This window comes from Stegostoma tigrinum, chromosome 7 (assembly GCF_030684315.1).
Source record: "Stegostoma tigrinum isolate sSteTig4 chromosome 7, sSteTig4.hap1, whole genome shotgun sequence".
In the NCBI taxonomy this organism is placed as follows: Eukaryota; Metazoa; Chordata; class Chondrichthyes; order Orectolobiformes; family Stegostomatidae; genus Stegostoma; species Stegostoma tigrinum.
This window is the reverse complement of record NC_081360.1, coordinates 23,528,694-24,682,126: the sequence shown is the minus strand read 5'-3', so window position 1 is coordinate 24,682,126 and position 1,153,433 is coordinate 23,528,694. Positions and strand designations below refer to the sequence as shown.

The window sequence follows — 1,153,433 nt, the reverse complement described above, 5'->3', positions numbered from 1 at the left end:
CCGTCTATTCCTGTTTCTCATTCAAATTTTCCCATGACACCGGTTTTCACTTCCTGAGATGTGCTCATGAGATTCTCAGAGAATTTAAACATAACTTGACAGATCAAAATGCAGCATGAACTTCAACTTAATGTGTTGGTCACATTATTCCAGGAAATTCTGAGCGAATTCATTCAGGAAGCATACCTTAAGGAAATTATACGTGGAGCTATCTAAGTCCTTCTCGCCTCTGATGAGTAAGATTGAGCCATGCCTTGGGTGATTGGCCATAGAACAAGGTCTGGAAAAAGGGATTTGTTCCTTTGCAGTCTGCAGGAGTCTTCCCAGAATCTTGAATTTTGAAAGATAGCCACAAATGTGTCCATTATTTTTCTGACTATTGTTGTCCGGGATGCTAACCAATCAAGTTGTCATCTTTCAATCCAATCAACATTTCAAGTAATACGTCTTTAATAATACTATTTTTATTTTCATTCTTCAGTTTCACAAGTCCTTTGATTGCATAATATTTTCTGTTTTCTTCTATGAAAACAGACAAAAATAATTATTTATTTAAAAACTTAGAAACAGGAGTTGGCCACTCACCTTGTTCAGCCTGCCCTGCCATTTAACAATCATGGCTGATCAAAATCTGACTTTTACTCATGACGTCCCCTTTACACCTTTGGAATTTAGAAATCTATCAGACTCTATCTTCAACAGTCTCAAAGAATAAGCATCCATAGCCCTTTGTGGTAGAGAATTGCAAAGGTCATTTGCTTCTGACTGAAGTAATTTCTCCTCTTCCCAGGACTACATAACATTCCTGTGATTTTTAATTTGCTTTTAATTGGTTTTAGACTCCCCAACCAGAGGAAACATCTTGCCTACTTCTATTCTTTTCAGTATTTTATACGTTTCAATGAGACCACTTCTCATTCTTCAAAACTCAAGAAAATACAGGGCTACTTCCCCAATCTCTCCTTGTAAGACAGTTCCACCATCTCAGGAACAATTCCAGTCAATTGTTCTTGCACTCCCACTACGGCACCGATAGACTTTCTGAGATAGTGAGAAAAAAAAGCACGCACAGTACTTCAGGTGTGGTCTGAAGCAAGCCTTCACTCCTCCTGCACTTATGTCTTCTTGCAATAAATTCCATTAGCCCTACAATAGCTTGCTGTACCAGCATATCAGCCTTCAAAACTTATCAACAAGGTCCTATTGACCACATACACAGTCTAACCTCTCACCACTTAAGAATTATTCTGCATATGTCTTCTCCCACTACAGTAGATAACCTCACATTTTTCCACATTATATTCCTTCTGCCGTGGTCATGCCTAATCACTTAGCCTGTCCAAAAACTTCTGAAGCACTTTACATTAACCTCGCAACACACATTCCCATTCAGCTTTGTATCTTCTGCAAATGTAGAAATATTACATTTTGTCCCCACCTCCAAATGTTCGTTATATATAGTGAGTGGTTGAGGCCGAGTACTGATCCTTATGGTACTCCACTAGTTATTGCTTGCCAGCACAAGAATGGTCCAATTATTCCGACATTATTTTCTGTCTGTTCGTCGATCATTAATCCTTAGCCATGAATTTTCTCATCCCATGTGCTTTCAAGCCAGACTTCTATGGACGAATTCATCAAAAATCTTCCAATAATCAACATTTACTACATCTATTGACTCTCCTTTACCAGTCTTGTTAATAATGTCTGCAGAAAATTCAAGTGCAACAAATATAATATCTTATCACAAATCCTTGATGACTATGCCCAATCAGATCATTAACACCCAGGTGTCTATTTATCATATCTTTTATAACAATGTCTTGCATTTTCCCTACTACCGATGCAAAGCAAATAGTTCTATAGTTCATTTACTCTCTCGTTTTTTTCCTAAATCGTGGGGGGACACTTGCTACCTTCCAATCTATAGGAAACATTCTAGAATCTCTTAGCATTTTGGAAGATAATCACCAAAGGATCGACAGTCTCAATAGCTATCTTCTTCTATATTCTTGGGTGAAGATCATCGGGTCCTGGGGGTTTATCAGCTTTCAACCCCTTTAATTTCTCCAGTACAATATTCTTACCAATGCAAGTTCCCTTCAACTCCTCATTCTTTCTAGCCACTTGGATCGCTATTTCTGTGAGATTCCTTGCATCTTTCTCAGTGGAAACAGACACAAGGTGATAATTTAGATTCTCTGCCATTTCCCTATTCCCCATCATAAACTCTCCTGACTCTGTCTTTACTGGACCCACGTGTGTTTAGCCAAATATGTACTTCTTATGTACCGATTGAAGCTTTTACAACCTGTTTTCATTTTTTGTTTACGAGATTGCATTCATATTCTATCCTCCCTTTATTTATCAGTTTCTAGATTCTCCTCTATAAATTTCTATCAATCTCCTAATCCTCAGAAATGCTGCCATTTGTTGTAACTTTAGAAGTCTTTAAAGAAAATTGCAATCCTGAACTTCCTTTGTTACCTATGGTTGACTGACCTGCTTGAGATTTTGTACCTTGACGGAATATATCATTGCTGTAAATCATTTAATATTCCTTGTGCAATCATGCCTTTTAATGCATTTTCGCAATCCAAGTCAATCAATTTCTGCCTCATGCCTTCAAAATTTCTCAATCAAATTTGACACCCTCGTTTCAGTATGAAATACTTCACTTTCAAAGGTAATGCAATATTATATTATATTGCAGTCTTTCAATCCTAGATGCTATTATGCAAGGGGAGGCAATGGCCTAGTGATATTATCACTGTGCTGGTCATCCAGAGGCCCAAGGGACTTGGGTTTGAATCCCACCACAGCAGATGGTGAAATTTGAATTCAATAAATACCTGGAATTAAAAGTTTAATGATAACTGTGAATCCATTTTCAACTATTGGAAAAACTAATCTGGCACACTTTATGGAAGGAAACTGTCATCCTTACCTGGTTTGGCCTACATGTGACTCCACAACCACCCCCATGTGATTAACTCTTAATTGCCCTATGCCAGTGACACCCTCGTCATGTGAATGAATAAAAAATATTTGCCCCTTTCATTTACACAATACAGGGGAATATTACAAAATTCACGGCTAAGGATTAATGATTGGCGTTTCATACTGAAACGAGGGTGTCAAATCTGATTGAGAAATTTTGAAGGCATGAGGCAGAAATTGATTGACTTGGATTGCGAAAATGGCTCCTCAACATAGCTCTTTAGAAGACCTTCACGAAGATAGCCCAGAACCTCTGCTTCCACAGCTTTCGTCCTCACTTGGTTTACTCAGTGTATATGCAGATTGAAATGACCCATGAAAAAACTGTGTTGCCTTTGCTACCAGCATTTCACATGCCCTATTAGAGGGAAGAGTATGACCTTGTGGTATTATCATTGGACTGTTACTATAAAGACCCATTTAACATTCTGGGGATGCAAGTTTAAGTCCCAACATGACAGGTGTGGAATTTGAATTCAATATAGATTCAGAATTAAGAGCCTAATGATGACCATAATCCATTGCCAATGGTCAGAAAAGCACATCTGGTTCACAAATTTCCTTTCAGGAAAGAAACTGCCATCCTGACCTGGTTTGGCCAACAAGTGACTCCAGACCCTCAGCAACATGGTTGACTCTTAGCTTCCCTCTGTGGCAATTAGTGACAGGTAATAAATGTTGCTTAGCCTGTGACACTCTCATCCCGAGAATGAATAAAGACAAAACAAAAAAAAAAGTCTCCTGATTAACATCATGTCCCACGCTGCAATTTGGTGGCTTGTAAATAACTCTAATCAATGTTTCCTTTCCCTTGCTGTTTGTTAACTCTACCCAAACAAATTCCATACATTGCTCTTCAGAACCAAGATCCTCCCTTACTAATCTACTATCCCCATCTGTTACTATCAGTGCACATTCCCAATGTTGCTGTCTGTCCTTCCTAAATATTGAATATCCAGTTCCCGCTCCGGGCCACAATGCAGCTCTGTTTCTATTAGGTGTTTCGACCATATTTTTCTGAATCTATTTCTGCCTCTTGAGCATCTACATTCTTGCAGATGCTGCATGCGTTCAGGTAGAGTGCTCTTTACTTTTTCTTTTTGACATTCACACTTGATGTTAAGCTTTTGTCTTCCATTCTCCTGAGCATCTTTTTGATTTCCAACTTAACTCCTTCCAATTTAGGTTACCTTTCAGGTTCTTGCCTTCCTGAAACATTAGTTTAAACCCACTCCAACAGCATGAGCCAATCTCTGTACAAAAACATCAATCACAGTCCCATTAATGTGTAACTTGTCCAACTTGTATAGACCCCATCAGCTGCAGAAGCGGTCCCAATTCCTCAGAAATCTGATGCTATTCCACCTATACCAGTTCTTCAGCCACCTATTTAACAATCGGCCCTCTTTTTTCTCAAGCTCACTAGTGTGTATCTTTGAGAATAATCCTGATGTCATTACTTTTGAGGTCCTGCTTTTTAGTTTTCTTCTTAACCCCTTTAATTAGGCTTTTAGGACCGCATCTCTGTTCCTGTCTATGTCGTTGGTACTAATGTGGACCAACAGTACTGGCTGATCTCCCTTCACCAGGTATATTTTCTGCAACTGCTCCATGACGTGGTTGACCCTGGAACCTGTGAAACAGCACATCATCCTGGATTCACATTCATTGTCTGTCCAGAAACGCCTGTCCGGTCCCCTGGCTGTGGAATCTCCTATAACTAGTGCTCCTCTATTCTTCTTCCTCCTCCCCAGCTGACTCACCCATGATGCCATGGGTTTGGCCTTAATTAGACTCTACTGAGAAACCATCGCTGTCACCAGTTTCCAAAAAGGAGCATTGATCTTCAACCACAACAGGCTCAGGGGAAACCTGGACTCGCTCCCTGGTTTTCTCAAATTGCCCGGTAGTTATCCTTTCCTTCTCCATCACTTCCCAGTTGCTGTTGGAAGTTCTGTTATTTCCACTTGTAATTGGCCATGTTTCTCCTAGTTAGTCCTTTTCTCATCATTTACCTAAATAAGATGTTACAGTTCACATTTATGCTTCTTACTAGATTGTATTCTTCTTTACTTTCCTTTCTCAGTTTCCTTGTCAGCCTTTACAGGGTTCTAAAGTGCACTATCATAGTGAGTCATTTCCTTTGATGTTTGCAATCTGTAAATTCTTTTGTTAGCTATAATTAGCTCACATTCTCATGTTATTGTTTATGCCTTAAAGGGGCGTTTATGTGTGGTAGACCATGTGGTATTTGTTTAAATGCTATCCTTTGCCTGTCAGTCACGAAATCTTATTATGTATTTTTCCCAATCGTCTGTAACAAACTTGCCTCCTCATACATTCCTCATACTTTCCCTTGTTTGGATTTCGAATCAGAGTTGTAGAGATGTACAGCATGGAAACAGTCCCTTTGGTCCACCTTGTTCATGCTGACCAGATATACTAAATTAACCTAATCTGACTTGCCAGTATTTCAGCCATATCCCTCTAAACACTGACAATGGGAACTGCAGATGCTGGAGAATCCAAGATAATGAAATGTGAGGCTGGATGAACACAGCAGGCCAAGCAGCATCTCAGGAGCACAAATACATGAAGGGTCTAGGCCCGAAGCATCAGCTTTGTGCTCCTGAGATGCTGCTGGGCCTGATGTGTTCATCCAGCCTCACATTTTGTTATCTCTCTAAACACTAACTATTTGTATACCCAACCAGATGCCTTTTAAATGTTGTAACTGTACCAGCCCTCTATCACTTCCTCTGGCAGCTCATTCCATACACACACCACTCTCTCTGTGAGAAGTTTTCCCCTTTGGTGCCTTTGAAATGATTCCTCTCTTACCTTAAAGCATGTCTTCTAGTTTTGTACTCCCCTACACTGGAAAAAATACTTTGGCTGTTCATTCTACTCATGGATGTCATGAATTTATAGACCGATAAAAGGTCATTCCTCAGCCTGGAAGGCACCAGGGTAAATAACTTTTCAGCATCTCCCTCTAGCTCAAACCCGCCAACCCAGCAACGCCCTTATAAATGTTTTCTGCATGCTTTCAAGTTTGACAACATGCTTTCTACAGCATGGAGACCAGAATTGCACGAAGTATTCAAAAGTGACCTAAGCAATGCCCTGTACAGATGCAACATGACCTCCCAACTCCTATATTAAACACACTGACCAATAAAGGCAAGCATACCAAATGCCTTCTTCTCTGTTCTGTCTACCTGTGACTCTACTTCCAGGGAACTATCAATCTGCATCCCTGGCCTCAATTTGTTTGGCAACTTGCCCAAGGGCCCTATCATTAAGCGTATAAGTCCTGCCCTGATTTACCTTACGAAAATACAACACCTCACACCTCTCCAAATAAAACTCCATCTGGTACTCATCAACCCATTGGTCCATCTGATTAATGTGCTGTTGTACTCAGATAACCTTCTTCACTGTCCACTATCCACCAATTTTGTGTCATCTGCCAATTTACTAACCATTCCTCCGATATTCACGAACAACCCTGTTTTAGAATACACAACATCACATTAAAATTCAACGTGAATTTCTTTCATGTAAGGCCTCAGACAATGAAAATATTTCTTAATTCCACTCTTGAAAGACTCGGCTCTGGTATTTAAATCATGCCCTTGATCCGAGCCAGTGGAAATGTTGAGTAGATTAGGAGTTGAGTAGATTAGGATTATTTTCATTAGAAAGATGGAGATTGAGGGGGGACCTGATTGAGGTCTACAAAATCATGAGGGCTATAGACAGGGTGGATAGCAAGAAACTTTTTCCCAGAGTGGGGGACTCAATTACTCTGGGTCATGAGCTCAAAGTGAGAGGAGGAAAGTTTAAGGGAGATATGCGTAGAAAGCTCTTTACGCAGAGGGTGGTGGGTGCCTGGAAAGCGTTGCCAGCGGAGGTGGTAGACGCAGACATGTTAGCGTCTTTTAAGATATATCTGGAAAGGTACATGGATGGGCGGGGAGCAAATGGATACAGACCCTTAGAAAATAGATGACAGGTTAGACAGAGGATCTCAATCAGCGCAGGCTTGGAAGGCCAAAGGGCCTGTTCCTGTGCTCTAATTTTCTTTGTTCTTTGAAATCTTTTGTCTCTATCTGTCCCCCTTTCATATCTTGGAATTCTCAATCGTATCGCACCGTACCGTTTGAAACTCTAGGAAACCCCAGTTTACATCATCTCTCCTTGTAATTTTTCCAGTGGAGTTCAGATGTCATTCTGATAAAACCCACACAGCTCACCCTCAGAAACCAACATATCCTTCCCAAGGTGTTGTGCCCAGAATTGAACACAAGACAGGAGGCATGGGCTAATCAGGCCTTTTTATAGTTTAACTCTGATTTCCACATACTTGTCTTTAATCCTCATGATATAAAGGCCAGAATTCCACTTACCTTTATTTGATTACTTTCTGCGCCTGTTCATGACATTTTAGTGATCTGTGTTGTCGGACCAAATGTTTCTTCGGCCCTCACTGTTTTCAGTTTTCCACCATTTAGGAAGTACCCTGTTCTATACTTTTTAGTCCTAAAATGGATGCCAGCGTTAAAATCTGTTTGTTACAGTTGACACATAACTTAACGCATAAACAGACATGAGTCTCAGACGTAATTTGAAATGTGAGGTTAAATAATATGTTCAGCTCTTCATGTGGGGTTTGGACCCACAATTCTACAGCTCAACAAAAGGGAGCTATATGACTGAACTAAGTTGGCGCACTGCTATCCAGGAAAGACTTAATCCTATCCATGGAGGACAGGAGGCAGAAGTCTAAAACTGAACGACTCATATATTTCATCCTAAGTAAGGCCTGACTTGGGGGGAATAAGAAATGCATATATCAAAACAATTATGCTTTCCTTGGCCTAAAATGTGATGCATTTTTATTTAGGGAAAATACAGATATAGCCAGAAGAACTATGGATCAAGAGGCAAAAAAAGTAGCTGGGCTAGAGGAAAGCATCATTCAAAATGGGGGAAACACAAATCAAGAGGAAGAAAGTCCAACTGGAGAAGAGGAAGGAACAATTCCCAGAGGGGAATAAATGGCTCTCATTCTCTAAGAATATACAACAACAACTCAAAAGGCTGAAGGCATGATAAAACACAGCCAGAGTAAGTGTTACCACAAATTATTTGTGACTTTTTTGACAAATAATTTGTCCATTCTTCTCATTTTTTGTGTCACAGAATGACATAAAATCACAACAGGCAAATGGACTTACTCATGCTTATTGTCTCGATAAGAACATTAGAACTAGGAGCAGGAGTACGCCAACTGGCCCCTCGAGCCAGCCCTGCCATTTAATAAGATCATGGCTGATCTTTGAGACTCAGCTCCACTTACCCGCCCACTCACCATAATCCTGAATTCCTTCACTGTTCAAAAATTTATCCAGCCTTGCCTCAAAATCATTCAGTGAGGTAGCTTCAACCACTTCACGGGGCAGGGAATTCCACAGATTCACAACCCTTTGGGTGAAGAAGTTCTTCCTGACCTTAGTCCTACATCTGCTTCCCTTTATTTTGAGGCTATGCCCTCTCGTCCTAGTTTCACCTGCTCGCGGAAACAATATCCCTGCCTCCACTTTATCTATTCCCTTCATAATCTTATATGTTTCTATAAGATCTCCCCTTATTCTTCTGAGCTCTAATGAGTATAATTCCAGCCTACTCAGCCTCACCTCATAATCCAACCATCTCAACTCTGGAATCAACTGAGTGAATCTCCTCTGCACCCCTCCAGTGCTAGTATATCTCTTCTCAAGTAAGGAGACCAAAACTGCACACAGTACTCCAGACGTGGCCTCACCAGGATCCTATACAGCTGCAGCAGAGCCTCCCTGTTTTTAAACTCCATCCCTCTCGCAGTGGCAGACAAAATTCCATTTGCCTTTTTAATTACCTGCTGCACCTGGAATCCGACGTTTCACAATTCATGCACAAGGACACCCAAGTCCCTCTGCACAGCAGCGTGCTGCAATTTTTTACCATTTAAAACATAGCCCATTTTTCTGTTATTCCTACTGAAATGGATGACCTCACACTTATTAACATTGCACTCCATCTGCCAGACCTTTGCCACTTACTTCGACTATCTATATCCCTCTGCAGACTTTCAGTGTCTTCTGCACACTTTGCTCTACCACTCACCTTAGTGTCATCTGCAAATTTTGACACACCACACTTAATCTCCAAATTCAAATCATCTATGTAAATTGTAAACAATTGAGGTTCCAATGCTGATCCCTGAGGTATACCAGTAGCCACTGACCGCCAACCAGAAAAAGACCCATTTATTCCTGCTCTTTGTTTTCTACTATTCAACCAATCCAGTATCCATGCCAATACATTACCTGTAATACCGAGCAACTTTGTCTTATGTAGCGGCCTTAGGTGTGGCACCTTGTCAAATGCCTTCTGGAAATCCAGATACACCACATCCACAGGTTCCCCACTGTCCACCTTGCAAGTAATGTCCTCAAAGAATTCCACCAAATTAGTTAAACATGGCCTACCCTTCATGAACCCATGCTGGGTGTTCCCAATGGGACAATTTATATCCAGATGTCTTGCTATTTCTTCCTTAATGATAGGTTCAAGCATTTTTCCTACTACTGAAGTTAAGCTAACTGGCCTATAGTCAGAGATAATGGCCTATAGTCACCTGCTTTTTGTCTACTGCCTTTTTTAAACAGTGGCACCACTTTGGCTGTTTTCCAATTGTGGGAACCACCCCAGAGTCTGGTATATTTTGTTAAATAATTACTGGTGCATTTGCTATTTCCCCCATCACCTCTTCTAGTACCCTGGGATGCATTTCATCAGGGCCAGGAGACTTGTCTACCGTTAGCCCCATTAGCTTGCCCAGCACTGCCTCCTTAGTGATAATGATTGTTTCTAGTCCTCACCTGCTATAATCTTCTTGCCATTAGTTTTCGGCATGTTATTTGTGTCTTCCACTGTGAAGACTGACACAAAATAACTGTTTAATGCCTCAGATATTTCCTCATTCCCAGTTATTGAATTGGCCTTCTCCTCCTCTAAAGGACCAATGTTTACCTTCGCCACTCTTTTGCGATTTACATATTTACAGAAACTTTTGCTGCCTGTTTTTATATCTTGAGCTAGTTTACTCTCATAATCTGTCTCACTTCTTTTTATATCTTTTTTTGTGGCTTTCTGTTGGCCTTAAAAGATTTCGCAGTCCACTAGTATTTTTTTAATCTGATACTTTCTTTTATTTCCTTGGACATCATGGCTGGCTATCTCTTTTCCTACAGTTCTTCCTTATCACTAGAATATACTTCTGCTGAGCACTGTGAAAAACTGTTTTGAAAGTCCTTCACTGTTCCTCAATTGATCCACCATAAAGGTTTTGCTCCCATTCTACCTTAGCTAACTCGTCCCTCATTGCTTCATCGTCTCCTATGTTTAAGCACAGGACATAGGTACTGGGTTTAACCTTCTCACGCTCTATCTGTATTTTAAATTCAACCATATTGTGATCGCTCCTTCTGAGAGGATCCCTAACTGTAAGATCAGTAATTATTCCTGTCTCAATGACACAGGACTAGATCTAGGATAGCTTGCTCCCTTGTAAGTTCCATTACGTGAGCAATATCATAATTCATATTCCCACTCAGCACCCCTAACTTTTTATTGAGTGTTATCATTTGGTTTATTCACTCGTGATGTTGCCGTCACTGCCTGGCCCTAGTTGCCCTTGAGAAGTTGTTGGTGAGCTGCCTTCTTGAACCGTTGCAGTCCATGTGCTATAGATAGACCCACAATGCCATTAAGGAGGGAATTCAAGGATTTTGATCCAGCGACAACGAAAACATGGTGATATATTTCCAAGTCAGGATGGAGAGTCGCTCAGGGAGGAACTTGCAGCTGGTGGTGTTTGCATGATCCTGCTGACGTTGTCTTCCTGGAGCGGTATTAGTCATAGGTTTGGAAGGCATAGTCAACTTGATTCAGAATGCAAAATAGTAGTAGGGGAGTTAGTTCTAATATTCTGACCAATATTTATTTGTCAATCAAGATATTAGAAAAATCATAGGGAATTTGGGCATTGTTACATTATTGTCAGTTTGAGCTTGCTATGCCCTGATTGGTTGCTGCATTTCTTATGTTGCACAGTTCAAAGCACTGTCACGTATTTTGTAACGTCCCAAGATGCAGTGGATGCCCGAAATTCTTTTCATATGTCCTCAGTCAGTCTGTTATTGAAATTATTCCTCGATGTTGGCCTGATCAAACATGGTAGATTTATGTTTAGTAAAAATGTGCACTTGTCTCTAACCTGTCATTGAAGTGCAATTCTCTGCCACAGGATATAGGCTATAACAATCTGTCATCTGATCCTCATACAGATCCAAACCCCGAATCTGATGGCTGTTTCCATTTTAAATGGCAGGAGGTTAGTGCCTCTGAAGAGCAGATATGTCACTGGAACATTTCAGTGAGATTCCATATCCAAGAATTAGGAGTCCTTCAAGCTCCTCAGGGTTTTTGACACGATTGGACCCAGCAGCTAATAGTACTGGTACTGTGGAGCAGGGGAGCAGGAGCGCTCCACTCAGTGGATCAATCATCATTCCACTATCATACAACACCCACACCTCCCCTCCACCGCTAATAATGCCCAAACCCGTGGATCCCTCTCGGTCACCCTTTTCTCCCTGGATATCAGTCCCTCTCGCCTTCTAACTCTTGACTGTTGGGATGTTTCCCTACTCCCATGGTCAACTGGTCAAACCTGGAGCCTGATTGGATGCCTCGCAGGGCACTGAATTTTTATAAAGATGGTAATGAGTTCCCGCCATTTAATTTGGCAGGATCTCTGCTCCCGTAACGTTCCCAGGTTTTATGTAATCACAGATGTTGACAACACAGGAGACCATTCAGCCCACCACGTCCAAACCAATTTTAACTCTGCAAGTACTCTCCTCCCATCCCTGAAAATATTGGGTTTGCCAAGTGTTTTGAAGTGTCACCAAGTAATATTGGAGAATTTAAGAAATCCTTAAAACTTAAATAATCTCTTTTTAATTTCTTTCCTCACTCAGTTGTGTTGGAACAAAATTAAGGTGTTCCATGTTTTTACTGCAGAAAGAGTAAATGTTGCTTCTAGAATTAAACAACTAACTCCATATGTGATCATAACTACCCTATGTGAAACACAGATGCCTTCCATTGTCAGTTCCAAATGTATCCAAGACAGTCACTTTTCCTTGATTGAGAAGAGATTTTTCAGCTCATACACTGACTGAAAATGTTTCACCAAAAGTCTTTTCGACAACTGGGAGCGTAATATCCACATGAAGCTTTTGAAAACTTGTTACTCAATTAACTTTGCTTCCTAAATTTCAGACCTATTAAGAAGAATGGACAGTGACATAAAGGCAAAGGAAACTGACAAACAGGAAGAAAATTCCATTCAGCTTTTACTGGTTAATTCTAAATCATTTACTGAGAAGTAGCTTGCTACTTAATTATTAGCATTTCAAAATATAGCTTATTACATTGCTGCTCAAGATATTGTCACTGCTCAACAATGTCTGGTATGTAAACTAAATGTAGCAAACTGATTCATACAACAAGTCAATGTAAATACAAAGAATAAATGAACATTGTTGTCTAACTTTGTGTCACAGAAGCTCTTTCAGTTCAGTAAAACAAAAAGAGAATCTCGATTTTCTGGTCTGTTAGTTATCTGTGAGATTTCTCATGAATGCGGGAGCTATCACAATGCGCAAGTCAATAAAATTGAGTGGAATGACTTCCTTCATGCATTATCATCAAAACCTGCACTGAGTTGCCACAATTTCCAGCTCTAGATCAGTTTCCTGTTCATTAGGATGTCATGAGACCACTGATGGTCATAAAGTGGGTGGCACGGTGGTTCAGTGGTTAGCACTGCAGCCTCACAACGCCAGGGACCAGGGGTCAATTCCACTCTCGGGCAACTGTCTGTGTGGAGTTTGCACATTCTCCCCGTGTCTGCGTGGGTTTCCTCCGGGTGCTCCGGTTTCCTCCCACAGTCCAAAGATGTGAATGCTAGGTGGATTGGTCATGCTAAATTGCCCGTAGTGTTCAGGGGTGTGTGGGTTATAGGGGGATGGGTCTGGGTGGGATGCATCAAGGGGCAGTGTGGACTTGTTGGGCCGAAGGGCCTGTTTCCACACTGTAGGGAAGCTAATCTAATCTAATCAAACTTTGGATGAGCTCACTGAAATTGTACGCTGCACTGACACTGAGGCGCATGCAGCACAATTCTCTGCCTGTGTCTTCCTCTTCTCTCTGTCTCAGTCTGAAGTGTAATAGAGGAAAGAGATGGGTCTGGAGGGTGGGTGAGGAATTTTCATAAACATCTTGTGATAGCTGCAGTCCCTGAATTAGAAGTTTTGTGCGTGCATTAAGAAAGGTAGAGCTGGGTCCCCAGTGGATAAATAGGCAGTGTGAGACTCACTTGTTTATTTATTTAGGTAGTCTAAGGTCATAAATATGCTTCATATTAATGTGCACATGCCTTCTGGTATTAATTTTGTTCAGGTTTAAAGAACCCATGAGGCACATTCTGTCTCACAGTACAAGGTGTCAATAAAGAAGTGTGATAGTAGAAAAGGAATTAAAGAGACTTAGTTATAATGAGAAGGCAGCTACAGGGACAGAGTATATGTGAAAAACCCATAACCAGAGATATTACAGACTGTACAGAGATAGTAGAACTGCAGATGCTGGAAAATCTGAGATAACAAGGTGTAAAGCTGGATGAACACAGCAGGTCAAGCAACATCAGAGGAGCAGGACGGCTGACGCTTCGGGCCATGACCCTTCTTCAGAAAGATCCTTTTTCTGAAGAAGGATATAGGCCCGAAATGTCTGCTTTCCTACTCTTCTGATGCTGTTTGGCCTGCTGTGTTCATCCAGCTCTACACCTTCTTATCTCATATTACAGACTGATTTCTTTATCCACAAGCAGCAAAAGATAAAGCAATGTTTTTCATTTTTGTCACAACAACGTAGGCTAAATGGCTTGTTACTGCTCTATGTTCCTGTTCTAATGGAGTAGGCCTAGTCTAGTACATCATGTATACTTTAGCACAAGCAATACATTCATTTCCAAGTATTACTGCCTTTTCCTTTTGTGTTATAGGGGGAAATGTAAGGCAGGGAGTCATTCACAGATATCCTGGGGACATTGAGCAAGAGGAGTGAGTTCTCCCTGAGTCTTCTGCCACTGAGGAATGTGGAGAGCTTGGCATGAACAAACAGATGTACGTGAAATAAGGGCCCACCTCCTTTTTAGAGGCTGATTCTGGAACTTGTCTTCATATGATTTCTCCCCAGAAATTTCCTGGACTGGAGGCTTCTCTTCCAAAACAGTGCAGCTGAATCGAGGAGCCTGTGCACACAGGAGTGGAGAGGATTGGCAAGCCATACTGCTTCCCTCAGCAGTGGGTGATAATGGTTTAAGAGTGCTATAGCCACTTCGAATGCTATTGAGAGAAGGACAATGTGGTTGGCTGTGGGGTGGGACGAAGGAGGATAGAGAGGATGTTGGATCCTAGGTAGATGAGGGAGATCGGTGCCAGATGGGTGCAGGGGACAGGGGTGTACTATACCAGGAATGTACTATGTAGATGAGGGGAAGGGTGTCAGGATAGTGGACGAGTTCTCAGGGTAGAGCTGGGAGTTCGGGGGACTGTGGGGTCTTGCAGAGTCTAGTCAGATGGGGGATTTTGGATTGGAGAGGGTTCTGTAGCATCTGAGAGGGTCAGGGATGGGGTGTTGAGTTGGGATATGTCTGGGCAAAGGGGTTGTAACACATCTAATGGATTGGGTTTGAGTCCAGGTGTGAAGTCATTGCGTGTGAGTTACTTTTGGGAGAACGGGCTATCAGATTAGGAGTGGGAATGGTCAGTGTTAATGCCATGATTCGGCTTAATAGGTACAGAGGATAGGGTGAGGGATTTAGCCTTCTAATATTTCCTGGGTAAATCTTAAGCTTGAGTGAGTTGGAAGAATCTCAAATCTCTACTCGAATTTAGATTTGGTGACCTTTCATCAACTTTGTAGGAATTTCCACATGGTCTTAATATGGTTCTCTGACCACTTCCTTGTTGATATTTCTGACCAATAACATTTTGTTAGTCACATTGAAAACACAGACACTCATGTTAAATCACAACACAGATGCTGATCGACAATAAATGAAGTTTTAAGCTGGGGATTTCCTAATCTGCCCTTTGACTGTGTTTTTGTTGGCATATGGGTTCAGATTAATTTTCAACTGTTAACATGAGTCACGTAAGTATAGCATGGGAAGAAGTGAACTAAGTTTCTCTCACAGAGACTTGACAGGCGGTATGATGTTTTCTTTCCTTTGTTGGAACTATATGATTCTCTAAGGGCTGTACTCTTTTACAGAAGACCCAGCAGAGATGGTGGCACAGTGGTATACACTTGGGAGGGGGTTGCCCTAAGAGTCACTAACGTTGACTCTGATGTCATGAGAATCATTGGGTTCAGATCAACTTTGAGGAAGGAAATCTGCTGATTGCCACATACTGACCTGCCTTTCTCTGCTGGTGAATCCGCCATCCTCCCTTTTGAATACCACTTGTAGGAAGCATTAAGGTTGGGAAAGATACAGAACATACACTGAGTGAGAGACTACATCATCCAACACCAGGAGTGGTTTGGCAGCACTGCTATAGGCCGAGCTGGTTGAGACCAAAAGGACGTTGCTGCTAGAATGGGTTGGCAGCAGGTGGCAAAGAGCCCAACCAGAAGGAATGTGCTTGGCTTGATCCTTTCCAATCTGCCTGCCATTGATACATCTGCCCATGAACAGTATCAGTAAGTTAGTCTTTGTGGATAGAAAGTCCCATCTTCACATTTAGAATACCCACCCTCTTTTTGTGAGGCACAATCACTGTGCTAAATGGGATAGAATTTGAACAGGCCTAGCAACTCAAGGCCTGGCATCCATGAGATATTGTGGACCATCAACAAATATAGAATTGTACTCCAACACTATCTGCAACCTCATGGCTTGGCCAGTCCCCACTCTACCACAACCATCACACCAGCGAAATGAGTCTGGTTCAATGAAGATTGCAGGAGGCAAAGCCAGGAGGAGCACCAGGAGCATCTAAAAACGATGTGTCAACCTGGTGGAGTTACAACACAGGTCTACATATGTGCCAAGCAGCAAAGCAGCAAGTGAAAGACAAAGCAAAGGAATTCCACAATCAATGGATCTGAGCTTTGAGTTCTACAGTCCTGCCGCATCCAGATGTGAGTTGTTGTGGATGACAAAACACTCACTGGAGGAGTAGGCTCCGTAACTATCACCGTCTTAAATATGCGGGAGCCCAGCACATCAGTGCAAAAGATAAGGCTGAAGCAGTTGCAAAATTTTTTGATCAAAAGTGTCAGGTGGATGTTTCATTTCAGTCTCTTCCAGAACTTCTCAGCATCACAGGTACCAAACTTCAGCCAATTCTGTGCACTCCACATGATATCTAGATAGAGTTGAAGACACTGGATACTTCAAAGGTAATGAGCCCTGACAACATTCCAGCAATGATACTGATGACATGTGATTTAGAATTTGCTGCAGCCCTAGCCAAGCTGTTTCAGTAAGTTGCAACACTGGCATCAACCGGACAATGTGGAAACTTGTTCATGCATGTCGTTGCACACAAGTAGCAGGGCAAACCTAACCCCATCTGTCCACCTTTGTCCTTGACTAAAGTGTTGGAATATATCATCAACATCGCATTCGAGCAGCTCCTGCTTAGCAATAACATAATCATTGATACACAGTCTGGGTTCCAGCACGGCTACCCAGCTCCTGACCTCATTACAGCATTATTTTAAACATTGACAAAACAGCTGAATTTCATGGTCAGCAATGGGACGTTTGCTTATTGTTCAGCACCATTCACTTGTGTTCAGATATTGAAACTTTCCATGTCCAAATACAGCAAAACCTGGAAAATATCCAGGATTCGGCTGACAAGTGACTAGTAACATTCAAACTGCACAAGTACCAGGAAATGACCATCTCCAAAAAGAGAGAATCTAACCATCACCTCTTTGATATGCGAAGATATCAGTTTAACCTAATCCCCTACTATCAATATTCTGGGGCTTTTCGTTGATCTGAAAATGAACTGGACCAGCTATACAAATACAGTGGCCATAGGAACAGGGCACTTGCTTGGAATCCTGCATCAATAACTCACCTCCGGCTCCAAATAAACTGTCCATCGTTTACAAGACATAAGCTGGGAGTGTGACAAAATGGTCTTTACTTCCTTGGAGGAGTGCAGCTCAAACAAAACCCAACAAGATGGCACCATTCAAGACAAAGCCATCTGCTTGATTTGCACCACATCCACAACATTCACGCTCTGCACCACCAATCCTCAGTAGCAATGGTGTGTACGATCGACATTAGATACTACAGAAATTCACCAGTGTTACTTAGATAACACCTTCAAAGGCCCATATGGATAAGGGCAGCAGATACACGGGAACAGCAGCCCTTATAAGTTTTCCTCCAAGCCACTGACCATCCAACTGTGGAAATATATCACTGTTCCTTCAGTGTGACTCGGTTAAAATTCTGGAGCGCCCTTTCAAGTGGCATTATAGGTTTGCCTGCACCAATGAACTGCAGCAGTTCACCCAAGCAACTAACCACTACCTTCTCAAGGGCACCTTGAGCTGGGCAATAAATGCAGCCTCCCCTGTCCACCTTCCCCAGACAGTAATGTCCAAATCTTATGCATGATTAAAACTAAATATATCACTGACACACTTGACATCACATTGGTAAATACATAAGATATTCAATGAGCTACTAGGCTTATTACAGTTGAATTATCCAGGGATTTGCTTTGAGGTGAAAATGCAATTGGAATAACATGGAGGAGAATTCTACTCCCACTTTCAAGGTATTTTTGTTTCATTGTTACTTCAATAATTTTACGATGGTATTTCTCTCGTGTTTCACTTGTTGATTCAAGAAATCTCCTCTGTTACTTACAAACACAGGTCACAAGCATGGCTCTCTGAACCATGTGACTTAGTTTGGGTCCAAGGTGCTTCCTCGAAAACAGCTACTGTGTTGGGCTGAGTTGTGGCTTTCCATTGATTGAGAGGTTTGAGACAGCATGGAAATTTGCTTGTTTTCACCCTTAAAAAACAAAGGTGATTATTGCTCATAACTTATCGAGGTACTTGCATGAGTTTTAGGACTTGTCGGGAAGTGATATTGCTAGTCACATGATTTGTTGCCTGCTGTCTTAAACTGTTTCTCCCTTTTAAAAAGACAGCTTTAAAATTTGTGTTGCCTTCATGCCTGTGCTGGGTGTGACTCTGGATCACTTGTTCATCTTAAATCTGCATTGATGTAGCTGCAACATATACACTTCCTGCAGTCCCTATATTAATGATATTGTGCACATACATGAATATACTATACACATAATACTTAATGATGGTCTTTCCCCTTCGCCACTATACAGAGACTTCAGGTATTGGAAGTCCATGGTCAGGTTGAAGACTAATTCAAGAATTAGGATTGTGTGAGAATAAATTTGGCCAGCTCAGGAGGATCATTGCAGGGCTTGAGGCATAAGAATGGTTTCAGATACTTGGCCATCAGGACCAAATATGGGGCATGAGACACCAAAACAAAAAAGATGTCTTGCAACTCAAGACAATGTTAGCACATCCTTGCTGGGAGTTTCACTGGTGAGGTAATAGACGGATTAAATAAAATTGGCATGAGCTGGCACTAACATAAAGAAGTAAAAAAGAGAAATACAGTGAATAGTGAGTGTTGGACAATGCGAGAGAAGGTACAAGTCCCATAGAATATAACAGCAGACTAAGAACAACTATTGAGAATGTAATGATATTATTATAATGCATGTATGTAAATGCAGAGTGTGGTGAACAAAATCTTGGTGAACTACAAGCATAATATCATGTGGAAATATGATACAGTGAGACATGGATGAAAAATAGTTCAGAATTTGATGTTAATGCTTACAGGAAGCTCAGGGGAAAAAGAGAAGGAATAAAGGGGAGTGGGGTTATACAGTTGGAAAGGGGGCTAGCTTTGACAAAGCAAGAGCAAAATCCATACAATTAAAGGTGTGAAGCAAGAAATATATGTTCAGGTTACAGGAGCATGAGACAGATAAAGGACCAAATCTACAGGGAGATTAAAGAGACAGAGCTACAGAGTGGTGCTGTTGAGGACTACCCAACCGTTGATTGGCAGTCTGTCAGATTAAAGGGGATGAAGAGGAAGGATTTTCCAAAATGTAGTTATGAAATCCACCTTGATTAGCACTGATCCAACTAGAAAAAACGTTTCTTGATAGACAATGCAATCAAACATTATCAATGCTTGATTAAAATGCAGAAATGAAAACACAAACATATTAGACATGGTCATGAATGGGTTAATAGCTGAGCAGGTCTGAGGGGGCAAATGACATACATTATCTCTGATACTATTTTAACCTCACTGCGAAGCCTCTTCCAGGGATGCCTAACCTGAAGAAGTTACCCTCCTCCCTCCGGACCAACCTCAGGGAATCTCTCTCCCATTGCAACTCTCTTGTAATCTCTTCGGCCTTGAAACTGCTCGACCATGTCCTGAAGCAAACCAGGTACCACAGCCACATCACCTTTCTCAGCACCTGCCTACGGAACCAGATCATCCCCAAGGGACTACAGTCCACATTTCAGCCTTCCCAATTTGGCCCCAACCGTGACCACCTCTACACTCAGAATATTCAGACCCTTCAGAAGCGGTTCTCCCTGCGAGTCCTGAAACAGACACTCGCAGCCATGCGCCGGCACCTCCAGGCACTGCAATCCAGCCTGCCCCAGCTCAGAGCCTCCCTCTCCCAGACCTGCAAAGGACCCCTGCTGTTTTTTATCCTCCGCAGGATCCACAGACTGAACACCCAGTTCCACTCAGCTTTACTGGACACCAAAAATCGTAAGTCCCCCACCCACTGCATCCCAAAACCAGTCCAACCTGTCTCTGCCTCCCTAACCGGTTCTTCCTCTCACCCATCCCTTCCTCCCACCCCAAGCCGCACCCCCAGCTACCTACTAACCTCATCCCACCTCCTTGACCTGTCCGTCTTCCCTGGACTGACCTATCCCCTCCCTACCTCCCCACCTACACCCTCTCCACCTATCTTCTTTACTCTCCATCTTCGGTCCGCCTCCCCCTCTCTCCCTATTTATTCCAGTTCCCTCCCCCCATCCCCCTCTCTGATGAAGGGTCTAGGCCCGAAACGTCAGCTTTTGTGTTCCTGAGATGCTGCTTGGCCTGCTGTGTTCATCCAGCCTCACATTTTATTATCTTGACATACCTGTGCTCTGTGTTCTGAGGAAGGGTCATTGAACCTGAAACACTTGTCTGATTTCTCTTCACAGATGCTTCCAGATCAGCTGAGCTTTCCCAGCAATTCCTGTTTTGTTAATTCTGCCCTTTTCTTAATATTCATATGATCATAAGGCTCTGCAGAATGTGTTGATTAGGAATGAGGTGGGCTAAGCTGAACAAGTGTTTGTGGAAGAACACGTGGATAAGAGTGACCATTGCGTCATAAGTCTGGACAAACAATAAGTAATAGCAAAGAGCAACGTAAAATTGAATTTCTATATTTGTAAATGGCCAAGGTTAATGGGATAAGAGAGGATCTATACAGTGTCAAACAGTAAAAACAGTTACAGAACAATAGGTGAGATAAGGAGGGGATGTGTAAGTATAGGCTGGGTATAAAATAAGAAGGGGAACAGGTAGGGGAGCTAAAAGCAAGTTGTTTTGGATGACAAACAAGCTGGAGAATATGACGAGACAAAACTAAAGGGTATATGATTGTATATTCGATGAATTCTTAAAGCAAGAACCAGGCAAAATCAATAAGTTGAGACAGGAAATGAGGAGGAAAATAAGACCAGCAAACAGAGGATAGGAAAACAGAATTACAGTTAGTAGAAGGGAACATAAACTTCTCCTCAAGAGTATATAATAACTCGGTATTTAGAGGAGAGGTGAGGCCTGTAGAGACAATTAAATGATACACGCTTGGACAGCGGGGCAAGTCCAGAATATTTACTCGGCATTTTGTGGTGGTGCTAAATAAGGAAAAGAATGCTGCCCAAGTGTGAGTCATAGTGGAAATGATTAAGGTAATAGAAAGGATGCTAATTGAGAGGTAAAATGTGATGGAAAGGCTGCCTACAAAGGCTGGCTCCAGAAACCCAAAACTGATCATTAAACATCAAGTTTGTGAGATACTTATTTAATTTGATAATATACCACATCCAAGGTGTGCAGGCTCGGTGGATTGGCCATGTTAAATTTCCCAAAGTGTTCAGGGATGTGTAGGACGATGGGTCTGGTTGGGTTGGTGTGGACTTGTTGGGCCGAAGGTCCTGTTTCAGCACTGTAGTGATTCTTAAAAAAACCCACTTGTATATCCCATGGAAGTTCATCATAATTAATTTCTAAAATTACCAAGTTGTGTAGAGCCTGGACTGTTTTGATTATGAAACTGGATATTGACACACATCACTGCTTACGAAAAATTGCAAAACCCAGTGATACTTTTGAACTGGTAGTTAACAAGTGGTAAGAATTTGAAGGAAATGAAAGGAGTGAAGTAGGGCATTGCTTGTGGTCAGATTACATCACTGATGCAGAATGTGAGCTGTTTTGCCTGATGTATATAAATGTTGAATAGAAACAGACAGCAGGCAGAGAGAAGAACAGAATTGAAGTGTCTACTAACCTATCTAAACAGTCAAAATGAAAATAATTTTCTTCATATTTGCAGTAGGCCAGATCCTCTACTATTCTGGCAAGTATTGAAATATTTTAAGGAATTATTTTGCTGTGTAAATTGTTGTTGTGAGCATTGGATATAAACCCAAATGACTATCAGTCAAAAATATATTCATTTTTAAATCCCTTTGCTTTTAGATTCTGAGACTCCATGTGATCAGTCTGATAACTCACAAACACCTGAGGCAGTAAATGCTGCAATTACAGAAGTGAATCAAATGTTTGCAATGAATAACCTCCTTCGTATTGTGAGCTGCCAAGTAATAAATGTAAGTGCCACCAAATTCAATTGATTTCTTTTTGCATTTTCTTCATAATGAACATTAGTTTTATACATTTTATAGAATATGCTACAATTTTGCGGTGAGAAATCATGACACAGTCAAGAGATAGACAATTAATTGTAGCATTTCTGATTGGAATTGTTTGGCTTAAATTGCCATCTTATTTAAAGCAAATATATGATTGTGTTTTTTGTCCAACTATATCGTTTTCCCTTGTCACCACCTTATTACTTATTGAGTAAAGGATTTGAAACGTCATGTTGAGGGTGTACAGGATGCTGGTGAGACCACAACTGGATCACTGTGTACAGTTCTGGTCACGCTGCTGTCGGAAGAATATTATTAAGTTGGGGAGGTTTCAGAAAAGATTTGCCCAGATGTAATCAGGGCTGGAGGGTTTGAGTTATAAGGAGATAATGGATAAGCTGGGACTTCTATCACTGGAGGGGTGATACTATAGAGGTTTATAAAATCATGACGGGCATAGATAAAGTGAAAGTCAAAGGTCTTACCTCAGGCAGGGGAGCTCAAACTATTCTTAAAATGAAAGGAGAAAGTTTTAAAAGGAACCTGATGGGTAACCTTTTCACACAGAGGTTAGTTCATATGGAAAATGGGAAGTGGTAGATGCTGGTTTAGTTACAACATTTAAAAGACATTTGGACAAGTGCATGAATAGGAAAGGTTCAGAGGGATATGGGTCAAACGCAGGCAAGTGGGACTGGTTTAGTTTGGGAAGCTTGGTTACCATAGACGAGTTTGATCAAAGGGTCTGTTTTCATGTGAAGTGAGTCTATGTTTCTAACTTCAACCAGGTCTTTGAGAAATTGGAAAAAAAATCCCCAACTTTGGGTATTTACCTCACCAAATGAACAAAAAATAACCACTGATCCTTCTAATTGAAAGCAAACTAATGCCCGTCAGTGTTTACTCTGTCCACTTGCAAAACTCTCCCAATGCAAACAATATCCCATTACCACTCCAGGAGGTCTCTGTCTCTCATACTCGTTTAAGAACAACATTCTTCCAAAATACTGACAGTTAAACATTAAATTATTTCATATACAATGATCAAAAGCCACATGCCATTGGTTCAAAACCCAAACTCTTAAATACGTTATATTAAAATATCATACATATATCACATATCTTGCATCACACCTTTTGGCCTCCAAGAATCACAACCACGCTCCTTTGCGCTAAATTGTGTCAATTAATTTTCTTATATTGGTCTAAATGAGGTTCTTTTATACCTTTCCCATGTTATGAATAACTCACATTGAAATAACATCTTTAATGTAGAAAAATAACTGAAGAAGCTTCACAGATGCATGATGAAAATGCACTAATGAACTGAAAAGGATTAATTGGAAGTGGCCAACAAAACTCAACTAAAGGTGGAATTTATAAGAATTAATGGAAGTGGGCCAGTACATTTCATGCATCTCAATATGTTTATTTAATTTGATAATTCACCACTACTTTATTCCGTTGACGTTATAATAAATAGTTGGCAGAGTTACTAAAAATATTTAGAGTTTGGACTGTATTAATTGTGAAACTGGAAATTGACGCACATCATTCCTTACAAGCGAGGAGATTGCAACATTAATGTGATATGTTCGGACACATAGTTAATAAGTGGTAAGAATATGAATGAAGCTAAATGAGTGGAATGCAGTGATTGTGGTCAGATTACATCATTGTTCTCTGTTGTGTTCTATTGTTTTGCATGGCCTGATTATATAAACCTTGAAAAGAAACAAAAAACAGGCTGAGAGGAAATATGAGTATACAAAAAGGAGCATGAGAAGGATATTTGGGATCGCATTATTTGTGGCTAATTTGATTATGGCCTCAACTCTATATTTCTGTCACAAACTTTCACCTTTGATTCCTGTCTCAAACAAGACTGTATTTAATTTAGGCTTTAAAATATTCAATGATCCTGTTTTCACTGCTCATTGGGAAAGAGACGACAACCCTCTGACAAAAATGAATAATTTCCTCATCCTTCTTCTTCATCGGCAATCCTGTATTTAAAAATTGAGCCATTAAGTTCTGGTATCTCCCAAAAGGAGAAACAGCTTCCACACTATTGAACACCCTCAGTATCTTTTCTGTTCAATAAGACTGCCTTTTGAAGAATGGATTAGAAGTGTCCATGACACGAGGAAAGCAAATAAAATGGACCAGATCTTCTACTGTTCTGGAAAATATTGAGGTGATCTCTGGAATGGTTAGGGTGTGATTTGTTATTCTGAACATTGGGTGTTAACTTGAAATTCTCATGAGTCAGATTCAGGCAATCCATGTGTAAGTTCTTCTATCCCACAATTTAAGAGAACGGTAAGTGCCTTGCATCAAAGCTGAATTAAGATTTTGCAATTCATAACTTTTTGCTGTGAGATAATAGCTGTAAGTGCTTCTAAATTCCATGGATTTATTGTATTTATTGACTTGCATTTAAAAGAAAGAAATTATTTTGTAGAGTGTGCAAAGGCTAGCGTTCAAGTGATGTACGAAATCTTATTACACTTCAGGTCGTTGTCATGTGTGATGAACGATGAGCTGTTTATATCATATTAAGAACTAATGTATGACTGCATCACTTGTCCAAATTCTTGTTATCATCATTTCTTTCTCATGCTTTAACAAATACTATTAGGTTTGAAATTAATTTTGTAAATATTATAATGGAATTTCCCTTTGCAAACAACCACTGATTTGCTGTGAGCCTAGAATTTGATTTTAGAAGACGATAGCCACAGGCTCTGGTCACTAGATGCTGCTCATGTCCAACTCTATTCACCATTGCAATTAAAGTAAAATCCAGCAGATGTTGGAAATCTGAAATAAAACCAAAAAAATGCCAGAAATACTCAAAGTCTATAGGGAGAGAACAACAAAATTCATATTTCAAGTTGAAGCCAGTTCTCTTCACTTTCTTGATCTTCTGCCCTGGTAATTTTTCAAATCTTTTGACTTTTTGTTCATATTTTTAAATGTATGTTTTCAATTGGCCAATTATCCTGTCTTTAAGTTTAACTCCTATCTTAGACTATCTTTTTAATATACACGCAAAGTCTACTTAATTCATATAGTAACTGCTGCATATTTTATTTCATTCACACATTGTGGAGAAACTTTTTTTATTTCATGAATTCACTTTAATGAATTCATCTTCGATATATATCTGAGCATCTGGTTTAATTTGTACATTTTAGCAGATGCATATTTTATTTCTTTATGCTATTTAATAACTGAAACAGAATTAATCTTGAATGGATTGAGGATTCCTTTTCACGCAGAGGATGGTTGAGTATGGAACAAGCTGCCAAAGGAGGCTGGTACAATTATAACATTTAAAAGGCTTCTGGATAAGTATATGAATAGGAAGCGTTTAGAGGGATATGGGCCAAATGCTGGCAAATGGCACTAAAGTTATAGAGAGTATCTGGTCGGCATGGATGAGTTGGCCTCAAAGGTCTGTTTCCATTCTATACATCTCTATGGCTCTATGACTGTTGCAGTTAATCGTTGTCAGAGACGATGAACCCCATCTTCCAAACTTTTACATTACTAGACCAGGAACATAACCATTACAGTTCTGCAACTCTGTAAAATTCAGTGCCAGGAAAATCATACTCATGAAATTGGTTGTATTAATGTGTTAGTAATTCATCTATGAATCAATCTGCTCAATTTAGGATTCATACAAGTCATTTCAAATTCTCTGCAGTTTTTTTTTAAAGAACGATCACGATGCAATAATTTTAATTTGAATAGCTCCTTTAACATAGGGAAATGTCCCAAGGCATTTCCTAAAAGCACCATAAGGTACAGGAAACTGCAAATGCTGTTTGCCATCATACCATTATTTACAAGTGTTAGCTGAAACACACTCCATTTGGTGTGACTCCATTCTTTTGCTTGGGTAACATTTACAGACGAAAATATAACCTCGATCATAGTAGTTATTGACATCCAACTTAATTGTCACAGTAGGAATACAATTGTCACTGTATTCTGAGTTTGCCACACTCTCATCCTGTCCTGCCACCTATGCACATATGTATTCAGATCCCTCTGTTCCTTCACCCTTTTAGAGATATATCCTTCACCTTTTAAGGCCTCAGGTTTTTTTTTCAATTGTTCTCATAATTGGTGCAGGTAGGCCCAAAGACATTTGCTGTCTTTTTCCACAAGGAAATTGGGAAAAGGCAGAATTGTAAGAGGTGATGTTTCCGGCTATTCAATGTCTTGTCACAATCATTTCCTTTTAACCGGCATACTTTCTCTTAGAACCAGTTGAGCTGGGAAAACTAAGACCTGTATCAGTGTTTATAAGTGTTACCCATAAGATACTTGGTGAGGCGTAACTCTGTTTCTTTGCTTAGATCACTGATAAAGGAGAAGGCAGAGTGGATTTCAATATAGTCATTAATGTCCAGGAAACTGAGTGTGCGGTAGATTCTGGATTGGATCCAGCAAATTGCACATTGCTACCTACCCCAAATGCTGTGAGTATTACAATACTAGCCATTTATCACTATGTTCTAATTAAACCTTAAAATGGCCTATCATGGGCCATTTGAAATTTAGTCCTCCATTGGTTGATACTTCGCGTTGATGCCCCAACCAACTTGTGAGCTAGCATTACAGAGATACCTTTGGAAGGTTCTGCTATGAACATGGAACAAAGTTGGGTCAGTGATAGGACAGCAGAATAATAAACTACAGCATTAATTTTGTTGCAATATGAACCTCTCCCATTATCCAGCAGAATGGGAATACCTTCAATCAAAACTTTCTTGCCTACCCTTTAGTAGCTGTGCCAATGACAGTAATGGCTTCACTTCCCACTTCTAAATAGCTACCATTAGAACACATCCTCTGTTCACACCTCTTCCTCATTTACATTGCACTTTAAGAGTTACGTTGCAAGAAACAGACTTGAACAAAGGGACATTATCTTATACAGTATGCAAAGAGGGATTTTTTTGGGCCATCACTGGCACGGAGATACAGAAATAACAGTTACCTGTCAATCTTAATTCTCAGGCAAGGCAGCTGGATTCTAATTGCATTACCATGGGAATGCAGCAGACATTAGCTGTCTCCATGATCAATGTTTTGAAGAAAGTGCAATATAAACACAAATTCATTTAGCCTTCATAAAATAGAGTCCTGTGCATTAATATATGTCGTGTTTAGCCAATATGAATGCATCACTCTGCACACCAAGCTGATAATCTTAAATTAGTTTCCAGTGTACCTCCGACCATGCCTGGATTGTTTCATAAATGATTTCCAATGGCAGAATCACATCGAATGATAGATAAACGTTTCTATGACTTGCAAAAGTGGACTGCTTGAGGGCAAGCAGCCTATTGTCTACTGCAAATGGTCATCAAGGCATGTTGTTTGACTTGGAACAAAATAGTGCAGAGAAGTGATATCGTCTTGACCGTATGAGAAGAATCTGGATCTATATTAAAAGTGCAAAGGAGAAGTGGAAAAGGAAATACAAGAGGCAAAGGGACAATGCAAGATGGTCTACGCAAAGGGAACTCAAAGATCTTCTATAGGGAAATAGATCATGAAAGGATTGAGTGGGGACCAAAATGATGTTGTTTTGAAGGAGACAGAAATCCAATATTTGATGAATACTTTGCACTAGTATTTACCAAGAAGGAAACTCGTTAAAGTTACATCAAACAAGGAGGTCTCATTATGCCAGTGACATTGATGAAGGGGAAATACGAGAAAGGATGGCAGTAATTAATGTCGAATAACTATCTCCTCATCAGTAGTCATTGAAAGAAGGGGAAATTGTTCCCTGACCACAGTAATAGTGTCTGAACGGCTGGAGCATTCCAAGTGGTACAGCCTTTGTCAAGATCAGAGAGAAAGATAAACCTGGTAATGACAACTTAGATATGTGACCATCACAATGGGCTCCACTTTGGGGTTAATGAACGCCTCATGACTGTCTGGCTCACCCTAACCCAGAAACAGTGCACCACCATCATCGTTATTCATGCTCCATCTCTGGACTGAGACCAAAGAGGTATCCTACCTCAGCCTTCATCAGTCATTGTGCTGTATCCAAGAGGCAGACAAGCTCATACTCTACCGAAATTTCAATATCTGCTTTAGGAGTGACACAAACCTCTGGAAATGTGTGATTGGTAAGGAAGGCATGGGGAAGGTGAATGCTAATGGATCCCTCCTCCTCCTCTTGACAAAATCCTGTGTGTATGGCCTGGTCAAAATGAGCCCCTGTCTCATCAAAGGGAGTACAAGAACTATGAGATCTCATCACAGCAGCCTCACCCACAACAATTCCAAAATCAGTGTCCTCCACTGGGCCAATATCTTCGGTATCAAGGTCCTGATTGTTATCATCATGGTAATCACTTAGATACATTTCACAGCATGCAGGACTTGAGTTGGCCATTTCTGCCATGATTGTGTTATGAGAATGGAATCTTCAAGCTAAATCCTGTGGACTGAATCTTTTTTGGTCCAACCTCCCACCCTGTTCACCCAAACCCAAATTGTCAGCACTTCCGAACAAAACATTTCCAAAATAAGCCCTATACCCGAAATGCCATCAATGCAATTAGTTACTAGGAGGGCAGAGAATATGCTTCAAAGACGTCTTCTCAATCTCCTTGTGAAGATCCTCACTGACCCATGGGAAACACTTGCCCCGGACTCTACAAACTGAAGAAGAAATACCCACGAATGTGCTAATCATCCAAGATATCCAGGTAGATCCAAGCACCTACAGCAAATAGGGTATGCAAAACCCTCAAGCACCCCACCAACCTCTTCAAGCATTAAGTACTGTTTATTACTCACACCCAATTGCATAAGTGTAGTTAAGGGTCAATAACATTGCTGTGATTCGGGAGTCATACGTAGGCTACATTTCTTTCTCTAATGATTACAAGTGAACAAGTTGTGTTTTTCCATCACCCGTCAATAGTTCCAAGGTCATCATTAGACAATTCTTTATTCCAGATTTTTATTGGATTCAAGCGCAATTCACCTCCCACGGCAGGATTCAAGCTGATCACTCTGGATTAATAGTCGAGTGATAATGCCACTAAGCCTTCACCTGCCCCACCTGTGGCATGGTTTGTAGATCCAGTGTTGCAACGTTTAGATGACTCAGGACCCATCGCTCTGGAGTGGTAAAAGCAAACAATTATCAGACCAGAGGGACTGCCCATGAAGTAGACCAGTGCAATTGTTTTAGAGGATGTTTGGATGTAAATACAACTGAACTGTGCACGGATTGGAGACCACGAGACTTGGGAGGAGCAGATCAATGATACTTCTGAATACAGTAATTTTAAGTAAATGTAGAGTCACACTCCAGGAGGGGATTGGAAAGAGGTGAGAGAGTTGGTGTTTAGCCTCAATAGGCCAAGTTTTGTGCACCAAATATTATAGAACATAGAACATAGAACATAGAACAGTACAGCACAGAACAGGCCCTTCAGCCCACAATGTTGTGCCGACCATTGATCCTCATGTATGCACCCTCAAATTTCTGTGACCATATACATGTCCAGCAGTCTCTTAAATGACCCCAATGACCTTGCTTCCACAACTGCTGCTGGCAACGCATTCCATGCTCTCACAACTCTCTGCGTAAAGAACCTGCCTCTGACATCCCCTCTATTCTTTCCACCACCCAGCTTAAAACTATGACCCCTCGTGCTAGCCATTTCTGCCCTGGGAAATAGTCTCTGGCTATCAACTCTATCTATGCCTCTCATTATCTTGTATACCTCAATTAGGTCCCCTCTCCTCCTCCTTTTCTCCAATGAAAAGAGACCGAGCTCAGTCAACCTCTCTTCATAAGATAAGCCCTCCAGTCCAGGCAGCATCCTGGTAAACCTCCTCTGAACCCTCTCCAAAGCATCCACATCTTTCCTATAATAGGGCGCCCAGAACTGGACGCAGTATTCCAAGTGCGGTCTAACCAAAGTTTTATAGAGCTGCAACAAGATCTCACGACTCTTCAACTCAATGCCCCTGTTAATGAAAGCCAAAACACCATATGCTTTCTTAACAACCCTGTCCACTTGGGTGGCCATTTTAAGGGATCTATGTATCTGCACACCAAGATCCCTCTGTTCCTCCACGCTGCCAAGAATCCTATCCTTAATCCTGTACTCAGCTTTCAAATTCGACCTTCCAAAATGCATCACCTCGCATTTATCCAGGTTGAACTCCATCTGCCACCTCTCAGCCCATCTCTGCATCCTGTCAATGTCCTGCTGCAGCCTACAACAGCCCTCTATACTGTCAATGACCCATCCTTCAATCCCCTCATCCAAGTCATTAATAAAAATTACAAACAGTAGAGGCCCAAGGACAGAGCCCTGTGGAACCCCACTCACCACTGACTTCCAGGCAGAATATTTTCCTTCTACTACCACTCGCTGTCTTCTGTTGGCCAGCCAATTCTGTATCCAAGCAGCTAAGTTCCCCTGTATCCCATTCCTCCTGACCTTCTGAATGAGCCTACCATGGGGAACCTTATCAAATGCCTTACTGAAGTCCATATACACGACATCCACAGCTCGACCCTCATCAACTTTTCTAGTCACATCCTCAAAAAACTCGATAAGGTTTGTAAGGCATGACCTACCCCTCACAAAGCCGTGTTGACTGTATTTGATCAAGCCATGCTCTTCCAGATGGTCATAAATCTTATCACTCAGAATCCTTTCTAACACCTTGCAGACTACAGACGTGAGGCTTACTGGTCTATAATTGCCGGGGATTTCCCTATTTCCTTTCTTGAAGAGAGGAATTACATTAGCCTCTCTCCAGTCCTCAGGTACGACTCCAGTGGAGAGCGAGGATGCAAAGATCTTCGCAAGTGGCGAAGCAATTGCATTTCTCGCTTCCCAAAGCAGCCGAGGACAAATCTGGTCCGGGCCTGGCGACTTGTCAATCTTAATGTTTGACAAAATTTTCAGCACATCAGCTTCCTCTATCTCTATCCATTCCAGCATGCACACCTGCTCTTCAAAGGTTTCATTCACTACAAAGTTCGTTTCTTTCGTAAAGACAGAAGCAAAAAACTCATTTAGGGCTTCCCCTACCTCCTCAGGCTCCACACACAAGTTCCCTATGCTATCCCTGATCGGCCCTACTCTTTCTTTGATCATTCTCTTATTCCTCACGTAAGTGTAAAATGCCTTTGTGTTTTCCCGGATTCCTTCTGCCAAGCCGTTCTCGTGCCCCCTCCTGGCTCTCCTCAGCCCATTTTTGAGCTCCTTCCTTGCCTGCATGTAATCCTCTCTAGCTGAATTTGACCCTAGCTTCCTCCACCTTATGTAAGCTACCTTCTTCCTTTTCACAAGAAGCTCCACTGCTCTCGTCATCCAAGGTTCCTTTATCTTACCCCTTCTTGCCTGTCTCAGAGGGACATATTTACTCATCACTCGCAACAACTGTTCCTTAAACAGTCTCCACATGTCTAGAGTTCCCTTACCATGGAACAACTGCTCCCAGTCCATGCTTCCTAACTCATGCCTAATCGCATCATAGCTTCCTCTTCCCCAATTAAATATCCTCCCATTTTGCCTAATCCTCTCCTTCTCCATAGCTATGTAGAATGTGAGGCAGTTATGGTCACTATCACCAAAATGCTCTCCCACCACAAGATCTGATACCTGCCCCGGCTCGTTTCCGAGCACCAAGTCTAGAATGGCCTCTCCCCTCGTCGGCCTGTCAACGTACTGCGTTAGGAAACCCTCCTGAACACACCTTACAAAAATGACTGATTGTGACTGATTGTTCCCATTATTAATGGCTTTTAAGCAGAATGGGTGCTGTTCCACAGACTCAAACATTAAAGCATTCCCTGACAATGGTTCAAAAAGTAAGAGACATTTTCAAGAAAGGATTCAAACACTGTGGTACAGCAGAAGAGAGATACACAGACGAGAGTGTGATAGTCAGGTTAGCGTTACAATGTAGCAAAGGAATCTTTACATAAATATTAAAAAAACTTTCCTGAAGACTTTCAGGATTTGCCTCCAGCCCTGTTATCTCAGTAGCCTCACTGTTCTGATCCAATCAGATTGATTCTGCGATTAGCTGCGTTAAGCAAGGCAGCTGTTCCATTTTTTGCGCAGCCCTTTGCTCTGCTCTGGCAATGCTGGAGATATAAATGCTGGGTATCAGTGTTGTTAATGTGTCAACAAGAGAAAAATGACAGGCAATAGAATTCCACCTCTAACCAAGTTTTCTCTGTGCAATCCTGAACCTGTCATGATATATACTCCTCAATATGGCAGTGAATGCAGGTAGCTGAAAAGTAACAGCACAGATTTAGTGCCTACGCTGAACAATGTCCCAATACCATATTAATGTGCAGCGCAGTGTTCAACCTGACAGTAAAACATTGGGCCAGATTTTCTGCTGGCCAGGTAGACACTATGCCAGCGTAGATAGGTGATATGCATGTAGGCCCTGTGGAATCCTGACTGTAGCACACTCTGGAGGAATTACCTTGGGAAAGTGAATTTTCCACTTGGTAATTCCTGTTTGCTTGGAACCCTCCAAATATCTCCATTAGAGCTGGAGACTTACTCATACTGACTCTATATGTCCCTTACATCCCCCTAACTATACCCACAGACAACTTACACCACCCAGGACCTGACCTGACAGTCCTGGGGACCCAATGCCCTGTCATGTGGAACTGACCGCATACTTCTGCAGGTGCTACTGGACCTGATCATTCAACACAACATCTAAACACCAAACACCATCCTATTGGCAAACTGAATTTCTCCAGCTCACCCTGACCACTTACCTGCCCTGCTTGCCATCTCACACCCTTGCACCATACCCGCATGGCACTTTACTCCCCACTCATGCTATCCTACACACATTGGGCACCATCCAGCTGTCACTCCACTCCAACCTGGCACCCTACATATCTGGTGCTATGCTCCCTCACCATCTTACATCGTATTCAGCCAGTACCCTAACATCATACTTACCTGATGTACTTACTGTTTGTCAGCAACTGTTAAGTATTTACCTGGGCTCCTGAAATTTCCAAATGCAGCAGCTGACTGCTGAGAAATGGGGATGAATTTTGTCTTTCTCTAACAGTTCTACACTATAAAAGAAATGCCTGAATGGAAGAATGGCTCCACATATCTGAGGGAGACCTGAGCAGATCACTTTGAAGAAATCCGTTCTTTCATTAAGAAAACATGACAGTGTGGCAATCTGCATAGGACTGTCACTCCGCAGGAAGTCTGGCCCCATATTCAGTGTGTTAATAAAACACCTTGATATTCACGGTAACTTTCACATGGGTGTGTGACCCATAATTCAATATTCCACTCATTATTACTGTCACTGAATTACAACCTCAACTTTTATATTTGTAGAAAACCGCTATTTGCACCAGCCAAGTGCAAGTATTTCGTGATGACAATCCAATTGCTATGGTACAATGTATGAACACGAGCATGACAACCACAAACCCTACATCATCAGCATCAACCCCAACCCCACCCCCAACACCAACATCATCAACATCAACTCCAACACCAACATCCACACCAACATCCACACCAACACCAACCCCAACACCAACACCAACATCAACACCAACATCAACATCAACATCAACACCAACATCAACATCAACATCAACATCAACACCAACACCAACATCAACACCAACCCCAACACCAACACCAACATCAACATCAACACCAACTCCAACATCCACACCAACACCAACACCAACATCAACACCAACTCCAACACCAACATCAACACCAACTCCAACACCAACATCAACACCAACACCAACACCAACATCAACACCAACACCAACACCAACATCAACACCAACTCCAACACCAACATCAACACCAACTCCAACACCAACACCAACATCAACACCAACATCAGCAACACCAACACCAACATCAACACCAACACCAACTCCAACATCAACATCCACACCAACATCAACGCCAACACCAACACAAACATCAACATCAACATCCACACCAACATCAACGCCAACACCAACACAAACATCATCAACACCAACACCAACTCCAACACAAACATCAACATCAACACCAACATTAACATCAACAGCAACTCCAACACCAACATCAACATCAACATCAACATTGACGCCAACACCAACCCCAACATCGACCACAGCAACAACAAAAACAACAACAAAATCACCACCACCATCATCATCAGAAAGCAATGAATCATCATCAGAAAGCAGTGATTCATCAGTGGAATGCATTACGAAGGTAAATTGCAAAACTCACTTCGCTAAATAACGGTGATCAGAGATAATGGGAACTGCAGATGCTGGAGAATCTGAGATAACAAAGTGTGGAGCTGGATGAACACACCAGGACAAGCAGCATCTTAGGAGTACAAAAGCTGATGTTTCGGGCCTAGGCCCTTCACCAGAGAGGCTATGTTGAAGGGTCTAGGCGTGAAACATCAGCTTTTGTGCTCCTAAGATGCTGCTTGGCCTGGTGTGTTCATCCAGCTTCACACTTTGTTATCACTAAATAATGGCTTTGTTTGAAAGAGTGATGTCTTGTTTTGTTTTCAACCTAAATTGTCATAATAAAACCTCTCCAGTAACCATCTCGCATATGTACTGAAGAAATTGGAGTGAAGTGGGCCATTTCACTTCTTATTCATACTCCGCCATTTAACAAGATCATGGTGATGATCTACTCAACCACTTTACTGCCCTCTCTTCGAACATTCATTTGTGGGACGTGGACATTGCCTGCTGACCAGCACTTATTACCCATTCCCAGTTGCCCTTGAGAAGATGGTGGTGAGCTGCACTTTGAATTGCTGCAGTCCACAATGCCATGAGGAAGGGAATTCCAGGATATTGACCCAGCAACAGTGAAGGAATGGCGATATTTTTCCAAGTTAGGATGGTGTGAGTCTTAGAAGGGAACCTGGTGTTCCCATGTCTTTGTTGGTTTTTTTCCTTCTAGAAGGAAGAGGCTGTGGGTTTAGAAGTTCTAGAGTTCTGAGGGAGGCGGCTGAGGAAATAGCGGAGACTTTGGTCGTGATCTTTCAAAAGTCACTGGAGTCAGGGAAAGTCCCAAATGATTGGAAAATTGCTGTTGTTACACCCCTGTTTAAGAAAGGATCAAGGCAAAAGATGGAAAATTATAGGCCGATTAGCCTAACCTCGGTAGTCGGTAAAATTCTAGAATCCATTGTCAAGGATGAGATTTCTAAATTCCTGGAAGTACAGGGTCACATTAGAACAAGTCAGCATGGATTTAGTAAGAGGAGGTCGTGCCTGACAAACCTGTTAGAATTCTTTGAAGAGGTAACAAGTATGTTAGACCAGGGAAACCCAGTAGATGTTATATATCTAGACTTCCAAAAGGCATTTGATATGGTGCCGCACGGGAGGTTGCTGAGCAAGGTGAGGGCCCATGGTGTTCGAGGTAAGCTACTGGCTTGGATTGAGGATTGGCTGTCTGACAGAAGGCAGAGAGTTGGGATAAAAGGCTCTTTTTCGGAATGGCAACCGGTGACAAGTGGTGTCCCGCAGGGTTCAGTGTTGGGACCGCAGCTGTTCACCTTAATATATTACTGATTTGGATGAAAGGACTGGGGGCATTCTGGCGAAGTTTGCCGATGGTACAAAGATAGGTGGACAGGCAGGTAGTACTGAAGAGGTGGGGAAGCTGCAGAAAGATTTAGACAGTTTAGGAGAGTGGTCCAGGAAATGGCTGATAAAATTCGATATGAGTAAATGTGAGGTTTTGCACTTTGGAAAAAAGAATACAGGCATGGACTATTTTCTAAATGGTGAGAAAATTCACAAAGCAGAAGCACAAAGGGATCTGGGAGTGTTCGCCCAGGATTCTCTAAAGGTTAACTTGCAGGTAGAGTCCGTAATTAATAAAGCGAATGTAATGTTGTCGTTTATCTCAAGAGAGTTGGAATATAAAAGCAGCGATGTGCTTCTGAGGCTTTATAAAGCTCTAGTTAGGCCCAAATTAGAATACTGTGTCCAATTTTGGGCCCCACACCTCAGGAAGGACACACTAGCCCTGGAGCGTGTTCAGCAGAGATTCACACGGATGACCCCTGGAATGGTAGGTTTAACGTATGATGAATGGTTACGGATCCTGGGATTGTACTCATTAGAGTTTAGAAGGTTGAGGGGAGATCTAATAGAAACTTACAAGATAATGTATGGTTTAGAAGGGGTGGATGCTAGGAAGTTGTTTCTGTTAGGCGAGGAGACTAGGACCTGTGGGCACAGCCTTAAAATTAGAGGGGGTAAACTTAAAACTGAAATAAGACGACATTTCTTCAGCCAGAGTGTGGTGGGCTTGTGGAATTCATTGCCACAGAGTGCAGTGGAGGCCGGGACGTTGGATGCCTTCAAGGCAGAGATCGACAAATTCTTGATCTCAGAAGGAATCAAGGGCTACGGAGAGAGTGCAGGGAAGTGGAGTTGAAATGCCCATCAGCCATAATTTAAATGGCGGAGTGGACTTGATGGGCCGAATGGCCTTACTTCCACTTCTATGTCTTATGGTCTTAAGATGCTATCTCAGAATCTTTGGTGAATTTCTGCACTGTATCTTGTAGATGCTACATCTGAGTGTCAGTGTCGGTGTTGGAGGGAATGGATGCTAGTGAATGTAGGGCCAATCAATCATGCCCCTTGACCTCCTTAATCATCAAAAATAGCTCATAGCTTTCAATATGTAATCAAATGAACATCCAGGTTTCTGTGAGAAAGATTTTCAGATTCACCACACTCTGAGTGAAAAAAATTCTCCTTATCATTGTCTTAAATGGACAACCTATTGTTGTAGATTTTGACCTACATTTCTTGATTGTCCAACAAAGGGAAGCTAATCTTTGAACCGGGAAAGGAATTTTATATCACTCAGTGACATCACCTCACACTCTTCTAAAATTCAGACAGTATGAGCCCATTCAACTCAACTTCCTTTGCTAAATAGCACACCCCTTCCAGGAATCAATCTGGTGAACATTTGTTGCACTCCCACAGGCATTCCAATATAACATTTCTTTCAGTAAGGAGATTAAAACTAGATGCAATTCTCCAGATGTTTTCTCACCAAAGCCCTTAATAAGTGCAAAGGACTCTGTGCTTTTATTCTTCAACCTTCTCATATTAGAGGCAACATATTATTTGCCTTCTTAATTGCTAGCTTTCTGTGATTCACCCTCTGAATCGCAACACTAATTCATCTCCTCCATGAAAGAAAACTGCTTTTCATTCTTCTAACCAATGTACATAATTTTGTGCTTCTCCATGATATAGATCTGTTCCCATGTTAAAGTGAATCTTATGTACATTTCCTCAACTTACATCCATTCTGATGGGTCTACAATTGACTGCAGACTCCATAAGGTTTCATTGCATCTGGTCCAACATGAGTAAGGATGTTTCATATACCGATGTCAGTGTTTTGAATTAGACAATGAAACAGACTCAGAGATTTACCAGAGTTTTATTCCAAATCTATATTTTATCAATTTCTACTTTTCCACTTCTAGATCCTTTTCCTTTACAGGATCCAAAGCCCCTTTTGAGGAACTTAGCTCTTTTTTTTGATTGTTACAACACAAGAACACCCAACTAAAGAATTTAGATTCCTTTAGCTATTTTGAAAAACCCATTACTGAAGCACACAGCTAACTAGTTAATAGAAAATAACAAACATTGCCAAGCAGGGGCAGTGTCAAAATAACAGAACACTCACAAAAGTGTGTGGGAAACAAGGGAAGGTACTACGTCAAAATGGAGTTGGCAGAGGAGCTAGTGCACACATCTCTAAGAGCCTTGAGGACGAGATTGCATTGCATACACCTTTCCAAGAACATCTGAGCATCTACAAAGCTGCAGAAGACAGATGAGAAGTAACAACTTGTTTCTTGAATGAAAGTAAAAACTAAGGCCTTTCTCTTTATAAACCTACAACCAAATCAATTTTTAAATGCACTCACTGGCAGGGCCAGCATTTATTGCCCCTGCTTAGTTGCTCTTGTGAAGGTGATGGGGAGCTGTCTTCTTAAACTGCTGCAGTGCCTGTGCTGTAGGTTGACCCAAAATGCCTTTGGGAGGGAGCTCCATGAACACAGCAGGCCAAGCAGCATCTTAGGAGCACAAAAGCTGACCTAATGACACTGGAGGAAGAGCGATATATTTTCAAGTCACAATGGCGAGTGGCTTGGAGGGGAACTTGCAGGTCAAAATCCTGGTATTCATTCCCAACAACATTGTGGCTCTACATATTGTACATGCAAAACAACAGTTCAAAAAATTTGCTCACCACCATCTTCTCAAAGGCAGCTGGTGACAGGCAATAAATACTGGCCCAGCCAGCAACACCTCTGTCCCACAAGTGAATACATTTTGAAAATTAGATGTTCACTGTATATGAGAAATACAGGCAACGTCGAGAGGTGTTTTACAGCCAACTCAGAACATATTGTAATATGACAGTGATTGATAGCACAATGATCAGATCGCTGATGACTTCACTTCATATCTTCCCAAACCCAATGATAGTGATTGGTTAAACCCACAATAGACTCTCTTCGTTTTAGCAAATACAGCAAGCAGGTTGTGAGGCCCAGCAAATAACAAATGAGAGAGATGAGCAATTAATCTGATTTTCGGGGGTGCTAGTTGATCAGCCATTGATTATGATAGCTTCATAGTCTTTGATTAACAACATGGGATCATCTTTCTTGACCTCATGGACAAACTCTCATTTCAAGCTTTGCTCCTGTGCCCATGAAGCAGTCCCTCACCATTAAGCTGAAACTATATTATGTCCTCTGTTCCTGGCAGTGAAGACTATTCCTTTGATCAATTAGCTTTGAGGCAAGGAGCAGTATTACAAATCTAAATTAACGCATTGCTCTCTGAGGGAGTTTTACACTTGTCTATGCGGGAATTGGTCACTGATGCCAAAATCAAATACGTTTGACCATAAATAAAAACTGACTGATTAATTAAGACCAACTTTTAGATTTTCTGTTCTAGAAATATCTACACAAAGACTACTATTTTTTCCGAATTGGAGAAATAACTGATACTTTTTATGTCAGAGGTATGGCAGACATCGAAGATACAGATATTGCAGGAGGAGACATTGTTCAAGTTGGTGGAATTGGTGGAGGCGTCGCTGGGGCAGAAGACGTTCCAGATGGAATCGCCGCAGGTACCTCAGAGGAAGATATTCACATGGCTGAAAGAACTGGAGAGAGTAAAGTAACAGCAGAAATCACCTTTCGTTTTTATTTCATCCTTGTGATTCCTATATTGTGTAAAATTACAACTCATTTGTGTTGGTATATGTCCCAATATGAGCAATAAAAATCAATATATCTAGTGCCCAAATCAGTCATCCTCTCCTTCATTCAGCTTCCCACTTAGTCTAGGAAGCCAGTAAAACACAGGAGCACAAATAAACCCATTGAGCCCTGTCAGTCTGCTTTGCCATTTTTGACCTTGGTTGAGCATTTAACTGAATGTGATATTCCTGTGTCATCTCCACATTTCTTGTTCTCATTAATGACTGGAAATCTAACGATCTCTGTCTTGAACTCACCTAATGACTAAACTTTCATCACATTCTAGGGTAGAGGACTTCACAGATTCACCATCGTCAAAGCAAGGACATTCCTCCTCATTTCAGTCTAAATTACCTTGCCTTTCAATCTGAAACTATGTTCCCTCGTTCTAGACCCTACAACAATGTGAAACACTCTTTCTGCATCTGTCCTTTCATAATTCTCTGGGTCTTAAGCGCCTCTCCTTCATTTAAACCCCAGAGAAGGCAGGCACAATCACTTCAATCGGTCGTAAAAATACCATCACACCAGCCCAGGAATCAGTTTAGTTAAACCCCTCCACATTCTCTTTGTGGTAAGTATATCCTTCCTTAGACAATGGGACCAGAGATGTTCACATATTCCAGGTACAGATTCATCACTGCTCTGTACAATTGAAGCAGGTTTACTTTGCTCCTCTGCAAAGTAATGCTGCAACTGCAGCTGTTTCATGCTGCAACTGTACAAAGTGCTAGTGTGGCCTCACTTTGAATATTGCGTGCAGTCCTGGTCGTCTCATTACAGGAAGGATGTGGGAGCATTGGAAAAGGTGCAGAGGAGATTTACCAGGATGTTGTCTGGTCTGGAGCGCAGGCCCTATGAAGAAAGGCTGAGTGACTTGGGTCTGTTCTCATTGGAGAGAAGAAGGCTAAGAGGGGATGTAATAGTGACGTATAAGATGATCAGAGGATTAGATAGGGTGGACGGTGAGAGTCTTTTTCCAAGGATGATTACTTCAGCTTGTTCAAGGGGGCATAGCTACAAATTGAGGGGTGATAGATTTAAGACAGATATCAGAGGCAGGTTCTTGACTCAGAGAGTGGTAAGGACGTGGAACACCCTGCCTGCCAATGTAGTGAAGTCAGCCACATTAGGGGCATTTAAACAGTCCTTGGATAAGCATATGGATGATGACGGGATAGTGTAGGGGAAGGGGCTTAGATTAGTTCACAGGTCAGCGCAACATCGAGGGCCGAAGGGCCTGTTCTGCGCCGTATTGTTCTATGTTCTATGTTCTGCTCAAATCCACATTCAATAAAAACTAACACAGTGTTGACCTTCCAAATTACTTCCTGCATCTGCATGCTAGCTTTCAGTGATTTATGAACAAGGACACCTAGGTCCCATTGTCTATCAATGTGTCACTGTTTAAGAAATGTCTTGGACCCTAGTTCCGCCTAGAATGTGGATAACCTCACACTTATCCACGTTATAATTGATCTGACATTTGTTGCCCATTCACTCAGCCTACTTAAATCTCTTTACATCCTCCTCACTACTCATATTCCCACAAATATTTGTATCATCTGAAATATTACAGTCAGTTCCCACATCCAAATCATTGATATAGATCGTGAACTTTGGGTGTTAAGCACTGACCTTTACAGGATCCCACTGGTTATACCCTGCCAACATATGCATGACTCATTTATTCCTACTCTCAGCTTTCTGCTTGTTCCTTATTGTCCCCAAGCACATGTAGTTCATTTTTATCTGTAAATGTTTACAGTGTCCATGGTAGTGGTTTTGTTTGCAGTGATATTACGGGATTGATTTTTCAGCAATATTTTGATCTATTTGTTATATATATGTTGATATATTTGTTCATTGTGACCTTCCAGAAGCTCTGTTTCGACAATGAAAATCCCAAAGTTTTTCTTTATAACTTAGTTCTCCAATACAAGATACCAGATTCTCATTCTGAACTGCCTGCAGGATTTCAGCTTATTTCCCCTGTCTCACGGGGACTAGAACTGAACACAGTAATTCTAGGGCAGTCTTTCCGAAGCACAATTTGATTTAATCATCTCTTAGGTTGATTGGCACCCTGTGGCTTTCTTCACTGATTCATGAGATGTGAGCACTGCTGGAAAACAAAGACCATTGACATCCAACAACCACAACCATCTTCCTTTGTGCTGTGATGACTCTAGCCAATGGAGAGTCTATAACCTGATTCCTATTGACTTTCCATATCAAGCAGAGGTTCACCTGCACATCTGCCAATGTGATATACTGCATCCGCTGTACCGGTGTGGCTTCCTCTGCATTGGGGAAACCAAGCGGAGGCTTGGGGACCGCTTTGCAGAACGCCTCTGCTCGGTTCGCAACAAACAACTGCACCTCCCAATCGCAAACCATTTCAACTCCCCCTCCCATTCCTCAGACGACATGTCCATCTTGGGCCTCCTGTAGTGCCACAATGATGCCACCCAAAGGCTGCAGGAACAGCAACTCATATTCTGCTTGGGGACCCTGCAGCCCAATGGTATCAATGTGGATTTCACCAGCTTCAAAATCTCCCCTTCCCCCACTGCATCCCAAAACCAGCCCAGCTCATCACCCCCCCCCCATTGCATTTGAAAACCAGCCCAGCTTGCCCCGCCTCCCTAACCTGTTCTTCCTCTCACCTATCCCCTCCTCCCACCTCAAGCCACACCTCCATTTCCTACCGACTAACCTCATCCTGCCTCCTTGACCTGTCCGTCCACCCCAGACTGACCTACCCCTCCCTACCTCCCTACCTATACTCTCCTCTCCACCTATCTTCTCCTCTACCCATCTTCGGTCCGCCTCCCCCTCTCTCCCTATTTATTCCAGAACCCTCTCCCCATCCCCCTCTCTGATTGAAGCGTCTAGGCCCGGAGCATCAGTTTTTGTGCTCCTGAGATGCTGCTTGGCCTGCTGTATTCATCCAGCTCCACACTTTGCTATCTTGGATTCTCCAGCATCTGCAGTTCCCTTTATCGCTGACTCCTATTGACCCCGGTTTTGTTGGTGCTCGTGAAGCCACTCTTGGTCAAACCGGGCCTTGCTGTCAAGGGCAGTCACTTTCCCCTCACGTCTTGAGTTTACCTCTTTTGTTCCTGTTTTACTAAGGCTGTAACAATGTCAACAGCTGAGTGGCCCTGGTCGAACCCAAACTGAGTGCCAGTCAGCTGTTTACTGCTGAGCAGCTGCCACTTAATAATACCGTGGAATAGCCCTTGCGTCACTCTGCAGATAACTGAAAGTAGACTGATGGGATAGAAATCTCCTAAATTGGATTTGTCCTGTTTTTTATGAACAGGACATATCTGGGGAATATTCCACATTTCCAGGGAATTGCCAGTGCTGTAGTTGTACACGAACAGCTTGGCCAAGAGCATAGTTAGTTTTGGAGCACGTCTTCAGTTTTATTGTTGCCTAGCTCCCCTACCATTGAAGCTAGGAATATGTTTGGAATCTCCTTGTCCTGCCTATCATCATTCACAACTGACAGCACTGCAGCGAATAAGGTCTAATTTAGTGTTTAATTGATCACTTTGCACTGTCAACATCATGCAGCTTCCACTGTTTGGCATCCAAGTAGCCCTGGGTTGTAGTTTCATTAGGTTGACACCTCATTTTCACATGTAGCCCGCACTGTTCCCGGCGTGCCCTCCCTTACTCCTCATTGAACTAGCGTTTCTCGTCCAGCTTGCTGGTAGTGATAGATTCGAGGATATGTAAGCATGTGAGATTTCAGATTTTTGTTGATTACACTTCTGCTGCATGATGGCCAATAGCACGTCACAAATGTCCAGTTTTGAGTTGCTATTTTACTTCAAGATCTATCCCACTTAGCACAGTGATAGTGCAATACAACAACACAGCTGATATTCTCAGTATGAAAATAGATTTCAAATCCACGTGATTTATGAGGTGGTTACGATTGTGCAAGTACATTCCCTTGAAGGGCTCCATGTGCAGAGTGTATACAATGTTGCAACTCTGTCTGATTGTTATTCTGCTATGTGCTTACAAGCTGCACGCTGAAGTATCAGTTTGTTGCTGTAATGTCATAAGTTATAATGTGTTCTCCTGTTTTAAATAAAATAACCCATGAAGTTAATCAATCCTAGCTACTGATTATGACAATTTTTGTTAACATGGTATGGAAAACAAGGTGGAAAGCATTGTGCTGATGAGACATACTGCAATTGATCATTGAGCAAGACAATTATTTTATAGGTGGAACACACGATTGAATGTCCTAAATTGTGTTAAAGTGCATGGAATAAACTTTTGATGTCTGTGTTGGTTAAACCAGAATGAAAACATTGCTTGTTGGTAAGTGGACAAAATTCCTACCAGGAGACCAGTTAAACTCATTTGATCAGGGTATGAGTGGAATCAATAGAAAATATTGGAAGGTTGCAGGTAGATGGTAAAAATAGCCACAATATTCCCTAGTTTAAAATAATTCAAAACATTTAAACACCATTCAGAGCAATGTTTTCTTGATTTTAGGTCTCTTACAGAAAAGACTTATCAGAAATCCAAAAGATATAAAGTACATTAAAACATCGATTCAGAGTCAGATTAAATCTGTGTCTTCATCAACAAGAATTCATATCATTTACACAGACGCCTCCATAATTCATGGACTCCTTTATGAGTAGATGTAGAGAATATGGTTCACAGTGTTGAATTGGTGATTGCATCCATCCCCTTGGAAGCTTTCCAGAAAGGTTTGCTGGACAAATCAATATATTAGATTGTCAAAAAGTATCTGAGGGTGAGTATAAATGCAAAACAAACCTCACAGGTCTGTGAAGTGTGAAGGTCCAAAGTATAAACTTGATGGTTGACACCATCACTGCAACAACCAAACATAGCAATGTTAGTGGAAGCTCCGGGCTTCTGCATGCACTGAGAAAAAAATCTAGGTTTCAATAACTTTTGCAAGGAATGTGGCTGAAGCAATGTACTAAAGAAGAAGACCACTGCTACTACAAAGCGTTCTATTCTAATCCAAACAGATGGATACAGAAGGAGTATCTTCAAGCTATAATTAAAATTAGCTGGAATTCTGTCAGAGGTAGAGGTATAAAGTGATTGACAAACCAAAATCTGATACCAACATGAGACAGCAAGTAGTGAGTGCATGTTTTATGTAAGTCTCTTGGAAGACACCAAAGTCATCCCACCTGTGCACAGACCATGTATATGCACCAAGGAAATGCACAGCTTTCAATCAATGTTGCAAAGCATGTGGCAGATGGGGCCATTGGCAGAGGCAGTTCGCCAGGTCAAAAGCTGACACAAGTAGCCAGTGACAGGCCAGCATTTGCAGATACACCAGCACGCTGTGACCTTTCACTGGTCACAATCTATGGAATTAGTCAAACATCAGAAGCACAACAGTAACCGCCAACAGGCTACTTAATAAGCACTTGCAGAACTGCACATGAAAGCAGAACAGAAGACTCTACTTCTGAAGTGGAACTGAAATCTCTGCTCTCTGCTGGGTAGAAAGGAAAATATTCCAAGCAGAAAAAGACTGAATCATTAGTTCAGGATAAATACAAACTTGAGAATGCCATCTCGGAGGCGCTGAAGTGTTTAAGTGATAGTTCCGTTAAGCTTGCGAAGGTGAAAGAAGAATTATATAAAAAAGAAAGAATTACGATAACCGACAAGTTCTTCATCATCAATCCAATGAAAGTTTGTAAGCTTACAGAGATTGCTGGAGCAACTTACATGTAAAACAAATCGTACTCAGCAACAGCAACTACAGAAACATCAGCTTGTACTCCAAGCGATATTGTGGGAAAATGTTAGACCTGGAAAAACAGGTGGAGATGCACAATGCACAAACAAAGAGCTGAAAAGCACTCATGAGACAGTCTTTTCAAAAACAAACGCCAGTAAAGAAATGACTTAAACAGACAATAAGAAAACCAAACAACCACGAAAGCAGCAAATGGAAAAGAAATTGAGAAGGGAAAAAATATGTTGGAGAGGCTGGTCATTATTACAGCAGGGTTGAAAAGATATACTGGACCAACTGATGCCTAAAAGTTTGATAGAATTAGAAGAATTCACGGTGCAAAAACAGTAACTTCAAAATGGAAAATCTTAAGGAGCAAAACAGTAAATGCAAAGAAGATCCGAAACACTCAAAACAGCCTGAGCAACAAGATCAGTCGGTTGCTAACTTCAAATGAAACCTTGTTCTGGTGTAGAGACAGATAATGGGAACTGTAGATGCTGGAGAATCCAAGATAACAAAGTGTGGAGCTGGATGAACACAGCAGGCCAAGCAGCATCTCAGGAGCACAAACGCTTGTGGAGCTGGATGAACACAGCAGGCCAAGCAGCATCTCAGGAGCACAAACGCTCCTGGGATGCTGCTTGGCCTGCTGTGTTCATCCAGCTCCACACTTTGTTATCTTGTTCTGGTGTGTCAGGTTGAGCAAGTTCTGTGGCAACAGCTGCAGCCCCATCAAAGAATGACTTGACAACACAAATAAGTTGCCTGCTCCTTGGCTTGGTGAAAGTAATCTTCAATAAATCCTGGCAGCAGGATGTGAAGGGGGTAATAGTTCCCAGCCACCTGCCTCTCCTTTGTGGTTATGTATGCAAGTGGGTGTAATTAGAAAGGGAACACATGATGTCCACCAATATCCTCAACATCTTTAGAAAAAGAGATTGATCCTGCAGGGGCGAGGGTGCATAAATTCCCCTTTGAATTCCAATTTGAATTAGCCACTCTTCCTTTCTAATTCTTCCTTTTTGGTATTGATGCATTGCTTCAGTGCACTGCTGGGGCACTGATATCATTAACATCAACAATGGGAGTCAATAGCATCTCCAATTAAATGTCATCATCACACCTTCTGGGCATAACAGCAACTTACTTACCTGTTATAGGGACTGATAAATTGACTTGTCATTACAAATAGTTCACCTTTCCTTTGGAAAGAAAGGATACGTATACCTTGCTCTGAAGAGAAGGCTCTGAGGAAAGATCACCGGACCCGATATGTTAACTCTGTTTTCTCCTTCACAGATGCTGCCAGACTGGCTGAGCTTTTCCAGCAACTTTGTTTTTGCTCTGAAGCAAGTTCACTTTTAAGGAATCCATGTTCTGTGCACATACATTGTTGTGACTCTGCCTGGTAGTTACACTGCTGTGGATCTGCAAATTGCAAACACATAAATCAGCTTGTTAATGTCATGTCTGATTCATAATTTGCAACTGATTTTGTTATAAATAAACTAATCCAAAAAGTTAATCAATTCCTAATAAAGGATTGAATTTGGGACCATTATCACTGACATGACAGTTATTCTTTCAAATCCTGTCATGCACAGAAACATATGTAACAGATAGATTAGTGGCAATTAAGTCAAGTAATTTTACCCCTCTTGATGGTTCCCTCATCACCAGCTGCAGATCCAGGCTAGTAGCTACATCCTAGTAGCTACATCCAATTACTAGCAATTAACTAGTTTAGCCAATAGTGGTGCTACCAAGCCACCAAGCCATTGAAGTCCCCGATCAGTGTACATTCAGAGATCTTGCTACTCTTAGTGTTATAGACGATTGGTATTCAACATCAACTGAGTGGAAGTGTCATCAGTAGTAATCAATAGGACATTTCCTTGAATATTTGACCTGAGGACATGAGATTTCATGGGTCCAATGGCAATGTTGAAGATTCCAATGGTAGTCCCCTCCTGACTGTATATGACTGTGCTGCCACCACTCATGGGTCTCTCCTGCCACTGGGACAGCCCATACTCAGGGATGGTGATGATGGTATCTGGGACCTTGTATGATGTGATTGTGTCAGTATGACTATATTAATCTGTTGCCTGACTTGTTTGTAGCACAGCTCTCCTAACTTTGGTACAAGCACCCAGGTGTTATTAAACAGTGTCAACAAGGGTGAATTCACTGTTTCCTGTGCCATTGTTGATATTGAGTGGTCTGACTTCCTTTTAGACTTTATTCTGCTGTGATATTGCTGTCGGTCTTGGCATGCCAGGGAAGGCAAGGATGCTATAAAATATTTAAGCCAATGGTTTCACGATCACCAGTAGGCTAGCTTTTATTTCCAAATTTGATTGGACTTTAATTCTACCAATTGCTGTGATGGGATTTGAACATAGACAATGAGACTTTGGAATGCAGGGTCCAGTAACCTTGTCACCATAGCACCCCTTCCCCTATATAAGCTGTCAAAATGGTCAAGCATGATGGAGTGTCACCAATGTTTGGTCATATTGGAGGATTTGATAAATATTTGTGTCTGAAGATGAAAATGGTCCTCTCAATTTCTTTTAGCTCCCTTTCATACATGCGGCTTTCTGTGAACAGATTAAAATATTTCACACATCTGTGTTTGGTCACTGTAGAAAGGACTAATGATACTTCCAGAGGTAAACTGTTGACTCAATTCTAGCACCATCTCCATCCAGAAGGAAATAATCATCCTTTCCAGCATTAGCCCCTTTCTATAGAGGTACCCATAAGGAAATCAAAGTTCCCTTTCACTGGAGAGATTTCATGAGCTGAAATTATTCTCCAAAAACACCTTCTAAGAATGATTAACTCATATTCAGCTGAAATAATTGGGAATGTTCACTAAATTAATTTCCCTGATTGATTTGCAGATTTTGGAAGAAAACTGAAAAATGAAAAGAGATGTCGGAGTGAAGGAAGGTGATCTGCAGGAAGAAAATTTTATCTGACTGAAACTTTAATACGTTGTGGATATTTCATTATCAGTAGTATGCTGTTTAGTTGCTTTTGCTGTATTTGTTTAATATAGTTTAATATATTCTTGTTCATCATCACTGCTCAGCAAAGACCCAACGAATTAAGTATGAGATACTCCATAGTAGATTTTGATGTCAAATATTGAATTTTTGTGTCATTGAGGCTCTTCCAATTTTAGAACCCAATATGAGAAACATTTCACACATATTCGGCTGAGTACTTGCCTTTTGGTATGATAAAATAATCTATAACGCAAGATCTGAGTTGGTAGCTTCCTTACAATAAACTGAGGTTGAATCGTAATCGCATGATATATTGCATCATTTCACCCACATAAAGGTGAACCAGAACATTCATGCTTTTCAAATAAATTCCTATTTTTACTACATGCAAATACCTATTTACCCATTGCAATTTTATTAATCCCCAAAGTATGTATGATCTATTTATATGAACAGATTCAGTGACTGTAATACCCTCCAACCTGTACTGTGGCATCACCACTAACTTAAGTACGGTAAGCAACTTTAAGCAATCTAGAAACATAAGCCTGACATTCATGTGGTGCTGTGGAACATCAGCAGCAGCAGAATTGTACTTCAACCCTAATCTGTAACTGCCTGGCTTGGCAGAACCACCCTCCATCTATCATTATGATCAAATTGAGGGATCAACCTTGGTGCATGTGACAGATGGAGCAAAGCAATCCCATAACCAATGGATCAGAAGTCATTCTCGCTAGTACTGCCACTGTAACTGTGTATGGTTCAGAGAGGATTTACCAGGATATTGCAGGGCACAGAAAGTTTTGAGTTATAAAGAAAGGCTGGACATGCTGGGACTTTTTTCACTGGAGCATAGCATGTTGAGACGCAACCTGATAGACATTTATTTGTGGTATAGATAGGATACCTTAGAATGAGGGATTTCAAGACTAGCAGGCCCATATTTAAGGTGAGAGGGAGGAGATCTAAAAAAGTTGTGAGGCACAATTTTTTTACTCAGAGGGTGGCTCGTGTGTGGAATGAACTTCCAGATGAAGTGGTAAATGTGGGTACAATTACAACATTTAAAAGACTTTTGGAAGGCAATAAGCCAGGGGCAGGCAGATGGGACTAGGTTAGTTTGGGATTATGTTTGGCATAGCCTGGTTGGACTGAAGGGTTTTGTTTGACTCTATGACTCTATATCTAATAGGAAAGGAAGACTTCAAAAAATCTCCATCCTCAGTAAGAGGATAGCCAGCACATCAAAAGACAAAGTTGAAGCATTTGCAACTATCTTCGCCTGAAATGCTGAGTGGATGATCCATCTCAATCTCCTGAGGATCAGCAGCAACAGAAAGATATTTCAACCCTAATCTGTAACCAACTGGCTTAGCATAACCCTCCTTCTTCAATCATTATGATTACATTCAGGATCAACCATCACAGATGCCAGTTTTCAGACAATTAGATATATTCCATGCAATATCAAGAAATGACTAAAGACACAAGATATTCCAAAGGCTAGGATCCAGGCAAATGCACTGAAACCTTTTACTGCTTGATTCACTGCGCCACCAGCCAAGCTGGTACAGTCAAGCTACCACAATGGCATCTGCCTGGAAATATGTAAATTTGTCCAGGTATGCCCATCAAAATTTGCAGGACACATTTAACATGGCCAACCATTGCCCCATCATCTACTCCTATTTCAGCTTCAGCAAAAAGCTGAGAAAGTGTTTTCAACAGTCCTACTAAGTAGCACTTTCTCAGTCAAAACCTGCTCACTGCTAGTGAGATAACAAGGTGTAGAGCTGGATGAACACAGCAGGCCAAGCAGCATCATAGGAGCAGGAAGGCTGATGTTTTGGGCTGAGACCCTTCATCAGAAATGAGGGTGGGGCAGGGCATTCTGAAATAAATAGGGAGAGAGGAGGAGGCGGTTAGAAGATGAATAAAGGAGGAAATAGGTGGAAAGGAGACTGACAAGTCAGAGAGGTGGGGATGGATCCAGTAAAGGTGAGTGTAGGTGGGGAAGTTGGGAGGAGATAGGTCAGTCCAGGGAGGACAGACAGGTTAAGGGAGCGGGATGAGGTTAGGAGGGAAGGAAATGGGGGTGCGACTTGAGATGGGAGGAGGGGATACGTGAGAGGAAGAACAGGTTAAGGAGGTGGGGACAAGCTGGGCTGGTTTTGGGATGCAGTAGGCGGAGGGGAGATTTTCAAGGTTGTGAAATCCACATTGATACCATTGGGCTGCAGGGTTCCCAAGCGGAATATGAGTTGCTGTTCCTGCAATCTGTGGGTGACATCATTGTGGCACTGCAGGAGGCCCAGGATGGGCATGTCATCTGAGGAATGGGAGGGGGGAGTTAAAATGGTTCGCGACTGGGAGGTGAAGTTGTTTATTGCAAACCAAGCATAGATGTTCTGCAAAGTGATCCCCAAGCCTCTGCTGGGTAGAGGAGGCCACACCGTGTACAGCGGATGCCGTATACCACGTTAGCAGATGTGCAGGTGAACATCTGCTTGATGTGAAAAGTCTTCTTGGGGCCTGGGATGGGGTGAGGGAGGAGGCATGTGGGGCAGGTGTACCACTTCCTGCGGTTGCAGGGAAAAGTGCCGGGTGTGGTGGGTTTGAAATGGAGTGTGGAGCAGACAAGAGAGTCACAGAGAGAGTTGTCCCTCCAGAAAGCAGATAAGGGTGGGGGGAGAGAAATGTCTTTGGTGGTGGGGTCGGATTGCAGATGGTGGAAGTGTCGGAGGATGATGCGTTGGATCCAGAGGTTGGTGGGGTGGTACTGAGGACAAGGGGGATTCTCTTTTGGTGGTTATTGCGGGGATGGGGTGTGAGGGATGAGTTGCAGGAAATATGGCAGACAGGGTCGAGAGTGTTCTCGACCACTGCAGGGGAGAAGTTGCGGTCCTTGAAAAACGAGGATATCTGAGAGGTATGGGAGTGGAATGCTTCATCCTGGGAGCAGATGCAATGGAGGCGAAGGAATTGGGAATAGGCGATAGCATTTTTTCAGGGTCCCCGCAATAACAACCAAAAAAGAATCCCCCTTGACCTCACGTACCACCCCACCAACCTCCTGATCCAACACATCATCCTCTGACACTTCCGCCATCTGCAATACGACACCACCACCACCATCTTTAGACCTGATTTAATTTGACTGACAGAAGACTTTTGATGAGGTCCCATATAAGAGTTGAGCATGTGATATTAAACTGCATGGTATTGATGGCAGTGTTCTGACATGGATAGAGAACTGGTTGGATAAACTCAGAGTAGGAATAAACGGACATTTTATGGGTGGCAGGCAGTGACTAGTGGGATATCGCAGGGATGAGTGCTTGTGCTTCAGCTATCTAATTGGGATAAATGTCCCACACGTACTGTTCCCTGAGCTAAAGGTCCCATCTCCACTGATTGTAATTGGAGTAAATGTTCCATGATTGCTGATTCAAACTGGGGAAAAGGTCTCACATGCACTGACTCCAACTGAAGTAAAGGATTCCCTCCATGCACCAAGTATCACTGAGGTGTTTTCATTAGTAAGAAACTACAGATGCCATACAAAATAAAGGATACAATTCCTACGGAGTGCACCAGGGCAGAGGGTGCATAAACCCAGCAGTTAGACTGTGGCAGTGAATACAAACACAGGGAACAAAAACAGAAGTTGCTGGAAAAGCTTGGCAGATCTGGCAGCATCTGTGCAGAAAAAAAATCAGCATTAATGTTTCAGGTCCGATGACCCTTCCTCAGAGCTGATGGTACCTGGGAAAATGTAGGTTTATCTGCAGAAAATAGGCAAGGGGATGGGGTAGGGAATAAATGGTAGGATAGAGCCCAAAGACAAAGAAGAGCAGTTGCACAGAACGTAAGAACTAGGAGCAGGAGTAGGCCATCTGGCCTCTCGAGCCAGACCCACCATTCAATAAGATCATGGCTGATCTTATTGAGACTCAGCTCCACTTACCCGCCCACTCACCATAATCCTTAATTCCTTTACCGTTCAAAGATTTACCTAGCCTTGCCTTAAAAACATTCAGTGAGGTAGCTTCAACCGCTTCACTGGACAGGGAATTCCACAGATTCACAACCCTTTAGGTGAAGAAGTTCCTCCTGACCTCAGTCCTACATCTCCTTCCCTTTATTTTGAGGTGATGCCCTCTAGTCCTAGTTTCAACTGCTAGCGGAAACAACATACCCGCCTCCACCTTATCTATTCCCTTCATAATCTGAAATGTTTCTATAAGGTCTCCCCTTATTCTTCTGAACTCCAATGAGTGTAATCCCAGCCTACTCAGTCTCTCCTCATAATCCAACCCTCTCAACTCTGGAATCAACGGACTGAATCTCCTCTGCACCCCTCCAATGCTAGTATATCTCTTCTCAAGTAAGGAGACCAAAACTGCACACAGTACCCCAAGTGTGGCCTACACCAGCTGCAGCTGTACAGCCTCCTTGTTTTTAAACTCCACCCCCTAGCAATAGCAGACAAAATTCCATTTGCCTTTTTAATTAGTTACTGTACCTGCAATCCTACTTATAGCGATTCATGCACAAGGACACCCAAGTCCCTCTGCACAGCAGCATGCTGCAATTTTTTTACCATTTAAAACATAGTCCATTTTCCTGTTATTCCTACCAAAATGGATGACCTCACACTTATCAACATTGTACTCCATCTGCCACACCTTTACCTACTCACTTAGACTATCTGTATCCCTCTGCAGACTTTCAGTGTCTTCTGCACACTTTGCTCTACCACTCGTCTTAGTGTCATCTGAAAATTTTGATACACCACACTTAGTCCCCAACTCCAAATTATCTATGTAAATTGTAAACAATAGAGGTCCCAACACTGATCCCCGAGGCACACTACTAGCCACTGATCACCAACCATAAAAACACCCACTTACCCCTACTCTTTGCTTTCTACTGGTTAACCAATCCTCTATCCATGCCAATACATTACCTGTAATACTGTGCAACTTTATCTTATGCAGCAACCTTTGGTGTGGCATGTTGTCAAATGCCTTCTGGAAATCCAGATAAACTACATCCACAGGTTCCCCAATGTCACCATGCAAGTAATGTCCTCAAAGAATTCCACCAAATTAGTTAAACATGACTTACCCTTCATGAACCCATGCTGGGTGTTCTCAATGGGACAATTTATATTCAGATGTCTTGCTATTTCTTCCTTAATGATAGATTCAAGAATTTTCATGACTACCGAAGTTAAGCTAATTGGCTTATAGTTATCCGTTTTTTATCTACTTTCTTTTTTAAACAGTGGCATCCATTGGCTGTTTTCCAATCTGCAGGAACCACCAGTAAATTTTGGTAAATAATTACTAGTGCATTTGCGATTTTCCCCATCTCCTCTTTTATTACCCTGGGATGCATTTCATCAGGGCCAGGAGACTTGTCTACCTTTAGTCCCATTAGCTTACCCAGCACTGCTTCCTTAGTGATAATGATAGTTTCCAGATCCTCAACTGCTGAAACCTTCTTGTCATTCATTTTCGGCATGTTATTTGTGTCTTCCACTGTGAAGACCGACACAAAATAACTGTTTAATGTCTCGGATATTTCCTCATTCCCAGTTATTGAATTAGCCTTCTCATCCTCTAAACAACCAATGTTTACCTTTGCCACTCTTTTACGATTTACATACTTATAGAAACTTTTGCTGCCTGTTTTTATATTCTGAGCTAGTTTACTGTCATAATCTGTCTTACTTTTCTTTATAACTTTTTTGTGGCTTTCAGCTGGTTTTTAAAGATTTCCCAGTCCACTGGTTTCCAATACTCACTGGAATATACTTCTGCTGATCACTGTGAAAAATCATTTTGAAAGTCCTCCACTGTTCTTCAGTTGACCCACCATAAAGTTTTTGCTCCCATTCTACCTTAGCTACCTCCTCCCTCATTCCTTCATAGTCTCCTTTGTTTAAGCATAGGACATAGGTACTGGATTTAACCTTCTCACGCTCCATCTGTATTTTAAATTCGACCATACTGTGATCACTCCTTCTGAGAGGATCCCTAACTGTGAGATCATTAATTATTCCTGTCTCATTACACAGGACTAGACTTAGGATAGCTTGCTCCCTTGTAGGTTCCATTACATATTGTTCAAGGAAATTATCGCGGATGCCTTCTATAAACCCCGTCCTCAAAGCTGCCAAGACCGACCTGGTTTATCCAATCGATATGTAGATAAAAATCCTCCATGATAATTGCTGTACCACTTTTACATGCATTAGCTATTTCTATGTTTATTGCCTGCCCCACCACAATGTCATTATTTGGTGGCCGAAAGACCACACCTATTCGTAACTTCTTCCCCCTGCTATTCCTAATTTCCAGCCAAATGGATTCAGTGTTTTGCTCAGTAGAACCTGTATCATCTCTCACTGCCGCCCTGAAATCATTCTTAAAATTCAGAGCGACACCACCTCCCTTACCTTCCTGTCTGTCCTTCCAAACAGTTTGATACCCCTGGATATTTAACTTCCAGTCATGGCCATCCTGTAACTATGTCTCTGTAATGCCCACTAAATCATACCCATTTGCCATGATTTGCGCCAACTCATCCACCTTGTTTCGAATGTTCCAAGCATTCAGATAAAGTGCCCTTATGCCAGTTTTTGCACCTTCTTTTTGGGTCCTATTACCTCCATTACTAACAGCTCTTGAGTTCTCCTTCCCTTTAACCTTTTCCTAATTTTCAGTGGAGTTGAAGCTTCCTCATCACCTGCGAACCTGCTGCTTTGCCTTACATTAATTGTTATTCTCCCCCTACGCTCACTTCTCCCTTCCCCCCTACTTATTAGTATAAAGTCCTGTTAACCACCCTATTTACCCTTTTCGCCAGAACCCTGGACCTGGCCCTGTTCAGGTGGAGTCCATCCCAGTGATATAGATCCCTCCTGTCCCAGAACTGATGCCAGTGCCCCATGAAAAGGAAACCCTCTTTCCCACACTACTCTTTTAGCCACGTGTTTACTTCCCTGATCCTCGACTCCCTATGCCATTATGCGCATGGCTCGGGCAGCAATCCAGAGATTATGACTCTTGAAGACCCGTTTTATTAATTTTGTTCCAAGCTTTTCATAATCCTGAAACAGGTCTTTTTTCCAAGTGTTGCCTATGTTGTTGGTATCTACATTGATCATAACAACTGGATCCTCCCCCTCCCTCAACCAGTATGCTCTCAAGCTGGTCAGAGATGTTTAGCAATCTGGCACCAGGCAGGCAACACACCCTGTGGGATTCTCATACCTGCTCGCAAAGGATATTGTCTGTTCCCCTGATGATGGAACCCCCTACAAATACAATCTGTCTTTTTGCTCCTCCCTCTTGAATAGCCTCCTGGGACATGGTGCCATGGTCAGTTGACTCATCCTTCCTACAGCCCTGTTCCTCATCCACGCTGGGAGCAAGTGCCTCATACCTGTGGGACAATGTCAAGGGCTGTGGCTCCTGTGTTCTTGTCTGCAGGCTCCCACTACCTGCCTCACTCACAGTCACACACTGCTGTCCCTGCCTGCCAATTGAATTAACATTAGTTGATCTACCAGGTGTGACTGCCTCCTAGAACACAGCATCCAGGTATTTCTCCCCTTCCTGGATGTGCTGCAGTGTTTGGAGCTCAGATTCCAGCTCACCAATTTTGAGCCAGATCTCCTCGAGCGGCAAACACTTACTCTAGATGTGGTGACTGCCATTCTTAATGGGATCAGCTAGCTCCCACATCATACAGCTACAACACATCACCTGGCCTGCCATCTCTACTTAGTTAATTGTTTAAAATTAATTAGTTTGTATTAGTTTGGCAATGTTTTCTGACAAAGGAGTCGATAACGATCTGGTTCAGAGGGCGAATAGTTGTTAATGGGGACTGTTAGAGACTAACAATACATAGTATGTGATTACAGGCTATGTGGTAACAAAACCTGGTGCATGGGGTAGGGGGTGAGGACATGGAGAGTTTAGGCACTCAAATTCTTGAACTTGATATTGAGTTCGGAGTGCTGCAGGTTCCCCAAGTGGAAAATGAGGTATTGTTCTTCCAGCTTGCACTGAGCTTCATTGGAACACTGCAGCAAGCCAGAGATGGAGATGTTGGCCAGGGAACAGGGTGGTGTGTTAAAGTGGCAGGCAACTGGTAGCTCAGGGATTTTATTTTGTGACCAGAATGAAGATGTTCCACAAAGCGGTCACCCAGTCTACGCAGAAGAGTCTAGAAACTGAGGGGGACAATGATGGCCCTGTATAATTATCATGGGTTTGGCCTCAATTAGGTATTTTGTTCAATTCTGGGGACCACATGTTAGGAAAAATATGAAAGCATTCGAAAGACTGCAGCAAAAATTCACAAGAGTGATCCTGAGAGGGGCGAGGAATTTCAGTCATTGGGGAACATTGGAGAAGGTGAGATTGCTCTCCTCAGAAAGGAAAAGGCTGAGGGGACATTGTTCCAGACATAAGCACAGTCCTGAAGGGGCAGTGGAGATGGGGAAAACTGCTTTGCATGGATGGAGGAGGGTTAAGACCCAGAGGGCACTTTTTTAAGGTGATCAGCAAATGATGCAATACCAACATGAAGTAAAACTTTTCGCTGTGACTCATTATAATCTGTAATAAACTGCCTGAGAGTGTGGAGGAGGCAGATTCAATTATGGCTTTCAAAAGAAAATTAGATAACTTTCCAGAAACAAAAACATTTTGGAGCTATAGTAAAAGGGCAGGGGAGCAGAACTAGAAGAATTGCTCTAACAGGGAGTTTGCACAATATGACAAAATGTAAGCATAAATTCAATGACCTGAGGAGGTGAGATCAAATCCCATTACAACATCGGGATGAGTTTAAGACTCAGTGAATGAAATAAATCTGGAAGGTTAAACCTAGGAACAGTCAAAGTCAATTACCCAGGTTATTGCAAAACACATCTAAACGACTAATGTGATTTAGGAAGGTAATTCACCAAACGTGCCCAATCTAACACACTCACCAGAGCAGATCCTCAAAAATGTGATTGACTGTTTAATTTGGGATACCTAGCTAGTTTTAAATCCTCAAATTCCTTCTGACAGCACTGTGGGAGTACACTGGGCACACAGGCTCCACCAGTAAAGAAAGTGACTCACAATAGTTACTAAGAGTGAACAATGAATGCTGGGTTTCCTCTGATGACAACACCACAGGAATGTAATTAAAAAAACGCAAGGATTTAAGGCATAAATAGTATTGCAATCTTTACCTGGTTCTTCCCAAGACTAAAATGAAAATGTGCTATAAATTAATAGATGTCAGAAGATGTGATCACAAAAACAGACAAAAAAAACCACAATAAACTTGAAACCTTCAGTCTTGCACCTTGTTTTCCAAACCATAATATTGCATTGTGTGAATAGAACCCAGAGAAACCAGCATGAACCACAGGAATTAGAGAATGGTCATCAACATTGTAGCATTTGAAGGCAACATCAAGTGAACGAACATTGACAGAACATGAGAATTACTGATTGCTGTTGTATCTGTCAAAATTCTACATCATCACACTTAAGGGGTGTTGATGAGATTAACATTCTAAATAGAAATCTTAATTTTTCTGAGCAGAACTTTATATCATCGGCAACCTTCCATTTTAAGGACCTTGCTCAGGCATGGCAATATATGCTGCATTGGCTGCAGAGGAAGACAGTGTGCTGGAAAAGTGCATGTCACTTGGCACAGCTTTCTCCTGCTGCTTCATTCATGACATTCCCTCTATCATGAGTAAAGAAACAGGGGTGTTTAATGATGACTGCAAAACATCCCGCACCATTCTGTCTCCTCAGATACTGCAGCTGTCCATGCGCAAACCCAGGTATACTTGGGCTACACCATCTCCAGCAAGAAAGAATCTAACCATTGTATCAGAGGTAATGGGAACTGCAGATGCTGGAGAATCCGAGATAATAAAGTGTGAAGCTGGATGAACACAGCAGGCCAAGCAGCATCTTAGGAGCACAAAAGCTGACGTTTCGGGCCTAGACCCTTCATCAGATGATGAAGCTCTGATGAAGGGTCTTGGCCCGAAACGTCAGCTTTTGTGCTCCTGAGATGCTGCTTGGCCTGCTATGTTAATCCAGCTTCACACTTTATTATCTAAGAATCTAACCATCACCCCTTGATGCTCAATGGCATTAAATTACTCAATCCCACAGTATCAACATCCTGGACGTTACCATTGACCAGAAACTAAAGTGGGCTCATTGTTAAAGTTCTGTGGCTAAAGGAGCAGGCCAAACGTTAGGAATCATGCAGCTAATAATTCAAATCCCAACTCCCCAAAATCTACCAACCATCTATAAGATACAATTCAGGAGGGTGTTGGAATATTCCCCACTTCCCTGATCGAATACAGGTCCAAAAACACTTAAGAAGCCTGGCACAGTCTGGGACAATGCAGCCCACTTGAGAGGCACAACATTTCTGAGCATTTAGTCCTTCCACAACAAAAGCCCAGAAACAGCTGTGTATACCACCGACAAGATGCACTGCTGAATGCTCCTTAGGCTGCACTTCCCAAATCCACAACTACTACCGCTGGAAATCAAGGGCAGCAGATACATGGGAATATCACCACCTGAGAGTTCCCTCCAAGTCACACACCATTCTGACTTGGAACTATATCACTTTTTGTTCAGTGTCACTGCATCAAAGTCCTAGAATTCATTCCTTATTGGTATTATGGGTATAGCTACATCAAACGGACTGAAGTGGTTCAGGAAACCAGCTCACCACCATTGTCTTAAGTGCAACAAAGGATCGGCAATAAATGTTTGCCCTGCCTGCCACACTCAAATCAATGAATAATAAAGAAACAAATCACTGCCCTCCATTTTCTGTGGCTCCCCTTCTCAGCCAACTGAGCTTTCTATTTCTACTCACCTCGTCCAGTGCCTTTCCAAACAATCAACCTCTATATATAGCTGTCAGTGATTACATTCCAGTTGTATAACTTGCTTGCAGATGACCTTGTAGCGGAGGTATGGATGCCCAGGAAGTTGCAATCGTGTGGCCAGTTCACTTTGCAGAATGTCTTTGTGTATATGTTCTTTATCGCTATGTTGTATACAATTGAGCCAGCCATGGCACCACTGGCTCAACACTGAGCAGAAGCTAATGGAGTTGATACCTTTTGTGAACTTTCAGCCAGTGACCTGGACCTGCCAAGAGATGGAAACTGTTCAACCTTTCCTCGTGCTTAACCTACGTTGTTTAGAAGAGTGCATTGAGGATGCAAGCATGGTAATCATGCAGTTTGGTGTTCTGAGGTCACTGTTTTCTACATTCTCCTATCCAGCTTGGACATAGCATCCACAGCTTTTGCAATCAGTGCTTTGATTTCGGAATCAAGTGGCAGATTGCTGGTAATTGTGGGAGTCTAGATGCGTAAAGTTATTGAAAATCTCCAGCATCACATTGATAATGCAGATAGAAGCTGGTGTGGTAACATCCTGAACAATGCCAATTGTCTCCCTGATGTTGATAATCAAACAAAATTTTTTACAGCTGTGAGGATATCATTGAGGACATCAAAAAGTGGGTCTGCTACCAGAGTAAGTGTGCCTCCTTGTGGCAGATATACTTGCTGTAGAGCTGCTGTAAGTAGGTCAACATGAAACTTTCCCAACGGTAATTGCTCTTTAAGATTTCGTAAGGCTTTTGGAAACTGATAAGCAATCAGAATATACATCCACAGAGTACAAGTATTGTCTTTAGCCTGTTCTCTTAAAGGGGAAAGCAAAGAGACAAACAATGGAGACAAGACCAGAAACATCCATAGTCTGCCTTAATCATAATAGACAGCTCCAGATCAGACAGAAACGATTACAGATTGATCTCCTTTCTAAATGTTTCCTGGGAGTTTCATTGTTTAATCTCAATATAAAAAAAACAAGTTTTAAACAGAATGGCACATGAAGACATAAGGTTTCTGAACAAAGGGTGTTTGGCTCACACAAGAATTGTGATGACATATTTGTGGCTATCCTATTGAGTCACCACCAGGAAACATGGAAGAATCTGAATCCAATAAAAGCAATGTTAATTTACTTATGATGTTGTTCTGCATCAGTGTATCAATTTATTGATAGACTAAATAACCCTTTGTTTGAATCAAACAGGAATTCAATTAAAATTAAGAGCCAAAATATGATTCCCTAATGTAGATTAATCAAGTAACAAGCTCAGATGTTTATTGAATAGGATTTCAATGAAGTATGTTAATAGGATAAAAGGAATGAAAACATGCTTTTCCTCAACACGGAAAGTAAACGAAAGTTACAGCTGTTAACACAACGAATTGCACAGGCTCCGAGTGGAGGAAGTACGGACTCCAAAAGATAACTGTCTCTCTAGACACAATTACTTTTAAAAATAATTTTTAAAATAAGTAAGTTTAAACTTAAGCAGATGATAAGATGAAGACAATGAATAGAACAGTCACTAAACTGAAAGATTAATTTTGTTTTTCTCTGTCACCAAATGCTACCTGATCTGTTTAGCTTCTCCAGCACTCTTGCTCTTTTTGCCAGATTTTTAACATCTGCAGTATTTTATCTTTGCTATGATGGCAGATAGAATTCGATGTGAACAAATTGGGATTTGCTCTTCAATGGCATCTTATGACCAGGGTCTGTTATTACTGTCTTCTGGAGTCAAATGGCAGGTTCACACCTAATTAGCAGGAGCTTGCATAGGAATACCTTATTATACTGTTAACAAAACATATTTAAGGCTAATAGATCATTACATTAAAACCATTAGATGGAGGAACAGAATTAGGGCAATCAGTTCATTGATACTGCTCAGCCATTTGATCATTGCAATTAAAGGAATCTGTGAAATATGAAGACAACAGCAAGTAACTTAGTTGCACAGAAAACACAATTGGATTTAAGTTTTCAATAAAATTTAAGAGAATCTTCCATCATAAACAACAACAAAACAACATGTTATAAGGTTGACAGTAAAATACCGGCACTATCAGCAGAAGGAATTCACATTTAGAAAGGAGATCAATCTGTAATCACTGCAGCATAATCTGCAATAACAAAATGTGGAGCTGGATGAACTCAGAAGGTCAAGCAGCATTTTGGGAGCACAAAAGCTGACGTTTTGGGCCCTCTCTGATGAAGGATCTTAGCCCAAAACGTCAGCTTTTGTGCTCCTAAGATGCTGCTCGGACTGCTGTGTTCATCCAGCTCCACACTTTGTTATCTCGGATTCTCCAGCATCTGCAGTTCCCATTATCTCTGATGTGTAATCTGGAGCTGTCTATCATGATTTAGGCAGACAATGGATGTTCCTGGTGTTGTTTCAATTGTTTATGCCTTTGCTTTCTTCTTTAAGAGAAGAAGCTAAAGACAAAATTTGTACTCTGTGGATGTACTCTGATTGGTTATCATTTTCCTAAAGGCTAATGAAATCTTAAAGAGCAATTACCATTGAGAAATGACGTGGTAAAAGACAAAAAAAGTCAGTTTTGTTTGGTGTCACTTACATTTGTTACTGCACAACTCACAACAGCAAAGAGGTTATTCATCGCAAACTCTTCATTCCATTCCTTAATTGTAACATTTTTGATTATCTCAATGGCAGCAAATGTAGTATTCCCACAAATTTCCTCTGAATCAAAAAGCACAGGATTTTAAGGATGAAAATATTTCGAATAATTCGTCCATCTAATGATTTCAACAAACAGAAAAACAAACAACAAACAACAACAAACAATGAGTTTTTCTGAAAAAGGGTCCCGACCTGAAACGTCAAGCTTTCCTGCTCCTCTGATGCTGCCTGGCCTGTTGTGTTCATCCAGCTTCACACCGTGTTATCTCAGATTCTCCAGCTTCTGCAGTTCCTACTATCTCTGTGACAATGAAGAAAGCTATTCCTTACCGAATTACAAAACTTGCCAGAACAGTTGAGGATCAGGATTGCTGCAAACAGGAAGAGAATGATTTTCATTCTGTCTGTGTAGATAAGTTGGAACACTCTTCAAATCCACTTTTCTCTCTGCCTGTTAATTGCTTTGATTCAATGCATATATCTACATATCAGATTATACAAAGCAATCGTACACATTATTGAACAAAGATTCAATTAGACCCCGACCATGACAAAAATATTGATCCTTCCATTTTCTTCAGACTCTTATCACTTGTGAATTATGCATCCAGAGTACCACACAATGTGTTGCAATTTGTTTTGCTCAGTGATTTGTCAATTTCCAGTTTCATTAAATAAACCAGCCTCTAACATTGATAACTTTGCCAACTATTTATGGTGAACTTCAACATATAAAGAGGTGGTGAATTGTCAAATTAAATAAATGGATTCAGAGGCATGATATTTCCTAGTCACTGTGACTTGATTATTCAATATGTAACAATAGCATTATTCTAGCTCTGTTTCCCATCCTGGAATCAAGCTCAGCAACAGTCCAAATGGAAGCTGTTTGCCCATTCTAAACCAGAACTATATTGCATCTTTATCCAGTCATTGCCAGCAGTAATGTCAGCTACCCATTCCTATCCTCTGGAATTCCCATCCTGAATTGTTCTGTCTGTTCATTTCCCTCTACTTTATCAAACCCTTATAATTAAAAACTTTTCACTTACCACATCCACTTTCATCTCCACATTCATTCTTGCCAAGCATTTGTGAAGCTCATTTAGTCACTTTTGTTTATATTGAAGGTGTCATAGCAACGTGAATTATTGATATCTTCACAGAAACTTAGTTTAGGCCAATATAGGAAAGATCCAGAAAGAAAAGATATATTGGCATGAATATGGCATTTTGATGTTTGGTGTAAGTGGGGACTGAAAGCTTTATTCAGGCAAATAGGAAGATAGTTTCAACATCGTGATAAGTAAAGTAAACATTCTTCAATCCATTCCTCAATATTAGTGCCTATGTGTTGTCCACAGAGTCATTACACACAGAGGAGACCATGCTGCCTCTCTTTAGAGCAAACAATGCTGTCCCATTCTCACACACTACAGTGAACTTACAAGCTTATTATCCTTGTGGACAGTGAGTCCTGGGCCACTAACATCCTCTGTGTGGATAAGTTCTTCCTCACATCCACACCCTCAAATGTATCTCTAGCCCCAAGCTTTAAATCTATCACAGTATGATCAACCTTTCTTTGGCTATTTTAAATTAAAAAGGTCCTTGCCCTCCTTCTTGTATAAGAATGGCATGATTGCGACTTTTCAATCCTCTGACATCTCTCTTGACAGTTGAAACTTGCTGTTTCAAGGCTGGGTAAATATGTTAAACAAGGTTACAGTGGTGATGAGGAGACTGTGATCTCTGTTATCACTGCATTGAACGCAGAATCTGATGTTGCTACCAACGACATGAGCAAGTTACTGCAAATTGGATACAGCTTCTGTTCATAGGAAATATCAACTTTGAGCTGAAGGGTGCTTTGAGATGGAGACACTTTGGGGTAAATATGCTATTTCTAAATTGCGAGTTATGCAGACATTTTAGGAGCATTGTTCACCCCACAATATTACTCACTATATCGTATAAAACTCACCTTATTACCTATCTACTCCTTTGGCATCCTTCACATCCAATTTCATCCGCAACATATCAGACACCATTCCCAGAACAACTCACTGCTTAGCAAATATTCACCAAATGACCAGATTCCTTGAGCCTGTGTCACCTTTGAAAGGCTACTATGCACCTGGACAAGTGCTAGCAATCTGCTTGTGTCCCTTGCCAGCAACTCAATGCCACAAAGGCATGCAACTCAAGGCAGTAAGCCCAGCTGACAATCCTTATACATACAACCCCAATCTCTCACCCTTAACACCGTTTAACCACCAGACCATGCAGTTTACCTGTCTTTAGCTACAATCTATCTCAACACCCTATATGTCATTGCTATTCTGTTCAAATGCCCACAGCTTGTGTTTTGTCCAGTAGGCAAACGTCACTTCTTGGCAACCATTTGGACAATTCCTAACTTGAACTTTTATTGACAGTCAGCAAAGGTGAACACATTGGAAACAGAGGCTGCAAATTGTGTCAACAATGCAAACCAGATGCTGGCAGGATGATGATTCTATTGTCCATAATGGTCCGCTGCTCCCAGTTCTTATCAACGGGAACAAAGTGTTATTCAGCTCCGGTCTGCCTTGTGGCACCTTTCACAGCAGAACTCTGTCACAGACAAGGAGAGCTTCCTACCCGCAATGTCCTCACCCTCCTCAGGAGAAGACTGTTACCAGTCCCTAGTTTCTCAGCATTTTCATTGCCTGTTCCAATTTGTACAGTACAGCATGCCAGTGTAATGCAGCTCACTCCTTACAGGCTATACTGGGTGGCTATCCCAGACTGCCCTGTACAGTGGGACTACATCTACTGCAGTCATATCATCTCCTCCACCAAAGACATGGATATCATTGTATCTGCACTGTACATCAATCAGGAGTTTGCATAATTGTGTTATCAGCCATGGCTACACTTGATAGCTCTTGTCGCCCAACTGGCCTACTTTGTAAGTCACTTAGATGCTCAGATGCACCCTACGAGTGAGGAGATGATCCTACGAGTGTTCCAAGATGTAAGGAGTCATGGAAACTGCCAGGGCAGTGGACACACACCAGAGAGCTAGTCAACTGGATACGAGGTTGGCGTGATGGTAGGAGACAGAGGGTGGGGGTAGTCGAGGGCTGTTGCGGGACCGGAGGCCTGTGACCCAGTGATATGCCGCAAGGATCGGTTCTGTGTCCACTGTTGTTTGTCATTTATATAAACAATTTGTATTAGAATATAGGAGAGGTATGGTTAGTAAGTTTGCAGATGACACCAAAGTTGGCAATATAATGTTTAAAATAGTAATAATAGATAAAGAAGGTAATCTAAGATTACAACGAGATCTTGATCTGTGGGGCCAATGGGCCAAGGAATGGCTGATCAAGCTAAATTTAGATAAATGTGATGTGTTTCATTTTGGTAAGATAAACCAGGGCAGGACTTACACTAGGCAAGTAGAGCACTCGGGAGTGTTATAGAACAGAGACACATAGGAGTGAGTGTACATGGCTCCTCAAATGTGGCATCACAGGTAGCCGGAGTGGTGAAGAAGGCATTTGGCACACGGCACACTTGCCTTCATCAGTTAGAGCTTTGAGTATCGTAGTTGGAACATCAGGTTACCATTCTACAAGACATTGGTAAGGCCACTTTTGGAATAATGCATACAATTCTGGCCGGTCTGCGATAGGAAGGATATTGTTAAACTGGAGAGGGTGCAGAAAAGATTAACAAGGATCTTGCCGAGACTGGCTGGGAAGAGGCTGGATGGGACGGATTTTTTTTTTCACAGGAGCGTAGGAGGCTGAGGAGAAACCTTATAGAGTTTTAGAAAATCATGAGAGGCATAGATAAGATGAATAGCTAAGGGCTTTTCCTTTGTGTAGGGGAGTCCAAAGTCAGAGGGCATATGAAAAAGTTGAGGGTGAAAGATTTGCAAGGGACCTGAGGGACAACCTTTTCAAACAGAGAGTGGTGCCTATGTGGAACAAGTTGTCAGACATAGTGGTAGAGTTGAATACAATTATAACATTTAAAAGACATTTGGACAGGTACATGGATAGGAAAAGTTCAGATGGATATGGGGCAAATGAGGACAAATGAGACTAGTTCAATTTTGGAAATCTGGTCAACATGGATGAGTTGGACCAAAGTCTCTGTTTCCATGCTGTATCATGCTTTGATTTAATGACTGTATAACCTCTAGGAGCAGGTAGTATTGCAGAACAGAGAGACCTAACGGTTCCAGTGCATAATTCTTTGAAATTTTTGTCTCAGGTAGTCAGAGTGGTTAAGAAGGCGTGTAGCACTCTTGTCTTCATCGCTCATACCTTTGAGTAGAGGATGGGTTTATCATGTTGAGGTTGGACAGGCCTCATTTGGAGTGCTATGTGCAGTTCTGGTCACTCTGTTGTAGGAAGGATATTACTAAACTGGAGAAGGTTCAGAAAAGATTTACCAGGATGTTACTGGGAATCAAGGGTTTGAGATACAAAAATAGATTAGATAGGCTGGGACTTTTTCCACGAGAGCATATGAGATTGAGGGGTGACCTTATTGAGATTCATAAAATCATGAGTGGTGTGGAGAGGGTGAATGACAAGGAACTTTCCCCTAGGGTAGGGAGTTCAGAACTAGGGGGCATGTTTTCAAGCTGAGATGAGAAAGTTTTGAAAAGGACATGAGAGAGTGGTTCATGTATGTAATGAACCAGAGGAAGTGGTAGATGCAGGTACAGTTAGAACATTTAAAAAAGATTTGGTTGAAAAGGAAAGGTTTAGGGGGATACAGGCCAAGTGCAGGCAGGTGGGACTAGTTTAGTTTGGGAAAATGGTTGGCATGCACTATTTGGACTGAAGGGTCTTTTTCAGATTTGCACGACTCTATAACTCTATGTGGTAATGACGATTACTGATCACGTGGACATGTATCAAATGGAACCCTGTCCTACTGATGAATTCAGCAACACTGTGATACAGCTCTCTCCGTGCTATCTGTGTGTAGTCAATGGCTGCACCTGGCTGTGCCTGCTATGTTCCCGAATCCCAATACGGCACTGACACGCTCATTGGGGAACAAAACAAACTGCTGTCATCTTGCATAGAGGCCATCAGTCACCTTCCCGATGCATTGTGGGGGCAGGGCTGAGGGATGCAAACAGCTCTCCCATCACTCTCTGGAAGGAGAGCGTGAGGTTCTGGGCAGTAGTCACCTAACAGGAGAGGATGCCTTCCCACTCCCGCAGCCTTCAGGTCCTGGCCCGATATCCAGTGCAGTTGTGTCACAGTGTCCCAGGACATATGGACCCTGCATTGGCACTGCGCCTAGCTCATCCCCAGGAAAAGGCAACAGGGCCAAAGTACTCCTTCTACAGAATCCATACATTCTGAGGGAATCTGCGGCCGTGATCTCCGTGTGAAATGGGTGATCTTTGGCCTCCACAGTGTCCACTGCTGCTCCTGGGCCTGTTGTTAGCCCCAATACTGCAGCATCTGCATCTACTTTCAAGGAAGACAGCCACTGAGACCAAGATCCCACCACGCTGACATGACTCCTTAATGATGGCCATCCTATTCCTCCATGCTCCCAGCCTTGAGGCCATAGTTGTGGTCACTGTCAGTAACAAAGCTCCGATAGCCCTATTATACCCTCTGATGCTGTTCTCCCTAATCCTCATACACTGTGAGATTCCCCCCTGTCATTGTCCTCTTCCTCATCTTCCTGCTTGTCACTCTTCCCTCCAACTCTCCCTCCCCAAACTTGGTCACCCCCAATGCAGGGCCTATATATCCTGGCAGTGAATGCCTGGCTGCACCTACAAGCCCTATGTTGCATCCTTCCGAACAATCAATGGATGGACCAAAGGACTAATTTCACCTCCAGACCTTTGATCGGTGAACTGCCCTTGGACATACCTGACCTCTGACTCCGAGTTAATACGAACTGCTGATGCTGGAGAATCTGAGACAACACGGTGCAGAGCTGGATGAATACAGCAGGCCAAGCAGCATCAGAGAAGCAGGAAAGTTGACATTTCGAGTCTGGACCCTTCTTCAGAAATGGGGGAGGGGAAGGGGATTCTGATGAAGGGTCTAGGCCTGAAACATCAGCCTTCCTGTTCCTCTGATGCTGCTTGGCCTGCTGTGTTCATCCTGCTCTACACCTAGTTATCCCTAACCTCTGACTGCTGCATTTGCAGCTCCCTGACTGAAGATACGAGATTCCCCTGACAGCCACTGCTGGTCTAATAGGACTAACCATCTCCCACACCCTGTTGTGCCCAGCTTGAGTAAGTGCCTGACTGTGGTCAAGTCCCTGCACTGTTTCTGTGACACTCTACCCCTGAGCAGCCAGGCCCACTTGAATGGACTGAGAACCAGACCTCACCCAGTTCCTGACATGGCCATTTGGTTGAATGATGGTGCAGTGTGTTTGCAGCAGAAGCAGCTGGTACGTGTTGTAGGTGATAGGTTGATGCCTCAATGTGCTGTATAGCACATGGACAGATGGACAAATCCCAAATAACAAGCAGCCTGTCTGTGTCTGTACGTGAAACAGCATGCCAATATGGCAGCACGGATAACTTTTGGCACTGGTTGAAGCACCAACATGCCAACTGGCAGGAAATGGCATGGTATGGATACTATGAGCATGCAGGTAAGTGCCAGGTGACCATTGCTATGAGAGCAAGCCAGCAGACCTGCAAAGCATTCTGGTACAGTCTGTGAGCAGGGTGCCTGTTCCTGTACACAAAGTGTCCTCTTAGCAGCCTCTGAATGCTGCACGCCCCGCAAAGTAGGTCAGTGCTTCCTTAGTGGTCTGCAAGTGGATGGGGGAGGTGCCATAATGGGCGTGAGGGCATGTTGAGTGTCGATACCAATATCGGGTGGATGAGGGGCGCATGTGCCTGGGGACGATAGGCTGTGCCCTGATGTTTGGTGCTGAGCAAAATGGAGGCTCCTTGCCATCAACAGAGAGCCGGGTATCTGCCGTGACTCCCCACACCAAGAAATTTCAACATCTGGCGTGTTTGGTGCATTTGGTAAGGTAGCAAGCTGAATATTCATGAGGCAAGTTGTGGTGTTAACTGTGTAGTATAACATCCCTTAATGAGCTACTCCTCTGCCAATCAAAAAACCTGCCACCTCTTGTCAAATGCATCAAAGATGTAATGGGTGGCTCCCAACATCAAGATAGGTTTCAGCAGACTTCTCACTCAAGTTTGCCACATATCTCACTCATGCCCAAGTCACTCAGGGCAACTGAGTGAGCCTGCCTTTTGTATTTAAATAGAAAATGACTGAGGATAATTCAACCAAAAACCAACAAAAAAAGACACAAAGATGTTGGAAAGATTTTGGCACTTCCTTTTGCTACTTATATCCAACTTCCTTTAGCGAGCCTTTTCAGTACATCCTGCCATTTCATCTTAATTATTGACTGCTAACCTTCCTACTACTACCGATACTTTGTCAGCATTGACTTTCATTAACACACTTACAAAGTATTCAAGTATTCACCCTTTGCCCTGTACCTCTAGGTACATAGAATATGTAATCCTCTTGCCCCTACACTTGCTTCAAAACTCACTCTTTACTCATTGCTTTGCTGGATAAAAGCTAAGTCCAATTTTGCTATTGACTGGGATACATCATCAGCCATGCCTACTGACATTGTGCACACTGGGAATTAGACTGAGGAGGAGAGATTCAAGAAATGCTTTTTCCTAGCTAGTTTGTAAGGAATTAATTAATGAAACTTTCCTGTTCGCTTGTGTGGAGTTCAACACACCTCTTTCAGTTTCAACCGCAACATTACCTTACAACATGGTAACAACAATAAAGAAAAACTTTTGCCAGAGTAACAGGAGCAGTGCTCACCTCTTGCAATAAAGTTTTAAAGAATGATGACCAGCAGCATTTAGCTTCCCACAAAGATGATGGGCTTGGTGTCGTGGTGTAATGATTCCAATCTCTCCCTCAAAGTCTGCAAAACAAAAGAACTGATCATTGACTCAGAAACAAAGGAGAAGAACACGCCCCCATCTACATCAACAGAGCTGAGGTTGACAGGTTTGATAGCATCAAGGTCCTCGGAGTGCCGATAATGGACAACCTATTCTGGACTTGCCATGCAGATGTGATGGTCAAGAAGGCACAACAACACCTCTTTTTCCTCAGGTGGCTCAGGAAATTTGGCATATCCATAAGGACCCTCGCCAACTTCTACAGATGCACCATAGAGAGCATATGATCCGGAAGCTTGGTACGGCAACTGCTCTGTCTAGGGCTGTAAGAAACTACAGAAGGTTATGTGCACAGCCCAGACCATCATGGAAGCCATCCTGCCATGGACTCCATTTACAGCTTTTGCTGCCACGGAAAGGCTGCCAATAACATCAAAGAGCCCTCCCACGTCAGTAATGCTCTCCTACAATCTCTTCCGTCGGGCTGAAGGTCAAGTAAACACACCAACAGGTTCAAGAACAGCATCTTACTTGCTGTTATTAGACTGATGAATGAACCCCCTAACTTCAAATAATGTTGATGTTGTTAATGTTAATCCGGCTTCGTGCACCTCCTGTCTAAGCACCCTATGATCTTTACGTCCTTGCTTACTATGATCTGCCTGTACTGCTCGCAAGCCACGCTTTTCATGGTACTGAGGTAAAGTTTTAGTACTTTGTCCATTGATTGCTTTGGCATTGCAGGTTTTTTCCTGTTGCCTGTGTTGGCTGTCTCTTTTAACGTGCCAGATCTTTGTGTTGTTGGATCTAGAACCGTGTCTTCTTTTGCCCCCTGCTGGTGGTGCATTTTGTTGTTCGGATCTCTGATGGGCAATCCGGATACACAAACACCAGCTAGCCACCAAGAGACACAACAAATTCTCACTTGTCTCACTACACATGGGCAACAAGGGACACGAATTTGACTGGGACAACACATCCATAATCGCACAAGCCAGACAGAGACACACCAGGGAATTCCTGGAGGCCTGGCCTTCTAACTGGAACTCCATTAACAAACACATTGAATTCAACCCTGTGGACAAACCACTGAGAAACAGAACCGAAGTAATGTCAACCACCCCAGCAAACTGAGGCATATAAATAACAAGCGGAACAGATGCTTCACTGGAGGCACACTGATGATGTTACCAAGCAGGGTGACGAACCACTTACACCCAAACCCACCATCTCGGCGAGCATCTCGAAACCTTATTATAATTGTACCCACCTCCAATACTTCCTGTGACAGCTCGTTCCATACACTCACCGCCTTCTGTGTGAGAAAGATGCCCCTTAGGTTCTTTTTAAACCTTTCTCCTCTAACCTTAAATCTATGCCCTCTAGTTTTGGACACCTCCACCCTAGGAAAAAGTACATTGACTGTTCATCCTATCCATGCCTGTCATGGTTTTATAAACCTCTATAAGATTACCCCTGAGCCTCCAATGCTCTAGTGGAAAAAACCTCAGCCCATTCAGCCTCTCTCTATAACTCAAGCCGTCATGCTCCATCCTGACAACTTCCTTGTAAATCTGTTCTGCATCCTGTCAAGTTTAACAGTATCCTTTCTGTAGCAAGGTGACCAGAATTGTATGCAGTATGCTAAAAGTGGCCTCACCAATGTCTTGTACAATCGCAACATGATGTCCCAACCCCTGCACTCAAATGTTCTGTCCAGTGAAGGAAAAAGTGCCAAGCACCTTCTTCACTACCCTGTCTACCTGCGGCTCCACTTTCAAGGAACTATGCCCCTGCACCTCTAGGTCTCTTTGTTTGCAACACTGCCCAGGGCCCTACCATTAACTACATAACTACTATCCTGGTTTGCCTTACCAAAATGCAACACCTTATATTTATCTAAATTAAACTCCATGAGCCACTTCTCAGCCCGTTGGCCCATCTGATCAAGGTCGCGTTGTACTCTGAGAGAAACTTCTTCACTATCTGCTACACCACCTGTTTTGGTGTCACATGCAAACTTACGAAGCAGGCCTCTTATATTCACATACAAATCATTTATGTAAAATACAAAAACCAGTGGACCCCACACTCATCCCTGCCGAATACCGCTGGCCACAGGCCTTCAGTTTAAAAAATAACCCTCGTTCAAAAAATAACCCTCCACCACGACCACCTGTCTCCTACCTTCAAACTAATCTTGTTTCCAAATGGCCAGCTCTCCCTAGATACCATGTGATCTAACCTTGCTAACCTGTCCACCATGTGGAATCTTTTTGAATGTTTTGTTGAAATGCACATAGACAACATCTACTGTCGTGCCTTCATCAGTCTTATTCATCACCTCTTCAAAACACACAATCAAGTTAGAGAGACATGATTTCCCACTCGTAAAACAATGTTGACTATCCCTAATCAGTCACTTACTTTCCAAATGCAAGTGAATCATGCAGAATTCCCTCCAACTTACCCACCACTGACATTAGGCTCACTGGTCTATAGTTTCCTGGTTTTTCCTTCCAGCCTTTCTTAAATATTGGCACAACATTAGCCAAACTCCAATCTTCCCACACCTCACCCATGGCTGTCAATGATACAGATACCTCAGCAAATGGCCGAGTAGTCTGCTCCCGAGCTTCCCATAAAGTTCTGGGAAATACCTGACTTGGGGTGAAGGTTAGGTGGATTGGCCATTTCCCCAAAGCGTCCAGGGACGTGCAGATTAGAAAATTTAGCTATTGTAAGTGCTGGGTTCCTGGAAAAGCGTCTGGGTGGGATGGTCTTCAGAGGGGTAATGGGAACTGCAGATGCTGGAGAATCCAAGACAACAAAGTGTGGAGCTGGATGAACATAACAGGTCAAGCAGCATCGTAGGAGCACAAAAGCTGACATTTCGGGCCTAGACCCTTCGAGGGTCGCTTCGGACCCGATGGGCTGAATGGCTTCTTTCCAAGCATTACGATTCTAAGATTCTACTTATTTCCCACCCCTAGTTGCCTAGAGAACAGCAAAGTGTCAACCAAGTAAATTTATGCTATGAATATTATTGAATTAACTGTCAGACCTTTGTTCTATAAATGTCTAACATATTGAAAGTAACGGAAGATATAGCATGCTACATGGACAACATTCTCATTGACTGATCGACTAAAGCTCAATAACAGAATGCAACACAGAGATTCTTGCATTAGCTACTGGATGCTGGCTTAATATGCAATGTGAAGCGTAGGTTTTTCAAGTGCATTATCAAATTCTTGGGACATGTTGCATAAGGAACAGGAATAATGGCAGATCCACAAAAATAGAAACCATCCGGACCTTTCCACCAGCTAAGAATAGAACACAATTCTAATGGTTATTGGCAATGGTAATCCCTGTGGGGAAATTCTGACCTCACTTAATTCAGGTCAATGAACCTCTGACATGACATCTAAAGTTGCTCATTTCATCTGAGGTGCTCAGATACTATGACCCAGAAACCCCATGTATAACAGTGGCAGATGCCTCATCCATAGGTTTGGGAACAGTCTTACTTCAGATATATTGTGATGGGGTCAGATAGCTGGTCTACTATGTCTCACTGTTTCCCTTTGATCCCAGTGTCACTAAGAATTATTCATGCCATATTTGGTCAAATGCAGCTTTGATATCAGGCAGTCACTTTTATCTCAGCTCTGGAGTTCAGTTCTTTTAGCCATGTTCAACAAAGTTTGTAAAGACGTCAGGGGCTGAGTGACCTTAGTATAACCCAAACTGACCATCTGTAAGCAGATTATGTAAGGGACATATGGAGTCAGTATGAGTAAGTCTCCAGCTCTAATGGAGATATTCGGAGGGGTCTAACCATAAAGGAATTGCTGAGCGGAAAAGTGAATTTCCCAAGCAATTGCTTCGTGCTATGTTACAATCAGGATTCCACAGGGTCTATGAGCACACATCCTATTTATAGTGGAATGACTATCTGACCAGCGGAAAGTCTGGTCCATTGTTTTACTATTAGGTTAAATGCTGCACTGCACACTAATGCACTGTAGAGACATTGTTCCATGTAGAAGACTGAATCAGTGATATTCCTTTTCAGCAGGGTTTGCCCGAGGAATATTAGGATAGAGATGCGACTCCATTGCCTGCCATTTTCCTCTCATTTACACATTAACAACATTGATACCCAACATTTATATCTCCAGCATTGTCAGAGCAGAGCAAAGGGCCGTGCAAAAGATGGAACAGCTGCCTTGCTTAACGCAGCTAATCGCAGAATCAAAATGTGAGGCTGGATGAACACAGCAGGCCAAGCAGCATCTCAAGAGCACAACAGCTCACGTTTCGGGCCTAAACCCTTCATCAGAGAGGGGGATGGGGTGAGGGTTCTGGAATAAATAGGGAGAGAGGGGGAGGCGGACCGAAGATGGAGAGAAAAGAAGATAGGTGGAGAGGAGAGTATAGGTGGGGAGGTAGGGAGGGGATAGGTCAGTCCAGGGAAGATGGACAGGTCAAGGAGGTGGGATGAGGTTAGTAGGTAGATGGGGGAGCCCAGCTCTTCCCCTCCACCCACTGCATCCCAAAACCAGTAGCCCAGCTCTTCCCCTCCACCCACTGCATCCCAAAACCAGTCCTACCTGTCTCTGCCTCCCTAACCTGTTCTTCCTCTCACCCATCCCTTCCTCCCACCCCAAGCCGCACCCCCATCTACCCACTAACTTCATCCCATCTCCTTGACCTGTCCGTCTTCCCTGGACTGACCTATCCCCTCCCTACCTCCCCACCTATACTCTCTCCACCTATCTTCTTTTCTCTCCATCTTCGGTCCGCCTCCCCCTCTCTCCCTATTTATTCCAGAACCCTCACCCCATCCCCCTCTCTAATGAAGGGTCTAGGCCCGAAACGTCAGCTTTTGTGCTCCTGAGATGCTGCTTGGCCTGCTGTGTTCATCCAGCCTCACATTTTGTTGTCTTGGATTCTCCAGCATCTGCAGTTCCCATGATCTCTAATGGCAGAATCAATCTGATTGGATCAGAACAGTGAGGCTACTGAGACAAGAAGGCTGGAGGCAAATCCTGAAACTCTTTCGAAAAATTTTAATATTTAACTCTTTAAATATTTATGTAAAGATTCATTTGCTACATTGTAACGCTAACCTGACTATCACGCTCTTGTCTGTGTATCTCTCTTCTGCTGTACCACAGTGTTTGAATCCTTTCTTGAAAATGTCTCTTACTTTTTGAACCAATTGTCAGGGAATGCTTTAATGTTTGAGTCTGTGGAACAGCACCCTTTCTGCTTAAAAGCCATTAATAATGGTAACAATCAGTCATAATATTTGGTGTATAACCTTGACCTATTGAGGCTAAACACCAACTCTCTCTCACCTCTTTCCAATCCCCTCCTGGAGTGTGACTCTACATTTACTTAAAATTACTGTATTCAGAAGTATCATTGATCTGCTCCTTCCAAATCTCGTGGTCTCCAATCCATGCACAGTTCAGTTGTATTTATATCCAAACATCCTCTAAAACAATTGCACTGGTCTACTTCATGGGCTGTCCCTCTGGTCTGATAATTGTTTGTTTTTACCACTCCAGAGCGATGGGTCCTGAGTTATCTAAACGTTGCAACACTGGATCTACAAACCATGCCACAGGTGGGGCAGGTGAAGGCTTAGTGGCATTACCACTCAACTATTAATCCAGAGTGATCAGCTTGAATCCTGCCGTGGCAGTTGAACTGAGCTTGAATCCAATAAAAACCTCGAATAAAGAGTCATCTAATGGTGACCACGAAGCCATTGCCAACTGTTGGAAGAACACATCTGGTTCACTAATGTCCTTTAGAAAAGGAAACATGGTCCACATGTGACTCCAGACCTTCAGCAATGTGATTGACTCTTAACTACTCTTGTGTAATTAGGTATGGGCATTCAATGCTGGCCTAGCCAGTGTTGTCCGCACTTAAACAAAATCATCTTATGCTTGAAGAGGTGGGTGTGACATTTGAGGGTTTTTCCATGCCCTATTTGCTGTCGGTGCTTGGCTCTACCTGGATATCTTGGAGATGTTTGAGATGACTAGCACATTTGTGAGTGTTTCTTCTCCAGTTTGTACAGTCTGGGGCAAGTGAGGATATTCCATCTTCCCAGGGACATTGAGGGATATCCTATTCAGCTGGATTATGTAGGAGGTTCACCCTGCATCAAAATTAACACTGTAGCTTATTCTGCTATTGCCCTAACACTGACCCAACTTTGTTCCATGTTGACAACAGGGCGTTCCAAAGCTATCTCTGTAGTGCTAACTCACAAGTGGGTGCTTTATTGCTTACTGCTGTGTGGGGGTCAATGCGAAGTATCAATCAATCGAGGGCTAAATTTCAAATGTTGTATGACAGGTTATCATGCAATTTTAAGGTTTAATTAGAACACAGCAGAAAATGGCTCATATTGTAATACTCACAGCATCTGAGGTAAGCAGCAGTGAAGAATTTGCTGGATCCAATCCAGAATCCACGGCACATACGGTTTCCTGGACATTAATGACTATATTGAAATCCACACTACCTTGTCCTCTACTCGTGACCTAAGTAAAGGAACAGAGTTACACTTATTCAAGTATATTTCAGATAGAACACTTATAAACAATTATACAGGGCTTAATTTTCCTGGCTCAACTGGTTCCAAAAGAAAGTGTGCCAGTTGAAAAAAAAGAAATGACTGCAATGTGACATCGAATAGCCAGAAATATTGCCTCCTCCAATTCTGCCCTTTCCCAATTTTCCTTGTGGCAAAATACAGCAAATGTCCTGGAGCCAACACACACCAATTATGAGGCTAGTTGAAAAAAAACTTTTGGCCTTAAAAAGTAAAGGGTCTAACTCTAAAAGTGTGAAGGAACAGAAGGACCTGGATACTAATGTGCATAGGTGGCAGGGCAGAAAAGAGTGTGACAGAATACAGTAAATCCTAATGTGACATTCAAATTGGATGCCAATAACTAATCTGGGCTATGCTTTCTTCTACAACAATTACCCAAACAAAAGAATCTCTTTACCCCTAATGAAGGGCATTTCAGCTAACATTTAGAAATAATGAATTTATGACAAACAGTGTATGGAGTTTTTTGTATCTTATTGTGCTCTTAGAACTGACTTGGGGCATTTTACTCTGTTGTAGGAACTATTCATATTCAAATTCAAATTATTGATCAGTTTTTTAGAAGCTTTTAAAAAATTGATGCAGAGAAGGTGATATGAGTTGTATGAGTCCTAAACTGAGCAGATTAATTCATGGTGAATTGCTAACATATGCATATGATCAATTCCATGAGTAATTTTTCTGGTGCTGAACTTTGCATTTGCAGAAACATCATGGATTAGTAATCCTTGAGCTTGGTATGACAGGTCGGCACAACATTGAGGGCCGAAGGGCCTGTACTGTGCTGTAATGTTCTATGTTCTATGTTCTATGTTAATCATATATCCATCCTGATGTCTTTGTAATATTATAATTAACCTGTCAGCTGTAAACCAGAATCTCCTCCCATTTTTACTCAGTTAATAACAGCATAACTTCAGCCACCCAGTTCTAAAATTCTATTCCAATTGATCCTTTTCAGTTCATTTGTGCATTTTCATTATACCACTGTGAAGCTTCCTTAGATATTTTTCCACATTAAAGATGTTATTTTAATGTAAGTTATTCATAACATGAAAAGGTATAAAATAACTTAGTTGAGACTAATATAGGAAAAGTCATTGACACAATTTAGCTCAGAAGAACATGGTTGTGATTCTTGGAGGCCAAGAGATGTGATTCAAGGTGTGGAATTTATAAATGATATTTTAATATAACTTATTTTAGAGTTTGGGTTTTGAATCAATGGCATGTGGCTTTTGGTCGATGTTTATCAAAGGATTTAATGATCAACTGTCAGTATTTTGGAAACATGTTGTTTTTAAAGGAGTATGAGAGACAGAGACTTCCTGCAGTGGTAATAGGAAATTGTTTGCATTGGGAAAGCGTTGCAAGAGGACAGAGTAAACATTGAAAGGCATTAGTTTGCTTTCAACTGAAAGGATCAGGGTTTTTGTGGGTTTTTTTGAGAAAAACCCAAAGTCTGAAATTTTTTTTCAAGATGGAGAAGACTTGGTTGAAGTTAGGTTAGAACTGTTCAGGGTCCCTGAACCCGAAATGTTAACTCTGATTTTTTCTTCACAGATGTTGCCAGACCTGCTGAGTTTTTCTGGAAACTTCTGTTTTTATTCATGATTTACAGTATCCTCATTTCTTTTGGTTCCTATACTCAATAGTCTGAGCAAATGTATTCTTCAGCACCCTGACTACCCAAAATACAACTTTCAAAGAATTATGTACCTGCACACCTCGGTCTCTATGTTCTACAACACTATTCAGGGCTCTACCATTTATTGTGTAAGTCCTACCTTTGTTTGTTTTACCAAAATGCAATACCTCACATTTATCCAAATTAAACTCCATCTGCCACTTCTCAGCCCTTTGACTTAATTGATCGCGATCTGTTTCTCATCACAGGCAATATTCTTCACTGTTGATTATCCCACCATTTTTGGTGTCATCCACAAACTAACTAGCCATGCCTTCTAAACTCTCATTCAAATCATTTATATGAATGACGAACAACTGGTGACGTAGCACTGATCCAAATGAAACACCTCCAGCCCTAAAATCAACCCTCCACCACCACCCCTTCTCTCCTACTATCAAACCAATTTTGTATCCACACCATGTGATCTAACTTTATTCATAAGTCTACCATGTGAAACCTTGTCAAAGGCTTTACTAAAGTAGACAACATCTACTGCTGTAGCCTTATTAATCGTGCAGGAAATAATTTCTTCTAGATAAAAGTTAGAAAATAGGTTAGCTCGGTGGAAAGGCTTTAGTTTCAAAGTCTACACCAGAAGCTTTTGGTTAGCAAGTTGAAGGAGTTATTCACAACACTGAAAAAATATAATTTCATTTGTGAGAATACTCAAGAAAGAGGTTTTCAAACTTGATCAGGAATTGATACAAGTCGGTCAAACAATAGATGTGATAGAAAAGGGGATTCTCTCTGGTGATTGAATACTGCAAGAGGATGCTGTCGGATTACTGGGATTTTACTTTTACTTGAGTTTTGAAGCCTTTGAATTGTGGTCCATAGAAATATTTGGTTTATTGTAGCTTAACTTCTCTTTTTGTACAATAAACTTCCGTTTTACTGTTAAAAACATTGTGTCCACGTGTGTCATGAAAAAGACCATTTAAAAGAAAGCAAAATGTTTATCAAGCCGGATTTTAGTCTGTGATATCACTTACGCAGCGATATCATCAGTTTGGCTTATAACACAAAACATTGCTGCAGAAATTCCTCTGGGTAGTGTCCTAGACAGAAATATCTTCAACTGCTTTATCAGCAGTTCTTCCAGCACAAGGAGAGAAGTGGGGATGATTTCAGTGTTCAATACTTTAAGGTTTTCAGGAATAAATAGTTTAAGTGAGGATAATTAGGATGAGATGACATAAATTCAAAGAGCACGAATACAGACCCTTTGGTCCAACCAGTCGTTGCCAAAGATAATCCCAAACTAAGCTAGTCCCACCTGCCTGCTCCTGGCCCACAGCCCTGCAAAACCTTGCCCATTCATAGACTTACCTAAATGTCTTTCAAATGGTATAATTGGAGTCATATCCACCACTTCCTCTGGTATGTGCTGTACATCAACGTGACTTCCCAACTCCTATACACAAAGGACTGAGCAATGAAGGTAAGTGTGCCAAACATATTTTTAACCACCTTGTCTATATGTGATGCAAACTTCAAAGAATTATGTTCCTGAACTCCTAGGTCCCTCGTTTCTACAACACTACCCAAGGCCCTATCAATAGTTGGATAAGCCCTATCCTTGTTTGTTGTACCAAAATGCAATACCTCCCTTTTAGCCAGATTGAACCCCATTTGCCATTTTCCAGTCTGTTGACCCATTTGATTAGGATCCCTTTGTATTCTTAGAAAATATTCTCTACATTAGGGAGGAAGAAAGCCGGAAGGGAGCAAAATTTTTGAAAAGGTGCCCAATCACCCAGTGATTTCTGAGTTACACCAGATCCCCCTTTCAAGAGGGAAAGCTCAGCACAGGACTCAACAGAGTAAATACAGGAAGGAAGCATGTTCACAATGATTGGAGACCAGAACCAGAGGTCGCAATCTAAAAGGACAGGGTGGACCTTTGGGACCAGGGCTGAGGAGAACTATCTTCACCCAGGGAGTGCATGAACCTGTCTGCCACAGAAAGTGGGTGAGGCTAAAACGGTGAATCGCTTCAAAAAGGAGTTAGATATAGGTCTCAAGGCTTGATGGATCAATGGGTACGAACTGGGTCCTGCGTTGGGCGGCCAGCCCATAATCACACAAAGGCATACAATGCTATTGGTCAAGTGCCAGAAAACAAGATTAAAATAATTAGATGCTTGTTTTTGACTGGCGCAGACTCGAAGGGCCTTTTCTGTAGTGCTGTTAGACCTCTACTGAATGAAAGAGTAGACTGGGAAAGCCAAATGCCCGACTCCTGACCCTACTTTCCACATTTCTAGATTTTTGATGAGAATCATGTCAGACTCGCGGGGAAATCTATGACAGAAACAAAGGCCCACTGCTCCAACTCGATCTGCATATATGCTGTAGGATACCATGTGATGCTCTTTTAATATGAATTATTTTGTCTCCTTCTAGACTCCCTATGCTGGTTCTCTGACTCATTTTTCAGCGCAATGCCATGATTAATCAGTGTCAATCTATCTGGTTTAAATTTAATCAAACTTGACAGTTAATTGCCACTTATCACTGAACTGATGCAATCTCCACGATACCATCTCTCCCAATCTAAGTCTACTCACCAACCAATTAACAGTCTCCTCTCATACAGTATAAAATAGTTGTTGTCCTTAACATTGTTATTTCTTGTGAATTGTCCCAAAGAGTTTAATATAAAAAGCTTTGACAAGACGTGTGTTACTGTCTGAAATATTCAAGTTTAGTACTAAAAAAAAGGTTGTGAAGATTTTTCCCTTGAACATTCACACAACTGATATCTCGGACTTCTTCAGAACTTTAACAATCTGCACAGTACCAAGTGAACATTTCTGGTCTGGAAAATTTCCACAAAATAAAACACCTACATCAAGATAACTTATTCCCTTAACTGCTCTCAACAAACTTCTTTTCTTGACTGAAGCTATTCTAACATCTGACTTTAGTCAGGTCTCCTTCAAACTCTGTCCTGAATTTAGAAGCTTTTAACTATTTTCTTCTGTTTTAAAGAAAAATTTGGTCATCCTAGTTTCTGATAAGCTAAGGGCTCAACGTTTTATTTCTTTTCCAGTCATAAAACCTCACAATATCAAAATACAAAAAACTCATTAACTCTCCAGGAAGCCACCAGGCATCAGCTTTCCAAAACATACTGGATTAAAATCATGGTTCCAGAAGACTGACTTGGTTCATGGTTAAACCTCGTTATAAAGGAAATTAGAACCTATATGTCACTTATTTGAAATCCAAACTCGAAAGAAAAGATATTAAAATCTACAAATGACACACATTTCTTTGTATTTACATCAGCGTTCTGATCAGTTTATCAACACAATGTCTATTTGTCTTATATTTAATAATTTAAGTTCCAACCAACTAAAACTAAATACTTGTAACACAATTTTCAATGTACTACATTCTCTATACATAGTAAATAAAAGTCATAGCTTGTTTCAACAGCAAGTTTTCAGAGTGTACAGTTAGATTAAACATAATATGAACATTCAACTTCACCAGTAACGCTACTACATATCCTATCTTTTGTCTGAGCAAAACACTCAGTTATATACAATGAAGTAAAAGATGAGTTCACTGTCTGAAGATAGCTCATTTCACAACATAATCACTCAAATCATTTTCCTTCATGAGGAGGATACCATCCAACATCAGATACAATCCCTCTTAGATCCCATTCTACAACTGAGATGTTAAAAATGGAAATAGAGTCAATTTTTACAAACAGTGTTTCCGAAGAGCTTTGAAGAAGGGCAGGCTTCATGTGATGATGTGCAAATTGTGCTGACCAGTGATCATGATTCTTTTGGCTATGTCAAATGATGGACCAGACTGAACAAACCAAACGGTCTAATTGCACCTATACCTTATGGTCCAATGCTCTTATGATCTAACAATACTATTCTTAAAGCTAGCACAACTGAAAAGTTTCAAGCTGTGGAACTCATAAGAATTTTTCATATTTTAGAAATCAGTGAAATAGTTTCATGGCATAAGCATTTTTCATCAGTCAACTTCTATCGATTTATCAGTGCTTTTTGGAAATTGATATGCTATCAGTTGTAGATTATTTTGCTCTGGGATGGATGTGCTCCTTTTGAATCCATGATAATCCTATTTATATAGTGATTCACTACCCCCCACCCCCACACCTGTCTTTATGTACATCTTTCTAAACCTGTGTTGTGTTCTTTAAGGGCAGCCACTAAGCTGGAATGAGAGTGATGCAGAGGTAGATGTTGCAGCTAGGGATACTGCATGATCAAGGAGTTTCCAAGGTTTTAAGGTTGTAAAATGTACAAGCAGAAGTAGGCCATTCAGCCCATCAAGTCTGCTCCACCATTCAATTAGATTATGGTTAATCTGATGATTCTCAACTCCAGCACTAATCCTTGAGGCACACCATCAGTTACAGATTGCCATCTTGAAAATGCCCTGCTTATCCCAACACTATGTCTTCTATTAGTTAGTCAATCCTTTTTCCATGTTAACATACAACCTCCAACAATACAGGCTCTTCTCTTATTAAGTAGTGTTATGTGTGGTACTTCATCAAATGCATTCTGAAAATCCAACTATTTAACAATCACTGCTTCCCATTTATCGATCCTGCTTGTTACATCCTCAATGAATTCTTGTAAATTTGTCAGACATGATTTCCCCTTAATGAAACCATGCTGACCCTGCTTGAAAATATTATGTTTTTCTCAACATTCTGCTATTACATCCTTGAAAATAGATTCACATTTTCCCAATAACAGATGTTAAACCATTTGATCTCCCGTTACCGGCTTTTCATTTCCTTCCCTTTTTTAAATAAATGCATTACCTTGGAAATTTTCTAATTCTCTGGGATGCTTCAATAATCTAAGGAGTCTTGGAAGTTTACCACCAGTGCATTGAGTATCTCTGTAGCTGCTTCCTTGAACATGCAAGGATGCAATCCCATTGGACTCAGGAGACTTATCGGTCTTTAACCTCATTAGTTTCCCTGGCACTTTTTCTCTTGTGATAGCTTTCGTATTTATTTCCTCTTTTCTTTTTGTCCTTTGAATTTTGGAACACTACTAGTCTCTGAAGACTGAGGCAAAGTATTTGCTCAACTCTTCTACCATACTGTGGTTCCCCCATTATTAATTCACAGCCTCGTCGAAGGGACTTGTGCTCATTTTGGCTTCTCTCCTTTTTATTTATTTAAAGATGCTGCTGATGTCAGTTTTTGTATTATTTGCAAGTTTTCACTTACGTTTAAATTTTCTCTCTTGATAATTTTTCAGTCATCTTTTGACAGATTTTAAAACTTTCCCAATCATTTGGCTTCCCACTAATCTTTGCTACATTGTATGTTTTCACTTTTGATTTGATGCTCCCTGGTTAATTTTTGGTTTATTACCTCCTTCCTCACGAGCTGAAATAGACTTTTGTTGCCAGTGATGAATTACTTTCTTAAATGTTAGCCATTGTTCCTCAACTATCTTTGCTACTGAACTCCTTTCCTAATCCACTCCAGGGAGCTATGGCCTCATTGTTTTGTAATTATCTTTGCTAAAACCAAGCACAGTTGACTCCAAACGAAGTTCCTCCCTCTCAAACTGAATGTTAAATTCTATCATGGCATGGCCACTATTTCTGAGGGTATCTTTGACTTTATCATCATTTATTAAACCTGCCTCATTACATATAAACAGATCCAAAATAGCCAATCCCTGGTTGAATCTAGAAGGTAATATTCTAGGAAACCATCCCAAGTACAATCCAAGGATTCATCCTCAAGGCTATCTGAGTCAGTCAGATTTCATGAAGGTTAAAGTCACCCATGATTACTGTATTACCTTTGTTGAATATTTAGTCCGCAGCTTCTCTGTAATCATGTCTCTGTAATGTCTATAAGATCATACCAATTAACCTATATTTGTGTCATTAATTCATTTCTTTTGTTTTGAATACCAAATGCATTCAAGCAAAGAACCATTAATTTTGTCGTTTTACCATTCTTTCTTCATTTGACCCTATACTCTGCTGTTTTTCTATTTTTGTATCCTCTTTCTCTTCCCATCCACTTCGTTATCATTACCCAAATAGCTGTCCTATTATGCTGTCATATCCTCTTGCTCCATATGCTTAAGTTTCGCCTCTCCAAAACACTTCCCCCCTTAATGATTTAAAACCCTCTTTATAGTACAAATTATTTGATTTTCCAGGATACAGATCTCAGTATGGTTCTGATTCCTGACTACTCACAGTACTAAGGGCTACCCTTCTTTTGCAATATTTTATTCAGATTTCAAGCATACGTGGTATTTTGCGTTTGCAATGATGGCAGCGAGAAATGAACTTGAACAAATTGAAAATTGCTTTACTAATGGCTAGAACCTTCTACTGTCACCACTGGAATCAAACAACAACCTCAATGCAAGACAGAAATCTTCACATAGGGAGGTCTCATTATGATGTTCACCAAGAAATTTCAAGAGTAATAGTTCACATTGAAGCAATTAATGAAGAACTGGTGACAAGGGAAAACAATAGTTTGGACAAAAATACAATTATACTTTTGCTTTCAATAGCATATAGATCTAATCCAACTCATTCTGACATAAAATGCTACAATTTATGATCTAACTCTTAACTGTAACATGATTTCTCACAGTAATATTGTAGAATATTCTATAAAATGTAAAAAGCTAATGTGTATCAGAAGGAAAAAGCAAAAATACATCAATTGAATTTGGTGACACTTACATTTAGTACTTGACAGCTCACAATACAAAGGAGCTTATTCATTGCAAACAGTCGATTCACTTCTGCAATTGTAGCATTTACGGCCTCAGATGTTTGCGCATTATCTGACTGATCACATGGAGTCTCAGTGTCTGAAAGCAAAGGGATTTAAAGATGAATACATTTTTGACTGATGGTCATTTGGGTTAACATCCAATGCTCACAACAATTACACAACAAAATCATTCCTTAATATACTTCAATACTTGCCGGCATAGAAGAGAATTTGAACAACTGTAAATATGAAGAAAATGTTCTTCATTTTGTCTGTTTAGAAAGGTTGGTGGACACTTCAATTCTGTTCTTCTCTCTGCCTGTTGTCTGTTTCTATTGAACATCTATATACATCAGGCAAAACAGCTCACATTCTGCATCAGTGATGTAATCTGACCACAAGCAATGCACTACTTCATTCCTTTCATTTCCATCAAATTCTTACCACTTGTTAACTACCTGTTCAAAAGTATCACTGGGTGTTGCAAGTTTTCGTAAGCAGTGATGAGTGTCAATATCCAGGTTCATAATCAAAACAATCCAGGTTTTACAGAATCTGGTAATTTTAGAAATTATTTATGATGAACTTTCATGGAATAAACAAGTGGTATATTATCAAATTAAATAAGTAACTCATAAACATGCAACTTACTGGTCACTGTTAGGTAACTCGATGTCTTGATATGTTGCCAACCTTTACAACATATTCTACCACTCAATTAGTATCCCTTCTGTTATCCTAATCATTTCCACTATGGCTCACACTTTGGCAGCATTCTCTTCCTTACTTAGTGCCAGAACAAAATACCCAGTAAGTATTCTGGACTTGCCCCGCTATCTACGCATGTACCATTTCATTATCTCTAACAGGCCTCACCTCTCCTCGGAATACTGGGTTATTATGTACTTTTGAGGAGAAGATGTTTATGCTCCCTTTCACTAACTGCAATTCTGTTTTCCTATTCTCTGTTTGCTGGTCTTATTTTCCTCCTCATTTCCTGTCTCAACTTATTGATTTTGCCTGGTTCTTGCTTTAAGAATTCATCGAATATACAATCATATACCCTTTATTTTTGTCTCGTCGTATTCTCCAGCTTGTTTGTCATCCAAAACAACTTGCTTTTAGCTCCCCTACCTGTTCCTCTTCTTATTTTATACCCAGCCTATACTTACACATCTCCTCCTTATCTCACCCATTGTTCTGTAACTGTTTTTACTGTTTGACACTGTACAGATCCTCTCTTATTCCATTAACCTTGGCCATTTACAAATATACAAATTCGATTTTACATCGCTCTTTGCTATTCCTTATTGCTTGTCCAGACTTATGATGCAATGGTCACTCTTATCTGAGTGTTCTTCCGCAAACACTTGTTCAACTTAGCCTACCTCATTCCTCATCAACACATTCTGCAAAGCCTTATGATCATATGAATGTTAAAAAAAAGGCAGAATTAACAAAACAGGAATTGCCGGAAAAACTCAGCTGATCTGGAAGCATCTGTGAAGTGAAATCAAAGACAACGTTTCAGGTAAAATGACCCTTCCTTGGAACGCAAGATATAGGTATGTCATTTGCCCCCTCAAATCTGCTCAGCCATTCAATAATATCATATCTAATCTGTTTGTGTTTTAATTTCCACATTTTAATCAACCCCTGATAATCATTGATTGCATTACCTACAGAGAACTTTTTTTTACAGTTAGATATGAACATACTGATCAAGGTGATTTTCATAACTACATTTTGGACACTCCTTGCTCTTCATACCCTTTAATCTGACATAATGCCAATCTATGGTTGGGCCATTAATCCTCAATAGCGTCATTCTAAAGCTCTGTCTCTTTAATCTCCCTGTAGATTTGATCCTTTATCTGTCTCATGCTCCTGTAGCCTGAACATATATTTCTTGTTTCTCACCGCTAATTGTATGGATTTTGCTCTTGCTCTGTCAAAGCTAGCCCCCTTTCCAACACTACAACCCTACTCCCCTTTATTCCTTCTCTGTTTGCCCTGAGCTTTCTGGAAGTATTAACATCAAATTCTGAACTATTTTTAATCCATGTCTCACTATATTGTATTACCATATGACTACTATGCTTGTAGTTCACTCACATTGTTCACTACACTCTGCGTTTACATACATGCATTGTAATAATATGATTACATTGTCAATAGTTGTTCTTAGTCTGCTATTATATTCTATGAGATTTGGACCTTCTCCCACAATGAGAAACACTGTATTTCTCTTTCTCACTTCTGCATAATAGTGCCAGCACATGCCAAATTTATTTAAACCCTCTATAACCACACCAGTGAAACTCCCAGCAAGGATGTGTTACCATCATACTCAGCTGCAATCCATCCTGTAGTCTCGGCATCTCATGTCCCACAATTGGTCCCAATGATCATTTTTCTGAAACCTTTCTTATACCTCAAGCCCTGCATCGATCCTCCTAAGTGTCCCGATCAATTCTATTCTCACTCAATCTTAATTCTTGAATTAGTCCTAAACGGGACCATGGACTTCCAATACCTGATGTCTTTGTATAGTGGTGAAGGGAAAAGACCATCATTAAGTATTATATGTACAGTATATTCATGTATGTGCACCAAATCATTAATATAGGGACTGCAGGAAGTGTATATGTTGCAGTTACATCAATGCAGATTTAAGATGAACAAGTGATCCAGAGCCACACTCAGCACAGGTCTGAAGGCAACACAAATTTTAAAGCTGTGTTTTTAAAAGGGAGAAACAGTTTAAGACAGCAGGCAACAAATCATGTGACTAGCAATATCACTTCCCGACAAGTCCTAAAACTCATGCAAGTACCTCAATAAGTTATGAGCAATAATCACCTTCGTTTTTTAAGGGCAAAAACAAGCAAATGTCCGTGCTGTCTCAAACCTCTCAATCAATGGAAAGCCACAACTCAGCCCAACACAGTAGCTGTTTTCGAGGAAGCACCTTGGACCCAAACTAAGTCACATGGTTCAGAGAGCCATGCTTGTGACCTGTGTTTGTAAGTAACAGAGGAGATTTCTTGAATCAACAAGTGAAACACGAGAGAAATACCATCGTAAAATTATTGAAGTAACAATGAAACAAAAATACCTTGAAAGTGGGAGTAGAACTCCCTTACATGTTATTCCAACTGCATATTCACCTCAAAGCAAATCGCTGGATAATTCAACTGCACTAAGCCTTGTAGCTCATTGAATATCTTCTGCATTTACCAAGGTCATGTCAAGTGTGTCAGTGATATATTTATTTTTAATCATTCATAAGATTTGGACATTACTGGCTGGGGAAGGTGGGCAGGGGAGGCTGCATTTATTGCCCAGCTCAAGGTGCCCTTGAGAAGATGGTGGGTTAGTTGCTTGGTTGAACTGCTGCAGTCTATTGATGCAGTCAAACCTTTAATGCCACTTGAAAGAGCACTTCAGAATTTTAACGTGCTGAAGGAACAGTGATATATTTCCACGATTGGATGGTCAGTGGCTTGGAGGAAAACTTACAAGGACAGCTGCTCCCAGGTATCTGCTGCTTTTATCCTTATGGGCTGTAGTGGTCATGGCCTTTGAAGGTGCTATCTAAGTAACACTGGTGAATTTCTGTAGTATCTAATGTCGATCGTACACACCATTGCTACTGAGGATTGGTGGTGCAGAGTGTGAATGTTGTGGATGTGGTGCAAATCAAGCAGATGGCTTTGTCTTGAATAGTGGCATCTTGTTGGGTGTTGTTCGAGCTGCACTCCTCCAAGGAAGTAAGGACCAATTTGTCACACTCCCAGCTTATGTCTTGTAAACGATGGACAGTTTATTTGGAGCCGAAGGTGAGTTACTGCTGCAGGATTCCGAGCATGTGCCCTGTTCCTATGGCCATTCTATTGGTATAGCTGGTCCAGTTTATTTTCAGATCAACGAAAAGCCCCGGAATATTGATAGGAGAGGATTCAGTTAAATTAATATCTTCGAATATCAAGGGGGTGATGGTTAGATTCTCTCTTTTTGGAGATGGTCATTTCCTGGTACTTGTGGGGTTTGAATGTTACTAATCACTTGTCAGCCGAATCCTGGATATTTTTCAGGTTTTGCTGTATTTGGAAATGGAATGTTTCAATATCTGAACAAAAGTGAATGGTGCTGAATCATGAGCAATCATCAGCAAACATCCCATTGCTGACCTTATCATGATGGAAGGTCATCGATGAAGCAGCTGAAAATGGTTGGGCTGAGGACACTACCCTGAGGAACTAAAACGAACGACCAATAACCACAGTGCTGAGTATGATGCCAAACAGGGGACAGTTTTTGCCCTAATTCCGAATAATTCTCATTTTGCTCCGGTGCTTTATAACCATACTCAGTCACCTGTGGCCTTGATGTTAAGGTCAGTCACTCTCACCTCACCGTGAAATTCAGCTGTTTTCTCAATGTTTAAAATAATGCTGTAGTGAGGTCAGGAGCTGGGTAGCCGTGCTGGAACCCAAACTGTGTATCAATGATTATGTTATTGCTAAGCAGGAGCTGCTCAAATGCAATGTTGATGATATATTCCAACACTTTAGTCAAGGACAAAGGTGAACAGATGGAGTTAGATTTGCCCTGCTTCTTGTGTGCAACGACATGCATGAACAAGTTTCCACATTGTCCGGTTGATGCCAGTGTTGCAACTTACTGAAACAGCTTGGCTAGGGCTGCAGCAAATTCTAAATCACATGTCATCAGTATCATTGCTGGAATGTTGTCAGGGCTCATTACCTTCAAAGTATCCAGTGTCTTCAATTCTATCTAGATATCTTGTGGAGTGCACAGAATTGGCTCAAGTTTGGTACCTGTGATGCTGGGAAGTTCTGGAAGAGACTGAAATGAAACATCCACCTGGCACTTTTGATCAAAAAATTTTGCAACTGCTTCAGCCTTATCTTTTGCACTGATGTGCTGGGCTCCCACATATTTAAGACGGTGATAGTTACGGAGCCTACTCCTCCAGTGAGTGTTTTGTCATCCATGACAACTCACATCTGGATGCGGCAGGACTGTAGAACTCAAAGCTCAGATCCATTGATTGTGGAATTCCTTTGCTTTGTCTATCACTTGCTGCTTTGCTGCTTGGCACATATGTAGACCTGTGTTGTAACTCCACCAGGTTGACACATCATTTTTAGATGCTCCTGGTGCTCCTCCTGGCTTTGCCTCCTGCAATCTTCATCGAACCAGGCTCATTTCGCTGGTGTGATGGTTACGGGAGAGTGGGGACTGGCCAAGCCATGAGGTTGCAGATAGTGTTGGAGTACAATTCTACAGCTGTTGATGGTCCACGATATCTCACGGATGCCAGGCCTTGAGTTGCTAGGCCTGTTCAAATTCTATCCCATTTAGCACAGTGATTGTGCCTCACAAAAAGAGGGTGGGTATTCTCAATGTGAAGATGGGACTTTCTATCCACAAAGACTAACTTACAGATACTGTTCATGGGCAGATGTATCAATGGCAGACCAATTGGAAAGGATCAAGTCAGGCATATTCCTTCTGGTTCGGTCCTTCGCCACCTGCTGCCAACCCATTCTAGCAGCAACGTCGTTTAGGACTCAACCAGCTCGGCCTATAGCAGTGCTGCCAAACCACTCCTGGTGTTGGATGATGTAGTCTCTCACTCAGTGTATGTTCTGTATCTTTCCCAACCTTAATGCTTCCTGCAAGTGGTATTCAAAACGGAGGATGGCGGATTCACCAGCAGAGAAAGGCAGGTCAGTCTGTGGCAATCAGCAGAAGATTTTCTTCCTCAAAGTTGATCTAATGCCATGAAAATCCTTGGGTTCAGAGTCAACGTTAGTGACTCTTAGGGCAACCCCCTCCCAAGTGTATACCACTGTGCCACCATCTCTGCTGGGTCTTCTGTAAAAGAATACAGCCCTTAGAGAATCATATAGTTCCAACAAAGGAAAGAAAACATCATACAGCCAGTCAAGTCTCTGCGAGAGAAATTTAGTTCACTTCTTCCCATACTATACTTATGTGACTCATGTTAACAGTTGAAAATTAATCTGAACCCATATGCCAACAAAAACACAGTCAAAGGGCAGATTAGGAAATCCCCAGCTTAAAACTTCATTTATTGCAGATCAACCTATAATTTGTTATTTAACATGAAAACCTGTGTTTTCAATGTAATTTGTAACATGTTATTGGTCAGAAATATCATCCATGGAAGTGGTCAGACAGCTGCATTAGGACCCACAAAGTAGAAATTCCCACAAAATTGATGAAAAGTTGCCAAATCAAAGTTAGAGTCAGTGATTTCAAAAGGTTCCAACTCACTCAAGCTTGAGATTTACCCAGGAAATATTACAGGGCTAAAGCCTGCCCCCCCTCCTCTGTAACTATTAAGCTGAATCATGGCGTCAACATCCCACTCCTAATCTGATAGGCCGTTCTCCGAAAGCTAACTCCCACTCACTGACTTGACACCTGCACTCAAACCCAATCTGTCAGATCTGCCACAACCCCTTTGCCCAGACATACCCCGAATCAACATCCCATCCCTGACCCTCTCAGACACAACAGCACCCTCTCCAACCCAAAATCCCCATCTGACGGGACTCCGCAAGTCTCCACAGTCACCAGAACTCCCAACTCTAACCCGAGAACTCATTCACTTTCCTGACACCCTAACCCTCACCTACATGGTATCCCTCATTCCCTGGTACGCTATACCCCTGTCCTCTGCATCCATCTGGCACCCAGCTCCCTCATCCACCTAGGATCCAACATCCTTTCCACCTTCCTTCGCCCCACCCCACAGCCAACCACACTTTCCTTCTCTCAATGGCATTCAAAGTGGCTACAGCACTCTTAAACCACAGTCACCCACTGCTGAGAAAAGCAGTATGGCTTCCATGCCAATCCTCTTCACTCCTGTGTGCACAGGCTCCTTGATTCAGCTGCACTGTTTTGGAAGAGAAGCCTCCAGTCCAGGAAATTCCTGGGGAGAACTCATAGAATCATAGAACCCCGACAGTGTGGAAACAGGTGATTCGGCCCGACGGGTTCTCATCGACCAAGCCTCTGATGAACATTCCACCCTGACCATCCCCCTACCCTGTCCCTATCCATATTTGAATATTATGGGTAATTTAGCATGGCCAATCCACCTAGCCCGCACATCTTTGGACTGTGGCAGGAAACCAGAGCTCCTGGAGGAAACCCGTGCAGACATGGGGAGAACGTGCAAACTCCACAGACAGTCACCTGAGGGTGGAATCGAACTTGGTCCCTGGCACTCTGAGGCAGTGGTACTAACTGCTGAGCCACATGCTGCCGGTAAATTAGACTCTCAATTTCAGATTTTTAATTCAAGACAGGATTTGAACCCAGCTCCCCAGAACATTACTCACATCTCTGAAGTAATAGCCTAAGCGATAATACCACCAGGCTATCACCTCCCCTAATCTGAAGGCAAGTATCAGGATCAGGACCCGAAAAGGGGTTGGGCCCTTATTTCACGTACATCTGTTTGTTCACGCCAAGCTCTCCACATTCCTCAGTGACAGAAGACTCAGGGAGAACCCTCTCCTCTTGCTCATTGTCCCCAGGATAGCTGTGAGTGACTCCCTGCCTTACATTTCGATCTGTAACACAGCAGGGAAAAGCAGTAATACTTGGAAATGAATGTATCTGTCAATCTAAAGAACACAAGATGGGCCAGACTAGTGCTACGCCACTGCTTTATCTTTTGCTGTTTGCACATTGAAAAATCAGTCTGAAGTATCAGGTTTTGGGTTTTTTGCTCGAATCTGTCTCTGTAGCTGGCTTTTCCTTATAATTAATTCAGACTCTTCATTCATTATGTACTGTTACCTTCTTTATTGACCCGTTGTACTGCTGGGTTGGAAGTACCAAACAGATTCTTTGAGACCTGAGCAAAATTAGTTCAAGAAGACACGTGCACTTTAATATGAATCACGTTTATAAGCATTGTCTAGTTTAAACGTTTACAGACAAGTGAACCTCACACTGCCTCTCTGTCCATCAGGGACTTTGGCCACTGTGGCATTCAGATCTCTAACTCACATTCCTTGGCACCAATCTTGCAAACCCCAGCCTGCTGGTACAACATCACAGTCTGGGAGGCAAATCTCTGACATCAACAGTATGCTGGTCACGTGCCATATCACCACTTCATTGTACTTTTAGTACTTTTCCAGCCATTCTACTGTGCAGAAAACATCTCTGTGTCAACTTCACAAGAACATACTTCCTTCAGACAATCAATGTTGTGCAGTGTTGTTGCTTTGGAAGTACCTAACGGGTTCTTTAAGACCTGAGCAAAATTAGTACAAGACGACATACACTTTAATATGATGCATGTTTATGAGCCCAGTCAAAACAGGCTGTTTTTGCATCTGGCCTGATTTTCATGTACTTTTCCACTTTACTTCAATTGTTCATTGCCATGTCCAATTAGCCTTTGAACATAAATTGTTAACAATCTGGTATGGAGATATCATTTTTGAGCCTAACACTATACATCTGTACAGTGTAGGTCATCAAATACAGCTTTCCAGAGCTCTCCAAGACCCCTCGCTGTACATCTTCATTCTCGATTGGTCTCAACTCCCTTACTGTTATGAAAATCACGTAATCCATTGGCTCTTCACGATTTACACATCCCTCATCATATCCTTCACATTGTCCCCATAGCCATTAATCTGGATCCTTTCCTGGGATAAAGTTCCATCTGCTACCTTTTTTAGTGCAAACACAAGACTTCTAATTCAGGGACTGCAACTACCACAAGATACTTATGAACTTTCCTCTCCCACCCGTCAGACCCATCTCTTTCCTCTATTACACATCAGACTGAGACAGAGAGAAGAGGAAGACACAGGCAGAGACTTGTGCTGCCTGGGCATTAGTGCCAGTGCAGCGTACAATTTCAGCGAGCTTATGAGCTCATCCGCTGTTGTTGTGACCTTCAATGGCCTCATGACCTCCTAATGAACAGGGAACAGATCAGGAGCTGGATATTATGGCAACTCAGGACAGTTTATGATGATAATGCATGAAGGAAGATATTCCACTCAATTTTATTGACTTGCTGCGCATTGTGACAGCTCCAGGATTGTTGTGCAATTTCACTGTTAGTTAACAGACTAGAAAATCTAGTTTCTCTTTTTCACTAAACTGAAAGATCTTTTGTGACAAAAAATTAGACAACAATGTTCTGATTACTGAGATATACAAGGTGTACAGCTGGATGAACACAGCAGGCCAAGCAGCATCTTAGGAGCAGGAAAGCTGATGTTTCGGGCCTAGAACCTGATGAAGGGTCTAGGCCCGAAATGTCAGATTTCCTTCTCCTAAGATGTTGCTTGGCCTGCTGTGTTCATCCAGCTCCACACCTTGTTTTCTCGGATTCTCCAGCATCTGCAGTTCCCATTATCTCTGATACAATGTTCTGTTTACTCTTTGTGTTCACATTGATGTGTCACATGATTCAGTTTGCTACATTTAGTTCACATACCAGGTATCATTGAGCAGTGACAACATCTTGAGCAGCAATGTAATAAGCTATATTTTGAAATACTAATAATTAAGTAGCAAGCTACTTCTCATTAAATTTTTTAAAATGAAACAGTTAAAGCCAAATGGAATTTTCTTCGCGGTTATCAGTTTCCTTTGCCTTTAGTCTCCACCCATAAAAGGTCTGAAATTCAATAAGCAATGTTAAGTGAATCTCATTTTCCAATAGCTTCACCTGAATAGTAAACTCAAAAAAACTTTTAGTGAAACATTTTCAATCATTGTCTGAGCTGAAAAATCTCTTCTCAATGAAGGAAAAGTGTCTGTCTTAGATACATGAGGAACTGACAAAGAAAAGGATCTTTGTTTCCCTTGAGACAGTTACAGTCATGCTACGGAGTTAGTTGTTTCGTTCCAGAATAATAGTTTTCTCGTTTGGCGTTATGGAACACTAATTTTGTTCCCACACAATTGAGTAAGGCAAAGAAGTTAAAAAAAAATTTCATTCTGAAGGATTTCTTAAGTTCTTCATTATGAGATGGTGATACTTCATCACACTCAGTCACCCCAATATTTTCAGGGATGAGGGGAGCATGCTTGCGGACTTAAAACTGGTATCCTGTGTTGTCAATGTCTGTGAGTGTATAAAACCTGGGAAAGTTACGGGAGCAGAGATCCTGCCAAATTAAATGGGGGAACTCATTACCATTTTTTAAAATCAATGCCTGTGTGTCAGCTCCAAGTTTGACCAGTTTTGTCCATTGAAGTCGGGAAACATCCCAACAGTTAAGAGTTAGAAAGAGAGGGAGGACAAATTTCTTGGGGGGAAAGGGTGATCAAGAGGGATCCACAGGTTTGGGCGTTCATGGGAGAGAAGGAAAGTGTGGGTGTTGTCTGATCGTGGGATGATGATTGATCCATTGAGTGAAGCTCTCCTGCAGCACACTACCGGTACTGTTAGCTGCTGGGTCCAACCGTGTCAAAAGCCCCGAGGACTGATTGGCTGGCGCTACATTTAAAGGGCTACCTAACTCTCAGATATGGAATCTCATTGAAATGTTCCAGTGACATATCTGGTCTTCAAAGGCACAAACCTGCTACCATTTAAAATGGAAACAGCAATCAGATTTGGGGTTTAGATCTGTACGAGGATCTGCCAGATTGTCACAGCCTATATTCTGTGGCAGAGAATTGCATTTTAATGATAGACTAGAGAATGTTGGACTTTCCAGTGAGAAGTGACCATACAGAAATATAGAAGATGATCAACCGTCCAGAAAATAACAATTGCATGATGTTACTTAACATAAATGCACCATGTTTAACCGTTCCAACATTTCAGAATAGTTTCAATAACAGACTAACTGGGGACAGATGAAAAGAGTTTTGGATATCCATTGCTCCTTGGGAAGTTACAAAATGCCTTACAGTGCTTTGAACTGTGCAACAATTGAAATGCAAATGCAAACGTGCACACAGCAAGCTCATACTGACAATAATGTAACAATGCCTAAATTCCCTATGATTTTTCTAATATGTTGATTGCCAAATAAATATTGGTCAGAAGATTGGAATTCACTCCCTTAATACTCTCCGAGCCACTCTCCCTCCTGACCTGGAAATATAGCACCACGCTTTCAGCGTCACTGGGTCAAAATCCTTGAATTGTCTCTCTAATGGCATTGTGAGTCAATCTGTAGCACATGGACTGCAACGGTTCAAGAAGGCAGCTCACCAACATCTTCTCAAGGGCAACTCGGGCCAGGCAGTGACAGCAACATCACGAGTGAATAAACCAAATGATAACACTCAATAAAAAGTTCGGGGTGCTGAGTGGGAATATGAATTATGATATTGCTCATGTCGACAATAAACATGAACAAGTCCATTTCAATGTTGTAATTTTACATAATTCTGTGACACAAAAATTAAGCTGAAGATAGGACAATTTATTTGTCAAAAATGTGACAAATAATCTTTGGCAACACTTACTACGTTTGCGTTTTATCGTGCCTTCAGCCTTTTAAGTAGTTGTTGTAGATTATTTGAGAGTGAGAACCATTATTCCCCTCCGGGAATTGTCCCTTCCTCTTCTCCAGTTGGACTTTCTTCCTTCTGATTTGGGTTTCCCCCATTTCAAGTCATGCTTTCCTCTAGCCCAGCTACTTTTTTTGCCTCTTGATCCATAGTTCTTCCGGCTATGCCTGTGTTTTCCTGAAATAAAAATGCATCGCCTTTTAGGCCTAAGAAAGGATCATTGTTTTAATATATGTATTTCTTATTCCCCCCAGTCATGTCTTACTTAGGATGAAATACATGAGTCGTTCAGTTTTAGACTTCTGCCTCCTGTCCTCCATGGATAGGTTTAAGTTTTTATTGGATAGCAGTGCACCAACTTAGTTCAGTCATATAGCTCCTTTCTGTTGAGTTGTAGAATTGTGGGTCTAAACCTCACTTGAAAGGCTGAACATATCATTTAACCTAATGTTTCAAATTACATCTGAGATTCATGTCTGTTTACGCATTAAGTTTGAAGTAAACTGTAGCAAACAGATTTCAATGTTGGCACCCAGTTTAGCACGAAAAAGGACAGAACAGGGTACTTCCCAAATGGTGGAAAACTGAAAACAGTGAGGGCCAAAGGAACATTTGGCCTGACAACATAGATCACTAAAATGTCATGAACAGGCACAGAAAGTAATCAAAATAAAAATTAAATGGAATTCTGGCCTTTATTTCTGAAGGACTAAAATACAAGAATGTGGAAATCATATATAAGCTATAAAGAGGCCTGATTAGCCCGGGCCATTAGCAAATTCAATTCTGGGCACAATACCTTAGGAAGGATATATTGATTTTGCAGGAAGAGTTGTGTGGTTTATACCAGGATGATATCTGAACACCAAGAGGAAAATTACAAGGAGAGATTATGTAAACTCAGGTAGTGTTTCCTAGAGATTCAGAGTGAGGGTTCATTTGATCAAAAATTCCAAATATGAAAGGGGGCGCAAATAGAGACAAAATATTTCCATTGGCTCGGATCAAGGGCATAGTTTAAAAATTGGAGCCAGATGTTACAACAGTGGAATTAAGAAATACTTCTATAGTATGAGGCCACATATGATGGAAATTCACATTTGATTTCAACGTGATACTATGCATTCTAAAATAGGATTGTTAGTGAACATGGAGAAATGCTTAATAAACTTGCAGTTGACATTAAAATTGGAGGTGTAGTGGACAGTGAAGATGGTTACCTCAGAGTACAACAGGATCTTCATCAGATGGGCCAATGGACCCTGGATGGCAGATGGAGTTTAAATTAGATAAATGCAAGGTGTAGCATTTTGGAAAGGAAAATCAGAGCAGGACTTAAGCACTTTAGTCTAAGGTCCTGGGAAATATTGCCGAGCAACGAGACCTTGGGATGCAGGTTCATAGTTTCTTGAAGGTAGAGAGGGTAGTGAAGGTGGTGTTTGGAAGGCTAGCCTTTAATGCATTGAGTACAGGAGTTGGGATGTCATGTTGCAGCTGTACAGGACAATGGTGAGGGTACTTTTGGAATTCTGTGTTCAGTTCTGGTTTCCATGCTGAAGGAAAGATGTTGTTAAACTTATAAGCACGCAGAAAAGATTCAGAAGGATGTTGCTGGAATTGAAGCTTTTGAGCTCTCGGGAGAGGCTGAATATGCAGGGGCTATCTTTCTTGAAGCGTCGGAGGCGGGGGAGTGGCCTTATAGAGATTTATAAAATCATGAGGGGCATAGAGAGGGTGAATAGTTAAGGACTCTTTCTGAGGGTAGGGGATGCTAAAACTAGAAGACATGGGTTTAAGGTAAGAGAGGAAATATTTAAAAGGCACCAAAGGGGAAAACTTTTCACACAGGGTGTGCTGCATATATGGAAGTGGTGGAAGCTGGTACAATTACAACATTTAAAAGGCATCTCGACGGGTCCACGAATAGGAAGGGTTTAACGAGATGTGGACCAAATGCTGGCAAACGGGACGAGAATAATTGAGGATATCTGGTCGGCATGGACGAGTTGGGCCGAAGGCTCTGTTTCTGCGCTGTACAAATCTATGACTCTGACTCTTAAACCAAACAGGGGAAAATTTGAATGCACGAGGAGCCAAGCTTGTTGTGGATTGGGAAAAATACATAATAAGATTTTGTGGCTATCAGGCGAAAGATAGCATTTGAAGAAATACCACATGTTTGACAACATGTTGTTTGCTTGTTCGATAAACATTCCTTTAAAACAAAGACAATAACGTGAGAAGTTGAGCTAATTACAGCGAACAAAACAATTTACAGACTGCATATATCATAGGAAGTGACTCACTAGGATAGGAGAACAAAATGTGAAGCATGAAGATTGAGAGCTCTTTAGTACCCTGTGAAGGCTGACAAGGAAACAGAGAAGGGAAAGTAAAGAAGAATACAATCTAGTAAGAAGCATAAATGTGAACTGTAAAATCTTATTTCGGTAAATGATGAGAAAAGGATTAACTAGGAGAAACGTGGCCAATTACAAGTGGAGACAGCAGAAATTATAACAGCGACTGGGAAGTGACGGAGAGGGAAGGGATAACTACCAGACAGTTTGAGAAAACCAGGCAGCGAGTCCAGGTTTCCCCTGAGCCTGTTGTGGTTGAAAATCAATGGTCCTTTTTGGAAACTGGTGACAGCGATGGTTTCTCAGGAGAGTCTAACGAAGGCTAAACCTATGGTGTCATGAGTGAGTCAGCTGGGGAGGAGGAAGAAGAATAGAGGAGCACTAGTTATAGGGGATTCCACAGCCAGGGGATCGGACAGGCGTTTCTGGACAGACAATGAATGTGAATCCAGGATGATGTGCTGTTTCACAGGTTCCAGGGTCAACCACGTCATGGAGCAGTTGCAGGAAATGTACCTGGGGAAGGGAGATCAGCCAGTACTGTTGGTCCACATGAGTACCAACGACATAGACAGGAATAAAGATGAGGTCCTAAATGCCTTTTTAAGGGGGTTAAGAAGAAAATTAAAAAGCAGGACCTCAAAAGCAATGCTATCAGGATTATTCTCAAAGACACACACTAGTGAGCATGAGAAAAAAAGAGGGTCGATAGTTAAATAGGTGGCTGAAGAACTGGTATAGGTGGAATAGCATCAGATTTCTGAGGAATTGGGACCAGTTCTGCGGCAGATGGGGTCTATACAAGTTGGACAAGTTACACATTTATGGGACTGTGACTGATGTTTTTGTGCAGAGATTGGCTCGTGCTGTTGGAGTGGGTTTAAACTAGCTTTTCAGGGGGATGGGAACCTGAAAGATAACCGAAATTGGAAGGATCTAAGTTGACAACAGGGAATTAAAAAGATGCTCAGGAGAATGGAAGGTAAAAGCTGAACATCTAGTATGCTTTGAAAGCAGAATAACGTCAAGAAGAAAAAAGAAACTGCACTCTATGTGAATGCATGCAGCATCTGCTAAAATGTAGATGCTCAAGATACATGTGATGTAATCATCATTACAGAGCTCACAGTGACCAGGACTGGGAACTGGATATTCAATATTTAGGAAGGACAGACAGGGACGAAGAGGAGGTGAATTGGTAGTAAGGGATGGGGACAGTATATTTGCAAGGAAGGATCTTGGATCTAAAGAACAAATGTGGAATTTGCTTGGGTGGATTAACAAACAGCAAGGGACAGCAAAGATTGATTAGAGTTTGTAAGAACTGCTGATGCTGGAGTCAGGGACAACACAGTGTGGAGGTGGAGGAACAACAGCAGGCGAGGCAGCATCGGAGGAGCAAGGAAAGTTGACTTTTTGCATTGAGACCCTTCTTCAAAAGTGGGGAGCATGAAGGGAACTGGGAAACAAATAGAGAGAGGATGGGTGGGGCTGGGGAAGGTAGGTGGAATCTAATAGGAGAGTACAGGTAGGTACTGGTGGGGATTAGCCAATGCGATGAGTCTGTTGAGACATTACTAACAGAATTGGTAAAGGAGAGTCAATAGATGTCATAAAGTTTAATTCTTAGAAGGTTTTTGATAAAGTCACCCACTGAAGGCTGGCTTGAAAGTTTAAAGCACACTGTCTAAAGGGTAATTCATCGATACAGATTAATGATTGGACAAAAAACAATGTAGGAATAAATGTGCCATTCTTGCGCTGGCAGGCAGTGACTGGTGGTATATACATAGATACATATATTTGTAAAACATTTGAAAGTGGAGACCAAATGCAATATTTCCACATTTGCAGATGATACAAAGCTGAGTGGAAATCTGTGTTGTGATGTTGATATGAAGTGACTTCAGAAATCTTTTGGACAGGCTTAGTGAATGGACAAGATCATGGCAGAAGGAATATCATATGGAAAAATGTGAGGTTATCTACATTGGTCAGTGAAAAGATGTGCCGAGTATTTTTTTTAAGTGGTGAGAGATTAGAATGTGTTTATGATTAAAGGGAACTTATTGATAAGTTTCTACAGGTTAATGTGCAAGTACAGCCAGCTATCAGGAAGGCTAATGGAATTTATTGCAAAAGATTTAAGTACAGGAGTAGTGAAGTCTTGCTTCAAGCCACACCAGAAGTACTACATGCAGTTTTGCTTTTATTATTTTAGAGGGAGTGCAAGGATCATTGACCAGAACCTGGGATGGCAGAACTGTCATACGAAGAGATATTGGGGAACGAGGCCACTATTCTCTAGAGTTTTGAAGAATGAGTAGTGGCCTCAATGAAATGTGCAAGTTACTTAAAAGAATAGATGTTTGTTCAAGTTGGGGAGTCTAAAACCAATTAAAAACAAATTAAAAATATTGGGAATGTTACTTAGGTCCAGGAAGAGGATAAATTACTTTACTCACTACGGTGTGACCTTGGGATTCTTCACAACAACGGGCTGTGGAGGCAAATTCTCTGCCTCTGTTTAAGATAGGGTTTGATAGGCTTCTATTTTCTACTGGTGTAAAGGGGATGTAGTGACTAAAAGTCGGATTTTGATCAGCCATGATTGTTAAATGGCAGGGCAGGCTGACCAAGCTGAGTGAGTAGCCGACTCCTGTTTCTATGTTCTTAAATAAATAATTACTTTTTGTCATCATGAAGAAGACGTAGAAAATATTATGCAATCAAAGGACTTGTGAAACTGAGGAATGAAAACAAAAATAGCATTATTAAAGAGGTGCTACTTGAAATGCTGGCCAGATTGAAATATAATAAATTCTTTGGACGAGATGAACTACACCGCCTTCCCAGACAAACATAGCATTAAAAATAATGGACACAGTAGTAGTTACATTTCAAAATTCAAAAATCTGTGAAGGCTCTACAGACTAAAAAGAAGCAAATCCTGTCTTCTAGGCCTTCTTCTGTAGGCAATCATCGAAGCATGGCTCAGCATTACCCACTAGAGACCAGGGACTTAAATAACTCCACTTATTATTTCCTTAAGGTACGCTTCCTGAAAACATTTTCTCAGAAATTCCTGAAACAATGTGACCATCAAGTTAAGTTGAAATTCATTCTACATTCCCAACTGTCAAGTCATGTTTGGATTCTCTGGGAATTTCATGGGCACGTCTCAGAAAGTGAAAACCAGTGTCATAGGAACATATGGAAGAAGAACAGGAATAGACAGCATAGTCCTTTCAGCCCACTGTCCCATTGTGGACTCCCTGGTCACCAAAACCATGGTTGATCTTCTGCCTCAACTTCACTTTCCCACTCATTCCAAAATCGCCAAAAGGTTTTTGCCTCAGTCTTAAATAATATTCAATGATGAGGGATTCACAATCTTGTGAAGTAGAGAATTCCAAAAATTTGCAACCTTTTCAGTGATGGAATTTCTCTCAAGTCCTAAATGGTTGGCACTTCATTCTATAACTGCATTCCCATGTTTCCGAATTCCCAATCAGAAGAATCAGTTTAGAGAGAAAGCAAGAAGACAGGACAGAGTTGGAAGATCAGCCATGGTCACACTGATAGTGGTGCAGGCTCACAGGGCCAAATGGCTTATTTCTGTTCCTACTTTCTACATTGCTTTGCTTCCACATTAATTCCATGAAGGTGGGTAGCAGTCAAGTGTAGTTTTCCTCAGTGATCTCAGTGAAGGACACCACACAAGCTATACAGATATCGCATGGGATGCGGCCTGCTCCCAAGCAAGTAACATAAGTATGAGTGACATTGAATGAATAAATTTCTCCCACAAAACATTTTTTTCCATTTTTAATACATATATTTCTGCAGCCATGAAGAAAAGAGAGAAGGTACTACAACTCTCAATACAAAGACATTGACAACTTTTGTCGATCAGTATCTTGTATTGAGCATTTACAATGAACCATTCTCACTGCATTGGGTTTCAGGCCATTTCAGACACGAGTATGAAAATCAAAAACACAGAGTTATTACGCTCCAGGTTTCCTCCGATGAGTGACTGCTCTTCAACAATGATATTGTTGATGTTGGTGTTGAAGTTGGAGTTTTTGATGATGTTGCAATTAACAATGATGTTGGAGTTGAAGTTGTCGATGGTGTTGGCATGGAACGCATTGTTGTTGGTTCACTGCACTCTACTGTAACACTCCGGAACTCGCCAGCTTCAAACATGACTTGCCTGGTGCAAGTAGCAGTTTTCTATAGATATAGAGAGGGGGAATTGAATTCAGTCAAAGTGCTCCAAAACAGAACAGGTCTCATCATAACACCAATTCCAAACTAACTGGCTTTTCCCTTAGAATTGTCATTGTCAACAAATTAAACATGTGTGCAGCTAGTCTTCTGGTGGAAAGTTGTCAATCCCACCATCATTACCCCATGCCTAACACCGTCGTTAATTATTCATTCACAGAAGGAGGGTGTCACTTGCTAGGCCAGCATTTATTGCCCATCCCTAACTGCATAGAGGGCAGCTAAGAGTTAACCACATTCCGGTGGGTCTGGAGTCAAATGTAGGTCAGACCAGGTAAAGACGGCAATTTCCTTCCCTAAAGGTCAATTGCAAATCAGATGGAATTTTCCGACAGTGGATTTATGGTCATCATCAGACTTTCAATTCCAGATATTTTCTGCATTGAATTCAAATTCTATCATCTGCCATGGTAGGATCCAAACCCAGGTCCCCAGATCATTATCTGAATCTTTGAATTAGCAGTGCAGCATCAATAACACTAGACCAACACCTCGCCTTATGGGCACCCAGACAGGCATTTTTCTGACTGCAAGCCAAAAGCAGCCTTTGTGTTTGTTTTCCCCATCCTCCATTCCACCACATCTCACCACCAACCCCCAAACCCAAACGCCAACAACCACGTCCCTCTCTCAAGGAGATGTCTCAGCCCGGACTGAGTGGCTCTGCCATGGTTCAGTGACACCTCACTGCAGGTTGTTGTCCAGACTGTCTCAGAAAGGCAGGAACTCCCGATTCCCAGAGGCAATTAGGGATGTCCTCCAGTGTGGCTGTGGTGGTCTGGCCAGAAGCAGCATCGTGGGTCAGCTGTTGTGTGGTCCATGCCTGCTCTAGCTGCTAGAGGATGAGGGGGAGGACTCCTGTACTCCACATGGGTAAACAGGACTGGCTGGTCACAATCAAGTAACACTTGTAAAGGTATTAGGTGAATGCAGGGGGATGTCAGGTAGAAGGATTGCATGCATCAACATCAGATAGGCAATGGGAGTTGAGAAAACTGAGAGGCAACTGACTGATGTAGGTAAAGTCCTGAATGGTCTTGACAAGGCGGACATGGAAAGGATGTTTCTTTGGAGCTGATTGAGCTGAGAGTGAGGCGGCACTGTTTAACAATTGGGGAGCACCCTTTGAGGGCAGAAATTAAGAATTTTTTTGTTTCTCTTGGAGAGCTGCGCAAGTTTGGAATTCTCTGCCTCAGAAGGAGTGGAGGCAGTATCATTGGGTACTCTAAGGCGGAGACAGATAGATTCTTGTTTGGCAACAGAATCAAAAGTTATCAGTGGTATGGGGGTGAAGAATTCAAAACACAGGCATCTTATTGAATGGTGGAACAGGCTTGAGGGCCGACTCCAGCTCCTAACTCGTGTTTGTAAGTAACAGAACGCATATGAGCCACCTCATGTGGTGGATGCTGTACCAATGGCATGGCAGAGTATTCGGTAATCACTTACTGGGGAGGTCTCAGGATCCGCAACAGGCATGTGTTCCCATAAACTGCTCACGTACCTACTGACAGGTCACTCAATCAATATGACTGCAAGAGAAACATGCCAACAACATAAGGGAATGCACATTCCCAAACCTATTGCTGTTTAAGCACCAGGCTACACTGTTTAAATTTCTTCAGCCGTATACCATCTAACATCCCACTCTAAGTAACTAAGATTCTTTGCCAACGCCCACTGCAGACCAGCATCTTAGTTCAGTGTGCAGAAACAAACTGATAAATGTGTCGAAGAGTTACTTTTCTTCAGCAACAGAAACTAGCAGAAAACGAACCTCTCGGAATAGAAACAGCCTGCTTGCCTTTCGAGCCACAACAATTCTGCAGTCAATGAATGTTCACTGAACCCAACTCTCACCTACCAGGACCGGATGTCAATCAAGTCCTAGCTGGTTTGCAGCACCCAATGTTGCTGTAATCTATCGTGCTGAAGGGTGATGTCTCTCCTGCTCAATGTCCTCATTCTCCTCTTCAGGACACTGTTCAAGCTCTCCCAGCCTCCATCTTGTCCTCTCATTGCCTGCTCCAGTTGTCCAGAGCAGAGCAGGCAAGGAATATCAGAGAATCAGAGAATCCCTGCAGTGTGGAAGGGGCCTTTGCAGCCAATTGAGCCCACAACAGTTTTCCGAATAACATTCCACCCACACGCATTCCCTACCCTACCCCTGTGCCCCTGCATTCCCATGGTTTAACCATCTAAACTGCACATCCATGGGCATTATTGGCAATTTGGCATTGGCAACCCACCTAACCGGTACATCATTGGACTGTGGGAGGAAACTAGAGCATCTTGAGGAAACCCATGCAGATATGAGAGGAATGCCCAAGCTCCCCACAGACAGTTGCCCAAGGCTGGGATCAAAACTGGGTCCCTGGTATGGTGAGGCAGCTGTGCCAAATTCTGAACGCACCATGCCTCCTTTCCACTCCCAATATGTGGTATATTGGGTGGGGTGTGGACACGGGAGCTGTAGGAGGAATCACTGGCACTCGCATCCTTACCACCTGAAGACCACCTCTACAATTTAATCCTGGACACCACTGTCAGGCCTACTTCTACCATCAAGGACACGGTCATGGTGATCACCCTTCCTCAGCATCTCATGTCTTCCCATGCTGTCTTGTCTGTCACCCCCACCCCTTTTCAGTGAGATTCTTCCCCTTTGCCAACTTCAACTCTCTACAATTCCAGGTTGCTGTCTTCAAACCCCGACGTGGAGCTTCCCCATTTCTCCAGCATAGCAGTATCTCCTGGTAACACCCCATCCCCTTGACTTTCATCCCACTGTCACCTAGGATTGACAAGGGCCCACTTCCTCACCAACCTGGATGGCAGGAAACAGGGGAACTGTATATTAATGAAACAAGGTTTGAAGGTAAAAATGGTGAGAACGGATGATGATCCAGTAGAAAGAATCCCATCTCGCCGATATACACTTGGTTGGAAAATGGGACTTTTTGGTCTTGGCATCAAGAAGGACCCCAATGGACATCTCACCTGAATTTCCTGATGATTCTGGTCCCTTCATTCAGAGGCTGGGAGGATTTTACTTCCTTGTCTACTAATGCAGATAGGTGCTTGTGATATGCACATTGACCTTATCACGTGAAAGGTAACTGCATTTGCAAAAGTTAATATAGTTGCCTTAATGATGTAGTCATAGACAAATCTGTGGCTAGTCAATGATTTTTTATCAGAAACTCTTGTACTAAAAGCGCCTGTCCACTGTTTTATGACAGCAATGAAGGAAGTGAGGAATTTTATTACTTACAATGTCTGGGGGACTTTCCAGCTGACATCCCACTGAGTCACTTCTGGCATTTTCATGGCACACAGCTTTCTGGACATCAAATGTTAATTTTACCTGGAGCAGGAGTTCTCCAGTAGGGACAATCTAACAAAGAAAGTGTTAGATCTGTGTCATCCACAGACGACATACCAATGAGAATTTCACAAGCATTGCATTTAGGAAAAGGAAGAATTATTGCAGCAATCAATACCCTGCATGCTGCTCTGGAAAGATCTGAGAGTCTAGCCCTTGTTTTATCTGTCTTTGTGTTGCTGTCTCTCTCTGCCTCTGCTCTTTAAGCCCATGACTCTAATTTTTGCTTCTCCTTCTGTTCTCTATTTTCTCGAAATAACTAATTTTACCATGCGATTATGGCCCACAGTAAAATTCTCGCAAATTAAACAAACAAATAAAATTCAGACCCTCAACAGTCATTTCTAAATCAGAGATGAATCAGAGAAACTGGCATTGTGATACTCACAGAATCAACTGAAATCTTGGTTACATTAAGGAGGGCGTTACTTGTAAAATCTCCACTCCATTTTTTAAACTGAGGCATGCAATGCCTCGGAAACTACAGGAATGTCACGGTTGTCACACATTTGTTCCAAATCTAACGGCAAAACAGTTTGTGATCAATGCGTTTGAAATCCACGTTAACATGAATCAACATTAGCTGGTCAACTTGAGAAAAAAAATCAGATTATTGTTAGCTCAGACGACACCTCAATGCTTACAAAAACAGTGGAGAATCTGGACTGTGGCAAGGATGATGGGAAAAGCCTTTATGCTATCTGTTCTGGCTGAATGCTTCTCATTCTCTTTGTTTTTGTGGTGTACTCAATTTTATATACTTACGATCATGGAAGTAATAAGTAAATAAATTATTGAATAGTGATGTGACCTAACTACAGAACTATACCAGCTTGTCTTTCTTTGTTTCTGCCAAGGAATGTCGTAGATCGTACAATCAAATGTTGTTAATATGCATAATTAACTGCTCTTTATCATTTTTGGAAATGCTTTAACAAAATATCATATTTCACAATCACTTTCCATGTTGATTTATGTTGTGATTTCACTTTCTGTAGTGAAACACTGTTAATCTTTGTTTGGCATTGCAAGATACAATTCAGAGAATAAACTGTTGCACAAAATGTCACAATTAAATGAGGAGGAGTAATTAAGTAGAGGACCCCGAGAAAGTCACTCAATATTGCCCGGACAAGGGGGTGAGGAGAGGAACCCATGGCAAGCAAGGTGAAAGTAGGCAATCAGAGACTGCTCCAAATTCATTGGAGCTAATTGGAATTGGTTCTTGCTCTATAACAAAGAAAGGAGACACTAGTTTGGTGAGCTTAAGGTCCGGAGTCTCTTTGCTACATAACATCTAAATATTGCTAAAAACAGATCAGAATTTGAGCTTTCCATCCTGGGGTTTTCTCAGCCACCATCAGTTCTGAAGAAGGGTCACTGGGCCTGAAATGCTAACCCAGATTTCTCGCCACAGATGCTACCAGACCTGCTGAGATTTTCCAGCAACTTCTGTTTTGGTTTCAGATTTTACCACAGCTGGCAATTGCATGTACTGAAAAGCTCACAGGCGACAATAGTTATAATCTGGGTCCACAGCAGATGAACATTGAGGGCTGCTAAACCAGGTTTGATGAAACTTTATACATTATGGTCTTCTCCCACCGGTATTGTCAGAATAATTTAATTAATTAATATGGATCAAATATGCAACTTCATCCAGGATGTGGTATAAAGTCTGATACTTTGTGGTCACTTACATATGAAACAAAGCATCAATATGATTCGGTACAAAACTTGTGTTTATCATGGAAGTCAACAAATTTTGTCAGGCTGAATAACATAGACAGGGTTATACAGGGTTACCGCTACATTGAGCCATAGCACCTTTAGAAACTGCTCGTTTTGCTTCTACAATTATGCCTTGAAGTAATGTATTTCACCATTTAATAGAAACCGCCCAACTTGAAGCATCTCCCTTGGACTATTTTCAATCATAGAGGAGATTCGTGGGAGTGGTTTTCAAAGCTGTCATGAGGCTTGATTTGTTATGACACACCTTGTATTTTCAAAGTCGGCTGTAATCAACAGAATGAGGAATTTGCATTGATTTATAAATTATGTTGCTATTTACGGTGTTTTCCTCAGGACAGGTACATGCACAATGAACAACAACAGAACTTCTAAACAACTGCAGCTTCTTGTGCATTTTGTGAAGGATGTTAGCTTTTGGGGATGGAATACTAAATTATCGTAGATCCTTGGGCTGAGATTTTTCAAACAGCAAAATGTTAATTCTGTTATCACCCTGTTCATTTTGCATCGGTTTATATCAGCACTAAATATGATTACTTTAAAATATTTTTGTCGTAAAATTATTCCCAGCCCAAATATGTGCAAGTAAACCTTTACCTGTTCTGCCATACATAAGTTTTCAAGGGCCAAAGTGTATCAATGTGGCATCTTCCACAGCAAGCGTTTTATGTTTTCTTTAAATGAATGGTGTCAAATACTACAGATCTGATACAGTTCAAATCTATTTCAGGAGACCCTACAACAATAGATATGAGAGAATTTCATCCCCTGGCCTGGGCTGTATTTCAATTCAAACTTCAGAAAATTGATTTGTAGTGCATAACCCAGTTTCTCTTTTTGCAACATCAATTTAAAAAGAAAATCCTCAAATACCTGTTATCTACTTCAAATATCACAAAGGTAATATTTTCTTTAGGTTTGAGACTTGTTTCTTGAAATTGGGAACTTTAAACTTGCATGAGTGTGTTTCTGTTACAAAACTTTAACAGCTGGGAAGTGCAATGGTGTACTCTGATAGCTTGAATATTTGATATTCTGTAACATCTATATCAGCAATACAGTGTTAACAATACAGACTTGCTCATTTACAGCAGAGCGGCTACTATTGCTTAGAATCTGCTTTGCTATTTTATCTTACTTTAAAATCACTTGCATTTTTCTTTCATTTGCACCTATGCTGCATTTTACATGGAGTTATAGCAGCTGATTTGAAAAATAATTTGTCCATCATGCTCATGTCACCACTCCCACTTTCTATCTCTGCAGCCCTGCAGCTTTATTTCATTTAAGTGCTCTTGCAATTTCCTATTGAAACTATTTGTCTGTCCCATTTCTAACACACCTCAGGACATGGAATTCTGGATCATTACCATTCACTGTGTGAAAATATTTTTTCTCACAAGGCCCCTGCATCTCTTGCTCAAAACCTTAAACATATATCTTCTAGTCATTAAGCATCAACCAATTTCCACAATCTTATCTTATCCACCTTATCCAGAGAATCATAATCATGTGGTGACAAATCTCAAACCTCCCTTCAAGCTCTTTTGCTCCATGGAGAACAAACACAGCTTCTTCAACCTATCCTTGAAAGTAAAATCTCTTATCTCCAGAACCATTCTGGTAAATCTCCCCTCCATCTCTCCAGGACACTCACATCCTTCCTGAACTGTGGTGACCAGAAATGGAACCAATTCTCTTCACATTTCTTTATTCAATTCTGTTTGTCACTGAGCTTTTCATTCTGGTAACCCATCCATCATTCCCCAAAATTTTCCACTATCTGCAAATATTGAATTTTTTCCTTGTATTCCAAATGCCAGTTCAGTGTTTTATCGCGAAAAATCATTGGGCCTCGTGGCAATTGCAAGGGAACACCAGGATCATAAAAAAAACACTTTCACACATTTGTTTTTTGGAGGATACGGTGCCCATCTAAGCTGCCATTTTTCCTTTATATAACAGAGACAAAAGTACTTATTTGCTTAAAGCATCTGCAATATCCATCTGCAATATATGATATGCTATTCAAGTCCAAATGTTTCTTTTTTTGTTTATTTCAATGTGATATTCTTCGTTTCTTTAAAAAATCTTGAAAGAGCTATTGTTCTTCCTTTCTCATTCAAAAGTCACATTCAACTTTCTTTACAGTTATGCTAAGATTTGTGCTTTGATCCAAAGTCATACACTTCAAATACTTTTCTATTGTCTGGCCTCAGCCTGTATTCTAGTATCAAATGTGAAGAGGCAATAATAACTAAGGTATTGATGTGTGTCCATTTATAAGTTACAATAGAACCCAGAACATAGAAAAATACAGTGCAGAACAGGCCCTTCGGCCCTCAATGTTGCGCTGAAATGTGAACTAATCTAAGCTCCTCCCCCTACACTATCCCATCATTATCCATATGCTTATCCAAGAACTGTTTAAATGCCCCTAATGTGTCTGAGTTAACTGCATTGGCAGGCAGGGCAATATGGGAACATAAAAATAACTTCAAACCTGCTGAGCTTTTCACTCAGATTATGACTGCAATAATTTAACTTAATCTACCTTCCTTTCTTTGCAACACTTAAGGCTTTTGCGTATCAAAAATCTACCAATTTCAGTTTTGAGCGTTGACTTAATAACATTTCAGGAAACAGTTTCAACTTGTTGCTACCCAAGGTATGAAAGTTTGCTTTCTTCAATTGCCCCTCACTGGAGACTAATGACCATTATGACTGATCACAGGGTATATCACAAGTATATTCAGTGCAACAGAAAACATGGAATTAGTTTAGTTATAACAATATAAAATGGATCAGTCATATTCCAAGTATGGTTCATGGTTCATGCTTCATATTCTCAGAATAGTTTCAGAACTCAACAAGTTTTCCAAGCCCCGAGCCTTCAGCTTTCCATTCATCTCTCATTAGCAATGCGACTGTTTAAATTAAGTCACTTGCAACTGTAGTAAATTGCTTATCTCATTCATAATCATGTGGGAGTTTATTCCTTTGAATGGCCTGTGTGTGTTTGCTTACTACCAGCTTTTCTAGTCATGTAGAGAACTATTTTCTGGATACACGTTGTTAATGAAATCCAGCAACTGAATGATTTTTATTATGTCTGAAAATAACCAATGCTGGAGATCACAGTTGGTTCGACAGCATCCATGGAGAGAGAGCAAGCTAATGTTTCAGAATTAGACCAACCATGATTTCCAGTATTGGTTGTTTTCTGTACACATTCCAGCATCTGCAGTAATTTGTGTAATGTCCCTTTCCTTCTTTTCTTCCTGACCAGAATAGACTTAGAATTCTCTATTTTCGATGTTCAGAGCTGAAAGAGCTGGAACATGTGTTTACACCTGAATTGAATCTCAGGACTTCTCAAATTATTTGATTTGATTTATTGTCATGTGCACCTAAATAGAGTGAAAAGCTTTATTTACGAGCAGTACAGGCGATCAGAGTAAGCAAGGACATGCGGATCATAGGGTGAAAATAAACTTAGAGGCACACAGATTATGTTGCACATGGTGTGCACTAGGCAAGAACAACATTAACAAGATCAGCATTATTTGAAGGTGGAAAGTCCATTCATCGTCCTGTAGTGGTCGGGAAGAAGCTGTTCCTGAACCTGCTAGTGCGTGTATTCAAGCTTCTGAATCTTCTGCCTGACAGAGAGGAGTGCATTACCGGGGTACAAGGGAGTTGATGGATGGAAGGTTCGTTTCCATGATAGCCTGGGCTGTGGACAAAACCTTCTGTAGTTTCTTGCATTCCAGGGCAGAGCAGTTGCAGTACCAGGCTGTTATGCACCTGGACAGTATGCTTTCAATTGTGCATCTGTAAAGGTTGGTGAGGGTGTTTATGGACATGCCAAATTTCCTGAGCTGCCTGAAGAAGAAGAGGCGTTGTTGCACCTACTTGGCCATTACATCTCTGTGGGAAGCGCAAGACAAATTGTTGGTTACCTGCACCCCTATTAGCTTGACACTCTTAACCCTCTTGATCCTAGCTCTGTTGAGGTAGATGGCGGCATGTTCTCCTCCTTTCTTTCTGAAGCCAATGAGCCGTTCTGTTGTTTTACTGACGTTTAGATTAAGGTTGCTCTCAATGCACCATGTCACAAAGCCCTCTATCTCCCTTCTGTATTCTGACTCATCATTGTTAGATATCGATCCTACCGAGGTGGTGTTGTCAGCAAACTTGTATATGGGCGTTTGTTCGGAATTTGGCAACACAGTCGTGGGTGTACAGGGAGTACAGTAGGGGGCTGAGGACACATCCTGGGGGGCTGGGGAGGCTCTCCAGTACTGAGTGTTATTATGGAGGAGGTACAGTTACCTATCCTCACTGATCACTGTATGTGGGTCAGAAAGCTGAGGATCCAATTACAGAGGGTGGAGCCGAGACCAAAGTTTCAGAGTTTTGCGATCAGTCTGTCGCAGGTGATGGAGGTAAAGTTGGAGCTGTAGTCGAAGAGCAGGAGACTGATGTAAGTGTCCTTGTTGTCCAGATGTTCACAAGATGAGTGCAGGCCTAGGGATGCGGCACCCTCTGTGAAGCTGTTATGCCGTGGTGAAAGTGTAGAGGATTGAGGTGGGCTGGAAGACTGGAGTTGATGTGGGCCTGACCAGCCTCTCGAAGCACTGCATGATTAGTGAGGTCAGAGCCACTGGATGGTAGTCATTGTGTGTGCTTTCTGAGGTACTGGGATGATGGTTGTCTTCTTGAAGCAGGTGGGGACTTTGGCTGGTAGGAGTGAGAGATTGGAGATGTCAGTGAATACCTCCGCCAGCTGGTCCACACAGGATCTAAGTGGTCATCTGGGGATTCCATCTGGGACCTTCACTTTCCTTGGGTTGACCCACAGAAACACCGATCTGACATCTGCAGTGGGTGACGGAGGGAACAGGAGTATCTGGGACTGTCAGGGAAGGTGACACCGCGCCACTAGCACTCTGCTTGAACCAAGCATAGAAAGCATTTAACGCATCAGGGATGGATGTGTCTTTGTCCACTAGCTTGCTCTGCTTCGTTATGTATCCCACAGTGTTGTTTAGGCCTTGCCACAGGCGGTGGGTGTCCAAATGGCTCATTTGGGCCTCTAACTTGGTCTGGTACCGCTTCATGGCATCCCTGATGGCCTTGTGGAGAACATATTTGAATTTCCTGTCTAGGCCTGGGACATCCGACTTGAATGCTGCACATCTGGTCTTCAGTAGGCAGTAGATTTCCTGGTTCTTCTGAGGTTTCCAGTTGAGGAACACCTGGATTGACTTCTTTGGTACACAGTCCTCCATGCATTTGCTAATGACATCTGTGATGGTGGTGGCGTGCACGTCTACATTTCCCACTGACCACTTGAACACAGTGCAAGCCACTGATTCCAAGCAGTCCCAGGTATGCTCTTCTGCTGCCTTGGATCAGCATTGTAATTCCTTTTGTGAAGGGTCTTCCCAGTTTAGCTTCTGCTTGCAAGTTGGGACGAGGAACATAGCGCTGACATCTGATTTTTTGAAGCATCGGTGGGGGATGGAGGGGTAGGCATCTTTGATGGTTTTGTCACCCTGGTCCATGAAGTTCGGTCTCTGGTGGGTCAGGAGATGCCACCGGCACATTGGCAGTAGGTTAACCTCCTCCAGGTTAACTGGGTTGAAGTCACAGGCCACGATGAACAGGACCTCAGGGATTTTCATCTCTGGAGTGTTTGTGGCGGCATAAATTTCATCTAAGCCATTCTTTACATCTGCGTGGGGTGGTACGTAGACTGCTGTCAGGGTGGACTCTCACGGCAGGTGCTAGGGATTGCATTTTACTGTAAGGTATTCTAGGTCCAGGGAGCAGTAGTTTGCCAGGGTCACTACATCTGAGCATCAGGAGGTGTTCATGAAGAAACATCGCCCTCCACCCTTCACCTTGCCCAAGGACACCATGCAGTCCATGCAGCGTATAGAGAATGCGTCACTTGTATGGCACAAACAGGAATGGCAGGGGTAAGACAAGCCTCAGTGAACCAAGTCTCTCAGTTCCCTCTGGAAGGTAAGTCCAGATCTGAGTTCTTCCATTTTATTTCAATAGCCTGGGCATCTGCTTGGAAAATGCTGTGGAGGGGCATCTTGAACCCAAGTTGTTTCAATTTCACCTTCAGGCCAATTCAGAAGTGGGCAATAACATTGCTGAACAAGTTGATTAAAAGTATATCTTTTAAAAAAATTATAATCCAGTGTCGTATTAATGGAATGCTTCATTGTCAGAAATGCTGGGCTATTTTTGCCGAGATGGGAAGGAAACATGTATAATAGGCCAGGTGCCCATCTCATCAATGCTCTCCCCAACCCCCACCATTTCCCAGGCTCATTCTCATTATGGCCTGACTCGCATTGAAACTGATTGCTCACCAACCATGTCTAAATAAGTAATTGAAGGTCAACTGAGTTTGTCGAAACTTCATTGGGCTCCAATACTATGCTGCCCATACCAAATTAAAACTAGTATGGGCAGTCGCATGTCAGGGAGCAGGCTTTTTTTAAAAGGCCTCCATGAACAATGGCAAGAAGGAACGGAGGGCATCCCATTGGCTGGAACCTATGAAATAACGCCACAGAGGCCGGTATGCCATCACCAAGTCACCCTTTATTTTCACGCGCACAGTAGCACAACACTGGTCCGGCTCCCTCAGAGCTAGCTCTTGGAGTGAACAGAATGTCTGACATGTTTTTTGTCTTTATTCATTCGCAGGATGACAGCATCGCTGGCGAGGCAGCATTTATTGCCCATGCCTAATTGCCCAGAGGGCTGTTAAAAGTCAACTACATTGCTGTGGGTGTGAAGTCAATTGTAGGCCAGACCAGGTAAAGATGGCAGTCCCTTCCCTAAGGGACATTAGTGAAGCAAGTGAGTTTTCCTAGATAATTGGCAATGATTTTGTGGTCACATAGCCGGTCTCTGTGGCGCAATAGGTTCGCACGTTTGGCAGTTAACTGGAAGATTGCTGGTTCGAAATACTCAGAGGCAAAGGGCTCTTTCACTTTTTCACATGGTAGTGTGGTTGAGCAGTCCAAATTGCTGGGTTTACGTTCCAGTCTATGAGGAAGCATTAGTTTGAATCCCATTGCTGCAGCTTGTTATAAGGTAGTATAGTGGCTCAGTGGTTAACACTGCTGCCTCACAGCGCCAGGGACCCAGGTTTGATTCCACCCTTGGGTGACTGTCTGTGTGGAGTTTGCACGTTCTCCCTCTGACTGTGTGGGTTTTGTTCCCACAGATCAAAAATGTGCAGGTTGGTGAATTGGCCATGTTAAATTGTCCCATAGTATTCAGGGATGTGTAGGTTAGGTGGGTTTTAGGGGGATGGGTCTGGGTGGGATGCGCTGAGGGTCAATGTGGGCTTGTTGGGCTCAAGGGCCTGTTCCCAGGCTGTACGGATTCTATGATCATTAAACTCTTAATTCCAGAATTTTTTTAAGTTCAAATTCTACCATCTATCAAGGCGGGATTCAAACTCAGGTCTGAGAGCATGACCTAGGTTTCTGAATTGAAAGCCTAGTAATAAGACCAAAACCCTCTGCGTCCCCCAGGTCTCAAAGTTGCTGAATCATTCAAACTATGTATGTTGACCAACAATCGTGTTTGACATGACTGTGGCTTGAAATTTATTCTTTCCTTTTAATGAGTGTGCATCATTTCACCACAACTAGAATGGAAGCCTTTGGCTCAGTGACATAATACAGGAGATGCAGGGTGTGAATTGAACATTCATTGTGTTTAATTGTACACATATTAAGGCACTAACAGACCCTAGATTTAACACGACCCACTGTGTCCCCCTAATGATGATTATATTGAAACAATGCTTGTGGAACGTAACACAGAGTTTGAGCCGGTATCCTGATATCTACTTCAACCCCATTTCCACACCCAACATCACCATCCCTGGCTGCTTCCTCCCCATCCCCTGCCTTCAATACTTAGTCTCATGGGGATATCTAGATCTTTTTGGCAGCTTTTGAAATAAAGGGATTCTCCGATTCAAAACAGAGATGAGAAGGAATTTCTTCTCCCACCGGGTGGCTTGGCTTTGGTTTCTCTTCTGCAGTGGGCAGCAGAAGTTGGGACATTAAATGTATTTAGTGCAGAATTGCACAGATTTTTGACCAACAAAGGAGTCAGAGATAGTGGGAGACGGGTAGGAAAATTAAGTTAAAGCCACAACCAGATGAGCCGTGATCTTATCAAATGGTAGAGTAGGATGGAGGTGTGAAATGGCGTACTTCTATTACTGTTGCTTAGATCACCTGAGGTGTGCTGGAGAAACAGGGCATAAATGACATGCTGAAAGCACACTGGGAATGACAAGAAGGTATTGTTTATCTTTGTCATAGTTCCACAGGATGTCATACGTAACTTGGTGGATTGGAAACCTGATGGGGTGCATACGCAGCATGAGAGAAAGGAGAAGTACCTAGAACTCATTGAGATAACAAGGTGTAGAGAAGGATGAACACAGCAGGCCAAGCAGCATCAGAGGAGCAGGAAGGCTGATGTTTCAGGCCTAGGCCCTTAAGGGTCAGCCTTCCTGCTCCTCTGATGCTGCTTGCCCTACCGTGCTCATCCTTCTCTACACCTTGTTATCTCAGACTCTCCAGCATCTGCAGTTCCTACTATCTCTAGAACTCATTGATCCTGGTTTAGATAAAATGATGCTGGCAGAGTATCAAAAGCGAGTACACTAACTGGCGATGGTGTCTGAGATTGTATGGTAAATGGCGGACCAAATCATCAAAATGTTCATTTTTGAGTGGCATATCTGCTGCTGGGTGGAAGTACATTTGTAAGACTGAGTGCTTCACTGGAAAGAAAATGGGCTGGTTAAGCTGGGAGCGGGTTCCCAGGTGTGCAGTAACATTGCCAGATGTTATTGTACTACATTATTGCGACAAATAGCATCCTTGTCTCTGCTGTGGTTTTTATATGGGGTGCCTGAGAGTTTTGGGAACAGAACAGTATCCTGGTACCTTTTTCTTTGGTCCTTTCTTTCAGAACATCTTTCACTGTGGCTTTACTGCGCATTTTTCACAGAAAGAAAAGCAAACTAGATCAGAAGGACATTGCCACAAAGTTGTACTTTGTGAAAGTGGGATAGTTCAGACAGGAGATGAGAAAACTTTAGAGCTCAAATCACTTGGATCGGTTCCCCAATTACCACCATGGCAAACGAGAAAAATCACAGCAAAACAAAAATATTTCTTCCAGGAGTCAACCTTTCTTTGACCCAGACTTTCTCAAGCTATGAAGCAAAGCCATTCACTCGGTCATGAGTAACCTTTTCACCTGCATTCATCTTTTTGCTTCTCTAATGGCTCTACATCTTACAACATCTGACACCCTGGCATTTCTCACAGCTCTTATTTACTGAAAAAGTAACGCCAGGTTTACACTGAAGGGCAAAGGGTTCTACTCGCTACTGAATTTTGTCTGGTGAGAAAAAAAAATTCCACATCAATCATTGAGTAACCCTTGCCATAATGGCCAGGCTGAATTTTTCAAATATGTTCATGGTAAAGGAATCATAAACAACTACATCCACATCCATTTAGTAAGAGGGGTAAACACATGGGAATTAACCAGCCCCTGGTGACCTATATAGCAACATCTGTTTTACATTAAACATTTTTATATTACAACTTTGGAATTGGTAACTTGGTACTATGTATTTGACAAACTGATAGGACTAAAGGCAGACAAGTCACCAGAATGTGCTAGAAAGCATCCAAGTATTTTAAAGGAAGTGGCTGCAGAGATAGTGGATGCATTGATCATAGGTCACACATTCAAAGGATTCCAGGAGTGTTTCAGCAGATTACAATTACCCCTGATAATGTCTAAATGGCAGTCTACTTCAATCCCTGAAATTACTCAGCAGAAGATTATTAATGGGGCAGTTATGCTTAATGTGGCTAGATATGTTGAGGAAGGTGATGCTATTGCTAATTGCTCATTCCATGAACTTGGCCGAGGGAACTGTGAGGAGAGAATGGAGCACTGATTGTGATACAGGCCCACAGGACTCCAGGCCGGTTTGTGCTGTCTTTATTAAAGGGGGTGTAAGACGGTTGACTGCTGTAAGTTTACATTTTTGCACAGCTCACAAAGCTATATGCAAACCAGGAAGGACATGTGTACATGTTTGCACTTGAATGTCTTTATTCATCTTTATTCGTGCACGGGGTGAGGGCAATGCTAGCCAGGCAGCATTTATTGCCCATCCCGAATTACCAAGAGGGCTGTAAGATTCAACCACATTGCTGTGAGTCTGGAGTCACATGCGGTCCAGACCAGGTAAGGATGGCAGTTTCCTTCCCTGAAGGGGGATAATGAGCCAGATGGGTTTTTTCCGACTTACAGTCATCATTAGTTCTTAATTCCAGATATTTATTGATACAAGTTCTACCGTCTGCCATGGCAGGATGCAAACTCGGGTCCCAGGAACATTATCTGAGTCTCTGGATTAATAGTGATAATACCACTAGGCGATCGCCTCCCCATAACCAAACATCCCTCTTTTAATAGCATTTTTAAAAAAACAGATTTGCAAGCACTATGGGATAACAAGGTGTAGAGCTAGATGAACGCAGCAGGAAGGAGGAGCAGGAAGGCTGATGTTTCGGGCCTAGACCCTTCTTCAGAAAATAATTTTCTGAAGAAGGGTCTAGGCCCAAAACATTCATTTTCTGATGCTGCTTGACCTGCTGTGTTCATCCAGCTCTACACCTTGTTATCTCTTTGCAAGCATTACCATTTGTCATTGAGAATTACCCAAGTAATGCACCATGCAATCAATCATTCTCATTAATTAACACCTTGAAATCCTCAACTGTCCCAATTTTGTCAACTTACTTACATATATGGTGCATATAATCTTGAGCTTGCTTAGATCTTGAGATGGCTGTTCACTTTTCCTCCAATATGTGCTGATTAGAATGATGTACTCTCTGTTTCAGTTTCAAAATTTTCACAACTAACTCTGCTAATTTACACTGTTGCCTCAGATATACATTATCTTCAACCAAAGGCTATTAGACCTGTTGTACTGACGCACTCTTTTGCGCAGCGACACACAGAGAGACAGGCTGCCTGACATGTCTATCAGTAGAGATCTGTTTGGCTGACATCTTGCAGTTGAGGTTCCCTGGCATGTGAAGGGGGTGTCAGATCACAGGACGCACTCTCTTTTGGATGTAATGCATTGGTCATTTGGCTGGTGCAGAAGTTTGACCAAGTTGGTGCCAACATTCAAGGGTACTCTTGCACAGGCTGTTGTGCCTCTGCAGACTGGTCCATGGCCAGTGTTGGGCTGTACCTCTGCTGTTGCTGCTGCTTCAGTTGGAATTTGGCATTGCAACCGGCAATATCTGCTGTTTGAGAAGCAAGATGACCAGAAAAACGGCCAGGCTGATTTATGCCACCCTGATGTCACTTTCAGAAGATCTCTGGAAACAGCAATATTATGCAGATGGTTTTCCATTAGGCTTTTGCATTGCCAGTCTACATCATCATACCCCAGAAGAGTTCTTCTCATTGTGATATATCCTGCCGAGTCTCCTCCCTAACCATCATATGTTCAATGAGAAGCTGCATCCTGCATCTACGTCAAAGGACAGCTCCTCATGCTGTTTTGATGTCTGCTGATGCTATGACTGGGCAGACCAGATCCCAGGCTTAAATATGGCTTGGTAGATCATTTTTAAATTGGTTATTGCAAGGTGGTATCTCACTCAAACATAAGCATGCAATGCTGCAGGTTTCAAATAACCACCATTGTATCTTTCACTTCCTGAAAATGTTCAAAGCCATTTTGAAAGTCAATGCAATAAACTTCATGACAATACAGCTTATTTCTAGGCAGCACCTCCAAGTACCCATTTCTTTAAAGAAGACACGAACCTCCCTTAAATTCAAAGACTCTGATCCTAGCAAGAAGCGCCAAATGCTTTGATTCCAGCTGATGTTACTACTAGTCAAGTAAGATCACAGAATGCAATCTGGCTTGATAGATTTGTTTTTAACATGGTGATTTTTCTCTGAAAAATAAGCATGCAATGTTGCAGATTTGGTTCTGACAATAAAATAGAAGACAATATTGATCCAGGACCTATCATTCTGAACTAGTACAGCTGAAACACTGGCATCTACCAATAATGTGGGAAATTGCCCAGATATGTCCTGTCTACAAAAAAAAGGACAAATGCAACCCGGCCAATTGCTATCCATCAGTGTATACATCATCATCAGGAATATGATGGATGGGGTCATTGACGGTGCAATCAAGCAGCACACTTAATTCACAATAAACTGCTCATTGACGTTCAGTTTGGGTTCTGCCAGGGCCACTCAGCTCCTGACCTCATTACAGCCTTGGTTCAAAAATAGACAAAAGAACTGAATTCCAGAGGTGAGGTGAGTGACATCAAGGCCACATTTCACTGAGTATGCCATCGAGGAGCCCGAGCAGAAATGGAGTCAATGGAAATCATGGGCAAACACTCCACTGGTTGGAGTCATACTACACAGGAAGGTGGTCATGATTGCTGAAGGTCAGTCATGTCAGCTCTAGGACATCTCTGCAAGAATTCCTCAGGGCAGTGTCTTAGGCCCTATTATCTTCAGCTACGTCATCAATGATCTTCCCTCCATCATAATGTCAGAAGTGGGGATGTTCGCCAATGATTGCACAATGTTCAGTACCATTCACAATGCCTCAGATAGTGAAGCAGTCAAGTGAAACAAGATTTGGGAAATATTCAGGCTTGGACTGACAAGTGGTCAATAAGATTCACACCACACAAATGCCAGGTAATGAACACCTAGAATAAGAAACAATCTAACCATGGTCTTTTGATATTCAATGGTGTTACCATCAGAAAAACCCCCACTTCAACATCCCAGGGGTTACCATTGACCAGAAACTCAACTGGACTTACCCAATAAACACAAGTCAGAGGCTAGGAATACTGTGGAGAGTAACGCACCTCCCGACCCCCCAAAGCCTGTCCACCACCTACAAGGGTGTGATGGAATACTTCCCACTTGCCTGGATGTGTGCAGCCCCAACAACACTCAAGGAGTTTGGCACCATCCAGGGCAAAGCAACCTGCTTGATTGGCACTACATCCACAAACATCCCCTCCCTCCATCACCAATTTTCTGGTTGCAGCAGCAGCGCGAGCGGGAGCTTGGAGCAGGAGCCTGTCGGGAAGCCGGTGAGTCACGGTTTTTGAATCTTTAAAAAGCTTACCTCGTGAATAGGTGGAGGTACGCTGAGCAGGAGCCGACACGGGACTGGTGAGTGAGTGAGGTAATATATTTGTGTGGTAGCATTACCCGAAACACTACCCGGGTAGTGTCTCCAACACATCCTCCTCCTCTAACCAAAACAAAAGGTTCTGTGTGCCTGATTGGTAAGGTAACAAGTTTATTTTTCATTCTTTATTTTTTAAGTCTTGGGAATTTAGAATAATGGGAACGGAGGTCAGGGCAGTTGAATGTTCCTCCTGCAGAATGTGGGAGGTAAGGGTCACCACTAGTGTCCCTGCTGACTACATCTGCGGGAAGTGCACCCAACTCCAGCTCCTTGAAAACCGCGTTAGGGAACTGGAGCTGGAGCTGGATGAACTTCAGATCATTCGGGAGGCCGAGGGGGTTATTGAGAGGAGTTACAGGGAGGTAGTCACTCCTCAAGTACAGGAAAAAGGCAGATGGGTTACGGTCAGGGAACGGAAAGGGAACCGGCAGGCAGTGCAGGGATCCCCTGTGGCCATTCCCCTCAACAATAAGTATACCGTTTTGGATACTGTTGGGGGATGGACTTACCAGGGGAAAGCAGTGGGGCACAGGTCTCTGGCACAGAGTCTGTCCCTGCTGCTCAGAAGGGAAAGGGGAAGAGGAGCAGAGCATTAGTCATTGGGGACTCCACAGTTAGGGGGACAGATAGGAGGTTCTGTGGGGGCGAGAGAGACTCACTGTTAGTGTGTTGCCTCCCAGGTGCCAGGGTGCGTGATGTCTCTGATCGTGTTTTTGGGATCCTTAAGGTGGAGGGGGAGCAGCCCAAGTCGTGGTCCACATTGGCACCAATGACAGAGGTAGGAAGAGAGATGGGGATTTAAGGCAGAAATTCAGGGAACTGGGATGGAAGCTGAGAGTTAGGATGAACAGAGTTGTTGTCTCTAGTTTGTTGCCCGTGCCACGTGCTAATGAGGCGAGGAATAGGGAGAGAGAGGAGTTGAACACGTGGCTACAGGGATGGTGCCGGAGGGAGGGTTTTGGATTCTTGGATAATTGGGGCTCTTTCTGGGGTAGGTGGGACCTGAACAAGCAAGGTGGTCTTCACCTGAAGCAGAGGGGTACCGATATCCTGGGGGGGAAATTTGCTAAGGCTTTTCGAGTGGGTTTAAACTAATTCAGCAGGGGGATGGGCACCAAAATTGTAGTTTGACTATAGAAAAGGTTGAGAGTAGGGTGGTCCAAAATAAAGTTTCAGGGAAGCAAGATGGCACCGGCAAGCAAGAAGTTGGTTTGAAGTGTGTCTACTTCAATGCCAGGAGCATCCGGAATAAGGTGGGCGAACTTGCAGCATGGGTTAGTACCTGGGACTTCGATGTTGTGGCCATTTTGGAGACATGGATAGAGCAGGGACAGGAATGGTTGTTGCAGGTTCCGGGATTTAGATGTTTCAGTAAGAACAGAGAAGTTGGTAAAAGGGGCGGAGGTGTGGCATTGTTGGTCAAGGACAGTATTACACAGTTGCAGAAAGGATTTTTGGGGACTCGTCAACTGAGGTAGTATGGGCTGAGGTTAGAAACAGGAAAGGAGAGGTCACCCTGCTGGGAGTTTTCTATAGGCCTCCGAATAGTTCCAGAGATGTAGAGGAAACAATAGCAAAGATGATTCTCGATAGGAGTGAGAGAGACAGGGTAGTTGTCATGGGGGACTTCAACTTTCCAAATATTGACTGGGAACACTATAGTTCGAGTACTATGATAATAAAATGTGAGGCTGGATGAACACAGCAGGCCCAGCAGCATCTCAGGAGCACAAAAGCTGACGTTTCGGGCCTAGACCCTTCATCAGAGAGGGGGATGGGGTGAGGGTTCTGGAATAAATAGGGAGAGAGGGGGAGGCAGACCGAAGATGGAGAGAAAAGAAGATAGGTGGAGAGGAGAGTATAGGTGGAGAGGTAGGGAGGGGATATGTCAGTCCAGGGAAGACGGACAGGTCAAGGAGGTGGGATGAGGTTAGTAGGTAGGAGATGGAGGTGCGGCTTGGGGTGGGAGGAAGGGATGGGTGAGAGGAAGAACAGGTTAGGGAGGCAGAGACAGGTAGGACTGGTTTTGGGATGCAGTGGGTGGAGGGGAAGAGCTGGGCTGGTTGTGTGGTGCAGTGGGGGAGGGGACGAACTGGGCTGGTTTTGGGATGCGGTGGGGGAAGGGGAGATTTTGAAGCCGGTGAAGTCCACATTGATACCTTTGGGCTGCAGGGTTCCCAAGCGGAATATGAGTTGCTGTTCCTGCAACCTTCGGGTGGCATCATTGTGACACTGCAGGAGGCCCATGATGGACATGTCATCTAAAGAATGGGAGGGGGAGTGGAAATGGTTTGCGACTGGGAGGTGCCGTTGTTTATTGCGAACCGAGCGGAGGTGTTCTGCAAAGCGGTCCCCAAGCCTCCACTTGGTTTCCCCAATGTAGTGGAAGCCACACCGGGTACAATGGATGCAGTATACCACATTGGCAGATGTGCAGGTGAACCTCTGCTTAATATGGAAAGTCATCTTGGGGCCTGGGATAGGGGTGAGGGAGGAGGTGTGGGGGCAAGTTTAGCATTTCCTGCGGTTGCAGGGGAAGGTGCTGGGTGTGGTGGGGTTGGAGGGCAGTGTGGAGCGAAGAAGGAGTCACGGAGAGGCCACTCTCTCCGTGACTCCCTTGTTCACTCCACACTGCCCTCCAACCCCACCACACCCGGCACCTTCCCCTGCAACCGCAGGAAATGCTACACTTGCCCCCACACCTCCTCCCTCACCCCTATCCCAGGCCCCAAGATGACTTTCCATATTAAGCAGACGTTCACCTGCACATCTGCCAATGTGGTATACTGCATCCATTGTACTCGGTGTGGCATCCTCTACATTGGGGAAACCAAGCGGAGGCTTGGGGACCGCTTTGCAGAACATCTCCGCTCGGTTCGCAATAAACAACGGCACCTCCCAGTCGCAAACCAATTCCACTCCCCCTCCCATTCTTTAGATGACAATGTCCATCATGGGCCTCCTGCAGTGCCACAATGATGCCACCCGAAGGTTGCAGGAACAGCAACTCATATTCCGCTTGGGAACCCTGCAGCCCAATGGTATCAATGTGGACTTCACCGGCTTCAAAATCTCCCCTTCCCCCACCGCATCCCAAAACCAGCCCAGTTCGTCCCCTCCCCCACTGCACCACACAGCCAGCCCAGCTCTTCCCCTCCATCCACTGCATCCCAAAACCAGTCCAACCTGTCTTTGCCTCCCTAGTCTGTACTTCCTCGCACCCATCCCTTCCTCCCACCCCAAGCCGCACCTCCGTCTTCCACCTACTAACCTCATCCCACCTCCTTGACCTGTCCGTCTTCCCTGGACTGACCTATCCCCTCCCTACCTCCCCACCTATACTCACCTCTCCACCTATCTTCTTTTCTCTCCATCTTCGGTCCGTCTCCCCCTCTCTCCCTATTTATTCCAGAACCCTCACCCCATCCCGCTCTCTGATGAAGGGTCCAGGCCCGAAACGTCAGCTTTTGTGCTCCTGAGTTGCTGCTGGGCCTGCTGTGTTCATCCAGCCTCACATTTTATTATCTTGGATTCTCCAGCACCTGCAGTTCCCATTATCACTGATACAGTTCGAGTACTATAGATGGGTCAGTTTTTGTCCAGTGTGCGCCGGAGGGCTTCATGACACAGTATGTAGATGGGCCAACAAGGGGCGAAGCCACATTAGATTTGGTGCTGGGTAAAGAGCCTGGCCAGGTGTTGGATTTGGAAGTAGGTGGGCACTTTGGTGATAGCTTCATAATTCTGTTATGTCTACTTTAGTGATGGAAAGGGATAGGTGTATACCACTGGGCAAGAGTTCTAGCTGGGGGAAAGGCAAATACGATGAGATTAGGCAAGATTTAGGGAGCATAGGATGGGGAAGGAAAATGCAGGGGATGGGCACAGTAGAAATGTGGAGCTTATTCAAGGAAAAGCTCCTGTGTGTCCTAGATAAGTATGTACCTGTCAGGCAGGGAGGAAGCTGTAGAGTGCGGGAGCCGTGGTTTACGAAGGAGGTGGAATCTCTGGTCAAGAGGTAGAAGGCGGCTTATGTCAGGATGAGAAGTGAAGGCTCAGTTAGGGCACTTGAGGACTATGAGGTAACCAGGAAAGACCTAAAGAGAGAGCTCAGAACAGCCAGGAGGAGACATGAGAAGTTGTTGGCGGATAGGATCAGGGTAAACCCTAAGGCTTTCTATCGGTATTTAAGGAATAAAAGAATGCCAAAAGTAAGATTAGGCCCAATCAAGGATAGTAGTGGTAAGTTGTGTGTGGAGTCAGATGAGATAGGGGTAGCGCTAAATGTATATTTTTCAACAGTATTCACTCTAGAAAGTGACAATGTTGTCGAGGAGAACACTGACATACAGGCTACTAGACTAGGTGGGATTGAGGTTCACAAGGAAGAGGTATTAGAAATCCTTCAGAAGGTGAACATAGATAAGTCCCCTGGGCCGGATGGGATTTATCCTCAGATCCTCTGGGAAGCCAGGGAGGAGATTGCCGAGCCTTTGGCATTGATCTTTAACTCGTCATGGTCTACACGAATAGTGCCAAATGACTGGAGGATAGCAAATGTGGTTCCACTGTTCAAGAAGGGGAGTAGAGTCAACCCTGGTAATTATAGACTAGTGAGCCTTACCTCAGTTGTTGGTAAAGTGTTGGAAAATGTTATGAGGGATAGGATTTATAATCATCTAGAAAAGAATAAGTTGATTAGGGATAGTCAGCACGGTTTTGTGAAGGGAAGGTTGTGCCTCACAAACCTTATTGAGTTCTTTGAGAAGGTGGCCAAACAGGTCGATGAGAGTAAACCGGTTGATGTGGTGTATATGGATTTCAGCAAGGCGTTCGATAAGGTTCCCCACAATCGGCTATTGTACAAAATGCGGAGGAATGGAATTGTGGGAGATATAGCAGTTTGGAGCGGAAATTGGCTTGCTGAAAGAAGACAGAGGGTGGTAGTTGATGGGAAATGTTCATCCTGGAGACCAGTTACTAGTGGTGTACCGCAAGGGTCGGTGTTGGGTCCACTGCTGTTTGTCATTTTTATAAATGACCTGGATGAGGGCGTAGAAGGATGGGTTAGTAAATTTGCAGACGACACTAAGGTCGGTAGAGTTGTGGATAGTGACGAAGGATGCTGTAGGTTGCAGAGAGACATAGATAAGCTGCAGAGCTGGGCTGAGAGGTGGCAAATGGAGTTTAATGCAGACAAGTATGACGTGATGCACTTTGGTAGGAGTAACCAGAAGGTAAAGTACAGGGCTAATGGTAAGATTCTTAGCAGTGTAGATGAGCAGAGAGATCTCAGTGTCCATGTAAACAGATCATTGAAAGTTGCCACCCAGGTTGACAGGGCTGTTAAGAAGGCATACAGTGTTTTAGCTTTTATTAATAGAGGGATCGAGTTCCGGAACCAAGAGGTTTTGGTGAAGCTGTACAAAACTCTGGGGCGTCCGCACTTGGAGTATTGTGTACAGTTCTGGTCACCGCATTATAAGAAGGATGTGGAAGCTTTGGAAAGGGTGCAGAGGAGATTTACTAGGATGTTGCCTGGTACGGAGGGAAGGTCTTACGAGGAAAGGCTGAGGGACTTGAGGCTGTTTTCATTAGAGAGAAGAAGGTTGAGAGGTGACTTAATTGAAACATATAAAATAATCAGAGGGTTAGATAGGGTGGATAGGGAGAGCCTTTTTCCTAGGCTGGTGACGGCGAGCGCGAGGGGGCATAGCTTTAAATTGAGGGGTGAAAGATATCGGACAGATGTCAGAGGTAGTTTCTTTACTCAGAGAGTAGTAAGGGAATGGAATGCTTTGCCTGCAATGGTAGTAGATTCGCCAACTTTAGGTACATTTAAGTCGTCATTGGATAAGCATATGGACGTACATGGAATAGTGTAGGTTAGATGGGCTTGAGATCGGTATGACAGGTCGACACAACATCGAGGGCCGAAGGGCCTGTACTGTGCTGTAACATTCTATGTTCTATGTTCAATGCTCAGTGACAACAGTGTGTACTAGCAAAAAGATGCACTGCAGAAATTCACCAAAGATCCTCAGACATCACATTCCAAAAACTTCGATCACTTTCATCTTGAAGGACAAAGGCAACAGATACACGGGTTCCCCTCCAAGCCACTTGCCATCCTGATTTGGAAATATATCATCGTTCCCTCAATGTTATTGTGTCGATATCCTGGAATTCCCCTCCCTGAGCGCATTGTGCATCAACCTACAGCAGGTGGACTGCAGCAGTTCAAGAAGGCCATCACTTCTCAATGATAACTAGGGACAGGCAATAAGTACTGGCCCAGCCACTGATGCCCATGTCCCATGTGAGACTATGAAAAGAAAATAGAATAAACCAAGCTATTTATATAATACACAAGTTTAACCATTTCAAAATAGACAGTAACATACAATCACATTAATCCCAACAGCATTCCTTTCCAGTACATACACTGGAGAGAAAACTCTTCTGTCCCACATCTATAGGATTTAATTTAAATGTAACTTCAATTCCTATTGTGAAAAATCATTCGTTGAATTTTCACACACTGAGTGCAGGCATTTTCAGCTCATTGCAGAGCCCACCATTATCATAACGGAGTTCCCAGTCTGCTCCCAGATTCCTTTACAGTCAAGGACCCTCTGCCCCACTGAACCTGATGAAGATGACCAGAACCTTGACACACATTTGCTCTCCCAAACTGTATGTTCCCCAACCCTCCACTTCTAAATTCTTCCCTACCACATCCAACCGCCCCATAACTTGTGATCATTCTGTCTGTGTTCCCTCAGGACTGATGCCGACACAGCATGGCCTCAGCATGGATGACACCCTGGACAATGCCTTCCCTATCCCCAAACTAACTGTTGACCGAGCCACCTCAGACCACTGCAGGTAAAAGCCTATTAGGTCTACCCATGATTGTGCAGCGCAAAATGGCCGATGGCTGCCCATGGCATGAGCAGCAGAACATGGCTGACAGTAGTTGGACAGCTTGGGAAAATATTAGAATAATGTAATCTTCATAAGAACTATAGTAGCTCTGTACTCCCAAGGTTATCAGAAGTGAGATAGAATATGCAGCTGCAGTTGTTTATGCATAAGATACTTCACATTACATTTAAATAGCGAATCTGTCTACAACACTAATGGTAGGTTTTACTAAGATCCTTTGAATAATCATAGATATAGATTCTGAAGAAGTTGTGGATTCATCTCGAGACAAAAAAAATCACTAAAAGCATTAGAGGAAAAGATTCAAATAAAGTTATGAGAGTAAACCAGTCGCTGACTATAAAAGCAGCCCACATATCATTACATGGAGAAATGAATCATAGATACAGAAAATAGCAGACGTTGGAAAGTGGGTTGAATGAACACACTATAAGACAGCCAAGGATAAAATTAGGGTATCTAGTAAATACGGTAAGAAAGAAACTGCTCCCAGCTTGTTAGCTAGAGAAGTCTAACATTAGGTGTAACCATATAATTTTGTTGGAACTGATATTATAACAATTATTAAAAATCAATATTCTTTTGCATGTCCTGAGATGAGGTTAATGAGGAATTTGAGAGGTCTCTAAGTGATAGGCAAGTGTCTAATAAATTAGCAGTTAACACAGTACGATTGGCAAATGTCTCGGCAGGGATGTACTTGAATACATCATCCATTGTGAAATGCCCCAAGAGAGATAAGAGATAACAAAATGTGGGGCTGGATGAGCACAGCAGGCCAAGCAGCAGCTCAGGAACACAAAAGTTGATGTTTTTGGCCTAGTCCCTTCTTCAGAAAAAGGGGATGGGGAGAGGGTTCTGAAACAAATAGGGAGAGAGGGGGAAGCGGACCGAAGATGGATAGAGGAGAAGATAGGTAGAGAGGAGAGTATAGGTGGGGAGGGGATAGGTCAGTCCGGGGAGGACGGACAGGTCAAGGGGGTGGGATGAGGAGAGAGTCTGGGAAATATCATGAGACCATGGAGGAGTGGGGGTTAACCAAAAGCTCATTCATCTCTAACCATTCAGTGATATAATTAGCTGAACTGGAAATTAATTTAATTAACTAATAAAATGATAACTAATAAAATCTAAAAGATGAGATGAAACAAACGTATAAAAATATATGTTTTCATTTGTTTGGTGATGATCTGTCTGGATTTTCAGAGGTTTTGTTTCCATCGTTGTAATTTCAATAAACCCTTTGACGCTGGAAGTGAATTCCTGGGTGTCGAGTGAATAGTTCAGTCATTCCACTCCAACAAAGCCCCTGAACTGATTGCAGGCTGGGTGAGCGCCCTTCAACATATGCATTAAAGCCAACCTTTCAATCAGAAGCTCCCCTGTCTGCTGTGCGCTCACTATTCTTTGAGAAGAACACCAGTGTCCTTGACCCAGCATCGAGGCACTGATTGCCCTTGGTCAGGTACAATGGGCTGTGCATGTCATCTACATGACCGACACAAGACTTCCCAAGAACGGGCTCTACTCCCAGCTTTGAAACATTGAACACTGGGAAACCGAAACATTTTTGCAGGGGAAAATAGTCAGATCCCAAGATTTTCCAAAATGCCAACAGTTGGCAGCTGAAAACACAAAGCGACATGTGAGTTATTACCAGAGAAACGTTATTCGAAGTGGATTGAAACATGCACATAAAAAACTGGATCAGTTTCACAACTGATTTTAACAGACCTAGAGACAAATTTGGTGCAGAATAAATTACTTGTGAATTCATTATTTGACGTGGTGAAAATGATGATTGTCAGTTCTGGGCAAGATATGCCAAGACCCCTGACTGGGGTACACGTACATCTCGCCGACTGTATTAGTCTGATACCCCAGCAGTGCTGTTACAGAGCCAACAGACTGACTGCAGCCCACTTCCTGCACTGCAAACTCATGGGCCCCTTCACTCAAACCTCTAGATGCCTGACTGATGCCCTTGAATGTAATGAGATGCTGCTCTTGACTTCCTGTGTTGAGACTCCCTGACTGAGAGTTTCCGATAGAGATCTTTGAGGATTACCTTTATTAAAGTTGGACAAATGGCTGCCTGCTTGCGACACATGAGATGGGTTTGCTGCATAAGCTGATGACATACGGTGCAGATGTGGGATTAAGGCACACTGCCTTTTAGCAAGGTGTCTGCCCCCTGGACTGAGGACTGCTGACCAACAAGGTAAGTAAGTGGCTTTGTTGAGCGACTCCATCAATGCTATGAGTGACCTGGTTGGCATCAGTTGGCAAGCACGAGGCAAGCAAACAAACAGCCCTGAAACTTATCCGCGTGCAGTCTGCGAGCTCAGTGCTTTTTCACTCTGTACCCGCTGCAGCCTTTCAATGCCAGTTGCTAGGTATGTCCTGCAATGCACACCTCTGTGCTTCCAGAGCACACTGCAAGTGTGCAGTACAAGTGCCAGAGCAGGCGTGCCAACTTGGCAGGTGGCAATTGGAGAAGGTGTGTGTTCGGCCACTGCCCTGGGAGGCCAGTGGTCATTCAGTGCAAACAGAGGGCTGAATCTGCCAGGTACCTGCCATGGTTTCCTTGCCAAGTTTTCCCAACATTTACCTTGTTTGCTGAGTTTGCCAAGATGGGAGGCTGAATATTAATACAGAATGTTGCGGCATTAACAAGGTTTTTAACAATCACTAATAAGCATCAATTGATATCTTCCCACTGTCCAATGAGAATTTCACCATGCCACGAGTGAAAAGCACAAAAGATTGAGTGAGATCATCACTATGTCAAGGTTGGCATCATTACACTTGCCCTGCCACACATCTTGCCATAGCTCACATCATTCATGAGATATTGAGCTAAGATTAGCATATCTTCACGAGTTAAACACTCATACTCCTTTAAAAACCGAAAGAGTTCTGAGGTCTGAGGAAGGGTCACCAGGCCCGAAATGATAGCTCTGATTTTTTCCTTCAGATGTTGCCAGATGTGCTGAGCTTTCCCAGCAACTTCTGTTTTTGTTACTCACACCCTTTTGTCAGGAACCAGACGGTGCTGAGACTCCTCCAGCAATCACTGTCAACGTTGACATGTGAACTTTGATTTACCAAGGAGGACCACAGTAACCACAAAGCTCGGAATTAAAAGACACACTGTAGCTGCGCTAAACACATTTGTTCCTTGATAACACGTTGAGTCTGTGAGCGTAAACTGAATTCAAACACTTCTGAAAGCACTTTTGCTTTAAGTACCAATGTGCTTGTGTCTTTTGGTAGCAATTTTTGTTGGTTTATAAATACAACCTTGCATATTTTAGCATTACCAACTTTAGCAAAAGGATAAAATTAACTCTAGGACATATTCCCTTTGATGTGGGTTTAGCAACAACTGGCATTTGTGTCAAGACTTTCAAAACACTTTTTTTTATTCAAATTGCATTCATAGCACTGAAGCTTACAAGTATTTCAGGGCCAACTTTGCAACTATTACTGCGCATTCCTTCCACCTGATTTATAATCTGCTCTACTATTCATTATCACAGATGTACAGATTTCATAAAAATTAAACAGAAATATAAATTACATCGCGGTAGTTTGTCCCACTACGTGTGCTAAATAGCCATTGAAATTCCTTTTCAAATGGTCACTCATATTATTCATTAATCTTTCAGAGATGAATGATTATGGTTGTGTGAATAGATTAGAGATGTTTAAAATAATAAATGGGTTAAAAGGAGTAAATGTTAAGAAACTATTTCAAATAGTTGATGAGTCAAGAGTACAGATTTGAGGTGGTTGGCAAATGAACCAGGAATGGCTTGAGGAAAAATGTTTGGCACACAATGAGTAACAGAAGTTACTGGAACAGTCCCTCTTCCGCACCTACACAGGCCCCAAACCCCATCTCTTCCTTCATTACATTGATGACTGTATCGGCGCTGCCTCTTGCTCCCCAGAGGAGCTCGAACAGTTCATCCACTTCACCAACACCTTCCACCCCAACCTTCAGTTCACCTGGGCCATCTCCAGCATATCCCTCACCTTCCTGAATCTCTCAGTCTCCATCTCAGGCAACCAGCTTGTAACTGACGTCCATTTCAAGCCCACCGACTCCCACAGCTACCTAGAATACACCTCCTCCCACCCACCCTCCTGCAAAAATTCCATCCCCTATTCCCAATTCCTCCGCCTCCGCCGCATCTGCTCCCACGATGAGGCATTCCACTCCCACACATCCCAGATGACCAAGTTCTTCAAGGACCGCAACTTTCCCCCCACAGTGGTCGAGAACGCCCATGACCACATCTCCCGCAACACATCCCTCACACCCCGCCCCCGCCACAACCGCCCAAAGAGAATCCCCCTCGTTCTCACATACAACCCAATAACTTCCGGATACAACGCATCATCCTGCGACACTTCTGCCATCTACAATCCGACCCCACCACCCAAGACATTTTTCCATCCCCATCCTTGTCTGCTTTCCGGAGAGACCACTCTCTACGTGACTCCCTTGTTTGCTCCACACTGCCCTCCAACCCCACCACACCCGGCACCTTCCCCTGCAACCGCAGGAAGTGCTACACTTGCCCCCACACCTCCTCTCTCACCCCTATCCCAGGCCCCAAGATGACTTTCCATATTAAGCAGAGGTTCACCTGCACATCTGCCAATGTGGTATGCTGAATCCATTGTACCCGGTGTGGCTTCCACTACATTGGGGAAACCAAGCGGAGGCTTGGGGACCGCTTTGCATAGCACCTCTGCTCGGTTCGCAATAAACAATTGCACATCCCAGTCGCGAACCATTTCCACTCCCCCTCCCATTCTTTAGATGACATGTCCATCATCGGCCTCCTGCAGTGCCACAATGATGCCACCCGAAGGTTGCAGGAACAGCAACTCATATTCCGCTTGGGAACCCTGCAGCCCAATGGTATCAATGTGGACTTCACCAGCTTCAAAATCTCCCCTTCCCCCACCGCATCCCAAAACCAGCCCAGTTCGTCCACTCCACCCACTACACCACACAACCAGCCCAGCTCTTCCCCTCCACCCACTGCATCCCAAAACCAGTCCAGCCTGTCTCTGCCTCCCTAACCTGTTCTTCCTCTCACCCATCCCTTCCTCCCACCTCAAGCTGCACCTCCATTTCCTACCTACTAACCTCATCCCACCTCCTTGACCTGTCCATCTTCCCTGGACTGACCTATCCTCTACCTCCCCCACCTATACTCTACTCTCCACCCATCTTCTTTTCTCTCCATCTTTGGTCCGCCTTCCCCTCTCTCCCTATTTATTCCAGAACCCTCACCCCATCCCCCTCTCTGATGAAGTGTCTAGGCCCAAAACGTCAGCTTTTGTGCTCCTGAGATGCTGCTGGGCCTGCTGTGTTCATCCAGCTTCACACTTTGTTATCTAAGACTTGAGGGATACTTTTTTGCCCCCACACAGAGTGGTTCATGTGAGGAACTTCCAGAGAGAGTTATGGTTGCGGTTACAGTCACCATGTTTAAAAGACATTTGGATAAATACATGAATAAGGAATGATTGGAGAGATATGGTCAAGCACAGGCAGGGGAGAACTAGTTTAGTTTGGGAGTTATGGTTGGTGTGGACTGGTTAGACTGAAAGGTTTACTTTCCTACTGTTTGACTCTATGACTCTATAAAATGATTGTCTGACTTTGGAATCAAGCAAAGCACAATGAAACTAAAAAGAAAAGTTGACTAATTTCCATAGTGCTCAAGCTCTCTATGCTAGATAAAGTTATGATTACATAATCTACCATTTAATGTCACTGGCGTAATTTTCTGAATTTCTGCTGTTACTGTGAGCACACATCGAATATTTAACATCAGACATATATCCAACATTTGCCAGGAAATGTCTGTTTTCCAAAGATTTTCTGAATATTCATGGTTGCAAAATCCCATTGCAAGCCTGAAAATTCCTCACCTTGGTGTTTTTTCTAATAATCTGGCTAAAGCCAAAAGCATTTCACCTCTTATCAGTACTGCAGATAGCATCCTGGGTTGAAGAGCTTTCGTACACCCCATTCACAAAAAGGACTATTAGCTCATTCAAGAATCCTGCAGTTTCTTGTATGTGTCTCACATTTCTGTCTATTCTGTCTCAGCCCTGCATGATTTTGAGCATCTCAGTTAAATTTCTCTTAACCTTCTGAACTCTCAGAACAACGCGACCAACTTCATCAACTGTTTTTTGGAAGTGGTGTGATTATTCAAGTACAGGTCAATGCACCCTACATTAGTTAGCCTCCATAAAAGTCACCAAGATAAATGGCCATTGAATCACTTTGTATATTGGTGGCCTTTCTGGAGGATTGAATGGGCTGGGGGTGGGGCAGGGGGGAAACACAGTAGCTCAGTGGTTGACACTGCTGTTTCAAGGCAATAGGGACCTGGGTGTGATTCCACCCTCAGGTGACTGTCTGTGTGGAGTTTGCATATTCTCTCTGTGTCTGTGCGGGTTTCCTCAGTGTTCCAGTTTCATCTCAAAGTTCAAAGATGATTAGGTTAGGTGGATTGGCTATGCTCAGTTGCCCACAGTATCCAGGGATGTGCAGTCTGGGTGGAACAGCTGTGGGAAATGTTGGGTTGTAGGGATAGGGAGGTGAAATATCTGCACAGAGACCAGTATCCTGCCAGCCTCTTCCAGGGATGCCTAACCTGAAGAAGTTATCCTCCTCCCTCCAGACCAACCTCAGGGAATCTGTCTCTCCCACTGCAACTCTCTTGTAATATCTTCCTCTCCACCTATCTTCTTTTCTCTTCATCTTTAGTCCACCTCCCCATTTATTCCAGAACCCTCTTCCCATCCCCCTCTCTGATAAAGGGTCTAGGCTCAAAACATCAGCTTTTGTGCTCCCGAGATGCTGCTTGGCCTGCTGTGTTCATCCAGCTTCACACTTTGTTACCTTGGATTCTCCAGCATCTGCAGTTTCCATTATCCACTAAGTCACCCTTTCTGTACTTCTGCACAGTACACTTATTTGAAAAAAATATACTTTATTTGTAAGATGTACAAAAAATAAAACATTTACACACCTACCCAGTCATGCAAGCCACTCCTGGTTACCCAGGGGGTACATACACCAGCTAAAGAAAAGACAAAGAAGAAAAAAAAACAAAGCAAACACCCCGGCAGTCGTCACCCCGCACAGTCCCAGTTGGCCCCCTGACCAGTTGGGGAAGGCGCCAGCTGGGCCCAGTTACCAGATAGGGCTCTTTTTCCTATTCTGGACAAGGGGGTTCATACAGTGGTCTTTCCCCACCGCGCCTTGGTGGCAGCTGCTCCAAGCTTTAGCGCATCCCTCAGCATGTAGTCCTGGACCTTGGAGTGCACCAGTCTGCAACACTCAGTCGGGGACAGTTCTTTCAGCTGGCAGACCAAAGAGCGTCTTTCACCACATTGATGGTCCTCCAGGCGCAGTTGATGTTGGTCTCGGTGTGCGTCCCTGGAAACGGCCTGTAGAGCATGGAGTCCCACGTCACGGAGCTGCTTGGGACAAACCTCGACAAATACCACTGCATCCCCCTCCAGACCTCCTGCGCATAGGCACACTCCAGAAGGAGGTGATCGACAGTCTCATCCCCCCCGCAGCCATCTCGAGGGCAGCATGCGGTGGCACAGAGATTCCGGGCATGCATAAAAGATCTCACTGGCAGAGCCCCTCTCACCACCAGCCAAGCAATGTGTACTTATGCACAGTACACTGGCTATGACTAGCCAGCTCAGAGTCAGTCCCCAGAACTGAGGATATGCTAATCTCCTGCTTATATTAGTTTTCCAGAGCTTTCCTGATTGGCCCAGATTAACAACACCAATCACTGACCTTGTAGTAAAATAGATCCACCTGGTTCCAATCACTACAGGTAAGTCGGGTGGTGAGTCTGGCTGGGATACTCTTCAGAGGGGTCAGTTTGGGCTCAATAGTTGAAATGGCCCGCTTCCACCCTCTGGGAATTCCATAACTGTTGGCCATGAGACTTCTTTATGTTCAGATCACTTTACACACTCTTTAACATCCAGACCAACATGAAGCCATATCTTGTTGTATGAAAACAATAAAACGTAGGTCTCCAAGGTTTTGGAGTAGATCTGTAGCTCGGGTTGTGGGTGTTGAGATTGGTTGGCTCGCCGAGCTGGTTTGTTGTTCCACAGACATTTCGTTACCGTGCTTGGTAATATCCTCAATGCTGCACTGAGGTTGTACCAAGCACAGTAACAGAACGTCTGCAGAACAACAAACCAGCTCGGCGAGCCAACCAATCTCAATAAAATGTAGGGCTAAATCTTGTGATGTTTTGACTAAGTGCCATTGCAAGCCAGTTTCACGGAGGGCTTCCCTCCATGGGTCCTCATGCTATCATCCTAAACCCACCTTATTGTCTTCCTAACCAACCCCTCTCTTGTCCGATGCTAACGTAAGTCTTCCACTTACCGTAGCCAGACGTACGTGCCACTGTGGGATATGTCAGAATGGACTACCATCCTTGGTGCTGGTGCCAACATTGAAAGGCCATTGCCCACTCAAACATGCACTGGCAGTCTGGAGCTGCCTTGTGTAATTCTGTGACATTATCCCTGGTCATTGCAATAATGGGGGAAATTAGCACCCCTGTTTTGGTAACATGAACCTGAGTGCCCTGTTGGGCAGGGTGGTGCAGACGAGAGGTGCCCTTTCTCCACAGAAACCGCGAACCACTGGAGGCTACCCTGGGTTTGCTGTGCCCAGAGTCCCCAGTGGGGGAGGGAGAGAGGGGGCTTCACCCTTGATTTGGATGTTTTTACTCCCTGTAGATGTTGAGACATGGCCATTTGCTTGAAGCTTGTATAGTATCTCTGCTGCATGCGATTTGGTGCAGGAGTGAGATTGAGGTAGTACACTAGAGGTCTGCCCGTCCTCCTTGACTGACAACCTAGACAAGCTGCCCAGCTCTGTGTCTGTTCCAACAGGCGTGTCCAGACAGAGGTGTTGGTAGCTCTGCCTGAGGAGGGAAAGCATTAAAAGACAAGGCAGGAGGGGCAGGTGGGCGCAAAACGACTGAAGGCTGAGACAGCAAACAGGAATTCCTGAGATGCAGTCCATTCCAGTCTGTGAGCTGGGCACCAGTCCAGTTGCAAAGTGCCCTTCCAGCAGCATTCCAATGATAGGTGCGGATGTGGCCCACAGTGTAGTACATATGACATAAGAACATAAGAACTAGGAGCAGGAGTAGGCCGTTTGGCGCTTCGAGCCTTCCACCATTCAATAAGATCATGGCTGATCTTTTTGTGGACTCAGATCCACTTACCCGCGTTCTCACCATATCCCTTAATTCCTTTACTGTTCAAAAAAAAATCTACTTTAGCTTTAAAAACATTTACTGAAGTAGCGTCAACTGGGCAAGGAATTCCATAGATTAACAACCCTCTGGGTGAAGAAGTTCTTTCTCACTTCAGTCCACAATCTGCTCCCTCTAATCTTGAGGCTATGCCCTCTTGTCCTAGCTTCACCTGCCAGTGGAAACATCCTCTCTACTTCTACCTTATCTATTCCCTTTATAATTTTATATGCTTCTATAAGATTCCCCCTCAATCTTCTGAATTCCAATGAATATAATCCCAATCTACTCAATGTCTTCTCATAAACCAAATCCCTCAACTCTGGAATCAACTTAGTGAACCTCCTCTGCATACCCTCCAGTGTCAGTGTACCCTTTCTCAAGTTAGGAGGCCAAAACTGCACACAGTACTCCAGGTGTGGCCTCACCAGCACCTTGTACAGCTACAATAAAACCTCTCTGCTATTAAACTCAATCCCTTTAGCAATGAAGGACAAAATTTTATTTGCCTTCCCAATTACTTGTTGTACCCGCAGACCAACCTTCTGTGATTCATGCACAAGGACATCTGGGTCCCTCTGCATAGCAGCATTCTGGAACTTTTTACCATTCAGGTAATAATCCTTTTTATTGTTACTCCTACCCAAATGTATGACTTTACATTTATTTACATTGTATACCATCTGCCAGACCTTTGCCCACTCACTCAATGTATCTATGTTCCTCTGCAAAGTTTCACAGTCCTCTGCATATTTTGCTCTGCCTCTCATCTTAGTGTCATCTGCAAACTTTGACACGCTACACATGGTCCCCAACTCCAAATCATCTATATAAATTGTAAATAATTACAGTCCCAACACCGATCCCCGAGGCACACCACTAGTCACTGATTGCCAGCCAGATTAGCACTCATTTATCCCCACTCTTTGCTCCCTGTTTGTCAACCAATCCTCTTTCCATGCTAATACTTCACCCCTAATGCCATATATCCTTATCTTATGCAGCAGCCTCTTGTGCGGCACCTTGTCGAAGGCCTTTTGGAAATCTAGGTACACCACATCCACAGGGTTCCCATTGTCCACCTTCCTCGTAATGTCTTCATACAATTCCAAAAGATTTGTCAAGCATGACCTGCCCCTCATGAACCCATGCTGCATCTGCCCAATGGGACAATTTCTATCGAGATGCCTTGCTATTTCTTCCTTGATAACGGACTCAAGCATCTTCCCCTCTCCAGAGGTTAAGCCAACCAGTCTATAATTCCCATCTTTTGTCTACCTCCCTTTTTAAACAGTGGCGTCATGTGCTGTTTTCCAATCTGCTGGGACTGCCCCAGAGTCCAGCGAATTTTGGAAAATTACCGCCAGTGCACCTGCTATTTCTCCCACCATCTCTTCTGGTACACTGGGATGCATTCCATCAAGCCCAGGATACTTATCAATCCTTAGCTCCATTAGCTTGCCCAACTCTATCTCTTCCGTAATAATGATTATTTCCAGGTCCTCACCTACCTTCGTCTCTTTGTCAATTACTGGCATGTTATCGGTGTCCTCCGCTGTGAAAACCAATACAAAATACCTGTTCAATGCTTCGGCCATTTCATCATGTCCTCTAATTAAATTCCCTTTCTCAACCTGTAGAGGGCCAACGTTTACCTTAGCCGCTCCTTTTCGTTTTCTATATTTAGTATGATGCTGCAGTACCAGAAATTGATCAGAAATGCGCCATGACTGTGCAGAGAGAGGCTGGCATGCATCAGGCACCAGCACCCGAGGACATGAAGTGTGTGCGCCGCTGCCCTGGATAGTTCAATGGAATGGTGATGGATATCCAAAACAGAGGTCAACAGAAGCAAGCAGCAACATGGAGCCAGCAAATACCTGCTCTGGCTTTCACGCTGAGAATTCCTCGTATCTCAGTTTTAATCCAGCATGTGGTAAAATAGCAAGCAGCTCGAAGAGAGAACATCAAATGAATCCTAACGAATGGTAATCACCATTGAGAGGAGGCATCTAGCCACTCCCTGTTGAGAATCTTGACTTCCATGTTTGGAATTCTGGTGGAAAATGTGACTTGTTGCTGAGAAAGGCCTCACTCAAATTCTCACACCATTCTCCCAGATTTCTCTCCTGGCCCCATGTCCTGAAGGGCCTGGAAAAATTTCACCCTTAGTATAAAGTATTCAAACAACATATTTTAAAATATTTAGCCAGAAGTCAAAATCTGACATTTTTTTCCCACAACTTGTTTTTTTCACCTACTGGCATACAGCAGTCTTATTTATTGGCCCAAGCACCTATACATGTGTATGTGCAGGTCTCATGACCATTATGTCACATTTCGAGAATATTGAAATTAACACATTTAAATAAACATCAATTTAAAAAGAACAAAGAACAAAGAAAATTACAGCACAGGAACAGGCCCTTCAGCCCTCCAAGCCTGCGACGATCTAGATTCTCTATCTGTCGTCTATTTTCCAAGGATCTGTATCCCTCTGTTCCATGCCCATTCATGTATCTGTCTAGATACATCTTAAATGACACTATCCTGCCCGCCTCTACCACCTCTGCTGGCAATGTGTTCCAGGCACCCACCACCCTCTAAGTCAAGAACTTTCCACGCATATGCCCCTTAAACTTTGTAAATAACTTTATTTATAGTCCGCTATCAGGAAAAACACCCACGTGATCAGAGAACCCAGTAGCAAGCCGATCCCCCAGGGGAAATGCCTATGTGAATGAAAAAAATGAAGGGGAGGGTAGGGAGCAAATTAAAATAGAATTGGAGGGGGAAATAAAACACTCCACACTCCGCGGTCCCCACCTCTCCTGAGACATCAAGAGTATTGGCGGGCACCTCATGGTCCTTCTCCAGGGAGACCCGAGCACAAACATAAGAGGACTGGGAGCTGAAAATGTTTTATGTCCTTCTACAAGTGATTTTAATTAATCAAAAGTGTTAACTACCATATTACAAAAACTAACTCAATGTTCACATTGCTTTTACATTTACTTTTACATTTACAGTACATCTTGTAGTCTACAAATATAGACTTAGTTGAGATTTTCAGCTGTCATGCCTCAGCCAATCTCAACTGCCCCTATTTCCATATCTCAAACACAAGTTCTCTATACTTCCAATTTTAATCTATTGTGCCCCTCTTGTCACAAGCTTTCATACGTCATCCTACTCCACGACAGCAGCAAAAAGATTCAACAATCAAAGCTCTACATTTCAAAATACTCCCCTCAAATGCTTTTATCACAGGATTTCTCCTGAACTTCCAAAAACTCTTTAAAATCCATCTCTTCAATCATGCCTTTAAGTTCTCCTTTTGGTATTTATTTCCTCTTCCCTTTGTGAATTGCCTTTAGGATGCTTCACAACCTTAGAACACAAATGTTGGTGCAAGTTGCTGCAATTTATGAGTCAAATTATGCTTCAGTTCAGTTTTGTGATCAAGCCACAATCAGACTGGCCCTGAGCAGAAGATACAACAACTGTGACAAAAGGGCAGAACACGCACAGTGAAAGGAATAATTATCCTCAATAATAAATATAATAACGAGCAACATCTTGTAGGTTATAGCTGTTCAAGCGTTGCTTTTCTCTCCGTTCCTCCAATCTGTGAAGCTCCCTTTCCTTAACTTGAAAGACAAGAAATTAGTACATGGGGAACAGCCACAATTCATAGGGTAGCACTGGGGATAGGACAAAAAATATCTCAGCTTTTCTATCAGTTCATAGGGTGTCAGAAATAGATGCAACTTTGTCCATTCTAAAATAAACCACTAAAAATTGCAATGCTAGTCAAATAGTACCTCAGAACTGTTGATTACATTTTATCATTTTAGATTTGTCTTCAGTTGATAGTTGCCGACGGTACATCACATGGTACTAAATATAATGTAACAAAGATGCTCAGTACTGTGTTATCTGTCGGAAAAGCTCACTGAGTTCCATGTAGCAGATTTCAATAATATATTTGGCAGCATGGTGGCTCATTGGTTAGCACTGCTGCCTCACAATGCCAGGAAGCTGGGCTCAATTCCAGCCTTGGGTGATTATCTGTACAAAGTCTAGTGATTGCAAGGAGGTCAGCCAGGTGGACATCATATAACATAAGATGACCATTAGAGGCATGTGACTTTGGCGAAACCCTTATAGAAATGTTGAGAGACTGTTTGGTATGTGGAATTAATGATGCAAAATCCCCCCATTAGTTGAAGTCCAACTGGGCTTCAAACAGACGTTACCACTGGCTTTATCATTGGAAAATGCAGCAAGGGAATTGCAGGATATTCTGATGGAAGTGGACACCCTCGCCAGTCCAACTGAGCATGGGCAACACCATGAGAGTGAAGGTAATGGCACAGCCTCGCTCAGGACATACCCTGAACAGAGCGACATTGTAGTTGCTGCCGGTATGCAGGCTCAAGGCAACAAAAGAGCTCTGCTAGACCTAAGCTGAGTGAGGTAACTCACAAGCTGGTATCCAGGACAGTGCACGCTCTGAAAAGTCGGCCTACATCTGGTTTGGAACAGTTATATTCCTTAGCAACATCCAAGACAGAGCCAAACAAAATAAACATCTGGTTAAAAGATCACCTGGTGCTAATGGAGGATGATACTGGCACAGCTGTTTCCCTGAATGCAGAACCAGTCTTTAACAAAATTCGCACTGGACTCCAGACCTTAATTTTGTGCAAGACCTTGGCTAGACTGAGAACCTATACCGGGGAACCTTGACACACAGAGGGTACAAATTTGGTTCCGGCCTCTCATGAGGAGCAGCTGGTTCGGTTACCACTGATTATAGTAAAAGGCTCAGGCCCGAGCATGATGGGGTGAAATCGGGTGAGAAAGTTTCAGCTAGATTGACTCAACATTTTTTGATCAGAGCGAATTCTTGATTAAACACCTGAATTTTTTTCTGAAAGGAATAGGGTCTATCAAAGGAGCCAAGGCCACCTTACATGTTGATCAGGAAGCAATTCCAAGGTTCTGCAAGGCCTGCCTATAGTGATTCTAATGAGCCAAGTGGCCCTCATAGATTATTAGTTCTCTGATTGAGGCTGTTAGCCTGGTCCAATCAAGGATCCCTGGCTGACAGATTTAAACAGGACTGTCAGAGGCTCTGCTCACTCTGAGAGCTGGATCACAGCAAGGACTGTCCATGTATAAATAGGGGGTGACTTGGTGAGGCAATGAGGAAAAAAAAGCATGCTAATATACAAATTGACTAAAAAAAGTTGTCTTTGATTTGGGGTAAGCATTTCTGGCATCATGTTGCTATTCAGGAAGCTTAACCCGTTTGATTCTGCTGTCAAAAACTGGTCCCAGTATATGGAAAGAATGTGTTGTTTTATTTCTGAGTGAATAACATTGGGACATATGAAAAGCAATGAAAAATTCTCCTGGCAGCTTGTTGACCCATAGCTTTTTTGGTTATTAGGAGCCTAACTTTCCTTGAGACACCAAATATTAAAACTTTTCAACAGTTGATGGATTTAGTTAAGGAATATTACAACCCCAAGCTACCTCTAATTTTGAGATGCTATGGGTTTTACTCAGCAATTTGAGAACCAAGGGAATCTGTATTGTGACTGGGTTAAGATGACTGGCAGAGGCTTTGATTTCACCCTTAATGAGATGCTGAGAAACCATTTGGTATATGAGATTAATGATGTAACCATGCAAAAGCACCTAACTAGCTGAAGCCCAACTGGACTTCAAACAGGCACCAAAACTGGCTTTGTCATTGGAAAGTGTGGCCAATGGAGTGTGTGAGTTACAATGTATTCTGGTGAAGTTGGATGACCCTGACTAAGCTTGGGGAGTAATACTTGTGTGAAGTCAATTGCATAGCCTTACTCTGGACACGTCCTGAACAGATGGACACTAGGTCAGCCCATAGCAAAACTTCAAAATGAAGCCAGGTCTTGGCCAAATGATCAACATTTTCTTCAGGATCTGGGACAGCGAGCCATTGTAGTTACTGCTGGTATGCAGACTCGAGACAGCAAAACAGTTCCACTAGACCTAAAGTCTCTGAGGGAACTCATAGGAGAGTGTACACCCTGGAAAGTCCAGCTACATCTGGTTTGGAAAAGCTAAATTGCTTAGCAACAGCCAAATCAGAAACAATCAAAATAAATGGCTGGTTGAATGATCACGTGGCATTAACGGAGGTCAATACCATTGTGGCCAATTCAGTGATCATAGAACCAGTTTCTAACAAAATTTGCGCTGAGATCCAACCCTTAAGTTTGTGCAAGACCTCGTCTAGACTGAGAAACTATACCAGGGAACCTTTATACATTAAGAATACAACTTTGATTCCGGTCTTTTACAAGAAGCAGCTGGTTCAGTCACCACTGTTTGTAGTAAAATGCTCGTGCCTAAGCTTGATGGGGTGGAATTTGTTGAGAAAGATTCCCCTAGATTGACTCAACATTTTTTTGATTAGCAAATGACTGCCTGAGTGAGGTCCTCATTAGATACCCAGAAGATTTTCAGGAAGAAATAGGGACTATCATAGGAGCCAAGGCCACCTTACATGTTGACCAGGAAATACTTCCACAGTTCCACAAGGCCTGCCCAGTGCCTTTTGCCTTACCAGCAAAAGTAGAGGCAGAAATCAGGACGCTGGAAAGTGAAACAATCACGATACCAGTCCAGTTTGCAGAATGAGCAGTTGGACCGAATGTGAAACTTGATGGATCAGTTCGCTTTCGCGGGGATTTTAAACAAACAATAAACTGTATTTCACAGCTAGACGAACACCTGTCCCCTCACATGGAGGATTTATATGCAAAGCTGGCAGGTGCGCTGTCCTTCAGGAAGCTGGACATGGACCATGTGTACTTGTAGTTGCATTAGATGAGGATAACCAAGAATGTCACAATTAATACCATAAGGGTTTGCACCAATATATGAGTCTGCCTGAGGCACTATCAGTCCATGCGATTTCTCAGCGGATGATGGAGAACATTTTACAAGGACTACCCCAGATTGCCATTTATCTTTATGATGTGCTAATAACAGGCAAGACCAATAAGGAGCACTTAGAGAATTTGGACATGGTCCTTAGTGTTTCTCCTAGGCGGGCATATGCCTTTGAAAGGAAAAATGTGTTTTACAGGCAACCTGATGACCTACTTGGGCTGCAGAGTTGACAAGACCGGGTTACATCAGTTGGAAGATAAAGTGAGGATTATCAAAGGTACGCCAGCTCCCACATCTATACTAGAGCTGAGGTCTTCCATTGGGATTGTGAATTATTGTAGAAAGTCCATACATAACCTGGCCTCCATGTTGATACCTTTGCATGAATACTTCAAAAACAGACAACCTTAGAAAGTCATGTAACCAAACCATAGATTTCAAGGAAGTGAAGAAACAGCTGTAACCCCCAAAGGTGTTGGCACTCTATGATCCCAAGCGAGATCCGATATTGACATGTGATGCCTCCCTGCTTGGCATCACGATATTATTAGCTCATTGGTGGCACAATGGAGAGGAACACCCAATAGTGTATGCATCCAGGACTCACCAGCATAAATTTGTAATAATAATGGACTACAAATCCTGGCTAGGTCTACTTAAAGAGGACAAAGCAGTGCTGACCAGAGCTTTAGGCTGGATTCAGCAGTGCACTCCATTACGAAAAGTGTCTATAATTACAAGTTGGAACACTGTCTGGGGGGCCAAGTAGCAAATGGGAATGTGATAGTACAGCCACTGGAAGAGTCCACAATGGTTTTAAATTTTCTGGATACACTTCCAGTTACAGCTGACAATGTCAGTCTATGGACACTAGAAGATCCAGTCCTGGCAAAACTGAAACAGCTGCTGGTGATGGGGGAAACCAAAGGGCCATCACAACCAGAATCGAAATCTTTTTGGAACCGGACAGACCAGATCACAGTAGAGTGCAGCGTATTATTATGAGGAGGGAGAGTGATCATACTGAGCAAAGGTCACCAGGTACTGGTTGGACTCCACCAGTCATCCAGGGTTTTTAAGTTATTGGTAAGCAGTCATATCTAGTGACTGGGAATGGGTGCTGGCATAGCTGCGTTGGAGGAGGCGTGCCCAGAATGCCAACTAGGACAGAAGTTACTGCCAGTAGCTCCACCTCATTTGTAGGAATGGCTGGGTAAACGCTGGATTCAGTTACACATCAACTACCCAGATCCCTTCATGGGCTCAATGTTCTTAGTCATTGTGGGCTCAAACTCAAAGTGGCTGGATGTGCATAGAGTTCATTCGTCAAACATGTGGACGATGATAGAAAAACTGAGCATCTTTTGCAATACATGACCTCCTGGAAGTATTATTCACAGATAACAGGCCAGCGTTTACCAGCAGAGAATTTGAGTATTTCCTGACGTCAAGTGGTACTTGTCAGATAAGGACAGCTCCGTACAATGTATCATCCAATGGTCTGACAGAAAGCACAGTCCAAACTTTAAAGAAATAGCCTTTGGCTTCACCAGATACCAAGCTGTTTTGGTTCCTACTTTATAGTGGATCACCCCTCAAGCAGCTGCAGGGATAACTCCAGCAGAGTTGCTAATAGAGAGAAGACTCCATACCAGGCTAAATCCCATCTTCCCGGACCTGGGAGGGGAGGGTGAAAAGGCATCAGGAGTACCAATGCCAGACACAAGATTGCTCTGAGCAAGAGAGAGAGACCGTTTACTTCAGGGGACATGACGTTTGGTGTAGGAATTATGGGAATGAGCCTGCATGGGTAAGAGGCATGGTCAACACGAGGTCAGGCCCAGTGATGTATAAAGTATGCGTAGGTGTGACGATCTTGAACAAGAACATGACAGCGGCAAATTCACAAATGGTGCAGAAGCAAGACGTGCCCAGCTCCTCAACAGCCTTCCTGGCTGTTCCAGGGCCGTGGTTTCTCCCTGTCTATCAAGCACTGAAGACACCTTGGAATCTGAGATGGACATGGCGAATATTGTAGCCTAGACACCTTTGCGACTGAAGAAGAGAATGAACCTCTCCCACGATGCTCTGGGCGCAAGAGGTTAGCTACTGTGCATTACATGCTACCTGTATCAGAAGCAGAGTTGAACGAGGCTGATCCTATGCTAAAATGCTCCAAGACGAGCTGCAAAGAAAAGAACCAAACTATGTCCTCAGAGTCAGGGGTGTGGGGGTAGCGATGTAGTGATTGTAAACAAGGTTAGCCAGGTGGACCTCATAGGATATGAGTTCTCCAACTGAGGCTGTTAATCTGGTCCAATCAGGGAGCCCCAGCTGACAGATAAGAACAGGAGTGTCAGACATCCTGTTTACCCTGAGAGCTGGCTCTGATGGAACTGGATCAGTGTCAGGGACTTTCCATCTGTTAATGAAAGGGGACTTGGTAACAGGATACAAGCCTCTGCGGAGCTATTTCATGGAGTGTGCATGTTCTCCCTGTGTTGGTGTGGATTTATGCCAGGTGCTCTGGTTCCCTTTCACAGTCCAAATATGTGAAAGTTAGGTGGGTTGGCCATGTGAAATTGCCCATATAGTCCAAGGATGTGATGGCTAGGTGGGTTAGCCACGATAAATGAGGGGTTATGGGAACAGGGTGTGGGGGTCCAAATCTGGGTGGGATCCCCTTTGGATGGACAGTGCAGATTTGATGGGCCAAATGGCTTCTTTCATACTGTAGAGATTCTATGATCCAAATGATCACAACAATTTATGTGACAAGAAAAAGGGTGCTGAATGGTTAATAAGTCAATTCCTGAGTGGCCAAGGCATACTCTTGGAGAAAGCTATTTGTTTGCAGAGACCAGGTCATTTCTAGCAAGTGAAAAGTTGCCATTTTACAAACTCAGAGATAATGGGAACTGCAGATGCTGGAGAATTCCAAGATAATAAAATGTGAGGCTGGATGAACACAGCAGGCCAAGCAGCATCTCAGGAGCACAAAAGCTGACGCTTCGGGCCTAGACCCTCTCTGATGAAGGGTCTAGGCCCGAAACGTCAGCTTTTGTGCTCCTGAGATGCTGCTTGGCCTGCTGTGTTCATCCAGCCTCACATTTTATTATATTACAAACTCAATTGAGTACCTTTAAATTGGTTGTAAAAATAGAAAGTGATGGAAAAGTATGCAAGATCTCACAAAACTGAACATCAGCTGTGTTTCTCTGTACAAATCCTGCCAAGCCTGTTGGAGTTTATTTTCCAACAATTCCTGTTATAATATTAAGTTTCCAACCTCTGTAGCATTTTGCTTTTATCTTAAATTGGTAGTCTCTGCAGCTATTAGCACACGCCACATTGTTTAGTAGTGTACTCCAAATGTGAAATCACATCTAATAGTAGATCCTTAGTAAAAACAAAAAGAACTGTAAATGCTGCAAATTAAAAACAAAAAAAAGAAGTTGCTGGAGATGTTCAGCAGGTCTGGCAGCATCTGTGGACTGAAATCAGAGTTAATGCTTTGGGGCAAATGACCCTTCCTCAGTTTTGGGTTTTGTGAATTTGGGCTGGCTGAGTACAGTCAAAATTCTACCTAATATGAACAGCCAAAGGAGCTTTTTTATTTGATTTGATCAGCCAATCATGGAATTTATAGCTGAAAGGATCTGACTTCACACTGACAATGCTCTATATCACATTGTTCAATTTACTTGATAGGCAGAATGTTGTTTTGCATTGAAGATAGTATTCAATTGGTGGAAGATACTAATCACGCCACCATTGCATTTACTTTGCATCAAAATGAGCCAACCCTCCAACAAAGACATTGTGTGGGCTTCCTTCCCCATATGGTATTGGTATCTTGGACTAATACTAGCAATAAGATTGGTAGCAATGAATCTACCCAAAGTTTCTCTGTTCCCACTATTGTAATGTACTGGCAGCACTAAACATCGCTATCTCAAGAAATACAAATAGCAGGAGTGAGCACAGGCTGAAGAAATTTTCAGTTCTCCAATGACCATCTGAGGAGAAGAGAAAACAAAGACCATGCGTAAAAGTCAAAGAAGAAACTACTGTTAAACAACAGAACTGATAGTGCTTATATGTACAAACAGGTTAACACATTACAACAATTATCATTGGAAGAAAATGCAGTAAAACACGACACACCTTGATTACAGCATATCATTATACAACGATATGCAACTGTTAGGAGATGTGAGTCAACCTTTTCTAAAGCTAACAGGTGAGTTGCCTGAACTGGTAATGCTGCAGGTCATTGAGGTTAATGGTCATGTAATGAATTTCAAAAGCAAGCTTTGCTCTTAAACTTCTACAATGTGTTAAAGAACTCTGCCCAGTTCAGAAGCCAAATACCAGTGATCAATGTACCTCTACTCAACAAGAAGACAACCTCAGGGGTCACAGGAGAGGGCTCACTGAACCTAAGAGAAAATATATATTGCTTGAGATTAATTATTTTGGTGTCTGGCAATGCCACACAACTGAGAAATTAGAAAATACTACTGATTCCATAGGTTTGGAGGAATTATTCAATTGTTTTCCCACTATGTACAAATGTTCAAAATCTGTTTATCTAATAGCCTTGACACTAAAACAGCGAAGAGTTAGAAGTTTCTTGTTGCAGGAAACGCAACTGTTTAAAAGAAGCTGTAGCAAGATAGCACAGTCAATTTTACTGAGTATTATTGAACCTGATAAAAAATGATAACGTAGTCCAAAGGAATGTGTGCAAAGTTGAAATATGCCAAGTGATTTTCCTCATGACAATATAAAGGAGAATGATGACTTCCTTCAGAATCACAACTATCTTCTCTGGCACAATCAGAGGAAACTAAACATCCTCCAAGAGAAAGAAACATTCAACAGTGACTTCGATGCCAGAGTACATTCTTCGCAGGTGCCATTCAAAAATTAAAAGTTTCAATAAGATTCTACCATAACAGTGAACTGTACTTGAATACTTTATCCTCAAGTAGTAAGGCAAATGAAATCTACTGCTAAACCTACCCTGCTTATTCAAAAACACTATATAATGAATTTTCAATAAAAGGGTTAAACCTAAGTTTAATCTGAAAGGGTTAAATTACATAACTAAATTAAATTCAGCCCATCTGGATATCAAGGGACAACCTCTGCTCAGTTCGCAACAAACAACTGCACCTCCCAGTCGCGAACCATTTCAACTCCCCCTCCCATTCCTCAGACGACATGTCCATCATGGGCCTCCTGCAGTGCCATAATGATGCTACCCGTAGGTTGCAGGAACAGCAACTCATATTCCGCTTGGGAACCCTGCAGCCCAATGGTATCAATGTGGACTTCACAAGCTTCAAAATCTCCCCTTCCCCTACTGCATCACAAAACCAGCCCAGCTCGTCCCCTCCCCCCACTGCATCCCAAAACCAGTCCAGCCTGTCTCTGCCTCCCTAACCTGTTCTTCCTCTCACACATCCCTTCCTCCCACCTCGAGCCGCACTTCCATTTCCTACCTACCACCTCATCCCGCCTCCTTGACCTGTCCATCTTCCCTGGACTGACCTATCCCCTCCCTACCTCCCCATCTATACTCTCCTCTCTACCTATCTTGTTTTCTCTCCATCTTCGGTCTGCCTCTCCCTATTTATTCCAGTTCCCTCTCCCCATTCCCCTCTCTGATGAAGGGTCTAGGCCCGAAACATCAGCTTTTGTGCTCCTGAGATGCTGCTTGGCCTGCTGTGTTCATCCAGCTCCACACTTTGTTATCTTGGATTCTCCAGCATCTGCAGTTCCCATTATCACTCACACAACAAGGTGTAGAGTTGGTTGAACACAGCAAGCCATGCAGCATCCGAGGAGTAGGAAAGCTGATGTTTTGGGTCTGGACCCTTCCTCAGAGGACTGCTCCTAACAATTTATCAGGAGGTGTAACATCTTGTTGTTCGACATTGCAGTTAGAGTTGCTGAAGTTCAGTTGTCTTTATGTTGTTAGCTCAATGTTTTGGTCATGTGTGCTTATGCTGAGCTGAAGTCCCACAAGAGACCATCTTGTGTCTTAGAAGCAAAGTAATTAGCTGTTAAGCCATATGCAACAAACCTATTTAATGTTTATCAACCTTGAGCCTAGTTCCGCTGAAAAGTCTCTCAGCTTGTATCCTTAGACTAATTCCAGCAAAAAGGATTGGTGGCAGTAAAACTACCCAAAGCTTCTCAGTCCCAGCACTATAACAAAACTCAGTCTGTTCATCCTTCTGCACTGCTTCCCCTCCTGCCCCTACCCACATCATTTTGCCCACTCTGCCACCTCATTCTCCAACAGTAAGCCACTGCTGGTGTTGGTGTTGACACTGATAATATTCATTCCAGTCTGAGTTTCAGTCTAACATGTTTATCTATCCTGACATGACACAAAAGCTTTGAATCCACGGAAAGTAACTTCTTGGCAAATGGTTTGTAAATAATCTTTCCCCACTACCAGATGAGAAAGCAACTATATAATTCCATAAATTTGATTCGGTTCCTTCGACGACTTTGCTTTTCACTGGCAAGTGTCAGGAAACTTGGGTGCAGCATTGATTTGACTTATTATTATCATATGCACCAAGATACAGTGAAAAGTATTGTATCACGTGCTAACCAGATGAATCATACCTTACATAAGTATGTCAGAGTATTAGAACAGAAAGTAGAATATAATGTTACAGCTATAGAGAAGGTGCAGAGGAGGATCAAATCTAATGTATGCGAGGTCCATTCATAAGTCTGATAATAGTGGGAGTTTCACAAGATGCTTGCCGAAACTCACGTCAGCAACCATGTTTCCTTTCTCAGTAACTGCCAAAGACTCAGACTTATCCCACACGGATTTCAAATAAAGTTTCGTTCTTTGCGTTTAGAATCCACCCAGGATTACAAGTATCTCCAGGACATACAACATTCTTCAGACTGTTGCTCCCGCTGCATCGTGCTATCCACGATTAACACCATGCACCGTCATATGCCCATACTTGATTCCACTCTGCAGCAATATTGACTCACCTTCTCTCAAAGCTGTGCTGTTCCTCAGTTTCGCTTCATCCTTTGCCTCATCAAAAGACTTTTGCCCCCACCTTAATGAATTTTGAGCTCGCCACGACATTGAACTATTTTTTTTATCACCACTTCCATCTCTGTGCTCCTTTCTTCGGGCAGGAATTCTTCCCCCTCCCCATTCCACTGATCCCTTCACCTGCCTCCAGTATTCACCCATCACTTTGACCACTTCCTCTGGCCTCTTATCTGCCCTTGATCTCTTCATTGAAAACTGCTGTCGTGAGATAAGCGAGCTCAACTTCTCTGCTCCTCTCACCCACTCTAGCCTGACCCCTTCTGAAATTGTTGCACTTTGTTCTGAGTTCCAACCCTACGTTTGTTATCAAATCTGCCCACAAGGTGGTGCTGTTGTAGTCTGGTGCACTGATCTTCACCTTGCAGAGGCTCAACGCAAACTCTCGGACATTTCTTCCTACTGCCCCTGAACATGACCCCACATCCAAACATCAAGCCATTGTTTTTCTGAAGAACGATCTAGGCCCAAAACGTCAGCCTTCCTGATCCTCTGATGCTGCTTGCCCTGCTGTGTTCATTCAGCTCTACACCTTGTTATCAAGCCATTGTTGCCAGGATTGTCACCGACCTCATTACCTCCAGAGATTTTCCTCTCACTGCCTCAAACACTGTAATGTCCCAACCCTGGACAGCCCGCTTCCACCTTCTCCCTAAAATCCACAAACCAGACTGCCCCATTAGGCCCATCGCTTCAGCCCATTCATGTCCCACCGAACACATGTCTTCCTACCTTGACTCCATCCTCTCTCTATTTGTCCAGATCCTGCCCACCTATATCTGCAATTCCTCTGATGCCCTCCACCATACTGACAACTTCCAGATCCCTGGCCCTAACTTCCACCTGTTGACCATGGATATTTAATCCCTCTATACATCCATTCCCCACCAGGACAGTCTGTGGGCTTTCGGCTTTTCCTGGTCCAGAGGCCTGAACACTCCCTCTCCACCACCACTCTCCTCCACCTGGTTACACTTGCTGTCTCACTTAACGATTTTTCCTGTAATAGAAAAACAGAAGCTGCTGAAAGAGCTCAGCAGGTCTGGCAGCATCTGTGAAAAGAAATCTGCTTTATAGCATCTCTCTTCTGCCAAGACAAAGGAGTGGCTGTGGGCACCCATATGGGTCCCAGTTATGCATGAGTCTTTCTGGGGTATGTGGAACAATCCTTATTCCAGTCCTACACTGTCGCCCTCCCATAACTCTTTTTCTCGGTACATTGATGACTGCTTCGGGGCACCTTCATGCTCCCACCAGGACCTTGAAAAATTTGTTCACTTTTGCCTCCAATTTGCACTCCTGTATAACTTACTCATCATCTATTTCTGACACTTCCTTTCCTTGACCTCTCCATCTCCATATCATGGAATAAGCTGCCCACTGCAAGCCACTACAAAGCCACTGACACCCATAGCTACCTTCACTGCAGCGTATTGCACCCCATGTCCTGTAACGACTCCCTCCCATTTTCCCAGTTCCTTCACCCACACTGCATCTGTTTAGACGATGCCAACTTCCAAAACAGCACTGCTGATACAGCTTGATTCTTCCTTAACCATCTTTTCCCACACACTGTAGTTGACAGGGCCCTCAACCGCATCTGACCTATCACCCGTGCTTCCACCCTTGTCCCTTTCCATCGCTCACAACAGCATGATGGTGTTCCCTTTGTCTTCACTTTTCACCTCACCAGCCTCCACATTCAACGCCAGCAGAACTCCATCACCAAATACACCGTCCCCTCACTCTCCCAACTGCATTTTGCAGGGATCATTCCCTTTGGGACATGTCAGTCCATTCCACAATCACCAACACTTCCCCTATTCCCAAGGGACCTTCTCATGTAATCACAGAAGGTGCAACATCTGTCCCTTCAGCTCCTCCCTGCTCACCATCCCAGGGCTGAAAACGTCTTTCCAGGTGAAGCAGCAATTCACTTGTACCTCCTCCAATCTTGTGTATTGTATTCACTACACCCAATGTGGCCTATTCTACCTGGAGAAACCAAATGCAGACTGGGTGACCGCTTTGCAGAATACCTCCACTCTGTGCGCAAGCATGACCCCAAACTTCCTATAGTCTGTCATTCTAACACAATATCCTCCTAGTGAGCTCACTTGTCTGTCCTGGGAGTGCTGCAGTGCTCCGGTGAATCACAGCGCAAAGTGGAGGAACAGCATCTTATCTTCAAACTATACACTTTGCAGCCTTCTGGACTTAATATTTAGTTCAACACCTTCAAATTGTGAGCCTACACCCATTTCTTCCCTTTTTTAGCTTTCCTTGTTACATTCTCCCATTTCTTCCTCTTCTTTTTGCTTTACCTCTTACCTTCTCCATCACCATGCCCTCTCTCCCACACCCCGGTCTTTCCAGCCTGACAGTTAGACACACCATTATTCTGCCATTCTCACACTCTGATCACTTAATCTGAATTATCAACACCTTTTCTCTCCCAGCACTGTACACCCCTCCATCCCACAACCAACTATTGCATAAATGCTGCTCCCCATGCGCTTCACTTCAGCTCTGATGCAGTCATCTGGACTCGAAACGTTAGTGTGCTCTCTCTCCATGGATGTCTCTGACCTGCTGTGGTCTCCAGTACCTTTTGTTTTCAGTACAGTGAGGAAGAAGCTGTTCTTCAATCTGTTGGTGTGTGTTTTAAATTTTTTGTATCTTCTGCCCAATGGGAGAGGGTGGAACAGAGTATGACAGGGGTACAAAGGGTTTTTGAATATGTTGGCTAGTTTCCTGAGGCAGAGGCTCTAGGCTGAGTCAATGGGAGAAAGGCTGGTTTTCGTGATAGAATGGGCTGCAGTAACAATTGTCATTCCTTGTGGTCTTGAGCAAAACAATTGCAATACCGAGCAGTGATGCACCCTGGTAGATTGCTTTTCACAGTACATCTATAAAACTTGGTAAGAGTCATTGCAGACATTCCAAAAATCCTTCACCTTCTGAGGAAGTTGTGCTGTTGGTGTGCTTTCTTGACTGTAGTGTCAACGTGGATGGAGCAAGATAGATCATTGGTGACTTTTTTACTCCTCAGAACTTGAAGCTTTCTGTCACTTCCACCTAAACACCACTGGTACAGACAGGAGCGTGTCCCCCCACTCTGCTTCTTGAAGTCGTTGACCAGCTTTTTCTTGTTGCTGGCACTGAGGGACAGATTATTGTCTTTACATCATGCCACTAAGCTGTCTATCTCCTCCCTATACTCGGTTTCATCCTTATTTGAGATCCGACACACTACGATGGTGTCATCAGCAAAACTGTAAATGGACTTAGAGCTGAATTTGGCCACATAGTCTTGAGTATATAAGGAGTAGAGTCAGGGGGCCTGAGTACACAGCCATGTGGGATATTGGTGTTGAAGATTATGTGGAAGAGGTATTGTTGTCCTTCCTTACTGATTGCGGTCTGTGGATCAGGAAGTCAAAGATACGGTTGCAGAGGAGGGGGCAGATTCCTAGGTCTTGGAGTCTGGAGTTGAGTTTGGTTGGAATTATGGCATTGAAGCTAAAGCTAGTCAATATGAGTCTGGCAAAGTCACCCTTCTGGATGTGAGTTTGCTCGCTGAGCTGGAAGGTTAGTTTTCAGACATTTTGTCACCATTCTAGGTAACATCATCAGTGAGCCTCTGACGAAGCCTCGCCGGAAGCTCACTGATGATGTTACCTAGAATGGTGACAAAACGTCTGAAAACTAACCTTCCAGCTCAGCGAGCAAACTTACATCCAGAACCTCAAGCTGAGCTACAAATCTTCTCAAAACTCGCAAGGCACCCTTGTTATCCAGATGTTATTTGAAAATGAGCGATTAACATCTGTTTATAAAAGCAATCTGTTTATTTCTGAGGAGAATCCACATAAATCTATCAATCTCAGGTTAAAAACAGAAGTGGAAGAGTTGCAATTAGTTTCCACATATGTTACTTTCCTGTCAGTTTTAACCACCCTCCAGCTTCCACATGCTTTGCCAAATTAAAATTCCTCCACCTCTGTTCAAAGCTCCCTACAAATATAAATCAAGAGTTGAAATGATAAGGTGATCTAATTCTATAAGGAGACAGAATATCCACAGCAAAGTAAGCCAAATTGGTGAGGAGCCAATCCTTCCTAGTATCTTATTCAGGGTAAATTAAGTTGATGAGAAGGTTGGAAATGGTAGGTTAACGTCTACGCTGTCATCAATGGCAAACTGTAACTGCCTGGAGTCTGACACAGGTTGGGAGAAACTGGAAATGTGATCAGTTCAAACAGAAAATATGACATAGTTTCTACATTCTGTCAATCAGTTCAAGGCAGCATCAGCCAAACATGATTGAACTTTGTTAAGTATTGCGTAGTTGTTTAGATGCCTGGAGGAGAAATCCAATTTACAGCTAATGACCATCCTATTGCATACTATTAATAGAACAGGCTTGGATAACAATATAAAAAGTGCATACACATTTTTTTTCTCTTTTACTTAGTTTTTACGTTACTTACTTACTGTGAAGAGTTCAGGAGGCGTTGGCAGTGAGTTATCCTGGTGTGGACTAGCGGTGGAGGAGACAACATGCCAGGTGTGGTGGAGAGGGACCCCAGCGCAGGAGAGAGCATGCTCAGTGCGACAGAGTGAGCCCAGCACAGAAGACACCATACCCAGCGTGACAGAGAGGGAGCCCAGTGAGACAAAGGGGGAGCCCAGCACAGGAGAGAGCTTGCCCAGTGTGACAGCAAGGGAGCTCAGCACAGGAGAGAGCTTGCCCAGTGTGGTGGAGAGTGAACTCAGTGAGGGAGACAATCAACCGTGAGGCGACATCGGTGAGGTAGGCCCAGCAGTGAAAGATGCTGCATGAGGATCGAAAACTTCATCATTGGTTGGGTCTGGCGCTGACGGTGGAGAAACGATGGTGGTTCTAGGCTAGTACAGAACTGGAACATAGATGGGCTTCTCTTTAAGCTACATCTTTTCATTCTCCTCTTATTCTTAAACTATCAAAATGGTGCCGTATTGTGGCGCTGAATTAAATCTTTTCACTGTACTTTATTGTACTTCTCACTGTAAAATACACATGAAAATAAAGAAAAAACTCATTCATGCATTCACTCATTCATTCATTCAGTCAGTTATGTTAGTAACTGTATCCAATGAATCATTGATTTCAATAGATAGATCTTACAAGATTTGGCAAGTGCTGTCACCAGTTCTGGTCAATATTGATCATTTTATAACATCATTGACAGAAAGGTCAAGTTTAAATTTTTTACCTCATCATAAAATCTAATGAGGTATGTTGTGTTGTGCCAATATTGTGCCCTTTAGGGGAAAGGTGAATATAAGAAAATAACTTAAATTCATGCAGCACCTGTAACAATGTAGGAATCAGACAGGATTATACATGTGTTCCAAGCATTTCCTCTTCATGGCTAATCAATATTCCGATACACCCTGACTTGATTCTGTATTCCTTAATACGCTTGGCTAACAAAACCACTAACGTTATTGTTGGAATTCCAAGTTTACCTAACTTTTTAAAAAATGAACATTTCACATTTCTTTAGCTTTTTGTGCAAACAACATTTTCAAGCAGAGGGTGGTGCATTTACTGATTGAGTTTCCAAAGGGAGTGGAGTAGGCTGGTACAATTATAACATTTAAATGGCATCTGGATGGGTGTACGAATAGGAAGGGTTTAGACGGATATGGACTAAATGTAGGCAAATGGGACTAGGTCAGATTGGGATGTCTGGTCGGCACAGTCAAGTTGGACTGAAGGGTCTGTTTCCAACCTGCATGACTCTATGACTCTAATTGCTTTCTCCCATCAAGGACATGAATGTCTGAGCTCTAACTTAAGGGCATCGTCCTTTCATTCTAGCTTCTAAAATCAGAGGAAGTTTTTTTTGTCAAGAAGAACAAATAACTGGATGCAGGAAATCTGAAACAAAAACTGAAATTGCTGGAAAAACTGAGCAGATCCGACACTATCTGTGGAGGGAAAGCAAAGGCTGTGATCCTTCTTCAGAACAGTTCTGAAGAACCATATCAAATCATCCTAGGCTTGCAAAACATGCAATGCTGCGATAATATTGAGTATGCAAAGAATTGCATTGGTGACCAATTTAGGGTTGTCAGTCAAGCATACTTGCATTTACTGGAAGCTATGTTTAATAAGACAGAGGGCACAGATCTTTGCAAACAAAAAATACATGTGCACACATTGCATCTATCTGAACTCAACAAAATGGACAACAGCTATTAACTGATGCATTTTTCCACAACAATGCTCTGTCCAATCAGAGACAACCTGCTTTTTTGAAAAAAAATCTAAACAGTCTGGTATTTAACTGTCAATCATCATCAACTGTCATGTTCTCCATGCCAATGCCTCTGGCAATCTGAGGCCACTTGCCAACCAATTAATACCCTATTCTTACATTTTAGAAATAAATTTTCCCCCTTGTTTGTTACAATTTATCCTGATGAGTGAATAACAAAATTAATTGACAAAATGTGTTTTCTTCACGTATTCAAGCTCTGTACTCCAAAAATACATTAAAATATTAACCCAGTGTATTCAATTAGTGATTGCAGCATAATCCTTAGTATTGTTCCAGTGAATTTGTAAAGGTCACAGGGAAAGATATGCTTCCTGAGGTTAGGTATACATAACAACACAGTTACTCCAGCTATTGTTTAACCAGAATTCTGTGCAGATGGGACATGCCACTGTATTCCAGCCTCCGAAGATTACATCCTTTCCTCTTCAAACATTTTCATGCATGTCCATTTAACTTCATTGATTTCTGTACTTGAGGCCCCTTTATTCTTCTTTTTTCTTAATTTAGAAATTGCTCTGATTAAACTTTTTTCAGTCCAAGGTAGGTCTCATCCTGCATTATGCCATAATTTTGCCCTCTCACTTTATCTATCAATGCCTCTTTGTAATTTTTCCTTCCATCCACACATTATTTATCCTGTAACCTTGTTTTTCAACAGATGAAGTCTGCCTGAAAGCAAAACTGACCTATTGAATCCGTACAAAATGAAAGCAGACCATTCAGTCAACACTGACCCTCCAAAGAGCATCCTAGCCTGACCTGCTCTATCCCTGTAACCCTGCATTTCCCATGACTAATTCACCTAACCTACACATCTTTGCATTGTGGCAGGGAACCAAGCACCTGAAAGAAACCTGCACAGACACAGGGAGAACACGCAACGACCACACTCAGTTGCCCAAGGCTGGAATCAAACCTGGATCCCCGGTGCTATGAGGCAACGGTGCTATGAGGCAGCTGTGCTAACCACTGAACCAGGATGCCATTTGATTGCCAGCTACCAAATGGGGGCCAAAGTATTTTACTGGGTAGAGAAAGTGCAAGGCATTTTTGTTTAATTGGAGACAATGACAGCAGTTGATAGGCTCTAAAATAGACTCCAGTAGACAAAAGAAAAGAGACTGCCAAGTTGTAAACAAGTGAGATTTGATCTGTTCAGTTACCTGTAAAACAAATAGAAGTCAGATATCAAGGGTAATTAATCAGTGTCACTGCCTGGATAGAGAGTCCATGTGATTCATGTTGCCATGGAAATAGATTTTGAGTGGAGGGAAAGTTTCTACGACATCCCAGAAAACTCAAAAAAACAGTTAATCTGCTGGGATCTGGAAAAGAGAGGGCAATGACAGGCCAAAAGTCTCTGTGGTACACCATGCAGGAATATAGGTGGAAGCTTGCACTTGGGTTAAAAAAAACAATATTCATGAGAAGCGAAGATGAGGGAGAAATATTCACTTGGCTTGTTCCACAGGATGACTCTCTGGGGAGAAAAGAAACCTCACTGTGAAAGATACATCTGATATTAAAAGTTCCTGGACTGAGAATGTAAGAGAACAGAAGCAAACCCTTGGGAAGTAACAATCGTTTCGCGCTGGTGCTGGGCAAATTAAACATCTACTTAAACTACAATGTAGAAGCAGAAAGTTGGGATAAATTGGCAGATTGTGACAAGTGGATTGCTGCAAGTATCTAAGGGCTAGGTCTTCAGCTTTTGCAATTTATACTGATGATTAGAATAAATAACCAAGTTTATTGATGATACAAAGCTCAAAAGGAATGTAGACCATGCCGAGGACACAAAAAGGCTCCAAAGAGATGTAGGTAACGCAGTGTGGAGCTAGAGGAACACAGCAAGCCAGGCAACATCAGAGGAGCAGGAAAGCTGACATTTTAGGTTGGGACCCTCCAGCTCTACACTGTACTATCTCTGACTACAGTGTCTGCAGTTCTTGCTATCTCTGCTTAGAGATATAAACAGCTTAGCGAGTTGGCATCAAGGTATTAGATGGAGTAGTAAGAAATAAGGCCATTAGACATAGGAGCAGAAATTCGGCCATTCGGCCCATCAAGTCTGCTCAGCCATTCAATCATGGCTGATAAAATTCCTCAACCCCCTTCTCCTGCTTTCTCCCTGTAAGCCTTGATCCCCTTGACAATCAAGAACCCATCTATTTCAGTCTTAAATGCACTCATTGACCTCACCTCCACAGCCTTTTGTAGCAGTGAATTCCATAGATTCACTACTCTATGGCTGAAGAAGTTTCTCCTTATCTCCATACTAATAGGTCTTCCCTTTATTCTAATGCTGAGCCCTTGGGTCCTAGTGTCTCCTACCAATGAAAACATCTTCTCAACATTCACTCTGTCCAGGCCATTCAGTATTCTGTAAGTCTCAATTAGAGCCGCCTTCCTCCTTCTAAACTCCAATGAGTATAGTCCCAGAGTCCTCAAACTTTCCTCATACGTTAACCTTTTCATCCCTGGGACCATTCTCATGATTGTCCTCTGAACCTGCTCTGGGGCCCACTCGTTCCTGAGATATGGGGCCCAAAACTGCACACTCTAAATGTGGCCTGACCAGAGCCTTATAAATCCTCAACAGTACATCCCTGCTTTTATATTCAAGTCCTCTCAAAATTAATGCCAGCATTGCATTTGCCTTCCTGACTACTAACTCAACCTGCAAGTTTACCTTGAGAGAATCCTGGACTAGAACTCCCAAGTCTTTTTGCACTTCAAACTTCTGAATTTTCTCCCCATTTAGAAAATGGCCCATGCTTTTATTTTTCTTACCAAAGTGCATGACCTCACACTTTCCCATGTTGCACTCCATTTGCCACTTCTTCTCCTAACCTGTCCAAGTCCTTCTGCAGCCTCACCACCTCCTCAATACTACCTATCCCTCTGCCTAACTTTGTATCTTCTGCAAACTTAGCCAGAATGCCCACGGTTCCTTCATCGAGATCATTAATATATAAAGTGAAAAGTTGTGGTCTAAAAATAACCCTTGTGGAACATCACTTGTCATCAGCTGCCATCCTGAGAAATACCCTTTTATCCCCACTCTCTGCTTTCTGCCAGACAGCCAATCTTCTATCCATGCTAGCACCTTGCCTCGAACACCATGGACCCTTATCTTACACAGCAGCCTCCTGTGTGGCACCTTGTCAAAGGCCTTCTGGAAGTCCATGTAGGGAACATCCTTGATTCTCCTTGGTCTAACCTGCTCATTAGTTCCTCAAAGAATTCTAGCAGAGCTGTCAGGCATGGCCTCCCCTAGATGAAACCATGCTAACTCTGCCCTATTTTATCATGCACTTCCAAATATTCAGAAATCTCATCCTTCACAATAGATTCCAAAATCTTACCCACGACTGAGGTTAGGCCAATCAGCCTGTCATTTTCTGTCTTTTGTCTTACTCCCTTTTGAAACAGAAGTGTCACATTACCGATTTTCCAGTCCTCCGGGACCCTCCCTGACTCTAGTGATTCCTGAAAAATCACCACTAACACTTCCACTATCTCTTCAGCTATCTCCATTAGAATTCTGGGGCGTAGCCTATCTGGTCCAAGTGGTTTATCCACCTTCAGACCAATCAGTTTTACTGGCACCTTTTCCTTAGCAATGGCCAACATACTCAGCTCGGCACCCTGACTCTCTTGAATTTTTGGGAGATTACTAGTGTTTTCCACTGCGCAGAGTGACACAAAGTTCCTCAGTTCCTCACCCATTTCCTTGTTCCCCACTACTATCTCTCCACCATCATTTTCCAGTGTCCAATGTCTACTTTTGCCTCTCCTTCGCCTTTTATATACTGAAAGAAACTCTTACAGTCTTCATTTATGTTACTGACTAGCTTACCCTCATATTTAATCTTTTTCCTCCTTTTTTTGTTGCCCTCTGTTGGTCTTTAGTAAGCTTCCCAATCATCTGATTTCCCGCTGCCCTTCGCCACATTATGTGCTTTCTCTTTTCTTTTTATGGTATCCCTGCTTCCTTAGTCAGCTATGCTTGCATCATCCTCCTTGTCCCATGCTTCATTTTCCTAGGATTTTTTGCTGTCTCTCCTAAATTACTCCTAGAAACTCCTGACATTGTTATTCCACTGTCTTTCCTGCTAGGGTCCTCTTCCAGTCAATTCTACCCAGTTCCTCCCTCATACCTCTGTCATTACCTTCATTCAGCTGTCATATCGTTACCTCTAATTCTATCTTCTCCCTCTCAAATTGCAGAGTAAATTCTACATTCCTATGATCACTGCCTCCTAAGGGTTCCTTCAACTTAAGCTCCCTTACCAAATCAGGCTCATTGCACAACATTAACTCCAGTATTACCTGTTCCCTTGTGGGCTCCACCACAAGCTGCTCCAAAAAGCTATCTCGTAGACATTCCAGGAACTCCCTTTCTTGCAATCCACTACCAACATGATTCTCCTAGTCCACCTGCATATTGAAATCCCCATGGACCCTGTAACTTTGCCTTTCTTACTCAACTTTTCTGTTTCCTGGTGTAATTTGCACCCCAACTCCTGACTACTGTTTGGAGGCCTGTGCACAACTCCACCTATGGTTTATTTACCTTTGTCGTTCCTCAATTCTACCCACACAGATTCTACACTGTCTGACCCGAATTCATTTCTTCCTGTTGATTTAATTTCATTTCTTACTAATAAGGCAACACCACCCCCTCAGCCCACCTGCCTATCTTTTTGATAGGATGTATTTCCTCGGATATTCACGTCCCAATCTTGATCCCCTTGCAGCCACGTCTCCATGATGCCTATCACATCATATCTGCCAATTTCAATCTGCATCACACCTTAATCCTTATACTGCCAGCATTCAGATATAACACTTTCAGCCCTGCATTACTCACCCCTCTTCTCATTGTCATTTGTTTTTCCAGTGTTTGACAGCTAGCCCTTACCAAGCACTCTGTCCTATTGGTCTCTGTGCTGGAGACTTTAATAACCTCCCCTGAGTTCTCCTTCCCTGTCATTTCTTCCATATTTTTCCACATAGTTGAATTCACCACCACAGATGTTAACTTGCTGCTTTGTTTCCCATTGGGGCAAGTTCCACCATTCCCTTACCCACCACTTTCTAGTCTAAAGTCCTGTTGACCCTTTTTACGAGAACATTGGTCCCAGCTCCATTCAGGTAGAGACCGTCCAATGGTATAGATCGCTCCTGTTGCAATACTGATGCCAGTGCCCCATGAAAGGGAACCCCTCTTTCCCACACCGCTCTTTTAGCCAAGTGTTTACTTCCCTTATTCTTGTGTCCCTGTGCCAATTAGCACATGGCTCTGGTAGTAATCTGGAGATTATAATCCTCGAGGCCCTGTTCTTAAATTTCACTCCTGGCTCCTGATAATCCCTGAAAAGATCCTCTTTCCTAGTCCTGCCTATATTTATTCTGACATGGACCACAACAACTGGACTGTCCCCCTCCCGCTTTCAAGCCGGTCAGGGATATCCCTAACCCTGGCACTGGGGAGGCAACACACCATGTGGGGCTCTCGAACCTGCTTACAAAGGATACTATCTATCCCCCTGATTATAGAATCCCCTACAAATACTTGTGTTTTTGCTCTCCTGTCTTGAATGGCCTCCTGTACCATGGTGCAGCGGTCAATAAACAATAGACAATACATGCAGGAGTGATGGACACTGTAGTAATATTTCCCACTGAGTACTGCAGAGACAGCAGATGCTTTCAGAGCTCAAGTCAACCAAACATGGGAACAATGCAGCGTGGAGCTGGAGGAGCGCAGCAGGCCAGGCAGCATCTGTAACATCCCCTCCAGCATCTGCAGTCCTTGCTGTCTCGGAGTGATTTATAACATGGGAAGTTAGCTGCAACTTTAAAATTGGCTTTATGGGCAGGACCTGCTTTAAATTGTCAGGACTTTCTTCTGAATTAAAAACAAAAGGTCTGCTTTATTCCAGATAAATTGGTAACAATGTTCTTGAGGAATTTGTATTTTTTTTAATATTAGAAAGAAATGCCCACTGGGCACTCTTCCCAGTTACACAAACCTTTAATGAGAAAAATTCATTGTAGGCTGTATTAATTGCAAGTCTACTCAACCTCAGTACAGGCCCAACAAATCCCAGCCTCAGGAAGCATTCAGCATTGCTTTCAAATTCACACATGGCTACTTCAAAATTATTCTTTTATCTGCCAAAAGATTCACCAACTTCTGACCCGTTTGACAAACACCACAATCCACTGACTGTTTTCACTGTTGTTTGGATGTGAGTAAATTGCTTGATTCCAAGGTTGGATTACATCAATTTGTGTTGACGGCACTGGGTTCTTCCTGCATCGAGCCCGGAATATTCGCTGTCTTCAAGTAGGTGGCACTTTGCAATCGGATTCTGATTTGCCAGTACTATCAATATCTGAAGGGTAACAGCTTCATAGTCAGATGGCATCCTTCTTGCCCCGCTCTCCAACCGCACCACCCCCCCCCCCCAAACTACCCATAAAGCCCAACTACCAGCTAACTGCAAATCTCATGATGTCCTACCAATAGACATGACAACACAAAACCTAGGATGGCATTTCAGTGCAGGCCACACTGTCACTGGTGCTGCCTTTCAACTGAGAAATCCAACTGAGGCCCTGTCTACCAACTCAGGGAGATACAAAATAGTGCATTCCACTCTCAGAGGAGTCAAAAACTTACCCCAAAAACAAAAACAAATCAGCTTGGGGGGTTGCACTTATACATCTGAGTCAGGAGGGAATAGCACGTTCAAGCTTTTTGCCAAAGATTTGACAGCCTAATCCAAGTTGGCACTCCACTACAGCACTGAGAGAATACTGCTTTGTCACATGCACCATCTTTCAGATGATGTTAACTCAAAGGGCCATTTGTTGTGTCGGTGGATATGAATGATCCCAGAGAGAACAGGGGAATTCCTCTTGCTGCACTAGTCAACATTCATTGAACATCACTCAAACAAATGATCTGGCCATTATCACATTGTTTTTGGTTTATTTTCAAAACTTTATTCGTGGGGTATAGGCATCGCTGGCTGGGCCGACCTTTATCACTCATTTCCAGATGACCTTAAGAAACTGTGTCCTCTGGTTCTGGACTCACCCATCAGTGGAAACATGCTTCCTGCCTCCACAGTGTCCAATCCCTTAATAATCTTATACATCTCAATCAGATTCCCTCTCATCCTTCTAAACTCAAGAGTTACAAGCCCAGTCGCTCCAATCTTTCAACATATGATAGTCCCGCCATTCCAGGAATTGACCTCGTGAACCTACGCTGCACTCCCTCAATAGCAAGAATGCCCTTCCTCAAATTTGGAGACCAAAACTGCACACAATACTCCAGGTGCGGTCTCACCAGGGCCCTGTACAGCTGCAGACGGACCTCTTTGCTCCTATACTCAGTTCCTCTTGTTATGAAGGCCAGCATACCATTAGCTTTCTTCACTGCCTGCTGTACCTGCATGCTTGCTTTCATTGACTGTTGTACAAGAACACCTAGATCTCGTTGTACTTCCCCTTTACCTAACTTGACTCCATTTAGATAGTAATCTGCCTTCCTGTTCTTGCCACCAAAGTGGATAACCACACATTTATCCACATTAAACTGCATCTGCCATGCATCTGGTCAATTGGCTCATCCTCCCTGCAGCCGTCTTCCTCATCCACACGGGGTGCAAGTTCCATGTACCTGTTGGACAAGGTCAAGAGATGAGAGTCCTCTGTTCCTGACTGCAGGATCCGTCTGCCTGACTCGCGTACAGTCACACCCTGCTGTCGTTGGCTACTGATCAAACTTGAAGTACTTAATCTACCAGATGTGACTGCCTCCTGAAAAACACAGGTACAGGTACTTCTCCCCTTCCCGGATGTGCTGCAGTGTTTGAAGCTCAGATTCCAGCTCATCAACTCGGAGGCGAAGCTCCTCGAACAACCAACACTTGCTGCAGATGTGATCACCGCAGTTTGTAATGGGGTCAGCCAGCTCCCACATCATACAGCTACAACTCATCAACTGTCCAGCCGTTTCTACTTAGTTAATTACTTTAGTAATTTATGTAATGTATTATGATGAATTAATTAAATTTGTTGATACTTTTTTCTTGGGAGAAGTAGGAGTGGAAGTAGGTCACCTGGCTCCTCGAGCCTGCTCCACCATTCAGTAAGTTTATGGCTATTCTCTCATGGTCTCAGCTCCATTTCCCCGCCCGCTCACCATAGCCCTTAACTCCCTGTTTGTTCAAAATGCTATCAATCTCTGCCTTAAAAACATTCAATGAGGTAGCCTCAACTGCTTCACTGGATAGGGAGTTCCACAGTTTCACAACAATTTGGCTGAAGACGTTCTTCCTTAACTCAGTCCGAAGTCTGTTCCCCCTCATTTTGAGGCTATGCCCCCTGGTTGTAGTTTCATCTGCCAGTGGAAACAACCTCCCTGTTTCTATCTTTGCTATTCCCTTCATAATTTTAGATGTTTTTATCAGACTCCACCCCTCATTCTTCTAAATTCTAATGAGTATAGACCCCATCTACTCTATCTGTTTTCATAGATCAACCGTTTCAACTCCGGAATCAACCTAGTGGACCTCCTCTGCACCCCATCCTGTGCCAGCCCCAGCACATCCTTTCTCAAGGAGACCAAAACTGTACACAGTACTCCACGTGTGGCCTCACCAACACCCTATGCAGCTGCAGCGTAACTTCCCTATTTTTAAACTCCATCTCTCTAGCAATGAAGGACAATATTCCATTTGCCTTCTTAATTACCCGCTGCAACTGCAAGCCAATTTTTTTTAAGATTCATGCACTAGGATATCCAGGTCCCTCTGGACAGAGTATAATGTGGAGAAATGCAACATTCACTTTAGTTGATGGAATAGAAAAGACAGAATATTTTATTTTTCGAAAGCATGGAATCGCTATACATTAAAGCACAGAGTAACAGGTAGGGAAAGCGATTAAACAGAGGCATACTAATCATGAGCATCCAATTATACCTTTAGTTTATTGAGCAAGTTAGCCTTCATTCAGACTTATTTATTACCTATCCTAATGTTCTGTTGCAGAAATGATATCCATATTTATGACTAAGTTTACATTATGATATTCCACACTATATTAAGAGAAATTTCATTAATCCTAACAGAATGATGTTGCACCTGGTAAACTGATCTCACAATGAAAACATCAAGTGAGTTCAAGGGAATTGCTAACAAAAACAAAGTTGCTGGAAAAGCTCAGCAGGTCTGGCAGCATCTATGAAGAAAAAAAGAGTTAACGTTTCGGGTCTGGCGACCCTTCCTCAGAACTGGCTCTGAAGAAGACTCCCGGACCCGAAACGTTAACTCTGTTTTTTCATCATAGATGCTGCCAGACCTGCTGAGCTTTTCCAGCAACTTTGTTTTTGTTCCTGATTTACAGCATCTGCAGTCCTTCTGGTTTTTATTAGAGAAAATGCTGTCAGTTTCAAAAGAAAGAACTTTAAATATGTTTTGTCAGGTTGCAGGTCATACCAACTGTTTTATTGAAAAGTTAAAATAAGAAGGCCACTGATACAATGAGTCAGGTTGTTATGAGCTGTGCTTAGAAGAATCTTACCCATCGAAGAAATTTAATTTTAATAGCTTTATAGTCAAGAATGCCTTCCATTGGTTGATAGAGATTTGATGGAGTTTCTATCAGGATAGAAGAATGAAGTGAGGATGGATGACAATTTAAACACTTGTCGTATGAGTCAGTCGTTGTTGTAAGGATTCTTGACTTTTCGAAAATGGGCAGCTGGTAATTGAGTTAGGGTTAAAGACAGCCACACTGATTCACCCAACAACGAATCAATAATAATAAGATCCAAAAGACTTCACAGTTCTGATCTTAGGAAAGACAATTGATACAATAAAAATAATTCCCAACCTCTACCCCTCACTTGCTTTCAAAGCCGTGGATAGAGTGCCTGAACTCCTAGAGTGCCTATTTTTAACAGACGAAATCTCAATGAACCATACTTACTGCAATGAAGGACAAGGTAGAACTTTATGATGTGGAAGCTCGCAAAATTATTGTCAGTTCATGACCTCTTTTGATGACTCATAGCCACTTGAAGTTTGATTTAAATAATAAGAGGTGGGGATAAGCTCAGAATTATTCTTCAATTTGTTTGCTACTTCATATAGCATCGCCAACATAGAAAAAGACAGGAAACCTCACATTATATCTAGGACGACTCACTAAATATTTCACAAAAATGTGTTAACTATTAAAAACATTTGCAATTTCCCACTGCCATATCTAATGAATATTTAAACAGAAACCTGCTACTACCGGTAGGAAGGATTTATGATTCATTCTATGTCACTCAATTGTTGTATTATTATTGAGAAACTTCTCTGAATTTTTAAATGCCATAATTGAAATTTCAATATGTAGAATTGTAACAAATGGCTGTGACTTCTGGCATGGAGGATAGTGGTCTTAAAGTATCAGCCATCTTTATCATTGTATAAGTTAATGGTGTGGGCTTATGGCACAGAGATAGTGTCCCCATGTCTGAGCCAGGAGGCCTGCTCCAGGGGTATGTAACAACATCTCTGAGTTTAAAAAAAAGGTTCTCAAAGGGTTATGTTTGAGGTTGTATTAAGCTTCACTCAGTCTGGTGAAGGTATACAGCATTTGGTTAGGGGAAAAGGTATTTAGCTCAATATTTGATGAGATAGATGTGTCATCAATGTCTCCTAAAGTCTCAGTTATAGTGTCAAAACAGCCACTATAACTTGCACGTACAGAGCACAGAATATAAAATAGTACAGCACAGGAACATGCCCTTTGGCCCACCACATCTGTGCCAACCATGATGTCATTCCATCTGCCTGCACATGATCTGTATCCCTCCATTCCCTGACTGTCCACATGTTTGTCTAAATACATCTTGAACATTGCTATCATATCTGCTTCTATTACCTCCCGTGGCAGCGCATTCCAGCACCTGCTGCCCTTTGTACAAAAATCTTGCCTCACCCGTGATCTTTAAATTTTCCCCCTCTCACCTTAAACCTATGCCCCATAGTATTTAACATTTCCACACTAGGAAACAGAGTCCAACTATCCACCCTATCCATGCCCCTCATCATTTTTATATTTCTATCAGATTGCCGCTCAGCCTCAGACCCTCTAGCGAAAACTGTTCAAGTTTAGACGTCATATTCTCTAATCCAGCCAACAAACTGGTAAACCTCTTTCGCGCCCTCTGCAAAGCCCCCAAACCCTTTGTATATGGTGGTGACCAGAACTGCACAGTATCCTCCAAATCTAGCCTGACTAAAATTTTAGAGAACTGTTATACTCGATGCCCCAACTGATGGAGGCAAGCATGCTGTATGCCTTCTTTACCAGTTTATTCACTTGTGTTCCCAGTTTCAGGGAGCTATGGACTTGCAACCCAAGATCCTGCTGTCTATCAATGCTCCTAAGATTCTTGCCACATACTGTATACTCTCCTCTGTGCATCACCTCACAATACTCCGGGTTAAACTCCATCTGCCATTTTTCCGCCCAACTTTTCAAGTGATCTACATCTTGCTGTATCCTTTGACAATCATCCACACCATCCACAACTGCTGCCAATTTTCATGTCGTCTGCAAACTTTACAAATCAGACAACACATTTCCATCTGAATCATTTATATATATTACAAACAACAGAGGTCCCAGCACTGATTCTTGCAGAACACCACTGGTCAGAAAACTCCAGTCAGAAAAACACCCCTCCACGACTATCCTATGTCTTCTGTGACCAAGCCAATGTTGTATAGCTACAAGTTGTTCAGATATGTTTCTTCTCGTCGAGACTAACTTAACAGTGGTTCATCCTGTACCACTGTTAAGCAAACAGACCCAGTGCAGAAAGAAATAGTCTCAGGGATCACGAATCTCTACAGAGGCTAGCGCGCATCATCAAATCCAGACATATTGTTTTAATTTAGTTTTGACTGTTTGACTTTTGCTTTTGTTACAGGGGTGGTCACTGAACTTGTTCAAGGATTGTTTGAAAGAGTAGAAAGGAAGAGTTGTGGCAACCCTCCATGCCAAACATTAGCTGGTGGCAATTTTTTCCACAGCGAGAAAACATATGTCTGTTATTGATTTGAACAAATAAACTGCTATCAGGTCGTCAACAGGACCGACTCATAGAAAAAGATATATTACAATAGGTAGGCCTCAATCATGAAAGAAAGTTCAACCGATTAAGAATCACCTTATATTTTGAAATCCTGCTCTAGAACTTTTTTATTTAAAAAACAAAACTGGAAAAAGATAACTTAGAAATAATAATGGAAATTGTATTAAACTTTAAACCAGAACTTGCATGATTGGATACTGAGCTCAGGTGACCCATGACCTTCAGGATTGTTACAGAAATATTGCCATTTTCTTTCAAGAGTGTGGATGAGAACTCAAAATGTAGGAGCCAAGTTTAAAAACCTAGCTCGACTCTGCAATTTTCAAATCACAGAGTTGGAGCAGATAGTGTTCACACAGCCAGGCCTTGAACAATCAGTTTCCCATCAAAACCAGGCAGGCCTGGAACAAAAAAAGAAGTTGCTGGAAAAGCTCAGCAAGTCTGGCAGCATCTGTGAAGAAAAAAATCAGAGTTAACATTTTGGGACCCATCTTCAGAACTGCCTGGCCAGGTACTAACATTGTTTCTGAGTGAACCATTGTTAACACCTCCAGTGAACTGGCTTTGTTTGAAGAAATCTTTAGATTTAGGTTTAGATTTATTGTCACGTGCATATTAAACTATAGTGTACAGTGTTTTCCCATCTGCAAGGTGTCACTACACTCTGCTGCCATCTTGAAACACTGAATATACTGTAAGACTTTACTGCTGTAGAGTTCATCTTCCTCTTTTCTTCATGTTCCTCCTCTGTTGCTCCTCCAGTCACTGCTTGACATCAACCAGAGTCTCTGAAATGAGCTCCTGGCTCTCTATAACAGGCTCTGGACTCTGGGTTAAGGGCTTCAGCTGGCACCAGTCCCAAGGCCACCGTGTTCAAGCTGGAGCCATGGGCCTGGTGACATGTGGGTTCTGTGCCTTCTGCTCTCTGTCCAACGGTCCTCCGGATGCTGCCACTGGTTCATCGACCATCCTTTTCGCTGACGCTTCCGCTCCTTCATTTGCCGGGGCCTAAACACAGACCTGGAGCCTTGGCACTGTTTGTAAGTCCAGGCTAGGGGTGCCAGCCTGGGACTTGCTTCTCACTTGCTGGGCAGGATCCATTTCCAGGCAGGATCCCACACTACTCAGACTTGGTGGCACCCAGCACAGTAAGAGGGCAGACGTATAGCATGACAAGGTCAACACTTGACTGTTGAAGGTTCTGTACCAGATGGTGACTTGCCATAAAAAGGCTCTTTAAAGGTCTGTCATCAAGTGCAAGTGAAATTCATGGTTGATCCATGCTTTTTTGATTAACAGCAATGTCCCCTCTTACACCCAGAATCAACCTAGTTAACCTCCCTTGGATTGCCTCCATTGCCGGTATAACTTACTTAGATAAGAGCCCAAACTACTGGTCGCAGTATTCCAGATGTAGTCTGACTAGTACTTTGTACAGTCTGAGCAAGGCTTTCCCATTTTTATACCCTATTCACTTCGAAACAAAGGCCAGTGTGCTACTTGCCTTCCATATTCCCTGCTGAACATGTATTTCATGGAGGCAGCCAAATGTATTCATCCAGAGACATGTTGTTAGAGGGAACTTGCCCACATATTTTTCGGTCTTCAATCCAGATTGCACATGGCCCTCCACAAGGCATTCCCTCATTCCTCTGTGCAGCTCTGTCACCTCATTAATGGCCCAACCCAGAGGTTTGTCATCAGGACTGAAGCTATTTCCCAGCAGCCCTCCATAGACTTCAGCCACTTTCTCCTCCTCTAGGGTTGCTGCTGTGCTCATTACCTTACATACATTACCCACCAAAGTGAATGCCTCTATGCTGGTAGAAGCTGAGGAGGAGCACCTTTGTGTTCCTGAGCTCTGAGCATTCCAAATCTTCCACTGCAGAGACCGCGCTGGTAGAGATGCGTCTGGGGGATGAGGAGCGCCTTCTTTTTGCTCTTGGAGCAGGAGTAGGATCCAAAGGCTGCAGAGAAAAACATAAAGATTTGTTATCATTGTGAGCCATCACACCGACCCAATTTTTTTTACGAGGTGGTTCTGCTTCATGTGCAGATGGTAGCAGTTGTGTGGAGATTTGTTCATTAATTAGGGGTGCACATTGATTCTCCTCTTCAGCACAAGCATATTTCCCCATGATCTTCTGCCAGCTCTAAAACCTGGCACTCCAAGGTGTTGAGGAGGCCTATGTTTGACATTCCCCCTTCATCTGGGTACGTCCACATTGTTTTAGCCTGAAGACACAGAGAAGCGTTAAAAAGAATGAGTGTATTTACTTAGATAATAAAATGTGAGGCTGGATGAACACAGCAGGCCAAGCAGCATCTCAGGAGCACAAAAGCTGACGTTTCGGGCCTAGACCCTCTCTGATGAAGGGTCTAGGCCCGAAACGTCAGCTTTTGTGCTCCTGAGATGCTGCTTGGCCTGCTGTGTTCATCCAGCCTCACATTTTATTATCTTGGAATCTCCAGCATCTGCAGTTCCCATTATCTCTGAGTGTATTTACTTATCCTGCATTCACTGACACAGATTGAGATGCAATTTGAAGAGCTGTGAATACAAGCATGTGTGTTTGTACATGGCTCCTGAGGAGTTAAGGGTTCTGAATGAATGGTGCTTCTGTTTCGTCAAAGATTTAGGGTCGGTGAAAAACAATAAAGCATCAAGTGACAAGTGTGAATAAGATGTTTCTGAGGTTTTCAGACTGAAGTCACCTTTAGTGGTTTTTGCGTTGTCTAATGCAATGTACGTTCTCCTAGGTGAAATGAAAGGTCAGTGAGCTGATGGATCCCAAGCTGCTGAGTTTTGTAGATCCTTTGACATTTTCACTTTGAACCCTTGCAGATTTGAGAGAGCTACTACATTGTTGAACAAATGATGCAACATTGGTAGCTCTAGTTATTTGAGAAATAATCAATGCATATGAGGCCAAATGAGGAGATGCCTGGCACCCACTTTTGATAGTCCTCTGTAAAGGTAAACTCACAATGCTTCATATTCTGAACTACGAGTTAACATTGAATAAATTATGGCAGTTGCCCTGTTGGGGTGCAACACATCATTCAAACCTTTGCAGCACGAAACCAGGTTCTCTTGACTGGCCCATTGACACTGACATTTGTAGCAACTTTAGTCCTAGCTGATCAAAGGGAAATGTGCTGATCCACCTTTATGCTTTTTAGGATGTCCTGCATCTCCTCCTCGACAATATGGAGACTTTTCAAGACACCACTGTTTATTTCTCCATGTCCTCTAGCTTCCATCTCCTTCTCTACAGTAAATACTGACGCAAAATACTTGTTCAGTAACTCACACATTTCCTTCAGTCCCACACAAGGGGTCCTATTCTCTCCTGAGTTACTCTTTTGCCCTTAATGTATTTGTAGTATCTGTTTGGATTCTCCATAACTCTATCTTGTGTCCTCTTTTTGTTCTCCTGATTTCCCTCTGAAGTACATACCTACTGCCTTTATACTTCTTGAGACAGTCACTCAATCCTAGCTGTCCATATCGGCCATATGCCTCAAATTTTCTAGTCATCCAGCATTCCTACTTCTACCAGCCTAGCCCTTCACCCTGCCAGGAACGTACTGTCTCAGGAATCTCGTTATCTCATTTCGAAGGCCTCCCACTTTCCAGCCATCCCTTCATCATCAAATAGCCTCTCCCAATCAGCTTTTGAAAGTTTTTGCCTAATACCATCAAAATTAGCCTTACTCCAACTTTGAACTGTAACGTTTAGATCAGCTCTATCCTTCTCTATCACTATTTTAAAACTAATAGAATTATGGTCACTGGCCCGAAAGTGTTCCCCCACTGACACCTCAGTCAATTGCTGAGCCTTATTTCCCATTGTGAGAGGCTATTTGACAATAAAGGGATGGCGGGAAAGTGGGAGGCCTTCAAAATGAGATAACGAGACTTCTCAGACAGTATGTTCCTGGCAGGGTGAAGGGCTAGGCTGGTGGAAGTAGGAATGCTGGATGACTAGAAAATTTGAGGCATATGGCCGATATGGACAGCTAGGATTGAGTCAATGTCTCAAGAAGTATAAAGGCAGTAGGTATGTACTTCAGAGGGAAATCAGGAGAGCAAAAAGTGGACACAAGATAGGGTTATGGAGAATCCAAACAGATACTACAAATACATTAAGGGCAAAAGAGTAACTCGGGAGAGAATAGGGCCCCTTGTGTGGGATTGAAGGAAATGGGTGAGTTACTAAACAATTTTTTTGCGTCAGTATTTACTGTAGAGAAGGAGATGGGAGGTAGAGGACATGGAGAAATAAATAGTGGTGTCTTGAAAAGTCTCTATATTGTAGAGGAAGAGATGCAGGACATCCTAAAGAGCATAAAGGTGGATCAGCACATTTCCCTTCCCAAGGGAAGGTCAAGTTTTCCTCCTTCCCTGCTAGGTACATCCACATTTTGAATAAGAAAATTTTCTTGTACATACTTTTATACAGACTTGACAAATTCCTCTCCATCCAAGCTCTTAATACTATGGCAGTTCTGCTCAATGTTTGGAAAGTTAAAATCCCTCACTATTACAACCCTATCATTCTTACAGATATCTGAAATCTTTTTACAAATTTGCTTCTCAATTTCCCACTGATTATTGAGGAGCTATAGCACAATCCCAACAAGTTGATCATCCCTTCTTATTTCTTAATTCATTCAAATAACTTCACTGGACCATCTCCCAGGAATATCCTCCCTAAATACAGCTGTAAGGTTATCCTTAGGATAATCAAAAAATACCACTCCCTATCCTCTCTTGCCCACCACCCCCCCCTTTCTATCCTTCCTATCGCATCCATATCCTGCAACATTAAGCTACCTGCCTTACCCTACCTGGAGCCACGTTTCTGTAATAGCTATGATATCCCAGTCTCATGTTCCTAACCATGCCCTGGGTCCATCTGCTTTACCTGCCAAGCCTCTTGCATTGAAATAATACAGATAAATGCAATTTAATCAAGCAGTCATATCTCATTCTCTGCCTTGCTCTTGCCTGCTCTTGCCTACCTTGCTCCTCATCTCAACTGTACCAGCTTCAGAACTATCTGTTTTCTCACTACCTCTTTGAATCCTATCCCCTCACTAGTTTGAAGCCTCCCAAATAGCACTGGCAAATCGCCCCACCAGTACATTAGACACCTTCCAATTCAGACGTAACCCGCCCTCCTTATACAGGTCACTGCTACCCCAGGAGCGATTCCAATAATCCAAAAATACAAATCCCTGCCCGATGCACCAGATCCCCAGTCACGCGTTCATCTGCTCTATTCTCCCATTCCTATCTCACTAACTCATGGCACCAGGAGTAATCCAGATATTATTACCCTCGAGAACCTACTTTGTAATCTCCTGGCTAGTTTCCTACATTCTCTCTGGAGAACCTCCTCACTTTCTCTTTCTATGTCATCAGTTCCAACATGTACACCGACTTCCTGCTGGTCACACTCCCCTTTGAGAATATTCTGCACCCTCTTCGAGACATCCTCGACCCTGGCACAGGGAGGCAATACAACAATGTCTCCTTGTTGGACACAGAAATGTCTGTCTGTGCCTCTGACAAGACAATCCCCTATCACAACTGATCGCATTGAATCTGACATAGTCCTCATAGACTCAGTCATGGTGCCATCAACCTGGCTGTCAGTGCTACATTCCCATGACAGTCTACCACCCCTTACATTTTCCAAAACAGCATACTAGTTTGAGATGGGGATAGCCACAAGAGACTACTGCACAACCTGTCTACCTCTCCTACCTTTCCCAGAGGCAAACCACCTGCTGGTCTGTATCCAACTTCCTGAAACTGCCATCCATCACACACCCTGGTATGTGTAAATTCCTCATTGTCTCTAACTGCCACTCTAACAGATCCAGCAATCCGATAGGATTCACAACCAAACACACTGCCTACAGAACAATCATCAGGAACATTGAAATTCTCCCTAATTCCCATATCTGACAGGAAGAGCACATCATTGTATAAAAGGCCATCTCTGCAACTTAATCTGCAGACCCAGAAAATATCACAGTGTTACTGCTCTAAAAACTCTGCTCTCGAATAACTTAATACCTATGTTGTATACTAAAGAAAACCGAGAAGATCTCAGTAGAAAATAAAACCCCATCCTACTCACTAGTATAGATTTACAAATAAAATAACAGATTACGACCTATAAATCTTATAAGAGTTAAAAACAAACATTTCATTGCTTCAGGCTCTGAAATCCTGACCATCCCAACTCCGAATATTTCCAATAATGAGGTATGCTGGGAAATTTCACTGTTTTTTTTCTCTTGGGCAGAGTTCCAACTTCCAGAGATACTTGTACTTTCACAGTCACACCGCTATGAAATTTCTGAGACCAGACAGAAAGTAGCTCTATGTTCCAGTAATACCTCATCTGAGGTTTACCTGCAGGCCATCCAGGAGAGAAAGGATGTAATGACTCAGAGAAGTGGCAACAGAGGCTATCCCATGCCATTGTGGCAAACTAGGGAAGTGATTACTGGACCGCTTTCCTCTATATTGGTGTTATCATTAGCCACGGGTGAGGTGTCGGAAGACTGAAGGGTGGTTCATGTGTTGCCATTGTATGAGCAAGGTAGTAAAGATAAGCCAGGGAAACATAGGCCAAAGAGCTTGACATCTATGGTGGGTAAGTTGTTGGAGAGGGTTCTGAGGGATAGCATTTACATGTATTTGGAAAGACAAGGAATGATTAGGGATAGTCAACATGGCTTTGTGCATAGGAAATCATGTCTTGCTAAATTGTTTGAATTTTTTGAAGAAGTAGCAAACAGCATTGATGAGGGCAGAGCGGTGGACGTGGTCGATATGGACTTCAGCAAGGTGTTTGACAAGGTTCCTTATGGTAGACTGGTTAGTAAGGTTAGATAACATGGAATACAGGGAGAACTAATGGTTTGGACACAGAACTGAGTCAAAGATAGAAGTCAGAGGGTGGTGGTGGAGGGTTGTTTTTCAGACTGGAGGCCTATGACCAGTGGTGTGCCACAAGGATCAGTGCTTGTTGCACTGCTTTTTGTCATTTATGTAGATGATTTGAACTTGAATATAGGAAGAATGGTTAGTAAGTTTGCAGATGACACCAAAATTGGTGGTGTAATGGACAGCGAAGGTTATTTCAGAGTACAACAAGGATGCACTGATGAGCTAAGAAGTGGCAGATGGAGTTTAATTTAGATAAATGTGAGGTGTTGCATTTTGGTAAGGCTAATCAGGGTGGAGCTTACACACTTAATGGTAAGGTTCTGGGGAGTGTTGATGAAAGAACAGAACTTAGAGTGCTGCTTCATAGTTCCTTGAAGGTGGGGTCGCAGATAGAGAGGATAGTGAAGAAGGCATTTATTGGTCAGTTTGTTGAGTATAGGAGTTGGGAGGTCATGTTTCAGCTGTACAGGACATTGCTTAGGTCACATGTGGAATGCAAAGTTCAGTTCTGATCTCCCTGCTATATAGAAAAGGAGTTGTTAAACTTGAAAGGTTTACAAGTTTGTACTGGGTTTGGAGGCTTTGAACTATATGGAGAGTGTGAATAGGTTGCAGCTGTCTTCCCTGGAGCTTCGGAGGTTGAGGGGTGACCTTATAAAGATTTATAAAATCATGAGGCGCATGGGTAGGGTGGATAGTCAAGGTCTTTTCCCCGGGTGAGGGAGTCCAAAACTAAAAGACATAGATTTAAGTTGAGAGGGGGAAAATTTAAAAGGGACCTAAGAGGCAACTTTTTCACGCAGAGGTTGGTGTGTGTACGGAATGAGCTGCCAGAGGAAGTGGTGGAGGCTGGTACAATTACAACATTTAAAAGGCATTTGGATGGAGACATGAATAGGAAGAGTTTTGAGGGATATGGGCCAAATGCCGGCAAATGGGATTAGATTAATTTAGGATATCCGGTTGGCGTCGACGAGTTGGATCAACGGTAATAGGGATTACAGGAACTGCAGATGCTGGAGAATCCGAGATAACAAGGTGTGGAGCTGGATGAACACAGCAGCCAAGCAGCATCTTAGGAGTCTGTTTAAATGCTGTGCAGCTCTATGACTCCATGAGTGCATGGGAACCACAAACAAGGGTTCAGCCATGCCCTTGGCTTGCAGAGAATGAACTACTGTCTGCATGTCTCTTAAATATTGCACCTGGAATTTGAAGCCTGGGGATCCCCAGAACCTTACCATTAAATGTGTAAGCTCCACCCTGATTAGCCTTACCAAAATGCAACACCTCACATTTATCTAAATTAAACTCCATCTGCCACTTCTTAGCTCATCCTTTCTGCCTGCCCCATAAGATTTTGTTTGCAATTCGCGCATACACTTGCACTAATTTGAGACAAATGTAATCGTGATGTAGACAGCGTGCCCCGCCTCCAAACAGTGGCAGCTACTATTTTTAGGCCTGATACCACATTTAATCTGCAAAACACATAATCCTACCCCTTGTTTCTGCTAATTAACTAATTGCAAAACGGTTTTCTCCAATGGCATGATGCAGAAATCATAAAAATATTGTATTAATCATTAACTGAATGTTAAATAAAAGTGAAAATGGTCACTTGAAACATTAATTAAGAAAGTACTCATTCAACACTGTCTGAAAAATGAAAAATTGCTTTCGATGTTGTTCAGCTTTTATTTTAAACTTGTGATTTTAGCACTACTTTACAATAGACAGAAGGACAAATGATTTTGATTCACATCCTCTACCATCCACAACCACCCTTCATCCTAAATAAACCTGCATGTTACCTTCATTACAAGCTGAGTGTATAAATAATTCCAAAATCATTCAAAGTAGTAAAAATAAGCAGAATGGATGTCAAACCCAGTCGAAATATAACTGCAAAGCAGATGAGACAAGAGCCATCAGGGAGTGACATGCAACTATTTTTAGCACCCTTTTCAGCTGAATTTTGCCAGCAGTAATGATACTGCCAGCAGAAAGATCCAACCTAATGATGCAAACTATTAGTAATGATGAATTTGAACTCCGATGTTGTCTCAGTTCCGCAGACACTCTAATGCTTTGCAGAGTTTAATTAGCACCTAGCACTGGGCTTCTGCAGAATGGTAAATTTCCAATGCAATCTTTGATTTTCATATTATATTTTTGTACATGGCAAGATAATTCCATTTTAACTTTTGTTATGTCAGAACTGTAGAGAAGAATACACAGTGGAGAAATTTGCTGAGTTCCATTTTCAGGCTCAAAATGGTCCACTCTTCCATAGTGAATTCCAGAGGCAGGATGGCCATAATTGGATGCCTGGCCTCTCCTGTGTACTTCTGGTGAATGCATCAGCCTCAAGCAATCTGCTACTTTCCAATGGACTCATTTGCAATAGAGACGGCAACTCACTGTTGTGTTGTGAACCAAGCAGAGAGATTTTTATCCATTCTGGCTCCAATGTAGAGCAGCACAAAAAGGCAAAAGGTGCACGTTTATGTCAGCAGCATCCAGCGATGTCTTTCAAGATCCCTTCCTCACTTGTGTCTCAGTCAGTTCCTTTCACAATTTTTGGAGGTAAGCTTAAATTAAGCTGGCAGATAAAATGGGCTTAATGCTTGTTTAAGATGACTGCCAGGCACACTCAAATATATTGAGCTAACATGCATCACATGTTGCATTGCAAGACCATGCTTCTTCCAGTGGCTCCCAGCATCACAGCTGCCAGCCTTTGGCCAGATCAATTCACCTCACATGATACCAAGAAATGACTGGAGGTACCTGATACTGCAAAGACAACATCCTGGCAATTGTACTGAAAACTTGTGCTCCAGAATTTGCCATGCCCCGATCCAACATGTTCCAGTACAGTTACAACATTGACACCAACCCGGCAATGTGAATACATGCCAAGGTATGTCCTGTACTCAACATGTAGGACAAATCCAACCTGGTCAATTAATGCACCAGAAGCCTGCTCTTGATCATCAGTGAAATGATGGAAGATGTCATCAGCAGTATGATCAAGCATCCCTTGTTGAGCTATAACGTAATGGCATTGTAAGTCAATCCACAGTAGGTAGACTGCAATAGATCAAGAAGGCACTTCTTGAAGGGTACCACTTTCTCAAGGGTAACTAGGGATAGGCAATAAATGCTGGCCAGCCAGTGTTGCTCACATCCCACAGATGAATAAATTTAAAAAAAACACCTGATCACTGATGCTCAGTTTGGGCTCTGCCAAGCCCACTCAACTCACAATCTCATGTTATTCTTAGTTCTAAAATGGGCAATAAAGATAAATTCAGCTTCTAATGTTTCAACTGGTTGCAAGGAAGGCATGGAGAACCATGATTCATTGTCTGAGTGAATCATTGTCCTCACTCTCGTGTTGAGTTTAAAGTTGTTGTTATGTCTGTTGACATATAGATATCTGTGTTCCAGAATGCACATTTAGAGTCAGTGATCTCACCAAGGAAACAATTTTGACCCTCTTCTGGTGAAAATTTCTCAACTTCATTAGTCTTTCATCGTTTTCATTGAAACCTTCGGAGGTGAAGATTTCATCTTGGGCACATCTCTTGACATGGTTAATTTTTCTGCAGAGGAAGAATTCAGCAATGTTGCTATTCGTACTTCTGGGTCCTTTTGGGCCAACACTATGACAGCATTTAATGGTGTATTGTATCTTTCCTCCCAACTGTATCTTCTTTGGTGCTGCTTCTTTTACAGACCAGTGCTTAAGGAATCATACAGCCACCAAATGACCCACGATCCAATATATACCATTGCATTATTCTGTTTTCAGATGTCTGTTTGTCTCATCAGCTGTATTGATTTTCCAATGGGGAGACCTTCCTTACATTCTCAAAGGTATGCATCTGACAGGAATTCATTGGCTGCACTAACTACAATTGGTGTCATATTAATTTTTCTTTTAGGTCTCCATACTTGCTTCCTTCAGCTAGCCTATTGACCAAACAAAATACACAATTATGATACCAAGAAGTTCAGTTATGTGAGGAGACTAAAAAAGCTGGAATTATTCTTAGAGTGGAACGGTTAAGGGAATATTTAACGGTGATATTCCAAATCATGAAGGAGTTTGACAGTATTGACTAGAGGTAGACTGCTTCTGATTAGAGAAACCAAAGGATGTAAGTTTAAGATAAATGGCAACAGTAAAACCAAAGGGGGAATGAAGTCAACATCTGCTATGATCAGAGGAGGTGTTGAAAGTAGTATCTGAGTAAACTTTTTAATAGGAATGATATATTTTTGTATTTATAAAGGAAAAATATGTAGGAAAAGAGGAGGAGAGTGAAACTGGATAGATTTTTTGAAGAGTGATAATGGGAACTGCAGATGCTGGAGAATCCAAGATAATAAAACGTGAGGCTGGATGAACACAGCAGGCCCAGCAGCATCTCAGGAGCACTTTTGAAGAGCCAAGGATAGACAAATATTGATAGTAAACAAAAACCGAAAGAACTGTGGATGCTGTATATCAGGAACAAAAACAGAGATTGCGGGAAAAGTTCAGCAGGTCCTGCAGCACCTGTGAAGGAGAAAACAGAGTTAACATTTTGGGTCCGGTGACCCTTCCTCAGAACTGATGGTGGTTGGGAAAATGTCAGCTGATATACAAAAAATAGGGAGGTAGGTGGGGAAGGGAGTGAACAATAGGTTAGAGCCCAGAGAGAGAGAAAGATAGTTGGACAGACAAGAGTTGCTAATGATCAGGCTGGGAGGGTGAATCGTTGTTAATGGGGACTGTTAGTGACTAACAACACAGTGTGTGTAATGGCAGGCTATGTGGTAACTGTGGTGTTCTAGAGCCTGAGTCAAAAAGTTTAGTATACAATGCATAATTATAAAGGCTTATGTGATGCTATCCTTTATTATGAGAGGAATTGAACATCAAAATAAGGATGTTATGCTTCAGTTGCACAGGGCATTGGTGAGATTATATCTCGAATACAGTGTGTAGTTTTGTTCTGAGAAAACAAGGCGTAGAGCTGGATGAACACGGCAAGCCAAGCAGCATCAATCAGAGGACTGATCTCATTACTTAAGAAATAATGTAAATGTGTTGTTGGTGGTGGTTTAAAGGTGGTTTACTAAATTGATACCTGGTTGTCAAATGAGAATAGTTTGGATAGTCTGGGCATGTTATCGCCAGAGCTTAGAAGAATGAGAGGTGATTTAATTGAAGTGTTTTTGATCCTGAATGGTCTTGACAAGGTAAACATGGAACGGGCGTTTCTTTTTTTGGGTGAGTACAGAAATACTGGGAATTGTGTTAAAATAGGAGTCACCCCTTTAGGACAAAGATGAGGAGACCTTTTTTTTCACAAAGGGACATGTGACTTTGGAACTTTCTGCTCAAATGTTGATATAAGTATGGTTCTTGAATATTCTTAAGGCAGAGGTAAGTAGATTCTTGTTAGACAAAAGAATCAAAAGTTATCGGGGGAAGAGGGTAGGAGATGGAGATATGGAATTTATATTTCCACCAGATCAGCCTTGATCTTATTGAATGGCTGAGCAAGCTTGAGGCACCAAATGACCTACACCCACTCCTATTTTGTATGATCATATGCAGGTATCAATTCACTTGCAAGAGGAGATCTCCCATCAGTTTTACGTAACCTTAGAGCCTTAAGTTTTGATAAGACAGTAAAAGTACGGAAAATAATTAATAATTTTATATCTGACAGCAAGAGATTTTTGTAAGTGAAGGCCACCAAGGGATATACGCTAAGGCAGTTGATTGGAATTCAAGTACTGCAAAGTCGCAAGATGGACAAATATTTTCCATTTGTAAGGAGAATGTGACGATATTTTATTTCAAAGCATGTCTGGAGTTGACTATGAATGGAAGATAGAGGGCACTTTTGACTCACTTATTGAATTGCTAGCAAATCTAAAGTCTTCTCTATATAATTTCTCATGAGTGTGATATAATTTGAACAAGAATCACTATGCCAAGTAAACTATCACTTGAAAGTTGTGTTTATCTGCTAAGTCTCATTACTGGCGCTCAGCACAGACAGCTGAAATCACACATCTCACTGCAGAGGAGGCCGTCAACCCCTGAATATTAATTCAGTAGTGAATATAACAAGTATTAAATCAGCCATTTAGCCCTTTAAGCATGTTCTACCCTTCAATTAGATCTTGGCTAATCTTCAATCTCAACACCATTTCCCTGAATTATCCCCATATTTCTTGATATTGCTGATATGTCGAACACTATCGATCATTCAGAGACAGTAAGAACTGCCAATGCTGGAGTCAGAGATAACAATGTGTGGAGTTGGAAGAGCACAGTGGGCAGCATCAGAGGAGCAGGAGGGTCTAGGCCCAAAACATCAGCCTTCCTGCTCCTCTGATGCTGCTCGGCCTGCTGTGTTCATCCAGCTCTACACCGTGTTATCTCAGATTCTCCAGCATCTGCAGTTCCTACTATCTCAGGAAAGTTGATGTTTCGGGTCGGGCGGGACCCTTCTTCAGAAATCGATCACTGCCTTGAATGTACTGAATTCCAAAGATTTACCTAATCTCTGAGTGAAGAAATTCCTCCTCGCTTCAGACTTAAATGGCCTATCATTTATTCTGAGACTGTCTCACTTGCTTCTAGGCTGATCACCTCTCCACCTCCACCAGGGTAAACATCTTTCCTTTCTCTAACTTGTCAAGCACTGTAAGAATTCTGTGTGTTTCATTAGATCACCTCTTGTTTTTCCAAACTTTACAGAATAAGTCCAGTTTCCTTGAATCCTCCTGGAAGATAGCAGCAGATTCAATACTAACTGTCAACAGTGAATTTGATAGGTATTGGAAAGGAAAAGCTTGCAGTTCCTTCGGGGATAATTGGTTGGGATGGGGCAATGGGACTGATTGGATAACTCTTCCAAAGAGCTAGAGTAGGCATATAAAACTGCATTGCCTCTTTCTTACTGATATGCATGGGGATTTGTGATTTGAAAACCTCTACTGATCATTCCATTAATAACAATTCCATTTTGCACAGCACATTTCTCAAACCACTCATAGGAAGTTGACACATTGAGCAGGAGGTAAGGAGTGAATGGAGAGGCAATGCAAAGCATGGTTAATGAAGCCAGTTTTAAGGAAACTTTTAAAGATTTGGAAAGCAGTCATATCTGGAAGACTTTAGGACCAGAATTGAAAAGTGAAAAGATATGGTGAACATTGAGATCCTCAACTGATAGGCAGAATGATACTTGACGGACATTAAAGAGATTGTGCATCCAGTTTCTACTTTTATTTAAAGTCTAGTGTATTGAGGATATACATAGTGATATATTTATTATGTATTTCTTATCCATTACACTTTGTCTTCAGAGCAGAAAATAGCAAAGCCAGAATACTTGCAGACTTTAATTGCCCCTGGTAATCATACTTCAAAAAAAATCAAAAAGTAAGCCACATTTATTGCCTGCAACCTTAGCAAGGAACAGGTAGCAAAGTCTCAGGGTAAGGAGCAGACATTTCAGACAGAGATGAGAAGAGTTTTATTTACTTGAATGTTTTGTATCTTTGGAATTCTCAAACCTTAGAAACTGTGGATGGTCTTTTGTTGAGCACATACAAAGCTGAGATGGATTAATTTTTGAAATCTAAGAAAATCAAGGGATTTGAAATTCTGGTGTGACATTCAGAATTAGGATCAGTCATGGCCTTATTAAATGGCAGAGCAGGCTTAAAGGATTATGGTCTACACCTGCCCTTAATTGATATGTTCTTACATTCGAGAATCTGCACATGGGGCATAATTGGTTTTGTGTGATCTGGTGACAGAATTACTTGGGTATGTCCAAGTTGTGGGTGACTTTCCCAGCTTCAATGCATCTTTCATAACTGAAGAATCCCACGCGAGATCAGCAATAGACACCCTCATAGTTGGCAGCACACATTGTTCATCAATCCTTGGAACAACATATGTAGCCATGCTTCCTCCGGTCTTCTTCTGAGTATGCTAAATGTGGCGAGTTTAGATGGGTTCTCACAGCATCCTGTGCTTGCCTTCATGTAGCCTCGTTGGCTGCAGTGTTTTCCCAAGAGAAATGGCCCCAAACAGAGCTTGAAGGGTTTCTTTTAAGAGTGTTGGTATGTTGTTTGTACTGGTCACCTTAATGACATTAGCACTGAGACAGTCCCCTGCCAAAGATATTAAAATGTGAGGCTGGATGAACACAGCAGGCTCAGCAGCATCTCAGGAGCACAAAAGCTGATGTTTCGGGCCTAGACCCTTCATCAGAGAGGGGCATGGGGTGAGGGTTCTGGAATAAATAGGGAGAGAGGGGGAGGTGGACCAAAGATGGAGAGAAAAGAAGATAGGTGGAGAGGAGAGTAGAGGTGGGGAGTTAGGGAGGGGATAGGTCAGTCCAGGGAAGACGGACAGGTCAAGGAAGTGGGATGAGGTTAGTAGGTAGGAGATGGAGGTGCGGCTTGGGGTGGGAGGAAGGGATGGGTGAGAGGAAGAACAGGTTAGGGAGGCAGAGACAGGTTGGACTGGTTTTGGGATGCAGTGAGTGGAGGGGAAGAGCTGGGCTGGTTGTGTGGTGCAGTGGGGGGAGGGAACGAACTGGGCTGGTTTTGGGATGCGGTGGGGGAAGGGGAGATTTTGAAGCTGGTGAAGTCCACACTGATACAATTGGGCTGCAGGGTTCCCAAGCGGAATATGAGTTGCTGTTCCTGCAACCTTCGGGTGGCATCATTGTGGCACTGCAGGAGGCCCAGGATAGACGTCATCTAAAGAATGGGAGGGGGAGTGGAAATGGTTCGCGACTGGGAGGTGCAGTTGTTTATTGCGAACCGAGCGGAGGTGTTCTGCAAAGCGGTCCCCAAGTCTCCGCTTGGTTTCCCCAATGTAGAGGCAGCCACACCGGGTACAATGGATACAGTATACCACATTGGCAGATGTGCAGGTGAACGTCTGCTTAATATGGAAAGTTATCTTGGGGCCTGGGATAGGGGTGAGGGAGGAGGTGTGGGGGCAAGTATAGCATTTCCTGCGGTTGCAGGGGAAGGTGCCGGGTGTGGTGGGGTTGGAGGGCAGTGTGGAGCGAACAAGGGAGTCACGGAGAGAGTGGTCTCTCCGGAAAGCAGACAGGGGTGGGGATGGAAAAATGTCTTGGGTGGTGGGGTCGGATTGTAGATGGCGGAAATGTCAGAGGATGATGCGTTGTATCCGGAGGTTGGTGGGGTGGTGTGTGAGAACGAGGGGGATCCTCTTTGGGCGGTTGTGGCGGGGGCGGGGTGTTAGGGGTGTGTTGCGGGAAATGCGGGAGATGTGGTCAAGGGCGTTCTCGACCACTGTAGGGGGAAAGTTGCGGTCCTTGAAGGACTTGGACATCTGGGATGTGTGGGAGTGGAATGCCTCATCGTGGGAGCAGATGCGGCGGAGGCGGAAGAATTGGGGATAGGGGATGGAATTTTCGCAGGAGGGTGGGTGGGAGGAGGTGTATTCTAGGTAGCTGTGGGAGTTGGTGGGCTTGAAGTGGACATCAGTTACAAGCTGGTTGCCTGAGATGGAGACTGAAAGGTCCAGGAAGGTGAGAAATGTGCTGGAGATGGCCCAGGTGAACTGAAGGTTGGGGTGGAAGGTGTTGGTGAAGTGGATGAACTGTTCGAGCTCCTCTGGGGAGCAAGAGGCGGCGCCGATACAGTCATCAATGTAATGGAGGAAGAGGTGGGGTTTGGGGCCTGTGTAGGTGTGGAAGAGGGACTGTTCCACGTAACCTACAAAGAGGCAGGCATAGCCGGACACGGCCGGAGACCCCACCGATGACGTCACATCTGGTTCCACCGGGCACACCACTTCCGGGACCACTGCTGCAGTCACCGCCTCCACTTCCAGTTACAACACCTCACGCACCACCCTCACCACAGCTGCTGCCGCCCACCCCGCTCTTCCAACCGCTGACGGAACCCTGCCCATGGCCAACGCCGACAGAATCCCGCCCGTGGCCGACGCCAACGGAACCCCACCCACGTCCGACGCCGACAGAACTTCGCCCACAGCCGACGCTGACGGAACCCCGCGCACGGCCGACAAACTCATCACTCCGCCCACAACCTCCACAGCCAGCAACCCCAGAGAAGACAGCCACACAGCCCTGCCGCATCTTCACCATCCCCCCAGACCTCTCACTGACTGAGGACAAATGGTCAGTCCTAAGCAAGGGGCTCACCTTTGTACCCCTACAACCACACATCAATGAATACCAGTCACGGTTGGACATAGAACAGTTTTTCCGCCGCCTTCGCCTACACGCCTACTTCTTCAACTGGGAACCTAACCCTCCCTCCACTGACCCCTTCACCCGCCTCCAACACAAGTCCTCCTCCTGGACACCACCCCCACGCCTCCTACCTTCCCTCGACCTCTTCATCTCCAACTGCCGAGACATTAACCGCCTCAACATCTCCACCCCTCTCACCCACTCCAACCTCTCCCCCGCAGAACGGGCAGCCCTCCGCTCCAACCCAACCTCACCATCAAACCCGCAGACAAGGGTGGCACAGTGGTAGTATGGCGCACTGACCTCTACATCGCCGAGGCCAAACACCAAATCTCCGACACCACTTCCTACCGCCCCCAGAATCATGACCCCACACCCGAGCACCAAACCATCCTCTCCAACACCATTCATGACCTCATCACCTCAGGGGACCTCCCAACCACAGCCTCCAACCTCATTGTTCCCCAACCCCGCACGGCCTGTTTCTATCACCTTCCCAAAATCCACAAACCTGCCTGCCCTGGTCGACCCATTGTCTCAGCCTGTTCCTGCCCCACCGAACTCATCTCCACCTATCTGGACTCCATTTTCTCCCCTTTGATCCAGGAACTCCCCACCTACATCTGTGACACCACCCACGCCCTCCACCTCCTCCAGGACTTCCAATTCCCTGGTCCCTAACACCTCATTTTCACCATGGACGTCCAGTCCCTACAGGCCTGTATTCCGCACGCAGATGGCCTCAAGGCCCTCCGCTTCTTCCTGTCCCGCAGGCCCGACCAGTCCCCCTCCACCGACACCCTCATCTGCCTAGCTGAACTCGTCCTCACCCTCAACAACTTCTCTTTTGATTCCTCCCACTTCCTACAGGCAAAGGGGGTGGCCATGGGCACCCGCATGGGACCCAGCTATGCCTGCCTCTTTGTAGGTTACGTGGAACAGTCCCTCTTCCACACCAACACAGGCCCCAAACCCCACCTCTTCCTCTGTGACATTGATGACTGTATCGGCGCCACCTCTTGCTCCCCAGAGGAGCTCGAACAGTTCATCCACTTCACCAACACCTTCCACCCCAACCTTCAGTTCACCTGGGCCATCTCCAGCACATCCCTCACCTTCCTGGACCTTTCAGTCTCCATCTCAGGAAACCAGCTTGTAACTGATGTCCACTTCCAGCCCACCGACTCCCACAGCTACCTAGAATACACCTCCTCCCACCCACCCTCCTGCAAAAATTCCATCCCCTATTCCCAATTCTTCCACCTCCACCGCATCTGCTCCCACGATGAGGCATTCCATCCCGCACATCTCAGATGTCCAAGTTCTTCAAGGACCGCAACTTTCCCCCTACAGTGGTTGAGAACGCCCTTGACCGCGCCTCCCGCATTTCCCGCAACACATCCCTCACAACCCGCCCCCGCCACAACCGCCCTAAGAGGATCCCCCTCGTTCTCACACACCACCCCACCAACCTCCGGATACAACGCATCATCCTCTGACATTTCCGCCATCTACAATCCGACCCCACCATCCAAGACATTTTTCCATCCCCACCCCTGTCTGCTTTCCAGAGAGACCACTCTCTCCATGACTCCTTTGTTCGCTCCACACTACCCTCCAACCCCACCACACCCAGCACCTTCCCCTGCAACCGCAGGAAATGCTACACTTGCCCCCACACCTCCTCCCTCACCCCTATCCCAGGCCCCAAGATGACTTTCCATATTAAGCAGAGGTTCACCTGCACATCTGCCAATGTGGTATACTGCATCCACTGTACCCGGTGTGGCTTCCTCTACATTGGGGAAACCAAGCGGAGACTTGGGGACCGCTTTGCAGAACACCTCTGCTCGGTTCGCAATAAACAACTGCACCTCCCAGTCGCAAACCATTTCCACTCCCCCTCCCATTCTTTAGATGACATGTCCATCATGGGCCTCCTGCAGTGCCACAATGATGCCACCCGAAGGTTGCAGGAACAGCAACTCATATTCTGCTTGGGAACCCTGCAGCCATATGGTATCAATGTGGACTTCACCAGCTTCAAAATCTCCCCTTCCCCCACCGCATCCCAAAACCAGCCCAGTTCGTCACCTCCCCCCACTGCACCACACAACCAGCCCAGCTCTTCCCCTCCACCCACTGCATCCCAAATCCAGTCCAGCCTGTCTCTGCCTCCCTAACCTGTTCTTCCTCTCACCCATCCCTTCCTCCCACCCCAAGCCGCACCTCCATCTCCTACCTACTAACCTCATCCCACCTCCTTGACCTGTCCGTCTTCCCTGGACTAACCTATCCCCTCCCTACCTCCCCACCTACACTCTCCTCTCCACCTATCTTCTTTTCTCTCCATCTTTGGTCCGCCACCCCCCCCCCTCCCTGTTTATTCCAGAACCCTCACCCCATCCCCCTCTCTGATGAAGGGTCTAGGCCGGAAACTTCAGCTTTTGTGCTCCTGAGATTCTGCTGGGCCTGCTGTGTTCATCCAGCCTCACATTTTATTATCTTGGATTCTCCAGCATCTGCAGCTCCCATTATCCCTGCCAAAGATATGTTTGGCGATTCTGTAATCATCCATATAGAAGACTTGACCTGTCTTTCTAAGTTGAATTTTCTGAGGAGTGACGAAGGGCTTCATTGTTCTGGATTTTGTCCTACCATTGATTTTTCATAATGGAACTTAAGTATCTTTGTTGGAAGTGTTTCAGAGCTTTAATGTGGTGCCTCTAAAAGACCCAGACTTCTCTGCCATGCAGCAGGATGGTAAGGACAATGGCCTGGTAAATTTTGATTCTCATCCTCAACTTAATGCAATGCTGTATCAGGAGATAATCATGGAGCCTAAGGCAGAATTTGCTTTCTGAATGCATGCAGTGATTTCTTTCATCAATGGAGATATTCTTAGACAGCGAACAACCAAACAATGGGAATTTTTCTACAACGTTGAGACTTGTGTTATCAGTTTGATTTTGTCTGGGACTTTTTATAGATTGTGCCAGATGCTGTCTGACCATAATTTTGTTCTTGAAGGTACCGATTTGGAGATCAATGTCTTAAACAGCATTTGAGAATTTCTTTGCCGTAGTCTGGATTTCGTCCTTGCTGAAGGCAATCAATCACATAGAGAAGCTATTTGATTATTCTGCACAGTTTGGAGAGATTAATCAGTCGAACAGCTTCCATGAACAGAACTTAATGTTGATGCCTGCAGACATATATCTGGTAGCTTCCTTCAGCATTGCAACAAAGAGATGAAAGGGTCAGGTGGTTATGACACATCCTTGTTTTATGCTGTTTACAGCTCCACAGGCACAAACTAGTCTAATTAAGTCATTATGAAGCCAGCATAAGATTTTGACAAGCTTGACTCTATGTCTAAGGTATAAACCAAGTGCCACAGACCATAGTTTAGGAAGGTCTATGAGCAGCATATCTACATTTTGATATTGCTCTTTGTGTTTTTCATACAGTTGTCCATTTCCAAACGTGATATTAGCTGTTCCAAGGTGAGGCCAAACACTGATTCCAGAGGAACATAACCTAATAGACAACTTCAGAGGACTCCTGAAGAACCACTCATTTGACTGTGAAAATTTGTTCCTCAATTGATGCCATGCATATTTTTGGATTCTTCCTGTTTCCAAATGTTGATTATGTTTCCAATCTTGTGGTTCTATAGAACATTTTCCTGATTCTAAATACTCTTGAAGGCAGCAGCAAATTTGGTAACAAATTCTGTATTATTACAGATCACGGCTGAACAGTCATCAGGGCCTAAGGGCTTTGCACTGTCTGTTTGATCCGATTACCTTTATTACCTCCCTTTCTCAGGAAACAACTCGAGTAGATCCAAAGAATTTGCTGAGATGTGGGAATCTCAGTTGAGGAGTTTGTCAAAATATTTATGCTCATCTTTCCATTATCAGTGATTTGTTCTTTCCACCAGCTGTTAGGATAGCAGCAAAGGTTGTGGTCAGCGAGCTATTATCAGTCTTCAGCGCAGTGTAAAATATGGATATGTCTCTCTGCTAGATGTTGCTGCTTTTGTGCTCTACCAGTGCATTTATATTATTCTGAAGGTTGCATCTAGCAAAGGTGTTTATTAATTCTGTAAAATCTGTGTAGAACAGATGATTCTGAAATAGTAGTCTATGGGCTTCAATGGAAAGAACCTTTCAAGGATGTTAGAAACATGGGCTGTTAGCAATTTGTGGTGGAAATTAATCGTTGTTATGCAAAATGGTAACAAAAACTATCAATTTTGCCTGTTACCCCAAAAGGGTCTGAAAATGTACAATTCCAATTCAGCAGCAACCTGAAATAGGGAATAGAGCCGATGGACATGCGAATGAGGCATCTAGTTCAACTAAGCCATTCCTTCCTGTATATTTTGGATCTTGATATGGTTATCACTGCATATAAAAAGTGCATTGGCAGGAGCATGATCTTCTTGCTGTGAAAGGTGCATGTTACACTACACACCACTCCGCAGTGTTAAAACCTGTTTGTTTCATTTCCATACTGAGTGGCTTTATCAAAGCAATGGCTCACAGTGAGTGGCCTGTGCAATTCACATTGCAATTTCCATTTCTTAATGTAGATCAGCCTCCTTCCTGCATGACATTGTTATTCTAACAGACCGAACCAAGATAATATATACCCCGCAGCAACATTAGAATCTCTTTGTAAAGCTGAAATCAAACAAGATTCAACTATGTAAGATAAAACAACAACCTGTATGTAAACTGCCCGTTTTAATTGTGAAGTTTTTGCTCCCTTTATTACTTTGCTTTGATGTCTTTGATGAAAGTGAACCCATACGCAACTCATTCCTTTATGTTGCAAATAGATTTCAGCTGATAAGGGCCTAATTTATCAAATATGTGTGTTAAAAAGTTACGAATTCCAGTAGAAGTACATTTCCTATGACATCACTGGCCTTGTAAAAAGTGAACAGAATCTTTCTTTCTGACTATACCTACGGATTGCTAAAATATTGAGTTGAACGTTCCTCATCCCCTGTACAGAGGCTTGGCTACAAGGGATGGGAAAGGATTGGGAAAACGGGAGAAGCATTTCTCAGCAAATTCTCTGCATCAACTTGAGCAGCTTCCTGAAAAAGGACATAAGGATATGCTTTATTGTCACATCTGTATCACATCTATCTCTTTCTCCTTCGACTGAAGAGACAATAAAGATAATCAAATTGAACAGACAATGCAAAGCATTGGGATGGCTTCCTGGTGCATTCCTGGCTTTTCCTAAGGCAGGCTGGGACCAGGAAAACAGGCTTACTCCTCAGGCAGCCAATTAGGGCAATGAAGTACCTACTTGGGAGCCATATGAAGCCAGCATGGCCTCCTGCTAAATGTAGAGGTCCCAGCTCATGAAGGCTGCCTTGTCGGGTTCCTATCAGAGCCAGAGACCCCCTGCCACAATGATCAACAGGATTAGTGACAGCCGCAAATACTCCTGCCAAGGGAATTCCCCTCTTTCTCAATGGCTCTGCCAGCGTTGGGCCCCTTTGTTTGATGACTCCACAACAGACATACGAGAGCATTCCCACGCCGGGGCGCCCTTGTACTCAACTGCCTGCAGTGTCACCTCTCCAGGTCAGGCTGCTCACTGTTCTGTCACAGCCCTCTGATGCGGCTTTGGGGACTTGCTGCCCATCCTTAGTTGGGAGACGTGACCAGCCCAGCAGCAATCTCCTAAATGGTTGTGCCAGTGGGTGAGCTGAAGGCCTGGGCAGATGCAGTTCCATCATTTGGCCTTGCCATACAGATCCTGGCATCTATCAGAAAAATTCAGTCCAACGTGTTTAGGTCCAGGTTTAAGTTCCTTCTACAACTCTACTAAACATTCAGCAAGGAATGCACCAACAGCCCTGCAATTTCAGTTGTCTTTGCAGCACACAACATATATACATTGTATTTAATTAGCACAGGAAGAGAGATAAATAAAAATACTGCAGATACTGGAAATCTGAAATAAACACAGAAAATGCTGGGAAAACTCAGCAGATTTGTCGGTATATGTGAAGGCAGAAAAACCTGATCTGCCTCTTCTTCGAAACAAAGAAAACCTTGCTGCGAGTGTATGTACACGTCACTTCAAATGTCACTTTGTTACAGGCTTACAACACACTTAAAAACATTCATTACTAGTTCTGACCTGGGAACCTGAAGCTTACAAACCCCTGCAGTAACTCCGAACTCAGTGGTTCATAAATTGCTCATTTAGTGGAATTTAGTGGAATAAAATCATTGGTCTTGAGGTTAAGTACAGAACTAAAGCTAAATAATAAAAGTCGTCATAGTCCTACCAGGCCACAGTCTTGCTCTACTATTAGAGAGAGACGACTGGTCGTGGTTTAACCTGAGGGTCACCATGCCTCAGGCAAGGAGAGAGGTTGAGAAGGAGAGCCCTTCATGGTAACCTTAGCTGTTGCAGGAATTGGACCGAGGTCTTTTTGGCTGCATTTTGCATCACAAGCCGGTTACAATCAAGGTTTGGTGTAACGTTTGCAATTATTAAATGTATTCCTGAGATTACAGTTTTATTTTAAAGTCCAGGTGTTTTCAGTGTTTTATCGCTCAATGTGCATGTACTATTTAACGAAACATAGGATTCCAAAACGGAGTCGGTGTGCACAAACGTGACGGAAGGTAAAGTAGAACTGCTGTCTTGCTGCGCCTGTCCCCTCCAATCAGACTGCCACTGAGCACCATAACCCCGGGGGATGTCCGTTCAGTTACATAATCTACAGGCAATCAGAAACGTTAAGAAACCCAGGTCAACCCAGGGATATAAAGAATTCTGTGAAAGTCCGTCGTCGACCTGAAGCCAGTCCGTAAGGAATTTCTGGGAATTGGAGGTACATCCTCCCGATCAAGTCCCTCCAGGAACTCGGCTTATTCCCGATTGAAAATCGAAGGTGAATCTGTCCTCACTGCATGAATTTGCAACTTGCAGACGACCATGAGAAACGAAAATCTTCCCGAAGATTAAAGGACCAAAGTACAAACCTGATTTCGTCGATCTGTGCTCAATCCATGATGGAAGAAACAAATGTTCTGTTTCTTTTTTATTAAATTATGAGCAGCTAAGGACTTGAACGGGGGACTAATTTCAACCCTCTGCTCTATTTGCCTGCACTGTAAAAGCTGAACTTTCTTAATAAAAAAAATACAAATCTTCAGGAAACAGCTTATCGCAGGGGTACACATTGGCAGGAAATCAAACACAATCAAACTCCGTTCCAAGGGAGAGTCGCTCTGCCAGACTCCCTTCCCCTGCACAAAATGATTCCTCAAATCAGCCACACCGGTGACCGTCCGCTGACACTGTCAGCAGAAGTTTAACACTGGTTCTGAAGTTCGGAGGGGTTTGGGAGACGGGTCAGGCGATATTTAGACGCTGCTGCATGCGAGGCGATGCAAGGAAAGTGGGCATGCTGCCAGGACTGTGAAGCGAATTCGGCTACGCCAGATGTTGTCAGGATCTAGCAACTGGAATCTTTCACAGTCATTTAACATGAAGCCAACCCCCTGCCCCACGCCCGTCTCTTCTTTCACTTCGTTTTTTTTAAGTGACTGCCTTTCCACAGCTTGCTGCTGCTTCGTGCCACTTACATCATAGCGAGACCGACAAGGACGCTTAGAACAAGTGACTTCAAATATCTAAAAGAGAAACTGCAGCAGAAGAGTGCGGGATCCGGGGCAGGAATTCTCCAGCGGAGCAGAAAGCTTAATGCAAATTCCACCCCGGTTTGGTGCAGGTCCGCAGCACTGCAAGAAAGGGATATCGTGCTTTTTTAAAAAAAAACATATATGTATCGGTAAAGAACGGGTTCATAATTTAAGTTTGCAGTCTGCTTGGCGTTCAGCAAGAAGAAAGCTGTCTCTTTTTTAAAAAAAGAATGCTGCAATAAATTATGGTGATGCGGTGAAAGTCTTTGCAGTTCAGTTGCTGGGGTCGTGAGGATCGAACCGGAACGTGGACACTGCGCTTGACACCGCGCTGGCTCGGGACTTTGCTCGGGGACTGCGCTTGGAAAAATAAAGAGGGATTAGAGGCGACCTCAGCGCCATTCATCTGAGAGAGAGAGAGAGAGAGGAGGGTTCTCAACTCTGTTCTGACGTGGCATTTTTCCTTTACATTTCCTTCTCTTCTCCAATCTGTCATCCTTAAGACCACCACCACCCCCTCCGAACCAACCTCCCACTTGTCGAGAGATTTCATCCTGAGCTCGACAACTGGAGTAACACCTGGAAATCCTTTCCATCCTCCCCCACCCCACCACCCCTCTCCTGAACGCACGATGGGGCGCTTCCCTCATGGTTACTTTTTGTGGGAGCTGCAGGTACGGAAAGCCCCAGGAGGACCCGCTTCCAGTTAAATCCCGGGTCGCTACCCCGGGGCCTTCACCTCTTTCCCCGAATCTCCACCAAAAACTGTGAACTGCCGTAGTCCCTCCCCAACCCCAGCCCAGCCTCCCACTACCAATCCCGGGCCAATCCCCCTCCCCAAACTCTCCAAAAGTAGGTTGAAATATATCCAACTTTCCAGCCTGATTGAAGTGAATCGGCCGGAATTGGGTTTCGCCTCGCCCACCTCCCTACCACGTCCACCCCCACCCAATGCTCTCAGACAGGACGATGGCCTCTGATGTGAAGAAGGTCGTGAAGAGCGAGAAAGTGGACGAGGCTCAGGCGATGGCTCGGAACTGCGCGGGAAGGCCGGACTTCCAGCCCTGTGACAGCCTCTCGATCTGTGCCACCCACAGCCATGGCAAATGCTTCAGACGGCACTGGTGCTGTCATTTGGGATGGTGTCACTGTAAGCAACATTTGTCATTGATCATTTGTGTGTGTGTGTGTGCGCGCGCGTTTTGGTAAGATGTCAGTGAAAATTATGCTGAGCTCCATTTTGATGCCTCGATTGGCCAATTCGGATGTGCAGTCCAACAAATATTTGTGGGCAGTCTCAAATTACCATCACTCCGGTGTCCCTCCCTTGCTCGTCAGACCATGTTGAGTGGAGCTTGTTGTAGGGACTCAGTGGGAGTCGAATTTAAAGTCTGGCCATGCATCTGCATCCTGAGTTAGTGTTCACAGCTTGTGACAGGACACGTCTTGCGGTGGTGTTGGTTCCTGTAGTTTTCTTGTTACAGGTTTGAGGCCTTTGAGGATGCGTGCTGTTTCCATGTCAAATGGCCTGTTAGCGGGTTCCCTAAAGGGGCTGTACCTCCTCACTTAGACGTGCCATCTTCCACTTAAAACTCTTGCCGGTGTCCAAGGAGGCCCCTGGATGCTGTGTCCCCTTTGCAAAATTCCGACGGCTGAGCACCGTATTTAGCTAATTAAAAATAATGATATGGGTGAGTTTTTAACAATTGTAGACTCAACAGCACCAGAGGAGCTAAGATTTATTTTATAGTAAGAGCCTGTACTGCGCTGTAATGTTGTATGTTCTGTAATTCGAATGGATCCTTGGATAAATGCATCACATCACCTGGCAAAGCAGTGAATAGACTAGAGGTAATGGGAACTGCAGATGCTGGAGAATTCCAGGATAATAAAATGTGAGGCTGCTGTGTTCATCCAGCCTCACATTTTATTAATAGACTAGAGGATCTGCAGTTTCCTTCTGGTCATTGTAGAGTCAGCTATGTGATTTTCCTGGTGACACATTTCTTCACTGGTAACCCCACGACATTTCACTTGGGTGGACTTAGGACAGGAGTAGAATTAGGCCATGAATGTTGAAAATGGGATTCACCACCACCACACACCGCCTCCCTCCCACCCCCACCACTTTTATCTTTGGTCAAAATGCCTCTTGACACACTTTATTCAACCTGGCACAGGAGAAAGACCATTGGGATAGTCCATTAGAGGATTATTTTCTGGATGCCAATGAATCCTTCAGGAGAGGGAGGTCCCAATCAGAGGAATGAATTTGAAGAGAAGACAATCTAAAAACTACTAAGAGAAGATGGGATTTTAATCTTTCTTTGGAAGTTAGTTTGGACTGCCATATGAGGACAAAGATATGACAATCGCTCAAAGCCAGCTCCTATATTTTATATCAAAATCAATCTTTTTGAAGTCGCAGATGAAAGTCTGTCAGCACTTGAGAGATAAAAGGCAAGTGACTGCATTAAAAAGACCATCTTGTATCGAGCTAGAGCTACTGTGCACTTCCAGTATTTTCAGTTTTATTTCAGAATTTTTTATGTCTCGTGGTTTCTCTATACATCTTTGCATTTTCGGTTGATGTCATAGGGATTGTGGAAATTCACACGGGGTTTCCAGAGCATCATTAAGCCAATGAGTGTATAAGTGACCTCATGGAACACATAATGTGAGAAAGCCGAAACTATGAGCATCAGTCTCTCCCCAGCCCTGCTCGATGTCGGGCCTAATATAGACTGGACAGAAGGAAAAGAAAGAGGAACTGAATTTACAGTCTTACAACTGAATCATGTAAACACTTCCGTAATCTGGGACTTTTGGCTATTGTATCTGGCAAGTCATTGGTTCCTGTTAAATCCTGAGACCAAAACACCTTTCAGAACCAAACATTGAAAGAATGATTATAGCTCAGAAGGAGAGCATTCAGCCTGTTATGTTTGTGCTGTTCTTCTGAAGGACCAGTTAATCCAGTGCTACACCTCACTTTTCTTCCCATAGCCCTCATTTTCTGAAAACAATCCAGTTCCCTTCTGAATGCTTTGCTTGATCCTACTTCTACCACTCTGTCAGACACACACTCTATTTCAGATCCTCACCTCTGATTTAAAGAAAAAATATTTCCTCATCTCGTCATTACTTCTTTTTCCAACTATTCTTACATCTGAATCCTTAAGTTCCCAATCCTTCCATGTGCAAAATTCTCTCTATCTATTATATTCAAGCCCTTCATGATTTTGAAACCTCAGTACTCCAGTTGAGGCCGAACCAGTGTTTTATGCAAGTTTTTAACATAATTCCTTACTTTTGTACTTGATGCCCTTGATAATAAAGACACTAAACTGATTTCTCAACCTGTCTTGCTATCTTTCACAATGCATGCACCCATTCACTCTTGTGTTTCTATCCTTCCACCACCCTTAGTTTTTTACCTTTGTTCTGTCTCTGATGTTCCTTCTACCAAAACAAGAGACAAAACAAAGGAATTAGGAGCCAATTAGTGCTTTGAGTCTGCGTCGCCATTCAAGAAGATTCAAGTGGTAGCTGATCTTACCACTTTGCACTTCTCTGTATTGAATTTCATCTGCTACTTGTCCATCCAATCTACCAAACTGTTTTTTTGAAGTTCAGCTCAACATTACGGTTCACAATACCTTCAAATTTTACATTGTTTGACGAGGTATAGGTCATTAATATCTGTCAGGTAGAACAGGGTTCCTAAAATCGATCTCAAAAGAACTGCAGTATTAATATTCTTCCGGTCAAAGAATATTTGTTTACTCTGACTCCCACTTTCCTGTCATTTGGCCAAATTTGTATCCATGTTGTTACTATCCCCTATAGTCCATGAGCTGTAACTTCACTCAGAGCCCTGTTGCATGGCAGTCTTGTTGAATGCCTCTCAGAAGTCCATGTACACCAACTTGACAACTTCATCCTCATCAACCGTCTCTCTCACCTCATCAAAAATCTGTTATTCATAATTTACTTGTTGCTATTCCGTGCTGGTTTTCCTTAACTAACCCATTTTTGTTCAAGTGACAATGAAGTTTGCCCTAGTTTATCATTAGTAAGAGGATCTCCACCATCAAGTTTAAACTGTCAACTGTTGTTGCAGGGCTTACAATCAAGTTCTTTTTTTAAAATCATTTTTAACATTTACAATTCTCCAGGCTTCTGGAACTACATTTTATTCAAAGGAAACCTTGAAAATTATTATCCCACTAGTTGGTGACCCAAAGACTACCCCAAAAAATGTAATTATAACGTTTTTCATCCTTAGTTCTGGCCAAATAAATTCTGTCCTTGGCCCTCCTGGTACATCCTTTCTCTCCAGAAGCATAGTATTCTCCATAATCAAGACTGCTGCCCTTCAACCTTTCTTTCCTATCTTGTCGGTTCACCCTATATCTGGGAATAATTAATATTGAATCCCACTGTTAGTGGAGCTAAATGCCTGTTATGGACACAATATCATAATTCCATCTGTTTGCATACACCTGCAACTCAGGAGTCTTATTAATTATGCTGTATGCATTAATTTGCATGTACAGTAAGTTTGACACAAAAACCGGTCGTATAGTGGACAGTGAAGAAGATTAAGATTACAAAGAGATCTTGATCAATATGGTCAATGTGCTGAGGAGTATCGGATGGAGTTTAATTTGGATAAATGCAAGGTGTTGCAAAATCAGAACTTACACAATTAATGGTAGTGTTATAGAACAGAGAGAGACTTCAGGGATCAGGTACATAATTCTTTGAAATTTGCATCAGAAGTAGACGGGGTGGTTAAGAAAGCACTTAACACGCTTATCTTCATTGCTCAGACTTTTGTAATTTCCAGCATTTTTTGTTTTCAGCTTTGAGTATAAGAGTTGAGATGTCGTGCTGAGGTTGTACAGGACATTGGTGAGGCTTCTTCTGGAATACTGTGTGCAGTTCTGGTCACCCTGCTGGAGGAAGAATATTATTAAATTGAAGCGGGTTCAGAAAAGATTTACTGGAATGGTTGCCTGGAATCAAGGGTTTGAGTTATAAAAATAGACTGGATAGCTGGGACTTTTTTTCGCTGGAGTGCAGGAATGTGAGTGGTACCCTTATAGAGATTAATCAAATCATGAGGAGCACAGATGAGCTGAATAGCAAGGGCTTTTTTCCAAGGGCTGGGGAGTTCAAAACTAGGGGGCATATTTGCAAGGTGAGAGGAGCAAGCTTTAAAAAGGACACGAGGGGCAATCTTTTTAAACAGTGAGTGGTTCATATGTGGGATGAACCGCCAGAGGAAGTGGTGGGTGTAGGTATAATTAAAACATTTAATAGACATTTGGATAAGTACATGAATAGGAAATGTTGGAGGGATATGGATCAAAAGCAGGTAAGTGACACTAGTTTAGTTTGGGAACGTAGTCGGCGTGGACTAGTTGGACCGAAAGGTTTGTTTCCATGCTGCATGCCTCTAAGAAATTCGTCAAAGTTGTATGTACAGCTGTTCCCTTCTCCTAACCCAGAGATTACTTCCTCTGAGGTACTACCTAGATTCCTGACTGATAATTGCAGGACCACTGCCTCTTTACGCCTATGTCATCAGCACTAAAATGAACCACAACCGCTAGCAGTTCACCTTCTCCTTTCAGGGTTGTCTTCAGCCTTTTGATGACATCCTTGATCCTGGCACCAGGGAAGCACTACTTTACCCTGGATTCAAGCCACAGAAATGCCTGTCTGTTCCTGTAGCCATTAAATCTCCAATCAATATTACTGTTCCAGTCTTCCTTGTACCCCTTCCCTTCACAAAAAACCTAGAAAAACTGAACCAGCCTTGGTGCCATAAACTTGTCTCTACCACAGTCTCCAGTTGAACCATCACTTTAAGCCATGTTCAGAACCAAAATACTGGTTGGAAATTGGGATGTACTCAGGATTCTCCTGTGCAACACAACTGTTTCTTCTTGACTGCCTGATAGTCAGCCATTCATTCTGTCCCTACACCCTGTCAGGCTTAGTGATAGCTCAGTCACAGGCAGAAAATCTATTAATAGTTGAATGGTAATATGAATCAAGTTACAAAAACTTCATTGGAGTTCGTTAAAAATTAGGTACAAAATCACTTTTATGATTTCAATATAACAGATATGACACACAAAAATCTTATCATAAAACAAGAAAATGTAAGCTTTTTCAGTTATTTATTAGCTGAATTGTCTGAACACTTATTACTTGATTGAGCAAAATGTCACTTCTTCACACTCATCCGATTCACAATCCCAAACCCAAAAGGTAAAAAAGGGTATATGAAGATGTTGTACTGGAAATAATTAAGTATAAGGTTCCCATTTTTCAGTTCAGGTTACTCAATAACTTTAGCTCTTGGTATATGCAACTTCTCCCCCTTTTAAATGCAGTTGCTCAGTTTCAAGGATGCCCCCAATCCAGCCATATTTGGAAAATAGGAAAATATTACATTCAAAAGGAGAGATAAGGAATGCCTTCACCTTTACTGACCAAGCCAGAAGCCCCAGCTGGATGTTAATCAGTTTTTGACTGAACGTGAGCTTCTGAACTCCAGTCCTAAATGTTTCTTCCATCAGAGATAATGGGAACTGCAGACGCTGGAGAATCTGAGATAACAAAGTGTGGAGCTGGATGAACACAGCAGGCCAAGTGGTACATGTCAGTCAAAGCTTTTGACACCAAACCTCCCTAGTTCTTGAGTGAAGACTCCTATTGGACTTGATACATTAATTCTGTTTCCCTCTCCACATGCTACCTGACCCACTAAGATTTTCCAGCACTGTAAGACCATAAGAAATAGGGACTCGAATAGATAGTTCAAACCCTTAAGGTTGCTTTGCCACTTGTCATTTTATTTCAGATCTCAAGCACTTGCAGTAGTTTGCTTTTAATACCTAGTTTTTCCTTGCAAGTCAGTTCCCCTGATGTTAGCGGCCACAACTCTTCATTTTGTCATGTTTGAATGTCCAATTCAAATCACCATATCCAGAACTAAACTTAAGGTAGAATGGCTTGAAATTTAATCTCCTGGCTGTGAATTGTTAGCCAGGAGTGGATGAGTAAAATGGTGCATTATGGCAGTGATGTCTGTCCACAAGCATTTTTCCTGCAGGGGAGATGGGCAGAGTAGGAGATGTTGTTGAGTAACCTGACTACCTATGGGCCAATTGATAGCCACTTAAGGGCTATTCTCAGCCCTGCTAGGTTTTTACCTGTGGTGGCAGGTTCTAAGGCCAGATGTACCCTGTGGTGTTGTGGCAAGCCAGAAGAAGAGATTCCTGCTTTGTTGGGCAACCTGAATCTCCTGATCTCCAACTTGGGGGGAGGTGATGTTCTAATGGTATTATTGCTAGAATGTTAATTCAGAGACCCATGCAATATTCCATGGCGGATGGTGGAATTTGAATTCAGTCGAAAAAAGAAGCTGGAATTGAATGTCAGATTATGACCATGAATCCACTGCTGATTGTTGGAAAAAACCCATCTGGTTCATAAATGTCCTTTAGGGAAGGAGATTGCTGTCTTATATGTGACTCAGACTCACAGCAATGCGGGTTGATTCTTAGCTGCCCTCGGGCAATCAGGGATGGGCAATAAATGTTGGCTCAGCCAGTGATGCGCACATCCAATGAACTAAATAAAAACTACCATCGCACAACCCACTGCCCTGTGCAATATGACCTGCCACCATTTTCGGGGAATGACACTTGCACTAACCCTTCCTAAAATTTCCTCAAATATTAATGGTGCGGTCAAACCAGAGTCCCCCAGCTTCTGCACTTTAAAACTGTTCATATAACTGCAGCATTTATTTTAAGTATGCAAATATTCATGAGCAGTTTCCATTTAGAAATTCCTAGGGTAGACAAATTACTTTCGGGCATAGTTGTTAGTCCGGACAAAAACTGAGCTGATTGTGAAGAGGTATTTCTTTTCAGGTCTCTGCTCAAACTCATTTGTGTAACACCGGATGTAAAATCTAGCATGAACTTGTATTTTAGAACAACTTTTTAAACTTATTGCTTGAAATATTTTCTACATACATTTAAGAGGGTTAATAGAACATAGAACAGTACAGCACAGAACAGGCCCTTCAGCCCACAATGTTGTGCCGACCATTGATCCTCATGTATGCACCCTCAAATTTCTGTGACCATATACATGTCCAGCAGTCTCTTAAATGACCCCAATGACCTTGCTTCCACAACTGCTGCTGGCAACGCATTCCATGCTCTCACAACTCTCTGCGTAAAGAACCTGCCTCTGACATCCCCTCGATACTTTCCACCAACCAGCTTAAAACTATGACCCCTCGTGCTAGCCATTTCTGCCCTGGGAAATAGTCTCTGGCTATCAACTCTATCTATGCCTCTCATTATCTTGTATACCTCAATTAGGTCCCCTCTCCTCCTCCTTTTCTCCAATGAAAAGAGACCGAGCTCAGTCAACCTCTCTTCATAAGATAAGCCCTCCAGTCCAGGCAGCATCCTGGTAAACCTCCTCTGAACCCTCTCCAAAGCATCCACATCTTTCTTATAATAGGGCGCCCAGAACTGGACGCAGTATTCCAAGTGCGGTCTAACCAAAGTTTTATAGAGCTGCAACAAGATCTCACGACTCTTAAACTCAATCCCCCTGTTAATGAAAGCCAAAACACCATATGCTTTCTTAACAACCCTGTCCACTTGGGTGGCCATTTTAAGGGATCTATGTATCTGCACACCAAGATCCCTCTGTTCCTCCACGCTGCCAAGAATCCTATCCTTAATCCTGTACTCAGCTTTCAAATTCGACCTTCCAAAATGCATCACCTCGCATTTATCCAGGTTGAACTCCATCTGCCACCTCTCAGCCCATCTCTGCATCCTGTCAATGTCCCGCTGCAGCCTACAACAGCCCTCTACACTGTCAACGACACCTCCGACCTTTGTGTCGTCTGCAAACTTGCTGACCCATCCTTCAAATTTTGTGTAGTTTTAGGCTAGCTTTATTGTATAAAACATATTGAAAAACACAATGCAGAACCATTTGCTGGTTAAATCAATGCACACTGGGCAGATTCTTATTGGATTTTTTAAAAATTCAAAATCATAGAAACAGTGCTTATTAATGTTCTGTGTTCTGTGTTCTAAAGAACCAATTTTATTTCAAAAATCTCTGACAAAGGCTGTAAAGGCAAAATTAGTAACCAGTGTTAATAGCTTATTTGATCCAGGATCATGTCTGATTTGTGAAGTGTTATCAGATTTAAGAGCAATGTTGTTTAAACTAGCACAGAACATTGTTGCAACTTGATTTGCACTGGATATGATCTCTGCTCAAAATTCCTTCATCTTTGCAATGGTTTGGCTATTTGGGGCAAATTACACTGAAACAATGATGCAACACAGTGGAACATCTGTTTGCCAGTGACAGAATCATGTGTTCACAGAGATAGTAAGAACTGCAGATACTGGAAAATCTGAGATAACACCGTGTAGAGCTGGAGGAACACAGCGGGCCAAGCAGCATCATAGGAGTAGGAAAGCTGATGTTTCGGGCCTAGACCCTTCTTCAGAAATTTCTGAGGAAGGGTCTAGGCCTGAAACGTCAGCTTTCTTGCTCCTATGATGTTACTTGACCTGCTGTGTTCATCCAGCTCTACACAGTGTTATCTCATGTATTCAGAGATCTGTTCATGTGTAGTGATATTTCAACAAAAGCTCCCTTAACTCTAAAATTCCTCCTCATTTCTGCAGCAGCAAGCTCTGGCAAGCACTTCTCTGTCCACCTTTCAGGAGGAGAGAAGGATGTAATGGGAATGTCGCTGGATTAGTAATCCAGAGACCTAGACTAATGTTCTTCCCATACAGGTTCAAATTCTACCATGGCCATTGCAAGAATTTAGATTCAAGTAACAAACCTGTTCACGAATCTCAGTAATGGTGTCCATTAAACTGTCAGTTGTCATTTAAAAAAAACCCTTCTGATTCTGTCATGTGTTTTACAAAAGGAAATCAGCACATCTTACCTGGTCTATGACTTCAGACCCATAGCAGTGTGGCTGACTGTTAACTAAGAGTAGCACGGTGGCTCAGTGGTTAACACTGCTGCCTCACAGCACCAGGGACCTGGGTTCAATTCCACCCTCAGCTGACTGTCTGTGTGGAGTTTGCATGCTCTGCATGTGTTTCCTCTGGACATTTAGATTTCCACCCCAGTCCACAGATGTGCAGGTTGGGTGGATTGGCTATGCTGAATTACCCCATAATGTTGAGGGATGTGCAGGCTAGGTAGATTAGCATGGGAAATGTAAGGTTACAGGGATAGGGTGGGTCTGGATGGGATGCTCTTCAGAGGGTTGGTATGATTCAATGGGCTGAGTGCCTGCTTCCACACTGTAGTGATTCTATTCTAAATGCTGTTGTAAGGCAATTGGGGAAAAGGAACAAATGCTGGACTTGTCAATGACTCTAAAATCCCATGGAAGAGTTTTTTTTTTAAATGACATTTCTTTGCAGTTTTCACCCCAAACATTCTGGAAAGTGATATAGTCATTAAATATCCAAATAGTTGCAGTACAATGGTGCAAACTTTGCTTGTGAGAGGCAGGTTTAGACTGCCTGAAGCCATTTAAACCAAATCTAGCTTGCAACAGTGCCACCCGTGTCTGCGAATTCAGAGCTCACCCTGTTTTTACACACCCCCTAAAATTCCACACTTTATTTAAATTGCTGTCATAGTTTTTATCACAATGTGCATTATTTCATATTGCTGTACATTAAACTTCACATGCCACATGTCTGGTCATTTCACCAATCTGTCAATATTCTCTTGAAATCTGCAGATATTGTTTTCACTGACAACCACATTTTCAAGTTTGTGATCTGAGAATTTGGTAATTGTGCTCATAACTCAAACCTGGTCAGCTGGTCATTAATTTATAACAAAAAGAGCAATGGTACCAATACTGATCCTGGAAGACACTTCCTTCCAGTTTGATAAAGAAGCATTCACCATACTCCCTTGCTATCTCTCTCAGTCACTCTCTCATCCAAGCTGCATTGTTCATTTAGTATGGCCACAGAATTGTCACAATCCAGAAGGAGGCTATTTTTCACATCATGTCTATACTGCTTCTCTGAAGGAGCAATTCACTTTTGTCAATATCCCACCTTCTTACTGTGACCCCGCAAATTGTTTTATTTTTCAAAGGAATGTAATTCCCTTTTGAATACTGTGATCAAGTATGCTACCACCACACTCATAGATTGTGCATTCCAGATCTCAATAATTCACAAAGTGAAAAACAGTTTTTGTTGTATCGCTGTTGTATCATTTGCCAATTACTTTAAAATCTATTCCCTCTCATTCTCAATTCTTTCACGAGTGAGAACCAGCACAAAAATGTTTTTTTTTCTTTCAAGTCTTCTGTTTAGATGTCCTCTAGGGAAGTAAACTGCCATCCTTACCTGGTCTAGCCTCCATGTGACTCCACAATGTGGGTGACTCATAACTGACCTATGAGCAATTAGGGATGGCCATCAGCACCAGCAACATCCACAACTTGTGAATGAACAACTAAAAAAAATTTTTGAGGGCTACTTTTTGATTTCTGGGGACTGTGTTTAGATTTACGGGGGGAGGGGGTTCCTTTTTTATTTGTACAGAGTCTTTCAGTATGGGATTCAGTCACATGCTAACATTACAAGCAGTCTGTTGAAGAATGGAGTATTGGGACTGAGTCAGAAGAGGAATTGAAGGAAAGCTTGAATTTCCTAGACATCACAAACTGACATAAGATAACAGACACAAGTTTTCAACATAACTAATAAAGACTCGAAATACAATGAGCCGCCATATTAAACTCTCCTTCCACCTTCTTGTGGTCACAGCTGACGTGAGTTCACCACATATTAACAAAATTGGAATATTTTAAATATGCGCTTACTACCCTTTTTATGACATCTCAGCTCTCAATCTAAGATTTAAATTTAACAATCGACACAACATTCACTACAATACCACCCATCGCACTCTCTCTCATACGGTAACGCCTACTCATATGCAGCTTTAGGCTAAAGATTCCACATTCATTTGCAAGAATATGAGTACCTCATGATTTCAATTATTCCTGGCTCCAGTTAGCTGAGTGGTTTAAAATGGTCTCTTTTCTTTTCAGCCATCCTGTCTTCCCGCTCCTTGTAGCCTCCCTATCTGCCTACACTCCTGTAGCTTCCCTGCCTTTTCCCTCCCCTTACAGATGTCACTTCTGGTACCCACCGTCTCCCCCAGTTCCTTCACAGCCTCGGCATAATCCTCATACCACTCCTGCATCATCCGCCTGAAATTTCCTACAAGCCCTTCGCGGTCTCCCTACCTCTTTCAGCCCCCTCATAGTTTCACCTCCAACCCTTTGTAGCCACCATGTCTATCTTCTGCCCAACTGTGACTTCCCATCTCCTCTAGCACCCTCGCAGTTCTTCAACTTTGCCACATCCTTACAACTTCCTCACCTGCCCTCATCTCTTGCAACATACGTGTCTGCCCCCAGCTCCCTCACAGCCTCTTTTTCCTCCCCAACCACCCTTCCCTCCTCGCCCCATCCCACAGCCATAGATGACCTCCTTGGCAAAAAAGAGTGTGGCTCCAAGCACAAGCTCCTATCTCAATCTTGGTTCTGCTTGCCCTCACCACCAGGGGACACTTTCCCAGTAACACACTCACTGCCAACCCTTGCATTTTGAACTGCTTAGTGTACCTCCTGTGACAGGTTGTTTCTGTCCCAACATTGTTGCTGATAGTTCACGAAGTGAGCCTGTCAGCAAAGGAAAGAACCAGCTTGAGCTGGAGGAGCAACTCCTCACTACTTCCTTCCATTCAAGTTGCAGGGTGGCCTTTCACCAATTAATTCATGAATGAATTTTCGAGCGGGCTTTGGGGATTTATGGAGTAGATTTTCCTGTCTCCTCTGTGTGTTCTGAACTCTGATGGAAACAGTTTTTCCACCTTTACTCCATCTAGACACCCCAGGCACCTCCTTTTAACTTTCTCTTCTCCATGAGCATCAGCCATGACCTCTCTAATTTACCTACATAACTGCAGCTTCTCATCCTTGGAAACATTCTCTTGAAACTTCTCCACACTTTCCCCAATGTTTTACATCGTTCCTAAAGTATAGTGCCCAGAGCTGGATGCAGTACTCCAACTGCAGTTGAATTAGTGTCTTATGTAAGCTAAAACACAAAATAACATTCTGAAAGAGTCATATCGAACTTGCAAAATCAAGTCGGTTTCTCTCTGCACAGATGCTGTCAGACTTGCTATATTTGTCCGGGAATTTCTGTTTTTATTTCATATTCCAGTAAATGCAAAAATTTTGCTTTTATGCCATATCACCACCTGGCTCTTGACCTGCATTCTCCTGTTAATGAAGCCCAAATCATTGTATGCTTTATTAAGTGATCTCTCAATCTGTCCTACGATCTAAGATGATTCATGCAAATATATTACCTAGGTTCTGGATATGTACTGGATTTATATTGTAATAATTATTTCATATTGTCTCACCATATTCCTCCTACCAAAATGAATCACTTCACCCTGCTCCTCATTGAACTTCATCTGGCACTTGTCTACCCATTTCACCAACATCACTTTGTCCATTTAAAGTTCTACACTACCTCCCTCAAAGTTTACAATGCTTCAATATTTCACAGATCTATAAATTTTAATTAATTTTAGTTAATGGCCTCTAGACCATGGTCTAACTTATTAATATACAACAGGAAATGCAAGACTCCCAATAACTATCCTTGAGACCACCACAAACTTTTCATATTTTTGAATGAATCAATAATTGAAACTTTGTCAGTTTTGGTAATGATCACAAAGGAACCATGTGTACCTGTATATGTCATGCTATTCAGGACCTGTACAGATATTCATAACAGTCCCCATCTCAGCTTCTGACTCAGCCAGTGTCCTACTGAAATCCTTGTAGATATATGTCACATCCAAACTTGACAATGCCAATATTCCTTTGATTGCTGTCCAAGCCCCCATAAAATTAAACTAATCCTACATTCTGCTGGATATATTCCAAATTGCAACCAGTTCTCATCACCCATCAGCCATGTGACCGCTGACATACATTAGCTCATGGCTTGATGCCTTTGAGTTAAATTTCTCATCTCTGTTTAAATGCCTTGGAAATCCTGCACCTCTCCATCTCTTCTGCCCTTGAAGAATTCTACATCTGTGTATCTCTTCTTTGCATTCCCTCAATTGCTTTACCTCTCAACTGCCTTCAGCATTGAATTCCTAAGTTCTAGTTTTGTCTCCCTAAACCTTTCCAACATGCTGTATTAGCAACCAGAAATAGGCAGCACGAGCTCATTGTGCTACACGCCTTGTGTACTGTTCAAAAGAATACTGCTACCTGATTTGGACAGAGAGCAGCTATACAAAAACACTTAGACACTAGTCTCGACACATCAATGCAGAAAGTCAGAAGTACATGGAAATCAACAACTGTACATAGTCACTGCTCTGTCTAATATGACTTCTGATGCATGCTGGAAGGCAAGAACGATGAAAAAGAAAGTACACATCAATAGGCATGCCACTCAAGAATAAATTTTGGAAGAGGGTAGAAATGACCAACAATTTTTTCTTCTTGTATGATCATTCTGTGCTCTGCATTGAATTCCTTTCAGATTTTTTTCACACTGATGCCACCCAATATAATTTAAACATCTTGTGTACCAGAGAGGTATCTGAAAGGTTTGTGCAGAGTACAGAGCCAAGCAGTTCCTGCCCTTCAGTGTTCAAAACATAAAGGTCAATCTTAACTTCCAGTGGGAGCTGTGCAGATGAAACTAACCTTCTAGTTATCAACATTTCAAGAGGCTTGAACTCCCAAATCTCCTGCCTTGCTTGATGGTCCCCTAGGCTGGGCACACAACCTGTAAAGCTGCTAATAGAAGCAATCTTTTGTAATTGAGGTTTGTGCACATATAGTATCTTGTATATCATGTGTTGCATTACGACAGAAAAATGAGTAAAAATCACACACAATCTGCAAAAAGCATGACCTGAGCAATTATTTCATTTTTGGAATGTTTTAGTTTTATTTGAAGTTCAAACCAATGAGGCAGGAAAAATGTCCATGATGTTTTACTAAGTAGCTACAGTCTTATGTTCAGTTAAAATAATTAGATCATTCTGTTTTCCTCAGCTTTACAATGTTATGACTGATTCCAAAAGATTTCAGATATTGGACAGAAATGTATTGGGCCACTGGGGATTTTGCCTCCTTGATGGAGACTTGGTGAGAGCCTGTCTCAAGGTTCATGGAATCAAATGCTAATCAGGCAAAACCACCAGTGAGGTTTCCCCAGGAATCAAGGCAGAGGTCCCACTCCGTGAGAGACTCTGTCACCTCTTGCACTCAGCAGTGCCATACAGAAGGCTGCAGCTACTACCCCAGATCCCAAGGATTGCAGTGTGACCCAGGGTAAATGTTAAGTGTTGCGGGGGTGTGGGGTGAGGGATCTCTCATGTTAGGAGGGGGTGTTCACTGTGATAGGGAGCAGGGAGATCGACCAACCCCCTCTGCCTGAAGCCCTGTCCTTTGATCAGGCCCCAATTGTTTTTGATTGAGGGAACCCTTATCATTGCTACTCAGGTGATCAACTACACATGGGGCAGCAGCTGTGGTGAGCTGGGTTAACTATAGCATCTGGGACTGAAGACTTTAGGCATTCCCTTCTGCCTGCACATGGATCTGAATTGGTGGCAAGCTTGTATTTATTTGCAGCATGTTTAGCTCTGCCCTAAGAACGCAGTTACCAGAGAGAGCACTCACCCTGGCATAGCACCAAAGGCTGAATGTCTGTTCTGTAATTTCTATCAATCCTTGCATGAGTTTGACTCCAGGTGCAGGGTAGTGCAGAATTCTGACTGGAAATCCTGGCAAGCCAGCAAGTGACAGCAAGATTTTGGACAGCAGGAGACCAGCAACGGTCTCCAAGAATGAGCCTGGTGGTAAAGAGGAGGATCTGGAAAGTATTATGCAGGATAGAGAGATGAGGCAAAGACATTTCCTGATTCTGCCTGTCCAAAGGTAAACAAAAGGAGAACTAAAAAAGCCCCATTTTTCTTCTTTGTACCTTTTATCTGTTAGATCTCTTCCTACTAGTTCAGGCCTGTAGGCAAAGCATAACAGAATTTCACGATAAGCCTTTTAATTAAAATTGTTATTGGGTGCCACCTGCCATTTGAAATCAGTCTATGTGTTTAGAGAAAGATCCTGCTGACTTCTTGAGTGTGGCCCTTTCTCTTGCTTGAAGGAACACATTAAAATTGCAAGCCTCGAAGAAAGCAATAGAACTAGGATAAGTAAATCTGCAGCCACTTTAACTGCAACAAAGCAGGGATAAAATTGGCCTTATGTTTATTCCTTCATTGTCTTCTGTTTTCTATCGTGTTGTTTTAAAGATAGTGGAATCAAGGGTTATGGGGATAAGGCAGGAACAGGATACTGATTGTGGATGATCAGCCATGATCATAATGAATGGTGGTGCTGGCTCGAAGGGCCGAATGGCCTACTCCAGCACCTATTGTCTATTGTCTATTAATTACTCTCGCCATTATCTTTGATTTGCTTGTTTTTCCTCAATATGGTTTTATATCAATTTTGACCCAGTATTTTAACTAAAGTGAATAACTTGTGAAATCATTTAGAAGTATTTCCACTGAGTGAATCCTGAATGACTTCAGTTCTTTGTTCTGAAACCTTAAAGTATCCTTCAAAACAACAGTGTAAAAGCCAGCGTGAGTGTAATGTTAAACATGTGACAAATTATGGAATGAATTCAGGAACAACCATGCTTGGAGTATAACAATAATCTCAGTAAAAAGTGAGCAGCATGCAGTGTTTGTGTTTGTTAAATTTTGAGATTTTGTTAAAAGAGAATGCTCTATTGAGTTAAAGCCGATTGTCATGCTATGTGTGGGGATTTAAGTACAATGGTTCTGCATGATTTCAAATGCTGCATGCAACACAGGAAGCCATGGCTTTTGTAGTAGTCTGAATTGACTTAGATGGAATAAACTTTGATTTTTTTTGTTTAAATTCAGAATTAGGGTTAGGTTTTATTGTCACGCCTGCTCAAGTACAGGGGTACAGGAGTACAGTGAAAAGTGTACAATCTCACCATTCTCGGCACCATCTCAGGTACAAAGATACCTAGGTACAAAAGTAAAACAATAAAGGAATAAGTTAAAAAGATTATCACTACAGTTCTTTTCAGTATAAAATAGAAAAGTAACGTTAGAAGTTAAAATATGACAGTCAGTCCTTAAGCAGTGGGCCTGCAGTTGCTCTGTGTTGGGCTTTCCCCATGAGGCCTTGCACTGCCCTGTGTTGGGCACAATTTCACCTGCTCTGGGCGAAGTTCCACCTGGGCCCACAGGCACTAGGCTGTCGACTGCCATCTGGGCTCACACTGGGCCGCAGCCATTATCAACGCTTCATCACGTCTGTCGTTGCCTCCATGACCGAGGTGTCCGAGCTCCCCTATCTCCAGCAAATGGCAAAGCTGCAGTAGTCAGAAGGTTGGTAGATACCATTTTATCCTCTACAGTTATTTCTAATCAACTTGTTCAGACATGGTATGATACAGTTTCAGATTAAGTGGGACACAAATCCAGTCCTCTGGCCTAGAGGTAGGAACACAACTGCCGTGCTGCAAGACCTTCCCCAGTTTTTATCCTGTGTGTGCTCACATGGAATGTCTGATCGGTGACGTGCAACGTTGGGCAGTGTTTTTTATCTGACACCTGACACAAGCACATTCTCCTCAGTTGAGACCGTGCAACATTTGGTGTCAATGGAAGCAACTGGCTTGAGTATGTATGACACAAGGTGAAGGGAAGGGTGGATAGTGACCTTGTGTTCAGTGAGGAAAAGGAATGGGAAACATCACGCTAGATTTCATGAGAACCCAGGAACCTTCCAACCCTACCGCAGGTTAACATGGTCCAAACAGCAATATTTCGTAAGAGGTTATCAATTAATTGCCTGGACACTATCTGTCCAATTATAAATGAAAGTATGAACAGGAGATGGGATATTGAAATGCGAGGTCCCAACTAAAGGGAACCCACCTGGATTCAAAGTGCAAGATGCCATTGCAATGCGGTAATCTGTCATAGAGTAAATGTTTAATATTCAGATAAGTAACTAGTAATGTACATTATTACAGATTTAAGAGATCACACTGTGAAAACACACTAAAGAGAGATGCTGCTGTGTAGACCTCTTGCTAAAGCAAGAAATTCGGATAAAAGGTCATCTTAAAAAGACTTTAGATTGCAGCACCTTCATCAACATCTCTGTGAAGGGCTTGAGAGAGGCACTCTTTATTGAAAGGAATATTTGTTCCTGGAGAACAGCAGGACAAGGCCTGCCAGACAAACAGAAGAGACATGGCTGGATGTTGTAACAGGGCTCAGCGCAGCATCATGTTTGATAGGACTTTGTTTTTTAATAATTTATTCTTCCATGGAAAGTGGGTGACAATGGCTTGTCCAGCATTTATCGTTCATTCCCAATTGCCTTAAATCATAAACATCCTGAGGAGATGGCAGTGAACTGCCATCCTGATCCATTGTAAAGCAAAACACGAATTGGATCTTCACGATACCATTGTTGATTTTTTTTTTATTTTTTACAACGGATAACCATGGAATCATGTAAACTAAGTGCACCAATAAATAGGATTTGCTAGCCCCCACTGTTCAGAACAGATTGAGGTAGACATCGCCTCTTCTAGTACTTTACGTGATTTATCTAGAATGTTCATACAATGCAAGGACTGTCACTGTCCAGGAGATAATGAGTCCTGATCATTGTCCTGAAAATTGCCAGAAGCAGTTAGCTTGCTGTTTGTCTCTTCACGGGCAGCCATTTTAAAATCCAGCCAGAGTTAATTTTATAAAGTAAAAATTAAAGAATGTAACATAGTTACAAAAATATACTATTTAGGATCTCTCTCCAGTTGCCTCTGAGCATTATAGTAATAGATTCCAGCAATTCCCTGGTGGTAGACATTAGGCTTACTGGCCTCTTTCTCCATTCTTCCCTGAAAATCTGAGGTGACCATTCTTGAATCTAAGGCTATCATTCTTTGATCCATGTGCTCTGCTCACCTGCATCTTCCTTTGCCCTCATGGGGCCACTGCTTTTCTGATTGTCGCCGCCCAGCTTCGTGTGGCTGAATCTATTTCTAACTCCCACTCGCTTCCACAGTAGAGCGGTCTGAACACACACCAGCTTTTCCATGCACTGTTGCTACCTGCGCAATGTGAAGTGGACTTGGAACAGACTCTAACCATGAATGTATGGCTCCTCAACTGAGCAATCCCACCAATTTATCACCTCCTTGCTCTGAGTGAAGCACAGCCTGCCTCCAACACCATTCATCAGCTGTTGATCTCTCACCTCCTTGGTTAGTCACTGATACACTGTGGAATATCTGCATCCCAGTGTAAATATGAAAGGCACCTTAAAAATCTCTGGCAGTTGGCTACGTAACAGCCTCAACTGTCTGCTCACCCACTGAATGAGTGATCTTCGGACATTTGCCCAGTTATGGGAACACATTGAGGTTCCTCCTGTAGTTTACCAACCTTAATTCCATGCCACCAACCCCATGCCTTCCACCGCTACCCCAAACCCACCCATCATTCCAGCACCTCCAAACGTATTACCATGTGGCTGGTAAAATTCCACCCTTTCTACCTGCAGAGTTTGAACATGGAGGGGAGCAACTGGATTCAAGCATTTTTAAGTTTGCGGTGCCCTATTATTTAAGATTTGCATGTACTGTGAGTTATAATAAGTTTACATGATAGTTGACGCACCCCCATGACCTCTTATTTTACAGTTAATTACATCCTTGAATGAAGCCAAAAATCACTGCCTGAAAAAGAAAATGATGCAATTTCCCATAGCCTGTGTAAAATCTGACCCTGCTAGCTCTACATACTACACAATAACGCAGCTGTCAAAATCCAAACAATGTGTAACGGGATATGCTTAACCCTTGAAACTCTGATGTCTGTGAATGATTTAAGAAGAATGCAATATTTTGTATTAGACTCGAAAGAACAAAACATGTCAGGGAGACTTTTCTTTTGTGTCTTCTCCTTGCTGAGAAACAGAATGTTGGCTGCACATTTTCTTGTGTTTAAAAAAGTGATTCCAGTCATTGGCTACCTTTGGTTCTCACAACCCACCCTTACCCAAGAATATCATGATTGTTCGTTATGTTGGAAGAAATATCAGAGAACCTTGAACAGTACAGCACAGTACAGGCCCTTCGCCGACGATGTTGTGCCAACCTATTACCTTACTCCAAGATCAAACTACCCTGCATACCCCACAATTTACTATCATCCATGTGCCTAATCCAAGAGTCGCTTAAATGTCCCTAATGTAAGCTACTCCGCTACCACAGCCAGCAGCACATTCTACGTGGCCACCACTCTCTCTGTGAAGAACCTACCTCTGACATCTCCCCATACTGTCCTCTAATCAACTTAAAATTTTGGAAAGGCAAATCAGGGCAGGACTTATCCACTTAACAGTAGGGTCCTGGGCAGTGTTGCTGAAGAGAGACCTTGGGGTGCAGGTTCATAGTTCCTTGAAAGTGAAGTCACAAGTAGACAAGGTAATGAAGAAGGCATGCACCCACCACTCTCAGTCTAAAAAATGTGGAGGACATTATCCTGCATAAGGTTGGAACAAGAGGATGGAGAGATGGGCCTAGATGATTCTAAGATGTTTAGAGAGATGCTTATCCACCCGAACCTCAGCAAAGCGTGAGGTTCCTAAGCTTCCATAAGGAGGCTCTCAGTTAAATGTGTTGCCTGCTGCAGCCATATCTCAGAGCAGATTAAGTATAGGTTTGGCCTCAGCTGTGAAGGTGACTGGGAACTTTAATGTGCCTGGAGATACTTTCAACTGCTTTGCATCTACATTTCCAGTTTTCGCTGAGAAGCATCATGTAGGCTCTCCCTTCCTTGAGAACCAAATGCATTTCATTCCCCCATTAGCGCATTATTTTGGCTGAGGTTTCAGTCTTCCTCTATTAACAGTGCTCTGTGGGTGCCACATGTTTATTCAGGCTCAACACCAGAAGTGACTTTCCACTCCCTCAACATCCAGCTAACACATAACCAAAGGCAGAATATCAAGCAAGTCATTGGCCAGTGCCCGGGTCCTGGCTGGATCGGTCCACCGTGGTGAAACAAGAAGGCGACAGGACATACGCTGACAACATCGCCGGTGACTCCAGCATGCAGAATCATATTGCCACCCATGCTCCAGAAAGTACTTGGGAGAACGGGTCTCCAGATTCAACACAGTTTGCTGGATGCTGTACAAACTCCACCGGAGACAGCTCTGCAACCAAGAGCTGAGGAGCCTGAAGGAGATGGCAGGCGGACAGCCCCACTTTAGCTCACAAACACAACACCAGTGCAGCTCTTCCCATTCACCAGACAATCTGCCCCTTCCCAGCCCTCTGTCACTGACCGCCAGTGAGCCTGCTCGGTCACGACGTCAAAATAAAACCTACCGCAAAATAAAGATTCTAAACCAAGTGTTATAAATTAAATGATACTGCGCTGTGATCCCACCAACTGCACCACTCGCCTCACACCGGCTGAATTTACCACCAGTACCATCCCCATCTGTCACATGAATGACTACTCTCAGTCAGGACTCCATTTCCCTTAGCACTTGTCTGGCTGGTGTCCCCCAGCCTGATGTGGTGGTCCTATGCACTACAGCTCCTGACTTTCAGTGGAGGTGACTGCAGACGGCCTTGGAGGTGGGGCCGTGGACTGTCCCCTTATGGCCTGGGCAGAAGCAGCCTGGGTCTGGCCGGCTGACAGGCCACAGATAGGGTCATCTCGCAAGCAGTGAGAGACAGGAGCTGTGTGGCAGCAAGTGCGAGCCCCATGAAACCACTGTCACTTACCCAGAGCGGCAACTCAGCAATCTTATTGATCTGTTGGAGGTCAGACTGTGGTGATTCCCTACAAACCTATATGTGCACCATAAACCACAGGCATGATGCCAGCATTAATTACAGCAATCAAAGCACCCATGTAGAACTTAGACATTCACATCATTCCTGGTCGTGCTGCATTGGAAGTTGACTCATCATCCATCAGATGTTATATCATGGGTTCACGAGTGTGTCATGGAGTTGCCGCCTCATTCCACATTGTAACAGAAGGGCACCAAGCTCGGCGCCAGTGCCCCTGGTGCTAAACTCATCCATGTTTCTTGAATGACTATAGGATTTCTGCAGACTCCGCAGTGCACAAGCATTTGATTGTATACATCCATCATCTTCCATTGCAGGTAGCCCCAACAAAGTACTCAGCTTCTGCAATAGGACTCATGTGCAAACTTGCATCAAACCAGCTACATCAGTACTGTTCTTGACCCCAGTCCTGGCTGTAGGCCAGCAGTTGCCAGTATTTCCTCACCTGTAGAGTGCACCTTTCTGCAGTTTCCAACCATTTGTGCAGTGACTTTATTTGAACTCGTGACTGCGATTGTGAAATTGAGTGCAGGTGCATCTTCGTCACCACTGTCTGTCCTCATTGCATTTCTTGGGTATCCGAAAGAAAGAAGCTGCAAGCTGAAGGTTAGCCTGTGAGGATGGACCACAAATAAAAAGTGCATGCTGCGATCATCGGCAGCTTTGCAAATCAGAGCAGTGAGTGAGACAAAGAAGGAGACTTGAGAAAGGAATTAGATTTAAACAAAAACAGAAATTGCTGGAAAAGCTCAGCAGGCCTGGTAGCATCTGTGGAGAGAAGTGAGAGTTAACGTTTTGGGTACACTGACCCTTCTTCAGAACTGATGGTAGCTTGGAAAAATCCCAGCCACAGCAAACTACAGCTGGGTCTGCACAGGCCTTGAACCAGAAGCTTCCTTCATACTCCAGAAGGGATAGAATCACTGAGGTCAGTCAGGGAAGACCTAGCAAGGAGATGAGTTGATTAATGTGAAGGATAAGAAAGGTACTTTAGGCAGAGGTGGACCTTTCTGGTGGCTGGGAATTCCCAAATTACTGGTACCTTTAATTGGCCACTTACAGGCCTCAATTGGCTTAGAGGATGGGAACACTATTTTTGACCTTCCATACCTGTTGACTTATCAGGAGGAGGACTGGCTGTCACCTTACATCTTCCCACTCGCTCATCCACCCCTTCAATCTCCTAGGGCATCTCATAGGAGCATCAAATTCATCACGCAATATCGGAAACCCACATTTACATTTTGCTTCACAGTATTAGGGTCATTTTACTTAGGTCTGCAGTTTAGCTGTCTTGTAAGAATTTTTCTTAACTTGAGCACCTTCATTCGTTGTCTTCGAAATACCACCCAAGAGGAAATGATCTACTTCCATTTTGCTAATATCATTGCAAAGATGACCAGTAGGTGGCCAGTAGAGTCCCTCCCCATTTCACTCCTTGCTCCTTTACTATGAGGTTGTTCTGCATTGTACTATTCAGATTAGAGAAGCACCAGTTAGTACCAACACACATTCAGCCTTTGTACCACGAACTGCTTTCTTGTAAGTAATGTTCCACGCAAAGACTGACCTGATCAATTCACTACGTCCATACTGACCTTTCCAACTGTTTGTGGCAATCTGTATTTGACCTAAACTTTCCTCACTCTGTCAATTTATTAGTGTAAATGCTGAATGGCTTTAGTCGCCATGCTTTACTAATACTGATGTAATAATTTTTAAAATAATCTATGATTTAAAACTTTTGGATTTAGACATCAAATGTGGGGATCAGTCACATAGAGAAACATTATTAAATCTGTGGCACAAGAAGCAAAACTCCACCTACTTGATGATATTTACATGTGATGGACAGGAAAGGGCAGCCCCAAGTGATATGGGGGAGGAATATCCAGTTTTGAACAGAGTGACAAACATTAATGCCAAGTCTTATTGCATTTCTACTACTATCCCATTTGAGATTAGGCAGGATCAGGGAGAATATTCCTCTTTCTGAGTTCTTACTGTGTAAATACAGAAAGGTATATTCCTTTCTTTGTTAGGTTGATGTTAAAGTAAATACCAGCATAAAAGGGAAGTTTGGGCCCAAAGAAATTCTGAACAGGCTGCAGTTTTAGATTGTGCAGAACAAATTATCTGGATCAATGGCCTGTTTTAGAATACTTTCATATGTCCCTTGTGTCTGAGTGGCCTGAAATTCAGCACAAAGTTAACATGAGTGATGGGTCAACCTGCTCCATTGTAAACACATTAGTTTTCTTTACAAAACATGGAATAACTATACATTGTGCCAATGCATACATGGGGAAGCAAGATAAGCATATGAATGAGTCAAAAAATGTGAAGCTGGAAAAGCACAGCAGGTCATATAGCATCTGAGGAACAGGAAAGTCAACCTTTTGGGTCAGAACCTTCTTCAGGAGTTTCAGATGTGTCGCTGACTCTGGATTTCCCTTTGCCTTTAATAATTTTACACTTTGGTTGTGCCAAGTGTAATGATCCCTGGACAGTCTTCACAGGACTCAAAGTCAATATCCTCTGACTGCTTTGACTGCTATGAAAGCAGACTTCAGATTCAAGCTGTCTGTTGAACGTTTGCTTTGGCTAGTCAGCATCAGACAGTCTGACCACATCAGCTAAGTTGTGACCCTCTTTGTATGGTGTGAACATTTAAGATGCCTGCCCAGAAGAATGGCTCAGTGTCAGATGTTTTGTCCTGTCATCTGGTCTTCAGAATCTGCCAAAGGTAGCTTAAGTGAAAGTGGTTCACCTTCCTGGTGTGATGTTAGTATGCAGCCCAAGTCTAACGTATGGAGTAAAGTGGGCTAGAATATTGCAGTATAGAGGTTCAGTTTGATGGACAGACTTGCTTATCTTCAAATCCATACTGACGACTGAAATCTCCTGAAGATGACACTTGCTTTGGGAATACTTGCTTGTGTTTTGTCATTGACATAGCTGGAGAGAGAAAGCATGCTGTCGAAATAAGTGAACTTAACCGTTGCTGACAGATTTTAATCATGGACTGAAATCATGGGGTCAGACTAGAACTGTCCTGGCATAGGCTCATACATCACCTCAGTTTTCTTCAGGCTGATTGTAAGGCTGAGGTTGTTGTATGTGTTCAAAAACAATCTCATGCTACATTGCATATCCAGCACAGTCATCAGCAAGCCGAAAATCTCAAACTATTGAACCCTTGGTTTTTCCTGGAATTACCTCAGTTTGAACAGCTTTCTGCCAGCTTGCTTTCTGTGTGATAGCTGACATGGATAACTGGGATCACCATCATAGAAAGCATCAGATACCATGTTGGAGAAGCGTGCTAAAGGGATTGGTGCCAGTGTACAGCCCTATTAACTGCCACTGCTGACTGGGAATGGATTAGAAAACTCGCCATCATCCAAGACACACGTGAGCTTACGTTATTGACACCGTGAGACCACTGCGATAAATTTCTCGTGGTATTCTACTTTATCCATTACCTTCCAAATATCTTTGACTAACTGTGTTGAAGAAAATTAGTCAAATATTGTAGAGGATCCATGTTTTGTCCATGGCATTTCTGTGGCACTAGCTAACCCTAAACACCATGGGTAGCACAGTAGCTCAGTGGGTAACACTGCTGCCTGACAACGTCAGGGACCTGGGTTCAATTCCATCCTTGGGAACTGTCTTTGTGGAGTTTGCACATTCTCCCTGTGACTGCGTGGGTTTCCTTAGGGTGCTCTGGTTTCCTCCCACAGTCCAAAGATGTGCAGGTTAGGTGGACTGGCTGTGCAAAATTGCCTGTAGTCTCCAGGGATTTGCTGACGAGGTGGACTAGCCATGGGAAATGCAGGGTTACAGGGATAGGATAGGGGGAAGAGTCTGGGTGGGATGTTCTTTGGAGGGTTAGTGTCGTCTTGATGGGCCGAATGACCTGTTCCATGTTGTAGGGATTCTATGATTCAGTGATTTCAGAGGTTCCTTTTCTGAATCAACGCTCAAGTCTCTGATCCTAGTCAAAATTTTGCACTAAGTAGTCCAAAAGGATTCTTAGAATCAGAGAATCCCTACTGTGTGGAAGCAGGTTATTTGGCCCATTGAGTCCACACCGACCTACTGAGAAACATTCCACCCAGGCACAAACCCCCTACCCTATCCTTACAACCCTACATTTCCCATCACTCATCCACCTAGCCCACATATCCCCAGACACTATAGGCAATTTATCATGGCCAATCCACCCGATTTGTTTTAAACAAAGATTTTGCCATCAATGCACAGAAATTAGATTTTTCCCCAATTGTTGCAAGATTGGTGATTTGCTTCCACCTTGTAAAAATTGAGAATGAAAGCATCCCTAGATCATGCAGGATGGTTCCTTGCTTCTCCCTAGACTAAAAGAATTCAATGAGTTTCTGGGTCAGGTGGAAAAGTATCCGTTCCTGGAACTTTGCCAATAGGCAGGAATCGGATTGTGTTTCTCATTCCTAACAGCATGGAAGGAAGATCAGCCTGTGGCAGTCTACTGATCTCTACTTCATCAATAAACAAAGGCCCCTTGAGAATGTGGTTTAATTTCTTCCTTGAATTTGGGCTTTTTTTTTTCCTCCTCCTGAGCAGTCTTAAGTAGTCAGTACTGATGACCTGCAATCAATTAGTAAACTGAGGTTGCAGACAGATTTCGGGGCATCATGGGATCTCTTCCAATCTTTGATCTGTATATGACCAGAGGTCATCTGCTTTTTGACTCAGTCAAGTGCTTTTATCTCCATGCTGTGGTAGGCATTGTGCTTGGACAATGATGACTTGTCATTCACTTAAATTCTGTGGAGCTGATGTTTCTCCTCCAGTAGTTTTTGGATTACCATTGTTTGCATCAGACCAAAATCTGATGCTGACAGGCAGTGGATCAAGGGCCTCTAGAGCAGTCACATCCGTTTCATTCTACCACAGAATGAAATTGAATTAAAATACTTTGGAAAGCAGCTTTCCCAAGGTGAGTCCAGGAACAGAATACACCAGAGCTCTAAAATGAAAACATAAAATGATAAAAAAAAAACACTCAGCAGGTCTGGCAGTATCCATGAAAAGGAAGAAACTGAGTTAATGCTCTTATCATGGATATGAAGCACTACTTCTGTTTCTCTCTGTCTCTCTTCCATTGGTGCCCCCAGAGCTACTGAGTGTTCATAACACTTTCTGCTTTTGTTTTAGTAGAACATTCCTGTGAGTGTTACTTTTATCAGTTGCAAGTTACAGTGGTTCATAAGATGCAGATTTTGCTTGCTTGAACTCAAAAACTACACCATAAATCTAGGGTTATAGTACAGAATTTAAACATTACTTCAAGGAAACTAAATGTTGAAGCTTTTCATCTTGCACTCACCAGAACTAGGAGTCATGAAAGAGATTTGAAGGAAGAGGCACTGCTTTATAAATGATGAGAAAAGGATACTGATTGGTTGGGCCATAACTGACTTGGAGATGCAGTAAGAATGGTTAACTATCAATCCTAGTTCTCAGATTGGGTAAAGAGATTCTGATTGGCCAGAGTGTTGTCATGGGGCTATAATTGTATTGGGCTACCTCTGTGTTAGTGTTGAATTGGCAACATTGACCAGTCCTTCATCAAAGTTGATGCTCTGTTTTTAAGAGATGAGCAAGATCTTTAGCAGCAATATTGATGGAAGATATCTGACTTGCTTGCTACATTTCCTTTTCTTCCCCCCATGTCTCATGGGTATAGACTGCAGTTGGCAAGACAATGGACACATAGAGTTGCAGCTTAATTTCTAATTCATTCATAGGAAGTGGGTGTCACTGGCTGAACCACTATCTGTTGCCCAGCCCTGGTTGCCTGGGAGACAGAAGAATGTAGTGAAGAAAGATTTATGCACAAAACAAATCTTCTGCTCACATAAAATCGCCAGATGACTGCTTCGGTAATTACATGGATTGCATGGGGACCATTTGCATCATTCCTCTGAACCTGAAGTTATTGAGAGGCCTTCATCTCATCTGTCTATCTCTTGCAGCTGAATCACTTGAAGCTCCTGCTCTTTCGAGAAATTGAGGACCACAAGTGCTTTCTCCCCAATTTCCTGGCATATCCTTTGCATCTCAGTGATGGTCATCTCCCAATTTGCCTTCAAGTTCAAGAATGGTCCTTCCTGAACTCCTCTCATTATAATCTCAGTCATTCATAACATACATTACAGACTGTAACCCAGGCTGCTGAGCAGAAGAACTGGAGTTTTGATCTTTGTCAATGAGTCTATGAGGAATCCCAGAGTACACCATTCTCATTAGCCCATAATGTACCCTTGCCTCTGACACTTTGGTAATTGTTGACACAGTAGCATATCACTGGTGTTTCTCTGCTCACTTATTCTGCCAGACTTAATTACAAAAATAATGAACAGGAATAGACCATTCAGCCCTCCGAGCCCACTCCACAATTCATTGCGATCATCACTGATCTTCTCCTCAACACCATTTCAGTGCCCTGTCCCAATATCTGTTAATGTTCATATTGCATAGAAATCAGTTAATCTCTACTTGAACACAGCCAGGAAGTGGGCCTCGACAGCCCTCTGGGATAGAAACACAAAAGAATTAACACAGTTTGAATCAAGAGAGTCACAACTAGTCTGCCCCTTGTTCTGACACCTTGTTGAAGGGTTTTCAATGCGCGTCATGTCCTCCACACCACTCCTCTGCTATTCATTGTCAGACTCCAGCCATGCCCTGCTGTGTCACACAGAATGGAAACAGACCCTTTGGTCCAACCAGTCCATGTCGAACATAATCCAAATTAAACAAGTTTCACCTTCCTGCTTCTGGCCCTTCTCCGTCCAAACCTTTCCTATTCATGTACTTATCCAAATGTATTTTAAATGTTGTAATTGCGCCCACGTCCACCACTTCCTCGGGAAGTTCATTTCATGCACGAACCACCCTCTGTGTAAAAAAATTGCTGCTTTTTTAAAAAATCTCTCTGCTTGACTCGGGTGCCTTTCCTTCCATCCACTACTCCTGAGCGTTGTGACCGATTCTAGCTCGACCTGAACTGGGTAGGAGCTGCCCTAGCACAACCTCCATGGCATGGATGAGTGATAGCTTTAGCAATTGCTGCCCTGGTGGTTCGTGCATGAAATGAACTTCCCGAGGAAGTGGTGTGACACAGCAGGGCATGGCTGGAGTTTGACAATAAATCGGGCCCACTCCCAACTCCATCTTGCCTCTCTCCTGTATCCGCTCAATCGAGGATTATATCTGACCGAAGGTCAATTGACGAGCAGGTTTGCATCCAAAAAAATTGCGTTAGATTGATGTTCTCCCATCAGGGAGAAAGGATTAGGCCATTGTAACAACAAGGTCTCAAAATCTGGGAAGCAAAATCCCACCCTTCACAAGCAGTGCATTTGGGTCTTGTTTTGCTAAAGTGCAAATTTGTTTCAGAGCAGGTTACATTTTTGTGAAGTTTGGTTTTAATTGTTCCCAAGTGTAGGATCACTGACTGAGGACTGTGCCAAGTCAGACCGGAGATACAGGAACAGACATCAACCAGATTATTTCCTGTGGCTCACTGAGATTAAATTACAGAGTTCCTCCACCGCAAAGGAAATGAAACCAAGTCACAAAAATGGCATGTACTTTTGTATGACAGAAATAGGCCAAGACCAATTCAAAAAAGACTTTCATTTCAGACTTCAGTTTGGCTTATCTCTCTTCTCCCATTCTCCATCCCTGACATATAGACCTGCATAGGAATATATGAATGGATGTTGTTGTAATACTCCTCACCAACTCGAGCAGATGTCTGGAGTTCAGATTGCTCAAGATTGATTTCAGGCTGAAAAGGACTCTGGCTCCTACATTGTTTACGTCTCAATTGCAAATTCAACGTTTTGAGTTGGAACTTTAAACATGTGGCAAAAAAAACGCCCACCAACCCTATGACAGATTGCAGTGTGTACCAGCTTCAGTTAGTCTGCTGAACCACAAACATAGAGAGCTGTTCTCCTCTGAGCTTCAGCAAATAATTTTATGTAACCCATGTCGAATATTTGGTCCACAAGTGTTGGGCTGAAAGCCTAAAATTTCCCAAATGGTAGCACTCTTAACTTTATTTCAGCAGCCCCGCTGTGGAGAAAAGCATTCGGATTTTGATAGATGATAAGGCTAAGGGTAAACAGGGCAGTTGGTAGAGGAGTAGATCATGTCTGCACATCTCTCGAGAATATATTTTGGAGTGGCAGTGCAGTTGACCACTGCACGAGCTACATGTAGTGAATGGCCTTGTACGGAAATTCATAGAAAGCAGACAGACCAGCAGTGGGAATGTGCAGAAAACTAACATAACTCTCACTCATTATACCCATTTATTTTGCTCCACTCAATAAATATTACCTCCTCATGGGAGCTGGCCTCCTCAGTATTGGCTGGAACAGCAATATAGCATTTAACGTATCAAAGATAATGGGAACTGCAGATGCTGGAGAATCCAAGATAACAAAGTGTGGGTCTGGATGAACACAGCAGGCCAAGCAGCATCTTAGGAGCACAAAAGCTGACGTTTTGGGAAGGGTCTAGGCCCAAAAGTGCTCCTCAGATGCTGCTTGGCCTGCTGTGTTCATCCGGCTCCACACTTATCTAGCATTTAACGTATGGACTGTTTCGTAAGAGAGTTGTCTAGTCTTTGCCAGCGTGGAAAAATCACACATTATCCAGAAAAGAGTTAGAGTATTGGTCAGAGGAATATTGCTGATCCATGGAGGTCTAGTGGAGAGAAAAGGAGTGTTGGTAGGTGATCGTATCTCTCACCCATAATTTGTTGGAGTGTGTCACTGATGAGGTCAACATTTATTGCCCATCTTTAGTTGCATTTGAGTGGCGGTGAAGGATCTATTTTGATTAGTTTCAGTTAATGGAGTGAAGGTGCTCCCACAATGCTATTTGGTAGGCAACTCCAGGATTTTGACACAGTAGTTAAAAATACTTACACATTAGGTGTTATGTGTAATTTGAAGAGTAACTGAGGAGGTGATGTTCCCATTGCATTCGCTGTTCATGTTCTTCTAGGTATGAAGTTCCCTTATAATCAGGTCATTGTCCTTTAGCAAGTGCCATGCCAATACCTAAGGACTTCAACTTTTAATAACTCTGGATGTCACCAAACATCTCAACAGTTGAAGAAACAGTCCATTGAAATTATTCAGCAACTAACATGAAATTTATTGGTAATCTTTTAAATAGTGCTGCTGGGTAGAATGTTATGAGCTGCTTCATGTTACTTGCATTGAAACATTACATTTAGCTTTTACAATATCATGATCACTATTGAATAAATATTCACAAACCATTATCTCATTCACAAAATCTAGTGCATTACTCGGTAGTAAATCGAGTATGACCTGAGTCCTTTGTTGCAGAAAACTGTATTCACTCAAGATATTCGCTAACTTTCTGACAATGCCAGCCAACTTATCTCAATCGATTTGAAGGTTAAACTGTCTCATTAAAATCATTTAACATTGCCGGATGCTTGTATAATCATTGCATTTGTACAAGATACGACTTCAATACTACGACAAGGGGGCCTATACACTTATTAATGTCAAAATCCTTTTCCATGACTTAACTCTATCCATAAATTTTTAACTGCCTGATTATCCCTTGTCATATCGTGTCTTACTACTTCCTTCATTTTCCGACAAGTCTTATAAACTGTTACTGTATATTTATTTCCTAATTCTAGTTATGCCGATGTAATACTGCTATGTTGTATTCTCCAATTTGAATATGTGCATTCAGTTCATTCATTTTTATCTCTAAACTGTGCAGTTTTAGATGAAATGCTTATTTGAGTGACACACTCTAACCTGTTCTCCATTATCAAATGCTTTATCCAGAATGGTATGCGAATTTTAGTAACTGGATAAATTAAGTACAACACTGAATTAAATAAGCATAATAATTAACGATGCACTGTGCTGTCGAAATAGCTTATACCAGTAAAACTGAGATTTATGGTCTTGCTATATAATGATTTGTTACAATAGTTTACCTTATGTGGCAGAAAAAGAGTAAAATTGGTAATAATCAACGGAATTGAATATCACTGTTTGCTATGTTGCTTTCTTGCATTACCATTGTCATTTGTTTGACTATTTTCAGGTAGATATATTTACCAGCCCATGACTCATGTAGAACTCCTACCAAGCACTTCAATCCCAGTCAGCTCGAACGGCCATGCAGACACAGTCCAGTTGTCCATATCCCTGGTGGAACGTTTCCTAAAGACTGCTTCTTTCCTCAGGCCTCCGTTTGCACCAGATACACCGAGGTACTGCACTATTTCCAAACTGTTTGTTGACAGCTATCGGGTCAAAAGGATCAATGGCAAGATGTGTTATGTCCAGTGCCAGCCTCATCCAGGTCCTACTCTGCCTGATCCGAAGGTTGGAGATAACTTTAACCAGGATACTTCAGTCAGTCCAAAGGATCCAACCCTGGCAGACAAGGTACCAGCACCACAAATGAATCACTGTTCTTCACCATCTGCCTCGGAGGATTCTGGCATAAATGCATTAGGATTGCACTGCCCAGAATCAGGTGATGAAGACACAGAGGAAGATGAGGATGAAGATGAGTTGAGTACAGATGATGACTCTAGTCCAGAGAGCCAATGGGATCAGGATGATTGCAGTTTACTTTCTCCTTCACGATCCACTGTGGAAATTATTGAGAAAATTGAAACAACTGTCTGAGCATAAGCAGTGAGAAAGGATTTCAATCGCTTCTTCAACAATGCCTGGTGAAACAAGCTCAAATAGAACTTGCAGATTCCAATATAAATTAATCCTCACTATTTCATGTGTTGAAATAGCCAGAAGTATAGGAACTGTTCAAGCTTTTGTTTTCAGTTATGAGATGGACAATTAAAACGTAGCACATGCAGACTGTACAACAACAACTACGGTGCCTACCCCAATGAAGTTTTAGGCCATCGTCCAAAATAACCAGAACCTTTCAAGTTACCAAGCACAATAGCCAAGCTCACAATCTTTTAGCCAATGCTTTGGCAATTGGGTCGTCATTTGAAACCATCAGATGGGAGTACTTTTGACCGCAAAGGAGCTCTTCCACAAGACCAAGCTATCATCCTTTTTTGTCATGAGGGGGGTTGGTGAGATTTAGAAGGGGAGCTGGGTTGTGTTATGTGAGGTAAGAGAATAGCAAATAGCAAATAGGTAATGTATAGATTGTCAGAATCCTTGCTAATTACCAGAATCATTACACAACAAAGCACATTAAAGAATTCAGCACTTTTTTCTTGAGTCAAAGATCCAGGAAGAGGTTTGAGGCCTGGGGCCTAGAGGTTTTGTTGTGTATCAAGTAAGGTGACATGTTCGCCTCAATAATCTGTAGGTATTTTGCGAAATGAATTACATTAACCCTTGCATGGAAGTGTGCTTTCAATTCTGAGTTGCCATGTGAAATCTGTAATCTGATTATCTCAATGATAAAATAATCATTTTTACAGAGGGTTACATGTTACTAGAATAGATATTTCCATGTGACATTATTTGACTTGTTCTTTGCTGTTTTACATTTAAAAAGAACATTAATTAAGTTAGTGGGGCAGAATTTTCTCAATCATACTGAGTCCTCCTAAACGAGAAGCATCAAAGTGTTTGATCTATAATTTCTGATAGAGATAGTGTACAATAACGGACAATTATATGGGGAATGTAAGGTTAACATTGCTCCATTAGTTCCTTTATTTGAATGTACATTAAATTATAGACAAATGGAATCTATGACGAATTAAATGTACTAAGAATGTTTAAAAGATTGTGGCACATCCTTCTGTTTCTGTCTCAAGCGTGTTCAAAATAGTTGATTAATCACTGACTTTTTCTATTTTCCCCATCCATTTGAAATCAATGGCCAAATCTGACTAAAGCCACCAGGTAGAAAAATCATAGTGCCTAACAGTTCCACTAGGATGTTAAAAAGATAATTGAGTGAAATGTTGCCAACGTGCCAAAAGAGGATGTTCTGTAGACCCTCTCCTCCTTATGTAAATTTCAGTGGATTGCCTGACACGACACAAAGGGTGCAAGAGAAAAAGTAATTCACTTGGTGTGTTAGAACTATGAGCTTTACTGTTAACATTTGGGTTCTCCATACTGCAGTAGACTTTAAGGTTAGATGCATAGCTTCTGATTAAATTCCGCAAATTTTCTGATCCCTACTACAGTCCTTGATCACAGCATATTAGTGACATAGCTAAGCATTATTCAACAATATGTATGAACATTTACTTCATCAAGGCGAGAAAAGTAAATTCTGGTTTGAATGCTCACAATAAGTGTTCACATATGTTAGCACATGAGACAATGTACGATTTTAATGTATACATGACTATCTGGCTTTGTCCAATGTTGTCAGAAGCAGAGATATTCCTGCTTTAATGTTGTCTCAACATGACATGAAAGAAGCACTTTTAACAACGTATTTATTCAAACATAGCCTAGAATTCTAATGTTAGCACTAATAGATAAAGCCATAAAAAGAACAACAGCATCTTAGTTTTACTAAATGGGCTATAAAACAGTAAAAAGTTATCAATAATGGTTATAGAAGGTGATGGCTCAGATATTTAAATGGAGAATAAAGAAAAATGTTTTAAAAACAACAGCCTAATTAGTGGAACATCCGAGCTGTGCAACATTAAAAATTGGCAGTAACTATGAAAATCTAGTACAATTTCAAAAGTATAAATGAATGATGAGCATGCATTACCAATTTATACAGATCCAAGCTCAGTGATTTTGCAGTAAATAACTCTTTTATTTAGTTTTCAAGCTTAACTTCTCTTATCAGCGATACTTGGTCTCCCACAGAATAGTTAGTGCAGCAAGAGTCCATTTGGCCCATCGTGTCTGCACCAGCTCTGAGATATTTGGTTTAATGCATCAATTTCCCAATAACCAGCACATTGCTTCTATTTGTTACTACCTTCTAACAGTCAGGAACACAGTAGGCAGGATCTTAAACATCCCGTGATCCTTTGATTATGGTGGGTGCATTTTAGCATTTAAAGTTGCATTTAACTATAAATGACAAAAATGTTGAATTTACCTGGGTGTCATCATTAGGTCTTTCAGAAAATTCTGGAAGCAAACTAAAAGTCATTTTTAAAATAAATATAAATGTAATTAAAATGTAAAAGGAGTATTACAGATACAGTGTTATAAATAGGATTCAGTGTAAGGAGAAAACAATCGCAGCATCAGAAGAATGGTAAAAATGAATGTATCTTTACAACATAGTAGGTTTGTGTTACCCATATAGATCTCAATCACTGATTCTGGGCTTATTATTCTTTTATAGAAGATTATAAAGTAGCATGTTAAATGGTGGGCTTCAACGAGCCCATGTCTGAATGAATTCATAAAGACAAGAAAATGTGAATATTTGAATATTCTGTTCATTGCCCCTTCTAGCCATTTTTTTTGAGATAATGCTTCATTTGTGGACAGTCTCTGGCAAGTTAAAACATTACCACAGCAATCATGTGAAAGCTATTTTGAAAAGATCTTCAACAAGTCACATTGATCCATCTTTTTCAAGCCTGGTACAAATGTTCCAAATCTGAAGAAAAATCTTCTGAGTCCTCTCTCTCAGTTGGCATGAAATTTCATATCAATGTAATTTTTCAGAAGGAAGAGCCCATTGAGTATTCTCAGAAAAGATTGTGAAAACAGCCACCATTTTGTGATAATGCCGAAAGTGATGAACCTTCAAAAAAGCCAATAATTTCATTGAATTGGGATTCGCAAAGGAACGTTTAAGACCAGGTTATGAAAATGATTTCCAAGTATCTTTTCATTAATTCTGTCCTTTCAATGCTTTTACTGTAGCCCGGAATTGAATTCTTATTCCCTAAAATTGCAATAGAATAGTTTTCATATGATCTTCAAAATTAATAATTTCCCTTGTTGCATTTGTCACAGATAACAAATAGCAGCACGATTATCATATTATTTATAAATCCTCTAGTGGTAATTTAATTTTCACTTGTAGGTTGGACCCAATTCTCCCTCCTTTTTCCTTTTCACCCTATGCATACATTCAGTTGTCTTATGCTTTCTGGCTCAGAGGGATGGTCACTGACCAATTCCTGGTTTCAATTACAGTATTGGCTCCCTGCCTATAATTGGTTTCCAAGAGTTATTTTAAGTTTTTCAAAGCAATATGCTCATGCATCTCCAAGAAGAAATGCCTGGTTCTTTTCTCCAACAATCCAACATCATCTAAGGATGTATGGAAATAAATCCTCCTCAATTCCTATTCTCAATACTGAGTATTTATGTACCAACTGTGAAGGTACTGAGTTCTCCCGCTATCTGATCTATAACAAGAGCCACTTTTTGCCACTATCTGTTGCCACTGAGCTTTTTACAGATCAAATAAATTTGAACTAAGTATGAGTATCCTGTTCATTTCTCTCACGTTCTGTGCATTGCAATATGGAAACCAACCTGCAGAGTGTTGGTCTAGATCATTTTCAAAAAGGAAGATGCCAGGAAGACTTAGTTTATATCCAGTGATCGGAAGATTAAAAAAGGGCAACAATGAGCCATTCCAAAATTGCAAACGTTTTGGTGCTGGACAAATTTTGATGCCGATTTTTAAGAAGTTGTTCCATATTTCACAACTGCTAGTGAAGAGTGTATTATTTAATGGATAGGCCTGCAACTGGAGATAGTTTATCCAGAGGTCTATACAATCTTCACTGCAGAAAGAAGATTTTGGTTATGATTTAATGTGGTTTGCTCTGTATGTCATTAACCTATGTACCCTGTTTGATTCCAATAAAAAAATCTTTTATCGCCTTCATTTGTGAAAGAATTCTTTCAATCATTGTTTGAAGTGCCAGGAGTGAATGTAATTATAAAATAAAAAAATGCAGATGATGAAAACCTGAAACAAAAAGAGAAATAGCTAGAGAAACTCAGCAGGTGTAGCAGCACCTGTCAAGAGAAAGCAGACAATGTTTTGAGTCTAGTGACCCTTCTTCATCACTCAAGTCGAACCATCAACTTTGGTTTTTCTCCACAAATGCCGCCAGATCTGCTGAGTTTCTCTGACAGTTTGAGTTTTTGTTTGTGAATGTAACTATGTTTAGCGGAAATTTGATTGATTATTGTAAACCTAATGTTTGGAAAATGTTCCATATAGCAAGTGAATAAAATTCAATTTGTCTAGAAAAATGGCACCATCATTTGAGCCTTTGAATCACTACTGAAACCTAAAACTTTTATTTTGAGACTAATTGCTTCCCACCTACCTCCCAATTTACTGTTGAACCAAAAGGCCAATGCCTGAGATTAATAATTTGAATTTGGAGATGCTTAGACTGTTCAGCACCGCATTTATGAGCTGACTTCATAGAAACATCAAATAGTAAATAATATGAAAGATAGTACTCTGGAAAGTTCTGTTAAATTAATTTTGAAGAGTTAGGTATGAGACCACAAATTTGAACCAGTGAAAGATAAACTGAGGATTAAAACGAAACAATGCTTCATGCAATCACTAAACTACAGATGGAGTGAACTTCTGGACAGTATACTATGGGCAAATACATGAATCAATCTAAGACCCAAAATAGGAGGGCACGGCCTGAGCTGTCTTAAGTCCAACTCACGTCAGCTTAAGGCACAATCCCCCACCAAACTGACATATGCACCCTCTTCCATCCTAAAATTCTTTCTTCCCCTTACTAACAATTCTCACCTGCATATATCCCATCACCATCCAATGAAGTTCACCATTGCCTTCACTGTCCTACCCAACAATCCTCAGTCTGCCATGCATGCCCAACAAAGCCCCCATCAGCTTGCACCCTGATGACGCCCATTGAGCGGGAGAGATGTTAGGAGACAATCACCAACCCTTTCAACAGAACGCATTAGGGATTTTAAAGCAACTCTTGGATAGGTACATGGATGATAGTAAAATGTAGGGTATACAGGGTAGTTTGATCTTACAGTAGGATAATAGGTCGGCACAACATTGTGGGCCGAAGGGCCTGTACTGTGTTGTACTGTTCTGTGTTCTATAACTCACCCATCTCTTAATACCTCAACAATTTGCATTCTGACCCTATCACCCTCCCCTCCAGAACTCACACAATACTCACTTACCCTATGCTTCAGGGATCTGCAAATATACCAACCTGTACATGCCTGGAAATAACTTTTGATGAGTAAAATTACATTGCCCAGGTCACTCCTGCAAATCTTCTTCAACCTTTGTTTTGGAGGTTTGGCCCAGATATACAATATAATAGTATAAAAATTTGGCCTATCCATCCCATGTTATTAATCAGTGACTAACAATGGAGTCATACCTGGCATGTAGGAAGATGGCTCTGGTTATTGGAGGTCATCTCAGCTCCAGGCCACCTCTACAGGAATATGTCCTAGACCTAAACATTTTCAGCTGCTTCATCCATGATAATCATAAGGTCAGAAGTGGGGATATTTGCCAATGATTGTAGAATGTCAGCACAATTCATGACTCCTCAGATACTGAAGCAGTCTATTTTCAAATGCAACAAGGTCTGGACAATGCCCAGGCTTGGGCTGGCAAATGGTAAATTACATTTACGCCACACAAATGTATGCAATGTATCCCAATAAGAGACAACCTAACCACCATCCCTGGACATTCAATGGCACGACCACCACTGAATCCCTCATTATCCACATCTCGGGGTTTCCATTGACCAAAATCTAAGTGAATCACCACATAAATATAGTGGCTAGGATTAATGCATCTCCTGACTCCACAAAGCCTGTGCATCATCTACAAGGCAGAGTCAGGAGTGTGATGGAATACTCCCCAGTTGCATCAACACTCAAGAGGCATGACACCATCCAGGACAAAGCAGCCTGCTTGATTGTCACCACATCCACGAGCAACCATTCCCTCCACCACCAATGCTCAGGAGCGGCCGTAGTTGCTATGTAAAAGATGCAGTGCAGAAATTCACCAAAGCTCCTTAGGCAGCACTTTCCAAACCCACGACCACTTCCACCTAGAAGGAAGAGGGCTGAATGGCATCCTTGTTCCTATGTTCCTGATAGAGCCTTGTGACTAATGGGAGAAGGTAAGCAGCAAAGGCAGCCGATCGGATTGTTTCAATCGTAGAGACAAACAAGCTCCATTGTTATTGTTTAAGGTGAGGTTGGAAGAGACAAAGGAGAGGGGGAGACTTCCATAAGGAAATGACTAGTGGTACAAGTACTAAAAAGAGACAAATAAACACTGATTTATTTGATTTTTATCAGGGATGTTAACATCCAAAACTAGAGGACATAGGTATAAGATGAGAAGAGAAATATTTAAAAGGGACCTGAGGAGTAACTTTTTCACACAGAGGGTGGTGTGTGTATGGAATGAGCTGCCAGAGGAAGTGGTGGAGGTTGGGACAATTACAACATTTAACGGGCATCTGGATGGGTGTATGAATAGGAAGGAATATGGGCCAAATGCTGGCAAATAGGACTGGTTCAATTTAGGATGTCTGATCGGTGCAGATGAGTTAAACCAAAGGTCTGATTCCATGCTGTATAATGCTGTGACCCAATGACTGTCTGACAAAGGCAGCAGATACATGGGAACACCACCACTTTCAAGCTCCCCTCCAAGACACTCACCATCCTGACTTGGCAATATACCATCATTCCTTCACTGTTGCTGGGTCAAGATCTTGGAATTCCCTCCCTAATAGTATTGCGGGTCAACCGACAGCATGTGGACTGTAGTGATTCAAGAAGGCAGCTCACCTCCACCTTAGCAAAGGTAACTGAGGACAGGGAATAAATGCTAGCTAGCCAGTGGCACCCACATCCCACAAGTGATTTTTTTTTTCCAAAACCCACATTTGGAAGGCATAAAAACATGTCGCCTGCACTCTGAAACCGTTCACCCACATCACATTCTGGATAATGGTCAGCCTGCCTTCAGGCCCCCTTATGACATTGCACACCTCCCCAGTTACCTACCCCTCACCAATAATGTTCACTGCTTTGGCCTGACATCCCTTACCAATTCGTAGCCTGAGGGCCTGTCACTGCTCAGGCCAATGCCAAGCCTCTTGTCAAGTGGCCACCTTCACACAAATATAATTAAAATGCATAACCTTCAGAGATATAGTTTTGTAAAAAAAAACTGCGTAAGAAGATTTTAAAAAAAGGAAACTCGGACTTTCTCACAATGCTAGTGCTGCAGTTAGTTACTTGAGGTGGTAACTTGAGAAGGCACAGCGACCAGTTCTTCACCTCATGTGTCCTCCACCCGAGAAGTTTGAGACAATGCCTCACTTCTTGCTGCGGAACAGAAAGACCTGGCTGGAAGGACAAAAGTAGGTAAGGCATACTTTTATTTGCAGTCAACAGTGGCTTTTGGAATACCTCTACCTAGAAGATCTGGGACAAAGCAACTCAAAAATGCTGTTCACCACATCTCAAAGGCAATTAGGAACTGTGATGAATCCTATGGTTGCTCTTTTTTTTAATGAAGAAATAATAATAATAAAACTTTCTTGATTCCAGCTTGCTAAATTCTAATTTAAACGTTGAACCAGTTGTCGGGTTTAGATTAGCTAAGAGGCAATGCTTTAGCCACATAGTTAGGAATAACGAAGGTGAAACTAACAGATGAGGCATGCAGAATGCTGAGGCTCATAGCAATCAAAGGACTTGGGTGCGGAACGGACAATGCCTAATGTCTGTGGAAAACAGAGATAATATAGGACTTACGGATATTTAAATGCAGGAATTATGATTGTGATATCCATACTGTGATATGCATAAACCTTGAAGGTGCCCTGTGATTCAACTGAGTGAGGTCAGACCCCTCTTTTAATGCTTCTCTCCATGTCTGCATGAGATAAATAATCATTACTTGTTCTCCTGGAGTTCTCTCTCAACTTATCAAGTACCCCCACAACAGTTTGGTATAGCCAGTGGGATGTCATGTCACGTTACTGTCACCAGCACTGTATTTTGGTGAGTATATTTTAATTTACCACCTATAGTTAGAGCAAAGAACTACTAAGTTATTAATGATGGGAGCTAGATCTCACAACCGTGATTGTGATTCTGTGTTCAAGACGTACGTAGATTAGTCTATTTACATATCCTAAAATATCTCTATTTTTTAAAAAATTATAAACCTCAATTGTTTTCACAACGACAAAATCAAATCCAGCATTCTAAGTTTTGCCTTTTAAGTGCGTTATTCCAGGTTTATCATAGCCGCTCACTAATACTACAATAACTATTCAATATCTCAACATTTAATATTATCAGGAGGTTGTTGACTGTGAACTTTGTGCAATAAAATTGGACCCAAAATTCCAAATAAAATTGTTCATAATTTTGCTTTATGCAGTGCCCAGAGGAACCTTTGATATTTGACTTTTCTAGTGACCTATGCAATCTTTGAATGATTTGTTTGATGCAAATATTCAAATATCCTGAAGATACATTTGGCAGAATTTTCATTCCCTGTCCTGAATCGCACCATATCGATGAATTGCAGATCAGGATTCTAGAAAAACCAGGAACAGGAATCTGAGAGAAATTATGAAGAGGTTGCCCAACTAAGTGGCTGACATCAGGAGCCTCATCCAATCAAGCTAACTGGATGCGCAGTGAGTCTGGCGGGCTAACTGGAGACCCAAAGATTGAGCATAAAGATCCGCAGTCGCGCCGTCAGAACTGGGCAATGATGCAGTATGCAGCAAGGAATGAGAGTGCCTACAGGCCTGGCGTTACTGGCTACAACTGGGAAACAAGTAGACCAAAGGGATAAGACCCTCAAACAGAAGACCCCAACAGTAATGGGAACTGCTGTGTTGGTAGCCATTTATTAGTTCAGTACGTTTTGCATTGAATGGAGTCTCCAGTTCTGATGGCTACCTGACTGCTGCTGTTTTATGAGCTAGTTCCTACCCAAGTGGTAGTTATAAACACTCAAGGAGCTGAAATGGCTGTCAAACACAAACAACAGGTAGACAGGCTAACTGGCATCCCAAATCCTGTAGAAATCCAAGGAGGAAAGAATTAATCACAGAGTCAGTCTGACTGAGGACAAGATCATCTACGCTTACTGGTGGTGGGAAGGGTATTTAATTTGGGTTGGTGGCAAGCCTGAACCACACGGCCTTCTGCCAGACTTAAATTCTCAACAGGTCAGTGGTCAACCTTTTCACACCAGCACAAACTGAGGCCCTTCAGTGGTTAATTAATGACCACTTAAGGGCCTTGCCCTGCTACTGTTGCTGGGTTTGTACCAAGGGCTTGGACAGGGATACTGAGGGCCATCCAGAAAACATCTGAATAGGTGCCAAATCTAAGCTTACCAAGAGCTCATAGTGTAGGAGGTAAAAATTGGTCAGCTCCCAGGTAACAGGGAGTGAGCATTAATGGGTGACTTTGGGTTGAGCAGAGTGCCACAAGGATCACTACTAGGACTTCAACTACTTACAATCCAGCTCAACTACTTGAATGAAAGTACCATAGATATGGTTGTTAAATTTACTAATGACACAGAGATAGGTAGGAAGATAATTTGCAAGCAAGACATATGCAGACTGGAAAATGGTTAGAGTTTAATTGAATGGACAAGAAATTGATGGATAGAATGTAATGTGGAAAAATGTAAACTTGTTCATTCTGGCAGCAAGAATAGATAAGCAGCATATTGCTTAAACAGAGTGAAATCAGACATTCTGAGGTAAAGAGGGCTCTTGGTATCCTGGTATATGAATCAGAGAATAATAGTGTATAGTACAGCAAGTGAATAGGAAGGTATATACACACACACAAACAGATAAATCAGGAGTAGAAGAGGCCATTCAGCCACTAGAACCCACACTGTCAATCAATAATGTCATGGCTGATCTGATTGGAATCTCAAATCCACATTACTGCCTACCCAATAACATTTCACACCCCTAATTAGAATCTATTTTTGCCTTCAAAATGTTCAACACTGCTTTCGCCAGCTTTTCAGAAAGAGAATTTTGAAGACTCACAACCCTCTGAAAGAAAAAGAAATCACCTCATTTCTTATTTAGGTGAACGATCCTCGATTGTTAAATAGTGACCCAAGTGCCCAAAGGTATAAAACAAAGTTGCTGGAAAAGCTCAGCAGGTCTGGCTGCATCTGTGAAGAAAAAAATCGGGGTTGACATTATGGGTCCAGTGACCCCTCCTCAGAACATTGTTAGATTTGTCCCAAGGCAAGCAAGATGTTATTGTACACTGCAAAGGGAATACAATATACAAGTAGGAATGTTTTGCCACAGTTGTGTGTGGGCATTGGTAAGTCCATATTTGTAGCACTGCATACAGTTTTGGTCACATTATTTAAGAAAAGGACATATTTGCATTAGAATCAATGCAGAGAAAGATTTTCAACTGATTCCTGGAATAAGGAATTATTTTATCAGGAAATTTCAACATGTTAGGTTTGTGTCCAATTAAGTTTGGGAGAATGAGAGGTGATCCACTGAAACCAATAATTTCTGAGGGGATTTCACAATATAGTTGCTGACTGGATATTCCTCTTTGTAGAAGGCAATTTGAAAATTAGGAGTTTCCCATTTAAGATGGAAATGAGGAGCAGGTATTTTCTTTTAAGAGTGTTGCAAATTGCTGAATTCTCTGGCCCAAAGAGTGGGAGCAAAATAGTTAGATTCTTGACACTCAGGGGAGTCTAAGGGTATCAGGGCTGGACAGGAAAGTGGAGTTCAAGCCACAATCAAATCAACCATGATCTTCATAGAAAAAGCATAGAATCCCTACTGAGCAGAGAGATGCCATTTGGCTTATTCAGTGCAATATGATCCTCCAAAGAGCAACCATCCAGACCCAGTCCCCCCATCCATCCTTGTTAAAAATACATACAATTAGCCTATTTACATACACCTATTACCCTGTAGATCCACCTAGCCGAGAGCCCCTGGATGTTGTAATTTCCTACAGCCAATCCACCTAACTTAGGGTTCTTCAGACTGTGGGATAAAGCCAGAGTACCTGGTAGAGTCCCACACAGATACAGAGAAAACATGTAAACTCTACAGAGACATTTCCCCAAGGCAGGAATTGAACCTGGGTCCCCAGCACTATGAGGCAGCTGTGCTGACCACTTTGCCACAATGCCACTCAATTGAGTGGTACAGTAGGTTCAAGGGACTGAATAACCCACCCCTGCTCCAAGTTTGTATGTTTAAATTCTCCAGTTCTTTCTTCCCCGTGACTCCGCAAACTCCCCTGAACCCCACACCACATTATTTACCTGTGGCCTGGATTGCTCTGTAGTCTCAAGTTATCCTCCTGCTTTCGCCATGCCCTCTTCTTCAGAACTGCTAGCCTCTGATGGGATGGCAGCCCCCTGTAGGCATGTCTTTTTGCTCAATTCCAAGGGAAGGCATGCCTATGGCATCACCACTGCCTGGTTTATTTAGTGGCTAGGCGGGGCTACCCTATAAAAGGGCAACACAGATTTCTTGCTGGCTTTCCCCATGGCTTGCAAAAAGCTCAATGTCACAACAAGATTCTGAATTTCATTTCCCTCCCACTCTCTCCCCAAGACCAGCAAAACAAAATGCATGCACATGCACAAGTATAACCAAGCGTTGTAAATCTATGGGTTAAAACTGTCTTGCAAATGTTTTTGATTTGTCAAACTACGATTCCTTTGGATTTCCTCCTCTCCCTACATTATCATGACATAATACTTCCTTTTCCAATTCTCCAAAGCTCATGGGAACAAAATCAAGATGTTGATCATTTTATTGCATAGTTCATTCCAGGAGAACCAAATAATTGGTGCGTTTTTTCAGTCAGTCCTTGCAAAATTGTACAGTGGATGCGCTGATCCTTCCCTTATCTATGGCTGTCAAGCTCTCTGCTCCTTTTATTAATTAGTTCTTTCCACTTTTATGTATTTGTCTGTTCAGAAAAGATTTAAATTTTGCTCATTTATTTACATTATTTTAATTCATGGCTTGATTTTAAGTAAATATTTATCCACATTACAAGCCACCTTTTTTTTTTGCCTATCTGCTTAACTTGTCCAATCTCTGTGAATGTAATTTATCTCTATTATGTTGGTCACCTTGTCATACAGCATGGCATCATTAATTTTCTTCATATTTTACAAGTAGTTTTCTCTCCAAAAAGATATAAATAGTGTAAAGAGCTTGGGGGCACAGCACAAACTGTTTAAACTCCTGTCACTAATGCTTCCTAGAAAGAGTTCTTTCTGTTTAGCACAATATATTTAGGCTTTTTGTTGCCAAGCAGGTTTTCAATCCATGTAGTTTTCATTAATTCTTCAAAATTAACTTACTGCAATAGGTGTCAAATATTGAACAAAACATATTCTGTTTAATGGGTGGATAGCCTTAATTTAAATTCAGAGTCTTCTGTAGGGATCCAGTAGATTAGTGAGACAGGATTGATTGATTCCCATGCTATGTTGACCCCTGCCAAGGGAACGCATGCTGCTTTAATGAGGTATCACTTTGGGCTTCCTGTGATGCTCCTCAAGATTTCAGGTGTAGATTTATGGACATCAGCAATGTTCCAGCAATGTCCCAAAAATCTTCCCTAAATTTGTACTCGTTTTACCTTTAAAGCAATCTAAAGAGAGCCTTATGTTTTGGGCGTATGAGCTCTTCGTTCTACACAATCTTGGCACAAAGTATAACCTATTCTGGCTTCGGAATGATTGAGGCTATTACTGGATTTTGCACCGCAGGGTGTAATCAGCACTTGAATTCTCATCATCGTGGTTGTTGCCATTATTCTGGAATTCTGTCTTTCACATTTTTCCTACGTTTTATTTTCAATGATAAAAATCTTCAAATAAAACACTTTTAAGAGCAAATTGTACTCAGTATGCGGCACCACTTTCCAGACAAGAAGAGAAGAAAACAAAATAAAAGTCGCTTCAAAATCTAGTGAAAAAAGAAATCAGCCAATAAATGTGAGTCTTTGACAGAAGATGCTAAATAACTGTTGGTTGTCTGACTTCAATTTGTGAGTGTTACCACCATTTTGCAGCGATATTTTAGTATTAAATTAATTCAAGATTGTTCAAGTTATACTCTAACTTGTTCGGCAATTGTCTGAAATTATTCACCATGACTCATCATGTATCCATGATGTGAACACTCTTTTTCTATTCTTTTAGTGTACAGAAATCTTCCTGCAAAATCTCAGGGTAACTACAATCACAGAAGTAATGAATGTATTTTTTGTTTGCTGCATTTGACTTCTTTGATTATTCAGTGAATTTAATCAATATCTGGTTATCTCATTGAGGAGGTTTTCAGTTTGAATTTCAATCCGTTTGACATTAGTTGATCTCCATGAAGGTGATGGGAAAGCTGTTGTAATTGATATCAGCTTCTTTAGGTTAGAGAGGAGATATTTAGCGAGATTAAATTCTGATAGCTATCCAATGATACTTACAATATGATTGACAACACTGTCTGAAATATTTCTTTGGCTCTGAGACAACCATCTGAAAAGGCATCTTTTGTTAAATTATTCATATGAAAAAGTCAGAATGGTCCCAAAGTGCAGACATTCTTTCAACAGTTAACAAAGTAGTTACCCTGCATATATGAGCATAGACATGAAGAGGATAATTTTAATACATGATCAGTGGGAAACTGGGGAGATTCAGACTAGCCACCTGTTTAATACCACAACCAGAGCTAAAAAAAAAACCAGTGATATCAAGAACTGTGGAAGCTGAAGTAAAAGATAACGCTGTTCTTCAGAAATGAGGATAAGGGTCCTGACACAAAATGTCAAATTTCCTGCTTCTCTGATGCTGCCTGGCCTGCTGTGTTCCTCCAGCTCAACACTGTGCTATCTCTAAAGCAAAACCTAGATGCAATTCAAAATGGACTGGAGCTACAGTAGTTCATAGCTCTCACAAATCAAAGCTGTAACCTGGAATGGATGAGGAGGGTTATTAAGTAATCCAGATTACTAGACACTATTTTATTACCTTGAAAGCCAGATGGAATTAAAGTCTTTTGCCTCAGTAAAAGGTCTACTTGAAACAAATTCATTTCGTAGCCCAGTTGGCTGGTGACATGAAAAGAAAGCACAAAACTAGGTTTGCTACACTATTGAATTGGAACTCCAACTCACAAATACCACCCAAAAGAGTGGTGGGCAGTGGAATTCTGTGCCACAGAAAGCAGTGGAGACCAAAACATTGCATGTTTTTAAGAAGGAGTTCGATGTAGTTTGTGGAGCTAATAGAATCACTTGGTATTGGGAGAAATTGGTAACAAGGTACTGAGGTGGATGATTAGCCATTATCATGTTGAATGGCAGAGCAGGCTCAAAGGACAAAATGGCCTAACACTGCTCCAATTATGTGTTTTTATGGATCGCTGCATGTTAATTAAAAAAAAATGACAACAGGGTTCGTGAAGTTGGGGCTGGATATATTATAACGGTATCAAGTTCAAAGGACTTCACTCTGTTTCTGATCACATTATGCTTGACCTTAGCTCTGATTCCTGGTGCAAAACACTGGAAGTGTTTTATTTCCCGACAATGAGTATAGAGTGTCCCTCAATTAAAAAGAACTGCATCATAGGTACAAGAAAATGCATGAAGAAAACTGATGACTCAATCTGAAATGAGTCCAAACCCTACACTGATATGAATAGAGTATTTGTTGCCAAAAAATTGATGTTGTGCTCTTTCAACAGGTCCTTTGATTTTAATTAGTTAATATACAGCACATCTGATGCATCATGCAGCAGTCCGTTTGGATGGAAGTAATCTGATTTTATTAATGACAATCATTGTTTCCTACATTTATGGTCAAATAATAGAAAAGAATACAGAGCTTGAAATATAATGTACTGATTTAGCAATCTGGCCACAGAGCCAGGTCGAAAGGCAATTTATAAATTGAAAAAATAAACTCTCAGAAGTACAGTTCAGTTTCACTGCTTAAAATGTAAACGTGGTAATTGCTGAGCAAATACCTGGACTCTAGCCAATTCTCTGAGTGCCAATGACCTGAGACCTTTCTTCTATGGCCAGCTGAGAGACAATGGCAGTATTGCACTCACCAGAATGTAGACAATGTATCGGAGAAAGGTGCTCCTGACTGAAGGACCGTGGAGAAGGCAGAAAACGTTCCAGAAGATGCATCCTGGCTGTAATTTAGAGAGTCTAAGTTTTAAATTTCCTCGTTTGCTGCTATCCTCCAGCTTCCAATCATGGCTAAGTGAGACAAGGCACCCTCTTCATTAGAGTTTTAAAAGACCATTGATTGTTTAGGAAGCCAAAAGGGACTTGACAAGGATGGAAATTCCAGCCAAACCACTGACGTTGAACCTTTTGTTTTTGTATGGGATGCAGGCATTACTGGCATTTGTTGTCCTTCCTTAGTTCTGCTTAAATTGTTGGGCTATTTTGCAGAGCAGCTAAGAGCCAACCACATTGCTGTGGGTGTGAAATCATATCTAGTCCAGTCCAGGTAAGGATAGCAGACTTCAACCTTTCAAGGACATTGCTGAACTATATGGGTTTTTTCAAAAGTAAGTACATTTTCAGTTGCAATTTGCACTTATAACAGTTAGACCAGTTTTGGATATTTTAAATTAAATTCAACTTTGCCATCTGCCATTGATTCAAATCCGTGTCCCCAAAATATTAATCTAGGGCTCCAGATTATTAACCCATTGACGTTACTGTAGTGCTACTGTCTTTCCAGCTTTTCAGCCTTCTTTTGTGTGGAAGATGCGCTCCATTAATGGACGGAAAATCATAACTTTCTACAAAAGTAAGGGCTAAAGAGGTGATTGCAACATCTAGAGGAGCATCTCAGTCCCTTATGTCACAGTGAAGGTCCTCACTGGGATCCAGCTTAAAGGAAGCCATCTACTGGCAGATCAATTATATCCAGTGGCCCAGTGAAGTTTCTGTGGTGGCAGATCTACAATAAATATGATCTTCTCTATAAGCTGGCCACAAAACAAGCAGAAAGAATGTGATGTGAGTCCTTACCTTACTTCCATAGATCTTACACTGTCAGCAAGGTGGAACTCTATTTAACCTGGGAGATAGTTGGTTGTCCACCACAGCTCCTTCCCTCATCTGCCCCTGCCATAATATCATGCAGTGTATGGCTGTTCGACAACACGACTTCCTGACAATTTAACGATGATGGATGCAATGATAAAAGGACCGTTTTGAGCCCCCCATAGTGTTTTGCATCTTGTTTTGCCTTCTCTGCAGATATATCTGCTAGGACAAGAAGACGACACATTTTTGTCAGAGGACTCCTTAATGTTGATCAGAGATAGAAGGAACTGCCGATGCTGGAGTCTGAGCTAACAACGTGTGGAGCTGGAGGAGCATAGCAGGCCAGGCAGCATCAGAAGAGCAGGAAAGCTAACATTTCAGGTCTCAGCTTTTCTGTTTTTCTGATACTGCCTGGCTTGCTGTGTTCCTCCAGCTCCTTAATGTTGATGATGCCACAGTAAATAGTAACTTGTTCTCCTTACTATTGACATTGAGAAAACTACAGGTGTTGGGATGGGGTGGGGAATGTTGAATCTACCCATATTTTGGGTAAATGTTATTTTCAGCAAGTGGAGTATTTCTCTCCTGGAAGTCTAGAGTGGTTTATTACCTACTTACCCTGCCGCTAAAATGTATTTTTTGTCCAATGCTAGCATGATTCTCCCACTCAACATAGACAAAAGTATTCACTACTGACAGGAAATCCCAGATTTTTTGGTGCCAGCACAATCTTAAAAAGGCTTTTGCGCACCAAACGGGAACACCACAACCTCCAAGTTCCTCTCCAAGTCGCTCATCATCCTGACTCGGAAATATATCACTATTCTTTCACTGTTGCTCAGTCAAAATCCTGGAATTTCCTCCTTCATAGCGTTGTGGGTAAACCCACAGCAGGAGGACTGCAGCGGTTCAAGAAGGCAGCTCACCACCTCCTTCTCAAGGGCACCCCAGGATGGGCAAGAAATGCTGGCCAACCAGTGATGCCCACATCCCACAGATGAATTAAAAAAAAATCAAGTGCTGGTAGTCCGGAACTGTGATGCAGAGTTCATTACATTTGGTATGCAGGGGGCAATTTCAAAGCTTGCAGATAATATCAAACTTGAAAGAATTTTAAACTGTAAGGAGGACAGTTTGGAACTCCGAGACAGCATTGACAAGTTTGTGGAATGGGCAGATAAAAGGCAGAGGAGGTTCAAGAATGAAAATGTGAGGCGATGCAAATTGGTAGGAAGAACATTATCCAAACTATAGGGTATAATTCGAAAGATGCACAAGGGCAGAAGGGCAAGGCTTTATGTAGAAGCACGGAAAACAGGGGCAGCAGTAGGCCATTTGGCCCTTCAGCCTGCTCCACACTCAATATGATCATGGTTGATCATCGAAATCAATACCCTGTTCTTGCTTTCTCCCCACACCCTTTGATCCCTTTAGCCCTAAGAGCTATATCTAACTCTTTCTTGAAAAAATTCTATGATCTGTCCTTCACTGTTTTCTATGGCAGATAATTCCACAAGCTCAGCACTGTCCTCATCTGAATCCTAAATGGCCACTCCCAAACCCCGAGACTGTGACTCCCCAATCATTAGGGCCATCCTTCTTGCATGTACACTAACTGGTCCTGTTAGAATTTTGTAAGTTTCTATAAGCTGTCCCCTCATTCTTCTGAATCCTAATATGAATAATCCAAACCGCTCTTTCAGGATATGTGCACTATCATTGAAAGCGACAGGTCAGGTCAATAGAGCAGTAAGTAAAGCACACACCGTCCTTGGCTTTATTAATAGGGACATGGAGTACAAGAGCAAGGACGTGATGTTGAATTTGTAAAAAACACTTATTAGACTTCAGTTGGAATATTGTAAACAGCTCCTGGTACCAAATTACAGGAGTGATGTGAACCCACTGGACGGGGTGGTATACAAGAATGATTTCAGGAGTGCGGAACTACAGTTATAAGGGTAGATTGAAGACATTGGGGCTGCTCTGCTTGGATAAAAGAGATCTGATAGAGGCTTTCAAACGCATAAGCGGTCTGTATAGTGCAGAAAAGGAGAAACTGTTTCTAAAACAACTAAAAGGAACAGGAACAAGAGGGCGTAAACTTAACATTATCTGCAAAAGAAGCCATGACGAAGTGAACAAAACTGTTTTCACTCAGTGGGTAGTTAGTTATGGAATGCGCTGCCCAGAAGTATAGTGGAGGCAGATTCAACTGAAGCACTAATGAGCACATTGGATGGTTATTGGATGGATAAGAATAATGTGCAAAATATGGGGAGAAAGCAGGAGATGGGCCCAAAGTAATAACATGAATTGAGCAAGCTGATGCAGGCACAATATACTGAACGGCCTCCTTTTATGCTGTAATACTTGTGTGATTCTGCAATTAGTCAATAATGCTATCAAGCAGCACACACTTAGCAATAATCTGCTAATTAATGCCTTATCCCTTTCACCTCTAAGGATGTTAGTTTGAAAGATTCCTTGTGGAAAACTCTCTGAAGCCAAATAAAGAAAAGCAAAATAAGTAACTGGCACAGTGGTAGCATCCCTACTGCTGGGTCAGAAGAGCCAGGTGCTGATCTCACATGTCCCAGAGGTGTGTCATAACTTGCCTGAAGTTATCAATTAAAAATATTTAATTAAATGCATCCACCACTAAGAATTAAGAAAAGCTAACTCCCAACTGGAAGTAATATAAAATGACGAGAATAGAATTTAACATGCCTAATGCACACAAATAAAGTGATGCAGACCCAACTATAGGTCAACTCATGGCTTTCCTCCTGCCATTTTTACTGATCTGTTGGAGACTTGGCATCCAGCACATCCTGAAGAGAATCATGTACATTCTCCTGCAAAATAAAACCTCATTATGTCGTGACCTCACAGCGTCTTATTAACAGATAAATACAACTGTGCTCATCATTTAAAATCATCTGAGGCATAGGTCGTACAGCTATTGTACTTGGTTCAGTGAATTTCTCTGCAAATGTTTTCCTTACATGAATGGACTGTAATTCTTCCAATCAGTTGCTGAACTACAATCTATCCAGCATGAGTGGAGGAGGAAGTCGGTGTGATCGCACATCAAATTTCCTCAGAAAAATGCACATGCAGTTTCGTTGGCAGGTCTCATCTTAAAAATGCAGTTCAGCTCTGAATGCTGAGCTATTTCAATCCACTAATAACTATCCATTTGCTTTGGTCACACACACTTAAAATCATTACAACATTTCCAAACCGAGCAAGACCTTGACAGTGCATCTCGGAAGAAATCAGTGTTGAGATCTTCGTTTATTTTTATTTATGTAAAGCTTGTGAACCTGGAAGTGGATACCAGTTGTAACCTTTAATGCAAAACCTGTTGAAAGGTGATGACACCACTTTTCAATGAAGCCTCCTCATGCGACTGCATCTTCCAATGCCTGCCCTGTTATGACGAGAAAAGTGGAGCTTATTACAAGATCGCACTTTGGCCTGATCCCATTCTCATCTAACACCTTGTCTTCCTTTGAGCATCTCACCTTGTTCCACACCTCTCACCTTGTTCCAGACCTCTCAGCTCTTTTCAAAACCATTATTCTCTCCTGCCCTTCAAAGTATGAAAAAAATTATCACCGCTTTCATTGCTGTCCTTCCTCACTTCCTGAACCAAATGGCTTCTCATCCTTGGTATTTTGACTTCTATCATAGCTCATTACATTTCCTCTCCTTTGAGTCCCCTGACCTCTTATCCTCCCTCAATCTGTCCAACAATGTAAATTCCCTGACCAATAGCTACCTCCTTGACCCTGCCATCACACATTGTCCAGCTACTGTCCCTAAAGTATCAATTACAGTTAAGGCTATCTCAATTTGATTTGATTTATTATTGTCACAGATATAGTGAAAAGTTTTGATTTGCATGGCAGATCATAGTATACAAAGTGTAATAGAACAGACCAAGGAATACAATATTGTGGCCGCAGAGCAGGTGCACAAAGAGTGAGGTCAACGTTAAATTTGAAATTTGGGAGGACCAGATCTCAGATTGCTTCCTTGAACCACTCATCACCCCCTCCACACTGCAACACTATTTCCTCTGCACCCATCCCTGGGAGAAAATAAATTATTCCCACCAATTCAGTTAGAATTCCACTTACAAATTCCAAACTAACTAGCCTTTGGATCTTCATTTGGCAAAACAGCTCTGCAGCAATCAATTTTCACAATAGTGTCCTCACTTCCAGCTTTATTATCCTACTCCCCAATAAAAATATTACTCTCTCTTACCCCGAATGCTGTATCTCAGATGGCTCTCGTATGCACTCCTTCACATCCTTGGGATGCAGACTTGCAGGGGTATGTTAGACACATGGTTAAGCCATCCACTGTCAGATCTGGCCTGTTCAATTAAAACACAATTGGGTCCTGTTCTCATCTGTTAAAATTTTCACTATTGCAGCATCATCTGAAAATGTAAAGATAATCTTTTTCTCTACTGTAAACCTGCTTTAAAAATTCCTCTCCCTGCCTCCTCCACCGTCACCACTGATTTTAAATTAAACAATATCTTTGTTACTTAGAAAGATGCTGAGCAATCAGACGCCTCTGTCATGTTTCTCAATTTCACAGGTCTCCCAGGTCAAATTCCATAAATTCTCCACTCAACATTCCTGCCTTTATTCCCTTTCCTCATAAACATCACTTCCCCATGAACCCACCAACTGATGAAAAGCCAAAAGCTGATTAGAAATATGGAAAACAGGAGCGGGAATAGGTCATTCAGCTTTTTGAGCCTCCTCCACCATTCAATATGATCGTGACTGATCATCCATCTCAGTACCCTGTTCCTGCTTGCTCCCCATATCCTATGGTCCCTTTAGCTCTAAGAACATAATTGAACATCTCTTTGAAAAGATTCAATGTATTGGCGTCAACTACTTTCTAGGGTAGAGAATTTCACACAATCACCACTGTCTGTGTGAAGAAATTTCACCTCATCTCAGTCCGACTTGGCTTACCACGTCTCCCTTAGACTGTGACTCCTAGTTCTGGGCTCACCAGTTATTGGGAACATCCTTTGCAAATTCACACTGTGTAATCCTCTTAGAATTTTATAGGTTTCTATGAAGTGCCCCCTCATTCTTCTAAACTCCAGTAAATACAGTCCTAATTGATCCACTCTCTCTCCATATGTTACTTATGCCAACCTAGGAATTGATCCAGGAAATCTTCATTGCACTCCCTCCATAGCCAGAACATCCTTTCTCAGGTAAGCAAAACTGCACACAATATTTCGGGTGTGGTTGCATTAAGGCTCTGCACAAACCTGGCTCTTGTACATGAACTCCCTCTCTCTACGAAGCCAACCATGTACTTTGCCTTCTTCACCACTGGTTGCTGCTGAATTCTTACTCTCAGCGACTGGTGTACAAGGACACCAAAATTTCAATGCGCCTCCCTCTTCCCAATATATCACCATTTAGATAATAAACTGCCTTCCTTTTTTTTCTACCAAAGTAGATAACCTTACATTTATCCACATTATACCACATCTGTCATACATTTGCCAGTTCATTTAACTTGTCCAAATCAGACTGAAGCATCTCTGCATGCTCCCCACTGTTCACCCTCCCGCCCAGCTTTGTGTATGTGTCTGTGCTAGTTGGAGTTATCCATGTTGCATCCCATTTACTCACACATTGATGACCTGTTCAATTCACTTCCTGTCTATCTTCCATCTCTGCATCACATAAGAATCAACCTTCTTGAACAACATTTCGAAGCACATACCCTTTGAATCAAGGAATGGAAAGCACCAGAGGTAACAAATAATTTCTTTCTAACAAAGTCCGTCGGTATAATAGCAGGTTTTGAACTTCCTCAGAGAGAGTAATTCTTGCTAAATAAGTTTAGGACAATCCAGGGCCCCAGCACAGCCAACCTCTACGGCTGTAGCTCCAATATCAACCCTTTGTTCATTTATACAAATAGACAATGCGGCACATTACTGAGGAATGGCCTTTCTACAGAATAAGTGGTGGACAAATCGTTTAAATTCACCAAATCAGAAAATGATCACTTGGCTCTGGGGATTTATGTTCACTAAATAATTAATGGGTGCAAAGGATCCAATGGAGCTTTTCAACAATGAGCTAGAAAACCCTTGTAATTTTTGATTCGACATTGATCTCTCAACCAAAATCAATACAGATTGCTAAGTCGCTAATTTCAATAATTGTATGAATTTGCTTTGTACAAGAGGGAGACTATCTTTGTCTACATGTGCTACAAAAATAATTACATCTCTCTTAAATGCTGGAGGTATGCAAGTGTTTTATGTGAAGACAGTTCACTCCTTTTAAAAGTTTAACTTGTTCCCATAGACATAGGGCTTGAAATTTATAGATTGAAAATCCAGTCTGTATAAGAGACACAATGGGGGTAAAGTTCAATCAGTGATTGATCAGCTTCCTGCGGAATGTTGTCGAACAAAGAGATCTAGGGGTGCACGTACATAGTTCCTTGAAAGTGGAGTCAGAGGTAGACAGGGTGGTGAAGAAGGCATTTGGCAAGCCTTCTTTGGTCAGTGCATTGGGTTTAGGAATTGGGTACGACATTTGTGGCTGTACAGGACACTGGTGGGGCTATGTTTAGAATACTGTGTTGAATTCTGGTCTCCCTGCTATAGGAACAATGTTGTTAAACTTGAAAAGGTGCAGAGAAGATTTCCAAAGATGGGGATGGTTGCTGGGGATGGACAGCTTGAGCTATAGGGAGAGGTTGAATAGACTAGGGCACTTTTTCTCTCAAACATTGGAGGCTGAGGGGTGGCTTTATGGAGGTTCATAGAATCTTGAGGGGCATGGATGCAGTGAATAGCCATGGCCTGTTTCCCACAATACGGGACTCAAAAACTAAAAGGCATAGATTTAAGGTGAGAGGGGAAAGATTTAAAAGAGACCTGAGGGCACCATTTTTGTACATGTGTGGAACAAGCTGCCAGAGGAAGGGTGGGAGCAGGTACAATTACAACATTTAAAAGGCTTCTGGATGGTACATGAATAGGAAGGGTTTAGAGGGATATGGGTTATGTGCTGACAAATGAGATTAGATCACCTTAAGATTTCTGGTCAACATGGATGAGTTTGACGAAAGAGTCTGTTTCCGTGCTATACATCTCCATGACTCAGTAATGGCTCCGAATGCACTCTGCCTGATTTTTCTGTTCATTAAACTCACAGAGAAACTACTTTTTACTCTGACAAATTCCAACTCCAATATTCCTGATCAACCCAAAAAAGGAAAGAAGAGACAGAAAATATAGCACTTGTGATAAAAGTCAACATTGAGTTTGGGAAGGCAGAGTCTTGTTTCACTGAATAAAGGCAACAGATTTGAAAAATGTAAAGAGGTACCGAATACCATTGGATATAATGCTATATTTCTGCTTCTAAAAGAAAAACAAAGTTCTTTTTCGTCCTCTGTACACTTTGTAAACATAGAAGAACAAAATTAACAATAATTTGTGCTAGCGTATTATATTGAAAATGGAAGAAATTTGACAGATCAAAACCTGTTGTGATATCAGTGAATCTACTTTTAAAGTTTTTGCATACCCTTGGTTACAATCTGCCAAGTATCTTTGATTACAGGAATATTATTAAGGAATTGGAGGGTGAATGTAAATTTCAGAATACACTTAGTTTCAAGGGAGCTGCATTTGATTACTTTACATTGTTAGTAACTTTTTGATTCTGTCCAGTAACAGGGGAGGGATGTATTGTGAGTTTTTCAGTAGGTCATGCAGGAGAGTTTTGGGGTCACTGAAGTGGCGTTCAAGCGTTACAGATAACTGAAGAAAGATACAGAAACAGAAAGAATGTAGACTCCATGGAGTACTGCTGGGAAGACAGCTGAACTACATTGATTCTGTGTAGGGGGTTCGAGAGGAATGAAGAGCAGCTGCATGGCTCTGGTAGTTATTCTAGGAATGAGTAAGCAGTTAAGTCATAAATTCAAAGAGTTATATAGCATAGAAGAGGCCCTTTGGCTCATTGAGTCTGCATCGACCTATCGACACTAATCCCACTTTCTGGAAAATGAATGCCATGACATTTCAAGTGTTCAACCACCTATTTTTGAAAAGGTTGTGAGTTTTTCCACCTCTACTGCCCCTCCAGGCAGTGCATTCCAGACACCCACCATCTTCCATGTGAAAAAAAAACCTCAAATCCCCGCTACACCTCCTGAACCTCGCCTTAAAATTATGTCCCCTTGTTATTGACCTTTAAACTAAGGGGAACAGATGCTTCCTTCCCACCTTTTTCATGTTCCTCAGAACCTTATACGCCTTAATCAGGTCCCCCCTCAGTCATTTCTGCTCAAGAGGAGACGACACAAGTTTATTCACCGTCTCTTCGTAACCGAAATGCTCCAACTCAGGCAACATCCTGGTATATCTCCCTTCAGTGCAGTCACAACCTTCCTCTAGTGTGGTGACTAGAACTGCACACAGTATTTCAGCTGCAGCCTAACCAAAGTTTTGAACAGTTCCAACGTAACCTGCAAGCTCTTACAATCTGTGTCATGACTGGTGAAGGCAAAGTGGAGTCAGGAAAGTCCTGGGGAGCAGAGAAAGTGAGAAGGTCACTCTTTTTTAGTTAGGGTAGGGTATGAGGGTTCTGGAAGTAGCCTGTGAATGTTAATACTTCAGTACATTGAGAAGATGAGGGTTGAAAAGTTCACAATCAATACTGGCTCGATGTAACCAAGCAAGATTGAAGCTGGGGGGAAATCCCAGGGCATGACTTATCTCAGTAGGGCTAACTATTGGTGAAGTGTACTTGGGATTGAACTCTCAAGTGCAGCTTTCAGAGCCCAGCGGAGCATAGACCCAGAAAATGAACGTCATCTATCAGAGCAGGTCATTAAGGCAGTCTGTGGCTCTTCAGAAATCTCAAGGCCAGATTGGAATAAATTAAGAGTTGCATTCTTTTGTGAAATTTAATGCAATTTAATAACCCATGTGTCATTAATATTTGGAAGGAATTGCTGAGAAATCCGTGGGATCGGTCTAATTCCAAGGCCTTAGCTGGGTGATATTGGGTATTCAATCACAGACTATTGCCTTTGTTTACTGGGAGTTAGAAATAAGGTGTACACGTATTTAGATGACTTTACTGCTCTAATTTGTAGAGTAAAGTTTATTGTTGTTTGGTCAAAATCATGGAATCTTGTGGCTTTATTCTCTCAGTAAGTACACTGGATCTAAAAATTCATCCACTTTAAAAATATAAGTTACTTGTTCTTAGCCACATCGTAACATAAATTTGGTGATAATAAAATGTGAGGCTGGATGAACACAGCAGGCCAAGCAGCATCTCAGGAGCACAAAAGCTGACGTTTCGGGCCTAGACCCTTCATCAGAGAGGGGGATGGGGGGAGGGAACTGGAATAAATAGGGAGAGAGGGGGAGGCGGACCGAAGATGGAGAGTAAAGAAGATAGGTGGAGAGGGTGTAGGTGGGGAGGTAGGGAGGGGATAGGTCAGTCCAGGGAAGACGGACAGGTCAAGGAGGTGGGATGAGGTTAGTAGGTAGCTGGGGGTGCGGCTTGGGGTGGGAGGAAGGGATGGGTGAGAGGAAGAACCGGTTCGGGAGGCAGAGACAGGTTGGACTGGTTTTGGGATGCAGTGGGTGGGGGGGAAGAGCTGGGCTGGTTGTGTGGTGCAGTGGGGGGAGGGGATGAACTGGGCTGGTTGAGGGATGCAGTGGGGGAAGGGGAGATTTTGAAACTGGTGAAGTCCACATTGATACCATATGGCTGCAGGGTTCCCAGGCGGAATATGAGTTGCTGTTCCTGCAACCTTCGGGTGGCATCATTGTGGCAGTGCAGGAGGCCCATGATGGACATGTCATCAAGAGAATGGGAGGGGGAGTGGAAATGGTTTGCGACTGGGAGGTGCAGTTGTTTGTTGCGAACTGAGCGGAGGTGTTCTGCAAAGCGGTCCCCAAGCCTCCGCTTGGTTTGTGACCTTGTCTGGGATCATAATGGAAGACATTAAGGGAAATAAGCATGGATTTGTTGAAGTTGAACTTTTCTGACTAGTTTGATTATATTTTTTAATGAGGGACCTGAGAAGATGCATCAAGGTGTTGTAGATATTGGAGACCTGTACACAGACTTTTAGAAGACTTTAAATAGTGCACCATGCTGGAAACTTGTGAAGATGTTGGAAGTTGATTCAATTAAGGGGAAAGCTGCAACTTGAACACAAAATTGGTTCAATGACAGGAAGCAAAAAAGTGTTTTGCAGACTGGAATGTGAATTGGAGTTGTTCTTTCCAAGGGTCATTTTTGGGTGCATACTGAATTCCACTGTTTATAAATGGTATAGATGCAGACATTAAAAAGTAGCAACAAAATATTCACTTGTTGCTAACTTGCTGGAAACCACAACCACTAAAAATGTTAAATGTACATAAAGTTGTAATGTAGCGAGCTTGACGAATGACACAAGATGGAAAGCTGTAACGCATGGATCACTGTGAATCTCAGCTGGTAGTTCCAACAATAAAGTCACTGTTTTACTTTAAAAGGCCCAGAGTATTACTTTGGCTTATACCAACAATACAATGTACAGTGGGTGGAGAAGGTTCTTTATTCACTTTTTTTTCAGTGCACTCAACAGAATTCATTCAGCTTTTTTCAGCTCTCTTTTCATGCTCAAGGCAGTAAAATGTTAAACAAATTCATCCAGTAAATGAAGCTGTTTACTAATGCAGCTATTTCTCTAAACCTCTAATCAAGACTGATAGGTTCTTATTCAAGCTGCTTCCCCGAGCAAATTATAAAAAGACAAATGTATTTGTTTACATATTATTGGATTTGACTTCCGTGCTTAATTAGAATGTGATAACCATTCATGGTAAAAAAAATGAACAAAAGATTTAACAAATCAGTACTGATGGTTCTTTTTGCAGGTTTTGAGGGAATGCTGTATGGGAAACTGTTTCCCTACACCTCGCGCACAATAAGTTTGCCCGGGTGGTGAATAGCTGCCTGGTATTTAAACGATAAAGTACTGCTTAATTCCAACAAATGGCTGCTGAGATAAAGGGAACCCATACTCTCCAAGGATCAGAGAAGTGTCTTTACATGGAGGGTTTTTGCAACAGGGAGGGCTGACAGCAGGAATTAGTTTTAAAAACAGATGATTGCATTTTTAAAGGCAAAACCAGATCAGTAGAAAAGCAGAAAAAGGTGCAGGTTTGGAGGAGGCAGTGGACAATGGAATTGGTTTTGGAATGTTTTAGCAAAATACTACCGCAAACATTATGGGCCATGTGTCATCTTCATCAGCGGTATGGCTCCACAGCGGCATCACTATTTGTTGAAGTTTTTTTGATTGAAAGTCTTCAATCTTTCACTGCCTGTTGGTAAACTAACACAGTTATAGTCTAACTAGACCATTGGCCCGGTCTCTCAATAGAAAGAGAGAAAACTATCAACAATTTAACTTGAAGGTGAGTGCACCTCGGATGAGGCAAGTGGCTGAGAAAGAGAGTCTTTCTTGGAAAGTTCAGCTGATGTGGGAATTGAACCCATGCTGTCAGCATCACTCACACATTACAAATCAGCCACCCCCCAGTCAATGGAGCTAATCAACAGCCACTCAGTGAAGGTGTTGATAACACAAAACGGAGCTGGAAAAATGCAGCAGGCCAGGCAGCACCAGAGGTGGAAAGCTGATGTTTCGGATTGTAACACTTGTTCGTGAGAAGTGAACCGTCTTGAAACATCAACTTTCCTGCTCCTCTGATGCTACCTGGCCTGCTGTATTCCTCCAGCTCCACACTGTGTTACCTCTGACTCCAGTATGGGCAGTTCTTACCCTCACTCAGTAAAATTATTACTCTCTCTCACATGAGCTGTTTCTGCTCACACAGCTCTGATTACTGATCCCTTAAATCTAAGGGACAGACTTGAATGGATTTGGCAGGCAGCATGTTTAACCATGTGCCTTCAAACCTAAGTGGCCACATAAAGTATTATCAGACCTTGCTGCCATCTATCAAAACTGCTAACAGTTCCACAACCATTCTGGTCCAACCCCACCACCAAGACATTATTCCATCCCCACCCTTGTCTGCCTTCGGAGAGACCACTCTCTCTGTGACTCCCTTGTCCGCTCCACACTCCCCTCCAACCTCACCACACTTGGCACCTTCCCCTGCAACCACAGGAAGTGCTACACTTGCCCCCACAACTCCTTCCTCACCCCTATCCCAGGCCCCAAGAAGACTTTTCACATCAAGCGGATGTTCACCTGCACATCTGCCAATGTGGTATACTGCAGCCACTGTACCCTTTGTGGCTTCCTGTACACTGGGGAAACCAATCAGAGGCTTCGGGACCACTTTGCAGAACACCTCCGCTCGGTTCGCAATAAACAACTGCACCTCCCAGTCGTGAACCATTTTAACTCCCCCTCCCATTCCTTAGATGACATGTCCATCCTGGGCCTCCTGCAGTGCCACAATGATGCCACCCGTAGGTTGTAGGAACAGCAACTCATATTCTGCTTGGGAACCCTGCAGCCCAATGGTATCAATGTGGACTTCACAAGCTTCAAAATCTCCCCTCCCCCCACTGCATCCCAAAACCAGCCCAGCTCGTCCCCACCTCCCTAACCTGTTCTTCCTCTCACCGATCCCCTCCTCCCATCTCAAGCTGCACCTCCATTTCCTACCTAGTAACCTCATCCCACCTCCTTAACCTGTCCGTCCTCCCCGGACTGACCTGTCCCCTCCCTACCTCCCCACCTATACTCTCCTCTCCGCCTATCTTCTCCTCTATCCGTCTTCGGTCTGCCTCCCCCTCTCTCCCTATTTATTCCAGAACCCTCTCCCCATCCCCCTCTCTGATGAAGGGTCTAGGCCTGAAACATCAGCTTTTCTGCTCCTAAGATGCTGCTTGGCCTGTTGTGTTCATCCAGCTCCACACTTTGTTATCTTGGATTCTCCAGCATCTGCAGTTCCCATCATCATTCTGAAATGTAACACCTTTTTAAAATCTCCTCCAATTTCCTGTGCATACAGGTCCAGTTTATTTCTTTCATTTGTGGGATGTGCATGTCACTAGCTGTGCCACTGTTATTGTCCATTTCTGAATGCTGTTGAGAAGGTGGAGGTGAGTTGTCTTTTGAGCTACTGCAGTCCATTTGCTTTAGGTCTGCCCATAATGCTGTTAAGGAGGGAGCTCCAGAATGCTGGCGCAGCGACAATTAAAGAACAGCGATACATTTCTAAGTCAAGAGTGATGAGTAAGAAATAAAGAAGCTCATAAATTTATTTAGCACCGGAATTGAGATCAATTGCCAATCAGCTACTTCCCTCCCTCTCTCTAGTCCACTGCCTGTAAGGGCCCACCGCTGACCTCGTGAGAAATCACATCATTGTCTTTTCTCCTTTGACTTCCTCATGTCCACTCTAAGTTCAACTCAACCATAATACCCACCCCTTGCTCCCTCACCCCTTTTCCCACTGTATGGCTTACTGCTTAACACCCTGCCCTGGTCCTCATGTTAGCTGTTATTGTTACTGGTTCTCACTTTGGTATTGTCGGCCTCTCCTTCAAAACCAGCAAAAAGCTTTAAGTCAGAGACGAAGAAGTTCAGGGCTATGACAGCTAATGGCATTGCATGTCCAACCTTGTCCTCTTGAAAGGAGCTGATATCCCAAGGGGCTATAAATATCAGCAAAGATCTGCCGTGAGAGCCGGAAACTCTTGAGGCGCTGTCACAGTGCCATGTCAAATAAAACTCATCCTCTGCCAATAGACCATGTGCCAGGCTGTCACCACCTTCTAGCGGGAGCTCTATGTCGGTTCCCTCTGTAGTGTGCAGTGAGAAGTGGCAGAGGAGTTGACAACTGCTGTTTTTATTCTATTTTATTTTATGCTGGGTTGTTGGTAGTGCTGGAGCTGCTGTCCCCTGTGTTGTGGCTGCTGTTTTTCTAACAACAAACAAGATAAGATCTCAAGTAGGTAAAACATCTCTTCAAAAGTCAAAAACTCTACCTGTGAAACAGCAACATCATGTCCTCAGAACACGCACAGCTTCTTGTTCAAGGCTTTCAGGCCTGTCAGTTTCACTGATCAATGGCTCTCTGCTGTACTCTTGCCTCATTGACCATGATGAGTTCCAGACACCTTGGAAAATACAGATGTTAACTGTCAAAACCAGAATACTAAATTAATAGAGTCAGATGCACTATTGAGAGCATTCAGTCCAGGCCATAACAGCCTGGTATGACAACTGCTCTGCCCAGGACCGTACGAAACTACAGAAGGTGGTGTACACAGTGCAGACCATCACGGAAGCCAACCTCCCATCCATGGACTCCATTTACATGGCCCATGGCTTCAGAAAGGTTGCCAACATCGTCAAAGACCCATTGCACTCCTACAACCTCCTCCGTCAGGCAGAAAATGCAGAACCTTGAACACATACACCGGCAGGTTCAAGAACAGTTTCTTCCCTGCCATTATTGGACTGATGAATGGACTCTTTAACTTCTAATAATGCTGATCTTGCTAATGTTGATTTTGCCTTGCACACGTCCTGTGCGATGTAACCTGTAGGTCGCTGTCTGAGATTTATTCACCCTACGATCATGTTTGTCCTTGCTTACGATGATCTGCCGATACCGCACATAAACATAGCTTTTGACAGTACCTAGGTACATGTGACAATGAATCAAATCAATCAAATCATACAGCATGGAAACAGAGCCTTTGTCCAACTCATCCATATCGACCACACATTCCAAACTGGCCTAGTCCCATTTGCCAGCATTTGGCCCCTATGTCTCAAAACCCTTCCTATTCATGTACCCATTCAGATGCCTTTTTGATGTTTTATTTTTTCCAGCTTCCACCACCTCCTCTGCAGCTTGTTCCATAAATGCACCACCCTATGCATTAAAAAGATAGACCTCAGGTCCTTTGAAAATCTTATCAGAGATAATGGGAACTGCAGATGCTGGAGAATCCGAGATAACAAGTTGTGGAGCTGGATGAACACAGCAGGCCAAGCAGCATCAGAGGAGCAGGAAAGCTGACGTTTCAGGCCGAGACCCTTCTTGAGAAATGGAGGAGGGGAAGGGGATTCTGAAATAAATAGGGAGGGGGGGAAGGCGGACAGAAGATGGATAAAGGAGAAGATAGGTGGACAGGATATAGACAGGTCAAAAAGGTGGGGGTGGAGCCAGTAAGGATGAGTGTAGGTCGGGAGTTAGGGTAGTGATAGGTCAGTCCAAAGGAAAGGCAAAAGAATTGGGAATAGCAGATGGCATTTTTTCAGGAAGGCAGTGGGAGGAGATGTATTCTAGGTAGCTGTGGGAGTTGGTAGGCTTGAAATGGACATCGGTTTCCAGGTGGTTGGCAGAGATGGAAACAGAGAGGTCCAGGAAGGAGACAGAGGTATCAGAGATGGTCCAGGTGAACTTGAGGTTGGGGTGGAAGGTGTTGGTGAAGTGGATGAACTGTTTGAGCTCCTCGTGGGAGCACGAGGCGGCGCCAATACTGTCATCAATGTAGCAGAGATAGAGGTGAGGAATAAGGCCAGTGTAGATACGGAAAAGGGATTGTTCCACATCACCTACAAAGAAGCAGGCATAGCTTGGGCCCATGTGGATACTCATGCCCATCCCCTATGACTGTAGGAAGTGGGAGGAATTGAAAGAGAAGTTGTTAAGGACGAGTTCTGCTAAGTGGATGAGGGTGTCAGTGGAGGAGGACTGGTTGGGCTTGCGGGACAGGAAGAAGCAGAGGACCTTTAGGCCATCTGCACGGTGAATGCAGGTGTGTAGGGACTGGACATCCATGGTAAAGATGAGGTGTTAGGAACTAGAGAATTGGGAGTTTTGGAGGAGGTAGCAGGTGTCGGTGGTGCCATGGACGTAGGTGGGGAGTTGCTGGACCAAGGGGGAGAAAATGGAGTCGAGATAAGTTGAGATAAGTTTCATGGGGCAAGAGCAGGTGGAGACAATGGGTTGACCAGGGCAGGCAGGTTTGTGGATTTTGGGATGGAGATAGGAGTAGGTGGTGCGCGGTTGGGGAACAATGAGGTTGGAGGCTGTGGGTGGGAGGTCACCTGCAGTGATGATGTTGTAGATGGTTTGGAAGATGATGGTTTGGTGGTCAGGGGTGGGTCAGGATCAAGGGAGCAGTAGGAGGAGGTGTTGCAGAGTTGGCGCCTGGCCTCGGCGATGTAAAGGTCAGTGCGCCATTCTACAACTGTGCCTCCCATGTCCGCAGGTTTTTGGGTGAGATTGGGATTGGAGCGCAGGGAGTGGAGGGCTGCATGTTCTGTGGGGAAGAAGTTGGAGTGGGTGAGAAGGGTGGAGAGGTTGAGGCATTTGATGTCTCGACAACAGTTGGAAATGAAGAGGTCGAGGGAGGGTAGGAGGCCCTGGGGTGGTGTCCAGGAGGATAGGGTGTGTTGGAGATGGGAGAAGGGGTCAGTAGAGGAAGGGTTGGACTCATGATTAAAGAAGGAAGCACAAATGCACTGACTTCAGGTTGAGAGAGACAAGGTGAGGGAGTTTTTTTGTTATCAGTTCATATTTCTTTCTCTTCCACCTTTGCTGTTCAAAGTTCCTCTTGATGTAGGTCTATTTGTACATTCTTGAGTGTACTCCATTGTCCTGCCAAACTGAATGCTCTACAGGTAACCTTCCACGTCCAAATATGTGAATTTATAATGCAAATGTGCATGAGAAAAAGGAGACATCTTTTTTGTTGGTGCTGATTTAGTTGCTTAGTTTCAGTCTTCAGATAATAAAACTGTTTCACTAGAACCAGTTTGGTTTATTGATGAGTGTTCCCTGGGCTTGCCTCGATCCATGGTCAGCATAGCTTTTTTAGTTCAGTATTTGATCTTTTTTGCAAACCATTTTTTAGACCATGAAGGGCTTCTGGTGTAGGAAATGGATGATGGAAGTTAAGCATTGATAGTTATTTTTCACTCCAGTCATAACAGTTTGCATTAGTTTGGATTACAGTCCTCATCTGTGAAAAACATCCAGAAATTCAGTTATGATACTTAGGCACTGAGAGGTCCATGGAGGCCCCCTTTTTTCAAGGAATATATGCTGGCAAAACCTGTATATGGGCAGGATCTTCGCAGGTTTTTGACCTGCTAGCTTCTTTGGCTACAAACATCTTCGCAGTTGAGATTCTATCCAATGTTTCAAGCCAGCAGCAGGACTTACAGAAGGTTATTGGTCTGAAATATTGGGCAAATATTAAACTGCGAGCTGGGGCATACACCTATCAGGAACCTGGCATGAACTTGCAATAAACCCCAGTATTATTTTGCAGGTACATGAGAAGCTCCCATGGGAAGGTTGGACAGTGACTTGAATATGTAATTAACTTTGACTGTCGACTCACAAGTTTACTGGTGCCAGTAAGGCAAGAATACAGCCGGGATAGACAGCACAGAGAAACTGATCAGCTGAAAAGATCATACTCCTTTTCCATACACTCACAATGTGTTTTTAATGCTTTAGAGCTGATTTCCAATATTGTTAACATTGCAACCTTGGAACTTCTGGACTTTGAGCCACGGTCCACAGCTGTCAGCCTTCAGTGTAGAGGGGCAGATTTTGACATCAGTCACTAATATCTATTGCCTCTGAGAGTGAAACTTTTGTGCTGGTGGAACAGGTGGATATACATTGCTAGTTGTCATCGAGTCCACCACAGTCCTGAAATTCTTCACTTGATCCTCCTTTCAGGGAGCTGATGGTGGCATCTGGAGGATTTCACATGTGACTGATGCCAGGGACATTCTTTATGTCTATTTCATCATGAATGAGGCCAATCAGAAAGAGAGGATGCTCCGGTTTGTTACCGTGGCTGGATTCTGACAAATTCAGACTCTGAGACAATCAAGGTGCCCTCAGATAAACTAACCTGATTCATCAAAAGTAGAACCACTCAGTTAATGTCCAGGATATGGACAGGTTAAGGGAAGAGGCAAAAACTTGAGCTGTGAGCTTATGTATTTTAGCAGGATGAACAGAGGTGGTAAATATTATTTAAATGGAGAAAGATTACAAAAAGTTGAAGATCAGTGGGATCCGGGGGTCCTTGTGCATAAGTCATAGTGCCATAGAGTCACAGAGCTGTGCAGCATGGAAACAGACTCTTCAGCCCAACTCGTCCATGCTGACCAGATATCTCAAATAAGTCTCGTCCCTTTTGCCAGCATTTGGCCCATTTCCCTCTAAACCCTTCCTATTCATATATCCATCCTGATGCCTTTTAAATATTGTAATCACGCCAGCCTCCAACAATTCCTCTGGCAGCTCATTCCATACATGCAAAACCCTCTGCCTGAAGAAGTTGCCCCTTAGGTCCCTTTAAATCAAATTAGTGAGACATGATTTCCCACACACAAAGCCATGTTGACTTTCCTTAATCAGTTTTTCCCTTTCCAAATACATGCAAATCCTATCCCTCAGGATTCCTTCCAACAATTTGCCCACCACCCATGTCAGGCTCATTGGTCTATAGTGTTTTTAGATTAGATTAGACTAGATTCGATTACCTACAGTGTGGAAACAGGCCCTTCAGCCCAACAAGTCCACACCGCCTGTTGAAACATCCCACCCAGACACATCCCCCTATAACCCACACAGGCCTGAATACTACGGGCGATGTAGCATGGCCGATCCACCTAACCAGCACATCTTTGGACTGTGGGAGGAAACTGGAGCACCCGGAGGAAACCCACGCAGACACAGGGAGAATGTGCAAACTCCACACAGGCAGTCACCTGAGGCTGGAATCGAACCCGGGTCCCTGGTACTGTGAGGCTGCAGTGCTAACCACTGAGCCACCGTGCCGCCCCTTGCTGGCTGTTCCCTGGCTTTTCCTAACCACCTTTCCTAAATAGTGACACAACATTAGCCAACCTCCAGTCTTCCGGCATCTCACTTGTGGCTATCGATGATACAAATATCTCACCAAGGGGTCCAGCAATCATTTCTCTAGCTTCCGATAGAGTTATAGGGTACATCTGATTAGGTCCATAAGTCACAAAAAGATGTCTTACAAACACAAAAACAAAGATTTTCAAATGAGGAAATGTTGAGTCAGGTGGGGCTGGACTCACTGGAGTTTAGACAAATGAGAGGTCACCTTTTGTTGTGTGGCTATGCTCTAAGGAAGTTTGAGAGCATAGATGTTGAGAAGTTGTTTCTCCTCGTGGGAAAATCTAGAAACAGTCGGGATAATCTCAGCATAAGGGGTTGTCCATTTAAGATAGAGATGAGGAGCAATTTCTTCTCTGAGAGGGTAGCAGATGTGTGGAAATCATTATTTTTGTTGAGGATGGATAATTATGTAGATTCCAGGCTGAGACAGGCAGGTTTTTAATCAGCGAAGGCATCAACGGTTATGAGGAAAACGCAGGAAAGTGGAGTGTTTGATCAGCCCCATGAGTGAAGCAGACTCAACAGTCTACTTATGCTTCTATGTCTTCTGGTCTGATGGTATGTATCCAACAAAAGCTGTTTAAGCACAACTGATATCAGGGAGGTGCCATGATTCTTTTATTCGGTTCCAGTCAATGGTCCCACAGCCCTTTCAAGCTTTAAGCAGACTTAACAAATGTCTCTGGAGACGTAAAGATGTAGGACTTAGTAACAGGAGTAACCCATTTGATCCTTGCAGCCTGGGCTACCGTTTGATAAGACCACTGCTGATCTGATTGTCTTCTGAATTCCAGCTTCCTGTTATCCCCATAATCCTTGATTTGCTCATTGATCAAAAATCTACCTTAGTCAGCCTGGAATAGATTCAATAACTCAGCTTTCACTGCTTTTTTTGGGGGAGGAGAATTCCTAACTCTGAGAACAGTCTGAGAGAAAGAAAAATGTCTTCACCTCCATCTTCAAAGAGAGACTTCTTAAACTGAGTCCACTCATTCTCAGCTACCTAAAAGAGGGAACATCCTCTCCAGTCACCATTCTCTCAAATCCCATTGGGGCTCTACAGGTTTCAACCACATCTGCAGTGGCTATGTGACATAAATCCCTATGCTCCAGCAGAGGAATCAAGTGGTTTGCTCCCATGGTCCAAATACCCAGATATCCTTGGCAGATGTCCTATAGGCACTGCAACCTGTGGAAACCTGCCAAGCTGCCTACTGCTCACTGGGACAGGAATCAGCATGTTGGGTTAGGAGTCGAGTGGGGAGAGTGGTGAAGTGGAGAGAAGTTGACAGAATCTCCACGACTCCCCCTTTAATATTGTTCAGTGCCTCTGGAAATGCTGACAGAAATTACACTCTTCCGCCAATGTTGCAAGATAGCTCTTTGGACCCACAATCTGTGCCTAGCTGAGCAGTAGTTGGAAAGCCTTACACCCTCAGCCAGGGACTCTCCACGGCTGTCCTTATTGTTTTCTTCCAATGTTTAAGTTACACTTGACAGCCAACTCCGAGGACCCGCCAGAGTTTATTTAAGGTGATATGCACAAGGCAAGTGATAGTCCACAAGAAAGCATTTCCACAGAGAGTGCACAACTTCCTCTAAGTTCTCCTTAGCTTTCTTCTGCATCAGCTCCTGGGACACACCTGAAGGAACTGTGTAGAAAGTGAAAAACACAAATCAGAACTGACAAGGAGAAAGAGCTCAAAGTCATCATTGTACAGATGACCATTCAGTTACAGGTGGGAACATATCAAAATGAGTAATTCTTACGTGGCATGTAGCAGTCTGTTACCTATTTCAGTCACTAAGTATCTATGTGTCGTGCCAGCTTTCTATCACCATCAAACAAGTACTTCACAACTCAGATGAGCTCCTACATGTCTCCTTGTCAGTGGTCAGAGTGGCTATGTAAAGGATTGCCATTATTGTGCCCTATCCTCTGCCGCTTCCTAGTGATCAGTGCTGTCTCTTTGTGGAACAAGAGTGAGTTATGGATATGGGAAATAGAATGTGTTGGGAGAATAGAAGGACAATATTTTTGAGACGGGGTGTTACCTCAAGAAAGAGGAAGGGGGTGAAGGTATAAACTATCTCAGGCTGTGGAAGACAAGGCTGGGGGCATCTGCAATTGAAGGTGTCGTTATACTTGCTTTTCCTGCCCTGGCTATCATTAAACTTCTTGCAACATCATATCTGGCATACTGGGACTAAATCCCCGCTGCTCACTTCCTCTGTGACTTCTTGGCCTGCCTCAACATTCAAGGTTAGTGTTGGAAAGTGGGACCAGATTTGATTTAATGTCGTTTTGGATGGATGGATTTGAGGTGTCAAAAGACCTGTTCTGTACTATGCAATTCTATGATTCCTGTCATGCTCCTGTGCTAGCAGACACTGCCCACTTTCTCCCATTCACCATGGGTAAAGCAATCTAGCAGGCCCCTATTCCCAACAGTATTACATCCAGGGATGGATTCAAGAATTCAGTGGAGACTGGGGGAGGTGTTGCCCTTCTCATATCAGCACAAAGGTATCTCCCTAAGTGCGAACGTTTAGAGAATAGATAAATTCTGTCAAGGCCCCTTTTACTAAAAATCCTTGACTGATAAGCATCTACTGATGCTCTGATTATTTCTGAAATCCCATAAGGGCCTGCTAATGCTCTAGCTGAGTTAAAGAGCCATGGCAAATACCGCTCCTAGATCGTTAAGGTTCCCAAATCCTGTTTTGATTCTCAGCGTTAAATTCCAAATTTTAACACTATTACTCTTCCCTTAGACGTATGGTTTTGATTTCTATGCCTATATATTCTGTGTCTCTCTGTGCTTCTCTTCACTTCACCTGACAAAGGAGCAACGTTCTGAAGTCTTGTGATTTCAAACAAACCTGTTGGATTAGCATCTGGTGTCATGTGACTCCAGACTTTGTCCACCCCAGTCCAACACCGGCACCTCCAACACACTTAAATGTGGCCAGGCCCATCGAGCAATTCTAGCATTCGTTTTCTTTCTCTTAGACACTGAGTTTGGATACAAGACCTGGAAGCATTTTTATTTCCTTGAGCTAACATTATACACTTAGCAAAAGGATACATTGAGATTTTGAATCCTCTTTTTTTTCACCTTTAAAAACCTTGCAGGATACAAAGGGCAGAGAAATTTACTGCTATCCAGATGGTCGATGCTGCAAGTTGCTAGGCTAGCTGTTCACTTTGCACTGAAAGCCAATTTATTCAGTACTCGGTTGGTTTGTTGGATGACTGCCTTGCTGTGCTAGATCCTTTCTTTTCTCTCTCTCTCTCACTCTCTGTCTCTCAAGATGGAAGCAGGAACAGTATACATTATTTAGCTTATTTGTTGCACACGCAAGCACCCCATACAGCGACTGATCTCTCATTGCATTAAATGCAATTTCTCTGATAAAGAAGTGCATTTCATTTCTGTACTTTTAATTGCTGCGACTATTAGATTTTTCAAAATATTGCAGATGCTGGGAGTCTGAAATAAGGACTGACAATGTCAGAAATACTTAAGTGTGGTGGCATCCGTGTAGGGTGAAACAGAATAGACATTTTAAGTCAATGACTTATGGTTAGAAATGAAATAGGCTTTTAAACAAATACAGACACAGAAAGCAGGATGAGGAAAGGACTTAAAAACATAAGAACTAGGAGCAGGAGTAGACCATCCGGCCCTTCGAGCCTGCTCCTCGATCATGGCTGATCTTTTCGTGGTCTCAGATCCACTTACTCGCGCTCTCACAGTATCCCTTAATTCCTTTATTGTTCAAAAAAACATCTACCTTTATAAACGTTTACTGAAGTAGCGTCAACTACTTCACTGGGCAAGGAATTCCATAGATTAACAACCCTCTGGGTGAAGAAGTTCCTTCTCAATTCAGTCCTAAATCTGCTCCCTTTAATCTTGAGGCTCTGCCCTCTTGTCCTAGCTTCACTTGTCAGTGGAAACTTCCTCTCTACTTCTATCTTATCTATTTCCTTTATATAAAAAAAGGGTCCGAAGTAGGGCCCCGACCCAAAACGTCAAGCTTTCCTGCTCCTCTAACGCTGCTTGGCTTGCTGTGGTCATCCAGATTCACACTGTGTTATCCCACCTATTTTGTTGAGTTTGAACAGATATAATGCATGGGCAAAGCAAGGGCCCTGTGTATGTTTAACTTCCAGTATAAGGAAGTGTACTGCACGACAAGCCCAATTTACAATCCTGAATTGGTTGACACTGTAATCCTTTGCACACTTGGGAATATCCAGCAAATGTCCAATTGCAGAGTCACATCTATTGTTGGACATTAAGTTAGCAATGGAAACAATATACTGACCTGAAAATGTATGCATGTATGGTTGTTTTATCTGCGAAGTGAAAATGGAGAAGATAAAGGCAGGAGTTACATTTCTTGCACTTGTACATGAAGGTGCTATGGGAGGGGAAACAGATGTTGGTATGACACAAGAGTAAACAGGGGTGTTGCAAATGGAATAGTTACTTTGGAATGATCATACAGGAGGCAAAGGGAAGATGTTTTTGGTCATGTATTTGCACTCAAGGTGGTAAAATTTTAAGGGTTTATTTAGGACTTGACGGGGTGAGTAAGGACAGGGGGAGCACAATCCTGGTTCTGGGAGGAAGTGAAAGTAGAGAAAAGAGAACAGTAGAAAATGGTATCGGGCTCTGTTACCCACAGTGTAGGAAAAGAAAAGCATAGCTAAAGCTTTATTACAGAACCTAGTTCATCAGAACAATATAGAGCAATCTCAAAAGTTGCAGGATTCAGTGAGCCTATAGTGGACATTCATTGCGAGCCTATATTCAAGTTGGACATGGCCCATTCATAAGTAAGGAGAAATGGAGCAATATTAGAAATTAGAACAAAATTAGCAAGGCTTTTCAGTTTTTGGAGTAAGAGAAGGAAATGGCTCCATTACAATCACCAATATTGTAATTATGATGGTGGGGGATCCGAACAGGACTGGAACATAGAATGTCCAACAAAACACAAAATATTCCACAAAACAGTAGGTGTAGCTAGGACCCATACCAGTTCCCATAGTAATACCCTTCATTTGAAGGAAGTGAAAAGAAAAAGGGTTTATTTAAGGGCAGGTTTAGTCAAAAATAAGGAGGTTCGAAGTGGATGGAAACGAGTGGGGTCCCAAGCAGAGAAACTTAGCATCCATGATGAAAAGGCAACACTATTAAGTTGGTAGAGGGCATTGGACGAGCACCCCATAGAAATCCAAACAGACTAGACAACAGGAGGCAAAACAGGTTTTCAAAAATTAACTTATGGTCAGGTACAGGCTGAATTGATGGGTCTATCAGACCAGTCATGTTTGGGAAGATTCAAAAATCCCCAAATGCAATTATCCATTGTTTGCTGCCCATGATCCAGCCACTGCTGCTTAAGAAACCTAAATAGAGAGTGAACAATCACTCGGTGAACACTTTTGTTCAGGCCACAAGCTTGACTCTGAATGTTTATTTGCTTGACGATTTTATGTTCCATCCCACTCTCACTTTTCTGTTTTGGCCTCCGATACTGTGCCACAGAAACTCAATGGGAGCTCAACTACCTCAGCTTTTCACACAGCACTTTAGAGCCTTCCAGGCTCGACACTGATTTCCATAAGTTTTGGGCCATAACCACTGATCACAGGAATTGCTTGTTTTCTGCTCTCGCCTTTTCAAACTCCTTTTGACAAATCTTCTGTTTCTTTAATTATACAATCATGATCACATTTTGTCTTGTACCATTATTCCTCATATACTTCAACCAAAGCTATTTCCACATATCGCAGATCACCTCCTGTGTTCCATCCTCTTCTGCTTACCCCTCCCTTTTCTACTTGCTTGTCAAATACTTCACTGTCCAGTTCTGAAGAAAGCTCATTGACCTGAAAAATTGAAAAGGATTTTCCTGTAACCTTTGGATCCCTGATGTTAGAGTGTAATTGGGGTCCAAAGTTCACATATTACAGAAGCGGGACCTGCTTAGATCACCTCCAGTATGGATGCTAAGAGGCCACCACTGGCTTTGCTGTCCAACTGAGGATGGTAGACAGGATGCAGATGCTGGCAGTCCAGTTACAGCATCAGCAGCCCCACTGGGAAAAGGAGACACTGCAGGCAGGCTCGAGATGATGAGGTTAGAGAGATAGGTTTTAAATTACAAACCTGCAGAGTCAAGAAGGCAGGCCCCTGAACACTGCCTTCCTTGCATCCAACATCATTGGGTCGTGGAGTCTCCAAGATGACTGCCTCTGTGAAGTTGGCAGCCACCCCTCACGATGAGGACACATTCTGCCACCGGAGGACACAAGGAATCACCCCTAATTGGTTTATTAAACATTTTAATTAGTCTGTCCACTACTATTTTCCCTCCTTACAGTGTGAAACATTCCCTTCCATTTGGCAGGACTGTGTCTGGAATATTGTGTCAAATTTTAGCCTCCATACTTGAGGAAGGATGTGGTGGTGTCACTGGAGGCAGTTTGGAGGGGGTACACGAGATTGATTCCAGGGATGAAAAGGCTTTTGCATGTGGAGCAGCTGAACAGCTTGGGCTTATATACGCTGGATTTGAGAAGAATGAGGGGCTGTCTGATACTAAAAATACTAAAGGGGATTGATAAGTTGGACATTGAACAGATGTGGGACAGTCTCAAATAAGAGGTCATAGATATAGAATGAGAAGAGGCAGGTTCAAAACTGAGATGAGGAGAAACTACATCTGAGAGAGGGTTTGTGAATCTGTGAAACTCACTGTGCAATGGAGACAGAATCCAAACCAACAGATACAAGAAAGAAATAGATACATTTCTGATGAAAAGTGCAATAAAGGGCTATGGGGAGAAGGCAGGAAAGTGGCATTGAGATTCAGGATAAGATCAGCACGATCATGTTAAATGCCAATGTGGGCTCAAAGGGCTGAATTACCTACTCCCCATCCTAATACCTATGTTCCTATGGGAAGCCATCTCAATGCGGTTCCCTGATATTTTTCTGTACCTCCGCAAGTCATAGCTTGATGCCAGCAGGCCAACTTCCACCCCTGGAAGGGAAAATTCTGCCTGTTTGCTCCAATTGTTTCACCGTTGGTGATGCCTGATCTGCTGGGTCTTTCCAGAATTTTCTGTTTCATTTCATTTCTCATGACACATTTGCCTCATCTCCTGTAAAGTGTAGGCTTGCGGATGTTTGGTGGGAAGTTTGTACCAGCAGGGAAGATACTGAAGGAGAAATTATAGGCAAGTAAAGTGATGTTTTTTGAAATTTAGACTGAGCATTCCAGAAGGGGCTGTTTGTAAAAACATCTTAGAACAATCCAGTTCAAACATACAACACTCACAAGAAATTAAGAGTAACAGTTTCTGTGGTGAAACTTGTGCATTGAAATGACTATGATGTGGAGGTGCCAGTGTTGGACAGCAGTGCATACCTGAAAAACACGCCAGGAAGCAGTGAAACTCCGAAAGCTTGAGTTTCCAAATGAACTTGTTGGACTATAGCCTGGTGTTATGATTTTTGATCTTGAATTGACTAGTTATAAGGATGAGCATTATAATCCAGAGAATTAGAGATTTATGTTGCAATCTGGACTTGAATCAATATGATGCTGGGATTTAGACGATGAGAGTGAACAGGATCTAGTCTGCTACATTAATGTTTTATGCTTGAATCAATTGTGTGTTTATCAGGAATTAACTCCTCATTCTCCACTTGTTTTGTTGGTATGCCCAATAAGGTGCAAATCCAATTACTGTATAGGTAATTAGCAACTCTTGTGATTTTTGAATCTGCCCTAAGCCATTGTAAATAACAAGATTTCACTCTAGTTCATGGACTTAATTCCAAGCCAAATTACTTTACTTTATTCAAATTTGTGGAAATTAAAAGAGGAGAACTGTCAACGTGGAGAAGTTAAAAGTATTTTCATATTGCAGCAGTTCATATGGCTGAGAGTCACCTCTCTCCAGCAGCTACATTGCACAATATAAATTATCTCATAATGCTACAAAATTTGACCATTGTATCCCAAAAAATGTATCCACAATGCATGAGAAGAGAGTGCCAATATCACATTACTCAATGGTATGAGCTGGATCCCTGTTTAAATTTCAATGGCTTTAGGCACCATAGTAGGAGCAAATAACCGCAGATGCTCAATCTGTACTGAAAACAAAAATGCTGGAAATTGCAGGAGGCCGGGCAGTATCCATGGAGAGATAGCAAGCTAATGTTACAAGTCTAGGTGACGCTTGGCATCAGAGATCTGATAAAGTTGAGACTTTAGCTTGTCCCCATTCCATGGACACCACCTGACCCATTGTGATTCCCAGCATTTTTTTTGTTTTCATTGGAATCATAATGTGTCATTATCATAGAATCCCTACAGTGTGGAAACAGGCCATTCAGCCCAACAAGTCCACACCACCCATCTGAAGAGCATCCCACCCAGACTCATTTCCCTAACCCTGCCTTTCCCCATGCCTAACCCAAACATCCCTGGACACTACAGGCAATTTAGTGTGGCCAATCCATCTAGCCTGCACATCTTTGGACTGTGGACAAACCCACACAGACATGGGGAGAATGAGCAAATTCCACACAGACAGTCACCGTATAGTGGAATTGAACCCAGGTCCCTGACACTGTGAAGCAGCAGTGCTAACCACTGAGCCACCATGCCACCCATTCAAGTCCATTTGATCAAAGCAAGAATGGAGAAAAATTTGTGAATGTTGTCCTCCATACACAGGAAAATTGCAGCTTTATATGCATCCCTTTATCTTGAAATAAGAATACAAAATGTTGAGACACAGGTTAAGGGTGGATGCGATTACTCTTCTTCATTCTTTGACTGATCTAGTGTGTTACACCTTTCTAATTTTTTGTTATTGTTTCACATTTTAAGCGCTTTGCCTTTTGTTTTGTTTTCTCTCCATACTTTTAATATTGAAGAATCAGTTCTGATCATCTTCATCCAGTCGATTAATTTGCATGAGCTTGGATCATATTGGGATGAATCATACAGTTTTCTGGTTTAGGGCAAGTCATATCAAATTTGGTAGCGTGATTCTTACCATGAAACTGAATAAGTTCTCTTGTCATATCTTATCAAACCCAGCGTATTAATTGGCATTTCAGCCCTGACGGCAAATATCACATTCAATTTCTGTCCCATCCTAATAGTTGCTGGAAAAGAAGTCTTTACTCACCAGAATTGATCTGCATTCCTGGCACTGATGTTATGTTTAAGCCACAGTACATGAACTGCTGAGGTTCAAGAAGGTAGCACCCCACCACATTCTCAAGGGCAACGTGGGATGAACAATAAATGTCATGACTGGACTGAAAAAACAGAGATATCACAGTCAGTGTGGAGCTCTCTGCATCTTTGTCTAACTTGTTCACTACCTCCTCATAGAATTCTTCCTTTCACAGAGTCATACCGACTCAGTGCTACTTTACCATGCATTTCCAAATAGTCTGTGATCTCACCTGTAATAGCAGGCTCTAAAATCTTACAATGACTGAGTTCAGGCTAACCAGCCTATCATTTCTAGCCTTCTAGCCCCCTCCTTTCTTAATCAGGAGTGTTTAGTTAATGTGGTATACTGCATCCACTGTTCCTGTTGTGACCTCCTCTATATCAGGGAAACCAAGTGTACGCTTGGGGACCGCTTTGCAGAACACCTATGCTCGGTTTGCAATAAACAACTGCACCTCCCAGTCGCGAACCACTTCAATTCTACCTCCCATTCCACATACGACATGTCCATCTTGGCCTCCTGCAGTGCCACAATGATGCTACCGGAAGGTTGCAGGAACAGCAACTCATATGAGACAATAGACAATAGGTGCTGGAGTAGGCCATTCGGCCCTTTGAGCCAGCACCACCATTCATTATGATCATGGCTGATCATCCACAATCAGTATCCTGTTCCGCTTGGGAACCCTGCAGCCCAATGGTATCAATGTGGACTTCACGAGCTTCAAAATCTCCCCTCCCACTGCCGCATCCCAAATCCAGCCCAGCTCGTCCTCAGCTCCCTAACCTGTCCTTCCTCCCACCTATCCCCTCCTCCCACCTCAAGCCCCACTCCCATCTCCTACCTACTAACCATATCTCGCCCCCTTGACCTGGCCATCCTCACTGGGTTGACCTATCTTCTCCCTACCTCCCCACCTGCACTCACCTTTACTGGCTCCATCGCCACTTCTTTGACCAGTCTATCACCTCTCCACCTTTCTTCTCCTCTATCCATCTTCTATCCGCCTCCCCCTCTCTCCCTATTTATTTCAGAAACCCCTTTCCCTCTCCCATTTCTGAAGAAGGGTCTAGGCCTGATACATCAGCTTTCCTGCTCCTATGGTGCTGCTTGACCTGCTGTGTTCATCCAGCTCTGTACCTTGTTATTTTGGTTACATTAGCCATTTTCCCGTTCTCTGAGAGTCTCCCTGACTGCACTGATTCCTGAAAGAAGCATCACCAGTGCCTCCACAATCTGCTGAGCTGCTTCCTTCAGAACATTCTGTTTTGTAATCCGTCCAGTCTGGGTGATTTATTCACCTTCAGACCTTTCAGATTCCCCAGCTTCTCCTTACTGATGTTGGCCATACCCTCCTCTACTACTGACTCTTCTGAAGCTCTGGTATGCAACTGACGTCTTCCGCTGTAAAAACTATTCAATTTCTCTGTCATTTCTTTGTCCCCCAATACTATTTCTCCAGTCTCATTTTTCAGTGGCCCATTATCCACTATGGGCTCTCTCTTACCTTTTAGATATCTAAAACAAAACTTTGCAAATTCTTTTACATTAAAAGTGAGCTTACTCTCATATTTCACCTTTCCCTCCCTTATTGGTTTTTTTCAGTTGCCCTTTGCTGGCTTTTAAATGCTTCCCAGTCTTCCGGCTTCCCACGAATCTTCACCATATTGAAAACCTTTTCTTTTAAGTTTATGCTGTCCCCGAATTCCCTTGTCAGCCCAGTTTCCCCCATCCTCCTGAACCTTATAAATATTCTGCTCATTAAGTTTCAGATCAAGAATTGGCCGAACAAGCAAAACACATTCACAGGACGTGGTTCTATGATCCTTCTCGACATAAATGCTTAAAGGGCTTTGATTTTCCAAGAAATGACAAGCTTCTTTGTTTCAAGGCAGGGAGTCTTTTTGATCATTCTTGTAATGTGATTTGACAAACGTTTTCCACTGAATCACAAAATAATGGAATCAGAACCAAATAAGCGAGAAGGAAGTATTCGATCCATTGAGTCAATGCCTAACTTCTCATGGGCAATCCAGCCAGTCCTGTTCCAGAGTTTTATTACCTTATCCATGCAAATGCTCAAACACTCACCAATTAAATTTAAGATCACCAACTGTCTCTTCTTCCGGCACACTTGTTGCTAGTGAGTTGCAGGTCACTACCTCTGCCCTGTAAACAGATTCTTTCTCACTTCTTGCTTGCTGAAAACATTAAATCTGTGTCTTCTGGAATGGCCCCTTCAGACAATGCGGTCTATCACGTCTAAACTTGACAACAGCCTTGTACATTTCTATCAAATCCCCTCTCAATCCCCTTTGCTTCGTGGAGAACGAGCCAAGCTTCACCAATTTCTTGTGGCTAAAATCACTCACCCATTTAAGCATTCTGATGAATGCTCACCGCACTCTCTCAAGCACCCTCATGTAGTGGCCAGAGCTGAGGCCTAACCACAACTTTAATAAGCAGTATTGAGCTGCTTTTGTGCTTTATGTCTCTATTTATGAATTACAAGACCCCATAGGCTTTGCTAACAATGCTTTCAAATGTCAGACTTTCACTGGTTGGGCTGGCGCCCAATATCTCAGAAGGAAATGCTTGTTGTTAGTGGCATTGCCTCTGTGTTGCCACACAAATTGATTGGCACGTTAACACGAGCTTTCGACCAGGAAGCCGCTACCACACACAGACCTCTTATTAGAGGACTGATCAACTAATGTAAAACAGGAGTTCGTATAAATAGACAATTTTCAAGATGACAAACCCCGACAAGTACAGCACTGCTGGGATCAGTGCTGGGGCCCCAACTACACAGAATCTGCATTGATAACTTGATTAAGGGACCAACTGGCCTTCAGTCAAATGTTGCATGACAGTATGAAAATAGGTGAGAAAGCAAGCTGTGAGGATGATGCTGAGAAACTGCAAGACATTAGATTAAATGAATGGGTAGATATTCAGCTGTTGGAGCACAATGTGGGAAATGTGAGGTTTTCCTATGTCAGGAAGAATAGAAAATCAAAATATTATTTAAATATAGAAAGATGACAGAATGTTATGAAATATCTGGGTGTACTTGTACATAGGAACAAAGGAACAGGAGTTGGCCATTCAACCCCTCAAGACTATTCCAGTAAGGTCATGGTTGATCTGTGGTCTAACTCCAAATAACTAGCTTTGACACTAATCCTTTGATACTTTTGCGTAGCAGACCTATCACAGACTTAAAATCAACAACTGATCCAGCATCCAATGCCATTTGTCAAAAAGAATTCTAAACATCTACAGCCCTTTGTGTGGAGAAGTGCTTCCTAACATCTCTCCTGAATGGTCTGGGCCTAATTCACAAACTATGCCCCACAGTTCTAGAAACCCCACTCAGTGGAAATAGTTTTAGCTTTATATCCTGTCTTATCCTGTTAATGCCTTGATATGTGAGCAGATCACCCCTGAACCTCCTAAAGTAAAGAGAAAACAAGTTTAATTTGTATAATCACTCCTCATAACTTAACCCCTAAAATCCAGATATCATTCTTGGAAACCTACCTTGTACTCCTGCAAAGGCCAATGTATCCCTCCGAAGGTGTTGTGCCCAGATCTGCTGTCAGCACTCCTGCTGGAGTATAACAGCAGCATAACTTCTGCAACCTTATACTTAATTAGCTTTCTTGATTATTTTCTGTATCCGAGCATGGAATTTTAAAGGTCTATGCATTTAAACCCTCAACTTTCTCTGGACATTCACTGTACTTAACTTTATACTATCTCAAAAGTATCCTGATCTATCCTTTCTCAGTCTAAAAGGTACCCTCGCAACTTGCCTATATTAAATTCCATCTGTCACAGTTCTGCCCATTCACTGAATCTATCAGTATCCCTTTGTAATTTTAGGCTATCATCTACACTGTCTATGATGTTGCCTAATACATGAATCACTAAAAAAAATCAGCAAGTTGATATACCAAAAAATTAGGAAAGCAAATGGAATGTAATTGTTTATTGCAAGAGTGCTAGAGCTGAATAGGGCCCTGGTGAGACTGTACCTGGAATATTGTGAGATAGCATCGTGTACAGCTGGATGAACACAGCAGGCCAAGCAGCATCAAAGGAGCAGGAAAGCTGACGTTTCGGGCCTAGACCCTTCTTCAGAAATGGACTGATGTTTCAGGCCGAGGCCCTTCTTCAGAAATAGCTGATGTTTTGGGCCTAGGCCCTCCTTCAGAAATGGGCTATATCTGGAATATTGTGTACAGTTTCAGTTTCCTAACCTAAGAAGGGGCATACTTGAATTGGAAACAAACCAGAGAAAATTCACTTCGCTCATGTCTGGAATGAGGAATTGGTTTTATGAGGGAAGTTTGAACTGGTTGGGCCTGCATGTTTTGGGATTTAGATGAATGAGAGCTGATCTAATTGAAGCATTCATTTTTCTGAGGGGGCTTGACAGGGTGGATCTGACAGGAATTTTCCTCATATCAGAGAAGGTAAATCTAAGGACTGCAGCTTAAAAATAAGGGATCTCCCCGTTCAGATGGGAAAGGGGAGAAATTGTTTGTCTGAGGGTTGTAGTATCTGGATTTGTAGCATTGGAGGCTGGCTCATCGGATATATTCAAGGTTAGGTTGAACAGATTGTTGGTCGATAGGGAGACCAATATTCCTGGAGACAGGGCCCAAGGCTTAGATCAGCTATGCTGAGAATTGGAGCAGATTTCAGTGACCGAATAAGCCTGCTCATGCTCTTATGCAATATGTCCTCATGACTATTAACAGGGAAGTGGTCAATGTGACAAAACTAGCTCCAGTGAAGGCTATTACAAGTAATGGATGAAGATATAATTGTGGAATTAGATTGTGACACCTGGGATCTGGTGAGAAGCTATTGCTTTTGTGGACAGGCTACCTGGTACCTTGTATCAAAAGGCCAAAGTTTTGGATATTGTTTTCTGTCAAAGATGTGGAGCTGTGAAACGAGGGTAAAAGTTTGGCTGAAAAGAGGGTGCCTGTGTAAAATATCATGGTACCTGTTTCAATGTTGGAGGGTTTATATCGATGTTATGATGGGCCAGGAGAAAATTCCTACCACTGATACAGAGTAGACACTGTTGTACCCTCCCACATCTTTCCTGCACCTTTGGGACTGAAGAAGTAACCTCATGATAGGTGGCAATGCCAGTAACAAGACCATCGTGTGGAAACGGCGAATCATACAGTACATATAGGCTTGTTGCTGCAAAGTTGTTATTTTTTTTCGGGGTCATGAGAGGTCACCTACTTCATGTCTTGGTGGTTCTTGATGCAAATGAACCAGTCTTGCCACAAGACAGCTACAAAATGTGAAGTAAGCAGCCAGATTTAGAGACTTCCTCCCATTGACATTGTAAATTAAATTGCTTGAACACCCCAGTCTTTTTCCTAAGGGGGAACAAAATTCTATTAATAAAATTGCACTTGTCACATCTGAAGGCTTCACACTGCAATGCAGGCCTGGACCCACACACCTCAGCTCTGTTTCTGTCAGGGAGGTAGCTGCTATAGCTATTTTGCCAAGTATACTCTCATTAAAGTCTGTCCCTGTCTTTTAGCAACTTGCAGGACTCTGACAATATGCCCATCTTTGATTCATCCAAGTCTCAGCCTGATTTATAACCCTTCCAGCCAGAACAAATGAGTATTTATGATGCAAATGTTTATAGATCTGCTGATGTTACATCTGTCACTGTCCAAAATGTAGATAGCACAAAACAATTGCAGATTCGAAAAAAAAATACAATTTCTGCAGTAAATAATGCTCCTGACAGAGAGTGACCTTTCTCAATGATATAAAAATGTCACATTTTGGCAAGCAGACAATACACACTGGAAAAGGTTATCCAGTCATCAAGAGTTGTAGAAGGTAACTGGCACTGAAAGCATAATCAAATGCCACTTCACAGATACAGCAAATAGGAAGAATAAAATATTTCAATTTATTTCTTTTGTGATTTGGATCGGTACAGTGCAGTCTTCCTTAGGACGATAGATGATGAGATCTTTTTTCCTCTCTGAGGATTATCAGTCTGTGGAATTCTCTTCCTCAGAGAACAGTGGAGCTCATTAGATTTATTTTAGATGAAGCTAAATAGATTTTTGACACACAATGTTTGTGGGGGTGTATAGCAAAGTGAAGTTAAAGCCATATTGAGAGTAACAGTAGTCTTATCAAATAATGCAATAGGTTTGAAAAACCAGGATGCCCACTACTGTTCTTAATTTCTAAGCTCATGAATAGGAAGCACCATCAGATGGTGCATGGCACTGGCATGTTTCTACGGAGCATTTCTCAGTATCCTTGCCACTCTTCTGGAGACAGCTTATTTGTTCCTAATAATTATCAAATTTTGAACAACTCCTAAGTTGTGAACAAGTGCCCATCAGAACTGAGAATGCGCCTCACATGTTGCCAAACCAATTAGTTTTGCCAGATATGAGCCCAGGTTCCAGAGCAGGACTGGCCAGGATTTGGTTTTTAACACAGACACCGTTACATCTGGCAGCTTGGTCAATGCAGGATTTTATAGGCTTCTTGAGGTGTTTGAATTAGAGGGAAAAAAGAAACAACAAATCCTTGGGGAAAGACTAAAGCAATCAGGTGAATGAAAAATAAAGAAACAAATGGAATGAAAACACATTATTTTGATACAGTAACTATTCCAGAAATGATGAAAATTGAAAAATACAATTACTTTTATTTCTGAGGTGGTGAGGTTCTTAACCAACTTGTTGGCAGGTACTAGATCAAAGCTGTTCTTGTTTGTCAGAATATGTTTTTCTAATGCATTTAGAGTGAAGTGTGCAACACCGCAATTGTCTAATTTTTAACTTTTCATGCTTGTTGATCATGTTAGATTAGGGCTTCCAATCTTGTTGGTCAGACTGTCTCAGTGACTACAGAACCAAATAGGAAGCAGGATGGGGTCTAAATGGAAAAAAGTGAGATGGTTTATACTTTGAGAGATAGTAGGAACTGCCGATGCTGGATTACAATGAATAGAGCTGGGTGAACAGAACAGGCCAGGCAGCATCAGAGAAGCAGGAACGCTGATGTTTTGGGTGTGCACCCTTCTTCAGAAATGGTAAGTACAAAACCTCATCAATGGCTATCAAGTTGTTAAATGCCATTGGAAAAACAAAGAGTTCATCTTTCCAAACCTAAAAGTAAACTGCATTCTAACCTAAGATAACAAAGTGTGGAGCTGGATGAACACAGCAGGCCAAGCAGCATCTCAGGAGCACAAAAGCTGACGTTTCAGGCCTAGACCCTTCATCAGAGAGGCCGAAACGTCAGCTTTTGTGCTCCTGAGATGTTGCTTGGCCTGCTGTGTTCATCCAGCTCCATACTTTGTTATCTTGGATTCTCCAGCATCTGCAGTTCCCATTATCACTGATGCATTCTAACCTATTCACCTATCCAGTTAACTTAGGCGATTCAAATTAAAACGGTGTTTCTCATCCTTAGAAAAATAATTTCAGTAAATAACTTGGTTGAGGAATGTCTAAGTAAGTTGATCGTGTTCCCTTCAATCTTTGGGCCAAAATAGGTTTGTGTGGAAACTAAGATTATCAGCAAAATTTCTTTAATGATTTCCAGCGAGGAAGTCATACACTAAAAAGATAGCTTTTGAACAAAAGCAAAAAGCCCAAAACAAAACATGAAGCTCTTGCCCATTTATCTCACAGATCATCCCTCCTGCCATGCAAATATGTTCAACAATTATAGTTCGGTGGATGAAATTGATTACAACTAACCGTTATCATTGACTTCTGGAATCCATGGCATCTGTTCTCAGTAAAGGAACATTTTGATGCCCAATGCATCCATCAGAGAGATTGATGATGATTTAGTTTGAGGTTGTGGACTTCACTATTGAGAAGGATATTGGAGTTTTTCTTAGATTAGTAGACCATGATTGGATGATGGAGGGTACTTCTGCTCAAGAGGTAGAGAGATTGATTACATGTTGCAGTGAAATGCAAAGCCTGGTCGGAAACGGTATGAGGATAAGATTGTTCTCTAATGCATTGGCTGGCCACATTTTGAACAATGTAAGAGATTTTCCAATTAAGATACCTTGAGGAGGTTAGTTGAACATTACACAATGATTAGAAGATGAAGGTAATATGTATCTTTGCTATGTTGGTATCATTTGGAGAGTAGATCTGGAGTAGATCAATAAATGGAGAGCCTCAATTGCATTCTATCTTGTTGCGCAAGCAATTTTTGACATGTTGAAATATAGAGCTCACGTGCCATCAAAATGTGTGCAAAGTTTAAAGTGGAGATTTAGATGTGCCAGACCACAGATTGAGAATAATTAGAGAAATTAAGTCCTGTTCATGGTGGAAAGAATGGTTAGCCATGCTGATGCAGCTATCACAATATCACGGGCCAGGTGATCTTTTCCTATCCAGTTATTTGATTGTCAATGAGCATATAAACATTATTATTAAAATAAATAAGCTCCGAGACATTTCTTCAGTAATTGAGATGAATGGGAGCCTGTGATCCTTGTGACTGTGAAATTAAAATCATCGATTTGTAAAGATATGATTAAACAAAGGAGATGCTTTTTGGCACCAAGGAGCATCCACAATAGCAGTGATATCTGTCATAAACACAGTAACAAATAGTTACAAATACCAATCAATGGCTCCATTTTAATGAAACAGTATATCAGGCCACAGAAGTAAAGGTTTAAACAAAGTAGAACTTTACTTTTAATTTTGAGAACTCGACTCAATATCGTATGCATGTGCAGTCAGTAATAATCGGTGGTGCGTTGGGGGTCAGCAAACAGATCTTAAAACAAAATCAAGACCAAACAAATACTTTATAGTTCGACAGGGAGACACTGAATAGGCTGGGGCTATTTTCTTTGGTGCATTGCAGGCTAAGGGGGATCTTATGGAGATTTATGAAATCCTGAGGGGCATGACAGGGTGAATAGCCCAGGTCTTTTTCCTAGAATGGGGAGACCAAACTTAGAAGACATGGGTTTCAGGTGAAAGGAGAAGATTTAAAAAAGACCTGAGGGGTAACTTTTTCATGTAAAAGTTGGTGTGTGTATTGAATGAGCTGTCAAGGGAAGTAGTGGAGGTGGATACAGTTACAACTTTTAAGAGGCATCTGGATGGGTATATGAATAGAAAGGGTTTAGAGGAATTTGGCCAAATGCTGGCATGTAGGACTAGATCAAATTGGAATGTTGGTTGGCATAGAAAGTTGGACCGAGGGGTCTTTTTTCGTGCTGCAAAACTCTGGGACTCAATGAACCTGGAACCGATATTTTACACGGTGTTATCAAACATATTTGTATTTTGGAAGCAAGATGATTCACATATTTAAAACCCTACAAAATCATGAAAAATCGAGTCAACAATTCAACCAACTGCTAATTGGGCTCAGGCCAGCAACAGCCAATTAAAATACTTAACCAAATATATCTGCAAGATGACCTGTGCATATGAGCAAAATACTAATATTTAAAATTCAAAAAGTACAAAAGAAATTATCGTGTTTGGAAAGTGGTTAGGCCATTTCTGTCTTGTCAGGGAGGTTATCATTTGCTGTTTGTGAATGGAAGCAGTTTAGAGAATGTTTACTGGACAGAGTGACACGGCATTGTGGGTTCCCATAGTGGCTAATGTTTCCGTGAGGATCCTGCGTTCTCAATCTTCGCCCTCAGCTGAGGTACGGTAACTCTCATGCTAGACTCAGCACAAGTTTTCTCTCTCTAATGAGAGAGCAGCCCTATGGTCCTCTGGGGCAATGGTGACTTGACCTCTACCTCGCATGGGTTGACTAATGAGGAAATGTTGGAGAGGGTGGATTTGTATCTGCGAGAGGTTAGATGAGTAAAAAACAACTTGATTGAAGCATATCCGATCCTGAAGGGGCTTGACATGGTAACTGCGGTTATGATGCTTCCTCTTGTGGGAGAATCTCGAATGAGAAATAACCATTTAAAAATAAAGGCTCGCTTATTTTAATACAGAGATGAGAATTGCTTTCGCTCGAGGAGTCATGCATCTTTGGAGCTCTCTTCCTCAAAATCTGCTGGGAGATGGGCTTTTGAATATTTTTAAAGCAGGGGATCTTTTCTTGGTCAGCAAGGGAGAGAAAAGCAAGAGTACAAAGGAATGTGGAATTAAGATTAATATTAGATCAGCCTTGTAATCTCAATAGATGGGTGACCAAGCTTGACCAGGACACAGAGGCAATGCCAAGATGTTCTCAAAAGAATTTTCATCATTATATCTCTAGCTCATAGCTCAATTAAAATGTCCTCATGTCAGCACCACCTGAACCCTGTTATCTATAAAACCCCTCTTCATTCTCTTCACTGCAACAACTCTCAAACTGCACAGCTCCTAAAATCAGAAATTTTAAAAACCACACTTCCCCTTGCATGTAACAATACACACTAATCAAGTCTGATGGGCACATTTTCAAGAGCACTCATAGGATTAGCCCTTCTTTCCACCAGGAATAGATGGCACATTTTCAGAGATAGAAGGCAAAGATCAGCAACAAAGAGACAGATCCTAGAATGAAGATGCAACCACAGATCAGACCTGCTGTCCAGAATGCCACCGGGCCAAAAGATCATAAGACATAAGACCAGAGGTGGGCCATTTGGCCTATCGAGTTTGCCCTGCCATTCAATGAGATCATACCTGGGTTTATAATATCCACTTTCTTGCTTTTGCCTCATAACTGTTTATTCCCTTATTGATTAAATATTTGTCTATCTCAGCCTTGGATATACTTAACAATCCAGCCTCTATACCTCTCGAAGGTGAAGAATTCCACAGACTCACTAACCTCTGAGCGAGGAAATCCTTCTTCATCTGTCTTAAATGGGTGAACCTTTATTCTGAGATTATGCCCCCGGTCGTGGAATATTCCACAAGAAGAAACAGCCTTTCTGCACCTACCTTTCAAGTCCCTTAAAGAGCCTTATATGATTCACTAAGATTGCCTCTTATTTTTCTCAACTCCAATGAGTAGAAACTAAATCCGCTCAATCTCTGGGTCCTGGATGTGATGGGAAGACAGAAAAATATTGTTGTGGTGCATGTCAATATTGGAGGAGGTGTGCTAAATGTTCTATTTACATTTCTATTTCCTTCTCACATGTATTTCACTGTACATGCTTGCATGATAAATTGCAGTTCCTTTCAGCAGCCAACTATCTGCTTATTCGTTATAGAAAAAAGTTAACTTTTGTTCCTCAGTACCAGTTCAGGTGCAGGAAATATTAAGGATGCTGTAACGTTTGATCAAGGAAGCATGCAGCCAACCTAAAGATACATATTCATTCTTCTGGCCCTAGCAAGCAATAACTTGGAGATGTGTGGAGAAGGCTATAATTGGGATCTTTATACAGCGAATCAAGAGATAGAACTTCACAGCAGCTAGGAAACAGTGCTAGTACGCTGGAAGGAAAATATCTCTCAGAGGATTCAGATGGTGAATTCCATTCCTCCGACTACCGTCGGTGAGTAGCAGCAGCGTGTCCTATCTACAAGATGTGCAGCAGAAATTTACCTAAGATCCTCAGACAGCACCTTCCAAAACCACAACCACTTCCAGCAAGATGGACAAAGGCAGCAGATACATGGGAATGCCACCACCTTCAAGTTCCCCTCCAAGACACTCACAAGCCTGACTTGGAAATATATTGTCGTTCCTTGACTGTTGCTGGGTCAAAATCCTGGAATTCCCTCCCTAATAGCATTGTGGGTCACCCCACAGCAGGTGGACTGCAGAGGTTCAAGAGGCAGATCATCACTGGCTTCTTAAGGCCAAATAGGGATGGGCAAAAAAATGCTGGCCAGCCAGCGATGCTGACATCCCACAAAATGAACAACAAAAGAAAATTAACAGCCCAGACCATTGATAAAGGACAATGGGCATACAAGGAAAAATAATAAATGCTTTTGCCTGTCTGCCAATACACTTGCACACTTTGACTAAAACAAATGGAAGAGTCCAGTTAATACAGAACTCTCAGGCATGTTGTCAACTATAAACCGAATGGCAAGCCCCTTAAAGAAGGAGCTGATGCCGAATGTGGTGGTGTTTGATAGCTTCTGTGGCAGTTAATATAGCTGCTATTGATCGTATTGGCCTTGCGAAAGCCAACTGAATTTCTGGAGTCACGATAATAGTACAAACATCAATAGTCAACTTGGACAAGTCTTAGACTCAGCATGGAGAGGAGGATTGCTGGCAGCGTATAAATCCGATCAAAAGCCACCAATGGTTGGTGCTACAACACATGACATTGTTCCTACATAGTCTGGTCTACATCTGAGCCCAGTCCCAGACTGACATGACTGGCTCTTATTGCTATTTTAAAAGAGAATGATCAGTAACAGTGGACTTTGTCAACAACACTGAAATTTTTGAATGATTGCTTGAAACAATGTGGGACTCTTGTTATTTGTAAGCTTTTGAATACTTTCAACAGCCTAAGTGCTTAAGGGGACTTGACCTGAAATGACAAATGAGACGATTGGTACAGGATGGTATAGCCACACTGCCTATAATGTTAGACCTTGTTTCACACAGGAAAGACATGTACACTGCAGTACAGTGCAATTTCTAAGTCCATGACTCATCCATTAGCTGTAATCACTTTGAAATTAGCAGGGACTGAAAGAAACCATTACAGATTAATTACATTAAGAATAAGCAATGGCGTTTGTATCTAAATTCTTTATTCAGAAACTTTGTACTTGAGTGCAATACCCAGCCCTAACCAAAATACACACTATTTTCATTATGGAAATGATATTTTCTCAAGCTGCTATCCAAGACTGAACTGTATTCATCCTGCGCTCTGATGAAGGGTCTAGGCCCGAAATGTCAGCTTTTGTGCTCCTGAGATGCTGCTTGGCCTGCTGTGTTCATCCAGCCTCACATTTTATTATCTTGGAATTCTCCAGCATCTGCAGTTCCCATTATCTCTGTATTCATCCTTGTTTTTCTACGCTTAATCTTTTGTTCGGGACTGTTATTGAAGGACTTATCCATTGTACAACAGTCACTGACCTTGGAGCTTCATTTTTACGATTCCGCATGTTCTTCATTTCCATTTGAAAGCAGAATTTTTCATTAGGTATAATGTATAATATATAAACACAAATGGCCGAATCGAACCCAAAATTGATTTTATCTGTTTTGTCAAGGCTATCTCTCCATGAGACATAAGTCTTCTCCCACATTTCTCCCAAATTCACTTCACTGACCGTCTCGCTATTATGGGAGCCTGATTTTTAAAATATTTATTCATTGAATGGCTAGGCCAGCATTTATTGCCTGTCCCTAATGGCTCAGAGAGCAGTTAAGAGTCTACCACACTGTGTTTGGTCTGGTGTCACATGTAGGCCACACCAGGTAAGGATGGCAGTTTCTTTCCCTAAAGGGTATTAGTGAACCAGATGGTGTTTTCCCAATAATTGACAATGGGTTCATGGCTGTCATTAGATTTTTAATTCCTTATTGCATTCAAATTCCACCATCTGCCATGGTGGGATTTGAACACCAGTCCCCAGAACATTACCTGAGTTTAAGAGATAACAGAGTGGGGAGCTGGATGAACACAACAGGCCAAGCAGCATCTTTGTGTTCCTAAGATGCTGCTTGGCCTGCTGTGTTCATCCAGCTCCACACTCTTGTTATTTCGAATTCTCCAGCATCTGCGGTTCCCATTATCTCTGATCACAACATTACCTGAGTTTCTCTGGATTAAGACTCCAAAGGTAATGGCATGAAGTCCTGATTGTCCAATGCTCATCAGGTTCTTTCACTTGCCCCAGATGGGAGTACTCACTATTGTTGGGATATCCCCAGATTGCTGGCATATTAAAAAGGCCACTGTGCTGGTCAAGCGCTGTTTGCCTCGAGCTGGCCTGCATGGCGCAATTGCCCTGAACACGGCAGAAAGGGGGATATAAGTGTTGTATTTGTAGACAGGGACCTTGAGGTATGGGTTGACAGAGTGGAACAAAAGAGGAATGCCCACTTTTCTCAGGGCTGGCAGAGGAGGTTACAACACCTGGAACCTGCCAACCTGGTCAGAGACTGCCAACCTGAGTCAGTGCAATCTCAATCATCTGCAGGATCTCCCAGCAGCGCAGGAAGAAGGTCAACAACCTTTGGTAATCCCAGCTGCACCAGCTCAAACAGCCGTGCCACCCATTGTCATCTCATTCAATCCTTCACATTCATTCCAGTAGGAAACTGCCCATAGCCGGGCCATAAAAGCTGGGATGCCTGCCCATCATTTAGCTCCTATAAGGCCATGATTAAAGGACAAGGACCAGTCTACTGGAAATGTGAAAGCCATCCTTGTTTCAGCACCTGAATAAGAAGCATTTTTTTATTTTTATGTTACTCTCCCACTACCTCCACTCTAAATGTGTCCCCAACTTGCCGCCATCATGACAAGTTGCTTGACTTTGTGTCTTCACCAAAAGGCAAAGCAAAACAGAGGTATTTTGAGCCTTTAAGCTGTAGCTGAGGGCCTGAAATGTAAAATGACAAGGCATGGCAAGGCAAGACAGGCACGCTGCGATCACCATGGAGGTACAAAGTGGATAAGCTCTAAGAGAGCAAGGGAATAGCTCTGAGATGTAGCCTGGTCCAATCCATGAGCTGGGTATCCGATGCATGCAGTCCTGGCAGTGAGAATTCCAATGTAAAATGCAGCAGAAGTGTACCGTAAGTGGTTTGGAGATGTGTCATGATGATAGGTTGAGGTTAGTTTGTGTCAGATGCCAAGATCTGTGAATGACGGGGCGAAGGTGGACATTGTGGTCTCAGTCTATGGAACAAGCCCTGTGATGTTAGTGCTGAGTGGCCTGTGATGCCCAAGGTGGAGGTCTGAAGGATCAAGTAATGGGTGGAAATCACCAGGTAGCCCCTCTGACTTACATGGTGGGAATTCTCAGCATATAGCTCCCGTTTGACTGGTGGGAAAAGGGAGAAACTACACGCTAATGAAGTGAGAGTAAGAATGGATGAGGCTGTTAGTGAGTGACAACCTTTGTTTTTAGAGATCTAATGGCTTCTAGCCAATTCACACCTACAAGCTGTTCAGCTTCCTGTAAGCCGTTCACAGTTGCTGGCAATCAGAAGGCTTTTGTCATCGATCACTCGTCATCATTCCCCAGATCAATCAGCTATTTGTTGCCAGCTGAACCTCCATTTGTACATATCTCTTGGTTCCAGCTCACCTGTAACTAGAAATCAATCAGCAGCTCCTGGCCTCACCAGGCTCTGATCCGCAAGAAGCAAGAAAAGGCCCTCATCGCCTATTTTGACTGACATGGCATGGTGGTTCTGATTGGTTCCTCACGGCTGTGTCAGCAATGTGGCAGCTTCTGGTTGCATCTGGCTTGGCAATGATTTGAGCGATGGCTTCAGTGTCGATGATTTGGTGGGTCCCTCTGTCCCTCCTTGCAATGGTGGCAATGCAATGGGTTTGGTGTCAGCTTTGGCAATGGCAGCTTGGTGAGTTTGGTACAGACGTCCGAGCTTTGGAGGCCTCAGGCGCAGTTTGAGCAGTGCAACTCCATAAACCCAGATTGCTGCGGAGGAGACAAAAGAGGAACTTTGTCCTAGATGTGTTTCAATTATTTCTTTTTTATGATTTCTGCAATTAAAATGTCATGGAATTATGGTGACCGTATTTTCATAAATACAAATGACAATAAATTGCTATTCTATGCTATCATTGTGAGAATCTCCACATGTTGGTCAAGGAACTCCATCTGTGATCAACAAATGTGAAAATATAACTTCTCCAGGAACAGAATATACAACCAACTTGTAGTTTCAAGAGCAAAAGAAGAAGCAGAAATTGCTGCAGCAACTCAGCAGATCTGGTAGCGTCTGCAGATAGAAAGCTGAGTTAACAATTCAAGTGCAGTGACCTGTCTACAGAGCTGATGGTAGCTAAGAAAAGGTGGTATAAATGCTGAAGATGGGGTTGGGCTAGGTGGGGAGAAAAACGCAGTACGTGGAGATGGAGCCCCGAAGGGAAGCAAGACAGTTGGGTTGACAAAGGAGAGGAGTGCAGATAAATCTGGTCAACCTGGTTTACTGTCTTCACTGATCACAACGTAGTCTCCCCAACTTTGGGAAGACAAAACTCAGACTGCACGAGTGCTTTGCAGAACAGCTACATTCAGTCCGTACAAATGTCCCTGATAATCAAGTTGCATGTCGCTACATCACATATCATGTTCCCTGGTCAACATTTCTGTCTCGAGTTTGCTGCAGCACTCCACTGTGCAAGCTGAAACAATAGTATTTCGTTTTCCACTAAGGATCCTACAGCTTTCAGCGCTCAATGAAATTTTAGGGCCTGAGCACCTTCGTCCTTACCCCACTGCCCATATTCCATATCAGCAGCTTCAGCACAGCCAATCCATTTTCAGCTACTTATGCTGCTCATTATCAAGCTTTCTTTCTCCTTGGCTTACTATTATCCATCACTTTGTCATTATCCTCTTCCTCTAGGATCTGTTTCCATCGGTCGCTTACTCCTTCCCTTGCCCCTTTTATGTAACCTTTCGTACAACCTTTTCCTTGCTACCATCAGCTCTGAAGAAAGGTGACTGGACCCGAAACATTGACTCTACATTCTCTGTGCAGGTGCTGCCAGACCTGCTGAGTTTCAGATTTCCAGCATCTGCAGTTTTTTGTTTTATGTTAGCGCATTTTAAGTAACTATTCATGTGGAGCACAGTAAATGGGTTTTAGGCTGCAGAACTGAACACCACCTGAAGAAGGGACTCTGTCTCTCAAAAAGAAAAATATTCAGTTATAGCACTGACTGTTAGGGGACATCAGGAAACTGAGAGCTAGAAAGATGATTCATTATTGCTGATAATCCAAGCAATCAACTAATTAGTCAAAAGCCTCAGATTAAAACGCTAAAACTCAAGGGCAGACAACGGAAATCAAATTGTATTTTTTTTCACCTTCCTTTCAACTTTTTACCTGCGTTTAAGTGTTTGTGTGTGTGTGAGAGAACCAATTTGCTCTTTTTTAGCAACAGCAAAGCTTGCGATTGACACCTTATAACGACAGAAAAGATTAGTTAAGTACAATAATAACTTTATTTAGAGTCAGTATATCCTCATGCTAAAAAGAACATGTTCCAACTGGCCAAAAGGTTGGAGAATGGTCATTTAGACAAGTGTGGACAAGGAGAGGTAGCAAAAGATATCCTTGGCTATATAATGACAGAGAATTCATAAGCCAGAGGTTACAAGATCATAAGAATGTAACATTTAGGAGGGGGAAGCCCCTCGACATGTCCCAACATTCACAAACATCATGGATGATCTGCCCCAGATCTCAACTTCATTTTCACACCAGCTTCTCGTGGTCCCCATCTCTCTGATATGTCAAACATCTGTCTACACAGTCATTAAATGCCTTCTGTGATCCAGCCTCCAAAGCCCTCTGGGATAAAGAATTCCAGACATTCACTACCCTCTGGGAGATGAAATTCCTCTGCACCTCAGTTTTAAATATGAGTTTCCCCTTATTCTGTAACTATGCCCAAGTCAGAGATTGCACCACTCTCTTCAATATCTGTCCTGAAATGCTCCCTCTGAATCTTTTATGTTTCAATAAGATTTCCCTTCATTCATTGAAACTCTTAATGAATAAAGGTCTAACTTATTTGACTGTTCTTGATAAGTCAACTCTTCCACACCAGAAATTAGCTCAGTGAATCTCTTTGAATTGCCTTCAACCCTTTCTTAGCTATTGTGACCAAAAGCATTCATAGTACTCCAGGCACAGCCTCGTCAACACCTAGCATGGTTGTAGCAAGACTTCTCTACATTTAAACACCAACCCTGAACGAAAAAGGACAAAACTCCATTTGCCTTCTTCATTATTCGCTGCACCTGTGTCCTTTTTGTCTTTTGTGCACTAGAACACATAGACCCCTATGTGCTTCACTCATTTGGAGTCTCTCTCCATTTAAATAATAGACTGCCTTTTGATTCTTCCATTAAATGTGCTTGACATCACACTTTCCCATATTAACTTCTACCTGCAAATTTAATGCCCACTCAACCCATCTTTCTCCTCTTGCAGATACCTTTCTGTCCTTATTACAACATGCCTTCTCATCTCTTTTTGTATCATTAGAAAATTTAGATGGACTGCATGCTGCTCTGTCTTCCAGGTCATTAAAATAGATTGTGAATAATTGACACTCTAGGACAGATCCTTGTGGCACTTTAACAGCTGTGTCTTTCCAATGTGATTGAAAGACTTATTAATCCTGACTGTCTTCTGCGTGTTAACAATCTTTAATTTATGCTCCCAATTATTCCCAGTACTGTGAGCTCCTATATTGTGCAGGAACTTTTTGCGTGGCATCCTCCTGTGATCTTTGATCTCTATTCTGTATTTGACCCACCAAAGAAATAGGCACAACGTATGCAATCTTCTTTCATCATCTTAAGCTTCTAAATTGGATCACTCATTTAGCTTTTATACTCAGAAATATAAGCCAAGCATATGCCATCCGTCCTCATAATGTAATCCTTTTAGCCCAGGTGGTCATTCAGATGAATTTTCTGTGCAACTCTTCTAAAGGCAATCTATAGCTTTGAGATGCAGAGCTCAAACATTCATGCAGTATTTAAACTGGTGTATAACCTAAACTACACTGTGGTATAGTATCCACCATTTTATTGGCTAACCCCAAAATCAAAGCAAAGATGCCATTAGCCTTGTAAATAATTTGTTGTTCCTGTTCATTATTGTTTAATGATTTCCTGTTATTTGACCCTTAAACCTTTTGATCCTCCATTATCGCTACCTTCTCACCATTTAGAAAATACTCTGATCGTTCTCGGACCCAAAGTGGATGACTTCACACTTTCCCACATTGAAATCCATCTGCCAATCCTAATGTATGCTGAGAATAATGATGCCCCTTTGCACCTTCCAGCTCGCATCTAAACTATTTGCTGAGCTACGTATCATGGTGCTACAAGCAAACTTGGAACCAGGCCATCTGATTCATCATCTAAGACAAGCCATGCATAAGTATTGTGGAAAAGTTGAGGCTCCAGTACGGAACGCTAGTGGACCACCACTAATGCTATCCTACCAATTTGAATACCTACCTAATATTTCTCCTGTTACTTCCCTGTCAATCAATTCCTTACCCATGATAATCATTTGCCTTGAAATCTATGCTCCTCATTTTTACTCAATTATGGCTCATATAGAACCCTTATTGTAGACCTTCTGAATGCCCACATAAATAAAAAAAATTCCAAATCAACAATGGTGGTTAAATCTTCAAAGGGTCCAACTAAGCCAATTAGATTTACTTAACCATTATAAATTAAAATAAAACAAAGTTCTTGGCTCATTACCTATTTCACAATACCGTTCATTTTTGCAGTAAAAGTTAGTGACATACCCAATGCTGGAGTAAAACATTGATCTTCGGGTCACCTGTCTCCAGTCACACTTTTTGCTCTGCTGCCAAATCGGATTGTATTTGAACTATCGCTGAATTTGCCCAGTTGCCTTTCCCCAATGAGGAACACTTGATGGGAGAACATGGAAAATTTAATTGCAAATAAGAGGCCTCCATACTTGTTTGCCCACTCTCTGGTTTTCTGATTCATCAAACTTGCTCGTATTAGGAGCATGAGGGAAAGTAATATAAAAGAACAGACTGCAGACGCTGGAAATCTGAATCAAGAACAGAAAACACCGGAGAAACTCAGCAAGTCTGGCAGCAACTGTAAAGAGAAAAACAGAGTTAAGGTTCAGGTCCAGTGACTCTCCTTGTATGAGGGGAAGTAAGAGAGATGGCATTTGTCGGAGATATTTTCTAATCACCCGGATCAGGGATGTTATGACACACCTCTGGAAAGGTGGGACTCTTACCTGGGTCTTCTGACTCAGGGGTAGGGACACTGCAATTGCACACCACAAGGGCTCTTCAAAGGGGACATTTGTATGAATACATTCTTAAACATCTCTAGAGAGGAGCTGCCTTGTCAACTTATTGTTTGGAAACTCGAACTTAGGTCGGTCACCAATGGTTTTACTGGGGTGTTGTTGTGCTTTCCAATCATTCCCCAAAGCCTTCTTCAATTCAAGGTTAGTAGTCAATCTGCAGAGTACATTATCAGTGTGTTGAGTGCCCTTTATTTGAAGCTAACTTGAAATGTTTATGGCTATCTTCCAAGTAGCAATGAACCTTAGAATCCTTTTCTTAGCCAGCACTGTTTCTTGAATTAACAACAGGGGATTTAAGAGGCCTTACTCAGCAGATTGGTAGTTTTATGACTATATGATATTTTATGGAATTTGTTTTATTGTCAAGGTAGTGCTTTTCATCAGTGAAGGAAAAAATTAGGAGTACTCATTCAGGACAAACACGTGTTACATCAGGGATGTATAGGAAACATTAGGCCCCTTGTTTACTTCTGCAAATGGCCAAATGCCCAATCAGGGCATGGGTTAAGGACTTATCCCTAGCCAATCTGACAATAGACAATAGACAATAGGTGCTGGAGTAGGCCATTCGGCCCTTCAGACCAGCACCACCATTCATTATGACCATGGCTGATCATCCACAATCAGTATCCTGTTCCTGCCTTATCCAGCATAACCCTTGATTCCAAATAGACAGTGATGGACAGTGCACTGGTGTGGTGTAGGTATGTGCTTCCTACTTGTAATTGGTGAGTCGATGGAGACTATGTGGCACCTGCAAAATGAATGCCATGCTTATAAATTTAACTAAGTAGCTGCTTTGCTGTAGCTTGCTGGTTATGAGTGGGCAGGAGATTGACTTGTTTCTGTACTGAGACGATAAGTATTGACGGAGAAAATAGAAAACTGATCAGGACTTAATTATTTTAATTCAACCTGTTCAGCAACGTTATTATATGCCTCGAGAACATGTGGGACTTAAATCCAGGCCTTCTGGCCCACAGGCAGGGACACTGCAACTGCACAACAAGGGCCGTCATGTTGGGATTTGTTAGAACGTCTAGAATAGGAAGGAGAATCAGATGTGTGAAAATTGTATTCAGATGGCCTTGCTGTTAATAGAGCAACTGCGAAACTCATATTCAAATTCCAACTTCGATCTGCAGGTCAGAAGTTAAAAAACAGTTTGTCAGGAATTCTAAATTGTTCCCTTTTTAATTAACTTAGTTGAGTGACCCTGTTATGCTCCAATTAGTTAAAAATTCACTTCTGGATCTGACCTAAGATTGAACTACGGAATGAATGGTATTTGGATGAATTCTTAAGGAGCAGTTTGAGAGTCCCAGAGTTATACAGTAAGGAAACAGGCCCTCCAGTCCAACTTGTCCATTCTGACCAGATCTCCAAAACTGATCTAGTCCCATTTGCCAGCATTTGGCCAATGCAACTCTAAATCCTGCATATTCATGCAGCCATCTTATCTCTGAGCCAATTTTGAATCCAATTGGCTGGCTGTCCCTGGATTCCATGTGATCTAACCTTGCTAACCAGCCTACTGTACGGAACCTTTCTGAAGTCTACACAGACAGCATTTACTGCTCTGCCATCATCAATCTTCTTTGTCACTTTTTCAAAAAACTCAATCAAGTTAGTGAGACATGATTTCCCATGTACAAAGCCATGTTAACTCTCCCTAATCAGTCCTTGCCTTTCCAAATGCATGTAAAACCTGTCCCTCAGAATCCATCCAACAGCTTAACTACCGCTGATGTCAGGCCCGCCATTCTATAGGTCCCTGGCATTTCCTTACCACTTTCTTAAACGATGGCACCACATTAGGCAACCTCCAGTCTTCCAACACCTCACCTGTGGCAATCGATGATACAAATATCTCAGGAAGGAGCCTGGCACTCTCTTCCCTAGCTTTCCACAAAGTTCTGGGATACACCTGATCAGGCCTCAGAAATTTATCCACCTTTATGCATTTTATGATATCAAGCACCTCCTCTTCTGTATTCTGTACAATTTTCAAGATAACACTGTTTATTTCTCCAATTTCTCCAGCTTCCTTATCCTTCTCCACAGTAAATACTGACGTGAAATATTCATTTAGTATCTCACCCATCTCCTGTGATTCCACACACATTCTTGTTCATCTTTAAGGGGCCCTTTTCATTCTCAAGTAATCTTTTTTCCCTTAATGCATTTGTAGAATCTCTTTGGATTCTCCTTAACCCTATTTGCCAAAGGTATCGCATGTCCCCTTTCTGCCCTCCTAATTTCCCTGTTAAGTATACTCCTATTGCCCTTACACTCCAATAGGAATTTACTCGATTTGTGCTATCTATACCTGACATATGCTTCCTTCTAGTCTTGAACTAGATTGATACTCTGCATTGCCCTACACAGTGTGATGACACCACAGGATGCCTCTTCTGAGAATGTGCTGTAATCTGTCATATAAAACAACAGGTGCTGGGAAAGGGAGGGCATGTGATTGATTTTTTTTTAAGTCCCTGCAGTGAATTGTCTGTATGTTCATTGTTGTGCTTCCAGCCGTTAGCTGAAAATATAAATAGCATGTTTCTGCTGATGGATGTATTGGAGACAGCAGGAAAATTAAGTTGGGCTGCATGCTCGAGGATGGAGCTGCAGAGTGGGCTGAGAGAATAGCACTCTCCACTGTAACGTTATAATGTTACAGGCAAAAACAAATGGTTTATTCACAGGATGTGTGTGCTTTTGTCATTTGCCACTCCAATTGCTTTTCAGAAGATGGTGCTGGGCTGCCTTCTTGAACTCCTTCGGCCCATGTAGTTCAAGGATGCCCACAGTGCAGAAAGAAAGGGAGTTCCAGGATTTTGACTCAACGACGCAGGAGGAACAGTCATAGACTCATTGAGTTATACAGTACAGAAACAGACCCTTTGCTCCAACCAGTCCATGCCGACCATAATCTCAAACTAAACTAGTCCCATCTGTCTGTGCTTGGCACATATCCCCCCAAACATTTTGTCTTCATGTGCTTATCCAATTGGGGCGGCACGGTGGCTCAGTGGTTAGCACTGCAGCCTCACAGCGCCGGGGACCCGGGTTCGATTCCAGCCTCAGGCGACTGCCTGTGTGGAGTTTGCACATTCGCCCCGTGTCTGCGTGGGTTTCCTCCGGGTGCACCGGTTTCCTCCCACAGTCCAAAGATGTGCAGGCTAGGTGGATTGGCCGTGCTAAATTGCCCGTAGTGTTCAGGGGTGTGTGGGTTATAGGGGGATGGGTCTGGGTGGGATGCTCCAAGGGGCGGTGTGGACTTGTTGGGCCGAAGGGCCTGTTTCCACACTGTAGGGAATCTAATCTAATCCTCTAAACATCGTAACTGTACCTGCACTGACCACTTCCTCTGGAATTTCATTCCACTCACAAACCACTCTCTGTGTAAAAAAAAAATGCCCCTCATGTCTTCTTCAAGTCATTCGCCTCTCACCTTAAAAATATGTTCTCCAGTCTTCAAATCCCCCGCCATTGGGAAAAGACACCTGTCAGCCACCTTATACCCCTCATTATTTAATAAACCTCTACAAGCTCACCTCTCAACCTCCTATGCTTCAGTGAAAAAGTTCCAGCCTATCTCGCCTCTGCTTAGAGCGCAAATCCTCCATTTCTGGCAACATCCTCATAAATATCTTCTGAATCCTCTCCAGCTTAGTGATATCCTTACCATAACAGGGAGGCCAGAAATGGATCCAATACATCAGAAGAGGCCTCACCAATGTACAACCTCAACATAATGTCCCAACTCCCATGGTCAAAGATCTGAACAATGAAGGCAAGAATGCTGAATGCCTTCTTAACTACCCTATCTATGTGTAATGCAAACTTCAAAGAATTATGTACCCAAAGCCCTAGGTCTCTGTTTTACAGCACTACCCAAGGTGCTACTTTTAATTGTATAAGTTTTGCTTTTGTTTTATCAAAATGCAATACCTTGTACTTACCCAAACTCCATTCAACAGTGATATATTTCTAAGTCAGGATGCTGTGTGTCTTAGTGGGGGAGCTTGCACAGGTAGTTGTGTTCACAAAAATCTGCTGCCCTCATCCTTCTGGGTGGTAGCGGCCTGAGCTAAGAAGGTGTGAAAGGTGTGAGTACATTCTGCCTTCTGGTTGTATACTACAGCACATGGAGCATGCAAATAATGTAATTTAGTCCAGAGCTTCTCCACTCCAAGATCTGTGGACAAGTCGTCTGTTACTCAAAGAATGGGATATCTAGATTGACTAGTAATAGCAGCTTTATTAGTAATTGTCGGGCTGAATATTGACAGCAATCGACAAAAAAACCTCATTTTTGAAAAAAATTCATTTTTTTGCAACACCAAAGCCTCACCCCAATTAGTACCTTTGGCAGATTGTCACTGTTGGAAAGAATTAGTCATCTTCAATTTTTTTTTGTCCAAGCTTTATAATAAGAATGTATCACTCTAGGCCGATTAAAAACACGATCTGTGCATATTTTCAATGAATACCTGGAACTTGACTAGTTACATGCCCCAGTTTTGAAACACTCAGCTACTAGGCAACTGTAGACATATTAGTAATGACCACGTCTCACTGACATTCTGCCATTTCAAGTTCCATCCTTCACCTATCAGTTAAAGCTTTTCTAACACTTTCTCCTCTTTCACACTAAGCAAGGGCCTGTACTAAATTGAACAAAAGCAGCACATTCTTCCCCACCCAAACCCCCCAACGTCCCAACCCCAGTCCCCAGGCAGAAGGGAATGAAAAGTACTGACAGCGGAGAACAGCCACAATCCAAATAAAGAGGAGGGGAGACTCAGTAACTGTCAGAATAGAGCAAGGGGCAGAGCGAGCTGGGGAATCAAAGCTGGTGGTGTCACATATCTAAGCCGTGTAGGTACTAAGAGCATCGGGCTGACTCTCACCAGACAATGTCATTTTGACAAATGACTCAAAACCGGGTGGAAAGGTGTGCTATGGATATGCAGCAGAAATGTTGCACTGTGACTTGGGCAGGCTGATTAAGTGGGTAAATGCAGAATAATGTAAAAAAAGTGTGAGGTTATCCACTTTGGTAGCTAAAATAGAAGGCAGATTAATAGTTGAATGGCTACAATTTGAGAGAGGGCTATGCTCAACGAGACCTGGGGTGTCATTGTGCTCCAGCCATGCAGGTGCAGTGGGCAGTAAAGAAGTAAACTATATATTGGCATTCATGGTCAAAGGCTTCAAATACAGGAACAAGCATGTTTTAGTGCAATTATACATGACATTGGAGAGGCCACACCTCGAATACAGTGAGCAGCTTTGGCCTCCTTATCCCAGGAATGATGTTCTTGCTACAGAAGAGTGCGGTGAAGGATCACCAAATTAATTCCTGGAATGGCAGGACTGACATATTTAGATAGATAGATTCCCCACAGTGTGGAAACAGGCCCTTCGGCCCAACAAGTGCACACCGCCCCTTGAAGAATCCCACCCAGACCCATCCCCCCCTAACCCACTCACTCCTAAACACTACGGGCAATTTATCATGGCCGATCCACCTAGCCTGCACATCTTTGGACTGTGGGAGGAAACCGGAGCATCCGGAGGAAACCCACGCAGACATGGGGAGAATGTGTAAACTCCATGCAGACAGTCGCCCGAGGCTTGAATTGAACCCGGGTCCCTGGCGCTGTGAGGCTGCAGTGCTAACCACTGAGCCACCGTGCCGCCCCCAAGGAGGAGAGGTTGAGTCTGTTGTGATTGCATTCACTGAATTTTGGAAGAATAGGGGTTGGAGGGGATTGCATAGAAACCTGTAAAATTCTAACAGCTCTAGACAGGTTAGACACAGGAATGATAGTCCTGATGGTGAGGGAGTCCAGAACCAGGGCTCATAGTATAAAGGGAAGGGATAAACCTTTTAAGGCTGAGATGGGGAGAAATTTCTTCAGTCAGAATGGTTGATCTGTGGAATTTACTTACCACAGAAAGTGATTGAAACTAAAACATTGTGTTTTGTCAAAAAGAAGGTAAAAAGAATCAAGCGCTGGGGAGTGAGGGCGGGCTGAGGGTATTGACGTTGATGATCAGCTTTGATCATACTGAGCGGCGGGGTAGGCTCACGGGTTGGAATAGCCTACTGCTCCTAGCTCCATGCTTCATGTTCCTACATATTGGGCAACTTTCAAGGCCAATTTCTCTGTGAGAGGCCACACAGTCTTCTCCACTGTCATCCCAAATTCGCATCATTAAACACAAGCCATACCCCTGATGCTTCACTTGCTACAGGTGGACAGGAAATCCCGGGATATCACTGGTCCTGTTAGAATCTTAGGACCCCAGCCACTTGCCTGATCAAGCATTGGCGATCTAGAGCTGCCTTTCGTTGTGCCCGTACCAGGAGAGCAACCATAAACCAACATTTCTCAGGGAACGTGTGTGACACTTCCTTGCACATGGACATGCACATTCGTACATCTGTTGCCGTTCAAGTGCCAGGCCACTCAACATCTTATCAATTTTGAAAGTGGGACCATCGTATATTGGAAATCCTTCAAATAATCCAAAGCAGTTCCTTCCCTTCACCAATTCCTGGCTGCTCTAAGCAGATAGAGTTTGTGGAGGGAAAAAGGAAACTGCCTTTGTCAGTTCTGATGCAAGATCATTGACTTGAATATTAACTGCGTCTCTCTCTCTTTCCAAGGTTGCTGCCTGACCTGTTTAACATTTCAGTTCATACTTCAGATTCCCAACATCTGTAGTGTTTTGCTTTTGTATTACTGCCTTGTGGTACAATGTTGAAGGAGGCCAGGCAGGTGGGTTGTAGTGTGGAGACTGAAAAAGAATGCAGCAGAGGACAGCATAAATAATCAAATAGATATTGTTCTTTTCAGCTGTAACCTGAAGATGTGAAGATTGTATTATCTGCCTGGTGCTATAGTACACAATACTTTCCCGAGACTGGAGTTTCATTTAATGATCCAACCCGTGATAAAAATGTAACTGCAGACGTTTACAGCACACAGGGAGGCCATTCAACACATTGTCGCTGTGTTAATTAACTTTATACCTCTTTCATCGCTCCCCCCCCCAACTTGTCCTTTGCTCAAACATCCGTCGACTTAATGTTACTTATGGAATTGGCTTCATCACAGTATCAAGTAACATTCCATGTCCCAACAGCACTGAAAAAGATTATCTTCCCACTTGAGCTTTTACTAATGATTTTGAATCAATGATTTTTGATTACTGACTCACTCACCAGAGGAAATATTTGCTGCCTATTTGCTCTATAAAAGGATTTCATTTTGAAAAGCTCTATTAAGCTGTCTGTTAGCCTGTTCTGTTCCAAGGAGAACCAATGTACTTTGTCAAACTTCTGCATGTAACTGGATCCCTCATCTCCGGCAACATCTTGATCCACCTCCTTGGTTCTCTTCCTGAAGTGTTTGGCTCAAAATTATCCACAATGCTCCAGCTGAAACTTAAGTAGTGACCTTATAAAGTTACAGCATTATCACTTTGCTTTACTATTCCTCTCGTTATGAATGCAAGTTATTAAGTTTGCATGGGTTTCAGCCGGGTGCTCGTGTTTTCTCCCAGGGTGTGCTGGCTATGTGGATTGGCTAGACTAAGTTACCCATAGTGTCCAGGGTTGTGCAGGCCAGGGTGAGTTAGACATGGGAAATGCAGGTCTATGAGGACAGATGGCGTGGCGCTGGGTGGTATGCTGTTTGGGGCGTCAGAGCAGACTCAATGGGCTGAATGGCCTCTTTCCACACATTAGAGATCCTATGATTCGAACTCACATACCTTTGACTTTCATTACCTCGAAGTACATCACATCCCACTTCTTCACTATCTCCTATTACCTTTTCCCCATTTTCTATCATCGTGAAGTTTATGATTTACCTTGTCAAATTTCATTACCATCTTCAAACGTTTGGATAGAGCAATAGACAGGAGGCAAAGAGTAGGAATAAACAGGTAAATTTCCTAGTGGCAGCCAGTCACTAACGGAGTACCGCAGGGATCAGTGCTTGGACCCCAGCTATTCACAAATTAAATCAAAGATCCACATAATGGAACTAAATGTAATATCTCCAAGTTTGCAGATGACACAAAGCTGAGTGGAAGGGTGAACAATGTGGAGGATATGGAGATGCGTCAGCGTGACTTGCGCAATTTGAGTGAGTGGGCAAACACAAGGCAGACGAAGTATAATTTGGATAAATGTGTGGTTGATCCACTTTGGTAGGAAAATCAGGAAGGCAGATTATTATATGAAGAGCAATAGCTTGGGAAAGAGAGAGGCGCAACAGCCCTGGGAGTCCTCATACACCAGTCAGTGAAAGTAGGTGTGCACATGCAGCAGACAGTATAGAAGATAAAAAGGTAAAGATGGCTTTCATCGTGAGAGGATTTGAGTACAAGGGCAAGGATGTCTTGCTGAGATTGTACAGGACCTTAATGAGAGCACATCTGGTGTATTGTGTGCAGTTTTGGTTTCCTTATCTGAATAAGGATGTTCTTTCTATACAGGGAATGCAGCAAAGGTTTACCACGCTGATTCCTGGGATGGCAGGACTACCATATTAATAGAGACGGAATCAATTCGGACTATATTCACTGGAGTTTTGAAGAATGGGATCTAATAGAAATAAAATTCTAGCAGGACTAGACATGGTAAATGCAGAACGGAGTTCCTGATGACTGGGGAGTCATAGTCTAAGGATACGGGTAAACCACGTAATAATGAGATGAAGAGAAATTTCTTCACCCAGAGAGTGGTAAGCCTATGAAAATCTCTGTCCCAGAAAGCAGTGGAGGCTATAACATTGAATGTTTTTGCAATTGAGTTAGATATAGATATCGGCTAAAGGGATCAAAGGATATGGGAAGAAAGCGGGAAGCTGGGTACCGGATGACTGGTCATGATTATATCAAATGATGGAACAGGCTTGAAGGTCGAATGGCATACCCCCATTCCTATTTTCTATATTTTGACTTGCTAAGTAATGCTGTTCCTGATACACAAGCTTATGTCATACGTAAAATTTGAGAAAGGAGTAATGGACTCAACTGTGGAAACTGCTGTAAACCACCTCCCGGATTGAAAATCCGCCATCCACCAACACTCCCTGTACCTACGATAATAAAATGTGAGGCTGGATGAACACAGCAGGCCAAGCAGCATCTCAGGAGCACAAAAGCTGACGTTTCGGGCCTAGACCCTTCATCAGAGAGGGGGATGGGGGGAGGGAACTGGAATAAATAGGGAGAGAGGGGGAGGCGGACCGAAGATGGAGAGTAAAGAAGATAGGTGGAGAGAGTGTAGGTGGGGAGGTAGGGAGGGGATAGGTCAGTCCAGGGAAGACGGACAGGTCAAGGAGGTGGGATGAGGTTAGTAGGTAGCGGGGGGTGCGGCTTGGGGTGGGAGGAAGGGATGGGTGAGAGGAAGAACCGGTTAGGGAGGCAGAGACAGGTTGGACTGGTTTTGGGATGCAGTGGGTGGGGGGGAAGAGCTGGGCTGGTTGTGTGGTGCAGTGGGGGGAGGGGATGAACTGGGCTGGTTTAGGGATAATCTCCAGCATCTGCAGTTCCCATTATCTCTGATACTATTTTAACCTCACTGCGAAGCCTCTTCCAGGGATGCCTAACCTGAAGAAGTTACCCTCCTCCCTCCGGACCAACCTCAGGGAATCTCTCTCCCATTGCAACTCTCTTGTAATCTCTTCGGCCTTGAAACTGCTCGACCATGTCCTGAAGCAAACCAGGTACCACAGCCACATCACCTTCCTCAGCACCTGCCTACGGAACCAGATCATCCCCAAGGGACTACAGTCCACATTTCAGCCTTCCCAATTTGGCCCCAACCGTGACCACCTCTACACCCAGAACATTCAGACCCTTCAGAAGCGGTTCTCCCTGCGAGTCCTGAAACAGACACTCGCAGCCATGCGCCGGCACCTCCAGGCACTGCAATCCAGCCTGCCCCAGCTCAGAGCCTCCCTCTCCCAGACCTGCAAAGGACCTCTGCTGTTTTTTATCCTCCGCAGGATCCACAGACTGAACACCCAGTTCCACTCAGCTTTCCTGGACACCAAAAATCGTAAGTACAACAAACTCACTGGCCCCTGCCACCCACAAGAGGATTCCTGTGCCTCCCAAATCCCGACTCTGTCCCTGCCCCTCCCCCACCATGCACCCGCCGCCATTGACCATGAGGACACGGCCGGAGACCCCACCGATGACGTCACATCCGCCTCCGCCGGCCACAGAACTTCCGGAACCGCTGCTGCAGTCACCACCTCCACGTCCAGGTACTACAGCCCACACACCACCCTCACCTCAGCTGCTGCCGCCCACCCCGATCCTCCCACCGCCGACGGAACCCCGCCCACGGTCGACGCCGACGGAACCCCGCCCACGGCCGACGCCGACGGAACCCCGCCCACGGCCGACGGAACCCTGCCCACGGCCGACGGAACCCCGCCCACGGCTGACGACCTCATCGCTCCGCCCACAACCTCCACAGCCAGCAACCCCAGAGAAGACAGCCACACTGAGCCCTGCCGCATCTTCACCATCCCCCCAGACCTCCCACTGACTGAGGACGAACGGTCAGTCCTTAGTAAGGGGCTCACCTTTGTCCCCCTACAACCACACATCAACGAATACCAGTCACGGTCGGACATAGAGCAGTTTTTCCGCCGTCTTCGCCTCCATGCCTACTTCTTCAACCGGGAACCCAACCCTCCTTCCACTGACCCCTTCACCCGCTTCCACCACAAGTCCTCCTCCTGGACACCACCCCCAGGCCTCCTACCCTCCCTCGACCTCTTCATCTCCAACTGCCGTCGAGACATTAACCGCCTCAACCTCTCCACCCCTCTCACCCACTCCAACCTCTCCCCCGCAGAACGGGCAGCCCTCCGCTCCCTCCACTCCAACCCCAACCTCACCATCAAACCCGCAGACAAGGGTGGCGCAGTGGTAGTATGGCGCACTGACCTCTACATCGCCGAGGCCAGACGCCAACTCTCCGACACCACCTCCTACCGCCTCCTCGATCATGACCCCACACCCGAGCACCAAACCATCATCTCCAACACCATTCACGACCTCATCACCTCAGGGGACCTCCCACCCACAGCCTCCAACCTCATTGTTCCCCAACCCCGCACGGCCCGTTTCTATCTCCTTCCCAAAATCCACAAACCTGCCTGCCCTGGTCGACCCATCGTCTCAGCCTGCTCCTGCCCCACCGAACTCATCTCCACCTATCTGGACTCCATTTTCTCCCCTTTGGTCCAGGAACTCCCCACCTATGTCCGTGACACCACCCACGCCCTCCACCTCCTCCAGGACTTCCAATTCCCTGGCCCCCAACACCTCATATTCACCATGGACGTCCAGTCCCTGTACACCTGCATTCCGCATGGAGATGGCCTCAAGGCCCTCCGCTTCTTCCTGTCCCGCAGGCCCGACCAGTCCCCCTCCACCGACACTCTCATCCGCCTAGCTGAACTCGTCCTCACACTCAACAACTTCTCTTTTGACTCCTCCCACTTCCTACAGACTAAGGGGGTGGCCATGGGCACCCGCATGGGCCCCAGCTATGCCTGCCTCTTTGTAGGTTACGTGGAACAGTCCCTCTTCCGCACCTACACAGGCCCCAAACCCCACCTCTTCCTCCAGTACATTGATGACTGTATCGGCGCCGCCTCTTGCTCCCCAGAGGAGCTCGAACAGTTCATCCACTTCACCAACATCTTCCACCCCAACCTTCAGTTCACCTGGGCCATCTCCAGCACATCCCTCACCTTCCTGGGCCTCTCAGTCTCCATCTCAGGCAACCAGCTTGTAAGTGATGTCCATTTCAAGCCCACCGACTCCCACAGTTACCTAGAATACACCTCCTCCCACCCACCCTCCTGCAAAAATTCCATCCCCTATTCCCAATTCCTCCGCCTCCGCCGCATCTGCTCCCACGATAAGACATTCCACTCCCGCACATCCCAGATGTCCAAGTTCTTTAAGGACCGCAACTTTCCCCCCACGGTGATCGAGAACGCCCTTGACCGCGTCTCCCGCATTTCCCGCGACACATCCCTCACACCCCGCCCCCGCCACAACCGCCCCAAGAGGATCCCCCTCGTTCTCACACACCACCCTACCAACCTCCGGATACAACGCATTATCCTCCGACACTTCCGCCATTTACAATCCGACCCCACCACCCAAGACATTTTTCCATCCCCTCCCCTGTCTGCTTTCCGGAGAGACCACTCTCTCCGTGACTCCCTTGTTCGCTCCACACTGCCCTCCAACCCCACCACACCCGGCACCTTCCCCTGCAACCGCAGGAAATGCTACACTTGTCCCCACACCTCCTCCCTCACCCCCATCCCAGGCCCCAAGATGACATTCCACATTAAGCAGAGGTTCACCTGCACATCTGCCAATGTGGTATACTGCATCCACTGTACCCGGTGCGGCTTCCTCTACATTGGGGAAACCAAGCGGAGGCTTGGGGACCGCTTTGCAGAACACCTCCGCTCAGTTCGCAACAAACAACTGCACCTCCCAGTCGCAAACCATTTCCACTCCCCCTCCCATTCTCTTGATGACATGTCCATCATGGGCCTCCTGCACTGCCACAATGATGCCATCCGAAGGTTGCAGGAACAGCAACTCATATTCCGCCTGGGAACCCTGCAGCCATATGGTATCAATGTGGACTTCACCAGTTTCAAAATCTCCCCTTCCCCTATTGCATCCCTAAACCAGCCCAGTTCATCCCCTCCCCCCACTGCACCACACAACCAGCCCAGCTCTTCCCCCCCACCCACTGCATCCCAAAACCAGTCCAACCTGTCTCTGCCTCCCTAACCGGTTCTTCCTCTCACCCATCCCTTCCTCCCACCCCAAGCCGCACCCCCCGCTACCTACTAACCTCATCCCACCTCCTTGACCTGTCCGTCTTCCCTGGACTGACCTATCCCCTCCCTACCTCCCCACCTACACTCTCTCCACCTATCTTCTTTACTCTCCATCTTCGGTCCGCCTCCCCCTCTCTCCCTATTTATTCCAGTTCCCTCCCCCCATCCCCCTCTCTGATGAAGGGTCTAGGCCCGAAACGTCAGCTTTTGTGCTCCTGAGATGCTGCTTGGCCTGCTGTGTTCATCCAGCCTCACATTTTATTATCTTGGAATCTCCAGCATCTGCAGTTCCCATTATCTCTGATACTATTATCACTCCCTGTACCTACCGCTGAGCCAACTTAAAAGGTGCACTGCCACAACACCTTTGAATATTAACTGTAAGCAACGAGGTTCAAAAGATTGTGGTCAACATTATTGATATTTCCACCTTTGCTTCTGTCGGCAATCTAGCATGCATTCTGTCTGGGTCAGGTGATGTCTTAACTCCCAGTAATCTTTTTAGTATGTCTTCCTCTATGTATAATGCTGTCAATATCTTCTCTCTAATTTAATATAACCATCATATCATCTGGTTTCTTTGTGAAAAGAAATTCAAAGCACTTATGACTTACAGTTTTGTTATTGTCTGCCTCTACATGAAGATTTCCCTTTGGCCCTTAATAGGCCCAACTTTATCCCCAACTGACAGCCTACACTTTATAAAATATTCTTGAAGTCAGCGTAATGTTGCCTATTAATCTTTTTTCCAAGGTTTCAGCTTCGTTATTGAAGCAGACCTGGCTGTTTGTTTGTTTCTTCTATCAGTGCACAAGATACAACAGGATCTCAAGGGAACATAGTCCTTACAGAAGCACACCTCAAAAACAATAATGCACAACATCTGCCTTCGTTATTAATGGTAAATTGCAAAACTAGTTTTATATGGACAGAATGTCAAGTGCCCCTGCTATTCTTGTGGGGAAAGCCATTGCTCAGTGTGAGTCAAAGGACCATGAGATATTGTGTACAATCACAAACCGTAAAATTATACACGTAGAAGGAGAGATTTTCTTCTTAAAATGACTTGAGATTTTTTTGTTAAATCAAGGAGAAAAGTGCTTTTTTCAAATGGTGCAGTGTTTACAGAAGCTTTTGGAAAGGCCTATGTGTGAATAGCCGTGGAATGAGATTTTTAATTAGAAAATTGAAAGCTGTCAGCTGGGCCACTTGAAGAATCACTTTTTAAGTTGATTGTTCAGCTGAGTGGTTAATTTTATTTAAGATTTATATCTTAGACACTTTTAATTCTTATTTTTTACACGCTTAATATTAATTCTTTGTGTAAGGAAAGGTAGTTTATCTTATATGTAAGATTCTACTGTAAGCTGCTTCTTTGGCTTGATGTAATTGAGGGCATACAACAGACAAAGAGTGAGATAGCTAGTAGATTGAGAGAAGAGGTTATACAGCAGGATCAGTCAGATGGTTGGGTGACTGTCAGGAAAGGTAAGAAAGTATTTCATAAGTCTCCTGAGGCTATTCCTCTCTCAAACAGATACTCAGTTTTGGGTATTGGTGGAAAAGGATAGTCTCTCAGAGACTCTCTTGGGCACTAAAAATGAATCTTATGTTAGGCAGGGTTCGACAAAATTTAAAAGAATAATTGTTATCGGCGACTCTTCCGTAAAGGGGCAGACAGGAGATTCTGTAGCAGTGAGCTTAAATCTACGTTGGTGTGTTGCTTTCCTGGTACCGGGATTAAGGACGTCTCAAAATGTTTGAAGCATATTGTTAAAGGGGAGGGTGAGTAACCAGAAGTTATTGTACACATTGGTAGGAATGATACAGTCCAGGAAAAAAATTAAGGCTTCACAGAGTGAATAGCAGAGCTTAGGTAAAAAAATCTCAAAAGCAGTTATCTCTGGTTTACTTCTGGTACCAAGCTCGAAAGAGAGAATCAATAGAAGGATAAAGGAGGTAAATCCATGACTGAAGAAGTGGCGTCATGTTCAGGGCTTCAGGTTCTTGGATCATTGGGGATCTTTTCTGGGGTAGAAAATATACGTTCAAAAAGGACAGGTTTCACCTGAACTGGAAAGGAACCAAAATCATAGCAGGAAAATTTGCTAATTCTATTAAAGCAGACTGCAAACTATTCGAGGTGAGGCGTAGAGTAGCACAGTAAATATAAAGATAAATGAAGGTGATTTTGAATCTGAAAAGAACAATTAGAAGAGACAGACAAGAGCAAGTCAGAGAACAAAGTACCTCTGAAGAATTAAATTGCGTTTATTTCAATGCACAGGGTCTCACAGGTAAGGCTGATAAACTCAGGGCATGTTTGGGATCATGGGATTAAGATGTCCATACCTCTCATGAAAACTTGCCTGAGGGATGGACAAGACTAACAGCACAATGTTCCAAGTTTCAGATACAATCACAAGGACAGCAAAAGAGGCAAAACTGGAGGGGGAGTGGCGTCTGATGAAGGGAAGTATTACTGCTGTAGCTAGAGAAGATAGTTTTGAAAAATTGTCCAGTGAAAATATACGGGCTGAAATTAGAAAAAAAAATGGAATGATCACCCTGATGGGATTGTACTACAGGCCTTCCAATAGTCAGAGGGAAATTGAGGAATGAGTATGCAGAGATATGTGCAAGAATAATAAGGTTGTAATAGGAGGTGATTTCATTTTTTCCAAACATTGACTGGGGCGACTATACCGTTGAGGGTTTGGATGGTGAAGAATTTGTTAAATATGTTCATGAATATTTACTTTATCAATATATCAATGTTGCCACTATAGATGGAGCAAAACTTGACCCTTTCTTTGGTAATAAGACAGGGCAAGTAACTGAAGGGACAGCAGTGCAATACTTTGGGCCTAGTGATCATAATTCAACTTATATTAAAATAGTTTTTAAAAGGTAATCCTTCCATTAAAAAATAAAGTTTTTAACTGGAGTAAGGCATATTTTAATGGCATGAGACAAGAACTTTCAAAAGTTGATTGGAGTAGACTATTTGCAGGTAATGGGAAGTCTTACAAGTGGGAAGCTTTCAAAAGTGTGACAAAGAAAGTTCAGAGTCATTATGTTTCTGTTAGAGTGAAAGGTAAGGCTGGTAGGATTAGAGGTTCTTGTCAAGAATAAAAATGAACTACACATTAGATATAGACAACTGGATTCAGATGAATGACTTGAACAGTATAAAGAGTGCAGGAACATTCATCAGAGAGAGATCAGGAAGGCAAAGAGAGGATATGAGATAGCCTTGGCAAATAAGGTAAAGGATAATCCAAAGAGATTCCACAAGTACATTAACAGCAAGAGAGCAACGAAAGAGTAGCACTTCTTAAAGTTCAAAAAGTCATCATTGTGTTGAATCTCAGGAGATGGGAGAGATATTAAATGAATATTTTGCATCAGTTTTTACTGTGGAGAAAGAATTGGAGGCTAGAGAACTCAAGGAAATAAATATTGACGCTTTGAAGACAGTTCATAATGCAGAAGAGGGAGTGCTGGACATCTTAGAAAATATAAATGTGAATAAATATCGAGTGTATCCCAGGACATTAGGAAGTTAGGGAGGAAATTATGGGACACCTTCCAGAAATATTTGTATCATCTAAAACTATGGGTGAGGTGCCAGATGACTGCAGAGGGGCTAACATTGTGCCTTTACTTCAAAAAGGATGTAAGGAGAATCCTGGGAACTATAGACCTGTCTGACTTGGGCGGAAGATAAGTTGTTAGAGGTGATTCTGAAAGATAGGATTTCTGTGCACTTGGAGAGGCAAGAATGATGAAGAATAGTCAGCATAGTTTTGGGAGAGGGAAATCGTGTCTTACAAAACTAATCCAGTTTTTTGAGGAAGTAACCAAGAAAATTGATGAAGGCGGAGCAGTAAACATTATTTACCTGGACTTTAGGAAAGACTTTGACATGGTAGGCTAATTAGTAAAGATAGAGCACGTGGGAATTCAGGGTAATCTTGCCATTTGGATACAAAACTGGCTTGATGGTTGGAGGCAAAGACTGGTGGTGAAGAGTTTTTTTTGGACTGGAGACCTGTGACCAGCGGTGCAGTACAGGGTTCAACACTGGGGTCCACTTTGTCATTTATATAAATGATTTAGATGAGAATATAGAAGATATGGTTTGTATGTTTGCAGATAGCACCAAAACTCGTGGTTTGGTGGACAATGAAGAAGGTTATCTAAGATTACAAAGAGATCTTGACTAATTGGGTCAATGGGCTGAAGAGTGGCAGATGGAGTTTAATTTATATAAATGTGAGGTTTTTGCATTTTGGTAAACTCAGGACATATACAATTAAATTTGGACCCTGGATAGTGTTGTAAAACAAACAGACCTAGGGGTTCAGGTACATAATTCTTTAAGTTCACATCGTAGGTAGAATAGTTAAGGCGGCATTTAGTACATTTGCCTTCCTTGCTCAGAACTTTATGTGTAAGAGTTGGGATGTTATGTTGAAGTTGTACAGGATGTTGGTGAGGCCTCTTCTGGAGTACTGCGCCCACTTCTGATCACCCTGTTAGAGGAGGGATATTATTAAGCTGGAGAGGGTTCAGAAGAGAATTACCAGGATGTTGCTGGAAATGGGTAGTTTGAGTTATAAGGAGAGGCAACATAGGCTGGGGCATTTCACATTGAACCGTAGGAGATTGAGGCATGACCTTACAAAGGCATATCAAATAAACCACAATAGACTGGGACCAACTCCTTGCAGGTCAATCCACAGTGGAGCAATGGGGGCTGGGGGGGCATTAAAAAAAGCAGCATGGGGAGAGTACAGGTCCAACACACACTCTTTAGAGGGAAGTATAGAAGCAATAATTTCAGAGAACTCTGGATGACTCGGACAATTCAGGGCTGGATAAGGAAGAAGAGTAGGTCTTTGAGCAAGTCTAAAGGAAGCAATTCAGCTGTGGCCCTGGAGAATATAGGAAGTGCAGGAGGGAAGTAAGAAAGAAATTAGAAGAGCAAAAAGGGGTATGAAAAAGAGCTTGCAAACGGGATTAGAGAGAATTCTATGATATTTTATAAATGTATTGAAGGGAAGAGGTTAAAAAAGAGCAGAGCCCATTAGGGACCAAGAGGGAAAGTGTGTTTGAAGCTGTAGGATGAAGGGTCTAGGCCCGAAACGTCAGCTTTTGTGCTCCTGAGATGCTGCTTGGCCTGCTGTGTTCATCCAGCCTCACATTTTATTATCTTGAAGCTGTAGGACATTGGAGGGGTGTTGAATGAATCCTTCTTTTTGGCCTTCACTCTGGAAAAGTAGAATTTCGGTACAGATTTCAGGAAAAGGGACTGTGAGGGCCTTGCACAGTTTGGTGGAGGAAATGGTGAGGTATTGAAGGTTTTGTCGGACTTAAAAACAGACAAATTCACTGGCCTGAATGAATTGTGTCCCAGGCTGCTGTGGGAGGCATGGCAGGAAATTGCAGGGGCTCTGACACAAATTTTTAATTCCTCGCTGGCTACGAGGGAAGTGCCAGAGGACTGGAGGACAGCAAATGTGGGTCATTTTTTTAAGATGGGCAGTAGAGATGAACCAGGAAATTATAGACCAGTGAGCCTCATGTCAGTGGTAGGGAAACTATTAGAGAAAATTCTGAAGGAGCGATTTAATACGCACTTGGAAAAGCATAGGTTAATTAGGGATTGTAAACATGGCCTTTTAAGAGGGAGGCCATGCCTAAGAAGTCTGCTAGAATTTTTTGAAAATGTGATCAAACGTGTGGATGAGGAATGTTCTATTGTTGTAGTTTATATGGGCTTTAGCAAGGTGCCGCATAGGAGATTGACTGACAAGGTTAAAGAACATGGAATGGTGGGAAACTTGGTGAGATGGATCAGAAACTGGCTTAGTAGTAGGATAAAAAGGGTAGTGATAAAAGGTTATCTGAGTGACTGGAGGCTGGTGTCCAGCAGTGAGTCAGAAGGACAGTATTGGGATCCTTATTATTTGTTATATGCATAAATAATATAGATTAAAATGTGGGTGGGGGGGAATATTAAGCAAATTTGCAGATGATGTCAAGGTTGTTAAGAGTGGTCAATGGTGAAGAAGATGGTTGTAGGTTACAGGAAGATATACTTGGATTGGTCAGATCGTTTTTAACCCTGATAAGTTTCAGTTTATGCACTTTGGAAGCAGAAACAAGATGAGATACTACTTAATAAATGGCAGGACCCCGGGTGGCTTAGCGGAAGTGAGGGATGTTGGGGTAATTATTCACAGAACGCAGAAGTTGGCAGAGCATGTGAACAGAATAGAAGGCATATAGGATACTCGCTTTATCAGTTGTGGCATGGAGTATAAGAGCAAGGAAGTAATGTTGGAGTTGTGCACAGCATTGGTCAGACCACAACTGGAGTACTGTGTGCAGTTCCGGTCACCTCACGACAGGAAGGATGTGATAGCACGAGAGAGGGTACAGAGGATGTTCGCCAGGATGTTGCCTGGAATGGAGAAATTGAGCTATAGGGACAGACTAGATAATTTCTGGGTTGTTTTCTTTAGAGCAGTGGAGACCAAGGAGGGGCATGTTTGATGTGTATAAGATTATGAGGTGTACAGACAGGGTGAATACAGAGCAGCTGTTACCTTGTTTGAGGGGCCAATCATGAGAGGGCATAGTTTTACGATGAGGGGCAAGGGATTCAGGGGGAATTTGGGAAAAAAAGACTTTTTAACTCAGTAGGTGGTGGGAATCTGGAATGCACTACCTGGGAAGGTAGTGGAGATTGGAAATCTTACAACGTTTTAAAAATATTTGGATGAGCATCTCAAATATCAAAACATACAAGGATGTGGGACAAGTGCAGGAAATTGGGATTAGCGCACTTTTGGTGGTAGTAATGTTGGTGCAGACACAAAGGGCTGAAGGGCCTTTTCTTCGCTGTATGAATCTATGAATTTATAAAATCACAAGGGATATAGATAAGGTGAATTTTAGGTGTCTTTTCCCAATGGGGGATTTCAAGTCTTGGGGAACATATTCTAAAGTTTCTAATTCTTTTACTCATTCACAAGATGAGGGCATCACTGACCAGGCGGCATTAACTGCCCATCCCTAATTGACCAGAGGGCAGTCAAGAGACAACCACATTGCTGTGGGTCTGGAGTCACACGTGGGCCAGATCAGTTAAGGATAGCAGCTTCCTTCCCTAAAGGACCTTAGTGAACCAAATGGGTTTTTCCAACAATTGACAATAGTCATCATTGGATTCCTAATTCCAAATATTTATTGAACTCAAATTCCACCATCTGCTGTGGTGGGATTCGAATCTAGGTCCCCAGGACAATACCTGGGTCTCTGGATTCACAGTCCAGCGATAATGCCACACGGCCATCGTCTCCCCAATTGGGAGGACAAAGATTTAAGGAAGACATGAGGGGCAATTTTTTTACACAGAGAGTGGGCCACATGTGGAACGAACTTGCAGAAGTAGTGGTTGATGCTGGTACAGTTACAACATTAAAAAAACAATTGGGTAAGTAAATGAATAATATGTATTTGGAAGGATATGGGCCAAGTGCAGTGAGGTGGGAATAGTTTAGTTTGCGATAATGTTCAGCGTGGACTAGTTGGGCCAAAGGGTCTGTTTCCGTGCTGTATGACTCTATGACTAGCTTGTCTGAATTAGTTGGCTGTGGCAGCAGCAGTCACCATAATGGAATTAAAGGAATACCATCTCATTAGAGACAGAGGGATGGTTGGTGTTGAATTCAGCCTGAGGGTCACCACACCACAGACAGGGGGCAAGTTCGAAAACACGGGAACTTCCTGGTCCCCTGCACTGTTGGTGCCACTGGGCATCACCAACCATCCAACTGAGCTAACCAATTCTCATCAGTTGATACCAGCCAGAATAACAGTGAATACAATAAACAGCCTCAGCAAGAAGGAACAAAATCCAGGGCTACCTTTTCTGTTCACACTTGTGTGTCAAGGGTGGACTGAGATTGCGATGTTCCCATGGGATAGAATTTCTAACAGCTATTTAGGTACAGTGGGGGAGGTAAAAAAAAGGATAAACAGTTGTACAGTTCACAATCAAGATACAGACCAAAGAACAGACAGTTGTACATGAATCTCAGGAAAGTAGTGATTGAGGAACTGTACCCTAACAAGATTTCTACTTTTCAAGAGCGTGTGAGAAAGACTGTTGAAAGGACAAGCATCTTTTTATGCAATAATATCCAAAATACCTTTAAAATATCCAAATCTTCCCCAATCTCGAGAATATGCTTCTTAACTAGAAATCAAGGCAAATCTGGTTAAGAAGGCTGTGAATTTGCTTATTAAAGTTTCTGCAGAAAGTGGAAACATGCATTGCACTTACCTATTGACAAATACTGAAACAGTTAGGTAACTTAGGACATATCTTTATTAGATTTAAGTATAAGAATTAACTGTCATACAAGGGTAACCGATAATGTCAGCATTTGCACTGAATCATAAAGTAAAATGTCAGGGATGTGTTAAGAATGCTCAGTCCAACTTGATTGCACAAACATCATTTGCAGCACTAGTCCTCGATGACTGGAGGTGGTGACAAACGCAGCTGGAAGTTTTCATTTTGGAAAACGCTGTTTGCCATTGAACCAGGATGGAATAGGCCATGCTTGTCACTGTTTCGATTGCGAGAAAGTTCTGTGAGAATTGCAAGCTGCAAGAAACAGAGTAAAGACCAAACATTTGAATGATGCTGTTAGCTCATCAACCAGTAAAGCTGCAATCTGCAGGGGCTAATAAATAGTTCATGCACAAACAGCTAGTAGGGGTACATCTGTTCAGCTCTCAGAACATTAAGACTCAATACTATCCAAATGCTCTTATTTTTTTTTCCCGCAGGATGAGGGCATTGTTACAGATAACATGAAGTGTGAATGTTAAATCTCAGATCAGTAGGCCTTTGTAATCATTAGGCACCATGGAATATCAAGGACAGAAACCTAGAATGAGATCTACCCCAGAAGAACAGGCTTCAGGGACGAAATGGTCAACTCCTACACAAATTGTATCAAAGAGCCAAGTGGTGATTCAAGTTGTTACATCACCACATCTAACATCAATGGCAATTAGGGATAAGACACAAATGCTGGCTTTGTCATATCCCATGTAAATAAATTAACAGATGATTTGGTCTCTTCCTCTATACTATTCAAACGGACCATAATCAATCAAAATATTCTATTTGCATTGATTCTTGGCCTTCTCTGCTCTGACAAAAGCAGTTTCCTTATCTTATACTTTTCCTCATTAGTTTCCTATCTCTGGCATCATCTGATGAATATATCATATGTTTTTAAGGTCTTTGTTGTTGCTTCTGGAATGGATCAGAAAAGGGACCTGGTGCACGGACCCAGTGCTGAAATTTGTGGCCTATATCATGAGTGGGTGCAAAGTACCGAGCTGAGAACATCAGTCCTACCTAAGATTTTCAACCAAACTGCATTTCCTGGCATTCTGTAGAAGGAGGCAATATCTGGTGAATGATCATGTTTTAAATAAAGGTAGGTAAAGTCAACGTAGTCACGCCTATGTCTATCATGAAGTATATCTATAATCATAGGGCTGCTCTCAATACAAAGAGAGGGGAGGGTGGCAGGGGTAGCAATTTAACCTGACAGTCAACACACCTCAGGTGAGGGGAGAGATTGAGAAGGAGAGTCCTTAAATACCCTTTCATATATAAACTTCTGATCGTGAGTTGCTGCCACAATGTGCCTAACATTGCTTAAATCTGACCAAGTTGGTAACATATGGGAAACTTTACCCTCATAGATATTTTCTAATCAACCTGTTCAGATATGTTATTACACTTCCCTGGAGCAGGCCGGAACTTGAATGTAGACCTCCTGACTCAGAGGTACCACAACACGACAAGAGGAGGGCGGAACTGGCTCAAAGAACTAAATGGCCCGCTCGGTCTCCTAAGCTTTATGTTCCGACATATACTGTAGCAACTCATCAATACTATCGGAATAGCATTTTCCAAAATCATGGCCTCTACCATCTGGAAGGACAAGCAGACATATGGGAACACCACCACCTGAAAGTTCCCTTTCATTCCATTGTTATGATTCCAGCAGATGTTACTCTTGGACGAGCCAGATCCCAGATTCAAATCCAGCACGATAAACCATTAAAAAAAAATTACCAAGGTGGTTTTTCACTGAAATATAAGCAATGCCGCAGATTTGGCTTCAACATAAAACAGAAGATTATCACTGAGAGAAAAATAAAATCAAGATTTCTCATTTTTCAAAGGATTCTTCAATTGGCCATGCTAAATTGCTCATAGTGTCCAGGGATGGTTGGGATGCTCTTTGAGGGCATGTTTCTACACTGCAGAGATTCTAAATTCAAGATAAAAATAGAACAAACCAAGCTGTTCACATAAAGCTAAACTTGAAAGATTTTGAAACATATGCAAAATAAATCCCATCTAACAAACATTAGCTTTTTACAGAAGTCAGAAAACAGAGGGAGTTTCCCTCCTTTATTCAGGTTTGACTTAAATGTTTCATTCAATTCCCAGTCAGGAGAGCTTGATAGCCTCTTCCTTGATTATTCACATAACTGAGCTTAAGATTTCATAGCTTTAAATCACCTTTTCAGGTTCTAACCAATTGTTTCTGGAATTTTCAAACTGAAACCCTTGCAGTATGGTAACCTATTTCTTAAGTGTTCTGAATGAACTTCTTTCTGCAGGAAAAAAAATGCTCTTACACAGTAAGAGGTCTCCCTGCTATAGGAAAGGTGTTGTGAAACTAGAAAGGGTTCAGAAAAGAATTACGAGGATGTTGTCAGGGTTGTAGGGTTTGAGCTGCAGAGAGAGGCTGAATAGCTGAAGCTCTTTTCATTGGTTCATCAGAGGCTGCAGGGTGACCTGCTGGAAGTTTAAAAAATCATGAGGGGCATGGATAGGGTAAATAGTTAAGGACTTTTCCCAAAGGTAAGGGAGTCCAAAACTAGAGGGCATAGGTTTTAGATGAGAGGGGCAAGATTTAAAATGGACATAAGGGGCAGCTTTTTCACGCAGAAGGTGGTGTATGTATGGAATGAGCTGTCAGAGGAAGTGCTGGAGGCTGGTACAATTACAACATTTAAAAGGCATCTGGATGGGTACATGAATAGGAGGAATTTGGAGGGATATGGGTCGAAAGCTGGCAAACGCAATTAGATTAATTTGGGATATCTGATCAGTATGGATGAGTTGAACTGAAGGATTGTTTCTGTGCTGTACAACTCTTCTAACCCAGCCGGGTCTTCCACAAAATGAAACAAATACTTTACAAACTACGGGCCTTTCCTAAATACCAATCAATTCTTGATTCTTCTCAATCAAAAGGAAGATAATGCCTTTCAATGTTTGCTCTCTCTGATCATAAAACTCTCACAATACAAGTACATTTGTATTTGGAATAATTTTAGAAGAATGAAAGATGACTTCACTGAAACATCCAAAATTCTGAGAGGATTTGACAGGGTCGAGGTGGAAAGGTCTTTCCCTTGTGGGTGAGTCTAAAACAAGCAGGTGTAATCTCAGAATAAGGAGTCATATGTTTAAAACAGATGAGGAGGAATTTCTTCTGTCAGAGGGTAGTGAATCTGTGAAATTCTTTACTGCAGAGGACTGCTGAGGCTGCGTTGTTAAGTATGTTCAAGGCTCAGAGAGATTTTTAATCTGGAGTGGAATAAACAGTCATGGGGAAAAGGCAGGTAAATTGAATTGATGGTTAATCAGATCAGCCATTTTGTCATTTAATGACAGTGCAGACTCAATGGGCTGAATGGCCGACTTCTGCTCCTATGTTTTATTGTTTTAAATTGATATTATCATTCCAGGAGAAGCCTAATCATCTAATCTGTGACACATACTGCTTTTATTTTAAAGACATGCCTCCCGAAAGACTCAAGTTAATTATGAAACCTCCGCAGGCATGCCGGTAGTTTAAAATGCAGTCTCTGAAATAAGTGATATTATTCAATACAAATCACACACCGTGCATTGCACCCATGTCATTCTGACTTGGTACTATATCACTGTTCCTTTACAGCTGCTGGGTGAAAATTTTGGATATCTCTAACATTACTACAGTTGCACATCTGTACCACAGGAGTCAAGATGACATCTCAACACTTTTTCAAGGCAATTAAGGATGAAGAATATTTGCTGTCCTTGCCAGTGATACTCATTTCATAAGAATGAACAACAAAAAAATCGTGTTTATTTCCAACGTGCAGTCAGAGACCGACCAAAAGAATACAAATTTTGAAGCTATGGAGATTAATTTATCGTCTCTGGTTAGGTTACTCAAAAGTGGATAATCAATATTTTGAGCTGTAAACTGAACAAAAAGAGCAAAAAGGACGAAAAGGACGAATCACAAAATTATTGTGGTGAATGAGGAAGTTGTGCCCTTTCTGTCTGCACTGGCTCTCTTAATGAGCATTATGATCTTTTGCCCTTTCTCCACAATGCTGAATACTATTTCTATATGAATAATCTCGAATGGCTCAATGAATCTGCTTCCACTATACTTCCAGACAATGTGTTCCAGTCCATAAGTGCTTGCTCCGTGAAAATGTTTTTACTCAAATCGCATGTGCTTCTTTGAAAATTACCGTATACCAGTGCACTATCATTCTTCATCCATTTGTAAGAGGACTTTGAAAACTATCAGTTCTCTTTGCCTAGAGATAGTAAGAACTGCAGATGCTGGAGTCAGAGATAACACAGTGTGGAGCTGGAGGAACGCAGCAGGACAGGCAGCATCAGAGGAGCAGGAAAATTGGCGTTTCGGGTTGGGACCTTTCATCAGAAATGGGGGAGGGGGAAGGAGCTCTGAAATAAAGAGAGAGGAGGTATTGGGCTGGGGAAAGTAGGTGGGATGGTGAAATGTGAGTGCAGGTATGGAGTGCTGTGGATTGGTCAGTGTGGTGAGAAGAGTGGATAGGTGGGAAAGAAGATGGACAGGTTGTGTCAGGTCAACCGAGGCGGGATGAGAGAGAGGAGATAGTAGGGCCTTCGCAGGGTTGGTCATGGGATGAGACAGGGAATGGGAAGATTTTCAAACTGGTAAAGTCTACATTGAGACCATTGGGTGGTACTGCATTACCCAGGAAGTCGTACACCTGCCCCTACAGTTCCACTTTCACCTCCATCCAAGGAACCAAACAAACCTTCCACATCAGACAGAGGTTCACCTGTACGTCCGTCAAAGTGGTCTACTGCATCCACTACATCGGTGAGACCAAGCGGAGACTCAGAGACCAGTTTGTAGAGCACCTGCGCTCTGTTCACGTTAAATGACAAAACACCATCCAGTCGCGAATCATTTCAATTCCCCCTCCCCCTCCCTGGGTGACATGTCCGTCCTGGGCCTCTGCCAGTATCACAATGACGCCACCCAGAAACCCTCCCTGTCATTCCTGCCTCCTTGACCTGTCCATCTTCTCTCCTACGTATCTGCTCCTACCATCTCACTGACCAATCCCCACCACTACCTACCTGCACTCACCTATCACCATCTCACCTGCCTTCCCCAGCTCCCATTTCTGAAGAAGGGTCCTGACCTGAAACATCAATTTTCCTACGCCTGCTGCGTTCCTCCAGCTCCACGCTGTGTTATCTCTAGTTCTCTTTACCTTTTTCCCTGAAAGGAAAACAGTCCAAGCTTCCCCAATTTATCTTCATAATTGAAGTTCCTTATCGCTAGAACCATTCTTGTAAATCTTTTCTGCACTTTCTTCAAAACATAAACATACTTCATAAAGTGTGATGCCTAGAACTATACATAATATTATTAGCTGAGTCCAATTAACTTGTCACACAAGGTCAGCATAATTTGCTTGCTCCTGTACTCTATGTCGCTGTTAATAAAGCCTATGCCTATGGTTTGGTAACTATTCACTTTACCTGTCTTGCTGCCTTTAATGGATTATACACATACACACCAAATCTTGCTAATCCTGCATATGCGATAGGTATTTTTAATTATACCAAAATGTTTCACCTCACACTTCTCGAAACTGAATATCACTAATTTGCCCACTGCACCAACTTATCAATGGCCTTTGATGTTCTGCTGTGTCCTCCTTACAGCTTACAATGTTTCCAAGTTTTGCCTCATCTGCAAGCTTGGAAGTTGTCTCCTGCACACCAAGAAGCAGATCATTAATAGGCATCAGGGAAAGCAAGGGTATCAAAACCAACCTATGGGGAACTCACTACAAACCTTCCTCAAGTCTAAAAAATACCCATTGATCATTACTCTCTAATTCCTATCACTCAGCCAATTTTGTATTCATATTGCCACTTTTATACCATGACTTAGAACTTTCCTCAAGCCTGTTGTGAGGTACTGTATCAAATGTCTGATGGAAATTCATGTCAATAAGCATTTCAACAGGTATAATTCTAAAGGGGTTGCAGGAACAGAAGGATCTGGGTGTGTCTGTGCACAGATCAGTGAAGATGGAAGGTCAAGAGTACAGAGTAGTCGACAAAGCAGATGGCGTTCTTGGCTTTATTAACAGGGGTAACAGGACGTGAAGTTGAATTCGTACCAGATACAGCTGGAGTATTGTGTGCAGTTGCGGGTACCACTTTAGAGGAAAGACGTGAATGCATTTGAGTGTGTGCCCATGCGATTTACTAGAATGGGTTTCGGATTGAGAAACTTCAGCTATGAGAACAGATTGAAGAAGTTGATATTGTTTTCCCTGGAGACAAGGTAACTGAGAGGAGACTTGAATGAAATTTTCCAAATCATCATTGGGTTAGACAGACCAGATATGGAGAAGAGATAATAGCTCCTTTCTCCCTCTCCCATTTCTGAAGAAGGCTCCTGACCTGAAATGTCAGCTTTCCTGCTCCTCTGATGTTGCCTTGCCTGTTGTGTTCCTCCAGCTCGCTGTGTTATCTCTGACTCCAACATCAGCAGTTCCTACTATCTCTAGATATGGAGAAGCTGTTTGGCTTGCAAAAGAAACAAGAATGAGAGGGCATGGATTTAAAGTGATGTGCAAACAAAGTACGACCCAGAAATGTGGTGGAGGCAGGTTCAATTGAGGTACTGTACAGCGCAGTAGATGGTTATTTGGATACAGGGATACAGAAAAGACATTGAATTCTGAAGCTGGTGCAGGGTCAAATGCACCTTCTGTTCCGTAATAAATCAGTGATTATTATGCTTGCTTCACAAGGCCAACCTCATTTTCAACAAATAATTTGAGTAGTTTCCTTTCTTTGAAGCAAATTTGTGTGAAGTCTGATGAAGGGTCTAGGCCCGAAATGTCAGCTTTTGTGCTCCTGAGATGCTGCTTGGCCTGCTGTCTTCATCCAGCTCTACACTTATCAATGATGGGCAATCTCCTTAAATCTGTTTAGAATAAATTCTGAATGCTATGAACCCTTACGCACAGCTTTAGATATCACTGTTAAGAATACTGCCTTGGTGTAACCAGGGTTATTCACTTTGAGCACATGGGATGATTAGGCAGCTTTCAATGAACGCAAAATATGATGCACTGGCTTCTAATCTGCACTGTTAGGACTGTATTAGAGGGAATATTACTCAAGACCTAAACTATGTTGTAGTTAAAAGCCAAAACCAAGACTAAAATTCAGATAGAATATCTTAAATTCAGTCTTGAATAGCCTGCAAATATTAATTGCTAATGGTTTCATATGATTAGTAGCAATTGGAGATGAAATACCAGATCACATAGGATGCTATTAAACAGTGCTGCAAACTGTCAAGGAGAAGATTGGATCTCACATCCAAAAGTACATTGTCACGTTTTACGTTTGCAAACTTATTTATTTGCGTTTTTCTGATTACTATTGTGATTTCTAATTATTTTTAGTTGGAATTATACTAGGAGCCTGCCAGCAAAATATGAAATACTGTGTTTGTGGTTCTGTTACATAGAAGAACCACAGAGACGTAGAAGAACCATAGATTCATAGAATCCCTACAGTGCAGAAACAGGCCATTCGGACAATCAAGTCTGCAATGATCCTCCAAATAGCATCCCACCCAGACCCAGACCCTCACCCTGTTCCTGTAACATGCCATTCATCCTGGCTAATCCACCTAACCTGCACATCTTTGGAATGTGAGAGAAAACCAAAGCACTCGGAGGAAACCCACGCAGATAGAGGGAGAATGCATAAACTCCGCACAGTGACCCAAGGCTGGAATTGAACCCAGGTGGGAAGCTGCGCTAACCACTGAGCCACTGTGACATCCCTACTTACCAAGTTATTCTGAGGTGAATACCAGCAGAGTGACACATATGAAAATGACTACTGTAGGTGGAGCTGAGGTGTTTCCACAATGAACACACTGCTTAAATCTGTAGACTGACTTCACCAGATTTGCCTTTTAACAGATGCCTAGTACAGAGATAAAATGGGTTATCAATCTTTAGAAACTGCTGAAGGGGTATATGAAAGATGCAGAAGGATAATTAATAAGTGTCATTTGGTGAAAACTGTTGACAAAAATACAAAGATAGAATAACTGCCATCAGGAATCCCAGGAGAACTCACACAAAGCTGGAAATCAGAAAGTGTCATTTGCAGCGAGTTAATCATCAACAGAGGAAAGTACAGTGACAAAAGGTCAATAGATTGGACAAAGAAGAGCAAGATAACCCGGGAGAAAGAAAGATGCAGGAAGATTCAATAATTTGCAGACAAACATTGTTGTTGGCTTGATTAAAGGATGGCGTCTGCTAAGGATCTTGAGTTGCTGTCTTGGGTCTTCATGTGACAGAACAAGCTGATTCTTAACCAGCAGATCTTTGGACTTGCAGACAGATACCAGTTCTTCCTCAAATGCTCATATTAAAACAAAATTCTAATGAAAGATCAATGACCTGGAACATGAATTCTGCTTCTCACTTCTACCAAAGCTGTCTGACCTGAGTCCTTCCAGCTTTATCTGTTTTAATTTTATCAAACACTGCTCCAGAATGACCTCAGAGTCTTTTGGTTACCAATGGTACTGAATGTGCTTAGGTAATAGAAATAGCCAGGTACAGGAAATATTGAGTGACTCTCCAAGTCTAACAAGGGTAGAAAAAAAATCTTTGTTTTATCATGCTATCCATGGGTGCCTGTAAGGAAGATTCCACCATAATAAATTGAGGACTAGAACAATCTGAATATTTAAACTCGCTACATAGTCAACTGGGCAGAATTGCTTATCTCTTTAGCACATATCCAGCCATTTGCTTAATACATAGGAATAAAAACAGATCAGACCATAAAACAGAAACTATTTAACATATTCATGAATTAGACTGCCCTTTAAGAGTCAGAACTAAGGGACCATGACTCTATTGTTAGCTCAGTACCATTGTTTTACCTTTGATTTTCAGAGGGTAATAGTCTAATGTTTTAATTTAATAACTAATTAAAATTATAAACTCATGAATTAATGTAGATTCTTTCATTAACATATGAATGAACAAAGCTACCCCTTTCCCCAAGGGGACATGGCATCTGTTTTTTATATGGTTGGGTTGAAACAAGTGGAATATTAGGAATTATTATAAAATCTTAACATTAGCGGCTTACACTAATCTGGTCAGTTGGAGACTCTAATTTGCTCTTTATTTCACAGCTTTAAAAATATCATCAGATTATGCCTTATGATTCTGTAGGGACCAGCTGCCTTTATATGCTTCAACTAACAATTCTCCACAGGCTAATATTGACAAAGCTGCTGAATTGTGGAGAGAATGCACCTAAGCCTCACCCTCTTGTTGTCCAAAACCTGAACGTGTTCATTTCTTTCAGCAAAGGTCAATTATGAACATTAGCAGAAATCTATAGGAAAGAGAGCTGGGTGAGAGAAGCAAAGGGGAATTAGAAACTAGAATATTGCACATTTCACACAAAAAACACAGTTAAAACCTATGTGGGTTCTCATAGCAACATTTTGTATGTGAGGAAATTGACTTGATTTAAAAGAGAAGTTGTTCACTGTGAGAACATGTCTTAGTTGAGCGAGACAGAAGAAGAGTGAGGGTGGATGGTGCTGTGTGAATCTCTATTCAAGACAGAAGTGGAAACTTTTCAGGCCATCCTGGTGGAGGATGGGGTTGTGGAAGGAATGGGCTTACATGGTAAAGAGGAGTTGGTCAGGGTCATGAAAGTGCAAATGTTAAAACGGTGACAATATTGGAAGAATTAGGATGTATGTGAGAAAAAGTACTATTGCTGTCATTGTTATCACATGAAGGTTGCAATGGTGGAACAAAGATACCATTCTGATTGCTATCCCCTTAACAAGTTAATATAAATTCTCCCCAAAAAGCAGTAACCATTGCCCCAAAACAGAGAACATTACAGCACAGTACAGGTCCTTCGGCCCTCGATGTTGTGCCGACCTGTTATACCGATCTGAAGCCCATCTAACCTACACTATTCCATGTATGTCCATATGCTTATCCAATGATGACTTAAATGTACCTAAAGTTGCCGAATCTACTACCGTTGCAGGCAAAGCGTTCCATTCCCTTACTACTCTCTGAGTGAAGAAACTACCTCTGACACTGTCCTATATCTTTCACCCCTTAATTTAAAGCTATGCTCCCTCGTGCTCGCCGTCACCATCCTAGGAAAAAGGCTCTCCCTATCCATCCTATCTAACCCTCTAATTATGTTATATGTTTCAATTAAGTCACCTCTCAACCTTCTTCTCTCTAATGAAAACAGCCTCAAGTCCCTCAGCCTTTCCTCGTAAGACCCTCCCTCCGTACCAGGCAACATCCTAGTAAATCTCCTCTGCACCCTTTCCAAAGCTTCCACATCCTTCGCACAATGCGGTGACCAGAACTGTACGCAATACTCCAAGTGTGGCCGCACCAGAGTTTTGCATAGCTTCACCATAACCTCTTGGTTCCGGAACTCGATCCCTCTATTAATAAAAGCTAAAACACTGTATGCCTTCTTAACAGCCCTGTCAACCTGGGTGGCAACTTTCAATGATCTGTGTACATGGACATTGAGATCTCTCTGCTCATCTACACTGCTAAGAATCTTACCATTAGCCCTGTACTTTGCCTTCCGGTTACTCCTACCAAAGTGCATCACCTCATACTTGTCTGCATTAAACTCCATTTGTCACCTCTCAGACCAGCTCTGCAGCCTATCTATGTCTCTCTGCAACCTACAGCATCCTTCGTCACTATCCACAACTCCACCGACCTTAGTGTCGTCTGCAAATTTACTAACCCATCCTTCTACACCCTCATCCAGGTCATTTATAAAAATAACAAACAGCAGTGGACCCAACACCGACCCTTGCGGTACACCACTAGTAACTGGTCTCCAGGATGAACATTTCCCATCAACTACCACCCTCTGTCTTCTTTCAGCAAGCCAATTTCCGATCCAAACTGCTATATCTCCCTCAAGTCCATTCCCCCGCATTTTGTACAATAGCCTACTGTGGGGAACCTTACCGAACGCCTTGCTGAAATCCATATACACCACATCAACCGGTTTACTCTCATCTACCTGTTTGGTCACCTTCTCAAAGAACTCAATAAGGTTTGTGAGGCACAACATTCCCTTCACAAAACCGTGCTGACTATCCCTAATCAATTTATTCTTTTCTAGATGATTATAAATCCTATCCCTTGTAACCTTTTCCAACACTTTACCAACAACTGAGGTAAGGCTCACTGGTCTATAATTACCAGGGTTGTCTCTACTCCCCTTCTTGAACAGGGGAACCACATTTGCTATCCTCCAGTCGTCTGGCACTTTTCCTGTAGACAATGACGAGTTAAGGATCAATGCCAAAGGCTCGGCAATTTCCTCCCTGGCTTCCCAGAGGATCCGAGGATAAATCCCATCCGGTCCAGGGGACTTATCTATCTTCACACTCTGTAGGGTTTCTAATACCTCTTCCTTGTGAATCTCAATCCCACATAGTTTAGTAGCCTGTATCTCAGTATTCTCCTTGACAACATTGTCGTTTTCTAGATTGAATACTGTTGAAAAATATTCATTTAGTGCTTCCCCTATCTCTGACTCCACACACAACTTACCACGACTATCCTTGATTGGCCCTAATCTTACTTTCATCATTCTTTTATTCTTAAATACCTACAGAAAGCCTTAGGGTTTACCCTGGTCCTATCCGCCAACAACTTCTCATGTCTTCTCATGTCTCCTCCTGGCTCTTCTGAGATCCCTCTTTAGGTCTTTCCTAGCTAGCTCGTAACCCTCAAGCGTCCTAACTGAGCCTTCACATCTCATCCTAACATGAGCCTTCTTCTTCCTCTTGACCAGAGATTCCACCTCCTTCGTAAACCACGGCTCCCGCACTCTACAGCTTCCTCCCTGCCTGACAGGTACATACTTATCTAGGACACACAGGAGCTTTTCCTTGAATAAGCTCCACATTTCTAATGTGCCCATCCCCTGCAGTTTCCTTCCCCATCCTATGCTCCCTAAATCTTGCCTAATCTCATCATAATTGCCTTTCCCCCAGCTATAACTCTTGCCCAGTGGTATACACCTATCCCTTTCCATCACTAAAGTAAACATAACAGAATTGTGATCGCTATCGCCAAAGTGCTCACCTACTTCCAAATCTAACACCTGGCCGGGCTCATTACCCAGTACCAAATCTAATGTGGCTTCACCCCTTGTTGGCCTATCTACATACTGTGTCAGGAAGCCCTCCTGCACACGCTGGACAAAAACTGACCCATCTATAGTACTCGAACTATAGTGTTCCCAGTCAATATTTGGAAAGTTGAAGTCTCCCATGACAACTACCCTGTCTCTCTCACTCCTATTGAGAATCATCTTTGCTATCCTTTCCTCTACATCTCTGGAACTTTTCGGAGGCCTACAGAAAACTCCCAACAGGGTGACCTCTCCTTTCCTGTTTCTAACCTCAGCCCATACTACCTCAGTTGACGAGTCCCCAAACATCCTTTCTGCAACTGTAATACTGTCCTTGACCAACAATGCCACACCTCCCCCCCTTTTACCATCTTCTCTGTTCTTACTGAAACATCTGAATTCCGGAACCTGCAACAACCATTCCTGTCCCTGCTCAATCCATGTCTCCAAAATGGCTACAACATCAAAAAGGAGACTAGTCCCAACTCTTGTGAGGTTCAAATGTAAATTTTTACAACATCATGCCACCAGAAACACAGCCAACATTGAATAGTTTTTTGAAGTTTGCTAAATTGCTGGTTGAGAGCATTAAGTATACCACATCGATTGGTGCTGAGTCCATTGCTTTTTGTCATTTATATAAATGATTTAGATGTGAACATAGGAGGGATGGTTAGTAAGTTTGTAGATGAAACCAAAATTGATGGTGTAGTGGACAGCCAAGAGGTTACCTCAAAGTACAATGGGACCTTGATCAGATGGGCTCGTGGGCCCAGGAGTAGCAGATGGAGTTTAATTTAGATAAATATGAGGAGTTGAATTTTGGAAAGGCAAATCAGGGCAGTTTATACAGTTAATGTTAAGGGCCCAGGGAGTGTCGCCGAACAAAGAGGCCTTGGAGTGCAGATTCATAGTTTCTTGAAAGTAGGGTCACAGGTAGACAGAACAGTAAAGAAGGCGTTTGGTATACTTGCCTTTATTGGTCCGTGCATTGAGTATAGGAGTTGGGAAGTCATGTTGAGGCCATACAGGACACTGGTTAGCCCATTTTTGGAATGCTGCATCCAATTCTGGTCTCCCTGCTATAGGAAGGATGTTGTGAAATTTATCAGAGTTCAGAAAAGATTTACAAGGATGTTGCCAAGATTGAAATGTTTGAGCTTTAGAGAGAGGCTGAATAGGCTGGGACTAATTTCCTTGATGCATCAAAGGCTGAGGGGTGACTGTATAGAGGTTTATAAAATCATGAGGGGGATTGATAGTGTAAACAGCCAAGGTCTTTTCCCCAGGGTAGGGGAATCCAAAACTAGAGGGCATATGTTTAAGGTGAGAGGGAAACATTTAAAAGGGACGTTCGGGCCAACATTTCCACACAGAGGATGGTGCATGCATGGAATGAGCTGACAGAGGAAGTGGTGGTGACTGGTACAATTACAACATTTAAAAGACAACTGGATGGGTGTATGAATAGGAAGGGTGTAGAAAGATTTGGTCCAAATGCTGGCAAATGGGACTAGATTAATTTAGGATATCTGGTCGGCATGGATGAGTTGGACGGAAGGATCTGTTTCCATGCGATACAACTCTATGACTAAAACTACGCCAATTCATGAAATTGCTCTTGCTCCGAAAGTGAATAAAAACAGTACTGACTGCAACACATGATGAACAGGCTTTCTTCGTAATTCATGTGACTCAATGTGTGATTCTCAGCTCTGCTTAACAATCAAACTTACATTTAATCGCATTGCAAGGCAGACTTTACAGCACCATAATTGTCATAACGTACTCATAAAATATTCCTTCACAGCTCAAAGCCACAGATGGTGAGCGCAGAGAGAACAATACAATGATTAAACTGAGATCCTATTGTACATTTGAAGTAGCAAATTACAACCTGTAACTTCTTTACTTGTCAGAGCTACAGGCTTTCTGTCTTGGTCAGAAAAAGGAGAATTGCAGAAAGTTACCCTCAGTAAAAGTCTCAAATATTAATGGGTCAGAATACATGAAATATTCTATCCATCGCACAGACAAGAAATTAAAGCTAAACATAGATGAAAATTTAGTGATTCTCTTGCTGCTGCCACAGAGCTTAATGGGACAACAGCGGCTGCTGAATCGAAAGAGGAATAGAAAAGTTCTGCAACGTCAGAGCTTAAGGTCATAAGAAATAGGAACGGAAGCATGTTATTTGGCCTACTAAGCCTGTGCCACCGTTCAATAGGATCATGAGAGATTTTACTGTCAGACTGAAACACAGCACATAAGGTGACCATTCGTCCTAGTGAATCTTGGTCAGCTCTTTATTAAGTCCACTTCGCTCTCTGCTCTCACATAACTCTGAACACTATTAGTGATCAAAAATCTTCCAAACTCAAACTCATCCTTGTATATATAATCCAGCTTCCACCGCTCAGTGGAAGAAGAATTCAAAGGCTAACAACCCTCTGAAAGAAGAAATATTTCATGGCTGTCTTATAATGGAGACCCTTTATTGTTAAACTGTGCTCCCCAGTTCAAGGATTGGGATATACAGGCAGTCAGCAGAAAGAGACAAAAAGGTGTGGAGCTGGATGAACACAGCTGGTCAGGCAGCATCAGAGGAGCAGGAAAGCTGACATTTCAGGTCTGGACCCTTCTTCAGAAATGGGGGAGGGGAAGAGGGCTCTGAAATAAATAGAGAGGGGGAGGTGACGATGGAAGGTGGATAGATGAGTAGGTAAGTGGAGAGAAGATGGACAGGTCAAGGAGACAGGGATGGAGCCAGTAAAGGTGAGTGTAGGTAGGAAGTTGGGATGGGAGTTAGTCAGTTGGGAGGGAGGGGTGGGTAGGTGGGAGGGAAGCCAGACAGGTCAAGGAGGCAGGATTAGGCTAGTAGGTAGGAAGTGCAGGTGGGGGTTGGTCAGTAAGATTGGAGGACCAGATAGATGGCAGAAAAGATGGGCAGGTCAAGGAGGAGGGGACAAGCTGGGCTGGTCTTGGGATGAGGTCGGTCGTGGGGAGATTTTGAACTTTGTGAATTCCACATTGAGACCACTGGGCTGCACGGTTCCCAAGCGGAATATGAGATGCTGCTCCTCCAGCCTTCCGGTGGCATTGTTGGAGCACTGGAGGAGGTCTAGGATGGACATGTCATCCAAGGAGTGGGAGAGGGAGTTGAAGTGGTTCTTCACTGGGTGGTATAGTGGTTTATCATGAACTGAGCATTGGTGTTCCACAAAGCCGTCTCCAAGCCTCTGCTTGGCTTCCCCGATGTAAAGGAGGCTACAACGGGAACAGCGGATACAATATACCACATTAGTAGATGTGCAGGTGGACATCTGTCTAATGTGGAAGGTTTTCTTGGGGCCTGGGATGGGGGTGAGGGGGGAGGTGTAGGGGCAGGTGTAGCACTTCCCGCGGTTGCAGGGAAAAGTGCTGGGGGTGGTGGGGCTAGTGGGGAGTGTGGAGCGGACAAGGGAGTCATGGGCAGCGCGGTTCCTCCTAGCCTCATCCCCGCCTCCTTGGCCTGTCCAGCTTCCCTCTTACCCAGCCACCCCTCCCTCCCAACTGACCAAACCTCATCCCAACTTCCGACCTACAGTCACCTTTACTGGCTCCATCCCTGCCTCCTTGATCTGTCAGTCTTCTCTCCACCTATCTTCTCCTCCATCCACCTTCCATCATCGCCCCCCCCCCATTTATTTCAGAGTCCCCTTCCCCTCCTCCATTTCTGAAGAAAGGTCCAGACGTGAAATGTCAGCTTTCCTGCTCCTCTGATGCTGCTTGGCCTGCTGTGTTCATCCAGCTCCACACCTTGTTATCTCAGATTCTCCAACATCAGCAGTTCCTACTATCTTTCAGTCAGCAGAAGGTTTGTTGTGGAAAAGCCTATCTGTCAAATTGCAAGCTTTGAACAATCAGAGCAAGAATGCTCCTTACTAAAGAGGTCCAGGCCAAGCCAGGGCCTATGCACAGACGACTTTCATTACTGTAGCTTCAGTACTAGCCTCTTACGTGCTTGTGGAGAGAGACAAACAATGCTGTACATTATTTACGAGTGTCTCATCAATAAACTAAGTGGTGGACTAATCATGTTAATCTCGGCAAATGAGAAGAATCACTTGGCTCCAGGGATTTGTACTTGCTAAATAAATAAAATTGAAATAATGTTGTTTTTTTCTAAACAAATTGTCAAAATTGACAAGCTCACAATTTCCCACATTTTACATCATCTGCCTTTTTTTTGCCAACTCATGTACCCTATTAATATCTTCTTTCAGGCTCTATCAGCCTCACAAATTGCTTTCCCATCTATCTCTGAATCAAAATAGATTCTTCTCAGCCAGCCAGTCAACTGGCCTCCGTGTTGAGGCTCCCCATGACTCTGACTTGCCGTTGAAGTAGCCACCTCTCTCAGTGCAGTTGCCAATGCTCCAGAGCTGTCTGTGCTTGGGTCCGCATTAGCGTGAGCCACAAGCTCAGTGGTGGATCATTTGGGAGGTTACTCCTGCAAGATCACGCCACTTTCTCATTTCCAGCAAATGGGATCTTCATTCGGTCCCATCATTGTCACTCGGAAGCTCATGAGAAAATCCAGCCACACGTCTTTAGATGCAGCAACTTAAAAAGAAACTTATTCATATTTTCTACTTAGTGTACATGTGCCTTGATTAATAAGAAATGCACAGCACATTCCAGATAAGTCCTTGTTTGACAATTTAGCCAAGTAACAATGTCAACCTGTTAGAATAGAAAAGATCTGGAAACAGCGTCAGATTCTGTTTCTGGAGTATTCAGTGTGATCTGTCCATGACATATACATAATACTTAGAATTTAGGAAGTGCTGTCTGAAAGGGTGGTAAAGACATTTTCAATCCCGGCTTTCAAAAGGGTTAATCATTTAAAGAAAAGAAAATCCAGGGCTATAAGTAAAGGTAAGGGGGTTGAGATTAGCAAAATTGCTTTTGCAGGCAGTTAACACGGATATGATAAACTAGAATTCTTACTTCTATCTTACAACAATTTTGTTCTAACATTAAAAATTTCTGTGAATTATTTAAATGGAGGTATGTTTTTTTTATAGCTCTTATTTTCAATTTATGCGTGAAACCTTTAAAGAGCAGGAAAAAATATGATCAAGGGAAAAAAGGCCACTCAGCCTGGCAAGCCTACTCTGCCGTTTAATAAGATCATGATTGATCTTATTTCAATTGCCACGCTACATTTCTGCAGATCATTGATAACCTTTCACCCCCTTACTAATCAAGCATCTATCTGCCTCTGTCCTATAAATATTTAAAGAGTCTGCATCCACTACCTTTTGAAGGAAGGAATCCCAAATACTCTCAATTGTCAGAGAGAGGAAAAAAAAATCCTCGTCCAGTCTTAAAAATAAAAGTAAAGTTGGCTCGATCAATTCTCATAAAGCATAGATTTTCATATCGGAAAAAAACAAAAACGTAGCATTTTTGTTGCATCTTTAACAAGATGTGGATATCCCAAAGTTCTACAGAGCCAATTGAATAATCTTGAGGTGCAGTCATTGTTGTTTTGGAGGAATGTGGATCATGATTACACAACAGCAATGATGACAAGATAATCTACATTAAATTTAGTTTTGTTTAAGGGAAAAATATTGGTCAGAACACTAGGGAGAACTCAACTGCCTTTCTTCAGATTATGCTGCAGAATCTGTTATAGTCACTCAGGGACCTCGGTTTAAAGGACACCTCGAAGACATCATCTCTACCAGAGCAGCAACTCCTCCCTCTGGTTATTGGGCTAAAGTGTCAACCTTGATTAAACGGCCAAGATGCTGGAGTGCAACTTGAGCCCACGATCTTCTGACTCATGATGATGACAGTCATAGATGAGGGGGTGACACTGGGGGAGGTGGGGGTGGATTTGTCTTATCCTCTAAGCATATGAATTGATACATTGGACTCAGCTTGAAAATTTACATAACAGGCTTTTAAGTGCACAGCTTTATCATAACTATCTTCACTTTTTAAGGTATATAGTATATCTATCATAAGAGTTACAACAGCACAATTTTAACTCAGTATATTTCGGCCCAATGGCTTTGAGAGCTATCTGCATGATTGAACAGGACAAGACTTCATGCGAAAGCAAATGCTGAAACTGGATGGTCTAGGTTGTAATAGATGCCAGTGGGAACAGACAGTTACACAGACTAAGCACCAATTCATTAACTTTATGTAGCTAGGGGAAGGCAGGCAGTGAGACACTGCAAAAGGAAATTGCTTCAATGCCCTCGCGTGCAATACCATTTTACTTCTAGCAATATAAGTGGGAAAGAAAGAACAATATCATTTTAGGATATCATAAACAATGCATACTTTTCCGTATCACACGAAATTATTCATATCTGTCCAGCCAAACATTAAGAAGCCACTGTAAAACGTCAGTGAGCTTTTGAAAAACACTGGCAGGACCAGGAGCCCTAAATGGAACATCTGGGAGATGGAGTAAGTGAATGCTTTCATCCCAACACAAAACTTTTCTAAACACTGCAACCCTGAAATGTCAGAGTCTCCAGTGGGATATTAGAGTCAATCGTATAAATGGCCATTTTTAGCTATTCACATGATTTCCTGAAAAACTTAATATCTTTCCTGCTGGAGTCACAATGAACAATCCAGATACTTAGCGAGGAACTTCTAGACCTGTTGGTGTTTGTAGCTTTATTTAAATCTCCCTGATGCAAAGCCACAGGATACAGCCATATCTTTTATTATTAAGACTCTTAATAGGTCTGCATCCTCCTGCTGAGGGTAGTAGACGTTCCGCTGAACTCAAGAGAAAACGGTTACTCCTGGAGGGAGGTTTACAGTATTTCAGTTGCTAATATTAAGGTTTATATTAAGCTGTCAAGAGTTGAATGATAAAGCAAGTTCTTCACATTCCAGTTAATTTTCACAGGTCCATTTGATAGTTTGTGCCACAATAAAATATGAAATGAGAAAGTATTATGTCATATGTCAGGTCAAGTCCTTCTTACTAACAACAAGCCATCACAGCCTCCAGTAATCTAATGTAATCGGTAAATAAAAACCAAAAGAACTGCGGATGCTGTAAATTAGGAACAAAAACAAAGTTGCTGGAAAAGCCCAGCAGGTCTGGCAGCATCTGTGGAGGAGAAAACAGAGTTAATGTTTCGGGTCCGGTGACCCTTCCTCAGAACCCGGACCCAAAACGTTAACTCTGTTTTCTCCTCCACAGATGCTGTCAGACCTGCTGAGCTTTTTCAGCAACTTTGTTTTTGTTCCTAATTTAATCGCTAACCATATTCCCAAACTGTTCATATCACAGAATCCCTACGTGTGGAGTCAGGCCATTCAACACATCAAGTCCACGCTGACCCTCTGAAGAGCATACCACCAGACCCACACTGCACACCACACCCCCACCCCCGTCATAGCCTTATTCCCTGTAATCCTGCATTTCCATGATTAATCCACCTAATTTACACATCCCTGGGCACTAAGGACAAATGGAGGTTTACCCTGAGGAGCTCTCGTAGATATGTCCTACGGCTGAAACAAATGATCTTAAACAACCATAACCATGTCCCTTCATGCTAGTCATGTCTTGGATTAGTGGTGCATTAACCACTTTCCATTGAATCAGTTCTGCCTGGGTTTCTCGTTGTCATAATCCGTCAAATGCTACCTTGTTGCCAAGAGTAGTCACTCCCACTGTCCTCTGAAGTTCAGCTCATTTGTCCATGCTTGCACGAAGGCTATAATGAGGTCAGAATCTGAATGACCATCGTATAACCAAAATGAAGAATTACTCCCTCCAGGAGTAACCGTTTTCTCTTGAGTTCAGCAGAACGTCTACTACCCTCAGCAGGAGGATGCAGACCTATTAAGTTTATTGCTGAGGAGGTGTTACTTGAAGGCACTGTTGACAATCCCTTCCAATATGCTGATAATTGAAAGCACATTAATGAGCTAGCAATTGTCTGGGTTGGATTTGTTCTGTTTTTTGTGGCCATGATTTACATGTGAAATGTTCAACACTGGTGGGTACATGCCAACAGCAGCTGTACTGCAACAACTTGGCTATGGGTGTAGCTAATTCTGGATCATAAGTCTTCAGTTCAATTACCATAATGCTGTCAAGGTGGGTAGCCTGGCTATCTCGTGGCTTCAGACTTTAATTTATATAATGTGAAGTGATATGAGTTGCCAAAGATGGCATCTGTAATGCTAGAAACCACAGGAAGAGGTTGATATTTAGCACTTCTGAAGACTGTTGAAAATGCTTCTGTGTTGTCTTTTGCATTGTTGTTCTGGACTCCCCCATATTGAGGATGTGGATATTTGTGGATAGTCCTCCTTCAGAAATTCTCGGTGTTTATTCATTGTGGAAAGCTTGGAAAACTTGGATCTGATTGGTTTGTTGTAGAATCACTTAGCTTTGTCTATCACTTGCCACTTTCACTTTGTATAGTAATCCTGTCTTGTAGCTTTACTAGGCTGACACTTAATTTCTAGGAATGCCTGGTGCCACTACTGCCACTGCGTTTTGCTCCATGCCGTGAACAAGGATTGATCCTCCAGCTTAATGGTAATTTGGGAAATACAATTATGGTTGAATATAATTCTGCTGCAGATGGCTCATAACGCCACATGGGTGGCCAATTTTAGTTGCCAGATCTGTTTGAAATCTCTTCCATTTACCACTGTGGTAGTGTCACACAACATGCTCGAGGGTATCCTCAATGTGATTTTGTCTCTACAAAGACTAAGAAATGACCACTGCTACCAACACTGCCATGTATAAATGTATCTACTGCCCTCACCAACTGCTGCAGTACCAGACAAGTTTCTATTTTAGAGTCCTAGCCTTAAATATCCTATTTTACTACTCGATCAACCTGTTCAGTCATGGTGATGAACAAGGAGGACCCCACCCAGAGTGTACTCTATGCCTTTACCATCCTCAATGCTCCATTCAGATACACTGATTACTACTTCTTAAATTGGGGATGGTGGGTGATAATAAACAGCAGGTTCCCTTATTATATTTTACCTGATGCCATGACACTTCATTGTTGAAGGCTCCCAAGGTAATCTCCTTCTGCTTACACCACTTCTGGTGGGTCAGTTCTGCCAATGGATCAGAAAGACCCAGAGATGGTGATGGCGGTCTCTGAAACATTGCTTGTAAGGTATGGTTCTTGCTTAGCCATTTTGGAACAGGACACTCAAGGCTGAACCACATTCCTGTGGATCTGGAGCTACATTTAGATCAGAACAGATAAGGACTGCAGATTTTATTCCATGAAGGGAATTAGCGAACTAAATGATAATGGTTACTACCACTGAACCTATTAATTTCAGGTTTATGAATTGAATGGTGGTATTTGAATCCATGTCCCCTGAGCATTGGAATGGGCATCATCCATTGGCATTATACTGCCTCCTATTTGGTCAGTTAAAACTCCAGAACATTCACCTCTCCTCAGTATGCTACCCTGCCTCCATATCACATTCTTCCTCGAAACCTAAATCATCATCACTTTGCCACCACCGACCTCATAGTCAATCAAGACAACGTTGTATGCAGGTTGCTGAGTTAACTTGGCTTACTTGACCCCATTTCCACATTTACCAAATGTAAACATTTTAGATATTTATCAGACAGAGTCAATGTATTATTACAGGATTACTAGAACTGCCAGGAAACTGATCAGCTCTGTTAATAAGGGAGACTTACTTTCTGAAGTTGTTGAGGGTGGGAGGAAAGAAAACACCAATATAGTGCTACATTTCTTCCCACCACCAACTCTGACAGTTGTTCAAGACTTGCTCATACCCTTTTGAGGCACACTCAAAGACAAATGAACACTCCCTGGATATGTCACTGATCTGAAGTGGTGGTTCACCCACACATAAGGCAGAGGATGGGACTCAAATATCATTGCACCTACTTTCTCAGAAAGAAAAACAATTTGGCAGCATTTTATCAAGAAAACAAATTTAATTTCAGATACATTAAATTGAGAATTGAGAATATACTTCCAATCTTATTAGCATTACTCATTAGAACAACAGCTGGGACCACTCAGACAGAGAAAATAGGTCTTCTGGTGGGAGTATCAAAATAAGCAACATCTGCATACCCTTCACAAGAAGGGCCTTTTCAGCTTTTACCAACATGAATAAACTAAAAACGGCGACACACAGTTCCTAATAATTGGCAGAGCACATTTGTTGGTTCTATCTAAAGCATGAATCTGAATAGATTGAACATTGAATGATTCACTGTCACTGTAGTAAGCACAAAACTGAGGAACTCACAAAATAAATTTATTTAATAAAGCTTACATATCTACAAAGGTGGAATGAGGCCAATGCTAATGTTTTAGCTCTCCTTGCATGTAATCCAGCAGAGATCACTCAGTTGCAATTGGCAACAGAGACCCTGGAAATGTTTCTTCTTTCTTAATTATCGAACCAAAGGTGCTTGCAGCACAAAAAGGAGATCATTTGACTTCCTGGACTAGAAATTGGATCATACAGCCCCAGTGTCTAGGTGTTCCAGGGAGCACAAAACACTCCTCCAATTGGAGTTATCTGGCAAGTTGGATATGGACAGACAAGAGGCATCCTTTACACATAACTGAAACTGATATTGGGCACTCTGCACATAGAAACATGGGGCATGATGCCTGTTTCAGGTCCCCAGCACAACACGAGCTTGCCCTGAAACCACAAGTAACACTGGATCTGCAAACAGTGAAACCAGTCCCATATTAACTGCTAAAAAATGGTCAAGGAACTTTAAACCACCTCGTTAACTGGTACTGGTACACAAACCATTGATGCTTAGAACACAGGTCTTCACTCAGACTCTCACAGGACCTAGCCCCATAGAACTCACAATCTGTCACTCTCTCCTGAGGCACTAGACACTTACTGATAGCATGACCCGGAGCCTAAAATTCAACCGCTGACTCGAGCGACGTGTGTGTGTACAGCTGATGAAAGAACAAGAACTAAGATCCAGCTCTAGAATTCTACCATTCAGAATCCTCTGTGGGAGCAGAAATGTGCATTCCCAAATTTTGAGGTCATTAGGTCTGCAACTGACTTTTTGCCAGAACAACCGACAAGCAACACCACCGTCTCCCGACATCCAGCCCCGCACTGCTTCAAATATTTATTCAATATTCCCATGAAAGAGGGAGCGATTTCTGTTTCAACCACATTGCATTCAGTTGGCATCAACACAATGGGATAAAATTTTAAAAGCTACTTATAAATATTTAAAAAGTCCAAAAATAGAGTGCAGCAAGAGAGCTCAAGGCCGGCAGAAACTAGGAAATAAAACTGTCAAAAGCAGGGCACAGTGCTCTGAAAATCCCCCAAATGATGATTCGGACTTATTCTAAATTAACACACAGAAGGACAAAAAGTATCCTGCCAACCTCCCAAACTTTTTCCCACAGACCATATGCAATTATTAAACGCCCGTTATTTACTTATCCTCAGGGCAATTTCTGACTGACATGCTGTCCTTCCAGCATTTTCACTTCATGTTTTAGATTTTCAGAATTTTTTTCACCAGATGTTGGAATCGTCTTTTGTCCATCCCGAATTGTCCTTGTGAAGGTAGCGACAAGCCGTCTTCTCGAACTATCGCAGTCCATCTGACTTAGCTGCACCCACAGCACTGTTTTGAAAATAACTCCAGGATTTTGGTCCATTAGCAGTAAAGGAACATTTATACCATTTCAATTTAGATGGTACTTGACTTGTGGGAGAATTTGCAGGAGTGATGGCGGTTTTCCCATGCATCTGCAGCCTGTGTCCTTTGGGTTGGCAGGGATCATATGTTTGAAAGGTGATGTTAAAAGAGCTTTGGTGATTACCTACAGTGCATCTTGTAGATAGTATACACTGCCTCCACTGTGCATTGGTAGTGGAGGTGCAGGGAGTGGATGGGGTGCCAAAAAAGCAGGCTGTTTTGCCCTGGATTACGTTAAGCTTCTTAAGTGTTGCTGGCGAAACACTCAGCCAAACAAGTGGACAACACTCTATCACCTTGCTGCCTTAAGCCTTACAGACAGCAGACAGGCTTTGGGGAACCAGGAGGAGCGTTATTCATTGCAGAATTTCTCAGTTTCTGAATGGTAACCTTCAGGCCGTTGATAGTGGGATATTGAGCAATTGTAAGGCCATTGAATGTCAAATTCAGTAATGGTAATGTCATTGAATGTCAAAGTATGCAGCAGCAATTTTTGTGTTTTCTTCAAGACACAGCTATCTGACCTTATAAGCTATGTTATATAATGCAGCCCAGTTGCGTTGTACGCATGACATTTTCATGGCTTTAGTGCCAAATCCATGAACTATCTGAACACATCTTCTTATTACTTATACAGATTACCTTTAATCCTGGTTCTAACAGGCTCTTTGCACTCTCCTTACTTTATCAAGAGGACACTGACAGGATCAGCAAATCTTTTAAGATTAAAGCAGCAGTTTTGCAGCAGCATTATTATGAAAAGAAATGTCACTTGTTTAGAAACCCTTGGCGTGAATAAATGCAAAACTCCATACATTTTTATTTTATTAATACTATGCATTAAAATTGATGGAGAACCATTGTGGATGCACTCTGTCAAGAATAATTGCTCCTCAGGGTTGTGTTACAAGGCAGTATCTAATCAAATGGAGGGCGAGGTCATAATCTGTCAAAGTAATGTTCAAATGATTTATGAAAATATCATCTGACTCCCAGTCATAGTGTTGCAAATTGCTTCTAGTAAGCTGTTGGATTTGATAACATGCAATGGTTTGCTTGAATTATGGAAAGGAAATTAAACACACTGTCTTAGAGTACACAAAGCTGCCTTTGGCCTTTGTTATCCAGGAATATGTGCTGATCATCAACACATGTCAACAAAGATTTTGAGCTTCTTTGTGCTGATAAAAGTGAGTGGAGCAATTTATTGTGTCAACTAATCAGAATCAGCCGAACTTTCTGAGTTGTTTCTAAAGAAATTCATGACATGCAAGTATTGCTAACATTTGTTACTCATCTCCAATTACTTCAGTTAGTGGTGGTCTTGAGCTGCCCTCTTGAACCACTGTAATCCACGTAGGGTAATTATACTGACAGCGCTGTGAAGAAGGAAGCTTCCAAGATTTTAACTCTATAACGTGATATAGCTCAAAGGCAGGATGGTGTATGAGTTGGAGGGGAATTTGCAAAGTCATGTTGCTCCCTGGCTTTTGTCTTTGTGCTAGAGGTTCTGGCTTTGGAAGTTATTGTCAAAGGAGTCTTCGGTTGGTCTGAATTTGTTGCAGTCCATCCAGCAGATGGAACACACTGCTGATGCCTTGCATCAGCGATGGGAGGCCTGAGGTGGAGGTGAAGCAACATTTCTTCTAAGCTGTTTGGTCACTGAGAAGATCCACAGACATCAGTCTACAGGTTGTTTCCACTTCTGGAAGCCGCTGCTGAGTTTGGACTTCGGAGGTCTGCACAGCAAGTAGAAAAATTAGAGGGAACACTGAGGTGGAAGCTCAGGTGGGGAGTTCATTGATGAAGCAGATGAAGATAGTTGGGCACCAAATAACTCCTGCAGCACTGTTCTAGGGCTGAAATGATTAGTCTCCAACTCCTTTTTGTGTTAGGTGTGGCTCTAACCAGTACAACATACAATATATAGTGAAGGTTTTAAACTGGTTATAGGAATAGAAGAACATGGCTGTATTTGTGCATAAGTCATGAAAGTGTCAGGGCGATAAAAGTGAAAGAGCAATTTATAATGCACATAACATCCAATGATTTATTCATAGGAGAATGATGTACAAGAGCAATACAACATAATAAACTCATATAGAAGACTTGCTCAGTCTCAGCTGCATAGGGCATCCTGCTTTGGGCGCCGCACTTTAGGAAACACGCGATGGCATTTTAATAAGTACAGAAAACAAGGATCATAAACTTCAGATACATGCATAGATTGAAGAAATTGGACTGTTTACTTTGGAGCAAATTTGATCAAGGAATGAAATCTCAAAGAAACAGACAAGTGTGGAATAAGCCAATGTGAAAACAGTTGAGGGAGAGAAGTTTTATTCTCTGAGAGCAGTGATGGGTAACGCTGCAAGGTCTGTGCTATTTTTGGAATTATAAATCTGTAATGTGAACATTAAATTTAAACTAAAGTGCATATCGCAACCTGAATTTGCTAATGTTACCGAACAGGCTATTCCTACTAAACTAAAACAAAAAAAAACTGCAACTGGGGAGATCTGAAACACACAAAAAAAATTCAAATTGCCAGAGAAACTAAACAGGTCTAACAGCTATTGTGGAGAGAAAATAGAGTTAGCGTTTTGTGTCCAGCAACACTTCTTTAGACTATTCTCACAGTCGCCTGTTCTATTCAAATCATTGCTTCAGGAAATCATGATACAGTTATTTGTGTGCTTTTGTCCTTACTTCCAAAGTTGTTACTTTTCACTGTTTACACACAGAATTCCTTGTTTATTTCTTGTTAAAATCTTAGGAATCTGAGTTTCCAGATGTATTGCACTGGCAGAAGTGTAGTGAGGGGAAATCCATCCAATAGCCAAGGATATTGGCACATTTTAGAGACTGTCATCAACTGCCTGTGTCAATGTTGGATAGGGAAAAAATAAGTGAGAATGAGTGCATCTGAAGAGCTGCAGGTAGAAGAGAAAACAGCAACTTGTATATGTATACAGCTCCTTAAAAGAAACGAAAATACTCCCTAGAACAGCACAGCTATAAAACAATATTTGATACTGAGCGAAATCAGAAGGTATTAGGTCAAAATGACCAAAGTTTTGGTCAAGAGGGAATCTTAAAGAAGAATAGCGAAGCAGAGCAGTCAAGGGAGATAAGGAAGGCATTCCAGAGCTCAGGCCCAAGTACCTTAAGGCACAGACATCTATTGAAGAGCAATTAAATTCAGGGATACTTAAGAGGCAATAATTGGAGGAGCACAGGTATCTCAGAGGATTGCAGGGTTGAAGAAGATCAGAGAGATAGGGATGGGCAAGACTACATAGGGAAATGAAAATTAATGTAAGAATTTTATCGTTGAGGTGTTGCTTAATTTGGTGGTAATGGTGGTCAATGAGGGAAGAGATGTCAGTCGAATGGGAATTTGTGTGGGAAAGGTCGTGGGAGATTTTGGATCTCCTTAAGTTTAGAATGTTGGAGACCAGCCAGCAGTGAAGTGGAACAGTCAAGTCTAGAGGCAACAATGGAGTTAATGAGAGTACCAGTAGCAGATGAGCTGCAACTGTGGTGGAATTGGGCAATGGAGTGGAAGAAGGTGATCTTATTGACAAGATCTAGGTCTTATTGCAGTGGGAATCATTGAGAGGTCATTGGTGGAGTTGTTGACAATCTGCAAACCCAAGTGAGGGACAGAATTATTTAAAAGATTTAATTCATTTAAAGTCTTAATGATGCTCTGATGCACTGTCAGCTAGAATAGAAGGAAAATGCTTTGACACTGGTGCTTTTCATTGATGGATTCTTGAATTTTAATTTTGGGTTGTCTCATTGATGTCTCCTTCCTATTCAACATTTACAAATAAAGTATGTCTATCGCAATCTTTGCTTTCCTATGTAATCCTATTTTTTGTTTCAATTCATGCACATTTTGTCTGTCACTCTGGATCCTGATATCTCTTTCCCATCTCTTTGTCCCCCTGCTGCTAAATTTTGGCTAAGCCCACATCATCTATCTGAGCCATTCTCAGTGTACTTTCTGAGGGGCTAACTGATGCAAGTATCACTGCCTTCTCATAAGCAGAAACCTCTAAATGCTGACATAAACCTATCCTCCACTAATCACAGCAAAAAAAGCAATGTCAAACAATCTATGCAATAATATCAGTCCGTGAATTCACTGCCTCCTTGAAAACAAAACCACAGGAACATTCACGGCATGATCATATTAAAAATATCCATGTAGGGGCTGCCCTTTCCCAGCTGTAACAGGAGGAAATGCTCTAATTGGTTTCCGTCACTGATCTGACTACTAATTTGGAATATTTCCTTCAGCACATAAATTTTAATGCTTTGAAATATTAGCACACTATCCCAAGCCTCCCATGCAAGTTCATCTGTCATTTTAAAAAGAAAAATCATTCATGGGATATGGGAAATGCTGGCGAAGAGAGCAGTTAAGAGTTAACCACGTTACTGTTGTTCTGGAAAAACATGCAGACCAGACCAGGTACTGATGGCAGATTTCCTTCCCTAAAGGGCATTAGGGAACAGGGTAAAGCGCTATTAGTCAAAAAGCAAGTAACTTTTCTTTCTCTTTTAATCCATTTCTATTGATTTCAATTTGTTCCAGTGCTTTGTCAGCTCTCCAAGGGATGAGAGAGATAATTGGAGACTCTGCACTTTAGACTGATCTGTGCACACGGCTAGAGATCATGGATCATGTCTTTTGTTTAGGGTGAAATGTGTGATCCAGGAAGATTAATTCACTCCCTTCCATTTATACACTCAGCAGCTGCTTTAAAAATGATTCACAGATAAATATGATGCAAAATAATTTGGCCATGCAGCTGAAAAAGTGAAATGCATAAAAATGTCAGAAACTCTTAACACTGGCAGGGTAAAGTTGTTCTTAGCTTTATTTCTAGCTTGGAAGAGTGATGTGAAGTATCATGGCATTGGCTGCATCAGTTGTAACAAGCCAACATTTGAAAATGTCACGTTTTTAAAAATCAGATTAATCTGGTTGAATGCCCTAGCTGCAATGTGATTCCTGTTGTGTTGGAAGTGTTGTGCAGCACTGTTTGATAATCAGTAAACTGATGGTATCCTATTGGTACAATGGTGTGTATTGCATACACAGGAGTGAAGTTAATAACCTGAATCACCAATACAGGCTAAACAAACTGATGACAGAACCGGTACAGCGACAGTAGGAACTGCCGATGCTGGAGAATCCGAGATAACAGGGTGTGAAGCTGGATGAACACAGCAGGCCAAGCAGCGTCAGAGGATCAAGAAAGTTTGTATCAGAGATAATGGGAACTGCAGATGTTGGAGAATCCAAGATAATAAAGTGTGAAGCTGGATGAACACAGCAGGCCAAGCAGCATCTCAGGAGCACAAAAGCTGACGTTTCGTACAGCTCTCAGCTCTCCCAGAAATGTAAACTTAACTGAGAAATGACCATAATTCCTGGTGTTACTCAAGATAGTAATGTTTATAGAATCATGGAAAAGTATGACAGACGCGGAGACCATTCCACCCAATATGTTTCTGCTGGCCCTACGGAAGAGTGGTTGTCCTTCGTCTCACATCTCTGCATCTCATCTGCAAGCCTCTTCAGTCGCCTTTCCAACTCTTCGTTGTCTAAGTATTGCTGGAAGCAGCTTCTACTACCTTTCTCAGAGAAAATTCTCAATCCTGACAATCCTCAGTGAAAGCATTTCTCATGTCCCCTCTGAAATTTTACCTGAAGATTTAAAACCTATGACATCTTGTTATTGATCCACTCATCAGAGGGGAATACTTTTCACTCTATTTTAACAAAGCATCTCAGCTTCTTGAAAGTCTCTATGAGATTGACTTGTAACTTTCACTGTTACAAGATCGTTCTTAACTCAGGAACGCAGTTGAGCCCCTCATCAAGGTGGCGTCATCTGGACAGATGTCCTGCAGGCGGAGATGTCCCAGATGCAAACAGTTATGTGTTCACTTAATCCCACAATATTACTGCCAACTATCACTGTCTATCCATGGGCAATAGGTACCTGCTTCAAATCTGCAAGTGCTGGCACTTCAGTGCAATAACAAAAACCTAAAGTCTGCTTAATCGCCTGTAGTTTTCTGCTATCTGCTTAATGAAGTGTAATTCAGGAGGAAGTAGCAGCATTAGAAAAGGGACATCTGAAATCATATTTATAACCATGGAGGGGCCATGGTCCAAAGCTTCTGCATGGTTAGCGAAAGCTTGAGCTCAACTTGTGAATGAGCTGCATTTAAAAGGGAACCTTCTGATAAATTTGGAGACATTGTACTGGCCACAGCTAAACTAATGAACAAAAGTAAATTTGAGCTATTTCATCTACCTGTGTCTGTTTGGTACTAAATGCAACTCTGTGTGACTGTGAATTGAAGATGAACATTGCAATTAAGATGATGCAAGCAAATTTGAACACCGTTTTTGCTAAGTTCCTCAGCCTGCTGTTATATGTTGTTGGTCGCTCTATCAAAAGCATCAACCCTTCATCATTTTCAGCTTAAAGCTCCTTCATTTTTATGTCAGATTGAAGGTTTACTTAATCTCTACTTTTTAATATCTTGATACTTCTACAACAGTCTCTCTCAGTTACTTCTTTTCAAGGTAGAAGAGACCCAGCACTTCCCTCAGAATTCAATTCTTTCACAATAGAGATATGCATTCTAAAAAACTCTTCTGATCTAAAAGTTTCCCTTAAGCCTACTAAACCTATTTACAGTATATTTTGTTTGACCTAGCAATGAAATCTATTTGTAGGTGGTCCAGACTGATTCAACGTACTATGTTCCAAACCTGCTGTCACTGTGCATTCCTTTCTAAATAGCCTGGAAAATGCTTATGATATTCATTACCATTTGGTTAGTTATTGCTATCATTTAGACACTGCAGAACCATTTGGCCCTGTGATGATATGCAACATGTGATAGCTATCACATTCAAATTCCCGGTACTCCGTAAAACAAAATTGCCCCAGTTTAGCTGTGGAACACACAGCGTTAACAAGTATTTTAAGTGAAACCAAACAGAATGCAATAATCACTCCTTTAGATTTGGCAAGCGATTACAATAGCTTTTTTTGAGGAACAGTGATCACTATTTGGATTGAATGGAAAATCTTGGAAATCATAGCAGCACATGCTGAGATCACTCCCCCTCAGCTATTGCCACAAGAAACAATTATTCCTCAATACCATGAACTTTACAGAACAGTAGGAAAAAAAAGAGGCTGTGACATTTCAATTTACACATTTTCTTGATCAATTTTGTAGAAGTTTGTCATGCTGCTGCTCGTAGCCATGATCATCTGTCCTGTGTCATCTTTACACATCCACTGTGATGCCCATCATCAAAATATATCTAGGTCAACCCCTCTTTTCTGCTGCTGTTCACTTTGCTCTCTAGAAGACATCACTGAACTTGACAGCTCTAATCAAATGCTGAAATACTGATATTTTCTACGCAGGATGCCATTTTTTTTAAAAAAAGTTTCTTTTGCTCTTGCAATTTCCAGGACTTTTCATTTATCTTAAGTCCTGAGTATGCTTTTTTTAAATATTCACATTTCAAAGACTTCTATTTCCTTTCAAAGGCCTTCCAAGTTTCTTAGGGATACAGAAAATTGGATAAAATATAGCATCTTACGAGCTTTATCTTTGTTACAAAAAACATCATTCAGCTTCATGAAATTACAGGTCAACTCCCTCCTTTTAACTTCTGGGTCCACTTCAATCTTCAATCTAATTTAATATATTTCTTCTAGCATTGTTTTCATCTTTTGTTGCTTATATTCAAAGCTGTTTTCTAAACTTTTACATTGATCTGCAATATTTTGTGTCTGCAAGTAGCATGGCTTTGTTGGGACCTTGTCTCCAACTTTTACTCATGGAAGCATATCTCTGAATTCTCTGAAGAGTTTAGGGTGAATAAACACCAGTGAAAGAAGCCGCTGCAAACTCCCTGATTCATTTCTATTGTTTTAAAACAGTGCCCCTGCCACCAACGTACTTGAATAGGAATTGATGCCATCAACATCATTGTTCTGTGTCCATATCACATTGGGACCAGAACAAGAAATCTTACCCCACACTGGAACTGGAAGCTGTGAACCTGTTGATAATGGCTACTAGTTACACCCCCTCCCTGCTACAGTTTGCTTCCAGCTCCACACACACCACCCTCCCCAATCACCATTCAACCACGCTCATCACAATGATCACAGACCATGTGACACTGGAGTAGAAGTAAGCCATTCAGCCCATCGAGTCCACTCTGTCATTCAACGAGATCATGGCTAATCTGATAAACCCTCAACTCCATCATTTTGCCTTTTCCCCATATTCTTTGATTCCCTTGCTGTTCAAATATCAGTCTATCTTAGCTTTGATGGGGTAGACACTGTGTAGTATGAGATTAAATTGCAAGTCTGCACTTTGTAATGTGAGATTAGGTTCAACAATCCAAACAGCAGGAGTCTCCAAGATCTACAGTCAGACAATGAGTAAATTTACTCACCGGCAGTGAGATCTTAGGCATTGCCACTGCATGGGGACAGCAAGAACTGCAGATTCTGGAGTCAAATACAACACAGTATGGACCTGAAGGAACACAGCAGGCCAAGCAGCATAAGAGGAACAATATGCTGTCTATACCCCCCACAGTACAGGTGGCAGTAAATATTATATATACTCATCCATTTAGCACTGTTCTGATAGACAGGATCACCATTCATTTTTAAAGGAGGGTCAACCCAAGTTATGATCTCACTCCAAGCCCAAGAGGTGCAGAACATGCTGGAAGAATGCAGCATGTCTGGCCGGAGGCATGGAGAAAAAGAGTTAACCTTTCAGATCAATGAACCCCTTCATCAAAACTTAGATTTTGTTAAAATCTCTGTTTCACCGTTCACAGATTCTGTCAGACCTGCAGAGAATTTTCAGCATTTTCAGTTATTATTTCAGATTTCTATCACCTGCCTTGATCACTTTAACTCTGTCCTGCCATTTGTTGGTCATCGATAATCCCTAAAGTTGGCAGTCCTGTGCTTGGTTTGAAAATATCTTGTACATCTACAATTCTAGGGATTGGACTCTGAGCAACGATTAGCAGATTAAAACTCTGATACAAAATCAGTGGGTATGACAAATAACGTTGATGTAATTCACCAGAAACTAATACCACATTGGTTCCTTTCATAAAATAGATTAACTGAATAATTACACAGATTGTATCAAATCCTCTTGGTGTTATTGTCTTTTCTGACTGTCACTGACAAACATTTCCAGATACACAAGATATTAAAGAAGAAAAACAATTTTTCAATGTTTAAAACACTGATTTCTATTTGTGATTGTTGCTATCGATACTGAGTTATTGCTCTAAGGAGTAAATAGTAATTTCATTGCCCAGTGATTGATCATCACAATGAATAAAATGTTAATGTTTGTAAGTGTTTGAAAAAGAATTGCTTTCAGTTTCCAGTAAGTGGGGCTCACAAGCACAAAGCTGCTATAATTCAACACAACTTCCAATATCTCTCAGACAAGCCTAAGGGTGCGTTTGTGAGAAATGACAAAAACACGGTGCGCTGCTTTGATGGGACATTCGCTTCTGAGATTGAGACTGGAGCATGCTATTGTAAGCAGGCCATTTTTTTGCATCTTGTACTTCATTGTAACTAACCTTGGGTATTACATGCTAACACTGAGTGCACACAAATGGTAAGCAGTTTATTCCTAAGTACACACATCCCACATCTTCAAAAATACACAATGTACTTCAAAGTAATGAAAATCTCCTTACTGAAAATGCTTTTGAAAGTCAGACATATAAGTGACAATCACAGTCTCAACTGTGGGAATGTACAAAGCAAGCAATAGATGGATATTATGTGATTCTACTGCCTCTTGAAATGCAAGCGTTCAGCACAGACTCAGCCCTATTATGTTGCAGCGATGTCTCTGATTGCTCATGGCTGTATTTCCAGGACACTTTCTGTTTTGGGAAGTGTTTTGCTTTAAGAAAGTGAGCTTAGCAACATACCCTAGATGGTCCTCTGTAGAGGCGCCTGAGCTGGTCGAAAGCTTGGATCTGCTGTGGTTCCAGTGCTGCCTCTGTTGGCTGTTCCAAAGGAAAAAGGAAACAATAAGTAAGAAACGTAAGATATTATTTTGAAAGGTGGCAGCAAATGATAATATTCAATACTGTTCACTGGTGGCACTAACTTTCCTGTAAAATACACTATTATGGGATAGCTAGATTATAAATACCAACAGAAAGTATCCCTTGTGCATTGCTGAACAAGTTATTGAAGCTTTTCAGCTTGCACTCATCAGGATGGACATAGAATGCCAAATTTCAACAGCTAGCATTAAATTACTATTCTGCTCAAACAAGTCGCTTCAGATATGTACATAAATCTAACCAATCTTGCTATCATCCACTGGCATGCCCAATTCCCCTTTCTAACTCTACGCATCATATTATAAGACTTGCAAGAGGCTACAGAAATGCTGAAGGACTTCGAGGGGTCTAAGAAGTCACATTTCATAGGATTCTGAAAAGTACACCTTGAGTTTGTGGATCACTTGGCATAATTCTATTCATTTTTACCTGAGACCTACAGAAACAACTCAGTGGCAAAGAGATGAAGCTGGTCATAAAAATTTAGTAAGTAAAGTCTGCTGCTCATGAAGCAGTGCCCACAACTCATTAGCTGCACTTGACAGATATCTTTAGGATAATATTTACAAAAAAAATTCACATGAATCTTTTCAGTAAATAGATTGCTGGTTTCTTTTCATGGTCAGAAATAACCTCGCTATTCTGGTCATAGCTAGAAATTTGTCAAAATGGTTCAACTGAGTTACAGCAGAATAAAGAACATGTGCGAATTATTTCAAAACAGACAAACATATATAATGAATATTAACATTAATATCAACTTGAGCACAACCGTGTTCAATTGAAATGTACACATTGGTTCCAATCTGGGTACACACTGTTCAAAGTTAGGGAGGTAAATACTGTAACTCGGATTCAAAAGCAAAGCATAGCAGGTTCAAATTTGCAGACAATACAAAGTCGCAGGAGCAGCTCATTCTGAGGAGAGAGTCAGAGTTCAGATTATGATTTGAACTTACTATGTAGCCAAGCAGCCCACTGATGGATGACACTTAGTTCAGAGATATAAGGTAAATAGCCATAAAACAGACTTGATGAATTGTTCTGACACAGAGGAAACTCAGAGATTTTAGATATTTATAGGGACTTATTTTTCAAGTCAGTGTGTGGCAATGAGCAAAGCAAACATAATTGTAAGATAAAACCAAAGTCTTGAGTTAGAAGGCAACGAGGTGGTAGATAGTAGACAAAGAAAAGCTGTTCCCATTAGCTGATGTGAGGATTGGGGGCATAGATTTAAGATTTAAGGTTTGGGAAGAGACATACAAGGGGCTGAGAGGAAAGATTTTTGGACATGTCAAATGGTGGACTATCTGTAACTCACTACCCACAAATAGTTGGAAGTGGAGTCAATCAATTATTTCAAAAGGAAATTGAACGGATGCTGGGGAAAAATAGACTTGCAGGGGTATGGGAATAGAAAGGGAAAATGGAATTGACCAGATTGCTCTGGAGACTCGGCAGAGGCTCGATAGGTAGAGCGGCCTCCTGTGTTGTAATGACTTGATGAAGAAGTAACTAGCAATGAATGTAAAAGTTGGGTTTGGTAGTCAAGACAAAAAGTCTAGAATCAAATTAAGAGAAAATTTTAAATAAAAAGATTAAATGTTGTAAATAATCAGCAAATCTGGCAGCATCTTTGGAGAATGCTGATGTCAGGACTTTGACTAGAAGTATAAACTCTCTTTCTCTATCTACAGATCTGGCCTGACTTACTGAGAAGTTCTAGCACTCAGTTTTAATTTCAGATTTTCAGTATCCACAGTATTTTACCTTCATATGAGACAGACTGCAGCTGCAATTGCAGCTGAGACTGGGCTGGGGCAAGACTGCACATCTTCCCTTCCTGGATGACTTGTGTCTGGCTGAATTGGTTCTCTTGTTCCGTTTCTGTCTCGTAAAAATTCAAATCATCCTCACCCATTTCCTTTTCAAATTCCTAATCATTGAAAACTGCAGCTGATAAAGGGCTACTTTCATTGAAACGCAGTGCTTTAAGCTTTGTACTATCACTTCAAACTTAAACAGCAAATTATTCAGTTCAGTTCTCACACAATTTTCAGCTTTCAGCTGTCATACATCTGACCTTAGGTTGCAAGTTTAAATTCTGTCTAGAATTATTCTTTTATTTTTCAGAGGATGTCAGGACACTGGCTGACTATTAATAATGTTTAACAGATTTGAATAAAAACAAGCATTCCTTGACTCACGTCAAGGATACAGAGTTTAAACAATCTTGAGTGTAAATTGGGTAAAAAATGAAATGGGAGTGAAATCAGTATTGGATGCGAATGCTGAATGGGTGATAACAAATTGGTAATTAGCTGCACCCACAATGAAAAACAGAAGGTGGATGAACTGTAAATATAACTACTTCTCCATACATTTTCACCCATGCACATGCATGACTTTTTGCTTGGTTTATTCATTTGTGGGGTGGAGGCATCACTGGCTGGGCCAGCATTTATTGTCTATCCCTAGTTACCCTGAGGTGGTGCTGAGCTGCCCTCTCGAATCATTGCAGTCCAACGACTGTGGGTTGACCAACAATGCTCTGAGGGACGGCATTTCAGGATTTTGACTCAGCGACAGTAAAGGAATGGCGATATATTTCCAAATCAATGAGGACAGTGTTAAGAAACCTTCTAATAACTCCATATGCAAATCACAGCTTTTGTGGTCTTTCATCCATCCTCATTATGACATTCAAATTCACTGACGTAAGAAGGTAAGAACACAAGAAATAGGAACAAGAGAAGTATATTCATACCTTCAGGTCTCCCACGCCATTCTATAAGATCATGGCTGCTCTGTCCCAGATCTCAATTCCTCTTTGTTGTCAGCTCCTCAAAGACCTCAACTCCCTGAAATTTCAAAACTCTATCTATCTCCTCTTGAAATCCTGACAGTGACCTATATTTCACAACTTACAAGGGTACAGGATTCCAGACATTCACTTCCCCTTGAGGGAAAAAAAAATCTGCTGTATCTCAGTTTTAAACAAATGTCCACTTGTTCTGTTACTACGCCCACTAGTTAAAATTTTCAAGATTCCCTATCTAGTGGAAACATGTCAATAGTTATCATGTCAAGACCCTTCAAATCTTGCATGTTTCTTTGAGATCACCCCTCATTCTTCCAAATCCTTAGAATAAAATCTGAATCTGTTTAGCTCTTCTTGATAAGTCAACACCTTCATTCCAGGAACCAACCTTGTGAATCTCTTTAAATAGCCTCCAGTACCAGTATATCCTTTCTTAAATAGAGGGAGCAAGTGCATACACAGCATTCTAAGTGTGGCCTCACTAACAACCTATACAGTTGGAAGAAGACTCCCTTGTTTTTAAACTCAAACCCTCTAGCAATCACGGCCAATATTTAATTTGCCTTCTTAATTACTTGCTGCTTCTGTGTGCTAAATTTTTGTATTTCATGCATAAGAACATTCAGATTGCAGGGTGCTCACCTTTTTTGAATCTCTCAACATTTAAATGCCACTCTGTCTTTTGATTCTTCGAACCAATGTGTATGACTACACATTTTCCTACGTTAAACTCCATCTGCAAGTTTCTGCCCACTCACTCAACCTATTCACACTCTCCTCTCCACCTATCTTCTTTTCTCTCCATCTTCAGTCCGCCTCCCCCTCTCTCCCTATTTATTCCAGAACCCTCACCCCATCCCCCTCTCTGATGAAGGGTCTAGGCCTGAAACGTCAGCTTTTGTGCTCCTGAGATGCTGCTTGGCCTGCTGTGTTCATCCAGCTTCACACTTTATTATCTTGGATTCTCCAGCATCTGCAGTTCCCATTATCACTATTCACATTCCCTTTCAGATTACTTATGTCTCCCTAACAAATTATTTTTGCATTTTCAATACTCAAGAATGCTTCGAACTGTCACAATGAATGAGTAGCCACAGTGACTGCTTCAGCTTGTTGATGGTGAAAGCAAACCAGATAACAAGTTGTGGAGCTGGATGAACACAGCAAGCCAAGCAGCATCAGAGGAACAGGAAGGCATAGCTGTTTATTTTTAAAGGTTTTTCAACACAGGAAAGGTAGTTCATTTGCCACAGCAGTATTTTACTGGTAGCTACCTTTAGAATTGTGATTTGAAAACAGATAGCTGTGTGAAACCAGCACACCCACTATAGTACATACACCACAAGGACTGCAGATTTTTACCACTGACATCTCAGCCAACTTGGCATGGTCATTCTGGATGGTACCTACAGCCCAAGAATAAATGATAAAAATAGATATCCAGTTGGGGTTGAAGTAATGGGCAGCAAGTGAGGCCAGTACAAATGTTTTATGGAACAAGATTTAGCAAGAGGCAAACAGAAAAAAAACAGTCAATATGGTTTCTATTGCTGGCATCACTGTCTAATGAATAATCCTAACCGACTGTGACAGCAACTGAGAAATAAGCCATCACATTCACTCAATTTCATGTTACAAAACTTTGGTTCAAATGTCATATCTAATATCCATCCCCCACACATTTCCCCATCATTGTATGTAAATTAAAAGGTTTGGTGTCCAAAAGTTTTACGGTGTGAAAAGAAAGTTTCGATATTTAATGGTACCTGCACATGTCAACATACACAAAATTCCTGCAGATCCAAATAAAAAAATCCTTGTCTCCTACGCTCCTCATTATCCATTGATGCTTTTCACTTACTTGAAATGTTTATCCTTTTGCAAAAATTATTCATCTGATCGACAATACTGTCAAGCAATGATCCCTCTAAACTTTATTTCTGTGCACACATTGTTTGCTTAAATGCATGGTCATGTACACAATTCGTCAACAGCCTGAACAAGATCTTCATGACTGCGGAGGGAACGCTGATCTAAACAGAACAACTGGCTCCCGGTGCAAAACACTCAATTCCACTATTGCACTATCCAATTTATTGTAGCTACCTTCAAGGGAAAAAGAAAATACCAGCAAGAGAATCTCTATATACTTCAGCTTCAGAGTCAACAGTGTACAACAATATTAAGCAGGGAATTCAGAAAGCTTTGAGGACAGCAGCAGATGTGCACTTCGCACCAAATCACACCATGTATCTGCAAGGAAAGTAGCTGCAAAAGATTTTTGTTAAATGATTACTTGCAATCCGGCAGCCAATATTAAGTCAGTACACTGAAAAGCAGCTTCATGTACTGCAGTGGAGAAACAGCCCTGAAGCATGAGTATATTAATATACAGCATAGTAGAGTACTTCATTAAAATAATCAGTAGAACTGAGTTGACCAAATCTCTATCAGAACCTGCAGCATCTACCAATTGGGTCACTGGCTGTCACTGTGCAATACACAGGTTAGCACAGGTCTGTTCTGAAACATGACAATCACCTTGTGAATCATTCCTTGTTCCTCTGGTGTTATTTTTTTGCAGGGTCAAACAAATGTGCAAGTTAAATAGAAGTACAGCTCACATTTATAGAAGTAATATTGCCTAAAAAAAGTATGTTTTGTGTAAAGCACATATGTTTAACCTCTTTCAACGATGCATACTGAAGCAGAAGAGGGAGAAGAAAAATGGGATTAGGTTTGAATTGTTTTAACAAACAGCCAGGACTAATGTGAGTCATATTTCTGCTTCATATTCTGTGAACTTCCTAACATTCTACTTTTGAACAAACACTTGTTTACAAAACCTATTTAATAAGTTACTGCATCGTCCATCTATCAGATATTTATCTTTCACCTCCTGCAGCCTGGTCATTGAGACACCATTTAACCTTTCTCCTTAAATGTATCCTGGAAATTTAGCCACATTTCAGCCCGATTCTTGGTACTGACTCTACAGAACTCAGAGTTGAAAAGTGCTGTTCTTGCAAGATTTAACCTTGCCAAATGCAAATGAGCCAAGCCAGTATATCTCCAATAACTTTTCTGTCAGTTAGACTGAGCATGTCATAACTGCAGAATACTATCCCAGCAAATGTTCATGAATTCTAAGCTACACATGGATTCCTGCTGTTGCTACAAATCAGTTTCCAGCACGCCAAAGGTTAATAAAATCAGCCATGTCTTCATTGCTACTTTGCCCTCCAATATGAATCAATTTTGTTGTTCGAGAAGGTTAAACTTTTTGTGAACTGTCTGTCAACATCAATGAAACTGACAGATCACAGGAGAACGTAAGATGAGGACTGATTAAGATGCCATTTAGTACCCATTTTGATTAGCATTAATATTAATAATTCTATTGAAACTCGGAGAAGTATCATTGAAGGGCATCATGGAGGACAGAAACCTCCCATGGAGCAGAAGAGCAAAAGTTCACTTCACCTTGATTTTCAGCTCCTCAAGCTCATACATTTGCTAAAAGAAATGCCACAAAGTGAGAACCATCTTTGGAAGAAGAGTGGAAAATGTCAATAATCACGTTTGGGTGATTTTTGTTTTAGCATTTTAAATGAAAAATATGCTGGTATCTGAAAGGTAAAAAATGCAGAGTCCAATTTCTTCCCTCAAGTCTGATTGAACATTTCAGTAGTATGCGGCGAGTGGCTGACTGGCTCTGAAGTACATTCTTGTTGATGCAAAAGACTGCATTGAAAAAAAGCTGCTTCCAGAAATGGATGGCATTTCTTTTGGAGTTGAACATGATTGGGAGAATGAAGAGAGGCCATACAAATTGGAACGAACTGTAAGAAGATGAAGTGGGGTGAGGAAGAACTGGAGAATAACTGCCAACACAAGGCAATACCAACTAATGGTCTTAAGGGAGCATTTCTCTAACCTAAACTCAGCAAGAATCGACATCTGAAGTTTTTTCACCTCACTAAAGGTCATGACTGAAATCTGTAAACTGCTTCAGTGACAACTGCAATCTTAAAGCAGGACAAGAACAGCCATGGCTTATGCTTTGGTTGACGGATGTATCCAGTGGTGTGCTAAAGTCATAATTGCGGAGATCTCAACTTCTTACAATTCATAAAGATGTTCTAGATGAAGGAACTAGAGGTATGGTTGCTTAATTTGCTACTAACACAATAGGCAGGAAAGTTCTGAAGACAGCACAAGGACACTATAGGTTAAGTGAAGGATCAAAGAGCCGATAAATGGGCTAAAATGTGAGACAATATCAAACTGTTAATTTTGGCAGTAAGACAAAAAGAGCAGCCTATTATCTAAATGGTGAGAGGTTGCAGAGCTCTGCAGTGCAGAAGGATCTGACTGACCTAAGTGGATGAATCACAGGTTAGTATGCAGGCTTAGAAAATAACTAAGCAAGCTAATAGAATTATATTGTTAATTGCAAGGAGAACTGGACACAAAGGTTATACTTCAGTTGTACAGGGCATTGATGAGACCACAGCTGAAGTGCAGTATATAGTACTTTTGTCTCATACTTTAAGCAGAGATACAAATATGTTGGAAGACATTTAGAGAAGGTTTACTAAATTCAATAAGTTCAAGAAGACAGCTTCCAATCACCTTCTCAAGGGTAGCTAGATATGGTGAATAAATTATGGTCGAGACAGCAACACTAGCATAGCATGAATGAGTTAAAAAGAAACCTGGAATGGCTGGCTTTTATAATGAGGAAAGTTTGAACAGGCTAGAACTGTATTCACTACAGATTAGAAGAGTAGGTGACTGATTGAAATGTATAAAGGTCCTGACAGCATGGATGTGGAAACAGCGTTTCATCTTGTGGGAGAATTCAGTGCTGGGGCTGTTTGAAAATAAGTGATCACTTAACCAAGGCAGATGAGGAATAAGGAAGACAGCAGGTTGTTTGTCTTTGGAACTATCTTCCTCAAAAGGAGGTGGAAGCAGAGTCTTTGAATATTTTAAGGTCATGATAATTCTTGACAAGAATTCCTGATAAGCAAGAGAATGAAAGGTTATTGGGGGTAGGTGGAAATTTGGAATAACTAGATAGACCAAGACCATATCGAATAGGGAACTGGCTTGGTGGTCGTGTTTAGGATAGTCCGGGGTAGGGGGTTTGGGCAGTGATATGTCCCTGCTCTGAATTGCATGTATGCATGATTGTTGGTAGGTGGATGATGGGGGCTACAGTGGACTGTATAATAGATCAGGCAAGTTGGTGTTGGATATACCAGTTGAAGATGAACCTCTTCAAATTGACAAGTCATGTGAGATCATTAAAGTTCTTGTTCTTGCAGCTACATTCCGGGTTTTAACCCTGTTGCCAAATCTTCCCAGCGCTTTTTGGATGGCCTTCTGGTCTGTGGGTAAAGGACATCTCATTTCCCTGCTACTCACTCTGTCTTCTCCATAACCAGCACTGAAATTCCAAAACAAAACTGGAAATTTCAGGCCCGATATCTTTGATCCTTTTGATGCCGTATATGAGAAAAAGTCAAAGTGCATTGTCTTTAATGAGTGTTAAGTGTGACCAAATCAACAAAATTAACACTGGACTTGGTGAACTTTCATTGAATTATATTTTTCTATCTCTTAATTAACTAATACATTTAGCAAAAGTTCCTCATTGAGTTAGAGAGATGCACAGCATGGAAATAGACCCTTCGGTCCAACTTGTCCATGCCGACCAGATATCCTAAATAAATCTCGTCCCATTTGCCAGCATTTGGCCTGTACCCCTCTAAATTCTTCTTACTCATGTACCCATCAGGATGCCTTTTAAATGTTGTAATTGTATCAGCCTCCACCACCTCCTCTGGCAGCTCATTGCATACAGGCACCACCCTCTGCGTGAAAACACCACCCCATATGTCCCTTTTAAATCTTTCCCCTCTCATCTTAAGCTTATGACCTCAAGTTTTGGATTCCCTTACCTTTGGGGAAAAGATCTTGACTATTCACCCTTTGCATGCCCCTCATGAATTTTATACATTTCTATAAAGTTCCTCAACATCTGATGCTCCAGGGAAAATAGCCCCAGTCTATACACTTCTCCATAATCTGAAAGCACTGCGGATGCTGTAAATCAGGATTAAAAATAGAAGTTACTGAAAAAGCTCAGTAGGTAGGGCAGCATCTGTGAAGAAAAGATCAGAGTTAACCAGTTCAGAGGAAAGGCCACTGGACTTGAAACGTTAACTCTGATCTTTTCTTCACAGCTGCTGCCTGACCTGCTGAGCTTTACCAGCAACTTCTGTTTTGTTCTGATACAACTTCTCCCTACAGCTCAAACCCTCCAACCCTGGCAACATCCTTGTAAATCTTTTTTGAACCCTTTCAAGTTTCACAACATCTTTCCTATAGCAGGGAGACCAGAACTGAATGCAATACTCCAAAAGTGGCCGAATGAATGTCCTATATAGGTGCAACATGACATCCCAACTTCTATACTCAATGCACTGCTCGATGAAATATTTGATAGTCTTCAAGTGGTTAAAGACACCAAAACTAAGTTGCTTGGAGCAGAAAGATCGACATTGTTAAGTTTGGTGTCTGGACACAAAAGCTTTTCCACCAGGAAGCCCTAATTGCAAGTCTGTGAGACAATGCCAGTATTTTCAGTTACGTATAAGTTGTTGCTACTGTTTATTTTACCATTGATCAATTTTAATTGAGAGAACATTGGCAGCAGGGTCTCTTCGAAATTCTGGTAGATGCTGAGATCTGGCTCACAGACAGTGATCACAAAGAAAAAGGGCCCCGAATCTCTTGTTAAAGACCTGATTATGTAGACTACATCTGCCCGCATTTATTCTCTGTAAAGTCAAATCTGAACCTGGGGAATATCCTGCTATTTATCTTCTGAAGTTTATATTAAACATTGCTTCAGAATTCATTTCTTCCAGACTCACTGATAGATATAAACAGTTTGAATAAAAGTCAATGTGTTAAGCCAACTACTTTTCCAGAGAGGATTGGTACAGCAATAGATAATTCCTGAAACACCTGGAGTCTGTGGATGACAGGTTGTTTCCACTGTGCAAATGGAAGAAAACATTGATCAGTTTCCAACAGAATTAGACACATAACCAAGACCAGTTTGAATCTTCCTTTAGATTAGATTAGATTCCCTACAGTGTGGAAACAGGCCCTTCAGCCCAACAAGTCCACACCACCCCTTGAAGCATCCCACCCAGACTCATCCCCCTATAACCCACACACCCCTGAACGCTACGGGCAATTTAGCATGGCCGATCCACCTAGCCTGCACATCCTTGGACCGTGGGAGGAAACCGGAGCACCCGGAGGAAACCCATGCAGACACAGGGAGAATGTGCAAACTCCACACAGACAGTTGCCCGAGGCTGGAATCGAACCCGGCTTCCTGGCGCTGTGAGGCTGCAGTGCTAACCACTGAGCCACCGTGCCGCCCCTTTAGGTCAATCTGAATTAGAAAATGGACAATGATGGCATGAGAAGGGAGCAGGTAAAGTGGAGAGGAAGGAACACAGGACGAGAAGGAAACAGGGACTGACAGCTGGGGAGGGGAGGGCTAGTAGGGGAAGAGGAAAGAGATGAGATTGAAGTGAAATAGGAGCTCAGTTCACCGAGGAGGAGGTAAACAAAATCTACACGTACTGAGGGTGTAAACAAGTAAATTACAAAAATTGGTATTTCCAGCAGAAAGAATTCTAGTCAGTGAGGTGGGGCAAGTGAGCAGAAGTCAGAGTGAAGAACCAAGGGCCAGAACATTTGCTCTATTGATTTCAATAACTGCAGAAGAAAGATGCTTTTGTAAATTTTTGCTGTAAATTATTGATACAACACAGAGAAACCCATGTGCAATATCCATCTGTGGTCTAAAGGGCTTTTTATTCAGATTACCTTTAACTCTGAGCAGAATGTATCTATAACTATTTACAAACTCCACAAGAGAGAAAAAACTTCAGTGATACTTGGTATTGGAAAAATGCAAAGCTGCATGGAAGGGAGTGGGTGGGATTTTCCCTTCCCTAGAGGTGGTGATGCACATGGCAGGCGAGGCAAATAAACGAACGGCACTCCGGACAAAAGTAGGTCATGTAGTTAATCTGAAAGGCTTCGAAAGTAGTTCTTCAGAGAATTACTGCAGAAAGGGAAAGAGGCTAATTGAGGAAGCAGGATTTAAGATGGTGTTCAAACAGACGAGAAACAAAAAGAGATGTTAAACTGGGGGTCAGCTTCTATGTGCTTGCTGTCCCTGACGGTAAGGAGATCAAAAGGAGATCAAATATTAAATTATCTTTGTGTTTTCCAACTAATTCAATGCGAGTTCCAGTGTAGTAGCTCTATTTTTATGGCACCCTGTAACTCTGCTGCCTGATTATTACTCCTTTTCTGACCACGCAGCAATGAAGTTATGTGTGACTTTCCTGACTCAATTAATGGCCATATAAGGGCCTCAACCTACTATTGACCTGATCATCTGCCATACTAGCAAGTGAGAAGTGTGGATGCCTTTGAAACAGAGAAGCCACGGAAGGCTGCTTACCAGGTTAGAGGTGGAGGTCTCCATTTGCCTCTATGTGGGGGCACGGAGACAGGATGGGGACGGACACTGAAGCTACCACCCCGTCCAGGCCTCCAATGACCTCCCTCCTTGAGCGTCACTCAACAACCTCCCAAAGGGAGTGTTACCAGTGCACAGCTTGGGCCTTCAAGAATGCTCCTGGACTCCCAGATAACTCTTTTAAGTGTCTGACTGAAGTTTGATAAGGTTAACATTCTCGCTGGGGGCGTGGATAGAGATGTGTCAAACGTAAAGATGCCAGGCCTCAAGCTTAGCGCAGAGGATTCTAAATCCAGCCCCATGTGTATCAAACAGAAATGCAGCAAAAGATGTCTCTGGTTTCCTTTTTTACAGCTCATTTGCTTCAGCCAGGTTTGTTCACAGATCCACAAGGGTTGGTGCAAGTGCTACCTTATTAGTGCTGAACTACTTTAAAATCTAAATAAAAGATGCTCAGCTCTCAGCCGGTGACTGTCTCATTAGGATCTGTAACTTTTATATACCAGGTGAGTAACATCTAACAGAAACTTGGCACAGACCATCTCTATTCACAATAGGATTTTCCAAGTGAAAATCTTCCATAGTATATTTTGTGACATGGTCACCAACTTTGGCAGTAATAGTAGTGCACAATAACCTCTGAGGAGATTTCCAATTACAATTAATGATTATACACTGATTGACCAGAATGTCTCACCATTAAATGTGGAATAGGCCATCAACACTGAAGTCCTCAGAATTCACAAAATGTTTGATCTTATTGTATGGTTTCCACTGAGCTTTCTCCTTAGTCTAGGGTATAAACCTTTGATGAAAAATGCTCACAATGGAGTAAATAAGCAGAACATAATTCAAATAGGAAGATACATACATTGTGGGAATGGGATTCAATCGTATTATGTATATTGTTTAAACATTTTTTTGATCAATGTTGCCTTTTTCATGCTTCAGATGTGTGAAAGACAATAAAAGGAATATGTATAGTCTTTATATACATTGTTCAAATATGACATAAAATAGGTCATGTAGTTTAATTGAAAGGCTTTGAAAGTATTTCTCTAGAGAAATACTGCAGATAAAGGAAGAGGCTAGTTGAGGAAGCAGGACATAGGATGGTGGTCAGTACATCTAACCTACAAAGGAGAAACAGAAAGATAAGTTAAACTGGTGGTCAGCTACTCCATGCTTCCTGTCTCTGTTGTGAGGAGATCAAAGATAAAATGATCGTTGCATTTTTTAACTAACTCAAAGTAAGATACAGTGTCTCTTGCCTGATCATTGCTCTCAGTAATTTTAGAGACTTAAGATCTACTCTACTCCTAGCATTATGGTTTTAATTTGAATATCAGGGTAGCATTTAGGAGACTTCACCCATCTCCAGTTTCCTTTCCTGTTGTACTGCTAATTCTTTCATCTTTTTCCAAAAAATTCTTCGTAGGTGTTTGCATGATTATTGTTGTCTTAATGCTCCTCTTTTGCATATCTGAATTGAGATTTTCCAGCAGTCTTTTGATTTGAAAGCATGCCAGAGACTGTGATCTTTGTGATCAGAGATAATGGGAACTGCAGATGCTGGAGAATCCAAGATAATCAAGTGTGGAGCTGGATGAACACAGCAGGCCAAGCAGCATCTTAGGAGCACAAAAGCTGACGTTTCAGGCTAGACCCTTCATCAGAGAGGGGGATGGGGAGAGGGTTCTGGAATAAATAGGGAGAGAGGGGGAGGCAGACCGAAGATGGAGAGAAGAGAAGAGGAGAGTATAGGTGGGGAGGTAGGGAGGGGATAGGTCAGTCCAGGGAAGATGGACAGGTCAAGGAGGCAGGATGAGGTTAGTAGGTAGCAAATGGAGGTGCACCTTGAGGTGGGATGAAGGGATAGGTGAAAGGAAGAACAGGTTAGGGAGGTGGGGACAGGCTGGGCTGGTTTTGGGATGCAGTGGGGAAGGGGAGATTTTGAAGCTTGTGAAGTCCACATTGATACCATTAGGCTGCAGGGTTCCCAAGCAGAACATGAGTTGCTGTTCCTGAAACCTTCGGGTGGCATCATTGTGGCACTGCAGGAGGCCCATGATGGACATGTCATCTAAAGAATGGGAGGGGGAGTTAAAGTGGTTCGCAACTGGGAGGTGTAGTTGTTTATTGCGAACCGAGCGGAGGTGTTCTGCAAAGCCGTCCCCAAGCCTCAGCTTGGTTTCCCCAATGTAGAGGAAGCCACACTGGGTACAGTGGATACAGTATACCACATTGGCAGGTAAACATCTGCTTAATATGGAACGTCATCTTGGGGCCTGGGAAAGGGGTGAGGGAGGAGGTGTGGGGACAAGTGTAGCACTTCCTGCGGTTGCAGGGGAAGGTGCCGGGTGTGGTGGGGTTGGAGGGCAGTGTGGAGCAGAAAAGGGAGTCACGGAGAGAGTGGTCTCTCCGGAAGGCAGGCGAGGGTGGGGATGGAAAAATGTCTTGGGTGGTGGGGTCGGATTGTAGATGGCGGAAGTGTCGGAGGATGATGCATTGTATCCGGAGGTTGGTGCGGTGGTATGTGAGAACGAGGGGGATCCTCTGGGGGCGGTTGTGGCAGGGGCGGGGTGTGAGGGGTGTGTTGCAGGAAATGCGGGAGACGCGGTCAAGGGCGTTCTTGACTACTGTGGGGGGAAAGTTGCGGTCCTTGAAGAACGTGGACATCTGGGATGTGCGGGAGTGGAATGCCTCATCCTGGGAGCAGATGCGGCAGAAGCAGAGGAATTGGGAATAGGGGATGGAACTTTTGCAGGAGGGTGGGTGGGAGGAGTTATATTCTTGGTAGCTGTGGGAGTCAGTGGGCTTGAAATGGACATCAGTTTCTAGCTGGTTACCTGAGATGGAGACTGAGAGATCCAGGAAGGTGACTGATGTGTTGGAGATGGCCCAGGTGAACTTGAGATTGGGGTGGAAGGTGTTGGCGAAGTGGATGAACTGTTCGAGCTTCTCGGGGAGCAAGAGGCGGCGCTGATACAGTCATCAATGTAACAGAGGAAGAGGTGGGGTTTGGGGCCTGTGTAGGTACGGAAGAGGGACTAAGTTCTAGGCCCGAAACGTCAGCTTTTGTGCTCCTGAGATGCTGCTTGGCCTGCTGTGTTCATCCAGCTCCACACTTTGTTAACTGTGATGTTTGTTAATGGCTTGAGCTTGTTTCTGACTCTATTCAAATGTGTAGACATCTTACAGTTTTTGGATAGAAAGTTTCCAAAGAATATCTATACCGCTGTTGGATGAAACTTGATGTGATTAAAATAAACTCACACTGATGAAGGGTCTAGGCGCGAAACGTCAGCTTTTGTGCTCCTGAGATGCTGCTGGGCCTGCTGTGTTCATCCAGCCTCACGTTTCATTATCTTGGATTCTCCAGCATCTGCAGTTCCCATTATCACTGATTTAACAATTGAGTCTCTGATTTACACTTACTGTTAATTACTACAGTGAATACTGAACATACATTTTTTTGAATGTAACATGAATTCAATTGCTTGAAGCTGTCGAGGGCTGCATGAATCTATGCAAATTGTGGTCCAATTATGTCAATAGGACCCTTTTTAATGAAGCTTTGGGAAATTGCTGCAGTTTTTGTGCAGGTGAACCTAGGTCAGAAACTGTTGGAAAGGACGGAGGGAAATAGAAAACATTTCCTCGTGGAGCCAGGAAGACCATGAGTTTTCCGACTCAACCTGAACAAACTGCTGCCCACCTAAGTCCCCCATTCCACACAACCTCTAAAGTTCCACTAGGAGACCTTCTCAACATCTTCTCCCTGTCAATTAGCACCAAGATGAGCCAGGTTTGGGATTATATTGGGTATATTAGTCTAAGCAGCAGATAATGTGGGGAAGGATGCTCACATGATGTCTTTGGCAGAAGTTAGGCTTTTTCTCAACAAAGGGAACAGGTTTATTATGTAGTATTTAATAGTTAGCTACATTACAGTCCAGTGACACAAAAGCCCTTTCTAAGACCTCAGACTAGACTGAAGAGCAAGTGCACATTACTTTTCGTCAGATCCGAATGGATAGAGATTATATTATGATGTCAGGTAACTAAATATTAACTGCCTTATACAAAAATTCCAACTAATGGCTCCTATTCATGATTGACAAGGGGACGTCGTGGTTCAAAAATCACTGAAGGCTTCCTTGTTCCTGTTGGTGGGCAATTCACTCATCTGAATATTTTCCGACTTGTCGCTGTCAATGTCCCAATATACATTAAATGTACAGTCCAGAACCATCCAGCCGAGCCATTCTATTCCAGAGTTTATGCTCCACTCAAGCCTCCTTTTATCTTCCCTCTTCTCAGTGTAACAGCACAAACCCCAATTCCCTTCTGACATGCAGGATTCTCTAGCTTCTTCCTAAATGCTGTATAATATTATCTTTAAACACTGCCTGTGTTCCATACGTTCTCCACTCTCCAGGCAAAATTATTTTTTTCTCAATTTCTTGGTGCTTTGATAGCCCCTAATTCTAATTTTGTCCATAATCAAAAACATTCTCTCTGTGTCTGTTCCACTAAAATCTTTCCGAATGTTGAAGGCCCTGCTGAGTCATGCCAGAGTCTTCTCTGTTATAGAGAACAGAAGCCTACCTTGTGTACTTTGCGGATAGGTACATCCGAACATTTCTGAATTCACCCTGGTTAATCTCTGCGCAGCCTCTCCAGTGCTCCTGCATCTTTTAAATTGTATGGAGAACAGAACGGCATGAAGCGCTTATACTGGGTGGGACACTTCCCTCTTTATAGATGGTACGGAATTTTTGGGGTGGGCCAATAATCAGGCAGGTTGGCACTGCCGAGATATACCCCCTTCCTGCTACCACGGCCATCAAGTCCCAGGTGGGAATGTGGTATATGCTTTGGCAATGCTAAGGCATCCCTGACCCATCAATTAAGGTCTTGGGGTGATCAACTGAAGGCCAAGTGAGGGATTGAAGCTGCCACTGGCCTGACTTAGCTAAGACAAAAGTGGGAGGGGAAGCCAGGACAGTGGTCCTGCCAGGCTGGGTGGGAGGAGATCCCTCATTTGCCTAATCTAACAGGGTCTTGCAGGGAAGCCACTGAAAGCCACCATCCACCTGCCTTTGCCACCAACCCCCACCGACACATCTCTCCCCATGACATTGACATGAGATCCCCTTAAAAGAAAGTATTCACATTTCTTGCCACGGCTGCGCCTCATGGATGCACTGCATGGGCCTCCAGCTACACGGACATGACTGGCAATCCCTAACAGGGTAGGGTGTGACTTAGCTGTTGAGGCTTGTGATATGCTGAACGGCTTGCAATTCTGCCGTTACGTGACTAATTGAAACTTAATCCAGTGGAATTTCCAGTTTGTAGGAGGCTGGTTTAGTAAGCCAAGTACACTTGCCATCATACTTAGTGAAGACAGCGCTCAATATCAGCTGTCCCTCGACCAAGGTTCAATATAGTTTCAGCGTGGCTTCTTCGTTGTTGAATCCTTCCAGAATAAACTCAAGTGCTTGGTTCTTTTTTAGTAGTCTAACTGATATCATTTCACTGATTTGTGTTTGTATTCCCAGATCGCTTTGTTCAATAATCACATGTTCATTCTTATTTTATTAAGCAATATGCATCATCCTTAGTTTTCTTACTAAAATGTAACATCTCACATTGAAATGTATTCACCAATACAGTAAATTATATTAAGCTTGGCAAGAACAGATGAACTCATTACAACACATATTTTAAAAAAACACCCTGGGTCTTCCAATAAGCCAAATATGATTTAAGCAGTCAGTATGTCATTCTTTCTTTCTTCATCTTACTTCGAGAAAGCAGATCACAGGCAAACATTTGAGGAATGAACGTGTAAAAGTTCTTTCAGTTTCATGAAAATATCAGAGTAGAAACTCCAGAATATCAATCTATCGCAGCAACCTACAATATTCAACACTGCCTAGTTGGAATCCAGAAGTGACATTTCTATTATCTTAGCAACCAAGGAACTCTAATGTTCCATAATGTATCTGATTATCTCTGTCGATCCTTGTCTCCCTAACCTTCAATCCTATGCAAATCCGGACTTCCTCTGACTCTTTCTCAAAAAGAGAAAAATCAACATTGTTTACGTGACTTCTCAGGCGGTTTAGATATTCTGTAGGGAAATGAGTGCTTTCATTTTGTGCTGATTTAGTGCAACTCTGTGATCGCAAATTGATGGATTCACTTTAGGTCACTTAGCAATGCCTGTGTGAAAAAGAATGGAATAACAATAATTCAAAGATAGTCAACAATTCAGGCTGAATGACAACAAAACGTTATTTGTATTAATGTTGCCTTTTCTTGGAAGTAACTCACTAGCACACAGAGATCTGCGACCATCAAGTAACCGACTAATGAACATTACAGATCATTGGGAAAATTTAATATAAGTAAAAGAAAGTGTTTTGCTGTTACTAAGAATAATGCACAAGGAAGTTGTCTTTATGTTCCTAATTAAAATGCTGTCTTCCTTCAGCCTCGAGGATTTCTAGAATAAGATAGTAAATTTAATGCTGGTCATTATCAGAGTTTATTCTGTGCCTTCTGCTTTGATTAATTTAATTATGCAGTACTTCACTTTGAAGACAAACAAGGGCAGTCCTTTTTAAGGTATGAAATCCTTTAGAGTTTTCCTCTTCCTTCCAATGTACCAGGATTGCATATTTTTGCTGCAACTGTAGTTCCATGGTTCTCCTGATATCAATTAAGTTAAACTTCATTCTCAAGTTGTTTAAACTGGAGTTCGAATATAGGTCCAAAATTCTGAGAGAAACACTCTACCAACAAGAGTCCAGTGAAGCTGAGATAACATGGTGTGTCGCTGGATGGTCACAGCAGGCCAAGCAGCATCAGAGGAGCAGGAAAATTTGACATTTCGCATTGAGGCCCTTCTTCAGAAAATGAAGCTGACACAGTTTGCCTTAGCTGTGTGCCAATGAAACTGGACAGCATCTTGGTGGAAGCAGGAATGAGTCCAAGTTCTGAAGCCTCCACTGGGTTTCCAATCAAGACTTCTGGCCACTATTGTTTAGTACTCTCAAGCTAAAATGGAGAAGGAGCTATGATCTGACAATGGGGAAATGGGCAAGTAAAATACCATGGACACCAGAAATCTGCAATAAAGAAAATGCTGGAAATTCTCAGCAAGACAGACAGTGATTGTGAAGAGAGAAATGTAGTTCGGGTTTCAAGTCTGCAACTTTTCTTTAGAAGCTCATTTTTAATTCAAAGCATCATTCAAATTTGGAGTGGCAGAAATCACCATGATAGAGCGATCACATAGCAAGAGCTACCCATTCTTGTTCCTTAGTGATGATTTAAATACTTTGCTGCTAAATCCAAATCTGCCCTCATCCCTGAAAGTAATATAAGCCACAGTAAATATATCAGGAACAAAATGCCTCATAAGTCTTTAAATAAAAACCAAAAGAACTGCAGATGCTGGAAATCAGAAACAAAAAGAAATTGCTGGAAAAGCTCAGCAGATCTGGCAACATCTGTGGAGAGAAACCAGAGTTAACGTTTCAGGTCCAGTGACCCTTCCTCAGAGCTTCATAAATCTTACCTTCCTCATCACAAGGGTACTGTGACCAACTATTGAAATCCCATTAGCACTTCGCTGAGATTAATCAATGAGGGACTAACCTAAGGGTAATTAGCACAGCACCAACTAAGATTAACCTAGAGGCCTTGTTGACATATAGATCCTTGATGAGCAGGAAATGTCAATTTAGCTCTGTTGATGACAAGGTCATAATTGAAGGATACAGTTGTGGCTTTAGAAATGAAGAAGAAAGTAGAAGTTACTTCAATGCAATACTGGGAATGCGCTGAAGCCAAAATGATTCTCTTTGGAAGGCTCAGTGAAGCAATTTCCCTTGTACCTTCAAGCATCTCAGGTACTTCTAAAAAAATCTATAGCATCAACTGAAGGAAAACAGGCATATCTTTGGTTCAAAGGCCACCATTCTCTCCTCAAACAACAAATAGGAAATACATTATTTACATTTTGCTATCTCTGGAGTCTTGTTAGGTGTAAATTAGCAGAGGTCTTCTCCCACATAATAACAGTTACTTTACTTCAAGGTAACTCATTATTTATGAGGTGATCACAATGTGAGAACAAACACTAAAAAATGCAAAGTTTTTTTCCATTGTAACTCATAAATTGGTCAACATTGACGACTTCATAAATGGGTGACATGACAACTATTGAAAATCAGATGTATCCATTAAGTAACACAATTACTGAGTGTCAATAACCGTACTGTGTGTACAAAATTCTGCCCAACAGCTGCAATACAATCTAACAATTATTTGGTGCTATCTCTATTTTTCACAGGCTTACTGTTAATGCCAGAGAGCAACAATGACTTGTTTACAACAACCTTCTGATCAGACCCACTTTCCCTAACACTGGCCTTGGTGCCAAAATCTTTCGTTGTTTCAGAAGAAATAATAAATAGTTGTTTGCAAGGACTGAGACACTTTGGTACAGAAAATGTTTCTCCGAACAATCACACTCTGTGAACAGCTCAAGCTCATTTATCTTTCCTTTGACCCAGTTTGTGGAATCTGGCCACAGCAAAGTCGAAGAGGTTTTGGATTTACAACCTGTCACTGGGCATTGAGATCATAACTCACTTAACTGGTACTTTTCAAATGGCAACCATTTTTCTCCCTTCTGGCCTTCAGAAAATCATGTACTTCAGTACTGGAGCAAGCTATTCAATCTTTCACTCGTGCTAGAATAGGCTTCTACTGCAGTTATCTACACCAACATCACATTCTTCAGAGTTAATAATCTTTTTGATAGTTTCCTTTAATTGTCTTTTAAATATCAGACTGACATATTCTCTGGGTCTCAAAAGTTGTCAAAGAGCTTGTGTCATTGCTCTGAGATTTTCACTATTTCAACACGCTATTGCGCCTCAGATGAGGATGATCAGTTGTACAGTTGGTACTTGGCCAGCCCACCTTTGGTTGACCTTATACATTAAAGCATCTTGTTTTATCTTGAGTTAAGTATCTTAATGCTATTCATAATGACAGAATCTTTTCTATTGAACAGATTTTAAGATGTCGTGCAAAACTATTTATATAAAGACTGTAGTTTGGAGAAAGTAGGGCTTGGGAAAAAAAATGTGAAAAAATTCCAAGCTTGCTCATTATAATAATTTCACTGGATGGGACAAAGACCAAGCAATGAAAGCAGCTTTTCTCTAATTATAGTCCAACATTGGAAAATTAGCGGTGTCAGCAATCGGTTGTGTTAAAGCCGAGGAGGCTTCACCTGACAAAATTTTTTAAATTAAGACACACAGGCCAAGAACAGGTTTTTCATCAAAAGGTGACGTCGAGACCACTTTATATTGAAACAGCACATATTTATGTAAAGGCAATGTGCCATGTTGCAGATATCCTCTTACATGCGTGCCTATTTTTTCCCTGAACTGTATCAAGAAAGGATCTCAGGAGTAAGATGCAACACTGTGTTAATGTCTGTCAATAACATTGTTCAGTTTGATTCATGCTTTGTTCAGTTTCAGAGAAACATGTGGTGGAAAGCTGAGCACAGGTAGGGAACAGCTGTGATAGTAGGCGTTGGGCAACAGGTGTAAGAGCTAAGCGAGTCAGTAAACTCTCCACAAAGGAAGAGTCTTGATTGCTAACTTCAAACCATCTTCGCATCTTGTTATTGTGGAAGCAGAGAACAGTTGCCTGTGGCAGGTGATAACGGGACCAACACGATGGAAAAACATACCTAATCTCATTTATGCTAAACTGCTTACCAAAGATGCAGCCAACCATGATGGTACAGACAGGAGTGACCACCACACAGTGCTTATGGAGGTGAAGTTCTGTCTTCACACTGAAGATAGCCTCCACTGTGTTGTGCGGCATTATCATTCTGCTAAATGGAATAGATCTTAAACTGACCTACCAACTCAAAATTGGGCATCCATGAGCTGTTGCAGGTCTTCAGCATCAGTTGAATTGTACACCAACACAATCTGAACCTTGTGGCCTGGAACATTCCCCACTCAACCATTCATATCAAAATAGGTGAGCAACCATGGTTCAATGAAAAGTTCAGAAGTGCAGGCCAGGAGCAGCACAAGGCATACCTAAAAATGAGGCGTCAAACTAGTGATGGCACAACACAAGATTACTTAGATGCCAAACAGCGTGAGCAGTAAGTGCTAAGAGAGGGTTAAGAAATTTCGCAACTAACATATCCAATCTAAGCCCTACAGTTCTGTCATCGGAATAAAACAAAGAACTGCAGATTTTGGAGATTTGAAACAAACAAACAGAAATTGCTGGAAAAAGTCAGCAGCTTTGGCAGCATTCATGAAGTGAATTTAACCTTTTGAATCCAGTGACTCTTCTTCGTGCTGATGACAGGGGTGGTGTAAGGATTGGGTGGGTAGGTGGAAATATAGCACAGAGAGACAGCAAGTGAGAAAGAGAGAGAGCGAGAGAGAGAGAGAGAAGCAGAGGGAAATAAGGATTGACTTTTGGCTTCTACATTGTCAAACACTAGAAGTGAAACATATCTCTTCCAGTACCTCCTCCCTGAAGAGGTCCATCTCCTCTGTCCGACAGGATTTTTGTTATAACTTTCTTTGTGTTTACCATTGCTACTTTCATTTTCATTCCTTACGTTTGATAAGGTATTTGCCAAAACTCAACCCTTATTTCTCTCTCTCTGTGTCTCTGGTCTCCCTCACCACCTAAACACTCAGTCCCTCCCACACCAGCAATCCACATCATCAGCTTTTAATATCTGCTGTCAGTTCTGAACAAGGGCCACTGGACACGAAACACAAACTGTGCTTTGTCTTCACAGATGCTTTCAGATTCATTTTTGTTTGTTAAAGTTCTGCCTTATCCAGGCATCCATAGTGGTGGACAGTTAAACAACTCATTAGAGGCGGAAGCTCCAGAAATATTCTTGCCCACAATATGGGGAAAGCCCAAACACCAGTGCAAAAGACAAAGCTGAAATATTTGCATCAATCTTTAACCAGAGGTGTAGGATCTATCTCAGCCTCCTGCTGAGGACCTGAACATCACAGTTGCTAGTCTTCAGCAAATTGAATTCACTCCATGTGATAGCAAGAAACTGCTGACAGTGATGGATACTGGAAAAGCTTTGGGTCCTGAAAACATCAGATGACTAGCACTGATAGCCCCTAGGCAAGCTGTTCCAGGGCAGGAAAAACATTGGAATCTGCTCGACAGTGTGTGAAACTGCCCTGTACTCAAAAAACAGGACAAACCAAATCCAGCCAATTATTACCCCATTAGTCCATACTCAACTATCAGTAATGTAATGTAAGGGGTCAACCAATAGTGATATCAAGCAGCACATCCTACCTCTGAGCTTAGCTTATAATTTTTTCTTTAATTAATGTATGCAGTTCTTTCAGCTCATGTCCATATACTAGCTTAAAAAGTCCAAATCCTGTGGACTCCTTATTTGCAAGCGGGAAACATGGAATTCCTTTGTCCCAACCAGTTGGGCATTTCTGATAATAAGCTCTAATCACAGCCTTTATAGTATAATGCTATCTTTCTAATGCTTAAGGCTGTGGACGATAAGCTGATGTTGTCAATAGCTTTGTTCCCAAACTACCATTACATCACTGAATATCTTTGACATAAAGTTTGAATCTTCATATGACTGTTATTTCTCTGGTTTAAAAAAAAGAGCTAATTTCTCCACAACCACTTTTGACATTATTTTCCATAAAGGCACTGCTTGAATACATCCTGTGGGAACGTCTGTGATCAGTGAAACATTGATTCCTACTGCTGGTTTTAGGTAGAGGTTCTGTACAATCTATTAAGACCTTGCTTAATGATTCTTCAAAAGTTGGTATCAGAATTAAAGTCATTGTTGTCTTTAATTGTTAAATGTTGCCTGGGTTCTCCATATTACATGACATGTCTGGCAAATTTTAAGTGCATTTTTATGTAACCTTGGTCAACAAAGATACTTTGGTGCTTAATTCTGTGTTTTTGTAAAATCTAAGTGGCCTACTATAGGAATTTTGTGAGCCACTTGTAAAATTTTGTGATGTTACTCAGATGGAATTATTGTCTGATGGACCACCATCCATTTCCTCATTTCCAGATACCCTATATTCATACTCAAAATTCCAAATCAAAACTAAGTACGTCACTTCTTAACCCACATAACATAAAAATGCAAGTCAAACTTAAAGCTAACATCGTTCCGTCTTGTTCAGAATCCAATTTTCTAAATAATTATATACCACAAACCTTCATTACGCAAATTAATTATGTCTCCACATACCAGTGACTGCCTTAAAACAAGCAATTGATTTACTGTTAAGTCCAGAGAGACACAATTAGCAGATAAAACAAATGCAAGCTCTCACACAATGTAGTACAACAAGCAATAGTTGACACCGTACATTTGCTCCAAAAATGTACATGAATACTATTCTAATATTCAGACAAGCTTTATCTAAGCAAAGCAATACACGGAGAAGTTGTTTCAACTGTGTAGTTCATCTCATGAAGATTTTCATTACACTTAAGCTATCTAAATTGCTTTACATCTGTGTGAAAATAAGTTCAAGCATCCATCGATTTCATTTCAATTGGAATCTAATACATCAAGGTGTGTTCTTGCTTTCCATAGACACAACGCTTCTACTACTTAAAGAGTATAATGTATTATCTGGAAGCAGTATGAATCCAAGCTGAGCATTTCAACTCTGTAATAATCACCTAACGATGCATGACAACATGACAATCCTTATCATCTAGTCAAGGAGCAAAAACTGGGTTTTTAGAATTCACTTCTTCAATTAGGTGTTTCATTAGTTGCAACCTAATAACTAGTTATTACTTGCTGTGATTTGGCAACTGTTATAAAAACATAGATCTCAAAGTAGCATATTAATCCTTTGGAACATGTAAGAGAAATATTTTACAGTAAGTACAAACAGTGCAATTCTCCTGCTTCCAGAGATCAAAATTTCATGAAGTTGGCTCTACATTTTTATTCCCATATATCTTTAATGACTAAAAGCATTGGATACAAATTGAACAAAACAAAGAATACAAGCAAAATATAGACACACAAATAGAGGGTAGGAAGAACAAAAACAGAAATTGCGGGAAAAGCTCAGCGGGTCTGGCAGCAACTGTGAAGGAGAAAACAGAGTTATCGTTTCGGGTCCAGTGACTCTTCCTCAGAACGCTGTTCTGAGGAAGGGTCACTAGGCCCAAAACAATAACTCTGTTTTCTCCTTCACAGTTGCTGCCAGACTTGCTGAGCTTTTCCAGCAACTTCTGTTTTTGTTCTTGATTTACAGCATCTGCAGTTCTTTTGCTTTTCTGTACAATATAGGAAGAGTTGTTAGACCACAGTCCAACTGAGAATTGATCATGCCCTGGGACCCAGTAAGCTAAACAACAGTTTCCTAATATTCCAGCATGTTGAATTAACAGTCTTGCCTAAGTTACAATGAACAGGAATTGTTTTATTCCTGTGGGGGTGTTAGTCAAAGCTAAATTCCCCACTCTTCTCCAATGAATGAATTAATAAAGGCTCAAAAATGCATTCAATTTTCCCTCCATGTAATGTACAATTCCACTTACATGGACCCACTGCTCTGCCTTGGAACTACTTGAGTCCTGACTCAGTATTTACAGAGACTTCAGAACCACTAGAAACCAAAATTATGTTTCTGTTGATTTTAAACCAGCAGTGTAAATCTAGAATAAAAGTGTACCTTTTAAAAACATTGGCTGTCTCCCTGGTAGCTTCTTAAAATATGGCACCTATACAAGAGGCTTATGCTTTGAATAGCGACTAACATTAATTTTAACAACACAACAGCAGTAAAGATTTCCAGAGGGACACAGATGGGGGAGGATGATGATGCTAATGTGAGTGATGCTCTTAACTGCACGCCATCCCTGCAATTTCCCTCCCTGATGGATATATTCTAATGAATGTGAACAAAACTGTTTGGGATTTGGCCAAAGCTAATTATTTTTAAAATATTAGCAATACTCTGAAGGTCTCGTGGCATCTGTGGAAGGAGAAGCAGGTGCTACACGACCTGCTGAGTATTTTCACCGTTTTGTTTTAGACTTGCAGCACCTGCAATATTTGTTTTCAATCTTAAAAAAAAGGTCCATTTAAATAAAAATAAATTCCTTCTTACTGTACATCATTGAAAGGTCTGTACAATTCAGTCTATAATATCAAAAGGAAGATGCTGTGAATAAGAATGCAAGAGCAGACTTGTCTCTGAGTGGCATCACTGGTGCCAAATTTAACTTCATTGTTGTTTCTGGAAAATAGGCCATAAGTCAGCCAACTTCTGCATTTCTGGGCTACTGACTATGAGAAAAGGTCATACAACATAGAAACAGGCCTTTCAGTCCACTTTGTCTACGTGACCAACAAACACCAAACTACACTAATCCCATTACCTACACTTGGTCCACAGCCTAATGTCTTGCAGGTATCTTCAACAGGTCCCCATAGAACATAGAACATAGAAAAGTACAGCACAGTACAGGCCTTCGGCCCATGATGTTGTGCCGTGGAATAATCCTTATCCAAAAACAACCTAACCTACATTCCCCTTAATTCACTGCTGTCCATGTGCATGTCCAGCAGTCGCTTAAATGGCACTAATGATTCCGCTTCCACGACTACCACTGGCAAACTATTCCATGCGCTCACAACTCTCTGGGTGAAGAACCTCCCTCTGACGTCTCCTCTATACCTTCCTCTTAACAACTTAAAACTATGACCCCTCGTGGCAGTCAATCCTGCCCTGGGGAAAAGTCTCTAGCTATTGACTCTATCCATGCCTCTCATTACCTTGTACACCTCGATCAGGTCACCTCTCTTCCTCCTTCTCTCCAGAGAGAAAAGTCCGAGCTCAGTCAACCTCTCCTCGTAAGACAAGCCCTCCAGGCCAGGCAGCATCCTGGTAAACCTCCTTTAAACTCGATCCCACTGTTAATGAAAGCCAAAACACCACTTGCTTTCTTAACAACCTTATCCACCTGGGTGGCAACTTTGAGGGAGCTATGCACTTGAACACCAAGATCCCGCTGTTCCTTCACACTGCCGAGAATCCTGCCTTTAATCCTATATTCAGCATTTAAGTTCGACCTTCCAAAACGCATCACTTCGCATTTATCCAGGTTGAACTCTATCTGCCATTTCTCAGCCCAGCTCTGCATTCTGTCAATGTCTCGCTGAAGCCTGCAATAGCCCTCGATACTATCAACGGCACCTCCAACCTTTGAGTCATCAGCAAAACATACTAACCCACCCCTCAATACCTCATCCAAGGTCCCCAGAAGAACCATAGACAAAGAGAGTTGAGGGCTGTGGTGATGCCTTCGACCATCAGGGCCACTTGGCAGCTTGCCTTCTTCCAGCAGGTTGCAAAATGTCTGCTGCCACCAAATACACCAGTTCGAACCCTGTGACACTTTTCCAATATGGGGAAGAAACATATCCATCACCTACACATCCTGACTTACGAGTATGGCCTCCTGTGAGCTACATTTCTCTGCTCACACAACAAACTGTAGCCCTGCACCTTTCCTACAGAGACGCATGTCCATGAGATACAATCTGTAGCTGTTTGGATTTAATGCTTTTCCTTCCGGTGCTTTTCAGGCTACTGATCATCTTGGGTCTAATCCAAGGCACAAAGCAAAATAGCAGAATCATGATATTTGCTGATGTGAACAGGTCAAAGCCTCAAAGCAAAGATCCCACACGTCTAAAACAAAACCTCTCAGCACAAGTGCCATTAACAGCATCTTTCTGTTTTAGTGCTGTGTGACATATTTCCCTGTTCTGTCTCGAGTGCCGTTATTGTTGCCGCGTTCTTGTCTGGGTTTTAGCTGTGAGTTCCAAGAGGCCTGCGAAACCCACACAACCCTTCAATTTTCAAAAGCCATGTTTAATGTCATTGCAGCGGAGTGACTATCATGCAGGAGCTGCCTGCAAACAGCCTAGTGCTGCAGTTAAATTTAGACATCACAGGTTCGAACTGGCTTCTCAATGCCATGTCAAGTATATAATTTATCCCACCAACTCTCTCTGCCATCTCCCCAATAATCTACTCCTGCAGGTTAAAACTCAGCTCAAGGGTTAAATAATGATATTAAAAATGGCAGACAATGCACAACATTAGATGTAAAATCCATTCACATAAGCTTTCTGAAATAAAAACTGCTAAACTCCTACCATTGTCACACAGTAAGATATCTTTTCCCATCTGTTTAATCCAGGTGATCACATCATCGGCAGTACTTTTGCCTCCAGTGACAGGAAGCTTTTCTTCCTTCAACTTATTCCTCCTCCTCCTCCTCACAGCCTGCTCTTAAGTCTCTCATATGGGTTGGAAGATGTATTTTATGAGATGCTTGGTAAGTGTGATCAGAACTAATTCAACACTTGCTCAGTCTCCTTTGGGTCTTTTTGTCATTCAAGACAAAGAACAAACTAAAACTAAAGTGGCCTTCACATCCTGAATTATTGTGTACAGGTTGAAGTTGGATCCCAATGCACTCCAACATCACAGAGCTGTCACAGAGCTGAAGGAAGTCATTTCACCCAGTAAGTCTGTAAGACTCTCTGAATAAGCAATTTACCTCATTCCATTCCCTGGCTTTTCCTATAACATTACACATCGTTTTTTTTCCAATCTGATTCCTTTTTGAGTGCACTGAGCTTGTCTCCATCAAGTGCACTTCAGGCCTTAGTAATGTGTTACGTGAGCAAGTTAATAGCGAGTTACGTTTGCTTCTTTTACCAATTACTTCGCATCTATGCCCTCTCATTCTTGATCCCTTCTTGGCAGGAACAGTTTCACCCTACCTACTGTGCCTTGACCACTCATCATTTTGAATTGCTCTTTCATGGAGAATGTCTTATCAGCTGAGGTGGAGCTTAGAAGAATGAGAGGCGACCTCATTGAAATATACCACAGACAGGCTGTTTCCCCTCGTGAGGGAATCTTGAAGCTGAGTGCAAAACCCGAGAATAAGGGGTTGTTCAATTAGGACAGAAATTAGGAGTAATTTCATCTCTCTTAGGTAGTGAATTTGTGAAGCTCTTTAGCGCAGAAGGCGAGATGTTAGGTTGTTAAACAGAGACAGATTTTTGAAAAGGTAAAGAATCAAGGGTTGCGGGGTAAAGGCAAGAAAATGAAGTCAAGGATTATCAATTCAGCCGTGATTTCATTGAATGGTGGAGCAGAATTGGGTGGATTGGACGGCCTCCCTCTACTCCCTTGTCTTACGGTTTCTTCTCAGCCTTAATTTTTTTCAATCTACTTTCATTACTGAAGTTCCTTATTCCTGGAATGATTCTCATGAATCTTCTGCAATACTCATCATAATCCTCCCCGACGTGGAGCATGAAGAACTGGATGCAATACTCCATATGATGTCAAATTTGTGAGGCATGACAGGGAAGGAGAGGAGAGATAGTTAGGGAGCAGATGAGAGTCAGGGAGGAAGACAGGAGGAGAAGTAGAAGTGAAGATGTGGGTGGTAAAAGGAGAGGAAATGTGAGGAAAGGCTACTAAATGTGGCACTGGCCAGTGACCAGTGGACTGGGACTGCTGAGTTTGGGCTAGGCCAGTGCTCAGAGCTCACCTGTGGCCTGGATCCTGTGTCTGACTGTGGTGTCCAGGTGGAGCCTGTGGGAATGGTGTTCTGTGCAGCCTTTTTAGGGGATGTGAGGTTGAGTTGGAGCAAATAGAGAGGTTTATAGCAACCAGTGGCTCCCAGTGAAGACTTCAGATGGCAGTACATCACGGGAAGACACCGCAAGTCAGAAGGTTTGAAAGATCAAGTTTGAGTGTGGAAAGGTCATTCCAAAATGCCATATGCGTGGTCGGGAGTACATGGATAGGAATCTTATGATGCTTATCAAGATTTCTGATCCTAATAACGTAGCAAACTTAGATTGAAACAACAATGAAATTGGTGACTTCACATGCAGACTCATTGTACAGCATGTTTTAGTAACTGCAGTCTCAACCTGTCCTGCTAGCTTCAATGAGAATGTACACATTCGTCAGGTTCCTCTGTTCCTGTTCCCTTTTGTAACTACGCCGTTTTTTAAATATAATTTCTCTGTGTTCTGCCTACCAAAATGAATCATTTCACATTTCTCTTGTATGCAACTTCATTGGCCACATCTCTGCCCACTTGACAAACAAGCAGCACACAATAACAATTCGGGCAGATGTTTCTTATATACACAGATCAATTCCTTCACAGTCCCCTTTTGGGCAGCTCAAAGCCATAATACCCCACTTATTGCAGCATCTATCAAAATATTCCATTGTCCATTTATGATTCTAGACAATAATCATGTTTACTGTGAATCCATAGGTTAATCTGTCAAAAATGTCTTGAGTTGCAAAGAACACAAGGTGGTGTGGGCTCTCTTCAGAATAGCGAAGTTTACAAGAGGATTTGGTAAAATTGTTTAAGATTACGAACCGCTTGACAGTTTTTCCTCAACTATTTTGTTTCAAATGGCTAAAGGTAAAATCAGAAGCACTGCAAATAGGAACAATATTCAGCCATTAAGCCTCTCCTGTCAGTTCAGACATTCAACCAGCTCGTGGCTGATGTTCCACCTTGACATAATTTTCCTCAACTATCCCCATACTTGTTGACGGCTTTAATATCCAGAAATCTAGACCAGTCACAGATTTAAGGTGATGGGCAGAAGAACATGAGGCAGCATGAGTAGAAACAAAAACTGTGCATTCAATAAATGACTATGGTGGTGAATAAAGATTCAACAGACATCTCAGAACAAACTGCAATATATGGGGGAAGATTGAGGGGAATGGGACTAAACTGACTACTCTTCATAAGAGGGGTTTCAGATTTGGTGGGTCAAAGGGGCTCTTTCTGTGCTGTGCTATTTTATGCTTGTACAACAAGTAGAGAAATGTCAAAAACATTGACAACATTACCTCAACTACCTTTCAAGAGATAAAAGTTCTCTTGAAAAACAGGAGTGTGCTTTCCTTTTCCTTTCACTGGGCCTAAAACCAAACTGGTTTTCTCTGGACAAAACTCCTATACGTAGGCCAGAGAGGGAAGAAAAGGTCACCGGACACCAAGAATTTAAATTTCCTAAAAGACACAGCATCCCATGGTTGATGCCATTTTTCTTTTGTAAGTGGAAGGCATATTTGTTTAGAAACCAGAACATAAAGAATTGGAGCTGGAGTAGGAGTGGACCTATTCAGTTGAATCATTGCTGATTTATTTTACTTCAATTCCATCTTTTCTGCACTGTCGGAATACGGGCGTACAAGCACAGAGGCTTGTCCTGCTTGTGTATTCTGCAGTTAACGTAGCTGGTTAAGCCCAGTTGTTAAGCAAGGCAGTGGAACAGGAAATAATGACAATGCATTCAAGTTTATTTCATCAGATTATTAGCCCGGTGATCACTACAGAATTGCAGTACCAGACAGTACAAGGACTGGGTAATTCATAAGTCTGAGTATACTTAATCAATAGTGTTTAAGTCTGAGTGTTTATATTGATTTGACTCCCGACTGTTGTTAATTGTTTATAAGTAAATTGTAAGTGACATTGTCACCTCTTGTTCCCTCTCATTTTTGAACTCTGCTTCTTATTCTATGTTGTCCCAGGAGGGGACGTATCTCATCATCGACCCTGCCAAACCACATCAGAATGTTACACGTTGTATGCAATCAAACCTCATTCTGCTTATATTCTGTGAACAGCTTCCAATGTAAATATAACACTCCCAAAAGTTAAAAAGACTAAGACTGTAGTACCCCAGTTGTTGGTATTTCTCCTGAATTTTCAGGACCATGATGGATCTGTATAACGTAGATAGGGAGAAGTTGTTTCTGCTCACAAAAGGCTTGAGAACCTGAAGCAACATTTTTAAAGTGTTTTGCGAAATAAACCAATGCAAGACGAGTTGAGCATTTTCACACAGCGAGGAGTCCAGTTTTGTGATGCACTGCCTGGAAGTGTGGTGATGGCAGGTTCAGTTGAAGTGTTCAAAATAGCACTGGATGGTTAAATAGAAACAGTTGGCAGGGAGAAATCGGAGTTTGACCCCAAACCAAAATGCTTAGAGAGCTATTGCAAACAGAATAGGCTGTACAGTGTCCCGCTGCACATTAACAGATTTGTGGCTTTTTTTTTGCACATGTACATAGAATTTATTGTCATGTGTACTTTTGTAAGAGAAACACAATGAAAAATGTTATAAGTCGCCTGACCATGGTGCGTTTATTAATGACAGAAGTCATAAGTAAACTCATAAGTAACAATAAAGAAGCAAATTTAAAGACAAAACTTCAACTTTTCAGCCAGAATGAGACCATGAATCCATGACAAGAACACCAGGTTGGGATGAAAGTCACTATGCCAGGCCGTTGGGAGTTCCAGGCCGGAAGTAGCTGCTGAAGAAAACGCTGCCCTGGAAAAAACCGCCAACCTGAGTGAAGATGCCACGCCAGGTGGTCGGAACACTGGGCTCGGAACACTGGGCTGGAAGCATTCACCAGAGATTAAGCTGGATCCGCCAACGAGGCCTCAACACCGGAAACAGAACTGCCACGCCAGGAGAACGCTCCGCAGGGCCGAGACCGCCACGCCGGGAATAGACTGCCACTCTGGGCCACCAGGAGCCATTAGCGTCGCTGGATAAGCCGTTAAATCAAAGAGTGCTGCATTTTAATGTTTTAATATTAACTATACTAATTGGCAACACTTAAAAGAGAGAAAGAAAAGGAAAAAACTTGTAAAAGCGAAGGAAGTGGATGCGTTACGAGCACCTAGCCTGAGGAGCCCGCGCACTGCGCTGCTTCTCCGTCACCTCCACCTTGTGCTCAATTTCTAGGCTGGGGTTACTAGAAGACAGCATTGTGTTGATTCAATTCCAAACTATATGTTTCAATTAGATCATCTCATCTCTCATTCTTCTAAACTCCAGTGAGTACAGATCCATCCTCTACTCAACTCTTTCATTGAAGGCAACTCCTTTTTCCCACAAATCAGTCTACAGTGAGCATTCTCTGAACTCTTTGCAATGGAAGTATCTTGAGTTGGACTTGCATGATCTTTATCAAAAACTCAGATAACAGAAGCAGTATTTGTTCATTTGTACCACTTTTTCCAGACTTAAAGTATGTGAAAAGATGACAACTCTCTACCTTGTGGACAGCGGCCTGTTGGTCTTGCGGGATAGGGTAAAAGAGCAGAGGGCAGGCTTTTTTTCCAGCTGACATGCCCTCAGACTCAGGCAGAAATGAACCCAAATTGCAGTCCAGGTCAGTGCTGTGTCTCAGATGAAGCAGGATGCTCAGCAGTGAAGGATAAAGAAATCTGTGATCTTCTCTCTGCTATTTCACACTCACAGGGCCACTGTTCGCTCTGAATCTGACATGGCAAATGTTTCTCACCAAGGCTAGAACCTTCATTATTGTGTGCGTCATTCCACTCAACAGCTCTCGCCCATGTTAACCTCCAAACTGTTCTCTGCTTTCTACTCACATAATGAGGACAACTCACCACGTCTCCTGCTCGTGTATCATCATGAACTGTTCTGCATCCACCTTCAACATATTCAATCGTTCCATTTAGTCAACCGCAGGAAACACTGACCCACCGGCCAGACTGATACCTCCACTGAACCTTGACTGGCTGACCTGCAATCCCAGGATAGATACACACTAGATTCACTTTAAATGCAGGACTGAGCACAGCCTAATCCTTGGACTGCAAGGATATAGTTCCCTGAACTCTGGCAGGACCAACCGTTTGGCTAACTGTGGCCAACCCACCGGAACTAGAATCAGACCAGTCCCCTCACTGGCTGTGGTGGTACCCTCTGGCAACATGTAGTATCCCTTCATCCGACGAAGTACTGCTCCTCTTTGATGTTCACACATGGCCATTTTCTCAGAGCACATGCAGTGTGTTTGCTGAGTAAACTGCTCGCATTTGATGTAGCATGGTGTCATACAGCGACATGTCCACACAGTGCTCCTTACTGTGACAAGCTGCCTATTTTTAACTCTACACTTAAAAAATAGCTGCGCAGACGTTGTGGCTGGCAGTCAGTAAGTCGGTGCTGAAGTCAGTGAGTGTGTACTGAGAAAACAATATGAAGTAGACAGACACTGGTGGCCTCCCAGTAAGTGCAAAGTGAATGAGTACTGAGAAACTAAGTTGAGACCTATAAGGTACAGTCTACACGAAGAATAAGGTGTGTGTGTCCCTGGGCAGAAAGCAACCTGACAGAAGCATGTGAATTGAAGCATACATGTTGTAAGTGTCCTGACACTCTACAGTAGTTCTATAGGACCAAAAATGCGTGAATTGGTCTAAGAGCAGGAGTGACATTGTGGTGAGAAGATGTGGTTTACCAGCAACAATATATGTGGGGTTGGATTAAGGAGGATGGTGACCATGGAAGAGACAGGGACATTGTTCCGAAGAAGCATTTGTATGATGACTAGGACAAGCACTGTATGATCTGCAGCAGGCAGGTATCCATTCAGATTTAACGCCAACTGAACTTCTCTGAATTGTTTCTAATGCATTTATATCCTTTCTTAAGCAAAGAGACCAAACTAGTTCACAGTACTCCAGAGGCGTCCTCGCCAAAGCTCAATTCAACTGTGGCAAACCACCTTTATATTTCAACTCAACTTGCCTTGCTAAAAAGAACAACATTCCATTCATCTTCCTAATTTCTTGCACACTGTTTCATGTAACAGCTTGCTTAGATCCCTCTGCACCTTCTGCAAACACTCTCCATTTAAATAACTGGCTGCTTTTTACTCTTTCTGCTAAACAGGACAACAGGAGTTAAGAGGATCTACAGTTGAAAAAGAAGAAAAAGCTGGGGCTTGTCTTGCATTTCAGGATGATTCTGGAATAGTGAACAGTCCTAGCAGACAAAGACTGAGGCATGGCAGTGTTTTAAGTGGTGCAGGTTCTGCTCATTTTCATTTGGCAGAGAAAAGGAATTATAACAAATAAGTGGGGCGGCATGGTGGCTCAGTGGTTAGCACTGCTGCCTCACAGTGCCAGGGGCCCCGGGTCAATTCCACTCTCGGGTGACTGCCTGTGTGGAGTCTGCACATTCTCCCTGTGTCTGCGTGGATTTCCGCTGGTGCTCCGGTCTCCTTCCACAGTCCAAAGGTGCTAATTAGGTGGATTAGCAGTGTTGCAGGGATAGGGTGGGGGATAGGTCTAGTGGGATACCCTTCACGGGGTTAGTGCGGACTCAATGGGACAACTGGCCTGCTTCCACACTGTAAGAGTTCTATGAATGACAAAGGAGTGATTGGATTGCAGGCCATCATCCTGATGCAGAGTGTCGCTGATTGCATGCATGCAGTCTTGTGATACACTTTAACATCTTACATGGTCTCAAAAATAATTTAAAGCCAATTAAGTACTTTTGAAATGTAGTCACTGTTGTAATGGATAATAGAATGTGAGGCTGGATGAACACAGCAGGCCAAGCAGCATCTCAGGAGCACAAAAGCTGACGTTTCGGGCCTAGACCCTTCATCAGAGAGGGGGATGGGGAGAGGGAACTGGAATAAATAGGGACAGAGGGGGAGGCAAACCGAAGATGGAGAGTAAAGAAGATAGGTGGAGAGAGTATAGGTGGGGAGGTAGGTAGGGGATAGGTCAGTCCAGGGAAGACGGACAGGTCAAGGAGGTGGGATGAGGTTAGTAGGTAGATGGGGGTGCGGCTTCGGGTGGGAGGAAGGGATGGGTGAGAGGAAGAACAGGTTAGGGAGGCAGAGACAGGTTGGACTGGTTTTGGGATGCAGTGGGTGGGGGGGAAGAGCTGGGCTGGTTGTGTGGTGCAGTGGGGGGAGGGGACAAACTGGACTGGTTTAGGGATGCAGTAGGGGAAGGGGAGATTTTGAAACTGGTGAAGTCCACATTGATACCATATGGCTGCAGGGTTCCCAGGCGGAATATGAGTTGCTGTTCCTGCAACCTTCGGGTGGCATCATTGTGGCAGTGCAGGAAGCCCATGATGGACATGTCATCTAGAGAATGGGAGGGGGAGTGGAAATGGTTTGCGACTGGGAGGTGCAGTTGTTTGTTGCGAACTGAGCGGAGGTGTTCTGCAAAGCGGTCCCCAAACCTCCGCTTGGTTTCCCCAATGTAGAGGAAGCCGCACCGGGTACAGTGGATGCAGTATACCACATTGGCAGATGTGCAGGTGAACCTCTGCTTAATGTGGAATGTCATCTTGGGGCCTGGGATAGGGGTGAGGGAGGAGGTGTGGGGGCAAGTGTAGCATTTCCTGCGGTTGCAGGGGAAGGTGCCGGGTGTGGTAGGGTTGGAGGGCAGTGTGGAGCGAACAAGGGAGTCACGGAGAGAGTGGTCTCTCCGGAAAGCAGACAGGGGTGGGGATGGAAAAATGTCTTGGGTGGTGGGGTCAGATTGTAAATGGCGGAAGTGTCGGAGGATGATGCGACTGCAGTTCCCATTATCACTGTTGTAATGGAATTGTGTTTGAATGTACCTATAGCAAACTCCCACAAACACAATGTGATAACAATCAGATTACCTCTGGTGAAGATATAAGTAATGTCCGACACACCAAGAGGAACTCCCTTATTCTCCCTGAAATAATGCCATGGATTGCTTACATTCAACTGAGGGGCCAGATGGGGACTCAGTTTAACATATCATCCAAGAGATGACACATTTGGCAGTGCAGCTCTGTCTTGGCACAGGATGGAAATGAATAAACTTGAAAGTAAATTGAGGAATAGATCTTATTTCTGCAATAACATTAGGAATGTATAACAGGCTCCCAGGCAACAGAGATTGCACTCAACACTGCAATATATACCAGGCTGAAAATCAATAGCAGCCAGTTTCTTTTAAAGTAAGTAATTTTATGAATGTGAGGTTACAGTTCACAAATTTATCATTTTGGATGAGGATTTACACTTCAAAGTGTGTCCTTCCAGCCAGCTCATTTGCATTCCCAGGCATTTTCAGGTTTATTTGGTGATATTAATATCCTTACTCCTTAAAGAACTTCAATATTTACATAGAAATGTATAAATTGTTGATGAATGAGAGAAGAAATGACCACAACACTGCTCTTCGAAGGACATGACTCCAGATTGGGAACATTAGTCAGACTCTCCTCTCTGCCCTTGCAATCATACAAATCTCATTCTGAGTGCAGTTATCAATGACTGATGCAGACTGTGTTTGTGACTTATACATGTTAATTTTTGAGAACAGTTTTGGCCTTAGAAGAGTGACATTTGGCTGTTGGCCTATTTTCAAAAAGGAGTCGTAAAACTGACTAGGTTTGCATATTCTCAGTCTTCTTGGAACCATGATTTTAAATCATGATGTGTCTCCTGGAAAACTAATGCAAATTTGTTTACGCTGTGGAGATTTAAGATTGAAAGAAAGAAAACACTAAGCCATCAGCTTAGCAGAGTCTAGGATGAGCAAGGTTATTTCAGGAGAAGTTCAAAAGCTTTTGAGGTTCATTTCGAAGGAGACCTGACAGGTGTCAGAAACAAGCACAGCCTCTCTGAGGGATAAACAAGAATGCTGAGGAATATCTTACCTCAGTGAAAGATTGCAGCTCGTAAAGCATTTAGTCCGGGAGTGTTGGTTAGAAATCTGCAGAGCATTAGAAGACATAGAAAGTCTAAGGTCTCAGTTGCATGAGTGGTCAAGACAAAAGGCCCCATAGCGCAAGGACCGAAACGGAGAAGATGCAGTTCGGTCAGTAGTAGAGATTTGACAGGGGAGAAACATTTCTCTGGTTTTGTAGTAACTGTATAAGACAGTGCTGGGGATTAGGTAAAATTTTGGTTTACCATATGTTTTGAAATCTTTCAAACAGGGCTGTATGTGGAAAGCATGTTTTTTTTTCTATTTTAGGTTTATTTATTTTGTGTGAACAATTTTGCAGCCTTCTGTACTTATACTTGAGTCAAAGACTGCCATGTTAAATTAAGAAACAAAAGTTATGATCTAGGAGGATACATTTCATAAACAGTGAAGTTCTTGCTGGGTAATAAAATGTGAGGCTGGATGAACACAGCAGGCCAAGCAGCATCTCAGGAGCACAAAAGCTGACGTTTCGGGCCTAGACCCTTCACCATCTCTCTGAAGAAGGGTCTAGGCCCGAAACGTCAGCTTTTGTGCTCCTGAGATGCTGCTTGGCCTGCTGTGTTCATCCAGCCTCACATTTTATTATCTTGGAATTCTCCAGCATCTGCAGTTCCCATTATCACAAGTTCTTGCTGGGATCAGCATTCACTGAATTTAAGAGAGATCTGTGCCTCATTTAAAGAATGCAAATGGGGAACGGTTGCTGTTTTGAAGCTTATTGCATGGATTTTCAAAATTACTAAATGCTGTTGGGAGTTTTCTGGAAGTGGAAGATATAACTATTATTTGAAACATTTAATTTACCATTTAACCTTTAGTTTAAAGAGAATTAGAAAGATAAACTGGAGTAAAAGCAAGATCTTATAAGTTGAAGATTCTCAATTCTGAAATTAAGACGTCACAGTTAGAATTAGCTAAGATAGCTAGAAATGAAAAAAGAGCTTGACTTAGAATGAGAAAAAAAGAAATAAAAACACCCGAGTTACAAGAAAAAGAGGGAGAAAGAGGGAAATAATGAAAAATCTTCAGTGGGAAAAAAGAGATTAGGAAAGTGTAGTGGAAAGAAACATGGGCTCAACGCATGGCATGCTTGCCTTTAATGGCAAAGACATCAAGTTCAAGAGTCAGGATATCATGCTGCAGCCTTGTAAGACTTTGGTTAGACTGCATTTGGAGTACTGTATTCAATTCTGGTCACCATATTGCAGGAAGGATGTGGATGCTTTGGAGAGGGTGCAAAAGAGGTTTACCAGGATGCTGCCTGGATTAGAGGGTCTGAACTATAAGAAGAGGCTAGAAAAACTTGGCTTGTTTTCTCTAGAGTAGCAGAGGCTGAGGGGAGACTTGATAAACTTCTGTAAAATTACGAGATCCACAGCTTGCATTGACAGTCAGAATCTTTATCCCCTGGAGTTGGAATGTCTAATTCTTGGGGCATGCATTTTAGATGAGCGGGGGAAAAGGAGACATGAGGGGCAAGTTTTTTTACACAGGAAATGGTAGGAGTCTGGAATGTGCTGCTAGGATTTGTGGTGGAGGCAGATAAGATAGGGGCGTTTAAGGGGCTTTTAGGTAAGCACATAAATATGCAAGGAATGCAGGGATATGGAACAAGGGCAGGCAGAAGGGATTTAGTCTGTTTTGGCACCATGTTTCATACATCGTAGACCGAATGGGCCCATTCCTGTGCTGTACAGTTCTATGTTCTAAAACATGAATTGGGAAAAGGATAAAGTAAAACAGAGACAAATAGAAAAGGAAATTCAACTCAAAAAGTTTGAGCTCCAAAGAGGCAAAGTAATGAGAAATGATTTGGCGAAAGGATAGCTTAGAGTAGAGGAGGAAAGAAAGGGTAACAGCTCAGAAAATGATTCTGATTCCAATGAGAGATTTAACTAAGAATCTATGCTTAGTGCCTAAGTTAATTGAGGTTGGAGTCAAAAATACTTCACCTCATTTGAGAAGGCAAATGAATAGATGAGGTGGTCAAAAGATGCTTGGGTTTTAATGTCACAAAGTATTTTGATGGAAACAGCCATGACTGCGTATGCCAGCCCCGTTAGAAGAATAGTCTGTAGATTAAAAAACTGCTAAAAAGGCAATACGTGGTGCTTATAAGCTTGTGCCTGAATTATCCATTAAAATTTAGGACCATAAGAAAGAAATCTAATCAACTACTTATTGAATTTCAAGGGAAAAAAAGAAATGCAGACCCTAAAGCTTTGGAACAGAGGGAGAATTATGAATGTGGAAGAATTGAGAAATAGCATTCTTAATAAAAACCGTAAACTTAATTTGAAAAACATGAAGTATCAAAGATCAGAGGTCACACAGATTCTTCTGCTAACTTGCACAGCCAATAACAGTCGGTGAAATGGTCACACAAGGATCCACTAGGAAAATGATGAAATTGACAATCTATCAATGGATGAGGTTCTCTAATTTTAGGGAACAAACAGAGGGATGCCAAAGTAATGAAGGTGAATAGTTAGAAACAAGAAGTGATAGAAAAAAAAATTATTACCTAAGTAAAAAGATTGGACATACCAAAGCAAATTGCAGTAAGTTAAACATGGAACTTAAACTGCAATAGTACAAATGTCTGAAGAATTTTATGAAAAAAAGGGCATCGAGAAGGGACTTGAATATTAAAACTATACAGGCAGCACAGACAGAACACATTTCTTTAAAATATGCTAAGAAAGGAAAGATGACACGGGACATTCAATTCTTCTTCAAATATTTATTACAAAAAAACACTAGTGTTACAGTTACTTTATCTCAGACATAGAACTGTTTCCTTATGCCAAACCAAGAAGGTAAATAAATAAAGATATTGAAAGACATTGGAGCAAGTCAGTCTGATTCTAGCTGATGATATTATTTGTCCTACAGAGGGATTAATGAAGGAGAAACTATTCATTGGAGGTATACGTGGAAATTAAAAATGAGTACTACTATACACAGTTGTATTAAAGAGTGAGTGAGTAAATGGAGAAGTTGCAGTTAGAGTCATGAAACAAAGTCTGATAGGTGAAATTTATTTTACCTTGGGAAAGGACCTGGCTGATTAAAAAAAACGGCCTCACAGACCATTGTAGAACAACTAATGGAGGTAAATGAAACTGAGATATTACACGGAAAAATCCTGGATGGTTTCCTGTCCGTTTTGTGACTAGGCCCGAAGTTCATAGAATTAGACAGGAAGAGCAGTTGTTAATGAAATGGAAAAATGACATGGGAATTCAGTTATTGGCTATAATTCTCAAAAATTTAAATAAATACGATGAAATTAAAGGGACTGATACTGACAAGTTCAGCCTGGCTTCTTTAATAGGAATGCAACAAATGGATTCTTAATTGAAAGAGTTATACCTCTACAACCTACTTAGCCTACTCAGAAATTGAGACAGAAACAATACTTGCGTGTTAATACTTGAAAGGCAAAGTTATTGTGAGCAAATAGAGATGACCACAATGACCAACCAATGAGGAATGGGCATGGTCCACGACCTAATTTTCCCATCTAAGTGTTATGATGAAATTTTACAAGGGATTCCCAAAATTCCAATAGCAGGCCGCTTAGATATTAGGAAAGCACAGGGGAAAGTATTAAATCATTTTTATTGGCCAGGATTACACAGAGATGTAGACAAGATTTTCCAAACTTGCCACACATTTCGGGTACTGGGGAAAATCCTAACCATCAATTAAACCTGTGTTTTAATTCCAAAACAACAAAATGTGAGGCTGGATGAACACAGCAGGCCAAGCAGCATCTCAGGAGCACAAAGGCTGACGTTTCGGGCCTAGGCCCTTCATCAGAGAGGGGGATGGGGTGAGGGTTCTGGAATAAATAGGGAGAGAAGGGGAGGCGGACCGAAGATGGAGAGTAAAGAAGATAGGTGGAGAGAGTATAGGTGGGGAGGTAGGGAGGGGATAGGTCAGTCCAGGGAACGGCGGACAGGTCAAGGAGGTGGGATGAGGTTAGTAGGTAGATGGGGGTGTGGCTTGGGGTGGGAGGAAGGGATGGGTGAGAGGAAGAACAGGTTAGGGAGGCAGAGACAGGTTGAACTGGTTTTGGGATGCAGTGGGTGGAGGGGAAGAGCTGGGCTGGTTGTGTGGTGCAGTGGGGGGAGGGGACGAACTGGGCTGGTTCAGGGATGCAGTTGGGGAAGGGGAGATTTTGAAACTGGTGAAGTCCACATTGATACCATTAGGCTGCAGGGTTCCCAGGCGGAATATGAGTTGCTGTTCCTGCAACCTTCGGGTGGCATCATTGTGGCACTGCAGGAGGCCCATGATGGATATGTCATCTAAAGAATGGGAAGGGGAGTGGAAATGGTTTGCGACTGGGAGGTGCAGTAGTTTGTTGCGAACTGAGCGGAGGTGTTCTGCAAAGCGGTCTCCAAGCCTCCGCTTGGTTTCCCCAATGTAGAGAGAGCCACACCGGGTACAGTGGATGCAGTATACCACATTGGCAGATGTGCAGGTGAACCTCTGCTTAATGTGGAATGTCATCTTGGGGCCTGGGATGGGGGTGAGGGGCGAGGTGTGGGGGCAAGTGTAGCATTTCCTGTGGTTGCAGGGGAAGGTGCCGGGTGTGGTGGGGTTGGAGGGCAGTGTGGAGCGAACAAGGGAGTCACGGAGAGAGTGGTCTCTCTGGAAAGCAGACAGGGGTGGGGATGGAAAAATGTCTTGGGTGGTGGGGTCGGATTGTAGATGGCAGAAGTGTCGGAGGATGTTGCATTGTATCCGGAGGTTGGCGGGGTGGTGTGTGAGAACGAGGGGGATCCTCTTTGGGCGGTTGTGGCGGGGGCGGGGTGTGAGGGACATGTTGCGGGAAATATGGGAGACGCGGTCGAGGGCGTTCTCGATCACTGTGGGGGGAAAGTTGCGGTCCTGGAAGAACTTGGACATCTGGGATGTGCGGGAGTGGAATGTCTTATCGTGGGAGCAGATGCGGCGGAGGCGGAGGAATTGGGAATAGGGGATGGAATTTTTGCAGGAGGGTGGGTGGGAGGAGGTGTACTCTAGGTAGCTGTGGGAGTCGGTGGGCTTGAAATGGACATCAGTTACAAGCTGGTTGCCTGAGATGGAGACTGAGAGGTCCAGGAAGGTGAGGGATGTGCTGGACTTGGCCCAGGTGAACTGAAGGTTGGGGTGGAAGGTGTTGGTGAAGTGGATGAACTGTTCGAGATCCTCTGGGGAGCAAGAGGCGGCGCCGATACAGTAATCAATGTACCAGAGGAAGAGGTGGGGTTTGAGGCCTGTGTAGGTGCGGAAGAGGGATTCCAAAACCAACTTTCAAAGAATGCTTAGTAGGGTCTTAATAAGACTGGACAGGATATGCACTTAAAATTAGGAATGGAAATCAGTATCTTTAATGATTCTGCCATTGAAATCTTCAAAGAGATTTTCTGAACCATGGCCTTTAGTAAAAAACACTGCAAAAAAATTACATGAGAAAGTTAGTTCATTTCCTTTTAAACAAGATGTGGATTACTCTAAGAAATGCCATCAGACATATTAGATGTTGCAAATAAATGAAGGCTAATTTGGGAAGAAAACAATTTAAATCATCTATTTATAATCTAAAATCGCAAGTTGCACTGCAAAGGTTCCATCAACTTTGAAGACCATGATTATATCTTAGTGGCAGCAGTGGCCAAATAATTGGAATGAAGAAATTCCCTTGTTACTGTTTGCCATTAGGGTGTGATATTTATAAGCCCTCAGGATTCAGTTTTTTTAATGATGAGAGATATGAGGGGAGGGAATTAGCTAGATTGATTAAGGAAAACTTGCTAAACTGAAGTTCAGACATTATATTTGCAGTCTATATTTCATTTTTCAGATGGAATTTAACCAAAGTCCATGAGTAGACCAACAAATGTTTGAAGAGTGCTTCATAAGCAATGAAATCAAGAACAGATAAAAAGGCGAAATGTTGATATATTGATGCTGGAGGCTAGATGTTAATGCTTTTTCTGTTTCTGAGGAATGGTCAAAAACAAATTATGTTGGGCTTTATGAAATCAAAAAGAAACTCAAGGATGGAAATTATAGGGTAAGTGGTCCAGACTGGAGGAAGGGGCAATGACAGTGTCATGCTAATATGTTAAGGAAATATGGCAACAGGGACAGTTGTCAGGAAAAATGTGCATGTATACCCATGAAAGAAATAGGGAGTGAAATAAAAATATCAGAATAATTGGAGAATGAATCAGATTTTGAAAGTACAAAAGTTCATCCTTCAGTAATCTGACTGGATAAAACAGAGGCACTTAAAAGGTTAGAGAGCATAATATTTTATCGTTCAAAACTTACTGTCAGAAAAGTGATCTACAGTGGCTACTACAGAACCATAAATCAATCTGTCAACAGGCGAAGAAAAACATACGTGGTTATTTATCATGTTAATATGGGTGACATGTTATGCAACACCATTATTGACTCAATCCAGAGAAATGATCTCAAGTGAGGCAAGAGATTAAATTCATGATGGACAATGACATTATTGAACCAAGCCATAGTAGCTGGAGCTCACCTATTATGAATGTGCCAAAACCAGGTGATTTTTGCCAAGGCAACGCAGCAACAAAAGTAGACTGCATCGTATCCTAGATTGGAGAACTGCACTGAACAAATTGGACACCCACAATTTGTCTCCAAGATCAACATGCTGGCAAGTGCCATTGACTGATACAACCAAAGAAATACCAGTTCCAAATGTGTAGCCTTCTATGCTTATGTTTCAGTGAAACCATTAAATTAAAAAAAAAACTATCAGCCCAGATTTCATGCTGGGATCCGATTTGTCCAGTAATAGCATCAGCTGGGATCATAACAATATAAATAACTGCACAAATTTAAGCAGTGACAAGTATATACAAAACATATCATATCACATGTCTTGCTTGCTCTGCCATTCAATAGAAATGTAACTGATTTTAGCTTTCCACTTCAATTGCTCACCCATGTTATATATCCCCCAAGTTCCTGAAAGGCCAAAACTATGTCTATCCCAATCTTAAATATGGTCAGAAATCATACGGAAACCAGGTTATAGTCCACAGTGGGTCTAGGCCCGAAAGGTCAGCTTTTGTGCTCCTGAGATGCTGCTTGGCCAGCTGTGTTCATCCAGCTTCACACTTCATTATCTTGGATTCTCCAGCATCTGCAGTTCCCATTATCTCTGATCTATAGTCCAACAGGTTTATTTGAAATCACAAGCTTTCTGAGCGCTGCTGTTTCGTCAGGTGAAGTGATCACTTCATCTGACAAAGTACCAGTGATCTGAAAGTTTGTGATTTCAAACGGACTGGTTGGATTATAACCTGGTGTTGTACGACTTCTGACCTTGGCCACCTCAGTCCAACACCAGCACCTCCACATCATGGTAACCTTAAATATATTCAATGATGGAGCATTCACTGGGGAAGAGAATACCTAAGATTCTGAAGATTTTCAGTGATGTAATTTCTTCTTGTCCAAGTTTAAATGATGGGCCCCTTACCTTGAGACATGGCACTGACCGGCATGAACAATCTCGCAGCTTCTAACCTGTCAGACCACTTTAGAGCCTTGTATCTTTCAATGGGATCACCTCCCATTATTCTAAACTCTAGACAATATACACCCAAGTTATTCAGCCTGCCATAAAAGGACAACATCTAATCTCAAGTTAGGAAACCATTGCTGCATCACATCCAATTCAAGTAAATCTTTCCTTAAGTATGGAGACTAAAATTGTACATAATCATGACGTGCTCACTTCAAAGCCACACAAAGTTATGGCAAGAATTCTTCAATTCTATACTTCATTTCCCATGCACTAAAGGCCATCATTTTCCTTTCTAGTTGCTAATGCTGCCTACACAATAATTTTCTTTGTTCTTTGTGCAAATATATATAAGTCTCATTGAGCATCACAGGGCCAAGATTAGGTCATTTGTCTATTTAGTCTGCCCTACCGTTCAATGTGATTGTGGCTAAACAAATACAACACCTTTTACCCACTCAATTCCCATTGACCTTTGCACCATTGATTACCAGAAATCCATCAATTTCAACCTCAAACATATTCAAAGGTTAAATTTCTACAGTCTTTGTGGTAGAGAATTTCTAAGGGTGCCAACACTGGTAAATTCTCCTCGTCACGGGTCAAACTGGCATCCCCTCATATTTTCAAATTATGTATCCTGGTTCTAGACGGGAGAAACATCTTACTCACATTTATCCTGTCTATCCCTTTACATATTTTTGTAAGTTTCAATGATATCATGTCTCATTCTTCAAAACTCTAGAGAATACAGCCCAGTTTGCCCAATCTCTCTTCATAGGACAGTCCTATGTTCCAGACATGAGCATGGTGTACATTTGTTGGTCTTGGCACTATGGTTCCTGAGATAAGGCAGGCAAAACTGCACACGGTATTTCAGCTGCTGTGTAACCAAACTCCTACAAATTGAATTAAGAGTTCATTATCCTGCTTACAAGTCATCATGCAATATACATTAACATTCCATTAGCTCTCCAAATAGCTTGCTGTTAACCTTCATTAACCTATCAAAAGGGATACCTCGGTCCATATGTACATCTTATACTTTCCAATCTCTTATTACTTAAGAAATTCTCTGCAAATCTGTTTCTCCTACCAAAATGATCAGTTCATATTTTTCCACATTATATACAGTCTGCCATTATATTGCCCACTCACTGTACAGTGTCTTATCTCTTTACACCCTCCCTGTGTCTCCCTATGGCTTAGCTTTCCAGCTACATTTCGATTATCACCAAACGTAGATACATCTTCTCTGTTTCCTCTTCTATGTCATTAATATAGATTGTAAATAGCTGACTCTTCCTCATCACAGTTCACTGGTATGAAAATACTCTCTTTATATCACTGTCTGGTTCCTGCCATTAATCAATCCTCTATCTACGATAACAGACAACAACCATCTCAATGAATCCTTACTCTGCTTATTAAGGATTCATTATTAACCTTACTAGATGCCTTTTGAGAGCTCAAAACTGGAAGGCAAGGATTCAAAGTGAACAAACTGGAAATTAGAAAATAGATAATCAGTTTTCTTTTACAATATACTAGTGTCCAACAGCTTCCAAGGGATCACCCATTGTGATATTTAATTTCTTTGAAAAGTTACTGAATAATAGCTATCCGGAAGGAGGTCAGAGAGCTGAATTTAGACTTTGACGACAAGAGAAAAGGCATAGGACAAATCTTGACTCCTGGAGTATAAGACAAGGGCAGCGTCAAACTACTTTTCATTGCTAGATATGCAGTTGAATAAATATTTCACATTAAATATCTGCATCTCCCTCCATTCTTCCATCCCTTAAGATATTACTTAAATCCTAGCCTTTTCTCCAAGCTTTTGGCCATCAGTTCTATATTTTCTGATATGGCTTGTGTCAAATTTATTTTATGTCATACAGAAATATTGGACTCAGTAGTCTTTTCTGATCTAATGCTTCTTTATGTTCATGAATTTACAAAGAGTGGGAACTAAACACATCAAAAATACAAAATTTTGTCAGAGATACCTGGCTTCACAAGACTGTCAGGGTTCTATGGTATAATAAAGCCATTTCTTTTAAAAGTCTTCACAGAAATATACATTTGGCTGAGTGTGACTTCAGAATTGCAGGGACAGTGTTTCCAAGCCACTCATCATGGTGTGCTGTCCCTCTTGAGTGGGATTTCATCATGATTTTCCAACTCAATCTATTCCATCAAGATGAGTCTTTGGAATCGAACCATCAACTCTGTTTTTCCCTCCACAGATACTGCCATATCTGCTGAGTTTGTCCAGAATTTTCTGTTTTTATGATAATCTATTCCATCCTCCAGTTTTTGGCCCATTCCTGACCCAAACTGCTACCCAATCCAAACTGCTTTAACTTTTGGAGATCTCTTGTACATCTCCTGTAATAGCATCTTCCCTGTTACCAGACTTAGCATACTAAGTATGACCTAAGATGCTGTGCTTTCTCCCTCCTGTAGTTTGGTTATTATAACCCCTCAGTAACATTATTTATAGACTCACAACTCAACCATTATTAACACTTGCCTGCCAGTAGATAAAGTCCTGGATGAACAAGAATTTCTTTCAATTCAGCTTCCGCAAAACTGGGCCATCATGTTTGGCTCACTTTCCATGCCAGCTACCACAGTGTACTATTGTCTCTTTCCAAAGTGGCTAACTCAGCTGAACCCAGCAGTGTGAGACATTGACATCTTGTTTACTCAGGTGATCTTGAAGCCACATGATCCAGACTGCATATTTTCATTTCCTCAACTTCTGTCTCTACTCCCCTCCTACTGTCATTGAAATACATTTCAATGAGTTTGCCACAAAAGTCGCATTGATGGTTTCTTGAGGCAAGCGCCTCACTAATTTCAAACTGTTCAAAATTCCATCACCAAGCATTTGTCTGATATTACTTCTCACGTCCCTATCACCTTATATCTGCCAAACGTGAGTGACTTCCTACTTAAACATATCAATATCACATTTTTGAATGATTGTGTCTCTTCTCCCCTTAGCCTCAGCATATATGAAGCACTTGCACCATAATGTAAATTAAATCTGTTGACAACTGGGGTTGGTATTGATTGAGGTTAATTTCAAGTCATGATGGAGATCTGTTGGGTTTAGAGAGAAAAGGTTGCATGGGCACCAGTGTTGGTTGTTGCCTGTGCAGTTATGATATAATCCTTGACTGAAATTAGACGGTGTCCCTGCTTGGGTAGATTGCATCAATTGTGATCTCCAAGTGACAACTGCATTATTTTCTGAAGAAGGGTCTCGGCCCGAAACGTCAGCCTTCCTGCTCCTCTCATGCTCCTTGGCCTGCTGTGTTCATCCAGCTCTACACCTTGCTATCTCAGATTCTCCAGCATCTGCAATTCCTACTATCTCTAAACTGCATTATGTTTATGGACACTGATGTGACAACACAGCCCAGATGTTAAGTGACAATATGGTTTAATTTATAAGTGAGCACAAGAATGGCAGACAGCTCTAGCCCTCTCTCTAAGCCTTTCTTGATGCTTTGACAAACCCCATCCAGTAACTCAAACAAGGCAATAATTTTAGCAAGTTCAAGTCTCCACCTACCTTCATCTCTTCGATCCGCCTCCCCCTCTCTCCTTATTAATTTCAGAACCCTCTCCCCCTCCCCCTTTTCTGAAGAAGGGTCTAGGCACGAAATGTTAGCTTTTGTGCTCCTAAGATGCTGCTTGGCCTGCTGTGTTCATCCAGCTTCACACTTTGTTATCTCGGATTCTCCTGCATCTGCAGTTCCCCTAATCTCTGATGCAATAAGCCTTGAGCAATGTTTTGTTGAGGAGCGAGAATTGAAGGTCATGTTATGAGCAGGGAGGAAAGCCACGATGATGTGAAAGAACTTGCAGAATGAATTTGATGTTCAGGACAGGCCCTAATGCTGATCTTGGCAGATTTTACACCATTCTCCCAGCCCTTGACCGGGGTAGAAACATATAATACCTTGTGAATGTCAGTCATTTGAAAAAAATCCATGACTAGATATGCATACTTTTGAGTTGATACATCATTAACCAAAGTCAGGATGAGCCAAGTGTGGCAAGATAACAGACATTGACTGATAAACTTAAAATCTCAAATTAAGCAATTCTGGATGAATTACAATTAGAAAAGCTCAATCAAAAATTAAAAATAAAATCGTGAGCAGAAACTTTCAGAAAATTGAGAAAGACTGTTAATAACTAGAAATATGTTGATTATGTACTGACAGGCAGAGATGGCCTGACAAATTACCGATTACATTTAATGCAGAAAACGACAATATTGAGAGTTTGGGGATTAAAATCTACCAGCCTCAACTGATAATAAAGTTCCATATAACACTGTACAGAATGGGATTTTGAAGCTGTAATTCAAAGAGAAGGCAAAGTAGAAACAGACAGTAAATGTGGCCTTGCCAACAATGACAGGTAGCCCAGAAACAATTTGGGTTATTTGTGGATTGATTATTAAAAGCATCAACTCAAGGTGGAGAAGTGACAATTGTGTTTTAGGTTAAATAGTCAGACGAACAGGGACAGATTACCAAATTGCATTTGGCTAGTCCTTTCTGGAGCTCTGTGTACAGTTCTGGTCAAAGTGTTATGAGAAATGCCATTTGTGGTTTGGTGAATAACCACTGATGGGCAACTAAATTGATAACTAGCAGTAGGCACTGTGGTTGTGATGAGATGCTGCAGAAGCTGGGTATGTTTTTACCGTAGGAGGTGGATCAGGAGGAATGGTACTGTATTAAAAATGCGTGAAGCAGATAAATGTCAATACACTTAGCACAGCTACAGATTCTGGTATGAAAAGTCTCCCTTTCTGCAACATTACCCTTTCTAGGTTAAACTGCGGAAAAGAAAAATAAACATTGCCCGATATCTGAACACGCAATGTCAAAGGGTTAAGTCATCCAGAAAGGATGAGATTGAAAAAATTCAAATCTGCTTGGATCTTGGATGCCGTGTATAAAAATATAAGGTCAATTTTCTGCTTCTGATTGGGGGCACAGATTGTGAAATTGCTAAACTTCATTAAAAGTAATGGATTGAGAATCATGAACTGATTGTAATATTATGACATATACTCTTGGCATGAATTCTGTGATATGTGAAGTGTCTTTGAATTAAGACCATAGATGAAGACTTTAAACTCGTAAGTAGGGGGGAAGGGAGGAATGAGCGTACAGCGAGTATAACAATTAATGTAAGGCAAAGCAGCTGGTTAGCAGGTGACGAGGAAGCTTCAACTCCACTGAAAATTAGGAAAAAAGTTAAAGGGAAGGAGAACTCAAGAGCTAATAGTAATGGAGGTGATAGGACTCAAAAAGAAGGTGCAAAAACTGGCTTAAGGGCACTTTATCTGAATGCTTGGAGCATTCGAAAGAAGGTGGATGAGTTGACGGCGCAAATCGTGGCAAATGGGTATGATTTAGTGGGCATGACAGAGACATGGTTACAGGATGGGCATGACTGGGACTTCAATATCCAGGGATATCAAACTGTTTGGAAGGACAGACGGGAAGGGAGGTGGTGTCGCTCTGATTTTTAAGGATGACATCAGGGCGGTAGTGAGAGATGATATAGGTTCTCGTGAACAAAAGGGTGAATCCATCTGGATGGAAATTAGGAATAGCAGGGGGAAGAAGTCACTGAAAGGTGTGGTCTATAGGCCACCAAATAATGATATCGTGGTGGGGCAGGCAACAAACATAGAAATAGTTAATGCATGTAAAAATGGTACAGCAATTATCATGGGGGATTTTTATCTACATATTGATTGGTCAAACCAGGCCGGTCATGGCAGCTTTGAGGACAGGTTCAGAGAATGCATTCGCAATCATTTTCCTTGAACAATATGTATGGAACCTACAAGGGAGTAAGCTATCCTAGATCTAGTCCTGTGCAATGAGACAGGAATAATTAATGATCTCACAGTTAGGGATTCTCTCCGAAGGAGTGACCACAGTATGGTCGAATTTAAAATACAGATGGAGCGGGAGAAGGTTAAATCCAGTACCTATGTCCTGTGTTTAAACAAACGAGACTATGAAGGAATGAGCGAGGAGTTAGCTAAGGTAGAATGGGAGCAAAAACTTTATGGTGGGTCAACTGAGGAACAGTGGAAGGCTTTCAAAATGATTTTTCACCGCCCTCAGCAGAAGTATATTCCAGTGATAAAGAAGAACTGTACGAAAAGAGATAGTCAGCCATGGATGTCGAAGGAAATAAAGGAAAAGTATCAGATTGAAAAAAACATACAAAAAAGCAAAGAGTAGTGGGAAACTAGTGGACTGGGAAATCTTTCAAGGCCAACAGAAAGCCACAAAAGAAGCTATAAAGAAAAGTAAGATAGAGTATGAGTGTAAACTAGCTCAGAATATAAAAACCGGCAGCAAAAGTTTCTGTAAGTATGTAAATCGTAAAAGAGTGGCGAAGGTAAACATTGGTAGTTTTGCGGATGAGAAGTCCAATTTATTAACTGGGAATGAGGAAATAGCCGAGGCATTAAACAGTTATTTCGTGTCGGTCTTCACAGTGGAAGACACAAATAACATGCCGAAAACTGATGGCCAGAAGGTTATAGCAGGTGAGGACCTAGAAACTATCATTGTCACTAAGGAGGCAGTCCTGGGTAAGCTAATGGCCTTGATGAGATGCACCCCAGGATACTAAAAGAGGTGATGGGGTAATCGCAAATGCACTAGTAATTATTTACCAAAATTTGCTGGACTCTGGGGTGGTTCCTGCAGGTTGGAAAACAGTCAATGTGACACCACTATTTAAAAAAGTAGTCAAAAAGCAGGTAACTATGGGCCAGTTAGCTTAACTTTGGCAGTAGGAAAAATGCTTGAATCTATCATTAAGGAAGAAATAGCAAGACATCTGGGTATAAATTGTCCCATTGGGAATACCAAGCATGGGTTGATGAAGAGTAGGTCATGTTTAACTAATTTGGTGGAATTCTTTGAGGACATTGCTTGTATGGTGGACAATGGGGAACCTGTGGATGTGATGTATCTGGATTTCCAGAAGGCATTTTACAAGGTGCCACACCAAAGTCTGCTACTTAAGATAAAGTTGCACAGTATTACAGGAAATGTATTGGCATAGATACTGGATTGGTTGAATAGTAGAAAACAAAGAGCAGGGGTAAATGGGTGCTTTTCTGGTTGACGGACAGTGGCTAGTGGTGTGCCTCGGGGATCAGTGTTGGGACCTCTATTGTTTACAATTTACATAGATGATTTGGAGTTGGGGACTAAGTGTGGTGTATCAAAATTTTCAGACGACACTAAGGTGAGTGGTAGAGCAAAGTGTGCAGAAGACACTGAAAGTTTACAGAGGCATATGGATAGTCTAAGTGAGTGGGCAAAGGTCTGGCAGATGGAGTACAATGTTGATAAGTGTGAGGTCATCCATTTCAGTAGGAATAACAGGAAAATGGACTATGTTTTAAATGGTAAAAAATTATAGCACACCGTGTGCAGAGGGACTTGGGTGTCCTTGTGCAAGAATTGTGAAAACTAGGATTGCAGGTGCAGCAGGTGATTAAAAAGGCAAGTGAAATTTTGTCTGCTATTTCTAGAGGGATGGAGTTTAAAAACAGGGAGGCTATGCTGCAGCTGTATAGAGTGCTGGTGAGGCCACACCTGGAGTACTGTGTGCAGTTTTGGTCTCCTTACTTGAGAAGAGATATACTAGCACTGGAGGGGATGCAGAGGAGATTCAGTCCGTTGATTCCAGAGTTGAGAGGGTTGGATTATGAGGAGACACTGAGTAGGCTGGGATTACACTCATTGGAATTCAGCAGAATGAGGGGAGATCTTATAGAAACATTATACGATTATGAAGGGAATAGATAAGGTGGAGGCAGGGAGGTTGTTTCCACTAGCAGGTGAAACTAGGTCTAGAGGGCATCGCCTCAAAATAAAGGGAAGCAGATGTAGGACTGAGGTCAGGGGGAACTTCTTCACCTAAAGAGTTATGAATCTGTGGAATTCCCTGTCCAGTGAAGCGGTTGAAGCTACCTCACTGAATGTTTTTAAGGCAAGGCCAGATAAATTTTTGAACAGAAAAGGAATTAAGGATTATGGTGAGTGGGCGGGTAAGTGGGGCTGAGTCTCAAAAAGATCAGCCATGATCTTATTAAATGGCGGGGCAAGCTCGAGGGGCTGGATGGCCTTCTCCTGTTCCTAACTCTTATGTTCTTATGCATGAGCAGAACTAGGCCACTCGGCCCATCAAGTCAATTCCATCATTCAACGAGATTGTGGTTGATCTGATAACCGTCAACTCTACCTTCCTGCCATATCGCTGTAATTCTTGAATTTCATACTGATTAAAAACCTGTCTGGAACAGCCCTGAACATACTTAACCAGTCTCGGTGGCCTTTTACACAATAAAGAATTCCATAGATTCACTACACTCAAATCGGAAATTCTTCCTCATTGCTGTCTTAAATGGGCACCATCTTGCTCTGAGATTATGCCACTTGGCTCTAGACACTCCCAAAAAGGGAAACATCTTCATATCTGTCCTGTCAAGACCCCTAAGAATCTTAGCTGTTTCAATGTAGCTTGCCTTCATTCTTTTCTAAACTCCAAGGAATACAGGTCCGACCTCTCAAACTCTCCTCATCAGAAATTCGGACCACCCTGCAATCAACCTCATGAAATTTCTCTGGACAGCCCTAATGTAGGCATATTTTTCCTTGGATAAGGGCACCAAACTTTTCAGTGCCTTGTTGAGTTTTTAGCAAGAGCGCCCTATATTAATATTTCATTCCTTTGAAGTCAAGGCCAACATTCCATTTGCCTTCCCTAATTCTCACTGAACTTCGATGCCACTTTGTCTAATTCATGTATGTCTCCAAATCTCTCTTTATTGCAGCAGTTTTCAGTCTTTCCCACTTTATAAAATCAGTTCTTTCATCCTTCCTGAAAAATGCATAACTTTACATCATCTCATATAACATTCTATCCACCAAGTTTTTGTCCAATCACACAATCTAGGAATATTTGTGTCATTAACACGAATTGGTTTTCTACAAACTTATGTGTCATCCATAAAAATGGCGAAAGCACACTCACTTCTGTCATTCAGGATCAATAAATACATTGTAAATAACTATAGCTTAGCACTGATCCCTGTGGTACTCCAGTTACAAGTTGCATCCTGAAAGTGTCCCCTTTACCTCAGTTCTCTGTCTTCTGTTCATTACCAAAACCTTTATACATGCTAATACATTTCGTTAAAACTGTGAGCTCTTATCTAATGAAGTTGCCTGAGAGCAGTACCTTATTGATTAGCCTCGGGAAATCCAAATATGTTGCATCAACTGGTTCTCCATTATTTATCCTGCCTGTTACTTCCTTGAAGAGTTCTAATAAACCTGTCAAACATGATTTTCCTTTCATAAGGCATGCTGACTCCTCTCAATCAAGTGATGCATTTCTAAATGCTCTATTTATTATATCTTTCAAATGTTTTCTCTTTGACAGATGTTAAGATTTCTGCTAACCGTCGCACTTAAATCATGTAAACTACTGTACTTTTCCTGGCCAACTTATTTTACTAGCTTTCAGAGGGAGCAAATGTGGGTTTCCAGCTCTTTGAGGTCAGTGTAACACTGCCTGCTGTCATGCACTGAACCTTCTTGTTAGACAAGAACATTGTATCTTCTGTAGATACTCGACAGTGGTAAGTCCTATAGTTTAAGAAAATAACACCCTAAGAAATAGACACAGGTGTAGGCCATTTGATCCCTAGAGCTTGCTCCACCATTCAATAGGCTGATCCAACATTCCCCATACCCACTTTCCTGAATTGTCACCATAACTGTTGATTCCTCGACTGATCAAGAAATTATTTATCTTAGTCTTAAATTAACACAAAGACTCTGGTCCAGCAGTTCTCTGTGGAAAAGAGTTCCAAAAACTCACAACCCTCTGAGAGAAGGAATTCTTCCTCATCCCAGTCTTAAACTGGCACTCCTTTATTCTGAGGTGACGCCCTCTGATATTGGATACCCCATAAGGGAAAACAATCTCTCGCCATTTACCCTGTCAGCCTTTTAAGAATCCTACGTGTTTCAATCAGATCACCTCTCGTTCTTCTAAACTGCCTTAACTAGAGTCCCAATGTGTTTGGGCTTTGCTCACATGACAATCCCTGCATACCAGAGATCATCCTAGTGAACTTACCCTGAACTACTAGTTAGATGTAAGACAGAACAAAGACAAAGAGAATAAGGGGCGGTGAACTCTGTCAAAGAAATTTTATGAAGATACTTTTTTTGTGAAGATTCATGTGCAAAGGTTTATGGGCAGTGGTTAATTTAGAACGAGAAGAAGCACTGGGTTTTTTTTTAATGGAAGAGTTACAAAAAGGACATGGAGGCTCTTTAAAAGGCACATTGTGGGATTGACATGGCACAAGCTAATTGTTTGGAGTAGTTTACTGGAAATCACGCGCCTGGGTTTATGGCTTTGTTTTGGATATTTGTTTACATTTCAGTTGGGATACAACCTGTTAGGAGAGAAAAACTACTGACCTCATCCTTTCTCTTTGAGAGAACCATTTTGGAGATTTTAGGGTGAGACTTAAAACAAAATTGATGCACCTGTTCTACCTAAAAGCTATGAATTCCTTACATCGCCTGAACAAACTTCATTTAAAATGTTCCTTTGGAAAATGCCTTGTATTGTGGAACTGATCGACATCTACCAAAAGTGAAAGCCACCTTGACCCTCAGATATTCAAACAGTCTATCTCCAAATGCAGCAACACTTGGATATTATCCAGACTTAGGCTAGCACGTATCATTCATTCCACACAGGTGTCGGACAACAAAGATATTCAACAAGAGTGAATCATTATGCAATCCCCGCTGCGTGGAAACAGGCCATTTGGCCAAACTCCACACTTACTCACCAAACAGCATCCTGCCAAGACTCATCCCCCTACCTTATTCCTGTAATCCTGCTTTGTCCATTGGTAGCGAATTTAACCTACACATCCTTGAACACCATGGGCAATCCACCTGGCTTGCACATCTTTGGACTGTAGGAGGAAACTGGAGCAGCTGGAGGAAACACACACAGACACAGGGAGAATATGCAAACTCCACACAGTCACCTGAGCCAGGAATCGAACCTGGGTTCCTGGCACTGTGAAGCAGCAGTGCTAACCACTGAGCCACTGTGCCACTCCAATCTTACCATATTTCATATTCAATGGCATCACCATTACCAAATCCCCGATGATCAACATCCTGACAGGGTTATCGTTGACCAGAAACTGAACTAGACTGGCCTTATAAATAATGTGAGAGGTCTCGTGACGTACTGGAGTGTCCCAATCTCTGGGCTAGAGAGGTCCAGATTTAAGTACCCCCATGCCCCAAGTGTGTGGTATAACTCACCTGAACAAGTTTATTAAAGGCAATTATAAATACTATGGCTACAAGAGCAAGTCAAAGGGTAATTTTCCTGCAGATAGTAACTCATCTCCTAACTCTCCAATGCCTACCCACCATCCTACTGTGGGGCGGCATGATGGCTTGGTGGTTAGCACTGCAGCCTCACAGCACCAGGGACCCAGGTTCGATTCTAGCCTCGGGTGACTGTTTGTGTGGAGTTTGCACATTCTCCCCGTGTCTGCGTGGGTTTCCTCCGGGTGCTTCGGTTTCCTCCCACAGTCCAAAGATGTGCAGGCTAGGTGGATTGGCCATTCTAAATTGCCTGTAGTGTTCAGGGGTGTATGGGTTATAGGGGGATGGGTCTGGGTGGGATGCTGCAAGGGGCAGTGTGGACTTGTTGGGCCGAAGGGCCTGTTTCCACACTGTAAGAAATCTAAGCTAACCTACAAGGCACAAGTCAGAAGTGTGATGGGACACTCCCCAGTTGCCTGGATGAGTGCAGCTCCAAAAACATTTGAGAGGTTTGACATCATCCCGAACAAGGCACCAGATCCACAAACATACACCCTCTTCACCGTCAACGTACAGTTGCAGCAGCTTGTATCATCTACAAAATATACAGCAAAAAAATTCACCAAGAATTAGAAAGCACCTCCCAAATCCATTAGTCCCTGCAACCTAAAAGGGCAAGGCCTGCAAGTATATGAGAACAGCAGCATTTTAAATGGCCTGTTGATTTATTTTGACTGTTTGTTATTAGTTAAACTAGAAGCTTAAAATCTTGAAGAATCTGGTTGGCAAGCATCAGTAAGGAAGAGAATGTCAAATCTATGGAACAAACACACACTCAACTGAAATGCCAAGCCCGCAGGAACATCTTCGATTAATGGCTGTGTCTCTAGTGATGATAGTTTAGCTCCCAAACACTGTCAGCTTCAGAACTGCCTTCGAACTAATTCTTCAGAAGTTGCTCGCAGGATTCACCATTTTAAATACACTTCTTTAATAAGGAAGTACTGGAGAAGCCCCATAAAATAAATGAAAACAGGATACACTAACAGAAAAGCTAGGATTAAAGGATTCTGCATACTGTTCGTTGCACGAGTGCAGCCTGATTGAATGTACGTTACAAACAGTTTTTGCTTTCATTTCATTTTCCAGCATTTGCTGCATCTTTGCTTTTTTTTAAACCAAAGAAAACCCCTTGATCCAAGACGTAGCCTTGTAGAATGCCATAAAAGGCAACAGGCAGCATACTGGCAGATCGAGAGATAACAAGCTGTAGAGCTGGATGAGCACAGCAGGCCAAGCAGCATCAGAGGAGCAGGAAATCTGATGTTTCGGGCCTAGACCCTGGCAGACCTATTTAGCTTGATTGTTATTAGATTTGTATTAAAGCTAATTGTATGGTTTTCTTACTGAAGCATCAAGGTCACAGTCCAGAAATGGAAGAAACTCTTGAAACCTAAAATGAATTGAGAATGGATAATCTCAACTTTATCCAAATCATTGAAGTTATTATGACATTTTGACTTCACAATGAAACTAGTCTCTTATGTTGTATGCTGAAAGAGCGAATACATGATGTGCCGAGAGAACATGAACAATGGGTCGAGTCAAACGATTTGGATAGACATCGCACATTGGTAACAAAAACAAAGTTTCTGGAAAAGCTCAGCAGGTCTGGCAGCATCTGTGAAGGGAAAAAACAGAGTTAACGTTTCAGGTCTAGTAACCCTTCCTCAGAACTGTTCTGAGGAAGGGTCACTGGACCCGAAACATTAACTCTGTTTTTACTTTCACAGATGCTGCCAGATGCACTGAGCTTCTTCAGCAACTTTGTTTTCATTCCTGATTTACAGCATCCGCAGTTCTTTCGGTTTTTAAACACACTGGTAAACTTTGTTAAGAACAACAGGGGTGAAGTTGAAACATGAGAGGGAGCGTACAAGTCTCCAAATAATGCATCTGCCTGGCCTTTTAAATACTACCTAACTTGTACATGGCAGCCTACAGTTTGTGTGTTGGACTGATCAGCCAACTCAGAATAGAAGCGGGAGCAAGTAATCCTTGATCCAAAGGGTCTGCCAAAAAAAGGGTGGTAACAATAACGGGAAGTTGACCAAGTGGTAATATCGCTGAGATGTTAATACAGAGACCAAGTAATGTTCTGGGGATCCAGTTTCAAATCCTGCCACGGCAGATGGCAGAAACTGAATCTAGTAAAAGTCTGGAATTAACAGTCTTTTGATGGTCATGAACTGATTGTTGGAAAAACCCATCTAGCTCACTTTTGTCCTTCCTTTACTTAAGGAAACAGCTATCCTTCCCTCGTCTGGCTGACATGACTCCACACCCACAGTAAGGTCAGTGACTCTTAACTGCCCTCTGGACAATTAGGGATGGGCAATAAATTCTGACCTAGCCCGCAACACCCACATCAAAAAAAACTTCTGCTGTTGCCTCAATTTCGAGTTTTGTCTTGCTTTGTATTTCCAATGAGAAGTCTTTGTTTCCTGACTGAATCCTTTCCAATAACTTGAAGTGCAGTGGGCTAGGTCGGTGTGTACTGTTTGAGCCTTTACGTTAGAGGATTATTCCTGGCCAATCATCACAGGAGTGGCTAACTTTCAGGGTTATCCAAGTACAGAGAAAGCTCTCAGTTGTCCCATAACAGCCTGGACCTATCAAATCAGGCCATCCCTTGGCAGTAAACTGTGAACATCAAGATAACTGTGGAATATGAGCTTTGATTAAAAGCAGAATTTTCCATTTTGGAATTCAAGTTTGACAACAGATGTGGAGATAACCGCCATTATCTTCAGGGTTGGGTCAACTTTTCTTGTGCGATTATATATTTGTAAGTTCATTGTTTTTGCATGAATAAGGAGAAAAAAGTGAATCTTCTGGTGGAGGCAAGCAGAAAGTTGTCACCACGGCTGTGGCCTTACAGGGATGGAGATTTTGGTGCCATATTTAAAAGACACCCAGATATTCACTGCAAGTCCACAGTTTAGCACTTCTAGTCCTTTCACTTGTCACCTTTCTTTCCTTGTCATCTCCTTTCCTTGGTCAGCCTATCTCTGTCAGCCAGACAAACTTACAATTTTAGCCCAGCCACCTAAGTCAGTGCCCATTACACACAAACGTCCCTCCTTTGGCCATGCTCTGTGCCTACTGGAAGGTAGACCCAGTAGCAAACATCGCCTGGCACTGATGATTGTTCCCCAAGTAGGACAAAGCAGAAGCTACTCACTTCAAAGATCAGCAGGTGCAGAACCTCACCTCTTACATGCAGTCAGGAATGGGAATGCATGCAGGCTCGTTTGCAGAGAATTTAACCAAAGTGAACTTAACTGTGGCAAGATGGCCTTTTAATGAACATACATGAAAATACAAATGCAGCACTATACCCGACACTTACCACCAGGAAGGTTGACTTGCCTTTAAAGTTTTAAGAACTGCACAGCAAATGTTCATCCCATCTAGTGGGAGCTTCATTTTTGACCTCTCATGCCATCTTGCTTCCTGCTTTCAGGAGTGGCACAATATTCCTCCTTGTTGGCCTGCACTTTGTATGTAAAAGTTCAAGTGCAGAGTTAACTGTTACTTGCTGAACTGGTCTTGATAGAGTATAGTTTAAACTTTGAAAATGTCTCTGATGCTTGTTGCTCTCATGTATATATCCAGTCCATATTCTACTCGCCCTTGTATTTCTGGAATCTAAGCAACCACTAAATCCAAGTTCATGAGATGTGGGGGCCACGGGCATTATCTGACTGCATACTATCTTGACACCATTGAATGCATAAAAGTAAATAACTTTCAAAAGTTACCAGCCTTTACAGGTGAAATTGACAGTAAGAACCATTGTCGATCATTTTGAAATGCGGAGATTATTTGCTGAACACTTCCTGGAACTGCTTGTTTTTGTTATCCAGAACATCAACAGATTGTAATTGAGGTAAATGAGCAATCACTAATAAAAAGAGCCAGAATCATACATAGGACTCGACAGGTCGAATGCCCTCCTTCTGTCCTGTAATCATTTTTGATTCCACAATTCTATCAATTATAGGAAATATTGCAATGGTTCTTTCTTTCCTTCATCTGGTGAGCGTTATTTTGATTCTTTATTCAATTCATAGCACTTCCTTTTCTGAAACGTGAACTGTTTAACATATTGAGAGAAGTTTCTTACCTTCTTGCTGTCAGAGTTCCTGCTATTTGTATAGTAAGCAGACGTTACTTTAATCTAGATGGAAAGAAAGAGAATGGAATATCCAAGTTACAATAACAGACGCTTTAAGAGAATCCTAATGGGAGTACTATTATTTCACTCATTCTACTGAAAAATCGAAACAAAGCAGTACTGTGTAGTGTGCCCAATGCAACTTCGTGAAACACATTTTCAAACCAAGAAATGAACACAGAATTGATCAGAATCCCTACAGTGTGGAAACGGGCCATTCGGCCCAACAAGTCCACACTGATTCTCCGAAGAGCATCCCACCCAGACCCATTCCGCTACCCTGAATTTCCTATGGTCAATCCACTTAACCTGCACATCTTTGGGCTCTGAGAAGAAATCAGAGCACCCAGAGGAAACCCACGTAAACTGGCAGGGGAGGGGTGGGGGATGTGCAAACTTCACACAGACAATCACCCAAGGCTGGAATCGAACCCGGTTCCCTTGTGCTGTGAGGCAGCAGTGCTAATGTGACCCAGCTAATCAAAAGGAAAATGAAGCTGCAGTTTCTTGTTCCATACATGCTTCCAGAACTGCAGTGTCCTTTTGTTCATAATTCTTAAACCAAGTAATAGCACTCCATTTGAAGTTTTCGACCTATGCATGGGATATTTTCTTATATTGTGTTGTTATTGTGCCAAATATTCTTTCAGGATCAGTATCATCATATTGCTTAATTAGTAGACTCCAAGGTTCTTCTACAGTCTGGAGTTCAACTGACTGTTTAAAATTTGGTCATACACTTTTATGGCCCAGGCACTACAACTATAAAACCCATGGATGTATGAACCAGATATGGTTAATATAACCTAAAAGATTTACAACAAAGAAGAAGAGCACTCAGCTTATAGTAAAAGCAAAATCATGCGCATGCTGGAAATCTAAAATAAAACAAACAAAAAGTGCTGGAGAAACTCAGCAAGCCTGGCAGAATCTGTGGAGTGAGAAACAGAATTAATGTTTTGAGTACAAAACGACTCTTCTGAAGAGTTCTGAAGAAGTCGTTAACTGAAACTTTGAAATGTTACTGTGTGTGTCTCTCCATAGATACTGCCAGATCTGCTGGGTTGCCCCAGCATTTTTGGTTTTTACTGATTTGCATTCAGCCCATCATATTCATGCTGGCTTCTGCAAGAGCAACTCAGCTAGTCCCAGCCTGTCCTGCTGATACCGGCACCTCTCTAATTAAGTTCCTTTTTTTTCCTGAATATCTCTTTGTTCTTTTCCCAAACTGATCTAAAACTTGCGATATTATGATCACTTTCTCCTAAATGTTTCCTTGATGACATCTAATCCCATAACTGCTGCGGCAGCGAAATTTGTTCGAAACAAAAGCCTACTGCTGAAGTGATCCCGCATGTGTGAAATAAATGGAGCTTCAAAAGGTCTAAAAGCCTATTGACTGAACTTGGCTACGTTTGGACATATTGTAGAAGGCCACAAAGCAGAAAAGAGATCACCATAGCAACGGGAACCTGCTCAGGCACATTTACATTGTGTAAACTGAAAGAAAACAAATAATAGAACAATGCAGTGGGATATATTTTTAGGAGGCTTTAGCTGTCAAGTCACCAGACCAAACAAGTGGTTCAATATTAAAAGCACTTTTAAAAGATAGCTGAATTTAAAGTTTGAAGACACAGTTCCACTATGACTGCTCCAACATAGCCTTCTGCATCTGCTGGCAGATCCTTACCAGATATCTTCCTGAATGTTCACAGACTTAGCAGGTATTTTACTAACTGCTCACTGCCTTATCAAATACCTTCTAGACAAATCACTACCCCACTGGGGAGATGTTGGCACAGAGGTAATGTGACTGAGCTAGTAATCCAGAGGCCGAGTTTAATGGTCTGGGGTCATGGGTTCAGCTCCGACCACAGAGTCACACATGTGTTATGATGCAGAAGGAGGCCATTTGGCCCATCATGCCTGCACTATAATTTCAACCCTCACTTACTTTGAAATCCTTGGATGCAACCCATACAGTCCCAGTGCTATGTCAGCATTAAGAATCAGTTCAACCAAGACTTTGTCTTATTAATTTTGAACTATTCGATTCAAACTGTTTCCTTCTTTGTCACTACGGCTTAGGCAGCATTCTCCTCTTCTCTAAAAGTAGATGCAAAGTAGTTATTTGACACATCAGTCATGCCTTTAACTCCATGTAAAAATATCCTTTTTGGTCTCTAATCAGCCCTACTGCTCCTTCAATCACTCTTTTGCTACTTATATAGGTAGAGAAGACTTTGGGATTCCCTTTTATCTTAGCCGCTCGTTTCTCAAAATGCTTCTTTGCTTCTGTTATTTCCTTTTAAACCTCCGTTCGAAACGTTCAATCTTCCTCATTGTTCCAAAATGTATTTTCAGCCCTATCTGTGTCACTGGCAAACATTTATTTTTCAAAGGTTAATTTCTGACACCTTTGTCACCCAAGGAACTCTGGATTTATTTGTCCAAATAAAGTTGCCCAAATATATCTCCCATTTGGGACAATGTACCTCAACTGTACCTAAACCATCTTCTCTTTCTTCAGAGATAATAAAATGTGAGGCTGGATGAACACAGCAGGCCAAGCAGCATCTCAGGAGCACAAAAGCTGACGTTTCGGGCCTAGACCCTTCATCAGAGAGGGGGATGGGGGGAGGGAACTGGAATAAATAGGGAGAGAGGGGGAGGCGGACCGAAGATGGAGAGTAAAGAAGATAGGTGGAGAAGGTGTGGGTGGGGAGGTAGGGAGGGGATAGGTCAGTCCAGGGAAGACGGACAGGTCAAGGAGGTGGGATGAGGTTAGTAGGTAGCTGGGGGTGCGGCTTGGGGTGGGAGGAAGGGATGGGTGAGAGGAAGAACCGGTTAGGGAGGCAGAGACAGGTTGGACTGGTTTTGGGATGCAGTGGGTGGGGGGGAAGAGCTGGGCTGGTTGTGTGGTGCAGTGGGGGGAGGGGATGAACTGGGCTGGTTTAGGGATGCAGTGGGGGAGCCCACCGACTCCCACAGCTACCTAGAATACACCTCCTCCCACCCACCCTCCTGCAAAAATTCCATCCCCTATTCCCAATTCCTCCGCCTCCGCCGCATCTGCTCCCACGATAAGACATTCCACTCCCGCACATCCCAGATGTCCAAGTTCTTTAAGGACCGCAACTTCCCCCCCACGGTGATTGAGAACGCCCTTGACCGCGTCTCCCGCATTTCCCGCGACACATCCCTCACACCCCGCCCCCGCCACAACCGCCCCAAGAGGATCCCCCTCGTTCTCACACACCACCCTACCAACCTCCGGATACAACGCATTATCCTCCGACACTTCCGCCATTTACAATCCGACCCCACCACCCAAGACATTTTTCCATCCCCACCCCTGTCTGCTTTCCGGAGAGACCACTCTCTCCGTGACTCCCTTGTTCGCTCCACACTGCCCTCCAACCCCACCACACCCGGCACCTTCCCCTGCAACCGCAGGAAATGCTACACTTGTCCCCACACCTCCTCCCTCACCCCCATCCCAGGCCCCAAGATGACATTCCACATTAAGCAGAGGTTCACCTGCACATCTGCCAATGTGGTATACTGCATCCACTGTACCCGGTGCGGCTTTCTCTACATTGGGGAAACCAAGCGGAGGCTTGGGGACCGCTTTGCAGAACACCTCCGCTCAGTTCGCAACAAACAACTGCACCTCCCAGTCGCAAACCATTTCCACTCCCCCTCCCATTCTCTTGATGACATGTCCATCATGGGCCTCCTGCACTGCCACAATGATGCCACCCGAAGGTTGCAGGAACAGCAACTCATATTCCGCCTGGGAACCCTGCAGCCATATGGTATCAATGTGGACTTCACCAGTTTCAAAATCTCCCCCTCCCCCACTGCATCCCTAAACCAGCCCAGTTCATCCCCTCCCCCCACTGCACCACACAACCAGCCCAGCTCTTCCCCCCCACCCACTGCATCCCAAAACCAGTCCAACCTGTCTCTGCCTCCCTAACCGGTTCTTCCTCTCACCCATCCCTTCCTCCCACCCCAAGCCGCACCCCCAGCTACCTACTAACCTCATCCCACCTCCTTGACCTGTCCGTCTTCCCTGGACTGACCTATCCCCTCCCTACCTCCCCACCCACACCTTCTCCACCTATCTTCTTTACTCTCCATCTTCGGTCCGCCTCCCCCTCTCTCCCTATTTATTCCAGTTCCCTCCCCCCATCCCCCTCTCTGATGAAGGGTCTAGGCCCGAAACGTCAGCTTTTGTGCTCCTGAGATGCTGCTTGGCCTGCTGTGTTCATCCAGCCTCACATTTTATTATCTTGGAATCTCCAGCATCTGCAGTTCCCATTATCTCTTCTCTTTCTTCAGTTACTGTTTTCCCTGCCAACCTCTTGTTCCAGTCACTCCTACCCAGCAGTATTGTTGCTCCACTGAAGTCAACACTCCGCCAACTGATATTTCTTATTCCGGATTGCTGTATTTTGTTCTCCACCACCCATCCTGAGCCTCATGGTGTAACGATCATAGCAGTTAAAGTCAATTAATGAAACTGGACTATAAAACTGGTCTTGGTAGCAGTGACATTGTAACTAAAAAAAAAATGAATCTGGTTCACAAATGCCCTTTAAGAAAGGAAATCTGCCATCCTTACCTGGTCTGGTCTATCTGAGACTCTAGGACAGGTAGCTGACTTTCTAAAATGGCCCAGGAAACCACAAAGGGCAATTAGGGATGGGCAAGAAGCACTGGTCTTGCTAGTATTATCCACATACCATAAAAGAAATAGGAAAAAAAATGCCTAAACCTATCAGAGATTTACTGCGAAACAGATTTATGTGTGGGATTTTCTGAGGGAGACATCTGATATCCACATGGTAATGCAGTTTGGGAAATTCAGAACGAGTTGCTGTACTATTGTTAAGAGAATTCTAATTCATGCATAAACTGAAGCTATTATTAAATTTCTAATGAAAATTTTCAAGAATATTATTAAGAAACGAACATTTACTTTATAACATCATGGCTTTAGGGGAAAGAAACCTTTAAATTTAAACTAAGATTAAATCATGGGGAGATAAAGAAATTAATACACCAGATTAATGAGCTGAATCACACCTCCTTGCTCTGGCATCAGTACTTTTGTACTGTGGCTGCTCTGCTATGTTCTGAGAGCTGGGCTGGTCATCACTTGGAATGGAGTCAAGTACAAATCATTGAGCTGCTTTAATTTACAACAATAATAAATAAAATAAAGAATTAACACTTAATAAATAACCTTATTTCAACAAAATGCTACATGTTTTCCCAGCGAATACAGAGAATGTGAACCTTTATATAACAATACATAATAAATCTAATACGGCAGTTGCACTTAAGAGCCAAAGAATCATATAGCACAGGAACAGACCTTTTGGTTCAATCAGGCCATGCTGACCATAATCCCAAACTAAACTAGTCCCACCTGCCTGCACTTGACCCTTATCTCTCCAAACATTTCTTTGGTCATGTACTTACCTAAATGTCTTTTAAACGTTGTAACTGTATTGGCATCCACTGCTTCCTCTGGAGGTTCATTCCACTCACGACCCACTCTTTGTGTAAAAAAGTTGCCCAAACATGCCTTTTTAAAATCTTCTCCTCTACCCTTAGAATTATGACCCTGAGTCTTGTAATCCACCACCCTCAGAAAAAGACACTTGCCTTGCACCTTGTCCATACTCCTCATGGTTTTCTAAATGTTGATCAGGTCACTCCTCAACCTCCAATGTCCAGTCAAAAACATCACAAACTATCTAATCACTCCTTACAACTCAAAGCCTCCATTTCTGGCAATATTCTGGAAAATCTTTTCCAAGCCCTCTCTGGATAACAATATCATTTCTATAACAGGGCATTCCTATAATAGAACTCCAGAAGAGGCTTCACCAACGTCAAGTACGACCTCAACATGACATCCCAATTCCCATATTCAATGAAGGCAAGTGTGCTAAACACCGGCTTAACCACCCTGTCTACATGCCTCACAAACTTTAAAGAATTATGTACCTGAACCCCTAGAATTCTCTGTTCTAGAACACTACCTACTTTCAATTGTGTAAGTCCTGCCCTTGTTTATTTTACTAGGAAAATAAATATGGGAGAAAGGAACAGAAGGACATACATTAAGGATAGATGAAATAGAGTGGGAGAAGATTTAGGAGGAGGTTAAGTACCACCTACTGGGACAAATAGCCTGTTTATGCTGCTCGGCCTTTGATTCCTTCACTCAACGACAACCCTCTCCCTCGGGAACTGGTTTCATGCCAGATATTGTGTCCTGCCATCCCCAGCGCTGGCTGACCCTGACCCACATCCCCTCCCTCCTCTGCTAGCCAGGCTTAACCTTCCCACCAGTTTTGGTGAGAGTCTTGTTTGTTCAATTAAAGCAAGGCCATTTCGAAAATGTAGGCCATACCTCGCTTCTGCTTCAGGATCCCCTTTCATCTTGAGTCTGGCCCGAGTTAACATCAAGCCCACGGCGGGCTATGGTTTTGTAAGAACTGCTAGACCAGTGCTATTTTAAACAAAAAGCTATTTCAATTGTTTAGCCTCACAGCGAGGATCTGCATACTAATTTAACCACGGTAATTCTCACTGTCATTTCTGGCATACTGATACGCATGTTCCCAGTAAGGGGAAAACACAGTATACCAACATAGCACCTCAAACTGAACCATCTGGACTGCATAAATCAAAAGAACAATAACTAAAACTGATCCCTCATGGTATGATGATCACCATACGTCAATTCAGACACTAATTGATTGAGCCAAAGTGGTGGGAGAATGTGAGAGCTTTCCAGGTTATAGTTTAAGAATACAGATTTTATTTAAACTAGATTAATTGATTTTGGCAATGGAACGGACTGAAACTATAACTAATATGTAAAGTCTTCGCTTGATGTGTTTTATGATCTCCAACTTTACATCCATTAATTTTTTTTATGTCACCAACATGACTCACTTCAATCAGCCAGCTGCTTGATAAAAATACACAAAACAATAACTGCACAGGAACAAATTAAAATACTCAATTTTAAGGACATTTCATGTGACCAGGCACCACTGTATGGTGGGATACCAGACACAACTGCTCACATGACAACACAGCACAGATTTAGAAAAGATTAGAATGGTATCCTGGTCAGTCCAGGCATGGTGGGCTGAAGGACCTGTTCCTCTGCTGTAATGTCTATGTTCTACATTCAATGGCATGTGAGAAACACAACTGATCCACTGTGGTTCAAAACTTGCCAGCAACCAATTTTTAAGTCTCAATTTTTATTTTAAGGAAGGATGTTTGAGAAAGTTGGGGGCAATTTTGTGCAGGTAGTGAATTGGCTGCTCTTGATATTAGTCACCCCATCATGTCTTCCCCGATTTCAGTAGAACTGGAAATCAGATGGGTGATTTAACTGTGTGGACCTGTTTGCATCACTTGCTGCCCAGTTTTGCAAGCTATACCAAACCCCAGAAAGTCTGTTTCGAAACTCCCTGGAACAAAATAAAAGCAAGTGGCCTGTTTCAGTAGTCACTTGAGGTTAGTCCCTGAAAATTAACTCTGACCTACTGACAGGTGCTGCCCGATGTGTTAAGGATCCCAGCACATTCTGCTTTCACATAATAATTTCTTCCACTTTAAAGACTCTAAGGTAATAAAAAAAGGAGAGTGAGGAATGTAATGAGTCACCACAAATCCAGGTAAGGAAAAGAAACAGCATCATTATTTCACATTAATAAATCTGTTTTTAGATGACAAGAAGATATAAAGTACTGTTTAATTCATTGTGATTCAATTTCTAGCTGAAGGAGCTAAATAAAATAGAATAGTCATAACTTCATGCTTGTCTTTATTAAGCAAGCAATAAAATACATTTCTGTTTGATGAGTACTTTTAATCCTTGACCTTTAAATGTAATGAAATTGTCGCTGTCATGCCAACCTAGACGTTAAACATCTTTGCCAGAAGATAATTATGCTTGACTTGGCTTCTTCTCCTGATGCACACAGGTGCCCTGGGACACAATGCAAAGAAAAAAAAACAGACCTGGAATATTGAATTATGCTGAATTTTCAGGGTGTTGTTCAGTTTAGCTGCCGGAATGGGGAAGTGAACTAACTCTTGTTCACTATGGACGGTGGCTAAATTCGGAATTCAATGTGTGGGCAATATGCAACATCAATCCAAAGCATGGGTATTAATATTCTACAAGGGCCACAGCAGGAATATCTTAAAGGAGGAAGCAGAAAACTGAAATGTGGACAAGCAAAATTAGAACTTAGTCCATCTGATTACAGATGAAAATATGATCAAATTATGCCAAAAAAGTTATTTATATTTTCTCACAATGTCACTTTTAAAACCAGGATTTACCTTGTTGCTATATACAAATTGATTTTTAATCTACTCTTTCCTTCATAGAACCAAGACTGAATTCTTCACAAAATAAACTAACCAGCAAATTTACCAGCTGTCTATGCCAGCTGCAAATACATGTCACTGTGCAAACAAAAAATTTCTATTAATAGTTCAATTAGTCTTACATTGGTTGCTCATTAATTTCTATGCAGGAGTACATGGGAAGAAGGTGGTGCAGTGGTGATGTCACTGGATTAGCATTCCAAGGTGCAGACTAATGGTCTGGGGAATGGCAGATGATGAGATTTTAATTCAGCTCATAAATCTGGAATTAAAAGCTAGTTTAAAGGTGACCATTAAATGGTTCTTGGTTGTTGGGACAGCTCATGTGAGTCATCAATGCGGAAGGAAATTTGGCCTACACCATGACTCCAGACCCATAGAAATATAGTTGACTGTAAAATGGCTGAGCGAGCCACTTAATTCTACAAGATCATACTGAGGCCTGAAAAACTTAACAAAGCCAGAGGCACTCAGGAAGAACAGCAAATGGGAAAAGACATCGGCTCTGAAAAGTCCTCCTGAAATACATCTGGATACTTGGATCACAATTGGGAGAGCGGTCACGCAGACAAGAAAAGAAACATCATACGGTATCATACACATAGAACTATGCCTGACAGACAATGTTCCAGACATCAATATCACCACTGCTGGGTACGTTTTCTCTCACCATCAAGATAAACCCACCAGCAAGGTCAGCACTGTAGTTTACAGTCAGGACGGTGCTGTCTGGGTGTTTTCTGGGTGTGCCTCCAAAGCATATCACCAAGAATGGCTTGACAGCACTCCTTATGATTTAGCTGGCCAAGCCTTTAATGACAGAGGTAACGTACTGAATAGCAGATGGTGAGGAAGGAAAGAAAAGGACAGAAGGAAAAACCTACTTGACCTCATCCTCAATCGAAATTGGGTACCCATGAGGCATGGTCGGAAGTCTGCATCAGCATCATTGCACTTAGCCTCTAACCTCAATGCTCTGAATATTTTCCACTTTAACATTACCATCAAGACAGGAAACCAGCCCTGGTTTATTGAGGACAGGAGGAGGGCATGCCATGAGCAGGACAAGACAAACCTGAGGTGTTAATTTGGTGAAGTACAAGACAGGATTACTTTAACCTAGCAAGCAATTTACAAGGCTAAGTGATCCCACCAACAACAGATCAAATCTAAGCATTAAAGTCTTTTCACATCCAGTTGCCAATTTTCATTTAATTCATTCATGGTGTGTGATCATTGTTGGACAGGCCAACATTTGTTGTCCAGGGACAATGAAGGAGTGGCAAAACAGTTAAAAGAGGATAGTATGTAGCTTGGAGGAGTACTCGAAGATGGTGGTGTTTCCATTCGTCTGCTGCCTTTGCCCTTCTAGGTGGCAGAGGTTGTGATTTTGAAAGGGGCTCTTGGAGCCTTGGCAAGTTACACTACCTGAATATGCAGAATCACAAATGCTGTCTTCAGCCAACTGAAATTCGCTGTACATGATATCAAGAAATTACTGAGGGCGCTGAACACTTTAAGGGCTGTGGGCCCTGATGGTGTTTCAGAAGCTGGACTTTACATCAAACTAGACACGCTCTGAGACCAGATCTAACACCGACAACCCTACCAGTCTATTATCAATCATCGTTGAAGTGATGGAAGGTGTCATCAACAGTGTTATCAAATAGTACCTGCTTATTGATGCCCAGTTTGGGTTCAGTCAGAGCCACTGAGCTCTAGCTATCATTACAGACATGGACAAAAGTGCTGAATTCCGGAGGTGAGGACAGAGTGATTACCATTAATATCAAGGCAGCATTTGAACGGGAATGGCATCAAGGAACTCTCTACTGGTTGTAATCATATCTGGCACATAGCAGGATGGTTTTCATTGTTGGAGGTCAGTCATTTCAGCTGCTTCATCATGACATTCCTTCCATAATAAGGCCAGATGTGGGGATGTTTGCTAATGACTGCACAAATGTCAGTACCATGTGTGCCTCCTCAGATACTGATGCAGTGCATGTTAAAATGCAACAAAATCTGGACAATATCCAGGCTTGGGTTGACAGGTGGTAAATAACATTCATACAAACAAATGCCAGGTAATGACTGTCGCCAATAACAGATAATCTAACCACTGCCATTTGACATTCAATGACATGACTATCACTGAAACCCCACTAACAACATTCTTGGGGTTATTATTGATCAAAAACTTACTCAACTCACCACAGAGTTCTGAGGGACGTAGCTGAGGAAATAGCAGAGGCTTTGGTTGTGACCTTTCAAAAGTCACTGGAGTCAGGGAAAGGCCCAGATGATTGGAAAATTGCTGTTGTAACCCTCTTGTTTAAGAAAGGATCAAGGCAAAAGATGGAAAATTATAGGCCGATTATCCTAACCTCGGTTGTTGGTAAAATTCTAGAATCCATTGTTAAGGATGAAATTTCTAAATTCCTGGAAGTGCAGGGTCAGATTAAAACAAGTCAGCATGGATTTAGTAAGGGGAGGTCGTGCCTGACAAATCTGTTAGAATTCTTTGAAGAGGTAACAAGTATGTTGGACTTGGGAAACCCAGTAGATGTTATCTATCTAGACTTCCAAAAGGCCTTTGATACAGTGCCTCAGGGGAGGCTGCTGAGCAAAGTAAGGGCCTATGTGTTCGAGGCGAGCTACTGGTTTGGATTGATGATTGGCTGTCTGACAGAAGGCAGAGAGTTGGGATAAAAGGCTCTTTTTCGGAGTGGCAACTGGTGACGAGTGGTGTCCCGCAGGGTTCAGTGTTGGGGCCACAGCTGTTCACCTTATATATTAATGATCTGGATGAAGAGACTGGGGGCATTCTGGCGAAGTTTGCCGATGATACGAAGATAGGTGGACAGGCAGGTAGTACTGAGGAGGTGGGGAAGCTGCAGAAAGATTTAGACAGTTTAGGAGAGTGGCCCAGGAAATGGCTGATGAAATTCAATGTGAGCAAATGTGAGGTTTTGCACTTTGGAAAACAGAATACAGGCATGGACTATTTTCTAAATGGTGAGAAAATTCGCAAAGCAGAAGTACAGAGGGATCTGGGAGTGTTGGTCTAGGATTCCCTAAAAGTTAACTTGCAGGCAGAGTCCGTGATTAAGAAAGCGAATGTAATGTTGTCGTTTATCTCAAGAGGGTTGGAATATAAAAGCAGCGATGTGGTTCTGAGACTTTATAAAGCTCTAGTTAGGCCCCATTTAGAATACTGTGTTCAATTTTGGGCCCCTGGAACGTGTCCAGCGGAGATTCACACGGATGATCCCTGGAATGGTAGGTTTAGTGTATGATGAACGGCTAAGGATCCTGGGATTGCACTCATTAGAGTTTAGAGAGTTGAGGGGAGATCTAATAGAAACTTACAAGATAATGTATGGCTTAGAAGAGGTGGACGCTGTGAAGTTGTTTCTGTTAGGCGGGAGACTAGGACCCGTGGGCACAGCCTTAAAATTAGAGGGGGTAAATTTAAAACTGAAATGAGACGACATTTCTTCAACCAGAGAGTGGTGGGCTTGTGGAAGTCATTGCCATGGAGTGCAGTGGAGGCCGGGACGTTAAATGCCTTCAAGGCAGAGATCGACAAATTCTTGATCTCACAAGGAATCAAGGTCTACGGGGAGAGTGCAGGGAAGTGGAGTTGAAATGCCCATCAGCCATGATTTAAACGGCGGAGTGGACTCGATGGGCCGAATGGCCTTACTTCCACTCCTATGTCTTATGGTCTTATAAACACATTAGCTACAAGGAATATTGTGGCAAGTAACTCACCTCCTGACTCCCCAAAGCCTGTCCATCATAAACAAGGCATAAGTCTGAGGTGTGATGGAGTGCTTCCTGCTTGCCTGGATGAGTGCAGCATGAACAAATTCAAGAAGCTTGACACCATCTGGGATAAAGCTGCTTGCTTGAATGGCATGGCATCCATAAGTACCCCCTCCCTCCATCACCAACGCTTAGTAGCTGCAGTGTGTATGATCTACAAAATGCACTGCAGAAATTCACCAAAGATCCTCAAAGGGCACCTTCCAAACCCATGACGACTTCCATCTGGAAGGACAGGGCAGCAGATACATGGGAATACCACTATCTGCAAATTCCCCTCCAAGTCATTCGCCATCCTGAATTGATAACATATTGCAGCATCAAAATCCTGGAATTCCCTTCCTAACAGGCGTTGTGGGTCAACCCACAGCATGTGGACTGCAGCGATTCAAGAAGGCAGCTCACCACCACCTTCTCAAGGGCAACTAGGGATGGACAAGAAATACTGGCCAACTAGTGACAAACTATTTGGTCCTATGAATGAATATTAAAAAAACAAGTCTCCCTCCAAGCCACATACCACCTATATGCCTGACTTGGAACTATATCATCATTCTCTCACTAGTTATGGTCAAAATCCTAGAACTTCACTTGTTAACAGCACTATGGCTGACCCTACACCCTAAGCACTGCAATGGTTCATACAAGCAGCTCACCATCACCTACACAACGGCATTTAAAAACGGTACTCAACAGTGGACCAGCCTCTGATGTTCACACCTCATGAATGAATATAACAAAAAAGTTGGATGACATGACTTAGAAGCAGCAAAATGGCAGTTACAATTCAGCGTACAGAAATGTGAAGCTCTACATTGAGGAAAGAATGGAAGCCAACAAACAAAAGAGATAAAACTTAGAACAGAAAAGTCTAGAGGTATAAACAAACTTGCTCTTAATCATGGGGGTCCAGGTAGAAAAGAGATGTGGGACAGAATAGAAAAGCTGAAAGGTGAATTTACATCAAAAATTTGTTGTACAACTATTCAGGGTATTGCACACAACTTTTCACAACACCAAAGACATTAAATCAATGGAACACACAACGCAAACATTCTACAAAATGACAGCAAAGTGAACAGGTTACAATTATGGAAAAAAATCAGCTTTTTCACTGGGAGAGGGTAAGGGAAGGTCTAATTTTCAAAATAATGGATGTGAGAAAATAAACAGTGAGCATAAATGTGCTCACCATAAACAATGATAGAGTTGATTTATTTCCAACTGAATAGTTGTTAGAAAATGGAATATTTTATCTGATTTAGAAATTTTGAGAAAGATCCAAACATTTGAAAATGGAAATAACAATGTATTGGAATGGAAAAAATATAACAGTATGCGTGAAACTGCAGGCAGAAGATGGTAGCTCCAGATGATGCTCTTCCCCATCACTAAAAAGATCAGTAATTATTTCTTTATTAAAATCGGTTTAACCTATTACATCAACTGCTTGAGCTTAGCTTCTCCATCACAGACCCTGGATAGTAATTCTATTACTTAGTTAATTCTACTGCAGTGTGTTATCAGTGAATTCCAATCATCCTGTAATAAATCTGTCTTTCACAATTTGGGCTAATGTTTTGCTGGCAGACTTATTTTCAGATGAGACATTTAAGTTCTCAGACTGATCAAAAAATAATCCCAAGGCATGATTTTGAAGGGGTTGGGGTTGAGGGGTGGTCAGAGGTGGGCGGGGGGGGGGTGAAGTGGGCATGGGGAGTTCTCCCTGGCGTCTAGAGGTAAAAAATATTTATCCCTCGATAATCACAATATTGGATTAGTTGGTCATTTATTCGTTGCTATTAATGGGATCTTGCTGCATGCAAATAGGCTGCTGTGCTTCCTACATTACAACTGTGACCCTTTAAAGTTCGTAGAGCTGCCCAAACCATCGTGTTTCTCACGGCGTTGGCTGGAGAAATCAGAAGTGAATGCGTTGGCACATCAAATGGCATAAGTGGGCCTTCACAAGAAGTGGCAGCACAACCACGCAGCTCAGAGGAAACATTGGCTATTTGTCTTTTTTTTGAATTTCAGGTAGCAACTAATTTAAATTAAGTATCCGACACTAACACAGGTGCAATTGAGATGGCCTGTGTAACCAGGAAGGATAAATCACATAGTATTATGAATTAATACTTCACCTATATAGTACTGTAAAGATGCTACTGAATTAAAAACACCTTCCAAACACCTGGCTGAAATACACTCGAAGACAGGTCGATCAATCAAACAAAATTACTCTCTTCTGTGTCTTCAGAATTTTACAGCTTCTGCATTTCAAATCTATTTCTCTGCTGCTCCTCATCACAGAGCAGGAAGGTTATTTAAAGGGTCAGTTACAAAATCTAAGAGTCAGCAAATAGGAGAACAAAGGTGCCATCAGAGCCTTCAAGAAGTTTTCAAACCCTTCCATACTCTAGCAGGTTTTACTGATTAATTTAATATGTAAGATTTTGATCAATTTAAGTACTTCTAGGCTTTCCTGGTAGACTAACCTTTGGAAGTTACCGTGTTTATTATCCATACTATATTGCCATACAATTTTCCTACTCATGATACGACGTGCCCGTTTCTTGATGTCCCCAGTTTCACAGAAGCCAGTTTACAGCTGATTGTTCGCTTCACATGATATCAGATATGACTGTGCTAGATTGGCAAAGGTTATGAGCTCAGCAACTGCAGCATTAAAACTTGTGTTCTAGAACTAGTCATATCCCAACTGAGCTGTATAAGTACAGCTAGAACACTGGAATCTACCCAACAAAGTGGACTGATGCCCAAGTACATCTATCGTCATGTTCACCAATTCACAGCAGAAGTACTGGGTGGAATCTTCCAGGCCCTGCCTGGCACTGTTAGAAGCATAGGCATGGAAAGTTATTTTGCAAGGAAGCAAAAATTTAGTTTTACAATGGTGGGTTAGAGTTTTGCTAACAAAGTACTCAGAGCTTTTAAGTGGGTCAGCTTTTATGGGATCCAATTTTACAGTCATGAGCATGCCCTGAATAGCCATGAGCACCTCAGCCTACTTGGATGACATTCAAGGGCACCATCTCACTTGCCAAACTTTGAAAATACGCATGTTCTCAAACCTGATTGTATGTACATGAAGTGAGTGCCTGGCCACAGAGACTATTTTTCTCTGAGCTCTGGTCAGAACTAACTTCTTCTGTTACTTAATGTAGGAGCAAATTACTGCAGGTTCTGGAATCTGTACTGAAAACAAAAAATGCTGGAGGTCACAGCAGCTCAGGCAGCAACCAGGGTCAGAAAGCAAGGTAACGTTTCAAATCTAGATGACTCTTCATCAGAGCTTTTCTCTTTCACTGTGCACACCTTTGTTGTTTTCCATTTCACAACTGGTGTTCGACAAGATGTTTGGTACATTTTCAGTCAGCACGTCCTCTCTCCCATGCCCCCACTCCAGTGGGCACTTAATTTGAACTATCAATATCCTTTATCTCTGGTACTCCACCTTCCTCAGCCCCACCCAACTGAAGCATAAGTGCTGCCCCCTGCACACTTCACATCAGCTCTGATAAAGAGGAATCCAGACTCAAAATGTTAGCTTGTTTTCTATCCATGGATGCTGTCTGGCCTGCTGTGATTTCCAGCATTTTTTGCTTTCAGTTCTTCTGTTACTTGGCTCCTTCACAGCCAAGCTGTTCCTTCATGTGAATTGTCTAAGAGGCAAAGTCTGACCAAGTCAAGCAGCTCAGGAGAATTCTATTCTCTGTTATCCTGCTTGGTATAGTTAAATGCTCACAGTATGAGGTATGACGGCTGACCAAGGCCGCTAGCCTGTTTAGGTAAGGCAACAAAACTAGTTGATGTCTGCAAACCTGACTGGGGAAAGCAAGTGAAACGAAACTGAAAAGGGCTCTAAAATGTAACAGCAGCAGAAGCTCATGGAAATGTGAGTTAGGTGAAAAGGAACAGTAGGGAATAGAACACAAAGAATATCGTTGCAAGGGTACTGTAAGGATCCTGGGAAATTGAAGAAGTAACGTGGGTGGTTGAGGGGAAAGTCACAGCAACAGGGGCAATGCGGACAAGGAAGGGAGTGAGCTGCGCATTACCGGTGGGGAGCGCAACTGGTTAATTAGGTGAACAGAATGTGGGGCAGCGTGAGTAAGGATGGGGTGTTGGATACAGGTGGTATTTACAGCAGACCAGGAATGACAAAGGAGATAACAAAAAGATCAACAGTCAACAGGAGAGACTGAAGAACTGACGGGATGCCAGAGGAAGGGAGAAGGCCATTTCTGCTTGTGCTTGGAGGGGTGGGGGGGGGGGGGGGGGAAGAGAAGTGTATTCTAGAGGGGAAAAGAGAGGCTTGATGGCTTGAAGGAAGACTGTACCTTTATTATCCTCCTAGCAATCAGTTTTGAAAATAAGACTTCTCAGAGAACACACGGGACAAATGGAAAGGGCCGGAGATTATTTGCAGGTATTTCTGCACATTACACAGACACCCAAGGGAATCAAAACAGAAACTGAAAAATACTCTTGTGCAAGCACTCAGTTAAGGGCTTGGCACTTAAGGGCAACACTGGTTGCAGAATAAAAGTGAATAAGTTGTTACAACTTCAAACATCAACATCCCAAACATGCCCCGTAATTCATTAATCTTTGACCAGAAGGGCAGCTAAGAGTTACCAGCAGGGGTGGTGATGGTGGCCCTGGGGGCTTTATTCCCCATTCTCCCGGGCAGAATCATTCACAATTCACAATCTGTGTGAGCTATCCGGATGAAACCATCCTGCAGGCTGTAGATTTCAAAGTTGCAGAGCTGATTCACAGGGGATCCTGAAGGTCGACAGAGTCAGATTGTGCTCACTTCCACATAGACAGAAAGCAATGCACAAATCAAAGCTACAAAACATTGCTCATAACAGCATCAGGAAAGGAAAAACCAGTCATGTCAGATACACTTCACCATGCAGGTGTGGATGTACGGCAGGCTTTCAGCTGAGACATCATCAGTCTTAAAAGGGCCCAAAGGGGAGGTGGATTATGTGAAGGTCACAAATGGAAAACATAAACTCTCACTCCTGACATTTCTACAAAGGTTAGTACTTTAATGCCAGATGGTTGGCCAATTTAACCCAGCAACTGCATGAGCTTCACTAGGTTAAGAAGGAGAAGGATGAGACATAAGGGTGACTATGCCAATGGATCCAGACCCAAGGCCCAAAGGGCTGCAATTGTACAAGTGCAAATAACATATGAAGAAGGGAACCAGGGTCTTCAGAACAGTTGAGCAGTCTACAGAGAGAAGGTGCACAAAGTGATGCAGCTTACCTGTCTTTGCATGACTAGAGAAACTGTGACCTACATCTGCAACAGCACAGCTGGCGAGAAAGCACTCTGCCTGTGGTGCTGAAGATCACAGCAACATTTACATTCTTAGCTATCTCTCAAACATCAACTGGAATATGAGTCACATCTCTCAACTGGCAGCCCTCCAGTGTATTTGAGTCCATTGATAGCCACTACAGGAAATACAGATTGTTCAGTTCATCATGATCACTGAGAGATAAGGTGCATAAACCGTTGGAATGGAGCCACTGCTGGTTTTCCTCAGGTCTAAGGGGCTATCAACTGCTCTCATTTTGTGCTCAGAGCTCTCTGGCATTCTCCTGCCAGATTGCTGAAGAGGAAGGGATTTCACTCCCTCAATGTCCAGCTCATTTGTGACCACAGGCAAGGATTCCTACAGCTTGCTCCCACTATCCCGAGGGCTGTCATGATGCACAACTCCCAGGATCCTTAAATTTTTGGCTCTTCACATCATGTCCAGGGCTGGCTTGTCGGTTACAAGGGGTATCCCAGAAAACATGGCCCGAGTGCGAAACCCAGTCAGACTGCTGCTGATTAGTGCTACAATTTGGCACATGCATCCGTCAGGGCCATAACTGAAAAGACAACTTGTCTTCTGAAGGTGCGCTTTTGTTGGCTGGACTGCACAAGTGGATTACTCCAGTATTTTTCAACAGGTTCTCCCAATCTTATGTGTAACAGTCCTGTGCATTGACAAGTTTATAAATGCTAACAAACACTCACAAAATAGACAATGACATCTATCTAGGTGGAGTGGGGCCCATCACCCACCTCTTGTGGTTCTCTTGAGCTACCCTTAACACTGACCTCTATGCTGTCTACTCCCAATACTGTGCAGGCCGCCTGCCTTAGCTGGGACGGTCTCTTGCTGCCACCCCTAGGGAAAACCAATTCCTTTCTCTCTGGGCAGTTTTCAAAAAGAATCTCTACTGAATATTTTCGATGTAGGTTTGGCTGATGAATGCAGGTTGACTAATGCTTCTGGGTTGCAGGAAGTGAAGTAGTGTCCAAATGCCTTTGAAATGTGGAGCCTAGGAGGTCCCAACAAGAGACAGAACTTCCCACCCGAATGCCCATACAATTCGGCATTATACCCCGAGATGAACATGTAATGAGTGAAGAACATAATCACGTGAGAAAAAAAACCTAATCCATCCCTGAGAAGTATTGCTTGCTGTAAGACCCACCATTGTGCTTGTTCAAAAAGAATCCCAAGATGTTGCCCATTGCAAGATCAGAGTTGCGATGGCCTCAACTGCATATTAGTCACAAGGATTTTGGCTTCTGCTGTAATGTTTGCATCAGTATTTTAGGTTTCATAGTAAATTAATAAATCTGAGAAATTTTTAACAAGAAATCATCTACAGACTCATTAAAATTAGCCACTGGTCATTTACAGAAAACGTTGTGCTTCCTCACATCTGGGTCCTCAATCCCATCATAAAGCAGACCTAAAATCTGAATAGAATCAAATAAAAATTCAAGGTTACAAACAATCAGTGCAATTTTTAGGAATGCATCTTGAATGGAACAAAATTCAAATTAGAGAACTGTTCATAATTTTGTTTTGAATTTGGAAGTAATTTACACGAATGCTGCTTTTCTCTAATGTCCTTTAGGGAAGGAATCTGCTATCCTTACCTGGTCTGACCGACATGTGACTCCAGACCCACAGCAATGTGGTTGATTCCTAACTGCCTGTGGGCTATTAGGGATGGGCAATAAATGCTGGCCTAGTCAGCAACGCCCTCATCCCATAAATTAATTTTCAAAAATTGGTAACTGCTCTTTACGAAGTGCTAGGGAATGATTTAATCTATGTGAAATGCAGTTTGGCCGTCCCATCAGACACGTGGCGCCTCCAACAATGCAGCATTCTCCTAGTGCTGCCTGAGGTATCAGCTGAGGTTTAGTCCTGAAATTTTCTGCAGTTAGTTTTGAATTTATACCCTTCTGACTCAGAGACAAATACCATACCGAGGCAAGAGAAAAAAGAGCCAGAAACGACCAAAGTTTTTTTAAAATCATACACCAATGCCTTTCAATGAAATTACACCACCAGGTTTCATGCTTGAAATGCAAACAGTTAAGTAAAGATAGCATTTCCCATCAGGTAGTACTACAATTGTTCAGATGGTGTGTGCTGCCCCTTATCTTTCCATGTCCCTGTGATACTTGCGACTTTTCTCATTCATAGATCACAGTGGCCAGACAAATCCTGCAGCAGGAATTAAATTGAGAATCTGTCCCACCAATTTTATTGTTTTTATGTTGTAAGGAAAAATCAAGTGAATTATACAGGGCAATAATATAAAGCAAAAAGTTCTGACAAGGATGTATATCAGAAGATTTGGATGACTCATAGTTTATAATTATTATCTGGTTAAAGTTATTAGTTACTGCAGTGGTGGCTCCGCTGAGTAGACAAAATCTTTAAATAACATGCATTGTAGAACTTAAATGCCCTGTTTGTTAAGTTGTTAATTCACTTGCATGCCAGCAGAAGCAGCCAGCTATTATTGTGTGATAATGTGATGTAGAAACCAACGAATCAATGAGTGCTGCCTTTCTTAGCAAGACATGATTTGTAGTTAATCATTAGAAGTTCCCATTAAGCGTATGGAATTGGATCATTTAATAATCTAAATATCGGCTATTAAAAATAGTCATGCTGGAAGTTTTATATTTGCTATATTTAATAGTTAAGTTGAGCTGCAATGAAGCATCTAATTTTCAGGATGAGGAAACCAGCATTAGATGAATCCTGAGCTGGCAGTGATAAATAGGAGGTGAGAAACAGGAATACAACTGCTATTGTGTTTACCAATCCCTTGGCTTTCAGTGGTATCTTATAGACATTTTGTAGGTGTTTTGTCTGAATGCTTATGGAGCTGGTGTTGAGCAGGATACAAGTGTTTATTCAATTTTCCACTCCCTGAATATGAAAGTTGTAGCTAAAGCATTACTGATATAATTCTTTTTACTGCCCTCTTATGGGGTTGATACTAAGTCTAGGTTTTACAGTCATACAGGAAGGCAGTGACAATAATTGTTCTGTGCACTAACAGTCTTGCTGATTTGCAGAATACTTATACTCAATGTTGTAGTTTGTGTAGGCACAACTGGTACAGTTGATGTGATGTTGGATTGTCTCATCAGTGGTAGCTTTTTCAGAAGGATGACTTCCCAGTGTGGAAGTGATCCAACATATAGAGCGAACGCATTTTTACCTACTCATTGTCCCCATTATCAGTTTTTCTCCTTCCCTGGCTTACTATCAACCTTCCCCTTGTGGGTCTAACATCCTTTGTCTCTCCCTAGGATCCATTCCATCTTTCCACTCATTCCTACTCTCCCAACTTCCCCAACCAACCTCTGTCATCGGCATAAACACCACCACTTCCTAGCTACAAGCAATTCTGCATTAGGGTCACTGTGTTGAAACATTTGTTTAATTTTCCAGACATTTTTTTCTCACCACACCCATTACATCTTTTCAGTTTGTCTTTGGGTGTCAGCCTTAAACTGATGGAATGTTGCATTCCCGAGCTGCCATCTTGGACTCTACTCACACTTAATGGGGGCAAAATTACTTTTGACTCATTTTCAGGCCTGAATTGCCCACAGAACCATTGGCTAGTTTGTTAGTATTTGGATGAGCTCTCATATCTCCGGCTGCTGCCACTTATTTGAACATTTCTGGAGGACATGGTTGAGTGTGAAATTAAGACAGTTGGCAGGTTTTGAGTGCAAGGACAACTTATATTTCTTTCAAAAGAAACTTAACCTTTAGTGGGAGCTGCTACTTAGTTGTAATATTTCCTGATTTTCTTATTTATATCAATCTCAATACTTTTGAGTCAGACCACCTACAGTTAACCAGTTAGGTTAATTATAGAGGAAACCTTCACATCTTGTACAACAACTCCATTGTAACCAAAGTATAATCTGGGCACGAAAGCAGCAAATTCTGTAATGTCACTATTGGTCGAGAAATCTCAAGCTGGGTCATTGCTTTTAACTGGTATCACAAGAGTGGCTGAATAGGGGGAATAATTCAAGTCAATGCTCGCTTGATCTTTTAAAACAAAAGCATCAATTTTATTGCAATGAATATTTACTAAGGGTGACAATTTTCTTGCACAAGATGAGGCAATATTTAAAAATCACCCCTTTAACCTATCTTTCATCTTTAATTTTGCCTTTTTAAGCATAATCAGTTTACATTTTAACTATGAGTACTGATGAGCCAATAAGTCATCAACAGACTTTTCCTGCATTGTAATGAAGACATGTTCAAAGCTGTCATCTGTTTCAGGATTTTACTAAACAACTAGCTTTGCATCTCTGCTGAGAATTCACAAGTGGCATAGTGGATAGAAATCTGGCTTTCGTTTCTTTATTCTTTATTCTTTTCACTTAAGTACAAACCTTTGAAGTTCAAAAAATCTTATTAATTCCTGGTCTCTCTTAGTTCAGTCTGTCAACAACAACATTATAGAATTCAAAAGTTCCTTTAATTGTGATTTAGGGCATTTTGACGCCAAAGACAGACTCAAAATATGATTGAATCCTATGGCATTGTTTGGCCATATGATGCTGAATATTAATTTTGTGCCATTGCAGTGCTCAAGGAGAAATACTTGTGGCTGCTTCAAAATTAAAACATTGATCTGGATTCCTGTTCCAATTCATATTCATTCAATGGTATACCCAGTACAACCCGCAATAGCTTCTCTTCCTACTTCTGCACTGCTACTCCTGAAATTATTCTTTCCCTATCTCTCTCGCTCTCTCTCCTTCCCATTTTTCATTTGTATCACTTAAAAGTGCAACACTGGTTTCCACATGAAGGATGCTGACACACATATCGGGCTCACCGTCACTTCTCTCAATCACTCTGCTGTTTCAATTTGTCACCCTCATTATCTGACATCTCACTCCCTCAACCCTGTGTGAAGTTGAACCAGACATTGCAACCTTGGTGTTCAAACTGACTTAGAAGCGCTTCCAAACTGTATTTTCACCTTTACTATGTCTATACCTTTGGCCCTGTTTCCTCCATCTGAAACAAGCCCAAACAGTACATTAACTTCAAATTTTAAAAAAAACGAAATCACTATCTCTGTGACCTACAAAAGTTTACTTAACAAGGGTATTACAAACAGCTGGTCATGGAGAAATCTCAAACTGGAATGACTATCCCTTCTGGTTGAACAGAAGAATGCTCATGACAAGGAGTGGAGATGCTGAATTAAGGAACAGTTCGAAGGGTTAGAAAACTAGCTACTCCTAAATGTCAGGCATTTTACCATGGCCACTTTGGAACCTAATTACCCCTCTAAGGCTTTCAACGGTGTTACAAATTTTGCATTCCTTACCATTGACTATAAGTTAAACTGGGCCAGCGTACAAATGCTGTGGCTGCAACTGCAGGCTAAAGGCTAGAAATTTTGCAGTAACTCATGTCCTGACTCTCCAAAGTCTGTGCATCATCTATAAGACACAAGTCTGGAGTATGACGGAATACTGTCCACTTCCTAGGCGGCATGTTGGCTCAGTGGTTAGCACTGCAGCCTCACAGCGCCAGGGACCCGGCTTTGATTCCCGCCTGGGGTGACAGTCTGTGTGGAGTTTGCACATTCTCCCCATGTCTGCGTGGGTTTCCTCCGGGTGCTCCGGTTTCCTCCCACAGTCCAAAGATGTGCAGGTTAGGTGGATTGGACATGCTAAAATTGCCTGTAGTGTTCAGGGGTGTGTGGGCTATAGGGGGATGGGTCTGGGTGGGATACTTCAAGGGGCAGTGTGGACTTGTTGGGCCGAAGGGCCTGTTTCCACACTGTAGAGAATCTAATCTAATCTAAAAAGCACTCAAGAATCTCAAACCAATCCAAGAGAGGCAGATAAGTAACAAACAGGTTGTAACAGGAGGGGGGGGGGGGAATTGATTGACAGCGAAATGGATTATCAAATTTTCTTTTAATTGTGGGGAGAAATGTGTTAGTTGGCAACTAACATGCTAGCGTCATTGTTGAGGTAACATCCTCCACCCCTTCCCACAATCAATCAGCCCATTAAAGAGCCGACAAGGAAACCAGGATGAGTATCTTGTCCTATCACAGACCTCAACACTGGCAATCGTGGTTGCCATACGTTTCCAGTGAGAGGTCAACAGCTTCTGGGTCCTAAAATCTGCTGGTCAAGTCTATTCCTTGAGGGATTCAATGGCCAGAAGGTAAGATTTTTTTCCCCTTCTTCTTACCAGGTTGAGTGTCGGCAGGAGAAATGTCAAAAGATCACGGGCAAGGGAATGGGGCGGAGGGGTTGGTTGGCTTACAAAGACTACCCCAACACCTGCTATCCACGCTTCCCAGACCCCCAGATTAGGCCCCATCCCACCCTCCCAACTAAGCAGGCAGGCCATCACGTCTGCTCAGTCAGGAAATTAGCCAATTTCCTTGTCCACTGGGGAAGCAAATGACTGGGGAGGTGGCAATTGGGCTTAACTCCTGCCTGCTCTTTAAGGAACAGGGGGAACCAGTTGTTTAAAAGCTCAAACAGGGAATATATGGTGTTTCCTGTTTTATAAGGTACTGGGCTCTGAAAGCATTGATGTTGAAGGATGCATTAAGGACTGTCCAATATCCACTTTATATTGGTGTAGATGCAGGAACAGTTCTGGATTTTGAAGGAGGTTGATCTGTTAACTAGGTTTTCCTCATAGTCGTTGTAACATGTCCATCATGCCAATTTAAAGGTGTACTTAATTGCTAACATGCAATAAGACACATCTCATTTGAGACAACAGCTTCTTCTTGTTAAATTACCAAGTGATATTCCTCTACAACACTAGGCTAAATGACCCTCGTAGACCCCAATAAAAAAGGATGGTGGCTGTAAATTTACTTTGTCTTGACCTGACAGTGGTTCTGCAGCCTATACAATGAGAAAAGCAGTGGTCAGGATTCATCATACAACATTTCCCATGGGTCAGTGCCAGGACTATTGCTTTACTTGATATATAATAATGACTTGGAATTCTGTGCACGGGGAATAATTTTAAATGTGCAGACGATACACAACTTGGAAGTGTTGTGAACCAAATCGCAAAATTCAAGAGGACATGTACAGCCCTGGAGGACAGGCAGTATATGACAGATGAATTTTAATTCAGAGCAGAGTGAAGAGATGCTCTTTTCTAGGCAGAACAAGGAAAAAAATGATAAATTAGCATGTACTGAATTGCCTTTTATTGGTAAGGTTGTAAGGTGCAAAGGATTAACATGGTATTGTCTAACAGATGAGACTGGATGCAAAATAAACTGTGTACCAATCTGCATTGGCAGATTTGTTTGGTCTTTCAGGGAATCAATTGACATGGGGAGAAAGAGGGAAGGTGGAGTTGAAGTCAAAGATTAGTCATAACCATACTGAATGGTGGAGCAGGGTCAGTAGTCGTATGGTCTATTCTTAATTCTCCTTACGTCCTTAATTCTCCAGAGACTGATGATGCTATGGATAGCAAGTAGGGCAAAATGTTCAAGGGATTGATTTTTACATTCCTTGATTAGCACAAAATTCACCCCAAAAAAACCCAGAACAATTTAGCAATGGTAGAGAACATTCTTAACTCAACACATTTTAATAAAAACAATTTCACGTTCTGTTGGAAGATTAGTTACAACCATAGACATCTAGAGAACTCTTTAACTGAAAATGTGTGATTAAAAAGCTAGCTGTTAACTTGGATGCATAGTGCAACACATTAATGATTCATCGGCCGAGTAGGATAGATGATGTTATAAATGTTTCACTTTTGGCTTTTAGACTGAATTTGTGCTTTATCCTTGCTGTGTACGTCTCCTGAAAAATTAATTGAGCTGCTGTTCAACTTCTATTTAGCCTCCTGCAGAGATATTTCCATCCGTTCCTGTGGTTCCTATTTGCTGTGTCTCTACCAAAGCAGATGTAGTTTGCCAGTGGTTATCTATCAGCCAATAAAGTCAGTAACATTTCATCAAAAAAACACAAAAAACCATTAAATAATAAAAAAAATCATTTCGCCTAGTTAAGTGACTGGGCAAGAAGGTGGCTGATGAAGTATAATGCTGCATATTGCGAGGTTTTTCGCTGTGACAAGGAAGGAATAACAAAACCATTTTTAAATGGTAGGAAGTGAATCAGCATTGGTTTTCATTATCCCTGTGCACATATTACAGAATTTAGCATGTAAGTGTGGCAAGCATTTAGAAAGGCAAATGGTACATTAGCTTTTATTATAATGGCACTGGAGTACCATAGTAAAGAAGTTTTGCTGCAATTCCATAATGTTTTGGTGAGATTACACGAGGTACTGGGTGAAGGGCTGGTTTCCTTGCCTAAACATATATAGTCACTGGACTGTTTTATGAATGAGCTATCCTCATAAGAGATATTGAGTGGAATGAGCCGCTATTCTCTGGAGTTTTGAAAAACGCACTGTGACATTATTGAAAAATATAAATTTCTTAAGAGCCTTGACAGGGCAGATGCTGAGAGGCTGCTTTCGCCATCTAGAGAATTCAGAAAACAGTGAACAGAAAAGGAGTCAGATAGTTATGTGATGTGGGGAAATTTCTTCACTCAAAGGGTTGTTAACTTTTGGAATTCTCCAACCTAGAGCACTGTTATTTGGTATTCAGGAGTAGGATTGCTCGATATTTTCAATGCTAATGGAATTTAGGAACATGAGGGTAGTGAAAAAAGGTGAGGTTCATGAAGGAGAACAACTCATCTTATTTAACAGCATAGCAGGTCTTATTACCTACTCTTGCTCCTATTTCTTATGTTTACTGCTTGCAGAGTATTAGCTAATGACCCTTAGTGTGGCTCAGAGCTACTCAAGCCAAGAATGCTTCATGCTTAATCATCTTCTATGTTGAGAGAGCTGATCACAGAGGATGATAGCACCCATTGTAAGTAGTGAATCGGGAAGGTGATATATTTCCTGCTCTTGGTCATGGGCATAAAGTTTGTGCAGGGCTGTGCATATACTGGAATATGTTTAAGCTTCCATGTAATGGCCCCATGGTAGAACAACAGCTATCATTTAGTACCACAATTAAATTTTAAAAAGGGAGACTTCAGCATGGCTCTGAAAGATGGCCGATTCTACTAGATCAAATATCAGCTGAGCTTGGTGGCATAGTTCACTTTGGAATTGATGACAAGGTGGAAGTTTGACTGTCTGTTCAGTGTCCCCATCTCAATAATGGCACTGTCACAGATGTTGAATGGGAACCACACATTTTCTCAGAGAAAGAGGAAACTATTCAAGGGGCACGTTGGGCTACATATTCACGTAGTGAGTCACAGTGCATGGCTACTTGCTTCGCACCTGCTTAAACTCAATGTAATTGCGCAGACTGCAGGATGGACTGTGGACTCCAGACTGATCACAATGAATTTCTACTGCTTCATGATGCCCATAAGCAAATTTTAAGCTTCCACTAGATGTACACACTGAGTGCAGCTTGTTCACAGCATGGACAGAACCAAGGTAGAATTCAGGTTTGACTTGGAAGCATAAATGCATTTAGATACATTTAGAAGAAAAGAATGAAATGACTACAATATTAAGACTCGGAAGCCAAAGGGCTAAACCACTGAAAACAGAGCAAAAGGATAACACATGAAATTTTAAAAAAACATAATTAATTACACAATGCGCGAAAAAGGAAACAGTAATGTCTGCATAGACAGGTTTTTTTTTAAAAGACACTTTAATTTTGAAACATGCGCATGTTTTGAGCTTGAACAAACTGTGAATTGCTAATGTTCCCACGTGGTGTAGCATTAAGCTATACTCGCCCTAGGGTTCCAGCTTCGATTTCTGGTCTACCCTGTGCTGAGCCAAAAGACTGGGTGCTTTAATTGATTTCACTGCTCTTGCACGAAAGGATTGAAACATCAAGAGTCCCCTGCTGGGAAGTGCACATATGGCCATCCAAAAACAAACTAAACTTCATTTTTCAAGACAAGTAGAGCAAAAATAAAGCACGCTCTGAAAACAAGATTTTGCTAATGGGTGATTAATTTCAGGCATTCCACTGCCTGCATTAAAGTCAAGTAATTTCACCACTAATGAGGAGAGAAGCACAGCCCATCATTGAAGGTGCTTGTGTAAGTTGCACTGTTTCTCCTTGCAAAACCTTTCCTTTCTAAGTGCTGGACCACTCATCTTTCGAATAACTGAATCTGTTTCCACCCCTTTTTTCCCTCATTGCAGCTGTACAGTGTTTGCAATTTTCTTTCTACCTTAAGCTTTTCTTTGCTCAGTAAGGTCACAATTATAGCGCACCAACTACAATGTGCCCATAGCTGCCATTAATCATCATGAATTAGAAATCTGTGTTTTTTGAATTAAATAGAGTGCATGTTCTTGGATGAACAGAAATGAACACAAGTGAATTCTCTAAGTGAAACTGACAGCAGTTCTTTTCAAAATCTTCGAAAGCTTTGAGACCAAGGGAATGAGATTCTTTTAATCGTTTTAAGAGGGAGGACATAATTTCATTATTCCTCGAAACTGTGTGTGTCAAAGCTGTCCATTTTTGCAATATTGTTAACACTGAGCAACCTACAAAGGAAACAGGAATTCAGAAGTTGTTGCTTTTATTTTTGATGTGTTACCAGCAAATGCAAAGCTCGATATACATTGATGTGAGGATTCTCAGTCTATGAAATAAATTGCTTACTGCATTACTGCAATGTAGCTGAATTGTCTCAAGTTTTCAATCATGGGTGGCACAGTGGCTCAGTGGTTAGCACTGCTGCCTCACAGCGCCAGGAAGCCGGGTTCGATTCCAGCCTCAGGTGACTGTCTATGTGGAGTTTGCACATTCTCCCCGTGTCCGCGTGGGTTTCCTCCGGGTGCTCCGGTTTCCTCCCACGGTCCAAAGATGTGCAGGCTAGGTGGATTGGCCATGCTAAATTGCCCACAGTGTTCATGGGTGTGTGGGGTTTAGAGAGCTGAGATTCTTCAAGGAACGGTGTGAACTTGTTGGGCCGAAGGGCCTGTTTCCACACTATAGATAATCTAAACTAATCTAATCTAATCTAGTCTGGTCACAGAGACCCCTGCAAATAAAGCCTAAAACACAGCCCACCACTCTTAATGCTGCAAGAAATAAAAAAAAGTTTTGTTTCACCAAAATCACGCTTTTTTTTTTACAAAGAACAAACCTGCAAAGAAATTATCAGACTTCGGTACTCAGCTTTAGGAGGGAAGTCAGGATGACAGAACCAGTGCAAAAGAGATTTACTGAGATTAGAGTTTTTAGCAAACTAAGAAGACACTACGTAAAATGGGACACTATCATCAGTGTCCATGAAGGTTAGCAGGAGTACAGATAGAGACATTCCAAATGTTTCAATGCTACAAATGATTCACTCTTGTTGGAAGACATACTTTTAAGATCATCAAAAGAAGGGAGGTAGAGAGTTGGTTGTAAAAGGAATATCCCAGCAGAAATATTAAAAATCTTGAATTATTTCAAAAGAGAGTACGGAAAATATTAGAAAAGATATACTTTTAAAAAAACGCATATGGGGAAAGATTGACAAGTGAAAACAGGTCTAAAAGGCTAAATATGTTATCTTTATAAAAAGGTTAACCCTTACTGCACATATGCTAAGTCTTTCAAGATTAGATAGCAATATGCCCCAATTTCCCATTTTTTGAAACTTCGAAATCTATATGGCTGCTCAGTTTTTTGTCATAAGAATCATCAACAAACTTTGAAAATGGGGACTTGCAGGCTATCCTTGATGAGGTACAGTAGAGGTAAGGTTAGTTTCTGTGTTGAAGAGTGAGGGCTATCTACAAGTCAATTCAATGGTGTGGAAAAAGTTGTCAAAGCCCAGCTGTTGATGATTCCTCATTCAAAGGACCAATGCCAGAGGATAAAAAGTATAAAAGATCTGACCAAGGCAAGTGAAGCAAATAACAAGTCTCCTTTCTACGACTGAGATGAGGAGAATTTTGTTTTTATCACGGACAGATGTCAGTATGTGAATTTTAGGGGTTAGAGAAGAAACAGCTGAAGATGGTCGAGGCTTGGACACTATCCTAATGAACTCCTGTAGTGATGAATGATTTTCAACACAACTACCTTCCATAGTGCCAGCTATGGCTCAAACCAAAGGTAGGTTTTCCCAAAACCTATTTTAATTTGCTCTTTTGAGATTATTTTATGCTTATTCTTCCAATTCTATTTCCTCTGAACTATGAGAAATGGTGTACATACATAAAATATCAGCTGAACAGAGTCAAATGATGCTTCTGAGATAACGCATTATGGCAGTAGTTCTCCGAGGCAGAAGGTTGACTGGTCATTCCATGGAGAATTATATCAGCATGCCCAGAATGAAGGCATTCAGCTGTGACTGCCACCATCATGAACACTTCACATTGTGACATAATGACTGCAATGTCAATGGAGTCTGCGAATACAGCCTCATTAAAGCACCAGTGTCATAAACTTTATGGGCTTGAAATAACAAAACCTGGTAAGCTACTTGATACAATAATACTTTTGTTCACCTAAAACATCTTAGTCCCTTACTTTACTTTTTCAAAGGTTTCGGTAAAGCAACTGTGCGCTAATGCCATGGTTACCTTTACTTGCTGAGGCAGATTGTCAAATACAAATAAATTAAGTATTACCCAAGAATCTATGAAAAGACAGTTTTTGAATAAACTGTTTCTACCCCAGTGAGTCGTGATTCAAATTAGTTAAAGCAGAAAGGCAGTAAACTTCAATTTTTAAGCCATGTTCTTACCTGCGAGTCATGCCCTCAAAATATAGATAATGGAGCTGGCCTACTCAATTAAAGAGCAGTGGGTGGCATATTTATTAACTTCATGACTTAAGAACTGGAAACTGCAATTCACTGAGCAGTCCATAATCTTCTTGTCAAATTTTCATTTCAAGAGTACTTTGTTTTGCCAAATCATGTTCAATTTATTCATCAAAGCTACATTTTAATTTCAGAAATAGCTTAATATTTTAACATTAATACTTTATATGAATCACTGTCACCACTGCAAACAAAGTCAAATTGGTGAAAGTAAAATTACAAGCACATCTTATTAAAAAAATGCAAAACATTAAGCATTCCAGATAATAAACAAACACAGAGCTGGTGAAATAGGAGACAAGGAGACAAGAAGAGAAGAAGAATCAACAGCTCCTGGCTGGTTCTAACCTAAAAAGCAAGGAGTATGGTAATGGAGAACAACATTTTGGGATCAGTAAATAGAAGTGGAATTGGGACACAGGGTCCAGATAAGCAGAGAAAAGCCAAACAAAACAATGGGGAAGGGAGTGGTGGGTTCACTCTAACAAAAATAGATCACTAATTTATAGTTCAAAGTACAGTTTAAACTATTCTGAAAAGACAATTCAATCAGAGATGCCTTCAGATGGTTTTGAAGGTCTCCATGTGGTCTTTCTGAGGCATTAATATAGTTGTTTTTGGTAAAACTGAATTCAGAAACAACAGTTATAGCATCATAAAATAATATGGTATGAAAATAGACTCTTTGCTCTAATATGTCTGCACAGAACAGATATCCTGATCTGTCAGAGTCTCATACGCCAGCATTTGGCCCATATGTCTCTCAACCTTAGTATACATTTACCCATCCAAATACCTTTTACATGTTGTAAATCTACCTGCCTCCGCCACTTCCTCTGGCAAACTTGTTCCATACACGCACCATCCTCTACGAGAAAAAAAATCAGCCCTCAGGTCACTCTCACTTTAAACCTATGCCCTCTAAGTTTGAATTTCCTGAATCTAGTAAAAAGACCTTTGCCACTCACTCTATCCGTGCCCCTCATTGTTTTATAAACCTCTATGAGGTCACCCCTCAGTCTCCGATGCATATCCTTATGTCAAAGGAGGTTGGAGTGAAACAGGTTCATATGTTTGCAAGGGGTTGTAATAATTGATAACAATGAAATTATCCTACAATCACCAAGAAGCTCAACAAGCACATTATCTGTCTTTGTGAATAAGAAAAATATTTTTTTCAACTCATTTGTGCAATATGGGTGTCACTGGCTGGCCAGCCTTTCTTGCCCATCCCTAGTTGCCCTTGAGAAGTAGTGGTGAGCTGCCTTCTTGAACCACTGCAGTCCTCAAGCTGTGGTTTGACCCACAATGCCATTAGGGAAGGAATTCCAGGATTTTGACCAAGTGACAGTGAAGGAATGGTGATATATTTCCAAGTCAGGATGGTGAGTGGCTTGGAGGGGAACTTGGAGGTGGTGGTGCTCCCATGTGTCTGCTGCCCTTGTCGTTCTAGATGGAAGTGGTCGTGGGTTTGGAAGGTGCTGTCTGAGGACCTTTGGTGAATTTCTGCAGTGCATCTTATAATTGGTACAGACTTCTGTACCTGAATGTCGGTAGTGGAGGGAGTGAATGCTTGTAGATGTTGTGCCAATTAGGAAAGGCTGCTTTGTCCTGGATGGTGTCAAGCATCTTGAGTATTGTTGGGGCTACACTCATCCAGGCAAGTGGGGAGTATTCTATCACGCTCCTGACTTGTGCCTTATAAATGGTGGACAGGTTTTGATGAGTCAGGAAGTAAGTTACTCGCTGCAGTATTCCCTGCTTCTGGCCTGCTCTAGTACCACTGTGTTTATGTGGTGAGTCCAGTTGAGTTTCTGGTCAATGATAACCCTGAGGATGTCAATAGTATGGGATTCAGTGATGGTGGCACCATTGAATGTCAAGGGTGGTGGGTAGATTGTCTCTTATTGGTGATGGTTATAACCTGGCATTTGTGTGGCGTGAATGTCACTTGCCACTTGTCAGCCCAAGCCTGGATATTGTCCAGATCTTGTTGCATGTGAACAGGAGTCACAAATGGTGCTGAACATTGTGCAATCTTCGACGAACATCCCCACTTCTGACATTATGAGGGAGGGAAGGTCATTGATGAAGCAGCTGAAGATGGTTGGCCCGAGGACACCATCTTGAGGAATTCCTGCAGAGATGTCCTGGAGCTGAGATGATTGACTTCCAACAATCACAACCATCTTCCTGTGACTCCAACCACTGAAGAGTTTTGCCCCGATACCCATTGATTCCAGTTTTGATAGGGCTCCGTGATGTCACACTCAGTCAAATGCAGCCTTGATGTCAAGGGCTGTCACTCTCACCTCACCTCTGGAATTCAGGTCTGTGTTCATGTTTGAACCAAGGCTGTAATGATGTCAGGAGCTGAGCGGCCCTGGCAGAACCCAAACTGGGCGGTACTAAGAAGGTGTGATGATCGAGAGTAAACTGATGGGGCTGTAATTGGCCGGATGGGATTTGTCCTACTTTGTGTGTTCAGGACATATTTGGGCAATTTTCCACATTGCCAGGTCGATGCCAGAGTTGTCACTGTACTGAAACAGCTTGGCTACCGGAGTGGCAAGTTCTGGAGCCCAAGTCTTCAGTACTATTGCCGGAATGTTATCAGGGCCTGTAGACTTTGCAGGATCCAGTGTCTCCAACCGTTTCTTGAAATCATGTGAATTGAATCGAATTGGCTAAAGGCTGGTATCTGTAATGATGGGGACCACTGGAGGAGGCCGAGATGGATCATCCATTTGGCACTTTTAGCTGAAGATTGCTGTGACTGCTTCAACCTTATCTTTTACACTGATGCGCTGGGCTCTTCCATAATTGAGGATGGGAATATTTGTGCAGCCTCCTCCTCCAGTGAGTTATTTAATTGTCCACCACCCCAATCATGGCTGGATGTAGCAGAACTGCAGAGTTTAGATCTGATCTGTTGGTTGTGGGATCACTTAGCTCTGTCTATCAGTTGATGCTTTCGCTGTTTGGCGTGCAAGTAGTCCTGTTTGGTGGCTTCATCATGTTGATACATCATCTTCAGGTTTGCCTGGTGCTACACCTGGCATGCCCCCCTGCACTCTCCATTTAACCAGGGTTGATCCCCTGGCTTGAAGGTAATGGTTGAGTGGGGGATATGCTGGGCCATGAGGTTACAGATCGTGCTGGAGTACAATCCTGCAACTGCTGATGGCCCGCAGCACCTCATGGATGCCCAGTCTTGAGTTGCGAGACCTGTGTGAAGTCTGTCCCATTTAGCACAGTGATAGCGCCACACAACACGATGGAAGTTACTCTCAATGTGAAGGTGGGACTTCGTCTCCACAAGGACTGTGCAATCATCCCCCTTACTGATATTGTAATGGACAGATGCAACTGCAGCTGGAAGATTGGTAAGGATGAGGTCAAGAATGCTTTTCCCTCTTGTTGGTTCCCTCAACACCTACTGCAGGCTGAGTCGAGCAGCTACGTCCTTTCGCAGCCAACCAGCCCGATCTGTCGTACTGCTGCCGAGCCACTCTTCGTAAAGGACATTGAAATCCCCTACCCAGAGTACATTTTGTGCCCTTGCCATCCTCAGTGCTTCCTCCATGTGTTGTTCAACATGAAGGAGTACTGATTCATCAGCTGAGGGAGGATGGTATGTGGTAATCAGCAGGAGGTTTCCTTGCCCATGTTTAACCTGAAGCCATGAGATTTCATGTGGCCCAGAGACAATGTTGATGACTCTCAGAGCAACACCCTCCCAACTGTATACCACAGAGCTGCCACCTCTGCTGGAATTTTCCTGCTAATGGGACAGGACACATCCATGGACGGTGATGGTGGTGTTTGCGAAATAGTCATGCTCACAGAACCATACCTTACAGACAATGTCAGGCTGTTGCTTAACTAGTCTGCGAGACAGCTCTCCCAATTTTAGCACTAGCCTAAAGAAGTTACTGAGGAGGACCTTGCAGGGTTAACAGGGCTGCTTCTGCCGTTGCCCTTTCCGGTGCCTACCTCGATGCCAGATGATCGGTCCAGTTTCATTTCTTCGAGACTTTGTAAGCAATCGGTACAACTGAGTGGCTTGCTAGGCCACTTCGGAGGGCAAATGAGAGTCGACCACATTGCTGTGGGGCTGGAGTCACATGTCGACCAGACCAGGTGAGGGTGGCTGATTTCCTTCCTTGAAGGACATTAGTGAACCAGATAGGTTTTTCTGACAATCGGCAATAATTTCATGGTCATCAGCAGTTTCTTAATTCCTGTCATTTTCTTTTAAATTATTGAACTCAAATTCTACCATCTGCTGTGTTGGGATTTGAACTCGGATCCCCAGAACATTCGCTGGATTTGTGGGTTAATAGTCTAGCAATAACACCACTAGGCCCAGGTAATTGTAAAATTAAGATAAAACAAGGGCCATATCAACTCCCTTTGGTTATCAAGTTCAAAAAAAGCTCTTTGTGCAGTGAGCAGATGGTGAGAAGGAAAACAGGCTCTGGTTCAAAACTGAACAAGGCTGTCTCACAGGATTAAAAGGTGGGGGATTAAGGCCAGCAATGTAAATTCCTGAGCAACTCATGAGAGGGTGAAAGAAGGCATACAATAAAGTGATATGCCAGAAATGAATCAAGGTGTATTATCACAAATGGATTTTGAGAGGAATTTAAACCTACACTGATACTCAATCAGATACCTCAATCCAGTGAAAAGCAGGGAAATGAATCAACAATCATGGGAATCATGACTGTTTCTACATTTGGGGAAAGAGTTAATAAAGAATGAGTAAATCATTCTTGCTCCTATCATGCTCCTGCACATTGATGCATAAAACCATGTCAGCATCGTTAACCTTTAATGGTTTTATTGACTTTTTGCCTTTTATATTCTTTACTTTCTAGATTGCCATCACTCTGTTCTGTAATTCTCATTCACTTTTACTATATCAGATTGTTCAGTTTAAATGCTAATCTACATGTAAATCCAAGTCTAAATTGCCATGTCGAAATCCTGGCATTACCTTCCTAACAGCATTGCGGGCGTACCTACAACAAATGCACTCCAATTACTTAAGGGGACAGCTCACCACCACCCTCAAGGGGAATGAGAGATGGGCAATAAATGTTGGCTCAGTCATCCACATTCCTTGAGTGAACTAAAAGAAAAACACAACTCCATTAACATTTCTTCTAATGTGTTTACATTTTACCCCACACACGATTTCTGCCCTCAGAATTTATTAATTCGTGAATACCCAAGTATGAAATAAATCATTTCTGACTGAATAAACCAAGTATTCATAACCACATTAAAAGGTGGAACATTCTGGTAACAACTTTCTTTTGACTGGATGAATGAATGAATGATGCATTTGGAGAATAAATGCAGCAAGGTGTGTTACGATGTGGAATGTGCTCCTTGAAAGGATGGTTAGAGCATGTTCACTTGTGATTTTAAAAAGGAAATTGAAAAATGTTAATTTTTGACCTATTTATTCAAAGTTCTGAGATAAAGGTTGATAGAGTTGTGGACTGTGTGGAGGGCTGCAACAGGACACTGACAGGATGCCGAGCAGGGCAAAGAAGTGGCACATGGAATTCAACGCGGAAAAGTGTGAAGTGACTCATTTTGGAAGGTCGAATTTGAATGTAGAATACAGGGTTAATGGCATGATTCTCGGCAGTGTGGAGGACCAGAGGGGTTGTGGGCTCCACATCCATAGATCCCTCAAAATTGCTACCCAAGTTGATAGGGTTGTAAAGAAGGCGTATGGCGTGTTGGCTTTCATTGAGAGGGGAATTCATTTTAACAGCTGTGAGTGGTGCTGGACCTCTATAAAACCCTGGTTAGACCACACTTGGAATATTGTGTTCAGTTCTGGTTGCCTCATTATAGGAAGGATGTGGAAGCTTTCAGGGGGGTGCCCGGATGCTGCCTGGACTGGAGGGCAGGGCTTATGAGGAAAGGTTGAGGGAGCCAGGGCTTTTTTCACTGGAGCGAAGAAGGATGAGAGGTGATTTGATAGAGGTGTATAAGATGATGACAGGCATAGATAGAGTGGAGAGTCAGAGACGTTTTCCCAGGGTGGAAATCATTATTGCGAAGGGAAATAATTTTAAGGTGATTGGATGGAGGCACAGGGTAGATGTCAGAGGTAGGTTCTTTATACAGAGAGTGATGGACTTGTGGAATGCACTGCTGGCAGTGCTAGTGGAATCAGATACTTTAGAGACTTTAAAGTGAGTCTTGGATAGGCACATGGAAGCTAGTATAATGTAGGGTATCCAAGGTAGTTTTGTCTTAGTAGGGTAATAGGTCAGCACAACATCATGGGCTGAAGGGCCGATACTGTTCTATGTTCTGTGTTCTAAGAGTTCGGGGGTAAACTAACGGGATATCTCTTTCAAACAGATGACAGCGGTAACCTGTATTTATATAGAGCCTTGAACGCAAAGGAACATTCCAACACACTTCATAGCCTCATTATAAAACAATATATGGCATTGAGTTAAATAAGATGACTTTAGGTCAAATTACCAAAATCTTGAAAGCTCGGGGCAATTTTTGCAGACAAAATCTAGGTGTTCCACAAAGCAGTCACTGAGTCTACATTTCAACTCCTCAATGCAGTAGGCACAGCAATAATCCCTCGCTACAGGACAACTGATACGTTCAGGATTACTTCGAGATAGGTGAAGCAACAAAAAGTTGACAACTATAATACTCAGCGTAGTCTACAGGCCATCACAAATCGAAAGAATATGGGATAAACAAATTTGCAAGGCAATGGCAGAAATGTAAAAATTCTAAAGTCACTAAAATGGAGGTCTTTAATTATCCACATATAGATTGGGATAATTGTAATGTAAAGGGTAGAGAAGGGCAAGAGCTCTCGAGATAAAGAGAACTGCAGATGCTGGAGAATCCGAGATAACAAAGTGTGAAGCTGGATGAACACAGCAGGCCAAGCAGCATCTCAGGAGCACAAAAGCTGATGTTTTGGGCCTAGACCCTTCATCAGGAATGGGGGAGGGGGACAAGGTTCTGAAATAAACAGGGAGGGGGGGAGGCGGATCGATGATGGATAGGGGAGAAGATAGGTGAAGAGGAGAGAGACAAGTTAAAGAGGCGGGGATGGAGCCTATAGAGGTGAGTGCAGGTGGGGAGGTAGAGAGGGGATAGGTCAGTCCGGGGAGGACAGACAGGTCAAGGGGGTGAGATGAGGTTAGTAGGTAGGAAATGGGGGTACGGCTTGAGGTGGGAGGAGGGGATAGGTGAGAGGAAGAACAGGTTAGGGAGGTGGGGACGAGCTGGGCTGGTTTTGGGATGCAGTAGGGGGAGGGGAAATTTTGAAGCATGTGAAATCTACATTGATACCATCGGGCTGCAGGGTTCCCAAGCGGAATATGAGTTGCTGTTCCTGCAACCTTTTGGTGGCAGCACTGTGGCACTGCAGGGGGCCCATGATGGACCTGTCATCTAAGGAAGGCAAGGGGGAGTTGAAATGGTTCACGACTGGGAGGTGCAGTTGTTTATTGTGAACCGAGCGGAGGTGTTCTGCAAAGCGGTCCCCAAGCCTCCGCTTCGTTTCCCCAATGTAGAGGATGCCACACCGTGTACAGTGGATGCAGTATACCACATTGGCAGATGTGCAGGTGAACATCTGCTTGATGTGGAAAGTCTTCTTGGGGCCTGGGATGGGAGTGAGGGAGGAGGTGTGGGGGCAAGTGTAGCACTTCCTGCAGTTGCAGGGGAAAGTGCCGGGTGTGGCTGGATTGGTGGGGAGTGTGGAGCGGACAAGGGAGTCACGGAGAGAGTGGTCTCTCCAGAAAGCAGACAAGGGTGGGGATGGAAAAGTGTCTTTGGTGGTGGGGTCGGATTACAAATGGCAGAAGTATTGGAGGATGATGCATTGGATCTGGAGTTGGTGGGTTGGTATGTGAGAACGAGGGGGATTCTCTTTTGGCGGTTATTGTGGGGACGGGGCGTGAGGGATGAGTTGCAGGAAATGCATGAGACACAGTCGAAGGCGTTCCCGACCACTGCGAGGGGGAAGGTGCAGTCCTCGAAAAACGAGGACATCCGAGATGTACGGGAATGGAATGCCTCATCCTGGGAGCAGATGTGACCGAGAATTTTCTACAGCATCATATTTCCAGGTCAATGAGAAAGTAAGTACTGGTTGTTTGGAATGATATAAGTAGTAGATCAGTTCAGTAGCAGAACATTACGGGGATAGTGATCAACATATTATAAGTTTCAAAGTGATAATGGAGAGAGAACAAGCCAGCGTAAGAATACCTAATTCAGGGAAAGCCAACTTCAATGGGTTAAGAATGGATCTGGGTCAAATAAATTGGATTCGTAGGTTTGTAGGAGAAATGGTAGCTTGACCATGCGCTGCCTTCAAAGAAGTGGTCAGGACACTGTCAAGGTTTATTCTTTTGAAAGGGAAAGGTAGTGCAAACAAATCCAGAGCTTTTTGAAAGACAAAGGGCTTTAAAAGGGCAGAAGAAATTATGACAAAGAAGAAAACAAATGTCAGAAACAAATACTATTGCAAACCAGGCTGAATGTAGAGGGCTCAGAGGGGTGATGAAAAAGCAAGTAGGTGACACAAACAGGGAGTATGAGTAGAGGCTGACTGCCAATATGAAAGGAAACTCAAAAGTCTTCTACGCATTTAAATAAACAGAAGTTGTAAAAGGAGAAGTGGAGATGATTAGGGATGAGAATGGAGGTTTACATTTGGAGGGCAAGGGCATTGCTGAAGTGTTAAACAAGCGCTTTGATTTTGACTTTACAAATGAGGAAGATGCTGTCTCATCCACAGTGAAAAAGAAGAAATCCAGTCACTACAGGGTTTAAAATTGACACTATGGAGGTATTGGACCAGTGGTCTATACTCAAAGCTGACAAGGCACAGGTATTGGATGGATTCTGCGGAAACTATACAGACACTGGCAATATTTTTCAGACTACTTTCGACTCAGCAGTGATCCAGTGACAGGAGAATTGCAAGCGTTACATGTTAAAAAAAAACAAAAACAAACCGAGCAATTATAGTCTAGATAATCTAACCACAGTAGTTGGGAAACATATTAAGAGTATATTTTGGGACACAAATAAAAATCACGCAAACAAATGCGAGTTAATTACTGGGAGCCAACGTGAATTTATTAAGGGGAAAACCATGTTTCACTAACTTGCTAAAGTTTTCTGAGGGGTGATAGAGAGGATTGAGTGCAGAAATGCTACTGATGTGGTGTACATGGGTTTCCTGAAGCAGTCTGGCACAGTGCAACACAAGAAATCTTTTGGCAAATTTAGAGTTCATGGAATAAAGCAACAGTAGCATCACAATTTCAAAAATTGGCTGAGTGTAATAAACAGCATGTAATGGTTAATGGGCTTTTTTGGACTGGGTTAAGGTTTGTAATGGCGCTCCTCAGGGGTTGGTGTTGGAACCTTTAATTTTCCTTATAGATTAATCACTTAGACCTTGGTGTATTGAGAACAACTAGAAATTTGCGAATAATCCAAAACTCGGAAGCATGTAATTTGTGAGGAGGATAATGCCGAACTTCAGAAGGACATAGACAGGGTTGCGAAGTAGACACATAGGTAGCAGATGAAGTTCGATATTGAGAAGAGTAAAATGAAACATTTTGGTCAGAATAATGTTGAGATGCTGTGTAAAATAAAGGATACAATTCAAAAGGGCATACAGCAGAGAACTGTGATCATAGGTATGCAAGTCATTAATGGTGGCAGAACAGATTGTGTGAGCAGTTAATAAAAAGTACAGTTTTCTGTGGCTTTCAATAGGGCATTAGAGTATCGGACCATGGAAATTATGATAAACTTATGCGAGTACCTTTCCATCCTCAGCTAGAGTCTGGTGTCTAGTTTGGGTGTTGCACTTTAACAATGATGTGAAATGTTGCAGAAAGTGCAGAAAAGATTTGAAAATGGGTTCCAGGATGAAAGATGTAGTTACAAAGATAAATTGGAGAAGCTAGTACTGTCCCCCTTGGAGAAGAGAAGACTGAGGCAAGATCTGAATGGTCTGTCATGAGCTGAGTTGTGAAGATATTGTGAATGAGATAGGACAAATTTAAAGTTATTAGCCAACTTGAGATGAGGACAACAGAAGTCATGAGAGTAGATGGGGTCTGAATTACGTCGCCTCAGTGGGTGTTGACATTCAAAAGAGAATAGTTACTTGAAAAGGAAGAATGTGCAGGATTACGAGGTTAGGTCAAAACAGCACTGGGTGAAATGCTGACTTGCAGAGTAGGCTGAATGGGATGAATAGCCTCATTTTGTGCTGCAACGATTCTACGAATCAATTCCCATTGAAGAGATAAATTCATGCTACCTGGATCGTTTATTGATTACTAGTATAAAGGTAAAGTCACCAAAGCCTCAGAAAACCACAGGGCTAAAGACAGACAACCACTTTAACCTGAGAGTCACCACATGAAGCTGAGAAGACGGACTTCCATGGTAAATTCAGCCAGTGTGGGAACTGAACCTGAATTGTTGGCATCACTCTGCCTGCAGAAACCTGCCGTCCTGCAAACTGAGATCAAAAGTTTGTATGGCAGTGAAATTAAACATGTGATTCTTTTAATCTAGATTGCTTTCCCACAGTGATCCAAAGTTGCAAAGTGAGATTAGGGTCAGCATATTGACAGCAGTTTGAGGTTCAAGTATCTGAGTATTAATGGCACTGTGAGGGTTGAGTGTTGGTGTACTGATGAGGTTTAAGTATCTGTGCACTGCCTACAGTGAAATTTCAAGTACTTGTATGCATGGCAGTGTGATGTTTAAGCATCTGCATTTAGAAGACAGAGCAAGACCTTTTTCTACTTTTTAAATACTATTTGTTCCTGTGATGTTGTTGGCTGGGGCTGGCATTCATTGCCTATCTCTAATTGCCCCCAAGAAGGTGATATGTCCCATGTGATTGCTGAAGTGACGTGGTAATCTGGGGAGAAGGTCTTTTGTGATTTACCACTTCAATTTTGGGCTTTCAAATTTGAGAAAGTTGCTTCTTAAAAATACTTTCCAATTTTACATTTATGACTTGCATTTTATTCATGTGCCAAGCTCCAGCAGTAACTTTTAAAATGAAATATGTCTTATTTCAAATGTGAAGTGTTGACAGTTGATATTTACTCTAATAAAGTAGGCAGGCAGTAATAGCTTAATAGAATGCATCTTGTTTATGATTCCTGGAATAATGAAAGATAACACTCATGATTTTCACACCATTCCCAAAGGAAACATCATCTAGAGAAATGACTATATTAGCACTTAACAGAGAGATTCCCAGCCAGGTTGTTTATAAAATGTAGTGTTTGCCATTACTTGACTAAGGTCAACATAAGCATTAATACCAGTTGTCCAGTGCAGTTTCCATGTGCAGCTTAAAATCTTCAACGGACACTGAAACATCAATCAATGCTGGACAATATAGTATTTCATATATTACATTCATGAGAGTTACAACAAAAATAGTGTGATTCTGCCAAACTTTTATTTCTGGCAGTAAACAAGCACTCAACCTAAACAATTCAGAATCTTAAAAATACAGGCAATGATGTTACACATTACGAATGAATACAATCCTGAAGCTGATGGCTCGGTGAGCCTCATGTATGTTCAGTTTTGAGTTGCTAGATATGATCAAAGTCTGCCCCATTTAGCTCCATAGTATGCCACATAGCATGATGGAAGGTATAATCAACGAAGGAACTTAAGACTTAAGAACAGGGGTTGGCCACCTGAACTTTGAGCCTGTTTCATCATTCAATAAGGTGATGGCAGACCTGGTTGTGGGCTCCACTCCGTTTTCCTCTCCCAGTCCTGTAACCCTCGACTTCGTTGTCAATCAATAATCTCATGCAGAATTAATTTACAGACCCTGCCACCATTATTCTCTGTGGGTTAGAATTCCACATACTAATGACCCTCAGAACAAAATTCTCCTCGCCGCTAACAAATTCCGGATATTCACTCTATCAACTCCCTTCAATAAGATCACCTCTCATTCTTCCAAACTCCAAAAGATACAGGACAAACCTGTTTAGCCCTTCTTCATAAACCGACCTTTCATCCCAGGAATGAGTTGAACGAACCTTCCCTTTAAAGCAACTTATGCCTTTTTTCCAAATAAGGAGACCAGAACTATGTACAGTGCTTCAAATGGAGAGCCCTGTACAGCTGCACTAAAACATCCCTACTTAAATATTCCATTCGACTTGCAATAAACCACAACATGCTATTTGCCCTCCTAATCACTTCTGTATCTACGTACTAAGCTTATGTGATTGATATGGAAGGGCACCCACATCTCTCTGTGCTACTGAGCTCTGCAATCTCTCTCCATTTAAACAGTGCGCTGCTTCTCTATTGTTTCTACCAAAGTGGCTAAATTCACATTCATCCACATTATACTCCATCTGCCATTTTTTTTGTTCATTCAGTTCACCTATTTCCCTTTGCAGACTTCTACTGCCCCTTGACAACTTACTCTCTTGCCTAGCTTGGGAGGACAAGCCTCTGTCCTCATTAGGACAATGCTGTAGTCACTTCCTCAAATGTCTTTATGGCAAAACTGTACCTCTATATTGTGTCAGTGACACGTTGACAGAATGAAGTAGATTTCCCTCATATTGGGCTAAGTCTGAGTTGTTGGCAGTCGCTATTCCAGTCATCGACCATGAACACCACCCCACTTCCCATGTAACCATAGAAGGTGCAACACTGCCCCTTCAGCTCCTCCTGCGCACCATCCAAGGGCCGAAACAGTCTTTCCAGGTGAAGCAGCATTTCACTTGTACCTCTCCAATCTCGTGTGTTCTATTTGCTGCACCCAATGTGGCCTACTCTACATTAGAGAAACCAAATGCAGACTGGGTGACCACTTTGTAGAATATCTCCACTTTATGCACGAACATGGCCCCGAACTTCCCACAACCAGTTTTTTTTTTAACATTGTGTCCTGCTCGCATGCTCACTTGTCTGTCCTTGACATGCTGCAGCTCTCCAGTGAATCACAGCACAAACTGGAGGATCAGCATCTCGTCATCGAACTACGCGCTTTACAACTTGGTGGACTTAATACGGAGTTCAATACCTTCAAATTGTGAACCAACTTCCATTCCTTCCCTTTCTTTGAGCTTTACCTGTTACATTCCGTGTCACCATTCCTCTCTCCCCTCCCTCTACTCTAGTGGAACTGTGTGTTAGTGACTGGGGTTATTTTAGGCTCAAATTTACTCCCTTGTGCTCCTGAAATCTTCCTGCTTCTGTTTTCACTTCAGAGGACACAAAATACATTCCAGTAATAGCTGTAAATCAGGAGAAAGGAAGGGAGGGAGGAACTTAGTGACATTACAATCACAAGGGAAGTGGTTCTCAGCAAAGTGCAGCACGGTGGCTCAGTGGTTAGCATGGCTGCCTCACAGCACCAGGAACCTGGGTTAGATCCCACCCTCTGGCAACTGTCTACATGGAGTTTGCACATTCTCCCTGTGTCTGTGTGGGTTTCTTCTGCGTGCTCCGGTTTCCTCCCACAGTCCAAAGATGTGCAGGCTGGGTGGATTGGCCATGCTAAATTGCCTGTAGTGTTCAGGGGTGGGTAGATTAGGGGGGTGGGTCTGGGTGGGCTGCTGTGAGCGTCGGTGTGGACTTGTGGAGATGAAGGGCCTGGTTCCATACTGCAGGGAATCTTTGATCTTTGATCTATGATCATGAAAGTGATGGAGCTTCAGGGCTAAGTATTTGGCAGATGGAATACAATGTTGGAAAATATGAAGTTGTTTGCTTTTGCAGGAAGAACGAGCAAATTATTACTGAAGTGGAGAACAGCTGCAGGAGTTTGAAGTTTAGATGTTTTTAGGTGTTCAAATGCACAAGTCACAATGTTAGTATGAAAGTAATCAAGATGGCTAATGTGATGCTATCCTTTCTTATTATTATTCTTTCAAAACATAAAAGTAAGGAGGTTATGCTTCAGTGATTGAGCACTGGTGTGGCCATATGTTGAATACTGTGTGCAGTTCTGGTCTCATTATGTATGAAAGAATGCAAATATATTGGAGGCAGTCTAGAAGAGATTTACTAAATTGATACCTGAAATGAGTGGGCTGTATGATGAGGACAGGCTGAGCTTATTTCAGTTTAAAACAGTGAACGGTGAGTTGATAGAAGTATAAGATCCTGAATGTCATGACAGGGTGGGAAGAATGTTTGTTCATGCAGATCAATCCAGAACTTACAGTTAGGGGCTAGCCTTTCAGGACAGAAAAAGGGAGTCTTTTTCCCCTCTCACTGGGTTGTGCAATTTTGAAACTCTCCACTACAGAAAGCAGTGGAAGTGCATGATTAATTTTTTTTAAGGCAAAAGTTGATAGATTATTGCATGGCAAGGGAGTCAAACATGATCAAGGCTAGATACAAATGTTGAATTCAAAGCAAACAGAACAAGCATGAACTTATTAAGTAGTGGAGCAAGCTTCTCCTGATTTACAGCAATTACAGGAATGTATTTTCTATTCTCTGGTCGTCTTCATATATTTGTATGATGAAACAATTTTCAAAAAGAGTAATTTTACTGAGAATCTCCATGTAAATTTTAGCAACGATACTTCCTCTATCGATAAGTTGCAAAGTTTACATATTTTTGCTGGTTATTTTGAGTTCGGGGATGTCCAGATGGTGTAATCACTTGGAATTGTAGTGTTTCAAGTACTACATGCACAATTGTGTACTCCAAATCCAACAGTGTCTTGAATGCAGTCGTTTTCTTTGCATTTCCAGTAAAATCAGATCAAAGCTCAAAATTTATTGTGTTTGATGCTTCCTGTCACTTCCATGGCTCCTAAAATAACATCCCAAGGGGTTTCTGTTCTCAGGAGTTTTGCAACATGCAGTATTGACAAGGCAGTGGGCTCATAAACAACTGCTGATTCTCACATCAGCAAGGATGGGAGATGGAAAAGTTGCAAAATTTAAATGCAGACATGGTGCAGAGGGGAGTGGGGACAAGAAAAAATAGTGATGACGATCAGTAGCTCAGTGGTTAGCGCTGCTGCCTCACAGTGGACCTGGGTTCAATTCCCACCTCAGATGACTGTCAGTGTGGAGTTTGCCCATTCTCTCTGTGTCTGCGTGGGTTTCCGCTGGGTGTTCTGGTCCTCCCACAGTCCAGAGATGTGTGGGTCAGGTGGATTAGCCATGTTAAATTGGCCATAGTGCTCAGGGATGTGTAGGTTAGCTGGGTTACAGGGAAAAGGGATGGGTTTGGGTGGGATGCTCTTCAAAGGATCAGTATGGACTTGCTGGGCTGAAGGGCCTGTTTCCACATGCTAGGGATTCTTTGATCTATGTGTTGAAATTCAGGTAGCTTGCATTTTATCATTGAAAGGTATCTAGGAAGGTAGAAACGTGGCAGTCCTATCTAATTGCAACCACTGAATATAAGACTTGGGCTGCAATGTGAGTCAAGAATCGGAACGCATTTGGTCCAGTTGTTTTATATCGACATTGTGCAATTAATGAGTCATTTCTATAAGTGATCCAAACCAACAGAATCCATGACAACAGCATCTTTAATAAAGGATGTTTCAACATCACTTACGTTGTTATTAGCAACACGAGAATTTGACAGACAAAGGGTCAGACGTCACATGACACCAGGCTATAGTCCAATAGGTTTATTTGCAATCACAAGCTTTCGGACGACTGCTCCTTTGTCATTTCACCTGATGAAGGAACAGCACTCTCAAAGCTTGTGATTGCGAATAAACCCACCGGACTAAAACCTGGTGTCATGTGACTTCTGACCTTGTCCATCCAAGTCCAACACCAGCACCTGCACATTATTACAGCGATAGGACGTTGGAAGAGAAGCAGATCATTCATTTCCTCAAGCATCTACTGCCATTCAACCAAATCATGGCTGTTCCTCAATCTCAATGCTACTTTCCATGCACTATTGCCACATTCCTACATCATCATTATATAGTGTATTATTAAAATAAACAGATGGAAGAAGGAAACAATTCCAATTTAATTGGAAATCAGAAAATATTCAAACTTCACTCTTTTAGGCAATGATGCTACTTCAAACTCTCATTCAAATTAGTTCCTTTCATTAATTATTCAAAACTAAGCACAACAGCAAAAACTGTACAAAAATATGTGTAGTGTGGTCGACCCAATTCTAGACATTGTATTCTCCCTAACCATCGGGAAACAATCTCCTCTGAGCACTTGGAAAAGATAAATATGGTTTAAAAGAGAGACATTTAGGTTTTCTCTGCATCAAATGCACAAAAGGACACAGATACTCCACTCTCAGCACGCACGCAAGAACAGGAAGATTAGCCTTTGGCAATGTTAGCAGCTGGCTTCAGTTACTCAAGGCTGGCAATAAATATGTTTGATATCCAGAAGGCAGAAGTACCATTGCTGGCGCTCCCTTTTTGCTACTTTCACCACAGCTGGTTTCGTGTGAAGTACTGATCTCCAGATATTGCTTAAATATTAACAGGTGCTGAGCTGGGGTCAAGAGTTGCTGAACAAGAGGTGCTTCTTCAATCCCTGAACTTATTTTATGATATCCATTCCCACAGTTTGAGAAGGCTTCCTTTCCATAGAGTACAAAAGCGGGAAGCCTGAAATGAGGCAGTAATGTCGCTGGTCTCGTCATTCAGAACCTCATGCTGATGTTCAAAAGCCATGGGCTCCATTCCTATCCTGGCTTCGGGTGAAATTTGAAATCAGCAAAAATCTGGAATAAAACAGTCCAAAGATGTGCAGGCTAAATTGCCCGTAGTGTTCAGGGGTGTGTGGGTTATAGGGAATGGGTCTGAGTGGGATGCTTCAAGGGGAGGTGTGGACTTGTAGGGCCGAAGGGTCTGTTTCCAAACTGTGGGGAATCTAATCTAAAAAAGTGAGCCTGAAGGTGACCATGTAACCACTGTTAATTGTCAAAGCTGCCACTGCTATGTGGTCTGGCTCACAATGTGGATGACTCTCAAATGTCATCTAGGAAATTACGAATGAACAATACTCTCATCAATTAGAAAAATGTACAAAACATTTCCAAATATTCAAAGCAGCTTGTTTTCTCATTTCTAGCTCATTTGGTGGAATGTGATTTTTATTTTTAAAAAAATTGCATCTGCTTAATATTTCAGTAAACATAGAGTGAGCCCGAAGCAATTTTGTGGAACAGTGCTATATACTCAAGTTGTGCGTACATATCTGAGGAGTTTTGCTGCAGGTTTTCAATATTCAGTCAGCAAAATGATGCAATAATGTTTTACAAATTCAAGCAATTTGGGTGAGTGCAGGGAGCTCAGGATCCAGCAGGATAAATTCCCTGCTCCCCTAAAACATTCCGTCAACTGCAACTTTTTCCTCTCCACCACTCTCCTTCCATCTTTTCCCACCTTCTTTCCCCATCCTCACTCCCCACCACTTCTTCTATGACTCCTGCTCACCGGCTTCCTTCTGCTTTCCAGCACATCCTCCTCCATCTGTTTCTTCCTCCTTAATCAAACTCTGATTGGCCAGAATATTTAAATTCACTTTCCTTCTACACCCACTTGACTTCCATCTCAAAATTCAAGTTCGATCTTTGACAAAGTCTAGAAGATTAACCACAGCGTTGTAGGTGTTCCCACACCAATTGGACTGTGGTGGTTGAAGAGGTCACCTAACTCCTCCTTTTCCAGGGCAGTGATCACCGAGCCGGCAAAGCCCATATCCTTTGTGGTCTGAGTACTGCTTTGAAGGTTGAAATAAGGACTGAAGTGCCTTGGGTCACAGTCAGACCTCTCCTGATTCTATTATTCCGTTACTCTCAGGCTTTGCATCTAAAACACTCCCTCAGCTTGGCCCTCCTCGTTGTTAGGAGCTCCTTAGTTTTGCTCTTCACTAAAACAAGAATTTTAAAATCTTTCAACCAACAAACTTTCGACTGAACCTTGCTTGATGAGAGGTAGTTTCTCTTCTGCAGCCATTCTGGTCCAAATTTAACTGCTGGAATACATAATTATCCCCATAATTAAACGGATTAATCAGGTAAACTGGTCACATGATCCTTCACTGGAAGCCAGGTATATTACCACAAATCTCCTTTTAAAGAAACTCAGTTCTAAAAGTGATCATTATTCAAATACGAAATATTTTTGTCCCTCTAAAAGCAAATGGACCTTTATATTGGCAGCAGTTTAAGTTGGGTTCCTATGTGAACATTAATGGAGTCACCATATGATACTAAGTGAAAGTGGCTACAGTCTTCTAAATATTGAGTATTGAGGGTGTATAGGAACTAATAGAGGCAGGCATAATACTACAATACAAAGAAGGTAGGATAGCATTGCTGGCTAAAAAGGATAGTAACACAATAGTGAGGAGGGATATTAGCTCCAATGAAGTGAAATATGGATAGCGGAAGAAAACAATAGTCGGGGGTTGTATGCAGACCCTCAAACAGTAGTGGTAATGTGGGTAAGATATTAAAGGGAAATGAGAAATGCAAGCAATAAAGATATAGATTTAATTATGGGTGATTTTAGCATATAGATTGGGTAAATCATATCAATAATAATACCACAGAGCAATGTGCACAAGTTGATCTTCTGGATCAATACTTTGAGGAATCAATTAGAGTACAGGTCATCCTGGATTTGGCAATGTGTAATGAGAAAGGAATAACTGGCAATCTAGCTGTGTGAGGCTTCTTGGGGAAGCGTGTTCACAATATGTCAAAATTCTTCATTAAGGCAGAGAGTGCCATAGTTGATTCTGATCCTAAAGTCCTCAATCTAAATAGAGAAAACTACAACAGTATGGGATGGACATGGCTATGATAAATTGGGGAGCATTACTTAAAGGATGACAATAGATAGGCAATGGTATGGAGGATCAACAACAATTGTTCAGTGCTGTCTGATACAAAAACAAATGGGAAATGTCATGGGCAACAAAGAAAAATAGGAATAAAGAACAAAGAGGTGGCAGGTCAATTAAACACATACTTTGGTCCTTCCATCACAAAGGAGGACGCAAATAACATCCCAAAAATGGTAGAGAATACATAGTCTAGCATGAGAGAGGAACTGAAAGGAAAGTAAGGAAGAGGATCTGGGGAAATTGATGGGATTGAAGGCCAATAAATCCATAGGGCCTGATAATCTACAGAGTATTTGAGGAAGTGGTCCTAGTAATAGTAGATGCATTGGTATTCATCCCTTAAGATCCTATGGACTCTGGAACAGTTCCTATAGATTGAAGGGTAACTAATGTAACCCCACCATTTTTTTAAAGAAAGGTAGAAGAGAAAATTATAGACTGCTTAGTTGGTAGTGCAGAAAACGTTGGAGTCCATCACAAAATATTTAATGGCAAAGCGCTTAGAAAACAGTGACAAAATTAGACAGAGTTAGCATGGAATTACTAAAGGAAAGGGAAGTGCTTAACAATTCTATTGGATTTGCTGAGGCGAATAAGTAGTAAAGCTGATAAGGGGGAAATCAGTGGATGTGGTTTATTTAGACTTTCAGAAGATCCCAAATTAGAGTTTAATACATAAAATTTATCATGTGTTTGTGGCTATTGTGTTGACAGAGATAGAGAACTGGCGAGAAACAAATTGTAGGAATAAAGGCGTCACCTCCTGAGTGGCAGCCAGTAGCCAGTGGGATACCACTGGGATCAGCGCTTGGACCCCAGCCGTTGACAATATATATTCATGATCCAGATGAGGGAGCTAAATGTAATATTGCTAAGTTTGTAGATGACACAAAGCCGGGTTGGAGGGTGAACTGCGTGGCAGACGCAGAGATGCTTCAGAGTGATTTGGACAAGTTGAGAGAATGAGCATATACATGGCAGATGTAACATAATGTGGATAAATGTGAGATTATTTTCTTTCATATCAATGTCAGGAATATTATTGTTTGACATGTAACTGAATAGGAAAGGGGGAGATGCAATGAAACCTGAGTGGTATTGTACACGCATGAAAGTAAGCATTCGTGTGAAGTAGGTGATGGAAAAGACAAATGGTATGTTGGCCTTCATCGCAGCTAGATTTGAGTAGAGGAGAAGGGACGTCTTGTTGCAACTATACAGTTGGTGAGATCACACCTAGAGTATTGTGTCTGAGAGTACTTTGGTCTCCGTATCTAGAAGCGGCAATGACATATGGGCATTATTGCTACACTACTGATCAGGACACCCAGGCAATGTTCTGGAGATGTGAGTTTGAATTCCGCCATGAATTTTGATTCAATAAGTATCTGGAATTGAGTGTTTAATGGTGACTATGAAAACCATCGTCAATTGTCAGAAAAAGCCCATCTGGTCAACTAATGTCTTTAGGGAGGGGAGCTGCCATCCTTACCTGGTCTGGCCTTCATGTGATTCCAGACCAGCAGCAATGTGATTAATTCTTCACTGCCCCCTGGGTAATTAGTGACAGACTATCAATGTTGGCCTAGCCAGTGACACACATCCTGCGAATGAACAGTAAAAGAAAGGATGTTCTGACAATGAAGGGAAAACAACAAAGGTTTACCAGAAATAATAGGAACAGCAGATGCTGGAGAATCTGATATAACAAAACGTAGAGCTGGATGAACACAGCAGATCAAGCTGCATCTTAGGAGCACAAAAGCTGACATTTCGGACCAGAAGGGTCTAGGCCTGAAACGTTGGCTTTTGTGTTCCCAAGATGCTGCTTGGCCTGCTGTGTTCATCCAGCTCCACAATTTATTATCAAAGGTTTACCAGACTAGTTTTTGGAATGGCAAGATTGATGCATGAAGATTGATTAGATTGCTTAGGGCTATATTCACTGGCGTTTAAAAGAGTGAGGACAGGATCTCATAAAAACCCATAAAATTCTAACAGGACTAGACAGGGTAAATGCAGGACTTTACCAGTGACTAGGTCACAGTTGAAGGATATAGGTTAGGCCACTTAGGATTAAGAAGAGGAAAAATCTCTTCACCCAGAGAGTGGTGAGTCTACAGAATTCTCTGCCATGGTAAATAGGTGATAAGAAGGAGATTTCAAGAAAGAGTCAGCAATATTTCTTCAGGCTAAAGGGAGTCAAACGATATGGGATAAAAGTGGGAAGAGGGGACTCAGTTGGATGAACAGCCATCAATATGCTGAATGGTGGAGCAAGCTTGAAAAGCTAAATGGCTGATTCCTGTTCCTATTTTCTATGTTTGTATGCTACTGAAGGAACTCCCATTTTATGATCCCATTTAAGACAGAGTACTGGACAAGCTGGATCTCTGTTCTGATCTGGCTTGATAGATCATAATCTTTTAAGGAATATTATGCATAGAAGGAGCAAGACAAGAAAAGAGCAGCAGGATTCTAGGATTTAATTGAAGTGCCAAGATTGAAAACTTTAATACATTAACTTGAACGAAACTCATATGAGCAATTTTCAATTAATAGGAATGGTAATTTATTCTAAACCAGATATAATATATATACACAACTTAGACTTTAGTGTTTACTTATATTGTGCTTCACCAAATCTCACTAAAACCGTGACTCCTTTGCAAGGCTTTCAATTCTTCCATTTTGAAGATCTAACCATAGAAATATCCTCAAACCTCAGAGTCAGACTGCTTCAATGATGTTTTTGTAGTTCATTTTTTTCTTCCAAGGCTGGTGATCTCAGGGCTGGTAAGAGTTCCTCCAGGCACATAAATAACAGCATATTTTCAACGTCTTTCAAACAACTATCTCTACCGAGCTGCCACAATTTCCTCAAACCTTTAATTGTTCTCAGCTGCATCCAGCAAATAATATGCCTGTTTTCCTTCACTTCACTTTTAGTTGCCTGGAACTGTCAATGGCTTTCTCCTGCCCTAAATGCCCACAGTCTTTTGACAGAAGCACATATGCTGCCTGAAGTCACTTCTTTGTTTCAGCATTCTCCCAGCTACTACAGTGCTAATTTCTATTAAAAATAAACACCAAGATAAATTGAAATCATTGAACCTTCTTAAGATCCACTCATTTCCAAGACAACATAGCCAGGTCCATCTTTAATCTGGCTGTTTGGTTTACTCATGTCTTTAAGCTAACTTTGCTCTGATATCCTCCTGACTGCCATTACAGTGAGTTTTGTCTCCAGCTATATAAACGACCTGCTGTTTTTATAGCTTCAGCTCTTCTATACTGATTCCATTAAACCAATCCAGATAACCTTTTAAACTGCCATTTGTTTTAATCATTAATGTTCAACATTTTAATTACTTTACTTTCCAAGCTCTTAAAATATCTTAACCCATTCTTTTAAGTGCATTACACTTCAATGACTTCACCTGCCTGTTCTGGTGGGGACAAAAACAAGTTGTGGCACTATTTTGAAGACTAGGCATCCTGTTAAGTATTTATTTCTCAACTAACATATTTTTTAAAAGTTAGAATATACAGTCATTGTCATATTGCTGTTTGCGAGTTGGCTACGTGCAATTGGCTCGGCTTTCTGACATTACAAACATGGCCACAACTTCAAAAAATACTTCATTGGTTTGAAGATGCTTTGAGATGTCCAGTGAGTGGGAAAGGTGTTATATAAAATATCAGTCCTGCTTTGTTTTTCCTCTGAGGTAATTTATAAGGTCATATGAATTTTAATGTATAAATGAACAGAGGATGATCTCAAATGAAATGGTACAGCGTGATGTCTGGTCCTTAACAGGACAGCTCAAAGTCAGTGTGTTAAGGTTTCTGGCTCAATCTGGTTTTAGTATATTCTTGCATCCTCTGAAGCATTCACCTCTTTCCAACGTATCTGTTGTCTACCTTTATAGAGAATCTGCTTGACCACCTACTGTATGAAAGTAGCAAGGCCCATTTTGGTGCCTGTAGCTTACTGGTAAAATGCAAACAAGGCCCGAGGTTGAAAACCTCAAATTCATGATTTTGGATAGAAACTGTGGGCATATGTCCACCTCACCTTCACACTGGGCTCAACTTGGAAATCCCCACAGAGATAATGATTTCCCTAGTCTACTCCTAATTATCTATGCATAGAATAATCACTTTATATGAATAACAATACTATCTAATCAACATTGTGCAATGGTTATGATCTGGTCCAGTAGGAAATTCTAATGGAATTGCACACCAACATCGAAGGGCTGGATTTTGTGGTCAACAGTGAACAAATAGCATCTGCTGATCATTGCCCTTCCATCTCTCCAGGATTTGTCATGGTTTTTACTTTGCAATTTTCAACAGCCAATCAGTGAAAACAGTATGCCATGCTCTACAGTGGAGCTGTAAGATGTGTAAGCAGGAGATGCTGTACAACCAAAAGGAGGCTATCTCGCCTCTATCGTGTCTGGGTTTGCCATCTTTGACACCAACAACTCCCTTTTCCTCAGTCCTGTAATTCCTTTCCCACGAATGTAAACAAATCTTTCTGCGCCACACAGACTCTAAAGCAGGAAGTGTCATTTACAGCATTTAATAAATTGTAAAATCATATACAGCAAGTAAAATTGAAAATGAAAGATTGTTTTTTATTTATCCGTCTCTATACAAAGAAAAAGTAAAAAAAAAGTTTTAAAAATTAAAAAGAAACTCCACTGAAGTGATTGTAATGAGGTCTTCCCTCACAGATGAGTTTCTGATTGGGGCTAGTAATCTGGTTCAATCAAGGAGCCCTGGCTGACAGATAAAAAGAGGAGTGTCAGATGACTCTGATGAGGCTGCGCCAGAGTCAAGGAATTTCCAGATATAAATAAAGGGTGATTTGATGACAGATATTGGCCTCTGTGGCGTTATTTAACCAGATCTGTAAATTTCAATTTTCAGGGCAAAATAAATTGTTGGACAGTAATTAGAATTTATTATAGCTAAAAATTCACTTCCCTTCAATAGGCCAGTAGAAAAGTACTACAGATGCCAGAAATCAGAACTAAGAACAAAAGAAGCTAGAACAACTCAGTGGGCCAGGTAGCATCAGTGGAGACAAAGAGGTAACATTTCAGCTCAATGACATTCATTAAAACTGACAGAAACAGACATATAAAGTGAGTTAAGCCAGTAGAAAGGAAAAAGATGTAGGAAGAACTAGATCACCAATTTATTATCCTGCACTTACTGCCCACAGTATGGTCTTGTCTACAATAGGGAGACAAAACATGGAGATGGTAATTAGAACAACTTTATTTAGTTTGAAAACATGACCCTGAGCTTCTGGTTGCTTCTCGTATTAACGTTCTGTCTGGCCCCATGCTGACCTTTCTATCCATATCTTGGTAGAGTGTTACAACGAAGCTCAAGACAATCCCAAAGAACAACACCTTACGTTTCGGCGTGGCATAATGCAACGTTCTGTACTCAACATTATATTCGAAAACATGAGATCGTAACCCCTGTCTTCATCTTAATAAGTGTTTTTTTTTCCCTTTGTTTTTCAGGGTTGGTCTTCATTTTGTTTCTTTATTTAATGTCACATTAAGATGGTTTTTAAGTAGCATTTCATGTCTGACTGGGACATAATCTTTGAATCTTTACTATATCTATTACCACTATTTTCAGCTGTTGCATCATGATTTTTCTTTTGCTCGTGAACCTCCTCTGGCTTTGATCTAATTACAGACGTATCCGTTGTTTGTCTCACTCCCTACCCTCTTCTGCCAGCTTAAGAATTGTTACATTTTTATTTCTTTCCTGCTCTGACGAGAGGGCATTGACCTGAGATGTTAACTCTGTCACTCTACACAGATGCTGACTGATCTGCTGAGTCATTCCAGTTACTTTTGTACTGATTTTTTCAGGTACGTTCAGTGCAGAAATACTTCATCTTTAGTCTGTGTACTGAATGCCCAATTTGCTTTCCAAATACTGTCAGAGTGAGGCTCGCTGAAGATCAAGACAAAATGCACAGGAATTTCCAAACTTCTCCGAGTTTTGGACATATAAAGGCAGGATGTTGCTGTTCAATTCACCCCTCAATAACTCTGAGCCTCAGGGTTAGTTCTTACTGCAAAAATATGGATCAGTAATTTGGTAAGCAATTATTTTTCACTTGCTCAGAGCCAAATTTAGGCCCAGTTGTAATAAAGATTAGCTATTAAATAACATTTAAGAAAGCCTCCAATTTAGTTCTCAATAATGGAACCAGCAGCAGCTCAAGACATAATCATATAATATGGAAGAGAAACACTAACTTGTTTTGTACGGACTCAGCACGAATGATAGGGCATGGCAAGGTGACAGACCTTTGCTAATGTTTCAGCTACTAAATTTCAACAGTAAATATTCTTAGTGGCCATCACTTGGAAAATATCAGCATCTTCTTTCTGACTAACATTCTGGTTAAGGCTAAAGAAAAACCTGTGCAAACAATCCCTTCATAAGTCTGTACCGAAGAGTAAAGATGCAACTATGAAGTCAAAGCATCACTGCATTATACACGTGGTTTATTTTGAAATTTAGCTTGAGTTCAAAACTATAATATAATAACATCACATAAAACATTGATAAGACAAAATTCAATTTGGCTGATGGGAGATTGTTCCATATTGCAGCATGGGAAGATGGGAGCAGGAGCAGACTACTTGATCTTTAAAGATTGTTCTGCCATTTATTAAGAATGTGACATAGCTTTTGTCCCTCTTCCCCATTATCCTTAGCTCCCTATAGAACAAATATTCATTTAAAATCAGCTGTGCAATAGTCATTAATGCAGTTGCTGCTGGATTTTCTTCCTCCGTGAGCTATGATTTACGATTGCCCGAGGGAAGACATTTTTTCCCATCTTCATTTGAAATAGGAGACATCTTATACTCAAACTACATCCCTTTGTTCTAGTTTTCCCACAAGACAGGACATATTCTCTCAACACTTATCACATGAGTTGGAGGGGTACTGAGAGATATAGGCCAATTGTTGGCAAATGGTACGAGATTAACATAGGTCCAACTCCAACCAGATATCCTAAGGATCTGTTTTTGTGCTCTAACTTGTCAAGCTCTCACAGAATCTTGCACGTTTCATTCTTCTAAGCTTCAGTGAGGATAGGCCCAACCTGTCAACCTTTCTTTAGAAAATGAACAATCTATTCAATCTAATAAAGAACAGAACTCATTATTAAACAGATAGTGCAATGGCTGGCCTCCTAAATGACGATCCATTTGTAAAGTTTTTTTTCTTTATCCTTTCATGGGATATGAGCACCTGACGCAAGGCCAACTTTTGTTGCTCTGTATCTAATTACATTGGAACAGAACAGTTCAGAACACAGTTATAGTCAAATATAGGGGAGGCAATGGCCTTGTGGTATTATCATAGGATTGTTAATCCAGAGACCCGGATAACATTCCAGGGACCTGGGTTCGAATCCTGCCACGGCAGATGGTGGAATTTGAATTCAATAAATATCTGGAATTAAAAATCTCATGATGACTGTGCATCCATTGTTGATCATCAGGAAAAACCCATCTGGTTCACTCATGCCCTTGAGGGCAGGAAACCACCATCCTACTGGTCTGGCCTACATATGAGTCCAGAACCACTGAAATGTGGTTGACTCTTAAGCGCCTGGCCAGTGATGTTCTTGTCCTGTGAATGAGTAAAGAAAAAAAAACATGTGGCAGCAGGTGGAGTCACATATAAGCGAGACCGAGTCAGGACAGCAGACTTCCCTCCTTAAATGACATCAGTGGGTGAATCAGATGGGTTTTTGTGACAATCAACAATAATTTTACTGCATCATATACTCCAACTAGCTTTCAATTCCAGAGTTATATTAATTGCATTTATATCCCACCCAGCTGCCATGGGGGTTTGTGAATCTATGCCCCTACAGCATTCGACTGGATCTTGGAATTATTATTATTCCAATAAATATAACACTATTCCACTGGGACACTTACATTTGAACCGGATGACCGTGTCTGTCAACAGCCACTCAAATGCCATTTCTGCCCAATCCTCTTCATTTAGTTTAAGCTTAACTTAATCCCCTTAATCAGTAAACAGCAGAGCCTTGTTCTGGGTTATATAACTCAACATACTCTTTTATAACACAAACCAAGAATGACAGTGAGTTATACTCATGGACACACTTTACAACTTCTTTTTCAGGAATTGTATTTTGAATGATATATACAAATTAATTAACGTGAAAATGTAATGAGAAAGAATGTTTTTTCTTGAAATAGGAATTTACCAAGATGGCCACATTATTTCTTGGCAAGGACTTTGATACTCATTGTGGTCATGCTTTTGTGGCTAGATACCTTTTGCAAACTTTGTTTTTGTGGCTACAGGCTCCTGCAATTTGCAGATGATCAGGAACTGAAGTTTACAACAAACTGAGCAGGTTGGAGCTGGAATCAAATCATAGGGACAAAGGAACAAAGAAACAGAAAAGGCACACAAGTAGGTGCTTCAGTGGAAGTTGCCTGTTGTCTGCAGTTAAAAACTTAGTTACCACTCTGGACTTCTTACAAACGTGTGGATACTTCCAGAGAACGACATTCGAACACAAGGGGTCTGGCCAATTGAAGGAGGGCATATCAAAATTAGAACTGGGAGAAAAGATAACTGAACTGACTTTCCAATTTTTAATACCTCTGTCAATCATCTATTTTCCCTATTTATTTGTCTGTGTGTGTGTGTGTGTGTGTGTGTGTGTGTGTGTGTGTGTGTGTGTGTGTGTGTGTGTGTCTAAGTGTACATGTATAAGAGAGCATTTATGAGTGGATTAAGGTTTTAGTAAATAATGTTTCATGCCAATGGTTTATATCATACCAGGAGGTATGGGATACAGGTGATTTGGCTGTCTGGATTCAGAATTGGTTGGCTGACAGGAGGCAGAGAGTGGTTGTAGATGGTAAGTATTCTGCCTGGAGGTCAGTGCTGAGTGGTGTCCCGCAGGGCTCTGTTCTTGGGCCTCTGCTCTTTGTAGTTTTTATAAATGAATTGGATGAGGAGGTTGAAGGGTGGGTTAGTATGTTTGCTGATGACACAAAGGTTGGAGGTGCCGTTGATAGATTCGAGGGCTATTGCAGGCTTCAGCGAGACATTGACAGAATGCAGAGCTGGGCTGAGAAATGGTAGATGGAGTTCAACCTGTATAAATGCAAAGTGATGCATTTTGGAAGGTCGAACTTAAATGCTGAATATAGGATTAAAGGCAGGATTCTCAGCAGTGTGGAGGAACAGCGGGATCTTGGTGTTCAAGTGCATAGCTCCCTCAAAGTTGCCACCCAGGTGGATAAGGTTGTTAAGAAAGCAAGTGGTGTTTTGGCTTTCATTAACGGGGGATCGAGTTTAAGAGCCGCGAAGTTACGCTGCAGCTCTACAAAACCCTGGTGAGACCACACTTGGAATATTGTGTCCAGTTCTGGTCGCCCTATTGTAGGAAAGATGTGGAGGCTTTGGAGAGGGTGCAACGGAAGTTTACAAGGATGCTGCCTGGCCTGGAGGGCTTGTCTTACGAGGAGAGGTTGACTGAGCTTGGACTTTTCTCTCTGGAGAGAAGGAGGAAGGGAGGTGACCTGATCGACGTGTACAAGGTAATGAGAGGCAGGGGTAGAGTCGATGGCCAGAGACGTTTCCCCAGGGCAGGATTGACTGCCACGAGGGATCATAGTTTTAAGGTGTTAGGAGGAAGGTATAGAGGAGACGTCAGAGGGAGGTTCTTCACCCAGAGAGTTGTGAGCGCATGGAATAGTTTGCCAGTGGTAGTCGTGGAAGCGGAATCATTAGTGCCATTTAAGCGACTGCTGGACATGCACATGGACAGCAGTGAATTGAGGGGAACGTAGGTTAGGTTATTTTTGGATAAGGATTATTCCACAGCACAACATCGTGGGCCGAAGGGCCTGTACTGTGCTGTACTTTTCTATGTTCTATCTGTTCATCTGTAACTATAGTCTAATGAATTGCAATAAATAGTAGCTCTTGTTGAGTACAGAAGTTTCATCCCGCATCTCACTTTCCTGAAATCTAAGGAAAAACATTGTTTAAAAAAAATGCATCTTCAATATAGACTGAGTAGCAGGGCTTCAGCTAATGATACAGGACCTAGTAAAATAATTTCAAGGAACAGATTTCATTCAGTGATGCTATAACCAACAGTATATCACTGGGAGTACAGTTCTTAGAAGCATTAGGAAGGAACATTCTCTAGTAAATCACCTGTGCCAGAGAAGTACTTCGGTTCTTGTTTAGCTCTGATCCGAAATCTCTGTGTCTGGCCCCTTTGTTACTAGAGTTGCACTTGTAACAGGTCCACCTTGTCTGTCCTTCAGTTCGAATGCCACAGTCCTTACTCTGGAGACACTGAGAATGGTAGATATGGCCACAGCTGGAAATGAAAAGAAACACGGGTCAACAAAACTCCTCATTGTTGGCTGATGGCCAGCTCAGAGGGAACTATTTACAGAATGCAAAAACTTACATTTTAAAACTTCATATCTAAAACACTGGAATGTGCACAGGTTAAGTGGTTGATAGTGAGATATTCATAAGATCTATACTGTTCCCGCACCCCAGGTATTATGCATTGTTTGATGTCAATGCAAGCCTTGAATTTGAAATTCAAAATTCATCAAATTCCAATGCTTTTTTTTAAAAAAGCTATTTATGATAGATTTTATACTTGTCTTCATCAAACAAAAGCAGCAAGTCTTTTTAAAATTTTAGAAGTGTCTTTGTGAGCTGAGGAATAGCTAGGCTATTTTATTATTCATTCCTGTTTGTTCAATCACTGAGTCCACCACAAAATGCATGATTAAAGTGACACATGGGCCACATAGGCTGGAGGTGGCACCTTTTTTGGACTTGTCAGGCAATAATGAAGCTACTCAGTTTTACAGAACAACCTGGCAGCTTCTCATAGATTCAGAGTCATTTAGCATAGAAACAGGATCTTCAGTCCATCATGTCGAGGCCAACCAACAAAGGAAATCATACGCATCTCATTTTGGATGTGAGTTTGCTCGCTGAGCTGGAAGGTTAGTTTTCAGACGTTTCGTCACCATTCTAGGTAACATCATCAGTGAGCCTCCGACGAAGCGCTGGGGTTATGTCCTGTTTTCTATTCATCCGGTTAGGTTTCCTTGGGTTGGTGATGTCATTTCCTGCGTTGGTGATGTCATTCCTGTTCTTTTTCTCAGAGGATGGTAGGTGGGCTCCAAATCAATGTGTTTGTTGATGGAGTTCCGGTTGGAATGCCATGATTCTAGGAATTCTCGTGTGTGTCTCTGTTTGGCTTGTCCTAGGATGGATGTGTTGTCCCAATCAAAGTGGTGTCCTTCCTCATCTGTATGTAAGGATACGAGTGATAGTGGGTCATGTCGTTTTGTGGCTGGTTGATGTTCATGTATCCTGGTGGCTAGCTTTCTGCCAGTTTGTCCAATGTAGTGTTTGTCACAGTTCTTGCAAGGTATTTTGTAGATGACGTTTGTTTTATTTGTTGTCTGTATAGGGTCTTTTAAGTTCATTAGCTGCTGTATTAATAAAGGAAATCATATCAGATCATATCAATCATATCAATCCAACAAAGGAAATCATACTCAACTCATTTACCCACATTTGGATCACAACCTGCTACGCCCTGATTTTTTAATTGGTTGTCTCCATTATCAGGGTTAAATTCCATCTGCTATTCCTCTGCCCAATTTACCAGCTGATCAAAATCAGACTCTAGCCTGTCACCAACCTCCTCACTATCAAGAATGCAATTTTTGCATCATTTGCAAAATTACGAATTTTACCTTCTATATTCACATCCAAGTTGTTAATGTACATACCAAAAAGCATGGGTGCCAGCACTGATTCACGCAGTACACCATTAGAAGCGATTCTTATTACAGAAACAGTCCCCCTCCGTCATCTTTTGCATCCAGTTTCCATACTTGCCTTGTATTCCATGGGCTTTAAACTTTTTTGGGAAGCCTCCCTTGAAGTTTTACTGAAGTCCATATCAGCTGCACTGCCCTCATCGATAGATTTAGTCACCTTTTCAAAACGTGCAATTCAATTAATCAGACAAAATCTCCGTCCAACAAATCCATGCTGCCTGCCTTTTCAAATATTGATTAATCTTGTGCCTGGGAATACTTTTTTCTAATAATTTTCCGAAGTCAAACTACCTGATCTGTAATTACCTGGCTTATCCTTGCTGCCCTTCTTGAACAAAGGAGCCACAACAGAATTCTCTTAAGGTTAACATGCAGGTCCAGTTGGGATTTAGGAAGGCAAATACAATGTTAGTATTCATTTCAAGAGGGCTAGAAAACAAAAGCAGAAATACACTGCCAAGGTTGTTTAAGGCTCTGGTCAGTCTGCATTTGGAATATTGTGAGCAATTTTGGGCGCTGTATCTAAAGACGGATGTGCAGTCATTGTAGGGGATCCAGAGGAGGTTTACAAGAATGATCTGAGGGATGCAAGGCTTGTCATTTGAGGAAAGGGTGAGGGCTCTGGGTCTGTACTTGATGGAATTTATAAGGATGAGGAGAGATCTGATTGAGCCTTCCAGAATACTTACAGGCTTGAATAGAGTGGACATGGAAAAGATGTTTCCACTGGCAGGAGAATCTAGGACGAGAGGGAACAGCATCATCGAGAAGGGACAAGCCTTTAGAACTGAGGTGGGGGGCGATTTCTTCAGTCAGAGAGTGGTGAATCTGTGGAACGCATTACAGCAGAGGGCTCTGGAGGCTGAGCCAATGAGTGCATTTAAGACAAAAAAAATAGGTTCTTGGTTGGTAAGGGGATCAAGGGTTATGGGGGGATGGAAGGAGAAAGGGGTTGAATCAAATGGCGGATGGGCCAAATGGTCTGATTTTGCTCTTAAAGGTTATAGTCCTACAGTCTTAATAGTTTTCTTCCCGTCATCTGGCACGTCACCTATGGTCAGCAAATTATTAAGTGTCTGCACAATGGCCCTATTAATTTTCTCCCTTAGCTCTTGTAGCTGCCTGGGATTCACCTCATTGGTCCCTGGAGATTTATACAACTTTATGCCTGCTAAAACGGCTAATATTTCCACCTTATTAATCTTAACATGCTCACCCACTGACAGTTCAACCACCTGACCACACTCATTTCCTAGGATTAGGTTGTTCACACATTAACACAGCCTGGTGAACAAATTGCTGTGGTAGATTTGAATTTGATGTCAGATGATAAGACAATGCACACATTGAAGGTGAACATTTCGATTCTTTATTTTCCAGGGAAGCATTCTCAGTACTGGTGACAGAGATCATGCCCTGGAAGCTGCAATCCTCAAGTAGCAAGACTGAAGAAGAGAAACTGTTAGGTTCAGCAGCAAAACAACCAGTATCCTTTCTATTCATCAAAGTGAAGTACAGAGTCTACATACTTTGTCACAGGTTTGCTGGCAGGATGGAAAACAAAGACTTTGATTGAAGATGATCTGCACAAGAGTCCATAGAAGACACCACTGAACTGGAACGATTAAGGTTCAAACATTCAGGACAAGGCTAAGAAGAGACTATGTAACACTGAGGTTGAGATTACTGTCAATAAGAAATTACCTGGCTCAGAAATCCAATATGCTACAAACAAGAAAATACCTGTTTCATCAGCGTGAGCTGTCTTCCATGAAAGAAGTTTGTGAACTCAAAAGATTCCTGCATATCCTTTTGGGACAATTACACGTGCCAATGTCTGAGAATTGCAGGGGCTTGAGAAGTAAATTCAGGAGATTAAAAGTTCCTTCAGATGTGGTATGGAGGAAATGCGTCTTTCAACAGGAAGTATAAGTTTTCCACGAAGGATATCGGAGAAATAAAAACGTACTCCAATGAACAGAGACTTTACAGATCATACAAAGATTAGACGGGATCAAGATCAAGAGTCTTTAAGCTTAAAAAAAAATCAATTTTTCAAGTCTGAATGCATTCTGGAAGAATTGGGCAATCTCCAGGATGCCTGGATTTGTGAAGAGACTTGGCGGAGATAAGGCTGTGGGAACTATAACTATATTTTCACATGAACATATTATAGGAAAAAAGGCTTCGTGGAGAGATTGCACAAGGTAATAGTTCGGAAAAGGTTAATGCTGAAGACGGTATTAAACTCTACTCAATCTGATGATGTCATAAAGATTTGGAATGGCAGAATATCTTGGAACCTCGAAGAGGGAGAGCTATTCTCTAAGTCTCTTCATAGTCTTTGTATGTGTCTATCTTAATAAAAGTAACTCGTATCTGATCGCTATCAACACCTGTTTGAGAAAGGAACCTCTTCATATGAGAAGTGGCTTTCTCATACCTCTTTATCTCAATTGTACCCTGAATACGCAGTCGAAAAAAAGAGGAAGATGGCACCAAACTACGTGATCATGTGTTGGCAGTCATTGGCTCGCACGCTCAAAGACTTGGTGCTAGCAGTAGTTATCTCAAGATTTGATCTAGTAGTACCATTGTGACATACACCATTTTGTTTTAAATGGCACTGACCCTTTCATCTTAAATTTAATTTACAACAAATTTAAATCTACAACAGACTTCTTACATATCCAACTCTGAATAGCTGCTTCTGATCTGTAATATGACCATGACCGTTCAACATAATGTCATAATGCAATCAGTGGTTCTTAATGCAAAGTTTCCACGTTATGGGAAAGATAATTCATTGCTGCAGCCCAGTGTGCCTTCTCAGTTCCTGGGCAGCAAAAACAAGGCTGTTTCAAAGGATCTTTAAATTAGTGGGGTAACACAGAAAGGAGCTGAAGTACTCATGGCACACTTCATCAGTAAGTCTCAGGGAGACTTGAGGAGAGTCATACAGCACATTAACAGATGCTTCAGTCCAACTAGTCTGTACGACAAAGTTTCCTGAAATAAACTAATTCCACTCGCCCTGCATTTGGCCCGCATTCCTCTAAACATTTCCTACTCATGCACCTATCCAAATGTCTTTTAAATGTTGTAACTGTACCTGCTTCTACCATTTTCTGGCAGTTCATTTCACATGCAAACCACTCTGTGTGAGAAAATTGCCTGTCAGCACCATTTTAAACTTTGTTCTTTCACCTTAAAGATGTGCCCCCATAGTTTTGAATTCCCCTACTCTAGGGAAAATCCCTTTTCTATTCACCTAATCTGTGCCCCTCAAGTTTTTATAAACCTTGATAAGGTCATCCCTCAGCCTCCTACACTCCAGTGAAAGTTGCGGCCTGCCCAGACTACCCTTGTAACTCAAACCTTCCAGTCCTGGCAACATCCTGGAAAATCTTTACTGAACCTGCTCCAATTTAATAATATCCTTCCTTTAACAGAGTGACCAGAACTGCATTGTTACTCCAGAAGAGACCTCACCAACATCCTGTACAATCTCAGCATGATGTCCCAACTCCAATACTTAATGCATTGGGCCATCAGCAAAGATGGAGATAATTTTGTTGCACAACTCATGCTCAGACCGAGATATCATACCTCTGAGTTGATTTCACATTACTGGCCTGTCCATCTCATATTTGAGCATAGAAACTGTGCATTATGACCATCATAAACAAAGTTATGACAATGAGTAATTTCAGTCAAAACCTGGTAATAAAGATTGTCATTTCATTCAAAGAAGGTACTGCTCGATGTGTCAGAAGGTAAACATTAAAACTTACTGCTTTCGAAAAATAAAATCACACAACTGAGATAGAAAGAAAGGGAGTTGAGAATATGGGCAGTAGAATCAAGAAAATTTCATAAGCAAGGCTGTGTAAGTAATTTTGAGTGACAATTCTGAGCATCTCTTTGCTGACTGCATTCACATCACAGATTTAAAGCTGTTCTTGGATGATTTTATAAGTCATCTGGCCCTGTTGAAATACCTGGTCCACTCCGATTGTAAGTCAGAAAAATTGTAGGCAAAGGCATTGAACCTCCATTGCTTTTATCTACCTTTTGACATTTATACAACTTCTGTTTCAGACGTAAGCAGATGAATGCCAATCATACCATTTCTTTATTATTGCTTGAGCGGAGGAATTAACCAGTTCATAGACTCTACAAAAGTGGCAGAGAGAGGAATGTAATTCTACACACAAAGCAATCATCTGTTTCTGTCATGACCATCAGGTGATAGGATCTTATGTTTCTGTGCTCATTACCCTAGAACAAGATTAGAGCGATAGAATCCGCATGCGTACCTTTAACATGGTGTGACGCACAAATAATTTCCTTTTCTGCTCTGTGGGAACACTCTTACATTAGTCTGACTGACATCAGACGGGTTCTTTACAATCAGTAAGAATGATCAAGCCAGTTTCTCATCCTTCATGCTGTCCCACGTCATGTTACAATGGACCTGAGCTCAAATTCTCTAAGTTATTTGGATTTTTAAAAAAATTGTTACTGGTATGATAGGAGAAGCCAAACCACAGGATCTGAATAGATTAATAATGAAAATGGCACAACAATGTTTGAATGAAACTTTGAAGCAGGGAGATGATATCTGTACATTAGAGATTTTGTAAGGCATATCTAAAATCAATCTTTACATTTTTGGAACAAAATTGAATATGTGATTTTAAATGAGTTGCTTGTAAATGCTCATTGTTGCTATAATTTGATATTTTAGTCTGCAAGGCAAAACCAGTTTCAGCAGGTTGAATGTAAAAGCATAGAACAATAGAAAGATGACAAGTCCCTTTGCAAACAGGCAACACACAATTTATAATTCACAAGCTAGATGTCAGACACAATCCATCATAATGACAGTTCAGAACACATCTGAAGATTATTGGCAAACCATTCATATGAAAAATCTAAATTAAAAAAAACTTAAACTTTGATTGTAGTGCTTCTTAAAATTTGACCTATTATCTAATTGCATTGAAAATCTCAGGGGCTACTGCAAATTCCAAATAAGAGAAAGCAATTATATACCTTGAGAGCCCAGTATTCTATTTAACCATATATAGGTTTGAGAGTGAACCTGCTCGACTCGGTTTGGTCTGCCCTTTCTTCATAGTAATCGTGTCTATTCTACTTTGGTAATTTGATATTTTACAACAAAAATAGGTACTCCTGCCCACACATAATGTTCTTCATTATTATTTATCATGTGTAATTACTATGCTCACACAAGGCAGCATGTCTTCACTTTTGCAAAACACTACTAACTAATAAGTTGTGATATTGGCTGTGTTTTTTTAAGGTTCATGCAGAAGTTTTTGGAAATATTAAATCACCTAGTTCAAATTCTAGAAAAAATTGATAGGCTAAGAGGGGTCAACAGATTATAGTCAAACATTTTACAGATTTTTAAAAAAAACGTTTGTCTGGATATTACATAGAAATAAGATGAGAATGTCTTCAGCCACTCAATCCTTTGGCAGCAATTCTGCATTGGTTTCTAACAGGTGCACTTTAAGTATCCTTCAAACATTTTTAAGAAACAAAAACGATGCTGCTCAGAATGAAAATCATCTACACAAAGCTTTAGTACAGCAATTAACTTTGTTGTAGAATTAGGAATTAAAATTGCACATTTTTTATATCATTCCCCCAAAGTTGCACAATGCTAATTATGCAGGTGCCAACTGATTTAGGGTGCACAACACTCATCTACATGTTTGGTCCTCAAATGTAGACAGACTTGAGGCCAGAGACAAATCAGGAATTTATAGAATAGAATCCCTTCTGAATGGAAGCAGGCCATTTGGCCCACCAAGTCCACAGTGACGCTCCAAACAGCATCCTAACCAGAACCACCCCATCCCCGTAACCTAGCATTTCCCACGCCTAATCCAATCAGCCTATACATTCCTGGACACAACGGGCAATCCACCTAGCCTTCACATCTTTGGACAATGGGAGGAAAACAGAGCACCCGGAGGAAATCCACACAGGCACAAGGAGAATGTGCAAACTCCACACAGACATTCGCCTGAGGGTGGAATCGAACCTGGTCCCTGACGCTGTGAGGCAGCAGTGCTAACCACTGAGCCACCGTGCCGCCGACATTTAGTGCACAAATTGAGTGAAGTTCCTTCAAAAGCTGCAGGGAATGAAACCACTTTTGACATAGCATTTTATTCTTTTTTGGAGCAATGTTTTATTTAGTCGAGGTGCTGTAATTATTCTGTGATTTCAGATAATGTCTAATCAATTTGTTCAAAAATTTAGTTTTGGTCAGAGACGTTATGACACACTTCTGAAGCAGGTGGGACTTGAACCTGGACATCTTGGCTCAGAGGTAGGGATACTAGCACTGCACTGCACCAGCTGCTGTTTTGCAATTTTAAAGAAAATTATGGCAAGAAGTCTGATTTGGAGAGTTAACAGTGGGAGTACAACGTTACAGCACAGCTTGCCAACACATAGTGTACATATAATCCTGTCAGAATTTTTGGGTTTAGATTTATTAAATATTCATGTTGTACTCAAGCTCTCATAGGTGGCTATGTGCAGGAGCTCACATCCATTGAGTAAAAGCTTTTTCAAACACTGCTGCAGGGGCTAAAAAGGGCTGTAGTAATGTAGCAAGCATTCTTTCCTTACTGCTGGCAGACTGTGCTCAAGGTGTACGTATTTAATTTTTGAAGAAAGACATTGATTAGAATTTGAAAGCAATAACTACTTTTATCTTAAATTTCCATTTAATATAAACTGTACGAAATTAAGGGAAGGTAATTAATTCTTTTTCCCATTTTCTCAACAAGCTCCTAAGGTGCTGAAGTATGCAGTCACTCAAAGGAGAGTTGCTCTAATTGGCACTCAAGGACAAAATCCCTGAGGAAAATTGGTTGAACCACCTCAGTAAGCAATAGCCAAGATATAATTACTTTCTTCTACACGCTGAGCAGCAAATTTGAAAGATGATGGTCACCTAATCAAATGGTGTCAAAATAATGCTAACCACCATTTTTTTTTACAGCAAATATATGTCTGAACTTCATTTGCCCTTCAAAATATCACCCCTGCAATTTTGGAGACAAAATAAAACTTACATTTAAACAACACCTTTCACAACTTCAGGGTGCCCTAAAAACACTTTACAGCTAATGAAGTACTATTCGAACTGCAGTTGTTGCTCAATGCAGGAACTACAGCATTGAATTTGCACACCAAGCTTCTACTAGCAAGGATGTGATAATGACCAGATATTTTGTCTGCTGAGGAATAGATAGAAAATTATCAGGCCAATTTCAGAATTAATCATGGTCCTTAAAAGTGACTAAGCTTATCACTGACAGATCACAGTGACAGCGTGACACAAACCACAGAGTGTGACTTAACTAACGCAAGTTAGCCATGCTGAAGCACATCTCAAAATCCCAATTGCATCTTGCAACCTCTGTAGGTGCTAACAAATACAAACAGACAAAAATGGTGAATAAGTTAAAAAAAATGCAGGTTCACTGCTTCAAATGATTATACTTAGGAAATCAGGATGCTTTCCATGTGCCCAGAGGCCTGGAATCATCCAGCAAAAGAAAAAAAATAAAGATTACAAACCAAGGACAATTACGAAAACATCTGCAAAATTCTTGCCCGATGTGTTTAGATGATGAAACTAGTCCAGAAAATTGCACAAACCCTAATTTATACTGTGGGGAAAAATAAGACTGCATATAGAATATTAACTGAAGGTTAACCAAAGACTTGTTTCCTAGCGAAACATGTTTGTTTAGCCTTTGCAGAAGTGGTGAATGCAATGATATACTCAAGATCTCACCATTTCTCTTCGAAGACGAATTCTGTTCCATGAACAGTGCAAATGCATTCAGTATTTAAATACATCTGTGAGTTAACATTTGTAAAAGACATTCCATTCTTCCAGGACAAAAATATCCTATTTGCAAATTAATCATCCATCAACTTGACCTCATCCACAGCCCAGCTGTGTGCACCCTGCCTGGCAACAAGCTCAGTTCACCCATTAATACGTGCACCTGCTAACATATACTGGCTCCTGGTTAATCAACGTCTCAGTTCTAAAATTCATATCCTTGTTTCCAATTTGGCCCATGTCCTTACCTCTTCCCATTTCTCCGCCAGCACCCTGTACTTTCCAAGATATTTGTGCTCTTCCGGACCCCAAATCTTACTTTCACCATCAATGGCCATTTTTCCTTCAGCTGCTTCGGTTCTAAGCTCTGCAATTCCCTTCCTACACACCCTTCTCTCTCCTCTCAGGCACTCTGTAAAATCCAGTTCTTTTGACTTAATTTTTGTCATCTGACCTAAAATCACCATTGATATTCCTCCTATATTTGCCTTAAGTCTATTTTGTAGGCACAATATAATGAGAAATTGTGTTTGAGCATGCTGTACAGTCATCACATGCTCGCATAATTTTGGAATCATCTAAATAATTAGTGAAAATAGTAAACAGCAATGATCCTTAGTGTGTGGGAAACCAAGTAACCAATTTCCTCTAGATTCAAAATCATTAACTCTAATATTCTACTGTTGTGGACGTGCAGAGGTTGTCAGGAGTGATGGGATGTGAATGAGAGCCATTCAATGGATGAGATAGATCTTCAAAGAATTACCAGGCAATCCATGAACAAAGTTACCTTGCCCCCCTCCAATTGTGATGCAGATCCTCCCATATCCTGATCACAATCAAGGTGTTTTCTGTGCTAAATTTTCACTGAGAGTTCTGATGAAGGGTCACTGGATTTGAAACATTAACTCTGGTTTGTCTCCACAATGCTGCCAGGCCTGCTGAGTTTCTCCAGCTATTTTGGTTTTTGTTCCCGGTTTCTAATATTTGCAGTTATTTTTCTTTGCTGACAGTTGTTTCCTCTTAAAACAGAGATGGCAATCTCATTCTGTTTACATATCATATTTGCAACTTCAAACTGAAAAAGGGGAGAAATGAATTTCCAAATTAACCTGATATTATTTCAATTTTGATTGAATTGAAGTTATAGTGACAGATGAATTCACCTGTATGTGTATGTGTAATGGTGCAGGATTCAACTTTAGGATCAATCAGACATCAAAGTGCAGAATCAGTTTACATTACTGAAGCAAAACAATGTAAAATGCTGTATACTTCTGACTACGCTTTAACCTACAGTCTAACACTGGCACAGTCAAACAGCAAAAATCCCATACCTAATCTTCAAATTTATTGAGCTGAAATTTTACATTTTTGATGTGCAATATCTCACTCAAACTATGAAACTCTGAATGAGATTCTCTTTCTCTAAACTTTACGATTCATCGTACTAAAGATTCACTTTACTTTGTAGACTGTTGAATATTATGCAGAGTAAAATTTCTGTACTGTGCTTATCGAATAGTATTTCATATACATTTTCAATCTATCCCATAGCACAAGGATTCTGTTTTCAATATTAATAGACTTGAATGTAATAATGAAATCTTGACATGTTGACACTATTATTATGGAATGGAAAGCTAGCTCTTGAGGTGGATTATTATTCAGCTGGAAGTCTCCATCATCTGGTCTTCCTTAGACTCGATACATGTTTCAGAAGCTTGGAGAGTTGTAAATGTTACATCATTGTGCAAAAAAGTGTGCAAGGATGAGTGAAGCATTTATACATCAGTCAGGTTAACCATGGTGCAAAACCTCTAGGCATTTGAGTTACTAAGGAAAGCCAGGATGAACTTGCTAGGGTTGAATCATGTTCAACTAACTCAAAGTTCTCTGAAGAGACAAAAGAGGGGTTTGATGAGGGCAATTGAATCAATATGGCATACAAAAAGCTCCAAATGCAATTTCATAAATTACTGCACAACAAACTCGCGCACAAAATTAGGGCTCATGTTATAAAGGGCACAATAACATTGCTGATACAAATTTGGCTGAAGGACAGGAAACAAGAAGTGGTGGTTAATGTTTATTTTCGGGGCTGGAGGAAGATTTGTAATGGAGCTCACAATAAGTCGGTTCACAATAAAAGGATTCCTGCTCTTTTTGATAGAAATATAAATAATCTAGATCTTGGTATAAAAAGGCATAATCACAAATTTTGTTTGCAAGACATACAGTGTAGGGAATCGTGAAAAGAAGAGTTGAGGGCTTCCAAAGGCCAAAGATAAGTTGATAGAATAAATGGATAAGTTAGAGATGGAATTTAATGCAGCAAGAAGTGGGAAGAATGTGGACAACATAAAGGATAAAATTCTAAAAAGGGCGCAGGAGCATGGAGATTCCAATGTAGGTGTGTCAGGGTACATTAAGGGAGTGATTAATGAAGCGTATGACATCTTAAGATTTATTAATATGAGCATTAAATAAAAATTACATGTGATTATTTTAAACTTGAATAAAACACAGATTTGACCTCAACTGGGGTACAGTATCTAGTACTGGGTAATCTCACATTGGGAATGAAGCGATGGCATGACAAATGGTGCAGGGAAAAAAATACAGGAATGATTCCAGGCTTGAAGTTATGTAGAAGAATTGGAAAAGCTGAGATTGTCGCCCTTAGAGGAGAAGGTTAAGAGGAGATTTGATGGAGAAATTTTAAATTATAGGAAGTCGGGATAGTGTGATTAAGGGAAAAAGTGCCCCCTTTGTGAAAAGATGGAGAAAATGAAGGCACAAACTTAAGTTAACTGGCAAAAGAAGAAATGGCAATAAGAGGTAAATCTTTTATCATGCGGAAAGTGATTAACATCTAGAATGCACTGCATGTGACAACGTGGCAGAGGCAGGTTCAATCTAAGCTTTCAAGAGAAAATAAGATCATTATTTGAAAGGAAAGATCGGACAGGGCTGTGGGCAGATAAGGGAATGGCACATGGTAAACTGTTCCTTCAAAGAGCTAACAAAGGCAAGTCGGGGAAAATAGCCTCATTTTGTGCGGCAAACATTCTATGATTCTGCTTATAATTCAGCAATTTGAGATTAGGTCAGAAAAGATGAAAGTGGTCATTATGAAGCCTGAAATATGACCAAGCCAGGTGCAGAAGTCCTTTGTTCCTGGATTCTTTTATTCTTATTAAACAGCAGGGCCACACTCTTTCAGTGCAGACTAGGCTTGAACATTACTTCTGAATCACAGCCTCAATAAAAATGTTCCCTGGTCTCTAAGTTGCCAGGCAACAGTAAGTGATACTGCAGAGATGTTTGACGAGTAAACATATAGGATGTGAAAACACAAAATGTTGGAAATACTCTGCAGGTCAGCCAGCACCCGTAGAGATAGAAGCAAAGCTGATGATATACCGGTCGAATGACCTTTCATCAGACCCATAAGATGTTAGAGAAGTGCAAATTTTAAGGATAGAGACAGGGAAAGTTGGGAGTGGATGACAAGAAAAAAAGACACAGTCTGAATAAGTTAGGATCTGGAAGAGATAAAATGACACAAGTGATGATGGTAACAAAGTGTGGAGCTGGATGAACACAGCAGGCCAAGCAGCATCTTAGGAGAACAAAAGCTGATGTTTCAGGCCTAGACCCTTAATTAGAAGAGGGGAATGGAGAGAGGGTTCTGAAATAAATAGGGAGAGAGGGGGGAAGCGGACTGAAGATGGATAGAGGAGAAGGTAGGTGGAGAGGATAGTATAGGTGGGGAGGTAGGGAGGGGATAGGTCTGTCCAGGGAGGACGGACAGGTCAAGAGGGTGGGATGAGGTTACTAGGTAGGAAATGGAAGTGCGGCTTGAGGTGGGAGGAGGGGATAGGTGAGAGGAAGAACAGGTTAGGGAGGCGGGGACGAGCTGGGCTGGTTTTGGGATGTTGGTGGGGTGATATGTGAGGACTAGGATGATTATCTTTGGGCGGTTATTGCGGGGGTGGGGTGTGAGGGAAATGTGAGAGACACAGTCGAGGGCCTTCTCGTCCACTGCGGGGGGAAAGTTGCGGTCCTTGAAGAAGGCGGACATCTGGGATGTGCGGGAGTGGAATGCCTCATGCTGGGAGCAGATATGGCGGAGGCGAAGGAATTGGGAATAGGGGATGGAGTTTTTGCAGGAGGGTGGGTGGGAGGAGGTGTCACACGCTTCAAAATCTCCCCTTCTCCCACTGCATCCCAAAACCAGCCCAGCTCGTCCCCTCTCCCCACTGCATCCCAAAACCAGCCCAGCTACCTACTAACCTCATCCCACCCACTTGACCTGTCCATCCTCCCTGGACTGACCTATCCCCTCCCTACCTCCCCACCTATACTCTCCTCTCCACCCATCTTCTCCTCTATCCATCTTCGTTCTGCCTCCCCCTCTCTCCCTATTTATTTCAGAACCCTCTCCCCATCCCCCTTTTCTGATGAAGGGTCTAGGCCTGAAACGTCAGTTTTTGTGCTCCTAAGATGCTGCTTGGCCTGCTGTGTTCATCCAGCTTCACATTTTATTATCTTGGATTCTCCAGCATCTGCAGTTCCCATCATCTCTGATCAAGTGATGATGGTGCAAGGTTTCTTTTTTAATTCATTCAAGTTAAAATGAGGTACACAGAGATGGGTGGAGGGACAATGGTGTTGACCATAGAGGTGAATGCAGAAGCAGGGGTGCAGAAGACTTCCAATAACACTGGGATTGTACTGCACTTTTGAACAGTACATACTATAGTGGGTACAGCAAAAGTACATTATAATCCAGTTTGATCTCTCTCTGCACCTTCTCGGCAGCTGTGACCTCCACTCTGTTCTGTTACCCTGATGCACTTGTACAGAATGATCTGCCTGTAAAGCACATAAGGCAGCATTTTTCACTGTACCTTGCTACATATGATAATAATAAATCAAATTGAACTACAAATTTGTTCATAATGCAGGGGTTTCATGGCTCCCAAAAGAGTTAATTCCTTCTTTTGCTCAGTTTTGTAAATCAGAATTAAAAGAAAACAGAGGTTTTCTTGGCAGTCCAGCAATAACTTGGTTTCACATTTTGCATCCCAATATCCACATTATAACAACTTTAATTTTTAGATAGAACTAAGGAACCTTTATCAGATGATATGTGTGCTTTATCACTGAAAAATATAGGGAGTAGAATTCTTGCAATCTTTGATATCTGAACTGATGTTGTACATTCAGTACAAGCTTCTCACAATGTTGACTCATGAAGATTCAAAAAAAATCCAAAAATCAGGTTAGACATTATGCATTTGGAGCACATCAGCATTGCTACGGAAGCTCAACATTCCTCTAAGGAGACAGAAATCATAGAAACATAGAAGCTAGGAGCAAGAGTAGATTATTTAGTCCTTTGTGCCTGCTCTGCTTCATAAGTGATCCTCTAACTCAACACCACACTCCCAATTTTTCTCCATAACCTTTGATGCCTTTAATTTCTAAAAAATTATCAATCCTTCTCTCGAATATAATCAGCAACCTGGCCTCTGCAACCTTTGATGGCAGTAAATTCCACAGGCTGACCATTCTTTGAGTGAAAAAATGTTTCTTACTACAGTCCGAAATGGCCTACCTCACACCCTGAGGCGATTGCCCAGGGTCCTGGGAAAAACGATGGACTATGGTATTATCACTGGTCTAGAGACCAAGGTAATCTCTCCGAGGACCTGAGTTCAAATCCCATCATCTGGCAGATGGTGGAATGTGAATTCAATTAAAAAAAAACAGAATTAAGAGTCTCATGATGACTGTGAATCCATTATTGATGGTTGGAAAAACATATCTGGTTTGTTAATGTCCTTTAGGGAAGGAAATTGCTCTCCTTACCTGGTCTGGGCTACATGTGACTCTAGACTCACAGCAATGTGGTTGACTCTTAACTGCCCTCTGGGCAATTAGGGATGGACAATAAATATTGGCCTGGCCAGTGATACCAACATCCAATGAATGAATTTAAAAGATTTCCCTCCCTGGAGAAATCTCCCTGCATCTAGGTTGTCTAGCTCTTATATGTTTCAATCATGTCCTTCTCATTCTTGTAAACTCTAGCAAAAAGAGACCCAGTTGAAACAATTTCTTCTCATGCCATCCCTGGTATTAACAGAGGGAATATTTGTGGTACTCCGTCAGTGAAAAGTATATTCTTTCTTAGGTTTGGAGACCAAAACTGCACACAACACATCAGATGCTGTCTCGCCAAGGCCCTGCAAAACTGCAGTAAGACATCCCTACTTCTGAACTCAAATCTGTTTGCCACCAAGGCTAACATACATTATAGATAATAAAATGTGAGGCTGGATGAACACAGCAGGCCCAGCAACATCTCAGGAGCACAAAAGCTGACGTTTTGGGCCTAGACCCTTCATCAGAGAGGGGTATGGGGTGAGGGTTCTGGAATAAATAGGGAGACAGGGGGAGGCGGACCGAAGATGGAGGAAAGAAGATAGGTGGAGAGGAGAGTATAGGTGGGGAGGTAGGGAGGGGATAGGTCAGTTCAGGGAAGACGGACAGGTCAAGGAGGTGGGATGAGGTTAGTAGGTAGGAGATGGAGGTGCGGCTTGGGGTGGGAGGAAGGGATGGGTGAGAGGAAGAACGGGTTAGGGAGGCAGAGACAGGCTGGACTGGTTTTGGGATGCAGTGGGTGGAGGGGAAGAGCTGGGCTGGTTGTGTGGTGCAGTGGGGGGAGGGGACAAACTGGGCTAGTTTTGGGATGCGGTGGGGGAAGGGGAGATTTTCAAGCTGGTGAAGTCCACATTGATACCATTGGGCTGCAGCCAACTCATATTCCGCTTGGGAACCCTGCAGCCTAATGGTATCAATGTGGACTTCACCAGCTTCAAAATCTCCCCTTCCCCCACCGCATCCCAAAACCAGCCCAGTTCGTCCCCTCCCCCCACTGCACCACACAACCAGCCCAGCTCTTCCCCTCTACTCACTGCATCCCAAAACCAGTCCAGCCTGTCTCTGCCTCCCTAACCCGTTCTTCCTCTCACCCATCCCTTCCTCCCACCCCAAGCCGCACCTCCATCTCCTACCTACTAACCTCATCCCACCTCCTTGACCTGTCCGTCTTCCCTGGACTGACCTATCCCCTCCCTACCTCCCCACCTACACTCTCCTCTCCACCTATCTTCTTTTCTCTCCATCTTCGGTCCGCCTCCCCCTCTCTCCCTATTTATTCCAGAACCCTCACCCCATCCCCCTCTCTGATGAAGGGTCTAGGCCCGAAACGTCAGCTTTTGTGCTCCTGAGATGCAGCTGGGCCTGCTGTGTTCATCCAGCCTCACATTTCATTATCTTGGATTCTCCAGCATCTGCAGTTCCCATTATCACTAACATACATTAGTTGGGCAGAATACTTTGCACCTCAGTTCAAGAACAATCAGTCTTACTCAGATCACCAGATGTGTTTCCAGACCCATGTCATTAAACCTTGGCAAAGCACAAGTGGGAATAAAAAAGAAGGTATGGGCTTGCAACTCATGTTTTGATTAAATCTGAATAAGTAAACAAATGTATGAATCTTACCCACAATGAATGAGTGGGTTGGTTTGCATGACAGATTAAAGCAATTTAGCCCAACAAAAACCACCCACTTCTGATTTTAATTGAGGCTGGGACAAGGAGCAGGAAGCTCTCAGGTAACATTCTGGCCCTTTATGTGTTTTGATGAGTTTGGTAGCCTTTGTTTAGATTATTTTAGAGGTATAACACTGGGTGAATCTCATAGTTACACCAGATGAGTCTCATAGTTACTCTAAGCAACTGACAGGAAAAGGTTAATAAGGGTAACAGTTCAAGCCTTCAATTGACTTTGGGGGTTTTAAAATTTTAGCAATGGCTCACTAATTGGAATACCTTAAAATAGTTGCAGATACTCAGAAATTTGAAGACAATGAACAATTTACTTTGGAACTAAGACAGACTCCTACAGCACCAACAATTCGGAAAAAAGTCTGCATTTGTGTTTGGACATAAAAGGGTTTAAGCTAATTTGCAGGCAAGATAAGCCTCAGAACAAATAATTTACTCCTTAAAAAAACAGTTAACTGTGAACAAGGAAAACTATGCATGTGGAGAACACTGCAGACTTAAACCAAGATGTTTGAGAATTAACAAAAAATGATCTGAGTCTTCACTGAACGCGCACAAACAGCTTGGCTATGTAAAGGGTTCAAATTTGGACTGCCTATTTTGCTAACCCTCAGGTAAGTCTGGCAGTGGTGGCGAAGGGGGGGGCGGGTGAGGAACTTAAAGGGGGCACCAAGGAGATGATTTCTAATCCTGTGGAGCTGCAGGACGGATGATGAGGTGGTGATTCCTTGAGGGTTTGTGGGAGGAGAAGAGAAAAAGGCATCCTCTGGCTCTGCAGGTAGGTTATTTTTAAATATCAAACAAGGTTAAACAGGTACAACACGTGTCAGTTTCAACCCAGTTTTCTAATAAGAGTTTATGCTCAGGGTCAAAAGCAGGCTCACAATTAATATTAACAAGTAGTGCACAAGAAATTTTGCGATAACAAACTAGGGAGTTATACTGATCTGGCTAGCTTTTGAAAAAAAAACTTGCTTGCAAAGAAATTGTCCTATTGACTGAGTTATTGGTAAGAATTAGGTTATTATTCATTTTCTTTTGCATGGAGTTTCTAACTTTTGCCAACAATCATCTGACAAAAGCATGAAAAAGACGTTCAAGTGGTGAATTACAATGAGAATTTGGATTCAAAACGTTCAATCGATTCTTTGAACACTGCTAACAGTTGCTAATTGACATCATCCTGTGTTATTTTGAATGCATGCTTACAAGTTGACTCTTGATATATTCTTAATATATACTCTTAATATATTTAAATAGTCAATGTTGAGAATTGTATTGACTCTGAGAAATAGAACTTCTAATCAAAAATAAGTGCATCCTCTATCACGACAGGAAGATATATCGCCTAACCTGCGGTTCATTACCATGGTAATGATATCTGTTTGTGGTAAAAGATAAATCAACCTGAAATGTTAACTCTGTTTCTCACTCCACAGCTGCTTTTCAAGTGTTTCCAGAAATTCCGCTTTCTTACTTCACAGGTAAGTCATGTCTTGCTTGTCACTGCCTCCCAGTTTATGGAAATCAGACAGGAATACAAAAGAGTCTTGAAATTTTACGATTTGACATAATTCCCCAAAATGTCGAGCATTATGAGACTAAGCACGTGACCATACTGTCCATTACGCCTAGTGCCAACCTCTGCAACAAAAGGTGCTTTCACACCATCTCTATGAGGCTGATCTTCATGCATATCGATGTCTGTTACTGGGACAGTTGCCGTTTAATTTGTGGAAATCTATTATTATTTAAGGAAGTCACATTGACTGGATTCAGTAGAAGAGGGAGGGCTTTTCCACCATAGCCATTCCTCTTTAATTCAAATAGAGAATTAGGACAACAATGCTGAAGAACAGCCTGACACTGAAGCAACCGCCACTACCACTATCTTAAACACACAGAAGACAGAGTCGGGATTAATGGTTCATTTCATTCATTGCATTCCATTCTGCAAGGATCAGTCCTAGGGCCTCAATTACTTAAGATCTAAGTTAATGACTTGAAGGTGGAGCAGAATGTATCCAGATCTGCTGACAATCCAAAGATAAGTGGGAGGAGATGTTGTGTTGAGGACATAAGGAATCTGTAAGGAGTTATAGATAGGTTCAGTGAGCAGGCAGAACTTGGCAGATGGAGTTTAATGTAGGAAAGCAAAAAGTCAAGCACTTTGGTCAGAAGAATCAAAAGGCAGACTATTGTTGGAATGGAGAGACACTCCAAGGAAATGCTGAAGAATCTGATTGTTCTTGCACACAAAATAGTAAAAAGTGATTTGCAGGTGTAGCAAGTAATTTGGAAGCCAAATAAAATTTTGGCCTTTACTGCGAGAGGGTTGGAGTTTAAAGTCTTGTTGCAACTCCGCAGGGTGTTGGTGAGGCCAGATCTAATGTATTATGTATGGTTTTGGTCTGTGTATTTACAAAAGAATATAGTGGCATTTGAGGTGGTTTGAATAACATTCAGTATGATGATTCCTGGGATGAGGAGCTGACTTGTCAAGAATGGCTTAACAGGTTAGAGCTTTATTCATCACAGCTTAGAAGAATGAAGGGTGACCAAATTGAAACATACAAAATTCTGAAGGGGTTTAATGGAGAAGATGTTGAGAAGATGTTGTCACTAGTGGGGGCATCTCAGATGGGAACACAGCTATAGAGAAAGAGGACACTCATTTAAAACTAAGGTACAAAAGAATTTCATGTCTCAAAGGGTAATGAATGCCTGGAATTCTCTAACTTAGAGTTAAGGAGGCTAGATCACTGAAAGCATCTGAGAGGGGTAAGGCAGATTTTTGAAATATTGGGTTGTTGTAGGCTATTTGCAGCTGGCATGAAAGAGGAATTGAGGCCCTGCAGATCAGTCATGATTTTACTGAATGGTGTAGCAGGCTTGAGGGACTGAATGGCCTGTTTCTGCAACTTTTATGATACTCTTACAATAAAAAAAACAAGGTCAGACTTAAGGATTGGTCAGGCGGTACTGCAGTAAGATCTGGCAAAATATTTAAAATACTGTTTTTTTTAAAATTCAATTTAGACTGAAGTAGATCCTTAGCATGGAGCAGAGTGCTAAAGGTGTGCAGTACCAACCAACCAGAGAAGATGCAAAAAGGGCCATAAGGGATGTGTGCCCATTGTGCTGACTATGTAGCCAGAACAACAGATGTTTAAAGAATGCTTTGAATTTGGTATTTGTCAAGATTAAAGAATAGCTGTCACATCCATACATGCCTAATTCCCTAGCACTGCAACAACTATCAGACATGGAACAGTAACAGAAATCTTACATTGTTATCAAATAGAGCACCTGATTTTGGAAGATTATCTTATGGCTTTTGCTTTTTGTTGCTGCAAAGGTGTCATGCCTGCTATGATGGTAATTTTGGACAATTAGCCCCGGTTAAAACCTGGCTTGACAGATCACATGTTTAATTTTTGCAGGTAATTTTGATTAACATGGGTGGTTAGTCACTGAAAGATATTTACATGGAACTGTAGATGTTGTTTAGCAACAGAATATAGGATTATTACACTGATGCAATAAACAAACAAACCTATATACAGAAGACAAATATAAAAACCATTTTACGATTGCTTTCTGATTCTCCTGGCAAGGCCCCTCAACTTTTTCGATGGCCCAAAACTTTCTAAATTCTAACAACTTGACGCTTTCTATCCAAACTCTCCTGGCTTGGAAGCTTCACAGAGTAGAAATGTGCTGATATGGCTAGTTCTCATGAGTAGGCTTGATTCTCCTGCTTCAGAGACAGTAGGAAGTGCAGATGCTAGAGAATCTGAGTTAACAAGGTGTAGAGCTGAATGAACACAGCAGGCCAAGCAGCATCAGAGGAGCAGGAAGGCTGGCCAAACAGCATCAAAGGGGCGCCTTCCGAAATCTTTACGCTGAAGATAAAACAAAGCTAATTGCCTGGATGTGTTTACCCTGTCAGTCATAAACCCAACAGTATAATTATTTTATCCACTGACACTATAGGTGTTCTCTTGCAGTAGCATGCTCTTTTTTGGAACTGGTATATTTAGGTGACTGTTCGAAATGGACTTGACCTTTTTTATAACAGAAAAAAAGCCTTTATGGAATTGGCCTTCAACCATGTGCCTCCATTTTGAAACCAACATCCAAAACTATAATTTAACACACACCTTACATCGCATTCCTCCTCCTCCTCTTCAATTGCAGATCACCTTTAATAAGAGAAATGGCGGCATTTGAAGAACTGTTGCTCTTGAAATACTGCCCTGTCGTCTCCTCACTACGACCAGAGTGTCGTATCCTGGGAGAATCCTGCTAACTTTTAAGAAATTACACAGAGTTCAGTTCAAATTCACATCAACTCTGCAGCAACGGGGTTCCATTGCAAAGGAAACCGTGCAAATCTGGACTTTTAAAAGATTTCTGAAGAACATTCAATCAAAGAAGGCAAAAGGGGAAATGTCACCACTCATCACCAACTGCAAAAAAAAAGCTTTTCAAAGGTGTTTCTCCACAGCAGGCGAGATGTTTCTGTGTCACTTGTGATATTTCTGATAGCACCAGGCTTTTCTGCAGCCAGCATGATGAATATTGAAGGAGAATTTTCACAGATGGCCACAGCAAGAACTGAGCATGTGAAAAATGGAAATTTCACCACTGGAAGATGGCACTGTCAAAACAGTTGACAAGCTGCAATTATTTTCAGTGTTAATCAAAATCAATGTGTTTCAAAGTCAAGATGTGTCTTTGATCTGATTTTCATGACAATTTCCTTTTCCAATATTAAGCTGAAGGTTTAAAGATCAAAGTATGTTGTGCTGAACAAAGTTTAAAGAACAGCACCTTTCAGGCCACCAGAGAAGATGTCACAGTGAAGTAATAATCACATTAGTTACAATACAAAAAGATTTTTTGAAGCTTGTATCAAGGGGAGGTAATATGGCATAACAAAGCAGATAAAGGTCGACAGTTTCTAGTGGTGGAGAACATTACAGGGGAACAGGCAAAATTAAATGTAAGTCTTTCTTTTAGAAATACAAATAAAGGGCTACTGACCTCTGGAATGCACTCTCATATTTACTGAGGGAAACTGAGATCACAGGGATAATTTTAATTTAAGCTGCATGTCAGAAACCAATGAAACCACATATTGGTCAGTTTTACACACTACCTGATCTGATGTGTCACTTCTTATTGAGTGAGCTAGGTTAAACTGATGCTACTAATATTAACATTTCAGAACAGGTAGGTAACTAAGGAGAAGGAAATCAATATTAAATCAAAATGGCACATGAAATTAGAACTACAGTTTGTTTGGAAGATAACCATCACTGTTGCAAAGGATGCTGAACTTCAAAAGACAATTATTTTTTACATGAATGCAAAGTGAAATGAATAGGTCTGGAAAGGGGTGGTAAACTGATGAATATTTCTATTCAGAGAAGTGTCTGGATGCACCTAGGTTGGTATGGGAGAATGAGTTATGAAGAGAGAACTTCACATAGAAACTCATTGAGTTGTCATGGCCCCTCTCTCAAAATAGAGGTAACAAAATTGATGTGGAGAGAAAACAGAAAATTATAGATTGGTTAGTATTCTCCCTAGTGCTGTCAGGCTAGAAACTATTAGAAAAGATTTAATAGCAGAGCATTAGATTAACAGTGACAGGACTAAATGGAGTCTACATGGATTTATGAAAGGGAATCACACTTGACAAATCTACTGCATTTTGCGAGGACGTAACTAGTAGAATTGATAAGTGTGAGGCGATGGACCTTGTTTATTTGGTCTTTCAGAAGGTTTTTAATGGGGTCCCACATAAGAGGTTAGCATGTAAAATTAAAGCACGTGGGAAAGAGAACAGTGTACTGACATGGACAGAGAACTGGTTGGCAGACAGGAAACTAAAACTGGGAATAAATGATAACAAAATGTGGAGCTGGATGAACACAGCAGGGCAAGCAGCATCTCAGGAGCACAAAAGCTGACATTTCGGGCCAGACCCTTCATCAGAGAGGGGGATGTGGAGAGGGAACTGGGATAAATAGGGAGAGAGGGGGAGGCGGACCGAAGATGGAGAGAAAACAAGGTAGGTGGAGAGTATAGGTGAGGAGGTAGGGAGGGGATAGGTCAGTCCAGGGGAGATGGACAGGTCAAGGAGGCAGGATGAGGGGGTAGGTAGGAAATGGAGGTGCGGCTTGAGATGGGAGGAAGGGATGGGTGAGAGGAAGAACAGGTTAGGTTGGCGGAGACAGGCTGGGCTGGTTTTGGGATGCAGTGCCTGTCTCTGCTTCCGTAACCTGTTCTTCCTCGCACTCATCCCTTCCTCCCACCTCAAGCCGCACCTCCATTTCCTACCTACCACCTCATCCCGCCTCCTTGACCTGTCCGTCTTCCCTGGACTGACCTATCCCCTCCCTACATCCTCACCTATACTCTCCTCTCCACCTATCTTGTTTTCTCTCCATCTTCAGTCCGCCTCCCCCTCTCTCCCTAATTATTCCAGTTCCCTCTCCCCATCCCCCTCTCTGATGAAGGGTCTAGGCCCGAAACGTCAGCTTTTGTGCTCCTGAGATGCTGCTTGCCCTGTTGTGTTCATCCAGCTCCACACTTTGTTATCTTGGATTCTCCAGCATCTGCAGTTCCCATTATCACTGGGAATAAATGAGTCTTTTTCCGAGCATCAGGAAGTGACTACAGGAGTACTGCAGGGATCAGTGCTTGGGCGTCTGCTATTCCTGATATATACTGATGATTTAAATGAGGAAACTAAGTGTAATATATCCAAGTTTTACAGATTACACAAGGGTGGGTGGGAGGTTGAACTGTGAGGATGATGCAGAGCTGCTTCAGTGTGACTTGGATAAGTTAGGTGGATGGACAAATGCAGATGTAAGTGAATGTGAGGTTATCTACTTTGACAGTAAAAACAAGAAGGCAAATTATTATGTGAATGGTCACAGATTGGGTTAGGCGAGATGCACTGAATGTACGAAAGCAAGTGCAGCAGGTTGTAAAGGAGGGAACATGAAACGTTGGCCTTCATCGTGAGAGGATTGGAGTACAGGAGCAGGGATATCTTAATGCAATTGTACAGGGCCTTTATGAGATCATTTCTGGAATGCTGCAGGCGATTTGGTCCCCTGATCTGACAAAGGATGTTCTAGCAATAGAGGGAGTGCAACAAAGGCTTACAAAGATTGACCCGTGGAATGGAAGGTCTGACATAGAGATTGGATCAGTTAGGGCAATATTTGCTTAAGTTTCTAAGCATGTGAGGGCAACTGTTTGAATGGACATGCCATCAATCATCCAAGGGATGGGACGGCCGGCTCAGTTAAGTCCTGAAGATAGGCGGCTAAAGTAGGAAGCCTCTGGTGGCAGTGGCAGCAATGTCATGATGAGCCAGACCTGAGACTCCAACCTCAGCACAGTGTCTCCTGGCGAGTGAGGAACAGGTCCCTGGCTGACTCCCCTGGCCCAGACTTGCAGGCTGGTTTGAGGCTCCAGCTCCTCAGCTAGGCCCAGGTGTCTGAGAAAGAAGAAAGGCAGTTTCAGCACAGTGTGGCTGTCTTCCAGTATGGTAGACTCCCAAAGTGGTGGTCTTGTCCTTGTATGGAGGTTTTGGCCACGTGTGGTGGTCTTCTCATCTTCGACGTCAAAGTTATTCCAGCAGTCTGGCAGGCAGTCTCAGCCTTGGTGCATCTTCAAGGTATTCCACCATCCCAATCGGCTTTTCCTGAGCCTGAAGCCATTATCTGAATTGTGATGAGGTATATGACTTCTGTCATTGATATAGGCTCTGTGCTGGGGTGACTTATAGAACTTTTCACTGTGTTTTTCATGTATAAGTGCACGTGACAATAAATTTCTATCTATCTCATCAAAACCTATACATGCATAACAAGACTAGATGTGGTAAACACAGGAAGGACATTCCCAAAGGCATGGGAGTCTAGAACCAAGGGTCATAGTCTAAGCGTACGGCGTATGACATTTAGGGTGAAATGAGGAGAAATGTCTTCACCCAGTGAGTGGTGAACCCGAGGAATTCACTGCAACAGAAAGAGTTTGAGGCCAAAACATTGAACGTTTGCATGAAGGAATTAGATATAGTTCAAGGAATCAAAGGATATAGGACAAAAGTGAGAACAGGGTACTGAACAGGATGATCACCCACAATCATACTGAATGGCTTACTCCTGCTTTTATTTTCGATATAAAAGCTCCTCCTGAAAACTAGGGAAGGGGAGAAATGGAACTTTCCCAGGAACTGTTCTTCACTGTCTTGTAGAAGATTGAGAATTGAAGTAAAATTCTCTGCGAGGGAAAAATGGTTTTACCAGAGGTGACTGAACAATTTAAAGGAGTCAAACAGCCTTTTTTTGGATTTCTGGATCATTAGAACTATTATGACCGGAGACGGATTTATTGAGATTGCCTTATTGGTGATGATTAGATCTGGAAAATTCAGGCAGAGTCAATAATTGTTGAAGAACATTCTGAGTTTTTACCTGGAATGGTGGGGAGTAGTGAGTCTGTCTTGGAGAACATGGAATGATCTTGGTAATGGCCCTTTAAGGCTACATATTTATCAGTCACATGACATAAAATATAAGTTTTGTCAGGCATATTCTGGTGGCTTTGATTAACATGAAACATACCTCTTTGATGTACTCAGTACCTGTTAATTAATACCTGACTTATTCTGATTTTCCTTTGTTAAAGTAGAATTATTAAGAATCTTGTCCTTTGATTATTTTCACTGCTGCCATGATTCCCTTCCTTTAAAAAGTCATTGCCCTCCTCAGAACATACTGTACAGTTATTACTGCTACTCCAACGCATCAATAATTGGTGTGAACAGAAATATCTCACAAAATAAAACTTGAAATCCAACATGTTAATTTCAGTGAGGGAATATCGCAATTGGGGCAGAATAAGTGTGCACAGTTAACGTGATTAATGAAGTAAATTAAGTGAGTTAAAAAAATGCTGTTCAAGAACCTAATTGGAAATATTTTTACCACAAATGACCGGTGATGTAACTTATAGCCAATATATTACGGATGAACCATGTTGACTAAGAAATAATGTAATTTCAGGCAACAGAAATTAAAATAGACTTCCCATCCATCAGCAATAATGAGCGTGCAGAGAAACTTCGAAGTATTTATTGTCTGAAAAATATAAAATCCCGTTTATTACTTTGATGCTGTTTATTTAATGTTGCAAAAGTGGCAATTCAAATTATGAGGTCAATAATGATGTTTCTGAATGTACAGTTCAATGTACTCCTAAACTTTGTGAAACTAAAATTAAGGATTTAACACGTGGCGGGACCCACTGGACAGGATAGTGATCTTCATGAGCTTTTTTGGTATTTTTGATTTTGATTGTGGAGTTAAAGATCAGAGCAGGTGGCCTGTGCAAGTGTGTTTGCACCTTTGACGTTCAATTAGGAGCTACACTTGCGCCATTACCTAAGTGTGGGGGAATAGAAAATCCTCCCAAGACATCTCAGAAGATACCTGGATGCAGAGATGATCATTCTTCCCTAAAGTCTGCCAGAGTTGTTCACGTTTCTGGCCATACCCCAAAAACAGCAGTCCGGATATGCCTTGGATATCAGGGATAGCACAGCAGTGCAGTCCCAACAAAACCTTCACACTTGGAATCTATAAGCCTAACAAACCCCTGAAGGCAATCTAATTTATTATGTGACATACAAAAAAACACTTGTAAGGCTGCTTTGAAATATCAAAGATTTAAATACTGCATCATTATAGACTGGCGCTGTTGCTCAGCTTGTTTTGTCTCAGGGTTTACCATAGGGAAAGGGCACGCTGGATGCTTCTTTACTTGACTAAGTCCTTCATCTCATTGCCCCTCCGGGGGAAAAAAAAAGAGTTGAGTTGATGAATGTGACGACATTGATCTGAAAGTAGTACAGTGAGAACTTTTATAATTTATTTAAATTCCACAGGGCTTGAAGAAGGCCACTAAGAGTTAAAAACAATTGTAAAGGAATTAATGTTTCTTAATAAGAAACACTGGTCCTGTGACCTGTCAGCAGGACTAACAGGAAGGACATTAAGATACAAAACGCTGCGTTGTTAGGTATGTAGAAGTGAGATAAAGAAGCCAGGAGCTCTTGGATGTATTGAGTGCACTTGCTAAAAATAAATCTGAAACTTGGAAACTTGTGTAAATAGTTCAGAAAAGTTAAAGAGTTAGGTGCGTTTCGAGAAGTGGTTAAGCTGTGATCTAGAATGTCAATTCAAAAGGAACTCTGGAAAGCTTTGTCATCAGAACTGAGTGACCAGAGAAATAAAGGGTTTGTAGAAGCATGGCTTACTGATGAAAATCATACGCATGAAATGGAGAGATCATCAGGTACAGCTCTTGAGAAAAGCATTCTCGAACTGTGTATTGAAGAAATATTGTACATGCTGAAGGGGAATGCTTGTGTTTTTAAGAGATGTATCTGTTTTGTATTATTTATTTGAAGTGAAAGCCAGCTTTTCGTTTGAAGTATCATTTGCCTGCGAATTCAAGTTTATGTTGCATTAGTTCAGATGTATTGGAAGTTGCAAAAAGTGAAACTGTGTTGATAATTTCTTCATTGGCCTATTTAGTACATTTATAACTTGGGTTTACAGTACTCTCATGACAATCACAACTGTAACAGTTGCTAAGGGAAGAAGAGGACCAATACTTCTTTTGCTGATTATATGGATGGATCCATAGTTTCAGATGTCATGGTTACTGGTGTGTGGAGATTCAAAAATATGTCATCATAGAATTTGGTTGTGAAGGATGTGGCGTTATCTTGAGGGGAAGGTTGCCAAGTCTGATTCTGGCAAATTTGATCTTGTGACATTCAACAGACAGCAAGTAAAAGTAGCAAGGCTCAAGCCAAACTTAATTTATTTCACTGATTCCCGCTCTATCATCACCAGGCGTGCAACTTAAGGAAGAGAGGCTCAGTACCCAGAGAGAAGCAAACTCCTGAGCAAACCAGCAGTTGCTGAAGCAACAAATAAGCTGATTGCAACTTCATAAATTGCTTTTATAATGAATGTGTAAAAAGTCACACAGAATGTCTTTCCACAAGCACTGCATGGTTCTAAAATTCATTTTAATTAACAATTACAGTAATTCCAGGCTGAACAATGGCCTGGAGCTTAGGGGTACAGGCAAATCTAAATTGCACGACTGTATTTTCAGAAGGTCTGTAACCTGGTGCAGCCACAACAGCAACCTCAGGGTAGTGCAGGAACTACACTGAGACTGTGAACTTGTTTGTGCCTAGCTCCTTCCAGGTTGTAGCTGGAGATACTAGCAACATCTCACAGCTGGTCTTCTACTGCTGCATGAGGAAATCATTCTCACTCTCTGTTGCTTCAGACCTAACTGTGTTTATTATATTGTCTCTTTCCAAAGAGTTACAAGTGAAGCCCCAGTAAACATACAGCATTTTCAGGGATTTCAGAATTCTTTATGCCGCACCGGCTGCAAGTAACCTCACCTTACAACTCGGTAAGTTTGTAGGATCACACGAAATATGAGCAAGAGTAGGTCATTCACCCCTTAAGCCTGTGACACTATTCAATAAAATCATGACTGATAGAAATATGGTCTCAATTCCGTTTCCCTGTCCATCCCCTCTCAGCCTTAATTCACTTGGAGATCAAAACTCTGTCTAAATTGAAATGCTGAATATATTCATTATTAATGATCTAGTTTCCATTTTTTGCCATTCTGACCCTTTGAAAGAAGGAATACCTCATGTTTTAAATGCAAGACCAATCATTATAAAATTGTGCACTGTAGTTCTAGATCTCCCCAGTACAGGAAACACCTTCTTAGCACTATCAAGTCCTCTCAGGATCTTGTATGCTTCAATAAGACCATCTTTTATTTTTATTAAGTCCAATCATTACAGATCCAAATTGTTCAACCTTTCCTCAAAAGATGACCCTTCATCCCCAGAATTATTTAAGAATCTTTTCTGAACTGCCTCCAATGCAAATATTTCCAACCAAAGTAAAGAGATGCAGTGTGCAGTTAGAAGAAGATTTACCCATTTTAAAATCCCTCCTGTAAAGGCCAATATTCCAGTTGTCTTCCAAATGACAGCTTTTGTCCCTTGAACGAAGCTTGGAGAAAAGTTTAACTCAGGCTAGAAAGCTAGTCTATGATGTACAGTGATGCCAATCTTCTGCGTTCAATCACTGCCAACGGTAGTTCAGAGGTTTGACTTTATGCCTTGCCACACACTTGCAGAGTGGTGCCCCTCAAGTTAAACTGTCTCTTTCTAATGGGAATTCAAGTCTATGATCATGAGTGATGAAATAATGAAGTCAGTGATTGAAACATTTGCAAGTCATTGTGCAATTTTAAAGCTGACATTTTTGATGTGCTTCAGGTTAAATCTGACCTCAATCAGAGACAATTTTCTGAGGGATCAAAGAAATAAGAGACACCACTGAAATATTGCATTATTTCAACAATTTATCATAAAGCCATAATTCTCAGTTCCAAGGAAATGTAGGATGAATTGACATAAAGATTTCCTTTTGGAATGTCTTTAAGAAGAACGAGGATAATTATATATTGTAAGCAATCACCAAGTTCATTATTTAGCTCCAGATAAAATTGAGAGTACACCCCAGCAATGATGGATAGAGCAACATCAAAGCAGCTTTCTATTTAAACTGTAAAAATTAAGACAACTCCAAACTTCTAAATTTAGTGAGTACAGACAGCCTTGAAGGAAACCTTTGCAGGTGATCCAAGAAGTAATTACTATGAGAAGAGATCAACTCAGATCTTCTGTTGCTGATTTCTGCCTTTGCCAGGAAGTAAAACAAAGAGACAAACCTTTTCACCCAATTTGTTTGTTTTGTAATGGCCTTTCTTAACGCTTATTTTTGAAAAGAAATTAACTGTCAAAATTGATTAAATATAAAATGTTGATGTGCACAGGACACTGGCAAAAAGATATTTCTCAATATGCAATGGCAGCCCAACTTCAGCATCAACTTGAGAAAGTGGCAAAAATCACAAAATCAATGAAATCCAAAAGCCAAAAGGGTCAGCATTAACTCTTTGTACTTTAATTAAAGCAATTAATAGTATAAAAGAGTATAGAAAGAGAAACAAGTGATAAGATTAAGTCAATATATTGAAACGAATCTACCTCATCGTAGAAACTTCGTGTGGGAGGAAGCCATTTGGCCCATTGTGTTTGTACCTGACTGAAAGAACGACTCAGCCTGTCACACATTCCAACTTTTTGAAGCTTCCAATATCACAATTAGCATTCCTGTCTCTACCATCTTTCCAAATAGCAACGCCAAAGCTCCCACCACCCAGAGGGTTAATATAAATTCCGAACTCACCTGAACGCTACACCTTCCAGTTATTATTCTTTCTGCTCAAGGCATTTGTCTTACCTACTCTATCTAGCATAATACATCAATGAGATGACACTTCAGCTTCCAATGTTCCAAAGAAAACAATCATAACTCATCCAAACTTGCCTCATATAAAATTCTTGATTCTAGGCAGCATTCTCATGAATTCTCTCTTATACCCTCTCCAGTACGATCACATCATTCAGGAATGAAGTCACAGAACTGTATGTAATAGTCTACCTGTGGTCTAACTAGTGCTTATGCTGCTCTAGTATGATCTTTCTGCTTTTATTTCCTATGTCTCAACTAATAAAACAAATTATGACTTCTTAAACACCTTATCTCTCTGTCCTGCTAACTTCAGGGAACTGTGACTATGCATTGTGAGATTGTCTTGTTCCAAAATGTTTAGATATTGCACCAGTTCATGTGGCTTTTCCTTCATTAGGTGACATGTGTGTCTTACAAAATGATTACCTAGGAATGAACAGCGGCACATTTCAGGCATCCTTTCCTAACTACTGCATATTCTGATTTTGACACAAGGTTAGTTAAAGAAGAATTAACAGAGTTTGCTAGAAGCCCCCACTGACAGATATTAAGTACTTTACCGGCACAGAGTTTTTATTGTAATTGGTTCATTTGAAGCTCAGTTTCAGAACCTGGAGATTTATGGCATCTTCAGGTTCATCATCAGATTTCTGTTGCCGTGAAATGAAAAGGAAGAGTTGAATTTAGCATGTGTCACTTCAGTGCTTTAGAAGTGTAACAATCAATATAATACAGAAAAATGTGGTGGTCAATTTACACACAAGATCTCACTGCCGTCTGTGAGATCACAATCACATACACTGCTCTTTGGGATAGTGATTGAGGAATAAATATTGTCTGGGAAACCAGGGAGAACTCTCTCTATCCCCCATGTTTAAATTATTGGCATGGGTCTTTTGTGTACCCACAAGCACTTTGGACAGTTTAGGATTCCAATGGTTCTCAATGGCGTATACATTCAGGTTTCTGATCGCGTGCGCGCGCACTCACACGCGCTTGCATGACTCATGCGAGTGCGCAGGGTGAGTGTGTGCATGTCTACACAAACTCCCTAAAGGTGGTGTCCCTCCTTGCTGCCTGCCAACAGCCCAAGCAGCAAAGGCTGCAGGACTTCTCAACATTGCCCTGTCTTCCCTCTAAATGGATGGAAAGTTGCGATTGAGGCACAGTGAGGCAGCAATGTGGGCACAGCTCCTGTTTCATTTAATATCACCATCTAACTTCAGATACATCTATGGGACAGGAGAAGCGCAAAAACTTCACCCTACATGTTTTCAGTGTTTGTTTAAACAAAGTTCGATATGTTTCCTGTGGGATAAGCTCAGCAGTCTTGCCAGATGAACATATCGAGAGATCCCGCATCCAAACCACTCTATTGAAAGGAGTTACAAACTTGACTGTAATGGGGTAAGGGTTCTGTGGAATAAGGGAACTGGACTATGAGAGGAAAATTCACTGTGTTGTGTCCTCTCTTCTGATGAGTGTCCAGTCATTCCTGCTTCAAACAGACTTATCTAGTTTGGCAGATGACGAAGTATTTGAATCATCTCATGACCCATTAGCCAATAACAGAAGTGAATAACAGTTTTTGGTTTAGATACTGAATAAGAGCTAGTTTTGTCACAATGATCAATATTGTGGCAAGGGGAGAAAAGAATACATAGACACAATTCAATTTATTGTTAAATTATTCCAAAATCAGAATGACAGCGTTACAGCTACATTGAGGTCAGGAAAATGATTTGAAGTACAGCAGTGTGGTAGACTGTAAAGACATGTCTCCCTCCAATGGCTTTATCTCACTAACTAAAAGAGAGCACTGAGTGTGCAAATAACATTGTAACAGTACTTGCAGCAGAAATAGAAAAATCCAAAATTTCTTCTTCTCTTCGACACTGACTCTGATCCTAATTCAGGTAGATTTTTGAGTGCTGGGGTGGGGAAGGCCAGGTTTCACTGCCGTCTGTGACAGTCAAGGTGAGGAACTGCGCCTACAGCTTGCATCAGTTTCTTGCAGGTGGTTTCCGGCCTGCAAGTTAGCCTGACTAATAAACTCACGCTCACTGTCAAGTGAGATAAATGTGGTGGAGGTAACAAGCCATGACTGAAGTGAGAAGACTGCAACTGGGCTAGTGGAATAGATTTACTAAACCCAGATTTAGAAAGGGATGGAGATCAGGAGTCCAATGCTGGAGCAATGGGTTGATATGGTCTCATCATGAGGAGGGATGAGGTGGTGAAGTTGATATTGGTGATGCTTGTGGTTGAAATGTCTTTTGTGCGTTTAGGGTGAGGTTTAGAGAGAGCCTGTTAATGGAGATCATATGCTTGGGGAGCCAGGCGGAAGCAGTGCAGTACTATAATGACAGTTAGCTTGTCCACAAAACAAGCCCTCCTCCACATAGCTCCTGGGTTAAATTAAGCATGACACATGGGGATGATTGGCAATCCGACTCGTGGGGACAAAGTGACATTCTTCCACCATCCCACTTCCACTAAAACTAGATGTCAATATCTTGGCGTTAGCTTGGGATTGTTTTGAAGATTTAACATATTTTGACATCCCATCCACCACGATTCACAAATTTAATTGTGTTTAAAACTAGCCCCCAAGGTTTCGTAAGAAACAAATTTTTTGTATCATAAGAAACACAATCTCTCTCCATTCGCTGGCTGCATAATCAAAAACTTATTAAATGCAAGACCCCTCCAGCAATACCATAGCAGGAGCTCAGTTCAGGTAACATGAAAGTATCATCGCCATGATTGATTCGACTGTTTGATGTCTTTATCTCAGTTTTGCAGCAGGGAGCAATTTGCACAGGTGTGACCTATATATGCATGTGCTAATGAAATTGTGGAGCAGCAAAGAAAAGTGATGAATATGGAGTGTGCAGTGGGATGATTATTAACTTTCAATCTGAAAATGAAAGGGCCAGAATACAGTGATGAATGGAAGAGATGGCTGCAAATTCTGCAAAATAAAATTAATACTGTCGAGCAAAGTCAGCTTTTCCTCCTTCATTGCATGCGTATGCGGCTTTCAAAATGAAACATATTAAATGGTTCGATGCTATTATCCGTACCATTCGGAAACAGCCTTGTTCAGATGTTTACAGCAATGTGACTAATTTATTCTATCAAGTCAGCACCAGTTAAATAATTTACAGACAATGCAGACTTGAATGTTCAAACAACTCAGTCAGTGAAACAGAATCAATAACGCTGATTTCCTCAAAGTAGTTTTGGGGAAAACTCCTACCTGCTAACCTCATCCCACCCCCTTGACCTGTCCGTCCTCCCTGGTACTGACCTATCTCCTCCCTACCTCCCCACCTGCACTCACCTTTACTGGCTCCATCCCTGCCTCTTTGACCAGTCTGTCTCCTCTCCACCTACTCTCTCCTCTAACCATCTTCTATCCGCCTCCCCCCCTCACGATTTTTTTCAGAACCCCCTTCCCTTCCCCCATTTCTGAAGAAGGGCCTAGGCCCAAAACGTCAGCCTTCCTGCTCCTCTGATGCTGCTTGGCCTGCTGTGTTCATCCAGCTCTCCACCTTGTTATCTCAGGTTCTCCAGCATCTGCAGTTCCTACTATCACTGAGTACTTGGTGCTGTGTTTAAGTACAGTTGCATTAATAGGAGTTCTTATTATTTTCTCTGGTATTCCAAGGCATTCACAATGGATTATGTTTGAAGTGCAACTTTAGAAGTTAATCAATAAAATTCCAAATACCAAAAACAAATAAATGACCAAATAATCAGTTATTAATATGGTGTTCAAGGAAGCAGAATTGATTGGACTTCATTTGTCTTTAAACCAAGAGATTGGATTTTCATTTCTCATCTACCCACAAAGGCAAGTGGGACTCTATTTTAATATCACCTCCATTGGCTTACTATCTCACCAAAAAGACAGCACCTCCAACAATGCATCAATGTCTCATTGATACACAGAGGTGTTTGTTTACATTACTTGCTTGAATACATGCAACATCAATTCGTTCTTTTTCAATTCATAGATTACAGTATTTATGACTGAGCCAAAATTCATTTCACTGGGGCATTGGTCACTATTTGATAGCTTGGACTTTTCATCTGCAAATAATAACGATGCTGAACTCAAGTTTCACTGAAAATCATTGGCTGGAAGTCAGGAGGGCCAAGTAGATTGATTTTGCCCATTCTTCACTGGAATTATACTGATTAAGTGTTTAATGAACCTATTTCCCATCTCAGACCTCAAAGCTTCACTCTGAAGTAACTGCTCTAGTGGGTACGAAAAATGTGACATCTTGGCTACTGATAGCACACAAAGGGTGAAATGCGAAAATAGGAATATGAGGTAGCATCCCCATCATTTTTTTGCATTCTACTGAATGGCAGCTTGTGCATACTTTTCATTCCTCTCTAGTCAATGTTCAAGGTCAAAATCAACCACTGTTACAATTTAAAACTATGTTTACATTTTTCAAAACAAAAATTGGATGATGCCCATTTTTTCCATAATGAATCACTTGTTAATGATCTTGCGTTCAATAATCACAAATCCACACGAGAGAGCTTTGCAATTTTATTAATGTATTGCTAATTAAGCATAAAAACACATTTCCATGCAAGAATTTCAATCAATCTCCCTTCAAGGCTACAGGGAAACAACATGACCTCATCAATATGTGAACAGAGTTCTGTTGTGCAATTTCTGTATTGTGCACACTGACTGGCAGCTTGGCTCAATGGTAGTACTGTCACTTTCATGTTAGAAAATCAAGTTTTTCAAGTACAACTCTGGTTTTGGAGCAAGGTCAAGTCTTTCATTGGCACTGAATAAGTATTGCATTTTTGAAGGTGTGAAAGAAACTTTAAGCCAGAGTCTTAATGGATCCCATTAAACTCGTCACAAATGTGCAGTAGGGAATATTGCCCATTACTTCTGACAAGAAATCCAAGGAGTGCAAAGATGTTTAGAGGACAAATCCCCCCAACAGTATAAAGGAGTTAACCCTGAGAAACCTGTTGAATCAAATCAGTGAAAATGCTATAAAGTGATCTTCATTCAATGATTGCTGTTTGGAATACTAGACATCCTGGAGCTACTGGGTCTCATGCACTTCTAGTCCAAAGCAATGTGGTTGACTCTTAATTGTCTTCCTAAATAGCCGACCTAGCAAGCCACACAGTTGTAACAAACACTAGAAAGTCTCAAAAAAGAATGATACCAGGCAGACAACCTGGCATTGACTTAGGCACTGGAAATGACAATGGCAAACACAACCCTGTTGACTCTGCATAGTTCTCCTTACTAGTGGAAGCGAGGGGAAAAATTGGGGCAGCCGTCTCTCAGACTAGACAAGCTAAAGCCCGACATTGTGTCTATGATATGTTACACTCATGGAATCAATGTCCCAGCCACCACCATGGCTAATCCTGGATATGTCCAGTCCCACTGGCAAGTCAGACCCAACAGAAGAGGCGGAAAAATAGTATCCAGTTAGAAGGAAGCTGCCTTCGGAATAATCAGCATTGACTCTGGGCACTACGAAGTGTCATGGTATCAGGTCAAACATGGGTAAGGAAACCATGTACTACCCACCTTTGCCTGATGATTCAGTGCTCCTCCATGTTGAGCAACACTTGGAGGCGGCACTGAGGGTGGAAAGGGTCCAGAATGTAGTCTGGGCGAGGGATTTCAACGTCCACGATCAGAAGTGGCTCACCAGCAACATTACTGATTGAGCTGGTCAAGTTCTGAGGGACACTGCTACAAGAATAGATCTGCAGCAGATGGTGAGGGAACCAATGACACAGAGACATATATCTCATATCATCCTCACCAAGCTGCCTGCGGAGGTGCATTAAGGTGGCATTTTGCCCAGCGTGGAATCAAGGAAGACCAGCAACGCTGAGGTCAATAGGATTTCAGGGATTGAAGTCATACCTGATAAAAAGATCGTGGTTGTTGGTGGTCATTCATCTCCGCTCCAGCTCATTTCTGCAGGAATTACTCTTGGTAGATATTTTCTAGAGCAGGTAGAACTTGAATATGGGTCTCTTGACTCAGGGGTAAGTACACTGCCACTGCACCACATGACTCTTAACTTGTCTCCTAGTTTGATAGCACAGACAGAGGGTGGACACACTGCAGATTCAGACTCCATAGGCAGGTAGGGTATGGGTGACCATCACGTAGAGCAGGAGCGTTAAGCAGACAGTGCACCAAATCTCCTGTGGTTATTCCCCTGCAAAACAGGTATACCTGTTTTGGATACCGTCGAGAGTAATGGCCCCTCAGGGGATAACAGCAGCAGCTATGTTCATGGCACCATGATTGGCTCTGCTAATAGAGGGAGGGAGAGATAGGCACAGAAAGGCTATAGTTATAGGGGATTCGATTGTCAGGGGGATACAAAGGTGTTTCTGTGGCCACAAATGCAAGTCTGCTAAGGTCCTGGATGCTTCAGAGCTGCTCCAGGGCATTCTGGGAGGGGAGGGCAAACAACCAGCGGTCCTGGGTACGCATTGGTTAAAAAAAAGGATCAGGTCCTAAAAGCAGAAAACAGAATTAGGAAGAAAGTTGAAATGTAGGACTTCAAAGGTAGTTATCTCAGGATTACTGCTAGTGCCACAAGCTAGTCAGAATAGACACAGCAGGATATATAGAATGAACCCACGGCTGAAAGGATGGTGTGAGGGGGAGGGTTTCAGATTCATGGGGCATTGGGACTGGTTCTGGGGGTGGTGCGACCTGTACGAACTGGATGGGTTACACCTGGGCAGGAGTGGGACTGATGTGCTTGGGGGGAGACTTGATAGAGTGGGCAGGAAGGGTTTAAGGTAATGTGGCAGGGGAATGGGAGCCAGAGGAGTAGGGTACTGGATACAGAAATTGAGGGAGAGGTAGAAACCAGAGCAAACATTACCAAGAACAAGAACAGGCAAGAAAATGCTGCTGAAGAGAGTCAGGGATGGTGCCGGGTGGGGGAAGGTGGTTAGGGTTTCCTGCCACTTTAACACACCACTCTGTTCCCTGGCCAACATCGGTGGCTCAGTGGTTGGCACTTCTGCCTCACAGCACCAAGGACCCAGGTTCGATTCCACCCTCGGGCATCTGTCTGTGTGGAGTTTGCACATTCTCCCTGTGTGGGTTTTCTCCCCCAGTCCAAAGATGTGCAGGCTAGGTGGATTGGCTGTGCTAAATTGTCCATAGTGTATAGGGATGTGTAGACTAGGTGGGTTATTGGGGGATGGGATGCTTTCAGGATTGGTGTGGACTTGTTGGGCCAAAGGGCATGTTTCCACACTGTAGGGGGTCTATGATCTCGGTCTCTGACTTGCTGCAGTGTTCCAGCAAAGCGCTCTGCAAGCTGGAGGAACAATATCTCATTTTCTGCTTGGGGACCCTGCAGCCCTCCAGGCTCAATATCCAGTTCAATAATTTTAAGGACTAAACTCACCCATGTCCCAGAACCCACCCCACACACCAGGCCTTGTTATCACATAGCCTGCCATTACACACTACCTGTTGTTAGTCATTAATAGTCCCTATTAACAACTATTCACCCTCCAAGCCTGATTGTTGTCAACTCATTTGTCTGTCTAACTGTCTTTCTCTCTCTTAAGGCTCTATCCTATTGTTTACTCTCTACTCCACCCACCTCCCTATTTTCTGCATATAAACTGACGTTTTTCCAGCCAACATCAGTTCTGAAGAAGGGTCTCCAGACCCAAAATGTTAACTCTGTTTTCACCTTCATAGATGCTGCCAGACCTGCTGAGCTTTTCCAGCAACTCTGCTTTTGTTCTTGATTTGCCAATTATACTTCACACATTGTTGTAATGTCGATGAACTCAGAGCATTAGTTAGTACTTGGAACTATGATTTGTTTGAAAGATAGACAGGACTAGCAGCTGAATGCCCCAGGTTTTAGGTGTTTCAGGTATGATATAAAGGGAGGTGAAAGGGGTAGGGTAAGTTGCATTAGTGGTAAAAGAGTATCTCGCAGCTGTACTAAGGGAGGATACAACATAGGACTCGTGCAGTGAAGCAATATCAGTAGAACTCAGGAACGGGAAAGGTGAAATCACAACGCTGGGGATTTACTACAGGCCTCCCAATAGCTAGCGGGAGATGGAGAAGAAAATACATAGGCCGTTTTTGGAAAGATGTAAAAACGGCAGGGTTGTTATCGACTGGGGCTCACTTCGTGATAGCAGCTTCGACAGGGTAGAATTTGTAAGGACCATTCAGGAGAGTTTCTTGACATGATATACAAACAAACCAACCAGGAAAGGCATTATACTGAACCTGATTTTGGGAACTGAGCCCAGCCAGGTGAGTGAAGTTTCAGTGTGGGAGTGTTTTAGGAACAGTGGCCATAATACCATGAGTTTTAAGTTACTCATGGACAGGGATAACAGCAGCTCTCAGATATCGGTATTAAACTGGGGTAAGGTGAACTACAACAATATTAGGCAGAAACTGCAGAATTTTGATTGGAGCTGGCTGTTTTGAGGGGAAAACTACATTAGACATGTGGAAGTATTCAAAATGACAGCAGATTAGAGTTCAGCAATGGCATGTTCCTGCAAGAATGAAGGATAAGTAAGGCAAGTTACGTGAACCTTGGATGACCAGGGATGTTATGAGGTTGGTCAGAAAGTAAAAGGAAGCAAACGTAAGGTCTAGGAAGATGGGAACTGATGAAGCCCTTGATGTATCTAAGGAAAGTAGAAAAAAGCTTGAACAAGGAATTAGAAAGGCTAAAAAGGGGTCATGAAAAGTCCTTAGCAAAGAGGATTAAGGAGAATCCCAAGGATTTCTATCCATTTGTAAAAAGCAAGAGGGGTAGCAAGGGAAAGGATTGGCCCACTTAAGGATAAAGGAGGGAATCTAGGTGTGGAGCCAGAAGAGGGAGGCGAGGTCCTGAACAAATACTTTGTGTTAGAATTCACCAAAGAGAAAGAATTAGTGGAGGATGATCTCAGAGAATGGAGTGTTGAGTTTTTAAGCCAAGTTGCTATTAAAAAGGAAGAGGTGTTGTCTGTCTTAAAAAGTATTAAGGCAGATAAGTCCTGGGTTCTGATGGGATCTGTCCCAGAATGTAACAGAACAAATTGCTGAAGTATTGAAGGCATCTTTGTATCCTCTTTGGTCACAGGTGAGGTCCTACAGGACTGGAGAATCATCAATGTCGTCCCATTATTTAAGAAGGGTAGCAAGGATAATCCTGGAAACTATTGACCTGTGAGTCTCACGTCAATGGTAGGGAAATTATTGGAGAAGATTCTCAAGGATAAGGCCTATACACATTTAGAAGCAAACTGACTTATTAGCGATAGACAGTACGGCTTTTTGCAGGGGAGATCATGCTTCACTAACTTGATTGAGTTTTTTGAGGTGGTGACCAAGATGATTGATGAGGGTAAAGTGGTTGATATTGTCAACATGGACTTCAGTAAAGCCTTTAACAAGGTCCCTCTTGGCTGACTGGTACAAAAAATGAGGTTACATGGTATCAGGGTGAGCAATCAAGATGGATATAGAACTGGCTTAGTCATAGCAGACAGAGGGTAGTGGTTGAAGGATGCTTTTTGGAATGGAAGGTTATGACTAGTGGTGTTCCACAGGGATCAGTGCTGGGACCGCTGCTGTTTATTATCTATACAAATGATTTGATGGAAAAAGTAGCTGGTCTAATTAGTAAGTTTGTGGATGATACAAAAATTGGTGGAGTCATTGACAGTGAGGAGGATTGTCAGCAGGATGTGGATCAGTTGGAGGCATGGGCAGAAAAATAACAGATGGAGTTTAATGTGGACAAATGTGAGGGCATGCATTTCGGAAGGTCAAGTGCAAGTGGAAATTATATAGTGAGTGGCAGAACCCTTAGGAGTATTGATAAGCAGATGGATCTGGGTGTGCAGGTCCACAGATCACTGAAGCTGGCAGCATAGGTAGGCAACATGCTAAAAAAGCCTTATGGCAGCTTTCCTTCATGGAAAGGGGCATTGAGTAGAAGGATAGACAAGTTATTCTGCAGCTTTATAGAACTTTAATGAGGCCACATGTGCAATAATGTGTACATTTCTGGTCACCGTACTATCAGAAGGATATGGATGCTTTGGAGGGGGTACGGAAAAGATTTACCAGGATGTTGCCTGATCTGGGGGATTTTAGTTCTGAAGAAAGGTTTGATAGACTGGGTTTGTTTTCACTGAAACACAGGAGGTTGTGGGGCAACCTAATAGAAGTTTATAAGATTATGTATGCATGGATAGAGTGGAAAGTATGAGGCTTTTACCCAGGGTGGAGGGATCAATTACTTGGGGACACAGGGGCAAGATGTGGGAGAGCTGGGGGAATGTTTAAAAGAGATGTGCAAGGCAAGTTTTTTCACACAAAAGGTGGTAAGTTTCTGGAACATACTACCAGAGGAGGTGGTGGAAGCAGACACACAGCAGCATTCAAGAAGCACCTGGACTAATACATGAATAGGAAGGGAATAGAGGGATAAGGATCCTGTAAGTGAGGGCAGTTTTAGTATGGGAGGACAAAATGTGGTAGCACAGATTCGGAGGGCCAAAGGACCTGTTCTTGTGCTGTATTGTTCTTGTTCTTCTTTGTTCAATCTGTCCAAGTGTGTTATGACTCAGAGGGAGGACTCAGATCTCGACCTATCACAGGACCACAAGACCCTTAACCTTTCTCTTAAAGGTATTTTGAATCAACCTATTTGCAAATGTTATGAAACGCCTCTCGAGCAGATAAATCCTGAAACCAGGGTTCCTGGCCCAGAGTTACGGACACTACAACTGCACTACATGAAGCCTTGCTGCAGTAAATAACTATTCTTCTTTTTATATCCAGAAGTGCTCTTACTTTATCAATTGAAACAACTACTTTCAGCTGACTTATAGATCATTGCCACTATCAGATAACCCCTTGTCTAACAACGCTATTTACCCCATTCAAATGTTATTAACTCCATGTCAGAGTCTCATTTTTAATTCCAATGGTTCTGAATATGCCAAAGGAAAGACAATCAGGTTTGTCACATGCAATCTTAAATCTTTCAAGAGAGATACCCAAACAAAAAGTAATTAGATTCACTCAATCACCGTACTTGTTCTCTTGATTTAAGGTTGATGACTGCTTGACAGAAGTAGTGTTTGTGTGGAAATCTCTTCTTACTTAATACCACAACACTTCTAAAAGTTGCTCATTGCAAAATTGATAATTTTGGAAAATGTTGCAATGGTTTGTTCAAGTCATTTTACATTTACTTTAGCAAAGATTTACAACTCATCCATCAAGCTCCACTTTTGCATTCTAACATCATCATTCCAATGCATAGGGCTAAATTTCCCAGCTCTTTCCACTATGGGTTTCCTACTTCACTGAAGGTGGGCACTTCTTCACACATTCAGTGATATGTTATTCAAGTAACTGTAGGAGTTCTCCTCATGTCATGGGCAACATTCTGCTTCATTAGTAGTAAATAAAATTGAAACCAAGCAACTCATTTTCATGCAATTTTGGGAACTGGCTATGTAAAAATTAGCTTTGCATATTTAATTGCACATTGAAAATTTCATTGCCACACACTTGTCAATACGGGAGAAAGGTTCTTCAGCTACAATACCTTGTTCTTACCAGCAGTTAAATTTCTACCTTTATCTATCACTAACTTGTCTGCAGCTAAAATGAAGACTATTGACCCAGATTTGACTATGACTAAGAGCAAAACTCATTGGCTTACGCAGGTAATTAGGGGGAGGGCAAATGGCTGGCGCATTGAGTCAAATAGGAAGATGTTAAATGTAATTTTTAATAATAAAAAGCACACAAAGGCTTTATAAAGTTAAATATATAGATAACTTTCATAATTTCATGTCCAACACAACATTGCTGTAATCTAAGATAACAAAGTGTGGAGCTGGATGAACACAGCAGGCCGAGCAGCATCTTAGGACCACAAAAGCTCCTAAAATGCTGCTCGGCCTGCTGTGTTCATCCAGCTCCACACTTTGTTATCTTAGATTACAGCAATGTTGTGTTGGACATGAAGTTAACAAAGTGTGGAGCTGGCTGAACACAGCAGGCCAAGCAGCATTTTAGGAGCTTTTGTGCTCCTAAGGTGCTGCTTGGCCTGCTGTGTTCATCCAGCTCCACACTTTGTTATCTTGGATTCTCCAGCATCTGCAGTTCCCATTATTGGTGTAATCTATGTTTGTTGCATTTGTTTCAAACTTCTGTAGTAATAGTTTGATATGGTGTAATGAATTACTTTTTGCCAAAATAGCAAAATCCTCTGCCTTCGAGGCAGGGGTATGAAGAAGTTACCTTAAAATTACTTTCTCCCCCCCATTTATCAAACTTAAAATGCAATTAGGCTAAGTGCATTAAAATGCATTATAAAACTAGAATGTTTACTTGTATTTGATGTTGTTGCAATGTGAACAACATGGCTTCCTACTTCATAAAGAAAGGTAATATGACTTTTGAAAAAAATGACACAGCATCTCAAAAATGTTGTCAGTAGTCACATGGCTGATTCTTGTTGATTCATTTCAGCCAGAGAAGATAGGCAGTGAAGATAGTCAAATCAACCTGTTCAGAGATGTTATGACACACCTTTAGTGCAGGTGGGACTTGAACCCAGACTTCCTGGTTCAGAGGGAAGGACACACACTGTATCAAGAGCCCATATCTCAACAGTAACCATTACAATCATAGACTATAGAATCATTGAATCTCTACAATGCAAAAAGTGGCCATTTCACCCAATGAGTCCCGAACGGACTCTCTGAAGAGCATCTAACTCAGACCCAGCCCACCATCCTACCCCCAAAACCTTGCATTTACCATGGCTGATGCACCTAGCCTGCATATTCTTGAATGTTATGGATAATTCAGTGTGGCCAATCCACCTGACCTGCACATATCTGAATCATGAGAGAACCATTCAGAATTAGTTATGTCTTGAAACATGTGTCCTTAAAGGCAAGAGAATTCAAAAACTTGTGAGAGAGACGAGGAACTGGAAGAATTCTCCACGAGTAATTCAGGCATAAGTGACTTGGCTGAGCTGAGCAATGATTCATCAGAATTGAACATAGCAGTCTGTTAAGTTACACTGTGTAGAAAACTGAGAGACATCACTTTAAGACAGAACTGTAATGAAGATCTTAAACACAACATTGGGGAAAAGTTTCTCTGCTCAAAGAAAAGGCTTTAAGAAATCAAGCATACCTCTGTCAAAAAGAGGCCAGGTTGTAACCACTTGCAGAATATTGAGCTCAACTGTATAAGCAAACTTGAACTCATCAACTACAGCAGCATGTTTTCACCTTCAAAGGAAGGAAAAAAACACAGAAATACGAGCCACGAGTAGGCCATCTGGCTCGTCAAGACTGTTCCGTCATTTAGTAAGATCATGGCCATCTTTTTGTGGTCTCAGCTTCACTTACCCACCCGTTCACCATAGCCCTTAATTCGTTTGCTGTTCAAAAACCTATTGTTGCCTTAAAAACATTCAACCATTCAGCAAGAGAATCTACAAGCAAGTAACTAATATGCAATTATAAGCAACTGAGTTTATTTTTGTAACAAGACCATAGGATACAGGCCCATCAAATCTGTTCTACCATTCATGCCTGACCTGATAAACTTCAACTCCAATCGCCTGCCTTTTCCCATACTTCTCAAAATTATTCTATCCAAATCTATGTTTAATCTTTGTATTTTAAACTGCATATTTTTTACTGAGTAACTTTCAGCGATAAATATGTAATAAACTAATCTTTGATCTTGTTTTCAAGCTGAAGTTTTGCTGCTCAGTCCTTTTAAAATTGAAACGTAGACATATAAAAGGAAACTAAATGGGGTCTATAAATTATATTTTACTGACGATGCTGCAGATAGGCCTCGTGGTTATGATAATGGCCGTTTAAGACTTTCTTCCAAACAATAAATAAAGATATAAATGGAAAATCATCTAAGTAAAAACAAGAGCCAATCTCGCACCCTTAATCTTTACAGAATGAAAGCTGCTCTGAGAAAAATTGGGATGTTGTACTGTACATGTGTTTTGATTTATGTATTTTTCTTACGATAATTAAGCCATGTTTTCTGTATGAAATGCAATGGCTCTGGCTAACAAAAGTTAGCAGTGAAAGTGAGCACACTGCTTTTGCATTTATTTCTATCTCAACGAAGCCATTCAGTCAAGCATTGCTTCATATGTATGAAATAGTTCAGAGATAAGAGCTTTTCGTCGCACAGTATTATAAGCTACACATGTGGATTATGTAAATGGAACTATAACTCCATGATCTTGGGAGGACATGACCTGAACCTTCCGCTTCAATTGATTTGAGGAAGTCTTTCAACCTCTTTAAATTACCAGACTGGTAAGTCAGTAGCAACCTGTCATGTAACTCCTATTGAAAATTAAGCCAAATATTCATCTGGCATTTGAAGACAAATTTCTCATCCAATCTCTCCAAGTACAAAATTAAAGGTAAGGCATGTCTGTGTTAACACAATTAAGCTTACACAATTAGAGTCCAGCATATTGTTCTCCTCTAGTTGGACTGTCATTGAAAGTATATATTTTTTTAAATATTCATTCAGGGGGTGTGTGCATTGCTGACTAGGCCAATGTTCAGTGCCCCATCCCCAGTTGCCCTTGAGAAGGTGGTGGTGAGCTGTTTTCTTGAACGATTACAGTCCACAGAGTGTAGAAATACTCTCAGTAATGCTGACCCAGTGACAGTGATGGTGCCCATCATTACACAGTGCGGCTTGGGGAGGAATTTGCAGGTTGTGGTTTTCCCATCCATCTCCTGCCTTTGACTTCTTAGGTGGAGCCACGGTGAGTCACTGAGGTGTATTATGGCCATGTCAGTGGTGAAGGGTGTGAACACAAAAGCAAAAGAACAAAAGAGAGGTACAGCACAAGAACAGGCCCTCCAAGCCTGTGCCGATTATCATACCCTAACTAATCTAAAAAAGCCTTCTGCCCTTATTCAGTCCACTTCCCTCTATTCACTGCGTATTCATGTAACCATCCAGATGCCTCTTAAATGTAGCCGTCATGCCTGCTTCCAGCACCTCTTCTGGCAATGCGTCTGGGCTCCTATCACTTGAAGGTGAATGAATGGAGAACCAATCAAGTGGGCTGCTTGTCTTGAATGATGTCTGGCTTCTCAAATGTTGCCTGAGCTGTGCTCATCCAGGCAAGTTCAGAGTATTTGTACTGGGTGAATTACACACCAATGAATTCCTAGCCTCTGACCTGCTCTAGTAGTTATAGTGTTTAACATGACTGTGCCAGTTCAGTTTCTTGTCACAAGCAACCCCAATATATATTCATTGTGGGCGATTCAGTGAAAGTTATGCCTTTGAATGTCAAGAGGCAATGGTTAGATTATCTCCATTTGGAGCTGGCCATTGACAGATGCTTTGGTGAGGTGTGAATGTTACCTGCCATTACCATGCAGACCTGGATGCTGTCTAAGTCTCGCTGCATATAGACATGACTGCTTCAGCAATTGAAATGTTATGAAGAGCGCCGAAAATTGATGATTTATGAGGAAGTCTTTCAAAATTAACAACAGTGCTTTTAAACTTATATAAATTAGATTAATTGGGCCAGGATCCGACAGCAGTAATTTACTCTGGCTAAGATGACTGACGTGCCAAAACCACAACCATCTTCCTTTGTGTTAGGTTTGACACCAAACAGCTGATCCTATTTATGCTACACTATTGTTACTTCCACAAGCTTTAACATTAAATCAAGCTGTTCAGGCATGTCCTGACAAAATGGGACATGTGAGACTTGAGCCTTTTGGCTCAGAGATAGGGTTGGTACCAATATCTGCTTAGTGTTATTTCCATGATGATAGGTCAATTAATTCCACAGCCGGATTATCCCATGGTTGTATCCTCCAGTCAGCTTAACTCTTATGAATATGAATATGAATATCAATGTTCTATATTGTCATTTGTATTCCAGTACAGGAGTACAGTGAAAGGTTTTTACAATGGCTGCCTTCTAAAAATGCCATCTTAGATACAAGTACTTACGGTTCCTGTTTCTTCTGCTATTTATGCCAAACCTACCTGGAATTAGTGATAATGGGAACTGCAGATGCTGGAGAATCCAAAATAACAAAGTGTGGAGCTGGATGAACACAGCAGGCCAAGCAACATCTCAGGAGCACAAAAGCTGACGTTTCGGGCCTAGACCCTTCATCTACCTGGAATTAGCGCCGGGGCCGCTAATTATACTGGTTTCTGTTAAAATTATTGTTGCTGTACATTCAGTACAATATCATGGATTGTTTCAAATGACATGGTAAAATCATCACTGTGATGTTAATACAATAGGAAATATTTGCTGAGCATTAGCTTAGGGTTCTGGATCATGAGTCCAGTAACATTACCATTATGCCACTACCTTTCCTGAATTTCTGTTTCTACTACCATAACTGCAGGTTCTCCTCCAGTGCATAAAAGAAACAGCTTTATAAGTATTAAACCAGCTGCCACATGAAAAAGAAAACTTACAGAATCGGATCCTTCAAATAATCAGAAAATAATTAACTCAAATTTTAGGAGGGGAGTCAAATATGTTTTCTCTAAAGCTAACCACAAGAATCCTCTAAACAAGCTATTGCACTTCAAACTTTTATAATTGTAATTAATTTTGTGCAATTTTACAATATCACAATGAACCTTTCCTGTGTATAAATGTGAACATAATGCTTTTCGGCATTTCCCAGCTATTTTCTTTCTAATTGTTACTATAAAATTAATTGTCGTTGAAAGAGAAACATGAAATGCAAAGTGTTATGATCTCTGAAGAGACTGATAACTCTTAGAGAGGTTTGAATTTCCAGGGGACCGACTGAGATGATCATAAAATGCTAAGCTTCATATTTTTAAGCTTGTATTGCAAAAGAAAAACTAAAAGCAACATTGACTAAATAAAGTTTTGCAGGCAATTTATACCCTAAAAGACAGAAAGCAAACTCATTTAACTTTTGGCATGATTGAAGGACATGTGATCCAGTTATATTTACACTGTCCCTGAAGTTGACACCTCATTCTCTCAAAATCAGTCAAAATATCCTCCATTCTCTATGTCCTTTACAGAAGGGCAGCTGCCATTCCTAACTGATCTAGCCTACATGTGACTCCAGATCCACAACAATGTGATTGATTCTTAAATTACCCTCCAAGTCACGCAGTTGTAAACAACTGTTACAAGGTCTAAGAGAAGGCGGAGACACTGGACAGGCCCGCCTGACATTGATCTAGGCACATGCAATGACGATGGCAAACACAGCCTTGCCAAACATGCAAGGTCCTCCTCGCTAGCATCTGGCGGATAGTGCCAAAACCAGGAGAGTTATCTCATAACTGGTCAAGTAGAAGCCTGATACAGTCATCCTCACACAATGATACCTTAGATAAAATGACTCAGACACTACCATCACCACCCCTTATCATGGACAGATTCATCAGAAATGTAGGGATGGTGATATATAAGTGGTAGGGAGTTGCCCTGGGATTCGTCAACAATGGTTCCAGACGCCATGAACTCTCATTGCACCATGTCAAATGCGGGCAAGGAAACCTCCTGCTGATGACAACCTAGTGCTGCCCCTCAAACAACCTCTGTTGAATCAGTGCTCCTCCACACGGAAGTAGAGGTAGCACCAAGGATGACAAGTGCAATAGTGAGCTTAATGCAGAAAATTAAGAAGGGAAACAGTTTCTGCCCATGTTTCACCCAGTGGAACACCTCGACTAACTGCAGTGAGTATATGGGGATGGGGGCAGGGATTGGATGGTTACAGGCTGGCTTGGAGAGAGATGAATTACAGTCAGATCACCATCTGAGCTGGCGATGGAGGGCGGTGAATGAGTCAGGCTGTTCCCACCGCTGGGGTAGGGGGACAAAAAGGAGGTCATGAGGAGCAGTGATTATTGTAACAGCACAGATGGGAATGGTTGAAATATTAAATCAGGTGGGAGGTAACTTGTGTGGTGTCTTTATTGCTGACCTATACTCTGTGTGCGTGTGCGTGCGAGAGAGAGAGTGTGTGTGTGAGAGAGAGTATGATTGGATGTCAGCAAATGGATATGCTGCTGAATGGCTGGTGTGGACGAATGAATGGTGAGATAGAGCCAAACACACACAATCTCACCCACCTTTTCATCCATTCGTCCACACCAGCCATTCAGTGGCATATCCATTTGCTGACATCCAATCATCCATTCTCTCTCTCTCTATCTCTCTCTCTCTGCATCTGTCTCTGTCTCTCTCTGTCTCTCACACACACACAGACACACACCCGCCTCTCCTCCTCCTCCTCTTTTAGGCTGCTCATCCCCAAACAAAGACAGAAAGGGCACAAACATATTTTTAGTCATTACTCATTCACATTATTCATTTAATGCTGGGGTTGTTTTCCTCTGAAATTCATGTTTGAGGCAAACCTCATCTTTCTGAAATTTACTCACCGTCCTCAAGTAAGAGGACATTTGTAATAAGCCCTCCTAACACCAGGCAAATAAATTGCCCATAGTGCCCAGGGGTCTTTAGGTTAGGCGTGTTAGACATTGGGAAATCAGGGAAGTGGGTCTGAGTGGGATCCTCTTCAGAGGGGTGGTGTAGACTTGTTGATCCGAATGGCCTTTTTTCACACTGTAGGGACCATGATTTAGCCCAAAACAGGTGAATCTTCCAGCCTCCTGTAAGTCCTTACAAACTTGGTCTCTTCAATCTGAGTCCAAGAACCCACCAGCATTCTGCATCGTGAACAACAGAGATAATGTTTTTGCTGCTTTGTGCAGAAATATCTAACCCTGTCTCAATTCTGTGCCTCTCAGATGGCTGTATACCCACTTCTGCCTGTGAGGTTTTGAGATGTAGACTCAGAGTCATACAGCATGGAAGTGGATCTTTCTGTCCAACCAGTTCACGCTGACCACGTTCACAGACTAAATTAGTCCCACTTGCTTCTGTTTGGTCCACATTCCTCCAAACCTTCTTATGTGTTTACTTATCCACATGTCTTTTAAATATTGTAACCATACCGGCATCTTCCATTTCCTTCCTGACAGTTCATTCCAAACACGAACCACTTTCCGTGTAAAAAGGTTGCCCCTCATGTTCTTTTTAAAATTTACTAACCCCACGTTAAAAATGTGCCCCCTATTTTTGAACTCCTCCACCCTAAGATAAAGACCCTTGCTGTTCATCTTATCGATGCCCCTCATGATTTTATAAACCTCAGTAAGGTCACCCCTCAGCTGCCTATACTCCAGTGAAAAAAGTCCTACATTATCCAGCCTAGTTTTAAAACTTAAACCATCCATTCTTGGCAACATCCTGGAAATCTTTTCTGAACCCTCACCAATTTAATAATATCCTTCTCATAGTGGGTTTTTTTTAAGCTAGAGAGTGGTGGGCCTGTGGAATTCATTGCCACGGAGCGCTGTGGAGGCCGGGATGTTAAATGTCTTCAAGGCAGTGATTAATAAATTCTCGATCTCACAAGGAATTAAGGGCTACGGGGAGTGTGTGGGTAAGTGGAGTTGAAATGCCCATCGGCCATGATTAAATGGCAGAGTATACTTGATGGGCCAAATGGCCTTACTTCCACTCCTATGTCTTATGGTCTTATGGGTGACCAGGGCAGTACACACTACTCCAGAAGAGGCCTGACCAATGACTTGTACAACGTCAATATGATGTCTCAATTCCTATCTTCAAAAGGTCTGAGCATTGAAAGCAAGTGTGCTAAGTGCCCTCTTAACCATCCTGTCTACGTGTGATGCAAGTTTCACAGAATTACACATCTGAATCCCTCGGTCTCACTCTGTTCTATAACTTCTACCCACGGCCCTACCATAAGTTCTGCCTTTGTTTGTTTTACCAAAATGCAATACCTCACATTTGTCCAAATTAATCTCCACCTGCCACTCTTCATCCTTTTGACCCAATTAATCAAGATCTCTTTGTAATCTTAGATAGCCTTCATCTCTGTCCACAATACCACCAATTTTGGTGTCACCTGCAAACTTACTAACCATGCCTTTGAATATTCTTATTCAAATCCTTTATAGAAATAACAAACAAAAGTGGATCCCATTTCAGTCCTTGTCTGTTTCAGTCTGAAAGCCAACTCTTCACTGCCAACCTCTGTTTCCTACTGTCAAGCCAATTTTGTATCCAATTGGCAAGCTCACCCTGAATCCCATGTGATCTAACTTTACTAATTAGTCTACCAAGTGGAATCTTGTCAAAGGCTTTATTAAAGTCCATGTAAACAATATCTACTGTTTTGCCCTCATAAATACTTTGGGAACTTCCTCAAAAAACTCCATCAAGTTTGCGAGGCACGATTTCCCACACGCAAAACCATGCTGACTATCCCTAATCAGTTCTTGCCTCTCCAAATGCATGTACATTCTATCTTTCAGGATCATCTCCAACAACTTACCCACCACCAATGTCAGGCAGTTCCCAGGTTTTTCCTTTCAGCATTTCTTAAGTAAAGGCACAACGTTAGCCACCCTCTAGTCCTCTGGCACATCACGCATGCTTATAGATAATGCAAATACTTCTGCTACGAGCCCCACAATTTCTTCCCTAACTTCCCACAACATCCTGGAATACACTTGATCAGGTCCCAGAGATTGATTCCACCTGTATGTTTTCTATGACCTCTATCACTTCTTTTTTTCTGTAAAGTGAACTGTTTTCAAAATATCAACATTTATTTTCCTGAGTTCTCTGGCCTCCATTTCTTTCTCCACAGTAAAAACTGGGACGAAAATCGTTCATTTAGTATCGCTCCCATTACCCGAGGTTCAACTCATGGATGACCTCAATGATCTTTAAAAGGCCCTATTCTCTCTCAAGTTGCTCTTTTGCTCTTAAGGTAATTGCAGAATCTCATTACCCTCATTGCATTATCCTGAGCCATATCTGCCATCTCACATCCCCTCTTTGCTCTCCTGATTTCTCTCTTAAGAATACTCCTACACTCTTGATACTCTTCAAGAAATTCTGTGATTTCTGATGTCTACCTGTGATTTTCTTATTCTTGACTAGAACCTCAACATCTTTATGCATCCATTGTTCCTACTCTTACCCGCTTTACCCTTTGTTCCCTACTCTTAACAGCTTTACCCTTCACTCTAACAGGAACATAATGCCTTCGAACTCTCATTACCACACTTTTGAAAGCTTCCTACTTAATGCTTGTCCTTTTACCTGCAAACAATCTACTCTAATCAACTTTTGAAAGTTCTTGTCTCATACATTACCTGTTAAGAGCCTTAAATTTTATGGGCAGTTTATCCTTTCTCGTAACTATTAAAAAACTAACAGAATTATGATCACCAAAACCAAAATGTTCCCCCATTAACAATTCAGTCACTCGCCCTATCTAATTTCCCAACAGAAGGTCAAGTTTTGTTCCTTCTCTACATTTACATATTAATGAAGAAAATTTTCTTGAATACACTAAACAAATGCTTCTCCATCCAAGTCTTTAACACTATGGCAATCCCAGTCAATGTTTGGAAAATTAAAACCTGAAGTAGTACAACCCTATTATTCTTACATATATCTGAGATCTCTCTACATATTTGTTCATCAATTTCCCTCTGACAACTGGGTGGCCTACTGTACAATCCCATCAAGGCAATCAGCCCTTTCTTATATCACTGGAAATATCTTCTCTAATTACTGTAGTAACGGTTTCCTTAATCAAAAACTCTCCTCTCTTGCCTCCTTTTCTATCCTTTCTATAGCGTCTAAAACCCAGAACATTGACCTGGCAGTGTTGTCCTTCCCTCAGCCAAGCTTTTGTAATAGCTATGACATCAGAGTTCCATGTTCCCATACATGCCCTGAGTTCCTCAGTCTTACCTGTAGGGCCCATTGCATTGAAATATGTAGTTTAATTCCTCAGAGTTGCCTCAATCTCTGGCATGTTCTTGTCTGCCTTTACCAATTGACTTGCTCTTTACTGATTCAGAATGATTCTCAACTGCCTTTCTGTTTTGACAGCTACTTAGGAACACTCCACCCCACCCCGTCCTAGTTTCAAGGCTCCCAAAATAGAACTAGCAAATCTCCTCACCAGAGCATTGGTCCCTTTCCAGTTCAGGTGAAACTCGGCTCTTTTGAATAGGTCTTTTCTGCCCCAAAAGATATCCAATTATCTAAAAATCTGAATTCTGGCACATTGCACCATTTCTTCAGCCACTGGTTTATCTGCCCTATCTTTTCATTCCTACTCTCTGAGAATGTGACACTGGGTGTAAACTGGAGGTTACTATTTTTGTGGTTCTGCTTTTTAATCTTCTACCTAGCCTCTTATATACACTCTGCCAAGTCTTAACCCTTTCCCTAACTATGTCATTCTTACCAACATGCACAACAACTTCCAGCTTCTTGCTCTCCCCTTTAACAATATGCTTTAACTGTTCTGACCAGTAATCCACTGTTACAATGGCTGTCATTGGACCAATCTACTCTCAAGGTGCACCTGTATGCCAACATGATTCAGATAGGCCATGTGCTTGTGTAGAAATACTAAATAGCTCATCTCCAGATCCCCAAATCTGAGTTAAGCAGACGGATTGAAGTCCAACTGTTTACAAAACCAATGGGATTTCTAAATTTGCTTCCCTCTAAGAGTCTGATATTGATGATCTACAAACAAGAAGTCATCAGATTTGCTCTTGGCTACAAATGTAAACCTCTAGCATCACTTCTGTGATTCTTTTGACTTGTCTCCTTCTTGTCCTCATGGCAACTGGGCCATCCAGGCCAGTGGTTGGGCAGATTTCAGAAGAGGTCATGTGACCACCTTTGCTGTTCCATTTTACCTTACATTAAATCAGTCCAAACCATTATAATCTTATAAGCTTTATATTTGAATAAAAGGCAATTATCTTAACAGCAAGTGCGTGCCTTTGAAATGAAGCAAGAATTAATAAAAGGTGAAATTGGCAGGGACTAATAAGGATAAAAGTGGTTATTAGAAAAATACCAACAGGCAGTTGCACTTACCTAAAAATGATGACTTCTTCTGTGCCTTCTTGTTTCCTCTTATACTGCTGCAGGCAGACACTGCAATGCTCCTGTTTGGGATTCAAACCCCTGCTAACAGCTCCACGCAGGTTGCAGAGTGACCAATGGAGGTCATGGTTCAGCAGTTTGGTTGTGGTTTCCAGCAACGTCTGTAAAAACAACGATTTGGACACATTTTAAAACAAATAAAAATCTATTTTTGCAAAATCCTATCCATGCCACTCAATGAATCTCTATCATTGTGTCGTCTTCCTTCAATTATGGATTTGGGGATGACTTCGATTCTGATTATTGATAAGGTGCTATTTGGAAGGTGAAGGATTTATTGTACAGTGAATGTGCTACTTAGTTTAATTTGATCAATAATATCTCTAGAAGGTTTTTGTAATCAGGGGATCACTACAGTTGCCTATTGCCTAAGTTAGAAGCTCACCTGTTTCAACTGACTCAGAGGCAGAGGGAAGCTGTGGAAGGCTGCTTTCTGGAATGAAAGGATGGGACGGGGTGGTATTCCACAGGGGTTGGCGCTGAGACCTCTGCTAGCGGTCCGTGCTCTATATAAATGACTTAGAAGAAATCATGGCTGGTCTAATGAATAAGTTTGCAGACGATACAAAGTTTGGCGGAGTAGCAGATAGTGAGGAAGAGTGTCAGACGATACAGCAAGATTTAGATCAGGTGGAGACATGGGCAAAAAAAAGGCAGATGAATTTTAATGCAGACAATTGTGAGGTGATGCATTTTGGAAGGTCAAGTACAGGTGAAAATTGTACAATGAATGGCAGAACCTTTAGCAGTACTGATATGCAGAGGGATTTGGGTGTGTAGGTCCACAGATCACTGAAGACGGCAGCGCACGTAGATAAGATTAGATTAGATTCCTACAGTGTGCAAACAGGCCCTTTGTCCCAACAAGTCCACACCGTCCATTGAAGCATCCTACCTAGACCCATCCCCCTATAACCCACACACCCCTGAACACTACGGGCAATTTAACATGGCCGATCCACCTAGCCTGCACATCTTTGGACTGTGGGAGGAAAGCGGAGCACCTGGAGGAAACCCACGCAGACACGGGGAGAATGCGCAAACTCCACACAGACAGTTACCCGAGGCTGGAATCAAACCCGGGTCCCTGGTGCTGTGAGGCTGCAGTGCTCACCAGTGAGCCACCAGGGATCAGACTTAAATGTTATCCAAAGATAAATGTTAAAAAAAAGCTTATGGTATGGTTGCTTTCTTTGGAAGGGGCACTGAGCATAAAGATAGGCAAGCTATGCAGTAGCTTTATAGAACTTTAAGTAGGCTACACTTAGACTATTGCATACAGTTCTGGTCATCATACTACCAGAAGGATATGGATGCTTTGGAGATGCTACAGAAAATATTTACCAGGATGTTGCCTGGAATGGGGGAATTTTAGCTATGAAGAAAGGTTCAATAGATTGGGTTTGTTTTCACTGGAATGCAGGAGGTTGAGGGGTGGCCTGATAGAAGTTTTGAGATTGTGAATGGCATGGATAGAGTGGAGAGTATGAGGTTTTATCGCGGGGTGGAGGGGTCAATTATTCAGGGACACGGGTTCAAGGTGTGGAGAATGAAGTTTAAAAGAGCTGTGTGAGGCAAACGTATCACACAAAGAGTAGTGAGTGCCTGGAACACGCTGCCAGACGGGGTGGTGGAAGCAGGCGCAATAGCAGTATTCAAGAAGCACCTGGGTGGATCCATAAGTAGGAAGGGAACAGAGGCACACAGACCCTGGAAGTGAAGACAGTTTTAGTGTGGAAAGGCAAATATGTTGGCACAGGCTTGGAGGTCCAAATGATCTTGTGCCATATTATTGTCTGTTCACATGGTGACTGAAGCAAATTTTTTTCTCGAACTGAAAACCACACAAGTGTAAATTCTGTCAAGGGCATTTTGCAATTTGTCTCACATAGCTTTCAATATCAAGTTAAATTTTTTTAACAATTTTGTCATACCATGGATTACAAAGGCTTATCACTCTTGTTTGGGTGGCAGAACTGAATATGTCGAACAGCATAGGTACCATTTAGCCATTGACTAACACTACTGCCAAATGGCTTTGTAATCCATGGCATGAGAACTTTTTCCTTTGACAAAATGGTCACATTATCTCATCTACTATCCATCATTATTCCGGCCATCTACAAGCAAGATATTAATGCATTGGCTCAGAGAAAAAAGTGACAGCTAAGCCCACCCAAAAGTAGTCACACCATTCTAGTGAGGATTAAACTCAGAAATTCCTGCCCATTAGGAAAAAAAATCCAGGGCATTTTCGCAGTTCAATCGAAGTTTGTCTCGGTGATCACATTGGCACTGACTTAGTTCTTATACAAGGTGGTCCCTGCCTGACACAGACCTAGCACTGGCCTGTAGGAACACAGTAAATAGAATAAAACTGTGTAACAGTTCCACTGTTTCCTGGAGAAAGAATAAGCACCCAACATTTAACTTTGGATCACATTTAAGTCTGATCCCTGGTCACTCTTAACCTAAAACGATGAATCCTTTCGCTGGATCTATAAGATTCAGCTTATCATCAAATTATCTATTTAGCTGTTGCTGGAGTAGTTAATGCATTTTTGGGAGCAAGTCAGGCCAAAACTTGATATGAGTTGCAAATATGTTTAGGGAAGGTGCTGTGGGAAATCAAAGTATACAACACGGCATGTCTGAAACACTCTTTTGTACATTAGTTTAAGGTCAATTGCAAGTGAACAAGAGATTCACTACTTTTTTTATTCATTCACGGGATGAGGGCATCACTGGCTAGGCAGCATTTATTACCTATCCCTAATTGCTCGGATGGCAGTTAAGAGTCAACCACATCGCTGTGGATCTGGAGTCCAGACCAGGTAAGGATGGCAGTTTCCTTCCCTAAAGGACACTAGTGAACCAGATGGGTTTTTTTCCCTGACAATCAACAATGGTTTCATGGCTAGCATTAGATTCTTATTTCCAGATATTTATTGAATTCAAATTTCACCATCTGCCATGGCGGGATTCAAACCCGGGTTCCCAGAATGTTGTCTGGGTCTCTGGATTAACAGTCCGGTGATAATACCATTAGGCCATTGCCTCCCCAATCTGAGTAGCTGACACAAGAACAGATGGAACTTGTTCACTGCCTAGCCATGCCATCTCTGACCTTGCCAATTCTTATGTTAGAATATCATTTTATTAAAAGAAAAGGAATTGAATAAATATCTGGATGAGCAATTACAGTTCATTGTTCAATGGTGATGCAACAAGGAAATTCTTATTTTCACGAAAAGTACACTAACACAGATGGATAACCACAAGCAAGTAAATAAACTGTAAAAGGGAACAAAGATATTTTCATACATGTGGCATACTAGACAGGAATATAAACAAAAGCAACCTGATCAATTCAAAGTATGATGTAACAATTGAAAACAGCAAATTGCTTTAAAAGTGCGATGTTTGTTTCTGTAATTCCTTCCTCTCATGTTTTAATGCAAATTCCTTTGAGGTCCCTTTTCCAATTGACGTGAGCTATAAAGGAAAATCTCTCGCATACAGAATAGGCCAAGTAAATTAGCTTAGTCAACATTGATTACTATTTCCTAAATAGCATTACAGACAAACAATAGTAATCTGGAAGAATCCCTTTCTCCAAAGATGGTACAGTTTATTATAGCAGCAATTCCAATCAAGCATCAAACTATTTTATTTATTGATTGAAGGAGGCAGCGGATTTTGCATTGGAGGTACACAGTACAGAGGGTTAAGGAAGAAATTCAAAACAGCTTAACACACTGCTTATCATGATATGAGCTGAGCGACTGTTCCAAATTGATATCACACAACAATCAATTAAGATTAACAGTAATACCGATTGATGAAATTAAAATTGCAATATGACGGATCCCTTTTTATAACAGCAAACTGAATTTCAATATCTTGTAACATGGAAAACATGTGGTACAGAAAGCAGAACACAAAAGGCTTATTGATATAGAAATGTTAGGGTGTGCCCTTCATTCATAGTACTAGAATTGACAGACTCATTAAATGTGAATAAATAATCAAAGAAACAAAGGGATTGATTTTTCTGGTTCTGAATCTCTCCCTAATCTTGAGATAATAAGATTAAAAGAAAGGTGAGGCTTGGACAGTTCCAACAGAATCATAAATTGAAGTGATCAGACCTCACTAAAACGGAGGGCAAAATTAAACTGCATTGATCTTGTCATTCCTGCAGGGGAACTGTTCATGTACTTAAACTGTCTCCCTATATATGCTGTACATTTCCTGGAAGCAAGTGATATTGTTGAAAAAATGATAGCAGCTTTTGAAGATGCAGACAAGAATCAAAATCTTTCTAAAAAGGTATGCCAGTGAATGCTGTGGTAAGGAAACACATTCGTTTTGGAAGTAAAGGATAATTTCAGGAAAAATCTTTGGTTTGTATATTCGTAACATTTACATGCTTGCATCTCGTCAAACGCAGTGTCAGCAGCAATCATCTGCAGCACCAGCACTGCAGTCATGCATTATCAAAAACAGATGGCCGCTGTTTTAAAACCAAATTTGTCTAGGAGGAACTTTTTGTTGGAAAATCAATTCTGATGCACCTGCAAAACACAGAGATTTGAACTTCCCTCAATGAGACAGACCAAATTAACACATAAATCATTAAAGTATTTCAATTCCCTGTTTCAGCCGAGGCCTGGAGCTGTAGTTTTGGATGCTTGTTTTTATGATGCTGCACCAGATACAATGGTGCATATTTCATTATTTTTACCATTTCTTTCATTTGTTTTTTCAATTATGGAATCACAGAAATTTGCAATGATGCAGGCTATTCAGTACCAAAAAGTCCAGACTGGCTCTTTGTAATTGCAGTTGTGCTTTGTCCCACAATTAACCGTCAAATTATCTTCAAATTATTTATTGATTGTCTACAATCGCTTTTCAGGTTAGTATGCTTTGGGTCCCAACAACTTGAGTGACAAAAATTCTGATTCCTCAAGACTTTTTGTCAATTTTTTTTTGTGGCCTCTGTGTTTGAGGATATATCTTTTCTCTTTCAACTTCATAAAAGCCTCTCATCATCTAGAAAACCTCTAGTAGATTGCCTCTTAACTTTCTCTATTCCAAGTTAAACAGTCCTGACTTCTTCAATTTTTCCTCAAAGAAATCCCTCATCCCTGCTAACATTCTGGTATATCTCCTTGTTCCATTTCTAAAACTCTTAAGACTTTCCAAAAATGAACTGCCTTTAAAACAGCCATAAAATTCCAACGGAGACTGAACTTTTGATTTTATAACATTCTCCTTGCTTTTTTATTTTATTCCAACATTTTAAAACACATCTAGGCCACATGTATATTTTAAACACCATAAACTGCTTTGTGACTCTTTGTTGGCTAAATGTGAGTTGCATCATGTTTCTGGAGGGTTTCTCACCACAAAACCTGAAGATTTCTCATCACATTTTACAAAGCTCACCTCAAAAACTACCTATTTAACCACAAATGCTTCTCTCACATCCAATTCTTGTCCCCAGTCTTACAATACACTAATTCTGGAACAACTCAACACTCATGACTGACTAGTATTCTGAAGGTGCTTTGAACAGGTTGGAGATGGCACCTTGATTCTCTGCCAGGGATCTGATGGATAGGCTGGTGAAAAGGAGTGGCAAAGGAGACCACACCACGAAACATGCGTGTGCTAAAGTGTTGGTGCTGAATGAGGTGTTCAGACATGCCTGGGGCAGGGAGGTGAGCAGCATACTGGGAATCAATGCATTAGGATGGCCCGGGATTAGGAACCCCTCAGGTCAGCGTACTGTACAGTGAATGGGTTTACAAGTAGCATGGTTTCCCTTTAAAAGTTAACATATTGAGAGGTCCTGCAGTCCCCTCCCTCTCGGCTCCAGGCACTTAAGCTGTCCACTCCAGATTTGGTCATAGCCATTTTCCTTCCAACTGTGCGCTTTTCAAATTCCAGCATGATAGAATTCAGCCTTTGATTGTGTGTGTCAGTGTGGACCCAAACCTCCAGATCCCCTAGCACTTTTTCTGATGAGGGGTCAGCTTTTGTGCTCCTAAGATGCTGCTTGGCCTGCTGTGTTCATCCAGCTCCACGCTTTGTTGTCTCGGATTCTCTAGCACCTGCAGTTCCCATTATCTCCAGATCCCCTTCCTGCTAGCCCTTCCCATAAGCCCTGTAGGCTTCACACTCTCCAGGTCTTACCCAACCCCAACTAAACTTGCACCTGATCATCTTTCTCCTCTGCCCCTGGCACATGAGAGGACCATGTCAAGTGCAGTCATTCACTGTCTTGAAGTCAAAGTGCTTCTGATGGTGGATAAACCCCGCTGCATTACACCCTTCCCAGCTATGCTTTACCACGCCCGCCCACCACAAAAACAGTAACCCCCAATTGATACGTGTCAGTCCAATCCTTCTCACCACATCCTGCAGCACCCAATCCTGAAGAATAGGCTCCCTAGTCTCCATCTCGTGGCACCTCCCTTGTCCATCAAATCCCTTTCTCCCTATTTCTGTGGATGGGACCAATAGGCCACATCCTTGAGAGACCTAGCCAGACAGGCCCAGATGTGAAGGGCCAGACCCCTGGCTGAAGTCCATACAGTTGCCTGGCTGTGTTAGATCAACACGCTGAATGGCTTTTATGATGGAGTGACAAGACTGACTATGGCCACTGCCCGGATTGCAGTGGCATGGATCCACAACCAAGACCATCATGACCAGACACCCGACCATGACAAATCTCCTAGACTGGTATCAGAGGCTGCCCTTGATTACTGCACTGGTGGCCAATGACTGATAGCCCTCAAATGGGTTTGATGAGGACCACTTCACCCAAGACTTTGATACATGGCTAACTGCTTGCTGCATGTACATGCTGCTGGCACATGTGATATTGCTATAGCACTGTGCCATAAAGCGAGATTCCTGAGACCCCTCCTGTTTGACTGAGGACTGCTGACCAACTAGGCAAGCTGCCTCATTTTGTGACTGCACTCATTGCCATAGCACAGCAAGGCAAGGCAGGGGTGTCGTGAGCACCTAAGGTCAGTGAATGTGAAGAAAGTTGGCCAGCAGCCCTGAGATATTGCCTAATACAACTGTGGTGTGCATACTTATCCCTGCGTGCAAGGAGTTCTTACAGGAAAATTTAATGCTGGTGGCTGGTGCTCATGCGATGCAGGTCTGCTTTTCCTAAATGGCCTGAGAGTTGATCAGTTAGGTATTGTGATGGTAGTGAGGAACTGACAAACATTGGATGGTAAAGTCCATGACTGAGCGGTGCATGAAGCTGATGGCCATGGATTGTGCCCTAAGATTTGGTGTCGACCAACATGGACGCTAGACACAGCCAGTGATGAACTGAAGTTATTAGATATCCCCTCTAACTTCCATCTCGAGAATTCTCCATGTCGTGTGGCACATTTTGTAAGATAGGAAGCTGAATATTAAAGAGGCAGTTTGTGGCATTCTTAAGGTATTTAACAATTTTTTCAAATTGATAACTTGTCAATGCCGAGTGAGAAACCTGCTTCTTTGCACAGCAAAAGTATAGAAGGTGCAAACAAGATGCTCCTGATGCTGAGATGGGCCTCGCACGACTTTCCATTCAATTATGCCACAAATCTTACCATAATATTCGTCATTCAGACTCGTATAAGATTCCACCCACTCAACTTTTTCTGCACCTTTAAGAATTTTCCTGTTGACACCAAGTTTGCTCTGTTTTTCTACACCTTTCAAAAGACACTCCATTTCCGTAAGACCATAAGACATAGGAGCAGAAATTAGGCCATTCAGCCCATCAAATCTGATCTGACATTTGATGTGGCTGATAAGTTCCTTCACCCCATTCTCTCGCTTTCTCCCCGTAACGCTTGATCCCCTTGATAATCAAGAACCTATCTATCTCAGTTTTAAATGAACTCAATGACCTGGCCTCCACAGCCTTCTGTGGCAGTGAATTCCCACAGGTTCACCACTCTCTCGCTGAAGAAGTTTCTCCTTATCTCCATTCTGAAAGGTCTTCCTCTTTTCTCTAAGGCTGTGCCCTCGGGTCCGAGTCTCTCCTATCAATGAAAACATCTTCCCAACATCCACTCTGTCCAGGCCATTCAGTATTCTGTAAGTCTCAATTAGATCCCCCGTCATCCTTCTAAACTCCAATAAGGTTAGCCCCAGAGTCCTCAAATGTTCCTCATATGTTAAGCTTCTCATTCCTGGGACCATTCTTGAGAAACCTCCTCTGAACCCTCTCCAGGGCCGTACAGCTTTCCTCAGGTACAGAGCCCACAACTGCACACAATACTCCAAATGTGGCCTGACCAGGGCCTTGTAAAACCTCTGTAGTACATCCCTGCTTTTACATTCAAGTCCTCTCAAAATAAATGTCAACATTGCATTTGCCTTCCTGACTACTGACTTAACCTGCAAGTTTACCTTGAGACAATCCTGGACTATAACTCCCAAGTCTCTTTGCACTTCTAACTTCTAAATTTTCCATTATTGTCTTTTCAAACTAGTCCTCCATCTTGAATTCTATCTGCCATGCTTCTGTCCATTGTCCTTCCTGAGTCTTATAATTAATCTTGCAAATATCTACTATTTTGCAAAGTTTCACATGACCTGCAAAGTGTATATATACCCAAGCTAAGACCATCTGATACAAATCAAAATAATTGGTCTTTGTGGAAAACCACTGCAAACAACCTACCAGTCTAAAAAAATCCATTTCTGCTTCTTGTCACTTTGTCAATTCTGCGGCCATACTTCCATCGTTTGGCTTAATTCCATGGCCTTCAGTCTTCTCAGTGAAATTTTTTTATGCTGCTTTATTAACTGCCTTCCAAAAGTACTTTTTAAAATTCTTACATGGCATATTGGACTCACTGGCAAGGCTTGCATTTATTGCCAATCCATATTTGTCCTTGTTTGAATTGAAATAGCCTAGAGAGGTACAGCATAGCTAAGAATCATTTCTGTAGGTTTAGAGTTATTTGTAGGCCAGATCTGGTAAGGATGGCAGATGTCTTTCCTCAAGGACCTCGAGGAACAAGACGGATTTTAAGATAATTGACAAGCTCTTTGTAAAAAAATACAAAATCTAAAATGCCATCCAGCATAGTGGTATTCAAAGCAAGAACCTGAAAGCATCAATCTGGGCCTCTAGATGACCAGTTCAGTGATGTTACCACTACTGCTTATGTATAGATTATCTCCTACATCTGTTGATCAACATGCTATTGTCTCAAAGAATTCAATCAAGTCAGCTTTTAATAATTCTGTGTAAATGTTCCTGGGTAACTCATGCCTTACCAAACAAAAACTTATTTTGTCCTTGATAGAAGTGATGTTAGGCTGACTGGCCTGAATCACCTGGTTTAGCCATCAATCGTTACAGTAATACAAATGCAAGTTAGAAACTCTTTAGTTCTCTGGCAATACTCTTGAATACAATGCTGAGCTAAAGACTGTGAATAATGCCTTTGCTATTTCCATCTTTGTTTCTTTCTTTGAGCAATTGTTTTGATTCGTAAAAACCAAAAGAATTGTGGATGCTGTAAATCAGGAACAAAAACAGAAAATGCTAGAAAAGCTCAGCTGGTCTGCCAGCATTGGTGGAGAGAAATTCAAGTTAACATTTCAGATCCAGAGACCCAACCTCAGAACTGTTTTGGTTCATCTCCTCTATCTATTACTGCTCTACACATAAATACCTGCATTTCTTTCAGTGTAGTCTTTACAACATCTGCTCCCCTTGTAACACCTGATCAAAAGTATTAATTCAATACTTTGGCCATATCTACGACTGCACATGGAGACTTATCTTTGGACCCTTATAGAACTGACTTTTCTTACCTTAAACTCTTAAAAGGCATAGGTTTGTAAATTATTTTTGGGTTCAATTAAATGTTGTTTGTTGCTCTTTTAACTGTAGTCTTCCTTTGCCTCTCGTATCAATTTTTTTTCATATCCCTCCTGCACTGTTCATAATCATCCTGGGAGCTAATTGCATTTCGCTCCTGACATTTACACCAAAACCTCATATTTTGGTCTTTTACCTTTTATCGCCATCATCCAGGATTCCATAGCCTTGGATAGGCTATCTACATTCTTCAATAGAATATGTCTAGATTTTGCTTAGTCTGTCACTGAATGTCGTCTGTTATTGCTTTATCAGCTTTTCCAATTTACTGAACGCCTTTACTGAAGCTGCAGCCCTTCTTAAATTACTGAACTTAGCTCTTCCCCAGATGACCATTTTTGTCTTTAATATTTGCTGGTGATAATTAATCTAAACCAAATTGTGAGATATTTGCTGTTAGCTGCCATCTTGCATTCAATTCAGTTTCATTTCATCGAAGTCTTTTAAGGTGTTTGTTTCCCTCTGAAGTGAAATTATTGTTCTATTACCATTTCAGTTAATTCTAGAAGCAGAACAAAATGGAGTTCTGGTGATTAGAATTACAGAGTAATATCACAGCCATCAATCTTTGGAATTATATGAATTTAAGAAAAAGAAAACCTTTCCTACCAAGTTACCTTTAGTGAACAACATAACATAGTAAATTTCCTCTTCAATTGGCTCTTAATGATCAAATTACCAATTTGGCTGTCAGCATTATCATGACAAAGAAAACAACAGACTGAAATTCATAATGCCTCAATGCAGTTTGAATTAATTTCACGTAACATGTTGCTGCTGGCTGTCTGGTAAGCTGAATGTTCAATGTTTACCATTCAATGAATCACATTCACAAAGCAAGGATACCATAGTCTCAAAGGACCATGAGGCTAACCAGTGGTTTAACCTCAGGGTCACCAAGCCTCAGGCATGGGAGAGGTTGAGAAGGATAGTCCTACATGGAACTGAACCCATGGTAACAAAGTGTGGAGCTGGATGAACACAGTAGGCCAAGCAGCATCTGTGCTCCTGAGATGCTGCTTGGCCTGCTGTGTTCATCCAGCTCCACACTTCGTTATCTTGGATTCTCCAGCATCTGCAGTTCCCATTATCTCTGGAATTGAACCCATGTTGTTGTCATCACTCTGCATTGCAAACCCGCTATGCAGCCAACTGCGTTAACTGGCCCCAATTACATTACCAGTGCATATCATATTAAATCCTCAAGTTAGTTCAATTAGTAATTTTGATTATTAGGTTCAGTCTAAATGATAAAAAAATCACCACCCAGACTTACCATTTTGTGAATGCCCTGTGTGCCACAATATTATGGATGAAAAGAGTGTCGATGTACAATATCTGAGTGGGACAAGAAGTAGCTTGTGGCTGACATGATGCAATTAAAGACTCAATTGTCTAATCAATCAACAGTGATATGGACACAGAATTAATCCAGCAACAGGAAGCAGGATGGACTGGATGGGAAGTATCAGATGAGAAGCTAAATTGATTCTGTCAGTTTGTACAAATAAGGTAGGAGTATAGAACGAAAAATAAAACAACTGTTTATTTTCCAAATACTGACCACACACAAATTGAGCACTGAAGCACAAATATAATTGTCCTGAATCACCATCATTCATCAATTTACAGTAGATTGTACACTATACAGGATAAGAACCTACTATAACTTTCAAATTTTCCATTGGTAATCTGTCATTCAACAGTGCTGTTCACCCTGTATTTGGTCTCAGTATCTTATAATTCAGAAGCATTCTCAGATTGCTAAATGTTTAATTGTGCAATTGGATAACCTGTAGTGACAGTGGGAACACAGTGGAAATGGTGTTGGCAACAACAGAAAGCCCTTGTGATCGAAACTGAATACTCTGATTGAGCTTTAATTTAGAGCATAGATCAGGAGGCTGTAATGATCTTTCATGATCCAGCCTTACTATATTCAACAGATCAGGTATCAGTCATCACCACAGTACAGGTAGCTCATTGACTTGTAAGATGTTAGAGAGTCATAGAGCTGTACAGCAGGGAAACAGATCCTTTGAGCAAACTCATTCATGCAGACCAGATATCCTAAATTAATCTGGTCCCATTTGCCAGCATTTGGCCGATATCCCTCTAAACCCTTCCTATTCATATACCCATCTAGATGCTTTTTAAATTTTGTAATTGTACCAGCCTCCACCCCTTCCTTTGGCTGTTCATTCCATACACGCACCACCTCTGCGTGAAAAAGTTGCCCCTTAGGTGTCTTTTAAATCCTTCCATTCTCAACTTAAACCTATGCCGTCTAGTTTTACACTCCCCTAACCTGGAGAAAAGGCCATTCAGCCTGCCCGTGCCCTTTAAATTTGGGCGTGCAGATAAACTTGAATGATCATCCACTTCTTCCTCTCATCATCTATTTCAACGTTCCCTTCCTCATCCCATAGAGCCACCGTGTTTTGTCCCTGTTGGAGAGTGAAGTTATGTTGTGAACAGTAAACCACTGGCACATAGGGACTCTCACTAAGCTGTGCTGCAAGAAGCCAACGAACTTCTCCTGGCAATGGAACCGTTGCTTGAGAATTTCAATGGTTTGCATGACAAAGAATCTAGTCGAACCACAGCTTTGATCACAATACAGTTCTCTCTGTTTTCTTTAAGGCCAAGAATGAGGGTAGAAAAGCAACAATGTCTTCCAGTTGCATGCGGGAGGAGATTTATCTAACATCAATATGTTTTTCCTAGTTCATTAAATACTCACAAGTGGGTAAAACGCCATATTTTACAGGCAAGTGGGAGGAAAATTCTGTCCTGCCTCAGGGCCTTCTAGGCTCCAAATTTCAGGCACCATGTTTTTAAGGCAGCCCTTCAATCACTGCAATCTAGGCATATCACTCAACTCCTGCGCATCACCCACCCCCAGCCATCCCTAAAGCTGTCAGAGATCAGGCAAATAGTAGTACCACATGTTATTGATGCCTCACTACAGGTTTTCCGAAAGACTGTCCAGGGGACACGGTAAGTTATTTTCCTTTCTGATAGTAATGAGAGGCCATTCTGACTGATCAAGCCAATGTAGATAGCAGTGGCTGTGGATGGCTCAAAAGACCCAGGCTCAAGTTGCAAAAGGACGAATCATTTGCTGCATTCTGTCAGAGCATGTGCTATGGTATACTTAATGCTTCACACCACTGCAGAATGAAAGTTAGCATTATAATGTCATGCTGCAGAGAACTGCAGCACACAAGAATGGGTAACAGGCATCTCCACCTGATCCCTGATAATAAAGTGTGGAGCTGGATGAACACAGCAGGCCAAGCAGCATCTCAGGAGCACAAAAGCTGACGTTTCGGGCCTAGACCCTTCATCAGAGAGGGGAATGGGGAGAGGGAACTGGAATAAATAGGGAGAGAGGGGGAGGCAGACCGAAGATGGAGAGGAAAGAAGATAGGTGGAGAGAGTGTAGGTGGGGAGGTAGGGAGGGGATAGGTCAGTCCAGGGAAGACGGACAGGTCAAGGAGGTGGGATGAGGTTAGTGGGTAGATGGGGGTGCGGCTTGGGGTGGGAGGAAGGGATGGGTGAGAGGAAGAACAGGTTAGGGAGGCAGAGACAGGTTGGACTGGTTTTGGGATGCAGTGGGTGGGGGGGAAGAGCTGGGCTGGTTGTGTGGTGCAGTGGGGGGAGGGGATGAACTGGGCTGGTTGTGTGGTTGTGCAGCCCAGTTCATCCCCTCCCCCCACTGCACCACACAACCAGCCCAGCTCTTCCCCCCCACCCACTGCATCCCAAAACCAGTCCAACCTGTCTCTGCCTCCCTAACCTGTTCTTCCTCTCACCCATCCCTTCCTCCCACCCCAAGCCGCACCCCCATCTCCTACCTACTAACCTCATCCCACCTCCTTGACCTGTCCGTCTTCCCTGGACTGACCTATCCCCTCCCTACCTCCCCACCTATACTCTCCTCTCCACCTATCTTCTTTTCTCTCCATCTTCGGTCCGCCTCCCCCTCTCTCCCTATTTATTCCAGAACCCTTACCCCATCCCCCTCTCTGATGAAGGGTCTAGGCCCGAAACGTCAGCTTTTGTGCTCCTGAGATGCTGCTTGGCCTGCTGTGTTCGTCCAGCTCCACACTTTATTATCTTGGATTCTCCAGCATCTGCAGTTCCCATTTCCACCTGATCCCTCATGCATTTTCAATGTCTCTCACTTCATACTACTGCCATCATAACAGTACTGCCTCTCATACATCTATCTGGGTTTACAATGAAACATCAAAGGAGCTGTAACAGTCGGCAACTCTCACACTATCAGGACACTGGCCTTTCATTACAAGTAGGAGAATGTAGACATCTGATAGCTTCTCCCGTGACAAGGATACAACCGAAAAAGGCCATTGGATTGGATTCCTTATGTGAACAGCCATCCGTGCCTTCCCCATACAGTTGTGCTAGCATCACCCAGAATGATTGCCTCATTTGAGCAGGCTTGTTGGCCTGGTTAGGCTTCGTTCCTAATAATAAGAGTTTAACAAGCCAGACTGCATTAATTTTACTTGGTACCCAATGGCTGGATTCCTCAGAGCATTCATAAGCCAAGCGTGTTTGAAATCGTTTATGATGGAAGGGTTAGCCAGCCAGGAGGTCAGAACAGTGGCTGTTATTTGGTGACTGGATGGGTGCAATACTTGCGAATTAGATTGATACTTGTTCATTGCAGTGAAACTGCTGAATTGAATAGTACCTTTCGAACATTTGTTAATTATGACAAATAGCTGAAGTCAGAAGAGGCTGACGGAACCAGAACGCAACCGCAGTGGGACAGGAATATGCCCTAGATTTAACTTACTTCTTTACTTTTCAATGTTTTGTACCTAGGTACCTTGTATCTAAGATGGTGCCATTGTAAACTTTTCACCAGACTCAATTCCCTGTACTTGAGTATATGTCACAATAAAACTTAATTCTAAACTCGAGATGACCAATCAAATGGAAACATTTTGGAATGTGCTAAATAATCAAAAGCTGATCAGTCCAGACAAATCGAGCTGAAGATCTCAGTCAAATATTTTTTTAAAATTCTTTAATGAATGTGGGCGCCACTGGCTGGGTCAGCATTTATAGCCCATCTCTAAATGCCAAGAGGCAGTTAAGAGTCACCCACATCTAAATGGGTCTGGCCAGGTAAGGACAACAGTTTCCTTCCCTAAAATTAACTCGTGAACTACATGACTCTTTCTGGAAATCTTGAAAATTGAAAAAAATTGAAAACAGTGCTTTCAATGATCATCATTACTGTCTTAGTTCCAGGTTTTTATTGAATTATTTGCCATAGCAGGGCTTGAACCCAGGACATTACCTGGGGGTGACTGGATTAATAGCTGAGCAATAATACTATGAGGTCATTGGCTCCCCTAAGGGAGGACTACTCCAAAGGATTCACATGCCTCTCAAACTGACCACTTCAGGGCAACTACATGATTGAATTGAAACTATTTTGTTTAAATTCTCAATAAAATTGTTAGATTTAGAGTGGGATCCTGTTAATTATAATTCTTGGTTTCTGAATGTTTAAAAAATAATGTAAAATCTCCTACAAGTCCCTGATCCTTTCCTCTTTTTCCAGAGTAAATACAAACAGCAAGGTGAATGGATGTTCATTACAAAATAAAAAAAACAGGAAATCAGACGCAGAAGTGCACAAGACATTACCAGGAACTGTACATCAGTCTTATGTCAATGCAGTGGCGCCCTTGAGATTCATAATGGCAGTGTGTTTTTGAAGATAACTATGGATGTAAATAAAACAAAACCCTACTTGTTGTTTCTGGAAGCATGGGCAAACAAGGGAAGTAATCTCCTGCAAAACATGTCATTGTCACATGCTTGACATTACCAATTTCCCTGTGGCAGCCTAGGAACTGAAGTCAATAAAGTTACAGTGACCTTGACAGGAATAGACAATGATGTGTTAACTCTAACAGGTGACTCAAAGTGGCACAAGTCTCCACCCAGAACTGGAGCCTCCTTAACAACTGCTCTTCCAAACAAAGCAGGGCTATATTATCCTGGGCTTGAAACATGCTGTTAGGAGGAAGAAATATCAACGAGTGTGTCTCCTTCTATTTGGTTTTCTGATGTCACATTGCTGTTTCCTCACTCCTCTTTTTACAGAAGGAAACAACTGAAGAAATAGCAGTCTCCTAAAGTTCTGTACTAGTTCAGAACATTGTACTAACGCTATGAGAAATTTAACATACTCCAAGTGTATTGGGCCAAATGGTTAAACAACAAAGAAACTTTCAAAAAATATCCAGAACAAATGAATATCACTCCAGAATCACTGAAAATATCTGCAAACTATTTACTATCCCACCTCAGGTTGTTTAATGAGTCTCATCAGTGAAGATTTGTGATTTAATCAAAGGAAAACTCTCAAGTATATTGGCACTCATCACGCACAAGCAGCTTTTTGGCTTAGGGACACTGATGTGACAGAAGACCTTGGCCTAGCTATGGACTTTCGATATTGTTAGGTAGCCAGAAGTTCTTCAGGAAGCCCAAAGCTCCACTTTAAGGAGACCTGTAAGTGTGACATGAACACCTGTGAGACATTAGTTGACAACAGAGAAAACTGATAACATCACGTGTGGGTTGGTTATATCACCATGATGATTCATCAGCACATCCATTTAGCAACAGGTGCCAATACAGAAGACAACTCACGGAGATACCTGATAACTGATTCATTGTGTCACTTGTGGCAGAACCTGATTCTTATGGATTGGTCTCATCAGCCGTCAGTAAAAATACACACTATGAAATTTCCCCAACCCCACTCCATTTGATACACTGCTTGTCTATTATTTTACTTAGATGTAAGGATGATGATCATCTGATCACCGCAAAAACCTCTTCAATCTCTGGTTTACTAACACCTCACATTCTCCTGTAGCAGAGATTACAAACTGTGGCTCTTTAAACTTATAAAAATTCACCTGATTTAAAGCACAATACCTAAGTATAGCTTGTTCCAAAATCATCTTTGAGGAAAAGCAAAATGAAAAATCTTGAAAAATTACTGAAACTAATGTAAAAAAAATTCTAATTAAATGTTTACTTTCATTTAGTCACCTGGGGTGTTGAAAGTATGGAATCATGATCCAAGTATAGTTATGAAGAACTTTAATCTCTGTTTTAAACAAATTCTATTCTTATTTGTGTTCCTTAATAAAGTTATATATTCAAATTTATAATAAAAATCATTTATGTAAACTTGACACACTGTAACTACATTCACCTGCTACAGCACCTCCATTGCATTTCTGTTTAATTGCTGTGTGACAGGTTTACATAAAGTGGCAATTCTAAAATTGAGCATAGTGCTTTCCTCAAGAACATGTTGATAGAAAGTATACATAGATTTAAGATGCATACAGATATAATATTTTATAGTAACTAACATAAGAGATCCATTAATAATTAAACAATTCAGAATAAAATGGTTACACCACATCCTTGCCTAAGCTGCTCTTCTTTTTGTTTTAACGTGATTTTATTTTTAAGGTCCATTTTCTTGAATAACTTTGACATTATCTGGTTATCATCATTCCCCTCGATTCCAGGCTTAGGGAATTAACCTCCCCTCCTCATGGTTTTGCTTGCCTCTGACATTATCTCTCTGCACCCAGGACCTGACCTTACCTCCCAGCTTACGCCCCAGACTTAGCTTCTCTTTCCACACTGAAATAACTCCCCAGAGGCTGGTATCATGTCACCAAGTCATCGTTTATTTACGCATGAAAAGTCCTAGCCACTGGTCCAGCTCCCTCAGAACCACTTCCAGAGCGTCAGAATGTTGAACACTCCTTTTTATCTGTCAGCCAGGGCTCCCTGATTGGACAGACTAACAGTCCCAATCAGAGGACTCATATTCTATGAGGTCCACCTGGCTGACCTCATAACAATCACAACACCCACGCCAGCCATGTCTCCCTCTGCCCTTATCCAAGATTGTTTCCTTCATCGTTGAAGCCGATCCCTTCTCCTGTGGCACCAAACTCACGCTAAGGGATTTGTCTAGTATCAGAAGTTGATCAATACAACAACACTGCAGCTTCCTGAACTGACTAACTTCCACCACTGGGTACAGCCTGGCTTCTCAAATACAACAGGTGAGTATTATTTTTTAAAATACCATAATATACACTGGGTGTACTGCATTTAATTTATTTTATAGCTAGTGATATATTTTAGTTTGGGACTTATTTCAGTCAGGAATGCACGGCGCTGCGTAGTCTTTCAACTTGCATAATGTTTTTCTTCCCAGGACAAGAAATGTCCAAAGGAGCTAAAGGATTTGAACATAGGTTTGTTTCGGAATGAATGACACATTTAAGTTAAGATTTTCAGGAACACAGCAGTGTTAGAAATTGCTGGAAAATATCCTAAAAGTTTCCTCCTCTATTGAGAGGAAAGAGTTCAAGTGTTAACACCTGGTTAAGCTCTCCTAATCATTTTCGTCGCAATTGCTTCAGTTCTTCTGGATTTTCAGAAACAGACCCTCTTCCCAATTAATTGTGCCGCAGTGGCTTCAAACTGTTCCCGACTTGCATCCTGAATGCCTCTGTACTCATTGGCCCATACCAACTGCTTCTTACTATACCTACAATTGAATTCTTTGAGCTTACTGTCACACACTTTGTCTACACGTCAGGAAGTGACACGCAGCACAGTGGCTCGGTCATTAGCACTGTTGCCTCACAGTGCCAGGGATCGGGGTTCAATACCACTCTCGGGCGATTGTCTGTGTGGAGTTTGCACATTCTCCTTTTGTCTGTGTGGGTTTCCTCCGACAGTCCAAAGATGTGCAGGTTAGGTGGATTGGTCATGTTAAATTGCCCGCAGTGTTCAGGGATGTACAGACTTGGTAGATTAGCCACAGGATATGCAGGGTTACAGGGATATGGTAGGTGGGGTTGGGTCAGGGTGGGTAGGTCTTTGGAGGGTCAGTGTGACTTGATGGGCCAAATGGCTTGGTTCCACACCGTAGGGAGTCTATGAAGTCTCCCGACATAACAGTCACTTGATCTTATATGCACTGTAGCCCTTCCAAGTGTTGAAGTTGCCATAATTAAGGTCGATCTGATCCTACTTTATGTGTTAAAACTACACAATCCAGTTACACATGCCCTCTTTCGCAAACCTGGAACATATTCTTTGCTAGCTATAAAAGCATGTAAGCTTTTACGGGACATTTGAGCTTTCAATTCTTTCTTCTAATTCAAGGTAAAATGATGCATGTGACCTTCAACTAATTTTGCCTGTCAATAAGCCAATGTGACCTGTTTGCCACTGGAATTAAGTTAAGACCTACTAAAATCCAATTTCCACCTTTTACAGCTGAACAACAACAGCCAAAGCTGTTTGTTTCTCTCTTGCTGACTCAGAGACCCTGGACAGAGGGTGCATAAGTCCCAGAGTGAGACAGAGATAGGGAACTGAGACAGAAGGAAAAATAAGTTCTGTTTCGCCACCAGGAAGAATGCAGATGGGGATACATTTTTATCTTAAGAGACACAGCCCATGAAAATGTAAGGATACTGAAGGATTCATCCCAGGTTAACTGGTAAGTGTTGTAATATCATGGACTCGTTTTGGAAGTCAGTTTGGGGGTTTTCAGAAAGTGAGAGAAATAACTTTTGCCAGGCATTGTGATTCATGGAAATGGGAAGTAGGAGTTTCTTAGAAACTGGGAGTAACTTTGGACTGAGTCCTGGGAAATATACAATACTTTGTAGAGTTTGGTGTATTGACATATAGAACATAGAACAATACAGCGCAGAACAGGCCCTTCGGCCCTCGATGTTGCACCGACCTGTGAACTAATCCAAGCCCATTCCCCCTACACTATCCCATCATCATCCATATGCTTATACAAGGACTGTTTAAATGCCCCTAATGTGGCTGAGTTAACTACATTGGCAGGCAGGGCATTCCACGCACTTACCACTCTGAGTAAAGAACCTGTCTCTGACATCTGTCTTCAATCTATCACGCCTCAATTTTCCCCCTCGTGCAAGCCAACGTCATCATCCTCGGAAAAAGACTCTCACTGTCCACCCTATCTAATCCTCTGATCATCTTGTATATCTCTATTAAATCCCCTCTTAGCCTCCTTCTCTCCAATGAGAACGGACCCAAGTCCCTCAGCCTTTCCTCATAAGAATTTCACTCCAGACCAGGAAACATCCTGTAAATCTCCTCTACACCTTTTCCAATGCTTCCACATCCTTCCTGTAATGGGGCAACCAGAACTGTACGCAATATTCCAAGTGAGGCCGTACTAGCGTTTTGTACAGTGTTCTGTTTTGTATAGTATTCTGTTTTTTGGTTGTGCTAAGTTCAATAAGTTAGTGGGTTAGTTAACCACTAAAATAACATTTGTTCAATGCTAATTTTGCTTGTGAGGTACAGTGAAAGTATGAAAGGCTGCCATGTACTCCTTTGAGGCTATCAGTGGGAATTCAAATCTCCATTTTTAAAGTTATTGCTCTCTGTAGGGAATGTGACATATGAGAATATGATTATGTGATTGCTATATAATGTTCACTTTCAAAGATTTTTTTGTTTTTAAGTATGTGGTGCTCACAATCTACATATGCCAGAGGTTGGCTCTGACAAACCTGTTCAGTTTGCGTAATCACCACTGTCAGTTTATTGCTGTCGCTGCTCAAGAAATATTGACTAAAATGTAATGAGAATTTATCGTTCCAGTTGCATCAATTGTACTCAACATTTTAATGTCTTTCATTGGGGGGACACTGAGATGCCCAAGACAATAACTATTGTGAATTAAACATTGCTTTAGCTTTCAATAACAGTTGAAAGATACAAATCTTTCTTCATAAGGGATTTCTGTTGCTGTCATTACATTAAATAGTCAGTTGCCTAGCTCAATGAATATAATATACAATTTACATGTTTTTAAATGTAAGGCCATGGAACTATTCTTATTAAACATGCATACAATAAGATTTGATCTGTGGTGAAAAATGAGATGCTAGGACTTTACTGAAGACATAAACCTTACGTGACATACTTCCTGATTATAGGTGATTTCATGATGATACACAGGGTTCCATTGAGAGTTTATCACATTGTTCAAAATAGTTGAGATGTTTTCGAACAAGTAAAAAAGAAAAAAATTGCATTTTTATGGCTCTTTTCATGAGCACAGCTTACCCCAAGGCACTTTACAGCCACCAAAGTAATTTTGAAGTGGTATCAGTGCTGTAAAATGGGAAATTCAGCAGCCAATATGCGCACACTCAGCTCCCATAAAGAGAAATAGGACAACGACCAAATAAACTGGCTCAGTGGTACCATTTGAAGAAGCAAACATTGGTCAGGACACCAGGGAATTTTTTTTTAAAAGCAAAGTGTCTTGGGGATTTTGTGTCCACTCGCCAATGCAGATAGGGCCTCGGGTTTTACATCTCACCTCAAATTTTGGATCAGAGTGCCATTTTGTTTTTATGTTCAAGTGATTATGTGGAACTCGCACTCACAACCCTCTGACTCAAGCTGAGCATGCTACCCACTGAGCCATGAAGGGCAGATTTCCTCAACTATTTCCTGTGGTTAGTAAAATTTATATTCAGTAGACAGTGCTGAATCCGGAATCAGAGTTGTCTGAATGACAGAAAATGCTGCATGATACAAATGCTCATTTAGCGAAGGAAGCTATTTTTCCTTGACAAGGAGTTTATACCATACCAATCTTATTGTCGTGAATCAAAATAATCTGTTTAAAACTTGTAAAAACACCTGTTCCTATTATAGTTATCACGTTACCTGCACATCAATAAAACTCATTCCATTGAACACATACCGATTCTTCGCAAATAAAATAACTAGCCTCTGCTACGATGGCTCAACGGCTGCAAGTCAGTACTCATTATATTCGACATATATGTAAAGAATGGCCAATGGGAACAGAGGAACCACCTGCTACTGGATTGCACTCAAACATCTATTAACTCAAAGGGAAAAACAGACCAAAAAACAACAAAATTCAAAAATGGTTTTTTTGTAGCTACTGCGATAGACACAATTCTGTGTGCTTTCAGAGTCACCTTGCTGTTTTCAAATTAACGATTTTATGCCTCCCCGAAGCAGTTCTGAACTAACAACAGGTAACTCGGATTAAAATGCTAAAGCTGTAGACTATTATTAATTGGCTTTATAAGGATTGGCAACGGAACATCAAGCTACAAATCTCTTTCTTTGGTGAGGAAAAAGCTTTGCTCAAACACTGCTGCCTGTCCTGTGCCCATTTTATGACCATATTGTCACTGGCCTTGTATTTCTCATATAATATATCAGAATATCAACAGTTGATTCGACTCATAGTGCTGTCTCCTCTGATAAGCCACTTTGAATTGGTAATGTGAAGTTGGAATTGTGATTTGAAAAGCCCTTATTTTCTAAAAATCAGCAATCTGAAACATACCATTCAAAATGATACCCCACAAAAAGCACGACTGAAACAAATTATAACCCTAATTGAAAGTCGGATGCCACATAAAAGGTGATGATGACAAGGTGTACAAAGGAAAACTCAATAAGGCATCCAGTCCAGAATTTTATACGAACTGCTACTAATGGTCCAAGAAAATAAATCAAGGAATAGGAACATTTTATTAAGGATTTCGGAGCTGCGATATAGATGTCCAAAGCGTAATCATACAATTTCTCGAATAGCAGTCAACATGTTGGTCAATTTAAATTATTCTTTGTACTTTAGTATTCATGCATTTTGGAATTTAACACACTTTGACACTAAATTACCACCAGTATCACTTTCAAGTTCTACCAAGGCACTTTCAGTGAACTGATATCTTTATTGATGAAGCTCAACAGATAGATTTTACATGACACATAATTAGATGCAAATAATCAGGTAATTAGATGCAAATAATCCAGTAATTAGATGCAAATAATCCATTAAAAAACAACGGGTTCAATCTTTTAAAGTGCTAGTAAACACAAAAGGATTGTTATCTGAAGAGCCCGTAAAATATTGCAAGATAGAAAATCTTAATATTCTCTTCACTCCAGATGAATCTAAGCCAATAAGCAGGGTACTCCTTCCAAATAAAAGGTTCAGCCTGTCAAATTATGTGCCTGCCAAGTTAGAAATGACAGAATCATGAATTATCCCGCCAAGTTTGGACTGGTGTTCTCAAATTCAGCCCAAGATATTCCTGTAAACTCGCTGCAATAACATCATCACGCAGCTTTCTACCTTGAAAAACCAAACTACCTACTACAACAACGTTTGTTTGTAAGCGGCAGAGTCTGGCCTCAGCATCAAGTGCAACCGAAATAATTTCCTAGAATTATGTGCTGACCCAGCTATATTAGTACAGCACCCTAAAGACTCTTTGACATCCCTCAGTAAGAAATTAGAATTCCTATTTCTATTTAAAGGATGATGTATTAAAAAAGATGGAAGGGCAAACTCTTGTGCCTGTGAAATCAGAAAATCCTGATGTTTGGCTATTAGGGGAGTGGAAAAAATTGGTTCATTTCTCTATCAGGTAGGAGAATTTCAGTGCCACATAATTTCTGGAAGGAAGTAAAACTGATTTGGGATTATCAAATATCAAGGTGCAGTATGTCATCAACGTAGATTTAGTTTCTGCTTCTTTTTCCCCAAAATTCACTGAAGTTAGGGAATAAAAGTGATGCATGTACAAGCTCATACATTTAAGAGAGCACTATCTCACTAAGCATCCAATCTGGCCTGTAGCCGGAACAGAAATGTGGAAATGATTATACATAAAAGACAGCTTTAACTCCAAAAGAAGTTGCATTATTTAAATGTCACATTAATATACAAGTAGCTTAGGTATATTTGTCTCTTTCAAACCTACACCAGCCACAGTTTGGGAAATTAGGCTGAGTTTCTGCCCTTGGCACCAATGGCATGTCAAGTTAAAGGAAATAAATGACACTTTTTGCTTTACATCATAGCTGAGTATCATTGTGATACCTGCCTTAGCAGCATTGAGATTGATCGTTGATCAGCACTAACTTGATTATAAAATGCAACCGGTTAACATCAAATTTGTTTTATCAGGATTATATTATTTGAATTGCAAGTTTGTGTTTATTTGATATACATTCCTTCTGTGCCTATCAATAACACTGATGTCCAGTCAACTAAATGAATTAAAAGTGAGTGGTAAATATTTCATAGAAAAGTCTATTTAGTCAACACAAAAAGGCAAACAACATGCTACGATGGAACTATGATGTTGCGGCCATTACAGAAACTTGGGTAACATAGGGAGAGGAGTGGTTGTTGGAAGTTTCAGGATTTAGATGCTTTAAAAGAAACAGAAGAGTGGAAAAAGAGGCGGGGGAGTGGCATTGCTAGTCAGGGCTAGTACAGCAGCTACTGAAAGGCAGTTCGAGAATGATATGTCGAAAGAGTCCATTGGGATGAGGTCCAGAACAAGAAAGGAGCAGTCACTTTGTTGGGTGTTTTTTTTAGACTCCCTAATAGTTGCAGAAAGGTACAGGAGTGGATTGAGATGCAGATGGAAAGATGCAGAAGGCACAGGGTTGTGGTCACGGGTGACGTCAACTTTCCCAATATTGACTGGAAACATTTTAGGTGTAACAGTTTAGATGGAACGGATTTTGTCCAATGCATTCAGGAATCCTTCTGTGTACAAAGGCCACCATGAGGAGAGGCCACTTTGGATTTGGTGCTTGGCAATGAACTGGGCCAAGTGTTAGACCTATTGTGAGAGCATGTTGGCGGTAGCCATCATAACTTTGTTACTTTTACAATAATCATGGAAAGGGATATATTTGGGGGAAGGGCAATTATAATTCTGTTAGGCAAGAACTGGGTAACAAATTGGGAACAAATGCTGTCAGGGAAGAGCAGTATTAAAATGTGGATATTGTTTAAGGAATGCATACTGTGTGTGCTCGATATGTTAGTCCCTAGCAGCAAGGAAGATGCGGATGAGTCAGGGAGCTTTGGTTCTCGAGAGAAGTCGAGCAACTGGTTAAGAGGAAGAAGGATGCTTATATAAGGTTTAGGAAACAAGGATTGGAAAAGGCTCTAGGCGGATACAAGTAATACAGGAAAGAGCTGAAGAAAGGGCTTAAGAGAGCTACAAGGGGGCATGACAAAACTTTGGCAACAGGAACAAGGAAAACTCCAAGGCTTTTTACACGTACGTGAGGAATAAGAGAATGACCAGAAAAAGGGTAGGGCTGATCAAGGGTTATAAAGGGAATTTGTGCACGGAGCCGAAAGAGATAGGAGAGGTCCTAAATGAATACTTTTCTTCAGTATTTACAACTGAGAGGGACCGAGTTGTAGAGGAGGACAGTGTGAAACAGGTTGGTCGGCTAGAGGAGGTAGATGTTAGTAAGGAAGATGTGCTAGGAATTTTGAAGATGTTGATGACAGATAAGTCCCCCGGGCCTGATGGGAAGTGAGGGAAGAGATCGCATGACCTCTGGCGATGATCTTTTCGTCTGCACTGTCCATGGGTATAGTGCCGGATGACTGAAGAGAGGCAAACATCATTCCCTTGTTCAAAAATGGGAATAGTGATAACCCCGGGAATTACAGGTCAGTTAGTCTTACATCAGTGGTGGGCAAATTATTGGAAAGGGCTCTGACAGATAGGATTTATGGTCACTTGGAAAGGCACAGTTTGATTCGTGATAGTCAGCATGGAATTGTGAGGGGTAGATCATGCCTCACAAACCTTAATGAATGCTTTAGAGAGGCGACCATACACGTGGATGAAGGTACAGCAGTGGATGTGGTATACCTGGATTTAAGTAAGGCATTTGATAAGGTTCCCTATGGTAGGCTCATGCAGAAGGTAAGGAGGAATGGGATAGGGGGAAATGTGACAGATCGGATTCAGGACTGGCTGACCCTTAGAAGAAAAAGGGTAGTAGTGAATGGAAAATATTCAACATGGTGCTCAGTTATGAGTGGTGTACCACAAGGATCTGTCCTGGGTCCTCTTTTTTTGTGATTTTTGTAAATGATTTGGATGAAGGCGTGGAAGGGTGGATTAGTAAGTTCACGTACGATACGAAGGTGGGTCACATTGTGGACGGTGTGGACGGCTGTTCTATGTTACAAAGGGACATTGAAAGGATGCAGAGCTGGGCTGAGAAGTGGCAGATGGCGTTTAACCCTGAAAAGTGTGAGGTGATTCATTTTGGAAGTACAAACTTGAAAGCAGAATACAGGGTTAACGGAAAGATTCTTGGCAGTGTGGAGGAGCAGAGGGATCTTGGGGTTCATGTTCACAGTTCCCTGAAAGCTGCCACCCAGGTGGATAGAGTTGTTAAGAAGGCGTATGGTGTGTTAGCTTTAATTAATAGAGGGATCGAGTTCCAGAGCCATGAAGTTATGCTCCAGCTATACAAAAGCCTGGTTCGGCCACATCTGGAGAATTGTGTCCAATTCTCATTGCCTCATTACAGGAAAGATGTGGAGGTGTTGGAAAAGGTGCAGAGGAGATTTACCAGGATGTTGCCTGGAACGGAGAGAAGGTCTTACGAGGAAAGGTTGAGAGAGTTAGGGCTTTTCTCCTTAGAATGACGAAGGATGAGAGGTGACTTGATAGAGGTGTACAAAATGATCAAAGGTATAGATCGAATAGACAGCCTAGTTTCCTAGGGTGGAGGTAGCTATTATGAGGGGGCATAGTTTTAAAGTGAAAGGAGGTAGATATAGGGGAGATGTCAGAGGTAGGTTCTTTACTCAGAGAGTGGTCCAGGCATGGAATGCATTGCCAGAGAGGATAGTGGAGTCGGCCTCATTAGGGTCATTTAAGCGGCTATTAGATAGGCATATGGATGATAGTATAAGGTAGGGGTGGGGGTTAGATAGACCTTAGGATTAGGGTAAAAGTTTGGCACAACGTCATGCGCCGAAAGGCCTGTACTGTACTGTACTGTTCTACGTTCTAACAGTCTATAGCGTGCCATGATCCACGTCGAGATTGCTAACTTTTTAAACACAGGAATCCCCACATTGTTAAGGGAAATAACTGAAGGACCATATTTCACTTTTAAGACACTTACTGTGACAACTGAATCAATGTTTGATAAATGAATAGTTTTAGTTAACAGGCAACTAATATGTAATACAATAAAGGTAAATTTGGCATTAGCTAATTAATAGTCACAATATACCTTACAAAACTCATACTCCACATTACACTGACAGATACAGGGAATTAAAAAGGGCAGTCTCAAAGGCTCTTCTGGCTCTACATCAGAGGTCCACCACTCACTACCATCCCAAGTCAAAGCTTCCGTTGTCACTTAGCAATCGTTCCATTTCACATGAATTTTCCAGATCACGAGCAATAAATCCTAATCCACAGGTCACAATTGTCTTGATGATCCAAAATTCTAAAGACGCCCGTAGTCAACTCCTTTCAACCATTTAGCCAGCTCTTGCAAAACTATTCCTCCCATAGAGTGTTTCACTCCTGCTTCCCATCTTTTCCAGAATGGAAAAGACCTGTTCCAAGGAGAATCCCAATTCTTCTCCTGCCTGCATCTCAGTAAGAGTTGTTGCCTGTTTTGTGAGATACTGACAAAGGTCTTAAAACTGTCACTTGATATCTTGATGGGTTTTAACTTGAGTTTCTCTCCCTCTGGCAACCAGTGATCGTGTGGACATTCGCCGAATGATAGTGTTCACCAGGAATTCACCATCCTTTCCTTTCATAACTACAATGACAAGTTAAAGAAGAATGATTCGGTTCCCCACTACATCAACATTTCCCGGTTGGTCACAAATATTTTTATTTTGTTTTGGCATTCTGCTCTCACATTTCAACTGACACATAGTATGTATCGCCAAAATTGAAAAGACAGCTACAAGGCTTTCATGAGTTAACAAAGTAGAAGGAGAATTTTGTTATGCACCAACCTCAAGCAAAATAATAAAATGCAACATCAAACACGCAAATACAAGTGAACAGTTTTAAAAGTGGCACATGTCAAATTCAGACAGGTAGCTTAAAGGCTACACAGCTTAGAGGTCCTTGGAATCTTTAACATGTGAGAATTTTATTGTGAGACCACAACTGTTTAATTATTGACTTGCATTCTCAGCGGCGGTCGAGTTTATAAGTTATCTTCGAGTTCTCGGTGAATGATTGTTTCTCCAATTTGTTTTTTCACCTGGTATTATCTTTTCAGAAGCTGACAGAAACAAGAAGAAAGAGAGACTTCCAGCCATTGTTTTTATACTTTCATCTTTTTTTGTTTAATTGCTCTGCTGCTGAAAATCTAGTTTCCTTGTATATTCACAAGTTTGGCTTCATTGTATGAATTAAACAGGATATGTGAATTTATCGATACTGACTCAGTTGTCTGATTTCAATGCCCTCAGATAAAATGGCTATTTCATTGCAGGTAATTTGGATTATTCTACACAGGTTCCTGCCTTGTCTCATTCTGCAGTCAGATGACTATGGCAGCCACTTTGGGTTAGTATTTATTCTTTTGTTGAAAAAAATGTTGACGATGAAAGCTCTCAGGTATAACAATCAGATCATGGAAGTTAAAATTTGATTGTCGATTTCTACCACTATCATAACAGAATTGTCTGTTTTACTTTAAGTAATTATCCTGGAAAATTCATAATAAAAGTATACTTAAAAACATAATCTCTATAAACTAGAGGAAATAGCTCATGGCCAAAAGTACAGCAATCTCTTTTGATAAAAGCAGACTGCTTTTATCAGCAAAATGCAGTGACTTAAGGATGGTTATATATAACTTGTGTGCTTACTATCAATTTAAATCACTTACGACAATATAATCTTCAGATATGATTGTTGGGGTAATTATCTAATCATCACCTTCTGGCAGGGAATCATGGGTGCTCTGAAACATAACGGTAAGCTAGCAAGTGACACAAAAGAAGGTTGCAAGAGTTTTTTTTAAGGTATCTAAAAAGGTAAGAGAGAGGCAAGAGTAGACACTGGACTGCCAGAAAATCAGGCTGGAAAAGTAGTAATGCGGAATAAAGAAATGGCATAAGAACTGAATAGGTACTTTATATCAGTTTTCACAGTGGAAGACACCAGCAGCATGTCAGAATTTTAAAAGAGTCGGGGGCAGAGTTGAGTGTCGTGGCCATCACTAAGGAATAGGTGCTGGTAAAGTTGAAAGGTCTGCAAGTGAATAAATCTCCCAGACTAGATTGACTATACCGCAGAGTTCTGAAGGAGATAGCTGACTAGACTGTGAAGGCATTAATGGCAAACTTTCAGGAATCATTGGAGTCAGGGTGGGCCCCAGAGGACTGAAAAGTGGCTAATTTACTCACCCCACCCCCACCGTTTGCGAAGGGAGGGAGGTGGAAGATGGGAAAGTATAGGGTGGTTCACCTGAACTAGATCGTTGGTAAGATTTTAGAGATTATTAAAGACGAGATCGCAGAGTTCTTGGAAGCGTGAAGTAAGTTAGGGGTGAGGCAGCATGCCTTCCTTAATGGGACGACATGCCTGAGAAATCTGTTCGAATTCTTTGGGGAAGTAACAAGCACATTAGACAAAGGAAAGCCTGTGGAGGGGATCTATTTGGATTTCCAGAAAGCCTTTGATAAGTTGCTGAGCAGGAGGCAGTCATACAAGATCTGAGCCCCTTGAGATAAGGGCTAGATGGTGGCACGGATAGAGGACTGACTGACTGGCAAAAGGCAGAGAATCAGGGTAAATGGGTCTTTTTCAAGATGACAGTTGATGACCAGTGGAGTTCTGCATGCAACAGTGTTGTTACTGTAATAATTAATGTTATATATTGATGATCTGGAACCGAGGGCATTGTTGCCAGGTTTGCAAATGACACAAAGACAAGTGGAGGGATAGGGAGTGGTGAGGAAGCAAAGAGGCTGCAGAGCTCATTGGATAGGCAAGGAGAGTGGGCAAAGAAAGGGCAGATGGAATATAATGCAGCAAAGTGTGAGGCAATACATTTTGGTAGGAAGAATACAGGCATGAACGATCTTCAAAATGGGAAAAAGGCTTCAGAAATCTAAAGCGCAAAGGGACTCGCATTCCCAATTCAGGATTCTCTTCAGGTTAGCATGCAGGCTGAGGTGGCATTGAGGAAGGCAAATGCAATGTTGGCATTCATTTCAAGATGGATAGAATACCAGAGCAGAAATTTACTGCTGAGGCTGTAAAAGGCTCTGGTCAGACAGCATTTAGAATAGAATGAGTAGTTTTCGGCCTTTATCTAAGGATAGACGGACTGGCATCGGAAGGAGTCCATAGGAGGTTCACAAGAATGATCCTGGGGATGACGAGCTTGTCATGTGAGGAGCGCTTAAGGACTGTGAATCTGTATCCAATGGATTTTAGAAGGATTAGGGGTGATTTGATTGTTACATACAGAATACTGAGGGGCCTGGATGGAGTGAATGTGGAGAAGAGGTTTCCTTTGGTAGGAGAGACTAGGACCTGAGGCCACAGACTCAGAGTGAAAGTATGACCCTTTAGAACTGAGATGAGGAGGAACTTCTTCAGCCAGAGTATAGTTAATATGTGGAACTCACTGTTGCACAAGAATGTCAAGGTTATGTCATTCAGTGTTTTTAAGAAAGAGACAGGTTCTTGATCGCTAAGGGGTTCAAGGGTTATGGGGAGAAGGTAGGAGAATGGGACTGAGAAACATATCAACCATGATTGAATGGCAGAGCAGGCTCAATAGGCCAAATACCCTAATTTGGCTCCTATGTCCAATAGCATTGTATGCTGTCATATTTTTGATATCCCCTTCTCTATTTCATAAGTTAAGTTGGAATGGTAAGTACATAATAAGCAAGTTTTATTTTAGGCCAAGGCAAGCTCTTTTGAATACATTAATCTCCTCAAATATTCACAGCTCAACAACTGAATGCCAGACTTAAAAATTCTCATTAATAATGAAATACAAAATCTGCATTTTCAAACAGATACTCAGGACCAAGTGGGACAAGAGAAAACAAACAGACCCATCCACAACCTAAAGTATGCAAACAACTGCAGATTGAGAAATTAAATTAACTTTTGCGAAGTTGCAGATATCAGGAAACATTTCACTCTAATACATCCAAGGTTTAATTAAAGCTTCAGAAAAAGGTCTATTTTTCTTTGAAACATTTCTGAGTCTTTCATTTCAATCTAATATTAATACAAGTCAACTGTAGGTTATACTCGTCTATGTTCCAATCAGACTCGGGGACCATCCCCACAACTCTTTCTCTGGTACACTGATGACATCATCAGTGCTGCTTTCTTCTTTTGTACTGAACTGGAAAAATTTATCAATCTTGCTTCCAATTTTCACTTGGCTCTCAAATTCACCTCATCCATCTCCAACTTCTCCCTTCCCTTCCTCAACATCTTCTTCTATGTCTGCGGGTAGGCTGCCGCTGTAAACCCACCAACTCCCACACTTACCTTGACTACACATTCTCATACCCTGCTTCCTGTAAGGACTCCACCCTATTCTCCCAGTTTCTTCATTTCCGTCATGTCTGATGATGCCACCTTCTGCAAGGGGCCTCAGAAATGTCCATCCTTTTCCTCAAGCAATGATTCCAGGCCACCATGGCTGATGGGACCCTTAGCTGTGTCTGGCCTATCTCCCACACTTTTAGTTTCACCCGCTCTCTTCTCTCCCAGAACAATGTACAGACCTCTGTCCTTACTTCCCACCCTACCAGCCTCGGCATCCAAAAGATTATAAGCTGCCATTTCTGTCACTTCCAACAGGATGCCCCAACTGGACACATAATCCTCTTACCCTCCCTTGTCAGTATTCCAAAGCTGCAATACCTGCCCGGTTACCTCCTCCCTCCTCATTGGACAAAGTGCTAGACACATCTTCCAGATGAAGCAGAAATTTACCTGCACTTCATTCAATCACAGTGCAGTCTCCTCCACATTGAGGAGACAGAACGCAGACTAGTTGACTGTTTTACAGAAAACACCTATGTTCCGTATGTAAACATGACCCAGAGCTTCCAGTCATCTGTCCCATTCAACACAAAACCATATTTCCCCGTCAATATTTCTTTCGCAGAACTGCTGCAGTGTTGCAGCAAGCCTCAGTGCAAGCTCAAAGAACAACATCTCATTTTTCGCTTGGGGACTCTGCAGCCTCTAGGACTCAACATCAAGTTTACTAACTTTAGAACCTAATTCCATCCTTCCAAGTCTTTTACCCACCCCACAGCCAGTCTGTTGTGACATGGGTTGCTATCAGCACACACATAGTGGTGGGTCAGTCAAGTGATCCGGGTTCAATTCCGCACTTGGGTGACTGTCTGTGTGGAGTTTGCACATTCTCCCCGTGTCTGTGTGGATTTCCTCTGCGGGCTCCAGTCTCCTCCCATAGTCCAAAGATGTACAGATTACGTGGAATGATCCCTTTTCTGCATCTACACTGGCCCCAAACACCGACCTCTTCCTCTGTTACACTGATGACTGTGTTGGCGCCGCCTCATGCTCCCACGAACAGTTTATCCACTTCATCAACATCTTCGACCCCAACCTCAAGTTCACCTGGACTATCTCTAACACATCCCTCACCTTCCTGGACCTCTCTGTCTCCATCTCAGGCAACCACCTGGAAACCGATATCCATCTCAAGCTCACCGACACCCACAGCAACCTAGAATACACCACCTCCCACCCACCCTCCTGCAAACATTCCATCCTCTATTCCCATTTCCTTCACCTCTGCCGCATCTGCTCCCAGAATGAGGCATCTCAGATGTGCTCCTTTTTCAAGGGCCGCAACTTCCCCCTGGCAGTGGTCAAGAATACCCTCGACCATGTCTCCCGCATTTCCTGCAACTCGTCCCTCACACCTCGTCCCCGCAATAACCACCAAAAGAGAATCCCCCTCATCCTCACGTACTACCCCACCAATCTCCGGATCCAATCCATCATCCTCCGACACTTCCTCCATCTGCAATCTGATCCCACCACCTCCCCATTTTCCCCTCCCCATCTTGTCTGCTTTCTGAAGGGACCACTCTCTCCATGACTCCCTTGTCCGCTCCACACTCGGCTCTAACCCCACCACTTTCCCCTGCAACCACAGTAAGTGCTACACCTGCCCCCACACCTCCTCCCTCACCCCCAACCCAAGCCCCAAGAAGACTTTCCACATCAAGCAGATGTTCAACTGCACATCTGCTAATGTGGTATACTGCATCCACTGTTCCCGTTGTGGCCTCCTCTATATTGGGGAAACCGAGCGGAGGCTTGGGGACCGCTTTGCAGAACACCTATGCTCGGTTCGTAATAAACAATCGCACCTCCCAGTCGCAAACCATTTCAACTCGCCCTCCCATTCCTCAGACGGCATGTCCATCATGGGCCTCCTGCAGTGCCACAATGATGCCACCCAAAGGTTGCAGGAACAGCAACTGATATTCTGCTTGGGAATCCTGCAGCCCAATGGTATCAATGTAGATGCCACAAGCTTCAAAATCTCCCCTCCCGCTACTGCAACCCAAAATCAGCCAAGCTCGATCCTGCCTCCCTAACCCATTCTTCCTCTGACCTATCCCATCCTGCCACCTCAAGCCGCACCCCCATTCCCGACCTACTAATCTCATCCGACCCCCTCGACCTGTCCGTCCTCCGCAGGCTGACCTATCCCCTCCCTACCTCCCCACCTACACTCATCTACTGGCTCCATCCCCGCCTCTTTAGCCTGTCTGTCTCCTCTCTACCTATCTTCTCCTCTGTCCATCTTCTATCTGCCTCCCCCACTCTCCCTATTTATTTAGAACCTTCTCCCCCTCCCCCATTTCTGATGAAGGGTCTAGGCCCAAAACATCAGCTTTTCTGCTCCTAAGATGCTGCTTGGCCTGCTGTGTTCATCCAGCTCTACACTTAGTTATACAGGCTATGTGGATTGGCCATTCTAAATTGTTCATAGTATCCAGGGATGTGCAAGCTGTTTAGGTTAGTCATGGGAAATGGGGGATTATGGGGATAGGGTGGGGGCTGGTTTTGGGTGGGATGCCCTTTGGAGGGACAGTGCAGATTCGATATGCTGATTTCACCCCCTCAGAGGCCTTTTATCACATTACGTGGTTTGCTTTCAGCGCAGCTACCCATTCTTTGCTCCTCTCAGTTCTTATTATCACTTATTCATCCTCTCTTCTGTCCTGCCCTGGCCTTCTAATCCATAATCCCTTTGTATACCCACCCTTTTCAAATCTCTTTCTGATCTCCATCTCCCCCTACCCTTTAGGCCCCCACCCAACCACCAGCTGATATCGGTTTGAAGAGTCACCAGAAGCAAAATGTTAACTCTGCTTTCTTCCACAGATGCTGCCAGACCTTCAAGTTTCACCCACAAATTTCCATTTTTGTTTGTCAAAATTAGATTTCCTTTATCAAAATCAGGTGAGTTGTATCTTTGATAAAGAGATAACAAAGTGTAGAGCTGGATGAACATAGCAGGCCAAACAGCAACAGAGGAGCAGGAAAGCTGACATTTCGGGTCTCGACCCATCTTCGAGAATGTTATCTCAGATTCACCAGTATCTGCAGTTCCCACTATCTCCGAGTTGCATCTTTGTTTCCTTTGTATCTTTTCTCCAACATCCACTCTGATTGTCTCCTACAGTCTATCTGCTCCTGAAGATGATGGCACGAGCTAGTTGAGTTTTGATGACTCAACTAAACAGCATAAGTGAGTGAATGAGCTTAGCCTGTAAATATTAGGATCCCACTCACTGTAATAACAATGCAGCTGAATTATCCACAGACCCAATTCTAACATATCGGCAGAAAAGATGGTCAAATGAGGTTAAAATCCCAACAATCCAAGTACCAACTCCAAGCAGGTTTTCAATGCGTTGTTACTAAAAGTGTTTGTCTTCATATCATTTATGAATAATGTAAACATGACAGAACTCCAAGCAGATGCCTGTGGAGTTTCTGCTAATAGTCAAAATAATCATTTTATCATCAATATTATCCGTTTGATTTGACAGTAATTTTGAATCTAATTAATTCCATCAATCTTAATCATTCTGAATATGACCTTGAAACCCAACTAGGTTTTTCTTCTCTCCAGTGGATTGCTTTAACAGCATTGTTCCCCAAGGAACTTTTACACAATTGTGGATATAACAGCCAAGCATCTCTCTCTTCTTTGGGAAGCAATGTATGAAATTCGATAAAACGGCCTCAAATACTTTGTCACTAAAAAGCTTGGCTAAATTTTCCTACCATTTCAAGCTCACATCTTTTCTGCGATTCGTCATGGTACATACAGCTTGCTCTTCTATACCTAACCCAAATCAATAGATGAACTGAGTCTATCAATGAAGGAACTGGCAATTATATATTGCCTTTCATGACTTCAGAATACCTCAAATGGCTTCAGAACCAACAGATAAGCACCTTTAAATGCTTTTGAATTGAAGTCACCATTATAATGTTAGGATACTGACAACAAAAGTCAAATTAAATCTACCACATTGTGAGAAAAATATTTCTACAATCTTTACTCCTTTCAAAAAGCAAACAGACCATGCCACATGACTGACATTGTTCACCTGGGGGAATGGGGTTCATGTTGATGAGAACAGTCTCCCTGATTACTCACTTGCTCGTAATTGAAGGTGTCTAACATTCCAAGTATGAGTGTTTGAATCTCTCCCAGTTTCCCCTTTGCATACATTGGATCCTGTAAATAAACAAGACATGAGTCAACTGTTAATGTACACAGCTTATGAACTGCAGAAGAATCCTAATTTTAGACAAATTTTCATGTCTGTAAAGATATAACAGCTCAAACATGCCATGGAAATATTTCTCCTGCATTTTATTTTTTGAGCCAACTAATTTGTACAATCATTTGTATTTATACATAGAGCCTTTAACTTACTAACTACTGCAAGGGCTTGAACCGAGTTGGAAATGAACTGGGAAATGCAACTGAAGCGAGATTTTAAAGAAACACGAGGGGTTTTAATGAGCGAGTTCTGAGTACAACACCAAGATCGCTGAACTTCATTGTTGAAGACGGTTGGTTAGCTCAGTTGGCTGGACAGTTCGTTTGCGACGCAGAATGACTCCAAAAACATGTGTTCAATTCCCACATTTGCTGAAGTTACCATAAAGGTCACACATTCTAAAAATCTCCTCTTGCCTGAGGCATGGCGACTGTCAGATTAAACCACCACCAGTCGTGTGTCTCTCCCTCTCCAATGAGAGAGCAGTCCTCTGGGACTATGGTGACTTTACCTTTACCTATTACAGAAGGTAGGGAATGTGCCGTCAGGAAAATGAAGTACTGGGACATAAAGTAGGAGGTGGCTGTGACAATCAGATAGAGCAAATCTGCGACAGTATTTATAAACTTGGCAAGGACTGTGAATTTAAGATGATTAAGGCCATAAAGCCATTAGAAATGGTGGAGGATAGTCATGGTAACAGATCTAATGTAGTGAGAAATCATATCTGTGCAGCAGCTTTGTGGCTGAACTATCGTTACAGAAATTGCCAAGGAAAACAATGTAACAATTGAGTTGCAAACCAACAAAGCATGGTTGAAGTGCTCACTAGTAGTGAGACTGAAGGACATTACTGGAGAAGTAGAAACACATAATATATGACGATGAATAAGACGCTGGGTTTGAAACTGAGCTGGACTCCAAACCTGCCCACAATAAAGTGCACTTAAAGTGAGCAGGAAAGGGGCAGAGACTTTGCTGGGAGTCTTCTCTCTGCCAATGTTAAGTTGGAAAATAGTCCAACTCAACCAGGACTTGATGTCACACAGTCTACAACTGACCTGTTCAGAGGACTGTGTAAATGACTGATAACCCAGCTGCAAGGGAAGTATAAGGTCACTTACTATGAAACTTTCCAAATTTCCTAAATATGGCTCAGAAACTCAGTTCATTAGAGGATCAAACTAAAGCTTGACTGCTGTATGAGACCAAGGCAATAGACAGTGACCAAAGACCTTCAATTGTTTAAATCTTCTGCTGGAATCAGGATTTCAATTGCTAACGAAACAGAAATAAGAAGAAAGATGACCTATTGCTTCAGCTTGACAACTATCAGTTTTGATCAGTTTCTGAACATATTAGAGTGCCCGTCTTAACATAAATACAACTGTAATTAAAAACTTGAATGCGTACAATGCCTTTGACATTGGAAGATGCTTCACAGAAGAATTACCAGACAAAACATGTGACACACTTTAAGGGGAATTTAGAAAGGGTAATCAAAAGGTTGGTCATGGAGATAGATTTTGGGAAGATTTTAAACCGTGGTGAAATAAAATCAGCTTTTGAAAATCAAAGTCGCATTTGAATATCCAACAGCCACATTTGAATATCTTTGTACCTGTTTTTCAAAAAGTGAAGATTTTCCAAACCCAATAATCATCTTAAGAGATACACGAAGGCCACAGTAAAGTAAGTTTCTGTTATGTGACTTAGGTCATAGAGTCATACAGCACACAAACAGAGACTTTGGTCCAACCAGTCTGTGCTCAACGTAATCCTAAACTAAACCAGTCCCACCTGCTGCTGGCCCATATCCCTCTAAACTTCTCTTATTCATGTACTTGTCCAAATGTCTTTGAAATGTTGTAATTGTACCCAATCTACTATTACTTCAGGAAATGTAAAAAAAACATGCCCCTCGTGTTTTTAAATCTCTCTCTTCTCACCTCAAAGATGCACCCCATAGTCTTGAAATCCCCCATCCTAAGGAAAAGACAACCACCATTAACTCTATCTATACCCCTTATTATTTTGTAAACTTCTGTAAGGCCTGGGGAGTGTTGCAGAACAGAGACCTGAGTGTGCAGGTTCACAGTTCCTTGAAAGTGGAATCTCAGGTAGATGGGATAGTGAAGGAGGTGTTTAGTTTCTCTGCCTTTATTGGTCACTGCACTGAGTCAGGAGTTGGGAAGTCATGTTGTGGCTGTACATGGCATTGGTTAGGCTACTACTGAATATTGTGTGCAATTCTTGTCTCCCTACAAAACAAAGGATGTTGTGAAAGTAGAAAGGTTTCAGAAAAGATTTACAAGCACATTGCATGGTTGGACAGTTTGAGCTAAAGAAAGAAGCTGAATAAACCGGGGGTATTTTCCCTGGGGCATCAGAGGCTGAGGGGGTGACCTTATAGATGGTCATAAAATCATGAGGGGTATGGATAGGGTAAATAGACAATGCCTTTTCCCAGGGGTGGGGGGTGTCCAAAACTAGACGGTGTAGGTTTAAGGTAAGGGGGTAAAGATTTAAAAGGGATTTAAGGGGCAACTTTTTCTCACAGAGGGTGATGCGTATATGGAATGGGCTGCCAGAGGAAGTGGTGGAGGCTGGTACAATTACAACATTTAAAAGGCATCTGTGTGGGTAAATGAATAGGGAGGGTTTAGAGGAACGTGGACCAAATGCTAGCAGATAAGACTAGATTAATTTAGGATATCTGGTTGGCATGAACAAGTTGGGTTGAAGGGTTTGTCTCCATGCTGTATATCTCTATGGCTTTACAATTCTATGACCCTCAACCTCTTATGCTCCAGTGAAAAAAAAGGTCCTAGCTGATTGCAAAGGCAAAGGGATGGAGGAATAGATTCCATTTTCCAGAAGGTGGCAATGGGGAATCTGAGAGAAAGTCAATGCATGATGCGGTGGATCTTACTTGGAATGGTTGTAATTCAATATTTAGATTTACCAGAATGACCCCTGAACTCCAAGGGTTAAATTATGATGAATGATTACAAAACTAAGCTTGTGTTCAGAGATAATGGGAACTGCAGATGCTGGAGAATCCAAGATAACAAAGTGTGAAGCTGGATGAACACAGCAGGCCAAGCAGCATCTCAGGAGCACAAAAGCTGACGTTTCGGGCCTAGACCCTTGGCCTGCTGTGTTCATCCAGCTTCACACTTTGTTATCTAAGCTTGTGTTCCCTGGAATTGATGAGATTAAAAGGTGATATGATCAAAGTTTTAAAGATATTATGAGAATCTAATAGGACAAATTGGGAGAAACTACTCATTGGGAAGTCTCGGTCTGGGGTCATTGTTTAAAAAGCAGAGCCAGGCCTTTCAGAAGTGGAATTAGGAAATAATTACTGACACAAAACGTAGAAGTTTTGACTTCTCTTCGCTAAATATCAATTGACGATGGACCAATACTGCAGTAAACTTTAAGTCTAAGATATACAGATTTATGTTTAACGTTATTAAAAAGACATGAAATAAAAGAATGTATAATGAGCTACTCTGCAGATCAGCCATGATTGGCATATTTAGCATTGAATTATGGGAATAAAGTAAGCACCTAAATGGCTTCCTCCTGTCGTAAACCGAAAACAAAATAATTTGTGGAGATCTGAAACAAGAGTAACAAGTGTTAGATAAACTCAGCAGGTCTGGTAGCAATCTGTGGAGTGAGAAACAGAGTTAACATTCTGAGCCACTATGACTCTTCTTTGGAACAAATTACTTCCTCCTGTCCTGGTGTTTTATGTACTTTCTATGTAACAGGAGGACCCAAAGAAAAGTTGTAATAGCTTACGTAATATTTCTGTTATCCCTATCACTCAGTCACCAAAATTACAGCAGCAGATAGTAAGGAACCTTGAGACTTTCAAGGGCTTGTTTGTGCTTATTTTATCCTTTCCATCACAGAAAACTGGACGCAAGATAATAGTATTATGTTGAGAATTTTTGACATACAGGCTTACAGAAGATTACCCTCAAAACAATTTGGTATCTGGCCAGCTACAATAAAAAAAGGTAGTTTAAATTAGAGAAGACACAGCTGCCATTCAGATACTTTCATAGCAAATCAGCAGTATTGAAAGGTTAGTGCTCAAACAATAATCAAACAATAACTGGTGGTGTCACAATTCTGGGTTTTATTCAGGAAAATACCACTAATGCTGAAAGAGACTGCAAGAGGGCTGAAAATCAGGATCCTGTATTTCACATTACCTCTCCAGGCAACAAACATCTGCTTGTAAGACATATTTTATGCAAACATATCATTAAACAAAAATGTAGAATAACACATTAATTTATGCCAACACTTTGAAAAAACAAAATGCTGGATGGTAGATTATTTACTATTGGCTGGAGCCATTTATTATTTTCTTTAAGAATGTTAACCAGCAATGACAGTTTAACTGGTTGTTATCCAATAGAGGAAATTTTCCATGAAAAATGGGTACTTTGGTACTGAAGTGATTTTTTCTAAGATTGTATTACTCCTTGATGTTAGCCTGGTTTTATTCAACAGTATTACCGGGGAGATATAAAGAACACGAGCAACTATTACTAGAAATAATGACATGGAAATCCATCATTTTAATAGGGACTGATATAGATTATTCAACAAGTGCTTTTGAAGCAATGTTGCTGATGTTTGTAGGGTCTGAACGAAAGTGAACATGTCTCTCAGCCTCATACTGTGGCCTGCTGCTGGTTCCACTCTTCTCGATATTTACCTCTTCTCACGATTCCCTCCCTCCCCCACCACCTTGTGGCTTGGTTTTGCAGGAGAGCCTCCAGATTTCCTGTGCTCTTCTCGATCAGTCAGTTGGAAACTTACTAATCACATTAAGGTATTGACAACATGCCCTAGCAAGCTAAAATCTCTCAGCAATACTTCAGAACAGTATCTTAACAATTCCAGCATCCACGATTTAGCTTAAGAGCAGCAAATCATAAAAGCAAAAGAAAGAACTGAAGAAACAGTGTGTCTTGAAATTTAATACATTGTAAAAATTGAACAAGAGCTTAGTGGGTTAGCAACATTACACAGTTGATATTTTTAGAAACTGTAACAAAAGCCTCAAAATTCTGTGGCAGCCATTAGAGCCATTCTCGTCAAAATAGAATCCATCTGCAACTATTCTGATATATCGCTCCCATACCTTATTCACACTGACCTTTTACACTATCAACTTCCTTTGCAGCAGGTTTACTTCACCATTACTCTTCCTTCCAATCGGTTATACATCTGACTCAGATAAATTAGTGTTGTCAGAAGACTAAAATGACAAAAGGAAACCTGTCCCATGACAATCACATTTCTGTCATATTTCTGCCACAAGCATGTGAAATGTTTTGTTCTCAAATTGGCCATTTCAAATGTTCCAGACAACACGAGCTTAAAAAGACCTTTCTCCACTCATTCTTTGAGCCACAGTCCCAGTTCAGTTAATTATTTTTGACAGCATATTCTCAAGAGGGCAGGCTTTAATAAGTGAGAGAAATACAGAGGCACTCAGCCAAAACAAGTTGAGAACATTAGTGTTGCTTATTGTACACAGTAGCAAGGGAGACTGTAGATTGTGGCAGTAAATTCATGCAAGAAAGAATATTTGATGAGAAACAAACAAAAAATCTCAATGATTGGATGTTCAAGTGTCTCACAAATTACCAGCAGTTTGAATGAATTGTTTTAAAAGATCCCTCTGTTTTTCTGATTGCTTTGTATCTCTTTTCATAGTCATACAGCATGGAAACCGACCCTTCGGTCCAACTAGTCCATGCTGACCCTGTTCTCAATCTTAACTAGTCCCACCTGCCTGCAGTTGGTTCATATGCCTCCAAATCCTTCCTATTCATGAACTTATCCAAATGTCTTTTAAACTCTGTAACCGTACCTGCAACTACCACTTTCTCAGGCAATTCATTCCACACAAGAATCACTCTCTGAGTAAAAACATTGCCCTTTCTTTAACACTCTCCTCCTTCTAAAACCCATTTTTATCGAGGATATTGATCACCTCTCCTAATCACTCCTCCTTTGTGTCAAAATCCAATTTCAAATGTGTGAAGTGCTTTGTGGTATTATAGTTGCAATATAAATATTATTATGAAGAGATATGATCCAAATGCTAATTTGAGAGGATTATGTGAATCAATACATACGTCTCAAACTTTTAAATAAAGGGTATAAACAGCAAAAATGTTACAGCTGCAAGGAGCAGGGAGTTCAGATGGCGTCAACGAGCTGGATTTTCTGAGGAGCATTAATCTGAAAAGAAGTGAGCTGCACAAACAGGATATCCAGTAAGGGCTCCCCCAGAAATACCGAGCAGTACTTCCATCATGACGGTTATTTTGCAATGCAGAATTTTTAATCAGAGGAAGAAATTCAATGCCTCTTTTTCACTGCAGTCAACTGCTGTATTCCGACATTGAAAGGTGCTGAAAGCGACTTTGACAGCTGCTACTGGGTTGTAAACACGCAAGGCAAGTGTGATGTTAGGGTGCTGGGAGGATATGGTGCCGGATGGGGGGCAGGGTATGATGCCAGATGTGGAGGGGTAAGTTGTCGGCATAGGATTCCAGGCAAGCGTGAAGGTTTCAGGGATAAAGTTCCAGGTAAGGAGAGTGTCATCTGGGTAGAGGGTAGGGTGAAAAATACAGAGGGTGGAACGTGGCAACAGAAGTATAATGTAGTGCCAAGGGTAGCTCAGGGCAGGTGCAGGAATTAGGTATAGTTGACGGCGAGCAATGTTGGGTGGGTAAGTGGACTGAGGGAGGTGCAGTTGTGGCCGTGTGAGGTAAATGTGAAAATATTACTCAGGAGTTAGAATATGTACCTAGTAATCTAACTTTGCCCAAGTGCTCCCTCCACCTTGCTCTGCAATTCCTTTCAGCCAACTAACAGCTGAAACCTCCCACCCCCACCAGAAATCACCTTTATCACTCATGGACAATTCTGCACAGGTTTCATCAGAAACTATCCTATCATCTCAAACAAGGGAATTCAGCCAGTACAACTTTTGTTAAAAGAGAGCCCATTTCTTCAGTGAAGTGTGGTGCTGCCTTGTCATGTTGATCTTCCTCTTCAACCGGTTTTGGCATTGCCTCTACGCCTACATGCCATTTTTCAAGTCCTGATCCTTAAGCCCATAAGCAGGCTGCTGCCAAACACCAACTAAGCCGTAACACCACATGGCCCAGTTGGGAAATCCAGACGTCAGATGCAATTGCAGTGGCTTGGGTAAAAATGCAATCATAAACACACCGCTGAAACACCTGGCTACTCAAATGGACTGCTATTTGTTCACGTAGCAAGTTGGTTTGCTGGTTTAAATTCAAGCCCTTAGCTCATATACAACATAAAAACAGAAGTTGCTGCAAAAACTCAGCAGGTCTGGCAGCATTTGTGAAGAAAAAAACAGAGTTAACATTTCAGGTCCAGTGGCTGAGGAAGGGTCGCTGGACCTAAAACGTTAACTCTGAGTTTTTCCAGCAACTTCTGCTTTTCTTCCTGACTGACAGCATATGCAGTTTTTCTTTTTCGATTTTTATTCCCTTAGCTCATTTATTTCACATGGATGTTGACTTCCATTAATAATAATTGTCAAAGGAGCTGCACTTGAACCTATCAATCATATAGGCACTGATGTTCAGACTGTGTCATTTCATGGCTCTGGTTTCTAATTTTCTTTAGCCCCCACTGTGATCAAAGCTGCACATTTCATACCTAAAATGTTTCACAATTCTTCTAAGCAAAAAGCCTAATTAAGCTCACCTCACTTAGTTCTAAAGTGTCTGCTTATCAGAGTCCATGTGCAGGGTCAGCTCCACTGATCTACTTGATAGAATGGTTGGCTAAGGCACAGTTATCAAATGATTTTTGATGTGATCTGATATGACATGTTAGCCCACGGTTTTAGATTGCTCGGGTATTGGGACTGGTTCTGGGGGAGGTGGGATTATTACAAACTAGACAGGTTACTGCTGGGCAGGACTTGGGCTGATGCTTGAGGGAGAATGTTTGCTAGGGTAGTTGAAAAGGCATTAAATTAAAACATCAGTGTGGATGTGAACCTATGCATCGAGTCAGAGGAAGGGGAATCAAGAAAAGGAGCAGAAGTCAGAAAGGTATAAAAGAAATGTGATAGGCAGAGGAATCAAGTGGATCATACTGACACACCATGAAAATTAGTGGGAATGGAACAAGTAATGTTTAAAACAAAACAAGCTTTTAGGCTTTGTGCCTTAATGCATAGAACATTTGAAATAAAATGGATGAATTAATTATGTAAATAAGTGAATACAGGTATAATATAGTTGAGATTATGGAGACATAGTTGCAGGGTGACCAGGGATGGGAACAGATGGTACAGGGATATTGTTTTTTTAGGAAGGACAAACGGAATAGATAAGATAGAGGAGTTGCATTTCCATTAAAGAGGATATTCACGTGACAGTGAGAGAGAACATTAGCCCTGAAGACTGGAATCCTTTCTGGGATGAAACACCAAGGTGTAAAAACAAACATTAGTGGCATTTGTATAAACCCAAACTGAAACAGCAGTAAACGGGAAACTAGAGACACATGCCATAAAGGAACATACAGGTGACTTTAATCTACTAATAGACTGAGCAAATATAATTCAAAACAATAACATGCTGTGCAGTGTAGAGGGATGGTCTTCTGGACCCCAAGAAACCAACTAGAAAATAGGCCATCCTAGACCTTCCTTCGCCTCCACTGCCTCTGCTCCCAGGATGAGGTATTCTACTCCCGGATATCTCAGATGTCCTCGTTTTTCAAGGACCACAACATCCCCCCTCAGTGGTCGAAAACACCCTTGATCATGTCTCCTGCTTTTCCGGCAACTCATCCCTCACACGCACCACGCACCACCCACCCCCCCCCACCCCCCCCCACGCCCGCTACAATAACAACCAAAACAGAATCCCCCTCATCCTCACGTACCACCCCACTAACCACCGGATCCAACCCATCATCCTGCGACACTTCCACCATCTGCAATCCGACCCCATCATCAAAGACATTTTTCCTTCCCCAACCTTATCTGCCTTCTGGAGGGACCACTCTCTCCATGACTCCCTTATCTGCTCCACACTCCCCTCCAGCCCCACCACACCCGGCACTTTTCCCTGCAACCTCAGGAAGTGCTATACCTGCCCCTACACAACCCCCCTACCCCCAACCCAGGCCCCAAGCAGACCTTCCACATAAAGCAGATGTTCACCTGCACATCTGCCAATGTGGTATACTGTATCCGCTGTTCCAGATATGGCCTTCTCTACATCAGGGAAACCAAGGCTCACCAAACAACTGCACCTCCCAGTTGCGAACCATTTCAACTCCCCCTCCCGTTCCTTAGATGACATGTCCATCCTGGGCCTCCTGCAGTGCCATAATGATGCCACCTGAAGGATGCAGGAACAGCATCTGATATTTCGTTTGGGGACTCCGCAGCCCAATGACATCAATGTGGACTCCACAAGCTTCAAAATCTCCCCTCCCCCAACCACATCCCAAAACCAGCCCAGCTTGTCGCTGCCTCCCTAACCTGTCCTTCCTCCCACCTATCCCCTCTTTCCGCCTCAAGCCCCATCCCCATCTCCTACCTACTACCTTCATCCCACCCTCTTGACCAATCCATCCTCCCTGGATTGACCTATCCCCTCCCTAACTCCCCACCTACACTCATCTTTACTGGCTCCACCCCCACCTCTTTGACCTGTCTGTCTCCTCTATCCACCTCCTATCCGTCTCCCCCTCTCTCTCCCTATTTATTTCAGAATCCCCTTCCCCTCCCCCATTTCTGAAGAAATGTCAGCTTTCCTGCTCCTCTGATGCTGCTTGGCCTGCTGTGTTCATCCAGCTCCACACCTTGTTATCGCTCATCCTAGACTGGGTATTGTGCAAATGAGAAAAGAATAGTTGGCAATCGAGTTGTGGGAGGCCCCTTGGAGATGACCATTAAATGATCAAATTGCTCATTAAAATATAATACTGGGGCCATGAATCTAAATAGATTAAACTATGCTGATACGAGGCATGACTTGGCTGTGATGGATTGGGGAACATTTGTTAAAAGCGATGATGGTGGAAAGGCAACGGCAAATATTCAAAGAGCGCATGGGTGAGCTGCAACAATGATTCATTCTAGCCTGGTGCAAAAGTAAAATGTGAAAGTTGGCTGAAACATACTTTACAAAGAAAGTTAGAGACAGCATTAGATCCAAGGAAGAGGCAAACAAACTATCTAGCAAGTAAACAAGGCCTGAGGAGTGGCAACAGTTCAGAATGCAGCAAAGGATGACAAAGGGATTGATTAAGTAAGGGAAAATGGAATACAAGAGAAAGCTTAAGGAGAACACAAAAACTTACTGTAATAAGTTTCTGCAAGGATCAGAAGAGAGAAAGATCGGTGAAGACAAATGTAGGTCTCTTACTGTCAGAAATGGGGAATTTATAACAGGTAACAAAAAAATAGCCTATCAACTGAATATATACTTTGGTTCTGTGTTCACGAAAGTGGACACAAATGACATACCAGAAATGTTTTGGTACACAGGGTTTAGTGAGAGGATGGAAATGAAAGAAGTCAGTACTAGTACGGAAATGATGCTGGAGAAATTGATGGGATTGGAGGCCGATAAATCACCCAGGCTCTCATAACCTACATCCCAGAGTATTTAATGAAGGGGCCTTCGAAAGACTGGATGCATTGGTAGTCATTTTCCATTTAAATATCGACTCTGGAACAGTTCCCACAGATTGGAGGGCACTTAACATGATTTAAGAGGGAGACGGAGGGAAAATGAAGCATTATAACCTGCTAGCCTGATGTCAAAGTGTTGTTCAGATGAATAGGGAGATCACATACAAACCCATAAAATTCTAACAGAATACAGCAGTGCAGATGCAGGATGGATGCACCTGATGGCAGAGAGCCCAGAAGTAGGATTCACAGTCAAAGGCTACAGGGTAAACCACTTATGACTGAGACAAGGAGAAATAATCTTCACCCAGAGAGTGGTGAGCCTGTGGAATTTGCTACCACAGAACGCGGTCAAGACTAAATCATTGCATGATTTTTAAGAAGGAGCTGTATATAGCATGTGAAGCAAAATGAATCTAAGGAAATGGGGCAACATCAGGAAGAGACTATGGAGTTGGATTGATCAGTCATGATCATAATGAATGATGAAGCATGCAAAGGGCTGAATGGCTGATTTCAGATCCTATATTCTATGTTTCTATGAACACACAATGAAACTGTATCTTGGCTGCTGCAGTCCCAATCCAGGCAGCGGGCTAGAAATGAGAAAGCAAGGCCTTTGTATTTTAATGATCGGTTGGACATATATTCAGTACCAGGCTGAGGAAAGCTGTGCTGTCAGAGACAGTTCAAAGAAACATTAAACCTCTTAAGTGGATGTGAACGATCCTATACTGCCATTCAAGGATGAGTAGGACAGTTCCCTCGGACAAAAATTATTTTTCAGCTGACATTTGTAAAACATTTCTCTTTATTTATCTCATTCCTGTCCTAGACATACCACTGTGTACAAATTAGCTTCAGCAGCTTCCTAATTCTTACAATGAAGGAATCAAAAATATTTCAGTATCTAAGAAATGTTGTGGGAGATCCTGAAGTTGTGAAAGGCTTTATTTTAATGCAAATTCTTGGTTTATATTATCTGCAGCTAACATTCAAATAATGTAGATAAAACAAATCAGCATATGCATTGCTGTCATACATTATGCATAATAGGTTAGATGTTTTCCTGTAATGGGCATATTCTTGAAAAACTTAATAAAAGTAAATGTTCTATCAGGATTTACTACCACACTATTTCACACAATGCCTAACATCCAACTGTAAATATATCCTCCAAAATCAGGCTCCCAGATGCATTTGAATCCATAAAACTAATCCACAGATTCCAGGTATCACAGAATTTCTCTGGCCATGACGCACTGTCACAGATACCATGCATCCTATTTCTAACAGTTTCAACAACAAGGATCACTCATACAAAATTTAACGATGAAAAGGTGCACAATATGTTATCATTATTTAGCATTTGGATTTTACAATAGAGGCAGATGGGTCTCATTCAGTTCTGTGAAGGTAACTGTTTGAGAAGTCAGAAGGTTGAAAATTGAACTGAAAATAAATAGGGCCTGATCTTAGTTTATCAACATTTTATTTTAGAAACATACAGTAAGAGAACTATGGCCTCCCATTGTGTTGCATGTCATTTTTTTTATTCTTCAGACAGTCAAACCTGTTGCCTGTTAAATCCTAGTAGCTGGAGACAGACGTCAAGAAAGGATATGTCTATCCCTAGGGTCTGCGTTCCACTACCAAGACTGGTGTGACTGCGTGGCAGAGGCTTAGTATTTCACCTTCTGCAATTAAGTATAGCAAGGCTATGATCAGACTGGGCAGCTCCACATTCTGTAGAAAATCTTGTTTGAGCTGAGAAGTGGCCCACTTTGAACAATAAGCAAGGAAGTGGAGAAAGTAATTTAATAGTCTTAAGTGAAGGCACATTGCTGTGAATGTAACAGTTACTTCCTGCAACACAAAAGACAACTGCAATAAATCAGAAATGGACAGAGGTAACAGAGATAGATAGAGCTCTTAAAGATTGTGGAATCAAGGGTTATGGGGATAAGGCAGGAACAGGATACTGATTGTGGATGATCAGCCATGATCATAATGAATGGTGGTGCTGGCTTGAAGGGCTGAATGGCCTACTCCAGCCCCTATTGTCTATTTTCTATTGTATTTCAAAGGTAAAATATTTAGCAAACTGTCAATGGTAAATTACTCAGAGTTTCTGAAAACAATCTATCCTGACAGACCAGTGACAAACACCACAAATACAACATCAAATGATCAGTCCCAAAATATGTCAACTCCCTGAACTTCACTCTCACAATAATTGGCATTTCTAATGTTCTTTAGTTCAATGCTTCATTTTAGATATCATTAAGTTACATAATTCACAGTACTATTATTGAATTACAAATTCATCACTCAGCTTATAACAGTCCTCAAGCCAGGAGATAATTTTACATAAAGAAAATCATCACAATATCTACAGAGTAGGGTGCACCCTCACTTTTCTACCTCAGCTTTGACATATCCAAAATTGAAATTATAAAGTGACTAGGTTAAGGCATGCAGCTCAGTTAAAACTTCATTTGCATTATTGTGACGAACTGACAGAATTTAACCTGCTTACAGCAAGCATGATATTGAAGTATTACCCATCACCAACTAAAGTGACACAATTCAAAAATTCACTTTGGAAAGTAACTTGTATTTTCCAGAAAATGTGATATTTTAGATGACACATAGATTTGATATTAACCTATGAACTCAAGAGACTGATTGATGAAGTAATTCATCTTAAACATAGAAACAATCAAACATAATCCTTTGCCATTCTCCTGTCACTCGTTTAATAAGGTTACGCGGTGCATTACTGTTGTTACATTCAGCACGACAACATACCTGTGGTTTCTGACCTCCTCTGACCCCTGGGTCAGCACTGAGTAAATGACAGGGTTAATAATTCTGCACAATGCTCAGTGCTTAAATATACTGTATTATATTGTACAAACCTAACAGACCAGAGAATTCCAGCTCTTATGTTGTGACCACAGGTAGGACAGCAGCACTGTGCTCAAAAATAACCTCAGCAAATGAAGATAAACAGATGGAAAAAAATATTGCCATGGCCTTACTATTTCAGGGCCACTAAGTCAAATGGAACACAAAACAAAATTTGCTGAAATGAGTGAATTTACTAGGGGAGACCAAGAACAACATTAGGTTAACTGTTCAAAATCAGGCTCATGTGCAGGCTCACAGATGATGAAAGCCCACATTTTTAGCATCTAATTAAGTCAACTGTAGCAGAAAATGCATAGATAGTAAAGTAGAAGGGAAGAAAGAAGGTAGTTGATAAGAAGGCATGCAAACCAGAAACGATGGCAACTGCCTACGGACAATGTTTTTTAGACATAAATCCATTTACACTTTAAGGAAAGTCCTCAAATGGAATGCCCAGATATCCCTTCCCTGAATAACACTAAGCTCAAACTGGGCAAAAGTGGAAGTAATTTCTAGTCAAACTGGAAATGCAGAAAAGATATTTTGATGTAAAAAAAATACTTCACAAGCGAAATCCCAAAACAACATCATGGCACTTCCATAAATAAAATACTATTTGGTCCCCTTTTGGCAATGGTCGCATAATCCCACCATATTTCACTGCACGAGAAGTAAATGAAATGAAATCAGTTTCTGAAATTTTGTTAACATCATTATTATTCTTGTTACTCGTATTGTTCCAGTGTGACTTATCAGCGTTTGATTAATATTTCTGGACGACACACTCTGTAATAAATCACGAAGGTCAACTTATTCTTTATCTCCTGTTTTGAATTAATTCTGTTCTTTCACCTAGATCTAATTTCCCTCTTCTTATTATTTAAAGATTCATGATAAAGACCAATGTGATATCAGTAATACCTTTTATTTGATCTGGTCCAGATATATGACATGGATTCACCATAAGCAGAAAATGTTATTTTAATAACTTGAGGCTTGCACAAAACAAGAATATTTTCAAAGAAAGAGGGATTTATGTAGAAAAACAATGCAAAATTGAGCCGTGATTTCATTCTGTAATGAGATGTAACATTTTAAGAATGTGCATCCTTCCTGCGCCATGGGGCCCAAAACTGCTATCAATATTCTAAATGTGGTCTGACCCGAACCTTATCAAGCCTCAGAAGTACATCCCTGTTTTTATATTCCAGTCATCTCAAAATAAATGCCAATATTGCAGCTGTCTTCCTAACTACTGACTCAACCTGCAAGTTAGCCTTAAGGGAATCGTGGATGAGAACTCCCAATTCCCTTTGCATTTCAGATTTCTGAATTTTCTCCCCATTTAGAAAATAGTCTATGCCTCTATTTTTCTTACCAAAATGCATGATCTTACACTTCCCCATGTTGCACTCCATTTGTCACTTCTCTGCCCACTCTCCTACCCTGTCTAAATCCTTCTGCAGCCTCCCCACCTCCTCAATACTACCTGTCCCTCCACCTTTCTTTGTGTCATCTGCAAACTTAGCTAGAATGCCTTCAGTTCCTTCATCGCGATCATTGATGTTCAAAGTGAAAAGTGGTGGTCTCAACACTGACCCTTGTGGAACACCAATAGTCACCAGCTCCATCCTGAGAAGGACACCATTATCCCCACTCTCTGCTTTCTGACAGACAGCCAATCTTCTATCCATGCTAGCACCTTGCCTCTAACACCATGGGCCCTTATCTTACTCAGCAGCCTCCCGTGTGGCATCTTATCAAGTCCAAATAGGTAACATCCATTGGCTCTCTCTTGTCTAACCTGCTTGTTACGTCCTCAGAGAATTCTAACAGATTTGTCAGGTATGACCGCCTCTTGACGAAACCATGCTGACTTTGCCTTATTTTACCATGAATTTTCAAGTATTCAGAAATCTCATCTTTCACAACGGACTCCAAAAATGTACCAACAACCGAGGTCAGGATAATCGTCCTGTAATTTACCAACTTTTGCCTCACTCCCTTCTTAAATGGGTGGGGGGTGGGGGAGTATAACAGCGATTATCCAGTCTCTGGGACCCTCCCTGACTCCTGATCCTGACCACCTCTAGTGCCTCCATTATCTCTTCAGTTATCTCCCTCTGGGGTACAGTCCATTTGCTCCAGGTGATTTATCCACCTTCAGACCTTTCAGTTTTTCTTGCACCTTCTCCTTGACAATGGCCACCACACTCACCTCTGACTCCTGACTCTCTCGAATTTTTGGGATGTTACTCATGTCTTCCACCATGAAAGCTGACACAAAGTACATGTTCGGTTCCTCTGCCATTTCTTTGTTCCCCATTACTACTTCTCCAGTGTCATTTTCCAGTTGCCCAATGTCCACTTTTGCCTCTCTCTTACCTACTGTTTACATATCTAAAGAAACTCTTGTGATCCTCTTTTATATTACTGGCTAGCTTACCCTCATATTTAATTTTCTTCCTCCTTATTTCTTTTTTAGTTTTCCTCTGTTGGTCTTTGTAGGCTTCCCAATCCCCTGGCTTCCCTTTGCAGCATCGTATGCTTTCTCTTTCGCTATTGTGCTGTCCGAACTTCCCTTCTTCCCCTGCCAGCCATTGTTGCCTTATCCTCCTTTTAGTATGCTTCTTTTCCCTAGGGATGAATCTTTGCTGTGTTTTTTTAATTACTCCCATAAACTCCTGCCATTGTTGTTCCACTATCTTTCCTGCTAGGCTTGTCAGCTCCTTCCTCATGCCTCTGTGGTAACCTTTATTCAACTGTAATACCATTAGGACTGACTTCAGCCTCTCCCTTTCAAATTGCACAGTAGATTCTATCATTATTATGGTCACTGCCTTTTAAGGGTTCCTTCACCTTAAGCTCCCTTGTCAAGTCTGCCTCACTACTCATCACTAAATCTAGTATTGCCTGGTCCCTAGTGGGCTCCACAACAAGCTGCTCTAAAAAGTCATCTCATAGACATTCCACAAAGTTCTTTTCTTGGGATCCACTACCAACCTGATTCTCCCAGTCCACTTGCATATTGAAATCTCCCATGGTCACTGTAACATTGCCTTTCTTTGATGCCTTGTCTATCTCTTGGTATATCTTCTGTCCAACATCCTGACTACTGTTTGGAGGCCTGTACGTAACTCACATTATGTTTTTTTTACCTTTGCGGTTCCAAGGGTCTAGGCCCGAAACGTCAGCTTTTGTGCTCCTGAGATGCTGCTTGGCCTGCTGTGTTCATCCAGCCTCACATTTTATTATCTTGGAATTCTCCAGCATCTGCAGTTCCCATTAGCTCGTTTACCTTATTTTGTATACTGTGTGCATTCAGATCCAACACTTCAGTCCTGCATTTATCATCCCTTGTGCTTGTAGTTAGATTCCTAAACCTTTCCAAACACTCTTATTGTGTGCTCTGGAAACTTTAATAACCTCTTCTGAGCTCTGCTTTCTTTTCATTCTTTTCTATGCTGTTGAATCCACTGCCACATGCTAACCTGCTGCTTTGTTTCCCATTAGCGATTATACTTCTTGAGACATTTACCTTCCTACCACCCCCATTTTCTAGCTGAATGTCCTGTTGACCTCCCGATTAATCCTTTTTGATGAAACGCTGATCCCAGCTCAGTTCTGGTGAAGACCATTCCAACAGTACAGATCCCTCTTCAATCAAATCTGTGCTGGGAAAAGAAAACAACAATCCAAACTGAGCAATTAACAAGGTGACAAATCGTCATCACACAGACTGAGTAGATTCTGATTCACCAATGTTTGATGTCTTGCCAACATGGTGTTAAAATCAGCAACATAAGCTATTTACAGCTTCAGGTGGAAGGGCCTCATTGCGAATGACTGAACATCTGAAATGTTCTTCATCCATGGCTGGTCAAGCTGAGGACATTGCTTAATTTGGACAAAAAGAACAGTCAGGCTGCTAAAACTGTAAACTGAAACAGATTATGAAGGCTGTCAGAGCAAGTGAATGACTAGTTTAACTGACAAGCAGTCTGGATCTTGTCATAAGTGCAGCTTGAGACAGTGAGCACCTGCTGTCCGTTTGTGACTTGCACAAAGCAATTAGCTGAAGATTATTAAAGTTGTATCTGTATTTCCCTTAACAAGTACTTTTTACACCGACTATATTCTTAGGTCTCTAACAGAGCAAGAAAATAAGAACACAAGAAACTGCAGGAGTAGACCATTCTAATCTGCGAGCTTGCTTCTCTATTCAATATGGATAGGACTTATTAGATTATTGCCTCAATTCTTTTTTTCTAACTATCTCCCCCATAACCCCGACTCCTCTGTGAATCAAAATTCTGAATACATTCAAGGGCAAGTCAAGACAATGAGGCTCAACTGCTCTCCAGAGTACAGTATTCAAAAAGACCAATGGCCCTCAGGGAAAACATCTTTTCTCAACTATTTATTAAATGGGAAACCCCTTACTTATAAACTGTGTTCCCTAATTCTAGATTTCTTCACAAGGGGAATCATCATCTTAGCAGCTACCCCATCAAACTCCCTCAGAATTTCATTTCTTTCAATACAATCACCACTCATACTCTTAAATTCCAATGAGTATGGACTCAACCTGCTCTAACCCTTCAACCCATAAATCAGGCAACTGAACGCACTGTGAATTGCTTCCAAATGCAAGTATATGCCTCCTTAAATAAAATGTCCAGTACTGTACACAAGGCCCATAAGATGGTCTCATCAATGCCTATGGTTTTTTGCAAGATTTCCCTATTTTTACACTCCATCCTCACTGTAATAAAGGCCAAGAAAGAATTAATTAGGCACCAAAGCAAAGCTCTTACACCTGGAAAACTTTCAATCCTGGTTGATTTAACTGACAGTACTATTTCAAACCCTGATAGTTATGGGGAACGAGTGTGATCTGCAGGAACTGAGGAACCCAAAAATGCAAAGGTCCTACTTTATTTAACACAATGGTAGAAAGGCATTTATCCACTTGATTCTACCTTTCTTGCCTCACTTTGGTTTTCCATGACCCAGGGAAACATAGTCCACAGCATTTAAATCAAAAAGTCCATAAAATATTGAGGCCTGTCACTCTCTGGTAAAAATAAATGAAGAACAACTTCCCAGAGCAGGTTAGTTGCTCGACTCCACAACTGACCCCCATTAAGACTAAGATAATAAAATGTGAGGCTGGATGAACACAGCAGGCCAAGCAGCATCTCAGGAGCACAAAAGCTGACGTTTCAGGCCTAGACCCTTCATCAGAGAGGATTAAGACTAAGACTAAGACTAAGACCCATTAAGACTAAACTTGTTGGGCATATTCATGGCTGATTAAGGTTGGATTCCAGGTTTTGATCAAAGACTACTTTATTTTTGGTCTACATTTGGCTGCTTGGCAGAAAATCCAGTCCTGACCCCGTAGTGCTTTTAATATTCAGAGATCTGCTGGAGCCTACGTCCCCAAATCACAATAATATAGCACTCATTTTCATGTACATAGCTGAACTCAAATGGAGTCATCTTTTGCCGAATAAGCAGAAGTGGAGAATGCAAGTCGTCCTGTGCTTAGCAATTATCAAAGTTAATCTATAATAAAAATGCTTCAGTTATGTTCAAATGACACTCTTTTGATTACTTTCAAAATGATCCATACACTTTTTCTCAAACATTTCCTGTTTTCATATTTACTTCTTGTTAATGACTTTAAGTATATTTGCTTCTGTTTTTCTTGAACCTTGAGTTGATATCTGAGGATACCTAGGATTAGGTCACTATCCCGTGGGGCTGTTGTGGATCCAAATGTAGAGTCATAGAGTCATACAGCACAGAAACAGACCCTTTGGTCCAACCAGTCCATGCTGAACATAATCCCAAATTAAACTAGTCCCACCTGCCTGCTCCTGGCACATATCCCTCCAAATACTTCTTATTCACATACTTATCTGAGTGTATTTATTCATTGTAACTGAGCCAGATCCACCACTTCCTGAGGATATTCATTCCACACGTGAAATACCCTCTGTGTGAAAAAATTCGCCCGTCCTGTTTTTTTATACCTCTCTCCTTTCCCCTTGTAAATAAAACCCTCTAATCTTGAAATCTCCCATCTTAGAAAAAGATTCCTACCGTTAACTGTGTCTACATCCTCATGACTTTATAAAGTTTTGTAAGGGCACCTCTCTTGACCTCCTACGATCCAGTCAACATAGTCCTAGCCTATCCAGCCTTTCTTTATAGTTCAAACTTTCCATACCCGATCACATCCTCATAACCAGAGCTGGACACAGTGGTTCAGAAGAGGTCTCACCAATGTCCTGTACAACTTCAACATGACTTCCCAACTCCTGTACTCAAAGGACTGAGCAATGAACACAAGCACACTAATTGCCTTCTTACCTTGAATTTGCTTTCCATTCAGGTTTGCTCTGATGTAGTTTTTTTTCATTCATCAAGTCCCAAGACAGTGATGGAACTTATTAACTCACAAATTGTTCAACAGCTGCAGTATTATTCAATTTACAACCAAGTGTTTTTAAAAATCAGTCCAACTTATTGAATTCTGACCCAATCAATTTCCATATTATTTACTTAATTAACTAAATTTATTATTAGGAGCACAGTCTGCCTGCTGGATTTTTTCCACCAAATTTTGACATTAAGAAACTAACTGAAACAGCTTATTTTTGAACTTTCAATCAGTCCATTACAACCGAAGTTCTGCAAAATAATCTTCAAGTTGCTGGTGAAAGCATATGATTTCACTGTAAGCGGACAGCACAACTCTTCAGCTGGTTACGTACCAGTAATTAAGTAGAAACAATCAGGGCACTATCAGGGCACCAATGAGCTACATCCTAGAGTTCTGAGGGAGGTGGCTGAGGAAGTAGCAGAGGCTTTGGTTGTGATCTTTCAAAAGTCCCAGATGATTGGAAAATTGCTGTTGTAACCCCCTTGTTTAAGAAAGGATCAAGGCAAAAGATGGAAAATTATAGGCCGATTAGCCTAACCTCGGTTGTTGGTAAAATTCTAGAATCCATTGTCAAGGATGAGATTTCTAAATTCCTGGTAGTGCAGAGTCAGATTAGAGCAAATCAGCATGGATTTAGTTAGGGGAGGTCATGCCTGACAAACCTGTTAGAATTCTTTGAAGAGGTAACAAATATGTTAGACCAGGGAAACCCAGGAGATGTTATCTATCTAGACTTCCAAAAGGCCTCTGATAAGGCACCTCATGGGAGGTTGCTGAGCAAGGTGAGGGCCCATGGTGTTCGACGTGAGCTACTGGCTTGGATTGAGAATTGGCTGTCTGACAGAAGGCAGAGAGTTGGGATAAAAGGCTCTTTATCAGAATGGCAATCGGTGACGAATGGTGTCCCGCAGGGTTCAGTATTGGGGCCACAGCTGTTCACCTTATATATTAATGATCTGGATGAAGGGACTGGGGGCATTCTGGCGAAGTTTGCCGATGATATGAAGATAGGTGGACAGGCAGGTAGTACTGAGGAGGTGGGGAAGCTGCAGAAAGATTTAGACAGTTTAGGAGAATGAACCAGGAAATGGCTGATGAAATTCAATGCGAGCAAATGTGAGGTTTTGCACTTTCGAAAAAGAATACAGGTATGGACTATTTTCTAAACGGTGAGAAAATTCGTAAAGCAGAAGCACAAAGGGATCTGGGAGTACTGGTCCAGGATTCTCTAAAAGTTAACTTGCAGGTAGAGTCCGTGATTAAGAAAGTGAATGTAATGTTGTCGTTTATCTCAACAGGGTTGGAATATAAAAGCAGTGATGTGCTTCTGAGACTTTGTAAAGCTCTAGTTAGGCCCCATTTAGAATACGGTGTCCAATTTTGGGCCCACACCTCAGGAAGGACATACTGGCACTGGAGCGTGTCCAGCAGAGATTCACACGGATGATCCCTGGAATGGTAGGTTTAACGTATGATGAATGGCTTAGGATCCTGGGATTGTACTCATTAGAGTTAGAAGGTTGAGGGGAGATCTAATAGAAACTTACAAGATTACGTATGGCTTAGAAGGGCTGGACGCTAGGAAGTTGTTTCCGTTAGGCGGGGAGACTAGGACCCATGGGCACAGCCTTAGAATTAGAGGGGGTAATTTAAAACGGAAATGAGGAGACATTTCTTCAGCTAGAGAGTGGTGGGCTTGTGGAATTCACTGCCACGGAGCGCAGTGGAGGACAGGACGTTAGATGCCTTCAAGGCAGAGATCAACAAACTGATCTCACAAGGAATCAAGAGCTATGGGGAGAGTGCAGAGAAGTGGAGTTGAAATGCCCATCAGCCATGATTTAAATGGCAGAGTGGACCCAATGGGCCGAATGGCCTTACTTCCACTCCTATGTCTTACGGTCTTATGGTCTTCTGGCACAATAGGTATTGTGGAAATTAAATACTAATTTAAACCCAGACTTGGGCATTTTCAGTCAGGGAACAAAGAGGGTATTTTGGCAAGGTGAGTAAATACAAAATGATAAATCTCTCCAATGTCAAAAAAGCCCTGTGGGCCAAGCGGATTCAGTTGACTGTATTTTTATACAGTTAATCTATTTCCTTTTTTCTATACACTCAGCATGTTTATTAGAGTGAATACTGCATCAGTAACATTCCATACTGGATAGAATAACTGAGCTTCCAATTGACACTGACTGCATTTCTGCCTAACTTCATTCAAATTCAATCAATGTGTTTATTATCAGTTCACTGCCTGGTGAAAACAGATTTTCCCTCAGCACAGTAATAGCTCAAAGCTCTGCATCCACCTAATGAACTAATAGCGGAATATTCAAGAACTCTTTTTTTTAAATAAATAGTTGCTGTTTCAGTAGTCTGCAGAGCAGCATTCTTGCTAATTTACGTATTAGAATTAGAATCCCTACAGTGGGGAAACAGGACCTTTGGCCCAAAAACTCCACACTGAACCTCGGAGCATCCCACCCAGACCCAACCCCCTATTACTACACCTTCCTGAACACTATGGGCAATTTAGCACGGCCGATCCACCTAACCTGCACACCTTTGGACCGAGGGAGAAAAATGGAGCACCCAGAGGAAACCCACACAGACACAGCGAGAATGTGCAAACTCCACACAGACAGTCGCCCGAGGCTGGAATTGGACCCGGGTCCCTGCTGCTGTGAGGCTGCAGCGCTAACCACTATGCCACCGTGTCACCCCACATCAGACCACATCAGATCCCACTTCCTTGTTTGGCTGAGCTACAGAGTAGAAATGAAAATTGAGACTTTCTTGTCTCCTTTCTCTTGAATGTTATTGAAGTGTTTTGCATATTATCTAAGAACGGACAAAGCTCTTCCAAATTTTCTAACAGGCAGAAAATGGCACAACATCATCACATTGCTACATGCATGGAAACTGGCCCCAATAACAAGTCTGATTTTGGACTTGGCATAAAATTACACCACGGAACATGCAATCAGTTCATTGCACAGCTTACTTCACAAATAATATTCTTTAGTATCTTTCAGAGCAGTTTTGTTGGGGGGAGGGGATCATAAATAATCCACTCTCACTGTAACAGATATTCATTGATCGTTTATTTGAAAGAAGGACTTTGTTGCTTAAACCCACATTCAGCAATAAGTTATCAAACAATTAATAGCTGCAAAGGTTCTTGCAAAGCAGTGAGATTTATTGTGCTCGATAAATGGTGCATTTTGAAGCTACAATTGTAATTTAATAGTTTTTGCTTCAATGACTTTTTTGTGAATCATCACCATTATTTGGAAATTGACAAAGCCTTCACTGCTTGCAGTAAAGAACATGGATATTGCAGTGATGAGGGTGCATCATTAAATGCACTTAAACATTTCCCCAGATTTCAAAATCGATAGTCATTCCTCACACAGCTACGAAAAAAGATTGGTCAAATATGGTGGGCTTGCGTTGTAGCATCTAGAAACAATTCTTGATCAACTCCCGAGGGTACTGCAGTATTAGAATCCTAATTAATATTAGGAGCAAAACAAATTGTATTCGTCGTGTCTGCACCACTACCCTGCTGGCAGGTGTCGAGATTGGCAAACTCCACACAGACAGTCGCCCGAGGCTGGAATTGGACCCGGGTCCCTGGTGCTGTGAGGCTGCAGTGCTAACCACTGAGCCACCGTGTCACCCCACATCAGATCCCACTTCCTTGTTTGACTGAGCTACAGAGTAGAAATGAAAATTGAGACTTTCTTGTCTCACCACTACTCTGCTGGCAGGTGTCAAAATTGGCAAATCCATACAAAATGAAAATAAAATTCAGCTTATCGTATGGAGGTAGTGAAGTGATGTGCTATTTATTTAGAGACTTTCTAATTTTAGAGCTGGTGCTGCAATTCAGCCCACCATGTCTATGCTGATCAATGAAAACCAAATTACACTAATCCCATTTACAAGCTCTTAGTCCATAGCCTAAAATACCCTGACATTTTAAGTACGTATCCAGATTCTTCCACCACCCTCTGGGTGAAAAATGTTTCCTCAGATCCCCTTCAAAACACTTACACCTCACCTTAAACTTATGTTCTCTGGTCTCAGACACATGTGCCAGGGGGAAAAGATTCTCATCATCTACCCTATCTATGCCTCTCATAATTTTGTATATCTCAGTTAGATCATCTTGTCAACTTCTTCTGCTCCAGGGAAAACAAACACAGTCTATCCAGTCTTCCCTCATAACTGAAACTTTCCATCCCAGATAACATCTTGGTAAATCTCCCCTGCATGCTCTCCAGCGCAATCATGTCCTTCCGATAGCGTGGTGACCAATTTACCAGCTGACAGACTGTAGGCCGAGACCATCCGCCTATCAATAACACCCCCAATCTTTATGTCATCTGCAATTTGCTAAATTATACCTTCTACACTGACATCCAAGTCATTAACATATGTACAAACAGCAAGGTTCCAGCATCAATTCCTGTAGTACACCACTGATCACAGGTTTCCTATCACAAAACAACCCTTCACCATGACACTTTGTCTCTTAATCGCAAGCCAGTTTTGAAGCCAGTTTGCCAACTTGCCTTGGATCTGATCTTTTGAACCAGCCTTTCATGTGGGACTTTGTTTAAAGCCTTACTGAAATCCACATCAACCACATGAACTGCAATATCCACATCAATATATTTAGTCACCTTTTAAAAAAAAAGGTCAATTAAATTAGTCAGACAGGACCTCCCTCCAACAGATCCTGATCAATCACTACCTTTCAAAGTGCCAATTAGTCCTGTCCCTCAGACGCTTTTCCAATAATTTCGTCACTGCTAACCTCAGATTGACTGGTCTGTAATTACTTGGCCTATCCCTGCTACCCTCCTTTAACAAAAGAACAACACTAGTTAGTCTCCAGTCATCTGGCACCACCTGTGGCCAGCGAGGTATTAAATATCTCTGCCTGGGCCACAGCAAAATCCTCCCTTGCCCTCCACAGAAGCCTGGAATACAATTCATCAGACCATGGGGACTTATGCAACTTTACGCTTGATGAAACATTTAATATCTCCTTTTTAATAATCTTACCATGCTCTAGAACCTCACCTTCACCTACAATATCTTTCTCCTTTGGGCATCTGTGAAACAGCTGATTAAGACCTCACCAACATCACCCCTTTGGTCTCTAATATGCCCCACTGTTTCCCTGGTAATCCTCTTGCTCTTAAAATATGATAAAATGCTTTGAGGTTTGCCTTAATCCTTTCTGCCAAAGATATTTCAATGCCTCTCTTTGCTCTCCTAACAGTCTATACTTCTGATGGGTCTCCCCTGTTTTTTTAAGGCTCTATACCGAACATAAGCTTCCTTACTTTTCTTTGTCAAATTTTCAATAGCCCTTGAATTCCCTGGAATTGCTCCCCTTCCCTCTCATTCTGGCCCTGAACTCTTAGTACATCACTTTTAAAAGACTCCTACATTCCAAATTCAGACCGATCTGCAACTAGCCCCTCCCAGTCAATGTTTGTCAGATTCTGTCTTTAAGATACTGAAATTGACATTACCCCAATTGAGACCCTTAACTTTCGCACAATAACAAGACCATACTAAATTGCAGCAAAATTACGCAATTGGTCCATCGAGTCTGCTCTGCCATTCAATCATGGCTGATACGTTTCTCAACTTCATTCTCTTTTCTTCTCCCTACAACCTTTGATTCCCTTCCCTTACTGATCAGGAATGTACCTGTCTTAAATGAAATCAATGAACTGGCCTCTACAGCCTTCTGCGGCAAGAAATGCACCATCTTCTCAGTGGAGAAATTCCTCCTCACCTCAGTACTAAAGCATTGCCCTTTTACTCTGAGGCTGTGCCTCAGGTCTTATTCTCTCCTACTACCGGAAACATCCTCCCAACATCCACACCAAACAAAAATCAAAGAACTATAAATGCTAGAGATCAAAAACAAAAACAGAAATTGCTGGGAAAACATTTCTGAAGGGTCACTGAACCCAAAACATTAGCTCTGCTTTCTCTCCACAGATGCTGCCAGACCCGAATTATCCCAGCAGTTTCTTTTTTTTTGTTTCACCATGTCCAATTTATCCAGGCCTCTCAGGGGTCCTTTCCACAATGACTCTGAAACTTAGAATTATGGTCACTGTCTCCAAGATGTTTGCCCACTGACAATGCAACCACTTGACTCACTTAATTGCCTAGGATTAAGTCTGGACTTGCCCCATCTCTAGTAGGATTATTTCTGTACTGGCACTAAAAGCTCTCCTGGATACACTTTAAAAATTCCACCCTGTCTTACACTTTGACACAATGGCCATTCCAGTTACTGTTAGCAAAGTTGAAATACCCTAAAACTATAAGGCTATTCTTCTGATATGTCACTGCAATTCGCCTACATACCTGCTCCACTATCTCCCTCTGATGTTTGGGAGGCTGGTAGCATAATCCAGGCAAATTGATTACCCCATTTTTATATTGAAAGGTCTATCCAGGTGGGCTTGTTTGAAAAGCACTATAACACATTCTGTCTCATTACGATAGTGATTGTTTATTTATCAAAAAATGCAATTCCCATCTCCGCACCCCCCTCACCCCCACCTTTACATCCTCATATTATGCATGAAACTTCTACAGTCTGGAATGCTGAACTGCTGGTTCTGCCCTTTTCTCAACCACGTTTTAGTGACTGCAACAATGTCATATTCTAACATGCTGATCAACGCTAAAGTTATAATTAGATATAATTTAGCTTTCTGGTCCACTCACTTGACTAATCATGGCCATGTCTTCTCTGCCTGCTGAAGCATCTGGTATTCATTCTATATTTGATTCAACCTTGCTCCCAACTTTATATCTAGTCTCTGCCCAATGCCCTTAGTTTAGTTTAAAATTAGTTTATGGCGAAATTAGTTTAAAACTTCCCAACAGCATGAGTAAAGCTCCCAGTTGATTTGTGGTTTTCTCAGAATCCTTCTATTCAAACTTTCTGATGAGACAATGCACCATTCATTTAGCAATTAGATGAAGCTTGCCACTACCAGCAGTGTTCTCATTAGATATATAAATTGTATTTGTGTTCATATGCTGGAAAAGAAATTGTCTGTCAATAACTTCTACTCCCCATGATTTGTCAACACAAATAGCTCCTACTACCAATTAATGAACAATGCTACAACATGTTCCTCAACAAATGTTGTGCATTAATAATACTACTTCTACTAACAATGATAGTCATCAAGTTCAACTCAAGTTCAAGTTAACAGGTAAAAATAATCATTCTTTCTGGCGACCTTCCATCTACACAAGATGATGAAAATACAACGAACAATCCATTTCAGATGGGGTGGCTTCACACTGCAGACCATTGCTGATGGCTGAAAAAGCCACGTACCTTCTGCCACAAGTGTGAAACATGAAACTGCCAACTTTCAATGCGGGCTGTTGTTTGAAGCATTTGGGTCTGTTGCCAAGTTCCTGAAGCTTCTGATTGTTGTGGTGGTGTGTGCCTGCCACTAGCCAATGACCACATTCCCCTCTGTTGTCAGTCAATGAAGCCTAGGTCACACACGCTAGCATCCTTGAAGTGGCGTTTGTGTACCTAATGATAACCTGGCTCTTGTCACCTCAGCATACCAAAGAAATCCTTGAATATACAATCATCTTCTCCCCTGCAGATGGGCCTTAGCCAACACAGCCATCTACAATTGATGAGTGCAATAAACTTGGGAGTTGTGTGTTTGGGAGGACTGCCATATTTGGAGTTGGTCCTGCCAGGGCTTATCCTTAATGAACTGCAGATAGCAAAGATGAAAAGTGTTGAGCATCTTTTCCTGATAGCTGTAAGATATCTATGTTCCATAGCCATATGGTAAGGTGCTGTGTGAAGACAGATCTTACAAACTATGAGCATGGTCCTGAAGGTCACCTTAATATTATTCCATATGGAATGACCCCTTACACCATGGCCACTGCACTGATAGAATGACTCAGCACTGGGGACAGCAGCAACTGTGACTCATTGCTGTTGCGTTTGGAACAAGCAGCATACAGATGCAGTGCGCTGGATCCAGATGTGTTTCTTTTTAAAAAGCATAACATTGCACAGATATTACATGAAATAAGATCAGATAGCTCTGCCCCAGTTCAGAGCACATTGCATAATAATGTCCAAAATACAACAAACGTTCACCTTACATTACAGTTTTGCCATAACCGTGTGAATGTGCAATATTGGAAATGTGAAATAAAAACAAAGTGCTGGAGAAAGTGAGCATCTGGCACATTAGTGGAGACAGAAAGAGAGTTAACATTTCAAGTGCAATATGATGCTTCTTTGAAAACCTGTTTTTGTTTTACTACAACTGTTCCGCAGGTACATGATTGCATGGATTACACCATCTCCCAAAAGATTGTCTATAACCTGAGATTTGGACATATTATTTGCCTGGTGGGTGGAAATTCTACCATGTATCTGATGCGAACAGTAAATGCAACACAGGGAGAAGAATTCTGCAAGATGTATTTGGATCCCAGATAAAAGGACATCTGCTTCTATTTAATCACCATCTAATATAAAGCCAATTGGAGTCTCTTCTGCTGCGGTGGTAGTGTTTTTACACTGAACCTGGCACTGCTTCAAGTCCAAGCTGCTCCAGAAGTGTGCAATAATACCTCTAATCAGATTGTTGATATTTGCTAATCAAACACAATTTTATTTTTAAAGGGAAAAAAAAACAGAAGAACCTTGGATGCTCTAAATCAGAAACAAGGACTGAAATTGCTGGAAAGCTCAGCAGGTCTGGCAGCATCTGTTGAGAGAAATCAAAGTTAACATTTCGTGTCAACTGACCCTTCCTCAGAACCCAGAAACACGGACTGAGAGCAATTTGAGAACTCACTTCTGACTATTTCAAGAACATTGCTCATATTTTGGATCCAGTCAAAGACATTCTTGAAGGTGTAACATTGTACATTGAGGAGTGACGGAAAAAATAATACTTTATAAACTTAGAATTGTATTGCTCAAAGGTAGTAGAACCGATAGCTGTGTTTCCTTCTAACTATTCTGCGAACAGCAGCACATATCATTGCAGCACAGCACCGACTGCATCATTTAAAGCAGTTATCAGGCTGTGTGCGATAAGCTATTATTCATTCTGAACTGGGTCAGAGCTATAATGCATGTTCCATGCTGTGCACAAAATATTGCTTTAGTTTTGTATAAGCAACATCATTAAAAATAAGATAAACACTGATATATTTTTAAAAAATGAACATGAGAGTCTATCATAACTGACAAAATCTAAGTGTTCAGAAATGCTTCAGTAGCTTAAATAAGAAAATACACAACATTCCTGTGCAAAATTAAACCACAGTAGAGGCTATTGCAAAATATCAAATTTTATATGCGCATAGCATAGCTTCCTTATGCTTACATTTCATCTTCTGTTTCAGCATATTAGAGGTATTACTGCACACTTCTGGAGCAGCTTGGACTTGAAGCAGTGCCAGGATCAGTTTTAAGACACTACCACCACAGCAGAAGAGACTCCATATTATGTTTCAGTAATATACAGATACTTATTAAAGCTAGTTCAGACTCAGAATCATTCTAATCACTCAATTGGACCATTTTACAATGCAAAAGTTTTCAATCAATCTGCATGCTCTTTAGACTTCTGTTCCAGCTCTTTTCTCAACAGAGCTCAGTGTTTCCCACCTTTCTAGCTTTTTTGTTATTAAAGGTTCTCTTGTGTACCATTTTTCAGGACCAATCGATGTCCCAAGTTGTTTATACCCAATGAAAGAACTTTATAGTAGCTCATAACTGTTTTGATATTTGAACAAGCTTGAAAATAAAATTCACCTTCTAAAGTATTCAAATCCCTGTGGCCAATTAACTACTGTAAGAAGAGTTCAACATCTTTTATCTGCAGAAATAAATGTCAGTTACTTAAACTGCTATCTTAGCAAGTAGGTCAGCTCAAGTAGCTCATCATCTGGACGACAAGTTGTGATGGGACCATCTGAAGGTTCTCAATCATGAGCTCACATAAAACATAGTTGACATGTAAAGTATACAGAATTACTGAATGATCCAGGATGGTCCAGCATTGCAGGATAGTTAGCCCATTGTGCCTTTGTTGCTCGTTCTTTTATAAGATTCATTCTATTAATCCCATTTAGCTCATAGTGCTGTATGGATAGGAGCTGAAACAATGCAATTGGTGCTGGTGCATGATTGGTAATTTAAACTTCTGTACACAATCTATCACCTGATAAAGTTGCATTTGTTAAGGCCTACAGTATCCCCTCTGACATGTAAGGCAAGGCAACCTCAAGAAATATTTATATTTTCACACAAATTCAATTGGTTTTCAGAAGATCAAGAAGACTTTGAATGGAAGAGTTACACTACTTTTCGTTCAGACACTGCCCCCATACAAATGTAACCTGAAAGACTGAATCACATCCATCCTAGGACAAGCCAAACAGAGACACGCACGAGAATTCCTAGAAGCATGGCGTTCCAACCGGAACTCCATCAACAAACACATTGATTTGGAGCCAATCTACCATCCCCTGAGAAAAAGAACAGGAAATGACATCACCATCGCAGGAAATGACATCGCCAACCCAAGGAAACCTAAACAGATAAATAGAAAGTGGGACATAACACCAGCGCTTTGTTGGAGGCTCACTGTTGATGTTACCTAGAATGGTGATGAAATGTCTGAAAACTAACCTACCAGCTTACATCTGGAACAAAATAAAGACCCACTCTCTTGTGGACCGAGAGGAGGAGAGCGCTGTGTTGGAGGTGAAAGGAGGACGTCGGGTTGGCTGTGCACCCTTGCAACCGGTGGATCTTAATGCTGGCTTTGGCCTAACGCTGGTTCAGAGGAGCAGCCAACCTGCAACGATGGCTGCGGCAAGTGCTCGTGCCCCAGGTCAGGGGGTCTGGAACACCACCTGTGTTTCCGTGAAGAAGGTGGATGAAGGTGCACCTGTGGACCGCACCTTCTTCGTCAAGAGGGTCCTGTTGGACTGTTGTGGGTTCGCTGCTGCGGACATTTACTGCCTGCAGGATTTTCCCGGAGGAGGTTTTTACAATGTGACCTTCAGGAGTGCCAAGCTTTGCGAGCGCTTCCTGGAGGTTTTCAAGGAGAAAGGAGGTGAGGGCCCCTCTCTGTATTGACCGCTGTCCCGCTGTTTGTGATGCCAGCGCAGAGGAGCCGTATGGTGACTGTACACATGTACAACCCGCATGTGCCAGCAGTTGATGTCCTGACCTTCCTTGGAAAGTACGTGAAGGTGGAAAGGGGACCTAAGTGACATCATGGACTCCTTTGGCATCTGGACTAGTAAGAGGCAGGTCAAAGTGACGCTGAGGATGGGCGAGGACAGGAACATCGTACACCCACCGTCCAGCTTCGCGATCGGCGGGAGCAAGGGCTACCTGACCTACGCAGGGCAACCTAAAGTCTGCCATGCCTGTGGTAGGTCAGGTCACGTGGCGGCCGACTGCAAAGCCACCATCTGCAGGGAGGAGGGACACCTTGCAAAGGATTGCCCACAAGAGAAAAGCTGCAACCTTTGCGGGGAAGCGGGCCACCTCTATAGGGCATGCCCACAACGGGGGAACCACCTACGCCCAGGTCACCGGCAGGGGCAATGCAGGGCCAGCCCCCCCGGAGAAGAGGAAGGCACTAGGGCCCTGCAAGGACCCCACTAACGTGCAGGAGGGCCCAGCCCCGCAGGATGGGCCCGAGGACGGCAAAGCGCTCCTGCAGGCTCTGCTCCCAGCCGACAACCTGGAGTCGATGGAGGCGGCGACAGGCAACCCAGGGGAGCGGACGACGGTCCGGAAAGCGAGGAGGACGGTGCGTCGGTGGGCCCAGGAACCGCAACCTTCAGGCGGGAAGAGGCAGCTACAGGGGGGCTATAAGAGCTCCTCTGACGAGGGGGATTCGGAGATGGCCCGCCCGAAGCAGAGGTTAAAGATCTCAAGGGGGAAGGAAAGCAGCACCATGCTTCCAGGTGACAGGAGGCACCCTGAGGTTCCCTCCGACACCCAGCCACGTGCCGCTGGGGCACTGGAGGGGGCCCCCCGGAACTTCCAGGCGGGAAGGAAGAAACAGCGCGTCCCCAGCCTGACCCAGAGCCGGACTCTCCTGCCTCCGTACCCCCGACAGGGGGATGCCACCCGGAAGGCAGCACTGAAGGTTTCCTGAGCCCGGAGAGCGTCCAGCAGTTAGCCCGAGCAATGGGCATGAAGTGACAGATAGAGGGGCTGGACCTTGGACTTGGGGAGGGTACAGCAGTCACTGCCCACAATGGGGGTAGGAGTTGTGAGCATTAATGTGCGCAGCGTCAAGTCAACCGCAAGATGTGTGTCCACGTTGGCCTACCTGACCACCGTCAGGGTGGACCTCCTGTTTCCGCAGGAGTGCGGGATACCGCACCTCGGCAGGAACAGGAAATGGTCCGGCGCCTGGACCTGTGGGCCTTCGATCTGGTCGGGGGGTAACGACTGTCGGTCCTCGGGCCTGGCTATTCTGCCGCGGGGGCGCGACTTCACCATCTCTCAAGTTCAGGTGGTGGTGGGGGGAGGCGCCTCCTAGTGGCTGACGTCACCTACAGGAACGCTCCCCTGAGGCTGATCAACGTGTACGCCCCAGTGGTACGGAGCAAGCGGTTGGCCGTCCTGCAGCGGCTTCCACCCCTGCTGGCTACATCCAGGCCGGTCATCCTAGGCGGAGACTTCAACTGCATCATTGATGCAGACGGAAGATCCGGCGTGGGGACAGCGGGTGGGGGGAGTCAACTGGACGTCACGTCCAGATTCCTGATGGGCACAGTGAAGGACGCCAAGCTGCTCGATGTCTTCAGCGCCCCTGCAGACGAAGTGCAGCGGAGGTACACCTGGTCGCGGCCAGACGGGCCTTTTCGCTCAAGGATAGACTTCCTGTTTGTGTCACGGGCGTTCTCGGTCAGGTCCACCGGCGTCAAGCCGGTGTTCTTCTCTGACCACTGCCTCCTGCTGGCCGACTGTCACTTACAGGACGACCAGCCGGCCGGCAAGGGGACGTCGAAGCTCAACACGACTCTGTTGACCCCAGAGAACGTTGAGGAGCTTAAGAGGGAGTATGCCGGTTGGAGAACCGTGAAACCCCTCTTTGAGTCTCCGGGCGACTGGTGGGAGACTGTGAAGGAGAACATCAAGAGGGGTTCTTTGTCCTCAAGGGTATTCAGAAGGCGAGAGAGAGGCGGGGAAAGCTGTCGCGGCTCCAGAAAAGGGTGCAGAACCTGCTCCTTCTGCAGTTGATGGGGGTCGATGTCACGGAGGACCTCCGCAAGGTGAGGGGCCAGCAAGCCTCGTTCTTCGCCGCGGAGGCCTCCAGGATAATCTTCCGGTCCAGGGTCCGCTCCGTGAAGCAGGACAAGACGTGCTCGCGTTTCTTCTTTCAGAAGGCGCACAAAGAGAGCTCCGTGCTTAGCCAGCTGAAGGAGGATGACGGCTCGGTGACGTCGTCTCGGCCCGACTTTTTGAGCATCAGCAGATCCTTCTATGCCGGACTGTACAACACGAAGCCCATGGACAGCATGGCCTCCGAGTCGTTCCTGTCGTCTATCACGGAGGTCTTAGACGACGGCACGAGGGAGTGGCTGGACCGACCGATATCCCTGGACGAGCTGACCAGAGCCCTCAAGTCCTTGGAGAGGAATAGGACTCCCGGGAGCGACGGCTTACCGATCGAGCTGTATTCCGCTCTGCGGGACCTGGTCGGTCAGGACCTGCTGGAGGTGTACCATAGTGCGCTTCGCCAGGGGAAATGTGCAAGTCCATGAGGAAGGGCATCATCACCCTCATTTACAAGAGGAAGGGGGAGAGGGAAGAAATTAAGAATTGGCGTCCCATTTCACTATTGAACGTGGACTACAAAATCCTGGCCAAGGTCATAGCCAACCGGGTCAGGTCTGTCCTGGAGTCGGTGATTCACCCTGACCAAACCTGTGCTGTGCCGGGCAGGAAGATCGCTGAGAGCCTCGCGCTCATCAGGGGTACGATCGCCTACGTGCAGGACAGGCGGGTGGACACCTGCCTCATCAGCCTGGACCAGGAGAAGGCCTTCGATAGGGTCTCTCATGCTTACATGAGGGACGTCCTCTCCAAATTGGGGTTCGGGGAGGGCATCCGCAATTGGATCCGGCTGCTCTATACCAACATCGTTAGTGCAGTCTCGATCAACGGGTGGGAATCGGACAGTTTTCCCGTCAGATCTGGAGTCAGGCAGGGCTGCCCGCTCTCTCCTGCCTTGTTTGTGTGCTGCATGGAGCCCTTCGCCACATCCATCAGGAAGGACGTGAGCCTGAAGGGCGTGATTATCCCCGGCAGCAGAGGCCTTCAGGTCAAGACCTCCCTGTACACGGACGATGTCGCCGTCTTCTGCACCGATCGTCGGTCGGTGAGTAGACTATTGGACATCTGCGGCCAGTTTGAACTGGCCTCGGGTGCCAAAGTCAATAGGGGTAAGAGCGAGGTCATGTTCTTTGGGAACTGGGACGACTGCTCCTTCGTCCCCTTCACTGTCAGGACAGACTACCTGAAGGTGCTGGGTGTTTGGTTCGGTGGAGCTGGGGCGTGCACTAAGACTTGGGAGGAGCGTATCACCAAATTGAAGCAGAAGCTGGGCAGGTGGACACTCCGGTCCCTCTCCATCGCGGGTAAGAACCTGGTTGTCAGGTGCGAGGGGCTTTCAGTACTGTTGTATGTGGCGCAGGCCTGGCCTATTCCCTGGACCTGTGCCACTGCGGTCACCCAGGCCATCTTCCACTTCATTTGGAGGTCGAGGATGGACCGGGTCCGCAGGGACACCATGTACAAAGACCTGGAAAATGGGGGAAAGGGCGTACCGAACGCCACCCTCGCCCTGACAGCTACCTTTGTGTGCGGCTGCATCAAGCTGTGTGCAGATCCTCAGTACGCAAACACCAAGTGTCACTACTTACTGAGGTTCTACCTGTCCCCGGTGTTGCGAAGGATGAGCCTGGCCTCGTTGCCGCGGAACGCTCCGAGTAGTTGGACCGTTCCATACCACCTGTCCTTCGTGGAGAAATTTTTGAAAGGAAACACCTTTGGCCACAAGGCCGTCAGGCAGTGGTCAGCACGTAGTATCCTCGAGACCCTTCGGGAAAAGGAGAGGGTGGATCCCGTCGTGTGGTTCCCCATGCAGACTGCCAAAGTCGTTCGGCAGAATGCCTCATCGCCAGAACTTTCAAACAAGCACAAGGACATTGCTTGGCTGACGGTGAGAGGGGTTCTGCCAGCGAGATCCTTTATGTGTGCTCGGAATCTCTGCGCCACCGCACACTGCCCTCGAGGTGGCTGCGGAGGGGACGAGACTGTTGATCACCTCCTTCTGGAGTGTGCCTATGCGCAGGATGTCTGGAGGGGGATGCAGTGGTATTTGTCGAGGTTTGTCCCGAGCAGCTCTGTGACACGGTACTCCGTGCTCTACAGGCCGTTTCCCGGGATGCACACCGAGACCAACATCAACTGCGCCTGGAGGACCATCAATGCGGGGAAAGACGCTCTTTGGTCTGCCAGTTGAAAGAACTGAAGCCGACCGAATGTTGCAGACTGGTGCACTCCAAGGTCCAGGACTACGTGCTGAGGGACGCGTTAAAGCTTGGGGCAGCCGCCGCCAAGGCGCGGTGGGAAAAGACCATGGTATGAAACCCCTCGTCCAGAATAGAAACAAGGGCCCTATTTGGTAACTGGGCCCAGCTGGCGCCTTCCCCAACTGGTCTGGGGGCCAACGGGGACTGTGCAGGGGGACGACTGCCGGGGTATTTTCTTTGCTTTGTTTTTTTCCTTCTTTGTTTTGTTTTTTTCCTTTAGTTGGTGTACGTACCCCCTGGGTAACCCGGAGCGGCTTGCATGACTGGGTAGTTGTATAAATGTTTTATTTTTTGTATATCTTATGAATAAAGTATATTTTTTTCAAATAAAAAAAAGTGACAATGTCTGAAAACTAAGCTTCCAGCTCAGCGAGCAAACTCACATCCAGACTGAATCACATTTGCCCCAAAACAATTCAGCAATCAGAGGCCCGTGTTTCATGTCAAGATTTAAAAATGGTAAGGCAGGACCTGATTCCAGGATTTCTGCCTACATTCTTGTCCTGTGGGATTCTTATAGTGACTTGGAGACACTAAGGACTGCAATGTTGGAAGCTAGAGGCAGTGCACGTGGAGCTGGAAAAGCACAACTGGTCAGACAGCATCCAAGGTGCGGGAAAGTCAATGTATCAGGCTGAAACCCTTCATCAGGACTGATGAAGGGTTCTGGCTCAAAACACTGACTTTTTTGCTCCTCAGATGCTATCTGACTTTTTTTTATAGCTCTGAGATAAGGATGCATTTAGTGACACTGCATGCTGGAACATTGCACTTGTCCAAACTGTTTTTAAACAGCTCCCTCTATTTCTACAAATTGGAACCTCGGAGCACTCATCAACCTTCAAGGAAATTTGCTTGGGGTAGAGAATGGTTTAACTGGCAAGTTTAAAAAGGTCTTTGCAACTTCAACTGTCATAAATAAATACTGCATAAGTTAAAACTGTTTGTAGTGCAATGAGTGACCAAAGAACCCTGACCTTAATAGGCAAGTATTATTAAGATAACAAGGTGTGGAGCTGGAAAAGAAATTTTCTGATGAAGGGTCCAGATCTGAAACATAAGCTTTCCCACTCCTCTGGTTATGCCTGGCCTGCTGGGCTCATCCAGCTCCACACCTCGTTACCTCAGGCTCCAGCATCAGCAGTTCCTGCTATCTCTGAGTAAGTATTATTAAATTGTCCAGTATTTTATAAATGTTCAAATGCATGAGACACCGAAAAAGAACTCAAGTCCTATTTAAATGTGCCTTGTGGACACTATGCTTCCATCTTTCATAGAGTGAAAGTTCAGCAATCTGTTGTACCACTGAAGTACTCAGTGTCCAAAACTACTGAATTCATGAAACCTGCAATTACTCTGGGAAGTCTTTCAAATGCTCATGAAACTGTTGAAGCAAAAAGAAAATCCATTTTAAAAAAAAGAAATCCTGCACAGAAGCATGACTTTCACACTAGGTCATAAAAGTATCTCACAGAACTCACATTCTCCTGAGAAACTACACAAACAATGCCTGAAGTTCATCCATAAGTGGGATTTGGAGCTCAACCAAGCAGTTGAATGGCATTTCATCTTAAGGTTAAATAAACAAAAGGTGCCAGAGAGGAATACATTGGAATCTGTGCACTCATTAATAATTCCAAATAATTTGTTGCATTTCACTCAAAAGCAAACTGGGGATCTGCTCAACTGTATATTTGATGCCTTATGTGCACTAAATTTTCAGCTAGGTGTTTCCTACGAAATTCAGGCTGTTCACAATTGGTAGCTGTTGGAGCTACTTCATGCCCACTAACTGGAAGAGGCTGGATATACTTGGATTAGTGACTTAGAGCTCAGGCTGCACATCTTTACTGGGGATTGGCAGGTCCTCAAGATGAAGTGTTGAATTGTTGGAATGTTTTCTTAAGTTGTTTTACAAATCAGAGGGTTTGTCCGGTCGATCTTTAGACATCTGTGCTAATCAAGCTCATTTATTTGATTGACAGGTGAGTTATCCATTTAGCCTCTGAAGCAGGTCAACAAATGGCAAACTATTCAGGAGTAAAGGTACCTCAAAATCATTAACAGAATTAGCCTAACAAACCAGTCAGCAAAAGTGGGCCATTGAACCTACTGGCCATGGTACTTATCTGGCTCCATTCCCAACATGTGCTTGCTTCCAGTGATGGTGACACTAGTGCCAGCTCATCCCCACATCTCAATGATATTAACACAGTTTAGACAAGGGATATTTTCAGGAGCTTGTCCAGCTCACAAATTTCACCTCAAGGATGAAATGCCACGTCATAGTGTAATCTACAGCCGACGAGAGAACACTCAACTCACTGACTCCATGCCAGCACATTACGGAGCAATTCAGCCATTTTGCTCCCCTTTCTACTGGTGTTGCCATGAAAGTTTACTTCCATCATGTGTTCATCAATGTACTTTTGAAATCACTGACTGCGTTTGCTTCCAACACACTGGTGGCCAGCGAGCTCCAAGTCATTTTATAAATAAGCCCTTCACAGAACACAGAAACTAGAACAGTACAGCACAGTACAGGCTCCTCGGCCCATAATGTTGTGACGACCTATTATCTTAAGATCAATTTACCCTGCATACCCTACATTTTACTATTCTCCATGTGCCTATCCAAGAGTCACTTAAAAGTCTCTAAAGTATCTGATTCCACTATCACTGCTGGTAGCGCATTCCACATTCCTACCACTCTCTGTGTAAAGAACCTACCTCTGACATCTCCCCCGTACCTTCCTCCAATCACCTTAAAATTATGCCTCCTCGTAATAATTACTTGCGCCCTGGAAAAACGTCTCTGACTGTCCACTATATCTATGCCTCTCATCATATTGTACACCTCTATCAGGTCACCATTCATCCCCCTTCGCTCCAATGAAAACACCCCTGGCTCCCTCAACCTGAAACATTTTTTACTTAAAATTAATATTCTTTCGTGGGATGTCGATGTCACCAACAAGGCCAGTATTTGATGCGCTTCCCTTCCCTAATTACACCGTGAACTGAGTAATTGCTGGGCCATATCAAGAGTCAGCCACAGGGCAGTGGATCTAGAATCTGGGCAGATAAAGTCAAAATATGTCCTTATCTGAAGGCATTTGTGAACCACTTGGGTTTCGACAATAGTTTCATGGTCACCGTGACTGAGACTGTCTTCCAATTAAATTTTATCAATTGAATTTTAATTCTAAATCTCCAGACTATTAGCCTGAGTCTCTGGATTACTAACATAAAAACAGAAGACGCAAGAGAAATTCAGCAGTTTTGGCAGCACTGCTGGAGTCATAAAGAGTAAATGTTTCATCTCACATCCACTTGTGTATCTCTCACCCAAAACTGCAGATCAGTGTCCTCTAGTCCTTGTGCCATGAGCTAATAGGAACAAATCTTCCTTGTCCACCTCAACTAAAGATATCATAATCTTCTTCTCTAGAATGCTTTTCTTCAGAGCAACAAGATTTTAGGACAACTGCACTTCTCAAGGCTGACCATAACTAAATCCCCCCCCAAGTCATGGAACCATTCAGTAAACAATTGCATAATTTTTCTGAGGCCCTAGTCAATGAAGTCAGTCATTTTCTGATAAACTCGATAAATCATAAAATTCAGCACAATCACAGAATCCCTACAGTGTGGAAACAGGCCTTTTGGCCCAGCAAGTCCTCTCTGACCCTCCAAAGAACATCCTACCCAGACTCAACTCCTACCCTATCCTATCCTTGTAACGCTGCATTTCCTGTGGCTAATCCACCTAGCCTATACATCCCTGGACACTATGGCAATTCATTATGGCCACTCCACCAAACCTGCACATCTTTGGACAGTGGGAGGAAACCAGAGCACGCGAGGGAACCCACGCAGAAACAAGGAGAATGTGCAGACAAAGACAGTCGCCTCAGGGAGGAATCAAACCTGGGTCCCTGGCACTGTGAGGCAGCAATGCTACCCACTGAGCTAGCAGATTTAGGTTTGATGATTTGAAAAATTCATCCATTCTATTTCAATAATCACACTTAATTTGTTGCATTTCACTCAAAAGTAAACTGGGGATCTGCTTTAACTCTACACTTGACTCCTTATATGGGGACTTAATTTTCAGTTAAGAGTTTTAGTGTAAAATTCAAGCTCTTCACAATTGGTAGCATTTTCAAAGATATAGTAAGAACTGCCGATGCTGAAGTCTGAGATAACACAGTGTGGAGCTGGAGTAACACAGGCCAGGCAGCATCAGAGGTGTAAGAAAGCTAACATTTCGGGTTGGGACTCTTTTTCACAAATGGGGGGAGGGGGAGGGGAGCTCAGAAATAAAGAGAGTGGAGGAGTGGGGCTGGGGAAGATAGGTGGGATGGTGATAGGTGAGTCAGGTAGGAAGTGGTGGGATTGGTCAGTGGGATGGGAGGTGCAGATAGGTGGGAGGCTCAGTGCCACGCATCTAGAAGATGCTGGATATACTTGGATCAGTGACAGATCTCAGGCTGAATATCTTCACTAGTGATTGGCACAACTTCAACAGGAGGTGTTGAATCACTGGAATATTTTCTTTAGTAGTTTTCCCTCAGATCTACAAATTAGAAAGGTTTTCTGGTTTAACTCAACACATAAGCATACAGACACATCTTGATTAATGTAGTATTCTATAAATTTGAGAAATGCATTTAGCAAGATTGTTTTGGGGAAGGTGGTGGTGATGGAAAATAAATGAAAGAGAGAGTATTTTATTTGTGACATCTTTTGAGGCACTTTGCTGATAACTGCTACCACTCTTCACGGGTAAATTCCATCAACGATAATTTTCAGAAGCAAGGTTTCTTTTGAATATGATTTTCTTTGAGAAATGTGTCTGATGCAGTCCTCGAATGAATCCTGAAATAAAACAGTTTCCTTGAATCCAAGGAAACTAGAATTCCCTGGCCATGTGAAAAAAATCTCTCGTCTTCCTTAATAATTCATTATTGTACCTATCTTTCAAACCAAGGTACAAAGCTTTGTAAAATTACCGTGAGCTTGATACAAATTACATGTAGAAAATAATTGAACGAAATACAGTACCGTCTCCTCTCTTAGTAGCAGGATGAAGACGATTTTCACATGTGCTATGGTGGCACATAATGGAGGGGATGCAATGGCCTAATGGTATTATCGTTGGACTGTTAATCCAGAGGCCCAGATAATATTCTGGGGACCCAAGTTTGAATCCTGCCACAGCAGACGGTGGAATTTGAATTCAATAAATATATGGAATTAAGAACCTAACAATGACTGTGAATCCATTGCTGGAAAAAACCCACATGGGTCACTGATGTCCTTTAGGGAAGGAAACTGCCATCCTTACCTGGTCTGGCCTACATATGGCTCCAATTCCATAGCAATGTGACTGACTCTTAACTGTCCTCTGGGCAATAAATGCTGGCCTAGCCAGTGAAACTCATCCCGCGAATAAAGAAAACAAAATGTTCGTGAAAGTAGATTTCAAGGAATAATAGGATAGATGGCCAGAAAAGATTCAAGTCTAAAAAGGTATGATAATATTTATTGGTTTAATATACAGAATGCAATTACAAAGAAGAACATCCAAGTAAGGAGGATATCTGAAAGGGTTACGGTAACTTCAGCTCACAGTAAAGATGGACTCACCAAGGCACACAAATATTAAATTGATAGTTAAGGTAAACCCAAACTATTAATTTTTAATAAATAGTTCACCAGTTCTATTAGGGTAAAAGTCAAATCTTGAAGAACATACACAGAATAATTTATAGTACATTGCTAGTATCACTGGAAGATATGAAAAGGCTTTTTGACCCCTCTGGAACTGACAGTTTTCAATTATGTAAAATGAAAATCATTCAAGTCTGGTGGCTTGCATCTGCCCACTTAATTCAAATTCCATAAGCACAAATTACTGACTTTACAACTAAATTTAAGGCCTGTCAATGAAGGGTTTGCTGCAAATCAGGAGTGCAAGGTGTATTTAGGATTATTTCAAACTTTGGTTTGTTTTCTTATCAGTGAAAGCTGGCTTTGCTTTGTAAAATGTATCGGGAAAAACTTGAATTAGAACACCCTGTTTCCAAAACCTTCCAAACAGACAATGGGCTAGCTTAACCCCAAGGATTTACTACAGGAAAATAAAAACATTTGAAGGTTCCAGCAGAGAGGAAAGCTGATAAAAATATTGTAAAATCAACCACAGGGTGAAAATTTATGTACAAAATTTCTCACTAAATGGGAAGCTGAGCAAGAATAAAGTATTCAAAAAAGGTTTAAGGACAATTGATCTTGACTGAAATTACAATTGTGCATCTGTCTTGGAAACAGAAAAATATTTTAGTGCCAAATTGTTTAACAGAAATAATCCCGAAAGTGCAGTTATATTCTCCAAAATGGAAGAGTTGAAACTGCATTATTTTATCCCATGAAACAAACATACAAGTTGTTCCAGAATGAAAACACTTCAGATTATTCATTGAATATATAGCAGCAACTTAAAACATGACTTAAGAAGTTTCTCACATTGTTATCAATGCAGCGTACTTTGCTAAAAGCTCTTTTCCAAAAATTATTTTGCTATACGAACTGATCTATTATTGCTGCAAAGATGCCAATTTATGATTGATGTGCTCATTTAGCAGCTGATTTCTGCAGATGGCAGTGCAGCTGGTGTGGATATTAACCATTTTAGTCAATAAAAGCATTGATAGGTTTTTTTTTCATGTCGGTAATGAGATATTCCAGATATTCTATCATCTCTAACCTAAAAAAAAGCATGGCTGAAAAGATTTAACCTTTCCAATGCCACACATGGGAGGTAAAGTTTGGAACTCTTCCACAAAGGGCAGCTTATGCTGGATTGATTATACACTTTAAATCTGAAATTGTTACATGTTTTGTCAGATACTAAATTAAGGTATATAAGGCAAATGCAGATACATGAATTTTGATCACAGATCAGCTATAGTCTTATTGGAGCTCCCCCTGTCCATACGTTGGAAATGCCATTATCATCAGTTTTGGAAAAGTTCACTTGATTCAATCAAGATGTTTTCAAATGCAGCTTGGTGCAAGATGAAAATTCTTGATGAACAGTCAGAATTTTGGTCCACCTCCAGTCCATTAGACGCAAATAAATTTAGAAATGACCACACTGACACTTTTATTGTGCAAAAGAATTGAATTATATGAAAGATGTTGCCCAAAAGGCAGTGAAGTTAGAGCTGCCAGATTAAGTAATATGGAAGGGGAAACGGGGCTGTCAGAGGTGGATAAACTTTGAGTTTTACAAATTAAAAACTTGCATGGTTGACTGCGAGGGGTCAAAATAACTTTTCTCATTGTCTAACACCAAAATAGATCTAACAAGGACTGAACAAAAACCAAAAGAACAGCAGATGCTGTAAATCAGGAACAAAAACAAAATTGCCGGAAAAGCTCAGCAGGTCTGGCACCAGTTCTGAGGAAGGGTCACCGGACCCGAAATGTTACCTCTGTTTTTTTCCTTTGCAGATGCTGAGCAGGTCTGGCAGCATCTGCAAAGGAAAAAACAGAGGTAACATTTCGGGTCTGGTGACCCTTCCTCAGAACTGGTGCCAGACCTGCTGAGCTTTCCAGTAATTTTGTTTTTGTTCCTAACAAGGACTGTGGTTGGTTCACTCGCCGAGCTGGTTTGTTCGTTTGCAGATGTTTCATTATGCTGCTGGGTAACACCATCAGTGCAGCCTCCAATTAAGCTCTGTTGTGTTTTCCCGCCTGGTATTTACACTCTGGGGTCCGTTGGATTTGATTACCTCATTTCCTGTTTTCCTTCGCAGTGGTGTACGTAAATAGGGTCTAGTTCTAGTTCTAGGTGTTTGTTGATAGCCTTCTGAGTTCCCGTGCTTCGAGAACCAGGCCTTGAGGAATTCCCGTGCTTGTCTCTGCTTGGCCTGCCCTCGGATCCGGGTGTTGTCCCGATCGAACTGCTGGCTCTCCTTATCCATGTGAATGGAGATGGGCGAGTATTGGTCATGTCTTTTTGTTGCTGGTTGTGTTCATGTACCCAAATGGCCACAAGACTACAAGAACACCAACTAGCAACAAAAAGACATGACCAATATTCACTCATCTCCAATCACACGGATAAGGAGTGCCACCAGTTTGATCAGAACACTACCAGAATCCAAGGGCAGGCCATACAGGGACAAGCACAGGAATTCCTAGAGGCCTGGTTCTCCACCAAGAAGGCCATCAATGAACATATAAAACTGGGCCCTATATATACACCACTGCAAAGGAAAACTGGAAATGAGGTAATCAAATCCAATGGACTCCAAGAGTGTAAATACCAGGTGGGAAAACATAACAGCGCTTCTTCTGAGGCTGCACTGTTGATGTTACCCAGCAGGGTAATGAAACGTTTGTGAACTAACAAACCAGCTTGGCGAGCAAACCAACGAAAACATCCACAACCCGAGCTTAAGATCGATTCAAGAATCTAAGAAGACTCAATAATGCATAATAAAAATGCATTTTATCTGGTATGATAGTATTTATGGGATTGTTAAGCTCTACATATGCAGCAAACTTTCCTATTTCCTACCAGTTTTTCTCACCAGTGTACCCAAATGTACTTTGTCTTAAAATCATGCTTTCAAAATGAATAAGATATTTTGTAATTGTTCCAATTTAAAGGAATGTTCAAGCTATACAGTGTCGGAAAGATGATCCTTAAAGATGGCAAAGACATCAGTTCACTATTTAGATAACATAAAACGTGAGCAAGCAAATTAATTGTAACGTAGAAAATCAAAGATCACAAAAATTTACTGGCTCAAATGAACACGATGGGAGTTTATCAATTATTCAATCCAAGATTTAGATAAATATTATATAAAAAGTCTGGTTTTGAAGTATATAAACAAAGGGAACATCAAGATACCTGCACTTTGGATGTAATATGGTTTAGCCAATGTTAAAAAAAATTACAAATTGTTTTTCTAAGATAAATAACTTACCTAATCATTTATTTAAACAGTGAGGATTCTTTCTGTGTGGAAAATTGGGCAATAACCTCAAAATAAGTCATTAGTTTGGAAAGTTGTTACAACATGATTGGTGCCAGCTAAATGCAAATGCTTTCTTTTCATTCTTTGTGAGTATCCTTCCACATTTGAATTTTGCATAGAAAAACAGAGGTTACTTCATTGGAACAGAATGTTCATTGTACACATTTATACCATAATATTGCTTCTTACAGAGCGTGTGAGAATGTTCTGTGATAATGGGAACTGCAGATGCTGGAGAGTCCAAGATAACAAAGTGTGGAGCTAGATGAACACAGCAGGCCAAGCAGCATCTCAGGAGCACAAAAGCTGACATTTTGGGCCTAGACCCTTCATCAGAGAGGGGGATGGGGAGAGGGAACTGGGATTAATAGGGAAAGAGGGGGAGGCGGACCGAAGATGGAGACAAAGCAAGATAGGTAGAGAGGAGAGTATAGTGAGGAGGTAGGGAGGGGATAGGTCAGTCCAGGGAAGATGGACAAGTCAAGGAGGCGGGATGAGGTGGTAGGTAGGAAATAGAGGTGCGGCTTGAGGTGGGAGGAAGGGATGGGTGAGAGGAAGAACAGGTTAGTGAAGCAGAGACAGACTGGGCTGGTTTTGGGATGTGGTGGGGGGAGGGGACGAGCTGGGCTGGTTTTGTGATGCAGTGGGGGGAGGGCAAGAACTGGGCTGGTTTTGGGATGCTGTGGGGGAAGGGGAGATTTTGAAGCTTGTGAAGTCCACATTGATACCATTGGGCTGCAGGGTTCCCAAGCGGAATAGGAGTTGCTGTTCCTACACTCTATGGGTGGCATCATTATGGCACTGCAGGAGGCCCATGATGGACATGTCGTCTGAGGAATGGGAGGGGGGGTTTTGAAATGGTTCGCGACTGGGAGGTGCAGTTGTTTGTTGCGAACCGAGCGGAGGTGTTCTGCAAAGCGGTCCCCAAGCCTCAGCTTGGTTTCCCCAAAGTAGAGGAAGCCACACCGGGTGCAATGGATACAATATACCACATTGGCAGATGTGCAGGTGAACATCTGCTTGATATGGAAGGTCATCTTGGGGCCTGGGATAGGGGTGAGGGAGGAGGTGTGGGGGCAAGTGTAGCACTTCCTGCATTTGCAGGGGAAGGTGCCGGGTGTGGTGGGGTTGGAGGGGAGTGTGGAGCGGACAAGGGAGTCACGGAGACAGTGGTCTCTCCGGAAGGCAGACAAGGGTGGGGATGGAAAAATGTCTTGGTTGGTGGGGTCGGATTGTAGATGGCGGAAGTGTCGGAGGATGATACATTGTATGCGGAGGTTGGTGGGGTGGTATGTGAGAACGAGGGGGATCCTCTGGGGACGGTTGTGGCGGGGGCGGGGTGTGAGGGATGTGTTGCGGGAGACGCGGTCAAGGGCATTCTCGACCACCTCAAGGGGAAAGTTGCGGTCTTTGAAGAACATGGACATCTGGGATGTGTGGGAGTGGAATGCCTCATCCTGGCAGCAGATGCGGCAGAGGCGGAGGAATTGGGAATATGGGATGGAATTTTTGCAGGAGGGTGGGTGGGAGGAGGTGTATTCTAGGCAGCTGTAGGAGTCGGTGGGCTTGAAATGGACATCAGTTTCTAGCTGGTTACCTGCGATGGAGACTGAGAGGTCCAGGAAGGCGAGGGATGTGCTGGAGATAGCCCAGGTGAACTTGAGGTTGGGGTGGAAGGTGTTGGTAAAGTGGATGAACTGTTCGAGCTCCTCTGGGGAGCAAGAGGTGGCGCCGATACAGTCATCAATGTAATGGAGGAAGAGGTGGGGTTTGGGGCCTGTGTAGGTGCGGAAGACGGACTGTTCCACGTAACCTACAAAGAGGCAGGCATAGCTTGGGCCCATGCGGATACCCATGGCCACCCCCTTTGTCTGTAGGAAGTGGGAGGAATCGAAAGAGAAGTTGTTGACGGTGAGGACAAGTTCGGCCAGGCGGATGAGGGTGTCAATGGAGAGGGATTGGTCGGGCCTGTGGGACAGGAAGAAGCGGAGGGCCTTGAGGCCATCTGCATGAGGAATACAGGTGTATAGGGGCTGGACATCAGAATGTTCAGAATGACACAAGAATGTTCTACTGCTTTGAGCAGTATGGGTAATGAAGTGAACATTGGAAAAACACAGCAAAAAAGGAGAAAATCAGACTCTTGACATCGAGGAAAAGAAGTCTGATTTTCTCCTTAGGGTTGAAACAGCAAGTTCAGGAACTTGTAAACGAGTGGCGACTATTTTATTTTATTTCCAATAATTTACATCTCATTATTACCTGCACTCTCCTCATTTTTATGCAGCTGCCAATTCTTCCCTTTTTCTCCAAGAAACTAGATGGTACCGATTCCTGACATGAAAGTCAGAGTGGAAACCTGGCAGCAACAGCTCACCAGTTGCTTCTGCGGACATTCATCTACAGATTTAACTGCTTTTAACATAACATCCTTGCATGCTCCATTGACACTATCCTCTTCCAACCTTCATCCAAGCAAGTTGGCAGAGACAAACCACCAGTGTCACCACATCATCACGCTTGGTGTCAGACTAACTCTGTCACTAATTCAGGCTTTCAGGACTTAACCTTGGAGCTTAGGGATATTTAAGGCTTGAATATTTCGGCCAGTTTGTTTGTACATGAGGAAAGCACACATCTCTTGCATCTGTACAAAATGCACCCTGGGTCTTTTGGTTTCATAATGCTCACTCATTTTGTGCTTACTTGGAGCCGGTGAGTCTTAATAGTTTGCATTTCTGTCTAGTGCACTAGAGGTAACAACTTTGAGAACTGAATTGTCAAGTGGATGGTTCGGTTGCTGCATGGCATTACATTGTGTCAATGTCCCACCTACAGCACAGGTCAGCAGCTTACATAGTAAACACGTTGCATGTCCCATGTGAAAGTCAAAGGGAAGCAGCCCAAGTGGGATGGTCGGGGGGGGGGGGGGGGGGGGAGAAGAGGGTTTATTGTCAGTCAGATGGTACTGCCACAGTCAAGGGGATGAGGTTGGCCACAATATGGTGTGCAGGTCAGATGCAACAGATACATCAATTAAGGAAGGCTTTTGTAGAGTGCCAGAGAAAGATGACCCAGGGTCAAGTCTCACCTGTTCTAGAGATGTGTAACAACATCTCTGAATGGGTTGATTAAAAAAAATCTACATCAGTTGGAGTGTGGTGGGTGTCATGAATTTGGAGCAGACAGCTTTTCTCTAATCGTCAACTGGAGGTACTCAGTAAGATGAAAGAATGGTTTGTGATGATGCTTGGATGGGAGAGGTAATAAAATGCCCCCAAGTGACTGAGTATGAAGTACAAAGGGCATGAACACTTAGTAGTTTGAGAGAATAAAAAGTGTGAGAGAACCGTTGAATAATCATAATACATGCCCTCGTGAGACCTGTAGTTCTTGGTGAGGGGTCTGTGCAGACGGCCCTGAGAGTATGTGGTAGCATGGAAAAGATAGTGGTGTTTATCCCTGTAAAGCATAGGAGATCTTCTCCTTGCTGAGTGGTGGATTTCACTAAAGACATTGCAGTGACCAGGCTATATCCATAAGGGAAGGCGATGGCCTAGTGGTATTATCACTAGACTGTTAATCCAGAAACTCTGGGTTCTGTGTTCAAATCCTGCCATGGCAGATGGTGCAATATGAATTCAATAAAAATATCTGGAGTTAAGAATCTAATGATAACCATGAGTCCATTTTCAATTGTCAGAAAAACCCATCTGGTTCACTGATGTCCTTTAGCGAAGGAAACTAACATCCTTTCTGGGTCTGGCCTACATGTGACTCCAGACCAACAGCAATGTAGCTGACTTTTATCTGCCCGCTGGGCAATTGCAGATGGGCAATAAATTTTGCCTAGCCAGCAATACCCTTGTTCCATTGATGAATGAAGGAAATAAATAAATACTCTCTAAGCATAGTCTCCTTTGTTGGTCAGTAGGAAAAGCACTGCTCTCCTTTCCGTGCGCAGTCCACCAACACCTTCAGGTCGTTGTTGGTGAAAACAGGGGCTATCTTGCCTTTCTAGGCTGTTTTCACCAGGATAACACCAGAACACAACAGTGAAAGGAGCTGTTCCTAGCTTGCAATGCATCATGTACTGTGGAGCTAGGGTTTGAATATGCCACCTGTGGGATGTGAACTTCACAAGGTTCAGATAAGCAATTCCTCAATACAGGCACTCAATAGACTAAGTGCATAACTAATAAGATGAAGAGCGAAGGTTAAGTGAGAAACACCAACACAGGCCGTGGAAGCGAGTGTACCATGAATGTCAATTGAGTAAAACCTTAGCAAAAATGGAAAAAATGCAGCCCAATGAAACTGTTCAAAAGATTAATTCCAGGACAGCAGTAGTTACAGCTTCAAGATTCCAGTGAGAAGCTATTAATATTATAAATAGAGAAGCATTATACAATCTCCTCCTGTAGGTGCTCCAGAATACTGAAGATGATGAAATGAATTGAACATCACATACAAATACTGGCTCCATATTTACCACAAGTAAAATAACATTGGCAAACTCATTCTATACACTATGTTTAGCGACCAAATACTTCAGAATTATAACTGGCAATTTTTAAATTCACAATTGCCCATACGTGTCGCATCTGGGGGAATGTACCTCCCACTTCAATGGGGGAATGTGGGTCACATGAGCTTGCAAGCAAAATCAAAGTGGTGGGGATGAGGGATAACTTCTGTTAAATATTCAACTTTACTGCTTAACATTGCATTCTTCAAAATATTGAACAAGCCACCCAGGCTTAAATGGTATCAAGGATGCACTGAAGGAAACTTGGCATGATGACATTGCAAAGTCGTGGAATGCTGCCTACAGAAAGACAGATATTGTTTCTGAGACATTGCATACAGCATAGGCCATGGCATCAGTAGGAGGTAGTAGCTGGCTACAGATCAGGCAATTTTTGGAATGAAATATTACATGTATCAAGAACCTCTGAAGTCCTTCAATTAAGTCAGTGTTTGAAAAGATTATGCAATTGCAAGCTAATTTGCAAGGATGTGGTGGCAGTTTGGCTTTAAAAAGATTTCCACTTCTGACAAGCTCCAGTTCAATATGATTTCTTTCAATTATCAAAACGCTTTGGCATGATTAGAGTTTAATGGAGTTGTTTTCTTGGTTTAAAGTGTTACCTTTGGGAAACAAATCAAAGGCTTATAAGATCAAATGTTGTCAGTTGACAACAGGTTATCAAGACTTTCTCAATGCATTCTGGAAATTGTGCACTAGTACTTACATTTCAATGTCATAATACTTCATGAACTCTCTATCTTGTTACACCCAGCATGCAAACCGATTATTTTGCAACCTATTACAGAGAATATTTTCTCATGTCATCCATACCCTTAAAATGTTCAGCAATAATTTGAAACATTTATACTTGTTTGTTGATCACTTTTGCAATGCACAGGGTTGTGCAAAACGAGAACAGGCAGTCCCTAGGTTGTGAACGGGTTCCATTCTTGAGTCCATTCGCAAATCAGAACACAATGTAAGACAATGTAAAATAGCTGTTCATAAACATAAGAAACATTTGTATGTCAGATCCTTAAAATTTCTGGCTCGTGCTCATATATATGAGCATTCGTAAGTCAGGGATTCCCTGCAATTTCATAATAAACGTGAAGTAGGCGCAAAAATGCCTCTTCTTCCTCAGGCAGCTCAGGAAATTTGGCATGTCACCAACTTTTATCTGCCCAGGGCCATAAGAAACTACAGATGCCCAGACCATCACGGAAGCCAACCTTCTATCCATGGACTCCATTTACACAGCCAGTTGCCATGGAAAGGCTGCCATCAAAGACCCATCGCACCCTGGAATGCTCTACCACAACCTCTTCCGTCAAGCAGAAGATTGAACACATGTACTAGTAGGTTCAAGAACAACTTCTTCCCTGCCATTATTAGACTAATGCATGGACACTCTAACTTCAAATAATGCTGATCTGGCTAATATTGATCTTGCCTGGCACATGTGTGATCTAACTTGTATGCTTGTGTCATTTTATTTTCACCTATGATCTGTATGCCCTACTCACTATGATCTGCCTGTACTGCTTATAAACAAGACTTTTCACTGTACTTAGGTACACGTGACATTAAATCAAATAAATCAAACTTATGTTACTTAGCAAAACACATCAACAGTACAGAATTCAAAGAACTTTATTCTTATTTTACACATAAGTTGGAGGTATGTTGGGATCTTATGCAGCAATTTTTAATTCTACATCTGACATTAGTATAATGGGCATTGTGTTTACCAAACAGAACAGATTAATGTTTACCCTGTATCTCTCGCCTGCTTTGTAGAGTTTAGTCAACCTGTTTCATCTTAGTAGTTAATATTCTTCCAGTAATGAAAGAACAATGGGTTTTGTCCTGCAACTATCTTTTCTGTACTTGACTAGTTTGCTGAATAATGCAGTATATTGGAAACTTATCCTTGATCAATTGGATGCTATATCAGCCACTTGAGTGACTAGATGAAGAAAATACAATAAGAATGGGTGTAGAAGGTGGACACAATTCATTGAACCACACCAGTTAGAGCACAGAAGATGCCATTCAGCAATCATGTCTGTGCAGGCTGTTTGCAACACCAATTTTGCAAATTCAAAACCAATTTCAATGTTCAAGTCAATCTGCGCTGCAAATGGTCTTCTGCTTTACATTTTTCTCTTTGAAAATGCAGTGGTTTCAGACGTAATTGTTCCCAGTGGCAAATATGCCTCATTCCAAAAAAAAACTCACAATCCCCCAGTAATCAGTTTAAACTGATGATTCAGTTACCATTCTATCTGCAAAGAGTAAACAGTCTTACTGATTCACGCCATCAATATTTAACATAACGTTAACAACAACTAAGTCTCTCTTAGTCTACACTCTTCTAGTGAAATTATTTGAACCAACACAAGTTTGTGTTGCTCAATGTTCACTCTAAATATTTTACAGCCTTTTTACAAAGCTGTTGTGCTTTGAAGCAAACATTTCACTGAAATAAATATATTGCTATTTTCCTCATGAACTCTATAAACCTATTTATAACATTATCTGGAGGACCCTTTAGGTGAGGATGATTCTCTATCACTCTCAGAGCGAGACCGTAGGTGGCAATATAGACCAAAGCAGTTACCACAGGCTCGGTTACAATTGGGCCAGCTGGTGATCATGGGAAGGGGTGGGTGGGACATTGGTGTGGTACTTTCATTGTTTATGCCTGGTTTTCATATTTTCTCAACAGCAAGTCTTGAGGTGCTCAGTGTCGTCCCAGATGGTCTGCGTCCACTTTGGATGTTCTTGGGCCAGTGATTCCCAGATGTTTGTGGGAACACCACACTTTGCCAGTCAGGCCTTGAGAGTATGACTGAAGCGCTTCTTCTATCCATCTAGGGCTTGTTTCAAAGCAGGGAGTAGAGCACCAGCAAGGGGAGGCTTGTGTCGGTTATGCGGGGGTTGACATGCCCAGTCCATTGTAGCCGATCAAGGGTGGTCAGTGCCTCAATGCTGGGGATGTTGGCCTGGTGCTGGTGCATCTTTCTTCCCAGTGGATTTGCAGAATGTTGTGCAAGCTGCACTGACGGTACAGCTCCGGTGCCTTGAGGTGTCATTGTAGACATTCCACATTTCAGAGCTATATAGGAGGGCCAGAACCACCACCATTCTGTAAACCATGAGCTTGGCATTAGATTTAATGTTTTTGTCCTCAGACACCCTTTTCCTCGTGCAGCTGAAAGCTGCACTCGCACACTGAAGGTGATGTCGGATCTCTTTATCAACAGCTGCTGGCTGACAGGGCACTCCCAACATATGGGAAGTGGTCAGTGTTACCTGCCTCCTGTCAATATTGTCTACGTATGACATTAAATATATGGCTGCGATTAGCTACACTCAAACTTAAGAGGAAATATGCATTTGAACTTTTAGGTGCCTATTTATTCACATAAGTTACTTTCTTTCTATTGGATGCATACACCATTCTCTAGTTGTAACCCAACATGCATGAATGAACCGTCTCACTTATAAGTCAAATTTTATCCAACATTCAACCTCCTGACCATTCAACCTCCTGAAATCTGGTTATTTTAAAAATAAAATTCAATTGTGGGATATAGGCTTCGCTGCCTGACTAGCATTTAGTGCCTGACTTTAGTTGCCCTTGACAAGACAGTGGTCAGCTGCATTCTTGAACCCACCACAGTCCATTTACAGTAAGTTGAACCACAATGCCATTAAGGGAAAAAAATTCAGGATTCTGACCCAGCGACAGTGAAGGAATGGCGACATATTTGCAAGTCAGGATGGTGAGTGGTTGGAAGGGGCACTAACAGGTGGTGATGTTCCCACGTGTCTGCTGCCCTTGCCCTTTAAGATGGAAGTGGTCCTGGGTTTGGAAGGTGTTGTCTGAGGATCTTAGGTGAATTCCTGCAGTGCATCTTGTAGATTGCACACACTGTTGCCACTGAGCACGAGTGATGGAGTGAGTGGATGCCTGTTGATGTGGTGCCAATACGCAGGCTATTGTGTCATGGAGGGTGTCAAGCTTCTTGAGTGTTGTTTGGCCTGTACCCATTCAGACAAGAAGGCAATATTTATCACATTCCTGACCTGTGCCTTGTAGATGGTAGGCAGGCTTTGGAGAGTCAGGAATTGAGTTACTTGCTGCTGTATTCCAAACTTCTGGCCTGTTCTTTGAGCCATTGTATCAGTGATAATGGGAACTGCAGATGCTGGAGAATCCAAGATAATAAAATGTGAGGCTGGATGAACACAGCAGGCTCAGCAGCATCTCAGGTGCACAAAAGCTCACGTTTCGGGCCTAGACCGAAGGGTCTAGGCCCGAAACGTCAGCTTTTGTGCTCCTGAGATGCTGCTGAGCCTGCTGTGTTCATCCAGCCTCACATTTTATTATCTTTGAGCCATTGTGTTTATTTTCATCAATGGTAACCCCCAGGAAGTTGATAGTACAGTATTCAATTATGGTAGTACCATTGAAAGCCAAGAGAGATGGTTATATTTTCTCTTATTGGTGATAGCCATTGCCTGGCATTTGAGTGATGCGCATGTTGTTTGCCTCTTGACAGCCCAAGCCTGGACCTTGTTGCATTTGAACATGGACAGTATCTGAGGAGCTGAAAATGGTGCTAAACATTGTTTGCTAATGACTGTACGTTCCCACTTCTGACCTTATGATTAAGGAAAGTCAGTGATGAAGCAACTAACTTACTGAATGACAGATCACAGTCATATTGTAGCATTAATGTGAAAGCTGTCCCGAGATGTCTCATAGATGGAAATAAATGAAAACAGATGCCAAACAAGGAAGCAAATGGTCAGGAAAGGAGATTCCTCTAGGGCACAAGTGGCAGATCACATGCAGTTAAATTTTCTACACAACTTCATTTTGTAATCAAGAGGGTTAAATCTCCCATGAATCAGTGCAAGTGAGCAACACAATGGATGATAAGCAATTGGTCAGTGAAACACCATTCTGCAGGATCACAACATGGAGTGAGGTGGCCAGGGAATTAACCATTTATAAACATAACATATTAACACCCTTGCTCCAATTAACTGCTTTGACCTGCTCTAGATGCTGAAAACCAGAATCACGTTTTGCTGCAATTGTCTAAATTCAACTCGATTGAAAGTAACTGCAGTAAGAGAAGAAACAAACAAAGGCTGGTTTCAAATGGCTGCTGATCAGTGTGGATATAGGTGAGCACCCATAAATCTGAACACAACATAACATTACCAAATGAGCACAAGCAACTGAAACTCAACACCTCAATCTTGGCTATCTTTGGGAGGATGATACTGCTTCAGGTAACTGAACTTTGCAAACAACCCAAGCACAAAGAATTCATCTCATTTAAAATTCCACATGCTTTATGCTATTTCATTCAATACTATTTCCATTGTAATATTCAGACCACACAATACGCACAATGGCCAAATGGGCAAAATGAGTTTAAAATTGTGGATTATTGCAGAGGCAGAAATAAAGAGAGGAGCGAGCAGGAACAGACAAGTTTAGAAAATTATTTGCCAAGAGCAGATCCAAAGCCACTGAACCCTTCGTCAACAGTGGAACCAAGAATAAAGTGCGAGTGAATACACAAAGGCTGAAATCAACTGAACCCCCTCAGAATCTTGCATGCCTCAATGAGATTACCTCGCATTCTTCTAAATTCTAATGAATAAAGATCTACACTGTTTAGCCGTAACTGAGAAGTCAACACCTTTAGCCCAGAAACTAGCTTTGTGATTCTCTTTTGAACTGCCTTCAATGCCAGTACGACGTTTCTTAAATATGGGGGCAAAACTATAGACCAAATTCCAAATGCAGTTTCACCAACACCCTGCATATCTGTAACAAGACTTCTTTATTAAACTCCAACCCCCTTGCAATAAAGTCCTAAACTCCACTTCCCTTCTTAGTTACTTACTGCATCTGCATGCTAACACCCAGATCCCATTGTGCTACTTTTTTCTGGGAGTCTCCCTCTCCCCATCTAGTCTGCCTTTTGATTTTTCCTGCTTTGGCTGCCTTTGGTAACCATGGATGATTTGTCCTTCTCATCGAGTACTCCTTTTCAACACAACAGATTTTTGCTAAGCATTGTGAATTATCTGCTTAAATGTCTGACATTGACATCCCCCTTAGAGTCATCTCCCAGCCCACTTTATGCAACCCTTTCTTCGTACTTCAGTAGATGCCCTTATTTGAGTTTAAGGGCACTTGTTTTAATCCTCTTCCTCAAACTGAGTTTGAAATTCTACCATGTTGAAATTGCTACCCCTCCAGGATTCTCACCTATGAGGTCACTTTTTAGTCCTACCTTATTGGCTTTAAAATCTATTCAGAGATTTGAAAAGGAGGGTTGTGAACTGTTTCGTTCATCCATAGAGAATGCTTAGATAGGTCCAAGGACATCGATGACGAGTGAGGGCAAAAGGCAATGCTACGAACAAATGTTGTTACTTTTACCCTGATGTACAAATTCAAATCATCTACATGTGTTTCAAAATCTGGACTGAGTACTGACCTCCATGGCAATTACTTAACACACTGCTGCACTCAGAGGTACACACATGAATCTTAATATCTTATCAGCCAACTTTCAATCTCGGCTGTCAGAATTCTTGATTATTTACATCAAGCCATGTGTGAAACACAGAAATAAATGTTTTCGAAAAATTCATCCATCCCATTATTATGCATGTAACAATTTCTTCAGAAGAAAAATAGTAAATTATCCAAAAGTAAGTTGCCTTTAACAAATTTATTCTGATCATTCCCATTTAATCTGTAGTTCTAAAACTGCTCACAAAGCTCATCTATGTATTCCTTCGGACTGCCCATAACTGATGTTAGCTATGCTAATCCAGTTTACCCTGTTTTCTGTTCTTATACATCATGGAATACATTCAGTTTTTTAAAGGCAAAATTTCACTTGGACTTCAAGCCATAAACAGAAATTGCTGAATGCCCACGCCTTTTTGCTCATAACAGTGCTACTATTTAATATCAGTTAGACCTGACCATGGCAGCTAATTACAATCTGCATCATGTACTTCTATTGTTTTACAGAATATTCAGTCCAAAAGTTGTACATCACGATGATCAAACAAAACCCCACAGTAATCACCTGAAATTCTAATTTATCAACATTACACATTCTAAGAAAATCAACACGTCATTGTTATTGTCAAAGAGTTCGAAACTGTCAATTAATTTTCTCTAATTCCAATCATATGGAACTCAAATGGATTTCCTCAATTATAGAATGGAAAATAATTATTAACATACAGATAATTGATATTTCAGCTTCTTCACTTCCCAAATACACATGAACATTGCCTGCTATGGAATTAGTGCTCTACTTTGGTTCCAATTTTTTTTATAACAAACATTATTTTTGCTGAGTAAGGCCAATTTTGTGACTCATCTTCTCAAGCAGTATGCGGCAAGAAATCTGTCCTTAGCACACTCAAGAGTCAAATAACTTTACTGGATGAACACAGCAGGCCTCTCTGATGAAGGGTCTAGGACCGAAACGTCAGCTTTTATGCTCCTGAGATGCTGCTGGGCCTGCTGTGTTCATCCAGCCTCACACTTTATTATCTCAGTTTTCAACATTCCCATCAGTGTCAATAGTGTCAGATATTTACCCTAAGTTACAAAATAAATTTCATTGCACAAAATAAAACTTTCTGTTTCATACTCTAAAGACCATTGCTATTGGAGTGGTTAATGATCCTACAACACATTATTTAACTTTGGAGACTCAACAAAAACTAAGATCTTGGGGTTTTGGTTCATTAGGTGACAACTGTTCTTGAAGCTTTTTAAATTCACATCCCTCTCTTGTTTCTTTCATCTTTTCCTTTATTTCTAGGGATAGGAATAGGCTATTTATCATCACAATACTGATCCATCAGTCAATCAGATCATAGCTGGCCCATGACTTAACACCACATATCTGCCTATTCACCATACTGCTGAAGTGCTTCGGGCAATTAAATTTGATCAATCAATTACCACAGTAGAGGACAGCTCCAATCTGCCATAGCACTGAGTTTAGAATTACTTCCTAATTTAACAGCTGACAACTTTGCTTTTAATTTTTAGACAACAGTTCCTATCCCTAGATTCCACAATGGGCAGAAATAGTTATTTGCAATCCATCCTATCTGCTCTTATTAATCCATTGAAAAGTTTGTTGAAATCATAGCTTGGCCTTGCATGTTCTAGAGAACACAACACTGTATAATCTTACCTCATAATTTAACCATTGGTGTCCAGGAATAACTTGAATAGACCAATGCTACTATTTTTACAAGGCCAACATATCAAAAGTGTAGTCTGGTGCACGGAACAGCTTACAGCACTCCAGGTGTGATTTCAGAAAAGCTTTGCTGAATGCTTTTGGAACTCACCTGTAATATTCGCTGTAAAATTGATGGAAGTGCGATAAATCCTGTCATGCTGTTCAGTACTTGTTTTGTCAAGTGCTTCAGAGCTATGAATAGAAGATCAGAGTATAAATTTAACCGACATGAGCCAGGATATTATAAAGAGTGTTGCATATGATTGTGGAATTGAGTGTTAGTTACACCACATCTCTGACATCCAGTTGCTAGAATGAAGGTCTCCTCTCTCGAGGTGCCATGAAAAACTTCAAATGATTGAGGCATTTTGCTCAGAGCAGCAGCAGCTTGTTGGAGAGGAGATTAAATATTTCTTTGTTAATTAATATTTGAGATAGAGTCATCAGTAATACACCATGGAAACAGGACCTTCAGCCCAAGCTGACCATGGTGACCATGGTAAACTAGTTCCAAACTGCCCACATTTGGTCTCTATCTCTTTTAACCCTTCCCATCCATGTAACTATCTAAATACTTTTTTAAATGTTGTTGTACTTGCCTCAACCACTTTCTCTGGCAGCCCATTCTATATATGCACCACTCACTGCATGAAGATGCCGCCTCTCAGGTCCTTCTTCAATCATTCCCCTCTCACCTTAAACCTAAGCCCTCTAGTTTTCAATTCCCCATCCCCGGGGGTAAAGGCTATATGCATTCAACACATCTATGTCCCTCATGATTTTATATACCTCAATAAAGGTCACTCCTCAATCTCTGATGTTCCAAGGAATAAACTCCCATCCAGGCCGACCTCTCCGTATAACTCAGGCCGACTAGTCCTGGCAACATCCTCGCAGATCTTCTTAACACATTTTCCAGTTTAACTATGCACTTCCTCTGTCAGAGTGGCCAAAACCAATACACCAAGTGTGACCTTACCAACGACATACAACTGTAACATAACGTCCCAACTCCTATGTTCATTGCTTTGACCGATGAAGGCCAGCATGCCAAGTGCCATCTTCATCATCCTGTCTACCTTTGACATCACTTTCAACAAACTATGCACTTGTACTGCTTGGTCCTTCTGTTCCAGAACACTCCTCAGGACTTTCCCATTTACCAATCCATGCTGACTATTCCAAATCAGGCCTTGACTACCCAAATGTTGGTTAATCCTGTCCCTGAGTATCCTCACCAATAACTTGCCTAGCACTGATGTCAGGCTCACTGGCCTGTAGTTTCCTGGCGTGTCTTCGCTTTCTTTCTTAAACAATGGGACAACATTTGCCACCCTCCAATCTTCCAGAGCTTCACCAAAGGCTAAAGATGAAGCAAAATTCTCTGCAAGGGCCTCTGCAATTTCTTCCCTAGCCTCCCACAACGTCTGAGGATGGGCTTGATCAGGCCCAGGGGATTTGTCCATGTTAGTGGCGTCTAAACTGCAAACACCTCCTCTCTGGTCATATGTATGCAGTCTAAAACATCGCCACTTGTTTTGCTTATTTCTTTAGTATCCACAGTCCAAAACTTCTCCACTTGTTTCCCTTATTTCCTTAGCATCCATGATTCTCTCCTCAGTAAACAGTGACGAGAAATATTCATTAAAAATCTTCCCCATCTTATGTGGCTGCACACATAGACAACGATGCTGACCCTCACATGGGATTTGTTGCTAAGGCACTTGGGTATATATTGTCAATTTTATTTTTAAAAGACTATAAATTCTGGTACAGATGCATATTAGAGAGGTGATATCTCAAACTGGGATTGAAAATTAAAATTCATTTGAAGATTACACTATAAACTGATCAAAGTGGGACCATTTGGAATAAAGTGCGAGATGTGAACGCATATCATCAACTGCTTGGACACTTGCACTCTGCAGATATAGAGGCCACTTACGATCATAGGTCATCAGGAATCCACAAATGTTATCAGCCCATTCTCACAGAAACCGAGCAAAATTTTAATTTCACCATTTCTGTGGAATCTGATGTTTAACAACAGAAAATAGATACTTTTGATTGTTGTATGGCATGTGGGACATTACAGCATCAGCTAACTGTCTGCATCACACTATTAGATTGCTGAGCTGATTCAAAGTGTGCATGAGGGAACACACGGCCTGATATTGGACAAGTAATTCACAAGGTCGTTTTCTCCTTGAGCTCAGAACATCAATTATCTGCTGCACAACAGAGCTAAGGTCATTAAGAATCCCATCAATATCTGGAATATTAAATGCTTCATTTTTTAATACAGTAGGGGGAATCTAATACTAAGCTGCTGTGTATTACCTTTGTTTTGACCGTAAGAAGCTGTAATCAGAGTGCCGTAATAAACTGTACCCAAGATTAAAATGCTGCTTGTAAGTAAACAAATACTGAATTGTTAAATCCAAAGAAAAATCTTAATTACAAGGTATTAGATGACTCTTTAAATTAATAGCTTGAAGTACAATCTTAAATATCATGACAGGCTGTGCACTGTAGCTGAGTGAAATATCTAATCTCATATCATTTTACATTCACTGGTCAAAAGCCATGGGACAAATCTTAGATGCACAGATTAAATATTGTTCTGGCTGAAAGTATAATTTCCACTAATCTGGTCAGGCCTCACAGGCTTCTTTTAAAATGCCATCATTGTCAGTAAAGTCTTGATGCTTATCTTTCCAAATAGCATTTCAGTCAGACCAAAACCAGAAGGTAAAAAACAGTAAGATTTGAGATTGAGACATACATAAAGCAAATACTGTGGATGCTGGAAATCTGAAACAAACACACAGAATGTTAGCGAAACACAGCAAAACGACTTTTCTTCAGAGCCCTGTAGAAGAAGATTTTGTTGAAGGAGAGTCATCCCGGACTCAAAATGTTAGCTGTCTCTCTTGCTCTCCACTCATGCTGCCAGATCTGCTGAACTTCTCCAGCATTCTTTGCATTTATTACTGGTCCAACTTGTCTGGTACCCTTCAAAATAGAGTTGCAGTTTAACCACACACTGGTTTCCAATTATTATGGTTTATCCCAGGTTTTCCCTTGGCATTAGGTAAATTTGGTGCTCAGACGCCCACAAAAGATCGAGCAGTTATATAATTCTCTTAATTTGCAATCTCAGCTAGTCAGTTTTACATTGCATTCCACTGATTTGTTAGTTTCTATGACACACAATGGAGGGGTGGGCAAAATATGTACACTGAGACAGGCAGTCAGCAAAACCTAGATGAGCAGGCAAGTTAAGGGCCTTCATACAGAAGAAGTCAGATCCACAGCAGACTTGAGTGAGATTTGAGAGATAAAGAATAAGGTGTCTCCAGTTTAACCAGCTGGTCTGTGTAAAGTGAGGTCTTTGATTTTTTGGATACAGTCAGTGTTTTTCTTTATTTACTTTATATGCAACTGTACAGAGCTGATCCGCTTTTGTTACTATATATATGAGATTTTTTATAAATAGAGTATGTTCTTGAAATTAAACAAAAGATGTTTCCAGTCTGTACCTACGTAGGAATGACAGTTAAATAAAGCTAAGGGTCTATTTAGTTAAGGTATGTTTTGGGAGCCCATGCAATGACATCAACATCTGGTAATAAATGGGAAATCCGAGATGCTTCACGTGGTCTGGATCACCATGTTTGAACTCTGGATTTTGGACCTTGAGAGGTGGCTGAGGTGGGGGTGGGCACAATGGTGCATTTGTAAAACTGACAAGCTCGAGGATAGCACATTTCAGGTCCCAGTTACCCAGCAGCTCAAGGACATGTGCGCAGAAAGGGAAGGGGAGACCTTCAGATAGAAGAAGGAGGCAACAATGTGGTGGGGGAATCCCCAGGGTACATCTTACTTGTAAACCATTTTTCAGCTTTGGAAAACAGTCTGAATGACAATTGCTCTGCAGAGGCAAGCCAGAGTCAAGCCATGGTTCTGTGGATGTTCTACCTGTTTCTTTTGGGGAGGTGGGGGGATTATGTTAACACGTTGAGGGACAATAGTGTTAGGGAATTCATTTGTGAAGGGAGTAGAGGGTATGATGGTGGCTGTAGACCTAACTCCAGAACGGTATGTGGCTTTCCAGAAGGTCAAAGATGTCATGAACAGCCGCATGGCATTCTGAAGGGGGATGGTAAACAGAAAGAGATTGTGGTCCAAGTTGGAAACAATGATATAGGAAAGAGGAGGGATTAGGTCATGTGAGCAGACCTGACAGAGTTAAGTAGGAAACTGAGAAGCCAAACTTCAAAGATGGTAATCTCTGGAATACTCCCAATGCTACAAAGTTCTGAATATGGAAATTGAATGATAAAGCAAGTAAATACGTGGTTCAAGAGATGGTGCAGGAGAGAAGGGTCTAGACTCCTCTGGCTTTGGGGCCATTTCTAGGAAGGTGGGACCTGTACAAGTTGGTTACATCTGAACAGGAACAGAATCAATCCCTTCATGTGGAGGTTTGTTACTGCTACTGGCTTAAACTAAATGGGTGAAGAGGCGGGGTGGGCAATGGATCCTTATGAGTTATTCACAGGGAAGAGGGGCCAAGGTGGAGTTATAAGTTAAAACACGAATGAGAGAGTCTGGAAGATAAAGCAAACATATGTTAGTTAAAGAAATTTTCAGCAAGGCTAAATGGAAGCTATTTTAGTACAAGTAGCCTGGGGAATAAGATAGTCGTGTTGCACGCACATGTAGGTACGTGACAGTTTAATATGATAGCTATGATTGGAACTTGGTTGAAGGATAGGCAGGAGTGGTTGTTCAATATTCCTGGATATTAGAAGAAATTAACATAGAAAGAGGAGATAATAGTGGCCTTAGTAGCCTCAAAAGTTGTTAAATCTAAAAGTTCAGATGAGGTGTATTGAAGAGAGGAAAGTTTGGGGCCTGGCATAAGTTTTTAAATCCTCTCATGCCACAGATGAGATGTTCGCATTGTTCCATTATTAGAAAGGGAAAGAAGGGGTATACCAGGAAATTACAGGCCAGTCAAAGTAGCCTCAGCGGGAAACTTATTCGGAAGCATTCTCGGGAACAGGATATATCTGGACTTGGAGCGACATGGATTAAGAAAGAGTAGCTAAGCTAGGTGCAGGATCCTTGGATGATGCAAGTTGGGTACTCATAATGAGAAATAGGGTATGTGTTAAATTTATGTTTCCACTATGGGAGATGTGAAATTAGGGGACACAGGTTACAGAGTAAGAGGACACTCATTTGAAAGTAAGACACGAAAGAATTTCTTTTCACAGAGCAGAAAATGTCTGGAATTCTTCAACTCAGAGCTGTGGAGGCGAGATCACAGATAGCATTTGAACAGGAGATTGAGGCATTTTAAAAATATTGGGAAGTAGAGATCGATGAGGAACTGGTTCAAAAGAAGAACTGAGGCTTGGAGGAGATCTGTCTGTCCCATTTAGCACGGTGATGGTGTCACACAACACAATGCAGGGTGTTCTCAATGTGAAGGCAGGACTTCAACTCCACAAGGATTGTGCGGTGGTCACTGTACTGCAACTGTCATGGACAGAGGCATCTGCGGCCAGTAGATCAGTAAGGGTGAGGTCAATTATGTTTTTCCCTCTTCTCGGTTCCCTCACCATCTGCTGCAGACCCAGTCAAGTAGTTATGTCCGTTAGGAACTAGCCAGCTCTATCAGTAGCGCTGCTGTCAAGCCACTTTTGGTGGGGTAAATTAAAATTGCCCACCCAGAGTACATTTTGCTCCCTCGCCACCCTCATTGCTTCCTTCAAGTGTTGTTTAACATGCAGGAGTACCGATTCCTCAGCTGAGATATGATCGTACCTTACAATCAGCAGGAGATTTCCTTGCCCATGTTTAATCTGAAACCATGAGACTGGGTGGCACAGTGGCTCAGTGGTTAGCATTGCAGCCTCACAGCACCAGGGACCTGGGGTCAATTCCACCCCCAGGTGGCTGTGCGTGGCGTTTGTACATTCTCCCCGTGTCTGTGTGGGGTTCCTCCGGGTGCTCCGGTTTCCTCCTACAGTCCAAAGATGTGCAGGCTCGGCAGATTAGCCATGGGAAATGCAAGATCACATGGATTGTGTAGGAGGGTGGGATGCTCTTCAGAGGGTCAGTGTGAACTCGATGGGCTGAATGGCTTGCCTGCACCCTGCAGGGATTCTATGATTCATGGGGTCAGTGTTGAGGACTCTCAGGGCAACTCCCTCCCAACTGTACACCACAGTGCCATCACCACTGCTGGGTCTGTCCTGCTGGTGGGACAGGACATATTCAGAGATGCTGATGGTGGTGTCTAGGACATGATAACTTATGTTTCTGTGAATATGACAATGCCAGGCTGTTGCCTGATTAGTGTGCAAGACACCTCTCCCAATGTGGACACAAGACCCCAGATGTTAGTAAGAAGGACTTTGCAGGGTCAATGGTTTCCTGATAATCAGGAGATTCTCAATCCATCTGCCATGATAGGGTGTAAACCCATTTTCCCAGCACATTTTCTTAGTTTCTGGATTAAATTCTAGTAATTGTATTACTAGGCCATTGCTTTCCCCCTGGTAATTTAATTGAAATTTGGCATTCCAATGAATCATTAAGATTGACCATCAGCACCTCTTCACCCTACATTGTCATTTAGATGATAGCAATCTAATTTCTTCACTTCTCTTCCTGGTTTACCAGAGAGAAAAAGAAATCACCTTGTCACATGACTAGAGCCTGTGCACGTTAACTATTTGACTTCTGACTTCAGTTGTTGCCTTAACATCCTAAAGATAGAAGCTCCGGGTCTCAGTAGATGGAAGGCTTTCTCATAATAACAGTATTGCAAAGCATAAAATATTTCTCTACTTACATGCCAAGGCATGGTTGGATGATCCGACTTTCAACAGTTTCTTAGTGGACATAACAGCCTCAAGCAATGGAAACCATAATGCCTGAAAGAGAAAAAAATAAACAAAGAACCGTTCTTATTCTTGTGTCCCGGATTTGTCTTTTGTTCTCAGGATGAGGGTGTCATTGCCTAGGGAAGGATGTATTGCCTCTCCCTAAGTGTCCAGAGGGCAGTTAAGAGTCAACCACATTGCTGTGGGTCTGGAGTCACGTGTAGTCCAGACCAGGTAAGGGTGTCAGTCTCCTTCCTAATGGATATTAGTGAACCAGATAAGTTCTTCTAACAATCAGCAATGAATTCATGATCATCATTAGACTGTTAATTCCATTTTTTTTTAATTGGATCCAAGTTCCACAATCTGTCATGGTGAAATTCCAACTTGGATCTCCAGAACATTACCTGGGTCTCTGGATTAACGGTCCAGAGACAATAAAAACAGGCTATCATCTCCTCAGAGATAATGGGAACTGCAGATGCTGGAGATTCCAAGATAATAAGATGTGAGGCTGGATGAACACAGCAGGCCAAGCAGCATCTCAGGAGCACAAGAGCTGACGTTTCGGGCCTAGACCCTTCATCAGAGAGGGGGATGGGGGGAGGGAACTGGAATAAATAGGGAGAAAGGGGGAGGCGGACCGAAGATGGAGAGTAAAGAAGATAGGTGGAGAAAGTGTAGGTGGGGAGGTAGGGAGGGGATAGGTCAGTCCAGGGAAGACGGACAGGTCAAGGAGGTGGGATGAGGTTAGTAGGTAGCTGGGGGTGCGGCTTGGGGTGGGAGGAAGGGATGGGTGAGAGGAAGAACCGGTTAGGGAGGCAGAGACAGGTTGGACTGGTTTTGGGATGCAGTGGGTCGGGGGGAAGAGCTGGGCTGGTTGTGTGGTGCAGTGGGGGGAGGGGATGAACTGGGCTGGTTTAGGGATGCAGTGGGGGAAGGGGAGATTTTGAAACTGGTGAAGTCCACATTGATACCATATGGCTGCAGGGTTCCCAGGCGGAATATGAGTTGCTGTTCCTGCAACCTTCGGGTGGCATCACGGAGGCTTGGGGACCGCTTTGCAGAACACCTCCGCTCAGTTCGCAACAAACAATTGCACCTCCCAGTCGCAAACCATTTCCACTCCCCCTCCCATTCTCTTGATGACATGTCCACCATGGGCCTCCTGCACTGCCACAATGATGCCACCCGAAGGTTGCAGGAACAGCAACTCATATTCCGCCTGGGAACCCTGCAGCCATATGGTATCAATGTGGACTTCACCAGTTTCAAAATCTCCCCTTCCCCCACTGCATCCCTAAACCAGCCCAGTTCATCCCCTCCCCCCACTGCACCACACAACCAGCCCAGCTCTTCCCCCCCGACCCACTGCATCCCAAAACCAGTCCAACCTGTCTCTGCCTCCCTAACCGGTTCTTCCTCTCACCCATCCCTTCCTCCCACCCCAAGCCGCACCCCCAGCTACCTACTAACCTCATCCCACCTCCTTGACCAGTCCGTCTTCCCTGGACTGACCTATCCCCTCCCTACCTCCCCACCTACACTTTCTCCACCTATCTTTACTCTCCATCTTCGGTCCGCCTCCCCCTCTCTCCCTATTTATTCCAGTTCCCTCCCCCCATCCCCCTCTCTGATGAAGGGTCTAGGCCCGAAACGTCAGCTTTTGTGCTCCTGAGATGCTGCTTGGCCTGCTGTGTTCATCCAGCCTCACATCTTACTATCATCTCCTCAGATGTACAAACATCCAACGTATGTGATTGCAGTTGTAAGTACAATCACATGTACAGGAGTAATTTTAAAGATCCTACTAAAAAACAAGTCATTGCACATATAATGGGCTATTTTATTTTGCCCTGCATTGTACATATCGACTTGAGTTCAGACTCAAGAATGGAAGCCATTTGCAACCTGGGGACTGCCTGTACATTATAGCATACAGGTAGGACTTCTGTGATGAATCAGTTTCTAAGTCTCAGGTCCCATTCACAGAATTTTGCCAAGTTGATCTCAGCTGAGTCAACAGTAAAAATATAACAGTTAACCTCAATGCTCTTCTCAACTGCAGAAAAGGAAACCTGCTTTGACCTAAACTCCCAAAACCATCTGGCATTTCCTAGAAGGAAGTTGAAGTGTATTGAAGTCGTCTGTCTGCTCAGTAATGATAACCACAGCATCCTCAGCTCACTGACCAGACTCACAAATAAAGAACGCTCACGTCAATGGGTACGAGAGGCAATCGACATTTTGGGGTGAGTAGCTTAGAATGAATGTCAAATTCCAGGACAGAAAGCAAGAAGGTGAATAACTGAAACAAAATCTGAAGCATGCATAAGGTAACTATCTAATAAAAATCTCTTTCGAAAGACAGTGCAACTATATAAGCAAGATTCATGAAAACCATTATTACAAAAACACATTTGTGTTAGCTTTATCATACATTATCCAATTACTGACTGAGAAAGTAAGTGCTCAAAGTTTGAGACCTTTTCTCTGCTTACGTTTAATATTCCAGTCAGCACATTGCATAGGACTGTATATTTCAGCTCCACTGAATTATCATTTTTCTCCTCATTGAATTTAAAGGAATACGCATACTAGTATGTTCTTTCGATAATTGCACTGTCAATTTCATTTACTATTACAGTGATTAAAGGACAAAGAACACTGAATGCTGTTAGCCACAAAATCACTTCCATTGTGGTCACGGCAACTTATTCAATTCAAAAAATGAATAAAATGGCCATAGTTTCCAGAACTCGCAAATTACTGAAAAAAAGTGCATTTCTGGTTACGAAGCTATTTACACACAAATATATTAATCAACATAAAGCCTGTGGTTAAAGAGATACATTTATGGGGAATGTGTGTGTTCATCAAAATCATTGTATGCCAATGCTGGCACAATAGAATGCATCTCTGCTTTGGTAGCACTTTTAAGCATAGTTATATACTTCTCATTCTGAAACATTTAAGATCAAACTCAGAAGATGGCTCCACTCCACAAAGAATTAGCATGATGCTTTCCTTAAATTATGCACCAGATGTACAACATAAACTGTCCTGCTCTTAAGTTTTGATTTTTCTTCCAGTTATCCTACATGCCACACAATTGGAGTTTACAGTGTGCCATAAAAAAGAAATGACAGCTGAAGCGACTTTGGTCATCGGTCACATAACGGACTGCACTCAAGCAGTGGAAACTGGTCACTTATCCATACATACTGTCTAAATTTTGCTAACCCCAACTTCCACAACTAAATAGAGGAAAATAGCAAAATATAGCTGTTTTACAGATTAATGACATGAACATAAGAGCTGGGAGCAGGAGAAGGCCATCTGGCCCCTCAAGCCTGCCCCGCCATTTAAAAAGATCATGGCTGATCTTTGAGACACAGCTCCACTTACCCATTCACTCACCATAACCCTTAATTCCTTTACCTTTCAAAAATTTATCCAGCCTTGCCTTAAAAACATTCAGTGAGGTAGCTTCAACCACTTCACTAGGCAGGGAATTCCACAGATTCACAACCCTTTGGGTGAAGAAGTGCCTCCTGACCTGGTTCAACATCTGCTTCCCTTTATTTTGAGGCAATGCCCTCCTAGTTTCACCTGCTAGCGGAAACAACCTCCCTGCCTCCACTTTATCTATTCCCTTCATAATCTTATATGTTTCTCTTAGATCTCCCCTCATTTTTCTGAATTCCAACGAATATAATCCCAGCCTACTCAGCCTCTCCTCATAATCCAACCCTCTCAACTCTGGAATCAACTGAGTGAATCTCCTCTGCACCCCCTCCAGAGCTAGTATATCTCTTCTCAAGTAAGGAGACCAAGACTGCACACAGTACTCCAGATGTGGCCTCACCAGGACCCTATACAGCTGCAACATAGCCTCCCTGTTTTTAAACTCCATAACATCAACTAATTCTCCTTGCAGATGTTTCCTGGCTTATTGTGCATTTTCAGCATTGTGTTGTTGGTTCAGATTTTCCTCATCCAGGAAATTTTACGTCCATATTAGAGCTTTACGGATCATCATTCAATAGAAGCTAGAGAATTAAACCAATTATTTGATTAATGAGAACAATATTACACATGCTAGGAATGATGCATTGGTAGAAGTGCAGGAAAAAAAAAACAAACTGCAAAACTAACTTTTAGGAAGCTTTGTATTCTCTTGATAGAAACAGGTATTACTTAGTCATGCATTTATCCTGGCATTCATGTTACTACTGATATTATCGCTGTTGCTTTACAACTGAATAAAACTGTCAAATGTGCTAAGGCATAAACATTAAAACATCAAATTAAATTGAGGTAAGCAAGCTGAATAATTAGGTGAGCAACACCAAAATAACAAAGGGGAGAAGCACTAAAAATGGGATGAGGTTGGTGGACTGGGAATGAATTGCACATCTCAAACCTCAGATCTAAAAGAAATTCTCTAGCTTTCTGTTCCAGAATGCTTACATTCAACTTTACACACAAATTGCAGGTCTGAATCACTGAAAGCTCTCTGTTTCTATCTACCTTGCTCTATCTCTTCAGAAATTCAAATCCAACCTGTCAGATCATTTGATGATCTTGGCCATGCTAGACAACAACCAGTCATAACTACTTCTTATTACTTTGCCTCCCCAACATGCTTCCCCCAGATGCATTGCACAGCACTAGTTGCTGACAGGGAAATAGTTCACAGCTGAAGCTATCATTTTTTCATTTGCTGGGATACAGCTACCAGGCATCTTAAATGGAAGGAGAAAAGCAAAAAAAAGGAAGCTCCGTTGAAGTCTGAAAACTGCATTCAAAGAAGGTACTATACATACACATAGGAAACTTTCATCACTCACCTCCCGCTGCTGTTGGTTGAGACTGTGCGAATTGCGCTGACATAATGCAATTGTCTCTTCTAAAGCAGATTCTGCAGCTTGCGCCATTTCTTCATTTTCCTCTCCTGCAGAGTTTCACATGAAAAAAGGAGAATACAGTGCAACACTCTACTGTGGCTTTGCACATCAGAAAGCTAAGAAAGAGCAACAATGCAGTTTGCCAGACTTATGAGCCATTTTTATAGCACGGCAGTTTGGAAAGGAGGGGTAGGAGCAGAATGTCAGGCCCATGGACTACAAGAGCTTGGGCTGGAAGTGACTGTCAGTGTTTTCCTTAGGACCAAAGAAGCATCCCTCCTGCAGCCACTCAAAGGCAGGCCAAATGAAAGATCACCGTGGGCTATATAATACATACACTGTGTTTACCCATGATTTGGAGACACTGCCACTTCATTTCTGTCAGCTGCGAGGCCTGAAAACTCAATCATATTAATTCAGCAAATCTCTCAAATTAATGTCAAGTCTCCTCAATCGAACTATCATGCATGTACACAGATACCCACTTCACAACTAATTTACAACCACACCAAATGTCAATGAAAAGTTATTGTTTCGTCAAAGTTCATCTATATCGTTGACTTTGGTGAAGGTATCCGTTGAACAATGCACCTCACAGTGGCACTCAGTCTGTGATTTGCAGGCTCTGACACCATGATAGCATAAGCCTCAAAGCCTGAGAACTTTGTTGTGTTGACCATTCTTCCTAGTTTGAGGACTTCACCTCAGCTTGTCTGTGGCTTATTTATTCATTAAGTTTTGAAGGACTCAAAATTGGTTCAAAATTCGAGATTTGTTCATGGGTTTAAGAGGCAAAGTCAGCACAGAGTAAATAAGCCAAACTGAATAGATTAAAAACAAAGTCAAATAACTAGGGTGATAGAATTGAACCAAACTTGCATATATACTGACACGGAAAAATGTTAGGTTTCAACTGGAGTCTTTCCTCTGTTGGTTACTACAAACAAGACAGCATTTGCAAGTCAATGGAATCACCAACATTTACTTCAGCAGTTTGCCTTTACAGAGCCACCTAGAATACAGCTTTTCTAGCCTTACAACCCACATCTCTGCTGCATTTCTAACACTGTCCTTTGCATGAGAAAAAGTCATAGATACAAATTAGTGTCAAACAAAATTGAACATATTCATCTCTGCTATCCTTTCTGCATTCATCATAAACCATGATGCCTAGATTGAAAGATGACATCCATAAAAAGAATTTGAACTTCACTCTCAAAATATTTCCAACCAGTTTTACGAATTAACAACATTTATAGAAATTAACTAGTATGTCAATGATTAATAGCTTAACTAACTCAACCTGAAAATATATGATCAGTGGACTAATACAAAATGCAGTGAGCAGATGTTTCGGTTTTACTCTTAAGTAAAAAATATTTGCATTTTGCAACGCATTCTAATTATTTACACACTGAACATCCAGAATATGAAATCTTTTTTCTTGTTTCCTGATTGTTTACCACTACATCATGAATTATGATAACATGTTTTATTTGTACTATTCACAATTTGGGCCTAGTCATTGTAGTGATTTTTCAACAAATCAATTATCTCAAGATTCAGGAAACAATAGTTTTCATTCTTGTGCTATGCCAATGAATAAATGGCATCGTTCTCCTTTTTTTGGAACCTTGAATCTGTGTCAGTCAAACAAATAGCTGCTGTTTAAAATCTGAATGTGGATTATTGGAAAGGTCTGTGTCGGAGGTACATTTAGTAAACAGTAAATTAATAAAACAATGCAATAAAGCTTTAGCAGAAAAGAGTCCTGAGTAGGAGTTTGTTTATGAAAACATGTTAAAATAAATTAAAAAATTTCAGAGGGCAAGGAAATGGTTTACCTCGCACAATCTACCTCTACTGGTATAAATATTTAAACAAAGGAACTATCAAAGTATTATTTAAACTACATCAAATTTGTGACTGATTCAATGTGCTGTCTAAAGGTCTGCAAAACCATACCTCAGCCTCAGGCTGGGGCAAATCCAATTACAATGACCACTGCAAGGACAAACAATATGCAATCATCAGACTCATATCTGTATAGCTTAGAGCAAATTGGATATTGACAGAGTCTCAGCCAATTACAGTGCTACTACCTGCACAGAACTGATATTAAAACCACAGCTAGAGAGAATAGGTGCTGTTAAGTTGTATAAATGCAGCACGAGATATTTTATGATGCACCATATCCAAGCAAAGTGAACTCTACACTTATGCTCTCATCTGTTGGAAGCTAATCTCCAAAATTGCTGGATTCTATTTTTCTCAACTCACAGCAGTAAACAATAAAGCTTGATGCTGCGCTTTTTCTCTTGAAGGATTTTTCAGCTATCTTTCTAGACAATGGATTTATTTTCAAATGTATAGGCATAGTACCACAATCACAGTTCTGTTCAAGGTTTGTAAATGTTGCATCAAAGAAAAAAGAATGTTCAGTACAGGCTTGGCATCCTAAACATCAGTAAAGTAGAACATGAATGCAGGAACTTGTGTGTACATTTTAGCATTTGTCATTTTTGCATTAAAAACCTTCTCCGTAATCTTCTTTAATCTCATGATCATGCATCAATTTGAATGGACTAAGCACAGCAGATTAATGTGGAGAATCTCTGGTACCAAAGTGTACAGAATCTAATCCGTTGTCCCAATCCTGGAGGTGTGTGTGACAGAAGCCTCAATCATTGATTCGAGAGTCTGGCAGTATGTCACCTGAATTCCCTGGGTTTGTGGATAATAGGCAAAAGACTCCAATTCTTCCATTCCAAGATTGATTGTTACAAATTGAAAAAGCTTCGATCTGGAGGAACGTATAGATGGTCTGATTAGCAAGTTTGCAGATGACACCACGATTGGTGGAGTAGCAGACAGCCAAGGGGACTGTCGGAGAATGCAGGAGAATATAGGTAGATTTGGAGTAGGGCAGAGAAATGGTAGATAGAATTCAATCCAGGAAAATGCAAGGTGATGCATTTTGGAAGATCTAATTCAAGAGTGAACTATATGGTAAATGGAAAAGCCCTGGGGGAAAATTGATGCACAGAGAGATCTGGGTGCTCAGGTCCATTGTACCCTGAAGGTGGTAACGCAGATTGATAGAGTGGTCAAGAAGGCATATGGCATGCTTTCATTCATCGGACGGGATATTGAGTACAAGAGTTGGCAGATCATGTTACAGTTCTATAGGACTTTGGTTCGATGACATTTGGAATACTGCGTACAGTTATGATCGCCACATTACCAAAATGATGTGGGTGCTTTGGAGAGGGTGCAGAGGAGGTACACCAGGATGTTGCCTGGTATGGAGGGCACTAGCTATGAAGAGAGGTGGAGTAGATTAGTATTATTTACATTAAAAAGACAAAGGTTGAGGGGGTCCTGATTGAGGCCTACGAAATCATGAGAGGTATAGACAGAAGCTATGGATAGCAAGAAGCTTTTTCCCAGAGTGGAGGACTAATTACTAGAGGTCGTGATTTCAAGGGGAAAAGCTTAAGGGAGATATGCATGGAAAGTTTTTTACACAGAGGGTGGTGGGTGCCTGGAACGCATTGCCAGCGGAGGTGGTAGAAGTAGGCATGATGGCGTCATCTAAGATGTATCTAGACAGGTACATGAACGCGCAGGGAGCATAGGGTTATAGATCCTTGGAAAATAGGCGACAGGTTCAGATAGACTATCTGGATCGGCGCATGCTTGGAGGGTTGAAAGGCCTGTTCCTGTGCTGTAATTTTCTTTCAGAGATAGTAGGAACTGCAGATGCTGGAGAATCTGAGATAACAAAGTGTACAGCTGGATGAACACAGCAGGCTAAGCAGCATCAGAGGAGCAGAAAGGCTGAAGAAGGGTCACGGCCCTAGATGTCAGCCTTCCTGCTCCTCTGATACAGCTTGACCTGCTGTGTTCATCCAGCTCTACACCTTGCTTTCGGTAATTTTCTTTGTTCTTTGTTTTCTTTGTTTTTACACATGAAGTGTGAATCCTGATCTGATTGTACTTCAACTGGTAGATCATAACAAGTAAAACACTGAATGAGGAATCTAATCTTGCTCTGCGTGATGTAGGCTACGGCAACATGAATAGTGGAAGTCAAAAGGATTATCTTTCCTTTTGTGAAACCCCTTTATATTTCTCATCTACCTTATTCACCTCTGCTGCACTCACATCACTCTGGTCTCATAATTGTAGTTAAAGCTACAATTTGGTCACGGCATTTTCTTTGTCAGGTCCTTTCTCCGATTCACTCTTATGTACACCACAAAATTTCCCTCACAGCCCTTGAGCATTCAGAACAAAAGCGCCCCCTTCATTACACTAGAAACACTTCGGCCTCGATTTTCATCTCCACCCTCAGCACCATTTTTTTTCCTGGTCTGAAGCAGAGCTCATGGCACAGTCACAGCTGTCCCTTCTTTACTCTGGCTACAATCATTGAATGTCAACAGTGTGAAGCTAGCCATTCAGCCCACCAAGTCTGCATCAAACCTCCAAAAAGCATCCCAACCAGTCCCACCCACTCTTTCCGCAGTGACAAGGCCCTAAACTTGACTTGGAACCGTGTGTTAATAATCAGGCCATACTGTTCCACATGTTATCATGAACTGTATAAACATATTAAATTCCATTGAGACCATTAAAATGATAAATTGACCTGACTGACTGCTATTCAGGGCAAAATCAATTCATATCAGATTCTTTGGGAACAGGGAAGTAGTTCTATATATTCCAGCACTTTACTTCAACCAGGAGCATTGATTAGAAGGATTTATGCAACTTAAACTGTACCCTTTCAAAAATCCCACACGCACTCAATAATGAGTAAGACACGGTTTGACACATAAGTTATTAAGGAAAAAATAGATAAACAGGATGATAAAAAATTCCAAAGGTCAAAAGTCTAAACTATTAAGGTAGAAATTAATTTTCCTCCCAGTCCTGTTGATTTTGTAATGATGAAATGCTGTTGTTAGTGTTGTTCGATTTGATGGGTGATTAGTTGAGCTTGCATCTTTTCTTACATGAATGACTGATTTATTTTAAGCTTTCTTAGGTTTTCTGTTGTCTTCCCCATGTGGAGAAAAAAGGATACGTAGAAACAGAAGAGAAGGAGAGAGACAGTAAGAGACAGAGAGAGAGAGAGAGAGAGAGAGAGAGAGAGAGAGAGAGAGAGAGAGAGAGAGAGAGCGAGAGAGAGAGAGATGCTTTCCATCTGTAGGATTTTTCACTCTCGGCTGCCCTACAGCTTTTTAACATCCTGCAACTGAGGCCAGCTGAGCTACTGTCATCTATGACTAGTTTTAATTCTTCTTTGCATATAGTTAATGGGATTCAAAATATTACCTGCTGGCAAGTAGAAGCCCAAATAGTTCATAAACGTCAGAATGGTCAAACACAACAATGATCCCTCAGAGGCTCATTACAAAAGTCTGAATTTCCTTTAAGTTTTAAACATCGATGTGAAAGAGTCATAAAGTCATACAGCATGGAAACAGACCTTTCGGCCCAATCAGTCCATGCCAAACATAACCCCAAACTAAACTAGTTCCACCTGCCTGCTCCTTGCCCATATCCTTCTAAGTGTTTCCTATTCATACATCTATCCAAATGTCTTTTAAATATTGTAATTGTACCTGCATCAACCACTTCATCAGGAAGTTCATTCCAGATGTGAACCACCCTCTGTGTAAAAAATTTGCTTTATGTCTTTTCTAAATCTCTATCCTTTCGCTTTAAAAATGTGCCCCTTAGTCTTGAAATGTTCTTAGAGAAAAGACAACTACCACCAGCTCTACTTACAGCTCTCATTATTTTATAAACTTTCACCAGGTCACTTCTCAACCTCCTACGCTCCAGTGAAAGAAGTCCCAGCCAATCCAGCCATTTCTTGGAACTCGAAAATTCCATACCTGGCAACATCCTGCAAAATCTCTTCCGAACCATCTCCAGCTTGATAATATCATTCCCAAAACTGGGCAACCAGAACAGGACATAGTATTCCCGAGAAGGCCTTACCAATGATCTGTACAACCACAATATAACGTCCCAACTCGTATATTCAGAGGACTGAGCTATGAAAGCAAGCATGCTAAATGTCTTTTTAACCATCGTGTCTATATATATGATCCAGAGATATTTGAATAGCCAAGAGAATATTTGAATGAAAACTAAATAGGTTTGATACCCAATGAATACTTGCAATAGGGCAAGAAATGGGCCTTACAGTTGGACATTAAAAGAGGGTCTAATCAGAAAGACAGGAATGTAATTATCTAAAAGCACAACTTTCATTTTAACCCAAACTCTTTCAAGGAAGTGTGACATGTTTGGTTAACTTTGATTTGGTTATTTATAGTTCCAACAAGTTTAATAAGCTCAGCATTGATGACAAATTGGTAATAAACATCGGAGTTAAAAACAGACTAGCCTTGACTATAAATATTTGGAAATCTTAAAACTGCCAACAAAATACCACCATATTAAAAACAGTTAAATTTTTGCTTACTTGCATCTTCAGTAAACAACGACAGCTTGTGTTTCAAGATCTGGAGAAACAGAAAATGTCTGATTACTTGCAAACATTGATTACAATACTGTGCAGCAGCTGAAAGATAATATTTCATTGAACTCTAAGAAGAAAGTAAAAGCTCCCAGCTTGATTAGACAGGCTCTTGAAAATAGTTTTTTTTTTAAAATGTGTGCACTAAAAGCAAACTCATTTCAAGAGACTAAAGTACTCTTACACACTACCCTGAATCAAAAGGTGGCTTTTGTCACATTGCAAGTGAATTATCCAGGGACGTTTGACAATTATTGCCCTCTGCAAAGCAAGAAGGCACAATCAAAAGTCATTCATTCCTTCCATTTTTCTTTACATCTTGATTTACTAGTTCTTGACTGAATTACCTTACAAATTACGTTTTTACAGCAATTTAAATGTAGAAAAACATCCTAAAGGCACAATGGTAAATCTATCACATAAAAAAAGTCAAACATTTGGTCAAAGGATTGAATTGTAAAAAAAATTTTAAGGAGAGGAGGTGAAAAGATTCTATAGTGTGAGCTGTAAACAGCTGAAGACTTGGCTACCACTGGTTTGGTAATATGAGTGGGTAATATGACAAAAGACAAGGACTCGATGAAGACAGACAGAAGACATTGTTTGTTTAAAAGGTTACATGAATATATAGGCGTGTGAGTGAGTGACCGAGGACGAGTGGATGGATGTTAGGAACAGTTGGATGGGCAAGCAAGTGGGTTTCTGGGGTTAGGTGAGCAGGTGGATAAGTGAATGTCTAGGGGTGGGTGAGGGAATAACCACATAGTTGTCAAAGGAGGAGGAAGGGTGTCAGATTCCTGATGGATTGGAACTAGTTCTGGAGCAGGAGGGACCTGAACAAACTGGGACTGATATTCTCCTAAGGAGATTTACTGCATTTGATAAACAGACAATTGATTGGGTACGTAGCATCTCAGGAGCACAAAAGCTGACGTTTCGGGCCTATACCCTTCATCAGAGAGCTGATGAAGGGTCTAGGCCCGAAACGTCAGCTTTTGTGCTCCTGAGATGCTGCTTGGCCTGCTGTGTTCATCCAGCCTCACATTTTATTATCTTGGAATTCTCCAGCATCTGCAGTTCCCATAATCTCTCAATTGATTGGGTATGGTCAGGATGGATGTGGGAATAGGAAGTCTTGTTTGATGAAAAGTTTTATCAGATATTACAAAATTGATAAAGGGGAGTCTAAAGACACAGCAATAAAACAGAAACTGCTGGTGAAACTCAGCATGTCTGGGAGTATCTGTGATGAGTGAAACATAGTTCACACTTTAGTCTGATATGACTTTTCTTCTTACAGCATACTGAGATCTTCAGTAGGGTGTTGACAAGGCTCCCCACAGGATGCTGATTATTAAAATTGTGGCATATGTGATGGAAGGCAACAAACTGACATTGATCAAGGTTTAGATAACAGGCAGAGAAAAGAAAATTTGCACATTTTGGCACTTGAATAGGGATAACAGTGTTGAGAATGTCTTGAGAAGAGTTTAATTGAATTAAGTAGTTTGAGGGACTAGTTGGTGTGGCAAAGTCCAAAGTAATTTCTGGCTGTAAGTCAATTACCTTCCAACAGGCTGCCTGCTAGCCTGAGATAAGCAGTCAGCTGAGTCATCTCAAAAACATAAAGGAGGACATTAAGCAAAAGTTGGAGAGCTGTTAGCATTTTTCAAAGACAAACAGAAGGTAAGCTCAACGAGGTAGAAGAGTAGATTGACTCAGAGTTGCAATGTTCAGGGAGCTATGAACAGGTGATAAGCCTGAACAACTTACACAAAACAAAACTTGTAAACTCCCAAGACAGGAGGAACAAATGAGAATATGAAAACAACACACAGGTGCAAATTTCAGCTTAGGTAAAAAATATTGCAGGATGGATAAAGGCAAAACAGCTACTGGCAGTTCCACTGACAGTTAAAAAGCAAGTAACATGAGGAAATGTTATGAAGAATGATGAACAGTCACAGCAGAATTTTTATTAACAGGGGTTTTGTGAAAATTGATATTTAGGCATTCAACAAAAAGAGAAACAAGAGTGAGACAAACTTAGTCTAAAGGGATGTGAAATGGGAGTTGCAAGATTGCATCAAGCAGTGAGACCAGTAGTGGTTAAAGCAAAGGGTCTAGGTATTTTGATTTGATCCTGAGGATCTCTTTCTGCCAAAGGCTAGATCACTATAACTCTACCAGACGAGAGCAAAAACTGAGCAGCAGGTGGACGAGTTAAATTAATAGCATGTCTCTCTCTTTACTAAAGAAGCAGATGCTACGGAAGTCATAATGACTGAGAAGTCATGAAAAGGTTTCAAAACTGATAAGGAGGAGATGAAACTGAATAGAGTGTACTTTAAATTGACAAAATATCAGGATCAAACGAGATGCATTCAAGGAAACTGAAAGGCAGTGGGACTGCTATATTGTGGGCATTGTTATTAATATTTCAATCTTCCCTGTACTCAGATGTGGTCTCAAGGTTGCAGACTTGCAAATATCATATGCTTGCTCAAAAAAGGGTGCAAGGATAAGCCCAGAAATTACGGACCAGTCAGTTCAACATCGGTGGTATGAAAACTTCTAGATGGCATCAATAATCACATGGACAAATGTGGATTAATTCAGGCGAGCCAGGCTGGATTTCTTAAGGGAAAAGTAACTAGCTTGAGCAATTCTCTACAGTTCATGATTAATGCTCAAGTTGTTTACATGGACTTCCAAAAGCGTTTTGATACCAAGTCACATAACAGAACAGAACAGAACAGTGATGAAGCGGTTGTAGCAACATAAATACAAAATTAACTGTGATGGGAAACAGACAGTAATGGTTAATGGATAATGTTTGGACTAGAGGCAAGTTGTAATAGAGCTCCCCACAGATGGGCATTGAGGTATTTGCATTTCCTGATATATGTTAATGATCTCGACTTTGGCATGCAGGGGTTAATGTCAAAGTTTGTGGACAATTCAAAACATGAATGAATTGCCAACTATGAAGAGAACACCATAAACTTCAAAATATCACTAAGCAACTTGTAGAGTGGGCAGATTGTTGGCAAGTAATATTCAATGCAGAAAAGCGTGAGGCAATACTTTATGGTACAAAGAATATGAAGAACATTGGTAAGATAATAAAATGTGAGGCTGGATGAACACAGCAGGCCAAGCAGCATCTCAGGAGCACAAAAGCTGACGTTTCGGGCCTAGACCCTTCATCAGAGAGGGGGATGGGGGGAGGGAACTGGAATAAATGGGGAGAGAGGGGGAGGCGGACCGAAGATGGAGAGCAAAGAAGATAGGTGGAGAGGGTGTAGGTGGGGAGGTAGGGAGGGGATAGGTCAGTCCAGGGAAGACGGACAGGTCAAGGAGGTGGGATGAGGTTAGTAGGTAGCTGGGGGTGCGGCTGGGGGTGGGAGGAAGGGATGGGTGAGAGGAAGAACCGGTTAGGGAGGCAGAGACAGGTTGGACTGGTTTTGGGATGCAGTGGGTGGGGGGGAAGAGCTGGGCTGGTTGTGTGGTGCAGTGGGGGGAGGGGATGAACTGGGCTGGTTTAGGGATGCAGTGGGGGAAGGGGAGATTTTGAAACTGGTGAAGTCCACATTGATACCATATGGCTGCAGGGTTCCCAGGCGGAATATGAGTTGCTGTTCCTGCAACCTTCGGGTGGCATCATTGTGGCAGTGCAGGAGGCCCATGATGGACATGTCATCAAGAGAATGGGAGGGGGAGTGGAAATGGTTTGCGACTGGGAGGTGCAGTTGTTTGTTGCGAACTGAGCGGAGGTGTTCTGCAAAGCGGTCCCCAAGCCTCCGCTTGGTTTCCCCAATGTAGAGAAAGCCGCACCGGGTACAGTATACCACATTGGCAGATGTGCAGGTGAACCTCTGCTTAATGTGGAATGTCATCTTGGGGCCTGGGATGGGGGTGAGGGAGGAGGTGTGGGGACAAGTGTAGCATTTCCTGCGGTTGCAGGGGAAGGTGCCGGGTGTGGTGGGGTTGGAGGGCAGTGTGGAGCGAACAAGGGAGTCACGGAGAGAGTGGTCTCTCCGGAAAGCAGACAGGGGTGGGGATGGAAAAATGTCTTGGGTGGTGGGGTCGGATTGTAAATGGCGGAAGTGTCGGAGGATAATGCGTTGTATCCGGAGGTTGGTAGGGTGGTGTGTGAGAACGAGGGGGATCCTCTTGGGGCGGTTGTGGCGGGGGCGGGGTGTGAGGGATGTGTCGCGGGAAATGCGGGAGACGCGGTCAAGGGCGTTCTCAATCACCGTGGGGGGGAAGTTGCGGTCCTTAAAGAACTTGGACATCTGGGATGTGCGGGAGTGGAATGTCTTATCGTGGGAGCAGATGCGGCGGAGGCGGAGGAATTGGGAATAGGGGATGGAGTTTTTGCAGGAGGGTGGGTGGGAGGAGGTGTATCCCTCCTGCAAAAACTCCATCCCCTATTCCCAATTCCTCCGCCTCCGCCGCATCTGCTCCCACGATAAGACATTCCACTCCCGCACATCCCAGATGTCCAAGTTCTTTAAGGACCGCAACTTCCCCCCCACGGTGATTGAGAACGCCCTTGACCGCGTCTCCCGCATTTCCCGCGACACATCCCTCACACCCCGCCCCCGCCACAACCGCCCCAAGAGGATCCCCCTCGTTCTCACACACCACCCTACCAACCTCCGGATACAACGCATTATCCTCCGACACTTCCGCCATTTACAATCCGACCCCACCACCCAAGACATTTTTCCATCCCCACCCCTGTCTGCTTTCCGGAGAGACCACTCTCTCCGTGACTCCCTTGTTCGCTCCACACTGCCCTCCAACCCCACCACACCCGGCACCTTCCCCTGCAACCGCAGGAAATGCTACACTTGTCCCCACACCTCCTCCCTCACCCCCATCCCAGGCCCCAAGATGACATTCCACATTAAGCAGAGGTTCACCTGCACATCTGCCAATGTGGTATACTGCATCCACTGTACCCGGTGCGGCTTTCTCTACATTGGGGAAACCAAGCGGAGGCTTGGGGACCGCTTTGCAGAACACCTCCGCTCAGTTCGCAACAAACAACTGCACCTCCCAGTCGCAAACCATTTCCACTCCCCCTCCCATTCTCTTGATGACATGTCCATCATGGGCCTCCTGCACTGCCACAATGATGCCACCCGAAGGTTGCAGGAACAGCAACTCATATTCCGCCTGGGAACCCTGCAGCCATATGGTATCAATGTGGACTTCACCAGTTTCAAAATCTCCCCTTCCCCCACTGCATCCCTAAACCAGCCCAGTTCATCCCCTCCCCCCACTGCACCACACAACCAGCCCAGCTCTTCCCCCCCACCCACTGCATCCCAAAACCAGTCCAACCTGTCTCTGCCTCCCTAACCGGTTCTTCCTCTCACCCATCCCTTCCTCCCACCCCCAGCCGCACCCCCAGCTACCTACTAACCTCATCCCACCTCCTTGACCTGTCCGTCTTCCCTGGACTGACCTATCCCCTCCCTACCTCCCCACCTACACCCTCTCCACCTATCTTCTTTGCTCTCCATCTTCGGTCCGCCTCCCCCTCTCTCCCCATTTATTCCAGTTCCCTCCCCCCATCCCCCTCTCTGATGAAGGGTCTAGGCCCGAAACGTCAGCTTTTGTGCTCCTGAGATGCTGCTTGGCCTGCTGTGTTCATCCAGCCTCACATTTTATTATCTTGGAATCTCCAGCATCTGCAGTTCCCATTATCTCTAAGAACATTGGTAAAATGAGTTGTTCAGGAGCAGAGAGACATGAGTGTACAAGTGCATAAAAATTGAAGATTGAGGACAGCTGGAGACAGAAGTTAATAAAAATACAGTATTCTAGACTTTATTAATAGAAGCAGAGCATACAATAACAAGGAAGTTACGCTGTCCTTGAATAAGACACAAGCTAGATCTCAGCTGTAGTGCTATGGGCACCATCCTTTAGGAAGGACTTTATGGCATTGCAGAGAGTACAGATGAGATTCCACAATGAGATACTTAGTTATGAAGATAAATTAGAGAAGCTGGGGCTGTATTTTTTGGTGGAGAGAAGGCCAAGTGAAGATTTGAGACATGCTTTCAAAATTATGAGGGGACAGGACAGTGTAGTTTGAGAGAGACTGTTCCCACTCAAATGGATCAAGTAGGAGAGGGAATTGATTGAAGGTAGATAGCAAAACAAGCAAATACAACATGAGAAAATACTTTTTTCACACAACCAGTTGTCAGTGTCTGGGATGCATGAGCTGGAAATGTCGTAGACGTAGGTTCAGCTTAGAAATAATAGGTTTGATACAAGAATGATGTTCACCTGGGAGTCCAGACCCAGGGATAACAGTCTAAGGATGGGGCATAGATCTTTTAGCGGTGAGATGAAGAGAAATTTATTCACCCAGACAGCTGTGAGCCTATGGAATTCGCAACCACAGAAGGCAGTCGAGGGCTGTATGATTTTGAGCAAGAGTTGGATTTAGCATTCGGGCTTAAAGGAATCAAAGAATATCAGTAAGAAACAGGATCCACCACAAACATAATGAATGGTGGAGCAGGCTCATAGGGCTGAATGACCTGATGTTGCTTCAACTTTCACAGGTATTATAATAACAACAAACTCACATAACTATTCAGAGCAAAGCATTTGATTCTTTTTTGATGCATTGTGAGGATGCCATCAGAACAAAAAGAAGCTCAATTCCAAAATTTCTAAAGTGGTATTATTTTCACAAATGAAAACATGCCTGAGTCCCTATTGGAGATAATAGCTTCAGAAAGCCAAGTTCCTTGATGTAAATAGGCAAAGAAATCCAAAATAAAATAAAATCTAACATTTTAAAAGTAACATTCTCTCTCTGGAAGGGCAAGAATAAAATATCTAAACAATGAAAGAGGGTCAAATTAAAATTCAATGTTGATTAGTGGTGCACCATCAACTGACTGAAAAATCGCACAGATCTGTGAAGAATTCTGAGCACGTAACGTTCATACCTCAAGCAGGACAAAAAAAGCAGCGTGTACATCTCCCTTCTTCTCCAGTAAGTAGGCCGAAGCTTCATGAAGTTTATGCTTCTCTGTAACCTAAGTAATAAATGCGTTAAATTAAATCTCCAGCAACAACAACTTAATGGAAAAACCAATCTCAAATGAATCACAGAACGTTGGCCACAATTGCAATTTGCTGTTGGCTTTAGTACTTTTGATTCATGAATTAAGTACTAGGCACCTAGATGCTGAATTATGCTTAATCTGTTCTGTCTCAATACTGCTTGCAGCCCAAACGACAAAAAGGCTTATTTTTAAATGGGAGCAGGGACCATATTCAGACTTCCCAGATGAGCTACATATGTGCGCCGAATAGAATGCCAGCTCAAGGCAAACTGATAACAGTTCTGGATTATGGGACATGATCAGTGGCTGTCGGATGCTGGGTTGACAAGATTCCCAATTAATTTCACCTAGGGCCATTAAAGCTATGACACAGAGGGCAATCTTGCATTCCATCAGGCAATGTTGAATTAAAATCCAGGTACAGGTAATAAACCCAAAATGTTTTAACTTATTGAGTCAAAAGCAAAGTACCATTGGCAATTAGAACAAGGTCCAATAATTGGGTAATAGCTCAGTATAGATACTGAATATCGATACAGGTACAGAAACATAATATTCAACTTCCATGCCCGGGCAACCGGATGCCTACCAATTCTAAAACCTTCACTGATTTTCATAGCATGTATGATTGACAAGATGAAATTCAAATAATCTTAGCGAATGGAAATTTGGTCCACCTAATAAATGCAGTTCAGTACCTAAAAGCATTGCTATGGAATTGAATAGGACCACTTTGTACAAGTGCCACACTGGACAGTAGATACCAAGGTTATTCATTAACAGAAAGGGATGATTAATGCATCACGCAATTCACTTAGTTTCCACCATTGTGCCAAATTCCAACCCGACTATTCACACAACTGTTGTTGACTACAATCAATATTATGTGCAAAAGAATGTGAAATAAAATGGATACTCTGCCTCCCCGTTAGTTTTGTTGCTGTACAAAAGTTGTTTTTTCCCCCCTAAGGAATAAAACAATCCATACTAAAGTAACAGCATTGTCAATAATTAAGCAGAGAGGTAGGATATTTATGACAGTGGTATTCTTAAGAATTTAAGGTCATAAGAAAATTTGACTATGAGCTCTGAATGTATTTGGCAAACACAATATGACATTATCTTACCAAAACATTGGAAGGTGCATCAATATGTACAAAAATAAAGACTGGTGGAAAAATAAACACAAATATACATTTCAACAAAGTGAACATAAAACTGAAGCTAGACCATTTTATGCTGTAACAACATTCATGAGAGCTAGCTGACAAATACATACAGACATTCCAATGTCACTACATGGAGGGGAAGCAAGTTAATTGGTATCCAGATCAAAATCAGATGATTGATCTGTGTCTTGTCATCTATGTTCAAAATTAAATCAATTCACAAAAACTGAAGCACTCCATGAATTCCAACTGTACATTAAAAAAAATTAACTGCATTCACTTCTGGGTAGCACGCTTCAGGAAGGGCATAATGGTGTCAGAGTGTATCTCGAACAAATTCACTGGAATGCTCAAGAGCCAAAAGGATTAATTTACAAAAAGAGGTTTCACAGATCTTGTATTCTTCTGAGAACAGATATTAAAAGGCGATCTGATTGAGACGTATAACGTAATTAAACATATCTACAACACACCCTTAAACTAAGGAAAATCCACAAACTGCTGAATCCATCCATTTTGCCCCACATTTGCGACTCCAAGATGGTCTGTTCAGTCCATCTATTTCCCACATTACATCTTGGCATATCGCACAGGGCAACCTCCCTGAATAATATCTACTAAAACATATCTTTTAGATCAAGGAATGGGAGTCACATGAAGCCACTAACACGATTCCTTGTGACAAACCTTACTTGTCAAATGGGCAGCTTTGACATAACACAAGGTATGGTCCTTGTTAAAAAGAGTCAAGAGCTAAGGCCTCTATCCAGTCAGTCTCAACTTCTTTAGACGCATAAACAATGTTCCACATTCCAAAGTGTGTTCCTGAGATTAAAGGGTTAAATATACCTCTACTCCAAGAATTGCACTCTTCCTTCAAAAATAAATCACTTTACATTCTGCTGTCATTTGTCACTTGTCTGTTCATTCTACCAACTTGCATCCTTTTGAAGTTCTACACTTTTTCCTCACTGTTCTTAATACTTCCAAGTCTTGAATCATCTACAAATTTTGTACTTATACCTGCACACCTGAAAAGCTGAGATCCTCATACTGACTACTGGAGAACTCCACTATAAACATGACTCCAGTCGAAAAGAAAATTCACCATTACTTTTTGTTCTTTGCCATTCAGTCCATTTTGGATCCATCTTGCTACTAAATTTCTAATTCCATTTCTTGTGTGTTCTTGGATGCATCTCTGGTGCAATATCAGTTTTATTTACAAAGAACCTGTCCATCTCCTCCACATCATTAGTTTATATCCCTTCAGTATCTGAGCTGCCTGCTCATTTAATATGACATGGATAGCATCATCCGCCTTGGTAAAGGCACATACGTGTTATTCAATAAATACCTCAGCTATGTCTCCTGTCACCATGCTTAAATCTCTTTTTTTTGTCCCTAATTGACCTTATTTTGTTCTTAAAACCATCCTTCTAATGTTCACACTCTCTCTTTGCTTCTCTTACTTGTTTTTTTCAATTGCCCTCTGAACATTTGATGTGCAGTCCTGGCTGTCAACTTTTGGTTCCAAATGACTGGCCGAGTTCTGCTCTTACCTACTGAAGTTGCCTTCCTACTAATTAATTATTCATGCTCTGAATTATTCTTTGGCCTTTTCCACAGCATGCCTAAACCATATGACACAATGCAGATTACCTCATAAATATTCCAGTACTGACATTTGATCCACTTGACCTATGTCATTTGCAAGAACCAGGGCTACCAGTAACTCCTGTCCCATTGCAACTGGAAACCTACTGCAATTGAAAAATTCTCCCAAACAAATTCTCAGAAGTTTTGCTCCTCTCTGCCCATTACACTATTATTATCCCAGTGTACATTCTCAAATAGAAAGTGCCTATTAGCATATATACGGTAGCATTTTCACCTTTTGAGGCAAATGTTTGATGTGTTAAACCCCAGAGGCTCAAGCACAAAATATTTTAGGCTGACACTGCTCTGCAGCACTGAGAGTGTATAGCAACACTGGAGGTGATTCCTTTGGGATGAGATATTAAACTGTTGTCCTGTTTGTTCTCTCAGCTGGATAGCAGAGGTCCCATAGTGCCTTAGTCAATACTTACTCCTCAAACAACATGACTCAAAAGATAATGTGGACATTTGTCATCTTATTATTGATGAGAGCTTGCTATGTGCAAATTGACTGCCATATTTCCTATATTACAATAGCCACTACACTTCATAAGTAATTTATCATCACCAAGTGCTTTGGGACATTTAGAGGCCAGGAAAGATGTTGTACAAATGCAAGCTTTTATTTCTTGAAATTTGTTTCTGTAAATGACAAGTTTAACAAGCCCCTGGGACCATCTCTCCCATACATTTGTATGTCTCAGTTATATTGGCTTTGCCACTTCTAAATGGATTGGACATTGCTGTCTGCAAGAAATTCTCTCCAATCTGGGGTTAGAAGCTGACACAGACTGCAGTGATTGTTATCTCGGGAGCATGTGCTGCAGATACCATGAGAGGAATGGATTGTGACATGCAGTGAAAAATAAAAGAATTCAACAGAATAAATTCAATAGGAGAAAATACAGGAAGCTCTTCTGGAAAAGGAAGCAAAAAACTAACAAAATGCAAAGGTGCAAAATGTACTGGTGATATGAATAATCCTGTTGAGTGTCATGATCAATGTTGGCATTGAATGTACCCTACATGGAAGTTTAATGAATAAAAAATGTGAATCAGCAATGTTGGAGCACGCTTCAATTGCTGAGCATCAACGGCTTAGAAGTGGGCTTTATGGTCAACTGGAGTCTTAAAAATCATCCAAGGGATATCATGTTCAATTTTAATTCTGTACACAAGAAGTGCATTTATATGCTTACTCACACTAAAATCTTTGTATTATCACAGAACCGTTGCATTCATTGTATTCGTAGGTCAGAGTCTGGTGCATGCCAGGAACACAAATCGGCTGAATGATTAGATCGGAGTATTCTGTAAATGCCAGTGGAATTCAGGGATGTGTAAAACATTTCCACCCCGAGTGATTCTACATAAATATAGTGCAGGCTTGCTCATCCACTGACCATTAGTCATTTGAATCAAGGATGTCAGAATAGAGAACAACACAAACACAGGAATAACGAGTAAGCAAATTTGCATGAAGTTCAAATTTTTAGCAGGTTAAAATTTAACCCTGACATTCCTCTGCACTCTGGCGGTGTTAAGACTAAGTAGAAATTGCATTTTAATTCCAGGAGGGAAAATATCTCAGCGGGGTTGGGTGTTAATTAACGAGGCACAATATTGTTGATATTCATTAACTTATCATTTTGTTAGTAAGGTCTGTTCAGGAGCCACCCAGTGGCCAGCTTCTGCAAATGTGGAAAAATTTGTTAAAACGATTTCATGCTTTCATCTCCAATTTGCAAGTTAAAACATTGTGTGATTAATTTAAATTAAAAATTCTCAATTGGCAGTCACCCTCAGATGTTACTGGTACTCTATTCAAGTTGGTGCCCTGCCCAGATCCTGACTTCTGCATTTTCTACTCACATCAGGGCGACACGGTGGCTCAGTGGTTAGCACTGTAGCCTCACAGTGCCAGGGACCCGGGCTCGATTCCCACCTGGGGCGACTGTCTGTGTGGAGTTTACACATTGTCCCCGTGTCTGTGTGGGTTTCCTCCGGGTGCTCCGGTTTCCTCCCTTGGGGTGAGTGGGTTATAGGGGGATAGGTTTGGGTGGGATGCTTCAAGGGCGGTGTGGACTTGTTGGGCCGAAGGGCCTGTTTTCACACTGTAGGAAATCTAAAAAAAACAATTGCCATACGCACCTCTTCACTGTTCTATTACATATTCAACCCTTTTTCCCTCATTCCATTGTTACTACGCTCATTTTCAACAAGATATTCATTATCCTGAGAACAGACGGTGAGAGGGCACATCTTCCTTTAGCAATAAGTCATTTCCCTCTTCAACCCTCACTTTTCATTTCTCTCACAAGAAACTTGCTTAGGTTTCAAGATTCAACTTATCTTATAATGGGTAAGGGCAGGTAACCCATTTGATTGATAAACTGAGCAAACTAGATCATCTGCCTGATTAGTAATCTGTCAGTATAGATCAGCTATTTGGTTAGTAATCTGGCAGAGTCGATCACCCTTCCATTTTCTTAGCATTATTTTCATGATAGCATTAACGAGGTTTCACTGAACTAAACTGTAGGAAATCTAATTTAGAGGTTGCAATTTCACAAATTTATGTAAAAGCCATTCTGCTCAATTTTGCAAGAATATTAGCTATGTTAGCTTTTACTACCTGCTGTGCTAGCAAGACATCATCATTTTTTAACAGGTTCAAATTTCTACAGGATCATTCCTGAGATAGGGCCTCTTGGTATAACAACAACAATGCTTTTTATTATTAGCAAGCCCAAGTAACAATATTGCTGCCTTCCAGATAATGTAGATTATAGACAACTCATAAGGAAAAATGCCCCAAGGGACAACTGAATTCATGGTTTAGAAAGAAACATTATGACTCTTCTTAACTGGACTGTTTGTTTAAAAAAATAGTGAACTGGCCTGGCTAAGGAATTCGCCATACAACAATCAGCAATGTCTTTTGTTCCAGGCACTTTAATAGTAATTCTACGATATACACACTGTTAAGTAGTACCTGAATGGCTTCTTCGAGTCTGCAATATTCTGACACCTTGAGGAAATCCATCACCCGATGTGGATCATACTGACAAAGCAGGTCAAGGTACTGTTCGTGAATGTCAGGATTCAGTTGCTGAAGCTCTCGATTCACTTGCACACCATCTCTGAAAATCAAATACATGGAGTAAGTGTTCAATGATAAGAATGCATGTACAGCACAAAGACATGCCATTCACTGTGAATGTGGGAGCTTTGATGACAGCCTGATAAACATGCCATAAAGTAAAATAAAAACATGTTCTATGCAGAAGAACACATCTATGAGTGGCGTCAAAACTTCCTTGATTCTTTCCCAAATGTACAGAAGCAGAAAACAATAGAACATGATTTTTTTTTCGGTATACTAGCATCTAATGTTTTAATCAACCACAAATTTTTCCTGAAGTAAACGGAGAAAACATTTTTATTTCAATACAAACAAAGCATATAAATTAATGTTATGGTTGGTTGTGATGTAGAAAATAGATTGTATTGATGCACCCATTAGTTGATGACTTTCATATCCCATAACATAAAGGTGGAGTGAAACTGCACACTGGGGACCTGTCTGAGTACACCAGTCCACAGATATGACTTAATTATGATTAGGAATGCCAGATGTTACTTTCCACAACTCATGATCCAAATTTGATCACATTGAATTTTCATAATTATTATTCAAGTGGCAATTTTCATATCATAAATAAAAAAAAACTTGGTCTGTGCCTTCTAATGCTTGCCAACCTCAATTTTCGATTATTTCAATTCGGTGAAGTCCTTAAGATAACTACTCCACAAGTGACGCAATAGCTGCCCAATTCATTCCAATCACTTAAGTAAAGTTCAAGGAAATTTGTTACTATTGAATTTTCAGTGTTGACAATTGACTAAATGACTGGGAAGAAGACTGAAAGCTGCTGTCAAGAGCCTGTTGTATTAATCATACACAGTTGGTTGATGGGCAGCTATAATAATAAACACACAATTATGTTAATGACCTGGAGCTGAGATGACTGACTTTTAGCAATGATAAAAGCATTTTCCGATGTTTCAGCTATAATTCCAGCCACCAAAAAAGGTTGCCACCTATACCATGATTGCAGTTTTTCTAGGGTTCCTTGCATTTCTTGCAGTCATTTGCAATTTCTGTCAAGTTTTAGGGCATTGTATTTCGACAAGACTTCACACATTTTTAAACTCGTATTTATAAAACAGAATAACAAGCTTAATTATAGGCAACTGAGGGCACAACTGCACTTTCTGTCTATCAAGAAGGTTAATTGCAGAAAAAAGCTGTCGCCCAAAAGAAGTGTTTTTAAAGGACTGTTGTGTTAAGTATTTTCTACAAATCAAAGTTTCTATCTAATAGAAAACAAAATACATCAAAAGGTATTAGTTACTAACCAGTCACATTTTGCAGCCTTTTTTTAAATATTCAATTATTGGGCATAGGCATCTTGGGCAGGCCAGCATTTATTGTGTCCCTAACTAACTTGGAGAATTTGGTGGTGAGCTTCCTTCTTGAACCACTGCAGTCTGCGCAATGGGTTAACTCACAAAGGCCTTCGGGGGTATGCTAGGATTTTGGCTCAGCAGAGGTGAAGGTATGGTGGTACATTTCTAAGTTAGGCTGGTGAGTGGCTTGGAGGGGAATTTGCAGGTGGTCGTGTTCCCTGGTAGCTGCTCCCCTTGTCCACTTAGTGGGTTTGGAAGGTGCTGTCGAAGATTTTTAATGAATTTCTGCAGTGCAGCTTGTGGATAGTACACACTATCACTGATGAAGCAGCTGGAGATGTTCAGGCAGAGGACACTATCCTGAGGAACTGCTGCACAGATGTTCTGGAGCTGAGACGACTGACAGCCAGCAACAAGAACCATTTTCCTATGTTTCAGGTATAACTCCAACCACCAAAGAGTTTGCCCCCAATAGCCAGTGATTTTAGTTTTTCTACGGCTCCTTGTTGCCACACTTGGTCGAGATCAAGGGTGCATTCAAGGGCTGTCACTCTCACCTCATTTCTGGAATTCAGCTCTTGTGTCCATGTCTGAACCAGAGTTGTGCTGAGGCCAGGAACTGAGGGGCCCTGGGAGGCCTCCAACTGGACATCAGTGGTCAGGTAATTGCTGAGCGGGTGCTGCTCGATAGCACTGGCGATGACATTTTCCATCACTTTACTGGTGACTGATAGTTAACCGATGGGATGGTAAATAGCCACGTTTGATTTCTCCTCCTTTTGTGTACAGGACACATCGGGGCAAATTTCAGGCAGCTGCCAGTGCTGTATGTGATCTGGAACAGCTTGGCTAGGGGATTGGCAAGTTCTGCAGCACAAGTCTTCAATACTATTGCCAGAATGTTGTTAGGGATGTTTTCAGGATCAAACATCTCCAACTATTTCTTGATATCACGTTAAATGAATCGAAGTGGCTGAAGACTGGTATCTGTAATGTTGGGGGCCACTGGAGGAGGCCGATATGGATCTTCTACTCGGCACTTCTGGCTGAGTTTTCTAGCCTAAATTTCCAATCCTAGCCTTTTTTTCATTGACATAAACTAAATAGTACAGCAGGCTGGAACAAAAATCACTGCAGCTACTACCAGCTATCATTTACCTAGAACTGCAGGGAATAATCAATAACGTATTAGTTCATCTTCTATGCATATTTTAACCTTTTAAGGAATTACGAGTTTTCATTAATTCTTCTTGTTTAACTTCAAATCTCAACTCAAAAAGACAAATTAGTTGGGCAAATAGGCTGTCTATGAATTCCCACACACAAGTCGCACAGCCTGCCGCCAAAACATGTACTATAAGCAGCATCAAGCATTACCTTTAATAAACATCTGTCCACGCTATAAAGTATCAGGAACCAATACAATTAATTCAACAGCTGTCGTGTTTCGCATTCTGATAGATTCTTGGGCACTACCAACAATCCCATGTTTGCCCCTTTCAATGAAAACAAACTCTCTTGCATAGTATTAGACCGTGTGATATAATGTAACTCAGTTACGTGGTTTTTATTCTCAACAGAATCCTACTCCAGCTTACTTCCATCTCATCATTATATCCGTCCATTCCATTCTTAAGTTTATCCAGCTTCCCCTTAAATGCATGAATGGAATTCACCTCCTCTACTCCATGTGTACCGAGTTCCACATTCTAAATTACTCTGTGTAAATGAGTTTCTATAGAACATAGGACATGGAACAGTACAGCACAGAACAGGCCCTTCAGCCCACAATGTTGTGCCGACCATTGATCCTCATGTATGCACCCTCAAATTTCTGTGACCATATGCATGTCCAGCAGTCTCTTAAATGACCCCAATGACCTTGCTTCCACAACTGCTGCTGGCAACGCATTCCATGCTCTCACAACTCTCTGTGTAAAGAACCCGCCTCTGACATCCCCTCTATACTTTCCTCCAACCAGCTTAAAACTATGACCCCTCGTGCTAGCCATTTCTGCCCTGGGAAATAGTCTCTGGCTATCAACTCTATCTATGCCTCTCATTATCTTGTATACCTCAATTAGGTCCCCTCTCCTCCTCCTTTTCTCCAATGAAAAAAGTCCAAGCTCAGTCAACCTCTCTTCATAAGATAAGCCCTCCAGTCCAGGCAGCATCCTGGTAAACCTCCTCTGAACCCTCTCCAAAGAATCCACATCTTTCCTATAATAGGGCGACCAGAACTGGACGCAGTATTCCAAGTGCGGTCTAACCAAAGTTTTATAGAGCTGCAACAAGATCTCACGACTCTTAAACTCAATCCCCCTGCTAATGAAAGCCAAAACACCATATGCTTTCTTAACAACCCTGTCCACTTGGGTGGCCATTTTAAGGGATCTATGTATCTGCACACCAAGATCCCTCTGTTCCTCCACACTGCCAAGAATCCTATCCTTAATCCTGTACTCAGCTTTCAAATTCGACCTTCCAAAATGCATCACCTCGCATTTATCCAGGTTGAACTCCATCTGCCACCTCTCAGCCCATCTCTGCATCCTATCAATGTCCCGCTGCAGCCTACAACAGCCCTCTATACTGTCAACGACACCTCCGACCTTTGTGTCGTCTGCAAACTTGCTGACCCATCCTTCAATCCCCTCATCCAAGTCATTAATAAAAATTACAAACAGTAGAGGCCCAAGGACAGAGCCCTGTGGAACACCACTCACCACTGACTTCCAGGCAGAATATTTTCCTTCTACTACCACTTGCTGCCTTCTGTTGGCCAGCCATTTCTGTATCCAGACAGCTAAGTTCCCTTGTACCCCATTCCTCCTGACCTTCTGAATGAGCCTACCATGGCGAACCTTATCAAATGCCTTACTGAAGTCCATATACACCACATCCACAGCTCGACCCTCATCAACTTTTCTATCACATCCTCAAAAAACTCGATAAGGTTTGTCAGGCATGACCTGCCCCTCACAAAGCCGTGTTGACTGCATTTGATCAAGCCATGCTCTTCCAGATGGTCATAAATCCTATCCCTCAGAATCCTTTCTAACGCCTTGCAGATGACAGACGTGAGACTTATTGGTCTGTAATTGCCGGGGATTTCCCTATTTCCTTTCTTGAAGAGAGGAATTATATTTGCCTCTCTCCAGTCCTCAGATACAACTCCAGTGGAGAGCGAGGATGCAAAGATCTTCGCAAGTGGCGAAGCAATTGCATTTCTCGCTTCCCAAAGCAGCCGAGGACAAATCTGGTCCGGGCCTGACGACTTGTCAATCTTAATGTTTGACAAAGTTTTCAGCACATCAGCTTCCTCTATCTCTATCCATTCCAGCATGCACACCTGCTCTTCAAAGGTTTCATTCACTACAAAGTTCGTTTCTTTCATAAAGACAGAAGCAAAAAACTCATTTAGGGCTTTCCCTACCTCCTCAGACTCCACACACAAGTTCCCTATGCTATCCCTGGTCGGCCCTACTCTTTCTTTGACCATTCTCTTATTCCTCACGTAAGTGTAAAATGCCTTTGTGTTTTCCCTAATTCGTTCTGCCAAGCCTTTCTCGTGCCCCCTCCTGGCTCTCCTCAGACCATTTTTGAGATCCTTCCTTGCCTGTGTGTAATCCTCTCTAGCTGAACTTGACCCTAGCTTCCTCCACCTTATGTAAGCTACCTTCTTCCTTTTCACAAGACGCTCCACCGCTCTCGTCATCCAAGGTTCCTTTACCTTACCCCTTGCCTGTCTCAGAGAGACATACTTACTCATCACTCGCAACAACTGTTCCTTAAACAGTCTCCACATGTCTATAGTGCCTTTACCATGGAACAATTGCTCCCAATCCATGCTTCCTAACTCATGTCTAATCGCGTCATAGTTTCCTCTTCCCCAATTAAATATCCTCCCATTTTGCCTAATCCTCTCCTTCTCTATAGCTATGTAGAATGTGAGGCAGTTATGGTCACTATCACCAAAATGCTCTCCCACCACAAGATCTGGTACCTGCCCCGGCTCGTTTCCGAGCACCAAGTCTAGAATGGCCTCTCCCCTCGTCGGCCTGTCAACGTACTGCGTTAGGAAACCCCTCCTGAACACACCTTACAAAAACAGCTCCATTCAAATCTTCTGCTCGAAGGAGGTTCCAATCAATATTAGGAAAGTTAAAGTCACCCATTACAACAACCCTACTGCGTCCACACTTTTCCAAAATCTGTCAACCTATGCTTTCTTCAATCTCCCTGCTGCTATTGGGGGGCCTGTAGTAAACCCCTAACAAGGTGACTACTCCCTTGCTGTTCCTAATTTCCACCCATACTGACTCAGTAGGCAGAGCTTCCTCGACAATGGAAGCTTCTGTAGCTGTGATACCCTCTCTGATTAGTAGTGCTACACCCCCTCCACATTTTCCCCCCTCCCTATTCTTTTACATAGTTCCCACAAATGCCTTATTTTTGTCAGTAGCTTTATTCAGTTTATCTTCCCTAGCTCCATTCTCACTACCTCAAAATTAACTTGATTCCAACTAATTACATCATTCTCTGATAGCATTTGCAACTACCAGTCATTATCTTAAACCATATTTTGTTGCGATTGCTATTGTCTCGACAGCCCCTCAACTTGATTTATTTACTTGATTCATTTTCCATCAACAGATCCAGCAATCAAGACTATATTAAAAGGTAATGAACTACAAAAGCGGCAGCAACAATGCCATAAAGCACAGCATTATGAAAATAACATAATGCAAATAAATTTTCAAAGGAAAAATGACAGTGCCAAAATAAATAAATGTTGTATTATTGAAGTGTCATGTATGATCTCTGTGGGTTTTGATATTTCTTTGCAGCAAGGAATTAATGGATAAATTAGATAAATGTTTGCAATGTTCTGGTCTAATAATTCCAGACATTGTTTGAAACTGTCTGGAGAGCTGCCTTAATTATCAATCTCTGTATCTAGAACTTGTCTTATACAAGTTAATATGCGGAGCCTCATGCTATTTTAGTATCTTCAGAATTATCAGGGCATGATCTTTGGTGGTTCAAGTACAGTTTTGATTAAAAATGCCATGAAAGCAAATTTAAAATGTCACAAATGATTCTGTTTGCTAGATCATCCCAGGAGCTAGTGAAACACAGCATGGTGTAGTCGAGGGAGGTATTCATTTAGCCACCATCTGCAAGAAGCAACAGCTTTTAAACACATAAAGGAACTAAATCTGTGCCAGTTCTGGCTCAGAAATGTCACTTTGATCAATGTAACACATGATGGTCTTGAAGTGGAAACCAGGAAGTAATTTTTAAAGTTATAGCAGCACAATGAGAAGCCCATTCCACCCACAATTGGGGAAAAAAAACAAGTTTAGAAGGATGATCCAATGAAAAACCACGAATTGTGCTTATTATCCCAACTCTGTCCAAGTAATTTCTGTGAAGAAGCCCACAGCACATCTAGAGAATAGTCTAGTGTATTCTTATCCAATATAAAAATAGGAATAAGTAATTCCTCAAATATAATGTCAAATTCAAGTTCTTGCTGAACCAAACACGTGGTGTTTCGTAGTTCTCAACAAAACTGAAATCCCTTGAAGTTCAATGGATCACTGCGAATGCACAGTACATGCAGCTTATCAGTTCCCCGTGTTTATTGTTCCTGCTCAAATTCCATGGTATTCTCAATCTTTTGCTGCATACTCTTCCCTCTCTTGCAAAAGCATTGAATTAAAAAATGCATGTAGGGCAAATTCTTACAGGGATCAGAGAACTGTGGGCGAGGTTGAAATGTGCGATAGAGTCAGGGAACCAAGTGCAAGGAGGTCCGTCACAATGTGGAGGTCATCTTGCTCCATTTTTTATGCTTTATACAAGCAGTGTGGCAAGATTCTTGCTGGTAAGGAGGTAGATACCGATTGATACTTATTATTGCATGTTAACCCACCTTGTTAATGCCACAATATTCAGACTCCCATCTTACCAAACTCACCAAACAAGCTAGATGGTCAGGAAAATGTAACAAGGAAACCACAGCATTGTACCTGCTAGAGTCAGCTCATAGTTTGCTCTAAACAACCTCCACGTTGCAGAATGGAAAAACTCCATGAGCACTAGCTGCTCACGTCCTTAATCAACTGGCATTGGCTTCCAGCATCCACCAACTCTTATGACCATCCAGGGATTTCCCATTCACAAGGTATGGACATGCACTGTGAGCTGTCCAACAACTAGAATTAAAAGTCTGTAATAGGGAAACTTTGCATGTAGAGACGAGGATCCAGCTCACAGATTGGACCAGGCCGCTTTTCGAGGACGGACGGTTGCTCTTCAGAAGATGTTCTGAAATTTGAGGAGGTGCAGAAAGGATTTACAAGAGTGTTGCTGGGACTGAAGGGCTTAAGCTATGGGAAGAGGCTGAAGAACACACAGAACATAGAACAGTACAGCACAGAACAGGCCCTTCGGCCCATGATGCTGTACTGACCTATTATCCGACTAAGATCAATCTACCTTGAATACCCTACATTTTACTATCGTTCATGTGCCTATCCAAGAGTCGCTTAGAAGTTTCTAAAGTATCTGACTCGACTAGAACTGCCAGCAGTGCATTCCACATGCCCACCACACTCTGTGTAAAGAACCTACCTGACATCTCCCCACACCTTCCTCCAAACACCTTAAAATTATGCCGCCTCATAATAGTAATTTCCGCCCTGGGAAAAAGTCTCTGACTATCCACTCTACCTTTGCCTCTCGTCATCTTATACTCTTCTATCAAGTCACCTCTCATCCTTCTTTGTTCCAATGAAAAAAGCCCTAGTTCCTTCAATCTTTCTTCATAAGACCTGCCCACCAGTCCAGGAAGCATCCTGGTAAATTTCCTCTGCACCATCTCTCAAGCTTGGATGGGTATATGAATAGGAAGGGCTTAGAGGGATATGAGCCAAATGCTGTCTGTATGACTCTATTTCTAGGATCTGTTCATCAAAGTTGATCAGAGGTCTGAAACAAATGCTATTCTCAGAGTCCTGAAGTCACATTTCAAGAGGATGTATTGGGGCTGCGGGGGTCAATAATAGAAGCGGTGAAGAAGTCAATGCCAAGTTACACAAATCCTTTGAATGAATTGAAATAAAATGCCTCAACCAGGGCTGTAGTGGAGCAGACAATAGGGCTGCTGATGATATGGTTCCAATGCTTGAATCAGTCTTTTGCAGGGAGGATGAAGGGTTCCGGGATCATGTAGACAAAGTGTTCCACATCTTCCTGGCATGCTGTGATCTGCACAATTGGAGCAGTCATTGAGGCAATGTCCTGGATGCAGACCTTTGCTCCAAATGTCTTGCTATCATTCGAACAAATAACTAATAAGCTCAGACTTAAATGTTCTTGCGGACTCAGCACCCACAGCTTGAGGCTGAAATCTGTCCCAGCAGGGACATCATTTCAGAAAACTGGAGAACATGTGACCACAGAAACCTGGATCTCACACAACTCCTACATGCCTACATTCCCAAAAGTGGCAATCTCAGAAAGGATCTCAAGCGCACATGTTCGTCCAAGGGGTGTTTAACAGAATACCAAAACCCTAAGGAAAATCCTTTTCTAAAGATTAACACTTGGTCTCAATATCTAATGTATTGGCTGGATAAATTTGCCAAGCTATTACTCAACATAAACGCAGAAACTACTACTTTGAGAAGCATAACTTGAAGAAAAGAAAGGTTCAAGGAATGAAGAAAATCCTAACAAAATGGTTAATCAAGATCAGAAGAAACAGGTCCACACTTCCATTTAATAAGATCATGGCTGCTTTGATTGTGGTCTTCATTTCACTTTATTACCGGAAAACAACGTCACACCACACTGTGCCCCCAATTACTACCACCTCCATCACACTCAGCTCCCTTATTGATCAAAAATCTTTCTAATCCAGCCCTAGCACTCTCAACAACCCAGAATCCGTAGCTTCCTGAGATAGAGAATGCCATACACAAATGGTCTTTGGAAGAAATTCTTCCCCATTTTAATCTGAAATGGGAGAATCCTTATTTTTAAACCGTGCCCTTTATCAACTACCATCATGGATTTTAATATTAGCAAAGCAAATTTTTAAAGACAATTGAATAAAACTGGAAAATCCTGGGGACATTCTTTACGTGGTCTGGACCACGTAAAAGGTTCTGTTGGTTTGATCTCAGGGTCATTCCCTAGCTACATCCATACTTCAGTTCTTTTCCCTCTGATATTGGCAGTAATCCTGACTGCTACCCGTACAGGCTAGCAAAGGTCCTGGGTTTGCAAAGTGCAGTGCTGCTTTTGAAAGCTTTAATAAAGCATATTCTAGGCATTATAACCTCAGGTGACATTCTGCAAAATAATATTTTGAGTTTTTCATTTTATCCTCCAAAGGTCAACAACACTACTCCTCTGACAGCAGCGTATACATTTTCATAGATTTGATACCAGCCAGATAAGCCAATATTCCAGCTCAATCATCTTCCACCAACCACTGTTGTTAGTATTAAAATGTGAACTGTGTGGTGGGAAATGTTCTTTGAAACAGAACCATTTGCATTTATTTCTATTTCCTGCAGGCTACCTGACTTCTTGAATTCTGCAATTATAAAGTTGGCTTTAATGAACTGCTTCCCTTGTCTTACATTCAGAAAACCCATTTCACGCTCCAGATAGAAAGATAGCCAAATCCTTTTATCTTAACTGAACCTTCATGCAAGCAAAAGCAGCTGACGGAGGTCACAGACAATAATCCCTTCGAGGGATTCAATCAGTCCAAGGGTACACAATTACAGGACAACTACCACGTGCATCAGTACAGATATTCAGACACTTCAGTGGGGCCAGGAAGAAACAGTTGGGTTTTCAACTGCTGACTCACACTTCACAATGCACTCAAGTCGATGGCTCGCTGTGGACAGCAGTTGACCGCCCACAAAATGTCATCCAAGCTCTGGCAGCTGGATGCAGATGCCGTTTCCCAGCGGTTACTGATTAAGATGTTAATATTAAACTACAGCTGAGAATGTACAATTTACTGTGTGGTCTTTCAATCGCACTGATCACAATTTCTGGGAGATTGAAGGAGTGAATTACAGCATGAGACAGTTTGAATCAGAGTGCTTCCAGCACAGAGAGAGTCCATTCAGCCAATTCAGTCCATGCTGTGTCTCCGCAACAGCAATTCACTCAGTCACCATGCTGCCCTGCAACTATTTCATATTTAACTAACCATCCAATACCTTTTTGACAGCAAAGTTTAAATCTAACTCCATCCCCAAAAATGCATTCCAGATCATAAACACTCTACTTGAAAACGTTTTCCCTTATTTTCCTGCTGCCTCTTTAGCTAATGACCTTAAATGTCTGCCTCCTTGTACTTGATTCTGCCATCAATAGAAACAATCCAGACCACTTATGATTTTGAATACTTCTACCAAATCTCATCACGGATGTTTCTAGTCATAGCTGTTCTGATCCATCTATATAGTCAAATGATCACAAAGATTATGGCATGCCTTCTGCTCCAAACCTTGGAAACATGAAATTGCACTTTGAAACATTAAATATTTAAAAACACAGATTAGAAGTGACTGAATATCTTAAGATGACTACCCTTAATTTGCAACAATATACATTCCATACTTCAACGCGACTGGAATGAAAACAACAAGGCTGCAAACCCAAAAAATGCACTGAATCTCCTAAGGGCCTGAAAAACCTTCCAACCCTGCCTTATTAACAAAACATCTACTGAAAGTAACTGTTGAAGTACCATTAAAAGCTTAATGATTGGACAATTATTACAACTAAGACTTACAAAAGAAATGTACAATTATGCTTAAAGTACTGGCAGTTAGTGAGGGGGTTGCATGGTAAGCCAAAGTCCTTTGTATCTTTAAACACCTGCTTCCCAACGAGAAGGATATAAACAGCCAACAAGCTAAGTGGGGTTCCACCAGCTTCTTTTTCTCTCTCAACATAATTTACGACTTGGGCTTCATATGCTGTTTGGTCAACTTTTCCTTCTCCATTTTGTAATCTGTATTTGTGTGCACGTGAACCTGGAGACAGAGTGTGTGTGTATGTGAAAATCAGTGCATATCTTACTATTTTGCTTAGATTGATTTAAGTACCGTAAACTAACCTCTCTATTTGTTAAACTGAAGAGAAACAGTCTTATTAGTTGTTAATTACTCACCTTAGCAAAATACTTAGCAAAAATTCTTTTAAAGCAGTTCAACCTATTGGGGTCAGAGCCACACACTATCCTCACTTGGAACAATATCACCATTCATTCACTATAACTGGGTCAAAACATTAGAACTCCTTTCACAGCCACACTGGAGGCATCCCAAATCCTCGAATATCCCAGCGCCTCAAAACAAAGGAACTCCAGGCAAATTAGAGATGCACAATAAATGCTGACTAACCACTAATGGCCACATATCGTGAATATTTGTTTTAAAACACAGCTGCCTTCTCCTGATGTTGACAAAGTGTTTTCACATTATCTTTCTCTGTGGAGATTATTTTTCATGTTTTGTAGTTTTGATTTATCACTCCAGGAGAACTACTACTCATGCTGCCTCATCTTGTATCACTACTGAGGACTGAATTGACATCAGTGGTAACAGCCTGATAAACACAGAGCCGAAGGTGAAAGGGGATCGGTACAAAAGTGAAACGCTCTTTTCTGAAATATGGTACTCAGTGCAAGCTACTTCATTTTGCATAATGTTATTGAAACGGAACCTAATCAAGACTTATACTGCTCCAAGTACAAACCTACATATGGTACTTGAACACGTACACGCTAGCAACTCTAAGTTCTGCACATCTACATTGAAGCCAAGTTCAAAGACACATCCCTTGTCTGCGCCATCACTACTAACAGAGAGAGATACAGCAAATGATTAGGATTATAAATGGAATGTTGCCACGGGGAAAGGAATAAAAGGGTAGAGAAGTTTTACTGCACCTGTACAAGACCATGGGAGACCACAGTACACAGTTCTAGTTTTATTTGAAAAAATATATAATCACATTTGAAGCAGTTAAGAGAAGGTTCATTCAATTAATTCTAGGGATGAAGGGTTTATTCTGTGAAGAAAGATTGAACATGTTGGACCTATTTTTTTTAAGAGGGATGTTAATATGTGAAATTCTCTTCGCGAGAAAACAATGAAGGCTGGGCCATTGAATTTATTCAAGGCTAAGATAGATATTTTTGTTTATATTTCATCAACAGAGTAGAGATTTATCGGAGGCAGACAGGAAGATGGAGTGGAGACCTTAGCTACACCAGTATTTTAACAGTAGAGCAAGTTTGATGGATCAAGTAGTCTTCTGCTCGTAAAGACTTTGGTTTCTATGTGTCTAAACAATTTCAAAGGGCTCAATTTTCACTAACAGTAACTCCTTTTAGGCTGTTGTAAAACATTATTCCTTTACCCCAATTGAACAGATAATAAATAAATTGTGCTTGACGGTCACAAAAAAGGTGTCATATAGATGCAAGTGTTTTAATGATAAAGAAATTAATGGATTCCAAGAATTCTAAGTGAATACATCAAAATTTGCTGCTTTCAGAATCCGAAAATAACGCAGGACAGAAGTTATTCCTGTCAGAAGTTAATTATTTTTTTCTTTTTCCCCCACAGTATCACAGTGACTACCTTCAAAAGATACTTCACTGGCTGTGAAATGCTTGGAGGCATCTGGTAAATAAAGTTTTATTCTACAATTCCACCATTTCACATTCCCCATTTATCATGATGATCATACTTTTGATTATAGGGCTTCAAAGCAAACAAGGATTAAATGTTTTCTTTTAAGAGAATTGTTCTCCATTTTGTAATGAATAACTGATATTAATACTATCAATATAGCACAGTCTCCATACACTGGGTGTGTACAACCATTTCCTACCCACCTTTCCGTCATTAAATAGGGTTAATTGTTTGATATTGAATTCTAAAAGCTGAATAGTAGATCCCAGACATATCAGGAACATATTATCATAGCAAATATCCTCTGGATCTTCAATCTATCCTGTTGGAACATCAAAGTGATGATATGTGCTATTGCTCCAGAACTAGTATACCCTTGGCCGAGCTGTTTTAGAACAGTTACTAAAGTGGCATCTAAACAGCAATGTGGATTATTGCTCAGCAATGACCTGTGGCGAGAAAGCAAGTTCATATCCAACCCAGTCAATTACCATTCCTTCAGTCTAATCTCAATCACTCTCAAAGGGAGGGAAGGAGTTGCAACAGTGCTATCAAACAGCACTGGCAAAGGAATACCTGCTCTTTGACATTCAGTTTGGTTTCCATCAGCACCTTAGTTTATTAAATTCTTGATCCAAACACATGAGGTACTGCCATTGACATCAAAGCAATGTGTGGCCTCAAGGAGCTCAAAGCAAAACTGGGGTCAATAGGAACTTGGGAGAAAATTCTCCACTGGTGGAAATCTGTTTTAGCACAAGGGAGACTGATAGCAGCTGGTGCACGTCAAATATCTCATTCCCAACACTGCACAAGTTCCTTGCGGGTAGCGTGCTGGACCCAACCAAGAGGAAAGGGAATTGTACCGGATGGGAACTTAGGAGGTATAGTTAGTAAGTCTGCAGATTACACTAAAATTGGAAGTGTAGTGGACAGCAAAGGTTACGTTAGAGTACAACAGGATCTTGGTAAGATGGGCCAACGGGCCGAGGGGTGGCAGAAGGAGGTTAATTTAGACAAATGTGAGGTGCTGCATTTTAGAAGGGTAAATCAGGGCATGATTATACAATTAGTGGTAACGTCTTGGGAGTGTGTGATGAACAAAGAGACCTTGGAGAGCAGTTTCATAGTTCCTTGGAAGTTGAGTCACAGATAGACAGAAAAGTGAAGAAGGTATTTGGTATGCTTGCCTTTATCAGTTAGTACATTGAGTATAGGAGTCGGGAGATCATGTTGAGGCTGTGCGGGACATTGGTTCGGCCACTTTTGGAGTACTGAATGCAATTCCGGTCTCCGTCCCATCAGAAGGATGATGCGAAATAGAAAGGGTTCAGAAAAGATTTACAAGGGTGTTGCCAAGGTTGCAGGGTTTGACCTATAGAGAGAAGCTGAATAGGCTGGGGTTATTTTCCGTGGAGCATTGGAGGCTGAGGGGTGGCCTTATAGAAGTTTATAAAATCACGAGGGGCATGGGCAGGGTAAATAGGAACAGCTTTTCTCCAGTGTGGTGGAGTCCAAAACGAGACGGCACAGGTTTAAGATGAGCGGGGAAAGGTATAAAAGGGAACCAAGGGGCAACTTTTTCACGCAGAGGGTGGTGCATGTATGGAATGAGTTGCCACAGGAGCTGGTGGAGGCTGGTACAATTATGACATTTTAAAGGCATCTGGATGGGCATATGAATAGGAAGTGTTTGGACAGATATGGGCCAAATGCTGGCAAATGGGATGAGATTTATACACGAAATCCGGTTGGCATGGGCAAGTTGGACCGAAGGGTCTGTTTTGTGCTATACATCTCTATGATTCAATGTCTGTTCAGCATGTGTGGGAGAAGATAGGTCATGGTGTGGTCAGGTGACATGAAATCAGAACCTTAGTGTGTAAGCCTCTAAGTAAGGTGTCCTCCCTTATGATCTAAAGTATATAGTTACATTCAATTAATTCTAATACTGTTCAGTCAACAGGGGTAGCAGTGTCTACCCACCTCAAAATACGCTACAAGAACTTGCCAAAGCTTCTTCAGTAGCACCTTCTAAACCTACAACCACTAGCACTTAGAAAGAGGAAGGCAGCACATCCATCGTGGAACCAGCATCTGCAAGTTTCCCTCCAAGCCTTCTTGACTTAGCATTACTTTACCACCATTCAGTCAACATCACAGAATCACTGAATCCCTACAGTGTGGAAGTACGCCATTCAGCCCAAAACGTCCACACTGTTTCTCTGAAAAGCATCCCACCCAGATTCAAACACCTCCACCCTATTCCCGTAACCCTGCAGTTCCGATGACTAATCCACCTAATCTACACATCCCTAGACATTATGGGACAATTTAGCAAGGCCAATCCATCTGATTTGCACGTCTTTGGACTGTGGGAAGGAACCGGAACACCCGGAGGAAACCCACACAGACACAGGGAGAATGTACAAACTCCACAAAGACAGTCACCCAAGGCTGGAATTGAACCCAGGTCCTGGCGATGTGAGGCAGCAATGAGCCACGATGCCACCAATATCTTGCAACTTGCTTGCTAACTGAAAAGTAGGTGTACACATGGACTGCAGCAGTTCAAGAAAGCAGCTTACCTCATTACTGTCTCAAAAGCAATTAGGAATTTGACAATAAATTCTGGCGTAGCCAGTGACATTCACAAGTCATAAGCAAATATAATAACATCTGATTGTAAGCCATCATTACAATTATAAATTGTTGAAAAGAAATATTGAAAGGTCATGGTTGCAACTTACTAAACTATTATGTTGTCTGGTAAATCAGTTCTGCTATGAATAGCACCTGATCAGGTATAATTCTATTTTAAAAACAGCTTTTCAGATGCAAAATCTTGAAACAGGCTATCACAAGAGATATAAAAAAATTCCAAAGATTGCTACATCAGTCCTCAGTGCATTTCTGAACAACGAGGGAAAGCAGCAAACATTTTAGCACAGGCTACTTAGTATCAACATAAGATGTAGCTCTCCCAATACAGAGATGAATAAAATGGATTGTGCTGTACGCTATACTACCTATAAAATCTAAAAAGAATATCTCATAATATCCTCAAGGCACCATGCTTTTGGGACCTGACCCAAAATACTGCAAGATCTTCCTGAGCTCATCAGTAATCAATTTATACATTTAAGCTTTTGAAACATATTCAAGGCTACTCCCGGAGCTCTGTCAGTTTTATTCCAAAAGTTGGCTTCTCCTTAAAGGCAGCTTCGGCATACAGACATCATCTGATTAATTGATTTTTTATTATGAGAAAATGTAATTTAGTTATATAATGTGAAAATATTGCTTCTGCTTTCACCAAAGCATCTTTTAGTCAATTAGTGTCAGTTAACCTTAAAGCCTTTCAGGAAGAGTGAACCAGAGCTGGCTCAAAAGCTTCAACACCATTAGACACAATGATTAGACCGCCTAATGACATAAATGTATGAATGTCTCTTCTAGCTGAAACAGAACGTGTGAGACAAGAAATTATACTCTCTCAACATAGGTCAGATGCTTATTCGTTCATTAAGAAATGGAAAAGTATTCAATTCACTTAGCTAAGAAAAAGCATTACCCAACTGCCACATAATAAGAGGGCATATCACTTGATTGAATGCCAGGGTTGCACTCGATGAAGACAAAGAACCTACATTTCACATAGACAAGTTGGAAATGTTGACCTACGCCACCTTACAGCAGCCCAGCAACCATCAAATACCAATCAGGTAGAGTGCCATCTCCTTTGCATGGGAAAAGCACTGCTGGAAAATTAGATGAAGTAGATGCAAATCCAGACTGAGCTGGCAATCCTTCCATGGACAGCACAATTCCAGACTGGACCTTCATCAACCAAGGGGCCCAATTCGTTACATAAGTTCTGTGAAGAAATCTTGCCAAACTGGTTGTGTAAGTTTAGCTATGCAGAGGATGCCCACTATGGCATAATGATGCAAACTCTCCTTGAGTTGTCAGATAAGCCAGCCAACTGCCACAAGACAACCAGCAAAAACAGAATCCAGCAGATTCCACTTACACGATGCAAACATTAAGATGAAGCCAGACATCATCATGGATTCCCCTCCCAGTTTATTTTGGCATTACCCTTAACAGAACCTCTGGAGAAGAAGATCTCAGAGATTTCAGAAGTGAAAACCCATAACAACCTCCTCACTGAACTGCCCACTACCATATGGAGATCACAGGTTATGAACCTAAGGATCTCAGCTTTTTTCCATCACATACTCACCTACAGAATTCAGAGATCCAGTGCCATGCCAATCTGCTTACACAGAAGTTAACAATGTGCAGCTCAACGCAATAATGTTCATCATCACAGGTATTGTTTTGATGACTCACCTTCCCTAATTCCCAGTCCAGAGCAAATTGCCACTCTCCCTACCCAGGTCAGAAGGATAATTGCAACAGGCAAGCTACTACAGAAAGTCTATGCTGACCCATACCTTCCCTTATTCAACAGCATCCGCAATCCACCAGCAGTATGTCTTCTCTCAAACCACTTGACATGATTTCAACCCACCCCACCAAGGAACCATGATAGGAAAACTGGCAGGAGAAAAGATCAACCAGAAACCATTCTCTGATCGAAGACCCCATCACTTGCCCACCTGGCTTTACATACATACAGCATAAAAATTAGGAGAAGGAGACTATTTAGTCTTTGAGCCTATTTGCCTTCAATAAGATCTTGAAGCGTCTGTTTTACTTTTGAATCCCACACTCCAATCTACCCAAATAATCTTTGGTTCTGTTGCCAAAAGAGAATCCATCTATCTCGGCCAGAAAAGTATTCAATGACCCCATCTCCTGAGGTAGAGAATTCCAACATTGCACAACTCTCAGAAAAATGAAATTCCTCATCTCTACCTTAAATGGGAGACCTCTCATTTTAAAACTGCTCTTCTGAATTCTGGGATGAAGCACAAAAGGAAACATTCTTTCCATGTCCTGCTTGTCAAGACCATTTGGGATCGATCACGTAATTTCTCATTCTTCTAAACTTCAGCGGAAACACGCACAGCCTGTCCAATCCTGTCCGCTGAAGACAATCCATTCACTCCAGGTATCGATACAGTAAACCTCAGCTGGCCTGCCTTGAATGCATTAATAATTTTATTTCAACAGTAAAACCTAAACTACAAACAATACTTGATTTGTGTTCTCTCTGAGTAAATGAAGCAAAACATTCTCACTTTTATAATCAATACCCCTCATAATAAAGGATAGCACTCCATTCACTTTCCTGGTGGCATACTGCACATGCAGACTAACGTTTTGTGACACAAATACCTTTGATCTCCTTTGGTGACTCTTAAACCATTTCTGGGCCAGTCAAGATCCCTATGTGATCTGCCAACATCAGTGTGTTCACCAAGAACACCCAGGTTATAGGTGAAGTGCAGACCAAACAATGACTTACACTACCAAGCAGCATCCACTGACAAAAAGAGCAGGTAGCCTTAAAGAAATCCATCTAACCATAGATCAGGCAATTACTCGGCTCTAACTACGCATATGCTTAATAAATAAATATCTTGATGACTGGTTGACTTGTCGATTTCAGTCGTATTGGTCAATATCTCAGGTGACCTCCTTGTTATTTTGTTTTCAAATAGAAGGCTATGATTTAGTCCCTTTGTTGGGGTCTACCATTCTCCCACTTGGCTGGAGAGCCTCCAGTGAGAATTTGGATTACCTGAGCCAATTGAGGACCAATACCTCTCCACAGTCTAAGTATGAACAAGAGGCATGGCTGCTGCTGGTAACATTCTTTGGCACAGCCTAGATCACTGAGCCCAAGTGAGTGGAGGGACTTAGGAGTCACGCACAGAGGTTTATCAGAGGAAGGATAGCCCTTGGGAGCTACGGGAGCACCAGGCAAATCTGTTTAATCCCAAAATCACCAGTGAATTCCAGTGAGCTCAGGGATAATTGTTGTGGCTTTTAAACAGGCCTACTCAATATCCCTCACCAGAAAAGATTCCAGTGTATCCAATAAAGATTCAGGTAAAGATTCCAGTATCCAGTAAAGATTCCAAGATTCCAGAAAAGATTCCCTGCCCACTCCAATTTAGTTAGCAATGGCCTTTCCCAAACCCGGAATGCTAATGTGGAGTCCAGTTCGGCTCAAACAAATTCCACATTGTTTACAGTTGTTTGAACAGCCAGCTAAAGCTGCAAATTAACACCTCCAACAAAGCGCATCACTATTGCACTAGAATGTCAGCCATAATTAAGTACTCAATCTGCAGCAGATCCTGAAACCACAGAAGTAAGTGTCCTGCAGAAGGAAGACTGCTCCTGGAGTCATGCTGTCACATTAAAGAAGCAGTGGGACTGTATTACGTTCTAATTTAACTGGGTACCAAAATCCTCATTATCAATTACAATAGCAGGGGCCTCCCATCATCCAATGGATAAATTGCTAATAATTAGGACTCTTGAAATCTTTGCTTTGTAATTATAGTACAATAGCACAAGCACAGAACAAAGACAAAGCACTACAAACAGCGTAAATTGATTCCAACTCCCTCATGATCTATTGTATTAATTCCAAACAGGAAGAGATGTTAAAAAGCTTTGCAATACAATAATATTTTATACAAGGCTTTCTCCTTGAAACATGTTGATATATAATAGGTAAGGCAAAAACTAATGGTGCCATGGGATGCTGTACTTCATTACTGCTGCCATATAAATGCAAGCTGGTGCTAAGCATGGATAATAAAAGGCTCTGCAGTAAATAGTAGACATTAACATCAGATTGATGTTTGCCACCCACCTCTATTCTATGTTTCATAAATGTTTTAGAGGATTAGAAACTGAACAACCATTAGAGAGTTATTATTCACTCACAGAATATTTGCACTATCCTGTATACTGATATCCATGTTTCCTAAATGATTAAATTATTCAAAAGTGCCCAGCTGTTCAAAAATGTGCATCATTATCACTTCCACACAATTAAACAAAAACCAGTAATGTTATTAAAAAACCCAACTGTGCATTTTTTAGGCCATTCAAACAAACAGTTCCTACTTCTATGTTAAGGAAACCCACACTGCAAAAGTCTTTTTCTGTACCATTTTGACAGCTGGCTAGTATTGCTCAAGCATGCTTAACATGTAAAACATTGAGATTAATTCTTTACACAGTAAAATACATTTCCAGATTTCAAAATAGATTTCATCGGTCAACCGTGTTTTAAAGAATAAGTTGTATGCTGAATACTTATTTAAAGTGAAACCTTTTTCAAATCCTCTAGCTCCCTGGAGAGGGGGGAAATGTTTGAAACAAAATCTTTTCTTTGAAGGTTATGAAATCTCTCAATTTCTCCTGAAATATTCTGGCACATCAATCGAATGAGATGATAACAAAACTACGCTAAACATAGTACGACTATACTACAAATAAAAGTTCCAGGCTTGATAGGGAAGTTGTGGACATTATAAACGTGGCAAGGCAAAAAGCTCAGTTTAGAGGGTGTAGAGGATCACAGCTGTTTCTCCTGGCCCACCAGCAGCTCAGGATAACCTCTTCCCATTTAACTATCCTCACTTCCCGTTAGCTGCCAGGATTTGTAAGGTCCAGATAACCCAGTCAGCCAGGATTAAATTTGGAGGTTGGATAACTTCACTTTACTTTTTCCAAGGAAGGATATTATTAAACTGGAGAGAGCTCAGAAAAGATTTACCAGGATGCTGCCGGGAATGCAGCTGTAAAAACAGGCTGAGACTTTTTTTCACCGGAGTGTAGCAGGTTGAGGGGTAACCTTATAGGGTTATATAAAATCATGAGGGGCATAGATAAGGTGAATAGCAAAGGTATTTTCCCTAAGGTGCAGGGATTTCAAAACCAGGCAGCATATTTTTAAGGTTAGAGGAGAAAGATTCTAAAAGAACACCAGGGGCAACGTTTTTACACAGAAGGTGGTTCAAGAGTGGCATGAACTGCTAGAGGATGTGGTGGGTGCAGGTACAGTTACAATTTTTAAAAGACATTTGTATAAGTTCTTGACTAGGAAAGGTCTGGGTGGGGTCCATGTTTGGCTCATGTCCTAGGGTAGTTTGGGAACATGGTCAGCGTGGACTCGTTGGACCGAGGGGTCTGTTTCTATGCTGCATGACTCTATGATTCCAAGTGTTCAGAAGTCACTGTCAACCAGCATCTTTGACAGGATAGCAACTTAAGTACAAGGCATTCATCCATACGGAATGAATTGGCTTCCCACCCCATCCAGTTTCTACTAAAACTAGAAGTTTATTTAAAATTCACAAAATTCAAAGACATGTATTTTGTCACAGTTAATATAATCAGGTTCAACATCACTAAGCCACATCTTTTTTGTTGCTCGCCCTGATTCACAAAAAGAAGTTCACTATCTTGTGTACAAAAAACATGTTTTTGATAATGAGCTCAAGGCGAGCTGATAATTTGTTGTTTTTTTAAATATTCACATTTCATATGGCTCTTTCCAATCAGTTTTCAGGAGTTGGAATTCCCTAGGACTGGAAGGGATCGCATCAGAATTCACAACCCATCCCATGTTGAACAATTCCTGCTTCCACTTAAGCTTGATCATAGATCCTAGATCACAGAATCCCTACACAGTGTGGAAACAGGCCCTTCATCCCAGCAAGTCCATACTGGCCCTAGGAGCATTCCACCCAGACCCTATCCCCCTATAACTCACCTGACTTACACAGCCCTGAACACTACAGACAATTTAGCACGGCCAATCCACCCAACACATACATCTTTGGACTGTGGGAGGAAACCAGTGCACCCGCAGGAAACCCACACAGACACGGGGAGAATTGTAGACTCCACATAGACAGTTAACTGAGGGTGGAATCGAACCCGGGTCCCGGCGCTGTGAGGCAGCAGCGTTAACCAATGAGACACCGTGCCACTCCGAAGAAAAGTTAAGAGTTGGTATAGCCCAATTCCCAAACTGTATAAAGTTCAGCACTAATGTAAGCAGTTCAGTATCATAGACGTCTGAGAACTGGAAACGTCATGCTGATATAACAAAGATTTAACGCTAGTTTGGGTCAAGGAGGAGCTTTTGCGTGTAATTAACCAGTTTTATTTGACTTAAGGGCACTTAAATAAACAATGTAGAAGCCAATTTATTTTTCATCTAACTTTTGCAACACTTGAAGATCAGTTTTTAGGACAGTATACAAGGAACTGAGCTTTAAAATTGCAAGGTACTGATGTTGGTGCAGAAGCTGAAAAAAAGAAAAGACCACTCAAGAAGCACATAAGAAAAAGCGATAACAAAGAGAAAGGGAATCTAGAAATGAGAAGAGCTGCATATATTAAACACAACAGTCGAAAATGTTCCTAACACTCCAACTGCGGATAGATAATAAATAGAATGAAAAGCACAGTTTTTTTTTAACAAAATAGTTTTTGCTACAGAACAATCCAGTAACATGGAATTTATTTATGGAAGTCATTTTTATAGAAAACAAGTGAGATTCTTAAAAACTCAAAAATTCACAAAATATGTCAATTCCTGGGGATGGAATCAATCCATTTCAACATTGAGGATGAAGAAATTGTCAATCAACAGCTTATTTTCCCCTGCATAGCAGTATGCGTCCCACACTACTGAGTGGTATCCAATGAAGTACTAAGTCTTTGGCATCGTGATCTCAGTGATTTCAAGTACAAGGTTTATGTTGCAAGGAGTAAGCATTTACAAGCACTTGTGATCACACAATGCTAGCATGACTTCACAACGGGAAGTCATACCTGACATATTTGCTCGAATTCTTCAAGAGTGTAACAAGCAGAATGGATAAAGGGGAAACAGTGGATGTTATATATTTTGATTTTCAGAAGGCGTTTGATAAATTACCACATTTTAGGCAACTTAATAAGGTAAGTGTCCATGGTGACAGACGTATTATATTGACATGCATCGAGGATTAGTTAACGAATAGAGGACACAGAGTTGGGATAAGAGGGGTATTATCAAGATGACAGCCAATAAGTGAAGGAGATCCTTCGGGAGCCATGCTGGAAAACAATTATTTACAATATATATTACTGAGTTGTGTGAGGAAAATGAATCTGGTATAGCTAAACTTGTGGATGATAAGTGAGAATGCAACTGGTGAGAAAGACACAAAGTATCTGCAACGAGTTTTTGACAGGTCATAAGAGTGGGCCAAAACCTGACAGATGGAAAACAGTATGGGAAAATGTGAGATTACGCACTTTGGCAGGAAGAATAGAGGAAGAAAATATTACTTAAATGGAGAAAGACAGCAGAAACCTACGGAATAAGGGATTTGAGAGTCCTCATGACTAAATCACAAAAAGCTAGCATCCAAATTTAGCAAATAACATGAAAAGCAATTTAAATATTTGCCTTTGGCTCAATGAGACTGGAGTATAGAAGTGGGTAGAATTTGCTAAAAGTATACAAAGCACTTATCAGACCACTACTGGAATACTGTGAACAGTTCTGGGCCCCTTATCTGAGGAAAGATATAGTGGCATTGGGGGTAGTATAGGTAAGGATCACAAGACCAATCCTGGGTGAAGGGGGGACTGTCTTATGGGAACAAGTTGAGTTGGTTTGGCTGTACTCACTAGAGTTCAGAAGTAATAGTGCTGACCTTATTGAAACACATAAGATTCTTAGAGATCTTGATGGGGTAGATATGGAAAGGTCACTTCCCTTTGTGACAGAGTCTTGAACCATCAGGAATAACTTCAGAATTAATGGTTGCCCACTAAAATAGAGGTAAAGAGAAATTTCTTCTCTTCTTTACCACAAAGGGCTTTTGAGTCTGAGTCATTCGTATATTCATTGCTTAGGCAGATTTTACAATCAGTAAGAGAATCAATGATTGTGAAGAAAGGGCAAGAAAGTGGGATTGAGGATTATTAGATCAACCATGATCTCTTGGAATGACACAGCCGACGTGATGGGCTGATTGGCCCACTTCTGCTCTTATTACCTTGTGGCCTTATCACGTCTGCCCATGGATCTTGCTAATAGCGGGAGTGTGAATAATGACGTGTACCGGAAAAGAAGCCCAAATCATGACATATTGGCTTTGTTGCTCAATGTTCTTAATGCACTATTATGCATGATTGACGTTAATTCTAAAAATATATTTTCACTTCTGCGAAAGGATGGTCAATTCCTGCATTGATACATATCAACTTACAGTTATTTGCTATTCTTCAATCCATCTGTTGATTAGATCCCAATCCCTGAAAATGTTCGCAACTTGCCCTAGACTCATAACCTGATTTTAATCAATCATAATTTGACATCAGCAGAAAGTATTATCAAGTCATTTGCAAGTATTGCCAGCAAGTGGTTTACGAATATTGGAAAAGCCCATCAGCCTTGAAAAATTCCAACGCAGACTTTAACCTATTGCCTTTGTGTATTCAAACCATATTTTACAGTCAAATAATAGCATACTCACGAAGAATCTAGTAGACTTTGTAACAACTGAAACACTAAGCGCTGATCCTGGAAAAAAACACATTTGTAAAATGTTAATAAACAGCTATTACAATACAACCAAGTTGTTTTATGCACAGAAGTAGCTAAAGAAAACAATGTCACCATCAATTGAGAACAAAATAAGATTAAAAGCAGACACGGATCAAGTTTATCTGATGGATCAAACGAAACAAAGAAATTAATTTAGTTTACATTTTGCCCAATTATCTAAATTTCAGATTTCATGTGGAGAATTCTCTGATAATGCCACTTTGGGTTGGATTGCATTTACCTCAAGGAGACAAAGTAACTAAGACAACGTTTGCATCCTGGAATTTAATCAATTAGTGGAAATAAATATCAACTCCATATCAGGTCCTTGGTACCTCTGATTCTTTCTGGTGCCTCGTCAGTTACACTTACATTACAACTGGTGCAATTCAGTTTTGTTTCATCAATGAAAACTTTGTGCAATATTAATCTAGTGTTAGGGCTGACCTTACACTAGAAGGATTGCTTGAAACCAAACTAGTAGAAATGATCTGCTTTACTTCAAAGTCAGGGCATAATGCCACAGTTTTAGTATATGGGGTAGCTGATTTAAAACAGAAATGAGGAGGAATTATTTTTCTCAAAGAGTAACAAATCTATGGAAGTCACTATCAGATTGTGGTGGATGCCATGACATTGCGTAAATTTATAGAAGAAAAGAGGCAGATTTTTATTAATAATGGGTTAAAGGATTATGGAGACCTTCAAAAGGTTGTAACAGTGGAATTAAGGCCAAAATTCGATCAGTCATAGTGTTACACAGCACAGAAACAGACCCTTCAGTCCAAGTATGCTGACTATAATACCAAACTAAACTAGTCCCAATAGCCTGGGCTTAATCCATATCCCGCAATTCATTCCTTATTCATGTATTTATCCAATATCTCTTAAACATTGTAACTGTACCAGCATCCACCATATCCCCTGGAAGTGCATTCCACGTACAAACCACATTCTGTATAAAATGTTGCCCCTCGTGTCCTGATCATAATAAATAATAGGACTGAACCAAGCTCCAACTCTGAGTACTTCCGCTCTTACGACCGCAGTGCAGACTGTTTAGGATTAACAGTAACATCGACCATGCTGAGAGAAATATAGTGTAAATATATCATAAAATTTCATGTGCGCATTTACAATTGTGGTGAAAACGTACCAATCTGTCTTCAATCCTTCGTTGTTCACAGTTTAAAACACACCAGCCTCTGATATCTCAAATTAATTCACAATAGGAGTAAGCAGCTTAGGAAGCCAAAACTGATAAGGAAATATCATTTGGAGTTAAGAATAGTTCCTTCTCCTAACCTTTTGAAAAATATTTCCTCTTGCTCCAAGGAAATTATGTCAGATCTCAAATGATCTGGAATGTTCTGATCTTTATATAAAATTCCCACCATCTTGTTTCATTATAAGCAGCTTGAATATAGGTGAATACAAGAGTAGTGAAATCAACCATATTAAGAAATCTAGGAAAAGAATTGGAGCACGATATTGCATATGCATGCAAACAGAAATGCATAAAACACCTCTTTTCAAATTGATACTGCACACAGTTACAACTCAATATCAGTTGTCCTATTGTCCAGATACTTCTTCTTGCCCTGATATTTAATGATATATGGATTCCTGGGATAAACAGCTGTGCATGTATGTCAACTTGTATCCTCAACTGACCTCAATTAACTTTTCAAGAAAATGACACTGAGCTGTAATTGTTCATAAAAGCCTATTTAATTGCTCACTTTTTCTGGCTTCTCTTCTTCATCCCATCGTAGATCCTCATTTTTCTTAACTGCATGATACTCCTGAAAAATACATCAGGTTCATGTATGCAACTGACACCTAGCTCCACCTCAACACTATCCCTCTTAACTGCAGCTCTTTCTCTAGTTTGTTAAATTGCTAATCCTGCATGCAATATGTCATAAACAAATGCTCCTCTAACTAAATACGGCAAAGACTGAAGCAATCACCTTTTTATCTCTGCCGCAAATCCACGTCTTTCCTGACCATTGTAATCTTGATGCTGTGTATCACTTTGAGATCTCTATGCTCCTACTGGCATATTTGATCATTATGGCAAATAATGTTGTTAATGCAGCTAATACACTTGCCTGAAAATAACCACTTTATGCAAAATGTAATTCATTTCATGAATTTAACTGTATTGTCAGAGTGTAGCTGAATTTAAGTCCCCGTTTTGCTGTCCTTGCAATAAGATTTCTTTTAAAATTATAGTAAATCAGTAAATTTATTAAGATTTTAAGCGTTATATGCTCGTATCGAAGGGATGGTAACAAGGTGGAGCAAAGTGTCAGTAGCATAAATGTGGATCTGATCTATTTTTCAGTAGTATCATGAAAGTGAGAAAAAGACTAGATCCTCGGAGGTGCTATTGTGCTAATACACTTGCCTGAAAATAGCTACTTTATGCAAAATGTAAATCATTACATGAATTAAGCATGTGAGATACTTTGCACCAAAATAACAAGTTACAAGAATAATGATACTATTTATATAATTCCAACTCTCCACTCTTCAACAATCCATATTCTGCTTCAGGAAGTCCTGATATTGAGACTTCAGCTCTGCTGGGAGACTGAAAATAGATCCAAAGAGCTTCAGTCTTCTGAGAAGATTGCACCCTGTCACCTCATTTAAAATGTACGAAAAGCACAAGTAAGTGTGTTTATGGCAAAGAGCATTTGTCAATACCTCATTCTCATGTAATAACTCCTGGATCATCATCATGAATTCAATGATTAGGAAGTCCCAGCTCACACTTAAATAATAATCAGCAAATATTCAGCACCATCTGGCAATGTTGACAGCATGTATCAATTCCCATTATACAGACACATCGTCAATCAAACACCTTTCCTTCAATGCCATCTTCAGTTGATTTTTAAAGAATGCACATTATCAAGGGCAGTACAATTGCTAACAGTAATTGTAAAGATGCTGCTGCTGGTAATTAAAGATCACTTTGAATTGTAAAGTTGTTGTCAGCACTGAATTATGCTTCACAGCTACAGAGCTCAGAGAAACCTAATTTTAAATACACTGACACAAACAACTGTCAACGCCTTTATTATAACTGGGGTGTTATCAGTTTTCTTTTCCTGTTACCCAATCTATACCACACTAAGGCTTGTAACACTTTGCTCCTCAAGTACTTTCTGAACCAAAGGGTGAAATGCAACACAGAAAATGTCCACGTTGCATGTCCAGATGCTGGTACACACCATTTCAAATCTTAATAAATTTACTGATTATTAATTATACAATCTTAAAAGAAATCTCACTACAGGGATAATAAAACAGGGGCCTTCAACTATTTTGTCACAGATTAGCTGAAATTAGGATATCTTCAATTAAAGAAATTTCCAAACTGACAGACCATCTACTAAGCAGCAGTGTTTAGGAGAGTAGTTAAATGAAAAACAAAGGTTGACAGAACTTGATTAACTAGGCTTTTAGAGATATGAGAATTTATTGCTAACTGGCTTAACCTTCCAAGGTAGGGAATATACAGGATGCAGAACTGAGCCGAAGAAAAGAGTTTAGAAAAGAAAACTTCATTCTCAAAAAAAACTCAGTTGGTATCCCTAATTGTCACCAGTTGGGAAAAGATTGCTCTGTCAAATTGAAAAGTCTCTGCAAACAACATTGCATTAGCATCTACCTTGCTTTAATCTCTGGCAACCAAATGCTTCTCAGAACGTTAAAAATACAGGGGAAGTGGGGATGGTCCATACAAAGATCAAAGGCTTCCACTTTGAGCACAACCTGCCATCTGGGCACGAACTACACTCAAAACTGTTCTACTTCTTTTGCTCAGCTTTCTGCTCAATTTAATTTGCATACAGTCAATCATAAGATCTGCAAATCACCCGGGAAACCAGGCTGTGATTTAGACAGTTTGCAACAAATGTTGCAATAAAAGATATTCCTCAATATATTTAACAGCGTTAACCTGATTCAATTAATATAGCTATTTACACTAAACAGAATTCGGACTTAAAAATCCCTCAAACTTATGCACTTGTTTGGCCGATTTTGGGTGACTTGCACTGAAAATAGACAGAGCACCTGAACAGAAATTCCAACCCATACAATTTAGCCATGCCTGTGTCTTCTTAATGATGCAGGCTCTCATTTATTTTTTTCTTCTCCCTTCTTCTCATGCTTGACCAGCCTTTCTAATACGTTCCCCTTTCTTTCTACTACAACAAATTCAGTTTGCAGGCAAGTATGTCCAATATCGCACTGCAGTATTCAATTTTATATGTTATAATTGCCTAACATTGCAGCTGTAAGCTTATCACGAAACAAAAATGAATTTCAAGAAAAGGAGTAGATTTAGAATGGAGATGGACTGAGGAAAAAAACACTTGAGACAGACAGTACTCTCAATGTCTGGTTATTCACAACTTACCCTGTTGAAGCAACGGAACTGCCCAATGGTAAAACTTCAAAGTTCTTCAAAATCTCTCTCTAAATGGGAGAGAGGAATTGTCCAGGCTACAGTCCAGTATAGCCAACATTACACTATCCTACAAATAGCTCCCCAATGGCTCTAATGTACAGAGGCTGGGAGGCTATGGCCTAGTGATATTATATTACAAGACTGTTAATCTAGAGACCCAGATACTGTTCTGGAGACCTGAGTTCAGATCCTGCCATGGCAGATGGTGGATTTGAACTCAACAAATATCTGAAATAAGAATCTAATGATGACCATTAATCCATTGCCAATTATTGGGAAAAACCCATCTCGTTCACAAATGTCCTTCAGGGAAGGAAACTGCCATCCTTAACTGGTCTGGCCTACACGTGACTCCAGACTCACAGCAATGTGGTTGACCCTTAACTGCCCTCTGGGTAATTAGGGATGGGCAATAAATGCTGCCTAGTCAGTGATGTCCTCATCCCGTCAATGAATAAACAAAACTTAATCACCAAAAAGGAAAATATAAACTTGTTACACAGCTTATTTAAAAGCATTGTGCCACCACTTTGTGAATTGTAGCTTTAACAGTTTATAACAGTTCCGTTTCTAAAATAGCTATGTTTTTGGCTGAGATTCATTACTGGCAAAGCGAGTTTATTTTTTTATTCCTAATGCTAACCTGTTACTGTGGTCAATAGCTGCAAATGAATGGTGCTTAAAAATATAGAGTCTCTCGGTGAGCATTAACGACCTGGACACTCCAAAGTGTTAAGAACTAAATTTGTGGTAAACATCCTGAGATTTTAGATCTATAATCTGTAATGAATTACTGGCAGGGTTTTTACCATTGGAAACAACAGTAGTTAGTGTTAACACATAATATTCAGGCACAAAGCCAATGTGGAATGTAACAGCACTGAAGCACAGTGAATGCCAATATATCATGCCAATTTTCTTGAAATGGTTTTAGTGGAAGTAAACAAATGTAGATGCTTCTGAGCTGCTGAGACTCAGTTGATGAGGCAGATTACATCTAGTCAAAATGGAAAATAATAAACAAGTGCAAAGAATGACAGCTTACAAATGAAATGAAATATTAAAATTTGTATTGCCTTCATAATCATTTGCACATAACAAAATTAAGGGGGAGTGCCACATTTATTTAAGCATACACTACAATACAAACATGAATTTAAAATATTCTAATCAAAATTAATGACATTGCTACAATTGAGTTGAGCCCTGGACACATCTGCATGCTGCCTTTCAGTGATATCCGAATAGCTAGTTTCCACTGTACGCCAACAACATCTAGCTCTAGCTTACCACAATGTCAATCAATGCCTCCATTTTGTATGATCATATTGCATGCATAATAGCCATTATTGAAAGAACAGAAATCTTCTGTGATTAAATAGCTGGAAGACTGCAAGCTCCAAGCCCTTTCCGCTGACTCATTCCTTCTCTCTGACAACTGTCTGAAGCAGAAACAGAGTCCACAACCTCAATGTCATATTTTATCATGAGCTTCCAAAAACTTCTCTGCATCATCATATTGACCACATACTTCTATAACATCACCTGACTTCATCCTGCCTCAACTCATCAGTCCTCCGACCATACAGCTAGATTAAAATACCACATTATTCCAAATTCTGCAGCAGCATTTTTATTACTTTCAATGCTCATTGTATGAAAAGCAATTGAGTCAGGTTGTAATGGCCATGAGTGATTGTGTATTGGATATCCTCTATTAACATGCTGTAGGTGAAGAATATGTAATTTCCCGAATACAGCTTATTCCTTAATATCATATCAACAGGGACAACTTTTGAAACTCAGGTATTTGACGTGGGCAGTTTGCATATTGAAGTTTATGCCTCTAGCATGTTAACTCTCCCATCATAACCCTCTAAGTTTATTCTTCTGGCAACTCTTCTTACAGTAAAATGTTTTAACTTTTTTTTTTACCCACACATATTTATCTGTTTGTCCTCATTTCTCCTGCTCGAACTCTGTAGGTTCATTAAAATCAGGCTCCCCAATTAAAACACAGTCAGTTCAGGGTATTGGTGGTGCATTTTTTAAAGAGTGTTGTGTACAGTTCTGGTCACTCTGTTATAGGAAAGATATTATTAAACTGGAAATGGTTCGGAAAAGATTTATCAGGGTGTTGCTGGGAGTGGAGGGTTTGAGATATAAAAACAGAATGGAAAGGTTGGCACTTTTTTCACTGGAATTTAGGAGGTTGGGGGTGGCCTTATCGAGGTTCATAAAATCACGAGGGGCCTAGATAAGATAAATGAGAAGGGTCTTTCCCCTAGGATGGGGAAGTTCAAAACTAGGGGCCATATTTTTAAGGAGAAAGGAAAAAGTTTTAATAAGGACATGAGGAGCAATTTTTTTTTTTATTTACACAGTGGTTCACGTCTGGAATAAAACTTCCAGAGAAAGTGGTGGATGCACATACAGTTGTAACATTTAAAAGACATTTGGATCAGTTCATGAAAGGAAAGGTCTGGATGGGTACGGGCCAAGTGCAGGTATGTGGGGCCAGGTTTGGTTTGGGAACCTGGTTGGTGTGGACTGGTTGAACCGAAGGGTCTGTTTTTATGTTGTATGACTTTATAACATTTGATTGTACAATGCCAACCACTCTCCCGGAGAGAACGAGACAAGCATCTCCTATACCTTACTTTCCGTATACCAGATACCTCTGATAGAGAACTAGCAAGTATACAATGCCGATGAGGACTGCAGTGGTAAACAAGCTTCACTACTCCAAAAGGCGGCCTAGAAGTAAAAGTCCAATTTAATCACCAAGATGGCTGAATTACTTAACCTTACTGTAATCACAGACAAGAAACACAGGAGATTCCTGCCAGGTATCACTGATCAACATAAAAGCTTTCTTATCATGAACAAATTTAATCTTTAAAAAGTGGAAGAATGGGATATTAACAACTGTAATGCCAACATAAACACTACTCCCAAACACATTCACATTCATACAAAGACAGGATGACATAAAACATAGCGATGCAAAAATATTATGGATGAAAATAAAAGGCAAAAATTGAAAGATCTGAGGACCAAGTGACCAAAACACATGGGTGGAATGAAATGACATTTTCGCGGATCTTTCAGTTTCTTTCGACAACTTCACGTTGGTGACAGCCTTGGGCAATGGAAGATCTTCAGTTTTGGCAGCTGGTTAGTTAAACACAGATCTTTTATTGAGGTGACAGTTTTTGAAGTATTTGAGAACCAGCTTTTACTTAAAAACAGAGAAGGAAAGAAAATGGGAGAGAACCAAAAGAACTGCGGAAGCTGTAAATCAGGAACAAAAACAAAGTTGCTGGAAAAGCTCAGCAGGTCTGGCAGCATCTGTGGAGGAGAAAACAGAGTTAACGTTTCCAGTCCGGTTCAGGTTCTGAGGAAGACGTCACCGGGCACGAAAGGTTAATTCGGTTTTCTGCTCCACAGATGCTGCCAGACCTGCTGAGCTTTTCCAGCAACTTTGTTTTTGTGTTGAAAATGGGAGAGCTAATGACGCTGCTTCTTTGCAAACATCTCCGCGGACGACTGCATTTATTTCCCAGCCCCCTTCCCGCTCTCCGGCTTCTGAAGAAGGGTCCCAACCAAAAACGTCAACTTTCCTGCTCCTCTGATGCTGCCTGGCCTGCTGTGTTCCTCCAGCTCAACACTGTTATCTCTGACTTCAGCATCGGCAGTTCTTACTACCTCCAAAATTCTAGGGCTTTTTTCACAGTTCCAGGGCAGAAGTAAACTTGTGCTTGCTTTAGCCTTTTTGGACATCTCTTTTCAACTGTACCACTCACTAATCTGTGGCAAAAAAAAACTAACCGCCCAAAAACTGTTGCTAGGCAATGATCAGTTCAAGGTTATTTCAACCAGGTTTGTTTAATAAAAGTGATAAATCCATCTTGCCCCTCCTTCAGCATTTCTATTTTTCAAAAGTAGTTTGCCTTTTTGGGAACAGTAAGAAAAGCATAACACAGTTCTATGTCTGACCTTCAAACTCCCAAAATGTCACATGGTAAAGTCTGTAACTCAAGCATTATCCACAACTTTTCTAGTCTTCAATCTAAAAAAAGGTGTTTCTGACACAAGCAGCAGATTAACCATACAAAAATAGGAAGTCAAATACATATAAAGAGAATAAAGTGTGAAGCTGGATGAACACAGCAGGCCAAGCAGCATCTCAGAAGCACAAAAGCTGACGTTTCAGGCCTAGACCCATTTGTGCTCCTGAGATGCTGCTTGGCCTGCTGTGTTCATCCAGCTTCACACTTTATTATCTTGGATTCTCCAGCATCTGCAGTTTCCATTATCACTGATACATATAAAGAGAATTATGTTTTCAATCGCAGCACATAACTGAATTATTTCAAAACACAATCTAGAAATTGGTGAACAGGTGGTGCTTAGAAATGTATCTACAGAATGTTTGGCTACCAAATGAATACCCAATTGCTAAAACATGCAAATATAAGTATGTGTACATAAACTAAACTACATTCCAAATTTATCCCAGTATTTCCAGAAGGGAATGAAATTCAAAAGCAATTACTTTCATGACATTTAGACTGCAACATCTTCATTTGCACTTGGAGGCTGAACAAAAAAAAAGTTCAATGAGTGAAATCTGTACTTTATCTGATAAAGTCAATTATTTGCATAAATTAGAGCCATCATGGACCCAAAATTAATATCCAATCAATCAAGTCATTTTCTCCCATAAACTTCAAAATTCAAGTCTTCCAACACAGGAAGTGGCTATTTGGATGTCTGAGTCAGAGCTACGTATCCATGGCACAATCGAGACACATGGCACCTTTGTAATTGTAGTTCCCTCAAGGACCATCCAATTTCTCTTTGCAATCATTGTCTCTGTATCCACTATCCCCAAAGGTAGCAAGTTCTAAGACATTGTCACTTCCCACATAAAAAACTTCTTCCACCATTACTCACCCATCATCCCCTGAGACGATATATCATGTCCAGAACCTGTTTTAAATTTGTGTCCACTGGTCCTTGCACCAATAGTTAATGGAAACAATTTTGCTATGTCTATCTTGGCTAAACCTGTCATAACCCACTGGAACCCAGACTTGAAATGCCCAAAACCAGGGAACATGCAGTTGAGGTTAGCGGGGGAAAGTTCAAAGGAACACGTTGACAAAATCATGAGGGGTATAGACAGGGTGAAAAGCAAGAAGCTTTTTCCCAGAGTGGGGGACTCAATTACTAGGGGTCATAAGTTTAAAGTGAGAGGAGAAAAGTTTAAGGGAGATATGCGTGGAAAGTTCTTTACACAGAGGGTGGTGAGTGCCTGGAACGTGTTGCCAGCGGAGGTGGTAGACGCAGACACGTTAGCGTCTTTTAAGATATATTTGGACAGGTACATGGATGGGCAGGGAGCAAATGGACACAGACACTTAGAAAATAGATGACAGGTCAGACAAAGGATCTTGATCGGCACAGGCTTGGAGGGCCAAAAGGCCTGTTCCTGTGCTGTAATTTTCTTTGTTCTTTTGACATGTGAGGGACAAGTTTTTTTTTTTACACAGACAGTGGTAGCAGGCTAGAAGGCACTGCCAGGGGTGGTGGTGGAAGCAGAAATGATAGCGACTTCTGGAAAAGCACGTGAATATGCAAGGAATGAAGGGATATGGGCCAACGGCAGGCAGAAGGTATTAGTTTATTTTGGCTTCATGTTCAGCACAAGATCGTGAGCCAAAGGGCCTGTTCCTCTGCTGTACAGTTCTATGTTATTATCAAATTGCACCTGAATCCCCTTTACTCCACAAAGAAGTAGCCTCGCTTCTCAACTCAACCGTATACCTAAAATACTTCATCCCTGCAAACATTCAGGTAAATATCTTCCTCACTTTCTTAAGGGCCTTTACATCCTTCCTAAATTGTGGTTACTGGAACTAGATACAGTACCTTAGTTGTACCCTAACCAGAGCTTTACAAAGTTTCAGCAAAATTTCCCTATATTTTATTAACAAAATATAAGGACCCATATGCTCTGTCAACCATAATGTTACCTACTCATGCAATCCAAGGAGCTAAGCTGACTGAGGTTCTATGTAACCCACTTCATGTTCTGCAGAAAGGTACTACCAATTTTTTTCCTTCTCCCACCAAGATACACAGGCTCAAACATATCTCTCTCATGGATCCTCAGCCTGGCCAGTCTATGGGTCTAGAAGCTCAGGAAGCATCATATTCAGGGTAAACGTTTGTAGTACTCAATTGCTTTGTTTTCCAATGTAAGATGGAAATATTAAAATCTGTTCTGAAAAAACAGTCATGTTGGGCCCTAAACTATTCTCTCTCCACAGATGCTATCAGACTTGTTGAGGTCACCTCTTAATTACTTTGAGATTTTCAGCATCTGCAGTGGTCTTATTTTATGTTACTCATTGTTTATTTTTCAGGTCACTGTTGACTCTTTTGGGTAATTCCTTATAAGGATTCAAGTTATTGCTGAACAGCTTAACATCCCAATTACTTTTCTAAGTGTTAATTAGCAGAGCATTAACTGTGGATTTATTCCGCACACAAAGATTTGATGAAGAAAAACACTTTCTTTGTATCTCAACTCTCATTTGACACTCATTAATATTATGCTTGCACCCTTTAGTTCTGCTCAGTGCATATTAAGTAAGCTGTTTGCAAACATAGCATCTATTCCTTCCATTGTTTTAAAAGCTGGCATCATCTCCATTCGCTCTTGTTTCTTGCGCAGACATAAATACTGCTAAAAATGTCACAGATAGGACTGATGCAACCCTAAGGATATGTTTTTCAAATATATCCTCCCCAATAAGAGACAGATAGAATAGGAAAGCATGTTTTGTTGTTTGCCAAAAAGCTTGATCACTTGAAATTAATTCTGGTGTCATAGCAGGAGGCAGGATTTAAAAAAATGTTTACAGATGCTTTGATTCAGCAATTCAAAGGGCAGGGTAGAATACAAAAAATGGGAAGAAAACAGGTGGAATAGAATATAAGGCAGAAGAAAGCGAGAGAGTAGACTGAGAGAATTATGGATGACAATAGAAAGGAAACAAAGGGAATAAAAGGGAAATGAAAAATATAGTAACTGGATACTGTGCTTTAGGCAGAGAAGAAAAAGTCACCTGACACCCGCAAAAGTTTCACCTTGTGCATGCGGGAATTCTGCATATACATACACTGTGGAATGCCCCACCAGTTAAAAGAAAACGACGATACCCAAATGGACATGATGAATAGGAGCGGGTGGAATGGACTGCTATAGTATCCGGTGTACTCCATATCTGCAATTTGCACCTCGGTACAGACTAAAGTAGTCAGCAGACATTCTCTGAAACAAAAATGTGTGACTGTTATCGCAGGCACTCTTTTATTTTATGCTATGGACCTCCACAGAAATGCATGGATCAGTGTAGTGCCTGGATTTCTCCTTCAGATATTTAACATTGTTAGCCTTCTGAGTTGGCAAATTTTCTGAAGCCATTGTTCAGCTTTGGTTAGATTAGATTAGATTAGATGCCCTACAGTGTGGAAACAGGCCCTTCGGCCCAACAGGTCCACACCGCCCTTTGGAGCATCCCACCCAGATCTATCCCCCTGTAACGCACACACCCTGAACACTACAGACAATTTAGCATGGCCAGTCCACCTAGTCTGCACATCTTTGGACTGTGGGAGGAAACCGGAGCACCCAGAGGAAACCCATGCAGACACAGGGAGAATGTGCAAACTCCACACAGACAGTTGCCCGAGGCTGGAATCGAACCCAGGTGCCTGGTTAGTTTTCTAGACTTGCTCTCATTACATTCTCAGATAGACTCCACTAAAACGAATTCACAAAAAGTTATTACAAGAAAACAAACTAAAATACACAATAACATTAGTTTACCTCTAATTGGTCCACAATTACTCGGAGCTCCGTAAAGAAATGCACCGCAAACAGTTCACCTGCTTTTGCAGGATTGATGGTCACCAAGTCCTGCAATTTCAACAAAAGAAAATTAACATTCCAAAAATGGTAAAGCATTAATCTCTTCAGCATACAAGTAATAGTGCGTGATGTCTTAGTAAAGTGGTAGCAGCAAGTTATTGACAGCAGTAATGTGTTTGCATTAAGTTTGTGTCAGCTGAGAACAAAATATTATGATATTATGCCAATGACACATATGGCTCTTTGTATACCAGGACAAGTAAGTGTTAAGAAGTGCCAAAGAAAATGATATGCCATCAAAATTAGTAGTCAAAACTAAAACACACAAATCTCACTATATGGTGGACTCCAGAATTCTAGATGTGGTCTTAGCAGTAAGGTAATATGAACTCAACTTGATTTTGTTTGCATTGCAGTATGTTTCTCTTTAAAGTCAACTACACATCAATCTACTAACAGAAGCATACCACTATAAAGTACATAAATCGTAACTCAATTGTGTATTTATTAGAATAAAATTCTACATTTTACATTCTTTTCATTTTACCTCGTCAGTTCATTCAAATCACTCAGAGTTAATCAATGGTGGTACCTTAATGTGTTCCATGGCTTTATTCCACACAGACTTCTTCTCTTCACAACTGTATCCAGGTATTGACAACATATTATGGATATAACTGAAAATTTCCTCCTAAACGAGTGAACATAATAGTTACTAACAGGGCAGAAAATGCTCACATAGCAAAGTCACAATACAAAGGAAACAATAATGGGGTCCTGCTGAAATTGCACTTCCAGGCAAAGTCATCGAGTAGAAAATGACTAAAATGTCTGCAATATACTTCTCAAGTTAGATTGATAAACGTCTTTTCAAAAAACATGCTCATTGTTTTGCACCTTGTGCCAATACAAATGACATGTTAAAGATTTGTGGGGACAATATGTTCAGTCATCCATTCTTGTACATATTGCAGTTTATTCCACGAATCTCAAACATTTCAAAAGCAGCTATCCAAATAATAGATTATATAACACTGTTATTTGTGTCACTGAGCTGTTGGACACATTCAAAGTTGGATGAAGTTATGAAACTGAATTTCGTACTCCAGTGGATAACATCGATAGAACATGGAACTGTTCAATTCCTGAGGCCACTTTAAACAGTGTTGTTCCGCTCCCCATTTGCTCAAACTCATATGCACATTTCCAAACAATTTCTGTTGTAATTTAGGCAAGTTACTAAAATATATTTTTAAATTTAAATTTGCTTGAAATATTTACTTTGATACAATGCAAATAGTTCTTTGATGTATAATGTCATAACATTTAAACAAAAATCAATGTCAATTCACCAGCTCTTAGTGACCCCATTCTAAATTTTTGACTTGAAAGTTTTACAAATATACAAAACTCTAATTATATTGAGGTAAATTAGTCAGTTTCACAGTAAATGAGAAGAAAAGTCACATTAAAAGCTTTTGAAAGCATCTTTTAATGCTTTTATACCTAAAGAATCTACTTTAATTTGAAAAGCCAACCAGAAAGTCTGCAAATGAGAGCATTTATTGCAAGTTCCCAATAATGATTAATTCACCGAGAGATTGTTGTACTTTTCACAGTGATGTTATAAAACTTGAACCAAAGATCTTAGAAATGCATTACACGGAGTTCAATTTAAACTTAAAATTCCACAATTTTTCGTGTTATTTATGCTAAATGACCAAATTATGACATAAACTGCATTGCTTTGGGTACGTGCAATCGATGCAGAGCAACCAGCTCAAGATACTTCCTGAATGCCAAGATAGCCGAACGCGATGGAGACTTGTAAGAATCATTCACACTTCACTTCTTGAAATAAATTCATACATCTAAGGCAAGTGGGAAAGTTTGTGAAATGAAAATATTAGCCCGTAATACCGACGCAGATAAAGCAGAAGTAGAAGCTCGGCTGGCAGGGTAACTAAATTAAATAAGTCAACTGCCCCATATCCAGGCAAATAATCTGCAAATGCAGGAAGGGTTTAGACTGCATAACAGTACAGTTTCATTTGAATCAATTTCTGTAAAGTCCCATCAGACACAAGGTCAGATTGCCTATCTGATCAGCAATTGGGAGTGTGGATATTGTAGCACTCCCTTTGATTCAGTCCATACCAAACCTACGTCAGGCACCTGAAAAGCATGAGAGGTATACCATCAGCGGTGCCTTCACAAGACCTGTGATGACAAGAAATGTGATCCAACATCAAAATCCTCTCCCAAACCAGCATCCCCATCATTGTACACTAACCCAATCAAAATTATTGGCCAATGCATATCATTCATGTGCCTGACACTTGAGGCAACGACTCTACTCAAAACTTGTTTGCAGTAGGAACCTCAGAGGAGGAGAGTGGACGTGCTTTTAGGGATGTCTTCAAAACAACCATGAAAAGGTCAAACACGCTACAGACTTAAGCGAGTTCCTGATGCTTGAATGACCAAAATAAAAGAAGGCACATTTGGGAAAACACTGAACACTTTCGAGAGATCTTGTTAGGAAAGGCAAGGGCAACGTTGAGACACAGTAGAACATGCAAAAGTCTCTAAACAAAAGCTGCCCCAAATCCTTCAGGTACCACTAGCAGCAAAAAAGGCAAAGACAACTGAATGCTGAACTGAGCTCATCAGTCATCTTAGGCTCTACTGAACCAGAGTAAGTCATGCTATCTTCGATTCTGAAGCATCGTCTAAGAATTAAGGAAATATTGCAGAAAAGAAAAACCTGAGAGGGAAATGGATAGGTTAGTGGAAGGCACAGATGGATGCTAGCTGCAATTTAAGGGAGGGCTGGATCATGGAACACATTTTGAGTGTACAAACAAGGCATCGGAGTCCACATGTTATAAGTAAGCGCTGCTGAACACAGTGACAAGAAGTCAATTTGAAAATGTCTGAGAGAATAAACAGAAATTAACAGAGAACAAGCAGTAGAATTTTGTTGAAAGTGTTCAAGCAAACAGTTTTTACAAACACAAGATGCCAAGTTGTCACTTTCCTTGCTACATGTTTTCCAATGATCATTTAACATGATCCATACCTCAAAACAATTCTTTCTAAGAAAGGTAGCTTATTAATTAATAAAGTCCAATGTTGTGAAATGAAAACCAGGTTTGCTTTGTTTTTTAAGCAGTATAGCATGGAAACTTTGCTTTGGTGGTTATTTGCAGAATTTTGTTTTGTTTTATCTGCATGCTTGAAACAAACAGGAAATCCACTTGTACAGTAGTTGTGTCTGCAATTTCCTAAAATACCTGAGGCAGTATTCTTCAATGAATGCTTCAAGCCAGCACTGCCAACACAGCCGGCACTTGATGAACAGAGTGATAGTTAGAATAACTGCACATATTCAAAAAACTGGAATTATAATCCTAAACTGAATTCAACAATCATCAACATTACTTGATATCTATAATTCACCCATCTCATGACAATTTCAAGGCCTTATCTTTCTACAATAATTTTCTCTCATGAAGAATGGCCATTACCACATCAAGTTAAATTGAATGAACAGAAGCATAAGGTGCTTTTGGGAATGAACAATAGACAAAAGATAAGATGTGTGAGGCTTTATACTTGACAACCAGCAAGTAAAGCATAAAATCACAGGAAACCCATCAGCCGGGAACAGACATAAGAAAAGGTAAGATGAGGAAAATAAAGCATGCTCAGCAATAGAATTAGGGGTGACATTTTTGAAGTTTAAAATCTGCAGTGATTATATTAGACAATTTAGTGAGCTAATCACAGATGGAATGACTTCAGAGATTCGGCTAAACAATTCTGGTAACAGGATTTTGACAAAAATATTATAGGAGGGCAATGCACAACTGCACACAGATGCATAGGGACAAGTTTATTTTGGCCTACATAGAGTACAAAGGCAAACAATAACAATGAAACAGACTACAGTGGAGTACAGTTATGAGAATGAATTTCAACACAGCCTAAATAAGCAGAATACTGGAATGATCAGTATATCAGAAAGCAATATCTTTTCCGAGTGTATTTTGAAGCATAATGGTCATCAGCAGCCACACAGCAAACTGATGGCACATAATTAGATTATGTTCTGTTCAAAAGGATAATATTGTAACTGAACAAAGCCCTAAGTCAGATTAGCATCTGACCAGTCCTATCTAACCATTAATGTTTAATAATCGACAAATATTTAAACGTAGATTGGTGGGCTGGACTTCAATGACTGATTTGAAGCCCTGACACTGGGATCATCTGCAGAATGGGTAAGTGGCGACATTTCAAAGGCGATCTTCCACAATGTGACCAATTGGATTTAGATTTTATTGCCACATGTACTCAAGTACAGAAGTATAGGAGTACAGTGAAAAGTGTATATTGTCACCACACAAGGCACAACCTTAGGTACCAAGGCACTTAGGTACAAACTAGTAAGAGGGACAGACGTGTAAAGTTAAGCATTATTTAATAGAATAGGTAGAAAAACAATGAAACAAGGCAAAAGCTTTCATTATGATCCTTCTTAGTCTTCAGCAGTCTCTTAAGATGCCATAGATACTGTCACTGCTGCTGAAGTAGCTGTCTCTTCAATGTCCCCTGGTGACTTGGGAACATGCCCAGGCAGGACCCACTCGCATGCCGAGCCAAGACACTGCCATGTGCTGAGAGAGTCTAGTCCAATATACCAGCAAGAGATCAGGCCGAGACCCACCGTGAGCTGCTGAGAGACCAGGCCGAGAACCACCGAGAGACTGCGCCAAGACCCACCTGGAGACCAAGCCAAAGCATCGTCACGAGCCACCAAGAGACTGAGCCAATATACTGCTGAGAAACCAGGCCGAGAGCTGCTAAGCAATTAGTGTGGTGCTTGGGGTTGGGGGGAGGGGGGGGGGGGGGGGGGGACCAGTTTCACCTGGGAGGTTAACAGCCACTTTTAAACATCGACACTTAGCCTTAATGCTGGTTGCAGAAACAGGAGGTAAAGGAAAGGGTGCAGCAGAAGCAAAGTTGTGGAGGTTTACGCGGACTGATGGGAAAGGAAACTCTCCACTGATGATGCACTGGAGATAAGCAGAAGAATAAACAGTCTGGCCAGTAGCAAATTGAAACACCGATGAGAGATCTGAATTGCCCAGGATCACAGAGGAGTTGTCTTCTGAAAGAGATATCATCTTATCAGTCTAATGTACCCTCCAGTACTACAGCAATTCTCATGTCAATGGGTTTGACAGAATGAATGGATGGCACCAGCTGGTAAACCTGACGCAGACACGATGGAGCAGGTCATGTGGCAGTGACAAATGCAGCCATTCCCAATTAAAAAAAACTGAGAGAAGTTTCAGACACATTCAAGGTAATGCAGATCACAAGATTGAGGAATATCTGCAGAGAAGTAATTGCTGGCACAGCAGTGCCAAATGCATGAAGAGACATCTGTCAAAGTTCTGCAGAGTAGACACTGGAGAAGTCATCTATAGCACAAGTATCACCACTTATCTGATAAATGAGCACATCTTCAATAGGCAAGAATAGTGAACTTCACAGAGAGCCAAGTGGATACAGAAGATGTTTGCTGAACTCCTCTGGATGGCCTCATCCTTGAGCAGTGAAGACCAACAAGTTGCCTCTACTTCAGCTCCAACATTACAAGAGCATAATCAGGAGCACATTGAATCTGTTCTGTAAAAGTACTGAGTGGTTCATAAAATTCCATTATGTACTTAATTCCAGCACGCCTATTTGATTTTTGCATTTTAAAATATGTGGAAATTCATACTTAGGCATTTTTTTTGTATTTCTTTCTACCCCAGTATCCCATATCAACACATTTGAATGTTTAAGATGGTACCCGTGAAATGGTGGCCAGTAAATGTAGGGTTCCGATAAGTGAAGCATTTGGGGTGATCTCATCACGGATCTCCTCATATGGTGATAGATTTTCAGCACAGGCCACATAGTATCAACAATATCCAGTGGATCAACAGGGATTCCCAAACAGATAATGTGCAAATGGACTTGTGTATCTCGTTTTCACGTCAAAAGCTAAAGCCATCAGCTCCTCACCTGCGTTGCTTTTGGATGCAGTCTGGATGCATTCCTGCCTCATCTCTCCCTTGTAGGGGGTTGGAATGATCATTATTTTGACCTGTACACATCTCTTCCATGCCTGGTTGTGCAAAATGCAGAAAACCACGATACAGGAAACCCTTGAGAAACCACATTGAAAGGTGTTCCCAAAATAATCTAGACATCCAAACCACATTTAGAAAGTCAAATATGTGTAAGACTATCAACTGTTATGCCAATCAGCAGCTGGGACGTTGTTGGTCTTCGATACTGGTCCAAGTAAGTCAGGACATCTCTTGACACCCAAGATCCATCCATGAAGGCTTTTTGACGGTTCAAAAAGCTTTTGCCCCGAATATATTGTCAATATGAATGATTCGTGGCAGCACCCCAATCCGAAAGGTTTTTATCAAGCAATTATACAGATAATTTCAACATTTGAGGGAGTAGAACTCCTTCCTCATATCAAATGTGCCCAGTTGATCTGAGGGATACATGGTGGCTACACGCATGCAATAACCAATGCTAAATCCAACGAATCAATCTCCCAGCTCAATTGCCTGATTTATGCAAAAACTGATGTATTCCCCCGACTTCGCGTTAACCGCTGACTCAGAGATCTCACAATTGCTTCCAGACAACCTCTGGAGGGCCGCGTCTAAAAACAAAAAGTGAGGACCGGGTAATCTTCACGTCCCAGTGGCCTCAACCTCACCTCCAGCATCCAGTTGGTTATCAAATACCTGGCTTCAGACAAACAGTCTTCAAAGGCGCAGGTGTTCAATCTGTTTGTGAAACGCAACCTCACTCTGCACCCTTTCCATGGGGCATCACATTCTTCCACATTAACTGCCTTACAGCCCCTCTATGTCCATAGCCTAGCACAAAGTCCTGTTGCTAACTTTCACCATACAGATAAAAGTCTCTTCCTTCCACTGCCTTTCTGACTGTCAATCTCTCAGCGCAGAGCACGCAGCACTCATTGCAGTGCTCACAGTTCTGAATATTCTCCTTCTCTCAATAATCTTCGTCCCTGGCCCATCATTCCCCATCTCGACCAACCCCATCCCACCAAGCATTTCCCCAGTACTTGCTGCAGGGAACTCAAGAGAGAACCTCCAGAGACTGCCTTTCTCACTGGCGTTCCGTACAGCAAACCCTCTAAAAGCAATAAAAATTCTCTCTTCCTGTGAAAAGAGAAACTCCAGGGAACTGAAGAAAAGTTTTAATGGATTTAAAATGTCAACTTTGTTTCTTCATCCACTGGTCCTGTCTTGACTTGCAGAGCTTTTCTAACACTTAGTTTATATTTCAGGGCTTCCCCACTTATTAAGAAGCAACACGGAATGCCATCAGTTAAAGCCAACATTCATCTGTGTCTTGCTCTTGTCTCCTTCAACTGATTGAGCCCTGACGTTTCGTAGGAACTGGGCAAGCAATGAGAAACGAATTGAACAGCCCTGATTTCAAATGGCCAAGCAACAATGAAAAGTTTGACCACTGGCAGCAAGATACTGGGAATCATCTCAGATGAAATCCACCATTTACCTGGCACCCTTTCCAAACCTATCACGGCGGTGGGGGGGGGGGGGGGGGGGGGGGGGGGGCAGGTAGTATAATAAAATTCCACCCATTGTCTTGTTATACTAGCTAATTACCAAGTGTTAAACAATAAGTGTATTATGAAGTGAATTCCCATTCCAAAAGAATTGGTATTTCTGAAATACAATTTTTAAAAATCTCCAGACATTCACTGAAATGGAACTTCCTGGAAATTAAAGAGTTAGCTTTACGGTTAATTGGAAAAGAAACTCGAGCCTTGAAGAAGATAACATTAGCATCAACTGGAAAAAAAATATACACATTTGCCTCCCACAGTCAAAGACAATTGATTGAATTGGCTTTCAACTCGCTCAAATGTAATCCCTAGAGCAAATCACCTTTAACTGAAACAAGTAAAGTCGTACTAATCTCAGCAAATTTCTTTCTCTTTGCGTATTAATCAAGAATATGAAGCACAGTGCATGACATTATCAACCATGTTTGTCATTCCAATTACTCAAAGAATGCACAGCCCACTCAGATAAATACTCAAGGCTTTAATCCCACACTAAATTAGTTTAAGAGTGCTACAACTGTTTATTCTTTGTTCAAACCATCTGGTCAATGGAGATAACACTCCATTCAGGTGCAGACACATTAATTGAATACATTTCTATCATAATGCCTCAATTATTTTGTCTCTTTAAAGGCAAACAGGTTACTATTTTTGCCTTGTGAAATGACAACATGCGACGAGATGTGAGAATCTGTGACGAGAACATCAGCCATGTTACTCAAATGGAAAACCAATATTAATTAAGAAATAAACATTAGTCCAGTGAACAAATGAGCATTTTCTAATTATCATCCTCGAAACAAAATAAAGTGACAATGACTTAATCTGGCCCAACGCTGTGTATACGCACAAAATTAAATACAAAAATATTCAAGAAACCATACATAACCAAATGCTGGCATAATTTTAAAATACTTTAGCTACATGGACTAAATTCCTTCAGCCCATATCCACTGAAAGGATCTACAGTGTTGGAGACCAGCCACCATTGTACTGCAGTCCTAGATCCAACCCATAAACATTCTGATCACACAGGAAGACTCGGGGAGCTTACAAAGGGATATAGATAGTTTGGGTTGAGTGAGCAAACATCTGTCAAATGGTATCAGAGATAATGGGAACTGCAGATGCTGGAGAATCCAAGATAATAAAATGTGAGGCTGGATGAACACAGCAGGCCTAGCAGCATCTCAGGAGCACAAAAGCTGATGTTTTGGGCCTAGACCCTTCATCAGAGAGGGGGATGGGGTGAGGGTTCTGGAATAAATAGGGAGAGAGGGGGAGGCGGACCGAAGATGGAGAAAAGAAGATTGGTGGAGTATAGGTGGGGAGGTAGGGAGGGGATAGATCAGTCCAGGGAAGACGGACAGGTCAAGGAGGTGGGATGAGGTTAGTAGGTAGGAGATGGAGGTGCGGCTTGGGGTGGGAGGAAGAGATGGGTGAGAGGAAGAACAGGTTAGGGAGGCAGAGACAGGTTGGACTGTTTTTGGGATGCAGTGGGTAGAGGGGAAGAGCTGGGCTGGTTGTGTGGTGCAGTGGGGGGAAGGGGACGAACTGGGCTGGTTCCCCTTCCCCCACCGCATCCCTAAACTAGCCCAGTTCGTCCCCTCCCCCCACTGCACCACACAACCAGCCCAGCTCTTCCCCTCTACCCACTGCATCCCAAAACCAGTCCAACCTGTCTCTGCCTCCCTAACCTGTTCTTCCTCTCACCCATCCCTTCCTCCCACCCCAAGCCGCACCTCCATCTCCTACCTACTAACCTCATCCCACCTCCTTGACCTGTCCGTCTTCCCTGGACTGATCTATCCCCTCCCTACCTCCCCACCTATACTCTCTCCACCTATCTTCTTTACTCTCCATCTTCGGTCCGCCTCCCCCTCTCTCCCTATTTATTCCAGAACCCTCACCCCATCCCCCTCTCTGATGAAGGGTCTAGGCCCGAAACGTCAGCTTTTGTGCTCCTGAGATGCTGCTTGGCCTGCTGTGTTCATCCAGCCTCACATTTTATTATCTGTCAAATGGTGTACATTTTGCAGGAAATTGTCCATTTTGACAAAAAGAATAAAAAAGAAGCACAATATCTAAGTAGTGAGAGTTTGAAGAGATTTGAGATGCGGGGAGATCCTGGGTGTTCTTGTGCATGAATCACAGAAAGTTAGGATGCAGGTACAGCAAATAATTGGGAACACTAACAGACTGAAATGGTTTAATGCAGCAGGAACCGAACACAAGTTTGAGCGGTTATGGTTCAGTTATACAGAGCATTGGTTTGACCACATCCAGAGTATATCACTGTATTTAGGGAAGACTGTAAATGCATTGGAAGCAGTTCAGAAATGGTTTACCAGAGTAATACCTGGAATGAGCAAACTGCCTTATGAGGAGATGCTAGATACGCTAGGCCTATATCCTAGTTTAAAAGAGTCAAAGAAACTTCACTGAAACATACAAAACCCTGAGGGGACTTGACTGGGTGAATATGGAAAGGATATTTCTCTTGAAGAATCTACAACTAGAGGTCATGGTTTAAAAATATGGGATTGCCCATTTAGGACAGATGAGGAAAGAAAAGTTCTGAGGGTTGAGAAATAATAGGAACTACAGATGCTGGAGAATCTGGAGGTCTAGACCCAAAATGTCAGCTTTCCTGTTCCTCTGATGTCACTTGGCCTGCTTTGTTCATCCAGCTCTACACCTTATTCTCTGAGGATTGAGAGCCTTTGAACTTCCCTTCCTCAAAAAGCAGTGGATGCACAATCTTTAAATATTTTTAAAGTGGAGGTAGACTGATTCTTGATTACCATCAACGGGATGACAGATTAAATGGGGATATGCAGGAATCATACAGCTGAGGTTAAAATCAGATCATCCACGAATATATCAAATGATGGAGCAGACTGGAATGGCTGAGTGGTCTAGTCTTGTTCCTTGTTAATATGTTTGCATTCCTCTGGATCAACAAAACTAGTCTTATAAATCTTCATTAATAAAAACAATATTAAAGGATTATTTTGATGGAAACAGAGGTAATCATAGGAACATAGGCCCATTCGGTTCCTCAAGCCTACCTCACTATTCAATAAGGTAACAGTTGGTCCATCCTAGGTCACAACTCCTCTTAAATTCCAGCTCATCGTAGCCCGTCAACTCCACAATATTTCAAAAATCCATTCACTTGCTTTTGAAATACTTGCAATGATGTAGCGTCCACAACTCTCTGAGGTAGAAAATTCCAGATAGTCACTACCCTGCTGGAGAAGAGAAGTTGCTATGCAGATATTGAAGGCAGAGAGAGTACATATGTGGCTACAACCAGCTTTCGTAGATGGCGTTCAAACTGTACAACGTTCTCTTCAGACAAAGTCCTGAATACATGATGGAAGCAGAGTGAAGAGTTACAAGATTGATCCCCAAACTTAAAAGCTTGGAGTTTTGGGCTTTTCCATCTGAGGGGAGATGCCTTGACAGGTAATCACACAGGGGTACACAAATATAGTGAAAGATATGGAATTGAAGATCTGAATTTACTTCAAAACAAAAGGAGAGTAGAATAGGTTCAAAATATTTAATGCAAATTTAAGAGTAATGGTTGCATGTTTTTCAGTAATTATCACAAAACAGAATCCCCGTTGGAGCTGTGGCAGTCAACATCCACAAACTACTCAAGAGGCAAGTGGATGCGACATTTCTGCATGGATGGCTAGAAACGAACATAATGGCCTCATATCTTTTAATAGAAGTGAGTATTCAGGCCATCTGGATTGCCTTGATGGTTTGGACAGTGCAGAGATTTGCTCAGACCATTTTCATCTTCTTGCCTTGATACCTACTTGGTCAATCTCGAACTATTAACAATGGGAGAATTAGTCAACTCATTATACAATACTCCATCTGACCTGTTCACCAAATCAGCACCTGTAAATTTATAGCTAATTTAATATTTAATTGATTTATAACCTTCCCCACCCAGTGAACAGTAAGGAGCCTTCAAATACCAGATCACATGCCAGCAATGAAGAACAGAACACAACTCTGATTCCCAAGCAGCTGAATTATTCCTTTCCATCATTGTGTGAGTTGATTATTTCATTAGAGATCGGATGCATCTGTACAGTAGACTATTCCATACGTAAGACCTTTCAGATATAGCAAAATCAATTCTCCAAAAGAGAATACATCTGTGCTTCATGCGAACTTATGAATTAGGAGGCCAATCAGCAGTGTTTCATTACTCCATTACTTTCATTAACTTGCTAGTTATGAGTCGTCAATGTTTGATACTATATTGTCTATAGTATCACAATCCTTTCCTATGATTGTACAGTCAGTTCTGCTGTAATGCGTGTTCCACGAATTGGCTATAATGTGACTAATGAATAGGGGAATGCTATTTCTAAAATGCAAACTTGTATTGGCTATAATGTGATTCAGTCAGTGCATGGAGGAGTAAGTGTCAACATCATATGATCGTTTTGCAGTCTTTGTCCTGAACATGTGCAATGTTAGCGCCAAAGAAGTCTTCACACCAGCATCACATGACCATTTCGCAGACTTTGCCGTGAAGCACTTTCTGTGAGAGATACAGTACTCAATGATTTTCAGTGTTTTTTTTTTCAAATTCCGCCGCTTTACTCACAAAAATGCAATGACAAAGTGACAAGAATGAGAGCAAGAAGCATCCTGGTGATAAAATTACAGGTGGTGAACATCAAAGAAAAGGCTATAACACTGGAAAAGAAGCTAGATGTTATAAAGCGTTATGAGTGTAATGAGAGAACATGTGATATGGTTTGTGCAATGGGAACAAAGGAGTCTATCTTGCACACCGTTACAGACAATGCAGAAAAGATTAAACCAAGCTGTACTGCTGGAACAAGTCTGAGTGCTAGTAAATCTGTGGGCAAAAGAAATTGAGGAGATGAAGCAATTTCTAAGTGTGTGGACAGAAGATAAATGAAAAAGCGATCCAGGACCAGCTTTCTCACCATAAAAGAGAAAGTCTTATCAGTATTTTCAGATCTAACAAGAAAAAGCTGAAAACACTACAAATATGCCTGCCTTCAGTGCTAGCAAATGTCTGGTTTGCTTGTTTTAAGAACCGCTATGCGTTTCATAACATAAAGTTATGTGGGAAAGCTGCCAGTGCGACGAAGACCCTGCAATGGCATTTCCTCCCATAGCAAAACAATTAATGAATGAAGGAGGCTCCAACTTAGGTCAAATTTGCTTTTGGATGAGACAGGTTTATACTGCAAGCGAGTGCCATCCTGAACCTACATTTCTATGAATGAAGCACACGCTCCAGGCTTTAAGGTGGTAAAGGGTCGTATGACTGTGCTGCTGGGTGTCAATACCAGTGGAGACTTTAAACTTAAGCCTTTGGTGGTGTACTACTCTGCCAACCCGGTTACCTTAAGTCTACTCTAGGCGTGTACATTAGATCAAGCAAGAAAGGCTGGATTACAGGGCAATTTCTTTCTGACCTTATTGTTGACATTTTCGAGGATGTCTTCAGAAAATTGGCAAGTAAAACAAAATCGAATTTCAAGATTCTCCCCATCCTGGATAATGCGCCAAGCCATCCTCCCACAATTGGTGAGCTTTCTGAAAACATCAAAGTGCTAATTCCACCCCCCCAAAAACAACCTCTCTCTTTCAACCCTTGGACCAGGGTGCAATAGCAGCTTTTAAAGCTTATTATTTAAGGTGCACATTTAAGATGCTGATTGCAGTCAATGAGGGGGATTAGGACAATGTTTTTCAATTTTGGAAGAGCTTTAACATCAAGGATGCAATTTATATTATCATGGGGGCCTGAGGTGATGTCAGTCAGGACTGCTTTCATACAGTTTGGGGGAAGCTTCTCCCAGATTTTTTTTCGATATTTTAAAGGTTTTGATCCTTCAGAGGAGCTCCCAAGAATCAAAAGACATTGTGGTGATCTTGCGAAGCAAATTGGATTTAAAGAAATAGAGAGTGAAGATATTGAACAGCTGCTTGAGTCTCACCGAGAAGACCTCTCTACAGCTGATCTACAACAACTTGCCGCTGAGGGGGAAATGGAACCTGGCGATGAAGAAGATGAAGTCCAGAATGCAGAAGCACGAGAGCTTTCCACTTGTGTTTTGTTTTCTATCCTGAGGGAAATCTAGAAGCAGTTGCAGCTCTCAGAGGACAACAATTACAATGCAGATCACAGCTGGGTAGCAGTTCGTGGAATAAGATCTTATTTGGCACCCTATGAACAGATTCTTCATGAAAGAAAAGAAAGGGCAAAGCAGCAAAAACTGAAGTCTTTTTTAAACCAAACGCCAAGTAATGGTCAGAAGACAATGAACCACAGCCATCCACCTCTGGATTAACTATATTTCACTCGAACCCAGCTACCACAACTGCACCTGAAGGTGATGATAATGACAATCCTCAGTCCCGACATTAACAACAGAGCAACCTCAAAACCTCCTCCCCCATCAAGTCCTCTTGCTATTTTAATTTGAAGGTAAAGTGTTAAATTTACTTTTATTTCATTTGACATGAATTGAAACATTTATTCAAACTGTGCTATCATTTACGTTAGGCTTTTGAGTAATTTTGGGTGTTTTTTTTGGTGGTCTGCTCCTAACCCTGCCTTTCCCAGAAGCCCCATTATTTCTATAGCAACTACCATGTTATAGCAGAACTGACTGCACACTTATATATATTACTTTCTTCTCAGCAACACAATTTGGCAGTTCAGTCACAAATTCAAATGCTCATTAAGAATCTGTAACTATTACATAAAATTTGCAGCAACATACGTCAACAGTGCATGACATTTTGGTTAACATATAGAATTTGTAGAAGTTAGTGCTATCGGGGCTTGCAGTCCAAACTCAGGTGGAATATAAATTATTAACCTAATTTGTCATCACACACAGCACAAGTGATTACATTTAATCCCCTTTCCTCGATATACGTACCCTCCTAACTGGATCATTCAGGTAACAGGAGATGATCTTATCATACAGCTGCTTCTTCTCATACATGAATTCACAAACTTGATAGCTGGAAAGAAAGAGTTTTGTTAACAAAATACTTTAGAAAAAAAAACACTCCAATAAATCCCTTGCCCTCCTCCACAGCAATGGACAGAAAGATGCAAATTCATGAACAAAGGGTCAGACAGTCTCCAACAAAGACCCAAAAAAAAACACAACAAGAAATCATCAGGAACAGTTGGTAAAGTTTAAACAGTGTAAATGTACAAGGTGCAGATGTACGTATCCCTGCTAGTACATCACTGAAGGCTGACATGCAGATGCAGCAAGCTATTAGGAAAGCAAATGGAATGTTAGCCTTTGTTGGAAGAGGATTTGTACGGAGGGATGGTGAAGTCTTGTTTCAATTGCATTGAAGCTTGGTTCGACTGCACCTGGCTGACTGTGTGCAGTTTTAGTCTTCTTATTTCAGGAAAAGTATTAGTGCCATAACAGTTCACCAGACTGATTCTTGACATGATGAGACTGTTCATGAAGAAAGATTGGGCAAAATATTCCTGTATTCTCTAAATATTCAAAGAATGAGAAATGATCTCATTGAAAGTTACAAAATACGTAAAAGGGTAGGAAGGGCAGATGCAGGTAAGCTATTACCCTGGTTGGGAAGAAATTCTTTTACTCATAGGGAATCTTTGGAATTCTTGATGACAGGAATTGTGGAAGCTCAGTTTTTGAGTATGTTTAAAGGTAGAGGCTGATAGACTTCTGACTACCAATAGAATGTAGGGTGGATTATGTAAAAAGCATTGAAGTGTTTGATCAGCCATGATTGCACAAGTGGCAGGGGAAGCTTGTAAGTGCTGAATGGTCTAATCCTGTCCCCAGGTCAAACAGACAGAGCCTCAGCTGAAAGGTACCTTCAACAGTTTCTTAGTGCTGTACTTATGTGTAAATATATCTGCTGCAGTGCAGCCTGAACCTATAACATGCTGACAGCAGGAACTCCATCATTAAGCCAATCTGACACTTACTCAGAGCAAGGCTAGGTAATACCAAGAAGAGAAAAATTCTTCAGGAAACCTCAGGTTCGTCCCACTATGTCCACACCTAAACAGATTTTCTCCAGGAGTCATTTATCCTAAATGCTGTCTCCTGATGGTTTTGTAGTAAAATGAGAACTATGCCTTAACAATAAAGACAGAGTCTTCCACACGCTAGCAAAAGTCTGTAAAGGTGTTTTTATTTCTTACTAATAGAAAGGTATTGTTTTTCAGCAAAGAATAACAGCTGTAATAAGCATGTTGGAAAATACAAATATGTACTTTGCCAAATGGAAGTAATTATGGGCCAATCCATTTTCTTTTTCTGGTGGATACCTTCACAAAATAAGGACTTGAAATTAAACCAACTGATAAGTAACATCCAAATCATTGTTTTTCCTCCATTTGAGCAACGACCATGTCTTCCCAAAGCAGTCACATTTTTGCAATGGAATCTATCTACTTCCTTATTATCACTGAGAGTTAAAACATACTCTTCCATGAGAAACAATGAAAAAATTGATGCTTTGAAGAATTAAGTTATCAGCTAGGAATTAAGCATGTTGAAATCTGGCTCTGTGAAATGGTGAAAGGTGAAGAGAGGTGAGGAAGAGAATCGCAAACTGCAATAGGAGTTGGAAATGTAATAAACCTGAATGGAATGAGATGAGGAATACCAGGAAGAGGAGGGAGTAAGTACGGCCCCTTGAAGTAGGAATGAAGGGTGAATTAATTCAGAAGATTTGGTAACAGAAGTTCTAAGATATATTCCAAACAGTCTTCAATTTTCTTCAAGTTTTTAATGATTTTGTCAATGATGATCGCATTGTTTTAGCCACATATTTATGTGCAAGAGAAATGGCTTATACAGACTTTTAAATTAACTTGGCTACCCAGAAAAAAACAGTTGCTTAGAAACTGTAAATTTCTGATTTATTTTCATTCTGACAAAACTCATGAACCCGAATTATTATCTCTGTTATTTCCCCAGAAATCTAACCTGGCCTCTTATTGCGTTTCCAACATTTACTGTTTGGTTTCAGATTGTAGAACATTTTGCTTTTGCTTTCCATACTCAGACCTTTATTTTAAAAAAAGAATAAACGGAACAGTAGGAACAAACGTATCCCTAGCTCTGTTAAGCAAAAAGTTTGTCAAACTTTCTGACAAATTCCTAAATAAGTAAGTTTCTGACCAGATTAATTACAGGGGTGTCGAAAGGAGCACAAGAGTCCTTACAAGGTGATGGAGTTTCTACCAAATCATAATGTGGGCTTCAGGGTTACTTCTCAGATCTAAAGCAGAACTGATCTAAAGGATAATTACAAACTGAATGACTCATTGTGTTTTTGACATATCTGTTCATTCTCAATTATTTTTGGACACAACAAAAAAAAAGGCACATTTTCTTGGCAGGGGAATAATCTGGGTTTATTCTCGTTGAACAGCAATTAGTAAAAGTCTTCAATGCAGACAACAGACAGTTTTCAAAAATGTCACAGCGTAAGTGGGACAAGCTAGTAATAATTGCTGCATAAACAGGGTGATTATTAAGTAGTGTGTGTGTTGCCAACACATCCAATTTCAACTGGAACTAATTTACATGAGATGTTGTCTCAAATAGCCAAGCAGAATTTATTCCTTCATAAAATTGGCCCTACCACATTACCATTTATTCTGCAAACTGTCAAGATTCTGTCCTTGGTATTCAGTTAAATTAAAAACTCAGGACTTTTTTTTAAAGAAGGCATTGGAAAATATTTTAGTAAATGTTATTTAGTGAAAATCAGTCAACTCATTACACTTCACTGTGGTGCTTCTTTGTGAATTTCAAAGGCAAGGTATTAATAAATTTGTTCAGTGTAAATAGGTTACAGAAACTCATGTATTTAGCCCAATATTGGCTCACCTTATTTAGCATGGTCATTGAATGACTATGTTGATGTGGGACTCTGATATTGGATATTGAGCCTGAGAGTTAAACAAAACTACATGACACAAATGACATCAATGGACACTTGCAAGATGAGGGCTTATACCGTTATTAGTTCTTTGCAACTGTATACTTACAAAAACAATGTGGACTTACCTGCCTTTATGAAATACCAGTCACCAACTAGTACCGTTAAAGGTTAGTACATGAAAACCACACTTGAGATTTCACATATGCACTTTAAATATGTCTACACTGTTGTGTTAAATAACAATCCCATTACGATCTCAGTTTAAAGTTCAAAAGGAAGGCATGCGAAAACACAAAACCCTGCATTCAACATACAAAGTAAAAGATGAGAAATTAGAGAAGAGGGGTTAGCATCCCATTTGATTACTAGAATAGACCCAGCTTAAAGAAATAGTTCAACGGTTCATAGAACACAGAATAGTACAGCACAGTACAGGCCCTTTGGCCCACGATGTTGTGCCGAACTTTTACCCTAATCCTAAGGTCTATCTGGCCTCCTCTCCTAACTTATACTATCATCCATATGCCTATCTAATAGCCGCTTAAATGACCCTAATGAGGCCGACACCACTACCTTCTCCGGCAATGCATTCCATGCCCCGACCACTCTCTGAGTAAAGAACCTACCTCTGACATCTCCCCTATATCTACCTCCACTCACTTTAAAACAATGCTCCTTCATAATAGCTACCTCCATCCTAGGAATAAATCTCTGGCAGTTCACTCTATCTAAACCTCTGATCATTTTGTACACCTATATCAAGTCACCTCTCATCCTTCGTCCCTCGAAAGAGAAATGCCCTAGCTCTGTAAACCTTCCCTCGTGAGACATGCCCTCCATTCCAGGCAACATCCTGATAAATCTCTGCACGTTTTCCGACGCTTCCACATCCTTCCTGTAATGAGGCGACCAGAACGGGACACAATACTCCAGATGTGGCCGAACCAGGCTTTTGTATAGCTGGAGCATAGCGTCACGGCTCTTGAATTCAATCCCTCTATTAATGAAAGCTAACACGCCATACGCCTTCTTAACAACTCTATCCACCTGGGTGGCAGCTTTCAGGGAACTGTGGACATGAACCCCAAGATCCCTCTGCTCCTCCACACTGCCAAGAATCTTTCTGTTAACCCTGTATTCTGCTTTCAAGTTTGTCCTTCCAAAATGATTCACCTCACACTTTTCAGGGTTAAACTCCATCTGCCACTTCTCAGCCCAGCTCTGCATCCTATTATTGTCCCTTTGTAGCCTAGAATAGCCTTCCACACTATCCACAACTCGATCCACCTCCGTATCTTCTGCAAACGTACTAATCCACCCTTCCACTCCTTCATACAAATCATTTCCAAAAATCACAAATAGAAGAGGACCCAGGACAGATTCTTGTGATACACCACTCGTAAGTGAGCACCATGTTGAATATTTTCCATCCGCTACCACCCTTTGTCTTCTCAGGGTCAGCCAATTCTGAATCCAATCTGCCACATTTACCCCTATCCCATGCCTCCTTACCTTCCACATGAGCTTACCATGAGGAACCTTATCAAACGCCTTACTTAAATCCATGTGTACCACATCCAGGTGTTTGGTCACCTCTTCAAAGAATTCAATAAGGTTTGTGAGGCATGATCTACCCCTCACAAATCCATGCTATCATGAATCAAACTGTGCCTTTCCAAGTGATCATTAATCCTATCTCTCAGAGCCCTTTCCAACAATTTGCCCAGCAATTACATAAGAGTAACTGGCCTGTAACTTCCGGGGTTATCCCTATTCCCCTTTGTGAACAAGGGAATGGTACTTGCCTCTCTCCAATCTTCCGGCACCATACCTGTGGACAGCGAGGACGAAAAGATCATCGCCAAAGGCCCTGCGATCTCTTCCCTCGCTTCCCATAGAATTTTTGGATAAATCCCACCAGGCCCAGGGGCCTTACCTATCTTCAACTTCCTCAAAATTCCTCGTACATCTTCCTGGATAACACCAACCTCCTCTAGCCGGTTCCCCAACCCCTGCCAATCTAGTTTAAACCATCCCCTATAGCTCGTGCAAACCTCCCCCCCCAGGATATTTGTGCCATTCTGGTTCAGGTGCAACCCGTCCTTACTGTACAGGTCCCACCTAACCCAGAATGATCCTTAGTTCATGATCCTTAATTATTCTTTCCATCTATTCATTGCATTCTGGGCAAATGTTGCTAGGCCAGCAGCAATACAAGATGATTTGGGAATAAGGAATGATAAAAACAAAATATATTAATTAATAATAAATGCAAAAAGCAACACTGACTCAGGGATGGCACTTTGGTCTTCGGGTCAGATGGCTGTGGGTTCAAGATGCAACCCAGAACTTCAACCATTAGGACAATTTATACATTACTTCCAAACGTCTAAATCATATTCCTATGTACACCTCTAAATCATTGCTATATGCCAAGAAATCTTAGGGACCTAGTACTGAGCCCTGTGGAGCCCCACTGATAATAATTTCCCAATCACAAAAACACTCACTCATCGAGCATGATCCTTTGCTTTCTGCCTCTGAGCCAGTTTTGGATCTAAATTGTCACCTTGCATTGAAATCCACGGGCTTCGAGTTTTGTGAGCAGTTTGCTGTGTGGGACCTGACCATGTGCTCTGTTACAATGCATAGAAGTTACACATCACATGCACTGCCCTCATTAACTCTCTTTGTTATGTCCACAAAAAACATTCAATCATGTTAATCTGACATGATCCTACTTTAACAAAGCCCCACGTTGGCCGTCTTTGATTAATATGTCTCTTTTCAAATGAAGATTTATCCCGTTCCCTCAATCTTTTGCAATAATTTCTCACCACTGTGGTTAAGTTGACTAGCCTGTAATCCTCAGTAGATCCATTTCTTGCCTTTTAAGCATACATTAAATTTCCTGCAGAAAATGTGGCAGGCACTGGAAGTCAATTCTCCCCAACTTTAATCAGTGATTTATTATTTCAACTGCAGAGGAACAAAGTATGGATGTCAAATGACTACGTCACCAAGGTAGTGATTATAACACTCAATAAAACCGTGCTCTGTTCTACTCAGTACTAGAGTCCATACATTAAGTTAAATTGAAAAATCTAACTTCTAATTTAACACTGCCCTAGAGGGGACATAACAGACAATGCAGTCAAGTTTGAAAGTCTAAAACATTCAGAAGCGTTACAGGCAAGAATGAATAATGGCAATTTTTAAAAAATCTCTGATCAAACCACAGTACATTCTCTGAAGTAATGCCGTGTTTATGCAGCAAACAAGTGCCTCATTAGTGAACCTAAGGCATGTTCTCAAATTATTTCTAATGAACTACAAGAAAATTATTTTTCTGAATTTGAAAAGCGTAAAAATACCAAACACATTAACAGCAAAAATACCAATCACAGGCAGAAGATTAATCTCAAAACTTTTCTTGTCTAACAAGCAGGATTATAATTGAGTTGAAACCACGACTCACAATGCAGCCTTCTCAGCCATTGTGATCAGTCTGTTCTCATCAAACTGTACAATTCCGCCAGCTTGAAGCAACTCCAGAAGGACCTAGTAAGGAGCAAAAATAGAAAAGCTTTTATTAAGGAAATAAATAATCCATCTACAGATTATGTCTTTGCAACCTTTACACATTCTTTTATCTATCATCTACCTTTGGCTCTACACATTTTCAAAGCATTTTTTATCATGACTGCTTAAATTATCTTCCAAAAATGCAAGCTGGCCCCTGTTTTAAGGACATATATCTGGAGCTTCCAATGAGTTATCTACGCACCGCACCATTTCCTCATCTACATACTGTCTACTGTGAACTTTATTAAAACGCATGGGGTCAACTTCCATTTGTACATCCATGGTACCCAGCTCCACATCTCCACCACCTCTTTTAACTCTTCATTATCTCAATGTTGGTAGACTGTTTGTTAGTCTTTTCATCTTGGATAAGCACAACTTTTTCTACCTAAATACTGGATGAAAGAAAATAAATCATATTTAACACATTCCACTCCCCAGCCACTTTATTAAACTGCATAAAGCATTAGCACTGCTGGCTTATTCATTTGTCCTGAGTTTTGTTTTCTCTTGTTAACATTGATCACACACTTTCACCATTTTAACACATCACTTGACTCCATCCCAGCATCAGCCCACTGACGGTTGAAATCATCAGCTATGATTTTCCCACTTCCAGTTTTAGCTTTACCAATGCTCTCCTGATTAGCCACAATATCTCAACACTCCTATAAGTTAGGAGAAGTTATGGGCCATTCAGCCCTTCAAACCTACTCTGCCAATCAAGACAGCCCTGGCATGACCTGTGTTTCAAACTCTATATTCTCATCTATTCCTCACCAAGCAAGAATCAATCCACTTCCACCTTACAAATATTCAATGATCTCACCACTCCCATGCCATACTTTGTTGGCTTCATCCTATCAATACGCCCATTATTTCTGTCCTCTGTCAACTACGATCTCCATACATATCTCTCAAGCCTCCAATGTAAAATCTCACTAAAATTATATTTTTCATAACATCACCCTCTTCTTAGCTCTGAAAACTTCTCCAATCTTATACAGAAAACTAACACAGCAACACGTTACCCACCAAGAAGATTTCTTTCTCTCGCTCTGGCCTCTTATGCACAGTAATTAGGCTGCATTATGGGCACGTGTGTTTTCAGTGACCAAGGTCATATACAGAATGCCTTTTCTAAACTGTTTTACCACACCTGATCCCTTTCCTAAAACCTTTGGCTCAGCTTTTGTACAACCTGCCATTATGAAGATGTTAGGTGTGTGATTTATATGTCATTTTCAGAGCTTGGATTTCAAAGTTGAGGAATATGCATGTTGTTTACTTTTGTGACAGTTTTCTTTTATAGAAAAATGTCAGACAGTCCTCATGGGATAATGACCTAACCCAATATTCATCAGAGAGAATATAACTGGGAACCCGCTCGAATGTTAATGGAATGAGATGTTTATTCTGTGGGGTTTTCAAAGGGTAGTGTAAGCACAGAAGGCCATTTGCTTGTTTTCAATTCAAAATTATCAAATATTAATTTTAATTTAGGAAGCCCAGAGACTGAAAGCTTTTAGGGCATTTTGGATGATACCTAACAGGGGTGAGAAGCAAGCTTGGCTTCTCTCTTTACACGAATACACGACAGTTAGAGAAAACAGTCACGTCAGTTTAAAAAAAAGTTTTGCTTGTGAAATTTTCAACCCAGGAGAGTTTGGCAAGAAATGTATCGCTTATTAGAAGCTGACAGAGTTTGAGCTCTCAGTTCTTCTCAGTACAAGCCAACTCCACAGTTCAGTGGAAATAAACTGGTGAGAGCAAGTGGAACGTAAAGATTTATACAGATGGTTAATTTCACTGGAGTTGAATTGCTGTAAATTGATGGTATTAGGAAAAAGGTTGAAAATTTTGTTTTGTTGTTTTCTGATTTTGCTAATTGTGCACTTGTTAAAAAAATTCATCTTTTCTGTAATAAACTTCTGTTCTATGGTCAAAGAATCTCTGCAACCTCATGTGGGTTTCTGTCAGCAAACAATCACCGTATTAAGAATTTTTTTATAAAAAATGGCTCATCAAGCTAGTTTTCATTTGAGAATCACACACGTCCAGTAGTACCATCAATTGATTTTTTTTTAAACTTGGCTTGACACCTGCTTTACCTACCGATATCTTTGAAAAACTAATCTGGTCCTTGATTAATCAACCACCTTTTCTGTTTTTTTTGGTTTTGAACAGCTTCACAGATCCACAATATTACCTCTGTTTTTATTTCTAAATGCACGACGTCAAGTATTTCCAGCATTTTCTGTTTATTTAAAGCATAAGGAAGGTTTTGTTCTTGTCCTCTACCTTTCTGTTGTATTTAAGCTGCCTTTTTACACCAGTTAATTATGTCTTAGCATTTTTCTGCCACATATTACATTTCCCATTATCTTGTGCCTGTATATTTAAATATTTTCCAGACATTGCTTGAGATTAGATAGACCTTTTTTTTTAAAATACTACATTTCAGCATTTGGCTTAACCGATCAGGTATTGAGAGTGCCTGGAGCTAACAGTTCACAGCTGAATGCATCTCGACCAAATTGATCAGTCAAGAATTCAAATCCATCCGCAGGATTGTGATGTAAGGTGTGGAATTTATACATATTCTAATATAATATATTTTTTAGTTTAGAGTTTTCAATTTTGAACTACTCGCATGAGATTTGTGTGTCTGAAGGGGGTGAAAGGTCATCTTGTGGTTATTTCTGTACCTACGGGGTTTTATTTCAAAACTGCTTGAGTGATAAAATCTGCAAAAAATAATGGAACTTTTTTTTTGCAAGGGGTTCCAAGCAATTAGAGCTCAGAACATAATATGCATGGCTTTTTGATAGAAGATTCTGTGAATTTTTTCTAACATTTAGGGGAAAGACTCATAATTGGAGAGAAAACCTTCAGTTTTAGTTTCAGTTTGATGTAGTTCAGAAGGATCCTGAGTTGAAGATGGATGTGCTAAACAGTTGCTGCTGGAAAAGACAAAAGGTAGTTTAAATTGTTAAAAATAAATTACCTCAGAGTAAGGGGTTTATTAATAGTTCCAGACCAGAAGTGTTTGAGTATAATGCAGAAGAGATTATTTGAAGATCAGAAAGTTTAAACAGAGGTGTGTGAAGGCTACAGGAAGAGGATCAGATTCTCACGACTAGGATCTGAAGTCACAGTTAAATTAAGCCGAAAGAGATGATAGAGACTTGGATTCTCTCCGGTAACAATACCGTAAGGAGATGCTACTAAGGATTAATAAAGAATTTTTTAGGATTAATGGGATTATGTTTACCCTGTGTTTTTAAATCTTTAAAGGTGCACAATATATGGAAGTTGGCATATGCCAAATGATCTTCATTTCCTTTTGTGTAATTACAAAAGGGGAGCTAATGGCCTAGTGGTATTATTGCTAGCTTATGAATTTAGAAACTCAGCTCATGTTCAGGTGACACAGTTCAAATTCTGCCACAGCAGATGGTGGAACTTGAATTCATCAGAGAAAAATTGGAATGAAGAAACTACTGATGATCATGAATCTATTGCCGATTGTCAGAAAAACCCATCTGGTTCACTAACATCATTCAGCGAAGGAGATCTGCCATCCTCACCTGGTTTAACCAACATGCAACTCCAGATCGCCAGCAATATGGGCAATTCTCAACTGCTCTCTGAAGTGGGCTAGCAAGCCACTTAGTTGCATTAATTGCTACAAGGTCTCAACAAAGACAGGGAACCAAATGGACCATCTGATATCGATCTGTGTACTGGAAAAGGTAACAGCAGAAATGGCCCTGTCGACCCTGCAAAGTCCTCCCTCCTAACATCTGGGAGCTAGTAGCAAAATTGGTCGAGCTGTCCCACAGACTACTCACGCAACAGTCTGACGTAGTCATATTCACAGAATTATATCTTACAGACAATGTCCTGGACACCTCTATCACCATCCCTGGATATGTGCTATCCCATCAGCAGAGGTGGCATCACAGTCACATACAGTCGGGAGGGAGTTGGTCTGGGAGTCCTCAATATTGACACCAGACTCTTTAAAGTCCAATTTCGTGGAGTTAAACATGGGCAAGGAACTCTCCTGCTGATTAACACGTACTGTCCTCCCTCAGCTCATGAATCAACACTCCTCAATGTTGAAAAAGACTTGGAGGGTGGCAAGGGTGCTAAAAGCACTCTGAATGGAAGATTTCAATGTTGCACTACTGATCATGCTGGTCAGGTCATATAGGACATAGCTGCTGGACTGGGTCTGCAGCAGACGGTGAGGGAGCCAACAAAAGAGAAAAACGTACTTGACATCATAATCTGCTGACTGCATTTGCATCTGCCCATGACAGTGACAGCAATAGTGACAACCTCGCAGTCGTTGTCCAGATAAAGTTCTACCTTCACATTGAGAATACCCTCTATTCGTGTTGTGTGGCCCTATCACTGTGCTAAGGGGGACAGACTTCAAATAGATCTAGCAACTCAAGACTGGGCATCCACAAGACACTGTGGGAACTGTCCTCCAGCACAATCTGCAATCTCATATCGCCCACTCAACCATTACCATCAAGTCAGGGGATCAATCAAGGTTCAATGGACAGTGCAGGAGGGCATGCTAGGAGCAGCACACCAGGCATACCTAAAAATGAAGTGAAGCCACCAAACAAAAGTAGTATGTGCTAAACAGCATAAGCAGCAAGTGACAGGCAGAGCTAAGCAATCCCACAACCAACAAATTGGATCTAAGCTCTGCAGTCCAACCACATCCAGTCATAAATGTGGTGTACAATTAAATAATTCATTGGAAGGGAAAACTCCACAAATATACCCACTCGCAACAATGGAAGAGCTCAACACACAAGTACAAATGATAACGCTGAAGCATTCACAGTCAGAGTAATAAGTGATTGGCCTCCTCCTTTGGCATCCAGCATCATAGATGCCAGTCTTTAGCAATTTAATTCACTTTGCATGAAATCAAGAAATGGTTGGACACACTGGATACTGCAAAGGCCTCCAACATCCCGGTGATAGCACTGAAGATTTGTGATCCAGAACTTGCTCCTCCCGTAGCCAAGCTCTTGCAGTACAGTTACAACACTGGCATCTACTCAGCAATGTGAAAAATTGCCCAGATATTGTCCTGTACATAAAAGCAGGACAAATGCAATCAAGCCAATTGCTGCCCCAATAGTCTTCTCTTGAACATCAGTAAAGTGACGGAAGGTGCCACCAGCAGTGCTGCCAAACAAAACATGCGCATCAATAACCTGCTCAGTGGCAGCTAGTTTGCTCCTGACATCCTTGGATCATTCACAAAAGAGGTGAACTCCAGAGGTGAGATGAGAGTGACAACCCTTCATGACAAGACTGCACTTGACTGAGTGTGGCATCAAGGAGCCCTCATAAAGCTGGAATCAATGGGTATCACGGGGCAAATGCTCTGCTGCTAGGAGTTATAACTGGCACACAGGAAGATAGGTGCGGGTGATGGCAGTCAGTCATCTCAGCTCCAGAACATCTCTGCAGGACTTCCTCGATTCAGTGTTCTAGGCCCAACCATCTTCAGCTGCTTTATCATCACAAGACCAGAAGTGGGGATGTTCGCCAATGATTGTATAATTCACGATTCCTCAGATATTGAAGCAGTTCATGTTTAAATGCAACAAGACCTGGTCGAATCCAGGCTGGGTTGCCACACAAATACCAGGCAACTGCCATCTCTAGTAAGAGATGATCTAACCACAGATGGATCTAACCATTTGACGTTCAAAGGCGTTACCATCTCTGAATACCTTACTGTTAACATCCGGGGGCTATTATTGACCAGAAACTCAACTGGCCTCACTCAATAAACACAGTGGCTAAAAGAGCAGGTCAGAGGCTAGAAATATTGCATTAAGTACCTCAACTCCTGGCTCCCCAAAGCCTGTCCACCACCTGCAAGGCACAATCAGGAATGTGACAGAATACTCCCCACGTGCCTGGATGTGTGCAGCATCAACAACACTCAACAACTTGGACACCATCCAGGGCACAGCAGCCCACTTGATTGGCACCACATCCATAAGCATCCACTCACTCCACCACCAATGCTCAGTAGCGGCAGTGTGTACTATCTACAAGAACCACTGCTGCAAATTCGTCAATGATCCTTAGGCAGCACCTTCCAACTCCATGAACATTTCCATTTAGAATGACAAGGGCAGTAAATACACGCAAACACCACCACCTGTAAATTCACCTCTAAGCCACTCAATATCCTGACATGGAAATGCATCGCTATTCTTTCACTGTTGCTCCGGTTTCCTTCCACAGTCCAAAGTTGTGCTGACTAGGTGGATTGGCCATGCTAAATTGCCCGTAGTGTTCAGGGGTGTGTGTGGGTTATAGGGGGATGGGTCTGGGTGGGATGCTGCAAGGGGCGGTGTGGACTTGTTGGGCCGAAGGGCCTGTTTCCACACTGTAGGGAATCTAATCTAAAAACACACCATGAGTGAATATAAAAAAATCCTTCTGTTGCATTGACAAGACCCAAATATGCAATATTGCATGCTTTTGTTCCAGCAAAAAAAACACCTTGCTAAAAGAAATAGAAACAAAATATGATCTATCAAGCCTGATTTCAGTCTGGTATCTGACTTGTACAATAAAAAAAACACTTGAAATCACAATAGAATTTAGAATTGCCAAGTTGTTCTCCTGCAATCAAAATTCAGCAGCCAAAATTCACACATTTAGTATATTAATGTTATTTTACCTGTTGCCTCTCAGCATGTCGAGATTCATCATCAGGACTACACAGGAATTCAAGAACCTAAAGACACAAAACATACATTTTTTTAGAAGTTGGTTAATTTGACATCCAATTAAGAAGTTACTTTAAAATCTTTACTTCCATTTCCATGGACAACATATCACTTTAAACAAGGAGGAAAGTGGAGGGAGTAGCTTCACTTCCATATCTTTGCCATTGCCAAATCATCTTAAGCAAAGTCATGGGACAGCAGAGCTTCATGCTGAACGACAGAAATTAAATGTTCGGCACAAACCATGATACCTTGTACTTGACAGCACAGGGATACCAAAGCAAAGTTGAACTGCCTTGTAGAAACACAGGGCAGAATTCTCTGCTCCCTTCAGTAGTGAGGTAAATGAAGAGAAATACATAAAAATACTGCCTTGAGAGAAACATTTCTGACTTTCTCCCTTCAGTTTAAATGTTGAAACAGAAGTCAGAGCGGTGACCTGGCAGCAACAGCAGCTGTCCACTTGCCTCTCCGAGCTGTCAAATATCTCTGTCTCCACTATAACATCACTACGTGCTCCAAGGGTGCTTCCGCTTCATCGAGCAAATCCATAAGGACAAACCACCAGCCTTAACACAATAAAATGACTCCACTTCAGCCCTTAAGAAATTCCCTAAGACTTGCATGCTTTTGCCAGACTGGTATGCATGCTGGGGCCATCATACTTCTACACAGGATTCATCTTATGGCTCTAACAACAGGGGAGGCGATGGCCTAGTGGTATTATTGCTGGACTGTGAATCCAGAGACCCAGATAATGCTCTGGGAACCCAGGTTCAAATCCTGCCATGGCCGATGGTGGAATTTGAATTGAATAAATATCTAGAATTAAGAATCTAAAGATGACCTTTAATCCATTGTTGATTGTCAGGAAAATCCCATCTCATTCACTAATGTCCATCAGGGAAGGGAACTGCTATCCTTACCTGGTCTGGCCTACATGTGACTCCAGACCTACAACAATGCAGTTGACTCTTAACTGCCTTCTGGGCAATTAGGGATGGGCAATAAATGCTGCTTAACCAGTGTTGTCCTCATTCCGTGAATGAATAAAAGAATTCTTGGTTTCTTTTCTTAGCACACTGGTTGCATGAGAAAAGTTGCCATGGGATGTGATGGGCAAATATCACTCAAAAAAAAAAACAGGCAAATTGAACCCACAGGGGATAATGAGAATTTAAATAGAATTAGATATCCTCGTTAAAGAGGTCATGGATTATTCCGAATCTCCCACATCCTCAGATCAACTTACCTGGTCAAAAAGCATCCTGTTGACAAAAAGTGTGTTGTCTGGTTTTGCCAGCTGTCGTGCCAGGAAGGTGAAAAGGCACCCAACCTGTGATGGAGTGAAATCTGAATTCTCCACCATAACCTGCAGAAAACAATCAAAAATGGAAATCACTTAGATCAAAAAAGCAGCAATCAATAAAGCCATCTGCAGAATTGGCACTTATTCTAACAGTCAAACTCTGAATGATTAGTAAGTTAATACTTCTTTCCAGATAGAAGAATGTAAGGAAGAGGAGAGAAAGGAAAAGAAGGATTAAGAAAGAAACACTAAAACAAAATCTCTAAATATTATTGTTAAACAAAATGTTTGAGAATAACCAATCTAAAAAGATATAGCCGATGTATCATGAATATTTGCAGAATTATTCTCATGACCATGTTCTTTAAGTCTAAATACAAAAGTTACGGTGCTGACTTAACACTACATTCCCTCACTGATTGTATCACAAATTATTATTTGAAACAGAAAAACTCAAGACATTCTACTGCATTTAATTAAACAATCCTCATGTCTCTGGTTAAAGTGTCTGGTAATACATTTTACCAGAAGGTAGGGGGAAAGGCAACATAGACTGAAAGGTACAATTCTAAACAACATAACAGGAATAAAGACACTTGAGGTTCATACAACAGATCTTTGAAGGTGATAGGAACTGCCATGGGTAAGCAAAAGGGGCTCTCAAACTTTAGAAATACAAATATTGAGGACAAAAACTGGAAGCATCATTAAACCTATATAAAGCTCTACCTACTTCTGCTTTACTAGACTTAAGAAGGATTTGAGGATCTTTGAGAGGACACAGAGGCAATTTACAAGGGATGAGAAATTTTAGAGCAAGGTTAGGTAAGAGAAGCAGAGTTTATTCCCTCTCAGCATAGGGAGATAGAAGGGAAGAGATCTGAACAATATTATTGAAATACTTTGATAATACCACTAATTTTTAGGGTACTATATCAGTTTGAAGTAACATTTTACAATTTTCCATTAGCTATGTTTTTGAACAGTCCAGTTTAAATTCCTGTTGTGAGAGGAAAAGTGTATAGACATGCATAAGATCCAGATTCAAGCTACTGTTTCTGTTTTAATTGCATGGTGTGATTCAAGGGTTGTTTGCTAACTTGAAAGAGACAAGTAAGAAGTCTGAATTTAGCAACTTGTACTGAATACAATAGCTAGCTTTATACAAGTCTCATATACTTTACTTTGTTCACTGACATGATCAATTAGATAAAGCCCTAGAAGAAAAATGCCTGTTTCAAAAATATATTCTGATATTCTGCTAGAAACATTTGTTCTTATTTGCTTTACTGAATGGGTTATGGTTGCTGGCATTATTGATAAAAGGATGCAACATACTTTGTACCACTTCTCTGTTGGGATATGTAATTTGTTCACACAGGAAAATGTTGACTCCTGGGAACTGAGAGATCTAGAGGTGTGAGATAACAAAGTGTGGGGCTGGATGAACACAGTATGGCAAGCAGCATCTTAGGAGCACAAAAGCTGACATTTCAGGCCTAGGCCCTGCTTGGCCTGCTGTGTTCATCCAGCTCCACATTTTGTTATTTCAGATTCTCCAGCATCTGCAATTCCCATTATCTCTGATCAAGAGATGTGCAATTGTTTAGCCTACTTGATTCTGTTTACAGTGATAGTTTGCCTGACCATAAATAGAAAGAGAGTTAAATTGAGTCATTTCCTAATTAGCTTTTGAAATTAGAAATAAGGGTCGGTCAGTCTTTTTGTACAGTTTTACCATGGTTGCTGTGGTACAATTCTTCTGAGAGACTGTTCAAGCAACAGTACGTCAGAGACACAAGGAAAGCATCGCCTGCACCATCACATCTGTGGGGAGAAAGTTCTAATAAGAGTCACCAGACTCGAAACATCTCTCCCCCGAAGTGCTGCCAGACCTGCCAAGTTTCTCCATAAATTACTGTGTTTATTTCAGATCCACAGTTCTTTGTTCCATTTTAGGAATCTTCCCTGTTGTTTTCATTATGTGTTTGTACAAAATATTCATAAAATCTTGCTTAAAAAATTCTACTCCATTCATAAATATTAATAGGGATATTTTGTTGGGTCAAGCACAACTGAAGGCCCTGTTGCTATAAGTTAAGAACTTGGAACTTAGATACCTTAAGTGAAAGAGTTTGATAACTCAAAATCCCAAAAACCTGCAATATAAAAGATTTAGACAACATGCAGCAACTAATGCTGTTCCCATTGGTTGATAGTACAGGATCTTGGAACAACATTCTCTCTAAGCTGTCTGGTTCCCATACTAGCAGCCACTCCAAAGTTCCAGACGGATCACAACATTAATATCTAGTTATGGATGTCACTGCAGTGCATGGGTCTCAGAGCCCCATGCAGTGCAAAAAAAATAGAGTAAATACTGTCTGGGGGTCAAAAACTTAAGATTACGTACGAAAATATGCAGGGGGATAAGAAGTAAATCATTTTATGCCCTGAGTGGTATTGACCTCAAACTGTGCCTCCAAGGACGGGCAAAGCAGACATCATGACTAATTTGAAAAGGAAACTGGATGTATGCTAGTGAGAAATCAAATTGCATGACTACAGGTACAAAGTAGGGCAATGGAACTGACTGAATACTTTACAGAGAGTTGGTATGAACCCAATGGGCTGAACGGGTTCCTTCCGTGCCAGAATGACTCTATGATTAATTATCCTAATGTAACACTGGAGACTTCTAAAGTTACAGCCATAGAATTATATATTCACAGCAAATGCTAAATGGAAAGACAACAATTGTAACCAGTACTTAGAAAATATTTGTATATTCAAATAAAATCTCAAAGAAAAGGGTGAAGTTAGAAAAATAATTTAGCTATGTTTCACCCTATTATCCCAAAATAAAAAGTGTTTATCCTCATTTTACAGACTAGAAATGTTAGATACTGCTGAAAACATGAAAATTAAAAGATTTGTTAGAGAGCAGGGAACTGATGAGATGCGATGCAGCATTATCTTTCATTTTTGTTTTTTTGGGCAAAATAATTTAGCTGCAATTTCTGCTCCAAACTACTATTTACAAGAACAATAAAAGTTAATGTGCATTTTACTTGACAAAAGTAACACAATAATAATGAAGTGATAAGTTACAAAAGTAACACAATAATAATGAAGTGATAATTTACATAAGAGTTGTTTAATAAAGAACCAAATTATTAAGGAAGCTGTGAAGTAATTGTAGTCAAATTCTTACTGTGAGCAAGATGTCCACAATCCTCTGCTGATGTTCTATTGCTTGCTTATCATTTCTGAAGTCTTCAAATGTCTATTTAAAACAAAACACATCACTGAAATTGGACTTAAAGTAATCTGTCACACATAAAAGACTCAGCTAATTAAAGTTTAAGATGACGAATCAGGGAAAAGTAATGCTTCCTTTATCATGACAATCCCACTTGAAAGTTTTTTTTCATTTTCTCTTAATCTGCTGTAGCTCAGAGGAAAATAGTCCAAGTGAGTGGCACACATCTCCACAACTGCTGAGTACTTGCGTCCAATTAATCATAATCCATATCAATTATTTGGGTGCGCGGATGAAATGTAGCTATTTCCAAGTTTGTAGATGACACAAAACTTGGTGAAAGTGAGAGCTGCATCAATGAGATTTGGAGAGGCTAAATACAAGGTCAAAATTTGTCAGCTGGAATACAAGTGAAGAAATATGAGTTTATTCACTTTGGGAGGAAGAAGTACAGACTATTTTGTAAATAGTGACAGATTGGGAGTGTTAAGCTTCAAAGGAACTTGTGTGTCCTTGATCACAAATCACTGAAAAGGTGCAGTAAAGAATTAAGTCAGCAAGTGGTATGCTGGTTTTTATTGCAAAGGGATTTGTATATACAAGTAAAAATGTTTTGTAATTATACAGAGGCTTTGCGAGAACACACCTGGAGTAGTGTGTATGACTTCTCCTTAATCATGGAAAGATATATTTGTTGTGGAGGAAATGTAATGGCAGTTCTTCTGACTAATTTCTGAGATGAAGGGATTGTCCTCTAAGCAAGCGCTAAGGTATATTTTCTGGCATCTGGAAAAATGAATTGTCAATTCATTCAATCAAAAGAAGTTCTTATAGGCATCAACAGGATACCTGCAGGAACATTGTCTGCTAATGTTGGGAAACAGTTTCTGATTAAGGAGAAGGCTATTTAAACCTGAAAATGATGTAACTACTTTGTCAATAGAACTCTCAGGCCCCAGGGGACTATACAGGCTCTGTATTTCTAAATTGTTCAGGACTGAAATCAAATAGATTTATCCATACAAAAAAATCAAGGGATATCCAAAAAATTGCACAAAACTGGTTAAGTAAAAGATCAGCCATAAACTCTCAGACGTTGGTGCAGGCTTGAAGAGCTGGATCGTCCACTCCTGCTCTAATTCTTATGTTCTATCGTCATCATCCACGACTGACAAGCAATACTATAAAATCATTAGGATTGCAAATGCCAAACTTGCAAATCTGATGGAACCAAATTATTGGGGAGAGAAAAAAAATGAAAATAACTTCCCTCGTCTTCCAAATAATATTTGAAAGCAATTAGCTATCCTACAATACCACACGTTTGGCCTTAAAGGAACACAATACCCATAGGGCCCCAGAAGTGGCAACTATTTTCTACTCAACTTGATCAAAGATGTTACAACGGGGCACCACCGTGCCTCAGTGGTTAGCACTACTGTCACACAGCAACAGGGACGATTCTACCCTCTGTTGACTGTCGGTGCGGAGTTCGCACATTCTCCAGTGTCTGCACATTCTCCTATGTCTACGCGTGTTTCCTCTGGGTGCTCCGGTTTCATCCCACAAGGCAAAACGTGCGCAGGTTAGGTGGATTGACCAGAGTGTCCAGGGATGTGCAGGCTAGATGGGAAAAGCAGGGTTACAGGGATAGGATGGAGGTGGCGAAGTTGGAGGGGGGAGTGGGGGGGGAAATGCTCTTTGTAGGAGCAGTGTGAACTTAATGGGTTGAATGGTCTGCTTCCACACCGTAGGGATGCTGTTCTATCTTTCACATTGCTGAAGGAGGTGGGGCATGATCCTGGATCTCTTGATCCTAGGGTAGTGACAATACTCCAAGAGCACCGTGAGCCACAAGTGTGCACTATTTTCAACAATGTGGATCACCAACATCTTTCTTCACAGCCTCATATGTTTTATGAAAAATGTGAATGAACGTAGTTGAGCTAATTTGTACTTGAGCAACATGCAATTTCTTGTGATGGCAAACCAATCTGCAATCACTATCAAAGATTACCTGAAGATCATTCAAATATCACATTTCTTTAAAAGATTTTTATACAGCCTGTTACTTAGTCCACTACAGCAAACTTTCTGTAATCCATAATTTAAAACAATGCCCTCATGTTTCCTCTTTGGGCATACTGGAGAAATTAGGTTGCATGATCACACACATAAAATGTCCACACGTCAGCATGAACCAGGCAGCAGAGAAGGGAATTGTCCATTTGAAATCATAATGGAAAGAAAACCAGAAGGTGGTGACCAGGCGTGGTTTTATCCATACTGCTTACTATGTGTTTATCTTAAAATGGATCATTTTTACAAAGAGGATTTCCATTTGTTGAGTCACTGCAAATCACTGAAATAAAATGACCTAAGCTGCTTTAGTATTTTTATGGGTACTCATTAGTTATGACTTCAGTAAGTTTGATATTTTACAATGAAGAAAAAATCAAACTCTGCACATTTTCTTCATGCATTGGCACTGATAAGTCCAATTTGAAGAGCCCTCATGAACGAGCTCAAATGGCTAAACCTTGGTTGTAGAATGTTCTGAAGTCAATGTACCGAACTGTACATCAGCATTAAATAATACAAAGAATATAATCTGAAGTGGCTTCAGTTATAATTCACTTCACTTTAAAGTTCCGGAATGCCCCAGTTCAGTCGATTGTGCTAGAGCGAGATGCAAAATTAGAGGCTCTGAAGGAAAATCACGCCTTAATTTCCCTGCCAGTTAAATAACTGTTAAATATATTTCAGCACATCAACAAATGACACTGTAAAACTTAAAGCTTTCAAGCTGATGTAAGTTTGGAGAGTTGTTTCTCTAATTAAAGATTAGTTATATAAAAATCCTGAAAGTGCACTCTAAACATTATCATGTTCTGAAGAAAGGTCACTGGGTCTGAAACAATAACTCTGCTTTCTCTCCACAGGGGCTGCCAGACCTGCTGAGCTTTTCCAGCAATTTCTGTTTTTTGTTTCAGGTTAAAGAGATATTGTTTCTAACAAGGTGAAAACTAACAAGTTAGCATTTCATCTCCACTGTCTGATTTTAATGTCATTCAGGAAAAAAGCTCATTGGATCTAAAGGAAATGTCTAAAAGAAATGTTGTTTAACAATTCATAACTGGCATCATCTCATGAAAGTAATGGTCTGGCCATTTCTGGAAGTATATCATCACATGGTTAAAAAAAAAAATCAAGAAGCCAACGGAAGGCACAACTTGACTTATGCTAAGACCGGTCACGACCATCTCAACATCTCCTTATGACATTCAATGATGATACCATCAAAGAATCTCCAAATATCAACATGCTGGAGGTTACCAGAAACCAAATGGAACAAGCTATGTGAATATACAGTGGCTACAAGAGTAAGTTGTGGAATAAGGATCCTGCAGCAATGCACTCATCTCCTGACTTCACAAAGCCTGCCCACCATTTACAACGCACACGTCAGGAGAGTGAGGTAACATTTCACACTTGCCTGGATGAATGTAGCGTCAACAATTAATGACAAGTTTAACACCATCCAGGGCACCATATCCACCAATGTCCACCACCTCGAATATCTTTGCTCACTGGCAGCAGTTTGTACTGGACCATCTATGAGGTGAACTGCAAAACCTCAATAAACTCCTTTGATAGTATCTTCCAAACCAACAGTTATTTCCATATGGAAGATCAAGGAGGGCAGATGCAGCAGAACACCACTACTCACAAGTATCCCTCCACGTCATTCACCATTGGCTTGGAAATATACTGTCGTTCCTTTAGCGTCCATAAGATGGCCATAATAAGAACAGAAGTAGGCTGTTCAGCCACTATACCTGCTCTGCCAAACATGAGCTGATCCACTTTCCTGCACTTTCCAATAACCTTTGATTCTTCTACTGATCAAGAATCCATCTATCTCAGTTGCAAAATACACAAGGACTCTACCTCCACAGCTCTGTGTGGAAGGACTTCCAAAGACTCAACCCTCAAAAGAAACGCCTCCTCATCTCAGATTTAAATCGGTGCTTCTTTATCTTGAGAGTACCCTTTCTGGTCCTAGACTCTCCCATGAAAGGGATTTCTTTCTTTCAGGGTTTCCTCTGTCAGCCCTTTTGGAATCTTCTATGCTTCAATGGGGTCACCTCTCATTCTGCTAAACTTCAATGAGTAGAGTCCCAATCCATTTAATCGTTGCTCATTAGACAATCCCTCTGTACCAAGGATCATCCCAGTGAACTTTCTCTGAACTTGCTCCAATGAAACAATAACTTTCCTTAAATAAGGGACTAAAACGGTTCACAGTACTCCAGACATGGCCTCAGCAGCACCAAAGTTGCAGTAAGCCCCCTTGAAATACGGGACACCATTCTATAAACCTTCCTGACTACCTGCTACATGTGTGTGCTAGTTTTCTGTGTTTCATTCACAGGTAAAATCGTAGAATCCCTGCATTGTGGAAGCAGGCCATTTGGCCCATCAAGTCCACACCAACCCTCCAAAGAGCAACCCACCCAGACCCATGCCCCTTCCCTTGTAGCCTTGCATTTCTAATGGCTAATCCACCTAGCCTACACCTCCCTGGACACTATGGAACAATTTAGCACAGCCAACCCACCTAACCTGCAAATCTTTGGACTTTGGGAGGAAACCGGAGCATATTGTTTCCAAGGTCATCTGTATTGCAGCATTTTGTAGTTTTCTCCATTTAAATAATAGTCTGTTTTTTTGTTCTGCCTTTCAAAATGAAAAATTTTACATTTTCCTACAGTAAACTCTATTTACCAACTTTTTGGCCACTTAATTCTCTGTAAACTATTTGCATTCCTCGCACAATCTGCCTTTCCACCTGTTTTTGTCTTGTCTGAAAATTTGGCAACGGCACAGTCCTTCCTTCCTCCAACTTGCAGACTGAATACTGATTGGTGTGGAACATCACTGGTCACAAGCTGCCAACCTGAAAACCTGTCCTTGGGTCAAAATCTCAAAGTCCTACCATAACATTATTGTGGGTCTACCTCCAGCATGGGGACTGCAGTGGTTCAAGGAGGCAGATCACCACCATTGTCCCATGAGTAACTAGAGGCAGGCAATAAACATTGTCTGAGCTAGTGATGCCCACATCCCATGAGTGATTTTTTTCAAAAATAGTGACAATTTTTCCCAAATCATTGAAGTTAAAATGACTCTCTCAATATTCAGTTAAAAATATAGGGGAACCAGGTAGTGAGACAGCACCTCCTCCTCAACAAGCATCTTGTGGGTCATGTAATCATGAACTTCAACATTATAAAGTACAGATAAATGCCTGAATGCAAGGTGTGTATGTTTACAGGAATAACAGCCATCAATTGAAAATATTTAACACAGATGAAAGAGTTGTAGAAAGAAACTTCATCACAATTTAAAAGGTCACCCTGAAGTGCCTCAAGTCATTGATTTAATATTTTGTGCTATGGTTGTCAATGCAGACATAAACAATCAGACAAGGGATAGTATGAAATCCGGAGAGGCCTGGATGTCAAGGGACATAAAGATTTGGGTGAGCAAAGAGAAACTTGTGAGAAATATTGAGGATTCAATATGACAGGGTCAATAGCAGATCATATAAAGTAAAAGTTGGGAGACAGAGAAGATTTGAAAAGGGAAATTAGGAAGGCCAAACAAGTCGATGAGAAAGCTTAGAAGAATAAAGGAAAATTCAAAGAGATTGTTTTTAATATATAACAGGATGGGAATAACAAAGTAAAGAATGGGGTATATGTTAGCCTTCATAATGGAAAAGCTAATCTGGTATAAAGATCAAGTTGAAGGATTGTAAAATATTAAAAGAAACTGAGTGGGAGAGAGAGAGAGAAAGAGAGACAGAGTGTTTGGGAGTGAGAGAGAGTGTGGGGGTGTGAGAGAGAGCGTGGGGGACTGAGAGAGAGAGAGAGTGTGCGAGAGAGAGAGACAGCGTGCGAGAGAGTTTGCGCGAGAGTGTGTGTGCAGGTGTGAGAGAGAGTGTGCACGAGAGACAGTGTACGCGAGAAAGAGAGTGTGCGCGCGAGAGAGTGTGCTCGAGAGAGAGAGTGTGCGCGCGAGAGAGAGTGTGTGTGCGAGAGTGAGAGAGAGATTATGCGAACAAGAAAGAGCGCAAAAGAGAGACTGTGCGAGAGAGCGACAGCGTGCGAGGGAGACAGCATGCGAGAGAGTGAGTGCGTGGGAGCGAGAGAGAGAGATTGTGCGAGCGCGAGAGAGTGTGCAAGAGCGACTGTGCGAGAGCAACAGTGTGCGTGTGTGGGAGTATGAGAGAGAGAGAGAGAGAGAGAGTGTGAGTGTGCGAGACAGTGAGATTGTGCAAGTGAGTGCGTGGCGAGAGTGTGTGCAAGAGAGTGCATGCACAGGAGAGAGAGGGTGTGTGCGAGAGAGAGAGAGAGAGGTGTGTGTGTGTGTGTGTGTGTGTGTGTGTGTGTGTGTGTGTGTGTGTGTGTGTGTGTGTGTGTGTAAGAGAGAGAGAGAGAGAGAGAGAGAGAGTGAGTGAGTGGGGGGGGGGGTTGTGTATGTGCGCATGTGAGAGAGTGTGTGCACGAGAGAGTGTGAGGAAGAGTGTGTAAGAGTGTGACTGTGTGTGTGGGAGAGAGTATATGTATGATGGTGTAAGCGAGCGTGTGAGAGAGAGAGTGTATTAGAGGGTTTACCAGGCTTAAAGGTGCATAAATCTGCAAACTCCAGAAGAGATACATCCCAGGCTGGTCAAGGAGGCAAGGTAGGAGAGTACCACAGGACCTGGCAGCAATTTTCAAATCCTCTCTGACCACAAGTGACTTGCCGGATGACTGCCAACATTGTTCCATTATCACAAAAGTATAGGCAGGAAATTATAGGCTAGTCAGCACCTAAACCAAATGGACAGCAGTGGTTCAAGAAGGGAACTCAGCACTATACTCAAGGACAACCAGGAATGGGCAATACCATTCCAGCCGAAGTAATTACTGGACAGGTCAGATCCTGGAGTAAAACCTCGATTGATAGATCATATTTTATTTTGTTTTGGCTTTGGCAAAGCGGTTTCTCACTAAAACACAAGCATGCAGTGGTGCAGATTTTATTTTATCTAATGAGCCAAATTACCACATCAGCTAAAACAACTATAAGATGTAATAGAATAAATCAAGCTCCTTTCTTATAACACCAATTCAAAGACTTATTATCACACAATTAAAGTATAATCCCATTAATCCCAAAATATTCCTTTATGAATTCCCAAAAAAGAAATCCCCACACACAGTCCTCAAAAGCACCCCTTGTACAGTACTCACACTGGAAAAAGCCAATCTTCCTAAGACATGTAGAAGCTTTAGGTAATGGTGACTATATGTCCTAGTCTGGAAACACTGACAGAACACAGAACATAGAATAGTACAGCACTATACAGGCCTTTGGCCCATGATGTTGTGCCGACCTATTATCCTACTAAGATCAAACTACCCTGCATACCTTACATTTTACTATTCTCCATGTGCCGATCCAAGAGTCGCTTAAAAGTCTCTAAAGTGTCTGAGTCCATGACCACTGCCGTCAGCACATGCCACACACACACACCACTCGCTGTGTAAAGAACCTACTTCTGACATCTCCCCTAAACCTTCCTCCAAATCAATTTACAATTATTCTCCCTCATGATAATCATATCCTTCTTCCTGGAGCTATCACATGCCTGAGACTCAAACTCAGGTAACGTCTTCATCATTTTATCGTGACACTTCCTGTTTAGGGTTATCACTAACTCATTACTCTCAGGGTATATTGTTTTTAACCACATCATCACCCTTCTCAGGAGCACCATCCGATACAAATCATCGCCATCCAAGGAATTCACAGAACTGTGTTAATCATAGAATACAAGCCCTACACTGTGGAAGCAGGCCATTCGACCCAAACAGTCCACACTGACCCTTTGCAGAGTGTCTCACTCAGGCCCACTGCCGTGCCCTTTCCCTGTAACCCAGCATTCCCCATGGTTAATGCACCTAACCTACACATCCCTGGACACTACAGGCAATTGAGCACAGTCAATCCACCTAACTTACACATCTTTGGGCTGTGGGAGGAAACCAGAGCACCCAGCGGAAATCTGCACAGACACGGGAAGAATATGCAAGCTCCACACAGATGGTCACCCAAGGGCGGAATCGAACCCGGACCCCTGGCACTGTGAGGCAGAAGTATCAACCACTGAGCCAACATGCAGTCAAAAACAAGTACATTGAAAAAAAAAGTCTCTCTCACTCTCGGCTATTGATGCTTCCCCTCAGCTTTAAAACAAACTGTCTAGAAATATCTACCAGGCCTTGAATTGTCCAGTTATTTGCCTGCCTTATTAGCTTGTGAAGTCCTAAAGATTCATTTTCAGAAGAAGGCCCGAAACGTCAGCCTTCCTGCTCCTCTAATGCTGCTTGGCCTGCTGCGTTCATCTAGCTCGACACCTTGTTATCACAGATTCTCCAGCATCTGCAGTTCCTACTATCTCTATGCTACATGATGCCCCTTTCTGTTCAGTAACTCTTCGGTTCTATGTTTTAAGCTATTAAGAATCAGAGGAAAAGCCAAAGCGGGGGAAGGGAACAAACCTGCATATCTTCTATACCTTTATTATATCTGTTCTTCTGTGAAAAGAGTCCACAAATCAGCATATCAATTTGATTAAGGAAACGCAGCTTAATTTTCTCATGCTGATGTGCGCATGAAGTATTAGTGAAGGAAACGTAAATAATTTTACTGAAACTATGACTAAGGTTGATGAAAATAAAAGTCTCTTACCAGTGCCAATACATTGAGGAACTCTCGAGTGTCAAAGTGGAGCAGTGTTCTAATCTGAGGATACAACTCTTCATCAGAAGCTACTTCGGTGGAGTGCAAGCGAATTAGAAATTCAAAGACCTGAATCCAGCCAGAACAACAAATGAGAAAACACATGCATCAAATAAGCATGAATTAGCATAATTTAGGTGTAGCTTCATTCAAATGCTACATTAAACAGGTTTTTCTTTGAAGCAAAGCTTTCAAAACAAAAGATGCCCATTCAAAAATGGCACAGGAGCACATCTCGCATAAAACCCAACTGCTGGTGGAGAGATGTTCTGGCTGCAACGTTAAATATACAGTAAATCTTGCCTAACACAGCATCAAAAAAAAGCTAATTTTCCAGCCTGGCATATGTAGTGGTGGATCCAGTAGTGGACGAAGTGGGATGATCAAAAATCTCCTTGAATGAAAAATGTGCAACTGCCATCAGAGATAATGGGAACTGCAGATGCTGGAGAATCCGAAATAACAAAGTGTGGAGCTGGATGAACTCAGCAGGCCAAACAGCATCTTAGCAGCACAAAAGCTGACGTTTTGGGCCTAGACCCTTCATCAGAAAAGGGGGATAGGGAAGGGATTCTCAAAATAAATAGGGAGAGAGGGGGAGGCGGACCGAAGATGGATAGAGAAGAAGATAGGTGGAGAGGAGAGTATCGGTGGGGAGGCAGGGAGCAAGGACAGGTCAAGGGGGCGGGATGAGGTTAGTAGGTAGGAAATGGAGGTACGGCTTGAGGTGGGAGGAGGGGGATAGGTGAGATGAAGAACGTGTCAGGGAGCCAGGGATGAGCTAGGCTGGTTTTGGGATGCAGTGGGTGGAGGGGAGATTTTGAAGCTTGTGAAATCCACATTGATACAATTGGGCTGCAGGGTTCCCAAGCAGAATATGAGTTGCTGTTCCTGCAACCTTCGAGTGGCATCATTATGGCACTGCAGGAGTCCCAGGATGGATATGTCGTCTAAGGATGTGTTGCCACATAAGCACCACATTCACTAGTTGTTTATCTGAAATTAGAATGAATGACTTTAGCTTGTTGTCACAACTGTACCATGCTTCTGGATGTGGGTTTGCTCGCTGAGCTGAAAGGTTAGTTTTCAGACGTTTCGTCACCATTCTAGGTAACATCATCAGTGAGCCTCTGACCGATGATGCTGTTACCTAGAATGGTGACGAAACGTCAGAAAACTAACCTTCCAGCTCAGCGAGCAAACTCACATCCAGAACCTCAACCTGAGCTACAAATCTTCTCAAAACTCGCCTGTACCATGCTTGTCCAGTGCTTCGTACAACTGCACCATGCAGAACCAAACAAAAGAAATTAGACATACTATCTCCTAAGACAGTCCAATTCCAAAGGACAACGAAGGGCTTTAATTATTATGCAGGATGAAAACCTAGCTCATGAATCTGGCAGCTAATAGGGATGTTAACTGTGTCTCAAGCTTACGTGATTACATGGAGAATGAGGGCATTAATCAGGGTTTCATAAGAAGCACACACAGAGACATTTATTTTACACTGTGGCATGACTGAGTTAGGAAGTTTAATGCTTTGCTCAGAACACGCTTGTAGGATTGTGAATAGATTGGCTCAAGTGCCATCCTTCAATAACTGGCTTTCCAGGATTGAGCTGTGAGCGTTATTTTTATATCAGCAATTTGATTTCACCCATTATCCTGAAATAGATACTCACACAGAGAGTGACATGAACTAAGCATGTGAAATATGTGAATCTTTGGAAAGAAAACCAGATACAGGGTTTATTTTTCTTCAAATCATATTGCAATTAAATTTAAGTATTGGCCTTTCGCCTAGTCTTGTTTCAGAATGGATTTGATTAAAAATCATAGGCTTTTGAATTAACTGGGGAAACTAGAATTGGCACAGCATGAGGCTTTTGTACAGCACCTGACAATTATAATCACTAATTCTGGGAAAAGCTTCGAAAAATATGGTCAGAGATAATAGGAGCTGCAGATGCTGGAGAACTGAGATAACAAGGTGTGGAGCTGGATGAACACAGCAGGTCAAGCAGCATCCTAGGAGCACAAAAGCTGACATTTCAGGCCTAGACAGCTTCGTCAGAAATGGGGGAGGGGAAGAGGGTTCTGAAATAAATAGGGAGAGAGGGGGAGTTGGATCGAAGATGGATAGAGGAGACGATAGGTGGAAAGGAGACAGACAAGTTAAAGAGGCAAGGATGGAGCCAGTAAAGGTGAGTGTAGATGGGGAGGTAGGGAGGAGATATTCAGTCTAGGGAGGATGGGCTGGTCAAGGGGGCGGGGTGAGATTAGTAAGTAGGAAATGGGGGTGCGGCTTGAATTGGGAGGAGGGGATAGGTGAGAAGAAGAACAGATTAGAGAGGTGGGGATAAGGTGGGCTGGTTTTGGGAATGTAGTGGGGCAGGGGAGATTTTGAAGCTTGTGAAATCCACATTGATACCATTGGGCTGCAGGGTTCCCAAGCGGAATACGAGTTGCTGTTCCTGCAACCTTCGGGTGGCATTGTTGTGGCACTGCAGGAGGCCCTGGATGGACGTCATCTGAGGAATTGGGAGGGGTGGGGTAGTTGAAACTGTTCGCGAATGAGAGGTGCAACTGTTTATTGCAAACTGAGCATAGGTGTTCTGCAAAGCGGTCCCCAAGCCTCCACTTGGTTACCCCAATGTACAGGAGGCTACAATGGGTACAGCAGATGAAGTATACCACATTAGCAGATGTGCAGGTGAACCTCTGCTTGAAGTGGGAAGTCTTCTTGGGGCCTGGGATGGGGGCGAGAGAGGTGGTGTGGGGCAGGTGTAGCACTTCCTGCACTTGCAGGGAAAAGTGCCGGGTGTGGTGGGGCTGGAGGGGAGTGTGGAGCGGGCAGAAGAGTCACAGAGAGAGTGGTCCCTCTTGAAAGCAGACAAGGATGGGGAGGGAAAAATGTCTTTGGTGGTGGGGTCAGATTACAGATGGCTGAAGTGTTGGAGGATGATGTGTTGGATCCAGAGGTTGGTGGGGTGTTATGTGAGGACGAGGGGAATTCTTTTTTGGTTGCTATTTTGGGGACGGGGTGTGAGGGATGAGTTGCAGGAAATGCCGGAGACACAGTCGAGGGCGTTCCCGACCACTGCAGGGTTGGGGGGTGGTGGAGAGGAGTTGTCCTCATTTTCCAAGAACCACATCTAAATATGGTCAAGTGGGGCATCAGAAACAGCGGAGTTAAACTCTTAAGGATGGAAGGGAAATGGTGATAACAGTGTAACTAAGAAAACAGCATGTGCACACAGGACAGTTGAACTTAAAAACATCCTTCTACAGTGACTAAAATAACAGTACAATCACACATTTCCTAAAAAATGTCAAAGTGTAGATGAAATCAATTGTAGCTGTAGTATATATCCACGTCAACAGAAGAACCTTAAAAGGTGAAAATATGCTTGTTGTGTAACATAGACTGCATACAATATGGAACATTCATCAAACACACATGCCGCCAGAAGTTAAAAGAACTTCTCGTCTCATGTTTACAAATTATACATTGAAATTTTTCTAAGAAGCTGGCTCTGGAAGGCTATGTCAGATTTGTAGTCAGCAAATCAAATCTTTTTTTGAGAACAGTCTTTCAACATTTCATTTCTCTACCCTATGCCCTTTCGATTAGGTTGAGGCAAATCTTTAACATGTTTGAGATGTGCCTGTTCATGTGACCATTCACCGTCTCTGCGCAAAAGCAAGCTTCTATTAATATCATTGCCACATCTGTAAAGGAATGAGAGACGTGAGTCTGGGCCCATCTTCTTCCACAATAATTGTGAATGTGTCCACTGGAGAAGTCTAAAGTCAAGGCCACGAATTCAACTTGCGTTGTGTGGCTACTCCTATCATTCCATGTCCCTGTTCTCAATCAGAGAGGACCTAAACCTTGGCAAGAAATACTGGTCATCCTTGAGTGAACAACAGCACAAAAGTCACAACCTCTGCAGTCGCCTAACCTGCATAATAAAATTGTGAATGTCTTAATGTTTGGGGGCAAAAGTTTCTCCAGAGAACATACTGCACAAGCTAGCATTTGCACAGTGACTACATCGCAATAAGGTTCACATAATCACACAGTCTAACGAAGTTTGAAATCCACGGCAGCATAAACTTTTGCTACCACAATGACAGACCATTAATGTTGTGCATGAACCCAGTTTCCTAGAAATATATACAGCTGGTCAAGACAAAATGGGTCTATTAGGATTTTTCTGTGTTATGCTACTTTGTGAATCCATGTAAAATAATGATGTCCATAATTAATGAAGTAAAGAACCCAGGGTCTCAGCACTTCTTCAAATTCTCCAAAACCACCAACGCAGGCAAGATTATCCAATGCTAAACTTATTAATATCGTTCTTCTTAAAAGTTACTGGATGATTCATCATGACAAATTATGCCAATATTTGCTTCAAAATATTAGGGAGGCATACCTTCTAAAAGCTAGAAGAAAGTATGCAACACACAAAGTGGGAAACCACTTGTTTGCAATGGGCATTAAGAGGGAAGTCACCTTTAAATTTTGTGGAATAGCTGCACTTTTCTCTACTGGGAGCTAGTAGCTAATGTCCATCCTGATTTCATTCCCGTACAATCCCAAGAATAGGCACAGCCAGCAGATCTTTATCAGCTGACAATATTGTGTTTCTAGTTTCTTCACACCAGGCAGGTATTCACACTCACACTCTATCTCTCTCACACACACACACACACACACACACACACACACACACACACACACACACACACACACACACAAGATATGAAACTATTTTTTGAACACTAGAATTGATTATGCACATGTTGCAGGAGAGTTCCATAGTGGAGGTGTGACTTTCCATAAAACAATAGAGTCACCATGCATGCATGGATGCAGTCAGTGATGTCAACTGGCCATGACTGAGTGCAAGAAGCAATCTATGCAAGCACCAATCACAGCACCACATTCCATGCATTTTGATGTTGTCGTCAGTGTATAGGGATTGGGGAGGTGAGATGGAGGGTTAGACCCTGATGAGAGTGGGACAAAGGCCAACAGGGAGGCTGCACTGACAACAGTGTGGGATGTGCCTACAGCAAATGATGCAAGCGGAGGCCTGTAGCAGGGAGCAGTAAGGTGAGGTCTGCACTGGGAGCCAGCCTCCATTTTGTCTGAAAATGATGGGAAAGCTGGGGGATACTGGGAGAGAGAGGGAGACTGCTCATGGAAAACAAACTTTGTATTGTCCACAGAAGGCCAGGCTGCATCTAGAGAAAAGGAGCAGTCAATGTTTTGGCTATTACCCTTCTTCAGGACCAGGTGTGGGGGAAGAGGGAGCAGCAGATAAAGTGAGTGGGGGTGGGGAAGGGTGGAGGTAGTATAGTGGTAATAGGCAGACACTGGTGATAGGCATGACCTGTTTGGTCCATGAAAGGAATTAATCCAGTTGGTGGCTGGAAGGGTCAGAAAGTGGAATGGAAGGCAAGAGGTGGGGCTGGAAAGGCAACTGGGGGCATGGGTGGGAAGGTTATTTGAAATTGAGAACTCAATGTTGAGTGCTCTGGGCTGTAGGGTGCCCAGGTGGAAGAACAACACCTTATCCCAAATGCTGCTTTACATCTTGGTTCCTCAATGACATGTACATTATTTGCATATTCACCAAATGCTATTGCAACAGCGCATATTTGAAACACAACCCTGGACAAACAGCGTGTTTGAAATGCTTATCTGGGAGACCAATTATTCATTGAAATACATGATCCTGCACAATCCAGTGAGGTCAGTCCATTTGTACACAGCCCACACGCGTTATCATCCAATACCTGGCAGAACAAAAATGCCTCTATCAAATTTGAGTACCCACTCTCGGCCATATTATTATACAGAGATGTTGAGTGCAAGGTAAGCACCTCCTCAGATGCAAGATAACCAAACAGGAGAAATGCACTTTCTGGAAATAGCAGCTAAAGCATCAGCTAAAGTGAGGGAGTAGCAATTTCCCAGCCAGCTAAATTGTAGAGGTAGGCAAAAAACTCAAAACTTACTTGAAGGCTCAGTACAGAATCTAGCGTGCAGGATAACCTGGGTAATATAAAATAATGACTTCTGAAATTTACTCACCTGATGTTTCACCAAAGGGACAAGATCTTCTGGAACATTACCAAGCGGGTAAGCTCGCCCAGCAAGGCAGCAGCTGTAAAACGAAAATAACACAATTATTATAAAAGATATTTATAAAACTTATTGGGGCTGCTTTTCAAAATAAAAAGGATGTATCTATTACTGGTTAATGGCACCAACAGTACAAATTTCTTATCAGTAATGAAACATCAATCGAGTTAAAAGTCAGCGGCCATAATCTACAAGTAAAAATCAACAAAATATAAGATAACAAAGTGTGAAGCTGGATGAAAATAGCAGGCCAAGCAGCATCTCAGGAGCACAAAAGCTGACGTTTCGAGCTAGATGGGCCTCCTGCAGTGCCACAATGATGCCACCCGAAGGTTGCAGGAACAGCAACTCATATTCCGCTTGGGAACCCTGCAGCCCAATGGTATCAATGTGGACTTCACAAGCTCCAAAATCTCCCCTCCCCCCACCGCATCCCAAAACCAGCCCAGCTCATCCCCATCCCCCCACTGCATCCCGAAACTAGCCCAGCCTGTCTCCGCTTCACTAACCTGTTCTTCCTCTCACCCAGCCCTTCCTCCCAACCACAAGCTGCACCTCCATTTCCTACGTACTACCTCATCCCACCCCCTTGACCTGCCCGTCTTCCCTGGACTAGCCTATCCCCTCCCTACCTCTTCACCTATACTCCCCTCTCCACCTATCTTCTTTACTCTCCATCTTCGGTCCGCCTCCCCCTCTCTCCCTATTTATTCCAGAACCCTCTCCCCATCCCCCTCTCTGATGAAGGGTCAAGGCCCGAAACGTCAGCTTTTGTGCCCCTGAGATGCTGCTTGGCCTGCTGTGTTCATCCAGCTTCACACTTTGTTATCTTGGATTCTCCAGCATCTGCAGTTCCCACTATCACCAACAAAATATAACATGCTCTTTTAAGTCCATCATTAAAATCACTTTCTACTTCGTGTCTGCATGGGTTTCCTCCAGGTGCTCCAATTTCCTCCCACAGTCCAAAGATGTGCCAGTTAGGTGGACTGACCATGTTATATTGCCCTTAGTGTCCAGGGATGTGCTAGCTAGCTGGATTAGCCATGAGAAATGCAGGGTTACAGGGTTAGGGTAGGGGTGGGTCTTGGTTGGGAAGCTCTTCAGAGGGCTAGTGTGGACTCGGGCCAAATGGCCTGCATCCACACTGTAGGGATTCTATGCTTCTACGATTGAGATGTCCAGAAATGAAAATTAATCTCATGGCAAGCAAGAGAGAATTCACAGCAGCATTAAAATCATTTTCCATTAACTTTCTTTGCGTACTTTCATTTATTCATACTTGAGTTCAGAGAAATCACAATTTGACTGATGGTCCATTCTGACTCAAAGGAGAAATAGGCTGATATTGGGTAATTTCAATGACAGTGTTTCTAATGAAAAGATTTAACTGATGGGAGTTCAGCTAAAAGGGTAGGATTCAGGGTGGGGAATAGCCATTTGGATGATGATTGAAGCTAATGACTAGTTTATCTAAAACTACTTAAACATGAAGCCTTGTTACTGGAATCCCAAAAATTCCACGTCAACAGTTGGGTGAGGAAGCTGAAATACTGTGGGCGCAGAGCTCCTAGTTTAAATAAATATCTGAATATGTTCAGTGTGATTCAACTTTTAAATATGTTACTCAACGATAATTAAAACAATACTTTAACTGATTGAATTCTCAGAGGCATCCATCAGAGGAAGATGTGGAAGCCAATGATTAAATGCTTCCATGAATAAAAGAACACAACTCCAAGAGTTATTAGACAATTGGATTTGAATTCCTGACTGTGACTGGCAAAATCTGAGGTTTTCAAAAGGCATAGAATACAATATTATGTTTCTTTTACTTTTTAAGACCGTTAAGCAGTAGTATATCAGTCCAGGGAATGAAGAAAATCAATAAACTTCACGTCTGTTACAAATTATTTCCTTGCCTCAGATTCTTGCCCCTACTCTATGGTCCACAGAAAATAAAAGTAATTATACTAACATCATAGCAAGGACCAATTCCAGGGAGCTGCAAGGGAACTTTGCTTTCCAATATCTAGGCAAAAAGTATTTACTTTATTGCTGTTTGAAATGGTGTTCGGTTAACTGCTAAAAAGTTTTGAAACTGGGCCATCTTATTCCAGTGGTCAAAAATAGAAAACAAGGCTTACCTTATGTATACCAGTAACTTATTCCCCATGACCACTTGTTGATCTGTAAATAACAAAACATGATGTGATTTCTTGATTCATGAAACATAAACCCATTCCAATTCCACATTTTGTCAACCCAAACGTTTTGCTGTATTGAAGTTATTGATAGGATATTAGGAAAGGCTTCATACTTAACCAAATGGAGCATGATCTACCAGCCTGGAAGGATGCATTGTTTGCCAATCATCTCCCACCTGCCATAAACTTGTAAGTCTGTGTTGCCGCAGGTAATGCAAAGTAAAGGTCAAGCATACCGGGGTCAGGAGATTCATCTGCCCTCTGTCACTTATGGTGAATGATAACCAGGAAAATACAGGCAAAGCACAATGATTGAGCACCAGTACTTAATTCAGCAGCTGCAAACTTTAAATGTTCAACGGCTGAAGTGACAACTTAGCTCAAAAAGAAATAACACATTGGAAAGAGGATTACTGAAAAATAAGTATTTGCAATTCTAAATGCATTACATTAGAGTTCAATTTTATTATGGAAGTGTCAGTATCAGTTCTGCAAATAACACTGTTGGTATTATCTTTTTGTAAAGCAAATATGATACTCAACCAAATTCAGCGATAATTATCAATTTCAGGATGCATCTTGATCCATTGACATCTTTCTGATGGGATGATGAAACCTCTCAGATAAGCATAAGGCTTCCAGGACATATTTCAAGGTGTAGAGGGGATCCAGAAATTTGCTGGACAACATCAGGAATTGTAATCTGGTGTCTGATTGCAGGGGTGCAAACAAATTCTATGCTGGCTTGGAAATAATAATACAATTATGAAAACTGCAAGAATATGTGGAAAGTAAAGGGACCAGGTCTAACTACATTGCACTCTAACTAATCCAGTAAAATTCCATGAACCATAGGCCTTCCGTGCTGTACTATTTGATGATACTATGCTTTATTGCTAAGTATTTTGCAGCCACTGATGGTCTAAGTAAAATTTCCAAAAATGGAATAACAACCAGTGACAAGAAAAAAAATGTGCATTCCACGTTAAATGTTGCACCTAATTTGTTTGTTTCTTGTTTTAATGCTAAAATTGAAATTAAAAAGTTAAAACATACATACTGGCAGATGTAAAACCTGGATTACAAGATTATGCAACTAATATGTTGGCAGCACTTAGACAGGCTTAATGTGTGCTGAATGACATTTTAGTAAAAACAAGAGCTAGTAGATAAAAGGAACAAGGTGAAAGTCGAGGGAAACCATCTTAGTATTTTTAAATTAGAAATAAAGATGCTTAATCAATTTAGCACTGTAGAGGATGCAAATTTGAAACACATGTTCATCTTCTCAATTAAGAATTAAAAGAGTGACACAGAGGGAATGCAAGTATAATTCATTGAGATGAATTTCAAGATAAATGTCAACAATGGCATTCTTTACCATGCAAATCTACTAAAACTGCTTAAGGGTCATGCAACGCAGGAACCGGAGAGTTGGGGGATGGTTATTGACTGATTGGCTGCAGGAGAACAATGCAGCAGCAAAATATAAATGAAATGGACAAGAAGTTGTCATTGAGATTTGTCAAATCCATGACGGTGGTAAAGCCCATTCATTTTTATTTTTCTGACAGTCAATTCAAGTGTTATTTGCATTCTCAGAGATTGCAAGAACTGCAGATTCTGGAGTCACAGTCAACACAGTATGGAGCTGGAGGAACACAGGTCAAGCAGCATCAGAGGAGTAGGAGAATCGACATTTTGGGTCGGGACCCTTCTTCAGAACTGGGGAGAGGAAGGCAGCTTGGAAATAGAGAGGAGGGGCGGGGTTGGAAGGGGGGCAAGGTAGGTGGGATGGTGATAGATGAGTGGAAGTAGGGGGTCGTGGGGATTGGTCGGTGGGAAGGGTGGGGCGGATAGATGGGAGAGAAGATGGACAGATTGTATCAAGTCAAGTAGGCGGGGATGAGGGGGAGGTTTGGACATGGGATAAAGCTGGTGGCGGGGAGATTTTAAAACTGATGAATTCCATATTTAGGCCATCAGGCTGTTGGCTCCCAAGACGGAATATGAGGTGTTACTCCTCCAGTGTGCATGTGGCGTCATTGTGGCACTGGAGGCAGCCCAGGATGGACATGTCATCAAGGGAGTAGGAAGGGGTGTTAAAATTGTTGGCGACCAGATGTTGTCGATCATCTTATACAGAGCGCAGATGCTCCACGAAATAGTCCCCAAGTCTGCGCCTGGTCTCACCGATGTTGAAGAGGCTACATCGGGAACAACAGATACAATAGACCAGGTTGAAGGACATACAGGTGAACCACTGCCTGATAATGAAAGTTTGCTTTGGGCCTGGGATGGAGGTGAGGGAGGAGGTGTAGGGGCAGGTGTAACACCTCCGGCACCTTTCCCTACAACCGCAGGAGGTGGTGGAGTGAGTGGAGAGTATGTAGAGGATGAGGGAGTCATGGAGTGAGTGATCCCTACAAAAGACGGATAGGGGTGGGAGGGAAATATATTTTTGGTGGTAGGGTCAGATTTTGGGTGGTGGAAGTGGCAGACAATGATACGCTGGATGCGGAGGTTGGTGGGGTGATGAGTGAGGGCAAGGGAGATTCAGTCTTTATTTTAGTTGGGGGAAGGGGGTTGGGGGCAGAAGTGCGGGAAGTGCAAGAGATGCAGTTGAGGGCATTTTGATCACTAGAGGGGTGACACTGTGGTCCTTGAATTAGGAGGACATCTGTTATGTCCAGTAGTGGAACACTCCATTTTGGGAGCGGATGCAGCAGAGGAAGAGGAATTGGGAGTAAGCGATTGCATTCTTGCAGGAGGGTGGGTGAGAGGAGGTGTAGTCCAGGTCGAAATGGGAGCTGATAGGTTTGAAATAGATGTCAGAGTTGAGGCAGTTACCAGAGATGGAGATGAAAAGGTCCCGGAAAGGGATGGAGGTATGTGAAATCCCAGATGTCCTCCTATTTCAAGAACCATAACATCCCCACTAACTCCACCACACCCAGCACCTTTCCCTGCAACCACAGGAGATACTGCACCTACCCCTACACGTCGAACCCTCACCTCCATCCAAGGCCCAAAACAAACCTTCCATATCAGACAGGGGTTCACCTGCACATCCGTCAACCTGGCCTACTGCATCTGCTGCTCCCGATGTGGCCTCCTCTATATCAGCGAGGCCAAGCATAGGCTCACAGACCATCTTGTAGAGCATCTACACTCTGTACGTGAAAAATGACAACACCTTTCAGTCGCTAACCATTTTAACTCCAATTCCCACTCCCTGGGTGACATGTCCATCCTGGGCCTCCTCCAGTGTTACAATGACACCATCTGCAAACTGGAGCAGCAACACCTCATGTTCTGCCTCGGAAGCTTATAGCCCAATAGGCTAAACACCGAATTCAACATTTTTGAAATCTCCTCATCCCAAGTTCAAACTCCCTCTTATCCAGGACCCATTCTTATTCCTACTGTATATGTTTCTACGTTATACCTGAGAGAGGTTTGCCAGCTCGGAGAGGAGGACCAATAACTTGGAACAATTTCTGAAAATAATGACAGAAGACAATATGTTAATTGAAATACTAAGTTATCATAGATATCAATGCTCCCCAGAGGAAACATGCAATTCCTGGCATTCACTGGTTGCTTAACTAATTAGCGTCATGCATACTTCACAGTCAAGAACATTTCAAAGCATCAGAGATTATTATGCAAATTCATCCATGGATGACACAAGAATTAAGAAAACAAGAACAAAATTAATTCCAATTACCTTTAAAACTGATAAGATATCTACTTCAATTTTATTATGATAGGCCCTACCCACAGTCAGCAAATTATCAATAAAGTAGAAGGCTCTGGTAACTATAACCCTTTTAACAGATTTTCTCTGTGTTTACTTGTTAACAAGTTGATGCAGATGTAACATTCAGTGTCCAATTAAACGTGTAAATTAAAGTGTAAACAAGTGCGGTTTCTTCTCTGAAGTTGCATCTTGAGCTGTCATGATCAAGGCAGCAGCAGAGATGACTTGCCATTTTCATTCTTTACCTCTCCAACATTCGCTCCCAAACAAAGTGATTCCCTTACAAACTGAGAATCATTTCTGATGTAAGGCAGTTCAGGTAATCAATTTCTTAAAGCTCTATTGTTTTACTATGTCTTTCTGTCATCTTACATAAACTTCTTAATGCTATTGCTCTGTTGCTTTACAGCCCTCAAAATATTGGTTACTCTTGCCCTCATTATTTTGGAGACCAAAAGAAATATAATCTTATGGGTCAACCTAAAATCAAGAGGATACTAATGTCTTCACTCCAGATTTGCTGTATTGGAACACAGCCAGAAATGGAAACAACTGACTGATATTAGTGCAGCATTCTGATTGAATTCAGAGTTCCAGCCAAATACTCAACAAAATATAACTAGTGACATGAAGTTTAAAAAAGGGATGCTAGTCCATCAGTGGAAGTTCAGAACAAACTTTAATTTTAGGAAATCAAACCTAATTTCTACTCACTGATATCATTCTAATTCTTACCTCCATTGGAGTGATATAGTCATTCATTCCTCTGTTGTACACATAGATCATAGCATCGTACAGACAATGTTCCCAGCACATATGGACCACCTAAAACAAAGACAGGTGAAATCATTCTTGGACACTAGATCCAACAAGTATCATAGCAAGACTAATTTCACATCAACTTTACTATAGTCTAAGCCTGTTTATCATGTTGCAGGATGAAAGAGAAAATGTTCACAAAATCATAAATTAAAACAAAGATTTAAACTTATTTTGGATTCAATATCAACACGTCCGGATTCCATTCAGAAGTTCCCTTTGATCAACAAGTTACAGCCAATTGTATATAAATAATGTGTCTCTGCTCCATCTGCCTTCGTTCCGCCAGCGAAGACTATTTCCTCCAACATTTTTATGCTTAGCTCTAACTAAACAAGACAAGGCCAGTTAATATTGTAGTCATGCACATGAAAAACTTATAAATGGAAGATGACCTAGAGGTGATCCTTAAGGATTTCAAGTAATGAATCTGTGACTATTTCCTTTGGCAGTGTGATCCATTTGGAATTGCCCTTTGCAAGTAAAATAGTTGATGCAACTTCTTGGAAACAAAGTGCTTATTTCAAAGCAAAACTGAAAATGCTGGAGAAACTCAGGAGGTCTGGCAGTATCCATGGAGAGAAAACAGAGTTAATGCTTTTAAAGTGGAGAATAAACAGAACTGAAAGGGAAACTGCAACTGATGGGTTGTTAATGCTGGTAACAAAGATGGAGGAGAAGCAAGTGGAACAAATGGTGAGCGTGCACAGAACAAATGATTCTGTTCATGCACTCAAGTTATTAAATTCAACATCGATCCCTGAAGCAGTCAAGTGCCTAAGCAGAAAATGAGGTGCTTCACTGGAGTATTGCAGCAGGCTTAAGATGGAAATGTTGACATGGGAGAAAAATAGTTTGATGAAAAGGCAAGCAACTGGAAGGTCGTAGTCATTCTTACCAAGCGTAGGTGTTATGCAAAGTGATCACCCAGTCTATGTGCGGTGCCGCTATAGTAAAACAGTCTGCACTATGAGCAGTGAATAAAGGTAAAGTCACCTTGTCCTATCAGACAACAGAACTGCCCTCTTATGAGAGGCTGAGGGGCAGGGGGGTGGGTTTGGTGGGGTGAAGAGAGGGAGAGAGATGTTTGGTAGTTGCTAACCTGAGGGGCACAACATTTCAGGTGAGGGAGAGTCCTTCATGGTAGCATGAGAAGTAAAAACAGCAAACTGGAAGAATGAGTAAATTACTGTTTAACTGGAAGTTGTGTATGGGATAGTGAACGGTGAGAAGGGAAGAGGTAAAAGCACAATTGTTATACCTTCTGCAAATGCATGGCAAAGTACCATAATGATGGGATGGGGGTCATGGAGTAGTGGACCAGGGTGTAATGGAGTAAGTCATCTGTGCAAAATGCAGACAATGAGGTAAGGAAACAAGGGTTTGGAGATGGCAGAGGGCAGAAATGGTGCAGGACAGACCCTTGAATGTAGAGACATTTTCTGATTTTATAAACAGTGTTTATACTTTGTGTGGATGGCTACTTCATGTCCCATCATTGCCAGAGATTATTTAACAAATTCCACTAATAGCATTATTCCTTTCTGTATTCTGTCCAACATGGACAGCCTTTTTCTTGTCTCCCTGCCTGGTGAAGTGATTCGCTTTCCACAATCTTTGATCAAGCAAGTGACACTGCTGCCTAACTCATACTGATTCAAAAAAAATCTTACATCACAGCTTTGGATTGCTTCTATCTTATTTATATTTTTCGATATACTCCGAGATTAGATCAACAAATGTTTGGCATGTGATAACTCTCATACTTTTGGTGCAATAACAACTGCTCAGAAACAGGATATTTTCTGCTACATGTGCAATCTTCACTGAAAGTTGTTTTTAAGAAAAAGTGCCAAGTACTATTATGTAGCCACCTATTGAAGAAACCAATTTCAGAACCTAAAGCTATTTTGTGAGTGGTAAGTTTCCCCATTTTTCTCAATATGTTAGATAATCTTAATCTACCTACCCAGTGGAAACTACTAGGTGGACTTTTAAAAATTAACCGGTTATGTACCTGCTCATAATGCAACTATTCCTGACCTTTTGCAATTATTAATTAAAATAATTGTGGGTTGCAGGCACACTGCCTAAAGCAAACAGGAGCCTTGGAATCTGTAACAGCTGGGGATCCATTCATTATTGCAACTATGTATTGAGTCCATCAATCCAACATAAAATTCAATTCACAATTGGTATGTGAACATGGTTTGGAATTTCCTCTTGACTTTGAGTGAAGGGTCTTAATTTCAAAATAATACCATTCCCAGTGATGCAAATTTACCCCAGAACTATAAGCCTATGTTAAAATTTGCTTTGCATAATGCCCATCATACCCCGAAGTGCTTAATTGTCAAAAGCTTAGTTTTGAGCTGTTTCTACAGTTCAACAAAGGCAGGTGCCAATTCATGAACAGCAATGTCTAACAAATGGAAAATCAATTAACGATTAAATTATCTGTTTTGGGCAATGCTGATACAATTTTATAATACTAACCTTCTGCTTATCTTTAAGCAGTGTCTTTGAATTTATTACAATAGCTGAATTGGCTAAGGGCCCTTGATCTAAAAGAATGCTGCGGTCACTCGTTGAGTTATTCAGTTCAATGCATAACAGGACATTTTTTTTTAACCTAACCAACATTTATGAAAATTCAAACAACAGGAGTCAGTGAAATAATGTAGAAATAGAACATGGTCAAACAAATTGAAAATCTAATGGCTAGCTCCAGTAACCTGAAATGATCATAACAAAAATCAAAAGTACCTAAACATAAAAGCTTCAAGTAAAAGGACTCGTTATTTTTAATACAACAAAATGTGAGGCTGGATGAACACAGCAGGCCAAACAGCATCTCAGGAGCACAAAAGCTGACGTTTCGGGCCTAGACCCTTCATCAGAGAGGGGGATGGGGTGAGGGAACTGGAATAAATAGGGAGAGAGGGGGAGGCGGACCGAAGATGGAGAGAAAAGAAGATAGGTGGAGAGAGTGTAGGTGGGGAGGTAGGGAGGGGAGAGGTCAGTCCAGGGAAGACGGACAGGTCAAGGAGGTGGGATGAGGTTAGTAGGTAGATGGGGGTGCGGCTTGGGGTGGGAGGAAGGGATGGGTGAGAGGAAGAACAGATTAGGGAGGCAGAGACAGGTTGGACTGGTTTTGGGATGCAGTGGGTGGAGTGGAGGAGCTGGGCTGGTTGTGTGGTGCAGTGGGGGGAGGGGACGAACTGGGCTGGTTTAGGGATGCAGTAGGGGAAGGGGAGATTTTGAAACTGGTGAAGTCCACATTGATACCATATGGCTGCAGGGTTCCCAGGCGGAATATGAGTTGCTGTTCCTGCAACCTTCGGGTGGCATCATTGTGGCACTGCAGGAGGCCCATGATGGACATGTCATCTAAAGAATGGGAGGGGGAGTGGAAATGGTTTGCGACTGGGAGGTGCAGTAGTTTGTTGCGAACTGAGCGGAGGTGTTCTGCAAAGCGGTCCCCAAGCCTCCGCTTGGTTTCTCCAATGTAGAGGCAGCCACACCGGGTACAGTGGATGCAGTATACCACATTGGCAGATGTGCAGGTGAACCTCTGCTTAATGTGGAATGTCATCTTGGGGCCTGGGACAGGGGTGAGGGGGGAGGTGTGGGGGCAAGTGTAGCATTTCCTGCGGTTGCAGGGGAAGGTGCCGTGTGTGGTGGGGTTGGAGGGCAGTGTGGAGCGAACAAGGGAGTATTTTTAATAGGATGTGCAGCAAGGAAATAGGCTATTTGGCGCAACTAGTCCATGCTAGTGCTTGTGCTTGTGCTCCATTTGAGTTTCATTCCTCATCTAAATCTATAATTAAAACATTCTATTCCTCTCTCCCACATATCCTTCTCCAAATACGTTAGTAACTTCCTTTAACCAGTCCCTGTGGTAGTGAGTTCCACATCTGACCACTCTTTTGATAAAGTAGTTCCCACTGAATTCCCATTGGATTTCTTCCTATGTTAGCTTATGGCATGGAGAGAGACAGCCAAATCAAAGCAGCCTTCCTATCTCTGTATTCTCAACACAGAAAAATTAAAATATTCAATGACCCTCAAAATTGCCCTAATGATTTCTAATCAGACTTTTTATAAAACCAATACCAGAAATCCCAAGTTTATCCCTTAAACAAAATAATTCACAATTTATTGATAGCAGAGCTGCTTTAGCAAAGCAGAGGTAAACAAGGTAATCAAATTAATGACTATGGTGTAAATCCTATCTTTTTTGATTCTATACTCCACTCTCTCAGAGACAGATAAACAGATACATTTAAGGGATGAATCAACTGAAAAAATAATTGGAATGGAACTGGCCAGTTCAGTTAAGCAGCTTCCATGGCCAATAATATCATGAGCACGTGGGATTGTATTTTGCCTGGTTTCTGCAAGCACCAATCAATGCAAACAGCTTTCAACAGGTTTACAGGAATATTCATTTAATTGTAATAACAGAGACTACTCATCGAACTTTCAATAAATTGATAATGTGAGGACAACAGGGAGTAATCAAAACTCCATCCTGTAACTTTGACAGCCACAAACCAGTTAAAATTTTAGTTTTGTGTTTTTTCTCCCCCACCCCCCACCCATAGTTTTCTTTTTGACTGATTGGTACCTATTAATATTTGAATATCTGCCATCTGTTTCAAGATAATACCTCTCCAGAGCTATTGGATCCTTCAAAAAGAACCAACTTGTAGTCAACCTTCAGGCCTGGCCTAATAAACGAACAGCAATCTGTTTGTTCCCTTTGCTTAAAAAATTGTTGTTCATAGTCCAAATATTGCCTTAAGCCTCAGTTCACTGCTCTAAACAAAAAATAACTAACTTTTGTCGTCAATCCTTTCCTAAAATACATTCCTACACACTTCTTGCAGATCTTCTCTGCAGCTTTCACAGTGTCTCTATATTCTTCACGTAATAGTGCCCAGAACTGCATGTAGAACTCCAAGTATGGTCTAACGAAGGTTCAATTATAAAGGTTTGGCATTATTTCCCTAGTTTTCAATTCTATCCTAATAGAACTAAATGACAAATGATTCAGCACTTTCATGGCCTTTTAAATTTGTGAAGCAACTTTTAGTAATTGCGGTATTTAAATTCAGAGATCCATTTATTCCTCTACCTCATCTGGATTTTAACTTGCAAGTAATAAGCGACATCCCTATTCATCCAACCAAAATGATATACTGTTGCACATATGCGTGTTGAACTTAATTTTCCAATTATTTGTCTGCTTCCTAAGTTTATTACCGCTGTCCCATATGTCACAGTCTTCCTCAATGCTGATCAACGAAGTACTGCCTCTCTGCCAACCTACCAAAAAAAGTCTCAAATTTAGAAAAAGTGGTTTTGATTTTAAAGACCAAACTGTTAATGTAAATTGCACACTGTGGTGGTTCCAGCACTGATCTTTGTGGAACACTACTTCCTACCTCTGCTTTATGCCTTGAAGCCAACTTACAGTGGGTTTTTCCATTGTCCCTGACTCCACATTCTCTAACCTTATTCATTACCCTATTGAGGAACTCCTCAAAGGTCTTTTGAAGATCCAGACAATTTACATCTGCTGCATTACTGTTGTTTACACTCTCTGTTGCCTCTTCAACAATGTCAATGAAGTTGGTCAAGCAAAAGTTTGTCCCTTTCAATCCATGACAAAGATACATTACATTTATTTCTTTTCGAAATATTTTTTCCTTTCTCCACTCCTCCACTTTCTGCTGTTTTTCTCTTGATTTAAAGAACAGGCATTCTGCTATAAGTATGTAACTTTACCTCTACTACATTACTTTTTGATCATTTACTAAGAGGTTAAAACAAGATCTTGAATACCCCCTTACCTTTGGTGATAAGTGAATAACTTCAAGGAGGTAGTAAAGTTCAGTATCTTAGTGAGAAAATTACAAGGATCGTACTGTTGTTCATTATTTGGGACACATTTCTGAAACCTTACTAAGAGCTGAAGGCCAGCAAAGAGATTCCATAAGAGGGGATGTCATTTCCACAAGGAAGATCCAACATACAAGAGTCAAAACATTCTCGATGATGAACAGCAGAAAAGACCCAAAACTAAACTATACGTACTGCTCACCTGTTGTATGTCCAGGCTAGTGATGTCCATATGTACAATACATGCTTCAATGTTTTCCATCATGTCCCTGTCCTGAAAGTGGATGAGCAGATCCTTCATTACCTGTGGGGTGATGCTTGGCAGCTTATCATTCAGAATATAAGGTTCCAAGCATTCAAGAAACACTCCCTTTGCCACTGAGATCTCACTCAATTTAGTGTAGATTTGGCCAAACAGAAGGTCTCTGCATTAAAACAAAGAAATTAATTGTATTTTACATATATTTTTAATTTTTGTCATAAACATGACACAAAAGGCGTTTCTAAAGTAGTCTTAAGGATGAAACTTGAAAGTCACACAATACAATTTAATTCAAAATACAAGGAAAAATTATGCGGTAGCTGTGTAATCATGGGTGTCTTTCTCTCAAATGTTCCATTCTCAGTCAGGCCATAATATATCGATCTTTCGTTCAAAACACTCATTTAAAATTGCAAAATAGTTCATACAACCGTGTACAAGGAGCTGACACATCTTTATTGGGTGAGACTGAATACAAACGAAAACGGAAAAGGAGTTGATCTAAATTGCTTGGATATGCAAGTATAAAAGTCATTGAATTTACAGGAATTACTCATGGCTAATAATTTGTTGTTATGATCTCCAGTAAGCCTGTTGACCACCAAAGGGAAAAACTGAGCAACCACCAACTAAGTGAAAGGTCCACACCACATGATTTGATTTTGTTTTAAGCAGAAATAAGCTTTTTCCATTTTTCACTCATGGGACAGGTGTGGTGTTCAATAGTTAGTAATTACTGTTGGTCCCTAGTTGGCCTTTGAGAAAGTGGTAGTGTGCTGACTTCTTGAACATTTGCAGTCCCTGCATTGTAGGTAGACTCATAATACCCATTGGTAAATAGGACGTTGTGAACATCCCCACTTCTGGCCCTATGCTGAAGGAGAGACGAAGCAGTTGAAGATGGTTGGGCCTAAGACGCTACTCTGAGGAACTCCTCCAGAAATGCTCTGCAGCCGAAATGACTGACCTCCAACAACCACAACCATTTTCCGATCATGACTCTGATCAGTGGTGAGTTTGTGCCCCGAGTCCCACTGATTCCTTGAACTCCTTGATGTCACACTGGGTAAAAGGCAGCCTTGATGTCAAGGGCAGTCACTCTCACTTCTGCAAGTTAGCTCTTTTGTCTACGTTTGAACAAGGGCAGTAATGAGGTCAAGAGCTGAGTGGCCGTGGCGGAATCCAAACTGGGCGCCGGTGAACAGGTGGTTGTTAAACAGGTGCTACTTGATAGCGCTGTTGATGATATCTTTCCTCACTTTACTGATGAGGCAAAGTCACTATCATCTTACTAGGCCATCAGGCTGCTCTCTCATTACAGAGAGACAACTGGTGGTGTTTTAACTTGAGTATCACCAGGCCTCAGGCAAGGGGAAAGGTTGTGAAAAACAATCCTTCATGGTTACTATAGCTGGTGCAGATTTGAACCCGTGCTGTTGGAATCACTCTGTATTGTAAACAACCACCCAGCCAACTGAGTTAACCATATATTGCATACTACTAACCTAGCATTAAAGTTTGTCAAGACTTAAGAATATAGTTGCAGTGTCCTTTTTACTTCCTAATTCCATTTGAGAGTTCCCCTATTTTGTACAATACCTTTGAAGATTCAGTCACTCTTCTTTTCGGAATTAAATCGTGTCTGCCACAGCTCTCCGAAATTCACTTTGATTTGTCCTCAGTGTTATGGCCATTTTCTAAGATCCAAGGTGAGGATCATTCCAATGTTATCCTTCAAAACCTCATGATTTCTTAACTGATGCTCGGGCCTCACTACATTTTTTGGTTAGCGGTTTCACATCAGAAATCCTAACATGAATTACTTGTGATGGAGTTAGTGGACCTACATCTAGACATATTGGTTCCCCTTGCTTGCTTACTAAGGTATTTTTAGCTTCTTTGGAATTCAAGTGTTGAATTAGCAAAAAATCATACCTCTAAAACACGCGAGTTATGAATTTGATTATTTGCATCATTGTATTCATGTAGCATCCTTAATAGAAAAAGTTACCCACACTAAACGATAGAATCAATGTTTGTTAAATTAGCAGACAATACATCTAATGTGCTTACAAGGTGCTCCTTTAGCCATGAGCACTTGCAATATTCTACCTTCTTTGGCTTGTTCACCATTTGATTGTACTTCTCAAAGTTTGAACGAATACAAAATAAAAGTAGGAGGAAAAAAAGAAGAAAGTTGTGAAGAGGAAGAAGAAGAAGAACAGTAGAAGTATTTAATGGACACTTTTGGAAAATGAGAGAACAGCAATATGATCAACATCCAAATGGCTTATTTGAGCAATGTCAGTTCAGGGACAAACATTAGCCTTGGTGCCAAGGACAGCCTTGCTCTTTGAAATAGTGCCATTACATCTTTTCACCTTGATTTAATAACCTGCAGTTCATTTGAAGGATGACATCTCTGCCACTGTGGCTAGTCTTTCACTCAAAAGTATATCCCTTCAACTTTCATCATGCGCATGCTTATCCTCTTCTAATGACCGAAGCATTTTTTCCTCTCTTAAAATAAGTTTTCAGAAAAGGTTTCAGCCATCGTAGTTTTGTCTGTAAGTTGAGAGGGCATAACAATAGAAGAAATAGGAATTGCCAGAGGTCATTTGTCACTTCAAGCCTCTTCCACCATTCAATGTCACCACTGAGCTTCTTCTTCAACTCTGCCTTCCCACGTTACCCCTCAATTCCACAATAACTAAAATTTTATCGATTTCTATTTTGATCATAGTCATGTGTCACAGCATGAGGTTCTAACCTACAGGGGTCAAAGCTGGGTACAGTGGACAGAAGTCCAAAAGAATAACTGCATCAATGGTTGAAGAAAATAATTAGATGAATAAAATAATGACAAACTATGTCTCATAACACATTACTTCTGCAAAGAAAGAAGTATACTTAAATATCTCAGTAATTCTGTAATTGAATAGTTTTTTACTTTCAATCATTAGAAAACAATTTACAATAAGAAACAAAGGAAGAAATATTGTTTGTTGTGGTGCCACTAAACAAGTGTTGAATAGCTTTCCAACACTATTCCAACTATAATTTGAATAGTCATTCTACAATCAAAGTTGCTCAATTCTCTTCCACATCCCACACAAGCTGCAAGCTTACAGTTTTAAAACAGCCCCAAAACAAAAAGGAACACAAATACAGGCTGCAGCTTGGGTCTAAAGAGCCAAATACGCAAGTTGCTTCCAGTCATGACACTCACGACAATTTTTATCGTCCCTGGCAGAGTTTGGACAAAAGACACAGGATTTACGAGATTGAGAAAATGTTGTAACCATCAGCTATTATCATTGCCAGTGCAAAGATAATGTTTGCAAATTTCGACCATGAGTATTCATGTGACTGACCAGGTCAATTGTCAACTGGCAAACTTTTAGCTATTTGGACCATGATATCACATGAGGTTGCAGAATTTGGACTGCAAGATTTTTGTTCCTTTTCTTTGCTTCTGTGTTATTCTGGTGCCTCAGCATTAAGGTATAATGACTCAAAGCATAATGTAGCTTGACGGACAAGCTGTCCCCATTCTGAATGACAGACAGCAAGCTACTCCCTGTCATTACTGTCAATGGTGCCATGCTTCACACAGAGTTTCAGTGTGTCTTTAAGCTTTTTTTTGCTGTCAACTGGAATGCTGACAATTTGACAGTCACATTTTTAGCCTCTGGACACAGTCTATCTTAAGTTTGTAGGTGTTTTGCCTTGTCGGGGTGAAGAGGAGGAGTTGCGGGGCCATAGTGGCTCAGCGGTTAGCACTGCTGCCTCACAGCGCCAGGGACGCAGGCTCAATTCCACCCTTGGGTGACTGTCTGTGTGGAGTTTGCACATTCTCCCAGTGTTTGCGTGGGTTTCTGGTGGGCGCTAGTGGAAGCGTTGCTGATGAAATTTCACTATTTCAATTTCGTTACTGATACACAGTCCAGGTCTCAATCTCAAATAGAGGTGTGGAGACGATGACAGCACTTTTTCTGGCTTGCAGTTATTGTCAAAACCTCAGTGTTGTAGCATGTAAACAGCTGAACTGGTGCAATTGGTGCTTTGAAAGCTGTGGATGGCAAGTGCTCATCCCAAAGTATCTCCATCACACATACTAGAGGTGGAATAATTGGTTGACCAGGTATGGGTTGACATGAGCTTCATTTTAGCGACCTTAAGAAGTGGCTGAGTTTCTTGTATGCACAATTGAAGAAATTGAGAATAGTTTCAAAACCTGGCATTGGATGGAAAACAAAACTAAAATCATCTATAATCTGTAGATCTTGTCTTCTTATGGTCAGTAGGCACTGACTATTGCAACGGAAGACAGTTGATCTCTGATGAGGTGAATTATCACAGTCAAGTACATTCAAAATAGTAGTTGGTCATTTCATATCCTTTTTTGATCCATAGTTAAGGGGTCTGTTTTGGATCTCACACTCAAACAGTTGCAGGCAGATCATCATGAAGCAATTGCAAGATTGTAAAGTTTCTTGGACACAGATCTCTGGAGCACAATCTATAGTCTCAAGATTAACTGAGTCAAATGCTTTGGTCAAGTCAATCAGTGCAAATTGTTGATGTCTGAAAGATTACACTATCTTCAGATCAAATGGATCAGCTGTGCATTTGCAGGATTTTGTAAAATTAAAAATGAAAGCACATGTTAGAAAAAGGATAAGGACTGCAATGTTGCTCAGAACACAGAAACTTAGAAATCATGAGCTGAAAAAATTGTAAGGTCCTTGTAGTTCACCAAATTAGCTGATGTAAATGGAAATCAGAGGAAAAGTCCTCAGATGATTGAAGTCATACCTAGCACAAAGAAAGATGGTTGTAGTTGTCAAGTCCAATCATCTCAGCCCCAGGGCATCTCTGCAGGAGTTCGTCAATGTCGATATTTTCTAATCAACCTGTTCAGAGATGTTATTCCACACCTCCGGGATTTGAACTCAGGCCACAAGAGAAACCCCTTGCCCCACCCTCTCAAGTTGATCAGTGCAGAATCCTAGGTAAAGCCATCTTCAGCGGACCTCCCTTTGATCATCAGATCAGAAGTGGGAATGTTTGCTGATGATTGCACAAATGCTCAAAAGCATTCCTAACTCCTTAGACACTGAAGTAATCTGTTTCAATATGCAGCCAGACTTTATGACTTGGACTGACAAATGATGAATAACATTCACAATGCACAAGTGCCAAGCAGTGACCACCACCAACAGAAAATCTAACAGTGTCCCCCACTGCCAATGGTAATATACCATCACTGAATCTCCCAGTTTCTGGCCATTACCTTTGGCCAGAAACTAAGCTCGACAAACCATATAAATAAGGCAGTAGTAAGAGCAAGTCAGAGGCTAGGAATTCTGTGGCATGTGATTCACTACTGAACTGCCCAAAAGCCTGTATACCATCTTCAAGGCAAATGTCATGGGTGGGATGGAATATTCTCCATTTGCCTGAATGATTACAGATCGGACAACACTCAGAAGTCTGAACTTCAGGACAAAGCCGCAGACTTAAAAGGCAGCCCATCCACCACCTTAAACATTCACAGCCTTCAGGGCTGCACACAGCGACATTCACATGTGCCATCTACAAGATATATTGCAAAAAAAAAAGCACCAAGTTCCCTCCAAACAGTCCCTGCAAAACCTAAAGCTCTGACAGGAGGACAAGTGCAGAAGGTTCACGGGAATATCACCAATTGCAAATTTGCTCTCAAGCCAGATGACATTCTTTGTTGGAACTATATCAAACCTTCACTGTTGTCAGGGAAAAATCTTGAAATTCATTCCCTACCATCACTGTGGGTGTACATACACCACCCCCTATGAACTGCAACAGTTTAAGAAGATGGTTCACTATCACCTGCACTTGGGCAATTAGAGATGTGCCGTAAGCGATGGCATTTGCCGTCAAGGCTGGCTGAATATTACAAAAAGAAACTGATGGTCTCACATGCATACAAGTTATATTCATGAATTGACAGCAATATTCAACATCAAGTTGAGGTGAATGAATGCTTTAAAACTTCGAAAAGAGGTTTTTCTAATATATGTACTAATATCATTGTAAATGCATATACTAAATGTGATTATTACAATGTTTCATGTACAATTAACAATATACTGCTGTTGTGCAAGAAACAGATTGAAACATTTGACAGTTTTGCCTTGTGAAATCTCAGGAAGGAATGTAACAAGTGACGTAGCAGATGGTTATGAATGATTGATTTGAATTTGCAAAATTCAAGGGAAAAAGCTTAACTGTCAGATTTTGTGGCAATTGCTCTTGCAACACAAGGCTGACCTCTAATGGCAAGCAACTTACGACTAGCTAGCTTGCATATTTAAATACTTCCTTATTTCCTACAGGCTTATGACATGAATAGCACTAATTTATGCTTTTAAAAATTCTCCCCATGTTAGCGGATATATATTTACTATAGAAAACTGGCAAAGCTACTGAAAGGAGATGATAAAAGTTTTTATGCAGCGAGTGGTTGTGGTCTGAAAGCATGGTGAAAGCAGATTCAAAAAGAAATTTGAATAAATATTTTAAGTATTGGCTCGGCCTTAAAACCAATTGCACAGCTTTTGACAGACAGGCAAACAGGCACAATACATCAAACTAACTATTTTATTGTAACATTCTACCATATTCTTCACACTCAAGCAGAACTGGTGTAACACATGCAAAACAGACAAATGCAATCTGCACAGGAAATGTTCACCTTTACAAGATTTAACAACCAAATGAACTTCGGTATATCCATCTTCAGTACAATTTGCAGTAATCACATTGCTTTTGCCATCTGGCGTATCCACTGCACAAACTCAAACTGATGACAATACACCTAAGTTACTATAATAGAGTTCTCCTCAGTGTTATCACAGTTCAGGAGTCAGCCAGCTCTTCACACAGCAATCCTTTCAGCACTATTCCTCAACTCTATCCAGTCGTCCTGGGCCTATCAACTCATAAGAACAGCATTCTTTCCCCTAATTGGCCTTAGCTAAACCTGCCATAATCTTGTACATTGTTAACAAACTCCTTGCAATCTCTTTTTTGCCTTGGAGAACAATCCTAACTTGTCTAATCTAATCTTGCAGATGAAATCCCTCATTTTATTGATAAATCTATTCAATGTCCTTTAAATTTATTTAATTTTAGTGCCAACTGTCACTTGTCTCACCATTCTGCTGATGTATCTTAGCTCCATCATAGGCGATTTGTATCATCCATGCTGTTTGCCACTCTTCCATGTTTGGTATCATCGGTAAATTTTGAATTTTTACTTTGAAATCCAAAATCTGTGCCATTTATAAACAACTAAAAAAGTGTCCTTAGCACTGTCCCTTGGGAAATAGTCAACCATCTTCCAGTACGAAAAGTAACCCTTTGCCACAACCCCTCTACATAAGTGAGGCCAAGTGTAAACTGGAGACCGTTTTGTAGAGCATCTGTGTTCTGTGCATGACAAAAGACAACAGCTTCCGGTCACCAACCATTTTAACTCCCCCCTCCCACCCCTTGGGTGATACGTCCACCCCAGGCCTCCTGTGTTGTCACAATAACGCCATCTGCAAACTGAAGGAGCAACACCTCATATTCGGCCTCGGGAACCGACAGCCCGATGGCCTAAACATAGAATTCACCAGTTTTAAAATCTCCCCACCCCCAGCCTCATCCCATGTCCAACCTGCCCTCTCATCCCCGCCTCCTTGACCTGGCATGGCCTGTCCATCTTCTCTTCCACCTATCCTCCACTCCCATCCTACTACCAATCCCCAGCACTCCCTTTCTGCGTTCACCCACCACCATCCCACCTACCTTAGTTCAGAGCTCCCTTCCTTCTCCCCCATTTCTGAAGAAGGGTCCTGACCCAAAATGTCAACCTTCCTGCTCCTCTGATGCTGCCTGGCCTGTGTTCCTCTAGCTCCACACTGTGTTACCTCTGACTCCAGCATCTGCAGTTCTTGCTATCCCTTCACCACAACTTGCAATTTTCTATCCTTAAGCAATTCTTTTTATTCCCCAAACTGATACTTTTCCATAAGGTACAGTTTTGTTCATGAAGCTTTTGGTGCTTTTTGAACCAAATGCTTTCTGAAGTCCCTGTGGCTACCATTCACTGCAGTTCCTTCAATATTTTCTGTTACTTCCAAAAAAAATTCAATGAACTAGTCAAACACAATCTGCCTTTTTGAAGATCCAGTCTGGCTATTTGTAGGCTAAGAGAAGATCCTTAGATGTGTGGTCATACTCTTTTTGTTTCTTAACTCTAACTCAGTGGGACTGTCAACTCTTTATCTTTTCTGGATATTTTCCATCAATAAACATAAACACCATAAACTAATTACTAATGAAAGGTGAGCTTTAATCCATTCCTATATCTACTCCACGTATTGACATATACCACTGCTCACTTGTACATTATAAAAACAGCAGCAATGTTGTTTCAAAACACAAAAACTGCAGTCGGAAAACTATTTCAAAATCTTAAAGCTAGACTGTGCACCCTTTACTATTTTGGATAGTGAGATACAGGGGAACTAATCAAAAAGTGCTATTTTGAATACAACATATGGCATGTTACCAGAATAAGAAACACAGAATTTAAGCACCAACTGTGCATAAGCGAGATTATTAATAGAATTATGCATCAACTACAATCACTAGAATCCATTTTTGGGAGCAGATTTTCACCAGTTACAGTGTTAACTCCAAAAACAGCTTAAAGCAATGCAAAATGGTGGTACGAAAGCATCAGAATGTCTGCAAGCATATTTAGCAGAGGAGGTAAGAGCCAAGATTATAGATGGATTATTTCTTTGGGCATAAAATCACCAATCAATGGAATTTCTCAAACATCGATGGATCTAGTACAAGATGAAAAAAAACTACTTCCCAACATGACAGCAGACCACTCAGTTCAAGGGTAGAGCAGTTACATTTTACAGGATCTGTTTACACTCTCAGGACGAAACATTTAAAATAATTTGATCATCAAGACAGTAATGTTAAATTTTCTGAATCATAATAAAACTCAAATTTGAGAAAAGGACCAAAACACCAAAGTTTACAAAAATTCTCTTTTCAAATCAGTCAAAAAATGAAAATTTATTTAATACACAAAATATGGTACATTTTATTTGTGATACATATCAACATTAAAAAAAATCAAAATTAATGGAAGAAAACCCATCTGAGACTTACATGCGCTCGAGCAAGAGGCAATAATCAACCATGACGGGAACCATGTCCTGCAGAAGAAATCATGATAAAACAATCAATTAAACCATCAGAAATCTGATCATGACAATGTAACAGAATCACTCTAATTTCTTGAAGAGGTTTAAGATTCAAATTTTTTTTCTCAAATAATTCTATGTGAAAATGCAACAGAATCACTCCAGAATTTTGGCATAATGATTCAGCTGGCACCACTCGGCTGTTATACATTGGAAGATAATGATGTGAAAACCGAATCCAAGTCCATACTTTTAGTGACAGCTTTATTTCAGCTGATCACACTCCATAAAACCGACATCATCTGATTATTTGCTTCCCATATTTATATAACCAATCTCACCCAGTTAACTCTTATCATTCCATTTTGTTTCAGGCTTTCCCATAGGCTATATTAAATGATAACTTTGACACTAGACCAGAAGGCTTAACGCTGAACACCGGGACAGAAGAACAAATTCTTTTCCAGTGAAGTACAAAGAGACTACTGGATTGTTCGGAATTCTATCCTATGGAGATTGCAATTTTGCCACAGCGTCATAGTCCAAGCCAACAATTCTCAACTAGCATCACCAAAAGATTGTATTCACTGCTTATTTATCTTGTTGAACTTTGAGAGACTCCTCTGGTACTGACTGCAGCTATGAGGGGAAACTATTCAGTTAACATACTTCAAAAGTGTTTCATTTTGTGAAACATAAACTTTATATCGGAATCTAACTTCTGATAAAAGAAATGAATTTGTGGTGCAGATGCATGTCAATCGTATGACATCAATGCACTTAATATCACAATAGTCTCTTGTACTGCTTAGTTAATTACATGTCAAAATCATGGCATCACAGAATGGAACAACTTAGATGTTTGCCGTTTGCTCCAGCATACTTGTGCCAGCTCTTTCGAAGAACAATCCACTTAGTTTCAGGCCTCCATTGATCCACCATATCCATACAATAGTTGCTCCTTCATGTATATATCCAATTCTCTTCCAAAGGCTATAACAGAAGCTATATCCTCTGCTTTACCAAGCGGTATATTCCTAATGTCACCTCTGGTTCTTTTGCCATTTTTGTATAAGCCTACATGCTCCGGTTGTCAGCCACTGAAAACAGCTACTCCTAACTTACTCAAACAACTACTTCATTTTAAAAAGCTTAAATCAAATATTCTCTTTCTCTTCTTTGCTCCAAGAAAAGCAGACCCAGCCTCTTGAGTACTTGCAAAACCACAAGGTCTGACCTCCCAGTAAACCTCTTCTGAAAACCTGAAATCTGAAGTCTCAATTTTCCTACAGCATGGATGCCAGAATTGGACAGAATAGTCTAGCTGGGTATTTGTATGTTATACAGGTTTAGAATGATCTCTTTCCTTTTGTACTCTATGCAATTATTTGTACACTCCAGGATTTCTCATGCTTTCATTGTCTGGCCTGTCATTCACAAAGATTTGTGTCTTTTCTTTACCTTGCAGACCTTTGAAAACTGTGCCTATCAGTTTAAATTTGATCATTAAAGTCAAAGGTGAAAAAAGTGAAATATTGACCATTGGATTCTCCTTGGAGATCATTTGCTAAATTTGTTCTATTGGTTTGTTGGTCTCCATTTGGTTTGTTGCAACAGCAGCATGGCAGCATGGATAGTAATGAGAACATGGGAAGAATGGAAAACTGAAATTCTCAAAGTCAAAATAAAATCCAAATTTCCCCTGAAATTTTCAAAGGCCAGAAGAGAAGCTCAATAACATGTGGCAAGGACTCGATTTCCATTCATTTGCATCATATCATTGGCCAATCCAGCGTCATTTACATGCAACATACAACATGCTGTCTACATGCTCCACCATTGATGATAGCAGGACTTCTATCAAAACTTCAACATCTTACTATTTGAACAACGGCAGCTGTCGATTTCAATTCTTTGTGAAAATTCCCAAAATATAATCCATCTCTTTGCAGCTTGTTTTTGGTGGATCTATAATATATCCGACATTATTTTTGTGTTCAGCAGCTGTTTTTTAGTTTTTTTTTAAATCAAACACTGGTCTTTCAAATGACAAACAGCTTCACATGCATTGCCAGCTGACCCAAATTATCATTTGAGAGATTAACTGAATCTTGCAGTATATATTTTCATTGACGGTCTGGTATCACTAGAGTGTACACATCTGCGTCTCATTTCGATCTGAAACTCTTGCAAAAATGATTCAAAATAAATGGGGCCAGGTAATTTGAAATTTTTAAAAGGGTTTAGCACCAAGCTGGGCAACATCAGGCATAGAGAAGGGTTTTCAGTGCCATCTTATGTTCAATATGTGCACTCAAATTTGGAAGAAACAAATTTCAGTGAATTTCTATACAGATCAGTTCAAATTAAGTTTCTTTAATTATATGAACTGGGCTAAGATTGAGAGATATTAAATCATGTACGTTGTGAAATCACATTATAGCATATCAACACTTAATATTTTTGCCAGTGAGATTTTATTTAAGGCTTAATCTATTTATTTTAAAAATGATCCAGTAGTTATGCTGAAAGCAAGGTATTTCAATGAAGGACAAGCATTTATTTGTTCACTAATATCCCTGTTGCAATTTCATGATGATACTTCTTTGCTTTGCATTGGAATACAGACCAGCGGTTCACATTTAAAGCCAGGTTTGAGACAATCCAAACCTATAGTTAAGCAGAGTGAAATCTTTCCCAAGGTCTGACCCCAGATGTGAAATACAATGTAACAGCGTACTGGTAAACACACGCTCTTCCACTACAAATAGAGGATTTCATTAATACAGCCTGTTGCAACTTCAGAATGTCCTAAAACACTGACTTCAGACATTTACAGGTAGCTGCCTGCATCAAAGATCTAAGACAGTCAGAAAAGAACATACTGACAGCAACATTATGTTGACGTGCAGTCTGCTCCCTGCTTGCTGCTCCCCTCTCCCTTCTGCCCCTGAGTATGAAGGGAATAGGGAAGAGCCACAGATAAGGTTAGCATTGGGAGGAACCACCAATAAATGGAGTGGGGCTCAAATGTGGTTCCTGCTTGGCTGTAGGAACTACAGTAAGAGAAAACGTTTCTGCTGTACTGTCAGACAATTAGGTGGCCAAATCATTGACAGTTTTCTAAGCAGACTATGTAAATCCTGATATCACACAAAAAAAAGTCTTCAATTTGAACCAATTGACGCTGTTTGGCATCCTTTCAGAATGTTGAACGTTGAGTGGAATTGTTCTCTTTGTTGCTGGTGTTAACACATCTGAGGGATGAAATGTTGCACCTAAGGATATTGTCTGGATATAAACAGCTAATACCGAAAGAAGCTTGAGCTCATTTTTCTAAGTTTTTCCTCCTGTGGTCTGAGGTTTCCTGTTTCACAGCCTATAATACCATGTGCCTGGTTTTGGTATTTTGGATATGCAACAAAGGAAACCTGCTTTTCACTTAGACTTGTGAATATTCAGCTGTGTTGTCAGGAGAGCAATCACATACCACTACAATTGGGATGATGTTTCAATCAAACCGCTACAACGAGACAACACACATCCAGAAGGTTAGGCCCTGCATGCCATCAATTTACAACATTATATTGACAGTACGTGGACTGTAGCAGTTCGAGAAAGCCGCTTACCACCAACTTCTCAAGTGCAACTAAGGATGGGAAATAAATGCTGGCCCAGCCAACGACAACCATGTCCCACGATTGAATAATTCACAAGGCTGCAGGTACCGGTGAGAAACTAGACCACGTCAATTCTTGACTTAAAGGTCTAAGCACCTATCTGACCGGTGCAGCATTTTATCCAGGCTTCACCAAAATCTCAGGTCACGCTCCATGGTCAGCGAACCCCTCCGCCCTCCATCCACAGAAGTCAGCATCATGAAAACATCTACTAATTCAGCACATCATCAAGGCCAATCTCAGAATACTACAGAAGACACTTCAGCACTTCACGACTGCACTTTGAGGTGAATGGCATCTTACATTGTGATGTTCATGGCAGGTAGCTCTGCAATCAGTGCACGTGTACGTTCACACGGGAATCCTTTCAAGGCTTTTAGCTTGTTTTCTTCGGATTGAATCATTTTATATTTTGACACTCACAGCATCCCTCCTTTCCCTTTTAATGCAGTGCTGCTTCATTCAGAACTTATAAGTCCACATCATTGCTGCCTTGGCGTACTTCTTAGGACTGATAGAAAGCCAGGCAGCTTGTTACGGTTGCTATCAGGAATACGGAGGTGGCGACCATATTGACATGCAATATTGTGCTCTGTCAAAGCCACAGAAAAAGCATGTGCCAGCAGCTCTGCAAAAATCATTCTACATGGCATCAACCTGACAGCCACGTCTGATCGTCTAAGGGGAACAGTGCTTAGTTGAGTGGAGGGGGATTTGGAAAATCATCGGCATCAAGGGCATTGTCCAATCTCAGTCCCAGGGTTGGCCAAGGTCAGTCAGACACTTGGAGTGATCAGGGTCAAAGGGACCATATTGAAAGGATATTGGAGCGGGAGGGGGAGAATCCAGTTGTTGTGGTCCATGTTGGGACGAACAACATAGGCAAAGCTAAGGTAGAGGACCTGTTCAGGGATTATCAAGCACGAGGAAAGAAATTGAAGTACAGGTCCTCAAGGGTCATAATCTCCAGATTACTGCCTGAGCCACGTGCTAAATGGCATAGGGATAAGAAAGTTAGGGAAGTAAACACGTGGCTAAGAGATCGGTGTGGGAAAGAGGGATTCTATTTCATGGGGCATTGGCATCAGTTTTGGAACCGGGGTGGGGTAGAATCTGTACCATTGGGACGGTCTCCACCTGAACCGATCTGGAACCAGTGTTCTCGCGAGAAGGATAAATAGGGTGGTCAGTAGGACTTTAAACTTTTGAGTCGGGGGGGAAGGGAAAGTGAAAGTGACAGGGAGTATGGAGTTAAATGGAAAGATAAGCAACAGGATACCATGTGTACAGGTGAGTTTAAGCTTGAGGCAGACCAGGAATACAGCAAAAAGGAAGGATGGCTTAAGGCATCTTAGGATTTCCAATCTCTCTAAGAATGAGAAGAAAGTTAGCATTAAGGCACTTTATCTAAATACTCGTAGTATTCGCAACAAAGTAGATGAATTAACAGCACAAATCCTCTTGAATGATTATGCTGTGGTAGGCATCACAGAGACATGGTTGCAGGGAGTTCAGGACTGGCAGTTAAACATCCAAGGGTTTACAACATATCGAAAAGACAGGGAGGTGGGCAGAGGGGGCGGGGTTGCCTTGTTAGTTAAGAATGAAATTAAATCTACGGCACTGAATGACATAGGGTCAGAGGACGTGGAGTCTGTGTGTGTGGAGTTGAGGAACCACAAAGGCAAAAAAACTATAATGGAAGTTATGTACAGACCTCCTAACAGTGATCAGGACCAGGGGCGCAAGATGCACCGAGAAACAGATAGGGCATGTCAGAAAGGCAAGGTCACTGTGATCATGGGGGACTTCAATATGCAGGTGGACTCGGTGAATAATGTTGCCGGTGGACCCAAAGAAAGGGAATTCATGGAATGTTTGCAGGATGGCATTTTGGAACAGCTTGTGATGGAGCCCACAAGAGAGCAGGCTATTCTAGACTTAGTGCTATGTAATGAGCCAGACTTTATAAAAGGCCTTAAAGTAAGGGAACACTTAGGAGGCAGCGAATATAATATGGTAGAGTTCAGTCTGCAGTTTGAAAGAGAGAAGGCAAAATCGGATGTAATGGTGTTACAGCTAAATAAAGGTAATTACAGGGGCATGAGAGAGGAATTGACAAAAATCGACTGGAAGAGGAGCCTAGCGGGGAAGACAATAGAGCAACAGTGGCAGGAGTTTCTGGGTGTAATCGAGGACACAGTACAGAGGTTCATCCCAAATAAAAGAAAGATTATCCGGGGTGGGATTAGACAGCCATGGCTGACAAAGGAAGTCAAGAAATATATCAAAGCAAAAGAGACAGCCTATAAAGTGGCCAAGAGAACTGGGAAATCAGAAGATTGGGAAGGCTACAAAAACAAACAGAGGATAACAAAGAGAGCAATAAGGAAGGAGAGGATCAAATATGAAGGTAGGCTAGCTAGTAATATTAGAAATGATAGTAAAAGCTTCTTTCAATACATAAGAAACAAACGAGAAGCAAAAGTAGACATTGGGCCGCTTCAAATTGATGCTGGGAGGCTAGTGATGGTAGTTGAGGAAAAAGCTGAAGAACTTAATAAGTACTTTGCGTCAGTCTTCACAGTGGAAGACATGAGTAGTATGCCAACAATTAGAGAGAGTCAGGGGGCAGAGTTGAGTATGGTAGGCATTACAAAAGAGAAAGTGCTAGAAAAGCTAAAGGGTCTAAAAATTGACATATCTCCTGGCCCCGATGGGCTACATCCTAGAATTCTGAGGGAGGTGACTGAGGAAATAGCAGAGGCTTTGGTCGTGATCTTTCAAAAGTCACTGGAGTCTGGGCAAGTCCCAGATGATTGGAAAATTGCTGTTGTAACCCCCTTGTTTAAGAAAGGATCAAGGCAGAAGATGGAAAATTATAGGCCGATTAGCCTAACCTCGGTCATTGGTAAAATTCTTGAATCCATTGTCAAGGATGAGATTTCTAAATTCCTGGAAGTACAGGGTCAGATTAGAACAAGTCAGCATGGATTTAGTAAGGGGAGGTCGTGCCTGACAAATCTATCAGAATTCTTTGAAGAGGTAACAAGTATGTTAGACCAGGGAAACCCAGTAGATGTTATCTATCTAGGCTTCCAAAAGGCCTCTGATAAGGTGCCTCATGGGAGGTTGCTGAGCAAGGAGAGGGCCCATGGTGTTCGAGCCGAGTTGCTGGCTTGGATTGAGGATTGGCTGTCTGACAGAATGCAGAGAGTTGGGATAAACGGCTCTTTTTCGGAATGGCAACCGGTGACGAATGGTGTCACGCAGGGTTCAGCGTTGGGGCCGCAACTGTTCACCTTACATATTAATGATCTGGATGAAGGGACTGGGGACATTCTGGCGAAGTTTGCAGATGATGGAAATCCCCGGCAATTACAGACCAGTAAGTCTCACGTCTGTCATCTGCAAGATGTTAGAAAGGATTCTGAGGAATAGGATTTATGACCATCTGGAAGAGCATGGCTTGATTAAATGCAGTCAACACAGCTTTGAGAGGGGCAGGTCAAGCCTCACAAACCTTATCGAGTTCTTTGAGGATGTGATAGAAAAGTTGATGAGGGTCGAGCTGTGGGTGTGGTGTATATGGACTTCAGTAAGGCATTTGATAAGGTTCCCCATGGTAGGCTCATTCAGAAGGTCAGGAGGAATGGGATACAGGGGAACTTAGCTGTCTGGATACAGAATTGGCTGGCCAACAGAAGACAGCGAGTGGTAGTAGAAGGAAAATATTCTGCCTGGAAGTCAGTGGTGAGTGGGGTTCCACAGGGCTCTGTCCTTGGGCCTCTACTGTTTGTAATTTTTATTAATGACTTGGATGAGGGGATTGAAGGATGGGTCAGCAAGTTTGCAGATGATACGAAGGTTGGAGGTGTCGTTGACAGTATAGAGGGCTGTTGTAGGCTACAGCGGGACATTGATAGGATGCAGAGATGGGCTGAGAGGTGGCAGATGGAGTTCAACCTGGATAAATGCGAGGTGATGCATTTTGGAAGGTCGAATTTGAAAGCTGAGTACAGGATTAAGGATAGGATTCTTGGCAGTGTGGAGGAACACAGGGATCTTGGTGTGCAGATACATAGATCCCTTAAAATGGCCACCCAAGTGGACAGGGTTGTTAAGAAAGCATATGGTGTTTTGGCTTTCATTAGCAGGGGGATTGAGTTTAAGAGTCGTGAGATCTTGTTGCAGCTCTATAAAACTTTGGTTAGACCGCACTTGGAATACTGCGTCCAGTTCTGGTCGCCCTATTATAGGAAAGATGTGGATGCTTTGGAGAGGGTTCAGAGGAGGTTTACCAGGATGCTGCCTGGACTGGAGGGCTTATCTTATGAAGAGAGGTTGACTGAGCTCGGACTCTTTTCATTGGAGAAAAGGAGGAGGAGAGGGGACCTAATTGAGGTATACAAGATAATGAGAGTTGATAGCCAGAGACTATTTCCCAGGGCAGAAATGGCTAACATGAGGGGTCATAGTTTTAAGCTGGTTGAAGGAAAGTATAGAGGGCATGTCAGAGGCGGGTTCTTTACACAGAGTTGTGAGAGCACGGAATGCGTTGCCAGCAGCAGTTGTGGAAACAAGGTCATTAGGGAAATTTAAGAGACTGTTGGACATGCATACGGTCACAGAAATTTGAGGGTGCATACATGAGGATCAATGGTCGGCACAACATCGTGGGCTGAAGAGCCTGTTCTGTGCTGTACTGTTCTATGTTCTATGATACGAAGATAGCTGGACCCAGGCAGGTAGTACTGAGGAGGTGGGGAAGCTGCAGAAAGATTTAGACAGTTTAGGAGAGTGGTCCAGGAAATGGCTGATGAAATTCAATGTGAGTAAATGTGAGGTTTTGAACTTTCGAAAAAAGAATACATGCATGGGCTATTTTCTAAATGGTGAGAAAATTCGTAAAGCAGAAGCACAAAGGGATCTGGGAGTGTTGGTCCAGGATTCTCTAAACGTTAACTTGCAGGTAGTGTCCGTGATTCAGAAAGTGAATGTAATGTTGTCGTTTATCTCAACAGGGTTGGAATATGAAAGCAGCGATGTGCTTCTGAGGCTTTATAAAGCTCTAGTTCGGCCCCATTTAGAATACTGCGTCCAATTTTGGGATCCACACCTCAGGAAGGACATACTGGCCCTGGAGCGTGTCCAGCGGAGATTCACACGGATGATCCCTGGAATGGTAGGTCTAATATATGATGAATAGCTAAGGATCCTGGGATTGTACTCATTAGAGTTTAGAAGGTTGAGGGGAGATCTAATAGAAACTTACAAGATAACGTATGGCTTCGAAGGGTTGGACGCTAGGAAGTTGTTTCCGTTAGGCGGGGAGACTAGGACCCGTGGGCACAGCCTTAAAATTAGAGGGGGTAAATTTAAAACTGAAATGAGACGACATTTCTTCAGCCAGAGTGGTGGGCTTGTGGAACTCATTGCCACGGAGTGCAGTGGAGGCTGGGACGTTCGATGCCTTCAAAGGCAGAGATCGACAAATTCTTGATCTCACAAGGAATCATGGGCTACGGGGAGAGTGCAGGGAAATGGAGTTGAAATCCCCATCAGCCATAATTTAAATGGCAGAGTGGACTTGATGGGCCAAATGGCCTTACTTCCACTCCAATGTCTTATGGTCTTGCGGGCCATATTCTTCCAATCCAGGGAGCTGCATTCCTATTACAGCTAACTGTAAGTGTGCAAGAACATCAGGCTTTATTGACAATGTCTCATTTTGTGAGCAACATGTGGGCCAGCATGTGGTGGGATGGTCAAAGATTGGTATTTCTACAATAATTACATCACAATGGATTTCTGTGATGTATTTTATGATGCATATACCTACATAAAGTTTATCTGCTTACCTCAGAAGTCCACATAGAGGCATATCAGGGCCATCCTTTTGGGAGGCCTTCATATTCTACTTGGCCTTCCCTGTATTGCGGTCTTTGCTGAAGTCTCATTTGTGCTTGTTACCACTGGTCAGGATGCCTTGATGCAGCAATAACAGGTTCTATCATCGTATGACTGTCATACAAAGACTGTACAGACAAATTGAGGAGACTCAAAGCAGCAACCGACCCAGGATCAACAGTAAACTCTGGCAGCTGGATACAACCTCCGCAGGAATAAGCTACAAAAGTTCACTGCAGGTTACAGAGAAGCTTCAGGAAGCCTAGTCTCACTGACTTTTTCTCCAGATGACCAAAGCACAATCAAAGTGCATACTGAGGATATAACGGTTGAAGAGAGTAACCCTTGTCACCCAGGCAGGCTTCAAGGTATGATATTCATGTCTGAATGAGGCAGAAACTTGATAATTATCAGGAATATAGATTCATGGCGGCAGCTGGAATACCTGGTGTACAAGACCGAGTTGTGCTAGTAACGATCACAGATGATTTGTGCATTGATTAAGTGGAATTCTTTACTGTTATTGAATTCAGATGCAATATAATATGGCATTCCACATGTGATGCAGGTCCAGTCGATAGCGATGTATGGGGGGTTGGTGGGGTGGCGGGGGGGGACCCAACATCTTTGGAAAATCTCACTGTCCCACCACAAGGTCCTGCTGTAAGTCAGGCAAAGTCATGAAGTAGTCTGAACCAGCCCAAATTGAGTTAATAATATCCTTGAGACATCTGTGGTTTGAAGACCACGAGATTCCACAGATGCAAGAGGAGGCTTGTTAACCTAATATGAGACATTTTCTCCTGCAATGAGACAAAAGGAGAAATTGAGGGAGATGAAGTTAGCTGGAAGAACTGTTAGTGATCGCAAGGAGGATGAGTGAAGTGACTGAAGTCGAATATAGCTGACACAGAAGAATGCTGAGTAGTTTAGGTGGTTCAGGTGAGTGATGGCCTTTGACAGAACATGTTGTATGCAACAGTGAGTGTGGCAAACAATTAGCACTGGTGACAGATGTGTATAATGGCAGAGTTTGAGGTAGAAGATAGAAGATGATCCCTAACAGCCATCTCCTTTCACATGCAGTCAAACAATACATATTGAAAAGTAATTCTTGGCTTATAGCTTTTGGAATGGCATACAGCTGTGATTTTAATATGGTACCCATGGCTTCAATGTTTGGGTGTCTGGTAGCAGTGAGTACTTCCACCCAAACACATACTTCAATGCAAACAACACTGTGGAAACAGGATGCACAAATGATAAGGTGAGCAAGAGAAGGTTGACAGATGTCACCATGCCCACACAGCAAAACCCTCCACGAAATTCCCCAAATTAACTCTCAGCCAAAATATGAGAACATTCAACCATTGGTCTCTATTCTGCAGCAATCCATGCTAGTTCACAGAATTCCCATACTTTCATTGAACAGTGACATCTTAAGTCCCCATGGTGATATTTCTATCAAAAATCTATAATTCATTTTTCAATGTGTACAGATACATAGTGCTATTGCAAAGCATTACATTCTCAGCAGTACTCTATAAATCAGGCAATTCTAGCTAGTTTAGGGAAAATCAAAGCATGCAAACTTTATAAGACTCCAGTCTTTGGACACAGCACACACACAAAACTGTCAGCATTGCATGTGCCTCCTGAGAATGTATCAATCATCCAAGATGAAAGTGATGCAATTAATCATGCCTTTGGTAGCACAAACTGACTGGGAATGGACGTTAAGTGGCAGCAATTGTCTGAGTTCTGAATTTTGCATCATTGCAACAAACGAAATATGTAACTTTACACATGACCCATCAGTGGAAGAGCAAACAAAGGTTCCAGGAGCTATCAGTACTTCCCATGTTTCAAACATTTAGCTGCGCTAACAATATAGCAGGTAAAAAGATCACAGTTTATCTCAAAGAGTCATTCCCTGAAACTGCCCGTCATGCAAACTCGTTCCGCCCTTTATGTTCCGAGTGACAATCGGCAACTTTCAAGACTGCACGCGAGAACCACAGTCAGCAGAACTGGTTTCTTTCAATTTTCCACAGTCATCAACTCTGTTAAAGCCATAACTATTTACAATGGTCAAGCTTCAGTGAAGCTTAATGTTTACCTAAGAGGACTAGAGATCAATAATGCCTCAATGTCACACACTCCAGCCTCAAACATTTTCTGCACTTCGATTTTCAATTGCCCAATTTCAGCCTATTTAATTATACTAATCTCCCAGTGTAGGATAATAAAAAAGGTCTATTGCTGACATAGCAAATACACGATACAGAGAATTAATAATTTATTGCTACTGGACTTCTCAAAGTAGTTAGCTATTGTGTGTTTGGTCTTTTCATTCTAGAGATCATTTTGCAGAACAATTCACAGGTGTGAGTGACTACTTTTTTAACGGGTAGCCCTTGTCCTCAAGCATCCATCCCCAGCACCCTGGGCAGGTCATTTCACAACTTCTCTCCGCATAAAGTAGTCAACTCTAATCAATCTGTACACCTTCTCTCCCTTAAGTTGCACATTAAGTTTTATAGCTTGTAGCAAAATAAAACATATTATTACAGTTCAATGCATCTACCTTCTAGCAACGTGAAGACCTTTGCTACATTCAATATTCTATCCACAAACTGATCTTTACTACATAATTATCAATATTAAAAATCAAATCATTGAAACAGTCATGGAAACGTAAACTTTCGGAAGCTCAGGTATTCACAATTCACATTTGCACCACAAATTATATGCCTAATATTCCATTATGATAGTTAATAAAATATCCCATCTACAATCAAAAAAGAAGTCAAATGTCACATTTCATAAAACTAAGAGTTGCCAGTCGTGCCTCACCTCGCAATTCTACTAGTCCTTGGAGGTACAGTAGTTTGCCTCAAAGGCTACTGGAGCGTCTCCAGTAGCTAGTCTATATGTAAGAATCAGCGAGTAAATATTTGCAGGCTAGTCAGTTGACAAGGGGCTATTCAGCCAATCTGAAGACTGCTTCCACACACACTAATCAAGTATACATTTTCAAAATGAGGTGAATGGATAGAGGTCAGTACCAGCGAATGAAGCTAATTTTGCCATCCCTTTCTGTGCACTTAAACTAACTAAAGCCCTTTTAATGCTAGCTAGGATCAAGTAAATGAACACAGACTGACTAACAGGCCTTCCACTTCTGATCTGTATGGCTGTCTAATATACTGACTCTAACAACAAAAAAAGTGAGACGTTGAAATCACGATTTCCAACTGCATACAACTTGATCAAGTTCAAAGCCTTAACTCCAGTTTAATTTCCTTCATCATCCTTCTTGGACAAGAATCTACAGTGTCAACAAAGTACCATCAAAGACATGGTAAATGAGACAGCAAAGACATAGAATCATAGAATCCCTACAGTGGGGAAACAAGCCATAGAGCCCATCAGGTCCACAGCAATCCTCTGAAGGGGATCCCACAAAGACCCACCCTAGACACTGTGGACAATTTAGCATAGCCAGTCCACCTAAAGTGCACATCTTTGGACTGTGGGAGGAAACCAGAGAACCCGGAAGAAACCCACGCAGACATGGGGAGAATATGCAAACTCCACACAGATGGTTGCACAAGACTGGAGTTGAAACTGCGTCCCTGGCACTGTGAGGCAGCACTGTTAGACACTGAGCCACCATTTCTTTTGCTTTTAGTTAAAATTAGTTTTACATCAACACAAATTAAGTGCACAGCCTTAAAATAAGGCATTTGACTTTATTGTTGGTGTGTCTCAATCCATCAAATCAAGCAACGCAGCCCACATGATACAAGTGAAATTGATATCTCTTGGGTAGGTATTATGAAAAGCGCAGACATATGTGATTATTACTTCAATTAGAGGAAATGCAGTAGCTATACACTATATACTGATGTGCTATAGAAGTTAAATACCATCAATGCAATCAGCTCATCCACAGGACATTCATTGTTCTATCAGGAGTGCAAGCCATAAAATTAAGGTGATAATGGGAACTGCAGATGCTGGAGAATCCAAGATAATAAAATGTGAGGCTGGATGAACACAGCAGGCCCAGCAGCATCTCAGGAGCACAAAAGCTGACGTTTCGGGCCTAGACCCTTCATCAGAGAGGGGGATGGCGTGAGGGTTCTGGAATAAATAGGGAGAGAGGGGGAGGCGGACCGAAGATAGGGAGAAAAGAAGATAGGTGGAGAGGAGAGTATAGGTGGAGAGGTAGGGAGGGGATAGGTCAGTCCAGGGAAGACGGACAGGTCAAGGAGGTGGGATGAGGTTAGTAGGTAGGAGATGGAGGTGCGGCTTGGGGTGGGAGGAAGGGATGGGTGAGAGGAAGAACAGGTTAGGGAGGCAGAGACAGGTTGGACTGGTTTTGGGATACAGTGGGTGGAGGGGAAGAGCTGGGCAGGTTGTGTGGTGCAGTGGGGGGAGGGGACGAACTGGGCTGGTTTTGGGATGCGGTGGGGGCCCCCGCCACAACCGCCCAAAGAGGATCCCCCTCGTTCTCACACACCACCCCACCAACCTCCAGATACAACGCATCATCCTCCGACACTTCCGCCATTTACAATCCGACCCCACCACCCAAGACATTTTTCCATCCCCACCCCTGTCTGCTTTCCGGAGAGACCACTCTCTCCGTGACTCCCTTGTTCACTCCACACTGCCCTCCAACCCCACCACACCCGGCACCTTCCCCTGCAACCGCAGGAAATGCTACACTTGCCCCCACACCTCCCCCCTCACCCCTATCCCAGGCCCCAAGATGACGTTCCACATTAAGCAGAGGTTCACCTGCACATCTGCCAATGTGGTATACTGCATCCACTGTACCCGGTGTGGCTTCCTCTACATTGGGGAAACCAAGCGGAGGCTTGGGGACCGCTTTGCAGAACACCTCCACTCGGTTCGCAATAAACAACTGCACCTCCCAGTCGCAAACCATTTCCACTCCCCCTCCCATTCTTTAGATGACATGTCCATCATGGGCCTCCTGCAGTGCCACAATGATGCCACCCAAAGGTTGCAGGAACAGCAACTCATATTCCGCTTGGGAACCCTGCAGCCCAATGGTATCAATGTGGACTTCACCAGCTTCAAAATCTCCCCTTCCCCCACCGCATCCCTAAACCAGCCCAGTTCGTCCCCTCCCCCAACTGCACCATACAACCAGCCCAGCTCTTCCCCTCCACCCACTGCATCCCAAAACCAGTCCAACCTGTCTCTGCCTCCCTAACCGGTTCTTCCTCTCACCCATCCCTTCCTCCCACCCCAAGCCGCACCCCCAGCTACCTACTAACCTCATCCCACCTCCTTGACCTGTCCGTCTTCCCTGGACTGACCTATCCCCTCCCTACCTCCCCACCTATACTCTCCTCTCCACCTATCTTCTTTTCTCCCCATCTTCGGTCCGCCTCCCCCTCTCTCCCTATTTATTCCAGAACGCTCACCCCATCCCCCTCTCTGATGAAGGGTCTAGGCCCAAAACATCAGCTTTTGTGCTCCTGGGATGCTGCTGGGCCTGCTGTGTTCATCCAGCCTCACATTTTATTACCATAAAATTATGGTGTCTGATATTACAGCGTCCATGAAAATAAATGTAAACAAACATAAACCAACAATATGTTTTAGACTCATGACTTTTCCATGTACTTTAATTGAAAGCCATTTTATGGAACTTTCTTTTTTAAATAAGACATATGCACTTGCCTCAAAATGCTGCTCCATAACCTGAAGTTTGCCTTGCTCAGGACACTTCTTCAGAGCTCGATCAGCATACTGAAGCAGGATTTCTGCCATCTGAAAGAAAAATTTTAAAATCAAGCAGTATAATGCAAAACTTTTAAATGCAGACCCTCTGTTGCAACTCCATGGCTTGATCTCAACACTCAGCTAAAGACTGGAAAAGTAAGAGCTAGAAATTTTCGCTTTCCGCAGATATAGGAGGACAACTTTGTTTTGCTCAGAACGTGTATACTCAGGGAAGAGCAGCAGAACGCATATCTTGCTGGCCACAAAATAGAACTGAAAGTGGAGGCTAAAAATAGCTTGTCAGGCTGACAAAAGCTGGGAAATGCTATTCCACTTTGCTCATCATTTGCGCAGCCAAATAGGACTAACATTGGGAGGTGCAGCAAGTATGGTGGACACTGTAGTGCATTAGTAAATATCCAGACTGATATATAATTAACTTCAACATAAATAATTGTGAGCAGTTACACTTGGGATGATAGAATGGACAAAGGGGCATCATATATTTCTGAGAATAAAGGAATCCAACTGAAGCAAAAGAGTCAAGGTACGTGGGCACAAACAAACAAATCACGAAGGACAGGCACAAGACAAAAAGGTCACGAGAAAAAGCAATCAAAGCAAATTTATTTTCACTGAGATAAACTGAAAGCCAAACAACCAAAGTTAAATTTATATCGAGCCGTGGTTCAAACACACTTGTGGAGTACTGGAGACATATCTAGTCACCGTGTTACTAAGTGGATAGAAATGTGCTGTCAAAAAGAATTTACAGGGGTGATACCAGAACTAAGATACTATACATATTAGTAAAATGTGAACAATCTGGAGAGGGAACACGGACACAGAAAAAAGGGAGGCTACTCAAGCTGGAGACGAACAGAAATTTCATCAAACACAGAATAGCGAATTTTTGAAATTCTCTACCTCGAGGGGCTGTGAAGGCTCAGTTGTTGGGTAGGTCGAAGACACAGATCAACAAATTTACAGGTATTAAGGACATCAACGCATATTGGGAGACTGCGGGAAACTGGTTTTGAAGTAGAAGCACAATCCTGATTTAGTTGAATGGTGCAGCAGTTCAATTGGCCAAATGGTCTACGCATGCTCCTATTTCCTATGTCCTCGCTGTCCTATTCTTCAGAAAACAGAGGGCAAAGCAGTGACCTGTCAGAATTTGTCTAGATTCAGAAGGAGTCCAAGAAAGCAGCCATGAGAAAAGATAAGTCCACTTCCTAGTAATACTAGAAGCAAGGGGCAAAAGTACAAGGTAATCACCAACAAATGGACTAGCTGGTCTGTTTTTGAGCCGTACCATTTATGTGACAACTCTGAAAATGAACACAAGTCACCAGTACGGAATTTAAAATGCTACTGTTACATGGCAGAAACAAAAACAGATATTCTTCAAAAACGTCAGCTGTTCTGGTATCATCTATGAAGAGAAATGAGAGTTAACATTTCGGTCCAGTGACCCTTATTCAGACCTGATGGCAGCTAGGAAAAAGCTGGCTTTTATGTAGGAGAATGGGTGGAGAGAGCAGGTAATGAATAATTAATGAATAGAGAGAGAGAGTAAAAAGAGACAGAACAGTTGCACAGACAAAGAGTTGGATAATGGTCAGCCTAGGAAAATGAATAGCTGTTAATGGGGACTATTAGTGGCTAACAATGGGTACTGTGTAACAACAGACCATGTGATAACAAAGACCTAGTGTATGGGTGTTGAGGTAAGGATACGGGAGAAGATGCCTCAAGCCCTATAACTGTTGAACTTCATGCTGAGTCTCGAAGGCAGTAAAATGAGGTGCTGTTCTTTCAGCTTACGCTGAGCTTCGCCAGAGCTCTGGAGCAAGCCTAAGACAGAAATACTGGCCAGGGAACAAGGTGGTGCGTTGATGTGGCAGGCTACTGGAAGCTCAGATAATAAAATGTGAGGCTGGATGAACACAGCAGGCCAAGCAGCATCTCAGGAGCACAAAAGCTGACGTTTCGGGCCTAGACCCTTCATCAGAGAGCCCTCTCTGATGAAAGGTCTAGGCCCGAAACGTCAGCTTTTGTGCTCCTGAGATGCTGCTTGGCCTGCTGTGTTCATCCAGCCTCACATTTTATTATCTTGGATTCTCCAGCATCTGCAGTTCCCATTATCTCTGATACTGGAAGCTCAGGGTCTTTTCTGCAGATAGAACACAGATGTTCTGTGAAACGGTCATTTCCCCAGTGTGGAGGAGACATATTGTGAGCAGTGAGTGCAGTTGGCTAGATTGTGGGAAGTGCAAGTAAAGCGCTGCTTCACCTGTAAGTTTGGGTTGGGCCCTTGGGCACTGAGGAGGAAGGAAGTAAACCGGTAAGTGTTACACCTTCTGTAGTTGCAGGGGAAGGTGCCCTGGGACTGTGGGGCAACAGATGGTTGAGAGTGAACAAGGAATGGACCAAGGTGTCCCAGAGTGAACAATCCTTACGGAAGGCTGACAAGGAAGCTGAAATGACCCATGACCCAAACTGATGGTTTCCACCGCTCTGTGTCAGGAGCAACTGAATCTCATTGTGAGGAAATGGAAGGAGCTACGAAAAGTCAACATATTCTATCCTTTTCATTTGTAACCTTTACACACAAATGAGTCTGTCTTTCTACCCTTTTCTCCATCTATAAAACCTCTACAGAGCTGGATCTCGGCCTGTTTTATTTCATGCATTTTGTGTGTTCAGATTAAGACCAATATAGTTCAAGTTTGCATTGTAGCTCAGTTAATAACCAGTTTGATCGCCCACTCATTAACTGCATTTTGCTTGTAATGTCTTATTTTTGAGTTTATTGAAAAAATCTGGTGAAAGTCTGTTCTGTTCTAGATAACAGTAATAAAGAGAATAAAATGACAATTTTGACAATCAAATAAAATATTTACATTCCTGTTGGGGCTTGTGGTGTAGCAAGACTCAATTACCAGCATAATCCTCCTGCGAGAATTGCTATCATAACATCTAGCACTTGTAGTTTGAATATTATTTGCCACTTATCACCTCAAGCCAGGATGGTGTTCAGGTATTGCTGCATCTGGATACAGCTGTCTGAGTATCTGAGGTGCCATGAATGCTGTAATCATCAGCAAACATCCCCATTTCTGATGTTATTGATGGAACAGCTGAAAATGGTTAGGCCCAGGAAACCACAGTGGAGAACTCCTACAGTGATGATGTGTGACTGAGATGATTGGCCTCGAACAACCACAGCAACGTCCCTTTGTGCTAGAAATGACTCCAACCAACAAAGTTTCTCTCACCCACCCAATTCCCACAGACTTCAGATTTGCTAGGGCTCCTTGATAGCATACTGTATCAAATCCTGCTTTTATGTCAAGGGCAGTCATACCCAACTCACTTCTACCCACCCTTCCTGTAAACAGGGGTTTAATAGTGATAGAATGCAACACTTTTAGACTTTCTTCCTCTGTCGAGCAAGTCTTAGGAACAAAACACCGAATGAGAAACAAAGTCTTATGTGGTTTAACTGCACATGTAAGACAGGCAGCTCATTTTTTTTGATGAACTGAGGTCCCGGGCATTCAATTAACTGTTCAACACTACACTAAGTAGCTCCAAAGAGATAAATGAGGGGAGACAAATCTCATTAATAAGCAATACTTTACCCGATCAGCCACAACACCCTTTCGCTTACTCTGATCACCAAACAAACCTAAGGAAAAAGAAATGATTATAATTAGATCATGTATGCTTCAAACAACTTGCATTTGTACTGTGAGCAGTCAATGGGGAAATGTGTAATATTGAAGATGGGAATAAGGATCCGGGTAGTAATGCTAAAATATTGTCCTTTCACCTTCAGAATCCCAAACCAACATGGAGCTGCTTAACTATAAATGCTGTTGGCGATAAATGTCAAAATGGCATTGCCATATAAATTCAAAACCAAATTGTTGGACAATGAGAGGCCACCAAGGGAACGGATGTGTGTAATCACATTTTTAAAAATAACATCATTTCAAAGCGCTGGATGTTGTTTTAGTTTGCATTTGAGCAATGCTGGGCTTGGCCTTAAGTGCCAGGCAAAAGAATAGAGGAGTTTCAGTTTTCACTTTGAAAACCTATTTGGTTAACAACATTCTTTCATTTTCTTCCCCAACTCGACCATATCTACTCCAACATAACCTCTTATCTTCTTGGTAACCATTTCTTAACCATTTCAGTTCCAAGAAGTACAATCCTAACTTTTTTCATAATCATGATTTAAATGCTGATTATATCCTGCTAAACCTCCTTTACATGGTCAGGTCTGTAATAGCCAGCTCACCTGTTGCTGCAATGTTAATGTTGATGGGCAAACTTTTATCAGAACATGGGGTATATCAAAAACAATAAATACTGTGGGATCTTTCTTAGCGGAGTGTAGATGGGGCCTCAATTTAACACCCAATCCTAAACACGGTTACTTCAAACAGTGCAACACTCACTCAATACTGCATGGAGGATTAGCGCTGAACTGAGGGCTCAAATCCTGGAAATGTATATGAGAAAATAACATTTTGACTCAGAGAAAAGTGCTCAATCCACTAATCCGCGGCTGGCACTTTTAGGTAGGATGGTTAATACATACAAAGGATGTCATGAAGATTCATTGGATAGGATTTGAGTCTTAGTAATGACACAAAACTCTAACTTACAGACAATGGTCAGCACAACAATGGGAGATGGATCCAGGGAATACTCTCTACGGTACTGACAGACTCTAAGTAATGCAGCTAAAATAATGAAATAGTTGGTTACTATTCACTTGTTCATTTATAGCTTGGTTCCACTTTAGCTGCAAAGATGAACAGCTACTGCTGTGGTGATGCTAGTTTGCAAGTGTTTATATCTTTAACAGTCTACTGAAACATATTTAGTTCCAGTAAGTGGCACGTGATGTCCACTAAGTGTTATAAACATCTCACAAAAAAATCTCAAATATGATCTCACTGCAATGAATTTACACTTTACCCATCCGAGAATGGATATAATGCAGCATCAGTTTGCAAAATAAAAGTAAATTTCGGTTTCATTTTATTTGGATAAAGAACTGAAATCACACTAAATCTTTTGATTTCACTGTTTCTTATCCCAGCCAATTATAATTTGCATTGTTTTCCAATTTTGTTACTTAAATTTAGTTAACTATTGTGACTAAAGATTTTTCTTTCCATCACTTCAGATCAATTGTAATGGAAATCTTAGTTCAAGTGTAAAGCACTGAATTAACTTTTTCACAGGTATTAGAAAACTACACTTTAGAAGTACTTATGGAGAATATTGATCCTGGACAAAATGAATTTTTTGAATGTGTGTCAAAAAATAGAAGAAAACTAAGAAAACTTTAAAATATTATAGATGTAATTGTGAAAATAAGGAAAATTGGATCCTAATCGTATGCTATTTCAAAGAAAATAAATTCAATTTAAATTAAAATTGACTTCACTCAGCTGTATATTTGGGCAAACTGCGCAACGGTCACATTGTTTTAAGTAAAGTTATTTCAAGAAGACCAACAGATGACTGAGTACATGCAATCAGGACAACTGTTTATTTTTTATTAAATAGCAATAGCCCAAACTCACTTCCAATTTATTTGTTTCTATCTTATTAAAAATGTAATATCTGCACACACATCCTCGCTGTTCCAGTTGATTTCTTGTTGTGATGTGTCACTCACTCTTTCTGTTAATGCTTTCCTCTGCCTTTCTAATAGTGTGACGCTCATACAATTGGTAATTCCACAGTTTGATTATTGAGATACTTTGTGGCAAACTTCGAGACACATTCTATAAGATCATGCCTCAATATTGACATCCATTAATGAGCAAGGCAAGGGGCATAAAAAGTGATAACTGTGGATACTGCTCCAAACATGTGCATGCCAGCAATTTTACAGCAACAGCCAAAGGCACTTCAAAGTATTTTGTGTACTACGTCCGGGAGATTTTCTCTGCGACTTTACTTCATCCACAGCCAGACCATCTTTACTACCACACTGCATCAACCAGTTGTAACCACACCACATTCCCCACTCATCCCCATGCTCAACCACTGAAATAACTCCATGAGGACTGGTATCCCGTCACCAAGTCACCCTCTATTTACATGTGCATAGCACACGTGATTGCGCTAGTTGGGTCAGAGCCTGCTCCTAGAGTGAGCCGAACCCCTAACACTCTTGTTTATATCTGTCAGCCAGAACTCCCTGACTGGACCAGATTAACAGCCCCATTCAGGGAACACTCAATCTGTGAGGTCCAGCTGACTGACGTTGTTACAATGGCTGCACCACCATCACAATATTGTGTCCAATGTATCAGGTTCTGGAACATATGTATCTCTAATTTCACAGACAATGACTCTAACATTTGCAAGCCATTCTCACAATCAGTCTCCCCAGGGCCTCATTAAGATTTTGTTTAGATTTTTTTCAGTACTAACTGCACCTAACGTGTTTCTTTTAAAGGTATCGTTGGCAAAATTCTTCAATATGGTAATATGCTTCTCAGTTTAATGATTTCAAATTTTGAAGATTTTGTTTGATCTATTCATCTGATTTAACGTGTTCAAGTAAAATGTTTTTATGCAGCGTATTCTATTTCTTAACACAATGTCGTCTGGGGTGACAAAATAACCAATTCAGAAAGCACCAAATCAAATTACGTGCCACCCTTCCAAATTGGATTCTCTAATTCAGAAAATGTCCCAAGGAATCAATATTGAACTAAAGCTGCTATTATGAGTTATGAACAAAAGTTTACCAATGAAATGGTTTTAAGGGAAGGCTGTGGAAAGGTTTCAAGAAGATAATTGGTGGGTTAAACAACTTAAAGAATGGTCTGTGTATGCAGGCCATTATGAGGCCAGAATAAGAACAAGTAATTGTTCCAGAATTGGGAGAGGGAATGAAATGATGTTTGAATGAATGAAAACATGTCAGTTCGTGGAGTGGAGGTTTGGAGGAAGTCACAAAAACAGGGGGAATGCGATCATAAAGGGATTGAAACATAGCAATCAAAAACTTACAATGGAGCTATCGATGGACCAGTGTCCAAAATGAATTAATGAGGACAGATACGATAGGTATGAAGTGCTGGGAAGCGAGGAAACATGGCTTTCTCTTTCGATAGAAGTAATTAGGGAGACTTGGTGCGGAGTTGAATATGGGCAACAAAGTTTAAGATGAGATGAAGCTTATAGAATATCCAAGATGGGAAATTTCTGACTGGGTTCTCAAACATTTGCTCCAATGGGACTTGGGAGAATTGTTCACAATCCTGTAGAGTGATTGTAGGTGAAGGAAAAAGTAACAATAAATTAATAAATCAGAAAACACAGATTAACAACACTTAGCCAATGAGGCAGAAGGAAATGGACAGGTATTCATGAGGTGCCAATTTAATGACATTCACGTGATACAGAAGTTTCTCACAGTAGAAGAGAAAATCTAAGATTACAGAGGTCATTGCTCCTACGAGGTTTTTCCTCGTATTTGCCTTAAGTCTCAAATACAGAGTCGAAATCAGAGAAGTCTACAGCACAGAAAAAGGCCCTGAAGCCCACTGAAACTGCACCGATCAAAAACAACTGCTCTAGATAACAAAGTGTGAGGCTGGATGAACAGAGCAGGCCCAGCAGCATCTCAGGAGCACAAAAGCTGACGTTTTGGGCCTAGACCCTTAATCAGAGAGGGGGATGGGGAGAGGGAACTGGAATAAATAGGGAGAGAGGGGGAGGCGGACCGAAGATGGAGAGAAAAGAAGATAGGTGGAGAAAGTGTAGGTGGGGAGGTAGGGAGGGGATAGGTCAGTCCAGGGAAGACGGACAGGTCAAGGAGGTGGGATGAGGTTAGTAGGTAGCTGGGGGTGCGGCTTGGGGTGGGAGGAAGGGATGTGTTGCGGGAGACGTGGTCAAGGGCGTTCTCGACCGCTTTGCGGGGAAAGTTGCGGTCCTTGCAGAACTTGGACATCTCGGATGTGCGGGAGTGGAATGCCTCATCGTGGGAGCAGATGCGGCGGAAGCGGAAGAATTAGGAATAGGGGATGGAATTTTTGCAGGAGGGTGGGTGGGAGGAGGTGTATTCTAGGTAGCTGTGGGAGTCGGTGGGCTTGAAATGGACATCAGTTACAAGCTGGTTGCCTGAGATGGAGGCTGAGAGGTCCAGGAAGGTGAGGAATGTGCTGGAGATGGCCCAGGTGAACTGAAGGTTGGGGTGGAAGGTGTTGGTGAAGTGGATGAACTGTTCGAGCTCCTCTGGGGAGCAAGAGGCGGTGCCGATACAGTCATCAATGTAACGGAGGAAAAGGTGGGGTTTGGGGCCTGTGTAGGTGCGAAAGAGGGACTGTTCCATGTAACCTACAAAGAGGCAGGCATAGCTTGGCCCCAAACCCCACCTCTTCCTCCGTTACGCTGATGACTGTATCGGCGCCGCCTCTTGCTCCCCAGAGGAGCTCGAACAGTTCATCCACTTCACCAACACCTTCCACCCCAACCTTCAGTTCACCTGGGCCATCTCCAGCACATTCCTCACCTTCCTGGACCTCTCAGCCTCCCATCTCAGGCAACCAGCTTGTAACTGATGTCCATTTCAAGCCCACCGACTCCCATAGCTACCTAGAATACACCTCCTCCCACCCACCCTCCTGCAAAAATTCCATCCCCTATTCCCAATTCCTCCGCCTCCACCGCATCTGCTCCCACGATGAGGCATTCCACTCCCGCACATCCCAGATGTCCAAGTTCTTCAAGGACCGCAACTTTCCCCCCACAGTTGTCGAGAACGCCCTTGACCGCGTCTCCCGCAACACATCCCTCACACCCCACCCCTGCCACAACCGCCCAAAGAGGATCCTCCTCATTCTCACACACCACCCCACCAACCTCTGGATACAACGCATCATCCTCCGACACTCCCGCCATCTACAATCCGACCCCACCACCCAAGACATTTTTCCATCCCCACCCCTGTCTGCTTTCCACAGAGACCACTCTCTCCATGACTCCCTTGTTCGCTCCACACTGCCCTCCAACCCAACCACACCCGGCACCTTCCCCTGCAACCGCAGGAAATGCTACACTTGCCCCCACACCTCCTCCCTCACACCTATCCCAGGCCCAAAGATGACTTTCCACATTAAGCAGAGGTTCACCTGCACATCTGCCAATGTGGTATACTGCATCCACTGTACCCGGTGTGGCTTCCTCTACACTGGGGAAACCAAGCGGAGGCTTGGAGACCGCTTTGCAGAACACCTCCCTCGGTTCGCAATAAACAACTGCACCTCCCAGTCGCAAACCATTTCCACTCCCCCTCCCATTCTTTAGATGACATGTCCATCATGGGCCTCCTGCAGTGCCACAATGATGCCACCCGAAGGTTGCAGGAACAGCAACTCATATTCCACTTGGGAACCCTGCAGCCCAATGGTATCAATGTGGACTTCACCAGCTTCAAAATCTCCCCTTTCCCCACCGCATCCCAAAACCAGCCCAGTTTGTCCCCTCCCCCCACTGCACCACACAACCAGCCCAGCTCTTCCCCACCACTCACTGCATCCCAAAACCAGTCCAACCTGTCTCTGCCTCCCTAACCTGTTCTTCCTCTCACCCATCCCTTCCTCCCACCCCAAGCCCCACCTCCATCTCTTACCTACTAACCTCATCCCACCTCCTTGACCTGTCCGTCTTCCCTGGACTGACCTATCCCCTCCCTACCTCCCCACCTATACTCTCCTCTCCACCTATCTTCTTTTCTTTCCATCTTCGGTCCGCCTCCCCCTCTCTCCCTATTTATTCCAGAATCCCCATCCCATCCCCCTCTCTGATGAAGGGTCTAGGCCCAAAACGTCAGCTTTTGTGCTCCTGAGATGCTGCTGGGCCTGCTCTGTTCATCCAGCCTCACATTTCGTTATCTCAGTCAGTCCAATTTCTTTTCATAACTAAAACTCTCCAGCCCAGGCAATATCCTGGTACAGTTCCTCTGCACCCTCTCCAGTGCAATCACATCCCTCCTACAATGTGGATTCCAGAACTGCACCCAATACTCTAAGCAACATTTTATGCAGTTCTGCCATAATCTTCCTACTCCTAAACTCTATGCAGTACATAATTTTACAAAATCATTCCCATTAAGACACACAGAAAACGCACTACAGAAACCACCTATTCACTCCATCCCATTCACATGGAAAGCATATCCCTTTTCAACAATGTTTTTGATCCTCTTCAATCTTCTTTAAGGATGTGGAACTGCGAAGCACTCCACCTCTCAACTTCACATTCTTCAGCAACCTTAGCTTACTGTCACTGAACCACAGCTTCTCAAATTAGTTGATTTCCTTTTCTCCTTTCCTCAGCTACAGTAGCATTCATCACTGAGGGCTTTGGCCTGTCATCAGAGTTTGTCACTGATGGCAACTTGCGCATGATAGTAAAGTGCGCAACCATTCAGGACTGGCAAGCTCTGCAAGCAGACAGTTTTTTTTGGAAAGAGAGGTGATTTGTTTCTTTGATCGGTTCTTACAAATGGGACAACAACCTGACATTGCCAACTTAAAATGATAGCCGAAAGATTTACAGAAGTAAGAATCGTTTCCACTCAGAATTGATAGGGTTCGGAATGTTCCACCTGAAAAAGGGGGCAGAATTTGATGCCATAGATAATTTTAAAAGGAATTGGGTTGACCCCTGAAGATGAGGTGCCCTCAGGTTATTGCCATGGAGCTGCTTGAGCGTGACAGAAACAGACACTGTAGGCTGAATGAGATAAAAAAAACATTTTTAAGGTATTAAAAAGCCATCAAATGAATTGCGGTTCTGACTATTTCTGAAATGAATTGTTCAATCCATTTTGAAAGCATGAAAGGTCATCACTCACCAACCACTGCTTTTGCTTTTCCTTCATGAAAGGACCAGGCCAAAGATAGTGCCTCAATGAACCGCTCCTGCTTCAGCAAGTAATCCACTCTCTGCAGACAAAGCATTATGAGAAAAAGATACATCAAGGTTCACACTGCTAAACAATGAGACCTATAGGAAGTACGTACTTCCTTACAGCATGGACAGACAAATTACACGTCACCCACAGTTTAACTGCCATGGCTGATGTGGTTACCTGATTCCACAATACAGAATGTGATCAAAATACCAATATGACACACTTCATGCAATTTGGTCTCAGCCTCAATGTCAATGGAAAATTTAGCTAATATTTCATGAAATTAAGTTGCAAATGTTTTGCTTCGTAACAGCTAAATGGAGGATCGTCACATGAGGTCAATATCATACACTATAAAAATAAACACAATTCCTGCAAAATATGTAAAAAGAACACCTTGACACTCACTTAATTTTTAAAATCACTAAAGCTAAATAAAGTATTGATTTCCCTCCGCAAAGTACATTGATTCATTTTTGAAAGAATTAACACCTCAGCAATTGGGAAAAATTGAGCTACTTTAATATTAAAAACATCCATAGAAACTCAAGATGAGAAAGGCAATGTCAAAGAGCACTTCAGTAATATGCTACTAAAGTATAAATCAATACCTTTTGTATTGCTTCCAACAAAAATAACACATTGTTTTTCAGCAGCAAATTAAAAGCATTGAGTGCTAGAAGCAACAGAACAAATAGTATCAATTTGTTGTTTTTGAAAAACAAACCGATAGAATGATTAGAATTGGCTCCAGTTGGTATAGCTATAACAGACACAATTCCATAATCGCCTGGCATGGACCTGAATGAACACAGCAGGCCAGGCAGCATCAGAGGAGCAGGAAAGCTGACGTTTCAGATTTCTAAAGAAGGGTGCAGACCCGAAACGTCAGCTTTCCTGCTCCTCCAATGCTGCCTGGCCTGCTGCGTTCATCCAGCTGCACCCATTGTTATCTCAGACTCTAGCATCGACAGTTCTTACTATCCCTACATAATAGCCTGGACTGTTACACCAGCAACTTGGATACATCACCTTCGACAAACTATGAATTCAGAGATCAGGGGTAAGTAGAGGCTGAGATGGGATGAGTTACACTAATAGGCACAATCTGCACACTGCCCTACAGTCAAGGAGAAGTGGAGAAATAAATAGATCAGAAACATCATGTCTCTTTCAGTTATCCTAAATAACCTGGCAGGAGGTGAAGAAAGGAGAAAAGGGAATGGCATATTTATATGCATTTATGTATGCATGTACTTTATACCTTTCTTAGTCAGTATATACTTAGGCCAACTAGGGAGCATTCAGCATTTAATCCATGGGCAGCATGGTGGCTCAGTGGTTGGCACTGCAGCCTCACAGCACAGGGACCCGGGTTCGATTCCAGCCTCAGGTAACTGTCTGTGCGGAGTTTGCACATTCTCCCCGTGTCTGCGTGGGTTTTCTCCGGGTGCTCCGGTTTCCACCCACAGTCCAAAGATGTGCAGGCTAGATGGATTGGCCATGTTAAATTGCTGGTAGTGCTAAGGGGTATGTGCGTTATAGGGGGATGGGTCTGGGTGGGATACTCCAAGGGGCGGTGTGGACTTGTTGAGCCGAAGGGCCTGTTTCCACACTGTAGGGAATCGAATCGAATCCAATCTAATTTAATCTAAATGAAAAGGAAATGGAATAAATCAGAGATGTGAACAAAGGGGATAACTAGGGAATAGCAATCACAGCAAAATAAGATTGAACACTGTGACTGAGAAAGACAAAAGACCAAAGTAACATGTAAAACCAGAAAATGCCGATGGGATGAGTAAAGAAGAGTTTAACTGCGGGGGTGGGGGGCAGCAGGAAAAAAAACTGAGCGAGGTATTAAAAATGGTGATTGAGGACAAACTAGTTAACAATGATATTTTATGAATAAATTAGGGGATAAAACAGTACAACCATAACTCAATGACAAGGTGTGCACAGACAACAAAGGAGAAGATTACAATGTATGAAAAGGATAGGAAAGAAACCCAAAAAGGTAGGAAAACAGCGATGAGCTACAAAATTAGATCAAATGTTATTTCAATGTAGTATATTTCACATACATGCAACAGAATAGGCACAGGTGATAACTCTCTAGTAACAACAGTGAAATAGAAGAAATATTACTTACTTTGCCTCATTATTTGCCATGGACTAACAAGGCAGGAACGACATTATACATGACCAAAATAGACATGAAGACATTCAATTACAAGGGAGAGATTCTTGAAACATGAATGAAATGTATAGAAGCAAACTCCTGCTTTCTAGGTGAACATTTTCAAAGTTATAAATGAGATAGCAGAGGCACTATTACAGACATTTAAACATTCATCTGAAAAAGGGAAAAGTGACAAAAGACAGCTTAACAACTCTGCCGCATGGTTGGAGGCCTGGGTAGAGTGGATGTGAGCAAGGTGTCTCCCCTAGTAGGAGAGACTAGGACCAAAGAACACAGCCTCAGAGAGAAGAGCCCTTTAGAACTGAGATGAGATAGAATTCCTTTTAGCAGTAAGTGGTTAATCTGTAGAACTCGTTGTCACAGCAGGCTGTGGAGGCCAAGTCATTGAGTCCATTTAAGACAGAGATATAAATCTTCTTGATTAGTAAGGGGATCAAGGGTTTTGGGGAGAAGGCAAGAGAGTGGGGTTGAGAAACACATCAGCCATGATTGAATGCTGAAGCAGACTCAATAAGTAGAATGGCCCAATTTTACTATAGATCTTCTGGTCTGCGGAAGAAATGGTTAGTCATCTCAGTCTTAAATGGCCCACCACACGTCCAGAGACTGTGCCCTGGCTCTACACATCTACAGCCAAGGTAAAAATCCTTCCTGCATCTAGTCTAAAGGAACACTGTTAAAAGTTTGCACAATTCAATCATCAAATCCCTTCTCGTCCTTCGAAGCTCTAGTGAATACAGGCCTAGACAAACTAATCTCTCTCCAAAGAACAGTCCTACCATCCCTAGTATCAGCCTAGTGAACTTGTGCTGCACTCCCTCTATGGCAAGTATATTCTTTCATAAGTGGGAAAACCAAATTTACACACAATACACAAGGTGTGGTCTCACTAGGGCTCTGTACAACTACATTAAGGCATCCCTACTTTTGAACTCAATCCTCCTACAATTAAAGCCAATACACCATCTGTCTTCCTAATTACTTGCTGCAATTTATTTTCATTGACTGGTGAGCAAGGAAAACCAGCTGTCTTTGTGCATCTACATTTCCCAAAATATTATAATTTACATCTTACTCTTCCTTTCTGTTTTTCATACTGATGTGTATAACTTCACATTTAGCCATGTTGTTCTGCATCACCATACATTTGCCCATTCAACTTGTCTGAATCACCTCTTGGCATCATCCTTACAATTTTCAATCCTCCCTAGTTTTGTGTCATCAGAAAACTTGGAAATATTGTCTTTGTTTCCGTATTCCAGGTCATTTTATTAATAATATATATATCAGAATAGGCGGGATCCAAGCACTAATTCTGGTGGTACCCCACTAGTCACTGCCTGCCATTCAAAAAAAGACCTATTTATTCCCACTCTTTTTCCTGTCTGCCAGCCTGTTCTCTATCTATGCCAATACATTACCCACTATTCCAGTACTTTAACATTGCCCATAGCCTCTTAATGAAGGACTTTCTCCAAGCCTTCTGAAAATCCAACTATACCAATATGCCTGGTTCTCCCTTATCTATTCATTCAGTTGAATTCTCAAATAATGCCAGTAAAATGATCAAACATGATTTGCCTTCCCTAAACCCATGCTGGCTTTGCCAGTCCCGTTGATGCTTTCCGGATTTTCTGTTATCACGAATATCATGAACTCTTAACATTTTCCCCACTACTGGTGTTAGGCGAACGGTCTGTTGTTCTGTGCTTTTTTTTCTGTCCCTCCCTTTTTAAGCAGTGCAGTTACACTTTGCTAACCTCCACTATTTAGGAATTGTTCCACAGCCTATCAAATTTCAGAAGATGGCTACTAGTGTATCCAACATTTTCAGGATTACCCTGGGATGTAGATTATCAGACCCTGGTGATTTAGCAGCCGTTAAACCTTGTCATTTCCTTCAGACCACTTTCTTTTTAATACTGATTTCCTTCAATTGCACCCTCTCACCGACATTTTTGGGAGATTATCTGTGACCTCCTTTGACGAGACAGAACCTAAATATCTGTTCAATTCTTGCACCATTTGTTCCCAAATATAATTTCTCTGGATTCTAAACACAAAGGATCTATGTTTGTCTTTACTAATATTTTTCTCTTCTTACATTCATGGAAAGTTTTACAATCCATTTTTATGCCCTTTAGTACTCAGCCAAGTTGGTCAGTAGTGGTGCTACTGAGTCACCGAAGTCCCCCGTCTAAAGTACATTTTGCGCTCTAGCTCCCCCTGCTGTCCCATTGTGGACCTGCTGCCATGAGACCTCCTGGGACTTAAAGTCAATGTCAACTCCCTCCTGACTGCATATCATTGTGCTGCCACCTCTGCTGGGTCACCTCTATTGGTGAGACAGGTTATACAGAGGAATGATAATGGTGTCTGACACATTGTATGATTTAATGGGAATGACTATTCAACTTGTTGCTCAAGTAGTCTATAGTACAACTTTCCCAATTTTGGCACAAGATACCACATACAAGGAGGACTTTAGAGGATCAACATGAGTGATGACCATTGTCATTTCTGGTGGCTTGTCGACACTGGATGGCCTGTCTATTTTCATTCCTTTGTCAGACATTCTGTGATTAGACACAACTGAGTGGCGTGCTAAGCTATTTTAAAGACGATGCAAGGCCAGACCAGGTGAAAAACGCAGATTTTCCTTCTGTGAAGGGTACTGGTAACGCATTGAAAATGGTTTCACGATCACTTACTAATAGAATTCAAGCTTCACCTTCTGCCATGCTGGGATTCAAACCTGTCACCGGAGAACATTAGTCTGGATCTTTGGACAATAATACATTGGTAATACATTACTACTACACCACAACCTTCTCTCTCCTCATGACCATTACAAGGTTTGCATGTGATCCATGCAAAGTGAACTGTAATATGGAGTAAACTGGCATGATAGGTTAAAAGGTCTATTCTGATCCAGTTTTTTTTAAAGTTCCTTTTAACAGCAAAGAGTTAAACGAAGCCTAATATGTCTAAATAGAATTTAGCAGATGAAGACTAATCTGCACACTGCATGCTGACAGGAGTTTCTGTTTAAATGAGTGATCAGGATAAGAATTAGTCCATCATGCTTCTACCTGAATGCCAATTCAGATGGAAATGGTATAAGTCAAGACATAAACAGACCAGGATAAGAGAGATTTTAGTATACTAGTAAATTAACAACAGAAGCTGTTTGAATGTGTCAAGACAAGCTGAATGTTAAGTTTTAATGGAAAAAACTCCACAAGAGCAGGCTAGATGCCTCCTACACAAAATATCACCAAACAATCATAACTTGCTTACCTCCCGCCAAGTCCTCAGGGTAATCACATGCACTGACTGTAAGAGAAGGAACAAAGAAAGTTAATATATTTGTTATGTTACAGGGAAAGTTTCCATTGAATTCAAGAAACAGAGGCACAATTTCCAAATATTGCATCTGAACAACAGAATCAAAAGGTTACGTCTTCTGGGGTTCTGAATTGTAGCAACAGTGGGAGCAGTAGCCAAAGGGTGTGTCAGCATTAAAAGATGGAGACGTCTGGATTGTACAACCTAAGCTCTGCCAAAAGTCAAAACTGGAGGAGAAGTCTGGTAATTGGAATCACTTCCCTTCGTTCCTCTTCCAAAAGAGCAGGTGAGAGTGTGAAAGGGAGAGGCAAATTTCCTAGCTGTGCAAGTGGAGAGACCCCAAGCTAGTCGTGGTGGACAGTATGCAGGACAGTACTTCAGCTTCAAGCAGAAAATAAGGGCACAACAGAAGCCAGGTTCAAACTTGTTCAATGTTTTTATCACTTCCAGAAGACATAGAAAATTATTTAAAACATTTCCCAAGAGTTAAAAATTCCCAACAAGTTAGACTTCCCCAAGGGTTTCCTCCCCTACTCTGTCTCTAAGCAGGCACGGAAATACACCAGGAACTGGATTAGGAAGGATCCAGTAGAGAAAAGAAGCTGAACAAACCTCATACAGAAAATTGCAGTTTCTTGAGTTTGATGACATGGAAGTCTTGTAACAATTGTACAGGATGGACGTGGGGTGGACTGCTTTGGTCCCCCTTTTTTAAGGAACGAAATACTGGCATTTGTCACAGTCTTAAAGAAATTCACACAGGTGATTTCTGCAATGAAGGGGGTGATTTATCAAAAAAAATGAAACAGATTAGGCCTTGATTCATTAGATTTTTAAAGAATAAGAGATGATCTTGTTGAAACATACTATATTCTGAAGGGGCTTGACAGGGTAGACATTGGAAATAAACACAAACAATGTGGAAATCGACAACAAGAACAAAGTGCTGGAGAAACTGAGAAGGTCTGGTAGCCTCTTTAGACAGAAAACAGAATTAATATTTCATGTCCAGTGATCCTTTATCAGAGCTGGAAGCAGAACAGGAAACTGCATTTTTCCCTTCACAGGTGTTGTCAGACCTGTAGTACTTCTCCAGCACACTGTTTTTGATTTAAATGTTGAGAAGATGTTTCCATTAGTGAACTAAAGGGATATTGTTACAGTAAGGGGATGTTCATTCAAAACCAAGATGCAAAAGAGTTTCTTCTCTCAGAAAGTGGTGATGTATGGATTTCACTATCCAGGGCTTTGTGGGGGCTAGGTCACTCTAAGTATTTAAAGTGGAGGTAGACAAGTTTTGAAGTAGCAGGGAGCTAGTAGCTAAAAGAAGCTGCATAAAAGAAGAATGGGGATCTGGGACAAATAGGCTGTTGAAAGATGAGGCAGGCTTGAGAGGCTGAATGGCCTATTTCTGCTACTAATGATTTATTGAATTATTTATTTATTGTCATGTGTACCAAAATATAGCGGAAAGCTTTGTTTGCGAGCAACGCAGGCAGATCATAGTAAGCAAATGATGTACAGATCAAAAGACTTAGAGGCATATGGGTTACATTGCACCAGGCATGCACTAGACAAGATCAACGTTAGCAAGATCAGTGTTATTTAAGGCTAGAGAGTCCATTCACCAGTCTGGTAACAGCCAGGAAGTTTCAGATTGCCCTCATTTTCCAGTGGCCTGACAATCATTATTTCAGCATAAACTGGATTTGCGCAGTGACCCGGGAAATCTAAAACTCTGTTGGGGAATGCCTCTACATCAGAAACGCTTGTAAGTCTCCAACGAAACTGGACAATTTAGACGGTTCCATTGAAATTAAGTAAAATAGTTACTCTGATCTAATTAGATGCATAAGCTAACCAGTGTAACTGTTTAACTTAACTCACACACTTCTGACTACACCTAGACCATGCCACTTACACCTACTCAGACCCTGGCACAATAGGCCCCAGGACACCCCCTCCCAACTGTGGATACACTCACCCCACTTCTCCATGCCACAGGACACAATACCCCTACCCACTTCTCCACGTCATGGGACACAATGCACCCGCCCACTCCTCCTTGCCATGGGACATATCCCCTCCCATTTCTCTACACCTCAGGACACAACCCCTCCTCCACGCCTCTAGACACTACACCACCCCCAAATTCTCCACTGTACTGGGCACAATGCCCCCTCCTCAGGCTCAGCACCTGACCTCCCTTCCAACAATCTCCAACACACTCTCCCTTGTCCCACAGCACACATGACCCATCTGCCCTGCCACTTGACATAGATCTCTCCACCTAACCCCAAATTACCCGAAACACTGCATGACTTACCTGGACCCGTTCCCACCTTGCACCTTGGCATCCCACCCACCTGGCATACAACCTGCTGCCCATCTGATATCCTACAGTCTGTCATCTTATCCCATAGCCAGCTGCTACTGCCACCCCAGTTATCTTACACCCCTACCCGCTAGCTTACCTTCCATGTACCCTAACATCAAATTTAAACTTGTGTACTTACCATTTGACAGTAGCTATCAAAATGTGTCTCTAGATGTTTAAATTTCAGAATACGGCAGGCGACTGCTGTGAAAAGAGCACCTAATTTGTCTTCTCCCAACAGCTGTGCACTACCAGAGAATGAAAGTACAACCGCACATTTCTGAGTGAGCCCAGAGTGGAATTTCCCCCCTAGAAGTGCAGAGCTCCCTCTTTTCATGGCAAAGAGGGGGCAGAGTAGCAATCTGTTTGAGACTTCTCAGGAGTCTTGTCCCGTCCTTATGATGCCAGCCAAAGACTGCTCACTCTCCAAACACCGGGTTGTTAACCTGTCTGACGGCAAGAATTTAAAGATCTATTTCTGTCAGTGGAAAACCCTAATGAAAATACTTGAGTCCACACTTTATCCACAACGGCAGTATTGATAAGGAATAATTTTTGAGTTTTTAAATAAATGGAGACAGGATAAAGCTGAACAAGTTTAATGAGCTAAATAGCTACTAAAATTATGTGTAGGGTAGCAACAGCAAAGTATAGATCCATATGCATCTACATTTATGTAGATTAACAATTCTATAATAAAATTACTTCTGGAGTCTGAAGTATCTTCATTATTCCTTGCATTCATTTATTTCTGTATATAATGCAAGAGTGGGAAAAAAATAACATCCAGCCAGACAGCAATTGTATTTTGCCTCACAGCAGTCTATAAAGAGAGAAAATAAACCAAGCATAGGGAATAAAATGAGCAAACGTGAAATGCATCAGATTAGACAATGGCCATGTAGTATAATGGAACTGGAAGCCTAAAAAGCATTTGAATTTATCAACATTATATAAGGCACGTTCCCCTTTGCAATCAGAGTCTAGTGAACAAGTGATTTAAAGGTGTGAGTCAGTTCCTGTTTCAATCAATGCCCAAACTGTATATTTCAGCAGAGTGCTGAGACAGATTTTCTATTATCAGCCTTATCTATGAAGATGAGCAACACAACTTCCAGGGGTTGACAGTGGGGGTCCTACTTTTTCATGTTGTAAAAGATCAATGAAATGTCCCAAACAGTGTAATCCTTTCAAAGGAAATCCAACACATCCTTTGATGAATATAACATACATCCGTGCTCTTCCATAAATATTCAGAAGCTTATCGCATGTTCTGATCCTTATACCATAATTGTATTTTCTTAATAAAATCCAAAGAGTGGCAAAGACTGTATATGTTACCTTGGTCCCCAGATAGATTATTTGTCCTCCATGGCCGCTGACTGATTGGTAGCATGCCTTTTCTCCAACCAGGGCCTTTGAGAAAGAAATGATATTTTAATTCAAATCATTTTTCAAAAAAGCTTAGCACAGAACAAATAATATTACAACGTGTTTAAGAAACCATTAAAAGCTTGGGCAATGATAATCAGAATTATTCCCTCCCTACTGGCATTGAGAGTCTATCTACAGCACACGGATTACAGCAGGTCAAGGCAGTGGCTGATCACCATTTTTTCCAAGGGCAGCTAGGGACGGTTGGCCAGTGACACCCTAAGTGCCGCAAGAGAACTAAAACAAATAAGCGGACTATTTAAGTGACACCACCAATTATTTCAGCCTTCCAATGGACTTAACATGTGAAAGCACTGAGCCAACTTGGATAGAACAGAGCAGGTAGTACCAGGCAGAAGGGACCATTCAGAGCAGACAAACTGACCACCTTGTCTGTTAAGGAGTAGGCTATTTGGTGCCTCAAGTCTGTCCTGTTATTTGGCAAGATCATGGTTGATCTAATTGTGGCCTCAATCCCCTTTCTCTCTACATCTGGAATGCTTGCAAGTCTCCAAGTAAATTGGATAATTCAGACAGTTCCATTGAAATTAAGTAAAATAGTTACTCTGATCTAATTAGATGCAAAAGCTAACCAGTGTAACTATTCAACTGACTTCATACTTAGCTCACACATGTCCACCAGACCGCTTACTCCTACTCAGGCCCTCTCTGGCAAGATTATGGTTGATCTAATCTTGGCCTCAATCTGCTTTCCTGCTTATTCCTGTACCTTTGGAATCACAGAGATCCATAGCATAGAAATAGGCCCTTTAGCCTATCATGTTCATGTTGGTAAAAAGATGACTACCTAGCCATTGTCATCTTATTTTCGAGCACTCAGCCCATGGCCTTATGTGTCTTGGCATCACAAGTGTAAATCTAAATACTACTTAAATGTTATGGAGGTTTCTGCTTTCACCACGCTTACAGGCAATGAGTTCCAGATTCCCACACCTTCCTCACTCTCCTCTAAACCTTCTGCCCTTTTGCTTAAATCTATGGCTCCTGGTTATTGATGCCTCCAAGGGGAAAGGTTCCTTCCTAACTATCTTATCTCTGCCCCTCAATCTTATACATCACAATCATGATCCCTTTCAATCTGCTCGAAGGAAAGCAGCCCCAGTCTGTCCAATCTCTCTTCACAATCAAAAATACAAGAGATATGGTCTTTAGACCAATGTCTACCTTGTTAACTCCATTCCTTTTGGAATTTCTTTAAAAACTTACTACCTGATTTTATGCTTGCAGCTAGTTTTTTTTTCATTGTCTAATATTTCTCTCATTTTTGTCAATATTTGCTGTTTTATATCTTGTTCAATATTCTGACCAGCCTCCCATCTTTGCACAATTGTCTGAAAAGTTACATCATTTCAAAACGTTCTCTTCCTCACAACACAAACTAATTCTCTCTCCACAGATGCTGCCAGACCCACAGACTGTCTGCAGGATGTTTGTTGCGTAACAATATGCTTTTCTCTTCAAGACTGACACAATTCGGAGCTTCTTGTTAGGCTAGTTAACCATAGGTGGTGCACCCTCCTCTGGATTTTTTTTTCTCTTATTGGAAGGCATCTATTATGTATGTTCTAAAGTATGACCTTAAGTGATTTCCACTGCATCACTATGGTTCAATCCTTTGACTTAATTGGCCAATTCACTTCAGCTCGCCTCTGCTTGCAAGGTCTCATAATTGCCTTTAATTAATTTCAAAACATTAGTCTTACATCCACTGTTCCATTCCACAAACTGAACGTAAAAATCTGTCCCCTTACAGTAACTACTTCCTTGAGGTACTTTCACGGTGAGATAATTTATTAACCTGATCTCATTGCATGGTGGCCAAGTGGTTGGCACTGCTTCCTCACAGTGCCAGGTACATGGGTTCAATTCCACCATCGGGTGACTGTCTGTGTGGAGTGTGCACATTCTCCCCATGTCTGTGTGGGTTTCTCCTGGGTACTCTAGTTTCCTCCCACAGTCCAAAGATGTGCAAGTTAGGTGGATAGGCTGTGCTAAATTGCCCATAGTGTTCAGGGATGCGTAGCTCAGGTGGGTTACAGGGGGATGGCTCTGGGTGGGATGCTCCAAGGGTCAGTGTGGGCTTGTTGAGCCAAAGGGCCGGTTTCGTCATTGTAGGGATTCTATGATTCGAATATCAGATCTGGTAGTCTGCTCTCTGGTTGGCTCCAGGACTGCTTGTTCTGAAAAAATATCCTGAAAATATTCCATCACCTAGGCCACCTTTGCCCATCTGATCTTTCCAATCTGCATGTAGATTATATATAAAACTCCCACGACTATCACTGTACCTTTCTGACAAGTTCTGATTATGTATTTCTTTATGGTTTACCTTACTCTGTGGTTACTGTTAGGGGCTTATCTATCAATCCCACAAGTGACTTTCTAGCCCTTATAAATTTTTTGTCTCTATTCAAACTACATTCTGGTTTCCTGAACTCAGTTCATCCCAGGGCCACCCCTCGATCTTTCCACGCATTCAGATATTACAAATATCTTGTTCTCTTCAATATTCAGGTACCAATCCTGCAGCCATGTTACTGTACTGTTTTCAGTTGTATTTATTTTTACTAAGCTATCAGTTCATCTGTTTTCTTCTAAATGCTGTGTACGTTCAGAAACAGAATCTTTAGTTTGCAACCTCTAGACTTATCTGCAGATTCACTCCCCAATCTCTCCCTGCCTGGTCTGTTTATCATTTTGCATAGTGCATTTCTCTCATGCCTTGTCTTTTATCATTTTTTCAACCACATTTTCCCAGATTTTATCCCTTGTCCCAGCACTTCGAGTCATCTGCACTTTGCTCATTTTTCAGTTCACAAGATTACCAACTCTGACATAATTCAGTTGCACACTGTCCCAATGGTACATATCCTACTTTTCTCGGTAATGACTCCTACGCTATATGAATCAGACTGAAAACAAAAAAATGCTGAACTCACAGCGGGTGACACAGCATCCATGGAGAGAGAGCAAGCTAATGTTTCAAGCTTGATGACCCTTCATCAGAATTAACAAAGTTTAGACGGGGCAGCATTTATGCAATACCAGGGGTCGGAGTTCTGGTGGGAAAAGGGTGCTGATAGTGCAGATTAAATGATCGTCAGAGAAACCAAACACAAACTGGGTGACCGCTTTGCAGAACACCTCCATTCTACACGCAAGCAAGACCCCGACACTCCCACAGACGGTCATTTTCACACAGCATCCTGCTCGCAAGCCCACTTGTCTGGTCGTCGGCATGCAGTCATGCTCCAGCAGTATACAGCGCAAACTGGAGGAGCAACACAGGACTTAATAGAGTTCAACACCTTCAGAGTGTGAACTCACTCCGACTCCTTCCCTTTCTTTTAGCTTTACTTGTGACATTCTCTGTCACGTCTTCTCTCCCCTCCTCCCACTCCAATGGGGGACTCTGTTCTTTCCAGGCAGCAGTGAGACACACCATTGTTCTGCCGTTATCACATTTCGATCACTTAATGTGCACTAAGCGCACCCCTTCTCCCCCAGCATGCCGCCACTGACCGACAACGCCCCACCCGACCCCCGCACCGACTACTGCACAAATGCTGTCCCCTCCACACTTCACGTCAGCTCGGATGAACAGTCATCTCACCTCGAAAAGTTAGTGTGCTGTTTCTCCACGGATGCTCTCTGACCTGCTGAGATCTCCAACACTTTTTGTTTTCAGTACAAATTCCAGCATCTGAAGTAATTTGCTCCTACCCTATGAATCAGAAACTGCTTTCTCCACACCAGTCTTTGGGCCATACATTGATTTCTCCAACTTTATTTGCCCTATACTATTTGGTCATGGAGCTCCCTGACAGGTGGATTGGGAAAGAAGGTAACAAATAACTTCCAATTCAAGAATAAAATGATAAAGTCTGGTAAAAAGATCATGGAAATATGGTATAAAATAGAAGGCATTCATCTGGAGAGTATGCAAGAGTAGACAGACCTGGGTGCAAAATGTGCACAATCAAAAAAATAAAATGGCGGGGCAGGTAGAGAAAGCGTGAGTAAGGTAAATGGTATCCTTGGCTTTTAAGAGGGAAATAGAGTACAAGAACAAGTAGATTAAGCTGAACTTGTATGAGACACAAATTAGACCTTAGATGGCTAACTGTACACATTTCTGGTGTCACATTTTCGGAAGATGTCAAAGCTTCACTGGTGGTATGAGATATTTGCAGTAATGATTCCAAAGATGAGATGCTTCAGTTATGACGTCAGAGAGAAGAGGTTGGTACTGTTTCTCTGGAGAGCAGAGATTAAGAGGCGACCTGAAGCTCATGAAGGGTCTGAACAGAATAGACAGGGAGAAACTATATTCAAGCATAAAATGATCAAGAAATAACACAGCATGAGGAAAATAATTTGCAAAAGAAGCAAGTGTAATGAATGAGTAGGCAAGGGGGCAAGGCAGGAGGATGCCACTAAGTAATGATGCTCATTCATAGAACCAGCACAGACACAACAGACATAATGATCTCTTCTGGAACTGCAACAATCATGTGATTCCACAATATGTTATTCTTATACCAGGAGCTTTTATTGTGCATATTAATCACCATGAATGCCTTGGTGTTTATTAAAACTTTGAAATTGTCCTCTATTCGCCAAAATCTAGAATGCTAAAATATGTCAAGCAACGTCGGGGTTTCATTTCCAACTTCTGGGAATTCCATGAGAAAACTAGCATAGGAGCAAATATGTTAACCCATCACAATAAAAATGCACCAGTGACAATCCACAGTCAGTCTGGAATTGGTTGATCACAGACAAAGTGGCAGAGGTGATAATTAATAGCCTCAATATTTGCAAGGTAGTGGGCCATGGATGGAACTGAACAAACAGGATGAGAGGAAAGGCCTTGGGGGTTTTGTAACCTAGCATTAGACACACATTAAATAAAAAATCTAATTTTTCACAAGTCGGCAAACAGGAAACAAAAAGAAGCTTTTGGAACAGCTAGAAAGGATAACTCTAAGTAAGCAGAAAATAAGTTGTTTATAAGCTGGCATGATAAATTGATTCTTAAAAATCAGTTTTAAAGTCCTAAAATATGTCTAAAAGGATATCATTCATAAATTAGCAATAACAGTGGCTGGAACAACTATGATGCTCTGTAACACAATCTAGCATCCCAACAAATGTAATATACATCAACACTGCTTACATATATAAACCAAACAGCATTATGCAAATTTCATTTTTTGATGTTCATCATTTTACAACTGACATTCGTTTTGAAGTACAGTGACTATTATTTCGTAGGTCATCCTAACAGCTAGCCTATATACAATGAGGACCCACAAATAACATTTCAGATAAATGAGCAGTTAAACATTAACCCTGCCAAAACAACTTAAGGAGGAATACTGAGACATCAGAAAGCATCACACCTTTTCATAAGAGATAACAAGGTGTAGAGCTAGACAAATACAGCTGACCAAGCCGCATCAGAGGAGCAGGAAAGCTGACGTTTCAGGCCTTGGCCCTTCTGAAGAAGGCCCGAAACGTCAGTTTTCCTGCTCCTCTGATGTTGCTTGGCCTGCTGTGTTCATCCAGCTCTACCACCTTGTATTCTCAGATTCTCCAGCATCTGCAGTTCCTACTATCTCTGGAACAGCTTTTCATAATTTTTTCAAGAACTGCTGGTACAGAACAACGCTCTGTCATGCTATACAAATTATAGTCAAATCCAAAAGGTAACAATGTAGCAGTTGTTCATTTAAATATTGATCTTATTTATTTGCTCACATCTCCAGACTAGGCTCCAAATCTTTGAGCATAGTAGGGGAAATTTGTTGAGTTAACCAATAAATCCACATGCATTTCCAACAGGGATTAGAATGAGGTGGGGAGTTTTAGTTAACTTCATAAGCAATACGGTCATAAATCATTTAAGATTTACTTTCATTTATTGTTATTCAAGAAAGTAGTCAAGTTAAAACCAAAAATAATTTAAACTGCACGAACACACTCAGATGCTAATGAGGCAGACAGACAATTTCTGTGAAAATGAACTCGCTGGCAGAACCAGTATTAACCATAAGGTCTTATTTGGAAATGCAGCATAAGGATGACCCCATTCTACAGCAAGAAATACAAAGCAATGAGTTTAATCAAGAATGGGAACAAAGCACAGGCTCTGGAGAGAAGAGAGGATGGCACCTGGGAAAATAGGATTGGCGAGGCCAGGCATAGCAGGCCTCTTTTGGAATGTATGAGAAAACAAGGCATTTGTATAAAACAGACCACTTTGAAATTTGAGTAATACATCATCTACAGACTTAAAACATCAGACGAATCATCATTGAGTTAGCATTACCTCAGAACCTTTTCCGAGATAAACTCTCCCCATGTTGTCTCAATAAATAATTATTGGCCTGTACCTTGAGACTCCGAGACTATGCATAAATACTGCAACAAAAAGCAAGAGAACTAGCAACAGAATAAAGCTGATTCTGACTGTACCTTCCATAAAGCTAGATGAATAGGCACGTGTATTTTTATTTCACGACAGAGATGGTAGGCTGGTTATACACACATACCAGAAACCTTGCTACTCAGAACAATACCTCCCACATACAAGAATTTCTCATGTTTTCAACACATTTTTAAAATATGCTTGGAAGATTGGGTTTAATAAAGACAGTAGATGTTATGATATTAAGTGATGTGTAATTAATTCATATGCAGTAAGCCTATTTATTTTTATTCAATAGTACATTGCATTAACCTTGATCCGAAGATCAAAAAATATAACTTAATACTCCAATGATTTCACCAGAAGTCTACTTTTTCTCAAAATAGCTGCTTCCATTTCCAAAGTAATAAAAGCAGAATCAAAGTATGCATAATATTAATTTAAGTTCAATTACTAGATTCACAAAAAGCAATATTAGAGCAAACATGTGATAAAAGAGAAGCTAACATTCAACAAAGAGAAGTGAAAGGCAGATTTTTACAAGTATAATTGGTACTGAAATTAGTATGTTTCAGTGTCCATTTCTTGGAGACTATGAATGGCCTTAGAGCAGGAGCAGGGAGGGAAGGTACGGACCATGGTGCTTCTGCTTCCAGACTCCAATCTCTCCCCTCCAGAGGTTTTAATCAACTGCTCTTGTGATACGCTTTGGGTACGACTGGGTAAATTGGTGGCAGCCCTCATTCCATGATGTTTTATCAGTGGCAGTCCATGGCATTGAAATCACCTATGCCAGTTCAATTCTTTGCCAGACCCAATCTTAATGTCCAGCTGGTTTGTGACCAGAGCACGATGAAAGTCAATGTCAAGAATCCAGATAAATACCGTCACGCCTTCATACTCAGGTATTCCCCTGTGCCATCTGCAATTTAGCTACCATGTTAAATTAAAGTGTGACTCACAGGTGATCTGAGAAGATGTGCTGACATGTGTGCTATACTGATTTCACCTTCCAATCTGTGCAGCCTATGCAGATCTCACTTTTAACTCATCTTCTATTGAATACATAGCATCAGTATCTGAGCTTGTGACTGAGATTGCAAAATCACAAGGTTGCAACTCTTAGCTACGAGAAAGAAGAAAGAGACAAGTTTTGGTGTGGGAAGCAAGAGTGAGGCGAATAAGAGATGCATGGTTACACTTCTGAAGCTGGTAAGTACAAACAGAATGTGGGATGGTGTTGGGGGTGGGGGAACACATTGGTAAGAGGAAGGGAATCTGAAATGATGACACAGTCATCTTCGAATGTTTCAGTGCCTTACCAGCTACGACCTTGGTTTAATAACCAATGCAATCTTCTCTACGTGCACCAGATACACAAGCATGTCTTTCCCCCTTCAATTAACTCCTGCTGCCCCTTGTCAATTCTGAGAGAGTCAAGTGTGTCAGTGCTGTCATTCAGGCTGATTGGGTGATCTGACTGCAACTGCAAGTGTCCAAATTGAGAGGTGTGATGCTTGTAGATGTAGTAAGTGTGTGTGGGCTCAGTGTAACATACGAATATCAGTACTGAATCTTAATTGGTAGAAATTGTTTACATGCAAGTATATAGTGAATCGAGTAATGCCTGAGACCAGCGGTAATATTAAAGGATATATCCAACCAAAGATCCATTGAAAAACCTTGGCCACTCATGAATTTAAAGAACATTTTATAGCACAGCATCCGGTTCCTCCGAGACAGACTCAACGCACTGTTTACTTGCACTGCAGTTTTGAGCATTTGTCTGGATGGTCTCCAGTCTTTCCTAAAAGAAAGGACTCTGCTTCATTGCACCTTCGACACCAAGGCTTCCAGTGCAACATCCAAAATCCTTGGGGCTTGCTCTCTCATGTTATGTCATCCTTCTGTCTTTTCAAAATTAGAGAATTTCTGCATGAGTGTCAACATTTGCTCCAACCAAAATCCAACTCTCCTTTCGGGAGTCAAAGGCTAACTTGAACTGATGTGGGTAAATCACAATTATGGGCCTCCTCCTGAAGCTTGAACCAATGAACACAGCAATTAGCACTGGATGCTCAGTAATTCAAATGACCTAGTAATAAACTTGTTTGTTGCCTGCATTGTGCAAAGACCATTTTTGTCCTTTTAGACTGGTTTAAAAATTTGAAACAATAATGCTTTAAACAGAGGAAACTGTACACGATGTTTGTCGTTCTAAAAACAGAAACAAGCTGCTGGAAAACGTGAGCTGTATTTACAATACTGCCTTTTTCATGTAGTGAGGGAGCAGTCCAGACAGAATTGCACCACCTGGGTGTACAGGACAACTTTGTCCAGAGGTAGTCTTTTGACTTTTTTTCTCAGAAATCAGAACCAGACTCAGCTCTCTCTCTCTTTCTATTCTGCATGGAGAAGTAAAGGAAGATTGCCAGTAGCAGGCTACTTTCCTCCACATTTCGCTGTAAGATGCTGCCTCGGCAAATTTTCTTTTGAAAGGAAAATAAAAGGGGAAAACCAACTTCAGAGACATGGAAGAGAAAATTCTCTGCCGTTAAATGAAAGACGGAGATCTGGCTGTATTGTTAAGCTGAAAGAACCCAATGCGTTCTTTAAGGTATCAAAATTAATACAAGATACATGCACTTTATAGCACATTTACTGGGTTCAAATACTTAATACATACAAACTAATGAGCAAATCTATCGTCTTAATAACATAATACATATGCAGGCTAATGAGTCTCACTGCTTTTCAGCTAATCAAGGTCTAGAGATAGTGGCACTTGGGAGGTTTCTCTCAGATTCCATTGCCCTAGTCTCACAAACCCATCTGACAACCATGTCCAACAAGTGGGGTAAAATCCTCAGTATTAATACTCTTCCGAATCTAATGTTACAGGCTCTTTCATGATTTGCTAGCACTTCTAGTACTTTTGCAGACATTCTGTTGTTAAAAAAGAATTCCAGGTGACTGTGAGCTAGCTGCACAATAGTCTGCCTCCCAGGCCCCTGCCAAGGTCACAGCTGTTACCTTCTACCCAAAACAAGTTGTTTCTACACTAGATAGCAAGGTGTAGAGCTGGATGAACACTGCAGGCCGAGCAGCAAAGCTGATGTTTCAGGTCTGGACCCTTCTTCAGAAATGGGGTCCAGAACCGAAACATCAACTTTCCAGATTCTCTGATGCTGCTTGGCCTGCTGTGTTCATCCAGCTCATCAACTTGTTATCTCAGATTCTTTAGCATTGGCAGTTCCTACTATCTCTGTTTCTGCACGAGACCCATTTTCCAAGTAAATTTCCACTTTCTTCAATTGCTCACTGTCATGACCAATTAACCCTTAACAATCTGCTTTGGAGATTTTTTGTTTAAACCCAATAGCACCTAGTTGTATTCACAACCTCCTATCATCAGCTATGAGTCAGGTGGGAAAAAATACTCAAAAGAAAACAACAGATACCGGTGCCAGTATACTGGCTTCCAATATTTTAGTTTTCTTTCTCCGTCCATAATTCTTATGTTTTGTCTTGGATCTCATGTATAGGAAAAGGGTTGGGATAAAGTTATAAACAATTCAACTTCTCTGCTTATTACCATTGGTTTAAAAAGCTTGATTATTATAAATGGCTATTTTCTATTAATGGAAACAGTCTTGTGTGCATTCTTTTTAATTTGATCTTTTAGGTAAAAATTGAGAAATAAAGTGACTATCAGATTTTTATATTTGTGACGACTCCATGAATTTTAGTTTTTGGTTCACTTCCCCACTGGGTATGGAAAATTGAAGCATAACAATGTCATTTCAAGATCCCTGTGCTTGTTTTCACAGGCAACTATTTTGCAAGTGAAGTCCTGGTATTATGGATTTGGAAAGGTAGGAGTTATGATGCCGTGCGGGTGCTCTTGTCACTGGTCCAGGAAGCCCAGGTTCAAGTCCCACCTGCTCCAGAGGTATGTTATAACTGCTCTGAGCCAGCTGGTTAGAAAGAAAATCTAGATCAGGATAGGTTATGAGTTTTATTTAGACCACTTGGAGATCTGGGTGTGTGCACTACTTAAAATAGCACCCTATTGTCTGTTTAGCTTAGATTTCCACACAAACTCTTTTCATACCACTGAGCACAAAACTCACCTTGAGCCAAAACAAATGATCAATGTTTCACAATGCCTGTTACTATTTTGCACTAAAACATATTATTTTATTTACTTAATAGCAATAAATGATAGCAGTTTTATTAATAAACCCAAAAATGGATTTATTACAACAAAATAAGTTGGTAAAACTAAATTTGAAACCAGTGTCCATTCCACTGAGTAACTCAATATTAAAATAGCTTTAATCTACATAGACGAACAATTTAATTAGTTTATCTGGGGGCAGTAATTGGTTACTTGGAAAAGTATTTTTTTGAAAAGTCTTCTAAATGTGCCTATTGGTATTCTTGAACCTGAAGGCAATGGATGCAATTAGCAGGAATTCACTATGATAATTAATTCATTGTGTCATGGCCACAAATGTTGAGCTATCCAATTAGCTTCACTGCCTCATATTTTCCTCTGTATTTTTTCTCTCTCTCCAGACATATTTCTCAAGCTCTTTTTGGACCAAATCTGTTTCGAAAAATCTTTGAGGCAGTGTATTCCAGAACATGCAAAAATAAATTCTCCTGGCTCACTTTTGGTTCTCATGCTAATTATCTTAAATCTGCTACCTATTGATCATCCTGCAAATGAAATTAATTTCTCTTTCCTGTCTCTTATCATTTGGTACACATTAAATCACCAACAGGCATTATCTTCATGTCTTCTACGTGTATAATTGCTGTAGTTAAGCAGTTTTACATATAGTGGGGTTGAAGTCTGGCAGAAGTTTCTAATGGACTGAGATACTAAGAACTACAGATGCTGGAAGCCACAGTCAAGGAACACGGAGCTAGGCAAAGACAGCAGGTTAGACAACATCAGAGGAACAGGAAAGTCAACACTTCAGGCTCAAACCATTTCAGCCCAAAACATTGACGTTCCTGATCCTCTTGTAGTGTCTGACCTGCTGTGTTTGTCCAACTCCATGTTTCTTGACTCAACCTTCCGATGGAGACTGTTCACATTGAAACCTTGAGAATGTAATATTCCCATCTGTCCTAAAAAAAATCCTCAGTTCTCTTTCCTCTAGGCACAAGTCCCTCATCCCAGAGATAACCGGTGTAACTTTCCTCTGCACCTGAAACCCTCAACACCCTTACTAAAGGTTCTGCCCAGCCTTATACACAACATTTTGCCTGCCTAAACAGCAGCTTACAGGTTGAGGATAATAACCTTGCTTTTGTAAGTATGACTATTTATAAAGCTAGTGATCCCATGAGAATATCATTGGAACTAAATACATTCACTCAGTAAAAAAAAATCCAGAAACAGTTGACAGCTGTTAACTGTGGCACTGGGCATTGGACAATGGTTTAGGAGTCAATTGTCTTCACCATTTAGCTACTTTATCTAAACACACTTCATTCACTGTCATTAGGTGACAATATCTGCTCTTATTACCGTGCACAGAACTTAACTCCCCTTCCTCTTCTAAGAAAGAACATAAATCAGAGCACCAGAGACCACAAAAGAAAATGGCATTGAGTTATCACAGAAATATTTACTCTTCAAATTATGTTTGTGAGAGCTTCACTAAACCTTTTGATTTGTATCAGAGCTGGTAGATTCTCCAGCATCAGCAGTACCTGAGATAACAAGGTGCAGAGCTGGATGAACACAGCTTGCCAAGCAGCATCAGAGGAGCAGGAAAGCTGACCTTTTGGACCTAGACCCTCTAAACCCGAAACGTCAGCTTTCCTGCTCCTCTGATGCTGCTTCTATCATCTGCAGTCTTTACCATCTCCAAACTTTATAGATGTGTTTAATTGGATGTACCGACAAGCTGACACATAGAAACCCCAGCATGAAACATTTCATACAGGCCTTGGAGAAAGTTGCAAAGTAGGAATACAGTTAAGGAACACAGGAAGTATTGTTAATCATAAGTAGAATACCCAACCATACAACAGAGACCCACTGATTAAATTTATTGGAAGCTGTTATGCACCATTTATCAAATAACAACATGCCAAACAGGTTATCTGTTGTAGGTGCCTTAGATAATTAGGCATGATGCACAAGCCCACCATTATAACCTACGACTACAGGGAAGGTAACTTATAATCAACATTGAGCAGTTTTTTTTTTCAGTGAAAATATGAAATCATTTTCCACCAATCAATATCATAACTGCACTAAATTGACTTTAAATAAGGTTAACAATGGCGAACTTTGCAATAATTTTGCTTTGAGTGGAAAACAATCAATCCATGAAATTTATTATTCAGCAACCTGTTTGGCACATTCTGACACATCTCCTGGCAGATGTGATGTTAACCCAGACCTTCTGGTCCAGAGGTAAGGATGCTACAACTACAGCTGAGGACCCTCCCCAACCATCAGGGCAACATGGAGGCTCATTGTTTAGTTCTGCTGCTTCACAGCACCGGGGACAGGGGTTTGATTCCACTCATAGGCAACTGTCTGTTTGGGGTGTGCACATTATCCCCTTATCTGCGTGAGTTTCCTCCAGGTTCTCCACTTTCCTCCCACAGTCCAAAGGTATGCAGGTTAGGCAGGTTGGCCACATTAAATTGCCTATAGTGTCCACGGATGTGTAGGTTAGATGAATTAGCCATGGGAAACGCAGGATTACAGGGATAGGGTAGGACGGTGGGTCTGGGTGGGATGATCTTTGGAGGGTTGGTGTGGACTCAATGGGCCAAATGGCCTGCTTCCGTACTGAAGGGATTCGATCACCGAATAGTCACACTGATCTCCATCAGCTGTTAGAAAATACTGCTTCTTCAGTGACATTAAAAACTTTTTTGTCATTTAATTATCTTAATCTTCTTATTCTGCTCCTATTGAGGTCTGCTTGCATTGAACTCACCTAACACAGCTCCATCACTTCCACGTTAGATCTGAGACATTGTCAGTCTTCACAGAATACAAGACTGAATTAAAATCTTATTGCGCTCAAGATAATTAACTGATGCAAACCACTGTCCAGTTTGTGTTCAAATAATATCCCACAACACACTTATTGTACTGACTTTACAAGTGATTAGAATGTTGTAAATTCTTCAACTGCAGAGATAACAAACATCCCAAAATCAACAGGAAACATTCAAATAAATTACTCCAGAACAGAGGATGGTGCAGTTTGTCATCGTTAGACAGAAGTCAGACTCTGCTCCTACCACAAGCAGACTGAATCCATGAATAAAATATACAAAAGCCTGGTTCAGCCATATCTGGAGTATTGTGTCCAGTTCTGGTCACCTCATTATAGAAATGATGTGGAAGCGCTGTAAAAGGTGTTGAGGAGATTTACCAGAATATTACCTGGAATGGAGGGAAGGTCTTACAAGGAAAGATTGGGAGAGCTAGGGCTTTTCTCTTTAGAACAATGAAGGATGAGAAGTGACTTAATAGAGTTATACTAAATGATCAGAGATATAGATAGAGTGGACGGCCAGAGACTTTTTCCGAGGGTGGAGGTAGCTATTATGAGGGGACATAATTTTAAAGTGAGCGAAGGTAGATGTAGGGGAGACGTCAGAGGTAGTTTCTTTGCTCAGAGAGTGATGGGGCATGGAACGGGGAGGGTAGTGCACTCATCCTCATTAGGGGTATTTAAGTGGCTATTAGCTAGTTTAAGGTAGCAGAGGAGGTTAGATAGACCTTAGGTTTAAGGTAAAAGTTCAGCACAACATCATGGGCCAAAGTGCCTGTACTGTCCTGTCCTGTTCTATGTTCTATAAAGACGTTCCAATATTCCAATCATTTTGGTGCCTGATGTGTGCATCGTACACACAACAACACTGACAAATGTAACTTTTTCAATGTCTCAGTAACCCATTTTTTGATGTACCTATGTACCTGGTTGGTTTAGATCATCTGTATACAACTGTAATAAAACCACAACATGTCATGAGCCCAGAAGCCATATAAGTGTCAGTTCTCAGACCTTTGATTGTGTTTGCTGTTCCAATTAAATAATCTTTTCGTTCTCCTTTGTCCTCCTTGAAAATTCATCAGGGGATTGTTCAGAAAATGGAGGTCCTGTCAACGCACAAAATACTAGGTCTAATCCCTCTGACATAGTCTCTAAATGGGCCTTGAAGTATCAGATTTATGTTGCTCTCCCATGAATAGTATGACATGGAGCATCAATTAGACAACACAGCTCCAATTGAGGTCACTGTCCTGTTCCGATCTCCATAGGCATTCAAACATTTTCTCTTTAAGCATCTGAACACTCAGGTTATTAAAGAATGGAGTCACAAGCTTCATAATTTAAACAAAAGAATTTTAGTACTCAAACATCAAAGCATATAAATGAGAATAAGTCAAGATAGTCAAAGTATAATGAATACATACAGTTACTTATACTCAAATCCAACCTTCCTCATTCCACTTTCCTTCCATACCCATTGAATTTACAAGCCCATAAACGTTAAATCAGATACTAACCAAAATTTGCAACACCCATTCCTTTGTCTAAATAACGCTTCGAAGATTCGAGCACAAGTTGGGATTCCTTCCACTTAGTTCTGGCAACATCTGTCATTCAAATTTCTGCCAAACTGTCCTCTGTCATTCAACTTAGGTGCCTCGAACATCTTAAGGCTGGTCACATCCAAACAGAACTTTCTTGGATCTAATATTCTTTAAGTCTGGATCTTGTATCTCGAACACTTTTATTCCTTTTCACACAACTTGGCTACTATTGAAGTTCAACTCATTATCAGGGTTCCTTGAGTCAACAAGTGTTTTACCCTCTTTTAGCTGACATAAACTTTTGACTGGACTTTTGTTTGAGAAAAATATTTTTTTCTTCTACAGCCGGCTCAATGAGAGTTACCCTCAGGTATCCACTCATCCTATAATCAACTTCTTCACTCCTGTTTTCTATTGCTAATATCCTCGGCAACTTGGTCACATGTTCTCTTACTGCTCATTCAAATCTGATCCTAGAGAAACATTGTTCTTAAAGGGACTTTTCATCCTAAACTAACAATACGCATTCCCGCCAAAACTATTATGTCCATCATAATCCTTCTATTTTTGCAGAAAAGCTGATTCTGTAAGTAGACAAGTCTCCTATGTTCCAAAATATTTTGGTATGTGCATTTTGCACAGATAATTACACTGACAGATGTAAATGCATCAAGCTTCAAATAACCAAATGTAGCAGAGACCCATGAATTCATTGGAACTACAACTTTTACCCAAATCACAGGTGGATGATCATATCACAGCAGTAACAATTTTCTCTTATTTATGATGTGACATACCAGTGACTGTGTGAAATGCCCATCCGTTTTATCCTGAAAGACAGTAATGCCACAATACCAAGTCTTTAATTATATTCAAAAACTATTGGTCAGGTCATTTCAGACACAGATGAAGATACAGCAAGAAATTAGCAAGACTATACCTTGATTTACACACTAAAAACATGAAACTGCCTTCTTGCAGATCTTTTCAGTGACTTTGAACCAAGATTTTATATCGCCAAGAAAATAATGTATAAAATCACCCTGTTTTCGCCATGGTGCTAGCAGTGTAGAATAGAGAAGGAGACATCATAAAGCGACTCCTCAGCAATGTGTTTTCTTTCACTTTGCTACCAACATAAAGTAATCAACACATCTCTACTCAAGATCAGATTGAATCATAATGTTGTACAGCACAGAAACAGACCCTTCAGTCCAACACGTCCATGCCGACCAGATATCTCCAATTAATCTAGTTCCATTTGTAAGCATTTGGCCCATATGCCTCTAAACCCTTCCTATTCACATACTCATCCATATGCCTTTTAAATGTAATTGTACCAGCCTCCACCACTTCCAAAGGCAGCTCATTCCATGATCAAAATATTTCCAATGATTGATTAAAAAGGTATGAATAATAGTCCCCTCTTCACTGAATGGTCTATCTACTTGCTTCCAAACTCGTCTCTACATCTAATGGATGTGAGCTAGAATCTACAAAGAAAATACTTTCAAAATGGGCAACTAATCTGACCTCTCCCCAAAAACAGATTCCTGGTGAAAGCAAAGGTCAAAGTACATAGCTGTAACTTGCAGGCAACTCAGTTCTGAACGGCACAGTGACATTTACTAACATAAGACAACTACCTTTTTAACATATTATCTCGAAAGCATACTGTCCTTCGTGTGTAATTTTTTTTTGTAAATTTCCCCTTTTCAATGCAGAATAAAATTATTTTGCATGGAGAGTCCCAGAAATTACCTTGTACGTGGAAAACACCACTGGAAAACCAAATCTAATCACTTTGGAAAATTATGCCCTACTGCCAGGCCAAGGTCTACCGTCTAAGCAATTACATGCATTCAGTCCCAAACATGAACACAAGGGGTGACTTTCAACTATTGGCACAAATTTGCTGCGAGATATTTTTCACAGTTTCAGCAGACGCTTCAAACATCAAAACACAAGGCTATTTTCTAACACCAGTGAGGAAGTGGAAGCATAAACTATTGAGAAAACATCCCTTATTCCTTGTGTGTAAATACATTTACTTAACTTTCTTCACCAGAGTGCAGCACATTATCCGATGCAATAAAGTAAAAGTAAGTAAAGTTACCTATTGGACTGGTCTCTCATTCAAGTGAGAGAGACAAAGAGACAGAAAACTGGCAGTGGTTTAACCTAACGGTCACCACATCTTATTAAGGGATGAGTTTGAGAAGGAGGGATATTCATGGTAACCTCAGCCAGAACGGGAATTGAACGTGCATTGATTACATTTTGCTCATCAAAAAACCAGCCAACTGAGCTAATACTGTTAACCAAAACTCTGCACCGACTGATTAAGGAAAACAGCATCTTGTCAAGGGGCTGGCGAAACTCGAAAGAAAACCCAAACGATAGATTATAATCCATCTCACCTTACATTTATCTCAAACCGTGTAGCAACAGAAAGCAAATAATTAATTCAAATAGCTGCAATCAAGTGCAACTCTTACCAAAGCTTGGCTAACGTTTCCACCAGTGGCTAGGGATTTGAAGTGGCTGCTATTGTAAACCAATTGAACTTCAGCAAGGTCCACAATTTCTAGCTCTTCTTGACTATGGCGGTCCACCACATGGAGTTTCTCTGCACTGTCCAGTAGCGCCAATGTTCGAGAATTAATCCACTGTGGGCAGAGAAAGGGACAAGATAACAAATACATTTTCCCCTGACTATTCAGGCAAAATGTGAATTCGACCCAAATGTTGGAACTGAGAGGAAACATCATTTTGTATGATCATCCAATAATTTTGTCTTATTATCCAAAGGTATTGCCGACATTATTCATTTGAAGGGTCTGCTGTACTTTGTGCTAATTACCGCTGAGGTGGGGAGAGATGGCCTACCCTTGGATCTTTCTCCTATCCCATTCTATACTTTGACACAGCTACACTTTACACTTACGTGAGGAATAAGAGAATGGTCAAAGAAAGAGTAGGGCCGATCAGGGATAGCATAGGGAACTTGTGTGTGGAGCCTGAGGAGGTAGGGGAAGCCCTAAATGAGTTTTTTGCTTCTGTCTTTACGAAAGAAACAAACTTTGTAGTGAATGAAACCTTTGAAGAGCAGGTGTGCATGCTGGAATGGATAGAGATAGACGAAGCTGATGTGCTGAAAATTTTGTCAAACATTAAGATTGACAAGTCGCCAGGCCCGGATCAGATTTGTCCTCGGCTGCTTTGGGAAGCGAGAAATGCAATTGCTTCGCCACTTGCGAAGATCTTTGCATCCTCGCTCTCCACTGGAGTCGTACCTGAGGACTGGAGAGAGGCAAATGTAATTCCTCTCTTCAAGAAAGGAAATAGGGAAATCCCCGGCAATTATAGACCGGTAAGTCTCACGTCTGTCGTCTGCAAGGTGTTAGAAAGGATTCTGAGGGATAAGATTTATGACCATCTGGAAGAGCATGGCTTGATCAAATACAGTCAACATGGCTTTGTGAGGGGTAGGTCATGCCTTACAAACCTTATCGAGTTTTTTGAGGATGTGACTAGAAAAGTTGATGAGGGTCGAGCTGTGGATGTGGTGTATATGGACTTCAGTAAGGCATTTGATAAGGTTCCCCATGGTAGGCTCATTTAGAAGGTCAGGAGGAATGGGATACAGGGGAACTTAGCTGCTTGGATACAGAATTGGCTGGCCAACAGAAGACAGCGAGTGGTAGTAGAAGGAAAATATTCTGCCTGGAAGTCAGTGGTGAGTGGAGTTCCACAGGGCTCTGTCCTTGGGCCTCTACTGTTTGTAATTTTTATTAATGACTTGGACGAGGGGATTGAAGGATGGGTCAGCAAGTTTGCAGACGACACAAAGGTCGGAGGTGTCGTTGACAGTGTAGAGGGCTGTTGTAGGCTGCAGCGGGACATTGACAGGATGCAGAGATGGGCTGAGAGGTGGCAGATGGAGTTCAACCTGGATAAATGCGAGGTGATGCATTTTGGAAGGTCGAATTTGAAAGCTGAGTACAGGATTAAGGATAGGATTCTTGGCAGCGTGGAGGAACAGAGGGATCTTGGTGTGCAGATACATAGATCCCTTAAAATGGCCACCCAAGTGGACAGGGTTGTTAAGAAAGCATATGGTGTTTTGGCTTTCATTAACAGGGGGATTGAGTTTAAGAGTCGTGAGATCTTGTTGCAGCTCTATAAAACTTTGGTTAGACCGCACTTGGAATACTGCGTCCAGTTCTGGGCGCCCTATTATAGGAAAGATGTGGATGCTTTGGAGAGGGTTCAGAGGAGGTTTACCAGGATGCTGCCTGGACTGGAGGGCTTATCTTATGAAGAGAGGTTGACTGAGCTCGGTCTCTTTTCATTGGAGAAAAGGAGGAGGAGAGGGGACCTAATTGAGGTATACAAGATAATGAGAGGCATAGATAGAGTTGATAGCCAGAGACTATTTCCCAGGGCAGAAATGGCTAGCACGAGGGGTCATAGTTTTAAGCTGTTTGGAGGAAAGTATAGAGGTGATGTCAGAGGCAGGTTCTTTACGCAGAGAGTTGTGGGAGCATGGAATGCGTTGCCAGCAGCAGTTGTGGAAGCAAGGTCATTGGGGTCATTTAAGAGACTGCTGGACATGTATATGGTCACAGAAATTTGAGGGTGCATACATGAGGATCAATGGTCGGCACAACATTGTGGGCTGAAGGGCCTGTTCTGTGCTGTACTGTTCTATGTTCTATGTTCTATGTTCTACACTGCTGCACCCAGAAAGTTTAATGGGGTATAAAAACCCCTTTCTCCTTCTCTGGAAAAACTTTTAAACTTGCATAATGAAGCAGTTTGTGAAAAAGCTCAAAGTTTGCAAGGGAATTTGCAGACATGGATGTACAAATCGCACATCTGATAGCCTGCCATAGTTAAATAAGTGATAGCCCTGATTAACACAAAAATACTTCTAATACAAGAGACCACTAACAAAATACTTGCAAGTACTACACTACAGCAGAATGCATTTTAAGGGCCTATTCAAGATGGCAAAAGAAAAATACAATAGTGAAGCAAGTTTACATTCATCTCAAACTCAACAGAAAGATTCATGGCTTCATCAGCAGAGATAACAAACAGCAACAGAAAAGAAAATCTAGATTAAAAAATATGCTATTTACTAATTCCTTTTACATAAATGAGTCCATCTTCTCATGGCATTTAAGCAGGACCCATTCAAACACCAGCAGGCAACTGCAACTGATCAACAGATGTAATAGATCATTTCTCTCACTCAGCACTACTGGTATTACACAACTCACACTAGCACAAGTGTCACACCCCCAACCACCAAATCAGTCAACATAGTACAGTAACAACTCAAATGGAGGAGGAAAAGTACATGACTGATAAAAATCCAAAGGACTGATTCCAACATCTGTACTATTTTTAAGTGTTTGGTTTATCATGCTTAGAAATAAACTGTATTCTGTACATTTTTAACATAGAAGTTGAGCCATTTATTTTAAGTGACGCTCTGTTAAATTGATGCAAAAACATATTCTGAGGTATCTACTTATGCTGTTCACCCCAAACCATTCAAACCAACATAAAAGGTTGATAAATTTCAAGCATAGCCTCACCCCTATCTTTATTATATCTTTCAGCACCCTATCTGTACATTTCTGAACTCACTCTCAATTAAGGGCACTTCAGCTCCCTAATTTTAATTTCTTCTCTATTGGTGCTCATATCTTCTGGTGTATGGTGGTCTACCCTTTACTTATTCCCCAAAACCATCTACATGCCTGTCCATTAAAATGGTCTTCAAAATTTATTTCCATAACACATAATGGCAGAAATTAGGCCATTCGGCCCATCGAGTTAGCTCTGCCATTCAATCATGGCTGGTAAGTTCCTCAACCCCATTCTCCCACTTTCTCCCCGTAAGCCTTGATCCCCTTGATAATCGAGAACCTATCTATCTCAGTCTTAAATGTACTCAATGACCTGGCCTCCACAGCCTTCTGCGGCAGTAAATTCCATAGATTCACCACTCTATGGCTGAAGAAGTTTCTCCTTATCTCCATTCTAAAAGATCTTCCCTTTACTCTAAGGCTGAGCCCTCAGTCCTAGACTCTCCTACCAACGGAAGCATTTTCCCAACGTCCACTCTGTCCAGGCCAGGTTTCCTTGACCAGGTTGGCCATCTGCCCAAGTACTTCCCGTACTTTGTGTAAAATGACGCTTGTAAAGTCCTGTGAATAGCCCTGGGATACCGACGATGTTAAAAGTCCTCCATAAATACCAGATGCTGGCTGTACTATGCATCCTGAAGTATTTCACAGCAGCACAGTCAAACAAGTACAGAAGTGGGTTGATATGGGAAACAGATATTTGAGATTAGAAATGCAATTACACCACCTCAGTACATTATAACTCTCAGAACTTTCTCCAAAAAAGGTGATGGATATATATGAGTTGGTATACTTGCGAATGTCAGAAAACTACAGTGCATTTACAAATAAATCAATCTAAAAGCAACTGTTTTAAAAATAGAATTAATGCATTAAGAAGCAATTAGAGACTTTCGATGGCAGGTCATGGCAAATTAAGCTTAAGCGATGAGATGGAAGAGACTTGACCTTCAGCATTTAATTTCAATCTACCAACAACTCTTTCTACAGTCACAGCAAAATGATGCAGGGAAAGCAACAATAAAGGTGCACACATTTACATTATGGAGTTGACAGGAGAAGAGCAGGCTTTTTTTTAAAACAAAATTAAGTTCATTAAACTATTAAAATAAATCTTCAAAAACATTATCGGGATAATGCATTTTGTATGCTCTGTCATGTCAAATTAAACAAATTTGAAGCCTGGCTTTATGCCACGCTGCAAAATTCATTGTGACTGAAACAAACAGTATTGTGTGGCATAGATCAGTAATTCCTTCACTGTCATCTGAATTCTCTCCCTGACAGCATTGTGCGTCCACCTACAGCAGACGGACTCCAAGTGGTTCAAGAAGGCAACTCACCACCAGTTTCTCAAGAGCAACAAGGGACAAGTAATAAATGCTGACCCAAGCACTGATGCCCACATCTCACAAGTGAGCAAATAAAAATATGTTATTATTATCTGGAAACTTCGACTGAAAGTGGAAAAAACTGGATTTTTTAGTTTTCAGTTCTATGAAGGTGATGTTTCATTTAAACAAACGATAGGAACTCATTTTTGAACAGAGATCAAACTCAGTTTCCAAGAAAGCACATGACTTAACCTTAATGGCTAGATAAACAACCTGAGGAGGTTAAATAAAGAAATGTTCACAAAATTTAACATTTATGACATTCAGAAAGACAAACGAGGGGACACAATCAGATTTCAGTTGAAAAGAAGTTTTTACCGGTCGAATGGCAGTTTAGTTTTTGGCTGTCCAGGCCTTCAGAGCTGGAAAGAAGTTTAAAAACTGTTTTAGCAGTCTGACTGGACAATGTTTTTCTTAACGTTCAGGCCGGAAAAATCAATGAAATATCTGGTGATGGTGCATCTCAGAACGAGGTAGTAACAAAAAAAAATCATAGGTGGTAAATGTGTATAATGTCGGTGAAAGTTTAACAACTGTGTCAGTTAACTGATAAATTAAAGAGTTAAGTAGAAGTGATACTTTGCTGGGATTGAATGACTATAAAGGATAGTACTGAATAGAAGAGAAGAGGACAGAATACCCTATATTGTCATTCGTATTACAATACAGAAGTATAGGAGTACTGTGAAATGTTTTTACAATGGCTGCCTTTTAATGGCACCATCTTAGGTACAATTACCTAGGTACAAAACTTACAGAGTGAAAAAATAGACTGGTCTTTTACAAAGAGGATGAAAGAAAAGCATAAGCATTCCTTACAGAGATAATTACAACATATTGAAAAGAGAAAGTGAACTTGGAAAAGGGATAAAATTTTCTTTTTGCTGATTATGTTACTATCTCAAAACATATACAGATTTTTCTCTCTTTTATGTACACTCGTGTTTGTTTTGGTTACAAAAACAAGCTCAGGAAAAGCAAAACATGCAGTCAATCAAGTAAAAGCGAGACAGGTTTCACTGTGAGATCTGACTTGTCCAACATCAACAACTAATACTGTAAACACTCATACTGTGAGCCCAAACTCCATCTGGTGGCTAGCTGTAGAAACATATATATTATCAAATTCAGACTGGTGGCAAAACATTGCCGTACTTTAATAAGACCAGGTTAGTCAAGTAAAAACAAATATAGAGTAAGAAGATCAAAGCTTACTGTCCCCTCTCCTGAATTCTGTATGTAAAGTAATTAACAGAAAAATATAGTAAAATGATTTCCAACAGTAAAAATGACAGAAACATACCAATTATTGCTTATATGCATTCCTGTTTCTGACAAAGACAGATATGGTATTTGACAATGCAGACCAGGAGCAGTGACAGCACTCTAACAAGTTGTAAAATTCTAGGTAATTGCCTACGTTTTTATCTTAAATCAAACAGCACAACAACAGAACTCCTGCACCAGTGAATTATAACACTAGAGAGGAATGATAATAGTTTAGAGGCCAAATGCAGACTCAATTAGATTAGAATTCAGGACCCATAGAGGAATTAATTTTACTACTGGTTGTATATTATGTGTCACCAAATGCTAGGAAGGAGATAGAGAAACAAATTTACATGTAAATTATACAAAGATGCATGAACTGCTGTAGAAATCAGCATATAACTCAACACATGAACTCTCAAAAAAATCTTCTCCAAAAGTTAGTCTCAATTTGTACAGAATGTAAAAGCCAATATGGGTAGCTGCCATTTTGAAATGTCACGGCATCTGGCACAAAGAGTATGCATCTTAAACTCCCACATGTCCTCACAATGCAGCCATATTCCCTTCTTGATCCCGTATGCCCAGCTATATGGTTGCCAGGAAGTAAAATTTGTATTTGAGAGGAAAAAATAGTGAGGCTGATTACTAATGAGCATAGCATTTCATGGCTGAAATGGGGATTGTCTTAAATTCCAAGCAACAGACAAAAAATTTGAGCCTGTAAAAATGGGGTTGTCTTACACACAGTGGTTTATGGTATAAAGTATCCTGTGGAAGAATCATTGCTTGTCTGTATTTTTCCAGTAAAGATGATGCATTGTACTTGATTCTGGAGAGTGAAGCAAGTGGGGCATGTTTCAAGAGAAGTAATTAGCAGCATGTTGGGATGTGAAGGGGGAGGTCACTCAATGATCATACAGTTGATTCTATGAAGATCTCAGAAAGGGATCAAAGAAAACAGCAGCAAAGTGAAAATTAAAAGAGATTAGTGGACAACAAAAAAAGAACACAAATGTCTTTCATAAACACAAATAGTAGAAGGGTAGTTAAAGGAAGGATGGTGCCATTAAAATCTAAAAAGGAAGTCTTCTTACTGAGCCAGAGGTGTAGGTGAAGTACTAAATGAGCCCTATGTGCACATCTTTAATTCAGCCAAGAAGGGATGCTGTGATAGCAGAGATCCGGCTCAAATTTAAATAGCAAATATTCTTGGTTACAAGTTGTTCAGAAAATAAAGGAAAAGCATCAGGGATGCATATTCTTGTTTAAGGAGAGCACTGCTGTACTGAATAAAGAGCAAGTTTCAGAGGATTCAAAGACAAAATTGATTTGACAGAAGCCAAGGAATAAGAAAGGTGCAATTACTTTGCTTGGCACAACATCTAGACAACCAGCTAATGGCAACAATACACAGGAAGAAATCTGCAAGGATATTATCATGAGGTTTATATATGTTAAGAATAGTTACACTAGAAGATTTTAACTAACGTATATTGACTGGAATAGTGGTTGTGTAGGTAAGTGGCAGCATAGGTAAACATCCATAGACTGTGTTAAGGGAAATTTCCTACCGCAACATATATCCAGTCAAACAAGGAAGAAAGCACTGATGGATCAGATTCTTAGAAATGAGGTGAGCCAAATGGATCAAGTAACAGAGGGGAAAACTTGAGGGACATAAGGTTTAGATTGGTGGCAGAAAATGATATTTGTCAACACAGAGCAAGAATAATTAACTGGCAGGAGCTGACTGCTGTAGGGAGAGAACAAAGTACACTGGGTAGACTGGAAGTAAAGATCAATGAGATAAACAGAAGCTGAACAATGATCTTCCTTCAAGGATGAGATGGTATCGGCACGAGCAAAGTATATTCTCGCAAAGAGGCAAGTTTGAATTTTAAAAATCCAGAGCTCACAAGCTGACAAAGGGTGTTGAAACTAAGTTTAAAAAATACTGCACTATGATCAGTAATAAATACAGTTGAGAACCAAGCTGAATAAAGTTCAAAAGGGAGATCAAAAAGCAAATATGAGATTCAAAGAGAATTGTGAAACTAGACTGACAATTAACAAAAAACTAATCCCCAAAGTCTTCTATAAGCACATCAACAGCTAAACAGCCGCTTAGAGAGAAAAAAAGGATTTATACCAGGAGACAAGCGGCATGACTGAGGTGTTAAACCGGTTCTTCACAGCTAACTTTACCTTTAAGTGGATGCTGTCCAAAACATGGTAACACAGGAGGAAACGCAGTGACGAGAAGGGTTTAAAATTGATATAGGGGTATTATTGGATATGTTGCTAGGAGAAGCACCAGGACCAGATGAGATGCATCCAATGTTATTGGAGGAAGTGAAAATGGAAATTCTCAGGCACTGCCAATTATCTTTCAATCATTGGGACTCAACATGTTAGCTCTGTTTCCCTCCACAGATGCTGCCATACCTGTAGATTTTCTCCAGCATTTTCTGTTTTAATTTCAGATCTCCAACATCCGCAATCCTCCCTGGATTTGAGGAGGTGCTGGAGGATTGGAGAATTGCAAACACTACCCCCTTGCTCAAAAAGAGTGTGGAAAGATCAGTCCAGTAGTTACAGTTCAACTTTGGCAGTGGGGAAAATTCTAGAATACCACGTGGAAAAATGTTGGTTAATATGGAATAGCCGTCATGGATTTGTTAAGGGAAAATGCTGGAGTTCTTTTCAAGTGGCAACAGAGATGGTTGATAAGGAGAAAGGCCTTTGATGATATGTACGTGGATTTCCAGAAGGCAGTTAATACAGCGTCACGGGGCAGACTTATGAGGTAAATTATAGGTCAATAAATCAAAGGGGCAGTATCAGCATGGATATAAAATTAGCTGAGGAATAAGAAACAGAGCTATGGTTAACATGTATTCTTTGGCCTGGACGAAGGTTTTTAGTGGAGTTCCACAGGAGTCAGCATTGGACCCTTGTTTTTCCTGATACATATTGTAAGACAGCATATATTTTCCTATTTTTAGGAATGATTAAGTGGAATGCAAGTTCACCGAATATAACTGAAAATGTATTTACAACTTGAAAATCAAGTTTGAATATTGTTGAGCTGTGCAATACAATGTTGATTTTTGAAGCAGTAAGAGAGACAGTGAGCAACACTGAATCTTTCGCGGTAAGGTCATTCTGCCTGGCAAGATCCATACGAATGATTGAACTGTCGAGCGTGGAAAAGCAGCAAATGCTAACAGCAGCACAGCAAAGCCTGCAGACAGAAACTATAATCTCGATTTCATCTCGCTGTGTTGAAAAGACAGAAAAATCAAGAAAGCTTAAAGAAAGAATTCATACACAGCAAATCCAATGCCCACTTGTTCAACCATTGAACTGAAAAATTACTGCCATCCTGTCATGAGTGTAAAAAGCAACAAGATCGTGAGACAGTGACTTTCCACCTTGGTGCTCTGGAGTTCTTGATTTTTGAAATTTTGCTTACCCTGCGTATAATCCTTTTTTGTACATGTACTACATGTGTTAAACTATTTCTCTTTTGGCTGACTTGAGCCTGATTATATGTACACACTTTTGGGAGTTTGAAAGGATACAATTTAAGGCATATAGTGGCAGATTAGAAATCTTTTCTTATTACTGCTCTTGTTAAAGTTAAATGTGTTACAATAGACAGTTATTTTTCTGTTGCTAATGAAACCTGGTGTGAAACACTTTAACCACGGAGTAGCAATCGGTTATGGGAGTTGGTCATTTTGACAGTCTCATTAGGAACTTATACTCTATACATTTTGTTACAGTTTATGGAGCAATAAGAGAATTATTCCAATTAATTTGTTGATCCAATTGATTCAATTGAATATAAATGACTAAGACCTTGTTGGGCGGGGGAAATTTCAAAATCTGTAGATGGCACAAAATCTTGGAGAATTGTAAACTATGCAGAGGACAGGCATTGAAGTAGCAGAGAGCAGGCAGATGAAGTTCAATGCAGAGAAATATGAGGCGATGCATTTTGGTACAAAGAACATGGCGAGACAGCATAAAATAAAGAGTACCTTTCTAAAAGGTATTCAGAAGCAGAGAGATCTGGGTATAAATATATCTAACATTTGCAGAGGCAGGTCTGGTTGTGACAAGTGTTAAAGAAGCATACAGTATTGTCGGCTTCATAAATACTAGCATACAGTACAAGTGCAGGAAGGTTACGATGAACTAATATAAGACACAGGTCAGAATTCAGCAGATATAGAGGGCTTTGCTGAGACAACATCTGGAGCATTGTTTTCAGTGCTGTTCTCCTCATTTAAGGAAGAATGTAAACACATTGGAGGCAGCTCATAGAAGGTTTTCTAGATTTATACCCTGAATAGGTTACTGACCAGGCTCAAGGGGTGAAGCCACCTAATTCTGCTTCTAATTCGTAGGATCCTAGCCTTGGTTTTATGAGAGAAGAAGTTGAGGACTGCCGGAAGGAAGACATGCAGAACTTTTTATATAAAACATCAGCTAGCATAAGTGAGAGTATTCCTGTTCAATTTTGTGCACTATACTTTATAACATGATGGGTATATAATGGTTCCAGGCATGAAAGATTTTAACTGTGTGGGGAAAACTGAAAAAAAGGGGGGATATTCTCTTCAGAACAGTGAAGGTTAAGAGGAGATTTGATTTGATGCCGAGAATCATGAATAGTTATACTCTATGTCAATGAGGAGCACCTTTTCAGCAGCAGTGTCAGTAACCAGAGGACACTGATTATAGGTGATTAATAGAAGATTTATAAGCAAAATAACAAATGTATTTTGCTTAAAAACAGATGTCATTGTGATCTGTAAGCACTGCATAAAAGGGGAGTGGAAATTGATTCAATAATTTTCAAAAGGGAATTGAATAAATATTTGAAGAGAAAAAAAGCAAACCTATTGTGTAAGGATAAGTGAGTGGATTAAGTGGATAGCTCCAGCAAAGAGCCAGCAGGGATGACAGACTGAATTGCTTCCTTGTGAAATCTATTCTATTTTCCTCATGTGCTTGGTCAATCTATTTTTATTTGAAGTGCCACCTCCTCTACTCAAATCCACTTTGGTAGGTAGGCTCAGTCAGTCCAATACACTAACATATCTGCAGATTCTGCATTGTTTGGCAAACAGATACATTTGAGTACAGCCCAGCATAGTTTAAGTGAAGTAATGATCACAGATCCAATCAGCCGTTAGAATAGCAAGTATCAGCAAGGCAATATTTAAGCAATACAAGTTACAATGCTGTAACAAACCATCTTAATAAGTTAGTGGAAAGAAGATTCCTTCAATGATTTTTGACTGAAAATGTCCCTTCTCCAGTTTCACTACTGCTTCACAGGTAGCTTGTTCAAACGGTTTGCTTTTATAACGAAGCTGCAAAAAAGATTTTGTCTATCTGCGTTCTAACAGGGCATCAAAGACAAAAGGTTGTTTAGGGGAAGCCCAACTCTCTCAGGCAATCATCCTCTATGACACACTCGACAACAACTCAGTTTTGAAATAATTCATAAATAAAAGCGTTCAAGAAAACAAACTAGTGAGGTACACTAAAATAAATCAAAGAACTGAGAATGCTGGAAACTGAAACATCAATGTAAATTTCTGGAGAAATTCAGCAGGTCTAGTAGAACTTACGGAGAGAATGCAGAGTTAACGTTTCGGGGTCATTGATCCTTCTCAAGAAGATGACAGCATGGATGTCCAAGTACATCCCTTGGAATGGTGTCAGCACAATTGGTAAGATTCTTAAACAGTGAAATATGGGCTATTTTTTGAAAAATATTTATTTTTATTTTTGTGAAATATTTACTTCTCATCAAGTGGCTGTAAGAGGCTAAGGCAAGCACCAAGAATTAATGTAAAACAAAAAATCCTCTCCAGCATTGCCAAAATATAAGAAATTGAGAACGTCATACAGCCCACTCTGTATTAGCTCAGATTAAAGACAAGCATACATTCTCACATATGCATGCAACAGACAGACATTCACACACAATTATAAAATCAAAACATACTGTTAAATTGATGAGATCATAGTGGAGGTGCAGCTGCTTCTGTTTGCTCACATGTATAGCCCCAGATTCATCTTTCTTAACCTGTAAAAAATTACAGAAAAAAATGTTATTGTCTCATAAACTTTATTACAGAAAAGGCCAAACTGTTACCACAAATACACATATCAAAATAAAAGATGAAGATATACAATAGAGCCAGATGTGAGCAGAATCAAATTGTTTGCCTGGGTCAACACAGTGACAAGATTCCAAAGATTCTGTCGCACACAAAGGCCACTTATTTAGGAACCAAATTCCAGAGCATGGGAATACAGTTTGAGTGGTATACAATACAGGCTATGCTGTCATGACTGTGTTTAGGGCCATCTAAAGATACAGCTCCTAAACGAATTGGATACTGTGCCACTTTTTGGTATAAATAAATACCATTCTTGGAGTTTGTATGTCTAAATGGTGACTTATAAAATTTGGTAATTCTCTAAACGGTTTTCTTAAAAAAACACAAGGTCAAAGAGCCTTTCAAGACCAATGATGTAATTCTGGCAATTGCTCAAAAAGCAAGTAGCTGTCAGACCTCTGCAATATTAATGGAAAACTGGTTACACTGCAGCAGTTTATGACAGGGGAATAAATGCAGAAGATCATTAGCTTGTTTTGAGTTCAGAATGACCAAGTCTTGATCTTATTTTTGAAAATCCAGAGATTGAAAGCCTTTAGGGCAGTTTCGAGAGGACCTATTTAGAGTCAGAAACAAGCTTGGTTTCTCTCTTTACAGGAGTGTGGGACAGTTCGGTAAAAAAACGGTCAACTCAGTAGAAAACTTTAAGCATCTGTTTAGAAATCTGCAGGTTATTGGTAGCTGAGAAAGTTTACCCTTTGAGTTTTGTGAGCATTCATTCCAGAAGATTGCACATTTCAGAGGAGAGAAATTTTGGAAAATCATTAAAAATAATTTAAAAATTTATATAAAAGTCTACTTCCTCTGGGTTTGAATCTGGGTCATTTAAGATTTTTCTAAATTGTGATCTATATCAAGATAGCTTGGTTTTTATTTATTTCTTAGATGTTATAAACATCGGTTCAGTTATGAAAGAAACTTCTTCAACACGGTGACTCAGCGGTGGGCACTGCTGCTTTACAGCGCCAGGGGCCTGGGTTCGTTTTCAGCCTCAGGCAACTGTGTGGAGTTTGCACATTCCCCACCGTGTCTGCGTAGGTTTCCTCCCAGAGTCCAAAGATGTGTAGGTTAGGTGGACTGGCCATGCTAAATTGCCCATAGCATTTATGAATGTGAAGATTAGGTAGGTTATAAGGGGTATAGGTTACGGTGGGATGCTTCAAGGGTCGGTGTGGACTTGTTGGGCCAAAGGGACTGTTTCCACACTGTAGGGATACTATGATTCCATGTGTCTTTGTCGCTGACTGACATGCACTTCTACTAAAATTTTTTAAAATAATGATCTATCAAGCCAGATTTCATGATAACAAAGTGTGGAGCTGGATGAACCCAGCAGGCCAACCAGCATCTCAGGAGTACAAAAGCTGACGTTTCAGGCCTAGACTTCATTCCAGGATCGGATATGTCTCATAGTACCATCAGCTGGGATCAAAATACAATCAAGAATAGGTTTGTGCAGCAGGTTTAAATTTTAACCTCTAAAGGCTGAATAGGATGTCAACGCACACATGAACCATTTCTGCATGAAAAACTCACTATCACAGATGTCAGCTTTCGTACAATTTGATTCACTATCCAGGATATCAAGAACTAACTGGGCTCTGGGCCTTGGTCAGCATTCTGGCCGTGGTGCTAAAGGTGAAATATTCTGAACTGTAGAGTCCTAATCCTGCCTATTATTAACCTTTAGTCTATTGTCAATCATGAGCAAAGCAATAATTAATAATACTTTAAAAAGTACACTTTTTCACCAATTACTTGTTGTCCAATGCTCAGTTTGGGATTAGCCCAGGGCATTTGTCTCCAGATCGCAATGTAGCATTGGAACAAATATGAATTAAAGAGCTAAATTCCAAAAATAAGGCAAAGTGAGTAGGACTACCCTTCTCGTCGGCATAACATTTCAGAGTGTGGCATCAACTATCCCTAGTTAAGCTCAATGCAATGTCCCACATTCCATACAAGTAACGAGATAAGACATTAAAGGATGTTAATACCTTCACAATTATTGAATAAACTGTACCAGTATCCAGTCTAATCCAAGTTACACCATAAAACATAAGAGCAGAAATATGCCATTCAGCCCATCAAGGCTGTCACATCATTTGATGATATCATGATTGATCTAATAATCCTCAAATTCACTTTTCTGCCTTTTCTCTGTAACTCTTGACTCCCTGGCTGATTAAAAATCTGCCCATCTCAGCCTTAATGACACTCTGCGGCAAAGAATTCACAACCATCAAAGAAGTAATTCATCCTCAACTGTCATAAATGTGTGACCGCTCGTTCTGAGATTATGCCCTCTGATCATAGTCTCTCCCACTTTCTACATCCAACCTGTCAAGTCCCCTAAAAATCTTGTAGGCTTCAATAAAGTAACCTCTCATTCTTCTGTATTGCTAAAGTATGGGCCCAATCTACTTAACCTCTCTTTACATTCCCCAGTTTACTTTTAGTCCTCCATTACAAATATTCTTCTAAATTAAGGTTAGTTCATGCTACAATATCTACATGTGATGAAACATCCCATGTGTGCAAAAATCTTTGAACTTCTAAATCTGTTCTCTTGGCATTAACGTGCATCCTGACCCATCAGCTAGCCAACCAGTGGAAATAATCCTTAGCTATTTACCATCTCCTGATCTTTCAGTATTTTGGAAAATTTTAATTTATTCTCTGCCCTATTTCATTTTTCTTTATTTTGGTAAGAAATAGCCCCCAACTTTTAAGCTTCCCTTCACCGACATTACATCATTCCTTGTGCCATTCCAGAAATCTTGGTGTTGCTTCCATATCCTTTGTGTTACATAATATCCATAACTGACCCATATTCACCATCTTCTGCAGAGCCAAGCAGAAAACCAGGACAAGATTAAAATGATTAAGAACTTAATTCTCTGTTGAAAGCTTAGAAATGCAAAATCCAACACAATGTTGTTTTCAGCGCCTCAATTACCCTGTATGCAACAGTGAAAATCCAAGGCAGCACACCAAATCATAAGGTGAAATAACATTTCTTTGGGAATAAGCCTACATGCTCTCATTGACATAGCTTGTGAGTGAGCAAATGTAAGCAGATCCAGCTGCTAAAAGAACAGAAATTCCAACCTTAGTTAAGATTAAAGTAATTTAAAATGTACTTAGATGCCAATAAGCAGTCCAGGAGTCAATGAATATCTAATGCAGAATATTTCTGTCAAATGGGAGTCTGAAAAGAGGAGGATATTTCCACAAGGAATTAATAGCAAACATAAATTCAAATGGCCTATTAGTAAACTTACCAAAAGGAAATGAATGGCATCCCCTCGACAGAAGGCCAGCATGGGTGTAACTGCGCTCTGCACTGCAACAAATTGCCAAGAGAGGAGTGGAACACTTGCTGGATTTGTCTGGAAGGAAATAAGAAAATAGAGACCTTAATGTTCTGACCAGGCCACTATTCAGTCAGGGCAAATAGGTCATTATTCTTCACTTAAGAAAACCTGTTAAATAACCATGTTCTATTGCACTACATCAGTTTATTGCAAAGCACATACTCAAACCCTATTTTGTTGAAGAGTGACTACAGCATGGCAGAGTGTAACGGGAAGCAGGTTTGTACTCATTCCCTCCGATTTATTCTGTGATATTGTCAAATAGAGACGAGATAATTCCCACACAGGAAAATGAAAAAATAAGTAAACAAAAACTCTCTTGCGATCTGTGCTGTATTTCCAAGTAAATAATTATTTTCACTGCGGTAAGGGAAGATACCATTAGGAGAAACAAACAAAACAAAAAGATACTCAAAAACACTTACCCTTCCATATGGAAATGTTAGCCAAACTTTCAACGCAGGTTTCAATCCAATGACCAAAACCTTCAAAACAAAATAATAATTCCAAGTTGGATGGTCTTCTAAAAACAATAATCACCCCAAATCCTTTTCCTAAAACAAACATAACCACCACACACAAATTAGTAAACATCTCCAAAATAAGATATGAAAAATTCTAATGATCCTTGCCTTCCCAAATTTGTTCTCTTACTAGATCCAATATTAGTATATGTATATTTATATGTAATATTAATATATTTTAATGTAAACAATACTAATCATCAATTTAAACAATGTTTGTTTATGACACACCCCAAGTTTGCCCTATAATCAAGAACAGCTTCGCAATTAATGATTACTATTGCCCCACTGCTGTCCTTTCTGGGTGTTTTACCCCAAGGTTTGTCAATAATATGTCATGCATGTGATTTAGATTTTACAACTATTACAGATTTAAGCAGTACAAGATATTCCCACAGAGCTGGTATAAAGCCTCAGCCTTACGATAATCTGTTGAGTATCTTTTTATGGGTGCAAAGGTGCACTGATGAACTGCAAACATATTGGTTTCTTTTGATAATAAATTGTTTTCACTGTGGTAATTTAAGGCATTCACAACAAGAAGTTCCCTCCAACAGCTACATTATAATGACAGGTAATCTCTTCAGTGACATTGATTGATGAATAAACATTGTCCAGGACATGTTAGCAAATGGAAAACACACAATCATGGGTGATATTTCATCCCAGAAACTTGCAGGAGGCCTTCTCGTCAACAGTGAAATATCCTTGACAACTCACTAAAGAAAGAATTAATTTCTTGTCAGGCCAACAGGTTAACAGAAAGTTTTCCCAAGGGTTGGGAACAATTTCCAGTAACCTAACACCAACTTCAACTGGCAGCAAGTGGTGAATGAGCTTCAAATTGCCTGGTGACAAAAAGCAAGAAAGGGATTTTGCAATGCCTTAATACAAACACCAGCAATTGCCCAGGCAATTGGGTCACTGAATTTAACAACCAGCAATCCTGATTTTAAACTAGTTGTTAATGCTCTGCAATGCTTCTGCTGGGTAACCCAGCTGTATCATTTAATTTGCTGAATATTCGGATGAATACAGCCTAAAGTCTACATTTACATGGTCCTTGCACTGCCATGTCTTACCAAGTGGAAGCTTGATTAATGTGCCTCATCCTATTACTAATTGCTCAGTAATTATTTTAAGACATAATCTTTTCTTCAAAGAATAGGAAACTTTTGGCAGTTTTTACCTAACTCTGGGTAGCATTTTAGTGTACGCAGACCAGATTATATGAAGTCAATTCTCAGAATGGAGTATTTTTCCACTTTTGGAAGTCTGACTCAGCTATAAGCACCTTAGCTCAACTGGAGCAAAGCGTCTAATAATGTGAAGCAAGGTTTCAAATCCATGTAGCTCAAGAGGCCAGTAAGAGGGTTTTTCATTCCTCTAGGTCAAAAAAGAACAAAAAAAAGCTCAAGTACCCATGTAAACAATTTGAAAATAAACACAAAAAACAGAAGTTCAAATACTGAGATAACCAAGTGTGAAGCTGGATGAACACAGCAGGCCAGGTAGCATCTCAGGAGCACAAAAGCTGATGTTTCGGGCCTAGACCCATCTCTGATGAAGGGTCTAGGCCCAAAACGTCAGCTTTTGTGCTCCTGAGATGCTGCCTGGCCTGCTGTGTTCATCCAGCTTCACACTTGGTTATCTTGGATTCTCCAGCATCTGCAGTTCCCATTATCTCGGAGTTCAAATACTGAGTCTGGTTTGTGATGATACTGAGCACTGCTGAGAAACTGGACTACTTGCACAAAGACGAAGCATCTCACTGTAGTTTCCAATTAATTGTCAGAAGTTAAATGCAATCCTGATTATAGGAGTTTGGCAGTAAGACGCTTGGGGAAAAGCAAAGTCAGAAAAGCACACACATTTTAAATTCTATTTCCACAGCAGCTACCCTTCCAACTTTTAACTTTAACCTTAAGAAATGAAATAGTAAAAATAAAACCCTGTATATTTTATCAGCCTCGAGATGTGAATTCAATGAGCATGAGAAGAAAGATGCTCTCTGAGCAGAAAGGCAGAAGTTGAAATCAAAGGGACTGTAATCACTGGCCAGCCTTGTGAATATTTGGGTAGTCAGCTGCCAACGACAATGAATTCAAATGCACAGCCACACTGCTGCACATCTTGGGAGACAGGAACCGAGATGATTGCTGAACTAGAAGACACGCATACAGCTCAATAAAGATTTTCTGTATACCTTGGTTAAAGACGCCATCGCCAGTAGTGCATACTGTGTAATTGGATGGTCTCTCAGCTCTGCCTTTACAAGTAAAGGCTCAACACAGCAAACTTCACCTTTTGCTCCACTAAACAAACAGCGGGACTCACATGTTCTCACTCCCATTACCCTCCTGTGGTAAAATCATTAAACAAAATTCAGATACAGAAGATCTTCCACCTGTATTATATTTGCAGAATAATTTTTAAATCTTCCATTAGATTACAACAGGTTTACAATGTAAAATAAAAGCAAAAAAATCATTACTTTTACAAAATCAGAAATTTTAACATGGACTTTAAAGACCTTCAATGGTGATCTTAAAGTTATCATAGTACAACTCCGATATAAGTCAAACCTGATTGTCACATTACTTTTGATGCTTGATTTTTAGGAATGTTATCTTACTTAAAACATCACCAAACCACAACAGAAAAGTTGAAAGGATTGTAATACCTCCGAAATATAAGGCACTACCAATTCCTCGAGGGCAATTAAGAGAAGGCAACAAACAAGACATTGCTAGCAACATCCATACCACATTAATTAATTTTCAAAACTTGTGCATTTATAAAGTCCTGCATTTTACATAACATATTTTCCTTCCATTGCATGAGCATTCAATTACTGGGGACAGGGGTACACATAATCCCTGGATGGCAATTGCACAGGTTGAACAATAGGTCCATGAGGCCAGATAAATGTCCAGAAGCTATTTATGACTGAAGGACAGATGTAGGTCATTAAAGTAGAATTTCCCCATAAGGAGACAATGTGGACAAAGTGCAGCCTACAATGAAGTAGATGTGGTATGGCTTATAGAAGGAGCCAGTTGGATGGGCTGAAGGTCCCTGCTTCTCCTATTGCTGGTTTCATCCCTCAAATTGCTATTTCTCCTCTCTCATTCAGTGCTTTTTAAGACCTGTGTTACACATATGCAGTTTTTCATTTGACAGATGGCACTCAACACAAATTGGGCTGTAAAACAACTCAAGCTCTCCTGTTCTAGTTCTGCTTTCCCCAGCTGGTGCAGACTGCAACAAAAGCTTTACATCATACATTATAGTCTTAATTGTGATGTATTTAAATATAAGAATAACATTAATCACTGGTAACACAAACATTTAAATTAAATATAACGAGTCATAAACCAAAAAAACTTTCTAATCCACAGTCTTGTGCAATACAGCAAGACCTAAAAAGGAGCATTTGTTATAAATTATGTTCCAAAGTTTTCCCCCAAACTTCTCTTGTTCTGGTGAAGGTAATAAATGATGTTGCAACAGAATACTGCTGACTCTGGCTTATTCAATGCACCAGCAAGCTAACTCCTGCCTGGGAGAATCAGCTAAATGATCCCAAATTTGCCCAGCAGCTAAATAACTCATTTTTCAACAGACCTCTCCCTCTGCATTTGGAAGCGGGAAGTAAAACTGCCACCATTACTGGTCCGAGGAAGGCAACATTAATGAACTGGTTGGTATCACCTGGAGCCACCCGGCTGCAGATTCAAAATCAATATCGATAGAAACTTGCACTTGCAGGGAAGTGGAGCCATTGCTTCCTTTGTTTGGCTATGTGAACACATTCAATAAAGATACAAATAAATCCAAGTCTCAAAATCTTGGTCTCACAAGAATATTCCAAAAGATGTGCATGAACTTTCAATCATCACATGGACATTTAATATTTAAAAACATTTATATCACTGGCATACTTAATCCTGTGCATTTTTCAGACTAGCTTCATTGTAGGAAATGAAAAATGAACTCATGTTAAATGCTGATTAAGTGCAGAATAATGTAGGTGATACATACAAAGGCCTTGTACAATGCAGATTCTTATCCCTCTGTACAATATTTATATTGAAAGATGTCTTACTTGAAGGCAAGCTCAAAAACTGAGCCTCCACTATCATTGCAAATAGCTGTAGTTGGATCATCAGTGAACTGGAAAAGAAAGATTAATTCACATGTTAATGCAAGTAAAATTAACAGAACTCTTCTGTTCCAATAATTCTATTACAAAACAGTCTGCAAACATAAGGTACCTGCTCCAAAATCATTTAATTGCGTGTAGTTATCCTATCTTTTCTATGGAATAAAGTGTTCATTGATTTATTATCAACAATTAATGGTCTCAAAAGTCTTTTATTCCAATATCATGTGAACAATGGGAGTATGTTGGCCTTGTAAAGATAGTAATATTGGCTATTCAAATTATTCCTGGACATCAATGGATAAATTGAGAGATGAAATTATAGACTGTTCTATTCCTTCAACTTGAAAAGCCATGGTATGATTTTAACAAAGTTTGCAAGGTATTAACAAGAATAGATATGGTGGATTACAAGTATTACAACTATTTCTGCTCATTGTAGAATCTAGGAATACGAAGTGTGTTGTCGAAAAATTAAAGCCAAGGTTGTCAGGAATTAGGAAGTAATTGTACACACAGTATTATGGCGTGTTGGGGCTGTCCTCTACAGTGGCAATTGATTGATCAAATTTTATTGCCCAAAGCACTTCAGGATTATGAGGGAAAGGCAGATATACGGTGTTAACTCATAGACCAGTGATGATCTAATTGAATGTGTGATAAATGGTTTGTTCCTGTCCCTAGAGATAAATGAAAAATAAAATGAAGGAAACAAAGGAGTGAGGTAAGTTTAAAAAGCTTTAAGAATAGTTGCCTCCAAAAGAACCAAAACCCCAAGATCTCAGGTTTTGTTTAATCTCCAAGCTTAAGTAATGTGTTGCAGTACTATTAACCAACACAACAGAAACTATCCATACAGTATAAAACAGCAAACCTCATCTACTCTAATGCAGTTTAATTTGTAACTTACAGTGCAAATCTGTCAATTTATTGACTCATGGGGATGTTGAAAACTGATCGAATTTTTGCAAGACATTGGCAGAATGGTGTAGATTGTCCAGTAATTTATGGTGACACACAACCCTCATGGTATCTCTTGTTCACCACAGGTTGTTGGTTTATTAGAGGGGAGCATAGGGATTTAAGCAGTAATAATGCTGTGCACTGACAACGTGCTGTTATTTTCCCAGCAGATTCTGAGCAGCTGGCTACAAGTATTATTGGTGCAGAATGAAACTTGGCTTTATCTGCTTTTAAAAATTTGAAAAGCAGCATCTTGGGAAGCTATTTCACTCTGTGTGCTAAATAAAGATATCCTGCTGCAAACTGTTTGAAGATATTAACTTAATGTGCTTAATAAAAATTTGGAAGCAAAGTAAAGCACTGATTTTGCAGCAAGCACTGTCTAATTAGGGCATTTCTGAAATGAAAAGCAGCACCGACTAACATTGTTCAGATAAAGAAATTCCATACAGTCCATCCACCTTAGCCCATTTTGTGATTGAATGTGGCTAGCTGGAGATTGTTGAACTGGGAAGCATAATCTAAACATTAGAGCCACATTTTTCAAGACTGAAATCAGGAATTAGTTCTTCAGATAGAGAAAGGTAGAGGTTTGCCTCGGACAGTTCCAAATGACAAAGTATGATAGATCACAAGCAATTTCAAATCTGAAACTGATCGATTTTTATCAGATATTTTGTAGGGTCTGGAAAAAAAAAGGTATATTGAGTGAGGAAGCTGATCCCTCATGATTTCAGTGAATGGCAAAATAGGCTCAAAGGACTGAGTGGTTTCCCCGTAATCATTGCTTGGCAAAAATGGAGAAAACAGTATTCTCTAAAGGAATGTAAATGGAAAAATCAGAATCAAGGATTATATTGGAACACTTAATTCATTGCTCTAATGATTATGATTGTCAATCAGAAGACTTTTGAATATGATTCAATTCATGTTTTCCATTATAAGCAATGAGTGCCCAAAATCAAAGCAACAAGATCCAGCTGTCGTTCTCCTGCCATATTAACAACTTGTACTTATGTAAGCGTTTAGGTTTAGAACACCCTAAAGAACCTGAAGACATAGCTTTAAGGTAGTTCTTAAAGGAGGAAAGTGAGGTAGAGCGGTTAAGAGGTGTAGGTCAAGAATGCCAGAGTTTAGGGCCCAGAAAGTTGAAGGTATGACCACCAATGACGAAGTCAATAAAATTGTGGATTGACAAAAGGCCAAAATTACAAGAACGGAGATGTCGAAGAGAGTTTAACATCAAAAGAAGATTCCCAAGTTAGGGAGGGACAAGGTCATGGGGGAATTTGAAAACAAGAATGACAACTGTAAAGTCAAGATGTTGCTGGCCTGGAGTCCACTTTTAGTTACAAAGGAGACTTCAGGATCAATTATGGCAGCATGACTGAAAACAGGCAAGTTTATCTTAACTATTTTGCAGGGAAACAAATAGAGCCAGTAGCTACGAAACAGAGTTTGAAGTGTAGCCTGCAAACATGGGCTTCAGTCTTCTCCACACTATAATGGAGGATATTTTTCATCCCAACAGTTTTCATGAGCTACTAGTCATACCAAATTCATCCAAAATATAACCACGCTAGATTGTTGTTAGTAAATTCAATGCACAGTTTAATTCTGAGATTTATCATTCCCTTTTTTGGGATTCTGGTGATGGTTACATATGAAGGTTAGAGTGTGCCAGATCACCTTTATGTGCAGGATAGCAGTTCCTGGAGGATGAGCATCAGTTATCGTTCTCAGCAACTTCCCATTTGCCAGATCCCACATAGTAATCTACATGAGACAACACAAGACACACAGGCATAACTCTAAGATACTCTTGCACCGTTAATTCCATAGGCATAATAGGCAATCTTACTTCAGCTAAAGTTCAGCCTAAAAATGAAAGCACTTCCAGGCATAATTTTTACAGATTGACTTCCAGTTATTCTTTTGCAAATTCTCCTCATTCTATATTCAGTCAAACATTATGAAGCAAAAAATACTTTTCCCAACCTTTGCATTATAAAGTCAGCTAAATTGAATGGAACTCTGCCCCAAGGAAATATTAAGCATGAACTTAACTTATTAATTTGATTATTTTTTAATGAGACGCAATTTCAGTGGATCACAAAGTACCTCATCCCCTACACTGATCTTCAGACACATCTCACACACATCTGCAGCAAGAGTGACTGATGCAGCATGTTGTCAGCCAGCTTTCTAGGAATCCCTACAGTAATCCTGATTATCCCATTCCTTAAAAGGAATTAGTGGTTTGTTAATATTTTCCCTTCCCATCTTCTGCCTCCACATATGCCAGTTGTTACCTATAAGCCTCAAAAGCAAGATTTTACAGGCTACTGAATTTGAAGGACAACACCACAATATCTATTATTTCACATCCATGTACAAGCATTGCCAGTAAAGGATGAGAGATAACAATCAGAAGGAGGAATGCAGGCCAATTTCTCTACAACTAACTCAAGGAGATATGACATAACCTAAATGGGAACAAACCTGAGGTATGCCTGACTGGCGTGTCTCAATCACACACCAGGTGAAATTGTTTGGTCATCCCTAATTGGGGAACCTTAGGCATCATTGATGACAGCATTTTCAGTGTAAGTAAAATAACAGATCATTAGAAGCTATTGTGAAGATGCCGCAATAAGATAATTGCCTATGTTTCATCTTTCAAAAATAGGTTGCTGGACATGCTGTGGGGAGTGATTAATATTCCAATCAACACCACCCATCTTCTGGTGCCTTGTCCAAGGAGCTATTCCACTTGTATAACATTATATGGTACCTTTCTTAAAACATTAGCATTTGCAACTAAAACCACACAAATGTCGGATTGTTATGTAAAAGGAAATCAAGTTCACTAATATCCTTTGGAGAGGGAAATCTGCTGTGCTTGCCTGGTATTTCCTAATCCAGATCCTGATGTTTCCTGACTCCAGATCCACAGCAATGTGGCACTCTTGGCTGCCCTCTGAAGTGATCCAGCAGCCACTCAACTATATTTACGATGATCTGTTACCACCACCTTTCTTGATGGCAATTAGAGTTGGGAAATAAATGCTTACAACAGCAATACCCACAAATGATTAAGATAATTAAAACTTCAATCCTTCTGATTAAGAAATGGATAGCTCAAACAATTTGCTTTAAAACTTCATCATTATTGCCTAATTATATCTAAGATGAACAGTGGCACTTGGTTACTCTATGTTCAAGAATCCATCTTGTTTCGACAAGAATACTTGTTCAAAAACACACAGGCCATTTCGGGTTCCAATCTTACTGGCTGTAATAACAGAAATTATGGCGCGCACAGACAAATAAATCTCCAGTCCCACCTAAAGCAAAGGATGTCAGATATTTCTTATTCAATCAGAGGAGTGAGAGATAACCAGCTAGGTTCGCATTTATAATCCCTAACTAACTCCCCAAAGACAGGAATCAACCACGTTGCTGTGGATCTAGAGTCATGTGTAAGCCAGACTAGGTAAGGATGGTAGTTTCCTTCCCGAAAGAATATTAGTGGACCAGATGATTTTATTTCCCAACAATCAACAATGGTTTCATGGTGATAATTAGATTCTTAACTCCAGATATTTTTATTGATTTCACATTTTACCATCTGCCATGGTGGAATTCAAACCCAGTCCCCAGGACGTTACCCAGCTCTCTGGGCTAATAGTATAACAAATGAGCCACTGGGTCAATGCCTCACCGAAATCTACTTTTGACTCATATTCCTGTTACAAAACAAATAACAATGATACATGAAGTAAGTTTACCTGTCCTTTAGCAAAACCACAGAGGAGCCGTGTGCAATCACTGTTGATACTAAGCGCAGACACCGCTCCATATTGAGCCCCAACTGCTGTGCTCCCCAGACACAACCGCAGAGCCTGATTTGGATCTGAAAGTCAAACACCTCTCAGAAACAGAAGGAAACTTTATCACTTAGTTACACATCTCTCTCTTCTAAGGCTGTGCACAGAACACCACAGGTACCACTCATGCATCCAATTAGTAGCTCAATTTAAATTTTATAGGACTTCTTAGAGCAACCTTTGCTTCAAAGAACAGCAGAGAATATCAGATGTTAAACTCCCAAGGAAAAGATTTTGCCCACAAGGTCTTTGAGTTTCTTATAAAACTGAATACATAGCAAAAATAAAATTTATTAATTCTATTTGGAAGAAGTTGCATGGTTTGATAAGGGACCTCGTGATTAAAAACAGTATATTTAATGTTATGACAGTGGTTATTTCTAATAAACTACTTTCCACAACCCCAGCAAAGGTGCGCAAGATAGGCATGCAACTGAAGAAATTCACTGCATTTATAGAACACCTTTCAAGATCCCTGAAGTCTATCTTTTTCCAACATATGAATTATAGTCAGTTCTAAATTGTAGTCGCTGTTGTAATGTGTGAAACATAATGGGCAAGTGAAGGCAGCACACTTGTGCCACTGTAGTGAAATAAACGAGCAAACCATCTGATTTTTAGATGCTGCTGGCGGGATAAATCATAGAATAACAGAGAAGTACAGCACATAATGAGGCCATTTGACCCAAGTTCTTTCAAAGAACATTCTAGCTGGTCCCACTCCTACTTCCCTTCCCCATATTCAATCATTTGCCTTTTCCAAATATTAATCCAATTCCATTCTGAAGGCTAAAACTGAATTTGTATCCAAACCATAAAAAATTCTAATGTTGTCTAGGAAACAAGCACACGCCTACTCCTCAAGAGATCTTTTATGCGTACATGTAAAGGCAGATTTTATTTAACATCCTGTCCGAAAGACAACTGCTCTAGTAGTGCAACACTACTGCACTAAAGCACCAAACTCAGTTCAGAATACATGCTCTAAAGTGACGTGTGAACCCACAACCTTATTATTCAGAGGCGAGATAGCTGTGTGCTCAGCAACAACTGAAACTTAATCTGCATTCTGTCTCAATTTACTTTCAGGAGAAGAGTGGGGTAAATGTTCTAAAACATTTCATGAGATGAGTACATTCCATGAAAGAATGAATTGCAGAACTGGAAGAAAATGACTTGATAACCTAAATGGCCTATTGTTGTCCACATTTCTAAAAAAACGAGTAGAGTTTAAAAAAAAGCAAATATAAAAACAGTACCATGTGGTAATCACACGTTTGGGTGGAAACAATCCTTTTTTCAACTAGAAATCTTAAAAGTCTTCTTTAGCATCCATTATCCTACTATAAATCCTGAGCAAAGTAGACATTTTACCTTCTATTTTAGATTTTTGCCTTTTTTTTATTTTCACTTTCTTCTGTAAGCCTGCAATTCATGGTTTGACTCAGAAGTAGCCATAAACATGGACAATTAACTTCTGATTTTCCAACCTAAAACTTCATTGCATTTTTTTACAAAATTAAAAATGCCAATTTAGGTTGAAAGCAAGGTAAGATATTCATCATAGATACTGTATTAACTACAGAAATGTGGCTCAGAGATGGAGGGGACTGGCAGTTTAATGTTCTGGCGTACAAGTGCTGTAGGAAGGATAGAAAAGGAGGCAAGAGAGGAAGAGAAGTAGCACTTTTGATAAGGCTTTATATTATTGCTCTAGTTAGGGAGGTTATTCCTGGGACATGGTCCAGTGAAGTTATGTGGGTGGAACTTAAAAATAAGAAAGGGATGATCACAATGTTGGGATTATATTAAAGGCCTCCCAATAGTTAGCAGGAAGTTGAGAAATAAATATGTAAGGAGGAGATCTGAGACATCTGTAAGGAAAGTGAAGTTGAAATGATAGGGGATTGTAACTTTCCAAACATAGGCTGGGACTGTTACAGAGCTAGGGGCTTGAATGGGGAGGAATTTGTTATGTGTGTGGAAGAAAATATTCTTATTGGACTTGTGGGTGTAGCTACCTGGGAAGGAGCAATTCTTGATCTTCTTTTGGGAAATAAGGCAGGGCAAGTGACAGATAAGAATGGGAAAGCACCTTAAGGTAAGTGATCATAATTCTATGTTTCAAAAATTGTTATGGAAAAGGACAGACATAACCAAAAGTTAAAATTCTAAATTGGAGTAAGGCCAATTTTGATGGTATTAGACAAGAACATTCAATAGTTGTTTGGGGGATGCTATTCACAGGTAAAGAGAGAGTTGGGAAGTGGGAGGGCCTTAAGAATGAAATAATGAGAGTTCAGAGACAGTATGTTTCTATTTGAGTGAAGGGCAAGGCTGGTAGGTGAATGGAATGCTGGATGTCTGGAGAAATTGAGGATCTGGTCAAAAATAAAGGAAGGGGCCATTTATCAGATACAGACAGCTAGTATCAAGTGAATCCCTTTAAGGGTATAAGGGCAATAACAGTATACATTGGAGGGAAATCGAGAGGGGAAAAGGGGGCATGAGACAGCTTTGGCAAATGGAGTTCTGGAAAATCCAAAGATATTCTACAAATACATCAAGGGCAGAAGAATAACTATGGAGAGAATAAGGCCCCTCCATGATCAACAAGGCCATCTACGTGCGGAACCAAAGGAGACTGATGAGATACTAAACCAGTATTTCATGTCAGTATTCACTGTGGAGAGGTCATTAGAGCCAGAAAACCTGGGGAAATAAGTAGTGAAATCTTGAAAAGTGCCCATCTTACAGAAGAGGAGGTCCTGGAGGTCTTAAAATGCATACGGGTAGAAAAAGTCCTTGGGACCTGATCAGATGTTTCCTAGAACTTTGTGGGGAGCCAGGCAAGAGACCCCTTACTAGACCCCCTTATTGAGACATCTCTACTATCAATAGCCACAGATGAGGTGCTGCAAGACTGGAGGTTGATTAAGGTGGTGCCATTATTTAAGAAAGGCTACAGGGAACTATAAGGTGAACCGTATATCCATGCTGGATAAGTCGTTGGAGGGGATTCTGAAGCACAGGGGTTACATGCATTTGGAAAGGCAAGGGTTGATTAGGGATAGTTAGCATTTCTTTGTGCATGGGAAATCAACTCCAGCTTGATTGAAAGCCAAAAGAACTGCAGATGCTGTAAATCAAGAACAAAATCAAAGTTGTTGGAAAAGCTCAGCAGGTCTGGTACCATCTGTGAAGGAAAAAACAGAGTTAACATTTTGAAACATTAACTCTGTTTTGTCCTTCACAGATGCTGCCAGACCTGCAGAGCTTTTCCAGCAACTTTGTTTTTGTTCCAGCTTGATTGAGTATTTTTTGAAGAGGTGCCAAAGAAGATTGATGAAGTCACAGCTGGAGATATTGTCTTTATGGACTTCAGTAAAGCATTTGACAAGGTTCTGCATGGCAGACTAGTCAGTAAGGTGAGATCACATGTCTCTGGGGGAGCTAGCCAACTGAATACAAAATTGGGTTGAAAGAAGGAGACTTATGGTGGCGCTTTTCAGACTAGAGGCTTGTGATCTGCAATGTGCCACAACTATCAGTGCAGCGGCTTTCTCCCACAGTCCAAAGATGTGCAGGCTAGGTGGATTGGCCATGCTAAATTGCCTGTAGAGTTCAGGGGTGTGTGGGTTATAAGGGGATGGGTCTGGGTAGGATGCTTCAAGCAGCAGTGTGGACTTGTTGGGCTGAAGGGCCTGTTATCACACTGTAGGGAATCTAATCTAATCTTAAAGGTTTTCACTGGACCATTTCAATTTCTAGTTCTGAAACCAAAGCCAAGATTTCAAATATATACACAGAAATGCCAGAAATACTCAGCAGATAAGTGACCTGAAATATTACCCATTTATCTCCCAATAGATGCTGCCTCATCGGTCAGAACTTTTGAATGTGTTCTATTCTTATTTCAAAAATGCATAATCTCTTCACCAATGCTCCTCGATCTACCGAGTTTCTCCAGGGCTACCAACTTATATTTCAGAGCTCTAGTATACACAATATTTTGCTTTCATTGTTTTTTACATTCCTTCTTTTGAGATATTATCCAACTTCATTTAAAATATAACAGTTTTCTAATTAACAGCAAATTTTGGAGAAGCATTGTGATCTAAAGCCCTTCTCTGTGAGAGAGGTGGAGAAATGGTCTACACCAATGCACAATGCAGACCGCTGCTCGTACCTACAAGATACGCTGCAGAAATGAATCAAGTTTCTTTCGATAGCATGGCCCAAACCCATGATCACTGCTATGTAGAAGAACAAAGACAGAAGTTACATGAAAACACCTCCACTTGCACATTCCTCTCCAAGTTCTCACTATGTCGCCTTGAAAATATATCTGTTTCTTCAGTGTTGCTGGGTCAAGTCCTGGAATTCCCTTCCTGACAGCACTGTAGGGTACCATTACCAAATGGACTCTAGGGATTCAAGAAGACAGCTCACCACCAACTTTTCAAGAGCATTGGAAATGGGCAATAAAAACTTACATTGCATGACTGAATAATAAAAAAGGTCAATATTAGAAAGCAGGTATGTGATGGAAATAAATTTGAATTAAAGTATGGAGGAAATGGCCTTAATGTGGTGAAAATCTGCAATATCAGATTATACCATTGCATTTTATAAATTAGGTGAACTTCAAATCTGTCACATTGTTGCAATCTAACTTACACGCGAGCATCCTAAATGAGAATTTTTTTTTAAACAAACAGCTTTTATATCAACAAACTACTGCTACTCTCTCTTGCACAGATACTGCAAGCATTTTAAAGCATATAATTCATTTGAAAAAAATCATTTACAAAAATAAATCTGTTGATAATTAAGTACTTTGTTTTTGCTTGAATCTTGAAAAAAATTCTTGAGCAGAAATTGAGATGTCCAGAAAATCAGCACAAGAGACCAGTAACAAAACCACTAACAGCTATTCAAGGAGATAAAATTCTTACACTGCCAGAATATCATTCATTCTACAATTATTTTAACAAAACTTTAGCAATGGTTGAAAGAAGCTGTTTTATGAGAAAACGCAACATACAATAATTTCAAATATGTCAAAATTTACCAACAACAATCTACTACTCTTCCTCTCACTCCAAATCTATAGTAACAGCTAATTCATCAATTCTGTGCAGGAAGCATATGGCTATGCTTGGCAGTAAAGGAGTATTACAGCTGCAAAATGTTACAAACGTATGGTAACAAATGTAATTCTTCCTATTATTCATCACTGAAACCAACAGTACAGTGTGCAGCAGCAACAATTGCTGTGCCGCAGAATCATTTGGCCAATAGGATCTTGGGCTGCATAGAATATGGAATACAAGATGTAACGTTGAATGTGCTTTGGTCATAATATTTCAGGAAGGATGTTGTGGCATTGAGAAGGATGAACTAGCTCCATATCTAATACCCACAGGTAAACATCCAACTACAAAGAGATCTGTAGAAGCCAAGTTGACTTGTAACAGAAAAGGCAGGATTAATAGCAGACCTTATTCAAGTATATTTCCTCTTATTTGAAGCTTACTTTGTATTCCAAAAGAAATTACACAGTAATTTGAATTAAGAAACATTCAGTTAACAGAAGTGGACTGTTCAGGTTCAACTGACCAGCCAGTTATGGTAGGGGGATGTAGATTGCATTGCCTTAAAAATGGCAAAAAGAGTGCAGTGAACAAAGATGAAATAGGCGAGATGAATGAACAAATCAGACATATGAATGTATAATTTACACAGAGTGGCGAGTTTGGAAGAGGCTGTCCTGAAAGGTGAATATTACACCTTCACTTTTTTTTTCCAGGAGTTTTGCAGACATTTAACAAATAAAAACAACTGAAGGGTGCAAGCAGTGAATTGTGTGCTCTACTGATTGCTTCAATTTTAAAGCTACTAGGCAAATCAAAGTTGTTTTTTTTTCTGGGCCAGTGCTCTCCTGTTATGATAATAATAAAATTATCCCCAGCGCCTTCTATCTTTTGGGTTTAAATCCAGATTAAAAAGAAAATATCATTACTTTCTCAACATTTACAATAAAGAATATAAAGATCAGAAACCTGAATATTGTGGTTAGAATTCCTTTATACATATTGTTCACCTATGGTATATACCCATTGTATTTGCATAGTAAAAACATCTGAACAGATTGAAAACAGATCAAATTCATGGACAATATTCTTAAGAATTTTGCAACCTATGATACCAGCAGACACAATCCCATTTCGTGCTGTTTATGGAAGCAGCAAATTGTCTATAATAAAAACAAGCAAACCCCAAGGTACACCCACAACTCTGTGTTCTGTACCTTTTCCTATTATATCCACGAGGACAGGAGGAGAAAGAAGAGACCACAAGTCAGTGTTCAGCATCATCAGCATACATCACTAAAAAACTGATAAACCTTTTCTCTATAATAGGAGAACATAACACTCTGCACACAGAAGAAAAACAGCAAATCAGAAAGGATGGCGCAATATTACAGGAAGCATCTCTGTACAAAGTCAAGAGAAAATACAAGCAGCTAAATTACCTTCCATAAATGTATTATTTCACATCAAAAGAATGCAAACAAGTCATATCATTGTACACACTTGTGCTTCATAATCAGAAAAAAAAAGTTGGACGTATGCAACCACATTACGTTACTTTACACAATCTCAAAATGCTTCCCCAAATTACTTTTGGAGTACTTTTCTTTTGAACAAAAATATCATCCAGCTTTCATACAAAGATCTCACAGAGATGACAGACTGAATAATTAATTCTGATATGGTCATTTATGGGAGAAAAATTGGTTTGGAAACATTTTACTCTCTCTGTAAAAAGCAGTACTGAACTTTTTTTGTATCTAAAACAGAAAACAGAATTTCATTTAAAAGACAGCATTGCTGCATCTCCTTAAGACTCTACGTTCCTGGCAGCATAAAATTATGCAGTCACACATTCTGAAATGAGCTTTGAACATGCAAACGTCTGATTCAGTGGCACAAGTCCACAATACTAAGCGAAGCTCACACTTCAAGTACAGTGAAAATGACAAACAGAATAGCGCACATCACAAATCATTGTACTCCAAAAGCAATGCATTCATAGTGATGATGCAAATTATTATTTAAATGAATAATAATCGTTTGTTACTGGTTTCTCAATCAGCTCTAATTTTAGAATACAGATCACTTTGTTTATCCTAAAAGCGCAACACCACATCATTCAGTCTACTTGGACCAGAAGCCTTCTAATATAGAAATGTAATCTAAAAATTAAAATGTGATCTCACGCAAAATACTTTCCATTATACATGTTGCAAAATCAAAGGGAATCCAATGCACTTGCATTTTTATTTACTGTTACTTTCTGTTCTGGAACGCACATGGAAATTTGGAGTTATGTTGACAATCCTGAATTTCAGATTCCAACTGCAAAATGGTCATGACAGAGTGTTGCCAAAATAGCATTACCCCATGCCCATGACACTCATTTTTCAAAATCCAATTGAAATATAAGAATTGCTGATCTACTCTATTGATCTCTCAATCTTGTGCAAGTGGTAACTGGATAGTTCCCCACAGTGATTGTGCAAAATCAGTGAGGGAAGTTACCTTCACCCAACTCAGCGCAACCAATTTAAAAGGCCACATAAGCCGAGAACCTACAGGTACGTGCATAGAGGACATGTGTGTGATCAATGTGCGAAAAAAAAGACAACACATGATCAGGATTTTTTTAAATATCAGAGACTTTCTTAAGCTATTTCAAAGGAAACCATCTTAATATTTGGGCAAATTCCACAATCAAGTCCTGTCAGGATGCCCCCCCCTCCAACACCTCCACAAGTAACATATTAGAAAATCAAAAATCCACAGCCCATATTTTCTAGTGCTCACTTTATTGGACAAAATATCATGGGTTCTGCAAGAATCCATGCCATGTCCTCCTACAGCAACAATTTGCTATAATTACACAACTGAAGCAACAGTCCCCATTAATTATTTTTGTACAATTTTCAAGAGAACTACTAAAGTAACATGCAACATAAATTTGCATCGTTAAATTGTAAATGCAGGCAAGAGTTCCTGAAAATACATCACAACACAGGCTTAAGCAGAGTTCAGAATGCAGATTATTAGCAGGTAGAAGAATTTTCAGTTCAATACTACAACCATCATTTGTTTTTCACTTCAAGTAAATGAACGGTTAGAAAGACGGTGGAAGATTTCTACCTTACCAAATACAAGTGACAGTCCATGTGATGTTCCCACTGCTATTACATTTGATACAACCTAGAGAACCAAAAAGGGTTTTTAAAAATAAACAAGTACATTTAGAAATTCTTGGCTTCAAAATGTTTTTTCCTGTTCCAGCAAAGATGAAATCCTGAGCACTTCAAATACCATAATTTCTAAGGATATCAGAACACGCCGCTTGCAATTTGCCTCCAAATCACCTACCGACCAGACTTGGAAACATATCGCTGTTCCTTCAGTGTCATTGGGTCAAAATCCTGGAGTTCAATTCCTAATAGCATCATGGGTCTACCCACAGCAGATGGAACACAGTGGTTCAAAAAGGGAGCTAATCACCACCTTCTCAAGGGCAACTAGAGACTCAGTAAATGCTGGCCCAACCAGCAATGCCCCACGAGTGAATTTAAAAGAAAGTTCCATCGATTCTAGTTATGTTGCTTTAATTCATTTCCTACTTTTAAGCTCCATTCAAAAACAAAATCCCCCCAAAAATAACTAGTGAATTCTGTTTCAACCTTTGCCTCCCTTCATACAAGTCACAGCACTGAGTGCTGTTTGAAAATGCACTGTTAGAAGGCCTGACTCCAAAGCTAAGCATTGCTTTGAGATGAGCCAGTCTGAAAATGGAACCAGGTATTCTCAGGCCACAGCAACATTAATAAGCATCTCTCCTCATGGTATCTAATTCTGTTATTAGGATGTTAAAATACTTGGGAGCTATCAAATGTATATGAAAATATATGCACATATAAAGAACTCTTGTGGTGTTGGGGTAGCATCCCTACCTCTGAGCTAGGACGCTTGGGTTCAAATCCCACCTGTTCCAGAGGTGTGTAGTAATATCTCTGAACAAGTTCGTTAAAGTAACTATAAAAGAGGTGCAGTGGTAGTGTCCAACCCAGTTAAGTATGCATTAAACACATATTCAGAAGTGTCAGACAGGAGGTTTGAGAGTTTCATGGTATATGGTTCATTGGAATAAACAGAACTGGAAAGCTAACATCCTGGATTTTGACAAAAGGCATCGACAGCTAGTGTAAAACATTTTCAACACAGTTTTGCTGGGGAGATTCTCTGAAACCAATGTTGAGAAAAACGATGAAATCACATCAAATCAAAACTACTGTCAGAAGAAACAAACGTTCACCAATCACATAGTGCAAATACCAGTCTGGTTTTGAGGCAGACAGCTGAACACAATAGTGGTCCTTCCATTTAATAGCCCAACGACTGCTAATTGGCAGGTGAAAGAGGCATAGGTTAAATAAACATTGAGTCCTCTGAGCTACTCAGCAACTAAAGACATTAACCACTTAATTATTGTCTGACCACTGTAATATGCTCTATACGGAAAATTAAAAGCACAAATTTTCATTAACTTACAATCATACCTTGTGTTGTCATTATTTTAAACAGATCCAGCTCATAAAATAACCAATTTCACTTGCCTCTCAATAATTCCCATTTGCTGACTGACACATATATGTAAATTCTATGCTTTAATAAAATGTTTATATCAGTATAATCATTTAGGCTTGTATGATTGTGCAGTCTTGTACTTACAACAGCAGTGGGCAATCCTGCATCTACTCTATCCTGTAAAATAAAATGTTGAAATTTTGACTAAGGAATAATCCCACCGCACTGACTAACAAATGTATTCAAAATGCACAGTGTCATTAATGTGACTAAATTAAAAAACAAATATCAGATCACTAAACAGGAGGATGTGTAAGTTATACACAAGATAACAAACCAGACATTTCTGTCAATGATGGTAGGATTAATGATGCTTACTAGTATTCAGGTGTAAATATTAGTGTTAAATATACAGCTGAAAATAGAAATCCAAAGCTTTCTGTCCCTGTCGTGCTATTCAACTGTTAGCTTCATAAAAGCATTACCTTGCTGTCTGCCTCCAAATTAAACACATTTAACATCTTGAAGATACTCTACTTGTGTGGAAAATGCAAGATAAATGCATTACAAATAATTAAGTCCTGTCCATTTCTGTCCAAGTAATGAAATTTCGTCACTCAGTTAAAAGGTAACGGACCTCATGGTATTTTCAAACCCACAAGACAGAGAACACGAAACTGGGTATATGCAAGACAAAAACCAATCAAGATTTGGTTAATAATGGATGTAGGGATACCGTGGGAAGGTTGAAAGGAAACTTATTCTTAACGTTCTTACCCATTTAACAATGAATCTGATGTTATTTACAGGTATTGAAAATTAACTGTTACAAGTCTGGAATTTTATTCCATCAAGTTTTAATTGCTGAAGATGACAAAAATATGAATTGGTTTTAACCATTTTTTTGCCTCTCCTTCTGATTCCAATTTACAAAATATTATAGTGCAGGAGGAAATTAGCCCATTTATGAGAAAATCTACCGCGTTTCCCTAAAGCCATGAGCATTGTTTAAATAAAATAATCATCCAATGCCCTCTCAAGGATCTCAATTGAACTTTCCTTCACCACACTTCCAGGTAGTGCATTACAGACTCTAACTATTCACTATGAGAAAATGTTTTTACTCACCTGTCACAGGGTTTTTATTCGCTTCATGTCTGTTTAGTTTGCAAAATACTTTAAAAACATAATTTCCTGGTTTTCAATCTTTTTATGAGCAAGAACAATTTCTCTCTACTCCATATAGACCCCTCAATATTTTGAAAGTTGTATCAAATATTTTATTCTCCTTTCCCAAAACAAAAACACAAGTCTCTACTCTATCATCATAAGTGAAGATTCTCATCCTTGGAAACCTCTTCTGCACTCTCTTCAATGCATTAGCGTTCTTCCTATAGAATATTCCAAAAGTGAACAGAATACTCCAGCTGATATCTAATCAGTGTCCTATCTGAGTTCACCATAATCTCCCTGCGCTTGTACTCTATGCCCTGTTTAATGAAGCTGGCAATGCTGCGTGGCTTTAACAGCTAGCTCTGCCTGTCCTGCCACCTTTATTGACTTACTCACAAATGCAACTAGTTCTCTCCACTCCTGCACATCCTTTAGCATATTACCCGTTATGTTGTATTGACTCTCCAGGTTCCTTCGACCAAAAACAGGAAAACAGATATCACGACCAACACACGAGACTTACAATGAAGTAGGAACCAAACCATGCTTAGCCAAAAGACACAATTCCTTGCATCTTTCTCCATCACCGAGGAAATATGTAAAATAATTTCCAGAGAAGCAAAGAGAGATACTTACTGCTGCAGACACCACTTGCGCAGAAACTCCTTTAAGGACTGATCGTCGTACAACCGAACCATGAACGCCTGAGTTAGCATCTGAAATTTTTTTCCTTCTGGATGATGCCATTGGTTAATAAAGGAGGGGAAAAAATAGCAGTGAGATGCGCATCTTCCTGGCTTTACTTTATTCTGTCACTAACTCACCCACATTTTAAAAGAAATTATAATGTCAACCAAGGCCAGTGACTGTATCTGTTGCAGAAGTCAACAGCAGGCATTACGCAACTTACTTCACAGTTGAAGTGTCATTATAATCCTTTGACAAATATGAAGTTTTTTTAAAAATCATAGCTTCTATTAACATCAAGTTTCAAATATTTTGCCTCCATTCCCAAAGTAGATTCCCATTGGTAAAATAGAAGGCAGGAACCTGTAATGATCCAGCCCAAGATTTGTTGTGAGCAAGAATGATAAGAGTGGTTCAATTTTCTGAAATCCTTACAATTAATACAAATGGTTTGTCACTCAACTTTTGTAAAAATCATGGTCAGTGTAATTATGGAGAAAGCAGACAATCATGCAAATAGGTAATATAAGATATATGTAAGATTACTGCATCGTTATTCTTTTAACAAGTACCTGTGACTTGCAAGAACCAGAGAATCTCTTCAGTCTGGAAGCAGACCATGCGGCCCTCTGACCCTCCGAACAGCATGCCACCCGGACGGACCCTACCCCAGAATCCTGCGTTTCCCATGGCTAATCGAGCTACCCAACACACTATGGGCAATTTAGCATGGCCAAGCCAACCAACCTGCACATCTTTGGACTGCTAGAGGAAACCAGAACAGCTGGAGGACACCCAAATAGACATGGAGAATGTGCAAATTCCACACAGACAGTCACCAGAGGCTGGAATCAAACCTGGACCCCAATGCTGTGAGGCAGCAGTGCTAACCACTGAGTTACAAAGCTGCCCCAGACACATCAAGAAACACATCAATTAAATTCCAGAGATAGCAGGAACTGCAGACGCTGGAGAATCAAGATAACAAGGTGCAGAGCTGGATGAACACAGCAAGCCAAGCAGCATCAGGGGAGCAGAAAGGCAGACGTTTCAGGCCTAGACTCTTCTTCTACACCTAATTAAATTCCAGACTCTGATTCATTTCCTATTTGTTATTCTTAATACAAACAATTATTCCATGCACTAAACATTTAAACCTTTAGTGAGGTCACAGTGTTTGATAGACTCCCAGGTATTTATTATTCTGCTTAAAGCTAACTCATTGAGTAGATTTCAGTTTGTAGGCTCACTGGCCGTTCATTACATCGTCCATCAGGGTGCCTATTAAATGTATAGTTCATGGTACAGTAACAAGCAGGAGAGCCATCAGTAGTTAAAATAGAGATTGCTAATCAATTTAAAACTCAGTAAGAAAACTTACACACAAAGTAAAGGCACTGTTAATTTTAATTTCAATACAAATGATTTCCAAGAAGTTTTAGTACTTTTTCACCTCATCAATTCTAATTTATCGAATAAAAATAATTTAATGCTTCCTGTAAACTCTTACCGCTTTAAATTCGTTCTGTCTCCACTATCAGAACTAGCAAGAGATGAAGTTTCACCCGAATGCGTATCAATGCTGTCCATATTCAAGAGGGCTGGATCCTCCAATATAAATGATTCATCTTCATCTTCCGTCTGCATGGGGATGGAAATCACAGAAAGAGAAAAGGCTTTACAGTTTATGTATATTTTTGTCTTACCTCACTTCTTTAGTTAATTCATTCACAGACGGAGGCATCACTGACAAAGCCATTTAGGCTTGTTCTTAAGTGGCCTTAAGAAATTGATGGTGAACTTCCTTTTTGAGTAAAACCGAGTAGCTTGCTAGACCATTTCAAACGGGCTGGTGCTATAGAAGCTAAACCAGAAAAGGATTGCAAGCTTATTTCCCTAAAAGGATGCTAGTGAACCAGATGGGCTTTTACATTAATCGCTACTTTCATGGCCTTCATTACCGACACTAGTTTTTCATTTCAGATTTTACTTTTTGAATTGAAATCTGCCTGCTTCAGTGGTCAAATTTCAATTCACATCTCTAGATCATTAGTCTAGAAACACAACCACAATGCTACTGTAATCCTAGCACAGATCTTATTCTCACCCAGAGTTAAAATCACACACAAAATAAAGCGATTCCTCTTTTGCCTCCTGTAGCTGCTCCACTTCCTAAATATGGTGTCATGTGATTGTTTAAGATAGGGTACAGTACTTTGTCAGTGAACAAGGAAACCTGAATAACACGGGAGTGAAGAGGGAGCACTGATAACACAAACACACACATGGTGCAATGTGGTTCCACAACGAAAAAATGGGCATTCTTCACGTACGTACATTAATCAAATTAGATTGATGAAATTTCTTGACACAAAAGATGATACATTTCTCTGAGCACTTATCCATATTCTGTCCTTTGATACGTTTCTCAATAATTGTGGATTGCAGTGTCAACGGCTGGTAAGAATGCATAACCCACGCAGCATTGCAGGGAAATCTCAATATTTTTATTTAACTACACTAATTACATTAAACTTTCTTAGAATACCTAACTTGCCATTCACACTTTTGAGCACGGCAAATACAAATTCAGATTTTCCATTTTCACAGAATCAACATACATCTCTGGTATGGTAGAATTTCCACCTGTCATGGAGACACACCAGACAGCCTTCTGACCTTGGGGAAGGATGCACGCTGAAACTGTGTTAGGGAGTACAGCTAGCCTGTGGGACCAGGAAGCACAACTTTTCCACTCTAGACTCCAAAGAACTGTCACAGAGTGGCAACTCTTGACAGCCTATGACCAGGCAGTGCAGTCCATTCCTTCTCCCCCCCCCCACCACACCAGCACTTCTCCGGTGACCTTAGCATTGTAGCTTTTGTAATCGTTTGTTATGCAACTTTAAAACATCGCAAACTACATGCACGAAATGAAGGAAAGTGGACAAGAAATCACGACCAAAGCCTTTAGGAATTCTGGGGAGGCCTCAGGCAAACATTATGCTACAGTTTTTATTTGCAGATCGGTGGAATGTGGATTTCAGGAAATGTGTTTTTTTTTAAATCAGCCAATTTCACAACCGCTTTCAGAAGAGTAGTAACTTACTGACCCCCTTCCATGATCCTCTCCTTAATTTACAATTACAAAGAACACAAGATGAAATATTTGTTATCCAGCCTTTAAAAAGGTCTAACTATCTCAATCTAAGCACAGGGCTTACCTCATTCAGTATACTTTCTAGAGTAGGTGGAGTATCGACTTGGGGAATATCAAACTCCTTGTCATCAATCTGCACAAAAAAAACGAGAAATTCATTTTTTGATGAAATCATCTTTGAATAAGTGATCACATTAAAAACACCAACAAGGTCAGCATTGCAACTATTGTAACATGAAATGCCTTTGACACTACTCACAAACACAGTGCGATTACTAGACTAGGCTATACAATGATGCCATGCCCTCTTTAAATATGGAGTTAATACTACCACAATAATTCTATCTTTCTGGAACAGATACTGCAGCATCTTGCACAGGAATGGTCAATCTGATCAAATATGAGTATTCAATTAGCAGCAAAACCTATTTGGACAAGTCCACCTTTTGGAACAATGCAATTTCAACAAAATTCTCAAATGTGCAAATACGAACATTAAGAGTTCGGAGTACACATTTTAAAAATAAAAACGCACACTCCTTCTTTGGTGTTCCTGCAGAAAACGTCCCAGGATTCAGTGAAACTAGGTGATTTCAGGGTAGCACTCCCTCAAATACTCTTCTCAATGCCAGTGAGGAACCCCATCCACAGCACACAGCAGAGGTTATGAATTCAGCCTGAGCTCAGAAGCACAAATCCTTTGTTGAATGCCAGTATAACATAGTACAACACTACAATTCTAACATCATAAAGTCTCTGAACAGAATAGTTTTGCCACCCAAAACACAAAATACTTCACAGACATGTGTGCAATGTGAGTTTTATTTTAACCTACAGGATTAATCATGGATCAACAGCAGACTGTCTTTCTGCATTGCTTGTGTAAACAGGCCATCCTGATCACTGTCAAGTAACTCCTATCTAGACAGCACTATGAAGAATAGGCTCTAGTGGATGATAATAATACAAGACAGGAAAATTCAGTCAACCTACTCCTTGGTACCAGGATGATATTCTCACAGTGCGCCAGTGGGATAGTCTCAACGAATAAAGATGTCTTTTGATTTTTATTTCATTCATTCACAGGATGAGGACATTGCAGGCTAGTTATTAAAAGGACAGTTAAGAGTCAACCACACTGCCGTGGGTCTATAGTCACATGTACGCCAGACCAGGTAGGATGGGAGTTTCCTTTCCTAAAGGACATTACTGAGCCAAATGAGTTTTTCCAACCATCGACAATGGGTTCACGGTTACCATTAGACGCTCAATTCCAGGAATTTTAAAAATTGAATTCAAATTCTCCCATCTGCTGTGGCGGGATTCAAACCCGGGTCCAGGGACAATATCACCAGGCCACTGCCTCCCATTAAAATCAAGCACACTACTAACGGCAGCTAGCACTGCTGAGAGTCAAAGTGCATTCATAGTTTTGCCACCCAAGTCTCTCTTTGGTGTTCGGGTATTGACAATCCAGGGTTTGTTAGGAAGCAGTCCATGGAGTCATGGGAAAGCGGGAAACTCAAGATTGGAGCTGGATGGCTGAATGAATGGTAATAATGAAGGTGGGAGATTCAAGACAGAAGGTTAGAATCTCATATAGCATAGTAGGGACATGGAGCCGCAGGAGCATGAGGAGTAAGGGAGTCTCTCATACATTCTCACTATGATGAGAATGTATCACCAACAAGGGCATGACAACTCACAAAATCATGGGCTTTGGGGTAAATGAGGAAAATTAACAACAATAAAGGAGCAGAACAGAAATGTGTGAAGGCTGAAAAAGTCATTGGGGAATCAGGGACAAAACAGGGGACAATAAGGCTAGTGGTAGGATCATCATTCATCTCTGGTGGAAACTGCATGTCACTTTTAAGGACATGAAGCTGAAACACAGCTTTCTTCACCCCAAACTCAACTGTACAATAATGAGAGAAGTTTACTCTACTGCAAGCCCATAGATAACCTCACAATGCTTTACTTCTCTAGCTTCCACCTTGAACATATTGAAATAGCCATCGCCCATGGCCAAGACGTGCTCACACACAGGATCTACTCATGAGGAAGAATATGACAGACACCAACAAACACTAAAAGATGCCATAATTGGAACAGGATATGTTGCTCAACTCATCGATCACTGGTTCCAACGTGCCATCACTAAAAACCACAACGACCTCCTCAGATGACAGACATGGGTCACAACGATAAAGTACCTTTCATTGTTCAGTACTTCCCTGGACCGGAGAAACGTCAAGTTCTTTGCAGCATTCAACAGGTCATCAATGATGAGCATCTCACCAAGATCATCCCTACACCTCCAATTCTTGCCTTCAAACAAAAGCCTAACCTTCACTGAAAACTACCCAGCCTTCAGGAAAACATCAACCACAACACCACACGGCCTGCCACAGCAACCTGTGCAAGAGGTGCCAGATCACCGACATGGATGCTGCTATCACACATGGGAACAACACCCACCATATACATGGTACCTACACATGTGGCTCTGCCAATGTTGTCCACCTCGTACACTGCAGGAAAGGATGCCCCGAAGCATAGTATATTAGCAAGACCGTACAGATGCTACGATGACAGATGAACAAACACCATGCCGAACAAACAAACAAACAAACACCAGGCAGGAGTATTCCCTTCCAGTCAGGGAACACTTCAGCGGTCATTCAACTTTTTCAATGTTTTATTCAATCCAAACAGCTGACATCAGGGCATGCAAACAACAGAAACACAGATGATGGCATACATTTGCACAATTACACACACAACAACACAAAAAAAATGAAAGTGAAAGCAAAACCCTGAGAAACCAGTTAATGCTGGAGCTACAAAAATACATAATTATGAATACGCTATCCCTGAATCTTTGCTCAATTGTTGTACCAGACAGTCATCTAGAGAAAATCAACCACCATTTATATTGCATCTTGATGATAACTAACCATCCTAAGACACTTATCTTGAGTTTTAAATAGCTACATAAGACACTGAGTCACAAAAGATATAAGAGCGGGTGGAGGTTCTACAAGTAGGTTTTAAGAGGTGTCTTAAAGGAACAAAGTGAGGATGAAAATCAGAGGTTTATGGACCATATTTCAGAAGCTACAGTCCAGGTAGCCAATGGTGAACTGATTAAAGTCAGTGATAATGAAGAGGCCTGAATTGGATTTCAGAGTTTCACAATTTCAGAAAATTGGTATTCATGGAGTTCACCATTGAGCCAGGTAACTAAACTGAGGTGATAGTAGGAACAGCAAATGCTGGACAATCTGAGACAACAAGGTGTAGAGCTGGGTGAACACAGCAGGCCAAGCAGCATCAGAGGAGCTGATGCTGCTTGGCCTGTTGTGTTCATCCAGCTCTACACCCTGTTAACCAAAATGAGGTAACCAGTTCTGAGGAAGGGTCACCAGACCCAAAACGTTAATTTTGTTTTCCCCTCCACAGATGCTGCCAGACCTGCTGAGCTCTTCCAGCAACTTTGTTTTCATTCCTGATTTACAGCATTCTCAGTTCTTTTGGTCTTTATTAACCAAGTTGAGGTGCTACTTTAGCTACTTTATTCTGAGATGCACCACATGCCACATTCAGTATCAAACAGAAATTGCTGAAAATATTGCTTTCTCTCCATAGATGCAGCCAGACCCACTGAGCGTTTCCAGCCATTCCTGTTTTTGTTTCTGATTACCAGCATCAGTTTTATGCCACTTTCAGAATCACGGTCACAAACGCAGTCCCAGAGAAGGTCAAGTTACACAGTCAGCTGTCAAAACATTGCTTAAGTTACACTGACAACGGTGCGGTCATCTCCCACCTGCTGCTTGGCACTGTAATGTAAACCCGGATCAAGACCCAAATGAGAAGGACAACAATTCTGTGTGTCCATGTGTGTGGAGGATACAGTGCACGCAGGTTTGAGCCTGACTCCAGGTTTGTACCTGGAGAGAATGACTGCAGGAGCTCAGACTCAATGTGCATTGAAGAAGGGACAAATAATGTACTACCGGGATGCTGAGTGGGTACCTGTCACTTGGTCTAAGGAGTGGGTAAAGGCAATCACCAGGCCCCGGGGCCTGGGGCTGGAGTTCGAGTTGCACACCAGCCTCTACTCACCCCCTCCGCCTCGGTCAGGTTGAGCTGGGAGGAAGCCGAAGCCAGGCTCCCAGTCTCGGGCGACTCCGACATCCTGATCCCTGATCCCTGATCCCGCTCCGCCGCCAACCCCCTGTCTCACGTCCCCAGAGACCACAGACTGGCCGCTGGCTGGCGACCAAAGACGGCCCGGCCCACTCCCAGCCTCGCCCACGCACGCTGACAATGTCCCCGCCCCTCTATCTGACCGACAGCCGTTTCGACCAATCCGATATCTACATGCGCTGTGATTGACAGCTGCCCTGTAGGGAGGGCTCAGAAGAATGCTGCAGCGATTCCCCGCAGGGGTGAACACACAACCGTGCATGGGGAACGTTGCAGGGACAGGTTTCACCTGAATATAGCATTCATACATTACCTTTTAAGTTCAAGTTGTTAGTTAGATCTCTGATTTGCTCAAATTGAGCTTAAACACGAAATTAAAATGTTGGAGAAACTCAACAGGTCTGGCAGCAAGTGTGGAGTAAAATGTTAAGTTTCTCCAAGGTATAATAATGAACTGTTGCCACTGGTTGAAAATTTAAGAACTTGGGGGCATAGTCTGAGAATTCGAGCCAGACTGTTCAAGAGAGACAAAACTCAGCAGGTCTGTCAGCATGTGTGGAGAGAAAACTGAAGAAGGGGCGACGAACCCGAAATATGAACTCTGCTTTTTCTCCACGGATGTTGCCAGACTTGCTGAGTTTTTATCCAGCATTTTTTTTAAATTTTGTTTCTGATTTCCAGCTTACACAGTTTGTTTTGTGCTGGAGCAATGTTAGAAAGCACTTCTATAGACAAAGGGTGATAGATATTTAGAACTCTTTCACAAGTGGCAGTAGATGCATTTTTTAATTTTAAATATGAGATAGATAAATTTTGTTGAACACACATTACAGGATATGGGACAAAGGCAGATATGTGGAGTTAAGCCATAGATCAACATGATGTCATTGACCAGTTGAGCAGGCAGGGGTGACTGAATGGCCTACTTCTGTTCCTATGTTCCTAGTTTCTGTGCTTGCTTCAGCTTGCCAGCAACTTTTGTTTTATTTATTTGAGCTTAGGCATATCTTCTTTCAGGAAACCTCATTGGCTTTATGGAAAGCGTCTTATCTCTGAACCAGGAGATTCTTGTTCAGGTCCCACTTGCTCCAAAGATGTGTAATAACATCCCTGAACATGGTGTTAAAAATATCTTTGAGAGACCCTATTGTCCAGTAATGTTTAAATAGCTATCGCAGTAACTACCATTAAGCCTGTGGTTGAATGCATTTCCCATATATTCTGAACCATAGTCCACAGATTTTCAAGAAAAATGTTTCCTTAATTGCCATGCACCTTCTTGTCCAAAGGTTACCCCATCATGGACAGCATTATCACTGGTTTCAGAGTTACGTACAGCGATGACCATACCAGTAGTAAGCAGTGAGATAACAGGGTGTAGAGCTGAATGAACACAGCAGGCCAAGCAGCATCAGAGGAGCAGGAAGGCTGACGTTTCGGGTCTAGACCCTTCAGAAAATGGCTCAAAACATCAGCCTTCCTGCTCCTCTGATGCTGCTTGGCCTGCTGTGATCATTCAGCTCTACACCTTGTTATCTCAGATTCTTCAGTATCTGCAGTTCCTGCTATCTCTGAAACAGAAAGATACAGTGTCTGTTTTTGTGGAAAATCTGACATGAAATCAATGAATTTAAAACATTAAAATGTGTCTTGTACTGTCCAATTCAAACTGGAAAGTGTATCATAAAGCATATAAATAGAGCAGTTAAAAGATATTCTGTTCCCACCTCATTAAGGAAATTATACTAAGAGAAAAGGCAAGAGGAAGAGACAGTGGCAATAGAAAAAGGCAACAGACTTTTCATGGGGATGTTGCAGAACAGCAATGAGGGGAAGAAAAGGTGAAAATATGCACAATGGACCGCAGGTAAAATGGATGTCTAATCATTTATGAAACAAAAAGAGTTGTAAATACCATTACAGATTTTGGCAGGAGAAATTCTCAATCCACAGACTTGTGAAAATGTATGGGTGAAGCACGCAGTGTAGAACTCATAATAAAAAAGAAGACAGCTAAATATGAAACAAATAGACTTGGATTTCATAGGTTCCTAGTAATGCAAGGAAAATAATTATTTGAGTATGGAACGACGAGGAATACACACAAAGTCCCCTTCACATTTGATGTTTGCACAATGAATGAAATATTAAAAGTCAGGGGGAATTGTGCATATTGGCAATCTTTATAAAAATGTTGGTATTACAGCTTTTGAAACAATACTAATAAAAACACAAATAGAAAATCAAAATATTGCAGATGGTAGAAGTCTAAAATTAAAACTGAAAATATTGTAATAATCAGGAGGCCACATAATATCTTTCAATGAAAAATATTTGGTAATGAGAAGACCCACTACATTGTTGTTATGGTGTGTTGTTCAGGCGGCAAAAAAAACCCAGCATTCTTACAGGTCTTTTACAGAAAAAAAATGACATCTAAGATTGAAATTCAAAATTTGATTTTTCTACGTTCATCCTAAAGGATGTGTGATTGAAGAAGGGATGAAATTGTGGTTAAATAAGCAGTGGTCAGAACATGACCTTCTAAAGAAATCAAATTCCAGAACTGTGAGATCAGTTGTAGATGTATATAGCTGAGTCCACTGTCAATTTTTATGCAGGAACAGCATCTCATGTTTCGCTTGGGAAACTGCAGCCCAAGGGTGTCAATTTGGACTTCACGAGCTTCAAAATATCCTCTCCCCCAACCACATCCCAAAGCCAACCCAGCTAGTCCCTGCCTCCCTAACCATTTCTCCCACCTCAAACCCCAGCCCATCTCCTACCCACCAACCTCATCCCGCCTCCTCGACTTGTCCATCCTCCCCGAACTGACCTATCCCCTCCCTAACTCCCCACCTACACTCACCCTGCCTCTTTGACTTGTCTACCTCGTCTCCACCTATCTTCTTCTTTATCCATCTTCTACCTGCTTCCCCCTCTCTCTATTTCTTTCAGAATCCCCTTCCCCTCCCCATTTCTGAAGAAGGGTCTGAACCCAAAACATCAGCCTGCCTGCTCCTCTGATGCTGCTTGGCCTGCTGTGTTCATCCAGCTCTATACGATGTTATCCCAGTGTCAATTTTGTTTCTTTATGTGACTGGGTGCCCTTGGAGAGGGAGGATGAGCTGTTTGCTGGTATGCTTGAGACCTTCCACAACCAGTTGGCACTGCAATGTATTATCTCCATCCACATTGACATTTTAATCTAAAGTTAATTTTGCTTTGAGCATTTGACCATTGTTAGTGTCCCTTTGAGGAATATTTATTGTTTAATTTATTTAATGGTATTTAATTGATTGAACGAAAAATTGTTTATCGAAAGAGCGTAACTAAGAACACAAAACGAAGGGTGACAAAATCAAAGTTGTTTCTAGTTGTGACTCCAAGCAGGTCTATAAGCCAATTACAACCCTTGGATCCTTTAGATAGAAAACCCATGCAAAGCATCCATGCCAGAGGAGTAACCAAACAGATGGGTGCATGAAGCTGCAACTTGACACCAGCAGGGCAAATTACCCACACCTTCACTGGAGTCTGAGTGAGTGAGTGAGAAATTGTGAATGAGCATGAAAGGATAGCAAATATGTGGCAAGTAGTGAATGATTCTATGACAAGGCAGCTCTGTAGTCATTCAAGAACTGTACTAGTTGCAATAATCTAGATGGCAGTGAAGACGGCCTACTATTTGACAAAGATGGCAGTTCACATATACCAGTAATAGTTTGGTACAGTGATGGAGATTATTTGGGCTGCTACCATGAGTATGATGTCATACTGCATTATTGTTTGGTCCCAAGATTGTGGCTCATGGTGGCTCATTGGTTAGCACTGCTGGCTCACAGCACTAGGGACCCGGGTTTGATTCCAACCTTGAGTGATTGTCTGTCTAGAGTTTGCACATTCTCCCCTTGTCTGCATGGGTTTCCTCCGGGTACTTTGGTTTCCTTCCACAGTCCAAAGATGTGAAGGTAGGTGATTTGGCCTTGCGAAATTAGCCACAGTGATCAGTGATGTCCAGGCTAAGTGGGTTAGCCATGGGGATTGCAGGGTTATAATAACAGGGTGGGGGAGTGGGTCTGCGTGAGATGCTCTTCTAAGAGTCTGTGTAGAGTTGATGGTCTGTATGGCCTGTTTCCACACTCTAGTGATTCTGTGAAATGCAACTTTAGGTCTGGATTCAAGACCTATCTGCTCCAGAGGTGTGGAAAACAAAATCACTGAATAGGTTCATTAGAAAGTATCTAAACACAGATAATGAGTTGATTGTTATTAAAACCACAGCCAATAGGGCATTTCATTTTTGATTGCTAAAGATGGCATCAATGTGGGTAGAGATAAGACAAATGCACAGGGTTGGATCATATATGCCAACTATTTGCCCCACTTCTGTAGTTACATTCGGACCTGGGTGATATTGTAGAGGGTGCATCTGAGCTCTCAATGCCTTTAAAGAGGTGGGCACTGCAGGGGTATGGTGTTTTATTGCCCCTCCAAATCCATTTTGATTTAGACCGATCCTGTTCCCCCTAGCCCTCTGTCACTTTTGATTGTCCGCTTGCATTGCCCGTAAAAAGCTTTGCATACACGTATCTAATTGGCTGTATGGGCGATTTTACTGGTAGTAGGAAAAAAATGTCACAGTGATTTGGTGATATTCTGTTGTTATGTAAGAGTACTTCTGGATATAAAATAAAATTCACAAGATCCCTGTGATCGTGTTTTAAATTAATGCTCTCAGCAGAGATAAGAAAAGATGGTAAAAAAAAGTTATGTTTGTTTTACTAATGCAAGTAATTCGGTCAAGAGATAACAAAGTGTGGAGCTGGATGAACACAGCAGGCCAAGCAGCATCTTAGGAGCGCAAACGTTTCAGGCCTCGACCAGAAAAGACGCCGGATTCTCCAGCATCTGCAGTTCCCATTATCTCAAATATTCGGTCACTTGTTTTCTGTTACTCATTTGCATCCGTTAGACCGCTACAGTTCGGCGTTACAATGTGTCAAAGTAATCGAATGTAATGCAAAGAGTCGAGAATTTTAGATTTCCAACACCCGCTGTATTCTTGTTTGTGCAAACAACCAGGAGCTCACTCTGCACAGAGGATATGAAGATACAAACAGTGTTTGGCTCCCTGAGCAACCCCGTCACATGCCAGAAAACCCAGGCAACCCGCAGCAGTTTACATTTCCGCCTGTAAAGCTGAGGATTTCCTGCGATGCCAGTGCAAAGTAACATTGCAACCGGCCTCACACTACCGACGGCAAGGACGGGTCCACGAAGTGCTGGTGGGACAGGGAATCACTGCTCTCCCAACAACAAGGTAAAAAAAAGGTAAAACTCCAAATAGCCTGTTCAGTGCCTGCCTCAAATCGAGCACAGCTCAGACACATTCACCCACTGCGCTGGTATGCTTTCGTTTGCAACCCGTCTTAACATTGTACTTTACAGCTTAAGACAAAGTGCCACGGAATCATTATAATTAAATAATTGGTTTAGAAATCCAAGGAGTTTCCAGATCGAATTTTATGTTCAAATTTTTAACCCAGAATTTCTTCCGTGCAATAATAGTCGTAAGCGATTTCAGACAGGTAAGTTTCATAATCCTGCAGTAACAGAAATGGAAACACTTGTTAGCGAATCCTAAGAACATTGTTTCAATTTATCATTTTATTTCCTTGCCCATCAATGAATGGATTTTATACATTGTTACAACAGAATAACTGTAGATTTATGTAACATTTATCTTGGAACCCTTACACTGCTATTGAAAAAGGGTCAGCCTTGGAAATAGTCACGTAGCTAAGTAGCCTTTAGGGAAGTGAAGACAGCTATTGTTGTCCACAATGATCTGAAGGGAGCAGTGGTGCTGACATACAAAGCCTCCCCATACGGTATTGGGGTAGTGTTGGCTCACCGGTGGCTGAACGAACAGGAAACCCCAATAGCGTATGCTTCCCAGACTTTGGCTCATGCCAAATGCAAATACCAGATAGAGATAGAGAAAGAAGGTTTGGCAGACATCTTTGGGTGAGAAAGTTCCACCAATACCTTCACAGATGTGAATTTGTCATTACAGGGGACAAGACTCTGCTAGGGTTACTGAAAGAAGATAGGGCTGTGCTACCCATAACTTTTGGTCAATTTCAGCATTGGGCCCTTATCTCCATGCCTACAATTTGGAACAAAGTCCCGGAGGCCAGCTGGCTTACGTAGATGCCTTGAGCGGCCTCCCACAGTCAGATACTCCACCGGTGGTGCCTTCCCTGGAAGAATCCCTTCTGGTTTCCAACTTTCTGGACACAATTCCGTCCATCGCAGACAATATTCACCTGTGGATGCAAAACGAACACATCCTGGCCAAGCTAAAACGTAGGTGGCAAAGGGGGAAACAAAAGAGCCATTACATCCAGAACTGAAACCTTTCTGGACCTGGCGAGATCAGATCACAATAGAGGACGGCATATTATTGTGGTGAGCAAGAGTGATTGTCCAGAGTAAAGGTCGCTGCCAGATACCGGCTGACTCCATCAGGGTCATTCGGGGTTTCCAAAATGAAGATGTTGAACAAGAAGTTATGTCTGGTGGCCAGCATTGTACGCAGACTTAGCTGCCCTTGGTGGGGCAGTGCCCAGAACGCCAACAGGGACAAAAATTGCCATTGGCAGTGCCCCCACCATCGTGGGAGTGGCTGAGTCAACCCTGGACTCGGTTAGATGCCAATTATGCCAGTCCTTTCACTGACTCAATGTTCCTGGTCGTTGTGGATGTCCGTTCAAAGTGGATGGACATGCACAGAGTTAATTCAGCAAACTCTGGGAAGGCATTTGAAGAGCTGCGAGCTTCGTTCGCCATACACGGACTCATGGAAATATTAGTCACGGACAATGGGACATCACTTACTTGTAGGGAATTCAAGTATTTCCTAAAGTTCAATAGCCTTTGGCATGTTTGGACAGCTCCATACCATCCATCATTCAATGGACTGGCGTAAAGAGTGGTCCAAACATTGAAGACAGGCTTAAAAAAACAGCCTACAGCTTCACTACATTCCAAGATGTCCCAGTTCCTGTTCAATTATTGAACCAACCCTCACACAAATGCAGGGATAGGTTCAGCAGAGTTGCTAATGAACAGAAAACTCCGCACCAGGTTAAACCTGATATTCTGGACCAGGTGGGGGGTGTTAAATGGCATCAGGACCATCAATGCTGGACAAATGCTTCCTCTGAGTGAGACAGACAGTTTAACTCAGGGGAAGAAGTTTGATGCCAGAGCCATGGAAATAGCCTGGCCAGGGTATAAGGCAAGATCAATGTGAGGTCAGGTCCCATGACATAGAAAGTTCAGGTAGGTGAGGTGGACCTGAGCAAATGTAGGGATCACCTGAAAGCTGTTACCTCGCAAACGGGGCAGGAGCAAAACATACCCGGACCCTCAGCCCAGCCAGAAGGCATGTCAGGAACTGTAGCTTCACCGCCGCCCCCCCCCCCCCCCCCCCCCGCATCTTGTGTTGAGGAAACCCCACAGTCCGAGATGTATGTAGTCTCGATACCAGTACTGCTGGAAGAAGAGGATGGGCCACTGAGGGAGCCTTGTCCGACAGATTATAAACAAGGCACTCAGAGCATCTCAGTGATAGTAAGAACTGCAGATGCTGGAGTCAGAGATTACATAGTGTGGAGCTGGAGGAGCACAGCAGGCCAGGCAGCATCAGAGGAGCACAAAAGCTGACCTTCTGGGTCCCATTTCTGTGTTAACTCAGAGTCTGCTGACTTCAGGGACTGACTCCGAGCTGGCTGGCCACAGCCAGTGTACATGTAAATAAAGGGTGACTTGGTGGTAGGATATTAGCCTCTGCGCAGTTATTTCAATATCCAAAACATTTTATTCTTTATAGTAGATACAGGTGGAAGTTTACATCCCAGCTGTCCAGAATTGACCTCAGTGGTGTACCGCAAGGGTCGGTGTTGGGCCCACTGGTGTTTGTCATTTTTATAAATGACCTGGATGAGGGCGTAGAAGGATGGGTTAGTAAATTTGCAGACGACACTAAGGTCGGTGGAGTTGTGGATAGTGACAAAGGATGCTGTAGGTTGCAGAGAGACATAGATAAGCTGCAGAGCTGGGCTGAGAGGTGGCAAATGGAGTTTAATGCAGACAAGTGTGAGGTGATGCACTTTGGTAGGAGTAACCGGAAGGCAAAGTACAGGGCCAATGGTAAGATTCTTATTAGTGTAGATGAGCAGAGAGATCTCGGTGTCCATGTACACAGATCCTTGAAAGTTGCCACCCAGGTTGACAGGTCTGTTAAGAAGGCATACAGTGTTTTAGCTTTTATTAATAGAGGGATCGAGTTCCGGAACCAAGAGGTTATGGTGAAGCTATACAAAACTCTGGTGCGGCCGCACTTGGAGTATTGCGTACAGTTCTGGTCACCGCATTATAAGAATGATGTGGAAGCTTTGGAAAGGGTGCAGAGGAGATTTAATAGGATGTTGCCTGGTATGGAGGGAAGGTCTTACGAGGAAAGGCTGAGGGACTTGAGGCTGTTTTCATTAGAGAGAAGAAGGTTGAGAGGTGACTTAATTGAAACATATCAAATCATCAGAGGGTTAGATAGGGTGGATAGGGAGAGCCTTTTTCCTAGGATGGTGACGGCGAGCACGAGGGGGCATAGCTTTAAATTAAGGGGTGAAAGATATAGGACAGATGTCAGAGGTAGTTTCTTTACTCAGAGAGTAGTAGGGGAATGGAACGCTTTGCCTGCGACGGTAGTAGATTCACCAACTTTAGGTACATTTAAGTCGTCATTGGTTAAGCATATGGGCGTACATGGAATAGTGTAGGTTAGATGGGCTTGAGATCGGTATGACAGGTCGGCACAACATCGAGGGCCGAAGGGCCTGTACTGTGCTGTAATGTTCTATGTTCTATGTTCAGACAACAGAAGCAAAATGACAAGTGGAGGTGAATGAACATAACAGGCCAAGCAGCATCAGAGGAGCACGAAGGCTGATGTTTTGGGCCTACACCCTCCTTCAGGAAAATTTTTGTTATTTCAGATTCTTCAGCATCTGCAGCTCCTACTGCCTCAGAAGCAAAATGACAATGGCCTGACTTATGGCGCTGCCTTGTCCTCCAACTACAAAAATAATTTTAAGATTACACATCTGAAAACATGAAAAGAACTCCAATCTAAGCAAGTTAAACTGGAGGTATTTAAATACTTAGACATTAGTTTCTAAGCCCAGTGAACAGCCATTCTGGATAACTACTGCTGTGGATCAAGACTGTGAAGATAGATTGAGTCTTGCTAATGTGATTGTCAATTTGTTTTCTAATCAGGAAACATCCCCATGGCTGGAAAGAAGAAAGAAATAACACTACAGGTAGGCCTTGAAAAGAAAAACAATAATCACACATTTACTGGTTCCAATATATTTGTTACTCACTTTTTTTTTAATCAAGCACTTCATAGATTCTAAAATTGCAGTTATTTTCACTTCTCATTTTGACCCAAAATGGATGGATTTTCTAAGCAAAACTTTTCCAGAAAATTCAATATTTCTTTCGGTTGCATGAGAAGGTAGGAATAAGAGACAATGGGGATAATTTAAACCCTAATGACAGATAGGAAGGTTTGAACTTTAAGATTCTTATCTTCGTACTCTTCAGAAGAAATAATTGGCTTGCCAAAAACTGAACGATCATTTCCCCAGTCATGATACACATTTTTAAATGATTTCAATAGAGACTTGAGTTAAACAAATCCAGAAAGTATTTCCTAGAGCTCTAGGAATCTGCTAGTGAAGTGGAGGAAATAGAAATTGAGCAGTGTTTCACAAGAGTGTTTCAAATGCAGATTCTTCATTAAAAATTAATGCTTACGTCGCAATCTCAATGGGCGATTGTGACACAATAGTGGCGTCCTTACCTCTGAACCAGAAAGCCTGAGTCCAAAATACCACCTGTTTTGGAGGTGTGTAATAAGATTGTCAATTTAAAATATCTCACGTGGAAATTCATCACCTTGGTTTCTTTTAGCAATTATTTTTGAAGTTCTTATCAAGACGTTTTGGAGGTTTTCAAATGGAAATAATATTCGGGGCCAGCCAAAAATTTTTATATTTGTAGGACAAGTAATCAATGACCATAGATAGGAGATAATAGGAACTGCTGGAGAATCCATGATAACAAGATGTGGAGCTGGATGAACACATCAGGCCAAGCAGCATTTTAGGAGCAGGAAAGCTGACGTTTTGGGTCTAGGCCCGAAGTGTCAGCTTTCCTGCTTCTTAGATCAATTACCATCCCTGGCAGAAATGTCACTGTATAATGGTTTTTGAAAATACAGAAGGATGAAATACACAAAACAAATCTTGGGACTGTAAATAGTGAGAAAGCTGCAAATGAGGCAGCAGAGGTCACAGGAGAAAGACTCACCTTCCTTTAATGTATATGCAGATTATCAATCCCAGACATTTAAGAAGAACTCTTCCCTGCTGAACCCAATGGTCGTGCTTTGCCCATTGCCTCAAATTTTTTTTATCTCTGGCTCCCTCGAGTGCACTACCGAGCAACACCTCAAGATCTTCACAGTCAAGTGCTGACAAATGTATTCTGCAGGCCAGGGATGGTTGTTCACCAGGGTGGTGACTTATGTCAAGATCTCTTGTGGCAACAATAGCCAAATTAAATGCTAATTCTCTCTTGCTTTCCATGGATACAGATTGCCATCAATTAGATATCCACAGCAAGCTGAGGATCAATGCCAGATCAATCATGTTTCGTCAGCCATGGGGAATTTTGCTCTATCAATATAGAGTTGGTGTGCAACCACCAGATAAGATTCAATATAATCTTCTCTGGGTGTTGTTTTGATCCCTCACTCCAATGAGGCAGAGATTTCCTTTGCAAAGAAGTTATAGATGTTAAGCACTGTCTTGTTGGAGCCTAGGGACAACACCTTCAAGCTTGATTGTGATGCGGAAACTGCTGATGAGACACAGGGATGCTACAATCAGTCATATGGTCATCCATCATGGTGCAAATGATCAACAGGTTGAGAATGCAACTATAGTGATGGCTTTCAGTGCTCACCAACAAGATTGTGCCCCATGATAATTTTATTTAGTGACTACCAGTCGCCAAAGTCAAGCAGTAGCATATTCATTTGCAAAATTTACAGTGATTGGTATGTGCGTGGGGGGACACATTTGGGTATGGTTTAGCAGCGTTTGTGTCTCTCCACAAATGCATAAGGAGTTTGTACTGGGAGCCCCAGCAGTGTCTGTTGTCTGTGCAGTGATCATGGCTTGACCTGGACCTGTTATAAGCAAGAAGTGCTCTCACTGTGGTAGGTCAAAGACTGCCATTCAGCAGGTGGGGTATGTCACAAGGAACTTGATAGTGACAACTTTGATCCAGAGCATGATTCCTACAGGACCTTCTTCAAGAGAGTGGCTCCATGTAGAGACTGAGTTGAAAGATGAGTACGCTTATGGATTGAACAGGTCATCAACAGTGTAAGTGAGATGTGGCCTTAGAGTTGCTTTCACTGGGAGCTGTATTTCTGTCTGAGGTCTGTTGAGACTGTTAACATTGACCAGACACACCCCTATGAAACAAAAACAAAGTTGCTGGAAAAGCTCAGCAGGTCTGGCAGCAACTGGTGTCAACCAGTTTGCGAGTCTTCATCAGTTTGTGTTCTGTATGGGAGCAATGTTTGCAAAGATAAAAAGCAAGAGGAAGAAAGTTGAGTGGAGACTTTGAATTGTGATCCACATTATTGCTTCCAATTGAGGTCAACAAGATGTTGCAAAAGTATCTGGTTGGGAATACTGGTTTGATTGAGAAACAAGTGTAACTAATCAGCTAGGACACATAAATATTAGAAGTGTTTAAAGATTAAAAAAAAAAGGTGTTAACCATTAAAAACATCATCACAGCTAGCAGGAAAAGCCAGAAATGTTAATTTAAATGTTAAAATTAATTTAAGGCTTGGTCTTCAAAAATTATCTGTCGTCCTTTACTTCACATGCTTCATTGTCAAAGGAATTCTACACTGCTGTGCTGTTTACCACAATGTTCATATCTTCTCACATATCCTAAAATTCATTACCAAACCTCACGTGTTCCCAGCCAACACCACCTCCAATGTTATGTTGGTTAGAAATTTAGCTGGTTTCCATTTCTGTTATTTTGTCTTCAATTATTCCTTTCTCTTTACTGTAACAAATCAACGAAAATCAACATAATTCAAACATTGACTCAAATGATGTTTCAAACCAAAAGTACATTTCACTTTAAATAGTCCAAACATCATAGATGCATACTTCAAGAATTCACATAATTCCATACATAAATGTGGCATTATGTACAACCTGTCACTTTTTCCACTCCATTGATGTGGCCTTCGAGTTGCTTTCACTGGGAGCTGTATTTGTATCTGAAGTCTGTCGAGACTGTTAGCATTGACCAGACACACACCTATGAAACAAAAACAAAGTTGCTGGAAAAGCTCAGCAGGTCTGGCAGCATCTGTGGAGGAGCAAACAGAGTTAACTTTTGTTCCTGATTTACACACCAATGAAATCTCTCTGACTGGAGTACAGAGTCATAAAGGTTTACAACACAGAAAAGGGCTCTTCAGCCTATTGCGTGTGCGCTGGGACAAGTAGCTAAAGTCTTAACAAACAAATAAAAATCTGGGAGACATTTATTCCGGGAGCTTTCATGGCTCAAATGGGATGTTCAGTAGTGAGTACAAAGAATAGGGGAATCAATGGCAGTAGCAATGTGGGACTGATCAGATATAAACCAGAAGTATCAATATGAAAGGAGAATCATAACTAAAAAGAGATACAATTGGCAAATAGAACAGTTGGCAGGAATCAGGGGTAATAAAAAAATGAACTCCAGAAATGCGTGGGGAATAGTCAATTGTGTTTTAGATGTGGCTCAAAATGCCATTTGTGATGAACTATCATAAACCAAGTAATACTAGTCTTGAAGATTCAGAATAGTGATGGTGCTACTGACCAGGCAGAGCAAATTGTACTGGTAACAAACAGCTTCATCCCAGTAATGAATGCTTTCATTGTGGATTCGTTCCATTTGACAATGGCTGAATGCCTGCAGTGTGTGGAGTGGCTTAGTTAAAATGTTACTGAGACTGCTTAAAATAACAAAGATTGAAGTGAAGTTAAAGAATTTGAGAGTTTCAGCTACTCTGGTTAAGGAATGACAAAGTCTATAAAATAGAGTAAATTACTTTATCAACACAGACATGTAAAGTGTAAAACCTTTGCTGTTAAATAGGCCGCCTACAAAAATGGCTCAAATGAGAGATGGAACTCAACAAGGCAATTGATCTTGGGAACTCAGTAGATTACACAATCTGTACATTATTGAATTGCAATTTCTCTCTTCACTCCTCATAGTATAAGAACTAAATATGAAAATATATGTGAAGCTCAAAAAAAAAGTAGGAAACAATGTCTCCCCGGTGGCTCAAGAAGTAGATATCCTAGTCTTACATAGTAATTGTCTATACACTATTCAATCCCAATTGTTACTCCTTACCCAACCCTTCATCAGTATTAATGATCGTCCGCATTACTTTATGGGGGATACAGCAGATTATACCTTACGATGTTTGTGTAGATTTCCCTTGATCAAATTGTGAATATTTTTGCTGCTCCTAATGTAATACCAAATTGGTGTAACAACCTCCTAAATTCCTTCCCACCCTTTCTCTTCCCTGCTGCCCTTCATTCCTGGCACCTTCTCCATGCTATTCTGCATTACTGTAGGGAATCAGAGCACCAGCAGCACTTCCCTGACCCACCTGACGGAGAACGCATTTAATACCACCGGGTAAGTGTTGAGAGAATGTTTCCTGAATGGCCTTGTTCAACAATAAGCATGAATGTACCCATGGTTCTCCGGATCACACAACCTAATCATGCCTGAAACCCCAGATTAAAAACATGATGAGGGCTTTTGACACTTCTCCACAGATTCCACATGTTTTTTTTGATGTCTTGGCTGATAATTGAGAGCATCCCAATGGAAGTTAGATTATAAGTGAAGCAGACATTCCTGGAATTCTGTAGTCAAGATGAAAAATCTGACTCTGTTTCTAATTCTGTTTACTTTATAAAATGAACAAATGAAAAAGTACAGCACAGGAATAGGCCCTTTGGCCCTCCAAGTCTGTGCAAAACCATCATGTCCTAATTAATCTAAGAACAAACCCCCCCCAGCCATTTTGTTTGATCTGTATCGCTCTATTCCCTCTCTATTCATGAACCATCTAGTTGCCTCTTCAATGTCTTCAATGTGCCTGCTTCCATCATCTCTTCTGTTAGTGCATTCCAAAATGCTACCACTCTCTGTGTGAAAAGCCTTCCTCGCACATCTCCCTTAAACTTTCCCCCTCTCACCTTGAACCTGTGCCCCCTTGTAATTGAAACTTCGACATCGGGAAAAAGCCTATGACTATCTACCCTATTCATGTCTGTCATAATTTTGTAGACTTCTATTAGGTCCCCTCTCTGCCGCTGCCTTTCCAGTGAAAACAATCCTAGTCTTTTTAATCTTTCCACATAGTCAATGCCCTGGAGACCAGGCAACATCCTGGTGAATCTTCTCTGTGCTTCCTCCAAAGCTTCAGGTAGTGTGGCAACCAAAACTGCACACAGTACTCCAAATGCGGTCTAACAAGGGTTTATATAACTGCAACATGCTTTGCCAACTCTTGTACTGCATGCCCTGGCCAATGAAGGCAAGCATGCCATATGCCGTCTTAATCACCTTGGCTACCTACGTTGCCAATTTCAGGGAACTGTGGACCTACAGTGGCCCAGATCCATCTGAATATTAATGTTCCTAAGAGTTCTGCCATTTACAGTATAATTCACACCTAAGTTTGATCCTCCAAAATGCATCACCTTGTGTTTGTCTGGATTAAACTCCATCTGCCATTTCTGCTCCCAAGTCTCCAGTCTATCTATATCCAGTTGTATACTTTCACAATCATTGGCACTATCAGCAACTCCACCAACCTTCGTGTCATCAGCAAACTTGCTTTTCAGGACACCCACATTTTCCTCCAAATCATTTATATATAAACAACAAAGAACCTAAGACTGACCCCAGTGGAATACCATTAGTTACAGTTCTCCATTCTGAAAAAACATCCTTCCACCACTACCCTGTCTTCTGTGACAAAGCCAGTTTTCTATCCATCTAGCCAGGCCACCCTGAATCCCTCATGATTTCAGCTGTTATATCAACCTGCCATGTGGGATTTTATCAAATGCCTTACCAAAGTCCATATAAACTACATCCACTGCCATTCCCTCATCAATTATCCTTGTTACCTCTTCAAAAAATTCAATCAGGTTTGTGAGATATGACCTTCCCCATACAAAACCAGCTGCCTAACACTAACTAGTCCATTTTTTCTAAATGGGCATACATTGTCATGCAATATGCAATATCATCAATTCTTAACTTAAGACAGTAAGTAAACCCAATTATTACAGGCAATAAATTCCTGCTTTCTTGGATTATTTGTTAATTGATTTGAATTACTAAGACATTTAGTCTGTTTTGTAAGAGGCAGCTCAGGGAAGGTTTGCTCTGATGATTGCTGGAATGGGTGAATTGACTTATGAGCTAAAGTTAAACAGTTTAGGACACTACTCACTAGAGTATTTAGAAGGAGGAGATGTATTCTCATTGATTCTTAGTAAGATTAACAGAGTAAATACTGATAGGATGTTTCCCTCATAGGAATGTCTAGGACCAGAGGGCATAGTCTCAGAATAAAGGGGTGCCAATTTAAAACTGAGGTGAGGATGCGTTTCTCCTCTGAGATTGTGAATCTTTGGAACTTCTTTCCGCAGAGAGTTGTGAGACGAGAATCCTTGTGTATAATTGTGGCTGAGATAGGTAGATGGATTATTGAACAGTAAGTGAAAAGAGGTTTACATGTAAAGGCCAGGAAAGTGTTGGATCAGTCGCAATCCTAATGAATATTGGAGGAATCTCAAGGGGCCGAATGACCTATTCCTATATCTTTTACTTATGAACTTGTAGGCATATAAATATTTCAGTGATTATGTATGGACATTTCCTGTAACATGGCAAAGCTGTTTATGAGAAGCTTTTTCCAACAGAGGCAGAAAAAATGGTCATCATTGAGTGAAGGAACGAGGTTGAAGCCGCAATGCTGTATTTCCTCCAGCCTGTTTACTTTGGATTTGCTTCCTTCCTATAGTGCTATCCGTACTGATCACTGACAGGGCCATTGCGCTGTTACTTCCTCAATGTATTTGTGTACAATGACAACAATTCAGAATGTTTTCTGAATATTTAACATTTAACATGCTGAAAGAGGACAGACATGAAATCTGTTGTCACATGGTTAGTCATTAAATTTGCAAAAGATCACTGGAAATGTCCTAACTCTCCCATCAGACAGTACAGAAAGGACATTATTACCTCTGTTTAGAATTTATGTCACTCAGGGTCTGAAACATTTATAGTTAAAGGCAAAGATGCTGAACCTGGGAATGTATAAAAATGCTTGATTTGTCTCAGGTTCAGCTTCAAGTGCTCTGTTTAAAAATTTGTGTGATTCTCTGTCTTATAATTTGAGCACAACTGTTAATCCCACTTATTTTAAGTGGGTCAACATGGTTTTCACCAGAATGGTGAAAACAGGAATCTGTGGAAATGTATTTACTGGGGCAGTGATGAAACTAAACCAACTGCCAGTGGTTGCTTCATCATCTGTAAATATTCCTTTTAAAACTTCAAACTGCCAGTGAGTCATACTGTCATGTCATGCCTATTTTTCAGCACATTTTTGTTGGTCATATTTATATATTCTTGTTTAGATGAGTGCTAATGACTTTAGGAACGCAGCCTGAATGAGCCACTACAAATTCTCCCTTTGTCTGGGAGATAAATGAACGCAAAAACTAAAGATGCTGAGACAGCGCTGTTCAGTAACTGCATCTCTGCTGATATTAATCTTGTTTCTCCACAATGCCAGCATTGACAATTATCTTGGGCTCATTTACTATCAGCACTCTAATATCTTGTACTTAATGTTCGTGGAAAAGCATTAAAAGGAATATTTCAATCAGTGAGAGGATTGTACAGATTCAGAGAAGTTTCTGAGTGTTACAACACATGGGAAACATTTTATATTTAAAAAAGTAGTAACAGGATAATCTAACATAATAATTTCTTAAAGAAGAAAAAAATAAGAGAGTGGAAGAGGAAAAAGAGAAAGACCATATCAGAAGGAACACAGGGCAGTTGCATGCTCCTCAATGTGGGAGGTAAGGGTCACTACTAGTGACCCCACTGACTTCATCTGCGGGAAGTGCACCCAACTCCAGCTTCTCGGAAACCGCAGTAGGGAACTGGAGCTGGAGCTGGATGAACTTCGAAGCATTCGGGACGCTGAGAGGGTAATTGAGAGGAGTTACAGGGAGGTAGTCACACCTCAGGTACAGGAGAAAGGTAGATGGGTTACAGTTAGGGGACAGAAAGGGAACAGGCAGACAGAGCAGGGAACCTCTGTGGCTGTTCCCCTCAATAGCAAGTATATCGTTTTGGATACTATTGGTGGGATGATTTTATCAGGGGTAAGCCATGGGGTACAGGTCTCTGGCGCAGAGTCTGTCCCTGTTGCTCAGAAGGGAAGTGGGGAGAGGAGGAGAGCATTAGTCATTGGGGACTTCATAGTTAGGGGGACAGATAGGAGGTTCTGTGGGATCGAGAGAGACTTGTGGTTGGTGTGTTGCCTCCCACGTGCCAGGGCCTGTGGTGTCTCGGATCATGTTTTTGGGATCCTTAAGGGGGAGGGAGAGCAGCCCCAGGTCATCATCCACATAGGCACCAATGACATAGGTAGGAAAAGGGATGGGGTTGTGACACAGAAATTCAGGGAGCTGGGTTGGAAGCTTAGAGCTGGAACAAACAGAGTTGTTATCTCTGGATTGTTACCCGTGCCATGTGCTAGTGAGGTGAGGAATAGGTAGAGAGAGCAGTTGAACATATTGCTACAGGGATAGTGCAGGAGGGAGGGATTCAGATACCTGGATAATTGGGGCTCATTCTGGGGTGGGTGGGACCTCTACAAAAGGGATGGCCTTCACCTGAACCAGAGGGGTATCAATATCCTGGGGGGGGGGGGGAAACGGAATTTGCTATTGCTCTTCATGAGGGTTTAAACTAATTCAGCAGGGGGATGGGAGCCTGAATTGTAGCTCCAGTGTCCAGGAGGTTGAGAGTAGTAAAGTCATAAATAAGATTTCGAGGTTACTGGAGTGTACCGGCAGGCAGGAAGGTGGTTTGAAGTGTGTCTACTTCAATGCCAGGAGCATCCGGAATAAGATGGGTGAACTTGCAGCATGGATTGGTACATGGGACTTCGATGTGTGGCCATCTCGGAGACATGGATAGAGCAGGTACAGAGGAATGGTTGTTCTAGGTTCTGCGGTAAAAGAGGGGGAGGTGTGGCATTTTAAGTCAAGGACAGTATTACGGTGGCAGAAAGAACGTTTGATGAGGAATCATCTACTGAGGTAATATGGGCTGAGGTTAGAAACAGGAAAGGAGAGGACACCCTACTGGGAGTTTTTTATAGGCCTCTGAGAAATTCCAGAGATGTAGAGGAAAGGAATGCCAAGATGATTCTGGATAAGAGCGAAGGTAACAGGGTAGCTGTTATGGGGGAATTTAACTTTCCAAATATTGACTGGAAACACTATAGATCGAGTACTTTAGATGGGTCAGTTTTTATTCAATGTGTGCAGGAGTGTTCCCTGACACAGTATGTAGATAGGCCAACAAGAGTTGAGGCCACTTTGGATTTGGTTCTGGGTAATGAACCAGGCCGTGTATTAGATTTGGAGGTAGGCGAGCACTTTGGTGATAGTGACCACAGTTCGGTTACGCTTACTTTAGTGATGGAACGGGATAGTTATATGCTGCAGGGCAAGAGCTATAGCTGGGGGAAAGGCAATTATGAGGTGATTAGGCAAGATTTAGGATGCATAGGATGGGGAAGTAAACTGCAGGGATTGGGCACAATTGAAATCTGGAACTTGTTAAGGAACAGCTACTGCGTGTCCTTGATAAGTATGTACCTGTCTGGCAGGGAGGGAGTGGTTGAGCAAGGGAACCATAGTTTACTAAAGAAGTTGAAACTCTTGTCAAGAGGAAGAAGGAGGCTTATGTAAAGATGAGGTGTGAAGGCTCAGTTAGGGCGCTTGAGAATTACAAGTTAGCTAAGAAGGGCCTAAAGAGAGAGCTAAGAAGAGCCAGGAGGGGACATGAGAAGTCATTGGGAGGTAGGAACAAGGAAAACCCTAAAGCTTCCTATAGGTATGTCAGGAACAAAAGAATGACGAGAGTAAGATTAGGCCCAGTCAAGGACTGTCGTGGGAAGTTGTGCGTGGAGTCCGAAGAGGTAGGAGAGGTGCTAAGTGAATATTTTTCATCAGTATTCGCACAGGAAAAAGGCAATGTTATTGAGGAGAATACTAAGATACAGGCTATTAGACTAGGCAGGATTGAGGTGTTAGCAATTCTGGAAGGAGTGAAAATTAGTAAGTCCCCTGGGCTGGATGGGATCTATCCTGGGATTCTCTGGGAAGCTAGGGAGGAGAGTGCAGATCTTTTTGTCGTCATTATCTTCAGGAATAGTGCCAGAAGACTGGAGGATAGCAAATGTTATCCCCTTGTTCAAGAAGGGGAGAAGGGACAATCCTGGTAATTTCAGTCCAGTGAGCCTTACTTCGGTTGTGGGTAAAGTGTTGGAAAAGATCATAAGGGATAGGATTTATAATCATCTAGAAAAGAATAAATTGATTAGGGATAGTCAGCATGGTTTTGTGAAGGGAAGGTCGTGCCTCACAAACTTTATTGAGCCCTTTGACAAGGTGATCAAACAGGTGGATGAGGGTAAAGCGGTTGATGTGGTGTATATGGATTCAGTAAAGCGTTTGATAAGGTTCTCCACAGTAGGCTATTGCATAAAATACAGAGTCATGGGCTTGAGGGTGATTTGGTGGTTTGGATCAAAAATTGGCTAGCTGTAAGAAGACAGAGGGTGGTGGTTGATGCAAAATGTTCACTCTGGAGTTCTGTTACTAGTGGTGGACCGCAAGGATCTGTTTTGGGGCCACTGCTGTTTGTCATTTTTATAAATGACATGGATGAGGGTGTAGAAGGATGGGTTAGTAAATTTGCAGATGACGCTTAAGTCGGTGGAGTGGTGGACAGTGCAGAAGGATGTTGCAGGTTACAGAGGGACATAGATAAGCTGCAGAGATGGGCTGAGAGGTGGTAAATGGAGTTTAATGTGGAAAAGTGTGAGGTGATTCACTTTGGAAGGAGTAACAGGAATACAGAGTACTGGGCTAATGGTAAGATTCTTAGTACTGTGGATGAGCAGAGAGATCTCAGTGTCAATGTACATAGATCCCTGAAAGTTGCCACCCAGGTTGATATGGTTGTTAAGAAAGTGTACGGTGTGTTAGGTTTTATTGGTAGAGAGATTGAGTTTCGGAGTCATGAGGTCATGTTGCAGCTGTACAAAACTCTGGTGCAGCCGCACTTGGTGTATTGCATACAGTTCTGATTGCTGCATTACAGGAAGGAAGTGGAAGCATTGGAAAGGGTGCAGAGGAGATTTACCAGGATGTTGCCTGGTATGGAGGGAAGATCTTATGAGGAAAGGCTGAGGGACTTGAGGCTGTTTTCGTTAGAGAGAAGAAGGTTAAGAGGTGACCTAATAGAGACATACAAGATGATCAGAGGATCAGATAGCGTGGTCAGTAAGAGCCTTTTTCCTCGGATGGAGATGGCTAGCACGAGGAGACATAGCTTTAAATTGAGGGGTGATAGATATGGGACAGATGTCAGAGGTAGTTTCTTTACTTAGAGAGTAGTAAGGGCGTGGAATGCCCTGCCTGCAACAGTAGACTCACCAAGTTTACGGGCATTGAAACGGTCATTGGATAAACATACGGATGATAATGGAATAGTGTAGGTTAGCTGGGCTTCAGTTTGGTTTCACAGATCGGCGCAACATCGAGGACCGAAGGGCCTGTACTATGCTGTAGTGTTCTATGTTCTAAGCTTCTAAGTTCTGCATATTTTAATGGCTTTATTCAAAGAATAGTGACTGGCAAACTGGCAATTTAAACAATTAGTCTTTTAAAAAAAAATTTAACTTTTTTTTTCCAATCAGCCTGTTCAGAGATGTTATTACACACCTCTGGAGCAGGTGGAACTTGAACTTAGGTCTCTCGATCTAGAGACACCTCTACTAAGCCACAAGAGGCCCAACAATTAGTTTATACACAAAAAAGTCCTTTAACCAAAAATAAGAATGATCAGTGAACTGTTTTTGGTGTGAATGTTAGTTAAGGGATGGTAAATTTGTCAGCACTCATGCAGATCCAAGAATTAATGGCATATTTGAGGCAGTTAATGCCTCTGATGGAGAACAGCCATGGATGTTATTTGAAGTGTTGTTGCAAATCAAACAATGTAAACTCCTTTAATGACTGGAGCAGAGCTTAAACTACTCACACTGAGCACACAGTCACGGCAGGTGGGGGGGTGGGGGCGCGGTAATAGTGTTTTCTAAGATTACCAAGATAGCACCAATTTTCACAGATATTAACCTCCACTGCTCTTTCCATTTCAAATTGTTTTGTGTATTCTTCCTCTGACGAGGAAAGTACCTCCTGTTAATGGGAAATAAACTTTAAAACAAAGTATTCTGACTTTTGTTCTTTGCAATGGCCCTAAATCACACTCAACGAATACTCCCTTATTTTTGGTGCAGATGACCATCTTGAACCAGGAGCAATGGGATGACATGTTGGCTATTACTGGACTAACTGGTAAGATACCTGTCTGTGCTAAATTCAGCCATTTCTACGATAGGTAATAATGAACCCATTACATTTGAATGAAACTATTGTGTCCACTATTTTAACAGAAGTTTTCAGAATAGACAGAACAACACCTTTGCTGAAATAGAAAGGATGCAGCTATCAATACATCACAATATTTGATACTAATATTGCGCAGTAAAAATCATCTTAAATTAGCATGCAGGTAATGTTCACACATGAAATTCAGAGTTCCTCCAAATCACCTTTTATGGCAACCAGTAAATAATACAGCAAAATGTATTTGTTTTACGTCCTTCATGCCCAAAATATCTCCAGGCGTGTCCGATGTATGGAAACACTGGATGTTGAGTGATCAAGATTACAAGGGAAAGAAGTATGTATTAAATCTTCAATCAGCAGAAGTAAATGGAAAGGTCGCGTAATTTAACTTAAATTAATCCCGAGCTTGTGAATAACCAAAGATACCGGGGATGAAATTGTTGAAGGAGGTTACAAAAATAGGAAGGGTTAAACTACGGAAAGATGTAAACTTAAAAATGATACTTGTAAATTTAAGGCATTAGTAGATAAGCAATTAATGACTTTCAGTGAAGCCAGAGGTAATGGCTCTCAGGGTTTGGACGGATAGATAAAAGAAACAAGGTTTTGAATGAGATATCACTTATGGGGTGGAATCTTACTAGAAAGTGGCTAGGGTTAGGGCTTTTCTGTGAGTTTCCTGCGGTTTTTCTCTGCATGAGCTCTAGCAACTTTCTTGTGGCTCATTGTCTAATTTGCCACAGGCTAAAGTTCTGTCCACTGCCACGACCTCTTGGACTTCCCGGCACAGTTTTTAAAGCTCAGCCAGCACCCAGTCAAGGGCAGGCAGGTTGCACATGCCCTGGTGCATTTGGTTTTATCTTCCTTGGACATGTTGGACAGAGGACAATTGGCACCCTCTTTTGCCAACAGGGACCTGGAGGTCCTGCTGGATGGCAGAGGAGTAGATGTGCAGTCACTGCCCATGGAGTATGCCTTGGGAGGTTGGTGACTGACAGAGAACTGGAGGAGCTAGCACCAAGCTGGAGTTGCCAGGTTACGGCTCCAGTTTTCACGTCAGGAACTGTCGCCATCCATGCAACAGGTGAGAGAATGGGGAACTGTGTATCAATGAGGCATGGTGACAAAAATGACATGCTAGTGCATGCAAATAAGCTTCTCAGAGTGAATCTCAACTCGTTGTGTAACACATGTTAGAAAATAGGATGTTTTGCTCTCAACAGCAGAGAGCTCCTCACTGCTGATGTCATGCAATTCTCCCAACTTCCTCAACAATCCATGTCATTCGTGGCTGGGGAAGTTCAGCCCAAAGAGTGTCAAGAATGGAAGGCAACCAGGAGAGGATCTGGACATGAATATGGATATCAGTGGCAGACATGGTAGAGGCAGGGAGTGCTTTGGAAATAGAGATTGGCAATGTTTGTCTGGGTGATAAATAAGCTTAGCTCGGAGTTGAACAGGGTGCTGATGTTACAAACAGTCCAGTTCAGCTTGACATTAGCTGAGGAGGGAGATCAAATTCATGTCAAAGGAACAACAATCGTGGCAGTGGCCAGATACAGTGGTTTCAGCTTTCCTGATAGTTAGCTGCAGGAAACTGCAGGCCATTCAAACTGCATGCCACATAACCCTTGTAACAGCACTGAAACTTGGTGCTTTGGAGGTGTCACACTAGAATGGGTTTGGAGTGAGGAGGGTGTTATTTCAGTGAATTTGCATCCAGTTAAACACATAGTCAGAGTGTACAGCAAATAGCTGATGAACTCAATCAGGCTGAAGCACAAGTGCTTGATATGCACATAATTATGCCCAAATTTCCTTGATCATTTGTGTTAATTTTCTCGCCTGAACACATCTTAAGGGAAGCCAATGGTTTTTAAAAAGTATTTCTTCACTATGATCTGTTACCCAAATGTTCCTTCTTTTTTGGCATCATTGTAAGATTAAAAAAATTGAAAAGTTCCTACAGTTACAGATTCCTCTGCTTTGCTTAACGTGCAGACTGATAGCTGACCTAAAACTATATGTCTGATATTTGAAGAAGGAATAACTGTTTTGAGTTCAGCGCTTCCCACGTGTCAAATTGTTGATGCTGTCTTCGTTTTCCTTCCATTGAACTTTACATTCTGCTGCATGATAGAAATTGGCAGGAAACGTAAGAGAAAATGGATGTTGTAAAAATGGGTTTACAATCGGAAGTACTTTATTTAACATTGCAAATAAACCCCCACAGGAAATTCCATTCCATATTTTCTAACTGGTGCTATTTCCGTAAGAATGCTGGCTTTGATTGTATAAGGTTGCCATGGCCACTGTTTTTAAATGGAGGAACTAACGTATTTGGTTTATACAGAGCATCGCTTACATTTAAAGGTTCACCGAGGAAGTTAGTACTGATGAGGTAATTATCCTCCACACAGGAACAGTGCAAGTACGCAGTTCATTTCTGACTTGTCCACTGGCGACTGAGATCTGAATTTTTTTTTAACTAGAAATTGGATAAGTATAAGTGTTGGTGATTTTCACTGAGGGTTTCTCCCCTTGAGGCCTGGCAGGTTTTTCAAATGCTACCTTCCTGAACTCACCTCATCACCTCTGCACCATGTCGCCATGGGTCCAACTTCCACAGGCAGAGTTACTGGCCACTGCTGGGTTATCCCAAGACACAGTGAGAGACGAAGGGCAAATGAAGATTCTCTGAGGGCATATTTGTGGCAAGGGTGACACTTTATTGTGAATACGTTCTCACTGCATGTTGACTAACAGCAAGTATAAGATTCAATATGCAGGGCCCAGCTATCCTGAGCACCTTGTGAGGTTTTATAGACCAAGCTATGGAGTGAGTGGTTCCTGCATCATAAGCAGGCTATGGGAACCTGGAAGATGATCACCACATTCATGGTGTATCTTTCTGGGTTACAGTGCATTGTGCGCCACAGCCCATTACTAGGATTGATTCCTGATGCTGTATGTGATCAAGAGTGTTTGCGCCAGGATTTGTAGTCCACACAGTCAATTAACATCTAAAGTTCACATCCATTGTGAGGTGCTCACAAATGTCTTTCACGTGTACTGAATGGGGGCCTGTGTAATGTTGTGTTGCCCTTGAAGGGCCTTTCCTTTGTTTGAAAGTGAAGCTCCACCTTCACAGAATGAAACACTTACACTGCCCACTGTCGGTGCGGACATAGCATTTTCAGCCCCATTGCACCCTTGTTATTTGTGTCATGATTGAAGGAAACAACAGTTACTCCTCTCACAGAGAGCCACGGACTCAACGTCTACCATCAGGGAAACTGCCAAATGTACACTGTGCCTTCTTGGTAGCCCTCCCTATCAATCCGCTGGCTTTGAATTTCCTACTTTCCCATCCAACCTCGATATTGAGTCGACATGTTGGATATAGGAGTATGCGGGACACTCAACCTGCATCAGAGCCAAGGTGGTGTTGATTGTTTATGACAACCCTGCACATTACCCCTTACCCCTCTAAGCTGTATCTCCTGCCACCTACCTTATATGTTGACTTGTCTTCACTTCACATTTGTTATTTGTATCCCAGCATCCTCCCTCCAACTCCCACCATTGCATTCCCTCCTGCAGCATTGGCTCCTGATAACTCCCTTGACCTTCAGTGGATGGAACCCTAGGACTGGTTGTGGTCCAACCCTTTGACAGTTTTGGATGGCCGGCCCCCACCTGATGATGTGCCACCCCCGACTGACTGACTGCAACTCCCAGACATGTTGCCCTAGATCCGTAGGGCTAAGTGGGGCCTGCTCCCCAGACTATTGAAATATGGACCCTTGAATGGCTAAGTGTCACCAAGCCTGTAGGTGGATATCAAAGGCTGCCTTTGTGCCAGGACCCTTACTGGAGCATATCTCACTTGACTCGACTGAGGATTACTCTCAGACTTTTGGGACACGACTGTTTGGTTGACAGATGGGCTTATTGTTTGCTGCCTGGCTGCTGGCACATGGTGCAGGTGAGTGATTGATGTAGCAGGGTAATGTACATCAACATGTCCTGCTCTTCACTGATGACTGCTGTCAGCCATGACAATCTGCCTGTCTTCATGCCCGTACCAACAGCAAGGCAAGATGGAAGCACAATGAACATTTAAACTCTGGCTGAGGGGATAAACAGCATAAAAAAGGCAAAGTACAGATGCTGCAAGCCTCCAAGGGGGCACAAAGTGATTGAGGACTCAGCGAGCAAGCAAGGAGGCCTGAGAAGTTGCCTGATCTGATCCATTACGCTGCTACCTGTCCACAAAGTCTCCTGGCAACAGTGTTGCAATGATAGGTGCCAGTGCCCTTCAAAGGTCAGCTTGAAAGCTCAGAACTTTCTTGCAAGCAGAACAGAGCTGTGCCATGAGGGTTGGTGGGGCTGGTCCTTGTCAAGTACCAAGGACGGTGTTTGGGGAGGGATGCATGAGGTTGCTGCCCCCCATGGAATGTACCCTGAGATGTTGGTGCCCAAGATGGAAGTCTGGTGGAGCAAGTGGAGAGCTACAGTCATTCTGACTTTGATGTTGGGAAATGTTGCTGTGTTATTGCTGTCCAGGGAGTGGGAGAATAGGAAACCGCTTAATAATGAGGTGTGATTAGGTAATCTTGAGAATCTTTGTTCCCCTCTGGTGTTCAAACTACTAAAGCATGCAGGGAAAAGCTCCATAATTCCTATCAAAGCCACCAAACCCTTGCTCACTAGTCAACATTCAGCATGTTGGAAAATGAATGACAGCAAGGAGATCCTCATCGGCCATTCCACACCATTTTCCCAACTTACTCAACAATGCCCACACCATCCAGGGGCTTGAAAACTTCCATCCTGAGAGGTTTTAATATGGGAGTGGTGTTCTTCCAGGAGTTTTTCTCATTTGATGAACATTTAAAAAACCTGACTGATTTTTCAAATGAATGAACTTTTAACAGCTCGCTGACATGACTTGCTTTCAAAGAAAAGGCAAAAAACAACATTTGGCTTCCTCTGTAAATCCAGCAGCCATGTTTCTTTTCAGTTCCTAAAGTCAAACATTTTGCCAGTTTACATCAACGGTAAATAGGCCTTGTTTAGTTTGGTTACTGCAACAAAAATACATTTGTAATCATGGCATTTCCAGAATTGCAGACACTTTCCTCCTTACGGTAGTCATTACCAATGAATGCCAACCAGATGCAAGACAGATACAAGTCATGCGACGTCAATACCCCTACAAGCTAGCGGCATGTACTCATTCATATACAACACCTTCAGCAAATAAGGAGAGTAAATTGACATACACAGAAATCAGTAGCTACAGACGAAATTAGAAGTGTGATGACAGAACCCAAATGACCATGTGATTCCATCTCGGGTGTGGAAGCTCAATTTGATAATGAATGCCCTGAGGTGACATATTATAATTGACTAGTGAGCAAGGTATGCTTGCTTTGATAGTAATTATGAAGCTTTTCCTTGCATGCTTTAGTAGTTTAAACACCAGAGAGGAACAAAGTTGAAATAGGTATTTATAGTAGAGCAGCTGACCAGAAGGTCATGAGGTTAAAAATTTCACCATGGTGATTAAAACAAGTCTCTCAGTTTATGAGCTGGCTCCATTTATTGATCAGGAAAGGCGTTGGATTGTTGTAAAACCTTGGTTAATTCAATGATGTCCATCGGAAAACAATAAAAATAATAACTTGCAGTTAGGCAATTAGTGAAATACTTTTCAGACCTTTCTCAAGGGTGTTATCTAACCAGATGTAATATTGGGCCAGGTATGGAGATCTGAAGTTTAGATGAGTAAAAGATTGGTCAGTGCAGCAGGTTTTAATGAGAGGTGGCCAGGTTTAATGATGAATTCCACAGTCAGGACCCTGACAACTGAAGGCACAGGAGACAAGAGCGGAAAGAGTAAGATCAAACATATGCAGAATGCCAAAGCTAGATGAGCACAGATATCTTAGAAGGTTGTAGGCTTAGAGGACAATGTCTTGTTGTTTTCATGCGATGTGGCTGTAAGCTAGTAGGCCAGCCGTTATAGGAACATAAGTGTTGTTGTGGGCCACTCAGCCCTACCAACCTGCTTGAGCATCGTCTGCTCCACCATTTTAAATCCTGGCTGATCATTTACCTCAGCACCAAATTCCCACACTATCCCCATGTTCCTTGACATCATTAGTGCCTAGAAACCTATTGACGTATATCTTGAACTTGCTTCATGTATAGACTTCCACTGTCCTCTCATGTAAATAATTCCAAAGATTCACCAACATCTGAATGAAGAACTTGCTCTTTGTCTTCATCCTAAATGGTTTCCCTCTGCTTCTGTGACAGTGCCCCCTGTTTTTTTTTATTTGAAAAAATATACTTTATTCATAGAATGTACAAAAAATAAAACATTTATACACCTACCCAGTCATGCAAGCCGCTCCGGGTTACCCAAGGGGTACGTACACCAACTAAAGGAAAAAACAAAACAAAGAAAAAAAAACAAAGTAAAGAAAATACCCCGGCAGTCGTCTCCCCGCACAGTCCCCGTTGGCCCCCTGACCAGTTGGGGAAGGCGCCAGCTGGACCCTTGTTTCTATTCTGGACGAGGGGTTTCATATGGTGGTCTTTCCCCACCGCGCCTTGGCGGCGGCTGCCCCAAGCTTTAGCCCGTCCCTCAGCACATAGTCCTGGACCTTGGAGTGCACCAGTCTGCAACACTCGGTCGGGGTCAGTTCTTTCAGCTGGCAGACTAGCAAGTTGCGGGCAGACCAAAGAGCATCTTTCACCACATTGATGGTCCTCCAGGCGCAGTTGATGTTGGTCTCGGTGGACAGTGCCCCCTGGTTTTCGACCTCACAGCCAGGGGAAGCTGCCCTTGTGCATTGATTCTATCTGTCTACATAAGCTTCTATGAGATTGCTTCTCATTCTTCTTACCTCAAGTGACTACGGGCCCAGCCACCTGAATCCCCACTCATAAGAGTCCCATTATGCCAGTATTCAGTCTGGTGAACCTCTGCTGCACACCCTGTCTGGTAAGTATACCCTTCCTTATGCAAGGAGACCAGAACTACGCATAACACTCGGTGCAGTTTCACCAGTTTTCTAGACAATTGGAGCAGGTGTTCTCTGCTCTTGTAATCTAATCCTACTGTAAATTTTCATTAGCAAACACTGATTTTAGGTACAAGGGATTTGCTGCAAATAGTGACATGGCCAGCAGAGTTTAAGGTAAGCTTAAGGAGAAGAGAACACTGGAGGCCAGCTAGGAAAGCATTGGAATATTCAGGCCTAGAGGTTCAAAGGTATTGAGAGTTTCAGCTACGAATGAGAAGCAGTGGCACAGTTTGTTCTATCCTCCACATGACGTCAGTCAACGTGACATGATTAGCTCATAATATCTTCGCAACAGCTGGGGGTTGTACAATAATTGTGGCTAAGCCTGTATCTCAGTAATAGGAGAATATGGAAAGTATAATGAAAGAAACCCTGACCATGCCAAACACATAGTGATATACAATTGTCTTCACAATAAACATAAAATGGCACAAATTCAGTTGATAATTTCACACTCATTTACTTTGGATAATCTATTTTAAAACAAATTTTTTATCCTTTTCAGGCAGCTGGAATTAATATGAAACTATGTTACCTGTTTTTGGCAGTGGTAGATGTGTATCAGGCTTGGTGTGGTCCATGCAAGGCAGTCACCAGCTTGTTTCGGAAGATTAAGAATGAACTAGGGGATGATCACTTGCATTTTGCTGTGGTAAGTCACTCAATATTATTGTGGCATTTTGGAGAGGCAGTTTGTTTCCAACACCACTGGATATCATTGTCAAATTGCTCAAAGACTGCTTAAAACAAGAGAGCCAGAGTTAAAAATTTTACAGCAATATGACTTGTTCAGAACCCAAAGCTGAAATGTTTGAACAGAATTCAATCAGAAAGAGAACAAAATGTCCTCAAGCAAAGTATACCTGGAAGACAGGTCGCACTGAATTAAATACTCAAGTAAAAGCAAAGTGCTGCGGATACTGGAGGTCTGAATTTTGAAAAACAGGAAATGCTGGAGAAAGTCAGCTGGCCTGGGATCATCTGTGGAGTGAGTTAACATTGAGTCCTGTATGACTGTACTTTGGGGCCCAAGGTTCTACCACACGCAACTCGGTTTCTCCAGCACTTTCTGCTTTTATTTCAGCTCCCCAGAAACCTTGGTAGTTTGCTTTTACTTTATGGCATAAGCAAGTGCCATCCTTCATGAAGGAAGGCCAAGCAAAGGCTTTAGCCAAGAAATGTGGAGGTGTTGGACTGGGGTGGACAAGGTCAGAAATCACATGACACCAGGTTATTTTCCAACAAGTTAATCTGATTCACTAATTAACAGATTCACTCTCCTTCACACACAGTCTTTAGTCATCTGTCTCTACAGACACACACTCACTTACTCTCTCACACTCACACTCTCACTCTCCCCTGCCCCCACACACAAACGCACATGAATCTGCAGGGTAAATTTGTATTTGCAGATACATTCTATTTTGTTTAAAAATGCACAATTTATCAACAATCAGTCAATGTGGCATTTTATAAATTCCAACTTTAGAAATAAAACCAGTGTAACTCCAAATCAGATCACAAACAGATACGAAACGAGGCTTCACAGTTAACACGCACTGTCTGACCGGGAATGTCACCTCTTCTTTACACTGATAAAACCTTTAGTTCTCTCAGGACAGCGACTTCGAAGAAATTTGGGGATTTACATGTGCATATACATATTAATCAGTTGAAACCTTCTCACTGATTAAATATTTAACAGCATCTGAGATTTGTTTAGTACATCCTCAGCAGCGGTGTGACCCTTTGATTTTTACTTCCAAATCATGTGCCTGGTACCACCTCTCTCATTAACACCTGAAGAAGGAATAAGACTTTGAAAATTTGTGTTTTCAGATAAACTTGTTGGAAAATAACCTGGTGTCATGTGATTTCTGACCTTGTCCAAGAGAGTCGTGCAGCAGCTTGGTGTGATGCACCCTGCTCATTTTCTGTGGTGATATTTTTTAAAAAAAGGCTGAATATTAAGCTGCAGTTTATTAACTCTTGATCTTTTAACCTGATGAGGACGGATTACTGAGGCAATAGCAATTATTATGACCATCTTCTAGCCCAGCAAATTGTAGAAGATTGATAATAGCCAACAGTCCTTTTTGCCCCAGTGTGTTGCAGAACAAGGGTCAATTACAATCAGAAGGAAAGCCTGAAGAAATTATGTTAGGAAATTGAACAAATGTGCTTTCTGATTCATTTAGTTTATTGCTGTTTCTACGTTTTGCTTTAGGCTGAAGCAGATATCATTGACTCACTACAAAAATACAGAGGAAGATGTGAACCTACCTTCCTTTTCTATGGAGTGAGTAACCCCATTAAATGGATTTAAGTGGCAAAAGACAAGTCACTTTCTTTGTAGTTTAAATTTTTACTATGCCCTCATCCCCTATCCCTTGCCCTGCCCCTTCACTGCTAACTCTTAAGTGATAGGCTCTGTTGATGCTGCCAACCTTCTAGTATCTTGCCCAGGTGGCTATACTTACTGCGTCCTCTGTATCTGCAGGGGTGGTGATGGAGGTGGTGGTATAGGTTTTGATAGCGGCTCAGGTATGGATGTTAACGTTGAAGTCCACGCGTTTGAAATTACCCTGAAGCCTGGGAGGCTGCCAGTGGCCTTTCTACATCCCATCAGTTGCCTAGTACCATTGGAAACATGATAAATTGCCCCTAATAGGCCCTTCAAATACATGAATCAACTGTGCTCTCCTTCAGGCTGCCATATTGTCTACTTTCAGATTCCTCTGTCGGTAAAATGCCCAACAGTGGGATTGCATCATGGAGCAGATCTGACCAAGGTCCCCATAATTTCCAAGCCTCTCCTCTCGCTGACTACTCACCAGTAAAATCCAGGGCTTCAGCTCCTTTGGTCTTTCCACAGATGCAGCCAGACCTGCCGTGTACTTTCAGCATTTTCTGTTTGTCTTTATTTTGTATTTTGCAGCATCCAATTTTTGTTCTTGCATTAATGTTTCACCAGGTTTTACTTTTATTTGATAGGTTGCTCTGTTAAATTTGATACATTGACTGTCTGTTTGAAATGGCTGCGTCTACGAAATATCTAGATATTTGATTCACAGTGGAGACTTTTTTATTTATAATAATTCATGTTTAATTTGAGCATCTCTCTGCCTGTGTTTGCAGGGAGGACAGTTAGTTGCTGTTGTGAGAGGAGCAAATGCCCCATTACTACAGAAGAGCATCCATGAACAACTACGCACTGAGAAGAAGGTGCTAGAGGAGGGAGCTGACCGCAAAGTGGTGAGATTACTGTTGGCAAAGTAACAAGCAAGTAGTTGAAGCTTGCTGAAAAGGGAGATACGCGGCTGATGTTTTTCCTCTCGAGCTCATCAGGACAAATGCAAGAATGCCAAATTTCAAACCAACACAAGAATTTAAGCTTCGTATTCTTGTTTTTTTTACCATGATGAGTAAAAGATAAAAAACATATGGCAAAATTTCTCTCTTTTTAACAGTAAAAATGGTCCAGCAGAGTTTACCCAACAGGAATTGCTGATCAACCAAACAAACCCGTATTAGTGTTATAGTTTAGAATAGAATAGAAATTTATTGTCACGTGTATTTTTGCATGAAAAATACAGTGAAAAGTTTTGCATGGGCTAGCAACCAAAGGCTGGAGTGTATGAATCGTTGACTCAGGTGATGTTCCTCCAATCCAACTCTGCACACCTTCCTTGTGCCCTTGCTGCCTGACCCTAAATACATTAATCATTACAAAGAGATAGCGAAAACTTCATCCCCTCAAGTCCGTTTTGCAATCTTGTCTCTTAAACCAGATCAGCACATGGAGGAGTGGCGGTGTGCAATTTCAGAGCTGTATCATTGTTTCACTGGGGCAACACGCACACAGAGCTCCAGCATCGCCTTAGAAGTTAAAAACTTTGAAAAGAAATAAGTAACATCCCCAGTCTTCCAGATTTTCAGACACAGGCGGTTGATCAAAAACACAGACCAGGCTTCTGTACCGAACAAGAAGTTGCTGTTTTGTCAGATGAGTAATTAGTTTCCAGCTAATTGAGTAATTAAATATCAAGTAATTAAGTAAGAAATTATAAAGTCCCCTGTCATACAGACACACACACACACACACACACACACACACACACACACCCCTGAAAAAACAGTGCCATAGCCTTTGTTCACAAGATCTATTTGTTTGTTTCTTACTGACTGAATGTTTCTGCTCAGCCTTAATTTTTCTCAGTATTTCCACTGGTTTGCAAGAGACACTGAATGGCTGGTTCACTTATAAAAGTTGTCTGACTTCTCTGATTCAAAGCCTCAACTTTGCAGCATTTACTGAAGGAAATATAAGCTGTTTATCTTCAGGTGTAAAGTGACTTACAGTAGCAAACTGGCAGAGAGACGGGTTTTTTTGGCTGATGCAAATCTGTTGGTTTCTTTTCTGCTTTGACGTGTTTCATGGTATCTCGTTCGCAGACCAAGATGGTTAGCTACATGATGAATAATCACATAGTTATCATTAAACAAAGAACTGTGGATGCTGGGAGATCGGAAACAAACAAAAACTTAAAATGCTGGAGAAACTCATCAGTTCTGATGGCATTGGTGGAGAGAAAACAGATTTAATATTTCAAATCTTGTGACCCTTCTTCAGGACATGGTTGTTGGCAAGTAGAGGAACCTTGTCATTGTCACAACCATGAATCAACAACTCATCAGCTTCACTTATGAACAAGCCTTCTCACCAGTTCTTCTACACATTTGCTACAAGCCACAGTGGCCCAAATTGGGCTCACAATAGTTATAAATTGCTAACTTTCAAAACATGCAGCGATTCTTGTGAACCCCTGGGTTCCTTCTCATTTCAGTCCACAGCTTAAAAAAATATAAAAATAAAGAGATGCAGTATTTACAGTTGTGATGTTTCATTTGCTTACTTACTTGATTCCATTGATTCACGGTGAGTTAGAGCTTTGTGGGCTTCAAAGATGATTCTGCATCCTACTCAAGTAATAAGTTTCCAGTGTGAAAGTGAGCAGGTGTTTCAATTGCACAGTGCATTGCAACTAAAGCATTACAAGGTGTTAGGTAGGTAAATAGGTTCTCAAGGACACATTCAGATCATCCCTCTTTAAATATTGTTGCAGAGTTGAGAGGCTGAACAACCTATTTGTGCTACTCTTTATCATGTTCCTTTGATTCAGTTTTTGCAGGAGTCTTTGTCCTGTTTTGAAAGGCAGGGGTCTGTGTTGGAATGAAGTGGGTGTCACTGGGTGCTACATGATTTTACTTTTTTCCCTCGAGCACTGTGGCTCCATATAACCTCTCTATCTGAGTTTAGCTAATTTTTCATGGACTCAATCTGAGACTTGCTGCTTTGTAAATATTGGCTAAACCGGAGAAGGTTTAAAAAAAAGACAAACTGCCAGATATTTGTATTTGTCTTTGTTTTCTACCTTTTAAACTTCTTTATTTGACTCTCAAAATGAATTCAAGATGGAGTAGAAATTCTCCAGATTGGAATCTGTGTATTTTGCATTCATTTTATATCCAAAGAGAGAGTACACATGCACAATTGTACATATTTATGAAACAAATGCAATTTTCTGGCTCAGCAAGTTTGACGCTACGGATATGAACAAATTAAAGGTGCAAATAGTCATCATTACCATTCAGCAGTTCAATAGATTTGTTGATCAAACCCAAATCTGACCATTTTTCTTTCCTTTTCTTCTTCATTGTAAGTCCATATCCCTCAGTTTGCTGCTCAGTTGGAAGCTAACCTCAGTCACCCCAAAGTTTTTTCCCTCATGCCAATATATATCACAATCAGCAAGATTGAATTCATAGCTCAGTGCCGTGTTATGGTTCTTCCCTAAGTTCAGCCCCTGTTTTTTTTGTGTTCCAGCTTCTGCTCATTAATCCGCACAGAATCCATTTCCGCGATGATGCTGATTACTGTGATCCAAAGGTTATCGTCCAGTAACAAAAAGCTTTGAGTATGAAAAGTCAGCCAGTTGAAGCTGTTTTATTTTGGGTCTTTAGATCAAAGATGAAGGCTTATCAGAAGAAGAAGAGGAGCAAGTGGTGGTGTTGAAAACTAATGGAGAAGAGGATCTGGGTAAGCAATGCAATCTTCAGTTAACACAGCAGAAGATGGCTCACGATTTTGGATGTAATGCTTTTGCATTGATCTGAAATAACTCCACAGAGGTCGGTATCCCATTACCAAGTCACCCTTTATTTACACATAGCAAGTCTTTGACAGTGATCCAGCTCCCTCAGTGCCAGCTCTCAGGGTGAACAGTGTCTGACACTTCTCTTTTTACCTGACAGCCAGACCTTCCTGATTGGATGAGATTAACAGCCCCAATCAGGGAGCTGACATTCTATGATGTCTTCCTGGTTGACCTCATTACAATCACTACATGATTGACTGGCGTGGACGTGGATTAGTCCAGTCAGTGTTTACAAATTTACAATCATCAGGTAAAATCAATGGCCTCAACTATTTCTTCATTCAGACAGACAAATGCTCTTTTCTACTTTTTTGGCTCACTCAGCTGTGGAAGATGATTGTGTCACCTAACTGTTACAAGTCTAAAAGGTGAGAACTAAGAAAGACAGAAGTGAGCTAAAAGAAAGATCAAGTCACAGAGGATCCTTTTGCTCTCTTTTTCTACTTTGCTGCATTTCTACCTCACTCTACAGAGGTACAACTGAGTGGCCTTGTGTGGGTAATTATAGACTGTTTCCTGATGTACTGTATTGCTGCTTCTGCACAAAACAATGTCTCCTTACGGCATTGTTAATGATAGCTTTGGACGAACACTTCTGCGAATATATGACATGGATCAGTGTATACAGAACTGAAAGTGCCATACTTCTGTTTCTTTTCCATGTTGAGTATTTAGCTGCTAACCAACTAGCTTGAAATGCGATCACCTTCTGAAGTCAGAAAAATTATAATGGGGAGCAAAGAAATGGAACAAGAATTGAACAGATACTTTGGTTCTATTTTCACAAAAGAAGACACAAATAATCTCCCATAAATGTTACAGAGGGTTTATAAGAAGGTGGAAATGAAAGACAATACTATCAGTAAGAGAATGGTGCTATGGAAACTAATAGGGTTAAAGGCTTGTAAATAACCAGGGCCTGGTAATCTGGAGTACTAGTGGAAATGACCCTGGAAACTTTGGATGCATTGATGGTTATCTTCCAAAATGCTGTAGACTCTGGAGCAGTTCCTACAGAATGGAGGGTGACAAATGTAATGCCACTGTTTAAAAAAGGGACAGAAACAGAGGAAGTAAAAATGAATTACAGACCAGTTAGCCTCACATCAGTAATTGGGAAAAATGTTCGAGTTCGTTATAGAAGATGTGACAACAGAATGTTTGGGAAGCATTAATGGGACTGGACAAACCCAACATGGGTCTAAGAGAGTGAAATCACGCTTAACAAATCTACTGGAGTTTTTTGAGGATGTAACTAGTAAAACAGATAAGACAGCATCAGTGGATATGGTGTTTTTGGATTTTTGGAAGGCTTTTGATAAGGTGCCTCATAAACTCACAGGATAGGGGTAACGCTGCAAAAACCCATTCGACTCACTCATGCCCTCTTGGGAAGTCAATCTGCATCCTTATCTGCTTTGGAATCTGTAAGTGAGTCCTGATTCACTGCCATATAGTTGACGTTTAGCTAGCATCTGGGCAATTAAGCAGAGATGACAAATCTAGCCAACTTCCCATAGACAAATAAAAATAAAATGAATAACCTGTATGAAGGAAACAAATGTAACATTTCTAATGTTGCTGGTGACATAGAACTGTGTGGAATTGTGTGTTGTAAGGAGGATGTCAGGAGGCTTCAGGGTGATTTAGAAGGGGAGGCAATGGCCTAGTGATATTAGCACTGGACTGTTAATCCAGAGACCCAGATAATGTTCTGGGGTCCCAGGTTTGAATCGCACCACTGTGGGTGGTGGAATTTGAATTCAATAAAAATATCAGGAGTTAAGAATCTAATAATGACCATGAATCCATTGTCGATTGTCAGGAAAAACCAGCTGGCTCACTAATGTCCCTTAGGGAAGGAAACTGCCATCTGACCCTGGTCTGGCCTATGTGTGACTCCAGACCCACAGCAATCTGGCTGACTCTGAACTGCCCTCTGGGCAATTAGAGATGGGCACTAAATGCTGGCTCAGCCAGCAATACCCTCATCCCATTAATGAATTTTAAAAAAAGGCAAGTTTGTGTGAGTTGGCAAACACATGGCAGATGTAGTATAATGTACATAAATGTTCAGTTCTGAACTTCAGTGAGAAAAACAGAAAGGATTTTTACATTAGGAGATGTGCGTGTACAAAGGGATCTGGGTATCCTTGCCACCAGCCAATGAAAATAAACCAGCAGGTTCAGCAAATCGCTAGGAAGGCAAATTGAGAGAGGCTTTGTGTTCAGAAACAGAATATTGATACAGTTATACAGGCCCTTAGTGAGACCACACCTGGGGTATTCTGTGCCGTTTTGGTCTTCCTACCTAAGAAAGGATATACCTGCCATATAGGCAGTGCAGTGGAGGTATGCTAGGTTGACACCAAGGATGTCAGGATTATGGAGACATTGGTTTGACCTACCCTATGTTCATTTGCAATTAGAAGGATGAGAATATCTGATTGAAGCTATAAAAGTATCTCAGGTCTAGACAGACTAGATACAAGGAGCAAGTTGCCCTGATTAGGGATTCTGGAACCAGGGTATGCAGTTTCAAATGTGAGGTATACCATTTAAGAGTGAAATAAGGAAACATTTCTTCGCTCAAATGACAGTGAACCTGAGGAATTCTCTTTCGAGAAGGTTGTGGAGGCAAAGTCACTGATTCATATTTATATATGAAAAATAATTCATATTTTTTAGATTTTATAGATGAGAACATGGTATTGAGAGAGAGTATAAGCCATAATCATATTGAATCGTGGAATAGACTTGAAGAAGCAAATGGTCTACTCCTTCTCCTAATTTCCATGTTTCCCAATTTGCACACAGCAATCTTCCACAAATGTCAATTTGCTAATGAGCAGATAATCTGTTTTTCACAATGTTTTTTGAGGGATAAATATTGGTCAGGACACCAGGGATAACTGCCCTGCTTTTCATTGAATTAGGACTGTGGAATTTTTCAAATCAATCAAAGAGGGCCTCAGTTTAAAATTTCATCCATAAGACAGCACATCTGAGAGTGTGCACCTTTAGTGCTGCATTAGGAATGTTAGCCACAATTTTACCCATCAGTCTCTGAAATAAGACTTGAACCAACACCCTCTAATTTCTAGTGCTACCCACTAAATCACAGCTACCACCCCCAGAGACAGAAGAGAACTGAAGGAGAGAGAACTGACAAAAATGTGAACATTTTTCGTTTATTATTGGAGATGAAGGTACAATTATTCAGAGGCATCAGTAAGAAGACAATTGAAGACAGCACTAGTGGCTTAGTTCAAATTTTATGGGCACAACTTTGAACTTTTTTCTAAAGAGAGGTATTTTAAAACAAAATTGGTCAGTAGTTTAGGATTTTGAGGAAAAGTATCTTCACTTTGTGAATACCTATGATTCTCTAACCCTAGAGGTCTGTTGATTGGTCAGTGAGTAAATTCAGGCTGAGACTGATGGATTTTGAATTGTGGTAGAATTTAGTGATTGTGGAGAAGGAGTGGGAAATTGGAGTTAAGATCACAAGGGACCCATGATTGTACTTAACAGAGAAGCAGACTGAAGGGGCTGAATAGACCACTCCAAATCCTGCTCCCTATGTTTTAGTTATTGCATTTGAGAGTTATAAGTTTTGTTTTACTTTAATACAGTTACTACCAACAAATCATGCACGGTAGCAATCATCAAACCTGATGCCGTGGCTCATGGGAAAGCAAATGAAATAATAATGAAGGTGAGAAGCAGAACTTCAAATTGTTTGCGATTAAAGTTTTGTTTCAATCTATTGAGATTCAAGGTGATTGGATTCCATTTTATCCTTGAAGTCTGTAAATATAAAATTAGTAATTTCTTCCTGGTTTAAACTGTTAGTGATTTTCTCATTTAGTGTAAATCTTGACGACTGATGATAAATGTTTTCAATTTTAACAAGCAACTGTTGAACATTTCAGTCTTTCCTTTAATGTGAAGTGATGAATTCCTTTTAGGAAGAATGTGGACAGATAATAGAAAACAAAATACTTTAATATAAAGTGGATGCAGGAGCGGAGGGACTTGGTGTATGTACACACATCATTGAAGATGGCAGGACAGGATGAATTAATAGTTCATAAAGTACATAGTATCCTTGCTTTTATGAATGGGGCATTGAGTATAAAAGCACATAATAAATGCTAAACCTAGTTCAGCCTTGACTGGGGTATCGTTTCCACTTCTGGGCACTGCATATTAGAAAAGGTGTGAAGACATGAGAGAGATTAAAAGAAGACTCATAAGAATATATCCAGAAATTAGGAGCTTTAGTTAAGACGAGAGACCATTCTTCTTATGAAAGAAGAAACTGAGAAGATTTGATAGAGATGTTCAAAGTCTTGAGGATTCCAGATACAGTAGGTAGGGAAAAACTGTTCCCATTTATGGAAGGATCAAAAACTCGAAGACATTGATTTGCGATGGCCAGAACCAAAGACGTTGCGAGTGAGATTATGAATTTAATTTCCAATGTGGGGGAAAGCAGATTCATCTGTAGTTTTAGAAAGAAACTTGGATGATTATCTAAAAGAAAATACTCACAGGGCTATGAAGAAAATGTAGACAACTAGGACTTGCTATGTTGTTCTCACAACGAGTTGGCACACACTCTGTCTATGGGTTGAATAGCTTCTTTCTGTGTTGCAGCTATTCTACGGGCTTAATTATACCTCCCCTCAGTGGCTGTGCTTTTAGTGCAATAGGTCACCTGACAAACCCACAAATTCCCATTTGCCCTGAACAAATCCCATAATCTACAACATGGGTAGGCATTGAAACAGGCAGCCTGTTGACTATATGTGAATAAATGATTAAAAATCAATTAAACATTTGAGTAAGTCTATTTCCTGGAATAGTACACTGCCCATGCTATGATAGAGCTGCTTAGGAGTGGGTAGTCTGTTTTCCACGGCCTACATAAACAAAAGCACAAAGAAAGGAGGAGGGGCACCTCGTTGTGAGAGCATTCTACACAAATTTGGTGCACTGTCCTCCCCAAGATGCTACCCACACTTCTTTCTATGTTGCTTACCCAACCAGAACCCAAAACCTTGTCCCCACATTTTGCTCTGTTGGATTGCTCCAGCCCTTAAAGCACTGGGACTTGCATTCTCAGGCAACCACAATCCTCCTCTGGATTCTCCCAGCATTCCTGACAGTTCTTACACCTGATCTCTCTGGCTGCCAAGAGTAATGATTTGCTAGCATTGGGATTCCCACAAATGAGGGGGTAGAACTCTCACGTTTGCTTGTTTGGGACATCCCAGTATGTAATTGCTGCAGGGCAGGTTCGCATGGATCAATTTGGCCTCTGGCCAGCTTTTCTTCTGGGACGCTGGGTGTGGTGTACAATCTACCTAATTACCTCATAAAATTGCACCCTATACTTTGTGATCCTGTCAAATTCTTGATTCACCCTCTATTCAATTAAATTCACAACCCCTGTCTGACTGCACTCTCTAGCTGCTAGCTCAGAATAAAGCAAGTGTGTGTTCATATTTGTGACATGGCACTCTCCACACCACCCTCACTGGAACCTGTGTATGTATTACTGCTAAGTTATCATGGCATAATGGCTGCATTGACTCTCATCATCAAGACTGTGATTTGAAGAGTCAGTTTGTTAGTAAGATGTTACAGTCTGCGCCATGTGCAAAGATAGCTGCAGGACCTACCAGGCAGATAACACATGAACAGCTCTAGACACAAATGGTGCTACCTGGTGTCACTTTGTTCTTCCTACTTAGGATCATACAGTGTAGAAGCAGGCTGTTCAGCCCATCGAGTCCACACCAACTCTCCAAAGAGCATCCCACCTAGACACACAGTCCCTGACCCCTTTCCTATAACGCTGCATTTCCGGTGGCTAATCTACCTTGCGTGCACATCTTTGGACTGTGGGAGGAAACCAGAGCACCTGAAGGAAACCCACGCTGACATGGGGAGAATGTGCAAACTTCACACAGATAGTCGCCTGATGGTAGAATTGAACTCAAGTCCCTGGTGCTGTGAGGCAGCAGTGCTAACCACTGAGCCACCATGCCAGTCCTTGTCAAACATTTCTGTATCAGAGCACCTCCCAACTTACCTAACAACCACTTAAGAATAATAAGGATGTAATAGAAAATAAAATCACATTAAGTGGAGAATGTTCACAAGAACACATAGATGGGGGTCCCAAAACTGGTCTGTTTAACTGCCTGGATTGTTTAAATGTTGGAATAACCAAACCCATAATAGAATAAAGTCTACTTTGAGCTTCCAAACAAAAGAAATAAGGTCCCCTCTAAAGTTCCTCAGTGTTTTCTCAGATTCGGGAAGCGGGCTTCGAAATTTTAGCTCATGAAGAATGGACATTAACCAAGGAAGAGGCCCATGATTTCTACCGCCACAAAGCCGAAGAGGTGAGTGGGAAAGTCTTTGAATTGGAAAGAATGTGTCAGTGTTTTTATCGTGAAAATACCGTCCCGTACATAAACACTGATTCAGTCTTATATTCAGGAAAAAAAAATTGAGTGAAATGTGAAACATAGCCCTCAGGTGGCGCAGTGATGATTGCAATAGACCTTCTTCATGCTGTACCATGCTACCTGGGAAAGGTGTTGAGTGCAGGACAGCCCTTTGCCTATATTAAGTGAGAGAAAAGTGGACAGCTTATCACTTCTGTGCACCTCTGTATGATATTTGCAGAAAGATGGCGACAGGCAAGATTGAGCAGCATCAGCTTGTTGCTAAGCTGGTCACCTGGTCATCAAATGTTATTGAACCAGCCATCTCAATTGGCAAGTAACTATTAGAAACTGGAAGGATGAAGAAAGTAGAAAATGCCACATCATTAAAAGTTGACACAATTAAAACTAAGATATTTCAAAAGATCCATACTGATTTTCCATGACTCTGTTTGTTGTCGAACTTATAGTCTCATTTTGAGGAGCTGATTCAGTTCATGTCTAGCGGTCCTTGTCATATTCTGATCCTGTCCAGACCTGAAGGAACAGTTGATGTCATTCCACTGTGGAGAGAATTTATTGGTCCAACAGATGTCGAAGTTGCAAAGCGGGAGAGGCCTGAAAGGTAATGTGGTGCAGGGGCATGTTTCGAAGATTGTTCAAACTCCAGTGGTAAATTAAACAATGTGGCAGTGAGTAACTTGAATAAATCCATCTCTGTGTATGCACAATCCTCTGCTTCATTCTAAGCCTTTGTCATTAGATTGGGACATCAGCTTCTCATCCACTGCGCAGTGCTTGTAAAATTTTAGAAGGGGAGAGAATATATCAAAAGCGTTAAAACTGGCCCTCAAAATAAGTAAAACAATTTAAAATAAAGAGCACCAACATTAAAAAAAATTAAGTTTGTTAATTAGTAACTCCTTGACTGCTTTCAATACAAACACTGACGTGACTTCAGTTGGTTTCTCCAGTCATCTCTGACAGTGTGGATTTTCTTCCAAAGTCTCCGAGCCCTGTACGGGACTGAACATGTATTCAATGCAGTTCATGGGAGTGATGACATGGACCACGCTAGCAGGGAGTTGGCCTTCTTCTTCCCCAGCTTTGGAAAAGCATCTGAAGCCCAGATTCCGATTCAGCAAGAGGAGAGGGTTCAGAAAACACTGGCTCTAATCAGGCCAGATCTCTTAAAGGAGAGAAAAGGTGAGAACCATTTCCTTAGCATTAAACCACAGATCGTTTTCTGGGTGATGTGGACCTCGAGACTCGTACAATAAAAGATCTTTATAGACCGGATGAGGCATCGTGAGCACGGAGTAAATGCATAGAACTTTCCTGTTTCTGAGGCAGTTTTACTGTGTACAACATTTATGATTAGCACATAGAACATAGAATATAAAACAATACAGCGCAGAACAGGCCCTTCGGCCCTCGATGTTGTGCCGACCTGTGAACTAATCTAAGCCCATCCCCCTACACTATCCCATCATCATTCATATGCTTATCCAAGGACTGTTTAAATGCCCCTGATGTAGCTGAGTTGAACAGGGAGAACATTGTGGTTTATGACTCAGTTGTGTTCATTAATAAATCATTGGCAGTATCAATAATAGACATTGATTTTGAAACCTATTCAAATTCTCTGCTGTTTCACATTGTTCATGGAGATCTGTCTAATGTTAGTCCTTTACCCTCAATGTGTAGATGATATCCTGCAGAAGATTGCAGAAGCTGGTTTTATGATTGCCCTGCAGAAGGAGGTTGTACTCACAGAAAAACAAGTTTATGAATTCTACAGCGAGCACACGCAAGAAGAATACTTCCCAGTTCTTCTTCAGAACATGACCAGGTACCAATCCCTAGCTCGGTATCCACAACCAGTGTATAGATTTAAAGGCTATAATTGAAGAATTTCTTGTACAATCTCACAGGGATTTTGTACATTGGATCCCCAATGGGTATAATTAATGTGACAGGCATCATAACTAAATTTTTGCCTGTGGGATAGATGATTTGTCATTACTAAATTACTTGCAGGAAAGAATTCCAAAGATTAAAAATGCATATTCGCTAATTGGTAATCACTTAACAGCCTGTAGCAAATTCAATTGGTTATCAATATTGTTAAATTCTAAGTCTCTTACAATTTTTGTAATATTGTCAAATCCCTATTGATTTTGTAGTATTGATCTCATCCCTACCATTTAACCAACTTAGCAATATTTCCATTACTCAACTTGCTAAACACTCTTCTTGTTAATCACCTGAACGTATCCTTACTTCCAAGCAAAATGTGGACAGAAATCATCATTAGAAATGGTTGACCTTGATGTTGAGTCAGTGGGCTAAGAGTGGGAGTAGGGCCGAAAGGTAAAATGACAAGTGACTGAAAGGTCAAGCTTATGTTTATGGACTGAATGGAGACGTTCTGCAAAGTGGTCACCCAATCATTGTTTGGTGTCCTTTGTGTAGAATGTTATACACTGTAATCAGCAAGTGTTGTATTCTAAATTGTCATGAGTACAAGTAAATCATTGCTTTGTCTGGACAGGCTGGGCGTTTCTTTTTTGGAGTGATTGAGGAATGGACCATGATGTTCCAGATAAAGTGATCTTTTTGGAATGCTGTTGTAGAGGAAAAGGTGTTCAATGGAAGGATCATGCTGAAAATGATAGAAGTGGTGAAGGATGATTCTTTGAATGCAAAGACGGCTTGCTTGGGTAAAAGGGGAATCCTGTCATGGTTCTGTTTAGGACGGGAATGGGTGAAAGTAGATATGTGGAAATGACTGACATGTGATTGAGAAGCCAGTCAGCAAATGGAAAATGTGTGCGTGGGAGTGGAGCTACATCAGAAATAGTGGTGTTATAGGATACAAATGAGACTGTAAAACTGGGAAAATAGAACAGAGTTCTTCCAGGAATTCCAGGAGGAGAATGTGAAATGAAGATAGCTGAAAGAAGGAGTAAATTGACAGTGAATATCGTCAAGTGTCTGCCCCAGAAATGGCGAGAGAAAATGTTGAGGAAGAGAAAGGAAGAGTTGGGAATGGACCTTGTGAAAGGCAGGAGAAGAATGGATATTGGAAATAAAGTTATTGAAATTTTCCAGTTCAGGGAAGGAAAACCAACAGCATTAATACAGTGATAACAAAGTGTGGAGCTGAATGAACACAGCAGGCCAAGCAGCATCTTAGGAGCACAAAAGCTGACGTTTCGGGCCAATGAAGGGTCTAGGCCCGAAACATCAGCTTTTGTGCTCCTAAGATGCTGCTTGACCTGCTGTGTTCATCCAGCTCCACACTTTGTTATCTCGGATCCTCCATCATCTGCAGTTCCCATTATCTCTGATACAGCATTAATACAGTAATCAGTGCAATGCGAAAAGAGGTAAGAGAAGGTCATGTGTAGGACTAGAACATGAAGTGTTTTACATATCCTACAAAAGGGCAGTTAAAGTATTAGATTTAAAGCTTTATACAAATATGCATTATTTTAATAATTCAAACTGATGTGTTTAGTACACAATACGTGCCACTGAATGCCTTTCGGGTCTGGGGCACTAAGAAGATATTGTTTTGCTGTTAGTTACAGGGAAAATGCAGCAAAGTAGACACGAGGAATGTCAGATCAACCGTGATCCCATTGAATGACATAACAGAGTCAAAGGGTGGAATGGCTCACTCATTTCTTATGGTCAGATAGTATGCTTCAGGCATCCCTGGTTACAATGGTTCACAACTTAAAGGCAATTTAAAAGCATTTACTGTCGCCCAAGGGAACATCAGATGTGTGGGCACCAGTCATCTCTTTCTAATGTCCCTGAAGCAGATTGTCATGTATCATGTAAAGAAGAGTTCTCACAGGCATCTGCCTCCAGGCTACCTCTAATCATATCAACAAACAAACCAGTGATTCCTGTGTTTACCCAGGCGAAATATACAATCCTGGATTAATTCAGGAAGATTATCTTCTTTAATGTTTGATGTCGACACTGTTTTGTTGGAAGAATTACATGGGGTTCCCCATAATTGCAGGACAGAATATCAATATGCTTTGTCATGCCTGGATCTTCCCCTAGTGCCATATGTCATCCCAGCCTGTGCTTCTTCTGTGAAATTCTGTACTTCCAGAGATGTTTTAGCAGAATTTAAAGCAATTGAGAGAGGGCTTGAGAGAATTTGAGGAATTCTGAAAGGCTACAAACATTTATGACACAAGATAGTCCAGCCAGAGCCTCTCCTGTTGGCTTGATGACTTCCTACGGTGAAGCAGTTCTTTCTTAGTTTCCACTGAAATGAGAGGAGCGAAAGTCAGAGCAACTTTGGACCTTATAAAGTTGAGTGAGGATAGATGTTATTGAAATTCCAATCTCAGGTGCTAACAGCCCAAACCAGCCCTGGGAATGACTCTGTCCCGAGGATTTGAGGCTGAGATGGGTGCTAACTTATCTCCACAGAACCCACATCCAGTCCTTTCAGCACTGAAAGCATTTTCTTTTGACTGGAGGGCATGTGTTTCCTCAAAGGATGTGCAAATTTTACACAGACGAATGATGAGTGGTCTTCCATTTTGTTCAAATTTCATTTGTCTCTCAATTATTTATGCTTTTAAGAAGCCAATTGATTTGTTTTTGCTTTTGCTCCATAATCTTGAGATCTGGCACTGTGGTAAATCTGTATTTTGTTGTAGTGGACCTGTGTTAGCCTTGGCTCTTGCTTCCATGGACGCAGTTGAACGCTGGCAGAATCTGCTCGGACCAAAGGATGTGAATCGGGCAAAGGAGGAAGATCCTGAGAGGTTTGTCCCTTAAGTTAACCTTAATCTTAGAAAGTTTGATGCTTTCTTCACAATATTCTACAATGCTAAGTGATAAGTGCGTGTGATTCAGAAGGAGTCAAGTTTTAATTTATCACCAGCACTGAGTCACGTTAGCCCAGTCAATGCAATGCTTACAAAGATTCTTAAATTGGCTGCTGTGTTGTTTACCCTGGGGATGGAAAGGAAAGAAATTTGCTGCATTTTATGGTTCAAATGAATGACCCATGACCCTAGTTCACAAGTGCACATGCAGGGATGCTGGATGAGGACTACCTCAGCTGTTCCTCGGCCTGGGCAGAAATGGTCAAGCAGCCTGCAGGCCAGTTCAAGGAGGAAAAACCAACAGCATCAATAAAGTAATCAGTGCAGTGGGAAAAGTAGTAAGGGAGGGACCATGTGCAGGAGTAGAACATGAAATATTTTATGTATCCTACAAAAAGGTAGTTACAGTGTTACATTTAAAGCAGTCAGTCTCAGCTCACACTTAACAAGAGGACCACGTGGCAAGGTGAACAGAGTCTGTCTCTGCTCACAGAACTGCACCCCAGCATGAGTTAATTGATTCTTTAACTGGAACATTGCTGGCAATGCCAACGTTTGTTGCCTTGAACTTGCTAGGCCATTTCAGAAGGCAGTTAGGAACCAACCATATTCCACGCCTGTGCATTGTCTAGCGATGAAGTTACTGGGAGCAATGTCAATGATGGCGTCTCTGGTTTTGCAGCAATGCTCTGATGTAAGTGGCATGGTACTGCTAGTTTTGAAGGTTCGAAGTCTTTGCAAAAAGTCAGGAATCTGCCAGTTCTGAGGCTTTTGATCCTGGCTGTGCAGCTCCACCTACTCTACAGACACCAGTAATAGTGGTCATTGTGCCTATTAATTTGTTGTTATCTGCTTTATGGATCAAGTTCTACTGTGTACGTGTACTATGTTGAAGCTAGGAATTGTGCATAGGACAGTATAGATGAAATTTCATGCTGCATCGGATTGTTATATCAGACCAGAAATCCTTAAGGTGGCTTTGTCAAAGAATATTAATTTCTGTAAATAGGAAAGTAGGGACACAGGCTATTCAGCCCCTTGGGAATGTTCTGCATTCAATTAAATGATGGCTGATTAGTGGCTTAACTCCATATAACTGTCTTTTGGCCCATGTCTTTTGCTTACCAAAAAATTACTATCCAGATTTAGAATTAACAATAGCATCCGTTGCCATTTTCAGATGAGAGCGCCAAACTTCTATGTCCTTTGTGTGTAGAAGTGCTTCCTAACATCTTTCCTGAACGGTCTGAGCTTAATTCTCTAACTATTTGCAAATCTAATGTGAAGTGTTGTAAATCTTGAATGAGTCTCGCATTGTTCCTGCTGAAAGACTTTTCCAAAACATTCCTGAATGTCCTTGTGAAAATAACTGGCATTGTTCGACTTAATGGACTTGTTTCACTCCTTCTGTAGCCTCAGAGCACAGTTTTCAATAGAAACTGTTCCCATTAACCAGCTGCATGGTAGTGGGACACCCCAGGAAGCAGAAAAGGAGCTGAAGTTCTTCTTCTCAATGGAGCAAACACTGGCGGCTATCAAACCTGATACTCTGGAGGAGCATCGAGGTAAACTGGGGTACAATGATGTTGTAATCCTTTAACAGACCCAATGGCTGCAGATCTCTGGGCTCAGAGAACATTAAAGATGAAATTAAAGAGCAGGGAGTTGCATTTATACAGCTCATTGGATGCAATAGATATTCTGAAGTATTTTGGACAGCGGAACTTTGAGTATGAAACGAAAGTCACTGGAGAATGATAAGCAATGCTGGTTTTTGAAGAGGGCTTTGAGGTGACCGGTGAAATGAAGCAAGTTGAAGAGATGTGGGGAGACTGTTCCATTCAATAGGGGCTGGTGTAGCTGAAGGCTATGCCATCATTAGTAGACATATCGAAAGATACATAGAGGAGCAGAGGGTGTGCTCTAGCACAAGAACCTGGTGGAGATTACAATGCTGGGTTGGGAAATATTGATGAAGTGAATTGAAAACAAGGGTGAAGGTTTTTAGGTTTAGCATTTTGACTCAATGTGATTTCTCTTGGTTTTAACACAATTACCCAGAAACAGATGAGATACACTATTCACCTTTTACATTTAATAAATTGCGGTCAATGAAAGTTCAAAAAATCACGTGCAGAGTAATATCTATTGTAAGCGGACAAGAAATAGTATTCAAGTTTCCTCATCTTTGATATCCTGGTTTCATGTCACATGCAAACACTTACTGCATCATTTCTCTTCCTCTCACACTTCAATTCGTGAAAGCTTTTAGATTAACATAGAATTTACTTTAACTGAACTGCTAAATATTTTGCATTTTTGGCAGATGAGATTATACAGAAGATTAAACAAGCAGGCTTCATTATATCACATATGGATGAGAAAACTCTGAGCAGGGAAATGGCAGAAGAGTTCTATAAGGAACACAAGGGCAAACCATTCTTTGAACAACTGGTTGACTATATGTCTGAGTAAGTGCCAATGTTTTGTTAACCTCAGTACCTCTATACACAGAGTTCAAATTATGAATGTTTTGATGGCCTAAGTAAAGAGAACTTGCTTCCAATGGCAGATAAGATCAGTAACCAGGGGACACAAATTAAAGAAAAATAGCAAAAAACAAACAATTGGGGAGATAAAAATTTTGTTAATCAAGTGAGTTGTTTTGATGCAAAGGGTGTAGGAAGCAGTTGCGAGGGTAACTTTGAAAAGGGAATTGAATGAAGACTTAAAAAAGAAAAGAAAAATGCAAGGTGACAGGGCCCTGATTTAAGACGAGATGAATTAGAAAACTCTTTCACCAAGCTGACAGAGGCATGATGGTTCAAATGGTCTCTTATACTACATGGTTCAATGACTCTATCCTCATCAGACATTACCACAGGCAAACAAACTGTTTGTTGCAGCTATATGTTACAAAGACTCCAAAGACCAATCCAGGAATAGAAGCCCACGGGCACATTGCAATTATAGAATTTTACGCTGGACTGAGAAAATCATCGAAGCATTTGGTTCCATCCTAGCAGTCAACATGTAAGTCATCCAAAGAAAACTCATATGGAGCCAAGCTCTACAAAATAAAACAGCAGATATCTACAGTGAGAAGGATGAGAAAAATGAAACTACAATTTGATTCAACATTATTTTCTGCTCGTTTCTGTTGATTTTCTTTCTGACCAAATAAACAATGTTCTCTGACACGAAAAGATTGTATAAATAGCAGTTGGGCTGGAGACCGTTTAGACCCTGCGGCTGAGCTGGTTGAGAACATGTAAAAGCTATTGCAAATTTTTTTTTTAAAACTCAAAGGTTGATAAACATTCAAAGTGATCTGCCAAAGAGAATGTCAGGAGAGCCAAGTGTAATATTGGATTTTCAAAAGGATATTGGTTACTGGTGCTGGAGGGTGAGCCTGATTTTGGCTTACGACTCCCTCTTTTCCCTGAATTGTTCATACGTTCCTAAGTAACCTTGTTAAAACATGGCGATTGTGATATGGGCGATGCAGGCATTGTAGCATTCACTGAGCGTATTAAGAACTCACTGCCCCGGAGAGTGAAATGCTTGACTGGTGTTGCATAAGGGTCTGAAAGAGTTACTGCTGAGGAGTGCCTTAGGCATCACCTACTGTGAGGATGTCATAAGGGGCTGGTTGGCAAACAGTTTCCAAACCTGAAGGAGCGAGACCTACCAACTAGGTCTTCCTCACAGTCTAGCATATCATCATATTATGTTACGTTGATATAGAGTCACAGAGTCATACCTTTATCACTCTATGACAAATGTCACATGTGCATAGTTGTTATCATGCAATAAACTCAATCTTCTTTAAGAAAAGAGCTTCTTCTCATTAGTGGTTTTCTTCTCTTACACTGGACCAAGTGGGCCCTATAGATCCCACAGGAAAGTGAATGCTGGCAGCAGATCTATCTGATAGCCCATACAACATGGTAAGCAGCGACATCACCTCCCAACCACTGGTACTTAGTGTGGCACATCGCCATAAAAGGAAGCAATGTGGGTCTCCATCTGACATCCAGTGGGCAAGATTTTCATTGCCCAGATTAAACTGTACCCTGGTGCTCTTGTTGCCGGAGAGATAGGCCTCCAACTGGCATTGGACACCTTGATGTCCATATGCAAATACCATTTTCACAGGACTGCAACCGCCTTAGGCTTTTACCAATTTATCAGGCAGTGGATTTCTGCACATAATAAGTGTGGGTTTTCCACCCACCATTCTTGGATGTTCAGGAGTCTGCAATGAGAAACAACCACTGTGTACAAATATTCAGGATCACTTTCTGCTTAGGTTTATACCTGCTTTATACCAAGTGCCTTTCTGATAGAAAGATGATCAATGCTACTTGACACTCATTCCTACCATTCTCCATTGGGTTCAGAGGTCCATTATTGATGATGATTTTGAGTAAGGAAAATGCAGTGGAAGAATGGAGAAATTTAATGGGCCCCACAGATCCTGAGGAAGCCAAACGAACTGCACCAGACTCTCTACGAGCCAAGTTTGCAAAGAATATCCTGCAGAATGCCTTGCATGGCAGCTCTGATCGGCTCCAAGCTATGGAAAAGATCCAGTTTGTGTTTGGGGACATCAACATTGGAGCAGATGGGGTTGTCCAAGGTAGGAATTAATGTGGGAAGGAATTGAGCTGTGGATCAGTGCCCTGGGGATCTGATTGGTACTGTACACTGGGTTCATGAAGTTTCAAAGCATTTGTGTAAAACAAGTGCAAATTTAAGCAATCGTAGCATGAGGAGTAACAGCATAAGTAGAGCATTCAATCATTTCAGACTGCTTCATATTAAGTAAAGCCATAATTGACCTAATTATGGCTTTAACTCATTTTTCCTTTCAGATCAACTCCCACTCCCAGGCCAACCCCTACCCATAGCTCTTGAAGCTTCATAGCTCTTGATTCTCCACTGTTCTTTGTATAAGAGAATTCCAAAAACTAATGACTGTCTGATGGAGGAAATCGCTGTTCATCTCCATCTTAAAGAGAGGACCCCTTATTACTAAACTGTGTCCCCTGGTTCTAAGATAATAAAATGTGAGGCTGGATGAACACAGCAGGCCAAGCAGCATCTCAGGAGCACAAAAGCTGACGTTTCGGGCCTAGACCCTTCATGAAGGATCTAGGCCCGAAACGTCAGCTTTTGTGCTCCTGAGATGCTGCTTGGCCTGCTGTGTTCATCCAGCCTCACATTTTATTATCTTGGATTCTCCAGCATCTGCAGTTCCCATTATCTCCCCTGGTTCTAGATTGCCCCGAAAGAGGAAGACCATTGTCTAAGCATCTGAATGATCAGGGTCCCTCAGAGTCTTGTGTTTCTGTAGCTCCCCTCTCATACATTTAGTCTCCAATCAAAATAGGCCTAACCTGCGCAACCTTTCCTCAAAAAATTATGCTTTCTTCCCAGGAATCAGCCCTTGAGCTTTCTCTGAACTAGTTCTAATGCAAGTATCTCTCTTTTTAAGAAGAAAATTGGCCACCTGATAAGTGATCTAGTTCTTACTTCTAGCCTCTGACCTTTCCATTTATCAGAAGTGTTACTTGGATTGAAACTATGATCATTAACCCTCTGAATTCTCAGCAAATGAAGTACTCTGTGCACTTCTCCCTCGAAACTGATCAAGACAAGGAAAACAAAATAGATTTCTCTCTGCAGAGATTAATGTTTGGGAAAAAAACAACTTTTGGCCAATAAGTCTTGGTTCTTGAAGGCAAAAAGGATAAGGTTGAGTGGGTCAGATGGCCATCATCACTGACATTCTGTCATGCATAGGCAGATGTCGCCAAACATAGGTAGTTATCTCTGGGATCTTGGTAAACGCAATTTGGTCAGAACACAGAGTGTCATGAAGTCGATCACTGAGAAGGGCAAGAGGGCAATCAGATTTCACATTAGTTTTGCAACAAAGATGCTTCAGAAACACAAGACACAAGCTTAGCAAGCCTCCCCCAACTGAAAATTCCAATAATAATCTCCAAACCGGCAAAACACATTTCAAACAGAACAGCAATAAAGCTTGGCCAATACAAGGAAGGAGCCAGTTGTTTTCCCAAAAATGAGTAAAAGCAATGAAGATCAGTTTCCCTGGAATCATGTGGTTTCCAAGAAATAGCTTGTTTAAAAAATGATTGGCCTTCAAAATAAAACAATCCAGGTATCTCCACAATCCTTCAAACTCACATCCAAAGCAATTATTAATTGTCAAGATATTTTGACACCGCATACTTACATGATTTATTCCTATGGTTTTCAGAGATTAGTAAAAAGGCCAAGGTGTGGTCATCTGGCAGATTATATTCCTGGAATATTTTTTAACTTTGATGTTTTCCTGACTTTGCCCATCAACTTAATCTCTCAAGAAAAATAAATGGCCTTCATAAAGAGCCAAGAATTCAAGTTCCTGTTATTGGACACTTCCAGATTTTGTAGTAATTTATTTCTGATTATGTCATCCTTAAACATACCTCTATGGAAAAATTCAGAGGGGAGCTGTTAAGATTATTTGCCTTTGCTGAGATGCGTGCGTCAGCTACAGATTACTTGGAAAAAAAAATCAATTTGTAACACAATGAATCTTTTGTGTGGATCTTGCACTCATCAAGATGACTGTTGTCAGTGTGTTTGAGAACCTGTGTTGGTATCAAGCATACTTAAAAGGTCGAATGATGGTTAGATATAGGGCCAAACTGCCCCTCATGCCTCAACAAGCTCCAAATTCCAACCTTGGCACCATCCCACAAACGAGGCACCAATCCATCTCACTGTACAAGTTTTTCATTGGTTTGTTGCAAAACAGTTAAAATTCATTTTCAGTTTTGGCACATTGAAGCCAGTTCTGTGTTCTGAACCTATCCCCACCAGGAATTGATTGCTGTAATCGTGATATACACAGAACGTTTACCATTTTGATTCAAATATGGGGCTAGGTTTTTAATGATAAGAAGATGCAAAAAGCCATGTTTTAGCGGTCTTTAACTGCAAGCCAGAGAACTAGAATGGAACAAGGGGGTAGATTGCTTCCTTTTTGTGCTGTGACAATTCTATGATTCTAAGGTCTTATTGTTGCTGCCATTTCTCTGAATGTACCTGTAGGTATTGAACCAGATTTGGAGAAGGTGATATGTCCAGAATCCAGGGAAGAGTCGGAAGGTATGTCTGATATTGATAAAATAGCTAAAATGATTAAATAATTTAGATAGGAGGCGTAGTTGATGGGATAATGTTTCTGCACTGAACCATAGGCCAAGACTAATTCATTTTAAAGTGAGCAATAAATAAATAATAACCTTAATGTAAAACATACTAATAACCATTGAGAACGTTTGTTGCGACAGTCAGAAAAGAACAGGTTAGGGTATCAATGTGGACTTCACCAGCTTCAAAATCTCCCCTTCCCCCACCGCATCCCAAAACCAGCCCAGTTCGTTCCCTCCCCCCACTGCACCACACAACCAGCCCAGCTCTTCCCCTCCACCCACTGCATCCCAAAACCAGCCCAGCCTGTCTCTGCCTCCCTAACCTGTTCTTCCTCTCACCCATCCCTTCCTCCCACCCCAAGCCGCACCTCCATCTCATACCTACTGACCTCATCCCACCTCCTTGACCTGTCCGCCTTCCCTGGACTGACCTATCCCCTCCCTACCTCCCCACCTATACTCTCCTCTCCACCTATCTTCTTTTCTCTCCATCTTCGGTCCGCCTCCCCCCTCTCCCTATTTATTCCAGAACCCTCACCCCATCCCCCTCTCTGATGAAGGGTCTAGGCCCGAAACGTCAGCTTTTGTGCTCCTGAGATGCTGCTGGGCCTGCTGTGTTCATCCAGCCTCACATTTTATTATCTTGGATTCTCCAGCATCTGCAGTTCCCATTATCACTAGCAAGTAATCCAAACTGTACAAACTAACTAAGGTAGACAGATCATAGCAAGTTATCAAGGTGATGGTGTCAAAACGGGACAGTGAGGCAGATCCTACAGAACAGTGATGGTAGGATCACATGCAGTGCGACATGCCCAAGATCATGGTTGAAGCTATCTTCATGGCTATGGACAAAAACAAAGTTGCTGGAAAAGCTGAGCAGGTCTGGCAGCATCTGTGAAGGAGAAAAGAGAGTTAATGCTTCGGGTCCGGTGACCCTTCCTCAGAACCGGACCCAAAACGGTAACTCTCTTTTCTCCTTCACAGATGCTCCTGACCTGCTGAGCTTCTCCAGCAGCTTTGTTTTTTCTTGATTTACAGCATCTGCAGTTCTTTTGGTTTTCATGGCTATGGAACTTGGCTATCAGTTTCTGTATGGTGATCCTGCATTGTTATGTATCTCGAAGACTGCCTGGGAGGACCCTTACTGAAAGATCTGAGGCGGAATATCCTTGACTGCTGAAATGTTCCCCGACTAGGAGGGAACATTCCTGCTTGGGGATTGCTGTGCGGTGTCCATTCATCCGTTGTCTTAGCATCTGCATGGTCTTGCCAATATACCATACCTCAGGGCATCCTTGCCTGCAGCGTATAAGGTAGACAACATTGGCTGAGCCACATGCGTTTCTGTCGTGTACGTGGTGGGTGGTGTTCCCACATATGACGGTGGTGTCTATGCCAATGATCTGGCATATCTTGCAGAGGTTGCCGTGGCAGGATTGTGTGGTGTTGTGGTTGATGTTCTCCTGAAGGTTGGGTAGTTTGCTGCAAATGATGGTCTGTTTAAGATTTGGTGATTGTTTGAAGGTGAGAAATGGAGGCGAGATGTTTGTCATCCTCGATGTCATGTTGAAGGCAGTGAAGAACATGGTGTAGTTTCTCCGCTCTGGGGATGTACTTGACGATGATGGGCACTCTGTCGGCCATATCCTGTGTCTATCTTCTGAGGACGTCATCGCGGTTTTTCGCTGTGGCGTGTCGGAACATACGGTCGATGAGTTGAGCATGGTATCCTGTTCTTACCAGGGTGTTTTTCACCATCTTCAGATGTCTGTCGTGCTCCCTCTCGTCTGAGCAGACCCTGTGTATGCGCAGGGCTTGTCCATAGCTAACATTGCCAGGCTACCTGCTTCGCTCTGCTGTGGGTAAAATAATGGCCAAGGTGCATAGTGACTGAGGCCCTTAAGTGGCCTCTCGATGCCTCCAGCGCTTCCGTTGAAATTTCATATGGACCAGGGCTAGGTAAGGTGCAACAAGCAGTCCACCTGCTGGATTATACAATAAACACCAGCAACCACTACCACCTTAAAACCTGCTGGTAGGAGTTTGGGGTGGGGGGGGAGTAATGCTAATGGTAACGCTACTGGCCCCAGTAACACTAATGATGTGTTCTCATGTGGCACAGTATGTCAGGCTCTGTGTGTTGGCTGCAGGAGTCAGCACCTTAAAGTGCCAGAGTCAATTCTCTAGCAGTGCGCCCACCTTAGGACTAAAGTACACCGCGTGCACCTGACCCTCTCTAACACGCACACGCGCACACACGCACGCACACACGCAAACCCACAGAGACAAAAACAGACAAGCACCCTTTCCTCACACCATCTCTCCCTTCTCTCTCCCACCTCCCCAACATCCACCATCTTCTTTTCCTCAGGAACTACCCCTCCATACACACAGCCCCCATCCCCCTACCCCATCCAAATATTTGAGTTTTGTTGTAAGTGGAGACTGGATGACAGCATCAGACCACGTTTTTGCATATTTTGCCGCCTCCACTCTGACTATCACATTGGCACTGTATGCCAGCCACATCATCATTCTACTTGAAATGAGAGAATATGGGAACTGCAGATGCTGGAGAATCCGAAATAACAAAGCGTGGAGCTGGATGAACACAGCAGGCCAAGCAGCATCTCAGGAGCACAAAAGCTGACATTTCGGGCTTAGACCCTTCATCAGCTTTTGTGCTCCTATAATGCTGCTTGGCCTGCTGTGTTCATCCAGCTCTGCACTTTGTTATCTAGCATTCTACTTGAATCTGTGGTTTCCCTTGGGCCTTGAAGAATATTTTGACAAAGCATCATGTTCAGAATGTTACCATTTTAAATTAGACAAATTGTTTCAAGTTAAATGAACTGCATCATAAAGGCAATAATTTTGATTCAACTTATACCAAAAAGTCTCTGTTCTCTTAATGCTTTTGCTTAATGTAATTATAATGTGTTGTTTTGTTATGCATATTTTATGCAGAAGCTGTGTGCCATGAGATGTCTACATTACTTAATTACCCATGTAACAGTCACATTTTTGAGAACATTGCTTCAGGCATAAAGCTAAGAGTCCACTTTTAGACAACTGATTTTTTTTATTTTCTGAAGCCTTTTATGCATTTGCTTGATATGGACCCAGGCAGAAACCTGAACATGAATTGACGATCAAGATGAGTAGCGTGATTGGCCAGATTTCCCTGGCCTGTTGCTATGACATGAATGACCTCAACCTGGCCAACTCCAATCTGCTACTACTGGACCAATTGCACTGTTTTGTTCCAAGCTGTATTGCGACCGGATGAGATTGCCAGATTGACTACCTGTTATGCATTCTCAGATAGCACTGCGATTTTGTCTGCGATGACGATGTTAGCGAAAGCTCCATTCAAATAACTCCTGAGGGACAAACAAATCAACAGCAGTGATTTCTTGAACAGGATCTTCTAGTCCCCACCTTTCCTCCAGTGGATATGTGAAGGAGTTTCGGTGGGAGGCAAGGTGTGTGGAAGGGAGGGGAGGGGAGGAGAGAAAGGACAGCTGGTGGGCTGTGATCCCTGAAGAACTATAGTTGTCTCATACATTTAATGTTTACCCAGATAAATGGTAAATGTAATATTACATTATTGTAATCAACGTGCGTTATGCTTGTAACAGGAGTGGGCTACTTCTCTTTTAAATGTAGTGAAGTGTTCAGTGACTGAGCTCAATGTGACAAATGAGCCAGCAATGGAATTGCATCTTGTAGAGCTACTCTGTGCAACCAAATCACTCGAACGTAGACAGGAGCCTGGACCTTTACTCCCCAAGACATATGCATTCTCCTCAGTGGGACAAAGTGTCTCAAATGGCATGGTCTTTGTTCTGCATGAGGTGAATGTGTACTGGAACCAGTCACCATTCAGAGAGAGTCACCAGGCTGCCAACTACCGAGGTAGGCTTATCTCAGTTCATTAGGCCTTCCTCCAACCAGAGTTAAGAATCATTTAGCTCTCTAGCGCTTCCATTTCTGCATCATTTATTCTGCCACCTATACTCCATGTCCATACATGGCAATACAATCCATTTGATGGCCCATTTATGCCTCCTGTTAACAAAAAAGGTCATAACTCACACATTGAGGCATAAGGCTCTTACTCCAGTGAAAATGTGGTCTGTTTGAAAATAGCATTGCATTCAAATGACCTGGCAGATTTCTGGTTTCTCCTAAGTGTAAATTAAGCCCTACCACCTAAACAGCTTAAATGAGATCTGTTGGAAATTCAGGGTAGGATTTCTAGACCCATGTTCCCAACACAATTTTGAATAGATCATGGCTGTTCATGACTCTGCAGAAATCAAGATCAGTGAGCCTGCAGCCCAGCCCCCCACCGTAGCTCCTGGATTGAGCCCCAGAAAAATTTTGATTTCAGAGGATGTTCACCAGACTGCCTTGTGATGAATTTATGAGTTGGTGTGAATGATTATAATATTTTTCCTTCCTGCCTTCTATTTGCTTCGAAGGTGCAAAGCTGGAGACTGACGAAGTGGAGAGAAGAGATGAGGCTACAGTAGATAATGAGAGTAGGTGTGCTATTTTTTTCATAATGTTCAAGAAAACGCAGACCTACAGTTTAATTGAATCCCCTTAATCTTGAAACAAGCTTGTACCTTTGGTGGTAAGTTCAGTGGGTATCAATATTGTAAGTACATCCAATTCATGCTTCTGTGAAATACTGGCATGGTGCAGCTTCTGGAGGCTGAGAAAAATACAAAACCACGACTGCCTGTGTTTATATTGCATCTTGCACACAGTAAACATCCCAAGATGTTTCACGCATTGTCAAAAATAAAACTTGACGCCACGCCACACACTGTGAGGTGATATTAACTGCAAAACGTAGGTTTTCATTCGTACCTTAAAGGAACAAAGTAGGGCGGAATGAGAGCTCAGATATTTCTAGAATTTTGGGGCTGGAGGAGATGACAGAAATAGGAAAGGACAGGGCCATGGAGCAATTTGCATAAGGGGATGAAAAATTTAATATCAATTTGTGACTTAACTGGCATCATTTTATGTCAGTAGGCACAGTGGTGAGAGCTAAGCAGGACTTGATGTGAGTTGGAATAGGAGGCAGCAGAGATTTGAATGAAGAGATAACAACGTGTGGAGTTGGATGAACACAGCAGGCTCAAGCAGCATCTTCGAGCAGGAAAGCTATGTTTCGGGCCTAGACCCTTCATCAGAAATGGGGGAGGGGAAGAGGGTTCTGAAATAAATAGGGGGAGAGGGGGAGGCAAATCGAAGATGGATTTTTTCCCCTCCCCCATTTTTGATGAAGGGTTTAGGCCCGAAATGTCTGCTTTTGTGCTCCGAACATGCTGCTTGACCTGCTGTGTTCATCCAGCTCCACACCTTGTTATCTTGGATTGTCCAGCATCTGCAGTTCCAATTGTCAGAGATTTGAATGAACACAGGTTTGTGGAGGGTAGGATGTGTAAGACCATCTAATAGTCCATTGTAATAGTCAAATCAGTACATAACAAGGGCATCAATGAGGGTTTTAGCAGCAGATGAGCTGAGATTTGGGGAGACTGTAGTGATGTGAAGGAAGTGAAAATACTGCTTGTAATGGTGGTACAGACGTGGTTAAGATTGCAAATCTTTATATGCCTTTCTTTCTTGCAGGCACGCCCACTGACAGTTCACAGAGCACCGTGAATGAGAGTTCACAGAGTCTATTCTCTGAAGCAGCAGAGAAGGTGGACAGTGATGGTAATGTTTCCATGAAACATTCCCTGTATGTAGGGGAGGGGTCATTGGGGGTGATGCTGGGATAGGGGTGAGAAAGCCATAGGGACCTGTCCAACAATGAGCGTGAAGCGTTGTGCCTAACTAATTTAAGAGTGGGTGCATCAGCCATGACTCATCAGTTTTTCCCTGAGCATCTTGCTGAGGGGCATATGTAGATCAATGGCCGCATTTTCCCAATCTGGAACTGCACTTCACAGGGCTCAGTCATGCCGACAGCAAGCTTTCCCTATCTGTCCTCATTCATGCTTTTCATAGCCTGTGGTAATTTGTGACCCACTCAATATTCCAGTGAAAGTAAGGACGTTGAGAATGGTGATGGTGTTGCGGTCAAATGTATTAAGAGATATTTGGGCATCCTTGGAAAGGATGGACAGAATTGTGCTTTGAGTGGAGCATAACGATATTAGCAGAATGGGACACCAGCGTTTTTGACCTTGATCTGTACAGTTTAAGTGCGTGTCAGCCTACATGGATCCTGGAACTGTTTGAATTGCAAGGAAATCTGTTAAACCACCCACTCCAAAACCGTTCTTGAAGGCTCATGGCAGCCATCTCCAACGGTCGACGTTAGGCCTTCCTAGAGCGTCATGTGTCACATGTAGGAGTGGTTTCACTTTGTGTAACTTCAGAAGCCACCCTGGTCACCGTGGGTGAAAAGGGTCCAGTATCCATGTGGATTGCCACAACAAAGATGCTTCCTTCCGACCAAAAATGTCCTTTGGTGTCTTTTAACCTGCCACTGTATTGGACAGTAGACTGACAGGAGGAGATGTCTTCCAATTTCGTTTCAAAGGTTGGAATTGGCGAGTTGAGGGACACCCAGAGAAGATGGCACATTTATATTCTCACACAAATATAGGACAACTCTCAGTGAAGGTGATGATGACATCAGGTGTTATAGTCTGGTAAACCACAGGATTGTGATTAAAGGTGACTACCCAGGAAAGGCTCCTTACTGTCATGTCCCAACCCATCACTGGATGGACGCCCAAGATTACCAGCAGAATTCTTCGGTGCTATGTGCCATCTGAGAGTCGTCAAGTTGACGTGTGTCTTCCTCCATAGTCCTCGTAAGGAAGAAAGGTGAAAAACTGAGGAGTTGTGTCAATTACCACACACCATATTGCAAATTCCTACAGGGATGTTTGTCATCTACCTATGACCGAGGAAACATTGCAAGTCCTGAAAGAAAGTATTTCTGCAGTCTCAGCATGACTCCTGGTTATAAGATGCCACCTCATGTGGAGCAAGACAAATGTGTGTGTGGATCAACGTTTTTAGTGATCTTCATCTCCAATCTTTCATTGAAAGACGAAGCAGCATCTTAGCTACTCGTTGAAGTTTAACTTGAGAGTCAAACCAGAAAAGTGCCATCTTTTCCACAGTAAAATTTGGTATCTTAGTCCAAGGGAGGCATTCTTGTCAATGCTGAAACAGTCTGTGTGGTCTAGATATAGCCCTATCCTAAGATGGAGAGGGAACTGTGTGAGTTCCTTGCTTCAGCTGGATATCATAAATAGCTTCTGCAAGGCTATGCGTAGTTAACCCCCCACTCTATAACATGCTGTTGAAAGCAAAGAAAAGATGTCCAGGGACCCTAGCATTTGAAGACTTGTAGTCTGAAAGAGAATCTCTTCTCATTGCCTGCCCTTGGCCACCCAAATTTCCCTCTCCCTTTCAAACTAGAAACTGATGCCAGTTTTCCTTGGCCAAGGAATGGTGCTGTCTCAGATTCAAGGTCAGAAAAGGAGTTATTACATATGCTATATGGAGTGTCAAGCTGAATGACAGGAATATGAAGAAATACTCCAGTATGAATTTCAAATTTATTGGTTTGAGATGGACTATTTCCAAGAAGTTCAGAGACATTCTGATTTTGGTGCAGTGTTTGGAGTGTTCACAAACCACAATCCACTCAACTACTTTCAAATGTCAGCCAAGTCAAAGGCAGCATTCCAGCATTAATTCCCTTTGATATTTGGACTACGATTCAGTGGATTATCTTGAATGTACTTATGAATGAAATCTAAACCACATCTGGACAGGTACAGTCAGATGTGCCTTCACTTTTACCATCAATCTCGAAGGAGGACCTGGTACAGTTTCATCACCATTTAACAGAAGGCCCAACATCCACCAACCCAATGCCAGTGATGAAGGAGTCCAAATAGGCACAGAAATTGTTGAGGTACTGGAAGAAGAGCAGGGAGGAGGATGGAGTCTTCAATTAGCTGTGTCATGAGAAGGAGAGAGAGGTGAAGCAACGCATCCTTTCTTGCTGCCTCAAGTGTGGTAGCACTTTGGGATCAAGCAGTGCACAAAGAGACAGGAAAAGAGTATACCTTGATTGGTAAGTGGTGTTACTTGTCTGGGATAGCTGCTGACATAGATGATTACCGTCACAATGTTTTGCCATAACAGAGAAATGACTTCACCACAGCATGGGATCCATGGTCTCTATGGGACCTCGAGAGACCCTTGCAATGGATATAACAGTCCTTGACTGATGAATAATGTGACTCAATATATCCTCATTCTCACAGACATCTTAACCAAGTTCACAAAAGTCACTCCCACCTGTGACCAAAAAGCCTCAATTGAAGCTAAAACGCAATTATGTGATGGGATGATCAGTGGCAGTGTTCCATGTCTGATTCACAATTATCAGGGGAGCAACCTTGATGGCAAGATCTTAGAAGAGCTTTACAAGGTCAATGGTCTATGGAAGAAACCCACCACCTGCTATCATCCAGAGGGGAATGGACTATGTGAAAATATTCAACCACGCTCTGCATGCGTGTCAGAGCACCTTGCTTCTTGAAGGTAAACTAAAGGAGCTTGAATATTTCCTGGAGCAGGGAGATGCTTCTAATAGCATCCCACACTCAACCATAGAATATTCTCCACACTATCTCTTCTTTGGATGAGACCCAATTCTTCCCATTGACCATCTCCTGGAGTGCACCACACCTTCTGCTGGGGATGCCAGGCCAATGAATAAATAGCCAAGCATCAGACAAGGCTATGCCAGACATTCAGGATGGCATCTGAGAGAAGCAAGAAAAAAGCATTGAGAAGAAGAAAACCATTGCATGATGCAAGGCTTCCAATTAGCACAAGGGTATTTCTCGAGAATTGTTTCTGAACTAATAGCTGGAGGGTGATCTCAAAAAAAAAGATGCATGGAGGAGAATTTCTTGAGGCTAAAATTTTTCTAGAACATGTGGAGGCAAGCAACAGAGAGTGGTGGTGGAGGGTTGCTTTTCGGACTTCAGCCCTGTCTCCAGCAGTGTTCCACAGGGATTGGTTCTGGGTCCTCTTTTGTTGGCCACTTTTACAAATGATTTGGATAAGAATACAGAAGGCATGGTCAGTAAGCTTGCAGACGATGCCAGAATTGTTGGCAAAGTAGACAGTGAAGAACGCTTTTGAAGATTACAAAGGGATCTTGGTCAAATGGGTCAATGAGCTGAAAAATGGCAGATAGAGATCAACGTGGATAAATGTGAGGTATTGCATATGGTATGACAAACAAAGCTTAGGGCTTATATAATTAATGGTAGGGCCTTGGGTGGTGTTATAAAACAGAGGGACCTAGGGGTGCAGGAACATAATTCTTTGAAGTTTGTATCATATTATAGACAGAGTAGTTTAAAAGGCATTTGGCACACTTGCGTTCACTGCAGTCCTTTGAGTACGGGAGTTGCGACATCATGTTGACATTGTTTAGGACATTGATGAAGCCTTTTCTAGAATACTCTGTCCAGATCTCGTCGCCCAGTTGTAGGAAGGACATTATTAAGCTGGAGAGGGTTCAGAAGACGCTAACCGAGATGTTGCCAGGTGCGGAAGGTTCAAGTTGTAAAGAAAAGCTGGGTAGGCCGAGACTTTTTTCACTGGAGTGTAGGAGGTTGAGAGGCGGCCTTATTGAAGTTTGTATAATAATGACGGTATAGTTAGTGTTAATGGCAGTTGTCTTTTCCCTAGGATGGGGCATGTTTCAAGACTAGTGGGTACTTGTTTAAGGTGAAGGGAGAAAGTTTTAAAAAAAACATGAGGGGCAATTTTATTTTTACACAAAGGTTCATTCGCATGTGCAATGAACTTTCTGAGGAAGTTTTGGATGTGAGTACAATTACAACAATTAAAAGACATTTGGATAAGTACATGAATAGGAATGGTTTGAAGGGAGAGCTAGAAAAACACAGCATCTGAGGATGAGGAAAGTCAACGTTTCAGGCCAAAATCCTATGGCAGGACTAGGGAAGGGAAAGGGAGCACAAAAATAAATGGGAGGGGGGGTTGCATGGGGATGGGGAAAGGTAGGTGGGATGGTAGGGTGGATGCAGGTAAGGGGTTATTGTGACTGGTCACTGGGAAGGGTGGAGTGAACAGTTGAGTAGGAAAATGGACAGGTTAGGTTAGGTCAGGCCAGGGAGGCGGGGCATGGGATGAGGCTGGGGTGGATGAATTTTGATTCTCGTGAAGTTGATATTCAGACCATTGGGCTGTTAGCTCCCAAGGCGAAGTAGCACGTGTTATTCCTCCAATTTGTTTGGCCTCACACTGACAGTGGAAGAGGTCAAGGATGGATGTGTCGTCAGGGGAGTGGGAAGGAGAATTAAAATGGATGGCCTCAGAAAGTTTGGGTCGGTTACTGCGTGCCTAACCCATCCATCTTCCGACTCACCTATCCACTCCATCCTTCCCACTGACCAGTCACAATAACTCCCTATCTGCATCCATCTATCACCATTCGACCTACCTTTCCCCAGCCCTCTCCCTCTCCCTCTATTTATTTCTGAGGTCCATTTTCCCTCCCCAGTCCTGATTAAGGGTTTTGGCCTGAACTGTTGACTTTCTTTCTCCTCGAATGCTGTTGCCCTGCTGTGTTTTTCCAACTCCACATTTATTGACTGTGATTTCCAGCATCTGCAGTCTTTTCTGTCACCAAAGCATTTAGAAAGACAATGGCCAGGAGCAGGCAGGTGGGACTAGTTTAATTTGGGATTATGTTCAGCATAGGCTGGTTGGAATGTTTGGACTGAAGGGTCTTTTAATCTGCTGTATGCCTCTATGACTCCATAACTTGATGTTAGTGCTTAATGGCTTAAGTCACTGACAGTGTCAGGACAGACAAAAGGCCATCTGAAGCAAATACTGAATATCAGCCCAACCCTTACCATTTACTCAGCCTGATGAAGTGAGACAAGGATGCTGCAGCTAATTTTTACTTGAACGTTCTATGCATCGTGGCTTAATTGAACTTTATGGATCACATAACTGATTCGGAAATGGTTGGTGCATGCTAGGTTAGGTTTTGAGGAGGCAAGTCTCAATCAGGCAAGCATATAATAGAGCTTTGAACATCAGGTGACAAAAAGGGAGGAAGATCACTGAGCAGGGAAGCTAGGAGCAGTTTACTGAATCCCTTTCTGAAGGTAAGGGTAACTGTTAGAAAGAGGACTCATTCAGGAGAGGGAGAGACTAACAACGAATTTCCACAAATAGATATGAGGTACAGGCTTAATTCCGTGAACATGTATTGTGTTCCCACTTAAACTTGATTCCCCTTTGATGTTTGTAAATAGCTGATGCCAGTGGAATGAAGGATTATGCTTCATGAGCTTTAAGCCAGCTGTGTGCCTTGAATTTCAACTTAACAAGTTCAATTTAAGAACTAAGATTCTAGCTGGAATTTTTCAAAACTAGAAAATAATTTGTCTTTTATCACATCCTCTAAACGTTTCAAAGCATTTCACACAACCACTGGATTACCTTTGGCATACAGTCGTTGATGTTACATAGAAAACATAGCAAGAGCATGAGCTTAGTGAAAAGTTACTTGGCAAAGGGGTAGTACTTGTTCAATGTCATGTATGTTAGAGTCATGAATTAGAAGTAATGTAAATCCAAATCTCATGAGGTTTAATATTTTATCTTTGTTTTGTACCTTAGATCCACCTTTACCCACTGAAACTGTGGAGACAGCAGAAACGACAGCAGTAGATAGTAAGTACAGACCTGCAGCTTTTTCAAGTATCTCAGGTCTTAACTCTAAAAAGTTCCGGGTGTCACATGATGTGAAACTGATTATGGATTGGGAAACACTTCAGCCAGACCCAAGGCCTCTTCTATGTTGAAGCAACTGAGATGTTAACATGAGTCTCAAGCCTCTAGTTTCCAACAAACAAATCAACTTGACATTCCTGTTCCTGTCATCTCTGCTGAAATGTTCACGTATGGGCTAGGTTAAGCATAAGGCCATTGCTGACTCTAATGTTCTCTCTCCTCTTATTTTAGAAGATCTTTGCTGACTCTCACCATAGGGCAAACACCCTGATAACATTACCCCTGGTCATTTGGCTTTCCTTCCGTCACTGCTCAGTCTCATTCTGCCTGACCAGTGGAATGGTTGTGGACATGGAATCCAACATGTGCCGAATGAATAAGGGAAGGAAGTGGAAAACTATTCACTGTTAACCAGCTTTAGTAAAAAAAGTAATCAATAATAACATTCAGCAAATTATCTTGGAAATGTGAAATCTAATTGTATAATGGTCTGTTTGAAAAACATATCGTTATTCAGAAAAAACCAAAAGAACTGCGGATGTAAATCAGGAATAAAAAATAAGTTGCTGGAAAAGTTCAGCAGATCTGGCAGCATCTGTGAGGGTATAAGTGTTCCGAGGAAGGGTCACCGGACCCGAAATGTTAACTCTATTTTTTCCCTTCACAGATGCTACCAAATCTGCTGAGCTTTTCCAACGACTTTGTTTTTGTTCCTCATATCATTATCCAGTCCTGAGGAAGGATTACCGGATCTGAAACGTTAACTCTGATGTTTCAGCCAAACCTGCTGAGCTGTTCCAGCAACTTCTGCTTATACATCATTATCTATTCTCACCAAATATCCTCTAATGACTTACGAACAGCAAAATGACTATTTGAGAAACCTCCTAGATCTGTTTAAGATATAGTTGCCGTATGGCTGTAGAATCTGTCCTCTGCACAAATTGCTTCAAGGCTAATATGTTGTACTCAGCGTCAACAGTTTCTCTGCAGTCAGCTTGACCATCCCTTCAGGGTGAGGCTGTGGCATTGTGATTATGTCACTGGGCTAGTGCTCTGGAGTTCCAGGTTAATGTTCTGGTAACATGAGTTCAAATTTAAACTAGATTAATGAAATTCAGTTAATTTTCAAAATATATCATTGGTAGCCAAGCTCAGTAATGAGGTTTTGAAGCTATTAATAACCATCATAAAAAAAGCCCAGCTTGCTTCATTTTGTGGTTCTCTATATATTATAGAGAACATTTGGTACAGAGTTGGGTTCTTGCTGAGACAGACATCTAATTTACTTATTACTTAATGCTAACTATTTTCACAGCTACAATATCACAGACCTACACGTATATTGGGTTTTGTACTCATTGATGTTATTGAACATTTCATGCACACAATTTGTTGACAAAACATACTACATTGACCCCATGACTTGGCTATTGAAGGTGATTGTATTCCAGAGAACATTGTGATACAATGTAACTACCTGAAAGGAACAGGTTTGCCTGCTCTGGAATCAGTGCCATATTACAACTCGCCTGGTTCACTCATGTCCTTTTTTAAAAAAGCAAGTCTACACTTGTTGTCTGATTCTCAGACCCACCTCAATGTGGTCAACTCTTAACTGTCCTCTGAAGTGACTTAGTTGCTCCAAACTGCAGCGGAAATGTTGAACCAGATGGACTGCAGCATTCTTTGAAGGCAGCTCACAGCCACCTTCTCAAAGACAATCAGGTGTGCCAGCAATTGCAGGCCTTGCCAGCAACATCCATGTCTAATGAGACCATACCAATGGCCTGATTGAAGGAGTAATAGTATTGCATGATTCTGAATAACTCAGGCCATGAAGGTCCCATAGACAAACCAAACTTATGATGAGTTGGGCAATGGTAGGAACTGCCAATGCTGGAGAATCTGAGATAACAAGGTGTAGAGCTGGATGAATACAGCAGGCCAAGCCGCATCAGAGGAGCAGGAAAGCTGACGTTTTGGGTCTGGACCCTTCTTCAGAAATGTCTGAAGAGGTCCTAGATGAAAATGTCTTTGTCTCTCCCATGTCGCTCATTTCTGAAGAAGGGTCCAGACCCGAAACATCAGCTTTCTTGCTCCTCTGATGCTGCTTGGCCTGCTGTGTTCATCCAGCTCTACACCTGGTTATCTTAGGATGAGTTGGACACTGATGATAAATAGAAGTTCAACATACGTTAACACTTCCTCTCCCTCCCTCTCACAGTCATGTTTCTGTTGAATTGAAATGCTATAATCTTTACGCACTTCTATTGCCTATAGACCCCGTAGACTCATCTACTAATAGTTCACAAAGCACTGTGAATGACAGTTCTCAGAGTCTATTGCAACGAAGTGGTGACGGAGCAGAAAGTGGATGGTGATGGTAAAGTATCCAGGAGAGATTCTTTATAATGGGGCAAGAGGAGTACAGTCGGAACTGTGCCACCAGGCACTGTTAGAATCAGAAAGCAGCTTTAAAAAAGACACTCCTATCAAATTAATCTGTGAAACACTATTATTAGTGGCTTCTGGCTTGGTAGGGCTGAAAAATAACACAGCTCACCAAATGTGAACATAAAGCTTATGAGCTGCTAGACCGTCCCTACCATCATCTCCACTCTGTAGAATGCATCCTACTTTGTATTTTTGTCATTTCTGAGAAAGGGAGTTTACCCCTGGGGTATGTTACAGAGGGTGAAGGAGAACAACCGAGGATGGCCCTTCCTTCCAGTGAGTGTTGTTGGCTTCATAATAGAAATCATTGAGTACACTGGTAGCACGCATGCACACACACACACACACACACACACACGCACACGCACACGCACACACACACACGATGGCAAGTTATCCTGTGCCAGGATCTGTTATACATTTTAAATTGTGGCCTGCTGGAAACTGTGGACATACATTAATGTGTGTCTTTGCATACCAGTCAGTGAAAATATGCAGCCAGGTGCAGGAAGCAAATGATTGGCAAATTGTATATTGGACTTTATTTCAAAAGGATTTGAGTTCAGAATTTAGGACGTCATATTGCAGTTGCGCAGGGTCTTAGTAACACCACACATGGGGTATTGCATGCTTTTTGGTCTCCCTACCCAAAAAAAAACCTGCTTTAGAGGGAGTGCAGTAGAGGTTTGCCAGGCTGATAACAGGGATGGCAAGACTGTAGTATGAGGAAAGATTACTAACACAGACCCAGTAGAACTAAAGTTTAGAAGGATGAGAGGGGATCTGATTGAAAGTGTAAAATTCTAACAGGGCAGGACAGATTAGATACAGGAAGGATATTTCCCCTGACTGGGAAGACTAGAAACAGGGGACGCCATCTCAGAGTACAAGGTGGGGCACTTAGTACTAAAATGAGAAGACATTTCTTCACTCAAAGGGGTGGTACACCTATGGAATTCTTTACCGCCAAAAGTCGTGGAAGCCAAATCACTGAATATATTCAAGAAAGAGAGATATGAATGTTAGGTTTTAAAGGCATCAAAAGGTATGGGAGAAAGCAGAAACATGACATTGAAATAGGCAGTCAGCCATGATCATACTGAATGATGGAGCAGGATCAAAGGGCCAAGTGGCTTACTCCTGCTCCAAGGTTTCTATGAATTTTCTTGGAGCTTGGATTACATTGCTGCTGCCATTTCATAGGAGGATTTCATTTTCTGTGTGAGTTGGGGATTCCACCACATCGCTGTTGAAGTTAGCAACACTGCAGAAAGGACTGCAAGAAAATCTCCAGACAAAGAGTAAAGGAAAGAGCAGTGCTTACTTTTACTCTTTAAGTGTCCAACATTTAGGATCCATTTTCCAACTATTCTTTGCTCCATTTGTTCTTTTCCCGCAATTTTGTTTTTCAGATGAAGGAGCTGACTGCGAATAAGAGTCACATCGAGGTTGAGATCACGATGCAAGTGAAAACAGAGGAAAATGCGATAAGTAGCAGAGACATAAGTTCATTCTGTGTACACACAAGTGAATTGGCCTAGTGCATTCCAGAACCTAACTTATTGTAAGTTAATAAAGCTCACTGCTCCAGGAAAGAACATCCGTGCACAATGTAATTCTACAGAGTAATAGTTTTTTGGATGAGCTACTGGAGCCTGGTATGTGCCTGTGGATCAAAAATCCAGCAAAGACCTCAAGTAGAGACAGACTGGAAAATGGCAAAAACCAAAGATACTTCTACCATCACAATGACAACAGGGTTAGCAATGAAAATTCTGTCTGATGGCTGATTGCAAAGATGATATGTTCTTGTAATACAACAATGGTATTTCTGTGAATCTAAAATCACATCATTACAAAAAAATGGATTAATTTGTTTTGCTACATTCAATGTTGTCAGACATTCCCATTTGACTGAGAAGAGACTGATTGCAATAAATCGTTAACACATAACTTCAATTGCTAACCATCTGGAATACTTGTATTAATATTTTTTCAGCTGACCTAACAATTCCAAAGAAAGTAAGAAGGGAGAGTCATGGCTGGGGAGTTTCAGTCTGCAACCGTACCACTATATTTATAATGCCACACTGTGGCTGTGCAACATATTAATTCTTCTTCAGGCACCCCACATAACTTGAATTAAAGCTAAAGTGATTTTAATTTCCAATTCTGAGGGAAACCTCCTTATGGAGCCAGGATGTGACTTACTCTCTTCAACAATTGCAAAACTGTCACACTATCTGTAATCCTGTTAATATATGCAATTAATCCATTATCTCCCTGAAGGGATATTTCAACTTTGTCAAATGTAATTTTTGTGAAAACAGTGTCACTGTGAAGAATGAGAGCTGAAGGCAGTAAACACTGAAAATACTACAAGACACACTTTCTCAAGGAAAGTAATTTATTCAGTTGTTTTCAGGATAGCAAAGTACTGCCCACATCTGCAGTAATGATACTGTTAAAATTATAATCTAAATCCAAATATAGATTAACACGATAATGCAGCCATCATATTCAAAGGTTATTTGACATTATTAGTCTATTAGCAAATGAACAGTAAACTGCTGGTAGAGGAAATCATCTCAGCAGAGAATTTGAAAGATAAATTCCAGCAGACGAGCTCACATTTAATATCTTGAATGCAGAGCAAAATTACCTTCCGCTCTAAATGATGTTAGAAAATATTTTATTTACACTTTTAATGTGAATCACAGAATATAACAAACCTACACTAAAGGTCAGAACATTTACAAAGTACAGAATCTCCCAGTTGCAGTGAAATGTACAGCCACAGGCTTCAGGTTTATATAGGAACAAGTAGAGTCAAGGCATCTTCTTTATTTGGAATGAGGTTTTGTGTTCAGACCAAGCCTAGCCTTTCAAAATTTTCATTCCTGGTTAGTGTCGGGATCTTGAATCATCGTAGTATTCCTGGAGTGAACAGAATGAAGACAATGGTCATTTTCAGACAGATTGAGTTCAATGTTTTATTGTTGTTGATGATCATGATCTCAAGACAGTTCTCTGACACAAATCCCAGTTTATACTCACATTTGAGGACATATCGAGTGATCTTTCTGACGACTTAATATTCAACTATTTTTAAAAAAGTAAGAATCATCCGGTTATTGAGGGAAATCAATGACTCACCTGTCAAATGTTATTGTGTATTGCAATTATTTTTGAACCAAAGAATTCTCTGATTGTTAAACCATGAATTATGAAATTTGAACTATTTAAATTTACAGACTGTGCACATTCAAGTAGTTGCATAAAAACACTGAGCTGCCTCACACTTTATTGTTTTGCAACTGAATCCAAGTTTCAGCAGATTATTTGAATCAATAATTATCTGATCAAGAATCTCAGATTAAACTCGCATTTAGAGAGCTTTTCAGTGGTGTTTCCACTGACTTGTTTTTCACCTGGAATATGAAGATTAGTACTTAGTATTTTTGAAATAATCATGATTTTTAGAATCAGTTATAAGCCAAAAGTGTAGATGATATCAGATTATAAATGAGGAAATTAGAACATTTTGAAGTTCAGAATCTGGATTCAATTACTGTGTGATGAAGTGTATAATTCGTCTCCAACTCTTACTGTTCTCCAGTGCAGTGATAATCAATGCAGCCTGGGGACAGCAGTGAATTGGTAAGTTAGACGGGTAGAACTTGATTTAGAATAATGACAAAAGCGTGTGCTCAATTCCTTCACAAGCTGAGGTATTTCTTGTTACTAACTTCCTCATCATGCTTCTCAGTATAAAGCACAATTAGCAAGTCTTAGTCAATGAGAATGCAAAATAAGAGAAAATGAGATAATTATCTGACACAATACCTCATCGATGCTCAAATTTGGAGTGTCCTCGAGAGATGTCTCTGTTGATTTGCTTTTCCACTGCAAGAAAATATTCAGCTTTTTAAGTCTGGGATTTTGTAAATAATCTTGATTTTTAAAACCATCTTCCAACAAAAGGTTTAACTGATGTTAGATTATAAGTAGGAAGTATCAACAGTTTGAATTTCCAGGTTAGGATTCAGTGCTGGAGTGAAGAAATTCTGACCAACTGCCTTCGGTTCTCTGACCCTGGGACAGTGTAGCTGTGATATTGTTGGACAGGTTAATGGAGACTGCAATTCTGCTCCAATTTAGATTTGTTGCGCTGAATCGACAGGTCCCTCCAGCACTGACCAGTGATTTGTGTCTGTTATTGATAGAAATGTAACAGTAACTGTTCTCCTCCTGCCCCCATTTGTACCTGTCCAGCTGTGTGAATGTTCAGCAGATTTTCTCATTAGTGGAGGCTTCCTCTGTATTTGGGTTTCAGCATTAGAACGTGTAATTTTGCTCAAGAAAATATTTTTACAAATTTCACAGTTTATACTCACATCCAATGATTCTTCAGTTGATATCTGTTTTGATCTGGTGTTGACCTATATTAAAAGATTAATAGTTCTCAATTTAGCTGAGTAAACCAATGAAAGATTTGTACCTTATCTGGAATGATAAAACTTCAATTGTCCTCATGGGTATAATTGTGAGGTTACCTCATTGCTGTTTTCATTTGATTCTAATGAGTCACCGTTGCTGTCAACCATCTTCAACCCTTGACACTGTACATCAATGTCAACGACCTCATTAGCAAAATATTCAACATGGCTTTTGCACAAACCTTTCTCCTATCAAAATAAAAGAGAGCTTTTAAAAAAAAATATTGATTGGCAGCAAATTTTGCCAAGATGCAGGGATTTTCTGTGATATCACTAAGCATGCATGTCTTTTCTATGTTATAACCCAGTACACTCCAGCCGTTTTATTAAAAACTTCCCTGCACATGAGGCTTTGGATGTGACAATGTAACTCAGAACTTACTGCAGTCTTTTTAGGATGGAAGTAACAGCTGGGATCATCAAATTCCAGTCCAGAATCCTTGGAGCAGATGGTTTCTTTCACAGAGAATGTTAAATCCACATTGTACGACAGTTTTCCTGTGTGATAAATCTAATGAGAGGAAAACAGTTCATTTGTGTCTGACTATCTGATATTTTTAGTCTCATTCTCTCATCAACATCAGTGTAATATAACATTCTGCTTAAACATCCATGTTGAACTGCACTCAGTAATATTCTTGTCGAATTTAGACAGTGAAATGGACTGAGGCCAGGGCACACTTACATCCTTCACTCTTCTCCTGGTTATCCCATACAGATTGCTGGTCTCAGTGATTTGGTTCAATTTAATGATAGATGCCCTCAGTGCATCCTTTGGGCTCGGTATTCCTGTCAAGAGAAAAGGAAAGTTGTACAAAACATTCTGGAGTTCTTCAGTGAGTTATTTTACACATTGGTGATATCTCAGTGAGTGAACCTCATTGCCAATAACTCGTTGCTTGATGAGGTGCAGCTCTCTTTGGTACCTACCTGAGCAGTGGAGAATCTGCACTGCAGCAATGGTGAGGAGGAAGGCTTTCATTCTGCCTCTTGTGTGATCGGCTGGCTGCTTTCTCAGAGTAAAGGAGCTGCTTCTCTCTCTTGCTGTGCCCTTTCCTTGCTGCGTTCAGTCTTTATATCTCGCCCCTCCACCACATTCAAACACTGACTCATATTTACTCAGTTTTGGTCCCGGGCAGGGAAAGCTGCTGCCAAATGGCTCTAATATGGGCAGAGCTTCCGCCCAGTATCGTCATCATGTTTAGATTTGGTGACATTAGAGATTATTCCTCAGAATTTGAAATAATGAACTCAGTTAAGAGAAGACATGATTTTCTCTAATTTATAGAAGGTCATGCTGTGTTCCCTAGGAATAGCTGCTAGAATTATTTTGATGCAGGATTGGTGACATTGTTTACAATATTTCCTGTATCAAACATTTCAGAAGATCTGCTGCAAATACTGGTACATTACTTCATCAAATGTTTAATGTAAAGAAGCATTTTAACATAAACGAGCTTTTGATTATTGTGTGACAATCATATTCTGACATTTTTAGATGCATTTCCCATTTTTGTTGTCCTCTCCTGAGCTTCTTGATGGGGTTTGGTTCCATTTGAACCAGTGACTGACAATTGACCCAGCTGTACCTATCTTCCATGTCTTGGTAGAAATTGGAAGTGTTGATCGGCTATTTCACTGTGGGGTCCACAGCAAACGAACCAAACTCACACAGACTCACAGCACAGCTCGCAAATGTAAACACAAAACTGATTTCAAATATGTTTGTGGTGAAGTTCAGCTGACTGAGCTGAGGCTGAAACTCAAGCTATCTACCTCTAGTCTGTGTACCTGAGTACTACATCAGGTAGAATATTTATTTTCTACTGTTGGTGAAGGTGGAGTCTCTGCCTCTTTGAAATCCCATAGCAAATTCAGACCTGGAAAGGTGATAACATGTATATTTTAGTTGGGAAGAGACAGGAAAAAACATCTTCACTGCAGAAAGTGGGAAATTCCTTGATGAAATGAACAATGACCATTTTGATAGAACATAGAACAGTAGCAATGTATAGGCCGTTCAGCCCACGATGTTGTGCTGAACTTTTACTCTAAACCTAAGGTCCATCTAACCTCCACCCCTACCTTATACTATCATCTATATGCCTATCTAATAGCCGCTTAAATGCCCCTCTGTGGCCAACTCCACTACCCTCTCCAGCAATGCATTCCACGCCCTTACCACTCTCTGAGTAAAGAACCTACTTCTGATGTCCCCCCTATATCTACCTCCACCAACTTTAAAACTATGCTCCCTTGTCATAGCTACCTCCATACTAGGAAAAAGTCTCTGGCTGTCCACTCCAACTATATCTCAGGTAATTTTGTACACCTAAATTGTTTTAAAAAGGCAGAGAATCCTTATAGGAAGTACAGAGAGAATTGAATACACAGGAATGGATTTAAATTTTTTAAAGCGATAAATTACTGACCAGTAATACCATTTAAAGTTTTATTGAAAGAGTTCAAAACAATATTACACAGAGTGAAAAAGAATGAAGGATATACTCGCTAATGAAGACCCTCTAAGTTATTCAATGTATTTAAATTAAAGCAGCATTGGTTAATAAAGGAGTGCAAAAAGCAACAACAGCTGATTTAAGTTAATAATGGAATTGATAAAGATTTAAAATACTTTTACAAAAATAACATGACTCACTATGAAACAAAATGGGAACAGACATTATACTCCCAACCATTTCGATGTCAGGGAAGGACTGTACAGAATACATGACTAGACTTTATGGCAGCAACAGTCCTTAAGTGTTGCTTCAAAGTTGCTCCAAGACTGGAACTGTTCAAGTTAATAGATTATCATATCCAGTGGTCAATTGCAAATTATGTTCTTAAAAGGCAAAGCATTGAGAGTACAAACACTTTTAACCATGTCCTAAAGGTTTTTAATAATTACTTTCAATTTGTTACAGATGAAATTGTGTGAATAAGATTTATTGGAAAAGAAGAAGAACCCATAAATGATTTTATTAAACTGTATTTGAAATTGGTGAAATACTTTGAATACAAAGCTTTGAAATTCAAATTCATAAGTGCCAGAATTATTGTTGAAATTGTTCATGAAACTTTGTCTTATTTCTTCAAATCCAGGAAAGGGTTATCTTTGGAGGAAGCTATTTTTGCTTCCAGCAAATGCCAGAAGCAAAAACCAGAAAGTGTCATGGAGAGCTGCAGAGAGGAGAAGACCAACGCTGAGGTGTGTTTTCCCTCCAGCAATGTATTTATTTCACCTGATGCAACAATGATTACATCATCCTTTGCCACATAAGAACCAGACATGGGTAGCATGGTGATAATGGGAACTGCAGATGCTGGAGAATCCAAGATAATAAAATGTGAGGCTGGATGAACACAGCAGGCCCAGCAGCATCTCAGGAGCACAAAAGCTGACGTTTCAGGGGTCTAGGCCCGAAACATCAGCTTTTGTGCTCCTGAGATGCTGCTGGGCCTGCTGTGTTCATCCAGCCTCACATTTTATTAACATGGGTAGCACGGTATTGACAGATCCAACACACGTTTATCAGAGCTCACAGGTATATAAGAAATTACCTTCACAGGCACTTTATTTCTGGGAGGAATGTTAAGCTTCGAGGTTACAAAGGGCAGCATGTGTGTCATGCTGCAAGGGGCCTGAGTTATGATGAAACCTGAGACCCTTAAACTCTGACGTCACATGCTGTGATGCAGTGATGATATCATGAGTATGTCTGCTAAAAGCAACCTGACACACCAACTGTGAGACACAACACCATAAGCCTTACCTCAAGAGCACAAGAAAATCTATTTACTTTATAAGTTATGGACATTCTAGCGAGGGTCATGACATGCCTGCACCCAGAACAAGCTCAACACTGAATGCTAAAATCCAGATTGGTTCTACTGGATAACAAGGGCTCACAGGTATAGACAAAATCCAGACATCACTAAGAAATGCTACATTCACAAAACTGCAGATCATTAGAACATGGACACAGGAGCATGCCGAGCATATGCAGAAGTAAAACACAGTTTCAAAACAGCAGGAATATCTGTAGTCACACATATAAAGAGTGCTATATTGTAGAACGACGAGATGTGTAGGTGAATCACAAGTCACAATACAAGACAACACAGATATGGGAGTTGAACCGAGTTGTTTTTAGTTCACTCATGGGACGTGGGCATCACTGGCTGGGCTAGTATTTATTTTCCATGCTCAGTTGCCCCTGAAAATGTGGTAGCGCGCTGCCTTTTTGAAATGCTGCAATCCATGTGCTGTAGCTTGATCCACAGTGCCGGTGGGGAGGGGATTCCAGGATTTTGACCCGGCGTTAGTGAAGGAACAGCGATATATTTCTAAGTCAGGTTAGCCAGTGGCTTGAAGGGGAACTTGTTCACAATCAAGCAACTTTATTTCTAGGCCTGAACACATGTCTCAACCTGAACTTCATCAGAAGATTGGATTGATAAACCACCACAGAACAACTGATCTGGAAGCTAATATCTGTCTGAACATCGGTCCATGACTAAATGTCATTCAACAGTATGTCAAGGGGTAGCAAATAGACTATTCAGTGGGCTCGAGATGTAAATTATGTTGATGTAACAAATAGTTTAACATTGTGATTGTCATAGAGAAAGCAACAAACTTCACATGGTTAGTGAAAATGCTCAAATTTCTAACTTCTAAAAAAGAAGTATTTTCCAGTGAAACATATTACTGAACAAACAGCAATCATTCAGCAACATGACTGAGACTCTGTAAAAGTTTATTTCACCTGTCAAACATCCACGGTAGTGAGTGAAGCCATCCAGTATGATCCACAACTCCAGGGAAATGAGCTGCAAATGACTTAATGGGAGCCAGACCAATGTCCACTGATGCAGGAAAAAAATGGTGAAACTGCCTGATCTAAGCATCTAGGATAGTGCAAACAAACAGACTTCCTAGTCCAGAAATCTAAAACTATAAGGAAGAAAGTATTTGCTTCAACAGAGTAACTGTGTTCTATGACAACCATTTATGGATGAAAGATCTACCAGATGATGTAATGGGGAAATTGTATGAAGTAACAGAGAAGAGCTCACCTATGAAAGAAATTTAGGAAAATAAGTACCATCTAGATAAGATAATGGAACAATAATAAGATCGATATAGACCAGGTGCTCATGAAGTGTATCCAAGGATAAAAATATTCTCCAGCAGAGAAATGATCTATAGATCAGAATCAGGGTTAACAGTCCTCAAGCAAAAGACTTACCATGCTTCCGTGTGCGAAGAGAATCCTTTTTTAGAAAAGTGCAAAACATCTGTATCACCTGCATTTGCGAAATTAGAGACTTGGGGAGAGATGGGGTAATGACAAATGCAATGTAGTGATACACACGATTGCATAATTGGTTGTCAGGGAAATTGCTTGCAGAGGAGATGTTGCCTTAGGTAATGGTTCTGAAGAGGTTAATGTTCACAGTGCATTGGCATCACTAATTCTGCTGATATACAGATCTGTTGAGTATTCTGTTTTTATTTCAAAAGTCTTGTTGAATTCAATGTCTAACCTGGAAGAGTTGCAGATCAGTTTTGAGATTAGATAGTTTCAGAGAAGACAAAACTCCCAAGCTCTTCTGTTCCCCGCAACTCATGGATCTTCAGATTAACATCATCACATGGCATTTGGATCTGATGATGGAGATGCAGTAAATATTTTTCTGCAGGACCTGCTCACTGTTTACCCTGAACTGATGTTTGTCATCTCCTCACCTCACATCATTCAGGTTTCTACTTTCCCCTTCTCCACAGGGACTGAAACCTACGCACAGCCCCCAATAAGTGGGCAGGCAGGAAGGCATGACCGCAGACCTCTCTACAGCTGTCAATAAACCCTCAGTCCAAAACAAATCTCTCACAGACACATAGTCTTTGGGTTGAGACAGGAAGTTCTACTCTAGCTTTTGGCAGGAGCAGATGTATCTATACCAGCCCCCTAAGGTATGTGTAATTATGCCTGATCAAATTGGCTGTAATCATTGCAGTGGTGCAATAAACTTTCTCCTTTTGTAATAAGTGTGTCTAGTCTGTGGGTGCTGTACTGTAGTATATCTTCCAGCGCTCTTAACTAGACAGGCCTGAGACAAAGGAGCATTGGTGGAAGCAAATTGCCCTGGACATCCTTACCCAGTGCCACATACTGGTAGAAATGGAAAATACCACAAGGTATTTGGAGTGGTCCTCTGGGAGGATACCACACAGTGAGTTTGTCCTGTCATTGTAATGTCAGAGACCCAAAGTCACGTTCTCCCCCCATCAGTCTAAGGAAACAAATGAAAATGATCCCACACAAGACAGAGTTCCCACTCCCCTTTGCATTGCTAAACTTCTGACTTTATAGGGTATATTTCCTCACTTCATGTCATAATTGAGACTATAGATTAAAGTTTCAGAAAGAATAAAAACCGTAGCAATATTGATATTCATGCTGTGATGTGATGACAGATGGCCTGGCATTCTGTCTGTCTCTGACAATCCTGGGAGTGTTTTATTCCTAAATCTGGATAAATACATTATGTTGTTGTTGTTGTTGTTGAGAAGGCCACATTGGAGCCATTCAGATTGTTTACCACCTTTTGCCAAAACTATCAGTGCTGTGGTAAACCCCCGAAATACACGTGCTGTGGTTTGTGGTTGGAGGATCGAGTCCAAACTCTTTCATTTATTTCACTCCACCTGCCAATGCAGAGACGTAGTTGAAATTTATTTTGCGTGCCTGTAAGAATCACCGATGTCACGATGTCACCTGACTGCAGTGTTTGAGAAAGAAACACTGAGAAGGATCGCCACAAGTTCTAACTTCCTCGTCACTGATAACCGAGGTCAGGCAAGTACAAGCGTAGGTCCTTCATCCAAAGACTTGTTTTGATTTGAGGGTTTATTGACAGATGTAGAGAGCTTTGTGGTCACCTCTTCTTGCCTGCCCACTTGTCGGGGGCTATACATAGGTCTCCGTCCCTGTGGAGAAGAGGAAAGGACAAGACTGAGTGATGTGAGTTGAGGAAATGACAAACATCAGTTCAGGGTAATAAACAGTGAGCAGGTCCCGTTGAAAAATATTTATTATCCATCATCAGCTCCAAACGCCTATGTGACGGTGATAATCTGCAGATCTATGAGCATTGTGAAGGGGGGATGAGGAGTTTGGGAGTTACACCTTCTCTGAAACTTTCTAATGTAAAAACTGATCTGCAACTCTTCCAGGTTAGACATTGAGTTTCACAAGACTTTAGAGGTAAAACCAGAAAGTGTTGGAGAAACTCAACAGGCCTAGTCGTATCTGTGGAGGTGGATCTTCATATCAAACTTGAAACATTCACTCTATTGCTGTCTTCACAGATGCTGCCAGAGCTGCTGAGTTTCTCCAACACTTTCTGTTTCTTTTTTGTCAGATTTCTAACATTCTCAGTATATGGCTTTTAGTTGAAGACTTAATTGTGTGTTGATGCCCTTTGTGGATTACTTTATGTTTCTCTGCATAACATATTCAGAGATAGTCAGGCTCTGTTAAATCAGATATCTTAAAGCATATTTACAACATTAAATAACTCCTTGTACGAGCGGCAAATCACAGTTTTACATACATAGTCTGAATTCTGTGCTTATGGATGTTACTGTACTTTGTGCTCAAACAATCAACAGACTGCACTGGCTGCATTACACAAAGGGAGTGCCTGAAGGCAAGGCAGGTAACTTTACGCTGGAACTTTTTGTAAGGTAAAGGCCTCGCTGGTCAGTGCTGTATGACATAATACAACACTCATCCCCTGGATGATTTTTTACATTTTTTGACTATGACGCGTGTGTTTCTACAGTATAGATACACAAACCCACCAGTAAGGAAGCAAATAAAATGGAATTCAATTGCCAACATTGAATGAGCCCCAGATTTTCCATGCTGTCTTCTTACTTAAACAAATAGTTTAGAGGAGACAATATTTTTTCTAACAGCATGTAATAATTCATCATTTACTGTAAGATAATTCTGAAAGGAATCATAATGTATGCATAATAAATTTGATAATTATATCTACACAAATTCACAACTTAATGCCAAATTCATAGCACTTTTGAAAAGAAAAAGTTAAATCCCAGTTGGTAACCTATCCTGTGTTCCTCCAAGACCTGTTAGATAGAGATTTGAATTTGTTTTCTTTTTCAGTCACAGTTACTGTGAGTAAAGGTAATGTCAACATTGTCCCACTCTCATTAGAGAGCGTGATGACAGATGGTGATGGTTTGATTTGAGGATCACCATGCTGCAGACAAGGGGTGAGATTAAGAAAATAGCACAGTGTGGAGCTGGATGACATAGCAGGCCAGGCAGCATCAGAGGAGCAGGGAAGCTGATGTTTTGGGTCAGGACCCTTCTTTCTGGATTTCTGTTCCCCCAGCTCCACATTGTGTTATCTCAGGCTTCAGCATCGGCAGTTCCTGCTGTCTCTGAGATTGAGAAAGTCGGATGTCGGACCTTCATAGTAACCTCAGCCTGTACAGGAATTGAACCCATGCTGGGGGTGCCACTCTGCATTCCCACCCAGCCAACTAACCCTTTTTGAAGGTTTTGCATTTGTTTGCTCTCAAACTACCAAGCCTTCAGCTAACCGCCAAATACAATAGCTAATTGTGCCACGAGACTGAATAAGTCAGTGATGGCTAAAATGCACAGAGAAGAAAATGGGAAATGTTTCAAGTATTGGTATTTACTTGAGTTATAACATTGTCACTTTAGCTTTCTTCTGCTGTCTCACTGAACATTCGGAAGGACAGGATTTGAACATCACAGACAGTGTGAACATTTTTCTGATTTGGCTGTTTCTCACTTCCCCACATGATGGCAGCTCCGAGTAATTATGTTAGTGAGAACTGAGAGCCGATTGCTGAGCTCTCCCGTTCCTCTGTGTGTCTGTCTCGGGGAAAGAGGAGCTTGAGAGAATTTAGGCTTGTCAGGATGTGACCAGGAAGAGGTTATGATCATATAAAATTATTTTCGGACCTCCAAACTCAGGAACATTTACCTTCACGGTCTTAAATAAAAATCCACACCACTGCTGATAATTTATTGAGCCCTGATATAAATTAAGCCGCCAGGCTCGACAGTGTCCATTTGCCTGAAACCTTCCCGCTGTTTATTTTAGGATTTCAGATTTACTTTAATCCTGTCAATAACCTTGCCTATCACGCTACTGTTGTATCTCAGTCATATTTCCTGTCAAAGTTAGAAACTTTTTCCTCATCGCTCATTTCTCCAGCATGAGGAATCATTTTAATAATTGTCCCTTGCTCAACCTCTGGGGTTCGAATGCCTCAACTGAGTCTTGGTGACCCGAAAAGGTCAATCAATTTAAGAAGAGGTCTAAGCACGTCGATACTTGCAGCATTTCTCATGGTGCAAAGTTAAAGAGTGGAAGGATCAAACATAAGGTTTGTATTTTCATAAGTTACTTGCAGTTGATACAACTTGGGAATCAGGGAGAGTCATACTTCAGTTAATTAGAGTCATAGCTAACACAAAGAGGATGGTGGCTGCTTTGTGGGGGCTAATCCTTTCAGCTCCAGGACACTTCTACTTTGGGTTATGTCCTAGCCTTCATCAGTGAGCTTTCCTCCAACATGGCATCTGAAGTGGAGGTGTTTACTTTCATGACCCTCTGGGGTAGCAGCTGGAAATCAAACCTCACTATTCTGAGAGTTGTCACAAAAGTTAATGTGTTTATAAAAGTATGCAATATTCCCCAGTTTCCCTGTCATTTTAAACACAGGTCAACAGATAATGTGAACCTGGTTTCTGTGTTGAACAAGAATGACTGACTATTATGTGCAATTGGTTTTAGCTACAGTAAACAAAATTGAATTATCAACATATAATTCTAATCAATAAAATTCAAAGCCCTTTACAGAACTCTGCCTACACACATACAGAAAGAGACAAAAAGACAATTAGGGAAAAACCAGGAAAACAATTCGATGGTCCCTGTCCAATGTTTGCTGAGTTGATCATTTGCCTTGCTTGGACTTACTGTTCATTCATCCCTCTCTTTCTCTCTTTCTTTCAGTGCTTTTCTTTGTTAGCAGGAGACACAGAACAACTGTTTCACAAAGTATGAAACCTCGGACTTATGGTTGTAAATAACAACCTACAGCAACTGGTAAGGGAAAAATAAATTGGCTTTCTTCAAGCTTTGTGTGGGTTTTTTTTTGCTGCAGAAACAAGGACATCAGCTCTCCTACCAGAGGTCCAAAGGCTTTGCACCTATACACTTTCCAGCTTGCTAAGAGCCCATCAGGTAAACACTACAGGCAGATGGTATTAGTCTTCAACACCTAATCACAGCTCAATAAATCAATCAGCTATCTGTTGCTGACCAAATATAGTTTTATATACATGCCAGTTCGTCTGCAACTAACCCACTGGTTAGTTTGCTTTAAGACAGTTCTTTCTCCTCATTTTTGTCCACAATCAAATACATAGAAAAATAAACATATACAGTCATAACAATGTCAACAAATCCTCAAAGACTGAAACAGAAATTGCTGGAGAAACTCAGCAGGCCTGGCAGCATCTGCAGAAAGAAAACAGAGTTAAAGTTTGACACTTGGTGACCCTTCATCAGAACAGTTAGTAGCTAGGAAGAGGTTGTGTTTATGCTGAAGCCAAAGTGGGGAGAAGGAGAGAGGTGAACAGATAAGTAGAGGCAGAACCAAGAGAAAGAGAGATATTAATGGCTATGTAAGCTTGGAAATTATGGATAGCAGACCAGGACAGAAGAAAAGCTGAATGAGTGACAATGAAAAGCTAAGAGTGAGAAAATGTCTGGCTGTGCTGAATGCAACCCAATGTATTGCGATAATGAGTTTTGGAGTTCATGGGAATGGGTGACTGTGCTAAAAGCAATCCAAGTCATAACAGAACCAGGTGTGGGGTGGTTAAAAAGCGTGGAAGGATGGAATCAGACTCCAAAGTTATTGAACTGGATGTTGGGTCCCAGAGGCTGTAGTGTCCCCCCCAAGTGGAAAATGGGATGTTGCTCTTTAAGCTAGTGCTAAGGCTCACTAGAGAAGTGTAACAGGCCTGTGAAAGAAATGTTGGGAGTGGGAACATAGTGGTGAAGTAGCAGTACTAGAAGCTCGGCGTCATTTTAGTGGACAGAATATAGGTATTCTGCATAGTGGTCACCCAGCTTCTGTTTCATCTCCTCACTGTAGAGCAGGCCATATAGTGAACAACGAATATAGTAGACTAGACTGAGTGAACTGTAGGTAAATTGCTGCTTCACCAGGGGCCTTGGATAGTGAGGAGTGAAGAGGCACATGGGCAGGTATTACACCTTTTGCAATTGCACCGGAAAGTGCCTCAAGAGTGCAAATACAAGAATAATCAAGAGTCTCATTAACAAAGCAGTCTGCTTGATCAGCAACCCATCCACTAATTTAAAACTCCAACACCGTTGCACTGCATCAGCAGTTTGTTCCATCTGTAAGGTGACCTGCAGCAAATCCTTTTGCGACCTTCTGAATTGCGAACTTTACCACCTATGAGACCAAGGTGAGCACATACATGGGAACATCACCACCTGCAAGTGCCCCTCCAAGCGACACAGTATCCTGACTTGGAAATATATCACCCAACAGCTCTGTGGTTGTACCTACTCTCAAAGGCTGCTGAAGTTCAAGAGGCTGCTCGCTACCTGCTTCTCATGGGTTAATCAGCATCAGAAATAAACTGTGGTCTTGTATCAGATTTTGGAGAGAGTGAAAATAAAATTGAAAAATAGGGTGCTGATAAAGAGGACAGCTTTGTTCTGTGGATGATGCTGAGCTTATTGAGCGTTTGCTTGAACCGTACTCATGTAGACAAATGGGGAGTAATTTATCCCATTCTTGGCTTTGTAAATGATGGGCAGACTTTCATGGGTCAGGAGGTGTGTTATTTGCCACAGAATTCTGAAATTCTGACCTTCTCATGTAGCCACAATCTTTATATGGCTGGTTCAATTCAATTTCCATCCAATGGTATCCCCAGGATATTGATGGTGAGTAATTGAGATATGGTTAATGTTATTTTACAAGAAGTGGCAATGGTTAGATTCTCACTTGGTGGAACTGGTCATTGTTTGGCATGGCAAAAAATATATTTTTTGCCTATCAGCACAAACTTGGGTGTTGTCTTGGTCTTGCTTCATGTGGGCAGACTGTTTCAGCACCTTAGAATTTATGCTTCCATTAAAGATTGTATAATTATCAATGAATATCCCCATTTCCAGCCCCGTGATAGAGGGAATGCCATTGACGAAGCAGTTGCAGGTATTTGGGCCTGTGATACTGTGCTGAGGACCTCCTGTAGCAATATTCTGGGCCTAAGATAATTGACCTCCAACAATCACAATCAGATTCTTTCTATGTAATTATGATACCAGCAAATGGAGATTCCCATTGACTTCAGTTTCTGCCAGATACTTGAATGCTACATGCACTCAGATTGTTTCAAGTGCAGTCACTGAATTCTCAGTAGTGGTGTAAATTAGAAGGACTCATGTCACCAACACCAATCCCAGGAAAATTCAACTTAACATCATTCGTCCTTACAATCACTGCTTGAACATTCAGGTCCAACAAGCAATATGCAATCCCATCCTCAATTCCACAAATACATTCTTCTACTTAAAGTTTAAAGTGTATTGGAATTGAAAATTTTGACAAAGACTTTGTAAATTAGTAACAATTCTCAGAGCATTGTTACAGTCTACTTGGATTGTCACCTTAATCAATTAAGAAATCGATTCAAGAAAATCCCTTCCATTTGAAATCTATCCTATGTATTATTTTCATGCTGGTTTGAGCACTATATTACACTGAACTTCCATTCAAAAGCAACATTCAGAAATATTCCCTTAATAATTTTAACATAATCCATAAAATACAAGTCAACACACACCAAAGGACAGAACATTTACAAATTATAAAATCTCCCAGTTAGAATGAATGTACAGTCAGGAACCCCAGGTCCTCTCACCCTTATGTATAAAAAAGTAAAATTAATAACAGAGATAGTCGGAACTGCCAATGCTGGAGAATCTGCGATAACACGGTGTGAAGCTGGATGAACACAATGGGCCAAGCAGCATCAGAGGAGCAGCAAAGCTTGACATTTCGGGTCGGGACCCTTTCAGAAAAGAAGAAGGGTCCTGACCTGAAACGTAAAGCTTTCCTGCTCCTCTGATGCTGCTTGGCCTGCTGCGTTCAACCAACTTCACACCGTGTTATCTAAAATTAATAACATCTTTTTTTCATCGGAATGTGGGCTTCTTGTGATTACACCAAGCTCAGTTTTTCAGAAGTTTCATTGATGGTTTCTGTTGCCCTCTTGAACTATCATGGTGTTCCTGGAATGAACAGAGTCAATACAATGGTTCTTTTCAGCTGGCTCAAGTTCAATGTGTTATTGTTGATGATCATGATCGAGAGACAGTTCTCTGGCGCAAAGTCCTAGATGATACTCACATGCAAAGACACATCAAGGAATGCTTCTTCTGATTTGTTTCGGATCTGTGTGTGAACATTTAGGTTTATCTTTAAATCAAAGATTGAACTGATTGCTAAACAATTGTTGAGAAAATCGAATATTGCTGAAAAAGACATACTTTGTTAAAGATTGCACAATTCAGGACAACTTCCAAGAATACCAATTCAAAGGAAATTATCATACAGCATGAAAGTTGAGGGCTGATTGGTTGGCAAGTAGAAATTGATTACTATAGCATTGCCATGGAGAGTGCACTCATTAATTCTGATTGACAGTTAATTACTTTGCTTTATTTAAATTTTAAACCAAGCAGTTTGATTCCAATTGGCCAGGGATTCCCCTGAGAAATGTAGCAGCGAATGGCTGTCACCTATTTTACTGAGTTGAAACAGGTGCAGTGTGTGTGCATGATCTGACTGTCTTCAAAGAATAAGATCATGTTCATTAATATATGCAGTTTCCAGAGCATGCAAATGTGCTGCGTTGTGGGCCTGTCAGACAATCCTAAATTGGTTGTCAACACAATTCTTTGAGTTATCTAGCATTTTCTGGATCATATCAAATGTTAGACGGGATGTTGTGAGTGTTGGAAGTTGGGTACAGTCAGTACCTTGTTTGTTGTGAACAGCTGAAGGGACATGCTGTTTGATATGATCTACCAGTCTTTGGGACACACAGTTGCATACCTGGTATCACATCAACACTGAAACTCATACACCACATTGTGTGATATGCTGAATTTTCTTGTCGCCTTGCAGCAGCATCCTGTTAGCAGTGAGCTGTACTTGTCTTGCTACCACACTGTAGCAGTGTAAAACAGCTGTTGTTCAAACTTTTGAGATAGCTTACCCTTCCAGGGGAGTCTGAGGTAGACAGGACACATCAGAGTGAAGAGTCACCCCATCTGAGGTCCTTCCATGTGTTTACTCATTATACAGTACAAAATGAGCTGAGCAGTGTCACCATTATATTACAGGATGCCTTTGATGTGTGCTATGTCAGCATTACATTTGCACATGGTTCAGGCCCTATTTACAAAGTTGCAATATATCTATGCAGAGTCCATTGCCAACTAATTAGCACTCTCTTCTCATTCAGTATAAATATTGGCTTTTCCCTTAAATTTATATTCTTGCAAATTGTCCAGAAGAGTGCAAAATGAAGAGCTTTAATAAGACGTTACATTTTCAGCAAGTATTGCACTGCTATACTAGCTCATATATAAGGAAGTGTTAAGACTTGAAAACTGTCGGCTTTAGACAATTGATTAAAACACAGACCAGCCTTAGACTCTACTGTCATGCAGGTAAATTGGAGTTCTAACAATTTATTGTAGCTGACAATTGTTTGACACAAAATGTAAATTATACTCACATTGGGAGATTCCTCCAATGACCCTGTTGAATTGCTTTTCACCTGGAATATTCGGGTTCACATCTTTCATATTTGTGAAATATTCTTTATTGTCAGAATCATCTCTAAACAGAAGCTTTAAACGATATTGAATTGTAATGAAGAAGTGATAATACTTTGAGATTTGCACTCAGAACCTGCTGGATTATAACCTGGTATCGTGTAACTTCTGACTCTGTTATGTCTGGGTTGAGTCACTGTATACCTTGCTTATTTTAGAGCAATATAGAGTTAATTCTAAATTTAAGCAGTTTACTTACATGATTTAAAACATTTCAGCACCTTCAGTATATACTTAGTCATAGATAGAAGCAACATCTGTGTCGAACGATCCTCCTTGAGAGTCATGATTGACTCACTTGCTCCACCCACATGTTAAAGCAGCGAAGCACAGTTTAAAGATTTGTGATCACATCAGTTTAAACAAACATTACAAATACTCTGCTGTTTGCATCTAACCGGTCCTATGGACACTCAGCTGAATTTGTCTTCATTCTTTCAATTTGTTTTTAAGCAACAGACATTGCAACACCAGAATTTCAGACAGAGTAAATGACCATCCCAGAGTATGTTCTGACCCTGTTAAATCCTGGATTTTATACTTCTTAGCTGACAATTCTGATTCACAAGAAAATAATTAAACAATATTCCCAGATAATACTCGCATTTGGTGGTTTCACGAAAGAGGTCTCTCTTGATTTGTCATTTACCTGGATAAAATGTAAATATTCCTATGGTTTAGAACAAAGGATCAATGAGACATTTGTAACTAATCTGAAATGTTATAAGTTTCATTGTCCTGTTGTATATAATTGGGAGGTTACCTCAATGCTGTTTTCATTCGATTCTGATCAGTCACTGCTGATGTCCACTGTCTTCAGCCCTCAACACTCTACATCAATGTCAGCAACCTCATCGGCTAAATATTCAACATGGCTTTTACAAAAATCTTTCTCCTGTCAAACGAGGATTCTTTTTTAAGAAATAGTACAAACTGCCGATGCTGGAGTCAGAGATAACATAGTGTGGAGCTGGATAAACACGACAGGCCAGGCAGCATTAGAGGAGCAAGAAAGTTGACATTTCGGGCCAGGACCATTCTTCAGAAATTGATTTTTTCTAACATTTGATTGCCAGCCTATTCAATATGGCATTTACTGTGATTAACTCAAAATACACATCCTTTTTGTAACCCAGTACACATGGCCCTTTCAATTGCATAACTCCATACACAATGCCCTATTTATGATTGAACTCAGAAAATGTAGCCTTTCATATGGTATGACTCAGGACACACCTGCTTTTTGATGATAACATGCATTATATGTAAAACTGTATGAACGTACAAACTAGAAACAAGAGTAGACCATTCAACATCTTAAGACTGTTCCGTTATCCAATTAGATTGCTGTTCTTAATGCAACTTCAACTCTGCAATTCCATGTCTCCCTGATAACCTCTCCCTTAACCAGAATCTATCAACCTCTACATTAAGAATATACAAGGACGTTGCATTTTTTTCTTTTTAGACAAGAAGCCTTACAACCCTCAGAGAGAAAAAAAGCCCTCTTTCTATTAAATTTCCTAAATACTCGCTGTATATGATTACCAACCTCTTGTGATTCATGCATGAGGGCTCTAGGGATCTCTTTATATCTCAGAGATTTGTAATCTCTCACCATCCAGATAAAATGTTTCTTTTTATTCTTCTTGCAAAAGGGACAATTTCACATTGTCCTACATGATAGTCCATTTGCCACATCGTTCCCCAAACGCTTAAACTATCTATATCTTTTTATAGTGTCCATCTGTATTCTCCACAATCTACTTTCCGATATATTTTTCTGTCCTCAGCAACGTTTGCAATCATACCTTCATCTAAGTCATTTATATCAGTTGTAAGCAGTTGAAGTTCCAGCACCGATTCCTGTAACACATGTCTTATTGCATCAGCTCATAATCTCTGAAACAAAGCTGCTCAAACTTTAAACATTTGCCACGCGTGTGTTTGCTCTGGACCAATGTGGCATCCAGGGACTTCCATATGCTGTAGCTGTGACACATCAACTATCCTGCTATGCTTCCTATGATATAATTTAATATGCATAGTCCTGTATATTTTAACTGTATGCAAGGTCCTTTCTATAGAAGTGTGGATGCTGAAAATCTGAAACAAAAGCAGAATTTGCTTAAGGCTGCTCGGCCCCTTACTGAATAATGAGAAAATGTTTGTCCAGCCTGCGCATGATATTCCTTTGCCAACATTGCTGCCTTGATGCCACTGCATTGCTCCAGTGAAACTCAGTACAAACTGAAGGAGCAATGTCTAATTTTTTGCTTGGGGACCCTGTAGCATTCAGGATTCAATATTGAGTTCAATAACATTAGTATCTGAACACCTTCTTCCATGTTTATTACTCACCCCCACGTCCCAGTTCTTGTCAAAACATGGCTTGCTTTGCGCATAGCCAACGTACTTTGTCAGTCATGGACCCTATTAACACCTATCTTGTTTTTATTCTTCCAAGCTCACTATCACCATTTCCTCTTTTCCTCTATATCTCTCTGGGCTCCATCTGCAACTATCAGTTCACTCCTTTTTTAAATTCCTCCCACCCATTATCATCAAGATAAATACAACTTTTGCCCGGAAGCTACCTGTTCTGAAAAGGTCACTGGACTTGAAAAGTTAATTCTGCTTTCTCTCTACGAATGTTACCAGACCTGCTGAGTTTCTCCAGCAATTTCTGGTTTTGTCACATATAGCCCTTTGTATGATATAATTCAGAGCACACAGTTCTTTACATGATATTACTCAGGACACATGACAATTTCAATGTGATAATATAATTCAGGACTCATTGCAGTCTTTTTGGGATGGAGGTGGCAACTAGGATCATCAAATTCCAGTCCAAAATTCTTGGGCCAGACAATTTCTTTCACAGACAATGTTAAATCCACATTGCATGACAGTTTTCCTGACTGATGAATCTAATGAGAGGGAAACAGTTCGTTAACACCTGATTATATCTGAGACTTTTACTCTGGGCTGATTCACCCATCAGTGTGAGTGTAATATTGCATTCTACACCTGCTTAATAATATGTATTGAACTGGACTCAGTAATATTCCTCCAGTCATTAGAGAGTGAAACAGACTGAGACAAGGGCACACTTATCTCCTTCACTCTTCTCCTGGTTATTCCAAACAGATTGCTGGTCCTGGTGATTTGGTTCAGTTTTATGACAGGTACTCTATGAACATCCTTAGGGCTCGGTATTCCTGTTGAGAGAAAAAGAAAGTTGTACAAAACATTCTGGAGTTCTTCAGCGAGTTATTTTACACATTGGTGATATCTCAGTGAGTGAGCCTCATTGCCAATAACTTGTTGCTTGATGAGGTGCTGCTCTCTCTGGTACCTACCTGAGCAGTGGAGAATCTGCACTGCAGCAATGGTGAGGAGGAAGGCTTTCATTCTGTCTCTTGTGTGATCGGCTGGCTGCTTTCTCAGAGTAAAGGAGCTGCTTTTCGCTCTTGCTGTGCCCTTTCTTCACTGCATTCAGACTTTATACCCCACACCTCCTTCACATTCAATTATATATTTTTATATATTACACTTATATTTACTCAGTTTGATGGTCCCGCGCGGGGAAAGCTACTGCCAAGTGACTCCAATGTGGGCAAAGATTCCTCCCAGGATCGCCATCGTGTTTAGATTTGGTGAGATCAGAGATTATTCTTCAGAGTACGAAATGACAAATGGATAGAGGAGAGGCAATTATCATGTATAATTGGCACAGTGTGTATGTCAGTTCTCTGGTGTTTACACAGCTAACTTTAGAGTAAACCTTCAGTTAAATGGTGCATCGCATAATCTTGGATAAAACCTTATTGCAGAAGTAGTGCACAAATTTCCCTGAATAGTCCATGGAACGGTCATCACTGTTGACCCTCCACTCCATGACTCATTCTACACACTACAATTGAGCTTAGGATTTCCACTCCAGGCACATGAACTTGGCTTCCACAGAAATATGGTGTGTACCCGCTATCCAACTGTTTTTCATAGTACAGGATCTGTGGTCACTGATAAGCTAAATTATCATTTTATGATACAAGCTTCCGTATTCTGGTAAGTAAGAGTTTAAATGTCTCAGATATCATGTTAACTGTGTTATCTCTGGTTCTATTTCTCTCTTAAAATATTTCAACATATTATCCATGATTATGTGTTGTCTTGCGGCTGGAACTTCTTTGTGTTAACAGCCTCTCAACTACCAACACTGTGATTCTCCCCTTTATTCAGTCTCATGTTCACCATTCATGTAAACACTGCATCAATCTTCCTCCACTCCTAATAATGCAACCCTTTTAACATCGGTGGGAGAGCAGCCAGAGATTCCAGAAGGTGAGTTGGGAGTAGGGAATGGGGGATGTGGAGAGCACTCTGTACAGTGCAGGTACGGAGCATGAGAGGTCATGGAGTTGCTTACAGTCTGTGATGTGATGAAGCGAATGGTGGTGAGCGCAGTTCAGCAGGTTGGGAATTGGTGGGTGGAGGGAGGAAGGGGCAGGAGTTGTGGCGAATGCTTTCTATGGAGTGGGTGTATGTTGGGGGAGAGAGATGTCTGGGTGGGGTGGGATCCTGATGAACATTTTCCAGGAGAGTGCTAGATACTTATAGCTCATGTCTGCATGGTTCTGGCCATCTGATGTCATTACCGTTGAATAAAACTGGATATAAGAAGTTGCATGCTCCTGTATAAATATTGCGGACGCACTAATTCAGTGCGACCTCAGAGCCCTGAGGCACATCTGTCACAGAATTTCCTCTCCCCATTATGTAAGGCCATTATTTTAAAGATTCATTTGCTGAGAAGATGCAACACGAATTGTAAATCTTGAGAACTTGTTCAATTGATTCCTCTTTCTCACCATTTTTTTTAGAAGAACTTCTGTATTTCCATGCTACTTGCCTTTGAAGTCATTGCAGGGTGTTTGGGTTCATTATTCGCAATTTCTCTTTAACAATATCATTATTGAAATTGTAAGTTCAATCAACCAGTGCAACTTGGGAGGGAAAAAATTTGAAATGCTGTGTCTTTTTCCTGCAGATAGACAATTCTTTTAGGATTTTACAAAATTTCCAGTTTGAAATATTAATTTCAGTCATGATAGTTCCCCATCACTTTCCCTCATAAACTAATCTTTTCTTCCTTTCTCTTTAAGTTGAATTCGCTTCTTTTCTTGGTCTGTGAAGGAGAAAACAGAGTTAATGTTTCCAGTCCTGTGACCCTTCCTCAGAACTGTTCTGAGAAAGAGTCTCCGGACCCGAAACGTTAACTCTGTTTTCCCCTTCACAGATGCTGCCAGACCTGCTGAGCTTTTTCAGCAACTTTCTTTTTGTTCCTGATTTACAGCATCCCAGTTCTTTTGGTTTTCACTTCTTTTCTTTCCTTCCTTAGATCTAATTTGTTAATGACTGTTGGATCCCAGCACAAGTTATGTTCCCTGAAAGCGATCATCTGCATCCATGCTGCTATCAGGGCACATGTTTAGTAACTTTATGCAGCTCATTATCTTCAAGTTGAAGGTGCAGCATAAACTCAAAGTAATGGCACAGACCACGGGATGCCTCTCTCGTGCATGATTTTGACATACATGGTGCAGGAATTCCAGGAAACCGTGTCAGGTATACCTGCATCATTCTGCAAACTGTTGTCACAACTCATCTGTTAGTGTATTGGAAATAAAGCCCCATTATTCCTGGAGTTGCTGCAAAAGTTAAATATTTTAAAATAAGTATGCAAAATTCTCGAACGTACCTGATTTTCAGACTCAGTTTTATTGAAAGAATGGAGCAGGTTTCTGTCTTAACAAGAACAACTTTTATTAGAAGTAATAATGCTCTAATTACTGGTAGATAGTTATAAACCATCAATGGAAAACTCTGTACATTAAAACTCTAATCCTCTTGTAAACGTTCCCTTACACACATACACGTACATGATGTAGATGTGTTGGTGTTGGACTGAAGTGAACAAAATCAGAATTCATTCAACACCAGGTAATAATCCAACAGGTTTATTTGAAATCACAAGCTTTCAGAGTGCTACTCATTCATCAGCATTCCAAAAGCTTGTGATTTCAAATAAACTATAACATGGTATTGTGTGGGCTTCTGACTGCACACACATACAGGCAGGGAAAAGTTGGGTATGGGCAAAGGAATGCTAGAAAACAGTTCATTCATTCCTATTCAAGGGTTGATGAAATGATCCTTATGATTCCCAGGTTGGTCAGAACATTGCTTCTCAGTCACATTTCTCTGGATGCTTCCACTGTTTTGCAAGTGACACAAAGTGGCCAGTTTGCTTACAAAGTTTTTTGACTTAGTTGAAATCTCAATGTATCACAATTGCTGAAGAAAAGACGAACTAGATTTGTTCAGGTGTAAAAAGGGATTTGACTGCAGAAAACAGAGAGACTGCTACATTGTTCCCAATTTCAAGCTATTGAGTTACCTGAGAACTGATCACACAATTGTTGGCAGACAAAAGGCTTCTGTCATTGATATCTGATCACTAGTCCATAGACCAACCAGCTTCTTGTTGCCACCCAGTTGCATCTGTACAGAAAACACCTTGGTTCCAATTAATTTGCAACCGCTTATGTTACTGTTGGTTTAAGTAGCTGTTTACATAATGCTTGCTATGTCAGGTTACTTGCTTTTCAAGTCACGTAACACCCCTTCAAAATGCTGGTGCTCATTTTAGCCACAATTTTTTATAAAACACGCAATAAATGGTCTTATACTGTGTTGCACAATACAATTATTTTTGTGTCTACATCAACTTCACTCAATCTGATCATGTCAGGCTTGAGTGGTGACAGGGCAGAATATCTCAGGATTACATGGAGTAAAAAACTACATCGGTAGTCCACCTCATAGTCTTGGTGACGAGGTTTGTTGTACTAATGTAACTTATACTTGATTAAGTAAAATTTTGTTTGAGTCAAGAGCCTCTTTTGTTATAGCTCAGTTAGCACTAAATCACCTCAAACACCAGTTTTCAATATTTGGGATCCTAAAAGCGAATAATACACATTATATATTAATTGCTTCAGAGATAATGGGAACTGCAGATGCTGGAGAATCCAAGATAACACAGTGTGAAGCTGGATGAACACAGCAGGCCAAGTAGCATCTCAGGAGCACAAAAGCTGACGTTTCGGGCCTGAGAGATGAAGGGCCTAGGACCGAAACATCAGATTTTGTGCTCCTGAGATGCTGCTTGGCCTGCTGTGTTCATCCAGCTTCACACTTTGCTATCAGATATTAATTGCTTAGTGGTTTGTGCTGCTTCACTGCAAGAAGTGAACAGTTAATTTTCTTATCGATGGGCAAATCAAGTGGGCCTCCTCCATATACCCACATGCTGAACAGCAACCTAAAATAATCTTTTGAAGAAGGGCCCTGCCCTGAAACATCAGCTTTCCTGCTCCTCTGATGAAGCCTGACCTGCTGTGTTCCTCCAGCTCCTCACATTGTTATCTCTGACTCCACTATCTGCAGTTCATGTTATCTCTTTAAAATAACCTTCACCAGCTACATTCAGATGTAGATAATTTTCTAATCTCTGTCTTCATCAAAACCATTGGCGCAAGTTTGTTTTCTGATTTAATGCCAGCCTCTACACGCATCACCTCATGCTAGTGGACTCAGTGCTAAACCACTGATGTTCGCTGTGATTCTTGATTTGTAATATCCAAGAGGTAGTGGATTGTAAATGTCAGCTTACTTGAGCATATCAGTGCTGCTGGTTAAGTAGTGTTTGGCCACTGAATTGTGCAGTGTTATTGTCAGAATGATGGCTAGAATGCACACTTGCTGACTCTGAGCTGGTTTCCAAAGAGAAACCATTGAGCAAAATCACAGCAAGTACCAGAATGTCCCTGTAGCTGCAACTTATTCCTGACAACAGAAACCATTTAACTCTACATGTATAGGTAGTACATTCACAGATTTATTTTGGGCTGAGGGGCTATTGACACTTGCAGAAAAGTCAATGGTCAGGCATTCCTGCCTTCCCGGCTACGTGAGGCTCCGAGGAGGCCCAAGGTTTACTGTGGGAGGAGAACAGGGAGGATGAGGGGCAGGAAAAATATTGAGAAAAGGCAAGCATTCAGCAGCTTAACAAGGAGAGAAAGTCCTGATGATGAACAGCTGCCAAAAACAGGAATTATTTTCAATTAACAACTACAAACATCCAACCAGAACCAAACAAGACTATAATCAAGCCTTGAAATGAGTAATATTGCAGCTTTAGGAGATTTGAACAAACCTTTCGCTATTTCAGAATTTTAAGTAAATCTCATATGTGAAGGCTGCTTGTCAGCCCGTTCCTGCTGTGTGTTTAATTTGGAGTTCAATATTTACTTGCCACCTCTTCTCACAACGCCTGTTGTGTCAGGATGTGTGTAGGAATATTGATAGAAGCTTTGAGGAGCTCAAGGCATACGAGATCTGAACACACGATTGATGCAAACATTTATTGCCTGTAAATGGTGTGACTGTACATTTTCAGTTAAGATGGACATTGAGCACCATCTTGCCGTGCGCTGTGTACTGATGTTGGGCTCCAGTAACAAAAGTCTTGAATGTAGCAATGTGGCTTTGCGCGTGCGTTGGTGATGTCACAACTGGTGAGCCGGCAATTTTTGGCTTTCAATGAGAGGAAAGTGGAGTTGTGATAAGCTTATGCTGTTGAGCAGACGTTCTACAGGAAGGCACACCCAACAGCTGATGTTAACAGGTCTTATGTTGATGTACTGAACTGTGGTGAAAGAGTACGACCAGTCCAGCTTCACAGTCCGTGCTGGAAAAGACAAGCCAACTCACTGAATTTACTCAGTGTCTGCACCTCGAAAGCGATTCACCTTGAATCGAAGATCAGAACATAATTTCACTCGAGTGGAACATGAAGTGGAAGAACGGCTGTGAATGAAGTAACCTTGGTCGTGGGAAACCTAACTGACTGAAAGTTAAAGCAAAATAAGATCCATTTCCGCTGGTGCCTTGTGTTGAAACAGCAATAGGGACTAATTGATCAGGCAGAATATTTGTATGATAGGTAGTAAAATGTGTTCCATTATCACTAGATTTTACCATCTCTGTAGCCTGTAGTTTGTACCTTTCACAGTCTTTCAATTTTCTTTCACCTGCTTGCTCTGCATTTGTCTTTGTTCTTGTTCTGTTGCCTGTGTGATATCGTGATAATGTGTAACAAAAAGAAACTCGACCACTTATTCTTGCAGAACTGCTTTTTGTTTCTAAGGGGTGTGGGGTGGGGATGCTGGACTCATAGTGCTGTACAGCATGGAAACCAACTCTTTGGTCCAACACATCAATGCCAACCAGATATCTTAAATTAATCTGGTCCCATTTGCCAGCATGTGGTCCATATCCCTCTGTTCCTATTCATAAACCCATCCAGATGCTCTTCAAATGTTGTAATTGTGAAAAGCGAAAATCCTGCTCAATGGATTCCAGAGTTCAAATAACAGGCAGGAAAACACAACGGTGCTTCATTGGATGTTGCAGTGAAGATGTTACCCAGCAGAGTAATGAGATGTCTGCGGAAAAACAATGAACCAGCTTGGCGAGCCAACCAACCACAACTTCCACAACCCGAGCTACAAATCTCCTGCACAAGCCTAAGTGATCTGTTTAAGAAGGATTGCATCTGATTTGGAAGGGGCCTAATGTACAGGCAGGAAGGTTTGGTAGACCTGCTTGGGAAGACACAGACCAGTAAAGGGATGGGGATGGGACCCAGGGAGATAGTGAGAAAGAAAGGTCAGTCTGGGATGAGTGCTGTTTGGAAAAGGAGTAAGTGAAATAGTCAGGGCAGGCAGGATCAAAGCAGAGAATGAGGTCGGACTGACAAATTAAATTGCATTTAATTCGATGCAAGAGGCCGAATAGGTAAGGCAGATCAACTTGGGGCTTTCCCAGTCACGAATCATTTCAGCTCCCCCTCCCATTCCTTGGACAACATGTCAATCCTGGGCCTCTTGCATTGCCGCAACGATGCCACCCGAAGGTTGCAGGAACAGCATCTCATATTTCACTTGGGAACCCTGCAGCCCAATGGTATCAATGTGGACTTCACAAACTTCAAAATCTCCCCTCTGCCGACCGCATCCTAAAACCAGCCCAGCTCGTCCCCGCCTCCCTAACCATACCTCCCACCTCAAGCCCCAACCCCATCTCCTACCTACTAGCCTCATCCCGCATCCTTGACCTGTCCATCCTCCCTGGACCAACCTACCCCTCCCTACCTCGCCACCTGCATTCACCTTTACCGGCTCCAACCCCGCCTGTTTGACCTGTCTGTGTCCCCTCCACCTACCTTCTCCTCTATCCATCTTCTTTCCGCCTCCCCATCTCTCTCTATTTATTTCAGAATCTCCTTCCCTTCCTCATTTCTGAAGAAGGGTCTCGATCCGAAACGTCAGCTTTCCTGATCCTCCGATGCTGCTTGGCCTGCTGAGTTCATCCAGCTGTACGCCTTGTTGTCTCAGATTTTCCAGCATTGGCAGCTCCTGCTATCTGTCTCAACTTGGGGCTTGGTTGGGAACATGGGACTGGAATATCATAGCAACTACAGATGCATGGCTCAGGGACGGACAGGACTGGCAGCTTAATCTTCCAGGGTGTAGATGCCAAAGGAAGGATAGAAGAGCAGAGAGGGAGTGGCATTTTTGATTAAGGATAATTTTACACCTGTACTTAGGGAGGATGTTCTTGGGAATATGTCCAGCGAAGCTATTGGGTGGAACTGAGAAGTAAGAAAGAGATGATCACTTAATAGGGGTTGCGCCATAAATACTCATTGGCAAATTCTGTTCACATGACAATAGCCAGATTCTGTGTGTGGGAAATATACTCTTCAGAGAGATTAGAAAGCTTCAGAGGTTAGTCAAACTTACTTGGAAACACAATCCAATGGGAAAAATAATAATTGATTAAGACGAGAAATTCTCAAAGACTAATGCCAAGGCATTCCCATGGCCTGGCTGGAAAGTAGGAGGGCAGAAGCATCCTTTCTGCTCCTGTCAACAGTGTATCATGCAGAGGCTGCTTCTTTGAGATAATGTGAAACATCAGGTCGTTGCAAGGACTATCAAGCCTTGGCCTGGCAGTCGGAAATATTAAATTGTCTCTGGCGAATCTTCTGGAGGTGATCCCAATGGAGAGCTTGTGGCATCACCAAGCTCTAACCACAGACCAAGAAGTCATGAATAATGCCCTTGTAATGATATTGTTCAAAATACTGCTAATGATGCAATTACTGAGATTATTACGGCCAGGATTCAAAAAAGGTTTACGAAAATTTATATACATTCTTCATAGCATAATTGAGCTTCTCAACACTCATGGATCTTTCTTGGTGTGACTGGTGAATATTGAATGCTTCAGGAGGTGCATGCCTCAATTCCTGAGGCAAAGTTTCCATCTGTTTTTCCTGAACATTTAGTCTTGATAGACCATGAACAATAGTTTGGTTTTTCTTTGCACATACTCCACAGGAAGGTCATACCACTGCAACTGCAACTGAAATCTCTGGATTTTCGATTGTTTCTTTGGAATCTCTTTTGTACTCCATGGAGTTATCAGTATTTTAAATCTTAAATGGATGGTCTAAAGCTCAGTGAGAGAATTTCTTGCATTCCTGAGTCATGGCTTGTGCTTCTTTCCCTATTCCAGCATTTTGCTGTCTGGTCTGAGTCCTTGAAGAACAAGAGACAGCCCTTCATATCCCATCATGTTGAATCTGCAATATGACTACTCCCAGATCTGTGGATGATGCATCAACCACGACATGTTGGATGCAGGTTTGATCAAGGCTTTCAAAGAGGACTATTTAAAGAGAAAATAATTGCAGGGCTACAGAAAACATTGGTGTTATGGGACTAACGAAAGCTTTGTTGAAGGTGATCATTGTAGTGATTGGAACAACATCAGCCAGGGTGGCCTCATAGAATATGAGTTCATTGATTGAGCTGTTACCCTGGTCCAATCAGGGAGCCCTGTCTGACAGATATAAACAGGAGTGTCAGACATTTTGAGGGAGCCATACCAGAATCAAGTACTATGCACTTGTAAATAAAGGGTGACTTGGTGATGGGATAGCAGCCTCTTTGGAGTTATTTCAGTCATTTTCCTGGCTTTGGTGTGACTACTAAGTGAATGAATGATATTTGCTACTTTGCAGCCCAAGCCTGGATATTGTGCGGACCTTGCTGCATTTGAACATGAGCTGTTTTAATGAGACAAATTAAATTTGACACAGTGCTAGCACACCTCACATCATTGAAACTCTGTCAGATCATTGAACATTTGATGTGTACTGTATGCCATGTCATTTCATTTACTTTAAGTATAGCGTTGCGCTAATTTGTATGGAGCAGCAAAATTAGTCTGTTTCCCTCCTTCCTCCAGCTCTTTACCTGAAGTCAGACAGTAAGAACTCCAAATTACTCCATATAATCTGTAATTTATCCTACTAGTCTCTGGTAATCTATTTATCCCCAACATAGCCCATTATCTTTGCATAACACTCTTTCATGTAGCACCTTATCAAATGCCTTTTGAAAATTTGAATGCACTGTAGCGTCTGGTTTTTCCTCCAGCTTCCCTCCAATTTATATCTTCTGAAAAATGTAATAATTTAATCAAGCAAGATTCCTCTTTCATCAAACCATGTATTGATTTATAATAATCCTATAATAACATCTCTAGAATGGATTACAGGATTTTCCTAATGATGGTTAAGCTAAGTGGGCTGTAGTTTCCTGTTTTCTCTCTCTCTTGCTTTTGTGAAAAGCAGTGTGATTTATGACCAAGTAATCAACTGTGAATGTCCAAATTTTTTTTGAGAATACTGAAAAGTTGTATGAAACTTCCCTAACTCATTCCGAATAAGTACTTAATTCTGCAATATTTCTGGTATATTTTTATGTCCTTTATTCTGAAAATACTTGTTCAATTTCTCTGCCTTTATTTTTTCCCTGTGACAATATCTCCAGGCTTTGCTTCGAAAGGACTAACATTTACCTTAGTTATTCTCTTCATTTTCATGGATAATTCTGACAATCTGTTCCATATTCTTGATGAATTTACTCTTGTATAATATATTGGCATCTTTATTAACTTATGACCACCTTTTGTTACCTTTTAAAATTCGTCTAATCCCTAGTTTTAGTACTAGCCATCAAACATTAGAATTGTACAATCCCTACTGTGTGGAAGCAGGCCATTTGGCCCATTGAGTCCACACTGACCCTCTGAAGAGCCTGCCACCCAGATCCATCCCCCTACCCTAACCCTGCCAACCTACATTTCCCGTGACTAATCCAACACATCCCTGTGTACTATGGCAACTTAGCATGGTCAATCCACGTAACCTGCATATCTTTGACCTATGGGAGGTAGCTGGAGCATCTGGAGAAAATCCATGCAGACACAGGGAGAATGTGTAAATTAAATGCAAGGAAGAAATTAAACCCAAGTGTCTAATATTGTGAGACAGCAGTGCTAACCATTAAGCCATTGTGAGACCCATTAAATGTAGCTGATTTTATTATTATACTACTACTAACCCCTTACTTAGCATATAATCAGAGATAATGGGAACTGCAGATGCTGGAGAATTCCAAGATAATAAAATGTGAGGCTGGATGAGCACAGCAGGCCAAGCAGCATCTCAGGAGCACAAAAGCTGATGTTTCAGGCCTAGACCCTTCGTCAGAGGTCTGGGCCCGAAACGTCAGCTTTTGTGCTCCTGAGATGCTGCTTGGCCTGCTGTGTTCATCCAGCCTCACATTTTATTATCTTAGCATATAATCAACTGGTTTTCTCTATGCGCTTTTGTAGCTCAATGAAACAGATGTTTGGAGAGGATTCACAACAGATGTATGAGGGTAAGAATCGGAACATCGTGTTGTGGTTGTACAGGACGTTGGGCGAGGCCTTTTTTGGAGTACTGTGTGTAGTTTTGGTTGCCCTGTTACAGGAAGGGTATTATTAAACTGGAGAAAGTTCAGAAAAGATTTACAAAGATGTTGCTGGGACTGGAAGGTTTGAGTGATAAGGATAGGCTGGGATGCTTTTCCATTGGAGCGTAAGAGGTTGAGGCATGACCTTATGGAGGTTCATAAAATCATGCTGGGCATAGATAAGGTGAACAGCAAGGGCCTTTACCCCAGGGTGGGAGAGTCCAAAACTAGAGGGCATATTTTTAAGGTGAGAGGAGAAAGATTTAAAAGGGCCACGAGGGACAATTATTTTACATAGAGAGTGGTTAGTATGTGGAGTGAACTGCCAGAGGAAATAGTGGATGCAGGTACAGTTACAACATTTAAAAGATGTGTAGATAAGTACATGAATGGGTAAAGTTTGGAGGGATATGGGCCAAATGCAGGCAAGTGCAGATAGTTTAGTTTGGGAGCATGGTTGATCTAGTTGGTCCATGGTTGATCTAGTTGGTCAAAAGGGTCTTTTTCCTTGACTCTATGACTCAGAGTTTGAAATAGTTTATCAAATATTTGTACTTGCTGGGGATTGTCACGCTCTTCACCAAATTTCCCCCTCTATCATGGCCAACATGCTCCTAACGCAAATGTGATTGGCTTTATTTACGTTTTAATACTTTAGTTTTATGCAGACTTATCTATGCACTTCCCCATTTAATGTAAAAATAAATCTGTGATTGCAGATCACTAGACAATGTTTTGGTAAGTGATCATTCACTAACACGCTTTCATTGCACATGATCTAGAATAGCCTCTGCCCAACTTGGTTTCATCAGCTGTCATTTGAGGAAATGAGTTCAAATACATTCAGTGAACTCATCCTGAAGCCTTTTCGTGCCAATTTGAATTGTTTAGTCTGTATGGAGTTTAAAGACTTCCATAACAATATTATTGCCTTTATTATAAGATTTTCTGATCAAGATAGTGTCTGACTGCTTGGGGCCTACTAACAATCCCACTACTGTTTTCTGGCTGTTATTTCTTATTTCCACCCATACTGATTCTACTTCCTGAGCTTCTCGTGTTCTTGCATTCTTATGTCGGCATGGTTTTAATATCAGGCTATTTCTCCTTACTAATTTTTATTTATCTTTAGGAAATATCAAATGCCCTGGAATATTTACTTCCCAACATTTTTCACCATGGACCATGTCTCTGAGGTAGTTATTGCATCATTACTAGTGCTTGTACAAACTCTCTGTGGAGTAATGTGAAAGCAAATTTTTAAATTTCACAGCCGTTGTTGCACTGTGAACCTCCTGGCTCAGCTTTAGAACAAATAGCCAAGACAATTATTTCTGGATAGTTTTAACACATTCTCTTACTCCTTCCCAATAGGTTCTACAGTTAATTAAGACAGCGGGATCAATTATGCAAAACATTTCCTGCTAAAATTTAAAGCATGCCTCCAACAAGACAAAATCCAGCATTATTCGCTGTATGTATCTTCCTAAGAGGCTCTGCACACACAGGTTAAGGACATGCAACCGAGTAATTTAGAAGTCTACAGAATGAAATAAGTGGTCCTCATCTTCACCCATATGTCCTTTCTCACTCATCCAATTTCAGCAGTAAATCCCCAATTCCCCAGCAGCCCCACCAGTAAACCGCCGGAATTGGTCACAGTGTGTGACAGGTTGAATTGAGCACCATATCAGTTTAAACTCCAATCTAATCACTGAAATGAGAAACACCAGAAAATATTCTTTACAATTTTAATATGGTCCATAGAAACCAAGATAACCACATACACCAAAGGACGGAACATTTACAAATTATAGAATCTCCCAGTTACAGTAAAATATACAGACAGGAACCCCAGGTCCCTTCATCCTTATTAATGAACAAATAAAGTACAATTGGTAACATTTTCTTTAATATGAATGAGGTCTTCTTGTGTTCACATCAAGTTCAGACTTTCAGAAGTTTCATTCCTAGTTAAGATCTTGAATCATCATTTTGTTCCTGGAATGAACAGAACAAAAATAATGGTCATTTTCAAATGGGCTGAGTTCAACGTGAGTTCAATATATTATTATGATCGAGAGACAATTCTCTGACACTAACGTTCAATTTATACTCACATTTGATGACACATCGAATGATGTTTCTGTTGACTTGTTGTTCAACTGTTTAAAAACAATTAAGATTCATCTGGTTATTAAAGGGAATCAATGATATGTCTTTCATCTGTTATTGAGCATTGAAATTATTTTTGTACCAAAGGTTCTTCTGATTACTAAGCCATTAATGAAGACATATTAACTGTTTAAATTTATAGAGCCTGTACATATGTTGAATTGGTTAAAAACACAGAGCTGTGTCAGACTTGTGCATTGCAACTGAATCCAGGTTTCAACAGCTTATTTGTGTTAATAGTATAAACAACATAAAATTTCAGGTTGTACTCACATCTGGAGAATCCTCCACTGATGTTTCTGTTGATTTGCTCCTCACCTAGAGTATGCAGATTTATATACTTAGTATTTCTAAATAATGTTGACCTTTTAGATTCTGCTCTAAACAGCAGTTTAAATGATATCTGATTGTAAATGAGACTTTACACCTGCATTAAAATATTCGGGCTACTATGCTTACACAAGGAATCCATGAGCTATTTTTTAATTAACATTGAATAATGAAACTATCTTTGTCACAGCACCATTATAGTACAGAATTAGGCCATTTGGCCCATTGTTTCTAAATCATCTCTCTGACTGAGCATTGTGACTCTGTTATTTTAGCGCCTTTTCTCGTAATCCTAAGTAAGTTTCCATTTGTTTCAATTGAACCTGTCTCCACCATATTTCCAGGCAGTGTGTTCTAGACCACAACTACTCACTGTGTGAAAGAGTCTTTTTTTCTCACGTTACATTTGCATCTTTTTTAAATTACCTGATATCTCTGTTTTCTCATTCTTGATGCATTCATTTATAAACAGGGAGCAGTTTCTTTCTGAGATAATGGGAACTGCAGATGCTGGAGAATTCCAAGATAATAAAATGTGAGGCTGGATGAACACAGCAGGCCAAGCAGCATCTCAGGAGCACAAAAGCTGACGTTTCGGGCCTAGACCCTTCATCAGAGAGGGGGATGGGGAGAGGGAACTGGAATAAATAGGGAGAGAGGGGGAGGCGGACCGAAGATGGAGAGTAAAGAAGATAGGTGGAGAGAGTATAGGTGGGGAGGTAGGGAGGGGATAGGTCAGTCCAGGGAAGACGGACAGGTCAAGGAGGTGGGTTGAGGTTAGTAGGTAGGAGATGGGGGTGCGGCTTGGGGTGGGAGGAAGGAATGGGTGAGAGGAAGAACCGGTTAGGGAGGCAGAGACAGGTTGGACTGGTTTTGGGATGCAGTGGGTGGGGGGGAAGAGCTGGGCTGGTTGTGTGGTGCAGTGGGGGGAGGGGACGAACTGGGCTGGTTTAAGGATGCAGTAGGGGAAGGGGAGATTTTGAAACTGGTGAAGTCCACATTGATACCATATGGCTGCAGGGTTCCCAGGCGGAATATGAGTTGCTGTTCCTGCAACCTTCGGGTGGCATCATTGTGGCACTGCAGGAGGCCCATGATGGACATGTCATCTAGAGAATGGGAGGGGGAGTGGAAATGGTTTGCGACTGGGAGGTGCAGTAGTTTGTTGCGAACTGAGCGGAGGTGTTCTGCAAAGCGGTCCCCAAGCCTCCGCTTGGTTTCCCCAATGTAGAGGAAGCCGCACCGGGTACAGTGGATGCAGTATACCACATTGGCAGATGTGCAGGTGAACCTCTGCTTAATGTGGAATGTCATCTTGGGGCCTGGGATAGGGGTGAGGGAGGAGGTGTGGGGGCAAGTGTAGCATTTCCTGCGGTTGCAGGGGAAGGTGCCGGGTGTGGTGGGGTTGGAGGGCAGTGTGGAGCGAACAAGGGAGTCACGGAGAGAGTGGTCTCTCCGGAAAGCAGACAGGGGTGGGGATGGAAAAATGTCTTGGGTGGTGGGGTCGGATTGTAAATGGCGGAAGTGTCGGAGGATGATGCGTTGTAGGTACAACATCATCCAGCCTCACATTTTATTATCTAGCAGTTTCTTTCTCTCCAGTTGGTTTCAACCCCTTTTGATTTTGAAACCTTCTATCAAATCTCATCTTAACCTTCTCCTATCTAAGGAAAATGGACTCAAATTTTATGATTCCATGATTCTGTGAACTTCTCCAATCTATTTTCATAATTGAAATTTCTCTTCCCTGAAATCACTCTTGTAAAACTCTTCTGCACTCTCTCAAATGCATTCACATTCATCTGATGTATGGTGTCCCGAACTGTATATCAACAATTTCACGACTTAGTTTTTAAATCAAAGATTGCTGTGATCATTAAACCATAAATGAGAAAATGTTAACTCTTGAACCTTCTATTCTCTAGACATTCATTTAATTTAATAAAAACTGAATTGCTTTTAAGCGTGATGCAGTTAATTCCAAGTTTTAACATTTTCTTTGCGTAAATAATTATGACAGAAAATCCCAGATTATACCCACATTTACAGAATCTTCAAATGATGTTTCTGTTGACTGGCTGTTCACCTGCATTAAAAAAAATGCTTAAATACTTAGCATTTTGCAAATAATCTCAATTTTTCAAGTCATCTCTAAGCAAAATAGTGAAATAATATCAGATTGTCAATGAGGCAGTGACAACTCTTTCAAGTTCAGAGTCTGAATTCAGTGACACAGTGCTGGAGCAGAGAAATCCTTGCCAAATTTAGGGCAGCACGGTCCCTTAGTGGTTAGCACTGCAGCCTAACAGTGCCAGGGACCCGGGTTCGATTCCTGCCTCGGGCAACTGTCTGTGAAGAGTTTGCACATTCTCCCTGTGTCTGCGTGGGTTTCGTCCGGTGCTCCGGTTTCCTCCCACAGTCCAAAGATGTGCATGCTAGGTGGATTGGTCATGCTAAATTGCCCATAGCGTTCAGGGGTGTGTGGATTATAGGGGGATGGGTCTGAGTGGGATGCCTCAGGGGGCGGTGTGAACTTGTTGGGCCGAAGGGCCTGTTTCCACACTGTAGGGAATCTAATCTAATCAATGTGGCTGGTGCTCCAGTGCACCATGACACTCCACCACCACAAACAACACACACACACAGGCTGACGTTTTCCATTGATGAGTGTGTAATGTATTCACACTTTCAGAAAAACCAGTAATTCCTAATCGATTGAATGAGGAGAATGACAGTGATGCTGTCCTCATGAAACCATCATTTGTGTCCCTCCAGTTATTGGAAACTTCTCAATGTGAGGAATCAATCATCATTCAATTAGCATCAATCCAACAACTGAAGTGATAACTATCAGATGGTGGGGTTAGCACAGTTGTTAAGTCGAGAGAGTTTGATGCAGAACAATGGCAACAGGGTGGGCTCAATTCTTACACCAGCTGAGGTAGCTCTTGGACCCAGCATCCTCCTCACCCTGCCCCATGGCACTAACCACCATACATGACTCTTGGTTAATGAGCATGCTCCATGAAGAAATAGTGCAATAAATATAAAATAAAAAATAAATACTCACATTGGGAAAGTCCTCAAGGGATGTTTCTGTTGACTTGCTTTTCACCTGGAATAAAATATTCAGATACATCTTGTTATTGCAGGGAAATGATTTAATATTTTATTACAAATATTGAACTATAGAATTATATTTAAGACAATTAAATTATAAACTAGTATTATAATACTACTACTATAACTGAAATTATTTTTAAGCCAAAGATTTAGTGATTAATAAACCATAAATTAGGAAATGTTAACTGTTTTCAATTTTTAGGTCGTAGAAATGCATTTAACTAAATGAAATACATAGTGCTGGTTCAAACTCTTGTTCTGATACAGCTGAATCAAGCTTTCAACAGTTTACATTTGTTATAGCTAGCTGACAGAAAATATCTCAGATAGTACTCACATCAGGAGACTCCTCCAGCGATGATTCGGTGGACTTGCTTTCCTCCTGGATTAAAATATCCAGATTAGAACGTTTAGTATTTTGATTTGTGGCATCAACTCGAAACAAAACAATTAAATGTCAACAAGGTTCCAAATGTGGAAGGGGCAATGTTTTGAGTTTCCAAATTGGCAGTCGGTGTCTCAGTGTTTTACCTTTGGGAAATTCTGTTAGCTTTAGTTGGCTGGACGGGTGATGAGTGACACCAACAGTGCGGGTTCAATTCCTGCACAGAATGAAGTTGGCATGAAAGAGTCTCCTCTTCAAACTATCCCCGTACCTGAGATGTTGTGAACCTCAGGTTAAACCACTACTAGTTGTCTCTCTCCCGCAACAAAAGAGCAGCCTATGATCTGATAGGGTTATGTCTGGAGTCGGGAAATCCTTACTGAAAATTTCTAGCACAGCACTGATCAACACAGTCTGTGGGATTGATGGATAAAAGAATGGAGGCTCTGATTCTCCATTAATTGCGATTTATTGTGACAAACCCGCATTTCCATCAGCAAATGACAAGTAATTAGTATTCATCATTTATAAAATTGTAAGAGATACTGGTTTTCTAATGTCATTGTTTGTACCTGTGTAGTTGATTGGTCCATAGGAAAGAACAAACTTTCTCTGTATTTTGGTTCTCCTGCCCTACTATCTCTGATTAAAGCAACTTGCTGTCTGATACTTTGCTCTGACACAGTTTGATCCTGGAGTTTAAGCATTTTATGAATTTTCCTGATCAATGAGAAAAATCTGACAAATTCCTACTTTGTACTCACATTAATTGAATCCTCATTTGGTATCTCCTTTGACTTAGTTTTGACCTGTAATAAAATATTAATATTTCTCTATTTAGCACAGCAGACCAATGAGAAATGTAAATTATCTGCGATATTAAAAATCTCATTAAGCGGATATGTACAGTTATGAAATTACCTCAATACTGTTTTCAGTCAACTCTGAAACGTCGCTGTTGCTATCAAATGTCTTCAACCCCCGGCACTCCACAGCAACATCAATAACCTCATCAGCAAAGTATTCAACACGACTTTTACACAAACCTTTTTCCTGTCAAAGCAGAATTGATTAAAATCGCATTCAATGATATCATTATGCATGTTGGTCTGGGTGTGACAATGTGACTTTTGAACTTACCGCAGTCTTTTTGGGATGGAAGAAACAACTGGGATCATCAAATTCCAGTCCAGAATTCTTGGAGCAGACTGTTTCTTTCACAGAGAATGTTAAATCCATGTTGTATGACAATTTTCCAGTGCGTTGAATCTAATGAGGGAGGCAGCTTATTACTATCTGGCTGTATCTGATGTCATTCAGTCCTGCCTAATTTCATTTGCTCTTAAAACCTCTCGTGCATTTGTTTGCTCCGGACCTCACTTTTCTAACATTCCCTTAATGACCTTCCAAATCCTCAACCTGTAAAATTGTGGTCACCCAGAATTCTGGTGTGAGTACTTAATTCACATCTAGTTCCATTTATCCCAGTGCTCATTGTCTTCTTTTGGGTATGAACTAAGCAGCACATTGATTGCAAAATTGCTACCCTCCTTTCAAATCCCTGCTCGATTTCATCTCTCCCTACCTCCAGTCTGATTCACCAGCCTAAGTGCAATATAACATTCTGCGCCTGTGTAATAATCTGAGTGAATTGCACTCAGTAACATTGTCGTAGAGTTTAGAGAATGAAACTGACTGAGACTGGGACACACTTACATCCTTCACTCTTCTCCTGGTTATCCCACACAGATTGCTGGTCTCAGTGATTTGGTTCAGTTTTAGAACAGACACTCTCAGAGCATCTTTTGGGCTTGGTATTCCTGTCGAGAGAAAAGGAAAGTTGTACAAAACATTCTGGAGTTCTTTAGCGAGTTATTTTACACATTGGTGATATCTCAGTGAGTGAGACTCATTGCCAATAACTCGTTGCTTGATGAGGTGTAGCTCTCTCTGGTACCTACCTGAGCAGTGGAGAATCTGCACTGCAGCAATGGTGAGGAGGAAGGCTTTCATTCTGCCTCTTGTGTGATCGGCTGGCTGCTTTCTCAGAGTAAAGGAGCTGCTTCTCTTTCCTGCTGTGCCCTTTCCTTACTGCGTTCAGTCTTTATATCTCGCGCCTCAACCACATTCAAACACTGACTCATATTTACTCAACTATGGTCTTGGACAGGGAAAGCTGCTGCCAAGTGGCTCTAATATGGGCAGAGCTTCCACCCCATAGAGCCATCATGTTTAGATTTGGTGAGATCACAGATTATTCCTCAGAATATGAAGTGATGAACTGTCAAAGGACAGGAATTGATCACTTCTAAGTTATACAAAGGTACCTTCAATCCATTAGGAATTGCTCACTGCGCTGAGCTTCCGATTACATATCTGTGCCATTACTAAAACTGCCTGTTTCCATCTCTGTAATATTTGCCCACATATTACCTCATCTGCTCCTGAAACCTCAATCGTGCATTTGTTACCTCGAGACATCACTATTCCAATATTCTCTTAGCTGGCTTCCTGCATCTTCCCTGCCTAAACCTGAAATCGTTCCAAATTCAACGTCAAATGTCAAATTCCATTCACCTCTTTGACTGCCTTACTTTGGCTTCCAGTTAAGCAATATGTAATTTTCAAATATTACCCGTAATTTCAAATCCCTGCGTGGTTTCACCGTTCCTTCTCACTCTGGTCTCTTCAAGCCTCACGACACTCCAGATTTCTGTAATCTGGCCTCTTGAGCTCACCACTTTTTGACTACTGCACCATTGATGATAACATCTTCATCTGCATGGAGTGTAAGCTCTAAGACTTCATCCTGTACCTCACTTCCACCCTTTAGGATTCTATGTCAAATCCATGTCTTTCAGTAAGCTTTCAGTCACCCAACTGCCTCTTTCTTTCTGTGACATGGTACTTGATAAAGATGCTCTGAAGTCACTTGCAAATTTTAAGTTAAAATGTATTGTATGAATGTAATTTTTAAAATTATTCCATTCTGGTTAGTTGCAAACACTCTGGAATGCCCCTGGACTATCCTGGCATTGATATGGTAAGCTGGCAGAGTGCTATGGACTCAATGTGCCACCACTTCAATTGCAGCCTTGGGCAACTGTCTGTGTGGCGTTTGCACGTTCTCCATGTGTCTGTGGGGTTTATATCAGGTGCTCAGATTTCCTCCTACAGTCCAAAGATGTCCAGGTTAGGTGGATTGACTGCACTAAATTGCCCCATAGTGTTCAGGGATGCGTGTGAGAGGTGGATTAGCCATGGGGAATATGGGGATGGTGTGGATCTTGTTGGGATGCTCTTCCAATGGGGCAGTGTAGACTTGACGGACCAAATGACCGCTACCTGTACTGTTGGGATTCTATGATCCATAATTAATAACCAGGAGATTTCTTTGAGTGCCCTCGGAAAATATTAGTAGTCGCAATTCCCCAGTGGATTCAATCAGTTAAAACAAGGGGCTGAGTTTTAATGGCTACCCTAGAGTAGGCACATTAAATAAATGCTGTGCCATTGTGAGGGCCTCTGTTTCAGGTTCCAGGACAATTAGAGTCTGCCCCAACAGTTTTCCCCCCACTGTGTTGCTATTTCTGTTCCCCCACTCCAATAACTGTTGTCCAACATTTCTTCACACCCTAAGATCCTTGTAGGTCTGGATCGATCGCTAATTGCTGGCTGAACAATAGTGCCCACGGCACTTGCTAGAGCTATCGGTAATGCAGAGCTAGTGGGAACTGCAGATGCTGGAGAATCCGAGATAACAAAGCTTGGAGCTGGATGAACACAACAGGCCAAGCAGCCTCTCAGGAGCACAAAAGCTGACATTTCGGGCCAAGACCCTTCATCAGAAAAGGTTCATCAGTAATCAGAAATCATCAGTAAGGTACATCCTTACCTGTTATTCCGTAAAGAGTTGCAGAAAATGATGAATGGAGTACGTGAGCTAGTGATTAACACATGCTCCCACCCCTGAGGAACTAACAACCCCTCAGAGGCCTTTCTGATTTTTACTGAATCGTCAGTAATGCAGAGCTGCCAGCCACTGATGGGCCAGCGGATAAATTAAGGCATGCCAGCTGAAAGATTGAAGCAGAGCGAGTTTGCGAGTTGAAAGTCGGCAGATATTTACACTGAGGTGCACGAGGTTAGTTAGATACTATTCTCTATCACTATTCAGCACGCAGTAAACAAGTTAAGATGTAGATGCCTCCTCCAACACCGAGGGAGGCCATTGCACCCATCATGCCTGTGCAAGCTCTTTTCTTGATGTCTTTCCATATCTCTGTTTCCCTTCTGATCACAATTCATTCCTTCTACTTTTATCTTCATATGTGCTTAACCATGACATGCAGTAAAGCCTACTGCTGTCTAATAACTATGAACGAGGATTGGTTTCTACTCTCTCTTCTCCATATCTTTGTGAGAGTTTTAGCTTAATAATCCTCTGTTAATAATTTTCTAATCAGCAGAAACTATCATCTATTCCCCCTAATGAAATTCATCATTTTTAAAAGTTTCCACTAAAACCTCATCTCTTCTCCAACATAAGTAGCCCAGATTTCTCTCAGATTTCATCACTGGTTTCTTATCCCTGCTATCATTCTGATCGTTTCATCCTAAACAATCAATATAGTTTCATCTCAGAGATAGTAAGAACTGCTGATGCTGGTGACAGAGATAACACAGTGTGGAGCTGGAGGAACACAGCAGGCCAGGCAGCATCAGAGGAGCAAGAAAACGCTCATTTTCTGAAGAAGCGTCCCGATCCAAAACGTCAACTTTCCTGCTCCTGTGATGCTGCCTGTCCTGTTGTGTTCCTCCAGCTCCACACTGTGTTATCTCTTATTTCGATATTTGTCCTAAAAGCTATATTGTAACAATTTTCTTCTTTCGGCTTAGTCTGGCATGGCGAGTGTCTTTACCCAATGACTGATGACAGAAGTTTTGTCAAAGTTTAAATAAATTTTCACAATTACTGCATCCTATGCTATCTGAAGAAGACAATGTTGAGATTGATGTTACAGAAGAGACTATGCATCAGTACGAGCAGCAATGGAGTGAATTCATTCAGCTCCTTCATTGCTGGTGAGCTGATGGATGGAATAGTAACTGTGCACACTTACTGGCATTATGAAAGTTACAGAGAGCCGTCTAGAATTTTTGAACATAAGCTGTAAATTTTCATTTTAACACGTTTGTTTTAAATCGGCTAATCTGATGTCAATTTTGGTAAATGTAAGTTGTTATTGACACATTTTGAAGATCTTACTGACATGGGTATTTCAGGGTAATGCAGATTATTGAAGTGATTCGCAATGTTTAGCGTGGACGTAATATTTCTCTGGTTTGCTGGGGACTGTGTATTTACAGCGCCTGCTCCTGTGATGGCTTAGTGAGCAACTCTCCTCTACATCTGCTCCACTGAGGCTTTCTTTATCTGCATCCTCAGGCCTTTGTGGTCTGTGGGATACATTTCCCAGTTCCCAGTCACATGCAGTAAACAGCAGGACAATTTCCTGATTTCTGAATTGCAAATGTACAGATTAATCTTTCAAAAGCATTACAAGTACAATTAAGTCACAAATTTAAGCATCATGCTGTGACTGGCTATCAGCACATGTAAGTCCCTAACATATTCCCTGGGACTATCAGATTTCATTCTTTAACCTGTTCTGTAGAAATCATTCTTTCTAAATCGGTGAGTGATGCAGTTATTTTTATATTCATTCAAGGGATGCAGACATATTTGGTGAGGCTAGAAATGTTATGATTGCTCATCTTCACTAAAGCCCTAATATTAACCAGCCCCATGTTCAATATCATCAAATGATCAGATACTTCAATCGAAGAATGCTTTTGCCTGGTGGTCACAATAGGGATGACTTGCATCCTAATTTTGTGTGAGTTTAGTTCACAAATGGCAACTTTGATCAAAGCTCGATCACTTTACGAATCCAGAACATTGTAACATCTACAGTCTGCGCTGTGTCAGTAAAGGAACCGCAGAGAATATTTTGCTAGAGTGAGCAGATTTCTTTGCAATGTGTCCCTGACAGTAAAGACTATTCAGCTCCATCACGCGTAGGAGCTGTTCAGAGGGATTTGATTTGGCCTGGGGCCTGTTGACTGTGGTGTAGATATCTGTGGTTAGGTTTCCTGCCTCCTGAGCTGAGTGTAGGCCTTGGAGTTTGTGTGGGTGGGGAGGAGGAATGGTGACAAATAGACAAGCGTTTGGGGTGAGCTAACGTTAATTTGATGGAATAATAAATCCCATGGGGAAACAGGTGTTGAATTCTGGACTAAATCATGCATTATATTGGTCAACAATGTGACTGTAAATGATGATTAAAATAGGAAAAATTACCAAATTTGGACTATTGAGATATCTCCTAATATTGTGAGGAATTTGCCAGGGTCCATTTACTGTTGTTAACTTAATTGAAGTTAGTACAAAATTAGACAAAAATGTACTCAGCATCAACAGTTATTGATTGTTTAATCTTTAATGTGAAGAATTTTAAGTTATTAGATGCAAAGACTCCATCCAATGAAGAAAATGTTAGATTTAGGATTCTGAAGGCATGCCCAATAAGCAAGTAGAGGTTCAGAAAAAATATTGAAAGAATTGCATTGAGGATGGGAAAAAAATTGAATTTGGCATTTTTAATGTCTGCAGCTTGATAATGGGCCATGAAGGAACATCAGAATATTAGGCACAGCAAACAATTCTTTATCCCCTTGAACCTTCTTCATCATTCAATTATATTACAGTTGATTCACACAAGAGTTCAGTTTTATGACATTTGCTTCATAACCCTTGACATCATGATCACTTTAGAAACCTTCAGTTCTTCCTGCAACTGAAGCCAAAGTTCTTGGTTACTGTTAAACAATACTTATTGACTGTAAGGTAGCATGCTCTGCATTGCAAAGGTTCCTATGTCCTAGCACAGTAATAGCACATGAGTGCCAACACCACAGCTGGTAGCCAGTTGACCTCAATGATCTGGAAAGTTCTGATCATCAGTAACCAGGGCGCAAAGGCTTACATTACTTTTCGAGAATATCAAAGTCCTTGCATTGTATGGAGACTCCAGGCAGATCCGGAACAGTAGTTGAAATGTCTACACCAGCCTGCTATTGAAACTCCATACATCTGAGATGCTGCTAATGATGTTCTGTTATAACACACAATGGATGTTGATCAGTCGCATCAAAGTCATTGCAATAACTAAAGTGACTCACATGGGAGCCCTGCCCACATAACTAATTGTTTTGGTTTTTGAACAAACGTAATTATATACTTTGACTTCTTTCATTAGTTTGCCTTCTGCATTGATTAAGTTAACAAAAGATCAGCTTCAGCCTACCTCTACTTTTAAACTCTCTTGAACTTTTACTTCTGGAAAGAACTCATTATTTTGTCTGAAAGGTGAATTAATTTCCCAGCACGCAAGGATTATATTATCGTACCTTCGATTTCAGTCCACCTGAATATATAATACCATGAGTAGGAATTCTGGCAGAGAGCCAAATACAAAGCTTCACTGAACTTTTGGGGCAGCACAATGGCGCAATGGTTGACACTGCTGCTTCACAGCGACAGGGACCTGGGTTTGATTCCAGCCTCAGAGCCAGTGTGGCGTTTGCACATTCTCCCTGTGTCTGCATGAGTTTCCTCTGGGTGCACTGATTCCCTTCCACAGTCTGAAGATATACAGGTTAGGTGGATTGACCAAGCTAAATGCAGGGTCTTGGGATAGAGGGGAGAGTCTGGGTGGGATGGTCTTCGGTGGGGTGGTGTGGATTTAATGGGCTGAATGGGCTATTATCATGCTGTAGTGATTCTATGACTGAACACTGATATCAATATCTTTCATTTTTAAGTCATTTGGAATTCCTTGCATCTTTATTCTTTCTTGCTTGTCTGCCTGTGTATCTGAGATTGTATTGCGTCCAATCCCCCAGGATTGGAATTCAATAGGAAAACCTAATTTCCCTTGACTAAAGAATTTGCTGTGGATCATTTTTATGTTGAAATTCACAAACAGGACTTGGGGAAACACATCTTCACCTATTTTTAAAAGGTAAAAGGAATAATTAGAAGTCACCGTGTGGCGCTGGAAGAACACAGCAGGCCAGGCAGCATTAGAGGAACAGGAAAGTTAATGTTTTGGGTCGGGACCCTTCTTCAGAAATGTCCTCATGAAGGAGGAAGATGTTCATCTTCTTCTGTGCAACTGCTAGAAGATTGTAAAGCTGACTGAAATCATCTGGAAAACACTGTTAGCTGATTTTTAGGGTAATCTTACAAAGAGTGAATTTGTTCAGGCTCAGCTGCCTTTTCTGGTCACATAGTAGGTCCAGGATGAATACTGCCCAAGGCTGCCAGAAGCAGTAGAGCTCCCCATTCCTGTGAGAAAACTGAAAATTATGAGTTCAATATTGAGGTCAATAATTTTAGGGCCTAAACTCTCTCATGTCCCAGCCCCCTACCTCAAACACCAGGCCTTGATATCACATAGCCTTCTATTATACACTACCTATTGTTAGCCACTAACAGCCCCCATTAACAACTATTCACCCTCCCAGCTGGATCATTATCAACTTCTTTATCTGTCCAACTGCTCTTCTCTATCATTTGTTCTCTATCCCACCCCCCAACCCCATCTCTACTTTCTTCACATAAACTGATGTTTTCCCCAGCCACCACAAGTTCTGAGGAAAGGCCACCAGATCTGAAACATTAACTCTTTTTTTCTCCTCCACATTTGCTGCCAGACCTGCTGAGCTTTTCCAGCAACTTCTGTTTTTGTCCCTGATCTACATCGTCCACAGTTCTTTCATTTTTATTGAAAATTACGAGGTTTTCGAAATAGGTAGGTGACACTAAAAGTGCACCCCAGCTCCAGCTACACAGCTGCATCCCACTAGACAGCTGACAGGCCTACTAGAGATTAAAAGGCAGGTGGTATGCACTGAGATAAAACAAACTGCTTTTGAAAAGTTGAAGGCCATTTGGATAAATAAGCCAACGCTTGCAGTTCCAAACTTTCACCAAGCATTTAAAATAGTCATCCATATGAGTGATAATGGGGTATGAAGATGAATCTCAGTAGAGAGACCAATTGAAGTCCTCTATTGCCGCCAATATATCTTCAGTTTATTTTTCAAATTACCCTCTGTGTGTACTCACTCTATATCTGAACAGAACTTTCAGAAGGCTCAAACATCCTCAAAATCAACTTTAGTAGTTCCAAAAATGTGTTAAAGTTTTTTTTGCCAGTCCTTAACTTCTGAAATAACTTCTATCCCAGGTATGTCTCCAACTTTCTGCAATGCATTGCCCTGAGGAGGCCACATATGCTCATTGCAGGCAACCATTGTTGAACCATTTTTATTGCCATATCCCTAACAGAGAAGGCAATGGAGAGAGCAATATAACAAAATGTGTAGTCTTGCAATGAGAATAAATTGCTCTTGAGTGACAGTGGACATTGTTGTCCAGGTGAGTCTTGAGATTGAGATAATCAAATGGTTAAATGAAAGGACAGCCTCTCAACCTCCAGGACTGACTCTGAAAAATGTCACAGGCTTGTGGGACCATTCATGAGATAAACAGTCAACAACTAAACCCTCAGTGACTAATATTGACATTGGCTAAGAACGTGCTCTCAGTGGGAGTAACTGGCCTTACGCCAGGGTAAACCATCACTTGCTGATGATGAATTAACTCAATTACAAGAGAAGGAGGGGGGGTGTGCAGCTTGCGGGGGGATGGTGGTGGTGGTGGAGGGAGAGGTGGGGTACATTCAGATCAGAGACCAATTGCTGCTGACACGCAATTCTCTTTTCTTTATCCATATTGAGATTTACAATCAGAAGAAGATAGCGTTCGGGAAGACTTAATCGATTATCTGTACTGCATTGATATGTGAATAAACATCCTTGAGTTAGAAACCTATTGGACTGGATATTATCTGTGAAGTGAAGAGGACTTGCCATGAGATAGCTGCTGAAGGAGATCAATGTTCAATAGCATCACCAGCAGGAATGCAAAACTATTTCAATCTCAATGATCCAGAAGCAAAGTGATCTTTTATTTATGAAAGGCTGAAAGGAGAAGCTTGGGAACTATTGAAAAGTGAGTCTGAACCAGAGGTGGGTAAGTTGTTGGAGGGTAGGATTTATGTGCACTTGGAGAGGCAAGGACTAATTAGGGATACTCAGCATGGCTTTGTGCGTGGCAATTTGCATCCTACAAACGTGATTGAGTTTTTTTGAGGATGTGACTAAAAGGATAGGTGAGGGCAGAGAGGTAGACATTGTCTACGTGGACTTTAATAAAGCCTTTGACAAGGTTCCATGTGGTAGACAGGTTAAGAAAATTAGGTCACATGTGATTCAGGGAAAAATTATTAACTGGATACAAAATTGCCTCAATGTAGGAGACTAATGGGGGTGATGGAGGGTTGATTTTCAGACTGGAGCCCTCTGACCAGCAGTGTTCAGCAGGGATTGGTACTGGGTCTGCTTTTGTCTGTCACTTGTATCAATGATGAGGGTGAGAACCTAGGAGTCAGAGTTAGCATGTTTGCAGATGGCGGCAAACTTGATGGTATAGTGAGCAGTAAAGAAGATCATCTAAGATTACAAAGGGATCTTCATTGGCTGACCACTGATGGAGTTTAATTTGGAATTTTTCCCTTTTATTCATTAACGGGATGAGGACATCCATGCCTAGGAGCATTTATTGCCATCTCTAATTACCCAGAGGGCAGTTGAGAGTCAACCGCATCGCTGTGGGTCTGGAGTCACATTTAGGTCAAGCAAAGAAAGGATGGCAGTTTCCTTCCCTAAAGGACATTAGTGAACCAGAGGTTTTTTTTTCCTGACAATCAACAATGGATTCATGGTCATCATTAGACTCTTAATTCCACCATCTGTGTGTTGGGATTCAAACCTGGTTCTCCAGAACATTACCTGGATCTCTGGATTAACAGTCCAGCGATAATACCACTAGGCCATCACCTCCCCATGGGAGATAAATGAGAGGTATTGCATTTTGATAAAACAAACAAGGCAGGACTTATACAGTTAATGGGTAATGTTGTCCAATAGAGAAATCTAGAGATTCAGGTATATTTTTATTTCAAAGTTGCTTCAAACATATACATGGTAGTAAAGAAAGTGATTAGCATGCTTTCCTTCATTGCTCAGGAGGATAGGAGGTGGAAGGATATGTAGCAGGTGTGCAGGACATTGGTGAGTCCACTTTTGGAGCACTGTCTCCTGTTCTGGTCACTCTGCTTTGGGAATTAAATTAAGAGGGTGCGCAAAAGATTTACCAGGATGTTGCCAGTACTGGAGGGTTTGAGTTATAAGGAGAGGCTGGATAGGCTGGGACTTTTTTCATTGGAGTATAGGAGATTGAGGGATGACCTTATTCATTTTTATAAAATCATGAGGGGCATAGATAAGGTGAAAGGTAAAGGACTTTTCTATAGGGTGGCGGAATTCAAAACTAGGCGGCATATTTTTAATGCAAAAGGAGAAAGATTTAGCCGAGACCTGAGGATCAACTTGTTCATACAGAGGCTGGCTTATATGTGGAATGAACTGCCAGAGGAAATGGTTGATGCAGGTACACTGGCAAAAGTTTAAGAGACCTCTGAATAGGTACATGAAAAGGAAAAGTTTAGAGAGTTATGGGAAAAATGTAGGCAAGTGGGACTAGTTTAGCTCAGAAAGCTTGCTTGTCATGGAAGAATTGGACTAAAGGGTCTGTTTTTGCGCTGCGTGACTAAGATTCTATCCTTCAGCGTCTAATTGACATCAAACAATGAGTTACGTGGCAGAATGAAGAGACAAATTCATTTTGTTAGAGAAGTGTCACACAGGATTGGTTGAAGAGCTTGGTACTACAGAATGAGATAGAAGCTGTAATTCAGTTATTGTGGGCTCTCTGGGTTCATATGCTGTCAGAAATATCCTGTATTTTACATTTGCTATCGCTATCACAAAGCAAAACTCGGGTCTTAAAGTGATTTTCCTGCAAGGGCTTTGCCTTTGGTCGTAATTTTCCCTTGTGCTTAGTATTAAAGTCTCATTCTCACAAACAATGCTTTTCTCCTAATAAATTGGAATAAGACCTCATGCACAAAACTTACAATATTGGAGCATTGCCCTGGGTGAGCTGAAACCTGCCTTCAATTACAGAGCAGTTTAATACTTGATACCAACACATGCAATAACAGTGGGGAATAGAGCATCTTGCACTGTTTTGACAGATATCTTTTCTTACACTTTCTCCTCTTCAGGATATACAGTGTGACACATCACTAACTTTACAAATGACAGCGAAGTGGACATGTCTCAGGGCTAATTTACTGCAATTTACACTAACAATGACAAGAAGCAGCACTCAAATATACAACACAACTGGGATAAGTCCCACTCAAGTTTCAGAAGTAGCTTCTGACGACGATCTTCATTCTAGTCAACTTCAAACGCCATTAATGACATCTCCTCTGAGAAGATTGTCAAATTTTCTTAATATTTGATTACTGGGCTGGTAAGGAAGAAAGTAGTTTAGAATTTTATGCTTGCAAAGGTAAGTGTTACTTGTATTTGGGCTCAAAGATTCTCTCAGACCTGTTAACTAAAAGCAAGAGGGACAGCTAAGTACAGTCAGCTGTCCTGAATGACCAGATTCCCAAGTAGAGTGGTGGCAGATAATTCACACACCAGTCAGAGACCTGTCAGCCATATGTGGCAGTAATCGCTGGGTAGTTTAGTGTTTCTCACACTAAACACTGGTCGCAGCTATGGAATGAGGATTCTGGAAAATGCAAACTGAGTCATGGATGAAATCACATCCTCCAATGGAAACTGCTCCCGAAAGGAAGAGCAAACCAGCGGAATGTGGGTAGAATGAAGTAGAAGACAGCCAAAAAATCTAGGATCTGCAGGGCCTCTAATGCAATGAAGAGGTGAAGACAGAAATTCTTTTTTAGTCTCTGACCATTTGAGAATTTACTGCTTTGTTTAAACGTCTTCAAATTAGTCCACTGACTCTGAGACTGGTGCTTCTAACAGACTGGGTTTTTGTAAAACCAAATGTAAACTCTAGAACTCATTTCCAATACCAGAGAATTCAGGCCCGCACAGAATTTGCAACTATCACAAGCTGTATGTATTCATTCTGAAAGCACAATTCCTCAGATGGTTCATGAAACATTTAAATGTCATAGCCCAGGAATGATAGTTCCACTTTAATAAGGTTTTGCTGTATTGCTAATTAATTAAATCTCAACTCTGGACTTAAAACTGAGAAGTTCCAGTTCCCCAGCAGCTAGTAGTTAACATAAGGAATGTAGTCACAGTCTGTGACAAATTGGTTTGAGTGCTGTGTCTCCCTGAACTCCCATCCAAACAGTGAAATGAGGAACAACATTGAGAGAAATTTCAGGAAACATTCTCTTTACAATTTTAATGTGATCCACAGAATACAAGACAACACACACCAAAAGACGGAACATTTACACACTATAGAAACTTCCAGTTACAGTGAAATATACAGTCAGGAAGCCCAGGTTTACATATGAACAAGTAAAGTACAATTGATAACATCTTCTTTAATTGGAATGAGGTCTTGTGTTAACACCAAGCTCGGATTTCCAAAAATTTCATTCCTGCTTAGTGTCGGGATCTAGAATCACCACAGTGTTCCTGGAATGAACAGAAATGAACACAATAGTTATTATCACAGAATCTCTACAGTGTGGAAACAGGTCCTATGGCCCACCAAGCTCACATCGATCCTCAGAGCACCCCACCCAGACCTATCCCCGATAACCCACCTAATCTACACATGCCTAAGCACTATGGGCAATTTAACATGGCCAATCTACCTAGCCTGCACATCTTTGGACTGAGGGAGGAAACCGGAGCACCCGAAGGAAACCCACGCAGACACGGGGAGAATGTGCAAACTCCACACAGACAGTCGCCTGTGGGTGGAATCAACCCGGTTCCCTGGTGCTGTGAGGGAACAGTGCTAACCACTGGGCCACGGTGGATGGATTGAGTTCAATGTTTTATTGTTATGGATGATCATGATTGAGAGACAATTCTTGGCGCAAAGTTCCAGTTTATACTCACGTTTGAAGCCTCCCGCAGTGACCAGTCTTTTGATTTGCTTCACACCTGCATTTAAAAATATCAGATTATTGATTTATTGTCAGGAATCAATGAATCATTTTGTTATTGTTCTAAACTATCAGATTCTTCTGTGAATAACTGAGTTCTGTACTGCTATGTTTAAAAACATGATGAGCTGTTAACTCCTTAAATTTTGGAGTCGAGATTCAGAGACTCAGGACTGGAGTGGAGGATCCCTCTTCAAATATCTCCTATTCTCCAGCACAGCAATAATCATTCCACTTGTGGGACGGTGGAGCTGTGGTGTTGGTGGATAAACTAACATGGTGGGAGATTGTTGATCGGTTTATATCTGGTGTATTCTCTCAAGAACACAAGAACTATTGAAAAGACAAGGAATGCTGGAGAACCTCAGCCAGTCTGGCAGCATCTTTGGAAAGAGAAACAGGTTTTACTCTTCTTCAAAAGTCATACTGGCCTTGGCAGAGCAGTTCTGCATCTCGCTCCACAGGCGCTGCCAGATCTGCTGAGATACACCGGCACCTACTGGTTTTGTGTCTAGTTTTCAGAATCTGCGTTATTTTAATTTTACACAGGAATTATTGTCTGGTAAGTATTGAAAATGCAAAAGTCGATTCGATTACATTATTCTAGTGTGAGATATTCTTCATGGGGAAAAGCAAACATCTCTACTTAAGTTCCTCCCAACATCCTTTGATGAGCACAGGCAAAGACTTGACAAGATTCTTGTGTTTGTCTTCCTTTCCCAACTTATTCTGGATGACATTGAATTCAATAAAAACACAGCACAGTGCTGTCACAGACTCCACTCTAACCAGAGAAATACACTTTGTTGTTGCCAATAGTGTTGTGGTAAAAATCCAGATTTATACTCACGTTTGTAGACTCCTGGGCGAGATGTTTTCCTGGTTTTCACCTGAATTAAAATCAAAATATTTTGCTGTTTAGCCCTGGGACAGGAGTGAAGCATTAATTTGAGCATGATTCCCAATTCGGTAACCCTTTAAAATTAAATGAGGAATTTTAAATGGTTAAATTTCTGGGATGGGGTGCAGTGTTTCAGTGTGGAGTGGTGAAGGCTTCATCAAATATGTGGATAGTTTATGGTATAACAATAATGAGTGCAGTCCTGGTTCAGTTTGGTCAATGGTCGAAGTATTAAAGCAACACAATGGACTGTGTCCTGTTAACCCTCAGATAATAAAGAGGAATTATTTCTTTGAACAGCAGCAAGCAGTAATAATATCTCTGTACATGTCTACTGCTGGTGCAAAGCAAGGAACAAGTCTGATTATTATTTCATTGCCACAGGAGTTTGCCAAAGGAAGAGTTTGAAGATTCAAAATACAACTTTGAGCCTGACAAAATCTGGTCTAGACTAAAGCGCAAAATCAGAGACCCTATTGTCCAGATGAGTTACGTTGTGAGGTTACCTCGATGCTGTTTTCACTGGACTCGAAAGATCCACTTCTGCTGTCAAATGTCTTCAATCCCCGACACTCCACATCAATGTCAACAACTTCATCAGCAAAATATTCAACGTGGCTCTTGCAAAATCCTTTCGCCTGCCAAATGAAATGAGAGAGCATTGAGGTTATTGATCACAACAAGCTTGGCAATCACTTAAGGAGCATTCATGATGTAATTTACTGCACATTCTACTTTCTATAGTATATCCCAGTACGCACAACCCTTTCTACTATGTACTCAGTTGAGACAATCTCTCTACGACATAATCCATGGCACACGGTTGTTTCTGTCAATATACATCACCCTTTCTATGTGATATGTCAGTAAATGTGACCTCTAATTGAGGTCATATTGCCCTTCCTATGACATAACTCAGTGTACATGATCTTTTCTATGGTATACATATGAGGGTTTGGATGCGGCTATGTAACTAAGAACTTACTGCAGACTTTTTGGTTCGGAAGCGGCAGCTGGGATCATCAAATTCCAGTCCAGAATTCTTGGAGCAGACGGTTTCTTTCACAGAGAATGTTAAATCCACGTTGTATGACAATTTCCCTGTGCGATAAATCTGATGGGAGAAAAACAGTTTATTAGTGTCTGATTGTGTCTGACTGTGTCTGGTATTCTTACTCTGGGCTCATTCACCCATCAGCCCAAGTGTATAATAACACTCTGCTCCTGTGTAATAATCTGTGTGAACTGCACTCAGTAATGATGTCGTAGAGTTTAGAGAGTGAAACTGACTGAGACCGGGACACACTTACATCCTTCACTCTTCTCCTAGTTATCCCGCACAGATTGCTGGTCTCAGTGATTCGGTTCAGTTTTAGAACAGACACTCTCAGAGCATCTTTCGGGCTTGGTTTTCCTGTCGAGAGAAAAGAAAAGTTGTACAAAACATTCTGGAGTTCTTCAGCGAGTTATTTTACACATTGGTGATATCTCAGCGAGTGAGCCTCACTGCCAATAACTCGTTGCTTGATGAGGTGCTGCTCTCTCTGGCACCTACCTGAGCAGTGGAGAATCTGCACTGCAGCAATGGTGAGGAGGAAGACCTTCATTCTGCTTCTTGTGTGATCAGCTTGCTGCCTTCTCAGAGTAAAGGAGCTGCTTCTCTCTCTTGCTCTGCCGTTTCCTTGCTGTGTTCAGTCTTTATATCCTGTGTCTCCACCACAGTCAAACACTGACTCATATTTACTCAGTTTGGTCCTGGGCAGGGAAAGCTGCTGCCAAGTGGCTCTAATATAGGCAGAACTTCCTCTGAACATCATCATCGTGCTTAAGTTTGATGGCCATAGGTTAGTTCAGAAATCTTTCAAGATTCTTGTCCTTATCACAGTAAGAAGGAATGAGAAATGATTATATAGTTGATATTTTCCTGAAATAGTAATCTAAATATTTGGTCTAATTGTCCAATTTCGTGAGACCAAATCTCACTATGGCAGCTGGGAAAGTTTATGTTTGATTAATTGGATAAACCTGGAATATTGTATTGAAACAATTGTATTGTCTCCAGACCCATCCAGTTCACTCATATTCTGTTATGATGGAGATCTGGTTCTCTGACCGATACTTGCATTATGACCCACAGTAATGTGATTGGCACTTTAGTTCCATTTGAAATGGCAAGAATGCAACTCACGGTCATTAGTAATGTTGATCTTTCCAATAATCCACAAGTCCTGGGGATGAAGTAAAAAAGCAAATTTATGCAAATTCACACTCCCTTTTCTATACTGAACATGGATCGAAAGAGGCTGATTTTTCTTTTGCGTTCATGAAAATTGCAGTCGATAAATGGCATGAATGTTTTGCATCCTGTGATTTATGGCACTCATTTGGCCTGAAATTACACACAGATGACTCACCCAGCTACATCAAGGGGATAGAATTCTAATGCATTGATGTCCTGATAGTGTACGACAATAAGCAGTACATGTTCCTCACGAATACCACTTAGAACTTCATGTTCACACTGATTGGTTCAAAGCTCCTCCATGTCTGTTAATTTTATAATATTGTTAAAGATTGGTTTCTATGTGGAACTTCTGCATTTTGTTCAAAGGAATAAGGAGGACACTCCTTGCCTGGAAAGTGAGAGACAGATTTTCATCTCCAAATGGACATGGTAATCAGATTGTGAAATACAAAGCTTTTGTGGGTGGAAGAATAGCTTTCCTGACAACACACTGTCCTTGTGTGGCCTTTTGGTGTATTGGGAAACCCTTGCATGCAAAGCGAATGCATCCATTCTCTTCACAGGTCATTGCGAGGACCACAGGAAACTTTTAGTTCCATTCTGCGAACAAATGTCAAATACTGTCATAGGTATTGGAAGCCCTGAAATCATAAAGTTCCTGCATGGGTTCATGATCGTGGATGAAAGTTTGATGGTGAATCAAAAACATTCAGTCAGATAATTGTTAAATGTTTGGACATGTTCAGATTGCATTGTAACTGTAAATGCTTTTGATGCAATGATTCATCAGAGGGTTTTCTCCTGCAAAAGTAAATTCTTCCTTCAAATATTGTCGGAGATTACACAGGACGTTTACAATTATCAACCAGGCCATTATGCATTAAATGTGCAAAAAAATGATTAATCTTCCTTTGCTGTCATGTTTTGTGCTGTGGTTCAAATTGGTTGTTAAAACTCGACTTGATTTTGTATGCATAGGAAATCCTTGCTCTTTTTGTGAGAGCACGGCTGGTAGAGCCGAGTACTGTTGTGGAGAAGTTACTGGCCATCGTTAGGTCATTGGTTCCCCCTTCCCTTAATTGACAGGTTGTCTGCTTCAAATAGAAATGCTATTCTGCCAGCTTCAAGCTCTGTTGCTAGAAGATTTTCTTATGGAAGCTTTAACCAGTATGAATTCTTAGTTTGGTCTCTAAAGCTGAAATAAAGGATTCGCTTGCAGAGATAGAAGAGGAATGGGTAGAGATTCATGTGTAATGTTAGCACCAATGTCAAACCAGAGGCATCAAGCAGCCCATGTAATGTTGGAGATAATGGGAATGGTTAGTAAACTTTAAACTGTTTGGAGTCAACCACAGAACAAAGGAAGATGGCTGTGGTGGTTGGAGGTCAGTCATCTCAGCTCTTTGCAAGAGTTCTTCAGGGTAGTATACACAGCCCATCAATCTTCAGTTGCTTCATCAATGACCTTCCCTCCATTATTAGGTCAGAAGTGAGCATGTCTGCTGATGATTGCAGAACTTTCAGCACCATTCAAGATATTATCTGTGCCCATGTGCAACAAGAGCTGGACAACATCCAGGTTTGATCTGAAAAGTCACAAACAGCATTTGTGTCTTACAAAAGCCACACAATGGCCATGTTCAATGACAGAGAAGTGGATCATATTTCATTGCACTCCTGATTTGTGTTTTGCAGATGGTGCAATAGCATTGAGAAGCTAGGAGATGGGTTACCTGCTGCAGGATTCCCAGCCTCTGATCTGTTCCTGTAATCACACTATTTCTATGGCTAGTCCAATTCATTTCTTGACACTAAGAATTCATACTGGTTAAAGCTTCCATAAGAAAATCTTCTAGCAACAGAGCTTGAAGCTGGCAGAATAGCATTTCTATTTGAAGCAGAATACCTGTCAATTAAGGGAAGGGGGAACCAGTGACCTAACGATGGCCAGTAACTTCTCCACAACAGTACTCAGTTCTACCAGCCGAGCTCTCACAAAAAGGGCAATCATTACCCCTTGACGTTAATGGCATTGCCATAACTGGATTGTCCACTGTCAATTTCCTGGGGGTTTTCCCATTGTCCAGAAATGAATTGGACTAGCCGTAGAAATAGTGTGATTACAGGAACAGATCAGAGGCTGGGAATCCTGCAGCGGGTAACCCACCTCCTAGCTTCTCAATGCTATTGCACCATCTGCAAAACACAAATCAGGAGTGCAATGAAATATGATCCACTTGCTTTGATCTGTGCAGCTCCAACAACACTCAAAGGACTTGGCACTACCCAGGACAAATCAGTCCCACTGATTAGCATCCTATTCACCAAAATCAACATCCACTCCCTTCACCACAGATACACAGTAACAGCTTTGTGCATTATCTACAAGATTGACTGCAGTAGCTCACAAAGGCTCCTCTGACAGCACCTTCCAATCTGCAACCTCTACCACCTAGAAGGATAAGGACAGCAGATACACAGGAACACCACCAACAACAAAATCCCCTCCAAGCCATACACCATTCTGACTTGGAACTATGTCACCACTGTTGTGAGCACAAATTCCTGGAACTCCCCTGCCAGCAGGCCTGTTGGGTCTACCTAGACCGCAATGACTGTTGCAGCTCGACATAGGAGCTCAGCACCACCTTCTCCAGGCCAATTACGATTAGGCAACAAATGCTGGCCCAGCCAACAATGTCCACATTCTATAACCAAATGAAAAGAAAGAATGGAACCTTCTCGATCCTTTTCCTCTGTTGCACTAATGCTGTGCCAAACAACAACCTCACCATTTCTTTTAGCTTGACTTCAGGTTTAATCAGGAGATGTTCCTCTACAATGTGAGTAAGGGGGTAAACTGCACTACAGCAGCCTGAATGGTCTTCACAATTCAGATGGTGTTGAGTGGCTGTATAGAGACCTTGATCAGTTTTAAAAGGGCCTACTCTTGCTGTGGGGGATCCAAATCAGGTGGATGAGTAGCGCAGTCTACAATGAGAACGTGCTTTCTCCTCCCAGTCCTGCTACAGAATCTCTGCTGTTCCTCCTCGGAGTTCTGGGTTTAATCATATGGCATGAGGGATGGCATTCTATTGGTGGATTCCGGAGGGCGTTGATTAAGAAGGGGAGACATGAGTTTCAGTAAACTTTCTCCAATAGCTTCCTGTTACAAGTAACCTACTGACCTGGGTGGGTGTGGAGATATTTACACTGAACTGGAAGAGGTTTGAACAATACCTGTGAGGGTGTGCTTTGTTGAGTTGAATTGCACATTGAGAAGTTGGTGCGAACATTCTACATCTCTGCATTCTGCAGATGAGTATGTGATGGCGTGTATGATGAAGAACAGAGGCTCTTAGGGTCTTGGTCTGTGATTTCCATGAGGTGTTTTCCAGTTTATTGAGGAGGCAGTTGTAGATTGTAACTTTATCTGAACTCTTGATGAAGTGGTACATGTGCATGAGGTTCTATCAAAGGTATAAACAGGGAGGGCAATGTACTTCAGACTCTGGTTATGTTGGTGACATTCAGTTCCCCCTTAATGCTGCATTGTGAAAATGGAATGTGATAGAGACTGTTTTACTGGTGCTTGCCTTTAGGCTAGTAATGTTTCAGCATTCCCACTGCAGAAACCATTAGCAACAGCCTGCCCTGGGGAGACCAATGATTTTCCAGGAGAACTGAATGCAATAGAATAATTGCACACTTGAGGAATCCCTTACCCCAGAATCAATAACAGCCAGTGAAGTGATCAATCCCGAATACCAACTCTTAATATCAGCGTGGCTTCACTGGCCGAGCACCAGGTTTGAACCCAGACTGCCCCCGTGTTTTAGTCCAACTACCAGGGTGGGGAAGAGTTTGCTCTTCATTTCTATCAATCTGATCCCAACCAGCTCCAACTGGCTTAATGCAACAAAGCAGAATCGTAAAAGAAACTATTGAGAGATCACATCAATGTATCCATGACAGCAGAGCCTATTCAGTTCCATATGTGAAGCAATAACATCAGGAGCTTGTTTTGGAACAGGGGCTTGTTGACAGTTGTGGAGAATTTCGTGGTTGAGGTTTCCTGCTTCCGGACTTCACGAGGTGGGTCCACTGGCAAGTTTTGTGGGGGAAGGGCAGCTGAAAAAGACTTGAGAGAGGATAGACACAAATCGCTGGTCAATATTTATCCCTCATGCAAGATAATTGATTCTGTGGTCATCTAATCATTGCTGTTTGTGGGATCTTGCTGTATGTATGTTGGCGAGTGTGCTTCCCTACATATCAATAATGACCCCACTTCAAAAAAATTGCAGTTGGCTTTGGGACAACTTGAGGTTGTGAAATGTTGGCTTCCTTCTTCACCTGTGTCAGTGAAAGATGAACAGTGATCAAGCGTTGGAAATTTCCTCAGTTAGCAGATGCTGGTTGGAATGCACTTGCTTAAATAGGGCTTCAACCCAAGTTAAGGCTGTCAATTCGAAGAAAGAAAAAACTTATATGTGCATCAGGTTTTTCACAACATTTCAACAAAATACTTCGTTCAAAATGTAGTCTCTGTTAGAGGGAACACTGCAGAAAATTTGCTCATTGCAAAAGCCCCAGAAACAGCAATTTAATTATACCAGGTCACAGCAAATTCTTTGATACGGACTGAGCGATAATTATAGGCCTAGACCCTAGGATAGCTCCCTTGTTCTGCAAATAGAATTGCACATTTTTGGTGGAGGACAGTAATGTCGTGAGTTCTTTTTTAGCTACTGAAAACTTGAGTACTTACTAAAAGAATGAGCCACAAAGCCCATGGTTTGACCTAAAGATTTTTAATTACACTAAAATCAAAGAACATAAATTTTAACAATGACGCTTTCTCTTAAATTGGGTTGATTAGCTCAGTTGGCTGGATGGTCGCTTTGCAATGCAGAGTAAAGCCACCAGCATAGCTTCAATTCCTACACTGGCCGAGGTTACCGTGCAGGAGTCTCTTCCATAACCTCTCCCTTTGCCTGAGGAATGGCAACACTCAGGGTAAATCACCAGCAGTCATCTGTCTCTAATGAGAGAGCAGATTTATGGTCTACTAGGATTATGGCAATTTTACTTAAATCTGGGGTGTATACTGGAAGAAACATTTCCTTTTGATAGAGTGAGTAATGTCTGAGGTGGGGGGGGGCTTGTGTAGTGCATAGATTTAAGTTAAGATGCAGAAGATTTAGAGGTGACGTGAGAAAAAAACCTCTTCACCTAGAGGGTTATGAGAATCTGAAGTTCATTGCCTGTCAGAGTGGTAGAGGCAGAAACCCTGAAAATATTTAAGAAATATGTAGATATGCACTTGTGATGTCCAGGCATGCAAGTCTCTGGGCTAAATGCTGGAAAATGGGATGAGTATAGACTTGATGCATCAAATGTCTTGTTTCTCTGCTGCAGATCTCTATGACTGTATGATTTATATTAAAGATAATAAAAATATAAATCAATACAATTACTGTTGTCCAAGTCAAATGCCTTAATTCCATATTGCTTCCAGAACCATTAGGCTTGCATTCCAAAATTTTTAAATCAGGCGTTGGTCTAAAAATTGGTCTATACATTGATTCAGAGATTTATATGATAGTTGCAATGTTTTGAGTCTTCGGTCATTTTCTTCAGTACTCCTCAAACCATCCTAAATTTGTAACTTCCCTGTTCAATACAGACATCGCTGGCAACGTAAATGTAGTCACCTCTGATCAGAATTCTTCTGATTCCAATATTCCTTAACACTAGAATTTTGCATCTAACATTCTCTTCGCTGATCACGTAATTCAGCTAACAAGTGTTTTACTTCTTTTAATCAACACCCAGAACTTCAATGATTCTTTTCTGGAAGAAGTTTCTTTTACCCAGCTTGTTCTAAACTTTAAAACTCAATTCCTTGAGCCCAAAAACAGCCCTTTAATTTGCCAGTGTTAAACTCCTTCATCATGATCATTTATCTCCCAGGAAACCTGTTCACACAATCATTTACTGGAAACCAGTGGTTCTTTACCAGGAAAGGGACAATGATCCAAAACCACAGCAAAGTGTAGAATGTCAGGCTTTCACCACTCTGCATGTATTTCTCTCTTCTTCATGTGTCCATATGCATGTGCAAGTGTATCTGCCTGACTCTGTCTAAGCTTTGCTATTTACATACAGTAAGGTACATCTGCAAATCTCTGCCCACAGTGTGCTATTTATACCCCATGAGCTGCAACTCTATGACATCATTGGAAGGTTGCTGAAAGGTCCTAAATGCCTTTACCAACACCCCTCCTCGTGATTCTTTGCACCTGTGACAAACATTGATTAATATTTATATTCATTCTCAAATTAGCTCTCTTGATTACTTCTTTTAACACATTTAATGAACTTTTTTTTCTTATAGATAACAAGGTGCAGAGCTGGATGAAAATAGCAGGTCAAGCAGCATCAAAGGAGCAAGAAAGCTAATGTTTCAGGCCTGGACCCTTCTTCAGATATCTCCTATACATCTCCATGTCTTTGATTTGATTTTGCTGTTGTTGGAAGGTGATGCAGGAAAATCTATGGAAAGCCAAGGAAACTCTTGAGGGAAAGTGGGAGAGATTGTTTTTCTCTTCCATTTGGTCAGCAGTACTTGTGAAGGGATATGAGTTCATGTCACTGCAGGAATGCACGCAGAATTTAGATTGGTTCTGGGTGAGAAAAGGGTGATAAAATTTGCTCATGAGTAGTTGTTTTTCACAGAAAGAAACTTGTCTCCTTGCAGCACTGATATGTTTGTCAGGTTTTTTGTTCCAAGACATGAACGCACATGTTGGCCTGGGAGCTAATTGATTTGATGCTTAGACAACAAGGTGTAGAGCTGGATGAACACAGCAGGACAAGCAGCATCAGAGGAGCAGGAAGGCTGGCGTTTTGGACCTAGGCCCTTTGTATTCATCCAGTTCTACACCTTGTTGCCTCAGATTCTCCAGCATCTGCAGTTCCTACTATCTCTGATTTGATATAACAAAGTGTGGAGCTGGATGAACACAGCAAATCAAGCAGCATCCCAGGAGCAGAAAAGCTGATGTTTTTCAGACCTAGACCCTTCATCAGAAAAGAGGGATTAGGAGAGGGTTCTGAAATAAATAGGGACAGAGGGAGAGGCGGGCCAAAGGTGGATAGAGGAGAAGATAGGTGGAGAGGAGAGTATAAAAGGAGAGTAGGTAGGGAGGGGACAGGTCAGTCCGGGGAGGACGGACAGGTCAAGGAGGTGGGATGAGGTTAGTAGATAGGAAATGGAGGTGCAGTTGAGGTGGGTGGAGAGGATAAGTGAGAGGAAGAACCGGTTAGGGAGGTGGGGACGAGCTGGGCAGGTTTTGGGATGCAGTGGGGTTAGGGGAGATTTTGAAGCTTGAGAAATCCACATTGATACCATTGGGCTGCAGGGTTCCCAAGCGGAATATGAGTTGCTGTTCCTACAACCTTCGGGTGGCATCATTGTGGCACAGCAGGACTCCCAGGAAGGACATGTCGTCTGAGGAATGGGAGGGAGAGTTAAAATGGTTCGCGACTGGGAGGTGCACTTGTTTATTGTGAACCAAGCGTAGGTGTTCTACAAAGTGGTCCCCAAGCCTCCGCTTGGTTTCCCCAATGTAGAGGAAACCACAATGGGTACAGCGGATGCAGTATACCACATTGGCAGATGTGCAGGTGAACATCTGCTTGATGTGGAAAGTCTTCTTGGGGCCTGGGATAGGGGTGAGGGAGGAGGTGTGGGGGCAAGTGTAGCACTTCTTGCGGTTGCAGGGGAAGGTGCTGGGTGTGGTGGGGTTGGAGGGGAGTGTGGAGTGTACAAGGGAGTCACAGAGAGAGTGGTCTCTCCGGAAAGCAGACAGGGGTGGGGATGGAAAAATGTCTTTAGTGGTGGGGTCGGATTGTAGATGGCGGAGGTGTCGGAGGATGATGCATTGTACCCGGAGGTTGGTGGGTGATATGTGAGGACGAGGGGGATTCTCCTCTGGCAGTTATTGCAGGGACGGGGTGTGAGGGATATGTTACAGGAAATGCGGGAGACACGGTTGAGGGCGTTCTCGACCACTGCAGGGGGGGAGTTGCGGTCCTTGAAGAACGAGGGCATCTGGGATGTACAGAAGTGGAATACCTCATCCAGGGAGCAGACGTGGCGGAGGCTTGGGATTTGGGAATAGGGGATGGAATTTTTGCAGGAAGGTGGGTGGGAGGAGGTGTATTAGATTCCCTACAGTGTGGAAACAGGCCCTTTGTCCCAACAAGTCCACGCCATTCCTTGAAACATCCCACCCAGACCCATCCCCCTATAACCCACACACCCCTGAACGCTATGGTCAATTTAGCATGGCCAATCCATCTAGCCGGCACATCTTTGGACTGTGGGAGGAAACCGGAGCACCCGGAGGAAACCCACGCAGACACGGGGAGAATGTGCAAATTCCACTCAGATAGTTGCCCGAGGCTGGAATTGAACCTGGGTCTCTGGTGCTGTGAGGCTGCAGTGCTAATCACTGAGCCACCATGCCTACCTGTTCTAGGTAGCTGTGGGAGTCGGTGGGCTTGAAATGGACATTAGTTTCTAGGTGGTTGCCTGAGATGGAGACAGAGAGGTCAGGAAGGGGAGGGATGTGTTGGAGATGGTACAGGTGAACTTGAGGTTGGGGTGGAAGGTGTTGGTAAAATGAATGAACTGTTCGAGCTCCTCTTGGGAGCATGAGGTGGTGCCGTTACAATCATCAATGTAACGGAGGAAGAGGTAGGGTTTAGGGCCAGTGTAGGTGCGGAAGAGGGACTGTTCCACGTAACCTACAAAGAGGCAGGCATAGCTTGGGCCCATGCAGGTACCCATGGCCACCCCCTTAGTCTGTAGGAAGTGGGAGGAGTCTAAAGAGAAGTTGTTGAGGGTGAGGACGAGTTCGTCTAGGCGGATGAGGGTGTCGGTGCATGGGGACTGGTCGGGTCTGCGGGACATTGGACGAACCAACTGGAGGCTTGGGGTCCGCTTTGCAGAACACCTACGCTTGTTTCGCAATATACAACTGCACCTCCCAGTCGCAAACCATTTGAACTCCCCCTCCCATTCCTTAGACGACATGTCCTTCCTGGGCCTCCTGCAGTGCCACAATGATGCCACCCGAAGGTTGCAGGAACAGCAACTCGTATTCCACTTGAGAACCCTGCAGCCAATGGTATCAATGTGGATTTCACAAGCTTCAAATCTCCTCTCCCCCTACTGCATCTGAAAACCAGCCCAGCTCGTCCCCGCCTCCCTAACCTGTTCTTCTTCTCACCTATCCACTTCTCCCACCTCAACCGCACCTCCATTTCCTACCTACTAACCTCATCCCGCCTCCGTGACCTGTCCGTCCTCCCCGGACTGACCTATCCCCTCCCTACCTCCCCACCTATACTCTCCTCTCCACCTACCTTCTCCTCTATCCTTCTTTGCTCCGCCTCCCCCTCTCTCCGTATTTATTTCAGAATCCTCTCCCCATCCCCCTCTCTGATGAAGGGTCTCAGCCCGAAACGTCAGCTTTTGCACTCCTAAGATGTTGCTTGGCCTGCTGTTTTCATCCAGCTCCACACTTTGTTACCTCAGCTTCTCCAGCATCTGCAGTTCCCATTATCTATGATCTCTGATTTGATGCTTGCTATGTTCTTCACATCTTTAAGACATGATCACTTTTCCTCTAATGAGTATATTGCTGGTGTATGGCTGCATACTTTTGTCATCATTGATGTGACATTTTAGAACCAAACCTGTAGCAAGACACTATAGCAGTAGATTGCTTAGGACTTTATGTAAATGCTGTCATATGCAGTATAATGTTCGGAAGACAACATTTTCCTCTGGTTGAATGCTCTAGTGTGCTTTTAGCAGCCATCACGCTACGTTGTGTTGTATGTATGTTTTGTGTCAACTTGAAGTTTTACTGTACAATTTTCCTTGAAGATTCTTCCAGACTCTGCACCCACTGCCGTTTTGATTGTTCTTTCTGGAGTTAGGTCCTCTTTTGACTAAAGAAGTTCAATTACTAATTTATCTAAGACACCAATGAAAATATTGCCACACATGAGCTCAAGCGGTATCCATGCTGCAATGTTTACTCGTATATATACATCATTAATGAAGTTAAGAGACACTCCTAGCTATTATTATCTGCTACTGAAGCATGATCTCAGCAGCATCCAATTTGTTCTTCAAATGAAATATTGATCAAAACCTGTCAAAAGGAAGTCAAAAGTAATTTATTCCTCAACAGTCTGTTGTTTCTGTAACATATGACTTCTGCATTTAAGTTAAGATCCGTCCAAAAGTTTAGGAGATGTGCTTTCCACATTTGCCAATGAGTAGATCTATGAAATAGATCAGAAACTTCAGTTTTTTTTCTGTTATAAAGATTGGTACAGGGGAATTTTGTTGCTTTGTTTGTTTATTGAAAGGTATTTGAAGTTGCTGATTATTTTATTGATGGAATGATGATTGTTAGGATTGGGATGTGCTTGTACAACACTCATTTTGTTGCCATGTAAATTAGCAGATTAAAGTTTTTGTTGAATCTTCGTAAATATTGTTAATGCAGTATTAAAACAGAATTTGCTAAAAGTTCCTACTGTTTTAAATTCTGTTTCACTGTAAAGTTCAGTTTTCATTTGATGGCTTTGATGTCAATATGGTGTCTTCAGAGAGATAAATGAAAATATTCCTTTCCCAAGATAGTGAACGATTTCCAAAAGATCAATGGGTAGAAACTTTCTCAAAATGGCTTCAATCAATAAAGACTCAATGATTTTTGATTGTATAAAAGATGGCTGGCTTGATGCAATTTTGGCCAGGTTTTAGTGTACTTAAAGATAGTTTTACACTGAATTCAACACCATGTGATCATTTTGGCACTCTTTTACTGTATTTCAATTTGCTGCTGAACGTTGTTAAAAACAATGTTAGTCCCTCAATAAAGCTTGTGTTTGTAGCTTAAATCTATCAAAATAGTAAAGGTTCCAAAGAAGGGTCACAAGCTGTGAAATATTAACTCTGATCCCTCCAAAGATGGTATCAGACCTGCTGAGTTTGCCCAACAATTTCTGCATTGGTATGTTTCAGCTCTCTAGCATCTGCAGTTCCTTGTTTTATTTTAGATTTTAACTAACTTCAGTGTTACGATTCTGAAACATTGATTTGCAGCAAACGATTCTAAATCTAGATTTTTTTCCATCAATTTACTTGATGCCTATTTTTGAAGAATTTTCTTAGCTTTCTTGTTAACTTTGTTGTTAGGTAAATAGTTTAGAAATTGTTAAATAATTGTTGAAAGTCTGAACTTTGCCTAGGTTTTTGGGTGGAAATGAAACGTTATTTATGCCATCCCTTAATAGGTCAAATCTGCTTCGGCAGTTGACTAATAGACCTTTATCAGTGGGTGTTCAGTCCAGAGATATCACCTTAACTTCTAGTGGAGTTTTTACTCATCTCACTGCTTTTAAACAGTTTGTTTCACCCATTACTGGTTGTAAAAAGGCTAGTGTTCAAATTTACGACTGTAAATGGTTTCTCTGCAGCAAATTTCTCTTTCGGTTCATTCCCTCACAGCAGATGCTCAGCTCTGCCACTTTTCAGGTTGCTAGCTGTTCTTAAAACTATACTAGTGACATTTTTAAAAAAGTTATCATTGAGTTATTCCCTTCTCCAAATGATATCAGGTTTGCTTCAATCTTCACTGCTGCCATAATTGTCTAAATGATGGAATCACTGCACCATCTTACAGGTATTATCCCACTTCAATGAGTTTGGGCTCAGTGTGGACAAGTTGAGGAGAAAGCGACACCAAGAGCTATCTTCAGGCTTAGGAACTATTTATAATGCAGTTTTTAACATATTAAGACTAAATAACACATTACCTGGTGTGCACAGATATAACAGGCTGTAATCCTAATGCTATATTATTGAAAAGTGTTACATGAACTGTACTGCCTAATCCTAGTCTGACCAATACAGGGTCTCTGGATTAATAGTCTAATGGTAATAGACAAGGACACCACCTCCCCCTAGTGGTTGATGAAGACGTATGGGGACAACAGTGATGTGGAGATGCGAGTGTCGGACAGGGGTGGACTGGTCACAACTAAACAAACCTAAGATGTTATTAAATCTTTAATCTATCAGAAGGTTTTAATTGATTAATATGTTTATGTAAATCCCCAAATTCCTTTCAAAGGTTTGTTTAGTACATCCTCATCAATGGTGTGGGCCTTTGATCTTTTACTTATAAATTCTGTGTCGGATACTCCCTCTCTCATTAACACCTGAAGGAGGAGAGATGCTCCGAAAGCTTGTGTTTTCAAATAAACCTATTGGACTGTAACCTCATGTTGTGTGATTTCTGACTTTGGAGACAACAGATCACCCAATTGATCCATTCAGTATTTCGGTTCCGTGTAACTCTCTTCACATCAGCATATCCTGCCATTTAGTTCCCCACATGTACTTATATGGTTTCTTCTTGCACACAACTATGCAATTCATCTTAAGCACTTCTTGTGGTAGCTGGTTACATATACTTATTATGTTCTGGGCAATGATGTTTCTCCCTAATAGTTTTATTGGTATGCTTATGCTTATGATCCATAGTTTTGGTCTCACCCACAAGTGGGAATATTTTCTCCAGATTAACCTCCAAAAATTTTCATGATTTTAAAGGCTTCAATCTTCACTTGGTTCCCTGCCTTTTCAGTCTTTCCTGATAGGTTTAACCTCTCAGTTCTACTTTATTATGTTCTACAGAGTTGGAGGGTTTGATCCATAGGGAGAGGCTGAATAGGCTGGGGCTATTTTTGCTGGAGCATCGGAGGCTGAGGGGTGACCTTATAGAGGTTTTTCAAAATTATGAGTGGCACGGATAGGGTGAGTAGCCAAGGTCTTTTCCCAGGTTAAGGGAGTTCAAAACTAGAGGGCATATGTTTAAGGTGAAGGAGAAAGATTTAAGAAGGACCTGAGGGGCAACGCTTTCACATAGAGGGAGGTGCGTTTATGGCACAAGATGCCAGAGGAAATGTTGGAGCCTGGTACAAGTACAAAATTTTAAAGGAATCTGGATGGGTACATGAAAAGGAAGGGTTTAGAGGGATATAGGCCAAATAGTGGCAAATAGGACTAGATTAATTTAGGATAAATAGACGAGTTGGACCAAGTATCGGTTTCCATGCTGTACATCTCTATGGCTCTATTACACTTTAATCATTCTGGTGAATGTTTTACCAACCTTCGAAGTGATTTTGTATTATTTTTGCAATATAGACATCAGTCCTATGCAAAATGCGCCAGGAGTATTCTCACTAATGTTTGAGACAAGTTTAACATAACTTCTCTGTAACACAGTTCTATTCCTCCAAATAATGAGCCAAGCACATAATTTGATTTTTTGGTGGCCTTATCAACTTTCATTTTAGTGATTTGTGGATCTATCCAGAAAGGTCTCAACCTGCCATCAGCACATCCCCACCCCCACCGATTCAGACATTGCCATTTTCCAAGGAGTATTTGACCTGCTCATTTTTCTTTGAAATTATATTGCCTCACACTTACACATATGAAGCTCATTTGCCAATTGCCTGCTATTTCTAAACTTTTATTGAAATGAAATGTAACCAAAGTGACCAGCGTCGTGACATTTCCAAGCATGGAAATTACGGCCAGAATTTTCCATTTTGGAGTTTAATTTTGGCATCGTTTATCTTAGAAGACCTTCCCTTATTGAGATCTGGGTGGTTGAGGTGCAATGCTGTCACCATTCCTCCTGATGAGTCTTAACAAGGAGCAGCATTTGTTTAATATAACAAAGTAGTCATCACATGAATGCCATGTGTACAAGCTACATTGATTAGTTGGACATAATTACTTAAGACTGTCAGGAGCCAGAGTCAACAGGTTGAATTTTCCAAGGAGTTGCAATCTCACTTCATTTTTATCAAAGGAGAGAGTTCGGAATTTCTGACAGGGGATTTTGATCAGGGACGCTTCAGAAATGTGGAGTCATACTTCCATTTTGGCAGTTGTCTCATAGCACACAATAAAACCTAAAGAACGACAGATGTTGCAAATCAGGAACTAAAGCAGAAGCTGCTGGAAAAGCTCAGCAGGTCCTGAGGCATCTGTGAAGAAAAAATCAGAGTTAACGTTTTGGAGAAAGGTCTGGAAAGCACTGGAAACATTAACTGTGATTTTTTTTTTCTTCGCAGATACTGCCAGATATGCTGAGCTTTTCCAGCAACTTCTGTTCTTGTTCCTCTGATGGTGCAGAGTCATCAGAGGAAGATAAACTACACCCTCCCCTTCTCATAGCATGTCAGCTGCCTTATGTTGGGACTGAAAGATTGAGAGCCACAGACAGCCATTTTGACTGTTGTTGTCAGATGGTAACTACATCAGCTAAGTGTGAGGTTAGGGTGCAAGGGAGTAGGAAGATAGGATGCCAGGTAAGTAGGGAGTAGGGTGGTGAAAGGGTGAAGGATCCAGGCATCCCTCATGCGGTGAAGGTGTGGGGAATGTTCCAGAATGGGGGAAGTGGCACCAGGTCCAGTGTGGATGAAGGGGAGAGAGATAATGGGAACTGCAGATGCTGGAGAATCGAGATAACAAAGTATAGAGCTGCAAGATAATAAAATGTGAGGCTGGATGAACACAGCAGGCCAAGCAGCATCTCTGATGAATGGTCTTGGCCCGAAACGTCAGCTTTTGTGCTCCTGACATGCTGCTTGGCCTGCTGTGTTCATCCAGCCTCACATTTTATTATCTTGGAATTCTCCAGCATCTGCAGTTCCCATTATCTCTGAAAGTATAGAGCTGGATGAGCACAGCAGGCCAAGCAGCATCTTAGGAGCAGAAAAGCTGATGTTTCGGGCCTAGACCCATCATCAGATGAAGGGGAGTCAGGTTTGGGTGCTGTAAATTATCTGATGTGATGTTATTGGGGTTTGTGTGAGGTAAGTATATGGTCAGTTGAATGTTTAACTTGGAGTTAAACCACTTAATAGCCTAATTTTCCCTGAATAACTACCTTACTTAATTTCATTGGAAACCCCTCCGAATTCTTCGCTTTGTATAAAGACTTTCAGTGGGTTCCAGGTGCTGAAGAGTTACCCAGTAAAAATCTTCAATTCCCAGGAAAACTCCTTCATGGTCTGCTACAATGTGCTTGATTCTCCTCCCAAGGATTGTGTGATCTCAAAAGCTTTGGCGAACAGCTTCAACAGGAGCTCTTTCAGAACAACTAACTCACATAACAAGCTTCACTTCCATCATAGCTCTTGGCATCCTTTTTCAAGCGGCTTTGTAATTCTCCACTCACATTGTACACAAGCAAATTGGAGTGCAAGTGAAATTGTGAAGCATGTGTTCCTGGCAGGCGGGACATTATGACTCCTGCTGGGACCTTTCTGAGTTGGAGATTCTGATGGTATCCTGAAAGGCTAGTTTGGCACCTCCTGGCTCATTGGCAAACCTAGAGCTACAATGAAACCTCTGTTGGCAGCTCCTGGGATGTCACAGAGCAATATTAGTTGGACACAAGGATTAGCAATGCTTTGTTAGAGGTTATGCTCCTGGCAGTCCAGATCAACAGAGAGGTTGTCTTCCCAAGTGATTGCTGAGAAAATCCCTCCCAGATGTACTCTCCCAAATCTACAGCTTTCAAGTACCACCCTGCCATCTGCAACATGTCTCTATCCCACTTCTTTCCACTTTACAACACCTCCGGACCAAGCCCCAGTCATGAGCCATAGCACGGTTGACACTCTGAACAAATTCCCCCATCAACCCTGGACTGACTACAGGTCAAGATCAGGCATGATCTTATCAGATTGTCTCTTCCTGCTCCAAATTCTCATGTTTGTATTCGGAATCCACCAGCCATTTTGCACACCACCAATTTCCCAGTCATGCCAGTAGTTTGTCGTCAGTTCTGTGGGCATCTATCTCAGTTAGCAGTCTCTTATGTGGGACATTTTCAAATGTCTTCTGGAAGTCCATATAAACAACACCCACAGTTATTTTCCTGTCCATTAACTTAGTCATCTCTTTGTAAAAAATGGTTGAGGTTTGTCGGGCATGACCTACCTGTCATGGATTCAGACTGGTTCTCCCTGGTTGACTGAAAATTTTCAAGGTGTTCAGATACCCCAAATTTGATTATAGACTCCAACAAATTCCCCGTCACAGATATCAGGCCAATTGCTCTTGAATTCCTTGGCTTCCCTCTTCCACCCTTCCTAAAAAATGCAAAGATATGAACAATTTTCCAATCCTAGGGAAGACTCCAGTTTCTATAGAACTCCGACAGATTGTAGCTGGGTTACCTACAATATGCCCCCCCCCCCACTTCCTTAAACACTCATGAATAGAAACTGCCAGGTTCTGGGGATTTGTCACTCTCTAATTCCATCAAATTCTTCATTTTTTTTGAAGTTTCACTTACATTAATTTTATTCACTCCCTGTTTCCAATCTACTATTACTTTCTTCAGGACTTCCAGGATACCATTCTTCTTTCCTATTCTAAGTACTGAGACAAAGTAATAATTCAACATGTCTGCCAAATTTCCTCATACTCCTTGAATGATTGCCTGAGAAATGCAAAATAACATTTTACTATTCTTGGATGGGAGATGGATATCGCTCCTTATTTGTCCTTGATGAGGTGGTGCTAAGATGCCTTCTTTAACTCTGTTGTATTCTTTAACTGTTGCAGCCCATTCAATTTTGATTTTTCTGTCAGTCTGATACAACTGAGTGACTTTCTTGGCCATTTTTGACAGCTGTAAAGAGTAATGCTCTTTGCTGTGGGACATGGAGGGACACGCAAGCCAGACAAGATAAAATGGTATTTCTTTCCCTGAATGATATTTGTAAACCAAATGTGTTGTTATGACAATCAACAATTTTTCAAATCCAGATTTTATTCATAGAATTTAAATTCCATGAGCTGCCAGAGTGGAATTAACCCACGTCTCCCAGAACATTCAGCCTGGCCTTTGGATTATTGATCCATCAACATTAACACAACTCCATTGCCTTCCACATGATTTCCAGAGTTGGCTAAATCAGGCTCCCTGCACCCCCAACCCTCCACCTGATTTCCCAGCTGGGAAGTGGGGTATTTCTAAATCCCAGTCCATAAATTGGGTTCACTTCCCAGTCTGTAAGGCTGCTTATGCATTTGACATTTCCAACACAGGAGTGAGTGAAGGCAGAACAGAAGCTGTCTCTAAATAGAACAGAGCAAGTTACTGCAAGCTGGGTTCATAGCCAGAGAGAAATTGTTTTGTTTACCTATGCATGTGAAAGATGGATAGGTGTGGTCTTTTATTGTCAGTGCGCTGGAACATGATAGCCGTGATTGAAAAACCCAAATAACAGCATAGATTCTGATTGTACGACCTGGATACAGTATCTTATGTCACCAACGCAATTGTGCAATCGCTGTGATGCAAGAAAATATGGGCCGCCTGCGATATGGGCCAAAAAGTGTAAATATTTGCAATTGGAAAAATCAGACAGCCAGGAGGTCAGGGAATCCTCACTGTTTGCTCAGCTGCAGTATAGAAGATCTGTTTATCATATCATCAAGTTTGCCATGCCAAGAGCAGCACGCAACTGTTAGAGGTACGTAGTCAAAATAATTGCTAAATTCATTTCCCATTGTTCGAGATGAAAGGTAGCACATTGAAAGCAACTCAGAAAAGAATGATAGTTTTGCAAACAGGCTTTCAGTAAAGATAAGCTAAGATTCTGCCTGGTTCCAAGAATTCATTTGAGATGAGCAATTCCAAATTTAAACATTTCTTTCAAATCTAAAACTGGCTGGCTTTTTTTTAGTGCTGATGTCAGAACGTTTCAAATTATCTATGTCATTCTTCACATACCTATCTGTCCATATTTATCACTTATCCAATTTTGCTTTCAACTGGCCATTATCCCTAGGACTGGAGAAGAGGCTGATATTCCTTGGCTTGGGGTGACTTCCAGTATGACAATGATTTCTGTCAGGAATCTTTCCATGGCCTGCTGCTGTTTACAAACTATACCAATGTCGTTAAATCATCCCACACATCCCTCAACATTTACCCTCTCCTTCACCTCATGCCGCTATCCACCTCCAAAAGACATGGAAGTATTGGATTTTCCAACTGGATTGGAAGGTAAAGTTTGGAAATGTTGAGTTGAGTGCTTGATATTATTGGAATTATGCCCTTAGCTTATTCAAGAAGTGATTGAGGGGGTACATGATGCGACTGAGAGGCTTGGTCACATGGATTCAGTCCAGCTATTCGTATTAGAATTTAAGCAGTGAACAAGGACGCGTAGAGCAAAATTAATAAATACCAACAACGATTGGTTATATGATTCTGGTTCCCAATAAGAGAGAGCCGTTACAGAAAAATTAATGTCACTGTATGTGATCTGAGATGATATTCATTCAATGGAAACTGGATCATGTATTTTATGAGTCATAAAATCATCAATTTATTGATCAACTTTCAATTAAACAGAGTAGATTGCTTTAAAAAAATATAGATGTGATTAGAACAATTCAACAAGTGCCAAACAGGAAGCACTCTCCTTAGTTATGTAACTGGCTTCCATGCATCTTTTCTTTTCCTAAATGATGGGTGGTGGTAATTGACTGACTCTCTGTCGCACACTGCACTGTGACAGTGGAACAGTGCGGATATGGAGAAGTAAATCATCTGAAGTCTCAACTCCTGCACTTGGGGGTAGAATAGAGAGGTCCAATTCTAAATAAGCATCTGACGAAGACAACTGAAGAGCAACATAAACAAATAACAGGGTAAATAACGACGATTGCCACCAATCTGTCTACATCTTTTCACTGCACCCTCGCTCGCAATGGCTGCTGTGTTGAGGCTACATTGACTGAACGTGTTGACTTTCCACAGCGAGGGCTGTTTTGTCAACTTTCTGATAATGCCACTTTACTTCTCACACAGTACTCATTGGAAAAGAGGGCTCCTATTCCTTTGTACATTGTTTTCTGAACTAATTGCCCTCAGAAACTCCTGGTGACCACTTAGACAAAAAAACTATTTTCTTTTCATTTTTCACGCAGGCCCAAGCCTGCTATGAATTCTCTGTTTTTATAACTTCCCTCCCTGTAAATCTGGAGACTGAGACAATTTGCACAGTAGGCTTGTTTGGGACTAAACATTAATTTGAGGAGAAATGGTTCCAATAAGGCAGGGTACAGCCAAAGACTTTGTTCAACTTCTACCCACGATACAGGGCACTAATTTCACAATTCACTTCGGCTGTGCAGGCATTTTCAAAATTCCAAACTGGGGAAATAAAGTGTGAAGTTTCCCATTTCAATTGTCCTTCTCCCCACACTTGTTCTTTTGTAGCTAAAGGCCTAACAGAGCATGTTAAACCGAGGAAATCTGACATTGTGTGGCAGGCAGATTGCTCGCTCTCCGCACTAAAATTCCTAAGTTTACCAGTGAAATGAAAAGTAACATCAGTTTGAAGAGTACCAGGGAACATTTATCGTGTTGTTCATCATATGAGCATTAACATGAAAGACAATCACAGATGAGGACATATACAAAGCACAGAAAACTTTTGTTGTCATTACATGTTTTTCCTGATATATGAACAATATATGATAATATCTTCTTTAATCGAAATGAGGTCTTCTTGTGTTCACACCAAGCTTAACATTCCAGAAGATTTATCTTGGGTTAGTGTCGGGATCTTGAATCTTCATATTCCTGGAATTAACAGAATGGAAAAAGTAGTCATTTTCAGATGGACAGAACTCTGTCTGAGTTCAAAGCTTTATTGTTGTTATGATCATGATTGAGAGGTAATTCTCTGACACAAAGTCCAAGCTTACTCACGTTTAGAGATTCCTCCATCCATGATTCCCTTGATGTCATTTTCAGCTGCGTTGAAATATTAAGACATTTAACCCGAAGAACCAAATTTCAAAATGATTTCCAAACAAAAGATATAAATGAAATAACATAACATAGATAGAAGAGTAGATTTCCTTCTTTGTCAACATGTGATTGTGGCTCAGGGGTTAGGTGAATGGTTGTATTGAACATAACAGTTTATATTTATGTTGTACTAATGTAATGAATGTCCCAAAGTTCATCATGATACAACAAAGTATGACACCAAGCCACCTAAGGAAATAACAGGACAGGTGACCAGAAGCTTGTTTAAAGAGTTATGTTTTGAGAAGCACCTCAGAAGATGAAAATAAGGTAGGCAGAGCAAAAGGTTTAGGGAAAGAATTTAAAAGCTTAGGGCCTAGGCAACTGAAGGCACAGCCATTACTGCTTGAGGCATTAAAACTGGGAATGCACAACAGATATCTTGGAGGTTTGGTGGACTTGAGGTGATTACAAGGATAGAACACTAACATATAGCGCATTTACCAGATTAATTGAATAATATGAACTGCACTAAAGCATTTTGCAATAGCTTATGGTCGAGAAGGGCCAGTTCTCTGCAAGCATATTTTCTAACTGTTGCAAGTCCGAGAGGTGAAAGTGGGAACATTGTTTTGTAATAATCATCTATTCAGATTGATTTAGCAAGTTGTTTCTGTCAGGGAATCTTTCTACACTTCAGCTTTGCTCCCCTGAAACATTGATATTGAATTTGTCATGGTGGAATATTATTCATATTCTTAATGATAATGGCTTCACCCCCACAGCACCGCAGCGCCCCCCCCCCCCCCCAACACCTCTATAAACTCCCGAGGCTCACAACTCTCTGAGATATGTTTTCCAATTTTGACTTTTTGCATATTCCTTATTTTGGTCACTACTTCAGTTTCAGCAGTTCCTTCATCTGTAAAAGTCATAAGTTCTAGAATTCCTTTCTTAAAATCATCCATCTATTTTCCCTACTTTCATACAAGTTGTAATATGAGGTGGCTCTCATCTGCTTGGGCTGTTTTTGCTTTAGCATTGAGCAATAAATAATAAATTGGGGCCAATTTGTACTTTCAGTGGATAGGCAAAGGGTAGAGCACACTAAACTGTAATCCTTGCTGTGAGGCCTGTGTCGTTTTATTAGCTGTGCCGTATCTGCAGAGAATAGCTAACTTTGGATATTGAAGCAGCACTTGGGCAGCACCAATTGGGGGCAAGAGAATTATGCGGGGGGATGGTGAGGGTAAACTAGATGATGCTCAATGTATTTGAGCTGTAAGATCAGACTGAAAAGGAAGAATAGGCAACTCGGAATTATGAATAGTTGGTGAGTACCATTTTTTGGCCAGGAGACAATTCACATTCACTATTGCTCCACAGAAGTCGGGAGACGGTGGTATTATTATGTTGCCAGTGTGTCTCCAGCAAATCTTTAAGACCCTCCAATTAGGTTAATCTGAGCCTGTTATCAATAAGTGCAGAATGTGAAAGAATGATACAATCTGTTAGTACTAACAGATTGTAATGGTGAATGAACAAAAGGATGGAGGCTTCTAATCTGTGTGTTACATTTTGGCTCATGACTAGAACAGCGAGGCTTCCCATGACAGCCAACTGATAAGGAGCAGGGAGTCTGTTCACCACTAGGGTTTCAGAATGTAATTTCTCCCCAGTTCAATCTAATGGGCACACCATAAACCAGCATATTGCCATTATGAGTTCCATTTAACAATTGTACAGGAACTGGAAAATGCGCCACACAGCAAATACACTAAATCGCTCCAACATTTAAATTAAAAAAAAACACTTTGCGTTCATCATGAAATTATCACCTGCTTAAACAGAGGGAAGGAGTTAGGAATAGTAAACAGGGATGTCAGTGGGATCAGCCATGCTTGGTAAACCTCAAAATTCTTTGAGAAGCTAACACTTGTGTTAGTTGGGGGAAATTGGACAATGGAGTATATAGAGGTTTTAGTAAAGCCCTTGATAAAGCTTTGTAGAATGCAATATTGGAAAATATTGTGGATTGGAGGGATGGGATGATTACATATTTGATTCGGACACCACTTTTGTTTGTTTTAAAATGTAATGTTCTTCACTTTTTTGTATTTAAGATGGTGGGAGAACAACAGACCATGATCACCTGACTAAAAAATAACTTCTAAAGACTGACAGCTTACCTCTTCACTGCTGTTGGTTAATTCCGATGATCTTGTGTTATGACTGGCCCTTGATGATTGTCTTCTGTGGCCTTTTCTGCCTTTGGTGGGTTTGCTGTGAACCTTCCCTCCTTGAGAAATGTCACTCTGCTCTTTGTTGCCTCTGTGTATTTCACTTTCACTCCTCTGCCTCTCCAGCGAGTCTCCATTGCCCCTGGCCTTCTTGAAGCCATGACATTCAACATCAACATCGAGTACCTCATCAGCTAAATATTTAACACGACTCCTGCATGTAGCTGTCTCCTGCAGAAACAAAACCACATCAGGGGTGAGCATTGCTGTGTGTGTTTTCCAAATCCTGAAACTTCATATCTGCTGCTGCATTGGTACATCCCTAAGAAACAGAGTCTCAGCTAGTGGTCCTTTATTCACACCGGTACTTTGCAAATGACCATGGCTTTCTCTTGGGTTTCCGAAACATTGGTGTAAAATCAAGTTTTAGAAGTCAGGAGAAAGAACTGGTGGAGAAAGCCAATGGGAAGGTACAAAAAAACAATATTTCAGATTTCCCTCTCCTTAAGTGGCCTGAGTTTTTCTCCAGCTCACATCTTTTCCAAATTGCATGATTTTCAGGTGGTGTCAGGGCGTTGCTATCTAGTGCTTTGTGAGGCCTCACAATTACGCAGGATTGACAGAATGGGTTTTCTCTTCTTCCATTGCTTTCAACGTGTTTGTGCTGGGTTTATTAATTGTTGTGTTGCGCCTGTCCACTGGCGAGAACTGCAGTTGGTCAGGCATGCCACAGAGGGGCCCACATTTGGAGGGCAGTGAGAAGTCCTGCAATTGCCACTGGAGGACCCCACCATAGATCACAGGGTGCTTGAGTGGAAGACAGTCTCTGACTTCAGGGCAGGTCCGCCAGGGTGGCCTGCCCACATAATTTCACCATAACTGCAGAGGCGGCAGGCAGAGACCCTTTATGTGGTTTCAGTTGGCTGTTCCTGACCTTCCCGACCCAGATTTAATTGGCGAGAGTTGGGATGTTGACAGGCTCTCCATTGTACACATTCCCACATGAGTAAATGATGTTACTCACCCTCAGCCTCGAATCACAGAATCCCTACAGTTCAAAGAGGGTCAGCCCTGACTCTCCAAAGAGCATCCCACCCTATCTCCTTAACATTTATCACAGCCAATCCATCTAATGTGCACATTGCTGGATACTTGGGGGCAACTTAGCACGTCCAATCCACCTAAACTGCACATCTTTGGACTGCAGGTGGAAACCAGAGCACTAAGAAGAAACTCACATGGGGAGAATGTTGGAATTCCAATGTTGGAATTGAACCTGGTCCCTGGCACTGTGAGCTGTAGCGCTAACTACAGTGCCACCATTTTGTCACACTGTCCCTTGCTCACAAAAATCAAGCTTCCAGACATTTAGTTCCACTCTTTGTGCACCTGGGACTTCTGTTGGCTCAAAGATGGATTCTCTGGTCCTGGACAAATTTCTGGCCCCTGAGCCACTGCTGTGCATTGAACAGATTGCCTTTTGGGAGTGAAGATGTTAGGATTACCATACCTAGAGCAGCAGACTTTGGAGATTTGCTGCACAGTGTGGTTCTCCTGCTGATCTGTTGTTCCTTGAAGCTTATCTCTAATGCGCCAGGACCTCAAATGACAATTTGCCCTTAAAAATATTTCTGTTCCTTCCTGTGATCATTAGCAAGTAATGGGCATCAGTAGATGAATATCTTGGAGAGGAGTTACTGGGAAAGGGAGACAGTGAGATTTCCTCCCTCATTTTGCTTCTCCGCTTGCTCCAGTTCCACTCAGAAATTGTTGGAATGCAAATGGAAAACTTACAGATTAGACATAGGGGTGAGAGGGTGAAGGGTGGTCTGACATTCCATACAAAACATCTGAGCCCTCAACATGCACTGCCACTCTCTACTAGTCTTGCAGAGCTCTGCTGGCTTCCAGCCATTGCGTCGGTGTCAGCAATTATCCCAGAGTCCCAGGGTGGGTCGAAGTCCCAACAATATCGCTGACATAAATGAGAGCCAAGAAAGAGTTAACTGGATCAGTCCTCTTGTGCTCTTCAGTGATGCGTTCTGTTTTTACAGTACCAGAAAACGGAGTAAAAATATTGACATTAGAATAAAATTGGAGGTTTTCCCATGAAAACTACATTAGTGGGCACAAAAAGTAGATTCACGGCACCCATGATACTACCTTATGGGGCCTCTTGGTGTTGAAACTGTTTCTATTTACATGGATTCATTAACTTTGTTGTGAAATAGAACTTTGAACTATAATTCCTAATATTGTTGTGGACGGAGTATACAGCCCAGACATGAGAAACAGAATAGATTCAAGTTCATAAGAATTATCCTACCCACTTGACAATACAAAGAATTCACAAAGCACAACTCCTGCTAACCCTAAGGTTGAAATACACCGTCAACTAAATAGAGTTATTTCTGAAAGGAACATTCTTCTACCTCACCGGCACACCCAATGAGGATAGGTTTGTTTGCAGTTGCCTCCCTTCATTCGCTCTGACCCACACGATTTGGAGAAATGGAAACCCTCTGCAGGAAGCAACAGGTAACCGTTGCAAACTCTGAATACATCCGGGCAGAGTGCTCAGAACAGCCAACACAGCTTCACATGAAGCTGAATGACTTCAACCACCCTGCCTCCAGTGTGACAAAACTCCACTGAATAAGACCATTCATTCGGTCTATAATGAAGAAAATATGTTGCTGATCCTGCAAAGTGAGCCCATGTGAGCCTCTGGTTTTAAAAAAAATAAATGCTTGGTGTATGAGGTTGGTGCTCACAAACAAAGTGTTTGTCGTCACTTGGGTGTGCATTTCACAGCAACCCACTCATGTTAGCAGGGGTGGTCAAGAAATGGAGGCAGAAATGTTTTTTTCTCATCACCAATTCAGTTACTTACAGCGATCTTCGTGGGCCGGAAACTGCAGCTAGAATCATCAAACTCGAGCCCAGAATTTTTGGAACAGACGGTTTCTTTCACAGAAAATGCCAGGTCCACGTTGTAGGAGAATTTTCCAGTGGGAGAAAGCTAGATGAAGGAATAAATGTTAGTTATATGCCCTCAAGAAGTGCGATTGATTAAGTTCTGAGATTTATCAGTTAGTGGTATATGTATACAGGTAAATACTGGAAATGTCAATGAGGGAAACTAATGGATGTGGCGTGTTTGAATCCCTGGAAGCCTTTGGATACAGCCACACACAGAGCATTAATAAGCAAAATGAAAATGTATGGAATGGGGCAATATACCAGCATGGATTGAGGATTGGTTAACAGGCAGAGAGAGTAAGGATAATACTCAGGTTGGCAAGCTCTGACCAAAAGGATGCCCAAAGGATTCTGTATTGAAGTTTCAGTTTCTCGTCAATTTAGATCAATGATTTAGATGATCGAACCAGTTGTAATATTTCCAAGTTTGCAGATGATTATAGGAGAGGGGAATGTGAGATGCATGGAGGATTCAAAGAGGCTTCCAGCAGGTTTGGGTGGAATGCATAGCAGCTGGAACATAATGTGGATGAACGTGAGGCTATCCACTTTCGTAGGAGGGATGGAGGCTCAGAGTATTTTTTAAATGGTGAGGGATTGGGAAGTGGCTGCAGGGATTTGTAAAATTGTGGGGGTGAGGTAGATGATCAGCCGTGATCCAGACTGGTGAAACAGGCTCAAAGGGCTGAATGGTCTACTCCAGTTCCTATCTTTCTTTGTCATTCCGACAACATTTTTCCTGCTTCCTAGATAACTGCCCGTCTATCGGATGAATGGCTACACTAGTGTCTTGTTGATGGATCTCCTCCAGATGATTCATGGTAAATGGTGATGCTCTCAGAAAACTATCAGGGCAGGCAACAATAAAATATCTTCATCCCAAGCTCAAGTCTCTGGCCAGGAGTCATTTGGACAGATTCCCTGTTCACTGGCCTTGTGTCAATGAAAAACAACTTGGCCGGTACACAGTGTATGTTATAAAAACCCATTAAAACTTTATACGCTGAACTGTGGCAAATTAGATGATCATGAGAAGGAATTTTTGCGAGTGAAAATTTCCGGACTTTTCTGTCCCAGAGTATTGCAAAGCCTTGGCTGTTCAAGATGAAGATCAGTAAATTTCAACAAAATAACAATATCAAAGAATATATGTATAGTGCACAAAAGTGGTGTTGAAGCTGATCAGTCATGATCTAGAATTATGGGGTGGGCCTGAGGGACTGAATGGCCTATTTCTGTTTCAGTTTATTGTGTTCTTATGAATGGTGGGTGGTGATGTACAATGTAGAACAGTATCCTCATGCTTGAATTCTCATCCAGGTCTTAATAATATGACAATGTGTGCTTGTCATGTTTGTCCTGCTGAATTTTCATTCATGCCTTTGTTACCTTTAGGGTTAGCTTTTTCTAATGCTGTCTCTTTAGCAGGCGCACAATATAAACTTTGAACTCATCTAAAACTCTGTCACCTCTGACACATTCATCTGTCATCCTGTGCTTACAGGTCTGTTAGCAAAGTAATACTTAAAGTTTTTAAATTGTCATCCTTGTTTTCAAATCCCTCTAGGCCCTGAACTCGCCCTATCTCTGCAATCTGTTCCAGCCCTACATCCCTCCATGATATCTGTATTCCTCTAATTCTGATTTCATGAACTCCCACAGTTATAATTCTTCAACTTTGGCAGCAATCCCTTAAACTTCCTGGGCCTTAGACTTTGGAGTTCTTTCTATTTCACCTCTCTTTATCTTGCTTTCCTTTCTTGAAAGGGGAACAGATGCAACAAGACCAGGGTGTCCTTGTGCATGTAGTTGCAAAAGGCAATAAAGAAGGCAAAAGGTATTTGGCTTTCATACTGAAAGAGTTTGTATACACAGGCAGGGATGACTTGCTGCAATTGTACAGGCCTTAGTGAGACCGCACCTGGAATGCTGTGTGCAGTTTTGATCTCCTTATCTGAGGAAGGATGTACTGACAACAGAGGGAGTACAACAAAGATTCACCAGACTAATTCCGCAATGGCAGGATTGATGTGTAAGGAGAGAATGGATTGGTTAGGCCACTGTTAACTGCAGTTCAGTAGCATGAGAGGGAATCTCATAAAACCTATAAAATTCTAACAGAAATAGACAGGGTAAACTCACGATGGATGTTCCTGATGACCGGGCAGTCCAGGACATTTAGGGGAAGCACTGTGGCTCAGTGGTTGGCACTGCTGCCTCACAGTGCCAGCGTCCCAGGTTCGAATCTGCCCTCAGGTGACTGTCTGTGTGGAGTTTACACATTCTCCCAGTGTCTGCATGGGTTTCCTCTGGGTGCTTTGGTTTCCTCCCACTGTCCAAAGATGTGCAGGCTGGGTGGATTGGCCATGCTAAATTGCCCACAGTGTTCAGGGATGTGTAGATTCAGGGGATGGTCTGGGTGGGATGCTTTGAGGGTCGGTGTGAACTTGTTGGGCTGAAGGGCCTGTTTCCACACTGCAGGGATTCTAATGATTGAGGTCCAGTGGTCACAATATAAGGATACATCGCAGATCATTTAGGATTGAAATGAAATTTCTTCACTGGTGAATGATGAGCCTTTCTCTGCTACAGAGGTCAAATTATTGAATGTTTACAAAAAGAAAATAGATGTGGTTCTTAGTGATAAAGGGTTCAAAGTGAATGGAGGGAAATTGGCACCAAGTTGGGTGAGCACCCATGACCATACTGAATGGTGAAGCAGGCTTTAAGGGCCAAATGGCCTTCTGCTCCTAGTTTTGATTTTTTTTCATGTTGAAGATTCTGCCTTAAAATTTACCAATTTGACCAAAACCTTTCATCATCTGACCTAAATATCTCAACATTTTTAAATATTGTATCATAATCTCAGGGCAGAACAGGGTCTTTGTTGCATGCTGCATCATATTGCTGGTTGGATGGAGTGACCACTGCACTCCTCTGGTTGGGGTATTCTGTCCATCTTCAAACTGAACATTCTGGTTTTACTGAATCAGGCCTTCCAAAGGCCACCTCAGTCAGTAAAGATTTTGCTGCATGATCATGAAGGGATTGACAGAGCTGGGGAGGGTAGTGAAAAGGTGAAGTATAATCAAGGGGTAGCAAATGGTGAGGGGGAAGGTGGGGTTAGGGAAAACTAAGGGTTGGCAGTGGGCATTGTACTTCATTGATTGTGTGAGCAGGCGGTGATGGAGCATAGGTTGGGTGTGATGGGAGAGGGCTGGATGTGATAAGACGGGGGGGCGGCGGAATGCACTTTGTGGTCTTTGATTGTGTGTGTGTGTGTGTGTGTGTGTGTGTGTGTGTGTGTGTGTGTGTGTGTGTGTGTGTGTGTGTGTGTGTGTGTGTGTGTGTATTTGTGTGTGTGTGTGTCATTGTGTCAGGGAGGGGGCAGCCTGGTGAGGACAGTTTTCTACAAAATCTGCCCAGGGAAAGACTACTTGAATACCACTGTCTTGCTCCTGCTCAGCAGGATGGCACCTACAATCTGCCCAGGAATCCATTCATCGGAGAAACTCTTTGCATTGAAGAACCTCCTGCCTTGAGGAGAGCTGAGCACAAGCCTCAGGCAGTGTGGTAACTGTGTGGGAACAGGGTGTGATCAACTTGATTTCAAATCCAATATCACCTTGGGACCCACCAACCAGAGGGAGTTGAAACTCAAGCTTCAAACTTTAATCTATTTATTTGCAAAACGGTAAAAAGTAAAGGCTACAAAACAGCTATGATCTCTTAGATATATAGCTTGGAAGAAATTCAAACCTCACTCACAACAGGTTAATCTAATTCCCCAGTCAGAATTTCAAAATTATACACTGAATCATGATTGCGTTCCTGAACCGTGATTGCCGTCAGTGTGTGTAATATACCATTCTGTTCTAAGTAATAATTCATGTGGAACTGCTCTCAATAACATTCTTGCAGACTTTAGAGAGTGAAACAGGCTGAGACCAGGGCACACTTACATCTGTCACTGTGCTGCTGATGGTACGGCAAAGGTGACTGATTTCACTTATTTCATTCAGCTTCATAACAGCTGCCCGCAAAGCATCCTCAGGGTTTGGTACTCCTGTGAAGAGAAAAAGAAAATTGTGCAAAACACTCCAGGAATAGTCTGTTACTGCTCAGTTTTCAACTACGCAAATCGCTGAAGTGCATCGTGTTGGATTCTTCAGTGAGTTATTTTTACACATTGGTGATATCTCAGCGAGTGAGACTCATTAGCAGTAATTTGTTCCTCAATGAGGTGTAGCTCTCTCTGGTACCTACCTGAGCAGTGGAGAATCTGCACTGCAGCAATGGTGAGGAGGAAGGCTTTCATTCTGCTTCTTGTGTGATCAGCTTGCTGCCCTCTCAGAGTAAATGAGCTGCTTCTCTCTCTTGCTCTGCCGTTTCCTTGCTGCATTCAGTCTTTATATCCTGCGCCTCCACCACATTCAAACACTGACTCATATTTACTCAGTTTTGGTCCTGGGCAGGGAAAGCTGCTGACAAGTGGCTTTAATATGATTAAAGTTTCTTCCATTATAGCCAGATGTGCAGTTATAAGAATGGAACATTCAGTTGCTCAACTTTCAGACCATACAATTAACTTGCCAAATGTGGGGCTAACTGGAGTAAGAACTTGAATCAAGTTTAGTTCTAATTCATTAGTGGTTAAATGATTTTTTTTTCTTCATTCAAGTTGCCATTTCATTCTGAAAAAAAAGGTCTCTTTGCATTTGATTTTCACTTCCCAGTAACAACATTTCCTGGAGTTAAATACTTTCCTCGCAAAACTGCTGCTCTCCCATGCCACAAATGATCTCATTTAGTGAGTGATGTGAATAGTAGAAAGGTTTTGGGCAGGAAATCAGACTGTTTAAATAATCCAGCAGTTTTGGAAGAAACACATTCTTTCTGTTATGAATCACCCCAACATCTTTTAGGATTGCCTCTCTACCTTCCAATTTCCACTCTTGACTTGTGAGGACTATAGGAATGTTTGTGGCTTGGTGTTGTCTACATGATTAGATTTTAAATGGAAGGCTGTTAGACCACTGAAATACAGAACCGTGAAGCAGAGTAATTCCATCTGCGGACCAGTCTTTTGCTAGACACAAGACTCCCCTCGAGGGGAAAGCATGGTTAAATTGTTGTTGCATTCATTTACCAGCAAATTACAATGATTGCCCTGTATTAAGCTAATTTAGATCTCTTATTCAGCAAGAGGTTGTTAAAATGAAAGCTCTTTGGCCCGGATGAACCCAATTGAACACTGTAAAGAATGCTTGAATGGTAAGAGAGGAATTACCGTTGTGTGGACGGATGAAAAAATCTGGGGTTGCTTTCCTAGGAGTTAAGAAGGCTGAGAGGAGATTTGATTGACGTGTTTAAAATGATGTAGGATTTATGTGGCGCAAATACAGAGAAACTGCTTCCAAAGGCTGGAATTTCAATAACCAGAGATGTTAGGATTAAGGTAATGGGCTCGATAAAAGAGACAAGGTGAAGAAAAACTAATTTAAATACAATGAATTGTTAGAAATTGCAAAGCATGCCTCACACTGCAATGGACTCAAAGTTCCCTAGTTATCTTCAAAAAGGAATTGGACAAAAACTTGAAGGAGAAAAAGGGCAATGCGTGGGGCATGGAATTGATGGGCTGACTAGCCTCCTTCAGCGCTATTCATTCCAGGACTCTGTATTGAATGCAAATGAATCTCACTTCAGGGGGAGGAGGGATTCTCCAGCATCTTAACTTCATCCCAGTCTTAAACTGCTGAAGTGTGGAGAATGAGGAGAAATGGCGCTGAAACAATGACTTCCTCGCTCTTTCAACATATAAAATGCATTCCTCAAACTTTAAGAACACTTCTGTCAATCAAGCCATCTACTTGCTTTCTAATCCGCCTCTTTGAGAAGTGCTATAGGAAACTGTATCAAAGATAGAATGTAACTAACTTTTACAATAGTATGGGTAATTATGATAACCATTCAGAACGCTGAGAAAAGTCAGCCAAAGACCATGCATAATGGAAATTTGATATGAAATGTGAGGCCACACACTTCCAAGCCAAAGAATGTTAAATAAACAAATGAACCATAATAGGAGAAAAATGTCATCCTGAAATATGCCAAGTAGTGTTGTTGGCAAATAGGCAATGCCAAGAAGTGTCTGAAGTTAACAATATTTGACTATAGGAACAATCTTAGACGCAGATGTGCCTTGAATCATAGAATCCAAGAGCCGAGAAGTCTATGCACCAGTTCAATTTAGCTACCTTCTCCCACTGGACTTTTAAGTTTTCCAACATCTCGTTTTGAAATGTTAGCAACAAGATTTCAAAGAGATCAACAAAGAAGCAAAAGAATCAATGGGAAGTAACGAGATGAGAGAGCAATGTATTTACAATCCTGGTACAGCTGCTGCAGCCTCACTCATGGGTTAGAAAGTCAAATGTTTGTTATGCAGAGATTTAAGCACATAATCCAGGTTGAATTATTGTGCAGCACATGAGGGAGTGCAGAACTGTCAGAGGGTCAATACTGAGGGAGCACTGCAGTTTTGGAAGATCAGGAATGAAGGAATGCTACACTGTCAGTACTGAGGGAACATTGCATCTTCCAGTCAGTGCTGATGGAGATCAGCACTGTTATAGGATTAGTGCTGAGGGAGTAAGGCACTGTTGTAGGATCAGTGCTGAGGGAGACCAGACTGTTATAGGGTTAGTGCTGAGGGAGACCAGCACTGTTATAGGGTCACTGCTGAAGGAGACCAGCACTGTGAGAGGGTCAGTGCAGTGGGAGGCCAGGACGGTTATGGGGTCAGTGCTGATGGAGACCAGCACTGTTACAGGGTCAATACTGAAGGAGACCAGCACTGTTACAGGGTCAGTATTGAGGGAGACCAGCACTGTTATAGGGTCAATACTGAGGAAGACCAGGACTGTTACAGGATCAGTTCTGAGGGAGGCCAGCACTGATATAGGATCAGTGCAGAGGGAGACCAACACTGTTATAGGATCAGTGCTGAGGGAAGCCAGCACTGTTTTAGGTTCAGTGCAGAGGGAGACCAGCACTTTATAGGATCAGTGCTGAGGGAGGCCATCACTGTTTTAGGATCAGTTCAGAGGCAGACCAGCACTTTATAGGATCAGTGCTGAGGGAGACCAGCACTGTTTTAGGGTCAGTACTGAGGGAGACCAGCACTCTTATAGGATCAGTGCTGAGGGAGGCCAGCACTGTTAGAGGGTCAATACTGAGGGAGGCCAGCACTGTTATAGGGTCAATACTGAGGGAGGCCAGCACTGTTATAGGGTCAATACTGAGGGAGACTAGCACTGTTATAGGGTCAGTGCTGAGGGAGGCCAGCACTGTTATAGGGTCAATACTGAGGGAGACTAGCACTGTTATAGGGTCAATACTGAGGGAGACTAGCACTGTTATAGGGTCAGTGCTGAGGGAGACTAGCACTGTTGTAGAGTAAGTACTGAGGAAGTAAGGCACTGTTTTAGGGTCAGTATTGAGGGAATGGAGCACTGTTAGAGGGTTAGTACTGAGGGACAGCTGCATTGTCAGTGAGTCAGTACTGAGTCAATGGCTGCACTGTTGGTCAGACAGTTCTGAAAAATGCTACATTGTTGAAGGGTTGACACTGAAGGAGTGCTGCCATTGTTGGATGGTCAGTGCTGAGAAGTGCTGGAATCTTGAATGATCAATACTAAGGGAGATCTGTAGTGTTGGAGAGCAAGAACTCAGGGAATACAGCATGGAAGGTTCAACACTGAGGCAGTACTGCACTGCTAGAAGTTCTGTAACAAAGAATGCTGCACTATCAACACTGAACGAGAGCTGTGTTTTTGGAGCGGCATCACTGATGGAGTGCTGCACTGTAGAAGGGAAGATTGTACCATTGGAGAAGCAACACTGTTGGTGTGAGACACTATTGAAGTGTGACTGAGGGTTTTCTGCTCTGTCAGAGAGGGAGTACTGTGTGAATTGTATGGTCAAAACTGCTGTCTTTTGGAAAAAGTATTGAGGCCCGGTCTGTTCTTTCTGTTGGATGAAAAATAGTCCGTTGAGTTTTTTTTGAAGAAGTGCTGGGCCTTTCTTGCTGGCATCTTGAATAGTATTCATCACTCAGTCAACATCAATAAATCAGATTATTTGGCCGTTATCACATCTCTGTCCCTGGAATCTTGCTACACACAAATGGGTTGATGCACTTCCCACATTACAACAGTGACTGCACTTCAAAGGACTTCCCTGGCTGTAAAGTGCTTTGGAACATCTGAGGCTGTGAGACAGTGAGTGAGAGAGCAACCCTGAAATGCATTCCGATCAAATCCACCAGCTGGGTGCCAGGACCTGTGTGCAAGTATCCTTATAGCAACAGGGTAACAAAAGGCTCCACTGTGCTCCAAAGTGGAGAACTGAAATGTGAAACCCTACTGTGAGTTGGCCAGAGATGTGGCACAATGATGTAATAAGGCTGGTATATGTCAGATGCAAGGATCTTGGAATGGGGATGGTGTCCTGTGTGTTCACTGCAAGTGAAGTGTGCCCTGACATATTGGTGCCTGATGTCCAAGATGAAGGTAGGAGGAGCAAGCAGTGAGTGGAACTCACCAGGTAACCCCTCTGATTTTCATATGGGGAATTGTCACTGTTTAATTTCTACCTAGCAGGTGTGAGAATGAGACATGCATCTTAATGAGATGTGAATGCATGCTAATGTACACAAATAGGGCCCTTGCCTCTCATTCAGACAGAACCCCATGTTGCCGTTCAACAGCAGACTGGGATTTATTTCTCCCACCATTGAGATGTTCTTGGTGGACATTTCATGCTATTCTCCCAACTTTCTTGTCATGGCCCACATCATGCAGATTCCAGGCTTTGCTTTGCTTTGGAAGCATAAGTGCAGAGAAGCCTAGCAGTTCTTAATTCAGTTGGTGGAAAACAAGAGTACTAGGAGTTGGGGATTGAAATGGTGACAGTTTAGGGATTGAGAGGACGCCCAGTTCAATTTAATTAAAATGCAGAAAGACTGAGGGGGTAGGAGAAGGGAAATCCAGACAGTTTGAGTCCCAGTGTCAGTAAGTCCAGCTAAGTACACAGTTTCTCTATTGATTCACACCCTAGCACTATAACTAGCACCTATTTGTTACAGAGATATCCTGAAAGAAAAAGCACACGCCAAAAGGTACATACTGGGTTCTGAGTCATTTTTACAGCCTTCTGGAATACACACAGCTTCCAATCCTTGAGAGGAGGAAAATCACTGACAGGTGAAAATCTAGGATTTTCTTTGTTTCGAGAGTTTGGCCCAGCCTCTCACTGGTTGTCCTATTGTGCTGGAGGATGGATAACTTTCATCCCACACTGAACAATGCAAAAACTAAAAGCTAAGGAGATATTGTCAGACTGTTTATATCTCCTCACGTTGTGTAAGTGTTGATGAATAAGACAGGAGACAGTTTCCACCCTCACATCTCACAGAAACATAATGTTCCAGGCAGCATTTGGTAGCAATGCACAGATAACAGAAAGGCAACATGTTGATAGCCAGATAGTCCTGTTGCAAGTACACACACTGAAGTTGTGTATCAGGAGCATGTGGAACTGCTATCACAGCAGACTATATGGGAATTGCCAGAGAAATTGAAGATTCCGATGGGTGGTTCCCATGCATCTGCAATCCACCAAAAAATCAGTTAAAGGTGGGGAATTTGAAGCCTAACTCCTAGGTACAATAACAAATTGCTGGAGAAGCTCAGTAGCTCTGGCAGCATCCGTGAAGGAAAAATCAGAGTTAACATTTCAGGTCCGGTGACCCTTCCTCAGAACTAACCCTGAGGTAACTATTTAACTGAATTCAAAACTTTCCACACACACCCATCGTCTACATGTCGCCTGATCACTTTTACGCCCAGAGCTCCTGATAACCATCCCCCTGTCCTATCCTAAACCAACACCTTTCCTTCCCTGTTCTTGAATATGGTATTCAAATCTAATTCTAGCCTGGACCCTGCTAGGGTACTTCACCCTGACACCATCCTTCTCCTGCAGTCCTGACATTCTCGACAGTCCCACCTCTACCAGCTCTGGCACACTTTCCATCTCACAAACCCACCCGAAGTGTTCCATCATTTCCCGGGCACCCTACTCACACAGCATTCTAGCTCTTTAAACAGTTGTCATTCTTACCTTAGCTGCCTACCTTTTTACAGAGACTGTCAAAGTGACTGCTGGCTATATAAAAATCTCAGGACATGGCACATTGACTACTGTTAAAGGGAGCATGGTATGACATCCCCCATTCTCCTGCGCCACCAAGGGGATCTGTATTGGTTTCATTCATGTTGTGCGTTTCTGAGGGGGGAGAGGGATTGAAATTCCTGGTTAGAAACATGGAGTTTAGCACTAATGGAAAAAAATAGGAGCCGCTTGTCAAACTGACAATTCTGACTTCTTGGAACATCTGGGCAAATATCACAAATGCTGTTTGAGCTGCTGTTTCCTGGAGAAAAGTACTAACCTCTTTGGAAGGGACATGTTAATGGGACAACATATGACAGGTCCATCCTGGATACAGAAAGGGGACATTAACTCCTAAAATCTGGTAAGTGTTGGGAGGTGGGATGTTAAAATGTTAAAAATTGCAAAATACAAACATGCTTACTTTTGCTTTTAATCTAGGTGTGCAAATATCACTCCTTACTTAACTGGAAACCTGGCTGACTGAGAAAGAGAGAAGACAACAAAATGAAGGGTGGAAAATGTTACTAGAACATAATGTGATTTAAACAAAAAAAACACATCTCAGGCCACTCAGCTGGTTTCAAATGATTTTCTTGCCTTTTGCCTCATAGATCCAAACCATGAATACTTGGATCATTGCTCCCTTTTCAGCCCATAGTGGACAAAAAACCTGTAGCTTTGAGGGTCCAAGAGTAAGGCATCTGCCGAGGAAATTCCATTCATTAAAAGCTGTTGATTGGCATCCAAGTAGAGGAGAATTTAAAATTGTTATAACCGGAATGAGAAAGAAGGGAGCTTGGGATTTCCGATTGCACATTTTCACAACCACAAGACTTTGCAAGCTGCTTTCCAGCCCAGTGTAAGCCATTCTGAAAATGTAGCCACTGTTATAGAAAATGTCACAGCCACATTATGCACAGCAGGATCCCACACTTGAGCGTTGAAATTAACATTAAGGACTGCAGATGCTGGAAACTGGAAAGAGAGAGCCCAGGAGAAATACGACAGGTCTGGCAGAATCTGTAGTGGGGAAATGGAGTTAGCATTTCAAATAGGCTTCATCAGAACTGAAACCTGGAATGTTTGTTGATGATGGTGTGGGTTTGGTGAAGTCGGGGCACGGGCTAAGAGAATAGAGTTCATTGAAATTGTGCATTGAGCCTTGCTGGAGCACTACAGTAGGTATGAGTCAGAAGTGATCACATGGGAACACAGTGGTGTATCTTTGTAGCAGGTAACTGGAAACTCAAGGTCAGTTTTATGATTACCTGCACTCATTCAGTTTAGTCTACTGTATTTGCTGCTCATAGTGCAAGTGTCCTCTATTCTGGTGGCTAAACTGGGTTACTGTTTTGCTGAACACCTATGTTCTGTCTGCAACTAAACAATTTAACAATTTCAGAATGTGAATGCCCTCTCCCTTGTCCATTCCCTTAGATCCTGTCCTGTAAGGGTTGCTTCAGCTTGGCCAACCCATTTATACTTCTTGTTAGCACCCCACCTAGCTACAGTCTCTCTTGGCTCCTCATCAGAAATCTCTTTGTTTGCCTGTCCCTCTTTTCTCTCTCTCTTTCACTCTGTCTCTCTGGACGCTGTCTCCATGTGAACATGATGATAGCCAATTTATTTCACCTCATCAATTTTTGTAAACTATGACTTTTAATGAATAAGTCAAGGCCCTTACAAATGTGAACCAGTCACCCTGCGCATCTTGCAAACAATTGTAAGTACCTGGAGAAGGGAGGTTGAGAAACTGCAGTCTAATCAGCAAAAGGATCACTTGAGCAAACTTTTTCATTCTGTCCATTACTCCTGCCTTATAATGTCGGGCTGTTGTGTTTGCATATTTGTGCAGAGAAGTTTTAGAAGTGAGTTAGGGTTTTAACTACTCGGGTTATCAGTCGAAAGTTCATAACTGTTCATTGGCTCAATGGCTGAGGATCCTGGAATTGTATTCATTAGAGTTTAGAAGGTTGACGGGAGATCTAATAGAAACTTACAAGGTAATATATGGCTTAGAAAGGGTGGGCGCTGGGAAGTTGTTTCCGTTAGGTAGGGAGACTAGGGCCCATGGGCACAGCCTTAGAATTAGAGGGGGTAAATTTAAAACGGAAATGAGGAGACATTTCTTCAGCCACAGAGTGGTGGGCCTGTGGAATTCATTGCCACGGAGAGCAGTGGAGGCCGGGATGTTAAATGTCTTCAAGGCCGAGATTGATAAATTCTTGATCTCGCAAGGAATCAAGGGCTATGGAGAGAGTGCAGTGAAGTGGAGTTGAAATGCCCATCCGCCATGATTAAATGGCGGAGTGGACTCGATGGGCTGAATGGCCTTACTTCCACTCCTATGTCTTCTGGTCTTATGGTCTTATCTGTAGTTAGAAGCTAGTTATTCATAAAAAGTAGTATTTTTTGTTAAGTAAAGGAATTTCCTAAGTGCTTTCTGTCAACTAAAGGATAGGTAAATTGGAGAATTTTGTGTACTTTTTAAGGCCTTCTACTTTTATGATAGCAGTAAGAATAGGGGAGCTTGATTTACAACGTGAGGCCGTAGTGACACAGTTCTCCATGGGCCCTGACCCTTTGACAGTGTGGCATACCGTCAATACTGATCCACCAGCAGTACCTGCCCTCCAACTGTGCAGCACAGCCTCAGTACTGACACTCTGACAGCACAGCACTCCCTCATTAATTAACTTTCTACAGTGCAGCAATGCTTCAGTACTGAGCATCCTGCCGTCCAGTATTCCCTCAATATTAACCTTCCAACAGTAAAGCACATCCTCAGTACACTCCATCCAACTACACAGCATTCCTCACTACTGAACCTCCAACAATCCAGTCCTCCCTTAGAACTGATGCCCTTCCACCCCCCCACAATATGGCATTCCCTTGGATCTGACCTCTGACCGTAAAATGTTCCCTCAGTACTGACCCTCTAACAGTGCAGTGCTCCCTTGTTCACTGACCAATAGTACTGGATGCTTTTAGTACTGACCCAGTGACAGCATTACTTCAGTACCAACCCTCTAGCAGTATAGCACTCCCGCATTACACACACCACATTATGCAGTAGTCCTCACTAATGAAACTGTATCAGTGCAGATCTCCCTTAGAACTGACCTTCCCACAGTACAACACTTCACCAGTAAAAACCCTTTGACCGTTTGACAGCACTGCATTTATACTGAACCCCTTTCCACACAGTGCACAACTCCCTCTGATCTTTCAACTATGCAGTATTCCCCAGTTCTGACCATCTGACAGTGCAGCACTCCATTCACATTGACTGTTGACAATGCAGTGGTCCATTAGTACAAGCCCTTCTACAATGCGGCATTCCCTTGACATTGGGCCTCCAATATGGAAGGCCTGCCTGACTACTGTTGCTCCAACAGTGCATCACCTCCTTAGTAGTGGCCCTCTGACAGGACAGTGTACCATCGATACTGACCTTTTCACAGTGCAGCACTCCGTCAGTAATGACTCTCTGACTGTATAGTGTTCACTCTGTGCTGATCCACCAGCTATGTACCTTCCTCAGTACAGACCCTCTGACAATGCAACTCTCACGTTATTACTGACTCTCCTAACAATACAGCTCTTCCTGAGTACTGACCATCTCGCAATGCAATGTTCCATTAATATTCACCTCTCCGACTACACAGCCTCTGTACATACCACCTGACACTGCAGCACTCTCTCAGTACTAACCCACCCAGAGAGCAGATCTTCCTTAGCACTCATCCTCCCGCACAATAGGCTACCTTAGAACTAACCCTTCCATAGTGCAGCACCCCCTCAATACAGAATTTCCATCAGTGTAGCACTCCCTTTGCACTACCCCGCTGAGAGTGTTACAAATCCTCAGTACTGCACATGGTTGTGAGCTTGGAGAACTTTGTCACCTTTTAGATGAATAATGTGGGTGACATCTGCTCCAGGGCCCTACCTCCAATTTCCTTTGTCTCCTCTACAACCCGATTTCTCTCCAACTCATAGATATTCTACATTGTTAGTTTTTTTCAGATTTTGTTGTCATATGTACTAAGTAGAAGAACACTTGAGTACAGTGAAAAGTGCACACAGTTGCCATTTCCCAGCTCCAACTTGGTTACAAACCCAGAATTAAAGATTTAGCAGGGTCAAAAAGGTAAAGGAAAATAAAAAGTCCAGATCTCAAAAGCCAAAGTCCCACCTGCATAAATGTGCCTGGAACGCTCAGTCACCGTGCAGGTATCTGGGCCCAACTACAGAATGGAGTCTAGGCTAGCACATGAGTCCCACCTGGAGGAGCGGTTCTCTAAACACAGGCTAATGCGAGGCCAGGCCTCGCTCAAGGGGAGTTCTTGTCTCTACCTGGCAGATCTCCGTAATCCAAATCTTTTGCAGCCAACACAGCATAATCCTGCTACCACCATATCCATATTAATCCCCAACACACTCACCTCAATGACTTACCCTAAACACACCTTCCTTGATTAATTACCTTTAAACACACTCCTAGATCAACTACCCCAAAATGTACTCTAAAACATACCCTTACGTAAATATTCCAAACACAAATTCCTCAATTAATTACTGCAAAACACAGTCTCTTCAATTAAATAACCCAAACTCACTTTCCTTGATTGTCTATAAAAAAATTCTCTCCTCTATTAATTGCCCAAATGTTCTTCAATTAAAGAGTCATAGAGATATACAGCATGGAAACAGATTGTTTGGTCTAAACCGTCCATCCATGCTGACCAGATATCCTAAATTAATATAGTCCCATTTGCCAGCATTTGGTCCATATCCCTCTCAACCCTTCCTATTCATGTACTCATCCCTATGCCTACCAAATGTTATAATTTTACCAGCCTTTGCCACTTTCTCTAGAAGTTCATTCCATACACGCAGTACTGTCTACATGTAAATGTTGCCTGTAAGGTCCATTTTAAATCTTTTCCCTCTCACCTTAAACCTATGCCCTCTAGTTTTGGACTCCCTCACCCCGGGGAAAATGCCTTGCCCATTTACCCTATCCATGCCCCTCATGATTTTATAAACCTCTATAAGGCCATCCCTCAGCCTCTGATGCTCCAGGGAAAATAGCTCCAGCCTAATCAGCCTCTCCCTCTAGCTCAAACCCTCCAATCTTAGCAACATCCTTGTAAATCTTTTATGAACCCTTTCAAGTTTCACAACATCATTCCTATAGCAGGGAGCGCGGAATTGTGTGCAGTATTGCATAAGTGGCCTAACTAATGCACTGTATAGCCACAACATGACTCCCCAAATCCTATACTCAATGCACTGACCAATAAAGGCAAGTATACCAAACGCCTTCTTCACTAACCTATCTACTTTCTGACTCCACTTTCAAGAAACTGTGAACCTGCATTTCAAGGTCTCTTTATTCAGCAACACTCCTCAGGATTTTCCCATTAAGCGCATAAGTCCTGCCCTGATTTGCCTTTCCAAAATGCCTCACCTCATGTTCATCTAATTTAAACTCAATCAGCCACTCCTCAGCCCATCTGGTCAAGGTCCCATTGTTACTTTAACAATGCCTCCTTTGAATCGTCATCCTCTGCACCATTCTTTGACCCTACATAATAATTTCGTGATTTTTTTTTAAGAAAAGCATAATTGGAATTCCACCTTTGACCCACTAACCTTCGTCCCTCAACCAACAGAATTCAAATGATTGACTGTTCCTTGAATTGCAGATTGTAGGACCTTATAGCGTGTAGATTATTGGTAATATTGCTTTCCAAAATACACTTTCTGCTCTTCCAAGTGAATGTGGAACAGCGATTTTCATTCTAAGGAGATATATAAACAGAATGTGGCTGTTTTTATTGAGCCTTTTGATTTCTTCTGGTTGCTTTTTTCTTTAAAATGGGAAGAAGTTAGATTCAGTTCTTAGGGCTAAAGGCATCAAAGGTTATGGGAAGAAAGCAAGAACAGGATATTGAGCCGGATGATCATATTAAATGGTGGAACAGGTTTGTGGAGCTGAATGGCCTATTTCCGCTCTTATTTTCCATATTCCTATCTATCATCAAGGGAGGAAGAACAGGGTAGGTCTTTTGTCCTTTGAAAAAAGACGGACTGAGGGAGAGACCTAATAGAAGTCTTAAGAAAGAGCAAAAATCTTGACAGAGTGGAAAGAGAGACAACAATTTTTCTTGTGAACATAACTGGAAGTCATCAATAGAAAATAATCACCACGAAATCCATTCAGGATTTCAGAAGATACTTTTTTACACAAGAGAATAAGAAATTGCTGCTGCAGAGAGATTTTGGGGCAAGCAGTATCAGAGAATTTAAGGGGAAACTAGACAAGCCTAAGAGGGAGAATTAATGGAGGGTTTTAATTATATTTAAACGAGGAAAGACAGAAGGAGGCTTGAATGGAGAGTAAATGCTAGCACTTATTGGTTATCCTGAATGCTCTGAGTCTGTCTGAGATATTTCATGCACGTTTGTATAGTTTCCTTATTAATTCACTTTAAAATTAAAAATCAAAATGCCATTTCTCCCATGTATACTTTTTGATAGATTCCAATTCATAGGCATCATTTCACATCAGTATAGGACAATTCTAAATCAGTGTTTGATCTGATTGTACTCCAGTCTAGGGGGACTCTGTGCTGGGAATGAAGTTTGTCCTACTCCAGATCCTTGATAATACACAAATACATTTTTTTAACTGTGCTGCTCAAGTTATGAGAAGATGGCTGAGATGATGTACAGGCTGTGCAATGTGAATAGGCAAGATTGTAAATATTGATTCCCCGCTATGACTTCATCCAAAAGGGGTTATTTATGCTGGTGGTACCTCTGAACACTATTACACATGTGTTGGGAGAATGAGAGGACACACTTAAGAGTTTTGGTCTTCTCCATGCCTAAAAGTGATGTAGGTGACATTTTGGGTGGAGAGCTTTTGGCAAAATTTGGTGGAACCTCATTTTCAACACCTGGGCAGTGACCTGCCGGACTGAGTTCCTCATTTCTCATAAATTTCACCCAACTTTGTGTATTCATTACTTAGGCTGACATTCGAATGTAACAACGAGGAAGTGCTTTATGGCCAAAGGTGCCATCCTGCAGTTAAGACTTCAACCTCATTTTTCTCTCCTACTTGAATGTGAGATATCTCACTGCCACTATTTTGGGAAGAGCAAGGGTGATAACCCCTGTGCTCAGCTAAAGTTTAACCCTTAATCAATACCATAAATAACAGATAATCATTGTCCTGTTTGTGGGATCTTGCTGTGTGTAGTTTATTTTATTGGTTCACAAGTTCTGGGCATCACTGGCTAGGCCCTTCATTTACTGCCCCACCATGATTGCTCTTGAGAAGATGGTAGTGAACTGCATTCTTAGTCCACTGCAGTTGATGTAGCTGGTTGCACACACAATGCTGTCAATGAGGAAGTTCCAGGAATTTGACCCAGAAACAGTAAAGAAACGGTGATACATTTCCAAGTCAGGGTACTGAGTGGCATAGAGGGGATCTTTCAAGTGCTGCTGAGGTTCCAGCAAGACAACAGTTGCTACACTTCAAACGTATTTGATTAGCTGATAGGTGTTTTAGGATATTTGGGGAGGTGACACATGCTATAAAATTGTGAGATACTCTTTCCCCAACGTCATCGGTTTTAAGAGGACAAACTTTGGGCAAAGTGAATAATGGGCAGCTGGGCCTTCCCCATTACGTTCTACACATTGCATGTTACAAATTCCTTCTAATGTTCTTGAGGTGTTTTCAATAAAAATTCAGCTAACACCCTGAACTCATTCTGAAAATCATCCTTTTTCCAAAGAGCACATATCAGTTCAGTAATTGAAAACTGAAGGCTTTGTGCAACTTGATACTTTTTGTTCTTTCAGCTGCTTTGCTGTCTTTGGCATAGGGTTCCTGTGAAAAACATTTTGCCAATCATTGTTTATGAATTAAATAGACACTGATGAAAATATTACTTTAAAGCTAACTAGAGAGAGAATAGAACCCGTCAAGGACAAAAGTGGACGTGCTATGCATGGAACCCCGGAATTGGCAAGTTGCTCAATCAATATTTCTCCTCTGTGTTTACTGTGGAGAAAGACATGAAGACTTGGAAACTTGGAGAAGTTAGTGATGACATCATGAGTAGAGTCCACATTGCAGTCCAGGAGGCTTTGGAAGTATAAGAATGTATGAAGGTGGATAAATCTCCTGGTCCTGACCAGATATATCCAAGAGAACTGCAAGAGGCTAGAGAAGAAATTGCAGGGGCCCTGGCTGATATTTTCGTCTTATTGTTAGCCGTGGATGAGGTCCCGGAATACTGGAGGGTAACGAATGTTGTGCCCCTATTCAAGAAGGGCTGCAAAGAGAAACCTGGGAATTATAGACCAGTAAGCTTAACATCTGTCGAAGGTATGTTCCATGAGAAGATTCTGAGGGATAAGATATGCATGCATTTGGAAAGATTTGGTTTAATTAGGAGTTGTCAGCATGACTTCATGCATGGGAGATCAAGCCTCAAAATTTTTTTCAAGAGTTCTTTGATGAAGGCAGGGCGGTAGACATAATTTATATGGATTTCAGAAAGGCCTTTGATAAGGTCCCCCATGGTAGCCTGCTCTGGAAGTTTAAATCACATGGAATCCAGTTTGTGTTGGCAAATTGGATGCACAATTGTATTGACGGTAAGAAGCAGAGAGTAATAGAGGAAGGATGTTTGTCAGACTGGAGGTGTGTTACTAGTGATGCATGATTAGTAAGTTTGTGCTTGGCCCTAAAATAGATAGTATCATTGAACATGAGGAAGGTTATCAGAAATTATATATATAAATAAAATTTCTATATAAAAATAAAAAAAAGTGTGAGGTGTTGCGTTTTGGAAAGTTAAATCAAGGTAGAAGTTTTATGGTGAATAGTAGGGCCTTAAGAAGTGTAATGGAACAGAGGGACGTTGGAGTTCAGGTGCACAGTTCTCTGAAAGTGGAGTCACAGGTAGACAGGGCAGTGAGAAGGCTTTTGGCACACTGACCTTCTTTAGTCGGAGTATTGAGTATAGAAGTTGGGAACTTATGTTGCAGTTGCACAGGACGTTGGTGGGCCTGCTCTAGGGGTGCTGTGATCAGTTTTGGTCACCTTGCTATAGGAAGGATGTTACTAAACTGGAAGGAGTGCAGAAGAAATTTACAAAGATGTTACCAGGACTTAAGGGACGGAGTTATAGGGAGAGGTTGGACAAGCTAGGGTTTCTTTCTTTCGAGCAGAGGAGACAGAGGGAGAACCTTATAGAAGTGTTTAAGATCAAGAGCAGCATGGATAGGGTGAATGCACTCAGCATTTTCCCCAGGGTTGGGGAATTGAAGACTAGAGGGCATCAGTTTAGGATAAGAGGGGAAAGAATGCATGGGAACCTGATGGGCAACTTTTTTTCTCAGAGGGTGGTACGCCTATGGAATGAGTTGCCAATGGAAGTGGTTGAGGCAGGTACATTAACAACATCTAAAAGGCATTTGGACAAATACATGGATAGGAAATGTTTAGAAGGATATTGGCCACATGCAGGGACATGGGTTTGGCATGGATGGATATTTTGGACAGCATGGACTAGTTTGTGCCAAAGGGCCCATCTTCATGCTGTAGGACTCTATGATCTCATAGCATCACACAATTGTTATAGTTCAGAAGGAGGTCATTGAGCCCATCATATTATCACTGGCTCACAAACAAGCATTTCATGTGATGCCATTTCCCTTCAATGTTTCCTAGTAACTGTATACATTCTTCCTTTTCAGACAACTGTTTCATTCCCTTCTGAATGACTCAATTCAACCTGCTTCCCACACATTCTCTGGCAGTGCATTCCAGATCCTAACCACTTTCTGGGCAATGAAGTTTTTCCTCATGTTGTCACAGCTTCTTTTCCTAAAAGGCCATAAATCTGTTGTTTCTCTTGATCCTGTCATGACATTTTCACTATCTAATCTGCCCAGACTGCTCGTGGTTCTCTTCCCCAACGAAAACAACTCCAAACCCAGCAATAAAATTCACTCCTCCTTTCTAAATTATTTTTTAACATTTTACCATAATGGCTTCACCCAGATTTAGATACATTTGCAAAGAGCCATTTCAGGTCACAGTAAGTCACTTCTGGAACCCAGGAAGGCAAAACATACATTTGTCCAAGTGTCAGTATTCACTGTAAATATTTCACCTAGTCTTGAAAGACCAAAATAAATTCTGAGCAAAACAGTCAGTAAGGAAGTATTGTGGTTGAATTTTATCAACACAAGGACTGACTGTTACGGTCTGTTCAATCTCATCCAATTGAATTAGTCTCCATGTGGGGGCTGAAACAATGGATTTGGACAGCCATTCTACTTTCATTGAATAATGCACCATTGTACAAACATGGATGCTTTGAAATCGCGGTGGAAAATATTGGAAGGAAGTCACGTAACTCCTTGGATTTCATTCCCTGTTCAATTTTTAGGTACGGTAAAAAGCATAAGATTCAAAAAGGAAAAGTGAATTTTCTTAGATAATAAAATGTGAGGCTGGATGAACACAGCAGGCCAAGCAGCATCTCAGGAGCACAAAAGCTGACGTTTCGGGCCTGGACCCTTCATCAGAGAGGGGAATGGGGAGAGGGAACTGGAATAAATAGGGAGAGAGGGGGAGGCGGACCGAAGATGGAGAGTAAAGAAGATAGGTGGAGAGGTAGGGAGGGGATAGGTCAGTCCAGGGAAGACGGACAGGTCAAGGAGGTGGGATGAGGTTAGTAGGTAGATGGGGGTGCGGCTTGGGGTGGGAGGAAGGGATGGGTGAGAGGAAGAACCGGTTAGGGAGGCAGAGACAGGTTGGACTGGTTTTGGGATGCAGTGGGTGGGGGGGAAGAGCTGGGCTGGTTGTGTGGTGCAGTGGGGGAGGGGACGAACTGGGCTGGTTTAGGGATGCAGTAGGGGAAGGGGAGATTTTGAAACTGGTGAAGTCCACATTGATACCATTAGGCTGCAGGGTTCCCAGGCGGAATATGAGTTGCTGTTCCTGCAACCTTCGGGTGGCATCATTGTGGCACTGCAGGAGGCCCATGATGGACATGTCATCTAGAGAATGGGAGGGGGAGTGGAAATGGTTTGCGACTGGGAGGTGCAGTTGTTTGTTGCGAACTGAGCGGAGGTGTTATGCAAAGCGGTCTCCAAGCCTCCGCTTGGTTTCCCCAATGTAGAGGAAGCCGCACCGGGTACAGTGGATGCAGTATACCACATTGGCAGATGTGCAGGTGAACCTCTGCTTAATGTGGAATGTCATCTTGGGGCCTGGGATAGGGGTGAGGGAGGAGGTGTGGGGGCAAGTGTAGCATTTCCTGCGGTTGCAGGGGAAGGTGCCGGGTGTGGTGGGGTTGGAGGGCAGCGTGGAGCGAACAAGGGAGTCACGGAGAGAGTGGTCTCTCCGGAAAGCAGACAGGGGTGGGGATGGAAAAATGTCTTGGGTGGTGGGGTCGGATTGTAAATGGCGAAAGTGTCGGAGGATTATGCGTTGTATCCGGAGGTTGGTAGGGTGGTGTGTGAGAACGAGGGGGATCCTCTTAGGGCGGTTGTGGCGGGGGCGGGGTGTGAGGGATGTGTTGCGGGAAATACGGGAGACGCGGTCAAGGGCGTTCTCGATCACTGTGGGGGGAAAGTTGCGGTCCTTAAAGAACTTGGACATCTGGGATGTGCTGGAGTGGAATGTCTTATCGTGGGAGCAGATGCGGTGGAGGCGGAGGAATTGGGAATAGGGGATGGAATTTTTGCAGAAGGGTGGGTGGGAGGAGGTGTATTCTAGGTAGCTGTGGGAGTCGGTGGGCTTGAAATAGACATCAGTTACAAGTTGGTTGCCTGAGATGGAGACTGAGAGATCCAGGAAGGTGAGGGATGTGCTGGAGATGGCCCAGGTGAACTGAAGGTTGGGGTGGAAGGTGTTGGTGAAGTGGATGAACTGTTCGAGCTCCTCTGGGGAGCAAGAGGTGGCGCCGATACAGTCATCAATGTACCGGAGGAAGAGGTGGGGTTTGGGGCCTGTGTAGGTGCGGAAGAGGGACTGTTCCACGTAACCTACAAAGAGGCAGGCATAGCTGGGGCCCATGCGGGTGCCCATGGCCACCCCCCTAGTCTGTAGGAAGTGGGAGGAGTCTAAAGAGAAGTTGTTGAGGGTGAGGACGAGTTCAGCTAGGCAGATGAGAGTGTCGGTGGAGGGGGACTGGTCGGGTCTGCGGGACAGGAAGAAGCGGAGGGCCTTGAGGCCATCTGCATGCGGAATGCAGGTGTATAGGGACTGGATGTCCATGGTGAATATGAGGTGTTGGGGGCCAGGGAATTGGAAGTCCTGGAGGAGGTGGAGGGCGTGGGTGGTGTCACGGACGTAGGTGGGGAGTTCCTGGACCAAAGGGGAGAAAATGGAGTCCAGATAGGTGGAGATGAGTTCGGTGGGGCAGGAGCAGGCTGTGACGATGGGTCGACCAGGGCAGGCAGGTTTGTGGATTTTGGGAAGGAGATAGAAACGGGCCGTGCGGGCTTGGGAAACAATGAGGTTGGAGGCTGTGGGTGGGAGGTCCCCTGAGGTGATGAGGTCGTGAATGGTGTTGGAGATGATGGTTTGGTGCTCAGGTGTGGGGTCATGATCGAGGGGGCGGTAGGAGGTGGTGTCGGAGAGTTGGCATCTGGCCTCGGCGATGTAGAGGTCAGTGCGCCATACTACCACTGCGCCCCCCTTGTCTGCGGGTTTTATGGTGAGGTTGGGTTGGAGCGGAGGGCTGCCCGTTCTGCGGGGGAGAGGTTGGAGTGGGTGAGAGGGGTGGAGAGGTTGAGGCGGTTAATGTCTCGACGGCAGTTGGAGATGAAGAGGTCGAGGGAGGGTAGGAGGCCTGGGGGTGGTGTCCAGGAGGAGGACTTGTGTTGGAAGCGGGTGAAGGGGTCAGTGGAAGGAGGGTTGGGTTCCCGGTTGAAGAAGTAGGCATGGAGGCGAAGACGGCGGAAAAACTGCTCTATGTCCAACCGTGACTGGTATTCGTTGATGTGTGGTTGTAGGGGGACAAAGGTGAGGCCCTTACTAAGGACTGACCGTTCGCCCCCAGTCAGTGGGAGGTCTGGGGGGATGGTGAAGATGCGGCAGGGCTCAGTGTGGCTTTTTCTTACTCCATTTTGGACTGTTTTCTGTAAACCTGCAGTACAGGTGATGAGATACCTCTTATTAATGGAGGTAGTATAGACATGGTTAATACAAGCTCAAAATATATCACCAGCACCAAGTCATCATAGCGTTACAATAGATGCTAATTTGCAGAGATGTGCGATAATAACAACAGGAGACAACAAATGGCTTTCCCATGTTTCCATTTCCAAACAGATTTATTCAGGTTCAGTAGGCACAAACCAAAAGGACATTTTATTTCAACCTAGCTTCCTGAAGTTGCTTGTGATTTATCATTTGCTGTGCAATTGTTTCTGATGAAGGGTCTAGGCCTGAAACGTCAGCCTTCCTGCTCCTATGATGCTGCTTGGCCTGCTGTGCTCAGCCAGCTCCACACCTTGTTATCTCTAATTGTTCATTGCTGCTAGTTGAAATCAAAAATAGTGTTGTCACCACAGCAAAGTTCTACTGAAAGCAACTCCTTGAAGAAAAAATGCAATAGAGGAAGATGAATCTTTTCCTAGAAGCCTATTTAAAAAAGGTGTCACTATTTCCATTTCAAACCAAATGTTAACTTTACCTGCAAGGTTTGTTTATGGAGCACAGGTGCAAAACTCAAACCTGCACTTGTTTAGCTGGTACTGCTTCCATAAACTCATGCCTGCAGTGCTGTCATTGTTCATCTGCCACATTCATATACCCACTGAAACTTGTCTGTAACTGAACTCTGACATCATTATCCAACTGGGCCAAGGTGAACCTCTCTCTCTGCTGCCTTTCAATTTACCCTCTTATCTCTATCTTTTCAGCACTGATCAAATAGCTGCAAGATTGACATCTTTTCTAGGTGTCACTTTTCTAAGTGAGTTCTTTTTGCTCTCAGAATTTCTGGTAGTTTATGGTCCAAAAGTGCAATTTTTGGCATGCCTCTTAGTATCCATATTGCAAACACCTCTATTTTCATCATCTATTGATCTTTACTTCTTGACTAAGTGAATGAGGGATGGGGGGGCGGGGTGGAAGTGGGAAGGAGGAGAAGCGGGGAAGAGGGGGGTAAAGTAGATAGAATTCAACCTCATGTGAGCTTTTCCTTGTTACTAGCCACTGTTTTCCTTGTTATTAACTCAGTCATCATCATTACAAAATAATTTGTGTTTATCTCAAACCGTCTTCTATCTTCTGGATTATACATGCCATCTTCTGCTAAGATTTTTCATAAATTGCCAAAAGAAAAAAAACCTTACCTATCTGTTATTGGTGTATACCATCCACTCAGTTTGTCTTTCTAATATTTGATATAATTGTTTCCCCACCCCCCATCTTGCTGGTTGATTTTACTTGACCTATGATATTTCTGTTGGGTCTTTTTTGATTCTACCATTTCTGCGTGCTGCAGGTTTTTTTTTTTTAAAATGTTTCTGGCTCAACTATGTAATCTCTAGAGGTACATTGAATTCTCTGAACACTTGCTCTGTGTTCAGATTAAAAATTGACAACAGCATATTTGTTTCAAACCTGGTTGAGTTAACAACAGTGCAAAATTGAATTTATCAAGATGGAGTGACAGTGGCCATTTCACATCAAGGGGGAACCAAAGCCCTTCAATTTTTGAACTTAAATATAAGTTGAAAAAAGGTCATAGCCTTAAAATGTCAACTGATTCTGTCTGCACATATGCTGCCAGACTTGAAGAGTCCTCCCAGCAAAATTTATTGTTACTTCCAGTTTAAGTCATCTTTCTAAAAATTCTTTGCTCACCAATTCAGATACATTATTGATGCTCTAGATTATCACTTGTACAACAAACTGAGTAACAAAAGCAAACAAATATCCTTTCAAAATAGAAGAAAAAAAATTGATTGACCTCTGTACGACCTGCCAATATAAATCCAAGTCAGTCAGTGAGACAGAAATCCAAAGAAGCACAATCCTTTGCGGATAGAGTTTATTAACTGCTCAATCTTCCAGCTCCTTCTACAACTAAATATGACTGATGTTCCCTCTTTCTCTCTCTCCATCTTTATGGGCTCAGGCAATTAATAGCACCATTTGATTCTGCTTAACCTTTAAGTAAAGACATTAACAAGCTTAACAATGTGATTATATGGATGTTAACTCTACTATTCCCTCTCATTAAACCATTATTTTGATCGAGTCTGCTGTCTCCACCTCATCAACATTCAAGCAGCAAGAAGCAGAAGAACAGTTCCTCGACAGTCAAACACTTCCTGACCTGGGTATCTATCAGAGTTAATCTATCATCTCACCGCCAAATCCTGGAAATTCGCTAACATATTGCAGTACCATTCTTTTCAAAAGGTTCAGTTTGAAAATAGCAACAGAAAACATGACAGAAACACATTTATCACTTGCCCATTAATTGTTCCGATAATAGTTACAAGGATTGGTTACAAAAGCAAGATTTTCCATTGGTTGATATAATCACATCCAACAGCTACATAAATGAAAGATTAAAATGGTGAGGAACTGTAGTTGTGGCTTAGCTCAGCATTGTCAATCTGAAAATTGAAATGTGGTTGCGCCATCTTTGAAGTCACCAAGTGGTGATGGCTTGGTCTAAATTTGTTGCCTGCAATGGGAGCATAGGCCAATTCAGAGTGGGTGGTGCTAAAATGAGGGGTGTTGTGAGTTCAGAGTAGAATGTGAACTCAGGCAACTTCATTAAAAAAAACATGTCGAAAGAGAAGTGGGGAGTTGTAATTTTGTCAGACATGCCTTTCCACACTGTGCTGTTCACTTGAAAAGCTGTGTATTTTGTCGATAAAACGTTTTACTCCTCCAGTTATTATTAAGGCAAACATAGAGCACAACATCTGTAGCCATTTTACAAAGTGTGCCCCTCCACTGTGCCCATCCCTTGTAACCTCTCCTGTACCCCCTCCATTGTGCCCTTCCTCCATTGTGCCCTCTGTGCCACTAATCGGTACCCCTCATCTCTGTTCCTTCTCCATGCCCCTTTGTTGTCCTCCTCTTGTGTGTCCCTCTCCTGTGCCCCCTCTACCGCACCTCTAAGCTGCTACTTCCCTACAATCCTTCTCTGCACGTTTTTCTCTTGCCCTCCCCTGGGGCCCTGCCTTTTGCCCCTTCCCTTTGCCACCTCCTGTACCAGGTCCCAGCCCACTCCTGCACTCCTCTTCTGTGATCCTTTACATGCTGTTCTTTATGCTTCCTCTTTTTATCTTCCTGTGTCCATCATCTGTGACCCGTCCTTTCTGTCTTCCCTTAAGCTGCTGTCTGTGCCCCTCCCTTGTGCCACGCATCCTTCCCAACACCTTTCCTGTGTCCTCCCTTAAAGGTGTCCCTCCAGTGTCCCTCCTCTGCACCTGTCCCTTTTTGCTCCACCCTCCAGCTTCCTTTTGGAGTTATAACCTGCGACTGCAGGTCCCCAGTCACTGGAGAATGGGAAAGGCATAAAGGCCACATTGATACAGGCATCCGCCGAGGATGTCCTCAGCTCATTGCAAGTTAATAAATGCCTTCAGCTGTGAAGGATAAATGAGTCATGCCTGCAGTTTGGAAAATTTGAACATCCCTGGTGTAATTCCAGAAGCCACACACCACCTGCTTTGATGGAACCATGATCCTTCCTGTTGCAGCCAAACAGGCAGCACAATGTCTGTACAGCAACGCAAAGAATGGAAGATGCTACTCCAACCCCATCCTGTAGTTGGGCTGAGTCTTCTGACAATATCCTGTCAATGGACATTTATCAAGGAGACTCCTGGGTAAATATCTAATACTGCACATGATTGGATGTTTGTAAGACCACAGATGGTCAGAAATTCTACATGTTATTGCGGATGTTGTTCAACTGTGTTCTGGGGAACTGCTGTTCATGGAAATATAGCTGTGCGGTTTGGGCTGAGATGAATTAAAATGCTGGAAAGCAGCCAATGACAACTTTGTTAAAATAGTGGAGGGCAGAGATGACACTGGTGTAACTCTGGCTAAGCTACAGATACTGAGGCAGATATTATTGCAATTGTTACTGTCAGGGTTCTGCGTAATTTGAAATAAGCTTGCTGCTTGAATAACATGATTCATGAAAGAAAGGAGAGCGAGAGAGGTGAAAGATAAACTGGCCATGGTGCTGAGGTAGAGTGAGCCAACTAAGTGGTGGGGAGAAGTTTGAAGAAAGATTTTTTCACCCAGAGGGTGTTAGAAGACGAGAATGCACAGCCTGGGAGGGTAGTTGAGGTGAGCAACCTCACAACCTTTAAAAGGAGCTCGATGAACACTTGAAATATAACATTCACAGCTATGGGACTAGTGCTGGAGCACGTAGCTTTTGCAGTACAGATTCGATGGGATCTTCTGTATTGTACAATTGTATAATTAGCCCAGTGTCAGACACACATTCTCATAGTTATCGGTGTTTTGAATGCCAGAATCAATTTTGTTTCGACCTTAATATGACTCCCACTTCCAGCAAAGTGAATTGAAGATGAATTAAAAGCAAGAATTGGGAACTGCATTTCTAACTCACCACATACAAACTCTGCCACCTTTCTCATGGGGGTTGTAAGTTCTATGGCCAGCAATAAGCAGTGGCAAAGAGGCTTGGAGGTCCTCTAAAAGGCCCAACACCATCCCTTGATAATGACAAACAAATAGCCAGAGGTAGCTCAGGCTGAAAGCTCAATTCTAGCTGAGTTTCCAGGCTCAGTGATCTGGCATAAAATTACCCTGAACTAATATTGACTCCATTACGTAAAGTACTGGAATAGCAACACCTGAAGTGATGTGCTCATTGGTCTGGAATTTCTTCTCACCCTCCCTGTGTGAGTTGTGAACATGAGTGGCGAAAGATGAACTGAACCTTATCCTATTCTTTCATGGCACCTGCACAAGCGGCTACAGGGCTAACCTTCCATTATTGGCAGTTTTAAAATGAATAAAATGTCAAAAATATGATTACGACTCACTAACTCCAATCGTAACGGAGCTGAGTTTGGTTGGACACGAAGCTGTGGTAGGAGTACTCAGCAACCAACCTGTGACAAGGAGGCAGGATAGCTCTTTTAATATTCTCACGAGGGCGTGAGTCTAATTTATGTACACCATTTTGAATTGAACTCTAGGTTGTTCCTGACTCCTGGGAAATCCAAGGCATTGTGGGATCCCTGAGATAATGAACTGCCCACCTGGTGTGTCAGCCTTGGCAGTGCGCCCAGTGCCAATGAAAAAATATTGCCCCTCAGCATTTCTGATCTACCACAATCTTGCACATGTCTCTTCTTTTCTCTATGCTTCCACTCATCCTACACCATCCGCTTCACCAAGCCTTTCAACCTTTAACTTTGCCCCTATCTGCCCTGAACATTTTCAGATGACTGAAACCTGTCTTTCCATCTTGCACAGTCAACTAACTGGAGTAGCATTACGGTTTCTAATAACTTTGGGTCTGGGAATGTTATTGCTTTGTTTTAAAATTAGTTTCAAGCTCAGGCAGACTATCTGAAAGTCAATGAAAGCTTTGTTTAAGCTCCTAGATATATGATGCCAAATTCTGACAGCATTCTGAGGACAAGATGTTTTCAGTAACTACGCAACAAACCTAATCCCATCTCATTCTGTCAACTAACCAAATTTGCATTTCACAACACCAATCTAAATCTTAATTACGGAATGAGTGAATAAAGGAATGAATAATTTTTATTGTTACCTGTAATGTATGGTGAGAAAAACAGTAAAATACAGTGAAAAGCTTTTCAACTGTTGCCATGATGTGCTGCTATTTTGAATAGTTTGAGAATAAGAAAAAAAAATAAAGATATAGTTTAAAGAGATTCCAAATGCATTGGAGTGTGAAAACTTCATTATTTAGTTGACTAATGTCTATGATTGGAATATTTAAGCACTAAGCATTAATGTGCAGATTTCATATCAATGTGTTGGTTGATTTAAAATGCTGTTAATATCCCAGATAAATAAGTGATAGGGGAGGTGATGGCCCAGTGGTATTATGGCTGGACTGTTAATCCAGAGACCCAGGTTTTATTCTGGGGACCTGGGTTCAAATCCTGCCACGGCAGATGGTGGAATTTGAATTCAATAAATATGATGACCGTGAATCCATTGTTGACTGTCGGAACAAACCCATCTGGTTTACTAATGTCCCTTAGGGAAGGAAATTACCAACCTCACTTGGCCTGGCCTACACGTGACTCCAGACCCACAGCAATGTGGTTGACTCTGAACTGCCCTCTGGACAATTAGGAATGGGCAACAAATGCTGGCCTTGTCAGTGATTCCCTTGTTCCATGAATTTAAGAATTCTTTGGCTGAACTGTCCTTTGAGATGGCGTAGTTAGCAATGGGAGCCTGGTATTAATAAATTAGCAGGGTCTAACTCAGTATTTTATGCCTGATTGTTAATTATCCCTTCTCACATGGTTCGCAGGAAAGTGCCTCGCTTTCTGCTGTATGTAATCTGTATTCAGTTGATTGCACAGTGTTTGGATGCATGGATAGCTGTATTCCAATGTGACTCAGTGTATTTGGAAAAGAGAAGGTAAATAGAAAAGAATAATTTATACTTTTAAAAAATTATTTGTGGGATGTAAGCATCACTGGCTGTGTCAACATTTAGTTCCCATCTCTAGTTGCTCTTAAGAATGCAGTGGTGAGCTGCCTTCTACAACCCACAGTCCATTGATGTAGGTTGCCCACAATGTTGTTAGGAAGGGAGTTCCAGGAATTTGACCCAGCGTCACTGAAGGAACAACAATGTAAGCCTGGATGGTGAGTGATTTTGAGCGGAACTAGCAAGTGGTGTTGTTCCCATGCATCTGGTACCCTTGTCCTCCTAGCTAGTCGGGTTTGTGGGTTTAGAAGGTGCTGTCTAAGTGGCCTTGGTGAATTGTACCTGCAGACTTTTGTCAAATATGTGATTTCGGCTGAAACTGGATGCAGCAATAAATTCTGAGATAGTAAGAACTGCAGATGATGGAGTCAGGGAGAACACAGTGTGGAGCTGGAGGAACACAGCAGGCCAGGCAGCATCAGAGGAGCAGGAAAGCTGACTTTTTGGGTTGGGATCCTTCTTTTTCTTTCAGTTCTTGGTTACCCTGTCTGAGGTTTTGTTTTCCAGCACTGGCTGTTGATCAACACTGAAAAAATAAAATATTTCAGGCATTCAGTGTCTCCTGAAGTGCTTTGCTGCCAAGTACATTGAGAAGCGTAGTGAATTATGTAATGAAGGAAAGACAGCAGCTCATTTGTATACAGCAAGACTCCAGATGTGATTAATGGCCCTTTGGGTGCTTGAAACATCCCTGCCTTGCATCGCCTTATCTTTTTGCACTTTGCCCCCTCAATTCAAGATACCAGTTCCTATCACTACTGTCTTGCCATGCCGTTTAGCACAGACTCACCGTCAGGAAGCCTGCTCCACATGTCAGCAGGCTTCAGTCCAGCCAAGTCTAAACTCAGGGGATCTCAGCACAGCATCAGTCAAGCTGAGCCTCTGATACAAGTCCAGGCCCTGCTCAGGATGGTCAGAGACAGGAACCTCTGCTTATACAGGTAAGGAGCCAAATGACAGACAGCACACAGCACACAACACACAACACTTTCTAATCTACTCTGCGCTGCTTTGCACCCAGAGTGAGAGACACGCAGAGGATAAAGATGAGAGTGGGTAGTATAGCTATTACATTTGGTGTGAGTGGGAAGGTTTCCCAAGCGAGTGATTAGCCAGTACAGAGAGAGCGCGAAATTAGTGGTGTTACGATTTGGAATGGATGACGGCAGGCGTGAGAGTGGTAGAGCTTGTGCTTTTGTGGAAGGTGGGTGCAGGAGCAGAGATAAGTGTAATGGGGGTATCAGTGAGAGATGATGGCACTTACCCTGACAGGGTGCAGAAGGGCATTGACTTTCTTCCTGCAGCACTGGGCATGCTCCAGATGGTGGAAACTGCTTTAGCATGGGCAGCAGTCTAGGACCAGGCCTGGGCAGGGCATGGTCTGGTGTCATTGTCTCCACTGCTGATCCTGGGGGAAGAGAAAATCCCTCTTTTTGCACCAGAGGCACCTCCAGAACCCTGCTCACAAAACAGGGTGAGGAATTGTCCCTGTCTGTCTCGTCTGTGGCAAATGTCAGGATCCATGTAGAGCAGCTCCAGTCTGTCAGTGATAATGGGAATTTCAGATCCTGGAGAATCCAAGATAGCAAAGTGTGGAGCTGGATGAGCACAGCAGGTCAAGCAGCATCTTAGGAGCACAAAAGCTGACATTTCGGGCCTAGACCCTTCACCAGAAAAGATCTGGATGCACAATGTCCTTTTCAATATGGCACCAGGAGTCAGCCAACTTGGAGATTCCCAGTGAGTGGTGAGTTGCTTCAGGAATAGTGTGTATTAAGGTAAGGATGAAATAGAACATGACTCTCACTGCAAAGGCTCAAACAACCATTAAAGTAGTGACTTAGGTAAAATACGATGAGAAAACTTGCTCGGTGTTGTGGTGATAATCACTCTACCAAATGTCATGTGACTTGCACTTGGCCTAAAAATGGTTAGGTTCACCCTAGTGTTTTCACAGTCCCTTAATATTGCCTTGGGTGTGAACCCACAACATTCTGTCTCAGTAGTGAGAGGATTAACGAAAAAGCCACTGTAGCTATGCTACCCACTCTCATGGTTGATCCATCAGAAAGGGACGTTAAATTTCTTTGATGACATAACTTGAAGAACAAATCAAGACATTCTGTTGATTCCTGAAATGCTCAATCATTGTTTTCCACAGGCATTGATCCAATCACCACTTGTATAATTAGTGCTTAACTGAATCTGAAGCTGATTGAACGTCCACACTTTGGCTTGGGCTTTCGTATGAGCTCAGGTGGACAATTTAGCCAGTGAAACTTAATGGCAGACACTGGTGGAAGGAGCAGTTGTAATTCCATTCGAATGCTATTCATCCTATTTTCCATTCAGACCAAATGTGGTGAGATTTTGGGAGCCAGAGCAATGTTGTCAGCTTGATTTACAAGAGTTATGTCTTGTGAAACTGTGCAATCCCTCCCTATCCTTCCTGTAATAATACAGAAGTTGGTTTAGAAATTCTGGCATTCACCCCGTTACTCACTGACCATTTTTCCGATGTTACTTTGTTTTGTCTGCTGACATAAATCATTTCCCTATAATTAGTTCTGAGTCATTCCTGAGTATTTCATTTTGCCACATTATTTGTGTCCTTTACAATTACAATAAGCCCTTCCTGCTGAATTTACAGCACCATCTCCTTTGTCCACAGTAATCAGAATAATAGGGTCATACAGTGTGTATGATCCAACTCATCCATGCTAACCAAGCTGCCAAGCTTATCTAATCCCATTTGCCTGCATTTGGCTCATATCGCTCTGAACCTATCCTAAAAATGTATCTGTCCAAATGACTTTTCAATGTTATAGCTTTACTTGTATCTACTACTTCCTCTGAAAGTTCAATCCACATGTGAACCATCCTCTATGTGAAAAAGTTGCCCCTCAGGTCCCTTTTAAATTTTGCTACTCTCTCCTTACAATTACGCCTTGTGGTTTCAAATGCCCCAACCCTAGGGAAAAGACCTTTGCTATTCCCCTTATTTATGCCCCTCTTGATTTTATAAACGTCTGTAAGACCACCCCTCAAATTCCTCCGCTCCAGTGAAAAAGTCCCAGATATCCAGACTTTCCATATAACTCAAACGGTCCAGTGCCAGCAACATCCCGGTGAACCTTGTTTTTGCTTTCATTTGTTGAATTTAGGTTTTTTGAAGAGGAAGCTGTTAGGTACAGCTCTCTCTTAATGTTGCTGCAAAAAGCTTGAGTTTCCTCTCTGAGATAGTAGGAACTGCTGATGTTGGAGTCAGACATAACACAGTAAGGAGCTAAAGGAGCACAACAGGCCAGGCAGCATCAGAGGAGCAGGAAAGCTGATGCTTTGGGTCAGGACCCTTTTTCTGAAGAAGGGTCCCGGCCTGAAACGTCAGCTTTCCTGCTCCTCTGATGCTACCTGGCCCACTGTGTTCCTCCAGCTCCACTCTGAGTTCCCTCTCTGTAGCCTGATCCATTCTTTCAGTATTTCATCCTGCTGAACTGATGGAGTTAGCAAATGAGGGAAATCTGTTTTGCCGAATTTGCTTTTGCCAAAGGTGTGTTAATGGGATGCTTCTATATTGGAACAGTAGTAGTTAAATAAAATATCATTTTGTTGAGTATTTTGATAGATTTCAAGTTGTACCAATTCTCCTTTTTGTGTTGTCTGTGAGTTAATTGTAATGTCAGAACAAAATGTTGGTCTTGCTTAAAGCCCGGCCATCTGACCAATAGAATCACATCTAGAATGTAACACCTTACACATGCTTTTAAATAAGTTAAAATTTAGGGTCTAATTTATTTCCTTGATATGATTTGAGGGAGTTTGGTCTGATTCATAACACTAGGATCATCTTATTTATTGATAAAGCTGACTGGAAGGGCTGAATGGCCTATATCTATACCTAATTCATACGTGTGAAGTCTCAACAGCACTCAGCCCACTGGAATTATATTCTTGGGTGCAATTATGTTGCACAGAAATGGGAAAATTACCTATTCACAAATCTGACTGTGTACAAGAGGCAAGTACATGGGTGGGCTCTCTGTTTCCTTCAGTCTCTGGAGAGAAAAATGCCTTCATTAATTACTCAGGGGGAAAAAAAACTTTATTTTAAATTTGAGGAAACACTTGCAGTGAAAAGGCTAAAATTGCTTGATGTTCATCAGTTAATGAGATGTCTCATTCATATCAGTCTGCCTGTTGACCCTTAAGTAATTGCTTTGTAAGAGAGCCACACTGACTCACTGCAGCAAACCTGGCTGGGCCAGACAAATAGGGCTCAGCTTAAAAGAGAAAGCAATGATAAAGATGGGTTAACACAAAGGGAGCGTAAACCTAAAAGTTCAAATGTCACAAGGGTGGGGAACACAGTGGGGTAAAATTGTGTCCTGGGGAGGAGTAAAGGCAATGGAACTGAATGTGATGTATATAAAGGTGAGATAACCAGATTTGGAGCTGGATGAACACAGCAGGCCAAGTAGCATCTTAGGAGCACGAAAGCTGACGTTTCAGGCTGAGACCCTTCATCAGAAAAATAAAGGTGAGGCAGGATATGGGGATCTCAATGAACTTCAGTAATCAGGAGAAGAGCAGGAATATCCAGGGTGATAGTGAAAGGGCTGATGATCAAGTGGAGATCAGATAGAAGGTACAGGAGACAAAAGAAGAAGGTCATCAAAAATTATAGTGGAAATTATACTCAAAAGGGAAAGGCTAGAATGTGAAAGGCTTAAAGTTTACTCCAATGTCCTTTGCCAAGATGTTTTCTGAATGAAGGTTCTGGAGAATGGGCAGTGCAAAAAGGAAGGGCCCCAGATCTGTTTGCATTTGTTTAAGTACAGATGGCACTGTCCCTAGATACTGAAGTTGAAAATGTCAACAGCACTTGTTGCGCGAGTAATCCATGAAGGCCCTTTGCATTGAAGTTAAACATCACTGCACTGTCACAAACAGAATGAAAAAAAAGCTGCACACACACACACACACACACACACACACATATATATATATATGGTTGGAAAAAACACGTTAAATAGCTCCACAAGGATAGGTGCTATAATCATGTGACTGAATTTATCAATAGCTATCCAAAAACGAATCAGAAGCCAATGTCAACCAGACCACCTGCAACTCCAAATGCCTCCTGGAGGGGATGGAATGCTAACTATTTGCGTTAAGACTTGTAACAGAAATGATTGTCTCCAAAATAAAAGCCTGAACAGTGAAATGGAAAGCTGTCAGCTTCCTACAAGAAAATTTGATGATGGATTTTCACTTGACCTCTGGAATGAGCCAGAGACACAGTTGGCTATCTGCAATCTAAGGCATTTTCTCAATCGAAACTGCTTCTCTGTCTCTAAAAGACTTAGTCGCCTTATTCCCACAGGACTGAATCCAACCACCCTTTTAAGCAGACAGTTCAGGGGTCAGTACTGCTCCATACTATTGGCAATATGAATACCCTAATTCTGGTACAATAGAAAAGCCTCTGGCCTGTAAAAAGCCTCTAAATCCTTGCATTTGTGCACTCTGCAAATAAAATGTTGTTCTGTCAAAACAGTGAAGCAGAAGTTGTATTTCAGTAGAACTTTTTCAGAAGACATTTGAAGGAGATTTTTAAAATGATCGAAGTTCTTACAACTCCTCAACAGCTAAAGAGTTAATCAATCAACCCCAAAAGAAATTCTAGACTTCTAAGCCTGGTTTTGTAATTTCAAACTCCACCTTAAGAGCAAGGACATTGATGAACTGATATTCCTCAATTGATTTGGCTTACATCATGCTAATTGAATTATCTCTCTATCCTTTCAGATTTTATCTCCCCTTAACATGCTGGTGTGGTTAAGTAACTCCTTCCACTCCCCAGCCTGATGTCTGAAAGTGCATGAAATAGACTCTACTCTGGCTTAACTTCTCCACAGTGTTGTGATTGTGCTTACAAAGTCAGAGTCCACAAACAGGAACAGTGGGCCAAGTATTGCCCCGCTGTTTAAAAAAAGGGAAATATTGAATCACAAACAGTTTACTCTCAGAGAATTGGGAAAATTGTCAATTTAACACCCTGATTCAAAAAGAGAAGGAGACAGAAAACAGATCACTGTAGGCCAGTTAGCTTAACACCTAACATTGGGAAAATGCAAGAGACTATTATCAAGTAATAGAGCATTGAGAAATATACAACATAATCAAGCAAAGACAGCATGGCATCATAAAGGGGAGATCATGCCTGACAAATTTATGAAAGCACTTTGAGGCGGTAACAAGAGGGTAGATGTAATAGATTTGGTTTTCAAAATGGTGGTTGATAAGATGCCGCACAAAATGGTTTTTAAAAAGATAAGAACTCATGCTGCTCTGAGCATTGATAAAGGATTGGCTAGCTATTAGAAGGCTGACAATTGGGATAAGAGGAGCATTTTCAGGAATGAAAACTTGTAACTGCTGGAATGTTACAGCAATCAACACTGAGGCCACAATTTTTCGCAACACAGAAACATAGAAAATAGCTGCAGGAGTAGGCCATTCGGCTCCTTGAGCCTGTGCCACCATTCAATATGATCATGGCTGATCATGCAATTTTAGTATCCCATTCCCGCTTTCTCTCCATACCCCTTGATCCCTTTTGCCAAAAGGGCCACGTCTTTCTCCCTCTTGAATATATCTAATGAACTTAGCTTCCTTTGGGAGAGAATTCAGAGGTTCACAACTCTCTGAGTGAAGGAAGTCTTCCTCATCTCAGTCCTGAATGACTTATTCTTGGACTGTAACCCCTAGTTCTGAACTTCCCCAACACCGGGAACATTTTTCCTGCATCTAGCCTGTCCAGTCCCATTTGGATTTCATAATTTTCTATGAGATCACCCCTCATTCATCTAAACTCCAGCAAGTACAAGCCAGTTGATCTAATCTTTCCTCAGTCCTGCCATCCCGGGAATCAGTCTGGTGAACTTTTGCTGGACTCTCTCATTACTAAGATTATCCTGCAATATTTAAATCTTCTCACTATGAAGGCCAGCATACCATGAACTTTCCTCACCTCCTGCTGGACCTGCACGCTAACTCTCCGAAAATGTTCCACCATGACACCCAGGTCTCATTGCCCCTTGCCTTTTCCGAAACTGCCACCATTCAGATAATAATCTGCCTCCCTGTTTTTGCCACCAAAGAGGATAACCTTACATTTACCCACATTATATTGCAGTTACTAAGTATTTGTCCTCTCAGACACTCTGTCCAAGTCACCCTTTGGCCTCTTAGCACCCTTCTCACAGCACATACTGCCACCCAGTTTAGTGTCATCTGCAAATTTGGAGATATGGCATTCAATTCCTTCATTTAAATTGTTAATGTAAATTGTGAACTGCTGGGGACCTGGCACTAAACCCTACCTGTCAGTGCCTGCCATTCTGAAAAGGATCGGTTTACTCCAACTCTCTGCCTACCAGTTCTCTATCTATATCAATACATACCTCCAATATCATGAGCTTCAATTTTCCTGACTGACCTCCAGTGTGGAAACTTTCTGAAAGTCCACACAAACATCTACTGACTCACCCCTGTCCACTCCACTGTTCACAGCCTCAAAAAATTCCAGAAGATCTGTCAGGCATGATTTCCCTTTAATCAATCCATGCTGACTAAGGCCGATTCTGTCACCACTTTCCAAACGGTCAGTTGTTACATCCTTAATAATTGACTCCAGCATTTTCCCCACCACTGATGTCAGGCTATTAATAGTGTGGATGGTGGAAGTGAATGTACTGTCACCAAGTTTAACATGAAAATAGGTGGGAAGGCATGTCGTGAAATTGGCAGAAAGAGTCTGCAGAGGGGTATAGACATGTTAAGTGAGTAGGCAAAACTTAGTAAATGGAATATAATGTGAGAAAAAGTGAGGTTTTGAACTTTGACAGGAAGATTAGAAGAAAAGAATATTCTTTAATTGGAGAAAGACTGCAGAAAGCCTGTGGCAAAGAGGGTTTTGGAGGTTCTTGTGGATGATTCACATAAGACTACCATCCAAGTTCAGTGGGTAAAAAGGCAACCAAATGGACTGTAAGCATTTGTTTCAAAGAATGACATATTAAAATAACTAAAACTATACAAGACACTAGTCAGACCACATCTGGGATATTATGAACAGTTTTCGTTCCCTTATTGAATGAAAAATATATCAGCATTGGAAGTAGTCCAAAACAAAAGTAATTAGAGTTATTTCCAGGCACTGGAGGCATTTTCTTATGAGGAGAGGTTGAGTCCATTGGGCTTCTGCTCATTGGAGTTTAAGAAAATGAAGGCAACCTAACTAAAACATATAAGATTCTTGGGTGGGACCGAGGCAGGGCTTGGAAGAATAGATGCTGAAAAGTTGTTTCGCCTGTGGAAGGGTCTAGGATTGGAGCAGAATAAGGAGTTGCCCATTTAACACAGTGACAAGGAGGAATTTCTTCTCTCAGAGGGTAGTGAATCTGTGGAATACTTTATCACAGAGGGCGGTCGAGGTTGGGTCATTTAGTTTATTCAAGGCTGAGACAGATTTTTTTAATCAGCTGAGGAATCAAGGGTAGTGGGGACAACGTGGGGAAGTTAATTTCAGGTTTATTGGATCAACCGTGACCTAATTGAATGGCAGACTAGGCCTGATGGGCCAAATGGTCTACTTCTGCTCCTACAATTTATGATCTTATGGATGGTTGGTGAAAATAGGTGACATATTTGACTTGCAACTCACAACCTGTCATTTTGATTCCATTCTGAACCAAATGATTACCCTTATTAATAGTATGGCAATATTTCAAAGAGTTTTATGAGCATAACTCTTTGATAAGACATCAAGGTTTAGAGCAATCCATTAACAAGATGGCAAAAAAGAGCTTATTAATGTTTGGCAGCAGGTCAGGTTGAGACAGGCAAAATGAGATGGCTGAAGTTGAGTGACTTTGGTGATTGGTGTGAGAGGGAGTTGTAAGCTGGGACTCAAACCAGACTAACTATGTCATCTCTAGGGTTCCCTTGAGGGTTATAAGGGATATCACTGGAAAAGAATGGCTAATCACCCCCGCGTGAAACCCTCAGACTGATGGTGAATGATGTTGCAATGCAGCACATATATATCCATTTGGGACAACACTAACCTTCTGAGGATGTGCTTCCATTGCCTGGAAGTGGTTTGCAGTACGTTTTGGACAGGGTCTTCAGAATAGTCACTGCTTGCTGCATTCTACAAAATCTACGGCACTGTGATAACTTATCGGAGGAGGAGATGGACCAGCCTCCTGTCTCTTTAGATCAGGAACAGGGCAGATTCTGAGGAGTGGAATCTGACACTGAGGAAGACACGATTGTGGTCAGAGAAATTAAAACAGAAAGTGCTGGGGACACTCAACAGGCCTGGCAGTATTCTTGTAGAGAGAAGAACAGTGTTAACGTTTCCAGTGCAAAGATGCTTCTTTGGATGTTCAGCTATCTCAGAGATGTTCAGGTGAGGCACTGTGCTGAATGACTCACACCACACTAACTTATAGCTTAGTTCCTGCTTATAGCAAATGCTGCCGGACCCTGCTGAATTTCATCAGCTACTTCTGTTTTAGTTTCAGATCTCCAGAATCCTCAGTTCTTTGTTTTATCATTTCCCTGTTCCTTTACCTCCCTCCAATTTTATCTCCAATCAGTCCCCTTCCCTGCACAGGCTAAATTCACTTGGCAAGTCTGGTTTGAGTCCCAGCTTACAACTCCCTCTCACACCAATCACCAAAGTCACTCAACTTCAGCCAGATCATATTCCCTGTCTCAACCCGACCTGCTGCCAAACATAAATCCATCTTGTTAATGGATTGCTCTAAACCTTGACGTCTTATCAAAGAGTTATGCTCATAAAACTCTTTGAAATATTGCCATACTATTAATAAATTAATCCACAAAACAGACACTTTCTTCAATGGCATCCATAAACAACAAATTATGTAATTGCTGTGAATCAAAAGTTTAATTATATCCTTACTCCAAGAACAACCACTGACCACATGCAGAAGGAGTTATGTCATATGGAACCGGAACCTGTCACTGTTGGGCTGCAGCACCATATCCTCTCAAACCTTGAAAATAGTTATGTTAATAAAGTTGTTAAAGTTCATTCATGAGAGTGTGGACTATACTCTGCAGTTACTGCATAAAAAAGACTCTTTGAAATACATTCATATCTTTCAAAAGTCAATGCTGGAGACAGAATCAGCATTAAAGCACACAGTGCATAATGAAGTCCTGCCAAAATCCACACATGGTAGACAAACTATTACTGCCTGTGTTTAGGCTATCTTTGTTAAATTAGGTTGTTTTTAAGATGTCACTGGCCCACTTTAATTTACTGCATTGGGGCATACGCACTGATTTGCTTTCACCAATATTAATGTTTTGACTAGCTCCTTACTGATATAGTTTGTGCAGAGCCTGAAGTACATCCTAGAAAGCCCATGCAACTTAGAGTTGTAGCTTTCTTAAAATAACCTGTTTGTAAGCTGGGCAACTCAGTAGTGAGAAGGAATCCAGATGTCATGAACAGGATTCTATTCTTGCGAGAGCCAATATTTCAGATAGCTTGTGCTGAATTGACGTGCGTTGAGAAATAGATCATCATTTTGCTTTGAAAGTGTCATGTATTTCCAAGTTATCTGCAACAGGCCAGAAGTATTTGGAGTGATTCCCTTGATAACTCCCCCTTCAAGCCCAATATCAGGACATACAACTCAACCTTTTTCAGGTTTCAATTTCCTATGCAACTGTGTTTGTCACCTTCCTGACTGACTGAAGAATGTCAGTTTGAACGAGAGTTCTGTGCAGATAGTTGATAGACTTTATGGTTGATGAGAGACTGATTAATTGTGAAATCTGTGATTTTTGAAATTGTACTTGATTCCATATAATTTGGCATGTTTTTTCAAATTTTCCCACTGTAGAATGAAGAAGAGCATATTTTCCAATTTAATAAGTGAAAGCTTTATGAAGAATAATATATATCTATTGATCAAAAAATAGGATTATCTTATTAAATCGAAATGAGCGATTGTAGAGCTGCCGACATTTGCAGTTTTCAAATAGGCGTAATCCTTTAGTTCCACTTGAGCTTGTAGCTCGTAATGGGATAGAGTGAAGAGACTTTCATTCTATCAGAGATAGTAGGAACTGCAGATGCTGGAGAATCTGAGAAAACAAGATGTAGAGCAGGATGAACGCAGCAGGCCAATCAGCATCAGAGGAGCAGGAAAGCTGACATTTCAGGCCTAGACCCTTCTTCAGAAATGGGGGAGGGGAAGGGGATTCTCAAATAAATAGGGACAGAGGGGAGGTGGATAGAAGATGGATAGAGGAGAAGATAGGTAGAGAGGACACAGACAGGTCAAAGAGGCGGAGATGGATCCAGTAAAAGTGAGTGTAGGTGGGGCGATAAGGAGGGGATAGGTCAGTCTGGGGAGGACGGACAAGTCAAGGGGGTGGGATGAGGCTAGTAGGTAGGAGATGGGGGTAGGGCTTGAGGTGGGAGGAGGGGATAGGTGGAGGAAAGACAGGTTATGGGCACAAGGACGAGCTGGGCTGGTTTTGGGATGCCGTAGGGGGAGGGGAGATTTTGAAGTTTGTGAAAAGTCCACATTGGGACCATTGGGCTGCAGGGTTCCCAAGTGGAATATGAGGAGCTGTTCCTGCAAGCTTTGGGTGGCATCATTGTGACGCTACAGGAGGGCCAGGATGGACATGTCATCCAAGGAGTGGCAGCGGGAGTTGAAATAGTTTGTGACTGGGAGGTGCAGCTGTTTATTGCAAACCAAGTGTAGGTGTTCCGCAAAGCAGTCCCCAAGCCTCGGCTTGATTTCCCCGATGTAGAGGAGGCTGCATCTGGAACAGCGGATACAGTATAACACATTAGCAGATGTGCAGGTGAACATCTGCTTGATGTGGATTATCTTCTTTGGGCCTGGGATGGAGGTGGGGGGAAGGTGTAGGGGCAGGTGTAGGGGCAGGTGTAGGACTTCCTGTGGTTGCAGGGAAAAGTGCTGGGTGTGGTGGGGCTGGTGGCGAGTGTGGAGCAGACAAGGGAGCCACAAAGAGAGAGTGGTCCCTCTGGAAAGCAGATAAGGGTGGGGAGGGAAAATGTCTTTGGTGATGGGGTTGGATTGCAGATGGTGGAAGTGTCGGAGGATGATGCGTTGGATCTGAAGGTTGGTTGGGTGTTATGGGTGTTACATGAGGACGAGAGGGATTCTGTTTAGGTTGTTATTGTGGGTAGAAGGTGTGAGGGATGAGTTGCAGGAAATGCGGGAGACATTTCATCCTCAGACACTTCCACCATCTGCAATCCAACCACACCACCAAAGACATTCCCTCACCAGCCTTATCTGCCTTCCAGAAGGACCACTCTCTCCGTGACTCCCTGGTCCGCTCCACACTCCCCTCCAGACCCACCACACTTGGCACTTTTCCCGACAACAGCAGGAAGTGCTATACCTGCCCCCACACCTCCCCCCCATCTCCATCCCAGGCCCAAAGATGACAATCCATATCAAGCAGATGTTCACCTGCACATCTGCTAATGTGTTATACTGCATCCACTGTTCCAGATGCGGCCTCCTCTACATCGGGGAAACCAAGCCGAGGCTTGTGGACCACTTTACGGAACACCTAAGCTCAGTTTGCAACAAACGACTGTACCTCCCGGTCGCGAACCTTTTCATCTCCTACTCCTATTCCCTGGACGACTTGTCCATCCTGGGCCTCCTACCGTGCCACAGCGGTGCCACCAAAGGTTGCAGGAACAGCACCTCATATTCCACTAGGGGATCCTGCAGCCCAATGACATCAATGTGGACTTTACAAGCTTCAAAACCTCCCCGCCCCCAACTGCATCCCAAAACCAGCCCAGCTTGCCCCTGTCTCCCTCACCTGTCTTTCCTCCTACTTATCCCCTCCTCCCACCTCAAGTCCTACCCCACCTCCTACCTACTAGCCTCATCCTGCCCCCTTGACCTGTCCATCCTCCTTGGACTGGCCTATCCCGTCCCTAACTCCCCATCTACAGTCACTTTTACAGGCTCCATCCCCTCCTCTTAAACCTGTGTGTGTCCTCTTCCAGCTATCTTCTCCTCTATCCATCTTCTATCCACCTCCCCTCTGTCCCTATTTATTTGAGAATCCCCTTCCCCTCCCCTATTTCTGAAGAAGTTTCTAGGCCTGAAACATCAGCTTTCTTGCTCCTCTGATGCTGCTTAGCCTACTGTGTTCATCCAGTTCTACATCTTGTTACCCCCTCCATTCTATCTGTCTTTAGATATGAAAAACCTGAACATTTATCCGTCATTGAATCCCATCGGCTTCAAATCATTCAATATTATTCCATCAATCTGTCATTTTCGAGGCTTACAATAGTAAAACTGTTTGAATTCTGTAAACAAAGGAAGTATTTTCATTGAATCCTTTCCACTATGAACCTACTACTTTAAACATCAGTGTTACTGTTTTCAATGTTCCTCTCAGCTTGTGTGTATTTTAATTCACTTGCAAGTTCACCTATGTTTTCAGACTTTCAGCTTCTTCAGATGTTATCTTCAATTCGGTTTTGGTCAATTCACTGCTCCCAGATTATTGGAGGGACAGTCTGTTCAATTAGAAAATTTGCTCTTCTTTATTCTACAGTGGGAAAATCTGAGAAAATGCCAAATTATACAGAATCAGGTACAATTTCAAAATTCAGAGGTTTCACCAAATTCGGATGATAGGTGATACACAGAAGCTCTTGAACAGGGACACATTAATAACCCTGCAGTGTGTTTGTGAAACTGACAGATAAATATGAATGCAAGTATTCACTGGTGCATTTTGATGGCGGCTTAAAAAAAACTATATATTTCTTGGGCAACAGCAGTCTAAATAGCAGCCTAGCATCTCATGAAAGAAATTTTTAAAAACCTGGGGCAGAGAGAAGGTCATAAGGATTTAAAGTATATGGGGTGCACAGTTAGTGAGGTGCTGACACATTGTCTGCAGAGCTTGTGGCTCAGTATGTAGTGGCTCTTCCTATGACCCAGAAGCTCTGGCCACAACTCCCATTCCCATACCAGTTCACTATGGGAAAAATGATCATGGCGTGCTTTAAACAGGTTTTTAATCAGCTGGCCAATCCTTTCCATACTTACCAAAGGGGAAAATGTACATGAAGCAAAGAGCAAATGATTTTTTAAGGCCATAAAAAATTGCATGAAACATGGGAACATATTTCTAGGGGGATAGAATTTTAAAGCAGAAAAAATACGTTAAACTTGTCTAGAACCTTAGTTTGGTCCCATTGGGTAAACTGTGAACATTCTGGGCTTGATATTACATGAAGGACACAGAAACGCTGGACAACGTGCAAGAGTGATTCAAAAGGATGGTATAAGAACTAAAAGGTTAGAACTGCTTGAATACATTTAGTCTTTGGTGAATTGTAGATCACTTTTGTTGCAAAGTTCATGGATTTTTGAAAGATAAACTGGATAATACCTCGATATCAGTCATTGCATCCAAATATAATTCATCAGGGGAAAAAAATGGGACTTCATTTTTTTAGGTCAAGAGCGTATTATATTATCTCCAAGTCAGTAATATCACCCTGAGCCAATGAAAACAAACCTTGTGTTGATTGAGTCAACAACTAATAGCAGGATGTAACGCCACAGGAATATCCACAACCCACTCATCACTATTGGATGCTGGTAATGTGGGAGTGGGCAAATAAAGACAGTGGGAGTAAATTAGGGCTTGCAAAAATTTGAAGCTCCTTATTATCTCTTGATATAAACTTGCAGAGCTTAGTGAAGATAGATTATATGAAAACTGGTGTCAGTGTCTTTCTGTTAATAGCCAAACTTAATTGGTCATTGAATTCCCTCTTTTTGCAAGACTGTTTCTAAAGTTTCCCAGTTCTTCTTTTCTCACCTCATTCCTCCTTCTGTACTGTAGGCAGTAAAGTAGTTTGGGGCATGCTTCCATAGGTGACCATAAGCAAGTTTACCTTACAAGGGTAACTGGATTTTTCTCAATATAGAACAGAACATAGAAGAGTACAGCACAGTACAAGCTCTTCGGCCCACGATATTGTGCTGAATTTGAATTGGCTTCACCCTCATTCACAACTCTACAACATCTTTGTGAAAAATAAAACATAGAAAAATAGACACGATAGGTCAATGACAGTTTTCACAGAGGGAAGGCGAAGTGTCAGTCTAGGATTCATTACACACTGATTCACTTCAGTCTCGGTTGTTTGAAAAACTCCCGATAGAAAGGGTATTAAATGAAACTACTGAGTCACTCAAGGCCTGTCTTGTAGCATGTTTATAATAATTAGTTCAAGAGTGACATGACCAGATTAAGTACACACCAACCCTCAGCTCACTCAACAATGTGCAATAATTGGTTGTGAGCAGAGCATCAAACCGGGGGGGAAAAAAATTACAGGCAACACAACAGTTTAGATCCATTTCACTGTTTCGTATTTTCAGCCTCCGAGTGCCTTTGCATGCACACTCTGCATTTTACAAGGCACGTATTTGCAGCTTGATACTCTAATATTCCAATAGGGATGTATGTAGCCTGTGGTGTTGTAAATAAAGAACATATTCTGAGTGTGTTTCTTCTTGTTCAAAGGTAAATTTCAAAGCTGAGAAGTAAAAAGATTATCAAGGCCCAGCATGAATTGATTCAACTGGCATCACTTCAGGTGTTAACATACTGGCTGGCTCAAGGTAAATTGGAAAATATAATAAAGTGAAACTGATCATTTTCTTTAATTTGCACTTGTCATTCCCAGAATGTAATGGGTAGTGGATAAATCACATGGAATTGAACCCAGTGTGGATAAATTCACAACTCTTGTGATCAATACAAAAGCCTTAGTTGTGGAAATGTGCTATTTTTATTGGGAATAAATTAGGGGTGGCATGGTGGCTCAGGGGTTAGCACTTCTGCCTCACAGCACCAGGCACCTGAGTTGAATTCCAATCTAAGGTGACTGTCTGTGTGGAGTTTGTACATTCTCCCCGTCTCTGTGTGGGTTTCCTCCAGGTGCTCTGGTTTCCCGCCATAGTCCAAGGATGTACAGGTAATAGGTGAATTGTCTATAGTGCTCAGAGATGGGTAGATTAGCTGGGTTTATAGGGGGATGGGTCTGGGTGGGATGCTCTGTGGGTCAGTATGGACTTGTTTGGCCAAAGGGCCTGTTTCCACACTTCAGGGATTCTACAGTCGCTATCTTGTGTTCTGTAAAATTCTACTTTTTCGCTATCTTCTTCAGAACAGCTGTCTAAGTAACCAGGGAATGAATAATCATCAATCATAGACTTGATATTGCAGGAACCACAGATGTTAAATTTTGATAACTTTCATTGTTGAACACTTATTTGTCTGAAAGGATATGACTTGTTTTTCAGTTTGTTTTGAAATCGCCTTAACAATGAGTGCAATGATTCAGGCTAGTAAATACAGGCATCAAACAAATTTTAGTTGTGAGACCAGTTAACATACTTGTTCTTACAAGAGTCTCATTGGCATTTCTCCCAGAACAGATATACTCAAAATGTTTAACTCACTGAAGAACATCAACTAACTCTCTCTTACACATGCAAACACACTAGGGAAGCAATGGAGAGCTGGAGCTCACTGCTAACTGATACTTGAACAGAGGGGCATAGCTCAGAACTGTTTAAAGACTAACAGAAGAACATAACAATTTTTGTCATTCATTTAAATGATTTTATAGTAAACATATGGTTAGTGAGCTAGCAGATGGCACCAGAATTGATGGTGTAGTGGACAGTGACTTAGATTTTCTCTGAGTACAAGGGGTCTTTGATCAGATGGGCTGATGGGCCAAGGAGTGGCACACAGAGTTTAATTTAGCTAAATGTGAGGTGCCGCATCTTGATAGGATAAATCATTGCATTGAGGAAGGGAATTGAGAGGTCATGTAGAAGCTTTGCAGGACATTGGTTTGGTCATTTTTGGAAAACTGCGTTAAATTATGGTCTCCTTGCTATAGAAAAAATGTAATGAAACTTGAAATGGCTCAGAAAAGATTTACAAGGATGTTGCCAGGATTGAAGAGCTTGAGATAAAAGGACAGGCTGAATAGGCTGTGGCTATTTTCCCTGGAGCATCAGAGGATGAGGGATGACTTTATAGAGGTTTATAAAATCAAGAAGGGCATGGATAGGGCAATTGTTTAAGGTCTTTGTCCGAAGGTAGGATAGTCCAAAATGAGAGGGCATTGATTTAAAGTGAGAGGGTAAAGATTTACAAGGAACTTAGTGATGACTTTTTTTCATGTGGAAGGTAGTGCGTTTAGGAAGGTGCTGCCAGAGAATGTGGTGGAGGCTGGTACAATTAAATTTAGAAGACATTTGGATGGGTGTTTGAATAGGAAGGGTTTAGAGGGATATAGACTGAATGCGGGCAAATGGCACTAAATTACTGTAGAATATCCGGTTGGCATGGATGAGTTGGACCGAGGGCTCTGTTTCCGTGCTGTACAGCTCTACAACCCTATGAGGCTATAACAGAGAAAGTAGGAGCAGGAACAAATTATGTAGCCCATTGAGCCAATTCCACAATTCAATGTTGCCATGGCTCATCTGCCTGAGCTTGACACACACAGTCAGGAGCTAATCTCATTTCTACCTTGGTCAAAATGTAGACAAAAGAGCTAAATTCAAGAGGAAAAGTTGAAGTGATTTTAACATCTAGGCAGCATTTCATTGCGTGTGGCAGCAAAGTATCAGACTAAAACTAAAATGAACAGAAATCAGTGGGTAATCTCGATATGGGTTGAAGTCATAACTAATATAAAGGGAGGTGGTGTGGCTATTTCAGGCTAATTATCTCAGTCCAAGGACACCCGTGAATGATTTTCTCATGATAGTGTCCGAGGCCCAAGCATCTTCAGCAGTGCCGTCAATAACCTTCCCTCCATTGTAACATCAAGAGTGGAAATTGTCACATGACTATACAAGGTTCCACTACCATTTGTGATTCTTCAGTTAATTTAGCAGTCCTTGATCATATGCATCAGTGACAAGTAACATTGACACCATGTAAGTGCCAGGCAATGACCATTTCAAACAGGAGGGAGTTTAACCACTTCCCTTTGATGGTTTTACCACTGGTAAATCTCCCACTATCAACATCCTAGTGGCTACTAAGAACCAGAAACTTAATTGAGAACAGTCCTCTGAGTACTGTGAATACAAGAACTGGTCAAGATATGTGATTTTCCAACAGGCATTTTGTATCTTGAATCTCCAAAGGCTGTCCACTATGTAGAAAATACAAGACAGGAGTAGGGTTGAATACTCTCCATTTGTCTGGATGAGGGCAGCTCCAATAATATCTTAGTAGATGGGAAAGACTAGGACAAAGCAGTCCACTTGATTGGTACCCCATCCATCACATTAGATATTTACTCTCTCCTCCACTCGCTTTATATATAAGCTGCACTACAGCAAATCACCAAGACTTCTCCAAAAGCAATTCCAAATCCACAACTTCTACCAGCTAGAAGGACAACAATGGCATACTCTTCAGGAACCTCCTGTAAATTCCCATTTCAGTTATACGCCATACTAGCTTGGAACTATATTGTTGTTCCTTCACTATTGTTGGGTCAAAATCCTGGAAATCTGCTGTTGCGGTTGTGCCACACCACATGGACTTCAATAGTTCATGAGGTGGCCCACCATCAGCTTCTCAAGTACAACCAGGACTTCGTGATAAATGCATGCCTAGTCAGCACCATCCACATTCCACAAATTAATTTTTAAAAATTCACTCGCTGTTGTTTTGTGTCTCACGGCTAGTATGCAATATACTTTTAAGAAACATGCTCATACTATGATCACAGCTTCATGACATGCAACCTGATGGTATAAAGATCTCAGTCTCCATCTTACTGGAGCCACTTGAAGCATGACGTGACAGGTGAAGAAGGTTACATTTTAAGACTGAATTGCTGAGTACCAGTCCATTCACAATAGTGCCTGTGATTCTAACATTTAGGTTGATACCATGAACTTTAAGAAAGATCTCTTGAATCCTTCAGTATTATGTTACCCATATCTAGTTCTTACGTTATGGAAACAAACATAAGTATTGCCATATCAGTTACAAATACCCTATTGAAAGCAAAAGGATTAAGCAGATGCCCCAACTGCTCATCATTTTCACCCATGTGTTTCTTGTGAATGTTCATAACTCACTGTCTTAATGAGGCAATCTTGGCCTTTAGAGGCAGAACTTTTTTCTCTTTGATCTCTTTTCTATGTTTTTACATGCAATACTTTGGTTCTAATAAGCCTTTGGTGATATGCGGTTAAGATATAAATTGTAATGTTGCTTGATTTCATAATAATAGTGATATGTATTATAGCAATAGAAACACATTCCACTTAATTAACTTAACTGTCTCTTAAAAAATGATAGACCACATGCCATGTTCCTTCATAAACTGACTAGCTTGTTTCTGTTCTACCCAGAAACTTTCTGACAGCAAAATTTAAAATCTGGGATTTTAGTCTGGTCTCCAGGCTTGCACCTAGCATGCTGTTGATTGACTGCTCAACTCAATTTGACCATTTGTTTGGTTTGTTTCCTATCAGGGAGAATGAAATTGGCACCACGATACTGATCTCTTCAATCATCATCAAGCCCATTACTAAAAGCAATGATCCTTTGTTGGATATATGGGCTTAAAGACAATAGGTTCTATTGTTTGTAACACCAACTGATATTAATCTAGCTGCTAATGTAATAAAGCATCATCTTGGACACATGCACAAGTATTGTCAAATAAATGTTCACACTGAAATGCTTAAGGGCATATTAAGACGCAGGACTTTGTCAATGGGGTAGCTTTTTTTCTTTCAATTGGGTTAAAAAGTAGGTGAGAGAAGTAGGGATGGAGAGACTTTGGTACAGGGTTCCAGAGTTTAAATAGTGTAAAATCACAACCATCAATGATTGGGTGATTAAAATCAGATACACTGAAAAGGTGAGAATTAGAGGAATTCAGGGTTTTAGAGGGTAGACTGGCTGGAAGTGACTCAGGCAGAGTGAGGCTTTGAAAGGTTTTGAACTCAAGGATAACAATTCCAACATGAAGATCTTGCTTAACTGGGAGCCAATTTCTGCATGCACAAGAAGGATTTACAAGTGGGATGGAGTATAAGTTACCCTTGCCGAGAGACAGCACAGACACGACAGCCTTAACTGTCTCTGTACTGTATCCATAGCCTGCTGTGATTCAATGAGAACTGCTATATTAATTGACTCACTGAAATAAATGCAAATTAAGTGACTTTGATGTGTTTTGTATTATTGCATTTGTGTGTCGTGTAATCCATTTTTGCCTTCTTTCCTCAACATGTTTTTATAGAAAGCCAGTGGTGCTGATTGATCCTTGTTTTGCTAAGATACAATTCTTCTTGGGGCAGTCTACAGACTGCAAATAACCTTTAACTTCGATTGTTGGAAAATTGGGCACAACAGTGTGAGTGAGGAAAAGGGGGGTCGTGATGTATAATGGTGAGCTTGTCCAATTCTGCCAATTTCATATTCCCATTTAGGTTGCAAGTCACCTCTCCACACTTCAAGTTTTCTTTGTAAATCTTGTTAAATCTGTGACATTCCTATTTTGTCACTTCGCCCCACTGAGTATGATATGGCAAGGTACTAAATATTTATCATGTGATTTGATTCATTGCCAGCAATGAGTGACTACACCCCATTTCCACTCACATTGTGCAGTCAATAGATCACTGAAGTGTGTGTTTGCGTGTGTGTCTGTGTATCTAAGCTCTTCAACTTGCGATTCTACTGTTCCCCAATTTTGGGATGAGCTGCCTTTTGTTTGTGACAGCACAGGTCATGCAAGAGGAACAATGCACCCAGTGTTAGAGAAAGATCTGCCAAAATTAGAATGCAGCTCCTAATCCAATCATAACAAAATCAAACCTCCCATTTCCTCAACAATTTAACACCCACTGAACTTGGCAGCGGTATTTCCCTCAGTTACTGTAAATGTTGGAAGTTCAAAACACACTCCAGATGCAACTTCGCATCGAGTTCAGCCAAATCCCCAATCAAACAGGAGGAAATTACTTCATAAATCAGCATTTGTAAATATTTTCAGAGATTTTTAATCAGGATAAAACTGTTTGTAAGCTTTTCAAAGCTGGTGCCTGCATCAGTGTCCATTTATTTCACACAAATCAAACAAACAATTAACGGTGCAGTTTATAACATGCACTGAAAGAATCCAGAACTTGTGACCGACTTTGTTTCTCCTTTTTAGTTATCCATTCATGGGATTTGGCATCATTGACAAGGCCAGTATTTATTATTCATTCCAAATAGACCTTGAAAAGTTTATGGTAAATTGCTTTCTTGAATACAACTGAGTGGCTTGCTACAAAAGCAGAAATTGCTGGAGAAAGTCAGCAGGCCTGATAGAGAAAACACAGCTAACATTTCAAGTCCCGTGACCCTTCTTCAGAACTGGAAATAGGATTACAGAATTTGAAACTTTAATTCTGTTTAATTCTCTCTACAGATGCTGCCAAATCTGTTGAGTTTCTCATGCAATTTCTGTTTCTGTTCCAGATTTCCAGTACCCACAGTTCTTTGTTTTAATTTACTGTGGCTCTGAAGTCTCTTGTAGCTCAGACCAGCTAAGGTTGGCAGAATTCCTTCCCTAAATGACCCAACTAGGTTTTAAAAACAATGTAATAGTTTCATGGTCTCAATTACTAAAGCTAACATATTATTCCAATTTAATTAATTGAATTCAAAATCCCCAGCAGTTGTAATGGAGCTTGAGTTCAAATTTCCAGATTGTTAGCTACTTGGGGAGATCTTGTGGGGGCAACCACTCTGGAGTGCTGTTGACCTTGAAGGAGGTTCACCTCATTTCATGCTACTTGTAAACTTAATGGGACAAGGATGACCTTCCCTCTGAAACCCCAGGAGTGCAGGGCAGAACACCCAGCTGACCAGAGATGCCAGCCAATCAGAGGCTATTCGTCTACTGTATTCTGTGGCACCACTGTACTGTGGTGGCTGTTTTAGATATTACACCAACTTGAATCACAAGTGAGAGAAGACAGCCAAGAGCCTGTTGAGTTGGGTTGGCAGGGAAAGGCATGTGAGGAAGGCTGGCAGCAAGGGTAAGAGGGTGGCTCTCAGCTTGTCACCTCTTTTCCTGGTGCCGGAACCCTCAGTGAGACTCTGAGTGCCTTCATACGAGAGATCCAACACCCCCTGCAAACCCTCACCCACTCCCAAGCTGAGCACTGAAGCAAACTGGTCAATGTTTGCTTGTGGTCCTAACAAGGCAAACCCCTGGCAGGCAGGATAAGGATCTTAAGTAGACAACAACTGCCAGCGAGGCAGGAAGGCCGGGTGGGGGCCTTTGTTATCAGGATGGGGGCAGGAGAATGGCAGGGCCCTGATCTCTAGGCCTCTACCCAATTAAATGCCCCTGCCATGAAGCTCGCCAGAAGGAGGGCATCAGATCACGAGTACAGACATAAAACAACAAAACTACTCTAACGATGGTATTGTCTTTTTTTAGCATTGTATAATCACACATTTATTTTTAAGCAATTGGGTGTGTAAATAAATTAGTTTCTACAGAAATGAGCTGGTGCATTTTGCTAATAATGAGGTCACACAACGAGGAAAACAAGAAACTATGTAGAGGTATAAAACAAGCACAGAGTGCAGACACATAAATCATGGCATGTTGTATCACAGGCTTGTTACAAAGCCATAAAATTGCAAACAGATCTGTCGGGGTTGAATTCTCGATGTCCCCCTATGGAGCAGAAACACCAAGGGGTGTGCATCAGGATCAATTGACTTACTGCTGTTTCTAGTAGGTCCTATAGGAGTAATCGTAACTCTCTCCCAAGAGCAGGAAAGGAGAGTAGGAGTATGTGATTTGCAGTTAAAATGCAAACTTTCCATTTCTCACTCTGTTATTTATGTTTCTCTGAGTGGTTTTGCCCAAGGATGCTGCTGCTGTTGCATTCAGATGCTAGTTTTCTGTCATTCAGTTCACTCTAAGAGACGTCAAGAACAATTGGAGAGACTAGATGTTACAAATACCATGAACCCTGACAACATTTCAGCAATAAGTACTGAAGGCTCATGTTTCAGAACTTGCTGCATCCCTATCCAGGCTATTCCTGACAACTCAGGCATTTCTGCAGCAATGTGGAAAATAGCCCAGGTATGTCTGTATACAGAAAGAGGTACAAATCCAACCTGGCCAACCAGTGGAGTCATTAGCAGTGCTGTCAGGCAGCACTTGTTTAGCAATAGCCTAGTCATTAATGCTAAGTTTGGGTTTCACCAGGACCATCCAGCTCCTGTCTGCTCATAGCCTTGGTTCAAATGAGCTGAATTTCAGAGAAGTGAGAGTGGCTGCACTTGACACCAAGGTAGCATCTATCTGACCGCGCAACAAGGAGCTCCAGTAAAACTGGAGTCGATGGGAATCAAGGAAAAACTCTACCGTCTGGTGTCATATCTGGCACAAAAGAAGATGGTTGTGGTTGTTTGAGGTCAAGTTCTCGGCTCTGGGGTATCTTTGCAAGTATTTGTAGGGTAATGGCCTAAGTGCAACTGTCTTTGCTGCTTCAAAAATGACTTCCCCTCCATCAGGAACGTGGATGTTCACTGATTGACTTACTATCGCCCTTTCTTTAAACTACTTTTTCTCTCTAAAATCAGTGAATGAAGTTTGACCTCCCCAATTCATGCTCATCTTTCGTGCAGTTCCACGTTGGAGCCTATTCAGGAAGTCTACTTTCCTTTCTGCCAAATCTACAGCCCTTACCAACCATATGTTATCTCAGGCTGAGAATATCATCCACTAATTTTTGTATAAGCTTCTTATTCTCTCCACAGCCTTTGACATTGTTGAACATACTTTCTTCTGGCTTTGCTTTATCTATTACCAGCTCATTGAGATTTCACTCTGATCAGGACATTCCCAACAAAAGCTTGTCTCTAGTACTTTGTTCCATAACTTATGGTGACTCCTGAAATGTCCCTCTCTTCCTTACCTATATGTTGCCTCTTGGGAGCATCATTTACAGGCATCTTATTCAATATGCTGATGATATCCAGTTCCATCTCTCCATCATCTCACCCAATCCCTCCATCATCTCTGCGGCTGCTGGATTATTTATCCAATTTACAGCTTTGTTTGAACTGGAATTTCCTACAGCTAATCATTTCACCATTGCCAAAATTTAACTGTGCTCCCTGGCTGTTGTTTAAGACTGAACTATATAGTTTCTAACTTGCAAGTTGAGCAGCTGACATCACATAATCCCTAACACCAAGACTGATTTCTTTTACTTGCTAAATATTTTGTCCATGTACTCCCACTTCAACTCTTTTAGTCTTGAAAGCCTCATCCATAATGTTGTCACCACGCATGAATGACATCAATATTCTTCTCTCTCTCCTCCTGTCCTTCATGTCATCTATAAGTGAACTCCAAAACTCTGTTGTCCACATCCCATCCCACTCCAAGTCCAGTTTATCCACTAGCACTGTCATTTTCTGACTTAGATTGGCTTTCAATTATTCCCAGCTGCAATTTTAAGAAATTGTAACACAATGTTTAAATTCCCTCTTAGCCACTTCCTTATCTCAATAATCTCTTTATTCTCTATAACCTTCCCCAGAACTCTCTGTCCTTCTGACTGTAAAATCTCCTTCATCTCCTTCTCTCTTGACTGCACAATTGGTTTCACAGCTTCAATCGTTGAAGTTTTGGGCTCCCCTTCAGTCCCTCTAATTTTTCCTTCTTATATAATTGGATAAGACATAGAAGCAGAATTGGGCCGTTCAGCTCATTAAGTCTGCTATGCTGTTCAATTATGACTAATATGTTTCTCAACACCATTCTCCTGCCTTCTCCCTATAACCCTTGATTCCCTTACTAATCAAGAATCTAACTATCGCTGTCTTAAAGACACTCAATGACTTGGCCTGAACAGCTCTCTGTGGCAATGAGTTCCACAGATTTTCCACCCTCCGGCTGAAGAAATTGCTTCTCATCTCAGTTCTAAAAGGTCATCACTTCACACTGAGGCTGTGTCCACAGATCCTTGTCTTTCCTACTGGTGGAAGCATTCCCCACATCCAGGCCCCTCGGTATTCTGTAAGTTTCAATGAGATCCTCCCTCATCCTTCAAGAACAGGCCCAGAGTCCTCAACAGCTTCTAAAATAACAGGACCTTAATTCCCAGAATCATTCTTGTGAAAATCCTGTGGATCCCATTCAAGGCCAGCATTGCCTTAAAGTAGAGAGAAGGTTGTGGTAGGCGGGTATTTCTCAGGCTAAATACCTGTGACTAGTAGTGTTCCTTGGGGATCTGTACTTGGACCTTTGCTGTTTGTGATATGTATAAATGACTTGGATGAAAATGACAGATCTTGTTGTTTAAGTCCATAGCTCCCTGAAAGTGGCCATGCAAGTAGACAGGGTGGTAAAGAAGGTGTATGGCATGTTTGCCTTTATTGGTTGGGGAATTGAGCATAAGAGTCAAGATGCCATGTTGCAGCTTTATAAAATTTTGGTTAAGCCGCACTTAGAGTTTTGCATTCAGTTCTGCTCACCACATTAAAGGAAGGATGTGGAGGCTTTGAGAGGGTGCAGAAGAGGTTGGCCTGGATGCTGACTGGATTAGAGGGTATGAACTATAAAGAGAGGCTAGAAAAACTTGAGTTGTTTACTCTGGAGTGGTTAGAGGCTGAGGGGAGGCTTGATAGAAATCTAAAATTATGAGATGCCTGGATAGGGTTGGTGGTCAAAATCTTTTTCCCAGAGTTGAGATGTTTAATAATTGGCACTAGGGGGCAAGTGAGATGGGCAAAGTTCAAAGGATATGTGAGGGGCACATTTTTACACTGAAATTGGTCAGAGTTCGCTGCCAGGAGTAGTGGTGGAGCCAGATATGGTGGGGGCATTTAAGGGACTTGTACATAAGCACATGTATATTCAAGGAATGGAGGGATATGGACCAAGAGCAGGTAGAAGGGATTAGTTTCATTTGGTGTCATGTTCGGCACAACGTCATGGACTGAAGGGCCCATTCCTGTGCTTTACTGTTCTATGTTCTATCCTTTCTTAGATATGGGGCCCAAAACTGTTCACAATATTCCAAATGCATTCTGACTAGATCCTTATACAGCCTTAGTCATGCATCCTTGCACTTATATTCCAGCCCGATCACACCTACCGCTAGTTTAACATTTACCTTCTTAACTGCCAGCTGGACCTTCATATTAACATTAAGAGAATCCTGAACTGGGATTCCGAAGTCCTTTTATGCTTCAGATTTTTGAAGCCTTTCCCCATTTAGAATATCATCTATGCCTCCATTCTTTCCACCAAGGTGCACAACCTCACACTTTCCCACATTGTATTCCATCTGCAACATCTTTGCCCACTCTTCTAGTCTGTCCGATTTCTTGTACAGCCTTCCTCCTTCGTCACCACTACCCATTACTCCACCTATCTTTCTGTCATCTGCAAACTTAGAAACAATGCCCTCAGTGCCTTCGTCTGGATCTATGATGGAAAACATGAATAGTTGTGATCCTGACACTGAGCCTTGCAGAACTCCACTAAAAAACTTCCTAAAAAAGACTCCTTTGTCCCTATTCTCTGCCTTCTGCCAGTCAGCCAATCCTTTATCCATGCCAGTACCCTTGCCCCTAACTCCATGGCCTCATACCTTATTTATTAGCCTCCTGTGCAGCACATTGTCAAAGGTGTCCTGGAAATCCAGATAGATCATGCCAACTGGCTCTCCTTTGTCTAACTTGCTCATTATCGTCTCAAAGAATCTGACAGATTTATCAGACATGGCCTCCTCTTGACAAAGTCGTTCTGACCAAGTTCTACTTTACCAAGCACTTTCAAGCACACTACAATTTCATCCTTGCTAGTGAAAATTTCCAAAACAATTTGACTAAGCTTTTGATCAGCTCTCGATATCTCTTACATCAGGGTCTGTTTGTTTCTGATTGAGCTTTTCTAAAATGATGTGGCACTGTGATTCAAATTTGAAACATGAATGAATGTAAGTTGTGGCTGCCCTAATTATTATAGGTTAGCCAAATAAGTCATCAAGGTAAATAGTTTCTTACCTTCAGTGATAACTACAATATTGAAGGGTTGGGAGATTTTCTTTTTGACATATATAATGCATAAAGTTTCTTGGCTTCATGTCCAGACCTGATTCAGGAAAGTACAGCTTTACTTAACACATACCATTCTTGTACCATTATCCAAAGCAGTATTAGTTTTCGTGAATAAGGTACCATAACCTTATTTATTGTCTTCAATTCTTCCAGGCACCTTCATCAAAGAAACAGTAAAAATGACTGCATTGTGCTCCAAAGTTTTCATGCATGCTGTCTCACAGAAGATTCTTTTTGTTCATAAAGGAACATGACCTTTGGGAAATGTCTTTATTACTCTTGCAAACCCACAGAACGGGGTGACACATTTGTAGTGGCTGAGAGCAGGACGGTGGCTCAGTGGTTAGCACTGCTGCCTCACAGAGCAAGGGACCTGGGTTTGTGTCCACCCATGGGCGACTGTCTGTGTGGAGCTTGCACATTCTTTCTGTGTCTGTGTGGGTTTCTTCTGAGTGCTCCAGTTTCCACTCACACTGTAAAGATGTGCAGGTTAGGAGGATTGCACACACTAAATTGCCCATTGTGTCCAGGGCTGTGAAAGTTACATTACCCATGGGAATTGTAGAGTTATAGGGTGGGGGTGTTGAACCTTTGTGGAATGGTCTTTGAAGTTTCACTGTGGACTTGATGGGCTGGATGACCTGCTTCTGCACTGTATGTATTCTACGATTCTAATGGCCAACCTTAAATTGTCTATATATTGCAGAGTGAGTTCAGGCTTTTAACCTTTGAGAGCTGGTGAGACGTGTTGTCCATCTCCACTCTGTAAAGCCCTGTAAGCATTTTGAAATTTCAATGAGATCACCTCTCACTTTTTGCATGTCTAGAGCAGACTCCCCAACGTATTCCTTCAACAACACCATTCCAAAGATTGAAAATTGTTGTGACCCGCTTTGTGACAGCTGTGAGACTGGGAAGACAGCTGTACAGCTCTTACAAGTCAAATTTCCAGTGCAACCACTGCTGCATCAGAATATAAGACACTACAATTCCAGTTTGCAATGTCAGCCAGGTCCTGACGTACACTTTGCGCTGTTCTAGAGAATATAGAAATGACTTTCTGGTAAGGGTCTTCTAAATTCTTGAAAAGAAAAGCACAACACTGCCCATATTGTGGGCCTGAAATAAAACCAGCAAGTGCCCTTCTCTTTTTCTTCTAATTTCTCAATTGTTTAACATTAACTTCATGAAAAGCCTGTAGCAAACTCTCCATGTAGGAAACTGCACTTTGACACAGCTTATGTCAACATGTTTGTCGCTTGGGTTTATTCTCTTCCAGGAGCAAATTAGAAACTTGTCGAACTGTTTCCTTGTGTGGTGATGTGCAGTAGCCATTTCACACAAAGTTTGGTCCCTCAAACAGCAATGTAAGCGACAGATTGTTCATGAGAGTTTCGATGAAAGAGAGTGCTAGCTAGAATAACACATCACATGTCCAATCCTCATGTAAACAGACAGCAGAATCTTGGCAGTCCAGTGTTGTTCCACTGTGCAAACCCAAGTTATTTCTTCAAGATTTTGGAAGCCGGATAAATGCCTGTGATCTTTTTGATTTGAGGGTGTACCCAAATGTTTCAAGCTGATACAGGGTTCAGAAGAAAGGTCTCTGGAACCATAATGTAGACTCTGTTTTCTCTACACAGGTGCTGCCGGACCTGCTGGGTTTCTCCAGCTATTTCTGTTTTTGTTTCAGGTTTCCAGTTCTTCTGTTTGTTTTGCTGTGTAGATATAAACTGTTAGAAAACAGGCAGAGCGAGGAAAATCAGGACAGTTCACAGAATGTGGTAGTAGGAACGACAGATGTTGGAGTCAGAGATAACACAGTGTGGAGCTGGAGGAGCACAGCAGGCCAGGCAGCATCAGAAGAGCAGGAAAGTTGATGGAAGTTGAGGAAGGGTCCCAACCCGAAACGTCAACTTTCCTGCTCGTCTGATTTTGCCTGGACTGCTGTGCTACTCCAGATCCACACTGTGTTACCTCTATTTCATAGAATGCATTTGGATCTGCTAACTGGTTTGTGTAATGTGAACCATGCTTCCAGTAGGTACAACATTTATTTCCAAACTCCCAGAGTGCAGCCAGACTTTTCAATAAGTTTGATTGGAATCATTTTGGGGTTAAGATCTTGAGGCGTATTTTTATTGATCAAAATAAAGATAGAAGTTGTTATTAGTTCTTGATGTAAATGTTATTTACTCACATTCAACTTCTCCTTTCATCTCTAGATAGGAGTCTTTCATGTTTTACTGAACACATTCTATTCAGAATGAAGTTGTCCAAACAATACAACAGAATATGGCCCCAGCCTTCCTACAGACTTATTGTAAGAGAATGCTGCCCACCTGATGAATTTGAAAATGCACCCCGGAGTCTATGAGACTTTAGCTCCAATATTTGGAAAGGGGCTATTGAGTTGAGCAAATGGGGTTTAAGAGGTTAAGGGAATGACAGAGAAGAGGAGAGTTCAGGTTGAAGGAACCTTGACGGGGGGGCAGGGCAAGGAATAGGTGTGGGAGGGTGTGGGTGTGGAGGATGGGAGAGTGCAGATAATGGCAGGGCACAGGGCCAAGGAAGGTGAGAGGACTAGGAGCCCAGAGTGGAGAAAACAGGACAAAACCTCTCCTAGATAACCAAGTGTGGAGCTGGATGAACACAACGGGCCAAGCAGCGTCATCTCTGATGCAAAACCAGTCCTACTTTGAAAGCACCAGTTTGTACTGGAATTCCATTTTGAATTATGTATTACCCGCAGGTTTGATTGTGTTTTCTTGCTGGGATGGTGTGGGGAGGTGGAGTTTACAGATGGGGCAGAGCTCATTATCATATTTGTGACCTGTTTCTCATCCAGTAGCAGGCAAATCGACAGCCTGCGCAACAGGAGTAAAGGAGGGAGAACCTGTGGCAATACCCTGCATCCAGGGAACCGATGAGACAGAATGTGGTAAGCCGGGTAAGGTGGGATTTTGTCATCTTGAAGAGGGAAGGACTGGCCAATAATAGAGGAGGGTAGATTAAACTTCTTTGAAGGAACTCGAGGAGGCATGCCTGATCCTGGTGATTCACAGGGGGCAGCACTGAGAAAGATGCTCACGCTGCCGATCCCAATGCTTCTGATTCACTTTCCCTGTCACGTTCCCTGAACCCTGAGAATTTAACACAGTAACAGAGAATATTAATTCGACACCCCAATTGCCCTGTCAGAGTCTGATAATATATGTTAATGAAATATCCCTTTTCTCCGGACCCAGTACCTTGGGCACTTAATATTTGATTTGATTTGATGTATTATCATCTCATGGATCGAAATGCAGTGAAAAGTATTGTTTTCCGTGCTATCCAGGCAAATCATGCCTTACATAATACGTCAGGGTAATGGAACTGAGTGTGGAATATCATGTTAGAGCTATAGAGAAGGTGTAGAGAAAGATCAACACTAATGCATGAGAGGCCCATTCATAAGCCTGAAAGTAGCAGGGAAGAGGCTATTCCTGATTCTATTGGTACATGTTTTCAATGCCTGATGGAAAAGGGTGGAAGAGGGTATAACTGGGAGGGGAGGGGGTCTTTAATTATGTTAGTTGCTTTCCCAAGGCAGCGGGAAGTGTAGATGAAGTCAATGGATAGGAGGCTGCTTTGTGTGATGGATTGAGCTGTGTTCACAACTTTCTGTAATTTCTTGCTGTTTTAGGGAGCGCAGTTGCATATCAAGCCGTGATATATCCAGATAGGATGCTTTCTATGGTGCAGCTATAAAAATTGGGAAGACTCATTTAATTTGATTTGTTATTATTGTCACATATACCGAGATACAGATATTCACCCAATTAAAATTACTGAGGGATCATGTGTGTTGCAATTGGAACGAGGTCTCAGTATCTAATTGTTTCATCCCACCCTCCCCTGGATTACTTCTGCTGCAGCCTCTTTCTGAAACATCTTCCCAGATCCTCACTCTACATCCTCTCTACCAGATCGTCTCTCTGAATCACCTCCCCGGACCATCACCCCACTGCCTCTTCACTGACTATTTCCCCAGATCCACTCTTACCACACTTTCACACACACTCACCCTCCCCACAAACTTACCGTCCCTACTGTCTCACGCACTGTCACTCTTTCCACACTCTCACACGCACTGAGTCTCCCCACACTCTCACAGAAACTCACCCTCCCCACAGTTTGGACACGCTCACCTGGGCCCTCACCTACGACCGTTGCACCAAGATCCTCTCCCCGGATGCTTTCTCCTGCACTTCCTTCCCGAGGCCCCTTTCCCAAGCCCTCTGTCTCAAGGCCCTCACCTGGATCCACTCTCCCCTGGTACGTGGCCCCTGGCCCTCTTTCAAGGCCCTGAACCTGGTCTTTTTCTCTGCCTCTCTCCTCCAGACACTCTCAGACCCGAACATTTCCCTAAACCCTCACTTTTGGATTTTAACGCTGAATTCTCAGTAGGACCTTCTGACTGAACTCTTTCTTACACATGGTGAGAGTTTAATATGAAGGCCTATGTATGCAAGTGTCTCTGTGGAGACCGTGTGGAAGAATAGTTTGTATTGTCAGTGTGAATTTAATTCTAATTAATTACAACAGGGTGATAACAGGGAGAAAAAACTCAGATGTTGGATCCATAAACATGATGTTGACAAAAGTAATATATAGACTCACTCATAGCTGGATTAAATTTAGCCAACTTGTATAAAGCCAAGCAGACCCATTATGGGCTGGTACAGTTCCAGTTTTTCAGTACAATAAATCAGCCATATCGAGTTCCTTCCTTTCAAATGAGTGACTAAATGTGGCAATATATAAACTCTGCTTTTTGTCCATTTGGCAAAGCCAAATATTTTCCACTGACTTTCAGCCTCTTCATCTGTGTCTTTACTCACTGCTCTGTGGTTAGCTTTATTTCAGTAACATTTCCATTTCTAAAATATTTTCGTCCGCCTGCTATTTGAGCCATTATCCGAGATCCGTTATCCTTCCTCCTGACGTGCATTCTTCTATTAACCCTCACCGTAACCCAGCAACAGTCTTATTCCCCAGCGTGAGGGAAAGAGGCCAGGCCTCCCTCTGCTTTCTCCTGTAACAATCAATGGCTGTGCAAAGAGCATGCTCACAGTCCTAATGCTTGGCACCAGTCAGATTATCCATTGTGTGTCAGATTTGCGTGTCCTAACCACACAGAGAGTTAAATATGGGTGATATGACCCCCAACAGGCTGCAGTTGTGACCCCTGACCTTTAAATGATGGCTGATATTGGGGTACCCAAAAGACCCACCATAGAGAAACAGGACATTGTACTAACATCGTTTATATTGGGCCCCCAAATTGCAACCTGGAAACCAACTTAAAGTAATTGGGGTGAATCTTGAACTTTTTGGCTAAGTGTGGCTTGAGACATGTTTTCTTGGGAGGATTTTCACCATGAGGCCTAATGGGTGTTTTTTTACCATGTCCTACCAAACTAGCTACCTGCCCTGCTCTTGTAATGTTCCTCTCGCCTGTTCCCTTGTCTTAGTTCAAACCATTCCCAGAAAAACTTGCCACTGACTGGAGGTATTGGAATTGACCGACGTGACTGGCACCTATGCCATACTTAAAGTGACAAATGAGCTGTCAGCCTGGCACCCTGGATGTGGCAGATGTCAAATATTTGATGGCTGGCTTTCCAAGCCAGAACCTGGAGGTGCGCACACCGTGCATTATCTTCACCCAGGACTGGCAGTGGAGGTCATGACACTAGACCATGCCCAGAGCCGGCCCCAGATTGCTATAAGGGCCAACACAGTCTCTGCCATTTGGAGGAATCTAGGAAGGAGATCAGCAACATTCTCCACTCTGCCAGCATGAGTGCTACCATCTTCTGTCCAATACCTCAAACTCAAAATCTATCTCTGCTACTGTACCCACCTCCAACCAGGCTCAAGCCTCTATCATTCCCACCATTCCCTGGGACGGCTTCCCTCCCTAATCTTCACCCACCACGAACCTCGAGATCACCAATCCTGCATGCCCTCTGCTTAGCCTAATCTTCGCTCAGGGCATCTCCCCACTTGCATGGAAAGTAACAGGTATGCCACCCACTTTCATTGCCATTAGTACCTACCTCTTTCTCATTCGAAGATGAAAGCAGCCAACAGTTGGGCAAAAAGATTCAAGTCGGAAGGCCCAACATTTGACTCCTTGATTTATATGGAGGATGTCTTGTCTCTGACCGCCTTGAGTGGCTGACTGACTATGACCCTTGACTGAGGACTGCTGACAAGCATGTCAAGTTTTCCAGCTTCGTGTCTGCACTAAATAGTATGGCACTGTGTGAACCTAGAGTCTCTGGCTCAGTGTGGGTGGGGCGGTAGGAGGGGAACCTCAAAAAGGCAATGCAAATCAGGGATAGCATAAGCATCCAGGTAGAATCAAAGAGAGAAAAGCAAGTAAAGTGTCCTGGTCTAGTCCATGATGTAGGTGCATGCTTCTGAGCACACAGAGTCCTTGGAGAAACATCACAATGATAGTCGCTGGTGAAGCTCAAAGTGGAGCTTTGAAATGCAGAGCAAAGCAGATGTGTGAGTGAGATGTGCCGCAAGGATTTTGAGAAGCTGGCACAGACCAGATGCCAATGTTTGTGGATGCTGGCTGCCTGTGGCCAGAGGTAAAGTGGCATGCCTTGAGATGTTGATGCCCAGTGTCCAACAAGGAGGATACAAGGACAGGAGATTGCGGTGGAACACAAAGGACAGGAAAGCTTAGACAGCAAAGATCCTTACAACTTTAGAGACAGGACCTGATCATCAATTTGTGCCTAACACCTGGACTGTGTGGTTGGCCTGTGAGGGAGATTCTGTGGTAGCTCAACTGAGGCAGACCCCTTGGTGAGGGACTGCATAATTAGGATGGGATTAGAGGCTGGGATCAGGCCTAGTATGTTGATCTTCAAAGTGGAGCTGGACAGCTTACTCGGGGAGTTCAAGGTGCCAACTTTATATTGACTCATAGGGAGCACTCAGCAAGACGCTACGCCTCAGGGCTTGACAGCTCCCATTTCCTTTCGCTGCTGAGTTTCCTGCAATCAATCTGAAGTCACTAGGTCCCTGATCTGATTTCCATATCAAGAATTCTTGATGTCTAGCCCGTTCAGTAAATTTAGTAAGATCAGAGGTCGATTATCAATGAGGTGAACAGTGGCATTCATGAGGCAACAAGGTGTACAGCTGGATGAACACAGCAGGCCAAGCAACATCTTAGGAGCAGAAAAGCTGATATTTCAGGCCTAGACCCTTCATCAAAAAAACTTAGCAAGATATCATCCCCCACTTAATTAGCCACTCGCCTCTGCCTAACAAAAGCTCACCTCACTGCCTTGAAAACGGGCAAGTGAGTTGCTCCTGATGCTGAAATTAGCCTCATGGCAGCCTTTTGGCATGGCTTTGCTGTAAATCTTTCTATAACCCATGTTATTCAGGCCCCTATAAGATTCTGTTTACTGTTTGACTGCAGGAAACTCAGTAGTGAAAGGAAATGAGAGCTGTCAACCCCGAGGCGTAGCATCTCGCTGAGCGCTCCATGTGAGTCAAAATAAAGTTGGCACCTTGAACTCCCTGATTAAGCTGTCCAGCTCCACTTTGAAGATCGACATACTAGGTCCGATCCCAGCCTCTAATCCCATTCTAATTACGCAGTCCCTCATCAAGGGCTCTGCCTCGATTGAGCTACCACAGACTCTCCCTCACACATCCACCACACAGTCCAGTAGTTAGACACAAATTGATGATCAGGTCCTGTCTCTAAGGCTGTAAGGATCTCTGTTTTCCAAGCTTTCCTGTCCTTTGTGTTCCACCACAATCTCCTGTCCTTGTATCATCCTCTCTCATACCTTATTCTGTCTCTCCCCCAGCTATACCCCACACTCTCCCTGCACCCACACTTCTCCCCACTCTTACATTCTTCCCCACTTCAGAATCTCCCCCTCCCTGCACTCTCCCCTCTCTCACACTCTGTCCACCCCACACGCTTGTCTTCTTCATGCTGTCTCCCCACTGCCCTCCCACACTCTTCCGTCCTCCAGAATTCCCCTTCCCCATGGTCGCACTTGGAAATGGGATGATCACGGTATGGGGAATGGGGGAAGAATTGGGTAGAAATAAGGGTGTTGAGTAGAATAGGAGATTACGGTGTGGTTGAAGGAGAAGTGTGAGTGTGTTTGAAAGAAGTACATTTAAAGTTTAACATGTTTTTAAGAGAGCTTAAACATAGCCTAATAAGTAGGGGTCAATTTGCTCAGTTAGCAAGATGACTAGATGGTGGTGGAGAATAAGACTCCTGGTTCAAATCTCCCCTGTCAGCTGTGATAGGTCATGGAGCCACTGTTTCCCCACCTTACCTCATGCTTGTGGAGTGATACCCCTCAAAATATACATTTTAAAAAAAATTGTCTCTTGCTCCAATGGGGAGAGATACCCATGGTCCTTTATGGACTGCAGTTAGTCATCTTAACTTTGGACCCATATATTTGGGAATGAATGCAGGATAAAGCTGGTCTTTTAATCTGCCCACCCTGTAAATGGCCTGTTATTGTTCCCTTCTCTGGTCTGGCAAAGTTCTTGGCAGACCAGCCTTGAGACAATTACTAGATCAGAGACTGAAAAATCATGTTCCTTAGCAGCCTCGAGGAAGAGGTGGGAACAAAAGCCTGGTGGGTTTTGACTCACCATTCCTCCTTCACAAGGTAAAATTGCCACATCAACTCCAGCAGTTAAATTATGAAGGGAGCCTACAGCAACTAGGCTCATATTGCCTGGAGCTTGGAAAGTTAAGCATGGTTTTAACAGGTTTTCAAGGCATTAAGAAGAACTGACAGGGCAGATAGAGAGAAGCCATTTCCTCCAGATGGAAACTAAGGTCGAGACTTCAAAGTTAGCACCAGAACTTTCAGTTCGAAATTAGGAAACATGTTTATACGCAAAGAGTGGAAAGAATTTTGCATTCTATTTTTCCCTCACAACTCTTGACTCCAGGCCAGTTCTTAATGTTAAGTCTGAGATTGATACATTTTTCTTGAAATATATTCAAAGTTATGGGACAAATGTGGGTGCATGCAATTAGGTTCAGATGTCCAACAGTGCTAAGGGGATGGATAAATAACCTGATCCAGCCCCTGTATTCCGATGTTTCCATTTTTCCTTCCCCCTTGAATTCATATGATCTCCTGCCTCTGCACTCTCCCTTCCCCACACCCTTCCCAGCCTTCCACCTACACCCTTGCTCTTCTGGTTCGACAACCTGATCTTCAAGCCATCATCTCCAGAAGTAGATAATTTTGCTATCTCAGTATGCGTACTAAATATCCAAATTCCCAACAAGACAAAGTGTGAGTAATGCCGTAACTCAGTTAGGCTCCAAAGATCCAGTCTGAGCTTTAGCCCTGATCAAAACAAAATTTTCATAAATCAGTCTGCTCCAAGATTAATAACCATTGTGTAATTCTGCAAGATTATTTGGGGAATGTCTGCCTGTTCTGACCTGAAATGCACTTGTAGGACATTCCATCTTGTGAATAACTAGTATCCAAACATGCCTGGACAGTTCGTTCTTTGAGCCAGGCATCTCCAACCCCATCTTAAAACATTTACTTGGCTGTGTACAGACCCGACAAATATCTTTTGATAATAATAAAGACACATCGAAGCTTCAAGTCTTTGAAATATGCTCCAACTGTTGCACGAGATTATTTTGCACTGAATATCCCGTATCTGGTTTTATCATTTTCCTTGAAAAACACACAATTTTTAGTGGACTTTTACCCCGCTTGATCTGGCTTGTAACATGGAAACAAAGAATGCTCATTCCGTGTAAAATTTATTTTCCAGCCTGTGATATGTATTATCTACTGTGGTGCTCAGTGATACTGACATGAATGACTTCAGTTTGCTTAAATGCCTCTTTTTGTTACTTTTGTTTTTGTTTAAAGGTAAAGGGTGTTCACAGTAGAAATGGGGCATCCTTTATCTCAGGAACTCAGCTCCACTTTCTGAAATATTACAAAAACCTTGCAATTCTTGTGCTCGGTAGAATGGACGAAAGGATAGTTCACTGTTTTGTGCTCTCTGATGCCTGGACAAGACAATTAAACAAAAACAATTTACATTCATTTATCCCATTTATACAAATGCAGTTAAAACAAAACCTGTCAGTAGAAAAATAAACAAATAGTCTATAATTGCCTGTATGACTGTCTCAGGTTGGTGCTTTTTACTGATTTGGACACTGTTAGAAGTTTATTTCATATCCACTTGTTCTTTCATGGACATGCAATGAGAAGAGTACCTGGCAAGTTGATGAGAAAAGGGGACATAAATATTCAGTTTTGTCAATTCCTATAAAGTTAATGTTTTACTGAAAATGTAATTTTCACCAACGAATCTGCAGAGGACTAATAGTCACATGGAAAAACATGGATTCATTTCAGGAGGGTCAACAAGGATCTGTTAAGCAAAAATCACTTCTTGCTAAGTTGCTAGAGGTTTCTGAAGAGGTAACAGAGAGTTGATGAGTGTAATGTTGTTGATGTGCTTTACTTGCCTGTCTGAAGCATATTTAATACAGTGTTACATGACACCCTGTAAAAAAAGTGATGGGCCATGGAATAAAAGGTACAGGAGCAACATGGCTATAAAGTTGGCTGAGTGAAAGGGATCAGACGGTAATGGTGAATGGGCCATTCTTGGGCTTGAGGAGGCTTCTCATGGTGTTCCTCGAGGCTCAATATTGGGAGCCATCCTTTTCCCGATAAACAATCTAGATCTTGGTGTGCAGGGGACAACTTCAAAGTTTGGGGCAATACAAAACATAGAAGAATTGGAAACTGTGAGGAAAATAATGTAGAAGGTTGAAAAGATATTGAGAAGTTGTCGGAGTGAAAGTTAGGTTCCACATGGAGAATGGGAACGGTACAGTTTGATTTAAGGACAAGACATTAAAATGTAAAGGCCAATTCCAAAGAGTGTGCAGAAGCAGAAAGACCTTGTAAGGTTTCTGGTTTGTGATCAACAAAACTGCTGATTTTTAGGTGGTTGGTATCACCCTGAGATCCCGGGTTCTGACACTAGCCTTATTTAGGGAATGTGAAATGAAGAAAGCAGTAGACAGATGTTTCAGTGGCAAAAGAATCTCTGCATTAATTAAACACGGTGGTTTAAATGTATTTTGATGAAGAGGAATATCCAGTTATTTCTGCGAATGAATATTAATTGAAGTCGGGAGTATTGGTATCTGTAAAGGCTCTATAATGTCTGAGTTGAATTGATTCCTTAAGTCTGGTTAATTATGCTTTTAGAGTTGAGGTGTGAATTGGATTTTCAGGCTGAACCATCGTATACGGTGCATATGGATTTCAGCAAGGCGTTTGATAAGGTTCCCCACAATAGGCTATTGTACAAAATGCGGAGGAATGGACTTGAGCGAGATATAGCGGTTTGGATCGGAAATTGGCTTGCTGAAAGAAGACAGAGGGTGGTAGTTGATGGGAAATGTTCATCCTGGAGACCAGTTACTAGTGGTGTACTGCAGGTGTCGGTGTTGGGTCCACTGCTGTTTGTTATTTTTATAAATGACTTGCAGACGACATGAAGGTCGATGGAGTTGTGGATAGTGACGAAGGATGCTGTAGGTTGCAGAGAGACATAGATAAGCTGCAGAGCTGGGCTGAGAGGTGGCAAATGGAGTTTAATGCAGACAAGTGTGAGGTGATGCACTTTGGTAGGAGTAACCAGAAGGCAAAGTACAGGGCTGATGGTAAGATTCTTAGCAGTGTAGATGAGCAGAGAGATCTTGGTGTCCATGTACACAGATCCTTGACAGTTGCCACCCAGGTTGACAGGGCTGTTAAGAAGGCATACAGTGTTTTAGCTTTTATTAATAGAGGGATCGAGTTCCGGAACCAAGAGGTTATGGTGAAGCTGTACAAAACTCTGGTGCGTCCGCACTTGGAGTATTGTGTACAGTTCTGGTCACCGCATTATAGGAAGGATGTGGAAGCTTTGGAAAGGATGCAGAAGAGATTTACTAGGATGTTGCCTGGTATGGAGGGAAGGTCTTATGAGGAAAGGCTGAGGGACTTGAGGATGTTTTCATGAGAGAGAAGAAGGTTGTTAGGTGACTTAATTGAAACATATCAAATCATCAGAGGGTTAGATAGGGTGGATAGGGAGAGCCTTTTTCCTAGGATGGTGACGGCAAGCACGAGGGACCATAGCTTTAAATTGAGGGGTGAAAGATATAGGACAGATGTCAGAGGTAGTTTCTTTACTCAGAGAGTAGTAAAGGAATGGAACGCTTTGCCTGCAACGGTAGTAGACTCGCCAACTTTAGGTACATTTAAGTCATCATTGGACAAGCATATGTACGTATATGGAATAGTGTAGGTTAGATGGGCTTGAGATCGGTATGACAGGTCGGCACAACATCAAGGGCCGAAGGGCCTGTACTGTGCTGTAATGTTCTATGTTCCAGGTAGCTGTCCCTGTGACTGTGTTTTTTCCTAGAGTATAGTCCAGCTGCTGTCTTTGAAATGTTAAAAGTTATTTGCAAAGTCCAGGATTTTGGTCCATTGTTTCAGAATATGAGGTTTTTGCTCAAACCTACAATCGCTATGTATATGTGCATAAGTCATTGTACATATTAAAGGTGATTAGGCAGGTAGAATGGAATGGACAATTTGGTGGAAACAGGCCCAACTGAGGCATGTACAACATTTAAAAGGAAACAATGAGCAGGTTTTGGGTAAAGTTATGAGATTCAAAGTAAGTCAAAATGCTCAGACAACAAGTGCAGATATAATAGGTTGAATGGCCTTTGCCTGCTCTCTCATGGCTTTGTGATCTTCCTGTGATCCCTGAAATCAATACATACTTTCCCCAATTTCTCCTCTCAGGTGCCAGCATTACAAGATTTGATTAAACTTTGGGTGCAAGTTTATGAAACCTATCAGTCAATTACCCAAATTCATATCCTTTACAAATGAGTCTCATTGGGTTTTATCAGGCTATTTGTCCATTTTGATGCTCACCTTGAGCTGGCCCTCGAACACAAACAGTATTCAACACTTTCAAGTGGGAACGATACTGGTTCAGAGAGACAATACTGGTTAGTTCTTTCCAAGTTCACCTTTCGAGGCATGAGGCCATTCTAATATCATTTTAATGCATTTTAGTGTCTATTTTAAGGGGCACATTTGGTGTAAGGGCTTGTCAATGGTTATGGGCGGCATGATGGCTCAGTGGTTAGCACTGCTGCCTCACAGGACCAGAGACCCGCGTTCAATTCCACCCCCAGGTGGCTGTGTGTGGAGTTTGCACATTCTCTCCGTGTCTGTGTGGGTTTCCTCCAGGTGCTCCAGTTTGCTCCCACAGTCCAAAGATGTGCAGGTTAGGTTGGATTGGCCATGCTAAATTGCCCATAGTGTTCAAGGGTCTGTAGATTAGGGAGATGGGTCCGGGTGAGGTTCTCCAAGGGTCAGTGCAGACTTGTTGGGCTGAAGGGCCTGTTTCCACACTTTAGGGATTCAACAAACAAGACTTGCCACTCTAGATAAATTGAGGTAATCAGATCAGGAATGCAATTAAATCCCTACTCAAGCACAATTAAATATCATTTAAATAGGAAGTGTCGTACTGTCCAACTCTAAACTTCCCATGGTGAGGACATTAAATTCCCAATTCTCCTTTTGTGCTCAAAAAAAGCACTTCCTCATTCTAATGCACCCAAAAACAGGTGTGATCAATGTAAAATCTGCTGCATTTTACACTTGCCTCTCGTGAGCACCCAGTGTCCCAAATACAGAAGAAACTATTGGAAACGACTGATAATTTCCAAACATAAAAACATTGAATATAATTTTAAAAAAAGGGAAAGCAAAGAAGTCATACTTTTCGTGTTTGGCCCTTGAACTGTGGGATGATCAACTTATGTTTTAATCTGCAACAAACAAATGGATCAAGTATGTACATTCTTTCCAAAAGTATTCGATTGTTAACCTCATCAGTTATCAAGTTGGCAGTGAAATTATTTCAGCTATTAACATGCTGTGGTTTCAAAGTCTTTAAAATACTGGTTGTGAAAACTGTGAGTCATTACTTGAAGTGATCAAAGCATATAAAAAGCAATCAACGGACAGGGATTCAGTAAGGGAGAAATAGAGGCATCATCCACAACTGATTACAATCAGCGTTCCCAGTCAGCCAAGATGAATTCATTTCTTCTGGCTCTTGCCGTGTTGCAGACACTACGATTCTCTGTTGGTATGTACTGAAGTCATTTTAAAAGGTCAAAATTTAATTATTTTTAATTTAGATACTATTGAGGCCCATTTTGATTGCATTCTTTTTCAGGGAAAGTACAAGCTGTTTAGTAAAGCTAAGTACAAAGTCTTGTTGTCACCACATTTTTCCCTCGTTTTATTTTCCAGGGATACCGATGACTGATTTCACGCCAATTGTTCAAGATGCCCTGAAAGAATCCATTCTTCAATTGAACAGAAACACAGTTAGTGACTACCTCCTCAAAGCGACAAGCAATGAGTTGCTTTATGTAAGCATCATTTAATGTTACTTGATTGCATTTATGCCTCATAGCTTTTTGTTGCGTTGCTCTGTTTACTCTGTTGCTACCTTTCCTCTCCTGTTTGCTCTATTTGTGTCTTTATTTTTGCCTCTGTCACTTTCTTTGACTCTAGTACTTTCTTTCCTACATCCTGTTCTCTCTCTCTAGCTCTTTTTATTTTCTCCAAAGGTTTTCTCAATGTCTCTTTGTTACCTGTCCATCGTCTGGTCTTACTTTTAAAATAAAACCTACAATTATTGTCCCACTCTCTCTGTACAATTTGCTTCCTCTATTTTTCTATTTCTCCCTGACTTTCTTCTGTATTTTACTTTTGTCTCTGTTGTCTTTCTTTGCCTTTAGGGATGCTTTTTGAGGTAAATGAACAGTTCATTTGGATAAAAATAGCATTGGGTCAGCACTTCTGCAGCTAAGTCAGAAGGTGTGGCCTCAGGTCCCACACTAGACATTAAAAAATCAGGTTTACTCTCCAATGTAGTGTGGAAGGAGCTCATTTTAAGTGTCTTTTTCAGACCAGATAATAAACAGCATTCTTATCTGCCCCCTAAGGTGCACAATTGATAACCCATGGCTCTGTCTCAAAAAGGTGTGGGAAAATTCTATTCAGTACCTGGGTCTAATGTTTATGATCAAACCAATATCACCCAAATAAAATTACACCCGCATTTGGTAATTTCTGTCTGTGGATCTCGCAGAGTCCAAATTGATGGCTTGTTTCCTGCCTTACCGCAGGGACTACATTTCAAAGCGACTTCATCGGTTATTAAGAACACTGGGGTGTCCCATGGTTACGAAAGTCACTGTAAAGATGAAGTCTTTCTTTCATTGGGTGATTCACTACTCCGTCTCACGGAGGCTGTTTCTTAGTTGCAGTCACCTTGGCCAGGACTTGCAGTTCCTGCCGTCTCCCAAAAATGAGTCACATTTGATTCAAAATGTTAACTTTGCCTCCATTTTTGCAGATGGCACAGACCTGCTGAATATTTCTGTTTTTATTCCAGTTGGTATGCTTGCCTGATTGAGACAGGAGATCACACTTAACATATGCTTTGGGCTCCATGACGTAGGTCATTCTTCAATCCTAATGTTTGTAAAGGAAAGGGTGAAGAATGTGGCTTTCGCAGCCCACCCATTTGTACCAAACACTAGGCTGCTGAATGCTTGCAGGCTGCTCATGAGAAATTCTTTGAAACCTTTCTCCGTGGTAAAATGTGAGCATCCTTCCACTCATCCCATAAGCATTATCCGCTCAGCCACTGGCTTGTGCAAGACCTTCTCTTGGTTCTCCAGGAAAGAGCCAACCAATTTCCTCTGTGCCCCAATCCTAATTGGAGATACACTGGAAAGCTTCTTTTGTGTGCAACTTTTGGGGTCATGGCAAACACCACTGGCTCTCAAACTGCTGTTTGCCTCATGTCAGTTAATTTCAAACTCTATCCACTAATCCCTCCAAATCTGACATACTCTTACGCACCAGCACCTTCATTATTTTAATATTTCCTCTTTTGGTCACTTTCCCTTCCTGACTGCGTTCATCATTAAGTTATATTTAAACAATGCACCTCTCTGATTTGGAGCTGACCTTCAGCTGCTTGAGCCCCCAGCCCTGAAATTACATCCCTCATACCCTTCCCCTTCTTTTACCTCACATTCCTCCTTAAAACCTAGACCATTGGCCAAATATTAGGTCATCTGCCGTGGTATTGCTTGTGGCTTGGCCTAATTTTATCTGGCAGTATTCCTGCGGATTGTGTTGGTAGCTTTGGTTGTAGTAAAGGTGCTATACAAATGCATGTAGATATTATAAATATCTATGTGGTTGATGTTAACAGTTACAGAAGAAACCGGATGAGTTAAACAATAGTCTGGGTTCGATAAGTCTATATGCAGTCTGTGGCAACTATCAGGCCGTGTACCTGTATCTGAGCTCCAGGACTGCTGTGCACTTTTACATGGATTAGGTATCACCTTCTGTCTTTTGCAGGCTGGTGATGGAGACTCCCTCTTAAAGGCAGATGTACATCACATTGCAACAGCAAAGATGAAATACACCAAGCTTCAAGTCCTTTTCACTCAACACTCTGATCCTCCAGCCTACATCGGTTAAGCAACGCCTTGATTTTAAAACTGTCACCCTTGTTTTCAAACCCCTTCCCGTCTGTGCAGCCTTCTCCAGCCTCACAACCTGCCAGTCTTGCTTGAACATGAGACTCTAGCTCCAAGTTTGATAGCTCCACCATTGGCGGCCGCACCTTCAAAGCCCTAAACTCTGGAATTATCTGGCAAATCTCTTAATACACCCTTTAAAACCTGCCTCTTTGACCATTGTTTTGGTCACTGGCCTGTGTTATTTATGTATTTTTGTGTAATCTGCTGGGCACGTTCTGTTCTGTTAAAGGTGCTGTCTAAATATGACTTGTTTTTACAATCCTTTAGCCCATATTCCTGAAGCCAAAGATGACCCACGCATGGTAATTCATGTCAGCATAGCAACCTGACAAAATTAATTCTTCGTATGCCATGGAACACTATTCTATTATAATAGCAAGAAAATTGCTCGGGAGTGACTGAGATTTTGTCATCTGCGGGTCTCATGATTTCCTTCATATTGTAATCAAGCTGGTGCTTTACTTTATTTTTAAGAATCCCTAAATTAAACCGTGTATTTTGTTTGCTAGATTACTTCAACAGGACCTAATGAGATTGCGGTGGATTTAAGATTTACTGCAAGGGAAACCCTGTGCCCGAAAACAGGTGGATTTGATAGTGAAAACTGCGAGCTCAGTAATGACCCCTTCGCTGTGAGTATTGATAAAAAGTGTTTGAAGTTTATTGCGATGTGTATACTACACAAAACCAGATAGAGTGGGGCGAAACCCATAGGTTCAACCTTTCTTGGCTCTTAAGTCACAGAATCTAGAAATAACAAACATGAGGTTGTCTGTTCATTCGCAATACTCCAGAGCAAGCACTGTGAGTTGAGAAGAGACCAGCAATATTTTTAGAATGCGCTGAATTTGTTTTTTTTCTCTCAGTCAGCCTATTCAGAGATGTCATAACAAGCAGGTGGCACTTGAACGCGGGTCTCCTGGCTCAGAGTTAGGGACAGTACCACTGCACACATGAGCCTTGCCTTTTTCCAGATGACTTCAGTGTAGTGGCTCAGGTTCGCGCAAAACAAGTGACTAATTGGTTATTGGCCATGTTATGCCATTGGGTAAAGTTAAATTTACCCAATGACGTTAGTTTGATGGAAAATGTGACTGAATGATGATGGAGAAAGGGAGGCTTGAGGTGCATTGGAAATGTCATGGTGTCTGGCTTCAAAGGTCTGGGTTTAAGTCCCACCTTCCAGAGGTGAGTCTTTACATATCTGAACAGGCGAATTAAAAAAAAATTGCAAGACCATGCTGAAAGATATTGTGGAGGCTTAGTTAGAATCTAGCTTTCTTTATTTAGAAGATTCATCTTAAAATTCAGAAACAGACTCCTGCAAAGCAAGCATGTAACATTAATTATGATTAACTTAAAATATTATTAATGATTTAATGATAAAAATATTGATGTGTAGCTATCAATGGAAAACAAGTTGGGTGATTTGGTGGTAAGCAATGCTGCCTCACAGCGCTAGGATCCTGGGTTTGATTCCAGCCTCAGGTGACTGCGTGGGTTTTGCACGTTCTCCCCTTTTCTGCTGGGTGTTCTGGGTTTCATCCAGGGTTTCTAAACTCATTAACAACAATATCAATGGAAAATGATGATTCAGAGAAAACAACATTGTTTTTAGATGATGGTAACGTTGCTAATTGCAACCAGTAATGGCACTACAGATGAAAGAGAGATACAATTAGCCAGCATTCACATTCTCATGACTGTACAACATCCTCTTCCCACAGTGAGTTATTGTGATTGTGGAGTAGGGAATGAATTGGCTCATCGTCAAAAAGCTAGTCAGCACTAGATAGTGAGGCTCACATATGAAGAGTCATCATTCATGTTGTAGTATTGTATTGTCGCCTTCAAATGTTTATCTTTATGTGTACAAGTACCATTCATTCTGCTGTGTTTCCATATTGGAATGTGTTAGAGAACAGCATTGGTCTGTTGATTTCTGCAGCTAATATTCTCATCTGCTTCCGTCCCAGTTTTTGTGTTATTGGCTGCTTTCCTTTCCCAGCTTTAACTGTTCCTAGTCCTTCCTTTTCAGTCGTTTTACTGTTTTACTTTTTTGACGTGGAGACTGGTCTGATTGGATGGGAGACATGCCAATTGCTGTATACTATGCTTAGGGAATGCAGTGAAAATGTGACTCATCTCTTCCTCCAATCACTTGCTCATTCACTTCACTGCTTGTTTCAATTTAACTACCCTGTCTCACTTCACCACTAACTTACATCATCTCCTTGCCGTTGTCACATTCCCTAACTCTTCATCCTTCTTTGATATGCTCCACTCCTGTATCCGGCCCTCCTTCATTCACTGCCCACACTTGCTCTATGACCTTTGAACCACAACCACTCTGAATGTTCCATTACTGTTTCCTACTTTTGCTCAACCCCTACTTTTGCTCAACCCCTCAAAGTGTGAGTGATATAAGATCACTCTCTCACTGGCTCTCGCTCTCAGTGCGCTTTGCTACTGCTCTGACTGTTTTAGCCTCCTCCCTTCCTGTCTGATCCTCTCAAAGTAGCATTTCTAACACTTGAAAATTTAAGAATCACATGACAATTATTTTATAAAACAGTTTAGTTTTTATTATCTGAGGATAGAGAAAGACGGACAGCGAGGAAGGTTAAGAAACACCTTTTTGCTTAAAACCAGTGGTGACGATAAAACCAAAAGGAAATAATTCAATGAGATCATAGTTAATCCAAACCTTAATGTATGACATCCACCTTTGATCAACATTTCCTGATGTCCTTGCCAAATAGAAATCTATTACTCTGAGTCCTGAACCTCCAACATCCAGTTTTTTTGGGGGTGTTTCAGATGTCAGCTCTGTGAAATTTTTGATTTGAAAAGTTTTGATCAAAGCCACTTCCAAACACCACTTGAAAATTTCAAAAGCATTTATGTAATCTTTAATTTCTGGAGGAAACCTCTTTCAGAACATCTTCCTCTTGATGCAAGTAATAATGTATGTCAAGATCATTGATGTTTCTAGAGGTTTAATATAAGACAGAATATTTTTAAAAGTGGTGACAAGCGATCAAACATTTGTATTGGGGGGATTTGGATGTTGTCGTACATGAAACTCAAGAAAGTTCAGATATAGGTGCACCAAGCATTTAGGAAGACAAGGAGTAGGAGGTTGGTGTATGAGAATAAAGAAATCTTGCTACAATTGTGCAGATCTTATAGAAGTCGATGAATTTTTGCGATGCACAGATAGTGTTGACGGTTCGAATCTTTTTCCCAGAATTGAAATATCTAATATATTTAAAAGGAGGGAGGAAAGGTTCAAAGGAGGTGTGAGGGGCAAGTTTTTTACACAGAGGGTGGTAGGAGTCTGGAATGTTCTGCCAGGGTCATGGTGAAGGCATATACATTAGTAGCATTTAAGAGGCTTTTAGATAAGCACATGAACATGCAAGGAATGGAGGGATACGGATCAAAGGCAGGTAGAAGGGATTAGTTTAATTTGGCATCATGTTCAGCACAACATCATGGGCCAAAGGGCCTGTTCTTGTGCTGTACTGTTTCACATTCTATGTTAACTTTACTGACACCTTACCGGAATCACCGTGTTCACATTTGGTCTTCACATCTAAAGGGGGATACACTTGCTTTCTAGATAGTTGAACCTGAAGTGCACCACAGGATTCCTGGGTTAAGAGAGCTTTTCTATGATGAGAGTTGGAGTAAAATAAGCCTTTATACTCTGATTTTTAGAACAATAAGAGGTGCAGTCATTGAAACTATAATATTCTGCAGGGGTATGACAAGGTTGAGAGTTTGTTTGTGCCGACTGGGGAATCTGCAGCACAGTCAGAGCTAAAGGTTAACTATTTAAAACTAAGATGAGGAGAATTTTGCTTGGTAACTGAGTATACTACGAATCTTTGGAATCCTCTATCCTAGGAGGCTGCCAATGTTCCATCAGTGAATAAATTCAGGACTACAACTGACAGTTCTGTTTATGACATCGAGGGAAGTCACAGGCAATGGGGAGTGGGAAGGAAATTGGGACTGAGGAAGAAGATCAGCCATGATCGTACTGCATGTGATCGACCCTGAATCTTATTTGTTTTATTCTCATGATCAACTGTTTTAATTCACCTCCAATTATCAAGTTAATTAGATAAACTGATCTTTATTTCACTGCTGCAGAAAATGACCACATGCCAAAGCCGCGTTAGCTATTCCTTTGGTGCAGTCGTTGATGTGTATCTACAGTGCATGGACAGCAGAGATGCATTCATGGACAGCAGCAGTGAATCAGCCTCCTTTGAAAGTGATGAAGAGGTAATCTTTTATTTTAAGCTCATTATTCTGAGTAATGGTAAATGTACCCTCTTATGTCTTATAGATGTGTAAATTTTGCAATTGAATTGGCCTCAACAACCGGTTCTCCCAGTTAACCTTTCCTTGCCGTACTTATTCAACTGATCCAGGCTTGGATAGGCTTAGGTTCTCCACTCCAGTTTTAGCACAACTATAAATTCTAAATGTTTTCATATATTCCAATTTAATTTCTTATATATTTAACTGGAATTAACTTTTTTTAAATCCACTCATGGAATGTGGGCATCCCTGGCTGGGCCAACAATTATTAATTTCTCCCTGATTGCCCTAAGAGCAGTTAAGTGCCAGCTATATTGCTGTGCGTGTTGGAGTCATGTGTAGGCCAGGCCAGGTAAGGGTGGCAGTTCCCTTTTCGAAAGGGCATCGGTGAGCCAGATGGGTTTTTTTTCCCCTGACAATTGGCAATGGTTTCATAGTCATTGTTTGACTCCTAATACCAGACATTTAACAAATTCAAATTCCGCCATCTTCCTGGTTGTGCCCTAGAATTCAGTGAGACTGCCAAGGTGAGGTGGGGAAATGCCAGAGTGCATCAGCAACTGATTCTTCAGCTGCCACTGGGAACATGTGAGGAGTAGGTGGTCTGATCGCAACACTGGGGTGAAAAGCAGCATGATTGTGGTTGGGGATCTGATCTGCAATTGGGTAAGGTCTTCAGGAGTATTGTTGGAATATTGTCAGAGTCCATAGCCTTTGTATTATTCACTGCATTCAGTGTTCCTTGATATAGTATGGAGTGAATCAAATTGGCTGAAGACAGGCCCTCTGGAAGAAGCTGAGATGGATCATCTATTCAACATTTCCGGCTGAAGATTGCTGCAAATGCTTCAGCTTTATTTTTTGCACTGATTGCTGGGCTGTCCCATTATTGAGGATGGGGATATTTTTGGAGTCTCCTTCTCCAGTGAGCTGATTAGTTGTCTCCCACCATTCACGAATGGATATGGCAGGACTGCAGACCTTAGATCTGATCAGTTGTTTTTGCAATTGCATAGCCCTGAAATGAGAAAAGAAATTGCTGGAGTAATTCAGCAAGTTTGGCAGCAAAAGTGGAGAGAAAGCAGAATTAGCTTTTCGGGTCCACTCATCATTCTTTAGAACTGATTGTAACTAGGAAGATGTTGGTATATATGCTGAAGATGGGGCTGAAAAGAGGGGAGGGGTTTGTAAAGGAGTAAGTGATAAGTGGAGATTGATTGATTGTTGTCACATGTATTGTGAAACAGTGAAAGGTGTTGTTTTGAGCTATCCAGACAGATTATACCAAATAAAGTGTATCAGGGTAGTAGGACAGGGTGCAGAATACAGTGTTACAGCTGCAGAGGAGGTGCAGAGGGAGAGAGACATCAGAATTAATTAACATTTGAGAGGTCCATTCCGAAATCTGAAAACACTGGGGAGAAAATGTTTCTTGAATCTATTCGTTCGTGTATTCAAAGCTTTATATCTTCTTCCCAATGGAAGAGGTTGGAAGAGAATATAACCAGAGTGTGGAGGGTCTCTTTGATTATCTTGCTTGCAGTGGGAAGTGTAGATGGAATCAATGGATAGAGGCTACTTTTTGTGAAGGCTGTGTTAAAGACTCTCTGTAGATTTTTGTGGTGTTGAGAAGAGCAGTTGCCATACCATGTTGTGGTGCATCCAGATAGGATGTTTTCTATGGTTCATTTATAAAATTGGTAAATGTCATTCTGGACATGCCGAATTTCCTTAGCCTCCTGAGGAAGTAGAGATAGAGCCTAGAGGGAAAGAGAGAGATAATTACGTAGACATGGATTGACTTCATTTGAGCCTTGGGAAAGATATGTGACTGCCCAGACATCACATTTCTATTGCCTATATTGTTTTGGGATTTTGCTGAGTGCTTTTGCACTATTTGTGCTGATTTATACAGTTTACTGTGATGTTGTCATTTTTTTTCATTGTACCCAGAGCTATTACAGCACGGAGAATTAGTCACAGGAATATAGCAATACTGGACTGTGCAGGACTTACTGAACCCATTGGCCCTGTCACAATGTTTCATCTCAATTGCAATCATGGACGAAGGCTCTGCCTGGACTTTAGGTAGAAGAAAGCTTCATAAATGTGTTAGAATGAAGCTTTACTGAGAGAGCTTTCAACTGCCTTAAAAATCAACGTTTGAGACAAAGGGAAGCAATCCTTCACAGAAAATTGACATGGTCGTCATCACAAATCACTCTGAAATAAAATCTACAAAATAATTAAAGTTATCAACATTAACCTGTATTTATATAGCACCACTAGTTTAATAAAAGATCCCGCCAAAGGCCCTTCACAGGACCATTCTAAATCAAAGCTCAGCAATGAGCCAGATAAGGAGGTACTAGGATAAATGAACAACAGATTGGTCAAATAGACGCCATTCACAATATGTTTGAACAGAAAATGAGGCAGAGAGGTTTCGGGAAAAAATTCCAAAAGTCTGAGGCCCAGACAGCCGAAGGCATTGGCCCCCCTATAGTGGATCAATTAAAATCAGGGATGTTGAAGGTGCAGAATGAATATAGGTAAATCAGCTGGGTTTGTGCTCATAACTCAGGAGTAGTCGATCAGAGGCTAATATACTCAGAGAACTTCCACTCATCGTCATCTTCGAGATTCAACAAATTATATAATAATAAATTTTATTAAATTCTGTTTTGGAGAATCATTTTGTTTCCAAAATAATTTCTGTGGCTTTGTGTATGAATATTTATATGAAACAATATATTTTTATTGCAGATGTGGTACCGAAGAAGACAACCAAAATTCCAGGATGAGTATTATTCATCAGTAAGTCTTGGTGACAATCTGAAATCAATGCCTTCAGCGTGTAGCTATGCCCATTCTAGTCCATTCCCTTTGTAGCATTGGTTTCCAAATGGGATTTCCAAGGGCCATTAAAGGACAGAGCATCTGCTGGTTTTGGTGAGGCAGGCTGTGAAAGGGTGGGGGACACTCTGTGGGACCCACTGTGAGATAACTGGGATTGGCACAGGAATTCAACTATTATCAAATAGGTGGTTTTGTTTTAGTCTCTTGTGCCATGCACACCTACCTGTAATACACACTTGTCTCGAATATAATAGAATGGAACGCTGGATGGGGCTATAACAGGGAGCAGATACAGTCATGTTTGTTCTTTGAGAATGAGCCCCCAGTGAACTTTTATCCATTCTGCTGCAGCTGTGAGTATTGTTCACCTGGGAGCCCAAGTCAGAGGACAACTAAGACTCCTCCAAAAAATACAGCTTTCCAACCACTTGGCATTTCTTTCGAGAACTGGTGATGGTTACTAGCCCTGTCCAACACCTCTCCCAGCCCCAAGCTGAGTGGTAGCTCTCACGCCATCACCTTTGACCTCTTTGATGAATGTCTGCCCGCACACTAATCCCTGAATGAGCTATTCTAAATAAAGGAGCAAGCTGTGAAATGATGGCACAGTCAGTCAGTGTCAGACTGCACTCGCTCACCTCTCATTCCACTATCTGCGACTTGCTCATCCTTGAAATGACATGATCGGTCAACAGGAAGGGCTTGGAAGTAAACTTCTCTCTATTCAATGCTAGGTTGACTGGAATTACCAGAATAACAAGCAATTTCCTCAGAGCCGTGGAAATGATGCCAACCCAAGAAGACCCAATAAGCAAGGCAAGCCTTTGAGCCAAGGATTATCCTCCAGAAAGAAGCCAAATCGTAAACAGAACCAGGAATCCAAAGTGGAGTAACGGGGGTTCGGAGTTCACAGAATGCACAAGTCGATATGTCTGCCATTATTTCAACTGCAAGCAGTGCAAACTGAAGCATTCATTCTTATCTCATTAGCTCTGTCACAATAACAGTAGTCTCTTCTCTCTCGCTCAATAAGTTGAAAACATTAAAATAAAACAAGCTGATTATTGTAGACATTGTCCTGTTGCCTGTTCATTGCACTTCAGCAATCTGCAATTGCTCTAACAATGACTGAGACTGAGTCTTTTCACAATAAACCAATTCCAGGGTTAAACAATGCAGCTAAGGTGCTCTGCACAGAGCTGGCAGTGACCTGAATAGAGGTTTGACACAATGTGTTTATGGTTTTAAATCTGGAAAACCTGTGTAAACAGTCCAAGAACACATGGTCCGTGTGATCTCATTCTGTGAGATACTGTCAGTCTCAACACTCACCTGAACAATGACATTCGCCGTCCTTCAAAAACAATTCATTCCATCAAGACATTTTGAGACGATTGAGGTCAGAGTGTTGGGAGAATAGCAATGATTTTATTATTTCTGATTGGCTTGTCCCATCTGTGAAAGCAACATCCCCATCCACCAGCATTTTCCTCGCGTGGCTGAACTTGGTCTTTCTCTGAACAATTTCTCCTTTAATTCATCTCAGTTGTGACTCTCCCGTGTTCTGATCTTTTAATCTGAAATATCAACATCCTTTCTCCCTGTCCCCTAAAAGAATTTTTTCAAGTCTTCTTTTGATTAATTCGAATTTCTTATCCTTGTTTACAATTAAATCCCTCTGAGTCCTTATCCCTTCTTTTTCTGCAATCTTCTTTGACCGCACAGTCCTCTAAGATTGGGCACTTACCAAACTCTGGCCCCTTGAACATCCTCAATTTCAATCACTTCACCATCATTCACTGTACAGTTGCCTGAGCTTCTCTCCCACGACTTCTCGCTCTCTTCCCTTCAAAGGCACCCATTAAAAATCTGCTGATTTTTGGTGTAATATCTCCTTGTGTGGCTCAATGTCAAATTTTGGTTTTCAATGTTCCTGTGACATGCCTTGGGGCTTTTTGCTCTGTTAAAGGTGCAACACGATCCGAGTTGTTGCCGCCACTTGCAAGGGGTTTTCTGTAATTCCGGTCCCCTTCAAAAAAGGATATCTGGATGTGTGTGTGCGTGTGTATGTGTCGATAGTGGGTGGATCAGCAGAATTTTACAAGCCCGTCTTAATGTTGTTTGGAGATGTGTGGGTGGAGGGTGATGATGGAAATGTTTCTGCAAGGCCTCCCTCCTTTCTATCTACCCAACCTTAGTTTTTGTTTTGAAATTTTAAAGATGGCAGGTAAGGCCTACAGCCAATGGAGGCCCTTAAGCACTTAAGGATCATTTACCACCAGGCTGTAATTTTAATGCTGGCAAGAGGAGCTAGGGGTGGGCAGTGTCTGAGAAGGTTAGTTATTTGCTGCAGAATTTGCAGGCTTTTGTAGCTGCAATACTTATATTAGTTGGTTCAGTCATGTTTCTGATCAATGGTAACGCTGAGGAAATTAATATTCTCCCGCAGGATTTAGCAATGGGGAAGCCATTGAATGATAAGGGGAGATGGTGAGATTCGCTCTTGCCGGAGATAGCCAATGCCTGGAACCTGTTTAGCATGAAAACTATTTGCTAGTTATCAGCCCAGTGCCTGAAAGATGTCAAGAGTTCTCCCGCATGTGAACATTGACTCAATTTTGTTAACATATGTCCGAACATAAAATGGGCCTCCATTAATGAAAACATTTCAAACCCTCAGGCATTTGAAATGTATTTTTTTATTTTGAGTACATAAATGTTAAACCTTTAGGTATTATTCCTACATGCCAGGTACAACATTCCAGAGGGCTGCCATCAGGGAAATATTTCCATATACCTGATAATTTCACGATGAAGATCTAGGCAAGGAAAACACTGAGCAAATCTGTAATGATAATTTTTTAAAAAATTTTTGAAAATGGTAACTACCACAAGAGACATGGCTTCCTTTCCTTATCACTCTGAGCATTGGAAGATCTCTCTGTATAGGCCAGCTGATGGATGCACATCCCAGAGTTGATAAGTGCTCAACAACTATCTTAAGTTTCTATTCTCTGCCAACAGAAGGCTGTGTTTCAACAGAATTTCTCAGCGGCCCAAACTCTCAACTTCTACCCTAATTGATTTAATTTACAATCAGCAAATGATGGTTTACCCTGGTCCGAGGCCATTTACTCCCACTGACAGCAGAGTCTTAGCCAACATCAATATTTGTCACTTGAGGTTTTGTGCTGTTGACACCAAATTTCAAGAATGGTCCCACAAACCTGAGAGTTTTTACAGTGTCAGGTTTGAGGTTTCAAAGGTTGACCACTCTTTCTCAACGACCTTTTGATACTCACAGTCCCAACATTCACCCAAACAATGACATTTGCTGTCCGTCAAAAACAATTCATTCCATCAAGACATTTTGAGATGATTGCTGTCCCAATGTTGGGCAAATAGCAATGGATTTTATTGTTACCGATTGGCTCTTGCCATCTGTGAAAGCAATGTCCCCATCCACCAGTATTCTCCTCGCTTGGATGAACTTGCTCTCCCTCTGCACAGTTTCTCCTTTAATTCATCTCACTTGTGATGTTCTCATATTCTGATCTTTTAATCTGAACTATCAACATCCTTTCTCCCTGTTCACCTCACCCCCCAACACTCCAAAACCCCACCCCTCCCACTATAGTATAAGTGTTGCCCCCTTCAGCTCTGATGAAGAGTCGTCTAGACACAAAACGTTAGCTTGTTTTCTCTCCATGGATTCTGCCTGACACCAACCCCCTCCCACCCCCGTGATCTCCAGCAACTTTTGTTTTCATTATGGGAAAATAATGCTCATCCTCAGTGTATTATTTATTTTCTCTCTCTGTCATGTTATCCATCTTGTTAACAAAATCCTGAATTCTTTTCAGCAATGTGGCTCTCTAATGTTGCTCTCCACCGCACACACTAAGTCATGACGGTGGCAATGCTCGTCACCAAGATTTTACTATCCCAAAGGATCAAGAAGGCAACTCACAAAGGCCCCCATGTGGCCAAGCAAGGAACAGCCTAAACCCCATATGTGTCAATCTGAGAGAGCGTGCTGTCTGCCTCTCTGATGGCACTGTAAAGGGTTGCTCAGTTTGCTATGCTTGCAACATCAGAATCTCAAACCTCAATTCAAGTGGATCTAGCATCTGAGAGAGATGGTGGTGTAATATGATTATCTCTGGACTGATAATTCAAAAGTCGAGACTGCTATTTTCATCATGTGGGTTGAAATAGCAGCTGGTGGAATTGAAATTCCACAAACAAATCTGGGATATAAAACTAATCTCAGTAACAGTGACCATGAAATCACTGTCAGTTGTTATAAACATTTTCTGGTTCATCTGAAGAAATTATACCAGACGTGAGGCATTACCTCTGTTTCTCTCTCCACAGATGCTGTTAATCCTGCTGAGTTTCTCCAGCATTTCCCTCTGTTTGGTTCACTGATGTCCTTTGACACTCTGGGGATTAGAAGAATGAGGGGAGATCTGACTGAGGTATAAATGGTGCTAAAGGGACTGAGTAAGGAACTGAACGTAGAAAGGCTGTTTCCCATTGGGGCAATCTAGGGTGAGAAATCATAATTTTAGGATGAAGTTGGCAAATTCAAAACAGGGAATGAGGAGAAATTACTTCTCTCAAAATGTCATTAACCTGTCGAATTCACTACCCCAAAGTGTGGTGGATTCTGGGCCAGTGAGTAAATTTAAAGTCAAGAAAGACAGACCTTCAACAATGAAACAAAGATACATTGAGTGATAGAGATAGTAGGAACTGCAGATGCTGGAGAATCTGAGATAACAAGGTGTAGAGCTGGATGATCACAGCAGGCCAAGCAGCATCAGAGGAGCTGGAAGGCTGACATTTCGGGCTTAGACCCTTCTCCGAAAATGTTTCTAGGCCCGAAAACGTCAGCCTTCCTGCACCCCTGATGCTGCTTGGCCTGCTGTGATCATCCAGCTCTACACCTTGTAATCTCAGATGGAGTGACAGGTAGTTTTGACGAAGTGGGAGGGCTACACGAGGACTTGGACTGGCTAGGCGAGTGGCAAAGAAGGAATATGATGTCGGAAAATGTGAGGTCATGCACTTTAGTAGGAAGAATTGAGGCATAGACTATTTTCTAAATGGGTGAGGGCTTTGGAAATCTGAATCACAAAGGGAGTCCTTGTTTAGGATTCTCTTCAGGTTAACATGTAGGTTCGGATGGTTGTGCGGAAGTCAACTGCAATGTTAGCATTCATTTCAAGTGGGCTAGAATACAAGCATGGAGATGTACTGCTGAGGCTGGATAAGACTCCAGTCAGACCACATTTGGACTATTGTGAGTGGTTTGGGGCCCCGTATCTAAGGAACGATGTGCTGACATTGGACAGGGAACCGAGGTGGTTTACAAGAATGATCTCAGGCATGAAGGCTTGTCACACGAAGACCATGACTCCGTACATGGTGGAGTTTAGAAGGATCTGATTGAAACTGACATAATCCTGAGTGGCCTGGATGGAATGGGCATGGAGAAGATATTTCCACTCTTAGGGAAGACAAGAGCGCAAGGGCACAGCCTCAGAATGTAAGGACGGCCCCTTAGAAACGAGGTGAGGAGGAATTTCTTGAGCCAGAAGGTGATGAATCTATGAAATTCACTCCCACAGAAGGTTATGGAGGCCAAGTTAATGAGTGTCGTTAAGACAGAGATAGATAGACTTTTGATTAGTGAGGGGATCAAGGGTCACGGGGAAAAGGTAGAGGAATAGAGTTGAGAAGCACATAAGCCGTGATCAAATAGCAGAGCAGGCTCAATGGGGCGAATGGCCTAATTTTGCTCAAGTGTTTTATGCTTTAATTGTCTTAATTAGCAGTGGGCCAAAAGGTTGTGGAGAGCCGGCAGGTCCATGGAATTGAGACCGAGGTGAGATCAGCCACAATCACATGGACAGAGCGGGCGTGAGGTGTTGACCTGCCCACTCCCGGTCATAGTTCCTGTGTGCTGCTGCTTAGGGATGGAAACCCGCTCTCTTCACTTGGTGTGGTGTACTTAGTTAGGCCAGATCCGCAGTAATGTGGTTCATGCATTACCTTCTGAAATGGCCGAGCAAGCCACTCATTTTAAGCGCAATTAGAGATGGGCAACAAATCATAGATCATGGATCTACAGAATCCCTACAGTCTGGAAACAGGCCATTCAGCCCAACAATTCCACGCCGCTCCTCCAAACAGCATCCCACCCAGGCCCATTCCCCTACCCCTGCATTTCCCACGTCTAACGCAAACATCCCTGGACACAACAGGCAATTTACGGGCATGGTCAATCGACCCTAACCTGCACATCTTTGGACTGTGGGAGGAAACCGGAGAACCCGGAGGAAACCCACGCAGATGCGGGGAGAACATGCAAACTCCACACAGACAGTCGCCCGAGGCTGGAATCGAACCCAGGTCCCTGGCGCTGTGAGGCAGCAGTGCAAACCACTGAGCCAACATGCCACCAATGGTGGCCTTGTTGGCCTTGTCACCAATATCCCATGGAAGACTTAAAAGAAAACACAATTTGTGCTCTAACTGTTCTGGCCTGGGGTTGTTGGTTGGTTCACCGAGCTGACTGGCTTTCATGCAAACACTTCATCTCCCTTCTAGGTGACATTGTCAGTGCTATGTAGCCTCTGTTGTTCTGCCCCGCTTTGAATTTATACAGCCCAGTCTGTCATGGGGGGGCAGTCTTGTTCCTGGTTTTGCACCACAGTGATATGTTCTGGCCTGTTCAGCAAGTAAAATGGGCCGAGGGAGCAGTTTGTTCGGTGGGACAAAACTTGACAGGAGTTCTCCAGGACAATTCCCAACCTCACCCATGAAAAAGATCCCGTCTGTAGGGATTCTATGATCTGTGATCTATGATTTGTTGCCCATCTCTAATTGCGCTTAAAATGAGTGGCTTGCTCGGCCATTTCAGAAGGTAATGCATGAACCACATTACTGTGGATCTGGCCTAACTAAGTACACCACACCAAGTGAAGAGAGCGGGTTTCCATCCCTAAGCAGCAGATCACAGGAACTACGACCAGGAGTGGGCAGGTCAACACCTCACGATCCTTCGATGCAGTCAGGCAGACAGGGTGGTAAGCTGGCACCCCTGACAGCATTGTAGTTACACTGGTGGGTGCCCACCCTAAATGTTGAAGGCTGGAGAGGAACGGGAACTCTCCACTTTGTACATCACAGCTGGCAGAGAATGTGACTGACTGAGTCCACAAACACTGTAGATCAGTTGGTAAACATCCTAAAATATCAAACGTAGATAAAGGGGGACTGACTGGTCAGATCTGATGATTATAATTTGTAAGCGTCTTTAGACAGTTCTACCCAGAGTTGGAGGATGAGAATGGAGGTGGCTGTTCCTTGGTTGTGAGTTGTGTCTGATATGAACTGAAGTCACTGTGTGCTGCGTAAGGTAATGGTGTAATGCCACGTTTCTAGTGAAAAATTACAGATGGTGATGTTACAGAAGACATGCATTTATATCACACCTTTCATAAGCTCAGTTCAAAGTACTTTTGGAGCAATGAAGTGCTTTTGAAGTTTTGCAGAAAAGTAAGAAACTCAACAGCCAATTTGCATACTACCAGATCTCATAATTAACAATTATGATACTAGCTAGAGACCCCACTTTACTGATAAGCATTGGCTAAGATTTTCCTGTTCTTTTCCAAATGGTATCTGTTGTGGATCTTGTATATTCACAGCAGATGTCAGACAGGGCCTTGGTGTGATCTGATGTCCAACAGGCAACCCCACCAGCAGTACAGCACTCCCTCAGTTCTGCAGCAGCTTAAGTGCTGCATTTGGTATTTGATCCCACAGTCTTTTGATTCAGAGTTAAAAAACATAGCACACTGACCCACAGCTGGCATCACATCCACATAGGTGGTCCTATGTGTGCTAGACATCGGACCTGTTTTTGGGCAGAGAACTGAAGATTAATGAAGATTTGGCATTAGCTCACAGTGGGAGGGATTACACACGCCTCTGGACATATCACCGTTGGACAGCATTTAAAAGGGTTCATATTTAGTTTCTTTTGTGGAGCTAAGCTTGAAGGATTGTGAATGATTGCCCACGCAAAGACACATTCAAACATTTCTTTCTTATCAAGGCACTTCTTGGAAACCACATGGCTTGTTCACTTCATAGAAAATCTTTGAAGACATTTTCCTACCTACTCCTGTCTGCTTTCTGCAGGGACTGTTCTCTCTGCGACTACCTCGTCAGCTCCACACTCTGCACCAACCCCTCCACTGCACCTGGTACCTTTCCCTGCAACTGCAGGAGGTATTTCACCTGCCCTTACACCTTCTGCTCACATTCCTCCAAGGCCCCAAATAATCCTTCCAAATCCAGAACAGGCTCACCGGCACTTCACCCAACTTCATCTACTGCATCTGTTGCTCCCTCCTGTATATGGGGGAGACCCAATGCATCTTGGGGACGGGTTTGCGGAGCATTTGTGCTCTGCACACACCAACAAATCTGGCTGTCCGTTAGCCATCCGCTTTAACTCCCCCTCCCATTCTCCTGGTCACAAGTCCATCCTCGGCCTCCTCTACAGTCAGAGTCAGGCCGAACGTAAACTGGAGGAGCAATACCTGGTATTTCACCTTGGAAACTTACAGCCCAAAGGCCACAACACTGGCTTCACCAACTTCAAAATCTCTCCTGCCCCAACCTGACCATCTTCTGACTCACCTGTCTGCTCCACCCTTCTTCCCACTGGCCAACCACAATAACACCCTACCTGCATCCACCTATCTCCATCTTAGCTACCCACACTTCTCCCGCTATTTATTTCCAGACTCCCCTCCCCATCCCCAGTCCTGACGAAGGGTTTCAGCCCAAAACGTTGACTCTCTTGCTCCTCGGATGCTACTTGACCTGTTGTGCTTTCCCAGCTCCAGATTCACTGATTCTAGCTTCCAGCATCTGCAGTCCTTTCTGTCTCTAAAATAAAAGCCAGTCTCGCCAAGGCTTTACACTCAAACATAATAATAAAATGTGAGGCTGGATGAACACAGCAGGCCCAGCAGCATCTCAGGAGCATAAAAGCTGACGTTTCGGGCCTAGACCCTTCATCAGAGAGGGGGATCCATTATCACCTTTACACTCAAGCGTGTTTCTTTAGCCTCGCCGTGTACCCAAATCTTCCAAGAAGCCATCACCATAATAAGAAATTGTGACAACAAATGATAGGTGCAGCAGCAGGATTGAGCAGACGGAGATGGGAAAACCTAGCAACATAAAAGCAGTTGGCAGCCCAATAACTGCGAATATGGAACAGTGTGGAAAGCAGTCTCCAGGGAGCAGAGAAACCAGAGTAAAAACCTGACGACTACCAGAATATTTTGAGCATGGCAAAGGCCCAGGATTAGCTGGGAACTGGCAAATCAAGTTCAGCCAATTCACCAAGTGCAGGAATGCTCTGGGATTTGCAGACGCAGCATAGAGACACCTGATCAGATCCCTACTGCGTGCAGCTTCAGTGAGTCAGTCTGGTGAATCAATCAGGTACATTTGATTGACTGGACTCCATCTGGTGGCAGAGGCTGGTCATTTCAAGGATTTGCTGAGTTCCAGTACTACTGGCACCAACCAACTTCTGCCACTAGATGGAGCAAAGCAGCATATGTACAGAATGACATCCGAGAGAAAAGGAATGGTTTCAATTGAGAGAAGGGAGCTGTCTCTGGTTGGGGCAGTGGGTGGGGGAGGGGGCAAGGCTGGAGGAAGGGGGAGGAACCAAGTCCAGGAGTGGTCAGGGGGTGTGGCGGTTCGGTACGCAATGCTGGGAGGCAAGTCCTGGGGAAGGCAATGACAAGTGGGGGAGCAACATGGCGGTTGGGGGTGACATGTGGAAGGAAAGGCTATAGGAGGGGGAGTTGTGGTGGTAGGTGACAGCACTAAAAAGCAAGGCTTGGGGATGGGGTGGTGAAACCGTGCCAGGAGGAGTGGGCAGGTGGTGAGGCAGACCAGGCCAGGAAGAAGAACTGGCGTGAGAGTGCGTCAACATCGAAACATAGAATGTAGAACATGGAACATGACAGCGCAGTACAGGCCCTTCGGCCCTCGATGTTGTGCTGACCAGTGAAACCAACCTACACTATTCCATTGTCATCCATATGACCATTTAAATGCCCTTAAAGTTGGTGAGTCTACTACTGCTTCAGGCAGCGCATTCCACACCCTTTCTACTCTCTGAGTAAAGAAACTACCTCTGACATCTGTCCTATATCTATCACCCCTCAATTTAAAGCTATGTCCCCTTGTGCTAGTCAGCACCATCTGAGGAAAAAGGCTCTCAATGCCTACTCTATCCAATCCTCCAAACATCTTCTAAAAGGCAAGGGTGGGCTGAAAGGAGGAAAGGGGAAGGCAACATTGTTAACCTGCAAATACAAATGCCATTTAAAGAAATGGGCCCTAAAATTGAAACAGCATTCAAATGAAATAACATCAAAGGGTTCAATGTATAACATAAGCTACGTATGCTTTTATTTCCTTCATTTTCCTGCCTGTCCCTCTTGGTTAATCTTTCCATCCTTTTATTTCTCACTCTGTTCCTGATGTCATATAGAATTCACCTGCTTTCCATGCTTTATTCCCCAGTTTGTTGGAATTGATTGCTCAGGGAGGTACTGGGTGAGCAGAGAGATTCAGCAGGGTCGCGGATGCCCTGTTGCTGCGTGCCGTCACATTACCAGTCCCCTCCACCACTTCCAGCAACTTGGCAAACGTTGGTTTGAGCCGGAAGGTGCAGAGCTGACGATGGATCCACCCGTTGCAGCAAACCCTGGTCCCCAGAACGTTCTGCGGTTTCGACACATCTGTTTCCCTGTGGGCTTTCAACCTTTTCTTAAGCTAATGTTTATCTTCTCCCAAAACGTTGCTCGCCTTTCCTCATTCCTCCCACACAAACCCTGAGGCCTACGCAGAGCTCGGGGAGGCAAGAAGCCCAGCCACAGATCTCTGCACCACTGTCAATAAATCCCCAGTCCAAAGTAAATCGCTGCTTGCAGCTCCTACGCCTGTGGGTGCTGAATGGCCTCTGTTGTTAGGGACACACTGCAGAGAAAAACCTGCTAACTCCAGTGATTTTGTTTTTTTATTTAAGTTTTGTTGAACAATCTGCGTTCAGGCAATGTCCAGGATTTAGACGTTACCATCAGGCAGACATTTTACTGAGGCCACTACTTGCCCTGTATTCACGAGGTGTGCATTGGGCAGAATGGTCCCAGCCCCCGTGCCACCTGGACCGTGTCCGAGTCATCATTTACGTCAAACTTATCGTTGTCTTTCTAAACTTTCCCTTTGCCCGAGGGCTGGGGGCAAGTACCACTCTGTGTTGCCCTCCACAGAGAGGTGGTGAGTGTCATAGAGTCGGAGAGTTATACAGCAGGGAAACAGAGCCTTCAGTCCAACTTGTCCATGCTGACCCGATATCCCATTCTGACCTAGTCCCATTTCCCAAGATTTGGCCCATATCCGTCTAAACCCATCCTGTTCATGCACCCATCAAGCTGCCTTATAAATGTTGTAATTGGACCAGCCTCCACCACTTCCTCTGGCAGCTCATTCTACGCATGCATCACCCTCTGTGTGAAAAGATTGCCCCTTAGGTCCCTTTTAAATCTTTCTCCTCTAATCCTAAACCTCTGCCCTCTAGTTTTGGACTCCCCTATCTTGAAAAAACACCTTGACCTAGTCTTTGAAATCTGTATGTGATTTGAATGTCATTTAAATAGTTGGATCTCATGGCGTACAAATTTGGAGCTAATGCTGTACGTTTTGAAGGGGTTGGATTAATTTCAATTGGGTAAGTGCTTCATTTGACCTGTTGTAAAAGTAAATGTGAACTACAGCTGTATGGATAATAAAATGTGAGGCTGGATGAACACAGCAGGCCCAGCAACATCTCAGGAGCACAAAAGCTGACGTTTCGGGCCTAGACCCTTCATCAGAGAGGGGGATGGGGTGAGGGTTCTGGAATAAATAGGGAGAGAGGGGGAGGCGGACCGAAGATGGAGAGAAAAGAAGATAAGTGGGGAGGAGAGTATAGGTGGGGAGGTAGGGAGGGGATAGGTCAGTCCAGGGAAGACGGACAGGTCAAGGAGGTGGGATGAGGTTAGTAGGTAGGAGATGGAGGTGCGGCTTGGGGTGGGAGGAAGGGATGGGTGAGAGAAAGAACAGGTTAGGGAGGCAGAGACAGGTTCTCTGACCTCAGTGAATTCCACAGAAAGAGAAGCTTTAAACTGTTTTATAGGAATCTTCAATTCTAATGCGTTATTACTAAAAAATATTGCCATATTGCCATACACTTTCAGGGCATTCAGGGAGTGGCGTTCCATCCTCTTGGAACAGTCGGATGAATCTCGTGTATGTAATTTCAAACAAAATTAGCATATCTGCTGCCGGATACACATCTTACATATCATTTATTGACTGCAGTTGTCATAAACATGGCCAGGAGAGTTATCCTCTACAGATCCATCTCTTTTGTAGACAGAAAAGTGCAGATATGTACATATAAAGCAACAGCTCCATTTTCTTTTTCTTCACAGGATATTGTGACAGTTGACCAAAAGATTAGCATTTATGACCCATTTCCAATTGCCCTTGGGAAAATAAGAGTGACTGGCTTGCAAAGTCATTTCCAACATTAGTTACAAGTCAACCATGTTGCCATGGGTCTAGAATCGCATATAGGCAAGACCACCAGTCAAATCCACAAGAGGGGATTAGTGAACAAATCCATTTGGAGATGTCATGATTGTTTCATAGGATAATCCAAGAAATTTCCCACCTGCCATGGTGAGATTTAACTTATGTGCCTGGATCAGGCATCTGGGTTATTCTTCCAGCAACATAATCCTTTACTTCATCTCTTCTCACAATATCCAACTATCAGGGACGAATTCTGAACTAACCCATTGCCATCAAATCTGAACATGATGACGATACTAGGCGGAAGCTCTGGCCATATTAAAGCCACTTGGCAGCAGCTTTCCCTGCCCAGGGCCAAACTGAGTAAATATGAGTCAGTGTTTGAATGTGGTGAACACGCGGGATATAAAGACTGAACGCAGCAAGGAAACGGCAGAGCAAGAGAGAGAAGCAGCTCCTTCACTCTGAGCAAGCAGCCAGCCGATCACACAAGAAGCAGAATGAAGGTTTTCCTCCTCACCATTGCTGCAGTGCAGATTGTCCACTGCTCAGGTAGGTACCAGAGAGAGCAGCACCCCATTGAGCAACAAGTTATTGGCAGTGAGGCTCACTCGCTGAGATATCATCAATGTGTAAAATAACTCACTGAAGAACTCCAGAATGTTTTGTACAACTTTCCTTTTCTCTCAACAGGAAAACCAAGCCCGAAAGATGCTCTGAGAGCGTCTGTTCTAAAACTGAACCGAATCACTGAGACCAGCAATCTGTGCGGGATAACCAGGAGAAGAGTGAAGGATGTAAGTGCGTCCTGGCCTCAGTCTGTTTCACTCTCTAAACTCTACAACATTATTACTGAGAACATTTATTCCTCTTCTCTTTCAGCTTATTTTTCCTTCATTCTTCCTAGTTTCCACTCCTTCTTTATCATGCCTCCTACTGGCTCAATTCTCTGTCCTTCCAGTTCTCCTCAACTATCCCAGATTTCCCACTCTGTGAGATCAGCTTATTGCTCCCTCTGTATCTCTCATGTCATCCTTTGGAGATCCTGCTGACGCACTGACTTATTTCAAGTTGCAATTCCACTTGGCTCTTGTCACTCTCACCACAACTGTCTCAGGCTCAACCAGACCCCTTCTAACGTTTTTGACCCTGAGAAGAGCTTCCGAGCAGAATTTCATATCGTCACCAAGTCTGCTAGTTTCTGTCTCTGTAACATCGCTTGTCTCAACCCTAGTCTCAGCTCATTTGCTGCTGAAGCCCTTGTTCTTACCTCTAGACCTCTGGTCAACAGGTAGGGGGATAGGCAGTAAACGTGGAATCTACAACACAATCAGATCAGCCATGATTTTATGGAATTGTGTGCAGACTTGAGGGGCAGAATGGTCTACTATTGGTCTTATTAAAAATATTCTCATGCTGTTACAATATAACAAGGAACTGTGAATGTTGGAGATCTGAAACAAAAACAGAATTGCTGGCAACATCCGTTTTATCAGCAATTTCCATTTTTGATTCTCACAATATTATATAAACCTGACTATTCAGCTGCACATCTGACTTATCTTTCATCCTTTCTCCTCCATAAACTTGAGTTCGTACAAAGGTTTGCTGCATGTGTCGTAATTCGTAGCAAGGTCTGTTACCATGATCACCCTGCAGCCTTCATTAGCTGCAAGTCAAACAATACCTTGATTTTAAAATTTCGCAAACCCTCCTTTGTCCTCACTCCTGACTCCCCTGATTTCCTGCAAATTCACAACACTCCCTTGATACCTCCAGTCCTCATTTCTGCCTTCATGAATGTTGTAAGATGAATCCTCACCACAGCACACCATGGGGTAAGAGCTATCCGGTAGATTTGCTGACATCATTCTCTTCCCTGATAGGGACGACTGGGTCCACTTGGTCTACTCTCGTTGAGAAAACAATTCTTTGTAGTATAATGAGAAGATACTCTTAACTTAAATAAGATGAAGTTTGTTGTGTGATAGTAGCCAGATACTAAGTACTGTTGGTATGATAGGCACTGCCAATGAGTCAGCGATACACCTTGATGTTAGTTCTTACTCCTTCAAGACGCAAAGCTGACTCCCCACCCAAGTCCAAGTGATAACATTTTATGCACTTCTTATCATTAATCCATTAAGACTATTAAGCCCTTACATATCAGTGAGTATTCCTGATTTTCATCTCTCCACTATTAGCGTCTTTGCCTTCAGCTACCTGGGCTCTAAGCTTTGAAATTCATTGCCTGTGCCTCGCTATCTCTCCACTTCTGTCTTTGATTCCTCCTTGATTGACCTTTTGGCAATTATTCAACCATTACCTTATTTGGTTCAGTGCAAAATGTTGCTTTATAACACTCTTGTGTAGCATCTTGTGGTTAGTTTGTTACATTAAAGATTTTATATAAATTGGCATTGTTGTCCTTGTGATTCTTACGTAGGAGGTCAGTCAGTTCAGAGTAAGAAAACCAAGTACAGTCAGACACTAGTGAACTGTTTTCCTCTCATTAGATTTACCGCACAGGAAAATTGTCATACAACGTGGATTTAACCTTCTCCGTGAAAGAAACAGTCTGCTCCAAGAATTCTGGACTGGAATTTGATGACCCCAGCTGCCGCTTCCATCCCAAAAAGGCCGCAGTAAGTTCTGAGTTACATTTGTCACATTCAAACTTCATGCATACAAAGTTATGCCATTGAAAGTTACGGTATACTCAGCTTTATTATAGAAAGTGACTTGCATATTGAGTAATATCAGAGAAACAGATAGACTTGGGTTTTAGGTATGTAATAATTCTTTGAATTTTGCATTACATATAGATGGGGTGGTTAAGAAGGCATTTAGCATGCTTGCTTTCAATACTCAGGCCTTTGTGTGGAGGAGTTGGGACATCATGTTGAGGTTGTATAGGATATTGGTGAGGCCTCTTCTAGAGTACTGTGTCCAGTTCTGGCCTGCCTGCTTTATGGAGGGATATAATTAAGCTGGAGAGGGTTCGGAAGAGATTTATCAGGATGTCGCCTGGAATGGAGGGTTTGAGTTACGGGAAGAGGCTGGATAGGTTGAGTCTTTTTTCTCTAGAGCGCAGTAAGTTGAGGGGTATCTAAAGGTTTATAAAATCATGATGGGTATAGATGAGGTGAATAGCAGGTGTCTTTTCCATAGGGTGGGGAGCTCAAGAATAGAGGGTATATTTTTAAGGTGACAGAGGAAAGATTTTAAAAAGACATGAGGGGCAATTGTTTTACACAGGAGTGGTTTGCGTGTGGAATGAACTTCCCCAGGAAGTGGTGGATGTGGGCACATTTACAGCCTTTAAATGACATTTAGGCAAATACATGAGTAAGAAATGTTTAGAGGGATAAGGGCCAAGAACAGGCAGGTGGGTCTACTTAGCCTGGGATTATGTTCGGCATGGGCTGGTTGGACCGCAGTGTCTGTTTGAGACTCTATGACTCTAAACTTCACAACTACATTCAAATTACAAGTGCACAGAATTATATAATAGAAAGTATTGTGTATACCAAAGATTATCACAGAAAGGGTAGAAGGGCTCTGTATTGAGCTATATCAAAAAAATGCCATGTGCGCAAGGTTATGTTAGAAAAGGTTGTGGGTATTGATTAATGAGTATCATAGAAGGGGTCATGAGTATTGAATTATAAGTGGAAAGTGCAATGTGTATTATGCAATGTCATAGAAAGTGTTGCATGCTGTGAAAATTATCCGAGAAAGGGCCTTGTATGATGATTTATGTCGCAGAATGGACTGTGTGCATTTGGTCATATCGTAAGCAGGGCTGTGAGTATTGATTATGTTTTGTAAAGAAAAGGCAGTCATTTATCAGATTATATAATAGAAATATCTATGTGCATTGACTTGTATGTGCATTGAGCTCCCTTCAGATTTCAGTCTGAAAATGATGTAATAAATATCTTTAATAGTCTCCCAGTAATAAATAACTTGAAAAGTCTCCCATTTCATTTGACAGGCAAGAGGATTTTGCAAGAGCCACGTTGAATATTTTGCTGATGAAGTTGTTGACGTTGATGTGGAGTGTCGAGGATTGAAGACATTTGACAGCAGAAGTGGATCTTTCGAGTCCAGTGAAAACAGCATCGAGGTAACCTCACAACTTAACTCATCTGGACAATAGGGTCTCTGACTTTGCCTTTTGCTCTAGACTCAGATTTTGTCAGGCTTGAAGTTGTATCTTCAGACTCTTCCTTTGGCGAACCCCTGCTGCAATGGAATGACAGCCAGAGCAGCTCTTGACTTTTCACCAGCAGTAAACCTGCACAGAGATGTTATTATTGCTTGCTGCTGTTCAAAGAAATAATTCCTCTTTATTATCCGAGGGTCAACACAACGCAGTCCATTTTATTACTTTAGCATCTTGACCAATGATCAATGTAAACCATTCACATATTTGGTGATGCCTTCACCCCCATTCCACACTGATACATTGCACCACATCCCAGAAATTTACTATTTTAAATCTCCTCCTTTAATCTGTTGTTTTGGTTATTGAGTTTTGATGATGCTAAAGCTAAAGTTTCAAAGAAACATCACATCAACCCCTGGACTGCATATATAAATATTTCTATTTAAATTCAGGTGAAAATGAGAAGAACTCCACGTCCAAGAGTCTACAAACGTGAGTATATATCTGGATTTTTGCCACAACACTATTGGCAACCACATGGCGTATTTCTCTGGTTAGAGTGGAGTCTGTGACAGCACTGTGCTATGTTTTTAATGAATTCAACGTCACCCCGAATCAGCCAGGGAAGGAAGGCGACCTGATGAATCTTGTCAAGTCTTCGCCAGTGCTAGTCAAAGGATTTTGGGAGGGACTTAAGAGGAGATGTTTACCTGTTCCCATGAAAATTATTTCACGCTTAAAAAATGTAATGGATCAACTTTTAGATGTTCAATACTTGCCAAACAAAAATCCCTGTGTCTTTAAGAATGCACAAGAGGGGCAATCTCATCAATAACCTGACTCTCCATTAATTTATGCAAGAACCCCTATCCTAGGGCTGAACAGACTATTGCTGCACTGGTGAGGATTTCTTCGCTGAGTTGTTGAATTCCCAACTCTGAAATCTAAGGAGTTACTGTTTCATCACCTTTCAAAATCTAATAATTTGTAATCTAATATCATTGTAAACAGCAAATTTCATATGAATCTGTAAATTTAGAGAAGTAAAAATAAATTGATACCTGATACTTTTAAATACAGGTGTCAAACAAATCAAAAGACTGGTCACTGCGGGAGGCTTCAAACGTGAGTATAAACTGGGACTTAGTGCCAAGAATAGTCTCTCGGTCATGATCATCAATAACAATAAAATATTGAACTAATTGCATCTGAAAATGACCATTGCCTTCATGCTGTTCTTTCCAGGGACACTATGGTGATTCAAGATTCCAACACCAAGCAGGAATGAAACTTCTGAAAAGCTGAGCTTGGTGTTAACACAAGATCTCATTCCAATTAAAGAAGATGTTATCGATTGTGCTTGTTCATATTATAAACCTGGGCTTCCTGACTGTATATTTCACTGTAACTGAAAGATTCTATAGTTTGTAAATGTTCTGTCTTTTGGTGTGTGTTGTCTTGTATTCTGTGGATCACATTAAAATTGCATGGAGAATATTTCTTGACATTCTTCTAAATGTTGTTCTTTCTTTCACTGATTTGCGGGGAGTTCAGCTAGACACAGCACTCAAACCAATCTGTTACACACCGTGACCACATTTCTCATGTCGACCACTGGGGATCTTCCCAGTGTTGGAAGTTGATTAATTAGCGATGCAACAAAACCTAATTAAAGTGGAGCGATCATTCGTGCCTTATGACCTTTTGAATGTTTTATGAACCATCTGAAGAAACGTGTTTCCGGTGTGAATTCTTGCGGCTTGTGATAGTTGTGAATTCTGAGTCATGCTGAACCCTGTGCTATTAGAAATGAGACTTGAGGGTGCATTTGGTTTTAGCAAAGGCCAGGTCAGGGGAGACACCAGTCTCAGAGTCAAAGTAATCATTTGAAAGCTTCTAGAACAAGCAGTAATTTTGTCTGAATTGGCCACCAACTAATGATAAACACTGTCTTCGTTTCTTCATTGCAGTACAAGCTTTTAAGATTTTGGCTATTTCTTGCTTCAATCCTTCTGCATTCCACTGGCTCGTTCTTCCATACAGCAGCAGTTTCCATTGGAGGGTGTAATTTCATTCAGTACTAAGTTTGCATTGTCCAGAATCCACATTCTTAGCTGCGACCAGAGGGTACAGTGTGAGAAACATCTAACTACCCAAAGGTTACCGCCACATATGACTAACAGCTCTCTGGCTCGTCTGTGATGTACACAGCACTACCTGTTACCCCTCTACATGGGAACCAATTCTTTGTTTGTAGCTGGGTGCACTTTTTAACCTCTCTGAATTGAGATAATCGACCTGATGCACCAGACTGACGTCTCTGAATCCAGCTCCAAGTGATTTCTGCATTTGTCATTGTAAAACAAAGACTTATTTAATTTCATGTCATTCCGGAGCATCAAATGTTTGATGATCTTCTGACGGAACAGAGTGTGGACAATCTTTCAAATCCACTTTGACTAGAGCTGAAGAACGAAAGGGAGGCTCTTCATATTTTTGTACTGTGACTGAAGTCATAGAGTCAGTGTTGTGCAGCAAGGAAACAGACCCTTCTGACCGATTTGGACAAGCTGACCAGATATCCTAAATTAATCTAGTCCCATTTGCCAGCATTTGGCCCAAATCCCTCTAAACCCTTCCTATTCATGTGCCCATCCAGATGCCTTTTGAATGTTGTAATTGTACCAGCTTCCACCACTTCCAATGGCAGCTCATTCTATACACACATCATGCCCTGTGCGAAAATGTTACCCTTTGTGACCCTTTTAAATCTTTCCCCTCTCACCTTAAACCTATGCCCTGTAGTTTTCGACACCCCTACCCTGGAAAAAGACCTAGGCTATTCACCCTATCCATGCCCCTCATGATTTTATAAACATCTGTAAAGTCACCCCTCAAACCTCTGATGTTCCAAGGAAAATAGCCCTAGCCTGGTCAACCTCTCCCTATAGCTCAAACCCTCCCAACACCAGCAACATCCTTGTAAATCTTTTCCAAACCCTATCACCTTTAACAACATCTTTCCAAGAGCAAGGAGACCAGAATTGAATGCAGTATTCTAAAAGTGGCCTAAACCAGTGTCCTATACAGCCACAGTATGACATTCCGTCACCTACACTCAATGTACCGACCAATAAGGGCAAGCATTCCAAATGCCTCCTTCATTAACCTGCCTGCCTGTGACTCCAATTTCAAAAAATTATGAACCTGCACCCCAAGTCTCTTTGTTTAGCAACACTCCCCAAGACCCTACCATTATATGAGTATGCCCAGCCCTGATTTGCCTTTCCAAAATCCAACATCTCATATTTATCAAAATTAAACTCCATCTTCCACCCCTCAGCCCATTGCCCATCTAATCAAGGTCCTGGTGTAGTCTTAGCTAACTTTCTTCACTGCCCACTGTACCACCAATTTCGGTGTCATCTGCAAACCTACTAACCATTCCTCCTATATTCACATACTAATCATTGATACAAATGACAAAAAGCAGTGGTCCCAGGACCGACCCTTGTGACATACTGTTGGCCACAGGCCTCCAGTCTTAAAAGCAACCCTCCAGCACCACCCTCTGTCTCCTGCCTTCAAGCCAATTCTATACCCAAATGGCTAACTTGCCCTGGACTCCATGTGATCAAACCTTGCTAACCTGTCTAGCATGTGAAATCTTTGCCAAACCTTGTTGAAGTCCATATAGGCAACGTCTACCACTCTGCCTTCAATCATATTTGTCACGACCTCAAAAACCTCAATCAAGTTAGTCAGACATGATTTCCCATGCACAGAGCCATGTTGACTATCCCTAATCTGTCTTTGCCTTTCCAAATTCTGTCCCTCAGAATCCCCTAGAACAATTTACCTATGACTGATCTCAGGCTCACCAGTCTATGGTTCCCTATCTTTTCCTTATCACCTTTCCTAAATTGCGGCACCACATTAGCCAACCTCCAGTCTTCCAGTACCTCAACCGTGGCAATGGGTGAGACCAATAAATCAGCAAGGGGCCCAGCAATCAGTTCCCTAGCTTGCCACAAAGTTCTGGGATACACCTGAACAGGTCCAAGGGATTTATCCACCTTTGAGCATTTTAGGACATCCAGCAGCACCTCCTCTGCAATATGGACAGTTTTCAAGACTTCGCTATCTATACCTACAAGTTCTCTAGCTTCCATATCCATCTTCTCAGTAAATACTGATGCAAAATACTCATTTATTAATCTCACCCATCTCCTGCATTTCCACACACAGATGGCCTTGTTAATCTTTAAGGGTCCCTATTCTTTCCCTAGTTACTCTTTTGTCCTTAATGTATTTGTCAAATCTCCTTGGATTCTCCTGAACCCCATTTACCAAAGCTATTCCTTGTCCCCTTTTTGCTCTCTCGATTTCCCTCTTGAGCATACTCTTTCTGCTCTATACTCCTCTAGGGATTCACTCGATCCGAGCTGTCTACATCTGACATGCACCTCTTTCTTTGTCTTGATCAGAGTCTCAATTCCTCTTGTCAACCAGTATTCCCTACACCTACCAGCCTTACCCTTCACATTAACAGGAACATATTGTCTCTGGACTCCCATTATCTCTTATTAAAGGGCCCACTTTCCAACCATCTCTTTTTCTGCAAATACCCTACCCAATTGACTTTTGAAAGTTCTTGTCTGATACCATCAAAATTGGCCTTACTCCAGCTTAGAACTTTAACTTTAAGATCAGGTCTATTGCTTTCCATAACTATTTTAGAACTGACAGAATTATAGTCACTGGGCCCAAAGTGCTCCCCTACTGACACCTCAGTCACCTGCCCGGCCTTATTTCCTAAGACAAAGTCAAGTTTTGCACCTTCTCTATTAGGTACATCCACATACTGAATCAGAATGCTTTCTTGTGCACACTTAAATTCCTCTCCATCCAAGCCCTTAACACTATTGCAGTCCGAGTCTATGTTTGGAAAGTTAAAATCTATTACCATTACAACCCTTTCATTCTTACAGATATCAGATCTCCTTACCAATTTGCTTCATAATTTCCTGCTTACTACTGGGGGGTCTATAGTACAATTCTAATAAGGCAATCATCCCTTTCCTATTCCTCAGTTCTACCCAAATAACCTCACTGGACGTATTCCCAAGAATATCCTCCAGAAGTATGGCTGTAATATTATCTCTAACCAAAAAGGCCATTCCCCCTCATCTTTTGCCCCCCTTTCTATCCTTCCTATAGCATCTATTCTCTAGAACATTAAATTGCAAGTCCTGTCCTTCCTTACCTATTAGACCTCTTGCTTTGAAGTAATTGCAGTTTAATTTATCAGTCATGCCTTGTTCTTTGTCTTGCTCTTGCCTGCTTTGACTATTTGACTTGCTCCTCTGTGTGCTATATTATTATGTATAGGAACGACCTTACAAAGGTAATAATTTTCAGGAGATAAGCAGAATTCAGGTATATGGTAATTTCATTCCAGTATCTACCAGTGAAATGCAGGGAGAGGCCAAAGACCACCCCAAACCTGGCCTGGTTCAATTATCCCCATAAATTTAGACTCAGATTAAAAGAAAAGTCAATGATACTCTAAATACAATACAAACAATTCTCATTTTATACTTCTTTCTTGTTCCCTTAACATGGTGGCACGTACTCCCTTCCCCTGTACACCATTGGTTAATTAGTAGATTTCTTGAACATGTAAAATATCAGTCATAGCCTTGGACCATGGCTCAGAAAGAAGCTTGTCTTAGATAAAGGTTTCTCTTAATTGTTGAGATGAATGGAGCTGACATGCTTCAGGCAACTTGATTAGCTGACAGACATTCTTATGGCCGCCAGGCCAATAGATGGATTCATGTGTCAAGCTCTTGGTTTTCTTTCTATTGGCAAGTATGTCTTGATGTAGAACTTGCACAATTCCAACTCGTTTGCCTTCAAAAATTACATTTCTAGAGAGGCTTGGTTCATGTCTGAAGGACCAGATGAAATACACAACCTCAGGATTCTGTTGAATGCATTCAGGCCACCCATCAGTGAGAATCATTTTGAGCTGTCGAGGCTAGTCGTCATCTACTTGATTTGCTGAATCCGCTCAACTTGGTTGCAACCAAAATGATTGACATCAATGTAAAAACATCACCAGAGGAAGTCTGAGGGAAACTCATCAGGTCTGGTAGCTTCAGTGGAGAGAGAAACAGAATTAACATTTGGAGTCCAATGTGATACTTCTTTAGAATAGGATCGATGTCACAGTTTAGAATCCTTGATGTTGCAGGTGGTGAATTTGTTACCAAGATTTGTAGTATAATGGACAGTGAAGAAGATTGTCTAAGTTTACAAGTAGGTCTTCATCAATTGGGCCAATGGGCTGAAGAGTGGCAGATGAAGTTTAATCTGGATAAATGTGAGGTATTGTAGTTTGGTAAAACAAACAAAGGCAAGACTTATAAAACTAAAGTAAGGGTTTGGATAGTGTTGTAGAACATAATTCTTTGAAGATTGCATCACGTATAGCTGGGGCGGTTAAGAAGGCATTTAGCATGCTTGCCTTCATTGCTCAGACCTTTGAGTATAGAAGGTGGGACATTATGCTAAGGTTGCACAAGATGTTATTGAGGCCTCTCTGGAGCGTTGTGTCCCTGTTATAGGATGGATATCATTAAGTTCGAGAGGATTCAGAAGAGATGTACCAGGATGTTTCCAGGAATGGTTTCCATAGGTACATGTAGAGGAAGAGACTGGTAAAGACAAATGTAGGTCCCCTACAGACAGAAACGGGGGAATGTATAATAGGGGATAAAAAAAGGCTGAGAAACTGAATGCATACTTTGGTTCTGTCTTCACAAAAGAGGAGACAAATCAGATATCAGAATTGTTACAGGATGCAAAATTTAACAAGAGAGAAGAACTGAGGGAGATCAATATTAGTAGAGAAATGGTGCTGGGAAAGTTGTTGGGATTGAAGGCTGATAAATCCCCAGGACCTGATAATCTAGATCCCAGAGTACTTAAGGAAGTGACTCTAGAAATTGTGGATGCATTGTTGATCATCTTCCAGAATTCTGTCGACTCAGGAACAGTTCCTGCAGATTGGAGGGTGGCTAATGTCTCTCCAGTATTCAATAAGGAAAGTAGAGAAAGAACAGGAAATTATAGACCAGTGAGCCTAACATCGGTAGTGGGGAAAATTCTCAAATCCATTGTTAAGGATTCTAAAGCAGACCATTTAGAAAACAGTGGCAGGATCAGACAAAGTCAGCATGGATTTATGAAAGGGAAACCATGCTTGACAAATCTGTTGGAATTCTATGAAGATGTAGCCAGCAGAGTTGGCAAGGGGGAGCCAGTTGATGTCGTACATAAAGCATTTGACAAAGTCCAGTGTAAGAGGTTAATGTGCAAGATTAAAGCACATGGGATTGGGGAAGTGTATTGCGATGGATAGGAAACTAGTTGTCGGAGAGGAAACAAGGAGTAGAAATTAATGGGTCCTTTTCAAATTGGTAGGCTACAGCTCATGAGGTGCCACACAGATCAGTGCTGGGGCCCCAGCTATTCATAACATATGTTAATGATTTGGATGAGGGAACAAAATGTAACATCTCCAAGTTTGTAGATGATACCAAGTTGGGTGGGAGGTTGAATCTTGATGAGGATGTTACAGTTGTATAAGACTTTGGTTCGGCCACATTTAAAATACTGCGTATAGTTCTGATCTCCACATTATCAAAAGGATGTGGATCTTTGGAGAGGCTGCAGAGGAGGTTCACCAGGATATTGCCTGGTATGGAGGGTGCTAGCTATGAAGAAAGGTTGAGTAGATTAGGATTACTTTCATTAGAAAGACGGAGATTGAGGGGGGTCCTGATTGAGGTCTACAAAATCATGAGGGGTATAGATAGGGTGGATAGCAAGAAGCTTTTCCCCAGAGTTGGGGACTCAATTACTAGGGGTCATGTGTTCAGAGTGAGAGGAGGAAAGTTTAGGGGAGATATGCATAGAAAGTTCTTTATGCAGAGGGTGGTGGGTGCCTGGAACGCGTTGCCAGTGGAGGTGGTAGGCGCAGACACGAAAGTGTCTTTTAAGATGTATCTGGACAGGTACATAGATGGGCAGGGAAGCAAAGGGATACAGACACTTAGAAAATAGATGACAGTTTTAGACCAAGGATCTCGATTGGTGCAGGCTTGGGTGCCGAATAGCCTGTTCCTGTGCCGTAATTTTCTTTGTTCTTTGTTCTTGATGCAGAAATCCTTCAGCATGATCTGGGCAGGTCGGGTGAGTGGGCAAATCAATGGCAGATGCAGTATAATTTGGATAAATGGGAGGTTATGCACTTCGGAAGCAAGATAGTGAAAACAGATTATTACCTGAACGGCTATAAATTGGGAGAGGGGAGTGTGCAGCAGGATCTGGGTGTCCTTGTATATCAATTGCTGAAGGTAAGCATGCAGGTGCAGCAGGTGACAAAGAAGGCAAATGGTATGTTGGCCTTCATTGCGAGAGGTTTCAAGTACACGAGCAGAGATGCGTTGTTGCAGTTGTAGAGAGTCTTGGTGAGACGGCACCTGGAATATTGTGTGCAATTTTGGTCTCCTTTTCTGAGGAAGGATACTCTTGCTCTTGAGGAAGTGCAGCGAAAGTTCACCAGGCTGATTCCAGGGATGGCTGGTCTGATGTATGAGGAGAGATTGGGCAGGTTAGGGTGTTTTTGCTAGGGATCAAACAAATGGGGGCGATCTCATAGAGACTTATAAAATTCTATTGGGATATATATAAGGACGATGTTCTCCACGGTGGGCTTATCCAGAACCAAGATTCGGGGTAAACATTTTTGGATGGAGATGAGGAGACATTTCTTCATCCAAAGAGTGGTGAACCTGTGGAATTCATTACCACAGGAAGTAGTTGATGCCAAAATATTGAATGTATTTGAGAGGTCACTAGAGATAGTGCTTGGGGTGAATAGGATCAATGGGGAGAAAGCAGGTTTAAGCTCTTGAGTTGGATGATCATCCATGATCTTGAAGATTGGCAAAGCAGACTCGAGGGGCTGAATGGCTCCCCCTGCTCCTATCTTCTATAGTTTCTATGGCGGGTTTGATTTATCAGGCAGGCCTGGATAGGCTGGGATTTTTTCCACTGGAATGGAGGAAGTTGAGGGGTGACCTTATAGATGCTGATAAGGTCATGAGGGGTATAGATAAGGTAAACAGCAGTTGCCTTTTACCTGGGATGGGAGATTTCAAGATTAGGGTGCGTATTTTTAAGGTGAAAGGAGAAACGTTGAAAAAAGACATGAAGGGAAATTTTTTTACACAGTCATTCATGTGTGGAATGAACTTCCCGAGGAAGTGGTGGATGCAGGTACAATTACAACACTGAAAAAAAATGTTTAGATAAGAACACAAATAAGAAATGTTAAGAGGTTTATGGGCCAAGTGCAGGCAGGTGCAATTATTTTAGTTTGGAGTTATGGTTAGTATGTACTGGTTGGACCGAAGGGTCAGTTTCTGTGTTGTATGATTCTATGACTCCAAAATGTGAGCCATAATAATATGTAGATCTGTGTATGTTAGTAAACCAGCAATAGTTGGACCTGCTGGCCCAGCTGTGTATAAGGCTTTGGGTATCCATTCCAATAGTCTATACTACCAATTAAAACAGATAATGCCAGTGCAAAGTATGCTAGACCCATTGTAACTAGTTAACTTATCATGCATGGATGTCTCTTGTAAGATGTTTAGAGGGATGACATTTAAAACAAGTCAATGTAAAGCATTTAGTGCATGTTGTCCATTCCTTTTTGGTTTCTCACTTAGATAGAGACAAAAGCTTCAGCTTTTTTTGATGGTGTACAATGCCTTATCTCAATTTGACCCCACCTACTGGCTGACTGGGATCTGTAAGCTGTAAAGTTACAGTTACCATTTGGCCTTCATTAATATGCTTGTGTGTCATAGATGCTAGGTTGGAAATGTTCTTGACATTATTTCTTGGTTAACTCGTCTTCACATGCTACTGTGAAACATTTTGTCACACTTATATTTCCCCAAGCAATTGGACTCCTTGCCCAAATTAGAGAGGAGTGATAGAAAATACCTATCTGCTTCATCTGGCTTCTCTGTTTATTCCATTATTAATTTCCCCATAATTTTATGGAACCAATGCTCATTTCGTTAACTCCTTTTAAATACCCATAGAAACTCTTGCTACTTGTTTTGAAATTTCTAGCTGGTGTTCTCTCTGACGTTTCATCCTTTATTAATTTTCTATCATCCTTTTTTATGGGTAAATGTGACGCTATTCTCTTCGGAAGCAAGAAAAAGAAGGCAGATTATTACCTGAATGGCTGTAAATTGGGAGAGGGGAGAATGCAGTGGGACCTGGGTGTCCTTGTGCATTAGTTGCTGAAGGTAAGCATGCAGGTCTCTCCAATCCTCTGTCCTTCTAACTGTCCTTGTGTATATATTTTTAAATAAAATTTGATTCAATCTGTAACTGTATTAATCCACTATGGATGGTGGGTTCTCCCCTTGGATTTTTGACTTTCTCATTAGAATGTATCTATCCTGCAAATTCTGAAATATACTCTCACATTACACTGTATCGCCATTGACGTTTGGTGAGAATAATTTTCCAGTTCACTTTAACTAGCTCTGTTTCATCCCCTCACAATTGCACTTATGTAGGTTTTAAACACTGGTCGTGGCCCCACTCTTTAATCAAACCGAATGTAAAATCCATCTGATTACAATTGCCAACGGAGGCACCTTCACTCTGAAAACAATAACTAATCCAACCTCATTGCACAATACAAGGCTTTGTATATAATATCATCTCTGATTCGCACCAGAACTTCTCATCTAGACTGCCTTTACACATCTGATCTTTCCAATCTTCATGCAGATTAAAACCCCCAAGATTACTGCTGTACTTATCTAAAAATATCCATTAATTCTTTCATTATACTCCATCCTGCCATGCAGTTACCATTTAGGACCCTGTGCGCCACACCCACAAGTGACATATTGCTATTATCATTTCTTGTCTTACCCAAACTCCTTCTTTCCCTGGTTTCCTGCACTTACTTGTAGATATTAACCTAAAATTTGCTGGGTTAGCTGAAATCAAGTTGAATTAAGTTAGATTAAAATAGAAGGAGAAAATACATGAAACCTCATGATGACCAAATTAATTAAAGAGATTGAGTTTTTAAAGTGTTTGTGTTAGGCTGAGGGAATGTGCATGCATGTTTAGATGGAACATTGTAATGCAGCAGTAATGAACTGCACTGTTTCAGTGACTTCAAAAAGCAGAAGTTTGGCATCAAACAGACATAGTAAATCAGACGTGATACTGTGTACTGCTTAACAATATTTTATTTATGATTGTCATGTAATTGTGCTATAGCTTGATTTAAAAGTGAACAGCTAACACAAACTGAGTTTATGTCTAAGTTCATTAAAAAAAAGAGAAAAACACCTTTCCAAGGAGACACAAGTGAGTTAATAGATTTAAGAAATATGGAAAACTTGGCATGTTTATGACTTTTGTTTGTAGTCAAACTGATCATTTTCTGGAGAATGGATAGTGTCAAGACTGGAATGTAAAGCTTCTTTTTATGGAAAGAGTATAAAATAGCTTGCCTCACAGCAAAAAATTGGCTAGTATGGGGATGATGTCCATAAGACCATAAGACATAGGAGTGGAAGTAAGGCCATTCGGCCCATCAAGTCCACTCTGCCATTTAAATCATGGCTGATGGGCATTTCAACTCCACTTCCCTGAACTCTCCCCGTAGCCCTTGATTCCTTGTGAGATCAAAAATTTGTCGATCTCTGCCTTGAAGGCATCCAACGTCCCGGCCTCCACTGCACTCCGTGGCAATGAATTCCACAAGCCCACCACTCGCTGGCTGAAGAAATGTTGATTGATCGTTGACTAGAAGTTGAGGTAGAGCAGGTTGATCACCTATTCTGATCTGATCTTCAGACAAGTCCACAGATAAGGGTTCGCTCATGATTATAAGTATTGTATGGGTAAGATTTTTCCAGTATATTTTGTAATGTACTTCACTTTCACTGGGTATATGCCATTAGGTGTAGGAACTGTCCTGGGCTTTTGATATCCAAAATAAACCCAACAGACCACAGAAAGTGGGAACAAAAGTCTACAAAGTCATCCCTTTCTATTGAGTTAATACCATCATTAATTAACAGAACTATCTTTCCACCTTTCTGTGGCTTCCTGTCCTTCCTAAATGTCAAGTACCCTTCAAGACTAATGTCCCAGTAAACACCATCCTGCAGCAATATCTTTGTAATGGCTAACAAATAGTACTTATTTCGTTCTACTTTCACCATTAATTGATATATATTGTTTTACAAGCCATGTATATTCAGACACATTACAGTAGTTTTGGCTTTTGATTATTTTCACAATTTGTAGCATTATTTGTCGATTTACTGCTAGTTTTATACTCTATACCATACTTTCCTGTCACAGTCTGCTTATTATATCCCACAACAATATCTTTATCTCTTACCTGGTCTTTACTCTTTGATTTACTACAGGCACATGAAATCAACGCCGAATAATTGAACATTTGAATATTTACATAGAAAACTAGGACTTTGAAGATTGAGAAGGATAGTCTTCTTAAATGATGAATTCGTTAAAGCATTTGCACTAAAATTGAGGAAAAGGAGCAGTTGTATTAATCAACTGTGACATAATTGATCAATATGTCAGTTTAAGGGACTAAAGAGCTGACTCTGCTTCTAATATTCTGGTGTCCTCACGTACCCCATTCCGCCTGGTTAAGCTTGTAACCAAGTAAAACCACCAAGCTCCTCTTCTCAATGCTGCTCTCAAAATAGTTTTCCTGAAGCTATTCTTGCTTATTGGATCTGCCAGAAGAATTCTTAAACAGCTCTTCTATCATTGCCTTCATCAGCTCAAGCATCACTTCAAAAGCTTCAAATTAAAAGTAAAAATCACCTTAACAAACGCCAGGAAATGGAGACTCATAAATTCCTCTTAAAATAATGAGATTCTTGATCTTCCAAATTTTGTAACTGTTCCTATTTTGACAATTTTTACAGTCACAGGATGTTCATTACATTGTTGACCAAATATCGTGAATATTTTTGTGTAGATTTTGACACCTGTTTCCCTGTGAGATTTGTCGTTTCCTTAAATGAATGTTACTTTACCCCAAACGCTAGTCTATTTGCCACCATTCTTCCTCCCCCACCCACACAAACCCCAAGGCCTACACTCAGCTCAGGAGGCAGGAAGCCTAACCACAGATATCTACACCACTGTCAACAGGCCCCAGGCCAAATCAAATCCCTCTGTACAGCTCCTACGTGTGATAGGACTGAATAGTCTTTACTGTCAGGGACACATTGCAAAGAAATCTGCTCTCTCCAGCAATTTTTCTCTGTGGCTCCTTTACTAACACAGCACAGGCTGCAGATGCTACATTGACCTGGAATCATAAAGTAATCAAGCTTTGATCAAAGCTGCTGCTTGTGAACTACAGTCACACAAAATTAGGATGCAAGTCACCTCCATTTTGACCACTGGGCTAAAGCATTCTTAGATTAACGTATCTGACCATTTGATTATATTGAACATAGGGTGGTTTTTATCAGGTGTTTCGTAAAGATGAGCAATAATAACATTTCTAGCCTTGCCAAATATGTCCACATCCTTTGAGTGAGTATAAAAAGCTGCACCACTGATTGATTTCTTAAGAAGTGATTCTAATAGAGCAGATTAAAGAATTAAATCTGATTTGCCCAGGGAATAAGGTAGGGATTTACAGTGCAGTGTTAACCAGTCACAGTGTGAATGTATAAGTTACTGAGTTAATGTTGCTTTTATCTTTTTGAAACTTTAAACTGTTCATTACCAACTGAGAAATCCGGAAACTGTCCTGCTGTTTACTGCATGTGACTTGGAACTGGGAGATGTTTTCCACAAACCACAAAGGCCTGAGGACTCAAATAGAGAGTCTCAGTGGGACAGTTGGAGAGGGAATTTGGCCAAAAAACTGTCACAGGAGTGGGCACTGTTAACACACAGCCTCCAGAATACCAGAAGATGTTACATCCACACACAGCAATGTGAGTCAACTCAATGACCTGTATCACCCAGATATCACAGCTGGGTAGGATCTTTACAGTGTGTCTATAACAACTTATATTCACCAAATGCTGTCATTTTAACAACAGGCTTAAATAATTAAAAATGTAGGATTCAAAGATAATGGGAAGGACTTTTTTTGTGTGGCAGGGTCAGTTGAGAAGTCCAGCATAGCCTAATTCAACATCGGGAAACAGTTGCGGCAACTTTTATGTTTTTAATGAGTGGTGAGGCAAGTCTCTCACCAGGCAGGAGCAAGTTGCCAAATAAATGAGAGTTTAGCCTGTTAAATATGTTATTAATGCCACAACTCACCTCATTGACAATCAGCTTCCTTATTTACCAAATTTGCTGAACTGGCATTGAGAGCTCTCGATAAAGAAGTCAGAGTGGGTACCTGTCAAATTCAGCTTGCCACTTGCTCTGAGGGAAATCCATATTGGGCACTGGAAACCAATATCTCAGGGCACAATATCTCCAAAAGTGACACAATAAGGTACCACATACTGGGCTACTTAATAAAATAACAGCCCATGTTGCTGGAGGTATGATATTAGCATGGATGGACGATTGGCTAACCAAATGAAGACAGAGTTGACCATAAGACACAGGAATGTAAGTAAGGCCATTCGGCCCATCGAGTCCACTCTGCCATGTAATCATGGCTGATGGGCATTTCAACTCCACACACCCGTACTCTCCCCATAGCCCTTAATTACTTGCGAGATCAAGAAATTATCAATCTCTGCCTTGAAGACATTTAATGTCCTGGTCTCCACTGCACTCTGTGGCAATGAATTCCACAGGCTGACCACTCTCTAGCTGATGAAATGTCTCCTCATTTCCATTTTAAATTTACCCCCTCTAATTCTAAGGCTGTGCCCACGGGTCCTAGTCTCCCGCCTAACGGAAACAACTTCCCAGCGTCCACCCTGTCTAAGCCATGCATTATCTTGTATGTTTCTATTAGATCTCCCCTCAACCTTCTAAACTCTAATGAATACAATCCCAGGTTCCTCAGCCATTCACCATATGTTAGACCTACCACTCCGGGGATCATCCTTGTGAATCTCCGCTGGACACGCTCCAGTGCCAGTATATCCTTCCTGAGGTGTGGGGCCCAAAATTGGACACAGTATTCTGAATGGGGCCTAACTAGTGCTTTATAAAGTCTCAAAAGCACATCACTGCTTTTACATTCCAACCCTCTTGAGATAAGTGGCAACATTACATTCACTTTCTTAATCGTGGACTCAACCTGCAAGTTAACATGTAGAGAATCCTGGACTAGCACTCCCAGATCCATCTGTACTTCAGCATTATGAATTTTCTCAGTTGGGACAGAGTCATTTTCGGTATGGCAAACTGCAACTCATGGAGTGCCACATAATGGCCAGTGCTGGGGCCATAATTGTTTGCAGTAGATATTAGGGCACAGGACACGGCAAGTGCTCTTACGCTCATAAGTCAATGTGCTGACGCCTAGTCTGTGGATGACACAAAAATGGTTCAGCAGATGGGAATGCAAGTGGTGAGGATGACACAAAGACTCTGCAAATGGATATAGACAGGTTAAACAAGTGGGCGGAGTCCAGGTCTCTGCCCCAAACATGCCTCGGTGTTTCAGAAACTGTACAGGGCAGATCTGGATTGACAGTCTGAGTGCACAACAGGCTTTCAAAGGTGGTATGGGCACAAGGGATGTTGGCCTTTCAGTTCATCTTCTGCATGTTGAATTGTTCCAGGATTAGTGCGTGGTAAGATGAGCCTTGAATCAGACATGAAGGACCCCTTGGGTGTTCGGTAGGCAGGTAATGCTTTGTGTTTGATAGGATATGGCAAGAAATCCCACTGGGCTTTGCACACCACTCCCTTCATAACAATTTACACAACTTCCTCTTGTTCAAATTAAAAGCTAACCATTAAAAAAGTTTCGGTTGTTCTCTGTGGCATGGAACATGGGTGAGAAATAAGTTGTAATCAGAAGGAAGACAGAGATATGGAAAGGCAACAATGTAACCAGATTGATAAAGTGTGAAGCTGGATGATCACAGCAGGCCAAGCAGCATCTCCGGAGCACAAAAGCTGACGTTTCGGGTCTAGGCCCTTCATCAGAGAGGGGGATGTGGAGAGGGTTCTGGAATAAATAGGGAGAGAGGGGGAGGCAGACCGAAGATGGAGAGAAAAGAAGATAGGTGGAGAGGAGAGTATAGGTGGGGAGGTAGGGAGGGGATAGGTCAGTCCTGGGAAGACGGACAGGTCAAGGAGGCGGGATGAGGTGGTAGGTAGGAAATGGAAGTGCTGCTTGAGGTGGGAGGAAGGGATCGGTGAGAGGAAGAACAGGTTAGGGAGGCGGAGACAGGCTGGGCTGGTTTTGGGATGCAGTGGGGGGAGGGGACGAACTGGGCTGGTTTTGGGATGTGGTGGGGAAAGGGAGATTTTGAAGCTGGTGAAGTCCACATTGATAACATTGGGCTGCAGGGTTCCCAAGCGGAATATGAGTTGCTGTTCCTGCAACCTTCGGGTGGCATCATTGTGGTACTGCAGGAGGCCCATAATGGACATGTCGTCTAAAGAATGGGAGGGGGAGTTAAAATGGTTCGCGACTGGGAGGTGCAGTTGTTTATTGCGAACCGAGTGGAGGTGTTCTGCAAAGCGGTCCCCAAGCTTCTGCTTGGTTTGTCCAATGTGGAGGAAGCCACAACGGGTACAATGGATGCAGTATACCACATTGGCAGATGTGCTGGTGAACCTCTGCTTAATATGGAAAGTCATCTTGGGGCCTGGGATGGGGGTGAGGGGCGAGGTGTGGGGGCAAGTGTAGCACTTCCTGTGGTTGCAGGGGAAGGTGCCGGGTGTGGTGGGGTTGGAGGGCAGTGTGGAGCGAACAAGGGAGTCACGGAGAGAGTGGTCTCTCCGGAAGGCAGACAAGGGTGGGGATGGAAAAATGTCTTGGGTGGTGGGGTCGGATTGTAGATGGCGGAAGTGTCGGAGGATGACGCGTTGTATCTGGAGGTTGGTGGGGTGGTGTGTGAGAACGAGGGGGATCCTCTTTGGGCGGTTGTGGCGGGCCGGGGTGTGAGGGATGTGTTGCGGGAAGTGCGGGAGACACAGTCAAGGGCGTTTTCGACCACTACGGGGGGGGATGTTGCTGTCCTAGAAGAACGTGGACATCTGGGATGTGCGGGAGTGGAATGCCTCATCGTGGGAGCAGATGCGGCGGAGGCGGAGGAATTGGGAATAGGGGATGGAATTTTTGCAGGAGGGTGGGTGGGAGGAGGTGTATTCTGGGTAGCTGTGGGAGTCGGTGGGCTTGAAATGGACATCACTTTCTAGCTGGTTCCCTGAGATGGAGACTGAGAGATCCAGGAAGGTGAGGGATGTGTTGGAGTTGGCCCAGGTGAACTTGAGGTTGGGGTGGAAGGTGTTGGTGAAGTGGATGAACTGTTCGAGCTCCTCTGGGGATAAGGACCTGCATGGGCCCAAGCTACGCCTGCCTCTTTGTAGGTCACATGGAACAGTCCCCCTTCCGCACCTACACAGGCCTCAAATCCCACCTCTTCCTCCGTTACATTGATGACTCTATCGGCGCCGCCTCTTGCTCCCCACCTATACTCTCCTCTCCACCTATCTTCTTTTCTCTCCATCTTCGGTCTGCCTCCCCCTCTCTCCCTATTTATTCCAGTTCCCTCTCCCCATCCCCCTCTCTGATGAAGGCTCTAGGCCTGAAACGTCAGCTTTTGTGCTCCTGAGATGCTGCCTGGCCTGCTGCGTTCATCCAGCTTCACACTTTATTATCTTGGATTCTCCAGCATCTGCAGTTCCCATTATTTTTAATGTAACCAGGTTGGTTCTGTTTGAGCAAAGAGCTTGTATTTGTTTGGTGGAGTACACTGGTTTACTTCAATGTTGCTGGAGGCTTTTACAGTTTTTTTATCAGAATATCACATGCTGAGTCAATCTCCCCGCAACCCAATGTCAATGTCAGAGGTAGGCTTACTTCTACCTTGCTTATTCTCTCTGTTCTAATTTTCCAGCTCATGGACCTTTAGTTATCAGGAGACATGATTCTCTACCTCTCCTGGAGAATGTTCTACCTCATAGCCAAGCTGGCCAGTTCAGAGAAGAAGAGTCCAGACCTGAAACATCAACCTTCCTGCTCCTCTGATGCTGCCCGGCCTGCCGTGTTCATCCAGCTCTACACCTTGTTATTTCAGATTCTTCAGCATCAGCATTGCCTACAGTCTCTGGCCAGTCAATCCAGCAGCTCTGCATACCAATAGCACACCTGGGAGCAGTGGTTACTGCTAGTACTGCAGCTGGGCCAAGGAGGAGCAAATCCATATTTGACTCCGGCCTTTAGGGATCTGAAGAAACACTCAGCAGGGTGGTGAGGGCATTAGTGGGGGTGTGAAGGGAACGGTGGTGGCTTGGAGGAAAAACTGTTGGTATAAGGGCCTCCAACTGGCAGCAGACGCTAGAAAGCAGGCATCCAATGTGCCACTGTCCAGCAGTACACAGTGATGAGCCTGCCAGGTTGAACATTGAACAACGTGCCCTGCTGGCAACTAATAAATCTGGCTGATGGTGGAATGTGACCATGAACGAGTGTTATCTGCTGACTTAAGGTCCTGCATTGTGACAAAGGTAGGCATCCACCTGATGCCTTCACCGTACCCTCACTGGGACAGAATGAGTGGGCAGTTGATGGGCATGCTGATAATGATATGACACCCGATTTAATGCATCAAACCATTTGATTTCCTGCCCTAAACATGGTCTGTGAGATCCATGTTTTATCTCAGGTCCAGCCTGAACCCTGTGAGAAACTCTAATACCTAAAGATTCTTCCTGAGTGATATATTGCCTTGATATTAAACTCCAATCCCAGACGTTCCAGTGCAATTCATGGAGAGACAATGGACTGCAATGGAACAATTCATCATTTTATAAATATACACTGCCTTTAAGTTAATAAAATTGCCAAGGTGCTTCACAACAGGCTTAAATTGATACTGAGCCACAAGAAGAAGTATCAGGTCAGATAACCAAAAGTTTGGTCAAACAATTAAATATTGTAGAGAAAGAGAGAGATGTGGTGAGAGAATTCCAGAGCTTACTTGAGCAGCTCCATCCATAAGCACTTAATTCCAAAATGGGACATCTTGCACCATAATGGGGCTGGAGGAGATTATAGAGATAAGCATGGCAAGACCATAGAAAACTTTGCAAACAAGGATCCAAATTTGAAAATCCAACCACTTTTGAAACTGATAGACAATGTAGGTTTGTGAGCAAAGGGGTGAATAGAATTTGGTGCTCTTTAGGCACACTGCAGCGGATATCTGAGTAGCCTCAAGTTTACTGAGATTAAAAAGCAGGTATGTAGCCAAGTCTCTAGGCTGGAGCTGTCAATTCTGGAGGAAAGAAACGGATGAATTTCAGTTTGAGCAGTAGGTGAGCAGAGGTGAGGTAAAGTTAGGGCACGTCACAAAATAATTTATATGACAATATCCCACATATGTAGTTGGAAGCTTATCTCGGTGAATTATCTCGGGATCTGAGCGTCAGTTTGTGCAATTTACAACTGATCAATCCTGTCCCCTGTCAGTTAAGTACTTTACATTCAGAGGAATAATTCCTGATCTCACCAAATCTAAACACAATGATGATACTGGGCGGATGCTCTGCCTATATTAGAGCCACTTGGCACTAGAGCCTTCCCTGCCCAAGACCAAAGCTGTGTAAATATGAGTCAATGTTTGAATGTGGTTGAGGCACGAGATATAAAGGCTGAACTCAGCAAGGAAAGGGCAGAGCAAGAGAGAGAAGCAGCTCCTTTACTCTGAGAAAGCAGCCAGCCGATCGCAGAAGAGGCAGAATGAAGGTCTTCCTCCTCACCATTGCTGCAGTGCAGATTCTCCACTGCTCAGGTAGGTACCAGAGAGAGCAGCACCTCATCAAGCAACGAGTTATTGGCAATGAGGCTCACTCACTGAGATATCACTAATGTGTAAAATAACTCGCTAAAGAACCCCAGACAATTCTGTTTTGTGCAGTTTTCTTTTCCTTTTGGCAGGAAAACCGAGCCCAAAGGATGCTCTGAGAGCGTCTGTTCTAAAACTGAACCGAATCACTGAGACCAGCAATCTGTGCGGGATAACCAGGAGAAGAGTGAAGGATGTAAGTGTGTCAGTCTGTTTCACTCTCTAAACTCTGCAAGAATATTACTGCGTGCAGAGCAACACGGATTATTACAAAGCAGAAGAATGTCATATTGAAAGTAAATGTAAGGTCACCATAGTTCCAGAGCACATCGGGCTGCTCTCTAGGGCACCACCACATCATGCTCTCTCTTTAGACTGAAGAGACTGGTTGTTGCTTAACCTGAAGGTCAACATGCCTTGTGGTGAAAGGCGATGTCAAGGAGGTGCTATATTCATGGCGATCTCAGCCAGGACAGTAATTGCACCCATCCCTTGCAAAGCAGCCGTCCAGCCAACTGAATATCTACACCACAGAACGCGTTATTTTACTCACACTGATGGGTGAATCCACCCAGAGTAAGAACTCCAGCTGCAGTCAGACACTAATGAAACGTTTCTCTTCTCATTAGATTCACCGCACTGGGAAATTGTCGTACAATGTGGATTTAACATTTTCCGTGAAAGAAACCATCTGCTCCAAGAATTCTGGACTGGAATTCGATGACCCTAGCTGTCACTTCCGTGCCAAAAAGCCTGCAGTAAGTTCTGAATTGTGCTGTCACACTCAAATACTCATGGTACAGAGGTATACCCCTGAATGAGCAATTTATTCCACGTTATATTGAAGAAAGCAATGTGTGTATTGAGTTACATTATAAAGTGTGCTGATTGTAATTTTAATCAATTCTGTTCTGACAGGAGAAAGGTTTGTGCAAAAGCCATGTTGCATATTTTGCTGATGAGATTGTTGACATTGATGTACAGTGTCGAGGATTGAAGACAGTTGACAGCAACAGTGACTCATCAGAGTTGAACGAAAACAGTCTTGAGGTAAGCACACAATTACACACATCAGGACAATGAGGCTTCTATCATTTTGAAAATTCACATGTCTCACTGTTCTACTGAGCTAATTACTTCAATATTAATATTTCAATACAGGTCAAAACCGAAGCAAAACCCACGTCAGTTGAGGAATCACCAAATGTGAGTAGAAACTTAAAACTTTGTCAGATTATTTTCTTGTTGTGCAGAATTATCAAAAAAATGTATAAAACCCAGAATGAAACGAGGTTGGAATGGAGTATGAGATGTTAATTTGTTTTCATCTGAGATATTGGGGGAGAGGGTATGTTGGGGTAGGGGAGGGGGAAGTCAAATGCAGAGGGAGCATTTGTTCTTCTCTGAGGTTAATGTCAGCTGAACATCCACATGACTGGGCAGATACATATATTGGCACTAGGACAACACTACCTCTCACCAATAAAATACATTATCTACTGGTCTGATTTAGAAGGGACCTGCAGATTCAACACAATAAATGCCAGTTGATGGAGAATGGTCTGCATTATTATACCCATCAGCATTGTAGCTCCATTGTCCCAGAACTGGATTGATTATTACTGCAACGGTTTTTTCCACAGCAACACTTGAGTCAAAGAATTGTGACTCTGAAATTCAAAATATTGTCACCTCCTTACCTATAATCTTCTGTGATTTAAAGCTTTTCTTTGGAAATGATTCCATGATTCAAAACTATTTGCAAAATGCTAATTATATGAATTAAATATTTTATTCCAGGTGAAAAGCATGTCAACAGAAACATCCCTTGAGGACTTGCCGGATGTAAGTATTTTGCACTAGGTGCTTATCTCACTTTCGCTTCATAGAGCATCCTCATTAACTGAGGGTAGGCAATTACGGATAATACCATGGGGCAAGTTGAGCAGAGTGGTCACAAGAACTGCCTCAGCTGGTGCAGGAATTGATTCCATACTGTTGGCATTATTCTGTATCAAACTCTAAACTGAGCTACCATCAGATCAATATTGATGCCTATAGCCCATTGAGACCTGGGTTTATCACAATAGACTCTAAATAATTTAATTAAATAAATGCCCAAACAGAGGCTGTGGCTGAGGAGATTCTGATGTTTAGTTACTGTTGGGTTGTTTATGGATTTTGTTGAATTGATGCCCAGTAGCTGTTAGTTATTTCATACATTTTAGAATTTTCTCGATTCACGGAAAATACATGCCACTGACAAGAACTATAATAACTCGATATGCCGATCTGACGGTTTCATGAGGGCATCATTGATTACAATTTCCTCATCATTTCTTTACGTGGAAGGGTCAATGTGGCTTCCAGTAATTTATCCATCAACAATACAGCCCCACGTCCCAAGAGCTGGATTTATCACTGCTGTTTTGAGATTAGGAGAATAGGAGTGAATATTTCTCCATTCCATCAGTGAGGACAAACTATTATCAACCCTGCAAGAATGTGGTGGTTGGAGAAAATCATTGAGTGAATCATTATGGAGTCTTGCTTGCCCCCATCTCACTGCCGCAGTAATTTAGTGCTGGATGCATAGTTCCTTCCCAATTTGCCAGCAAATATGGCCTTGAAGTGGTCAATCAATAAAGGCCTCAACATATGATCGTCCTAATCAGCTGCTTTCCTGGTGGGTGAGAAAAGTTGTCAGTGGGAAACCAGAGCGGCCCGCTGCCTGTTTGGGGAGGTATCCGTTTGTTACAATCTGAGGACAATTAAAAACAGCGATGGAGGATGGGGATGGTGCAAGGGGTAGTGACCATTGAAACACCCCTGCCCCTTACGTGCATTTCCTCCTGACATTCCGCTCCTTACAAACCCCACCCCATGAGAACTGAAGCAAAAAGTTTTACCTTCTCGCCTGTGTGGACCCCTAAAGGACTTGGCCCCCACCGATAACCTCTCAGACGCAAAAACTGATGGTCTCTGACTGGCAGCAGCTTCTGGAGAGGCGATGGTTCACTGTTGAGCCTTGCAAATGACCAAGAAGCTAACCAGTCAACTCCTGACACTGATTGATCAAGCTTTCTCATCACTACGGGATTCATCCGGCTCAATATCTTGGATCTGAAATGGAAAATTTCAGTGTGAGCCGTTGAACCCCAATGCAGAATCTAAAGTTTCATCAGTTCTTTGTTTATAACCTGATTGTATTTAAAGGTTTAGCTATGAGGCACTTTGAGGTGATCAAGATTGTCTGCAAAGTTTTAAATTATAAGTTATAAATCTTTCTTTTCCAGATGAAAAATGAATCAACAGAAACATCAGTTGAGGAGTCTCCCAATGTGAGTATAATTTGAAAGTTTATGTCAGATAATTATTAACTTGAATAAACCGATGAAGACTGCGTTCAGCTGCATGGCAATAGTGTCTGAGGCAGTTCTGTATTTTTAAATTTATTTACTTTTACGCAGAGAGCCATAAATATCAAGAGTTAACATTTCCCCATTTATGATTTAATATACTCAGTATTAGCTACAAAATGTCTGACTGATTCCTGATGATAAACTGATTAATCTGAACATTTTAATGCAGGTGAAAAGCAAATCAACAGAAACATCACATGATATGTCTTCAAATGTAAGTATAAGCTGGGGAATTTGTGCCAGAGAACTGTCTCTCAATTATGATCAACATTAACAATAAAACACCAAACTCAGACTGAACTCAGTCCATTCAAAAATAATTTTTGTATTCCTGCTGTTCATTCCAGGAATACCATGATGATTCAAGATCCCGTCACTAACCAGGAATAAAAATTCTGGAAACCCAGTTTGATGTGAACGCAAGGCCTTATTCTGATCAAACAAGACAAATCAATTGTACTTTTTTTTCAAACATAAGGATGATGGGACCTGGGGTTCCTGATTGTACATTTTACTGTAACTGGAAGATTCTATAGTTTGTAAATGTTGTATCGATTGGTGTATTTTGTTATTTTGTATTCTGTGGATCACAATAAAAATGCAAAGAGAATATTTTCTGATGTTGCTCCAAATATTGTTTCTCATTTCGCTGACTGGATGGGAGTTTAGAATTGCAGAACTGAAACTAGCTAATCACATACCATGACCAGTTTCCTCAGTTAACTGAAAGCTGCTGGTGGGCTGGGGATTCACACCTAAAACTGAATGACTGAAGGTGGTCGGGTGGGACTGTTTCTCTTACTGTGTGGACTTTTCAATCATGGGGTTTGCTGCTTCTTAAATCTGTGAGTGCGGAGTCTTGACCTTGGGGAGATGCAAACAGTGAATATCACTGGATCTTGCCTTTTGGAATCTCTTAAAACCTTTGCACTTGATAATTGAGCCTTATTAGTTGATTAACTGGAGTGATGTTGGGGAATAAACCATTGAACAACACATTAAACAAATCTGGAATTGATCTTCTCTGGTGCCTACTCTGCAGTCAAACCAAAAAAAACTTAAAGTGCAGCTGTAGCTGTAAAATTACCACATTCCCTGCGCGTTACTCCATTAGATGTAGGTGCAGGCAGCACCACTGACATAATATCCATTTTGGAGACAGATTACATGGTGAAAGATTCTGGGAACTAAATACTGCAGGGCAAATGACATTTCAAACTGATAAACAAATTTAGAAAGGAACATTAGCCCTGATATTAAAATTGACACATTGATTGGAGAGAGGAACGATTTCTTGGCTCAAAGGATCAGGAGATAGCATCAGTATGGGTGAAAGTTAGGAATAACAAGCAGCAGAAAACACTAGTAGGAATAATAGGCTCCCTAATAGCAGCTACACTGTTGGATAATACTTGCAAAAATCAGAGGAAAATGTAACAAAGACAATGAAAATGTTGCGCAGGTCTTTAATCTTCATGTGGTTTGCTCAGTTGGCTCGATCCCTGGTTTGAGATGCAGAGGAATGTTAACAGCATGGGTTAAATTCCTATAATAGCTGATGTTACCATGAAGGACTCTTCTTCTCAATCTCTCCCCTAGCCTGAGGCCTGGTGATCCTCAGGTTAAACCACCACCTGATGATAGACAAGTCCTATGGTTTCGAAGGACTATCATGACTTTAACTTAAACTTCATATCGACTGGACATATCAAATAGTCACAAATAATTTGCAGATGTTTTTACATTATACACATAAAATGGTTTCCAAAAATAATAGATTGTTAAACAAATCATGGAAGAAGTGATTTTTGATCTGGGATGGATGAATTACTAATCCTAGTGTAAAGGATGCTTTGGGAAGTTTGATCAAGATAGCTTTTCTTGTAGAGTTTGTGAGTAAAGTACATAAATTCATCAGAGAATTAAACCAAAATAGAGCCAATTTCATGCCTATGAAGGGCGTGTTGGTTAAGATAGCTGAGAATATTAGAGTAATTCAATGAAGATAAATAATCAGTAGCAGACAGTTAATGAAATAGTTAACAATTCGAAGGGAACATACATTCCTGTTTTTTTCCTTTATTCATTCACAGAATGAGGGTGTCACTGATCAGGCAGCATTCACTGCCCATCACTAATTGCCCAGAAGGCAGTTTAAAGTCAATCGCTATGCTGTGGGCCTGGAATCACATGTAGGCCAGACCAGGCAAGGATGGCAGCTTCCTTCCTTAACAGGCCAGAAGGGATTTTCCACAATCCATTCATGGTCATCATTGGATTCTTAATTCCAGATACTTATTTAATTCAAATTCCACCATCTGCTGTGGTGGGATTCAAACCCAGGTCCCCAGAACATTATCTGGGTTTCTGGATTAATATTCCAGTGATAATACCACTAGGCCATTCTATTGGCTATAAAACCTGGGAAAAGAGATTGATCAGAGTCTAGGTTAGTATTAGTTTAAAATAAGTATTTTATTAATATTCAATAAATCTGAGGATTGGGAGATTTTAGGAATTAGGAGTGGGAGGCAGAATCAATCAACAGATTCAAGAAAGAAATGGGTAAGCTTCTAATGAAAAATGGGATAAAGGGCATTGGAGACCTTGTAGAAAAGTAGAGTTGAGATCAGCGTGATCATGTTAAACGGCAGGGTGGGCTTGAATGGCTGAATTGCCCACTGTTGCTCCTAACTCCGATGTTCCTATGTTTGTTTCCTATGTTACTCAACTGGAGTCGCTGAATCCACAATATTTTCATTGAAAGGTCACATGACTCAGTTTTTGAAGGAAAAAAACATTAGATGTGAGCACACACAGCCAAAAAGTTGGGGGTTTTTTCTGAAGCAATAGCCTTTTCCCTCTGTCTTTTTTCCCTTAGTAATTCCAGTTACTAAATTTAGTGAGTTGTAAACTCACCGAAACCCTCATCACCATGCGTAGAGGATTCCTACGAAAGCAATCCAAGAATTCTGAAAGGAAAATCCAGAATCTACCGCCCCTGGCCAGGATGGAATCCCAAGTTCCTGTAGTTGGTGAACGAGTTGAATTTGGCCACAAAATAACATTAGGACGATGTGAACAATTATCTATTACTGAGGTAGCTGGTACTTGGCCAAAGTACATTTAAAATAATGTTCTGCAGAGTTTCTAGTTTTCTTTTTCCCTAAATTTGTTGGTTTCATGTGTGTGAGTATTTTATTTTACAAGGAGTGTAGCTGCCTATTTTTGCATTGTTTAAACCTTTTGACATTAACATCTACATTTGTTGTGAGAGCAAATTTTGCTTGCAAAACATTAGCTCTGTATTTATTACTTAAGGAATCGGGATAAATTTTGATCTGATGTAGAGCTGTATACAGTCCTATATATATATATGCATAATGTACATTATAATTGGCAATATCCTCTTCCTTCTTAAATTCAAACTCTATTTTCTCCAAGAGAAGAGTGAGACAAGGAAAGCAACCAGTTCACTCTTCTAACTCAATTGTAACAAATTGATAACAACGTAACAAGTATAATATGGGAGTTAAGTAGACGAGATGATAAAACAGATTCTGAGAGCTGAATCTTACACTCCTTAGGTTAACTGTCAGTTCAGGTCAGTGAGCTCAGATTTCTTGCTACAGCTTCACAAACTTGCTTCAATAACTATCTGCCCCACTCCTCTGGTGCCCTTCTTGTCTGATTCTAACTCCATTCTTTCATTTGCCATACCAGAACAATTTGCCACTGCTTGGATATCCAGAAATCTGGCGATGGTGTCAGCTTTAAAAGGGTATTATATACCTGGGCAGTTAGTCCAGAGCTGCCCTGCATAGTTCCTGACATTAGTCCTGGACATAGCAGAGAACACAATATTGGTGATATGCTTTGTGGGCAGGGAGCTGGCATTGGAGCTGCTGGGTGAGTTGCGCAGAGGCAGGATATCCTGCACCCCCAGGGCCAACAGGGGAAGCCACAACAGCAGAATATAACAGCCTGGTCCGGGATTCCCACCCGGATTAGTTCAGCCTCAGCCATCTGGAGATATGCGCAGCAAATTTGGAACAATGTCAATGACATTTTTCACTTTTCATGATATATCACACTCACTTTATCCCTGCCCTTGCGCCAATCTTCCATGAAGGAAATCCCCTACCACTTTCATCGTTCCCAGCAACATCCTTCCTTAATTTCTGTCACTCATCCTGACCCCGACAGTATAAACCCTGCATGCCCTTGCACTGTCGATTAACTCCGGACAAATAAAATAAGACCTAAAAGTAGTAATTTCTGGTTTACACCCAATGTCAAATGCAAACAAGAGAAGAAACAACAGGTTAGAGGAGATAAATCAATGACTAAAAAGCTGGTGCATTGTTCAAGTTTCAGATTTTTGGACAATTGGAATGTTTTTTGGGATAGAAAAGACCGTTCAAAAAGGATGGATCTAACCTAAACTGGAAAGGGACTAATATCTTAGCAGGGAGGTTTGCTTATTTCATTAAGGGAGTCTTTATTCTGAGGTAATAGAGAAGGTGAATGGAGGAATTATAAACAGCAGTGTAGACAGAAGGATTGATGGTAAAGGTTCTGAATGTGAGCAGAGTATGTCAATTTGAAAAGAGAGACAAGCAAGTCAAAGTCTGTAGTAACTCTGAAGAACTATATTGAATTTATTTCAATGCAAGAAATCTTACAAGTAAGTCTGATGAACTAGGCATACTTAAGAACATGGGATTAGGACATCATATCTTTACAAAAATGTGGCTGAGAGATGGGCAAGACTGGCAGCTCAATGTTCCTGGTTTCACATGCTATAGGAAGAATAGAAAAGGAGGCAAGAAAGGCTGATGTTGGGGATGAAGGGTGGTGGTGTTTTTGATTAAGGAATACATTATTAGATTAGATTAGATTCCCTACAGTGTGGAAACAGGCCCTTCGGCCCAACAAGTCCACACCGCCCCTTGAAGCATCCCACCCAGACCCATCCCCCTATAACCCACACACCCCTGAACACTACGGGCAATTTAGCATGGCCAATCCACCTAGCCTGCACATTTTTGGACTGTGGGAGGAAACCGGAGCCCCCGGAGGAAACCCATGTAGACACGGGGAGAATGTACAAACTCCACACAGACATTATAATTGTAACTGGGGAAGATATTTCTGAAAAAAACGCCCAGTGAAAATATATGGGTAGAAATTACGAATAAGAAAGAAAAGATCACTTTGATGGGATTGTACTATAGCCACCCAATAGTAACAGAAATTGAGAAACAAACATGTAGGGAGATCTCAGATATATGTAAGCAGAATAAGGTTGTAACAATGGGGGGTTTTAATTTTCCAAACATTGACAGTAACTGCCACAGTGTTAAAGGTTTGGATGGTGAAGTACTTGTCAAATGTGCTCAACAATTTTTTTTATCAATATATGGATGCTTATACTCGGGAAGGAGCAAAACTAGACCTTCTTTTGGGCAATAAGACAGGGCAGGTGACTGAAGTAACAGTAAAGGAACACTTTGGGTCCAGCGATCATAATTCTATTCGCTCCATAAAAGCTAAAGCTTTAATTGGTGTATGACAAATTTAAATGGTATGAGACATGAACTTTCAAAAGTTGAATGGAGTAGACTGTTCACAGGTAAAAAGACGACTGACGATTAGGAAGCATTCAAGAGTGGGATGATGAAAGTTCAGTGGCATTTTGTTCGTGTTAGGGTGAATGGTAAGGCTGATAAGATTAAGGAACAATGGATAAATAAAGATATTGAGGTTCTAGTCAAGAATAAAAGAGAATCCTATTTTAGATATAGACAGCTTGGCTCAATTGAATCTCTTAATAAAGATGAAAGCGTGGCATGGTGGCTCAGTAGTTAGCAGTGCTGCCTCACAGCACCAGAAACCCAGGTTCGATCCCACCCTCAAGTGACTGTCTGTGTGGGGTTTGCAAATTTTCCCTGTGTCTGCATGGGTTTCCTCCAGGTGCTCTGGTTTCCTCCCACAGTCCAAAGATGTGCAGGCTAGGTGGATTGGCCGTGCTAAATTGCCTATAGCATTCAGGGATGAGTAGATTAGGTGGGTTATAGGGGGATGGGTCGGGTTGGGATGCTCTGAGTATAGGTGTGGACTTGTTGGGCCAAAGGCCCAGTTTCCACACAGTAGGGATCGATGAAATAAAGAGTGTTGGGGCATTCTTTAGAGAGAAGTCAGGAATGCAAAGAAGGGATAGAAGGTAGCATTGACAGATGAGTTTAAGGATAATTCAAAGAGATTCTACAAATATATTAAAAGCAAGAAGGTAACTAGAGAGAGGACAGGGCCTTTTAAAGATCAAGGAAGCCATCTTTGTTTAGAACCCATGGGCTTGGGAAAGATACTAAATGAATATTTCCCATCAACTTTTACTTTGGAGAAAGATTTGGAGTCTAGAGAATGTAGAGAAATAAACTTTGATGTTTTTAAAATGGTTCACATTACAGAAGAGGATGTTGGGAGGTCTTAGAGAATATAAACATGGATAAATCTCCAGGACCTGATCTAACTGTTCCCTGAAAATTGCGGGAAGTAACGGAGAAAATTACAAGATCCCTCACAGAAATCCATAATGACAGGTGAGATGCCTGATGACTGGAGGGTGGTTAATGCTCTACCTTTGTTTAAGAAAAGTTGTAGGGAGAAACTGGGGAAGGATGGACCTGTGAGTCTGACTTCAGTTGTGGGCAAATTTTTGGAGGTGATTACAAAAGATAGGATTTACGGACATTTGGAGAGACAACAATTGATTAGGAATGGTCAGCATGGCTTTATGAGAGGAAAATCGTATCTTACAAACTTAATTGAGTTGTTTGAGAAAATCACTAAAAAGATTAGTGAAGGCAGAGTAGTAGACATTGTTTACAAGTAGTTCTCCTACAATGCGACAGTTGTAGACACTGATACCTATCCTGGATGCTGTGAGCATTACAATGTTAACCATTAATTGCTCTGTTGTATTTAAACCTTACTACACTTGAAGCTTTAGTGTGACAACACAATGACCTACCATGGAACATTAGAAATTTTGTGTGACCTCAAGCTATAGAAGATCATGTTATAGGGAAATTACTACAGAAAATCACTATATTTGTGCTGTAGAAAATTCACATTATCCAAACAGCGTCTACTATTCATCAATTATGTTACAGGTAATTCACATTAACAAAACACGTGTTGTAGCAAAACTACCTGTATTTGGATTTTAGTAAAGCCTTTAACAAGGTTCTGCATGGTAGAGTAATTAGTAGAGTTAGATCACATAGGATTCAGGGTGACCTTGCCAATTGGATACATGATTGGGTCAATGGCAGGAGACAGAGAGTGAATGAAGCATTGCCTTTTGGACTGGAGGCTTGTGACCAACGGTGTTCCTCAGGTATTGGTTCTGGGTCGTCTTTTGTTTGCCATTTATATAAATAATTTGGATGAGAATATAGAAGGCAAGATTAATAAGTTTGCGGATGAAACCAAAATTGGTGAGATAGTAGAGAGTGAAGAAGGTTTTCTGAGATTACAAAGGAATCTTGATCAAATGGGTCAATGAGCTGAAAAATAGCAGATGGTGTTCAATCTGGATAAATAGTAGACATTGCATTTTGGTACAACAAACAAAGCTAGGTCTTATACAGATAATGGTAGGGCCTTCAGTAGTGTTGTAAAATAGAGGGACATGGGGTGCAGGTACATAATTCTTTGAAGTTTGCATCACTCACAGACAGGGTGGTTGAAAATGGATTTGGCATATTTGCTTTCATCGTACAGCCCTTTGAGTAGAGGAATTGGGAAGTCAATTTGAGGTTGTACAGGATGTTGGTGAGGCCTCCTCTGGAGTACTGTGTCCTGTTCTGGTTGCCCAGTTATAGAAAGGATATTATTAAACTGAAGAAAGTTCAAAAGAGATTCACCAGGATGTTGCCAGGAATAGAGGGTTTGAGTCATAAAGAGAAGCTGGATAGGCTGGGACACTTTTCACTGGAACATAGAAGATTGAGATGTGACCTTATAGAGGTTTATAAAATTATGAGGAACACAAATAAGGCGAATGGCAGGGGTCTTTTCCCTAGGGTGGGGGATTTCAAGACTAGGTGGTACATATTTAAAGTGAGAAGAGCGAGATTTAAAAGACATAAGAGAAAAACTTTTTACACAGAGGGTGATTCACACATGGAATGAACTTCCTGATGAAGTGGCGGATGTGGGTTTAAAAACATTTGGATGGATACATAAATAGGAAAGTATTGGAGAGTCGTGGGCCAAGAGTGGGCAGGTGGGACAAGTTTAATTTGAGATCATGTTCAGCATAGGCTGGTTGGACCAAAGGGTCTGTTTCCATGCTCTGTGGTGCTATGACTCTATAACTTCCTAACTGAAGCAAAAGTAAGGACTGTACCAACACTTTCATCTACCATAATACAAACCTCGCTCCCATTTCACAGGGATGACTACAGGGCAGAAGGAGGGGTGATGGGCTTCTTCACATTCAGCTCCCTAACCCTCATGTAGAAAGGATACTGCCCCAGATATAGTAATTGGCTAAGTGACCACCACAAGTCGCCTTATCCAACCCACTGGTGTTATTGGAGGCTGCCTTTGACTTAATGCGCGAGGATCTTCTGAGACAAAGCTATTGCCCATGACTTGACTGAGGATTGCTGACGGCCATAACAAGCTTCCTGGCTTTGTGCCTGCAGTAAATGGTAAGGTAATACGGCAATACTGTGAGCTTGATATGTCTGGCTGAGGGCTAGGGTACAAGCAGGCAAGGCAAAAAAGTCAAGGACAGGAGGCTATGAGCATCCAGGTAAATACATCATGAGTGAATGCGAAGACAACAAGCAAAGAGGCTGAAGATTGAGCCTGGCCCACTCCATGAGCTGGGTGTGTGCCCCTGAGTACAGCATGGCAATGATAGCTGCTGTTGCACCCTGAGGTATAGCATTGAAGTGCAGAAGTGGATTGAAGATGTACCATGAGTGTTCTTAGAGGCTAGCACATCTTGGATGCCAATGTCTGTCTATCTGGGCTGCACATCGCTGGTACTGATTAAGTTTGCCCTGAAAAGCTGAGACCTAGTTCTCAACATGGAGTTCTTTTAGAACAAGCAGTGAGCTGAAGTTTGCAGGTGCCTGCTGTGATACCCATGTTGAGAAGTTTCAACATTGAATTTGTTCACAGCGGATTGTACAATAGAATGCCGCAAAGTAATGAGGTCGTTAATAATGAATAACCCATTTAATGCTCAACTTGTCACTTCCTCCTTAGAATTTTGCCTCAATGCCCAAATTTAGTTAAAAGATGCAATGAGATATTTCTCATGTCAAGATAATCCTCAATGCAATCCTCCTGCATGATTCTGCCACTTTTCTTGTCAAAGATGGCATAAACTTTGGCTCTAATACTTTTTACAAGCATAATAAAAGAAGGAGAGTAGCAAAAGACAACACTATTCCTTTGAGACAAGGACAGGAATAATTATAATTACAAAGAGGAAAACAACAGAGACAATTAACAAATATTTAGTGTCTCACTTTGTGGTTAAAAAAAAATCCGAAACATTGAAAAATTAAGAATCTAATGAGAATGAGGAACTTAATAAAAACTTAAATTATTGGATAAATTAATTGTGCTAAAATCCAACAAATCTCTAGGGTTGATAGCTGACATTCTAGTGTTCTATAAGAGGACAAACATATCTATAAACTTCCAAAATTACCTAGATTCTGGAGCAGATACAACAGATTGTTTGGTTGCAAAAAAAGACTGCTATTCAAGAAAATGAGGATGAGAAAGGAGACCTACAGGCCACAGTTGGCAGGAAGGGAGAGGGAAACCATGGATGTAGTGTTTTTGACTTCTCAACAGGTATTTCATAACAGACCACATGAAAGGATATGCACAAGATAAAGGTTTGTGGAGATGGAAAAATTGACAGGACAACTTGTCATTTGTAAATAGTGAATTGGAGTTCTTGCTGGTGTAGCTCAGGCAAGGTGAAGCCTTTTGGAGGAATGAGGGAAATAGCCTGCATTCATCGCTGCTTAAAAATTTAAGAAGAAATGAAATTTTCCTACAGAAATGTAGGAAACGGTTCAATGATCTGACAAACTTTCAGTGATTGAGGTGTGGCAACTCAAGGAAAAGCTGATGCTACATTCTATAAGGACTAGTATGCTGCCCTATGACAAAGAACAAAGTATTCCCATTTACTGTCACTCTAACCTTTAGATCTCTCCAGAAGAACCTCTTGCCAATACCTTTCTTGTGAATATTTACTTTGCACACCAAAACTCCCACATATGCACCCTCAAATTGTTCAAAGATAAAAATTGTTATTTGCAATGCAATGCCAACCATTACCAGACCATGGTTGGAAAGCTTGATGCCTTCAAGTGAATCTTAACAAGAAGGGATTCTATTGTCTGAAATGAAATATAATTTATTTGCAGGAATGCAATCAGGAGTAAATTACATCGCTAAAGTCAACAATGTTCCTAAATCTATCTGGATACCCAGAGCATAAATATTGACTATAGAATTTCATTGGCAGCTCTGTCTGTAATGAGCTCATTATCGGATCATTGCTTTTTAAAATGCTAATCCACTGACACCTTCAGTGGAAAATCTTGCTTTTGAATAAATTGTAGCATCTCAGGCAGATCCAGTTTCTCCCCATTTCTACAAATAGACAACTTAAGTGACACTGACAATAAAATGTGAGGCTGGATGAACACAGCAGGCCAAGCAGCATCTCAGGAGCACAAAAGCTGACGTTTCGGGCCTAGACCCTTCATCAGAGAGGGGGATGGGGAGAGGGAACTGGAATAATCCCAATTTAAGTGACACTCTTCTGTTTACTCTCATTCTAACTACCAGCCTACAATAACCTTCATTGGCTATTACATTCAAGCATCTATCTTCACTTTGAAGATTGGCCACAAGCAACATTCATTTTGAGAAGAGGTGGGATGTAAATATTGAACTGCAAAATAAATAAGCAGCAGGAACGTGCTGGCAAGCAACCAAATGAGATTGATTCAAATATTATGAAATAGGGCGCGGTCTGTTTAAATCTCCAATCTGCAACAACATGAGCCATTTCAAAGATTGCTTAAAGTCTTTTAAAGTCTTAAAGATTCTGTTTTGAATATCTGATGTTGTTAATTGAAATCTAATTCCTGTTTTTCTGTTGAATTTGGCATCTGTTCAACTTCAGAGCTTTCTTCTTTTGTTGAACTGCTCAATGCTAGGCTTCTCTTGGTTTTTCCCCTCCCCCTCATCCTCCTTGTTCTCCTCCCACAGTAAACCTTGGGCCTCCTCACAGCGTCATGTGGCCGGGAAGGCAGGAACCTCTGACCATTGACTTTTCCGCAAGTGTCAATAACCCCCCAGCCCAAAATAAATCTGTGGATGCAGCGCCTACACATGTAGAGTTAAATGGTTTCTGTTGTCAGGAGTACGTTACAGCTACAGAGAAGTTCTGGTATTTGCTGTGATTTTGCTCAATGGTTTCTTTTCAGAAACCCGTTCAGAGTCAGCAAGCATTGATTTTGATCACAAGTGTTGCGCATGACGTTAAGACCGCACAAATTAATGGCCAAAATTTACTGTATCTGCAACACTGAAATGCACAAGTCAAGACAAACCATTAACTTTGGGTATTGCTGAATACAGATATACACATGACTGTGTATATTAGTTGTTATTCATTGACATGTGCAGAGTCTGGTATTAACTCTGCAAGCACATTCATTGAATGTAGGTAGAAATAAGAAAATTAACTATATTGTAATGTAGCAGTCAATTTTGTGCTCAGAATGTCAGGCAGTGGAGGATGCTCACTTGATTTGCCCATTGGTCACACATAAGAAAATTAATTCAACTCTCTGTCTCTGGGAATTGCTATAAAGCAGCATAAAATTCCCAGGTGCAATATATGAGATGACACATGATGCACTCGCCATGAGCTCTGTGAGTTCCTAGACCGTATTTGGCAATGGCTAGCTAGAACAATTTAAGACAGTCCCTGTTTGTAAATGGGTTCAATTCCTGACTCCTTAAGTTGACTTGTACGCAGGTTGAAACACAATGCAGGAGAACCCAAAGTAGCAGTTCGTAAGTACAGAAAATGTTTGAACGTCGGATATTTAAAATGACACCCCTGTATGGGTTTACGTTCATAAGTATGAACATTTATAAGGAAGATGTTTGTAAATAGGGGACCCGCCCGTCCCCACCACCTCTCCGCCCCCCACAGCCAACATCCTATGTTGTGCAACATCGGCAAACATTTATTCCGCACCTTCATCTTGAAGATATTTTGCTGCTGAAAGTTACTAAGCATGTACCATGACAACAGGATGACAAGCAAAGTGGGCTTTTCGGGACCATGATGCATGATGCTATTGTCTATCTGCTGAAGAGATGATATTTAAGAGATGAAAGAAACAAAATGATGACAGAGAAGGAAGTCCTGTGCATGTCAAAGTCAACTGTCAAAAAGAAATATAGTAAGGAAAAGAAAGTTACATTATGAGACAGAAAAATTAGACACAGAGGTTAAATTTAATGAAGAAACTTAACACTCTAAATGTTAGACTTTGAAAATCTCCACAACAATTGACTACTTGCAGAGATAAAACTCCATATTACAAATCACTTCCCTGCTCAGACACAGAGAATGATTAACAATCTGGTCACAATGATCACACGCTTTGAAAAAGAATTTAATCATGTTTTCAACCTCTCTGCTGTGTTTAATAGATAATTAACGTCCAAGTCCAGCAAGTTATAAAACATCAATGGAAGATTAGCGTGACGACAGATCAAAACCTTGGAGTGCCATGGGCTTGAAATTGTGACTTTTTAAACAAAAGTTACAATCTCCTTCCAATCAACAGAAAGCAATCTCATGCAGAAATGTTACACTTTGGTCTTCCAGGAATATGCAAAAGATGGATGATAAATAAAAAGCAGCCTAGTCTTTTCTCTCAGTTAGTGCTAACAATCTAGAGCATATACTGGCGTGCTGTGAAGGTCACCTGTCTGAGAAAAGCCATTTAAGCACTTCTGCCCTGCAGGAATCAAGTGAACATCCTCCACTACCTGACATTCTGAGCACAAAATTGACTGCTGCATTACAATGTAGGTAATTTTCTTATTTCAGCCTTCATTCAATGAATGAGTTTGCTGAGTTACTCTAAGCACCCAAAACTAATTAGCTAGCATACTGGGCAGAAGGAAACTGAAAAACAGAAGGACTATCTCCCTCTACTCAAAACCAAATGACAAATAACTATGCCAAAAGATGATGTGAAGCATGTTTTGCACACAAAGAGTGGTCAGTGCCTGGAACGTGCTGCCAGAAATGGTGGTGGAAGCAGACACACAGCAGCATTCAAGAAGCATCTGGACAAATACATGAATAGGAAGGGATTAGAGGGATACACGTCCTGTAAGTGAAGACAATTTTAATTTTGGAAGAGCAAAATGTGTCAAAGCAGGCTTGGAGGGCCAAAGGGCCTGTTCCTGTCAGTATTGTGATTTGTTCTTTTGTTCATTATGATCAGGAAAAAACACTTTTGCTCAACTTACAAAGCCAAAAGTCTTGCAATCAACTATTGAACTACCAAGGTCAACATTACCCTAGGATTTAATGTCACAGCCAAAATATTCAACTGTCTGCACCTTCGGAACAGAGACTGATTCATACACTTCATTTTAAATTTTATCTTTTTCAATTCATCTCTTTGTCGACTCTACACGTATATGTGTTGCATTGCTAAACTGTTTTCTTTTAAATTCAAGAAATCCAGATTAAATCTGGTCCCTTTAGCACCTAATTTTTTGGGGGGTTCTGGAAGAAAGGTATTCGCAAGGAAACAGATCTTTTCCATAATCAGAGATAGTAGGAACTGCGGACGCTGGAGAATCTGAGATAACGCAGTGTGAAGCTAGATGAACACAACAGGCCAAGCAGCATCGGAGGAGCAGGAAAGTTGATGTTTCAAGTCGAGACCTTTGTTGTAAACAACTGGGAGCGGGTATGGAAAATAAGGCAGGGGGTCAATTCAATCTACCTCACCTGGCAGATTAACTGTTTGAGGTAGAAACATAGAATCCCTAAAGTACAAGAGCAGGTCATTCAGCCCATCGAGTCTGCACTGGCCGTCCAGGAACATCCCACCCAGACCCAGCCCCTCACCTTATCCCTGTTATCCTGTATTTCCCACAACTAATCTATTTAGCCTGCACATGCCTGGACACCATGGGGCAATTTTAGCATGGCAATCCACCTAACCTGCACATCTTTGAACCCTGAAACTATAACAAATTAGGGTACCTCACCTAGGGACTGATTTTAACAAGATTGTAACAATATGGGATAGCATGGTGGGTCAGTGGTTAGCATTGCTGCCTCACAATATCAGGGACCTAGGTTCGATTCCAGCCTTATCTCTGAGGGCCTTACATATTCTTCATGAGTCTGCATGGGTTTCCTCCCACAGTCCAACGATGTGCAGGTTATGTGGATTTGCCATGGGAAATTGCCCATAGTATCCAAGTATGTGCAGGCTAGGTGGATTAGCCATGGGATACGTAGAGTTACAGGGATAGGGTAGGGGTTGGCTCTGGATGGGATACTCCTCGGAGGGTTAGTGTGGATTCAATCAGCCAAATGGTCTGCTTCCACACTTCATGAATTCTATGAGGGGCAAGAAAGTGGAGTCAATTGACCAGTGTGCTCTACAAATTCACAGTACCTAGTGCATGTCTTCAACACCTGAACTTGAAGAACAATTTGTGAAATAGAAATGGTGAGCTTTGTAAACGTACAATGATTATTTTTTGCAACAATAATTGATTCAACATGAGCTCAATACGCTTTGTGCACTGAATGTGTAAAACACATTTAGCTGTGTAAACACAGGAACACTGACATGCATATATTGTGAAAATTACAGCAGATAATTTCCCGTCTTCTTGTCAATTCATAATTTCACATGCTGAAAAATAATCTCTGATCTCACCAAATCTAAACATGATGACGATACTGGGCAGAAGCTCTGACCATATTAGAGCCACTTGGCAGCAGCTTTCCCTGCCCGGGACCAAAACTGTGTAAATATGAGTCAGTGTTTGAATGTGGTGGAGGCGCGAGATATAAAGACTGAACGCAGCAAGGAAAGGGCACAGCAAGAGAGAGAAGCAGCTCCTTTACTCTGAGAAAGCAGCCAGCCGATCACACAAGAGGCAGAATGAAAGCCTTCCTCCTCACCATTGCTGCAGTGCAGATTCTCCACTGCTCAGGTAGGTACCAGAGAGAGCATCACCCCATTGAGGAACAAATTACTGCTAATGAGTCTCAGTCGCTGAGATATCACCAATGTGTAAAAATAACTCACTGAAGAACTCCAGAATGATTTGTACAACTTTCCTTTTCTCTCGACAGGAATACCAAGCCCAAAGGATGCACTGAGAGCGTCTGTTCTAAAACTGAACCAAATCACTGAGACCAGCAATCTGTGTAGGATAACCAGGAGAAGTGTGAAGGATGTAAGTATGTCCTGGTCTCAGTCGGTTTCACTCTCAAAATTCTAGAAGAATATTACTGAGCGCGGTGTGACACGAATTATTAAACAGAAGCATAATGTTATATTACACATACTGATGGGAGTCCACCTATCACCACCATTCCGCTACCCCTCACCCCTCCCTCTATCTCTAGCTTCCCCTACCCCAGCATTCATCCCCGAAGAAGGGTAATACCCAAAACATTGATTCATAGAACATAGAACATAGAACAGTACAGCACAGAACAGGCCCTTCAGCCCACGATGTTGTGCCGACCATTGATCCTCATGTATGCACCCTCAAATTTCTGTGACCATATGCATGTCCAGCAGTCTCTTAAATGTCCCCAATGACCTTGCTTCTACAACTGCTGCTGGCAACGCATTCCATGCTCTCACAACTCTCTGTGTAAAGAACCCACCTCTGACATCCTCTCTATACTTTCCTCCAACCAGCTTAAAACTATGACCCCTCGTGTTAGCCTTTTCTGCCCTGGAAAATAGTCTCTGGCTATCAACTCTATCTATGCCTCTCATTATCTTGTATACCTCAATTAGGTCTCCTCTCCTCCTCCTTTTCTCCAATGAAAAAAGTCCGAGCTCAGTCAACCTCTCTTCATAAGATAAACCCGCCAGTCCAGGCAGCATTCTGGTAAACCTCCTCTGAACCCTCTCCAAAGCATCCACATCTTTCCTATAATAGGGCGACCAGAACTGGATGCAGTATTCCTCCTCTTCCAGATGCTGCCTAGCTTGCTGTATTTTTCCAGCCTCCTGCTTGTGTATCTATGTTACTAATGAACTGTTTCCCTCTCATTAGATTCATCGCACAGGAAAATTGTCGTACAATGTGGATTTAACATTCTCTGTGAAAGAAACAGTCTGCTCCAAGAATTCTGGACTGGAATTTGATGATCGCAGCTGTCGCTTCCGAACCAAAAAGTCTGCAGTAAGTTCTGAGTTATATTGTCACACTCATATCAGCAGATGTGTATCACAAGAAGGGCCCTGTATGCCGAGTTACATCTCAGAAAAACCATGTGCACTGGATTATATAACATAGATAGAGCTGCTCAAATTGCGATATATGATAGAAAGTGCACCGTGTACTGCTTTATAGCATGCAAGTACTGAGTGTAATTTTAATCAAATCCGTTTTGACAGGAGAAAGGCTTTTGCAAAAGCCACGTTGAATATTATGCTGATGAGGTTATAGAAGTTGATGTGGAGTGCAGAGGGCTGAAGACAATCAACGGTAAAAGTGGATCATTTGAGTCAAGTGAAAACAGTGTCGAGGTAACCTCAAAATTATATACAACAAGATACTGGAAGATATTACATTTCAGATAGTTTACCAGATTCCTCATTGGTCTTCTGTATTAAATATAGATATGTTAATATTTTATTCCAGCTCAAAACCAAATCAAAGGAGAAAGGAATCAAAGAATCATCCAATGTAAGTAGAAACTGGGAATTCTGAAAGATTACTTTCCTCCTGATCCAAATTATCTACAAAAATGAGTAGAATCCAGAATCCAAATGCTTCAGAATGAAGTGTGAAATGATTATTTATTTCAGCCTGAAAAAACTGCGGGTGGGGAGTCTGATGTTTAAACTCACATACACTCAAGGTGTCTTGCCTTCAGTGAAGGTAAAGCCAGTAGAATATCCACAGGTCTGATCAGGCATAAATGCCGGCATCAGGAGAATGGCCTTTCTTACATTCTCAATAATAGTAGTCTATAATTACTAGCACTTCCTTTGTAACGGATATTGTGCAGAGTGGGCACTGCAGATTCAATGGCATATCTCACACTTGACGAGTTTAACTAACAACACCAAAGCCTGAACGTTCCAGAGCAGGGTCAATTCTTGCTGCACTGGAGAACAGGAGCTGTTTGGTTCAGTCCAGCACTGAATCCCAATTCCAAAATTTGCAAGGACTGCCACTTACTCATTTGAAATGTGGCATCGTTTAGAAGTTATGTTTTGAAATGATTCTAAAATTCAAGGTTTAGAAGATAAAATATTTAAATCTGAATGTTTTACTCCAGGTACAAAATAAGTCAACAGAAACATCTCTTGAGGACTTTCCAGATGTGAGTATTTATGTCAGTTATTTAACACACTATCTCTTCATGGAGCACCCGCATTAACTGATTCATAGTTTGTCCCAGGCTGAAGAGATCAGTCATAATAACTTACTCAAAAGGAGCAGGATCTGAATCCACATTATTGCTGCTATTCTGTATCAAACTCTCGGCACTGAGCTTAATGGATACAACATCAGATATCCCAGCTACATTGCAATATAGTCTGAAGATTGTGATTGACTGAATATCCAACAAAGGAAGCCCTGAAAATCATTTGCTGTTAGGCTTTTCAGTTTTTCAGTTGTTGTTCGTGGATTGCTGAATGATGTCTAATGGACATTAGCTGTTTCCTAAATTATAGAATTTTCTAGAATCATAGAAAATACGTTTCTGCGATAAGAACTTTGATAGCAGGACACACACAACTGATGGCTTCATGAGGGAAGCATCATTTACCATCTCCTCATTGAATAGAAATATAGAAATATTGAAAATAGGAGCAAAATTAGGACATTCAGCCCATTGAGTACAAACTTCTTCTATCTCTATCTGCCATGTTCTCTGTCTCCCCATTCATCTATTCACCTTTAGCTTCTAGAAATCTACCTATTTCTTTCTTAAATATGTGAGGTGACGTATCTCTACAGCTTTCTGTGGTTGTGAATTCCACAGGTTCACGAACCTCTGAATGAAGAGATTTCTCCACGCTCAGCCCAAAATAACCAATCCCATCTCCTGAGACTGTGACCCTTTGTTTTGGTCTTCCCCATTTCAGAGAAGCGTTATTACTTCTTCTAGTCTCGCCAACCTGTCATAATTGTATTTTCTCAACTAAATTCTCTCTCATTCTTCTAAACTCCACTGAATATACATCCAACCGACGTAAACTCGACTCATATGACAAACCGGCCATCACAGGAATAATTGTCATGAACCTTCACTGCACTCCCTCAATGCCAATCATATCTTCTTAGGTAAGGAGACCGAGACTGTACACTACACTCCAGTTGTGGCTTCACCGAGCTATCGTAAGACTTCCTTGCTTCTGTACTTAAAGCCTCTTGTAAAGAAAGCCGAGAAGCCATTTGCCTTCCTAAATGTTTGCAGCAACTAAATGTTTGCTTTTAATGACTGATTTACAAGGACAACCTTGTCCCCTTGTACTTTCTCAATCTACTATAACGTAAATAACAATTGGCCTTATTGTTTTTAAGAGGTTAACTTATTCAACTACATCTGCCATGCATTTTCCACTCACTCAACCTGTCAAAATCACTCTGAAATGTTTCTTCGTCCTCTTCACCACTAACACTCCCACTTAGTTTTGTTTTGCCAGCAAACATGGAAATATTACATTTAATTCTTTCATCAAATCGTTGATAGATATTATGAAAAACTCTGGGCTTAATCAAAATGGTAGTAGGAAAGATCATGCCGATTTCTGTGACAGTGTCAACACAAATACACAGCAAACAATGGAGAATCTCAGTCTCCCCTGGTTTGTCCATTAATCCACTGTCCCTGGGTTGGATTGACTACTGTTGCATTTATGAACAGGACAGTCCATGCCAGCACAGGGGAAGTAATAGCCTAGTGGTAGTTTTGCTGGACTGTTAATCCAGAGATTCAGATAACATTCCAGGGACCTGCGTTCAAATCCTGCCGCAGTAGTTGGTGGAATTTGAATTTAATAAATATTTGCAGTTAGGAATCTAATGTTGGCTGTGAATCCATTGTCACAGTTGAGGAGAAGCCCATCTGGTTCCCTAATGCCCTTTAGGAAGGAAACTGCCATCCTTACCTGGTCTGGACTACAAGTGACTCCAGACCCACAGCAATGTGGTTGACTCTTAACTGCCCTCTGGGCAATAAATGCTGGCTTAGCCAGAGATACCCTCATCTCATGAATGAATAAAGATAGGGGATTAAAAGCACTGAGTCACTCAATCTCAACTCTGTAATTCAAAATGTTGTCGCTTTCATTTAAAGTCTAATAACGTTTAATCCTGTTGCTTACAAACTATTCTAGAAGTTAAGTTTGTTTATTAAGCACCAAATTTTTCAATCTGAATACTTCATTCCAGGTGGAAAGCAAGTCAACAGAAACGTCACTGGAGGATTCTCTAAATGTAAGTATAAACTGTGATTTTGTGTCAGATGTTTATTAATGAAAATAAAATGTTGAAATTTGAATTCAACTGCATCGCAATGAAGTGAGGCAGTTCAGAGTTTCTACTAAATTAAACATAATGGAAAGTTCAACAGTTAACACATCCTTATATATGGTTTAATAATTAGCAAAATCAGCATTTAAAGATAATTCCAAAACTTAATATTCGTTTTCAAATGCCTCATTGATTCCTTGCTCTAAACAGATAAATCTAAATATTTTAATACAGGTCGATAGCAAATCAACAGAAACATCATTCAATGTGGCTTCAAATGTGAGTATAAACTGGGGTTTTGTGTCAAAAGAATTGCCTAGCAATCATGACCATCAATAAAAATAAAATACTGAACTCAGTCTGAACTCAGTTCATCTGAAAATGATCATTGTCTTCATTCTGTTCATTTCCAGGAACACTATGATGATTCAAGAGGCCAACACTAACCAGGGATAAAACTTCTGAAAAGCCCAATTTCGTGTCAACGTAAGACCTCATTTGGATTAAAGAAGATCAATATTTGTACTCTGTTTGACCATATATAAAAGTGAGGGGGCCTGGGGTTCCTGACTGTACATTTTACTGTAACCGGGAAAATCTATAGTTTGTAAATGTTCTGTTCTTTGTTGTATGTTGTTGTCTTGTACTTTTTTTGTGCTTTTACATTAAAAGTGTAAAGAGAATAAAATCTGATATCACTCTGAACGTAGTTTCTCATTTCACTGATTGGATGGAAACTCAGAAAGACACAGCACTCAAATCAACCTGTCACATACTATGAACAGTTCCCTCAAGTTATCGATGGTCACAGTTCCTTAACTGTGGAAGATTGGAACTTCACAGTTGAAACTGGATGAAGCAGGATGGGAATGTGGAATTGTATGAAGTCTACTTACGTCACTCTGTGGACTTCCAAATCATAAGCTTGTCTGAACCTTAAATATAGGGCAGCTGAGCCTTGTTCACGAAAAAAAATTTGAACAGTCAATATAGTTGAATTTTACCTTGCTGGAATCTTATCATAACTTTAAAGAGAAATGTTACTGGTTAATTTGTCCCAGTACCTTGGTTAAAAGTAGCCAAAACTTGGGATAGACAAAGGAAATTGATATTAAAAATATCCAAAACTGTTTGCCTCCGGTATTTGCTCTGAAGTCAAGTCATGAGTTCGCAGCAAAGGAATAAGGAGAAAATCCTTAAATTCCCCACAACTTGCTCCAACAGGGTCAGTGTCAACAGTATTAAAGACTTGAATATTGAATATTGATAAAGATACATTTTGTTGAAGATGTTTATCTTGCTCTCATCAGGAAAAATTGCTGCAAGAAATTATAATGCAAAGGGAAATCTTAATAATGTACGGATTAAGAATACTGATTGTTTTGCAAGTGGACTCTGCCTGGTAGTGGTGTTGCCAATATATAATACATCAGTTAATGATGACTGATGGTTAACTCCGAATGATTTGTGTTTTGAACAAAGTTGAAGCCTGAATATCCAAGGGTATTCAACCTTTAGGGAGGGCAGACTAAACAAATAAAAATTGGGGTGGGATTGTTGCTAAAAAAAATGGAATTAGTGCAATTGTGGGAAAGGTACCGTGTAGAAAACATAGATATAGAATCTATCCAGGTAACACTAGGGATCTACAAGGAGGAGAAAATTATTGATGGAAGTTGTCCACAAGGCCTGCAAACAGAGTGTTAAGATAAGGGACGGTATTAAATAGAAAATTAGGGATGCCTGCAAAAAAGGGTGCGACAGTAACCGTGCATGACTTTAATCTACATATCGAGCGGTCAAAGCATTTTTCTATTACTACTGTGATAAAGGAATTTCTGAAAAATGTGCAGGGTGATTTTTCAGACCAGTATGTTGAGGAACCAACTCAGCGGCCGGCTGTCCTATACTTGGTTTTGTGTAATGAGAAAGGATTAATTAATATTCTTACTGTGAGATGTCCTTCAGAAAAATGTGAGTATACCATGATAGAATTCTTTATTGGGATAGAATGTGAAGTATTTCAATCTGAAAGTAAGGTCCTAAATATAAACAAAAGGAAATTACAAAGTATGAGGCATGAGTTGGCTGCAGTTGTTGGGCAATATTGTTAAAAGATATGACAGTGGATGGACAATAGTTGGTACTTAAGGTACAAATGTTGCATTGAAATAGTTATTCATTCCTTTTGACTGAAACACAACAAGTGGCCCAGGTATGGTTAAAAAATAAATTACGGACAACAGTATTTCCAAAGATGAGTTATTTAAAGTTCCTGGAAAAAAGTAGCAAGCCTGAAGTCTGGGACAATTTAGGATTCAGCAAAGGCGTACAAAGGTTAATTAAGAAATGAAAGATAGCATATGAAAGTAAATCAGCAAGGAACAGAAAAGCAAAGTGCAAGAATCTCTCAAAGTATGGAAGAAGAAAAAAAAAGAATTATCTTATTTGAAGTGGGAAAATTGAAATGGAGAAGAAGGAAAAGACAATGTTGCTTAACTTGAAAGGGCTCAGGAAAGATTTACAAGGACTTTGCCGGTGTTGGAGGGCTTGAGCTGTCGGGAGAGGCTGAATAGACTGGGGCAATTTTCCCTCAAGCAGAGGCTGAGGGGTGACCTTATGGAGGTTTCTAACATCATGAGGGGTATGGATAGGGTGAATGGCCAAGATCTTTTTCCCAGGGTAGGGAAGTCCAATACGGGAGGGCATAGGTTTAAAGTGAGAGGTAAAGGATTTATAAGAGACCTAAGGAGTAATGTCTTCTTGCAGGGCAAGGTGCATTTGTCGAATGAACTGCCAGAGGAAGTGGTGGAGGCTGATACAATTACAATATTTAAAAGGTGTCTTGATGGCTACGTGATTTGGAAGGGTTTAGAGGCATATGGGCCAAATACTCACAAATGGACTAGATTTAGTCAGGATATCTGGTCGACATGGACGCATTGGACTTTTCTGTGCTGTACAGCTCTATGACAAGGCAAATAAGCAGGTACTGTAGTTCTATCTCCACAGAAGAAGGCATAAATAGTTTTCCAAATATGCTAGATATGGAAGAAAGGGTCTATTGGTAAACATGAATTGATGGAGATTATTATCAATGCAAAATTGGTACTGGAGGAATTAATGGGGCTAGAAGCAAAAAGATCTCCAGGGGCTGATAATCTGCATTCCCAGGGGGCTGCAATGGAAATCATGCATGCCATTGAAGTTATTTTCTATATTACGGAGATTCTAAAGCAATCCAGGCAGATCGGAGAGTCGCAAATGTGACCTCTCTGTTTAAAAAGGAGACTGAAAGCAGAAAATTACAGACTAGTTAGTCTGAAGTGCTGGAGTCTATTATAATGTATATGATAGCAGGGCACTGAGAAAATAGCAATAGGATTATCCAAAATCAACATGGTTTCATGAAAAGGAAATCATGTTTGACACTCCACTAAAGATTGTTGAGGATGTAACTAATTAAATAAATGAAACAGTGCATTTGGATTTTTACAAAGCCTTAGATAAGATTCCACATATGAGATAGTGCACAAAAATCAAAAGAATTTAGGATTTTTGGGAATATACTGGCATGGATTGGCATTGAGGCTCGGTTATCAAACAGCAAACAGACAGTAGGAATTTTTTTTTCAGAGTGTAAGGTGTTGACTCGTATTCTGTGCTTGGCCTCAGTTATTCACTATATATGTCAACGATTTGGATGAGAGAATCAAATGTTATGTTTCCCAGATTGCTGACAACAGAATACTAGGTGGGACTGTGTGTGTTAAGGAGGACACAAAGAGCCCTCAAGGTGACTTAGGGAGGTTGGGTGATTAGGAAATTGTGTGGCAGTTGCATAAAAACATGGATATTCATTTTGGTAGAAAAAACAGAATATCAGAATATTATTTTAAAGGTGAACGATTGAGAAACGCAGATGTACAAGCAACCAGGGTGTCCGTGTACACCAGTCACTGAAAGTAAACATGCACGTTGCAGGAAGCAAGTTGGCAAGCAAGTGGTGTGTTGGCCTTCATCAAATACAGGAGCAAGGGGGCCTTATTACAGCTGTACAGAGATTTGGTAGGACCACATGAAAGTACTGTATACAGTTTTGGTTTCCTTCCTTAAGATACATCTAAAAATATACTTGCTAAAGAGGGAATTCAGAGAAGGTTCAATAAACCGATTACTGAGATTGAAAGTAAATCGTCTGAGGAGACATTGGGTTGACGAGACTTCTATTCACTGGTATTTAGAAGAATGAGGGGGATCTTAGGGGAACATATACCGTATTGGCAGTACCAGACTGATTGGGTGCAAGGATATATTTCCACTGGTCAAGGGGCCTAGAAGAAGGGATCACAGTCTCAGGATATGGAGCAGGCTTTGTCAGGCTAAACTGAAGATAAATTTCTTTCCTCAGAGGTGATGAACTACTACTCTGGAATGCTTTGGGAGACAAATCTCTGAATATGTTTCTCACAAAGTAACCTATAGACTTCTAGAGGCAAATCGTGTCATGTGGTATGGGGAATCAAGTTGAATGTAGACTTGATGGACTGAATAGCCTACCATTACTTATATTTTCTATAATTTTGAGCTTGTTTAAATTATAAGCCGGGCGGGTTATTTCTGATTGGTCAAGACTTTGGCATTGGGAAATGAACCAGAGGTTGGTTATCTCCTGTTTTGTTGAGTTGAAATAGACATAAAGAGCATGTATGTTCTCTCTGTCATCAAAAAAACACAATCCTCTGTACGAATATGAGAACTTCATAGGATGCAAAGTGTCCTGCAATGCAAACCAAACTGATGCTCCTAAAGTAGTGTCAACGTAGAACATAGGACATTCAGGATTGTTTAGTAAATGTTATCCAATCACAAAATTATATCTAATAAATTGCAAGTGACGCTGAACATTGTACAATCATCCTTATTTCTGACCTTATGATACAGGGAAGGTCATTTATGAAACAGCTGAAGACTTTTGGGTCTAGATCACTACCCTGAGGAACTCCTGCAGTGAAGTCCTGGAGTTGAGGAGACTGACCTCCTACAGCCACAAACATTTTCCATTGTGCTAGATGTGATTCCAAACAATGGAGGATTTTCTCCCTGATTCCCTTTGTTTCTATTCTTTTCTAGGGAATCTTGGCGTCATACTTGAGCCAATACTGCCTTGATGCCTTGATATAGGCAGTCACTCTCACCTCACCTCTGGAGCTCTAATCTCACTGCTGGAATTCAGCTCCTTTGTTCAAGGAGCAAGGATGTAATGAGTTTAGGAGCTGTGAACACTGGCAATATAAAAACCAGGAGTTAGTGAGAAACTTATTTTTATGCAAGTGTTGCTGGATAGCACTGCTGAAGACACCTCCCATTGCTTTATTGATGATTGAGTGTAGAGAGATGGGTTGGCAATTGGCCGGGTTGGATTTCCCATCCTTTTTGTGTGCAGGACATACCTGGGCAATTTTTCACATTGTTGGGTGAATGTCAGTGTTGTAATTATATTGGAACAGCCTGGCTAGAAGTATGACCATTTTAGAGTGTAAGTCTTTAGCCCTATTGTCAGAATTTTGCCTGGGCCCACATCCTTTGCAGTATCCAGTGTCTTCAATCACTTTTTGGTGGAGTGAATTGAATTGGCTGAAATCTGGCATCTGTGATGCTGCGGATCTTGGGAGGAGGCTGAGATGCATCATCTAGTTGACAATTCTGGCTGCAGGTTGTTGCGAATGCTTCAACCTTCAATCCTTTATATTGATGTGCTGTGCTCCTCATCATCACGAATGTTACATGGACAGATCAAAGAGAGGAATGTCAGTTCTGACCCACATGCACATTTTCTAATCTTGTGCATAGTCACTGTTGGCGTGTTACTTGTACCTAGGAGTTGGACCATGTATTTTCATTTCTGTAGTGTGTAACATTATTTACCTCAGCCAAGGAATCTGACCTGACAAGTGAGTGCCACTTGTTCCCGTAATAAAGTTTAAAACAGCAAGATGTCCACTTGAATAAGTAAACTCAGTGAAAATCAAACCAACTGGATCAATATTTTTGATCAACACAGTAATTTCTCCTAGGAATTTCCCGGGTTTCTTTCCAAATGGAAGCCTAACATCTAATCCAGATACGCTTTCTGATGTTGGAGCATGTTGTACTGTACAAAATGCTCGGTGTGCATGACCACAGGGCTTCCACTGTTCTGAAAGTTTGGGTGGAATTTTCCTGCCCCTGGATGACCCAGACAGTGATGAGTCAGTTGGGAAAATATGGTGAGATTGGAAACTAGGATTCGTGACTTTGAAAGAAAAATGTTTTCTCAATTTTCCAACTACCATTTTAACAGTGAGACCAGGATTTTGCAAGTGAGCAGAGAGAGAAGTGTGATAATAAAATGTGAGGCTGGATGAACACAGCAGGCCAAGCAGCATCTCAGGAGCACAAAAGCTGACATTTCGGGCCTAGAAGTGTATCTGCTTGCATTAACCTCTCATTACTACCTATCGTCACCTCATTAGTAAGCAGTTCACTATTCCCTCATGTGGTGGAGAGAAAGACAGCAACAGCTTCTGACAGAGAGGGTCAGAGAAGGTACCTGGTGGCTCCAGCTCATTACTTGCTCTTTCAGGCCTCCATCTTTGCCTAGAGTTCCCAACATTTCAGGGGACACTTCAGGGGCAGTGACTGCCTGTATTCTTCGCCCGAGGAAGTTGGCATCAGCTATGCACTGACCTCACCACATCATCTTGGCACATCTCCAACTCACCTAGAATACAGCTCATGACTTCATTGCTGTGCGTGAGAGCATTTCAAAGCCATTCATCATAATGCAGCTGCCAGTCATCTTTCCATGCAGGAACAAGTACCCATTTGATTCGCTGGAATAGAACGCAGCTCAGGGCTCTTTGCTGGTTGTTCACTTTCTTTCTTACTTGGCTGCATCTGTGTCTTACCTTAGCTTTCGACACAATGTCACATCATTCATAACTTATAGCATCTCAGTACTTCTGTGTGATCATAAGATCAGAACAGTGTAAGATATAGTAGCAGAATTAGCTTCAAAAACAAAGTTGCTGGAAAAGCTCAGCAGGTCTGGCAGCATCTGTGGAGGAGAGTTAACGTTTCGAGTCCAGTGACCCTTCCTCAGAATTAGCTTAGTTAGCCTGTTGAATCTGTTCCACCTTTCAGTCATGGCCAATATGCTTCTCAACCTCATTCTCTTGCCTACTCCCTGCAACATCTGATCCTTCTATTAATCAAGAACCTTTCTATCTCTGTCTTAAATACACTTAATGACTTAGCCTCCACAGCCCTCTGTGGCAATGAGTTTCACAAATTATCCACCACCCAGCTGAAGAAATTTCTCTTCATCTCATATCTAAAGAGTTGCCCTGTCACTCTGAAGCTGTATCCTCAGGTCCTTATCTCTCCTATTAGTGGAAACATCATCTCTACCTCCACGTTATCCAGGCCTCTAGGTACTTTGTAAGTTTCAGTCAGAACCACAGCGCCTCACCTTTCCAAATTGCAGAGAGTACAGATCCAGAGGCTTCAACTACTCCTCTTATGACAAGCCCTTTGTTTCTAGGATCATGCTTGTAAACCTCCTCTGGAACCCCTCCAATGCCATCACATCCTTCCTCAGAGACAGGGCCTAAAACTGCTTGTAGTATGCCAACTACAGTCTGTCCAGAGCCTTATATACCCTTAGTAGTATATCTCTGCTTCTTTATTCATGAAATTAATGGCAAAAGTGCATTTACCTTCCTAATTGCCAACTGAACCTGCATGTTAATGTTAAGAGAATCCTGAACTATGACTCTTTAGTCACTTTGTGAAGAGATTTCTGAAGCCTTCTCCCATTTAGAAAATAGTCCACACCTCTATTCTTCTGAACAAGGTGCATAACCTCACTCATTCCCTTCCTGCATTCGATCTGCCATTTCTTTACCCACTCTCTTAGCTGGTTCATGTCCTTCCGCTGCCTCCCTGCTTCCTCATCACTACTTGTCTCTCCATCAATATTAGTGTGATTGTTGTCGCCTTTCTGTTTATCATAGGTATAAAACTAGGCAGCTTGCCTTGGATATCAGTGATGATCAGTCAATAGACTGGACTTGTTGCTACATGGCACCATACTACCTCAAGCTTACAAATACAACATGTTCCAGCAGCATACGTGGCAACCACTTTGCATGTGCTTCCAACAAACCACAAAGTCTAAGACGAGTAGCCTTCACCCAAGTCAAAAGGGACTGCCATCAGTGAAGGGCATTTTCCGCATTCAGTCTTGAAACTCAGGCTTAGGCAGGGTTGGTTAGCCACCTTGGGCATTCGGAGTAAGGGTTCTGAATCATAATTGTCCGGGGAGTGGGTCAGAGACAGTCCTTCCTCTGCAAGGCCACTGGTCAGAGGATTGGTAGTAAGTCAGTCAGGGATCTGCGCTGAGACAGAAGTCCAATCACTCCTCGGTTGAAACTATGGGATGCAGAGGGGATAATAATTGTGAAAGGGGAAATTCACCAGATAAGCTTTGCAAAGAAAAAAGATATCTGATGCCTGAAATTGACACTTTCTCCAAATGAAGGAATGAAGTGTGTAGTGAGCTGTCAGACAATGTGTGGTCATTTGACTTCAGGCTCCTTGCAGACATGACATTGAAACAGAATGAGCTGAACAGTGAACTTCAGGGAAAGGACAGAGACTTAGCACGCAATGCTCAGAATACTTTCAGATTGAAACTGGATTTGTGGCCCTCCCAATTAAAAATAAAATACTGCAAAACTTCCTGAGCCTGGAGAAAAATTTGAAAATAAAATTGGTTTCACCCACAAAACCATTGTGTACACTGAGGAAAATATCACAGGAATTTAACAGGCGAATTTGACGTGATGGAATATAGTGTCATGTTTATCTCAAACCCACTTCTTCAAGCAGATGTTGGTGAGCTGGCTAACAAATTCCATTAGGTATTTGATTACAACGCAGAGGCAGTGAGATGGATATAATTACTGTGCAAAGTGATATTGAGTTGAAAGCCAGATCAAGGGTCAATGATTTATGGTGTCTTGTAAACAGAGAAAAATGCCCACTCCCACTACCCTGTGCTTTTAAAGTGAAAGCTTACTTTGACTCCACATACTTCTATGAGACACAATTTTCCTGAATGAGTGAAATCAAGCCCAGGTATCACACAGATATCTATTTGATGTATTGTCTAAGACGTGCTGTCTCAACCTACAGCCTAGACTTCAAGGCACTGATGAAAAACATGCAGTCCACAGGCATCACCCTGAAAATTGGTGATTAAATGACAAAATGAATAATTTTTTATACTTTATTTGGACTTATACAGCACTAAAAGTTTTATTTACTTTTTTATATTCTATGTTTTCCTTGGCATAAATATTGAGTTGCACTTAAATTCAAAAAGTGATCTTTGCTTAGAAAGATTGGAGACCACTGCACCAGCTGGCTTTACTTAAACTTGTAACATTCTCAAGTTTCCTAAAACAAAATGCAAATTAAAATCACTAGTATTCTCACTTCAGAGCAAACACAGGAGTTTCTCAAACTTGTTTTCCAAAGCAGCTTTCTCGCCCAATCTCTTAGGCAAGAACTTAATACTCAGCCTCCACTCTCAAGCACACCCACACACAGAGTGACTGACTTTCTGGATTATTCTATCTCCCTGGACTGCTGTAGCTGATCAGTTTTGTTCCTCTACCCTTTCTTTCTCGTGCATTGAACTGCTGAGCTCTATATCTATTTCAAGGTTATAAAACCTGATGAAAATGCCTGCATTCAAAACACATTAGC

General features: G+C 41.8%; 13 protein-coding genes, 2 long non-coding RNA genes and 1 other non-coding gene across 30 annotated transcripts in view; 10 read left to right on the top strand and 6 right to left on the bottom strand.

The window, feature by feature from the left end:
• LOC125454429 (uncharacterized) overlaps window positions 1-12,502 on the top strand; it is a 23,351-nt gene extending 10,849 nt beyond the window's left edge. Inside the window, exons 5-6 of one of the 2 annotated variants that reach the window (XM_048535166.1) lie at window positions 7,910-8,133; window positions 12,397-12,502. In XM_048535166.1, the coding sequence (XP_048391123.1) occupies window positions 7,910-8,110 (201 nt within the window). In that variant the 3' untranslated portion in view covers window positions 8,111-8,133; window positions 12,397-12,502. The remainder of the gene's footprint in view (window positions 1-7,909; window positions 8,134-12,396) is intronic. The other variant, XM_048535167.1, reaches the window with a different exon arrangement.
• A 9,324-nt stretch (window positions 12,503-21,826) lies between these two features.
• On the top strand, window positions 21,827-48,381 carry LOC125453962 (beta-mannanase/endoglucanase A-like). Its single transcript, XM_059647646.1, has 7 exons — window positions 21,827-21,938; window positions 22,061-22,191; window positions 26,607-26,729; window positions 33,651-33,710; window positions 34,068-34,547; window positions 39,391-39,553; window positions 48,322-48,381. Exons 1-6 carry the CDS (start codon window positions 21,887-21,889, stop codon window positions 39,532-39,534), a joined length of 990 nt encoding a protein of 329 aa, XP_059503629.1. The 5' UTR covers window positions 21,827-21,886; the 3' UTR covers window positions 39,535-39,553; window positions 48,322-48,381.
• A 146,228-nt stretch (window positions 48,382-194,609) lies between these two features.
• Window positions 194,610-232,681, top strand: c7h3orf70 (chromosome 7 C3orf70 homolog). Its single transcript, XM_048535157.2, has 2 exons — window positions 194,610-196,808; window positions 227,950-232,681. The coding sequence occupies exons 1-2, from the start codon at window positions 196,610-196,612 to the stop codon at window positions 228,540-228,542; spliced, it is 792 nt and encodes a 263-aa protein (XP_048391114.1). The 5' UTR covers window positions 194,610-196,609; the 3' UTR covers window positions 228,543-232,681.
• Window positions 232,682-259,012: 26,331 nt separating this feature from the next.
• LOC132209844 (uncharacterized) lies at window positions 259,013-275,708 on the bottom strand. The gene is made up of 3 exons (XR_009445986.1): window positions 275,593-275,708; window positions 273,167-273,299; window positions 259,013-259,138 (listed from the first exon to the last, which is right to left on the bottom strand). It is a non-coding gene; the product is annotated as an uncharacterized LOC132209844 (long non-coding RNA).
• Window positions 275,709-314,593: 38,885 nt separating this feature from the next.
• vps8 (VPS8 subunit of CORVET complex) lies at window positions 314,594-851,882 on the bottom strand. 3 transcript variants are annotated; one of them, XM_048534818.2, is made up of 47 exons: window positions 851,697-851,882; window positions 847,630-847,698; window positions 845,916-846,046; window positions 844,355-844,451; window positions 842,690-842,722; window positions 841,108-841,162; window positions 832,776-832,900; window positions 830,674-830,760; window positions 827,965-828,032; window positions 826,063-826,216; window positions 823,758-823,817; window positions 823,240-823,347; window positions 819,778-819,858; window positions 807,919-808,089; window positions 806,218-806,250; window positions 790,284-790,358; window positions 786,518-786,553; window positions 780,955-781,045; window positions 773,699-773,745; window positions 770,010-770,099; window positions 754,661-754,707; window positions 745,376-745,598; window positions 739,183-739,272; window positions 738,133-738,184; window positions 734,625-734,667; window positions 732,427-732,499; window positions 726,264-726,383; window positions 717,411-717,482; window positions 714,140-714,259; window positions 712,839-712,895; window positions 705,993-706,075; window positions 699,493-699,577; window positions 685,418-685,516; window positions 684,784-684,873; window positions 672,321-672,367; window positions 647,619-647,766; window positions 641,676-641,765; window positions 634,636-634,675; window positions 628,074-628,177; window positions 623,190-623,271; window positions 616,428-616,510; window positions 558,471-558,551; window positions 522,791-522,960; window positions 468,997-469,165; window positions 409,225-409,278; window positions 348,712-348,789; window positions 314,594-314,893 (listed from the first exon to the last, which is right to left on the bottom strand). In XM_048534818.2, exons 1-47 carry the CDS (start codon window positions 851,766-851,768, stop codon window positions 314,753-314,755), a joined length of 4,224 nt encoding a protein of 1,407 aa, XP_048390775.1. In that variant the 5' UTR covers window positions 851,769-851,882; the 3' UTR covers window positions 314,594-314,752. The 3 variants fall into 3 exon arrangements, with proteins under 3 accessions (XP_048390775.1, XP_059503098.1, XP_048390778.1); XM_059647115.1 differs by lacking the exon at window positions 348,712-348,789; XM_048534821.2 differs by lacking the exon at window positions 806,218-806,250.
• On the top strand, window positions 542,184-551,069 carry LOC125454244 (uncharacterized). The gene is made up of 3 exons (XR_007247953.2): window positions 542,184-542,394; window positions 550,501-550,622; window positions 551,040-551,069. It is a non-coding gene; the product is annotated as an uncharacterized LOC125454244 (long non-coding RNA).
• A 5,106-nt stretch (window positions 851,883-856,988) lies between the features above and the next one.
• On the top strand, window positions 856,989-922,163 carry nme9 (NME/NM23 family member 9). Of its 10 annotated transcripts, none has more exons than XM_048535353.2 (22): window positions 856,989-857,103; window positions 861,129-861,172; window positions 865,598-865,661; window positions 873,670-873,727; window positions 881,430-881,533; window positions 883,109-883,180; window positions 884,020-884,136; window positions 886,906-886,981; window positions 890,735-890,817; window positions 893,426-893,518; window positions 894,034-894,188; window positions 894,570-894,769; window positions 895,271-895,415; window positions 898,258-898,365; window positions 899,842-899,993; window positions 900,755-900,899; window positions 902,832-903,070; window positions 905,557-905,613; window positions 910,151-910,210; window positions 911,316-911,402; window positions 917,400-917,453; window positions 921,383-922,163. In XM_048535353.2, the coding sequence occupies exons 4-22, from the start codon at window positions 873,670-873,672 to the stop codon at window positions 921,403-921,405; spliced, it is 2,028 nt and encodes a 675-aa protein (XP_048391310.1). In that variant the 5' UTR covers window positions 856,989-857,103; window positions 861,129-861,172; window positions 865,598-865,661; the 3' UTR covers window positions 921,406-922,163. The 10 variants fall into 10 exon arrangements, 6 of the variants coding, with proteins under 6 accessions (XP_048391310.1, XP_048391309.1, XP_048391307.1 ...); XM_048535352.2 differs by having other exon boundaries at window positions 856,989-857,114; XM_048535350.2 differs by lacking the exon at window positions 865,598-865,661.
• Window positions 922,164-922,390: 227 nt separating this feature from the next.
• On the bottom strand, window positions 922,391-925,548 carry LOC125454499 (secreted phosphoprotein 24-like). Of its 2 annotated transcripts, XM_048535357.2 has the most exons (8): window positions 925,400-925,548; window positions 925,155-925,258; window positions 924,852-924,980; window positions 924,527-924,658; window positions 924,368-924,412; window positions 923,817-923,876; window positions 923,028-923,072; window positions 922,391-922,907 (listed from the first exon to the last, which is right to left on the bottom strand). In XM_048535357.2, exons 1-8 carry the CDS (start codon window positions 925,449-925,451, stop codon window positions 922,875-922,877), a joined length of 600 nt encoding a protein of 199 aa, XP_048391314.1. In that variant the 5' UTR covers window positions 925,452-925,548; the 3' UTR covers window positions 922,391-922,874. The 2 variants fall into 2 exon arrangements, with proteins under 2 accessions (XP_048391314.1, XP_048391315.1); XM_048535358.2 differs by lacking the exon at window positions 923,028-923,072.
• A 29,728-nt stretch (window positions 925,549-955,276) lies between these two features.
• Window positions 955,277-961,591, bottom strand: LOC125454522 (secreted phosphoprotein 24-like). The gene is made up of 11 exons (XM_048535417.2): window positions 961,486-961,591; window positions 961,241-961,344; window positions 960,665-960,793; window positions 960,446-960,577; window positions 960,289-960,333; window positions 959,477-959,521; window positions 959,087-959,131; window positions 958,058-958,102; window positions 955,960-956,004; window positions 955,632-955,676; window positions 955,277-955,512 (listed from the first exon to the last, which is right to left on the bottom strand). The coding sequence occupies exons 1-11, from the start codon at window positions 961,535-961,537 to the stop codon at window positions 955,486-955,488; spliced, it is 714 nt and encodes a 237-aa protein (XP_048391374.1). The 5' UTR covers window positions 961,538-961,591; the 3' UTR covers window positions 955,277-955,485.
• Window positions 961,592-963,396: 1,805 nt separating this feature from the next.
• LOC125454530 (U8 small nucleolar RNA) lies at window positions 963,397-963,529 on the top strand. Its single transcript, XR_007248019.1, has one exon. It is a non-coding gene; the product is annotated as a U8 small nucleolar RNA (small nucleolar RNA).
• Window positions 963,530-972,989: 9,460 nt separating this feature from the next.
• LOC125454493 (secreted phosphoprotein 24-like) lies at window positions 972,990-976,315 on the bottom strand. The gene is made up of 7 exons (XM_048535340.2): window positions 976,191-976,315; window positions 975,946-976,049; window positions 975,621-975,749; window positions 975,142-975,273; window positions 974,585-974,624; window positions 973,688-973,732; window positions 972,990-973,255 (listed from the first exon to the last, which is right to left on the bottom strand). Exons 1-7 carry the CDS (start codon window positions 976,240-976,242, stop codon window positions 973,242-973,244), a joined length of 516 nt encoding a protein of 171 aa, XP_048391297.2. The 5' UTR covers window positions 976,243-976,315; the 3' UTR covers window positions 972,990-973,241.
• Window positions 976,316-995,383: 19,068 nt separating this feature from the next.
• spp2 (secreted phosphoprotein 2) lies at window positions 995,384-1,006,793 on the bottom strand. Of its 2 annotated transcripts, XM_048534625.2 has the most exons (6): window positions 1,006,330-1,006,791; window positions 1,006,026-1,006,129; window positions 1,001,975-1,002,103; window positions 999,031-999,312; window positions 996,800-996,844; window positions 995,384-996,670 (listed from the first exon to the last, which is right to left on the bottom strand). In XM_048534625.2, exons 1-6 carry the CDS (start codon window positions 1,006,463-1,006,465, stop codon window positions 996,641-996,643), a joined length of 726 nt encoding a protein of 241 aa, XP_048390582.1. In that variant the 5' UTR covers window positions 1,006,466-1,006,791; the 3' UTR covers window positions 995,384-996,640. The 2 variants fall into 2 exon arrangements, with proteins under 2 accessions (XP_048390582.1, XP_048390583.1); XM_048534626.2 differs by lacking the exon at window positions 996,800-996,844 and having other exon boundaries at window positions 1,006,330-1,006,793.
• Window positions 1,006,794-1,073,519: 66,726 nt separating this feature from the next.
• Window positions 1,073,520-1,084,420, top strand: LOC125454237 (uncharacterized). Its single transcript, XM_048534798.2, has 6 exons — window positions 1,073,520-1,073,669; window positions 1,073,837-1,073,958; window positions 1,076,667-1,076,789; window positions 1,080,319-1,080,453; window positions 1,083,259-1,083,309; window positions 1,084,086-1,084,420. The coding sequence occupies exons 1-6, from the start codon at window positions 1,073,615-1,073,617 to the stop codon at window positions 1,084,242-1,084,244; spliced, it is 645 nt and encodes a 214-aa protein (XP_048390755.1). The 5' UTR covers window positions 1,073,520-1,073,614; the 3' UTR covers window positions 1,084,245-1,084,420.
• Window positions 1,084,421-1,096,541: 12,121 nt separating this feature from the next.
• LOC125453961 (secreted phosphoprotein 24-like) lies at window positions 1,096,542-1,101,414 on the top strand. Its single transcript, XM_048534144.2, has 6 exons — window positions 1,096,542-1,096,593; window positions 1,096,735-1,096,838; window positions 1,098,558-1,098,686; window positions 1,100,039-1,100,170; window positions 1,100,665-1,100,704; window positions 1,101,293-1,101,414. The coding sequence occupies exons 1-6, from the start codon at window positions 1,096,542-1,096,544 to the stop codon at window positions 1,101,412-1,101,414; spliced, it is 579 nt and encodes a 192-aa protein (XP_048390101.2).
• Window positions 1,101,415-1,120,173: 18,759 nt separating this feature from the next.
• On the top strand, window positions 1,120,174-1,124,339 carry LOC125454513 (secreted phosphoprotein 24-like). The gene is made up of 9 exons (XM_048535394.1): window positions 1,120,174-1,120,284; window positions 1,120,431-1,120,534; window positions 1,120,968-1,121,096; window positions 1,121,257-1,121,388; window positions 1,121,500-1,121,544; window positions 1,122,139-1,122,183; window positions 1,123,635-1,123,679; window positions 1,123,930-1,123,974; window positions 1,124,108-1,124,339. Exons 1-9 carry the CDS (start codon window positions 1,120,233-1,120,235, stop codon window positions 1,124,138-1,124,140), a joined length of 630 nt encoding a protein of 209 aa, XP_048391351.1. The 5' UTR covers window positions 1,120,174-1,120,232; the 3' UTR covers window positions 1,124,141-1,124,339.
• A 14,636-nt stretch (window positions 1,124,340-1,138,975) lies between these two features.
• On the top strand, window positions 1,138,976-1,144,322 carry LOC125454501 (secreted phosphoprotein 24-like). The gene is made up of 9 exons (XM_048535360.1): window positions 1,138,976-1,139,096; window positions 1,139,239-1,139,342; window positions 1,140,180-1,140,308; window positions 1,140,524-1,140,655; window positions 1,140,771-1,140,815; window positions 1,141,414-1,141,458; window positions 1,143,537-1,143,581; window positions 1,143,852-1,143,896; window positions 1,144,031-1,144,322. The coding sequence occupies exons 1-9, from the start codon at window positions 1,139,045-1,139,047 to the stop codon at window positions 1,144,061-1,144,063; spliced, it is 630 nt and encodes a 209-aa protein (XP_048391317.1). The 5' UTR covers window positions 1,138,976-1,139,044; the 3' UTR covers window positions 1,144,064-1,144,322.
• Window positions 1,144,323-1,153,433: the final 9,111 nt, after the last annotated feature.

Bases quoted from the DNA above. Each gene is read 5' to 3' on its own strand.
- spp2 (XM_048534625.2), bottom strand. From the start codon at position 1,006,465: ATGCAGCAAGGAAACGGCAGAGCAAGAGAGAGAAGCAGCTCATTTACT. The intron at 996,845-999,030 runs GTAAGCTGTCAG...ATTTCAACGCAG, and splicing joins TAACCAACAGCAGTGAAGAG to CTGAAAATGACATCAAGGGA. The intron at 996,671-996,799 runs GTGAGTAAGCTT...TGTTAATTCCAG, and splicing joins GGATGGAGGAATCTCTAAAC to GAATATGAAGATTCAAGATC.
- LOC125453961 (XM_048534144.2), top strand. From the start codon at position 1,096,542: ATGAAGGTTTTCCTCCTCACCATTGCTGCAGTGCAGATTGTCCACTGC. The intron at 1,096,594-1,096,734 runs GTAGGTACCAGA...TTCTCTCAACAG, and splicing joins GCAGATTGTCCACTGCTCAG to GAAAACCAAGCCCGAAAGAT. The intron at 1,100,171-1,100,664 runs GTAACCTCACAA...ATTTAAATTCAG, and splicing joins CCAGTGAAAACAGCATCGAG to GTGAAAATGAGAAGAACTCC.
- LOC125454522 (XM_048535417.2), bottom strand. From the start codon at position 961,537: ATGAAAGCCTTCCTCCTCACCATTGCTGCAGTGCAGATTCTCCACTGC. The intron at 959,132-959,476 runs GTGAGTACTATC...ATTTTATTCCAG, and splicing joins CGCTGGAGGAGTCTCCTGAT to GTGAAAAGCAAGTCAACAGA. The intron at 955,513-955,631 runs GTGAGTATAAAT...TGTTCATTCCAG, and splicing joins CATTCGATGTGTCATCAAAT to GAACAAAATGATGATTCAAG.
- nme9 (XM_048535350.2), top strand. From the start codon at position 861,140: ATGGCTGGAAAGAAGAAAGAAATAACACTACAG. The intron at 881,534-883,108 runs GTAAGTCACTCA...GTTTTGCTTTAG, and splicing joins ATCACTTGCATTTTGCTGTG to GCTGAAGCAGATATCATTGA. The intron at 894,189-894,569 runs GTAATGTGGTGC...TTTCTTCCAAAG, and splicing joins AAGCGGGAGAGGCCTGAAAG to TCTCCGAGCCCTGTACGGGA.
- LOC125453962 (XM_059647646.1), top strand. From the start codon at position 21,887: ATGAAAATAATTTTCTTCATATTTGCAGTAGGCCAGATCCTCTACTAT. The intron at 33,711-34,067 runs GTACAATGTATG...ACACCAACATCA, and splicing joins ATGACAATCCAATTGCTATG to ACACCAACACCAACACCAAC. The intron at 34,548-39,390 runs GTAAATTGCAAA...TTTTTATGTCAG, and splicing joins CAGTGGAATGCATTACGAAG to AGGTATGGCAGACATCGAAG.
- LOC125454493 (XM_048535340.2), bottom strand. From the start codon at position 976,242: ATGAAGGTCTTCCTCCTCACCATTGCTGCAGTGCAGATTCTCCACTGC. The intron at 975,750-975,945 runs GTAAGTGTGTCC...TTCTCCCATCAG, and splicing joins CTAGGAGAAGAGTGAAGGAT to ATTTATCGCACAGGGAAATT. The intron at 973,733-974,584 runs GTGAGTATAAAT...TTTTAAATGCAG, and splicing joins TCGCCCAGGAGTCTACAAAC to GTGTGAAGCAAATCAAAAGA.
- LOC125454513 (XM_048535394.1), top strand. From the start codon at position 1,120,233: ATGAAGGTCTTCCTCCTCACCATTGCTGCAGTGCAGATTCTCCACTGC. The intron at 1,121,097-1,121,256 runs GTAAGTTCTGAA...CTGTTCTGACAG, and splicing joins TCCGTGCCAAAAAGCCTGCA to GAGAAAGGTTTGTGCAAAAG. The intron at 1,121,545-1,122,138 runs GTGAGTAGAAAC...ATTTTATTCCAG, and splicing joins CAGTTGAGGAATCACCAAAT to GTGAAAAGCATGTCAACAGA.
- LOC125454499 (XM_048535357.2), bottom strand. From the start codon at position 925,451: ATGAAAGCCTTCCTCCTCACCATTGCTGCAGTGCAGATTCTCCACTGC. The intron at 924,659-924,851 runs GTAAGTTCTGAG...TTATTTTGATAG, and splicing joins TCCATCCTAAAAAGACTGCA to GAGAAAGGTTTGTGCAAAAG. The intron at 923,877-924,367 runs GTGAGTATAAAC...ATTTTCTTGCAG, and splicing joins CAACTGAAGAATCATTGGAT to TGGAAAAGCAAATCAACAGA.
- c7h3orf70 (XM_048535157.2), top strand. From the start codon at position 196,610: ATGCTCTCAGACAGGACGATGGCCTCTGATGTGAAGAAGGTCGTGAAG. The intron at 196,809-227,949 runs GTAAGCAACATT...GACTATTTTCAG, and splicing joins TCATTTGGGATGGTGTCACT to GTAGATATATTTACCAGCCC.
- vps8 (XM_048534818.2), bottom strand. From the start codon at position 851,768: ATGTCGGAGTCGCCCGAGACTGGGAGCCTGGCTTCGGCTTCCTCCCAG. The intron at 714,260-717,410 runs GTAAGAATTTGA...TGTTTTCTGCAG, and splicing joins TTGTGGACATCTTGCTCACA to GTTATGGTGGAGAATTCAGA. The intron at 712,896-714,139 runs GTAAGTTGATCT...TTGTGTCTTTAG, and splicing joins ACAGGATGCTTTTTGACCAG to GTTCTTGAATTCCTGTGTAG.
- LOC125454501 (XM_048535360.1), top strand. From the start codon at position 1,139,045: ATGAAAGCCTTCCTCCTCACCATTGCTGCAGTGCAGATTCTCCACTGC. The intron at 1,141,459-1,143,536 runs GTGAGTATTTAT...ACTTCATTCCAG, and splicing joins CTCTTGAGGACTTTCCAGAT to GTGGAAAGCAAGTCAACAGA. The intron at 1,143,897-1,144,030 runs GTGAGTATAAAC...GTTCATTTCCAG, and splicing joins CATTCAATGTGGCTTCAAAT to GAACACTATGATGATTCAAG.
- LOC125454237 (XM_048534798.2), top strand. From the start codon at position 1,073,615: ATGAATTCATTTCTTCTGGCTCTTGCCGTGTTGCAGACACTACGATTC. The intron at 1,073,959-1,076,666 runs GTAAGCATCATT...TTTGTTTGCTAG, and splicing joins CAAGCAATGAGTTGCTTTAT to ATTACTTCAACAGGACCTAA. The intron at 1,083,310-1,084,085 runs GTAAGTCTTGGT...ATTCAATGCTAG, and splicing joins AGGATGAGTATTATTCATCA to GTTGACTGGAATTACCAGAA.